Source organism: Macaca fascicularis, chromosome 9 (genome assembly GCF_037993035.2).
Source record: "Macaca fascicularis isolate 582-1 chromosome 9, T2T-MFA8v1.1".
NCBI classification, from domain to species: domain Eukaryota; kingdom Metazoa; phylum Chordata; class Mammalia; order Primates; family Cercopithecidae; genus Macaca; species Macaca fascicularis.
The window spans coordinates 134,418,984-135,375,839 of record NC_088383.1 but is presented as its reverse complement, the minus strand read 5'-3'; the positions used below and the strand labels follow the sequence as shown (position 1 = coordinate 135,375,839).

The following is a 956,856-nucleotide window of genomic DNA, read 5'->3' as shown; positions in this document are numbered from 1 at the left end:
CGGTATCCCTGTGAACGTGAAGAAGCTAGGGCTTTCACATGGTTCCAGTGGGAGTGACAATTGGTATAACTGTGTCGGAGATTCTTTGTTGGAGACTGTGTTGGAGACTCAGTCACTCACTGAAAGTAAATATATGCTGATCTCATGACCCAGCAATCCCACTCCTGGGTTTATACCCAAGATAAGGGTGTGCATATGTCTATAGAAGACCTTTATCAGAATGTTCATTGCAGGTTTCTTCATAACAGTTAAAAATCAGAAGCAACCCAAATCTCTATCAAATAGTAGGATAAATAAATAAATTCAGGTGTATTCATACAATGGAATATGCAGCAATGAAAAAGAATAAACTACCGCCACATGCAATAACATGCATGAATCTCACAGACATAAAGATGAGTGAAGGAGGCCAGACACAAGGAACCACGCACTATGAGGTCAGCTGTGTCTGTGATGTTGGAAATTAGTGTAGTTGATAGCTATGGGGAGACGGTTTTGACAAGGGACACAAGGAGTGGAGATGCTGGAGTGTTCTATATCTTGATCAGTGTTGCAGTACAAGCATTGCAAACATGAGCAAAACTCATGAAGCCATATACTTAATATGCATGTACCTTACTGTACGTATGTGATAATACAATTTTTAAAAGTCAAAAAGCAGCTAACAAATACACAAACAGAATGCCATTACTTAATACTCTAGGACACCTAAAGGATCTCCAGCTTTGCAGGAATTATGAATAATCTGCTAGATAAAAAGGTTTTATTCTTCAATGTCTAGTGGGGAGGGGTAGAAAGAACACAAACCTGGACAGAGACTGACATGGGATTGACCCCACTCGTGGCACTGTGACCCTGGGAAATGCCTCTGAGACTTCACTTCCTGACTGTTTTAATTGGTGATAATAAAGCTTAAGCTATAAACACCTGGAATCGTCGAATATATCATCTCTGCACATAAAAATTGGATCAGTAACGGTCAAAGCAAATATATCCGTGTTTTCTATAGTGATATTCACATTTTAGGCATGAGAACCTATTTCAAACTTTTTTCCAATGAACTTTAAAAAATTTGTAATTATGAACATAATTTTTAAGGATATAGAAAAGCAGGGAGAACATTGAATAATGACTCTAATAAACCATCAATCCAATTGAACAGTTGTTAACATTTTGTTATAATTGATATACTATTTCTCTGAATTAGTCTTTTTTAAAAAATGATCTTATGGAAAGATTGAAACATTAAAGAGAGAGAGTAGTATGGTGAACTCTCATGTACCCAGCACCCAATCTCAATAACTATGAAGACCTATTTCCCCATCTCCTACCCTAGAATTATTTAGAAACAAATCTCAAATATGACATCATTACATGTACAAATATTTAAGTACATATGGTTAGGTCTCTTTGAAAACATAACCACAAGGCAACTATCATATCTTTAAAAAATTAACAATAGCTTCTTAATAGTAAATACAAAGTCAATGTTCATATTTCTCCATTTCTCTCATAAAACATGTTTACAGGTTGCTCAAATCAGGAGCCCAATAAGGTTCAAATACTGCATGTTGCTGCTATTTTTCAAAATTCTTTTTGAACCTATAGGTCCCGCTTCTGAGTTTTCTTGCAGTTCATTGTTAAGGAACCCAGGTTGCTTGTCCTGTACATCAATGCTTCTCACATTTTAGCATGGAAAAGAACCCCCTGGTAAGTGTGTTAAAATGCAGATTCCTGGGGTCCAATCCCAGAGAGTCTGATTCAGTAGGTCTGGGCCAGGGCCTGAGAATTTGCATTTTTAACAAGCTCCCAAATGATGCTGATGCTGGTCTATAGATTCCTGTTGAATAGTGCCACTCATTTCCCACAGTGCAGATTTAGCTAGTTACACTCCTGAGGTGTCTTTGAATGTGCTTTTCTGCTCCTCGCATATTTTTAAGTCACCTTGGCTAGATTCATATGTAGGGTTGTGTACTTTCATCAGGAGGCTTCACCTCTGGCCAGTAAGTAGCCATCAATGATCATCCCTAGATCTTTTATTTCAGCAGAGGTTACAAAATGGTAATTCCTAAATCTATCGTTCCTTCTTCACATATTACCTGGCTTAATTCAACAAAAAGAGACTTTCTCTCAACAACTATTTGAATAAGGTAGAGTTTATACAGAAAATTCAGGATAAATGTTTGAATCTCTCTTTTTATTAACCCATTTTCAAAATAGTGACTTGGTTCCCTAGCCTCCTGAGCAATCAAAGACACATTTTGTTTGTTTGCCTGTTTTTTTTTTCTAATCCTGATGAATTCATGAATACAAACATATTTGGCGTGTTTCAATACATTAAGTTATTGTTTCTGTTCAAATTGTCCCATCTTTGACTAATGGGAACTTAGTAGCTCCTGGGTCCTTTTGATATGACTCTAGTGATCTTTGACAGCTTCCTTTCTTTGGACATGACAAGATATTATAGCTCACCTTATATATTTCCTGACTCAGACCCGGAGTCAGTCATATCTCCAAGGACCCCTGGTTGCATTTAAGGGGAAGTGGCAGACAGATCACAATCTAGGCACTAAAAGCATCATTATTAATGGATTGGTCATTGTTTCCAGACCCTTTCAGTGCACAAAGCTAGAAAATAGGTTTTATTTTTCCAAAACAAAATATGTCATGAGTTTATACGAACACTTTCAATTAGAGTTTAAGGGGTATTTTACTTGATCCCATCAATCTTAAAACCCAGAAGAACGACTCTAACCCTATAGCTCACGAGTTTATACGAACACTTTCAATTAGAGTTTAAGGGATATTTTACTTGATCTCATCAATCTTAAAACCCAGAAGAACGACTCTAACCCTATAGCCAATAATAGGATTGTTAAAAACCACTAAAGTTGTTTTTTCTTTTTTATGTTCTTTTTGTTTTTAGGGTATGTCTCACTAAGGATGTACAATGAAATTAATATTTTTAAGTCACATGAGATTGTCTCTTTCTTTGTGGACATGCCACAAATCAATATACAATTATGTTTATTCCATTTTGGTTTTGATGTTTAAGAACTAATTTTTTTAATATTTCAATTTGTTTCATAATTATGTAAAAATATTTATGCGGTTTCAAAATCAAATCTACAAACCGAAGCATATTTTGAGATATTTGACCTGTTCCTTTTCTCTCTGTCATATCTCTTCATCCCCTTACATAATTTTAAAAAAATTTATGGTTCATATTTTCATTGAAAATCAATATATTAACAGTACATGTATAATGTTATACCCACACACATATATTTATATCACAACTTCCAGAATAAATGTTGTATTATATATACTTTCATTATATTACATACTATATTATATACACTTTTGCCCACTTAGCTTTTGAGACCATTTTATATTGTCAGTCATTTTTATACTGAATATATATATCCCATTCCATTCTTGGCGTTCATTAAGGAAATATATAAGGACAGTGCATTTGGTCGCACTTTTAAATAACTTTGTTAGTCCTAACTTTGTGTAATTGGAAAATGCTACTCCACGTGTCTATTCTGCCTACAATAAATAGTCCTTGGTGCAAATCTTGATTTGAATTGCCTGGATAATCAGGAACCACAAGATAACTACTATTTCTTCCCCCTTTTAAGTTTTGGAATAATTCTGGATTTACATAAAAGTTGCAAAGTCAGTACAGAGAGGTCTCCCATATCCCTTCATCCAGCCTCCTCTATTGTCAACATCTAAAATAACATAGTACATTTGTCAAAACTAAGAAACCAACATTAGTATATTGCTATTAACTAAACTCCAGACTTTATTCAGATTTCACTGTTTTTTTCACTAATGTTCTTTTCTGTTCCAGGAGTCAGTACGGGATACCACATCATATTCAGTATCTTTCCATTTTTAATTGACCTAAAATTTGATCAATGCTAAAGAGAACTCCCATTCTGTGGGCAGTAAATGACAGAAACCAAGTGGTTTACTAGTGGTAGGATAATCACAGGATTTAAGTACACTTTTGGGTAGAATTGACTTTTACAAGAGGCATTGTGGTTTATAGAAAAAAATGTAAACTCTAGAATTAGGCAGTCCTGTGTTTGAGTCCTAGTTTGGGACTTACTAGTTTTAAGGTTTTGATTATTTACTATCACTGAGCCTTCATTTTTCATCTGTGAAACTGAAATATACCTCACAGGGCAATAGAGAATTTAAAAAATAACGTATGTGAAGTGTTTGACTGTAATATGTGCTACTTCAATGATAATTGCCATTATCATAGCATTTTATCGGGCAGGCTTATAACCCGAGCTTGGGAGCTGGATGTCGGGTCATTTGCTAACCAGAACCCAACTCTCTCATAAAACAGATATGCAATTTTTATTCCTCCAGTTTACTATGGGGTTACAGCTCAGATATGCAACCTCTGATTAAAGTGACACTAAGCAGGAGGAGACTTTTCGAGAGCCATTTGCATCTAAATCTACCATGACTCATATAAAAATTGCCTGGTTTCTGTTTATAAAATGAGGCTTTCCACCAACATGCACTGACATTACCTTGCAGGTATTTTTACCAGAAAATAAGATCTAATATATTATACATATTAGTTTTGAACATATATATATATTTATATTTAGTCTTGAAGTACTGTTGACACTTTTTAAAGTACTTTCTGATGAGTTAATTTTTTTTTTTTTTTTTTTGGTGACAGAAAACAAATGCTCCTTTCTAGAAAATTACTCCAGCCTTGATTTCTGCATGTGTAAGTGTTCATGGGTGCCTAGGTACGTGTTTTAGTCTCTTCTTCTTTTGTAGGGATACAAAAGGCTTTTGTGTCACTTTCCGAAATAGAACTTGAAAGTAGGTCAGTAAGAGAGCTGTAAAATAGGTCAACTGCCATAAATCTAGGCAAACGAAGGAAATAGTGTTCAGCTCTAGAAAGATTTCATGTTTAGACCTCTGGTGCCGGTTCTGCTAAGGCCTAGAGGACCATTTGGGACACAGGGGTGACACCAGACACTCTGCAGTACCATTGCTGCCTGCATTTTCTTTCTCCAGGGCAGAGATCACGGCTGCTGGTCATCAGGACCAAGTGGCAGATTTAAGCCTGATGTCATTAGGAAGCCCAGCATGAGGTTGAGGGCAACATTCTGCTTGGGGATGAATAAGCAGGATGCTTTCTCCCCTCCCTGGGTAGGTGAATAAGCACTGGTGTTGAATAATGTGATGTGAAACCACATTATTGGGTCATGCTTCTGGTATTTCAGTGCAGTGGAATTGGACATGGAATCCTATTCCACAACACCCCCCACCCAGAGTGATGCTGCAGTTCCCGCTCTGCTGCTGGAAAAGTGCCTAAAAGACTCAGGCTGCAGGAATGGCTTTTACCTGATTTAACAGTCTCCCCTTTAATGACAGTGTTGTGTCCTCATCACTGGGGGCCACTTTTCCATGCACGAGACTGTCTACATCTTACCCCCAACAGAGACAGCATTTTCCTGATGGTGCAGGATTTTGAGTTCCCACAACTTGATTTTGTAAGAATTCTTGGCACTCTACCAGATGTAAGAGGCTCTCTACTATATGAGATTGTAATTTTTGAAAAACCATCAAATCTGGTGTTGTGACCGAGGCTCTTCCATGTGACTTTCTGAGTTATTACCAACACACATTTCTGGTTTCAAGTTATTCTGACTCATGCTCATATTTATTTTTTCCATTGTTGGCAATATCTCCAACTAACCACAATCCTTATGTATTGTCTGATTACCAGAACAAAACACAGTTTGAGGTTATTTAGAGCCTTAAGAGTTTTATTTTGTTTCTATTAAATTTTAAAATAGTACCAGAAGTAATAGACTTAGTTTAAAATCAAAGATTTTCAAAAATAAAACATGTCCCAGTACAAAATGCTAACTCTGTGAAAATCAGTTCAAACTTGATTTGCAATGGTAATGAGCCTTAACTGGAATAATTAGGGAGGTTATTGGAAAAATAGTTTGCGAGAGAAATGAAATATTGTCCACTTATTGTCTTGAACCTCAACAATAAATACACTTACATGGAATCCCTGTTCTTAAGCCTGGTTTGGGAAACTATATATAGAGAAAAATTCCTAAAGACCCAGATGGCAACATGGTCACACACTGGTTCATTTATCCACTTCACCAGAAATTCCTGTGCCTTCTCTGTCCCAGGCACTGGGCTAGCCATGGACAATAAGCGTGAGTAAGACAGGGTTACCTCCAAGGGGATTCCTGTCTCACAAGGCAGACAGGCTTGCACAGCAATAATTGCACCATCAAGCGTTAAGCCTCATGCTATCAGCAGATACACAGAACTGTGGAAGCACAAAACAAAATGTTCACTTTGCCTGAAGAGGTAGAGAAGGCATCACAGAGGAAATGGTGCCACTCTGGACCTTGAAGGATAGATCTGCTATGGAGTGGAGGAGGAGGGCATTGAGATAGTGGGAGAAGCACATGGAAAACCACGACGTGGTCAACATTTTGCAACAGTCAAGTGGTGCCATGTGACTAGAGGATGGTGCTGTGTCAGGTGGCAGGAAAGAGAGGAGGCTGGGAGTGTTGCTTGTGGTCTGTATTAGTCCGTGCTCACGCTGCTAATAAAGACATACCCGAGACTGGGTAATTTATAAAGGAAAGAGGTTTAATAGACTCACAGTTCCACATGGCTGGGGAGACTTCACAGTCATGGTGGAAGTTGAACGAGGAACAAAGGCATGTCTTACATGGTGGCAGGCAAGAGAGTGTGTGCAGGGGAACTGCCTTTTATAAAACCATCAGATCTCATGGGACTTATTCTCTATCATGAGAACAGCAAGGGAAAAACCCACCCCCATGATTCAATTACCTCCCACTGCGTCCCTCCTACAACATGTGGGGATTATGGGAGCTACAATTCAATATGAGATTTGGGTGGGGACACAGCCAAACCATATCACAGCCAACCCCAGATTGCTTTATATGTCTCGTGAAGTAGATTTAATGTATTTCTGAAGGCAATCAGGACCCATGAAAGTTTTGTCAGATTTCCATTGTAAAAGTGCCTTTGCAGGAGCAGTGGCTAGAATGACAGCAAAACAAGCCTCAGGACCCTACACCTGTCTGAGGGGAGGCACCTGGGTTCTCTACCCTGGGGGATTGTGTGGAGAGGGCAGAGCCAGGGGGATATTTCCAAGGTGGCATGCACAGGACTTGATGCCCAGTCTGAAGGGCGTGGTTCAGGGAGAGAGAAAGGAAGGGGCCAAAGATGACTCGAGTTTTGGGCCAGCACTGGCAGGGAGAAGATGAAATGGAAGATCTTTGGAGTCAGACAGACCCAGCCTCCAATCCCAGTTGGACCACTTTTGAGTTTTGTGTTCATGGGCAAGCCACTTCTCAAAGGCACCATTTCCTCTCAAAAGAGGAGGAGTCGTTAACTGTCTCAGTGAGGGCTGATGAGATCTTGCAGGCCTTGGACAGAGGGGCTGCAGGACAGGCCCTGTCATTATTATTTTAGGTAGGCTCAAAGCCATTCTCTGTATCACAAGACCAGGAGGTCTTTGAAGGCAAGATTTGTGTCTGTGTCCTTAACCTGTGGGGATGCTTCCTCAACTATTGGTTCTTTACTTTTCAGCCCAGCCTAGGACAAAGAAAGCTGGAACATTGTGAGTATGGCTTAGGGATATTAGGGGAAAGGAACGCTGGAGTTTCTATCCAGGAAGGCAGTGGGATAATTCCTTCACTCAGGAGTGTTGGGGGACTTGCAGCAGTGGGGTGCTGCTGGCTCAGGATCTGATGGAGATGAAAATTTTAAATGCTTGCTAACTGCTAAAAAATTAAAGCTGCATTAGAGGCCAGACCAGAACTTAGTGTAAGAGGAACAACAATTGATCCCAGGCCCTGGCACTTCTGACCGTTGTCTCGTCTGCCTGAGCTCATCGAGGAGTTAATTCCAGGGAGAACGGAGCCTTGGATAAAAGTGCTCACCAGGATGCAGAACTGAGAGAAACTGAAGCAGCAGGGAAAACTGAGATCTGAGAAGAGGACTGAAATAACTATGGTGAAGGAGGGGAACTGCACGTATCACAATCAGGGCTTGGGAGCGGATGGGTGCAGGGTCAGTCACCCTGCTCTCAGAGCAGCTGGCCTCCCCAGACCCAGAATCGCTTCTTCATCCTCAGAGTAGAAAGTAGGTCAGGCCTCCTAAAAGGAGTTAAAAGTCTCAGCTGCAGAGAGACCCCACTAGGCGCAATCAGCCAGCGCTCTGCCGCCCTTGGCTTCATGCAGACCCTTCTTGGAACTCTGTAGCCACATTTGGCCTCCACAGTTTAAGAGAAATCAAGAAACTGGAGAGGTGCCAAAGGAGAGCAACAAACATGATTAGAAAGAGTGAGAATAGGACCCAAGGGGTACATTAAAGAAATTGGGGTTTATTTGCTTGAAACAGTAAAGAAAAAATGGGAACTATTTTCAAGTACATGAAGTGGGATCAGTGTCCAGTTATTTGCCAATTTTAAGGGCACAGAAAAGGGCCTAATTAGCCACAGGAGAGATCAGGTAAAGACGGAGTTTCAATAAGGCATGTAGGTCTTGGGATGGCTTTTCCTGTGTTATTTTAAAGTAGGTCTGGCCTCTCTCTCTCGGAAGAAACCTGCTGGAGATTAGATAGGAAGGCCAAGACTTGTCCCCAGAGTACCATAGAGTCCTCCCCCAGCCTTCATCAAGCCCAGCCCTCCTGGCTTCTGGGAGTCCATGCATCCTTGCAGGAACAGAAACCTGACACTCGAGTGGCCAGCCTGGGTGGTGGGGCAGCTTTGCTTCCTCTGGTGATTCTAAGAGCAGGAACAAGCATGACCTTTCATCACATCTTCTCTTTGATGCATTGAAGATACAGCCACCAGCAGAGCCCCAGGTTCTTTGGCAGCCAGTGAAAAATGTCTTACAACTTCCGGAAATGGTAGTCCAGATCAGATCCCTGTGTGACTGGCTAGCCGCGCAGTGCGGATACTCAGACAACCTTGTGAGTCTTCATGGCCTCAGCCAGTTTTGCTTTGGATGCTGTGGCTTTGTATCTATCACCGCGAGTTCACTCACTCTGTTAACCATCCTTCACGGAAGGAATCAAGTCAAGATGTACAACCAAGCATGTGTGCCTGCCCATCCCTCCTGCCCTGAAGACATGGCACAAAAGACACATTTATCTACAGACAGGATAACTGTGCACTTTGTTTACAAATCAGGACTCTAGTGAGAGAGAAAAGGGCTGCTGTTGATAAGTACAATAGGACAAGTTTGAGATCCACGGCCACCCTATCAATACCCTGTTTTCAAAGCTGATAAACAAGAAGGGTGCCCTGCATATTGAAATTATCAAGATGTTCCAAAAACTAGAAAAATATATAGAAATGGAATGTTCACTTTATTAAATGCATAACAATTACTGCTGTGTAAAAAATTATTCCCCAAAGGGTCAAAACAACAAATATTCATTATCTCAGGGGGTTTCTGTGTGTCAGGAATTTGGGAGCAGCTTAGCTGAATGGTTCTGCCCTGGGGTCTCTCAAAAGGCTGCTGTCATTTGAAAATGACAGGCTGAATGATCCACTTCCAACACAGCTAACTCACATGGCAGGAAACCTCATTCCTCACCTCAGCTCTACTCCACTGGGCTGCTTGAGGCTCCTCACGATATGGCAGCTGGTTGCCTCCAGAGTGAGCAGCCTGAGTCAAGGAGCAAGCTGAAGTGCCTTTCACAATTTAGCCTCACAACTTACACACTGCTCACTTAGGTGGCGTTTTGTTAGAATGAGTCACACTGCTCACTTAGGCGGCGTTTTGTTAGAATGTGTCACTAGTTCATAATTGCAAAGATATGGAACCAATCCAAGTGCCCATTAACCAATGAGCGCATAAAGAAAATGTGGTGTATAGGCACTATGGAATACTACTCAGCCACAAAAAAGAATAAAATCATGTATTTTGCAGCAACTTGGATGGAGCTGCAGGCCATTATTCTAAGTAACTCAAGAATGGAAAACCATATGCCATATGTTCTTACTTATCAGTAGGAGCTAAGCTATAAGTGTGCAAAGGCATATCAAGTGGTATAATGAACTATGGAGACTCAGAAGGGGAAGGATGGAGGGACATCAGGGATAACATATACTACTCGGGTCCCAGGTGCACTAAAATCTCAGAATTCACCACCATATAATTCATCCATGTAACCAAAAACCACTTGTACCCCAAAAGTTATTGAAATAAAAAAAAATGAGTCACTAAGCCCAACCCACATGAAAAGGGAAGAGGATTAAGCCCTATTTCTTAAATGAAGTATCCTCAAATGCTTGGTCATTCTTGTCATTCATGTTTGTTTTTGAGATTCCTGTTTGCCTTTCTCTGAGTGCTGCCTTTGCACTCAGCCTTGCCCGCGCTGATGGCGGGAGAGATAAACACCTGGGCCAGGAGGCTGTCTCAGCAGCTGCTGCTCCAGGAGGTTGTCTGTTTCTCTTAGTACTGTCAGTCACTTGGGGTACATAAAATGGAATCTGGGGGTGTGTAGGGAGGGGCATAATAAGTTCCCCATCACAATACAGTCATGAGTCACTGAATGACGTTATGGTCAATCACATAGTACGCACTTGAGCACTTGTAAGGATGCTCCCACAAAATTATAATGGTGCTTCCCTATCCAGGTGTACCATTTAAAAAAATCTTTTCCACTGTATTTTTACTGTACCTTTCTGCCTTTTTACTGTACCATTTCCTACAGTATTCAGTGGAGTCATGTGCCATACAGGTTTGTAGCCTGAGAGTAAGAGGTTATACCATAAAACCTAGATGTACAGTAGGCTGTGCCATCTAGATTTGTGAGTACACTCTGTAATGTTCACACAGTGACAAAACCGCCTCACGATGCCTTTCTTAGAATGTGTCTTTGTTAAGTATGACTGTCACTTGGTTGGAGAAGTTGAATGGTCAATGGGCAGGTGACATCGATGAATACAGATGGGGTGACCTTTCCTGTCTCCTGTGACACAGCGCATCCCTGAGTTCCCTGCCCCAGGAGCATTCTTTCTTTGGCATTTAGACAGGCTACTCAAGTGCTGATTCTGTGCAATTATGAAAGCATCAGAGACAAGAGGGTTTAATCTGCCCAGAAGAGGTTCATTGGGGGCAGGTTTCTGAGGAGGTGAAGTCATGGATTCTTGAAGTGAGAGATCTAGGAAAAGAAAAATGGACTACATGTTATTAAAATAGACTGAGAGGAGCAGTTTTCATCTCCAAGAGATAGAATTAAAATTTCCAAGAATCTTAATCTTGGGGCAATCACATTTGTTTAAGTTTGGAGTAAGCCTTGGGAACTGTGCTTGGAGAGATAAAAGCTGTTCTACAAGCCTCTGTCTGAAGTTCTGTCAATAGGTCACTCTGCAAGGAGGCTGGCTCTTCACTTACTGCAGAAATTAGGAGTGGCTGCCTGTAAATTCCTGGCTTAGGAAAGTTTGCCTCCATTTTTTATCTGCTTGTACTCAGAGCAGATTGAGCTTACATGAGCTTGGGTAAGAACTAAGTGCCCTGTTCATTGTGAATGCCCAGGCTGTTAAACAAAAATAGCACACAGGAAACAGTATTGCAAAGGTCAATTCTTCTAGAAAGGAAGGGACAACAAGCCATCTATCTGAAATTTTCATGTGCAGATCCTGGCCTCTGACCCCACACCATTACCTAACAATCCAGTATTGAATGAGATGTCGGCTTCCATTTCCTGTGAATGAGGAGGCAGAATTTCCATCCAAAGGCAGACCATCTGCCGGACGCAGGATTTGCTCTTTGCCTTAGCTGGCTGTTATTGATGTGTATGAAGGCTTTATGGAGACAGTGTCAACCCAGGCCCCTTGCTTCACAGAGATGGTGAATTACAGGGTTGAAATCCAGGGCTTGCAGCTAGGATTTTATTTCTCTTTACTTTTCCTCTGCAATGGCTGTTTTGTTTCATTCAGTCAAAAACAAATCAAGGACAGTCTTGGGGCACATTTAGTTCTTCGGAGGAAGCTTCGCAACTTCCAGGATTAAAAGAAATTGGACTTTTACAGCCAACAGTAACAATTGAATACTAAAGAGTGAAAATAAATTGATCATTAACAGAAGATGTATACAAGGCCCCCAGCCCAGCGCACAGCACATATTAGGTCCATTGTGAATAAACCACTTAACCAGTCAGAAGGATCCAAGAGGCCAGTGACTGGGCTCATCTGCAAGCAAATCTGGCTCTTTGAGCTGGAAGAAAACAAATTTTAATTCTCCTACATCGAGGTGTCTGAAGTTCTATGGGTCACAAGTATCAGGATCACCTCAGCACTTGCTAAAAAACTGTCCTTCCCAGACCGTTCTAATGAGAATCTCCAGTGCAAACGCCAGAGGAATTGAATTCTTAACAGACATCCCAGGGATCAGGTAGGTTGGGAGACATTGCATTAGTTCACCTGGTGCTCACAACTACCTAGGAGGTTTGTATTTTACCTTCAATTAACAGCTGCTAAAACTGAAGTTTGGAACTCCGGCTTAAAGAAACAGGCTGTATCTTTAACAGGTCTGAGGATGGGCTCTGACCTACTTTGCTGTGTGGTGGTGGGAAAGCTACATGTCTATGCTGCAGTTTCCTCATCTGTATATTCAGGATTTTAAAAATGAAATAATGGAAGCGAAAGACTTTAGCACAATACTCCAATTATATGAGGTATGTAAGGAATTATGAAGCAGTACATAGTCTGTTTTTGCGCTGCTGATACGGACATACACAAGACTGGGTAATTATACAGGAAAAACGTTTAATGGACTTACATTTCCACACAGCTAGGGCAGAATAAATGGAGGGGCAAGTCATGTCTTACATGGATGGCAGCAGGCAGAAAGTGTGAGAGAGCTTGCGCAGGGGAGGTCCTCTTTTTAAAACCCTCAGATCTCGTGAGACGTGTTCACTACCATGAGAACAGCATGGGAAAGACCCCATGATTCAATTACCTCCCGCCAGGTCCCTCCCACAACACATGGGAATTCAAGATGAGATTTGGGTAGGGACACAGCCAAACCATATCAGTAAACAAGCCTAATTATTATTAAATAGGTTAAGTAACTAGCTCACACTGTCCAATAATGGTGATTTATCAGTTTGACCGATCAGAAAGAAAAGTCTTTGAAGGCAAGAGGCTTTCTCATTAGTTTCCCAAGTCCCTAACATAGTGTTGACCATGTTGATTGACTGAATGAACATAAGAAGTACACTGCAACGCTGGTTGGTAGTACGTTTAGATATGACACGGCTTGAACCAGGCCTGGTTTCCAGATCGGGTGCTGAGATATGGCGGCATTGGGAAGGGGGCTGGAGAGCCTGTGCCTCCCACTAAGGTTTTTTAAAAAGAAAGTCCTGCACCTTGTTGGAGGATCAACCTGGTGTTTGGGAACACTGCAAAACCTGCGGTGGGAGAGAACTCCCGAGAAAAGCTCCTCTGTAGTGGGAAGAGATGGTATGGAAGGCAGTTTCCTCAAATGCTGGATAACCGCCTCCTAGGAGTGGGTGCTCAGTTAGGAATCAGTGCGGAGTGGCAGGACCAGGATGGAATTTCTGCAGGTGGTCCTAGGTCTGAGCAGCACAGTAGAATCACCTGAGGCTTTGAAAACTATTGAGCTCCACGCATTGTGGGAAATTCTGAGTTAACTGGTCTCTGGGGGTGGCAATGTCTTTAACTCTTACTATTCTAATAAGTCCCCAAGGCTGGGAATCACCGTAACCCGCAGGGTAGGCATCAGTCATCCAAAAATGGCTCTCGAGGATGAGAAGGCACGGGCACCATTCTTTCATTGGTGTTTCTCCAAACACCCTGGGCTCCCCTGGCCCCACAGTCTGAAGAGTCTCATTCTGAAAGCGTAGGAGGTGCCCGGGAATCTTTTTAACAAGCCAACCCAGGTGCTTCTTACAATCAGGAAAGTTTGGGGAACGTTACTGTACACCCTTTTCTGGGTCCAGGTCATGGAAAAGAAACGTGAGCCAATCTATCAACATAAAACCTAACACTGTTGATTAAAAGTAACGCCCAGGTGTCCTGTGCCTGCGAATCCAAGCTTGTTTCTCGGGCGCGAGATGCCCCTTTGGCGCTTAGGGCCAGGCGGGGTCGCGCGCCGGGCTGTGGGCCGCGGTGGAGACCTGACCCGCACTCCGAGGGTTCCCGGAGAGCCGGGGAGCAAGCAGCCGAGTCATCGTTTCCAGCTTCAGCCTGGAAAGCTGGACCGTGCCGCCGCGTGTGCTCTTGGCAGCCGGGCGCCCGGGGCCCTGCGGCCACATCATCCTGGGGCGGGGACGTGTGCGCTCCGGGCGCCCGGCCGCCACCGAGCCACGTCTATGCTGCCGGCGCTCGCGGCCAGGGAGGCGCCCTGCCCCGAGCCGCCCACCCCCGGGGATGAGCTAGCCGCGGCTCGGGGCGGGACCCTGGCGGGGGGACCCGAGCGGTCTCTAGGACCCGCGGGACGCCGCCGACGGGCGGGGGTGCGGGGGAGACAATAATTTGTTCGGCGGTAATGAGAACGGTGACTGCTGGCCGTGGATCCATTTCACAGGCCTGCCTTCTCTCACTAACGCTCTTCCTCGTCCCCGGGCCAACTCGGACAGTTTGCTCATTTATTGCAACGGTCAAGGCTGGCTTGTGCCAGAACGGCGCGCGCGCGCGCACGCACACACACGGGGGAAACTTTTTTAAAAATGAAAGGCTAGACGAGCTCAGCGGCGGCGCGGGCGCTGCGCGAGGGCTCCGGAGCTGACTCGCCGCGGCAGGAAATCCCTCCGGTCGCGACGCCCGGCCCCGGCTCGGCGCCCGCGTGGGATGGTGCAGCGCTCGCCGCCGGGCCCGAGAGCTGCTGCACGGAAGGCCGGCGACGATGGCAGCGCGCCCGCCGCCCGTGCCCCCCGCCCGCGCCCTCCTGCTCGCCCTGGCCGGGGCTCTGCTCGCGCCCCGCGAGGCCCGAGGTAAGTCGCCGAACCCGGGCGGCTGGCTGCCCGCCCTGCTGGGGGCACCTCACGCTGCGCCCGGGCGCGCCGAGGTCCAGGGCTGCCCCGAGGGGCGACGCGCCCGGAGCCCCGGGGCTCGCGCTTCCAGCGCGGCGAGACCGACCCCCTCCCAGGTGTCAGTTCCCTGGGGAAGGGGGACACTTGGCCCGCAGCCCCGCAGGAGCCAGTACCTGCCCCGGAGGGCACAGCCTCCGGACCGTTCCTCCGTCCTCATCCTCTTGGGTGACATTTGTAGATGTCTCTGTATCTTGACATTTACACGTGTCGCTCGGGACGATGCGTGTCGGGTCCTCTTGCTGGCCCTATCCCGCAGTGAATACCCCGACCCCAGGCTCCGGGCCAGCCCCCCACCAGGTTTCCTTTCCAGCCCCCGCCTCCCCTGCTTACACACTTAGGGGGGCGCGCAGCGGCCCCGCAGGTGAGGCAGCCCCCTCCTCCGCAGGTGTGCCTGCTGCGCTAAACATTGGGCTCTGTTTTCATTAACGGACTCTCTTACCTACTTCTTTAGTTTCCTCCCTGCCCCTTTTCCTGGCTTCCAGGTCACTTCCTAGCTGTCAGTCGCGGGCAAACTTTAGCCGAATTCTCCTTCCTCCCTTCGCTCAGTTTCTCCGCCGTAAATAATCACCCACATCAACTTGGTGTACAAAGAGAACTTACTTAGTTTAACGTGCGCATCTTATGGTTGTTTTACAGACTTAGATTTTCCCGAGTTGTATCCCCTTAAAATCGGGCACCTGTGGATCCCGTTTGCACAGTGAGGACTCACTCAGCAGGTGCCTTTTTAAAAATCCGGGAGCTTCCCCGGGTCTCCGCCGCCGCCGCCTTCTTTCTGCCGCCTGGGGCGCTGTCGGTCCACCGATGAACGACTTGCCTTGGCCGCAAGCTCTAAATTTCTATGATTCTATATAACAGGCATTTATTTTTCAACAACTGGCCTCAATCACGAACCGTTACCACTTTATGATACGTTTTATTTTGCGATTGCCACTGCTGCCCTCCGCCCCCACCGCATCTACTGTAATGTGGTTAAAACCCAGTTCTTGTTAAAATCCACACTGCGAAGATCAATTTGGAGATTAACGATTAAATACAAAGATTGCACAAAGCAATGAGAAAGCCAAGAAAGAATACTGCTGAGGGTTTAAATAACTCTATGACCTGTAGTGAATTGTGCTTTGAAAGACTTTTAAACAAATTAGTCCTTTTGAATGTTTATTGAGAAAGAACTTTTTAAAAAACGGAAAGTGTCTCAAAGTGTGCCTGACATGGTCTTTAACTTGGCACGTGCTTTGTACACAGAAGTCTACTGAGCAGGGGCAAAATTTTTTTTAGAAGAAAATGTTTATTAAATCCAGCTAATCATGGGAAATTATTTCTTGGGCATGTGTTTATTAAATCAATTAAAAATGCTTATTAAATCCAGCTAATCATGGGAAGTTATTTCTTGGGCGTGTGTTTATTAAATCAGTTAAAAATGTTTATTAAATCCAGCTGATCATGGGAAATTGTTTCTTGGGTGTGTGTGTGTGAGGAGGACTTTTACTATTTTATGACTTCAACTTTGGTGGGGAGACTGTTTCCTTAAGAGAGATACGACCCAAAATAGAAAACCAGGGGGGCCTAAGCACTTCGAGTGGGTTACCTTTTGTGATATATTCCAGGATTCACTGCTTGTTTACCCTTAGATTCTCAGTATCAAGTCTTCAATCAATCAGTGCCTTAGATTCTCAGTATCAAGTCTTCAATCAATCAGTGCCCCAAATCATACCACGGAGGCTGTTTAAAACTCCAAACATATAATGAAACATTTCTTTGCATTGGCAAGAGAAAAGGAGGAATTACTACCTGTTGAGACTGAGCATATTCTGAGTTTCTTCCTAGCCTTGTCTGTACCCTGAGCCCTGGCACAGTTGCCTACTTGGTACTTTCTGGGGGCAACTCAGCCTAACAAGTCCAAAACAGAGCCCTAGATCCCAGACTCTAGTTGCAAATCATTCCTTCCCCAGTCTTCCTGAACCCAGTAACAACCTCCTCTGCCTTCTCCAGATGCCTTGTGCTGACATGTAGGAAGGTCATCCCTGTGTCTCCCTTTTTACTCCGTAAGCCACCAACCTCCTAAGCATATTCCCATCTACCCACTTCCTTATGTCCCGAAGTGTGCCTTTCCCAGTCCAGGCCACCTTATAGGAAAAAATCTCTTCTGCAGAAGCCTCTTATTCCTCTTATCTAACAGGCCTACTGGCTTTTCACCTTATCCCTGCATGGTATATTCTCCTCCACAATACAGCCAAAGTTATTATTTTCAAACATGAGTTACAGCATTCAAGTTTCCTGTCTGAAACTCCCCAGTGGCTCTGTAGCACCCTTAGGAAAGAAAATCCAAACCTCAGCATGACCTAATTCCTGTTTTCCTTTCTGATCTCCTTTCTTACCATTCTCCCTTTGCTCACTCTACTCCAGACACACTGCCTTCTCTTCTTTTCAACTACCCAATATAGTAGTGCCATCTTTAAAAAGAATTCAATGTTTGCACTAAGAAGACTTTGCAAATACTTTTCACTGTTTTGCCATGCAGTGTTTTATGGCATTTCATCCCTCTTGTAACTTTTTGCTTTTCCTAGAGTTAATGATTGCCTTGTTTTGATTTTTGTTTGCCTTATTTTCTGTGCACCAAGCTGTGATATTGTGATATAATAAGAAATGTATATTTGGTCTCTGCCCCTGGTTCCTGGCACAGAACTCCTAAAATCCTTGGACTCTCTGGGGTATTAAGAGTGTCTTTTGTATGCTAATCAGCTTATTAAGGCATGATTAGAGTTGGGACTTTCAGTGCCACCCTTCTTGCAACCTCCAGGGACGGGGAGAGGGATTGAAGGTTGACTTGATCGCCAGTGGTGCAATTAATCATGCCTATGTAATTAGGCCTCCATAAACCCCCAAAAGGACAAGGTTTGTAGAATTTCCAGATTGATGAGCAAATCAAAGTTCCTGAAGGGTGGTGCATCTAGAGAGGGCATAGAAGCTCTGCATCCCTTTCCACATTCTCTGTCCTTTGCATCTCTTCCAACTGCTGTTCATCTGTGTCCTTAATTACATCCTTCATTATATAATAAACTGGTGAATATAAGCAAGCATTTTCTGGGATTCTGTGAGCTCACCTAGCAAATTAACTGAACCTGAGAAGGGGGTTGTGGACCCCCAATTTATAGCTAGTTGGTCAGAATTATAGGTGTGACAACCTACTACTTGTGATTGGCATCTGACATGGGGGGGATGTTTTGTGGGACTGAGCCCCTAACCTGTGTGATCTGATGCTTTCTCCAGGTAGATAGAGTCAGAATAGAGTTCAATTGTAGGACTCCCAGTTGATCTCTACTGAAGAACTGGTGGTTGGTGGGGAGAGATTTCCACACATTTGGGTGACCAGAGGTGAAACATTCGGTACTGAGTGTGAGAGTAGGGAGAATACTTGGTTTTTGGTTTTTCTCATTCCTTACACAACCTCTATTTTACCTCCACACTTTCTAGGAGAACTATCAACCTCCTTTCAATATGATCCAACACCTCAGGTAGTCTAGCCATGATTGTTTTTTCTTGATGTCATCTTTCCTGGAGCCCTTCATCCTCCTTTTCCAATGTGACTGGGTTACTTTGTAGGCACACATTACAGCTGTCATCTCAGGACTGTCCTTATTACCAAGACACTAAGAATTCCTCTTGTATCCTTCCTGTGTTGAATCATCTATATTCTGAGCACTATACATTTTTCTTAGAGTTCATTCCTCATTTCTGTGGAGCACATTTTCCAGTAACTTCCTGAGGAAGGGTGTTGGGGAGATACAATTTTTTGTTTTGATAACTTGTGAATATGTCAGGGATGCTTTCAGCTGCAAACAACAAAAAAAAGTGACAGCAGCAATTTTTACAAGCTTGTGTTCTTTATAAGCAGTTGCAAAATAAGTAGTTTGGTGGCTGGTGTAACTAGTGTGGCAGGTCAGTGATGTGATCGGTCACCCAAGCACTTTCTTTTATTTCTATCTGTGATACTTAGATGTTGACTTTTGCCTTTATGCTTACTTCCTTGTGGTCTTATGATAGCTGCTGTACCTCTTGGCATCCTATCTGCATTCCAGGCAGTAATGCAGCAGAAAGGACAAAAGGCAGAACCAGTCAAATCTATTTTCATCAGGAAAATAGTATTTCCATAAGCCTTTGTAGTAGATTTTGTCTTAGATATCATTGGCTAGACTGTGACACAGGGCCACTGCTAGCTTGTACAGAATACTAGAAAAGTAAATACTTTTAACTATATACATTGTGGCTTCAAACAAAACAGTTCTGTGAGTAAAAAAGAAGGTTGGAATGTGTCTCTGGCATACCTCGTATAAAATATATTGATAAACACACATTCATTCATTCCACCCTTGATTGCTAGTTTGTTTAGGTATAAAATTCCAAGAAAGAAATCGTATTTTCTCAGTATTTTATAAGGCATTTCTTCATTGTCTCTGTGGCCATTACTGCTTGAGAAGTTGATGGTATTCTGCTTGTCAAACCTTTGAATGTAGTCTTTTTTCTTTTTGGAAGTGATTATCTTTTTTCTTTGTGACTAGTATTTTTGCGTTTTATGATTATGTGCTTTAGCAATGCTCTTATCAGTAATTGTTGGGAACTCAGTGGGCTCCTTCAGTTTGAATATTCATTTTGTCAAGTTTTAATATACTTTCTTATATTCGTTCTTCAATTATTTCTTCCTCACTGTTTTTACCACAGTTTTTCTGAAACTGCTATTAGCTGAATGTCCCAGCCTCCTGAAAACATCCTTTAATTTTCTTATCTATTTTTCATCCCTTTGCATTTGTTCTACTTCCTGGGACAGTTGTTTAATTTCATTTTCCAACCCTTCTATTTAAATTTTTTGGCCAGGCACAGTAGCTCATATCTGTAATCCCTGCACTTTGAGAGGCTGAAGCAGGAGGATTGCTTGAGCCCAAGAGTTCAAGACCAGTCTGGGTAACATAGTGAGACTCCCCACCCCTGCCCGCATCTCAACAATAAATTTTTTAAAAATTAACTGGGCATGGTGTCATACACCTTTAGTTCCAGCTACTCAGGAGGCTGAGGTGGGAGGATCACTTGGGTCCAGGAGGTCAAAGCTGCAGTGAGCCGTGATCATGCTGTACTACTCCAGCCTCGGTAACAGAATGAGACCCTGTATCAAAATAAATAAATAATTTTAAATTTTATCCTACCACATTTAATTTCCAAGAGGTTTCTTGTGCTATGAATGTTCTTTTATTCTTATTGTAGTGTCCTCTTCTTTTTTGTAATGGATATAAGATTGCTATTAACTCTAAATGTGTTAGTCATTACTTGTTAAACATTTTTTGTTCACCTAATTCTCACTGTTAGCTTTGAGATTCTTTCCCCCCTATTTGTTTAACATCTATCTGACTTTCTTCAAAGGTCTGATTTTTGGCTGTCTGTTGATATTTAATAATGGGACATTAAAGAGGTGATTAGAAATTCTGTGTACTTCCACAGATGGATTTACTGACTGGTGAACATTCATTTTGCTGAGAGACATCCACATATCACAGACTCTGTTTTTCTTAGGCTGGTCAATTTCCCCAAGGAAGAATCCTTCAGCTTCTTGCCAAGGCGATTTCAGTCTGGCAACTGAAGCCTGGCTCTAGGGCCTGTGAGCTTAGCAGGGGAAAAAAAGATAGTGTTGCCATTAAGTATGCTTATATTGTTTAAACTTAATCCTTTTGTTTTCAGTTTAGCACTTTGCTACGCTCCCCCCCCCCCCTTCACGATTCCTGGGAGTCCTTATGTTCAGAACTTCTCTACTTCAGTGTCTTCAGAAATACACCTCCTGTGTTGGTCAGAGTAGGGCAGGCAACACCTAACTGTGTTGGCTTTGCAAGGGATCTAGGGCTCTAGCTTCTCCTTATACAGCCTTTCAGCCTCAGCCTGTATTGGCCTTGGCCCATACAGTGCCCCCTGTTCCAGTGCCCAGTGCCCAGTGCCCCCTGTTCCCAAACCTTTCCAGGGTTCTGCTTATCCATCCCACCTTCTGATGGCTGCCCTCCTCTTCAGGTCATAAGTTCCCATTCTCTCTTCCCTGCTAAATAGGTAACAACTTGTCCATCCCCTTTCCATCTTCCAAAGCTTTGCTGCTTTGTTTTTTAATTATTATTATTGTTATTTTTTTTTTTAGACAGGATCTTGCGTTGTCACACAGGCTGATGTGCAGTGGTGCAATCGGAGCTCACTGCAGCCTCAACCTTTTAGGTTCAAGTGATCCTCCTACCTCAGCCTCCCTAGTAGCTGGGACTCCAGGCACACACTACCATTCCCGACTAATTTGTTCTTAATTTTTAAATTTTTGGTCAAGCATGGTGGCTCACACCTGTAATCCCAGCACTTTGGGAGGCCGAGGCAGATGGATCAATTGAGGTCAGGAGTTCGAGTCCAGCCTGGTTAATGTGTTGAAATCCTATCTGTACTAAAGAAAAAAAATACAAAAATAAGCCAGGGGTGGTGGCAGGCACCTGTAATCCCAGCTACTCCAGAGGCTGAGGCAGGAGAATCACTTGAACCTGGGAGCCAGAGCCTACAGTGAGCTGAGATCATGCCACTGTACTCCAGCCTGGGTGACAGAGTGAGACTCTGTCTCAAAAATTTTTTAAAAAAATATATGTAATTTTAAAATTTTTATACAGATAGAATCTCACTCTATTGCCTCAGGCTGGTCTTGAACCCCTGGGCTCAAGCATCCTCCTGTCACAGCCTCCCCAAGTGTTGGAATTACAGGCATTGAACCATGGTACACAGCCTATTATTGCTATTATAATTATTCCCTTATTGTAGGGTTTTGGGCAGGGCACATAGATAAACACCTGTGACTCTGCCATGTACATTTAGAATTTAGCCAAGGCTTTGATTACCATGCTCTACATATAGATGTATTTTCTTTCTCTCACTTGTCATTTGGCACTTTCTACTCCTTCCTTGTGGAAACAAAAATTAAACTCATTTTTAAATGTTTCAAAACTTTCTTTTCAAAATCTATAAAAACTCGAAGTCAACATATACCTAATTAGATAAATGTTGCAGCTGTGGAAACTGTAACAAAATTTTTCTTAAGGAATGCAGCTACATCATTTAAAGAAGCTAAGCACATTCCTCCTGGTGTAGATGATGCTGTAATGAACTCATTAGAGTTGCAGAAAAAAAATTTTGTATCAGAGTGTGTTTCAGAGGCCTCCTTAAGCTAAATTGTTTCTGCAGCGTCCATGATTTACAAAGACAGGTGTAGAATTTTCAGATGTTTCTTCTGTACCGAATGGCTAGCCCTACAGCCCTTTGGCTGTGTGCCCACAGGGAGCTATAGGAAGCAGCTCTGGAGTATGTCCATGCTCTTTAATTGTCAGGTCTCTGGGATGGAGAAGTGAAATTGATATAATCTAGACAATGTTTATGAAGGCAGTTGCTGTGAATTTTTCATAATTGTTTCTTTATATGTTTGGATTTTATTAAACCTAAAAGTGTCATACCATCACATTGTGACTTAAAAAGGAGTTTGTTGAGTGCGTCAGTGCCAGGAGCAGTACTCTGTTCTTTGCATGCACTATCTCATACAATTCTGGTGAAAGAATCTTGTTGGTACTGTTAGTACTCTCATTCTACAGAAGAAGAAATGATAGCCTCAGATAGTGAGATCAGCGCTGTCAGGAGCAAGGCAGTCTAGTCTACCTCATGCTGGAGACTGGATCTTAACCTAGCTGTGGCAAACATTTCATAACCTATCTTTGCCATAACTATAGCAGTGAGATTGTAATTAGCTTGAATTTCAGCAGAATGGTAATGCAGTTCAAATAAACGTTATTTGCCAATTGAAATGTGCACATTAAATACTACACTTTCTTACAGGCTGCCATTTCAATCTTCATGCTTTCTCCAGCCCATTTTTCATCCTGTTTCTTTTGTGCTTTATTTAATGCCCAATATACCTTGCCTCCAGTTGATAGATGGGATGGAGAAGCCGAATAATTCAGCATCATGTTGTTATTTTTTATCCTTTAAGCTTTTATGTCATTCCAAGGCTACACTAAGAGCTCAGCTTCTTGGCAACTGTTTAAAAAATTGGACAGTTTCATTGGATTACATTTTCTGTCTGTTTACCTCCTCCAGGAAGCCTTGAACTGCTTAATCAGTTTAGATGATCCATTCTTAGAAATGGTGAAACACCTTGACATGTCTTCCCCTAGCAGGCGTGGTGAGCACTGGTCTGCAATTTGACCAAAAGATTCCTTGTATTATGTGTTGCCATGTTTGTAATTGAAGCCATGATAGGATGGAAGCATTTCTTGTGAGAGATATGCTCATTTGAATCTGAACGGGATCTGAGAACTTAGCCTTACTTAAAAAAAAAAATGGAAACATTGGCAGTATGTGAAGGATTGCCTAGATATATGACCAACTTTTTAAAATATACTTTTAAGTTTTGGGGTACATGGGCAGAGCGTTCAGTTTTGTTATGTAGGTATACAGGTGGCATGGTAGTTTGCTGCACCCATCAACCCGTCATCTACATTAGGTATTTCTCCTAATATTATCCCTCCCCTAGCCCTCCATCCCCCTGACAGGCCCTGGTGTGTGATGTTCCCCTCCCTATGTCCATGTGTTCTCATTGTTCAGCTCCCACTTATGGGTGAGAACATGCAGTGTTTGGTTTTCTGTTCCTGTGTTAGTTTGCTGAAAATGATGGTTTCCAACTTCATCCATGTCCCTGCAAAGGACATGAACTCTTCCTTTTTTATGGCTGCATAGTATTCTGTGGTGTATAAGTGTCACATTTTCTTTATCCTGTCTGTTATTGATAGACATTTGGGTTGGTTCCAAGTCTTTGCTATTGTGAATAATGCCGGAATAAACATATGTGTACATGTGTCTTTATAGTAGAATGATTTATAATCCTTTGGGTATATACCCAGTAATGGGATGGCTGGGTCAAATGGTATTTCTAGGTCTAGATCCTTGAGAAATCGCCACACTGTCTTCCACAATGGTTGAACTAATTTACACTCCCACCAACAGTGTAAAAGCGCTCCTATTTTGGTTTTGTTTCCATCCTGGTTTTTTTATTGTTGTTGGTAGTGTTCTTCAGAGCCTGCATTAGGATTTAGGGTCTGCATTATACCTTAAAATGCAGCTGTTGTCTGCCTATGGAAAGGTACATTCCTAAAATTAAGCATACTAAGTAAAACTTTTAAACTAAAATCATTATTTCAGCCAATTTCAGTATGATTTGAGAAGATCATGTAAAAGATGATTGAAAAAGAAATCTGGCACCATCATTCATTTATTTCTAAAATATGACCATTTTAAATTGAAAAATGGACATAGAATAAGTTATACACGCATATATTTGCCAGCCAGATTCTACTATATATGCTTCAGAACTTTCAACATTTAAAGATGTAAAATGTTAAAGATATATTTATAGCCATCCTTTTTCTCCCCACCCATTCAGACTATTTTATCTCAGTCTTCCTTTTGCAGAGGCTGTACTCCTGTGAAGTTGGTTGGTCTGTGTGTATGTGTGTGTATACACACACATACCCCTAATCAATACCTGATATTCTTTATGTATTTAACTATTAAATAAATGGTACCCTACTATATATGACAACCTTCTGCAACTTAAAAATATATATATATATATTTTAGACTTATTCATATATGTGCTTGGTTCATTCCTTTTAATTGAATGGCTGAATCATAATTTGTGTACTCCTCTGCCGATAATAAATCTGTTTTCCCCAACTTTTTGATATTGCGATGGTGCAAGGATCCTTGCTATCTTAGGTATGGGTGTAAGCTCTAGGGAACCTGTTACAAATGAATTACTGAGCTGTAGAGTACACGAATTTTTTACTGTAACATATTTTGTTAAGTTGCTTTCCAGATTGGTTGTACCAATTTATGTGCCTACTTACTGGAGAGCTCTGGTTACCTATGTGGTTGTCAATACTTGGTATTTTCAGGCTTTTTAAATGTTGCCAAGCTGGATGTTAAATATTTCATTGTTTTAACTGGCATTTTTCTCATTACTAAAGACTCTAAGATTCTTATGTGTTTATATGTTCTTTGTATTTCTTCTTTGAATTATTTGTATTTGTTTACTCATGTTTCTTTTTAAGTTTAGTTTAAGCAATCCTCCTCTCCTGAGCTCCGAAATAAATTTTGATACTTTCTTCTCAATTTAAAATTTTTGCTGTTCCCTTTTAGAATAACTGGAATTTAATTTTTATTTATTGTATGAGATCTATGTCTGTTTCCCCCCATCTGGAAAACCAATTGCTCTAGTAACATGTGTTGAATCCTTTCCACTTCTGATAACCAGCAAGCACACACAGATATGCTTCCGGGTTCTTTGTCCTACTGTTCTGTTTACCTCAGTTCCAGCCTCATACTGTTCTCAGCATCCTTTACTTCATGATAAGCCTTCAGTATTTAGATTGGTTGGCGTGATGGTTAAGCTTGATTGGATTGAAGGATGCAAAGTATTGATCCTGGGTGTATCTGTGAGGGTGTTGTCAAAGGAGATTAACATTTGAGTCAGTGGACTGGGAAAGGCAGATCCACCCTTTGTCTGGATGGGCTCCATCTAATCAGCTGGCAGCATGGCCAGAATATAAATCAGGCAGAAAAATGTGAAAAGACTAGACTGACTTAGCCTCCCAGCCTACATTTTTCTCCCGTGCTGGATGCTTCTTTCCCTTGAACATCCGACTCCAAGCTCTTCAGCTTTGGGACTCAGACTGGCTTCCTTGCTCCTCAGCTTGTAGACAGCCTATTGTAGGACTTTGTGATCATGTGAGTTAATACTCCTTAATAAACTTCCCTTTATATCATCTCTATGAGTTCTGTCCCTCTAGAGAACCCTGACTAATACAGTTGGTATGTAGTGGTGCAGAAGGCAGACCCTGAAGCCAGCTTGCTGGAGTTTGCAGATCAGCTCTGCCACCTGGCTCCTGACATGTGATCTTGAGAAAGTAACAAACCAACCTGTGTGCCCAGACTTTCCTAGGTTTAGCACTGAAGATGACACATCACAGGAAACCTCTCAGTGCCAGGCAAATTGGGATCGTTGCTCACCTCAAACCTTGAACAAACTACATAATCTTTTTCTTTCCCCATTTCTTCTTGATGAAATGGTGATAATAATCGTATCTACCTCCACAGGGCCGTAGTGCAGGTGAAATGAAATAATACATATACAGTGCTTTGAGAAGTGCTCAGACCATGCTAAGCATTCAATAAAGTTTAACATCTCCTTTCCTTCTCCCCTCCTCTCCTTTAAAGTTATCTTGACTATTCCTGAAACTTTAGTGTTTCATATGAACTTTAGAATCTTCTTGCTAAGTTTTGCAAAATACTGTATGGGGACTTGTAGGCTAATTTAGGGGAGAATTGACATCCTCATGACATCAAGGCTTCCCATCATGAATGTGGTGATTTCTCTATGTATTTGTTCCCTTTAATGCTATTCAATATGTTTTCAATAATATTCTCTTCAAGGTTCTTGCGCATCTTTGTAAGATATATTTCTAGATATCGTAAGTACCTAATAGATTTATTGTCACTTTAGATGGTATCACTATTTTTAAAAATATTTTAACTTTTTAATATGAAAAGTTTTAAACATACACAGAAGTAGACAGACTGCAATCAATACCCATGTTTCTATCACTCAGTTTCAACAAGTGCCAGTTCACGGCTATTTTTGTTTTATCTGCGGAGTCATTTCCTTATTGAAAGTTCTAATTGATGTTTTCTTTTCAGTGTATATGAAGGTTACTTATTTTTGTAGGTTGACTTTGAATTCAGAAATCTTGCTCAATTGTTTTTAATCCTGATGATTCAAATCATAGCTGGGTGCTTGCTCAATTTTTACTCTAATAGTTTGTCTGTAGATTGACTTCATAGAAATTCTAAGAGAGTAATCACCTGAAAGGGTAAGTTTTTTTTTTCCTTTACAGTCCTTATGCATTCTACTGCTTTTATTTTTCTTTTTTCATTCGGTAGCATCTCCGTTACAATGATGAACAAAAGGATTAGCCAGGCCCAGTGATTCATACCTGTAATCTCAGAACTTTGGGAGGCCGGGGGCGGGAGGGGAGGGGGAATTACTTGAGCCCAGAAATTTGAGACCAGCCTGAGCAACATAAGGATACCCCATTTCTACAAAAAAAAAAAAAAAAAAAAAAAAAAAAAATCGTATGTGTGGCACATGTAGTCCCAGCTACACGGGGAGGCTGAGGTGGGAGGATTGCTTGAGCCCAGGAGGTCGAGGTTGCAGGGAGCTTTGATCTTGCACTGCACTCCAGCCTGGGAGACACAGTGAGACCCTGTCTCAAAAAACAAGGAAAGAAAAACAACAAAAAAAAGTGATTGCTAGTCTCCTTGTTTTTTTTTTTTTTTTTAACTTTAACAAAAATAACTAACTTTTGCTATCTTTATACATCTTTCTTTTCTTTCTTCTATTGCTGTAGGATTATTTACTCCTACTTTTTCCCAGTTCTATTAATTTAGAGGTTACATATTCTCTTTCCACAGTTTTAGTAGTACCATTAAATTTTTAATATTTGCACTTCAGCAATGGAGTCTAAAGGTAGTCAATAACTTTGGCCTCCTCCCAAACAATTACAGGCTAACCATGCTTTAGTGCCCTTCACTGTGCCTCCTGTTTTTTTTTATTATTGTCTAGAATTTTATTTTATTTTATTTTATTTTATTATTTTTTTTTTTTTGAGACGGAGTCTGGCTCTGTCACCCAGGCTGGAGTGCAGTGGCGCGATCTCGGCTCACTGCAAGCTCCGCCTCCCGGGTTCACGCCATTCTCCTGCCTCAGCCTCCCGAGTAGCTGGAACTACAGGCGCCCGCCACCTCGCCTGGCTAGTTTTTTGTATTTTTTAGTAGAGACGGGGTTTCACCGTGTTAGCCAGGATGGTCTCGATCTCCTGACCTCGTGATCCGCCCGTCTCGGCCTCCCAAAGTGCTGGGATTACAGGCTTGAGCCACCGCGCCCGGCCATATTGTCTAGAATTTTAGTTCTGCCATTTTGAAACACATCTCTCAACAAAAAATGTAGTGGGGAAATACTAGGCTTTGTTCTATGCTGAGCAGTCCAGGCTTATGCTGATTTATCCAATGCAACCAGTTTCGTTTCTTTTTCTTTTCTTTCTTTTTTTTTTTTCCATGGTTTTTTGCAAACCACTTCCACTTCTGGATCCAGTTGCTTCTTATTGAAGTAGTCTTCCATCGAAGGTCTCTGAGTAGCAAATTCCCTATATTTGTTTGCCTGGAAAATGGTTTTTTTTTTTTTTTTTTTCATGAATGTTTAGCTATGTATAGATAACCAAACCAAGGTTGGCAGTTGTTTTCTTTTATCAGATATTACCTGTTGTATCCTGGCCTCTCCTGTTGTTGTTAAGGAGTCTTTCATTTAAGGACTATGCCTTTGCACTAAACCTGCCTTTTTCTCTGGTTACTTTTAAGGTAGTTCTTTGGTGGTGGTGGAGTATGTGTGTATGTGTATGTGTAGTTCTGTATTTTATTCATGTGTTTTTATATGGTTTCATATTAAATTTGTGTATTTCTGGCCTTGCTGTGCTTCTTGAATCTAATCAATTATTTTAAAAAAATTTAGTAAGCATCTCTTTAATTACTGCCTTGCCCTTTTTGCTTCATCACTTCCTTTGGAACTTTTGTTGTATGTAGTTGGGCCTTATAATTCAGTCATCCTGTTTTTAGCTTGTCTTCATCTCTTTATCACTCTTTGCTTTATATTCTGGGTGATGTCTACAAGTCTAAATTTCAGTTTACCAATTCTCTCTCGAGCTGTGTCTAAATGCTGTTTAAACTGTCTATTGACTTAACGTTTTTCAATATCTTTAATTTTTCACGCATGGAAGCTTTGTTTTGCTCTTTTTCAAACTTGCCAGATCTTTTTAAAATGTAATATTTTAAAATTATCTTTTGTTATCTTTTCTTTGTATTCCTACATGTCTTTAATAACTTGGGATTTATTTATTGTTATCCATTTCAGGTTATTTCAAGTTCTTAGGATGCTGATTCTGTATTACCGTGGATTATCTCTTCCAATGCCTTACAATTTTAAACTGTGAGTTCATTTTCAGCTTTTTTTCCCTCCACTGCTACCCACTTCATGTGAGCCCTATGTACCCTGGATTAGGAGAGTTCCTGTGGAGCAGAATCTGTTTACTCGTGACAGATGCCGCAGGGATTTCCCTTGTCTAAGCCCAGTTATTGTGGGAATTTTACACCACATGGCTATTCTAATTTTGGTCTCCATACCCATGTGGCAAAGGCTTGAAGTTTCTGTTTCTCTTGCAAAACTCCCTAACCCTCACCAGATCTCTGGGGAGACATGTCACTTTGAAGTTTCCCTGTGGCATTTGGTAGAGGTTTTCTAGCCCTGATGACTTGGGAAGGGCGGCCTGTCTGGGCTTGGTTTTACTCAAGGATCTTAGCTAGAATTCTCTGACTCATGGTGTTCAAGATCATGCCTCCTGTTACTAAACTCATGGTTTCCAGGCTGAAGGCTTGTATCTGCCAGGCCTCTGGGATTCCATGACTTTGGCAGTGGGTGGATGCTCTGGCTAGGAATTCCTTCAATTCCCTGATAATTTCCTTTCTCTTCTTTCTAGTTCAGTTATACAGGTTGTCACATTTTATTTAACATGTTTCTGTGTTTGTAGTAGAAAGGTTTTCTAGCTGTGTCAGCTCAGTCCACTGTGTTTTCAGAACTGGACATCTCCAATATTGATTCTCTGGTTCTTTTAGTCAACACATTTGTTTGCTGCCTATTGTAATCCCAGATTTATGCCAGGAACTGGGGATACAGTGTTAAGAAGAACAGACACCCTCATTTCATGGCCTCTAGAGTGAGTGGATCGTAAAAACATACAGAAAATGAGTTGAACCCGCTTGGCAGCTTGATTCTCAACTTCCAGTACTCCAAACACTCAGTCAGAAAAGTCAGTCAGCTGCTTTCCTGCTGGCATGTTAGTCTTTGCCTTGGCAGCTGCCGGGGTGAGATGTGCTAATGATGGGGCCAAGCTGAGCTTTGGGGGTGAAGCCATCAGCTGTTCCCATCTCCCTCTGGCGGAGGCAAAATGAGAACAGCTGGGAAGCAAGGCCAACATACACTCCCAGAAGCCGCTGCTCTGCCAGCAGAGGTGTCAACAGAATTCCAGTCATGTGAGCCTTCCAGGAGTGTATAGTGAATTCATCCCATACTTAAACATTCTAGTATACAGAGAAGATTGTACAATGGAGTAAGCCGACAATGGAAATACTCATTTGTATATTTTTGTAACCTTCAGAATGAATGCTACAATTCCATATAGATTGGTTTCTCCACTGATTTATCTAGAAGAAAATCAGATGCCTGATTTGCCACTAGAATTTGGACATGTCAGATTTAGTCTATTCAATTCACTAAGCTTTACTTCCAGTTTCTTAGTAGGGAGAGTCTGCTCCTTGGAGCATAATTTATTCAGCTGCAATAGATGGTTCTCTTGAAACTTTTTTCTCACATATTTTAGTCTCTTTTCTCTGTTTTTCGTCTCTGCTCTCCTTTAAAAAGGTGCTTGTCATCCTTCTTTCTCCCTCAGCACTGCTGAAGACTAAGCCATTGGTTACAGAGGCTCAGTGAGGAAGCAATTTCAAAAGAGGGAGGCAGAAAGGGCTGTGATAGGATATGGTTTGAAAAGCTAAATCAAGACAACTGTTTTCAAGCACAAAAGCTCCTAGTAGAAGCGTCTGCTTCTCTTATGAACTTCAGTGACATAAAATAATGAGATTTCTTCAGCTTATCTCTCCTGATGTTACTTCCTTATGGATTTAGTGGGTCAAGAGTGCTGTGTATTCTGGCATTGTAGTTATAAAATTGACAGGTGGCTTGGATCATGGCCAGAATTCTGGACTTGGAGTGAGAAGTGGCTCTGAGTTCCAGCTTGGCCTCTTTATAGCTGTGTGACCTTGAGGAACCCACTAAATCTTTCTGAACTTAGTTTCTTTGTCAACAATGAACAAGGATGCAGCCTACCTCCCTGGATTGTGGTGAATATCAAATGAGGGAGATGTTGGGGGATGTGTTTTGTAATTTAAGGTCTTCTCTTTCGATGGTACAGGGGGACACATGGTACCACTGTTCATTTGTTCATTCAGTGGCTGAGGTTTGCCCTCATGCCTCGGACGGCACAGGTTCTCAGCATCCATGAGCCACCGTCCCCTCCTGCTCGTGGTAGATGGGTGTCCAAGTTAATCCCAAAGTTTGGCAGAGGGGGTGGCAGAGATTTGGGAGAGGAGGGCAGTTTCTATTCCTTTTTCTCCTACCTTAAATCTCATGTTTCCATCTTTGTTATTTATCAGTCTACCATCAGGGGCATCTCTGTTAACCAGGACTATTTGAGATTGCATTAATAATGTGAACTCTTTCAAATATCATTTACTTATAGCACACAAAATGGTCGTTAGTTTCCTTCTTCTCTGCTGTATGGGACACACTGTGCACTGGGCATAAGGGCTGCAGAGAATGAATGGTGGCAGATGCCCAGGCCAGGGGCATGAGTTTTCCTGGCCTTCAACTTCCACTGACTTCTTGAGAAAGAGGTGTGGGAGGGAGGATAAACGTAGAATGGCAAGGCAAATAAAATTTAACATGCCTCTCAGGGTATTGGGTTGGCATGAATAAGAATTGCTGTAGAAATAGGAACCTCACATTTGTGGATGAAGCAGACACATAAATTCTTGACTTATGTGTTAATTACCAGTTAGAGCATGTGATTGCAGCAGTGAAGCCCATTAAGCACTCTGCATCCTTATGGCTCCAAACAATACAAATTTAGAACATCCAGAATCTGACAGAAATGTTCCACTCTAAGACCAAATATTGGTGGTGTTTTCCCAATTTGCAGCAAAACATAAGTGACTGGAAATATCTCCCCCACACTACTAAGATTGTTCGTCTGAATCTTTCTGAAACTGTGGATTGCAGCTACCATATCTTCTGACTTGCACAGCAGCAAATGAATTTTCTAAAATGTTTACTCAGTCTTAGTTCAGCACATGATCAGACAACACCCAAGGGCTCCTGGTTGCAGGTTTATCTGTGTACCTGGAGAACAATCACATTTCTGAGTGGTAATTGCTCTTTCTTTATAGGATAGAATTGAGGAATTCCATAAGGGATTTTGCCTGTGTGGTTTCTGTGCTAGCACTGGTCCAAGGGCTTCTCATACATTCTCACCATGTCCTGGGAGGCAGGCACTATGACCACTCTTTCTTCCAAATAGGAAAGCCAAGGCTAGGACATTCAGCTTGTGCAGTTATGCAGCTACAAGGTGGCACAGCTGAGATTATGCACGTGAATTACTGCACAAATAGGGAATGTACTAGACATGGGACTTACACGAATAACAGTAATAGTGATGACACTGGCAGTTAACAAAGCATTCAGCAGACTCTGGACTAATCCCTTTACATGAATTATGTGGTTAAGATATCCTTATAGCCCTTAGAGGTATGAGCCATTATTATTTCCATTTTACAGATGAAGAAACTAAGGCATAGAGAACTCGTGATCTGCCTTAGCCTCTGCATCTTATTAGAGGCTGAGCCAGGATTGAAACAGGCAGTTGATTTCAGGGCCCACATACTAAACCACTGGACTGCCAAGCGAAGACCTATGATGTCCAGGAACTCTTCTGTACTCCAAACCATTTGCAGCTATCTCAGCTTGTGTTTATCTTGGGACATTGGGATTTGAGGAGAGAACCTTAGGAACACACTGAGATAGAACAATACTTGAATTTTTAGCTGTGTGAATCCAAGGAACTTGTCCTGTGGGCTCTGACCTGCAAGGACTGGCAGGAAAAATGGGACTGGAGACCCATTTGCAGGGCCTGGTATTTCTGACCTTTCATTTTCGCATCAAAGGAGCATGTGGACTTACCAGCTAAAATGTATTCTTTTTGAAGGAGAAACTTACTGTTTAACAATTAAGTACACTATCTTCTGTTTTCTCTCACAAATAAAATGCAGGACTGAACCTAATAACTTCTACCTATGATGGCTATAGAAAATACTTGTAAACATGATAAACACACATGCATGAGTGCATTCGTTATTTATTGCTGTATGACAAATTGCCACAACTTAGTGGCTTACAATCACACCCGTGTACAATCTCACAGCTTTTGTGGGTTATGAGTCTAGGCACAACTTATCTGGGTCCTCTAATTCAGCTTCTCTCACTGGTTTCAGTCAAGGTGTTAGCCAGGATTGGGTCTCACTCGAAGGCTCAACTGGGAAGGATCTGTTTTCAAGCTCACAGAACCATGGCAGAATTCAGTCCCTTGAGTTGCTGAACTGAAGGTCTCAGTTCCTAACTGGCTCCCATTTTCCTAATCAGTATTCTCTCCAGTATAGAAGCTTGCTTCATCAAGGCCTGCAGACTGAGAAGGCAATAGAATCTGCAAACAATACAAAATCACAAGTTGTATAATCTAATCATGGTCCGTGAATATTGCTATAGTCTATTGGTTAAAAGCAAGTCACTAGGTTAAGAAACCTAGTGACTTGCTTTATTTTAACCCTACTAGGGTTACACATGGAAGTGAATACCAGAAGGCGGGGGCACTGGGAACCATCTCAACAGTCTACCACAGTGAGTTAATTAGATAGTCAGCATTGTAAATATCAGGAATGGCTTTGACAGGTGGAAGCTTCTGTTTTCAGAGGTGTCCACTCACTATGTACAGGTCTTGGAGCTGGCAGCAGCATCTGATTGGTAAGGTGGCTCTGTTTCTGCATTTTTGTTCCCTAGCTGTTTCATGTCCTTTTACTACAGCATCTTCATTACCTTTGCCTGACAGTTCTTTTCCCATTCTCACTCCAACACTTGGCTGAACTCCTCCTTGGCTTAGACTTCATTTCCTCACAGGCAGCCGGTTCTTGGACCTTCCCACCCAACCCCAGTCAAGGAAAGGTCCCCCTGCTAAATGTTCTCAAAATGCTATGTCTCCATCAGAGCACTTATCACATTCTAATCAACAGTTTGTCTTCTTGTTTAGAATTTAAGCTCTGTGGTGACAGACCACATCCATCTTATTCTCTGTTGGGTCCCCCATGCCTAGCACATCACAGCTGCTCAATAAATATTGGCATGATGAGTAAATAGTCCCACTTGATGTGCTGCTTTTTCATTTCAACAAATTTGATTCACTAAAGCTCTACTCTTAAATTTTTTGTGTTTGTACAACCTTTCATGTAAATGAATTTGCATATTTGGAAAGTCTTTTTGAAAAAAGACCATGTGTCCAAATATTTGATATGGAAAAGGTAGTTTGTAAATATTAGTGATACAAAAGGAACATCTTTTGGAAATACTGTGATGCTGTTATGGATGCTGATTTTTATATTGGGTAGAAAATGTGAGGTGATAGTTTAATAAAAATCACAAGAGGTCTCTATTAATTTTAGCTTGTTCTTCTGATCTGCCTGAGAAATGTACAGATGTGAGGATGGGCATGAAGAACTCTATGCGTTTGCTTGGGTTTGGATATTCTATAGCTAGCATTTAGTGACCTGGTGATGATAAACTTAACTATATATTTACTTTTTTTCCTTTTTATTTTCTCTACCCTCATTTAAAACTTTTGAAGTGATTTTAACCTAAATGAGTCAAAATTCAATTGGGGAATGAAATGACTCCTTCTAAAACAGAGCTCACCTTCTGCAACTACAAAGGCAAACAAACCAACAAAAAACTTACATCAGGCTAATTTGCAAATCACAAGTTTTACTTTGTTTTATGCTGCTTTCTTACATTGAACTTGGTTATTTTATTTACATCCACAGTGGATAGTTTCAGTGGTTTGATGAAAATCATTTTTATATGCAAAAATTGGAAGACTTAACATGAAAAGTTGTTATTGATACTCATAGTAATTTTAAAAGTACATTTCTTAAAGTTGTACCGTATTTATTGTTACAATACAGTTTTCTTTTGGTGGTTTGCCTTCAGTCCTTTGTAAAAAAAAAAAAAAAAAAAAGAAGAAAAAAAGCACAAAATCTAACCTGGGATCATAAAACAGTGAATTAAGTTATCAAAGGAATAATGAAATTTATGTTTCTGAGGAGTTTTAATATAAATAACAACTGGATAGCTTGATTAGTTATAGTCCTGGGAATATGGACTACAAGACCTACTTAGGTTTTCACAAATTAGCATGCCCATTCATTTGTTGTTTATCCTATATTATATATACACATACACACACATATATACATATATGCACACGTTTATACACACACACATACACATGCACACATATACATTTATGTACATATAGAGAGGGATCTGGGTTTATTACCTAATATTTTAAGGATTTTATGTCTGTTTTTATAAGAGATAGTGCTATTTCTCTTGTTATATCATTGCCTGGTTTTGGTGTCAGGGTTATACTGGCCTCATAAGTTAAGGTTTTCTAACTTTCTGTATTTTGTGAAAAAGTTAATGTAAGATTGTTATTATTTCTCTCTTAAATGTCTAATAGAATTATTCAGTGTGGCCATCTGGGCCTGGAGGTTCAAAAAATATGTGCATGTCGTCTGAGTTAACAAACGTATTGGCATAACATTTTTCATAGTATTTTCTTATCACTTAATGCCTGTATTATCTGTAATGATGTACCCATCTTTAATTCCTAAAATTGGTAAATTATGATTTTTTTCTCATTTTTTTTCATCCTGCTAGGAATTTAACAATTCTATCAGTGTTTGCAAACAACCAACTTTGGTTTCAAAGATTTTCTCTTTTGCTATTTATTTTTTTAATTTTTGCTACTTATTATTGCTTTCCTTCTAGTTTGTCTTTGATTTGCTCTTTAGCTGCTTTTAGTTGATCCTTACTTTGAATATTAACATAACATTCTCAATTTCTAGTACAGCCATTTGGAAATATAAATATCCCTGGTACAGTACTCCTTTAGCTGAGTATTATAAATTTGTGTAGGTTATTTTTTCATTATCATTAGTTTAAAATATTTTAAAAATTTCTTTTGTAATTTTTTTCTGTGACTTGTAGCTTATTTAGAAATGTTTTTAAATTTCTGAATATTTGAGATGTTAAGATTTTTGTTATTAATTTCTAATGTTATTTTCTTATAATCAGATTGTTTTCTTTATTACTTTTATCTTTACATTTGTTAGAGACTTGTTTTATACTCTAGCTCATAGTCTTTATTGATGGATATTCCATGAATGGTTGAAAGGAATGTAAATTCTGCTGTTATTGTATAGGGTAATGTCCTGTAAATAGCATAGTTGATGGTGTTTACTTACTAATATTTTTTGTTTATTATTTCTATCAATTATTGGGAGAGGAGTAAAACCTTTAACTGAAGTGCCAATTTATCTATTTGTGCTTTCAGTTCTATCAGTTTTCTTGATGTATTTTGAAACTCTTTTTAGGTTTATATGCATCTAGGATTGTTATGTCTTCTTGATGAATTGACTTCTTTATCCTGATGAAATTTCCTTTTTATCTCTGGTAGTAATTTTTGTCCCACACTTTGACTGACTTTGACTAACATTGATATGGCCTTTGACTAACATTGATATGGCCACCTCAGCTTTCCTATGCTTAGTGTTTGTGTATATATGCACAGAGCATCTTTTTTCATTTAAAAAAATTTCAGTGTATCTATATTTATGCTCAAAGTGCATTCTTTTAAACAGTGTATATTCACTTTGCATTTCAATGTTTTCTGAGAGTCACTACCTTTTAATTGAAATATTTAATCCAATTACATTTAATTATTCTTATGGAGAATTACGTTCATTTTCTTGCTATCTTTTACTATTTGCCCAGTATGGTTTTGGTTTTTTTTCCCTTCTTTTCCCGTTTTCTTTTGTACTGAGTAGTTTTAACATTTCCCTTTTTTAGCTGTAGTTCTTCGTGTTGTTATTATATTTTCGTGCTTGCCATAGGGATTAGAATATGTATCTTTAACTTAGAGAGCTATAGAAAGGATCATGCATCCTGCTGTGACATCCAAAAAGGCTGCATAAAATTAATATGGAAGCAGTGTTTTCATACAGTAGTTCTATAGTTTTAGTTTTTGTATTTAAATTATTCATTCATCTATCATTTTTACATAAAAAGTGAAGATAGGAATCCATTCTCTTTTCAGATGACTACCCAGTTATAACCACTGCCTATTTTACTTCCATTGATTTGAAATACTACCTTGTTTGGTAGAGTTTTATACATATTTGTGTCAATTTTTCTCACTTTCATTCACTTATATTGATCTGTCTACTCTTGGACTCTATGCTTAATTATTGCTATTTGATAACTCTAACACCTGGTAGATCTAATATTCTTTTCAGAATATTCTTTCAGAATTTTTGTACCTTCTTGATTACTTTCCATATAAATAAACTTTAGAATCTAAAAGAAATCACAATAAATGTGAGCAGGACTGCACTTAAAAAGCAAGTGATATCAGAGAGGAGTAAGCACCTTTAACATTTGTGCTATGTGTTGTAATTGGTTTTCCAATGGCTATGCTGCTCCATATGGTTTGGCTGTGTCCCCACCCAAAACTCATCTTGAATTGTAGTTCCTATAACCCCCATGTGTTGTGGGAGGGACCTGGTGAGAGGTAATTGAATCATGGGGGCAGTTACCCCGATGCTATTCTTGTGATAGTGAATGAGTTCTCATGAGATCCGATGGTTTTATAAGGCGGCTTTTCCCCCTTGGCTCAGCACTTCTCCTTCCTGCCTCCCTGTGAAGAAGGTGCCTTTCTTCCCATTTGCCTTTTGCCATAATCGCAAGTTTCCTGAGGCCTTCCCAGCCACGTGAAACTGTGAGTGAAACCTCTTTTCTTTATAAATTACCCAGTCTTGGGCATTTCTTCATAGCAGCATGAGAACAGACTAATACACCCCTTTATGTTCTTCCTGGCCTGTGTCTCTGAAGCTTTTTAATTCCTAGCTAGTGGAATTATTGTTACCAATTATTATCATATTTTCTTTGCCAATTTTCTAGGTTAAAATATTCTAACTTGCATTTTAAATTTATTGTTGGGGTCTTAGTTGTCTATTAAACAACACCTTCCTTCCCCTGTTAGGTTCAGAAGTAAACGATGGCATAGGAAGCAGAATGTTAGAGAACAAACTATCTGTTATTAATAAACAGCTGATAGTAGAATTTGGCTTTAGGTCTTTGGCTGAGTAGGCTTATTACTGCTTTACTTCCAAATTTGAGAGTCACCAATCATACTGGATAATATTAAAATGTAGCATCTTGCCCAATAGGGTCATATCCCTTAACATATGGCAGAGGGCAGACCAGAGTGAGTGTGCTGTAGACAGATCCAAGGTGACAGGGAGATCCCAGAAGAAATGAGCCACAAAATTCAGTTCCTTCTTTGAAACTCTTATATACATCACTATTCTTTACCTGGGGGAGTTAGGGCAAGGGAGAGAGTCCAGGAATATTAATCTAATGGAAATTCATGTACACTAAAACAAGGACAAAGGTAGCATGGTGATGGAGGAGTTGAGGGAAGGAGATTCTCTTTAAATTCTTCATAATGCAGTTTAATTCCCCCCCCCCTTATTTTATCAACAATTTGTGATTCTTTTTTTAATTGTTAGTTCATATCCTTTGGTCACTTTGTTATTGAGGATTTGTCTTCCTTTAATTGATTTGCTAAGTGCTGTTTATATATGACAGCATTACCCTTTTGTGAGCCATAATTTGTAATGAACAGCATATCACTCATTTCTTACAAAGTATTTTTTAGGTGTTATTTTTCTGGTTGTTTTTCTTTTCTTGTCATTATAAATGGAGTCCAATTTTCAATTTTATTTTAGTAATGATATTTCTTGTATTGGTTTATGGTTTATATACACTCATTCTGGGACTAGCCTGTTTATTAAAATATCTTGCTGGTTTTAGTAGATGTTCAGTTGACTTTCTTGGGTTTCCTAGGTAACTAATCATATCACTTATAAATAATTTTTCTTTTCTAACATTTATTTCCCTGAATTGTTACTGCTTTATTGCAGTGTCTCAAACATAAAGAATTGCTATAAAAATGTATACAAATAGCAATAATTCCTCTTTTGTTTTGGTTTTTTAATGGAAGGCTCCTGATATTTCACCATTGATTTTAGTATGACTGTTGATTTAAGATGTGAGTTTATGATTTTAAGAAAGAACCTATTTCTAGTTTTCAAATAGTTTTTTTTTTTAAAAAAAAAAAAACAGTGTCGGATATTGAATTTTATTAACTTTTTTTAGACATTTACAGAGGTACCATATTGTGTTTCTCTTTTTAAATCCTGTGACCTGATAAAAATATTAATTGACTTATTGATATAAATATTCATTCATGGATTTCCCCATATCAAAATATTCTTATATTTTTGGGATACATCCTGCTGTGTCAAGGCATATCATATTTTTAATATGCTGCTGAATTTAATCCCTTAGTGTTCTAACTAAGATTGTTTGCATCTATATTAAGAAGGAAAGTGGTCTTAGTTCTCTATTTACACAAACTCAGTGGCCTTAAAACAGTAAAACACATCTTTAGCTCATGTGTCTGTGAGTCAGGGATTTAGGCTGGGCAGTTCTGGTCTCCGTTAGGCTTGCTGCCGTGTTTATGGGCTTGCTGAGTATAATAGAGTGACCAGGCTCTTCTCCATGTCTCTCCCATCTCCCTAGAAGGCTAGCCCAGCATGTTCTCATAGGGAAGGCAGAGGCATAAGAACAGACATGTCCTTAGACACAGCCCATTTCAAGCATCTGCTTTGGACCCACCTGCTAACATTCCATTGACCTGTCAGGGAGGCAAACTGGGGAGGTAGGTTCTACCTCTTCAGAAGAGGAGTGGAAAAGCCATATCCCACTCCCAGCCAAGGGATTCCTTGGGGCTCAGATAGAGGGATGGTAAAGTATTAGGGCAATTTTAGCAATCAGCTATAATCCTAAAGTTTCTTTTGTCCAGTCTTTTACTGTGTGTTTTTTGGGACAGTAAAAATTATATGAAAATAATCTGTCATATATGGGGCTTTTAAAAACTCTCTCTTAAAATTATTTGGCCCCAACATCTTCATGGAACATAAATCTCGTACAGATTTTTGAACTTTTTACAGACATACTGGTTTTGCTATTTCTTGTTGAGCCAATTGCGATAACATCTTTTCCTAGAAAATTATTTATTGTCGCCATGTTTTCAGATTTATTAGTATAAAGAACATGTAATACTTGACTACAATTTAATTTTTGTAGCTATAATTATACTCATTTCTTTTTTTAAAACTTATTTTTATTATGAGTTGACAAATTATATGGGGCCTAAAGTGATATTATGATTTATGAATACAACATGGAATAATTAAATCAAGTGAATTAACATATCCATCACCTCAAATATGTAGCTTTTTTTGTGATGGGAGCATTTGCAGTTTATTTCCTTCACGAATTTGAAATGTACAACACCTGTTATTAGCTATATTCATGTCACTGTGCAATAGATCTCAAAAAAACAAACAACCTTATTCCTCCTGTCTAACAGAAAGTTTGTACCCTTTAACCGTCATCTCCTCACTTCCCCCATCCCCAAACTTTTGGCAACCACCATTCTACTCTCTGTGTGAGTTCAATTGTTTTAGTTTCCACATGTAAATGAAAACACACAGTATTTGTCTGTCTGTGTCTGGCTTATTTCACTTAGTATGATCTCCAATTCCAAACATGTTGCAAATTACAGAGGTTTTTTCTTTTTAAAGACTGAATAGTATTCCATTTGTATATATACTACATTTTCTTTATTCATCTGTTGACAGACACTTGGGTTAATTCTATAACTTGACTATCATGAATATTGCTGCAATGAACATGGGAGTTAAGACATCTCTTTGACATACTGATTTCAAATCTTTTGGGTAAATACTGAAGAGTGGAATTGCTGGGTCATATAGTAATATTGCAGGGTCATATGGTAATATTATTTTGAGGAACCTCCATAGAGTTTTTCATAATCATACTAATTTACATTTCCACCAATAGTGTACAAGTGTTTCCTTTTCTTCACATCTTCGCCAACATTTGTTATCTTTTGCCTTTTTGATAATGGCCATTCTGACAGGTGTGAGATAGTATCTCATTGTGGTTTTATTGGCATTTCCATAATGATTATTTATGTTGGACTTTTTTCATATATCTATTGGTCATTTGGAGTATGTTTTATTTTGAGAAATGTCTAGTCTGGTACCTTGCCCATTTTAAAATCAGGCTAATAGTTTTCTTTCTACAGAATTGTTTGAATTCCTTATATATTTTGGATATTAACCCCTATTAGATGAATGGCTTGCAAATATTTTCTCCCAATGCATACATTGTCTTTTCATTCTGTTAATTTTTTTTTCATTGTGCAAAAGCTTTTTAGTTTGATGTAATTCTATTTGTTTATTTTTGCTTTTATTGCCTCTGCTTTTGGGACAAATCTAAAAAAATCATTGCCTATAGACCAACATCATGTAGATTTTTTTTGTTTCCTTCTAGCAATCTAGTTTCAGATTTTATATTTAAATCTTTCTTCCAGTTTTAGTTGGCTTTTTTGTATATAGTGTGAGATAAGTGTCCAATTTCATTCATCTGCCTATGATTATCCAGTTTTTCCAACACCATTTATTGAAGAGACTGCACTTTTTCTATCATGTATCCTTGGCACCTTTGTCAAAAATTAATTGACTGTATATTTTTGGGTTCATTTCTGGGCTCTCTGTTCTATTCCATTGGTTGATGTGTCTATTTTTAGGCTTAGTACCATGCTGTTTTAGTTACTATCTCTTTGTAGTATAGTTTGAAATTAGGTACTGTGTTGTGTTCAGCTTTGTTCTTTTTGCTGAGTACTGCTTTGGCGAGTCAGGGTTTTTTTGTGATTCCATATAAATTTTAGGATTGTTTTTTCTATTTCTACAAAAAATCACATTGGACTTTTGATAGAGATTGCATTGAATCTGTGGATTGCTTTGGGTAGGATGGCCATGTTAACAATACTAATTCTTTCAATCTGTGAACATGGACTATCTTTCCATTTATTTATGTTTTCTTCAGTTTATTTAACATTTTATAATTTTCAATATACAAGTTATTTAATTCCTTGCTTAAATTTATTTCTAATATTTTATTTAATTTTTATAGCTATTTTAAATGGGATTTGATAAGGTTTGGCTGTGTCCCCACCGAAATCTCATCTTGAATTCCCACCTGTTATGGGAGATAATTGAATCATGGGGGCAGGTCTTTCCCATGCTGTTCTGGTGATAGTGAACAAGTCTCATGAGATCTGATGCTTTTAAAAATGGGAGTTTCCCTGCACAACCTCTCTCTTTGCTTGCTGCCATCCATGTAAGATATGACTTGCTCCTCCTTGCCTTCTGCTGTGATTGTGAGACTTCCCTAGCCATGTGGAACTGTAAGTCCAAATTAAACCTCTTTCTTTTGTAAATTGTCTAGTCTTAGGTATGTCTTTATCAGCAGCATGAAAACAAACTGAGTAAATTGGTACCACTGGAGCGGCACTGCTGAAAAGATACCTGAAAATGTGGAAGCCACTTTGGAACTGGGCAACAGGCAGAGGTTGAAACAGTTCGGAGGGCTCAGAAGAAGAGAGGAAAATGTGGGAAAGTTTGAAATTTCCTAGAGACTTGTTGAATGGCTTTGACCAAAATGCTGATAGTGATATGGACAATGAAATCCAGACTGAGGTGGTCTCAGATGGAGATGAGGAACTTTTTGGGAACTGGAGTAAAGGTGACTTTTGTTACATTTTAGCAAAGAGACTGGTGGCATTTTGCCCCTGCCCTAGAGATTTGTGGAACTTTGAACTTGAGAGAGATGATTTAGGGTATCTGGAGGAAGAAATTTTTAAGCAGCATAGCATTCAAGAGGTGACTTGGGTGCTGTTAAAAGTATTCAGTTTTAAAAAGGAAGTAGAGCATAAAAGTTTGGAAAATTTGCAGACTGACAATGCAATAGATAAGAAAATCCCATTTTCTGAGGAGAAATTCAAGGCAGCTGCAGAAATTTGCATAAGTAATGAGGAGCCAAATGTTAATCCCAATACAATGGGGGAAAATGTCTGCAGGGCATATCAAAGATCTACATGGCAGCCCTTCCCATCACAGGCCTGGAGACCTAGGAGGAAAAAAAATGGTTCCATTGGTCAGGCCCAGGGTCCCTGTGCTGTGTGCAGCCTAGGGACTTGGTACCCTGCATTCCAGCTGCTCTAGCCATGGCTAAAAGGTGCCAAGGTGTAGCTTGGGCTGTTGTTTCAGAGGGTGAAGCCCCAAGCCTTGGCAGCTTCCATGTGGTGTTGAGCCTATGGGTACATTGAAGTCAAGAATTGAGGTTTGGAAACCTCCAGTTAGATTTCAGAGGATGTATGGAAATGCCTGGATGCCCAGGCAGAAGTTTGCTGCAGGGGCGAGGCCTTCATGGAGAATCTCTGCTAGGGCAGCACAAAAGGGAAATGTGGGGTCACAGCCCCCATACAGAGTCCTTACTGGGGTACCACCTAGTGGAGCTGTGAGAAGAGGGCCACCCCATCCTCCAGACCCTAGAATGGTAGATTCACTGACAACTTCAACTGTGTGCCTGAAAAAGCTGCAGACACTCAACACCAGCCTGTGAAAGCAGCCAGGAGGGAGCCTGTACCCTGCAAAATCACAGGGGTGGAGCTGCTCAAGACCATGGGAACCCACTTCTTGCATCAGAGTGAACTGGATGTGAGACATGGAGTCAGAGGAGATCATTTTGGAGCATTAAGATTTGACTGCCTTGCTGGATTTTGAACTTGCAGGGGTCCTGTAGCCCCTTTGTTTTGGCCAATTTCTCCCATTTGGAATGGCTGTATTTACCCAATGCCTGTACCCCTATTGTATCTAGGAAGTAACTAACTTGCTTTTAATTTTACAGGCTCATAGTAACTAACTTGCTTTTGATTTTACAGGAAAAGACTTGCCTTGTCTCAGATGAGACTTTGGACTGTTGCCTTTTGAATTAATGCTGTAATGAGTTAAGACTTTGGGGGACTGTTGGGAAGGCATGATTGGTTTTGAAATGTGAGGACATGAGATTCGGGAGGAGCCAGGGGCAGAATAATAGGGTTTGGCTGTGTCCCCACCCAAATCTCGTCTTGAATTCCCATGTGTTGTGGAAGGAATCTGGTGGGAGGTAATTGAATCATGGGTGCAGGTCATTACCCGTGCTCTTCTGGTGGTAGTGAGTATGTCTCATGGGATATGATGGTTTTAAAAACAGGAGTTTCCCTGCACAGGCTGTCTCTTTGCTTGCTGCCATCCATTTAAAACGTGACTTGCTCCTCCTTGCCTGCCACCATAATTGTGAGACTTCCTCAGCCATGTGGAACTGTAAGTACAATTAAACCTCCTTCCTTTGTAAATTGCCCAGTCTTGGGTGTCTTTATCAGCAGTGTGAAAATGGACTAATACAGGATTCTTCTCTCGATTTCTTTTTTGAAGAGTCTCTTTTTAGTGTATAGAAATGCTACTGATTTTTTGTGTGTGTTTATTCTGTATCCTGTGATTTTACTGAATTCGTTTATTCTAAATTCAAAAAGTTGTTTTAGAGACTCTTTAGAATTTTTTACATAAAGAAACATGTCATCAACAAACAGCAACAATTTTACTTCTTCCTTTCCTATCCTATTTGGGTGTCTTTTATCTCTTTCTCTTGCAAAATTGCTCTGGCACTATGTTGAATGGAAGTGGTGAGTGTGGGCATTCTTGTCTTGTTCCAGATCTTAGAGGAAAGGCTTTCAATTTTTTACCATTGAGTATGATGTTAGCTGTGGGCTTCATTGTGTTGAGGTACATTTCTTCTTTTTTTTTTTTTTTTTTTGAGACGGAGTCTCGCTCTGTCGCCCAGGCTGGAGTGCAGTGGCGCGATCTCGGCTCACTGCAAGCTCCGCCTCCCGGGTTTACGCCATTCTCCTGTCTCAGCCTCCCGAGTAGCTGGGACTACAGGCGCCCGCCACCTCGCCCGGCTAGTTTTTTGTATTTTTTAGTAGAGACGGGGTTTCACCGTGTTAGCCAGGATGGTCTCGATCTCCTGACCTCGTGATCCGCCCGTCTCGGCCTCCCAAAGTGCTGGGATTACAGGCTTGAGCCACCGCGCCCGGCGAGGTACATTTCTTCTATGCCTAATTTGTTGAGAGTTTATCATAAAAGGATGTTGAATTCTGTCAAATGCTTTCTCTTCATCTAATGAGATGATCATATGGTTTTTGTCCTATGTTCTCTTAATGTGATGTATCACATTTATTGATTTGTCTGTGTTGAAACATCCTTACATCTCAGGGATAAATCCCACTTGATCATGATAAATGATGCTGTTAATGTGTTTTTGAATTTGGTGTGTTAGGTTTTTGATAAGGATTTTTGCATGTATGTTTAACAAGGATATTGGCCCATGATTTTCTTTACTTTTGATGTGTTTGTCTGCCTTTGGCATCAGGGTAATGCTGGCATTTGGAAGTATTCTTTCCTCTTCAATTTTTTGGAAAAGTTTGGATTCATATTTGTTCTTCTTTAAATGTTTGTAGAATTCAGCAGTGAAGCTAATATGGTTTGGCTGTGTCCCTACCCAAATCTCATCTTGAAATGTAGTTCCCGTAATCCCCATGTGTCATGGGAGGGACCTGGTGGGAGGTAATTGAATCATGCAGGCAATTACTCCCATGCTACTATTCTTGTGATAGTGAGTGAGTTCTCACGAGATCTGATGGGTCTTTTTATAAGGTGCTTTTCCCCGTTTTGCTCAGTACTTCTCCTTGCTTCCCCTTCTGCCATGATCAGGGGCCTCCCCTGCCATACTGTACTGTGAGTCAGTTAAACTTCTTTGTTTTATAAGTTACCCATTGTTGGGTATGTTTTTATTAGCAGCGTGAGTATGGACTAATACAGAAACCATTAGGTTCTGGGCTTTTCTTTGATGGGAGACTTTTTGTTAAGCATTCAATCTCTGCTTAGCTTTTGTTTGTCTAGGAAAGTTTTCATTTCTCCCTTATTTCTGAAATACAGCATTACTGGGTAAGGTATTCTCGGTAGACAGGGTATTTTTTTTTTCCCCCTCCCTCAGCACTTTGAATATATCATCCCACTCTCTCCTGGCCAGCAGGTTTTCTGCTGAATAATGCACTGATAGTCATATTGAGACTTCTTTGTATATAATGTATTTTTTATCTTTTGCTGCCCTCAGAATTTTTTGTTGGTGTTTAAGTTTTGATGGTTTGATTAATATGTGTTAGGTGGACTCCTCCTTGGGCTGAATTTGATTGGAAACCTCTATGCTTTCAGGACCTGGATGTTGGCATCTTTCCCCAGGTTAGGGAAGTTTTCAGCCGTTATATCTTTAAATATATTTTGTGGTCCCTTTTCTCTTTCTTCTTCTGAAATTTCTATTATGCAAAGGTTAGGTCATTTGATGGTATTCCATAATTCCCATTGGCTTCCTTCATTTTTTTTTTCTTTCTGCTCCTCTGATTGGATAATTTTAAATTATCTACTTCAAACTCACCGATTCTTTTGCATCTTGCTCAAGCCTACTGTTGAAGCTTTCTATAGCATTTTTAAAGTTTAGCCATTGTATTCTTTATCTCTAGTGTTTCTATTTGTTTTTTGATTGTTTCTGTTTCTTCGTCAAACTTTTATTCATGTATTGTTTCCAAATTTTATTTAATTTTTAATGTGTAATATTGTATAGTTTACAGAATTTCTTTAAGAGGATTATTCTGAATTCTTTGTCACTTTATAGATATCCATTTCTGTAGGGTTCATTTTTGCAGCTTTGCTAGTTTCTTTTGGTGTTGTCATGATTTCTGGATCTTTGTGATGCTATGTTCTTGCACTGGTTTTTGTGCATTTGGTGAGACAGTCACCTCTTTCGGATGTTACAGGTGCTCTTTGGCAGAAATACACCTTTACTATTTAGTTTAGCCTGTGATTCTGGATGGGCCAACTGGTAATAACCCCAGGCAGGCAGAGCTTGCTTTCTGTTATCTAGATGGCTGGAATGCTGCCTTTGCTTTGAGTTTGGGTAGAGCTAAGCTAGCTGGGCTCAGGTGTCAAGTGAGATCACTAACTGAACTCTGTAATTAGGCAGAACTACTGGCTGGTCATTGCAATTTACTCTGATTGGGCTGGGCTGCAGGGTGTATTCTTTGGCCAGGTGGTACTGTTACTTGAATTCTTCAGTTGTACAGGGTTGCAGGAGGTTCCCTGGGGTCAGGTAGAGTCATTGCTCAGGAAGGTTGGGATGAGCTGGTGTTTTCAGTAGAAATGTATGCTTGAGGTTTGCTTCTTTGCCAAACCATGGCCTTAGGGTAGGCTTTGAGGTTAAGCTGAGTGCTGTTTGAAGTTTTGGGTGTTGCAGAACTAGCTCTTGCTCTTTACCAAAATGTGCAGTGGTGGGGAGCTCTCTCCCCAGGTGAAGCCTTCAAGTAGAGCCTAAGGCTGGGCCTGGAAGATGGCTGTTGGGATTCAAGCCAGGCAGAACTTTTCACCACTTGCGAGTGACCATCTTGGCTTTGCAGGTGTGCTGTGCTGTTTGCTGGTACCTCTCACTGGGGGCTGCCACTGGCAGATAGACAGAGATATCAGCAGTATCTGCTGTGGGCCCTCTCTGCTTGTTTTGTTTCTAACTGACTCCAGCTGGTCTCACCATGCTACCACCGCGAGCATTCTTTATGAAGTGAGACTGGGGTGATCTTCCTGGAAAGCATCTCAGAATGCTAGAGAAGCTAGATGTCTGCTTCTGGTTCTCCCTGCCCACTGCAGAAGCCATGGGCGCTGAGGCATCCTCTCTGTGCGGCACCATGCTGAATGAAAGGATGAGGGGAGAAGCAGTGTGGTCAAAGTGAGACCATTTCTCCTACCCTTCCAATGCAGACTTCATTCGTTTCTGTAGTCTAGGCAGGCCTCTCAGGCTTATTCCCAAGTTTTGGGGTTTTGACCCACATGTTCTTGTCTGTAGATAATTGCTAGTTGAAATTTCAGTGGGTGATAGTAAAGCCTGGGGCCACCTGTTCCATTATGTTTGCCCACTTCTCTTTATTTACAATTTATCTTTGCACTTCTTTAGACTTGTCAGAGATTTAGGTATGTGTTTGGCCTGTCAGAAGAATTCAATCTTGGATTTATTAATCAACACTATTCCTTTCATTCATAGCTTTTAATTGAGTCATTTCTGGTTTTATTTCTTAACTCCTTTGTCTTAATTTTTATTGTTTTGACTTTTTGGCTGAATGCTTAGTTCATCTATGTTCATATTTCTTGATAACAAAAGCAGTTAAAGCTATACATTTTTTGTTAGTGGAGTTTTGGTTTCATTCCATATATTTTGATGTATAAATTCGTTCAACACAATTACAAAAATTTTTTACCTTTTAACTTTTTTTTTTTTTGCTGTGGGGAATTGCTATTTGACAGTTGACATAAGAACTCTTGTGGGTCAGGTTTTCTGTGAACTACTATGAATTCCAAGATCACTGCAAGTTTTAATATAAATATGTGAAAAGCTCCCATCTCCCTATTTTGCCTCCCCTCCAACATAAAATGAGTACAGAGTTAGAATTTCATTGATTAAATACATCTTCTGAGTGTTCATTTTTCAAAAAAAACTTTAGCAGTGGTTACTCAAAGTCTTGCTGTAGTCAATTCTGCAGTATTCACTAGAAGACTTAGATTTTTATCAAAATTTATTTCCCCCTAAAGTCTATGTGGTAGAGCTTTCTTTTTCAATCACTAACCAGTTTATTCTTGGCATTAAACATTATCGTTTTCCATTAAAGCTCTAATTGTTTTTAAAAAGCTAATGATGAAAATTTTAGTTATAATTTAAATGTAATTTGCACGTACAGTTGTCAGTAAGGACTATGAAACATAAACAGTTAAGTAATTTTTGAGATGCAGCAGATCCTAGAAACTCACCCAATCCTGTGGTTGCCAACCTTTCTACGTCTCCCGCAGATGTTCATTGAGCGCCTACTGCATGCCAGATACCATGTGCAGTAACTTCTGAATCCTCTCATCCCCCTACTTCCAGAACATAGGACTATGAGTTACTTGCGAGCTGGAGCCAACTGCATTAAATTAAAATCATTGCAAAATATATTCTAGGGCTTTTACTCTAATAAAAATGACTCCTGGAACTGCAGTACCATATTCTTGGAACCCCAAGAAGACAGGTGACAACCCATAAATTTATCATAATTTTTCAAATGAGGAAGGCAAGTCTGGAAGGCCAAGTGACTTGTCCAAAGATAGACACCAAACCAGTAAAGGAGCAGGATTTGATGGAGGGAGGATGAAGTATCAATGAAAAAATAAGTGTAAGTAAAGAAATGCAAATATCTTTTTCTTAAAAAAAAAAAAAAAAGCTTGTTATCATTATAAAAAACATTTCAAATATGGCATCTCAAGTTTGAATTGGTTAACTTCCTTTAGGGATATGGAATTTTCTGTCAACATGATTCCCCTGGCCAGGATTAAGATGTGGTCTTATAGACTTGTGAAAGGGCATTATCCCTGGAAAATATGCTTTTCAAAATAAGGGCAGCTGGAAGCCTACAGTTGACTGTTTGTGCCAGAGCAGTCAATTGATTACAGCAGGGAGCTTTCCCTTCTTTTTAAGGACTGTGGAGAGTTCATTATGAAATCTTTTGAAAGATATATGAGCAGGAACAGGCTAGACCTGGATTCCATTAGCTTTGTCTATTCACAAATAGTGGTTAGTATTAGAAGAGTCATAAATCTCTTTTTTATTTTGCTATCAGAGATCTTCATATAACTCAACTCTTTAATAAACAGGTTGAGATACTCAGCAAACTGAATGGCAAAAATGATAAACTCATGTAAACACAGCGTTTGCCTTGTTTATCATCGAGTGCCTATCTGTGCTTGTTGCTTTCTGAACCTTGAATGCTGTTACTGCAGACCCTAGCTTTGTGCCTAGTAGCCCGTGTCCCTTGGGAAACCTCCTTCACCACTGTCATCTCGCTTCAGCTCTGGTTCCTTACTCCAGATACTGGAAGCCATTCTCCCTGGGAGCTCCACCATCTTGGTATGACACTGTTGCTTTCCCCACTTATACCGTAACATCGTTCAGATCTAGGCATGTGACCTTTGATTCTAACCTCAAGGAACTGGCCTAGCACATAGCTGGTGCTAAATAAAAGCTAGCTGGTTACATAATGATCTCATGAGGTTGTGAGCTCATTGATATCAGAGTTCAGGTCTCCACTCATAGGGTGTTACAGCCATTTAAGTATAGGGAGTGAGTGGCAATTCCCTTTGACTCTGTGGGCTGCATTTGGTATGCAGGAGATGCTCTGATGTTCCATGAATGGGAGGAAGGATGTTCTGGGGCAGTGGAGAGAAGCCTGCTTTGATCACAGTGAGGATGCCCCCACAGCAAGAGCAGCCTTTGTGCTTTGACTTTAGGTGGTGGTTAGAGATGGTTGGTTCAAAGGCTGGGGTCTGTGAGACTGCTGGTCTACCAAATGGTCTGCATTGAAACCATTCCCTGGGAGCTCGTTTTGAATGTACGTTCTTATACCCCACCTTGAATCTGGATCACATCGCTGCCACAGTGGTGACACCCTATTGTTTATTCCTGTTGTTTATGACAAGGTCCCCAGCCTCCAAGGCTTACTTCCCACCCACCCCTTCCCCTGCTCAGCAGAATGGGGTGAAGAAAACCTACTGCGACGTCTTTGTGCACTGGCGTGAGGTGACAGATGCAGGAAGCACTTTGTAAACTGTCAAGTGCCTGGCAACTGAAAGACATCCGACATAAGACGGCCATTAGGTAATTACATGCATAGCAACGCTGACCAGCTGTGGTCCAAGCAGTTCATATAGTACCAAGTTTCCTAACTTGGTGTTATTTGAGAACTTACTTTTATGACTTTTTAATAAATGTATATCACCTGTGCTGTACACAGCTTTGCTTTTCTTAATATTTCTTAAACTTTAAGTCAGTATACACATTTTGCTTAAATTTGTTTAAGAAGGAAGTTGTACTTCAACATTATAAATAGGCCGGTATCACTTGGCATAAATACTATAAAGATAAATTGAAGGAAAACAAAACAATGTTATTAAAATGCAGCCAGACAATAGTGTCTGTTGGTGTCCCTGAGCCCCAAGACTTGTTCTCTTTGTGAACAGGGGCAGAGAGCCAGTGGCTGGGAGGTTTTAGGCATGGTATACCAAATGGACTTTTTCCTAATTAGAGGGCTTTGACAGGAAACTGAAAAGGGAATAATTTGTTCCCCGCTTGACCTTATGTTAAGTGTCAGCACCACCAAGGACACCTCCACCAAGCCCGCCAGGTGTGTCTGGTCCTTGGAGGGGTGCTGATGAGTGCTGGGTTCTGAGGCTCAAGGCCGGAGGTCTTCAGTGAAGGCCCTGAACAACTCAGTGAGTCTTTGTCTAAAGCAGAGGGGATGAGGCCAGAGTCCTATAGTGCCTCGAGAGTACTTTCTCAGTCCACTCCTCCTGTGTGTGTCCAAAGGCCGGGTGAGGGCTGAGTGCTGGAGTTGGGGGCTTTGGGGGCTCAGGGCCTCTCACTGGGGGTGGGGGTACAGGGAGAGCAATGCACAGTTGAAGGCATTGCCTTGTTGATGAGGAGGTTTGAGATTTGTTCCTGGATCCTGGATCCAAACCCATCAACCAGGGAGCATTTTCATGCAGGTCACTGGAGGGCTTCCGGACCTCCCGCTTCTCTATCACATCTATTCAACATGTTGATTTAGCTTGTGGGAGGTCCAAGGTGTGATGCTGAGGAATCCAAGGAGAAGAAGCAGCAGTCTCTCTCGCAAGGAGTCAGCTCCCCTCCTGTGTGGCCAGGTAGTAAGCACAGGACATGCATGGGCTCTGTGTCAGGCAGGGAAATCCAGCAGCAGAGGACCAGAGCAGGAGGGACCGTTTCTTGCAGAAGGCTTCAGACAGGGATCCATTGTAGCTCAAGCATACAGGGTGGTGACCACCAGTGAGGCCAAGAACCGGCCTATCCAGTGGAAACCCTCTTGATTTGGATGGCACTGGCAGAAGACAGAGCTGCCAGAAGCCGGTCACAACTGGGCCACATCTGGTGAGGTCCGGACAGCTGCAGGAAAGCCACGACTGAAGGGGGAAGTCGGGACAGAAGGGAAGGGTGGGATGGGGCACAGGTTGTCTGGTGCCAGCTTTGGGCTGAACAGGTGGGGTCTGGGCCTCCGGGCTGAGGGCACTGCCCATGGGCACCTCTGCCACAGCCTAGCTTTGCTTGAAATCCTGGCCATGGCCTGCTTTCCACACCCTGCTTCATTTCACTATGTAACCGATATGGATACACTGCAGTGGGGAAACATGGCCCAGACTGATGGAAGACCAGCGTGAGCAAAGGTGCCGTGCAGGAGAGCCTGGACGGGGGAACAGGCAGGGCTCTGGAGGTCGGCAGCAGTTCAGGTCACAGGATACTCTGGATCTGAGGTGCCCATGGCAAGGCAGAGCGCTGGATGTGAGCCTGAGCTCTGCCCACTGCCAGAGGCATGCATTCTGGCCAGGTGCCCGGCCTCCAAGGCTCACTTCCCACCCACCCTATCTCCTGCTCAATAGAATGGGATGAATCAAACCTACTGTGGCGTTCTTGTGCACCGACGTGAGGTGACACATGTGAGAAGCACTTTGTAAACTGTCAAGTGCCTGGCAACTGGAAGCCATCCAACACAAGACTGCCATTTACAGCAGACACAACTGCTCACACACGCAGGTCACTGCAGAAAATGCTCCAAGAGACAGATGGAGTCAGGCTGTGGAGCAGGAACCTCCTAGAATGATGGAGTTGACAGGGTCAAGTGAGTCTGGTTGTGGTGGCCATGCCCAGGCAACTGTCTCTGTCCCTGGGGCTGAAGTCCTCTCCCCTCTTCCTCCCTTTCTCAAAGTCAGCCTTGTAGAGAACTTGCTTTACTCGGGCTTGGCTGACTCTGTGTGTGGATGTGTATTTTCAAGAGGAGAGTTTCTCTCCATGTGGCTCTGATTTATGCTGATACTGTCAAGTTGAAAAATACAAATTGCTTGATTCCACAGAAAATCAATTTGACAATTTCTTTGCTCCCCACCCGGCCCTTGACATGAAAAGTAATCTTTAGGACACGCTGGAGAAGTCGGTGTGTGGACGCTGCTTTGTTTTAGTTGTTTCAATTTTTTTCCAGCTTCTTCTTGGGGACGGGGAGAGCATTGAAATATTTTTGAGAATATCATTGGCCGGCCAGTGACAAGTACCCTCAACTCTCTCTTCGATGGAAGCTGTGTCCATGTGCAATCACAGAGTTGGAGGAAAGACGAAAAGGAAACAAAGTCTACTATGTGGCTTCTTGGCTCTAAAGACAAATATCTGGATTTCAATCATATTCATTTTCCATCTAGAAATTTGTCTTATGGAGAAAACCCGTGCCTGAAGAGCAAGCCAGCATACCTGTGTGTTTCTGCACACGGAGAATTCCATTATGTGATCTTTTTCTGCTTAGCAGAGAGAAATGTAATAGTATCTTCATTATTGTAGATCTCGTAGATCTGGTGTCCAAACAGTTTACCTAGATGGAGGAGATATGCAGATAGTTGAGCCTGTAAGGGACGTTGAAAGTTTATTAAAATAGGAGTTACTTCCCTTGATAATTTCATTCTCAATTGGACATTTAGAGGGAAATTTCCTCTTCATATAAGGAATTATGCAAATGTTTGGTTTATAGTAGATACATTTGGATTCCTATCTCTTATTTTATAACAATTGCATACTAAAACAGGCATCTCCGGCACCAGCCCCCTCATAAACTTAGCTTTCTTTAACATATTTTAAAAGCAAATAATTTTGGTATTGTGGTCTGCTACAGACATCATTTGTAGTTGAGCCAGGATATTATTTGAGAACTGCAAAGCTCTCTAGGTATTACCTCCTATATAAACCATGTGTTAGAAAGATATAAATTCAGTTTTGAAATATTTGTTAGACTGCTTTTGGCTTTCAGTTCGTGCCAAACATGTGCTTTGGTGACAGATGGAGTCATGTGGGCCCCTGAATGAAACACTTTATTGTGTATAGACTTTGTCTTCCAGCAGTTGGGTTGGAGAAGCTGGGAGATAAAGAGGATCCAATTGCTATGAGGTGTGTTCTCCAGTGAGCATAGGACCCTTTTCCCCCTCAAATATGTCACTAGGTTATTTGGTCTCAAATTCTGTGCCACAGAAAATAGTGCTGTACACTCTGAAGTTATCTAGAATAATTACATGTAAAGCATTCTCATGTTAACTTCAAATTTTGAAACTAGAACGTTTTTCCTAAGAATTTATTGAAACATATTGGCTTTGTGGGACTGTGAACCATTCAAGGAAGCCTGGACCTAGGGTTGCCAGATAAAACAGGACTCCCAGTTGAATCTGAATTTCAGATAAACAATGAATTTTTTCTTAGTGTAATTATATCCTCAGTATTGATTGCATGGGACGTATTTATCCTAAAGGATTATTCATTGTCTATCTGAAATTAGATTTAACTGGAAGTTCTATATTTTTATTTGCTAAATTTGATCATTCTACTTGGATCCCAATTTGTGGTTCACTCTCATAAACAGTGACTGTCAAAGAACATTCCTCAGTGATGAAGGCTCTGTGAGTTTGCAAGTCCACGTGGCACAGAGACGGAGGAAATCTCAGTCCAGTCCTTCTGCAGAATAAAAAGAGTGTTCTGTTAGAACAAAGCGGACATAGACCGCATCTACTGCACTTCGGACTGTGCTCGTTGAATACTTTTTTCTCCCCATATGCCTTTGTTCTCTCTCATCTCCCCCTTTTGCATTTGTCCAATGTTGTATAGGCAGAACAGGGAGGTGAAGGGGTAACTCGGAAAGGCATTCTTGGACCCCTTCTCTTTTCCATACAAGAAACTTCCTCTCCCTTCCCCATCCTCCCACGTGAATGCCCAGATCCTACCCATTCAAAGCCTGATATCATCGGCATCCATGTTGTGAAGACGTCCTGCCTCAACTGCAATCAGGTTTCTAGCCCAACTCCGATTGCTCTTACAGGCACTATCCCTTTCTTTACCAGACTCTATGCTCCCTGTAGGCAGGATCTAGTCTAATTTAAGAAAACACCCAGGGAGGACCCTCCAGGCTACTGACATTCAGAAGAAGTTTCTCTTTTTCTCTTCTCTCTGTAGGTAGCATGGTAGCTTCTAATTGAGCACTCAATGTACAGGTGCTAAGACAAAGGCTTTCCACAAATCCTCTCCTTTCTCAATTGCCTCAGGGGTTAAGCACCCTGTACTATGAAGGTCCCACCTTTGGTGAAAGGCAGAGCTCACTGGAAGTTGTTATTCTAGACTCCTATGGAAACCTGAAATGCTGTTGACTTTCAGCCTGTACATCCGTACCCCATTTCTGAGCAGCAGTAGAGAATTCGTCACTGGATGTGTGACTCCCAGCCTCCACTCTCAGGGCAGGATTCAGGGTGACCCAGAAGTTTGTTTTAGAAATAAACCTGTTTAATATTCTTAACACATAAAGTTTCAAATAAATAAGAGAAAAATAGACTAATTAAAAATTGGCAATAAATATGAGCAAATAATCCCCAAATTAAGAAACAAAAATAACTGATGAAAATATGAGAAGGCTCAATTTCAGTGATAAGTAAATGCACATTAAAACAACAAAGAAATTTGTTTTCTTTATAAGTGGCCAAACAGTATTTGTAGGGCTTTCTCTTTATAATGATTGGCTATTGAGTTGTCAACTTGCCAGTGCCTGGTCATTGCTGAATGAAGGGAAACTAGTCACATTTCAGGTCCAGCGGAGAGGAGGAGGGAGCCCTGCCCATGCCCCAGCCCTCCACCCTCCCTCCAGCCCTCATCAGTGGATTTACCTTGTTGATTTATGGTGCTGCACTGTGCGATCAGACACCGAAAGGAGAAAAACTGGGCGCTTGACATATTAAGTGTTCATCTTGCAGAGAAATGAAAATCCATTTAGAACAATTAATGCATCATTAGCGTGGATTTTAAACCAAGGCAGTGTTCTCAGCCCACAAATGTTCTTGTTCTGATAAGAGACCTGCCAGCCAATACTGGATTGGGCCAGTTCTCTTGTCTGTGGGAATAGATCAGAGTCAAGGTGGGTATTCTTGAGAGGAAATTATTTAGAAGTTCCTAAAACGAACAGTTTTCTTTACTCTTCTCTATGTAAGATGAGGCAAGGATTTAAACAGTTAAGTACACTGCTTAGTTTCAAACACTGAGAACAACAACAACAAAATTCTAATTAGAATTATTGAAAATGTTCCTGGGTCAATCTATATGCCTAATAAATATCTGTCAAATTGAATAGAATTAAAAGTTCTTCAGGATGCTAATTCTAAATTGTAATAGTTTTGTTTATCCTGTTTGACTATTTAAATTAGGATTGCCCATTTGGGTCCTCCAAATTCAATGGCCAAAGTCAATGGCTAGAAAATCAAAGGTTGTAAAAATCATGTCAGCACCTACCTCTAGATAGCCACATTTTCTCCTTGGCTATTGGAACTTAGGCAGGTGTCCCCTAACTTTGTGATTCCAATCATCACAGCACTTGAAGTCCCACCTTATTCCCCATCTCACCCTGTTCCCCACCTGTATCCTGCCCAAGCCACAGAAGTCCCTGCATTTGGGTGTCCAGCAGGTGGGGAAAAGGGGAAATGAACATTCCTGCTGTCGGGCATGGGACACAGGATATGCCGCTTCTTGTTGTCTTTTGGAATTCAGGTTCTATTTTCCCATAAAAACGCATGAGGTTTCAGATATAGAAACTGTTACCCACATTAGAAGTCAAAGTGCATTTTTCTCATAAAGAAAATGAAATATTCTAAATGGTGATATGAAAGTCAACTATATGAGTTAAAAGGCATTTAAGAGCTAGCCTTCAAAAACTAACCGAGTCTATAGAAAATACATTTCAAATTCAAATCATCAACTTGTGTCCACTGCCTTCTGGTGTGTAGCCACGTACGTGCTGGGGTTTAGCTTCCCCTCGGCTAATGTAGCAGGCATGGATCCTTAAACAGGAGGAAATATCAGGCTACCATGATGACAATTGCTATTATGGTCCCTTAGTTCTCTGTTCTCTTAATTTGGCTTCTCAAGGAAGCTTTCCTGCTGGGTAGATAATGAACAAAATGTTTTAGACAAGGACTCTGGTTGACTTGGCAGTTCTTTCTCATTAAAAATAAGCAAATTGGAATTCTGGCTTATAAATAAGGCTCATGTGGATTTGGTTGTGTGCATCCACCTGCGAGGAACCAGACATTGCTGGGTGAGCTCAAAGTCAATCACCCATCAGAGTGTCCATGAGAACAAAGCCCTGGACCCCATCCCTGTCTCATCATGATCACAATGAGGCCATGGAAATTTTTAATTTGTTTGATGATAATTCATTGCACAAATATTTGTCTGCACATGAAGATACAGCAATAAATTTGATAGACAAGGCCCCTATTTCTTGTTATTCCTATTTTTGATGGAGGGGTGGTAGAGACAGAGGTAAATAAATAAAACACGATTTGATACTGATAGTTGCTGTAGGCAGCATAAAGGATGATGGGCCGGGAAGCAACTTGGGTTGGGAGGAAAAGTATTTAAATAGGGAAGACTCTCTGAGGGGTAACATTTGAGCAGAGACTTGCATAACAAGGTTTGGGGGCGTGTGAAGGTTTGACAGTAGAGTATTCTATGCAGAGGGCACAACAAATGCAAAGGCCATGGCTGGGCGCAGTGGCTCACGCCTGTAATCCCAGCACTTTGAGAGGCCGAGGCAGGTGGAACATGAGGTCAGGAGTTCAAGACCAGCCTGGCCAAGATGGTGAAACTCTGTCTCTACTAAAAATACAAAAAAAAAAAAAAATGAGCTGGGTATAGTGGGGGCACCTATAAACCCAGCTAGTCGGGACGCTGAGGCAGAGAATTGCTTGAACCCAGGAGGTGGAGCTTTCAGTGAGCTGAGATCGCACCACTGCACTCCAGCCTGGGCAACAGAGCGAGACTCCGTCTCAAAAAATAAAAAAGACCATGAGGTAGGGCATAGCTGGGCATTATTAAGGGGTCAGGAGGGTGGTCAGTATGGTGGCAGTAGAGAGAGCAAGATGGTGCTTTCAGGACATGAGGTTTTCCAGAACTTAGGAAAGCGTGTGAATTATACTTCAAGTGTTTCCTAACCAGCATGCTTGTTTGTTTATCACACAGTAGGATTATGAGCACAGCATTCTGTAATGTGGCTGTGTGGGTCAGCCACCTGGCTTCATGATTTGTGTGATCCTGGGCAAGTTGCTTAACTTCTGTGCCTCAGTTCCATCATCTATGACATGGAGATAAATATCATAGGGTTGTTGTCAGGCTTAAACAAGGTAAGCTTATAAAAGATTAGAATGGGGCTTGCTTGCATAGCAGTTGTTCATTTAGCATTCATTATAATCAATAACTATTTCTTGATTATGTAATCTATGCTCAACACTCCGTGTTTGCCTTATGAATAGTTCTCATTCATCCATTCTTCAGGCTTTATACAATCCATTCTTAGGCAGAGTACGTGTCCATTATGGGTCACAGTTAGCCTGTTTAAAAGCCCTAGACTGGGGCTGGGCGCGGTGGTTCACACCTGTAATCCCAGCACTTTGGGAGGCCGAGGCGGGTGGATCACGAGGTCAAGAGATCGAGACCATCCTGGCCAACATGGTGAAACCCTGTCTCTACTAAAAATACAAAAATTCACTGGGTGTGGTGGCATGCACCTGTAGTCCCAGCTACTCAGGAGGCTGAAGCAGGAGAATCACTTGAACACAGGAGGCAGAGGTTGCAGTGAACTGAGATCGTGCTACTGCACTCCAGCCTGGGTGACAGAGCAAGACTCCATCTCAAAAGAAAAAAAAAAAAAAAAAGCCCTAGAATGACTTCCCACTTCACTCAAATAAAATCTAATTTTCCTGCCTTGAAAGGCTCGCCACAGTCTGGGCCTTGCCTACCACCTCGACTTCTGCTCCTCCCTCTCTGCATCCCCTCTCTCACTCCATCTTAGCCATACTGACTGCCTGGCTGTTCCTGGAACCTACAAAGCACTCTACTGCCTTGGGGTTTTCACATTCATGTTCTCTTGATGAGAAACCTGTCATAGATGTTTGCTCTTGTTAAATGTCCCTCCCCTTTAAGATTGGAAGGGGAGAACTTGCAGATGATGAGGCTATCTAGAAGTATTCAGTTAAGAACTGGGAGCATCTTTTAGAAGACAAAAGAACAAAAGCAAAGCACAAAACGCCCAACTGGAGTTTTACAGGAAGAGGACTCTGTCAAAGAAGTCAGTCATCCAGACACATGGCTTAATAAAGGGTGATGAATGTGGATGGGGTATTGACAAGACATGTATGATTGAAAATGTGTTGGTTTTTCGCTGGGGGGTGAAGATTAAAAACCTTTGATTTTTAAACACATTGAATGTGAGGTGGTGATGGTGATGAGACATTGAAATTAACATGTCCTGTAGATAAAATATAGACTGTGCTTGGGTGAAGTGGCCAGATGGGAAGAAAATATTGATTTGGGTAACATCAGCTTAAAAATTAATGAGTTCTCTGGGGAACAGTAAGGGTAGAGAGGGAAGATGGCCAAGAACTGAGACTTGGGGAATGTTCAAGTGGAGGAGGCAAGACCCGGGCAGAGGAGGGGAAGAAATCCAGAATCACAGAGTGCTGCCCAAGTTGGTGTGTATTTTGGCAGAAGGTGGTCACAGATACCCAGCGAAGCAGGAGGGATGTGAGAGAATGCCGTTACATGGAGCTGGGGCTTTAGTGTAGATGCAGAATGACTTGTTTTTCATTGTTGTTTAATTCCATTTAATAAGTTTGCAAGACTTAATGAAATATACAAGGTTCCATTCTTCTTTTGCTGTCAAGATCCAAAAATTATTCCTAGGTTTTAATCATTAGTTTCATTTTCCCCTTACATCATTTCTTGCGAGGTAAACATTGAAGAATTCTGACCCTCTGCAAAAATGTTACAAAGTGATTGTATGTATTTGACATTGCAGAGGGCTTGGGTTTTGCCATTAATTCCACCATTTATATTATTGGGCAACTTTGAGAAAAACCTATACAGCTCTATAGTTTAGTCTCACAGTGTGTCAAACAGGATTAGTATCCCACTGACCAGTAACAGGGGTATAAAAATGTAAGTTACTGTTGTAAGCGACTTTGCTCCCCACAGCTGGGAGGCACCATAGGCATGAACAGTTATGTTTATGTGTAGTAGAGACAGCTCGTGCTTGGTGTATGAATCTATTTAGACATTTATGAGAAGCCGTAACTAGCTTTCTTTGAATTTCAAAATGACATATAAAACATCTTTTCCAAATTGTAATTGTTCCATAGCACTTGATTGCTTTTATTTCCAAATGGCTCTGTCCTCTAACACGCCCGAGGCTGTGTATCTGTGGTGCCAGGAGAACTGTTGTTTTGTCATCATGAGTCCAAATGATTTTTTTAAGTTTATTTTTTCATCATAAAAGTAATATGTGCCAATTATAGAAAAGCCAGAAATACATACAAGCATAAAGAAGAAAAATATAATGAATTCATAGCCCCAGCACTGAAAGAAAGCCAGCAAGAGCATTTTGGTGTGTTTCTTTCCAATGACGGATTAGGAAAAAACAAAAATAACAACCTAAACTAAACGATATCCGTCTGTGATGGTTAATATTAGGTGTCAGCTTGATTGGATGGAGGGTTGCCTACATGGTTGATAAAGTATTGTTTCTGGGTGTGTCTGTGAGGGTGTTGCCAGAGGAGACTGGCATTTGAGTTGGTGGCCTGGGAGAGGTAGACCCTTCCTTTCCCAGGATGGGTGGGCAGCCTCCCATCTGCTGCCAGCACGGCTGGAACAAAGCAGGTGGAGGAAGGTAAGATGATCTGGCTTGCTGAGGCTTCTGATTTCCTTCTTTTTCTGTACCGGATACTTCCTCCCACTCCTCCTGCCCTTGGACGTCAGACTCCTTTGGACTCTGGGACTTGCACCAGTGACTTCAAAACAGGCAGAGGAAGGTGGGATAAGCTTGCTTGCTGAGCCTTCTGGCTCTCTTTCTTCTTCCTATTCCTCCTGCCCTGGGACATCAGACTTCAGGGACTGAAGACCTCAGACTCGGGGACTTATACCAGTGGCTTCCCAACCTTTGGCTGCACACTGAAGGCTGCACTGTCGGCTTCCCTGGTTTTGAGGCTTTCGGGCTTTGACAGAGCCACTACCAGCTTCTGTCTTTCCCAGCTTGCAGATGGCCTGTCCTGGGACTTCGCCTTGTAATTGTGTGAGCCAGTTCTTCCTAATAAACTCTCTGTTTTATATACACGTATTCTATTGGTTCTGGAAAACCTGACTAATACACCATGTACACGTTTGCATCCATGATCTCATTTGATCCTCTTGCCGGCCCTCTGTGGCAGATGGTGTTCCATAGCTCAGCTCCACTCATCAAGGATCTGAATCGCAAGGAATGTGAGTAACTTGCCCAGGATCATTGAGAGTGTGTGGTGGGTGCAGGATGTGTCTTCTGACTCAAAATACTATGCTGCTTCTCCTACATCTGCCTACATCTTCATAATTCAGCCTGCCAGCATGGTAGCTACAATCTTAGACTCTGAGAGAAGCTGTGTTCTGTCTTGACATGGTTTTATCAATGTGTTTATGCATGTGTCACTTGGTGTCACCTTCCCAAACCAAGTGTCAGTTTCTCCCTTTCACTTTTCTGCCATCCTGGACCCTTGTAGCCAATGATGCAAAAAATTTTAAGTTTTTATTTCAACTTGCTGTTTCTGTGTTTTCTAGAATATGCTGGAGTACTCAGAAGGCCCTTTCAGCTGCTTGAGAATCAATTATTTTCACATGCCTCCCTTTTCCTACTCCAGGAAACCCTGTCAGTGACAAGGTTTTAGCTTGCCTGCAGGTACTGCATCTTCTGTCTAAGCAAATAGCAATGTCGGAAGAGCAGTGAATGGTAAACGTGCCAACTTTCTGGTATTCAGAGCCCCCAGTGATAACCAGTCATCCCTGAGCCTTTTGATATGTACTGAACTGCTCCAGAATGACATGATTATTCTTGCAAAATTCCGATTACATTTTAAAAGTTATTCTTAGTAGACTTCATTTTTAGAACGATTTTAGAGTGACAGAAAAATTGCAAAGCTAGAACAGATGGTTTCCAGACACTCCACATCCCATTTCCCCTATTCTTAACATCTTACCTTAGTATTGTACATTTGTTACAGTTAGTAAACCAATATTAGCATAGTTTAAATTAGGTTTATACTTTATTCATTGGTTCTTACTGAGTGCATTTTTTCTGTTGCTCAGTCCCATCCAGGATACCACATTACATTTAGTTGTCATGTCTCCTTAGGTTCATCTTATCTGTGACAGTACCTCAGACTGTCCTTTTTGTGATGATGTTGACAGTTTTGAGGATTACTGGTTGGTATATTTTAGAGTGTACCTCTTTGGGAATTTATCTCATGGTTAGACGGGGGCTGTGGATTTTGAAGGAGAAGATCACAGATGGAAGCGTCACTATCATCACATCACGTCAAGGGCCGTACCATCCACAGGACTTATCACTGTTGATGTTGACCTTGACCGTCTGGCTAAAGCAGGGTTTGTCAGGTTTCTCCATTATAAAGCAACTCTTTTCAGCTTAACTTTTGCCACTGGTTCTTTTGCGGATCCTTCACTTATGTTATTTTAAAATTGCATCACTAATTTACATGTAGGGAGCATGCAGCTAAAATGAAAGAACTACATCATTATTTGGTTAAGATGGAAAATGTGAATCTGAACCAAGGAAATCTTGCTGTTGTTTATCGGAGCATCACCAACATATTGCCCTGAGTCAAGGAGTTGCTTAGTTCTGTAAGATTTTCTTTAGGTCTCGGATATTCAGGGGCTAAAAAAATTTGCTTAATCAGTTTCCGAAACCTTGTCCCTGGCTTCTTTGCAAATGGCCACCTCAACTTTTTGCTTTCACTTAGATTTTTCAAAATAATGTTTATCTTAATTCTACTTTTTGCATCTCAGATTGATTCTCCATTTTAAAGTTCACGTAGGTGTTGATAATGGTTTCCCTTTCAAACCAGAACTCCAGGTGTGATATTTAAGTTTCTCTTGACTAATGATCTCATCAGAGTTTGTTTCCTCAATGGCCCACTGGGTGGCTTAGGACGATTCCCACTGGCACCCACTTACACACTGGCATTTTCAAACAATCAGTATGGAGTTGTGATTTTCACACCAATAGTGTGGTTTGGTTAAATGGACACGGCCTCAAAGTCTAGAAACTTGGATTCTGATATCTGAGACTGATTTCATGCATTAAGCTTTTCAAATCCCTTTACTATGTTGACGTATTTGAGCTTCCTTAACCTAATGAGAATCTTAGAGGAGAGAGTACAGTTTTCATTTTGTGGAGGGTAGAGCCTCAGATGTCAGACTTTGACAAATGGAAATAAATCAAGGAGTCAGGACCAGGGTTGGGTCTTGTGGCTCCAAGACATCTCCTCTTCACTGTATGTGTCTTCGAGCTACTGCATCAGTCTCCACCTCTTGTGAAATGAAGCTTGCGGGTGTGGGCATCAGGGTGGTGTGGACTTGGTTAGCCTTTCCTGTTTCCCTTCATAAGCTACCAAAGGAAGGTTGGCTAGAGCAAGGATGGGGCAGGACTCATGCAGGCAGCCAGCCTCTGGGTGACGTGAGGGGAAGATCTGGAGTCACTTTGAGAGGTGTCTTCTTTGCCTGGTTTCCCATAACCTTAAAAACTTTCATTGCAATCTTGACCAGCCTGAATCAGATCTGAAAATGACAAACTCAGATGAGGAGACAAGCAAAGCAGGCACACACTTCCCATGGGAAAGCACAGCTGATGATCACAGCAGATAACCATCAGAGACGAACAATCTAATATGTGTTTTTCCACTCTGAGGCTGAAGCAAACTGGCCATTTTATCAAAACTGCAAGCAGTGTGTCGGGTTACCCAGTGGCAAAAAACCTGGAACTTCCTGCCCAGTATAATCTATCCACATTTCTTATTTAGGTAACTATGAGTTCTATTGATGCCCAAATATATATTATGAAAAATAAAATATATGCAAACTGTGTATTTTATAGGGTCATATTTTTTCCCCGGGTTTCTCGGGCTTGAATGTATCCATCATTCAGCTCCCGCGTTTATAATTTATCAATAAGATCACTCTATAAAATATATTCTGATGCCTCACAGCTGTGTATAATTTATTCTGTCTATCCGTGCAGTAGAAATAAAATTTTTATTTGCATCATCTAAAGGAAATACCAATGTATAAATACATAAGAAAAGCTCATAAGAAACGGTCTTCTGACTACAGATACTGCTGAGGGGATGTTGTGCAGCCAATTAAAAAGCTGAGAGATGGCTTCATTATTCATGTACATAGATAATAAATACTGTACTCAGCAAATAGTGCAGTTACTCAATTTCTCAAAAAGGTTGCACCACATTCTACAAGGCTGCCACAGCCTGCTTCTAAATTCTCCTTCGAATGTTTGGAAATAAAGCCTCTTCAAGGAAAACATATTTGCCAAAAAGGGCTCCTTTTGGATTAAGATACTGGAGTATGTAGGTGAAACAGGAAATGTTTCAGTGGTTGGAATATTTTGCCTTCAGGAAACTAAATAACTGTGTCTTTCTCAGCCACTAAGAGCCTTGGAAGAAACAGTCCAGAGGATGGAAGATGTTCTTTACAGTTGGTTTCTGTAGCCTCGCCCTGATTATCCAACAGGAGGCCCCACCAACACCTCCTGAACTTCCCCAAAGTCAAGATGTGGAGTTGCTGCCTCTCCTACAGCTCTCCCTGCAGGAGCACCTGCAAGCGGTTCGACTAGAAGACCCGGATTTCACGCATTATCTCCTTCCTCCTCACACATGCAGCTTCTCAAGGAAAGTCTATTAAGTGCAAAGACGTTTCCTGCAGGCATCTGAGGCCTGGGCGAAAACTTTCCAGGTCTTTTGGAAGTGTGGCTGGAATACCCATGGAAACCATCCCATCCTCCCCATTGCTGAGGTTGGGTTGGGGGTGATACAGGATTCTAGTTTTAGAACTCTTTCTCTGCCCAATTTAACAGACCCTTGGCAATAGGATTGATTCGTGGTTACTCAATTTCACAATTCACTTGTGTTGGAAACTCAGCACTGCCAGGAGTACCTTATAATTAAATTGGTTTGTTTATGTGCAGGATATTTTAAAATGCTCGCGATCACTTTTTTGACAGTTTTAGCTGACTTTCCAAAGACTACACCGATGCCCATGGTAACTCACCGCGTGGTGTGGCTTTCGGCAGGTGAAGGGAAAGTTCAGATGGATCTCCCGTTTTCACTCCATAATTGCTAGTATTTTAAAGCTGCCTTAATCCAATTCCAATAACATGACAGCTGTCTTATAAGTTCAGTTAATTGCACTCTGTAGTCGGCCTCTGCAGGAGCTGTATAGCTGGATCAGAACTCACTTTGTTTCTTTGCATTCCAATGTGTGAATCCCGTGAGGTCCTGAGCAAGAGACCCAGGTCTTGGCAAAGCTTCGAGAAAGGTGCCGTTGAAACCGGTCCATGTGCCCCTCACACATCAGGTGATTTCCCTCGGGCTCACCACGCTCTGCCTCATTTTATGGAAAGGAAAGTCTTGCGCTCCCTCTGCTGCTGTCTGTCCTCGTGGCTATATGTGGAGCTGGAGGCTTCTCATTGTCAGTTCTCAGCTTATAAGCTCCCCATTCCTAACAAGAAAGGGGGACTTTCCTGACCTGTCCTTCAGAAGTACCATCCCCAGCCATTCTGCTGTCTCCCTGGTTTTCTTCTTAATTTTTCAAGTTTGAAATAATGTTTGATTTACAGGAAGGTTACGGTTTTAACAGAGTTGCTGTGGTCCTGCTGTTTCACACACTTGTTGCTCTCTGAACTGGTCTTGTTTTCATCGTTTCTCTCCCAGTACAAGAATGCAAGTCCTGAGGGTAGCTTTCTCTACGTGCCCCTCTGAAATGCACGGGATGGAGAGAGAGGCAAGCCTTCTGGGATGAAGCTGTGCTCAGGAGATGAGGGTGTCAGTAGTATAGACAGAGGGAGCTGGCTCACTTTGGGGCTGCTGGCATGAAGAAGAAAGAATGGGCTTTTTTTAACAGAAGGCATCAGGTCTAGAGTCACTGACAAGAGTGCCTGTCCCCAGGTAGAGAGTTGAATACTTGGTGAATGGTGAGTAAACGTGAGATGCAACTGGACCACGGCCCCGCAGCTGATGTGTGGTAGAGCTGGTGCTGCTGCGGGGTGCGACTTCCTCCAAAGCCTGCGCTATTCTGCCTTTGAGCACATGGAAGGCATGGGCTCAAGTGACAGGAGGAGGGAGACACACTTACTCAAGATCTCCATGGTGCCAGTGGTTGCACCCCTGCAGCCAGGAGAAGGACTTCTGATGCCTCCCATTCAGAGAGTCGACTCTTCACCTCCAGGCAGCCCTCCACAGATGTCACAGATATCGCCATCAGAGCCAGCACCTCTGCTTGCTCCACCAGAACCCTTCTCGCTTGAATGCAACTTCATCCCTGAAGACTCAGCCCATCCCCACACTGAAGATGACACGTCCTGGGCCCATAGTCCCCTCCCTCCTTCCTTCCCCATGCGGCCGAGGGGCGCAGCTCAGCCCTCTCCCATTGGCTGTGTTTCGGACTTTCAGTTCATTCCTGTTCCTTGTCCCCTTGGTCCTCAGCACCTGAGACTTTTAAATGTTCTGTGACCAGCTTGAGAATTTCTCAGAGGCTGTTTCAGACAGTGACTACGCGAGTAGTAATCCTTTGGTAACCTGAATATAACTGCAGACTTCCACATTGAGCATGATAAAATGGTGTGGATTTAAAAGTATTTGGGGAACTGTAAAATGTCTAGGATTAAAATTTCAATACCATTTGTGCCCAATAAATGTGAACTCTTTAGTAACTTAAAACTGTGCTATTATGACTCAGGTCTGAAAATTACGAGTCCTGCTTGAAGAAATGGGAATAACATGTGAGGGAATCTGGTCCCATCCTTCACCTTGAGGGATATACTGTGGTCAAACCAAATAGCAGGAACATGACCTCATAGGAGAGCAAGCCCAGAGAAATTAGCGTATTTGTTGAGAAAGTGATACACCCTCCAGAAGAGAAAAATGTTATACTTTCCATTAGGATTGTTTATGGAAATGGGGCTAAATTGAACCTGTGTCGGTATATTAACTGGTTCAACAGACAGGACCCCAAGAAACAAGATCGTATAATAGTTTATTGAATGACTTGATTTTTTTTAAAACATAAACCGGTCTAGTCAGTCTGAACTGGAAAATTAATTTTGTCTATAGAATCACTTACTAAAGCATATAAAATTAGACTCCGTAAGTGCAGAGAGGAGAATTGGCATTATGTTTAACAGATTCGCTGGGACTTAAATAAATGGATTTAGTCTTAATACAGCTAAAGCCTTGTGACTTTTAATACAGAGCAGATCTTAAACAAGTATCAATTCATCATTTCAAAAAAGTCACTTTTGCATTTTTGTTGCTTGTCTAAGGACTGAATTATATATCTTGTCTATGATAATACCCCAGCACATGTTTTAGGTCTTGAAGGAACAAATTAATTAACTTTTGTTTTCTTTAAGTTACAAAATTTTCATGGTCAGATTGACAGAGAATTCAGCAGTTTTAACACTTATCATGACTTAATGGGTTCTAGTGTTTCCCTGGGCTTATTTAACTTCCAAATATTTTCACTGTGTCATTTATGTAATAGGCTTCTGATGCCAAACTTTTCCTGACTAGAGTGAAATATGGGACTGTTTTCCTTTTGATTCAGGGGTGAGCTTATGGGACCAAGGAGGAGCTGATGAAGTTGTCAGTGTCTCTGTTCGGAGTGGAGACCTCTGGATCCCAGAGAAGAGCTTCGACTCCAAGGTGAGTTCCTTTCCTTCTTCTCTCCGCTCTGAGACTGCCAAAGCTTTTAAATCACATTAGCTGCTTTGGTATTCTTTCATTCAAGGGTTGCCTCTACTCACTTTAATGCTAACTCTGTCCTTATAGAATGGAAGCTTTATTCTTAAGAAGATGAAATGCAAACCAATTTTGATGTGACAGTGCTGATGAGGGATCCAACATTATTTGCATCTACTGAAAATTAGTTTTTGAACAAAAACCAGGGGTTACAATCCCAGATACACAACTTCCATGTTCAGTTTAACTGAATGAATGATGGGCATTTTTCTATATTTATGTCTATTTAATTAACATTGATTTCCTTGAATTGATTATTGCTAGAAATATATTTATGCAACTTAAAAACCCACTTGTCATGAGTTTTAATGCAGTCTAAACTTTGTTTACTTTGACATGTTTGATTTGAGCCTTTTATGATGTAAAAGAATAATATAAAATGATTGAAATAATAGTGATTAAATTTAATATCTTGGTGCATTTTATCTGCTAAACTGACATGACTTCCTTAAATTTCAGTGCTTGTAGAAACAGTTGGAAAGTGATAAAAATCTGTGGAAATATGAGCTCTTTGAAGAGATCATACAGATGGCTTGGTCCTTGTATTATATAGAACTATTTTTAGATCATTTTTCATAATAGAAAGCAGATTTTTTGAAGAGCAGTTGAGATTGTGAACATCCTCTGTCACTTTCTGGAATGGTTGCAGTGGGCCGCCTTTATGTGAGTAATGATAAGGTGATTTCCATCTAGGGAACTTACCTTGGAAACTGAGCTTTTAGAAAGATTGGTGGTTTGATTAAAAGACCCAAATGCCAAATGTGCACGTATTTCTAACGTTGTTGTTTCATGGACATTGTTGCAAATTGAATATACAAGGTACAAGTCAAGTATAGTGGTGTTGATATTTTCTGGAAGGAAAACTTAAGATATTAAGGAAAATTCCATCATGCTATTGGTCAGCAAAATTAAAAACAACGTAATAGATACAGTAAAAGAGGAGTGGGCTTTCATTATTTAAAAAGTTGATTTAAAATATTTAGAGACATGAATAATAGAAAAACATGGAATAATCTAAAGGTTCTTGGATTATGGGAGCCATTATATAGACTTTCCTTGGGGGTAGAGTTGCCAGATTTAGCAAGTTAGAAGTACAGAATGCCTGATTAAATTTGGATTTCAAATAAACAATGTATTTAATTTTAGTGTAAATATGTCTCATGCAATATTTGGGACATACTTTCATTTTTAACCTATGTGTTGCTTATCTGAAATGCAAATTTAACTGGATGTGTCCTGTCTTGTGTCTGGCAACCTTCCTGGAGGGGATCAGAGGGACAAGCTCCTGAGGGCTATGGGCCTGCCCCTGGGGTGGACCAGTTCAGGTCTTCTCTGGTTTGTGACCCCCAGCTTCCTCCTTCCTACCCACCAGCCACCTGGGAGACATCACAAGGTGTGTTGGAGGAGGAACTGGCACATCTGCTGCTGGCCAAGCATACCACCTGATAATTGTGGATCACAAGCATCGTCTTTTAGAAAACTAGGAAAAACCATGATTATTAGGTAGCTGTCCCAACTCTTCTGGGTTTCTGCCTCCAGAATGAGAGCCCTGTGGGTGACGGACATGTGCCCACTGCACTAAAAGAATTCCCGGTGAGTGACATTATGTAGGGGCATGACGACCTAGGTGAGTTGGAGACAGCATTTTGTTGTAACGCCAGTGGGCTCATCTCAACATATAGTTTATGGCATCAGTGTATGGCCGTAAAATTACACTATGTACTCATATTTGGTGGGTAACCCCGAAAGCTTGTGTGAGAAGTGGTGCATGTCAATGTCTGTTACGTGTGTGTACCTGTTTGCAGGAGTTCCCCATGGGGAGGACGTGTATACATGCCACGGGAATAGGCATTCTGGCCAAAGGTGTGTATGTGTGTGTCTGTCCTCATTATCAGTAAGTCAAGATTTTCATTTTCAACTGAATCATGCCGTGTATCTTCAGTATGCAAAGCATACTCACGTTAAGAATATTTTTTGCAGAACAACGGTGCCTGCTGTGCCTCAGAATATAGACTTTTAGATTGGCTTCTCGCTCCCTGCCTCTTTCTGTTTGGCCAGTTTTTAACCGAGCACCTATTATGTGCCAGGTGCTGGGCATGCAGCCAATGCAGAAGGCAGGCACACTTTCTGCCACCTGCAGCTTACATTACAGTAAGGGAAACATAATTAAATAAATTCACATTGTGATAAGTGTTAAGAAAAAAACAACAAAGTATTCTAGGGGCCAGGAGAGGAGGTGGATTTTGATAGGTTGGCCAGGAAAACCCTTTCTAAGAAGGAAAGGTAATTGTTTCAATAAGTTCTAAAGAACCAGCCATGAGAGGAGCCAGTGTGTAAGAAGCTGGAGGTGCAGGGAGGAGGCAGGTGTGTCTAGAGCATGGAAAATAAGACAGACCTGGAGTGATGCGGGAGCAGCAGGGGCCAAGCCTCCCCACAGGGCTCCTCCCACGTGTGACCTCACTGTGGAAGGTAGTAGCCTGTAGGAAACAGACATTCCTCCTGAGATGATGACATGAACTGTGGCCTTCTTTCTCTGATAAATATTCTGTTTTTTTATGACTTACCAAATCGTAACATTAATTTTTTTGTGACTCTTTTTCCCCAGAGGTGACATGCAGTGTTCACAACCGTATAGCACGTTCCTTATTTATATAGAAATGCCTAGCTTTTAAATTTCTTCTTCTTATTTATTTATTTATTTTGGTAGAGATGAGGGAATCAGGGGGTAGAGGACAGGCCTCTTTTGTCACCTAAGCTGGTCTCAAACTCCTGGGCTCAAGCATCCTCCTGTCTCAATCTCCCAAAGTGCTGGGATTATAGGCGTGAAGCACTGTGCCCTGCCAGAAATCTCTAGCTCTTAAACATTTTATCAGATGGCCGTGACACGTCCAGTAAGCCAGAACTGGAAGTTTAGCCCGCAATTTCTGGCTGGGAATGCCATGGGAACCTAAAGACAGGGGGCCTCAAATTCCAAGTCACATCCTTTCTGGCTTTCTTCCAGACAGATTTCCACAATTGTTTTCCTAAAATGAAGATCTAACTCATCATGATTTTCCTTGAAAACCTCTGAGGTATTCCTCGCATCCACATCCTAGAGTGTGAAGACAAACTCTAGGCTTGGCATGAAAAGCACATTACTCTATGACCCAGAGGCACTCACCACGGCCCCACCCCATGGCCGGGGGCTCTGACTGTCCCTCCGCTCTCTCCTCATGTGCATTCTTCTTCATCCCATGGTGCCATAGCATGGGGCCACCCCTGTGACCTCAGGCAGCCTGGTCACCTGCCCCGCTGTGCTTTGTCCCAAAGCACTTTGGGCTAAAAAGCGGTAACAAGTTCCTGGGGGTTCAGTCACTCATGCCCAAATCTGGATTATGTGCCTGCCGTGCACCCGGTGCTGGAGCTGCGTCCCTGCCCCGAGGGTGGTCAGGAAAGGCCTCTCTGTGGAGGTGACATCTGAGGGTGACCTAAATGACATGAAGGGTGAGCCTGCCATGTGGAGTTCTGGGGAAGAGCATCCAGGCCAAGGAAACAGCGACAGAGGGAGCCAAAGAGGGAGCACGGAGAGAGATGAGCAGGGCCCTGAGAAGGTAGAACAGCTATGGGAAGGTTCCTGGGGGCTTGGGGCAGGGCGTGCAAGTGTGTTTTAACAATGATCTGTGACAGCTGTGCACAGACTACAGCGTAGGGCCCTGAATGGAAACGAGGAGAGCCATGGGGAATCCAGTGCAACTGTCCAGGAAGGAGAGGGAGGCGTCCACACTGACCATGGAGAGCACGAGAAGCGATTGGACTGGAGACGTATTTTGAAGGGAAAGTTTGTTGGACTCGCCAGTGGATTCAAGGTGTTAAGGACAACCCCTGTGTTTTGGCCCTGGCTATGTAGGTGGCAGGAGCTTCCATCATATACACCCCCAGAGAGAAAGGACCCCCTGTCTAATTTGGTGTTCACCACGTCATTGACTTACTATGTATACTGGTTCTCAGCCTAGCTGCATTTTAGAATCACCCAGAAACTTTTACAAGTAACAGTGTTCAACCTCCAGTCGTTGAGATGGCTTAAATGGTTTGGGGCGGGCCCACGCAGATTTCTTTCTTTCTTCTTTTTTTTTTTTTTTTTTTTTAAATACTCCCCGGTGATTTTAGTGAGCACCCAAGGCTTAGATCCACTTGGGGAAATTAATGTTGCATCCAATGCCAGAGTGCTAGTCAAGTCGATTGAGCTGATTTAGGTAAAATTACTGTCAAGTTTTCCCTCTCTTTCTCTCTGAATGGGATGTTAGAATGTCCTTTCCAAATCAGGAATCGAGCCATCACTGCCACTGAGAATTTAGTGGAAGGAGTAGAGGGACAGGAAAGGATGCCACCTCGTGTGTGTTGGAGAGCTTGCACTTTTGTTCGTTGGTTGTTGTCTATAATGTAGGGATAGGCTTATCTGCATTCCCTCCCTCTAAGGGTCATTGTGAGAATGAGATGAAACAGTGGCTGTAAAATACACTAGAAACTTAACACTACTACAGACATGTAAGGTGACGCTAAAAGTTTAAAGTGTCTTTAGGAACCAAACTCCAATTTCATGTCTTGAAGAAATTAACCGCGGAACCAGCGAAGACGTGTCAAAATGTGATTGATCGTGAGATGACCTCACTTGAGCTCAGCCTTTGAATACTCCAGGAAATGTCCAATTTCCAGCTTTCTTGAGTGAGAATGAAGTTATAGAAAGAGTATGCGAAATGGAAAATAGAAGGCAAACCCATTAGAACATGAAACTAAAGCTTCCCTTAGCATATGGCAGTTCTCAAATATCAAATAGCAACTAATTAAAATGACAGAGGCACATTCTACTCTATACATTTCCATGTGCCTTTTTTTTACAGCTGAGAAAACGGAGCCCTGCTCTCCCCTCCAACAGCCATCCCCATTCTTTCCTTCACAACCAGACTTCCCAGAAAGGTGGTCCGCATTCACTGGTTTACCGCCCTGCAGTTCCCTCCCAACCCACGGTAGCAGCTCCCATTCCCAACATGTCATTGGAACGGCCTTTGCCAAGGTCAGAGATGGCTTCCTAGTTTCCAAAGCCAGCACACACCTTTCACTCTCTGTCTTACGTATCTTGACACCCATTCCCTCTCCTCCTCTGAAATCCTCTCTTCTTTGGGCTCCTGAGACCCCATTCTCTTGTTTCTTCTCGTATGTTTTTGTTCTTGCTTTTCATTCATTTTCCTGGCTCTGTCCCTCACTCTTGGTCTCCTCTGAGTTTCTTTGTGGCCCCACTTCTGAAGAAGGGTCCCGCTGGTGATGTCCCTTTCAACTGTGACCTCATGGCCTACTTGTACCTGGGGGCTCGCATGAGTGGCAGTGGCAGTGAGAGCCACCACATGTGGAGTTCCCATTGTGTGAAACGCTGTGTCAGGTGTTACGAACAATAACTTCGGCTTTTGTCATCTAGCATGTGTTGACTTAAAATCCACACCTCTCATTCTGCTTTGACCCCTGAGATCTAATCCTCTGCTTCCAATCAATTATAGGTACCCCCAGCTGAAAGTTCCCAATTATGCAAATGTATTGTCCCCCACGGTAGACTCTGCCTCCCACTTAATTGTCCCTAGAAGATAGGGTTGTCATCTTCCTTCTCCCCTGAAATAGTAAGGTTTGAAACACTTCTTAACTCTCCTGGCCCAGTATCCTGACATGAGCTTTTTCTGTCTGCTCTCTACCCCTGCCTGCATTAGTCTTCCTGCATTCTATAAAAGGAGGCGGGGTGCTCTGTCTAAGGCACAGATAGAGCCTGTTCCCTTCCTGCTTTCCAGTCCTTTGGAAGTCCCAGATGACACCTGAATTCAAAGCCAGGCTTCTTAGCATGATGCCCATGGGACTGGGTAGCCTGGGCCATCTGGACTCTAGAGTCCCCACTCCTACATCTTAGCCATGAAGCTTGTCAGGGCAGCTAGTTGCCGAAATAGGCCATGTTCTTTACCACCATGCTTGCACTATGTTCTATCCCCATGTCCCCCTGACTCCCTCAGTCCTACTCATTCTTGAAGCACCACTTAAGCACTCATTCTTAAATGGCACCTTATCTTGTGAAACCCGTCCTGCACCCCTGGCCTCCTGGCCAAATTCTTCCTTCCCATACCTTTGTCTTTATAAGTTGTACACATCTCTGTGATATGCAATCACATCATGCACACATTTAATTCATGCAAATTCAGCCTTGCACATGGCAGAAACAGATGCTGCAAGATGCAACTTAAGTGACATAGGTGATCACATCCCCTTGGATCCCCAAGGAGCATGTGGGCATCTGCTGTTTTCTTGGTTCCTTCTGCCTCTCATGAGGCAAGCTTCTTACTTCCTAAGAGCAGTTCTAGTTCTTTCTGTTGGATATCATGAAATAGCACAACCCCTAAAATAAGCCACCTCAACTGTGCTCAACCCAATAAACAACGCCCCAGTGCTCTGTGGAGAAGAAATGCTGAACCTATATAAAAGCATGAAAGCTGTGAGGCTTTCGAAGATTAATTTTGACTGTGCCTCAGGTACTACCTCTACCTTCTATATTGGCCTTCGACCCCAACCGTGCATGACTTGGGACTCAGCTCTCTGGCATGATCACACAGTACCATCATTATTGGTTTTTATCTGTGCGTCTGCCAACCAGCCTGTGCCCTCCCTCAGGGCAGCAGCCACAGCTCTGTGCCCTTCCACCTCGGTGCAGTACTTGGCACAGAGTGGAGTGATTGCAGGATGCTTGTCGACTGACTCTGAAACTTTATCTGTGCCTGGATCCTGAGCCTTGCCCATTTCTGTGAAGAGTTTGCAAACCACTCTGACTACCACAACTTTTTAGATGTTTCCTATCTCCTTTTGGCGACTCTGGGTCCTTTAAAATCATCTGGAGGCTGCGTCTAGCTGATAGAATGCTACCTTCTTCACTTTAGTGCTCTGTGGTGTCTTACCTGGAAACCTCCCCCAGTGTGGCTCTGTGCCAGGAGCAGGGCTGTTACTCTACATGAGTGGGTTGACATAGCCAGACCTACAGAGAATGATTTTCCTCTTTATCTAAGGGATTATTCGGGTAATTGCAGGAGTTGCTCAGGCTAGACGATAGCACCTCCAGCTTGGCTGAGCAGGCTCAATAGTTAGCGTTCCGGACTTAGGAAGCATCTATTTTACATTAGCTTCCAAGCCAGCCGATGGTGTTTCCTCTTAAGAATGGAATGACTAAAATACCTACTGTGGAGTAGATCTCCTCATGGGACGTGCATAGTGGCTCATGGTTGGAACACTGTTTCCAGACTCTCTGGGTTCCTGGGTATGGCCTATCCCATCCAGCTTCTTACCTTCTGTGGGAACCCCAACCCCACCCTTGGCCTGACAATCCTCATGAAGCTGTATCTGCCACACGGGAGGCTGCTGGAGGCCCCAACTCCTGCACCAGGCCTCATATAACCCACCATTATGGGGAGAGGATTTGGAGAAGTAAAAGCTGGCACCCTTGTATCTTGGCTGGGAGCTCACCTGTTTCAAGAATCATTGCCATCCGTGGTAGGAGAAGAACAGTGGATGTTGGGGCCTGCAGAAATGGATTTGGACTCCCTCTGCCTTGCTGTGTGGCATTGGGCCTGTCGTTAGCCCTTGCTCAGCCTTTGTTTCCTTAGCTGTAAAGGAGATGGTGATGGTGACCTTGTGACCTGATGTTACGCCCTACACATGCTGGCTACTCAGCAAATGCCAGCCTCTCTCCTGTCCCTCACTGGGTCCTCCTATCACTACCCCAGGGCTGGATAAGCCTTTGCTGTGTGTGGGGGAAAGCACTGGCCTGGGAGTTCCTGGATGTGTAGCAGCATCCCTGCCTCTACCCGACTGATGCCAATGCCACCTTCTTCCACTCACAGGTGTCTCCAGGCATTGCCACGTGGCCCCTAGGGTACAAAATTGCCATTCGTTGAGAACCACTGCACAGTGAGAAAAGATGAGGAAGGAAAGGAAGCTGGCAGTTACTGGGATCCCCCTCTTGGCCTTGGATGGAGCCAGACTGGGGTTCTGCAGATTTTTCTGGGAAAAGCTGAACAGTAAATATGTTCAGCAGCACAGGTCATAATGGTACTTGCTGCAGCGACTCAACTGGGTTGTTGTGTAAAAGCAGCCGTACATAATACGTAAATGAATGAGCATGGGTGTGTTCCAATAAAACTTACTGGACGTTGAAATTTGAATTTAGTATCATTTTCATGTGTCATGAAAAAATCTTTTTAAACAATTTTAGAGCATGAAACCAGTCTTAGCTTGCAGACTGAACCAAAACAGGCAGTGCATTGGCTTTGCCCAAGGGCCACAGTTTACAACCTCTGGGCTACATGTTCCGTAGATATCAGCTCACTGGATGCCCCCAGCAGCCCTGCAAGGTGGATGCTGTTGTGCACACTTGCAGATGAGGCTGCTGAAGCTCCCCACTCCCCCAGCCCACCCCGAGGCAGACCGTTAAGCGAGAAGACTAGCATCTGGGCCAAGGCCTGTCAGATTTGAAATCCAGTATTCTTTGCATAGTGCTCTGCTACCTTTCAGAAAAATCTTTAACTTTCTTTCCCCTGGGCATCATATCAGGACTGCTTCATAAATCTTGACTCCAGACAGCTGAGGTCACGGTTCAGGGGGGCAGACGTGGTGAGCACTTGCCAGAGCTCCCTCCCTGCCCATCTTGCCTCCGAGGGAGATCTGGCTTTCTTCAACAAGATGTGATTGTTGCATCCCAGCTCCCTGCCAGGGTCTTTCCTGTTCACTCCTCCTTTTTGGCCAACACACAAAGAGGAGAAAGCAGGCCAAGGTATTGTACTTGTTTCAACTGTGTGCCTGGCCTAGGGAGCTCTCCTTCAACCAAGGAGGGGCTCTGCGTTTCCAACAACACTCACCACCCACCTGCTTTTTTCTTATGACCTCTTAGCAAGGCCTTAATATCATACTTTTAAATTGTTTTTATTGAATCGAGTTGTCTTAGATTCTGTACCTTTTCCTTCCCCTACAAGCTTCTGTCATCATCATTAAACTGGGTCCTTTTGAAAAAAAATCATATTTTAAAATAACAAATTTGGATAATGCAGGAGATACCATGATTTACCTTCTTTAGACAGAAATTGTAAAATATATTTTTATAATCCTGAGTAATGCTTTTTGTTTGACCAACACGTAGGGCTTATATTTGCTTGATATTAGGAGAGAAGGAGTTTGATGAATTCTGTTTTCAGTTGTACATTTGCCCAAGGACGTATAAATGCTGTCTCTGAGACCCGAGGTCAAGTTCCCAGGAAACAAGGATGAATGGGACCCAATCCTGCCCTTGAGAAGCTCACAGACTGTAAGAGATTTAAATAAGTACTTAGTCAGACATGTGGGATTTAAAAAAATAAACAACTTATTTTAAAACAGTTTTGGATTTATTGAAAAATTGCAAGGACACTACAGAGAATTTTTATATACCGCATACCTTGGTTCCCCATTTCTCACAATTACCTCTGTGTAGTTCATTTGTGACAATTAATATTTTTTTCTTTTTAAGCCTGAAATTTTTTTAATAAGAGAGAGAACATTCTGGGTATTGAGGTCATTTGGAAGAACATATAACTTCCAGAAGGGATTAGGATTCTAAAATCTTACTTTAAACTGAAGAGCCTATCTTCCCGAGAGATTTAATGTGTATTAATGTTGCATTTTATAATTTCATGTCACAGGAAACCTGAGGAAGCCTTCTTCTATGTGTTTACTGTGGAATTTCTCTGAAGTTGCAACATATAATCAGTGAGGACTGTTCCTTAATAATTACTCAATAAGTAGTTGTGATGGCAATGAAGATGTTTTTGTTCAACCAAAATGTAAAGTTCAGATTTTTTAAAAATCCTCCTATTCTTTCTTAAAAAGTGAGAAACATTTTTGTACCTATCCTGATAGTGCCTGCAACCACATATATAAAATCATATAAACACTTGACTACAGCACCCTTGTAGAATGTAACATATAGCTGCATAGAGAGCCCCTGTGGGAAGAATTTCCTTTTGGATGTATTTAACACACTCTTCATGCTCTTGTGTCTTGCATGTGTCCCTGAGAATGTGAGGAAGACATGCATTGTTCGTGGTGTACACTGGTGCTTTCACAGCATTTTTTATTACTACCTCCTAAAGAGAAAAATTAAATGAATTTAAATTTAATTTCTCCCTAACAAGAGAACTCAAACACTAAGGACTAAGATTTTATTGGGTTATGCTAAGCTAAGCTTTGGAGGGTAACAACCTTTGTAACATCTAAGAATTTTCATCACCTTCCTGGTACCAATTTTGCTCATCCCCATTGAGAATGCATGGTGGGCACCACACGTAAAAGGTCAAAAGGAAACACGTGTCTCCCAAGACTGCATGTGTTTAGACAAATCTGCCCACTGGAGATTTGGGGCAAGGAAGAATAAAAGTTGATTCCCACCCTTCCATCCTCCCAAGATTACTCTTGCTAGATCTTTAAAAATAAGCTTTTTATATAAGAACAATTTTTAATTTATAAAAAAAAATTGCAAAGATAGTGTGGTTCTCATGTACCTCACACCAAGTCTCCCCTGTTATTATATTTGTCACAATTAACAAGCCCATATCAATGGACTATTATGTGCTAATGTCCGTACCTTATTCCGATTTTCTTAGCTTTGACTCTGTGTTCTTTTTCTGACGGTTCATCTAGGACCCCACATCATGTTCAGTGTCGTGTCTCTGAAGGCTCCTCTTGGTTGTGGCTGTTTCTTGGGCCTTCCTTGTTCTTGATGACCTAGATGGTTTTGAGGAGTAGTGAGCAGGAGTGGCATAGACTTTCCCTCAGCTGGGATTTTCCAGCGTTTTTCTCATGATGGGACTGGACTTGTCTGTTGTGGGCAGCAGATCACAAAGGCAAATTCCCTGTCTTGTTACACCATGTCAAGGGGACATACTGTCCATATGTCTTATCTGTGGATGCTTCAGCACCTGGCTGAGGTTGTGTTTGTTAGGTTTCTCCACTTGTAAAGCTCCTTTTTCCCCTTCCCATGCTCTGTTGCCTGGAGGGAGGTCACTGTGCACATCCCACACTTGAGGAGTGGGTAGTTACGCTGCACCCCTGGAGGGGGAGGTAGCTGCATCCATTATTTGGAATTCTCATGCATGTGAGATTTGTCTGTGCTCCCTATTTATGTTTTTAATCATTTAACGACATTAATGTGGTCTCATGGTTATTGATATGGTTTGGCGGTGTCCCCACCCAAATCTCATTTTGAATTGTAATTCCCACAATCCCCCACATGTTGTGGGAGGGACCTGGTGGGAAGTAATTTAATTACAGAGGCGGGTCTTTCCCATGCTGTTCTCATGATAGTGAATAAGTCTCATGAGATCTGATGGTTTTTTAAAGGGGAGTTCCCCTGAACATGCTTTCTTGCCTGCCACCATGTAAGATGTGTCTTGCTTCCCTTTCGCCTTCTGCCATGATTGTGAAGCCTCCCCAGCCGTATGAACTGTGAGTCCATTAAATCTCTTTCCTTTAAAAATTACCCAGTATTGGGTCATCTTTATTAGCAACATGAGAATAGACTAATACAGATATTTATTTTATACTTTAGAATGTAATCCAATACTCTTATTTATTTTATTGCTCAAATTGTTCCTACTTTGGCCATTGAGAGTTCTTTTCATTGGTTCCTGTGTCTCTTTGACATACACCCATGTGTGCATGTGTGAAGGTGTGTGAGAGAGTGTGGGTGTATGAGTGTGTGAGTGTGAATGTTAGTTTGAATGTGTGTGAAAGTGTGTTAGAATGAGTGTGTGACAGAGTGTGACACTGAGAATGTGTGAGTGTGAATGTCACTGCATGAGTTTGAATGTATGTGAAAGTGTGTCTGTGTGTTAGAATGTGTGTGTATTTGTGTATGACAGAGTGACTCTGGGAGTGTGTGGGTGTATGTGAGTGAGTGTGAATGTATGTGAGTTTGTGTGTGAAAGTATATGTGAGTGTGTGGGTGTATGTTAGTGTGTGAGTTTGAGTGTGTGAAAGTGTATGTGAATGTGTAAGAACGTGTGAGAGTGTGTGTGAGAGAGATGGTGTAACTGTGAGAGTTGTGTGTGTGTGTGTGTGTGTGTGTGTGTTCTAGCACTTCCTTCTTTTCTGGCACTGCAATCTGCACTGGGTTCACCTGGTATATTTCCTGTTCCTGTCCTAAAGTCAGCCATTTCTCCACAAGCCCTGATTCCTTGGAGAATGGTATTAGAGACTAGGTACTAGATAGGCTCACTGCTACTGGGCAGTCATTGCTTCTAGGCCCTCTCAGCTGACAGAGTGTGGGAAATACATGTGTATGTTTGCTGTGGGTAGATTATAAAGAAACAGATCTCAAATGCTAGATCATGGCTGAGACACACCCTACCTTTTCACATAATTAATTTAAAATGGAATAAAATTGGGAGGCTGAGGCAGGAGAATTGCTTGAACTCGGGAGGTGGAGGTTGCTGTGACCCAACATCATGCCTCTGCACTCCAGTATAGGTGACAGAGCAAAACTCCATCTTGAAAAATAATAAAATAAAATAAAATGGTATAAAAGAAAATATGCCAGGAATTTGGCTCTTTATGGATGTACCTATAGACATAAATAAAATAGCTACGTTCAGTACGTTAAATCAGTTACTGAGAATCAAACCTAATCATTAGGCTCTTTTCCCTGGGGAAAAAAAAAAGTTTCTTTAAAAAAATTAATTCCCAACTCTTCAGTATTTGACCTAGCTCTGGCATTTCACATTCCTTGCATTGATCCATGCCTCAAGGCTGCCTTTCTGCTAATTACTTGAAATTAAATTGACCTTTTTCTAAAGTTGGCACACAAAAAGGTTTCATTTGGGGGCATAACAATTGTCATATGCACTTTTTACTCAGCAAAGGTACTAAGGTCTTCTTTTTGCTTAAACCTACTAGTTTTCCAAGCATATTGTTTAAAGATTTGTCAAAATCCCAAACAGAGTTGGTGAGAGCACAGAGCTACTGAGATCCAGGGTTGTGGATTGGGTCTCTGTTAAGATGTCCTGTTTCCATGGGAGCCATTAGCTTGGCTGTGTTCCTCAGCATCACCTGGCAGGTCCCACCCCAAAGGTGTCTCAGGAAGGACTCCTCAGAAGGGCCATGGTGGATTCACCAATTGCAGAAACATCACAGGTACAGAACAGCACTTCCCATCATTGACAGACTCACAGCGATGTTTCTGTATATGTAGGCAACGTAGTTTGCATCCATGTTTCCCAAACTTCAGTCACCCAGGTCCCACCAGTGTGAATTTAATCTAATTATAAAAGCAATCACATCATTAATATTATAGCTTATCATATTAATAGCTTATACATGCTTGAAGTACTTACGGATTTTTTTTCTCAAACACATAAAACTGATTAAAATGAGTTGTGCTGTATACCTCTTAAAATGTATTTGTCTATCATGGGAGAACACATTATACCACTTGCAAAATGCTGTTTTAGCTGTTGTGGACTTTTAACAATTTCTTTTTTTTTTTTTTTTTATTTTTTGAGATAGGGTCTCACTCTGTCACCAAGGCTGGAGTACGGTGGCACAATCAGTGCACCATCACACCCGGCTAATTTTAAAAATTATTTTTTGTAGAGATAGGGTTTTGCCATGTTGCTGAGGCTGGTCTCAAACTCCTGAGCTCAAGCTATCCACCTGCCTCAGCCTCCCAAAGTGCTGAGATAACAATCATGAACCACTGTGCCCAACCAGTTTCTTTAATTTTTCCACCTTGAATACCTCACCAGGTGTATTTTTTCATCAATTTATATGTATAGCCATGTAAACTGAGCCCTGCACAACTTGGGGCTTAGACTTGAGTGGCTCTAAACCTGCTCAGCTGCTGAGGGTGGAGGCCCTGCGTAGGATACTGTTGGGTGGAATTATCTCCATGAGTTTTGACTTAACACTTTTGAGAGGGAAGAAGTTACTGATTAGATATTACCCTGCTTTTCTGTTGAGTCCTTTCTGTATATTCATTTAATCAACACATATTTATCGAGAATCCTTCATGTGCCAGGCCCTGTGCTAAGTGATAAAGATACTTTGCCCTTTTAAAAATTGCATTAAAACTGGCCATTTCATTTCAGAGCTACTTTGCAACTTGCTCAAACAGAACTCTTGAAATGTTAACTCCTCCTGCAGTACAAACATAAAGAAGAGTTAAGAACCCACCAGGGGTAGAAAATTCTATCATATCTCCTTTGAAATCTATCTCCTTCTTTTATAGTTCAAAACAAGACCACGGGGGCATATAATCTCTGGTCGTGCCTATTCAGCTAATAGGAATGTGTTTGCATTGCCAAAAGTTATTGCTGGTTTTAGTGTTCCTTGACACAGGCAAATCTCCTAAGTGGACTTCGTGGGAATGCATCAGATCTCTGGGAGCTGTAGGACAGCCAGACACTAGCTGCCCATGTCTCTGTCTTTGCTTACAAGGAGCATTGGGAGTGGGCATTTGCTGTCCTGCGATTTCCATGTCTGGATCTGCTGTGGAAAAGTGAAGAGTCACAGATCTGCAGACACCCTTGCCTTGCAGTTTTAAGTAAAAAGAGAAGGGAGCTTTTTGAGGTTGATCTCCAGAATGGTCTCGGTGGAACTCCAGAGACTGAGTTTTCCAGCCTGCTGTTTCATTGGCAGGTACTGAGCCTCGTCTGGTTCAGTCTGGAAGTGTTTCTGGGAATGCAGCTGCCATGGGAAACGCCTGTGATGGGCAAAACACAAACTGGTCATCCTCCCAGCTCCAAGGATTAAACTAATATTCTGATTTTTATGCCACATACTTCAGTTGCCCAGACAGGGTTAGAAGGAGCCATCAGCTGGAAAGGACAGAAACAGTGTCCTTAAATCAAATACAAAAGATTGGATGCATTTTTGTTGGTTATAACAGACAGGAACACAGAGACGTTCTTTTGGCTCCAGCAGGCATTACGAGGAAAGAGCTGGCGAGCAGAGTTGGCAGGTGGGGAAATGAGTTGGAGAAGCTTTAAAGATCTTTTCCTATAAAATAAATGTCCAGAAGCTGTGGAAACGTACGTCTTTAGTTAAGTAAATACCCTCAAAGACAACACACGTACATTTTTCAGTGAAAGCTGACCAGCTACAACTGCCATGTTTTCAGATTCCAAGAATTTCAGCACACATAGAATTGGCCTCTCATGCTCATTAACCTCAGAGCAACTCCTTTCAAGAAGTTCCTGCAGCCATGACGGCAAATGAGTTTAACTGTTTCATTTTAAGTGCAATGACTTGGAGAGGCATGCTTACTGTTTCCTTGCCCTGCGTCTCAGGCTCAAATGAGAGGGAACGTTAATTACCTTACCAGTCCTAGCTTCTGTGCAAACTGGTGCTGAAACCCCCACTTCTCCCTTTCCTTCCATAGAAAGCCTCATAGCAGGGGTTTTGGATGAGGCTCTGTGTTGACTGTACTCTGAAAGGCAAATTGCAGTCCTCTGTTTATGTTTGCGAGTGACTATTAAGTACCTATTCCAGCTAGATTTGGGGTTGGGGTGAGGAGTTTTCAGATTAAATGAGGCCCTGAATGTCATGCTAGGGGCTTGACTTCAATTCTGAAGGCAATGGGGAGCCATTGAAGGTTTCTGAGTAGTCAAGCGACATTTTGGGGGTGTAATTTTAGAAGAGGTTTGAAAATAGAGTATTATTGAAAACTTTATATAAACAATGGACTCTCAGGCAAATCTTTTTTTCCTGAAAATGTCCGTGTTGTATCTCTTGATTGATTTGAGTGTGTCTCATTTATGAGTGGAGAGTGCTCCCAAAATTTGTCCCAAATTCAAAGCAGAACTTGTTAACGTGTGGCCCCATTGAGGTGATGTTCCAAAGGGCAGCCAGACCTTGGCCTGCAGCCCTAACCCTCCCTATGCCCTACTCTGTCTGCATTGAAACTCCCTTTGGAGCACCTCCCTCACACCATGTCCTCACCCCACAGCATCCCCAGCTGGTTTCCGCTCTACCCCACCTGGGACATCAGGTGTCCTCTCTAGCAATCAAGCTGGCTATTTTTCCCATGGCTGTGGGACTTGCAACCATGTCCTTCTCTCCAAGCTTGCTTCCTGCCCCACCCTCAGCTCCTCCAGCAGTACTCAGGCCACGCCGCTCCTGCCAACCAGCGCAGGTCAATGGTGATAGCCTCATCTTCCACACCTGGCTTCTCATCTTGTTCCTGACTTGGTTCCTCCTCTGGCTTTTGTCCAGGAGAGCCCTGGGAACCTCCTTGGGAATGCCTGTTCCTGACCTCCGTCCATGAGTGCCTACAGCACCCCATCTAGTTGCATGGTGGATGAGTCCCTTCTCATCTCTGCCTTAAAACCCCTTCCTTAGGGAAGGCTTCCTTCCTTCATTATTTCATTTAAACAGATGCCTACTCAGTTGGTTGCTATAATTATTCTTTGTGTCTTCCATGCTCTGCCTCACCATTTTCTTTATCTGTTTATATCCTCATTTAATGTCTGCCTTTCAGCCTTAACTCTCCATCCCATAAGGAGAGAGACTTATCTTTTTTATTCACCACTTTTTCCTAGAGTTCACCACAGAAGCTTCTGTGATGAATACCAGTGATATGTGTGTAGGTGGATAGATGGGTGGGTGGGAAGACAGACGGACAGATGGATGGATGGATGGATGGATGGATGGATGGATGGATGGATGGATGGATGGACAGATGGATGGATGGGGCTCACACCTTGAAATAGATGGTGTTGATGAGGTGTATGTATTCTCTTGCACCCTTTTACGTGGTCATCTTATGTGTCTGGCTATTCCTTTTAAGATCTTAAAATGTTCTTCTGTTTCCCAGGTGGGAGACTTTGACCCCATACTTTGCATTTTCAAAGTTGAATTCAAGGGCTTTGTGATAGCCAGCTTCCAAGGTGATCCTTGCCCTTCCAAGGCCCTCTCCTTTGTGAGGCAGGGTTGGTTTGGGTCACCAATAGAAGAAGGCAGAAGTGTGTGACCTTGAGGTTAAGTCATAAGAGACATGATACTTTTCACCTGGGTTTCCTGGCCCTCTCAACTGGTGGGAGAAGCCAGCTGCTGAGCCGCGAATATACTTAAACAACCCAGTGGAGATGCCGTGTGGAGAGCCGACAGCCAGTGCTGACTTGCCAGGCATGCTAGGGTGCCATCTTGCAGTGGGTCCTTTCATCCCAGCCAAGCTGCAGGCTCAGGTGGCGACTGCACCCCGAGAGACCCTCAGACTGGAGTCTTCCAGCCAAGCTGCTCTGCATTTCTGCTCCAAAGAAACTGTAAGGAAAGTAGCAACGTGTGCTGTTGTCTCTTCATCTGAACCACCATGGCTAATTTATGCAAGTAAGTAATAATGTCTTACTGAAAAGTAAAAGAAGAAACCTTAAAATCTGAAGACTTGGCCATAAATACCTGTTAGCTTTGGCGGTGTGGCTCACATATGTTCACGTGCGTACGTGGCTGCAATGAGAGGGCATAATTCCTGATTTGTCAGTGCCTAAGATGTGCTGGTGTCCACGGGTTTGATGGCACCATTGTCTAACAAGAGAAGAGAAGGCAGTTGCTTGTTGCTGAAGAAGGGCAAAGTCTACAACATAAGGAGTATTTAATAAAGCCAGCCACAATGTTGATGTCGTGTTTGGCTTAGTGTTTAGGTTTAATTACAACAAATTCAGATTTAGAACCTAAGAAGAGACTTCCGCCTATTTATGTTCTCCTCCTCCTTGAAGGCTCCCCACAGGCCTGCCTCCTCCCTGAAGCTTTCCCTGACCACCCAGACTCCGCTGACCACAGGGTGTCCACATCCCATTAACCACATAGTCAGGACCGTCCAGCCACACACAGCGTTTCTCCTTTTGTGTTTGGTTTGTTGAAGGGAGACAACTATCTAAATTAAGTCACATTCATCCAGAGGCACAGCTGGGTTCTCACTTCAGGACTTGCCATTCTGGAGCTCGCGGAGGACAGAACGCAGGTGTTGGAGAGAGGAGGAGCAGGTGTGCCTGGAAGGCCCTGCTCTTTGGTTCCCTCTGCACCTGTCTTGTGGCCCCCACTGGTGCTCTGCCATGGGTTTCTCACAGCCTCTCTCACATCGTCTCATTGCAGCTGTTGACAGAAAATGCAAACCTTGGCCTTGACGCTTACACTTCACTTCTGGTCACCAGATGTGGGGGGTTTTTTTGTTTTTTTGTTTTTTGTTTTTTTTTCACACCAACCCATTCTCCAACTTTGGACACCAGTTGAGTGCCCTACATTTCAATTATGATGCTGACTACCTGGAGTTAGCACAGACCCCACAAGCAAAGGGTTCCATCCCACAAGATGCCCCACTTCAGATGCCAGTTGCAATCCCCAGGTGACCCACACTTCACTCGCACTTGGCTACAAGTGAAGGAGTCCCATGACCCCCTTGTCAGGCTTAATAATGTGCTGTAATGACTCTGGACTCATTTATTTACTTAGTCTTGCTACTTTATTATAAAATATATGGTAAAGGACACTGATGAGCAGGCAAATGAAGAGGTGCGTATAGAGCACGGTCTGGAGGATCCTGAGTGCGGGAGCTCCTGTTCCCGTGGAGTTGTGGTGCACCACCCTCCTGGCACGTGGGTGTGTTCACCACTCCAAAAACTGAATCTCCTCTTTTCAGGATGTTTGTGGAGGCTTCATCACTTTGGCATTATCTATTTTTAACTCCAGCTCCAGCTTCTCTCCCCTCCCAAGAGGATGGGGGTGGGCTGGAAGTTCCCAGCTTCTAATTATGGCTCAGTCTTTCTGGTGACCAGCCCCCATCCAGGAGCTCACCAAGAGTCACCTTATTAGAACAAAAGACATTCTTGTCACCCAAGAAATTACAGGAGTTTTAGAAGTTCTGTTCCGGGAACAGGGGGCAGAGACCAGATACATGTTCCTTATGTCACAGAGGTCTCAACGGCTCTGCCAGTGCTGTGCCCTAAGCACTGTGCTACTTTTTTATAACTGTTTTTAGAGATTAGGTTTAGAGGGAATTATTTTCCTGTCCCACGTTTCTCCTCCCACTCCAGCCCCAGTTATACTTCTGTATTTATTCAGCAAATATGGGTGGAAAGTGGCATTGCCAAATAAAATACAGGATGCCCGGTTAAATTTAAATTTCAGAAACACAGTGAGGAGTCTTTGAGTATATCTCATGCAGCTTGTGTCCAGCAGGTGTGTGTGTGTGCATTTGTGTGTATGTATAATGAGGAAGACCCATAACCCACTGAAAAGGTGGGTGGGAGATTTAGTATTAGCTCAGCTCAGAGGAGGCATCTTAGAGATTTTCTCTGCAACCACCCTTAATGAAGACTGGCATTCTCTAAAGGCAGGAACTTCTTTCCTACCCCTTAGGGTCCACCATGTCCCCTTGCACAATAAATGCTTAGCAAAAATGTATCATCCCTCTCATAGAGCACAATTTCATATTTTGGTCCTATTCTCATGGAACAGCTATGAGACTATGTTAATAATTTCCCTGTGCCTGTGCTACTCTGCATTACAACCTTCTTTTATTTACTGAGAAAGTTCTTTTGTACCTTCCCATTGATAACGAGACACATCCCACACAGTGATCTATACTTAAAAACAATATAATGGTATTTACATAATTTTGAGGGTTAGCACTCCAATTTCCATACTGTTACCTCTGCACCCGCCTGCCTTTCTGCCTCTGCCTCAGCCACCAGGCATCTCGGAGGTAGCTGACTGCTTTTCGTGGCTGCTTTGTACCATGGGTTTTGCCGTGTAACTATTGCAGCCTGGTTCTACCCTACCACTTGCTTGGAACATCTTTTGGCAAGCTCAATAATGCTTTGGTAAATACCTTGCTTCTTTTACATTCTCTAGGGTCTTTAATTATTGGTATTTGTCGTTGGTGATTTCTTTCTCTTGCTCGCAACTGCTGCCCCTGGATTTCTTGGTCCCAGGTTTTGCCTTGTTCTCCTCCAACCCCTTTGACCACTCTACTAGCTTCTTTTCCACTCCTGTTCTCCACCTGCCTTCTAAATGTATGCAACTCCCAAGGTTCTGTCTTCTGTCTGCTTGTTTTTTACTGCATTGCCTCTCTGGACCCTTTCAGAATACTCCAAGATATCATCTATCACTTTTTTTTTTTTAAATACTTTTGAGACAGTCTTGCTCTGTCACCCAGGCTGGAGTGCAGTGGTGCAATCTTGTCTCAGCACATCCTCCACCTCCTGGGTTCAAGCGATTCTCCTGCCTCAGCCTCCTGAGCAGCTGGGATTACAGGCGCACGCCACTATGCCTGGCTATTTTTTGTATTTTCAGTAGAGATGGGGTTTCACCATGTTGACCCGGCTGGTCTTGAACTTCTGACCTCAAGTGATCTGCCCACCTCAACCTCCCAAAGTGCTGGGATTGCATGCATGAGCCACTGCATCCGGCCCATTTCATCTATCGCTTCTGTTAACATGACACAAAAACTTCACCTCCAGTTCTAATATTTTGCAAGGCTCAAGTCCATATTTACAACTGTCTTAAATCATCTCAATCTGGTTATTAAACTACTCTCTCTATCTGCTAGCCCACCCCCTAAAACTGCATTTCTCTGCTTCTCCAAAGCTTAGTGTCTTATTGATGTCCATATTTGCATTGTGACAGAGCCAACTCCCAAGAATGGATTTCCACTCAGTGTAATGCAATAGGAGCACTTTAATTTTATCTGCATTTTCTGGACCCGATGCACCATTCTAGCCCTTTTCTCTTGGAATGAAGTCTGGCTGAGAATGATGATCCATTAGTAAGAATTACCTAATAAATCAACTCTTGGTTATGAGTGGCAGAAAACTAAAGCCAGCTTATGTTAAATTAGAATTTGTTTTCTGTTTACAATACGCAGAAGTCCAGGGGTGTTTTCTCGCTTTAGATATGACAGACTCCAGGGACTCAACCAGTGTTCCCGAGACTGGAATTTATTCTTTCTGTTGTCTCTGCCCTCAGAGAGAGAGAGATGGCTGCTAACAGCTACAGTCTTGTCTCCCCTTCTCAGCAACCCCAGCTGCAAACATTGTCTTCCTCAATGATGTAAATAAAAGTCCTCAAATAGAGTCTCTGAGATCTCATTTAGGTCATGTGCCCCCATTTGAAATGATCAATGTAGTCAAAAAGTATAGAATACAGTGACCGGCCAAGCCTGGGCCATGTGTCCACTCTTGGCACTGGGAGAAGGAGATAGTCCACCAAAATCACAAGGACTGGGTGGGAGAACCGTGGTTCCCCAAAATAACCCTGGGTTCTGGGATGGTATAAGAGAAGAATAGAAGGCAAGCAGGCAAAAATGGCAGATGTCTACTCAGTTGTATAAATTTGTCTCTCCACTCGTCCCAGAAGAGGCTTCATGACAGCTGACACATACATCGTTCTTGGACTGGTAAGGGATAAGATCTGACCTTCAACAATGGATATGAATTAAAGGATCTCCAACACATCACAGCTGTTACTTGCAGTTGCTAACTATGAGATGATAATGCCTCTTATCTGAGATGAGATGTTCAGTTGTCTTCTACCACAAAGCACACCAGGCATCAACCAACTTGCAATGAATATTTTTAAACTTCTAAGATATAGTTTGAGGGCATTTCCTCAAATAGAAAATCAAAATTTGAAAAAATAGTCAAAACATCACTTACTCAAGATTTGAGTTAATTTTAAACAGTGACTGTGTAAAAGTTTACTTTTAGACTGTTAACAATATTAAGTAAGTCTATAGTAAAAGCAATCTGCCTATGGTGATGTTTAAAGTGTTAATAGTGGGGGAAAAAAAAGACGTGTTGAAAGTTTGCTTGAAAAAGTAGTATAAATGTACATATAATTTCTGGCATTGTTTAGGAGGCTGAGGCACTGGGTGAGAAAGGCTGAGTGAGATCTTCCACAATCTGCTGGTAACTTGGGAGACAAGGTTCAGCTAGAGGAATGGGGCTTGCAACAAACACATAACTGGTCTCCCATGTCATGTTTCTTGCCCAAGTTGCATGGGCAAGAAAACTAAACAGTATGCTTCTAGTTTCCAAAAGATAGAACTTAACTTCTTCTGTAGTCTTTTGTAGTGTTTTGGGGCCAAAAAGACAGAGACTCCAGACCCTAAATTAAAAGCCTAGGATGGTCACCCTCAAGGAGGCATCCTTGAGGATGAGCCTTACTAAGGCTTGGACTGAGCCTTACTGAAAGTGCAACCCAGTTCTGACCCAGCTCAATTCCTGGCAAGTGAGAGACTGATCACATCAGTCCAATTTTCCTACAGATGAAAGGCTGTACTCTCTCTGGTGGGAAAATCATCTGGATCCTTTATGGCACTGCCATACAGTGTCTAGCATAAAATACAAAGTAGCTAGACATGTTTTCAAAAGCAGGCATGAGGGCCAGGCATGCTGGCTCATGCAAGTAATTCCAGCATTTTAGGAGGCTGAGGCAGGCAGATCACTTGAGGTCAGAAGTTTGAGACCAACCTGGCTAACATGGTGAAACCCTGTATCTACAAAAATACAGAAATTCACTGGCCATCAGAGAAATGCAAATCAAAACCACAATGAGGTACCATCTCACACCAGTTAGAATGGCAATCATTAAAAAGTCAGGAAACAACAGGTGCTGGAGAGGATGTGGAGAAATAGGAACACTTTTACACTGTTGGTGGGATTGTAAACTGGTTCAACCATTGTGGAAAACAGTATGGCGATTCCTCAAGGATCTAGAACTAGAAATACCATATGCCCAGCCATCCCATTACTGGGTATATACCCAAAAGATTATAAATCAGGCTGCTATAAAGACACATGCTCCTGTATGTTTATTGCGGCACTATTCACAATAGCAAAGACTTGGAATCAACTCAAATGTCTATCAGTGACAGACTGGATTAAGAAAATGTGGCATATATACACTATGGAATACTATGCAGCCATAAAAAAGGATGAGTTCGTGTGCTTTGTAGGGACATGGATGCAGCTGGAAACCATCATTCTCAGCAAACTATAGCAAGAACAGAAAACCAAACACTGCATGTTCTCACCCATAGGTGAGAATTGAACAATGAGATCACTTGGACTCTGGAAGGGGAACATCACACACCGGGGCCTATTATGGGGAAGGGGGAGGGGGAGGGATGGCATTGGGAGTTATACCTGATGTAAATGACGAGTTGATGGGTGCTGACGAGATGGGTGCAGCACACCAACATGGCACAAGTATACATATGTAACAAACCTGCACGTTGTGCACGTGTACCCTAGAACTTGAAGTATAATAAAAAAAAAAAGAAGAAAGAAAGAAATTCCCCAGCCTGGCCAACATAGTGAAACCCCGTCTCTACTAAAATACAAAAATTAGCTGAGCATGGTGGCATGCACCTATAGTCCCAGCTACTCAGGAGGCTGAGGCAGGAGAATTGCTTGAACCTGGGAGGCGGGGTTGTGGTGAGCCAAGATCGCACCACTGCACTCCAGCCTGGGCAACAGAACAGAGTGAGACTCTGTCTCAAAAAACAAAAGAGAAAAGAAAAAAACTACAAAAATTAGCTGGATATGGTCATGAATGTCTGGAATCTCAGCTACTTGGGAGGCTGAGGCATGAGAATTGCTTGAACCCCAGAGGCAGAGGTTGCAATGAGCGGAGATTGTGCCATTGCACTCCAGCCTGGGTGACAGAGCGAGACTCCTTCTCAAAAAAACTAAAAAGGCAGGCAGTAAACTGTGACTGACAATCAAGAGAAAAAAAAAAAACAGAGCCACCAATGATGTAAGTATTGAAATTAGCTGAGAAGGACTTGAAGCTAATTATGATTGGTATGGTAAAAAAAGCAAAAACAAGAAAACAATTTCTGAAATGGAGAAAAACATGCAGAATTTCAATAGTGACCTGGATTCTACAAATATGAATCAAATAGACATTCTATAACTGAATAATATAATCAATATCTAAAATTAAGTACTCACTGGGATGGAAACAGAAGTTGTTAGGAATAGTGAACTTGAAGAAAGATCAATAGACATGAAACACAATAGACATGAGTGGAAGCAACAGAACAGAGCACAGAAGCCACATGGAACACTGAAAAATGTAATTACACATAACTGGAATCCTATAAGGAAAGGAGTGAGAGAGACTGGGAAAGAAGCAATGTCTAAGGAGATAATGGCTGAGAATTTTTCAAAAGTTATGACTAATAGTTAATTCATAATTTCAAACTCATTTAGCCTCAATTAGAATAAATGCAAAGAAAACTTCATCTGAGCCCGTGGTAATCAAACTGTTGAAAGTCAAAGTCCAAGGGAAAATCTTTTAAACATTCAGAGGAAAGAAAGACTTTCAAAGGAGCAAAGTGAAGACTGGTGGTTGACATTTCAATAGAAACAGCCAGAAGAAAATGGAAAGATATCTTGGAAGGGCAAGATGTAAGAAAAACTGCTAATGCAGAATTCAAACTCAGAGAAAATACTCTTTCAAATGGAGGAAAAATAAAGATATTTAAAGACCAAAAGCAGGTGATAAAATTCATCTCTAACAGAATCAAACTGTAAGAATTATGAAAGGATGTCCTTCAGGTTGAAGGAAAATGATGCCAGATAGAAGTATAGAACTGCAGAAAGAGCATGAGAATATCATCAGGTTGGTAAATATAGCAGCATTAACTCTTTAAAAGAATAATGCAAGATATTTAGGGCTTTACAACATACGGATAAGTAAAATATGAGTAGCACAAAGGGAGGAACAAATAGAGCTCAACTATTATAATATTTTTGCTTGCTCTGAAAACAGTAAAGATACTAAGTTAATAATAAGTCTACAATCCTCATTTTGATCTCCCAAGTAGGCACTGAAAGGATAACAATAAGATACAAGAAGCTGTTATGGAGAAAGATGGAATAATAAAAATATAAAATGTATTTAATATAAAATGCCATCAAATTTCTCAGAGCTAAAGGAGGAATTACGTACCCAGCGTAAAGAAACTAAAAATCTTGAAAAAAAAAAAAGTGGAAGAATTGATGGCTAGAGTAATTAATGCAGAGAAGGTCATAAACGAAATGAAAGAGATGAAAACCATGACACAAGAAATACGTGACAAATGCACAAGCTTCAGTAACTGACTCGATCAACTGGAAGAAAGAGTATCAGCGATTGAGGATCAAATGAATGAAATGAAGCGAGAAGAGAAACCAAAAGAAAAAAGAAGAAAAAGAAATGAACAAAGCCTGCAAGAAGTATGGGATTATGTAAAAAGACCAAATCTACGTCTGATTGGGGTGCCTGAAAGTGAGGGGGAAAATGGAACCAAGTTGGAAAACACTCTTCAGGATATCATCCAGGAGAAATTCCCCAACCTAGTAGGGCAGGCCAACATTCAAATCCAGGAAATACAGAGAATGCCACAAAGATACTCCTCGAGAAGAGCAACTCCAAGACACATAATTGCCAGATTCACCAAAGTTGAAATGAAGGAAAAAATCTTAAGGGCAGCCAGAGAGAAAGGTCGGGTTACCCACAAAGGGAAGCCCGTCAGACTAAGAGCAGATCTCTCGGCAGAAACTCTCCAAGCCAGAAGAGAGTGGGGGCCAATATTCAACATTCTTAAAGAAAAGAATTTTAAACCCAGAATTTCATATCCAGCCAAACTAAGTTTCATAAGTGAAGGAGAAATAAAATCCTTTACAGATAAGCAAATGCTTAGAGATTTTGTCACCACTAGGCCTGCCTTACAAGAGACCCTGAAGGAAGCACTAAACATGGAAAGGAACAACCGGTACCAGCCATTGCAAAAACATGCCAAAATGTAAAGACCATCGAGGCTAGGAAGAAACTGCATCAACTAACGAGCAAAATAACCAGTTAATATCATAATGGCAGGATCAAGTTCACACATAACAATCTTAACCTTAAATGTAAATGGACTAAATGCTCCAATTAAAAGACACAGACTGGCAAACTGGATAAAGAGTCAAGACCCATCTCACACGCAGAGACATACATAGGCTCAAAATAAAGGGATGGAGGAAGATTTACCAAGCAAATGGAGAACAAAAAAAAGCGGGGGTTGCAATACTAGTCTCTGATAAAACAGACTTTAAACCATCAAAGATCAAAAGAGACAAAGAAGGCCATTACATAATGGTAAAGGGATCAATTCAACAGGAAGAGCTAACTATCCTAAATATATATGCACCCAATACAGGAGCACCCAGATTCATAAAGCAAGTCCTTAGAGACTTACAAAGAGACTTAGACTCCCATACAATAATAATGGGAGACTTCAACACTCCACTGTCAACATTAGACAGATCAACGAGACAGAAAGTTAACAAGGATATCCAGGAATTGAACTCATCTCTGCAGCAAGCAGACCTAATAGACATCTATAGAACTCTCCACCCCAAATCAACAGAATATACATTCTTCTCAGCACCGCATCGTACTTACTCCAAAATTGACCACATAATTGGAAGTAAATCACTCCTCAGCAAATGTACAAGAACAGAAATTATAACAAACTGTCTCTCAGACCACAGTGCAATCAAACTAGAACTCAGGACTAAGAAACTCAATCAAAACCGCTCAACTACATGGAAACTGAACAAGCTGCTCCTGAATGACTACTGGGTACATAACGAAATGAAGGCAGAAATAAAGATGTTCTTTGAAACCAATGAGAACAAAGATACAACATACCAGAATCTCTGGGACACATTTAAAGCAGTGTGTAGAGGGAAATTTATAGCACTAAATGCCCACAAGAGAAAGCAGGAAAGATCTAAAATTGACACTCTAACATCGCAATTAAAAGAACTAGAGAAGCAAGAGCAAACACATTCGAAAGCTAGCAGAAGGCAAGAAATAACTAAGATCAGAGCAGAACTGAAGGAGATAGAGACACAAAAAACCCTCCAAAAAATCAATGAATCCAGGAGTTGGTTTTTTGAAAAGATCAACAAAATTGACAGACCACTAGCAAGACTAATAAAGAAGAAAAGAGAGAAGAATCAAATCGACGCAATTAAAAATGATAAAGGGGATATCACCACCGACCCCACAGAAATACAAACTACCATCAGAGAATACTATAAACACCTCTACGCAAATAAACTGGAAAATCTAGAAGAAATGGATAATTTCCTGGACACTTACACTCTTCCAAGACTAAACCAGGAAGAAGTTGAATCCCTGAATAGACCAATAGCAGGCTCTGAAATTGAGGCAATAATTAATAGCCTACCAACCAAAAAAAGTCCAGGACCAGATGGATTCACAGCTGAATTCTACCAGAGGTACAAGGAGGAGTTGGTACCATTCCTTCTGAAACTATTCCAATCAATAGAAAAAGAGGGAATCCTCCCTAACTCATTTTATGAGGCCAACATCATCTTGATACCAAAGCCTGGCAGAGACACAACTAAAAAAGAGAATTTTAGACCAATATCCCTGATGAACATCGATGCAAAAATCCTCAATAAAATACTGGCAAACCGGATTCAGCAACACCTCAAAAAGCTTATCCACCATGATCAAGTGGGCTTCATCCCTGGGATGCAAGGCTGGTTCAACATTCACAAATCAATAAACATAATCCAGCATATAAACAGAACCAAAGACAAGAACCACATGATTATCTCAATAGATGCAGAAAAGGCTTTTGACAAAATTCAACAGCCCTTCATGCTAAAAACGCTCAATAAATTCGGTATTGATGGAATGTACCTCAAAATAATAAGAGCTATTTATGACAAACCCACAGCCAATATCATACTGAATGGGCAAAAACTGGAAAAATTCCCTTTGAAAACTGGCGCAAGACAGGGATGCCCTCTCTCACCACTCCTATTCAACATAGTGTTGGAAGTTCTGGCTAGGGCAATTAGGCAAGAGAAAGAAATCAAGGGTATTCAGTTAGGAAAAGAAGAAGTCAAATTGTCCCTGTTTGCAGATGACATGATTGTATATTTAGAAAACCCCATCGTCTCAGCCCAAAATCTCCTTAAGCTGATAAGCAACTTCAGCAAAGTCTCAGGATACAAAATTAATGTGCAAAAATCACAAGCATTCTTATACACCAGTAACAGACAAACAGAGAGCCAAATCAGGAATGAACTTCCATTCACAATTGCTTCAAAGAGAATCAAATACCTAGGAATCCAACTTACAAGGGATGTGAAGGACCTCTTCAAGGAGAACTACAAACCACTGCTCAGTGAAATAAAAGAGGACACAAACAAATGGAAGAACATACCATGCTCATGGATAGGAAGAATCAATATCGTGAAAATGGCCATACTGCCCAAGGTAATTTATAGATTCAATGCCATCCCCATCAAGCTACCAATGAGTTTCTTCACAGAATTGGAAAAAACTGCTTTAAAGTTCATATGGAACCAAAAAAGAGCCCGCATCTCCAAGACAATCCTAAGTCAAAAGAACAAAGCTGGAGGCATCACGCTACCTGACTTCAAACTATACTACAAGGCTACAGTAACCAAAACAGCATGGTACTGGTACCGAAACAGAGATATAGACCAATGGAACAGAACAGAGTCCTCAGAAATAATACCACACATCTACAGCCATCTGATCTTTGACAAACCTGAGAGAAACAAGAAATGGGGAAAGGATTCCCTATTTAATAAATGGTGCTGGGAAAATTGGCTAGCCATAAGTAGAAAGCTGAAACTGGATCCTTTCCTTACTCCTTATACGAAAATTAATTCAAGATGGATTAGAGACTTAAATGTTAGACCTAATACCATAAAAATCCTAGAGGAAAACCTAGGTAGTACCATTCAGGACATAGGCATGGGCAAAGACTTCATGTCTAAAACACCAAAAGCAACAGCAGCAAAAGCCAAAATTGACAAATGGGATCTAATTAAACTAAAGAGCTTCTGCACAGCAAAAGAAACTACCATCAGAGTGAACAGGCAACCTACAGAATGGGAGAAAATTTTTGCAATCTACTCATCTGACAAAGGGCTAATATCCAGAACCTACAAAGAACTCAAACAAATTTACAAGAAAAAAACAAACAACCCCATCAAAAAGTGGGCAAAGGATATGAACAGACATTTCTCAAAAGAAGACATTCAGACAGCCAACAGACACATGAAAAAATGCTCATCATCACTGGCCATCAGAGAAATGCAAATCAAAACCACAATGAGATACCATCTCACACCAGTTAGAATGGCGATCATTAAAAAGTCAGGAAACAACAGGTGCTGGAGAGGATGTGGAGAAATAGGAACGTTTTTACACTGTTGGTGGGATTGTAAACTAGTTCAACCATTATGGAAAACAGTATGGCGATTCCTCAAGGATCTAGAACTAGATGTACCATATGACCCAGCCATCCCATTACTGGGTATATACCCAAAGGATTATAAATTATGCTGCTATAAAGACACATGCACACGTATGTTTATTGCAGCACTATTCACAATAGCAAAGACTTGGAATCAACCCAAATGTCCATCAGTGACAGATTGGATTAAGAAAATGTGGCACATATACACCATGGAATACTATGCAGCCATAAAAAAGGATGAGTTTGTGTCCTTTGTAGGGACATGGATGCAGCTGGAAACCATCATTCTTAGCAAACTATCACAAGAACAGAAAACCAAACACCGCATGTTCTCACTCATAGGTGGGAACTGAACAATGAGATCACTTGGACTCAGGAAGGGGAACATCACACACCGGGGCCTATCATGGGGAGGGGGGAGGGGGGAGGGATTGCATTGGGAGTTATACCTGATGTAAATGACGAGTTGATGGGTGCAGCACACCAACATGGCACAAGTATACATATGTAACAAACCTGCACGTTATGCACATGTACCCTACAACTTAAAGTATAATAATAATAAATAAATTTTAAAAAAAGAACATAAAAAAAAATATATATATATATAAAATGTATTTTTAAAAACAGAAAGGAAAAAGAAATAAAATACTAACACTCAAGAAAATAAGTAGAAGGATGCCAGACTTGCAACTCAACACCGCAGGAATTATAGTAAAATTAAATGGAAAAATAAAAAAACAAGGATTATCAGATGGGGTTAAGAAACCAAACTCCCTGTATATGATTTATAAGAGACACTTTAAATGTGAATACATACAGAAATGAAGTGTGTATAAATATAGAACTTCCGACAGAAATCAAGTAAAAGGACAGAAAAATATATATGCCATGCAAACACACCAAAATAAAGCTCACCAGCTGTAACAATATTAAATATAGTCGATTTAAGACAGGAAGTTTGATGAGAAATAGATAGGCATATCTCATAATAAAAAAATCAGTCTAGTAACCTGGTCATAATTCTACTCAGTATCATTTTCCTTCAATCTGAAACACTTCCTTTAGGATTTTTTCAAAATATGTACCATAAAAATTTGTAGAACTAAAAAGAGAGAAAACCATATCACAGTGGAGAGTTTTTGTAAAAATAAACTTTGAAGTAAAACAATAAAAAGAAAAAATACACATAAGTGGACAGTTTAATGAATTTTGACAACTATATACACCCACATAACCATCACCCAAATCAAGACATTAAATATTTCCCTCATCCCAAAAATATTTCTTTATAGTCAGGTCCTTTGTAGTGTTCCTTTTCAATCAGTCTCTCTTATCAACTCTGGCTTCAAGTAACCACAAATCTGTTTTATATCACTAAAGATTAGATTTCTCTCTTCTAGAACTCATATAAACGAAGTCATATGATTGTACTCTTTTGTGTCTGGCTCCTTTTAACATAATGCTTTTGCTTTTAACAATTTCATCTGTGTTGTTGGTATCAGTGGTCCATTTCTTGTTATTGCTTGAGTAGTAGCTCATTGTTGGATATCCCACAGTTTGCTCATACATTCCCCTGTTGATGGATATTTGGGTTGATTCAAGTTTTGAGCTATTAAGAATAAAACTGTTATAATTAACTCTGTGTAAGTCACTGTGTAGAAATATATTTTTATTTCATTTGGGAACATACCCAGGAGTAGAATTCCTGTTTCAAGTGTTTAGCTTTCTAAGAAATTGTCAAATTGTCTCCCAAAGTCCACCATTTTACTTTCCCACCAGAAATATATATGTGTTCTATTGTTTCCGTCCTCACCAAGGTATACATTATACGTCAGTGGTGATTTATAATTTACACTTCGTATATTCAGTCTTCTTAACCTCAACCATTGTAATGGATGGGTATTGGTATCTCATTGTGGTTTTAGTTCACATTTCCCTGATATTTCATGAAGTCAACCATGTTTACATGGAACTTATAGGCCATTCAAATATATTTTTTGTTTTTGTAAATGTTCAGATTTTTTTGCCCATTTTTAAGTGGGTTATTTAAATTCTTGGGTGGTTAACAGTTCTTTATATATTCTGGGTAAGAGTCGATTGTGTAGCAAATATTTTCTTCAACACTGTGGCTTAACTTTGTATTTTCTTGATGGTGTGTTTTGATCAGCAGAATTTAAAAATTTTGAAGTCTAATTTATCAAATAGTATTTCATCTTCTATAATATATCATTTACTGGTCTTTCAGTTTTAATCTATATGCATTGTTATACTTACAGTGGGTTTCTTGCTCACAGCATGTAGTTAAGTCTTCCCTTTTCACTGCCTGTGACCATCTCTGCCTTTTATTTTGGAGTATTTAGATCATTTATCTTTAATGTAATTATTGATATCATTGGCTTTTTGGAAGTCATTGTTTTTTATTTTCTACTGTTCCATGTGGGTTTTTGTTTGTTTTTTCCCCCTCCCTCCCTCCCTCTCTTCCTTCTTTCCTTCCCTCCCTTCCTTCCTTCCTTCAGTTCCTTTTTGTTACCTGGTTTTGGAATTTTAAAAAATCAGTATTCTAGTTTTCTATATGTTTGTTTCTTAGCTCTTTGTCTCTATTGTATTAACTATTTATTTGTTAACTAATTTATTACTTTTGGGTGTTTGTGTGAGGCATAGCCTCTCTTAGAATGTTTCATCCTAATCACAGAAGACAGAGAAATGATTGAGCATCTTTCTCAATTCTCCCAAGGATGATACATAAGTAATACCATTCTAAATGCATAGGAGAGACATTAATTCATCATATGTAATGAATGTGTTAAGGTATTGCAGCTTAATCTCTGGAGGAGGTCTGATCGAGAAAGGCTGTGAAATTTATAGTATGGTTCTATAATGTATTCATAGTCTACTGTCAAATAATAGTATACCACAGTGGGAGAATTTAAAAATATCTTCAGTCTAGGATCTTTGCCCTTCTGTGAACCAGCCAATTTGGTGTATAATATGATGGTGTTCTCACAATTAGGAGAAACAAGGTGAGGTATCACCTTACAATGGATTTCAAACCCACCACAGGTAAAGTGGTTTTGCTATGCAGGGTTAATTTGTCTCAAAGCTGCTCTGTGACTAGGACAGCATTCAAGCATATTGCTTGTTTCCCTGTGCTCGGACCCTCTAAAGGTTGTGCAAAAATTATTTTCCTTTATCACATTCCCTGGTTTTGCACAAAGCATATCTCACTTCAAAAATGCCCAAGAGCCAGAAATAGGGTGATTTTCTTAATTGCCCTGAATGCTCTGTGTGAATCTTCTCCTCTTGGAAAGTAATTTAATGACCTGTCTTGGGAAATGGACTGGGATCCCTATACAGGCTATTACATTACTCTTTCTAATAGGATTTCTACAGCGATTTAACTATTCCCACTAATCACAAACAACCAATTTAATAAAAGGGAAAATGACAGTTTTGCTTAGAAAGCTGTACAAACATGTTTGCACTTTTCCAGCACAATGACAGCAGCAACAAAAACAGGTGTTGTTACATTGGTGATATACATAGGATAGTATGAACAACTGGAAATACCAAAAGGATTGAAAGCTCACAGTAATGAATGGGGATTTTATGCATGTAAAAAGGAATATCGATGCTTCCCAAAACAGCAATGGATCACATTGTACTTAAACAAACACTACTTTCAAATTGGTAAAAATGTTTAACACATCAAATATCAAAAATGATCAAATAAGCCCTCTCTCCCTTATTTTCCTCTGGGTGTCAGTGTCCTCCCAGGCACCCAGCTCCCCACTTTGCTCCATTCTTGACTTCTTTTTTGTGCTTAATGCCCAGCCTATTCCAAAACCATGCCACCTCTTCCTTTGTTCCCTTCTTATAAAAGTCACTTCTTTTCTGGTGTCACTGCCATTGTGCTCAACTAGTAGAAATTGGAAGTAGTAAAGTCTATACTGCATTATGCCTCAAAAATACACACAGTTAAGGCATTTATCATTCTGAAATGACACAATTTTTGTAATGGTAAGTGTAGCCTTTTCAAAAATCTTTTTTGAATATCAAAAAATCTTTTCCTTTCTTTCTAAATGTTATTTTTCAGGAGTGATTTATAATTTAGCATAATGAAACATCCTTACCACTGGTGGTTTCCTTTTTAAAAACAACTGAGTACAAACTGACTCTAGACGGGAGACAACTGTGCTTTTGTTTTAAACTTGTAAGATCACTTCAAGCTCTTCAGACGTCCTCCCCTTCCACCCTCCGGTAGCTTAGACCCCCACTCATTATCCTAAATGCCCTCATGAAAGGGATTAAATCTTCCCATCTATCTGTGTTCTTTCTTTTTCTTTCTTCTCGTCATCATTTCTGTTTTTGCCGAAACACATTGATCACATTCAAAGTATCATATAATAAAAGACCAATTACTTTCTAAAAAGTGCTGACTTTCCATTTTTAGTCCAAGTGCCTTGAGATCACACACAAAAGGAACACAGATTAGAAGCACATCTGGGATCACAACAGGAACAAGTTAGTGAGGATTTAATCTGAACCTCCATCTCGTAGAAGGATAGTCCAAAGGCCGAAGGCTTAACTTGCAGAATTTGGCACAGAAACAGACTTAGTGAAGTAGAATGAACAGTTTGGATGGACAAAACCCTGGGGGTGGGGTTGGTGAGGTTTGAGGAACAAAGAGAGAAAGCCAAGAGATTATTTGATTTAAGCATCAGAATTGGATGACCCTGAGAATCCCTCTGGAGAACACACTAAAGACTGTTTCTCCAGAGAATGTCGAAATTTTAGATAAGACCAGGATGTTTTTGTATACGATTTGGACTTGAAATTTTTATTAAGTGGCTCAAGCTGTCCCACGGTCATGATACATGCTACCCATATATGTTCCGTGAATTTGAAAAAGATTAAGTAATTAGGCCCCAGGCTCAGAGTATAAATTATGATTTAAGGAGGCAGAGTATTAACTATGCCTGGAAGTTAGGGAGGATGTAAGAGTATGTATAAAGGGCGAGGTCTGCAATCTGGATGGGAAGAGAGTAGACCAATGTGTTTTTGTCTTCTGAGTATTTCTCAGTGGACTCATAATGGTTGCTGCCTTTTTATTGCTTGGGATTAAATATAACCTTTGATGATCGTCCTCAAAGCTTCTTACCAGCTGGTCACATCCTGCAAGTCTTGACCTCCTATAAATACAACCTCCTTCTCCAAAAGTCCACTGATTCAGCTATGTCAGCCACCCCACCCCTTACCCCCATGTTCCTCATTTAGCCTAGAAATGTGGAGGTTCTTCTTTCCTTACTCTTCCTCCAAACAAGAACTGAAGACCTAACTCTCAGGAAATCTCCCAGGTTAAATGCACAGCCACCTATTTTCCAATGTGTCATCATTTGGGGACTGAATCAAACTATACTCACCCTGACATAGATTGAATGTGATTACATTTTGGCAAGTTTTCTTCCATTCAAAGGTGGTCTTAAAAAGAACATAACACATCTGTTTGCATATATAAATAAAATAACAAGGGTGGGAGCTATGTAAGCCAGTGTGTTGTTAGCACTTATAAGGTTATAGACCATCTGGTTAAATACAGCTATTCAAGAAGAAAAATTTAAACCAGGGTTTCTTAACAATGACACTGTTAATATTTGGACTGGGTTACTCTTTGCTGGGAGGGTACTGTCCTGTGCATTGTGTGATGTTTAGCAGCATCCCTGGACTCTACCCACTGCATGCCGGTAGCATCTTTCACCCTGTTGAGACAACCAAAAATGTCCCTAGACATTGCCACATGTTCGCTGGGGGGCAAAATTGCCCCACGTTGAAACCACAGATTTCGACCAACCTGTTTAAAGAGTTGCTTGTTTTGAATACTTGTTTTACATTAAGCAAATCAAACTGAAAAGACCTGAGGACAGAAAGCTCTGAGCTGCCTTAGAAGTTGGTCTTTTTCATCATAAAGTACTAGTGGGATCTTGTGGAATACTTGAGCAATGTTAATCTGTGGACACGGGAAGAGTTACGCACTCAACCTATGTAGACTCTTACATCAGGGTTTTACAGCTGACATTAATTTTTCTGTGCAGAATTGTATTCTCCAGTAAGGTCAGGTGTTTGTGTTTCCTATTAATTAAAAAAAGAAAAGTGAGGTCCTATGGTAATAAGTTCTGTGGTAAATAAAATTGGGCTATTATGTTAATAGCAGAGATAATGAAACAGTACTTTCATTTAAAAAAAGTCTTTTTAAAATGTGTTTTGGCCGTAAATTATCTACACACCCGTGATTGATTATTGCTGTATAGATACAATTTATCCTGCAAGTTGTTAAACAGTAATGCAGATATATGCAGAAGTTATTGCCAGAATTTAGGAGGATAACTCTTAGCTTGGAGGTACTGAATTTGGTAAGGGGAAGAAGGAAGGAGAGTGGTCTGGCTGCAGAGCCCCATGGATAGTATCAAAATTGGCCTCTTCCCCCCTGTTTATCACTGGGGGACCAGTGCCCAGGTCCTGTCAGGTGGGATGGGGTAAGGCAGGTGGAGCAAAGCAGTAGCCTCTTTCCTTCTTTCCTGGGCCACATTAGAGCTTTAGCTTTGACCCTGACCCCAGTTCTTGGCCAGGGCAAGAGGACAGTAGCTGTGTATGATTTGGGTAGCATCATTAAATGGTTGAAAGTTCCAATAGGATTCTTCTAACTGCGGAACCTTGCATGTTTGCATCTTAAGAAATAGAAGGTCACACGGTCCATTTATTAACTCAAGATATTTTTATTCTACAAAGGTAAAAATAATAGGAAAGAAAGTGAAAAGGACTACTTTGAAGATGGTGAAGAGATTGACAGTGATATGAGGATGTCAGAGAAAAAAGCTGAGTGGGACCGGGTGAGGTGGCTCACGCCTATAATCCCAGCACTTTGGGAGGCCGAGGCAGGCAGATCAACTGAGGTCAGGAGTTCGAGACCAGCCTGCCCAACATGGCGAAACCCCGCCTCTGCTAAAAATACAAAAATTAGCTGAGCGTGGTGGTGGGCGCCTGTAATCCCAGGTACTCGGAAGGCTGAGGCAGGAGAATCGCTTCAACCCAGGAGACGAAGGTTGTAGTGAGCCAAGATTGCGCCACTGTATTCCAGCCTGGGCAACAGAGTGAGACAGTTGCAAGAAAAGAAAAGAAAAGAAAAGGGAAGGGAAAGGGAAAGGGAGGAAAGGGAGGAAAGAAAAAAGCTGAATGGTAATAGCAATAAAATACTAGAGAGTAATATGGGTAGATTCAACATGAGCATTCATGTATGTGATTTTTTTAGGGAGGGGAGTCAAGATTGCTTAGTAAAAATTTCATGGCGAGGAAATTGATCCAGGGTTTGGCTCTGCCACGTAGGAGCCAGGTAACCTTGGGCAAGTTGCTGAACTTCTCTGAGTTTTCCTTCTTCGCCTGTAAAATGAGTGTCTTCATCTCTGTGGTCCCAGAACTCTGTACGGTGCCTTGCCCATAATAGATGCTCAACAGATTTGTTGAAAAAACGACTGAAAAGGATAAAATGAACGTAGCCAGAAGAAATCTGGGCTATATCCCTAGTGACTGAAGTTCCAGGCAGGCATGCCGAGGCCTGGGGTCATGGAATCTTCTTCCATTTAAAAAATATGTTCCTGGAAATGAAGGCATTGAAAGTGGATATGTGCTGTGTTTAAACTGTTGTAAACTTACTCACTGGGTTCTGTTTACCTCCTCTCTTTCCCATTGTTGTACCATGCATTTAATATTCATTTAGAGGTTCCCACATGTTAACCTTTCCGCTTCATTCCTTCCTACAATCTCCAAGCAGCTGTCAAAAGTAATATTCCTCTCGCCTGAAGAAAAGCCCTTAGTATTTCTTTAATGCAATCTGCTGCTGCTGAATTCTCTCGATTTTTTGCTTGTCTGAAAATATCTTTATTTCAGCTTTAATGTTAAGGATATTTCATTTTTTAAAGGATATTTCATTTTCAATTTTAATGACACAGAACTTTAGGTGACAGTTGTTTTCTTTAAACGATATAGTATATTCTTTTGTCTTCCGTGATGTCATTTGTCAATTATTATTGCTCTTTTTAACATACTGCATCTTTCTTTTCTTTGTCTCTGTTTTTCAGAAACTTTGCTATGATTCATCTAGGTGTGGCTTTTCTTTTTCATTTATAATACTTAGGATTCATGTTTTTTAAATAAAAGTAAGTGACTTGATATCTCTTCCTAATTTTGAAAAATTCTTATTTGCTCTTCATATATTGCTTCTGCTGTTTTCTCTTACCTCCTTTGCTGGGTCTCTCATTACATATACCTTTCACCATGTCCCATATATCTCTGAAGCTTTTTTCTGAATTTTCCCACCTTTTATCTCTATGCTTTTGTCCTGCATATTTTCTTCAGACCGATTTTTCACTGTACAATTTCTTCCTTCAGCTGTGTTTAAAATGCCATTGAACCTACTCATTGAGTTGTATTTTCTAGTTTTTAGAATTTCCATGTGGCTCTAGTTCTCTGCTGAAATTTCTATTTTTAAATTTCTTGAACATTTGAAGCGTGGCATTTTAAATGTTAAATTCTGCTTCTGAGTTCCTTTAACTGCATCTCCTATAGGTCAGTTTTTATTGCCTATGGTTTTTTTCTTATATTTCAGTCTCATCTTCTCAGTGTTCACTTATGCCTGGTTATTTTTGGAGTGTCAGACATTGTATATGGGCAGCTTAAAGACAAATAGAGCCACTAGATGATGTCATCTGGTTGGTGCCTAAGCGAGGGGCACTTGTGATCAGCGACTGAACTGGTCTCAGTCTTTGTGAAGACTGATCTACTTCTCATTCACCCTCTCTCCTTGGGTATAGCATTTTGAGATCCCAACCCAAACCCTGGAATCAGGAGTTATCAATACTGCCTCTTCGCAGGCCCTCATCTCTTGGTTTTGTCTTCCTTGCCCTGTGAGTCTGTGGGAAGTTCTGGTGAGGTTTTTTGGCCTCTCAGCTGCCTCTCCTAATGGCTGTAGATTCCTTGAGTGGGACAGTTACCTCCCCATTCTGGGATCATACCTTCTGTTTTCTTCTCCATCTGGGTCATGGTCCCACAATACTTTATTACTTTGGAAATGCTACATTGCTTTCAAATATCATTTTTGTATATTTTCCCCAGCTTTTCTAGTTGTTTTTGGTGGGAAGTTAGGTCTAAATGACTCAAACTGTCATTACCAGAAGCAAAACCCCTCCATTTGTGTACCATCAGCTTAATGACTGCGGAATATCACATCATGAGGTTCCCATGTTGTTTTGTTGTTTTTCATTCCTGAGACAGGGCCTCGCTCCCTCACCCAGGCTGGAGTGCAGTGGCACATTTCTAGCTCACCGCAGCCTTAAACTCTTGAGCTCAAGTGATCCTCCTGACTTCAACCCCCTGAGTAGCCCAGACCACAGACACATGCCACCATGCCTGGCTAATATATATTTTTAAATTTCTTGTGGAGATGGGTTTTCACTATGTTGCCCAGCCTGGTCTCGAACTGCTGTCCTCAGGTGATCCTCCTGCCTTGGCCTCCCAAAGTGCTGGGTCTCTAATTACATATACCTTTCACCATGTCCCATATATCTCTGAAGCTTTATTCTGAATTTTCCAGCCTTTTATCTCTTTATGCTTTTGTCCTGAATATTTTCTTCAGACTGATTTTTCACTGTACAATTTCTTCCTTTAGCTGTGTTTAAAATGCCATTGAACCTACTCATTGAGTTGTATTTTCCAGTTTTTAGAATTTCCATGGGGCTCTAGTTCTCTGCTGAAATTTCTATTTTTCAATTTCTTGAACATTTGAAGCATGGCATTTTAAATTTTATGGGTTTTTTTTGTTTGTTTTTTGTTTTTTTTTTTAACCATTCCTCTGATGTGGACATAGAAGAGGTGTTTTCCGACTTCACTGTGAATTATGCTAAATGTCTTTCTGCTTATATCTGTGCATACTTTTCTAGTTAGTTCCTTTAGATGATTTCTTAGAAGTGGAATTGTTGAATCAAAGCTATGCACATTTTTAAGGAGTAGGAAACCTGTTTCCAGACTGCCTTACGGAAAGTGGCACCAATTTACACTTTTACCAGCTGTGCATGGGAGCGCCCATTTCTTGACATCTCACCAACACCAGCATCTCATGCTTTAATAAGCCTAGCACAGCCCCGGGCGGCTACCAGCTTGGCTGAAGGACTCCCAGCTTTAAAAGTCCTCAATAGGTTGGAACTGTGTGTCAAAATTCATAGGATAAGTTGTTAGGTGAAATGAAAAGGGCTGCAGTTAAAACAAACAACCAACAAAAAACTAGCTAAGCAGATTCAGGATAGGGAAACCTGGTATAATAGCAGTTCATATTAAAAAGAATGAGGGGTCATTTTAGATGACAAGCAAACACACTCCTGGACTGGATTTGTAGACCTTGAAGGTACAGATATGGAAACATGGGGTCTCAGTGAACGCTAAATTAGGTGGCTCATATCTGAAATACTCCAACCATGGTTACATTTTAAGAAGTCTGTGGCATGCTTCCAGAGCAGAATATAGAAAGAGGCTGGTCTGTAACCATGTGGCAGGGAAAGCAGCTGAGGGAACAGCGGTGTGTGTCCCTCACAAAAGATGTGTTTGGGGGAAGAAATGAATTTGCATGACTTTGAAAAGGTAGTTCTTCTCGACTACATTTAAAAATATTTAAAAGCTGGGCATGGTGGCTCACACCTGTAATCCTAGTGCTTTGGGAGGCTGAACGGGGAGGATCGCTTGAAGCCAGAAGTTCAAGACCAGCCTGGGCAACATAGCAAGACCTTGTCTCTACTAAAAAATTAGTCAGGCGTGGTGGCATGTCCCTGTAGTCCCAGCTACTCAGGAAACTGAGGTGGGAGAATTGCTTGAGCCCAGATGTTCAAGGTGGCAGTAAGCCATGATTGTACCACTATACTCCAGGCCTGGGCAATAGAACATCTCAAAATAAAAATAAGGAACAGGCAGTTACCTACCAAATATTTCATTTTAAAAATGTTTTGGTGCACATTTCCTGTTGGTCCCCACGCACAGGGATGGACATGAGCCTGCTCTTCTCTCCATTTACTGCCCTTCATGGACTGTTCCTGCCAGAACTTGGAATTGGTTGTAGCAGAGGGCAGATGCCTGATTCCCTGATTTACCCATGGGGCTGTGTGTGTATGTGTGTGTGTGTGTGTGTGTGTTTCTGTTGTTCAATACTTTATGACAGTGGTTCATTTTTAGCTTTGATCATCAGAGGAAGAAAGATGGGCTCGCCTTCTGTCTACTTTACATTTCATAATTTTGTTTTATTTTGTTTTTCTTTATTAACAGCTAGCAATAGGACCCCAAAAAGTCCAGGCATATTGGGGGCAAAAGAGTATGCATGGTTTTCATGGTGAAGGATAGAGTGCCTCAGAGTTATTGAGAAGGGATTTATTAACTTTTCTTATTCAGGTAACTATGATTGTCAGTTTGGATGAAATTCTCATGAGTGATTCTTTTTCTCACTTCCAATGGGAGAACAGAGATAAATGTGTGTGTGTGTGTGTGTGTGTGTGTGTGTGTGTGTGTGTGTGTGTGTGTGGTAAGATGTTATGGTTTGCAACAAAATGAAAATTCAATTGTAAGAACAGTAGTGTTACCGGCCGGGCGCGGTGGCTCAAGCCTGTAATCCCAGCACTTTGGGAGGCCGAGGCGGGCGGATCACAAGGTCAGGAGATCGAGACCACAGTGAAACCCCGTCTCTACTAAAAATACAAAAAAAAATTAGCCGGGCGCGGTGGCGGGCGCCTGTAGTCCTAGCTACTCAGGAGGCTGAGGCAGGAGAATGGCGTGAACCCAGGAGGCGGAGCTTGCAGTGAGCCGAGATCGCGCCACTGCACTCCAGCCTGGGCAACAGCGTGAGACTCCGTCTCAAAAAAAAAAAAGAAAAAAAAAAAAAAAAAAAAAAAAAAAAAAAAAAAGAACAGTAGTGTTTTCCTGGATTGCAGGGCAAAAATATATTCTTAGACAAAAGGAGCAGAGGTATGACCAGTACAAATGGCAGTGTGATGTGATCCTTACTGTCGGTCACATGAAGTGCTTCTTATGTGCCATTCCTGTCCAAGTCATGATAGAAACTACGTCATTTAGTCCTCCCACCTGGCATATTACACTGTACTTACACTGGACTCAGAAAGGCTAACAATGACCAAAGCATCACACAGCTAGTAAGTGATGGAGCTTAGATTTGACCCCAGATCTATGTGATTCTAATTTCTGGGGGGAGAGGGAGAGGAGGTTATATTTTTTTTAAAAAAGAGTTTTAGTTTCCTGTGAAGCTCTGATGGGTTTAATTGACCACTTCCTTTTATTTTCCACTGAGGCTGGATTTTCCATTTGTAAAGAATTAGAAAGGAAACCTTTCATTTATGCTTGATGATCATGTAAAGTTTTTGGACTTCCTTATTCCAGTGCAATTTTAGGTAAGAACCTGCCATATACTTGAGGAGAATACACACAGACACACATACACGCGCACACACACAGGCATATCTACACACAATTTTGTGTATACAAAATATCTCCTAGCTAGTAATGCATCAGAAATATTTTCTGAACTATTTTTCTGAAATCATTACAAATAAAATATTTTTCTGTAGGAGTTCAGGAATCTCTGTATGATATGATATCTCTAGAAAATAGTGGAATTTTGGTTCTTACTGGTTGTAAATAATGTTGGTCAGTTGTAAGTTATTCACACCCACGTGCTACGTCTGTTAGCTGTCTTGACTCTTCCTCTGTTTTCCTTTTTTTCAAGTCAACATTAGTTTTATAGTCCAAGTAAGTTGATTACCCAGTTTTTTATCATTTAAGTCAGGTCATTCTTAGGAATGGAGCAACCCTTTCCTCTTCCTAGCAGAACAGGGAGGAAACCTGAATAGCCGAGACTGTCGCGGGAGAAATCCTGCAGTTTCCACAGTGACCTCTTAAATGCTGTGACATTTTCACTCCTGTGGTTTGGTTTCGGATGGGACAATCCAGGAAGGCTGAAAATACGCTAAGGTTTTGCTGATCACACACTTGTGATCACTCTAGCCTCATCCTCAGCAAGGACTACATTTTCTATTTTGGTCTGAAATTCGTCTGTGTTAAGGGTGAATTTAAGTACTTTGCCAAAGAATCAACAGCCAAAATTCTATTATATTCATTTATTCCGTGTAATGATGACTTTGACTTTGTAGCAAAAATCGAGATTGACATCAGAGTGGACAGCCTGTAGTTAGCACAATGTCAGATTCTGCCCTGTAAGCATTTGATGAAGGCATGAGCACATTTTATGAGGCATTGATACAGTTAATTCAAAAAGGCATTGATTTCATACTTTCTATATACAAAGAAGTAATGCCTGAGGTACATTGATGGGTTTTCAAAGTTGGCTGAGGCCTCAAGAAACTTGAAGCCTAGTGACTGGGCAGTGTTTGTGAGTAAACAGAAATAACCACATTTCAGGTAAAATGTGGCAGTAGAGTTAGAAGAACAGAGACTGCAGAGAAGAGCTCTTCCTGAGCCTTCGTGGAGAGTTTTAAAGGCCAGGGCATCTGAAGGGGACTTATGGAAGATGGGGAGTACTTTAGGAAATAGAAGGAAAGGCAAAAGAAGAAATGGGAGGCCGAGGTGGGCAGGTCACCTGAGGTCAGGAGTTCAAAACCATTTTGGCCAACATGGTGCAACCCTGTCTCTACTAAAAAACAACAAAAGTTGGCCGGGCGTGGTGACACACACCTGTAATCCCAGCTACTCTGGAGGCTGAGGCAAGAGAATCACTTGAACTTGGGAGGCGGAGGTTGCAGTGAGCCAAGATCGCACCACTGCACTCCAGTCTGAGTAAAGAGCGAGACTCCATCTCAAAAATAAATAAATAAATAAAAATAAATGGGGTGCTCATTCACTTGTTTCATGTGTATCCCACATCATCATCCTTTTGACTTGAGGCCAGGGATTGTGAACTCAATACCTGTAGGGGCCAGGCCAGGGATACAAACCAGTGTAGCTAGCCAGACATAAGATGACAGGTAAGGTTTGCCCCTTGGGCTCTGTATGTGCATCCCATAGGGCAGGTGCAGCTGGGAGAATTGGTGGCTTCTAGTTAGTTTTGGCCAACTGTTACCATGGAAGTAGAAACCCAGGGTTGCCATTTTTTTCCTGATATGTCTCCCCTCCCAGAATCTGCACATCCAGATTTGTCTGAGAATTCTCCTGACACTTAGATGTTAGCAACTTAATCAAATCGACAGCACTGGATGGCGCATACTTTGGGGCCATGCCAGTGACAGCTACAGGCTGAAGGAGCCTTGTGGGTTGCTGGCCTGTGAAATTTGGTCAGGCACATGATTCTGCAATGTGGTCCCCAGACCAGCAGCATCAGCATCACCTGGGAACTTGCTAGAAATGCAAATGCTTGGGCCCCACCCAGATCATCTGAATCGGAAGCTTGAGGTGGGCATGATGAGCTCTGTTGTAATAAGCACTCCGCGTGATTTTGATGCTTGCCCGTGTTTGATATTTTTTATTTTTATTTTTTTTTTTACTTTTCTAAATGGCTGGAGAAGAAAATCAAAAGAAGAATATTTCATAACACATAAAATGATGTGAAATTCAAATTTTGGTGTACATAAGTAAAGTTTGATTGGAACACAGCCACATTCATTCATGTGGTCTATGACTGCTTTTGCACTGCAGTGGTGGAGTTAAGTGGTCACGACAGGGACTGCATGGCTAACAAAGCTTAATGTATTTATTATCTGTTCCATTACAGAAAATGTGCATCAACCCTGCTCTAGAGCACTGGATGTGATGGAAGGGGAGGAGGCAGGTCAGGGAGTCTGGGATGCTCAGGAACCTTGGCTTTATACCCAACCTTGGCTTTATATATGAAGGGCAGAAGTATTATTTGAGCCCTGCATTAATAAAACAGCTCAGGGAACAAAGTGTAGGACTGGCTGATGAAAGAGTAGCCAGGGGAGAGCTGGAATGAGGGCCATGTGGCAGGAATAGAGGGAATTGTGGAGATACTCCAGAGAAGGAATTGCAAAACTCAGTCACTAATTCAACATTGGAACCGAGAGGAAAAAGAGAGTCAGAAGAGGGTACCAGTGTGGGCCAAAAGGATGATGATGACAATAGGAAAAGGAAGGGGTCACAAGATGAGGAATGCACTTGGGGGAGATGGGAGAAATATGAAATGAGCTGGTGAGTTTTCAACACCATGGCCTTTGAGTTGCCAGGGAGAGATCTGCTGATTGTGGCTTGAGGGGCATTTGCAACGCTTGTGCTGGGCTCAAGAGAGCAGTCAGAGCTGGAGATTTGGAATCGAGCATCTTCTACATAGAGGACCAAGTTTTTCATAAGTATGCCTGGGCTTCACGACTGGCTGATTTTTCTAATGTTTTAACAGGAAAAAAAAAGCTGAACCCCAATTTTCATCAGCTAAGTATACAGATTGAGGATCTCTCTGTCCCAGAACCAGACTGGGTTGAGATGGAAAGTCATACCCGTAAAGGTTGCAAAGTCCTGCAAGCCTGGTGAAGTGATGGTCTGGTTCACCCGGTGGCTCCAAGGAGCCAAACAGCCAGATGACCCAGAGTCCTTCTCAAGTCCTTCATCTGCTTTTGCCTTGAGTCCTCAGTCCCAGAGCTGCATCCATCACCCCCGAGCCCTGGGATTTCTGGCTCCATCTCCCAACTCCAGTGGAGCTTCTCCTCCAGCCTCAGCGTCCACCTCTGTCCCATTCCTCCCATGCCATCTCCCTCCTGATGCTGAGGCTCTCGTGAATACCCCAAGATACAGCCAGGCAGGTAAGCAAAGGGAAGAGCAGGTGACAGTCTTACTTCAATTTTTGTATGCAGCCACGAAGTGAGAATTCTCTTTGCAGGATCTTTGTGAGGCTTACAGCGTGCGTTTTCATGGTGCGATTTGAATGTGTTTTATAAAAAGTTAGCAATTAGCTGTAATTCTGTTTGTAATAGAAAAACTTGTTTGCATTCGGCCTCACTTAGTACGTAGTGACTCGCGGTGCCTCTGTGATCGATAGCAGGATTACTCTTTAAAGGGCTTAGTATATTCTGCTGATGTTTATTTGAAAGACATTACAGTGATGCTTTATAAATGGCTTTTACTCAACATATGAATGGGGTATTTTTCTAGAAGACAGCTTGCATGCAAACAAACTAGCAACTTAAGCTAACTTCCCCTGACTGACAGTTTTGAAATGGTGTTGTAGGAAAATGGTACATGAATGTTTCCAGATATCAAATTAGTTAGATAAATGAACTTTGAATGGGAAGCAAGCTTTCTGGTTAATAAACACAGTGCATGTTGTTCTACCACTGGCTGTGTCTTAGAAGGCACATAGGCCACTCCAAAACCAATGTTCTGTGCTTTTATAATATTTTAATATCCCTGGTTATATCAGTAAGCGTATCTTAGAAAGTATTACCTTAAAACATTCTACACCAAAATGAAGTACATTCACATATTTTGTGCTGCATCTCACAGGTCTTCTAGTACCTTCTATCCCCTTCTATGATTGGTCATACACATATTACATAAGAGCCTCTTCCCATATAGAAGAAGGGTGAAAGCTAACCTGCTTTCAGCTATCAACCCAGGACTGGACCAGTGCCTGGCTCATAAATAGGCCCTCAGTTAATAAATGTATAATATTCCCTTTTGAAAATTTTTTAAAATGTCATTTATTATGCCCATTTTGATCTAACTATAAAAAGCATAAAAAGGGTACAATTTGGGAAAATAGCAATCAATAATAAGTGAAATGGTATATTGTCACTGTCATGCTGTACAGTAGCAGTTTGATTTGTGATTGGATTTCTGTAATAAGCATGCATTTTCATTTTGTCATGCATGATGGTTTCCAAACAGCCTTTTTACCATTTGAATCTCATAGCGATCATCCTAATTATGTCAGTTGTCTAGTGCTGCTATAACAAATCACACCAGTTTAAGTGGCTTAAAATGACACCCATTTATTATCTCACAGTCACAATCTCAAGGTCAGAAACCCAGTGGGCATGGCTGGATTCTCTGCTTCAAATCTCACCAGGTTAAAATCAAAGTGTCCACAGGACTTCCTTCTTGGTAGAGGCTCTGGGGGAGAACCCATTTCCTGCTCCTTGATGCACTGGCGGAATTCACTTCTATGTGGTTTTAGGAACATGCTTCCTATTTTCTTGCTGGTGGTTGAGGGCGGTTCCCAGCTTCTGGAGACACCAGGTTCCTTGGCTCATGGCTCGCTTACGTCACCTTCAGAGTAAGCATGGTGGGTCATGCCCTCTTGTCGCATCTTTCTGACCCCAGTCATGAAAGATTCTCTGCCTTCAGGAACCCTTGTGATTACATTGGGCCCATCTGAATAATCCATGGTGAAGTCCCTGTCCTTAACCTTAACTGCGTCTTCACAGTCCCCTTCACTGAGTAAGGTAACATATGTATACATTCCAAGGCTTAGCACATCTTAGGGGGCTGTCACTTCAATGACCACAATGATAGACAGGAAAAGTGTTATTATCCCATTTTCCTAGTAAGAAAACTGAGGCCCAGCAGAGTTAAAAGACTGGCCCGCAGTCCATGGCCCACAGCTGCCATCTGACCATAGCCTTCTAGCCTGAGGCCCCTCCTACTATAGCCTCTTAAATGGAAAAAGGCTACATTTCCAAAATGAAATAGTTCTTTGTTGCTTAAAATCATTGTTCCTTTGCAGTCAAAAGAGGAGGAATTTCTGCATCTCCATAAACTTTCAACTAAAGATGCTCCTAGAAATTGATCAGGGTGCTCCAAGACCTCCTTCTGGGCGGTCTGAGGATGCTGAAATGAACTGGGTCTTGGGACCCAGCCTAGGCCTTCTTCCCATGACAAGCACACCTCCTCATCAGGCCTGCTTTCCAGTGCAGCTGGCATTGACACTGAATGTTGCAAGGGGCTGGTACCCATGGATGTGGATGCCAGGCACTTGGCACTGGGGCTGCCAGTGGTCCTTATGAGCCCAGGAGGTGTGTGGCTGACAGGAAAGACTCATCCTGGCCTTGGCCTTCTGCCTCCCCGCCTTGGCATCTGATGGTCCTCAGCAGGCAGCCAGGTGCTGGCAGAGATGCCTGGAAGCAGGAGAGGGCACAGGGCAGCAGAGGTCCGAGGAGGTGGTCCCACAGCCTGGCGGGGGTTAGTGTCAGCTGGGGCCTGGTCAGAGGCTGACTTCAGCAACATGATGTCAACACACAGTCCAGCCCCTGGGCACCAAGTCACCACATGGTCCTGTCCCCAAGCCATTGTATCACCACATGGTCCTGTCCCCGGGCCACCGAGTCACCACATGGTCCTTTTCTCTAGCCATGATGTCACCACACAATCTTATTCCTGGGTCACCATGTCCCTATATGTCACTATATGTCACTATACCACACAATCTTATTCCTTGGGTCCCATCCCCAAGCCATTGTGTGACCATGTGGTCCTATCCTCAGGGCTACCATGTCATCATGCGGTCCTGTGTCCAGGCCATCGTGTCACCCTGTGGTCATGTCCTTAGGGGTAACTATATTACCCCATGATCCTTTCCCCTGGGCCACTATGTCACCACTTTCCTGTCCCAGGGCCACCATGTCACCATGTGGTCAGGTCCTTAGAGTCACTGTATCAGCACATAGTCCTGTCCCTGGGCCACTATGTCACCACACGGTCCTGTCCCTAAGGCCACCACGTCACTGCATGATCCTGTCCTAGGGGCCACCATGTCACCACATGCTCCTGTCCCTAGGGCCACCACGTCACCACACTGTTCTGTCCCTGAGGCCACCACATCACCACATGGTCCTATCTCCAGACCATCATGTCACCACACCCACCTCCACTCCTTACCTTGTATTTTGTATTGATTCAGATTTTATCAAAAGTCCTGCTGCTGCTGCTCCTCCTGCTACTGCCGCCCCACCCTGTCTGTCCTATTTTGGATTTTTTTTATCACGGAGATCCAAAGAGACTGAGCAGGAGGATGTGGAATCCTCTCCGGGGAGCTGAGGGTGCTGGAGCCCAGCCTGGGAACATGGAGCCCAGCCCGGGAACATGGGGCCCAGCCCGGGAACATGGAGCCCAGCCTGGGAACATGGAGCCCAGCCTGGGAACATGCCTTCGTTGGTCGTTTGTATAGTCCCAAGTACAAATGTAAAAAATTCAGCTCACAGGCCAAGCCCTGCCTACTCTCCTCAGAAGAACAGAATGCAAGTCCATTTTCAAAGACCAGGGTTTCTCTGCTCCTTGTACAGGGATCCTTGTACAGCCACTTGTGTCCCACAGGCGACGTTGGCCTCCTAGGGTGAGACAAGCAGGCAGCCCACAGGTCAGAGGGCCCTCTGCTTGTGACAGTGTGTGACAGGCGAGGAGGGTCTGGAGGTCCCTGTTATACCTCCTTAGGGGACCTTTGTAGCTTTGGGGTCTCCTCTCCACCCTCCAGTTAGTGTTCCTCCTGCATCCCCGGCTCCTCCTGCCTGTACCCTTCATCCTACAGAGGCATCTCGGTGGCCCTGCTCCAGGTGTGGGGACTGTAACGAGGAGCACGCTGACAAATTCTTTGTCCTCGGGAAGTTTCTATTGTACCAAGGGAGATAGACTGTAAACAAGTAAAAGAAAACCAACAAATCATCACAAATGAGGAACTTTGCTAGGAAGAGACAGAACGGGGTGTGTGAGAACCAAGAGCCCCCTTAGGAGGCCACCAGGGCTTCTCTGAGGCAGTGATGTCCAGGCCAGTGCCTGGAGGTGAAGCCACACAGAGGGCCCAGGGAAGATGCTTTGGCAGAGAGTCAGCAGCCACAGGGACCCAGAAGCTTCGGGAGCAAGCGAGTGATGACCTCCAAGTGAGCTGCCAGGTGAGCAGATGCCAGAGCCTTTGCAGCGTGAAGGCTGCAGTTTTGTTCTAAGTGCATCAGGTCACCATTGAAGGGTTTTAAGAAAGGGCATCGCTAAGCTCGGGAATTCTGGAGGAAAGCTAGAGTGGATTTTCTCCAACCTCCCCTCTGTCGTGGATCAGGGTGACAGAGGGAGATGCTCAAATAAAAGCTGAATTTTAGCTGTGTTAAGTTTGAGAAATCCATGTCATCGTGTTTTCCAGGTTGCTTTCTGATAAGTCATGTTGTCACTTCCCTCTTCCAACCCAACCGTAAGCTCCAGAAAGAAACAGAGTAATGTCGTCTGCTTCAGAATTGGCCATTGTCCTCAGACAGATGCACGCGCCTGGTGGACTGTGTCATTCTATAGTGTTCAGATGCACAGAAGCAGACCAGAAGTATTTCAGTGAATAAATAAGGCTTTAAGATGCTCTGGCTATAGCTAAAGTAATCTAAAATGAAAATCTAAAATGTTTGCTACAAACTTGAGGATTAGCAATCATACCAGTAGCAATGGGACAAAGAACTTGAGCTAAGAGCATCACAAGGACCAAAGGTGATGTGATTGTGCCTTTTCCTGCAGGGAGGGAGAAGCGAACTGAAAAACTGAGACTCTATTATGCGACAGAAACACAGTGAGAAGATCCTGTGCTAAAAATAATCCAACATTCTAACACACAAACAACTTCCAACTGCATTATAAACCTAAGGATAATACGTGCCATCCGCTACATTTTAACAGGTTGTTTGCTAAGGTTAATTATCCATCAGAATAATTGTCAATAACTCATGAATAAACATTATCATTATTTTTGTAATAACAAACAGGCCCCAATCCAGGGACACCCCATTATAATGCTGCAGTGCCTTAATTCCTGACTGTGTTATACTGCAGTTAATTCAATTTTGTCCTCTCTAAATTCCACAGTGCGCATATCTTCCAGGCTGTGGAACTAGCACACTAATATTAAAGTGGTAATCAAGATTGCCTCTAAATATTCATAGCAATAAATGACTCCCTCGTGCCCCATGAATGCCAGGGCTGCAGCCTGAAGCATTTATTTAGTGCCGGAGAGGGATCTAGTTATTTTAGAGTTCCCTTGAATGCAGTATTTTAATTTTGTTGTTCTGCTTGAAAAATTAGATCCCTCTGAGCTTCCAGTATTGATGGTTGAGATGAATGACTTTGGCTCTGGCTGACCGTGGTCTTTGGAAGGATAACCTCAGAGTTGTGATGGGAGTGGACTTGGCCATTGACCCCGAATCTTACTTTTTGGATGGTAATTCCCACCTGCCCCCGCCAGACCTGCTGCCGTTCCACTGCCACATTAATTCACCCTCAGAATCAGGGCAGATTTTTCTAAGCTGTTGAAAATTTCTTATTCTTTAAAGAGAGAAAAATACCAAGGAGCTGATGCTGTACGACATCCCGTCATTCAGGGAAAATAATGAGCACCCTATAACCATGCAAAGCTACATTTATGGACTCCAGGTATTTTGTGTTCATCATGGGCAAAATGATTTAAAGTCAAGTTTGGATCAGCCTCCAATGGCACACATTAAAGAAGGGTAGCACAACATGGATAGCACCAAAAAAAAAAGAAAAGGGATATCAATCTAATCAGCCAATCAATCAATCATCACTTTTTGCACATCTGTTTGTACGGCCAGTTCACTGGGGTGCCCTGGCCAAGTGCATTGTGGGAAACTTCTGAGAGAACACAGGCACCTGAGGGCCCTAGAGGTGGGCCGCTGGGTCCTGACTGCACCCGTCTTTGCAGATTTGCCTGGGCTCGCCGTCTCAGGGGGAGTCTGCCAAAAAAGCCTTTCTGTGAGGAAGGCACATGCCTCCTGCGAGTGCATGTGCACTGAGGGTAGAGTGTCTGATAAGTTTTCCCAATGACAAGGCTTCTCTCCTAGGAGGAAAGAGGGATTTGGGGTATATGCAGTATCAGTCTTGGGGTTTATCTCCCAGCCTTCATGCCCTAATGAGGGAACTTAGATCTCACTCCTGGATGGAATTAGGAGTGAAGTGTAAGTACAAATAGCAAGAGCTATTTCATGAAAAAATTCTATAATAAACTGGGACATCAGCCCAGGTCCTATAATACAGTTACACACAAAAGCACGTGTTCATGCACTTGCATGCATGCATACAGGTAAGTAGGGATATCAGTAAATGTCAGTGCCTTATGGTCTAAGAGGCAGTGCAGTAGATAAAAATAAATCGATTCACTTGAACTTTCAAACTCAAAAAGATATTTTCTTATGACTTTGGAGGAAACAGGAAGCTGTTGAACAATGCCATGACTTTTTTTGTCACCTTTGTTGAGGAGAACTTACCTCCAAATTGTAATGCTTCCCTTGCTGCAGAACCCTTTCCTTCTGTCCTGCGCAGCATCCCATAGGAAGTAGTCCCTTTCTCTCCGGAATGTCCATCCAGAGACCTGTGTCCAGTCTCTCAGTCTGTAACCCTTTCTTGGCCAACACCTACCAGCTCCTCTTACCTGCTGGCTCCCTCCCCTCCAGCCTGTATTCTCCCCTGGCCTTCGGCCACTCTCGGCCTGCACAGTCTCCAGTCTTGGGTCACACCCTTAACCCTACCTACTTTTTCCAGTCTGCCATTGAGCCCCGAATGCTGCAGAAGACAGACAAGTGTGTATGGGTGAATAAGAAATAAAAAAACCCCAATGAAGAGAGTAAGAGAGCATCCTTTCTCCAAGGAGGACAAATCAAAATGAACAAATAAAATTCACACCCAGAGATACAATGGTCACACTGCCAAACATGGAAGAGAAAAGGTCACAAAGGCAGCTGGAGAGAAGAGATGGGTCACCTGTCCAAGGAGGCTGTGGACTGACTTCTCAGCAACAAGAATGGAAACCAAGTCATCCGTGATGGTTCGAGCCTGTAGTCCCAGCTACTTGAGAGGCTGAGGCAGGAGGATTTCTTGAGGATAGGAGTTTGAGACCAGCCTGGGTAACATAGTGAGGCCTTATTTTTATTAAAAAGAGATAGAAACAGAAGACAGTGGAGCAATCCTAGGGTGCTGAGATAGTGGAGGTGAGAAGACTCACCTTGCCAAACATCAGGACTCAGAGTAAAGCTGTAGTAATTAACCCAGGGTGGCATTGGTGCATGGACAGACAATGAGACACATGGCATTAGCTCAGAAGTGGCTCTCTACATGCTGCTACAGATACAGGGGAAGGATAGGGTTTTTTTGTTTGTTGGTTGGTTGGTTGGTTTGTTTGTTTGAGATGGATTCTTGCTCTATCACCCACGCTGGAATGCAGTGATGCGATCTCAGCTCACTGCAATCTCCGCCTCCCAGATTCAATTGATTCTCCTGCCTCAGCCTCCCGAGTAGCTGGGATTGCAGGAGCACACCACCATACCCAGCTAATTTTTGTATTTTTAGTGGAGACAGGGTTTCACCATATTGGCCAGGCTGGTCTCGAAGGCCGGACCTCAGGTGATCCCCCCAACATCGGCCTCCCAAAGTGCTGGGATTACAGGAATGAGCCACCGTGCCCAGTCAGGAAGGACTTTTAACAAATGGTGCTGAAACAGTTGGTTAATCACATTTTCTCTAAAGTAGAGTTGGACTCCTACTGTGTACTAGACACAAGAATCAAGTCTGGATGGGACTTAAATGTGAAAGGCAAAATTATGAAACATTTAGAAGATAACGCAGTCTGCTCTTTGATCTTGGAGTAGGGAAGGATTTCTCAAATGAGGCACAAAGACTTTAAACCATGAAGGATTTTATTAAAATTAAGGCATTCTGTTCATGAGAACACATTCAAGAGGATGAAAAGACAAAACTCAAACTGGGAGAAGGTATTTGTCACTCATTGAACAGAGAAAAGCATCTACAGATTCAAAATGACAAGAGAAAGGGAGGAGGAAGAAAGCAGGAAAGAAAATGGTCAGAAAACATGAGCAAGTATTTCACCGGAGAAGAAAATCAAATGTTCCGTAAACATAAGCAAAGGTGCTCTGTCTCGCTACTGAGGAGGGAGGCATAAAGGAAAACCCCGGTGAGCTGCAGTTGCACAGTCAGCAGCCTGGGGCTGCCTGCCTTTTTAAATTTTTGCCAGATATTCATGAGGCTATGGAATGAGGGAAACATTTATAACCCATTTGTACTTTGGAAAACAATTTAAAGATCCCTGGTAAAGTCAAACATGTGCAAACTACACCACCCAGAGTTTCCATCCCAGATTAGCCAGGGAAACTCATATCTGTCCAGCAAGGCAGGGGTCTTCAACCCCTGTAGCCTAGGAACCCAGCCACACAGCAGGAGGTGAGGTGAGCTGCAGGCGGAGAAGCTACATATATATTTACAGCCGCTCCCCACCGCTCGCATCACTGCCTGAGCTCCGCCTCCCGTCAGATTAGCAGAGGCACTGGGTTCTCATAGGAACACAAACCCTATTGTGAACTGTGTATGTGAGGGATCTAGGTTGAGGGTTCCTTATGAGAATCTAATGCCTGATGATCTGTCACTGTCTTCCATCTCCCCCAAATGGAACCATCTCGTTGCAGAAAAATAATCTCAGGGCTCTCACTGATGCTACATTATAGTGAGTTGTGTTTCATTATATATTACAATGTAATGGCAATAGAAATAAAGTACACAGTAAGTAATAATAATGTGTTTGAATCATCCCGAAACCATCCCCCACCCCCAGCCCCAGTTCCCTGGAAAAATTGTCTTCCACAAAATTGGCCCCTGGTGCCAAAAATGTTGGCGACTGCTGTAGTAGGGGACATGTACACAAGAACATGCATAACAGCGTTGTAAGAGCAAAAAGAGGGGTGGACAGAAAGAACGCCAAAGTCCACCTGTAGGAGAAAGGACTTACACATTGTTTTTACAATAGAATACTATATAGCAATGAAAATATATGAACTACAGCTATAAACAACCATATGTATAAATCTAACAGACATGAGATTAAGTAAAAGAAACCAGTCCAGTCATAGAAGAATGGGCAAAGTATGAGGCCATTTTTATAAGGTTCAAAACTGGGTAAAACTAAACAGTGTATTGCTTAGGAATATGTACATTAGAAATAAAACTGTAGAAGAAATCAAGATAATGATTAATAGAAACCTCAGCATAATGGTTACCTCTGATTGCGAATAAGGGAAATGTAATAATGAATTTAGCATGAGGAGGTGTATGAGATGAATTGCCTCTCCCTTCCCCCCAGCAAATTCCTATATTGATATCCTAATCCCAGCACCTTAGAATGTGACTGTATTTGGAGAAAGACCCTTTAAAAAGGCAATTAAAGTAAAATGAGGTCATATGTGTGGCCCCTAATCTGATATGGCTGGTGTCCTTATAAGAAGAGATCAGGACACAGACATACAAAAGGCCATCTGTGGACACAGTAAGAAGGCAACTGTCTCAAAGCTAAGGAAAGAGGCCTCAGAAGAAACCAAACCTGCCAATGCCTTCATCTTGGACATCTAGGTCCAAAGCTATAAGAAGATAAACTTCTGTTGTTTAAGCCACACGGTCTCTGGTATGACAGCCCCACCAAACTAGTACAGGAGGCTTCTGAGATTATAGAAATAGTCTCTTTTTCAGTTGGGTAGTAGGTGCCCTGGTGTTTATTTTACTGTTGTTTTCCAAATTGTACTTACACATTTTATATACTCTTGGATGTACTTTCCCACTTAAAAAAAAATAGAACAACAATTACTGCCAAAACATTTCTGGCCCGTTGATTAGCATTTAATTGATTTATTCAGCAAGTGCATTTCTTTAAGCATTCACTAAAAGACACAGTTCCATTAGAGTAATCAATATATCATTTTTAAGAAAAGGAATGCCATATGTTACCAGTACTACTCCATCATCTCCAATAGGTAACAATCAAAAGAAAATGGAATGAATACATGCTTTTAAGAAGTCTAAGGCAATTAGTGGTCTTAAATTAAAATAGCTGTCTGTTCTTCCTCTCTATTGATTTCTCCTTTACTAGTCATACCTCAACTAATGTACATAAAGATCTTCCCTGAAGGAAAATATATTCTTCTGCAAGATGTTGACACTGGACTCTCATAACACTTCTAGTACTTTATGTGGAATTACTACAAATGTTAATGCTTAAACTACCTCAATTCTTTGGGGGAAAAGGGATGTTGCAAATAATATATTTTTATTCACATATAAAATTGTCTGGATTTCCATTTAAGGTATGTGATCTGTGCATTGATATCTTAGGCAAAGACAATTTGTAACTACAGTAACTAAGTTATGTATATATACATACATATGAAACATGTAGTTATACACACACATGTATACATACGTATGGTGTTTGGGCACATTTTGACAGAATATTGAGAACGTATTTTGCTCTAATATTTTGTAAATATAATTAATAATCTTGTTTTTCACACATATAATTAATGAGTACATGTTGCAAACCCTGGAGAGAACATTATAGAAGCATTCATGGTTCAGCCCGGGTGTCAGCAAGTATAGGTAAATATGCAAGAGTCCCTGTGATGGACTCGAAAGCAAATACCTGTAAGGGCATAAGAACACTTTGACGGCCTACACTACAAAGAAATGGTGTATGTTTCTTGGCATGTAGGATCAAATAGTAAGATTAATTTCCAAATTTGAGTAAACACTCAGAAATGCATACAGTTCTTATAAACACCAGACAGTATCAAAATATATAAATTCGGTGTGTTTTTGTAGTCTTTTGCTAGAGTAAATCCATCAAAAACAAGGCCTGTGTAAACCCAGAAAACATACGTGAGAATTTCACATATCTGGAAATTCACCAATTTAACTCTTAAGTTTAAGTAACTACATAAAATAACGTCATCCTTCAATGAAAATTGAGAAAGAACCTCCTTGAAGCTCATAAGAAAAAACCCTTGGGTTTGTACCTATTTTTATCTCCTGAAGGCCCTGAAATTTAAAATAATCTATTCCTCAGGCAAGCAATTGGATGATGTAAGTTTTAGGTCTTTGTCACCGACTCAGAGCTGTCCAATAGAACATTCCATGATGATAGAAATGCTTTTATATCTGTGCTGTCCCACAGTGGTGGCCACCTGCCACACTGAGTTATTGATTCTTGAAATGTACCCAGTATGACTGTGAACTAATTTTTAAATTTCATTTCATTTTAATTAACTTAAATAGCCATACACAGCTAATGGCTACCATGGGAGACACAGAAAGACTACAAGAAGATGTGCAAAGGGCTGCCCTAAAAATAAAGCAAACGATGTTTCAGCCTTTCTGATTCTAACCCAGTTATATGGCCTTAGTTAAGGCATGTTTCGCCTTTTTTCCCAGAACTCACGTGACCTTCAGTTGTTGTGGGTTTTCTTTAAATTCTGTTTCATTTTAACTAACTATTTTCATGTTGGATATTTGGAACCCACAGACCATTTCATCTTAAAGTGTAGTGGCATGTGGTTAATTAAGTCATGGTATAGCTGAAACATTATACATACTGTGAAAAGATCTTTTGAGCTCTGGAGTTATAAGACCGACTTTCAAATATGAAATATTAGAAAACTATGTCTAAACTTCTCATTCTCTTAGCTTTTATACAAGCATAGTACTGAAATAACTGACAAAGCAAAGGCAGACAAAGTCAACATAACTGAAGGAAGCACTAATTGAATGTGGCGGTGATCATGTCTCAGCAAGACTGAGTCTCCACGTTCTGCACTCATGTGGTGCTGACCAGGAAAAATGAGGTCTCGTTGAGTTTGTGGTGCCTGTCTCCCTCCACTCTTGTCTTCTTTTTCTTTCTTTCTTTCTTTTTTTTTTTTTTTTTTTTTTTTTTTTTGAGACGAAGTTTCGCTCTTGTTGCCCAGGCTGGAGTGCGGTGGTGCGATCTTGGCTCACTACAACCTCCGCCTCCCAGGTTCAAGCGATTCTCCTGCTTCAACCTCCTGAGTAGCTGGGATTACAGGGGTGTGACACCGCATCAGGCTAATTTTTTGTATTTTTAGTAGAAATGGGGTTTCACCATATTGGCCATGCTGGTCTTGAACTTCTGACCTCAAGTGATCCACCCCCCCCGCCCCATCGGCCTCCCAAAGGGCTGGGATTACAGGCTTGTTTTCTTTTTTTGAGACAGGGTCTCACTCTGTCACCCAGGCTGGAGTGCAGTAGCGTGACCATAGCTCACTGCAGCCCGAACTCCTGGGGTCAAGTGATCCTCTCGCCTCAGTCACCCAAGTAGCTAGGACCTCAGGCACAAACTACCACATCTGGCTAATATTCTGATTTTTTTAAATTTTTATTTTTTTGTAGAGACAGGGTCTCACTATGTTGCCCACCTAAGCTGGTCTCAAACTCCTGGACTCAAGCAATCCTCCAGTGTCTGGCCTTCACTGCTCTTTTTAAGCTGCAAGAAACCTTAGTTTATACGCTGTGTTGTGATGGCATTTGGCTCTTTCTTAGGTTGACCGCATCATTTATTCCCTCAATTGACTACTCCTGTGGGTCTTATTCAGATATTTGCAAGTCAAAGCCAAGTGTTTTTCAACTGACTTTTCTTGTTTATCTTTCAGAATCATCCAGAAGTGCTGAATATTCAAATACAACTGGAAAGCAAAGAACTGATCATAAATCTGGAAAGAAATGAGTAAGTTAATTCTTGTTTATTGCTTGATATGAGAAAGTTAAGGCACCATGGACAGAAAAGTGCTCTGTGATTTATGCTGGGGTTTAGAAAACAAGAACGAGATGCATGGATTTGTAATCCGAATTTGGATTTGAGGCGAGAATTAACTTTAAAAAATTATCTAATGGAAAAATAATTTTATCACTCTGTAAAGGAACTTTATAACTCAACACTATTTTTTCATAGTTCTGATGTTGTATTTTTTTCAGAGCCTGATTGTTCAAAGATTTAACTTAAGCATCCCTGTACTGTTCAAATAACAGAGTTTCATAATTAATTGACTTCTGACAACTCCTGGATTGTATTAGGGGAAACAGCTTCAAACTGATAGAAATTATCTTCTCCCTGAGAAATACCAAGAGTTTATTTTATCTTTCAAAGCTTATCTCCAGTGGTTTGGACTATTTCTTTCATCTTCTTATTTTTTAAAATTGGTCCTTTTATGGAAAAATTATATAAATTTCCAGAAAGTGGCATTATGGCTTCTTCTGGGCCACTTGGATACGATTATATATTTTGTGTGCCTTGCTAGCAGAAAACTTTGTCTGCCTCCAACCATAAGTAAAACAACTCATTTTCTTATTCTTTATACCCTGGCTATCCCCACAGATTCCTCAGATTTAAAGGACTCCTTAATATTCTATTTCATTTGTACCATAAAAGAAGAACTTATTAGTTCTTCTAATAAGACAGAAGTCAATTTTCCAAGTCCTGCTTGGTCAAAATAGCAGTTTCTCTCTTCCAAAAGTACTGGTTCCTGTTCCTCACCCATCAGCAGGATGCTGATTTTTTCTGAAACAAGAGTAAATGAGTTCTGTCAGGGACGTGGAGTCCCAGAACCTGACTCAATATCGTCCTCTAAACAAGTCAGATCATTTACTTGTGTTGGTGCTTTGAGTTGAGCGTTTTAAGCAAGTCAGATGAAAGACACAGTCAATCAACAGCCAGCCCGAATGTTCAGTATCTAATGCCAAAATACATAAAAATGTATATAAAATCACACTACCTGCTCCCTGGGATCCGCAACCTGCCTCTTTGTATTTTTTTCTTATATGCTTACTGCTCACCATTAAATGGATCAGAAGCTTTGGAAACAAGAAATGAGGTGTTTTTAGCTTTTCTTGTGACTTGATCTTAAAATAGAGGTTCAGGCACATATATTATATAATCAGGAATCTGAAGAGAAAACTGTATATTGCTTTTGATCCATCTCCCTTAGCAAAGTACATATTTTCATACTCTATTTCTTTATATAAGAATATCGAGGGGCACACATTTTTGTACATTTTTAGGTATGGTTTTGAAAATATCTCAGTGGAAGAAGCTAGGCATTCCCTGAAAGATCAAAAGAATATAAGCCTTCTGGTGGTGATGCATTTTCTCCATAGGGTTCTGTGGTGGGCAGCTGGATTTAGGAGTGTTCTTTATTGCACCTGCTCCCATTGTTAGACTGTTGGAAGAAACGTGGTGCACAGTATGAGGGGAGGCTAATCCTGAATGTTTTATGGAGCATTACGACTGCAGGTAGAGAAGCAAAAATCGACCTCATAAAAACCATAAGTTGTTTTTACTATGAAAATAATATACATACCCAGTGAAGAAAACTGAACATTATAGGTGGGAAAGGAACAAATAACCCTAAATTTTTTTAAAAAAGTACTTTTACCACCAAACACAATCCTGTTTAAGATTCTGGTGAATTATATAGATGGGTTTTTTTTTTTTCTTATAGATAAGCCTTTGCTGCTTTTCTTTCTTAGTTGATATCATAGTCTATATGCAATTTGATATCCTACTACTTCATTTAGCTTCATAATGGACATACATTTCCATAGAGAAATAATTTCTTAGAGCCCATCTGGTTCTCTGAGTTTGTAAAGTGACTTAATAGCCTTATCCACGGTTCCCTCTGAAAATGATTTACCTTCCATTACCGCAGATACTATAATACATGTTCACTGCTAGACAGTAGCTAATTTGTATAAGTATCATTTTAAAAGGTGACTTAATTTGCTGCCTTTCAATTCTGAGTCTTTCACGAGATAATCTCAAAATTATAAAAGTTGAAAACATAAAACTATCTCTTTTTAATTTATTCCTCTCTTTGCAACCTCACTGTCAGACTGCATTTTCAAAAATATATAGAAAATGTTTCATATGTTCCTGTGATATTCTATAATTTTAATTGTATTACTTGTACCAATTTTAGAAATTCCATTATATTAAAAGTAACATTTTCATAATAAGAGGGTGCCAATATTACTATTTTACCGATGCATTACCAAAAATACTTCAGTGTAACAATTTTTTTGCAAAAGGTTACATATCTATTCCGAATCTACTATACCTTGGATGCAATGAATACTAAAAACAAAAAAAAATCAAGCAGGCTGAAATGGTTGTGCACTACCAGCATGTAAGGCTGTTAGACGCCAAAGGCAATCAATCATTTAGTATATAATAGAATTTTTAATTTACTTAGCCATTGGCCCAATAGATTCAAGTCAGAGAGTTTTTACAAATGAAACTATAAGAAACCAGAGATAAAAACATAAGCAGAGGCCATTTACATGTTTAACAATGAGTACAATAAAGGCCCTGACCAATCAGGATGAACAGCCGACCAATCTGACCAATCAGAAGGCAGACTGGTCAGTACACCGCTCCAACACCTTCAGCCCTGGAGTCAGCCCTGTGCTTAAAGATGTTTTACCTAAAAGTACGTCAATAGGAGACTGATTCAATTATCAGCTATGAAACAGGATACCATACAACAGTTTTAAATGATGAGACTTTTATTATAAAAAAATTTATGGTATAATCAATGTAACTAGCATGTTCGAAAATAGTTGTTTCTGCTAGTGTTTATTTTTAAAAAATTAAAATAGTTTACATAGTATCCAATTTTTATTTTACAATTATACACATGACATGTATCTCTGAGTAGGAAGATTATAGAAGATATTTACTTTCTTTATTGTATTAATGTTTCACAAAATAAAATATTTTAAAATTAGGAAAAAACATTTTTCTTTTGAAGGAAAAAAAAACCTATCTTAAAAACTTGATAATGGTTGAAAAGAAGAATGCTAACGTATCTATTATTCCTAAAAAGAAAATGATAAAGGTTATTCTGAAAGGCTTCTGGAAGGCCTCTGGTGACTTTTAAAGAGCAAAAAAATACCTACTCATTGAATATTGGGTCTTTAAATATCCAGAAGTTTGCTGTAATTGGAAAACCTGCTTAGAAACCACAACCTAAATTAAAGCGGTCCTATTCCCTTAAATCTGTAGCTAATGCTGAGAGTCATCCAATTAACCCTACTCAAAATGCTTCTGTGGTAAACCGATTCTTCATGGCACAGGGCTGAATTTTTATTAAATAGTTTTTCAGGGAATCTCTTTTATTTGCCTTCTAACATCCCTAATTTATGAAAAGACCGGATGCTGTTCACTTAAAATCTGTATTTGTATAGCTGTAATTGAATGTTTAAAGAAACACAAAGCTTCCCCTGAGAAGCATTTTTCACAATATTGCTGTCTGCCTATGGACCTGCAGAAACTAGGTTGATAACTTTTCTAACTCTGCTAGATCCCCGTGGACTCTCAGGCCATCCCTTACACAGGTATTCGGTGAAACTATAGCTTTGATCAAAATGTTTTATTGGACAGGCTGGCCAGCTTCAACATCAGTTTTTCCATTTTAGGATAATGAAGAGTGATGGCGGTAGATCACGTTCCCTGCATCTCTCAATCCCAGCATGCCTTCAAACTCTGTTCCCATCACTGATTGAAGGCAGTTGCCAGCGGAAGTCCATAGCCCTCTGAATTTATGTTTGGGGTGTCTCTGGGATAGAATAACTTCAGCACTGACTTATTTTGTCTAAAACGATTCCAGACATCTCTTACGGGGCAACTTTAATTAGTATTCACTCTAAAACAATAACAGAAAGGGCATTTTAAAATGGCCAAACATGGGTATAAATATTTGGAAAGGCATTTATCTTAGATCATCTCTCAGAATATCATGATACAGAATGGAGAAATGTAACCAGTGTGGAGATGGCATTAGATGGTTTAGTTGGCTGAATCACCATCCAGAGGACATTAGGCCATTGTTCCCATTGACCCAACCCATGTTGAAGAGGGGGACTGAGGTTGCTGCCGATGGCCTTAGGGCTGTGCGCATGGCCTTGTCCTGGCCCACAGTTTCCTGGGCCATCGCGATGAAGACATAAAAGGTGCTCTGATCACATTTCCTGGCAGTGCAGAGCTGGAGGACATAACTGTGCTTGGCATGGCAAAATCTGGATTATGAGGATTTCAGCAGTTTGGATCAATGGGCCAAAACTAACAAGATGAGATTTAATGGGGATAAATGTAAAATCCTACACTTGGGTTAATAAAAAAATAAACGTTGCAAGTTCAGAAGGAAATTTGTTAGTAGTTCTCGTGAATGAGACCTGCATACTCAAAAGAAGCCCCTGGGGCAACGTGGCTGCTAAAAAGATGACTGCTGCCTGAGCGTGTGGGGGTATACATGGTGGGTCCTAGACAGGGGAGGTCATCCCTCTGCTACACAGGGCGGGGCACAGTCAAAACCCTGCATCCTTCACTGTTCCAAGCCTGACATCAGAGAGCCACCTGCTGCTTTATTCTCATTTCCACCATTGGGTGTTCCTTTCCTTTCCTCCTCCACCAACCATGACATCCTTACAGTGAGGGGTAGGGTCTTAATATCCTCCCTGACCACCTCCCACACAGTGTGGCTCATCATAGGCACTCGATAAGCACTCCTCAAATGAGTGGAGAGCCTGGACAACCTGGACCAAGCCGGAAGTGAGTTCCCAGGAGGTCGAAGGTCACCTGGGTGGGGTGAGGAACAATTCAAGGAGAAAAGCTTCCAGAAAGGAACACATGATTTGGAGTTAGGAGCCCAGGCTTTGAAAGCAGCATTGCTCCCAACAGCAAGCTGCTGATGTTCTCTCCACTTCCTTCATGGCCTCAAGCGATCTTCCCACCTTGGTCTCCTTATCTGCAAAATGGAATAAGCATCTGTGTCCAGTCAGCGCGGGAAGTTTAGAGCTCATGTTAATTTTGATGATCAGGTTTGAATGACTCAATAACATTTCTCTGTGGATCCAGCAATCTTAATTATTTTACCTAATTATATTATGTTTTGTTTCAGAGTTTCTAAATTAATGGAAATCAGGTTATGCCTACTCTTTACCTCTAAGTCTTGGTGATGGCCAAACATCTCAACGCTCACAAGACCTGGAACAGATGCGCCGCCCTGGTCCTTTGGGATCCAGCTGCTGTAGGGTTCTTACCTTTACAATCTTGACATGCCCAGGGATTGGACTTTTAAAATCTTTGAGTGTAGAGTGCAATTCCTTCTTTTTTCCTTCTCTTGTGGAAGAAGCCTAGACTGTTTCCCCCCTCCCTGCCCACCACCTTTTTTTTTTTTTTTTTTTAAAAAGAGAAGTTAAACTTATTTTCACTGTCCAAACATCAGTCAATATACTGGGCAGACCAGCGGAAGCCCTTGCCACAGCCCTGTTGTTGTACACACTGAACGTGAACGATTCCTTGGAGAAGGCATTTGGCTCCTTCAGGGTCACAGTTCCCTTTCCTGTGGTCTGTTCATAAAGACCAAATGGCGGACAGAGTTTTTCTTCACTGATTGTGCCTGTTCTGTCCAGTTTCTGTTAAGATAAGGACTGGCACATTAGATATTCTTTCATCAGTCATTAAAGCATTGAGCTCCACTTTAGATTCCAGGATCTGAGGACAATCTGCACAGTGCCCGAGAAAGTCAATCCCATTTATTGCTAGGAGATCGCTGTTCCAAACCCAGTGTGCCTGCTCACACCCCAGAAGATGAAAAGTTATAAAAGTCATGCCAGCAGTTGTCAGCTCTGCTGATGTCAGAGGTCGCGTTGGAGCCTCTTGGCCCAGTCCACCATCTCTGAGCATGTGAGGAAGAATAGTTTCATCCACATTGTCCCAACCCAAGAGAATATGTTTTCTAGATTTCTTATAGAGTCCTAGGAAGTGGAGCACACTGTGGAAGCCGTTGTAGATCCACTCACAGATGAAAGACATTATTAATGCTGACCATGGCCTGAGGGGTTCCTTTGGAGGCAGCATGTGGCCTGGACCCTCCCTCAGAGAACACAGACCAACAGCACCCGGACCAGCAGTGACTTGCTGGGTGGACATCACACCCCTTCCCTGCAGCCTGTCCTTAGGAATGGGGAGTTCTAAACTGCCTGGTGGTTCTAATTAGTGATTAAACAAATGTCAATGGAACCGTATCTCAGAAATTGTAGTTTCATGTTTCCAGCTCTCAGCTTCCCTTCTACTATTCACAGATCTTTATTGGAATCTTTATTGCTATCTTATAATTATCCTTACTAAACATTAATAATTAATAAAGCTAATTAAGACAATGTACTTGCTCATGTCCCCCAAGATCAAAAGTTGTAAAAGTCATATCAACAGTTGTCAGCTCTTCTGATGTCAGAGGTCATGTTGGAAAGTGTTGGCCTAATCTGCCATCTTTAATGATTATCATCTGCCATCTTAATTATCTTTAATAATTAATCTTTGTTGATGTGTTAAATCACTTACTCTTTCACTTCTTCACCTGGTCATTTATTCACAAATATGTGTTTAATACCAGACAGTGTAATTGACCCTGGAGGGAGAGTAGTGAATAAGATAAACTTCTTGTCTTCTTAGAATTTAGTCAAGGAGCCCAACACTAAGCAGATCATTACAAAAACAGTAACTGGGTGACTGCAGTGCTCAGTGCTCAGGAGGGAAAGGTATGGGGCCAGCACCTGGTCTGGGGAGGGAAGATATAGAATGAAGCAGCTTTTAAGCTGTGCACACACAGGGAAGAGCCCAGTCAAGGAGGGCAGGAGATAGAGAGAGAAAGAGCAGAAGTAAACGTCCAGCTTCTCAGATTCTAGAAGATCTTTGTACTGATGACCAAGAAAGAGAGAGACAGAGGAAGCCAGGCCATACAGGGGTTTGTGTGCCCTGATAAGGATCTTGACTTTATTCCTAAATACAGTGGCACACCATGGAAGAAAAGGCCTGTAGGCAGAACAACGACATGATAAGATTCTGCTTTTCATTTGTTTGAGATAGGGTCTCACTCTGTCACCTAGGCTGGAGTGCAGTGGTGCAATCACGGCTCACTGCAGACTCAACTGCTCTGGTCTCAGGTGATCCTCCCACCTCAGCCCCCGTAGTAGTTGGGACTACAGGAATACACTGCGATATCCAGCTAATTTTCCTATTTTTTGTAGAGACTGGGTTTCACCATGTTGCCAAGACCAGTCTTGAGCTCCTGGCCTCAAGCAGTATGCCCACCTCAGCCTCCCAAAGGCATGAGCTACTGCTCCCCACCAAAAATTCAGTCTTTTAAAGACCATCTGGCTGCCTGTGAACACTAGCTGGGAGGGTAGAGTGGGCGTGGTTAAGAGCTGCATATTGCTGCTGTCCAGGGAGAGCTGATGATGGCTTGAGCCAAGAGAGTATCGGTGGGAAGGAGTAAGTAGTTAAGAAATGTTAAGTAGGCAGAATGGACAGAATCTGATGAATGATGGAATATGTGGGATCATGGAAAGGAAGGCATACAATTCTTACCTGAGATGCTAGGAGAACAATGATGCCTTTGATCAGATAGAGAACCCTGGAAAAGGACCAAGAACTTGCCCTTTGAGCAGCAGCCAGAGACACAAAGATGTGGGTCATAGTAGGCATGGTCCTGAGAGTCTGGGAGGGGCTGAATATTGGGTTTCACAGAATTCAGTCTGGAGGTGCCCTGTGGAGGGCCCTTGTAGAACTGGGCGTGGCATTTTTGAAGGGGGGTGTTCATGGATGTTTGCAGCTGACCTGTGGCTGGCAGCTATGAGCTGGAGATCAGGAGCTGGCAGTGGGTGGAACATGGAGAGGCATCAGCTGTGGCCTTGACAGTATCCGAATAGCTGTCACAACCCAAGGCAATGTCAGTGCTCCACTGAATTCTAAGCTGGAGCCTAGTGGGTGAGCCTCTGGCCTCTAGGCTCACTCCCAGGCCGTATTCCATATCCTTCCTATAGTCTGTCTCCATGCAGTGGGTGTTCCTCACACATGGACTCCTGCCCTCCTTGAAGTCTAGAGCATTGCTTCAAGACTGCCAGCATGAGGACCACCTGGAGAGCTTGTTAAAAAGGGCAGTGCCTGGCCCCACTGCTATTGAACCAGAATCCCCAGCTATAGGGCCTGAGGGTCTCTATTTTTAACACATTCTGCTAGGAGTTATATTCACGCTTTACGTGGACAGCCACTAGCCACATGTGGCTATTTAAATTAAGCTTAATTTAAATAAAATTAAAATTTTAGTTCCTTGGTCAAACTAACCACAGTTCAAGTATTCAATAGCCACGTGTGGCTAGACGGACGTTTCCATCATCACAGAAAGTTCTGTTGGACAGCATCGGGGCCAGCAGGGAAATTCCAGTTCATTGGATCCTTCTGTGAGACTTTGGGGTATCTGTCATAGCTGATGCATCGCCCACAGGAATGTTCTTTCCTACAGGGAGTGACCACACCTCTTCAGCTTGCCTAATGCCTGCCGCGTAAAAAGGCCCATCTCGTGCCTTGGAGAATCAGGTGCTACCAGAGGGGTCATCTCTGCCCACTTTGATGAAAGGGTGATGGTACAGTCGGAAATTCTCTAAGCATGACTATAGACTCAGGGAATTGACTCAAGCTTCATGCACTTCAGCAGTCTAACTAGACCAGACTCCTTCAGATTTAAGTTAAAATCTCTCAGCCTTAACATTTAAGTTCTTTTTAATTGAGCTAAATTTTCTTTCCTGAATAAGAGCTAAGTTCCCTTGAGCTTCTCCCCTCATGTTATTCTTTGAAGTTGTACAGACGCTGAAAAAGGTCAGAACACCATTTTTAGAGCTTTTTGTTCCTCAACCCGAGTTAACTTGAAAGTGCCTAAACTGGTTAAGATCAACCTTTTTAAAACAGGCCTCTCTGGGTTGCGATTCGAGAGCGTGGTGTCCTTGAGTGAACTCTTTGAAGTTGGTAGAATGAGAAAGGGCATTTGAGATGGAGGTGGAGTTCCGCATTTCATTACATCCCCCGTGCTCCTTCCCTTCTGACTGCAGACTCAGGGTTTTCTGATGAAAATCCTGCTGTGGCCTTAAGCTGCTTTCCCCAACTCTGCATCCCAAAAGGACAATAATGGCTGTCCTGGCTCTTCCCAGGAGGTCTCTGGCATTGGAGAGGCCGATGCCATCTTAGTGGCTGTCGTTGCATCTTCCCTCTCCTGGTGCGGCCAGGATGGTTACGTGCAGACACTGTGCAGGCTGTGGTCGTTATGGCCCATCTCTTCTGGACTTTTTCTAGTTGTTGTGTCCTCAAAAGAAAGACCACGATGCTTTCATTGATTGCTTACGACAACGAAACTAACTCTCTGGAAAGCTTGAAAGTTTTGTTAGAGGCGTTTGAACCAGAGCAACTCCATCTTGAATAGGAGCTGGGTAAAATGAGGCTGAAACCTACTGGACTGCCTTCCTAGACAGTTAAGGCATTCTAAGTCACAGGATGAGATAGGATGTTGGCACAAAATATGGGTCATAAAGACTTTGCTGATAAAATAGCTTGCAGTAAAGAAGCCGGCTAAAACCCACCAAAACTAAAATGGTCATGAGAGTGACCCCTAGTCATCCTCACTGCTACACTCCCACCAGCGCCATGACAGTTTACAAATACCATGGCAACGTCAGGAAGTTACCCTATATGGTCTAAAAAGGGGAGGCATGAATAATCCACCCCTTGTTTATCCTATCATCAACAAATAACCATAAAAATGGACAACCAGCGGTTCTCAGGGATGCTGTGTCTATGGAGTAGCCATTCTCTTTTACGTTTACTTTCTTAATAAATTTGCTTTTGCTTTGCACTGTGGACTCACCCTGAATTCTTTCTTGCACAAGATCCAAGAACCCCCTCTTGGGGTTTGGATCGGGAACTCTTTCCTGTAACTCTTTGACATAATTTTGCTGAGTTCATAAATACAGATTCTGCTACATTCTTAGAGTATCATGCCCCAGGAAGCCAAAATCCTAGATTACTGTTTTCAGATGTGTTTACTTCAAACTCGTTATCTTGAGTGGAGTTGAGCCCTGTCTGTGATTGGCCATGTTTCATAACGTGCATGGGAAAACTTCAATTGATAGTAACAGCTCTGTTTTCTTGAGGCCTTCTTACTGGTTTCTCATACTGTTTTCATAGTTTATTAGTGATGATAAAGAGCTGCAATATAACTCTATTTACCAATAGCTCATTTGTTGCATGCTGACATTATGTGGCATGCCTTTATTCCTCATCACAGGTAATGTCATCATGAAAAATCTGGACTTCGTCAGGGGCTTACAGAGATTTGTACACCCACTTTCATAGCAGCAACATTCACGATGGCCAAAAGGTGGGAACAGCCCTAGTGTTTGTCAACAGATGAGTCAGTACACAAAATGTGGCATACATAAAATGAAATTTTATTCAGCCCTGAAAAGGAATGACATTCTGACACATGCCATCACATGAACTTTGAAGACATTATGCTAAGTGAAATAAGTCAGACACAAAAGGACAAATATCATACGATTCTATTTACATGGGGTATACTTCAAATAGGCAAAATTCGAATAGGCAAAATCATAGAAACAGGAAGTAGAATGGTGGTTACCAGGGACTGGAGGGTTAGGGAGTGAGGAGCTTGGTGGGCAAAGATTCTGTTTGGGATTCTGAAAGAATTGTGGAGATGGATGGCAGTGATGGTTGCACAAAATCGTGAATGTGCTTAACGCCATTGAATTATGCAATTACCAATGGTTAAAATTATAAATTTTATATTATGTATATTTTGCCCCAGTTAAAAAACAAATTTGGGCTCCTGGTATGTTTTTATCATCTAACAAAAGGTCTCCCTCCCTGTCCTCCTCCATGAAGGTACATAGTGTAGAGGAAGACGGTGGTAGTTTCTTCTAAATCCCCGCCCTACCGCCGCTCTTTTTGGTACCTCTAGGAGAATCACAATCCTCCAGCTCCATTTAGGCTAGGGGTCCCCAACACCCTCTCTGACGTGCTCTTCCCAACCCTTAGGAACTGGGCCACACAGCAGGGGAAGAGCATCTCATGAGTGAGTGAGGTTTCATCTGTATTTACGGCCGTTCCCCATCACTCAAATTACCGCCTGAGCTCTGCCTCCTGTCAGATCAGTGGCAGCGTTAGATTCTCATAGAAGCAAACCCTCTTGGGAACTGCACATGCGAGGGATCTAGGCTGCACGCTCCTTATGAGAATCTAATGCCTGATGATCTGTCACTGTCTCCCGTCATCCCCAGATGGGACTGTCTAGTTGCAGAAAAAGCAACTCAGGGCTCCCACTGATTCTACATGATGGTGAGTTGTATAATTATTTAATTATATATTACAATGTAATAATAATAGAAATAAAGTGCACAATAAATGCAATGTGCTTGAATCATCCTGAAACTATCCCCGCCCCCACCCCTAGTCCATGGAAACATTGTCTTCCATGAAACCGATCTCAGGTGCCAAAAAGTTTGGGGACCACTGATTGAGGTGACTGTTCTGAGCTAATGAATAAGGGTGTAACTGTGATTCCACTCACAAAACCCAATCTGACTTTCCTGGACTCTTTCTAGAGCTGCTTCCATATCCCTATCAGAGGAGATGATAGACAGTGTTAGGATCTAGATTTGGGTATCAGGCTGCTTGGAGACAAGCCACCTCAGCTCCTCCATTCTAAAATGGAGAGTAAGGCCTTCCTCCCAGGCTGATAGGAGAGCACAGTGATATGGTTTGGATCTGTGTCCCTCCAAATCTCCTGTTCAGTTGTAATCCCCAGTGTTGGAGGTGGAGCCTGGTGGGAAGTGATTGGATCTTGGAAGCGGTTTCTCATGCGTGGTTTAGCACCATCCCCCTAGCACTGTTCTCGTGGTAGACCTCTCATGAGATCCGGTTGTTTAGAAGCATGTGGCACCTCCCACCTCTCTCTCTTCCTCTTGCTCTGGCCATGTGAGATGCTTGCTCCCACTTTGCCATCCACCACGATTGAAAGCTCCTTGAGGCCTCCCCAGAAGCCAAGCAGAAGCTGTCACGCTTCTTCTACAGTTTGCAGAACCGTGAGCCAATTAAACTTCTTATCTTCATAAATTACCCAGGCTCAGGCATTTCTTTGTAACACTGTGAGAACAGACTAATACATAAGGGATGTGGTATTCAGTGTGCTTGATACTGCACTGCCATTGTGTGTGTGCTGCTCTGCTGCCATTGCTCTCCCATTATCTCCCTCCTCATCCTGGCCGCCTCTGTCTGTAGGAACAGGAATCACATGCTCAGGTCTCATCATCTCCCCTCCTGCAACCAGCTTCCTGTGACTGCCCCTATTCCGCTCTCCTCACCCATCTTTCTCTTCTTCCTTCACTGTGATAGTCAGACAGGTCAATCCCAGTACCCTGCCTCGTCTTACCCTGCACCTGCTGCTCTTGTCACCTGAGGGTTTGGATACCCCCATTTCCACTCGCCCTGGCATCAGCAATGGGAGAGCCCCCAAGTCACCTGTGTGCTGTGGATGGAGGTGGGCCAGGAGGTGCAGTGCAATTCTGTAGGCCTGTGGAGCCCAGGGGCCACCTGTTTGGCTGGCCTGGCTACAGATTAGGTGAAGTGCATGCAACAGTTAATTGCTATGTACCCGTAGCCTGTGTGCAACAATTACCATGCAATTGTCGGACTCCCCTACCTCCAGGTATCACATCATTTCACCTGCAAATTCTGACATATGTATTGCTAAAAAAAAAAAAAAGAATTATTTTTATCACACCTAAAAGATAATGATTTCTTAATACTATCAAATGCCCAGCCAGTATTCATGTTTCCCAGATTTTATATATGTCTCTTAATTTTTTTTCTTGGCAGTTGGATTGCTTGAACCAGGATATAAACACAGTCCCCACATTGTATTTGTCTGCTATATTTTTAATGTCTCTTTTAATATATAGGTTTCCTATCCTTCCTTTTAATTCTTGCAATTAAAATCTTGCAGTCCTGAAAAATGAAACCAGATTTTTACTCAGTAGAATTTTCCACACTCTCAATTTGCTGATTTCATCCTCTTGGTGCTGTCTAGCCTGTTCCTCTGGGCCCTGTGTTTTCTGTTTACTGGTAATTCAGTGTATGGGCTTGTACAGATTGAGGTACTGGTTTTAGGCAGGATGACATTGCAGGTGGTCCTTGTTCTTCTCTTGTGCCATGTCAGTAGTTCTGTGACCTCTGATTGTCTTGTGATGACAGGTTGATCACTGAGTCTGGGGTCACTCTGAAGCTTCCATTAGAAAGCTCTGCCTGAGCCTTCAGCCACCGGGTTCAGTGGCCATTAACAATCAGTGCCTGCATCTGTTCTTTCTTTGGGTCTTGCAAAATTGCAGTATTCTATCATTCTTTCTTCTTTTATTAGCTGAAATGCTCCTATAGAGAAGAACTTTCCCTCACCAATTATTGGTTTCCCTGAGATATGAGATAAAAGGCAAGATAAATTTTTTTTAGAGACCACCTCTACTTGCCACTCTGCCTTTGCCAATGGGTAGCCACTGTGTTCCCCAAATTTAGCATCTCACACTTGGTGGTATGCTGCATAGCTCCCTGTTGAGGGTCCACATTTGTAACAGGTTCTGTAGGGGTACCAACGTGCACCACAGCCTGTCCTGGAGTAGCTTCTTAAATGCTGTAAACACTTCTTGATCCAAAAGCCTTGTATTTTCACATTGAACCATAAATTACCCATATAGATATAACACAAATCTTTTTATTTACAGTGCTGGATAAAAGGCTGACTTTGAAACTGCTCTACAGAGACCTAATTTTCTTGTTGTTTTTAAAGACAAAGGCATCCTCACATCTGGCATGGAGGCAGATGCTGGGGCGAGAACAGGAAAGCAGGAACTGGTTCTAGTGTTGCTAGTAGGAAAAGCAGGGGTGTGGATTGGAGTCTAGACATGGCCTGTCCCTTGGAGGGCTGTTTCCATTCCAATGGCATTGGCAAGTTTAAAAAAAATTCATTTCATTCACAAGCAGGCTTAATCCCACTGAAGGAAAATTGCTGTAATTGGTAAAGACCAAAGCCAGAGAAGACACAGAGGCTAACCCTACTTGTTCAGGAACCCGTGAGAAAAACAGAATGGTGTGTTTATCTAAAAATGTTATAAAATACTCACTTCTTTCTTCTCAGTATGCTGGTGGATTTCACTGTGGGATGAGGTAGATTCAACATAAGGGGAGAACAAGGCTTTCTTTATTTTCTTTTATGATTTTCTTCCTTATGAAAAACATGTGGTCAGATAGAAGATGGTACAAAACCAAGCCCCCAGCAGGAGGGTTATCTGGGGAGACGATTTATTTAGAGAAAGTTATTTTCACAGCCCTTCTAAGGCCACCTCTTCAGTTTCAACTGGCCTAGAGGATTTCGTTGGTCAGTTTCATGGTTTTCTTTGAAAATCTGACAGGCTCCAGTGGAGAAGCCGCCCGTGCTGTGTCCACAGCCGGCCAGCACCCATTAAGCAAATATCAGTGTCACAGAAGTCCCTTCAGAGTTGTGGGAAATGGTTTTTACATGTGGTTTTCATAAAACGAAAACAATTATTCATTAATATGCTCAGTAAAGTTTTGATAGTATTGTACATTCATATCAACAAAATATATAGAATGTGAGGCTGGTTAAATGAAAAACTGTAAAATGACATTAAAAACTTACTGAAAATACTAGCCCCTCAATTTAACAAATATATTTGAAATTCATTTAAATTTTGGAGCAAATTCATGATCTTACCAAATAGGGTAATGATTATGACTTGATAACATCACTTCTTATATTCTGTAAGTACTTCCTGATCCAAAAACCTTGTATTTTTATATTGGACCATAAATTACCTGTATAGATATTACATAAATCTCTTTTCATCTAGAAAATTATTTAAGACAATTGCTTTTTCCAAAGTAATTTTACATGTAGGAACTGAAATCATTGATGTAGAAGGAAATATGTTATTCAATCAGTTAATTAATTGGTTTTTACCCTATCATAGAAAAGATTCAAGGTTACTTACTGAAGGACACATAAATTAATTAATAAACTTTTCCAGATGTGTAAAATACCCCCTGCCCACCAACAAACTAACATGTCTGCATTTTACTGTCTTCGGAGCAGCAGTTCTAGTTCATATTGAATAGAAGTGATGAAGACCATTTGAGGCAGTATGATGCATGCCTGTTACTGCTTTACTTAAACAAAAAAACAGAAAAACAGCAAAGAGGATTTAGTATGATAGAGGGGAGAAGCATTGAGCCAAGGGAAAGGAAATATGAAATCTCTGGTATTTGTAAGCTCTGTGACTTTAGGCAAATTAATTAACCTCTCTGGTCCTGACTTCTCTCATCTATAATCTGAAGTTAAGCCTTCTCAGCTTGGAGACTGGATCAGATGGTTTTCAGGGGCTCCATTTCCACTCTAAGATCTTCGGCCTCAGTAATTTTCTACATTCAAGTATGTCCTCGCTTTACCCAGAGGAATGCTTAAACTGATCCTACTGGCAGAAATCATACTTACAACACTAGATGAGGAATCATGTAGGGCATGTGGTATTCAAGCATCAAAACAAATTAAACAATTCCTACGAGAGCCAAGGTTTCTTATCTCATTGTATTTCAGTGAACCAGGAGACCCTGAGTGAGTGGCTCCTTCCACGTGATACTGAGTGCTGTTCCTTGGAAACCTGAGAATCCAGGCTGCATCTCAGTGCCCAGAGCAGTCTATTTTGTTGGGAGATTGAAATGTCTGAGATTCCTCATCTGGGGGAAGTGTGTGCTCAAGGGACACTCCTGGCCAACATGATGAAGCCAGCAGTACCCCACCTGTGGGATGGAGGCAGGGTGGGAAGTGCCCTTGGCCTGAGGAGTGGGTGGCATTTGGTAAAAGCTAGATGGCCTTCATGATACACTTATACATAATGGCAACCCTGCCCTCCTTAAAGGCTTTTAAAACAATTTGTAAAGCAGTTATGATAGAAGAAAGGCACTGGGAAGCCTCTGGGATTCTAGTTATGTCCTATTTTTTAAGCCAAGTGATGAGGGCATGGGTGTTGATTTTAGTGTTCGTTTTTCCATGTTCTTTTATGTGTTCGGTGTAGGTCACAAAAATAAAACATTATTTTTTGGTAGCAAAACCTGACAGATATTCTTGTCCAAAAAGGGTAATCGTACTGCTCTTTTTGAACACATTTGTTTTCTTCTTCCCCTCTGACCTCCTTGGCTAGGAATCCTGACTGATTTGCAGATTTACAGAGGACATTGTCATTGGAATGAGTTTAAGGAAAGTGGCCACTGTTTGTTGCCAAAGACAAAACTTGGCTAAATATTTTGATGAATCAGCATCTTTTTTTCCTATAATCATTGGCATTAATTCCTATAAGTGGAAATAGTGAAAACCAACACAAATACTATATAAAGAGTGGGATTTCTCAGAATGTCTTTGTAATTAAATTTGAATACTGATATGAATATATATAAATATATGTACATATTCTACATGTACTATATGTTATATGATATTATAAAATACAGGTCATTATGTTTAGAATGCAATGATTCATTTTATTAGGTTGAGCCAATAACAAATATGTTATGTTTAGAAAAATATGTTAGTTCAACCTATACTATTGATGACTTTTCAAAAATTCTACTGCAGTACAAATGTGGCTGATGCCTTAAAAATAATCTATAGGTTTTGATTTAGAAATAGAATTCCTTCCACCATTTAAATGTTGGGTATTAAAAATACTATCCTGGGAGGCTGAGGCAGGAGAATGACGTGAACCTGGGAGGCGGAGCTTGCAGTGAGCAGAGATTGTGCCACTGCACTCCAGCCTTGGTGACAGAGCGAGACTCCATATCAAAACAAAACCAAAAAACAAAAAAAAACCTGTCCATCCTTGCTTATTAAGAGAGAAAAAGCCTTTTAATCTGGGGTGTGTTTTTGCCATTTTCATTTTTTACATTTGGATGTTGAAGTGCTTGATGCCATACTGCACATTCTGTACATCTATTCACATTTGTTCATTTGCTTATTCATTTGACAAACTGTGTTCCAGGTATTGTATTGGGGTTTGGGACACAGAGATGAATAACACACAGCTCCTGCCCTTCCCAAGGCCTAAATCCACCACTGTTTTATACAGTAGCAAAGGATAGGCTTGTCTGAATTGATTTATAACAAATACTCACTATAGGGCATCACTGAACTAGATTGCCAATTAATAGGAAAATTAGATAGATAATATACTGCTCTTCCTCTCCCAATCTTTGCCATGTCTTTCCTCCCAAATAATTCAATAATTTTTGCTTTTTTTAAAGTATACTCTTAATTGCTAAGTGTATTCTCAATTTTTCGAAACAAGAACCAGATGAAATGCAGCCCGTTCATTGTTTCAATCTCCTGTTCTCAGATGAAGCTTTCTTGGTTCCCATATAGAATTTTTAAACATACCAGCGTGTGTGTGTGTGCATGTGTGCGCACGTGCACAGTCATCCCTTGGTATCTGGAGGAGATTAGCTCCAGGACCCCCCACGGGTACCAAAATTCAAGGATGCTCACATGCCTAATATAAAATGGCATAGTATTTGCATATAACCTATGGACCTCCTCCTGTATACTTTAAATCATCTGTAGATTACTTATAATACCTAATACAATGTAAATGCTATGTAAATAGCTGTTATCCTGTATATTTTTAAATTTCTATCATTTTTATTGTTACATTATAATTTTTTGTTTTCTCCCCCAATTATTCTCAATCTGCAATTGGTTGAAACTGAGAGTAGGGAATCCCAGGATGCGGAGGGCCAATTGTATGGACATAAATATAAAGCTCAATATGTATGTCACATCATACAAGTATATTTTTTGGTGTAATCTATGGGTGGTCTGTTTCTGTCACAGTGCTTTGGGGTGGACATGATAGAGACGCATGTCATTAGGGTGGCACTGCCACGGCACACCCCTTCTGTCCTAAAATGGATGGTCTCTGGTTTTCAGTGGCAGCACTTCTCTGAAGTGCCATAGCTGTCATCACTCACCCTCTGTCCACTTTTCATGTTCCCTTCTTCACAGCCTGACAAGTTATCTGAACAATTAACTGGCCTTAAGGAAAGTTTCAACCTCTATATGTTCAGAATGAGGGATCTGCTTGCCTGTAAACATTTATTTTGCTTCCTATTTTTGTTTTTACCTTTTCCCCAGTCATCCAATTTTTCTAAATAAGAAGCAGATGAAAAGCAGCCCATTGGTTCCTCCAATCTCCTGTCCTCAGATGAAGGTTTCTGGGTTCCCATACAGAATTTTTAAGTGTTTGGGGCTGGCTCAACAGCTTTTCCTTTGGACCCTGTTGTAAACACTGACCACTTTTGATTTATGAGAATCCCAGCCAGGAACAGAGGGCAGCTTTTAAATTGCTAATTTGTATCATGTTTGCCTGTGAGTATGCATAGTCTAGCAGGCAGCTTGGAGCACTGGCTCCTGGTCATTTGTCCTGTTGTCCCAGGACAGATCTGAAGATCTGAAGAACCAAGTGAAGACTACCTGGCACCAGCCATGGGTAGGTAGGTAATGTGTATGGTAATGTGTGTGGAAGAAATGCTGGGGCTCTTGTAGGCAGGTGGGACCCAGGTGTCACTTGAGGTGGTGGCTGACCTTGCAGGCAGTACTGTCACCTCTGGGAGATCATCCCAGCTTTGCACATCCACAAATCATTCTCCACGGAACTCAAGAGGTCTGACTCACAATGACCAAACTCACATGTGACAGACACCTAAACCAGACTCATCACTGTCATATATGCATCATTTCCCTATCACCATCCATGAGCTGACTTGATTTCCCTCAGTTTTCTTTAAAGAAAGAATTTCAGTGTTAGATGTTTGACCCAGCAAACCATACTGTGAGCTCTGGAACTTTTTTTAGGAGTGATCATCAGTTGGGTTGATTGCCCTGGTTTAGTTCTCAGAGGGTGACTTTATTCTCTCATGGGTGGAGAAGAGGTACTTTCTTTCTAACCCATGTGTGGATGATGAATGATAGCTCAAAGCCTTTGTAATAGAGAACAAAGGAAATCAGGACATCAAATTCCCATCTAAGTATCAAGTATTAGAATTGCATTTTCCCATTGTAAAATATTTTGCTATCTCAGACCAGATCAGGTGCCTGAGACCTTCTCAGTGAACAAAGAAATGAGTGGCCTTTATTTTTGTTAGTAAGAAAACATGTGATTATTCTTTTCAGTAAACAAACTTTGCAAAACTCTTGAAAAGAGACTTTTTTAAGCCACAAGGGCTAAAGCTCATACTGTAAGCTTATTATAACTTTACAGAGCTTGACTTTCCTCTCAAAGCTCCTTGAAGCTTTTTTAAGAAGGTTTTTTCTTCTGTATCACATTTACTTGGATATCTAAGGTTATTTATTTCACTAGATAAATTGAGAGCACTGGGCTGGGAATCTGATAATTCCAGGTGAAAGCTGCACTCTGCTGTGTGAATTTAGGAACTGAGCTGTCCAAGCCTCAGTTTGACATCTATTAGATGCAGACCACCAAGATCCTACTGTTGTTTTAGGAATTAAATGCAATAATCCATAAAACCATTTACTACAGAGTCTAAGGCATAGCAAATATCCCACAAAGGTTAGCTGGTGCTGCTGTTATAAATTCAACCATTATTTTTGAGCTCCTGCTATATAACAAGCATGGAACAACACACTGGGGACACAGTAGGGAACAGGGGGAAACAGCCCTTGACCTCAAAGAGCTTGCAGACTAGTGGGACTGTGAGATGTCAAAGAGATGATCTTACAAATAATGGATTATGCTGTTATGTGCACTGGAAGTGCTTACGGGTGTGGGCAATGAGGGGAAGAGAGGTGTCTTGATGTGGCAGCCAGGGAAGGCCCCCAGGCTAGAAGCACCATCACCTGCGGGAGTCAGCCAGGTGCAGAAAGGAGGAAGAGTTTCCAGCCAAGCAAGCAGTATATGCAAAGGCCCAGGTGGATGAGGAGCTTGTGGCATGGAGGCTCTGGCCGAATGCCAGGGCATGGGTTGAAAGAGTAACCCAAAAGGGAGACCAAGGGGCTGCCGAAGACCAGACCAGATCTGGCCAGGTTTCAGACGCCACCCTGCACCAGGGGAAGCCCCTGAAAGTTGGTAAGTAGGGTATGGATGGAATGAAATTGGTGTTTTAAGAATGGCTTCCTGAATGAAACATAAAGTATCAAGAGCAGATGTTGGAGGCCACTGGGAGACCGTGACACCGGTGGGGCATGTGGGGCACGGAGGCGGTGGGGGTGAGTGAGGTGGAGGAATTTCAGAAATAATTAGGGAATAATCCTGAATCCTGAAACATTTAGATGCAGTTGAAAGTGATAGCCCAGAAAACTGTGAGATGACTCAGACTCTAATGAGGACAAAGACAGATTGTAAATAAAAATGTTTTTATAAGATGTGAGAGTGCAGAAAGCAATATCAATAAACTTATGCTTACATTATTTTAAATGGGTGCCTGAATTGGCCAATTAAATATTGTCAGTAGACAGTGGATTGTTCCCCACTGTGTCCCCAGCATATTGTTCAATGCTTGATATATAGCGGGAGGTAAAAATTGAATATAAATATGGGGACACAGATATAAGATGGCCAAAAAGTCCTTTTGGTATCTTCTCATTGTGAAAATTGAGAGGCCACTTCTATTTGAGGTTGCCAGATATAGTAGGTGCCTATCTTACTAGCTATTTTCAGACATGGGGCCTGTAAGGATACCACCCTTGTCCAGAAATGCATGACCTCTGGTGAGGAACTCACCTGCTTGTAAGTGCCTGGAGTCATTTGCGCTGCTGAGCCTTTCCTGAGCCCTTGGCAAGGCTGACTCTTTTTATAATTCTAACCTCTGCATTAATATACTCTTATCTTTATCTTTGTTCTTACCTCTATAAAATGAGGATGGTTATATTTCCTTGCCCATCTCCACAGTTGATGGATGAAAGTTATTTCATGAAGCGACTGCAGTATTTTATCTGCGATGTAAATTTTTATGTGATTGTGTGACAGGTCATATTTCCCCATTTTCCTTTATTGTTGTGGACAGAGTTTTATTTAAAGAGTCAAGACAATGTTTTTCTTTTAAATACAGCATAGAAATGCATGACCACTTTTGTGCACCTGAGAAAGTTAGTGAAAAGAACAGATTATCACATGCTTGAGAAGTTCCACTTTGTTCTAAGTTGTATTGAGTCAGAAAGAGTTACTTTGCTAAACTCAGTGAAACTCCTGCATTCTCTCAGCAGTGAAGAGGCCATCTCAATACAAACGGAACGTTTTGATCACAGAACAGAAGACAATGTGCACGTTTACTTACTTAGGTGTTTTGGTGAGGATTGAGCATACCTGGTGTCTGGGCTTTAGGACATCATTGCCTGATATCGTTCCTTCCTGGTGCTGTCTTTGGAGAGTAACTATGTGTGTTGTTGTGTTTTGCAGAGCACATTTAGGGTTAGGAGGTTGCTGCCAAGTGAAAGAGAATCCAGGCTGGCAGTACACATACAGGTGGTATCAATGTTCAGGGAGGAAGGGGCTGAGAGTGGGCACTGCAGGCCTTGCACAGGATACAGAAGTGGGCTGGGGAGCCCCTAGGTGGCCAGTGGGTCACCTAAGAGTGGATGGCAAATGCTCTGCAAAACATGAAAAGCTGCAAAACCACAGAAATCCCGTCTTCGTCGTCATCATCATCATTATCATTATTATTATTATTATTATTATTATTATTCCTACCTCAAAGCTGCAGGAACAGTATTTCTTCAGAATAAATACACGAAATGGTACTTAAAGAACCAGACTTTGCAATGTTGGTGTTGATATAGAAGAGATTTCTGGATAAACCCACTATCTCGCCATCCTCTAGGGCTCCTACCTCATCTGTCTCTGTTGTTTTGAAGCCCTCCAGAGTGATTCAGGGAAATTTTTCTCCAGTTCCTCTGCTTTTTAGTTGGTATAATCTCTGCTTCTCTGCACTGGGCTATTGTCCAGATACATGAAGTGGATTCCTAAGTGGAAGTAGACGGAAGTGAGGATGTCTGCTGGAATGTAAGCTCCTGAAGGCCCCGGGGCTGAATCTCCAGCGCCCAGACCAGAGCCTGGCACACAGTGAGGGCACACAGGGTGGTAGAGCCTCTAACAGTGCAGAGAGAACAAAGGGACCTCAGAAATCACCATGTCCACGTCACCCATTTTACAGATGGAGACTGGAAGAGCAGGGAGGTTTAGATACTTGCCCAAGATCCTGTACTTTCTGGTGGAGTCGAAAACTAAACCAAGGGGTCCAGGTCATAAACCAGAGTTGTTGTTTCCTAATACATTGGCCTTCTACTGTTACAAAGCCATAGGAGTCTGCCTTCATGCTTACCCATTCATTCACAAACTAATCATTCATTCATGCAATGTGATTGGTAGACCTTAGACCAACGGCTTTCGTTCTGCTTGGACATTAGAATCACCTGGAGCACAACCCAAAGTTGCCAGGTAGGACGGTGATTTGATTTACTTTTACCTGGACATCAGTATTTTTCTTAAGTGTCCCGGGTGAGCTGCAGAAGCAACAGGGTTGAGCACCACCTTGGCAGACTTGGCTGGTCCTAAGTACCAGCCGTGGTGGGCGAGTGAAGATATTCCCTTGGCTGGGTGGTAAGTGCCCTGACGAGATGCCCATGGGCACCCACCTTGTCCCCTGCACCATTCCTGATGCAGAAGGCCCTTGGACAGCCTGCACTAGCTGGATCTGGCTCCAGTAGAGGTGAGGGAAGGGTAACACCGTAATGATCAGATGTATGCCTTGGCTGTCCGCTGCCTCTGTGCAGACATCTCTGAGACTAGCTGCAATGGGGCCAGTTAGCTTTGCCATCCCCCCTTCAGAGTGTCATTCTGTTGTCCTGGAGACAACCCTCATGGAGCCAGGTGCTTTGCTGGGGATTCAAAGAAAGGTAAGATGAAGCCTCATTGGGAGGGACCCTCCATGCACAGGAGGAAGTGTTTTGATATTAGTATAAAGTGAGGTTGTACTGACTACTTTGTTTAATGCTGGGATTTAAAAATCAGTTTTCCTGGAACCTTGCTGTTTGCTTTTTTAAAAAATTAATAGTATGGCCATGATTACATCATCAATGTTTAAAGTGCCTTATTGGACCCTCCTAGTCCCCCTGCCGTGAAGGGGCTGCATTCTAAGAGTGAGTGTGTGAGGTGGAGCCGCAGGGAGGAAGCTGGGACTGAATGCGAATGAGAGCTGGACTCGGGACACTGTCTGAGATCGCCACACACCTGAAGCTTCTTTTTGACATAAAAAGGAGCAATGTTTTACTTCCCAATGTAAGTCAAAACCTGAGTCTGTTCAGTTCTCAGGCCTCACAAACTTTCATTGAGTGTAGCACAAGGAAGACAGGAAGAAACCTGTATCCATCACCACCTGACATTGGTCTGAGTGCCACCTGGCCGGCGACACCACTGGGAGCTGGGACTTCTAGTGTGGAACCCACAGAGGATAGCATTGCGGGACAAGCCAGCAGATGGGCTCACGACAGGAACGCCCCAAAGCTGTCTGAGCTGACCCCACTTCTGGTGCAGGAAAGCTATACTCAGAGGGTGGCCCCTGTCCAAATGCCGCTGGGGGTTGGTGACTGGGGCAAGCTATGACCAAAATGTGAGACTTCTGTGCTTTGTAAAGGGGGACTGATGTCAGGGAAGAGAGATGGTGCCCTAATGGTTTTAATTACGGTTTACGTCAAGAGAGATGACATTTTAATGGTTCTAATGACAGTTTCAGGCTGTCAGTACACTCGCAAGTCCTATTATCTTGAAGCAATTTCTGAACATGTGAAGAAACCCCTACAAAACAGAGGGGCCTCCCCAGGGATGGCGACTGTTGCACAGTTCAGAAGAGGCCTGGGAGCATGTGAGCGGAGCGGTCAGTGGCCTTCGTCCCCACCACGGTGGTGGCTCCATGGATGCTCTGTGGCATCCCAGAGAAGGAAGCAAAGAGGAACAGCAGTTCAGGAGGGCCAAGGAAAGGGCCTCCCACCTGGGCCAGGTGTGGAATTGACACTGAGTAACACACCTGTACAGGTGGACTCTGAGCAAAGGCGAGAGGAGAGGGCGGGATGAGGAGAGCATCTCCAGGGGAAGAGGCCAAGACCGCATCCTGAGAAGGAAGTTTTGTCAGTTGCTCTTGCTGGGGTGAAGCTGACCAGACCGCAGGTGCTCCCTGGAGCTAGTGACAATGCCGACAGCTGACATGGAGGGAGCACATGACTCATGCTTGGCATTTGCATCTGCATTATCTTGTTTATTCCTCACATCAGCCCTATAAGGTATGTGCCATTACTGTCCTTGTCTTCCAACCGAGGAAACTGAGGCACAGCCCTATCAAATGACTCCTGCCAGGTCACACAGCTGATAGGTGACAGAGCTGGCTGTGGACCCAGACAGGCTGCCTGCAGACCCCGAGCTTCAAACCTATTCTGATGGCGGAGAGCTGAACACACCTGTGGGGCCTCCCAAGGGAAGGGAAGGGATGAGCTGGGAAAATGAACAGTGCTGCCCAGGAGGGACCTGGGGAGGGGTAGCAGAGGGGCCATAGGGCCTTGGAGGAGGGCCACTGAATGGCTCTGACTGAACACAGCACTGGGCTGGGTGAGCCAGCTGAGACATCGCACCCTGAAAGTGTGGCCCTCAGCATCCTGCACTGTAATTGCTTAACTCCAGGTACGGGATGGGGCATGGCAGGCCTGCTGGTGAATAGAAACAGGGAGGGCTCTGGGCTCACCTCACTCATCCTTGAGGCTTCTCTCCTGGAGCCTGTGCCAGCTTAGGCCAGGCAAGAACCGCATCTCGTTCCCTGCTTATCCCAGGCTCTGCCCTGGTCCCTACAAGCCCTCCAGGAGGAAGAGTGGGACGGTATGAGGAGAAGAGCAGAAGCCCTCCCCCCGCCCCACTCACAAAGATCTGCTCATGCAAAGCGAGTCCAGGAGCTGTCAGAGGAGCAGGGTTTTCTCGGGGGGGGGGGGTGGATATTCCCCCTCTTAGCCCAAGCACTGCCATACAAGAAGCAGATGTCTTGTTCTAATCTTCAAGTGGGATGATTCGTGGACACTGCCATTAGCTAGTTTTCTTAACATGAAGAGACGGCTGCTTAGTGGCTATTTCTATGTGGGCTGAGCTCATTCAGTAGAGCAGCTTTCCCCCCTGGAGAACAAGAAAATGATAAGCGAGCATAAATCATGCTAAAAGGAACGACTCCTCATCATGAGTCATTAGGACACATGCCACATTGGCGAGCAGATGAAAAACCTTTGATGAAGACCAGTTGTAAAAGCACAAGCTAATGCTGGAGAAATGCATCATGGTGACTTGAAAGTGTAATGTATGCATGCTCTCGCTCTCAGTCTTAAAAAAAAATTGCAGTGCATGTCAAGAGTGGTCCAAAAGCATTTCCTGTGCTCGACCCTGCAGGGAGAGGTTCAGGGGAGGGTGGGTCTGGAAGGATACTTCAAATCAGTGAGTGCTAAGCGTAGTTTGGCACAGTCCTTCTGGAATGGCATCAGGAATGTGAACCACAGTCCTAAACAGGTATGTCCTGCTATGTGACAGTAGCTATAATAGAGCATCATTTCAGGGTTTCAAGAGCACACATCAGAGCATGGATGAATAATCATCCAGTGAAGTTCCAAAGACCATGAAGTCGCAAGTGCCACCTTCGTCCCTTCCTACAAGCAGTAGGAGGCAGTATGCCAGGGCTAAGGCACCAGCTCTGCATGCAGGCAACCTGCTCAGTGTCCCTGTTCTACCACTTCGTAGCTGTGTGACTGTGGTGGTGAATTTAGGTGTCAACTTGACTGGTTAAGGGACACCAAGAAAGCGGGTAAAGCATTATGTATGGAAGTATCCATGAGGAGGGTGTTTCTGGAAGAGATCAGCATTTGAATTGGTGAACTGAGTAAGAAAGATCCCCCCTCACACAATGTAGGCGGGCACCATCCAGTCAGTTGAGGCCCTGGATAGAACAAAACTACAGGAAAAGCGAATTCACTCACTTTCTCTTCTGGAACTGGGACACTCATCTCCTGCCCTTGGTTGGACATCAGAACTCCAGGTCTCCAGTCTTTAGACTCTGGCCTCCCAGGTCCTCAGACCTTTGACCTTAGACAGAGTTATATCATCAGCCCCCATGGTGTTCAGGCCTTTGGACTTGGACTGAGCTACGCCACCAACTTCCCTAGTTTTCCAGCTTTCAGACAGCATATCATAAGCCTTCTTATTCTTCATAACTGCATGAGCCAGTTCCCATAATAAATCTTCTCCCATCCATCCATCCATCCATCCCCTCCATCCCATCCATCCCATCCATCCCATCCATCGATCTAATCCATTCATCTAATCCATCCCATCCATCAATCCAATCCATCCATCTCATCCATCCCATCCATCCAGTCCATCCATCATCCATCCATCCCATTCATCCACCCATCCATCCTGTCCATCCATCCATCCCATCCATCCATCCATCCAATCTATCCATCCCACACAATCTATCCATCCATTTTTCCATCCGTCCATCCATCCCATCCATCATCCATCCATCCCATCCATCCATCCATCCATCCATCCCTTCTATCCATCCCTTCTATCCATCCATCCCATCATCCCACCCATCCATCCTATCCATCCATCCCATCCATCCCATCTATCCTATCCATCCCATCCATTCATCCATCCATCCCATCTATCCATCCATCATCCTGTTCATCCATTCCATCCATCCTATCCATCCCATTCATCCATCCATCCTATCCATCCCATCCATCCATCCCATCCATTCATCTATCCATCTGTCCATCCATCCGTTCTATCCATCCCATCATTCCATCCGTCCATCCATCCTATCCATCCCATCCATCCATCTCATCCCATCCATCCATCATCCCATCCATTCATCCATCTATCCTATCCATCCCATCCATTCATCCATCCATCCCATCTGTCTATCCTATCCATCCCATCCATCTATCCCATCCATTCATCCATCCATCCATCCATCCATCCATCCATCCATCCATCCTATCCATCCCATCCATTCATCCCATCCATCCATCCATCTATCCTATTGGTTCTGTTTCTCTGGAGAATTTTGACCAAGACAGTGACCTTGGGCAAGTTCTTTAACTTCTTTAAGCCTGCTTCCTCATCTAAATAAAGAATAATATTCACACCACCCACTCTCTGGACAGGGTTCTCTGATTGCAGGCAAGACAAATGCACACTGCTGACTTCAGCAGAGATGAAATGTTTAGGAAGGAACTGGAGGAAAGCACAATGAACCAGGTCTCAGAAAGGTTGGGGACCAGGCCACTTGGGGATCTTGGAAAAAGAACCGATGGACATGCTCAGCGGGGTCTGCCAAGGACTGTCTTTGTGTCATCTGGTCATGTCCCTACCCCTTGGCCAGAGGAGACCAAGCCACTTTGATGTTAGCCAGTGAGAGAGGCAGAGTTTCTATTCCCAGAAGAAGGAAGCAAGAATGTTAGGGGGATTGATTAACATCATGTGTGTCAAGCTAGTACATCATAAAAGCTGAAAAATCAGCAGTTGTATATTAACAATTATAAATTGGAGTGACTTATAGCAGATCAATAATGTAAACTATTCCAAATAAAAAGCTAATGATGCATTCACATAAATGAGTGCAATTAAAATTAGAAATATGAATCAGATTGTTGGATTGTATCAGTGTCAATATCCTGGTTGTGAAATTACACTAGAGGCTTGCAAAATCTTTCCACTGGAGGAAACTGGGCAAGGTGAACAGAGATTTTCCCTGTATTATTTCTTAATAAACGTATATGAATCTACAATGGTCTCAACAAAAATTTCAGTTAGCAATGTAAAGCTAACAATGGCTTCAGAATCCCAAGAAGTGTTTTGTCTCCATTGCGGCTCATTGTTTTAATTCCCAAGCCACACACATTAAAAAAAAAAAAAAAAAAAAAAAAAAAAAAACACACACACAAAACAGAAAAATGTTGTTTACATGTAAGAGTCTTGATGAATAAAAAATTATTTTTAAGTGCTTGAGAGAAATGTAAGATACAATAAAAGAGCAGGGCCAGATCAGAATATTCCCTTCTTAAAAATGCTCATTATTAGGCATATGGTAAGCTTGACTACACACACACACACACACTCACTCACTCACACACACTCACTCACTCACACACTCCTGCCCTCCCAATAAACATGTGAACAAAATGTCAGCCTGGTTTGTCCCCTGTGGTTTATCGTAGAGAGCACTGTTTGTTCTCAAATCTTATCTTTAAATGTTAGTTTATTGAAGTAAAGGTGGGCCCCAGTGAGTGTCAGCGCTGGAGGGATATTTGTTGGGTTTATTGAGTCCTTGAGTCCCTGTTTATATATTCTGGGATTATGCTGGGGGAAGAAACCTCATGCAAGGACTTTGAAGGGCCTTGTGGTCAGTATGCCCTGGCTTGCAGCTTTCTGTGGTGGTCCCGGATGGGCTGGAGTATTGCTTTGGTGGAAGGGGAATCTAGCCATGCACCGGATTTTTGCTTACTCCTTTTTTTTCCCTCTTTCTTTTTCTTCTAGCCAGTGTTTATCAGTGGCCTACTTACTGTGTATGAGTCCCTGTGCTGAGTAGTGAGGATCCTAAGACCCAGTTCTCCCTTTAAAAAATTTGCAGTTTGATAGAGGACCATGGTGTGTGCTCCAATAGTGAGCAGTCAGGGAAGTGGGTCTGTATGTCTTATGCATGTAACAAAGTGCAAGATGAACTCAAGAAAAGAAGAAAAGCAAATTCAGCCATGAATTCTAAATCAGAGTTCCTGCAATTTAAATTACATTGCTGGCAAGGGCTGCATGCTGGTGTAGGTTTTCTAAGGCACTTTGGCTAACTCATAAGGCCTCTGCTTCCCCTCACAGACATAAATGCACTCCCCATCACCACCAACCCCCACCTAGACTGCCCTCTTTGTGGTCTAGAGGTAGTGGAGAGTAGAGTGTTTGCATTGGATTCTATTGGCCATTAGCTGTGTGGCTAGATTTTAGGAAGGGAAATTGATTACAGAATAAAAAATATCTTCCAGAGTTAATTAGAAAGAAAGGATGGGAACATTTTAGCCTAGAGGAGGCAAGACTTAGGAGAAACATAAGCTGTGTGGCCTCAGGCAGAGTACTTAATTTCTCTGTGCCTCAGTTTCCTCCAACTGTAAAGTAAGGATCATAATCTTACTCTATAGTTGGTTCTGGAAATGAAATAAGTAAATAATTGCAAAAGTCAGACACAGTGGCTCACGCCTGTGATCCCAGCACTTCAGGAGGCCGAGCTGGGCGGATCACTTGAGGTCAGGAGTTTGAGACCAGCCTGACCAACATCGTGAAACCCCATCTCTACTAAAAATTAGCTGGGTATGATGGCGCCTGTCTGTAGTCCCAGCTACTCGGGAGACTGAGGCAGGAAAATCACTTGAACCCAGGAGGTGGAGGTTGCAGTGAGCCAAGATCGCACCACTGCACTCCAGCCTGGGCGACAGAGACTCTGTCTCAAAAAATAAATAAATACCTGTGAGGCTCCTAAAACAATACCTAGCTCATGGTATGCATTCGATAATTGTCAAGAATACTGATACGTGTTTGCTTGTTGATGAACCTGTCAGATGGCAGAAACGTCTATTTGGCCACCAAGGACGAGAACAGACCAGTGAGAAGCCAAAGCAGCGCAATCGGCTCTAAAACAAAAGTCACGTTGCCTCGAGGGGTGGCAAGGCCTGTGTTTGGGAGGGCCCAGCCATGACTTAGTGGCAGTTGTGTGTCCTGGTCGAGAGTCAGAAGCCTAAGGAGAGACAAATATGGTTGTTCATTATGTGCCAGGCGCTGTGCTAAGTGCTCGCATGTCGGGGTCAGGGGCCTTGCAAGTTTTGTTCATTTCCGAGTTCATTTGTTTATTCTGAGTACCTAGACAAATTCCTGACATGTGAAGTCGGCATCACCCTGGAAAGAACATGTGAATTATGGCCTTTAATTCTTCCCACTACCCAGTGATGCATAGAGGGTATGACTGCCACACTCAATCGGCAGATGAGGACACTGAAGCCTAGGGAAGGAAGTTATATCACCCGAATAATTTCAGCGATGAGCTTTGCCACCAGCAGGTGCAGAGCCAGAGACTTGAACCCACATCTGATACCTTCTCCAGCAATCTTCCACCAGCACTGCTGCCTTTACTGCCCACAGACACCATTCTGATTCTCCAGTCTTTGGTTTGAAGAAATTACGAAGTTCAAAGAGCATCTCACTCGGTCACTGGATCGTGGAGCCACAGGATCCCAGGAGGCAGGCTTTATTTTTATTTCTTGGAGTTTTAGTGAGTGGCTTGACAGAGGAGGAGGTGAAGTTATGGCCACTGCGTGCTGACTGCATTATCTGTTTGTTGCCACCATGCTGATTTGAGAGGTATTTTTAGAGTCACACGTTCATTATTCATGGCTGACATTTTTACTATTACCAAAAACTAGATAACAGCGAAGAATTCCTGGTTGGTGACTTAGTCTCAAGATTGGCGCCAAGCCCTGTTTTAAATGATTCACTCTTTTCTTTGGCTGTGGAATGCCATTGGGTCCTTATGACTCAGGGCCAAAAAGCACATGAGTTTCTCAGGACTGAGCCGGGCGCTGGGATTGCCCATACGTCACAGATGGCAGGCTCTCTCCTAAACATCTAACAATAATTGTTGAGTGGACAAGGGTTTCCAAGTTCCTGCTACTACTGTGATACATGAGTGAAATTTGGTTAGTGGCTCTGTTGCCGGGAAGTTTTTCTTGTTGCTGGTTTTGTTGACATTGCACTTGAATGGAATCGAAACTATTTTGTCTAGGAAGAGGGTGAGAAGAGTTAATATTATACACATTTTATATAGTGATATTTTCAAACTCTCTCCAAAGGCAGTAATGTTTAAATAAAGGAGGCATTTGATTCTCCTTAAATTTTTTAGCAATGGCCTTCATGTATTAGCAAAGTTGAATTGAGATAGATACACTAAGGTCAACATGGAAAGGATTTTCTTAGAAACCACTCTCAGATACTTTACAGGATAATTGGAATTATTTTCCAACAAGAAGTAATTTTATACAATTTTGAAACCTTTTTCATTTAAATAACAAGTGACATTTCTTCTTTGCTGTAGAGAAAGAAAAGTTTAAGGAGCTTTTGGGCTGAAACTATGGGTTTTGCTAGATGTAGATATAGAATCATGTTGTCTGCTAACAGGGATAGTTTGACTTCCGCTCTTCGTATTTGGATGCCCTTTATTACTTTCTCTAGCCTGACTGCCCTGCCCAGAACTTCCAACACTATGCTGAATAGGAATGGTGAGAGAGGGCATACTTGTCTTGTGCCAGTTTTCAAGGGGAATGCTTCCAGCTTTTGCCCATTCAGTATGATGCTGGCTGTGGGTTTGTCATAGATGGCTCTTATCATTTTGAGGTATGTTCCTTCAATACCTAGTTTATTGAGAGTTTTTAACATGAGGGGATGTTGAATTTTATAAAAAGCCTTTTCTGCATCTTTTGAAATGATCATGTGGTTTTTGTCCTTAGTTCTGTTTATGTGATGGATCACATTTATTGTTTTGTGTGTGTTGAACCAACCTTACATCCCGGGGATGAAGCCTACTTGATCGTGGTAGGTAAGCTTTTTGATGTGCTGCTGGATTCTGTTTGCCAATATTTTCTTGAGGATTTTTGCATTGATGTTCATCAAGGATATTGGCCTGAAGTTTTCTTTTTTTGTTGTGTCTCTGCCGGGTTTTGGTATGTACTTCATGGATAGCTGGATATTCGCATTTACCTTGAATTGTCTATGGCTATTTTCCTGGGGATAAAACTATAAAATCCAGGGCATTTTACAACAGATTCAAAATAAATTGGAGAGTCAAGTAATTACTCATAACTTTACATCCATATATCAATATCTCTATCTTTTCATCCTTCTCCCAGTTTCTGAGAAAGAGGGTTATCTTTTTATCCCCAAAGCCATTTGTTCACCTATATCTTAGGCCCTATTTATTCCTGGCTTTCTCCTCTAGAATGCAAGCATTTTGTGTCCCTCATTATTTTCTTTGTCTTTACCATTTTTCATAGGCCTTCCCTGTGTACTCCTTCCTTTCCACCTCTCAATATGCTTTCTGTCTCCACCATTTAAAAAAAAGTCCATCCAACTATTTTCTCTGTCTGTCTGTCTAGCTATCTGTCCATCCATCCATTCCCACCCAGTCAAATTTTTCCTTCATCTTGTAGCCAAACGGTACACACCTGTAGGGTGCTACCCTCTCACTTCTTCATCCATTCTGCTCTCCTGTCACCCCTCCTCTCCATGACCTTTTCTTTCAGAAAACCCAAAGACAGGGCCACTTTCTTGCCAAATCCAATGCTTTCTTCTCAATCTTCTTCCTCCTTGTCGTCTGACGCTGACGTTCATGATCCCCCTTGTGAAGCCCCCTGCCCTGACTCCCATGATAACGTTTTCCTGGTGCTCCCAACCTCTCCAATGGCAAATCCCCTTTACTGCCTTTCTTTCCTGCTTCTAAGTGTGGGTGGATGCCAGGGTGCCTGATCCTTGGCCCTAGGGCCTGGATTCTTTAGGCTTCCTCTGGGACCTATCTCCCACTCCCATCGATTCCAAAGGCAGTGCCTCTAGCCCTGACCTTCTGCCCACTGCCCAGTCCTTCAGGATGGTCCCCCTATCTTCTAAAGCCATCCTCTCCAAATGGGAGCTCCTGGTCTCCCCAGCGCCTCCGTAGTGGGCTGCAGTTCCCAATTGTGCACATTCCCTTCTCGAGCTGGCAGGACTCTCTCCTTTCACGATCTAAGTTTAGTCTAAGTTCCATGTTCTTCAGCGTCTCTGGGGGATGTGTCCTTTCTCTTCCCTGCCTTGCTGCACATTTGCTTCAGGTCCCACCTGGATTATTTGTCTCCTCAATGACCTTTCAGAAACATCCTGCCACCAGTTTGTCTTACAGAGACAAGTGCCCTTTCCAAAGCACAGACTGGAACATGCCACTGTGATACTCACTCTCCCTTGAGGGTTCCCCGAGGCTGATGAAGGGGATGTCCTAGTGCTTTCAGGTGACACCTACATCTCTGTATCATGCCCCCGCCTTGCTGTTTGCATTTACTTCTGCTTACCATCTTCCTTCTCCTTGGTGCAAACCCCTCCCCTGATCATGTACCCTACTCCCCATCTTCAAACATGGCCAGATGTTGACATCTCCGTGTCTCTGTTCATCCTGTTCTCTTGTCTGGAATGTCACTGTCTCCTTTGCTTGGTGAATATCTACTCATTTGCTAATGTATAACTCCAATATCATCTTCTCTTAAAGCTTTTGCTGTTCAATTTCTAGTCCCCCCATTCCTGTCCCCACTCAAGTAGCATTTTCCTTCCTCTTTCATTCTGTACAACTTTACATCTCTCTTTATCATAGCATGTGCACTTTATTAGATCTATTAATAGGTCTGCTTATGCTAATGGAGCATGAGCTCCCTGATATATGAAATTTAGTGTCCTCTCTCTGTGTCCCCAGCACCACACCTGTGAATTAATAGCTGTCAGTATATACTGATTGAATTAAATTTTAAGTGACACTTTCCTGCTGAAGGAAGAGGATACAATCTTGTTAATTGGCATCTCTAGTCTAAACTTTCCACCATGTCTACCATGATCCCCCAACGGTCGGTCAGTCAGAGTTTTCTGGAAATGCCTAAGCCCATTCTCACATTTCTCATTCCTGAGCCCTCCCTTCTCTGCTGCTTCGGAGTCTGTCTCCCCTTTCTCACCATCTGTACCTTCTCCTCTCTTCAATGCAGGCTGTGGTTGCCTTCAAATACAGGCAGTGCACTGTGTGGTCATGGACCCAAGCATGAACCCTCAGCTGATTTTCCGTGTTTGTCTGATCTCTCAAAATTTTGTATGAGCCAGATGAAGGCAGAGGCTGGCCGTTCGTTTCCCTTGAGTACAACTCATGTTGGATTCATGCTTTGCCCATAGTTGTACATCAGAAACTTGATGAGTTGTTTAGATATCTTAGATTTCATTGCCAAGTATTCAAGACCATCAAACCCACAGTTTTATGGCTAAATCCATGTGCTCTAATCATCGAGTTGCCAAAACATGAGTAGGCAGTCTGGAAATGACTAGAATTTGAGAAACAGAAACCTTTTGCCCCCAGTCTGATCCAGTTGGTGCGATGTTGTCCCCCAGATTTCGATACAGATGCAAAGCTTTTCCAAACTGATTTACTCTAGAATTGTTAAAAGCGTATAGAGGACAGTCACTGAGGTTAAGCCTCACATTCCCCATTGTCTGTGCCATTCCATGACAATCAGAAGCCCTCCTACCTTTGAAAAATAGCTGTGGTCTAGTTCCATTGTGAAAGACATCAGAAGCTGCTTCCATTTGGCTGGTTCTCTAAAATGACTAGATACCTGCATACAAGCACCTACAAAGCAGGGTGTGCTGTCTCATTAGTATTCTACTCAGAAAGCAGCTATCTGCAAGAATACCACTTTTATCCCACCAAAAGAAGTCAATAAAAATGTTTTCACCCTGAAAGTGGAAAACACATCCCGTAAGTGTTTTAACGTGGCCTGAATGACCTACACACACACACACACACACACACACACACACACACACAGTTGCTCCCCACTGGTCTACACAGAAGATAATGTTAGTCCCTGCCTCCTGGGGAACTGGGAGAATTAAGTAAGACGCATGAGAAGGCCTGAGAACAGAGTAAGAGATCAATAAAGGTTTGCTCTGGTTATAATTACACACTGAAAATTGATATCCATAGTTATTATCAATTGCACTTTTATGCTGCCTCAACATCCAAGAGTCAGACACAAGACATCTGGCAAGGGCTGCCTGTTGGCATCAGCAACTTGGGGCAGGAACCTCAGGCTAAGGGTCCCCTGCTGCCGGGGCGGCCTCTGTGCTGCCTGCTCAGCAGCTGCACGCCCAGGAACATGGTAACGTTGGCCTGCTCCCAGCAACATGATGCAGCCATCACAGCTGCTCTGCGCACACCGACAGGGTGAATGTGTCTACAGGGAAAAAGAAAAAGGATGAAGTCATTGCTGGTTCTGTACGGGTGGATGGGTGGCCACCCCTTGGGCTTGTATTCACATGTCTCTTGTGTCACAGCCTTGGCTAGATCATATCCTTTTCAGGGGACAGTTTTAATATGGAGAATGGAAGAAGGTTCTCTTATACGAGATCATAAAAGTCCACAGCCCTTGGTGATGTCAAAACCAGGCACTGGAAAGAGCCAGCATGAGCTCTTTCTCACGAAGTGAACCCAGAGCTGGGAGGCAGACCTGTGTCCACTTCCTTCTCCCCACATGTGGACATCTTGAAATCCTGAGGAGCCTGGGACCCTGGCCATGGCTTTGTTTGTTATTTGTGTCAGAAACTCAGAGAGAACACTTCTGTACCTATTCCAACTCAAATAAAGCACAATTGGGCTTCATTAAGAGGGTTTGCTTGGCCTGTGTCAGGGACGTTGTGGAGGACCCACTGTGGATGGGGCTGGAGGCGCCCACGCTCCGGGAAGCGCTGCCTTCGCACAATCTCGTGGAAGGGAAGTAACCCTCAGACACCACCTCCCTACTCCTGTCTTGGGCCAGAATTGCTTACATGTGCTTAATTTTCCATCATTTTGCCTTGATTTTGAAAGTCTTTGGGGAATTTCAGTGGAAAGTGAGCAAGCCTGTTTAGTGTTTACTGCTGAACCATAAATACGACTCTCTTCCCTGCTGGTAGAAAAGCCTTAGGAATAAACGACTGGTTTTACAAAATAGTAAGTTAGGGGTTCCTTAGAATGTCAAGGGGGTTTTAAAGTATGTTTTTACAACTTGACAGAGTCTGGGGAGAAAAGAGGCTGAAAACTAAAGTGTTAGGATCTGCTGCCAACTGGAAATCCATCACAAATGAAGATAAATCAGCCCTGAGCCTATAATATGGAACAATGGGAAAATATGATGAGAATTGTAAAAATTTGATTTGCATGCAACTTTTCAGAAACATGGCTTTGCAAGCATAAATTGAAACAAGCAGACTGACTCATATAACGGGGGGAAATCAGTCTAAGATTCCAAACATGTATGTCAGGGGATGATTATTAGATGGGTTTAAAAAAAAAAAAAAAAACTCCGTTTCACAAAGTATACCCCACTAACTCTTTCTTTGCCATGGAGAATTCCAAATAACATTTATAAAATGGACTAACTACAAAGGTACTAATCTATAAAATATACTGTCAAGACCCTGTAAAGTATCAATAGCACTATTAATAACACCTTATTTATTTATTTATTTATTTATTTTGAGACGGAGTCGTGCTTTATCACCCAGGCTGGAGTGCAGTGGCACAAATCTCGGCTCACTGCAAGCTCTGCCTCCCGCCATTCTCCTGCTGCAGTGTCCTGAGTAACTGGGACCACACCCGGCTAATTTGTTTGTATTTTTAGTAGAGACAGGGTTTCACTGTGTTAGCCAGGATGGTCTCGATCTCCTGATCTCATGATCTGCCCGTCTTGGCCTCCCAAAGTGCTGGGATTGCAGGCGTGAACCACCGCGCCCAGCCCAATAACACCATTTAAGTATCTGCTGCTTATATTTATCCCATGCACATGTCATTTCTAATACTTACAGTGATGTTCTTGTAAAAGTCTTGTCCCCATTTTTACATGAGGACACTGTGCAGAGCATTCACGTAGCTTGCCAGAGGCCACAAAGCTATTAAGTGGCAAATCAGGGTTCAGGCTCAGTTTCAGGCTCAGTTTGCCTTGGCCTTAAACACACCTGCTTTGTCATGGCCTTAACGTGTCTTATAAACAGAAAATTGAACATTGGCCCAATAGAGGCATAATGCTTGTTGGAAGGAAGAGACCTCGACCAGAGAGAAATTCTGCCCGTTTGAGCACAAGTCATGATTTCTGAGACTGAAGGAAACAATTTACTAGATGACATATTTTTTTAGAAGTCAGTTTTATCTTTCTGGTTACGATTCTTCTAATTGAGATGTAATTCATGTAACATAAAATTCACCATTTGAAAGGGTACAGTTTCAGTGGGTTCTGGTATATTCACGATGTTGTACAGCTGTCACCACTATCTAGTTTCAGAACGTTTCCATCCTCTCCAAAAACAACCCCCAAACCTGTTAAAGTCACTTCCTATTCTCCGTTTGCCCATCTCTCTGAATCTTCTGGCAAATGCTCACCTTTATGTCTCTATGGATTGGCCTCTTTTAGACATCTCATGTCAATGCAGTTATATAGTACATGTCCTCTTGTGTCAGCTCCTTTCACTTACAAGGTTTCCAGGTTCATCCATGTTGTTTGTAGCATGTACCAGAACTTCATGGCTTTTAATGGCTGGAAGACCATTCCATTAAGACAGCATGGACATGCCCCATTTTGTTTATCAGTTCATCTGTTACTGAATGACATTTCAATGACACTTCAGATTTTATTTCGAGGAGTTTGGTTTACACCATAGCAAGCTGCAGAAGAAAGGTCTTTCGCTGTAGGATAGATACCTGATGGTGATACAACAAAAAGTGGAGCTCCCTGGGGGCTCTGCGTTGTCCTTGGCATGACCTGGCATCTCCTGACCATGACCTTCTAGGCTGGCGTGCCCTGCTATCGGCCTGCATCTCTGACCGTGGTCAGATCACTCATTCACTGAGTTCCAGCTGCTATTTCTTCAGTTCTCAAGCATGTCATCTCTTCTACTGCAGGATCACTTGTGTCCTGTTCTCTGCCTGGAAGTCTCTGCCTCCAGCTCCGGCCTGCCTGGTAGCTCCTTCTCGGCCTTCAGGTCTCAGCCCAGATACTGAGAGCACAACTGACCGCCTGTGTGAAATAGGCCTGCCTAACCCTCAGTCTTTCCTAGCATTTTCTTTCTTTCCCTTTAAACTGCATCTCCTCATTTATGATTCTGCACTTGTTGTGTGTTTACTCATTTTATGTAGGTCTCCCCCACTACCCTTAATGCCATTGACAGGAACCAGTTCTGCTCCTGTTACTTTGTCTCCAAGGCCCAGCCGAAGCACAGATTAGCACAGGTGCAACTTCTGTCACACTCTTAGGGGCTGATGCCCCCCAGAGCATCGCCTGTGCCGCAGTTGCCAGAGCTTAATGAGTGCTGTGGAATGAATACTTTAAAGGGTGTGCCTGTCTTGGTTGTATGGCTCCCCTTCAGCTGGTGAAGAGTCCTCAGCTATGCACACACTGAGTGGGAGGCAAGAACAGTGCTCAGCCAGGTCTCTGCCCTCGGGCTGCTCATCGCACAATGGACGGAGCACTTCATTGCTGAGCACTGCGTGCACTAATGAGCAGTATAGACGCATGCTACAGCAAGCCAGGAGGGAGCTGAGTCGACTCGGGGCAGAGCAGGGCAGATGTGCTGCCTGAGCTTGGCACAGAAGGATGGAGGAAGAGGGAAGGGGGCATGGCAGTAGACACCCAGTGATTGGGTGTAAGACCCCAGTTTGGAAGCCCCACCAACCAGAGCTCACCTAGGACCTACTATATGGATTCCACCTGCCCATCATGGGGCGAGATGCTGGCCTTCCTTTAGAAAGGGGCCAAATTTTGTTTTCCATCAGAAAATAATGAATACATAATCAGATAGTTCTGAATGAAGTGAATTGTTCTCTTTCAACCTTACAAGGTTTTGAGAGTCTAATATTAGGATTTGTGATCAAAAAGTTGCAAACGTGCATTATGTCATAACTCCTTAGATCCGACAGTGAAGGATTCTGTTGTAATTCTCCATCTTAAGTGACTTTTTTTTTCTCTCAGATGAAATAACGACCTAAATAAATATTGTGTGCTTTAATTTCTGAAAGGAAAATGTTACCCCATACCCATCTATTTTAGAATCGGATTTGTTCCCCTGTGAACAAAAGTTCTGAGCTGCACATTGGTGTAGACACCCCCAAGTACTCCAGAAAGTTGAGGGTTAAAAATCGAAGAATAGATTTTATAAATGTAGGACTGATGAAATTTTCAACAAAAAATCCACCATAATGTCCTATCTTATAGGCAAGGCTTTATCCACACATGACTTCTTGATATTCTATGCTGTGGTTTCATCCAGTAGTACATTGGTTCTTATAGATACGTGAACACAATGAGGTTCTTTCTCCTATGTGATTTTTATTTCTGTAGTTTACATATCCCACCTGTTATCTAGAAAACACTGTTCAGTTATATGTACATGTGGTGTTACTTGAATTAGTTCAGCATCAAAAGCTAATCTTTAACACTGGCATTATTGCTGGAAGTGGTTCTCCTTTACTGCCTGCTAAAAAACTTGTTGACATCATTTTTACTTCTTAATTTTGGTTTATTTCAGCTCCCAAGATGCCTACTTAGTCAGTGTGATCAAACTCCTAGAACCTGAGGCCTAACTATTTTAGTCCCTGAAACCTTCTCTCTTTTATCTCTTTCTCTATGAATAATTCATTTGTCTGCATAGCCTCTGAAGCAAATCTTCTTTATAAAAAAGAAAGACAGGGAAAAATGTAGCAGAGCAGAATAAGTGCCCATGAAATCTCAGGTTTGCCCTCAGAAACAGGCTAAGATTTTGAGGGAGTTTCTGTTTCGTGTGACTTCTTAGCTGGCAGAGAACTATGGATTTATTTTATGAGCTGTTGCCTGAAGTAATGACATCGATATTTAGGCATAATACTGCACATGTTCTTGGTCTGGGTATTACATTCCATGTTCTTGTGTTAATTTCTAGAATAGTCTATATGTTCTTTGATGTATGACTTTTAAAAATAAATTTTATTGTGTATATTTGAAGTACACAACATGCAGTTTGGGGATGCATATAGATAGTAAAATGGTTACTACATGGGTTTAGAACTTAAACTCTCAGGATTTAATTAATTAATTAAATTTTGTTTGCCTGTTTGTTTGTTTGAGATGGAGTTTTGCTTTTGTCTGCCAGGCTGAGGCATGATCTCAGCTCACTGCAAGCTCCACCTCCTGGGTTCAAGCAATTCTCCTGCCTCAGTCTCTCAGTAGCTAGGATAACAGGTGTGCGTCACCACGCCTGGCTAATTTTTGCATTTTTAGTAGAGATGGGGTTTCACCATGTTGGCCAGGCTGGTCTTGAACTCCTCACCTCAGGTGATCCACCCACCTTGGCCTTACAACATGGTGGGATTACAGGCATGAACCACCATGGCGGGCCAGGATTTAATTTAAAATACGATTGTAGGAAGAGTTTTGAAGGACCTTATTTTACACAATGTATGTATTCCTAAAACGGCATGAAAGTTGCACTTTTACAAATAAAACCATTTTGATGATCTTTGTTTAAAGGAATGCTTTAGATAATTATTTTGCATAGCTAACAAATGTTGTCCTTGCTTTGTTTTCTTCTGTACTATCGCAGGGCCAACAATTTCACCCATTCTCTTATCATTCATCCCTAAATTCAATAAACAGTGTGTCACTCCTGAGTTCAGTGCACTGTGCTGGGCACTGTTGAGAGTACAGAATGACACGCCTTGATCTTTATATCATCCTAGCTTGTCCCAAGCTCTTTACACCCCATCATTCTAAGGCTGGAGAGAGGATTTACATTAGAGTTCTTTCCAGTGGGGGCCTCTGAAGCTGTGCAGTGCTTAACCTGGGCCATCACATGCATGGGTTGATTGTCAGCGTGTGATTAGGAATATTTTGCTACATACGTATGATTTTTATTTAGGTTCTACCTATGACCAAATATTATTTGAAGTGGCACATCCAAAATAATAAGGATCACAGCCCAGTATAAAGATGAAAACCAAGTAGAAAGAAAAAGGGAAGGAGGAGGACAAAAATATATTAAGATATTGTAGATAAGAAATGGTTCTAAAGCAAAACTTTTGCTGACGTGTTTCCAGTGAAGATATCTGGGATTTGCTTCAAAATAATTCAGTGAGAGGAAGGGAGAGAGGGTGCTGCCATAGATGAAATGAGGTTGGCCCTGAGTTAACGATAGTTGAATTGGGGTGATGGGTATAGGGGAGTCCCCTCTATTTTTCTGAGAATAATAGAATAGAATAATAGAAGTCCTCTCTATTTCCCTATTATTTGAAAATTTTCCAATTTATTTTAAATTGCCAGGCCAGCAAACACACAAAAGATTCCTGTAGAGTTCTCACAGCCAAGGCAAAGAATAAAATAAGGAGTTATGTATCTCATAGTCCAGAAAAGGGAACACAGCAGTTTTAAAGAAAATATCTGAATTAGATGTGTCATGAGGGTATTTATTTGAAGAGTGCTAGAAAACGTGTTAATTAACGCAGAAGCGTCTGGGGAAATGGGGCGAGGGGTTGTGGGCGAGGCTGGCCCAGGCAGGGAGGAGTGCTTTCTCACTGATGTTGTTTAGAATGGGCAATGCACGGTGATAATAAAAACCAGGCGGCTTCTGCTCAGCTCTGTATTGTTTTAGATTCTCTGCAGGCAATGCCATGCTGCCTGCCCATGCCCAGGGTGGACGGCTCCTGTCACCCCTTCCTCCTGGAGGTAGCCCTGCCTCTTGGCTTTGGGGGTGCTGCCCCCAGGAGTTTCTCCATCCTCAGAGATCTGTTGGTTCCTTCATGGGCTCCTTCCTGCGAGTGCTCCTTCCTGTGGGTGCTTCTTCCTGTGATGCTCCTTCCTGTGGGTGCTCCTTCCTGTGAGTGCTCCTTCCTGTGAGTGCTCCTTCCTATGGGTGTTCCTTCCTGTGAGTGCTCCTTCCTATGGGTGTTCCTTCCTGTGAGTGCTCCTTCCTGTAGGTGCTCCTTCCTGTGAGTGCTCCTTCCTGTGAATGCTCCTTCAGGTCCCCCTGCGGCTCCCTACTCTCTTTCCTTTCCACACACTCCCATGCAGTATCCACATCTGTGGTCCAGGCTGTGATTTATCTGGAGTTCCATATCAGTCTGACAATTTCCAGAAACCAGGCTGTCCATACTCAGCTGTCCCACACCCATCTGAGACTCAGCAAATCCCAGCCTGAGCTCACAGGTTTGCTCTCCTGCTCCCCACTTATCCTGGGGGCTTCCCCATCATAGGCCCTAGCATCTCCATCTGACCAGTGGCCCCAGCAGCCAGACACCCGAGAGTTGCAGGGTCTGCCCCAGCCTTTTCCCAGGGCACTAGGCCTGTTGATGCCACCTGGGCACAGCTCTGGATAACCTTGCATAACCTGCCTTTTCTTGTCTCTACGGCCACTCGCTGGGTTGAGCTCCAGCATCCCCTGACTTCTTTGCTCCAGAGTGAGGGCATTCCCTTCTAACTCACAAATGTGTTCTTCCTCCTTCCACACTGGCGGCCTGTCCTTTTCAGGTTGAAACCCAAAGCCCTGGCAGAGCCTCAGCACCTGCCTGAGATACCCTCTCCAGCCCAGCGCTGCCTCCCTGTCTGCCAGGCCCTGGACTGCCCTCACCTCTGCTCCCCTGGCCCCTTGGTCTGGCCAGGTCCTGCACAGCCCATGGTACAGCCACCCCCTCCTACGTGTGTTACCACAGAGACCCAGATCCCTGTGTCCCCCACACCCTGCTTCTTGCTTACCCAGCCAGTTGCCAGGGCCTACGATTTGACCCTTTTGTTCCTAACGCTGCCACTCTCCTTGAACTCGAACACTATTTTTCTTTGGAAACCAATGACTTGTAAGCAGATTTGTAAACAATGGAACCCTTTCTTCCCTTGACATCTGGAGCAGAAAGTGGGAGGAGAGCAGAAAGGAACCAGGAGGCTAGAGAAGGAGACACGCATCCTGGCAGCATCTGCTGAGTGTGGCTGGGCTGGACGGTGTGCCACTGCTGCCTTTCCAACAGCCCCATGAGATAACTCAAGCCCGCCTCACAGATGCAGACACGCTCCTGCAGCAAGTTCAAGTCCCTCGAGGAAGGCCAGAAGGCCAGTGAGGGCAGAGCCAGGACTCACACCCAGGGGCCCGACTCAGAGCCCGGCGGTCCATGCTCCTCGGCTCTCATCACTCCCAGAGCCTCTTCCTGTCGTCCTCCAGCTGTGTCCTCTCTTGCTCTGGAGTGGCCACGTTTGTGTTTTTGTTGTGTTGCTGCCTCAAGGCAATGGAGCCTCCTGTGACACACCCAGGCCTGAGGTTCATCCTGTGACTAAGCCCACTCCCTCAAGGCCGTGGTCACCGGTCAGTCAGGCCAGGTCCATCCCTTGGGGGGTGGCTTCCTGAGGGTCACCTGAGGCGGATGCCACAAAGCAGCAGGTGCCTGGGCTCCCAGGGTGGCCCCAACCTGCAGTGGCCTGGCCTGGACTCAACGACCTGTGGGGAGGCTGGCCTTATATGCAATGTGGAGACGACCCTTTCCACCCCTTTGCCAGCTCCCCCGACTCTTCCACCTCCTCCTGTGTTCATCCAGTCCTAGTCCCTCGAGTGCCCCTTCGACCCTGAGATGGGGAACTGCTTGGCATCTCAGCCATCACTGGTAGCAGTTGGGCTTTCCTTGGTTATTGCCTGGTGTGAGTGTTGGCCTTATCCATCCTCCCTCCATTTGGAGTTATTCCTGTTTTCCAGATCACTGGCCCAGCACCATTCTTGCCTCTCCACCTCCTCACACAGATGGAAGGAAATACAAATCTGCACTTTCAAGGCTGAGCATCCACATAGGCGGACACCGTCGGGATGCCTGTGTGTTTCTGTTTCTCACCAGGCAAGTTCTGAGTTAGATACTACACCACGTCTCTCTTCATATCCTCCTCCATACCCAGCTCATTATTGGGCAGAGTAGGCACATGGGAATTAATAAAGGAGTCATCTTGTTGAACTATAAATGTTGTAACTGATCTGTTTTCTAAGCCTGTGTTTGGATATTAGATGCAGCGTTAATCTGCATTTGTATATTTGAGATTTGGCAACAGGAATCTAACTGGCTTTCAAACAAACAGTACTGAACTGCTTTATGCCTGCTTAAAGAATACTTATGAGTTTTTATTAACATATGCAATTTTAATTGTAACTGTTATTGCTTTTCTTATTATAAATGCAGCCCGTGGTAATTACATAAAAAATAAGCACACGTAAGACGAGAAAAAAGATGACACAGAATCTCATTCCATTTTGGTACCCTTCCTTCTCATCTTTTTTCTTTGACATGCTTGAACTTCTGCCTGGTGGTTTTCTTTGTACAGGAGTGGTGTGCCTGCCCATGAGCTTGGGAATTTCTGTACTCCGCCTACTGTGTATTATCAGCCTCTTCATTACTTTCCTTGGGAGGTACAGCTACAGCCAGCTTATGCTATCTTTACTGTAAAATAGGTGCCTGGTTATTTTCCCATCATACACACGCAAAGATAACAATGATATATTGCCCCTTCTTTAATCTCTTCTCTTTTCCTTTATAGAACCTTAGGGGATACAAAATTATGTATACGAAGGATCATAAAATACCAAGTGCAATGTAAACACAGTTGCCACTTACTTCTTTATCTGTTATCGTAAATCAAAGACTGCTTCTACAGTAAGAGAAACGCATTTCCAATTCAGGTGGGACTCACCTTACAATATGTGAGTGGAGGGAGTCCCCTTGTTAGAAACATTTGGTTTACCCGTGTCCAATAATTGCAGAGCACTCCCATGAGTGCAGAAAGCTCCCACAAGATGGTTGAGGCTTCTGGAGAGCCAGACTCGATCCTTCTATCTCCTGCAAAATGTGTCTGTCTCCAGCCTCTCCCTCCTTCCCAGCTCCTATGCAGCCCACGACATATACCAGTCTTAAAACTATGCCTCCTTTCCCCAGCTGCCCACCCAAACCACATGGGCCCTGTGGTGCCTCTCTATGTTTCTCTCTCTTTCTCCACTCCTGGTCCCCGCTGGTTCTTATCCCCATCACTGCTACTTGTACAACCTCCTCCCCCAGCAGGACCTTGTCTGGAACTGACTTGATGTGGACTCCACTGTAGCTGGCACAGTCCCTCAGGTTCTCCTTCTTTAACACTCTCCTCACCTGGTTCTGTGACGAGGCTCTTCTAGCATCCTGTCTGTCACTCCTCAGGGGTCCTCTCCCACCTCTTCCGGACTGTTCCTCCTCCACTTAGGTCTGAAATGCTGGTGCCCTCTGGGTTCTGCCCTTGGCTGTTCTTCTCCTGCACATCCTGTGTCGTGAGGACCCATCCTTGAACTCCCACCTCTTCACTGATGAAGCCCAAGTGTACATCTTCCGCATACATCTGTCCCCAAAGCCCTGCCCCAGGCCCTTGAATTGACTGTGGTAGGGGATGCTCTTCTGCCTGGACGTCTGCCACGTGCACCCCAAATGCAGCAGAAACATACCGAGATGCCACATCTTTCCCCACCGACTCCCTACTGCCCCCTGTCCTTCCTTCCTCTGCCTCCATCAGTGACCTCACCTACCCACTCACTCCTCTTTGTCCTCATCCTGTGGAATTTATGTCCTAAATATTTTTAATATTCCTTATCTTCCTCCCTAGTCCTATCACTATTTGTCTAGTTCCAACCCTCATCATTTTCACCTGGGCTACAGTCATAGCTGCCTGACTATATAATAGGCCATCTTCACAAGTCACTCGTTTTGCTGCACATGTGCCAGCTGAGGATGTGTTTATTGGATGTCTAAGAGAAAAAGACTGATGAAAGGTTGGTATCTGAGATGCTGGCCTGAGAAGATGAGGGGACAGTGCAGGAGTCAGTTGAGAAGGAGGAGAACAAAGAGAGAGCAGGTTGCCTGGCTCCATGTGAGGTTTTCTGGTGGTGCTGGTGAACATGTCACTTTCGTATTTTGCTGCTCTAAAAAAAAATCACTACAAACTTCATGGCTTCAAACAACATCGACTTGTTGCCATACCATTCTGGAGGTCAGAAGTCCAAAATCAGTCTCACCAGGATACAACCAAGGTGTGGATGGGGCTCTGTTCCTCTTGGAGGCTCTGGGGAAAATCCCATTTCTTTGACTTTTTTAGCTTCTAGAAGCTGCCTGCATACCCTGGTTCTTGACCTCGTCCTCCTTTTTCAAAGCCAGCAGTGTGGCATCTTCTAATTTCTCTCTCTGACTCTGACCCTCCTGGCTGCCTCTTATAAGGACCTTTGTGGTTACATTGCGCCTGCCCAGATCATCTCCTTCATCTCCAGCTCCTTCATGTAATGACATCAGCAAAGTCCTTTTGCTAAACGAAGTGATAGATTCACAGGTTCCAGGAATTAGGATGTGTATGTCTTTGGGGAGGCCAATATTCAGCCCATTACAGGAAACAATGGGATGAGGAACACTCATGTCCAGAGTTCCTTTCAGTCATATGAAGTTCGCAGTGTCTGCTGGACATTCAAGTAGAAATGTCAGAAAGGCCATTGATTATGTCTGGAATTCAAGGCTGAGAAAGAACAGTTGGGGATCAAAAGAATCTACACTGAGGCTAGACTGAGTCACCTAAAGAGGGAAGACATAGAAGACCAGTGGGTCAAGGACCAATCCCGTTCATCCCTTTGAATCTCCTCCACAGCCCAACACGCTGAGGCTGGGAAGAGGAGGAGGTGCCAGCAGAGAGCAGCCGCTCTGAGGCAGGAGGGAGTTCATGACCTAAGGCATTGCCAGGAGGAGAGAGTGGTGGGCTGGCCTTGTGCTAATGTAGGGAGAATAAGATCAGGAAAAGAACTGGTCCTTCCATGTGATCAGAGTGGGTAATGGGTGGCCTTGGTGACATCCCTGTTAGAGACAGGAGTCCTGTGCCAGGGCAAGGAGAGGATGAAAGGTAAGAAATGCAGCACATCACAACCACTCATGGGAGGGCAGTTGCTATGGATGGCGCAGTAGCTAGAATTAGGGACAGTGGCAGTTTTGCTTAAAAGATAGATATTATTAAGACATTTGTATGGTGTAAAGGACCCAGTAGTTTGGTTTGTGTTTTTTTCCCCTACTAATCTTCTATTTCGGTTGCCTTATTTCCTCCCTCCTAAGATTTCAAAGTTCCTAAGAAGACATCATTATTATAAAAACCCTGGAAAAAGGAAGCCAAATGTTCCAACACAAAGAAGAAAAAATATAGTAAATAAGTCTCTCACAAACTTTAAATAATCTTAGTGGACTATACTATTCTGGCAAACCTCGGCCTCTAGTAGATTGAAGAAACCATTTTTTAAACTAGAGCTATTAAAGTGCACGAATATATAGATTTACAGTGTATGGCAGGCAAAAGTCAACAGGGGACTCAGAAGATGCTTCCATTTACAGGAAAATGCAATGAAGAAGTCCCTTTAAGTTGATGTCTTACGTTCTTAATAAAATGTTTTTGGTTGCTAAAATTGAACTTATAACCTTCTAAAGTGCAAGCTTTTATAATTTACATAGGACACAATCCCCTTAGATTTAAGGCATGTCCTTGCTTAACATAAAAGTAAAGGGAAAAAACTAAGGGATAAGACTGCAATAGTTTATCTGTAAGTTAAAAATGTTTATTTTTAAAATATCCAAATCAAGGACAAAGAGCACATGATACAATGGAAAAAATATTGGCAGCATAAATACAGTGAATATATAACGAGCTTTTACAAATCAGGAAGCAAAAGACGTTCACACTGAATTTACAAAGGGCTTAAGACAGTCACAAAGAAAGTACAAATGACTAATGAATATGTGGGAAAACATTCCAATTGATTTATACTTAAATGAAAATTCAAATGAGGTCATATTTTTCATCTATCAGATTGGCAAAGCTTTTAAAAACTACAATTCAGTGTTGATGGGGTTTCAGGAAAGTGGGTGGATTCTTATACAGTTTGGAAGAGTGGAAATGGATACACCCTTTGGTAGAGCAGTTGAGAAATACATATTAAGAATATTAAACATACAGCATTCGACTCAGCAGTTTCACATCAGGGATTTATCCTCAGGAAAGTATGGTGTATCCCAAGGCATATGCAAAAGTATATTCATTGCAGTGTGGTCATGATAGGCATTCAAGATGTTATATTGAACATCAGCTAAGTGCCAGGAACAGTGTTAGGTGCAGGCAATATAAGGTGTGAGGAGTGGGTAGAAACAGATCCAGTCCCTGACCCCTTTACGAGTGTACCCTGCATCTGAGGTACAGATAAGTAATTTGGCCATAAGAGCCCAATGCCATGAGTGCTTTGGGGGCTGGAAGATCACACAGAAAAGGAACGTGCCCTGGGCTTGGTAAGACAGGAAAGGAGAGTACCACGAGAAGGCTTCCTGGAGGAAGTTGCAGCTCAGCTGAAATGGAGGGATCAGTAAGCATTAGCCACATATAAAGGGCAGGCAGGAATTGGCCAAGCCAAGGATGTGGACTGACACATTAAGGGCGAAACAGTGCTGGAGAAGCACAACCCGTTGGGCACCTGCATGTGGGATAATGGAGTGCGGCAGCAGCCAGGTCACGAGGGCCTTGAGAGTCTTCAATAGAAAGCACAGAAGCATGACATCAATAAGAGATTAACAATCATGCCTTTACTGGAATATGGAGCATTTACTGGAATACGGGGCAAAGCTCCACCTGAACCCCAAGCATGAACAGAGCAAGAGGGGGCTCCCAAAGGAAAAGTGAGGTTTGCAACTGGAGGAAGGAGAAAGGGTGAGTGGAAGGTAGGGAAGGAAGCTGGAGAGATAAGGACAATAGGACAGGAGGGAGAGAGTGGGGGGAAAGAGGAAGAGAGGGGGAGAGGGAGAGGGGAAGGAAGAGAAAGAGGGAGAGAATGCACATGCATAGGGAAAGAATGGAAGGAAATAGATACATTCAATGCTAATTAATATTTTCTAGGGTGTTTTACTGGGGACTTGAAATTTCTTCTTTATAATGTTCTCAAGTTAATATATATAACTTTTTAAATTCTAAAAACAATTTTAAAAGACTCTTACAATTATGCAGCCATTAAAATGAATGAAGGTTTTCAAATGCATCAAACATAATTTATCCTCCGAACTGCCATGCCCAGACAAACCCAGAATTGGAATCGAACAGGACTGGAATTTGGTTCCTACAGGCTTTTTCTCAAAAGGCAAATTAAGAGCCTTCAGGCCAATTAATATATTTCTCCTCCTGGATTCCTCTCCCTCCACCGGAAGCCCCTGCCCGCCTCCTGGGAAGGGGAGGCGCTGAGGGCATCTGCACGTGTGATCACTTGAGTAAGGAAATCCCCTGGCTCCCTGAAAAAGTGTTTCCATTAGCGTGGTCATCTCAGGTTTTTCTGTTTTGTTTTGTTTTGTTCTTTTCCTGGCAAACGGGGGAACCACAAAAAGGTATTGGATTTTCTTTCTTTCCATACCAGTTGATTTTATATTGTCTGACAACCCTTGTACGCACTGCCAATAAGATTTTTTTTTTCCCTTAAAAGTAATCTATAAAATCTTACTCCATGTAATCACTGGATTTACATTTGGTTTGTTTTATACTTGCAAAGAAAACAGCCACTTTTATTTAAAGAAAAGAGGATTGAACATAGCAGAAGCTTCAGCTATGTGGGTGGGAGTCCTGGCCTACGTCTACTGCAGATCACGGTTTGGGGGCAGAAAGATGAATTTAAAGTCCACCCCTTCCTCCTGATAATCAGAACTTCAGAGCTCCAGGAGGAAGGACAAATATTTGCAACCAAGTGTTTCATTTAGTAGGAAATTGTCTTATATTTCCAGAGTGTAAAAATACCCTACTAGAAACATGATTTCTAATTATCTGGTTTCATTCTACTATGAAATAGACTTATGAGTAGGATGTTTTTTATTTAAGTATTTCAAAAAAACATATGTTTAAAAATACAACTAAACCTTCTTAGGGTTTTATAAAAATTAAATCCTGAACCCAACATTGTACATTTGAAGTTACTTTTTGAAAATCTGTTTCACTTCTGTTCTTTCCGCACCCAGTTCTTGGTCTCGTATGAAATGATCTCTTAGAATCATGCATTTAATAGAAGTTGAATGGCGAAAAAATATCTTAAAATGCACTTTATGGATCAAAAACTCTTACATGCCAAGTGTTAAGCCTCTGTTAATACCAATTATTTGTTGGCATATTGGGGGTCACGCTTATGACTTTGCCAACTTTCAGAAAATGTTGATTTGTTTTTGTCAGTGGGACTTGATTTTCATTCCAGAACCTAGGCAGTGTTGAGGGGTGCAGGCTTCCCTGTCAGGTGTCCTCTCTGCTTTCAAGTGAGGACTGGCAGTGTCTGAGGCCGTCCTTGGCTGCTTCTCCTTCTCCTGGCTTCTGGAAGCTTGTTTCCACCCAGACATACCCTGATTCAGGGGAATCATCACAGGAAGGTCCCCACTGTCTCCTCCCTAGGGACTCCAGGCTATGAATGGTATGAAGGGCATGGCTCTTGGTGAGGAGCTGCCAGCCCACCATCTCTGATGACTCAGCTCCCTCCTCACTGTCCTCTCCACTCCCAGCTGTCTCTCCACCTCACAAAAATAGGGCCATTTTTTTCTGCCTCTTTGTTTTCTTGGCCTAGTGAGGTTGTCAGAAGGATTGTTCAGTGGGGTCCCTGGGAAGGAAAAGGAGGGGAAAGAGAAAGGTGCTGGAGTACTCTCTCCAAAGCAGTCACTTTTTGCTGAGACACGGCGCCATCCTGAACGCCATCTTCTTTTCTGAGTCAGGGCTTCTCAAACATGAGCATGCCTGCAGAGCACTGGGGATAATACTGACATGCCGATTCTGAATCGGTGGGTCTCGTGGGGCCTGAGAATTTGTGTTTCTGACAAGCTCCTGGGTGACGTACCTGCTTCGGGCCCATGCTGTCATGAAAAGGCTGCTACTTGAACGCCAATGAGGTAGTCTATGTAGTAGGGGGCTTAACAAAGGGCCTGGCAGATAGTAAGCGCTTCCTAAAGTGCGTGAAGATGATGATGAAGAGATAATGGTGATGGTGGCATAGTGAAGATGATGATGATAACAGCGGTGATGTGGTTATGATCACAGTGCTGATGGCAATGATGATGGTGATAACAGTGATGATGGTGATGACGATGATGGTAATGATGGTGATGGTGATGATGTAGTCATGGTGATAGTGGTGGGCATGATGGTGATGGTGCTGGTGTTAGTGATGATGGTGATGATGATAATGGTGATATGGTGATTATGATAATAGTGACAGTAGTGACAATGGTGATGGTGATGGTGGTAATGGTGGTGGTGATGTTGGTGGTAATGGTAATGGTGGTGGTGATGATGGTGATAACAATAGTGATGGTGGTGATGGGTCAAGTATTGATGGTAGTGATGGTGGCAATGCTGGTGGTAGCAGGAAACACTTATATTCATAGAAACGTTATTGTTGAATCTGCTGTAGGATAAGCAGTTATTTTCAGAGAACAAGCATCAAGAAGAACAGGGAGAAAAACAGGAATTGGTTCACTTGACCAGTATATGATATGTTCATATTTCCACCCAGAAATTTAGTGCAGTTTGCAAACCTGCCTTAGTTCTTCAGGCCATAAGCTCTGAGGCCGTAACTGAGTCAGTCATCATTATTCTGTGTCCTGGCACCTGGTAAAGAGCCTGGCACATAGTAATCCCTCAATAAATGTTGGCTTCTGTCCTCAATTACTGAACATTTACTACAAGCCAAGCTCTCTACATGCATTTTTCTCATTTAGCCTTCACAACAAACTTGAATGGGAGGTATAATTATTAACCTTAATTTGCAGGTATGAAAAACTAAGTCTTGCCTAAGGCCCCTCAGCTGGCTGGAGGCAGAGCCAGAATTCAGGCTCAGGCCCATCAGAGTTGACAGCCCAGTCCCAGTCCTCTTGTAATGACATGTGGTTCTGGAGCAGCGCCACCACTGCATGCATGTCAGCCATGCCCATGTTGCCTTCACACCACTTGCCAACGCAGGGCTGCACATGCATCCCCTCCACACAGAAGCTCCTCACCAGGTGAGGCATGTGCCCACCAGCCACGCCCATGCCCACCCAGCTTCTCCTCTTATTCCTGCTCCTGAACTCATGCATTCTTTCCACATGGTTCTGATTCTCTCCTGGAGAGATTTGCTCAGGCTGACATCCACTGGCTGAAAGAACAGCACTCCCACCCTGCCTCACCTCCCCCTGCCGCCCCCCCGCCCGCCACCACCCCCTTTCCCCAGGGATGATGCAGGGCGCCTGCTGGGCCATCACCTTTAACCCATCTATACCATGTGCCCAGAGCACCATCCTGGGATGCACAAGCGGTCTGTGCCAGGCATCTTAGGTCTGCAGCTGTTCCCCCGTAAGATGTCTGTCCCTGCTGCCCTTTGAGGGTACTCAACTTGAACCCCAGATGCCCATTTCATGTTTGATAAACTTTGCTCCACACTCCCATTTCTGTTAAAGCTATGAAAGGCTTCGACTTTGTTCCATTTGGAAGGGAGGCTGGAGTTACCACTCTCCGGGCTCTTACATCCTGTTGTAACATCGTTGTAAGGGTTGTGTTGTGACTCCAGGAATTCCCAGTTGCAGTTCCAGGAAGGTCAGAGAGGAGCAATGTTCCCAGCCACAGTTCTGTGAGCTGTGGTTCAGACTAAAGTCTTTTGCTTATTTTGGTGATAAAAGCTGAACATGGTTTGTGCTGAAGTTCCAGCTGGTAATCGGAGTGCTTTCACTGCTTTGTGAAAGGGAATCCAGGCCCCTCTTGCCCTCATTTTGCAGCCTGAACACATGCTCCCTTTCCAGTCCCACGTGTGAAACATGAGCACACGCACACCTCCGCCCACTTATGCAGTCCGGCTCGTGGCTCAAAGAGACCGATTTTCCAAATGATCGGGCGGGATCACACTTGGATGACGGAAGTTCTGGCTCTGCCTCTACACTAATTGCTGTGCGATTCTGCACAGGTTTCTTTACTTCTCTGGGCGTGTTTCCTCACCTGCAAAATGGGAACACTTCACGAGGAAACTTTGCAGAGAGCATTCAGCTTTCAAACTCTGACTCCCCAAGTGTGTGGCATATTTTAAAATAACTCCTTCCTCATTATTTCCCTTTTACCTCCTCGCTTTGAATCTTGAGACACAACAGAAAACATACACATAGTGCTTTAGCAAAGGCAACCAGCTCCTGGCCACCCTTGCCAGGGATCAGGCAGAGGTGTATGTGGTACAAATGGTCAGGAATGTTTTTCATCCCTGAAAAAGCCTTCTCGCCCCTCTGCCGCCAGGACAGCCTCCTCTGAAAGCAGTCGAAACAGCGGGCTCAGAGGACCCCACCCTATTCTGGGGGTGCCCCCTTTCTAAACAGCTGCTTCTCACTCCCAAACCTGACTCAGAGGTGACAGGAGCGGTATCTGTGACTGACAACAAAAGCCGTTCATGTAGAGGGGGCGGGTGGCGGGACTGGCTTGGCCCTGATGCTTCCCTGATATCCGCCTTTCCCAAGTAATTGCTTCCTCGTCTCCTGCTGCCGCACTTGCATGGGATCCTCCATGAAACAGCTGGCTAGGGCTGCAGAGTGCCTCCAGGTACGCCCTTCTCCTGTGTCCCTTCCTGCTCACTTCTGGGTGGCAACAGACGTTTGACCTGACATTGTGACAATGGCTGGCTCTGTGGCAATCCAGGGCCAAGGGGAGCCAGGGAAGGCAGGAAGCAGAGGGCCTCTGGAGCTGGTATGTTGTGATCCAGGTGAAGTCACAGGCTAAAGACTGCAGTATTATGGGAAGATGCCCGTGGACCCTCCCTTCATGACAAGGGCCATGCACCGCCCCCACCACCACCCAGGCACCTCCCCAGCCCCCTCCCCCAGAGTCCATCCCCTAGAGCCTTCCAAGAGCCAGAAGAGCCACCGTCCATCCTTCCTGTGCTTGTTCCTCCCTCTCCTGCCGGGGAACCCACTTCTCCAGAAAGAGCCACTGTCCATCCTTCCTGTGCTTGTTCCTCTCTCCTGCCTGGGAACCCACTTCTCCAGAAGGAGCCACCGTCCATCCTTCCTGTGCTTGTTCCTCTCTCCTGCCTGGGAACCCACTTCTCCAGAAAGGCCCAGGAGAAGAATCCAACAGCTGCAAGCTCCCACCTCCAGGAAGGCAAAACAGGGACCTGGTGGAAGGAGATGCCCAGAGCTGGAGGTGTGTCCAGCTAGAGCTCTTCTTTCTCCTGGGACTCCCCTTGCCAGCATGGCCCCAGCCTGGAGCCTGTAGGACCTGTCTAAGAATGGAGGAGCTGAACATGGGGGTGGTTCTAACCCCGGAGACAGGGAAGGACAGGAGGAGGGGGCCTAAGTCAGGCCCTCTCTGGGCTCCCCTGAGGGCAGTCAGCTCCGTATCACACCAGAGACCTACCTGGAAGCTACCTTTCCCACATCTCTCCCCAGGCCCCCTCCCCAGGAGTCCAGGTGTCTGGAGCCCCACAGCCTTAGCTGGTGGGGGTCATGAGTTCCACTCTGAGAGGACAGGGCCGGGTTCAAATCCAAGAACCACCTTGTATGGGCTGTACTACCCTGGTCAGTCATCCAGCATCTCTTAGATAGCAGTTTCCTCATCTATAAGTCTAGGCACCAACCCCCAGGGATGCTGGGATGGCTCTAGCTGGTGTAGTACCAGGGTAGGAATATCAGCATTGGCTTCACATAAAGCACAGGTCCAGGCACCAAAGCAGTCATGCCCAACGCACAGCTTTCCCTTCCCTCCGGCAACTGGAGTGTTGCTGCTGAGGCTCAGTAATTGTGACCAAAGACCATGGAGAATTTTCTTTCATGCCACGGTGCTTCTGTCCGGCATGTGTCTGTCCCTGGGCCTGGCATCAGCCTGCCTCCTGCACCATGAAGTGGTGAGGAAGGGCCACGCGGGCTGCTTTTCTCGTAGTGTAGCGAGAAAAGTGCTGGGAGGTGCCGCTGAGGACATTCTCCCAGCATTGCTTGCTTATAATTCCTTCTCAAATTTGAGTTGTGGCCTTTTAAAAATTGTATATAGAACCCTATTAGGCTCTCAGCTCAAGCATTCAAGGGCATTTAAAATAGAAGGTTGTTCTTCATTTTCTTGTGTGTGTTATGTATGTCAAAGGCAGACAACAGAATAATTTCCTTGGAGAAATGGCACCCATCCGCAATCAGTGTTCATCTTCTTGGTGCTCAGAACCTCAGCTGATTTGAGAGAGCAGAAGAATGTGACAGGCAGAAGCTGAAAGATGAGAAATACTTCTTTGAAATGAAATTTGAATCTATGTCAGAGCATTATACTTTAGACTTATTAAGGAAGCAAAAACAACTAGATTAAATTACACAAGTTTATTTAGAATTAGGCTTATTATAAGCAAAATCTTCCCCAAATTGTATCCTGAGTAGAAGGACTTGTGAAAACTTATAGATTATAAGTTGATAGGAAAAATGACAGGCAAAATGAAGACTATTTTTTATGTTTGAATAAAGCATTTTCAGTAGATTTGGCAGAGCTGTGCTTTCTAAACCTCCAAGGAACGCGGGAACAATTAGTAAGTATCATGAATCCGCTGACATAGGCTGTTTTCCCTTGGCCCTGTGTGAAACGATGGAAAATTTTCTATTGCAAGTCTCATTTCCCAAGAAGTTGGAGTATGCATTGGATAAAGGCTGAGGTCTCTAAGGAGAGTCAGAAAGCAGCTTGGGATGAGAGAGTATATGGAGACACGAAGACTAGATGCTTTTTATCTACTGACTCTGAATCTATGAAAGTGTGAAATTGCAGATTCTCAGCAGCCTCTGCCATCACCAACCATTCCTGAAAATTGAAGTCACTACCATGATGCCTGTCTTCTTTACAGTTAGAAAACAACCCAGAAACGCAGGATGAGAGCCCCAAATGGAAGCTTTAGGCAACTTTCCGGATCAGCATGCTGATCGGAGCCAATAAAGGACCCCCAGTGAGTCTGTCGTAGACCAGCTGGCGTGCTCGGTTCTGGGGCCACCAGGAAGCCAGGGATGCCACTTTGCAAGAAGAAATGAAATCTGGTATGCCGAGCACTCACTGGGAGTCAGAGACTGTGCCGGGCTCTTCCTCCAGCCACCCAGTGAGATAAGCACGAGCCTTGTCCCTGTTTTTCAGATGAGGAAACTGACCCACAGAGAGGCTAACAGATTTTCCCAAAGAAACACAGTGAGGAATGGGGCCATGTTTTATGAACCTGCCAGTTCAATTTCATGTGAGACCTCAAAGGCGAATTGCCCTGAATGAGGTGCTTTTTTTAACAGAAGTAATGCCATGCTGCAGAGATGTTCAAACCCAGCGTCTTCTCTGCAAACAAAAGCTTTATGTGGAAACCCAGAATATGCCATGAGTAATCCTAGAGGTTAGCCACCTATGAGCAGTCCCTGTGACTGAGTACCTTCCAGAGAGGGACGGTGCCCACGGTTCCGTGTGATGCCTATGTTCGCATGTGACGTGTAAGCAGCAGCATAGTTCAAAGTGGGTCGAACTCAGCTGCTGAGGACCTCAGGAGACAGCCATCTGGAGAGGGGGACTTCTGATGGACAGCCAGTGAGTGGCCCAGAACGAGATGACCTCTTGTGACCTAACCTGGCACTCTGGTTCTGAGGGTCTATGACAGTTCGGTGGTTTAGAGGGAAGCATTGGGCACGTTTAATGAGTGACAGCTTTGGTTACTCTTTTAACATAGTAGAGTTTCATAGCGCCTGGTTCAGCCCTGTCGCTCTTTGGGGAGAATGAGAAGGTCTAGTCTCCTGAGAGAAGGAGGATTCCAGCTCCTTTGAATTTCAGACCTGCTTCTTGCCCCCTGTGACAGATTTCACACCTCTGTCTCCTCGGTGTTGGATGCGAACAATGAATGAGTAGCAACTTGCCAAATTCCTTTTCCTTAAGTAAGAGAGAAGACAGATGGCGAAGAGATTTTTAAGCATTTTAACCTTATCCACATGTTATAATATTATTTAAATAGTAGAAACTGGCACATATTAAAATCACCCACAAGTCAATAACCTGAGAATAATAATTGTTATTTTATCTTTTGTGTGCATGTTACATCCAAATGTCAACAGGACTTTTCCTCTTTTTCTTTTTTTTTTTTTGTTTTTTTGTTTTTTTGTTTTTTTGAGACAGAGTCTTGCTCTGTCACCCAGGCTGGAGTGCAGTGGCGCAATCTCAGCTCACGGTAACCTCCACCTCCACCTCTTAGGTTCAAGTGATTCTGCTGCCTCAGCCTGCCGAGTAGCTGGGATTACAGGCATGTGCCACCATACCTGACTAATTTTTATATTTTTAGTAGAGATGGGGTTTCAGCATATTGGCCAGGCTGGTCTCGAACTCCTGACCTCAAGTGACCTGCCTGCCTCAGCTTCCCAAAATGCTAGGATTACAAGTGTGAGCCACTGCACCCAGCCTCCTTCTCTTCTAAATCTGCCTCATACATTTCCTGTATTGCTCCATCATCTTCAAAACTGGAGTCTTCCATGCCTGAGAACCACCTGTCAAGCCCTCAGTGATGTGGAGAAGCTTTGTTTCATCCCCTAATGGGGTGGGATCAGAATGTGTTCTGGAAGCCTCTGGGCCTCCATGTGGCCTGCTGGAGATGCGTGATTCCCTGCCCCAAGGCACTGATCCTAGGAACCCACAGGTGCCCCAGAGAAAGGGCCTGAAGTTGCTAAGAGGGACGCGGATGCTGCCAGATTTGCATCTGGGAGGAGCAGCTCCTAATATGTGACAATTATTCCTAGACTTTCCAACTGCTCGTGTTGGGTGAGATTTTCAAAGCCAATTATTTTATAAGCAAGGCATTCATAACTTTGGAATCCATCATTAGCATCGCAGAGAAGGGAGGACACTAAGGATTGCCGTATCTAGCAAATGCAAATACGGGATGCCCTTTGAAACTTGAGTTTCAGATTTAACAAAATCATTTTTATAAGTGTGTCCCAAATGGTATACAAGACATACTTAACAACAACAAAAAATCATTTTTGAATGAATTGATTTTGGGGTGAATTTTGATTTGTATTTCCTTATTTGAAATTCAAATTTAACTAGGCATCCTGTGTTTTATCCAGCTCTCCTCTCCAGGCAACACAAACATGACACAGCGTCCTCATTAAGGGTGAGGGCTGAGAAGCCCTGGGCCAGTTCCTTGCATTCCCTGACCTCTGTTTCCCAGCTATACACAGGACTGTAGTATTTGCACCTACCTCAGAAAGTGCTGTGTGGTGCTTGGCACCTCGTAAGTACTCAACAAATATTTACTGTCACTATTGTTTTCATGAATCAAGGACCCAGCTCTTCAGAGTTAACTAAGCCCTTGTCACATTTCACATTGCCATGCACAGACGCACACACGTGTCTCTGAAGAGTGGAGGCTCCCGAACGACTGACTGGCCCTGTGGGCATGCGTCATCCCTGAAGGAGACCTCTCAGCCTCCTCCTACACGGACTGAGTCTCTGCTGAGATTCAGAGTCATCCTAGTTGGTATGGCAAGGAGCTGCTTTATGACCACTGCAAATTCCAGAATTTTCCAGCTCCTGTCTCCCCGTTGGTTCCATCTCATTTCCAATTCCCAGTGGCCTTGTTTGGACAACTATGATTCAGGTAGATTCCCATTGATTGTCTAGTTCAATGAAGAAAACCCATTTCCTATTTTGCCTGCAAACTGACAATGTTTTTTACTTGCCCGGAATTGTCTGATAATAAGAGGAAAGTCTATCCAAAAAACAAATGTTTCTTTAAATAGGTGGCATTAATTAATGTATGCGTTAAATGGATGGTTTAACTAACAGCATCTAAATTTACTCATTGTCTCACAGAACCTAAACTTTGTGAGAAAAGTTGACTTCTAGACAATTGCAACATATCTATGTCAATTATAAACTATTATATTCAACTAAGGTTGTTCAACTATAAGGGTTTTCAACAGAAACCTTTGAGTTGTTAAAATAGTAACACTTACAATTGGATTTATGGACATTCCTTTTCTCTATAAAATGTGGACGTTTTATAGCTCTGTCAATCTTAAAGAAAAGAAAAAGGCCATTGGTATCTGTGTTGCAGATAGGTAAAGAGATTAATGCATGGCCTGATTAGCAAAGGTTCCCTGCTGGCCCACAGGGAGAAAAGGCATGGGGGCGGGCTGAGGTGATGTGTCTGCCACACCAGTGGTTCAATCTGAGCAGAGCCTCCTGAAGCAGGTCACCAGGACCTCTGTTGGAGGAGTTAAGGACGACTGCAACAGGCCCTCATCTCAGAGGTCACACGTCGTCAGGCATGACATCTGGGGTAATAAATCCTTTGGAGGTTGTAGCAATGGATTTTTGTTTTTGTTATTTTTCATTCCAAGAGCAAACCCCAAATAGCCTCAGCCACGTGAGCTGCACAGTTACAGAGAAAAGCACGGGACCTGTGAGGTTCTCCACGCCAGGCACCACATTCTGGCCCTGTTACCTACTGCCTGCAATCTGTGTCTCATTTGCTTCACCTGTAAATTCAGGGGAACGTTACCTTGCAGGCCTGAGAGGCTTCAATGTGATGTCTGTAAAGCATCAGGCACGAGGCCAGGCATGATGCAGCTGTGCAGTTGATGGGAGGGAGGCGTTGGCATCAATATTTATCACAAATATCTAAATGACTCGCTTTTATCATAACCCTGGACATCTCTACAGATCCTAATTTGGCAGCTGCGATTCTTATCCTAATGCCACATGAGAACTGGGATGGAACAGTACATTCTGCCTCCGGAGGGTTTGTTTCTGGGGTTCACATTTGCGTCCAAACATTGGATGTCCTTTGAACCCGGATAATGCAAATATGAAGCCAGTGCTGTGGGATGAACACGTGAGGCCCCGGCAAGGCAGCCCCATTGCCCGGCACCTTCGTGCTCCGCTTCCCGCGGCACCTATTCCAAGGCCCTTTCACAGAGAATGAAGGTTTTGCTGTCTGTTCTGCCTCGGGTACCTCACAGACCCAAGCACCTGCAGGGAGGAAGTACCAAGATGCCCTCAGCATGTCTGTTGTTGGCTGAGAGTCTGCCCAGAAAAGTCAGTGCATTGCAGTCAGTTCCAAGTCCAACTCTTCTATTCACCAGCTGTGTGACCTTGAACAAGCCTTGGTTTCCCCCTCTGTAAAATGGGCATAAGAATATCTAGCTTGGTGAGTTGATGTGGAGTTAGGTGAACAACATAGTTAGAAGGAATACATGTCCATGTTTACCTGTGATGGCCCAAGTTATGCCTATTGTCAGGGCATGTGTATTCATAGTGTCCCTTCTCACTCCAAATGTATCTCAGTGTGGATGATGGTTACCACACACACATTCAACAACTGTATTTTGCTTTTGTTGCTGATAATGATTAATGATTATAATCGTAATCATGTCACTGTTATTCCTAGCAGCTCAGTGTGACTGAAGTACATAGTACCAAAAAATCCTTATTTACATTATACTTTGATGTTATTAAAAGCTTCTTACATTTCCAACTAGAAAATATTGTAATTTTTTTTTTGAGAGATGGAGTCTTGCTCTGTCACCCAGGCTGGAGTGCAGTGACGCGATCTTGGCTCAGTACAACCTCTGTCTCCTGGGTTCAAGCAATTCTCCTGCCTCAACTTCCCAAGTAGCTGGGACTACAGGCATGTGCCACCACGCTCGGCTAATTTTCATATTTTTTAGTAGAGATGAGGTTTCACTATATGTTGACCAGGCTGGTCTCAAACTTCTGACCTCAGGTGATCCACCCGCCTTGGCCTCTCAAAGTGTTGGGATTACAGGCATGAACCACCGTGCCCGGCCAAAATATTATAATTTACATGGAGCAAAACTGTGTGGTGGCTCACGCCTGTAACCCCAGCACTTTGGGAGGACAAGGCAGGTGGATTACCTGAGGTCAGGGGTTCGAGACCAGCCTGACCAACATGGAGAAACCCTGTCTCTACTAAAAATACAGAATTAGCTGGGCATGGTGGTGCATTCCTGTAATCCCAGCTACTAAGGAGGCTGAGGCAGGAGAATCACTTGAACCCCAGAGGCGGAAGTTGCGGTGAGCCAAGATCGCGCCACTGCACTCCAGCCTGGTCAACAAGAGCAAAACTCTGTCTCAAAAAAAAAAAAAAAAAAAGGTCCAAATGCACAGGCTTTTCCTGTTTTCCTGTGATAACTTCATAAATTTGAGGTATTTATTTTTCTTCCTTGTAGAAAGCTGTGGGACTGATTATTTTTTCTCAGTAACCTTTGCTCTCTTCTGGGTAAACTTTAGTTCATCTTCTCAAAGATTGCAGTGTATTTAGGACATTCATTAGGTAATTAATGGTTAGCCTTTTATAGTTATTATTATAAAAGTGCATTCATCTTAATCAGTTTTCTTCATTGTAAAAAATATTCTTACTTTCATGGTTTTACTAATTAAACATTAATTAAACATTGTTTTATTAATGTACCAGGATTTGTTTGCTGACATCCCTGATTCTTGAGCTCAGAGTTGGAAAGATGAGCACCAAGAAAACAGGAGAAACAGAAAAATATTCTCCTTAATTGTCACGTGGGATTTCAGGCAAAACCGCAGTGCATGGGAAGTTATAGGCAAAAGGCCTCAAGAACTGAAGATTCAGGGTGTGCATGTGGATGAGAAGCCCTTTGGGGGTACCTCATGGATCATCTTTCAAAATCTGGAATTTTCTGTTTGGCCCCAAGGTAATGTCCTCTGGCCTTCTGCCGGGGTCACCCTGGTGGCCTGGCTAAGTTCCAGGCAGGGAGGGAGGCCACCTCCCTGACCTGTGAAAACCCCTGGGCTTTTGATATACATTCAGCATTCCAAATGGTCAAAACCAGAGGCATCATTAATAAAGGATGTGTCGGAAGGAACATTTGAAGCAGTGTGATGCATTTCACATGACGGTCAGGAGAGAAGATTTATGATCCTGGAGGATAAGCCCTTTTCCTGGAGTTACTCAGACCTAACAGTTTCTTGAGACTGAAACAACAGATCTATCACAAGCTGTGATTTATGTAAAGGCTCTGATGGAATACATCTTGGCAGGGGCGAAATTGAGAGCTTTCGAGCTCTGTAACAGTTGGGAAACAAATGGCTAAGCCTCAGCAGGCTGACTTGTGCCTGCCTGGAGTTTGCTTTTTAATCTTTATGGGAATTCTTTGAACTTCGGAGTGGGCTTTGCTGTTGTAGGAAAGGCTGTAGCTCATCCTCATTGGCTGGGGCCAAGCTTTATCTTCCCAATTTCATTACAGTGTTTTGCACAAAGTAGTCACTTAAGTACCGCTGGGATGGAGTGAGGATTAGGGCCCTTAGCAGGAAGACCTAAAACATGTCTACAGAAGGCACATCCGTGTGTGATTTAGGGAGTTTCACAATCTTCTCTGTGACCTCTCAGACTGTTTTAAAAGAAGCAAGCTGTGAGCAAAAGCTTTTTAACACCAAATGGCAAAGCAAGCCCTCGAAAGGGGAAAACAAAAGGCCACAATCAGATGACTTGGGCAAAAGGGGATCTTGCTGCCTCCCTGGGGTGGGTTCATGGCCATGACAATAATACAGATGTCTTCAAGGAATGCAAGCATAAAGCCTTTAGCCAGAAACCAAGGGCAACTCATGAGCTCTCACTAGTCAAAATATTGATGCATTCGCGAGTACCATGACCTTTGGCTAACACCCCTGATTTTTTGTGCTGTTTACACAAGTCCTTAAAGCTGTTGTGGTGCCGGGGGTGACAAATACACAATTTACTGTCACTGGTACACACTCTGCTTTTGAAAAATGGCTTAGTTTTCATCCCAGGCTTGAGGGTTGCATTTGAACTGAGTCTCTGTCTTCCTCATTGAGTTCTGCCCTCCCACCTTCCAATGGCCGTGCCTGCTCTCTTCTCCTGCACTTTTCCAATTTCTTCCTGGCCTCAGTTTACCTATCATGTATCGCTTTTTACATAAAGGTTTTCTAATGGCCTAGTCCTTGGTTAGCACACCTCCCTCACAGATTCCCACACAGAACCTAAGCCCTTGATTATTCTATTATGAGCTGTGATTTCAGGGGGCTCTGAGCTGAACTCCAAACTCCTCGAGGCGAAGGCCCTGTCCTGTGGCCTCCCCCAGATATTTAACATGGATTGAAACCCTGAGTTATGGAAGGGCAGCCAGAGCCAGGGAGAGGCCAGAGGAAAGAGGAACGCACCATGGGATTGTCCCTGCGCCGAGGACGTACCTCCTTCCCCCGCCACCCCTGTCGGTGCTGCGAGTGAGGAGTATTATCCTTCCTGTGCCAGAAAGGGAAAGGCCAACCAGGCCGTACAGCTAATACCTTCAGGAGCAGAACTGGTTTGGAGCCAGGTAACCCAGAACCACAGCTAAGTGCCCCTCACAGAAGTCACACATGTGAGCGGGACGTGTGGGTATGGGGAGGCTGAACTGGACAGACGGGTGTGGTCACACAAGCTAGAGGACCTCCAAAGCCAGCCCCAGGGGCTTGGACCAGGTGCCGTGGGAAAATCGGTGTCAGAGAAGGCTTTGGGACAGGAAAATGGCCCAGCGAGGGACTGACTCTCCCAGGTGGATGAGAGCCGCCAAGGTGAGGGTAAGGGATGAGGCGTGGAGGCCTGGGAGGCGAGCAGCTGAGTGGCATTCTAATCCAGTCAGCAGGCATGAGAGGTGGGCTGGGCCGAGGGTCCCATTCCAGAAAGCTGCTATTCTAGAGTCAAAAATGGTCTGTGCATGGCCACCTGTGATTAACTAGGACTCCAAGCTGAGTCATAATGAACATCATAGATACTCTTCTCAAAAACATTGCTCTCATCAATGGCCCAATTTATTCATTTTCTAAAAATTTAGTGCTTTTTGCTATGTAACAAATGCAAACAGAAACTCAATCACTGCAAAAGGGTATTGTCAATCAGTGAATCTTCCTCTGATCACCTACTCCCAGACCCTCCAGAATCTTTTAGAGGCAACCACTGCTTCCAGTCTCTCATATACATTTACAGAGACAGCCCATGCATGTTTTAACACAGCTGTGTTCTGCTATTGCTAATAATGATGGTGATGAGAATAGTAGCAAATATTTATATAATAGGTACTACTATATCAGGCACCATTCTAAGTGCTTTATAAATGTTATCTCAGAGGAGCACTTTGTAGCAACCCTACAAGGTAGAAACTCTTACCCTCCCCCACTTTACAGATAGAGAAACAGAGGGAGGGGAGGGACTTGGCTAACTCACGTGGCTAATGAAGGGTGGAGCCAGGATGTGACCACATAATCCTTGTCATTCTGCATCTGGTGTTCTGCGCATACGACCACGGACAATCATTCCTTAGTAACTGTATGCTTCTTCCTTCTTGTTTTAATGCCCACACAGAATGCCACGTATTCAACGAACCCTCATTCATCTAACCAGCTTCTTATTGATGCTTCTTATTGCATTTAGTGGTTTTTGAAGTGATTTATTGGGTCATGTTATAAAATTGTACTTTTGTAATCAGTATGTTGTTTTCTAAAGGGTGGTAGCAAAACTTTTGCTAAGCCTGGAATTCACCTCAGTTTGGAAAGCTGATTTCTAATAGAAGGAACTTGCTTTAATTTGCTTTCGCTATGTCTATGGAAGGACAAGGCAGCAGATGGTCCCTGCTTGAAGGGGTAAACCAAGCAAGAGTTCATTCTAGCATTTTGGCAGGGAAATTTTCAAGAACATTGTTAAGACACCTGCTTGGTGCTTCAGTCTGAATGCTTTTGGCATCTCTGGGAGCTTTTCAAAATATGTATTTTCACTCACAACAGTAATTAGTTTTAGTCATATGAAAATTTAAGGATAAGAATATTCAGTTTTGTGTTAGTGGGTAATTTAGCCTGTGCATATTTTTATACCCCAAAATTGTTCTGCAACCCTCATAGAGAAAGTGGTTTTGGGTGTATTCAGTGGGTGGCTTATTTATTTCAACAAGTTGGCAAATTCTAGCCTATCATTTCAAAGAGTTCCATTTGAAACAAATGTTTGATCAATTATTAGCTTCTTGTTTTCCTGCTTGTCTTGCTAAAACACTCAATTAAAAATTGTTCAACAGATTCCTTCTGGCACATAATCTGGGGATCATCTCTGAAATTTCTTAGGCTGAAATTAGATAAAACGAGTGTGTTCTACCTAAAGAACGAAGCGTATGCACATCACCTCATGGATGATCTAAATTTATGTTGTCAAGTGAAAACAGATAACCTATAGCATTTTATTGTTTATAAAATTCTGGTTTATGATGTTTTGCCAGAACACAAATGAGGTTACTATATTTAGTAGATCCTGCAGCTAAGCCCTCTCCTAAAATAATGGGTACATGCCTTCTACAAGTATTTATTGAGCACCTATTATCTGCTCAACACTGTGCTAGATACAACAGGAAAAAAATTGTGAACCCAGTGTGAATCTTGTAGAGCTCTTGGAAGGCTTTGAAGGGTGGGGGTGCACTTACTAAAGATCCCTCCCACAATTCTGTGAATGCAGTAAAAACCACCAAATTATATGCGTTCAAAGGCTGTGTTTTATGGTGTGTGAAGCATATCTCAATAATGCTATATTAAAAAAAAAAAAAAGTTACTCTGACTGCATGAGAGAGAATGCACAAAAGGCAGGTGGTAGGACCAAGCTCAGGAGTCCAAACACATTCTTAAGCATTTAATCATAACAAGGAAGAAAAAGTCTTAGCTTACCATGATAGCAAATTTGAAGATAATCCATCTCTCCATAATCAAACTGCTCTTTTAATTAAATTCAGAAGAATTCAAATGCTCATGCTTAAGAGATACCTGTGTCAGTGGCTAAAGATGATAAAATTAGATTACCAAGGCAAGACTTGAGAAACCAAGATAGCCCAGTTTTCTTCATATATGTAAGAATAGAATGGATTGACCCAAATAAAATAAAATATAAAATAAAGAGGAATGAAGAACTGCTGCTTAACTCTCCATCAAGTTTTATTTGCTTTTCAAGATAGTTACCAAAAGATAAACCAATGTTTAATCAAGATAAGTACATCTTAGTTTTTTCACAAAGCTGAGGGGCAGGATACATTTAGAATATACGTTTTATTCCTTGGTTCAAGATAAAATCAGTAGAATTTAGTCACTTGGAAAATGACAGCATCATGATCATTATTAGAACAAATCATTCTTGTTTCAAAATTCTAATTAACCCCAGCTGTGTTGATTCAATATGGGCACCTTACTCAGGTTGAATTTTCACATCTATATATGAAACTTTTTTTGGAGTTTGTGAATGAGTATGCATAAAAGAGGAGAAAATCCTCATTTGGAAAGTGGGAGTCTGCCCGTGAATCTTAATCGCCAGTGCAGTACCTGGCATGGCAATGCACAGCCAGGCTGTTGAGCTGCACAGCACTCATGCCTGGGAGTGAACAAGACCCAAACTCACAACCTTTCCAGGCAATGATGAAACTCCAGGTAAGTCCTTATTCCCTCCCTATCACCCACATTCTTCCTCCTACTCTGGACTTCACAACTGCTCCAGTCTAAGCACATTATTTGGACAGATTTGTTTCACGTAACAGAAAACCCAACTCAAAATAAGCACAGAGGGTGTTTATCAGCTCATGTGGTCTCCCTCATTCTACTGTACTTTCCTCTGCATAGTTTTCATTATCCGTCTGGATCTGTCCACAGGAAGCAGAGATAACTATTGGCAGGTCCAGCATCACGTGGTCCAGGAGGCAGAGATGACTATTGGTGGGTTCAGGATCACATGGTCCAGACGGCAGAGATGACTATTGGCAGGTCCAGGATCACATGGTTCAGGAAGCAGAGATGGCTATTAGTGGGTTCAGAATCACATGATACTGGCGGGTCCAGGATCACAAGATCCAGAAGGCAGAGATGGCTACTGACGGTCCAAGATCATATGGTTGAGGAGGCAGAGATGGCTACTGGCAGGTCCAGGATCACATGGTCCAGGAGGCAGAGATGACTACTGGCAGGTCCAGGATCCCATGGTTTTTATGTTCTTTCTCCTTTGAGAATATGTGAACTCTGTTTCCCAGTGTCCTTGGCAACCACTGAAAGAAGAACTTAAGTGAAGCACCCAGCTTTTGAGGACCAATTGCAGAGCCCGGGAGGGTGGGGCATGCCGCCTGGCTAGCTCCATTTGGCAAAGGAACAAACACACTTCAGGCAGGTTTTGATGCAGCCATTTGATATCTCAGTGATGGGTTCTGTACACCTGGACAGGGAGTGCCCTGAAGGGAAGCTCCACCTTCATTCTTTCTATGGCGTCACCTCCAGCCACCCGTGTGCACACCCTGTGGCTGTAAATGGCGACAGCGGCTGCTGTCCCTCACACTGTAATACCACAGCCCCAAACAGAGGAAGAGAGAGGAAGCTCCTTACACCACAGTGGCCCGAGTGGCACCAAGACCCCACCCTTGATGGAGTCAACTCCACCAAAGGACAAAGATTGAAAAAGGAAAAAGGCAATTATTCAAAGGAAAATATGGAGGATATTGGCAGAAAACAGGGACCAAAGTGCCATCTACCTGGAAACCACCCATAAATGCCCCTCATAACCTTTCTATGATTTCCCAGTGTGCCAGACTTCTCACAGCCTTGCCCCTGCCCTGTCAGCCTCCCTTAATGTCCAGAAAAGCCCCACCTCTGGGTCAACCCAGCCCTCTGCTCTCCTGCTCTGTCTCCTCCAGTGCAGGTTTCACTGGTGGAAGGAACCTTTCCCTAGACATATGGCTGAACCTCATCCAGGCCTCTCTGGAGACCTTCCTCGTGGGCCAGTTATCATCGTCCACATCCACGTTCATCTCCTCCACCACCTTCTTCACTGGACTTCTTTTATTCAACAGTCAGGAGGACTCACTCACATCCTGTCAGCCAGGAAGCCTTCCACGACATTCTCTCTGTGCCCCTTCCCCCACCCTACTTGTTCCTCCTTACTCTTTCCCATCTAGCATCTGGCATGCTGTGTGATCACTGTCTCCTCCTGGACTGAACCTGCCAGAGCCAGGTGCTAGGTGACTCACACGGGGCTGATGTCCAGAGCAGGGAGGAAGAAATTGCTATAGGGGCCGTCTCTCTCAGGTTGAGAACTTGGGGAGGAGTAAATAAAATAACATTTATAAAATGACCAGCACAGCGCCTGGCACAGAGCAAAGCATTGGTCAGCAGGAGCTGCTGCTAGTCCAGCTTTGTCACGTGCTATTTCTGGAAGAATGAAATGGAGTTCATCAGTCAGAGATGAAGGGAAGGACCTTCCCCATAGAGGGTCAGCCCAGGAGGAGGGGAGCAGGCATGAATGTACCTGGCAGATGGGGAAAGATGGGAGATTCAGTCATCGAGTTGAATGTTGCATCCACAAAGTCCAAAAACCAAGCCTGAGAGTTAACGTAGTACCCGGAGGATCCCAAGATGTAATTATGTGAGTCTGCATTAATACAGTGATCAAGGAGAATAATTTACACATGAGGAGTGATCGGTAGCAGACTATTCCCAGTGAAGTTGTGTGCTAGCTAGGATAATCAGCTATCTTTTGAGCTTTTCATGGGTCCAGACCTCTAAATCTATTGCGTCGTGTTCTGCTGTTGAACTTAGTGTTCATAGGCTTGGGAGTTATGGTAAAGGAAAAGTAAAGAACTTCTTGTTTTACAAAAGATTTTTCTTGGATCATCTATGGCTTAAAACCTGCATTCAGGATAACAATATAGGCCTTGTTTTGTCACCCTCTTTCTGAAAACTTTTTATATCTAAAAATAGCTGTTGACAGAATGCAGTTGAAATATTTGGATTATTTCGACCATCATGTGATCATTGCCTTAAACTCAACAGAGTTTGTAAAATCTGACTCCTGTGTTTATCACCATCAAACTATGACAAATCATGTTACGGTTATTAGGACAAATTCTAACAAATTCTGCGTGACAATAGGACACCCCAGTGATTTATTTTTCTCACCATCAATTATCCTTATAAATTCTAAAGAGTAATCTCTGCTTAAGACAGTTTTATCTTTCCTACCAAGAAAAGAAAGGAACAGCACTATGGATCAGGTAATCGTTAGGCATTTTTATCAGTTTGAAACAATTTACATATCCAACAGAATTTTATAGAGGTGTCTAAAAAACTTATACCCAGGAATGCTACAATAATAAAGTTTTCAGAAGCTGCATTAGCTTTTTCCCCCTTTTCATCAAGGTGTGAACAGTCTACATTTTCTGGAAGTAGCCATAAGAAGCAATTAGAAGATGAAAATATCCCTCCTACGTTGATAGGACTTTGGCTTGCTGCCAAAATTCCCAACAGTGGATTGACAACGTTCTTCTTTCCTTGAGATTTCTGATTTTCATTGCTCTCTTGCCGGTCTCAATTTTGACAGCAGAATAATGAGTAATAGAAAAGTTTCATTAATTCTGGAAAGAAATGTCCTGTCGTTTGACAATTCTCAGAGAACATTCTTACGACAAGAAGTTGGCACATAACTGAGGAAAAAGCTCGATTTGTATAGGCTAGGGGATGTGATCACCAGAAAGATGTGGGCGGTAACAGGAAAAAAAAAAAAAAAAAAAACTTTCTTTTTTTTCCTTTCTATCCTGCAGTGTAAGAGTTTCTGATGGGTGTGATTTAAAGAAGTGTACTCACTCCATTGGGCTTCATAGCATTTCCCTACAAGTATCAAATGATCATTTTAATCAGGTTACCTGATGGTTCTGTTTCTTCTCAGTCTTCCTGTGCTGTGAGTTTCCATTCTCTTCTACCTGAATTTTGGAGTGTAGATTCTATCCCCCAATGAGCATGTCATAGAATTCCTGATGGCCAGTCAGCTGCCACTGAAAAGTAAAGATAAATCCTACTTTTATTTTTCTTTACCTTTACTTCATTAAGAAATATATGTGTGGTGTGCCTATCCTGTGCCTCCCACATTTATTTGTGCTTGTGCACAATTGCATATGAATTTTCAAGAGCTCTGAAAGCCATCTGACCAACCAAGAACCAGTGTCTGATGAAGCTGGAACAGATTTCTTACCCTCAGCCCTATTGACTCTTGCAGAGGAGGGGATAACTCTTTGTTGTTGGGGGTTGCACTGGGCATTGCAGGATGTTTAGCAGCATCCCTGCCCTCTGCCTGCAGTCTGCTCCCCTGATTGTGACAACCAAAAGTATCTGCAGACGTTGCCAATGTCCCCTGGGTGGGGTGGGGCACAAAATCACCCCATGCCCCATTAGGAACCACTGATTTAAACTAAGGACCTTTTATGGTGGCTTCTTTAAATCTCCCAGGGAATTCTTTCTCAGCTGATAGAAGGATTTCCTTTATCAGAGCAGCATAAATCCCACATCAAGAAACACAGAGTTTGAAAACTGATATAATCCCCTACATAAAATCTAATTCTGTGAATAATAACTTTCTTTATTTAAAATGTAAATTATCAGAAAAAAATTACAGAAATCATTGAAATATGTTCCTTGCAAGGCTGGCTGCCTACTATTTTTTCCTTTTAGTGTTTTTCATATTGAAACATGTAAGAGTTTCTGTGTATTTTTGTAATCTTATCAACAATATATTCTGGAATTTAATCTCTAATTCCTGAGAGATGATGACAAGGAGATGAGTGGAACAAGAATCTGGAAGAATATTGGTGTTTGAGCAACCATTTAAATAAACAGCAGCTGTAATCTTCTTAGTATCAGTAAGTAATCTTGAATAATATAAACTTTGAAAGTTCTACAAAAATATTAGCCACAAAAGCAATTATATTTTAGTAACCAATTGCTATATGAGTCAGTATAATTGGAGCAGAAGCAATCATATTTTATATTGAGCTTATTAGTAACAGACAAGGTCCTGGGCAGAGTCCTCAATACCAATAGCATTTCGAAACTGAGAAAGTAACATTGGAATTGCACAGATGTGTGTTGAGCACTCTTTGAGAATGTTCTCTTAAATGATCATTTTAGTGTGGTTTCACATAAAATATCAGACCTGAATTATAATAGCTTGTATAATTTGCACTATAGCATAGCTAAGATTATAAGAAAAGATCCCAATGCATGATCATTTCTTAGTGATGAAATCAGAAGTATGGCGACTCTACTAATATGTTGGGAGCCATTGCATTCTGCCAATGAGGCACAATAAACCTCTTTCCCTTTTCTGTGTCCTGTCTCCCCATTCCATTGTTTCCCCAAGCTTTCTCATCTAAGATCTCAGGGTGTTCATCTGAAGTGACTTCTAGTTTATGTTCTTTACCCTTGCTTTCTGTATTAGTCCGTTTTCACGCTGCTGATGAAGACATACCCAAGACTGGACAATTTACAAAAGAAATTTAATAGACTCACAGTTACACATGACTGGGGAGGCCACACAATCATGGCAGACGGTGAAAGGCACATCTCACATGGCAGCAGACAAGAGAAGAGAGAGCTTGTGCAGGGAAACTCCCCTTTAGAAAACCAGCAGATCTTGTGAGACTTATTCACTATCGGGAGAACAGCAAGGGAAAGACCTGTCCTCATGGTTCAGTTACCTCCCACTGACTTCCTGCCACAACACATGGGAATTCAGGGAGCTACAACTCAAGATGACATTTGGGTAGGGACACAGCCAAACCGTATCACTTTCCTTCCTCATTGCTTGCAGAGAATTGCAAAGCCGTCAGGAGAAAGAAGCCCCTCCTACTGCAACATACTTAGAACTCAGAGCATGATTCTTGCATGTTTCTTTCTGGAAATGTTAGTACTTGCCAGCCAGGTAATCTTATAATTGCCTAGTGTGGTCTTAGCAGATACAGATAAACATCCTGTAATAGAAAAAGATGTACTTTTTGAGTCAGCTGTGGTATGTTTGTCAATGTTTGATATGAATACACATGTTCTAGAGGCAGCAGACTAGGGGTTTCTCTTTACTCATGGGATGTTATGATTAACTTAATTCCTTGCTTGAGTGCTAAGGAGTCACCTCTTTTATTTTGATGCTTGTGTTTGAAAATGTTTTCAAAATTGATTCATGTGTCTCCCTAGACTAAGCAGAATAGTGTCCCACCTGAGTATATTTTAATCGTCTATTGTTTTGGGATTTAGGATCTTGAAGCCTCTCAGAGTCAGAATTTCTGGTGTGTAGAGCAAGTACTTTTAGAAAGGGTCAGAAAGATGCATGTCCATATGCTAGTTCTTTGGACTAGTGATTTTGCCTTGCAGTTGTTTTCTTACAATGTGTTTCCCCTCAATAAAGAAGGTTTAACCACAACACAGCATCAGAGGGTTTGGAGGTCTAGTTATTTGGGTTCAGGTTAGACCCAGCTTTGCTATACACAAGATAATTTGTTTAGGTGCTAGAAAAAAATTAGACATTTTTCCAGACACATGAAGTCTAGCTAAGAAAGCCAGACAACAGCCTTCCCACCAAGATTTTTAGACTATGATGTGTTATTTTTTTATGTGGTTGGGTGTATGTACTAGTGTGCATTATTAGAATTTATTCAGATACCAGTGATGTTTTGTCTATAAAATAAATCATGTGACCAGACTATCTCAAATTTAAAAAGATATCAACTGAAAAACAATAAAAAGAAATATCTCCGGGATATACTGATCAGTCTTTCACAGACAGTAACATGTTATACATCGTCTGGAACTAAAGAGTCATGAAGTAATGGAAGGGCAGAGATACAAGAAGTCTGCAAAATTTGAGACAAGATTCTATATCTTAGCTTGGGTTTTGTCTTTACTTTTGGAAACTGCAATGAGTGTATATTTCAGACACCTGATGCTAAGCACTCCCTTGTCCTGTGGAAGCCTATCCCTTTCAGAAGGATGCTCTGCGTGACAGACAGATCAGGTTTAAGAAACATACAGATCCTGAGCTGGCGTGGGCTGAGCTGAGCTTCAAGAAATGGTAATAAGCCAGTGGATTTGGGAGATTTTTCATTTTAGGTTTTACAACTCTTGCTGACATTAAATTAAGACTTTTGCCATCTTATATAAAGTGTATTCCAGTGAGTCAGCTCTTCTAACTTAGGAGGAGTGAAGTTGTTTTTTTTTTAAAAAAAAAAAAAAAGAAAGAAAGAAAGAAAGAAAGAAAAGGAAAACATACAGTCAAAATTATTTTGGTTGCAAGTGATAGAAAACCAACTCAAACTGCTAAAAGAAAAGGTAATGGGTTTTGCACCATATAACTGGGAAGCAAGCTACAACCTGCTTCAGGTGTGGCCTGATCCAGGGGCTCAGAATGTCATCATGGCTCTGGCTCTCTGGTTGTCTCTTGGTCAGATTCTCCTGCTATGCTGGATGACAAAAGCCATTGGCATCCACAGATCACACACTATTAGCTATAGAACTCCAGGGGAAAGGTACCATCGTTCCCAGGTACTTGCTGGAAAGATTTGAGGTGGTGTGCAGATGGCCTGGCTTCCTTCAGGTGCCTGTCCCCGAGCCAATCCACCTTGACCAAGAACCTGGGGTTACTCTTGGCAAATGTGGTTCTCATGCCCATTCTTGTGACTGTGGCTGGGTTCTAACCTACCTAAATCTACTTAGAATAGCACAGAATTGGGTAGTTGTGACAAAGACTGTGTGGCCTGGAAAGCCTATAATATTTGTGATCTGGCCTTTTACAGAAAAAATGTGCTACCCATTTGGTAGGTAAGATAAGCCCGTATATAGAGCCAACTTCATGAGTGTGCAATCTGAGTGGTCACACAAGACCCCATCCCTAGAAGGGCCCCATGGTTGATTTAATGCTCTGCTATCACCGTCTTTACATTCTTAATAATTTATGAACAAAGGGCGCCACGTTTTCATTTGCATTCCCTTGAGTTGCTCATAGCCTAAGCCTTGAGGGATGAGAGGGATCTCCCGGAGGAAAAACGCCTTGAAGACAGGGTGTGAAGCGAGAATCTGCTTTCTGTTCGATGTAACAGAATACCCAACCCAGAGTGACTCGGCAATGAGAAGCTTACTGTCTCACGGACGCGGTCTCCCAGAGGTGGCACTGCTAGGTGAGGCTAATTCAGCAGCTGACAGCACCTGAATCCTGGGCCAGCCTTTCTGCAATTCTCTGAGCTTTCTCCTAGTCACAGGTGATGGAAAGCTGCAGTTCCAAGCATCACACCTTCACCCAACAATGTCTAATGGGGGGGAAGGGAAGCCATGTTTCCTGCCTTGCACTGCCCTTTTTGTTAGGGAAGAAAATGTTTCCAGAAAGTTTCCCAGCAGATCCATTGACTAGAGCTGGCTCCCAGGGGTGGGGAGATTTCCATTTCTAGCCTCTGAAGTAGGAGGTGGCTTCTCCATGAGGAACCAGGGGCTGGAGATAGGAGCTGGGGGTCAGCAGCCAAGGCATTCGCAACTGGCAGCCTTGCATCGGCAGCTCCTACTGTGAATAATTTGTTGCAGAATTCCTTCAACTCCTGAGCGAACTCCTGGGGACATTGAAAAGATGACTTAGTTTGGTTCATACACACACACACACACACACACACACACAAAATCTGATTTGCTTGATTTCTCCAAGAATACATCTACTGCAGAGAGTGAAGTCCATCACCGACAGCTACACTCTCAACATAGAACTGGGCCATAGTGCAGTCTTTGTGGGTCACACCCTCGCATTGCCCAAAGTTATGAAAGTTACTTTTTTAAATAGTTCTGCTAAGCAGTTTCTGAAGAATTTGTGGGAGTAGGAAGGAAAATTGTACCTCAAAAGATATTTGATCAGATCCTGTCACATAAGCAGAGGGTATTTAGGGTATGTTTGTGAAACATGATTTCTTATCTAAAAATTGAACAGCTCTTCAGTAAAATGGTATTTGATGGTTTGGTAGAGTTTATGCCCAAATCATTTTTCTTCCTGACTTCTGTATTTCTGCGTATTTATGCTTCTATATTTATTCAAAAAGAACGTCTGAAATGTGTAAAACATAATTTTTCTTGGCTGAAGCACCTCCATTCCACACAGGAATTTCACTATACTTGCTTTTTATAAAATAAAACGTCTGTTGCAATATTTACCTTAAACATGATTTTAGTTACATCTGAACCAAGCTATTTCTTCTCCTTCAGACTGTAATTCTTTCTAATAGATGTTAGTAGGAAGGCATATGACATAGTAATATGCATGTCAAATGAAGAATACTTTCTGGTTTCTTATAGGAAATTACTACTACAATCCCTATAGATTAAATACAATTTATGCTCTGATTAGTTATTAAGGTAAAAAAACTTTCAGTTTAGAAATAAAGGTTTTTCATGGTTTTTACCAAATTAAAAGCCTGACCATCGCTGTCTCCATACTTTGCTCTTCCTTCCTTACTCCTTCCCTGATGACAACTAGTTGAGCACCTGAACTTTCACAAAAGATGTCTAGTTAAAAGAGACTAGTATGAAAGTTTGTACACAATTTCCCCTGTATTCTACCATCGGCAATGATGTGAAAATTTTTAATTTTAATTTTTAATTGCAATGTGAAATAAAAAGTCTTGAATGGAGACATTTTTTCTTCCAGTGGTTTAAAGATCGAGTCTCACTTTGACCGTTGGAAAAATGTTAGAGCCGTTTCAGAGACACGTACATCTGTGAACCTGCAGTGATCTGGGGACTTTATACAACTTGAAGTCACTTGAGTTCTGTAGACACTCAGAGATGATGAGAATTCTGTTGACGCAAAACTTTTTTGCCTCTTGGCCCTGGCAAAATTGCACGTTGTGAGTAGTTTGTATTTTTAGTTGAAGGTTTTGCTTTGGAGTTCAACTGCAATTTTACTTTCGTTGTCGTCTTACATCTGTAATTTTGAGAGAAAGTTTTTAAAAATATCTTCAATCCGCTGCAGCAATTACTCTGACTGCAGAGTGACCTTTATTTTCTTCTGGTTGAAGAGAGAGAGAGAGAGAAGCAGTAGAGCATTTGGGGTTTTTCAAACCATCAGATTATAGGGTAGGACACCTCAAGATAAAAAAGCAAGATTTTCAGACTTCGTAATGTCATTGGATAGTCATTAAATTTATACAAAATTACAGTTCAGTGAACTTAAGGATAGGCTGAAAAAGGTAAAAGTGGTAATAATCAGAAAGGCTGAAATCTGGAATCAATTAACTGAAAACAAATTAACCAACAATTATGGTATGCCCTGTTTATTTTTCTAAAGATCTTGAAATAAAGCAAAAGTTTTCCACAGGTACTAATAGCTATAAACCCATGGGAATAAGTTTTGGAGTCGAATTTCCCCACATGGGGTGGATCTCCAGCCGCAGTGGAAGAAGAGTCAACTGAGATGTTTGGAAGTTTTAATTGCCAAGGCATGAAGACAAGAGTGGATGGAAGTGGACAAGGAGGCCTGTTGCTGGTGCTGTACATTCTGTGCATTGCAGCTCCAGAGCCTTTCCACTGGACGAGCTCTGACCTTGCAAGGAGAAGGGCCGCCCACTCTTTCCCTGGATGTTCTTTATGTGAACAACAGCGTTGTTGAACTAGCCTGCTGCCTCCCTCTGGGGTAGGCCTCTCTGCTCAAGGTAGAAGGTCTTCCTCAGAGCCAGCACCTCTCTGCTTTTGTTTCTGTCTGGTCTTTGTTTCTATCAATGGGAGAACCTTGGCCCTCTGGGTTCTTACCACTTCCCTTTTTCTTTCTTCATTTCACCGTTGTATCTCCAGGTCTTCGATCCACTCTAAGAACGGCTTCTCAGCTCTGTTCCTTGTCACCACCACTCTCTCATCTGGTAACTATATCACGTCTTCCCTGTACATCGCCAGTTCCCCATCTCCCAGTGCTGCCGTAATGAAGCACCACAAACCGAGTGGCTTCAAACAACAGAAACTTGGTGTCTCACAGCTCTGGAAGGCAGAAATCCTAAATCCAGAACTTGTGACTGCTGGCAGGGCCACATTCCCTCCCAAGGCTCTGGGAGCTTGCCTCTTCCACCTTCTGGTGCTTGCCTGGAGTTCCCCAGTGTTTTTGGCTCGTAACAACATCACTCCAGTCTTTGCCTCCCTTGTCATTTGGCCTTTTTCCCTGTGTCTCTTCTTTATCTCTGTTTCATCTCATGGCCGCCTCCTCTCTGCGTGTCTGTGTTCAAATTTCCGTCGCCTTGTAAGGCCCACACTACTCCAGTGTGACCTCAACTTAGCTTGGTTATGTCTGCAAAGAACCTATTTTTAAATAAAGTCACCATCACAGGTGCCAGGAAGTAGGAGTTAAACCTATCTTTTTGGAAGACACACATCATGTTATCCTTTCTCACATGCTCCCGTTTTCTCACTCCATTGTTCAATAACCATTTTGCCTGTGGAAGAAATTCTGACTACTTTAGCCTGATGCTCATACTCTTTTCCAGCCTGGACAACCGCACCTTTCTAGGGTCACTGCCTATTACCTCCCATATGAGAACCTTATGCCCTGCCCAGACTGGTCTACTGTTTCTAGAACATTCCATCTGCATTTACAATATCTGTGTCTTTGCTTACAGCTTCTCTGTTGCTTTGATTTAACCACCACCACCCTGCCCCCATCACATACACAAAATCTAAGTCCTAGCAACTCTTCAAGGTCCATCTCAAACCACATCCTGGGCTCTTTCTCTAGAGTCTTGGAGACTCCAACCTATTGAGAATCCTCTCTCCATTGAACATTCTGAACCATTTAGAGCTTCTCATCTGGTGCTTTGTTGCTGCCGATGTAGCTCTTGCCATAAATAGCTAACGTTCCTGGAGAGTTCACTCGGCGCTATAACTGAGCTCTTGGTACACATTATCTTATTGGCATCCCATGGCAGCTCCACAGTGTAGAAACCATTATATCGTGGTGTTGTGGATTAAGATGCTGAGGCTGAGGGAGGCAAATCCCTTGCCCAAGATCTCACCAAGTAGTGGGAGATGGAGCCAGGAGTCTTGCTGATTTTTCTGACTCCAAAATTCTGGTTCTTAACCTCCAAATGCTCCTGCTTTTGTTGGTGTTGGTTGCTATTCAATGTCATTTTCATATAGGATAAACTTCCTGAGCCTTGAGACCATACTTGAAGGCATCTGATCCTGTTTGGGGATCAATGTCATGGTTACTAACCTGTTGCTCCATTTTCAAAGACAAAATCTGTTGAGTTAACTGAAGACCTAGGAAGTCTGGAGTCCCTCCTGCTCCCTCCTGGTGCCCTCAGCCCATCCGGTCCCTGTGTGAGCTGCACTTCTTGCCAACCTTAACAGCTTGCATCTGTTCCACCTGGTTATGTGAAATACCAATTCATAGAATATTCTGATTAGTAGAACAGTGAATATTAAAGAGCGTCTCGTAGATGGTAATGGTCTGGTAACTAGTATCTAAGTCAGTGTCCTTCCTACTGTTGATGGACTATATACATAGATCATGGTGTGTGTAGAAGATCCCATCGAGTGGCTGTATTTTGTGCCAGTGGGCATTTTGTTTTTATTAGTCAATCATTTGACCAGAAAGCATTGCTTTGATCAGATGCACACTGTCTGTTTGTTAATAGAACAAACCTTAATGCCTATCTCGTGGTCATGCACAATCTTAATTAGCTAGAGAGAGAGGGATGGGATGACTTATTTTAAAAGAATGCATCCTTATTGTTTCATTATCAGGGAATATTACTGACATGTAGAAAAACTTTATATGCATTTCATTTGTAATTCTAAATGTTTATTTTTCTCTGATTTAGTAAAAAAAAAAAAAAAAAAAAGGAACTCACTGAAGCCTAAAAATGAAATCTTGGTTTTGTTTAGATGTGTAAGACGGTCTGAGACACACTGTGGGAAGCAGCAGCAGCTTCCCACGGACAGGGTCACATGATGCATGGGGCTGATGACACTTGATGAGCAGAGGTTTCTGGGAGCGTTTCTGCAGTAGAATCCCAACACATTAGCTGGAGGCCAGAAGGGGCTGTGAACCTGACCATACGGCTGAGTCATGGGTAGTCGTTGAAATTGGCTGGTGCCCGTTATGCCTAAAATGACTCATGCACTGCAAGCAGATATGATTGTTGGTGTAACTTGAAATGAACACTGGCCATTTCAGTGGGCTTATCTCGATGGTGATTATCTCGATGATGATTAGGTGGGTAATTTTTCAGCAGGGCTGCGTTGCCTCACCCTTCTGTCATTGTCCCAGTCTTTGAAATCACTTCGTCTTACACTTTACTGAATCATCTAGATAATTGTCCCAAACAAAACCTTCAGGTGGTTAGTCTAAACTTACTGGGGTCTTCAACCTGGCAAGGAGGTAGTTTTAAAGTGAGACTGAGGACTTGACTACATAACTTAAATTCCTTATTCCTAGGGCCGCAAAAGCACAAAGCTCACCATAAAAAGATACAGACTCCCTGAAAGAAATCTCTGGAATCTACAGACCTTCCGCTCAAGCCTACCTTCCTTACTCTTTGATATCAGATAGTGGTAATATAGTGGTAATAAAATGGGACATATTTTTGATATATTGGGAAAAGTCATTTCTTCCCCTCTTGAAAAATGTTCTCCTCTTTTCTCATCACAGCTGGGAGTTTTGAATATGAATAAAGTGCCAAGAATTTGGCAGTAACAGTATATTCATAAATACACATGAAATTTGGTGGGGTTTAAAGAAAAATAAAATGGAAAGAGCATATTTTCAGGTTTAAGCACAGACGTACCTTGAGATGAAAACTGAGTCTGTTTGCAATGGGTTGTTCATTTGCTTTGCGAGGCTGTGTGCCAAGCACTCGACCTCGTACGGAGGTGCAGGCAGAGATCCCCGGCACCCACAGTTTAGTAGGAGTGGCAGGGGAGGTGCTGGATCTCTGTCTTCAGGCCCAGAAACAGAAGCGGCAGGATTCACGCGAGCTAGAGGTTACGCTTGCCCTGGTTGCACATTTTGCATCCACAAACCAGATAGCAAATATTGCACTGCAAAAGCTGGTGAAATGCAGAACATATGGCCCCTCCCAATGGCTCCAGGAGCTGCAGACAAATCCGGCATGTGGGTGATGAGACTTGCCGGGCCCTTCTGTTCTCTCTCCTGGTTGTGTAAATTCTGTCGTCTTACACTTCATTAGACCATAAAAAGGTGCACACCTTCCTGATAGTGCGACCTCCCCTCTGCCATGACAGGGTTAAGATTCAGTCTTTGAAATGTGTCTGCTGATGCTGGAGAGCATGGGCATCTGCACCAGTGGCTCGCCCCTCTCCTGTCCTGCATCTGCGTCTCCCACGGGGGCTTGCCAGGGAGGGGCATGGACTCGAGGGAGGAGAGCAGGGCCCATTGTGGCTTTCCATCTTGACTGAACGACCCCCAACCCATGAGGAAATACCTGGTTTGCATCTTCATGCTTCTTAGGAAACAGTGATGTTAATTTGGAACATGTACCTTTGTGGAAATGAAGAACTGTACCTGCACATTGAAGCTCCAGTCCCTTCCCTACCCGATTCCTGCAGTTCATGGAGGTGATGTCACCCCACGCGTGGTGGAGACTTAGGCCTTCCATGTGCCAACCCCTGTCTGGGGCTTTCAGGCCCATGAAGAGTTTTCTTGCTTCTTCTCCACTCATAACCTCCCTCCCTTCCCAAAGATGTCCCTACCAGCATTGCTTCCCTCTGTCACTTGGCCACCTAATGTGTCTTCACTTTAGCCTCCAAATTCATTGACTATTTGTTGAGCACCACTGATATATAAATGCCAAATGCAGCTAGGCAGGCTTCTGCATACCAAACCCAGGGCTGTTTCTCAGGCTTACCTCTGTGTCCTCGGATGCTCAACCACGCAGCCTTCCTTAAATCAGAGTCATTTAGTTCCCAGCACTGAGAAATTCCCTGAGTCCCATTCTATGTTTGTGCTGCTCCTCTTCGGACTCCTGGCTTGGTTGTGCTTCCTCTGCAACCCCAGGAGGGAAGCACTCAACTGTCCTCTCCCGCAGGGTCACTCACAGTCTCGCTGTGGACCTCCTGTGGTGCAGAGCCTCCAGGCTGCATCGACAAAACCCTCAACTTGCCTCCCTTCTGCTCAAGCCTGGGGCATGTATCCTGAGCACGTTCTATGTTCTGGGCACCAAGCTCAGCCTCAGGGATTCAAAGACAGATCAGATGCGCTGGCTTCTTCCAGAGTTCACCACTGGACTTTGTCCAGAAGATGCCTTGTCACTCCCTGTAGGGCCCCTAGTCAGTGCCCTTTTCAACCAGCTCATCTTTGCTTCATCATCTCTAAGTCTTTACAAATAGCTCCTCAACTACCTGTGTCTTCCTCACCACCCCTGCCTCCACCTGGGTCCGTGTCTTCATCTCAGGTCTGGATTGCACAGCAGATTTCTACCTCTTTCTCTTCTTCCCATCTTAAAGCCACAGCAGCTCCCTCTTACCCAAGATGATGGGTCAAATTTGTCAGCCCAGCTTCCAAGGCCTCTACAGCCTTGCTCCCCTGCCCTATCTGGATTTTTCCTTTGTCCCCTAATCTCCCACTGAAGCCAAACGACATTCCCTGATTTTACCTGATTGACATTTTTGAAAAGTTAAAATCAAATTCCCCACTTTTTTTTATTTTACAAGAAGCAACAGATGCTCCTTACAGAAAATTACAGGAAGGGAGGAAATCTTTAAGTATTCATTATCTCACCTAACAGCAACTAACTGTAACTAATCAGGCAGTTACAATTAACTGTGACTTTTACTACACAAATTTATTTCTGAGTACATGTATTGATGTATTGTAGTTATTTGAGTGGATGAGTTATTTTCTATCAACTCCAGTTCTTATCCACTCTTGGATCCCACCTAGCATCCAACATAATTCTACAATATAGAAGGGGCCCAGTAGGTCATTGAGCCAATCAGAGTTGCTCAGTAAATATGTCTTCAATCAAATGTAGACAAATAAGTTATGTCAAAGCACAAACTTCAGAAAGTTAAAACCATGGCTGTCACATAAATCTATAGTGAGCATCTGCCAAACGTTTATGCAGGTGATTGATGAGGGAACCAGCAGGATGCCGAAGCAGGCTCAGGGAGAACAAGGAAGGTTGAGAGAAGCCTGCTAGCTCACATCCAGAACCGGCTCATGTCCTTCCGGGCGATGAAACCATCGCTTTAGCGGTTTGTCTTTTCTACTTGACAGATATCACTTACCATTTCTCAGTCTTCTGCAAGTTAACATCTAACTTTACAGAATCAGGTCGCTAATCAATAGCAAATAGTAAATCAACCCAAATAGCATCCCCTAGAGTAAGGGTCTACAAACGTTTTCTGTGAAGGGCCAGTTATTAAACATCTCAGACTTTGCAGACCATGCAGTCTCTGTCACAGTTACCCCACTCTGTTGCCACAACGCAAGAGCTGCCATAAACAACATGGTAAGTGGCTGCATTCCTATAAATTTATGAGAAACAGGCCCCTGGATGTAGTCCACTACCCCTGTCCCACTAAGAAACATTCTAGGCCAGCTTTTGAGACGGTGATCGGGTTTGACTTTGAAAGCAGACACAGTGATCTTTTCGCCTTATTTCCAAGTTTTAGGTAACTTATCTTAACAGTTTCATGGACCCCTGTCTTTTAGATATCAGTTCCCAAGTTTATCATATAAATTGTATCATATAAATAGAGTAGTCAAAAATAGTGTCTTTTTAAAAATAATGTCTAAGAATTCAACAATATTTAAGATTGATACATAATGCAGATTTTTAAAATTGTATTTATTTTTATTGAAAAATTGAAAAATTATATGTATTATATAAATATTGTTTTGAAATGTGCATATATTGTTGAAGGGCTAAACTGGGTTAATTAACATATGTTGATGTTTTTGTTTTTTGGATGGGGGATGGAGTTTTGCTCTTGTTGCCTAGGCTGGAGTGCAATGGTACGATCTCGGCTCACTGCAACCTCTGCCTCCCGAGTTCAAGCGATTCTCCTGTCTCAGCCTCCCGAGTAGCTGGGATTGCAAGCACATACCACCACGCCTGGCTAATTTTTGTATTTTTAGTAGAGATGGGGTTTCGCCATGTTGGCCAGGCTGATCTCGAACCCCTGATCTCAGGTGATCCACCCACCTCAGCCTCCCAAAGTGCTGGGATTACACGCATGAGCTACCGCACATGACCGACATAGGTATTATTTCACACATTTTTTGTGTGTGTGGTGAGAACGCTTCAAATCTGTTCTTTTAGCAGTTTTCCAGAATATGATACACTGGTCTTAACTGTAGTTATTATATTGCACAGTAGATCTTGAACTTATTCCTCCTAACCGAAATTTTGTGTCCTTTGACCCACATCTCTCCACCCCCCGAGCCCCCCACCCCTGGTAAGCTCTGCTTTGGAGAGTTCAACTTTTTAAGATTCTACATATAAAGGAGAACAATATTTAAGGCTGATACATAATTAGTGCAGATGTTTTAATACTACAGTCATGCTACCTTAGCTTAAACTAACAAGGCTATCAAATTCTGCCTCACTGCCAGAGGCATTCAAGCGTTACCTGCCAGCAGAATTTGGGGGGCCACATGAGGTCTGATTATCCTGTTGAAACAAAGTTGTGAGGATGTTCCTAGCATTCTGTGTTACATAAGTATGTCAGCAGACATTATACACAAGGGTAGGATTGCAGGCAAATACAGAAACATTCACTGCAGACCCAGAACCAGGGTTGCAACTTTCTACTCTGAAACTCTGAGTGAGCAATTTTGCTTCAACAAAACCACATTATCCATTAGGCTGAATTAATATCCTTCAACTGAGTGGTCTTGGGTTGGTAATTTACTTTGTTTTTCATTTGTGAATTTGTTTTGATTGGCGTGTTATACACATACATTTATATTTCATTTCATTCTTGCATGCATTTAAATACTATTGGAATAAAAATATTGTAAGTCAACACCAGAGATCTCTGAGAGTTGGAGACTTTCTCTATGCCTGAGAAATGCTACATTAAATCACTTTTTATCTGTCACTGGCTCAGCCAGATTACCCAAGTCTGCTTCCCGATAAATGGTGAGGTGTACACTTCCCTTTGATTCCTTCCCTTTTATTTGTCTCAGAAAGCTTAAAGGATTCCTCTCTCGTCTTCACACAGATGGGCTGACAGTGTCCAGAAGTCTTTTTTTTTTTTTTTTTTTTTTTTTCTGAGCATATGAACTTCTTATGTGGTGTCTGTGACTGCTGGCAAGGGACAGAAGCACCAACGATATTTAGTTGTTGGAAACTGAGCCACTCCAAAGTTTGATTTAACATTTACTTACATAACACGCTGTATTTAAAGTCTTACGTATATGTTTCATGATCTTCTTCTAATAAGCACCTAGAGTGTTTCTTGAATGGTCTTCTCTTCATCTCACAAATGTCACTTTTCCGGGGAGAGCATCACTGCTTCGAACGCATTTCAGGCTGTACAACAGCAATCCCTGTTTCCAAATCAATCCCTCAACTTTGCTTTCTCATGGCAGGCCTCTCTCACATGTTTATTTTATTTTATTTTGTGAGACGGAGTCTCACTTGGTTGCCCAGGCTGGAGTGCAATGGCACAATCTTAGCTCACTACAACCTCCGCCTCCCGAGTTCAAGAGATTCTCCTGCCTCGGCCTCCCGAGTAGCTGGGACTACAGGCACCCGCCACCACATGCAGTTCAATTTTGTATTTTTAGTAGAGGTGGGATTTTGCCATGTTGGCCAGGCTGGTCTCGAACTCCTGACCTCAGGTGATCCACTTTTTTCAGCTTCCCAAAGTTCTGGGATTATAGGCGTGAGCCACCACACCCGGCCCTCTCTCATATGTTTAAAAGGTGTGATAATGCCATTGTTGTTGCTTTATCTTTTGAAAGAAAGAATCTACCCCTTCCCTGGGTTTCATAGCTGAGTTTTCTTTAAAGTGACCCGCTTAAACCACATGATAAATTAATCCAGTCAGCACATTTCTCTAATGTATTTGACCAGTGGCAGGAATCAAATAGATTTTTGTCCATCGTGGCCATCAGATTACAGTGACTTTGCAAATTAAGCAAAACCTTAACCGTCATACTGGTTACCTGAGTTCATTGTCTCCTAGAAATATTTATTTAGTCTTGCCTATTGTATATGGTTTGTCTTTTTTTTTTTTTTTCCTTGAGATGGAGTCTCTGTCGCCTAGGCTGGAGTACAGTGGCGCAATCTCGGCTCACTGCAACCTCTGCCTCCCAAGTTCAAGTGATTCTCCTGCCTCAGCCTCCTGAGTAGCTGGGACCACAGGCACATGACACCACACCCGGTTAATTTTTTGTATTTTTAGTAGAGACAGGGTTTCACTGTGTTAGCCAGGATGGTCTCAATCTCCTGACCTCATGATCCACCCGCCTTGGCCTCCCAAAGTGCTGGGATTACAGGCGTGAGCCACTGTGCCTGGCAGTTTGTATTTTTAAAAAAATTTTTTTAAAAGTCCATTACAATGTCCCTTTGGCAAAGGCTGGCGACTGTCTCCCATTGGGGTAGGCCGAATGTTTCTGTCTCTTACAGAATTACGTGGTAGAAACCCACAGCTATAGACCAGTCAAGTTAAGGCCTTTTGAGGAGGACCAGATAGTCACATGCTGAAATGGGTCTTTGGCATATCTTTCAAAATTTCACTGGCCTCCATGCTTAAATTTGATCTTTTCAAATATTCTTTAACCACTTCAGAAGTTTTGTAATCAACTGGTGGTGAAGGACGTTTTCAAAATGTTCCCAAAGGGGATCCCATCTACTGAAGTACAAATAGAGATTTAGAATTGTAAGTTAAGTATGTGCGATGGATGAACATAGACATCTTTGTGGTTGATTCCCATGTCACATTTCTCTTGGACTCCTGTTATTCTTCTTTCTCTGTAATAATGTGGCCATTGGCTGAAACAAGGAGTAACTAAAGCTGTGTTTTATGAGCAAGTCTGTGTTTGTCACTCCCATAGAACATAAGCCTCTGGGAGGTAAAGCTGATGTCCCTATGTCCCTTTGCACCCAGGACAGAGGTGCCTCCAGCAGACAGGGTGCTGAGTGTATGTTTGTTGTTAGTAATAACTATAACTAAGGTGGTGGCTGTTGTTTACTATGTACCAGGCACTATTCTAAACACTTTTTATATGTATATTAACTCATGCAGTTCTCATAAGGACGACAAAAAGATTGTCCTCATTTTTAAAATGAAAAAAAAGCAAGTCACAGAGAAGTTAAGCAACTTTCCCAAAGGCACACAGCTAGTGATATGGTTTGGATCTGTGTCTCCACCCAAATCTCATGTCAAATTGTAATCCCCAACTTGGAGGTGGAGCCTAGTGGGAGGTGATTGGATGGGGGGGCAGACTTCCCCCTGCTCTTGTGATAGTGAATAAGTGCTCATGAGATCTGGTTTAAAAGTGTGTAGTACCTCCCCCTTCTCTGTCTTCCTCCTTCGCCAGCCATGTGGGACATGCCTGCTTCCCCCTCACCTTCTGCCAGGGTTTTAAGTTTCCTGAAGCCTCCCAGCCATGCTTCCTGTACAGCCTGTAGAACCATGAGCCAATTAAACCTATTTTCTTTATAAATTACCCAGTCTCAGGTGTTTCTTTATAGCAGTGTGAGAATGGACTAATAGAGCTAGTTATTAGTAGAGCCAAGATTTAAATTCGAGCTTGCTGGCTCCAGAGTTCCACCTTCTCAGACCCTGTGCTAAGCTGTTGTTCACAGCATTCAACATTGTTGAATTTTCTTTGTCAACTAACCCTGGAAGTCTTAAATTTTGTCCTAATCCTGTCCCCTATTCCCCCCACCTTAGTCTTCTCCATCACTCAAACAAAACATTAGGAATCCTTTGTGATGCCCCTCTTTCCTCACCCACCCCCTCTGATCCATCTCCTTCTATACACATCAATCTTGAATCTACCCAGCTCCTCCTTCCCAGTGACCCTGCACTGAACCAGTCCAAACCATCGCCTTTCATCTGGACTTGTGCGGTCACCTGCTAACTTCCTCCAGGCTTCCCCTCCTGCTGTTCACCCCCATCTATCCTCCACTCAGTGGCTGGAAGGATTGACACATAAGCTAAACAATGGTAATCCCAGTTTATAACCCCGTAAAAGTTCCTCAGAGGCTGGGCCCGGTGACTCATGCCTGTAATCCCAGAACTTTGAGAGACTGAGGCAGGCAGATCACTTGAGGTTAGTTCAATACCAGCCTGACTAACATGGCAAAACTCCATCTCTACTAAAAATACAAGAATTAGCTGGGCATGGTGGCAAGTGCCTGTAATCCCAGCTACTCAGAAGGCTGAGGCATGAGAATCGCTTGAACCCGGGAGGCGGAGGTTGCAGTGAGCCGAGATTGTGCTACTGCACTCCAGCCTGGGTGACAGAGCAAGATTCTGTCTGGAAAAAAAAAAAAAAGACAAAACTCCTCATGGTAGCCCAAACAAAACCCAAACTCTCCCAGACTCTTCACCCTGGCATTTGCCTGACCTGCCAACCTCTCCAGTGTTATCTTGTGCCTCCCACCTGCTGTGTGCTCTAACCCCACTATCTTATTTCTATTCCTGGGCTGCTCTGCTCTTTCCTGCCTCTGCCCTGTGTGGGAGCATTCCTTCCCAAACCTGTCCACAAGGCCAGCACCTGCCAGCTTTGCTCTCAGCCTCCATAGCATCGCTTCAAAGAGGTCTGTTCCTCACCACCTTCTCATTTTCAATCTCCCATTAGTGTTTGTCTTTTTCATAGACAAAACAGCACAGGCTGTAATATACACTTTTCACATTGCGTCTGCTTCCCACCAGACTTTGAACTCCCAAAGGGCAGAAGCATACATGTGAATTTTGATGAAATCCCCAGCCTCCAGCACAGCTGGCTGGAGGCTTGACCGGCTTTTGCTAAATGAATGAATTGGGGCCAGGTGTGGTGTCTCATGCCTGTAATCCCGGTACTTTGGGAAGCAGAGGCATGTGGACCATTTGAGGTCAGGAGTTTGAGACCAGCCTGGCCAACATAGTGAAACCCCGTCTCTACCCAAAACACAAAAGTTAGCTGGGCGTGGTGGCACATGCCTGTAATCGCAACTACAGAGCCTGGAGCCTGAGGCAGGAGAATTGCTTGAACCTGGAAGTGGAGGTTGCAGTGAGCTGAGATCGTGCCACTGCACTCCAGGCTGGGTGACAGAATGAGAGCCTGTCAAAAAATAAAAGAAAGTCAATTGGGCAGATGCAGAAGCAGGCACGCCACATGCCAGTCCCCTCTGCCCCAACCTGAGGAGGCTGGATACACGATGGGATGTCTCAGCAGGTGGGGAAGGCTGGCCCCGGTCCTTAGTGACTGCCTGGCATCAAGCCTGCACTAAGCACAGCCATTTGGAAGAGTGAGCTCAGGATCCCATTCACAGTGCTGGGTCTTCAGTGACCATCTCATGAAAAGAGACAAACGCCTGCAGGATTACGAAGTGAGTGGGGATGTGTGCCTGAGAGTGAAAGTAAGTGCGCCTGAGTGAAATAAGTGAAATAAGCTGCTGCACACACGGCCTAGGGAGCCCGAGGGTTGGGCATTACCGCAATGCCTTCTTCAGGAAGGTTCTGCAGGAGGCTCAACCTTGCAGAGCAGAGGCTGGACATATGAAAGGTCAAGCAGAGAGAAGGGAACCACTGAGGCAAGGGACAGCTTGCGGGACTTAAAGCATGGGCTCCACAGCAAGCCTGCCTGCAGGTAGATTCCAGTGCCTCTGAGTACCAGCTCTGTAGCCCAAGACAGGGAGCCCAACCTGTCCTCACTTTGTTGTCTATAAAGTGGGAATCACAACGGTATCTACCCATAGCTTATTTTGAGTCATAAACATGGCAATGAATGTTTAGCACATGCCTGGCATGTAGTCAGCACTCAAAAAACAGTCCTAAGAGTTGGTGGTATCCGTGGAGTAGAGCAGCTGTACTTGTGGCTACTGTTGTCATGATGATAAATGAGGATAGAACAAGGGACAAGGAACATGAGGAGTTGGAAGCTGACTCTGGCGTTTGAAGCCCTTCACATTCTGGCCCCAACTGGTCCTTCTGCCTCAGTCCTTCCCATACTTCCCACTGTATACCCCATGCTTCATCCCCACCGAACTCCCCATTCCTGGAATGCTCCATGCTCTTTCCTGCTTTGGTTTCTTTCCACGTGCTGTTCCCACTGTCTAAACACCTTGCTCAGTTTTCTATGCCTGGTGAGCCCTTCTCCTTCATCATGATCCTTCTCTATGCCACCTGGACCTTCCTTCATTCCTTAGGTCCAGGGCTCCTTCCTAAGTGCTCCCAAAGCTCTCATTGTATCTGTATTTGTCTCGCTACTCTAGGATGTGGGCTTCTTGAGAAAAGGGACCTTTGTGCAAGAGGGCTTACACTGCACCTGATGCTTAGAACATGTTCATGGATGGATGGGTGGTGAATGGATAGATGGATGGTGAATAGATGGATGATGAATGGATGGATGGATGGACGAGTGATGGACAGAGAGATGAATGAAAGGATAATGGATAGGCAACAAATGGATGAATGGATTATGGATGGATGAATGGATGGATGATTGATGGTTGGATGATGAATGGGTTGATGGGGGATGGATGGATTAAAGGATGATGGATAGATGGATTAAAGGATGATGGATAGATGGATGGATAAATGGATGAATAATGGATGATTGTAATAGTTAAAATGCAATTGAAAAAAATAGTTCCCAAAGGTAAGATGAGGGGATTAAAGGGCATACAAAGATATGTCATGGGATCAAATAAAAGAGAAATGATTCCACTCACAGAAGATGCCTGTGACTGATTAAGGTCCCTGAAATTAGGAAATAAGAATGTTATTTAACACTGAGCTGTAAGTTCACACACAAGCAAGGCCTTTGTTCATTTTCTTCCTTGTGCCCACCAAATGCATGAGGCATAGTAGTAACCCTGAAGTAACCCTGAAGGAAAAAATCAGATGGATAATTCTGCAGGTGCCCCATTCAGTGAGTTTGGAAGAGAAGGAATTTCGATGCACATTTTATGTGTGGGCAACAGAATTGGACCACACTTAATCTTAAAGTCTTTTTCAACAGTGATGTGGCCAAGAGAAGGAATTTCGATGGCACGTCAACAGTGATGTGCCAAGGGCACACCCAGTGGTACACATGGAGTCTAGCAAAGGTCCACAGAAACTCAGGGGCTTTGCTTTGAGCTGTAAACTTGGATTCCACTTTGAGGCTTTGGACTCTGCTCTCAACATATTTTTGCCCTTATGAGCCAGACTTGTCAGAGGAAAGAAACTGACATGGGAACCTGAGTTGGAAGGAAGAGGACAGCAAACAGTGAGAACAAGCTACAGTGTCCAGAAGCTCTTTGCCACATAGGGCGGACTGGGTTGTCATTGCCCCTTCACAGCCTGGCTTTCCAGTGACCTCTCCCAGGAACCTGCACTTCCTCTTTGCAGATCCCTTAGCTGCCTGATTAGCCAGCACTCTGACCTAAATCAGACATGTGCTTCTTCCTTGGATGCTCATCTCACACTCCCAGTCATCTGCAGGAATGTCAGACTCAGGGGACAGCGTCATCTGGTACTCAGAGTAGGATGTGATGCTACGTGCACATTTACCCTGGACCTGGCGGAACATAAGGACGTCTTCAAAACTCCTTTCACTTTAGCTCATCAAATAATTCCAGCAAGATGTTAAAACCTCTGCACTGTGTCCAGCGTGCTGCGCCCTGTGTCCAGCGTGCTGTGCCTTGCATATTCCCACCTGGTGCCCTCTCTGTGCCCGCCCTGCAGCTCCGCCTCTTCCTTTAGACAGCCTCTGTGAAGTCACTTTGAAGTAGCCTAGGGTTGGATTGCCTTAACACCATCCTCTAGGGGCAGGAGCAATGTAGCCCCAGGGGTGGAGTATGTAGCCCCAGGGGTGGAGTTTGCAGCCAGGGCATCCCACAACACCGACCTGGGCTCCCACCTCATGATGACTCCAGACCTGAGCCTTCTGCCTACAGACATCAAACACAGCCACTTGCTGAGCACCCCGGCGCCTGTGTGTCAGCATTTTGATTTCCTTGGCTTTAAGAAGAAGCTAGAAGGAAGGTTGAAATTATTTACTGAAATGCCCCCAGCAGCAAAAAGCTGCTTAGTATTTTATTTGCAACATTAAATTTGTTTTTTGTTGTTGTTGTTGTTCCATTTGCTTCACAGCTGGGGAGAACTTAAAAAACAGAGGTAATAAGAAAGATAAAAATCATGCAGAGATGACCAGAGTGGACAAGTCCTCAGAGGACGCCTGTCCTGTATTGTATCTGTATTTTAAGAAGTGTGAAAGTTTTCCTGATGTTGTAATTCCCACAATGCAGAGATTTTTATATATAAACAGCACCTAAACACTGGAGTGAACAAAGAAATTAGTTACTATGTCATTCATGTAATTAGCTTAAAACTGGGGCAGAGAGGAGCTGCAAGACAGTGAAAGGCACAGGGGAAGACCATGCAATTTGAATCCAAAGTTGGAGATTGATCTAGCTAGTGACTGTGTGTCCTCAGGAAAGCATATTTGCTCATGATGACTCAGTTTCCCCATCTATAAAACAAAGATGGTAGTGTCTGCTTCCCAGAGCTGTTTGAGAGATCACAGAAAAATAATATGGATGAAAGTGTTGATTGCTGTCCATCCTGCGGAAATGTCCATTTCACAAGAAACTTAAAAGTCATCTTCTGTCCATCCGCGATGCATTCTGCTCCTTCTGGCCCCAGCCACCTCTGTCGTTGGTCTTCTCTGCTCTTGATGACCTGCTTCTTGCCCCCTCCCTAAGGCTCCAGCCCCTTCCTGTTGTCTGCTGATCCAGACACTGTGTTATTCCTGCCCCCATCTATGGCCCACTGACCCCACACTCAGCCAAATGCCACACAGAATGGCCTTTTCCATCTTCCCATTCATCTCCATATCCCTAGAACTACAAAATTGAGTGCAGAAATAAATGACTTTTGTTCAAGTGAATACAGTATGTTGGGCTGAACTTTTCTCTGGGACTCAGATGTTGCTCTGCTGTTTGAGGAGTTGGAGCGATAGCTCCAAGGGAAGCCAAAGCTCTTCCATTCAGATTACCGCCCAGCCAGACAGACCCAGACAGAAATTTTCCTTCAAGCAAGCACCACATTGCTCCACATTGCCATTCTCCAGCAATAGACTCTTCCTTCGTGGCTAAATGGTCCCCTCAAAGGTCACAGTCGCTAAGTATATTGATTGATAGGATTTTTCTGCCCCGTGGGGATTGCAACATGGCGAGCCTAGTGACTGAACACTGTACACTGTCCAGTTAGAATAGCAGTCAGGGACTACACAGAGATGGGTTTCCTGAGGCATCCCCACCGGTGCCTACTAACGGGCACTCTTGCCACAGCCCTTGGGGACACAGGACAGGCACAGTGCCCCCTCTTACTGCTTTAACTCTCATTGGCCTGAGCGGTTGTCTTTCCAGGTAGACGTCAGTGACTTCTAGCAACAGCACAAGTCTAGACAGAACATTTAAACCAAATGTCATCAAACTTTGTAATTACAAGTGACGTTTTTGGTCATCTAGTTTGTTTCCCTGGCTAATCTTCAAATATTTTTGAAAACATTCCCTCAGGAGTTGATTCATACCTGGGGCCAGGGGAATGTGCTCTCATTTGAGACGGTCTGTTTCCTGAGACAGTCATGATGATGGTAAAATTATTGCTTGCACTGGGCCGCCCAGGCCGGTGTAGCTCCAGCCACTGTGCCTTGGTCTGCTCTTTCTCACTCAAATCGTCTCTGTTTCTCTAATTGTTCCCCATGGGATGGTGTGTCTTATTTTCTGGCCATCCTAGATGTTGTCCCCCAAATGCACTGTTGCTTGTCAAACTCCATCTTTTGGGAAGCTTTTTTTGCTATAGTTTCCCGTTGTAATCTCACACATTAAGCATATAATAGACCACAATTGGCCCCATTATGTACTTTCTAAAAATTACTTTCCCTCTATCCAAAAAAAACAGATGTTAACCGAAATCAAGATATTCCAGCAACCCTTGACTCTTGCAAAGTGGGAGCATTGTATTCAGAAAGGGATGCTATCATTTGCCCCTCTAAGACTATCAGAGTCATTTCACTAAGACCATGGGGCATAGCCCTGCCTAGCAAAAAGAAATTCCACAAAAGAAAACTGAAGAGTAAGCTCAGACCCTTTTTATTTTACACCATTGTTAAAAAAATGAAAATATATTTGAAAAATGCAATGCAATAGCAACATCTTTCTTTCTTCGTGGACATCAAAACGAAAGAATTTTGTGAATTAGAAGACAGATGAAGCAACAACCCCACAGCTTTTGTTACCCATAGAGGTAAGCCAGGACCCAGCCTTATACTACAAAATCCGGACCATGTGCAAGACGGTCCTGAAAGGATATATGGCCCCGAAAGAGAGAAAAAATAGACTCCAACCCATGCTTTCATGAGATGGGTAGATTTAATCCAATGAGATCGTGGTCAGGGTGCCATGTTGGCTTGGTCTCTAAATCCATCAGGATGTGCCCTTTCCACCCCAGTTTTCCCCATACAGGATGGTGATGGTCACTGAAGTCTTGATTCCAGTCCTCATGGAGCCCCGAAGAAATAAGGCAGGGCTCATGGTGTCCTCATACCCTTGTTGTACACTTGCAGAGGGAAGGGCAGGATTTGAACTCTGCAGAGGGAAGGGCAGGATTTGAACTCTGGTCCTCTCAGGTGGATCTTGTGTATGTTCTGCTCTTGTGTGCTGGGTTCATTTTTCCTGCAACATGTTTGTCAACAGACCGAGCACAAACACAAGAGACAGAACTGAAGCGTGGCAGCTGACGGAAAGGTCTTCAGGTTGTGAAGATGCCCAAATACTAAATTTTTGACAAAACCGTAAAAAATTGACCTTAGCATTGAATCCCTTAATTCTAGTCTAGAAAATGTCATCTGCAATCTGCGAAATATGGTACAGCTTTTGCCACTTCATCATAAAAACTGGAGTACTTAAGTCTAAATAAATTATATTTGGAAGACTAATATACTAATGAAGGTTTAAGCATGAAATCCAAGCAGGATTAACAAGCTTTGCGCCATATTAAAAATTTGAGATCACTTTTATGTAACACTCAAGAGCTGGAGGCTTTCTGTCGAGCATTCTTTTGTTATGAAAAGCAATAAAACCTGTGAGAGGTTAATTTGTTCATATTAATATTATCTAAAAGTTGCTGATATCACAAAACCAAATGTAATGGCACTGAAATATCACTTTGCATTTCACTTCTATCTGGTAGTTCAATTCTGCTACGCTCTGGATTGACACTGGGAAGACCCAGGGTACTGGAGGAGAAGAAGGCGTTGAATGCTTCTTGGAAGGGGCTGAAATATTTCTGCTTTCAATGGGACACAGTCTTGGTTCTGGTACACATTTGGTAGGACTAGGTCCAGATTCCTTGGCTCAGAATTATGATGTTAATAGATATTTCACACTCTTTTGAAGAAAATCAAGTAAAATATAAGGATCATAATAATGTAAGAAAAGAATATTAGATATTTCATTGTGTTACATAAGCATTTATTAAGTGTGGATTTGGGAAACGTGCCAAGTTTTTAGTGTTCATCACAGAATTCAGTAATAGATTCTTCTGCAGTTACACGTAAATCGCCATTGACATCTCCGTGTTTGGATTTCAAAACCTTCTATAATTTACTCACATTTCCATCCATTCATGACACTGTCAGTGGGCGCCCACTGTGTGGCTCTAAGAGAAAAGATGTCATGGGTTCCTGTGGTTGTACTTTGGGGAAAATGAAGCCATGACTCTGAATTTGTCACTGTCGTTCTCAAAGCACTTAGGATAATGTGTGGGAACAGAGAAGACATCCAAAAAACATTTATGTGAATTAAGACATTTTTTTTAGAAGTACGGATGACATGTTCACTTATCAGCTGTGCCTTCAAAAAGCCTGCGCTTCACCACTTGCCCCACATGGCTGTTTCACCTGTTCTGCTTTTCCAGGATGGTGTGTAAATGGCATGGCAGGAGGTGAAGCTCACCTGTCTGCAGTAGCCATCCTGGGACTGGGCGAGGTGTTTTACAACGTGACACCCTGCTCACACACTGGTGGTGTTCTAGTGCAGCGGTCCCCAACCTTTCTGGCACCAGGGACCTGTTTTGTGGAAGACACTTTTTCCATGGAATGAGGTTGAGGGGGTGGTTTGGGGATGATTCAAGCTCGTTACGTTTATTGTGCACTTTATTTCTATTATTATTACATTGTAATACATAATGAAATAATTATACAACTCATAATATGTAGAATCAGTGGGAGCCCTGAGCTTGTTTTCCTGCAACTAGACAGTCCCATCTGGGGGTGATGGGAGGCAGTGACAGATCACCAGTCCTTAGATTCTTGTAAGGAACACGCAACCTAGATCCCTCGCAGGCGCAGTTCACAATTGGGTTTGAGCTCCTGTGAGAATCTCATGCTTCTGCTGATCTGACAGGAGGTGGAGCTCCAGCAGTAATGTAAGCAATGAGGAGTGGCTGTAAATACAGATGAAGCTTCACTCATCTCCTGCTGTGTGGCCCAGTTCCTAACAGGCCACGGACAGGTATCAGTCTGTGGCCCAGGGGTTGGGGACCCCTGTTCTAGTGGATTACACACTTGCATGCCAGGAGGCGGAAAGATTAACTCTTCTTATGTTAATGCAAATCCCCGTTTTCCTGAGAATTAGACTGGGGGTCATCCAGATAGAAGAGATGCTAGGGAAGCAAAACCCTCTGGTACACTCCTCAAACCCACCTCCACTGACCTCACGGATGCTTATTTCTGCCCCAGCATGGTCAATATTTGCTTTGAATCCCCTCAGCAACTTGCATGAAATCTGGGCTCTTCACATCCTGGCGCGGGCTCACTTGCTGTCACGCTCTCTCTCTCTCTCTCTCTCTCTCTCTCTCTCTCTCTCTCTCTCTCTCTCTCTCTCATGTGCCTGATAAGTCCTATACCTCCAGTGACATTTTAAACTTCCCCAAGGCAGAATTTGATATTTTCATGCTTTTACGTCTTTTGTCTACAAAGGATACTTTGAAAAGATCAAGAATTTAATAAACTTTCATTAAATAAGTGAACACATCCAGAAGAAAAATTTATAGTGGGTGTTTTTTGTTTTGTTTTGCTGGACAAATCTGGGTCCCTGGTTAAGGAAATTCCATTTGTACCAGACTATAAATGTGTTTTAAGTCCCTTAATGTTTTTTATTAGATGTCTTTAGGTCTTAGACGCTGCAAATAAGTATGCTGTGCTGTGATAGAAATCTGACCATCAATATCAGACTGCTGATTGTACCACATACTCCCTCTACATGTTTGTGTTTTTGAAATATAATTCTGACAAGGCATGTCAAAGGAAACTTGCCAGCCACCAGGCAGAGGGGCATCTGGCAGCAGGGCTGCTGTTTTCTGGTATGCCATCCATCATTGGCTACTTCCTGGGATGCGCTGCCTTGCCAGTGCTGTGTGAGGGTGAACTGCTCTCTTTATTTGTTTCCCTAATCATGTGCTTTACATGTCTTCTGAAGGATTATATGTCCTCTGCTACCATCCAAGAGACAAAGACATTGTGTAGGCAGTGGACTGATGGTCACTGACCGGGCTATGCGATTAAAGACCCCAGAAATCATGTAATCTCCCAGTGGATCTCAGCTCCTTCCACACCAGGAGGGGCTCTACAGCTATTCATCAGTCTAGAAGGACTGCCCCTGAAAGCCTGATCTTCTGACCGTCACCAGCTGGCTTGCTTCCAGAAGAGGTGATATAATGCCAGTGAAGGCAAACACAAAGCTGCAATTTTAACCAACTGAGAACTGGAGGTGGAATCCCACAGCATGCCTGTCTTCTGCCTCTCTGAGACCTTCCTCTGAAGGTTGTTCTTTCATTCGCTTGCCCCATTTGTCTTTCACTGCCCAACATGGCACCTGACACTTAGCAGGCTCATAATTAATGCTTCTTGAGTGGTTGGATGACTGAATGTGTGGATGGCTAGGTGGGTGGACAGATACGTACACAGATACTATATTTACGAAATAGTAGTAATCACGAATTGAGTAGGACATGGTATCATGTAATATATATCAGTATAACTATAAAACTATCAAAATAATTATTGTAATTATTTTGAGGCATTCATAAAGCTATGATCAAAATCCCTGTGTAGGCTTGGCATGGTGACTCACGCCTGTAATCCCAGCACTTTGGGAAACGTAGGGGGTAGATCACTTGAGGTCAGGAATTCGAGATTAGCCTGGCCAACATGGTAAAACCCCATGAAAATACAAAAATTAGCTTAGCATGATGGTACGTGCCTGTAATCCCAGCTACTCAGGAGGCTGAGGCAGGAGAATCACTTGAACCCAGGAGACGGAGGTTGCAGTGAGCCAAGATCATGCCACTGCACTCCAGCCTGGGCAACAGAGGAGACTGTGTCTCAAAAAAAAAAAAAAAAAAAAATCCCTATGTAGCACAAGCTGCTTTTATATCTGCTAGATTCTTTATTAGTATTTATGTTAATCAGCTAGTATAACATTGTCCAGGAAATAGCATTGACTGTTGAAATTATCAGGCTAAAAGCAATATCTGAACTTTCCTCATTCAGCCTTGTACTTCTTCCTCTTCTAGAATGTGTGTGGCTGATTGTTAAATAATGAAAGTGTATTAGTATAATTGCGGTAACGATGGCCCTCTCTCCAGAAGCACAGTGCCACGGTGGGAAATGAAAATCAACAACATAACACATTTGCTCTTCATTAACTTCCTTTCTAAGAAGCTTCTTTGTACGTGATAAGGTTTTGTAACTGAAGAGGGAAAAGGATCGATAACTTCCAATGCAAAAGCAAATTAAAACTTCATAAATATTTATATGAGGAAAAGGAGGCACTTCTGCTGCTTGGTTAAATCCTTTTGGAACAGGTGCTAGACAGACACTGGGGCTTCTCTCTTTTTTTAGAAAAAATAAAAGATGCATACTGTTGGAATTATCAAGCTTACCTTTTACGTTCAGGTTTCTCCTCTCTTCGTTTAACATTTCAGTGCTTTTTCATGAGCATAGCAATAAACGTTACATGCCACCCATGTACAGAGATCACATGAACACATGAGAGTGCTGAGTCAACCTCATGGCTCCTGAGGTCGGTTGCTGGAGGGCCCCTCCAGAATCACAGAGCCTGGCTCTCGAGCTCTTGAATGCGGAATACTTGGGAAGGTTTTCCTTAGCTGTTGCTTGGAACTTGACCTCTGTAGTCAGAAAGCTCAGATTCAAACCTTAATTCAGCTGGTTACTAAGTGGATGACCTTCAGGACGTTCTTGATCTGCGTTCATCTTCATGTGTCAGTTTGGATATTAGTAGCACCTGGGGTTGTTGGAAGATTAAAAACTGCTTCATACAGTACCTGGGACATGGCCATCATCCCAAATAATTGCTGTTATTTCTGATGATATTGTCTGTATTGTATCAGTATTATATGGATGGGTATCGTATGGATATTGTAGCCTAATAATAGTTTTCTTTGAAGAATAAGTTGGGTTTTTTTGCATTGGTTTATTGTAAAAATTGAGAAATACCTTCTTTGAAGGCAAACAAGAAGACTTAGGAGAAGCATCGGTGTGCGGTCATCACATCCAGGAAGCTTTCCTTAGCTCTCACTCCCGTCTCTATTCTGCCTGCCTAGTGGCAGCAGACTACTTCCTCTTTCAACCTTGCATGCCATGCATGCACTGCTATCCCAGCATCGATAACTATTTATTTATACTTATTTACCGCTTGGTCACCGCCACGAGACCAGAAGGACCCTTGAGTACGTGAACCATGGTCTAACCCATGTTTGTTTCCCCAGTACCCCGCCTGGCATTTATAGGCACTCAGTGTTTATTGAATTAATTAACAAATTAATCCAAGATCACCTATATAATGTTGAACATAGTCAAAAGACAGGCAGGTAGTACCTGTGACTCAGTAACATTTTTTAGCATCCAAAAGGTATGACCCATTTTTCTTCACAAGGTCAAAACAGTTCTAAATTGCATGAACTTTCTCTCTAGAATTGACTTTGTTTTGTCGGAGTGGCCGTTACCACTCTTGGTGGAAGAAATAGAAATTTGGTTCTGACCAATCAGACCATCTCATTTTGAGCCCAATGTGTAAAGAAAGTGGTGCCGATTGATTGTATCCTGTGGGATGACTTGATTGCAAACACAAGAAGCCAGAATTGAAACAGACTGAAAGCACAGTTACCTGCAGTGGCTCTAATGCTAACTACAGAGGTGCCAGAGCAAACAGCAGAGGGGGAGAAGGAGCGGCTAACCTGCTTCACTTAACCAATATTTACGAAAACTTTGGGCACAGCTGTTGGGGGATTCCCACACACTCCACTTTTGTTCATGAAATAAACTACACAGTCACATTGATAGGGACTGCTTGAGTGCATTTTTTCTTTTTCTTCTTCTTCTTCTTTTTTTTTCTTTTTAGTTAAGAGTCTCTCTCTGTCGCCCAAGCTGGAGTGCAGTGGCATAATCTTGGCTCACTGCAACCTCTGCCTCCTGGGTTCAAGCAATTCTCCTGCCTCAGCCTCCCAAGTAGCTGGGATTACAGGCGTGCGCCACCACACCTGGCTAATTTTTGTATTTTTAATAGAGATGGGGTTTCACCACGTTGGCCAGGCTGGTCTTGAACCCCTGACCTCAGGTGAACCACCTGCCTTGGCCTCTCAAAGTGCTGGGATTACAGGCGTGAGCCACTGCGCCTGGCCTGCTTGGGTGGATTTTGACAGCTGTGTGTCATGTTTTTCAGTTCACATGCAATGGAGACATTTGCTCGTTTCCTTTTCTACAAAGTACCTTTTCTACAAAATGCTCTTGGAAGAAGCGTTTTGGTTTCATCTTTTTGTCTCCTTTGATTTTTTTTCTCTCTGAAGCCTGTTTCTGTTGTGTTCTAGTACTTTCAGTCTCATAAAAGGGTAAGAAATAAACAATTATTTTTACAAGCATACAAAGAAATATATTGCTCTTTTATATGAAAGAGAGTTTGACAATTTGTGTAACGTTTCAATTGCTACTTAGAAAACTATCTGAAAGATGTTTATCCAAAAAAAGGAAAAAGGTGTCCTCCAATGAGGACTAAGGTAAGCCAAAAAGGAAATATAAGTATTTCCCAATTTTCCTACATGTTTTATTGATTTGAGTTTAATGTGCAAAATTCTCTTTATAAAAAAATGTGACTTGATAGCAGAACACATGTGTAACAAACCAAATTCCTCTGGTAAGAAGCTTTGTAACTACAATGTGGGATTTTTTTTTTTTTTTTTGACTGTTTGAGACCATGTTTATTCTCTACATAAGAGAATAGATCCCATTTCTGTAGAAAGGAGTTTTTAAATGACTGTGATGATTGACTTTGTCTAATGTAGATGCTAAGATCTTAACAGACAGCCATTTTCACATCAATGATCGCATAAATAAGACACAAAAACTTTCCCGGTTATTGTTTTAAAAAATTCCAAAAAATTAGGTTAGAGACTAACATTTGATTCAGAATTGAGGTTAATGAGCTAAGTTAAATGAGTGCTTGGAGATTGCTCGCTAATGAAGCGGAACAAAGATGCCAGAGGCTTGAGTGACACATTGCTTGCTCCAGCTACCTCCCTTCAAATGCAAAACCTCCCTTTCCTTTTGGCCAAAAGCCTGATAATGAAGAAGGACTTCAACTGCAGTTAATTCCCATTCTCGTTTGCAATGTAAGAAAGCAGGGGCAACTCTTGATTGTATTATTTAACTTTATCTTGAATTCACTGCATTGGATTCATTTGGGTTTTTTTGTTCATTTGCTGATTTGTATCTGCATTCTTCCCACATTCTTAAACCAAAATGTTGTTTACTTTTGTCTTTTAAATAACCAAAACCAAGCAAAACAAAATCGATTCCTATCATCATCACAAATCTTCAGTAGGAAACCTTGAAACAGATTCTGGAGTCAGACTGATTGAGGTCCCAGTCCGGGATCTCTGATGTATTAGCTGTGTGGTCCTAAGCCACGTAATCTCTTTGTGTCTCAGTTGTCTGTTCTGCAAAATGGTCAGATTCGTGAGACCTTCTAGGTCTTTTTACGTACTAAGTGAGAGAGTTGCTTATTAAATATTAGCATGACACATAGCAGGGGTTCAGTAAATGGTGGCCATCGTCGTTATTCTGTAATTATCAGTGTTCCACATCTCACTGGCATCAAATCTCCTGTTTCTCATCTCATTACTTTTTTTTTTTCCATTTACAATCCAATGTTATCTTCTGTTTTCCTCCTAGGTAAAGTAATTCTCCATTTTTCTTAGTCTTTTCTTGACAGCCTGGCCCCTCCTTTCATAAAAGGCTCTAATAGACATTTCCCATAGCACACCTGAAGCCATGTACAGCCATAAATGAACAATACCGAGTACGTTATGACCAGGAAACCTTTGTGTGTGTGTGTGTGTGTGTGTGTGTGCGCGTGCCGCGCGCACACACAAAGACATACTTTGGCACACTCCTGCTTAAAAAAATGACACAATGACAGATTCACTATGGCTGTATTCGAACAGGGCAGCTCTGTTTCAAATGAAGGGAGCCCTTTTCTGAAAGTTCAGGAGTCACAGTTGCCAATTTCTCTCTATGCTTTTTTTCTCTCTCAGGCTTTGGCAGTAAACCCTTAGAGGGAAGCTCCTGCAGTCCCCAGACATCACATGAAGAGTCACCTGCCATTTAACCACACATGTCTCCACGCTTTAGGAGACAATGAGAGATTCTGTTCAGAGCTGTTAGGAATTAAGTTTTTATTTGAATTTATTTTTATAAGGTCATTATTTTTAGGCTAAAAGATTATCATATTTTAGTTACACTGTTGCTTCCTGTGCCATTGAAACAAAACAATCGTATTACTCTATGACACACAAATAATATGGGATGTACTTGATTTCACTATTTACTTATTCCGAGCACAAGATAGGCTCTGCCCTAGATGAGAGATTCAGAGTTCTTGCAATGGCAGTGTCTTGCCATGTCTGGTTTTGTATTTCCTCTCCTCATCATGTGTCTTAAATTTCACCTAGTGTCTTTATTTAAAATGACAGTAAACTGTATTTCATATCACCTGTAAATGAATGCCCTCGGAGGCCTCATGATAATTAATCCCACCCTGAAGGATTCCAAAGCCAGGATTTGGAATCATGGCCTTGGCCAAGAGCAACGTGTACCCTCTTGGTGAGTTGTGAGTTCCTTGAAGGAAAGGCTGCAGGGCCAGAGAAGGCCTTGAACGCATGTTAATTCATGGTATGTTTTCCATCAGAGTCCCTGAGAATATTCTTTCCTTGGGATCATTCTGAAGTTGTTATGTGTGCTCAGTAACTTCCCAGAACTCAGTGCCTGGTCCGTTTTGTTTTATTAGCCGCCTGGTTCTCTGACCCCCTGAGGACCGCGGTGACCTGACTCTCTTGGAACAGTTCTTTCTCTGTGGTGCGCAGGGTGAGGGCGAGGCAGCCTTTCTTTATGCTGAGCTAGCACACCCAGAATGTTGATTTCTATCACACAGCTTCAGGGAGAGACCTTACGAGACCCATATTTCCAAAGAGACCCATATTTCCAAAGAGGGGAACGGCAGATCCCACCTGCCTCTGGGGCTTAGATGCTGACTGGGCTGTCTTGCATGAGGCTTGAACCCCCAGGGAAGTCCAGAGTGGTAAGGCAGAGCCTTTCCCCTCCTTCCAAGAGCAGCTGGCAGGGCGGCCACTGGCTGGGCTTCTTTTGCAGTGTGCGGTGGGAGCCCCTGCCCTTCTGTGCAGTACGATGGAACGAGCAAACTCTTTCCCAGCTCTCCACAGCACGACTCTTATGTGGCACCCGCATCGTATCACGTCCCTCTCTCGCCACTCGAATGAAACAACTAGGTTATGCTTCAGAACTCCTCGTACTGTTCCTCGATTGTTTTTGATGAGAGAAAAAAATGTAGGGCATGTATAGGCAGTTTCCAAAGCAAGTCATGTACACAGAAAAAGGAAAATCGACTCGATGCTGGTTTTTTTTGGCACTCACCACTGACTGTTTTAGAAACATATGTTTAGAATAAAACCTGTAGAAATCTCTTCTTGGTGTGCCAATGGTTTGCCTGTTTTGATTTTTATTTTCCGAGCAATTGTGATTGTTACGAGTAAATAATAATAATATTTTGTAAGGTTGCCCCCCCAGCAGGCAGGCCATCATGGAGGTGAGTTGCAACTCCTGGCACCTGGCTGTGTGGCCCAGTGGCCTCCGCATACACTGGTCTCCTGGTGCTGTGTGTGTCTCTCGGCGGCGTTCTTCGCTTATTTGTAAATGCTCCACCTCGTGTGTGCCGTGCCGTTCAGCTTCGCTGCAGGTCCCTGTGAAGCCATTGTTTCTGGCTATTCTCGCAGGATTGTGGCTCTGAAGGTGGTCCCAAGGAAATAGCAGACAAACTCAAAATTGTTTTAATAAAAAGTGGTGAGAACTGTGGTCTTCAAATATGTCATTATCATAGGAGATAAAAGCAGTGGAAATGTCTCATTCCAAGAGACTAGGGGTAGTGAGTATAAAGTAAAGGGCATGGGGAGATGGAATGCCTAAAACCATCTTGTGGTAGATGGTGGCACCACCCTGAACAGGGTAAAAAACATGCAATTGTATACCTTCAGTGGGCAAGTTGTCTGGTGCGGGAACCGTGTCTTAAAGTTGTTAATAAAAAGATAGGGGAAAATGGACATTACACCGTAATGCACGCCCTGGCCCTGGACTGAACTCAGCCCGGGAGGAGGAAAGACAGGCTGCAAAGCTCACAGCTGGGTCAGGGAGAGCCTTGGGTGTGGCTGAGAAGTGAGGGACTGCCTGGATGTGACATTTGCTGACTTGGATAGCCGGGCCATGATGCGTAGGAGAATATGTGCTTATGGGAAATATGCAATGAAGTATTTGGTGGTTAAGGGCCATGTTGTATATCACTTATCCTCAGATGGTTTAGGAAAAACACTGTGTGTGTTTGTAAAGATTGGTGGGCGGGCAGTGGGGGGAATTGTAAAGATTGGTGGGTGGGCAGTGGTGGGAAAGGGTAGGAGGGGAACAACGCATAAAGCAAATGGAATAAAATATCGTCCCAGCTACACAGGAGGCCGAGGCAGGAGAATCGCTTGAACCCAGGAGGCAGAGGTTGCAGTGAGCCGAGATCGTGCCACTGTACTCCAGCCTGGTGACAGGGTGAGACTCCATCTCAAAGGAAAAAAAAAAAAAAAAAAGATGAACAACAGATGAATCTGGATAAAAGATGTATAAGTGTATATATATGTTGTTTGTATGATTTTTATTTTTGCAATTTTTCTGCAAGTTTGAAATTATTTTCAAATATTAATGCTCTTTTTGTTTTGTTTGGTTTTTTAATGCACATTCCTAGTCCCCAGGCCCCTGCGATGCTGACTCCCTGGGCCTGAGGTGGTTCCCAACACCAAGGTCCCAGACCAGCCTGAGAAATTCTCTGGAGATGGGGCCCCTGGTCTCGGAGCCCCAGGCAGACTCTGCTATACTCCTCAGGAAGATTTTCCAAACCACAAAAGAGACTGAATTAGCATTGTGATTTTTCACACTTTTGTTCCTCCATTGACTTTAAAACTTGTACTCTGAAACTTAAAAAAAAAAAAAAATCTATATTCAAAAGAAGAGAAAATAGTATATTAATCCCTCCGACATACCAGCAGTTCTCAACTGAGGGCGATTTTGCCCCACAGGGGACAGTTGGCCATGTCTGGGGACAGTTTTGGTTGGGAGAAGGTTACTGGCATCTCGGGGGTGGAGGCCAGGGATGCTGCTAAACACCCTCATTACACAGGACATCCCCCCAGCACAGAATCATCTGCACCGAATGTCAGCTGAGCTGAGGTTGACAGACCCAGATTCAGCCGGTGTTAAGATTTGCCGCATTTGCTGTTTCTGTGGTTCTCTCTTTTCTGACGTCACCTCTAACAGACTTCATGCCATTGTTCCTCTTAACCCTTCAATTTGTATTTTTATTGTTATTATACTTTAGGTTCTGGGGTAAATGTGCAGAACGTGCAGGTTTGTTACATTGGTATACATGTGCCGTGGTGGTTTGCTGCACCCATCAACCCGTCCTCTACATTAGGTATTCCTCCTAATGGTATCCCTCTCGTAGCCTCCCACCCCGTGAGAGACCCTGGTGTGTGATGTTCGCCTCCCTATGTCCATGTTTTCTCATTGTTCAACTCCCACTTATGAGTGAGAACATGTGGTGTGGGTTTTCTCTTCTTGTGTTAGTTTGCTAAGAATGATGGTTTCTAGCTTCATCCATGTCCCTGCAAAGGACACGAACTCATCCTTTTTTATAACTGTGTAATATTCCATGGTGTATATGTGCCACATTTTCTTTATCCAGTCTATCATTGATGGGCATTTGGGTTGATTCCAAGTCTTTGCTATTGTGAACAGTGCTGCAGTAAACATACATGTGCACATGTCTTTATAGTAGAATGATTTATAAGACTTTGGGTATATACCCAATAATGGGATTGCTGGATCAAATAGCATTTCTGGTTCTAGATCCTTGAGGAATCACCACACTTTTCTTCTACTGTGGTGGAACTAATTTACACTCCCACCAATAGTGTAAAAGCATTTCTGTTTCTCCACATCCTCTCCATCATCTGTTGTTTCCTGACTTTTTAATGATCGCTGTTCTAACTGGCATGAGGTGGTATCTCATTGTGGTTTTGATTTGCATTTCTCTAATGACCAGTGATGATGAGCTTTTTTTGTATGTTTCTTGGCCACATACATGCCTTCTTTTGAGAAACGTCTATTCATATCCTTTGCCCACTTTTTGATGGGGTTGTTTTTTCTCGTGAATTTCAAAATAACACACAGTTCCATTGTTACACCCAACAAAATTAGTGATGACTCCCCAGGACCCTCTAATAACCAGAGTCTGAATTCAGTTCCAGGTCAAACAATGCTCTGACCCATCGAGAACTGAAATGCAATTGTTTAATTTTGGAAATCTCTGCCTTTATGGGAAAGATAAAGGCAGTAACTCCACATTTTATCTACTTTCTGGTTGGATCCATTGCCTCAGTCTTTGAGTGTACAGGAGTGCACTTAATACATAGTTGTTTTCTGACCCCAAGAAGTGTTGATTAATTCAGTAAGTTTGGAGATCATAATAGTATTTTTTAAAATGAAACTCTTAGAAGGGATTACTGAGGCTGATCATTATAAATTACATTTTTTAGTCATTAAACTGGGCCTCCCTCCTCCTCAACATATTAGCTATTTTTTTCCCCAGACACATGGAAAGCTTTCAGCTTCTAATGAAGAACTCCTTTCTGGAGCATGTTTCTAGAATATGAGTTTAGCAGCACACATGATGTCATCCTAATTCCCAACTTTGCGTGCAAGATTGTTGTGTGAAAATGAAACCATAAATCCCATCTGAATTCTACTTGCTGGGTCCTTTATAGGAAGTATTCTTCTGTTTTCCTTTTCTAAAGAAACCACAACAGTGTCATCTGAGTAACAGATCAATGGCTGGGGAGCCAGAAATACTGGAAGCATGTTTGTCTTTTTTCTGGCCAAAGTCCATCCAGAGAAGTGAAGTAATGTTTTGGGCTGGGTGCATTGAGTAGGTATCTGGTTTTGTCCCATACACAAGACACCTTGGAGACTTAGCAGTGAACAGGCCACAAGGAAAAGGTTCTAACTCTTAGCCTAGTGCTGTAAGATTGCTTGTTGCCTAATGCCAGCAGCTTTTTAAAAATGCAGTCCAAGTAAGTAATACATTAGAATGCCTGGACAGCAAATGAACTCTAAAGATTTCATAAATGTAATGAATTACTGCTTCAATCAAATATGAACCAACTAACCACCCCTGCCACGGTTTTTAACTAATTTTACAATTTGAGACCATGATGCTTATTAAAGATCTCTATTTTTCATGACCCAGGGTAATATTTTGCCATGTATTGCATTACTTAACTAAATCAACAAGGTAATTCGTAAGAATTACCCTGCCTAGCCTAAGAATAATGAAAGCAACATAAAACATTCCCAACCATCATTCTGACTAAACTATTTAAGTGCTTATGGAAAATTAGCTGTTAGAATTAGCCGAACTCTTTTGTAACCTTAGAGGCTGGAATTGAATAAGAAATTAAGGCACAGGGGAAAATGTCCATTTACCCTTGGAGAGTCCACATGGAGGAAGCAAATAGTTCAAAGGCCCAGCTGTAAGAATATTGATTGGTATGGTCTTTATCCTGGAGAGAGATCCATCGATGAATGGCCCACTGTCACTGGCATCTGTCCTTTGGTTCTTCTCTAGGGTTTTCGACAGCATTAGATCTTGATGCAAAACCCTCCCAGTTTTGTTTTGTTTAAGCCCAGTTGCTGATCAGATAGTAAATCAACTAAGCACCTGGAGAATCATTATTGGGAAACAGAAATATTCAGCATAGGTATTATAAGTACTTCTTGTTGTGGTTTCTTTAAAACAAAGAAAACAGAAGACTACTTCATATAAAGAACCCAGCAGCTAGAATTCAGATGGGATTAATGGTTTTATTTTACAATTTCATATTTTACAACCCTTCCTTGTCCCAGACGCGGTACTTTTCTAACAGCTCTGTGGCAGGCAGTGGTGTCTGCTTGGGGCTGGCACAACCCATGGCTTTTATTGGATCCTCCTGACTCAGCCGGGGGGATCAGAGCAGACATACTCAGTGGGGCCTTCACAGGAAAGAGGGTGTGCTTTACCTGATTAGGCCTCTGTACGCCTGGGTTCACATACAGGGACCGCCCCACCCCCCGCCCTTTTGTTTTGTTTTGTTTTAAAGGTAAAGACGTCCATTTCAAAATCCAGGCACATTTCATGGTAGCCTCAGCAAGAGGACCTGACCCGCCCCATGGGCCAGTTTAGAACTTCAGAAAGTGAAGGTCCTTTTCCCCGCCCCAGATCCCTCCTGGTGTCTATCTTCTGGCAGCAATGGTATGGAAATTTGCAGAGCATGACCCTGTTTGAGCAAGCAGAGAGGAACAAATTTGATCTAACACACATTCTGTGAGTTTGGTTCAATGTAGGTCAATTTTTAGGAGAGTCCAGCTGGCCAGTCTGCAAGTCTGCCAGGGAGCTGGCTGGCTGGCTGGCTTCCGCCACGGCCAAGAAAATCCCCTTCTGCCCCAAAGCACCAGTTAATACAAGTTCTTCACCGAGCTGGGTGGGCGAAGGAAGCAGGGCTGAAATGCATCCGGCTTTCAGTGAAACCACTTACCAGGTCATCAGCCCTGAAATCTTGCAGGACCCCCTGCTTTGGGCCGGGTGGAAGACGCCCGTCTGCACCAGAAGACTCTTGGATACCGGCTGGTGTGAGGAGAGGACATGCACACCAGGTCGTTTTATCTTTAAAGTGTAAAGCTGTGTGTCCAAGGAGTCAAAGGTGTTGGTTTAATGGTTCCAAATAAGTTGGCTAAACTTTTTTTAAAATTCCGGAAGTTAAGCAAATGCCATTTGAAGATGTATTTTGTAAAGTATATTTTCTATTCTACCTGATGAACTAAAAACCAGATATATTTTAGGTGGTAGAACTTCTAAGGATCAATGTGTCTCTTACCAGTCAGTGTTTTGTGGGTTTTGGTGATGTTGGTGGTTTTATTGATTTATTTATTTTTCGAGTGGAAAGAACTCCTCGTATCCTAAAATAGCAGCAAGTCAATAATGATTCTATTATGTATGAGTGCTTTTGCCATATTTTTCTCATTCTCAGTTATTGCATTCATTCTACAAGTGTTTATTGAGCATCTGCTAAGTTACAGACATTAGTGTAAGGGCTGGGGAGGGACCCAGATAGACTCTGCCCTAATGGGGGAAACATACCTCAAATGACAGAGCAAATAAATGAGAAATGGCACCATGCGCTCAAGGAACGGGGCAGGACGTTGCAAGAGCAGCTAACAAGGAGAACGCCAGTTAGGAAGGGGCAGGCAGGGAAGATTGCTGCAGATGCTGTCATTTTGGATGAGGGTTACTAAGAGTTGGCCAGGCAGAGAAAGTGGGAAGAATGTTCCAGACCAAGATAAGAAGGGTGGTAGACTTGGGAAACCAAAGCGAGGCAACAGAGCCTAAGTGGATGAATTGGGCAGGTAGAGGGGGTGGGCCTGGTCCACACTAAGGAATTTGTGTTTTGCTTTTTGGTTTTTGTTTTGTTTTGTTTTGTTTCCGAGACGGGGTCTCACTCCGTGGCCAGGCTGAAGTGCAGTGGCATGATCTCGGCTCACTGCAACCTCTGCCTCTCGGGTTCAAGCAAATCTCCTCCCTTCACCTCCCGAGTAGCTGGGACTACAGGCCCGTGCCACCACGCCCGGCTAATTTTTGTATTTTTAGTAGAGATGGGGTTTCACCACGTTGGCCAGGCTGGTCTTGAACTCCTGACCTCAAGTGATCTGCCCACCTCAGCCTCCCACAGTGCTGGGATTACAGGCGTGAGCCACCACATCCAGCCCTGCACTAAGGAATTGGAATTCTACTCTGGGTTCTGTAAGAAGAGTGCACTGTTTTAAGCAGAGAAGTGACATGATCCGTTTTTGTTTTAAAAACTTCACGCTGACTGGTGTATGAAAACGGACCTAAATGTTTCAAGAGTGAAAACAGGAGTCTGGCTGATCTATTATGGAAGGTTAGGGGAGGGGAAGTGGTGGCTGGGACTGGAGAAATGGTAGATGAGATGAATAGAAGCCAGAGGGCTTATTAATAATAATAATTGCTTCCATTTACTGAGTACATAATGTGGGTTCAGTCTGTTTATCATCTATAGCATAGATTAACTTCCCGTATAGTGTCCCTGTGAGGTAGGAGCTATCATTCCCATTTTAGGTGAGGAAACGCCAGCGTGAGATCAGATTTCATGTTCAACGTCATAAAAGAAGAAAATGACAGAATGAGATTTGTTCTTAACCACTGTTGCTATACTGCTGCTAGAGATATATTTTCAAGGTAGATTGGTCTTCTTGTCCACATTTTATTACTGGGAAATGTATCAGCCAAACATTCTGCAGATACTGACTGAAAGCCTTTCGGAGCCAGGAACTGGCCTCGGAAGTGAGTAAGGAAAACCCCACCAGTTAGCCCAGCTGAAAAGGCGCCTCTCTCCACTTGAATCTTTTTGTACATGAGGTTCAGTTAATCAGTTAGGTAAATACATTCCTTAAAATAATCAACCAAGAATTTTCTGGGACTGGAGGAGAGAAAGGTATGCTTTTCTATCCAACATGCGTATGGCCAAGGGCTGGGTGTAAGATATGTTCGCATGTAACGACCCCAGCCCGTTGCCGCTGTAAGAGTGTGTGACCTTGAACACATTTCTTAACACTTCTGAGCCTCAATTCCTGTATCTATAAAATGGCCACATACCAACTCATAGTGTCATTATAAAGATGTAAAGAATCACCCATTATCACATGTCCTCCCACATCATAGACCATGTGGATGCTTAAGGAGCAGTGGCTAATAAATACCACTTGCAGTCCAGGACGAGAAGGGCAATTAGAAAATGAATTTGAGGTTCACTTTGCTTCCGGTCTGTAGATTATTTGCAGACAGTTGTGGCACTAATGAGTAAATATAAATGGGTTTGATTGTTCACTTGCATTATTGAATATTTCACACACCTTTACGCATGGAATAGTGTCAACTGATACACATAAAATGACTAAGGTGATTATTCTCCAGACTAGAGGCAAAGAGAACGCCGATTTATACAGTTCCTCATTGTTACTTTTAGTTTTGATCCATGGCAATAAGTGGGAAATAGATTCACCCAACTCACTCCGAATTCTTTATCATCGCTTTGAAAGACAGAGATTGCTACATTCAGTATAGTTGTCCCTTGAAAGGAATATGGGCAGAAAAGGCAAAAGTCAGAGTAAGGAGAAACAGAAGTCATATAAGCATAGCAATAAGAGCTCTGAAGTCGAAACGCCTACACAGTGCTAGCTGTGTGACCCTGGCCAAGTCGCCTAACCTCTCTTTGCCTGCAGTGTCTCATGTACAAGTAAGTACCTGCCTGCCAAGATTGTTGTAAAAGTTAAATTTAAAAATACACACAAAGTGCCTTTGCTTAGGAGGAGCTCAAATGAACGTTAGTGACTGATGCTGCTTAGTGACTGATGCTATTGCTACTGTTAAAGCCAACTCTTGTTTTCTTAAAGGAAGAAGGAAAATTCTGAAGTTTAAGAGAAATGACTGTTTTACCTATGTTGGTAGAAACGTTTGAAGAATGCAACGTAAGCTGACCTACTGTATCTACGCTTGCAATTGATTCTGAAAGAAGTGGGTGCAGGGCTTTACTGTCAGTGGAAGTAATTGTTTATTGGGTTTACAACTTTTCCCCTGTATCTGAAGCCCTATTTTATTTTATTTTTTTCTTAAAATTGTGTTACTGAAACTTGATAGCTCTCATACTAGGAAGGCAGTCATGACACATTAAAAACAGCCTGAGGCCAGGTACGGTGACTCATGCCTGTAAACCCAGCACTTTGGGAGGCGGAGGCAAGCGGATCACAAGGTCAAGAGATCAAGAACATCCTGGCCAACATGGTGAAACCCCATCTCTACTAAAAATACAAAAATTAGCTGGGTGTGGTGGCACATGCCTGTAGTCTCAGCTACTCAGAAGGCTGAGGCAGGAGAATCATTTGAACCGGGCGGCAGAGGTTGCAGTGAGCTGAGATCTCATGCCACTGCACTCCAGCCTGGTGACAGAACAAGACTCCATCTCAAAAAAAAAAAAAAAAAAAAAAAAGCCTGAAACGGTATGTAAGTCCTCATCCAAGACTTGAAAACTGTATCTGGTTATTAAAAAGGGGAGAAAACAGCCCAAAGCCTTAAGACTGAGTCTCATGCCAGCTGGAGAGCTGCAAAGGCAGGAGCCCATCAGTTTCCACCTGCTCGTACATTTCAGCCAGTTGACAAGTCAGTCCTCCTGTTCTTATAGAGGCCTCCACTGAGTCTGCAACAGTCCAAAGGGGTGAGCTCTTCGTTCATGAACAGATAGGCTCATCTGAACAGTCCCAAAAGACAATCATAACATCATGTCTCAGTGTGTCACATGATTTGACCCAAAACTCTGTGTATTTGTGACTTATAATGGAAGCGGTATATATTAAGAAGTTATTTTGCAGGAAACTTTGTTGTCCCCTACAGCTTCCAAAATGCTGTATCAACAGTTTTATTTATTATAGTTTGTGAAACTAAATGAGAAAGAGCTGGGCAAGGAAGCTCTTTTTATTCCAGGGGAAAACAAAAGTTGTTTTGATCATTTTGAAAATTTTAGTAAAGGGAGAATAACAGAAGAAAAATGGAATGTGCGTGCTCCATTGTTCTTACAGATGTACAGTTTAAATAGTTAGGATCCCAAAATACTGAAATTATATCCAAAAATAAATCTGGATTTTGTAACAAAATTGAATTGTGTGTGAAGAGAAATAGCATGGCACCATTTTCAAGTGTCTCTTTCAACATGGAGGAAAAATTATTTCAGAAAAACACGGAATTTGATTTTTGCTGCTTTTTTTTCAGACCGTCAGAACCATACACTGATGCTGCTTCCTGGGAAGGCAGTGTCGACCAGTGGTTAGGAGCAGGTGGGCTTTGGAGCCAAATAAGAGTTGGGTTTAGTCTCCAGGGCTCAGCTGTGTGGCTTTGAACAAGTCACTTAACCTCTCTGAGTGCTTCCTCTTCCTTATCAGACAGGCAGTTACGGTCCTTACCCTGCAGAGTCTCTTTCAAGATAAAGTAAGGCAGTGCATATTAGAAGTGAATGCCCCCGGCTGGGCATGGTGGCTCACCCTTCTAATCCCAGCACTTAGGGAGGCTGAGACAGGTGTCAGGAGTTCAAGACCAGCCTGGCCAACACAGCGAAACCCCATCTGTACTAAAACTACAGAAAATTAGCCAGGCGTAGTGGTGTGTGCCTGTAATCCCAGGTACTCAGGAGACTGAGGCAGGAGAATTGCTTGAGCTTGGGAGGCGGATGTCGCAGTGAGCTGTGAGCCAGAATCGTACCACTCCACTCCAGCCTGGGTGACAGAGAGAGACTCAGTCTCAAAAAAAACCCCAAAACTTTTTAAAAAGTGAATGCCGCAAGGCCTACAACGTGCAGGCAAACAATGAACAGGGGCAGGAGGAAGGTGGCAAGATGATGAGGGCAAGGCATTGAGGGTGGTGACGGCGATGCTTGGCTTTAGTTCTCCAAGCCGAGAACCCAGACCATGAGTTATTTACCAGGCTGTGATACGTTTTACCATAAAAAAGAAGCATAAATATTTGCAAAGGCAAAGTTGAGATATGAGAAATACCAGATGTCTTCGATTCTTCTTTTTCATTTTTCTCCTCTTATTTTATACCTCAGTATACTGGTTTCTGATCTTTTCATAAAATAGTCCAGAAAAGCCAATGATAGCAGCATAAAGACCCAGCCAGTCTAGAGTTTCTGCTGAAAACTAGAGTGAGTGTTTTCAGAGGATGCAGGGTCCGGTCTGGGTGCATACCGTTTGCCCTCCGGATCTTTTCTCTATATTTATTTAGCTCTGATTGAGGAATAGACAGTTTTCATTAAAGAACGTCATTTTAGTAACTTGGAGAATCCTGATCATGATTTTTAATTATGATCTTTATTGGATGCTATGTTTTGTTAAAGCTCTGGCCCTTAGTCTCACATATGAAAGTATTTGTAGCTGTATTTCCACATTCTAAAAAAAGAAATCCATTACCCAAATTTATGTATGGATGATTTTGTAATTTGCGGAATGATGACATGATAAAGTAAGTCTTCGGCAGAAAACTCAGTTGGATACTTTGTTTTAACACCAAATGGATCTACCAGGAGGAAGAAATCTCTGAAGCCTACATTGCCTGGCATGATTTAATTGCAAAGAGTATCTATACTGCCTGCTGGTGTTAACTGACAAACAAGAACTGTCTTGTGATACTTTGGCATGGCATGAATATGCTGTACGGAATAATTAAACCCTCAAACAATATGTATGGTCTTCAAAGAAATAATAGGAAAAAGTTGACATGTCATCAATAAGTGTTTTCATATTCTAAGTAATTGATGCCAGTCTCTTACTTTTCGTTCCCGGTTGCCCTCATTTAAGCAGTTCTGAAATTGATAACGTGTTGTCAGCGTTGATCGGGAAGACCAGAGAACATTCACAATTCTTGAAATAATGAAGGAATGAATGAGATTGTCCCCACCCCATATCCCCTGTGTGATCAGTGTAAGCAATTTGAAGCATATTTCTTTTATTTTTAATTGATCCAATTAGTTTTGACACATTCTATCCAGATCGGTTGCTTTTCTATGATAATATTCAGTTTCTCATTCATTTATTTACGAAGTCTTTCTTCTATGCTAGGCATTGTGCTGGGTTTAGAGGTGTTGTTTCTGCCTCTTAGCTCAACCCAATGTGGGAGGAAGACAAGTACACAAGAAATAAGGCCGAATAGGGAAAGTCTTGTTTCAGAATCCTGGCAGAACACAAGAGAAAGGCTGATTCACTCCTGGAGTTGGGGAGTCTCTTTCAGCTCTCCCATGCTTTAGAGTGTAACATAGCATATGTCATCTTAATGAAATCCATCTCATTCAAACTGTGTGACTAAATTAGATAAGGGTAAAGTTAAAGTCAGGTAATTTCAATATTGATCTGAAAGCAATTTGGAGGTCATGCATGTTTTGATTCAATACTCAAATCATCTCAGAAATGCAAGAAATTTTATCAGGAAGAACTTTACCTGCATAGCAATATTTTCATGCAAATGCTAAATAACCATTGTCAGCCAGTATATCCGAAGATTTTGAAATCAGAAAATACAGTATTCAGCCAAAAAGGATGGGAGTCTACTTGTCCTCTCTAAATGAGGGTGGACACCGTATATCTCCAAACTGTAGATGCATGGGGTCATCTGCTCCCATAACGTGTCCAAGAAAGAGAACAGCTCTCAGCACTGAGCATGGCCGGATTAGGACATTCTTGCACTGCTATGAAGAAATACCTGAGACTTGGTAATTTATAAAGAGAAAAGGTTTCATTGGCTCATGGTTCTGCAGGCTTTTCAGGAAGCATAGCATCGTTATCTGCTTAGCTTCTGCGGAAGCCTCAGGAAGCTTGCAATCATGGTGAAAGGTACAGTGGAAGCATGTACCTCAACTGAGGAAAGCAGGAGAAACTGAGAGGAAGGGGTGGGAGGAAGAGGTGCCACATGCTTTTAAATGACCCAATCTTGCAAGAACTCATTCTCACAAAGATAGCACCAAGCCATAAAGGATCCGCCCCCACAATCCAAACACCTCCTACCAGACCCCACCTCTAGCACTGGGGATTACAGTTCAGTGTGAGATTTGAGCGGGGACAAGTATCCAAACTATATCCATGGCTAAGACTGAACTCATGTCTCTTCTCTCATTTATGAGTCACCCATCTCTGTTGACATCACCGAAGAGTCCTCAGTCTGTCATGCAGTTCCTGATTCTGGGCCCCTCTGAATTTCCCATCCTGTCGTGTCCTGGCCTGGTGCTCTGTATGGACGCTCACACCAGCCTCTTTGCTAACCTTCCTGCAGCCTGTTTTTTTCTCTTTCCCCTCCAAGTCTCATCCGTGTGGCTGTCACTGCCTGTGGCTCTGAAGCTCATGTCTGCTGAAGTCCCTTCCGTGTTTGGTGGCTCCGCATGGCACAGGATAAAGTCAGCAGCATTGGGCAGCATGTAGGTTCTGTCCCCAACCTGCCTGTCTCAGCAGCAGCGGGTCTCCCTGCCTCAGGCCCTGCACCCTGACCACGTGGCATCCACGTCATTTCGCCTCCCCTCTGCGCGTTGCCCGCTAGCATGCTGTTTCTGCACCCCCATGCCTTTGAGGATGCAGTCCCCTCTCGCTGGAATGCTCTCCTCCGCATTTCCCATTCCTCTCTTCACCTTCCCCCGACCAGCCCAGCTCACTCTTCCCCATCTTTCCTGGCTCCTTTGGGCACGCCCTCCACAGGCTGACTTCTGGGTTGGAAGTCTTTCCTGGGGCTCCTGTGGTGCTTTGGGTATGTCTGTGTCATGGAGCCCTGACTACTCTGGGTCTGTGTCCTTCACCAGTGGGGCCTCCCGGAGCATCTTATTCCCATTGTGCAGCATGCTAGATATTGTTTAAATGAGAGAATATTTAGGTGTCACATGTCATCCCACAACAAATGGCAAATAGCAAAATCAACTCCTGGCACAGTTAAAATGCATTTTATTTCCTGGTATTGCGAGAAACAGAGTACCTTGTTAGATCAGCTAATCTAATAAGCAGAAAAAAAGAATGTTCTCATGAAATTCTGCATTCACCTTCTGTTTTCATTTGCTGACATAAGAGAGTCCATCTAATTGGATTTTCTCTTTGGGGAAATCTGCAGGCTCCAAGGCCATTGCTGTCACATTTCCAATACTGCCATTGTCCATCCACCCCCGCTTAGTTCTCTCCAGGGGCCTTTGACTCCTGGCCCCTTTTAAATTAGACACACATCTTAGAAAACCTCCATCCAGCGCCTTCTCGGTTTGATTCACACTCCCTGGCAAGTCATGGTGCTGGAGAAAGATGTGGGACGTGTATCACCCAGGAAGGAGCGGAGAGCCTGAAGCAAAAGGGGCAGTGCCTGCCTCATGCTTCTCAAATTCACTTATTCATTCATGTATTCATCTGCTCAACACATATGTATTCAGCACTTAGCACAGCATCTGCAACAAACACTCCGTCAATATTGCTTGACTAACCTGTAAGGTCTGCTAGTGCCACACAGCAGTTAAGAGCACAAGTTCTAAAGCAAAACCACCTGGACACTGTCGTGGATGGCATGACCTTGGGCAGGTCACTTGACCCTGCTGTGTCTTGGTTTCCTCTTTTAAATAGGGATAAAAAAATAGTATCCATGGGCCAGATAATATATGGATTAAATGAGATATCAGGGGCTCAGCACAGCACCTGGCCCAGTGTGAGTGTTTAGCAGCTATTAATGCTTCCAGCCAGGAGGAGGTGCACGCTCTCTGCAGGGCTGGAAGTGAGGGACACAGTGATGACCAAGGAGGCCTCCTGTGGCTCACATTCTTGAAGGCAGAGATAAACAAGTAAGGAGATGCGTAAACAAAATAGGAATACCAGACAGAAAACCAAAGGAGGACTGCGATGGGGGCTAATAGTGGTGATGGGGCCACTTTAGATAAGAGATCAGGAAAGGACCCTCTGGGGAGACAACACTGAAACCAAGAGCAGAAGGGTAAAAGGAGCTGGCTACATGAAAAGCCATGTAAAGAATGTTCCAGACACAGGGCACAGCAGGTGCCATGGCCCTCAGAGGGAGAGGGTCTGGAATATTCTAGAACCAACCAGAGACCAGTGTTGGCTAGAGTAGCATGAGCTAGAGGGAAAAAATTGAGTGTGGTGGGAGGGTAGGCTGCATGAGGTTGCACCTCAGAGGCCATGGGGAGGTGTTGGGATTTCATCCCAGGGCCAGCGGGAAGACACTACAGAGCTTTAGCAGGGAGGGCAGCATGATCTCCAAGCAGGACCTGAGGAAGTCAGAGCAGGCAGCAGGGGCACACAAAGCCCTGCAGGGTGGGTTCATTCCCAAGGGTGTGGAGCGCATGACACGTGGAGTCCTGGCTGCGGAAGCAGATTCCTGGAAGGGACAGCTGGGAAGGCGTTCGGATATCAGGTCACATTGCTTCCCTCCATCTCTCATTCAAACCCTGCATAGGAAACCAAGGAAGCTGCCTGCTTTTCCCAGCTCATAGCGCTGGGGCTGCTCCACAGAAAGCCCATCATCAGTTTGGGGCTTGTTTTTGGAGGGGGGTAGTTGGTGTTTATTTAGGTATTTAGCTATTTAAATGGACGCATCATTGCATGTTGTTGTTAGGCACACCGTGTTGTTTTGAAGGGGATGGCTGAATCTAGCTAATAAACTAATGTATTACCTCCCAGTTACCATTTGTGTGGTGAGCGCACGTAACATCCACTGTCTACATTTTGCGAGACTCTGTTGTACACTGAGCATGAACTCTTGCCGGCTTTCCTCCTGTTCCTGTCTTTCCCTTCCCCTTCCCCTTTCTTGCCTTTGAAATATCTTGAGAAGATATAATATACACAAGTGGTATGACTGCATCTTATCCATAAATCAAGATTTATTTTCCAGACTGTATAAGAAAAACTCGAAAAGCAGCATATCATTTAGTGCCTCAGCAGCAGTGGGACATGGTCAGGGCTGTGAGCAGAAGCCCCTGTTCCACTCTCTTTCGACAAGAGAAAACATAACACAGGGCTTAAGAACTCTCCAGAGCTCCAAGCATGACGGTGGTGGTATTTCTGCTTAGCTCCGATGATACTTGGATGACGATGAGGAGCAGTGGGTAGTTTTAGGGCTTTGTATTGCTATTCTGAGTCACATTTCAAAACCTTCTAATTAATTTTACTGCTCTTTAACCCTAAAATTACTCTGTCCTCCAGTTGCTGAGAGTTGTCTATCGAAAGCTCGTTTTCTCTAATTCCCAGCTTTCCTGATGGATTTTCCATCTTCCTCATATGTAAAATGACTGTTCTCCTTGGCCATCTGTCCAAACCAGCTTTCAGTTAAGCCTGGTCAGAAGCCTTCGAATGATGTATCTTTGTTCTACAAATGTCTGCACCCGTCACTCCCCTTAATATTAGGTATTTATATACCTTGTTCATTCAAATAAGATTTCAACATTGTTAAGACCTGAATTGCTAAAATATTAATAAAATATGTGATAAATAGAAGTAAAAATACATAGTAAATAATATAAGCAATAATTAATATAACTTAATCTACATTAAATTCTTCCTTTCCTTTCTCTGTAATCTTGAAGCTGGTCAAGTGTGCACCTTTTTTAAGACTATAGACTATTGAGGCCACTCTGGGTTCTTGCTCAACAGAGAATAAGGCTATGTGCATCCTTAGCTGCATCCTCCGTGCTCTGTGCATCCCCCCTGTGTATCCCCCCTCCATGCTCTGTGCCTCCCCCCATGCTCTGTGCCTCCCCCCATGCTCTGTGCCTCCCCCCATGCTCTGTGTATGCCCCCATTCTCTGTGCCTCCCCCCATGCTCTGTGCCTCCCCCCATGCTCTGTGCATCCCCCCAATGCTCTGTGCATCCCCCCGTGCTCTGTGCCTCCCCCTGTGCTCTGTGCATCCCCCCTCCATGCTCTGTACATCCTCCCATGCTCTGTGCGTCCCCCCTCCATGCTCTGTACCTCCCCCCATGATCTGTGCATCCCCACATGCTCTGTGCCTCCCCCGATGCACCGTGCATCCCCCCTCCATGCTGTGTGCATCCTCCAGTGCTCTGTGCCTCCTCTGTGCTCTGTGCATCCCCCCTCCATGCTCTGTGTCTCCCCCCATGCTCTGTGCATCCCCCCTCCATGCTCTGTGCCTCCCCCCATGCTCTGTGCATCCCTCCTCCATGCTCTGTGCCTCCCCCGGTGCTGCATGTATCCTCCCGTGCTGTGTGTATTTCCCCGTGCTCTGCACATTGTCCCATGTTGTGTGTATCCCTCTGTGCTCTGCATCCTTCTGCCTGTTCCTCTGCAGCTTTGCCCATGTCCCCTCTCCGCCCCATCCCTCCAGTTATTCCCCTCAAGTCCCATCTCTGGATTTCACGTCCTGCCTCTCTGCTTCCCTTTGGAACTGTGCTGTGGAAGATTGGTTCACCTTGCCTGTCCCCTTGACCTGGGCTCACCTGCTGCAGCTCCATTGTCAAGGTCGCCAGACTCCTCCACCCTCCTGGAGCTCTCTACCTGTGACCAAGGACCACCCCTTCTTCACACTCCTCTCTTCAGGGCTCTGTCACCTTCCCACTGCCTTGCCTGCTCTCCCTCCCCTCTTCCTCTCCTTTGCTCCTGACCGTGTGACAGGGCTGGGGTGCCCTGTGAATAAGCCTGCCCAGGCAGCCCCTCTGGCAGCTCAGAGGAGGTGAGCTTAGAAGACAGGGGTTTGAGAGCCCAACGCTGCCAAGTAAAGCAACTTTCTCTGGCATGACATGTGCACTGCTGAGGGGAGTGAGGGGCAGCACTCGGGAGGCCCACGTGCCTTTGCCAGTGAGTGTGAGGGCCCGTCTGTGTTTTATGTTTTCCGCATACTCTCTCAAACACTCGCTGTTAAGTAGACTGCAGCAGAGACCTGCCATCAGGGTCTAACTGATTTAAGCCAGGCGTATCCTCAATATATTGCAATCCATGTAAAACAAGGAGCTGCCTCTCAGTTTTGAACTTGACTGGGAGGGGGTCTAAGGAACTCTGACTGTGTAACGAAAGTGCTTCTCATCTCTGACATTTGCATCATTCCCACTTCTTTTCCTTCCCTGCCATACCGATCAGGACTCTGGTTGCAAAACGCAGCTCCAGCCAGCAGAGGCAGAAGAGAGGGACTTAGGAGGAGGAGGAGAGGAGGAGCAGGCCCCGGGGCAGCAGATCCATCTCCCTCTCCCTGCCTTTTGTCCCTGCCTGAGGGTGACAGCTTTGTTCTCTCTGACCAGCATTCTCCTGAAGTAAGGGACCAGGGTGGAGGTGGTGGCCACATCCTCAGAGCCTTGAGAACAAAGAAAGACCTCCTCCCCGGACATCCCAGCTCAACGTGCTGTAGGGAAGCTTTGTGATGGGCTTAGCTTGGGTCACGTGTTCATCTCCGGATCAGGTGTGGAGGAACCACCCCCACAACCCCCACACAGAACCAAATGGTGTGAAGAGTGTTCTCTGAAGACAGGAGAGGGCAGGCAGCACCTTCACCATCCCCAAAGTTCAGTATTTAAAGCAACTCTTGACTCCCTGTTGTCCAGACACAGAAAACCCAGATTCTGTTTAGAGCCTTTCTGTGTCTTCCACCAGCGCAGCTCCCCAGACTCCAGGCCTTTCAGATCCTGACCTTGACATTATCTGCCTGGAGTTCCCCTCTCCTTCCACCCACTCCTGGGCCCGGCCGACTCCCGCTCCATCGTTAGGGCAGGGTAGTTGTCCGCTCCCTCTGCAAAGCCTTCCCCTGCAGGAGGCTCCACCCACAGCTCATCCATGCACCCGGAAGTGTTACTGCTGGAAGATGTCCAAGTTCTTGGTGTTTTGAACAAAGAATTGGACAAAATGCACAAACAAAACAAGGAAAGAATGAAGCAAACAAAAGCAGAGATTTATTGAAAATGAAATTACGCTCCACAGGGTGTGAGGGGGCCCAAGCATAGGTGCTCAAGAGCCCCGTTACAGAATTTTCTGGGGTTTAAATACCCTCTAGAGGTTTCCATTGGTTACTTGGTGTACACCCTATGTAAATGAAGGGGATGAGGTAAAGTTACAAAGTCATTTAATTGCTGTACTCCCTATGTAAATGGAGAGGATATTTCCTGTCATAGCTGAAGTGTTTCCATTTGACTTAGTTCTAGAAAGTCAGCATGAATCGACCTCATGTTCCCTGTCTCCAGACCCTGTTCTCCTGCCTCAGAAGGACTCTGTTTCTGTTCTGTGATCTCTCCCTTCACACTGGATTCTGTGTCACCCATCACCCTACCAGCTCGTGGTGTCATCAAGAGCGGGGCTGTTCCTACTTGTCTTTGTAGCCCAGCAGCTAGCACCTGGCAGCGGTAGTTACACAAGAAATACTTCCTGTGGTTGCGTTGAGTGGGATAAAATAGTGCGTGTTATGTAAGACACTGGAAAATAATTTAAAACTTAAGTAACCCATGCTCTGCAATCTTTAATGAAGTTCTGGTAGACTGCATACAGTTTTATTAATAGTTAGAATAAACAGGCGGTTTCCTCCTCCTTTCAATTTATCTTAGAAATTCAATATTTCAGGGTGTGCAGAATCATTTTTCCTCACCTCATACATACATCGCTGCTTTTAACATTTCATTGCTGTTCTAATCTCTTCTGTGACATTTCAATATTGTCAGCCAGTTCTCTCACCTGCGGGGGAGCCAGCAGGGGCACTGCAGTGGATCAGAATGATTTTCCCAGTGGGAGGCTCAACCATTGATTCCAGTTGACGGAGGCTGTGACTTCCAGGCGGGAGGTTTTCCCAAATTAGATATCTGCCTGTACTATTTATGGAAGAGTATATGTGTGTACACACATGTGTGCATTTGCAAGTGTGTGCACCCAGGTGTGTGCATGAAGGAATGAAGTGGGAGGAAGGGAGAGAGGGAGGGTTGCACATTGAGTGTGTGGGCTATTGTTCCAAGGACGCATTATCTGACTCTGTTGTCTGAGTCTCCTCTGAATTCTCCCTGGAGAACCTAAACTGGGAAGGCCCTAATGGGAGCCTCCTTGGATTATCTGTTTAAAAAAAAAAAAAAAAAATGGAGGTCAAAATCTTGCTACCCTGTAGCCAAGACATTCACAGCAATGTATCAATGTGATTGTGCACTCATCTTTCTGTGGTGTTTTTATTTTTCCACAGAGGTCTCATTGCCAGCAGTTTCACGGAAACCCACTATCTGCAAGATGGTACTGATGTCTCCCTCGCTCGAAATTACACGGTAATTCTGGCACATTGGGATCACCATAATCTTACACCATTGGATCTGTGCTTAAACTTTGTAGCCATTTTGTTCGGAGCAAACTCACATGCCCAGATTCTTAGCTTAGGCCCCAAGAAGTGCTGGTGTGTCCCTTAGTGGTAGGCATTCCATTGTAACTCCAAAACACCAGCCTTGGCCAGGTATGTGCGCAGACAGCCCTTGAGGGAATGGTTTTATGGCGGGGCTGACCTTGAAACCACCTTCCAAGGACTATGGATGCTCATTTGAGCAAATCCTTTTTAGAAAACCTAGCCAGTTAGAGATGGCTTGGAAGGCAGCCATGCCTGGACTGAACTTGGCTACATTAAATTCTGAGGCACCTTAAAGAACTTTAAAAGAAAACTGATTCTGCTTAACCTATTCTGAATGTATCCACAATGTGGATACGATTCTATACTGTGGGTGTTACTGTAACATGACATTTATCACCTCTTAGGCAGTGTTCCTGGTATTTGAACTTTTAGCTGTGTCCTGGACAAAATGCTCACTTTATTTGTTGCTTTACCAGATGTTTACTGTGTACTCGCTGTGATCTGTCCCACATGTGAATATGGGGTTTCAGAGAGAATAGGGCAGAGTCACTGCCCTCTGGGAAGGAGGAAAGTTACTTGTTTTAAAGAGCTGTGGGTATTTATTTGAAAAAGGATGAGCTAGAGGCAGGCTTTACCCTTATCCCTTATCATTGAAGCTTGTCAAATAGCCATTACTGTCTGCAGTGATTCCTCCCTTCTCTGCGTGACGCCAACACTTTTCTTTATCACTTGTTTGACACTTGGCACTTACAAGCTGATACCTGCAGCCTTCCAGGAACTTGGTGGAATGAGCTGCTATAGCTCTCCCAGCCCAAAGAAAACACGTGGAAACCCTGGATAAAATATAAACATTTAAGAATTTTTGCTAATGCCTGGTCAAGCTCAAAAGAAAGTCAGCAAATCCCCAAGAGGCAGAAACAAAGAGGGAATGTTGTTCCTGAGCCCTGGCTGGTGAGTTGGGGCTCACCGAAGGGCTATTCAAAGACCCAAAGGGCTATTCAAGACCCAGCAAGAGGGCCTGGTGCTTGGGTTTGGGAAAAGAGAAGTAACCGCCTACAACTGAGAGTCCCACAAAAGCCAGATCCCCAGAAGAGCTGCTTTCCTCTGTAAAAAGAGACAAAAAGAACTCTTCCAATCCAGGGATGGGGGCTGGGAGGAAGAATTGTTTGCCAGGTGTCTTGGATTGAAAAAAGATTTCATAAAAAATGAAGACATTGAAACCCCAGTTAGTCTCATGTGTGGATGTTGGGAATAGTCTGGGCCTGTGTCCAAATTTTTAATACCAGCGTAGGAATGGAATTCCCAGTCAAGATATTGACCTCAAAACTGGTCCCACATCAATGAAACTCCCATGGGCCCAGGCCTAAGCCAACCCAAAATAGTTCTGTAGGAATATTTCTATAACCCAGATAACATGAGATACCCTCATGGAAGAAAAAGTAATAAAAATATTAAAGATGAGCTCCAAATCAAAATTATAAGCCACACAATGCAAAAAGACATTGTACACAAGCATCAGTAGACAAGAGAAACAAGAATTAGGACCTCTGAGAACATAAGAGATAATAGAAAAATCAAAGAAGAAAAATTAAAAGAATAGAATGGGTCTAATAGAAATTCTACAATGAAAACACATAAAATTTTAAAACACACACAGGAAGCAAGCCGTGTTTAATCAGAATGTGATGAGCCTGTCCCTGAATTGAGGAAAGACATGAGTCTTGAGAAAAATCCACCAAGTCAAGCAGGAGGAATAACTAAACTAAACACACTCCAAGACAGCTTATGATGAATATGCAGAACACCAAAGATGAACTCTTGAAACCACTTGAGGCAAAAGAGAGATTTGTACAAAATAATGACAACTAAACCAACAACAAACTTTTCATTAGTAACTATGCAATTAAAACTTGAGAATTAAGGGAAAATTATTGTCAGTCTCAATCCTATATTCATTAATTATTTTATAAGAATAAAAATGAAATAGACATGTTCATACAAAGATGAGAGAATTTACTACCCTCAGATTCCAACGAAGGTATCTACCAAAGGATAACTAACAAAGAATAGCTCAGTAGGAAGGAAATTGATCAGCAGCAGCAAGGACAGGAAGTCAGAGGCACTACTAAGCAAAATAATGCATGTGAATAAATTTAAATAAGCTTCTTAAAATGACTGTTACAACAGTGACCAAATTTGGGTGGTTTAAAACCAGATGAGCTAATAGATTTAAAATGGTTTAAGAATTTGTATTGTGCTAGAGAATAATAGACATGCTGATTAACTTTAGATTTTGATAAGAGCGTGTCCTGCAATTTTAAGTATAACTATTTAAAGAATAGAAAATCATGAAATAGTAAGATAAAAATGAGTCAACATATTAATCTCATTATATGTAAATAGATGGAATCTCTTTGTGAAAATGAAAACAGATAATCTGCATAGAATTTAAAATAAAATCCAGCTGCATCGTTTTTACAAGATTCACACCCAAAATATAAAATGGCTGTGAAAACAAAGAAAAGGAATGGAAAAAGATATTGTAGACAAATCTTAATCCAAAAAAAAAAAAAAAAGCTGCTGTAGTGGTAACATCAGAGAAGCTAGACCTTAAGGCAAAAATGACATGAATAGGGATAATAGGGTAATTCTGTAATGATAAAAGGAGCAATTTAGAAGGGTAGTAAAAGAATTTTGAAACTGTATATGTTAGCAAAATTGTCTCAAAATATATAAAACAATAAATGACAGAATCCAGGTATAACATTTAATCTAATTATATAGATTCATCTAGAACTAAGCTTTAGCCCAGCTCCTAATGAAAGGATTTCTTAAAATCTGAAACAAAACAAAAAACCATTAAAGATTAGACATTATTGACTAAAGCTTTTTTGGTTCCTAGAAGGTTACCAAAAAAACTTTCAATACAGACAACATGTTGCAATTTTTCCTCAAAAGAAAAGTCTCTAGATGTAAAGTTGATAAGCTTAATTTATAAAGCAAGTCACTGAAAATGTCTGGACACATTCACAGAGTGGGAGATTTAAATATACCTCTCTCAGAAATGAAGATTTTTTAAATGAGCAGAAATTAATGAAAAGAAAGACCCCCCCCAAAAAAAAACTCAAGAGAGAAGATAAATTAAACCAAAAGCTGGTGCTTTGAAAATATTCATAAAATGGACAAAACATTTACCAAATTAATCAAGAAAGAAAGAATTCCTAAGTAAATAATATTAAGAATGCAAAGAGGGATATAAGTATTGTTATTCAGAGATTTTTTAAATCACAAGAATGTTGTGAACAATACTAACCACTTTCTTAAAAATGTAAAATTGTTAACACTGGTTCAAGGCGAAAGAAGAAAATTTAAATATAACTATATGAAGAAATTAAATTTTTAATAGTATTTTTAATATTTACTTACAAAAATAAGATCAGACTCAAATGATTTAACCAGTGAGTTTTAGCTAACATATAAGAGACAAATAGTTCCTGAGAAAAAAAGAATAATTTCTTTAAAGGAGGGGGTGGAAGGAGCTACTAAAACAAGAAAAAGGGCATGCACAGAATGAATCCTACAGACTAGTTTCAATTATGGACATAGTTGCAAAAATCCTAAGTAAACTTTACAAACCCTATCCAGTACATATTTTTAAAATACTTTCTGACCAAATTATACTTAACTGAAGAATGCAAGGATAGTTCAGTATTAGTATATCTACTAAGGTAATTCAATCCATTAATATCTTCAGATTAAAAGTATTATAACTGATAGTATTTCTTCTATGATAACCTATACTGTTTCTTATAGAGACTATAATAGCTTTTGTGAGTGGGGAATGCTATCTATCCCTTTCCTACCCCCATAGAGCCTCACATAGCATCTTGCATATACTAGATTTTTAATAAAATTATCCATCTAGCATCGCATTGTCTTAGGTGATGCCATGTAAAATTGATTTCTTCATCTATTCACTCAGCAAACATTTATTCAGCACCTCCTGTTTGCAGACACTGTTAGGCTGTGGGGAGATAGGCTGACTAAAATATATTCCTCAGCATATAAATTCTACTGGAGAGGCACAGAGCATTTTAAAGACATTTAAAAAACATGTTTTAATATAATTACTATAATAGGAGAAGAGTACAAAATACCATTGTGGTATTTTAACTGTGGCTGATTTTAATTCTTTGGAGGCCATTTCACTAAGGAAGTAACATTAATCTGGGTCTTTAAAAGTGGGCAAAGAAGAACAGCATGATGGGGATGAAACCTTTCAATACTAAAGAGTTTCAACTTTACCTATTGAGAATTGGGAGCCATAGGAAGTTCTCATGCAGCAGAATGGCCTGTTCAGTTCAGAAAGGGTCTCTGACGACAGAATGGAAGAAAGATGGGTAGGAATATTGGTAGACAGAAGATGGGAAGATTTCTTATGGGTCCATTGTAGTTAGTGAAAATTTTGCCTACAGAAGTGGGCCTTGGAATGGTCAGCAACTGGCCAGAGTCAAGAGTGCTTGGGAAGTCAAAGGAGACAGGATCAAGGGATAGGGGGTAGCGGAGGTGTCATCAGTGGGACTTTCCCTTCCACTTAAGCCGTTGGATGGGCAATTTGTTTCTCACTGGTACCATTAAGGAGCAATTGTTGGTTGGAAGGCAGAGGAGATGAGTCTTGGTTTGTCAGTGTTGTGTTTGTCATAGGACAGCCAAGTAAAGGTGTTCTGTAGGCAGATGGATATATAAGAACCTAGAGTACAGAGAAAGATGGAGTCCTAAAGTAAAGATCTGTGGATCAACCTCATAGGCAGGGTCATGAGTTCATATTTGACATTTTTGTTCTCTTTTACCCCACTAAGATCTCACTTAAAATATGTTTTCAGACTCAGCACTAAGGCTGTCTCCACAGTGTAAATTGTTATTTCAGAAAGAAACAGAAAAGAGAGATCTCAGAAATACCGCAATAGGCTCCAGTTTTCCAAACGGCCACAATCTATGACGGTGAACAGTGCTTGTCTAATACGGACATCTCGAGAACGTGTAAAATATGCTTCCAACGTTATTTGAATACTTTTGTACATTCTGTTTCAATCTCCCATACTACTTTTCTTTTTCTTAGGCATTTGTATTAGTCGGGGTTCTCTAGAGGGATAGAACTAATAGGATAGATGTATATATGAAGGGGAGTTTATTAAGGAGTACTGACTCACATGATCACAAGATAAGGCCTCACAATCGGCCATCTGCAGGCTGAGGAGTAAGGACGCCAGTCCAAATCCCAAAACCTCAAAAGTATGAAAGCCTATGGTGCAGCCTTCAGTCTGTGGCTGAAGGCCCAAGAGCCCCTGGCAAACCACTGGTGTAGGTCCAAGGGTCCAAAAGCTGAAGAACTTGAAGTCCGATGTTCAAGGGCAGGAAACATTCAGCACAGGAGAAAGGTGAAGGCCAGAAGACTCAGCCACTCTAGTCCTTCCACATTCCTCTGCCTGCTTTAATCTAGCTGATTAGATGGTGCCCACCCATTGAGGATGGGTAGGCCTCTCCCCGTCCACTGACTCAAATGTTGATCTCCTTTGGCAACACCCTCACAGACACACCCAGGAATAATACTTTGCATCCTTCAATCCAATCAAGTTGATACTCAATGTTCACTATCACAGTACTTTTTCCCCTTTTTTCTCACTTGGGAGGAAAAATGCAGTAAGTGAGAAGGTGAAGAAATAGAGGACTAGAGAAACAGAGGTTCAGCAGCTGCCAGATCTGTTTGGGATTTGGATTGCAAAAGCTGAAGGCTACATATCCAGGCATCTTAGTAAACAGCCCTGATGGAAGGGCTCCAGGATATTGACAGTGGTTTTCTCCATGTGGTGCGGGACTCTGTGCTTTTCTGGGCTCTCTGATTCACGTGTGCACAGGAGCAGGGGCTCACATTTTTCCTCTCCTCCTTTTCCATGTGGTGACTGTGTGAAAGGGTGAATGTCTGCTCCATTCCCCTCCTCTTCCCCTAGTCCTCCCCGTGGAACTGTCTCTTTACAGGGAAGAGGGTGGGAGGAGACAGGCCCTGAAAATCCCTGGTCCCTGCTAACTGGGGAGTGGCTGCAGCCCCTGTGTTGGGCAGCCCTTGAAGTCAGTAGTGGGTGAGACTTGCCGCTCCCTCCCTCCATGGAGTCCTCTAGGCAGCAGCGTTCCTCATCTCCACCTTCCCCAAGATGGGTCCTGAGGCTTTGGCTGGGAAGAAGGGGAAAGAGGTTGGGGTGTGGGGAGGACGGAAATTGGAAATTGCAGGAAGCCTCTCTACTGTCTAGGCCTAAACTAGTGTCCTCTCCAGAATATACCAGAAGCCTCTTTTTTTGGTAGTCATTAAGCTGATGCTGTATTTTGATCTTCATCTGACTCTGTGGATCATCTCCACTAGGGGAAGCAACTGAAAGATAGATTAATTGGCACCCCCAAATCTCCAGAAGCATCAAGCCCATGTTGCTTTTATAATTAGAAAAATGGTGACTTTTCTTTTAACCCAGTCGTTCCCTTTCCTCATTCCTCTGAATGCCTTTCCAAGCAGTCAGCCTTGTTACAGTAAAGATGGGGAGTGAACAATGTTGTTCACTAAGTAAAACCCACAGCCCAGAACAGCTGGTCCTTCCAGCAGGAGGCCCTTAAGGAGGGTCCGAGGCCTTGTATTGTTTTTCGTGGTGAGGACCCAGATGCAGATTTTAGGGTTTTGTTTTTATTGAATCAGGCTGGAAAACAAAAAGAAATTTGCTGACTCATCTCCTTATCTGCTAAAGTCAGCACACAGTGAATTTTCCTAAATTTAAAATTATATATAAAATAAGAACCACTTTTTGGTGACTATAGCGTATAGTGCTTTTTTTTTTTTTTTTAAATATCTCGACAATTGGTATAAGCTGGTTGACTCAGAAGAGTGGCTGATTTTAATTTTGGAGTTAATCACATCTTTTTTCTCAACTGTCCTGACAGGATAAAATATTTGTGGCTTTATCCTTTGCTGACCACATCTAAGGGGAGATTGTGTTTTATACTGTTACTTTTAATAAGGCCTGTGGGAGACTATCCGCGTGACATTTCTGCTGTTTACGTGCCAAAAGACAGCTCTGGGAAAGGCTGGCAGAGGCCCCCAGAAAGGCTAGATGCTGTCAGTGCTTTGGAGGGAATACATTCGTCTGTTACATGCATGTTGTCAACCAAGCACCATGACCTGTTCACATGCCCCCTTACACTGAGAACACAGCAGGGATTGAAACAGACAAGGGAACCCATGGGTGGGGGGAGGCTAGAGGAAGAAGACTCCCCTTATCCTGGTAATCACAAACATAATTAACATCTGGGCTAAGTGCACCAAAGGAAAGGCCACGGGGCCCTAGTCTGGTCTGAGGGATCATGGAAGGCTTTACAGGGAAAGGAACATGTGAACCAACAGCTGGAGGCTGAGAAGGCATGAACTGGGGGACAGGAGGAGAAACATTCTGGGCTGCTGCTGAGTTTTACCTGGGGTGGCAGGTGAGGGGAAGGAAGTGTTTAAAAGCTAATGAAAGTCAGAGCGTATAGGACCTGAAGACCATGGTGACAGCCTTGGTTGTGATCAACATTAGGAGACCACTAAAAGGCCTTCCCCAAGGCATGTCATGACTATGTTTGGGCTTTGAAAAGCACCCCGTGGCTCCAGCATGAAATTGTAGTCAGAGCGAACAGGAGGGGAGGGGGAGGGTCCCCTGCCCTGTCAGGGTCAGGCAGGGCCCTCTTGTGGAAGAGCCTGAAGCCCAGGTGAGAGGAGATGGCAGCAGAGGCCAGGTGCATGGAATGAAAGGAAGAAAAAAATGTCTCACCCCTGGACGTGATCAGGACCCAAAAAAGTTTCATTCGTGGTATATGTTTCTCACTGGAAAAAATATAGAGCATTTGCTTTGATAGTGTCAAAGGAGACCAGCTGAGATGAACTGAGCCTGGACCATCAGGTGAGGATAGAATCTAATATTTTGGCCAAAAGTGTTGTTTGGGTGACATCCCATTCATTTCCATGGCAACTACCGATTGTCAGAAAGGGATAGTATCTTCTACAACTGGCTTGGACTAAACACATCAGGGCGATGAATGTCAGGAGTTAACCACAGTTTATTACAGTTAGAGAGCATCTAACAGAGATGAAAAGATAATTCTGGAGGGAAGGGGAAAGTCAGAGATCATGCACATCTCATAAGTGTATCAAGTGTAAGTGCTGTTGCGGGTGGGCAGTGGCTATCTGGGCCAGCAGCATGGGAGTAAGAAGAATTTACCAAGACAGTTGTAGGTAAAGAAAGGGAGATTTATTAGAGATCGTAGGAAAATACATTGCAAAGGAGCAATGGGCAGGCCAGCAAGAGAGGAGCTGACTGCAAGGAGACAAAGGTTTGCTGGAGATTTTATAGGATGGTGCTTGTGCGGTGTGCTGAAGAGAGTTTTGTGCAATGTTGATAACACGAAGGTTGCATTGAACTAACTTGCAATTTTCTATCAGCTGGGGGTCTGGTGATACCTGAGCACAGGAAGATTGTGAGTTATGTGCACAGGAGGGATATGTGTATTGGACCATGAAGAAAGACAGACTTATAGTTTATCTGCTTCTTCATTTTGCTTTCCCCCAATCCTGTTAGTCTGACTCCCCCTACCTAACTAGGACTCCACAAGCCAGGCCCATCATCGTATTCTTAAAACATCATTGAGAATGGATTGAATTTCCCTGCTGTTGTTGTATTCCACACATACCTAACTCACCAGTTCTCCCTGCCTGCCTCTCCCTCACAGGCTGCTCTCCTGTCCCACTGGCCGAGGCACTCAACACCAGTGCCTTCTCTCCCTTGGGTCTTCACCCAGGTCCTGTGGTGACTCCTACCTCCATAGCACATTCCACACCCTTTCCTGTCCACCGTCACATGGCTGCACCAGCTCAGGCCCTCCCTTCCTCACAGCTGCAAAATGTTTTAGCCGCCTGACTTTTTCTCCCCACTCCCAATCTCACCTAGCTTTAATCCAGACCCCACTCCTGCCTGAATGATCCTTCTAAAACATCTTTCTATTTATGTCACAAGATTGCATTTACATTTTGATCCTCCCAAATCATCAGCAGCTTCCCCCAATGCCTCCTCAATCAAACTCAAATTTCTTAGGCCAGTATCATCTTCCACAATGGTGACAGCCCCTACCTTTTCACGCATGTGTGTGTTTATTCAGTCATTCATTCATCCACTTATTCAACAAATGTTTACTGAGTGTCCAATGCGGTAGCCAACATTGAGTAAATATCGACAATAGGCAAGACACTGTGCACAGAACTTTTTATATATTCTGTTGTTTGATCTTCACCAAAGATTAATTTTTTCTATCTTTATACCCAGATGAGAATACTGAGACCTCGAGGGGTTAAATAACTAGGCCACACCTGCAGTTAATAAGGATTCAAACCCAAATAGTCTGACTCTAGAATCTGAGCTCCTAGTCTGAGGCCATCCTACCCAGAATGAGCCTGATCTTATCTGATCTTGGAAGCTAAGCAGGGTCTGGCCTGGGTATCTCTTGGATGGGAGAGTCTCAGCTCCTATATGCTGTGCTACACGCCTCCAGTTCACTTGGAACAAAACACTGAGTCTCGGTTATACGTTTCTGGCTATGGTGTTTGTTGTAATGGAATTAGTCTATAAAACTGCAATGGGGTGGATTGGGGAAGGGGGTGGCATTCATTTACAATGAGAGACACCTAGAGAATGCTCTTGGGGGAGAGCAGAGTATGTTCAGCTGAACCAAAGTCCTGGAATCTGAGGAGAGGAGAGGCCAGAACAGGCCTCTGGAGATTCACTAAGTGCATCACTCCAAGGCCCAACTGAACTCAGACCAGTAAACATCCTTACTCTGTGGCAAGTCTGCGGAAGGGAGGATGTCCTCAGGGAACATACACTCTAACAACATATGACATGGTGTGCCCATAACAGAGATGCTTTGGGAGTCAAACAATGCAAGGGGCAAACCCATGTTTCCAGAGGAACTCACTGTTTTAGTGACTTTTCTTCCATAAAATTGTCAGGAAAGGGCAGGCTCTAAGATAGACCTTCTGTCTAGAGACAGTATACGCCACAGTTGGGATCACAAGCCAGAGTCCGACTACCCAGGTTCAAATCCCAGCTCAAGCACTTAATCAGCTGTGGGATGTGACAATGAAACAGACACCGAGCCTGGCACGCAGTCAGGGCTTTAGAGAAGTGAGCCAGCCATGGCCACTGCTATGCCAGTGATCATTTCATAGCACTTCTTCCCCATGCTGTACCATGTGTTCCTTCTGAAATCCCTTGTAGATTCTGAGAACAGATGAGAAGCTGGGATGCAGCTGAGAGTAAGGCAGATGAACATGCTGATAACTGAGTTGTTCAGGCTTGTGTGTCTCCATCAAATTGCAAATGGCCCCATAGGTCTTCTGACCCCTGCCCCTGCTAACCCCTTCGTGTGCATTTTCACACAATATCCAAGAAGATTTGCAGTTGGGAGTTAGAGCCAAGTGACAGGGTATAAGCAAATAACCCTCCCTTCTCTCTAATGGGTCAGTTTCTCTCATGCACATCCATTCATTCATTCATTCATTCATTCATTCATTCATTCAACAAAAATACACTGAGCAATGGTCAGTGTAGAGGAAAATAGCAGGTGGAAAATAGAGCTTACAGCAGAGTGGGTTTAAAATATTTATGTTCATATTCCAGATTTGTAATAATGCCTTACATTTTGTGAATTGCATCCCCATGTCATGTTCATTTGATCCACAAAGCTCTGGACAACTAAGTGCCTGTCCCATTACACAGATTAAAAACTGAGACTCCAAGACTCAACCTCAAGATTTCCAATTCTGGATGGATCTAGTGGTCTCACTATTGCAGACGTGCTGTTCCCAGGCCCAGTTTGCCTGGAGATCTCAAAGACTGTGAACGTGATTTTGTAAGCGTTTGTTCTGTCTGCAGAATTGTAGCACAGCAAAATGATTTCAGGGGCCCCTGAGGTTAGTTCTTGATAGTCTTTTAACCAGACATGGTTCTTGTTATGGACATGGGAGCAGAGATCCTTGGAGGATGGGTGTGGTGACTTATTGCTTCATGATCCTGCCCTGCACACTCTCAGGACTAAGTGTAATGTAGCCCAGTTATAGAAACACACAGAGCTGCAAAGTCACTTTTTCTTTGCTCAGATGCATTGTCACCTTGTTTTATTCTCAAGCAAACATATTGTATGTTGGGGCTTGCGTGCAAGGGAATAAGGACCTGACTGCAGTCATGCTGAAATGCAGGCTGGCAACAGACATGCATGTACATATACACACCCAGAAACACACATACACACAAACCCATATACACACAATGCATATACACATACATACCCACACGCACACATATACACACATGCACACCCATATATGCACATACATATACACATATGCACACTATATACACACATACATACACACACACACCCACTCCCATATACATACACATGCACATACACACAAATATACACATGTGTCCACATATACACACATGCATACCCATATACACACATACATATACACACATGCACACCCATATCCACACATATACACACATGCACACCCATATCCACACATATACACACATGCACACCATATTCACACACATATACACACACACCATATTCACACACATATACACACATGCATCCTACACACATACACACATGCACACCATACACTGCGTATACACACATACACACCATATACACACATGCATATTCACACATGCATACCATATACACACATACACACATGCACACCATATACACATGCACACCCATATGCACACATGCATATATATACGTGCACACCCACACAACCCATATACATACACATCCATGCACATGCACACACACAAATATACATACATGCCCACATATATACACATACACACCTGTAGACACACATACACCCATACACATGTACGCTTACCCACCCTTGACCCCTACTATTTATGGGCTTTTCTCTGAGTTTGGAAATGACTTCACTTTCCTATGATGCCATGAGTGACACTGTAATGAGGCTCCGCAGTACTCAGGAAAAGCATTCCACCCATGTATGGATTTTAGGTGACAACTTTTTGTTGGGAACAGACCCCCCCAAAATCTGGCCATATCCTGGCCCCAAAACTGACCATAAAGAATATGTCTCCTGCACTATGACATGTTTGTGATGGCCAAGACACCCATGCTGGAAGGTTGTGGGTTTACCGGAATGAGGGCAAGGAACCCAGGGCGGATAAACCACTTAAAGGCGTTCTTAAACCACAAACAATAGCATGAGGGGTCTGTGCCTTAAGGACATGCTCCTGCTGCAGATAACTAGTCCAACCCATCCCTTTATTTCAACCCATCCCTTTGTTTCCCATAAGGAATACTTTTAGTTAATCTATAATCTGTAGAAACAATGCTTATCACGGGCTTGCTGTCAGTAAATACATGGGTAAATCTCTGTTCAGGGCTCTCAGCTCTGAAGGCTGTGAGACTCCTGATTTCCCACTCCACACCTCTATATTTCTGTGTGTGTGTCTTTAATTCCTCTAGTGCCACTGGGTTAGGGTCTCCCCGACTGAGCTGGTCCCGGCCGCTTTTCTTTTCTAAAAGAGAGAGAAACTCATGTTTCTGACTGCCAGGTATGGAGGGAAGCATCTGGCCTGGAGTTGAGAGGCCTGGATTTTAGTTCTTGCCCTACCATTAACCAGCTCTGTGACCTTTGATGGTTATTTAGGCCTTGGTTTCCCATCCATTCAGGGAAGGGACTGGCTAAAAGAGAAAGGTTGGCCTTAGATGACCCAAAGCTTCCTTCTGGCTAGAACATTGTGTGATTCAAGCACTAAATCAAGATAGTTTGGCACATTCCATATGGCAAGGAGTCTGGGAAGACCCTACAAAGTTCCCCTACAGAAAGCATTCAGAATAATTTTCATTTGGCGTACTCCCTAACAGACTTTGTCTGGTAGCATTCCTTTCTAATCGCAAGGTCAAGCCATCTTTGTTACCACTTAAGCATATAAAATGCCTTTCCTTCTAGTCCACTGAGAGTTGGGTAACAGACGTTTGATTTTACTTCCCACATGGCGTAGAGTTGAGGGCTACCAATTTTCAAGTTCAAGAGTTCTTATTGCATCTTCCTCTTACCCACCATTATATTTGATTGATAGTGTTAAACAGAAGGAAAAGTTGTTCTACTGGAGTGGGAAAATGCATTAGGTTAAGTAATAAGTATATAAAATACATGGTTAGAGGTTTTTTGAAAAGGAAAAGATGTAATTTTGTGGTTATGCATGTTTGGGGCTCTTTTTCTGTGTTGTGTTTCGTTGGTAGAAATAGAATGTCTTGGATCAGCAGAACTAGGCAAAGACGGCCTGGCCTAGTGGGACCATGTCTTGTTCGGCAGTGTCTTTAGAGACATAAGACAATGTCTTTAGAGACAAAGAGCTATACAGTTTGGCGCCCTTGAGGCAATCAGAGAGAGGAAAAGGGATGCAGTGTCGGAAGGTCTGCAGAGGACTGTGGCCACAGCTGGCTGGTAAGGGCCGTGTGGTGATCAACAGGTCAGGGGACCCTGGGCGTAAGACCCTCTTAGGCATGATGGCTCCCTGCTGGGTCTCTTTCTGGTGTGCATATTCAGACCCAGCAAACCCAGTGTTGTGAACCCACAAGGCCTGGTTGGTGCCCGCCTTTTAGCATTAGTGCACTCAGAGGTGCGCCCTTGGGCAGGGCACACACTCACCTGGAGATTGTCTCGAGCGGCCACTGCTGGCCACTAGTGGTGATGTAGCCTGTACTCTCTCTCTGCGTTTGTCACTAAGAGGGTCACCCCCAACCCCCAGGGGTTGAAGACTGCATCTCCTCCACTCCCCATAATCAAATTTCCCAACCAACCACGTGATGCATGGTGTAACAACCATGTTTTGCTGAGTTGTGAGATTATCTGTGTGTTGACTTATGTTATAAAAACTAAATCACATTTGTTTAAACATTTAATGAGACATATTGAAAAAAATTAAATTTCATGAAATTGTGATTGCCTTGGAAAATCTAGAATTCGGAGTTCTAATAATTATGATCAGTAATCTAAGAAGTTAATCACTGTCAGGAATGAACAATGGACTTGTTAGTCAACTGTCTGAAGGTGATACAAAAGTGATGTTAAAGCTGGAAATCAGTTGTTAACTCTACTAATGACTGATATTGTTTACCTTAAGCAACAGTTTATGAGAGCTAAAATCCACCCCCTCCTCCTTCATAAGCAATACTTCAGCTGAGTTGTTGAACTGGAAATTAATTTGATACTAATTTGTTCTAAGCTCATGCTTTAACGAGCTTATATATCTGTGTATTTAATTTGAAAGTACATTTAATAAATAATCTATTAAAATAAATTGAGATTGAGTGTAAATGAGCTTGAAATTTCAGAGGTCAGTAATTAAAATCATTGTCACCATTTGGTTTTCAATTTTTTAACCAGTGTTTAGCTACTTAGAGCAGCATTTCACGTTCCTCTAAAATGGAGGAAATTCTGTAATGTATGTGACCCCAAAGATCTGTGACAGTCAAAACCCAGTGATTCTGGTTACCTTGAGCAGCCGAAATCCTAACAGCAGCTGCCAACCTTTCACTTTCTGCATCGTCTTCCGCTTTATGCCTGCCATGTGCCCAGGGCTAAAATCCCTACCAGTGAAGCCCAGCCTGGGAGGTTACTAGGATCCCCCTGATGCCCCAGAGCATTATGATCCAATTATATAACCCCCTCATAGTAAGAGAATTATCATGCTTCCCCTACAACCCAACTAAGAGTTATCTAGAGTGAGAGGACCCTGGAGCCATTCAAAATATATGTCACACAGAAGCTAAGGAGGTGAACTGGTAGCAAGGTTTTTGCCTTCCCCGATGGCCTGGGTGGAAGCCTGATGTATCCTTTCCTAAGCCACATGCTTATTGAAGATGGCAGGTTCTCTGGGGGAGGAACAGGACACCGTGAGAGCTACGCTCCTGCACCTGAATCTTCCAGCCCAGCAGAACTAACCCCACCCCTGAATGCCACTCCCCACCCCCAGCGCCCACTATCTTTGCACATGCTTTCCCTCTGTAGGCAAGTCCTCTCCTGCCATGGCCCCTGCACGCCTAGCCATTTCACTCTTCAGTGTTGCATGAAGGATCCATAAAGAAGCCCACGGTACTTTCATTGTTTGCAATTTATATAATCAGCAACATAGAAAAAAGATACACTACAAACTGACAAACTGATAGGATGGTGTGGCAAAAGTGCCCAATATAAGACCAACTCACAAAATCAAAAGCTTTCCTTCACATGAAAAATAATTATATGTAAGACAAAATAGGAAAAAAAGATCCTATTTATGATAGCAGCAAATCTGTACAATATCTATGCATAAGCTTAACGAAAGTTTTCCAATAGCCACATGGAAAAAAAAATCTAAAACTAGACTAAAGGACTAAAAATGACCTTGTTAAAAGGAGAGGCCTGCTTACCATGTACAGAATAGAAAAACTGCTTATTGTGAAAATATAAGTTCTTCCCAAACTGACCTATACTTCAGTGTAATACAAACTGAGATCTCAATGGATTATTGTGTAGCTTAAAATTGGATTCTTTAATTCATCTGAAGAGAAAATGGGGAATGATAACCAAGAAACTTTTGAGAAAAGAATGGTACCAAAAGAAAACAATTTGGAGAAAGTCACTAAGACAATTCAATAGAAAAAAGAGTAGGTGTTTCAACAAATGGTTCTGGAACAACTAGCTGTCCACATGCCGAAGAATGAAGTTGGACTTGTACTTCAAGCTACATACAAAAATTAATTCAAGATGGTTAAAGATCTAAATATAATAGCTAAACCCATACAACTCTTTAAAAAAAGTATACGTGTAGATCTTTATGACCTTAGGTTAAGTAATGGTTTCTTAGATACGGCACCAGAAGCATAAGCAGCCAAAGAAAAAAATAGATAAGATCTCATCAAATAAAAAACTTTGAGCTTCAAAAGATACAATCAAGAAAGTAAAAGCGGCCAGTCCTGATGGCTCACGCCTGTAATCCCAGCACTTTGGGAGGCTGAAGCAGGCAGATCACTTGATGTTGGTAGTTCAAGACCAGCCTGGCCAGTATGGTGAAACTCCATCGCTACAAAAAAATACAAAAAGTAGCTGGGTGTGATGGCATGTGCCTGTAATCCCAGCTATTCCAGTGGCTGAGGCAAGAGAATCACTTGAACCTGGGAAGCAGAGGTTGCAATGAGCCGAGATCACACCACTGTACTCCAGCCTAGGTGACAGAGCAAGGCTCTGTCTCAAGAAAAATAAAATAAAAATTAAAAAAAGAAAGTAAAATGACAACTCACAAAATGGGAGAAAGTATCTGTAAATCTTATATCTAATAAGGGTCTAGTGCTGAAAATATATGAAGAATTCTTCTAACTCAACAATAAAAACACCAAAATCCAATTTACAAATAAGCAAAGGATTTGAGTAGACACATCTTCAAAGAATATAAAAATGGACAACAAGCACATGAAAAGATGCCCAACATCGTTAGTGATTAAGAAAATTAAAACAAAAACCACATTGAAATACCACTTTATATCCACTAGAATGGCTATAATGGAAAAGATAAACAACAACAAGTGTTGGTGAGTATGTGGGGAAATTAGAGCCCTCATCTAATGCTCACAGGAATGTAAAAGGGTTCAGCTGCTTAACAGAATAGTTTGGCAGTACTTTAAAGAGTTAAACATTGAGTTTCCATATAACCAGCAACTTTACTTTTAGACCCATATGTCTACTCATAGTACATATCCAAGAGAACTGAAAACACATCCTTACAAAAATGTGTACACATGTGTTCATAGTAACATTACTCATAATAGTCAAAAAGTAGAAACAACTCATGTGCTCATCAATTGGATGAGCAAAATATGTTTTCATCCACACGGTAGAAGGTGATTCAGCCATAGAAAAGGAATGACATTCTAATGCATGCCTCAGTATGAATGAACTTGAAAACACCATGCTTAAGTGAAAGAAGCCAGTCACAAAAGGCACTTATTGTATGATTCCATTTCTATAAAATAACAGAACAGGCAAGTCCATAGAGATAGAAAGCAGGTTAATGGTTGCCAGAGATGGAGGAGCAGGGAATGGGAAGTGACTGCTAATGAATATGAGGTTTCTTTCTGAGGTGACAGAAAGGTTTTAGAATCAATTAGTGGTGATGAGTATATAATATTGTGAATATACAACAAAACTCACTGATTATATATGCTTTTAAAAGGTGAGTTTTATGGCATGTGAATTTCATCTTAATTTTAAAGGACAACGTACTCTATCTGATATCAAAATAGAGTATAGAGCAATAGTCATTGGAACAGTGTGGAATTGGCACAGAAACAGACAAATGGATGTCTGTTTCAGTGGGCTAGCACAAAGAGTACAAAAGTGGTGCCACAAACATATTGTGGGCCTTTGATATATGCCAAGGTAGCATGTCACATCACGGAGAAAAGGAAAAAATGGCAGCAAAGCACAGCTGCCTCTCATTTGTAGGGGAAAGTTAGCATTGAACCTCACACTCCCACAAAAATTAATTCCAGATGGATTAAAGAGCTAATTATAAGACTATAAAGATAGAAGAAAATAAAGAAGGACGTATTTGTGATCCTGAAAACAGCCACCTTGAGCTATACAAAAAATGCATGAAGAGAGAGACAAATGCATTTAAATGGATATACATCGGAAACTCTGAACAAAAAATATCATAAGCAAAGTTAAAAGACATTTCCCATGTAATAACAGGCAGAGTGTTAATATCCTGAGTATATAAAGAACTTCTAAAATTAATATGAAAAAGCTCAACAGAATAATAAATGTCCCTGCAACCCCTTAACCCCATCACCCTCCTTTCGTCGCCTTTTAGGTGATCTGAGAATTTTGTCATCTACGTTGAGACCAAGAGATCATCTTAGCCCCTTTCCCATGGTGGTGTCTGGTTTTCTTCATTACTCAATTGCATCTGGTGCTTTTTCTTAGCAAAGTCAAGGTGGGTTTTGTTGGGCAGAACAAATGGACACCAAGCTCTGCCCTGGAGAAAGTGCATGACTATTGTCATGTGTGAAGGAGCCGTGCACAAAGGAGGGTACAGTGGAGACAGACTAACACCTGAGCTGCTTGAAAGAGGAGCTTCTCAGGGGAAACCCTGAGAAGATACATGTACCTTTCTCTGCAGAGATCTGCACCCAGCTGGCATCCAGAGGACCTGGGTGAGGAGTACTGAGTATACTCAGCCACTTCTTGCCAGTCTGCCACTTAACTGGAGCTGCAGCGTACCTTTTGCTCAGTGATAAAATTAACCTTGATTCCGGACTGATATCTGTCTTCACTAAGGAAGTGTCTGTGCTGTGGCTTCTTTTTGTAAGCTGTGACATTATCAAAGGATAGAATATTACAGGCATGACACACGGGAACTTTTGTCTTAGACTTAGAAGACCTTCCTATTTTTCTTTCCTGCTGAGATAGACTTTTAGCTCTCAACTGGGTAATTCAGTGAGGTCCCCTCCTTCCTTCTTCACCCCCACTTCCTCTCATCTGCTTTCCTGTTTTCATAAGCCACAGATTTAGGCCTTGTTTTATTACATTTCACAGTGTGCTTAGATACCCCCTACAGTTCTTCATCTCATTACAAAAGACAATTTACATGAGGGTAAAATGGTGATGTCAATGTGATTTGTTCTGCTGCTGGATTTTGTAAAACATTCTGTATCAGGGCTTTCCTGTAGGGTGTCAGAGAGACAAGAGTGAAACTAGGGTTCATTTAAAAACCCCTATTGGTAACCTCTAAGTAAATCAGATATTCCCGACCCTGTCTGGGTCACGTTGGGCTTTGCGTTAAATATTAAGGCTGCATAATAATATTTTATTCAAAAGAAAATTCTGTAGCTAAAAACAAGTGGAGAGGATTAGAGGCAGTTGATTTATTATAAGTGGGCAAAAATATGTTATAACTGAAATGGGATTCTCCCCTCCTCCCCTGTAGGGTCACTGTTACTACCATGGACATGTACGGGGATATTCTGATTCAGCCGTCAGTCTCAGCACCTGTTCTGGTCTCAGGTAAGTGGCCATGACCGTGGTGGCTCTAGTCTTCAGCCGTCTACTGCAGACAACCTCTGTCTTTTCCTGCTCATGCTAAAGCACTGAGAGTCAGTGATGGGGGCTCCCAGCTCAGCTGCACCTTCACCTGGGCAAGAGAACACGGAGGCCCTCGCTGCATTGCTTACAAGAGCATGGCCACCCAGGATCTTAGCCTCATGTTCATGCCCCCTCTTTCAGTGCTGTCCTCAGGCCTGGTGGGGTGAGAGTGACTGAACTGGTTGAATTTCAACATCCAAGCATTTTGTGAATTTGCTTCCATTTATGTGGCTCTGATGCTTTATAATTCCCAGTGCTAAAGGACAGAACATTACGTACTAATGTTGAAGCTGCTGGCTTAATGTAAATCTTAAAGGGCCTCCCCTCATAAGGAAACAAAGTAAGGAAACTAATTTAACAATGCCCAAGGTGAGTTGAATATAGGCATGGATCGGTAGGGAGTTTGCTACTATGCTATGGGTATGATGCAGGAAGCGATTACCTTCCCATGCTAGACAAGTCAACCTCAGGTGTTACTCGCAGCCCCCTTCCTTCCACATCACAGTTATTAGCCATCGGGTGGCCCTTATGTGCTCCCCAGGAAAATCATTTTGTTTGATAAATTTCCAGCTGTTTCAGCCTTTTTACTGGATTTACTTGTTGAGTTTGTGAACTAAATGTTTGTATCCTCAGAGTCCTGGGTAACTTTGGCCCAAGGCACCAAGTCATGGTCCCATAGGAGGGAAGAAAGAAGGCCGTGGAAGGATGTATCCGCTTGAGTTAAAAAGCAGAATCACATTCTGCATATCAGCAGTTCCTGTGACGTCTTTGCGGGTTCTGTGTGGGATCATGGAGGATGAGAATGTGCATGTGACACACCTAACAGTGACACACCTACCAGTTTGTTCTTTGCTGCCCTCACTTCTGCTCCAGTCAGCAGAGAATGAGAGTTCTGTCTGCTCACATCTTCCCCATTGCTCAATACATCTGATTTATCTCTAAGTATTTACCAACATTGGTCCTTTCATGTACCTAAAAATATGTACACAAAGCTGTTCCTCTTCCTCCTTTATCCCGTTCCAGTCCCACTCAGATAAAAATGCAAACTGGGAATTCCCCTCCCAGCTTTCTGATCCCTTGTGCATGTAAACACCTAGTCAGAGATTGGGGTGTATATTCATTTATTTTTACAAACATAGAATCATGTCATATACATCATTCTACAGCTTTCTTTTATCACCCGACCCCATCTGTCTCTCCAAGTCAGCAGATACAGAACCAAATCATTGAGCGAACACACACACTCGCATGCACACACTCATTTCTGCATACCTGCATTTTTTAAAAGCATTTTTATATCCTATTTATGCAACACAATTGAACTTTAAGATATCTGCTACTCTGAAAAGTGAAGGAGGTGCCTTGTGGTTTGAATTTGCTTCTCTCCAGTTATTCATTCATTCAGAAGACATTACTTGAGTGCTTCCTCATTGCCAGTTCTGTTCCAGGTTCTGGGGACATATGACTGAACAAAACGTGTTCTTCCTGGAGCATTTCTTAGTGGAAGGAACAGACAATGGACATAGAGTAAGATACATGATGTCAAGGATCATGGAGAAAGACAAAGCTGAGATGGAGGACAGGAAAGGCAACAGGTAGTCAGGGAGGTTTGGGAGGAGGTGAGCCCTTTAGATGATGTAGGTGGCATATCAGACAGAAGAGCATGTGCAAAGCTCCTGAAGCGGAAAGATGCCTGGGATATTCCCAGAGCAGCAAGGTGGTCAGCATAACTGGAGAGGACAGGGACAGGGAGGCAGTAGAAAGAAATGAGGTCAGAAGGGAAGTGGAAAGGTAAGATCACCAGGGGTCACAAAGGTGGTCAGATATCCTTTGGCCTCCCCCCAATGATGGGTGCCAGGGGAGCTTGGAGCTGAAGTGATGTGATCTGAGTTAACATTTTTACAGGGGCACTCCAGCTGCCAGGCTGGAAATAAGACTGTATAAGAAGCGCAGACTTGGGTAGGTGCCTTCACAGTAACTCCGGTAAGAGGTGGTGGGACAGGCCTAGTCAAAGGTGGCAACTTTTGTGAGACTCAAGAGACTTTTCCAAGGGTATTAGAGAGGCTGGTGACTCTAAATTTTTTTAGTGATCTGTGTCTTAGACTCACTTTCCTGAGGAAGTGTGGGGTGTGAGTACTTGAAAGGACCTACTGAAGATGCAACAAAATCCACCACCTGGCAGGGACTCCAATATACGTGCACCCCCAGCATGCGGGGTGGGCGCTCAGGAGAAGGTGAAGGAGGAGAGTTTGGAAGTGACAATTTAGAGCAAAGATGACAACTGTTCACCACCAAGGAGCTGAGGTACATAAGGGAGAAATTTTAAGTAACGAAGTATCATCCTGAGAGGCTGCAGGGGAGGTGATATCAGTGGAATCAGCCAGGATTCAGCTAGGGGAAGGAGGTAAGAGGAATATGCTGGAAGAGATTTGGATCAGGAGAGGATTTGAGGATGGACCATGAGCCCCAAGAGCACAGCGGGAAGGGTTAGGGAAAAGGGAGTGGGGATAGGGTCAGTAGATGATTCAAGAGTTGTGAGGGATAAGGGGCCGGTTTTCATGGAAAACCAGTGCTTGAATTCCTGGAGGGGACAGAGATGAGCAGGGCTGGGGGTGAAATGGGGTCAGAGCTGGTGGCATCTGAGGTGAAGGTGAGTGACCAATTCAAAATGGGTACTCTGGGACCCCAGGTAGATGTTCTCAGCCTAGAACATGATAGGGTGGTGAATTAACTGTGTGACAATGGACAGGTCACTGGGCCCCTCTGAGCCCCAGTTTTCATGGTGGGAAGTTTGCATGTTCAAACAAAGTTTGAGTTTGTTTCTCCCCTGTGATGGGTGCCAGGGGAGAAACCGTAAACAATTGCAGTGACCTCTAGGAAAGCCAAGCCCTGTGCCGGCCTCTAGTGAGCATCATGAGACCGTCTTTGTTCTTTGATTCTGGAACTGGACTAGCTGGGGCGGTGTGTTCATGCAGCACTCCTGGGATCATTCCTTGCAAAGCTTTGCTGCTCCTGTAGAGACCAGGGCAGAGACACACAAGGCCATGGTAGTAAGGACCACACACACTTGGAAAGGAAAATCCACACTTTACTATTGTGCCTCTCTAGGGCCTGAAAGGTGGACCTCTTTCTTCAAAGGTCATGTGTTGAAGGCTGGATATTTTCAGCCTGCAATTTGGCATTAAGGTCAATGTGTGTAAAGAAGAGAAAAGCTGCCCAGGGGCATGGTGGCTCACGCCTGTAATCCCAGCACTTTGGGAGACCGAGGCAGGCAGATCACAAGGTCAGGAGTTCGATACCAGCCTGGTCAACATGGCGAAACCCCATCTCTACTAAAAATACAAAAAGTAGCTGGGCGTGGTGGCATGCTCCTATAGTCCCAGCTACTTGGGAGGCTGAGGCAGAGAATTGCTTGAACCTGGGAGGCGGGGGTTGCAGTGAGCTGAGATTGTGCTCGCTCCAGCCTGGCGACAGAGTGAGACTCCATCTAAAAAAAATAAAAAATAAAAACTCAAACTGACTTAAAGAAAAACAAAATAATGTGGAGATAGGCTTATGCTACTCAAAAGTCCAGGCATGGCTGGATCCAGCGTCCTAGCTAGTATTGTCATGGTCTGTTTTCTATCTCAAGCCTCTACCACCTTCTGTGTTACTTTCATTCTCAGGCACTATCTTAGCATGGGCTGCCGTAGCAAGATACCATAGACTAGTTGGCTCAAACCATAGAAATTTATTTCTCACAGTTCTTGAGCCTGGAAAGTCCAAGATCAATGAGCTGACAAGGTCAATTTTTCCTCCTGAGGCCTCTTCTCTTGGCTTCCAGGCAGGCGTTAGCTTGCTGTGTGCTCACATGACCTCTCTTGGTGCGTGTACAGAGGGAGGAAGCTCTGGTGTCCCTTCTAAGGTCACGAATCCCATCATGGGGCTTCCCTCATGATCTCATCTAAGCCTAATCAGCTCCCAAAGGCCCCATCTCCTGATACCATCACACGGGGGTCACGGCTCTAACATATGAATTTGCAGGGTATATAAACACTCAGTCCATAATAGGCAGTTTTTGTTTTGTTTTGTTGGCAGCATGAGGCTTCCATGTTCAAAAAGCAAGTAGAAGAATAAGGGCCTCTCTCCCAAGCTCAGTGGAGGTCATCTAAACACATCCCAGTGGCTCTGACTAGGCCACTGGCTCATCTGTGAAACAATCAGAGTGGCCAGTGTGGAGCTCAGTGGTCTGGTCAAACAGGTTATGGGCCTATATCCTGGACCAGGTTGAAGGAAAACTACACCCAGGGCCCCTGAGGCAGGGAGCAGGGAAGGGGTGAATGTACCAAAGAAATGCAATGAGCTTTTGCCAAAAAAAAAAAAAAAATAGGATAGCTGAGAGCCAGGGACACTCAGAAACAAATAGGCCTCTTCCAGCAACAATTATGAAGAAATTCTTGATCATCAAAACTTAGATCAGCCATCAGTGGAAACATCTAGCATTGGCCGGATAATTTTCAGGCTATCTTTATAGAGCTATCAGATTCTTGATGGGCAAAGAGAAAAGGATTAACTACAAGGAGTTCCTAATAGCTCCTATTTACCTGAATAACACAACTTATAAACCAGTGACCTTAACTCATTAGAGTGACAACTGGGGAAGGTATTCCTAGAGTAATATCCAAGCAAGACAAATCCTCCCATAGGGCTTGGCCTTGCCACTCGGTCACGACCCTCCATCCCTCTTCCCAGGCCGGCCCTGCAGTCACTCTGTTCCGGGCACACTGCCTTAGCTCTTTCAGCCTCCTAGAAAGGTGCAGGGCAACTGTCAGGGTTGCCAGTTCCTTTCACATGGTGGTAATGACCTTGCTGGCCAGACTCTGCAGTGTCTGAGTCTCCACGTCCACCCCCCATCTCCAGGAGCAGGCACAGACCCATAATTTGGCAGAAAAGAATATTGTGAAATCCTTGCAGCTGGGGTGTCAGGAAAAGTCCGAAGAGTAAGTGCTGCATTGTCTTGTGTCAACCACCAAGAGGGAATGGGAATGGTGATGAGGAACGCTGTGTGGGTCTAATGAACTCCTCGCTGTGGGTGCTCCTGAGAATTTTGACTTTCCAGATCTTTGTGCTATTGTTACAAAAGCAGCAGACTGTGCATCAACAGAGAAATTCCACAGCTGTACAGTCAACTTTATGATCTTTCAAGTCAAGAATCAGACCAGGGCGAAGGGAAGCTATATCCGATCAACTGCTCACTGACAGAAGAATCGATTGAGACTGGAAATAAAGGGGAAAAAAATGCAACTAGAGTAGCACCAGCCTGCTAGCTGTTAAGAAAGAAAACAGGGATTAAAACTTGTGTTAAACGTGGTGTGCTCCAAAAACACATTAAAATCTAGGAACGTGGAGGGAAGCTGGGGTGTCCTAGAAGACACATTAATTACAGCCCAACAGATACCAGTTTTGCAGAGAAAGAACATCCCACATTGCTTCAAAAACACAGGATCACAAATGAGCAGGAAGAAAAAAACTCTGTCCTGGAACACAGAAGAAGGAGGGAACCCAAAGTTCTTCATCATTTGAAGCTTGAAGCAGAAAACACAAAGATAGAAAAACAGCACAATCTCAGTAGAAAGGGACATTAAAGAGGAGACGGCTCTTGAATGGAGGGAATGAAGTGCAACATGGAAAATGGGTCATAAAACGGAGTTCAGCCATGGAGTTTATTCTTACTTTGAAATGACTCCAAGTCGAATGTGAAGTTGAGGCCATACATTAATTTTGTCCCGTATCATATGTCTCCCATTGATGCGCAACTCCCAGTTAATACAGTTTCGGTGCAGTGCTTGTGATTCTCCTCCCCCATTTACATTCTGGTCCCCCATTTGCTCTGGTGGCTTGGTCCTCTCATTCCTGCCAGCCAGCGAGCCTGGAGGTACTGCTATGAGCTTCGGATAATCCACAACTCTGCAGGACACAGACATCAAACTGTCGCTGAGATGGGAAGAGAATCCAGCTCTTGGCCCAGAGGAACTGACCTACTGTACTTTGTAATGGGACAGACGTCCAGCCCTGTCATGCTCCTGCTGGGGCATCAAAACAGCCATGCACCCATCTTCTGAGTTTGTTCCTAAATGCCACCTTCCCACTGCTTCAGCTCCTGGAGGGAAAAGGTTCTTTCCCTTATTTTTCTGGTTCTCTTGCTCCACTCTCTCAGCTCCAACTCGGGTACCTGGCAGGAGGAGTCTCGTGGGCTCTTGCTGTTGGAATGAGTCCCAAGTCTTCGTCACCTGCAGGCACAGAGGTTCGACTGAAGCTGAATTTCTTAAGGGCCCACCTGTGCTTTAAAAGACCCAAGCCACGCTCACTTGCTAGATGAGGAAGTGGTATCTGGATCAGATCGTACACTGGAGACTGGTTGTAATCATAGTTATTTCCTTTTTAAATTGGGTTGGTGACACCTGAGCACCAGATGTCCACACACTCACATGCACAGGCGCCCACCTGCACACATTCCCACACGTACACCGCACACTCATAGGCGTGCCCACTCCGTCAGGTGGTGATGATAATTGCGGTAGCTCGTACTTTATTTTTCATCATTGTTATGATTCGTATTTTCATGAGGATGGGACAGGTATTATTGTCACCTGAGCAGCCAACAAAGGCATGGCATCCTCAGGGGCCTGGAGTTCGTTCCCCAACCCCCAACATTGCTGTCATGCAGTTTGTACCTTGAAATCGCCATCCTCCCAAAGCCCTTTGCCTCATCCCCATATCACCAGCTGCTGACCCAGCTCACTCCGCTTTCTGCACTGGCACCGCGCCTTTCCTTGTTCTCATGGGAAGCTCACAGAAGCCACGAACAGGTCTCATGCTCCTTGGTTTACAGGTAAAAAGCAGAGACCACGAAGTGACTTCCTCGCGGCCTCTCAGTGATAGTGGTCAAAACTCGATCTCAAACCAAGTCTGGCTGACCCCCTGTTCCATATTTGTTCTGCTAAACCTCTTGCACAATTTGGATCCAACCTTCTTTTACAGTCCCACTATCCCGCTCCTGAGGAAACCACCCTATTCCCGCCACGCTGTTTTTTTGGTTGTTTCCAGAGTGTGCCCCCACATGCATGGTGCTGCCCCTCTGCCTGGGACAAACCACTCCCCGCTCTCCCTTTTGGCTCTGGAAGATCCGCTCTTCCCCCAAGGCCCAAGTCAAACACTGCTTCCTCCTCCAAGAAGCCTCCCCTGGTGTCGCCACCTCCTTGCCATCTGGCTCAGCCACGTGCTGTCATGCATTTTCTCACACATTGCAGTTCCGGTAGCATAGCAGGTACTTTGTAAGTATGTTTTTAAGGCCCCTCTCCTTCCTTGCCCTGTGCCTTGGTAACTGCCATACCTCATTCTATGAGGTGCCTGCAATGTATAGGTCTAACACTCAGAAGGTCAGGTGCATGGAGGTGGCCTTGCCTTTGCCTTCCTTTTGCTAGACTGGGAGTTCCAGGAAGGCAGGGACTGGGTGCCCCAACACAGCTGTGTCCCAGACCCTGGCATGTTACAAGTACTCAGTAAGTAGTGCAGGAATAGATGTGCCCTCCCAAAGGTCAGGCGGTTCATAAACCTTAATTCTGGCCAATCCACTTTTTAAAAACTATTTAAAGTGCAGTAGATCATATGAAGGAGGAAATTGGCATGGAATGGCGTTAAAGCCACTTTGACCTTCACTTTTGCACTTATGGCACTCACTCCGTTAGCATCTGTCTGACTAGCCCACCTGGCTCTCCTCCAACCTCTGGCCAGCTGTCTCTAGCCAGGTTTCCACACTGCTTCCCTTCTCCCTTCTGCTTCCTCCCATGGAGATCTTTGGACATCCGGGTAAACTTCTGTGAGAGCCATCCCTGGGAGCCCACCTCAGCTGTTTGCAGAAATATTGTTGGACGAGTGCATGAGTCAGCGAGAGGCTTTGACCCACAGGCCACAGGGAGCCATGGTGGTTTTGCCAGGTGGCATCTACTCTGAAGGACACCCAAGGTCAAGTCTCTCAGCTCTCCCCAGGCCCCACTGTCACTCAAAACTCAGGATGTCTCAATCTAAACTCCTCTGGGTAGGTCCCAGACTCGCTTTCCACCTGACCTCTTCTCCAGAAGGTCCACACCATCTCAAGTCTATAAGCCTGACCCCAGGGAGATTTCTATAACCTACCTTATCCACCCAGGCCCTGCACACTCTCCCCTGTAGCGTCTCCTTCATCCCTCTCTTCTGTCACCATCCTCGTTCAACCCCCTTCCTTGATTTGAAAGTTGCCTCCCCCACTGTGCTTCTGTCTCCACCCCTCCTTTCATCACCATGTTGCACATTCTAGAAGGTCATATTTTAAAAACACTACTAGATCATATCTTAAATCCTGCCAACCCGTTGCACTCCAGCCCACCATGGCTCTCCGTGGCCTACATGTCAAAGCCTCTAGTTCAGTCTTATGCTTGTTCAATAGTCCTGCAAATATTTAGTGATCACTTACTCACCTACTGGTCAAGTGCAAGTTGCAAAGCCGGTTCTAAGAAAAACAACAGAAATAAGGAAACTATTCCCTGGGTGTGTAAAGGGAGCCCAGGTATCAGTTTAATAAAATGTTGTTAGTGAGGGGAAGCAGGTTGCACAAAACCACATGAGGAATTCTGCAGAAGGGCCCTGGATGCTGGGGATCCTGAAGGAAGGGTTGGCTAACCTAGACCTCGAAGGTCATGCATCAGCCTTGAAGGTCATCCCCGGCATTAGTGCTGTGCGTGACCCTGAAGAGGAGGCTGGCCATCCAGTATGATGAGGGCAAGTGACCAGGCCCAGGAGCCGGGTCCCAACTGGGACATCTTGGCTCTGCTGCTGATCAACTGTATGGCTGTGTCTGTTTCATAGGGCTACCTTCACAAACTGCCACAAACTAGGTGGCTTCAGACAACAGAAATGTAGTCTCTCACTGCTCTTCAGGCCAGAAGTCTGAAATCAAGGGGTCAGCAGGGTTGGTTTCTTCTGCAGCATCTACAGAACAATCCCTCCCACATCACCCTCCTCGCTTTGGGTGGCTTCTGGCCATCCCTGGTGTGTCTTGACTTGTAGATGTCACTCCCGTTTCTGCTTGCATCTTCGCTTGGCCTTCTTCCCTGTATCTGTGTGTCTCCTCTTCGGACTCTTCTAAAGACATGTGTCATTAGATTTATGGCCCACCCTAGTCCAGGACAATCTCATCTTGAGATCCTTAATTTAATTACATTTGCAAAGTCCCTTTTCCCAGTAAGGTCACATTCACAGGTCCAGAGATTAGGACTTAAACATATCTTTTCTGGGGGCTGGGGGGACACTACAGAACCTCCTACAGTGACCTGGGGGCTCTCATCTTTATTTTCCTCATTAGTAAAATGGGCTCATGTTATCTGCTTCACAGGATTGCTGTAAATATTAAGGAAAATAATATATTCCTGGCCAGGCGTGGTGGCTCACACCTGTAATCCCAGCACTTTGGAGGCTGAGGCGGGCGGATCACGAGGTCAGGAAATTGAGACCCTCCTGGCCAACATGGTGAAACCCCATCTCTACTAAAAATACAAAAATTAACTGGCTATGGTGGCACATGCCTGTAATCTCAGCTACTCAGGAGGCTGAGGCAGGAGAATCCCTTGAACCAGGGAGTCAGAGGTTACAGTGAGCCGAGATCATGCCACTGCACTGCAGCCTGGAGACACAGCGAGACTCTGTCTCAAAAAAAAAAAAAAAAGGAAAAGAAAATAATACATTCGAGATTCTGGCTCATGGGGGCCATGGAGGGTCAAGAGTGACTACTGATAGGTCTAGAGTTTTGCAGGGAGTGATGAAAATATTCTGCAATTAGATGGTGGTGATGTTTGCATGACTCAGTGAATATGCTAAAAACCATTGGATTGTATGCTTTCAAGGGGTGAACTTAATGCTCTGTGAATTATTTTTCCATAACACTGCAATTTAAAAAAGGAGCCTGACTCAGGGCATCTTTTCATACATCATAGCTGCTATTATTATTATTGGTGTGCTGGTAATGCTGGTAATAACACTTTTTGTTTTTGAGACAGTATCTGACTCACTCTGTCACCCAGGCTGAAGTACAGTGGTGCAATTTCGGCTCACTGCAACCTCCGCCTCCCAGGTTCAAGTGATTCTCCTGCCTCAGCCTCCCAAGTAGCTGGGATTACAGGCACGCACCATTACGCATGGCTAATTTTTGTATTTTTAGGAAAAATGGGGTTTCACGATGTTGCCCAGGCTGGACTGGAACTTCTGACCTCAAGTGATATGCCAGTCTCAGCCTCCCAAAGTGCCGGGATTACAGGCATGAGCCACTATGCCCAGTCCTTGGTAATAACTATTCATAATGTGTTTTATCACAGTTTAAATTCTTACCTCTTCAGTTGTGCTCCCACACCCTGGTCGTGAGTTATATTTGAAATGGGAACCACAGGCAACGGGTCTTTGCATGTCTCACCTAGTGCGTTGCACGTAGTAAAGGGATAAAGAATATTTGTTTCGATTGTACCTGAGTAGTTCACATGGAAATTGCTGAAGCCCTGTGGTGCTTATGTGTTAAGTAATACTGCTGCCACGACTGTTTATCAAACATGTATGGGGTGAGATATTACTTTCACCCATGAGTTCCTCCAAAAAAAAAAAAAAAAAGCCGAAATTAAATTTCAAGCCATCTGCTTTTCCACCATATGATTGACAGCACCACACTGAGACCAGAAGTCTTTTTCTAGGAAATTCAGTTAGCAATTGGACACTGAGCTAGCCAGGATAATTCATGTTTTCTAATCATCATCTTATTACAGGCAGTCAAAATCCATGTGCCACTGTCCTGCTCGCCGGGTACAGTCAGAAAAATCAGGATCAGGCATTAAGCGGCCCTGGTGCCTGCTGCATCGTGGCTTTGGAGATTAAAAACTGAATTTTCAGAAGGACAAAAACTTATCTTGAGGAAATATGGGTCTCCTGAGTGTTCATTTTGAAAGCTAAAATAATCAACTAATAAAATTTTAATAGATTCCTCTTTGTTTCCAGTCAAGGAAAAACAACAGGATTTTACGTTTGAAAGGAAGGCTGCTGGTTCTCAAAGCAGCGGCTCCATTTTCTCTCATTCTAATTCTAGTCCTTTTCTTTTTTAATTCTGCTTTTTTTTCATGCTCCTGCTGGTTCTGGGCCCTTCTCTCAAAACTGCACAAAGGGAAGCAGGCGAGTGTGAGGATGAGAGGTCCAAGCCTGGGACACACAGGTCCCGACTGGGTTCCCAGCTCTGCCACCTGCGCACCTTGGACAGTGGGGTCATGGCGGGAGCTGCAGCCATGATCAACAGAGTGCTCAATCTACGGAGCACGGCCCAGAACCTGGGTCCTAGAAGAGTGCCACGGGGGGTGACCCTCACCACCCTGAGAACCCCTTTCTCTCTGCCCCAGAATGTGGCCTCAGCCTGAGGTGATGGCTGGCCCAGCCTCCTCCTGTCACTCTAGAGAAGGGACCCGCGGTCTTCATCTTTCCCAAACATTGGAGACTTTCTTCTCATCTTTTCCTCCTACTCTACCAAGGGAGAAAGAACCCCACATGCAAAGTCCACTGGATTTAAATTCCATGCCCTGACAGTCTTCCAACTTCAAGTTTACAACTCAGCATCTATGACATTCAACTTAAAACAAATTACATTCACTTATCTAACTCAGGGCCAGTAAGGGCTGTGAGAACATCAAAATGTTGTATCTCAGAAACCCTGAATGCTTGCATTTTGTGTCCACTGTTGTTTCCAGCAGTTCTTTAGAGCTAAATAATTAATTACACCCAAGACAGTCCAAAGCAATTATTTAATTAAGCTTATTATAGGCTGCCAATTGTTTGCAGTAAAGGGAAGGCCTTCATCTTGATTTCTCAACATCTGGCCTTTGGATGACTTAAAAGATAAAAGAAGATAAGGAAATATTTTTACGACTAAGTAACAATTGCTAGAAGTATTCCACTAAGTAGAAAAACTTTTTCAGTAATTTGCTTCTCATGATTAGAACGTGGTGACATGTTTTACGTTTTGTTCAGCTTATTTAGATCCAATGTAAAATCGAAAATGTTGCATTACAAAATGAAATGTTACTGCCATTTTCTTTTTAGGGCAGAATTGATGGTATTCATTTCCACTTTCCCCTTGCTTGTTTTTGTTGTTTTGTTTTTGAGAGGGACTCTCATTCTGTCACCCAGGCTGGAGTACAGTGGCACATCTTGGCTCACTGTAACCTCCGCCTCCTGGGTTCGACAATTCTCCCACCTCAGCCTCCCGAGTAGCTGGGACTACAGGTGCGTGCCACCACACCCAGCTACTTCTTGTATTTTTAATAGAGATGGAGTTTCGCCATCTTGTCCAGGCTGGTCTTGAACTCTTGACCACAGGTGATCCACCCACCTCAGTCTCCCAAAATGCTAGAATTACAGGAGTGAGCCACTGCAGCCGGCCTCCCTTTGCCTATTTTTTTAAAGTTCGCATCCTTAATTTAGGCTTTTAAAACTCAACTTTAATAAACAAAAATCCTCTCCTACCTATTCCAAAGTTAGAAGTCTACATTTTATTTCATAAAGAACATCTTAGAGAAAGAGACACAAGCCACTCCACAGAATTGTTGACCAAAGTAATTCCTGAGTGATCTGTTTGGTGATACACATGGACACCAGTGTGGGGGAAGACAACACTTCATAGAATGACTTTTAGTCAATCTGGCCTTTGGATGACTTAAAAGGAGACATGAGAACATTTTCATGACTAAGTAACAATTTCTACAAATTTGGGATTTGAAAATATCAAAAAATGTTTTAGTTGCTCCAAACCACATTGGACTCCCTCTTCTCTGAAGCATTAAGTTTTATGGTTCTTTCAATGCACATCTTAGCTCTCATGTGATTTCTAATTGTCCCAGGTATCTCGATGCTTCCTTGTCTATTAGGATACAAGCATCCTGAGCATGATAGATCTGTTTCTCCCATTGCCCATAACAACTCATAAAACAGGATTGGTAGAGTAGGCCAGCTAAATAATAGTGAGTTGATTAGTCTGTATTTGCTTACCAGTTGTGTTCAGAATAGATACTTGACTAACTCAAACCTCTTCCTTCCGTATCATTTGAGCGTTGAGATACTGTCAATCAATTTTTTTTTTTTTTTTTTTTTTTTTTGAGACAGAGTCTCCCTCTGTCACCAGGCTGGAGTGCAGTGGTGCGATCTTGGCTCACTGCAAGATCCGCCTCCCGGGTTCACACCATTCTCCTGCCTCAGCCTCCAGAGAAGCTGGGACTACAGGTGCCCGCCACCACACCCGGCTAACTTTTTTGTATTTTTTTTAGTAGAGTTGGGGTTCACCGTGTTAGCCAGGATGGTCTCGATCTCCTGACCTCATAATCCACCCGTCTCGGCCTCCCAAAGTGCTGGGATTACAGGTGTGAACCACCACACCTGGCCTGTCAATCTTAAAATTTAAGAGTTGTTAAATACTACCTACAAATGGGCCATCAATGAGCATAGGATGATAAATGACTGAACAAATAGGTAAGCAGTAATGAATGACATAGGAACACCTTATACAATCTAAGCTTTCTTGGAAAGAAGCTTAGATTAAGGAAAACTCATGGAGTTTGCAACTTGACCAGCTATTCCTCGAGGACTGATGTATACCTAGATCCTTGGGTTGCTGTAATATAAATTATATATTAGAACTAATTACGTATTATACATATTATTATATATTGTATATAATTATATATTAGAACTAATGCCCTGAACATCATTTCCATTTCCGTAGACCTCATCCTCAGTCCTGAATTTGCTAAAATAATCTGCAAAATTTTGTGGTTATGTATGTTGGGGCTCAGAAACTGATACTCCAAAATATGACTCTTTGACATACTGAACTGTAGAAAAACCCTCAAGGTCTCTCTGGCCCCTGGCACCCACCTTCACCCCATCTCCGTCTCTCCCAAAGCACAGAATGAAGTTGTTCTCTGAAGTTCCTTTATCTCCCTAAACTAGACACCCTCCAAAAAAGAAATCAATGACCTTGGTCCCTCTCTGAGTTTTCATTAACTCATGTCACAGGAAGAAAGACTGAAGCCTGTGGACACATCCAGACAGACTTTTGTCATAAACAATCGTCCGCTCTGCGGGCCCAACAGACTTTGTCCCAGGCCACTGTGTGTTCTTCAAGCCCAGTGAATTCCCCTAAAAGTCACTTATTCACCCCCTAAAATTATCCATACTTCCCTCCCTTTCTCCTAAGAAGAAGGGTATATAACCATTTGTACCCCCATTGAGTAATCATTCTTCTACAATTCACCTGTGCTATGCATGTTAAAATAAACTTGTATGCTTTTCTCACATAATATATCTGCCTTTTGTCAGTTGATTTGTAGTGAACTTTCAGAGGGCAAAAGGGGACATTTTTCCTTAGCCCCTACAGGTATGGATGTGAATTATTCTAGGGAGAGTCTGAGGAGGTTCATGTCTCACAAAGGTTAGTAGTCACTGTATTAGAAGGGTCCATTTTCAGTCAGATGAATTTTGCATGAAAATGTTGTGTCTTTCCAAAGTGGAGAGATAGTGGTCACCTTGCTAAATAACATAAGGTACTAGACACGTGGGAATTCAGAGCTGCCAGTTTGCTGTTACCCTAATTGTCATTTCTCCGAAGAAAACCTTTCTCTCAACATCAGGAAGCACCTTTTAAATTAAAGCACTTCACTGCCCCACCATAGGAAAGAGAGAAATGAAAACCAAGCTGCAGGCCAAGGTTCCCATCGTTTGAAAGAACCCGACAGCCCAAGGCTAGCATTACTCATTTCCAGGGAGTGGGACGTGGCCTTAGCCGTGAGCTCCAGAAGGTCAGACATGTGTCATGGTCCATGGCTAAATGTCACCTTCTGTCTCTGCAAGTTAGAGTCTTCAGCAAATTTGTCCATTTTTACAAAGAATCTATGCTTTTATTCCCAGACCTAAAGTTGGCTCAAAAGGTTCTTTCTTAGTTATTGTCATTCCCAGAAATGTATTTATATTATTAATGCTATATTTTGTATCGCAGAGCCATGAGTGACCAGTATTCCTATGAGCAGATGGGTTAACAAAATACAGAACTTTCCTGAAATTCTCAGTCTCCCGATTAACATGTTAACAGATGCCTAATCCGTGGATCTGCCCTTATTAATAGTAAAGAGAGCTACCACCTCCCAAGCACTGACTTGGGGCCTGCCCTGGGCTCAGTGTTTTGACTCAATGACACAGCAACCCTGAGAAGTAGGCACCATTATCCTCATTTTACAGGTGAAGAAACCAGGGCTGAAAGAGACTAAGAAAGTTAAGGTTACCAAACTAGTAAGTAACAAAATGGAACTCAAACCCAGAGCGCTTCCGGACTCCAGAGGCCACCCTCGCAACATGGAGACTGACATTTCTCCCTGTGGTGTTCCTCGATTCCAGAAAAAGCTGAACACAGGATCCAGAGGCCAGACCTGAGCCTCCAAGAAGCAGTGCTAATGCTCTGTGTACTTAAGTGGGTTCTTTTATGCACACATCTCCCACAAATTAAATAAGTAAATAAAAAATATCAATTTGTACTCATGCTTATAATTCCATCAAATATTTAGGGAATAGGGCTGATCAGGATAAATAATTAGATGTAGGAATTGTCATTTCATAAAAAGATTTCCTAATGACTTTTGGAGCAACTTGGATGGAACTAGGGCCGTTATTCTAAGTGAAGTAACTCAGGAATTGAAAACCAAATATGGCATTTTCCGGCTTCTAAGTGGGAAGTAAGCTCTGGGTACACAAAGGCATCCAGAGTAATATAATGGACATTGGAGACTCAGAAGAGGGAGGCCAAGAGGTGGGGGAGGGATGAAAGACACTACAGTGTACACTACTCGGATGACAGGTACACTAAAATCCTAGACTTCACCGTTACACAATTTATCCACATAACCAAAAGCTACTGTACCCCTGAGGTTACTGAAATTTTTTTAAAAGTTAAACATTTCCCTTTTGCCATGTGGCTGCTAATTCAGATACAGTTACTTCTAAGCAGTTGAAACATCTTTTTCCTCATTCTTCTTCCCGGCAATATATCTTTGAGACATAAAAAGTGATAAAAACATACAAAAGCAAAAGGCACTGTATTCTTTACCATAAAATATTTCAAACAAAAGACAATTCCTAGGTTAACTTTCCAAAAGATTTGCAAAATGAATCAGTGCAGACATATGTCACAGAAATGTCCTTTCCGATTAAAATCTGAGAATATAAATAAATTGGTGTTTCTTTTTTCATTCTCTCTCTTGTTAAGAGCTGTGTCTTAGCCATAAACAAGAAGCTGCCCTTAAAATTATACTTTTTCTTATTTCTGTTTCAACAGGGGACTTATTATGTTTGAAAATGAAACCTATGTCTTAGAACCAATGAAAAATGCAACCAACAGATACAAACTCTTCCCAGCAAAGAACCTGAAAAGCATCTGGGGATCATGTGGATCACATCACAACACATCAAGCCTCACTGCAGATAATGTGTTCCCACCGCCCTCTCAGACATGGGCAAGAAGGGTAAGAGGGATACCCGATTTTGTGTTTCTGGGAAGCTAGGAGCTCAAGCTATGGATACCCAATATTATGATATCTGGAGAAATGTTGCCATCTAGATGATGTGGCATCTGGGGGATAGAAGTACCCAGTTTATCTGGAGGTGGTAGACATTATACAGTGGAGTGTAACCATAACCCAAATCCCCATCACTGTATTGGAGATGTCAGCCTCAGACTCATTAAAATATGCTGGGTGAAGTCACATAGTTGGGATCAGAGGATGACAAAATCACCATTCATGAAAACTCCCAAGAGACCCTATTATGGTCCTAGGCCCAGGGTTGGGCCCCACCATGGCAAGCAAGAGAAGATTGGTCCCTGACCTACTCTCTAGCAGCTCTCCATCTCCTGGAGGCGAAAAGACCACATAGAGCCTTCTTTATGAGCAAGTTTGGGTTCTTACTATAATTCGCAGAGAATTCTCACTCTTTGCCCACACACTTATGCAGAGGTGAATGGGGCCTTCCTCCACGTAGTGTGCCTCAGGAATCTTACTTACCCACAGTCCCAGCTGCAAATGCTTGTCCTAGCAGTCTGTGTTTTCTGGCCACCAGCCCCTGGATCTGCTCATAAAATGTCTTCCTTTTTGCAGCAGCACCGGAAAGAGTAGTTGCCTAAGGGAGTCTGCGCTGCAGACAGTCTTCCCTTCCTGACACGTGTAGTGTCCCACCATGAAACCTCCACCCCTAAGGGCGGCCTGCCCTTTTTCTGTCTGGTATTATATGGGCACCAGAGGCCACAGTAGAGCTCTGTTAACAAGGATTAAAGGTGATCATTCCCAACATTTGGCTGGAGGCTCTGAATTTAAATGAGCAGAAACAGATAGGAAATTATCAACAATTTCCTGATTTTTCATTTCTGGATTTCCTGTTCCTCTGTTGACAAGAAATCAAGAAAATTTATAGATAGGATGTCACTTGTGCTTATATTTGAGTGTCCAGGAACATTTCTTCCAGGTTCCTTCTAACACATTGTTGTCTCCTAACTTTAATTTCAGTAGACCACTGCTTAGCACTCAGCATTTAATGAATATTATTCTTGGTTCATTCTAAATCATTTTTCTATTTGGAAACAGTAGAGATTATCACAAATGATATCTTCTCATTCTTTTTTTTTTTTTTTTTTTTTGAGACGGAGTCTCGCCGTGTCTCCTCCCAGGCTGGAGTGCAGTGGCACAATCTCGGCTCACTGCAAGCTCTGCCTCCCAGGTTCACGCCATTCTCCTGCCTCAGCCTCCCCAGTAGCTGGAGCACCTGCCACCACGCCCGGCTAATTTTTTTGTATTTTTAGTAGAGACGGGTTTTCACCGTGTTAGACAGGACGGTCTGGATCTCCTGACCTCATGATCTACCCGCCTCGGCCTCCCAAAGTGCTGGGATTACAGGCGTGAGCCACCGCGCCTAGCCGATTCCTTCTCATTCTTAGAATTCCCCTCATACCTGTGGATAGATGTCTGTTCCCCTAAAACTGCTCTTACCTGAACCAGTTCAGGACTTTTAACTCTAATTTTACATTCGTTCTTTCAGTCCAGGTATTCTGCTTGTGTAACCCTCACGTCTTCTGTTTGCTAGTGTGTTTCTAAGAGTTTCTATGGCAGGTGCTCACAACCTCTTTTTCGTTTCCTGCCCCGTCACAGGACGGAGAGGAACTCTCCCATCTGGTACTGTGGCTCACCTTGACATTGCTGCTTGGTGGCAGAACATTGTATCCTAATCCCCAGGAACAGAGCTTGAAAATTACCGCCCCCCAAACTCCACCCCCACAAGCTCAGGAGACTTTTCATCCTGTGCTTCTCCCCGCTACCTGTCTTAGTGATGGACTTAAAGACTAGCCTCTGGGGTCCCACGGCGTGTTTATTTTACTCTTCAGATGCTTTTGCCTTTGATTCCAAACCTTGAAGGAGATGTGATTAAGCTGTGGCTTTACCGGTCATAAACAAGTAGGACATTTGCATTTTGTTTTCCAGGCTCTTTGCTTTGAGTACCTTGTTGAATGCATGTTGCCCACGTTATGAGATTTATAACTTGATGGTTTAAATGACACTCAAATATGTTTGTCGTTTCATTTAGCAGTACAAACTTGATCTGTACTTGCCAGCCATATTTTAATTCTTTTAGCTTACAGCTCTCTAGAAGCATGATTGTAATTTCCAGTCATTTTGACTTGTGGAGAAATGGGGAGAATGGGAATAATAACGGTGCTTTGTGAATAATGCGTGCTGAAGTGCAAATGAGCCTTTAAATTGAAAAGGGAAGGCACTGATGCCGGTCAACTCAGTTCTCAATATTTCTCTCTAGAAAGCGCTGTGATGGTTTTTATGGAAGAGAAAGCATCCTGGACTTAAAATGCGTGTATATAATGAAAATGGTGTGAAAAATAATTTCAAATATGTGGAATCCTTGTGAATTGGAATTATATAGTAGATTATTTTGGTTAGCACCTATGGTAAATATGAAAGGGACATTTCCTGCCCTGCTTACACTGCCTTTGTTTCACTCTTAAAAAAAAAAACAACAAAATCAATGGAAAGGCTGCTAACTAATCTTGTTTATGCAATGCAGCAACTGCATTTGCTTTTTCCCTATATTTTTCTGCCCCCACTAAATGTTAACTATTGCAAAGACTGGTTTGCAGACTCTGGTTTTTCTGCAGGTGTCTGCGTTTTTCTTCACAGAGCATCAGGAATAAATCTGCACTCAGGGTATACACTGGCTGTGATATAAACCTGAGCTATTGTTTGTCTTTTTCTCAAGGCTCTACATTAGATTTTAGTGAGAACCCAAGTTGCCCCTCGAAGGGCACAGAGCATCAGGGGTGTCACAGTCAGCTCGTTCTCTCTGTGGATTTTTGAGTCCAGCCTGAAGCCTCCTTACTGTTCAGCTCCCCCACGGCAAACTCCTTCCCTCTCCATCGGCTACTCATTCAAGAATGCAAACCAATTTTAACATTATCCTAAGCAAGCTCTGAGCAAGGCAAAGACGGTACATCTACTGGAAAAAATCACATAAGACATCCCAAAGGCAAATGCAAATTAGTTTTGAATTGCCTTTTCTTTAGGGATTATCTGTGCCATTGTTCCCCTCCATTAGTATGGATAAATATGAGTCAAATAGAAAAGTTGCTGCCTTCTCTGAAAAGAAATGTTTGCTTGGGCCGCCGTGTACATATAGGACAGCGAGTTGGGGAGGTGCTGTTTTGCTTCCTCGAAGGTGGCCATTCTGAAATGAACTGGTGCTATTGCTTTTGTGTTTCTAGACAGCCTGTCGTATTTGTTTAAAGAAGGCACAGTAGTGGTGGGGTATTTGTAGCCACAGTAGTATATAACACATTATATGTAGAGCCTAATGAGAGTTGAATATCAGGAACCGGCCAGAACTGTTTAAAAACTCCTTAATTATGACAGGCATACTGAATTCCTCTCTAACAACCATCCTTGCTTCCATGCCTCTTCTAAGAGACTATCATGTTCTCTTATTACCTTAGTTGTTCTTTTTTTTTTTTTTTTTTTTTTTTGAGACGGAGTCTCGCGCTGTCGCCCAGGCTGGAGTGCAGTGGCGCAATCTCGGCTCACTGCAAGCTCCGCCTCCCGGGTTCACGCCATTCTCCTGCCTCAGCCTCCTGAGTAGCTGGGACTACAGGCGCCCGCCACCGCGCCCGGCTCATTTTTTGTATTTTTAGTAGAGACGGGGTTTCACCGTGGTCTCGATCTCCTGACCTTGTGATCTGCCCACCTCGGCCTCCCAAAGTGCTGGGATTACAGGCGTGAGCCACCGCACCCGGCCACCTTAGTTGTTCTTAAAGCTTGGCAGTGGGGGCCGGATACAAGGCTCACACCTGTAATCCCAGCACTTTGGGAGACTGAAGCAGGCGGATCACCTGAGGTCAGGAGTTCAAGACCAACCTGGCCAACATGGTGAAACCCTATCTCTACTAAAAATACAAAAATTAGCAGGGTTTGGTGGAAGGCATCTGTAATCCCAGCTACTTGGGAGGCTGAGGCAGGAGAATCGCTTGAAACCGGGAGGCAGAGGTTGCAGTGAACTGAGATCGTGCCACTGCACTCTAGCCTGGGCGACAAGAGTGAAACTCTGTCTCAAAAACAAAACAAGACCAAACAAACAAACAAACAAAAACGCTTGGCGGTGGGGAACAGGGCAGCACCACTTCCTTGGCCCTGGGCTTTGAATATCTGTTTGTGTGAGTGGAGGCTCCAGTTTTCCAGGTGTGAATTCCTAGTGAGTTTCAAATCCACTGAAGCTCTGGATAAATAAATAATAGACCTCACTTGTGTCATTCGTTTTTAAGGCTTAATTTCAATACTTCACACTTGTCCCTATAAACATTCAGTTTGCCAGATTCAGCCTATTCTCCTGGCAGTTTGTCTCATTTGTTTACTTCTGCCTACCTACATGTCGGCCAGGTGTCAGAGGCTGTATCCTGTGTGGACATGATCATTGTGTGCTGTCCCCATGCCAGTCACAGTCAAGGATGGTGGAGACAACCTTTCCTAACCGAAATCGGAGCTCAACCTACAAACGTGCAGAAAGTGATCTTAGAGTCAAGGCGTGGAGCCTTGCTTGAGCTAATACTGATTTTTTCTTGCCTAGAGGAAGAGAAACCAAACTTTTGATTGATTTCATTTGCTGATCTTGCTGGCAATGGAAACATTGGCTCTGGTCTCATTGTGATTGTTTTTCTCTGGCTATCGGGTGATAGCACAGCCGGCTTGCATGTGGCTGCCCATGTCCACCATGACTGCCACCTCTCACCTGGACAACTGCATGGCCTCCTCGCTGCACTCTCAGCTTCTAATATCATCCAGTATCATCCCCCTAGAATCCATTCTCCTTCCAGTAGCCAGAGCACTATATATAATATATACTAGTATATTATAATATAATATATACTGTATTATATATTATAGTATATATACTGTATTATATAATATATACTATATTGTGTATTATTATATACTATATACTCTGTATTATATAGTATATTATATACTATATTATATATCATAGTATATATACTATATACACTATATTATATAGTATATATTAATTTTATATAATAATATATAATATATTAATTATATATTAATTTTATATAATATATAATATATTAATTATATATTAATTTTATAATATATAATATATTAATTATACATATTATATATATTAATTATAAATATATATATTTTGAGATGGAGTCTCACTCTTTTGCCCAGGCTGGAGTCAGTGGTGCTGCCCAGGCTGGAGTCAGTGGTGCCATCTCAGCTCACTGCAACCTCCACCTCCCAGGTTCAAGTAATTCTTGTGCCTCAGCCTCCCGAGTAGCTGGGACTACAGGCGTGTACCACCACGCCCGGCTAGTTTATGTGTTTTTAGTAGGGGCAGGGTTTTACCATGTTGATCAGGCTGGTCTCGAACTTCTGACCTCAAGGGATTTGCCCACCTTGGCCTCCCAAAGTGCTGGGATTACAGGCGTAAGCCACTGCTCCCAGTTGCAATACTTTTAAAATCTCACATTCAAGGCCCCCATGCTGTTAGATTATTAGGCTATCACTCAACCTCCTTGCCATGGCCCCAGTGTCCTGTCCCCATCTTCCACCTCCTCTCATCCATTCTTGTCCCCCATTTGCCAGACTCCAGCCATACGGCCTGTTGCCAACACCCACAAGCTCTCCACAGCCTCAGGACATCTGCTGTTGCCTTTCCATCTGCCTGGAACACTGTTCCTGCAATCTTTCCACACATGCCTGCTTCTCATCCTTCAGGCCTCAGCTACCTTAGGCCTGCCCACTGCCCACCTTCATCCTACCTGCAGAACCCTGTGGATTTCCTTTGCTGTACTTTTCACAGACTCTCTCTTACTTTTGTTAATTCTGTATGGGCTCACCTTCTCCAAGCCCCCACCAGAATATGAGTTTCAGGAGGACACTGGGTTTCAGGAACGTGGGTTTCCTGTCCACACTGTATCCCCAGCACCCTCCACAGTGCCTGGCACAAGCAGCACCCCTGGTAGATAGCGTGGGATGAGTAAGTGTTATACAAATGATATGACCCATATGAAGAAAGATTTGCAATAAGGATTTATTGCAGCCCCAGTCTCAACTTGCTTTTCTAACTTGAGTTAAGTTCCCACTGCCAGAGTCCTCATTGCAGGCTGCTTGGGGGATATTTATCCTTGGAAACTTGGCTGTGATGACTTTGAGAGGCCCAGGAACTGGTTCTCTCTTGAGCAAGATTCAAAGAAGGCCTCTGCCTCCACCTGGGAACGGAGACTTTTGGGCCAATCTCAGAGGCTGCTGTTCTCATTTGAGGAAGGGCTTTTGTTCATGACCCCCAAAATGAAAATTCAATCGAGCAACCAGTTTCTTTTTTTTAATTTTTTAAAATTATTATTTTAATTTCTTCTTTAAAAAAAAAAAAAAAACCGGATACACGTGCAGAATGTGCAGGTTTGTTACATAGGCATACATGTGCCGTGGTGATTTGCTGCACCTACTGACCCGTCCTCTAAGTTCCCTCCCCTCATCCCCCACCCCTCAACAGGCCCTGGTGTGTGATGTTCCCCTCCCTGTGTCCATGTGTTTTTATTGTTCAACTCCCACTTGGTTCTCTGTTCCTGTGTTAGTGTGCTGAGGATAATGGCCTCCAGCTTCATCCATGTTCCTGCAAAGGACATGATCTCATTCCTTTTTATGGCAGCATAGTATTCCATGGTGTATATGGACCACATTTTCTTTATCCAGTCTACCAGTGACGGGCATTTGGGTTGGTTCCATGTCTTCAGCAACCAGTTTCAAATGTTGCTCTCCATATCACAAATTTAAAAACATGATTCTTTGTTGTTGTTGTTGCTGTTTTTAACTGGACAACCAGATAGGTGGAAATCACGTGGGGATAATGTAAGCCTCTCTCTGTGTGTGCAGCTAGCAGTAGAATAAGCCTCTGCCCTGAGCCGAAGACTCCCCCAGTGCTTTTCTTTATTATGTGGTTAAGCTTCCCTCTGAGCTTGCAGTTCTCTGAATTCGTGAGAAAATGTAGACTTCTCTGAAAATTGCAGAGACAGGAAAATTGTGTTCACATGTTTGTTTTTATTATCTGGAATTGTGTATTTTCTGAATGGCAATCCTAAGCCAGTTGGAAATATCCCATGGTCGTTTATGTCACCCCTCTGCAGGCTGAAAAGTGTAAACGTCTAAACAACCAGATTCCTTTCCATGAGTTTTTCAACAAGAGATTAGGTTTTCATTGCTGGAGCTTTATTTTCTTCCGCATAATTAGCCAAATTTGTCAATGGTTAATCAGGGAATTGTGGACAACAGACAGGGTTCTGCCTCTTTCACGCCTCAATGAGGAAAAAGGGCAAGGTCTTCACACTTTCAGAAGGTGACTCATTTTGTGTGCACCCGTGGGTACCATGGGGACAAAGGTTTTTTCTTTTATAAGTAACGCACAGTTATCCCCATAAAGCATGCCTACAGGTATGCTTACAAAGCCTGACAACTTCTTCTCATAACGTTTAAACGTATGAGAAATTGTACCTTTCCTGGTGCTTTATTTTTCCTTTTCTGTAAGGTTTCCAGATATCTTTAGGAACACCTAAATTCATGAATTAGCACAGCTGGGCAGCAAGAAGGAACACTGCTATAATACAAACATTTTTCTTGTAAAAATCTGTTTGGAAGATCCCGGACTGATGAGGATTTGTTTTATAAAAGATGTTTCCCTCAGGATTATGTGACTGGAAACCTGGCTCAAAGCATACTTTCGTGATTTTCTTTTGCTTTTGTCTGAAAGAGTGGTTATAACATGCAAGTTTTTACCTTGAAGCAGTGTGCGTAGTTAACTCATAAACCAGCAATATCAGTCATCAGGACCAAAGACCAACTCAACCCCCACTTCCTCCAACTGCATTTTATGGCAGAAACAGAGGCTTTGTTTTTTGTTTTTAATGTTTGCTTTTCGAGACCACCCTCCATGAACTGCTTTATTTCTCTTAAAAATGCGTTTGGAATTCTCCCAGTAATTCGCAGAAGAGTGTGAATGCTTTTTGAGGAAGTTTGATTAAAATGTGACCCACTTCAGGAGCCGCCTTTGTGGGGGACCGGGTTCCTATTTCTGCTGCCTGAATCATCTCCATTCATCCACTTCCATATCCACTTTCCATGTTCTCTCAACTGTTTCACTCTTATGAAATCCCTGTTCTCCAGGGGCATATTGCAGTCTTATTTTTTCTTAACTCTATTTCTTTCTTTTTCTTTTTGCTCCTTTTTCCTCCTCATACCTTTCTCACTTCTCTGTTCATTAGTCTGACCGTTCCCTTTTCTCCAGACCACCCCAGTCTTCCATTGCTTCTAATTAGATTTTTATATGATCATTTTAAAAATGATTTTATGGTTCCTGTTCAAAATGTATTCTCCTCCACTTTTCTCAAGTCTCAAAACAGGTACACTTAGACCATAAAGACAAAGGGAACAGCCACAATGCGTTGAACTCCATCATCTTCTCTAATGAGCTTCCAATGTGCTACACGTGGTCTGAAATACATGACCTTTGACTGGCTGCTGTTCTAGGGAGTGCACTGATTCTGTTTGTTTATGTGCTCATTTTGTTTAACAGTCTTGATTTTTTTCTGCTCCAATAATCCATGATTCAGCAGAAAGGTTAAACTCCTTTTTAAGGGTTTTCCAAGTGGAAATGGAAGCTGGTCACTCATGTTGAGAAGGTTTTACAAACAGATGGTTGCAGCTGGGGTAAACTTCTAGATGGAATGGAGGTGTGGGGGGCCTGGTGGGGATGGGGGTATAGAGTCTCAACCTAAAGTGTTTGGACTGAGAGACACTGGCAGTGTTCCAGAAGCCCCAGAGAGGCATTAAGAGAGACTAAGTGCATGTTCACTCTTGGCAGCATAAAAGGGAGACCCTCAAGGCGACTAAGTATGTGGAGCTGGTGATCGTGGCGGACAACCGAGAGGTAAGAACCTTTTGAAATTTCTCAGTATGGTTGTTGAGAGAAAAAAGAAAAAGGACATGTTCTGCGAGTTATTACTTGCTTTAATGAACCTCATTTCCTATGTGCTCTTAAAAGCAGTGGAAACAACCCATTGAAACAATGGTTTTCTGATTTTATAAAGTATACAATATTAAAAATTTATTAATGGCAAAGCCTGCAGGAAAAAAAAAACAGAGTTGCCCTATAGCTAAGCGCTCCAAACGAGGAGAATTAACTGAGGGGAATGACAGGAGGCTTTCGATTATATTCTAAGACATTTTGGGGAAAAGTTTAGTCTTTAAAATGGCACATTTAAAATAATCGCATATGTCATTAATCAAAATGAATGAATGAATGAATGAAGGCTATAGAGACACAGCAGAAAAATCCTCCCCTCTGAGCTATGGCTTGATACTACCTCCGTTTTTTATTTTAATTAATTTTGAATTAGTTTTTCTAAAGATTATCTTCTCTGTATTTACTTACTGCCTCATTGGCATACATGAATTGGGTGATTGGGTAATATTTTCTCATAGACTCTTTCAACACATATGAATGAAACACAGGCTTGATTATTTTTCAGAAAACGATTCCCGTTCTGGAAGGTCAGATTAGAGAGGGGAATGGGAAATTTGTTGATTTTTTTTTTTTTTTGTCTGTTCTCCTCTGGATTGTTTGACAAGTTGCCATGAGCTTCTATTACTTTTACTTTTTAATTTTTAAAAACAAATACAAAGAAAATTTCTCAGGAAGTTAAAATCAAGTCGATGATATGAAAAATGGCTTTGGACTGACTTCTAGTTGTCTGTTTCCTCTTTGCCAAAACATGTCACTGCCTCCATCATTTATGAGGCTGGAAAATTGCAGAAGTTGCTGTCTTGAGAGCAGTTGGCTTAGGCAAATTTCAGGGAATTTCAGGGAGTCCCCAGCCGGGAAAGATATTCAGCAGGATGCAAGCTCATTTCACCATGAACTGTGGAGGGTCCCCAGTGGTTTGTAAAATCCCAAGACTTCACATTTCCAGGAGCCAGGAAGATGAGACATGATTGATATTCTTGCTGGTATTAATGCTGACATTTAAAATTGTTAAGTTTCAGAGGCAAGGAAAAGATCTGGAAAAAGTTAAGCAGCGATTAATAGAGATTGCTAATCACGTTGACAAGGTAAGTTCTTTTTCGGTAGTTAAATCATTCAGATCATGTAAATGTTTGGAAATGAGATTGGGGGACCTCATCTGACTTAGCACGAAGACGAGATTCTGCCTCTGGGCCTTGGGTTGGAACTGTTTCCTGTCCTCTGAGTGTATAATTCCTGGGTCCTGGGGCAGCTTCAGGACATGCCAGACCACAGCTGTCTGGACTTTGGTGGTCTTGGGGACATGTCTTCCTCCAGGCTGTCTTCTGGTCAGGTGGAATACCAGTGTGAGGGTGTTTTGGACTTCCCAGTTAGCTCCAGAACCCCTACAGAGTTCATTGATCCTTTGGATTGCTCCTGAGCCAGCCTCTCCCAGGTCTCCCGATGACAGATCCCACAGGCCCCTGCAATGTGTCCCCATCATTGCAGGCCTGTACCAATGTAACCCTGAGGGTGGGCTTGCATTTCTAAGGGATCCATAGGCTTCACTGTCCTGGAACACAGGAGTTGACTTTCAGCTCAATCAGCTATTGGAAAATCCCTTGCTAAGAACAAATAGGTCAGAAACTCACCTTTCACAAAGATAATTTCCTTGCTGGAGGAGCCCCTGGAAACTGGGTCCTATTCCTGGGGTACTTGTTCACTAACTGCTCCTCACACTGTGGGCCGGCAAAGAAAATGGCAGCGCTCTCTGTGCAAACCACCTGTCCTTCCTCAATGCATCCTGCTGGAGAGGATGTTGACTGTTTGATGCTGATGACCCTCAGCCTAAAATAGGCTTCTTACAAGTCCCGCATATTGGAGTTGCCCTGGGAGCTTCTGAAAGCATTGCTGCTTTCAAGGGGCAGGGCAGGGGAGGAAGTTAGACCTCAGAATTTTCAGAAGCTCCCCAGCAATTCTCATGTGCAATGTGGATGGCAACCGCTGTCCTAAAGCAGCCATAGTCTCTCAGGAATACTGAGTCTCTTGCGTGCGAGGACAGTGTGAGAAGGCATCTGGTCATGGCCGAGGCTTTCACAGCCATGGTCCTCTGAAACAGCAGATTTTACACACAGTGGTTGGTGAGGGTGCCTCACTCTAGCCTTGTTTCCAAGCCATCTTATTCGATTTGAATTGCATTTTCTAAGTTTTCAGAAAAATGAAGGCAAAGGCCCTTCCAGAAATTCGGCTCCATGTTGCAAGGCCTTATGCCCTCTGCATCAATAATTCAGAATGAATCAGGTGTGGTTCTTCCACTTGAGAATGTCAAGGCTGGTAGGGAAGCAGGCATGCAACCCACATAGCATGTCCAAGGCATTAGGAACGATCCATGCTATGAATGGAGGTTTATGGGGATGCAGAAGAGGATCACTTACTTCTTCCCGGGGCCAGGGAGTCTTTGCAGGGAGAGGATCCTGAAAGGTAAGTTCAGTTTCACCATGAGCATAGCAGAAGAGGGAGTATGTGTGATGTGGACATGCATGTGTTTCGTGTGCATGTACATGCATGTGTGTTCCTATATGTGTTCATGTGTGTGTTCATACATGTGTGTGCCCTGCATGCATGTATGTGTGTTTGTGTACATGCATGCTCATATTGTATGCAAATGTATGCATGCAGAGCTAGGGCAGGAGGAGATGAAGCTGCAAAGATTCACAGTGCTCAGGGCCCCGGTTGTTCTACAAAGCCATCTTGATGTTATTCTGCAGTGAATAGAGAGCTAGGTGAATGTTTTTAAGCAGGGGAGAGACACATGGGATGGTAGAAAGATATCCCTGCAGTTAGTGTGAAGGGTGGAGTAACCAAAGACAAACAGGGCTGAGAGGAGCCTATTGCATAGAAATGATAAAGGCCTGACCGGGAGCCGTGGCTCACGCCTGTAATCCTAGCACTTTGGGAGGCCAAGGCGGGCAGATCACGAGGTCAAGAGATTGATACCATCCTAGCCAACATGGTGAAACCCCGTCTCTACTAAAAATACAAAAATTAGCTGGGCGTGGTGGTGGGCACCTGTAGTCCCAGCTACTCGGGAGGCTGAGGCAGGAGAATTGCTTGAACCTGGGGAGCCGAGGTTGCAGTGAGCTGAGATCGCGCCATTGCACTCCAGCCTGGTGACAGAGCAAGGTTCCATCTCAAAAAAAAGAAGAAGAAGAAAAAGAAGTGATAAAGGCCTGACATGACCCGGGGCAGGGGAAGTGGGGATGTGAGAAGGACGAGGACTGAGAGATGCTTGAAGGGATGTGTTTCCTGATTACTATTTTTAACAGTTACTGTGTGTCAGGCTCTAAGTGCTTTGCATATGCTCTCAGGTACGTACTATTCCTATTTTTAAAGCAGAGGAAGCTGAGATGGGCAGAGGTTAGTCATTTGCAGGACGAGGGATGAGTGCTAGTCTTGCTGAACCCCAGCGGCAAGGGCTCTTGGCTTTGACTCTACTCCACCTGCTGTGAGTCAGGACCTCATGATGACCAAGCAGAGGCTGAGGGCGAGTGGGAGGCCATGTGACCCCAGTTTCGTTGGAATGGAGAGGCAGGTAGACGATGCTTCATACCCAAGAAAGCAGGAGCAGGAAGAGGAGTTCTGAAGGGCACTCTGAGCAGTCAGAGATGTGGGCTTGCCACTCAGAGAGAGGCTATGGCTGCATGGAACTTTCTGGAAGTCAGAAAAACCCACATGGCCATTGATATCCTGGGATGGTATTGCCCTTGTCCACCTTTGAAGTAGGTCAAACTCCCTGGCAACCCCTGCCCGTTGATGTGTTTTCAGTAGTTACTCTTTGCAGATTCAACTTTATCCCAAAGCCCAGGTGCGGGAGAATCCTGGTGAAAGGCAAGTCCTGGCAAGGGGATGAAGGGTGGATCTTAGAGGAGACATCGAAGATAGCGCGGCAGTTAGAACTGGACCTCGGTCTAGGCTGGACATTAGAACGCCTGGAGGGGAGTTTGTTTGTCTATTTGTTTATATGTTTACTTTTAGAAATACTGATTCCCACACCTTGGCCCAGGGATTCTGATTTGATTGACCTGGCGCGGGGCCTGGGTACAGATATTCTCCAGGGTCCTCCAGTTATCCTAACATGAAGCGGGACTGAGCCACGGTGGCCTGGAGGGTGGAAGGCTTAGGTGCCTGAGCTGGGAGCGCAGGTGCCATTCTGAGGCAAGAGAGTTGGATTGTTGCCCAGGAGGCCTCGGGCTATCCTCAGACTGTCCAATGAGGAGAGAACATGAGTTCTTCTTAGACCTCGGGAGCAAAAGGAAATGATAAACTATATTAAACCCAAACTGGAAATTGCTGAAGCCCCATTTTTAAAAAGGGATGTGTTTGGGTCCTCTGTGTTTGTATTTCTTTACATTTATTCTAGGTTATATCTTGCTTCAGTTTGCAAAACCAAAAATGAGCAATTGGGGGTTTGTTAATAACTCATACTGGTAATTAGAAAACACCGTGCCTTGGAAAAGTCCTAACGGACTCCTGGAGTTTGCCAGCCTGGCTGTCCTTGTGTAATGATGACAATTAGTCCTTTGCAGACCTTCGTTACTGCCTCCATGCAACACTCCTGGGAGGCAAACCTAGTGTCTTCTTCCCAGATGACAACCCTGAGCCCACGCAAGGTGTCTGACTCTGAGGACGTCTCTTAGCAAGCTGGTATACGCGTCAGCATTGGATCACCTCCGTTTCTGCTTTCTGATCACTGTTACCTTTGTATATAATAGAACTGAAAATGTAATCTCTCAGTGAACAGCAGCCAAACATGTGCACTGAGAGTTCCAGAGCCAGCCAGGAACTTATTTTTGCCCCAGAAGCCTGGGCTGGGAGTTTGCAAGTAGATGGCGTGGGCCATGCAATTCTTGATTGAAAACAAACTATTGGACTGTGTTGTAGTCATGTAATTGTCTCGTTAACTCATTAATGTAATGTCTGTAATTGTGATCTGTTTGAAACCAAGTTGGACCAATGCAATCCGCATATATTCTGCAATGCAGTTTGTACCCCGGTCATATTCTCCTGCTAACCCAATGCTCACCAGATGACTGTGGGGACCAGCAAGGGAAAAGCTGAGCTTGCCTTATGTGGGTTAGAATCTAGGGTCAGATGTTCAACTTTGAGGATTTTCTTGTACTTTAGTTCACCATGTTGGAATAGTGCCTAACTAGCAAATGCAGAACTTCTATAAGTTTTGTTATTGGCCAGATGCTTCTAGCAACTGAGAATAGGACCTGCTTTTATCTGGTGCTTGGCTTTGGTTGCTATCACTAGCCACCCTTTTCTCCTTGGCTACCTGGGATCTCAGAAGATGAGGGCTTTCTCCCTGTGTGCTGCCTTATACACCAGGGGCATTGAAAGATTTGACAGCCAACCAGGGGACACCATGTCCTCGCGCCCTCAGCCATGAGTACAAAACCATCTCCTTGTCTATGTAATGGCTATGAGGACAGTGGGTAGGTCATACCTTTACCCTGACCACTCATGCTGGCCCTCTGAACTCCTATGAGACAAAGCCATCCCTTAGTCCCTGGAGGAGTTGCTTTTCTCTGCTCTGACCCAGGACGACCTGCCTGTAGGTGTAGTCAGGTATGGGCTGTAGGCTGAGGTCAGGAACACCCAAAGATGGTGGGGGCAGGCAGGGGAGTGAGAAGTCTTGCTTTCAGTGCTGTGCCAGCGGCTTTGTTTCACAGGCCCTTAAAAGAGGAACTTCATTTAACAGATCTTTCCATGACAGTGCTGGCGAGCTAACCTCTGGCTGTTGGGAGGATAGTCAGTAGTGTTCCTGAAGAAGGACTCTGTTTATGCCTTCGTTATTCTGAAAGACACTGACTTCTTCATGTCATTAAAACCTTCTACGTTGATTATAGGTGACAGAATATGATAGTGTTGGCCAAGGCTGAGACTTTGCTGAAAAATTAATACAGATTCATTTTCAGTAACTCACAAGCAGAACATTTTGCTCAAAATGAACAAGTTATTGTCCTTGGCAGAAGCGTCTGAAAGATCCTAATTCACTTATTGTTTCACTCACAGTGGATATTCACTGGCCATCTTTAGCTATAATATACATCTGTATGCACATTTTAAATCACCAATGAATCATTTGAAATGAGTGCTTCCATACAAATGAAAGCAGACAGTACAAGGCTAATCACTTCAGCATCTAATTGGTCAACCTTCGAGAACCTAGTTAACGCATCACTTTGCATTAGGCACTGCAAATATTTCTTCAATTCCAACACCACAGGAACCAAAGAGCACAGAGATATTTTTCTCACCTGTGTCAGTAAACCTCAAATAACGCAAATCTGTTCTAATTTTCATTTCGAGTTTTCATTAACGTGATCCCAACTCCAGTGCCAGTTTTGCCTGTTTCGCCCAGTTTTACAGACCACTGAACATTCGGGTCGTGTTGGTAGGCGTGGAAGTGTGGAATGACATCGACAAATGCTCTATAAGTCAGGACCCGTTCACCAGCCTCCATGAATTTCTGGACTGGAGGAAAATGAAGCTTCTACCTCGCAAATCCCATGACAACGCGCAGCTTGTCAGGTAGGGAGTTCCGTCTTCTGTCTGCTTAGAAACAAGAGTGCCCTCGGCGAAGCCCTTAGTTTCACCTGTACAGCCCCGGGAGCTGCCACCTTTCTGCAGAGCACACTGCCTTGTATAAGGGGGCTTCTCAGCTCACACCAGGGGGCAGATGCCACCCTCACCTGAAACTGAAGGTCTGTTAGGAAAGTCTCCCTCTGAACACCCTGGGAAACCTGTCCCTCTACAGAATTTTCATTTCCTTCTTCCAGAACCTGGACATTTTATTCTGTACCAATTTTTCTGATTTTAGCTGTGATGTAAAGTTGTTCTGAGTAGCCTATTTTTTTGTTTTGTTTTTTGTTTGTTTGTTTTTGAGATGGAGTCTGTCTCTGTCGCCAGGCTGGAGTGCAGTGGCGTGATCTCAGCTCACTGCAACCTCCGACTCCCTGGTTTAAGCGATTCTCCTGCCTCAGCCTCCCGAGTAGCTGGGATTACAGGCAAGTGCCACTACGCCCAGCTAATTTTTGTATTTTTTTTTTTTTTTGGTAGAGACAGGGTTTCACCATGTTGGCCAGGATGGTCTCGATCTCCTGACCTCGTGATCCACCCGCCTTGGCCTCCCAAAGTGCTGGGATTACAGGCATGAGCCACCACGCCTGACCAAGTAGCCTGTTTTTAAAGATTCATCATTATTAGTGGAAAATGTGTGTTTATACAAGATCTAAGGACAGTACTTTGGGTGAATATTGTCAGATTCCTGGAGGGAAAAAAGACTTCACTCCTCCTCCTGTTGTGGCTGTGACTCTTTGGTTTTCTAGATGAGAGACTATCAGGAAGTATAGCACATTTACCTTGTGTTCCCTCTTTCAACCAATATGCATCGAGTACCTGTTAGGAACCAAATAGTGTTTCGGGGGCTTTGAACATCGTGGTGATCAACACTGTAAATCTCCCTGCTCTCAGAAGTCTCCACTCTACTGAGAGACAACAAGAAAGAGGACAGTTTCAGTGTAATCAACTGGAAGATGATAAACTAAGGGAAAGCATAGCTCTATTATAATTAAAGCACAAAAATTGGTGGGATGTTGCAGATGCCTTTATACTTAAAAGGAACAATCTTACAACAATCTAAATAGGTATGAAGTAGATGTTTCTAGAAGCGACAATTATTTTTTATTATACTTTAAGTTCTAGGGTACACGTGCACAACGTGCAGATTTGTTACATATGTATACATGTGCCATGTTGGTGTGCTGCACCCATTAACTCGTCATTTACATCAGGTATATCTCCTAATGCTATCCCTTCCCCCTCCCCCCAACCCATGACGGGCCTCGGTGTGTGATGTTCCCCACCCTGTGTCCAAGTGTTCTCATTGTTCAATTCCCACCTATGAGTGAGAACATGCGGTTTTTGGTTTTCTGTCCTTGCGACAGTTTGCTCAGAATGATGGTTTCCAGAGAAGCGATAAATTTTTATTTAAATCTTTAAATACTTTGTGCCACTATTCTTTTGTCGTCATGTGGCTTATAGCAGAGAAAAGGACACCTTCTGGGACAGAGACTCTTTCCCTTGACAAACCCAAGGTAGCTATTGAACATTTGTGGAAAGTTAAAAAACCGGTCCTACCCCATTGTCACTTTCGAAAATGCCTACGTCTGAACTGAGGCTGTTGGCATTCCTTGATAATTTACTTTGGCCGTTTTCACAGGGTTCCCCCCTGCCCCCACCCTTGGATATTTGTGGTTGCCTCACATTTTATGCATTGATTAGTCTTGAACTACTAAAAGTACATTTTGTGTATTTCGAGTCAGAGTGTTTTGATATTTTTCCCAAATGGAGTCTGTCCAACTTGAACATCTGGAAATAAATTATTATTTTATGTAACCTTATTATTTACATACGTGTATAATTGTATCTGTTCATGTAGTCTATATAGATGTAAATAAAGGCGGAAATTTCTACTACTGTAAATATAAGTATAGTAGGATAGGTGGATAGAGAGACAGGGAGGGAGGGAGGAAGAAAGGAAGGGAGGGAGGGAGAAGGTTCTATATATACTTACCACTTTCTGTTCAATTGACCATAACTAAAATATCTAACTTTTCAAACAATATATCTGTATACATACATGGCCAAGAGTATTGGTAAGTCATTTGACTCCTTTAAAGGAAATTCAACAAATACAACATTTTCTTTTTCACGCATGAGGTTGGAATTAACAGCACTTGTGTTCAACAGGCCCTTGGTGTCATTAGAGTCATAATCAGGTTAAGATTCCAGATAGAAGGACAACTGCATTGAAGCCATGAAGTCCCCTTCCAGAAGCTTCCTGCCTAGGTGCCAAGGTTTTGCGGGTGCTCACTTGTTCTACACTGGCTCCAGGGTTGATAATTTTTCTGCCAATTTCAATTTTGCAAGCTATCTCAGCAGGACATTTTGAAGGAGTTTTGGTGTCTGGCGGAACTGTAGTAAGTTATCCAGGAAAGCAGTTAAGCTACAGGGAAAATCTAGTAAACCATCTAATGCATTTCTTTTAGTTAACAGTGATTCTCTGTGACTATTTTCAGCCTTTCCATCAGCAGACATTGTTTAAATGGAGCAGCTTCCTACAGTCCATTAGGAAATAGGCAGATTACAACTCACAAGTACAAAAGTAATAACTGGTTGTCGTCTGAGTCTTGAAAACAAAACTCTAAAAGATGATGGAAACATGATGCAACTGCAGAAATAAAATTTTCAGGGAAAAAAGATAAAATCACATGTGAATATACCCTCATACAGCTGTTTTTATTTTTGCATATTTTATTGCAGGAATATCCAGCAGAATTTTTAAATATTAGAGAATGCCCCCATTCTAATTTGATTAAAGAAAGTCCTCTCTTTTATTTCCTAGTGGGGTTTATTTCCAAGGGACCATCATCGGCATGGCCCCAATCATGAGCATGTGCACGGCGGAACAGTCTGGGGGAATTGTCATGGTAAGCCAAGGGCATCGGGAGCTGGTTCCCCTTGTTAATGATTCCCCAGGAAGTCACTACTTTTATCAGACTTTGTGAAGATAGATCCTTTCCTTTAATGCTTTTTAGATTTAACTCTGGTTTTACTCTAGCTGTATTTATAATTTTATATATCCCGAAGTATTTTAGGAACTGTTTAAAAGCAAATTGCACACAGGAAAGGTGGGCGTGTAAAGTATCTCAGCAGAGGCAAGCCTACCTCTTTTATGGAGAAACGTTTTCAACCGGGACTTTCCAAACCAGGAATTCCTCCCAGCACTGGGGTGAGCCAGGGCATTGGGGTTGCCCTCATCATGCAGCTGTTGGGACGCCCTGTGGTCTCACCAGACATTCCCATTTGAATTTTTTTCTGATGGTTCTGTCTCCAAGCCCAATGGCCCAAAGTCTGAGGTTTTTAGCTCTTTACCACTGCAAATGCTTTACATACCTTCTGGCCAGTATACACTTTGTCTTTAAAATAACCTTATTCTTGGAAGTCAGAAACCCAGGTTTATTGCTTTACAAGGATCATTTTGTCATGTATAAGCTATATATGTTTGGGGAAGGAAATACAATGGGAAGACTATTTGGGACTCGTTATGAATGTAGGAGGGAGGTAGCTTTGACAGGCTTGCCCAGCAGGGGGCGTGTGCTCCACTTCATCAGATAATTAAAGGAGAGGTTTTCACCCTATGTTGTCCCCACTCTGAAAATTTAGTGTCTCCTCCGCACCAGACCTCAGACAGGGAGTATCCTCAGAGACCATTCCTCCATCTCCATTAAACAAACAGAACCCTGCCCTCCCAAGAGACTGTGAGTTCCTCCATGTTTTTTGAACAGAACATGTGTGAATGTTCGGTTGTATTACATGGTGGAAGGAGTTATGTTCTGCTGATGATTACTTTCTGTCCACATACTGCCTAACCAGATCTTCATGAATATACGGAACCAACATTTCCCTCCTCTCTGGGCTCAGAGAGTGGTCATTCATGTAAGCCTGCACTAAGGGTCAAACCTGCGTGGAGGGATTGCCCCCGCTTACTGGTTTCTGGCTTGAGTGGTGACTCCCTTGTTTTCTGTGGACCTGGAGGCCCTGCATGTGATCTCCACCATGGCAGTCCTTGGCGCGTTTGGTTTTTGTTGATGCCAGGTTCATTTCAAGTCAGATCCCAACTCTATTTTTACAGAGCAGACTGCACATTTTTAAGAGGCAATAATTTTCTGTTTCATGGTTCCATGGTCCGTTGCTACTGACTTTGCCACTTAAAGTTGGCATCATATTTTTTTTAGAGCTGAAACTCAGTTCTTCATAAGCATGGTAAGTTCTGCTGCTGTGCAGTGCTGAAATGGGCCTATAACCCATGTCACCATAGTAAGTGGCTTTCTTCAGGGCATGTCCCTTATTCTATTTCCATACAAGCATTCGATCAAAATTCCTTCTTTAGAAGGATACAGGGAAGCCTATTTTTTAAAAGATATATGAAAATGAATGTGGGAAATATAAGGAAATTTTGTGTAATGCAATAAGAATCAAGTGAAGATCAAAGTTAATTATCAGGAAATATGTTTTAGCAATTTGACAGCAGCTAGCATCATCCTTAGACACACTGCTTACACGTACCACATATAACAGAAACATCAAATAGGATAAAAATGCTTCAGCACCTTTGATTTCTACAAAAGTCATGAAATCAGCAAGATCAACATCTTGACCGGACCTAACACTTCTAGACTCACTTTCTTTTCCTGTGTCTCTAAAGTTACATTCACGGGCATCCCGTGTGACTATGCTTCATTCGAGGACTCACAAATCTAAGAGGAAGGAAGCAATGTAGCAAGGAAGCAGAGATCCTCATAAAATTGAAAATAGGATTGTAGTGCCATTTCTGTATTTTTCAAAATATAGCAAATCATTAATTTCAGTAACTGAAAGTCATTCCTTTATAGCTAACTGGCCTAAAACAGCCTTGGTTTGGAAATAATATTAATAGCATGAATAAAAAGATTTTTTTTTCTTACTACAAATGTAAACTGTTTATCAAGGTCTCTTAAGAGACATTCTGTTTATAATCATGGATGCGTGAAAGAATGTAAAACAATCTGGCAACTAAAAACCAAGATATTCAATGACACAAAAGAATCAGAAGAATATTTTTTAATGATAAATTTCTTGAATTTTGTGCCAGAGCGTGCTAACTTCAGCCCCCATGTTCTTAGACTGACTACATTCTCTTCACCTTTGTGTTATTTTTGAGAACCGATTTCCTGAAACATATTTGTAAAGATTCCTACAACAGGAAACTCTAAAATCTAAACAAAGTAATTTATTAGGAATTTCATCTTGGTTCCTTGACGTGCCATTGTTTTCTTAGACCGAAGGCTTGTTGTAAACACTGTCAACACACCTGTAAGATCTTGCATGAGCACACTTTTATCCAGGAGCCTCACACAGACTGTCTGTATCGGTGTGCTCTCTGAAATGCAGTATCATTTGTTTTAGCCCATTTTCTGTTGATTCTAACAGAATACTTGAAACTGGGTAATTTATAAAGAAAGGGAATTTATTTCTTACAGTTACAGAGGCCGAGAAGTTCAAGGTAGAGGGGCACACCTGATAGGGCTTCTTGTGGGTGAGGACTCTCTGAAGAGTCCCAAGGCAGTGCGGGGCATCACATGGCAAGGGAGCTGAACAAACTAGCTCAGGTTCCTCTTCTTGTTATGAAGCCACTGGTCCCACTTTCATGATAACCCATGAATGCATTAACCCATTAGTCCATTAATCCATGAATGGATTAATACATTATGAGGGCAGAGTCCTCATGACCCAAACCCTTTTTTTTTTTTTTTTTTTTTTTTTTTTGAGACAGAGTCTCACTCTGTTGCCCAGGCTGGAGTGCAGTGGCACGATCTCAGCTCACTGCAAGCTCCACCTCCCGGGTTCACGCCATTCTCTTGCCTCAGCTTTCCGAGTAGCTGGATCTACAGGCGCCCACCACCACGCCTGGCTAATTTTTTGTATTTTTAGTAGAGACGGGGTTTCACCGTGTTAGCCAGGATGGTCTTGATCTCCTGACCTCGTGATCCCCCCGCCTCGGCCTCCCAAAGTGCTGGGATTACAGGCGTGAGCCACTGGGCCTGGCCTGACTCAATCACTTCTTAAAGGCCCCACGTCCAATACTGCCATACTGGGATTAAGCTTCGGCATGCGTTTTGGAGGGAACAAACATTCAAACCATAGCAGCACTGTTTCTTGGAAAACATCTTATCTCTTTCCTAAGTAGCACAAAGCAAGATTCAAACAAGGTACTTTCCTTACTGTGTGGTATACAGGCCTTTTCAGAAATGTTGTATATAGGCACTGTTTCTGTAGATCATACACACTAATTAACTTCAGTTTGTAAAAGTTAAGTAACTATGTTTTTTAGTTAATTTCTAGTATCTGTTTGAGCCAAGCCATCCAGGCACTCCACTAAGTTAGGGGTGGCCAAGTAGTGCTTGCTGAATGGAGAAACCACCTTCCACATCCAAGCAAAAGGTTAATGAACCGCCAGTCACAAGAGTCAGAGAATCGAGACATCTCCCATTTCCAAAGTCTGCCTAGCAACACAAAGGGCCAGCAAGAATAAGATATAACTGGATTATAATCTTAAATGAATGGCTCTTCAAACAGATGACTCAGTGTGTTCAGATTTATTATGAAATATTGTGAAATTTTCCAACTATCCTTCCCGACTAAGCACACAGGAAGAGGCAGGCTCAATGACAAGCTCTTAGAGCTCATTTAAAATGTCACAAAGCGTGCTTGCACCTGTCACCTTTATATCAGCATCATCTCAATCAAGGGTAAAATGATACTTCTGTTGTCCATGAAGGAATGAGCTTTTCCTGTGATGCAGGATGACTTTTTGCTTCATTCAATGGAAGAGTTTTATGGGGCAATTGTAGGAAGCAGAATGGAGACCCTGCCTTGAAGATGTCATATAAAAACGTGAAGAATCACACATGTATACGTGTGGCATACAGACATTCCTCAGCAGAAAGAACCCCAAACTGGCTTAATTGAAATGTCAAATTATATCTTTTTTAAGTTTAAACTAAATGATAGCATTTTACCTTGGTCCCTTATAAGGAATTACATTAAGTCAAATGTTAATGAAAGGTATATTTCTGTGGGGAGGGAGGCCTGGGAAATAAGGCCAAGGAGACATGAATTATACACCTGTGCTTTTGTGTTTTCTTTGAGGACCATTCAGACAGTCCCCTTGGTGCAGCCGTGACCCTTGCACATGAGCTGGGCCACAATTTCGGGATGAATCATGATACACTGGAGAGGGGCTGTAGCTGTCAAATGGCGGCTGAGAAAGGAGGCTGCATCATGAACCCTTCCACCGGGCAAGTACCCATCGCTTCCATCTGCTTTGAGAGTGTGCATAGCTTGAAGTGTGTCTTGGGAACCAGATGAGTCCCTGGTTTTCTGGTCAGAGCACCCAGGGAAGCTTCCAAAAAGTAATTCCTTCCCAAGTAGCAAGAGTGGCCTGTGCTACTCCAGAGAGCCATGGGCAGCCAGATGGCAATGCTACATGGTGCAAGGGCTGACCTCTTCCTTGAGGAATGGTGGGGATGGATGCTGTCTGTGTTTAGAAATCGTTAATTATCTTCCTGTCCCAGCAAGTGTTTTTTATTTGAGCCTACGGCTCCAGCTGCCAGGCAGTCCCAGGAGCCAGCCATCTGAAAGCCTGGGCAGAGTGGAGATGGGCCACATGTAAACTCACTGGGCAGAGTTGAGATGGGCCGCATGTCTTTAGAGGGTGCTGGGTAGAAGGTGTTTCTTTCCCCGGGGTTGGCCCTAGGGTGTCTCTGAAGTCAGTAGCTTGGGAGTTTGTGGTGTCTCTGCCTCTGACATCATATCACCTTACCAGATCTTAGAGGTGTAAATGAAATGATTTATCTGCTTTGGTAAATTATGATGCTCTTCCTTATTTAATGCTTTCCTGACTCTCCAGACTTGGCTCAACCAGAAAAGAGCGAGACGGTTCTGTTATTTGGAGTGATCAAATGAAGTGGAAACAGATGCACCTTGGATTAGAGATTAGATGATTAGATTGATTAGAGATTCAGATGTGTTCTTATTATCTCTAAAGAGCCTATCCCAAACTAGAACTCTGTGCTAATTTCAGAAGATTCTCATTAGTAAGGGGAAGCATGTGCTGGATACAATGCTATCTTCTTTCTTATACCTTGAAACCTTATAAACACTGACTTTCATGGAACGTTCCAACCCAAGCTTGCTCTCTGGGTTTCCTGAAAGGAGACACTGGGATGAGAGATAAGTGCTGTGAGCAGCCCTGTGACTCATCTCTGTGAAGACTTGCCGGCCAGGGGACAAGCATGGTGTGAGGGGATACCTGCTAATGCAGTTTAAAAGACCCAGTAGAGGGAGGAATTTTTAAAGAATGTGTCTGTGCTTTTTCAAGCAATAGCCTTGTGAGCCTCCTGGGAAATCGTTTGTAGGGCATTGAGTTGCCCTTGAAACAAGGACTGGATAGAACCACACAGCTCATCCAGGTATTGTCATTTCATGCGAGCCATCAGGAGGCATCTTCTCACAGCAAGTGACTGATTCTTCATGCTCATCGCCCCCATTTGCACAGAGCCTTCGGGGCATCTTTCTGCTTGTGGTTCCCTCTTAAGCATAATTCAAGGGAGTCACCAAGTCTTTGTGGAGGAAGTGGCTCTGTGAGTGTGTAATGACAGAAACCAAGGATCTGTACACAAAGTGAAAGTACCAACCAATAGGAACTGAAATATTGCAAAACTCAAGATACTAACAAATGTGTCTCTCCAAAAGGGAGGCCACCCTAAAAAGTAATATGTTCCTAAGTCACTAAAGGTGTCTGAGCAGAGGCACAATAATTGTTTGCTGGACATTTGGGGCAAGGATTTCCTTTTTAGGGTATATAAGGTTGGGCCAAGGACCTGTAGATGCCTTCTGTTTCCAACCATTCACAAGCCCTGATCGCGATGATGGGCCACACACTGGGTGACTTTCAGAGAGTGAGTTTGGCAGGAGACTGACATGCAATTGAGTGGCCTTCGTGTTTTCTCGCTCTTGATGAACTCATAGCCATAGAAAATGTACGCTGTGTCTAATTTCCCGATCATCAAATGGGCACAAATACATTAGCCTATGGGCCTCCAGAAATGGTTTCCCATGACTAAGAAGATCATATTGTTAATACTGTTAATGTTTTTTAATTATTGATAAACCAATGGAAGACAGGAAAATCTAGATCAAGAACACTGGACTTGAAGAGATCTGGTTGTCCCAATTCTCACACCATTTAAAAAAATAATGTAGGCAGATTAGTAACCCCCTGGCTCTTACATTCCTCATCAGTAAGATGAGTGAGTTGGTCTTCATCCATCCAACCATCCATCCATCCACCCATCCACCCTTCCTTCCTCCTTTCTTTCCATCTGTCTCTCCACCCACTTGTTCACATATTAAACAAATATTTTTGACCCCTGTGCTTGTGGGGAGGAATGCATAGATGAGGAAGACTCTACAGCTCTAAAAGTTATGTAATTCTGAAGGCACAATAGCGAGGTATATTTTCTGGCACTCTATATGGTTTTATCTAAATCCTTTCCAATTGGGAAGTCTTCATGGCAGTGCTGAAGAATGCAAGTCAGATTGCCCCGGAGATATTCGAACACTATAGGTAGAAATGGTATTGTTAAGAGCTCAGCAAATCATTTAAAAGCCTTTTTTTCCCCCTTACCAGGGGTTTGCTAATAGCCTTTATTTGATTTATACCATATTAGCAATTTCTGAGTTTTCTCTTTTGCTGAGCTTGTGCTTTTGTGTAAATCTTTTCTATTTGCTTCTCATTTATGATCCTACATTCCTGTCCAGAGAGTGGTGTTTTTAATTTTCTCAGATGGAAAGCAACTTCCTAAGCAAGTAGGTGAATTAATCACAAAAGCCCACAGTGAGGGGGAGGTCGAGCGGCCCAGTCAACCCTCAGTCATCCATCACCCATGGTGGAGATTTCCCGGCTGCTCCAGTATTATCTCAAAGTGGTGGTTCTCTTACTTCATAGTGTCTCCGAGAGAGTGGGAGAATGGACTCAATGAGATCACATGTCTGTAAATTGTAAATCATTCCACAAAGGTGGTATATTATTACTTAGCTTACAGGGATGTTGGAATTATCAAAAAGTTAAAGGCTTTTTTCAGAATTCCTACTCATCATTGCTGGAAAGACTCCCAGTGCCCTTAGCAGTCACTCAGCAGCATGTCACAGTTTCTGTGTGATGGCTCATTTTAAACTGGCCCACATCCAAACACCAGCCTGCCTCTGTCTTCCTCCTCCCACCACTGATGGAGGCTTGGGGATGTCAGTTAAATTCAGTCTCAGCTCCAAAGGTGATTCAGAGACGAATCAGTAACTGCTTTAATGATATTAACATCTCAGAATCAAAAAGAACCAAGTATTGTAGATGGCTTAAAGGCGAAAAGTATATCCCCTCATATACCTTGTTTATTCTTTATCAAAACATTCCAAAATCCTAACTCTGACAACATTAACCAACTGCTATCACTGACAAATGGGACTTGAGGCCTGTAAATACGAGGATAGAGTCCTATTTCAACTTGAGTCTTACGTGACTTCAGTTGCACATTGCAGGGATGGTTGGAGGGGGTTCCTTATGGATTGTATCATTAATTACTGCAAGGCTTTAAGTGTGTGTAAGAGTGTGTGTTTTATGTCTCTGAACATTTAAGACCTGTCTTGGAAGTGACTCTTTGGCAAAAGCAGTATCTGGGGATTCATGTGGGAGTTTAACTCAGTTGAGTTTATCCATTAATGAGCTCGGAGTCCTTGGTCTTAGGGAGGTGAGGGTTACGTATGCTGTATTTATAGGAGTAAGAAAATTGTGAATGATTTGAACACTCATAGCAAAGAATATTTACCATAATAGTAAATGTCACTTCCTAGAGTAGGAAAAAAGGCAATATTAACATTCAAAAAATTACTCTTACAGATTCCTTTTTTTTTTTTTTCTGCAGAAAGTTTTCTGTTAAATGAGAGTTGGAAGAATAGGGCCATCTCATCAGGTGGGGCAGGTGAATCTGCAAGTCATATTCACTGAGTACCTGCCACTGTTCCACACTGACAGGTGTTAGGGACACAGCTGTGAACAGGACAAGCATGTTTCTTGCCCTCATGTAACTGGTGTTCTAGTGGTGAAAACAGTTGAAAAATAGAAAATTTAAAACTTGCAGTTTGGGCCAGGTGCGGTGGTTCACACCTGTAATCTCAGCACTTTGGGAGGCCGAGGCAGGAGGATTGCTTGAGGCCAGGAGTTCAAGGCCGGCCTGGGCAACATAGCAAGACCCTGTCTCTATTTTAAAAATTGAAAAATAAAAGTAATAAATTGCAGGTTGGAAGGAGTACTGTGAAGAAAGCAAAGGAAGAGGACAAAGAGAGGAAACATGGGCTGGGGGAGCCCACTTTAAGTGGGGGTTTGGGGGAGGCCAAAAGGAAGACAGGGATGGAGAGCCTGCAAAGCATGGAAGGAAGGGAGTTCAGGTGCAGGGTACCATGGGCCCGTGGGCACTGTGGGGACACCTGGCTGCCAGGAGCCTTGGGGCTGTTGGGGGCTGGAGGGAAGTGATGCTGGGTAGAAATGGAGGAACCAGAGCCAGCAAAGCCCAGTTGGCCAGAGCAGGAACGTGGATTCTTACCTGCAGAGCAGCAGGACATCATTGAAGCTTTTCAGGCAAGACAGGAATATGATCTGATTTATCTTTTAAAGTTTCTTCATTTTTAAGGAGACCATGCAGCCTCTGAGATATTGTAGTTTGCCAAGTTAAGGGGTTTTCTGTCTGTACAAAGAAGAGGGAGGCTTCCTGTAGAAGAACAAAGTAATACTAGTATATGAATTCTAGTTTAATTTCGGGTAATTCATAGGCATTTGGAAACGATGAAAAGGAAGGGTCCTTCACTAGCACACTAGGTCCTCATCACGCCACGCTCCACACGCCCCTCTCCAGCCCTGTACACTTGATGTAAAATCTTTCTTTTGGTTTGAGATTTCTTTTTCCTTTTCCTATAGTGAGCATCCTTTAAGGATTCCATGTCAGAGAGCCACCAAAGAGCACATTCACATTTTCTTTGTGTGTATCTGAAAAGAATTGTTGCCACAGTTGCCACACGGATGCTGAAATCAACAGTTTGGGACTGTCTGGGTTTTGCTAGGTCTATACTGGTAAATGGCTTCAGCTGACGAGCGTGTCCCCAGCTGCCAGCTAGGAGTAGGGGGAGGGGAGCAGCGTGTTTGTGTGGTGCATTTAGGATAATGTAGGATGAGAAAATAAGCAAGTGAGGGTTACCCCTGCTCTCCTGGGGTGCAAATCATTCACATTAAGCTGAGGTCAGACCTTCTGCAGTCTACACCCAAATCAAATAACCACATTGAAGGAGAATGCGTTGCCATCCTACTTCCCCACAAGCATGTATAATTGGCCCATTCGATTCTGTTTAATTCCATTCAGGACACATTCGTGGCACACCTGCCTGGACATGGAACACAAACAGATGTGGCCCCAGGTCTAGGTGGCCTCTACCCAGGTCAGCTTTCTCTTTTATTTCTTTTTTCTTTTTCTTTTCTTTTTTTTTTCTTTTTTTTTTCTTTTCTTTTTTTTTTTTTTTTTTTTTGAGATGGAGTCTTTCCCTGTCACCCAGGCTGGAGTGTGCAGTGACACAATCTCAGCTTACTGCAACCTCTGCCTCCCAGGTTCAAGCAATCCTCCCACCTCAGCCTCCTGAGTAGCTGGGATTACAGGCACACACCACCATGCCCAGCTAATTTTTTTTTGTTTGTATTTTTATTAGAGATGGTGTTTCATCATGTTGGCCAGGCTGCTCTTGAACTCCTGACCTCAAGTGATCCGCCTGCCTCGGCCTCCCATAGTGCTAGGAATACAGGTGTGAGCGACCGTGCCCAGCCTCAGCTTTCTCTAATGACAGCAGAGAAGACAGCAGCCCTTGACTCAGGACAAGCTTGCTACAGGAAATGAGGTCAACAGACAAGCAGCTGGCCACCAGTCAGAGCAAAGCCACTCATTTACTCAACTAGTATTTACTGTGCACCCTCTATAAGCCAGATCCTGGGGAGCAGATTCGGAGGGGGCACAGAAACACGAGCAGGATCCTTGACTTCAGGGACCTCGCTGCAGGGCACCTCATCAGATCTGCTTACACAATCCTGGGTATCAAGCATCTTCTAGAAGTTAGTTCAGTGTGGGTCTCTAAAAGACAAAGAGAAAAATCTATAACCATAATACCATTTCACATCTTTTAAAAAGCGACCAATAATTTATTGCAAAGAGGGAGCAAAGGTTGGAAGAGGCAACGGGCAGAGAAGATATTCTGGAATAGAGTCCAGTCTAAACCGATCTCAGAAGAATTAAATGCAGGCTGGGCAGACCACTCCCTGAAAATTCCTACCTCATACTGTGGGAAAACTGGATTTCTCTTGGAAGAGATTTCTGCCTGAAAAGGTGTTTTAAGAGGGTAAATGAACTGCAGTTTTCGGTGAAAACAAAATCCTCCAAGGGCTTTGGAAGTGGTAGGAATTGATAGAAATTCAATGTAGCGGGAAAGTCCACACTCTTTGTAGAACTTGCTTTCCTGAAAATCAGTGTACAATGCATATCATTAGAATTCTCCCTCAAACTTTAGGTGCTGTTGGAGATTATGAAATACATTTGTCATGCTGGAATTTTACCAAGATGGAATTATTTTCCCATCTCAACTCTTCATTTGAGAGTGATAATTTTTTTTTCTTGATGAAAAGTTTAAGAAAATCTTCATTTCCTTCCTCAAAGTGGTAGGTGAAAAAATGGAAATCTTTATCCAGAGAGAAAAAAAGAGGAACAGCTACAGAATGAGGAACTCTGGTAAGATGAAAACACTACTCGGTAGAATCAATTTAATTACTCGGCCAGAGTAATGGAGCCAGCTGTACCCCGACATTATGACCGGGAAAAATGAACCGGCAGGAGGGATTCTTGAAAACAGTTCAAGAAGGACGCAACAATATAGACCCTGTTCTTGTTTCTTCTCCATGTAAATAGATATTGCTCACTGGAAAATGAAGGAATTTGTCTGCAATTAATGCCGTTAGAATATGAAAAGCTGCATCCCCAGGTAGAATTGTCCTCCCTGTTAAGCTGTACACAAAATAGAGGTCAAGCTTGGGAGGTTGATTCTGCGTGGCCACTGATCCTCAAATATCCAATTTAGGGAAATGAACGCAGACAAACTGACGTTGACCCTGGAGGATTGCATTCTTGATGTCCTCTTTCATCGATGAACTTTTTAAACTTAATTTTATTGTTTTGAGACTGAGTCTCGCTCTGTCACCTAGGCTGGAATACAGTGGCACGATCTTGGCTCACTGCAACTTCCGCCTCCCCAGTTCAAGCAATTCTCCTGCCTCAGCCTCCCGAGTAGCTGGGACTACAGATTAACACTACCACACCCAGCTAATTTTTGTAATTTAGTAGAGACAGGGTTTCACCATGTTGGCCAGGCTGGTCTGGAACTCCTGACCTCAAGTGATCTGTGAGCCTTGGCCTCCCAAAGTGCTGGGATACAGGCGTGAGCCACGCACCTGGCCCATGGATGAACTTAGTGAGATGTACATGACTATACCTATTTTATTTTATTTTATATATATATCTAAAATATGTATATATATGTATGTGTGTGTGTGTGTGTGTGTGTGTGTATGTGTGTATATATATATATATTTTTTTTTTTTTTTTTTTTTTTTTTGAGACAGAGTCTCACCCTGGCTGGAGTGCACTGGGGCCATCTCGGCTCACTGCAACCTCTGCCTCCCGGGTTCAAATGATTCTTGTTCCTCAGCCTCCTGATTCTTTGTATTTTTAGTGGAGATGGGGTTTTACCATGTTGGCCAGGCTGGTCTCAAACTCCTGGCCTCAAGTGATCCACCTGCCTCAGCCTCCCAAAGTGCTGGGATTACAGGCGTGAGCCACCGCACCTGGCCAACTATGCCCATATTACTGGAGCTCAGGATATTAAATGAACTGCTTGCATTTTTCCAGACCGACCTAAGTAGAAGGCCCAGGACATAAAGTCAAGCGGCCTCCTAGTGTGTTTGACACATGGAAGTGGCTGTGAACACATTTGGGCTTTATGTGAGAACTAAAGCTGCCTCAGTACAGAGCAATGTCCCTGTGCAACCTCTGGGAGGTGGGAGGTAGCCCCATTTTTAAGCCATTTAATTCTGCAAGCCTCCTTCAATTTATGTTCCAACAGCAGAGAATGCTTTCCTGTCACTGGCTCGTTAACCCAGCATTTTATTTGTTGTAGAGCATGTGTGAAAACATTTCAGCTGAAATCCTGCCAATCCTGCAATCCCCCTCCCACACACTTATCCCCATGGCTTCCTCCTCTCCCCAGGCACAGAGGCCACAGTGTGGGGTAAACGGTAATTTCTGGACTTCTCTACAACAGACAATATCCAAAAGGACTCATTTTCAGCTCCACAAGGTCAGGAATTTGTGTTTTGTTTATTGCTGAACTCCCAGCACCTAGAACAGTGCCTGACACATAGTAGAACTCAATAAATACTTCTTGACTGAAAGGATCCATGAGTGGGTGGGTGGGTGGGTGGGTGGATGATAGATGGATGGTTGAGAGGAAGGAAGGAAGGAAGGATAGATAAATAGATGATAGGTAATTGGGTCAGTAAATTAATGGATAATGGGTGGGTGGAATGATGGATGGATGGATGGACAGACGGATGGACAGAAGGATGGATGGAAAGAAGGAAGGATGGGTAGATGCATAAATCAATGATAGGTAGATGGATAGGTGGATGAATGGATAATGGGTAGGTGGAAATGGATGGATAATGGAGAGAGAGATGGTACAATGGACAGATGGATAGACGTTGGCTGGGTGGATGGATGGAGAGAGAGAGGGTGAGTACAGCACAATTAGATAAGTGCACAGTGAGGTTTTCTCTTCTCCATCTGTGTAATGGCAAAATCTCTGGGGAGAACGCACTGAGGCCGCTGTCTTTTGTACTAAATCTAGCAATTGCAGCAGCAGCATTTTCATTTTTTGTTTATTCCACATCATTCTACAATGAATTTACAATAGTTTGCAATAATACACACAATAAATAGAAGAAAATAAAAACAAAATAGAGCAGAGAAAACCCAGATAAATAGGAGGCGGAGTCCACTGCTTTTCTGTACATAATCCGTGGAGACCTGGGTGAGGGGAACAATTTCAAACAGTAGAGTCTTTCCAGCAGGGACTTCCCCTGAAAGCCTTTGCTTAATTTAGCTAAAGTGGGAGGAGAGAGATCAAAAATGTCAAATCTAAAAGCAGTTGTGAGCATAAGACTTCGTAGAACCACTCTCCGGTTTACAAAGATCTTTGGCATCTCCTTTCATTGTCACAGCCCTAAAAATAAAGAACAAATACAATCATCTCCGTTTTACAGGTGAGCAAACTCTGAGGCTCAGGAAGGCCAGAGGGCCCACATGTGGTCAGGGTCATTCTGGATCTCAGCCTGCAGCCTCAGGCTCCTGATCCATTCTTTGGCCTTTCACTGGGTACCTGTGAGCCTTTGGCTCTCAGGCATAGGGATGGGGAGGGTTGAGAGGGACAGCTCTTTCTCATTCTTGAGTTCCACATTGCTCTGGTGGTAACTATGGTGTCAGTTGCTCAGTGGGGCAAGAACTGGGCACATGTAGACTTCAGCCCTGGTGGCAGGCTTGGAGATATCTACCATGACTGCTTTTTCTATCATATTTGATTAGAAGCCTCCCTGTTACAGACTTGCTGAGTCAGCAGAAACAACTAGCGTATTCTGTGCAGGTCTGTCTACTGGGGTAGGAAGAAAGGGTGGCATCATTTCAGACATGCCCACTGTCCCTTATTCAGACACTGCATCTGTCATGTCTACGAGAGTCTGGTCCCCCAACAACCCCCACACAAAGTCAGCAGTCATTTCTTGCAGTGAAGCTGAGTAGCTCGTCTGATACATGGCCCCTGATGGGCTGAGGTCCTTTTAATGTAGACACTGTGTCCCCTGCCCCTGGGTTCTTGGCCTTTCAGGACTTGGTTCAGGAAGAAATAGCCATCATAGCTCAGAAGTGAAAAGTCCACTTTCTGGTAACATCCAGAAGCTTCCTGTACATGTCTCAACTGACCAGAGCTCAGCTGGTGTCTTTATTAAAAATTCTGGGATATTCTATTTGCACTTTAATTGGTTTCAGGGAGGAGGAGCAGAGGTCAAAGTTCTCAAGTTAAGACCATGAATTATAATGTGCTGCAGATGGCTGTATTCTGGGGCCCACGTGTTTGCTATTAACGATGGAAATAGCCTACTAAGGATATTTCTGATCATTTGCTCCTGGCCTGGTGGTTTTCTTAGCTTTCTGTGGTCCATCTGGTTGGCCCACTGGGTCAGCGTCCAGTTATAAGGCAGTCACTTTCTGTTTCTGGAGTGGACGTGAGGATGGATTGCCCCATTAGCTTCAACCTCAGTTCTGTTCTGTCGTTTGAGCCTGTGTGCTCAGTGCTGTGTCCCTGTGCACCGCTGGGCAGGCAGAGTGGGCTGACTCAGGCCCAGTTCCCTCTCCCATCACACCACGAGGAGTCACGAGGCTTTTGAGGCGGAGCACCTATTTCCCCTGCCTGCAGCTCATTAGGGTCTGAACGGGCTCGCAGCCCTCCTCAGGTGTGCACAATCTGGCCCAGGTATCACCTCAGGTGAGCTGGATAAATCCCAAGCCCTGGCCTTTGTCTTCTGTTACGCCAAAGACCTTTAGGGAAGTGCTCTAAGGTGCACCTGGAAGGAAGTGTAGGCCCTTGGGGTTCCTTCTGTTTACATCTGGCTCCAGGGAGCCCCGAGATATCAGGGCAGCTGCCTCTCCCAGCCCATGGATACTACTGCTGCCGGCATAGCCATTTGTGCTGGGTTATGCCTGAGGCTGCCCAGAGGCCCTGCCCTGGGGAAGCTCCTGGAAGCTGCTCTTGGAGGCCTCCTGATAGCCCTCTAGACGGTGTGGTTGAGTGGGAAGAACACAGGCCTTCCAGTCAGAGATCTGTGCTTTCAGTCTCCACGCAGGAACTGCGGGGTCCCGGCAAAGAACCCAAGCTGCCTACACTCAGTTTCCTCATCCCTAAAATAGGAGTCATAATTGGCTCCCAGAGGTGTCAGTGAGAGAGTGTCTGCCAGGCTCCTCGTCCCCAGCAGGGGTTCACTAAACAAATGGTGGCTCCTATCCAGCCCTGCTCCAGGCAGGATGGAGTAAAAAGCCCCTAAAATGAGATGACCTCGCATCCATGGCAGGCCTGCCACGGCACTGAACATGAGGCTGGTCACCTGTGAGTACAAACCCCACTGCCCTGGCCTACCAGGCATGCTACTTGATTGCACATAAATTCTGTGTGTGGTGATTGAAAGTTTTTATTCCTGGGCATAACTGGGGAAAGACCTGAAGATTTTCCTGAAAATGGCCCTAGAATTTTTGGTTTGCAGCTTGTTCAAGCAACGTCCATTCCCCATGCTGCGGTTCCCTGCCCCCTCATACTGTAAGAGGAACTCGCTCTCACCTGGGAAGAGAAGAGGGAATTCATGTTGGGCTTATGCTCCTCAAGGGACTAGGAATAAGTAGACTGGCTGTGAACTACTAAGAATTACTAAGTTGTTTTTGGAAAAGCTCAGCAAGCTAGTCATGGAATGAATGATAAAAGATGTGGCCGGCATGGTGGTTCATGCTTGTAATCCCAGCACTTTGGGAGGCTGAGGTGGGTCATCACCTGAGGTCAGGAGTTTGAGACCAGCTTGGCCAACATGGTTTAACCCCATCTCTACTAAAAATACGAAAAAATTAGCTGCGCACCTGTAATTCCAGCTACTTAGGAAGCTGAGGCAGGAGAATCGCTTGAACCTGGGAGGCGGAAGTTACAGTGGGCCGAGATTGCGCCACTGCCCTCCAGCCTGGGCTACAGAGCGAAACTCCATATCAAAAAAAAGAAAAAAGTCACTAGATTGTCTTCTCCGGAGAATGAATCCCATAATTTGTGGCCACGTCTCACTCTGAGCTCAGTGCCTGGCCTTGGCTGTGGCCAAAAAATGGACAGAAGATGTGGGGTGAGCTCATGTGAAATGAGCTTTAGGAAAAGGGCCAGAAAAAGCTTTCAGGAACTGGAAACAAGCAGAGCCGCATAGCAGGTAACAGCCATCTAAAGGGCGTTTTTGTTTTGTTTGTGGGTTGCTCAGTTGTGCTCCTAACTACATGCTCTTGTCGAGCTAAAGAAAAACTGGCCCTTCCAGAACGGGACAGGCTCTTTTGCTTCTTTGACACCATCTATGTATTAAACGGAGGGAATGATCTTTAACTGTTTGCTCATCCCTTCGCCTCCTGAATCATTTTGCTCTCAAATTTACTTGTATTTGTGGTTTTACAGTGTAAAGCGTGCTATATTTTGGCTACAAGTAATACATTCTACATCATATGGGAAATGTTCTTAAGCACTGTCATACATTGGGGGATTCGCAGTCAGGGCCACTCTCAATGGGAGAAAGACAGACACCTCTTTTGCCAGTCAGTACTGGGAGCGAGAATTTCACAGTGCTTGGAAGTTAACCAGACTTTCCTCTTTTTGTTTGAAGCTCGTTTATCCTCCACTTCAGTGCAATGAGGTAGTTGTTATCCCTATTTTATAGATGTGAAAACGGAGGCTCAATGAAGTACGGATAGACGGGGTGCCCAGACATAGGTTTCCGACTTTACTTCTCTCCACACGCCCAGGTAAAGGGCCTCCTGGGTCTGCTGAATTTGTGGCGTCTGCTGTCAGGAAAAAAACCAAAACTCCCATTTCGGTCTGCAGAAAGAAACCAGTGGGAAGCAGAATGTCGGCAACATATTTTCCGAAACCAGTTAGCCCTTCACCGTCTAATCATTTATCAGCTGTGGACGATATGAGGTGGTTTTTTTGTTTTGTTTTGTTTTTTCCCCCAATCAGTTTAAACTGAAAAATCTGGATGTATTCCCGTCCCCGGTTCCCTGAAACTTTGGCTTTTCCTGTCACACAGTTGTATCAGCTCCAAGCTGCTCTCAGCCGCTGCCCGGCTGTTCCATCCTTCTTCCTCGGTCACTTCCACTCCTTTCCTGCCATCAGCACTCAGACAGATGTCAGCCCCTGAGCTTGGCGCTGGGGAACCTAGACTCAGTGCGTGTTTATTAATGAGGCCGCAGAGTCACAGGAAGCAGCGGGACCGTGACCTGCAGCCCCCCTGAATCCAGCCTGATTATAGCTGCTTTCTCTAGATGCCTAATTTCCAGCAAGAAAAGCAGTTGTCTCTGAATCATACCCAGAGAGCTTTTGCAAGGCAGATAACTCCTGACTTCGACTGTCAAGGTTGATAAATTGGCCTAGTGTGATTCACCCCCAAGAATATAGCAGTGAGACGCACAATAGGCTTCGACAAGAAAAGAACCTTCTGACTGCAGATTTTTCAAAGTAAAAGTAACCCCTAATCATGTTTTACTTGGCAGCTTTGTGATGGCTAAAATATGAAGCCATGTCTGCCTTTATGGCGGGGAGCTGTAAGTGGCATTCCTCTTTTTAAAGGTGGTGTTTTTTCCCCAAATCACCCAGCTGTCTGTTTCATCCTCTTTTTATTTTTAACCTTGCATTCAACATGGTCAACTTGCCCCAAGTGTCCCTGGTAGTTAAATATTAGAGAAAAAGGAAAGCAAGGCTAACAAAAGAGGTCACATCCTAGCAGGGGCCACAGTCACCCTGCCATGGCTTTGGAGATAAATTCTCTGCCTCTGAGCTGAAAGCAGCACTTTTCTTCCTGGGCCCCAGGTATGACCATTTTAACGCATTCTCACGCCAAGGGAGAGTATCGTGCTAAAGGGCTTCTTTCCTGAGTAATTCTCTGGTTTTATTGCTTTGCACCAGTCTCTCTCTGCTATATGTCACTTCAATGAGCTGCTGTCCTGGCACATTTGGGCTAATGTATTAGACATGTTAAAAGGTATGTTGTGATGAGCTTGCCAAAGGCTATGGAAGAAACTGAGGCTTCTCTTTTTAACCACAGGCGAGGGGCTGTATGAGTTCTTTGATGTCATGAGCAACTACCTGACCCAAGTCAATGTTCTTTCCATGGATGCTCCAGGGAATAAAGCTATTAAATAAGAAAAATACAAGCACAAAGGAGGCACAATTACCATACTTTGGATTTGGAAGCAAGTGGAAGGGAAACATCACTCTGTTCACAACTAGAACCTTTCCTATACCTTAATTACTGTGCAGTATGAGGATTAGTCAATTTAACATAACATGTCCAGATACCTGAAAATTCATTTCTGATACAAATTTTGTTTATGAGACAGATACTCTTGGGATTTTTAGCACATGCCTAAAATCAGATCAGGTTTTCAAAATGCTATACATTGGGCTTTTCTTAGAAGATGGGACAAGAAAGCAAAACATAATTATTTTTTAGGCTATGACAGGTGGCCCATGGTGAGTCTAGATTGCATTTTTTATTGTTATGACACAAATAGGTACAACAACATTTGAATTTAAAATCTAGGTAAGTTGTTTCCAGACTCTAATGGGCATCAAAATCACCTGGGCCATTAACGGATGGGCAGATAGCAAACTGTGGTGTGGTCTCACTTACAATGGAATATCATCCAGCCATAAAAAGGAATGAAGTTCTGATGCATGCTACCTTGTGGATGAACCTTGAGAACGCTATTCTAAGGGAAAGGAGCCAAACACAAAAGGCCACATGGTGTAGGATTCCGCTTACATGAAATGAACAGAACAGGCGAATCTGTAGAGACAGAAAGCAGATTCGTGGTTGGCAGGGGCTGCGGGGGGAAAGGGAGAATGAAGAGTGACGGCTTCATGGATGTGGGGTTTGTTTGAGGGGTGGGGGAAAGTTCTGCAGTTAGATAGTAGTGATGGTTACACAACACTGTGAATGTGCGGGGGAAAAAAACATTGGATTATATACTTTGAAGTGACTTAAAGGATGAATTTTGTGTTGTGTAAATTCGATATCAATTTAGCAAATCGTCTGCAGAGCTTATTAAAATACAGGTTTCTAGGCCCCTACCCTGAGTTATTCTGACTTAGTAGGTCTGAGTGGGGCCTGAGAATGTGCCTTTCTAGAAAGTTCCTAGTGCTGCTTGTCCTGGGAGCACACTTTGAGAACCACTGGTCCAGGCATATGTGGGATCACAGCAGGATTTGTCCCCTGTGTTTAAATCGGTACATTGAGGGTTAGTCAATCACCTTCTGTGTTTCAGCATTCACTGCTGGTCATCCAGTGCTGAACTTGCATTGGTAATAAAGAAAATGGTTTTTAGTACCTGAACATGGAATCATAAGAATTGATCAAATCTAGTACTGCCATCCCCTAACTGTGAACTCTCAAATCCCTTCACCTCATTTGCAAATGGAGATAATCATAACTATTTCATTGGATTGTTTCAAAATTTTAAATTCAAAAAAAAGTATAAAAGAAGAAAAATATTGCCATGAGAAAGCACCACCATATCACATAGCTTCAAGCAGGTACTCCATAAACAGTGATGCCAAAAAAAGTATATATTTTAACCCAGTTACTAGTCTTGGGAATTTATAATGTGGCCAGAAGGTGGTGACACAGGAAGGGAACGAGAACTTACAGCCTTGGACTGTAGTTCCACTCAGACTCCATTTATGTGGCATAAAAGATATGTTTCTGGGGGTTTGGGACTTCAAAGACCATTTCTGGAGGAGTGGAATTATATGGGCCTTGGAGAGTGGCTGGAGAGGAAATGAGATGAGAGGGTGGGCACCTCCCTTAAGAAAGGAGCTTGGCAAGGGGAGTATGGGGCCAGGTTCAAGTCGTATTGGAATTGGGATCCTCTTCAGTGCTTTGAATGTAATAGACACTTGAAAACTGTTGCTCCATAAGTGAGTGAATAAATGAGAGAGTTGTGAATTTGCCACTCAAAGTTGGATTCTGCCATCATCAGAAGTGTGTAGGCAGAGTCGGCACCTGGGGAGTCAGTGATACACCTGGCCTTGCTGAGCATCTTGCCAGCATCCTCTCTCCGGCATGGCTAAGTGTGCAATAGCGGTCTCATCACTGATTGCACTGACAGATCCTGGCGATGATTCCTGAGACCTTGGGGAGTGGATTCCTTGCCTCGCTTGTTGTCCATTGGCACGTCTTTCACGCAGACCAACTCACTGCTCTTTGACTCCTTGAGCCGTTAGACATTGGCACGTGCTTTGCTCTAGCCACTAGGTAACTAGTGGCTACTTAGGATATAGAAAGTATTCTAATATGTGTGGATTAGGATAGTGTTACCATTAGAGGAATCTAATATTCACTACTGGCAAATCTCCCTTATCTCTTAAGATTTGAAGTAATTTTCGTTTATTAAATTTTTTGTATGGGGGAGGTCATTGGGTTTGCTGTAAGTTTTCCATACTTAGTTCTGTGTTTTGATCGAATGAGACTATCTTAGAGCAGAAAAAGGGAGATGAGGAGCAGACCTTTGCCTGCTTAAAAAAAAAAAAAAGGAAAAAAAAAATTGCTTTAAAAATATAAAAAGGTGGGGGAATAAGGGTTTGGAGTTCTTAAAAACACCTTTAAATCTTTAATCCATCTTGAGTTAATTTTTGTAAATGGTGAGAGGTAGGGGTTCAGTTTCAACTTTCTGCATATGGTTAGCCATTTATCCCAGCAGCATTTATTATTGAATAGGGAGTCCTTTCCCCATTGTTTATTTTTGTTCATTTTTGTCAAAGATGCAATGGTTATAGGTGTTTGGGTTTATTTCTAGGGTCTCTATTCTGTTCCATTGGTCTATGTATCTGTTTTTGTACCACTACCATGCTGTTTTGGTTACTGTAGCCTTATAATATAGTTTAAAGTCAGATAATATGATACCTCTGGCTTTGTTCTTTTTGCCTAAGATAGCTTTGGTTATTTGGGCTCCTTGTTGGTTCCATATGAATTTTAGGATAGTTTTTTTGAATTCTGTGAAAAATTACATTGGTATTTTGATAAGGATAGCACTGAATCTGCAAATTGCTTTAGGTAGTATGGACACCTTAACAATGTTGATTCTTCCAATCCGTGAGCATGGAATAGTTTTTCATTTATTTGGGTCATCTCTGATTTCTTTCAGCAGTGTTTTGTAGTTCTCCTTGTAGGGAACTTTCCTCTCCTTGGCTAGTTAGATTCCTACATATTTCCTTTTTCGTGTGACTATTGTAAATGGGATTGTGTTCTTGATTTTGTTCTCAGCTAGAACATTATTGGTGTAGAGAAATGCTACTGATTTTTGTACATTTATTTTGTATCCTGAAACTTTACTGAATTCATTTATCAGTTCCAGGAGCCTTTTGGCAGAATTTTTAGCATTTTCTATGTATAGAATTATATTGTCAGCAAAGAGAGAAAGTTTGACTTCTTCTTTTCCTATTTGGATGCCTTTTATTTTGACTTTGGCAAATAATTTATGGCTGAGTCCCCAAAAGCAATTGCAACATAAACAAAAATTGACAAGTGGGACCTAATTAAAGAGCTTCTGCACAGCCAAAGAAATTACCAACAGACAGCCTACAGAATGGGAGAAAATATTCACAAACTATGCATCTGACAAAGATCTAATATCTAGAATCTACAAGGAACTTAACAAGCAAAAAACAAATAGTTCAATTTAAAAATGGGCAAAGGACCTCTCAAAAGGAGATATACAAGTGACCATGTGAAAAAATGTTCAACATCACTAATCATCAGAGAAATGCAAATCAAAAACACACTGAGATACCATCTCACACCAGACAGAATAGCGATTATTAAAAAGTCAAGAATAACAGATGCTGGCAATGCTATGGAGAAAAGCGAATGCTTATACACTGTTGGTGGGAATGCAAACTAGTTCAGCCACCATGGAAAGCAGTTTGGCAATTTCTTGAAGAACTTAAAACAGAACTCCCATTTGACCCAGCACCCCCACTACTGTGTATATATCCAAAAGAAAATAACTCATTCTGTCAAAAAGACATATGCCCTCATACTTTCATTATAGTGCTATTCACAATAGCAAAGACATGGAATCAACCTAGGTGCCCTTCAACAGTGGATTGGACAAAGAAAATGTGGTATGGAATACTACATAGCCATCAAAAGAATGAAATTATGTCCTTTGCAGCAACATGGATAGAGCCGGAGGCCATTATCCTAATCAAATTAATGCAAGAATAGCAATCAAATACCATGCATTCTCACTTACAAGTGGGCACTAAACATTGAATAGACATAGATGTAAAGATGAGAACAACAGGCACTGGGGACTATTAGATGGGGGAGGATGAGAGGAGAGCAAGGGCTGAAAAACCACCTATTGAGTACTATGCTCACTACCTGGGTGACAGGACCCCAGACCCCAGCATCATGAAATATACCCATGTAACAAATTTGTACATGTACTCCGTCATCGCTAATAAAAGTTGAAATTATTTAAATAAAAATACCTTCAGTCATTCCCAGTGCCTGGCCCATACAGAGGCACAGCTCCCTGTATATTGACACTCTATGGGATCTTCTCACCATCAGCATGACCTTGACCTATACAGGAATGATGCCAAGTAGAAAAGAGGTTGCCTCTCTGGGTGTATGTCTGCAAGAAGAGCCTGTTTCCCAATGTTGAGTAAGTTCCTCCAGGCCAGTCCTGTCCGTCTGCGCACACTTGCACTAGCTCTTTCCCCAGGTGCAGTCACACCTTCTTCCCTGTGGGTGAGGGGCTCAAATGACCCTCTTCCTGGTGAAGTTTCCTGGTGAGGTCCACTGTCCCTAAAAGTTCAATACACATCCTCTTCCCTTGCTCTTTTATTTTTTCTCCTTAATTCTACTCTTAACTCATTCTGTTCCCTTAGCTTGCCTATTATCTGTTGGCCCCACTGAATGCAAGCTCCATGAGGGCTGAGATTTTTTTGTTTTCTTCATTCCCATATCCCCAAAGCCTAGAACAATGCCTGGCACCTGGTCCGTGTTGAATAAATACTTGGGGAATAATGGAACGATGTGTGATATGTTGTTCTGATTTTCTTCCTCTAAAGCCTGACTTCCTCTAAATGGCCAAATAGGGTTCATAACTATTGTATTAGAGTGAATAGTCACCTGCCTCCTTGCTGAGAAATCATGAAAGGATGGGATGAGGAATGACATCCTACAGGTAGAAAATGCTCCTTGGCCTCATCACCATTTGTCATCAAAAGTAAGTTCTTGAACAATAAATAAGGCATTTTTTTCTTTATTACATAGAGGACATGGTAGCGATATTGGCTGACCCAGTCCGAGGAAATGGCAGGAATGTTTGTGGAAGGGCTGCTGGACTCCCCATTCACCTTGCTGGGTCCCCTGAGCAAGTCAGAAAAACCCCAGGTTGGTGTGAAGAGAAGCCACTCACACCTACTCGTGACTGGAGCTGTCAGCCATGGTCAGGAGTTGCTGGAAGTTGAATTTGTCCTGACCTGGAAGGCAGGCGGCATGCTGCTGAGCTCAGGCCACATCCCATGGTCAGGAGTTGCTGGAAGTTTGGATTGTCCTGACCTGGAAGGCAGGCGGCATGCTGCTGAGCTCAGGCCATGTGGAAAGGAGCCCTGAGAAAGGATCTGTTCAGTGTCGGTGAATTCATCAAGACCTCATTTCACATCTGAGGAAGACATCGCTACTTTCCTGTTAAAACAGAGGCACCCCTGAGGAAGTAATGCCAGGATGCTGTTCCTCAGAGCAAGGATGAACACCTGTGAATTGGATAAGGACTATTTATGTATGCATGATTCTGAATGAGAAAGAATTTTGTTAACATTTGGGGGGTGTCCTTCAGCAGAATAAGGACAAGCTAAGGGAAGTAGAAATATATTATTACACAGATCACTCTACACAGACAACACCCAATGCGGACACAAAAAGACAATGATGATCTTTGCCAATGATGATCTGGTCTGTTCTCCTCTCCCACACATTCTGAGATTTAAATCCTGGACTTAAACTGTTCTCATTCATCCTATTTGGATGGCAAACCCACCCAAAACTCAATGTTTGTGTGTTTGTTGCTTTGAAAGGAATGAGATGGGGAAGGCATGTCTGAGCTTAGTGAATGGAGCTGGTCTCGGCTCTCCAATCTCTGGGGTCTATGGACATTCTCTGCTCCTTTGGGAAACAGGGCAATTCAGACCACTCTTTTCCAAGCTTCTCTTAATTGCTGTGATTCTTGCTATAAACCGTTCCTGAGACTTACCATTTATCCTAGGGTCTTTCCTAATTAACTCTTAATACTTTCTAGAAATCACTTCCCTTTTAGAATGAACTGATAATGGTTTGTCACAGAACTAAGTTGCACATCATTGACTGAGAATGATGTTTCATCTCCTCGATCAGGCCTGGAGACATATACATCCTAGGAAAACTCTCAAATACAGAAGAAGTTTTCATCTGTACCTGCATGAAATGTATTTATTTATTTTTTTGCAAAAAGAAAAACTGCTCTTAAGTCCCCGTGTAATGTACCAGTTACTTCAACATAATACCCTTCTAAATTGCAGACACATTATCATTTTTCTTGTGGATCATTGTTTGAACCTAGTCAGTATCATTTTGATACCAGGGATAACCAGTCTGTCTGCCAGGGGAAGTCACAAAGATTTCAAGATTGTTACAGCACTATGAGTAAGTCCTGGTATGTTGCCTTTGCATTCACAGAGGAGCACTTTCATTTATTAATTTATTTATATTAGGATTATTAATATACTCCAGAGTTAATAGCCCAAGGTTGATAGAAACCACTTGGAGGGAAAACTAATGCAGCAACAGAAAACCAAATACTACATGTTCTCATTTATAAGTGAGAGCTAAACACTGAGTACATATGGACACAAAGAAGGGAATAACAGACAACGGGGAAGGAGAATAACAGAAAACTCCCTGTGGAGAACTATGCTTATTGCCTGGGTGATGAAATAATCTGTACACCAAACCCCGTTAACATGCAGTCTACCTACATAACAAACCTGCCCATGTACCCCTGAACCTACAATTAAAGTTTAAAAGTGAAGGGCCAGGCGTGGTGGCTCATGCCTGTAATCCCAGCACTTTGGGAGGCCGAGGCAGGCGGATCACCTGAGCTCAGGAGTTTGAGGCCAGCCTGGCCAACATGGTGAAACCCCATCTCTACTAAAAATACAAAAAATTAGCCAGGCGTGGTGGTGGGCGCCTGTAATCCCAGCTACTTGAGAGGCTGAGGCAGGCGAATTACTTGCACCCAGGAGGTGGAGGTTGCAGTGAGCCACTGCACTCCAGCATGGGTAACAGAGTGACAGTCAGTCTCAGAAAATAAAGAAAAAATAAATACCTGGTCATTACAACTCTGGCTAATAGCATGCCTTATATACTCGGGGAAGAAAAGGGAAACCACTCGGAGAGGATGGTGCAGTGTTATCAGTTCGGTCCTGGAAATCATGATCTCAGAATTTGCCAAGCTCTGTCATTAAGTGGCCGCTGGTCTACCATCATTAGGGAAGCGTAGCAGCTTGTGTTGGTTTGGCCAATTGATTGAGATCCAGTTCTAATGTCATCCTTATAAATGTCTCCGTCGGGAGAGGGTGCTTGGGTTTGCTGGACAGCAGTCCCTGCTCCCTCTCTAAGTAATAAAACTTTCTGGGTTTCTGGCATGCTTATACCTTAATAATCCTTGCTGCCTCAAGACATGGGAAAATGCATTTGTAAAAAGTGAGACACTCTGTGTATGTTGGATAACACTGGCTGCTTTGGGAATCAAACCCCAAATGCTCAGTGGGTTGCCATATTAGCGTGTTTTCCGTCTGGATGAGGCCCTGAGGCTGTAGGCTGCAGGTGGCTTCCCTCCATACAATGAGTTAGGACCAGATGCCATGCCTGACTCCTCCATCTCCTAAAACCATGGGATACCCTAATCTCAGCTGGCAGATGGGGAAAGAAAGGATATGAAGAAGTAATACTCGCTTAAATACCATCAGCCAAAAGTGACCTATATCACTTTTGCTCATGTTCCAGTGCCAAGAATTAGTCATGCAGCCCACCCAGGTACATGGGGGCTGGGCAGCCCTTCTAGAGCACAGAAGGGGAGCATAACTTTGCTGGGGAGTTGGCTGACCCTGCCACACCCGGTTGTAGCCCTGGAATTTAGAGGCAAGGGTAAGATCTGCGTTTCTGGATCACCTCCATTCTCTTACAGCTGTGCTGGGGGAAGACAGTGATTTGACCTTTGTAGACCCGAATGCCAATATCAGCAGGCCCTGCCCTACAGTGGACCCGTGTGTCCTTGGAAGCGTGGAATTAATAAACACCATCATTCATACTCTTTCCTTCTTTGCACTTTCCAACAAGGACATTGTTATATGTTTGTATTACAAGCTACAACCCCTAAGAATTCTCTCTTCATTGCGTCATTTCACCCAGAACTATTAATAATGTCTTTCATGAGACTCTGCCTGAACTTGTTGATTTGAAAACCATCAAATGATCATTTCTTTTTTGATAAAGCCCTTCTTCATCAGTCACGCTGGCACTGTACAGGAATGGATGTCGGGATAGAACTGAATGTGCCTCGCTTTACACTGCATATCTGAGTTTGTTGATATGCATTGTTCACTGAGACCACCAGTGAACACCTGGGTGGATGTGGCCAGTGGGTGCCTTCTTGTGGGTACAAGAAGGGCAGGCAAAGCCGTTCCGTGCCCTGTGACTTACTGTTCTGGGCTCTCCTTTCTCAGGTACCCATTTCCCATGGTGTTCAGCAGTTGCAGCAAGAAGGACTTGGAGACCAGCCTGGAGAAAGGAATGGGGATGTGCCTCTTTAACCTGCCGGAAGTCAGGGAGTCTTTCGGGGGCCAGAAGTGTGGGAACGGATTTGTGGAAGAAGGAGAGCAGTGTGACTGCGGGGAGCCGGAGGTAAGAACCATCCCCAGAACAAGGATACAAGAAGCCTTGTATCCTCAGCTAGGCAAAGATGACAGGACTTGGAGGAACTGCACAGCCAGATGAAAGTACTAGAACTCAGGAAGGAAGAGTCCTGTCTGGCCACCCTGAACAAGGCCCATGAGCTAGGGTGGCTTTCTTGAATTTTAACCATTGCATGGAATAAGTGATCACTTGATTTAAAAAGATAAATAATCCTATCGAAGGGTGCGACATTCTCAGTAAGATGAGGGCAAAAACAATACAAAAGCGTTTAGCTTTGAGTTTGGCAGAGAAGAAAGCCCTGGAATTCTAGCTTCAAATAGCTAATAAGCACCATTTCTCTCTCTTTGTAAGGTGTGCTACCAGAGGGGAATCTGAATAAGCAGCATTCATTTTTTTTTTTTTTTTTTTTTTTGAGATGGAGTCTTGCTGTGTCACCCAGGCTGGAGTGCAATGGCCAGATCTCGGCTCACTGCAAGCTCTGCCTCCCGGGTTCACGCCATTCTCCTGCCTCAGCCTCCCGAGTAGCTGGGACTACAGGCACCCGCCACCTCGCCCGGCTAGTTTTTTTTTTTTTTTTTTTTTGTATTTTTTATTAGAGACGGGGTTTCACCGTGTTAGCCAGGATGGTCTCGATCTCCTGACCTCGTGATCCGCCCGTCTCGGCCTCCCAAAGTGCTGGGATTACAGGCTTGAGCCACCGCGCCCGGCCGGCAGCATTCATTTTTAACCAAGAGCTTCCTATCCGGTTGAAATTCTGCCTTGCTGCTGCACATGCCTCTGTATATACAACTTGAGGCTTCTGTCTCTCATGCTTGTAGCTTTCAGAAGCAATAAGTGAAGGCAGGGAACATTTTTATCTAGCACAGAGCTTATTTAACCCTGTTTTCCAGCCAATATCAGGAAACGTCCTTGTTTTAATAGGGCCCAAGATAATCAATATAAAAATTATAAAAGCCACTTTTTCATCTCTGAATAATCTCAAGAAGGAAAGACAGAAGACACCATGAGGCCTCCTGGTAAAACAGGTGCCCTTTCGAAGTCTGGAGGGGGTTGTGTTTAGAATAAATCAAAGCAAGCCGTTGTATAGCACGCAGTCTCCGTGTGGGATTCCCTCCCTGAGAGTTTATGCAAGCTGAAATAGTAGACAAGTTCAAGGCAGACTTAGCTAAATTCACAGATGGACTTAATGAGAGCTTAGGAAGGGCATCTCCAAGGGCTGCTCTGAAAGAGGGAGTTTAGGTTGGAGAAGAAATCGTGCTGAGACTCTGGAGTATCCGATATATTCCTGTGTTCATCAAATAAACAACTGGCAAACAGAATGTTCATCGTATCCCCATCTTCAAGTCTCTGAGGTTTTCCATACCAGGAGGAATGAGCTTGGTCTGACAGTTTCTGCAAGAATGTTGGAAGTGTGTAAGTATTGGGTGGGAGTAAGGGGGGATGTGATGTAGAAGTGGATTCTTCAAATGTTTTTATGCCCTTGCCAAACTCAGAACTTAACCATGATAATGACATTGTCTGGAGGGGTGTTTAATTTTGCTCACAATGAGCAGGGAATGGTTGCTGTGTAGGAGCAAGTCCTAATTATAGTGTTACAGAAACTCTTCTCAAGATTAACAGAGGAAAACTTAAAACCATCACAGGTTGGGGTATGCAAAGGGGAAATTCCTTGTAGGCCTTGTTAATTTCTTAAAGGAAAAAATGAATTAGTTTAAATTACTCATATTTCTCAGGAGAGACCATGTTGGCTTAAAATGGTTTGTCTTTGATTTGAACTTCTTATGATTGTTTGTTCATCTAAATAAATTTGACAGCTCTTCATGAAGCTATGAACTCTTGGGTTTGGAATGATTTTGTTAGCAGTCATTTTACTCCATATGCCACCAGCAGCAGCCACACCACTGCCACAATCACGACCACTATTGCTAACATTACCATCTCCACAATCACCCCCACCACCTCCTCCACCCAACAGCATCACCATTTCTCTCATGACCATCATCACCATATCACTGCCAGTACTGCCACCATCATCACTACTGCCCTCACCATCACCCCACTATTATAACCACTGCCATCTCCACAGCTACGGCCACCACCACGGCCACACCAGATCCACATCACTACCAGCATCACTGCTACCATCCCCACCCCTATCGTTATCCCCACCACCACCATCACATCGGCAAATGCTTGAGTGCCTAAAATGTGCCAGCCACTCATATTCTCATCCTCTCTCTTTTCTCCATGAAGGGGTCATGCGGCTCGACAGGGTGCTGTCCCTCCAGGTGGCATGTTGCATTGTAGGGTAGCTTTGATTATTACAAACTCCCTCCTTAGGGAGCCAAGCTCCGCTTGCATGCAGTTACCAACTTTGTATTTCTGTGGCTAAGGTCCTTATTTTATAGGATAACTTCTTGATATTTGAAGATAGCCCTCATTCCCCTCATCCAAAGTTCTCTCTTTGAAAGTTACAGGTGAGCCTTTTGCCTCACTTTTTAGATTTGCTTTTTATTATTATTATTATTATTTTGCTTTTCAAAAAATAGTTTCAAGTAGTTATTATTTGAAAATAATAGTTTCAAGGTTCAAACTCAAATTGTGTTTGGCAGTGTGACAACCCATTTACAGTTTCCAAACTGCTTTGCCTAAGAATTTTAGGCAAAAAGACTTGTTAACCTAGGTTCTTTATCCCACTACCCAGTGCTCAGGCCCTGGAGTTATTCTGCATGCCCTTGCATCAGATTGACCTGGCCATTCCCTGGCCCATAGAGGGACCCAGTGTGTTACCACATCAAGGAAGGAGTGGATGGGATCCAAAAAACCTCTGCCATCACCCAACGGAAACCAGCTTCTCCCTTGCTCCCAGAAATAATCTCCATTATTTACAAGAAGATGGCTTCTAGTCTTCTCCCAGTTCATTGTGATTAAGAATCTGTCTGCTACCTACAACCTGAGAATGACAATTAGGGCTTTGCAGAGAATTCTCTAATGCTTTCATTATTCTGTCTTCTTTGGAGACTTGGTATTCATTGGCTCTGTTGGACTTCTCTATTGAGGACTAAAATAATAAATGTAGCAGCAGATGAAGAATGTGTCTCTTCTGAGAAATATGGTACTGCAGAAGAAATAGATCCTGGGTGGTTTAAAGACAGGTTGATTGCTGAAGCCTTCCAGGACAGGGCATTGGATTTATATCAACATAAGGAAATCCTGACAACTCACTCATTCTTCCAGCTAACAGGATTGGGAAAGCAGCCTTATCTCCTTGTTTAAAGTCAATAGGATGCCAGTAGCTTGTGAATATCTTTTAAACTTAGTTATCTTTCTCACATTATCATCCCCTTTGAAGTCAGAGCCATTTGGCTTGGCTGCATTTCCATGTGAGCTGCTGCTTATATTATTGGGTGATTTGAGAGAGGGGGGAAGATATTTCTTAAAGAATTTTAGGACCCAGATTTAGGATGGCTGATTTAACATGGAATTTCAAGAAAACTTGTAATTTGGTAAATGTGTCATTTGTAGAGCCATTTAGACCATAAGGCCCAGGATAGCATTGGTGTGCACTCTGATTTAAAAATGCAATTAATGGATTACTTTTTTAAAAAAAGTTCCTAAACTCTTTCAGAATTATAAGTCCACAGGTTCGAAACCCTTACTGTCATAAAAGTTACAGCTATGACTTCTGGTTGACAGTTTTATCTTATTGTATATTTTATACATTCTGGATGTTTATAAAGTCCTCAAGCAAATTTAACATTTAATAACTTTGTAAGTCTGTATAATAGAAGCAAATGGAACATCAAATGAGAGCATAATTCATGGAGTTTTACGTGGGATATAGTTTCAGTATCTAGGTTTGCCATAAATCTTCTGGATTATTGACAAAATTGTATTAATTGCATTTATAAAACTCATGATAAATCCATTCAAGAAAGATGGTTTTCAGGAGTAAAGTATTATACTATTAAACTAGTATGTGATTAGCTTCACCCCAGCCATTAGTATAGAAATTTTTCAGAGCATATCATATATTGGATAAAATAAAAGAACAGTGATAAATTACTCAGTATTAAAGATCTATGAACTGTTCCATCTTATGATAATTACATTTCTTCTAAAATGTGTAAACTCTAGGTTACTTGAATGTTCTCAAGTATAAGGACTTCACTTGATAAATGCGTGCAGGCCTTTTGTTGAGAGCTAAGCAAAAAATGTCAATCTCTTGTTTTTGTTAGGAAAAAAATGGAAACAATGGGTACTTGTGGAGCACAGCATTATAAAGGAGTTAGTTTCTTTTCTCACTTTTGTTTCAGAGAGGACAATGCATCTAATGCTTGATCTATCCATTTAAATCGCTTGCAAATCAATGGGCATGGCCCGTAGTCCTCCTTCCGGCCAGTGGGTTGTTATAATGTCCTAATGTCCATTTCTGACCTTCCGAGTGATGGAATCATCAGGCCAGACAACTTACCTGGGCTGCTCAAGGGTCTCCTCCACGACCCTGGTGGGATTCCAGGGAATTGTGGTTGAAACCACTGGTTAGACTTCATTTCCCGCCAGTACTCTCTAGATCAAAAAGGGTTCATTTTTGAAGAATACAGATTGTACGCATCTATGTATATTTTTGATTAGGTAATTTCAAAGTCCTCGAGGGATCCTGATGCAGTTCATTGCAATGAGATCCGCCTGGACACCCCTCTACAGAGCCCCAGTGTGCTACTGCTGACTACAGTGATGTCCCCGGCCGGCCAGCCTATGTCACAACTGCTTTACCTTTCATGAGGGCACTTGTGTGCTACTGGCTTTTTCCAGGGACTTGTAGACCCAGTTGGTTCATAAATAGCAGAAGCTTTGCTTTCCTAACAGACAGAAACAGGTGGGTGTGCAGTTCAGGAGCTGGGCCCTCTGAGTCTTTCTTGCTTTTCACAGCCATTTGAGGTGTAATGTTTGCATTCAGTGAGTGCATACTCCCTAAGACCCTGTCAAACAAATCCCATTTCCCTCTCCAGGAATGTATGAATCGCTGCTGCAATGCCACCACCTGTACCCTGAAGCCAGATGCTGTGTGCGCACACGGGCTGTGCTGTGAAGACTGCCAGGTGAGTCACTGGAGCTGCAACTTGACCCCCAGGTCGCCAACAGGTTCAGGTGGTTCAGATGTGATGCAGGGCAAGCAGTGCGGCTGGAAGGTTTCCCAGCACTCACCACAGCACGCACCATCCTGCCTTCTCACGCCAGTTGGTGTTACCCACCTCTTATTGTGTATCTTCCAATCTTGGGGTGAAATGCACGCTTTAATTGCCACTCACTTGTGTTTATTTATTTAGTGGCTGACAATTCATCAGACCGGTAAACCCTAGTTCAACTTTAAATGTTCCATTTGTGCCGTCAGAGGCACATGCGGTCCTACTGTGCTGACAAGAGCAAGGCGAAAACAAGTCCCCACCACTGTCGCTCAGGTTCCCCCAGGTCCACCTTCTCCTCCATCCCGCGAACACCTGCCTGCTGGGTTGTCCCAGAAGTTTTGTATAAACAACTCAATCTTAACATCCTCCCAAAAGAAGTTGCCACCGACCCTGCCCAGCCAAGAATGGCAGTTTTATGCTCTCGCCATTGCTGCTAGCTAGGACTGTGTTTCTTTTGGCAGTTCCATTGTCTCATTATTCAAAGCTGATATCTGACAGAGTAGAAGCCTGAACTTTTGATTCAGCCGTTCCAAGGGTAGAGTTTTATTTTGTTTTAATTAAGCAATCGATCCCGACATTCCGCTTACAGGAAACTCCCTCTTAGCTGCTCCACGTGAGCGCGGTGATTTAGAAGTGCATTGTAACATTTAATGTTCGGCTTTAAAATAGCCTTCATCCTCTTCCTAATGCTGATTAACTTCTGAGGGATGTTATAAGCAGCTGTCTCTCCCTGGCCCCCAGTAACTGGTGGAGGAAGGTGCCTGGAAGGGAGTTGGGGGAAGGGGGGAAGCAAGTCTGAGCCTGTGCCCAGAGCATGCCCAAGTTAGGAGGGAGGACCACAAGGCCATGCCTGATTGTGGTTCACTTTTAGGTTATGGCTTTTTAACAGTTGCTTTCAACTTCCAGATCTTCTAGAAGTTAGCAGGGGCCTTATCCCTTTGCGTTTGAGGAGTATGCAGGGAACTAAGCCCAGGACTTGCAGCAGTCCCTAGCCATGTAGTCTCAGACAGGCTACTCTGAGCCTTAATTTCTTCAACCACAAAAAGCTGAGTCATTGGTCAGATGGCTTCTTTTTTTTCTTTTCTTTTTTTTCTTTGAGACGGACTCTCACTCTGTTGCCCAGGCTGGAGTGCAGTGGTGTGATCTCGGCTCATTGCAAGCTCCGCCTCCGAGGTTCACGCCATTCTCCTGCCTTAGCCTCCTGTGTTGCTGGGACTACAGGTGCCCACCACCACACCCGGCTAGTTTTTTGTATCTTTAGTAGAGATGGGGTTTCACCATGTTAGCCAGGATGGTCTCGATCTCCTGACCTCGTGATCTGCCTGCCTCGGCCTCCCAAAGTGCTGGGATTACAGGCATGAGCCACCGTGGTCAGATGGCTTCTAACATCCTTTACCTCTCCCTTGTTCTTCTCCTGTTCTTCCCATAAAGCAGTAAAGAGAGAGTTCCAGTTGTATGATTTGATGACAAAGTAAAATTGCTATTGTGATTCTGCCCTTAAAGTCATTTTTATTAACTTGCCTACAAATGCTAACACTATAAATGCAAATGTCCCCTTGAAATGTGTGATGATGTTGACACCCAGAGACCTTTTCCTTAAGAATCAACCAGCCCAGCAGCCAACGCTCCCCTCCTTCTTCCTCCTCTGAGGTGCCAAGTGCCGGCAGCCAGCTTGCGTGTTCCTCGGAGAGCCCTGATGTTGCATGACATTAAAGAGAGGCTGCTCTTGGTTGTCCCACCCACTTTATAGTGGAAGAGTGAACCCCAGAGTGAGAATCTGATGATTTAATGAGCTCTCTCTACATTAGAAGCGACTTCCTTTGAAATCCTCACCCCTTTATGTGGGACTTTAAGATGCCCTTGTCTGCTCCAGCCCAGGAGTGCTGCTGAGAGCTGCCCCTCCCTTTCCCCGGGTGCATGTGCCATCAATGGCCCTCTCCTTCCAGCTGAAGCCTGCAGGGACGGCATGCAGGGACTCCAGCAACTCCTGTGACCTCCCGGAGTTCTGCACAGGGGCCAGCCCTCACTGCCCAGCCAATGTGTACCTGCACGACGGGCACCCATGTCAGGGTGTGGACGGCTACTGCTACAATGGCATCTGCCAGACTCATGAGCAGCAGTGTGTCACGCTCTGGGGACCAGGTACGTGGCCGCCACAAGCTTGGCCTCAGGAGAGGTGCTGGCAGACCTGGGATTGGGGGCGTGTGCTCTGTTCCGGCAAGCCTCCACTCCAGGCGGGTGCTGTCCACACAGCATCCGGTGTGTTCAGTCGGGAGTGATTGACTCCCAGGGAGGGGCTGGGGCCACACTGGGCATGGGGTGCACAGAAATGGGCGCTGTCTGGAGCCTGGCCTTCAGAAGCTCAATGCAGTCCGACAGGAGATGCAGGATCAGCTGCTGTGTGCCCCAGGGGATGGCAGGGATGAATCCGTCATGACTCCTGCCCTCGGATAGCAGAGCACGTAGTTGGACAGACAGACAGAACTTTCCCACCACCACTGAGATTTTAGTAATGCCCCTTTGTACTCAAAAGAGGACCCCAACCAAGTGAGGGGCCCAGAGCTCCACTTGAAGCATGAGTGTGTCGGTAATTGGAAGGCCTGGGAACAGCAATGAGTGGCTCTCGAATGGGAAAGTGGGTGGTTGAGTCAAACAAGAGGCTATCGGTTCACCATGTCACCAGTTCAGGCTGGGCACTTGGCACAGTTTGTCTCTTCTGACCCTCCAACAAGCCCCTGAGGTGGGGACTATGAAGTTTTACAGAAGATGATGCTCAAACTCTGAGACCAAATGTCAGTTTCCCCAGGTCTCCAGGCTAGGATTTGAACCTGGGTCACTGTGACCCAATGCCCATGTGGTACTCCCACAATGCACAGTCACCCTGAAGAGGGAGGTCTTGCTCTAAAGCTCTACCAAAGCTCCAAAATGAAGCAGAAGCTCAGATGCAAAAGGGGGAAGAATTCATCCCCTCCGTCTCTCTCCTCCATGCCCCACCTTCTGGGGTCAGATCCAAGGTCTCATTGGGCAGCCCTGGACTCCAAGGCCCTGTCACCCCAGAACCATTTGAGATTCAATGCCTGTGTCCAGCTCCCAGGAGTCCAACCATGAAATCCACAAATACAGGCCCCACCCTGTCCTGCAGTTCTCTTTCCCTTATTGTAACGTGGCTGAGTCCTTTGTCACTCCCTCCTCCCGCTGGCTGCAGAAATGACCTCAGCCATGGCCAGAGACCCCAGCTCTGGCAAGGCCGCTGTGGTCGGCCAGGCCCAGGCTGAAAGCCAAGCAGAATCAGGCACGATCTCTAGGGAGAGGGAAACCTGATAGGACCTTTGTCAGACTTTTGTTGTGAGACTTTGGTGTTAGGAGTGATGAGGGAAGTAAAGTGGAACAGAAAATGACAACTAAACCTTGAAGCTTGGGTTTTCAATGGAATGTGAAAGCCACGACCAGGCATGGAAAACAAGATGGATGTCGCTTGGAGCTGGGTCCTGCTGGGAGGCCCATGTCTCCTGCCAACCAGAAATGCCCTCTGTACTTGGAGCTTTCTAAGGCAGAAGAAAGGGCAGCCTGGTAGCAAGGATGGATGAGCAGAGGCCTCTGTAGCTTGGCCTCTGAGGAGTTGTTCCGACGCTCCTCAGCACTCAAGGATGCCTGCGGGCAGGTGGGATGGGGGGGCCTGCAGTTCCTGGACCCTTAGCGCTTCATCCTTGGACCCTGAGCAGCCCTCAGTCCTGGCATCATTGCCTGCTGGGCCTTGGGGCCCCCTAGGCAAAGCAGGGGGCAGGAGCAGTGGGAGACACCCTGTTGCAATGACAAGAACTAAGCCAGGACTCGCTATACACATTGAATGGTGTTTCAGCTTGACATGGTTTAGTGACTTCAGGCACCATTTAGCAAAGTGAGGTCACTTTGGGACTGCGGCTACTGCTGCAGGCCAGATCTTCATGGCTTCATGCATCCCTAGTGCCATCCCCTTCCCAGCCTTTCTCCAGAATCAGCAGTCTCCTTTTCTTGAGTTACAAGGGCCGTGATGACGTTCCTTTCCAAAAAGCATTTTGTGGCCAGAGCACACACAGCACTTGGAGCTTTGGGAGTGAAATATGTTCCTTAATGCCCTGCCATTTTCGAACAGCTGGCCCCGTTTCCAGAGTGAGGTCAGATGGAACTCGACAGTGCTGTCTGAGCCACCCCCAGTGTGTGACTCAGCTGGCTGTGTGCCTCTGATTCATGGTGACCAAGGCTGGTATTATCTCATCAAACTAGTCCTTCTGCAGCTGCCTGACCAGAGAGAGAACCAGACAGGCAGACAGACTGACAACCTGACCCACAGACTGGTCAGCTGCCTGACCAGAGAGAGAACCAGACAGGCAGGCACACTGACAACCTGACCCACAGACTGAGCTTTTCAAAAGCAAGAGCAATAGGAAGTTACCTGCGTGGGCTCTCATCATCCCTACGATGGAGTGGGAGGCTGGAGGTCTGAGTACCCGGGTAGCCACATCCTCTTCCTAAGGAGGGGGCTTCCCTGGGAACTCCTGGCTTAGCTCTGCTCTCTCCCATCCACTCTCCCTGGTAACTAGGAGGCCTTTGCTGGGGTGGTGGTGGGTGTGGCCACTGCACACAGCATGGAACATCCATGGCGTCAGGACTATTGGTAACAAACGTGTTTTGGTGAAGAGGCTTTACCTTGGAGGAGATGGCTCAGTGTTCCTGGAAGCCATAACACAGAGACCAGGCTTGGGGAGCCACCTTGGACTTGTGACTTTCTGGGTTTTGGTCAGTCCTGCCCACCGCTTCTCAGTTCTTCAGATCATTATACAGACTTCGTCAGGAGAGCAGAGAGCAGGGAAAGCCCTTGATGCCAGGGAGCTCTTAGAATGGGCCTTTGACCACCTCCTTCAGGAGTGCAGTGTGCTCCTTCCTCCCCTTGTCAGTGTTTCCACCTGGTTTCCAGTTTACAGGCCCTGTGTGAGTTTCCCATGGCTGCTCTAACAAATTAGCACAAACTTAATGGCTTACAAATGCTTCATCTTACAGTTCTAGAGGTCAGAAATCCTGAAATTAAGATAACTGGCAAGGCAGCATTACTTTGGGAGGCTCTGGGGAGCATCCGTTTCCTTGCCTTTCCCAACTTTTAGAGGCCACTTGCATTTCTTGGCTCATGGCCCCTTCCTCCATCTTCAAGGCTAACAGCACAGCATCTGCAAATCTCTGTCTCTCTCTGACTTCTGCTTCTATAGTCATATCCCTTTCCCTGACACTGACTCTCCTGCCTTCCTCTCATGAGGGCCCCTGTGATTCTATCAGGCTTACTCAGATTGTCCAGGGTGATCTTCCCACCTCAAGATCCTAAAAGTAATCACATTTTCGAAGTCCCTTTTGCCATGTCAGATAACATGTGCATAGGTTTTAGATAAGGATGTGGGCGTTTTGGGAGAGCCACAAGCATTGAACAGACCACTTACTAGCAAGGGACCTTCTGCAAATTGCTCAACCTTGTTGTGCCTCATCTGTAAAATGAGGATAGTGATCTACCTACCCCAAGGGTCTGTTGTCCTCTAACATAGCCTATGATCTATTCCATGTAATATATGTGGTTCTATGCTAGATGCAGAGCTCCTAGTAAATCTAAACTCTGTAAATAAGACGAAGCTGCACTCCCAGGAAGCTTAGACTAGTGAGCAAGATACTCAAATCCTTGGGGTCTGTAAAACGGGCTATAAGAGGGTCATAGGCCAGATATGTTGGGGTGGAGGAAAGCAGCCAGCTCAGAGGCTTTGAAGACAAGGTTGCCATGGAATCGTGGTTTGCCAGGGGTGGAAGAAGAGGGATATTTCCGGTATACAGAACAGCACAGCTCAGGGCACACAGGGACAGTGGGGCCAACCAGGGCAAGTTCCGGTAGTTCTGTGTGTGTAGAGCTTGGGCTATGACTTGGAGAGCAGAGATCCTCATCTGCCACACCATTCTCTCATTTGTCAAGTATTTGTTGACGTCCTGTTCTGTGTAAGATGCTGACTCAAGAGCCCTGACTCTGCCAGAGTGACACACTTCCCACAGTCCCTGCGCACTCCTGCCTGGATCTGGAGGGGAGCGCGGATGTGAAGCCATCACAATATCCTCCCGGGAGGCATGGATCCCGGACAAACGCAGTCCTGGGAGCGGAGGTGACTTCCTCAGCCAGGCCCGTGGCCAGCCAGATATACCATTGAGAACATTTCAATGCTTTGTTACAGTGGTTGGTTTGAATTAGCTTTTCGTGATTCAGAAAGGAAAACTTATTGTCAAGTTTGCATTTGCAGTATTTCCCCGCCCAGGAGCAAATGCTTCAGGATCTGGATCACGTATGCACTGGGGTCATCGTAGGCCTCCTGGGAAACGCAGTAACTCAGAGCTCCAGGAGCCCTTGAGTCCTTGAATCCTTGCCCCACCGGCCCTTGACATTTGCACCCTAGTGACCTGGCTGAATTGCTGAGTTGTCCAGAATTCTCCAGTTATATTCAGGATGTCCGTTACTCACCGTCCAGATCTGGCGACCCAAACACTAACTGGATGAAGCCCTTCCTTCCAAATAACGATTCCCTTTTGAAATGGGCTTTTCTCAATCTGGCATTCTATTTCAATAAAATAATCCTGCTTCCAAATCTTTCTACAAATAAAGCAATAGAAAATTCAAAACACATGCCTGCAACTTCTAACTGGCAAAGGAATACACTTTGAGAATGCCTTTTGGGTTTTTTGTTCATTTATCTGTTGTTCTAATTGTTTTTGTTGTTGATAATGTACGTTCTCGTTGGCTAGGAGTATAATTTTTTTCTCACTGATTTTTGTCCCGCAAATCTTGTATCTCAAGACTTCCTATGTTGATTTCAAACACACAAATGTTATTCACAGTTCAAACTGTGTGGTTGGCGTTTAGCTCTCTTTGCCCGGTTTAGTCTTAGTATCTACAAAGATTTTCTGTCAATATGACATGACCTTTACTCCTTCTGAAATATAGCTGGATATGTTTATTTAGGTAGCAAATTTACTTTTACCAATGTTGTTTGTCAGAACCACTAGCATGGTTACAGAAAATATTCCTTGGCAATTAATCTTAGAGATAACTACACATCTGTAGTCACAAACAATTGGCATCAGAGAATTCCTGAAATGTGTTAGCTTTTTCTATTTTATCACTCACCAGAATCTAATGTCGTTTGATTTCTGCAGTGTGAGCTGGCCAGAGCATTTTTATGGGCTGGTGAATACTCAGTGTTTATCTGCAAAGCTGGTTTACATGAGCTTGGTTTATTGTGACCCACTTGGGGCAGTGCATTTATGAATCACCTACAGCTCCTGTGGCCACAGATGGGAAAAAAAGATTTTTTTTTTTTGCCAGAAGTCGTATTGTTTAGAAGTCAGGAAAGTCTCCCTTTGTCAAGCGAGAAAGAAATGATAAAATTTGTTCATTTGGACTTCATTTTCTGAAGAATACAAAGGTCCGTCTGAAGAAGAGAGATGGGAAGAACAATACAGTCTCCAGTTGTTTGTAAAAATGCCTTTGTCTGTGGATGTTAGTGGCAGGGGTCAGGGAAATCAGTGACAGAGGGAAGGAGGAGCTGATTTGACTGAACTGGAGAAGTATATTTGCATAATAGAGTCATTTTAAGTAAGATTAGATTGAGTAAATTGTGGGCTTAATTCAAGATGCCATCATTTCTCTTTCAAAAAAAAAACATAATGACATTGGGAACTTCCAAACTACAATTACAAATATAAGTTATAGCACTCTGAAGATAAAACTGGTAATTAAAATCCATCACTTTCTACATAATTATAAAATACAGTATGGTGTCAAAATTCCCTCTGAAAGCCTAAATTTTATCTTTTGATAATGGCAAAATTTCTAAGTGTTCCATTATTCAGGACTCAAAGGCTCTAACTGATGTAATATGGTAGTGATAAGAACACCATTGTCATTCTTTCTAAGAAATGTGAAATCTCTTGTCTTCACGAAGACAGACATTTTTTAAGGCAGCAGCTTCGAACCGAATCTGTACCTTTATAACATCTTACAAGTGGATAGAAGTCATTTGCACTTTTTGAATTACTGACCATTCTGTCTCTAAGACAAACGCCAGATGGCAGCTAACGCACAGAAGCCACGGGAAGCACTCTGCGGGCCCCTCCTCCGCCGTCCTGACTGGGATCAGCAGGTTCTGGACAGGCAGGGTGCGCAGAGAGTTGTCTGCGGGCTCCGTGCCTTTGAGCCTCTTGCCTTTAATGACGTTTTCTTTTAGTGCTGGAGCTGCATCTGCTCCCAAGGTCGGCACTCAGCCCCCTTCGGTTTCCCTGCTTGTACGTTTTCTTCCTGAACTTTGAAGGAATAACAGTTTACCTTTCCAGGAAGTAAAACGTCTGTCTTTTTATGACCTTACATAAGATCCCACAGTAATACTTCATTTGATGTCAATGAATAAGTGGAAATCCAGAGTCAGAGAAAAGATAACCAGCAGACAGTGTTCATTTGCCCAGGCTGCTGTGTTTGCAGAACCACCGTTGACTTCCTCCGGGAAGGGCACTGGAGACATGATGTGCTTTCCCCAAATGGCTTTTTACTCACTCGTTCTTGGAACACATCTGCTCTGCGCTGGCCCGAGGCACCATCCCTGCCCACAGGCAGGAGCCCTGGGCCTCCCAGGAGGCAAAAGCAGTGTGGTAAATAAAAGAGGAGGACAACCTTCGGAGGAGGGAAAGGAGGGCCAATCCTAGCCTCCATGGCAAAGCTGGGGGCAGAGGAGAGCCCTGAAGGACACAGGAGCCCTGGACCCTCATCCAGCTGACTTAGGCATCAAGTTCCAAGGAAGACGCTGACTCCTCTGGTTTTGGTCATGTGCCCAGCATTGACCTGATCATATAACCTGTGGGATGGACCGCTCAGATTCAAGCTTATGTGCATACCTCTGCCACTGGATAGGAAAGTTAGCTCCAATAAACCATGTAAAATGGATTTCCCATAAGGAAAATGTTCTTGTTCCTAGAAGAAGGGATATGGGAGAGGTGTTGAACAAAATAATAAACAACCCTGCGTCTCCTACCCCCACAATCCATGTTCACAAAGTGCTGTTGCTGCTCCAAGCTCCCAAAACAACCTCTTACCACACAGGTAGATTCCACCCTGGAGGGGTGTGACCAGTATGTGGTTCTGGAAGGAGTTGTGCTGAATCACTCTGGCGACCACTAACTGGCAGCTCCCTGGCCCCAGGAAGTGGCCCAGAGCCCACGGTGCTACCATCCTACAACCTAACATCGGAATTCAGGGCAGCAGGGGCGTGTTGCAAACAGGACCAAGTTTTGGCCACTGTGTCCTTAGAAGTTTGGTTCATTTTAAATCCCTCGGCCTTTAAACATCCGTGTTCCTCATGGGAGATTTCTCATTACAGCCTGGAGACTCCAGGGCAAGGCACCCTAGCCAACTGGGTAAGAGTAAGCATTGTAAACAGGGCTCTGCTCCATCTTCCTCCCACCTTCCTGCAACCCTCACCGCCACTACCAAATTAAAGCAGCGGCAGTTTCAGAGGGCTGATAGAAGGACGCAAAAGATCACATCTGTTGGGGCTTCCCGTGAGTTATCATAGCCACTTTTCTTCATCCTCCAGAGAAGAGAATGAACAAAGTAGATGACAGGGGTTGGAGTATGCATTCAGACCTTTGATTCCATAGAGAAATGCATCTGTCCTATCATGTTTACATGGCTGATGAAATCATGGCCTGCCTCTCCTGCAAATGTGCGTTTTGTTTGCCATGTGGCAGTGAGCCGTATCATTGCTGTGCCCTGGGGACATCATGTCCTGGCCATATTTCAGCAGTAAAGCGTGACATGGCATCCCTCACTCCCTCATGTTTTGGGTGAAAGCTGAAATGAATGAAACTCTTAGAAGGTGACCGTTACTGCCTTCCTGGAGGTAGAGACAGAAGGTTAACCTTTAGAACCTCACATCGTTCGAGCCACTGGATGAATTAATAGCAGAGTGGAGTCCGTTTTACTGGCCAAACTTCACTGAGATTTACTTCTTGAGGAACTACTTCCTCAGAGGTTTCCAAGTCATTCTACTCCAAATTTTTCATTTCTTTCCCTGAATCAGTATAGATGCAACAAAAAGCATACAAATATCTGCTGCCTGCCTCCATCGTCCCAGTTTTAAAGGGAAATCTCACTGCGCATGCTCGGGTGCCAGGGGTAGGCTGTGACCCAGGTCAGTTCAGCACCTGAGACATGAGCATGAGGTGGCTGGTGTCCTCACCTGTCAGGAGATGTTTTGGAAAAAGATTTGGTGGAGATGGAGTTGACACCACGAACAGGTGGATTACAGGAGAATATGTTGGTGGTTCTGAAGAGGTAAAGGATGGCAGGGACAGGAGTCTGTGGCCAAGTAGGGGGTTTCTAAGAGGAAGGCTGTACAGGATCAAGGCTGGATCATGAGTTTTGCCTTTAAACCCATGAGCCAAACCCAACTTTGCCGTTTACATTGTGATCTTCGGCAACTTGCTAAAATGCTGAGGCTAAGTGAAAAATCTCTGAAATGGGGAGAATGTAGACCTTACGGGGTGGTTATAAGGATCGAAGATGATACTGCGTGCTGTGTCCAGCACCATACTTTAATTACAAGTGGCCCACTGATGATCTAAAAGGTGTCGTTCAGTTAAAGTGTGTGTGTGTGTTAAGAGCAAAGAGGAATGACAGGAAAATGATCTTTGTTCCTAGGGTTGAGTGGCATAAAGAGAAGTCAGACTCAAGGCTTTTGCCCGGGGTTGCCTGCTGCCTCTTTCAACATGGCACTGGGTGCTGACTCAGGAGGAGTCTGGAGGCCCAGCCCAGGGCAGGCCAGGAGGGTTCCCAGAACCAGCTGGGATTTGGGGGCCGCAGGGAACCGCACACATTGAAAGGAGTAAAGGGATGGGTGCAGGGAAGTTGAAATCCTTGTGCTCGATGATCGTTCTGATTTATATGCAAAAGATGTGCAAAAACTATTAGGGTTTCAGATGAGATTCCCTTTCCTTCTCATTTCCTGAGGCATCTGGTTAGCCCACAGTCTCTACTAGGTCCCCTTAATGTGTAAGGGCCTGGGGACCATAAAGTGTGAGGGAGATGGATATAAAGCCCCTACTGACGTGATCATGAATCATTACAGGTGTGGTAAGTGATGCGAGCAGGGGCTGGTACAAGGAGTTCTCTTCTCCCCCACACACACCCCCAGCCCTAAAGTCCAGAAGCTACGCCTTCCCCAGAGCCCAAGGTGGTCCTCATTATCATTTGGGTTTCCTAGGGGCCTGCCACATGCCAGGAGCTCTACACACTGACTCAACTCTACAGCACCTTTGAGTCAGGTCCTTGTCCCCATTTTACAGATGAGGGGACAGAGCCTCGAGAGCTTGTACAACAAGGCCTTTTGGACATTGAATGCCAGATCAGCCCGAGTTCCAAGCCTTTGTTCTTCCCACTCTGAAGCGTGGTCACTGAGTTTATCAATCAGACAGGAGGGGGCATTCTAAAAAGCCTGAAGACTGAGAGGCATTCTACATTTTTCTTAGATCCCATACATGCCCAGCTATAAAACAAGGCTTCCTCCTGAAAGTACCCAGCAAAAAGAATCACTGATCACTGACCTGTCACTCTCTCAGCCACACCTTTTGGATATCACAGAGCAGGTGGGAAGGAGCTTTGGCACTCATCATCCTGCATCCACGCAGGTTCATCAAGGCTGCCTGACAAAATCATGTTTAAAAAAAGCATCTATCCCATGCTTAAATATTATTCTTCGGCTGTGACTTCATCCCATTTTGATTATTCTGGTAAGAAGCTTTTAAGGGTTCACTTTGATAAGCAATAGAGTGGGTGGTTTAGTTGTGGAGGTCATGAATATACACCCACTGGGCTAACAGAGAAAGTGCTCACTGTTGGAAGAATGGGTACTCGAACCTAGAAACAAGACTTCCAGTGATAACAGAAGAAAAAATGTCAGCATCCTGAGAAAGCCGGAAGTGCAGGGAATGTGCCATGGAAAACAAGAAGACTGAGATCAGGCCGGGCATGGTGTCTCACGACTGTAATCCCAGCACTTTGGGAGGCTGAGGCAGGTGGATCACCCGAGGTCAGGAGTTCGAGACCACCTTGGCCAACATGGTGAAACCCCATCTCTACTAAAAATACAAAATATTAGTCAGGCGTGGTGGTGGGCACCTGTAATTCCAGCTAAATGAGAGGCTGAGGCAGGAGAATCAGTTGAACCCGGGAGGCAGAGGTTGCAGTGAGCCGAGATCGTACCATTGCACTCCATCCTGGGCAACAAGAGCGAAACTCTGTCTCTAAATAAATAAATAAAAATAAAAAGACTGAGACCAAAGGAAATATAATCTCAGTAAAATTGTTCCACAATGTGGGGGAGTTTTTATAAGACAATCTAAATTAAAATGTGATTCTTTGTTTCTCATTATTGTTAATTGACAGCATATTAGAAGATGATGTTTGACTGTGTCGTCTGTGTTTGTAAAATTCACATATTCAAATTGGCCATAAGCCTTTCTGAGGGTTTGTCTTTGGGAGAATGGTGGCGCTCCTGAAATGCCAGGTGGCTCTCTGCTGGGGCGTGTACCATGCTTCTGCGTTACTGGTAAACAAGGCATTGCATCTTACACACACCTGGTTTTCTGAGCTGTGCCGCTCCACCAGCATTTGCGGCATTAAAATCATAAGCACACCCTGTATTAGTCTGTTCTCACACTGCTATAAATAAATAAATACCTGAGACTGCGTAATTTATAAAGAAAAGAGGTTTAATTGGTTCTTGGTTCTGCAGGCTTTATAGGAAGCAGAGTGGCTTCTGCTTCTGGGGAGGCCTCAGAAAGCTTACAATCATGGCAGAAGGTGAAGGGGAAGCAGGCACACCACACGCCAGAGTGAGAGCAAGAGAGAGAAGGAAGAGGGAGGTGCCACACACTTTTAAACGACCAGATCTCAATGACTCACTATCCCAAGAACAGCACCAAGGGGATGGCACTAAACCATTCAGGAGAAACTGCTCCCATGATCCAGTCACCTCCTACCAGGCCCTACCTCCAACACTGAGAATTATAATTCTCCATGAGACTTGGTGGGGACACAGATCTAAACCACATCACACTCTGACCCAGAAGGCTCAGTGTGTTTCGGCTTTGGATTCCCAAGTAGAGATCCAGTGTTTTCACTTCCAGAATGCTTTTATACTTGATTACACACTGTTTCCATGCCTTTGCTTGACTTCCTATCTTAACGATAGCCCTTTATCTGGTATTCGTGTATGAAGCTTCCCCTTTGCTTCGCCGGTACATTTGCAGTGTCTTCAGTCCCTGTTGATGTTGATCTCGCTCATCCTTTCTCTCTCCCCCTTCCTCTCTCCCCCTTCCTCTCTCTGTGTTTATCCTTCTGTACTCCTCAGTCCAACCTCATCTAACTCTCCTCCCAGGCTGCCGTTGAGCTGTTTGTGAGCTCACGTGTCTAAAACTGCTCAAAGTCTCTTTAGAGCTCCCTATAAGGAAAACAAATTTATCAACTGGCACATTTGAATTGCACCATGGTATATGTATTCTTTAAGTGGTCACAATTCCCAGGAAAGAAATTACTTTATAATAAAGGTAGCAGAAACTAGGACATCCGAATAGCATTGTGTGCAATGGCACAGTGATGTCAACTCCACCCACCCATTTCCTAGGAGCTAAGCAATCACTAGGAGCTGCTTGTATTTCCGAGTCCTGGTCTTATGAAGTAGGGAAAGAAGCAACAGAGCCATTTCCTGCCCCATTTTATTAGCGCTTCCATGAGCAGCTGCAGCACACCCCACAGCCACTGAACCTGCTGTTGCTTGGGCTGCAGGGCCAGGTCTTAATCTGCTCTCTACGCCTGAGACCCAGTGCAGGGTCCAGCACCTGTGAGGATGGAGCACAGGAGGGAACAGCACAGAAGCCCGGCTTCACCCTTAGATGATTCTGCCTTCAATACCTATGTGAATCTAAGCAATATATTTAACCTCTGATGTCCTCATTTTCTTGTCCATAAAATGGAATAATGAGACCTACCTTGTAGGATTAAATGGTAGGATTCGGCTCCTGATGTCTTCTCTAAGAGGACTTCTCTGACCAGCCTGCCTTTAAGAGCAACAGTCCCCCGAACCCTCCTACTCTGTTTCTACCTTCATAGCATTCCCTAACACTGGACTTTAGAGGAACATAAGCATTTGTTTTCTTTCTGTTTCTCCTTGCAATTTTCAGGTAAGCAGGAGGTTTGTCCAGTTTGGTCCCTGTTATACTAGCAATGTCTGGAAGATAGTAGGTGCTGAATAAATATGTGTGTCTGATTGAAGCCTGCAACATGATGGCTGGCTGGCTGGCTGGCTGGCTGGACGGGTGGATGGATGGATGGATAAATGGATAGATGGGTAGATAAATGGATGATGGAAGGAAGTAGGAAGGGAAGGAAGGAGGAAAGAAGAGGGAAAGAAGGATGGATGGGAAGGAGATAGAGTTAGGCAAGTAACAAATACATAGGGTGTGTGCAAAAACACACAAACAACTGTTGCATTGTTACTATTCTAGATGCCAGTTTTTCCAAACTACTTTGATCAATCAGATCCAAGTACTTTGATCAAAAGTGCCACCAAACAGGATGAAATTAAGTACAAAGTGCAGGTTCCACACTGAGGCTCGCCTTCCCCATCCTTCCCTGCTCAGACAGAGAGATGAAAGAGAAAAAGAGGGCAGAATGCGGACAAATCAGGTCCCTACTAGACAGGAGCTGAGTGTGTCGGTGGTGTCGTCCTACTGTGAGCTGAGTGTGTCAGTGGTGTCGTCCTACCGTGAGCTGAGTATGTCGGTGGTGTCATCCTGCTGTGGGCTGTGTCAGGGGTGTCATCCTGCTGTGGGCTGAGTGTGTCGGTGGTGTCGTCCTACCGTGAGCTGAGTATGTCGGTGGTGTCATCCTGCTGTGGGCTGTGTCAGGGGTGTCATCCTACTGTGAGCTGAGTGTGTCGGTGGTGTCGTCCTACCGTGAGCTGAGTATGTCGGTGGTGTCATCCTGCTGTGGGCTGTGTCAGGGGTGTCATCCTGCTGTGGGCTGAGTGTGTCGGTGGTGTCGTCCTACTGTTAGCTGAGTGTGTTGGTGGTGTCGTCCTACTGTGAGCTGAGTGTGTCGGTGGTGTCATCCTACTGTGAGCTGAGTATGTCGGTGGTGTCATCCTACTGTGAGCTGAGTATGTCGGTGGTGTCGTCCTACTGTGAGCTGAGTATGTCGGTGGTGTCGTCCTACTGTGAGCTGAGTATGTCGGTGGTGTCGTCCTACTGTGAGCTGAGTATGTCGGTGGTGTCGTCCTACTGTGAGCTGAGTATGTCAGTGGTGTCATCCTGCTGTGGGCTGTCAGGGGTGTCATCCTGCTGTGGGCTGAGTGTGTCGGTGGTGTCATCCTGCTGTGGGCAAGGCAGATGTGGATCAGGTGGAAGGAAAGGGAATGCGATGGGAGGAGCTAGGAACCTCATCTTTTTCCATGATAGAGAACTGTGTCCAGTCTGGGGTAGTGCCCCTGAAAAAGGAGGTTGCGGAAGTTTCTCTAACGTGACTTATAAAAGAATGGGAAAAGGAGAGGTGTAAGGCTGGCTCATTGCAGAGGCTGAGCGCTGAGCACACTGCTCACTTCAAATGGTGCCAAGGTGGTGTGGCGTGTGTGTGTTTAATGAGATGAGCATGTCTGCTAGTAGCTGATGAGGTATCAGGTGCAGGCTAAAGAAGGGGGATGTTTTCAGTAATAAGAACATCTTCTGTTCCCTGGGAGGAGGTATCTTAAATCCATTGTCACCTTGGAAGGCAAATAAAGTCTCCCCGCAGTAGGGAGCAGAGAAGGGCAGGAGGCAGAGTGGGGCTCTGCAGTGTCAGCGTCCTGGCCATCAGAAGCAACGTGAGATAAAGTGCCCAAACGGGACACCAACGAGGGAGAGAAAAAGGACCGCACCGCAGGGCATGGTTTGTTCTGAAGAATGTGACATGTTTTCTTGACTTGCTCAATAGTCTTCAACAGACATCACTATGCCCAGGAGTCCTCCAGAGCTTTGGCTACAAACCCTGATTATATGTGCTCTCTTTCCATGGCTGGAAGATGTGCTAAAAATGGCCATTTCTGAGCTCTCTGGTTGCCATGACCCTCTCTGCTGGGACCCGTCATGCTGTACCTAGGGATTACCAGGGTTTGTGACTCCATGGCCTCTGAGAGAAATCTCTGCCTTGCAAATAAAATAGAAGGAATTTTTTTTTTTTTTTTTTTTTTTTTGAGACGGAGTCTTGCTCTGTCACCCAGGCTGGAGTGCAGTGGCCGGATCTCAGCTCACTGCAAGCTCCGCCTCCCGGGTTTACGCCGTTCTCCTGCCTCAGCCTCCCGAGTAGCTGGGACTACAGGCGCCCGCCACCTCGCCCGGCTAGTTTTTTTGTATTTTTTAGTAGAGACGGGGTTTCACCGTGTTAGCCGGGATCGTCTCTCGATCTCCTGGCCTCGTGATCCGCCCGTCTCGGCCTCCCAAAAAATAGAAGGTATTAATAGAAGGTAGGACTTGCTCTTACAGGGAGCTTTGTGGGACTAAAATTATTGCAGAAGGGTATTCGTTGCTCCTTTGGAGCCTGCCCTGGCTTGCATCTTCTCACCGGAATTGTGTGGGATGTTGTTAAAGAGGGCAAGCTTCCCCTTCCCTGCAGCCAGCCAGCCACCTCCTTTTTGCCCTGGATCGGATCTCATCCCACAGCCAGGCCTCATTTCCTGAGAGGCCACACATGCCACGAGCCCAGAGAGCAGACCTAAGGAAGAGTAAGCATTGAAACATATGCTTTGCCATGTGCTGAGTCAAGAGAGGATGTGAGCTGTTGACACCCTTGGCTTCCTCTGGCCAGCTCCCACCATGAGTCAGGGCAGACGCTGGGTGTGATTGCTTCGAACATGTCTCCCCTTAACCATTTGAGAGGCCTAGAGCCATGCAAAAAAAACAAAACAAAACAAACAAACAAAAACATTAAAAACACCTGCAGGAGATGAAAATGCAGTTCTGCTTCTGTTTCAGGTGCTAAACCTGCCCCTGGGATCTGCTTTGAGAGAGTCAATTCTGCAGGTGATCCTTATGGCAACTGTGGCAAAGTCTCAAAGAGTTCCTTTGCCAAATGCGAGATGAGGTATGGAATCCAGACATCCTGGCAAAGTCTTTGCTCTGACCTTCCCACATTGCATAGGGTTGGTTCCAAACGGTTTCTCTTTGGGAATTGTTTGTTCTTACCCTTCCAGAGATGCTAAATGTGGAAAAATCCAGTGTCAAGGAGGTGCCAGCCGGCCAGTCATTGGTACCAATGCTGTTTCCATAGAAACAAACATCCCCCTGCAGGAAGGAGGCCGGATTCTGTGCCGGGGGACCCACGTGTACTTGGGCGATGACATGCCGGACCCTGGGCTTGTGCTTGCAGGCACAAAGTGTGCAGATGGAAAAGTAAGGCCCAAATGTTTGCTTGGATCATAAATGTAAGTCTGGAACAGGGCCCACTGAAAAACGGCCTGTGCAAGAACTGGGTTACAGCGTTTGTTTGTTTTCTTAAATCTACTTCTTCTCAGATGCACCTAGAAGAAAAAGTCAATAAATCCTAGATCCTGGTCTGACTATTAAAATGCAGAATGGGGAAAATGAAGCCTGTCTTCTTAGGCCTGGAGTGTTAATAAGTCATTTCTACACTCCAGGTGGCATGAGGGCTTCTAGCCAGAAAATTACTTTGGAAAGAAATACAATCGCATATTCTATTGGTTTTGGATATGTGGCTTGGTTTTTAGCACAGAGTTCTTGGGGGCTTGTCCTCACCTGGACAGAAAGGGAAATCAGATGTATTTTTACAGACCCTGTAGAGAGAAGAATAGGAGAGGGAAAGCAGTGGGAAAAACTCAAAACCAGAAGGGAGTCCTTTCAGAGAACAGGGAGAAAGATACATGGAGATATTTTGAGGTTTAGAAATAAAGTGAAGCTTTTTTTTTTTTTTTTTGAAAAAAGAATTTGAAATTTTCATGCTCTGCCATACTGATTTTTTTTTCACCAAACTTTCTCATCAGACTAAATGACAGCAAGCTGATACAATGTTTTAGGAAAAGGATGAAACAACCCCCACATGCTTTTTAGACTCCATATTCAACAGGATCTTGAAATCACTCACTAACATGAGGTGACACAGGGAAGAAAACACAGAGGCAGACAGAATCCTGAGGACAAGTGTTGTCTCCACTCTCCTGTCTTTGCCCCCACACACCCTGAGCCACAAATGCTTTTTCCTTGAGAAATAGGATAGCGTGTGAATCTTCTCATACATTCTGAATGTCTCCTGACCTACATTTGTTCGTATTCAAGCCCTGACAGTAAAATGACATCTGATTTTTTTAGGCTCAAATCATATTGTGTCTTTTAACTTTTAGATTTAGGGGTACATGTGCAGGTTTGTTATACAGGTAAACTTGTGTCATGGGGGCTTGTGGTACAGATTATTTCGTCACCAGATACTAAGCCTAGTAACCATTAGTTATTTTTCCTGATCCTCTCCCTCATTCACCCTCGACTCTCTGATAGGCCCAGTGTGTGTTGTTCCCCTCTATGTGTCTGTGTGTTCTCATCATTTAGCTCCTACTTATAAGTGAGAACATGTGGTAGTTGGTTTTCTGTTCCTGAATTAATTTGCTTAGGAAGATAGCCTCCAGCTCCATCCATGTTCCTGCAAAGGACATGATTTCATTCTTTTTTATGGCTGCATAGTATTCCATGGAGTATATGTACCATATTTTCTTTATCCATTCTATCATTGATGGACATTTAAGTTGAGTCCAAGTCTTTGCTATTGTGAATAGTGCTCCAATGAACGTATGAGTGCATGTGTCTTTATGACAGAATGATTTATATTTCTTTGGGTATTACCCAGTAATGGGTTGGCTGGGTCAAATGGTAATTTCTGCTTTTAGGTCTCTGAGGAATCACTACACTGTTTTCCACAATGGTTGAACTAATTTACACTCCGCCAGCAGTATATAAGTGTTCCTTTTTCTCCACAGCCTTGCCAGCATATGTTGTTTTTGACTTTTTAATAACAGCCATTCTGACTGACACCTTTTTTTAAAAACTGTAGCCTGAACAGCCAGGGCCGGGTGCATCTGGACATTCCAATTCCAAGGGCTCAATTTATCATCAAATTTGTTTTCCATGTTCAAGATGAAATGTGCTTTGATCTCAGAACCTTGGTTCTCTGATGGCTCAGGGATCAGCAGTGATTCTCATGAGGGTCCTGCTGTGTTCACTGTAATCCGGGACAGGTTCTTTTATCAGCTGGAATGTGACCATTCCCTTGGCCAGAATTCGTACCCACAGAGTGGGAATCCCCTCAGTGCTGCTTGGGCCAGCACTTCTCCCAAAGGGTATGCCTCTTGCCTTATATGACCTGTTGGGGTCAGATGGTGACCTCCTCCATAGGAAGGTTCTACTTGATTAAAAATTATTCTGCCATTTGAACATTAGATTCTTCTTCATTTGACTCCACTGATTTGTAAAATCTTATAGGAGATAAAGGGCTGGAGTATATTATGCACCTTTGAAATGAGGCTGAACTCTTTCAGCTGGCACAGTATCATTTAGCAAATGCTTGCCACTACAACAGCTTGATAAATTCAAGGAGCAGTCTGCTTTCCACTTTCCACTGCTGAGCCTCATTACTGATGGTTTCTGTCATTGATGATGTTACTTGTCAGTCGGTATCTGGAAAAAGTTCCCATATTTCAATCTCTCCCTTAAAAGACTCTTCAACCCTGGATTTTTGGAGTCTCTGTCTATGTGTATCCAGGCCCTAGGATAAGGAGTAATTTGTCTCGCCCTCTCCTACATTTTTTTTTTTTTTTTTTTTTCTTTTGGAGACGGAATTTCTCTCTGTCACCAGACTGGAGTGCAGTAGCACGATCTTGGCTCACTGCAACCTCCAGCTCCCCGGTTCAAGCGATTCTCCTGCCTCAGCCTCCTGAGAAGCTGGAATTACAGGCACATGCCACCACTCCCAGCTAATTTTTGTATTTTCAGTAGAGACGGTGTTTCACCATGTTTTCCAGGAGAGTCTCGATCTCCTGACCTCGTGATCTGCCTGCCTCGGCCTCCCAAAGTGCTGGGATTATAGGCATGAGCCACCGTGCCCAGCCTCGCCCTCTCCTGTATCTTTTAATGGAAGAAAAAAATGCTGCAATACATAGATTTCATTACAAGCTCCAAACAAAACTCATAAGAAAATCAGTTATAATTGTAGGATCAACTGAAAGTTATATTAAAAACCATAAAGTGCAAAATAATTTCATAGTGTTCACATTGAACTTAGTCTCAAAATGTGCTGAGTTTGGAGGAGTCAGCAATAAGATCCGTGCCTGAGTCCAGTGTAAAATGTATTGTTTTGCTACATCCGTATTAACTGAGACAAGGTTGGGTCTTCTCCAAGCTTGCTTTTGCTTGCTTTTTGTTTGAATACACGTATGTGTGTATGCTGGGGGCGGGGGGAGGGGGGTTGGAGAAATATTAAGATATTTGCTGTGTTTTCCTCCTCCTTACAGATCTGCCTGAATCGTCGATGTCAAAACATTAGTGTCTTTGGGGTTCATGAGTGTACAGTGCAGTGCCACGGCAGGGGGGTGAGTAGCCAGCCCATAACAAGTTAAGTAATAATTCCTTTGTAAAAGGTTTCACAATCCATAGCATTTTTTAAACAGAGCAGTTAGTGTCTTTGCAATATTTTTTTTCTAAAGACATTCATTTCCTTTGACCTTTTCATTGTGACTTTTATTTAACAAAGAAAATCAGATTGAGCCATAATTATCTTTTGAATTAACATTCTATGATTTAAAAAAAGATTTTTGTTGTTCAAAGTAATTTGAAAACCAGCCTTCCTTCATGAAGAGTTTCACATTAACATTTCAAACTGCGCTGTTCCTCTTCTACCAACATTCAGAACCAGTGTCTGAACTGAAATACTTCCAAAAGGAATTAAAACAAGGACAACAGATCATATTAAACACATGTTCTTGAAATCACACACAATGGGTTTCAACTAAAGGAGGCTGTTATTTTAGCTCAGAGAGCCTTTAGGGTAGAAGAGAACTCTAATTGCTTAAAACATAATTTATTTTTCTTGATGGGCTTAATTCTTTCCAATGGAATCATATTAGTCTTGATTAACCACACCAGAGGTTCATTTGTTTTCCTGAAACATTTTCTACAGAAATCAGGCTCCAAATTCTTTATTTTAAAACTTGTAGACACTTGCCAATGATTCTTACACAGAATTACGGGGTGCAGGGGGGAGGGGGTTGTAAATTACCATTGTGCCGGAACCATAAAGACCACATTGTCACCTCAGATGGGTGTGTTGACAGTAAGGTTAGCTAACTCCCAATATAGAATGGAATCTTCTTATGTCTTCATTGCATCATAGATCATTTTCTGATGGCTGTTAAGAGATGATCAAGTCCAGTCCTATTATTTTACTGAAGAAGCCAAGCCCTGAACTGGGGGGATGGTGTGCCCAAGGTAATATGGCCGGCAAGCCGCAAACTGGTTGAGGACCCTGGACCACTCCCTTTCCAATACCCCTGGGCCTCATCCACACATGGGAGAGGAGAGGTCCACATTTCCTGGGTAGGTGGAGCAGCTGGCCATGCCTTGCTGAAGGGTAGCTTGGCCACAGTCCCACCCTAACAAGAGCAGGCTCCCGGCAGCACCTTCATGTGGGTTTTAAAACAAGGCGCATGGCCATGAGTTGCTGAGAGAAGCCATGAGGGGCAGGCATGAATCTCGGGCTAGTACGTCCGCAGCAGCATCTTTGAGAGAACAGGCAAGACACTTATATTTGGCATAGGCTCTGCCACATGCCAACTAATTCTCCTCAATTTCTGCTTTATAGCAGTCTACTTTCTAACTTATTAAAGCCCATCCTGACAGTCGGCCTTCTTATCTGAAGCAATGGGGGTAGGTGGTTGATTCATCAAAACAAGTCGGTTGAGGCAGGGAAGCATTACATGGGAGATGTATACTCCACACATTTTATTTTGCCTTGAAATAAATATCTGGCAGCCATATTTTGACAGAGAGCTGAGGCCTTTAGGATTGATTTACTGAATGTCATTGTGCATTGACTTCCTGATATAAACCACCCAAAAATGCATCATCAACAACTTCTAGTTCGTTTCTTTAAGTGGAGGGGGACCTTAGACACTCAACAGTATCCAAGAACAGCCTCCTGCTTGTCCCCTGCTGCTCTTCCCAACCATTGTGCAGTTGTCTCACTCATTCCTAATTTTTCAGAAATTCTTTTAGTGATTTGTCTTTTTTAATCCAGTGTTCCCTAAGGATTCAACCTAATATTTTTTTTAACTTTTTTTTTTCTTTATAAAGACAGGATTTCACCATGTTGGCGAGGCTGGTCTCGAACTCCTGGCCTCAAGTGATCTACCCACCTCAGCCTCCCACTTGCTGGGATTACAGGCATGAGTCACCGTGACTGGACTTGACAACCTAATTTTCATAGAAAAATATTAAATATATATCATCTTCATGGTAATATTCCATTGGATCATGTACTTTGTTAGTTACATCTGGCACAATAACGAGTCCAACCAGCATGGACAGGCTTGGGAGTGGCCACCATTGGTAGCCCTTGGTAACCAGGTGGGCAGGGGCTCCTGGCCCCTCCATGGAATGCTCTGGTCTGTGAGCTGGGCCCACCAAGGGCTAAGCACAGCCTCCTCGGGCTTTCTTGGTCTCCCTTTCTTGCCATGCCAGAACCATTCTCTTATTTCACAAGGAAAAGAATCCACTGTTGGATTCACACCCTGGTGTATGGCTGGGAGTCAGGAAATAGCCACTGGGAAACTCCGTAAGAAGGAGGCGGGCATTGCAGGGGACAGGCTTCAGGAAGTATTAGTGGAAATCCCATGCACCCTGCTAGGCTCAGGAAATGGGGGGCCTGCCTCGGACCCCTGCCTGGTGCGGGACCCAGCAGTCACCAGCCTCTCTGAGCCTTCTGTCTGAGGGAGACAGGGATGTGCCAAGCATCTGTCAGGTCCCGTGGTGCGCCAGGGCTTTGGGTCTGTAGCCGCAAAGCATGGTCCCTCCTCACTGCTGAGGGGGCTTCTCCTTGTGGTCAGACAGTGAGTTTTCTGGATTCATAAAGGAAGATGGGGAGATAGAGAAGGAAGTGAGATGGGTGTGGGAAGCAAGCTGATGAACCCAGATAATCTTCGTCACTCTCTTAACAGCCACTAATAGGCAGATGATGAGTCTTTGCAGCCTCAGGTCTGGTCACACCTGTGTAGTGTGTAGTGCCAGGTTTGGGCTCATTTGCACCATGGCATGTGCTGAGTCTGGCTGTGTCACTGTTTGGGGGGCTCTGACCATGGCCCCCATGCTCCTGTGGTGATGCACAGAGCGGCGTATGCCCTAACCCCACGTCCCTCCCCTCTGCCCTGAAAGGTGTGCAACAACAGGAAGAACTGCCACTGCGAGGCCCACTGGGCACCTCCCTTCTGTGACAAGTTTGGCTTTGGAGGAAGCACAGACAGCGGCCCCATCCGGCAAGCAGGTCAGTGAGGCCCCTGCATCCTGGCGGGAGGAGGCTGAGCACCTGGGGGCAAGTGGGCTCGCCAGCTGTCAGCGTGGGTGCAGGTAGAGCCAACAAGAAACCCGGTGGGGACCCCACGTGGGTCTGCACAGCCTAGGGTCTCCCACAGTTTCCAGATGCCCCTCTCATCCCTGCCCAATCTCCGAGGCTCCTTGCTCTCTGCTTTGACTGAGTGGCTGAGTTTGCCAGTTCCTTAGCCTGTGACACATTTCTTAGCTAAGGTCATTTCTATAGTGAACTGCTGAATGGGTATGAATTTCATCACTGTATCAAAGGACTTTGTAAAAGCCAGCATCTGTGTGGTAGGGTGAAAAGGTGTGAAGTTTACTGCCTTTTAAAAATCTTACTGGAAAGACACCCACCTCTTAGTAAAGGTGACAGTCACAGCAGCAGAGGGAGTCACTGCAACAGCTTCTGCACATGGAACGGTGTGTGCAGGTGCTATGTGGTACATTTTATGCGCATGATGTCATCCGCTCCTTATACAACTCTGAAGAAGGTGGCATGATTCTTTGTTCACATACATAGGATCTGAGGCTCAGGGAAGTTAAGTATTTTGCCTAATGTGATCTCGCTAAGATTTAGACACAGGTCTGCCTGTCCCCCAAGCAGCTCTTAGTAGCAGCTGTGCTTGAACTCACGGCCATTTCTCCTCAGATGACCTTTAGAAGTGGTGTCCTGGTGTGGTGCTGTTTTCTCTGAGTCCTTTTTTTTTTTTTTTTTTTTTTTTTTGAGACGGAGTCTCACGCTGTTGCCCAGGCTGGAGTGCAGTGGCGCGATCTCGGCTCACTGCAAGCTCCGCCTCCTGGGTTCACGCCATTCTCCTGCCTCCTGAGTAGCTGGGACTACAGGCGCCCGCCACCGCGCCCGGCTAATTTTTTGTATTTTTAGTAGAGACGGGGTTTCACTGTGGTCTCGATCTCCTGACCTTGTGATCCGCCCACCTCGGCCTCCCAAAGTGCTGGGATTACAGGCTTGAGCCACCGCGCCCGGCCTCTGAGTTCTTATTGGGCAATTCAGGGGCAAGTCTGAATGATGCCCCTTTTGGAGGGAAAGAAGCAAGGCAGGAAGCTGCAGAGCTCCAGCAGGGAGCATGGCCAGGGCCAGGTGCCCGCGGGATCGCAGGAGCATGCATCTTCTGCCTCACTGACACTCATCTGAGCCCTCCCATGACATGGGAGACTGTGACTAGTGCTGCTGCAGAGGAGGTCACGCGTCCCCAAGGCCTCCGGTGACTGACAGCATTGACTTTGTGGCTTTGCCATCGTTTCCATGACAACAGACACAACACAGTTCTCAGGGCTCAGGAGGGGAAGTCCAGCCTACCAGAGGCACGTCTGCAGAAACAGCGCGAGGAAGGGCAGCGAGTTCCTGGTTGAGCTTCTGCTAAAACGTGGACGTGCTTCAATGCTACTCCTGAGAGAGCACCAGGTTACCACTCTAGCAGGCCCCAGCTCTGCAGCAAGTAGGAAAAGGACTCAAAAGTCTGGCCTTTCACTGAGCCTCCACAGCAGTGGGGGAGAAGCAAGGGTTGGGCCCAGTGTCCCCTTTCCCCAATGACATCTCAGCCTTGACAGCCCTGATGACTGGTCTCTGGCTGAAACTTAATGCTCTGATATGGCTTTTCGCATTTATTATATGAAAATAGCAGGGTTTTAGTTTTTAATTTATCAGAGACCCTGCCACCCATTCCGTCTCCATCCAAGCAAACTGAATGGCACTGAAACAACTGGAGAAGAAAGCAGGAGAAAGGGTGGCAAGCTCTGTGGCTCTTTGGCACAGACATGTGTGACCAGCAGTACTCAGGTTTGAGGGTTTGCAAAAAGCCAGGGAACTCACAGAGTCACCAATCCTTCATTTAAAAAATAAGAATGTTAAAAAGTGAAAACAACAGAAGAGCCTAACTCCATCCCCTGTGGCCATTATTGCATAAAAGAGAGTGCGTTTGAAATATCCCTGCCTCCACCCCGTGCATACATATACAGAACCAAGGCAGGCCATGAGCAAGCATGGCTCGCTGCTCCTTGGCCTGGCCATGGCTCAGAGGCTCATTAAACAAGTACTCATTTGTCTGCCACATGCCAGCCATTCTCCTGGGTCCTGGAGAGACTTTAAGCAAGTATGACATGGCATGATAAGTGGGGGGTACGACTGCGGGGAGAGAGGGCATCATGGGAGGGGAGCAACCCTCACGGAGCAGCAGGGTATTGTCAGGAGGGCTCCTGGGGACCCTCATCTGTTGAGGTCTGAAGGGGGCGAGGGAAATGTGCCTTCTGAAGCAGAGATAGCTGACTGCGTGAACATCTAGAGTGTGGACTGGGCTGGGCTCAGATCTAGAGTGTGGACTGGGCTGGGCTCAGACCTAGAGTGTGGACTGGGCCAACAGGAGGAGACACAGGACACGGTGTTCATGCTGGTCATGGGGAAGAGGGAGATGGAGTCACTCACTGCCCGAGCCTCTGGCTTGAGCAACCCTGGGGGATGCAGCAGGTTCAGGGTGTGGGCCCTGTAAATGTTCGGTTTCATAGAGTGATGTATTGAAGACTTATGGATTCACTTTATGGAACTAGAAATTATAGTTCAAGAATTTTGCTGCTCACTTTTTAAATTAGCTTTGTTATGAGACACCAGAACTCTAGCCAGAGCCCCTGTGATCACTGCTAAGGCTCTGAAAAGAGGGACATTTTGGCCAGGAAACCAGAAGCAATACTTTTCCAGTAACACTAACAAGTGAGTCAAGACTGTCATCTGTTGGCTGTCTTGCTTAGGCTAAGACACATCCCTGATAGGCCTTGTTAGTGGGGGATGAGGTCCAGAAACCGAAAGGGTGTGAAAGACATTCTTCCCCTGGAGTGGAGCTGCTGCTGCAGTGGTCCACAGCCAGCTGAGGGTCCAGGTAGGAGGCAGGGCTGAGGAGAGCCCAGGTAACTGCAGTCACCTTCGCGGCGATCACCAGCAGCCTGAAAGGACTGTTGCGCACTTCCCTAATGTGAAGTACACCCTGATCCTTGCTGGTGGGAAGACAAATGAATCAAGATCCCTGTCCTTTGAAAATTCACAGCCCGGTTGAAATCACAAGTAGACCTCCTCTAAGTCTGAGCATTTAGAGTCCTTCCCAGCCTCTGCCCATAGCTGCTGTAAGAAACCAATCTGATGGTTTGATTTTTTCCTTCCTTTCCCTACCCTTGAGGAGGCTCTTAACTGTAATAAACAAAATGGCAGCAGGTCAGAGAAAACATGTTTTCATAGAGAAAACATCTTCCTCCCAGAAAAAGGGTTTCCCCCACAAAGGCTGTGTTTGTAAGTCCCCAACATAACAAAGCAAAACCCATGGGTGCTTCATTTAAATGAGTTTTCTTTTTTCACTCTCTACTTTGAGATGTCTAGCAAGAAAGCATCTCATTCTTTAAAAATATGAAAAAAGATAAAGCAGAACCCAAAACTACAGAATGAGTAAAGAAAGGCACTTTGAGGTGGCAAATCTGTGCTGAGGGCTGGAAACATTTGAGCCTGGGGATGGCTGTGATTCCGGTGAGGTTTCGGTGATGGCTCCCTGCTACCTTCTGTGGCTACCATGGTCCACTGTGCCATTGTCACACCTCAGGGAGCCTGGGTGGTCCAGGCCATCGCCCCAACTACCCAACTATATATTCCTGTTTGGCAAGTTCTAGAGTTGTCAGAAATGAATGATGGCAACATAGATTGAACCTCAAACATGATCTTTGAAGTAAGAGAGTTTATTAGTACATCACTCAAGGGTTTACTCTCTTCATTTCTGTTGTTTCAGAGTTCACTTTGCCATAAATGTCAACTTGATACCTCCCATATTTCATTGTAACTGCTTCCTTCCGTGAGCCCAGTGTGTTTTGTTTCAGATAACCAAGGTTTAACCGTAGGAATTCTGGTGACCATCCTGTGTCTTCTTGCTGCTGGATTTGTGGTTTATCTCAAAAGGAAGACCTTGATACGACTGTTGTTTACAAATAAGAAGACCACCATTGAAAAACTAAGGTACCCTGGGTTTAGGTTGTTCAAGAAACGGTGGCTCAGAAAATGTACAGCAAACTGCTTCTCACTTCATTTTTTTTAAGCAAAGGTCAGATTTTCTGGATCATAAACCTGGGACTTGGTTCTTTTTGGGGGGGTTTCTTGTTTTAAATTTCTGCCAGATCAGCTGCCTCCTTTACTTCCCTTCAAACAACAATATGCTGCTTATTACATAAGCTAGCAGGGTGTCAGGGAATTCCACTGATGTGTTTTCTCCCACCCTTATGTTAGTAGTTTTTATACAACATGAAGACATTGAAATATTTTCATCAGATGGGGTACCTTTTGATCCAAATATATTCAAAGACATTATCGCTGAAATGCCAGCTTCATACAAATCATCTTCCAGGTGTCACTACACTGCATTTCCATGGAGTGCAAGAACTAATTTGACAAAATAGAGGTTTTGAGGAAAAAATCAGTATTTATTTTTTAATCTCCTAAGAGTGTTAGGTAATTTTTCCTTTGCATGTTTAGCACACTAAGTAAACTATCTTTTGAGTGCCACTATGAGCAAAGTGTAAAAATTCAAGTCAGTGAGAAGGGGAAACATACTTGGTCAGCAGGTGTGGGATTCTGTTGCAGGTGTGTGCGCCCTTCCCGGCCACCCCGTGGCTCCCAACCCTGTCAGGCTCACCTCGGCCACCTCGGAAAAGGCCTGATGAGGAAGCCTCCAGATTCCTACCCACCGAAGGTGAGTCTTGAATAGATGTGAGTGCTCAGGGCACACATGCAGACATGAGATTTTCAATACAAGATTGAATAAGAATGGGATCCTAGAGGAACTGCCTGTGAAGTGCTGAGTCTGCATTGCCAGATCAACAGGCTCTGAGGGAGGGTCTCTGAGATGATCTGGGGAGGTCCCATGGTGCCCCCATGGAAGCCCACCTAGATCCTGTTGGCACAGTGTCCCCTGCATGATATGGTGCAGCATATTGTGAGTTGTGATCCCTCCAGTCACCCAGAGCAGCCACATTTCTGGGGCCCTACTGGGTCTGCAGCCCAAACTGGCTCCTGATACCGGTCCCCAACGCCATCCCCACCATGGTTTCCAAATGCCACCACCTGGCTTTAGGTGAGCTGCTTTAGCCCCCTGTTACTCTTAAAAATATTTTAAAAAGTTACACGGAGCTCTCAGAATTGACCATTTTGCTCCAGCCTCTGAGCTGAGGAAGCCCTGTCCACCCTGTGGTTTCAGAGAACTGGATCCTTAACCCAGAGTACCTCATGGCTCCCTGCTGTCTCTTAACCCTCTTGCTACCCTGGTGAATTACAGCTAGAGTTCATTCTAATAGTTTTTCCCCACCAAGTTTTTCTGATGTACCCACAAGAATTCTTGCATATTGAACTTATTCAACAAGAGTCCAAATTATAACAGTGAACAAGATTGGTGTCAAAAAAATTAGAAGTGATTGAAAAATCACTGCTGCATATTCAGTAGACAAGAAACTGTTTTAACTCCCTTGATCCAAAAAGCATAGAGGGTGGGCCACCAAGGAGGAGGCTGCCGTTCCCAATAAGCTTTACCCCTGCTCGTCCCCAAAGGTGGAACCGCAAGTGAGAATGGCTTTGTGTGGTAGCCAAAAGCACATCTTTATTTTTAAAGAAAAAGAAAAACGCAGCTCTATTTAAAAAAAATTAAAAAATTAAAAAAAAAGCACAGCCTTATTTTTGAGAGCCCCAAACTAGAAACGACCCAAATATCCATCAACCAGTAAAAGGATAAACAAACAATGGTATGTTTGCACAAAGGAATGAACCACTGATGTATACAACATTGTGGATGAATCTCTAGATAATTATTCTGAGTAAAAGAAGAACAGCCAGAGTACATACTCCGTGATCCCACTTATATGCAATTCTGACAAATGCAAACTGATAGTGACAGAAAGCAGACTGATGATTGGAGGGAGAGTGAAGGGAGAAGGATGACAAGGAAACTCTTTGGGGTGATGGACACATTCATTTGTCCACTTGTTTGTTGTGAGGCTTTCATGGGTGTAAACATGTCAAAAATGACCAAGTTGTATACATTGTCAATTATACCTCAATTAAGCTGTTTTTAGAAAGAGAGGAAGGAAGGGGTGGAAGCCTGAAGTCTAAGAGCCCCTACAGCACCTGTTCTAAGAACAAGGGTTACCATGTGGGAGAACGTCTCCAACTCCAAGCCCCAGCTTCAGCCATGGCCTCCTGAAGCCACAACTCTCCTTTCCTCAGTGGCTTTCTCAGTTCTCATTGAGCCTTGTACACATTAAGCTGTGTCTTATTTTCATATCTCTTTTGTAACTTCCCTAAGATCTCGGTCCGTGTCTTTATACTTGGTACTTATTCAAGTGCTTTACACCTATCTGTTAACCCATTTTTTAAAATCTAAACAAAAATCGATCCTTCTATTCCAGATTTGGCGGGATGGAGGCAGGTGATGCTTCTGTTTGAATGTTGAAGTTTAAATAAATAATAGTTCCCCTCTTGTGTACATCCTTGATTTCTTTCCTTTACTCCACCTTGGCCTTCAGCTATAACGGATGAGTTGGCACTGCATTTTCCTTAAGAAATTACTGATATTTTTGAAACCCTGTCTAGCATGGCTTTTTACTTTGACTGTGCAGGACAATCCCAGGAGATTGCCACAGTGTCCGAATGTTGACATCAGCAGACCCCTCAACGGCCTGAATGTCCCTCAGCCCCAGTCAACTCAGCGAGTGCTTCCTCCCCTCCACCGGGCTCCGCGTGCACCCAGCGTCCCTGCCAGACCCCTGCCAGTCAACCCTGCACTTAGGCAGGCCCAGGTATGCTTTGAGTACTAACATGATAGGATGTAGTTCAAATCCAGATTCTGCTACTTGTTAATGTGTGAGCTTAGACAAGCTGCTTAACTTCTTGGTGCCTCTATAATATGGAGATAATTCAGCTACTCAGATGGTTAAATGAGATAATCCACATAAAGCAGTTAGTTTGGTGCCTGGAGTATAATAAGGGTGTCATATATTTTAATTACTAGTTGTAATGTGTTAAGTATTTGAATAGTTAGACCACCCATGCAACTAAACTATGACACTTTTGAGAATTGCAGGGGGACTAGTAATAATTAGGCCCGGACAGTAAAATAGAGACAGGCAATCTAAGACAGATGGTCACCCTAAGAACCATCAGTTATACTTTCTCATCATTTTATTTCAAATTTACAAGAATTATACCACCTATTGAGTGTCTCTGTATCAAACTTAGCACTGTATTGTTTACTTTATGTATATGATCTCATTTGTATGCTATTTTTGGAAGTGACCGTTTGTTTGCTGTAGTAACGAATGATATTTCACAATAGAAAACTTGAAGGGAGGAGAAAACAAGCAAATAAACAGGAGATAATCACTGGTAATTTTTCACTGCTAATTTTTGTTTATAATTGTGTATTTTAACATAATTTATTTGTACAAAGTTTTATATACTGCTTTGTTTTGCCTTAAAAATCAGTCCCATTTACAATGGCATTAAAAATCCTTAAAAATGTTATTTAACAATAACACTATGCTTGAATATAAATGTTTAAGTGCTTGCCAATTATTGGGCATGTTTTGATGTCTCTAACTTTTGCTGTTATAAACAGCTCTGTTATAAAGTTCTAGACAGGTAAACCTTGGACCTCTTTATTCCCCTAGGAGAGATTCTTAAAAGTAAAATATTGGGTTGAAAGCCTCATAATATAAAAATATTTTTTCAGAACTCTTACATATGTTTGCATTTCCCACATTATTGTTTTTCTCACCATGACTTTGCTAACACTAAATTTTAACTTTTACCAGTTTGATAAATAAAACAAAATACCTTATTTTTTTGCTGTCTAGTAGTTCTATCAGTTACTGGGAGGAGATGTTGAACTTGCCAACTATAATTGTGTCTCCTTTGAATTCATCAGTTTTTGCTTCATGTATTTTGAAGCTCTGTTGTTTGTGATACACACAATTAGAATTGTTGTGTCATCTTCATAAAGTGACCCTTTTATCATTATGTCATGTCTCTGTTTAGCTCTGGTAATCTTTGTTCTAAAATCTACTTCATCTGATATTAGTATATCCACTCCAGTTTTATTCTGATTAGTATTAGTGTTGTCCTTTTGCAATCATGAATGGTATTTCACAATAGGAAACATCATTCATGATTGCAGCAAACAGAAATGGTTACTTCCAAAAACAGCATAAAAAGCAGAGTATGAATTTTTCCATCCTTTTAACATACCTATGGAATTACATTTGAAAAGAGGTTCTTGTAGACAGCATATAGTTATATTATATTTTTTCATCCATTTAGCCAGTCACTATCTTTTAATAGGTGTGTTTAGAACATTAATATTTAATGCAATTGTTGATATGTTTGGATTTAAGTCTACCATGTTAATATTCTGTTTGTTCTCTCTGGTTTTTGTTTCATTGTGCTTTTTCTGTGTTCCTGTAGTTTAGTTGAACACTTATTAGTATTACATATTGATTTATCTGCATTTGAGTATATATCTTTGTATTTTTTTGTATGATTACACTAGGGCAGTTTCTCATCCTCAGCGTTTTGACATATTGTACTGAATACTCTTTGTTATGTGGGGTTTTCCTGTGCATTGTAGAATGTTTAGCAGCATCCATGGCCTCTATCAACTAGATGGAAGTAACATGTGTAATCATGTCTCCAAACATTGCCAAAATGTCCTCTGAAAGGCAAAACCTCCCTTGATTGAAAACCACTGCTCTAAAGATTACAGTATATGTACTTACTTTATCACAGTTTATTAGTGTCAATATTTCATCACTTCAAGTAGAATACAGAAACTATCACCTTTTAGGTCTCTTTTCCTCCTCCTTTTATAACACAGATGTCTTAAATATTACCTTTATGTGTACTGAGAGTCACTTCAGATGTTGTAATTTTGCTTTCAGCCAAACATAATCTTTAAAAGTTAAGAGTCTACTATATTTACTCATATATTTACTTTTTCTGTTCTTTCTTAACTCCTAATGTTTCAACTTATTTTCTGTCTGAAAAACTTTCTTTAGCCATTTTTTAAAAGCAAATCTGTAGGTGACAAATTCTCTTCATTTTCCTTTATCTGTGAATGTATTTATTCCTGGAGGATAGTTTGGCTGGATATAGAATTCTGTGTTGACTGTTTTCTCCATTCAGTACTTAAAAAATGTTGTTCCACTTCCTTCTGGATTCCATGGTGATGAGAAATCCCCTAAAAGTTCTACCCATAGTCTCTGTTCCAGGGAAGGGATGTGGCATGTTATTGCAAGAAGTGATGGAAAGTACAGATCTGCCAGTCTCTAGGACATGATGCCTGATGAGAAGTGGGAGGGAGGCATAGCTTTTTTCAAGTGTTGAGCTGGAATAAGGTCACGTATGGTCAAAATAGTTCTGTATTTCTGGACTGCCCTTTCTCCAGTCTTTTGTCTCAAGATAGCAGGCTTTTCCAGTTGTGGGCCTATCCTAAGCCCAGGCCAAGATACATAAAAGAACACACACACACAAACACACCATTGGGTAATTCCTTGAGTTCTGAGATCCCTAACCAGCATACTTTATGTCCAGACATTTTTGTTGCACTTAGCAGGAGAAATAGGGTGAAATGTGCTTATTCCACCTTGTCCAGACCTCATTTCTTCTTGTATTTTTTTGATTACTGGTACACTTGAACTACTGGTAGTAATGGTATGCTACCAATGGTAGCATACCATGGTATCCTAATGGTATGCTGGCAAACTGGCCTTTTATTTAAAAATCCTGATTTATAGCTGATTTCTCTAGTATAAAACCTCCCACCATGGCCAGTTTCAAGCTACGAATGTGACATTACTGAATGAGGAGTAGGGAATTGGCAGTTATGAGCCAGTACCAGCCAGCTCAAGCATACCACTGCTGTTCACTGTATTTGTTCTGTCAATTGTCTTTTCCTATCCTTTGCCTATTTATTTCTGTTTGAGAGGCAGCTTTTCTTCTTGGTTTATAAGAGTTTCTTTTAAAAATATTTTAGTAATGTATTATAACTTTAGTTATGATTTTTTGGCATAAGAATAATTCTGGTTTTAAATATTGAATTTTTATTTTGTGAATTTTCCCATTCCTTTCATGCTTGCAAAGTCCACTCCCATTTCATTATTAGTGAAAGTCCACATATAATTTCTTCTGTTTATTGACAGTTCTTTTACATTTGTTTTTCTAATTTGTTTTAGAGTTGCAGTCATGGAAGGTGGTGAGCACGCCCTAAACTTTTCTCATCCATCAATATTTTGTGTGTGCATTTCAGGTAGCCAAAGAGCAGGGAAGCTCCTTTCCCATGTACCCCTCATCCTGAAGCTTTTTATTTCTTTTAAGCAACTCACCTGTGTACCATGTCAAACTGGGGCCAACAGACCATGTTATCAGAGGAAGGTATTCCTACTGCTGGTGTTTTTTTCTCCACCAGCAGGGACTCTTCCACGATTTCCTTTAAAGCAGGCCCGAAAAAGTCCTTCATTCTGTTTTATGAAACTAAGGAAATGTTACCCTTTAAACATCAATCACTGAAAACTCCACATTTCTCACTCCAGGCTGGTGTCTGTCTGGAACTTTTCCGAGACATATGATATAGATTAAGTGTTTGATTTCTCTCCCATCACATATAGGGAACAGGAATTAATTCCATGCAGGTGTGGAGAATATTTAGAGGTGACTCTTGTTTGGCAGCACAAATCGAATCCACTGACATTTTGTACTTTGGAGTTCCTTATGCCCTGCCCAGGACAATGTGACAAACACATAGCTACACAACTAATCCTGCCTCATTTGTCCAAATGTACCATCTAAGCATTCCAGAAGAAAACACTTATCACAAACACCATCTTGGTCCACCTCACATTTAAATTGTAAGCTAGGTCTTTATAGAAACTATTTCATCTTCTATAAATGTTCTGCTTCACTTTTTAAAATGAAGGACAGCTGAATGAATGTACTCTCTTGTCCACAAACATACCTTTGCAATGTACCACTTTCTCCATGGTAAAAGGACCCTTGGAATTCAAGCTTCTCATCCTAACTCCCCAGTCTTGATCAAGGAAACAAACTTATTTTCTTTTCATCCCATCAGCTGTATTAGAGGAAAAATAATTCAGTGTATTCATCTAGCTGTTCACTGCATCTTAAAGAAGGCTCTATGCATTTTCTGCAGAGATGGAGATCTTCAGTTCAGTGTTGCTGTCAAGACACAACATTTCTCCTAATCAACAACTTATCTGTCTGTATTATATGCAACATATAATATTTTATAACACAAGACCCACCAGTCTGGCACAGTCTCTTCTAAGAAAAGGCTACTTTGCTTGAGTTGCCATGGGAAGAGGGTGGCAGCTATTTCAAGGGGGTCCAAATTCCTCATCCTCCTCAAACCCATATAAAAGGTGGTGAATGATGAGCTGGGGCTGTTACTGGTAAACAGCAGCTACTCCTTCACAAATACTTGGTCAGGGTGCAGATGTGAGCAAAGCCAATTAATTTAAACCATGATTGTAGATCAATCAGTTGCTGGGCAGTTCACTCAGAGGTTGAGTCCAAACCTTCAAACTGTTCAACAAAATGAATTTGGCTCCAAATGGATAAGGGCATGTGCCCTTCTGACCTGTGTGGGTGTCTGATATTGAAACCTGCACTTGCAGAGTCTAGAAATCTGGGGATTAGGTCCTTGCTCATCAGAAATGCCAATTTATAATGAGAAAAGAAGACCCATACGTCAATACGTTCTCCTAAAGAAGTAAGATGAAATACAAGAAAACTGAGTTTTATGAGAGCTTCTGTTGCTACACACAAAGCACAGGCTAATAACTGAGAATGGTGCTGGTGAGTGTCCTTCCATGCCCTTTCCCTGTGTTCCAGATCTCACCCTCCCCTAAGACCTCTCCACAGTCCTCCCTCCAGGACCCCGATCACCTGCTGCCATAGCCTGGAGTTACCAGTATGCCAGCTCTGCCCTACTTCTGCAGACACAGACTGATCTCAGGCACACCTAAGTCCAGCCTCTTGAACACAATAGATATGTAGGCAATATGCTGAATTGATGTGGACTTAAAATAGTAAAAAGTCAGTTCTCACAGTGTCATTCTCTGTAGAGCCATCACATTCAGTTAGTTTTGGATTAATGAAAATGAGTCCATTCCCCGTGTAAATCTAAAACACAGCTACCAAGGTCTTGGACTCTCCCTGCCACCTACCCAATACTTTGAGAAACTTTAACTGAACTTTCTTTGGCATCATATATTAATTATTCATCAGACACAACCATCAAATATCTTTAAGGGTATCAGTTATCCACGGAAGCACGATCTCTCTCTGAAGAGAAAGAACTTCTCAGAACACATTTTCAAGGGAAGTTGTTCACATGATTACAGTATTCAAAGGGGTATTTGTTTCTCACTTATTTCTGTTACTATAAACATGAAAATTACATAAAAAGCAGATGCCTGATATTTTAGCCTTTACATGTGTTAATAGGTAATATAGGCCTATAATTTAAAAATCTCAACAGTACAAGGGTCATTTAGAAAACAGTCTCCCTCACACCTGTCACCAGTCTCCCTTCCCAGAAGCAATCATCACTGTTACTAGGCTTTTATAAAATGCATTTAGGATACAATGAAAAGTCTCAGTCCTGCCCCCCACCCACCTCTCTGCAGGGAGAGATTATGGAAATTTTCAAACACTCAAAATTGGAGAGAAGAGTACAGTGAAACCCTATCTACCCATCACTCAACTTCAGCAACCGTCAACTTGCTATCACTCATCTTACATCCTTGTTTTGAATTCAAATGACAATACATTATATACTTCTACTTTGGTTAATCCTTATTAGTTTTATACATCTGCCTCATTCTTTTCACTGGCTGCATCGTATTTGTGAAGCTATACCATGACTTCTTTCACCTGTCCCTTACAGATTCCTAGATGGGTTGTTTTCAGTCATTTGGTATGTCACACAGGCATAATCTTGCCCAAGATGGATAAATTCCCAAAAGCACAATTGCTGTGCAAAGGCCATATGCATTTAGAAATTTGATAGATTGGGTGAAGCTGCCTCTAAAGGAGTTGTTCCAGCTATTCTATTCTCCAGCTTCTCACCAACACGGTATGTTCAGAGGTTTTCCATCTCTTTGCCAATCGATAGGTTAAAAACAATGGTCTCCATGTTTTTCTTCATAGGGAATACTTCATAGTGAGATGAAATACCTTTTCACATGTTTGTTTTCTTTTTCAAGAACTGCCTTTTCATTTTTGCCATTTTTAAAATTTAAGATTGGGGGGTACTGTTGTGGGAAGTCAGGGACCCCGAACGGAGGGACCTGCTGAAGCTGTGACAGAACAACATAGATTGTGAAGATTTCATGGACATTCGTTAGTTCTCCAAATTAATACTTTTATATAATTTCTTATGCCTGTCTTTACTGCAGTCTCTGACATAAATTGTGACGATTTCATGGACATTTATCACTTCCCCAATCAATACTCTTATTTCCTATGCCCGTCTTTAATCTCTTAATCCCATCATCATAAGCTGAGGATGTATGTCGCCTCAGGACCCTGTGATGATTGCATTAAGTGCACAAATTGTAAAGCATGTGTGTTTGAACAATATGAAACCTGGGCACCTTGAAAAAAGAACAGGATAACAGCAATGTTTAGGGAACAAGGCAGATAACCATTAGGTCTGACTGCCTGGGAGCCAGGTAGGACACAGCCATATTTCTCTTATTGCCAAAAACGGGTAAGAGAAATACCACTGAATTCTTTCCTTAGTAATATTAATAATTAACAGCCCTGGGAAAATAATGCATTCCAGGGGTGTCAGGGGGCTCTAAAATGGCTGCTCTGGGGGTGTCTGCCTTATACAGTTGCAGATAAGGGATGAAACATGCCCTGGCCTCCTGCAGTGCCCCCAGGCTTGCTAGGATTAGAAAATTCCAGGCTGGCAAATTCTAGTCAGACCAGTTCTCTGCTCTTGAACCCTGATAAGATGTTTATCGACGGCAATGTGTGCACAGCGGGACATGGAACTTCATTAGTAATTCTAGTTTCACCCTGACCTCATGATCTCACCCTGACCTTCTGCCTTGTGATCTTTTATTGCACTATGAAGCATGTGATCTCTGTGACCCACATCCTATTCGTACACTCCCTCCCCTTTTAAAATTGCTAACAAAAGCTTGCTGGTTCTGTGGCTCAGGGGGCATCATGGAACCTGCCGACATGTGATGTCTCCCCTGGCCACCCAGCTTTAAAATTTCTCTTTTATACTCTTTCCCTTTATTTCTCAGACCAGCCAACACTTAGGGAAAATAGAAAAGCACCTACATTGAAATATTGGGGGCTGGTTCCCCCAACAGGGTATATGTGCAGGATGTGCAGGGTTGTTACATAGGTAAACATGTGCCATGGTGGTTTGCTGCACAGATCATCTCATCACCTAGGTATTAAGCTGGGCATACATTAGCTATTCTTCCTGATGCACTTCTCCTCCCCCTACCCAATTGTGTCCATGTGTTATCATTTAGCTCCCACTTATAAGTGAGAACATGGGGTTTTTGGTTTTCTGTTCCTGCATTAGTTTGCTGAGGATAATGGCCTCCAGCGCCATCCATGTCCCTGCAAAGGACATGATCCCATTCGTTTTTGTGGCTGCATAGTATTCCATGGTGTATATATACCACATTTTCTTACCCAGTGTATCACTGATGGGCATTTAGGTTGATTCCATGTCTTTGCTATTGTGAATAGTGCTGCAATGAACATATGCATGCATGTATAATAGAATGATTTCTATTCCTTTGGGTATATACCCAATAATGGGATTCCTGGGTCAAATGGTATCTCTGCTGCTAGGTCTTTGAGGAATCATTACACTGTCTTCCACAGTGGTTGAACTAATTTACACTCCCACCGTGTAAAAGCATTCCTTTTGCTCTGCAACCTTGCCAGCATCTTTCTGACTGGCATGAGATGGTAGCTCATTGTGGTTTTGATTTGCATTTCTCTATTCAGTGATGTTGAGCTTTTTTTCATGTTTGTTGGCTCCATGAATGTCTTCTTTTGAGAAGTGTCTGTTCATGTCTTTTGCCCACTTTTTACTGGGCTTTTCTTGTAAATTCAAATTCCTTATGGATGTTAGTTATTACTTTTGTCAGATGGATTGAAAAATTTTCTCACATTCTGTAGGTTGTTCAGTCTGATGTTTCTTTTGCTGTGCAGATGCTCTTTAATTAGATCCCATTTGTCAATTTTTGCTCTTGACGTCATGATGAAATCTTTTTGCATGCCTATGTCCTGAGTGGTATTGCCTAGATTTTCTCCTGGGGTTTTTATAGTTTTGGGTTTTATATGTAAGTCTTTAATCAATCTTGATTTGATTTTTGTATACAGTGTAAGGAAGGGGTCCAGCTTCAATTTTCTGTATATGGCTAGCCAGTTCTTCCAGCACTATTAAATAGGGAATCCTTTCCCTATTGCTTTTTGTCAGGTTTGTTGGAGATCAGATGGTTGTAGGTGTGCGGTCTTATTTCTGGGTTCTCTATTTTGTTCCACTGGTCTATGTGTCTGTATCAGTACCATGCCATTTTGGTTACCATAGCTTTGTAGTATAGTTTGAAGTCAGGTAGCATGATGCCTCCAGCTTTTTTTGCTTAGGATTGTCTTGGCTATTTGGGCTGTTTTGGGATTCCATATGAATTTTTAGTTTTTTCTAATTTGGTGAAGAATGTCAGTAGTAGTTTGATGGGAATACCATTGAATCTATTTGGGCAGTATGGCCATTTTCATATTGCTGCTTTCTATTCATAAGCATAGAATGTTTTTCCATTCATTTATGTCCTCTGATTTCTTTAAGCAGTAGTGTAGTTTTCCTTGAAGAGGTCCTTCACTTCCCTTGTTAGCTGCATTCCTAGGCATTTTACTATTTTTGTGGCAATTCTGAATGGGAGTTCATTCATGATTTGACTGTTGGCTTGTCTGTTGGTGTATAGGAATGCTAGCAATTTTTGCATTGATTTTATATACTGAGACTTTGCTGAAGTTGCTTAAGAAGCTTTTGGGCTGAGACAATGGGGTTTTCAAGATATAGGATCATGTCATCTGCAAACAAAGATAGTTTGACTTCCTCTCTTCCTATTTGAATATGCTTTCTTTCTCTTGCCTGATTGCCTATCCCAGAACTTCCAATAATATGTTGGCTAGGAGTGGTGAGAGAGAGCATCTTGTCTTACACCGGTTTTCAAGGGGGAAAGCTTCCAGTTTTTACTCATTCAGTATGATATTGGCTGTGGGTTTCATAGATGGCTCTTATTATCTTGAGGTATGTTCCATCAATAACTAGTTTATTGGGAGTTTTTTTTTTACATTATGGGGTGAATTTTATTGAAGGCCTTTTGTACATCTATTGAGATAATCATATGGTTTTTGTTTCTAGTTCTGTTTATGTGATGAATCACATTTATTGATTGGCATATACTGAACCAACCTTGTATCCCAGGATGAAGCCTACTTGATCATGGTGGATAAGCTTTTGGATGTGCTGTCAGATTGTTTGCCAGTATTTTGTTAAGGATTTTTGCATCAATGTTCAAGGATATTGGCCTGAGGTTTTCTTTTGTTGCATCTCTGCCAGATGTTGGTATCAGGATGCTGCTGGCCTCATAGAATTAGAGTAGTCCCTTCTTTCCAATTTTTTGGAATAGTTTCAGCAGAAATGGTACCAGCTCTATTCTGTATATCTTGTTGAGTTCAGCTGTGAACCTGTCTGGTCCTGGGTTTTTTTTGGTTGGTAGGCTATTTATTACAGCCTCAATTTCAGAACTCATTGCTGGCTGTTCGGGGATTTGGTTTCTTCCTGGTTCTGTTTCAGAGGGTGTATTTGCTCTAGATTTTCTAGTTTATGTGCATAGAGGTGTTTATAGTATTATCTGATAGTTTGTATTTCTGTGGGATCAATGGTGATATCCCCCTTAACATTTCTGATTGTGTCTATTTGATTATTAGTCTAGCTGATGGTCTATTTTAGTAATTTTTCAAAACACTAGTTCCTGGATTCATTGATTTCTTGAAGGGTTTTTCATGTCTCTATCTCCTTCAGTTCCACTCTGATCTTGGTTATTTCTTGTCTTCTGCTAGCTTTGGGGTTTGTTTGCTCGTTTCCCTAGTTCTTTGATTGTGATGTTAGGTTGTTAACTTGATCTTTCTACATTTTTGATGTGGGCATTTAGTGCTATAGCTTTCCCTCTTAACACTGCTTTAGCTGCATCCCAGAGATTCTGGTATGTAGCCTCTTTGTTCTCATTAGTTTCAAAGAACTTTTTGATTTCTGCCTTAATTTCATTATTTACCCAAGAGTCATTCAGGAGCAGGTTGTTGAGGTTCCATGGAGTTGTGTGGTTTTAGTAAATTTCTTAATCTTAAGCTCTAATTTGATTACACTGTTGCCAGTTATGATTTCAGTTCTTTCGCATTAGCTGAGGAGTGTTTTAGTTCTGATTGTGTGATCAATTTTAGAGTAAGTGCTGTGTAGTAATGAGAAGAATGTAGATTGTTGGTTTTGGGTGGACAGTTCTATAGACGTGTAACAGATCCACTTGTTCCAGAGCTGAGTTCAAGTCCTGAATGTCTTTGTTGATTTGCTGTCTAATATTGTCAGGGGGGTGTTAAACTCATTGTGTGAGAGTCTAAGTCTCTTTGCAGGTCTCTAAGAATTTGCTCTGTGAATCTGGGTGGTATTAGATGCACATATGTTTAGGATAGTTAGCTCTTATTGGACTCTTTACCATTATGCAATGCCCTTTTTTTTTTTTTTGATCTTTGTTAGTTTCTGACAAAACAGACTTTAAACCAAGATTGCAACCCCTGCTTTTTTCTGTTTGCCATTTGCCTGGTAAATTTTCCTCCATCCCTTTATTTTGAGCCTATGTGTATCTTGGCACATGAGATGGGTTTCTTGAAGACAGCACACCAATGGGTCTTTCTTCATTATCCAGATGATATTGGGCCAGATATGAAATTCTGGGTTGGAAAATCTTGAAGAATGTTGCATATTGGTCCCCAATCTCTTCTAGCTTGTAGGGTTTCCACTGGGAGGTCTGCTCTTAGCCTGATAGGCTTTCCTTTATAGGGGACCTGGTTTTTTTTCTCTGGCTGCCCTTAACATTTTTTATTTTGACCTTGGAAAATCTGATTGTGTGTCTTGGGGTTAGTGTTCTCTTGGAGTATCTTATCAGGGTTCTCTGGATTTCCTGAATTTGAATGTTAGCCTGTCTTGCCAGGTAGGGGAAGTTCTCCTGGATTATATCCTGAAGTATGTTTTCCATCTTTGTGGGCTTATCTACCTTTGATCTTCGAGGTTGCTGACCTTTGGATTTTTGTGGGTGGTTTTCTGTTTAACAATCTGGCCACTCTTCCATAAGGCTGCTGCAATTTGCTGGGGCGGGGGGGGGGGGGGGTCTCTGTTCTGCCTGTCTCTTCGGGTACTCCAATCACTTGTAGATTTGGTCTCTTTACATAATACTATATTTCTCAGACCTTCTGTTCATTCCTTTTCATTCTTTTTTCTCTTTTATTGTCTGCCCATCTTATTTCAGAGTCTTCAAGCTCTGAGATTCTTTCCTCTGCTTTGTTACTTGTGATTGTGAAGTTCGTGTAGTATGTTTTTTAGCTTTAACAGGCCAGTTATGTTCCTCTCTAAACTGGCTATTTTGGCTCTCAGCTCCTGTATTATCATGATTCCTAGCTTCTTTGAATTGGGTTACCACATGCTCCTTCAGCTCAGCAAAGTTCTTTATTACCCACCTTCTCAAGCCTACTCTGTCATTTCAGCCATCTCAGCCCCAGCCTAGTTCTGAGCGCTTGCTGGAGAGGTTGTTGCCATGATTTGGAGAAAAAGTGGCACTCTGGCTTTTTGAGTTTTCATTGTTTTTGTGTTGATTCTTTCTCATCTTTGTGGGCTTAGCTACCTTTGATCTTTGATGTTGCTGACCTTTGGATGAGGTAGTTGTTTTCTGTTTAACAGTCTGGCCACTCTTCTGTAAGGCTGCTGCAATTTGCTGGGGGTCTGGCTCCAGACCCCAGTAGCCTCAGTTTTCCTTGTACCACTTCCCATGGTGGGGGTTCCCTTGGCTGCGTGTCACTCCCAGGTGGGCCATTGCCTCACCCTGTGTTTTTTTTTTTTTTCTCCATGTGTCTATTTGTTTCACTAATCAATCCCACTTAGTGTATAATCAAATTTTTTTTTCTAGATGACTACCTAGTAATCCTTAATACCATTTATTTTGTCCTTGATTGGCCTATGTTTTATTAGATTTGTCTGGTTTCTTGTTCTCCTCTACCTTCAACCAGCTCAAGGTCTTATATGATCATCTTCTTGCTACTATTAGATCTTGGAAACATGACTTTAATCTCCCCTCTACAAATGTGAAATAGTAGTACTTGCCTTTTGGGACTTTGTGATAGTTACCTGAAAATATTAGGAACTTTCCTTTAAACATTGCCTTACCTTGCTCACTGGTTCCAAGTTGTAGTGTATTTTATATTTTTTAAATAGTCTACATGTTCTCTTCTGTTTTCCTCCTTGGCCCAAAGATTGAACTTGTTTTTAAAATATTTAAAAATATAGAAAAGTAAAAAACTAAAATTTACTCACATTTATTCTACATATATTCTACATAGAAATAACCAGTTTCACATCTTTCTAGATGTATATGCCTATTTAAATTTCAGAAATATGCATACTCTATCACTTTTTTAAAAAAGTAAAACATTAAAGTCACTATATTAGCCTCCCTCCAGATACAATCACTGTTGTAAGTTTGCTGATTTAATAGAATATTTTGAATATTTTTGTATAAATATGTATCCATGAGTATAGTGTTTTGTGTTTTAAACTTTACATAATGGTATCAAACTGTACTTACCTTCATGCAATTTGCACTCATCTATGTTGTACTTTTTTTGCTTCTAGAAGTTCTCTTTGGTTCTAATTCAACTATGCTAGCTTGTCTTGCATTTCTTGAAACATAGTAAGAAAACTTTTTCCAGTAATCCCAAAATATGAAGTCTTTGGATGTTACTGCTGAAGTTTCTATCACTTCTGACTCCTGGTGCCTTGTTTCCTTGTATGCCTTTTTTCCCATGAGTTTTTTAAATTATAGTTCTTCCATAAAGGGTTATTTTGCCTCTGCCAGGTGCCTGGGGGCAGTGCCAGTTTGAGACCACTTCAAATGGCTTGGAGCTTACTGAACTACTCAGGTGATGTGATTTCAGCTTCAAGTCCTCAAGGAAAATTTGTGGGACAGGTTTATTTTCCTCCCTTGGTCTGTCAAGCACCAGAAGAATGCTCCTTATAGTAACCTGGGGATAAATTATAGTATGCATTTACTTCTAGAAGATTCTTAACCTGAGGTCTCGTCTGTAGAGCCCAACTTGAATGGAGAGGAGTTGGGAAGAGAATTATCTCTCATTAAACTTGGACATTTGGTTTCTGCCCACATCTTGACCTCGGTTGGATTTCTGTATTCCTCACTGTGAAAGAGTATCAAAACCCACATTTAGGTTTCCCTAACTTGCCAGATGCCTCCATCTTCAGTTACTATTCCAAGCTGCTGCTTTCACTTAAACATTTACTGCCTTGTAACTCTTGGTTATCAGAGAAGGGGTACAGCACAACAACAGAGCCTGCCATGTTACTGGAAATGGAAGGCCTGCCTGTCAACTTTGGCAAATTCCATGATACCTACATTAGGGTTTGCAACATTTATATTCTGATCTATAGCCATAATTCCCACAACTGTTTTTAGCTAGAGGTAGACCGAATTTGCACAGTGAAACATGTTGATGCCGCCCCAGCCCTGCATGAGCTCACCAGGGATCTCTGGGGCATCTCTGGCATTTTCCTGTGATGAATTCCAGTCTTCCTGCAGAGATTTCTCTGGATAAGCAGGGCATGTTTACTCTCGTTTACCATGTGAAGTTGATAACAGCTGAGACTTCTTCATGATGCTGGTCAAGGCAAAGTGGTTATATTTGGATTTAAAATTGTTTTGAAACTTCTAAAAAATTTGAAATATGTGGCTATTACCAGAACATGAGCAGAAAATAGAAGAATGGAACAGCCCTATTTAATAGCATACCTGGATTTTTCTTCAATATCTGGAAGAAGTTAAGAGGGCATAAGAATGAGGTTTGAATTCATTTCCTTGTTTAAAATGAAAATAGATTTAAAGAAATGTTTATCATGTGTGAGTGATCTGCCTAGAGTCATTTCTCAGCTCCCTTCAGATGATGCTTGGTGATCACACTGAACTTCTCTGGGACAGGTTCAGGTTTAGGTTTTACAAAGGCAGAATGAAAAGCAATACCTAAAAGAGAGCATGGCAATTTCACCCCTTCCTCCAAGGTCAAAATGTACAGCTGGTGCTTCTTGCATCATAGGTTCCACACCTCCATGCTTAATGTCTAAGACGTGAAGGCACATCTTCTTGGACTAACCCCACTGTTCCATGGTCATTCTGTCCCAGTTAAGCCCTGGCAGGAAGCCAGCATCTTACCTAGGCAACATCTTTGCTTGCAACCTGTCTCATGCTTCCATCCAAACCATGTCCTGGCCATGGCTAGAGGAAGCAGATGGTGCCTGCACTGATCCCCAGGTTGGAGGTCAGACCCTTCAATCAGCATCTCAGCCATTTGGGTTTTCTTCACTATGGTGACCATATATCTTCTAACGTAGGAGACGTGCCTGAGTGTGATTAATAATTAAACAGGACGATAAACAAATTGTGAATGTCCCAGGCAAACTAGAATGAACGGCTAACCTAATTACCTCCTGTTTCCATGATAAATTCAAATATATTGTGATACATACCTCACTTTTTCCTTCAGCATTGCAATAAAAACCTGACGTTATCTTTATTGTCAAGACAGCTTAGTCATACTTAGCAGCAAAACTAGTATTGCTTAATTATTTCAATTTGACGAGTGCATACATCCATTTTTACATGACACACTAATGTCTTGCTCATGGTTTTCTGTTAGCTATAGGAAAGGGAGCTTGATTTGTTACCTTAATTATCCAAAGTTTGTTAGTAGGGTTACAGTGCTTTTTGGTGGTAAATTCACTCCATTAATAACTGTAATCCAGCAGCAGCTAACATTCATGGGTTACTGCATGCCAGGCCCTGTGCTAGGAGCCTCAATATCTCATTTAACCTTCACATCCACCTGGGAGGAAGGGACTATGACCATCCCCTCTCTACCAGTGAGGACGCTGTGTGTGTATGTGGAGCTAGTTGAATATATAAACAAACCATGCTGTTGGGCACATTATACGGCCTTTATTCCTAGCTGGGGGATTTTTTCTATTTGATGTTTCCTTTAATGAAAACTAATGTAGAAATGTCACTTCTAAGTCTGTCCCTTGTTCAGGGACTTTTTCCTAGCCCAGTGTGTCCATTGTTCCAACTCAGCTTACCTTCCACACACCTGTGGTCTACAGACTTCTGTGGTAGCTTCCTTTGCTTTACAAAGATACGTTAAATGGTGATTATATTGTTGCATTCTTTCAGCTGAGCCCCAGCTGCTGAATGTCATTTCATGTGATTGGCACTGTGAGAGAAATTCAACTCAAGTGTTTGAAATCATTGTTGAGTGTTGCTAGATATAACGCATACTGGGTCCTATGATGGTGAATTGGAGCATTTCATTATTAGGGGTGTTCTGTCTCCTGGAGGTTCTAGCACCATTTCTGACAGACGTTCTATGCATTCATGAAGATGAATTTCCAGGCTTCAAGGACAAGACATGGCACCCACATTCACCTGGGGCCCAGAGCAGAGATGTGTCCAACACTGACTTCTGGACACAGCTCCAATGAACCCCTCTCTCGTGTGTATCCACAGGAGGGGCCCCACAAAAAAAGCGGCATGTGTTCTTACACTTTTTTTTTTTGAGACAGTCTTGCTCTATCACCCAGGCTGGAGTGCAGTGGCACGATCTCAGCTTACTGCAACCTCCGCCTCCTGGGTTCAAGTGATTCTCCTGCCTCAGCCTCCCAAGTAGCTGGGATTACAGGCACGTGCCACCATGCCAGGCTAATTTTTTGGTATTTTTAGTGGAGATGCGGTTTCACCATGTTGGCCAGCCTGGTCTCGAACTCCTGACCTCAGGTGATCCGCCCACCTCGGCCTCCCAAAGTGCTGGAATTACAGGCATGAGCCACCTCGCCCTGCCGTTTTTCTATTAAACATTTTTAGATTGTGGCATGAAGGAATGCTGATATTAATAACTATTAAGTGTGTGCTGGGAACTGTCTATGCATTATTTTCTTTAATCCTCATAACAATGCTGAGATAGGTCTTTTTCCCCACATTTTCCAGAAAAAGAGGTCAAGTGATTTGCACAAGTCCCAAAGCATCATTTTTGGCTAAAACCCAGTGTGGAATAACCCCACCTTCCCTGGCCAACTCCCTCAACTGGCTTCTGGTCAACACAGCCCTGCCCCTTAGTGTGTTTACAAAACTTGACTTGTCCCTCACACCACTGCATCAATTCTTTGAGCTTATGAGAAAGTATTTAGTGGAGGAACTTCGGTGCATTTCACGGAGCCATCTGGAGCAACATGTGGAACAGCGCCTACACGTGGCCGACTGAGCACGACCATCCTCACCATCGAATCCACCCACAGATGAATGAGTCCTGCTACGTGATGTTGGCAAAACTGAAGAAATGTGATGTTGAAAAGATTTTCACCAACTTCTCATTTTAGGGTGAATAGAAAGCACAGGAAAGTGTGTGTTCTCAGGGTGACATTGGCAGAGAAACCCCAACATCAACTCTACCCCAGGGCCCAGGGCCAGCCCAGAAGCCCCACAGTCGAGTGTTTATAACTGTGATCCATGGATAAGTCTTAAATGTTAGAGAAAATTTTGGCAAGAAGGTTAACAGAGCTCAGCCTCCACCCACCTTGTACGGTGAGAGGATGATATTCAGGAATCAGGGCCTGTGCCAAGTGGCAGGCCCTGCTTCTCAGGGGCTTCTGCTGGCTCCTGGAAAGTTAACGCTATGTTTGTTGCAGGGGACCTGTAAGCCAAACCCCCCTCAGAAGCCTCTGCCTGCAGATCCTCTGGCCAGAACAACTCGGCTCACCCATGCCTTGGCCAGGACCCCAGGACAGCGGGAGACCGGGCTCCGCCTGGCACCCCTCAGGTTTGTGTGACACGCTATGTCTCTCTCTCAAACTCTTGTAGGACCGACCACGGCTAATCCAAGCCAGGACAGGGGTGCAGTTGTCTAGGCCATGCTTCCTGCTCCCCCTACAACTGGGAATACCATAAAATAGACATGACAATTACCGGGAAGGAAGCAGTCCACGAGCTTATAATCACATGCATCACCACACAGTGCCTGTCAACAGCCACAGTGGACCTGAGAGCAAATCAAGATGCCATAAAACTACAGTACCTGAGAAAGCCAGGCCTGTAAGACACAAAGAAAAAGAAGAGCTACCAAGTAGCATGACAGTCTGAATACTGGACACCTGTGTTAGTCTGTTCTCACATTGCTATAAATACCTAAGACTGGGTAATTCATAAAAGTTTCAATTGGCTCACAGTTCCATAGGTTGTACACGAAGCATGGCAGCATATGCTTCTGGGGAGGCCTCAGCAAACTTACAATCATGGCAGAAGGGGAAGCCAGCACTTCACATGGCTGGAGCAGGAGAAAGAGAAAAGGGGGAGGTGCTAAACCATTCAGGAAGGATCTGCCTCCATGATCTAGTCACCTCCCACCATGCCCCACCTTCAACTTTGGGGATTACAATTTGCCATGAGACTGAGGCAGGAACACAGATTCAAACCATCTCAACGCCCACCTCCACAACTCTCAGCAGACTCTGCCCAGTTCCTGAGGCCCTGAGACATTAGTTGGGTTGGAGGCACACAGCAGGAGCAAGGGACATGTGGGGAGTAAGGCAAAGCAGCTGCCCAGCAGCAGGACGCTGGGAAAACAGGGACAATGGGCAAAAGGAATCACCTTTCACAACTTCTGCTTGGTCCACTAGAAAGGCAGAGACCTCAATCCCAACCTCTGCTGGGAAGCTAACCTCATGGTGTGGGGGAGCCAGCTCACCCTGGTTGGTGAGAGCTAACAAATTTCCAGGAATTTAAACCTAGCCAATAGTAAGGATTCAGTTATACAAATTTATAAGTTATATTAGAAACAAAGGTAATAGGTGCTCAAAACTCACTTCATGTTTTAATCTCCATTTTGCGGTAATTATCTGTGCTCTTGAGATTGCACTTGACCATTATTTCTGTAAGGCAGAAAACCTAGGTCATGGTAGCTGCCTGCATCTCTTCCATGTTTAGTGACATCAGGTGGTAGCTTGAAATCAGCCACAGGGGGAGTATTTACACCATGGAAATCGGCAAACACTGCAAATCAGGCTTTACTGCCCCCAACCCCATGGGCTGTTAAACATTTACCAGCACACAGCTGAGTTAAACCCAAGCCAAAGCACTCTTCTGACACACATGCCCTCTTGGCAGGAAGCGTGCTTTATGAGCTCAAAAGAACCAAAGGTACTGTGTTGGCCAGGCCCTGGGTTCAGTATCTCTGAAGGAGAAGACACACTGGAGTGATTTCATTGCAGCTCTTGGGAAGAATGTTTGGCCTGTGAAAGAAAGAGCTGCCTAATAAATCTCAGAGATAAAGGCAGTCAAAGGGTCAGGACAATTGCTTAATTCCCGACTGCATAAATAGAGAAAAATTGCGCAGCATCCTAATTATTTCATTGTGGTTTGCATGTTGAAGTTATTGTTCTTGTTCTATTTGAGGAAGAAACACTACATGAACACAATGAGGGGAAGCCCTTTTTCGGAAATGCCCTCAAGCCGTGGCCGATCTTACCTCTGTCAGTTGTTGATTTTGGTCCTGTCCCACACATTTCATTTTTGAGGGATACTGGGTACCCACCTTTGCTCCCTGTTCTCTGGAGCTGTGCTGCAGGATACAGGGACTGCTAGGCATGTTGTGCCTGGTAAAAGTCTTACTGTATTTTGAAGACTTAGTACCCTAAAATGTCAACTATCATTTTTTTTCTATTGATGACCTGTTGAAATAGTCCTCTAGGTGTACTGAGTTAAATGTATTACTGAAGTTAATTTCACCTCTCTCTTTATTTTCATGTAGCTACTAGAAAATTTCTTGTGTAGCTCACATGTTTTCTGTGGGACAGTGCTGTTCTAGAGCCGACTTGTGGGTGGGAAGTGCAGCTTTGGAGAGAGGTCTCCCACCACCGTTATGAGGGGCAGTGCTGTCTGACACAGAAAACCCTTCAGCCTGTCAGAATACATCTCCAACCCCAGACCTCTCTATCCTCAGAATCACTTCTCAAGGGCTCTTACCATTTCTTTTCCTCCTCTCTTCATTCAGACCTGCTCCACAATATCCACACCAAGTGCCCAGATCCACCCACACCGCCTACATTAAGTGAGAAGCTGACACCTTTTTTCAACAGTGAAGACAGAAGTTTGCACTATCTTTCAGCTCCAGTTGGAGTTTTTTTGTACCAACTTTTAGGATTTTTTTTAATGTTTAAAACATCATTACTATAAGAACTTTGAGCTACTGCCGTCAGTGCTGTGCTGTGCTATGGTGCTCTGTCTACTTGCTCAGGTACTTGTAAATTATTAATTTATGCAGAATGTTGATTACAGTGCAGTGCGCTGTGGTAGGCATTTTTACCATCACTGAGTTTTCCATGGCGGAAGGCTTGTTGTGCTTTTAGTATTTTAGTGAACTTGAAATATCCTGCTTGATGGGATTCTGGACAGGATGTGTTTGCTTTCTGATCAAGGCCTTATTGGAAAGCAGTCCCCCACCTACCCCCAGCTGTGCTTATGGTACCAGATGCAGCTCAAGAGACCCCAAGTGGAACTTCAGTTGATTTTCTAGATTCCCTATCTCAGGCCAGAGCCAAGGGGCTTCAGGTCCAGGCTGTGTCTGGTTTCAGGGAGGCCCTGTGCCCCTTGACAACTGGCAGGCAAGCTCCCAGGGACAGCTCTGGGACAGCAGGTAGAAATATGGCTTCTGGCCAGGAAGTTTTGGAGAGAACCTGGGTTGCAGACAGGAATTTTAAGGTGTAGCCACACGAGGATAGAGACTGGAACACTAGACAGGCTGGAACTTGACCCTGAGTTGACCAGCCGTGAGCATGTTTGGCTCAAGGTTGTGCTTGATAGAAATGCCAAGCACTTCTTTTTCTGGCTGTCCTTTCTAGAGCACTGCCACCAGTAGGTTATTTAGACTGGGAAAGGTGGTGTTTCTACAAGAAACCTACTGCCCAGGCACTGCAAACCACCACCTCCCTGTACTGCTTGGAGCCGAGCAAATCACCACAAACTGTAACACAACGATCATATATTCAGACAGATGAGGCTTTCTATGGGACCACAACTATTTTCAGATGTGAACCATTAACCAGATCTAGTCAATCAAGTCTGTCAATTTAAAAATCTCCTTTTACTGCAAAGTTCAACTTACTGAAAATTAGGCAGACTCTTTATGCTTGCAAAAACTGCAACCAAATGGAATGTGATATTCATGGGTATAGCTCACGTCTGCTATCATTATTCGTAGATATTGGACAAAGAGCCTTCTCTATGGGGCATCCTCTTTTTCCAACTTGGCTGCAGGAATCTTTAAAAGATGCTTTTAACAGAGTCTGAACCTATTTCTTAAACAAACACTTGTAACCTACCTGTTGAGCATCACAGAACGTGATAAAGAAATGAACCTGCTTATCAACTTCCTAAATATGTGTGAGATGCTGGCTTGGGCAGCATCCCCTTGAACTTTTCACTCTTCAAATGCCTGACTAGGGAGCCATGTTTCACAAGGTCTTTAAGATGACTAATGGCATGAGAAATACAAAAATACTCAGATAAAGTAAAATGTCATGATGCCTCTCACTTCTGGAGTGAGAAGTGTCTTCTGGAGGGGTCATGTGACTGGTTTTCACATTAGAAGACAATTGACAACAGTTATGTAATTCACTCTGAGTGTATTATGAGAAGGGCTTCTTTTGGGGGTCAACAGTTTTCCTATGCCTTGAAACAGAAAGAAAAATATGTACCAAGAATCTTGGTTTGCCTTCCAGAAAACAAAACTGCGTCTCACTTTCCCGGTGTTCCCCACTGTATCTAGGCAACATAGTATTCATGACTATGGGATAAACTAAGTAAACATGTGACACAAACACACAAAAGGGAACCTAGCTCTAATACATTCCAACTCTTATAGCATGCATCTGTTTATTCTATAGTTAAGTTCTTAAAAATGTAAAGCCATGCTGGAAAATAATACTGCTGAGATACATAATTACTGTAACTGATATTACACTTGGTAATTGTACTAAGGCCAAACATATATATATATATATATACTATTAAAAAGGTTTACAGAATTTTATGGTGCATTATGGGGGCATTGTCTTTTTAGATGCCCAAATCCTTAGATCTGGCATGTTAGCCCTTCCTCCTATTATAAGAGGATATGAATTGAGTTTTTCTTTTGTTGTTTGTTCTTAGCTGTAATTCCTATGCTTCTATTTCAGAGAGCCAGGAAGAGTTTGATATTAAAGGAGGTTAAAACTGTGATCTTATGCCATGTCATCAATGGCCACTTAGGGGCCGTGGCTGATGACACATTCGTATCTCTACAGTACTAATTTGTTTTTATAGAGCCATGCATTTTATTTCTGAATAAGAACATATTTAAACTAATATTCCCTTACAATACAGACAGTATTAATCCTTCCAAGATGCAATATTTATCAAGTGAAGCATATTTAACAGCAAATTCGTAACTTAGGAAACGAACCAATAACCAGGGTGTTTTGTGGTGGGGGGAGGCAGGGAGTGGAGTACTCCTTTTTATATCCTCAAAACAACAAAAAATTAATACTTATATATTTCAATGGCAATCTAGTGTTTTTTTAAAGATTGTATGGGCATGAATAATAGAGGCGGTTTGAGTTTTGTAAGGCTATCACCTGGAAAGTCAATGCGACTAGACACAAAGTAGCCCAGAGGCCACTTTTCTTCCTACATCATCTTACAGTTGTAGGTTCTATGACCTCACTTCACAGGTTCCAGGCAATTCCACTGAAAGGTTTGTCTCCTGAAATTTTTTAAGTTTGTTTTCCTGACACATGTAATCAGATGTGTAGCAACCGAGGGAAACGAAGCCTAACATCCTCCATTGTGGAAATACACACAGGAGGTTACACTTCCCAGGGTGGATTTTTCCAGCTTACACATGTGGGATGACGTCACAAAAACCACAAAAGCAGCAAATTAAACTGTAGGAGAGTAAATACTCCTGATGAGTCTCGGGGGGGACATTTTTATGCCTTCTTAACTTTACGAGAATTCTCAGGCTGAACTATAGGCCATTGTTTCCTGGCAAATCAATACATCAATGCATCCTCAAAAAAAAAACCCTGCTAACACTGTGTCAAGAATGTTCTTAGGAGCCTATGGTCTCCACGGTGCTAAAAAGAGCCTGGTGCTGGGCCGACTGGCAGGGCTGAGCGTCCTCCTGCCCCTTTGCCACTGATGTTTACTAAGCACTCTGAGCCAATGAGACCCCCAGCAGCAGAAAGGGTACAAGGCAGTGACAGGGCAGCAGGGCCAGATCTTTCTCATGCACCCTGACCTCTTGCAGACTTTCCTCGTGAGGCGTACTCATTTCGAAACTGCTATATGCAGGGCTCCCCTACGTATCACTCAGGCTGAGAGATCCTTCCTCACTGCGCTCAAGATGGCCCCAGCCAGACACCAGTTACCCAGCTGAAAGTCATAAACCCTCCCAGAAGTCTCCCAACACTAGTGCTGACCAGAGGTGGGGCTCTCAGGCTAGGAGTTTCACACACTATGACCGGCTGCTGGGGGACACTGCAGGACCCCTTTTCCTCCTCCTCTCCCATGCTAGAAGCCAGCCCTAGGCAGCTGCAGTTACTCCCTGTGACTCAGCAGCAGGCTGATTCAACACAGCTGCCCACAGGAAGCCAGTGGCCAATACATCTGTTTACCTTTCCCTATCACCCAGACACAAGCCCCTTTCCCAGGTCAAACCCCAGGCCAATGCATCTCCAGTTTGTGACAGTCAAATTGCTATTTCCGTTGCCACTTTAGATCAGCCAAAGTGGTGACTGCTGCAGTGTGTGGCTGTCCGTACAAGGCCCACCCAAGGGATGCCCAAAGCCCAGCCTTCTCCAGGGCCACAGCCCAGAGCAACCCCACCAGCCTGAGTCCAGCAGAGGACCTCCCACCCAATGTCTTGTTCTAATTAGAAGGGGAAGTTAGCCATAGAAAATCAACTTATAATTACAAAATTCTCTTAACTCGCCTTAAAGTTCCTATTGACATCTATTGCTTTTAAACCTATTTCAAAACTCTGATACTAAAATGAATGGCACTCTAAGAAAGTTTGGGAGCCTCATGCTGAGAACCATTTCTGTGCAGTGAAGATGTTTCCAGAAGCTACTTACCTACATGTGAATGTGCCATTTTCTTTCCTTGTGTAGAGAAAATCCCCTTCACTTTTTGGAACAGTAATGACAGCTTCTAGTACAGCCATTTACAGTTTCATATGAGAAAAATTGAAAAGAATAACTATAAAATTGTTAAAATATCCAACAATGGATAATGATGGCCAGAAGATTTAACACATAAAGTAATTCTCAATGTAAAGCTATTCAGCTCTTCCAGGTTGAATGCCCTGGAACCCATCCTGACCTTCCACATCATCTTCAAAAAGCAGTTTCTCTGTTCCCCGTGATTCTCCTATAAGGTAACTCTCTAGTCCTCCATTTAGCACATATTAAATCCTCCAAAGATTAAGTACCATATGATTATTTTAGTTTTACAAAAAAAGTTGAATGGCATTTTATTTTCATGGCCTATAAGCAGGTACATTAGTAGGGCAGTGATAGGAAAAACAAATTAGACCAAAAAAAAAAAAAAAATCCTCTACAAATCCAAGGCAGGAAAAGTGGTGGCAGAGTGACTCATTCTCCTGTCCCTCCCATCAAGTCAAATCGGGAGGCTGTAGTGAATGCTTGTTGTTTGAATGTGTGGCAGTTGTTCCTGGAACTCTTTAAAACGTGGCTATAGGCTATGTAGCACAGTATAGATTAAAGATACAGTTACGTAAACCAGCACAGTCATTTTATAGTGCTTCATCCATTTATCATGCTTTGGTTTGCTAATTTTTTCACGTACCTTTTTATATCAGTCTGTTGCTTTTGTACACATCTCTCATATTGGGGTTTGACAGGTAAACACAACCTGCTATTTCAGTAGAAAAAATTGTTACAAATATTAAACCCAATAAATAGTATAAAGGTAAATCAACGTGTATCTCATTTGTTACTGAGAATGTTACAAAAATTGGGGGAAGGCCTTCATGTAGAAAAATGTATTCTCATTCATTTATAGATGCTTGAGAAAATTTTGGAACAGTACAAAAAGAAACTACGAAGAATGGTTGGCAGGGTGGGGGTGCGTAAGGGGTGTGTGCTACCAGCCACATGAACGTGTGAGACTGTGGCACAGGAAGGAAGATGCTCACACACAGCATGGGGGGTGAGGCTTGATAAGGTTTTTGAACAATGTGAATGTATAACCTAACTTTTTAAAACTCATCTATTTACATAAGAAATCCAAAAAGCAAGCAAGCAGTGGTACAGACATTAATATCGGAGTTATTTGGTATGAAAAATTTAAGTGTATGAAAAATGTAAGTGTAAACAGGTGCCTATTTACAAGGTTAAGAAATGCAGCATCGCCGGGCGCGGTGGCTCAAAAGCCTGTAATCCCAGCACTTTGGGAGGCCGAGACAGGTGGATCAGGAAGTCAGGAGATTGAGACCATCCTGGCTAACACGGTGAAACCCCGTTTCTACTAAAAAATACAAAAAAAACTAGCCGGGCGAGGTGGCGGGCGCCTGTAGTCCCAGCTACTCGGGAGGCTGAGGCAGGAGAATGGTGTAAACCTGGGAAGCGGAGCTTGCATCCGGCCACTGCACTCCAGCCTGGGCAACAGAGCAAGACTCCGTCTCAAAAAAAAAAAAAAAGAAAAGAAATGCAGCATCCAACTTAATAAAACTACAGAAAATACAAAGAAAAATACATATACAAAATGCTAATAAGAATAAAGGAATTTTTTTTTTTTTTTTTTTTTTTTAAAGACAGAGTCTCACTCTGTCACCCAGGCTGGAGTGCAATGGTGTGATATCAGCTCACTGCAACCTGTGCCTCCTGGGTTCAAGTGATTCTCCTGCCTCAGCTTCCTGAGTAGCTGGGATTACAGGCACGGGCCACCACGCCTGGCTAATTTTTGTATTTATAGTAGAGACAGGGTTTCACCATGTTGGCCAGGCTGGTCTCGAACTCCTAACCTCATGATCCGCCCACGTTGGCCTCCCAAAATGCTGGGATTACAGGTGTGAGCCACCACACCCAGCCAAAGGAGTCTTTATTCTTACCATTCTCCACCTATGATCACACAAGCTGGCAAAAATTAGTACATATAAAACTTCAACCATAATTGATATATATATAACAGGATACTCCAAATATACAGAATATATCATCTTTCCAAGTGCCTTGGAGGAAAAAAAATTCTCAAAAAATAATTCCATATGCTAGAAATGTAATGATTCATTAGTTTTCAAAGATGAATTGCAGATTAGAAAACAGCAAGTGAAAACATTTGTAATAGCACACATGATGGTAAGGATCCTCAAACTCTTGGAATTAGAAGAACTCACTTGTGATGCTTGTTCAAACCCATTAAAATCCATTGCTCATGCCCTTTCCTTGGAGATTCCAATTCAAAGAGCTGAGATGGGGCTATGAAATGTGTACTTAGCAAGTTCTCCCAGTTGTATTTTTCATCAAAAGTTTAGAAAACTTCTATGATAATGTAACTAAAGCACTGCTGGGGGGAAATTCATAGCCCTAAATCTATATATTAATTTGTAAAGGATGAAAAAGGGAATTTAATATCTACTGTAAGTTATAAAAGGAACAATAAAATAAACCCAGGGGAAAAAATAGAAGAAATGAATTTGTAGACCTAAGGATAAGTTCATTAGAAAAAAGTAGAGCTAATAAAACTATGAGTTGCTCATTGGGAAAATTCAAACAGTGTATATAGACCACCTTCTAATCTCATTAAGCAAAAAGAAGAAAAAGAGCAAACATACATAGCATATGAGCATGAAGAATCCTGCAGTCCACCATAACCCAGGGAGATGATCTCAAGAATATAAGGATGGTTCGATATTGATCAGGAGGGTGGACAGTTTTGCCAAGCTTGATATCAACCAGAAGGGACACACACTTCTTCCATAGAGCAGGCTAGTGAATACAGTCTACAAGAGACCAAAAAATGAAACTAAGGTGAATGTCAACATTGACCACCAACCAAAGGAGGAACCTGTGGAGAGTTGTAAATGTGCTCCAATTTTTAAAGAGGTTTTAAAAATCTAATCTGGCAAATCTAAAGGAATATGCATTTGTACAAAAGGTAAAACACTCATGAAATAGTTAAGGAATGGACTATATATGGTCCACAAATCCAATTCCTAAATTGAATATACTGTGAGCTCTTTGGAATAAAGCTGATTGCTAACGTCAATAAAACTGTGTGCTTTTTCTCTATGCCCCTCAGCACAAGCTTTGGAGCTTTAATTACCTTTTATTAGTCTTTCCCTACAGGAAAAAAAAAAAAAAAAAAATCCACTCCCCTACAGACCTTTGTAGCTGGTTTTCCCATGGGGCCAAGTTAACCAGTGTGTCTCTGGAGACATAAAATTCATGTGGTCTGTGTGCTCACTTTTTTGCTGATTTTGAAGTATGTTTGCTGAGTTGAAGCTCTACCACATTTGTGTCTTTAAGCTCCCAACCAGCAGACATGGTTGCGGTTAATTCCTACTTGTCTAGGAACTGCATAATCAGCATCAGAAAACCTTCTGCTCTGAAGACAAAATTTAATACACTACCCTTTGGCTACGTCGTCAACCCATGAGCAGGCTAAGTCTTTCATTGTCAGGGCCCGAGTATATGCAAACACATTAGACCTGTCTGTGGTCTAAGAAGGCTGACCCTCAAGCAGACGCCTCTAATAGAACAGAACTGGAGTCTTGAAATATGTATTTTGAGCTTTGATGTGAGGCCAACAGCTGAAGAGAAAACGCCTGGGCTTTTCGAAGGAGCACCGCTCCAGGAGGGAGCAGTGGCCTGACAACCAGCCTGGAAGCCCTAAGTTGGGAGGGCAGGATTTAATTGAAAACACATGAGGGAAAGAATTCCAGCAAGGCCTAGCGTGGTCGGAGGACAGCTTGCGGGGCAGAAGCCAAGAGTGGGAGACCCATGTGTGTTTGTGTAGCTCCGGTGCATCAATATTTTGTTTCATGTCTAACTCCAAAAGGCACAAGTGCAAGAAAACATCCCCATTCTACAGACGCCCAGTGATGGCAACACATATGCGCGTGCTTAGGTAAAAAGATGTATTTCAAAGTGGGATCAGTGAATCTTCAATAAATAAATAAATGTACAGCCCTCCAAGATGCAGAATTTCCCATCCCTAGTTTAACAGTCACGGTTCACTTTGTTTTACGTGCATTTCGCAGATGAGTGGTGCTCTCATCAGCAGACACAAGACTTCTTTGGCCTCTGCTTTTTTTTCCTTTCTTCTAATAAGGAGATTACACTCTGGATAAACAAAACAGACAGGAGAATGTAATGCAGGGTTTTGGTGGTTTGAGTCTAGAAGGACTACAAAATTAGCCTTGATAGGCAGAAAGAGCATCCCAACCTGTCTGTCAAAAACTCTGGCCATTTCTAGGACACCTTTGCCGAACTGAAACAGGAAACAACAAAAATTTTACATGCTTATAAATGTTCTTTCTCCCCCTCCGAGGAAAATCTTTACATAAAGATGGACTCATTTACCTCATTTTTTACACTTGCATCTGCCCCTTTGTCAAGAAGTAACTGAACTAACTCTTCATGATTATTTAACACAGCCACCTAGAAAACAAAACCCAGGGTGGTGTGCATGAGCATCTCCCTCCAGGGCACACACAGCAGGGAGCACGAGCCTGGCGCGTGCAGGGTCCCAGCAGCCCCCCCCTGCAACCCACAAAGGGCCACTGTGGCTTTGCGTGGCCTGCAGGCACAGCACTTCCTCTACAGCTGCAGTGGTAGCAACTCCAGGGAAAATGAAAACGGACCCTCCCTCTCTCCACACGAAAACCAGGACAGAAAGCAGTTTGTTCTTTGTTTCACCAGATCTGTTTTGATCCCACAGCGGTCCTGGGGACAGGGGCTCTTTACTCCTTCAATAGTCATAAAAAGGCAACGAAGTATTCTAGTGATAGCCTCATGCCCTTATGAACAAGCCGACAGGGAACACACACACAGTCAAACCCAAGGGCTGGTGCAGGGCTGAACTCACAAGAATTGTCTAATTACAGAAAAAGCTCTGACCTTAATTCCACGCAGAAAACTGCCTATTTTCGGGAGGAGGACCTACCATAAGGGGCGTCTTTCCATTTCTGTCCTTCACATTCACATTGGCTCCAGCATCAATTAGAAGAGAGGCCACCCTCTGATTTCCCGACACCGCAGAGACTCTCATGAGTGGGGTCCATCCTGAACCAGTGTCCACGACGTCTACCTGTTGCGCCAGAGAAACAGCTGTGTTAAGCCCAATTTCTTTTTCTTAAACTGATTCAAACTTATAAAAGGAATATTTGCTTGCCCCAGTGCCCGGACTTAGATAGCAGTCTTTCTATATTTGGTTCACTGCACTGTTCTAATTTAAGTCACATTTCTGTGCTGCAAAGACATGTGTTAGAATCGCATTAGAGGGTGCTGAGAGGCCCCAGGGTCTCCCCGTCAGCTTCTTCACCTACATCCTTTAAAGTGGAAAAAAGGTGAGCTAGAAAAATTAACTGAACTACTTTCCCCTTGGCTCCTGGTGAGTTCTTATTTTCTCTTGCCTAACTTTCCTCACCTAGCATTCATTTTTCTTTCTTTTATGTATCGTTGTAAGCAGCTTTACATCCTTTCTGGAATGAGACAGTAATAATATATACACACACACTCTTATGCTTACCAATACTTATCAATTTTAGGCAGGAGACCTACAGGTAAAATACAGAACAACCAGATTCATTACACAAACTCTGTCTGAAAAGTCTGACTAACGGCTTCTCCAAAACAGTGTGCCCAGTAATCAGATGGCTATTTCCTGATCATCTTCTCTACACTGAAATCTCTCAATTTAGTGTTTTAAAATAAATATTTCAGATTAAGAAAATGTAAATGTTGTCTCTTCCAATTCCAGTGAAGACCTCACCAATCCACGAAGAGTGGTGCTGAAGATACATGTGTGTGCTCAGATACACACGTGCACGTGTACATGCACACATGCATACCATGTGCACACATGCATGTAAGCACACATGAGCACATGCACGCACACACACACAATCTGTTACAGAAAAATTACTCAAAGATGAAGCACAGCTTTAGTAAAACTTCAGAATGGAACAACAAACAAGGAATTTCCAGGAGATCTTGGGGGCACTTCAGGGTATTTCTACGTATAAGATTATCCACTGTAACACGATTTGGATTTGCAGCTCTTCTTCACGCAAAGAACTAACCTGTGGGCAACACACTCCGTTATATTTAAAGAATAATAAAATAAGCACCTCATATTACATGATGCTTTATACAAGCTTTCAACCCTCTTTACACACACTTTCTCTTTTGGTCCTAAAGGTTAATCAGAGGTAGGTATTTTTATTCTTGGTTTACAAACGATCAAACTAAATCTCAGAGAAGTGCCTTTCCTGAGATCACATGGATCATTAAATGCAGAAATGAATACATAAGTCGCCAATAAGTCACTCTTAGTATATGATCATTACATTTGGGAAGAAGGTGGTGATTGGGTCCCAAGTCCTTCCTATGGGCTTCAGAAGCATCAGGTGAGCCATCTGCCAGAACATGGAGAGACTCATGTTGACATCATCCATCCGCCACCAGGCCAGTCATGTGGAAATCTATAGTGAACACATCCATGCTTACTGTTCTGTCCTCTGCAAAGTAGTTCCAGTGCTTCAAAGATGGAATTTCTCCCAAATAAGTATATTGATATCTGAAGCCCTGAGAGCCAACATTTCCAAAACTCCAGTATTTAAATGTTGATAGAGATTTGCCCTATTGTGAATGCTTCATTCATTCATTCATTCATTCATTCGAGATGGAGTCTCACTCTGTCGCCCAGGCTAGAGTGCAGTGGCACGATCTTGGCTCACTGCAACCTCCACCTCCTGGGTTCAAGCAATTCTCCTGCCTCAGCCTGCCTAATAAGCTGGGATTACAGACGCCTACCACCACACATGGCTAATTTTTGCATTTTCAGTAGAGACAGCATTTCACCATGTTCACCAAGTTGGTCTCGAACTCCTGACCTCAAGTGATCCACCCGCCTTGGCCTCCCAAAGTGCTGGGATTACAGGCATAAGCCACTGCGCCCGGCCTGGATGCCTGACTTCTTACAGCAAAGTACAACCTTCCTTTTCAACCACAGACTTTCACTAGGTGCAAAACCTGCCCAGAATTCATCATAAACCAATCAAGGAGTGTGTGGCTGTCACTACCACACATGGCCCGTGGGCCCAGCTCTACTATGGAAGCCCATAGGCTCAGCCTCCTGCCTCTGTGCCTGTCTCTAAAACATAAGGAAAATAAGAAATGTAATAAATTTTTAATGACTGAAATTTTTCCTATAAGTGGGCACTTTTCTTAATTCTCCAAAAGCAGCAGCAGGAACCAGGTAGATCCCATAACTGAAGTCTCACTTTCCCTCAATTACCCTTCAGAAACAAACTAGAACAAATCTACTGACATCTTCCAGGAGACATGACTTTTCTCAATTTGAGTTGATTTTCCAGGTCATCGACTTAATTTCTCAGCACTACACACCATCTGGCAGTCACAGATAGCACAGAACTTTGTCCATCATTCTTTAGTTCTATGCTTTGAAATTTTTAGCTGATTCCTTCAAAGTCTTGAACTAAAGTTTTCAAAGTTATCAGCAATTTCCATAATTGATCTAATTCTAATTACCCATCTTCAAATATCTATAGATGTCCAAACAACACTGCTTCTATTTGCTAAATCAAATTTGCAGTTTCTGATAACATGAAATCAAAAGTAGACCAACTTGCCTGTTTCCAGGTAAAGACACAACTGAAATGTTCTATTCTTGATAGGGTCAGTTTGCTCTTTGGAAATTTTTTGTAATGACTAATCTTTAAAACAAACCAAGAATAAAAATTACCTAATTTTAGAAGCAACAAGAAGCACAATGGCTATAAGAGCTCTTAATATCTTTGTATCACCACCATTTGAGATAATATCTGGTACATGCTTAGTAAAGCTTTAGTGACAGACTGAATGAAGAAAGAAATCAGCAAATGAACAAAAGAACAAAGTAGAAACATCAGGCCGGGTGCAGTGTCTCACACTTGTAATCCCAGCACTTTGAGAGGCCAAGGCAGGTGGATCACTTGAGGTCAGGAGTTCAAGACCAGCCTGGCCAACATCGTGAAACCCCATCTCTACTAAAAGTACAAAAATTAGCTGGGGGTGGTGGCATGTGCCTGTAATCCCAGCTACTAAGGAAACTGAGGCAGGAGAATCACTCGAACCTGGGAGGCAGAGGTCTCAATGAACCGAGATCGCACTACTGCACTCCAGCGTGGGCGACAGCGTGAGACTCCATCTCGAAAGAAAAAGAAAAATAGAAAAAGAAGAAAAAGAAAAAGAAAGTAGAAGCATTAGGTCCAGCTCTGGATTCAGACATGTTTCTTTTCCCTACACAAGACAAACCCCCACGACAATCGGAAAGCTCACTCTCATGTCCATTCTAAGGTTTCAGGGGCTTTCTTGCTAAGTCAGAAAATTTTCTCCAGCATTTTGTAGGTTGACTAATCAAAGGCCCTGCTTCTGCCAGACCCCGTGGAGCAGCATTTCAGATTCTTGACGATATGTGCATGGTTAACAAGGCAGGTCTCGTACCTCACAGCCATCCTTTATCATCCACTCAATCACACTGCAGTGGCCTCCATCTGCAGCCCAGTGCAGAGCCGTACAGCCGCCCAGGTCTCTAGCCTGCCAAGAAGCGCCGTGTCTTCGGAGATATTTCACAACATCTAGGTGTCCCGCATAGCACGCCAGCATTAGACTGCAACATACGGAAGAAGCAGCATTTGACGATAAGCACAGTCACCGAACTCAGCTCCGCTTTTTACCCTACCTGGCTTAAACCAAGAAATCCTAACTTGAGTGGAAAAGCCATGGGAATTGTTCATATAAAATGTACACATATCCATCAACTGATGTACAAAACGTGGTATATATCCATACAATGGAATATTAGGAATGAAGTGCTACAAACATGAAAGAACCTTGAAACACTGCGCTGAAAGATGCCAGACATGAAAGGCCACATATTGTCTGATTCCATTTATATGCAATGTCCAGAATAGGCAACCTACAAAACAGGAATAGCAGGTGAGTGGCCGCCTGAAGCTGAAGGGAAGGAGTAATGGGGAATGATTGCTAAAGAGTGCAGGGCTAATATTTCAGGGGGGCAGGGGATGAATGTTCTGGAAGTAGATAGCAGTGATGGTTCCACAACTTTGCAAATACATTTTTAAATGTTGATTTGTATGTTTTAAAAGGTGAATTTTATGGTATGTAAATTATATCTCAATAAAAAACAAATAGTGACTGTAACTGAGGATAAAATATTAGATTTTAAAACATCTGAAGTCCATGATATTCAAAAAAGAGAAAAGGAAAAAATACTCATTTGACACTATTAGAGATAACTATCAAACCAATTTCCCACTCTAAAAGTTGGTATTTAAGAAAACATTAAATATTTTCTTTTTTTTTTTTTAGGATAAAATGTAGTCTATGCCCAGTTGGTGGGGGGAAGAAGCTGTTTTTCACAGAAGACTGCCAACTAGTAAATATAAAAAACCATAGAGTTAGAAAAGCCCTTATTTGCAATTCCCTATTAAATAATTGATTCAGGCAATAAAATTATTGGCACTGAAATTATTGGGTAAAAGTTAATGGGGAGGCCAGGCGCAGTGGTTCACCCCTGTAATCCTTTCTCTTTTGGAGGCTGATGTGGGTGGATTGCCTGAGCTCAGGAGCTTGAGACCAGCCTGAGCAACATAGCGAAACTTCATCTCTACTAAAAACACAAAAATTAGCCAGGCATGGTGGCAGCTGCCTGTAATCCCAGCTGCTCGGGAGGCTGAGGCAGGAGAATCGCTTGAACCCGGGGAGGTGGAGGTTGCAGTGAGCCGAGATCATGCCACTGCTCGCCAGCCTGGGAGAGAGAGCAAGACTCTGTCTCAAAAAAAACAAAAAACAAACAAACAAAAATTAATAGCGAATGAAATATTCACACGGCAATGAATTATTACCCCCAAAATTATTTTCTAAGTGCAATGGGAAAAGTCTATCTTTACAAAGAAGAAAATTTGCTGTCATCACTCTAAAAAAATAATGAAACCTAGAATCACTACCTGTGAGACAACCTGCATCACATGCCTCCTGATGGATGTAACATGAAGTCACAACACTAGCTCTGAAGTATTCTTGCTAAAGTGTTAACCTGAGTCTAATTAAGCCTTTAATTTTTTTAATTCTTAAAAAATTTCACCTTGTTGCGCCCAGGTTGGTTTCAAACTCATGGCCTCAGGTGATCTTCCTGCCTCAGCCTCCCAAAGTGCTGGGATTACAGGCAGGAGCCACAGCACCCAACCTAATCAAGCCCTTAAGCCTGTCTTTAACTTTATTGTTAATAAAGGGATAGATGAACAAGTGAAATGCCTGCCCCACAACTGGGAGACAAGCAAATCCAGAACATAGGACATTCTAGAAGATAACCGGTCTGCTCTCCTCAAAGAGTCACTGCTATGAGAAAAAAAAAAAAAGTTTTAAAGAGAGAGGACTGGTCTAGAATAAGAGACTATAGAGAGAAAGGCCAGATGAAATGTGGGAACCCTGAATGGATCATGGTCTTGCCCCACACCACCCTCCCAAACCCCCACACACCACCTCCCAAACCCCCACACACCACCTCCCGAACCCCACACACCACCTCCCGAACCCCACACACCACCTCCCGAACCCCACACACCACCTCCCGAACCCCACACACCACCTCCCGAACCCCACACACCACCTCCCGAACCCCACACACCACCTCCCGAACCCCACACACCACCTCCCAAATAAAGCTGTGGAAGACCTTTGGGGAACAGGTTGGGAGACCTGCACGGGTGGTTGTGTATCAATGATATTAAGGAATTAGTTGAAGTGTCTTAGAAGTGATATGATTACTATGCAGGTTAATGACCGTGTTTTTCGGAAACATTTTCTGATGTATTGAGGGGTGAAGGATTATGCTATCTACTAATTTCAAAATAGTTCAGCAAGAGTGGAAAAAAAGGAGAGACAAATACGGCCAAATATCAACTGCCAAGCCTAGGTGGGAGGTATACAGGTGTTTGTTGTACTATTCTTTCACTTTTTCTAAATGTGTAAATGTTTCAAGATAGAGTTAGAAAATAAAACAGAAGATCTTCCCAATAGGGAAACGTGCAAAGCCTCTGAGTGGTAACTGGAATATCCAGCCCCCAAGGCAAGGCCCAGCTGAGCTGAGATGGGGCCAGACCTCTGCAGCCCCACATCCTCACACAGTCCTTCATTTCTTGGAGACCCCCAGAAGACAGTCAGCGTGGTGCAGTACCTGCCTGCCGGGTTTAGGGTGCTCATACTCCTTTCCCAAGCACTCGAGGGTCTTTAGAATGACTTTTGCTAAGGGAAGAAAACTTCACTTTTTAAATTATATTCTCAAATAGAACCTTAATTATCTGCATGACTTTTCTTTTTTGAGACAGAGTCTCACTCTATCACCCAGGCTGGAGTACAATGGCACAATCTTGGCTCACTGCAACCTCTGCCTCCTGGGTTCTAGTGATTCTCCTGACTCAGCCTCTCAAGTAGCTGGGATTACAGGCGCGCACCACTGTGTCCGGCTAATTTTTTGTATTTTTAGTAGAGACAGGGTTTCACCAGCCAGGCCAGGCTGGTCTCAAACTCCTGACCTCGAGATCCGCCTGCCTCGGCCTCCCAAAGTGCTGGAATTACAGGCGTGAGCCACCACGCCCGGCCTATCTGCATGATTTTAAAATAATGCTTCTTTTCTGATTATAAAGTAAGGCATGGTACCTAGAAAAAAAAATCCCATATTAGAGTCACCCATAACCTCACCTCACAGAGAACAAACTCTTAAGATTCTGTTGAATTTGCTCTAGAAGGTAAGGAGGATTGCTTAAAAACCAGCCCCGGAGGCTCTGGGTTGCCCAGCAATGAGCTCATTGAGACGAGGCGCTCTTCTTTCCCAGGGATAGGCACAGCCCTGAACTTACCACCTCCCGCTGGCAGAAAGCCACCAAGGCCCTCCAAGTGCCAAGCCGCTGGAGTCAGCCACCACCCCAACTGCCACCTGAACTCAAACTGCCTGGCACCCGCGGGGTCTGTTATCTGCTGCTTTATAAGAATGCCCCTCTCTGGTTCACAGGGTAGGAGAAAGGAAGAGCGGCCAGGACATAGCATGCTCCTGAGCACAGCCCTGCAGGGCATCCCACTGTGCCCCAGGGCAAGCCCACCAGGAATGGAGGACCCGCTCCACTCGCCTGCTGCTGAGTTCCCTGCTCAGAGTCACACTCCCAGCTCTACACAAAATCCCATCCTTTCTCGCTTTGTATGATTTTCTTTTCTCACTGCCTTTTAAAAAGTATTATTTCAGTTTCTTATTATTTCATATACTTCCCTGTTTACATAAGCACTGAAAACAGTGTTCACATACTAAACATTCCATCATATGAACATATCGTAATTTCAATCAATCCACTATTGTCGGACATTTAAGTTGTTTCACATTTTTCACAATTTTGAATAAGGCAACAACAAACACCCTTACTAATCATATTTGCATTTCTGATTGTTTCCTAAAACGGGATCACTGTGTTCATGGATGTGGTTTACTTTGGAAGCACATTTCCGAATTGCTTTCCAGAAAGATTATACCAATTTACATTTCTATCAACTATATTTGAAAGTACAGGTTATTTCACTGCATCTTTACCAACATGATTATTTTTTAATAACCAATTTGATAAGTAGAAAACTTTTTATTACTAGTAATGCTAAACATTTTTATATGAATTGCTTATATTGATTCTGCTATAAATTGTCTTCTTGTGTAAACTGCTTTTTTCCAGTGTGTGTGGAGGCTTTTTTGGAGTACATGTACGGGTGTGTGTGTGTTCTACACATTAAAGATGCCAGTAATTTGTCTATAATACATTTGTAAATATTTCCCTGGATTGTCCTTAACATTGTAATTAAGTTTTTAAAAATGTATAATACACTCTTAATCTTTTCCTTAATGATTCCTTTCAATGCACTTGTTCCTTTCACATTACAAGATAAAACAATTATGCATCTGTGTTTTCTGGTCATTTTTTATGGGTCTTTTACATTTAATTCTCAATTCATCTGGAATTTTGATACATGCTATAAGACCAGGATCTAACTTGACTTTTTCCTTCAAACATCCTGTTTTTCCAGTACATTCCTCATTGGTTTATGTTACTTCCATCATCATATACTAGGTTCTTATGTAGATAGGGATCTACTTGAGGATTTCTATTCCATTCTACTTTTTTTCTGATTTGTTCCAATATCATATTAATTACTATAACGTTATGAGGCATTTTAATAACTGTCAAGGCAAGTCCTTCCACATTCTTCCTTGACAAAGTTTTAGTAGATATTATCTATTTGTTCTTCGATAAATTACAATCATTTTGACAGGTTCCGAAGAATAATTCCATTTGAGGCTGCACTGAACCTCAATGCAGTATTTGAGAAGAATTAAAAATTGTATAATATTCAATCTTGCCATTCTGGCATATGACATGTCTTTATTTCTTAAATTTTTATATCTCTCAGTAAGGTTTTTAGGTTTATTTTTTCATTCAGATTTCCTATCTTTGTTTTCATTCTATTTTATTTCCCCATTATATTTATTAACCAGTAATTGCAGGGATTTAAGAAAGTCTTTTCTTTGCCTTGTTTGTCCACTTTACTGAGCCTCCTTATTAAGTCCAAGTTTTTCAAGTTGATTCTGTTGGGTTCTACAGGAAATAAATCACACCTCTTATCTCAGTTCATATCTTCCTAAGTGGATCAGCCTTCAAAATACTGTCTAATCATGAAATAACAAAATATATCTGTATTTACCATATGCCAGGAACTGTTTTATGCATTTTTCATATTAGCTCATTAAATGCCTACAACCTATAAGCACTTCCATTATTCCAATTTTACAGACACGAAACTGAGATACGGAGAGGTTAGGTAGCCTGTCCAAGGCCACACCACATCCTCAGAGGGATGCAGATTTCACATCAAGCTCTCCACCACTCTCCTGGGCTTCACTACTAATTTTGAAAAGGAATTTGCCAATACTAAGAATGACACTGGCTGATGGAGATGATTTAAAAAATAAAAGAAACCTTTGTATGCTGCAATCAAAGGAATCCTTCATTTAACAGACACTTCCTGCCTCCCATGTGCCAGACACTGTTCAAAGGCTGAAAGTATCCTTCACTTTAAAAAATAAGATACTTTTTTCAAGACCATCCTGGCTAACAGGGTGAAACCTCATCTCTACTAAAAATACAAAAAACTAGCCGGGCGAGGTGGCGGGCGCTTGTAGTCCCAGCTACTCGGGAGGCTGAGGCAGGAGAATGGCGGGAACCCAGGAGGCGGAGCTTGCAGTGGGCTGAGATTGCCCCACTCCACCCCCAGCCTGGGGGACACAGCAAGACTCCGTCTCAAAAAATAATAAAAATTTAAAAAATTTTAAAAATACTTTTTAAACTTTTTAATATACATGCCAAGTTACACCCAATTTTTGTTTTGCGTCTACACAAACAACGGTTTTCACCTTTAATCTACTGCTGGGAAGTGTTATGTTAAAAAATTTCCTAATACCCTCCGGAATGGCCCTCCTAGGTGGGATGGAAGAGATCTATAAATATCTACACACAAACACACACACACATAGCTTTTTTTCTCTCTATCAGATTTTAGCAATAAGGTTATCCTCTGGAGCATTCCAGTTTGCTCTCTGATCTGGAAAAGCCCAAGGTTATTATCAGTGCCTAGAAAATCTGAACAGGTTTACTAGGTAGAATAGTCAAGCCACGGAGCCTACATTGGAGGTAATTTTTAAATGAATTTTCTAGTTTCTTGCATGGACATTGGTTATTTCGAATTTTCTACTTCTTGGGTTGACATGGTGGTTTAAATTTTCTCAGAACAAAGTATCCATTTCGATGACATTATCTATTATAGACACAAACTTCTTTTCATGTTTACATTTTCTCTATAACCATCGTTATTATCCTCTTTCAAACTTCTATTTTTCTTCTTTTAGATTTACAAAAGATCGGTGTATCTTACTAGATAGTTGCCTCTTAAACAGAGAGCTCTTACATTTCTCAATAATCTTTCTACTTTTTAATCAATGTCTACTTTTAATTCTTTCATTTTTCCTACTCTCATTATACTTTTTTTCTTTTCCCTTTTCAGGTTGCTATTATTCTTTTCAAACCTGGAGTTGACAGCTTAGTCTCAACCTATGAGTTATTTGGAAAAATACTTTTTAAATTTATAAGTGATATTTAAGATATTGTTATTTAAAATCTATTGCTGCATTGTGTTCAGAGAATGTAAATGTAGAAGATAGTCCTTCTGGTTTGAGGAGTTAGTTGGGGTTTTCTTTACGGCCTCCCCCAGAAGGTCAGTGTTTGGCAGCTGTCCGTCGATGCAGTCTGCAGCGCCCAAGCCCCGGTTCCATGTGTGTCGTGACCGCAGCCCCTGAAGCCAGGGCCTGGCATTTTGCTCAGTGTTTCACCCATGCACCATGCACCAAGCACAGCGCCTGGCAAGTAGTAATCAGTCAATAAACACGGGTTAGCTGGAATTAATTGATTAACTCTAATGACTAGATGAGAGAGTGTGTTTAGGTCTTTCAGGAACACTCATCTGCCCTGAGCTTTTCCTGTAGCGTTCTCAGCCCTCCAAGGGAACATGTGCCTCTCACCTCAGAAAGTGCTCCGGGCGTCTCTCTGGTGGTGATTTCTGTCTGCTTCTTTAGAAACAACGAAGATTTCTTAGCAAAGAGTGAGGCTGAAATGCAGCGGGGGACTGAGAGAGGCACAGGGTGCCGGGGGCAGGCGCTTGTACCCACGGGCCGCGCAGCTGGCCAGAGCTGCTCTGTAGCTGCCGTTTCCCGTGCACTGCGTGTCCACTGGGCACAGCCACCACGCCAGAGAAGTCACCATACGTTACAACAGATGCCCGCCCCCCACAAGCACCCTGGTGAGCGAAAGCACAAGACCATGTGAGCAAGCCAGCTTTTGTGATCACCATCTTTCCTCGGGGACCCACTCACCTCTCAGGACTTGTCAAAAGGAACTCGAGAAAATGTTTGGGTGAAATCACAGTGCCTCTGGGCACAAGCCCAGCAACACGATTCTGAGAACATCAGCACATTTTCAGTCATATCCCACCTCCTACCTGTCCTTGCCACTTCCATTCTTCAGATTCACGTCTGTGCCATTAGAAACTAGGATTTTCACAAGCCTAAAGGAAACAAACTGAACTGTAGCTAGGTAAGTCACTTCGATCACTCAGCACCCACAATAGTCCAGTCAAAAAAGAATAACACAGCATCCAAGATGACTGTTTGCAACAGTTTCTTCTGCACCTTCAGAAGCCAGCTGGTTTTAAACCAGGCACCATTAAACCAGAAAACCACCTCTTCAATCCAAAAACACAGGCTTTTACCTTTGACCCAAGTTATTGACTAAAATCAAACAAAAGCACATGAAACAAATTGGGCTACCAAAATAATTCACTGTCCTTTGAATGGCCATTTTTTAATATATTCTTAAATGGTAGCATTTAATGAAAAAACATTTATGTTTTTTTCAAATGGCATTTAATTAAGATATAAATGAAAATAAGGTATTTCTATTAATACTTATCTCTGTGTGGAATAGATAATGAGAGTATATCTGTGAAAATTATATCTTAGCAACCTAGCAGAAAGTTTTCCAGAATATCCCTCTATTTTTTAAAAAGAAAAATTCAAATTCCAATAACCAGTTTTCCAAGAACATAAAAATATATTGCATGTAATTAAATAGCTACCCCTCTTCCTCAACATATGATTTACATTCTCTCCTGCATATTGTATAACTTTATGATTACAACAGCGGGATTTTTAAGCCATCGCATGGTACGCACGGTTTGGGAGACAGAAAAGAAACTGGGTTCATCCATGGCCCTTTTTCCTCCCATCCTTATCCTGACCAGAGCCTCTGAATAAAACAAAAAGTTAAATCCCCAAGAGAGATTTAAAAAAAAAAAGAAGAAGAAGAGCCATACCTGGTGTATCCTTTCTGGGCAGCAACCATCAGAGCAGTAAAGCCAAACTTATTGGGAACATCAACCTTAACATGGCTTGGGAAAGACAGAGAAAAGAGATGAGCATGCTCAGTACAGCTACTGCAGAGTCAAAGCCAGTGGTTCTCGTGGGGCTCAGGTGGCTAAAATGACTCATTTTACTGAAAATTCCAATTTCTTTGGGGCCATTAAATCTTTTCTTGTCTTAGGACTGCTAAGAATCTTCTAAACTATATGCCTAATATTCTACAAGATTCAAATGCATAATAAAAGAGAAAACTACTGTAATTTCACTTAAAATATGCACACTTTAGCTCAAAGCCATCGTGCCATCAGATGTAGCACTCTTAGATGAACACGGCTCTTTAAGATAGCGGAGGACAGTATTTCACTGCTGACTCTCAGCTCCACTGAACATGAGTTTGTATTGGTGGAGACTCGAGCTTTCTCCTTGCCTCCCATCTCACCTACTGGGTAGAGAACAGTCCTGTTCAGGGAAGAAAGCGGAGATCTTCACGCACATTCTCCAGCACAGCAGCTTTGGCTTTTTGTGGGAACCTTCTCTGAAGAGCTCCAAATTACAGAGCCATAATTCACAAATGACTTGTCTGCTAGGGCACTCAAAACTATTGATTCAAAAAGAACCTAGGTAACATCATCTACTTTTCATGTAGGAGGCAGCTTCAAACGTCTCATCTGCAGCAGCAATATTCACCATTTTCCCTCTAGTGTTATATCAACCTTTTAAATTAGAAAGCAGTTGATTTGGCGATTCCGTCGTTTCATCAGAAATTAGACATGGGCATTTGGGGGTGAAATTTGTCTAAATGCTGTGGCTTATAAGCAAGATACAGAAATCATTTCTGGGAAGAAAATATGATACCCAGCCTTGTAATTTCCTTTTACAATTTCTATTACATGATTACAAAATATAACATTTACATGGGGCTTCACGAGCATCTTTATTAACTATGGTTTATTAACTCACACCAGTCACCTGAGATCCATTTTGGAGGCAGTTTCAAAGGCATGGGAATTTTTAGGAAAACAAAATGAAGCTACTGCATGTATTTCTATGCACTTTATAGGCATGGGGGAAAAAAAAAAAAAAGACTGACAGAGTTCTCTCACCCTCCTTGAAGTATTCGGACAAGCAAATCTTCATCATTCACATTAACAGCCCGATGCAAGTGCTCGCTACTTATGGGCTCTCCTGGAGAAACAAGATGGAAGGCAATCATCCAGAACGTCAAGAAAGGAGATTCCTTCCCACCATCTTCCTCCTGTGGCCTTCGGGGATCATCTCCAGGAAGGCGCTTGGCTATTTCTGTAAGTATATCTTACATTTCCTACTCAACTGCTTCTTTTACCGAAAAAGACCTTGTTTTCACATGTTAACACAGCATCCAAGATGGCTCTTTGCAACCGTTTCTTCTGCACCTTCAGAAGCCAGCTGGTTTTCACATATTAAGAGAACATTTTGACTGACCTAAAGGCTTGGGACATTTTCAAGTTATAAAGTATTGCTTTGTGAATGTTATTTTGATATTTAGAAATAATCCTGTCAGATTTCATAAGACTTAATAAATGTCTCCTACAAGCAAGGAAAACCTCAGCAACTGCCACAACATGCTAGTTTCATTGGCCAAAGAGATGTTAAACTATTTTGGAGAAAAAAAAAAAAAGGACAAAGTGCTTTAACATTCGAAATTAAAATTTTCAGTTCTTCCCAGGAATGTGACACACACGTTGGCTTTCTTTTCTCTGAGCGTGTGGGGTCAGGGGGCTTCTACCCACAGGGAGGTGGGGAGCACCAGGAGAAAACTCAATTGGGGAGAGAGCTTGCCAAGCGGAGCAGACCCAGGAGTCCAGAAGCCTAAAAGAACAATGGGCCGCAGTCGGGGAGGGCATCCTCTGTGCAGGGGACATCAGCTCCACAGCAAAGCCAACAGGCAGGCGGGCAGCACAAATAGAGGGAGAGTAAAGGGCTAGGAGAAGCCGCCCATCTTTCTAGGAGTTTCTGGTTTCATTTGTTCCTTATTCTACACCTTCTAATTTTAAAAAGGATCACGATTAGGCTTAAATGAAATAATACCAGTGAAGCACTTGGAATAGCACCTGGCACATCGTAAGTACCCAGCACACGCCTGTTGTTGGGGTGACAGTAGCAGCAGCTGCCATCGTGAGTGGATACAGCCCCACCGCCTCTTAAATTCTCCAAATGTACGCCCAGCCCCTCACCCACGCGTGGCAAGCGTTTGAGTTTATAATCCCTGGTCTAAATAACCTCAAAGGTCTCATTCATTCATTCAACAAACCTAAGTAATGTACATACCAAGTCCTGTGCTAGGCTCTGGAGGGTTAGCATGAAAAGAGCTAACCATTAGCTCCCATGCTCCCTTCCACTGTAGTGCCCGCTTTCAGCCCGTTATTATTCTAAACCTGAAAGAAAATATCCACTCCTGCCCCATTCTCCCCCACTGTATCCTACACTGCCTCCTGGGGCTCACCCACCCTCCCTCCTCTTAACCCATCCTCCCCCACTGTACCCTACACTGCCTCCTGGGGCTCACCCACCCTCCCCTCTTATAGTCTGGCCCAGAGAGATCAGCTTGCCTCCCTCTTCCTGCTCCTTATGGTAGAAAATCTCTCTGGGATGCCAGTTCCTGGGCCTAGGAGACACTTTTTCTTTGTGTTTCCTTGGAGGGTTTCAGTGGTGCAAAGTGAGTTGGGCAATGTACAAACTGGGAAAACAGTGAGACAGGAGAATAAAGGGATTTCTCCCAGAATGATCTTTAGCCGATACCTTTTCCTTTCTTTCGTAAAAATAAATTTATGCCAAGTTTAAATTATTTTGAAATAGCAATTTTGTCTGCTAGAGCTTGCCAATCTCTTACAGATTTTTTTTTAGCTACATTATACTTCCTTTTCATCATTACATACAATTTTTAGATCAAAAGTGTCAAATAAAAGTCGCACGATAACCTGTCAAAGGCCAAGGCTCACAGCTGTCCCTGGCCTTCTAAGGCAGGTCATGCTGTGCCCAGTGGTTTCACTAGTAGGGCTTAGGAAGGAGGCAGGGTTTTATACCCCAGAGGACATCTGGCAATGTCTGGTGACATCTTTGGGTGCCACAACTAAGGAGATGGTGCACTGGCATCTAGAGGATAGAGGCAAGGAAGCTGCGAAACATCCCTGGTGTGCAGGACAGCCCCCCACAACAAGGAACCATCCAGTCCCCAAAGGTCAGTAGTACCAGAGTTGAGAACCCTGGGCTAGATTAATAAGGACTTAAAATCATCACGTGTTTCATCTACACTTTAGATGGATGAACAAAACCCATAGACTGTTTCCCTTTCTGTTGCTAACCAGAAGAGAGTGGTATGTTTATAAAAGTCTTTGTTATCCCATTAATAGGCCCCATGTTCTCCTAATCTCAAACTTCAGCTGCCACTAAAACATAAAAACAAGTCATTTGGATAAATCACTTATAACAACATATAAAGCTCATTCTATTTCTACTAAGTTGTACAATGTGTAGTATCCTAAATCAAATCCTATGTAGGCTTTTTACACAGTGCTTTTAAAATTCTCCTCCAAACCATAAGACTGGGAGTCAGAAAGGCTAAGTTTTAAAATTCTCCTCCAAACCATAAGACTGGGAGTCAGAAAGGCTAAGTTGTCCAAGGTTGCCCAGTTAGGAGAGGGCAGCATCAGAGCCAAGGCCAAGTCTTCCATGAGGCCCACTCGTTCCCTTTAGTATTTAGTAAATGCTGTAGTACCGACCAATTCACTATATGCTTCCACTCTTACTAAATTCTGCAGACAGATGAACATCTTAAGTAAATGTGATCCTCCCCCAGTGTTAAAAGGAAGGGGATGCCTAAAAATCTTCCAAAAAGTGCTAACTGCTTGAGATGTTAGGGAAAGTTCTAAGGGCGCACCCCCGACCACCTCTCTCCACCGACCCCATCTACTACCACAGCCTGCATCTTACCGAACAGCAAGGCTCCCCCATCTACTACCACAGCCTCCATCTTACCGAACAGCAAGGCTCCCCCATCTACTACCACAGCCTCCATCTTACCGAACAGCAAGGCTCCCCCATCTACTACCACAGCCTCCATCTTACCGAACAGCAAGGCTCCCCCATCTACTACCACAGCCTCCATCTTACCGAACAGCAAGGCTCCCCCATCTGCTACCACAGCCTCCATCTTACCGGAACAGCAAGGCTCCCCCATCTACTACCACAGCCTCCATCTTACCGAACAGCAAGGCTCTCCCGGGGGGCACTTCCCAGCGCATCCTAACCAGGAAACTCCGCAGCATGCAAAGGCTGGAAAATGAAACAAGTTCGCTACACGCTTATAAGCTACAGGAGCAAAGACCGGGGCTTTCAGTATCAGGATATAATAAATGTAATGCCAATTCCAGCTGCCACAGGAGGTAATGAGCACTTCGCAGCTTACTCTGAGAACAAAGGGACACCTCACAGGAGAGAGGGGAATCGACATAATTGTTGCTCAGTCCTTGCTTGCTGAGCAGTGACCGCCGTTGCAGGGTGTGAGAGCTCTTTCTCAGCGTTAACTCCTCAGCTGTCCTCACGCTACTACCAAGAGTGAAAGGAGGGACTGAGGATTACACTGGAATCTGTGTGAAGCAACAGAGGCACAAAAACGTCTCCATTTACATGAATTTGACAAAGCAACAGAAAAAGAAAAGACCCCTGTTTGCAGTGCACAGCAATTCTTCCTACTCCCACTATAGGCAGGAGTCCTGAGGAACAGAGAGGAAATTCCAGGGTGAACAGAATGTTCCATTCCTCCCACCCCTGAATCCTTCAAGACTTTGTGGGCCTGGCCCAAGGGAATGCCATCAATAAGTGCAACTGAATATTTTTAAAAGGCCGGCTGTTGCTCTGCAGGTTTGTTTTTCTAGTGTTTACCCTGAGTGTTGCAATTGCAAATATCAAACTGATCCTGCCTATAGTGAGGATGTAAGCCCATGTGTTCATCTGAGCAGGATGGAGCTCACCAGTCAGGCCCAGGTGAGCGGGGACACTGATGAGAAGGGCAGAGCAGGGCAGAGTGGTCTTGAGGAAGCCATCGTTCATATTCTTTAAGAGGGTTACTTAGCTGCAGATGTACCTGCAGATATTATAATATGGTGATAACACCTTTCTTGGTGGAATTTTAAGTCTATGAAAAGCAGTGAATAAATCACGAGCTCATTGGAGAAGATATTTGCCAATTAACAAGTAGCAGCTGTTTTTCTTTCTTTATAAGGGCCCAACTGATTAAAATTGTATGCCTCATTTAAGCAAGAATCTCGTGTACTTTACCTGGGGGGAAAAAAAAGGCTGTGCATTCTTTATTCAAACAAAGTGCATGCCTCTGTGATTCATTAAAACACTCTCAAACTGAATGCAAATTATCACCACACAGAAGCATTTGCACTTGCTCTGTATCATGTGCACATTTTCAGTTCTTTGTTTAGCATGATCTGCCTCCTTAGGAGAATCTGCTTTGGATATTATAAATATATAACAATAGCATAAGGGAACTGCAGCCAGCCCGCAGAGCCAAGAGCCTTCCCCAGCTAGGAGGAGGAGGACACCTGATCCTCACCAACCAGTCCAGCCCCCTGGAGCTGAGAAGGCTTCCTGGCTGCAGGCAGTGATGCTATTATCTGGCAGTGAAATGGCCAGGATCACTCCCCCAACACACACACACACACCCCTGGTCACCACCACACACTCATCCTTGCAGGAGGCCTCATCTAATTAGTCATGGAAACCATGGGGCTGTAAGGACAGACGCCTTGCACCAGCTCTCCGTGGCTGCCTCTGGAGCCAGCTCAGTGGGAAGAAGGCACATCTGGCCCACAGGCACAGCCTGATATGGTTTGGCTGTGTCCCCACCCAAATCTCATCTTGAATTGTAGCTCCCGTAATTCCCATGTGTCATGAGAGGGACCTGGTGGGACGTAATTGAATCATGGGGGCGGGTCTTTCCCATGCGGTTCTCATGATAGTGAATTAAGTCTCATAAGATCTGATGGTATTATAAAGGGAAATTCCCCTGCACATGCTCTCTCTTGCCTGCCACCATGAAGACATGCCTTTCCTTCTTCTTTACCTTCCACCATGGTTATGAGGTCTTCCCAGCCATGTGGAACTGTGAGTCCATTAAACCTCTTCCTTTATAAATTACCCAGCCTCAAGTATGTCTTTATTAGTAGCATAAGAACACACTAATAAACAGCCCTTCCTAAAAGAGCTCCAAATGGTATGCCAACCCCATGTAAACTCAGGCCAGGAGGGCCAAAAGCCCCTGCCTCGGCTTTGATGTGCTATTAAGAGGATGCTAGAGACCACCTGAAGCCCACCATGGAAGGCTGCAGAACCAACCATATTCACCCTCACGTGGAAGGTTCGGGTGAACTCTCACTGGCCAGTGGAAAACTAATACATCTCCCAACAAACGTAAATGAAACCTGAGAAAATCAGTGTTTCTTTTCATACTCTTAATTCTGCCACTGGTCCTTAATTTTCACCCATCCATCCATCCATCCATCAAGGATGGATGCTCTATTGTCCTGCTCTATTGTCCAGGCTGGAGAGTTCAGTGGTGCCACCATAGCTCACTGCAGCCTTGAACTCCTGGGCTCAAGCGATCCTCCTGCCCAGGCCACAGGCACACACGCTGACTTATTTATTAAGGATCTCCCACAAGCTAAAGATGGCCAACCCACCACCCACCCTTTTGGAGCCCGCAATGTAGGTGGGAGACCAAAAGGTAGACAAACACTTAAGAGAAGATGCAAGAAGTGTTCACAGAGGTGGGGAATACTGCTCTGTACCTGGGGAGGAGGGCGAGCATGTGACAGAGGAGGGGAAAGCTACACGAGGCATCGCCCCCACGTGCTTGCCCATGGAGCAGACTCAGTGAGCACAGCAATGAAGTGAGTGCTCCAGGGAGGAGGGCAGAGGTGGGGGTCTGCGGAGTGGCAGAAGGCCTGTGGGCGGTGGGGACAGCAAGAGGATGGGAGGGAACAGAAAGGTAGCCTGGGACGGCATCCTGGCTGGGGTTGCCCGGAGAGTCTCTGTCCATACGCCTGGCTCCCTTTGCCACCTCTTCCTCCTACCCCTTCTCCTGCACGCCCTCTGCCTTCCTTCAGCACACAGAGCTCACGTTCTGCCGTCTTTGCTCTCTCGTAAGAACCCGAGAGGTAAGTACGTTCCATATGACAGCAAATGTTCTCAGCACTGCCGGATGAAGGAACAAGCCCTCTTTCTTAACCTGAATCCCCAGAGTTGACCATTTCACATCAGAAGTCTCCTCTGAAATTGTGTTTTTCACAGTTAAACTCCCAGTTTGCTAAACTCAGATCCTGTCCCCTAATGCCAGGTCTGCAACTGAAGGTACCACAGCTCACAAGCTGAGTTAACTTTAGTCTACACAAAAATTGTCATGAAGAAATGCCTAAAGGACACAGCTGAAAGCCACAGAAAGCACATACCTCCAAGCCAAATGCTACCTGGACTAAAACGGAAAACAGCTTTACTCGCAAAGGCAGGCTTCCTTCGTGCAGCTGAAAAATTACTCACCTGTGTTTTCAGTGGGTGGGCCGTGGAGAACACTTGTGACCATCCTAATTTTTACAATGTTCTTGCTCAGAGATGGTCCTGGACACAGCATCTTTAAAATGCTTTAAAATACCAACCTCAGAAACAACCTTAAAACTCAGCTGGCTGAAGGGCTCAGAGGTCTCCATGTGGGGCTCTCCCTTGCGGGGTTCTCCATGGATGCAGCAGCACTGTTCGTTCTCCCTCACTCACCACGACCCCAGGAATCGGGTTTGTGTGGCGAGTTAAGACGCACACCCTGGGGTTGTCTAAAATGGACAAGACGCTGGATGGAGCTGCTTGCCCGAGGACGCTCAGGCAGGCGGCCTGCTTTGCTGCATGGGGATGCTTAGGCTTACCCAGCCCACATCCCTGTGGCCCGTTTCCTAAGAAAGGTGACTCTACCCTTTTGTGCTGAATGGCTACTGACAGGACCGTTTTGGCACAAAAATAGATCTCCCAGTTTGTGAAAGCAGAATTAGACTTCCCTGACATTACAAGTTATGGCAAAGGCCCAACTAGTAAATACTGTTGCAGTGTTTAAAAATGGTATCATTCCTGCTTCTGGTAAGGCCGAACAAGAGGCAGAATATTTTCATCTCTAAATTGCTTGTCATTTCCATTGATCTAGAGACAGGTGAGCATGGAGAGGCTGAATACTCACTGGTCGTAGACACTGAGACGAGTGGGCTGTACTCACACTCCCCAGAGGGGCTGGTGACCTTCAGGCGAAATCTGTACAGCGTCCTTGGTTCCAGACCTTCAACAACATGCTTCGTTGCATATCCCCTAGACAGGAGGAGACAAACATGCTGACAACACCAGGTAGCTTAATCTGCACTCTCTGATAAGACACGAGAAGAGCAGGTGGAAGTGATGTTCCTTCTATTTCCAGGACACAGCTGATGGATCCTGCTTTGCTGAACTCCTAGAGAATGAAGGACAAGTCCCCACATGGCACCTTTATCCCTACCCAGCAGGTGCCCTCTGTCCCATAGGGCCTAGTCTGGGGCCTGACACATAGCCAGCATGCCATTTTGTACTTTGGAGAAATAATCACGTTAACTGTGACATTTGTCCTCAAGTGACAAAGTTTTATGTTTGAAAGATAAGACAGGCAGTCAAATTGTATATATGTAATTTTCAAGTGGGGGCCATCTAGTGGTGGGGGCTGTGAGGCTAATACATGGCTGCATAACTATTGCCGGCAAAATACCACTGCAGGGAAAGGACTGAAGAAGTCACATGCAAGATTGCTCGCAGCCCATGAGCAACTTCCAGTAGAGCTGGGAGCTCAGGCAGCACACAGAAGACAATGCTAACATCACGCCCCATGGTCAAGTTCATCTTAAGAATGTTTGTGGGAAATGGATGCTGAGCACTTCTGGGATAGAAATCTGATGAGAGACTCACAATGGAAATCCACACACCTCCAGAGGGAAGCAGGACTGAGTCTAAACATTTGCAGTCTGCAAAATGAGCACCAAGAAATGCAGGTAGGTAGTTTGCCTGGCTGCTCAGAAGATGCTGGGACCCAGCGCAAGTGCTAAGATAGGACCCCACCCTCTGCTTGTGAGGCAGGTCCCAGGAGCCTGGCTTTGAGTGGCATGCATTCTACAATATCAGGTCTCCAAAAGTTGACAGAGCTGTACATATTTCCCAATATTACCCAAAACCTCTATGTTACCCATTTCTCCGTTCTGCCAACATTCTTCTTATCTGACTAAACTCCATGTATCCCTTTTCAAATCCTATCTCAAAATTTTTCTTTTCTTCTACTCAAAGGCTTGGTTTTCGAGAGGGGTATGTGTGTCATTTCCAGCTCTTACTTCTTTCCTGCTTCAACACTTAATCCTGTTCTTCTTCTCCTCCCTTGGACCATTCTCCATAGCTCCTTAGATGCCAAGGTTACCACTGTTTCCCTCCAGATTTTTTTTCCTGTCTCTAGTTTTTACTTTTATTCTCAATAGATCCTCCAAAGATACCACAACCATTCTTTGGGATTCACAACTAATTTTTCAAGGATGTTTATGTGCAACTAAATATTTATACATCGATTCCATTCCACACAACTCAACAAGTATATCTAGTGTATCTAGCGCCCATTATTTGCAAGGTGTTGGAACAGGCTGGGATGCAGCCCTGCACCAGCTCAGGGCCAAAATGAACCTGTCAACACTAAGTTGAACCCAACTTCCTACTGATGGGGTGGCAAGAAGAGGGGCAATCAAGGACCGTGAAGAAGGGACAGCTAAGCAAGGGTGAAATGACAGTGCTAGAGTTAGTATCACTAATAAACACCTGAAAACCTGCCTTCAGATCTGGGTCACGTGGGTGAGCTAACACCTCACCTAATCATCAAACAGCCTTGCCCACTCACTCCCAGCCCCCACCGGATTCTTTCCCCCGAAGGATGAGGCACGGCACTAAGTGTGTGGCTAAAGAACAGACCCAACACTTGCCCTAGAGGGAGGAGTATTCCCAAAGGAGAACTCAGAAGGTCTTCTCAGTTCCTTCCGCCAAACTCATCCATCAAACAAGTAATTCCCCCACTGAGGAACAGGCATGGGGCAGGAACAGGTACTTGAGAAACAGGTACAGGGCAGAGGGAGTGAGGTGCCAGGAGAGTGTCCTCTGGTAGAGGTATCTCTGATGTCAAGTGAGAAATGGCATAAAGGACTTCCATGACAGACAGGCAGATGTCTTCCAGGCGGTCTGAGAAAGGACTTCCCAGGAGGGTTGAAAGAACACACAACGCCTGGGAAAGTCAGATTCTAGGTGCTCTCACTGTGGCGAGAGTCAGGGTGCAGAAGAGTCTGGCACGTCCAGGAAAGAGGTGCCTCCGTGAAATCTGGAGACAACTCTAATATCATAACTCTAACTCTAACATCTAACAGAATCTTTTTTTGAAAACTGAAAAACATTTACAAAGACCTTCTTCACTTGATGTTTCTGTCCTTTGTTAAAATGTGAAATTTCAAGGTAAAAATCAAATACTGAACATTCATTGATCCTGTTTTTGCATCACAAAGTTACTTCAGGCACCAAATCTAAATGACTTCTTGGGTGTAGCACCAGCAGAACCAAGAAAAAGACTAAGCACATTAAAGCACCTCTGACCACGTACGTGTCTCTGCCTCCCTGCTCTGTGCGCTGGTGGATTCAGCCTCCTAACCGACATCATCTTTGCTAGAAACACATTTCTATTCACCTAAAAGAAGCCAAATGAGCTGGAAGTCAAGCTGGCCTCCACAGTCGCTACCATCCCTGCAGGAACATGCTCCTCTCCCCACAGAGTTAAGGTCGAGTTCCTCTCCCCTTGAACAGGACGGAAAGTGGTGGAAGTGAATCAGTACAGCTCTGGCTCTGGGTCTTAACATTCCCGGAAGTTTCTGCTTCTCCTTGCTTGGAAGCTGGCCACCATGTAAAGAAGTTCAACTTTCCTGTTGGAGAAAGAGGCCACCTAGTAAGACAGAGTCAGTGGAAGATCCAGACCACAAAGGAGATGAGGAAGCCCAGCCAGCCTCCTATTGTCCTGGCCGTCCCAGCTGATGCATCTCACATGGGTGAAGCCATTTGGTTCTTCCAGCCCCAAGAGAGCTGCAACCATCAAGACCACATGGCGCAGAAACAAGTCATCAACACTCTAGCCAAATTACAGATCATCAGCAAACACATGACTGTTTCTGCTGCAAGCCGCTCAGTCTGGGGCTGGTTCGTTATGCAGCAGGTAACTGAGATAGTATGTATCAACAAAAAAGAAACTGTAGAAAGACAATGAAGAAACAAAGCCAATGGCATTACAAAAACTTTTCCATCAAGAAACCAAGAAGTAGATAAGTGTTAAAAATCGATATAAATACACTTACCATAAAAGTAAAAGCTCTAAAACCAAGATAAATATTCAGAAAAACCACCAGAGCTAAAAAGTAATAATTTTTTAAAAACTGAAATATATCAGCCTGGCACAAAGGAGTCTTATGAGTAGGTAGATTTTGATGTTAAATGAAAATACGTCCATGAATACTTAGATATTTGGGTCACAGAAACTGAGCCCTCAACAATGTGTGGCATCTGAAAAGACCTTTGCCTGCAATCCCAGCACTTTGGGAGGCCGAGGCAGGTGGATCACGAGGTCAGGAGATCGAGACCATCCTGGCTAATATGGTGAAACCCCGTCTCTACTAAAAATACAAAAAAACTAGCCGGGCGAGGTGGCGGCACCTGTAGTCCCAGCTACTTGGAAGGCTGAGGCAGGAGAATGGCGTGAACCCGAGAGGCGGAGCTTGCAGTGAGCCGAGATAGCGCCACCGCACTCCAGCCTGGGCGACACAGCGAGACTCCGTCTCAAGAAAACAAACAAAAAAACAAAAAAAACAAAAAACAAAAAACAAAAAAACAAAAAAAAGAAGTTCAATGAGAATCTAATGGCCAAGCCTCACCGGAATTCAGTGCAAGGTGTCAGAGACTTAGCATAGTATTAGACCAAAACAAAACCAGAAGTGGTCCCAATAAAATCCAATATTGCTAAATATCATAAGGTCACCCCGAAGCAAACAGTACCTCCATAACCCCTGGAAAGGGAAATAACACAACTGTGTTAGAAACCAGATGTTACCGAGCACACTTGTGAAAGGCTGAAGACTCTTGCATCACTAGAGATGGCTCCAAAGAGGACAAAAGACACAGCAGGGACCCAGGACACAACTGCCCCCCAGGGTACTCTACAGTGATGACAATGCAGGCACAGGGAGGACTCACAAGGGCAGTTCATTGAATCTATGGAGAAGCGCAACTTTACCTAGACATGACAGCTGAAAAAATAAATGAATCTTAGAACTATTTCCACAGTAGAGGAAAGTCTACAAAAATGTGAAGCATAGCCTTGTTTATGTTATCAGTCAACAAGCAAATGTTTGATGCAAGAGCTGAGCAAATATGAAACATAAGAAGCTAAATATTGAAAAGCCCAAAGACTCAGTTACCAGACTTCCCTTTCTTCTCTCCACTCCCTCCCCTTCAGAACTCCAATCCAGCCTCATGTTGATGACTCTGGAGTCTGTCTCTCCAACCCAGACCCCTTTCCCTGGCCCTTGACATCCCCAACTGCCTCCTTGACATCTTGGCTTGGATGTCTGATAGTTTCAAACTGATCTACTCCACCCACAGTCTTCCCCGTCTCTGTTATTATAGTTGCTCAGGCCAAACCCTGGGTGCCTCCTGTGAAAGGCTGGATTGTTGTTTAGAGACACGAGGTGCCCTCCCCCAGGGATCCTACCTCCTCGCCCTACTGAACTCAGACATGGCTGCATGTCTTGCTTTCAGCAATGAAGTAGACGCAGAAGTGAAGTATGTCATTCTGGGTGGAAGCTTCAAGAAACAGCGTGCCATGCTCTCTCCCCTGCTACAGTGACTGACAATGTTCAGGCAGAGGCTGCTGCATTGGCCTGGGCTGCAGGAGGAGGACAATGCAGGATGGAGCCCTGGCCCAGCCACGGTGGGCATGGTGTGTGGGAGGGAATTGCTGCTGCCATAAGCCACTGAGACTGTGACACTTACGCTTCAGGCAGCATCACTTGGCCTGTGCTGGCTGTCACATATCCCTTGACCATCCTCTCTCTCTCTCACATCCCACATCCAGTCCACCAGCAAGTTCTTAAATCCATCTTTAAAGCATATCCTGCATCGTTCCACTTTCCACCGTTGTGCTGTCTCCCACCTAAACTGTTTCAAAAGCTTCCCCATCAGTCCTCCCTGCTGCTTGCTGCCTGGCCGCCCTACGGCCTGTTCCCAACTCAGCAGCCAGAGGGATCCTTGTAAAACACAAGCCAGATCACGCCTCTTCTCAGCTTCACAATCTCCAGTGGCTTTCCCCGCCTCTCTCAGAGTAAGCCAGAGTTCTCCCAATAACCTTCAAGGCCCAGGCAGTGACCTCTCATGACCCAGCTGCCCTCACCCCCATTACTTTCCTCCTTGTTCCCTCTGCTCCTCAACGCTCCTGGGACCCGCCGAGTATACTTGCACCACCAGGCTTTCTCACCTGCCCTTTGCTCTGTCTGTGAGTTTCTTCCCCCCTATAGTGGCAAGGCTCCAGGTATCCTTGCTTCAGACCTACTCAGAAGTTACCTTCTTAGTGAAGACTTCCCCACCTCTACCCCAGGCCCTCAATTTTTCCTGTGCTGCTGCCCCTTAGTACATATTGCCTGCTGACTACCTATTTTTACTTATGTATCTTATTTATTGTTTGCCTTCCTCATCACGAGGGAGGAATTTTTTCCCCAGTGCCATATCCCCAGCATCCGGAGCAGTGTATGACACATGGCAGACACTCAATAATACACGCTGATGGAATAAATTTAATGCATGGCATGGGCAGCAATGATCACAGGAATTTGGGGCACAGACAGTATCGGGTAGTAAGGAGAACTTCTCAGTGGAGGTAAAATCTGACCAGGGCAGAAGAAAGAATAGGGTGAGAGGGGAAAATCTGTCCAAACAGGGAAAAAAAAATGAACACACATGCAGAAAACATCACGGCATATTCAAAGGACAGTAGGAAATCTGATTGGAGGGTTTGTGCTGAGAAATAAGAGGCAACAAGAAAGGCAGGTGTGGGGAAGCTGTGAAAGGCATTAAATGTTAGTCTAAGGAATTTGGCCTTTATCCTTCAAGCAATGGAGACCCACCAAAGACAATTTGACAAAAGAAAGATTAAAATGGAAATTAGCCCGGCAAGGTAGAACGATGAGGGGGAAAAAAAAAAAGGAATAAAGTCAACTCCTTCCATGAGAAAATACACTGGGCAGGTGTAGGAGCTGCGGATCCACAAATGAGCTACAGGGAAATGGAGCTTACATCCTGCAGGGGAAACCCCCAGCTAATGAGGGAAAGCACGACGCAATTCTACAAATGGAGAACTCAGTAACTGACTGGCTGTGAGAAGCCACGGAGGAAAGCCCAAGTCAAAGACAATGTCATTGATTCCAGATAGACTGATGACTGATGGGAACAGAAATTGACAAATCAAGAGGAGGTTCTTAAATCCACAATCCAAATATCAGGTATTCCAGATAATCACTTTTTACAAGAAAAGCATTTGCTAGTTTTAAGGCCATGCAGAGAAACAAATAAGGAAGCAAAAGAGGTCAAGATTAATACAGCCTAATTCTGCCACCTAGCGTCAAGATTTGTACTGTATAATTCTGCAAGAAATGCAGGCATTTCCCCATTGTCCTTAGAGCGGGGACCACAGATGTCACTGCCAGACCCACAATGCCAGGTTGTCTTTGGAGTGTGAGTGCGTTCTCCAGCCTGACAGCAACCAGGTCTCTGGGAAGAATGCAGACAACACAGACACACACCTCAGGCTGGAAGCCAGCACACGCAGCTGTGGTTTCTCTAGCTGAGGCTGCCTACCTGGCCACCCAGGAAAGGAACAGCCAATGAAGAAAGAACGGTTCAGGATGGCCCCACTCGCCTGCCCAAGCAGAGCTTGTGGTGCTAAGGTGATGGGGGAAAGAAAGATGTCTTTTTCTTTCTCCAGAGAAATGCTTCTTACAATTCATGCTTTTAGATAGAAGCATACTTTCAATGAGTAAAACGACATGATTAAAACAGTATTCGACTAGTTAGAACAGAACTATTTTTACATGGTTAACTACATTTCTTATTTTTTTTAAGGTACAGAGAAATTTCTCAAATATCAGATACATTATCACTGAGGTAACAGTTGAAGTTGGAGCCTTCATATACAGATTACATATTTCTATATATTTTATATACACATACACACAAACATATCGATCTCTTCATGTCAGCGTTTTGATCACAATGCAAACTTGAGAGAAGGCCAGGAAAGTGACGGGCCTGGTCTGCATCAATGCCAGTATCCTGACTGTGATGCTGCACCATCGCATTCAAAGATGTTACCATAGGGAAATGGGAAAAGGTACAGTCACCCTGTATTATTTCTTACAGCTGGGTATGAATCTATAATTATTTCAAAATTAAAAGTTTACCTAAAAACCGTATTTGTATCTCATTTTTGATATTCCTGAATCACATAATAGTCATTTTGCATTTTTCAAGTGGTAAATCTATCAAGGGGGAGAAATAAGTCAGAGATGATATGAAGACTGAGAAGAAAAACATAACTTTTTTTTTTTTTTTTTTTTTTTTTGAGACAGAGTCTCACTCTGTCACCCAGGCTGGAGTGCAGTGGCACAATCATGGCTCACTGCAGCCTCCACCTCCCAGGCTCAAGTGATCCTCCCAACTCAGCCTCCCAGATAGTTGGGACTACAGGCACAAGCCACCACACCTGGCTAACTTTTGGATTTTTTGTAGAGATGGGATTTTGCTATGGTGCCTAGGCTGGTCTTGAACATCCAGGTTCAAGGGATCTGCCCACTTCAGCCTCCCACAGTGCTGAGATTACAGGCATGAGCCACCATGCCTGGCCAAAAATGACTTCTTGGTTACTCCTGGTGGTATTTGTTCATGCAAGAAGCATGTGGAGGGCCTGCTATATAACAGCCAGCACTGTCAAGGAACCGGCTGGAGCGCTAAACAGGCAGGAGTCTTATTTGTCTCTCGCCGAGTTTAATACTGGGTGGGGAGGCAGGAAATGAACAAATAAAAGAAGTAAACAAGGAACAAGGTAAACAAACTCAGCCAACAAGTAAACAAGTAAAACAAACCCAACAGAGCTAAATGCTATGTGGCATACAAAACAAGGTTCTGAGCTACAGGAGGCCTGCATGGAAGGATGGCTACTTCAAATGGCCTTCTGGGGGCGTGGGGTTGTTTCATCTGAGACTGGCACGGTGTGAAGGAACCAGCTGTATGAAAACAGAAGGAAATGCATTCAAGACAACAGCAACAAGCAAGACCGTGTAATGGGAACCGGCTTGGCCTGTCAAGGCTGAGAGGCAGCCAGCGTGGTATAAGAGAATTGACAAGGTGACAATGGTATGACATGAGATCAGAGAAGCTGGCCAGGGCAGACCATGCGGGGCCATCCTACGTCAGGAAACACAACAGCCTGATGGGAAGCTCACCTAATTTCATCAAGCTATCATTTGAGTGTGTCTCTGCATTCTGGATTTTAAATACATATCATTAAAATATTTCAGAAGTCAAAGAAGCTCTCAAAAGGTACAGAGGTTTAATTTCAAAGTTACTGCTAATGCCTATTTTCCAAAAATTGTAATTCATAAAAGAGCATGAATACAAATGATGCTGACTCATTCTTTAATTTGAAATAAGAAGTGGCTTTTTAAAGACAACAGAAATCATTCCAGCTAATCAGGAAGTCAAGGCAAAGTGGCAAGCAATTCAACACTGCACCTACGTATAAATGATACCGTAAGAGTGCATTTTGGGGTCTTCTTCTTCAATCGAGAACCTGAACCACTGCTCCTGAGGTCCTTGGCGTTTGGCTTTCTTTTCCAGATCCCAGTATAATTCAATGCTGTGATGAGTCACTTTGCCCACGACAGGTGGATGAGGCTTTGAGGGTGGCGTGATTTCTAAAAAAAGAATGATACCGAATTTCAGGACCCAGTTTCCATAAGGAAGAGAGACCAGTCGAGTGGACTACAGCTGCTTGGTGATCGAGCTATTTTTCTGAGCATAAGGCACACATATGAGCATACCTCCCTGTTGCTTAAAGAACCCCTGAAAAGCTCGAGATACAAAATTCAGCCCATGTGTGAGCTACCACAGTCTTCAACAAGCATGTATTGTACCATGCCCATCAATATCATGCCACCCACTGACCCTTCCAAAGGGATGCTTAACTTATCAAACTAATGAGGTTGTACTTGACCTGCTGGAACACAGTTTGCTTCTATTAATCCTTCACTGACTGGCTAACAAAGCCAAGAGATGAATGCTCTATCTGATTCAAATATCTGGAGCATAGATGACAAAGGGTTGACATCTACGCTGTATAAACAGTCCTCAGAAACTAACCAAGAATAAGGGCCCAAAGTTAGTAACACACCTAGCAAAAGATGAGCAGCACACAAAAGAGCAAAAACAAATTGCCAAGGTGATATCTGGAAAGATGCTCATATCCCCTAGTGCTCACAGAAATTGGTAACAATGGGGTATAACTTGATATCCAGTCAGAAACTGAAACATTTCATAACTTTCAGAAGTCACAAGATAGGGAGAGGATATTCTCATGTGCTGGTTGTAGGGAAATATGAATTGCGGCCTTTTTAGAGGGCAATACGGAAGCATCTATTAAAATTAAAAATACACATGTCCCCCTGTCCCACCATCCACCCTTCTGCAGAAATCAGAGCATAAATACACACGAGAGTGAGTGGCCAAGATGGCTGACTAGAAGCAGCTGGTGTACCTGGCTCTCATGGAGAGAAACAGAAGGAGCAAGTGAATACAACACCTTCAACTGAAACAGCCAGGTACTCGCACTGGGACTAATCAAGGAAACAACTTGACCCACAGAGAACAAAGCAAAGCAAGACAGGACGATGGCCCACCAGGGGGCAACACGGAGCCAGGGGATCCTCCCCTGCCCAGGGAAGCAGTGACTGAATGGGCGACCCAGAAACCACACTTCTCCCATGGATCTCTGCAAACCTCAGGTTAGGAGATCTCCATGCAAACCTCTCTCTACCAGGGCCTTCCGTCTTCAGTCTGACAGAGCTGCGGGGAGTCTTGGCAGAGCAGCCGCTCAGGCATGCGTGGAGACCCTGGAGCCTTAGCTACTCAGGCTTTGGAGCAAAAGTAGCCGTAGCTCTGGCAAAGTGAGAGGTGAGACTCCCGTACATACCCTTAGGAAAGATGATGAATCCAGGGGGCTGCGCAGCAACAGCCCGCAGGTCCCACTTCCAATGCACCTCACGAGATGAGACCCCACTGGCTTAGAATTTCAGCCAGCTTCCAGTAGTGGCATTGCACCTCCCTCAGAAGGAGCTCCCAGGGAGAGGGACACGCCACCAGCTTTGCTGTTTGGGCACCTTAGCCATTCCAGCCTTCAGGCTTTGGAGAGTCTGAGCCAACACAGGGCAGAAGGGATCCCCCCATACAGCATAGCTGCTCTACTGAAACGTGGCCAGACGGCTGCTTTAAGCAGGTACCTATCCCGTTCCCTCAATGGGCAGAACCTTCCAACTGGGGCCTCCAGCCACCCCTGCCCAAGCTGTCCATCTGACAGATGGACGTTGAATTTCCCCTGGGATGGCACTCCCAGAGGGAGAGGTGGGCCACCATCTTTGCTGTTCAGGTGCCTTAGTCGTTCCAGCCTTTGGGCCTCATAGTATCCGAGGCGATCAGGGGCTGAAGCGGACCCCTAGCACAGCACAACTGCTCTACCGAAACGTGGCCAGACTGCTTTAAGTGGGTCCCAATCCCGTTCCTCCTCACCAGCTGGGACCTCCCAACCAGGGTCTCCAGCCACTTCCTACAGGTACCTTTGGCCCAACACCAGGTCCATACCTCCCTGGGACGAAGCTCCCAGAGGGAGGGACAGGCTGCCATCTTTGCTTTTTCTCAGCCTTCGCTGGTGACACCTCCAGGTTCTGGAAAATCTGAGGTGACTAGGGACTGGAGCAGGCCCCAAGCATACCACAGCAGCCCTATGGAAAAGTGGCCGGACTGTTCCATGGGGGCCTGTTCCCATATCTCCTCACTGGACAGGTCCTCCAGGCCTGGGCCTCCAGCCACCACTGCCAGAGCTATGGAGCCAGTACCAACTCAGCAACTCCCTGAACAGAGCCTCCAGGGGCAACTGAGAGCCTCTCTCCCACTACCTCAGCAGTGGAACTGCCCTTGCCACCCTCAAACTAACAAAGGAGCAAAGACTCTAAGAGTGTCTTATCTACACCTCCAATAAGCTACAGTCGACCCCAGGAGAAGCAGCCAGTCCGTCTCCCACAGGTTCCACACCCCCGCTCCCCCGCATGGCTCATCAGCAGACAGGGAACCCCTGGCTTGTGCACACAGCACATACCCTCCATCTTGGGCTGACTGCACTGAGTGATTGCTGACCCACGTCTCTCTGAGATGGAGCCCCCAGGAGTCAAGCAAATGACCCCTGGCCACAACCCCTGCTAAGATCTCTTCCTGTGCTGCCTCTAAGCTGGGGAAGGAACATAAACACTGAGATCACCCCAGAACTGCAGTGGGCATTCCAGGAGTGCCAAGGAGAGCCAGCACTCAAGTGGGAGAGGAACGCACAGTTTCAGAGCACTAGAAAGGGAACACGGCGGAAACTGAGGAAACAGGAGAGTCACACAACCAAGCAAGAGTCTAGCAACTGACCAGTACACCTAAGTGCCACCTAGTGGATCACACCCCAAAGCTTCAACACCAAAAATGCCTCATTAACATACCCCCCCCTGAAACCAGAGACAACAAGTAAGCTTCAAATAAAGACCCTACACAAAGCACCAGCCCAGTGAAAACATCCAGAAAAGAAGTCTGCTGACTGTGCTCAATCTACATTAAAGGAACGCCCACACACAGAGATGAGAAAGAACCAGCAAGAACTCTGGTAACATTCAGATGACCAGAGTGTCATATGTCCTCCAAATGGCCACACCAGTTCTCCAACAAGAGTTCTTACCCAGGCAGAACTGGCTGGAATAAAGGAAACAGAATTCAGAACATGGATAGGAACAAAGATCACTGAGATTCAGGAGGATGGTGAAACCCAATCTAAGGAAAAGAAGAATCACAAGAAAATGATACAGGAGCTGAAGGATAGAATAGTCAGCATAAAAAAGAAACTAATGGGTCTGACAGAGTCGAATAATATAAAAATTTTACGATCGGTTACGGTAGCTCACTCCTGTAATCCCAGCACTTTGGGAGGCTGAGGCAGGTGGATTGCCTGAGGTCAGGAGCTCGAGGCCAGCCTGGTCAACATGGTGAAACCCCATCTCTACTAAAAATACAAAAATTAGCCGGGTATGGTGGCAGGCACCTGTAGTCCCAGCTACTCGGGAGGCTGAGGCAGGAGAATTGCTTGAACCTGGGAGGCAGAGGTTGCAGTGAGCCAAGATTACGCCACTGCACTCCAGCCTGGGTGACAGAGTGAGAGACTGTCTCAAAAACAAAAACAAAAAAGAATTTTACAATGCAATCACAAGTATTAACAGCAGAATAAACCTGAGGAAAGAATCTCAGAACTTGAAGACTGGTTCTCTGAAATAGGTCAGGCAAAAATGAAAAAAAAATTTAAAAAAAGGAATGAATAAAACCTCTGAGAAGAATGGGATTATATAAAGAAGCCAAATCTACAAATCACTGGCATCCCTGAAAGGGAGAAGAAGAAAGCAAACAACTTGGAAAATTCCAAGATACCATCCATGAAAACTTCCCTAACCTTGTTAGGGGGGCCAACAGTCAAATTCAGGAAATACGGGGAACTCCTGCAAGATTCTACACAAGAAGATCATCTCCAAGACAGATAATTGTCAGGTTTTCCAAGGTTGAAATGAAAGAATGTGAAAGGCAGCTAGAGAGAAAGGGCAGGTTACCTACAAAGGGATCCTCATTAGGCTAATAGTGGACCTCTCAGCTGAAACCCTATAAGCCAGAAGAGATTAGAGGCCTATTTTCAACATTATTTTTTTTAAAAAATCTTCAATGAATAATTTCATATCCTGTTAAACTAAGCTTCCTAAGTAAAGAAGAAACAAGATCCTTCTCAGATAAGCAAATGCTGAGGAACTTCATCACTAGACCTGCCTTATAAGAGATCTTGGAAGGAACAGTAAATATAGAAAGACTGCCACCAGCTAATACAAAAATCCACTTAAACACACAGACCAGTGTCACTGTAAAGCAACCACACAAACAAGCCAACATAATAACCAGCTAGTGACAGGATCAATGACAGCAGCAGCTAATGACAGGATCAATGACAGGATCAAACAGCACAATGGCAGGATCAAATCCACACATATCAATACTAATCTTGAATGTCAACAGGCTAAATGCCCCACTTAAAAGGCATGGAATGGGAGAAAATGTGTGCAAACTATGTATCTGACAAAGGTCGAATATCCAGCATCTATAAAGAACTTAAACACATTTACAAGAGAAAAATAACCCCATTAAAAATTGAGCAAAGGACATAAACAGACACTTCTCTAAAGACGACATACATGTGGCCAACAAGCACATGAAAAAAAAAGATCAATATCACTGATCATTTGAGAAATGTGAATCAAAACCACAAAGAGATGCCATCTCACACCAGTCAGAATGGCTATCATTAAAAAGTCAAAAAATAACAGATGCTGGCAAGGTCACAAAGGGAACCCTTATACACTGTTGGTGGGATAAATTTGTTCAACCATTGTGGAAAGCAGTATGGCAATGCCACAAAGAGCTAAAAGCAGAACTACCATTTGACCCCGCAATCCCATTACTGGGTATATACCCAGAGGAATATAAAGCATTCTACCATAAACACACATGCACATGAATGTTCACTGCAGGACTATTCACAATAGCAAAGACATGGAATCAACCTAAATGCCCATTGATGACAGACTGGATTAAAAAAATGCGGTACATATACACCATGAAATATTACGCAGCCATAAAAAAGAATGAGATCATGTCTTGTGCATGAACATGGATGGTTCTGGAGGCTATCATCTTTAGCAAACTAATGCAGGAACAGAAAATCAAATACCGCATGTTCTCTAAGAGGAGGCTAAATGAGAAGAACTTATGAACACAAAGAAGGAAACAACAGACACTGGGGTCTTCTTGAAGGGGGAGGGTGAGAGGAGCAGAAAAGGAAACTATTGGGTATTGAGCTTAATACCTGGGGTGATGTAATACTATGTACAACAAACTCCTGTGATGCATGTTTATCTGTGCGACAAACCTTCACACATACCCCCCAAAACTAAAATAAAAATTAAAAAAATTAAAATGGATACAGAGACACATACATAAGGACATTACTACAGTTTTCGGCAGTTTACAGCAAAACAAAAAAAGATGACCCATTTATAAGGGAATGGACAAATAAGTTATTCTATGTCCATAAAGTGGAACATTATACACCCTGTGAAAAATGAATTTGTTCTATACTAGGTGCTTTGAAAGGACCTCCACTAAGTATTGTTGGGTAAGAAATCAAGGTGCAAAGAAAAACACAGAATATCCCATTTTTGTCAAAGGTAACAAGGGGTAGAGTGTATACCAAGCTGGTTAGCATGCAATTTTTCTATGTTCGTTTTGTCTCCCCTGCTACACTTTACTCAATGCTTCTTGAGTCTCAAATATATCACAGATCTACTGCATTGTTCATTTAAAAAGAAAGGATCTTGTATTTTGCTTGAGCCAATGTCCCAAGTAGCTGACCGGCCACCCTCTGAAGACCCAGGGGTCCTCCTGTGGTGCAGTCCCACTGAGAAAGACCGGGCTGCCCTGGTCTTGCCCACCCCAGGCCAGTGGGGCACACAGCCAACAATTTCACTTACACGAAGATCCCAGAGATATGCTAGGAGGCAGCCTGCAAGCTCATTTTCCCAACTTTATTTTCCAAATGTTTATAGAGAGCTTGATGAAATCGGATAAACCCAGGTTTGAATATGTTCTCTGAAACTGAGTTAAAAAGACCACAAAGTGTTTCGTGATAATTAAGTTAAAAAGTATCTAAATAAATGATGGCATATTTCCTACAGTAAAATCCTAACAACTAAAAGAAATTAGCTGTATGAGTTTTTTATACGCCTGCATCAACATAGATCAATTCAAAATGAATGGGTGGAAAACATGGGTTGCAAAAGGACACACTACATGATTACAACACACACAAAACACTACATGTTATGAATGCACAGATATGTAGTAAAATTAAAAAGCTGATGGGAAGAACACACGCCACCTCAACAACATGAGGGAAGGGATGGGGGCATGATGGGCAGGAGGAGGGTCTTGCCAGTATATTTGTAAGGTTTTATTTCTTCTTGAAAAGACTTTAGGACACATATGGCAAAATGTTAACATCTTAAACCAAATGGTACGTTGAGTACATTACCATTTGAAATAATTTTGATATGTTTAAAATATTAGTTTTTGAAAACTATAAAAATCAACTATATATATTACTGTTTCGGGCCTCTTGGTTTTCTCAGAGAAACCAATTTCAGGGTTCTAGATACTGAGGGATACATGTAGAAGAAGGAACTACTGAGCCAGACACTGACCTCTTACTGTGAGTCATCTCACTGAATCCCAGCAATTCTGGCTGATGGATGTCACGATGACTCACATCTTCACGTCCTTGTATCATGACATCAGTGTTGAACAACTCATGTTTTTCCCAGCCCACTAAAACCAAACACCAGGAATGACAGACTGTTACGGATTACCCCCAAAATAACCAGAAGCCAACAAGCATTTCAATTCCAAAGACATCTAGCCTAGAATCCTACTAGAGATCAGAAAAGGCAAGCATATCTAAATTAATGTCAAATTTCAACGCAGTTCACCATGAAGTTGTATGAGGAGTAAAAAGATAACAGTCCCAGAGACCCAAGAGTTTCTTATGGCTTGCTCTTTACTGATCACTGATCTAGGTATATAATGAGAGATCTCCATTAGTGAGCATGCCACCAGCCACAGGTGGCCCACTGCCACCATAGCTGGCCACGGGCCCACTTCCAGCTGCTACTAATGATGGAGCCAAAACCCTCACTGCTAGCCATCACCCCCCTCCAGATCTGGTACAGAGCCCAGAAAAGGTGGGTGTGGTGCTTGAAAAGTTGGTTCATGTTTGTGTGTGTGTTGGGGGCAGGTAGTGATCCAAATGTAATGGCAGCATGGTCTCTCCAAGGAAGCCTTAGGTGTGAGTGACGCCTCAGTGAACACATACACGTCAGCAATGGACCAGCTGCTGCCAAGTCACACAACTATGCAACACGTTGCTCACACAGAAATGCCAATGGTTAGTGTAGAGCCCATTGATAACGTTCCTGCATCTTCTTTACTTTCATACAAAACTCATCAAGATGCAACTCTCCACTTAGGCAAGAGTTGCTTTTTGCAAAAAGTTATTATTGCCAGATAGGACCTGGATGGTCAGGTCATGAATGAATAACCTCATCAGGTAAGAGCTAGTTATTTTTAGGATGCCAAAAAATAGTGGATGGGACCCAATTTGTTTTGCTTTGTTTCTTAGCCAACCTACAGTAATTTGACAGGTGTACTCTAATCCTTACAATATTATACCCATATACTTTCTATTTTCTCTTTGATAAAAATTCTGGTGTTTTTGTCATCATCTGCTAATATACGTGTTTTTAGGATCCTAAAATATGTACATTTACAGGTCACCAGCAGAGTGCAAACATTACTATGACAATGGACCAGAGGCCCAGGGCGGCACTGAGCCTTGGTAAGCGCCGACGGAAGTGGCAGGTCACAAGCCCAGTTGCTGAGAGGAGAACTGCAATGCAGCAACACTTATATGACACTTAATTTGGGTCATGCACTAGTGTGGATGCTTTATTTATTCATTTAACTTTCACCACATTTAACTTCACCAACTCTATATGCTGTAAGGATTTTTATTATCTCCCTTATAAACAATCTGAGGCACAGAGAGGTTACATAACCTGCCCAAGGTCACACAGAAATAAGTGGTAGAACCAGGATCAAAATGAAGATAATCTGGCTCAGGAGTCCCTTACTTTTAGCCCTGTAGCATACTGCCTCTTAAGAGTAGAGATATAAAATGTAGACCAGGGGTGAAAAATCGACTATTAGTTCGTTCTCCAGATTTCCTTATTCATTTTAAATCAGGTCTAGCTCATGAACTGGCTTGAACCCCAAGGAAATTTCTAAATGATCAAGAAAACTCGGTAAGAAAAAGTGAGACAATGCAAATCAGGTAATTGTTTGAATAAAGTATAGAGATGCTGTGTGCAAGCGGAAGAAGATACGGCAGCTTATCCTAGCACCGAGGTCAGGGAGGCTGCTGACCTTCAGGAGCCCAGTCCATGAAAGGAAAGACGGTGTAAAAAGCCCACAGCAACCAGTCGTGGAAACCAAAAAGGCAGAGAGTTTGGCTGACGTTTACTTGCAGACACTATGGGCATAGGTAGGAAGCCAGTCCAACGCTGCATTAGGCTCAGCATGAAATCTGGGAGAACAGTTGCATCAACAGGAGGGAAAGGCTATAGAATGTGGGCAAAACAATTAGCAAGATAGCTCATAGATAAATCTGAAAAGATTGTATACACTTAGGGCAGAAAGCACACATCACGGTTGAAAACTACTCTGAATTTACTAATACAAGAACAAGTCTCTCTATTTGTAAATGTTATTATCCCCAAGTTTTATAATATAGCTAAAGTTGCAAGGAGTGGTAAATATATCTATGATTATAGTCCTGACTCACTTGACACTAGGACTTAACGTGCTGGATGTATAACAAGTAACACATCTTTCCTAAGGTGATGAAAATCAACATTCTGAGAAATTCAAAAGCTGATCCTTTTTGCTATTTATTTAACCATGATGTTTATATCCCTATCTGTATTTATCTGTTATCAGTGGAAACACTCTTGAGAACTGTTTTTATAGACTCTATTCAAGTTTTATAGAACAGATATAACACATCCATAGAAACACATTCATAAACACTACTTACATGCTACACTTTTTATACAAAAGTTTTAGAACTCTATTTTTTCCTGTCATAAGTAAGTCTCAGATCTTTCAAAAGGTACTTTTTTTTTTTTTTAAGTCTGATAACCAGCATCCAAATTTAACCAACCACATAATTTCATCACAAAGTCAGGCTTTAATTTTATTTTAACTTTTCTAAAGATTTCTAAAGATTTTGTTTTCTAAAAAACGAAAAGAAAAAGGAGACCTTATGTTCAATTTTGGATGGTTCTTTTAAATAATTAGTAGGATCTTTCCATCATGACAAATATTTCTTATCTTAAAAGTTTCCCAACTAATGAAAAAGGAAGAAGAAGAACAGTAAAACTATAAGTACCTCAAAAGGACGATTATGAGAATTTATGAATGTGTTACATACCACAAAAGGCTTTTGTAAGAAAGTTCTTATGTAAATCTGACAAATAAAACAATTTTATGCCTCTGGTGCCATTTGTTAAGCAATAAATAGGAATATAGAATAATAAATGGTTTCATACACTGTCGCCACTCAGTCCCTATGGTTACTCAGAAGATGGCATAAAACATGGCTCAAGTACATCAGAAATCATAATAAAAAGCTATCACTCACAAATTATAGGTTTGAATGTAGAAAACTATAAAGTTTATGTAAACCACTCTACAATATTAGGCCTTAGCATCCTACATTTTTTTAAAAGGATTGTAATAGTAAAAGAAATGCACCAGAAATGTGCCAAGAGGAGACTCAAAAAACAAATTAGTAAAACAAAAAAATATCAGATTATTCAGCATCCATCCTTATGATAAATAGTTGACCATATCTCAAAAGCTACAGAGAGAAGCGGTGATCATACACTGTATTGGAATGAGCAATTGTGATCAGTATCATGAAAAGTGGGAAATGATAAAGAAAAAAAGCAAATATAAATAGATTCGTTATATAAAAAGAGAATACCTTAAAGCAGAATTGTAGTTTCCCTGCTCTTCCAAACTTATGTGAAAATTTACTGAAGTCAAATTTCACTAGCAAGGGGCATCTGTGGTCTAGCCTCCGGTGGCACATGGTCCGCAATGAAGATGACTGCACACTGAAGGGGATGCTATATGAGAACAGTAGTGGCTGTAACCTCAAAGCAGTTTATCATGGTTTGATCAGATATTTACAGCAACCATTAATCACAAATACATTCTAGGTCGGGTGCAGTGGCCGACCAATACCTGTAATCCCAACACTTTTGGAGGCCAAGGTGGGAAGATCACTTGAGGCCAGGAGTTAGAGACCAACCTAGGCAACATAGAGAGACCCCATAATCACGCCACTGCACTCCAGCCTGAGCGAAAGAGCAAGACCCTGTCTCGGAAAGAAAAAAAAGGAGAAATTAAAATAACTATAAGGTACCATTTTACCTGTAAAATTAGACGAAAAACATGTAATGGTAATAATATTCAGTGTTGTTCAACACTGTGATAAAATGGTTTGAGATTGAGGATTACACTGTATATTACACAATTCTTTAAAAAAACAATTTGGCTGTATTCAAAAATGATGATAAGATTTCCTACTTGGTGGTCTCGCTTCTAGAAACACATCCAAAAAATAAATTCAGAAATCAAAAAATAAATGTAAAAGCTAAAATGTTTTTGTATTGTATGTGCTTTTATTTTGATTATGAAAAAAAGTTTCTGTCTGCGCATGGTGGCACATGCCTGTAGTCCCAGCTACTTGGGAAGCTGAAGCAGGAGGATCAGTTGAGCCTAGAAGGTCGAGGCTGCAGTGAGCCGTGATTGTACCGCTGCATCCCAGGCTGGGCTATAGAATAAGACCCTGTCTCAAAAAAAAAAAAAAAATCTCACCATGAAAAGTAGAATGAATAGTATAGCAAATCCGTTTGTATCTGTTACCCAGCTTCAATTAGCAACACAATTATGGCCAATCCTATTTTACCGAGGAGTCCATCCCACCATCCCTGCCCAAACCTGGGTTATTTAACAGCTAAGTTTTGATAAGACTTTACTTTGAGTGTTCTAAAATTCTTTACATATATTATTTAATCTTCACAACAACCTTATAAAGTGCTAGAACTTTCCTCGTATCTTTTACCTGTAAGGCTGGAGACACGCAGAGGTCCCATCATTTGCTAGGTAGGTCATGCAATAAGCAGCAGAGTCAGGATTTGAACCCAGGGAACCCGACTCCAGTGGCATGTCCTTAACTTTCTATGTGCTATCTACTACTGCCCTATGTTTAACTACATACACACATACATAAATCACAACATAAAATAAAAACCAGAAACACTTTAATACCATTCACAGCAATAAAAACTAATCTAAATGTCCAAGAACATGGAATTTGTTAGATACACTTTGGTACATTATTTAGATAGAAGAATATTTACTGATTAAAAGCATGGAAGATGCTATACTAAGGAAAAGACATGAACTTACACATATGTTATTATAATAGCATAAAATGTACAGATGCACACAGACAGAAGAACTGAAAGAATTTAGAAAAACGAAAGACAAAAATAGCATTATGGCTGATTTTTTGGTATTATTTTAAGCTGGTATAGTACTGAATAAAGGGGGAAAAAACAAAATGTAACTGAGCATTTTTATTCTTAATGGAAAAAAGATTCAGCTAAGACGAACTACTAGCCTAGACTCTTCCTTGCTGAGCTTATACATATATGATAGCAACAAGTCTGATAAAAATAAACCAAGAATAAGTCCATGTGGATGCTTCAAAGCATGAGACATTTCAATTACACTCTGGCTCAATTTATTGACCATTTTGGTGTCAAGCAGATATCCTGCTTGACATTTATTTCCAAGGAAAAGGTTTACTTATACCCAGTCATTCAGCACACTTGTGGGACACCTCCCCTGTGTCCTGAGGGCACAGGTGTAACCAAGATGACCAAGAGGGAAGGGCAAAGTGAGGAGCAGGGAACATTCAACACCAAACAAATACAAACCAGATGCATGGGGGAGGCAGCTGCGGAGGGAGCCTACGGGAAGACGTGTTCAAAATGCATACAGTTTACATACATTCTAATCCGGGAATGAGGTGCCTTAAGTGAGGTCTCAGGATAAAGAGGCAAGTCTGGCAGAGCCTGCAGGCAAAGAATACATCATCTCATGAAGACATTTCAATATACTTAAATTGTCTTATGTTTTTATCCCCAAACATTCCTTATCCTTTAAAAGTAAGTAATGTAAGTGCAAACTGCCCAAAAGTTGCTTTCCTCTACTTTGCTAATAAGTTCTTCTAGGGCAAAAATCAGTTCAAACAGCAAAAACAACAAAAGCCAAAACTCCCTAGGGTAGTAATCGGGAAACACTGCTTCCTCTCCTGGCTCTACCATGGATATTCCTCATCAGGAAAACTGGGGGATAAATAAGGATACCTGTCCTGCCTCCCTCTCAGATTTACTGCAAAGAAAAAATAATGTGACAAAATATTGAAGTGATCTGAAATGTATAAAGGACTTCACAGACATAAGGTAATGGTAATGCCTTTGAAAGTCACAATGCTCACACCTATTTCACACTTCTAACTACATGGAAACCCTGCTTGGAGTTCTATACAGGTAACAGGTAGTAGGCAAAGAAGGAAACGTACTTCCAAGATATTTCTTTTACTTAATTACAACAACTTCAATTTACTGCAAGCTTGCTCTAAGCAAAATATCATACAGGACACTTGATCAACAATGGATTCAACTTCACGATGATGGGGTGTTCTCAATTTACAGATAAGGACAGAGAGGAGGAAACCAAAGCCCAAAGAGGTACAGTAGCTTGTTCAAAGCTACAGAATTGATAAGTGGAAAGCAAGGATTTCAACCCAGATCTCTAACTCCAAAATCTGTGCTCTTTCCCCTACAGGCTGTGCCTGGTATGGAGCTTCTGAGATTTTCTATGGAAATGCACAATGAGTCTGTAAAATGACAAAGTCTTTTACAATCAGATAAGAAAAGCCAAATTGCTATATATATTCTTTAGACACAGTATGTCACTGAAGTCTAAAATATATTCATAGTGATAAATGGTAGGATACTTTAACAATAGCAAAGTATTCAAATGCGTACGATCAGCTTATATTCACTCTTAAGAAAAACGTAGTAACGAAGGATATGACTAAGCAATTCAGGAGAAGAGGAGTGCCAGTGAAACCTACTCAACCTCACTGATAAAACGATGCAATTACAATGACATTTTGCATTCATCAAGTTTGTTTGTTTATTTATTTATTTTTTGAGACAGAGTTTCGCTCTTTGTTGCCCAGGCTGGAGTGCAATGGCACAATCTTGGCTCACAACAACCTCTGCCTCCCGGGTTCAAGCAATTCTCCTGCCTCAGCCTCCCGAGTAGCTGGGATTACAGGCATGCACCACCACACCCAGCTAATTTTGAATTTTTAATAGAGATGGGGTTTCTGCATGTTGGTCAAGGCTGGTCTCGAACTCCGACCACAGGTGATCTGCCTGCCTCGGCCTCTCAAAATGCTGGTCATCAAGTTTATTAAATCTAAAATCTGCCAGTAGCAGTGAAGAGGAAGAGTGGAACACTCTCAAACTGCCAGTAGAGTATAAATTGGGAAATCTCTTTGGAAAACAAGTTGGCAAGGCTAAGTTCAGGTCGTGCATTCTCTATCATCCAGCAATTCCACTCCTAGGTATGGTTCCTTACATGTGTAATAATGTTCATGGCAACTTTACGTTTAAGAGAAATGGAAAACTACTGTAATGGCCAGCATGAAAAGATTGGGCAAATTATGAATAATCAAACATTAGCATACTACATAGCAGTTAAGACTAAAGTTAAAATGAATTGGGGCTAAATATACCCACGTGAATAAATCGAGGGTAAGGTTGAATCACAAAAGAAAGCTGTAAAACTTTATGTAGAGAATGATACAATATAGGTCAGGTGCAGTGGTTCATGCCTTGATTCCAGCACTTTGGAAGGCCTAGACAGACAGATCACTTGAGGTCAGGAGTTTGAGACCAGCCTGGTCAACATACTGAAACCCCATCTGTACTAAAAATACAAAAATTAGGTAGGCCATGGTGGCTCATACCTGTGGTCTGAGCTACTTAGGAGGCTGAGGCAGGAGAATCACTTGAGCCCAGGAGGTGGAGGTTGCAGTGAGCAGAGATTGCACCACTGAACTCCAGCCTGGGTGACAGAGCAAGACTCCATCTCAAAAAAAAAAAAAAAAAAAAGAATGATACAATCTACATAATATTTGATCAAAACTATATCACAAACAGAGGAAGATAAACATAGGATGAAAGAAAAATAATTTTGTCAGCAATATTTTGTTTCTTAAGCTAGGTGGTGGCATGTATTGTTTTACATATTTTATGTCTGAATTATTTAATAAAAGAACAAAGTACTGCATACATGGATATATTTCTATCCTTATTTTTGTCTTACCCTTCTCCCAACTAAATAGGTATCCAAGTAAGCTACACTGCAAAATTATCTTAAAATGTTATATAAAGGTGGTTCAGCTTCAAATTCAGGAATCCTGAGACCTATGCATCTTTAATATTTTCTATATTCCAATATAGTTTCAATGCAACTATAGTTGCCCCTCGGGATTGGTTCCAGGACCCCCAAGGACACTAAAATTCAAGGATGCTCAGGTTCCTTACATAAAATGACACAGTATTTGCATATAACCTACATGCATCTTCCCATATACCTTATATCATCTCTAGATTACTTTTATAATACACAATACAATGTAAATGCTATATAAGTAGTTGAAGTAGTTGTTATACTGTATTTTTGTGTTTTCTTTGTTGTTGTATTGTTATTTTTGAGGGTTTTTCCCGCAAATATTTTTAACCCTTGGTTAAATGTGTAGAGCAGACCCACAGATACAGAGGCCGATTGCAGAGACGAAGCTCTTGGAGGAGAGTGAGCTGAGGTTCATTCACTCTCTACCCTAGTGCTATCAATAATTATTTGATCTGAGCTGATCTGGTATTATTCAAATATCCGTAAGATTCTGTTTTATCATTCCTTAAAATATGTTGCAATTAATTTAACCATGACAGATAAGCAGTGACTTAACACATAATATGTAGCACATTTTATTCTATGGCCTTTGGTGCTTACCCACATTTACACTGCCTATTATTTACCAGTAGGTGTAAAAATTAGATAGCAACTAACTTCAAATATGCAAACAGGTTTCCAATATTTCTGTCATGTGAGTTCCCATCATTACATGAACCCATCTCCTAGTTCACGTGTGTCACCCATAGGATGTGACGCTGTCTTTCAACTCAGGTTTGTCAGGCTGCTGAGTCTGATAAAAGTCCTCAACCCAGCTAGTTACAGAAATCAATTATATTCTCATGAGCCTCTCTTATTCACACAACTAAAACGGAATGACACATACTGACACAAAAATCTTTTAAACTCTACTGGTTTTTTTAGCACATAATGTGATATTAAAGGGTAAATATGACTATATCAGGGATCATTCCCAAATTGCCCTCTACTGCTGTTTTCCTTCTCCATCCCCTGGCCTGCCAGTATCCTTTTTTATTCATTCTCTGTTCCTTTGCTCACAATAATTTTTTGAATGTTACTATGTGGTAGACCTATTAGGAACGGGGAGCACAAGACACTTTCTGCCCTCACTGAGTCTTGCAGGAGAAACAGACATTAAACAAAGACACTACCTGCCTCCCTAAAAAAAGTTATCATAATTGTGATGATTGCTCTAAAGAAAATAACTGCGATGCTGAGGGACATCCGAGGTCATATCTCAAGGAAGCAGCCCAGAGAGGACAATGAAGAACATAATGGCAAGAAAAAGGATTCTTTCTTCCACGTAAGTCACCAGTGACATGCTCTACAAACTTGCCCCATGCAAATCCAAACCTGAAAATGAATCCAATCATCTTAATATAGTAGAGTCCAACTAATATTAAGCCCTCTGGAGAAAAATCTAATCCTCATGACCGACATACCTGATAAGCTAGACAACCCCCTAAGTGTTGTGAATTTTAAGGAAAATGTAATTTTCTGTTTATACATCAATTCATAGTATCTGCAACATATTGTTGCTCTTTAAAATGGGGTTTCTTTATAATCTACAACTGCATTAGCCCATTCTTATGCGCTGCTATAAGGATAAACCCAAGACTGGGTAATTTATAAAGGAAAGAGGTTTAATTGACTCACAGTTCCACATGGCTGGGGAGGCCTCAGGAAACTTACAATCATGGCAGAGGGGAAGCAAACAAGGCAGCAGGAAGGAGAAGTGCCGAGTGAAGTGGGGAAAAGCCCCTTATAAAACCATCAGATCACATGAGAACTCACTCACTATCACAAGAACAGCATGGGGGAACTGTCACCACAATTCAATTACCTCCTACTGGGTCCTTCCCATGACACATGGGGATTATGGGATTACAATTCAAGATGAGATTTGGGTGGGGACACAGAGCCAAACCATATCAACTACCATGTCCCTGTTTCTCTAACAGCTTTCTACAATGGTTTACAATAAAAATAAATAGAAGGGTTGGATGAACTTACCTTACAAAGACAAATTTTGTGCTCTAAATCTTCCCAAACATACTCATTCTAAATAGGCTACCAGGGTATACACAGAAACATAAATTGTATTTTTGCAGCCAGTATGAAAATAACCAGGATCATAAATCAGATATTAATTATAAATAATGGTCATTCTTCTTTGCATTTATCAGAATAACATCCTACATAACAAATCCCCTGTTTCTACTACGGGACTGTTTCCACATTCATCTGTTTCTTGGCTCCAAGCATGTCTTAATGGCCAAGATTCCCTATTCTGCAAATAAAATGCAAAGGCAGCTACTATAACATAGTTGTCCTTCCAAAAATTCTCCTCCTATAGAAAAAAAGTTTGAAAATAAATTTACTTCCTTTTCTTTGTGCTAGCTACAAAGGTACACTTTTAATCTCAGCTTGAATACAAATAAATCTCTTTAATCTTCTGAGCAGGTATTGCTTCTCCCTTCTTCCCTTTCTAACCTCCTTCCTCAAGCTCCCACTTTCTTCACACTTAACACCCCCTTCAACTCTTTCATTAATTTCCTAAAACTGTTTAGGGGACTTGCACTTGAAATTACCTTTAAACTACCAACTTTTGTTCTGCTTCACCCTGTCTTACTACAGTATGTAAATATGTATCCCTCTCAAAATTCAAATTACAAAATAACCTTACAAATAAAAACCGGCACGTGTGAGGCATTTAGGCGTAACCTTGACGAACAAGGAATGTAAAAAATGCCATGCAGTCAGATGGGTTCAAGAATGCATGCTCTGTTGTCTCAAAACAGAAGCCAAAATATATATGCAGATATTGGCCATTTTTTTTTTTTTGAGACACATTTCGTTTTGTTGACCAGATTGGAGTGCAGTGGGGCATGATCTTGGCTCACTGCAACCTCCATCTCCCAGGTTCAAGCGATTCTCGTGCCTCCGCCTCCAGAGTAGCTGGGATTACAGGCGCGCACCACCACACCCAGCTAATTTTTGTATTTCTAGTAGAGATGGGGTTTCACCATGTTGGCCAGGCTGGTCTCGAACTCTTGACCTCAAGGGATCCACCTGCCTCGGCCTCCCCAAAGTGCTGAGATTACAGGCATGAGCCACTGCACCCAGCCTGGAAACTTTTAAAAATATATACTTAAAAAAAAAATAGGCCAGGTGCAGTGGCTCACGCCTATAAATCCCAGCACTTTGGGAGGCCGAGGCAGGTGGATCACAAGGTCAAGAGTTCAAGACTAGCCTGGCCAAGATGGTGAAACTCCATCTCTACTAAAAAAAAAAAAAAAATTAGCCAGGTATGGTGGCGGGTGCCTGTAATCCCAGCTACTAGAGAGGTTGAGGCAGAGAATCGCTTGAACCCGGGAGGTAGAGGTTGCAGTGAGCCGAGATCGCGCCATTGTACTCCAACCTAGGTGACAGAGCAAGACTCAGCCTCAAAAAAAAAAAAATATATATATATATATATATATTATATACACACACATATATATATACAACCTCTCTGGTCTCTCTCACCCAGGGAGGACCACCAGCGAAAATTCTTTCAAAGATTTATTTAGCATGGATACATAAAATTTTACAAAGAGCCCTCATATTCAACGTGCTGTTTTGCAGTGTGTGTGTGTGTGACAAGGTACTTTGCAGTGTGTGTGTGTGTGTGTGTGTGTGTGAGAGAGAGACACAGAGCAAGACTCTGTCTCCCAGACTGAAGTACAGTGACACAATCATGGCTTATGGCTCACTGCAACATCCGCCTCCCAGATTCAAGTAATTCTCATGCCTCAGCCTCCAGAGTAGCTGCGATTACGGCACATGGCACTGGGTTAATTTTTGTATTTTTAGTAGAAACAGGGTTTCACCATGTTGGCCAGGCTGGTCTCAAACTCCTGATCTCAAGAGATCTGTTCCGCCCACCTTGGCCTCCCAAAGTGCTGGGATTACAGACACAAGCCACTGAGTCCAGCCCAAGCTTGCCTTTTTAAATTAACAAGTTACTAGTAGATATTTTTGCATGTTAGTACATGGGATTTTAACTCAATTTTTAAAAACAAGGGTACTTTCTGTATAAAATAATTTTTACAGACAACACTTCAATAAAAACTGTGCACTTTACATAGTGATGAAAATATTTTTAGATGTTATGGCAAATTCCTAGAAGAATTGAGTTTTTGGATGTGTATAGGTTTCATTTTGATACATATTGCCAAAATGCCCTTTAAAAGGAGCATATGTCAATGTACCAACTATATGTAATTTCAAGCGGAAGTCCCCTGAAGATTATCCACCTCCTGCTACCAGATATAAGGTCTAAAGACACATTAACACATGTATACAAGAAGACCTAGCCAAGAATGATCATGGTAGCATCAGTACTGTAGTGACAAAAAATTGGAACTAACCTTTTCAGCAGAAGAGTAGATAAATAAATTGAGGTATGTTTACATCACAAGATACTATCCATTTTCTTATCATCTGTTAGATAAGTTATAGTATCTGTTATTTAGAGTCTACCTGGGCCGGGCGCGGTGGCTCACGCCTGTAATCCCAGCACTTTGGGAGGCCGAGGCGGGCGGATCACAAGGTCAGGAGATCGAGACCACGGTGAAACCCCGTCTCTACTAAAAATACAAAAAATTAGCCGGGCGCGGTTGTGGGCGCCTGTAGTCCCAGCTACTCGGGAGGCTGAGGCAGGAGAATGGCGTGAACCCGGGAGGCGGAGCTTGCAGTGAGCCGAGATCGCGCCACTGCACTCCAGCCTGGGCGACAGAGCGAGACTCCGTCTCAAAAAAAAAAAAAAAAAAAAAATAGAGTCTACCTGGAATCACTCTGCTTTACTTCAGCTCATATTCAGTATGTTAGCTTATAAAATATGTACAATAATCCATTGTTTATAAATATATACATATGTAGGATAAGTATAAAAACAAATGTATTCATTCAGCAAATATTTACTGAGAGCAAAATACATAGAATGTTAGAAAAAATGTTTACAATCATGGGTAAGATAAAGATATCTTATATAGGACACAAAAAACATTAACTACAAAAGAAAATGATTTGATAAATTGAATTTCAATACATTAAAAACCTCTACTCTTTGAAAATCACCATTAAGAAAATTAACAGGCAATTCACAGAGTAGGAAAAAAATATTGATGATACGTAAGTCTAACAAAAGGCTTACATGCAGAATATATTTAAAATGTTTACAACTAATAAGAAGATACACAACCCAATTTTTTTTTTTTTTTTTTTTTTTTTTTTTTTTTTTTTTTTTTTTTTTGGTGGGGGACGGAGTTTCGCTCTTATTGCCCAGGCTGGAGTGCAATGGCATGATCTCGGCTCACCGCAACCTCCGCCTCCCAGGTTCAAGCAATTCTCCTGCCTCAGCCTCCCGAGTAGCTAGAATTACAGGCATGTGCCACTACGCCCAGCTAATTTTGTATTTTTAGTAGAGACGAGATTTCTCTATGTTGGTCAAGCTGGTCTCGAACTCCTGACCTCAGGTGATCCGCCCACTTGGGCCTCCCAAAGTGCTGGGATTACGGGCGTGAGCCACCATGCCTGGCCACGACCCAATTTTTAAATGAGTAGAAAATTTGAAATCTTTTACAAAAAACTGACAAATGGTCAATAAGGATACAGTAAGACGACTAGTCATTGTGGAAATGCTAGTAAAAAATGACAATGAAATGCTGAGAATGCCTAAAATGTAAAAAGACTGAAAATACCAAATGTTGGTGAAGATGTGGAACAACTGGAACTCTCACACACTGTGGGTGGAAACCTGGAATTGTATAACCATTTTAGACAGTTGGCAGTTTCTAACAAAGTTAAATACAGACCTGCCCAATGAACCAGCAATTCCATTCCTAGGTATTTACTCAAAATGAATGAAGCATGTCCACACAAAGGCTTGTACATGAATGTTCAGAGTAGCTTTAATCATAATCGCCAAAACCTAAAAACATGCCAAATGCCAATCAGCAGATAAATGGATAGTGTTCTACCCACACAATGAAATACTAACCTGCAATAAAAATGAACTATTGGTACATGCAATAGCGTAGATAAATCTCAAAAAGAAATTATGGAAAGCAAGTGAAAGATTCTGAGCCAAGGAGCGACATGATCAGATTTAGGTTTTAACAGGATCCCTCCGGTTACCATATTGAAAACAGACCAAAGTGAGGTGAAGGCAGGAGCGGGAAATCAGACAGGAGGCAACTCAGTAATCCAGGTGCAAATATGATGAAGGAAGGACCAGGCAGGTAGCATGACAGGTCATGAAAAGTGATCAGATTCAGTCATCAAAAACTATCAGACTCTGAAGGACTCTCCACTCTATAACAATTAGACTTGGGCTGGGACACATCCTTTGAAGCATTTCTCATAAAATGTAGAAGAACCATCCAGGGACATCCCCACCCTTTCGCCCTACACCCTCTCGCCACCAAATTAAAAATTTAAAATATGAGTAGACCTCAGATCAGTCAGAAACCAGAAAGAACAAACCAGTGTCTCCATGTTCCAAAGCCACTGCAACAGCACCCAGAAGACAGGAGCCAAGGAATCTAGAGAGGGAGAGGACTCAGACCAGAGAAGCAGGCAGTGAGAGCAGTGGAGAAGCGGAGCTGACCTGATCTGCACATAGATGGAGGAGTAAGATTACCATGAGGCCAGGTTAATATAGCAGCCATGATGTGGGGATACTGAACTTGGAAAGCAGCAAGAAATAGAAGCTGAACCTGAGACTCCTGCTCTGAACAAAAGTCTCCAGTGGATCCAATATGATCATGGTTTGGATAAGCCTCTTGACTACCGCCAGAGGCAGATGCAAATGCTCTCTAAAGGAAGGACTCACCAAGTTAGCTACCCAGTTTAAGATCAAAGATTAAACACAAGGGGAGGCAAGCAAGCTGCAGTCAGAGAGATACACCCTCCAAGAACCAAAGAGGCTGGAGTGTCAGACTCACAATATCCAAGAGCTATGTACAAAACTTTAAAGAAACAGAAGATTCTATTACAAATTGAGTATTAAAGAGCTAGGAATTAGCAGAAATAGTTGAGGAAAAAGGCAAATGGAAATTCCTAAAATAAAAAATTGTTGAAATAAAGTAAGTAGGTCAAATGCAAATAAGGCAAAGATAAAAAGATAATTACATATCTGAAGAATTGACTCAATTTACCCAAAATAAAATGAAGATGGAAAACACAAATAGAGGTTAAAAAAACAAAATGAGAAGATCGTGCATATATTTAATCAGAGAGCCAGAAAGGAGTAATAAAAGGAACAGAAGAGAGGAAATATTTAAAGGAAAGTGTGTCATAACTAATTAAAGATATGAATTCAAAATTCCAGGATCCCAATTAAAATAAAAAGAAAAACATGCCTAGACACAAATATGAAACAGCAGAACATCAAAGGCAATAATATGATCCCAAAAACTAGAGAGCACACACACATCATCTACAAAAAATGTCAGAATGACAGAATTCTCAAAGATGACAATGCAGACTAGACAGTAATACAGTAAGATCTGCAGACAGAAGAGAAAAGAAGCTGTTCAGAGAACTATATGCTCAGCCAAAATTCCCTTCGGGAACAAGAATGAAATAAATGCATTTACCAATTTTAAAAGGAAGACATTCTGCAAGTATTTGCAAAACATACCTGATAAAAGACTAGCATCCAAAATATACAAAGAATTCTTAAAACCCAACAAGAAAAAAAGCCCCATTAAGAAATTAAGATCTGAATAAAAACTTTACCAAAGATGTACCAATGGCAAATAAGCATACTAAAAGATTCTCATCATCAAATGTCATTAGGGAATTGCAAATTAAAACATGATGCCAGTATACACACATTAGAATGGCTATAATTCAAAAGCCTAATGATACCAAAGTCCAGCAAAGATGCAGAGCAACAGGAACTCTCATTCATTGCTGTTGGGACTGCTAAATGGTACAGCCACTTCAGAACCAAGTTAAACACAGTCTTATCATGGGATTCGGCAATCATGCACCAAGGTAACTGCCCAGTTTATTTTAAAACTTGTACATGAATGTTTACAACACCTTTATTTATAAGGCCAAACACTAGAAGCAACAGGTCCTTCGATAAGGGAATGGACAAACTGGTATTTTTACAATGGAATATTTGTTATTCAGTGATAGAAAGTGAGCTGTCAAGCCATGAAAAGTCATGGAGGAAACTTAAATACATATTTCTAAGCGAAAGAAGCTAGTCTGTAAAGGTACATCTGTATTATCCCAACTATATACCACTCTGGAATAGGTAAAACTATGGAAAGAGTAAAAAGAACAGTGGTTATCAGGAGCTTAAGAAGAGGGAAGAAGGGTTGAATAGGTGACAGATGGAGGATTTTATTCAGGGAGTAAAACTTTTTTTTTTTTTTTTTTTTTTTTTTTTGAGACAGAGCCTTGCTCTGTCACCCAGGCTAGAGTGCAGTGACACGATCTCAGCTCACTGCAACCTCTGCCTCCAGGGTTCAAGTGATTCTCCTGCCTCAGCCTCCCGAGCAGCTGGGATTACAGGTGCCCACCACCATGCCCGGCTAATTTATTTTTAGTAGAGTCAGGATTTCACCATGTTGGCCAGGCTGGTCTCAAACTCCTGACCTCATGCTCCACCTGCCCCAGCCTCCCAAAGTGCTGGGATTACAGGCGTGAGCCACTGTGCCTGGCCACTATTCTTGATGGTACTAGAATGGTGGCTATATGACACTGCATTTGTGAAAGTCTGTAGAACTTCCCAGTACAAATAATGAATAATTAGTGTTGCAAAGTTTAAAGAAGCATTTAGGAAGCTGGGGAATCCCAAGTTAGAATGCAGACTATGACAACATGTTGATGATACAAGAAATATCAAGATATAGATGGCTAACAAAATTGTATATAATTTAGCTATGTTACAAATGGATGAAACAACTTTACTGAAGGAGTAAGGGGAAAGGGTTTTGCCCTAAATAACTCTGGCAATGAGTGCAGTTTCTGAGACTAAAAGCAAAGGAAACTGGACATAAGCACTGTACTCTAGTTGATAACACATTTCCCACAGAGATACAGCTTAACAATTCTGAAATTGCTGTGCATGTATATGGGAAATGAACAACTAGGTAAATTAATGGCAGATGATGAAAGCTAGATTTCTGTTGGAGTAGGAGTTAACATACAAGCAAGGGAAGGAGGCTAGAATGATCCATGTGGTAATGAATTACAGTTGGAGATATCAGTTGGACTCACTTTTGGTTTAACTCACATAAACAAATATTTGCAGGTATATTTGTACAAACAGGTAAGTAGACACTGATACATTTCTCAGAACTCCTTTGAGAAATAGCTGATTCAAGACTGAGGGCAGGAAATTATACAAAATGAGTCTAGAGTATCTTATTGTGCCAAAATGTAAGTTCATTTTTTTTGTTTTTGTTTTAAAAAAGCCCATCCCACTATAGAAAAGGGATGCCAACAGGACACAGGAGAAACAAGAAACTGAAAAAACTTCCAATGACCAAAACTGGAACATTTGAACAACAAATTAAACAGCACTGGATTATAACTGAAAGTATAAAAATATTCCTCAGTCCATACTGATATAAATGAGTGAATAAACAAACACAGGAGAAGAGGCAAAACTCCTATGCAAATAACTCATTAGATAATCTCCCCTCAAGGAGCTGCAGCATAACTCCTCAATCCTGAAGTGTGGTTGCATATAGAGACTTCCAAAAAGTACATGGAAAGGAAGGGGGAAAGCGTCACTTTGCAATGGAGAAACCTGACGAACACTACCTCAGCCAGATGATTAAACAATCAACAGTACGGTTGGGCGCCATGGTTCATGCCTGTAATCCTCCCAGCACTTTGGGAGGCCAAGGTGGTTGGATCACAAGGTCAGGAGTTAAAGACCAGCCTGGCCAATATGGTGAAACCCCATCTCTACTAAAAATACAAAAATCAGCCAGGCATGGTCACAGGCATGTGTAGTCCCAGCTACCTGGGAGGCTGAGGCAGGCAAATTGTTTGAACCTGGGAGGTGGAAGTTGCAGTGAGCTGAGATTTTGCCACTGCATTCCAGCTTAGGTGACAGAGACTCCGTCTCTAAATAAATAAATAAATAAATAAATAAAAGCGGTTAAGTCACGTGGATAGTATATATTCTTAATTTGAGGTAACGAAAATCACATTTTTACCTCTGTGATTTTCCTCCCAAAAAAAATCTATAAAATCCATCTATGAGAAAAAAAAAAAAAAAAAAAAAAAACAGAAAAATTCCAATTGAGACACATTTGCAAAATACCTGAGCAGTACTTCCCAAAATTGTAAAGGTTATCAAAAACAAGAGTCTGAGAAACTGACAGCCAAGTGGAACTTCAGGAGAAATGACAACTAAATATAATGTGGTATTCTGGATGGGATAAAAGAGGAAAGAGACATTGGGTAAAAACTAAGGAGATCTGAATAAAGTATGGACTTTGGTCAATAATAATGTATCAGCCTGGCATGGTGGCTCACACACCTGTAATCCCAGCACTGTGGGAGACCGAGGTGGGTGGATCATCTGAGGGAGTCAGGAGTTCGAGACCAGCCTGTCCAACATGGTGAAACCTCGTCTCCACTAAAAATACAAAAATTAGCCAGGCATGGTGGTGGGCACCTGTAATCCCAGCTACTCAGGAGGCTGAGGCAGGAGAATCGCCTGAACCCAGGAGACGGAGATTGCAGTGAGCAGAGATCACGCCACTGCACTCCAGCCTGGGTGACAGAGCGGGACTCCATCTCAAAATAATAATAATAATGTATCAACATTGGTTCATCATTTGTAACAAATGTACCATATTCATATAAAATGTTAATAATGGGGTAAATGAGTGCAGGTTATGTGAGAACTCTAAGAAATAGATTTGTATTTTATAAATCTAAAATTATAAAACTAAACTTTTTAAAAAAATCACCAATATGCAAGGAAACAAAATATGACCAACAGGAAGAAAAAAATCAAGAGAAACTCAAATGACATCTATGATAGAATTAGTAAACAAATGTTATCCTGTAAGTATTGTCTTCAAGAAGATAAAAACATGAGCATAAGAAAATATTTTTAAAATACTTAGAACTGTTAGAAATAAAAAAAATACAATACAAAATTGAAAAATAGAATTAACAGGTTATACTTGGCAGAAAACTGTATCAATAAATGAAAAGAAATAGCTATTTTAAAAATTGACAAAACAAAGGAGACAGAAAAAATGATTGAGAATAAATTAAGAGCACCAGTGACCTAAAGGCCAGTATCAAGCAGTCCAACACATGTGTAATTGTAATCCAAGGGAGAGAAGAGAAACAAGAAACAAAATGATTTGAAATAATGGTCAATTTCCTAAATTTGATGAAAAGCATAAACCCACAAATCCAAGAACCTCAACAACCCCAAGCAGAATAAACGTAAGAAAACTACGCCAAGCAACATTCTAATCTAATTGCTAAGGTTCAGTGGAAAATCGTAGAAGCAGCCATGGCGGGTGCAAGGGGATCTACAGAAAAACAAAGACAGCAGACCTCTCTTCAGAAGCACGTAAGCTAATAGCAGAGTAGATATGCCTTTAAAGTATTCAGATTGTTTTTTGCTGTTGAGATGTGTGAGCTCTGTGTATATTCTGGATATTAATCCCATCAGATGAATAGCTTGCAAATGTATTCTTCCATTCTGTAGGTTGCCTTTTCACTCCGTTGTTTCCTTTGCTGTGCAGAAGCTTCTTCATTTCATGTAATCTCATTTGTTTATTTTTGCTTTTGTTGCCTGTGCTTTAAGAGACAAGCTTTTGCTCTGTCACCCAGGCTAGAGTGCAGTAGTTTGACAGTAGCTCACTGCAGCCTTGGATTGCTGGATTCAAGTTAACCACCTGCCTGAGCTTCCTGAGTAGCTAGGACTACAGGTACATACATCACATCTGGCTAACTTTTAATTTTTTGAAGAGACAGGGTCTCACTATGTTGCCTAGGCTGGTCTTAAACTCCTGGGCTCAAGTGATTGTTGACTGCTTTTGAGGTCTTATTCATAAAATATTTTCCCAGACCAATGTCCTGAAGGGTTTCCCCTATGTTTTCTTGTAGTAGTTTTATGGTTTCAGATCTTACATTTAGGTCTTTGATCCATTTTATTTTCATATAGGGTGAGAGGTGAGGGTCTATTTTCACTCTTCTGCATATGGATATCTAGTTTTCCCAGCATCGTTTATTGAAGAGATTATCCTTTCCCCAATGAGTATTCTTGTTGCCTTTGTCAAAAATTAGTTGGTAGCCAGGCGTGGTGGTTCATGCCTATAATCCCAGCACTTTGGGAGGCTAAGGCAGGAGAACCATTTGAGTCCAGGGTTTCAAGACTAGCCTATGCAATACAGTGAGACTCTGTCTCCACAGAAAATTTTTAAAAGTTAGCTGGGTACAGTTGCACATACCTGTAGTCCCTGCTACTCAGGAGGCTGAAGTAGGATGATTTCTTAAGCCCAGGAGGTCAAGGCTACAGTAAGCTATGATCATGACATTGCACTCTAGCCTGGAGATGGAGTGAGACACTGTCTCAAAAAATAAAAAATTTTTAAAAAGCAGTTAGCTGTAAATCAATAGGTTACTTTCTGGGTTCACGATTCTGTTCCATTAGTGTGTCTGTTTTTATAACAGTACCATGCTGTTCTGGTTACTATAGCTTCGTAGTATATTTTGCAGTCTGACAGTGTATACCCCCAGGTTTCTTTTTGCTCAGGACTGTTTTGGCTATTGGGGGCCTTTTGTGGTTCAATATAAATTTTAAGATTTTATTTCTATGAAGAATGTCATTGGCATTTTGATAAAGATTACATTGAGGCCAGGGCATGGTGGCTCACACCTGTAATGCCAGCACTTTGGGAGGCCAAGGTGGGCAGGTCATGAGGTCAGGAGATCGAGACCATCCTGGCCTAACACAGTGAAACCCCGTCTCTTAAAAATACAAAAAAAATTAGCTGGGTGTGGTGGTGGGCACCTGTAGTTCCAGCTACTCAGGAGGCTGAAGCAGGAGAATGGCATGAACCCAGGAGGCAGAGCTTGCAGTGAGCTGAGATCGCGCCACAGCACTCCAGCCTGGGTGACAGAGCAAGACTCCTGCACGGGGCGTGGGGGGAAGGATTGCATTGAATCTGTAGATTGCTTTGGATAGTATGGTCCTTTCAAAAATATTGGTAGTGCCCACACTCAGGGCCTGGCAGGGCTGACCTGCCTACCTTGGCTCAACGGCCCTTGGAACACACTGCTGCTACCATGTCTTCCAGGGCCAGCGAGAGTGCCCTGCAGCACCTGGTGCAGCAGCTCAAGCTGCAGGTCAGAGTGGGAGAGGATCACGGTCTCTCAGGCAGCTGCAGAGCTGCAACAGTACTGCATGCAGAATGCCTGAAAGGATGCCCTGCTGGTCAGTGTTCCAGCAGGAAGTAACCCCCTCCTGGAGTCGAGATCCTGTGCTTTACCCTGAAGACTCTAGGAAAGAAGTCTGCAGAGGAAAGCCTTCAAGCACAAAGTGATAAATCACTGCCTCCAAGCCTCAAGAGAGGCTTTTCACTGGTCAAGTGACAGTTATTTCAGACTTCCTGTGGCCTGGTACTATAACCAAAATTCTACAGAAACTGGTGAGTTTCTGCTCAATTAAGGAAACTGGGAGAAGGAATCTAGCTCTAAAGAGTAAGTCTGGGTTTTTGTCTGTCTTACATATAAAGCACTTCACCAAAAAAACAAACCTTACCACCAGATATGCCAAAATGTACCTCTTTCATAAGTGAATTCCTGATGTTTCTATACCTGGAATATCATGTATGTTTTATTTACTGGATGTTCACATTTAGGAAGGAAAAAATTTTATTTAAAAAATTGAATATTTGTTATTTGGTATAAAAATATTTGTCAGGAACAACAAATACTACAAAATTTGTTCTGCTCATGAATTTACAGTTTCTAAACTAAGGTAAGAAAGTACAAACTGCTGGGGAAAAAAGTAGTCTTTACTAATTGACTGATGCCTTGATTTTTCCAAATGAGAAGGTTGTTTCATTTTTAAACACTTAACATGGGAGCTGTTCCTTAGCAAACTTATCTGGAAAGATTAATGTTATGTGAGGCATTTGGTTGCCCCATCGTATATATAGATGAAGCAGATTCGGTTCTTGTAGTTGTGGTTGTACCTAAATACATTACTTCTTATCTTTTTTTTTTTTTTTTTTTTTTGAGACGGAGTCTCGCTCTGTCACCCAGGCTGGAGTGCAGTGGCATGATCTCAGTTCATTGTAACCTCAGCCTCTCTGGTTCAAACAATTCCCCTGCCTCAGCCTCCCAAGTAACTGTCATATGTGATTACAGGTGCATGCCACAACGCCCAGCTAATTTGTGTGTGTGTGTGTATGTGTGGATTTTTAGTAGAGGTAGGGTTTTACTATGTTGGCCCAGCCTGGTCTTGAACTCCTGACCTCAAGCAATCCACACACCTTGGCCTCCCCAAAGTGCTGGGGTTACAGGCATGAGCCACCATACTCGGCCTATTTCATATCTTAAGAAATGTTTAAATATGACTCGAAGAACACTGTAAACAGTTAAAAACAAAGTAATGTAAAATACTACAACCTAAAATAATTTTTTTTTTTTTTTTTTTTTTTTTTTGAGACGGAGTCTCGCTCTGTCACCCAGGCTGGAGTGCAGTGGCGCGATCTCGGCTCACTGCAAGCTCCGCCTCCCGGGTTCCCGCCATTCTCCTGCCTCAGCCTCCTGAGTAGCTGGGACTACAGGCGCCCGCCACCGCGCCCGGCTAATTTTTTGTATTTTTAGTAGAGACGGGGTTTCACTGTGGTCTCGATCTCCTGACCTTGTGATCCGCCCGCCTCGGCCTCCCAAAGTGCTGGGATTACAGGCTTGAGCCACCGCGCTCGGCCCTAAAATAATTCTTAATGTCACAAGTGTTTTATTTATTTTGATGCTATGCCTTTGATTTGATTTGGGACACTTTTAGAAGGCAACTTTGTGTTTGCAATAATCTTTGAAGAGTTTGGAAATAAAATTTCTGCTTAATTCAAAAAAAAATTAATTCTTCTGATCCATGAGCATGGGATGTCTTTCCATTTGTTTGTATTCTCAAACTATCCAGTTTAAATATAGGCCAATAATCTACACAGACACTTGTCAAAAGACGACAAACAAATGGCCAAGAAATACATTTTTTAAATGCTCAACATTACTAATTATAAGGGAAATGGAACTCAAAATCACAGTGAGGTATCATCTCACTGTAGGATAGCTATTATCAAAAGACTAACAAATGCTAGTGAGGATGTAGAGAAAAGGGAACTCTTAAATACTCTTGGTGGGAATGTAAAGTAGTACAGCCACTATGGAAAACAGTATGGATGTTCCTCAAAAAACTATAAACAGGCTGGGCATGGTGGCTCATGCCTGTAATCCCAGCACCTTGGGAGGCCAAGGCTGGCTGATCACTTGAGGCCAGGAGTTCGAGACCCAGCCTGGCCAACATGGTGAAACCCCCTAAGACATGCCTGCTTCCTCTTTCACCATAATTTTAAGTTTCCTGAGGCCTCTTCAGCCATGCAGAACTGTGAGTCAATTAAGCGTCTTTTTAAATTACCCAGTCTTGGGCAGTTTTTTATAGCAATGTGAAAACAGACTAATACAGAAGCTAAAAAAAAAAAAAAAAATTGTTGATCACACAGAAGTAAAAAGGAGAACAGAGGATACTAGAGGCTGGGAAGGGTAAAGGAAGCAGAGAGATAGGAAGAGGTTCATTAAAGGATATAAAATTACAGCTAGATAGGAGGAATTAGTTCTAGAGTTCTACAGTACTGTAGAATGATTATAGTTAACAGTAATACATAGTTTCAAATAGCTACAAAGAGGATATTTAATGTTCACCCTCCCAAACTAAAGAATGTTCAAGATGATACGCTAATTACCCTGATCTGATCACTATACATTTTATGCACCAAAACATCACTCTATACCCCATAAACATGCACCAAAAAAGTCAATTACAAATTTAAAAGAAACCAATTTTTAAAAAAATTTTTTAAGCACTCAAAAGGAAAGTGTGTCAAACGAGAACTCTTTACCTAGTGACATTATCTTTAAAAAATAAAGGCAAGGCCGGGAATGGTGGCTCATGCCTATAATCCCAGCACTTTGGGAGGCTGAGGTGGGCGGATCACCTGAGGTCATGAGTTCAAGACCAGCCTGGACAACATGGTGAAATCCCATCTCTACTAAAAGTACAAAAATTAGCCGGGTGTGGTGGCGGGTGCCTGTAGTCCCAGCTTCTTGGGAGGCTGAGGCAGGAGAATTGCTTGAATCTGGGAGGCGGAGGTTGCAATGAGTGGAGATCACGCCAGTGCACTCCAGCCTGGGCAACAGAGACTCCGTCACAAAAAAATAAATAAAAATAAAGGCAAAATAAAAGGTTAACATAAACCAAGCTGAGAGAGCTCATCGCTAATACACCTGAACCATACAAAATGTTAAAGGAAGTTCCTCAGGCAGAAGACAAGCCATACAAGATACAAATCTGGATCTACACAAAGTAACAAAGAACCCTAATAAAGGCAAGTATGTGGGTAAATATAAAATATGTTGTCTGCCTAAAACAAAAATAACAACAATGTTTTGTGAGGTTAATAGGGTATGCAAAAGCAACATAGAGGATAACAACAGCACCAAGTCTGGGGCCTGGAAGAATACTGTTATAAGGTTCTTGTGCATAAGGTCAAGCAGCAGGGTATTGCTTGAAGGAGATTGTGGTAAGTTAAAGACATCAACAGTAAGCCAGGCGCGGTGGCTCACGCCTGTAATCCCAGCACTTTGGGAGGCCAAGGCAGGCAGATCACAAGGTCAGGAGATCGTGACCATTCTGGCTAACACAGTGAAACCCCATCTCTACTAAAAATACAAAAAATTAGCTGGGCATGGTGGCATGCACCTGTAGTCCTAGCTACTCAGGAGGCTGAGGCAGGAGAATCACTTGAACTCGGGAGGGTGAGGTTGCAGTGAGCCGAGATCACGCCACTGCACTCCTGCCTGGACGACAGAGCAAGACTGTCACTGTACGTTAGAAGCCTATACGACTCTGGACTCACCCTTATTATACAAATCTATAATGAGCTTATGTTTTTCCTTGTTATTAAAACCATCTTCCTTCTGGTTTGTCAGATATTCTGCTAAATGGCCTGAGCAAGTCCCTTCATGGTCACCATAATTGCTAAATAAACACACTCACAGGTTACCACACAATTATCTAACTCTTATGACCACTAAACTATAATTTTAAATTTATTTTAAACTGCCTAACTTTAAAATTAGTTTCTACTATTAAAAGCATATACAATAAATATATTACATTTCATGTACCTGTGCTATATTTTCTGTAAAACCAAAGAATCTTTGGTGAAAAGTTAAAAATTCCAACTTGATCTGAAGTGGGAGAGCAATAAAGATAAAAATTATTCATGGTCATACATAATAAATCTGCCCGCTCCTTCCCATTTTCTATATCAATATAACTTGCATTATATTTGGAGGCTTAATATTAGAGCTTGGAGGCAAGGGATATCTCCAATAAATCATATTTTCTGTACAATCTAAGACAGCCTTTGATTTTTTGCTTTTCCAAAGTGAAGTGCTCAATAAACATCAGTTTGAATCTCCTTTCAAATATATTCAATCCTCATTCTGGCTGTTTCCTCCCTTTACCACCCCCCACCCAAAAAAAAAGTATCATCGAAGTACTGGTTTAAGCTTCAAGAGTAGATAGGGTGTAAATCACTTGCATTCTTGCTAGGTAGAATGCCTTTTAGCCAAACTGTGATATAGCAAAATTCTTTACCTCGATCCCCATCTTCCTCCTGATTCTAACTTTAAAATGGGAGTAAGTGGGAATGTGGGCTTAAATGCCCCCCACCTCCCATCACATCCAGGATATATTAGTCATAGTTCCTTTGACTAGAAGTGTTTCAAAACGTTAAGTTCTTTTCATTTTCCTTGAACACGATATATTCTCCCCAACCCCGCTTCCTTCCACTGCCTTAGAACATAGATTCTTTTGTACTTGGAAGGAACTTGATTTGTTTTGGAGCCAATCACTTGAGATGAAGCACATAACTGACATCTTATTAAAACTTCATTTAAAAATAAGATGGGGCCAGGCACAGTGGCTAACACCTATAATGCCAGCACTTTGGGAGGGCAAGGCATGAGAATTGCTTGAGCCTTGGAGTTTGAGACCAGACCGAGAAACGTGGTGAAAATCTGCTTCTACAAAAATTAGCTGGGTGTGTGGTGGTGCACACCTGTAGTCCCAGCTTCTTGGGAGGTTGAGGTGGGAGGATCTCGAGCCTTGGAGGTCGAGGCTGCAGGGAGTCATGATCGCACCACTGCACTCCAGCCCGGGTGACACAGCAAGACACTGTCTGAAAAGATCACAATAATAAAATGCATCAAATTTGATGTTGCAACTATGCAGCCATAAAAAGGAATGAGATCATATCCTTTTGCAGGGACACAGATGGAGCTGGAAGCCATTATCCTCAGCAAGCTAATGCAGGAACAGAAAACCAAACACCACATGTTCTCATTTATAAGTGGGAGCTGAATGATGAGAACACATGGTCACATGTGGGGGACCCACACACTGGGGTCTGCTGGGGAGGTGGGTAGGAAGGGAGAGCATCAGGAAGAATAGCTAACGGATGCTAGGCTTAATTCTAGGTGATGGGTTAATCTGTATGGCAAACCACTATGACACCTACGTAGCATACCTACATCCTGCACATGTACCCCTGAACTTAAAAGTTGAAGACAAAAAAAAACTTTGAGCATTACCAGTGTTTCCAGAAATTCTTGGTGGAGCAAAGCAATCAACATAAAAAGGTGAAGTGATTTCTGCTAATGTTATGATTGTAGGCAGTTTTTCTTTTAAAACTGCCTTTTAGTTAAGTAAATGCTCCTTTAATTCATTTTCCTTCTTTTTTTTTTTTTTTTTTTTGAGACAGAGTCTCACTCTGTTGCCCAGGCTGGATCGCAGTGCCACAATCTTGGCTCACTGCAATCTCTGCCTCCTGGGCTCAAGGGATTCTCCCACTTCAGCCTCCCAAGTAGCTGAGACTACAGGCGTGCACCACTGGGTCTGGCTAATTTTTATATTTTTAGTAGAGGCAGGGTTTCTCCATGTTGGCCAGCTGGTCTTGAACTCCTGACCTCAAGTGATCTGCCCACCTCGGCCTCCCAAAGTGCTGGGATTACAAGTGTGAGCCACTGCGCCTGACCCCTCTATTTTGTTTTTAATTAAAAATCAATTTTGCCCAGTACAGGAAAAAATCCATTAACTATTGAAATTTTTCAGAGATTTCAAGCAGGTCTTCATATTTATTTCATTTAAAAATTACTGATCCTTTAAGAATAATGTTCTAATTTTCACTACAAGAACAAAACCATCATGGCAATGCTAATATTTAACTGAGCACGCTGATGATGGGTCAGATACCGTGCCAAGTGTTTGGGATCTACAACCTGTTAGACACAAAAGAAGTTCCCATTCAAAGGTTTAACATCCTTGCTCTTTGTTCCCTACTTCCAAGGCCAAACTAACTTCCTTATCCTTTATGCCCCCCTGTCTTGGTTTCAGTAAACAACTTTCCCGCTGGTCCTTATCTACAGAGCCCACATCTGCTACCCACTCTGTAAATGACCCCTCCCGTCGCAATGGCTCTTCCCACCGAAACTGCCCCTTCCGCCAGTGTAACCACATTCCTACACCATTCAAGTTAGCCAACTGGGTTCAGCTTAGACTGTACAGTCTGACTCCACAGTGGAGACAGGACACAGTAGCTGGGACAAACTGCCATTAGGGATAAAAACCCCTTCCCTCCTTTGTTTGGTGTGCTCTCATGGTGACCAAACTTGAGAGCAGCACCCTTCTGCAGAAGTAAATTTTGCCTTGCTGAGAAATCCTTTGTTTAAGTGCTCATTTTCTTTGTGACTGTGAGCTTTACTTCCTACAGATCTCATCCAAGACTCACAGCAGCCCACGGGGAAGGCAGAGAATCATGGCCCATGTTACGGACACAGACGCAAAGACCTCCCAGAAGCAGCAGGGTGCCCAGCTAGGAGGGGCAGGTCCAGGACATGAACCCAAGTCTGTCTGACTTCAGAGTCTGAACCACAAAGGTATGCTGAATTTGGAGTTGTAGCTCTCCAAGAAATGAAAAAAATACAACTTAGCAACCAAGAGGCATTCTGGCCCTCTGGCATTCTGGGACCTGGAGCTCAGAGGAAACCTCAGGGCTTTCATAAGCTGCTCACTTTGCAGGGCCCAGAATCCAGGTTGTTACCATAAAAATGTGGGGTTTTTCCCCTGCATAGGAACTCATTCTCCAAAGAAGTTCACCTATAGGATCCTAGTGCCTAAGACATAAAAACAGAGCTGATCTGGTGAGAAGGTGAGGTCTGAAGCATCACCCACACCACCTCCCTGGATCAGTCACCCTAAGGTGACTCCATTCTACTTAGGAGGGTTAGAGAGCAAAGTCTGAAAATCCCTAGACAGTCATTCAGACTAAACTAGTACCATGCGTCTGGGGAGGCCTCTTGAAGATTCCAACTTCAGCCACAGAGCCCGATGCAAACCACCAAGCTGCACAAACAGAGGGGCCTTCACAAGCCGTCTCCCAAGACAAGTGAGCCTTGGCAGGGGGACCAAGTGGTTCTCGAAGCAGGGTTCCTGGCTTATCACTGGGAACTTGCTAGAAATGGAAATTATCAGTTCTGACACCAGTCCTACTGACCCAAACTCGGAGGCTGGGGCCAAGCATTTCTCATGTTAACAGACTTTCAGGTCATTCCAATGCGCACTCAAGTCTAAAAAACCACTACAAAGAAATAGAGGCTGACCAGTGCCCTGAAGTCAGCAGCTGTGAGGAAGAGAACACAGCATTTTCTACACCGAGCTTTCTCTCTGTGGAGATAAAGCTGCCCATTAACTCCCCGAGAGCTGCCACCCCAGCCTTTAATGAGTCCACCGTATCAGGCATGTAAGAAGTGTGTGAGAGAGTGTGTGTGTGTGTGTGTGTGTGTGTGTGTGTTTCCTGCTGGGCACCATAGCAGCAAAGGTCTTAAGGGAGATAGAGGGAGATAAACAACTCACAGAAAAACAAGGTACCAATCTGCAGGAGAGATGCAAGCAGAGGTATACAAACCAGGAGGGTGGTCCACTCTGTCTCAGACATCGAGGAACATTTTCATCAAGATGACACCTGAGCTGCTGGAAAATGCAAATAGGAATTTTCCAGGGACAGAGGAGTGCTTTGGTGTCCAGATCCCCCCAATCTCAGCACCTGATACACACACGGATGATCCTGGTTTGGGCCAGAGCTCAGGAAAGAACATCTTCTCTGAACTTTTTTTAAAACAGCTTTATTGAGATGAAATCCACACACTATAAATTCACTGACTTAAATCATACAGTTCAGTGGTTTTCAGGGCAAGAAACTGGCAGGATTGGCATCTAAACCCTGACCTGACATTCTGGGCAAACACCCAAACAGCCAAGTTTTACAGTTTGAAGCAGAGAATTTGGTTCTTGCTGATACCTAGTTAAAATAAGTTTTCACCTGTCAAGAAAGATACTCAAAAAATAATGTACATAATTATAAACACACCATGCTTTTTTTTTTTTTAAAGCAAATCACATGAAATAAAATTCCTGGGTTTGTAGGACACAAACACCAAATATTCCTACAAAGAGTAAGTATAATTGGGGATGAGGCTGCCTGATTTATGCGCACCTGAACTTATCTGACACATCTTGTCACCACAAAGTCTGACAGTTCCAGATAAAGCAGCATGCAAAATTGCCACCAATATAGCAAAATGGCCTGAAGAAGCAAATGTTCCAATGAAAAACTCCCACATGCATCCCATCAATAATTCAATATTTATAGTATGAGAATAATCTGGTTACACAATTATAGGGCTCAACTGAACACAGTGGATTTTTAAATGCATTTGAATTATTTTTGTGGATGTCTCAATTTCAGATGAATTATTTTTTTCTACAATTATTGATCATTCCAAAATTTAAACTCAATGGAAAGTATCTTAGTGGAAGCCAAAAAAGGAAATTGAAAGAATGAAGATAGGCAGGAGCCTCGAAATGTCAAGAACTCTCCTATAAAACAATGGAGACTAAAAACTCTAATGGTTGAAATGGTACGCAGAACTGTTTCATTAAGAATCATAATCGCCAAGAAAATGTTGGTAATAACAGAAGAGAAATAAGACTGAGAATCAGAATACTCCCAGCAGAAAACAAAACCTTCCAAACAGAAAACAATTTCTACAGTCAGCACAGCCTCGTTTTAATGAACGTGTTGACTTCCATAAGTACCTTGAACTTTCATCCCTGCATGTCACAATGAGCAATTCACAGCAACACTGTGAGGTTGCAAATTTTTCTGCCTCCAAAATCATGATTCCTATTTACAGAGAATCAAGCAGAACATAAAGGATTTGTTTAAATGTTTCCTAAACAGGTATTATAAAAATATGAGCAAATAGTTATAAGATCTTGGGCAGTCTATTCTAAAAAATATATAATTGGTCATTAAATTTTTTTAACAAGACACACGTGACTTACACCAGGCAAACCGTCAGACTAGATTAAATGTACTGAGCTCTTAATCAGAAGACACACACAACACAGTAAGTCTACATTTCCTTGGATTACACACAAATGAATTATAATGCATTTTACCATCGTCCTGCAGGACAAAGAAGGAACATACAGTATGATGCTGAAGTATTAAGAAGAATAGTGGAAGGTATTGAATTGTTAAGTGAAAAAGGTTTATTCATCAGAGATCACAATGAAAAGGTTGTGCTCTTCAAGTAACAGAAACTTCTAGGAATCATCCAATTAATTTCTAGATTTGATCAATTTTTATGTAAGTGTCTGGAAAACTGTAAAGGTAGAAGGACAAATATGACATTTATTTATCCAAAATAGCTCATGGAGAATCAAAAAAGGAAAAATATGTACAAAATAAGGGAAAATAAAGTGGGAACTCAAATAAGTAAATAAACCAAACACCAAATAATATTGCTACAAATTCTCCAGTAGCAAATTGTTTTGTGTATGCCATTATCATGTGCTACTCTATAAAAATAGAAAAATCATTTTTTATACAGCAAAGCAACTTTTAACTGTCAAAATTCATCTGAAATTAAAGTATACACAAGAATAATTCAAACGCAGTTTTGTCTTTTCAACAGAATGAAATAAGTTCTGAGCAACTTTATGTTGCATTTGCAATCAGTCATGTAAAAATGTGACTTTCAGAAGACATGAAGGTTCCAGAACTCTTTAAAAACATTAGTAAGTACTTAAAAGACATTCTGGACAACAGTTCAGTTTATCACTTAGTTATCCCTAGGAAGGCTTCCTTCCCAGTCCCTGAAGTTGCTGACTACTTCAGATTTTGCAAGTTACACATTCTTCTTGAATTTATCCTTTACATGTAGTATTTTCATCACCCATGCCAACTTAGTATTCAGGAGTCAAAGGATAGTGAGATGGTTTGCCCATTAAAAAGCACTGAGATCTTGTAGCACAAAGTACACAACATCTTAAAGACTCTAAAATATATTTTCTGACTCAGAAGGAAAACCTGAGCATGGATAGAAAGAATTCATTCAAAATTTAATAAAGTTTGCACAAACGGTCACATATTGTATAATTCTATGTATATGAAATGTCCAGAAGAGGTAAATCAGACAAAGTAGATTAGTGGTTGCAAAGTGCTGGAAGAAGAGGAAAAGGGAGAATGGCTTCTACTGGTTACGAGATTTATCCTGGGGGTGATGAAAATGTTGTGAAGATACATAATGGTGATTATTGTACAACTTTGTGAACATAATAAAAAGCCACCGAATCACACATATTTTTAAAGGGTGAGTTTTGTGGTATGTTAATTATATGTCAATATTTTAAAAGTTAAAAAAGTTCGAATATGCCATTTTAACTGTAATTTAGAAAAACAATTTTAGGCTAGTTTAGAAAAAAAATGGAAACTGATTCCTGATTTAGACATACGAAGGGTTTAATAGAAAATACAGAAAATTACTGGACTATGAAACAAGGGCGATTAAAGATGAACAATGAAATTAATAGAAATTATTCTGACATCAAGCAGCAAATTATAGTCTGGGCACAGTGGCTCACGCCTGTAATCCCATCACTTTGGGAGGCTGCGGTGAGATCACGAGGTCAGGAGTTGGAGACCAGCCTGGCCAACATGGTGAAACCCTGTCTCTATTAAAAATACAAAAATTAGCCTGGTGTGATGGTGCACGCATGTAATCCCAGCTACTCAGGAGGCTGAGGCAGGTGAATTGCTGGAACCCAGGAGGCAGAGGTTGCAGTGAGCTGAGATCATGCCATTGCACTCTAGCCTGGGTGACAGACCACCACCTCAGAAAAAAAAAAAAAAAAAGCAAATTATAAAAAAAATTTGGATCTAATGAAAAGCAGTAATTAAATGAAAGACAAACTTCAAATAGAAGGAGCAAATAAGCTCTTAGATTATTCGATAATTCAGTTAATGAAAGGAAGTGAAAAATGTAACAAGTGTACCAGTCGATTAATAGTTTTTCTGAATTTAAGTTGGTAATGTTTTATATTTGTCAGCTTTTAAGTATTTGTAATTTTCTTGTCTTTAATGTTAGCTTTTCTACCTAATTTTGTTTTCTTAATTTTGTCTTCTTTTCCTTAAAAAATGTCCCCCTCCTCAAATTGTTTAAGATTTGGTGACAGTTCTCAGCTTGTCCAGATTGGGGGAAAAAATCTAAAATTTTAATAAAATGTTAAGCCTATGAAGTCAGGGAGAATTGACATCTTTATAAGAATAAATTTTTGTTTAATTTTAATTTCTGGGATATACGTGCAGGACATGCAGGTTTGTTACCTAGGTAAACATGTGCCGTGTGGTTTGCTGTACCTACCAACCCATCGAGAATAAATTTTTCTAGGAACAAATTGTGACTTTTTGTTCAAGTTTCTTCTGTGGCTCTCAGCAGACTCTCGATGGCTTCACAATGCTCTTGTACACTGCCCATGAAATTTACTCCTAGCATTTTATCTAGGAAGTTCCCTTCCTATATTAACTCTGATTACTCTTTATATACAGAGGCTATTTCTTATTTTCCTTCATCATTATCATGACATTTCACATCAGAAGGGTGTGTGAACTCCATACCTAATAAAATGTAAAAGGCACATGCTGGGAACCAGCCCCCATCTGAAGGCCAGAACACTACTAATACCAGTGGCTCCACTTGTGTGCTGGCCCCATCCTATTACCCTGAATAACCCCCAAAGATACCACCACCAGTTTTGCGTACATTATCCCTATGATTTATAAAAGTGACATTGTACATATGAATCCTTCTGCATTGTTTGGTTTTGCTGCTACAATGCTAATGCCATTATAACAATGGTATAAAATGGTATGATTTTCTGAGACTTGTTTTATTAAATGTCATGTTACTGGGATATATCAAGTTGTGAGTAGCTGTGGTTCACACTTTTCCATTGTTGTGTTATATTTCATCATGTGAATATACCATAATGTATAGTTCCTCAAGTCAGGTTCCTCACAATGGGCATGTGGTCATTTCTAGGTTTTTGCTACTGTAAACAGTGCAGCTGTAAACATTCTTGGTTTCTTGGTATCCACACACAAGTTTCTTTGGGGCCTAGACCTAGCAGTGAAATCTATTGGTCAATAGCTACATAAATATTCAAACTTATGTGATAATGCCAAATTGTTTCTCAAAGTGATTATACTAATTTCCACTTTCCCCAGAAGTATGAGTTTCCACTGACCCATAATCCATTATTAGACTTAATTATTGCCAGTCCTGTAGATGCAAAATCGTATCTTACAATGGTCTTCATTTTTATTTCCGTTTTCCAGACAGCTTTAATGCCTTCCCATGATTGTATTTGCCAAATTGCTTCCTCTGCAAAATGTCCATTGTCCATACATTGCTTATTTTTCCATTGGATTTATTGTAATTGACTTGTAGAATTTATGTAGTCTGAAATCTAATCCTGTCAGTTATGTTGCAAATATGGAATTTCTGCAGGATTGTGTCTTATTATTTCACTTTCTTTACCATTTACCTTTGTGAAAATGTTATTTCCCATCCCAAGTTTAGAAATGTGTTAGGGAAAAGAGAGATCAGATTGTTATTGTGTCTATGTAGAAAAGGAAGACATAAGAAACTCCATTTTGATCTGTACCCTGAACCATTGTTTTGCCTTGAGATGCTGTTAATCTGTAACTTTAGCCCCAATCTTGTGCTCACAGAAACATGTGTGGTATGGAATCAAGGTTTAAGGGATCTAGAGCTGCGCAGGATGTGCCTTGTTAACAATATGTTTACAGGCAGTGTGCTTGGTAAAAGTCATCATCATTCTCCATTCTTGATTAACCAGGGGCACAGTGCACTGCAGAAAGTCACAGGGACCTCTGCCCAAGAAAACCTGGGTACTGTCCAAGGTTTCTCCCCACTGAGACAGCTTGAGATATGGCCTCTTGGGAAGGGAAAGACCTGACTATCCCCCAGCCCAACACCTGTAAAGGGTCTGTGCTGAGGAGGGTTAGTAAAAGAGGAAGGCCTCTTGCGGTTGAGATAAGAGGAAGGCCTCTGTCTCCTGCATGCCCCTGGGAATAGAATGTCTCAGTATAAAACCCAATCGTACATTTGTTCTATTCTGAGATAGGAGAAAACCGTCGTGTGGCTGGAGGCAAGATATGCTGGCAGCAATGCTGCTCTGTTACTCTTTACTACGCTGAGATGTTTGGGTGAATAAAAGCACAAATCTGCCCTAAGTGCACATTCAGGCATAGTACCCTCCCCTTGAACTTATTTGTGACACAGAGTTCCTTTGCTCACATGTTTTCTTGCTGACCTTCTCCCTACTATCACCCTGTTCTCCTGCCACATTCCCCTTGCTGAGATAGTGAAAAATAGTAATCAATAAATACTGAGGAAACTCAGAGACCAGCGCTGGTGCAGGTCCTCCGTATGCTGAACACCGGTCTCCTGGGTCCACTGTTCTTTCTCTATACTTTGTCTCTCTCTTATTTTCTCAGTCTCTTGTGCCACCTCATGAGAAATACCCACAGGTGTGGAGGGGCAGGTCACCCCTTCACCTGGCGCCCAACGTGGGCCATAATGACGATTAGGAGAGATGTGTGTATACAGTCGTCATTGTACAATGCAGGTAAAGGAAAATTAAACCACAAAAAATAGAAACAAGAAAAGACACATTAAAATCATTAAAAGACTTTCAAAAATTGCTAGGAAATATTAATTGGATTTGACCAACTCTAGGCATCCCTACTTATGCCATATCAAATTTCTTCTCTATTTTGAGAGGGGATCCATAATGACAGGCCATGACGACAATGGTGGTTTTGTCAAAAAGAAAAGGGGGATATGTAGGAAAAAGATCAGACTGTTACTATGTCTGTGTAGAAAAGGAAGACATAAGAAACTCCATTTTGATCTGTACCCCGAACAATTGTTTTGCCTTGAGATGCTGTTAATCTGTAACTTTAGCCGCAACCTTGTGCTCAAAGAAACATGTGTGGTATAGAATCAAGGTTTAAGGGATCTAGGGCTGTGAAGGATGTGCCTTGTTAACAATATGTTTACAGGCAGTATGCTTGGTAAAAGTCATTGCCATTCTCCATTATAGATTAACCAGGGGCACAATGCACTGCAGAAAGCCACAGGGACCTCTGCCCAAGAAAGCCTGGGTACTGTCCAAGGTTCCTCCCCACTGAGACAGCCTGAGATATGGCCTCTTGGGAAGGGAAAGACCTGACCATTCCCCAGCCCGACATCTGTAAAGGGTCTGTGCTGAAGAAGATTAGTAAAAGAGGAAGGCCTCTTGCGGATGAGATAAGAGGAAGGCTTCTATCTCCTACATGCCCCTGGGAATAGAATATCTCGGTATAAAACCTGATCGTACATTCGTTCTGAGATAGGAGAAAACCGCCCTATGGGTGGAGGTAAGATATGCTGACAGAAATGCTGCTGTTACTTTTTACTACACTGAGATGTTTGGGTGAATAAAAGCACAAATCTGTCCTAAGTGCACATTCAGGCATAGTACCTTCCCTTGAATTTATTTGTGACACAGAGTTCCTTTGCTCACATGTTTTCTTGCTGACCTTCTCCCCACTATCACCCTGTTCTCCTGCCACATTCCCCTTGCTGAGATAGCAAAAATAGTAACCAATAAATACTGAGGAAATTCAGAGACCGGTGCCGGTACAGGTCCTCTGTACACTGAGCGCCGGTCTCCTGGGCCCACTGATCTTTCTCTATACTTTGTATCTTATTTCTTTTCTCAGTCTTTCATCTCACCTGATGAGAAATACCCGCAGGTGTGGAGGGGCAGGCCACCCCTTCACTGACACATCCTTCCAAAAAGTTTTAAATTTTGCCTTTCACATTTAAATGGATTAAGATTAAGAGGTGGAGGTTGCAGTGAGCCGAGATCGTGACACTTCACCCCAGCCTGGGCAACAGAGAAGACTCTGTCTCAAAAAAATAAATAAATAAATAATGACAGTAGAAATTATTTTCTTGACCCTGTCTTTAATGAGAATGCTTCTAGGTATTGCTCCCTTAAAGCATGATGCTAGCATTTAGAATATATATAATTTTATTATGTAAGGCAATCATCTGTATTTTCCTACTTTAAAAGTATTTTTAAACTAGAAAGGATTTAAATTTATCAATGCCTTTTCATCATTCTTTTGATTTATTAATACCATGAGTTATATTAACAGGTTTCCTATTACGGAACCACAGATGACAAAATGGTAAATTAGTATCCTTAAAGAGATATGGGGATTAGTCACTGCACAAAAATGTTTGAAATGCCCTGAAATCAATATTCTATCTTATTTCAAAAATTCTATACCTACAGAAAGATAAAATAGTGCAATGAATTAAAATGTTGCCACATTTGCTTTATTCTGATATACCATGTATCACATTTTTAATTGAACCATTTAAGTTACAAATATCATGCTTCTCTAAGTATTTTAGTATGCATATCCTAAGACAGTCTCCTATATAACCGAATACCATTACACTGAAAAGCTTGACTTAATATTATCGAATATGTAGTCCATATTCAAATTTCTCCCAATTATCCTTTTTATTTTTAGCTAGGTTTTTTCTGCAATCCATCAGATTCAATGAAGAATCATAAACTGCATTTAGCTGGTGTGTCTGTCTCCTCTATTCTAGAACAGACACCCATCTTTCATTGTCTTTCACATTCACATTTAAGAGTCCAGGCCAGTTGTTTTCTGGAATGTGCTACAATTTGTCTGATTGTATGTGCATAATTATATTCAGATTAGACACTTTTAGCAAAAAGAATACATAGATGATACTGTATATTTTCCACTGCATGACATCAGGTGGCATGTGATGTTGGCATGTTTCATTATTAGTGATTCTAAGTTTGATGACTTGGTTACAGCGGAGTTTGCCAGATCTCTCCATTGCGAAGGTATTAACACTATCCTTTTTGATGCTCAAATGGTTCCAAATCTGGCTAGTGGGAGACCCTTCAAGCTGGTTCTGTATACTTTACCACTCCCTAGAGCTTTGGCAGGGGGTTGTTTTTTTTGAGTCTCCCAGGATGGTGTGCAATGGTGCAATCTCGGCTCACTGCAACCTCTGCCTCCAAGGTTCAAGCGAGTCTCCTGCCTCAGCCTCCCAAGTAGCTGGGACTACAGGCACCTGCCACCATGTCCGGCTAATTTTTGTATTTTTTAGTAGGGACAAGGTTTCACCATGTTGGCCAGGCTGCTCTTGAACTCCTGACCTCAAATGATCCACTCACCTCGGCCTCCCAAAGTGCTGGGATTACAGGTATAAACCACTGTGCCCAGCCACTCCTCAGAAATGTTTAAAGCACCTCTTTACTTTCCTGGTGCATTGGATATCCTAGGCTCACCTTGTAGTTTTCATGCCCCAATACCAGAATCATCCAATTTGCTAAGCCATTTCCCCTACTTCCTGTTAATGGGAAATATATTTAGCAACTGAGGTCTTGCACTAAGTGTGTTTGTTCCTACTGGGCAGTCATTGTTTCTAGACTTTTCAGTTGACAGGTTTTTTTTTTTTTTTTTTGAGATGGAGTCTCACTCTGTCTCCCAGGCTGGAGTGCAGTGGCCCGATCTCAGCTCACTACAACCTCCGCCTCCCGGGTTCAAGTGATTCTCCTGTCTCAGCCTCCCGAGTAGCTGTGACTACAGGCGTCCGCCACCACTCTCGGCTAATTTTTTTGTATTTTTAGTAGAGTCGAGGTTTCACCATATTGGCCAGGCTGGTCCCGAACTCCTGACCTTGCGATTCGCCCACCTCAGCCTCCCAAAGTGCTGGAATTACAGGCATGAGCCACCAGGCCGGTCGACAGTACTTTTTTTTAATCCTGAATTCACAGTACTTATTCCAGTTCAAATCCAACATGACTATATTATTTTAATCCTTCCATATTTACATATTCTTTCTTCCACAGTGAGAATTCTGTTTTCAAAAGCATCAATATAGCTTCTCAATTGTTCAATCCCAGAATACGCACAAAATAGTATGAAAACTACCAAGAGACTGAGGAATGCTCAGTAGGCCTTTACGGTCTGTGTCTTTAGAATATATATACCCATAAATGTATGGAGTCTGAAAAATGTGTTTACAAGTTCGATGAATAGCTGTGTGCTTTGCTAATAAACTAGGTCTACTTACTTTTGTTTGTATTATATTTCAGTTTTTTCCATCTTTGTAAACTTTAAGTTTTGAATCTGTAAAACATTAACATAGTTTACCAGCTAGCTACCTGTTAAACTTGTTAAAGTTACCTTTATAGGTAGCTTTAAGCCTCACTCCCTTACCTATCCCTTCCACCTTATTCCCACTTACCTCCTGTTGTGGGTATTTCAATTTCATTCATGTTTGATTTATTCTTTTGCTTATTTTTTGCAAAACATATATACTATAAATATACATATGCACAAAAGGTATATACATCATTCTAGCTATACCTTTTGCAGTTTTCATTTTATATATCATAGAAAATCACTCCCTATCAGTTCACTGAGATTGTTCTCCTTTTTTAATGTAGTTGCGTGGTACTCCATTGTCCATACCATAGTTTATTCAATCAGACTCCTACGTATGGGAAATACCCTGAAATCTTAAAGCTTATACATGAAAAAAGTTGACAGAGGTCTTTCCAAATATGACAATTCTAAACACTTAATACCAAAAACAAGTTGTGAAGCAGAATCTTTTCAAAAATGTCTGTACTAAACTACAATCCAAATTAAAACCACAATGAGAAACTGCTTTCACAGGTACTACAAAGTCTACAATTAAAAGGATAGAAAATACCAAGTGTTAGCAAAGAGATGGAAGAGTGAGAACTCTCATACAATCATGCAATATATTAAAAAAAGAGCTTCCTTACACTGTGGGTGAGATTATAAGTCACGACTTTGAACAACTGTTTGGCAATATCTAGCCAAAGTCAGTCACACACATACCATATAACCTAACAATTCTACTCTTAGGGATATAGTCCACAGAAATACACACAGATGTTTACCAACAGACATGTACTAGAATGCTCACAGAGGTACTTTTTTTTTTTTTTTTTTTTTTTTGAGGCGGAGTTTTGCTCGTTGTTGCCCAGGTTGGAGTGCGGTGGCGCGATCTTGGCTCACTGCAACCTCCGCCTCCCGGGTTCAAGTGATTCCCCTGCCTCAGCCTCCGGAGTAGCTGGGATTACAGGCATGGACCACCACACTTGGATAATTTTGTATTTAGTAGAGATGGGGTTTCTCCATGTTTGTCAGCCTGGTCTTGAACTGCGGACCTCAGGTGATCCGCCCACCTCAGCCTCCCAAACTGCTGGGATTACAGAAGCCATCACACCCGGCCTAGAGGTACTATTCATAATAGCCAAAACCAAGAAACTATACAAATGTTTATCAATACTGGGAATAAATACATGGTGCTATATTAATGGAATAGCAATGAGAAAGAAGGATCTTCAACTATCTACAACAATATGGATGAATCTTACGAACATAATGTTAGGGAAAATAAGTCAGATCCAAACAAGTACATACTATATACTTCTATTTACAGAGTTCAAAAGCTGGCAAAACTAACCCATGCTGTTAGAAGTCAGGGCTGTGGTTGCCTTGGCAAGCATAGAGATTGAATCTGGAAAGGAAGAAGAGGAGGTAGTTCTGTGGTTGTGGCAATTTTCTGTTTCTTTTTTTTAATTTATATTTTTGTTTTGAGATGGAGTCTCGCTCCAGTGGGTTAACTTTGTGAAAATTCAGCAAGCCATACACTTATGATATGTGCATTTTTCTGCATATCCTTTTTATTTCTATAAAAAGCTATGTTTTAAATTTCAGTTAAGGAATGAAAAAAAGGACAAAAATAAATCACTAAATTTACCTAAATACCTACAAACAAATGGAAAGACTATGATGGAAATCAGGATTACTGTCTTAGATTCAAACGTGTCAAGCTATTAGCTCAAAATTATAGCCTTATGAAGTCTGGTGTTTGAGCTTTAAATTATATGTTGTGCACAGTTTTCTCTGATATTTCCTTCTGTCTTAATTAAGAACGTTCCTACATATATACTAACAAGTAAAACTGATGCTCCAGGAATATGCACCATGCTTTTCCTGTAGTTGAAAATCTACCATCAAACAGCCGGGCACAGTGGCTCACGCCTGTAATCCCAGAACTTTGGGAGGCCGAGACAGGGGGATCACGAGGTCAGGAGATCGAGACCATCCCGGCTAACACGGTGAAACCCCATCCCTACTAAAAATACAAAAAATTAGCTGGGAATGGTGGCGGGCGCCTATAGTCCCAGCTAGTCGGGTGGCTGAGGCAGGAGAATGGCATGAACCCAGGAGGCAGAGCTTGCAGTGAGCCGAGATCGCGCCACTGCACTCCAGCCAGGGCGACGAGCGAGACTCCGTCTAAAAAGAAAAAAAGAAAATCTACCATCAAACGTGCTACTACCTACATAATGATGAATTCAGAGAAGGGAAAGAAAGTATGTAAACCTTTCCCCCACTAGTGGCCCTTATTAGCTTAAAAATATAATCTACATATAATACAGCAAGAAATTTATGCAAGTCTAACATCTTTAGACTAAAGAAAAAAGTTTAATTACTATATCAATAGAAAGACTAAATTGTCTATTCTAGCCACTGAAGTTATTATAACAGAATTCTTACACAAAGGTAATATAACATGTAGCCAAAATATATAGGAGAAGATATTATAGAAATATTAGGCAATTAGTTAATAAATGTTATTTTCCAAATGTTATAGCATTTGTGACATTGGTCAGTTTTTTATATCTTTAATTATACTTTTTGGCATTCTAAAAGACAAATTTGTAACAAATTTTGTGTTTATAATCAGCATTCTTTTTCTTAAAGACAACTCCCCAAACTGCTTCAGAATCACAAAATCTTGATTTGCCCCAAATGAGACTGAAGTTCCCAAAAAGCCTTTAGTTTCTTACCACATCAAATATATATTAGATCATAACCCTGCTGTCTTATACCACCTGGCAACTAGGAAGTAAGAGACAAAATTAGTTTAAGGAAGTCATTCATGTATTCATTCATCGTATGTAAGGCTTCTGGATGTCAGGTGCCATGTAAAGCTACGAGGATACAATAGCGAGCTCAAGACGTGGTCCCTGCCTTCAGGAAGCCTATAGTTCCACAGGGCAGAGAGATAACAATCAGATAGTCCCCAGTTACAAACTGCTGTCAATGGGACAAAGAAATATTACAAAGATGACCACAAAGTAAAACAGAAAAATAGGCTGACTTTCCATGAAGGAATGAATGGGCGGATGCCCCAAGGCAGGGTGTCTCTATCAGAATAGGAGGAGACGTCTGGAGAAACAAGCAGAGGGATGAAGGCCAGCAGCTCTGCCCACACCCCCAGGCAGAAGAGATTGGGGCAGGGACAGCACAGCCTCCACCCTGCTGAACCGCAGCACCAAGCAGACCTGGGGAAGAAACAGCATGGTGCTGGGAACCACAGCTCAGCCAGGCCCATGGCGCCATCCTGTAGGGCAGGCACTTGAGCAGCAGCAACTGGCAATTCCAGCAAGACACTGTTGTCACCTGATGATTCAGAGTTGTGAGGACAGCCAGACTGGGATAGAATCCTGGTTCTGCCACATTCCAGCTGTCTTTCTCTTTGTGATTTGCAAACAAAAAAAAAAAAAGGTGGGGGGTGCAGGTGGTGGGAACTGAGTTGCTGCATGCTAGGCTGTTAGGTGCCCTGCACAGAGCTCAGTACGCAATGCTAAATAAATGGCAGCGGCTCTCATCATGGACCTCCCCTCCTCCTCCCTCCAGTCTGTTCTGTCTCTTCCACTTGGTTTGGGGACCAGCCAAACCAAGTGGAAGGACTGGAATTCTGCCCACAGCTCAGTCCCCACGACTAGCCAGACATGCTGGAGCCTTCATTTGCCTGCCCAACATTGCCACCTACCGCCCAAGGCTGGATTCCCTCAGAGCCACGCTCGGCTCAGCCCTCAGCCAGCGCTTTAAGGTAGACACTGCCCCAAAACAGGCAGAATTATAACAACACATGTTTAGGGATATATTCATGAACAGTAAACTATAAAGAAAAGCCAAGTAATAAAATGCAAACTATCTTTCAATTATAAAAACAGTCTTCCTGCTGCATTAGAAGGGTCACTTTAGTAAAGAAATTAACATTTCAATTATGAAACTTTAAATACAGCACAATTTTAATATGTTTTTCTTCCACACCACATTATATTGAAATTAGCTATTTAACTGATTGTATGCACTTTAAGAGCAGGACTGTGTTTTATTATACTTATTTCCAAAACCAAACAAAATATAGACAAATCGACAAATCGACCAATGAAACTTGCAGATGCCAACAAAATGAGCCTCAATAAATTTAAGAAAATTGAAATTATATCAAGCACTCCCTCAGATGACAGTGGAATAAAACTGAAAATCAACTCCAAAAGGAACCCTCAAAACCAAGCAAATACAAGGAAGTTAAATAACCTGTTCCTGAATGAACATCAGGTCAAAAACGAAAACAAGATGGAAATTTTAAAATTCTTCAAACTGAATGACAATAATGACACAACCTATCAAAACCTCTCGGATACAGCAAAGGTGGTGCTAAGAGGCAAGTTCACAGCCCTGAACACCTACATCAAAAAGATTGAAAAAGTACAAACTGACATTCTAAGGTCACACCTCAAGGAACTAGAGAACCAAGAACAATCCAAACCCAAACCCAGCAGAAGAAAGGAAATTACCAAGATCAGAGCAGAACTAAATGAAATTGAAACACACAAAAAGACAAAACATAAATGAAACAAAAAGCTGATTCTTTGAAAAGATAAACAAAAGACCATTAGCAAGATTAACCAAGAAAAGAAGAGAGAATATCCAGATAACCTCATTAAGAAATGAAACAGGAGATATTACAACTGACAACAATGAAATACAAAAGTTCATTCAAGGCTACTGTGAACACCTTTACACACAAGTAGAAAACCTAGAAAAGACGGATAAATTCCTGGAAAAATACAACGCTCCTAGCTTAAATCAGGAAGAATTAGATACCCTGAACGGACCAATAACAAGCAGCAAGACTGAAATGGTAATTTAAAAATTAACAACAACAACAAAAAAAAAGTCTAGGACCAGACAGATTCACAGCAGAATTCTACCAGACGTTCAAAGAAGAATTGGTACCAACATCACCCTAATATCAAAACCAGGAAAGGGCATAACTGGAAAAGAAAACTACAGACCGATATCCTTGATGAACATAGATGCTAAAATCCTTAACAAAATACTAGCTAACCAAATCCAACAACATATCAAAAAGATAATCCACCATGATCAAGTGGATTTCATACCAGAGATGCAGGGATGGTTTAACATATGCAACTCAATAAATGTGATACACCACATAAAATTAAAAACAAAAATGACATGATCTCAATAGATGCAGAAAAGGCATTCAACAAAATCCAGCGTCACTTTATGATTAAAACTCTCAGCAAAAATGGTACACAGGGACATACCTCATGTAATAAAAGCCATCAATGACAAACCCACAGCCAATATAATACTGAATAGGGAAAAGTTGAAAGCATTCCCTCTGAGAACTAGAACAAGACAAGGATGCCCACTCTCACCACTCCTCAACACAGTACTGGAAGTCCTAGCCAGAGCTGCCAGACAAAAGAAAGAAAGGGAATCCAAATTGGTAAAAAGAAGTCAAACTGTCATTGTTTGCTGACAATATGGTTGTTTTCCTTGAAAACCCTAAAGGCTCCTCCACAAAGCTCCTAAGAACTGATAAAAGAATTCAGCAAGCTTTTCAGATACAAGATTAATGTACACAAATCAATGTACACAAATCAGTAGCTCTTCTATACACCAACAGTGACCAAGGGGAGAATCAAATCAAGAACTCAACCCCTTTTACAACAGCCGCAAAAAAACAAATACTTAGGAATATACCTAACCAAGGGGGCAAAATACCTCTACAAGGAAAACTACAAAACACTGGTGAAATAAATCATAGATGACACAAATGGAAACACATCCCATGCTCATGGATGGGTACAATCAATATTGTGAAAATGATACTGCCAAAAGCAATCTACAAATTCAACACAGTCCCCGTCAAAATAGCACCATTATTCTTCACAGAATTAGAAAAAACAAATTCTAAAACTCAAAAGGAACCAAAAAAGAGCCCGCATAGCCAAAGCAAGACTAAGCAAAAAGAACAAATCTGGAGGCATCACACTACCTGATTTCAAACTATAAGGCCATAGTCACCAAAATAGCATGGTACTGGTATAAAAATAGGTACATAGAAACAATGAAACAGAATAGAGAAACCAAAAATAAGCCCAAATACTTACAGCCAACTGATCTTCGACAAACCAAACAAAAACAAAGTGGGGAAAGGACACCCTTTTCAACAAATGGTGCTGGGATAATTGGTTATCCACATGTAGGAGAATGAAGCTGGATCCTTACCTCTTACCTTATACAAAAATCAACTCAAGATGGATTAAGGACTTAAACCTAAGATCTGAAACTAAAAATCCTAGAAGATAACATTGGAAAACCCTATTCTAGACATTGGCTTAGCAAGGATTTCATGACCAAAAACCGAAAAGTAAATGCAATAAAAACAAAGAAATAGTTGGGACTTAACTAAACTGATGAGCTTTTGCATGGCAAAAGGAACAGTCAGCAAAGTAAACAGACAACACACAGAGTGGGAGAAAATCTTCACAATCTATACATCTGACAAAGGACTAATATCCAGAATCTATAACAAACTCAAATCAGTGAGAAAAAAACAATCCCATCAAAAAGTGGGCTAAGGATATGAATAGACAATTCTCAAAAGAAGATATACAAATGGTCAACACATATATGAAAAAATGCCCAACATCACTAACGATCAGAGAAATACAAATCAAAATCACAATGTAATATCACCCTACTCCTGCAAGAATGGCCATAATCAAAAAATCAAAAAACAGTAGATGCTGGTGTGGATGTGGTGAACAAGAAACACTTCTGCACTGCTGGCGGGAATGTACACTAGTACAACCACTATGGAAAACAGTGTGGAGATTCCTTAAACAACTAAAAGTAGAACTACCATTTGATCCAGCAATCCCACTACTGGGTATCTACCCAGAGGAAACGAAGTCATTATTCGAAAAAGATACTTGCACATGCATGTTTATAGCAGCACAGTTCACAATTTCAAAATTGTGGAACCAATCCAAATGCCCATCAATCAACAAGTAGACAAACTGTGGTATATTTATACCGTGGAATATTACTCAGTCATAAAAAGGAATGGATTAACAGCATTTGCAGTTACCTGGTGAGACTGGAGACTATTATTCTAAGTGAAGTAACTCAGGAATGGAAAACTAAACATTGTATGTTCTCACTGATATGTGGAGCTAAGCTATGAAGATGCAAAGGGATAAGAATGATACAATGGACTTTGGGGACTTGGGGGTAAGGGTGTGGAGGGGGCAAGGAATAAAAGACTACAGATAGGGTGCAGAGTATACCGTTCGGGTGATGAGGGCACCAAAATCTCACAAATCACCACTAAAGAACTTACTCATTTAACCAAATGCCACCTGTACCCCAATAACTTGTGGAAACATTTAAAAAAGGAACTTACAGAGGCCAAAAGCATGCCCATGTATATAGTACTTGATTTATAATAAAGGCAACACTGAAGAACAATGAAGATGGGCCAGATGTGGTGGCTCCTACTTGCAATCCCAGAACTTCTGGAGGTCAAAGCAGGAGGATTGCTTGAGCCCAGGAAATCAAGATCAGCCTGGGAAACATGGCAAGACTTCATGTCTGCTTAAAAAAAAAAAAAAAAAAGCTGAGTGTGGCATGTGTGGCTGCTGTCCCAGCTGCTCAGGAGGCTGAGGTGGGAGGACTGCTTGAGCCAGGGAGGTTGAGGCTGCAGTGAGCCATGAGCCATGATCATGCCACTGCACTCCAGCTGGGATGACAGGACAAGACTCTGCTCAAAAGAAAAAAATGGTCATTTTAGGTCAAGCGCGGTGGCTCACACCTGTAATCTCAGCACTTTGAGAGGCCTAGGCAGGCAGATCACCTGAGGTCAGGAGTTCAAGGCCAACATGGTGAAACCCCATCTCTACTAAAAATACAACAATTAGCCGGGCGCATGTAATCCCAGCTATTCGGGAGGCTGAGGCAGGAGAATCCCTTGAACCCAGGAGGCGGAGGTTGCCAGTGAGCCGAGATCATGCCACTGCACTCCAGCCTGGGTGACCCAGCAAGACCTCATCTCAAAAAAAAAAAGAAGAAAAGATGGTCATTTTAATAAACAGTGACAAAGTCAACTGCATATCCCTGTGAAAAAGTTTCTACTTGGTACTGAGGCAGGAAAATAGGGTCTGGAGGCAGGCAACATCAGGCCAATTCACACTTCTACTATAACAGAAAATATCCTCTCCATAGGGCATATGCTGTAAATTACTTTGTAACTTTACTTCACCCTCTTCATTTACATAGAGTGTACCCGAAGTAGAGGGTAAACTCATAAAAACTCTAACAGGAACTTCAAGCCCCTATGCTCAGGGCTGCTCCCATACTGTGGAGTGTAGTTTCATTTTCTACAAATTCCTTCCTTCCTTGCTTTGTGTGTTTTGTCCAATTCTCTGTTCAAGATGCCAAGAACCTGGACACCCTCCACTGTTAACAATACCATACATAAAAATCCCTTCCAGATAGATGATAGGCTACATATGAAAAGGCTTCTAGAAGATAACATAGAATTAGGTAAAAATTTTTATAAAGATGTTAGGGCTCAAAAAGATACCCCAAAATATGCAGCTGTAGACTTCAAACTGAGAGCACCTGGGAAGCAGCAAATACAGGAAGTGCTTTCTCCAAAGTTTCACGTATTTAAGAGAAGTTCCCCCAGGAGGAATGCTGCTGTCTGTCATAAACCCTGCCTTCCTTCCCGGGATCTACTTTAACCAGACTCCCACGGAAAGAGAGGAAACTAAAAGGTGTCCACACTCAGGGTACCACACCCAGACAGACTTTTCGCCTATTCTGAAGGCTGCGACCTGAGGGACCTTTTTCTGCATAAGATAGCCTTTGTTCCCAGTACAGTTCCTCCCCTCGCCCTCCCATAGCTTGTTGCCATTACCATCCAGGGGCCTTTAAGCTCCTGTTTCCTTCTGTAGCACAAATTGCCAGCTAAGCTTCAACCACCTGGCTCTTCTGTAAGTCTCGTATTTCGTGGACTCCTGTGCATAAGGACATAATCTGTATGCCATTGCTCCTGCTAATCTGGCTACTGTCAAGTTTATTACAGAGACTCAAATTATTGAACCTTCAGGGAAAAGACAAAGTTTAAAACTCCCCTGCAACCAAAAACATTATCCATAAAGGAAAATACTGATAAACTGGACTATAGCAAAATTAATCATTTCTATTCAAATAAAGAAATCATTCAGAGAATACTGGGTAGAATATGACCAAATAACTTTGATCCAGAATATATTTAAGAATTCCTACAAATCAGTAATTTAAAAAAAGAAGGCAGGTAACCCAACAGAAAGCTAGGCAAGAGACCTGAGCAGGCCCTTTCCCAAAGAGAATAATTAAATGACCCATATTAAAACATGAGAAGATGCCCTTCCCTAGTTAGGCATTATGGAAATTCACGTGACAAACACCACGAGATACCACTACACATCTACCAGAAAGACTAGAAGTTTTTAAAAGCTGACACAATAGTAAGTATGTGGAAGTGTCAGAGGGGTTTGAAAAAGAGCAACTCCATCTTGAATAGGAGCTGGGAAAAACGAGGCTGAGATCTACTGGGCTGCATTCCCAGACAGTTACAGGCATTCTTAGTTACAGGATGAAACAGGAGGTCAGCACAAGGTACAGGTCATAAAGACCTTGATGATAAAACAGTTTGCAGCAAGGAAGCTGCCTAAAACCTACTAAAACCAAGATGGTGACAAGAGTGACCTCTGGTCATCCTCCCGCTGCTACACTCCCACCAGCACCATGACAGTTTACAAATGCCATGGCAATGTCAGAAAGTTACCGTACATGGTCTAAAAAAAAAAAAGGAGGCATGAATAATCCACCCCTTGTTTAGCATATCATCTAGAAATAACCATAAGAATGGGTAACCATTCTTTTATTCTTCTATAGAGTAGCCATTCTTTTATTCTTCTACTTTCTTAATAAACTTGCTATCACTTTACTCTACGGACTCGCCCTAAATTCTTTCTTGTGCCAGATCCAATAACCCTCTCTTGGAATCAGGATAAGGACCCCTTTCCTGTAACAGAAGGATGGGAAACAACTGGAACATTCATCCACAGCTGGCAGAGTGTAAACTGATATAGCCACTGAAAAGTTTTTAGCAATATCTCCTAAAACTGTACATATACTCTATAAAGCACTTGCACTCCCAGATATAGATCAAATTAAAGTACACACATGTTCACCAAAAGGTAAGTACAAGAAAGTTTAGGGCCGAGCGCAATGGCTTACGCCTGTAATCCCAGCACTTTGGGAGGCCGAGGCAGGCGGATCACCTGAGGTCAGGGGTTCAAAACCAGTCTGCCCAACATGGCAAAACCCCATCTCTCCCAGAACTTTGGGAGGCCGAGGCAGGTGGAACACAAGGTTAGGAGATCGAGACCATTCTTGCTAACACAGTGAAACCCCATCTCTACTAAAAATACAAAAAATTAGCTGGGCATGGTGGCAGGTGCCTGCAGTCCCAGCTACTCGGAAGGCTGAGGCAGGAGAATGGCGTGAACCCAGGAGGCGGAGCTTGCAGTGAGCGGAGATCGTGCCACTGCACTCCAGCCTGGGAGACAGAGCGAGACTCTATCTCAAAAAAAAAACAACAAAAAAAAAAAAAAAAAAAAAAAAAAAAACAACCATCTCTACTAAAAATAATTAGCCAGGTGTAGTGGTGGGCACCTGTAATCCCAGCTACTTGGGAGGCCGAGGCAGGGAGAATTGCTTGAACTCGAGAGGTGGAGGTTGCAGTGAGCCAAGATGGCACCATTGCACTCCAGCCTGGGTAACAAGAGCGAGACTCCATCTCAAGAAAAAAAAAAAAAAAAAGTTTATAACGGCATTATTCATAATGGACCCAAGCTTGGAAGAACCCAAATGTCAGCCACCAGCAGAACAGATAAACATTTTGTGCAACATTAGTAAAACTGAATGCACACAACAATAAACGAACCACTGCAACACCATGGATATAGCTCACAAGACTAAAGCTGAGAAAAGCAGCCAAAAGATCCCATTTAGAAAGTAAATAATACGAAAACTAATCTATAGTGTAAAAGGTCAGAATAGGAGATACTTTTTGATATCTCAAATAGGTCAAAGCAGCAGGATTGCTTGAGCCCAGTAGATTGAGCTGGATGTGGCGTGTGTGCCTCCTGTCCCAGCTACTCAGGAGGCTGAGGTGGGAGGATCACTTGAGCCAGGGAGACTGAGGCTACAGTGAGCCATGATCATGCCACTGCACTCCAGCTGGGGTGACAGAGCAAGACTCTGTCTCAAAAGAAAAGATGGTCATTTTAGGCCAGGCACAGTGGCTCATGCCTGTAATCCCAGCACTTTGGGAGGCCAAGGCAGGCAGATCACCCTGCCTCGAGAGGAGTAAGAGTAGCAACTAGAAGGAAACAGAAGAGAGGCTTCTGGGTTGCTGGTCATATCCATTTCTTATGCGTTAACTACGTGAAAATTCATTGAGTTGTACGTTCATGATCTCCTTACCTGTATGCCTCTTATACAATAATAAAAAAAAAATTTTTAAGTATGAAACTAACACAACAGAGCTCGAAATGTGCAGAAATTGAGGGAGCTAGCCCAAGGAAACCATTACTAAACAGATAGGAAAAGATTTCGGGCAGAAAGAAAATGATCCCAAGTGGAAGATCTGGGATACAAGAAGAAATGAAGAGCAGGAAAAAGAAGACAGGTGAATATATGGATAAAACTAAACAAATATGAAACGTATAAAACAACAGAAGTAACGTCCCATGAAATATAAAAAGAAAAATGATCAACTATATCAAAACAACTTTGATGGATCACAAGATAATTATGCTGAAAAACTCAATCTCAAAATATTAGACAGTGTATGGTTTCATTTACATGTGTTCTTGAAAAAAAAGTTATAGAGATGAAGAACAGATTAGTGGTTTCCGGGGTTAGGGGGCAAGGAACGGGTTTGTGACTATAAAATGAGTAGCACAAGGGATCCATCCTTCTGATGGAACTGTTCTGTATCTTGACGATGGTGATGGTGGTTAGGTATCTAATCTGTGTACACGATAACATTTCATAGAACTAAATACACACAAAAAACTGAAAGTGCACAGAAAACTGGTGAAATCTGAATAAGGTAGTTATGCAAGATGTTACCATTGGGAGAAACTGAGTGAAGATTATATGGGATTTCTTTATATTATTTCTTAAAACCGCCTGTGAATCTACAATTATGTCAAAATAAAAACCTGAAAATATACTGTGGTAGCATAACTCAAGAGGAGTTTAATGCAATGAAAGTATTGTTAAGTTATCCTATCACCCAGGAGGAGAAGGAATTTTAGACTTTCATAACTTAAATATGCACATTTAAATTAGCATGACAGTTACTAAAATAATATAAACAAAGACTAACTTAAAATGACTAGAGAAGAGAAAATATCCCATCAAATGAAAAGAAGGCAAGAAAGGAAAAAAAGAAACATAAGTAGGACAAATGGAAAGTTACAATAAAATGACAAATACATATGCATGTACACACACACACCACTCACCATCTATACAGAATCCAAGTACGTCAGAATACAAATACATGCAAATGGACTAAGTAATCCAGTTAAAGATGGATAAATTGTTACTCATTCCATGCTATTTATAAGTCATATTTAAAAGACAAAGATATAGAATGATTTTAAAAGGTATTAAAATACATATCAGAGGAGCCGGCTTGGCGGCACATGCTTGTAATCCCAGTGACTTAGGAAGCAAAAGTGGGAGGATCACTTGAGACCAAGAGCTCAAGACCAGCCTGGGCAATATAGCCAAACTGTATCTCTAAAGAAATAAAAACAATTACTTGGCTGTGGTGGCACACATTACTCGCAAGATTGAGGTAGGAGGATCATTTCAGCCCAGGAGTTCAAGGCGGCAGGGAGCCACAGTCACGCCTGTGAAGAGCCCCTGCACTACAGCCTGGGCAGCATAGTGGGAAAAAATACACACACACACACACACACACACACACACACACGTGTGAAAGATACACAGTGCAAAGTCTAACCAAACTTACTATGCTATATCATAATGTTGAAAGTATACATAAAGGAAAACATTTCATTTTGATAAAAGTTCAAATTTAAAAAAATATATATATATATTTTTTGAATCACACTCACCCACATACAGCCTCAAAAACCACAAGTTGACAGATGAGGAGACAGACAAATCCATACTTCTAGTGGGATATTTATTTCTCAGTAAATAAAGTATAAAAATAATTAGGGAGGATGAAGATTTAAAATTATGAAAAAAATAGATTCAATGCACATATACAGAACATGAGATTTAACTGCAGAAATAGAGTTCCCTTCAAGAAAATGTGGACAAGTTCAAAAATTAACCATATAGTCCAGTGTTAAAAACAAGTAACAAATTTCAAAGAAAGTGGAACAATACAGATCACAATTTCTGGTAACAACATAATTAAGATAAAGTAGAAAATAAAAGGCTAACTAGAAAAGCCACAATTTTAGAAACTTTCTAAAAGTATACTTTTAAATAGCCCATAGCTCAAAGATAAAATAAGGCAAATTCATCATCAGTTCTACATATTAAAAACGGTAGGATATAGTTAAATCCATTCATACAGGGAAATTTATAGTTTTGTTTTTGTTTTTGTTTTTGAGATGGGGTCTCATTCTGTCACCCAGGGTGGAGTGCAGTGGCATGATCTTGGCTTACTACCCTCCACCTCCTGGGCTCAAGTGAGCCTCCCAAGTAGCTGGGACCACAGGCTCGCACCACCACGCCTGGCTAATTTTTGTGTGTTTGGTAGAGATAAAGTTTCACCATGTTGTCCAGGCTGGGGAAATTTATAGTCTTAAATGAGACCATTAGAAAAGGAACTTGGAAAAAACATCAACAGACTGGACACAGTGGCTCACGCCTGTAATCCCAGAACTTTGGGAGACAGAGGCGGGTGGATCACGAGGTCAAGAGATTGAGACCATCCTGCCCAAGATGGTAAAACTCCATCTCTACTAAAAAATACAAAAACTAGCTGGGCATGGTGGCACACACCTGTAGTCCCAGCTACTCAGGAGGCTGAGGCAGGAGAATTGCTTGAACCCGGGAGCCAGAGGTTGCAGCGAGCCGAGATTGTGCCACTGCACTCCAGCCTGGTGAAAGAGCGAGACTATGTCTCAAAAAAAAAAAAAAAAAAAAAAAAAAAAAAAAAAAAAAAAAAAAAATCAACAAATGAAGCGTCAATAATCAGAAAAAGAACAAGTTAAATTAAAAGAAAAAGGAAAAACATAACAGAAACAAAATACAAAAGAAACACCCAATAGACTCAGCCAAGCTAAAACTTGGGGGTTTTTTGGTTTTGAGATAGGGTCTCATTCTGTTCCCTGAGCTGGAGTGTAGTGGCTCAGTCACAGCTCACTACAGCCTCCCCCTTCCAGGCTCAAGTGATCCTCCTGCCTTCACCTCCCAAAAGTGCTAGATTACAGGTATGAGCCACCATGCCCTGCTAAAACCTGGTTCTTTAAAATTACATTATAAAATTCACAGACCTTTAGCAAGATTTGTCAAGAAAAAGCAGTCAAAAACCAATCTTGCACAGGAGGACTGTACTACACATAGAAAACTTTGAAAGGAAGTCATAACTGGCAGGCCAAGAACGATGGCTCGTACCTGTAATCCCAGCACTTTGGGAGACCGGAGTGGGAGGAAAGCTCAAGTTCAGGAGTTTGAGACCAGCCTGGGCAACATGGCAAAACCCCATCTCTACCAAAAATACAAAAATTAGCTACTTGGGAGGCTGAAGCAAGAGGGTGGCTTGAGCCTGGGAGGTGGAGGCTGCAGTGAGCTGTGATTGCACCACTTCACTCCACCCTGGGCAACAGAGTGAGGCCCTGTCTCAAATTCATAATATACAACTATGAATAACTTTCTGCCAACAGACTTTAAAGCACAGATGAAAAACCTTCTTTTTGAGACAAGGTCTCACTCCGTCACCCAGGATGGAGTGCAGTGGCACAATCACAGCTCACTGCAGCCTCGACCTCCCAGGCTCAAATGATCCTCCCACCTCAGCCTCCCAAGTAGCTCACACTACAGGCACCCACCACCATACCAAGCTAATTTTTTTGTAGAGATAGAGTCTCACTATATTGCCCAGGCTGGTCTTGAACTCCTGGAGTCAAGTGGTCCTACCACCTCAGCCTCCCAAAGTGCTGGGATTACAGGCATGAGCCACCATACCTGGTGAGATGAATTTCTAGGGAAAAAAAAAACATCAAAATTGACTCAAAAAGTAGAAAAAAATCTTATATACATTAAATATGTTGAATCAGTACTGAAAAAACTTCCCATAAAGAAATTTCCAGGCCCAAATGCCTTCACCAAAAAGTTCCATGAAACATACAAAAAAAAGAAAAAACAAAAAAACTCTGCCACTAACACAAACAGAATAAAAAATGAAGCCTCCCCAGTTCATTTTACAAGGTTAAGATAAAAATAACCTTGATATCAAAACCCAACAAGGCAAGTGCAAGAAAAAATATTTACAGGCCATCATTATTCAACATGGATGAGAAATTATTTTTAAGATGTATCGGCCAGGTGCGGTGGTCATGCGTATAATCCTAGCACTTTGGGAGGCCCAAGTGAGAGGATGACCTGAGTTCAGGAGTTTGAGACCAGCCTGGGCAACAAGGCAAAACCCCGTCTTTACAAAAAATACAAAAATTAGCTGGACATGGCAGCACACCTATAGACCCAGCTATTCGGGAGGCTGAGGTGGGAGGATTGCTTGAGCCTAGCAGGCTGAGGCTGCAGTGATCCCTGATCACGCCACTGTGCTCCAGCCTGGGCAACAGAGTGAGACCCTGTCTCAAAACAACTAAAACAACAACAAGATGTATTGACAATCTGTGATGCTGGCCAAGATGGCGTATGCATGCTATGGTCTGTTGTTTCTACTGATCACAATTTGAAACTCTGGACAAAATATAAAGAGCAATGACCCAAGTACTCTGAAAAGTAACCAGTAGACAGGTTGAGAAACGTCAAAACCTGAAGAATTATCGGTATGGCGGTGGTGAGAGATCATATTCTGGGTCATAAAACAAACCCCAGAATTAAATAATTAAAATTCAGTGAATTATGTTCTCTGATGACAGAATTAAACTAGGAATCTAGAACATTTCTAGAACATCCCCAAATATGAGAAGTTAAATGGCGTACTTCTAAATGGCCCACAGTTCAAAGAGAGTATCTTAAGAAAAATTGGAAAACAGTTCGAACTGAATAAATATGACATCAACTTATCAAAATATGTGCTTAGAGGGCAATTTATAGCACTAAATTATATGAGAAATGAAGTATCAAATCAATAATGTAAGCATCTACTTTAAGTAAAAAAAAGAACCAAATAAACTCAAATCAAGCATAAGACAAACTAAATATATAAAACTAAATCAGTAATATTTAAACAAAAACAATAAAGGAAAAAAATTCAATGAAATCCAAAGTTGGTTCTTTGCAGGGGGTGGTGGGAGGTAGAAATCAAATGAGTAAGCCTCTAGCAGAATGACAAAGGAAGAGAAAACACATATTACCAATACCAGAAATCAAAGGAATATTATTACAAACCCTGTAGGCACTAGAAGGCTAATAATGGATACTACAGAAACAAAACACAAACACAACTATATGCTTCTAAATTCTACAAATTATGTGAAATAGATCAATTCCTTGAAACTGGAAAACTACGAAAACTCAAGAAGAAACAGACAGCTTGAATATCCCTACATTTATTAAAGAAACTGAAGTGGGGCAGCACTTAGGAAGACAATTTGGCAGGTTCTGATCAAGTCAAACACGTGGACCACGAGACTCGGCAATCCTACTCCTAGGTGTTTGCACAAGTGAAATGAAAATCTATGCTCAGACAAAAAGCACTTTGTGAATTCCAATCCACTTATAACTTACCAAAAAGTGACAAGAGTCTGTGTTCCCCCAAAGACAAACCAATAAGCAAACCATGTAGTATTTATACAATGGATTACTATTTGGCAATAAAAAGAAATAACTGTTGATACCGTACACGAAAGTAGCCAGACTCAAAAGGCTACATCCTGAATGATTCCATTTATATAAAATTCTGAAAAAAAGCAATGCTACAGGAACACAGATCAGTGATTGCCAGAAGTTTACAATGGAAGGTTTTACTATAAAGGGCAAGGTAATTTTTGGAGTGATCATATAATTTTGTCATCTACCAAAAACATAATATATGGGCAGATAAGTAAAGTTCACAGACGGGAAAGTTCAATATTGTTAAGGTCTCCCAGAAAAGACCTATCAATTTAATCCCAATGGAAACTCCAGTTTTGTGAAGGCCGCTAAGTCAACTCTAAAATGGCCAAGAATAGACAAGATCAAGGGAGAGGAAGCACGGAGGTGGACACAAATATTTTCTGATTGATGAGTGAAATCATTAGAAGTCCAGCAAAAATACAAGTGGGACAGAATTTCTAAAGCACCACAAAAGAACACTAGTTAGTAGTGCATATAAGTATCTCCCAAATTTGTTGTAAACATAGGCCTTTAAAAAATATTAGAAACTGATATTTAAAGAGAGAGAAACTCATATGAAACCTTTTAAAAAACAAATTCTAATCAAGGGCCTCACCTAATTTCATAAAAGGTTGTGTAGAATCAACCATTGCAGCAAACGATGCGCTGCCCTGGGATGTGAGGATCCCAGTGGTCTCTCTGGGTCAACAGCAGCTACAGCGGCTGAGCCCAAACTGTGATACATTATCTATCTATGATCATTGTATTTATATCAATGCTACCCATAAATCAGAGAAGCAGAAATGTTTATGTGGCCTCTTGCCAAAAACAATCACTTGCACTTGTTTCTAGGACTACTCCAGAAGACAGTATTAGAAGTTTTTCAATTTAGAAAAACATTTTCAGCAAAGAAAAAAATCTCTGTAAATTTCCTGCTTAACCAATCTAGTGAATTGTGATGAACTATATAAATTCATTTAGCCACCTTATGAAAGACTAAGTCCAAAGTCACATCTAACTTCTCTAGAAGAGCTAATGTATTATAATCACAGTTGGGAAAGACTCAAAGGCCAGAAATGTCAAGGTTTGGTCTATATCCTAAGTCCAGGGAAAGAAAAAAAAAAAAAAGCAACATGTACAGGCCAAATGATTGCCAATTTCTTCTGCCTGTGTCATCTTTCTTCACTATAGCCTGAAATTACATTTTATGTTTGACAATTCTCAGCAAGGAGACAAAACAAGCTTATGAGTAAATTAACAGAAAGCAGAGCCACAGAGAGCACGAGAGGCAGGGGTTATCTCCCAAGTCCAAGTTCGACCTCTGTATTAGACAGGGCCTCAGTGTCCTTGAACCGCAAGGAATTAATATTGATTGTAGCATTAGGAAAACCTATCTTCCACTCATCATGAAAAGTCACAGTCGTTTTATTTAAAGACTCCAGAATTATTATAGGCAGAAACAAATAAGGTTACCCACCTGTTTGGTGAAACCAGGCATCAGGAATGAGTATGCCCAAGACAATTAATCCAAAAGTAAAATCACCTAGAGATTTGCAGCTGCTTAAAAAGCCCCGAAAGCAGCGCCAAATGAGAAAATAATCAAATTCGGTGGAAAAACTCACTTGAAGGTATCACGGTCAGCTGGGGTTCCACCCGTGTGATGCACTTCAAATCCTGTGTATCTCACAAAGACTTGCTCCTTTCTAAAGGTTATGGTTCACGGTCAACAGAATAGCAGCAACCACCACGAGCCTGAGGGCTGGCTAGTCTTTAGTTTTCTACCCCATTCAAAGAAATGATCCTTTCCCTCATTCCTAAAGATCTCCCGGGTCCATTAGAAAAAAAGGAGCAGCCAGATACAGTGGCTCATAGCCTGTAATCCCAGCACTTTGAGAGGCCAAGGTGGGAGGATCACCTGAGGTCTACAGTTCAAGACCAGCCTGGCCAACATGGTGCAATCCCGTCTCTACTAAAAATACAAAAATCAGCCGGGTGTGGTGGTGTGTGCCTGTAGTCCCAGCTACTAGGGAGGCTGAGGCAGGAGAATCGCTTGAACCCAGGAGCGGAGGTTGCAGTGAGCCAAGATCATGCCACTGCACTCCAGCCTGTGGGACACGGCAAGATCCCGGGGGGTTGCGGGGGAAGCATTCTGACCTCCAGGAAGTGTTTTACTAGTGTTGGTTTCTATTTTACATTAAACACTTCCCCAGGCCAATGCACTAGCAGTTAGCTCCTTACTGAATATTATCTGTAGCAAACAGTAGCTGACTCCTAGCTCTCTTCAGTGAACTTGAATGTATAGAATTCTCATGACTTCTATTTCATCTTGAAACCCAGAGACTCCTTCCCTTTCCTAGTGATTTACTTTTCAATTATGTGTAGACTGAACCAGTCCCAGCCGTCTTTAGTTGGTCTCTATTCAAACATTGTACTTTTGTTTCTTGATTACATCTTCGATTATTTTAGTTATTTCTGAGATTCTTCCCTGTAATTTCTCCCAACTATCTAGGGTATAAAGAGTGCATGAATAACATTATAAAGGCTGTAAGACTTCAAATAACTAATCTTTCTGAACCTCAGTTTCTTATCTGTGAACCAGGAATATTTACTGAACAAAGTTGTTCTAAGGATTGGTGAAATGTATGTAAAGCACTTAGCATTTAATAGGTGATCAAACGGTAAATGGTGCTTATAAAATGTTTTTATCATGGTAAAGTATATATAACTTACTTAAGATTTTTTTTTCTTGGGATAGAGGCTCGCTCTGTCACCAGGCTGGAGCGCAGTAGTGGCACAATTTCAGCTCACTGCAACTTCCACCTCCCAGGTTCAAGGATTCTCCTGCCTCAGCCTCCCAAGTAACTGGGATTACAGGCGCCCACCACCACGCCCAGCTAATTTTTGTATTTTTAGTAGAGATGGGGTTTCACCATGTTGGCCAGGATGGTCTTGATCTTTTGACTTCGTGATCCATCTGCCTCAGCCTCCCAAAGTGCTGGGATTACAGGCATGAGCCACCAATGCCCAGCCTGATTTTAACCATTTTAAGTGTACTGGCATTAAGTACATTCACATGGTTGTACAACCATCACCACCATCCATCTCCAGAACATTTTCATCATCCCCAAGTAAAACTCTGTACCCAGTAAGTAGTAAGTCCTCATTCCTCTCTACCCCAGCCTCTGGCAACCACCAAACTACTTTTTTTTCTGACAGGGTCTTACTCTATCCACCAGGCTGGAGTACAGTGGCATGATCATAGCCCACTGAAAGCTTGAACTCCTAGATTTGAGTGATCCAACCCGCCTCAGCCTCCCCAGTAGTTGGAACTACAGGTATGCGTCACCACACCTGACACTTTTTTTTTTAAGCAGAGATGAGGTCTCACTATGTTGTCTAGCCTGGTCTTGAACTCTTGGGCTGAAGTGATCCTCCCTCCTTAACCTTCCAAGATGTTGGGATTACAGGAATGAGCCACTGAGCCTGACCACCATTCTACTTTGTTTCTATGAATTTTACTGGAATCATATGTAAAGGAAGAAAAATATTTTTCCTCCACCCTTCTTAATTTCTTGGCTGGGGCTCTTGTACCAAAAGACAGATTAACAAGAGAAAAGCATCCACATTTACTTAATATAAGTTTTACATGACACAGGAAAAATTGACTTTTTTTCTGGAAGTAACTTGATGTAACTAGGAGCCTTTGTAAGGAAATAAAGACCTGAAGAAACAGTTAAACGTATGTCTTTGTATATTAGGTTTGTCAAAAGACTAAATTACAACAAATTAGGTTGCATATTATCAGAAGACTACAACAAATTTAAAGATTTAATTGGCTTTTATTCATTATTCATGAATCTGGGTGCCTTCCACTCTACAAAAGAGAATGAGAGCTCCCACTGGGCAATAACAGAACCACAGGTTTTATAAGGTGGGAACAAGGTAACAGAATAGAAAAACCTGATTGGTTAACATCAAGTTACTTTGGTTATTTCTTTTGTAATGGTTAAAGCAGAGGGGACTTCCTTCTGCTGATTCTAGTAGACTGGAATCTCATGTTTTCAGGAAAAACTGGTCTGTTTGGGGATCTGCTTCCTTAAAGTTTCAGTTTGATGACACAGCATTTAGCATAAGTAACTCCATTTTGGTTTGGTGTGATCGAGGGCTAGTGCAGGAGCTCAGCCCAAAAGAAGGGCCTCCCAGAATTTTTAAGTTTGATGAAAAGTGGAGAGAAGCAGAAAATGCAAGAGGACAAGAAGAGGTAGGAGCTAAGTGTAGGAAACTGGGAGGAACAGCAGGACCTCTCATTCAGATTCCTCTCTGCATTGTCTTCCGAGAGAAGGATGCTCCTTCCTCCAGGGACAGGGAGGGCACCTCTCACCCGAGGGCCTTGTGACCTGCGTCAGAGAGGAGGGTGGGAAGGCTAGACTGTCCTTCCTGCCATTTCTGAGATTCCTTCAAACATTCACTATGTCAAGGTGGCTATTTTGGAGATTATCAAGAAGCTGATCACATAAAATACTTGTTCTCTGGTGACTGGCTTATTTCACATGGCATAATGTCTTCCAGGTCCATCCATGGTGTAGCATGTGTCAGAATTTCCCTTCTTTTTAAGGCTGAATAGTATTCTACTGCATATAGTATATATACACCATATTTTGTTTACTCATCTGTAGACACTTGGCTTGCTTCCACTTTTTGGCTATTATGGATAATGCAAATGGTATATTTTAACTACAGATTTTTTATACCAAATAGACAAACAATCAAAAGAATTTATCCTAGGCCCACAGAGAAGGCAGACAGGGTCCCTGATCGATGACAGGGGTTCCCTTTTTAAAATGCCTTCTTCATAAACCTATGTGAGGGGAATACTGACAGTACCTACTTTTTATAGATGGAAATTCTACTTAAGAGCTCTCATGTCTGGGTGTGGTGGCTCATGCCTGTAATCCCAGCACTTTAGGAGGCCGAGGCGGGCAGATCATGAGGTCAAGAGATTGAGACTATCCTGGCCAACATGGTGAAACCCCCTATCTACTAAAAATACAAAAATTAGCTGGGTGTGGTGGCATGCACCTGTAGTCCCAGCTACTTGGGAGGTTGAGGCAGGAGAATCGCTTGAACCCGGGAGGCAGAGGTTGCAGTGAGCCAAGATCATGCCACTGCACTCCAGCCTGTGGGACACAGCAAGATCCCGGGGGATTGGGGGAAAAGCATTCTTACCTCCAGGAAGTATTTTACTAGTGTTGGTTTCTATTTGACATTAAACACTACTGTACTCTAGCCTGGTAACAGAGCAAGACTCCGTCTAAAAAAAAAAAAAAAACTCATTACTTTCTCGTATTACACAGAGGAGCTAAATATGACAATTAACTGAAGAAAGAGACAAACTGCTCATTTCAAGCAGTTATTACAAACTGTCAAGTTAATATAGACAGCAATCTACAATTTGAAAATGCCAGTCACTACGAATCACAGGGAAAACATCTGTGCTTCAGCGGAAACACTACGTATTGTTTAGATCACACTCCTTCAGACTTTCGCTGAGATAGGATCTCCCTCTGTCACCCAGACTGGAATGCAAGGGCATGATCTTGGCTCACAGCAACCTCCACTTCCCTGGCTCAAGGGATTCTCCCACCTCAGCCTCCCGAGTAGCTGGGACTCCAGGCTCATGCCATTATGCCCAGCTAATTTTTATAACCTTTTTTGTAGAGACAGGGTCTACGTTGCTTAGGCTGGTCTCGGACTCCTGGGCTCAAGTCATCTGTCTACTTCGACCTCCCAAAGTGCTGGGATAACAGGCATGAGCCATCGCACCAAGCCCCTTTAAGGTTTTCTAGTCTAGCCTTTCACCTGTTTTACGGTATATAAAGTTGAAAGGAACTGATAATGTAAATGATTCTTGTTTATAAACATGCAAATCAACCTGCCTTGGAAGGCCAATCCTTCTCCACGTGGCAAAGCCACTTATGTATCAATTTCAAGTTTATTTCAATATTCTGAGTAATAGATGTGTTTATCATTTGGGTTCTCTTTTGAACTGGTTGTAACATCTCACTGCTTACTTCATTAATAGTTAACATTTGTATCTATGAGTGATAGTTTTTCCTGTTTATGAAAAGTTACCCTTTAACAAATATAATATGTACAGGTGAGATAACACCATGCTTCTCAAAGTGTGGTCTGTGGAAACAGCAGCCTGGCGGTCCCCTGGAGTGTTTTTGTCGGAAATGCAGAACACTGGGGCCCACCTCAGGAGTGCAGTCGCAGCAAGACCCCTGTCACTGACACATTAAAATCAGAGCTACCCGCGGTTAATACACATCACTGACCTGCCTCAAGGAATAGGAGTGCTGGGTCTACCAGTCTCTCCTGACCATTCCCTGGGCTTTGCCAAGTGCTTTCTGCCTGCCGAGCTCTCTCGGATCAGATGTGGGCTGCCTGCCGGCAGTTCTACCTCATCCCCTCGGCACCTGTCAACCCCGGAGTTCAGAGACCTCAGTTCTGATCTCCACCACCCCTCCCCCCCCTTCTACAGTAACTCAAACCTTCAGGCAGTGAAAATAAGCTCACAAACTAGGATACTATAGCTTCAGACCACACATTTTCCACTGAGCCAATATGTGAGCAAAAACTAGTGTTCTGGAGTTAGGGGGATGAGAAAGATTTGATATTAAAAGGGTCCTTGGTGACCTTTCAAAGTTCATCATCATCTAACAAAAATTTTATTCCTTTAGTTTTTCCTCTTTGATAATGAAAATACGTTAAGAAACACTGCCTTGGACCAATCTTCCTTTTCCCAAATCACTGGGGTGTGTCTACCCGCAAGTTATCAGTCCAGCCTACATTTTCCTGTCTCCATTTACCTATTCAACCAATACCTGAGCACCTGTCATGTTCCGCCCTGCGAACACGCTGGTGACACAGTGTGAGCAGGCAGGGCTGGTTCCTGTCCTCATGAAGCTTACACTACCTGAGGCTGGGGTGTAGAAATCGACACATAAGACCGAGACTTTTTAAAATATATGTATCTATAAGGCATACAAAGATGCTGAGCTGGAGCTTTGGAAAATGAAGAAAAATACAAATTTAGAATGTGACATCGAGGAATGAAGACCATCACTTAACATATCCTATGTTTAAAAAGTCTAATGTCCATAGGAAGTTGTCTGGGAGGCGGGCAGGGTTTCATAGTGTAATGAGTCTTTAGGAAGTTTGGAAGAGTTCTAATGGCTCTTAGGTAAAGAATTATGAGAGGTGGATACAGGTAGAGAGATTCCCACGATATTCACTGCTGGGTGGAGGAGATCCATCCCCCTCCACTCACAAACATCCTCTCTGTGGTTTTTATTAGACAGTCCTTCATTTAGCTGATACATCTGTATTTATATTTGTTCTCTTCCAGATCTTGTTTCATAGTCAATATCAAGTGTTTTTGTGTAAACTGCCTGGTCTTGACAGGCCAGGCACGACGGTAGGCACCATTCACACAGTACTGCATTTCATCTTCACAAGACCCCTGCAAGGTAGGTCTCACCCTCCCCTGATATAGGTGAAGCAGGAGGCTCAGGGCTACAACAACTTGTCCCCAGTCCCAGAGCTGGTACACAGCAACCCAGGATTGACAGATTCCAATACCCATCCATGCTGCCTCGCCTAACCATGTTGTTGGTGCCACAATTTTGTAAATTAAAGTAGGTTTATCTAAAATTAACTCAAAGTTAACATATGTTATTTGGAAGTAGTGGTGGCAATGACTTATCAGAGAACTTTTAAGAGAAACAGCTGTGGCAAACGAGCCTGACTCACACTGAAGTTATCTGTAATCAAGTTACCAACCGGCACCTGATTAGTGAATGAAGCTCACGGAGCCCCAGGCCTCACGACAGCTGTTTCTCCTTCCTCTCCTCCACGCCCTCCTTCCTCCTTTTGGCAGACTACTAAAGGGTTTAGGTGTCACGCAGAGTTTAGGTGTCAGGCAGAATGAGTTCAGGTGTCATGCAGAATGAGCAACAAGCAAAATCTAGGTGCAATCAGATAAGGATGGAGAATTACCAGTATCTTTAGAATCACCTGTTGGGCGTTTCTGTCGATAATCACCAATTCAGAACAGCAAGGACTGAGAAGCCACAAGATTCCCTTAAAAGTCCTCATCCATTTGCATACTTTTGTTTTCACGAAACAAAAATTATGTTATGTGGGCTCAGTCAATAGATTTTTGTTCCGATTTGTATTTCCACGATACATAATTAAGTTTTGTGGTTTCTTTGAAGTTTAAAGAATTCTGAATGTGTATGCTAACACTGATTCACGTTAAAGCTAAGCAGTAGGCTGGACGCAATGGGTTACGCCTATAATCCTAACACTTTGGGAGGTCGAGACGGGCAGATCACTTGAGGTCAGGAGTTTGAGACCTGCCTGGCCAACATGGTGAAAGCCCATCTCCACTAAAAACACAGCAATTAGCTGGGCATGGTGGTGGGCGCCTATAATCCCAGCTACCCGGGAGGCTGAGGTATAATTGCTTGAACCTGGGAGGTGGAGGTTGCAGTGAGCCAAGATTGGGCCACTGCACTCCAGCCTGGACAATACAGTGAGCAAGACCCTGTCTCAAAAAAAAAAAAAAAATAGAAACAAAGCTAAGCACTATATATTAAGTAGATGATTGAACATTTTAACCAAGGGTGTAAGTTATTAACCAGGATATTTAAAAAGCAATGAATTGAAGTTGCTGACATTTTTAAGAGGTGACAGCTGTTTCCCTCAAGTTTTAATATCTAAAACACACACACACACACACACACAGCGGCAGTGCCAACAACAAAAAAACAAAACGAAGAAATGGAGGTAATGATGATCCCCAAGCTAAGGGAAGAGGAGGAGGGGGCAGATATATGTTCTTTTCGTTCTTTCCTATTTGTTTCACTCTTCACTGGAAAAGCACTTCAGTTAGTTTGCACTTCTGTTAGTCCTTCAATATGGTAAAACAAACAGGTTTATCTCATGTGCAAATAATCAATGAGGAGTGGCTGCCTCCAGGAACCCGCGTAATGTTGACCTTAGTGGGAAGGATCTGAATCAGCTGCCAGGGCCACACATGTGCTGTGTGTTTGTTGATCCCGCCTTATGTCAACCAGCCAACATCAAAAATGATCAGGGCATTGCTAGGCAACCACTTCTTCAGTCTTCACTAGTCAATTATGGTGATTAGGATATTTTAGTTCGAACATTTTGTTTTCCTAAATGGAATTTGATAGATGGATAGAATGGATTCTACATTGCATTTCTTTCCCTCCATCACGCACAGACGCTGCTGAGTGTATCATCATCTTCTGTGCAGAGAGCCCGCCCTGTGTAAGGTAACAGGAAGGATACAATGGTATGCAGCGTAGAAAAAGAAATAAGGGCCAGGTGTGGTGCCTCACGCCTGTAATCCCAGCACGTTGGGAGGCCGAGGTAGGCAGAGCACGAGGTCAGGAGATGGAGCCCACCCTGGCTAACACGGTGAAACCCCGTCTCTACTTAAAAAAAAAAAAAAAAAAAGAAAGAAAAATAGAAAATATTAGCCGGGCCTGCTGGCAGGCACCTGCAGTTCCAGCTACTGGGAGGCAGAGCTTGCAGTGAGCTGAGATACGCCACTGCATTCCAGCCTGGGCGACAGAGTGCGACTCTATCTCAAAAAAAAAAAAAAAAAAAAAAAAAGAAACAAATAGAAATAAGGACCCAGGCGTAACTCAGAAGGAGCTTCTAACCATGTTGTGCAGATGAGGAAGACTCAATAATTAGCAGGTTATTCAAAGAAATTAGGGTTTACTAGTAGAACAGTAAAAATTCGAAAAGTCGGGTAACACACAGAGTTGAGGAGGCTATGGGAAAGAGGTATTCACCCACATTGCTACTAGAAGTATACACTGGTATAACCTGTCTAGAGGACAGTGATTTAACAATTATCAAAACTAGCTACCTAGTCAACATCTAGACATTTATTCTGCAGATATACCTGCCCAAGTGCAAAATGTCAGATAAGCATTGTTTCTTGCAGCTTTGCTTATAATTGTAAAAACAGCTCTTCTAGTTTCCTATCGCTGCTATCATCAGTTACCACAAATGTAGCAGCTTAAAACAACACAAACTTATCTTATTACGAGCCCGGAGGTCAGAAGTCCGAAATGCATCTTGCGGAGCTACAGTCAAAGGCTGGTTTTCTGGAGGCTCCAGGGGAGAGTCCATTTCCATGCCTCTTCCTACTGCTGACGGTTTTCCACACATGCCTTGGCTCTTGATCCTGTGTTACTGCAACCACCACTTCCATCTTCACATCGCCTCTCTGATTCTGACGCTTCTGCTTCCCACTTATAAGGACGCTTGTGATTGATTCCATTGTGCCCACCTGGATGATACACGCTCCTCTGCCTATCTCACAATCCTTACTCCCAAGGCCCGTTTGGCTACGTAAAGTAATATATTCCTAGATTCAGGAATTTGAATGTGGACATCTTTTTTTTTTTTTTGAAAGACGGAGTCTCGCTCTGTCGCCCAGGCTGGAGTGCAGTGGCGCAATCTCAGCTTACTGCAACCTCTGCCTCCTGGGTTCAAGCAATTCTCCTGCCTCAGCCTCCCAAGTAGCTGGGACTACAGGTGCATGCCACCACGCCTGGCTAATTTTTTGTGATTTTAGTGGAAACAGGGTTTCAACGTGTTAGCCAGGATGGTCTCAGTCTCCTAACCTCATGATCCGCCCGCCTCAGCCTCCCAAAGTGGTGAGATTACAGGCGTGAGCCACCGTGCCCGGCCCGTGGACATCTTTTATTCAGCCTATCACAATAGCAAACGACTGGAAACAAACTGGATGTCCATTAGCAGTGGACTGATTCAATAAATTACAATAAATTCATACAACAGAATACAGTTATTTAAAATACAAGAAAATTTATTATGTACTCAACAGAAAACTCACCAAAATATAATGTTAGGTGAAAAAAGCAAAGTACAGAACAGAGACAGGAATGCAGTATACATAATTTGCTCGTATATATAATGTTTAAACTATTTCTGGAATGATATACCAGAAACTAATCATGGTGGTTACCTGTAGGACAGGAAGAGGGTGGTGGCATTGCAAGAATGAGACTTTTCACTAACACTCTTTCATAATTTTTTATCTCTGAAACTTGTAACTATATTACTTATCCAAAAAGTAAAATAATAAAGTCTAGAAAGAGTAAAAAGAAAACAAAGTGTAAAAAAGTTATAGATGGGAGATAAGTAACCATTGTAGGACTCTTTATGCTAGAGCTGTACAATTTTTAAAAATAAAAAGTATGTGTATGTACACATATATATGTTACCAGGAATGTTAGGATATATGATCAAGTGACTGAAAACTATGAGCAAAAAAACAAAAAAAGAGAAACCCACAAGTTCTTCAGGTATTAGAATTATCAGACATGAACTTTAAAGTAATTGGAAATGTTATCAAACCTAGGTTTAAATAACTAGGAGTAGCTTTTTTTATCTTGGTGCTAGTTACAGAGGTTTACGTTGTGATAATTCATCCACCTGTACGTTTAAGATGGCACACTTTCTCTCAGGTATATTATACTTCAATACAATTTTACAAAAGCAGAAAACTTGTGGGATGTGACTAAATCTGGGATTGGGGGAAATCTATAATCGTAAATGCATGCATTGGAAAACAAAACCAAAAAAGTACTGAAAAACAATGATATGCTAGGTGTGGGGGCTCATATGTATAATCCCAACACTTTGGAAGGCCAAGGCAGGAGGTTTGCTTGAGGCCAGAACTTCAATACCAGCCTGGGTGACATAGTGAAACCTGTTACAGAAAAAAAAAAAAAAAAAAATTAATTGGGCGTGGTGACGCACACCTGTAGTCCCAGCTACTTGGAAGGCTGAGGAGGGAGGATTGGATCACTTGAGCTCAGTAATTTAGGGCTGCTATGAGCTATGATTCACCACTGCACTATGGCCTGAGTGACAGAGTGTGACCCTGTCTCAAAAAAAAAAAAAGAAAAAACCCCAATGATCTAAGCATCCATCTCAAAAATCCCAGCAAATTAAGCCCAGTGAAATTAAAATGATGGAAATAATAAGGATAAAAGCCTAAATTAAAGGAAAAAAAAAAAACCAAAAACATCATAGAGAAAATATAAGAAGCCAAAACAGTTTCTTTGACAACCATATTCCAATTGCTAATCTCTGTGGCAGCCAGCCTCCAAGATGGCTCCCAGTGGTTTTCACCTCCGCTATCCATGCCTTGTGCAGTTCTCTCTCATATTAAATACAGCTGACCTGTGTTATCAAAAAGATAGTTCAAATTTCCTAGGCTACATTATAAAATACACAGCAGCTTCCACCTTGCTCACCCTGGGTGAAAGCAGCTACCATATTGCAAGGACATTCAAGCAACCCTACAGAGGTTAATGCATCACATTACAGAGGTCTCCTACTAACAGACAGCACTGATTTGCTAGCCATGCTGAGTAAGCCATCTTGAAACTGGACGCCGTAGCCTCAGTCAAACCTTCAGATGACTGCAGGCCTAATCAACATATTAACCAAGACAGAACTACCCAGCTAAAGCATTTCTCAAATCAGGACCCACAGAAGCTATATATTAGTTTGGTATTGTTGCATAACAAATAGAACATCTCAGGAAATATACACACACTGTCTAGTATATTTTCTCTTATACAGTTTCTGTGAGCCAGGATTTCATTTAAGAAAATACACGGTTATTCTTTTTTAAGTGGGTTTTTTTTTTACTTCCTTTTTTTAAAATTTATTTTTTATTTCAATAGGTTTTTGGGGAACAGATGGTGTTTGGTTCCATGAATAAGTTCTTTAGTGGTGATTTCTGAGATTTTGGTGCACCCATCACCCAAACAGGGTACACTGTACCCAATGTGTAGTGTTTTCTCCCTCATCCCCTTCCCACCCTTTCCCCTGGGTTCCCAGAGTCAATTGTATCATTCTTATGCCTGTGCATCCTCATAGCTTTGCTCCCGCCTATGAGTGAGAACATATAATGTTTGGTTTTCCATTCCTGAGTTACTTCATGTAGAACAAGTCTCCAATTCCATCCAGATTGCTGCAAATGCCATTATTTTGTTCCTTTTTATGGCTGAGTAGTATTCCATGGTACATATATACCACATTTTCTTTATCCATTCATTGACTGATGGGCATATGGACTGATTCCATACTTTTTCAGTTGCAAATTGTGCTGCTATAAACATATGAGAAAAGGCCAGGCACAGTGGCTCACACCTGTAATTCCCAGCCCTTCAGGAGGCCGAGGACAGATCACCTGAGGTCAGGAGTTCGAGACCAGCCTTACCAACATGCAGAAACCTTGTCTCTACTAAAAATACAAAATTAACTGGGTGTGGTGGCGCATGCCTGTAATCCCAGCTACCCGGGAGGCTGAGGCAGGGGAATCGCTTGAACCTGGGAGGCTGAGGCTGTGGTGAGCCAAGATCATACCATTGCACTCCAGCCTGGGCAACAAGAGTGAAACTCTGTCTCAAAAAAAAAAAAAAAAAGAAAAGAAAATGTGAGAAAAAACATATTTATCCTCTCGTATTTTCTGTGGGTCAGGAATCTGGCCACAACTTAACTGGGTTCACAGCGTAGGGTCTCACAAGGTTGCAGGCAAGGCGTCAGCTGAGCTAGGTTCAAGTTCATTCAGGTTGTTGACAAAATTCATTTCCTTATGTCGGTATGATTTTTATTGGTTATTGGCTGGAGGCCACCCTCAGGTCCTAGACACCACCTGCTGTTGGGCTTCCTCAATATGGTCACACACTTCCTCAAATCAGCAAGGAGAATCTTGGGTGCATGCTAGCAATATGTCTATCTCATATCCTAATGCATGTCTCTCTCCTCCTCCTCCTCCTCTCTTCTTCCCTCTCCTTCTTCTATCTCTCCATATGTGCGTGTGTGTGCACACGCACACACATATACACATCCCAGGAGTAACAACCCATCACATTTGCAATATTCTGTCGGTTAGAAACAAGTCACAGATCCTACTCATACTCACTCAATTTCATCCAAAAGGTTGAGAAGTGATCCCATCCACATTAAAAAGGAAGAGATTATACAGAGTATAACACCAGGACATAGAGATCATGGGAAACATCTTAGAAGTCTGCCTATCACAGATAATCAATATTTGTTGTTGTTTGAAGACATTAAGTTTCAGGTAATTTCTTATGCAGCAATAGATAACTAATTAGTAAGAGTTGTGCCTAACTAATTAGGTACAAGTTAAAATATAAGGAGTTAAGAGTTATTACTGTACATCCTACAGATACTAAAAAGAGTTGGTTTTTTTAATAAACAAGCCTATCACAATAAGATAATTCAGATTAAAAGGCTGGTAAGTTTAATGCTTTGTATATTTTACCACGATAAAAACACTTTATAAGCATCACTTACCACTATTAAATGCTAAAGGCTTTACACACATTTCACTAATCCTTAGCACAACCTTGGTTCAGTAAAAATTATTTCTGGTTTACAGGGAGAAAACTGAGGCTCAGAGAGGCTACTCATTTATTTGAAGTCTCACAGCCTTCATAATGTTATTCATGCATTCTTTGTACCTTGCCACACTCTTCTCTAGATAACTGGAGAAACTGCAGGGAAGAATCTCAGAAATAACTAAAATAATTGAAGATGTAATCAAGAAACGAAACTACAATGTTTGAATAGAGACCAATTAAACACAGCTGGGACTGGTTCAGTCTACATATAATTGAAAGGTAAATCAGTAGGAAAAGGAAGAAATCTCTAGGTTTCAAGATGAAATAGAAGTCATGAGAATTCTATAAATTTAAATTCAAGTTCACTGAAGAGAGCTAGGAGTCAGCTACTGTTTGCTACAGATAATATTCAGTAAGGAGCTAACTGCTAGTGCACTGGCCTGGGGAAGTGTTTAATGCCAAATAGAAACCAACACCAGTAAAACACTTCCTGGAGGTCAGAATGCTTTTTTTTTGTTTGTTTTTTTCCCCAGAGTCTTGCTCTGTCCCCCAGGCTGGAGTGCAGTAGGGTGTTCCCGGCTCACTGCAACCTCCACTTCCCAGGTTCAAGCAATTCTCCTGCCTCAGCCTCCCTAGTAGCTGGGATTATAGGCACACACCACTAAGCCCAGCTGATTTTTGCAGTTTTGATAGAGATAGGGTTTCACCATGTTGGCCAAGCTGGTCTCAAACTCCTGACCTCAGGTGATCTGTCTGCCTTGGCCTCTCAAAGAGCTGGGATTATAGGCCATGAGCCACTGCGCCTGTTTGCTCCTTTTTTTGTAATGGACCTGGGAGATCTTTACGAATGAGGGAATGACTCATTTCTTCGAATGGGGCAGAATATTAAAGACTAGCCAGCCCTCAGGCTCGTGTTGGTTGCTGCTATTCTGTTGATTGTGAACCACAGAAAGGAGCAAGTCTTTGTGGGATACACAGGATTTGAATTGCATCAAAGGGATGAAAACCCAGCTGACCATGATACCCTCAAGTGAGTTTTTCCACTGAATTTGATTATTTTTTCATTTGGCACTTCTTTCTGGGCTTTTTAAGCTGCCCCAAAGCTCTAGGTGATTTTACTTTTGTATTAATTCTCTTGGGAATGCTCATTCCTGATTGTTTCACTAAACAGCCTTGAACTCCTGGCCTCAAGGGATCCTCCCACCTCAGCCTCCTGAGTAGCTGGGACTACAGGCTGCAGAAACTTTTAAGAGAAAATAGAGGCAACAGAGCCAAGCTCATTGTTTGAGATTAAGATACACTTGATATAGAAACTAGACTTGTCACAGAGAGTGCAAGAGGCGGGAGTTAGCTCCCAAATCCAAGTTCTGCCTCTGGATTATTAGACAGGGCCTCACTGTCCTTGATCTGCAAGGAATTAATACTGATCATAGCATTAGTAAAACCTATGTTCTACTCATCATGAAAAGTCATTTTTTAAAGATTCCAGAATTATTAGAGGCAGAAACAAATTGAAAGGTTGTACACCTGCTGTTTGAAAACACAACTTACCAAAGCCAAACAGAATGTAAACTCCTATGTCTATTAATAAGTAGAATCTGTAATTTAAAACTTTCCCACAAAAACAAAGTTCCTGGGGCCGGGCGCGGTGGCTCAAGCCTGTAATCCCAGCACTTTGGGAGGCCGAGATGGGCGGATCACGAGGTCAGGAGATCGAGACCATCCTGGCTAACACGGTGAAACCCCGTCTCTACTATAAAAAAAAAAAAAAAAAAAAAAAAACTAGCCGGGCGAGGTGGCGGGCGCCTGTAGTCCCAGCTACTTGGGAGGCTGAGGCAGGAGAATGGCGTAAACCCGGGAGGCGGAGCTTGCAGTGAGCTGAGATCCGGCCACTGCACTCCAGCCTGGGTGACAGAGCGAGACTCTGTCTCAAAAAAAAAAAAAAAAACAAAGTTCCTGATGGCTTCACTGGTGAATTCTTCAATGAAACGGAAAAGTAACACCAACACTACACAATTTCTTCTTTAATTTGAGGGACAGAGTCTCAGTACGTTGCCCAGGCTGGATGGAGTGCAGTGGTTATTGACAGTCACATTCCAGTGATCCTCCCACCTCAGCCCCCTGAGTAGCTGGGACTACAGGCTACAGAAACTTTTAAGAGAACAGAAATAAAGGGAACAGAGCCATGCTCATTTTTTGAGATTACGATAAACTTGATACCAAAAGTAGTCTAAAAAATTACAGTAAAACTACAGGCTCATCAGTCACATGAACACAAACCCAAAAGTCATTTTTAAAAACAGCACATTAAGCTGGGCGCAGTGGCTCATGCCTGTAATCCCAGCACTTTGGGAGGCTGAGGCAGGCGGATAACAAGGTCAGGAGATCGAGACCATCCTGGCCAACATGGTGAAACCCCGTCTCTACTAAAAAAAACACAAAAACCTAGCCGGGCGAGGTGGCAGGTGCCTGTAGTGCCAGCTACTCGGGAGGCTGAGGCAGGAGAACGGCGTGAACCCGGGAGGCGGAGCTTGCAGTGAGCCGAGATCGCGCCACTGCACTCCAGCCTGGGCGACAGAGCGAGACTCCATCCCCCCCTCCCAAAAAAAAAGCTGGGCGCAGTGGTTCATGCCTATAATCCCAGCACTTTGGGAGGCCAAGGTAGGAGAATTGCTTGAGCTCAGGAATTCCCTTTATTTTCGTTCTCTTAAAAGTTTGCAGCCTGTAGTCCCAGCTACTCAAGAGGCTGAGGTGGAAGGATCACTGGAGTGTGACTGTGAATAGCCACTGCTCTCCAGCATGTGGGCAACACAGTGAGACCCTGTCCCTAAGATTAAAAAAAAAAAAAAAAACCTGTAATGTTGGTGTTATGTTTTCCCTTTCATTTAAGAATTCACCAGTGATGCCATCAGGAACTGGGGATTGTTTTTGTGAGAAAGTTTTAAATTATGGATTCTATTTTTTAAATTATTTTTATTTATTTAATTTTTTATTTTTCTTTTTATTTTTCTAGAGAGGGAGTCTCACTCTGTCGCCTAGGCTGGAGTGCAGTGACGCCATCTTGGCTCACTGCAACCTACGTCCCCCAGGTTCAAGCAATTCTCCTGTCTCAGCTTCCCGAGTAGCTGGGATTACAGGTGCCTGCCACCGCACCCGGCTAATTTTTTGTATTTTTTTAGTAGAGACGGGATTTCACCATCTTGGCCAGACTGGTCTTGAACTCCTGGCCTCGTGATCCACTCGCCTTGGCCTCCCAAAGTGTTGGGATTACAGATGTGAGCCACCATGCCCAGCCGGATTCTATTTATTTAATAAATATAGAGGTATACAAACTTATTATGTTTGGTTTTGGTAAGCTGTGTTTTTCAAACAGTAGGTACAACCTTTTAATTTGTTTCTGCTTGTAATTCTGGAATCTTTTTTTAAAAAAATGACTGACTTTTCATGAGTGGAAGATAGGTTTTCCTAATACTACACTCAATGTTAACTTCTTGCAGGTCAAGGACACTGAGGCCCTGTCTAATAATACAGAGAAAAACTAGGCTAGTGGCAAGACTAGCCTGGGGAACAAAGTGAGACTCCAGCTCAAAAAAATAAAACATTAGCCAGGTGTGGTCACACACATTCTGTGGTGCAAGCTACTCGGGAGGCTGAGGCAGAAGAATCACTCGAACCCAGGAGGCGGAGGTTGCAGTGACCCTAGATTGCGCCATTGCACTCCAGCCTGGGCGACAAGAATGAAACTGTCTCCAAAAAAGAAAAAAAACACACACATATATATATATACGTATATATATATACACATATATACACATATATATACACACATATATATATACAGAGAGAGAGAGAGAGAGAGAATGCCTAGAGACGAGTAATACACTAAACTAGCAATGCTAGTTTCAATTTAGGGTGAATTACTTCAGCAGAGAACTAAAGAACGGGCACTAGCCTGAATATGTTAATTTAAATTAAAAAAATAAAAACTTAAAAAAAAATTAGAGATGGGGTCTCAACATGTTGCCCAGGCTGGATCCAAACTCCTAGGCTCAAGCAGTCCTCCCGCCTCAGCTTCCCAAGTAGCTGAATAAGCTAATTAACTTGTTTCATTTCTCTCAGGCTGACTAGGCCTGTAAGGTCATTTTAAAAACTGAAAGTCTGTGTCTGATCGTCCCATTCCTTCATTTACTCACACCAACATGAATAAAAGGATTCACTAGAGTCTAGAAAGAAGATTTTATCCCTGTCTCAAGAAAACTTCTCAAGGGAGAGTGGAACATATAAATATATATTGACTACATGTTGGACTGACAAAAGTATTAATACAATGCAGACACAGTACCGAGGAGGAAGAAATTAACTCTGATTTGGGGTGGTGGAGGGTAAATATACATACAAAGTTTCTAAGAGATTGTGATGTCCAAGAGAGGTTTGTTTTGTTTTGTGACAGAGTCTCATTAACTCTGTTACCCAGGCAGGAGAGCAATGGCGCCATCTGGGCTCAGTGCAACCTCTGCCTCCTGGGTTCAAGTGATTCTCCAGCCTCTACCTCCATAGTAGCTGGGATTACAGGCATTTGCCCCCACGCCCCTAAGGTTTGTATTTTAGTAGACACAGGGGTTTCACCCTGTTGGCCAGGCTGGCCTTGAACTCCTGACCTCAAGTGATCCACCCACCTTGGCCTCCGAAAGTGCTGGGATTACAGGCATGAGCCACCTCGCCCAGCCAAGAGAGGTTTTAAAGGACAAATAGGTGGACAGGCAGGGAGTGCACAACAGGTAGAGGGAGGAGGCAGGAGTGTGGGGATGAAAACAGCTTCCCAAGAAAAGGCCTGGAAGAGTTTCTAACAACCTGGGAGGGCCTGGGGCACAGCAAAAGGAACTGGCCCCTGCCTCTAGGAGAAAGGAATGTCTCCTCCCTTCTTCCAGCCTCCCTTAAGAAAAATACCCAAGGATGCTCCCAGCCCTGTGAGCACAGAGCACTGGTGTGAGTTGTTTACTTGTTAATGAGTTTGCACCACCGTCTGTATGCAATGAGTCATTCAGGTCATTCTGGGATGATGTTGGTATGTACAAACCCCTCCTTTAATCTGGTTGGCTAGTTCAGAACGGACAAGTTTTAACACTGCTTCTTTCTCCTGTCAAGAAGTAAAGCCCAGGTTCTGAGGAACAGACTCCATCTGGACACCATGTTTGGTGAACCGGAGCTTCGGGAAAGACACAGCTTCAAGCCTCAAGTCGTTTTGCCCCTTCCTGTGGCTGACAGCATCAGAGGTCAGGATCACGATGAATTTTAGCATTTTGATGGGATTTTAAAACAGGACTGTTTAAAAGATGCTGCTTTGAAAATGTTTTTTTTAAAGTTTTAATCTTGATTTACATAAGCATTTATTTCTTGATAAGATTTGAATTATAACCTAATTGATAGAATATTCTTTGGGTTTAAGACTACATGAGAAAAAAAATGTTATACAGATTTCTTAAATGATTCCTGGGCTTAAAGAAGAAATTACTTTTAAATCCTTGCCAGTCTCCCAGATAATTAATGAGCAGGTACTGCCCGGGAGTGTAAAAGATTTTTAGGTCTTATGTCCTCGTGGAAACTTGGTCCAAAAAATAAGATTACTTGCCTCTTTCCTTAATCTTACTGGATAGAATGAGACTCTTAAAACATCTCGTTTAGGTTAGAAAAGAAATTGGGACACCATATTTGTAATCGACCTAACATATAAGTACCTGATTTAAATGAACTTTACCCAGAGCACACTCCACAAGAGGCACTTCACATTTCACTGGAGCACAGCCCTTTGTGTTGTAGAACAATGTAGAATAAAATGGCTTTCTTTTTTTAAGTACACCACAACACTCTCAAGGAAATGCAAGCAGGTAAGGCATCCATCTGTGAACAGCAGTGCTGTCCATTCCATGAATGTTCAGGGTTTACTCCATGTTAGGCACTAGGGACAGGATGGCAAACAGGGCAGACAGGGCCCCTGACCTCTTCCACCACCCTACAGTCAAGTGAAGAAAGTAGATTTTTTTTTTTTTTTGAGACGGAGTTTTGCTCTTGTCTCCCAGGCTGGAGTACAGTGGCGCTATCTTGGCTCACCGCAACCTCTGCCTCCCGGGTTCAAGCAATTCTCCTGCCTCAGCCATGTGAGTAGCTAGGATTACAGGTGTGCAATACCACGCCTGGCTAATTTTGTATTTTTAGTAGAGCGTGGTTTCACCAGTTGGCCAGACTGGTCTCGAACTCCTGACCTCAGGTGATCCGCCCGCCTTGGCTTCCCAAAATGCTGGCATTACAGGCGTGAGCCACCATGTCCAGCGAAGTTTTAAATATTAACAAAATATTACAAGTTCTGATAATTGCCATTAAGAGAAAAGTACAGAGATAGAATAACATCAGAGAGGGGGCACCACCACTTTAGGAAACCAGGGAGGGGCTGGAGCCGGTGAAATTTAAACAAAAATTGAAGGACATTAGGAGTCAGACTTGACATAGCAGGAGGGAGTAGCATTCCTGGCAGAGAAAAGTTTGTTCAGAGCCACAGATCTGAAAGAAGCTTGTTTGAGTGACTACAAAAAGACCAATGTGCTTGAAGGATAATATGTCTAAGATCAGATGTGTGATGAGTTTGAAGAGGCAGCTAGATCACCGTAAGAACTTTGGAGGGCTTTTGGCAGGAGAGTGACATGATCTGATCTGATGTATGTTTTGCAAGGTCACTCTGGCTTCCAGTTAGCGGTGGGAGAAGACATGCAAAAATCACTAGCGCTCACGATCATAATTTGCACGGCATTGTGGCGTGGAGTACCAATGATTAGAGTAGGGAGGAAGAGGAAGCACATTTGAGGTATATTTTGGAAGTGGAATAAACAGACCTGCTGGTAGATGGGGTAGGGTGGGGTGAGGGTTGGTAAGTAAAAATGAGGAGCCAAGGATGACTCCTATTTCAGGTTGGAGTAACTGGGAAGGCTGGGAAGACTAGTGGAGAAACAGGTTTGGAGAGAGAAGTCTCAGTCCCTTAGTCATTCACCTCAGTTCCTTAGTCATTGGAATGTCTTAGATCTCTATCTACCATTTCTTTAAAAACATACGTGAGCCCAGCAGGCAGTCCTGGCTACTTGGGAGGCCGAAGAGGGAGGATCCCTTGAACCCAGGAGTTTGAGGCATACCTGGGCAACACAGCAAGACCCTGTCTCTCTAAAATCAACAACAACCAAAAAAAAAAAAAAAAAATGCAGAAAAAGGCTGGGCACAGTGGCAGACGCCTGTAATCCCAGCATTTTGGGAGGCTGAGGTGGGTGGATCACATGAGATCAGGAGTTCGAGACCCGCCTGACCAACATGGTGAAACCTCGCCTCTACTAAAAATACACAATTAGCCAGGCATGATGGCACACACCTGTAATCCCAGCTATTTGGGAGGCTGAGACAGGAGAATCGCTTGAATCTGGGAAGCGGAGGTTGCAGTGAGCCGAGCTAGTGCCACTACACTCCAGCCTGGGTAACAGAGTAAGACTCTGTCTCAAAAAACAAAAAACCAGAAAAAAAGATGTGTAGCAGAAAACTGCTGTCTGCTGGGCCTAAACTAACCCCAGATTTTTAAAATATATATATAGCAAGAGCTTACAGAACAGGCAGCACCAAGTGGGAGCTGGAGGGCTTCTCTTGATGCATTTGATAAATAAACAGTTTTTACTCAGATTATATGTTTGCTTAGATTTGGGCTAAAGATACCCAAAGCCGCCCCTCGGTATTCACACTCATTAAGAAATTAGGGAAGAGATAGTACTATTGAACTATTTTCCAAAAAGAGAAAAAAAAAGGACAAAAACCCAAAACAAATGGGATGTGATGTACGTTTTCCATGTTATTTTATACATGAGCTATCTTTCCAACACTGAAGTTGGTTCAGCAACAAAATAACTAAAGATGTAAATATGCAAGTCAAGAGCCAAAACCATTCTCAACAGCCCAAGGTTGTGAACGTATTTAATTTGCCCCTTCCTGGGGAGTCATTTCTTGGATCATTGACTTACTATTATTCTGTAAAACAGTGGTAGCCCCTGCCTTCCTCTGCTTGCTGCCAGAGTATGATCCAGCTGTGGGGTCTGAAGAGTTTATGTTTATTGGATTTTAATGACTTAGTTAACAAAGGTCATTCCTAAAAGTAATAGAAAACTAAGTGTGTGGAAATAGAATGGAAAAGACTGACTCGAGGGTTATTTCTAGTAGTTCCTTGGTGGTGTCCTTAGATTCATGTTTAATCCTTAAAAGCGGCCGGGCGCGGTGGCTCAAGCCTGTAATCCCAGTACTTTGGGAGGCCGAGACAGGCGGATCACAAGGTCAGGAGATCGAGACCATCCTGGCTAACACAGTGAAACCCCGTCTCTACTAAAAAATGCAAAAAAACTAGCCGGGCGGGTTGGCGGGCGCCTGTAGTCCCAGCTACTGGGGAGGCTGAGGTAGGAGAATGGCGTAAACCCGGGAGGCGGAGCTTGCAGTGAGCTGAGATCCAGCCACTGCACTCCAGCCTGGGCGACAAAGCGAGACTCCGTCTCCAAAAAAAAAAAAAAAAATCCTTAAAAGCAATTATGAAGGATTCTTCCTCATAATCAATTTACTGATGCTATATTCAACTATACTTGTAAAATGTAATTTTAGACCTCTCAGTAACAAAAGGAACAGGGCTTAAAATATGTTTGATAATAGCGGCATGAACAATGTATTGTTAACATATTGCTGACAGTATAATTGTAATTATGTATAACTGTTAACACTTGATGTCACATCTGTAGTGCTTCCATTATCGTTGACAGTAGTAAATAACTTCAGCCTCAGGTGAAATCTGGTTGGATACAAATCTCCAAGTTAAAAGAAACCTCAAATATCATTTAATCTTGTCCTTTTAAATATTTAGTAACTGTGAATGGTAGTAAATATTTATCCAAATGATGTTTATTAGACTGTAAAAGAATTGCCAGGCTGGGTGTGCTGGCTCACGCCTGTAATCTTAGCACTTTGGGAAGACAAGGCAGGAGGATCACTTGAGGCCAGGGGTTCGAGAACAAACTGGGCAACACAACCAGACTTTATCTCTATTCAAAGTAAATTAAAAAAAAAAAAAAATTTAGGGGCCAGGCGCAGTGTCTCATGCCTGTAATCCCAGCACTTTGGGACGCCGAGGCAGGAGGATCACCTCAGGTCAGGCGTTCAAGACTAGCCTGACCAACATGGAGAAACCCCATCTCTACTAAAAATACAAAATTAGCCAGGCGTGGTGGTGCATGCCTGTAAACCCCGCTACTTGGGAGGCTGAAGGAGAATCACTTGAACTCGGGAGGCGGAGGTTGCGCTGAACCAGGATCATGCCATTGCACTCCAGCTTGGGCAACAGGAGCAAAACTCTGTCTTCAAATAAATAAATAAATAAATTAGCTGGGTATGGTGACACACACCTGTAGTCATATCTTCTCAGGAGGCTCAGGAGAGAGCACTGCTTGAGCCCAACAGTTTGAGGGTGCAGTGAGCTATGATTGCACCACTATACTCCAGCCTGGGTGACAGAGCAAGACCCTGTCTCAAAACAAAACACAACAAAACAAAACAAACAAAACAAAACAAACGAGCTAAATGGTGATTGAATTATTTAAAATTAAATTGATGAAATCATTTAAGACTACGTGGAAAGAAATAAATTTAGTCATTCCCCAGGTATAAATTTTTTCCACCTCAAAATCCAATGACATGAGATATAAATGTATAGTTCACATATGTAACACATTTCTCACATGGTTACAGGACCTTTCTGATGTGGCTCTGGTTGACTTTTCCAGCCTTATCTCATTTCTCCTCCCTCCTTCCAACCCTGTTTTTTCCTCCTCCTCTCCTTAGCTACAGCTTTACTAGTCTTCCTACTGCCAGCCTCAAACCCATGCTGCTCTCAGGTCTCAGGGCCTATGTACAAGTAATTCCCACTGCCTGGAATCCCTTGCCCTCATTCTTTGCTGGGTCATTCTGCAGATCCAGTACTGCTTCCTCTTGGGAGTCTTCTGTCCATCTCCTCTTCCCCCAATCTCTGAACCCCACCAAGACCTCAGTAGTTCTTGAGCAAAAGCCTCTGCTTAGTTTTCCTGGGATGACCAAAACGAACACCGTCCTATCCATTGTTCAATCCCCAATCCCTAGACCAGAGCTGCAACATAATAGGTACTATAAATGAATGAATGGATAAAGACAGCGACCACTGAAGAACTTGAAATTATAGTTTACACATGTAAACAATAACATAAATCTGAAGAAATAAAGTTTTTTGTTTTTTTTTTTTTTTTTTTTTTTTTGAGATGGAGTCTCGCTCTGTCGCCAGGCTGGAGTGCAGTGGTGTGATCTGGCCTCACTGCAACCTCCGCCTCCCGGGTTCAAGTGAGTCCCCTACCCCAAGTAGCTGGAACTACAGGCGCGCGCCACCGTGCCTGACTCGCTTTTTTTTTTTCTATTTTAGTAGCGATGGGGTTTCACCACGTTGGCCAAGATGGTCTCGATCTCCTGACCTCATGATCCGCCCGCCTCAGCCTCCCAAAGTGCTGGGGTTACAGGCGTGAGCCACTGGGCCTGGCCAACTTGTTTTTTTTTTAAAGTTAATATACTCACTTCTTCTCTAAGGCGGGAATATACACAGCCTGGCATCAGTTTGACATAAAACAAAAATTTTAGCATTGTTGTATGCTAAATTTCTTTCACTAGGTTAAAAAAATGTAGAATCCAAAGAGCTGTAAATGCAAACGACAAATACTGTACAAAAATCTATGAAGCATATATAAGTCACAACTTGGAAGCTTTCTCCTCAGCAAATGAGTTAAAAGAAAAGTATTTGAAACCTTCTTGGTGGAAAACGAATGACCTTTAAAAATGCCAACATTTTCTCCAGAGAATAGATTTGGTCTGAGTTCTTCATTTCTGAAATTGTACAAGATAAGACGACTTGGTTTTGGGAGTCAAACTGCATCCTTCTATAAAGATTTCAGATCTTTTAAGTCTCCATACAAAACACTGCCCTTATTTTGAGAACAAAAGGAACAATAAGACAACTTAGGCGGGGCACAGCAAGAAGGGCCTTGAAACAAAGTCCCTACTTAGGCGGGGCAGAGCAAGAAGGGCCTTGAAACAAAGTCCCTGGAAAGGTAAAAAGAACAACAAAAATAGTAAGTTTAGAGCTCGTGTTAGATCTGATAACTCAAAACTGCACAACTTTTGCCATACATCGAAAGGAACATGGGAAAACAGAAAAAGAAATCATAAACATTTTTTGAGTGTCCTAACTTGTAGAACCCCTAATAATGAATCCAATACACTTGGACAAAGCTCTCTTTTTTTCCTCTCTCTCCTTCAAATCGCAGACTGGGGTGTGGGGTGGGGGGCGGGGAGCAAGACGCGGTCTCTAATAAATACAAGACCCAGCCTCGTGGCGTGTTTAATTGCTGCCATTTTAGAAGAAAAAAGGGGTATTTACAATTAATGAACCAAACTACCAAACTAAAATCATGACAGTAGGAGGAGTAAATGGAACTGTCTGGGCCAAGTTTCAGGGAGGCCCATGCTGGGGGCGCTACGCCCTCCCCCCACCCATACCTCGGGGCTCTCCCGTCGCTCCCAGCCCCCAGCGCGGACCCTCAGGCGCCGGTGGCCTAACCTTACAGACTTGGCAGGATGTAGCCCCCTTCTCCCTTCTCAAAGAGAGAAAAGCGCGAGGAAGAGACGCAAACCGTATTTCCGTGTCCAAGCGTTGACACCTGCGGAGCCGCGCGCGGGGCGCCCACACTCGTTCCCGGGAAGCCCCAGCCCGGCCGCCCGCCCCGGCCCCCGCTCCAACCCGGGCCTCCCTTACTCTGGGGCTCCATGGTCGGCTGCTCCCCGGCCTCCGCCGGCGAGCCCCCAAGCTCCTAACGCCTCTCAGCCAGGGCAGGCGTCGCTACGGTTACCCTGACAACCCGGAGGCGGAGTGGGCGGAACCAGTGGGACGGCGAGCGGGAGGGACCAAAAGCCGCAGGAAGTGAGGGCGCGCGTTAGGACCCGCGCGTCGCCTGGGGCACTCAGCGAGGGTAGCGGCCAGGTCACCGGCTGAGGACACTGCCCCTGAGGCCCGGCCAGGCGGTCGCGCCCTCCCTGGCGGGCCCCACAGGACCTGTGCCCCGACGTCTGGGGTAGCGGCCTGCGGCCCCTGCCGTCGCCGACCCGCGGCGTCCGTCGGGTGAGTGGGCCTGCCCACGGGGAAGGCGCCCGCCCTGGGCCTCCCTCTCCGGACTCGGGAGCCGCCGCTGCAGGTAACAGCGGGGCCCCGGCGGCGGAAGGGGTCGGGGGTCGGCGCAGGAGCAGGGGCGCCTGGAGCCGAGTGGGCGGCCCCGACGCACCTGTTGCGGCCGCCTGGGGGCCCCCTGCCCGCCGTTGGCCATGGATGTTCCCCGCCCCAACCCCGAAACGCCGAGGGCGACCTCCGCGCCTGCTGTTCCGGGAGCCGCGCCTCAGCGGGAGGGTCCTCGCACCAGGGGGTCCCTCCGAGCCCGGGCAAAGGCAGGGCCTGGGGCGGTCCCTCGAGCCCCCCTGACGGGAAGCGTGGAGCAGTGGAAGCCGCCGCCGTCGTCGCTGTCGCCCCCAGTGAGCCGGGCGCGTCTCCTGAATCGCGAGAGCCAGGAGCACGGCTTTGCCCGGCTTTGCCCCGTCATCCCCGTGTCCCATTTCAGGCAGGGGGCCCGGGTTGGATCTTTCCCGCTGGCTTCGTTTTTTGTGTGTGGATTTGTTTCAGTCCTTCGCGTTTCCGGTTGAGTTACGGAATCAGCCCACACGTTTTGTAGCCAAACTTTGTAGGACTGTGAAACAATGTAACATTATCCTACAGAATAGCCTTTCACCCTGGTTTTAAAACACAGTGATTCAGGGTTTGCTTTAAGAAAACTTTGAGGATCACAAGGGATTGTTATCTGGTAGGTTGTAAAAATTCAAACAACCGGGAGAGTATCATAGGTTCCGGAACGCTGGAAGGAGGAAAGAAAAATGGAGAGGAGAGAAAAAGGATAAGCAAGAAAGTGCAGGGGGCTTAAGGGTGTGGGGGGCTGCAGGATTGATTTAGTACTCAGGTCTGGAGATTGTGGCCCCTCTATTAATTCCAACCGCTGCTCCAGACGGTACTTGAGGGAAATGGAAGGAAGAGCCGTTTTGGGGGGTTATGCAAGTGATTACTAATCTTGCCACTAGAAAGATTTCCACTCCATGGATGACAAGGACACTAAGGAGAATTACTTTCCTCTTAGAAAGGGAATCGTTCAGAGGTTAATTGAACTTGAGAAGCATATATTCTGTGATGGAAGCGACATTTACTATATTCTGCCAAGTTAGGCTTTCCCCCTCTCAGACTATATGGGGACTTTTTCAGATTAATTGTCAAAACAAGAAGTTTTATGTGTGGATATTGACAAGCAGCGTGAGATATACAGAACACATAATTCTTAAGCTAAAGTATTAAGGTAATAAATTAAGGGTGGAAAGTAAACGCTTCATGGAACCTTAACTCCCTGTTCCTGAAATTTAGAAACAGGGGCCTCATTTCTAGACAGAAAGTATCTAAAGATCAGCAGTACTTCTGTATCCAGTTGTTCTCAAGTTCTAGTTTACATATCATTAGCAAAATCACAAAGTGGTCTTTTCATTCAAGATACAAAATAGAGTGATCAGTGTATCATAATCAAAAGTGACAAGATAGTGATTTTAAAAACACCTGGGTTTTATTGACAAAAGAAAAGGATTAAGTCTGCTCAAACAGTAAAGGATTAGCCTTAGTATTTTTTTAAAAAGAAGAAACAACACTGCAGGTCTCTATGCTAAAGTGATAAGGCCTGAGGAAGTTTTAAGGTTGGAAAAAATGGGGATATGTATTGGTGAAATACTTTGCAATCGTATAGAGTGATTATTTTATCAGCAGCTGTGAAGTTGACTTTGAGGAAATTTAGAATTGAAATACTTTAGGTGACAGGTAAAGGCAACTGTGAAAAGCAACATCTGATTGTAGGGGACAGGGTACCTATGGAAGAAGACTGGTTAGGGGTGGAAGTGAGGCAGGAACAATACTCAGTTTCTATTCCTCTAGCACCTAGTGCCATGTACTTGTTAAATGTTTGTTGAATGAGTGAGAAGGGCTTTAGAGAAATTGCTTTGGATGTAGGGATACACTTGACTCTTGGAGAAAATACCCGCGATCATAAAGTTGCTAATGAGATAGGTGTGGGAGATGAATGGTAAGGACATTGATTGTAACTTTTTGGAGTTTTCTACCATTGTGTTTTATTTCTTTTCACTGGCATGTTCAGTGTGTTATTAGTGGTCAAATGAAAAGGAATAAAGTTCTAGATACACATTTTTTTTAAGTTTCCAAGCTCATTCCTACACAGAACAGTTACATTATTGTTTACTTTGCTGATGTTTAACTAAATGTAGCAAACTGAAGCATTATGGATAGAGAATAACAAAGTAACAATGAAGAGACAGATGTAGCCTTTTTCTTATTTAAATCTCTTGACTACCTCAGAATTCAAAGTAAAAACAACTTAAGTGGGAGGTTAACATTATTTAATGCAAATAGGTTGATAAAAAATGTAGCAGATGACCTTGTTAATAATAGTTCTGTCTCCTAGCCTCACTGTGGTAAGTTGAAGAAAGTTTCCATTTTTGTTTTTGTTGGTTTTAGGGTTTTTGTTGGTTTTTGTTTTCTTTACCAGAGTGAGGGTACTTTTTTCTCTGATACTTTCTGAAACTCTTAAGGAGTTCGGTCGAAGGTGGAAATCAATCAAATTTCAATTTTTGGTGTTTTACCTTTTTGTTCTCCAAACTTGTTATGGTCTATGTTCAGTTTGTTGCACTCACGTGGAACGTCTCTCAGCCCTTTCCTTGTCTATGGTATAAAGGAGACTGCAGGACCATGCTGCCCCGGTTTCTGGAAAGTCTTTCCGGATGAGGCTAATGCCTACTCAATGCACTTCTCTCTCCTACTGGCGGTGCTACACGGTTTAGCATTTAGCCCTATAGTATGCTTTCTTACAGAATTTTATCTCATGTGTATGGATCTTGTACCTCTGACTAGATTAAATATTTTTGGAGCTAAGTGCATGACTTACGCTTCTTCTGTGATGTTTTTAGCACACAGTGGGCTTCATTGTGTACCTGATAATTTAAGTAGGATAATAATAGGTCAAATCTTTAGTTAGGGGTCATTGCATTAATTTCTAGCGTTGCCCCTTTGGGAAAACCAAAAGCTATTACTTTGATAGCATTGATAACTTGGGATAATAAAACCTGCAATGGTTATCTGATAGTCTGGTTGTGAGAATCAAGATAAATGTGATTATAGATATCTTGCATATCGTAATGAACTTTTTAAATGTAAAGGACTGTTAATCTTGTATATCGTAATGAACTTTTTTAATGTAAAGGGCTGTTATTGACTTAGGCATAGAGCAGACATTGATTCCGCATTCACAATGTGTTAGGTACTTCCTGGGCTCTGGAATTGCATGTCATAAAGGGTGAACAGGAAATGACCAGGTGCTTCCAAAGCAGAAGAACAGCCTGGGCTGAGGCGAACAACTAAATCGTGGTTTGTTGTGGCTGAACCAGAGAATACTTTATGTGTATTAGAAGAAAATGGGAGGAAGTAAGGCCAGAAAGGCAAATGTGGGCTAAATCAGAAGGAACCTAAGGACTGTGGGTTTATTTTCCTTAAAGGTAATAAGGAGGATTTGGGTCAGTGACTGGATCAGTTTTGCATTTGAAAAGGATCACTGGCAACACTCACATGACAGATTGGTAGAGAGCCTAAATGAGAGACAAAAAAATTGGAGATGTCGCTGAAGCTCAGTGAAGAAATGAAGAGGTAACTAGGAGAGCGATGGTGGGAATAAGAAGGAGGGGGCCACTAAAAGAGGTAGAATTGGCAGATCTTGGTGGTACAGGAGATGAAGAAAGAGAAGCCAGGGATGACAGTGGGGTGATAGAGTGGATTGTTCTGCTATTCATTGAACTCTAAAGAAGAAAAAAGTTTTTGTTGAGGAGTTAAAGAAGTGGGGTAGATGATGCGTCCAGTTTGAGATGCCTGTCATATGCATTGAAAGATCCCGTGAGTAGTAGTAGTTGGACATGTGGGTCTGGAACTAAAGGAAAAAGTCTGAGATGAAGATAGAAATTTGGATTAAGCATTTAATAATTGAAGTTAAAATGTGATTATTTTCTCCAGGGATATTATGTGGAATAAGAGGGTAAAGGAGGATGCACATTTTACGTTGTGGGGAGGGGCTGATAGTGGAAGAACCCGAGGAGGCTAAAGACCAGTGCTCAGAAAAGGGAGCTGAAAATCTGGGAGGATTAATGGAAGAGTTCTTACTCCTGAGGAGTTCATGCATTGATTGACTGAAATGATTATATTTTCCTCTATCTACGATACAACGCACAACACAGTTCATCTATTATTGTTTTATTAAAGTTAATGTGAAATAACTACCCATTACTTTGTTAACTACAGCAGAAATCTTGATATTTATGTTTAAAAATGTTTTTAAAACATTTTTTAGATACAGAGTGTTACTATGTTGCCTAAGCTAGTCTGGAACTCCTGGGCTCCTCCCACCTCAGCCTTCCAAAGTGCTGGGATTACAGGCATGAGCCACCATGCCTGTGGCTATTTATGGGTTTTCTGTCTCCATTTGGGACAACAAATCAAGTAAAATGTAACTTTAGAAGTTGATTATGATTATGGCTCAAGCAAATACTTTTTAAAAAAGAGACAGATGGATAAAAAGTTCATTTCATGTGTGTCTCAGGTAAAATATGTTAACTTGGGGAGACCAGCAGTAGCCTGTTCTTTAAATCTCAGCTTTTTGAATCTCACACAAAATTTTTCTCAGATATCTAACTAGACTACTTAAATAAGCCAGATTAGTATTTTAGCATACTTTATTAACTCTGCTACTACTCAGAGTAAATTACTTTTTGGAATGTAATGCAGTCAAAAAACCATCAAAATAATATCACGAAGCACTGAGTGGTCCAGTCATTTGAACTTCTGACAATACCTTTGACTTACAAACTTATTTGTGGGGAGTGGTATGTTAGTACTATACATAAACATTGATTGAGTTCGGGGGAACTTTCTGTATATACATTTAAAAATATATTTTTTTAATAGAGACAGGGTCTCACTGTGTTGCCCAGGCTAGTCTCAAACTCTTGGGCTCAAATTAACCTCCCCACTTGGCCTCCCAAAAGGATGGGATTACAGGCATGAGCCACTTCCCCAAGCCTAAAATTTTTGTAAGTACCATTAGAATGTAAGAATTCTTTTTAAAAAATTTGATAGTGCAGGGTTGGTTATTCAACCAATATGCACTACAATATTCAATACTGTATATTCATCACTTCTCGGCCTTTTGGCGAAGATCAAGTGTAGTATCTGTTGTTATTAGCATAATATTGTATATGCAACCAATAGTCAATACAAGGTTGGTTGTATCTGATATGAACCAACATTGAGTTAAAAATGGACTTTGAGTATTTTTAAAAAGCTAATTAACTAGATTTGCTTACTTAACATCAAAGAAATTAACACATTACAAGTCTAGAAATAAAGATTTTAAAATAAATTTTGAATTTTGACCTTATCTTTTCTGAGAAAGCCTTTAAATTGATACTGGAAACCAAATAGGATATATTTTTGGGAGATTTGAGCCTATTGAAACAAAGACAAACAAAGAAGTAACCATCTAAAAGTCCCAGTAATGATTAGGTCCATTGTTTCAATTAAAGCATACCATGCTTGAGAGATAAAGTGTATTAAATATTTGACTGTAACTTTGTGTTAGAAATATGTTTTTCAAATCTATAAAAAAGATTTACAAATCTGTCTATACCATGTTTTTCAGTTTTATGGTACTTCTTCCAGACCTTTCTTCCTGACATCTCCATTAGTGTCAAGTATTTCTTCAACCCCCAGTGGTGCAACGTGAGCCTATTTTTAAAAATGTAATCTGGAAGCAATATGTAACATAGTCAGGAAGCAGTATGGATATATGGTTAAGCATATACACTATACATTTAACTGGGGTTAAGCAGAGATCCGACTGCGTGACTTTAAGCACCTGCTCTACCACAGATGATCTTCTAGAAGCTGTATAAATTAAACCTCTGAAAGTTTACGTTTCCTCATTTGAAAAATGGAAATAATAAAGTAAACCCTCGTGGGGTCCTTAAGAGTTTAAATGAAATAATCCATATAAAGTGCTTAAGTGCCGAACATAGCATCTGGTGTGCAATAATCATTCTATAAATGCTAATTGGTAAAATTATCATCATTGTTATTATTAGTCCAATGGTGGTAGTAGCATGGAACCAGGCCTCTCAAAGTATGGCCTGCAGATCAGGGCCAGTGCAGACTTCCTGGTTTGCAATGAGATCCGGAGCTTGTGCCAGAATGTAAATAGGCGATGTCACTAAACATACTGATTAGTGTTCAGCTGACTTTTTTAAAATAGCAAGACCTCTTCAGTGTAGGAAGCAGTGAGTTGATTTGCATTCTGGTGCAAGCTCTTCACCTTGCCACAAACCAGCACCAGAGTTGATGTGGAGTATTCGACCAATGATCCTGCTCTCCAAAAAATAATAGCCCTTTATTCTGAAGACATTGTTATTCACTCATAATATCTCATTAACTTTCTTTTTTCTAAATATTGTAATAATAGATTATAAGTATATTGTTTATGAGTTCAGCAGTTATTTATTGATCACATAGTTTGTGCACAGCCCTATACCTTATTTTGCAGGAGTTGCAAAGATGGCGCAGAAATTAATCTTGCCTTTAGGAAGTCTGGCATAAACCCGCAAGAGGAAATAAGTGGAATTCTAAATAAATGCATTGAATATATGCAATGAGCGTTTGCAATGTCGTTATAGCTTGGTTCCAAAGATTTCAGTACAGACAGATGTTTCCTTTTGCTGAGCCGCTACCACAAGAGGACAGAATTAATTAATTAATTAATTATTTTTCTGGAAAGGGAGTCTTACTCTGATGCCCAGGTTGGAGTGCAGTGGCACACTTCAGCTAACTGCAACCTCCGCCTCCCAGATTCAAGCAATTCTCCCACCTCAACCTCCTGAGTAGATGAGATTACAGGCACCCGCCACCACACCCAGCTAATTTTTGTATTTTTTGTAGAGACGGGGTTTCACTATGTTGGCCAGGGAGATCTCAAACTCCTGACCTCGAGTGATCCATCCGCCTTGGCCTCCCAAAGTTCTGGGATTACAGGCGTGAGTCACCACGCCCAGCCAGGACAGAATTAATACCTTTTACTTTTTCAGCATTATGCTATCACACACAATAAAGTTCAGAGTTTGCTTTATTAAGATAGTGTTTGAATCTTGTAGGAGATTCAGAAACCTGCAGTACTAGGGAAATCTGAGTTTTAGATATAATAACTAAATTATAGCTTTTAAAGATTAGTATTGTAGAAGATTCATCCGTGTTTTTTAAATTACTAATTTTCTATTTCATCCTTCGTGCAAACATATGAATTCTAAATGATTGTTCCATAGAATATGAAGAGACATTAAATAAATATTAAAATATTTCTAAAGTTTTGATTAAAATGAGCACAAATTATTCTCAAAAAAAATTCATTGCCAGCGTGGGCAACATAGGGAGACACTGTCTCTACAAAAATAACAAAATAAAAATTAGCCAGGCATGGTGGTGTGTTCCTGTAGTCCCACTACTCGAGAGACTGAGGCAAGATGATCAATTGAGTGTGGAGGCTGCATTGAGCTATGATCGTGCCACTGTACTCCAACCTGGGCAATGGAGTAAGACCCTGTCTTTAAAAAAAAAAAAAAAAAAAAAAATGCATTGCTCAAACAGATAATGTTGAAACAAATTTTGGAGTAATAGAAACATAATAATTTTTAAAAAACAAGGCATGTATATTTTATGTATAAATATATAGTATAGGGTTTACAAACTATGAATTAGATCACGAGACAGATTTATTTTTGCATACTAATTTACTGGTGAGTGGGCTTAGGGAAAAAAGGAAAATAATGCAAAATGTTCAAGTCATGAAATGTTATTTCATTTTTAATATTTCTTAGAATGTTTTGTATGGAAGTGGATTTATTGGTTTCTCTTATTACCATGCTTGGTGCACCTGCTCATAATCACTTTTGTTGTGCCTTTTGCCATAAACTTTTATCAGCTCTCTTAAAACCTAATCTCACTAATGACTTTAAGAAAATTGAAGGTGGGTTTTAGAAAGATTATAGGTAATATTGAAGAATATAAGGCAGGCATGGTGGTGTGTACCTGTAGTTCCAGCTACTCGGAAGGCTGAGGCAGGAGGATCACTTGAGCCTAGGAGTTGAATACAGCCTGGGCAACATAGACTCTGTCCCTATTTCTAAAATTAAAAAAAAATACACACACAAACACATATAATGTAAAATAAAGAGAGTAACCTGAAATTTAAGAGGAGAATTGTAAGGAAAAACAAAGAGTAAAAAATGAAATTTGGATCAAGAAATGACTAGGTAAGTTAGACCCATGGCGTTTGAATCACAACCTTTTTACCATAGCAGATCAGGTATTTTGCGATCTGGTCCCATCTCATCTTTGAACTCATCTTGTACCAGAGTCTGTCTTTCTCTCCAGTTAGGTACCAGCCATACTTGTCTTCTTTTAGGTAATTGTCTGTAAGGTTGAGTCTACATACCATAGACAAAGAATTTCTATTTCCACACCCCACCCTCAGCCCCACCTAACCAGACCTGCCTGTTCAAACTGTGTCCCTACCGTGTTCACATTGCAGACACATGGTAGGCACTCAAGTATTAGTTGAATGGGTAAATGGAAAACCCAAAAATGGAGGCATTGAGGATGAGAAAACTTGAGGACACAGAAGACCTATTAGATTATGAATGATACCGATGATAAAATACAATCAGATGTTGGTCTTAAAATCATATGCTCCCTAAAGGATAGAAAATGACTCATTCATTATTTACTCAGCTGTAATTATTAATTAGGCACCCACTATATTTGGATTTAGGAGTGGAAATTACCAGTGAAGAAGGTATAGCTCCAGTAACAGTGTAAGTAAAGAAACATAAAGACATGGGGAAAAGATAATCACTAGTACAAACGGTTCAAGAGTCCCCTCGTACTTGATGTTGCCTCCTCAGCATCTGCAGTTTACAAGCGGTCCCACAAAGATGAGTGATCTGCTAGAGCCAGCATGATACATGCCATTGTCTGAATCTCAGTGCAGCTCTGTACTTTTCAACACGGTAACTCTTCTGAACTGATCAAGAAGAAAGCAGCTTGAATAAATGTTGACAAGGAGTTAATTTGGGGTTTGGGTGTATGATTCAAGGGAAGACCAGGAGCCTCTACAAATATTCCAGTTTGTGGGTTTGTGAGTCTTAAAGAATTCTAAGAATAGCAAAAGTCTATCATATATCATAAACAGAAGGGAACAAAAAAGTCACATAAATCCAGAAACGTGGTGAATTCCTGATAGAAGTGTTTAAACTCTATGCAGCAATAGTAAGCTACCTTGAACTTAGCTAAGAGTGAAATAATGAAGGATGTAACTATGCAAGATAGACTGCAGTGGAGACACTAAGCCCCTGCTTCATGGAGCTCACATTCCAGTGGAGGGCACCAACAGAAAACAAAGAGGGAAAATATATACATTATGTTAGGTGGTGGTCTTAAGGAGAAAAAACGAAGCAGTTAAAGAGGTTAGGAAGTGGTTTTCGGGAGTGTGGGAGAGCGGTAAAAGTTTAGATAGGGTGGCCAGGGAAGCCTTTACTGAGCTGCCGTTTGGTAAAGATCTGTATGCAGTGAGGAAGCTAGCCATTTGGATATCTGAGGGAGGAACATTTCAGACATACAGAAGGGTGAGCACCAAGTCCCAGAGGCAGGCATCTGCCACGGTGTTTGAGGAATAGCAGGGCGCCGTCTGGCTGGGGAAGACTGAAGTAGGAGCTGTTGCACATGAGGGCGGAGAGGCAATGGGTCCAGGTCATACAGTGATTGTTGGTTCTCTTAAGGATTTTGGTTTTTCCCCAGAGTGAGATGAGAGGGAAAGTATTGGAGACTATTGAGCAGAGGAGACATGAGCTGGCTTTAATAGGATGACTCTGACTGCAGGCTTGAGACCTGACTGTAAGGGGCTAAGGGTAGAAGAAGGCTGATTAGGAGGCTATTGCAGTAATCCAGGTGAGAGGGGATAGTGGCTCAGACCGTGTTCACAGTAGAGGTTATGGGGCACTTGATATTTTTTGAAGGCAGAACTGACATGATTGAATATATTAGTTTTCTATTGCTCCTATAGAATTACCACAAATTGAGTGGTAATTTATTGTCTTACAGCTTCGTAGATCAGAAGTGGGTTGTCAGTCTCACTAGACTACAATCAAGGTGCCAGCAGGACTGTGTTCCTTTCTGGAAATTATAGGAGAGAATCTGTTTCCTTGCCTTTTCTAGCTCCTAGAGGTCACTCACATCATTCTTTGGCCATGGCCCCTTCCTCCACCTTCAGAGCCCACAACATTGCATCTCGCCAACCTTCTTCCATAGTCATATTTTCCTCTGGCTGTGGCTAAGAGGGTCTTCTGATCTTAAGACTCATGTAATTAGATTGGGCTCACCAGGATAGTCCAGGATAATGTTCCAATCTCAAGGTTATTAATTTAATCACATCTGCAGAGTCCCTTTTGCCATGCGAAGTACATGTTCATAGGTTCCAGGGATTCCTACATGCGCATCTTTGGAGGCCATTCTACATACTGCATCAAAGGACCAGATGTGGGATTTAAGATAGAGAAAAATCAAGGGTAACTTCAAATATTTTGATCTGAGCAGCTGGAAGGAAATAATTAACTGAGATTGGGGGGACCAGATTTGTGGCTTTGGGGTAAATGTTGGGAGCTCAGTTGCAGGCGTGTAAAGTCTGAGTTTCCTATTAAATATCCAAGTGGAAGATGATGCATAGGTAGTTGAATACATGACAATAAAGTTTAGATCAATGGATCCTAAGGACAGATAACACCCATACATCCATGTGTGGATGGCACTAAGGCCATGAGATGAGATGAGACCACTCAGGCCCTATTAAAGAGAGAAAGGGGAAGAGAGGTCCAGGTACTAAGCATTGGGAAACTTCCAGATATCTACCGAGTGCTAAAATTATTTATTTGGGAATTTGATAGGTGAAAAGCATGCAGTAATATTGGCTTGAATACAGAAAAAAAAGCACAAAAGAGGAGCACTGAATGATGAAACATAAGAAGTTACTCAGGACGAATTAATGCTTTTGCTTCACTTAATGCCTTACAAACTTTGTCTTTCCATTTCTGTGAACTGTATTTCTAGAATTACTGGACCAGAGCCAAACACATAAATGACTAAGACATAGCTTCATCTTACATCGACTTCTAATTCTACTTTGTGAAGGTTGTCTGTTAATTAGATATGTATTATTTTCATGGATGCATGTTTAAGAGCTGTAATAGATTCTTTTCAAATGGCTGTCCTTGACAAAGTATGCTGTCTACAATATACATGTATGATAGCTTTGAAAGGAGTGAACGTCAGTGTTTCAGATTTAAATTTCTTGTAGTGGAATGTAGTTTATACCGATAACAGAACAGTTATTAAACTTTATTTTGAGTGACATCTAACCTACCATATTATTTGTTTCTCTTTCTTTAGACTGGTACTGTTAAATTTGCCAATGGCCAAGACAGATCTTTTGTACATATTTAATTACCTCTCGGAAAAAATATTTACACAGCTTACACCAGTTGCAAGATGAATAAGGAGAGGTGTATGAATGTTATTGGAGTCAATGGGCCCAAAACTTAGCCTCTAGCTGGGTCTCAGCCATTCCACCCTCCAAATTTGGAATCCAAACCATAGAGCAGCAAAAAGTCCCTCTGAGTAGTCAAAATCAAAGTCTGTAAATGTCATAGCTTTGCGCCTCAGACTCATTGGATTCAATGGTAGAGTCCTTTGTGGACTCAAGCTTTAAAAATGTGTCTGTCAAACAAGCTTGTCTGGCTTCTAATGCACTGGTTAGGAGAGCAGGTTAGAAAGGCAGAGAAGAGCCTCACAAGGTAAGGGGCCACACACCACACTGCGGCATTGGTTCTGAGTCCCCAGAGAAGAGCAGGGCTCCAGGAGAGCAGTCTGGTCTTTGGCCTCTGTAGATTTCAGAGACATCTGAGGACATCATTCTGTTTTGGTAACTGATGTAATGGTGACCTTGAGTCACGAAGAAAAAGTTAAATTTTGAGTATAGTTTATATAAGAAGGCAGAAGTTTGGTTATCTGTTTCTGCAATTCAAACTACCCTGGAACGTAGTAGCTTACAAAAACAGTGACCATTTGTTATCTCATGATACTCTGGGTTGTATGGGCTACTGTGGGTGCTGCTTCTGTTCAGTTGGCTGGGGTTGCAGTCATCTGGAGGCTTGACTGGGCTGGAGCATCTTAGGCAGCTTATTCACATGGTTGGGGGTTTGTGCTGCTGTGGACTGGAAGTTCAGCTTTGGTCTCTTCCCCGTGGCTTGGGCTTGGGTACCTCACAGAATGACAGCTGGTTCCAAAGAGGAGTGTTTCAAGCATGGGAATATCTTGGAAGTGATTCAGTATCACTTACCTGCATTCTTTTGGTCATAGTGAGTCACAGGGCCAGCTCAGATTCAAGCCAAGAGGAAATAGACTGTACCTCTCCATTTGGAACAGTGGCAAATAATCTGTGGCCATCTTTAATTCCACCATAACAGAGAAGTGGTTAAGGCTAATGTGTGTGGATACGTTGCATAATGTGTGATGAAGGGGCCAGGTAAGTCTCAGGTCTTTAGAAAGAAGACTATTCAGAAAACTTGATTATTTCCTCAGGGTTCAAAGTGGTCAATGCTTTATAAGTAAGATTTTACTGTAATTATAAGATTATTACATACTTAGGGAGTATTATAAATTAAGAGAAACATTTCTATTTGGTAAAAATAATAGCTGTTCTTTTTTTTTTTTTAAGGTAAAACAGTTAAGAAATACTACCTAAGGCAATCAGTGGTTATAATATTTAATAGCAATTTAATTTACATGTAGGCTGAGAACCCTTGGAAGGGATTCTAATCAGAACAAAAGAAAAATGGAATATAAAATTAAATTTTAACTTCTCTTAAGCAGTAGAATTTTCTGATTCTTGGATACCTTCCCAGAGTTAGCTTGTGCTATGATCTCAAGCTACTGTGCTTCCTGGAGCTATTCTGTGGGTCTACTCTCACCTTATAGAGGCAGTGAAGAGTTCTGAAGTGAATCCATTTTACAACATTTCTGTTATGCCTTTGTAATTCCATTTTAATTTTCAAACACTGGCTTTCAGATGAATTTTTAAGAACTCTACTTGGGAAGAGCTGTAAAGTTCTTCTCCCCCTCTGATTATTTATCTCTAAACTAGCTTATTCGTCTGTGAGTTTTAAAACTTTCTATCCTGCTCTTGCTGCCATCTTCAAAATATCCTTTATATGTATATCTAGTGCCTAGTTTACTCATCTAATAAGCCCTTAGAAGACACTCAGCAAATGTTTTTTGAGTGACTGATTGTTGCCCAAGACTGGAGCCTGTCTTGACCAATGGAGAGAGAGCTTCTCTTACCACTTACTAATTAGGAACTAGCCATTGGGCACACTGGCTCTAACAATCTAAAGGAATAACTAAGGTAAATCAGGTGATCTGAAAAGAGCAATAACTTACAAAATATCATGAACTGTATTTTACTATTCTTTTTAACTTGAGTTTTCTTTTTCATTTGTACCTGGTTAGTATGAAAAGGGGCTTATTTCCAGCAACACTAATAGAATTTTTCTTTTTACTCACTAGTAATTGGAAGAGGAAAGACCCTTCACCTGACATGTGGAGACTAAGTTATTGCTATAAATCTTGCTCTTTCTTGGGTGATTTCTCTTCATTTAAATTAAAAGTTGTCCTTAATGGCTTCTTGGACCTGACATGTTGGGCTCAAGACCCAAGAATCTCAAGAAATATGCTAGAGATTCCTGGTTTAATTAAACAAAAGACCTTATTAATAAAAGCCAGCCAGCTGGGCACGGTGGCTCACATTTGAAATCCCAGCACTTTGGGAGACCGAGGAGGACAGATCACTTGAGCCCAGGAGTTTGAGCCTAGCCTGGGCAACAAGGCAAAACTCCATCTCTACAAAAAAGTACAGAAATTAGCTGGACATAGTGGTGTACACCTGTAGTCCCAGCTACTCAGGAGGCTGAGGCAAGGGGATAACTTGAGCCTGGGAGGTTGAGGCTGCAGTGAGCCATGATCGTGCGCCACTGCATCCAGCCTGGGTGACAGAGTGAGACCCTGTCTCTAAATATATACACACACACACACATATATATAAGCCAACCATAACCACATACGGAAGGAAGTAATAAATTCATTCCCCTCTCTTGAAAAGTTTTAAAAATGTTTTTCATTAAAGGATTTCTTAATAATAGACTTTCCTGTAGCCTGTGTTAGAGGAACACTCACCAGGCCTTCACAGTTCTTTCCTTTTATAGTGTCCAGCTCCTCTTTTGACATGGGATTAGGTGACCACGTGATTGATTAGCCTCACAATCACAATCCTGTCCCTCCTGTTGCTTTCCATTCACAGTTGATCAAGACGCAGAGCCTGTGATAGAGGTCAGGCAGAGAGCACGAGGCCCAGTGCAGAATCATTTTCTGAACCAGCCAGGAAATACAGGAACCGACCAAACTTTAAACACCAGCCTAAATTATTCCTGTTCTTTTAAGCAGGCAGCAGAAATGACAGAAACCCGTTAACAGAAAAAAATAATGCTTTTCATTTGAATGCCTATGCATTTTCTTTTTAACTTGTATGTGTTCCGAATTTTCCTTACTCTTTTTGTTTGTTTGTTTCTTAGTTTGGTTTATTGACAATCATTTACAATGCCGAAGAGTGCTGTAGTGAGCCAGCACAGTGGATAACACAGCAACGAAGAACAGATGCAGGTTTGAGGAATTTAACTTGCTAAAACCTTGAACTGAAGTCTTAGAGATTGGGACATATGGGTTTGTATAAATAGGCTTTTAAGCCCTCTTTGCAATGGGTTACTGATAGGAGAAACTTGTTTGCGGAATGTCAGCTGCGTGAGCTCACTGTTGGACAAGATGGAAGAAGAAGGGCTGGAGTGTCCAAACTCTTCCCCTGAAAAACGCTATTTTCCTGAATCCCTGGATTCCAGCAATGGGGATGAGGAAGAGGTTTTGGCCTGTGAGGATTTGGAACTTAACCCCTTTGATGGATTGCCATATTCATCACGTTATTATAAACTTCTGAAAGAAAGGGAAGATCTTCCTATATGGAAAGAAAAATACTCCTTTATGGAGAAACTGCTTCAAAATCAAATCGTGATTGTTTCAGGAGATGCTAAATGTGGTAAGAGCTCTCAGGTGAGTAACCACTACAAAAAATAATTTGCTGTATGTGTTCATTTTGCAATTATTATTTAATGACATGTCACAGCCTGGTGTTCTAATAATAATGTCTAAAACATAAAACAAAACATTATTCAGATAAAATAATTAAATCACTTACCTAATTTTATTAATTTTACTAATGCTCGCTGAAAAGTTAATATCTATGTAGAAATTAATTGTGTTTAGGGTACCACTGAATTGTCTATAAAGTAGTATTAAAATTACTCAAATGATCTCATTGTGTGTATTATATTTTAAAAGATGTGATGCGTGTTATTTTCTCACCCTGGGTATGGGGATTAACTGCTCTGTTTCAGTGCCCAGTGGTCTGAGAATCCAGATATGTGGATATGCTTGTTAGTGAAGCTTCCTGAGCTACTGAAATCAAACGCACAAGGAAATTCTGATTTTCCTGACTATGAGAAATAACTGAGCAACCAAATATGATCCAGGCCTGGGGCCACACACTTTGGGGTCTAAGATGGGGGAAAGAATTAGGATCATTAAGAGATAAACCTAGGGATATTAAAATACTAAAGAGTTAGAGAAGGCACAGTGGCTTACATCTGTAATCCCGCTACTTTGGGAGACCAAGGTGGGCAGATCACTTGAGCCCAGGAGTTCGAGACCAGCCTGGGCAACATGGCAAAACGCCATCTCTACAAAGAATGAGTATGGTGCCACATGCCTGTCGTCCCAGCTACTTGGGAAGCTGAGGTGAGATAATCACCTGAACCTGGGAAGTTGAGGCTGTAGTGAGCCGTGATCCTGCCACTGCACTCCAGCCTGGGCAATGTGAGACCCTGTCTCAAAAAAAAAAAAAAAAAAAAAGAAAGTTTATTTGAGCAAAGAATGACTCATGAATTAGGCAACACTCGAACCACTGGAGGTTAGTGAGCCTCACTGCAGCAGCAAGGGCAGTGAGCTTTTATAGGCTGAACATGAAAGTAAGACAAAAGACATTTAAATTGGTTAGAGTGGAAAGTTCTTAGTTAGGGAATAGTTGGCAGTTTCTGATTGGTAAAGTCTAGTATGGTTTTATGTTTACATTGGACTTTGGTTTGCTTATGTGGAACCTTAGAGCTCTGGCATTGCCTCAGCCTAATGGCCTCCCAATTAAAGTTTGTTTCTTTGCTTTTTTAACGGGATAGTGGGCCAGGTGCAGTGGTTCACACCTATAATTCCATCACTTTGGGAGGCTGAGGCAGGAGGATTGCTTGAGTCCAGCAGTTTGAGACCAGCCTGGGCAATATGGCAAGATCCCATCTTTACAAAAAATTTAAAAAATTAGCTGGGCATGGTGATGTGTGCCTGTGCTCCCAGCTACCCAAGAGGCTGAGGCAGAAGGATCACTTGAGCCCATGAGGTCAAGCCTGCAGTGAGCCATGTTCATGCCACTGTACTTCTGCCTGGGCAACAGAGCAAGACCCCATCCCCCCCCCAAAAAAAACAAAAAACAAGAAAAAGATGGGCACAGTGGCTCACGCCTGTAATCTCAGCACTTTGGGAGGCTGAGACGGGCAGATCACAAGGTCAGGAGTTCAAGACCAGCCTGTCTGATATGGTGAAACCCCGACTCTACTAAAAAAATACAAAAATTAGCTGGGCATGGTGGCGCACACCTGTAGTCCTAGCTACTTGGGAGGCTGAGGCAGGAGAACTGCTTGAATCCGGGAGGTGGAGGTTGCAGCGGGCTGAGATCATGCCACTGCACTCCAGCTTGGGTGACAGAGTGAGACGCCGTCAAAAACAAACAAACAAAAAAAAAAAACACCAAAAAAAACAGGATAGTGTAGATGCGGAAAAAATATAATAATTTTCTCTGTCCTTTATAACTCTTATCTGAGGCTCCCTGTAACAAAAGACAAATTAACAGAAGAAAAACAAGCAGAAGTGTATTAATATGTATGCCTCATGTGTACATGGGAAAAACCCCAGAGAAATGAGTAAGTCTCTAGAGTAGATCTCAAAGAAAGCATTTAAATTTTGGGCTTAAATACCATCATTCTCTAAAACAAAGTAAAAAAGGTTGTGGGGAACAAGCCTTTAAGATGAGATGGCCAGGAAAAGCACCTTAAATGAAAGTGAAGTTTGTTATGAAGCTGTAAGTCAATGTGTTCTCTACTTAGTCATCTCCTCCTGGTGCAGAGGGAGATACCCTTATAAGTAGAGATTTCTTGTATAGGCACAAATTTATCTTTAAAAAGGCAACTTTTCAGAGCTATTCCTATGTCTGCACTTTCTCAAAATGTGCAAAAGAAGCATATTTTGAGGTCACATATTCTGGTCTCCTTCAGTCATATTCAGGTATGTTCTGAGCCCCAACATTAGATAGTTAATAAATACTTATTATTCAGTTTGTTGTTGTATTTGAACTTCAAGTTTTGGTTCAAGTGAGATCCATATTTTACTCTTAAGTTTTAAAGCAAGCAACCGGTATTTTTATCATGAAATTCATTTCTAGATTCTGGTGATGGAAGAATTAGAATAGACAATGTAGTGTGAATAATGAGAAGTCCTGTTTCTCTTAGAGAAGTTATGAATAGATCTAGTAGAATAGGCTATGGTCTAATATAATAGAATTAGAATCTGATGGAACCCCTTCATTTTTTTAGATGAATAAACTGTGGCCCGGAAGGATTTGATAATTTTTCTTTTTTTTTTTGAGACGGAGTCTCGCTCTGTCGCCCAGGCTGGAGTGCAGTGGCGCGATCTCGGCTCACTGCAAGCTCCGCCTCCCAGGTTCACGCCATTCTCCTGCCTCAGCCTCCCGAGTAGCTGGGACTACAGGCGCCCACAACCGCGCCCGGCTAATTTTTGTATTTTTAGTAGAGACGGGGTTTCACCGTGGTCTCGATCTCCTGACCTTGTGATCCGCCCGCCTTGGCCTCCCAAAGTGCTGGGATTACAGGCGTGAGCCACCGCGCCCGGCCGATTTGATAATTTTTCTATCTAATGTCAGTAGCTTTCTGAATTGGAGTTAAAAGAATATTTTCCACTATAAATTGTTGCTTCCAAGTTGTTTATTATCTCTAGAGTTTACCTATTTTATTATCATTGTTATTTTTTGAGACAGAGTCTTGCTGTCAGCCAGGCTGGAATGCAATGGAGCAATCTTGGCTCACTGCAACCTCCACCTCCCAGGTTCAAGCAATTCTTGTGCCTCAGCCTCTTGAGTAGCTGGGATTACAGGCATGTGCCATCATGCTCGGCTAATTTTTGTATTTTTGGTAGAGTCAGGGTTTCACCATGTTGGCCAGGCTGGTCTCGAACTCCAGGGCTCAAGCGATCCTCCCACCTTGGCCTCCCAAAGTGCTGGGATTACAGACATGAGCCACTGTACCTGGCCTAAAGTTAAATTACTTTAGAGGTAATTTGAAAAGAGAAGGGCTGGGCAACAGATTTTTTAAATCTAATTTACAGCTGCCAGTATCAAGGGTTTATTATGATTTGTTCTTTGTTATGCTGTTATTGTTATAACAAACGATTTCAGTTCATTGCGAGAAGCTAACGATGAGAACTGAATGAGTATAATTTTCCTAGTTTCTGTGGACAAATAACATGTTGAAAAAATGTGTTTTTATTTTACAATAATTTCAAACTTACAAAAAGTTGCAAAACCAGTACAAAGATTTTCCATATGTTGTTCACCCCGATTCCCCAAATGTAAGATTTTACCGTATAAACTGTATCTTTACCTCCCTGCCCCCTCCATACATTCATACACATTTTTATTCTGAACCATTTAGGAGTAAATTGAGGACATGATGCCCTTTGCCTCCAAATACTTAACACAGTATTTACTGAAAAATAGTGTATAGCCATAATATAATTATCAAAATCTGGAATTTAATGTTGATATCTAATTATTATCTGAATTCTAGACATTCACATTTAATCAGTTTCCCACTGATAGCCTTTATAATCACAGAAAAAAAAATTGTTTTTCTGGTCTAAAATCCAATCTAAAATTATGTTGCATTTTATTGTCATTTTTTAAAGTCTCCTTTAATCTGAAACAACTCCCCACTCTCTCCTTGTCCTTTATGACCTTGATATTTTTGAAGAGCACAGGTTATATATTCTGCAGAACGTCCCTCAGTTTGAACATGTCTGATGTTTCCTTAGGGTTAGGTTCAGGCTCTACATTTGTGGCAAGAAGATCACAGAAGTGTTGTGTATCCTTCTCAGTGCCTCATATCAGAAGGTACAAGATGTCAGTTTTGCCCATGCTGGTGATGTTAAATCTGATCTTGGTAAGGTGGTGTCTGCCTGGTTCTTTATTGAAAAGTTAATAATTTCCCTCTAATCATTTAATAGATACATATTTTGAGAGTATATAAATATGTTTCTCATTATACATTTGTAAGCACCCAATGGGTTCATCTTGTTTGTTGTCCAGATAGAGCCAATTTATCAAGACAAGGGAATTGAAATAGAGAATGAATTTAATACACATAAAGCTGGCTAAACAGAAGACAGGAGTTTTACTATTACATCAGCCTCTTTGTCAATTTGGATGCTGGAGTTTTTCAAGGATAGTTTGGTGGGTAGGGGGCTAGGGAATGGGTACTGCTGATTGGCTGAGGATGCAGTCACAGAGGTGTGGAAAACAGTCCTCATGTGCTGAGTCCACTTCTGGGTAGGGACAACAGAGGAGTTACTGGTCTGTCCAGTTACAGGCCCATCCAGTTGTCAAAAATGCAAAAACCTGAAAAGACATCTCAGAAGGCCAATCTTAGGTTCTATCATAGTGATGTTATTTACAGGGAGGTTACAAATCTTGTGACCTCTGGAATAATGACTGGTAATCATTTAACTACACTTACATCTTGGCAGAATTCAGGCCCCTCTCATCCTCCTAACCTGGTGTCCTTTCATTAGTTTTACAAAGGCGGTTTCATTTTTCTATTATCATTTAAACTGTAAACTGAATGTCTCCAAAAGTTAGCTTGGCCCACTGCAGGAATGGTTAAGGGCAGTTTGGGAGTGAAAGGCAAGATGGAGTTGGTCAGGTCAGATCTCCTTCACCATCATAATTTTCTCACTGTTACAATTTCTGCAAAGGCAGTTTCACATTCATCCACTAGTGTTAGCATTTTTGGTGATTCTTACCTTTGAATTATTACATTAGTAGTAACCAAAGATGATTGTTCTAATTCTGACATGCCTTCTACACATTATTTAGAATTTTTCTGTAAGGCTGAGCTTTCTCTCCTTCATCATTTATTTGTATCAGTGTGGACTCAAATTCTTATTTTATTCTATGGGTTATAATGTATTACTAAGCCAACTTTATTGTTCAAATTGCCCCTGATGTGACTTCTCTGTCCTTTTGACATTTCCCCATTATTTCTGAGCACGTCTTTGCTTTCTGGCTCAGTAAGATGTTCCAGGTTCATCTAGTACATTCCCCATGCCAGTGTAGGGAAACCAATTTTTTTTTTCTCCAGGAGTCCTGGTTCCTTTTAGTGGTGAACTGTGTTTTGAAACCAACATCTGGACACTAAGTACCCATTACCATTGGTTTATCATTGCTTTTTTTTTTTTTTTTTTTTTTTTTTGAGACAGGGTTTCATTCTGTCACCCAGGCTGGAGTGCAGTGGCATGATGACAGCTCACTGCAACCTCGACATCCTGGGCTCAAGTGATCCTCCCACCTCAGCCTTTAGAGTAGTTGGGACTACAGGTGTGTGCCACTACACTCAACTAATTTTTGTATTTTTTGTAGAGACAGGGTTGTGTCATGTTGCCCAGGTTGGTCTTGGACTCCTGGACGCAAGTAATCTGCCTGCCTTGGCCTCCCAAAGTGCTGGAATTGTAGGCATGAGCCACTTCACCCAGCCTATCATTGCTTTTAGGCCATCTCAGTGGACACAACAAGGAAATAAATGTATGTGAATGCAATACACACATATCTCATTCTGTCTGTCCACCTATCTATGGCTCTGTTTCTCTCTCTAGCTCTATTTCTTTCTCTATTTCTATGTATTTCTATGTTCTTACCTCTCATATTTTTTATCTATCTTTCTATGTCTTAAAAACCATGAGTTTGTGCTGATGCCTCTGATTCCAGTTTAGCACTAGAGGATTTATTCTAGCCTTCCCAGTTTTCATATCCATAACTTCTCTATGAGAAACAGGACTTCACGTTATTCACACTATCTTTACCTGTTCTCAGACTGAACAAGTAAAGATACTTGAAAGAACAATTCTTATTGTAGTTTCAGAATTGCTCATCCACACTGCAGTTTAAAAAAATTTTTAATATACTTCTTGAGTTTTCTTTTAGAATTTATCATCTTCAAGAGCAAGAATTGTTATATATTATATGTTATATTAATACCTAGCAATGGTTTATCTTGTCATTTTTAATCTCTCAATTATTTCAATAAATTATGCTTATTTTCTGTTAATTGGGACGACATGTATCTTCAAGGTGAGAAAAATCAAAATAGTACTCAAATAAGAAAATGGATCTATTGTTTTGTTTTTTTTTTTTTTTTTTTTTGAGACGGAGTCTTGCTCTGTCGCCCAGGCTGGAGTGCAGTGGTCGGATCTCAGCTCACTGCAAGCTCCGCCTCCCGGGTTCACGCCATTCTCCTGCCTCAGCCTCCCGAGTAGCTGGGACTACAGGCGCCCGCCACCTCGCCCGGCTAGTTTTTTGTATTTTTTAGTAGAGATGGGGTTTCACCATGTCAGCCAGGATGGTCTCGATCTCCTGACCTCGTGATCCACCCGTCTCGGCCTCCCAAGGTGCTGGGATTACAGGCTTGAGCCACCGCGCCCGGCCGAAAATGGATCTATTCTAAACTAATTTAGATAGTGGGGGCGTTGGTTGTTTTCTGAAAACAACTTGGTTTTTGTTGTTGTTGTTTTAACAGTTTGCAAGAATATTTTCTTGTTCCTCAGAGTTTTAAACCTTTCAAGAAAAAAGTCTTTCTTTAGAGCCAAGCTTGGTCCTAAAGATTTCATCTGTCTTCAGTGCAGAAGTGTGAAGTCTATTTTATGACTGCCCCAGAGAAACAGAGGACAATTTCCCATATGTTTATAGAATCTTTTCCTATGACATTTTTTGCAGACAAGTTATGAAAGATCCTGAAAGAGAAACATCTCTAGAAGTGTCTATTTTGCTTGTTTCTCCTTCTCTAGCTTTTGTCCTGAAATTTCCCATGAATGGATGGGTCGGTGAGGTGAATAAGCATGATATAACAAAGAATTAACTTAGATACTAAGAAGCTGTATAGCTTAGAACATCTGTACCTTTATTGACTGGGTAAACTTGTTCACCATTTTCTGCTGGTAGATTCTACCTGTATTCACTCAAAACCAAGATATATGTGAATTGTGTTACCCAGGGATGTGTGACATTTGATTTAGAAGGGGCCTCGCTCCTCAGCAATGGATTCTGATATATTGGCTCACTTTGGGTGGGATGGCTGCCTTAGGGGCATACTCAGGCATAGGCATTTTACAAGAATGTTGTTGAAACCATTAAAACTTACAAACTTAAAAACCATGAGTTTGTGTGAATTTGGGTGAATTGGTGGTCTTTTAGATTCCTTTCAACTTGTGGATTCTGTTTTTCTGGTACTGAAATTAAAGGGAGTGATTGGGACCTTGGCATTAGCTGCAGGATTGGTGGTCCTAGAGACATTAAGAGAAGAAAGCAGAAGAGGACTCAGGCCCTGATGGACAAACTGATGATCGAAAGTAAGGGATTAGAGGCTTTTGGGACTAGTATGTGTCTAACAGAACAGTAGTTTGTGTCTCATGGAGGTCCTTTTTTTTCTCACTTCATTTATTCTCATTTAACTATATTAAATTATAGTTAACTGTATTATCCATTAGATGAGGTGAAACAATCACTGGCAGTAGATGGAAAGGACAAAGTTCTACGCTAGCATAGCTCATGTGGAGGTCCTCTTGCCACAATGGCAGTGATGAGACCATACATGGATACGTGATGCTGCTGCTGCTCCCTTGATTCTGATCTGGATCTGGTTGCAGATTCTTATAGGAGATCTCCCTACAGCCCACCCCAAAGACCCCGGGCCCCAGCTCTCCCACAACCCAGCGGCCCAACCTCTGTGTGCTGCCCGGAGTCGGGAATGGAGCATCTTTGCTTCACTGTCTGAATTTGCAAGTTGTAGAACTGCAGTTGCTAACTTAGGCTGATAAAGCCTTATTTAGATTAGATTTTGATTACCCAGAGGACTCCTCTTACCTACTGTCATAGCAGCAGATTGGCCAGAGTGTTGGTGATTTCCTTTCAGGCAGGCAATAAGAGGCCAGGGATGCACATTCTCATGCCTCGATTGCTTACCCTGCATGCCCCGGAGTTGGTTCCAACTGGGCTTTGGGACAGAGCATAGGGCAGGCCCCACTGCTCTGGCTTTATGCAAATGGCACATCAGAAGTACAGAAAACTGCATTTAGAAAATGGATTGAGAAGCGCGAAAAAAAGTATTCGGTGAGTTCAGAATAAAAAGATGTGAAGTATTGATTCTAGTTAGGGAGCATTTCCAGACCAAATGTATAAATCAGAGGGTTGCATATCACCAAACTCCCAGATAAATTACTGTGAAAATAGGCTTTTTTTATGTGTTAGAGGAGCAGTTTTCTGTTTCTTCACCATACTGTGCAACTTCTGCTAAGTACTCAGTCACAAAGTGACGCAGAATTCAGTGTTTCTCTGAAAAAAGTTAAAGCCAAATGATTCATAGAAAGGTACAACTATTTAAGCTTTTCTAGTTCCCATAGTGCCAACTTGGCAGTTAGTCCATCCAGAATAATGTTTTTTAATACTAGGGGGGAATATCTTCCAAAGAGGAACCATGGGGCAGAAACAAAACCTCTAACAGGCATGTAATTCATTGGTGAGAAGACAAAGATGCAACCGGGACAATGAAGAAGTCGCTAAGTAGTAACCGGAAGAGAAGCAGAATTGGGACAAGAAAGGTCAATACCAACAACAGATACAACATTTACTATAAATGCAGAGAAGGCGAGAGTTCTTTGTAAAGGTGCCATCTCAGTATCCCTTGAAATGTGAAATATTCAGATTACCGACACTGGCCAAATCGTAACAGTTTTCAGTCAGTAATTCAAGTTTGTTAAGGAATCAACCCTCAGTATGTTGCTTAGCTTGCCCAGAGTGATTCAGAAGGCATGTAAAACTGTATAACTGTAACAAATAAGGCAGATCGTTTCATGTTTCTCTCTTTTCTGGCTAGAGATAACCTTTTCAGTTTGTGTTTGCATTGCTTACCGTTAACTGTCTCCCAGTAGCTGTTACTGGAAGGGGAGCTGCATCCTATGTGGTCAGAGCCATAATTGAGTAGGTGCACTATAATTTGTTGTGACTTCTGCTCAACTGTTAACTTGGCCACGTAGGCAAACATTCCTACATTAAGCACAATATGGATCTGTTCAGTCTTCTCCTGGTTATTTTAACTGATATTTAGAAGGCTTTTTCCCATTTCTGAATTAATGTCTTTGCCTCATAGGTGAAATAGTTTGCTCTAATGTAGAGGAAGGCAGAAAAGGAAAATGAAGACTGTTGGATTGGTATATTTGTTGTGCTTCCAGGAATGTATAATGTTTATACCATTATCAACATACTGTAATAAACTAATCTTGCAGAATGTGTTTACATGAGTAAAGAGAAATAAATTAAATGCAGTTTTTAAAAAGGGCCCAAATCAGAAGCTTGAGAACATGGCTCATGATCATTGGAATCCTGTGGAATTTTAGAGTTTGAAAGCAGCTGTCCTGGACCTTGTGTAATAACCAGGCTGAACATGTCCAAATGTTTTAATAAAACTGGATAGTATTATTTCAGCAACAATTCTAGCTATGTAAAGCAGTGCCCACTGTCATCATAGTACTGTCCCCCGGATACTACCATTAGGCTAGAAAGAGTAATTTATTTATTTATTTTTATTTTTTATTTTTTGAGATGGAGTCTCGCTGTGTTGCCCAGGCTGGAGTGCAGTGGTGCAATCTCAGCTCACTGCAACCTCTGCCTCCCAGGTTCAAGTGATTTTCCTGCCTCAGCCTCCTTAGTAGGTGAGATTACAGGCACCTACCACCTGGCTAATTTTTATATTTTTAATAGAGATGAGGTTTCATCACGTTGGCCAGGTTGGTCTCAAACTCCTGACCTCTCAAGTGATCCACCTGCCTCGGCCTCCCAAAGTGCTGGGATTACAGATGTGAGCCACCGCACCCGGCCTAGAAAGAGTAATTTAAAATGCTGATTGCCTGAGAATCTCATGGCTTCAGTTGCCACCTTTGTATAAAGATGCTTAGAAGCAACTGTGATGTAGTGGAAATTATACTCGCCAAGAAACTAGAAGATATGGATTGGTTCTGGTCATGCTGTTTACTGGCAGTGTGACCTTGGACAAGTCACACCTCTAAGTTTCTTTCCTCATGTGTAACATGAGGGTGTTGGCCTTCATGTCTGAGGCGATTCTCCTGCCTCAGCCTCCCGAGTAGCTGGGACTACAGCCATACACCACCATACCCAGCTAATTTTTATATTTTTGGTAGAGACAGGGCTTCCTCATGTTGACCAGGCTGGTTTTGAACTTCTGACCTCAGGTGATCCACCTGCCTTGGCCTCACAAATTGCTGGGATTACAGGTATGAGCCACCACGCGGGGCCTAAAGAAAATTTTTTAAAAACAAGTGGTTTTAATACAGCGTTTCACATGAATGATGTTTGAGGTCTTGGCTAGGGACGCTAGATAGTGGACCCTGACATGAAGGCAGTTAGTTTAAAAGTAAGGAGTTGGCAAGAATAAAAAATTACTTGCTAAGGAATAAAGGAGGTAAAGTTTTATGTAAATTCTTTGACTATGTAGAATCTTAGACTATGTAGAATCACAGAATTTTAAATTATTTCTAGAAAGTGTAAGAAATTATTCATTCAACAAATATTTACTGAGTACTAGGATAATCTGGTGACCAACACAGATAGGTCTCTGCTTTTAGAGCTCATTTGAGGGGATGTTAGGTAGTGGGGAACTAGGAACAAACAGGTAACCTCAGGAGGGTGATGGCTGCCACAGTGGGAAGCACACTGTGGATCTAGATACCTGGGGGATCGCAGCAAGCCTTGTGGAGAAAACGACACAGGAGTTCAGACTTGAAGGATAATTCTCATTCATTCAGTCCATTCATTTTACAGGTAAGAAAACTAAAGCTTAGAAAAGTTGGGGTTTACATGGAACAAATTAATGGCCAGCCAGTCCCTTAGGTGCCTGGTTACTCCTGGGTCTTGCCTTGATTCCATGTTTCCTGAGCACAGGATCTTAAACTTTCATCTTTGATAGAACAAAGTAAGCGTCGAGTAAATAATTACTGATAACTTTCAACCTGTTGACAAGGCTGACACCTATCTTAAAATGCAGGAAGTGCATTTGCCTTTCAGTCCTTAAGAATTTGCAGTCTCCAGCAGTCATTCATTTTGGAGTTACTTGTATTTCTGGTGAGTTATGTTTATTTTTCAAATTACAGTGAGGATTCAGATCTAAGAATTTCATAATGAATCTTGTAAATAGCAGACCTCAAGATAATTAGAAATTTTACAACGTTTAAATACCTTAGATCAATTAAAAACACTCTTGGAATAATTTATTTTTAAAATGCATATGTAACAATGCATAATTTACTGACAATGCCTTAAGATTGTAGCATACAGATGAATTCAGTACATTCTACTGTAATAATTCTTGTACAGATGAATGTGATAAACATCAGTTGGTCCATAATATATTTTAGAAAGAAAAGGATTTTTAAAATAAAATGGCTGTAGAGTAGCTTTGCTTGGAATTGACTCTTTCCAAATCTAGATGGGTTGGTTGACTATCTCACTGGGTTTATGGGTTTATTTATTTAATTATATTTAGATGGTAAATTACCAGGATATTTTAGCTTTTATTATCAGAGAAATGTTAAGTAGGCTTATCTGGATATTTGTTATGATCATTTGGATTTAAATGTAAATGCTTTAATTTTGAGCCATTATTTTTTATCTAAATGCCATCTATAATTTACATTGCTTAAAACACAATAGCTGATAACAGAAGCCATATTTTCAGAAGCCTTTCTTCTAACCAAAAAGAAAATAATAATCTCTAAATACATTAGTCTTTTCAGAAACACAGTTGAGGTTGAAAGTATTTTTTTTTTTCATTTTGCCCTTGATTTTTATCTGCCTTTTTTTGTCTGGGAGTCAAACTTTCACAGTCCCTGGTAACTGCTGTTTATTCTTAACTTTATTTCCTAGCAGTAACTCTGTGCATAATCCATATTGTTCAGAGTTTCACTAAATAAGATGTAATACAGCCCACTGCTGATTTACTGATGAAAGAAAATCTCTTATAAGATGAACCCTGCTATAAGACAGAGCTGTCTCATTTTTTATTTTCAGCAGAAGCTGATCCTGTCTCATTTTTGCCTGTTACAGGTTCCTCAGTGGTGTGCTGAATATTGTCTTTCCATCCACTACCAGCACGGGGGCGTGATATGCACACAGGTCCACAAGCAGGCTGTGGTCCAACTCGCCCTGCGGGTGGCAGATGAAATGGATGTTAACATTGGTCATGAAGTTGGCTACGTGATCCCTTTCGAGAACTGCTGTACCAATGAAACAATCCTGAGGTTGGTTTGCGGGGTTCAGTCTGCTCCCTGCTGGTGATTGTTGGCTTAGGTTCTACAATTCTGAAACAGCATCATTCTAGCATTCTACCTGTTAAGCATCTATGCTGTGCAGTAGCAACTGGTCTCTCTTGTCATCAGCCAGCAAGCAACAGTTGCTTTCCCACACTGGCATCATCAGGGATTCCTTGTCTAAACGTATCCCATGACTCCCATTATCCCCAGGAAAAAGTTAGCAACTTGCTTGGCCCCTCAGAACCTTCAAGCATGTGCTTCTGGAGCTATGCCTCATGCAGGGGCCACATCATTGCCTGTGTGCAAGCCACATGGACACCTGGAGCATGCTGTGTGGCCTGTGCTTCCACACCCTGTGCCTGTACACCTGCCCCTCCCTGTGCCCAGCGTGTCCGGGCCTCTCCTGAGCCTGGCTACTTCCTCCTAGTCACTCAGTCTCCAGTGTAGCGGTCACCTACTCGAGGAAGGCTTCCCTGCCCCTCCAGTAAGGTACGTTAGAAAACCCTCTGTGGGGCTTCTGGAAAACTTGGTGTCAGCCTCCGTCATGACTTCGATCCGTGTTTCTCTAACTGTACTTTTCAGAGGCTTCTGCGTTCCAAGGAGCCGCCTTTGTGGCTACTGCAAGTTGTGGTATCTGTTTTGTGCTTAGCTTCACTATGAGATTTCCTTTGAATAAGGATTTCCAAGAGCTTGAAAGAAGAAGGAAAAAAAAGGAGAAAGAAATTGGAAAATCACTGCTCTGGGCTAGTGCTTCTCGAGCACTTTTATATTACAGCCCTCATAGAAAGTGATAGTATCCATACAGTACTTCAGGGAAATGGTCACAGCTGCCTGCAGCCAGAGATGACCATCCCATGGGCTTCAGCTGCCCCGGGCATTGCCTGACCACTCCAAGAGCCAAGTAGATAAGTATCTCGGGGTCATTATTTGTGCACCTCTGTAACCCCTTTGTGTGGCATACCAGTGTGCCATGGCACACCATTTGGGAAGCTCTGCTTTAGTGTAACAGGGCAGGGATGGTTTTTCACATACTCATATCCCTGAAGTCTCATGTGCTCATCCCCAGGAGGATGTTCAGTAAATTGGATAGTGGAAGGGATTTTGCCCTATCCCAGCTAGCGCTGCACTCTGGTGCGGTTCTGTTCTCCATTCAGAAAGCCCATGGGGCTGGGCACGGTGGCTAATGCCCATAATCTCAGCACTTTGGAAGGCCAAGGCATGAGGATTGCTTGAGCCCTGGAGTTTGAGACCGGACTGGGCAACACAGTGAGCTCTCATCTCTACAAAAAATACAAAAATTAATGAGCGTGATGGTGCATGCCTATAGTCCCAGCTACTCAGGAGACTGAAGCGGGAAGATCACTTGAATCCAGGAAATCAAGGCTGCCATGAGCTGTGATCGCGCCACTGCACTGCAGCCTGTGTGACAGAGTGAGACCCTGTCCCAGAAAAAAAGGAAAGCCCATGGGGCTCATTTGGTTTGTACTAAGCTACTTTCCCTCAAATGTTTATCTTCAAAAATAGAAGACAGTCTTCAGGCTAGTGTCAAATCATAGGGGAAAGTCTTTAGACCATCAGCACTCTGACTTGAACTTCTTGAAGATATATTACCTTCTGCTAGTATAACAATTATGTCCCTGAGTCATTAAATTACTATGTATTTATAAATTGCTTATTGTGTAAATGGTACATGAGTGGTACAAAAGAAACATAAAAACCTCTCTGGTTCTTAGGAGCTCACAAACTAGTTAAAGAGCTGGACAGGACAAGATATAGGACCCTGAAAGGGTTAAGGATCCCTAAGCAGATTCGTGGTTGGTTGGTTTGTTTGACATTTTAAAGTAGCCCTTTGAATTATTTTTTTAATTAAATGATGGCTCTGACTAGGTTCTAAAGTTAATATTGTATCTTTAATACCATCTAGACTTTGAAAACCCTTTAAAAGGTCTCTTTAATGTAGTCATTTTTAAAATGAAATATTATAACAGCCTTATCATAATATGGAATCAGAATTTTTTTTTTTTTTTTTTTTTTTTTTGAGACAGAGTCCCACTCTGTCGCCCAGGCTAGAGTGAAGTGGTGCGATCTCAGCTCACTTCAACCTCCATCTTCTGAGTTCAAGTGATTCTTGTGCCTCAGCCTCCTGAGTAGCTGGGACTACAGACACGCACCACCACACTTGGCTAACTTTTTGTATTTTCAGTAGAAATGGGGTTTCGCCATGTTGCCCAGGCTGGTCTCGAACTCCTGAGCTCAGGCAATTTGCCGGCCTCGGCCTCCCGAAGTGCTGGGATTACAGGCATGAGCCACCGCGCCCAGCCTCAGATATTTCTTAATATGGAAAGCCACAAAGATAAATAATGGTGGGGAAATCTAATAACGCTGTGAGACACGCCTCACCTTTTAAACATCTATCACATGTTGGACTTAGGATTGTTTTATGGTGAAAAACCCAAGCATTCAATTCTGACACCCAAAGGAAATACTATATATTAAAGTATGTATTAGTTTCAGTCTGTGTATAGCATTCCTTTCTTAACAGGCACAGCTGCTTCAGGTCTGGTGGGCTGAAGTACAAAGGCACCCATGGAGACAGGTAGAGAGTAGCTGCCTGCTTTGACAGGTTTTGCACGTTCTGTTTCTTTCTGCCGTTGCTGGGCTGCCTTATTCTTCATTGCTTTTATATCTTCACTTTACAGTTACTCTTGTTTCTGAACATTGCACTTTCTTTTCCACTGTGACATGCCCCCAGAACCAGTGCAGAGTCAGAAGACACTCTGATGCATTGTTGTAAACAGGGTTTGAGTCACAGGAAAGAGGCCAGAGCTATACCCCTATGATAAAATAAAGCAATACCAGTTTTCTTTCTGGTATTCTGTGCTCTGGAGAGGAGGCAACATGGCTGTAAAATTAGTGTCTCCACCACTTACTCACTTGTAACCTTATACAAGTCACCTAACCTCTTTGAGCTTTAAGTCGCCTCATCTGAAAAATGTGGATGATTAATATACTTGCTCTGAGGGTTGTTGTGAGGACTATTTCATTTATGTAACTGATGCATGGTGTATGTATGTGGTAGCTATGTCTATAATTATAATTATACTTATATTTTTATAATTATGATTAGAACAAGATTGATTTTCCTGAAGAGGTATGCTAGCCATAATTTTGAATAAGCTCAGATTGAAGAGCTATTTAAATCAGAAGATTTAACATTGATCATTGATTTTAGAAGGCAGTAGTCTATATTTGATACTGTGTTTTTCATTTTTTTGGTAACCCCTTAGTATCTATGAAACACATCATAGGCAATTTATAAACTATCTTTAAACCTACTACTATTTTTTGGATGCTATATGTAACAACTTTGTTCTTCTTTAAGCTTTTCTCTGGCCTTTTTTGAAACAGTGAATAACTGAATATTATATACCTAAAATAGTCTTTAGGAACTACGTATCAAGATATCTCATAGAAGTGACTCATAGTGTCAAATGGTGGTATTTTCTGTTTTTGGAACTGGAAAGTTCTCAAATTTTCATTAAGGTTAAACTCAAATAATTTTATAAAACAAATATTAATAAAACTTTTAACTATTTTATTATAGTCTTAGCTTTTAGAAATTTAGCCTTAAAGATATAAACTGCATTTCCTGAAATCTTGGTAGTATATCTATTTTTTTTTACATACTTATTAGTTAACAGCACTTTTTAAAGCATCGTATACACAATATCTCATAACTATCAAGTTCAGAAATATATCTTTGTGTCATATAGAAAAAAAGTATTTTTGTTTTGTTTTGAGTTGGAGTCTTGCTCACATCACGCAGACTGGGATGCAGTTGTGGGATCATAGCTCACTGTAATGTGGGACTCCTCCTGGGCTCAAGTGATCTCCCACCTCAGCCTCCTAAGTAGGTGGGACTGCAGAAAAATGTAGGTTTATATAGTAAGTTTTAGGAATGAGCCTTCACAATTCCCTTATATAATCATCTGGAAGGCTAGGCCCTGCTGGATGAGTCTGCTGGAGTTTTTAATAAGTTACCACCTTCTCTTTTTTTTAATTAAGCCTAGATGTATTTATATAACACATATACCTCGTCAATCTTATGGGGCAGCATTACTTCCTATAAGATCAGTGCTTAGGTCAGTTTTGCTGAAAAGGAAACAGAGATTTAATTTCTAACGTTAATGAAGTACCATAAATTAAAATAATTTGTTTTGACATGAGAAGCAGTAGTAACTTGGTATTAATATACTAATTAACCTCAGCAAAAGATGACCTGAAAACCAGATTTCAATGCATCTGTTGGCATCTTGCACAAAGTATAATACTGTAGTATTCAAGATGCTTTCTTTTTTGAGGAAAGGAATCAATTTATCACTGCTCATTTGATAAGACACAGGATGAGAATGTGTATGAAAAGAAAGGCAGAGAGCATGCACTTTGATCTCATAAAGATACAGAGACAAAGAACATGGACTTTATCACCAAAACTACAAGGCCAAGGAAGCAATCTTTATAATTTGACAGTGACATCAGATAGAACAAATATCCAGGTTTAAATCTTGACCGTATCCCTGGCTTTGTGACCTTGGATAGGATACTGAATTTTTCTGAACTTCAATTTTCTTATTTATAAATGAGTCATAGTAATGGGATAGCAATATCTACTTTGAAGGTTTATTCTGAAGATTAAATAAGAAATGTATGCACCAACTTAATGCCTGGCTCGCACTAGTTTAATAGATGTTTGTTTCCTTCCTTTTTTTTTTTTTCCCCCTCGAAAGAGGTTAATTGAGGACTGTGTCAAGATCCCCAAGACTCCCCCCAGGTTCAGTGATTTGCTGGAAAGATTCATGGGATTCAGCATATCATTTACTTATAACTAAGGTTTCTTGCAGTGAAAAGATACAAAGCAACATCAGCAAAGGGAAATGGTGGATGGGACGAAGGTTACAGGAACCCAGGCACAAGCTCCTGAGCTCTCGCCCAGTGGAGTCACAAACAGTGCACTTCATTCACAGCTTATGAAATGGTGCCCTACCAGGGAAACTCAGGCTCAGTGCCCAGGGTTTTTATTGAGGGCTGGCCGTAGAGGCACCCTCTGCCTACTATGTTTCAAAATTCCAGACTCCCAGAAGGAAAGCACATGTGCAGCATAAACCATATTGCCTGTACAAATGGTTCAGCACAGCAGACTACTCTTTATCGTTCTAGGAATGGTGAGAACCCTCCCTAAATCAAAGTTCCCAAATGCTAGCCAAGGGCTAACCTTGCAGGCAGGCCTGTCTACGGATAGCAATCTCAGAATTGCCATGTCCAAGAATAAATAAAAGTAAATACCTTAAATGGGTAAAAAACATACGGGATTGGTTTCTTCAAGCAATAATACAGGTAAATATGTAAATAGTATCAGAAAGTTATTTTCATTAAGCTTAGTGACTAATAGGTGGTTTAGTTTTAAAAAATCATCCCAAGAACTATGGGAAAAGTCCATTAAAATCACTAATGACCCCTCCCCACTCCAGGAATTTTAGCCAATTTTCATGCTGCCCTTAAATAGGTGGTTACTTTTTAGATCCTTCTGTTTGCTTATTATTTGGATGACACCTTAATGATATCATCTCCCACAATGAACCGCCAATAATAGTGTCTGTCCAAACAGTGGGCTAGCTGGACCATGAGCCTGAGCCAGGATGGTTATTCTTGTATCCTTTCCTTGAAAAGTCTATAATTTTACTCAAAATTCTTTCATTGATGAATGAGAGAGGAAAAATTGACCGGAGTGTTCTATGATACTACTTTTTATGTATAAAGCTCAGAACAAAAGTTAGATGCAGGCTTTTATTAATATTTGTAATAAACATTTAGTCAGAGGCCTTTAACCTAGGGTTCAGAATGGTCTTTGTAGGGGGCGGTCCAGGAACATACACAAACTGGGTATAAATTTTGTTTGTATTTTTGTGTGTGATAATTCTGTAGATTGTATCAACTTCTACAGCCCAGTAAAAATTTAGAATTACTGATTTAGAGAAATGAATATAGGAAAGGCATTTTTTCTTGTTAGGAAGTTTTTTGCATGACTTAGCATAAGAATATTCTAACTTTAATGTTTCTTCTTTATAGGTATTGTACTGATGATATGTTGCAAAGAGAAATGATGTCCAATCCTTTTTTGGGTAGCTATGGGGTCATCATCTTAGATGATATTCATGAAAGAAGCATTGCAACTGATGTGTTACTTGGACTTCTTAAAGATGTTTTACTAGCAAGACCGGAACTGAAGCTCATAATTAACTCCTCACCTCACCTGATCAGCAAACTCAATTCTTATTATGGAAACTTGCCTCTCATAGAAGTGAAAAATAAACACCCTGTGGAGGTTGTGTACCTTAGTGAGGCTCAAAAGGATTCCTTTGAGTCTATTTTACGCCTTATCTTTGAAATTCACCACTCGGGTGAGAAAGGTGACATTGTAGTCTTTCTGGCCTGTGAACAAGTAAGTAAGTGATATTCTAACCTTACAGAGTAATAAGGTATTTCACCTGGGAAGCGTTTAATAACCTACAGGTTTCAGTTTGCTAATTAACTGTTTAAATATTTGGTTTCATCACACCTAATTAAATAAAACCTGTGCTGAAAGGAGAACAGGAAGTGTTTCTAAAATCACATGCAGTTCTGAAAACAAAATACGGGTGAGGAGTCTCTAGACATGATCTCCAGAGCCAACTTCCCTCTAGCAGGCTCAGGCCAGAGAGTGGGCTGCCCCAAAGGCAAAACTGACTCTTACGTATGCTTGCTGTGAGTTGTCGTCTCTTGGTACAGTAGGTGCCTGCTGACTCCCCTGACATTCCCCGCTGCCTCCCTATGAGCAGGTGTGTTTGCTGGAGATCAGGAATATCACCTAAGCATTCACCATAGAGTTAAGTAATACATTTCCCACAAGCAGTCCTGTGACAGTCAGTGGAGTATGGGCAGAAAATATCATTTATAGCCCACCCGAGAAGGTCATCTCCCTAGACTGGGGCTCCATTCTTAAAAGGTAAGAAAAAACTTTAACTCGAGTTTCTTTAAAACATCTCTTTAAAAGAATGACTGGAAATGTGCAATCAAGCATCATTTCCATTCTGTTACTGCTTTTATACAGCCAAGGTACCATTTGGTGTTGCATTTTTTTTTTTAATTGCAGCTACACTGGCCCTATTTCTTTCCCCAGTACTCTGTTGGCTGAATCTAAAAGCCTCCAGGATCTCCAGAATTAGACCTCTCTTCATGGAGACTAATTGCCTGGCCTTTTCTCCCTATCTTCTCCCACAGAGAGAAGCAGCACGAGTTTTTAGACCATGGCCCAAATATGTAGTGGTTCTACTCATTAAACAGAAACCAAAAAGGAAATTGTTTGATGTAGGCTGAGCCACAGCTGAACAGATAAGTGGCTCAGCTGTCTGTCAGAGCCTTTTCTTGAACATCCACATGCTTTCAGAAACACTTTCAGAAGTATTTATTCTATTTTATACTCAAAGCATAAAGGATGACAGCTCCTTCTGGCTTTGGGAACTTTAGTTTTCTTAAATTTTATCTGTTTCTAGAACCTCAATGTAACTGCATATTTATCATTTTTTTTGCATGTAGATGATATGCATTCTCTTGAATAGCAAATCTGCCTATTACAGTGATTTATTCTGTTATCATCTCCTCATCCTGCATGATTCAAGATATTCAAGAAAGTCCTGAGAAAAATAATAAAATACGGAGACATAGGATTTATGAGAACAATTAGAGCTTCTCAGTATAACCAGATAAAGCCTAAGGAAGGGAAGAATAGCAAATCTAATATATTTGAGAGTCAGAATTGCCAGGTGAAAAACAGGACGTAGGCCGGGCACTGTGGTTCATGCCTGTAATCCCAGCACTTTGGGAGGCTGAGTTGGGAGGATCATGTGAGGCCAGGAGGTTGAGACCAGCCTTGACAACATAGCAGGGCCCTATCTCAACAAAAAAATTTAAAAATTTAAAAATTACAGGCTTAGGTCTGTAGTCCCAGCTACTCAGGAAGCTGAGACAGGAGGATTGCTTGAACTAAGGAGTTTGCGGCTGCAGTGAGCTATGATTGCATCACTGCACTCCAGCCTGTGTGACAGAGCAAGACCCTGCCTCTAAAAAAAAAAAAATGAAAAATTAAAAAAAAAAAAAAACAGGACATACATTTCTGCAAGAAAAAAAAAGTGCAATTAAGACTGATAGGATGGGTGTAATCCTTCAAGTCAGGGTAAGCAAAAATTCCAAAATGGATTTGGAAATGGATTTTGGATCTTGGAAAATAAAGCTCATAACAGAACTAAGGTGCAGATGGTCTTAGGGTACATGATTCTTACAAGTTTAATATAAACTATAATTAATAGTAGAGTGACTTTTGAACTGTCAACTTTAGAAGATGCATCATTATCCAGGCTGGTAGTAGAAACTGTAAATGCCACAGGACTTGGAAAGACACGTAATCTCCCCTGAAGGCGGGCTGGAAAGGCATTCCTATTAAGAAACCATCAGTTTTGCAGTGTTAAAGTGAGAGTGCCATGAAATACCAGAGGATTTTGTAATTCTGAGCCTCTATGACCAAGGCAGAGCACTGGACCCTCTAAAGGTGAGCTCCTCATTGTCCAGGGGCTCAGCAACTGACCTCCCCTGTGGGTGGGGCAGCAAGCCAGCCACTGACATTGTGCTGGCTTCAGCAGACTTTACCTGAGCACCAGGTTTTTTTCTCCTGCTTCAGCCTTGGATTCCACAGGTGTTACCTGGTGTTCCTTACCCCATCTGCCTGACAAGCAGAACACCATTCAGTATCCTGATGGACTTTTCTTTTTCATTACTTTTGTCAGGATCCATCATTAAGATATTCATCTCTTATGGGCTGGGATTTGTCTCTTGGAAAGATTTGTCTTGCTCTGAAATCGGTGCTAACAAGCTATTGATCATTCCCCCCCATGCTATTTGATGCTTTCTTGATTTCTATATAAAGCTTTAAAACCTACCATCACACTTAAATATCATATGAAAACAAACTCAACCAGTCTAATACAAATGTACTAATTGTCATTTAAAATTTGTATTTATTTATTTAGAGACAGGACCTCACTGTGTTGCCTAGGCTGGAGTGCAGTGGTGTGATCTTGGCTCAGTGTAACCTCGAACTCCTGGGCTCAAGCCATCTATCTCCTCAGCCTCCCAAGTAGCTGGGATTACAGGTGTGTGCCGGTATGCCCAGCTAGTTTTTGTTGGGTTTTTTTTTTTTTTTTTTTTTGGTAGAGACAGGGGGATCTCACTGTGTTGCCCAGGCTGGTCTTGAACTCCTGGCCTCAAGCACTTCTCCTGTCTTGGCCTCCCAGTCTTGGGATTATAGGCATGAGCCACTGCACCCAGCCCTATCATTTTTTATATTAAGAAATATATTTTAAATTACAGAAATATTCTCATTTTGGTGAAACAGCAATGCATTTACATTAGGTGTGTCACATTTTCTCCAACCACTTGCTTAGCACCACACCTGCTGTGAATTAATCTCTGTAATTCACAGGCTGCCCTGTGTCTTGGTACTTAATTGAGACTTAGAGCCCTGAATGTTTAGCGTGTTGTTTCCTATCACCTAGCTGTCTTTTAACCGGAAAACAAAATATGAAATAGAAAACGTACATTGAGATTTACGATAATATGCAGCCAGATTATTGTGCAGTAATAAACTATCACAAAGGTGTTTTTAGGTTGGAGGTTTTCCTGGAAAATGTTCTCTGCAGTTGCGGATCTTCTTTCATTTTTGGCGAGCTAGATGTCTGCTAGGTATCATCCTTCAGTGGGTGTTGCTGTTCCCCATAACTGTGCAGGTAGTTATAGGAAAGTTATGCATAGGTAAATAAACCACATACATTGAGTAAGAATCAAGAAAATGAATAAACAAAATGTCTGAAGTACCAGGTGCATATTTTTTAAAGCTTTTCTGTCCCAAATTCTGCAGATTATGGCCTTAAAGCCCTGTATCAGCTGTGCTTGAGGAGCCTAAACTATATATCTATTTCTATTTTGCTCTGCTTTTTCCCTTCTGAAGATTTTAAAAATTCTTTTTTATTGCCATTTGAAATAAAATTCAACATTAGAACCCACTTTCAAGGCAGCCGAAATAGCTCAGTGAGAGAGCATTAGAAGCAGCATTACTCGAAGAATTCACCTACGACTAAAAAGTTTTAGCAACCAGAACCAAATAAAGAATTAGTGGCCATAATTATTTTTTCACATATTCTAAGAGAATAAAAGTAAATATTTCAATGCAATAAAAAGTTTATCTTGGGCCAGGCACGGTGACTCACACCTGTAATCCCAGGACTTTGGGAGGCCGAGGTAGGCAGATCACGAAGTCAGGAGATCGAGACCATCTGGCTAACATGGTGAAATCCCGTCTCTACTAAAAGTACAAAAAAGATTAGCCGGGCATGGTGGCAGGCGCCTGTAGTCCCAGCTCCTAGGGAGGCTGAGGCAGGAGAATGGCATGAACCTGGGAGGCAGAGCTTGCAGTGAGCCGAGATCACGCCTCTACACACCAGCCTGGGCAACAGAGCGAGACTCTATCTCAAAAAAAGAAAAGTTTATTTTGATGGGAAATTGCTCATGAATGGGCTACTGGAATCAAATCTCCTTTTCCAAATCCAAGTTAGCTGTTAAGTTGCACCAATGAGAAGCTTGCTTGATGGACTCATCTGGGAGGAATGAATGCATGTCCTCCTAAGGCCAACCAGCAGCCAGGTTCAGGGGATGCAGCTCAGCTCAAGTACTCTTCCTTTTAATTTCTTTTTTGATTTATTTATTTATTTTTGAGACAGAGTCTCGTTCTGTCGCCAGGCTGGAGTGCAGTGGCACGATCTCGGCATGATGCAGCATCCGTCTCCCGGGTTCAAGTGATTCTCCTGCCTCAGCCTCCCGAGTAGCTGGGACTACAGGCGCATGCCACCACATCCAGCTAATTTTTGTAGTTTTAGTAGAGACGGGGTTTCACCATCTTGGCCAGGATGGTCTTGATGTCTTGACTTAATGATCCGCCCAACTCAGCCTCCCAAAGTGCTGGGATTACAGGCATGAGCCACCACACCTGGCCTTCCTTTTAGTTTCTAAACAATCCTTCCTTAATATGAGGGGTAAAGTGAAGTAATCAGAATTATAAGAATGGAGAAATCATTTTGTTCTCATTATTCCAATTGGCAAGTTTTCACTCGTTAGGATCAACAGCCATGCTGTTTGCTTGGTAAAAAAAAATCTGCCCCAAGTAAATATGTGGAAAAGGGAAGTGCAAGCAAGGGACTGTACCTATGTACCAGCTGATGTGGGACCCCATGGAGTGGCCTCTGCCCAGCTTCCTGGGAGCCGCTTAGCAGATCAGGAAACAAGCACAGCTCACCTAGTTCTCAGCGACCTGTGATACCTTGCTATTCTTCTAGATGGCTCTGTCTTCCTACAAAACCCTTGAGTGAGTTCAATCCCATTCTACAAAGGGTATGGAAAGGAAAGAGACATAAGCTAGAGACCTGGAGAACGGAATTGGAAAAACTATGGCAGTTGTGGGAAGTCATCTTTTTTACTTAGATTTCTAGTGAAATCTAACGAAATTAAATGGGAAAACAATATAAATTCTATTTAACTTCCCAAAAGATGTTTTCTCATTTAGGTGCATCTTTCCTTATTTAAAGATACATGTAGGCAGCAACACAGGCATTTCTTTCTCTGTATCTGTTATGTAGTATTGCCTAAAATTTTATGTAATTCAGACATTTTTTTCATAGTGAAGTTGTTTGCATTGTATTTTATTTTCATGGGTTTTGTTTTTTTTTTTTTCCTTTAGGATATTGAGAAAGTCTATGAAATTGTCTATCAAGGATCTAACCTAAACCCAGATCTTGGAGAACTGGTGGTGGTTCCTTTGTATCCAAAAGAGAAATGTTCATTGTTCAAGCCACTCGATGAAACAGAAAAAAAATGCCAAGTTTATCAGAGAAGAGTGGTGTTAACTACTAGCTCTGGAGAGTCTTTGATCTGGAGTAACTCAGTCAAATTTGTTATCGATGTAGGTGTGGAAAGAAGAAAGGTAATTATTATTGAGTAGGTTAAACAGACTGCTAATAATTGTCAAGCACCAGTTTCTCAGTTTCCTACCATTTTACTGATCAGGAAGTGAGGATGAACTATGTGACCTGGGGATTCTTTGAATTTGGTCATGAGTGCAAAGAAGAATTATTGCAGCCAGTAACAAAAGTCTTGATCACGTATTACTGTCTTTCATTAGCATGTTGGAAGTTTGGAAATGAATTAAATTGATTGAGCTGCCAAAGGAGAAACTTTTGAGGAAAGACTCAACTACTAGAGCATAAAGGTGATAGTTATCTTTAATGGTATTTTTTCTTTAGCTAAGGTACTAGCAAAGCAAATTGTTTGACTCTTAAACTAATCTTTTCTTATGAACATTTTACTGGATATTTTGATGATCCCTTTATCAAAGTAATTAGTATCTTACCCCAGAGAACTTACTAGAAATTGTTTCAAGTAGACTGACTTTATTTTAGCAATTTTTGGCTTATAATTGACATGATAAAATTTTCATCCTAATTACAAAATATTCTCTATTACTTTTAAATAAAAATTAGAAAAAAAAGGAAAACAAGGTATTTCAAACTCTGACACTAAGACCTCAGAAAATCATAGCATTTGATATCTGAAAGGAAACTAAAAAATATTGACTAATTTACCATTACTAGGTGCTGAGATGTTTTATCCCTCCAGGAGACTATGAGCCTTCTAAATATCCCTGCCTTATTATGACAGAGCAATTCCAACAGTCATGAAGGTTCCCTGGAAATCACTTAGAGTTGATCTTGATTGAATTAGTCCAGCCTTCAGAGAAACCAGGGCTGTCACTTGCCCCCGTGAACCACCTGTAAGGAAAATCATTGTTAGTGCCATATGCAGTTTCTGTATTAGCTGTTATGACCGGAACTCTCAGTATGTATTGTAAAGGTGAGACCACCAAGATCCTGGTTGATTTGAACAAAACTATAAAGAAACATGGCACTATCAAGTAAGAACCCTTTCTCTGTGTGGCATATGAAGATATGTTATCATTCACCAGTACAGTGCTTTGAGAAGTGACAGTGCTAGTATTTTGGCAGTGACACAGAGGTCCCATAGTTATTGAAGCCACAATGAAAGCAGACGACCTTTAAATCCATTTATCAAAGCACTTGCAGTTTCCATCTCAAGGCAAGTGAAACAATAATAAATATTGTACCAAGAAAATGAGTCTGTAGCAGTGCATTTCATGGAGTAAAGTTCTGCAAACAGCATATTCTCTTCAGGATCAGTGAGCCTACTAAATCATGACTTATCTGACGCTAATGATGCTGTCTTTCCATTTAAAGGTGTACAACCCGAGAATAAGAGCAAACTCGCTTGTCATGCAGCCCATCAGCCAAAGCCAGGCAGAGATACGCAAGCAGATTCTTGGCTCATCTTCTTCAGGTAGTGCTGTGGACACAAATACTAAATGTTGTCAATTCTTGTATGCAGGCAACCCACAAATATTAAAGCCATTTTTCTTCGTGTCTTTTAGGAAAATTTTTCTGCCTGTACACTGAAGAATTTGCCTCCAAAGACATGACGCCACTTAAGCCAGCAGAAATGCAGGAAGCCAACCTAACAAGCATGGTGCTTTTTATGAAGAGGATAGACATTGCAGGCCTAGGCCACTGTGACTTCATGAACAGACCAGGTAGCCTTATGCTCCCGTGTCAGCCAGGCATGTGGGCTGAGATTCACCTTCTCTCCTCCTGCCCATTCCCTGTCCTAAGTTCACATGATGCTCAGCAGTACACACAAGTATGGAGGGGGCGTTGGTTTGGACTGAAGCATTTTCCCGCTAGAGGTAAACATTCTCTGAAGATAATTTTTAAAACCCCACAAACCTCTAGGAAATATCTGTTCTGACACTAGAAATGTGTCTGCTGTTGGACACTGGAGCACAGGGGTACTGGGCTTAAGGAGTGGGGGAATGTGGAGTATGGAAGCGTTAAGTATCAGCAGAAAGAAGAATTCTCAGCAGCTTGGATTTTCCTTTTTTCTTTTTCTTTTTTTTTTTTGAGACAGGGTCTTGCTCTGTCACAGACTGGAGTACAGTGGCATGATCATAGCTCACTGCAACCTCCACCTCCCAGGCTCAAGTGATCCTCCCACCACAGCTTCCCAAATAGCTGGGACCATAGGTGCAAGCCACCACACTTAGACTAATGTAGATTTCCTTTGTAGATGTAGATTTCTTTTACTAAGTGACAACTTTTCAGAGCTACTCCTATGTCTGCAGTTTCTCAGAATAACCAGCTCAAAATACGCCAGAGAAGTATATTTTGGGGTGGCATATTCTAGTCTCCTTCAGTCATATTTTGAGGTGGTGTGTCCTAAGCCCCAACAAGATAGGTTTCATTTTTGAAAATTGCTCTTCCAGTCCCACTGTTCGTCTCATATGCCCAGGAATCACCACCTGTTGATTTCTAGGCATCTTCTTGCTCAGGTTAGTAGATGTTTGGTGAACTAGAAATGCAGGGAGAAGAAAAGGCAGGCTTGGTGATGTCAAGGATTTTTAAAAGCAGACTATATCACTGTGTTCTCTCCATGATCACCCTTGGTGCTGCTCATTCCATGAGGCTTAAAGCTGATAACTGGGGGACAAAAGGGTTAGGGTAACAATTTATTTTTGTCTCCCGACAATACACACATAACTTTTCTGCTGTGCTTGGGGAAAATATAACTGTGGATTAACTCTGATTCATTGTTTTGGAAGCAAAAAAAGAAAAAGATGCTTGCAGCTGCTGCATTTAATTCAACTTATAATTGAAATACGCAAATCCAGCAAACTTGTTACCCTTTTCAGGATGCATGAACCATGTGAAAATGAGTTTGGCATAACTAGGCTACAGGCTGTTAATTGAATTCCCCTGATCTGGACCTCTTTTTTAAAAATCAGTTTTCTTTTTCTTCCTTGGCTGCCTAACAATTGACCTCCATCCTGAATGACACACTCACTGTCTATTGGGGTGGGAGGCCTCAGGACCAGGTGACCACTTCAGTGGAAACAGATGGCTTGAGACTGCTGTTACCCTGGGAAGGCAGTGGTACCTAGATAGGAATTTGGAGAAAAACTAGCCCAAAGGGACCAGACTACAGCAGATGTCATCTTTGCATTCGGAGGCAGAACTCATTGTAGTAGTGGCCACATGACTGGTATGATCTGTGATTCTTTGGATTATGAAAAGAAAAGTGAACCCAAACACAAACAGGCATGGCGTGTTCGATAAAGCAATGCCTCATGAAAACAGGGGAAAATGTAGGAAGAAAATAAAGCTGCTGGGCGCAGTGGCTCACGCCTCGAATCCCAGCATTTTGGGAGGCCGAGGGTAGGTGGATCACCTGAGGTCAGGAGTTCAAGACCAGCCTGACCAACATGGTGAAAATTCGTCCCTACTAAAAACAAAATTAGCCAGGCATGGTGGCGCATGCCTGTAATCCCAGCTACTTGGGAGGCTGAGGCAGGAGAATCACTTGAACTCAGGAGGTGGAGGTTGCGGTGAGCTGAGATTGTGCCACTGCACTCCAGCCTGGGCAACAAGAGCAAAACTTTATCTCAAAAAAAAGAAAAGAAAAGGAAAGAAAAGAAAGTCAAAGCTGCAGAGGCCAGGGATGGTGCTGGCGAAAAGAGGAATTAAAGATTCTGCAGGGCTGGGCATGGTGGCTCACACCTGTAATCCTGACACTTTGGGAGGCTGAGGTGGGAGGACTGCTTGAGGGCCAGGAACTCAAGACCAACCTGGGCAATATAATGAGACCCCATCTCTACAAAAAAAAAATTTTTTTTTTAATGAGCCAGGTGTGGTGACATACACCTGTAGTCCTAGCTACTTGGGAAGCTGAGTCAGGAGGATCACCTGAGTCCAGGGTTCAAGGTTGCAGTGAGCTATGATCGTGCTGCTGTACTTCAGACGGCAACAGAGCAAGGCCCTGGTTCAAAAGAAAAAAAAAGATTCTACAATGGTGTCATCTGTGATGGTGCAGATCTTTCACCAGAAGATTCCTAAACCAATTCATCAAGACCTTCTGGAATAGGATTTACCACACTAAAAGCCCAGTTTGTAAGAATACTAGAGAAGTATATGCGCTTGTTTGTAAATCACTTGGAAACTCAAGATTTGGCTTTGGAACTTACAAAATGATCTTTAAATGTTATAGTAACATTTACTATACTATATATAACATTTACATGTACTCATAACATTTACATGTACTAAGAGGAGAATGGGAGGAAGCAGGCTGCCGATGGCCCTCACATATGGCCCTACCCATAGCTCTGCCGCAGCGCCTGACACCTGCAGGCAGGACTGGCACTGCCCAAACAGCCCAGAGAGTCGAGCAAATATTCTAGCACTGACTGCCAGGAGGCCACAGCCTACCTAGGTTTTTAAGTTAATGAAGGTTAGACTAGTATCTGTTTAAAGGCTACACAAAAGTTACTACTATACTCAGATGAGGGAAAGAAAGACAAATGTGAAAAAGAAAGACAAACATGCCAAAACAACTTTCCAGGGCCAGTGTGTGAGGATCCTGGAAACAATAAAGTAAATAATGTTACAGAAAATGAAAGCAAAATCTGGGAGAGGTTTTAAAGGGCCCAGAATGGAAGTACTTTTGGCTCCTGAAGCCCTTTAGGCTCTTGTGGGCCTGGTAACTATATGGCTTATCATTTAAGCTGATATGTTTTTGAGTGCAACAGTCCAGGCAGAAAGATGGCTGTGGCTTAGGAGTGACCCCTCCCTACTAACAAAACAAAACAAAACAGCAGTTTAACTTAAGGGAACCTGTTTATTTTGTGATGAATTCCGACAAACGGACCATCTCCCTGTGAACCTCACAGGACAGGGGCATGAATGCTGTTAATGATTAAAGGTGGAAACAGATACCACCCTGGGCAAACTGGGGTAGATGGTCCCCATATTGAGGGGACTATACCAAAAGGTGCAGGCTCTTGGGCCAGGCTGCCAGGGCTCCAAGCCTGGCCCCATCAGTCACTAGTGGGGTATTATTCAGCAAATTAGGACTCTCATTGCTTCACTTCATTTATCTGAATATGAGGATAAAGCAATTGGTTCACAGAGTTATTAAGATAAATTAGTTAACACATGCATGCCCCTTAGAAAAGTGACTGGTATATAGTAAACACTATAACATAATGATTACCGTGTGAGTGACTCCTACCTGAGTCTGCACCACATGGGCCCTGAGCTGCAGAGCGTCCTAGAAAGAACAGTTTTAATGGGTGTAAGAAGCAGATAATGACCCTTAGGTATTAGGAAACATCACCAGATTGCCTCTGAGATGGCCGCAGCCAGGAAGGGCCATGGTAGATAACAGCAGGAGCACTGGACTTGGGAGTCCAGAGTCAGCTGTGCTGGCAAAGCATGCCACGTACCAGTTTCAACACTGCAGGCGGAAGGCCCGAGTTCAAAGCCTCACTTATTACATATGACAAAACAGCTGGGTGGCCATGTGGCTTTGGCAAGTCACTTGTCTTTTTCTCATCTGTAAATTTAGGGTAGAGTGTCTGCCCTCTTATATCCTGGGGTTATTTAGAGGTACAAAATTGCCATGTACAGTGTAAAGGAGTAGGAGTTAGGCAAATGCCAGGTTTTGTGAACACATCCCTGTGAAATTAAGTGAAGCAGAAGCCTTTCCTCCTTGTCTTCTTCAGAACCAACTCTTAATGCTATTCCCCAGAGGCCCTAGACATCGTAGAGTCTTAGGGTCTACACCATCTCTTCATTCTTCAGTTTCTCCCCCTGTGGACTCTTTTACACAATGCCCAAGTCCCAACTCTAAGATAAATCAGAAACAGAAACTTCATTTGCTCCTTCAGCCCTCCTAAGTGATAACCGCATTTCTCTCTATCTGTCCATTTATGTAAATGTGTATATACATTAATGCAGGGGTCCCCAACCCCCCGGCCATAATGGGTACCAGTTCATGGCCCGTTAGGAACTGGGCAGAGTCTTAGCTGCTCTCTGCCCTAAGCTTTATGATTTACTATGTCAGCTCCTGGAAACTCCCTTGGTCTAAAGCCGAAAACTCCCAAGAAAGGGAGCCATTGATTCCATTTGAGAAGCAGTCCCCTGTGACTGGGGTTAGTGGTGATAATGTGGTGTCACGTGGCACAAAATCCTGCTCCTAGAAGTATGGAAGTGAAGGTATAGTTCCCATAAAAGGGGACAATTTGGAGGTAAAAGTGCACTTCCAGTAGAGCAGGATTCTTGATTTACATGTGCATCTCCACATATAAATGAGACCGTCCACACCAGAAGGGCCAAGAGTGAGGCTGTCCCAGATGTGTGCCTGCCCCAGAGCCTTGCCAGTGCCAATAGCACAAGATACTCAAAATAGACTGAGAGCAAATAATAATTTGAGCCTCACCCTTATAAGGAAATCATGAACCAACACCAAACATAAAGTCCTTTAACTGCTCATATGGAAAACACCCATTGTATGGTCATTTTAAAACCCATGCATTTTTTTCCTGTTTTTTTCTAGGTTGTTCTGGGACTGCCAGTTCCATACCATCTAACTACAATGCCAACTCTTGTTTAAAGATAGTTCTCTCTAATGGTATGAGGGTGGGGAGAGTCTTCAGCTAGTCACCACTACAAAAACCTGGGGCCAGCTTCCTGGCTGTAAGAACAGTTACTGGGAGTGGGGACCATTGGTAATTTGTGAAGTGGCAGGACTTTCCCAATGCCCTTATGCTTGAGGAACACTGACTAGGCGGGTGCCCTCTAGAAGGCCTGTAGTCTTCCCAAGAACATGAGCAAAGGCAGTCACGTGTGGGAGACAAACTCGGCTTCCTTCTTCCCCACTTAGTCCTTTCTGAGGCCTGGGCAGTAGGAGTAATGTGACATGCAGGGAGAGTCGAGAGGATCGGGAGGAGCCTGTGACTGTCAAAGGTCTGCATGTGTTTCCTTCCATGTCACGGGCAGGAGCAGAGCTGGCGTATGAGAGGTCTTTGGGCACAGCAAAGCTCAGAGGAGCTGGCCTCCACCTGCCTCACGGTGTGGGTGGCACGGGGAGGGCAGTGGGGACACTGCCATTACCTGAGAGCCCTGCCCAGGGCAAGGCTGGACACAAGGATCTTGGCTCCCAACCATGGGCAGGGAGTTGAAAATGCTTTTCTTCAGTTTACCATGGAGGCTGCTCTATCTCTAATATCCTTTCCAACTCTAATGACTCAAATCCAGCCTTACTTCTCTGCCCTTATTGGGAAGAAAGGGGGTTAAGGAGTGTGGTGAAAGGAGAGGGAATGGCCCTGGCTTTGGGGACTGGTTACCAGGAGACCCCCTGCCCTATTCTCATGGAAATACATGTCCACTTTAGACAAGAGAAGGCATGATGCTGTCTCTCCTAGGCATATTCCCAGGAATAATTGCCAACTAAAACTTTTACCTGTGGAAAGTACATATAAATATGTTGGCATACATTTGCATAATGCCGGCTACCTTGAGAGGAAATTCAGTGTTTCTGAGCCATTTTTGCCAGGTTAGGCAGAAAGTAGGCCAAAGATTGTTATAACAAAGGAGAGCTGGCTGGAGGAAGCCTCCTGAGCACCTGAGTAGACAGACTTCCTGTGAGGGTTTGGGAGCCAACTGAGGCTTCCTACCATCTGACGTCTCCAAAGTTGGCGTACATTATAAGAACACAGCAAACATGCTGTGTGGGGCTGTCAGCTCTGGAACTGCCATGGCCTTGGACTCCACTTGGCCTGTGCTGGGCTCGGAGTTAGTGCTGCATCGGCTCCTCCTCTGCTGGTTGCAGTTTAATGACCTTTCTTTGTAACTAGGTTTTCTACTGATGCCAAGGAAGGAAAATGCAGGCACATACTGGAGCTTGGCGTTTGGGGTTCCACGGAAAACAGACACACAGAACAGTGAAGAAATACTGTAATGATAGCCCTTCACATTATTTTGAGTGATGGTAGTGCAGGAGGAGTGTGACCTTGCAGTGAGCTATTCTACAGGGAGTGCAGCTGCTGTTGGCAAGCGAGCTTAATAAAAATGATGTTTGGTTCATCTCGAAATTGCCTTCAGAATAAAGCAGTCTGATTTTGCACTGCCAAAACGAAGAGGCCTGACACGAAAACACTTCTATTCCATTTGTTAGCGTTACTTACTATGGATTATACTTAAGCAGCACTGCCCTGAAAACCCCATCTAAACTCCTCTGCTTTTTAGCTAAAACAAGTTTGTGGGCCACACTGGGGAGATATCTTAAAATGCAGAATATAATATTAGCAAATCCTATTTAGTTATTTATTAATGTTCCTTCACCTCTGTCATCTGCATTCATTAACTCATTCCTTCTAATATAATAAAACCCCAAGAACATCCTCTCCTTCTCTGTTGTTAGGAGCAGAAGCAGAATCATGAAGTCATTTCTTTTACTAACTCTGTGTGTGGCCAACTCAACTCCAGGGTGTAAAAGTACATAGTAGGTGCCCTTTGGGGACAGAGCCTGGCTGTCAAGCCAGATGCTTAAACGGACAATTGCCAAAGATCCTGTAACTTAAAATGCAGCAGCTTTGCTGATTTATAGAAACTGGTTTCTGAAAGGCTTTCAGTAATTAAGTTTGTACTCCAGCCCCTTCCTGCTCGTTTAAGATGCTTATTTCTGATGCTGCCTCTTGTACTTTCTCCAGCAGATCGGCTGTTACTTTTCATGTCATGCCTCACTGATAGAACTCTTGAACTTTTTTTCTGAATAGCCCATCTGTTTATTTCCCATGATTGTGACTTCTCAAGGTCATGGTTAGTCCAGAGGTCCCCAAGAATGAACAAGACAGACAGTAGTGCTGTATGTCAGGATCCAGGCAGGACAGGAATATCTCTGGGAAGTCATAAGCTTCTGCTCAGTTTTAAATCTTGATGGGAAAACATTCAGAAATAATAGGGAAATTCAACATATTTGTCCCAAGGTGAGGATGAAAGCCTTGCTGCAGTCGTCCAGCGGATGTCTGGGTTCCCTGCAGATTTCCCTTGAATGGTCTGGCACTGCCCCTCACTCCCAGTAGCAGATCTTTTGCCTGCGGTGGGTGTGTCAGGCTGAAGTTATACTGGTGCTTGCTCAGCTGTCCTCCCACAGGACTGGAAGTGTGGTGGGCTGCATCGCAGCTTCTCTGAGTCATTTCCCAGACCACAGTAGTAGCTTCTAATACCTTCCAGTTGTCCTGAGAGGAATGGAGGAATTTTATCAAATCGAAGTTTGTGAGTAGGTTTTGTTTTGTTTTGTTTTGTTTTGTTTTTGAGACGGAGTCTCGCTCTGTTGCCCAGGCTGGAGTGCAGTGGCGCGATCTCAGCTCACTGGGTTCACGCCATTCTCCTGCCTCAGCCTCCCGAGTAGCTGGGACCACAGACGCCCGCCACCACGCCCAGCTAATGTTTTGTATTTTTTTAGTTGAGATGCGGTTTCACGGTGTTAGCCAGGAGGGTTTCGATCTCCTGACCTCATGATCCACCTGCCTCGGCCTCCCAAAGTGAGGTTTTTGAGCTACTCAGTTTGCCTGAAATTTAGACATATAGCTTAATGATCAAAGTTTAGACAGCATGTAAGTTTTTACTATTTGTTACTTTGAACTCCCAGGAGCAGACAGGTTCGAGCGCCTCTTAGGTCCCCAGAGTCTTCAGCTCCAGCCCACTTTGCACTTACTGGAACTAAGAGAAAAACAACCTAGTGGCTCATAAATCCTGCAGTTTGGGGGTGCAGCTTTCTATTATGGAATTTGCTTCATTGTGTGACCTTTATTGCTATACCAGGAACCAGAAGGGTGGAGAAAACACATGTATTTATTTAATAAATATTAGGTTGGTGCAAAAGTAATCGCGGTTTTTGCCATTGAAAGTAATGGCAAAAACCGCGATTATTTTTGCACCAACCGATATATAGCCTTATTCCACAAAGAGAATATATTTCTTTAAATAAATGGATTTTTAAAAACTTTGGTAGAGATTGAGCATATATAATACCACATCATTATCGATGTTACATAAACTTAAAAGAGAAATAAAGAGATGGAGAGAATCAGCTTGCTATCTTTATTTCTTTATTTGCACTGGGAAATAACATCTTTGTCTACTATTTCTAGCATCTGAGTTCCAGGTCAGTTGTGATTAATTTTTCTCTGTATTATGCAATGTATTTTCCTGCTTTTCATGCTTCTCTACTGGATGCTAAACCTTGTACATTTTACCTTCTTGGGCACTGAGTATTTTTTGGAGTCCCAGAAGTATTTTTGAGCTTTGTCCTGGGATGCAGTAAATCCTTTCAGGTCCTGCTGTATAGATGTGTCAGGTGGCAGTGCCCATCTAGGATTTCTCCCTTGTGTTTTCTACCCAGTGCCTCACAAATCATGAGGTTTTCCAGCTTGGCTGGTGGGAACAGGCCCTACCCTAGGTCCTGTGTCAGCACCCCTGTTCCCTCTAATTCTCTCACATGGCTTTCTCTGGCCTGAGGTGGTTCCTTACACACATGCGCTGATCAGTGGGGCTCTGCTGCCTAGTTGAGGGAGCTCCCTCTGGCCCATGACTTATTTGTATGTCTCTCTCTGGTACTGTGACCGCGAGTTCCGGCCATGTTAGTCTCCCTGGATCCCTGGCATTGTTTTCCTACTGCAGGGAGGCTGGCAAGCTCCATCTGGGTGCCCCCCGCCGCATGCACACTGCAGCTGGGACCCTCTTCGGAGCATGAGCTGGACAATCACAGGGCTCCCCTCCTGAGTTTGCCGTCTCAGGAATCACTATCCTTCACTGCCTGGTATTTGGTGTCTTGCAAACCATTGTTTCACATATTTTGTCCATTATTTGCTTGTTTCATGCAGGAGGGAAAATCCAGTACCTGTTTCTCCATCTTGGCCATATGAGACTCTTAAATTATTATTTTTTCCTTTCCTAGCACCAGAAAGTTTGATGCAGGCATTGGAAGACTTAGATTATCTGGCAGCACTGGATAATGATGGAAATCTTTCTGAATTTGGAATCATCATGTCAGAGTTTCCTCTTGATCCACAACTCTCAAAGTCTATCTTAGCATCCTGTGAATTTGACTGTGTAGATGAAGTGCTAACAATTGCTGCCATGGTAACAGGTACTCCTTAATCACTATTCCTTTTCTTTTTTTGCAAATCTGCACTAGGTATAGATTTAAATGGGATCCATTTGAAATTATATTTTGAGGATAAAATAGCAGAAATGGTGATCAATTCATTTAACCTTTTGAAATGATAGTGAGGTATTTTAATCAGTTAGAAAAAGAAATTTTTCTTAATATGAAAAATTATCTTAATATAAGAAAACTAACTCAAAGTTCAGCAAATTTATACATCAGATGTATGAAAACATACTAGGTTTCTTTTACTGAAGTAATCAGTGCAGATGAAGGAAATTTGTCACTAGAGGTGTTTTTCCCCAAATAATGATGTGTGCTTGTTTTTTTATTTCCTATTGGCTTCATTCATCCTGGCTTGTATGTTTTAATTTATTCTAATACTGGGGGAACAGACCAACCATTGTGCTGTATCGGAACGGGTTCCAATCCTCTTCTTGTGTCTGGACCTCCGAGCACCTCAGGTTTTCCCTGCTCCTGCTGGAATAAAGCAGGGTATTAACCATATTCAATTGACCTTAGAAAAGCACACACACACACACACAAAAGGAGAGGGAGAATTAGGATGACTCACTCTAAATTTCTCGGATTTCTAAGTAAACAAGAATAACATATTTATTCAGAGAACCAAGACAGGAGCCATGCCACTAACAGTTGTGACCCCTCCCCTCTGCAAGTTAGGCTAAGATAAAATGTCTTCATTATTGCTAACCATGTGACCTTTTTCATTTAAAGCTCCAAATTGCTTTTCACATGTGCCACATGGAGCTGAAGAGGCTGCCTTGACTTGTTGGAAGACATTTTTACATCCCGAAGGAGATCACTTTACCCTCATCAGCATCTACAAGGCCTACCAAGACACAACTCTGAATTCTACCAGTGAGTGTAAGTGAATGCTCAGAAATTACCTATTAATTCCACCTTTCTTTCCCCAGATAAGTCTGAGTCCTTACTAGTTATTCATCAAACATTCTTCTTCTTTAGCCCTGTTGGCCCCTTGAATGCAATGGCACTTATGACCCTAAACGCACCCACAGGCGTCTGCAGAGTGGGAGACGCTCACTCCCCCTGCTCCCGCGGAGCTCTGGTGTGCCACCACAGTGGGCCTGTACTGCCAGAGCTTCAGCACTCCACTCAGCCAGCCTTCAGAGCAAGCTTGCTTGGGGCATGGTGACGGGGACACAGACTCATACATGGGTCTGCGGAGGAAGACAAGGAACAGCCACCTCTACATGCCCACTGGGTCAGAGTTGTGCTGTGCACCTTCCATATCCTGGCACATTGACCACATGCATGCAGAGAGGTTGCAGAGCTCCAGATACTGGTGCAGAATAGGCTGGGGTGCTGAGGGAAGGCTGCAGAATTGCTGATGGAGCTTGGCAGAGGACAGCAGAGGGTGTCCAGAGAACAAAATGGCGTGTGTCAAAGCACAGCCACAAAGTCCTGTGTATGCCTGAAGGGCAGTGGGTAGATTACCTATCACAGGAAGGTACTCAGAAGTCAACTGGAAGCTGCTATTCTGAGACAAGAGGACAAACAGGGCAAAGCAGCGTGGCAGAGGCTGGAGTCACCCATGAAGGGCAGCCAGTGAAGTCCCTCCCTGAAATTTTCCATGATGTATCTTTTACTTCCTTTGCTCTGAAAGATGGTGTGAAAATATGTGTAGTGTGAAAAATATGACAGCAATTTGAAAGACAGTAGAATTGTATAAAGAACAGGGAGTTACTGTTTCAAAGCTGAACAGAAAAAGTTGTCAGTGGAGCCAGAAGGTACACGGGAATTTGGTGGCATCTTTTGAGGGCATGCTGAATGGGTGACACTAAGTACGTGCTCTCATTGCTCCGAGTGGCACGAGTGGACAGGACGGGGTAAATGAGGGTCTTCTGCCTGCGGTGCCATGGCCATGTACATTCCCAGGTCCATCTTAAGTAATTACAGCTGGCCAGAAAGACTAACTTCAGACTCACCCACATGCCTGAATTTTAATATAAAAGTTACAGCTAGGGTAGATGAGCTTAACTGTAACATAATTCCCAAATCAACCTGGTAGTAATCCTTTTCTTATCATTAAATAAAATATGAGATATTTCCATAGATCAGAGGAATTTATACTGTGGGCTTTTTTCTGCCTAGTTTGATTAAATGGGGCCACATACATCCTTGCTGTATGCATAGAGACAAAATATAGATCTTACAAAATCCTCTCTGGCCTTTATGAGCCACAGATTAGTGAAATACATCTTCAGTCACCACTAGGAAGTTTCCAGTTGGCTGGGATCACAGAACCCCAGCAGGTGGCATAGGTGCTGTCAGTGGCACCGTCTCCCTTCCTGGTAGTGCCCTGACAGCCGACCTCGCAGCCACCAGAAATCCTTGTCCTTGCTGCCTTCCTGCCACTCACCTGTGTGGCCTCCTTTGTAGGAGAGGAGAGCACAGGGCTTAAAGATGGCAACTGCCTGGCCTGGGCTCTTCAGAGCTTCTGACAAATCATTTCTAAATAGCCTTGTGTTCTTTCCCTCCTAGACTGTGTCGAAAAGTGGTGTCATGATTACTTCCTCAACTGTTCAGCACTCAGAATGGCAGATGTTATCCGAGCTGAACTCTTAGAAATTATCAAGCGAATTGAGCTTCCCTATGCAGAACCTGCTTTTGGCTCCAAGGAAAACTGTCTAAACATAAAGAAAGCTCTTCTGTCTGGTTACTTTATGCAGGTGAGAGGGGGTGGGGTTGCCTCGGCATAGGCTCCCCTGAATTGCACATACCCAGGACATGCTGCCAACAATCACTCACTTAGGATGATGATTTCGACATTAAGTAAAACAAAAATCCATGTTATTATTAAAGATTTGATACTTAAATATCCTTCCCCTCAAGGGAATAAAGGGCCAAGGCAGAATATGTAGTCTTAATGGAGAAAAATGACATTTCAGTATGGATTTCCTCATCTGTAAAGTAAGGTTCCTACATCACAGGGTCATTGTGTGCTAAACACCAAGTGTAAAGCACTTGGCATTGGAGTGTATGTCGCCCATAGTATGGCGGGTAGTATGCTACGTTTCATCTCATGGCCAAAACATTAACCTCACAGCTGCACCGTTTTAGCACAGTGCCCTGCTGTTGCTCAAGTTAGTTAACATCACTGTCTCAAAGTTTTAGGCAAAACATGCTTATGGCTTATTTTCTACATGTGAAAATAGGAAACATGAGTGGCAAATTTTAGTTTTAACTATCCCGTATGAAATACTTTGGTATTTTCTTCAACAAACATTTTTGTATAATGATCTCCATATTAATACAAAATCTTTTTTCTTTAAAACTCTGCCTTTCAGATTGCTCGGGATGTTGATGGATCAGGTAACTACTTAATGCTGACACATAAGCAGGTTGCTCAGCTGCATCCCCTATCTGGTTACTCAATCACCAAGAAGATGCCAGAGTGGGTCCTCTTCCATCAATTCAGCATTTCTGAGAACAACTACATCAGGATTACCTCAGAAATCTCTCCTGAACTGTACGTTTAATGGGGAAGAAAGGGTTGTATTTTTTTTTTTATTTCATACCTGTAGGAGTAAATGACAAATTTGGCTTTTATTCTTAGTTCTAAAGTTTATACTGATGCAATCTTAATTTATGTTGAGAGTACCTACTAAGGGCAGGCCCCTGTGGATACCTAAGAAATGTCCTTGCCTTTTAGGAGATTACAGCAGAGAAAAGAGTGTAGAAATAAAAACAAAGACCATGTGTCTTTAAGAGGAACAGAATGCTAGAGAAATGCACTGTTTGCAGGTGCATTGACCTTGAGAGGAATGAGCTCAGCCATCTTTCAAGAGCCACTGCAGTTGGAGTTGTTGGGGAAGAGGAAGGAGGGGAGGCTGAAGAGAGAGGCAGGCACCACCAGAAAGTGTAAGGCTTTGTGAGCCACATAGTTTACATTTTATCCAAGTGCAGTACACAGCAATTGGAGCATTTTAAGCAAGAGTAGCATCTTCTCAATATAGTTTTAAGGATCACTGTAGCTGGCCAGGCACCTTGGGAGGCCAAGGCAGGAGGATGGCTTGAGCCCAAGAGTTCAAGACCAGCCCTGACAACATAGCAAGACCCCATCTCTACAAAAGAAAAAAATTAGCTGGGCATGGTGGCATGCGCCTGTAGTGCCAGCTACTTGAGAGTCTGTGGCAGAGGATCGCTTGAGCCCAGGTCAAGGCTGCAGTGAGCTATTGTCACACCACTGCACACCAGCCTGGGAGACAGACCAAGACTCTGTCTAAAAAGAAAAAAGAACTGTGGCTGCCACATGAATGGAAAGGAGAGGCAGTGGCGAGAGTGTGACTACTCTGCTAGTCTTTGAGAAGCCACTAGAGTCTGGATCCATTTAGAAGTTTCCACTACTATTCCGGCAAGTAGTGTTCAAGGCAGCAACCAAGAGTGACTCATAGGTGTCTGGCTTACGCAGCTGGATGTGGAGTGGTACTAGTTAAAATGAGAAAGAAGCAAAGATACCCCTAGCCAAAGCTCTCCTAAGAATACATGATCGGTGCCTCTCATATGGTGTTGGGTCTTAGAGGAAATACTAGTTTACACTAAAGGTTAGTGGTAGACAGCACTTCCACTGTGTGGCGTAACACTAGAGAGGCCAACTTATTCTAGAAATACAACAGCATTGGCTGCATGAAAACCAGAAAGTATTTATTTTACAAAGTCGGACTGAGATACTGAGGAGTTCAAATTAAACACCGGTTCTGCAGGTAGATGCTCCAGGGATGGGAAGTGCCCAGACATAATGTTTGGTGTCTCTCACCGCCTTCCCCACTCAAAATCTAATCTTTTTGTTTTAAACAAACAGATTTATGCAACTGGTACCACAATACTATTTCAGTAATCTGCCTCCTAGTGAAAGTAAGGATATTCTACAGCAAGTAATGGATCACCTGTCCCCTATGTCAACAATGAATAAGGAACAGAAAATGTGTGAGACGTGCCCTGAAACTGCTGAACAGAGATGCACTCTACAGTGACTCCCCAGCAAACGCAAGGTGCAGTAGGGTCCCAAAGTTAGCTGGGTGGCTGAGCTGCTGGGGATGGCAGGCATGTGACGCGAAGATGGATCTCACACCCACGGGACAGTCTTGAAGAAAATAACACTGTGTATATTATTTTAAAATAAAAAATAGAAGTTTTTATTGAGTTCTTTAAATTACTACTCCATGTTTTTCTTCTTCCTGGAAAAGTTTTTAAATCAACCACTCATAATTTGACCAAAATTTTAAATACTGATATTTTGTAAATGTGTCACAGACACATGGGACAGAACCCTACTTTTTGTGGAGGACCTTAATCTGAATAAAGTCATGAGTTTTTCAGTAAATCTCCACTGAGTTTTCTGGTAATGTTACAAAAACAGGCCCATCACTGTCCACTGGAAATGGGTTAAATAGATAGATATTCTTTCAGTTTATCCATGATTTCGTTCATCTTGTCGCCTGGAATTAACATCACAGTTCGCAAGGGCGTCATTGGTACGTCATCAAAAGACCATTTGCCTCCCAGACAAGTGTCGCTCTCCTCCTGCACTGAGTAGTTGAACTTCAGAATTGCCTTCTAAACCAAATAAGTAACCATGAATTAAAAATCGGGACAACCCAAAGACAAAACCCATTTAATCTACGGCAAAGAATAGTATGTTTGGCATATGCTTAAATAAGAATGAGAGCTAAAAAAAGCAAAACTCAGAATTTCAAAAGTTCAAATGGACATTCAGGCAGAAGTTATAAAACACAAACCAAGTAGATTTTAAACCCACATGAGGAACAGGGATAGAGGCGTGCAACTTCTAAGAGATGAGCAAGCAGCTAAGTGATATTTTCATTTAATTGTCAAAATAATCTTGTGATACGTAAGTGAAATTAAGACTCATAAAATTTGATAATTAACTAGAACTGGTCTTCAAATACTCTTTTCTCACTTTCTCAGCTGCTTCCTTAGCATCAGGCTTTTGTGTGAAGACAGAGTAAATCTGCATACCCCGCCATCTTAAAACACCCATACATACTCCCCGCAAATGGTCGACCTGAGGTGCTAAAGCATGTTTTTTAAAAATTACGTTCACGATTCACTTCCTGGAAAAGAAGGGCACAGCTAAATTTGTAGTGCTTTAGTCTTCTGTAGAGGTCTTAAAAGTGATGTGATATCATCCAATTCAGGAAAATAGTTCCCCTCAGAGATACACTTCAAGATTTTTTTTTTTTTTTGACAGAGTTTCGCTCTTGTTGCTCAGGCTGGAGTGCAGTGACGCGATCTCAGCTCACTGCAGCCTCTGCCTCCCAGGTTCAAGCAATTCTCCTGCCTTAGCCTCCCGAGTAGCTGGGATTACAGGCATCTGCCACCATGCCCGGCTGATTTTTTTGTAGTAGAGATGGGGTTTCTCCATGTTGGCCAGGCTGGTCTTGAATTCCTGGCCTCAGGTGATCTGCCCGCCTTAGCTTCCCAAGGTGCTGGGATTACAGGTGTGCGCCACCATGCCTGGCCCACTTCAAGATTTTTCAGAGGAAGAGAGGGTGAGAAAGAATATTCTCTGGTATATGGCTGTCCATCACAGTACAAGCTACCTTTATAGGAAAAAAATGCTGGAGAAATCCCACCAGCGGGATGACATCCACGACTAAGGACACAGAGTAGCAGGGGTGCCCCAGCTTCCACACTGACCAGCTGTGTGATCTCAGGTAATTTCCCTCATCTCCCTATAACTTAAAGTCCACAACCATAAACCCCAGGCTAATGTCTACCTCTCCGCATGGTTTTAGAAGGAAAGATTTCACAGGAAGCGTATTATAAATGCCTAATCATTCTTAGCAGGTTAATCGCTTTTCTCCTCCTCCTCCTCACGCTCATAACCACAGTGCAGGCAAGGAGGCTAGTGCCTAGCCTCTTGAGTACCTACTACGCACCTGGCACTATGTTAGCTGCTAGGTCCTATGGGGAAACAGAAAAACAGTGGCCACACTTGAAAGACTTGGACATAAAGTGGGAGAACAATAGATCTTGATAAATCATTTAAGAAAATCCTTATTTACATCTAAACAAATAGATAAGCAGGATAGTCTTACCTCATAGAAAAATTCTTCCTCTGCATTTGCAAACATTAACGCAGCTTTCTTTTTGTTGCTAAGTTTCTTTTTGGAATTGTTTTTTCCTGCTTCCACAAATGTCTTACTAATCAGAAGGTAAAAGTAGCACTTCCCACATGGCTTATTGGTTCTGTGTGCCTCCGCCAGTTCTTTCCTACAAGGCACACACAGCATTTGTTTACCTGCTGGGTCAAGTGAAATACATCAACAAACCAGAGCACAGAGAAAACCAGGTGAGGCATCTTCGGTGGGTTCTGCTGTGACGTAGGCATTCAATCTGAACACTTAAGTCTACAGCAATGATTTTTATTTACATAATCAGTTGCATTTCAGATTGATTATGTACTACTTTTTATAATAGTATATCTCTTAGATTATGCTGATTTGTGGATATATAGCAACTAACAGATCAGATGAGTCTCAAATTCACTCAATGTATCACTGCTCTGCCTGTGCAGAAGTTAAAAATATATGCGAATCTGAATTTTTGAATTTTTTAAATCTATGAACATTTAACTGAAACACACAAAGGTATACAGCCACAACCAATGTCACTACAGCCTGTGACTACTACTACAGTCAACTGCTAGAGTCTGGAACTAATTTCTGACATACTGCAGAAACTGCATAAACACATACCCGAAATTCTAGCAATGAAATGGCCACAAAGCCTTAATGCTGCTTCTTTCTGAAAATTAAGCATAGCCCTGTGCATCGGGATGCCCTTGAACAAGGGAAGAAACTCAGAACAGCCCTCCTCTTCAGCTTTTTTTTTTTTTCCTTTGGAGACAAAATCTCACTCTGTTGCCCAGGCTGTAGAGTACAATGGCGCAGTCTCGGCTCACTGCAACCTCCACCTCCCAGGTTCACATGATTTTCGTGCCTAAGCCTCCCGAGTAGCTGGGATTACAGGCCTGCACCACCATACCTGACTAATTTTTGTGTGTGTGTATTTTTAGTAGAATTGGGGTTTCGCCATGTTGGCCAGGCTGGTCTCAAACTCCTAGCCTCAAGTGATCTGCCAGGCTTAGCCTCCCAAAGTGTTGGGATTACAGGCATGAGCCACCATACCTGGCCTTTTTTTTTTTTTTTTTTTTAAAGATACAGGGTCTTGCAATTTTGCCCAGGCTGGAGTGCAGTGGCTATTCATAGGCACAATCATAGTCTACTGAGGCTTGGAACTCCTGGCCTCAAGCATTCCTCCTGCCTCAGCCTCCTGAGTAGCTAGGACTACAGGCATGCACCACTGCACTTGGCTCATTTCAGCTTTAACAGGACTAGGAGAAAGCAAATCACCCTCCTATAAAACCAAATAAATGTGAGCTCCAGCTGATCAAAAAAAAAAAGAAAAACCACTTAAAGCACCAGAAGCACAATCTGAACTGCAGCTGAGAGAGCAGGGAGCAGGAGATAAGCACCGAATCCCTAGGGAAAAACAACAAACCTAGAGGTTTCCAGAGTAGAGTTGCATTCCTACAGCTATTTAAAGGAAAACCACAACGCAAGTGCTATGACCTCTGTCTAGGCCAAGCACTGTGACTGACACCTGTAATCCCAATACTGGAAGGCCAAGGCGGGAAGATCGCTTTAGCCTAGGAGTTCAAGACCAGCCTGGGCAATGTAGCAAGACCCTGTCTCTGCAGAAAAAAAAAAAATTTTTTTAATAGATAGAAATAAGAGAGTGTGCCTATATTTTGTCCTCTATTGCAAAGCACAGGCAATACAATTCTTAGTGCACTCAGTTTGCTAGACTTCACAGCTACATTTGAAATATTTTTGTAAACTTAAAACTCCTGGATTAAAAAATAGAACAAAAACTCTGAAAAGCTAGCCATAGTATCAGGACTATGATTTCATTAGTTATGAAACATACCCACAGACTTTGGAAACTTTACCAGTTTTGTTATTATTGTAATTGTTCATTATTTTTTCGTGTTGCAGAGAGCTGTGAAGGTGAAAACTTCAATCAAATGGAGATGAAAAGTCTATTATGAAATTATCTACTTATATACCACTTAAATCTTAAGTTTAAATTTCAAGATTATTGTCACAAACTCTTCAAAAAGCCAGTTGTTAATAATGTATGCACTTCACAGGATGTTTCTTCCACTCCCCTCACACTAAACCCGCTTAAACCAAGGAAAGAACTCTTTCTATACCTGCATATTCTACTTAAATGACATTCATGAATCTACCTGAAAAAAAATTACTGTTCAAAGACATTTTCCCAAGTCTCTTACTGAAGCTGCTGGTACATGGGCAGAGCGATCTGTGGAGGGATATTAATGAATCTTTCACTTAGGAGAAGGCCCACAGGCTTGGTGGTGTCATTTAAAAACTTGTCCAGCTGTTCAACCATGCTCTTTTCACAATTCTTCTCACAGAAGCTGAGAATCAACTCTTGAATTTGTTCGGCACACTGGGTACCCTAGAAAGCAAAGAGAAAGCTTGTTTCCTATTACAAGCCATCACATACAGGAGAAAACCTGAAAGTGAGAGCTATCACTTTTCATCTTACAGCTAACGGCAGTCTCCTGCCATAGCCTTAACGTCTTGTATGTCTTCAGTGTTGACTGCTTAAGCATTTCTCAAAAGCAAATACACTGGTTATTTACCATCCCATGATCAGTGGTAAGAGAGTCATCAATTAACATGCAGACACACTGGAATGGCAATTCTAGTCCATCTCATAAAGACAGATGGAAGTAACTGGAAAGTTTATTTCAAAATTAAAGATTAAGTGTAGCCTGCATCTTATTCTAAGGAAGGTAAGCAGCTGGTTTACTTTTTATTACAACTCATCAGAGAGTCAATAAAAAGAGATGAATCAAAACAAAATAAAATGTTAGTAAGTGCCCTCAACATAGAGGCAGCAAAGCCTGAAAATATCCCCACTACACAAGTAGCAAAGATACCAGCTGCAGACACACAGCACAAACAGCTCCCGCATCAGTACTAACATCAGGACTGCAAAGCCAGATGATTCCCTAAAGCACAGGGAGCAAACACCTTTAACTGGGTACAGACCCAACACCACCACCTTCATATCAAAAAAGGATTACAGTAAGATTTCACAAGAGCACTTATCCCTATAGTTAGTATCACTGTCTGACATAAGACATTTTAACCATGCATTAAATAAAAGTGGTTTTGGCCTAAGAAATAACCATTCAGATGCCACCCAGTGAAACCAACCTTTCTTTCAGTTAAATTTAAAAGGCTGATGAAACCAAAAACCTCATCTTCATCCACATCATCATCGCTGTCTTCTGAAACATCCGTTTGCTATTTTAAAAGAAAAAATATTTAAATGTTATATTTAGTATAATACCAAGAGTATAATACCAAGTCTTGGGATGTAGGAATTATTTATCTTTTCACTTTTCAAAAGCAACACTTTGTTTTACCACTGCACCTTAGAAAGCATTATATCTTAAATACTGTCACAGTTTTACCACCATCATCTTGGAAAGCATTGTATCTTAAATACTGTGTGACCTTATTCATTTCACTTTACCTCCCTTGACTCATTTCAATCTGTCCCAGATTCTGGACAGATTGAAATTTCTTTGTACTAGATTCTTAAGTTATTTTATCAGATTCTCAATATAATACAAAACCAGAAGAGATAAAACCTCATGAAATAAAGCATTTTAATTTGTTTTCTACACAATTTGGCTGGAGCCAAGCCTTGCTTCTCTGCTGGCCCACAGCATTGTTTCATCTAAAACTCATGAGTTTCCAGAACACTTGTCAATCTTGACCATAAGTGAAGCTGGGCAGTGCTTGAGGGCCACTTATACCTACCACATGGGCAAGAGAGAAGGGATAAAAGAGAACCCCCCTGCCCTTTGTTCTATGATCCTAGGGACTGGCTCCACTGAATGCTCTGGGTAGTCCCTTTACTAAGAACAAGAAGTCTCTATCCTCAGGACACCTCAGGTGTCTCTGGAGAAGCCAAAGAAGCCAGTTATAACTGCAGAGCTATCGATGTAATTATCCATTTAAAGGGTGAATCCTGCCATTAGATAACCTCTTTCAAGGATAAAAATAACTGCTGCTTCTCCATATCCATTAGGTCTTCTAAGTGTCTTCTAAGACACGAATCAGCTAGAAATCACATTTATTTGATGAAAGGGCAGGTGGTCTGCTTTTTCCCATTGCCCTAATAAAAGGAAGCCCCTGTAGGTTTAATTTCTCATTTTCTTTACATTGAGTGCCATAAGGTTACTAATATTGTCAGAAGCCTTGAAAAGTGGACACTGCATTTAGTAACAAGTATGTTGGTGACCCTATCATTCAGTGTCAGAATTTTAGTTGTGTAAAAGTCAGATAAGAATGTCTGAAGAATGAATAGGAGGACAGGAAGTAGAAACCATGACTTAAGATTACTTTTCAAGAATTTTGGCTCTGAAGGTGATGTACTTTGAGTGGAACATTAGACTGAATGGAACTTTTGTTGTCTTTTTCACAACAGGCTAGGGAACAGGTGCTGGGAACAGGAAAAAGACATCAACAGTGACAGCTACACATATGTAGCACTTGTCAGTTGCCAGGCACTGTTCTGAGCAATCAGCAACTCATTTTGTTTACCCATGCACTCTACAAGATAGGTGCTAGTATCATCCTCATTTTCAGAGCTAGAAATGGAAATAGATTAAGGTACTGTGGCAGATTGTATCTTTCGCAGATGGCCCCAGTGGATCTCTTCTTGGACATGCTCTTCTGACAAAGTGACCTAGATACTTTTCTCATGGAGTGGTGGAATCAATGTGGCCTCCCCCTGGGTAGAAATTTGTATCTGTACTGACTAAGCAAATGGTGGAAATGGCACTATATCACCACTTCTGCCTGCTTCTTTTGGGCTGCTTGCTCTTGGAAGCAACCCAATATGTGGCAAGGCCCACATGGACAAGAACTAAGGCCCCTGGTCCAGAGTCCCAGCTAAGCTCACAACAGACAGCTAGGGCTAACTTGCCAGTCATGTGAGTGAGCCATCTTGAAAGGGAATCCTCCAGCCCCTAGTCGAGCCTCCCCAGTTAACATGATGGAGCAGGAGCAGAGATGACTTGTGCCCACTGAGATCTGTCCAAACTGTAGATCCATGAGCCAAATACATGAGTGTTGCTATTTTACAACACTAAGCTATGAAGTGGTTTGTTATACAAACAACAGACAACCCAAAGAACCACCAGATGATAAGCAGCAGAGCCAGGGTCCAAACCAGTCCTATTTTGTTGAGCTCTCTACAACATCTGATAAGGATGACCATCCCCTCCTCCTTCAAATGTTGTCTTTCTTGCCATGTATGACATCACTGCACTGTTGTTTCTTGTACTTCTCCTGTCATCCCTTTTAATCTCCTTTGCTGGCTCTGCCACTTACAATACTCGGATATCCAAGTATTCTTGGTATTACTAAGGTGTCTGTCCCTTCCCTCCCTGCGCAATCCCAATCACTTCTATGACTTCAATAACATTTACGACAAACTCCCAAGTCTCCAGGGCTCCACCTGCTACCCGGTATCTCACAGGTAACTGAAACGCAAAATGTACAAACCCAAACTCACGTTCCCCCTCCTAACCTGGCCTTCTTCCATGTTTGTTATCCTGTTTGCTCAAGCTAGAAACCTGGAAGTCATCCTTGACTCCTTTTCCTCTCACTTTCAGACCCAATCAGGGACTAAACCCCATCATATTTCATCTCCCAAATATATTCTAAATGAGCCCACTTCTCTCCCTCTCCATTGCCACCACCTGGCCTACTGCATTTAATAAGCTTGGATTTCTGCAATGACTTCTGATCAGTCTCCCTTCCTCCAGTAGTCCTGCTTCCAATTTGAGCTAAACAGAATAAGAACTCTTCCCCCACCCACCCCAGATATAGGGTCTTGCTGTGTTGCCAGGCTAGAGTGCAGTGGCACAATCAAAGCTCATCACAGCCTTCAACTCCTTGGCTGAAGAGATCCTCCTACCTCAGCCACCTGGGTAAAAAGACTATAGGCAGGTGCCACTATGCCCGGCTAATTTTTTGTTATTTTTTGTAGAGACAGAGTATTGCTATGTTGCCCAGGATGGTCTTGAACTCCTGGCCTCAAGCAATTCTCCCACCTTTGCTTCCCAAAGTGCTAGGATTACAAGCATGGTGATGCCCAGCATGAACAGAATAAAGAACTAATTTAATCAGAATAAACACAATTGTCCTGCTTACCTTAATCACACTCCCAATATGGTTCTGTTGAATTAAGAGATCTGTTAGTTCTGCAGTGTTCACAGGAGCCTTTAGAAAAAGCTAAAAGGAGGAAAAAAATTTAAATTAAGATCAAAGCATGATTTCTAATAACTTCAAATCCTATATTCAAATACAAATAACGAAATTTCTGTGACTTAAGAAGATGACCTAGAAAAGCAATCCCAAGAGGGAAAGAAAAGCCCAGGAGAGTCAAAGAAGCTAAAGATTACGAAATTTCAGAAAAGCAGTCAGTGGTAATACAGAAGTAATGGGGGAGGGGGAGGAAAAAAGGGAGAAGAGAGGATAAACATAAGGCCAAAGAATTTGGTGAAAAGGACAGTAGAGGCTATAAAGGTTAAAGAACCAGAGTCATATTATATGAGTAAAAGAATAAGGAGAAGCAGCAAGCATCAATTTTATAGCACCAAACAGCACAGTTATATGACTGTTACATAAGAATTGTGAATTAAAAAAAAAAAAAAATAGCTCAACTAATTAGCAGATGAAAGGAAATAATTCTATCTTCCAAGCAAGGTAGAGAGGACAGAAATGGAAATTCTACAAATTTGAATTTGAGAAAGCCTGTATTGAATGACCTGAATTTTTTTTTTTTAAGAGACAGAGGCTTGCTCTGTTGCCCAGACTGGAGCTCAGTGGTGCATTCATAGCTCACTGCAGCCTTGAGCTCCTAGACTCAAGTAATCCTCTGGCCTCAGCCTCCTTAGGAGTTAGGACTAAAGGTGTGTGCTACCTCAGTTGGCTAATTTTTTATTTTTTTGTAGAGACAGGTTCTCATTATGTTGCCCAGGCTGGTCTCAAACTCCTGGGCTCAAGTGATCCTCTCACCTTGGCCTTCCAAAATGCTGAGATTATAGGCATGAACCACTGCACCCAGCCCGATTTTTCTTAGAAGAGCAAATTTATGCATAATAAATAAAAGACAATACCTGCTGCAGTAATTTCTTAATTCCGTCATAATCATTATCTGATAGGGAATAAGCTTCAAATTCAATATTCACTTCCTGTAAATAACACACAAAATAGTTGTTACCAGAAAAACTACAAACATCTAGACTTTAAAATAGAAAAACATTGACAAGATTGCCATCTGTAGAGAATACAAAGCACCTTCACAATCTTTCTTCATGTGACACAAAAGCCTGAGAAAACAAAACACTCAGAATAACCTAGTTTAAATGTTGAGAAAATCCGGTTCAAATAAACCAGACACAGCAGCCACAAAGGAGAAATTATTTTCCTGATTGCAAAAAGGGTGCGCAAAAATCAAAATCACTTCAAAAGTCCCTGGAATTGTCTAGAGCTTGACTTAGCCCATGGATTTGAGGTTACACGTCATTTGCTTAGCAAATACTTATTAAGTACCAATCCAGGTACCAAGCACTGTGCCAGGCACTCAAGATGAAAAGGTTAGTAAGGCAGACACAAATGATCCTGCTCTCGTGCAGCTTACGATTTAGGGAGGAATACAGACATTAAGGAAATATTTATAGAAATAAATGTAAGTGCTATAAAACAAAGGTACACAGTGCTGTAACAACTTAAAAAATAAGAAGTCAGTCAGGAAAGGCTTCCTTAAAGAAGTGACACTTGAGCAAGGAACCAAAAAACGGCAAAGAGAGTTCCTGGTACAGGGAACAGCACAAACTAAGGCCCTAAGGCAGAAGGAGACACGATGAGTACAAGGGACTAGAAGAATGAATGTGTAGCTGGGCTCCCAGATCTCTATCTGCAAGACAACAGAATCTAGAAGATGGCACTAAAATGCCAAAAACAAAACCTCCTTCCTTTTAAACACTAACAAGATCAGTCCTTGAGGACCCTAAATCATACCTTGATAAGTGACACAATGAACTTGGGGCTCTGATGAAATAATATATTTTGAGGCACTTCAGGTTTTAATGGTTTGGGAATTTAGATCTTAGCTGAAGGACATCATAGAGGAAATCAGACCTCCTTTTACCTTGCCACCCTAACTACATATATATCTAAGGCTTCCTTAATTGTTAAATGTGCAAGGCCCTGGAATTTTGAAGCAATTCCAGCTCCAATTTGAACTCTTTTAAGTCCAGCTTTGCAGACTTCAAATGCTAACTCAGCCAGATTATGTGAGCAGCAAAACAAGGGGTCAGGTGGGAGTGTTCCAAACAGGATCAAACTAAACCAAATAACAAATTGTCATTATTCAGGACTTAAACTTATTCCTTAGACATAAATACATTCTGTAAATGATGCTCATCTAGTGTTTTTTTTTTTTGCTTTTTTTTTGCCTAGATAGATGTTTTCGACCTCTGTCCCAGACTATGATGGCACCACCAGGGAAATGGGCAGCAAATGGAGTATATGTCCAGCACCCTTTTCCTGGGTATGGGCTCATCTCCACATGGTTTCAGCAGGAACAGTCATGTTTGTAGAAAAGAGCCCTGTCCCTCATTCCCAAGTGATTTAAAATTAAGACTGTGGTGGTCTGATAGATTTCCCATGTTAACACAAGAAGCACTGATTTCTATAACCCAAAAGTAATAAAATAGCTAGTTAAAGTTCTAAGTGAAAAATGGTGAGATGGCATTCAAGGCACAGAGCCAAAGTAAAGATCTGTAAGGAAAGACTGATCACCTGCACACGTCATGGTGTCAACTCTAATCCTGCATCCATGCTTCTCTGTATCCTCCCCTCCATGCTCTTCATGACTGACTCATGGTTACCGCTGATTTTATTTCCTATCACTCTCTCTTCCTTATTCTGATCCAGCCATCCAGGCTGCCTTTCTGTCCCTCAAACGTAAGGATTCTGGATTTTCTTATAAATGAACTAGAAAGCCAATGGAGCACTCTGAGCAGAGGCGTGAGATCAGACCCACAAGATCTCTCTGACTGTAGATGGAGTATAGACTGATTGTAGGGAAACAAGAATGGAGAAAAGCACGCTGGTTAAAAGCTGTTATATTAAATAGTAGTCCAGGCAAGAGATAATGGAGGTGTGGACTACGATGGTCTCAGAATCAGTGCTGAGAAATGTCTGGATAACAGGATTTACTGATGGACTGAATATAGGATGAGGAAAGGGAGGAATTAAAGTTAAGGAATTAAAGTTTTGGGTTAGAGCAGCTGGTGATTTTAGGGGCCATTTACAGAAACGGTGACGGTTAAGAGAGGGGCATGAATTATTATACAAATCTGCTTTGGACAAGTTAAGGTTGAGGTATCTATTTACACATTCAGTGGTCTGAAGGACCATTCAGTCCTAATTATTTATTAAACAAATAATAAGTACCTATATTTCCAGGCACTATAGGACCTATTCTGAAGAAAAGAACCCAGTTCTATAAGACTATGAAGCCAAAGATTTACCTACGATTTGGGTCAGCTGCCCCAGGAGCCAGAAAATACAGCCTAGCTGAGATCTGAAGAAGAAAGGGAAAACTCTGCAGGATGAAGAAGAGCGTCTGAAAAAGCTGCTACGGTAGAACCCGGCAGGAGCCTTCAAGAAACCGAGGGCCCACGTGAGTGCCGCCCGCAGAATGAAGAGGTCAGCTGCTGCCCTGTGGGGAGAGGGCCCCTTCTGCGGGCCCGCGGTGGCCGATTCAGGATTTGAGGCTTCAGCCTGAGAACTAAAGAGGGCGAGAACACACCTGTTGCGGCGGGCTTTTTCGGGGGGCCGCGGGTTGCGAGGTTAACCGGACCGGAGTCGGCCTTTCAAAAATAACCACTGTGGCTGCAGTGTGTGAAAGACCGAGGAGAAACCTGAGAAAGAACTTATCTCCAGCTTTTCCTCACAGACCCTCAGGGTTAGGGAAGTCACTACGCTATTTTTACACAGCCTGGGCTTGCCAGAAAGTTTTTCTCAGGTATAAACTAACTAGGGAAGCGTGTCCTTCCCACCTCGTCAATGACGTCGTCCTCTTCATCCTCTTCCTCGTCACTGTCGTCATCGTCTTCGTCCTCATCCTCGACTTCATCTTCCTCTTCTTCGTCGCGCTGGACTAGGGGGTCCGGCGGCTGCGGAACCCCACTTTCCACGGCCCGCCGCTTAGGCCTGGACGCCATGTTACCGCTCACACTGCGCCTGCGCAGCTTCCCCCTGCCTGACCTTCCGGATCAGTCCATAGTAGCCACGGGGGTGAGGGACTACGAAGAAGCTCGGAGCTGAGTGCACAACAACCCCAATGCCCCTGCTGGATTCCGCAGTCATGATCCCTTCCAGTTACGTCCAGCTTGCGGTCCTATCTTGCTTTTTTCTTCCTCTTTCCACCCTCCCTCACTCCTCCCAAAGCTTCCCCTCCCCTTCCCGTAATGGTTCAACCCATCTAACCTCTGTCCTCGATCCGTGGCCTGGATGTCGGTGCGCATGCGCGAGCGCCTAGCTGTGCGCGCGGCCGCCCCCGCATCCCGGGGCTGAGGTGCGGGGTCCGGACCGCCGCGGCCCCTTAGGCAGAGCGGGCAGGGGGTGGCACCCCCTGTTGTCATTGCTCCTGCAGCCTCAGCAGCCTCTTCGCTGGGACTGCGCGACACCGCCCCCAGACTGGGTGCCCGCTGTGTGCCAGGCCCGGTGCTGGGCACGGTCCCGTCTCTTAGCCCATTCGAGCCTCCCCAGCCCCGCGAGGTAGGTGTCGCCGCCCGCGGTACCGGGTACAGACGCCGAGGCCCGCGGGCATGCAGGGGCCCAGCCCCGGGCAGTGTATTACACAGCGGGGCCAGGGCGCCGAGGCCTCTGCGGACACCTCCTGCCCAGGCGGGGAGGTCCGCGGCCCTTACGGCTGCGCAGGTGACGGAAGGCGCCTTACCAACGTACCCTCGCCGCGCTTCTGGAGCGCGTTTCTTGACCTAAAAGTTTTTTTAAAGCCGGCACCGCAATTAAAAATGCTTCGGGGAGGGCGGGCGCGGTGGCTCATGCTTGTAATCCCAGCACTTAGGGAGGTCGAGGCAGGTGGATCACCAGAGGTCAGGAGTTCGAGACCAGCCTGGCCAACAGGGTGAAACTTCAACTCTACTAAAAATACGAAAATTAGCCGGGCGTGGTGGCAGACACCTGTAATCCCAGCACTTTGGGAGACCAAGAGGGGTGGATCACTTGAGATCAGGAGTTCGAGACCAGCCTGCCCAACATGGCGAAACCCCGTCTCCACTAAAAATACAAAAACCAACCAGGTGTGGTGGCGCGCGCCTGTAGTCCCAGCTACTCAAGAGGCTGAGGCAGGAGAATCGCATGAACCCAGGAGACGAACATGAACCCAGGAGACGGAGGTTGCAGTGAGCCGAAATCGCGCCACTGCACTCCACACCCCAGCGTGGGCGACAGAGGGAGACTCCATCTCAAAGATAAAAGAAGAGCTTCGGGGCCAGTGGGGGTAGTCTAGGTTAAAGACCCGAGCCTATTTTGAGAGAAGAGTGGAGGGGACTGTGGCCAACTGCAGAGCGCGCGCGCCTCTGCTGCCAGCCCCTGTGGCAGGTGGGGATGTGGCCCAGGGCAGCCAGGTCTTTCCATTGCGAGAGAAACGGGGCTCATCAGCTTTCTAGGAATAAGATCTACCGTTCTCCACTGATTTTTCTCTGTAAAATAAGGGGAGTGGGTTGGGTATGTTTGATTCTAGGAATGGAGTGAGCTGCCCTAATAGGCTGCTTCTGTTTAAGCAGGGTAACATCTGATAAATCAGTGATCCTTCGTCAGTAGGAGATGGGAGGCCCTGAAGGTCCCCAGGAGCCCAGATTCCCCATAATCGTGTTCTGTGAGTTCTGTCTTTCCTGGGAGTCTTGTCTACGCGGCCATGTCATGGGTATTAAAGTAATACTTACACATCAGCGCTCCACATCCGATGGGGCAGCTTGAAATGGCCCATTTGGGTCGCACAACTGCAAAAACATGTTCCTGTAATGGAGAAGAGAGGAAGCTGTCAAAAAAGACCTATCAAAAGGCTACGATTAGAAAAAAGACTCAGAAAGACCATGTGAACATATCAATAGAGTTGCACTGAAATATCATGGCCATTTTTTTTTCCTGTTTATTTATCCTTTTTTAATGGTGGTAAAAGAGACATAACATACATTTTACCATCCTATTTTTAGATATTCAGTTCAGTGGCATTAAGTGCATTCACATTGTGTAACCATCACCACCACCATCCATTGACAGAACTCTTCATCTTGCAAAATTGAAACTCTGTACCGATTAAACAACTCCCTTCTTCTCCCTCCATGACATTTCTACTTTCCATCTTTATTAATTTGACTATTCTAGAAGCCTCATGTAAGTGGGGTAATACAGTATTCTTCCTTTTGTGACTATTTCATGTAGCATGATGTCTTCAAAGTTAATCCCATGCTGTAGCATGCATTAGGATTTCCTTCCTTGTTAAGGCTGAATAATCTTCCATTGCATGTAGAGACCACATTTTGTTTATCCACTTATCTGCCAGTAAACACTTTGGTTACTTCTACATTTTAGCTATTGTAAACAATGTTGCTATAAACATGAGTATCAGATACCTGTCGGAGTCCCTGCTTTCAGTTCTTTGGGGTGTATATGTAGGAGTGGAATTGCTAGATCATATGGTAATTCTGTGTTTAATTGTTTGAGGAACTATACTTTTCTGTAGTTTGCAAATCTTTCACAGTAAACATGGATCACTTTTGTAAGACAAGTAGGGGAAAAAACCTTACTTTATGCCCTCAGATTAGTTCCCAAAGTTGAGCTCATGGTCAGAGTGTGACTTAAGAATAGTGAATGTGAAAGTAAATACAGTACTGAGACTCCGGGGAGCTGAACTCAGCAGGTACTAGATTGCTTACCACTCGTTCAGTGTTCATCTTTAGCTCAGAATTTATCTTAATGAGGCAGAGGGATGATAGCAAGTGGTTAGGAGACTGAGCATGGGCTTCAGACCAGGATCCAAATTCCCTCTCTGCCACTTACTGTGCTGTGTGACCTGGGACAAGTTACTCAGACCTCTCAGGGACTTGGTTTCACCTCCTGCAAAGAAGGCTAATATCACCTACATTGCAGGTTTAAGTGAGGATTGCAATCTTGCATATAAAATGCTTAGCCCAGTGTGATAGTTACTTTTATGTGTCATCTTGCCTGGATCATGGATGCCCAGATATCTGGTTAAACATTATTTCTTGGTGTGTCTGTGAAGATGTTGTAAGAAGAGGAGCATTTGAATGGATAGACTGAGTAAAGTGCATTGCCCTCCCCAAAGTGGGTGGGCAGCATCCGGTCTGTTGAGGGCCTAAATAGAACAAAAAGTCAGGAAAGGAAGAATGCATCCTGTCTCCGCTTGACTGCTTAATCTGGGATATCTTCTGCCCTTGGTGCTGCTGGTGCTGAGGCCTTCAGACTCAGGCTGGAACCTACACCCTTGGCTCTCAGGCCTTCAGGCTACACCACCAGCCTTCCTGCTTACAAGTCTCCAGCTTGCAGACAGCAGATCGTGGGACTTCTCAGCCTCCATAACTGCATGAGCTGACACCTTATAAAAAATACCTTTCTAGATATAAATATATGCCATTGGTTCTGTTTCTCTGAAGGACTCTGATTAATACACCCAGTAATTAACATGAGTAAATGCTCAATGAAAGGGTGGCTGTTGTTATTGCTGATACTCAGAACACCATAACATAGTATGGGTTTGAGATTTGCTTCTTTCTTACCAGTAAAGTGCCCTTATTCCAGTCAGTTTTTTTTTTTTTTCTTTTTCATCCGTGATTGATGAACATAAATATGAGGGTAAAATGGCAGAGCAAGCATTAGACTGTAAATCTAGAGTTAGGTCGAGCCCTCTTTTTACCAGTCCCAAGGTGAATCTCATCTTGGAAGCTTCAGGAGCAGCTTCAGTCCTGCCGGGGCTTCTCCCGCCTTTTTCCCCCTCAATGGGAAATAAGAGGTTTTGTTATTTTCATTGGAAAAAAGGCAGAGGAAACCCCAGACATTCCACGGTTTTTAGGCCCTAGCCTCACCAGTCTCACAAGCCTCCTATGAAGGAGGGCCATATAGTGCCTCTGATCTGCTTGATACAGACCCTAAGGTCCTTCCCACTCCCATGAGCCACCCACCAGAGTGAGCTAAGAAATCAGCTGGCAGAGAGCACAGTCAAGAATGGCCAAGAGGAATTGTTCTGGGGGTTGGTTAGCAAGCAGGAGAGAGGGAGGAGAAGAAAAACTGCACAGGGATCAGATGCCTCCAGCAGAAGAAAGCGAGGCATAGAGATCTCTTACCATCTGAGTCATGTGGCACCAAATATGTTACCAGTAGCAAATCTGTAGGCATGTGCAGCAACCTCAGTTCTTGTCTCCTCAGAAGAAAATTCAGCTGGGGGGCATAAGGCTAAAAAAGTGACTGAGGCAAACTTCAAAGCAGGAGTGGAAGTTTATTTTTAAAAACTTTAGGCTGGATGCAGTGGCTCACGCCTGTAATCCCAGTACTTTGGGAAGCCGAGGCAGGCGGATCACGAGGTCAAGAGATGGAGACCATCCTGGCCAACATGCTGAAACCCCATCTCTACTAAAATTACAAAAATTAGCTGGGCATGGTGGCACATGCCTGTAGTCCCAGCTACTCAGGAGGCTGAGGCAAGAGAATTGCTTGAACCCAGGAGGCAGAGGTTTCAGTGAGCCGAGATCACACCACTGCACTCCAGCCTGGGTGACAGAGCAAGACTCCATCTCAAAAAAACACAGAAACACTAGAACAGGAAAGAAAGTAGAGTACACTTGGGAGAGACCTAAGCAGCAACTTGAGGGACAAGTGTCCCGTTTTTCTTTAATGAAAAGTAATCATTCTCCCTGTTTCAAAGATGCTGGATAAATTTGAAATTGTTGTTTTCCCACAGGGTGAACAAATACTTACTGAGCATCTGCTACAGGAAAGAAAGTCCCTCAAAAAAGCCAACAATGGAGAGGCTCACAGCCCCTTTCAGACATACAGAAATCTGAAACTGAGACTGAGGCAAGAGTGGCCTAGACCGGAACCCAGGCCCTGGCCCCCTTCTGTAAACACTTTCTACGCCACCAAGCCTCTTCCTAAAGCCCAAAGTGGCGATGTGTTAACCTGTCTGTGCATGCTTCTCAATTGATTTCTTTCCCAATCAGCCTGATAATATGTGACTCTAGCACAGCAAAGAATAATCAACAACAGTTCCTTTTAATTTTGCATTATTATTATTTTAGAGACGGGATGTATCTCCGTCACCCAGGCTGGAGTGCAGTGGCATGATTATAGCTCACGGCAACCTTGAGCTTCTGGGCTCAAGTGATTCTCCCATCTCAGCCTCCTGAGTAGTTAGGACTACAGGGATGTGTCACTCTGCCTGGCTCCTTGTTAACAATTTTTAAAATTTTTTGTAGAGATGGGGGTCTCGCTATGTTGTCCAGGCTGGTCTTAGACTCCTGCTCTCAAGCGATCCTCCTGCCTTAGCCTGCCAAAGTGCTGAGATTACTTTCAAAGGCATGAACCACTGTGCCCGGCCTAATTTTACATTAGAAATGCTTTCATTGGGAATGATTGTATATAGGATTAAAAAAGAAGAGAAAGGATAAGGGTAGTAGTTGGATTTTTATTTGCAACACATCTTAGGAAACCTCTTTATTATCCAGAACCTAAACTTCATGCCAGCATCGATTTTATTACCTAAGAGAACCACAGATTAGAACCCAGGAGAAATATTTTCTCTGTTTACAATGGGTAGATGGATTTTGCTTTGGGGTGTTTGCATAACTAAACTAAGCACTTTGTACTACAGTGATCCTTTATATTTTTTACCTCTATTTTTCCCAAACATTTTCATATTCAAAGTGTATGTGAGGCATAATATAGCGTAGGGGGTTAAGAGCAGACTTTGGAGCCAAACTGATTGGGTGTGAATCCCAGCTTTGCCACCTAGCAGCTCTGAGACTTCAGATGAGTGTCATCCTCTGTACGCCTCAGCTTCCTTCTAAGCCTCGTAGACTTAATGCATGTGAAGCTCTTAGAATAGTGCCTGGGAGGCAGTAAGTGCTCAATAAATCTGTTCGCTGTTCTTACCTTCTTTGAGTCACTCAACCACCTTCAGGCTTGGTAGGGCAGAAGTTATTCCCATTTAATGTGGGAAAAAACAAGATCACACCATGGGTAAGTCATAAAGCTGGGACCAGAGGCCAGGTCCCTTGGCCCTTAGTCCTGTGCTTATTCTATGACACCATACTTCCTTCCTTACATTATCACCTTAGAGAAGGGAGAAGGTAAAAGGGCAAGCAGAAATGAGGAAAAGAGAGGAGAAATACATCTATAAGTTTGGGCATGGTGGCTCACGCCTGTAATCCCAGCATTTTGGGGTCCTGAGGCAGGTAGATCGCCTGAGCTCAGGAATTCGAGACTAGCTTGGACAACATGGTAAAACCCTATCTCTAAAAAAAAAAAAAAAAAAAAAAAATCTGTGAACAAGAAGCTTCCTGTTGCTATTAAGATACAATCCACATTCCCTAATATGACCCAACAAGACCCAGCAGACTTGGCCCTGCCTGCCTTGTTGCCATCCCTCACCACTCTGCCCTGTGCTCTCCAGCCACTGGGACTTATCGTTTCTCAGGTGAAGCGACCTCAGCATGTGCAGTGCACCAGCCCCTGCTCGGGCTTCAGGTACACTTCCACAAGGAAGCCTCTTTCCTTTGTGTTAAGTAGATATAGATTCGGCCACTCCAGCAGAGATCCAAATGAACAATGGCTAAAACAGGATAGGACTTGGCTTTTCTCTGATGCAAAAGTCCTAGCTGGAGTGGTAACTCTGTCATACAAAGGGGTCTGTGCTCCTTCTGTCTTGTTCCATCATCCCTAGGTTGTCCTCTGCGAGTATGAAGGAGCTGGCCACCCCATCCACATTCCAGCCAGAAACGGGGAGGGGAGGGACCAGCATTTCCTTCTAAGTGCAGGACTCACAAGTTTTGCACATCACTTCATCTTGCATCCTGTTGGCTAGAACCTAGTCACCTCTTGACATCTAACTACACATTGCTATTTTCAGCAACCATTGCCCGGTTAATGAGCGGTACCATTTCTATGAGGAGAAGGGAAGCGTAGATGTTTAGGGGCAACTGCCAATCTATACCACACCTCCCAGTCCCAATAAGATGTACCAGTTATGAATCTTGAATATTCTTTCATAAGACTTACTGCATTATTACTATGTTTTTACTGATTTATAAAGTACGTATTTGACCTTCCTATAAATATAATGATGTAGGGATCATATCACATGCCTAGTGCCTAGTACAGTTACTGTTCTAGAAAGATGTGATTTACTGATAGGATTAAACTGGACAAACCAAAAAAAGTTCAGGTAGGATTCAAAGAAGCAAGACACTTCTTTTCAGGCTGGTCCCAGCCATTTCAAACTAGGCTATAGACAGATAGTTTTGCCTAGAATTACATCGGCAAATCCTGATAACTCTGCAATATGAAGCCTTGATCCAGTCACCTCTTGACCTTGCCTTTGCTAAAGCCAGCACCCCTGCCACAACTCTGATTCAGTCACCGATGCCTTTCGACTAATTTACTATGACCCATGGGGTCCCTGTCCTTCCTTGCCCCAGAAGTCGGTGGTGTTTCTAAAGTGTAGATCCCATTACTGTCAATCCTGTCTTAAACCATTTCATGGGTTCCCTTTTCTCATGAAATCCAAAGCTTACCTTGTCCATTACACTTGAGCCACACCTACCCTTCTCTCCTGGGGATACCCAGGCCCCTTTCAGATACTTGAATATTTTCTCCGCACTGCTGCTGTCATTCAGATCATACATGCCAAAATGACTCAAATGTCAGCTCCCCAGAGGTCTCCCTGGACAGGTAACTAATTATCAGCACCCCAGTCACTCTACCAGATCACCTCATAGCACTTACTAGTTCTGAAATGAATACACACAGCCCCGGTAAATAATGCAGATCTAATTTTCCTGAGGGGGATTCCAGGCTTGGGATTTGGCGTCACTGCCTGAGAACTATTTAGAAACACTTGTGAGAGGCTGGCTTCTGGTATTTGAAAGCATTACAAGAACATTCTTTGAAAATGTGGGGATGATGTGGGATCTGTATCTCAGAGGCTAGATCCATCACGGAACAAGGTGTGGGGCTGAGGAGAGCCCTGTGGCCACAGGATTGCCTGCTTCCAAGCATTATGCATCTGCGTTTTAATCCCCACACTAATTGCTTGCTTTCTGTGCCACAAAAGGATTTATGCCTTAGACAAAAATGCCAAGTTTTACCTGCCATTCAGTGATGTACGGATTCCTGGAGCTGCCAAATTAGAAGGCGTATTAGAGTTCAATCAAAGAACAAGAACCAGTAAGAGATGTGTATGATTCCAAGGAACTGGCCTGTGCAACTGTGGGTGCTGGGAAGTCTGAATCCACAGTGCAAGCCAACAAGGAGGGCAGGCCTGCAGGAAGGGCGGTAGGGAGTCGCACAGGCTGGAATCTCTTCCTCAGGTCTGTTCTTAATGCCTTTGGACTGATTGAATCAGGCCTACCTGGGTTATCTAGGATAATCTCCCTTACTTAAAGCCAGTTGATGTATCTTATCTCCAAAATGCCTTCATAGCAACACCTAGAGTAGTGTTTGGAAAAACTGAGCACTAGAATCTTGTCAAGGTGACACAAAAGTGACCATTGCAGAAGGGTAGGCTCCTAATTTCTGTGTGAGACACATTTTAAGTAACTTCAGGAAGTGGCAGGAACCATACTGCCCATTCCTCCAAATCCCCTGTCTCTCTAGCTAACACCTTGATAACAGCAATATTAGAAGTTGATTTCATAATTATATTTGTTCACCAGGTTTGGTGCTTAGATACAAAGCAGTTAATTTTGAGCCAATTTTCCTAAAATGTTCCATAAATAATATAATACTCCAGAAATATATTCAGTAGTAATTTATAAGTGATGGCACCCAGAATTGGCACATTTCTGCTTCAAGCAATGTAGTCTGTTGACTCTTAGCAACCACTGTGTCATATTTATTAAGTAACTGGTGGGTCTGATGCCATTTATGGAATGATAATCTACATCTCAAGCAGATTTATTCTGCAGTTTCTCAGCAGCATTTATTGGTTGGTTGGTTGGTTGGTCGGTTGGTTGGTTGGTTGGTTGGTTGGTTGGTTGGTTGGTTGGTTGGTTGGTTTAGAGACAGGGTTTCACTCTGTTGCCCAGGCTGGACTGCAGTGGTAGGATCACGGCTCACTGCAACTTCCTCCTCCTAGGCTCAAGTGATCCTCCCAAGGAGCTGGAACTGTAGGTACATGCCACCAGGCCCGGCTAATTTTTTAATTTTTGGCAGAGATAGGGTCTCACCATAGTGCCCAGGCTGGGCTCAAGCGATCTGCCCACCTCAGCGTCCCAAAGTGCTGGAATTACAGGCATAAGCCACCGTGCCTGGCCAGCCTTTGGGATGATTATAATGTGCTCCACCCTGACCCCAATACAAGAGGAATATAGTTTCCATAGTTAAAAAAAAAAATTGTATAATACTGGAAGAGGTAAAGAAGAAAATAATCATTTTAACCACCACTCAGAAATAATATTTTGGTGCATATCCTTTCATGTATGTATGAAATCTATAAAATCATACTATTTATGTAATTCTGAATCTTGCTTTTTTCTTAACGTTGTTTTGTGATTAAATAATTCATGCAATTATTTGTGAATATTTTAATGATTTCATAGATCTGTAACATGATTTATTTAACCATTCTCATGATTGGATCTTTACATTCTTTCCAGTTATTTGTAATTCTAAAGAATTCTAGTGTGAGCATCTTTATGTTAATCATTGGACACATTTATGAGTATTGCTTTAGTATTCTTAGAAGTGAAATTACAGGAAGAAAGAGGATGAGGTATATAAGGCTTTTGATATCAACAAATCGTTTTCCAGGTTGTTAGACTCTTATGATACTTGACAACGTTTAGAAAACATCATTTAATAAGTAGAAGAGTCAATATAATTATTTCCTAAAGTGCTTTTGAGGTACTTAGCATATTTATCTTGAAATGGAAAAGCTGTTTATCTCCTTAAAATGTAAGATATCCATTTCTCTGTTTGTCGTTGATACAACCCTAAATTTGCATCAGTTCTCTTCCCCGAACCATAAATGTTTGGCATAGGACACTTGGCTTTCACTAATGGCTTTCATCTGTTTTTCCAAGTGATATCAACTGCTAACATGCTCTTTCTTGGCCTTATCAGTGACAGGGGTCTTCAGAAAGAACAAGCCCATTAGTGCTAAGTCATGGTGTAGGAGGGATGGATCTCTTCAACAAGCGTTTGATTGCCTTCTTCTTGTGTACCTTCCCATCAGAAATCGCTTAGGAAGAGTCTTTGAGATGTTAAGATGTTTCCTTGCTCTGTCACAGCACCCTACAAGGACTGCCAGGCAATAATGAAGGTTCTTTTACTGAAGGATGCTAAGGAAGACGACTGTGGCCAGGATCCGTATATCAGGGTAAGTGGCCTGAGACTCCTTAACCCACAGTGTCCTTTCTACTGAGTCAGGGGGCCTGGAGCGGGCAAGGGTGGGGTCTGCAGAACCTCAGAGGAACTGATGCAGAATAAATTGTTAATATTTCTTTATTTTAAAAACAGCCCTGGCCAATCCAGAACTATATTCTTTCATTTGCAGGAATTAGGATTATATGGACTTGAAGCCACTCTGATCCCTGTTTTATCATTTGAATTTTTGTCTCTTCCCAGTTTCTCTGAGAAGGTAAGTGCTGTTGTGACTAGGCACAATGTTAGTGTTTGATTTTTCCCTTGCCAGCTGAAGCCAGAGAGGGACTGTTTTACTGTCTCCTTATTTATTTTTTTTTTTTTTTTGAGACGGAGTCTCACTGTCACCCAGGCTGGAGAACAGTGGTCGGATCTCGGCTCACTGCAAGCTCTGCCTCCCAGGTTCACGCCATTCTCCTGCCTCAGCCTCCCGAGTAGCTGGGACTACAAGCGCCTGCCACCTCGCCCGGCTAGTTTTTTGTATTTTTTAGTAGAGACGGGGTTTCACCATGTTAGCCAGGATAGTATCCATCTCCTGACCTCGTGATCCTCCCGTCTCGGCCTCCCAAAGTGCTGGGATTACAGGCTTGAGCCACCGCGCTGGGCCCTTACTATCTCCTTATTTTATTCCCAAACTTTAAAACAAGGCAGCATAACTTCACCTGGCTCCAGGAGGCTGCTGCTGTTGGGAGGCTGTGAGTGAGCCTCTGTCAGCCCCTCCAGAAAGCCACCCAGACTCAGAGGCTGGGGCCAGGAGAGCAGGTCATGGTGAGAGCAGCAAACCTGCATTGCCCTCAGCAGTCCTAGAACCCTTTCACTCATCCTCTCATTTAATCTACCTCTCACCCCCAGCTTCTGCACAGCAGGCCAGGGAGGTGTTATTCTCCCATTTTAGAGATTGGGGTCCCAGATTAGGCAACTCAGCTAAGACCTCTAGCAAGTAAGAGACAGGGCTGGGACTCAAACCCAGGATATCTGCCCACAACTTCAGTTCTGCTTGCAGTGAGGAGTGATAAAAATTTCAGGAGACAAGTCCAGTAAAGCCTTCCAAATGCTTCAGAGTGAAAGTTCAGTGCCCACAGCTTCAGTGAAGTCAGATGTACACAGCAGCCCAGTGCCTGGCTCAGAGTAAACGTTCGTAGATGATATCACCATTATCCTCTTTGAAAATCAGGGCTTCAGCACTGATATCACCCCCTGAATATTCCCGTTTTTGTTACAGATTCGGGTCAAGTCTTCGCCCACTACCTGCACCCTACTCTAATCCCAGGCTGCGTCAGGCTTCCCTCTGTGCTGCAGTGCATTTATCATCCTGTGTTGCACTTGTCTCTGCCCTAGACTGGGAGCTTCCTGGGGGAAATACTGGGAATAAAAAATTCACCTGTGTATCCTAAAAGTCCTAGAGTAAATAGTTCCAGGCACATAGTAAGCACTCAGTAAGTGTTGGGGAGATTGGTGGAAGGAATTAGTTTACCTACTACTGTTGTGAAGCATTTGGAATTCTGAGTCATAGCTCCTTGGAAGATGTTGAACGTAGCCATTGTATAAAATGCCTTTATTGCTTTTTGGTGTGCAGCTTTCTCATCCTGAAGATTACGGGGGACTCATTTTTACCAGCCCCAGAGCAGTGGAAGCGGCACAGTTATGTTTGGAGAAAAACAATAAAACTGAAGGTGAGGGTGGGTCTGCTGTGGATTCCACTGGACATTTATTTACTCTTATTTCTCCTAGTGGGAGACTAAATTCCAGAAGCACCTGCACTTCTAAGAGAAATGAGTGCTTAGTGGTATCAGGTCACAGACTCTGCCTTGGGAAATAGGAGACAGGGCTGTCTCCTAAACTCCCAGACAGATGACCCTGAGGGGGACTTTCCCCTGCCTGTTCGTTGTTCACCTCCTAAGGACTGATATATCCCCTTAGAAGGTACCAGGCACCAGTTTCTTCCTCTGAAAATAGGATAAATACTACATTCCTGAAAGAGAGATGATGAAAAAAATGTAACTATGAGAAAATGGTCGGGGCCACCATGTCAGGCACTTAGTGACCCAGTCATCTCTTTGACTTGTCTTCCCACCTCCTTCTCTCACTATCAGAACAGTATGAAAATGGCAGTGCCCATTGGCAGAACCCTGGGTTTCAGCCTGAGCAAACACCTTGTTAATAAATGCAATTGAATAGCTTCCCAGCTAACATTTATGGAGTGCCTGTTGTATGTCAGACCCTGTATAATGAATACTTCATGTTCATTACCCCACTTAATCCTAGATAACAATCCAGAGGCACACATTGCTATGATCTTATGTCTTACGTTGCCATTGAGAAAACTGAGGCTGGGACAGTAAGCACAGAACAAGTCAGTGCACAGCCAGGCTTCACACTCGGGCCACCCACCTCCACAGTTACACTGATGGGTGGAGGCAGCGGGCAGAGTGGTTGTGCAAGGGCTTTGGAGTGAGTTAGGCCTGCGTTTATGCAGCCATTTGGACATTAATGAGTTCCTTGGCCTCTCACCATGGGATTATTACTAATAGTAATGGGATTATCTACTAGTAGTAGACTATTAGTTAGGTAGAACTTACTGAATGCTCACTCTGTGCGAGATGCTGTCCTGAATACTTCTTCCTGTGAGATAGATATGCTTAGTATTTTCACTTGTCAGATGAGGAGCCTGAAGAACAAAGGGTATGGGACTTTCCAGGCCCCCACAATGCATAAAGCACAAGTGCAGGATTCAAGCTGCAGAGTCTGAGTCCCGAAGGGAAGCATCCAGGACATTATCTGGAGCAGAGTGGGCATGGAGTAAGTGATGGTATGGAGTAAGTGACGGTGGTGAGTTCTGGTTATTCTGTCTCCACATTTAACTAGGCTTCGTTGTAGCCTAAACCTCCCACCTTCTTGGTGGTTTCATACACACGTTCACCTGCTGTTGAAAAGAAAGTCTGAGAACCTAAGAAACTCAGAGCCAGCCGGGCGCAGTGGCTCATCCTGTAATCCCAGCACTTTGGGAGGCCAAGGTGAGCAGATCACTTGAGGTCAGGAGTCCCAGACCAGCCTGGTCAACATGGCGAAACCCCATCTCTTCCAAAAAATACAAAAATTAGCTGGGTGTGGCGGCACATGCCTGTAGTCCCAGCTACTCAGGAGGCTGAGGCATAAGAACCACTTGAACTCAAAAGGCAGAGGCTGTGTGAGCCGAGATCGTCCTGTTATACTCTAGATTATACTGCAGATGGGGAAGCATGCGTACTCTTTCCCAGTGGTGCTCTGGTACTTTTTCTTGCAGCTGTATTTTTCCCTTTTGTATATGTTTTGAGGATGAAGATAATGAAAAAGAGGAAAACCCTAGAAAGGTCACTATAACTCTTTCTGGTGCTTTATAATAAAGTTTAAAATGCATTTTCCCATATATTTTCTTATTTTGATTATCATAACAACCATATGGAATAAGCAGTAGGAGTATAATTAATCCCAGTCACCTTGATGAAGAAACAGACAAGGTGCGTTAACTGACACCCGAGACACACACGTGAAGGGACAGAGCCGGCTCCGTGGCAGGCTTTCCGACTCCACCCAGTGCTCACTCCAGTTGTTCTGCTCTGAGGCTTGGAAAGTGGTTTGTTTACATGCTATGGATAAGTTTTGAATAAGTACTATTGATATTTGTGGGGTAGGAAGCAAAGTGGAACTCAATCTTTGGTTACTATTTCAAAGGGAATTTCCCTTGATGTAAAGGGTAGAGGAATAATGCTCTTGAATTTAAGGGAAGGTTATGCTCATGACCAGAGTTTAGAAAGGAAGAACTATTATTTCTCTGTTTTCTAAAAATGTAATGAATGCCCAGTAGCTGTATGATATATTTATACAATCCATTTTCGCTTTGTATTTCTTTAATCTATATTTAAAGATTTTGTTTGATCATAAAATGATAATATTCTGTATCAAATTGTGTTTGTTAATTGATCTGAAATTTATTATTTTTACTTTGGTGTGATGGATAAATGAACCGTCTCCTCTGAGATTACAGTTTGCTGACTGCTTTCAGATTTATGTCCCAAATAAACCAATTGGATTTCTTTGTAAGACATTTAAGTTGCTTTTTTTAAATGACCAGTGTCTTTTTCTTTAAAGGTCTAGATTTAAATGTGTTTAATTTCACTATGCAAATTTAATTATTCAAGTTATGTTGATTTCCTGGTTCCCATTAAAATTCTTCTAGTACCAACTGTGGAAATAAGCTAATATTTCAAGCAAGGAATACTAAAACATTTATGAAAGCAATTTTTTAAAAATTGCCTATAAAACATGAACAAAGTGAAAATGAAATTTTAGTTTGAGATGCTCTTCTTCACATTTGGTTACTAATAGTTTGCTTTGCTCACAGTTTCTTAGGGTCAACAAGCAGCCTTGGGCAATAGTCCAAATGGCCACTTAGGTATTAACAATTCACATATAATTTCATGTTTTACAGTCTGGGAAAGGTCTCTGAAAGAAAAATGGAATGCCAAGTCAGTGTATGTGGTTGGAAATGCTACTGCTTCTCTAGGTAAGAAGTCAAGGTAAAAATAAAACAACAAAAAATGGCTTAGCCTTTTCAGTTTTAAAAAACACTTTAACTCAGTTTAAAAATATTATTTTTTGCTTATTAAATTTGCAAAAATTAATTAAATATATTTAATTGATAATTATATTGATAAGAATGCAATGAAACAAATATATTCAATCATTTCCAAATGGCATTAAAAATTGGTTTACATCTTTTGAGAACCACTTGGTCAGTATGTATGCAAAAGCTTTATTAAAATGTTTGTACCCACTTTGGGAGGCCGAGGTGGGCAGATCATGAGGTCAGGAGATCGAGACCATCCTGGCTAACACGGTGAAACCCTGTCTCTACTAAAAAAAAATTCAAAAAAATTAGCCGGGCATGGTGGCGGATGCCTGTAGTCCCAGCTACTTGTTAGGCTGAGGCAGGACAATGGCGTGAACCCGGGAGGCGGAGCTTGTGGTGAGCTGAGATCACGCCACTGCACTCCAGCCTGGGCAACAGAGCCAGACTCCGTCTTGGAAAAAAAAAAATGTTTGTACCCATTGGCTGACTAATTCCATTGTGAATGTACATAATGCCACTGAATTATGCACTTAAGTGGTTAAAATGGCAAATTTTATGTTATATTTTTACTATAACTTTTTTAAAAGCCTAAATCTCCAGATAGTGATATTATCATTGGTTTTTATACTTTTCTTAATATTTTGTGCATTTTTCCAGTCTTGAGTTTATTCTTTTTAAAGCATAAAATGTAAATAGTAATCATTAAAAATTAACATTAAACATTTTATATACTTAAAACAATGCTTAGCAATTGTCATAAATTAGCCTGTAACTTTGTTTCAGAAAGTTCAATTTGTCCAGTGAATTTGAAAATATTAGAGAAGTGTGTAAATGAGTGAAAATTGTTTAACAGTTAAAAGCACATTTTCCAGAGAACAAAATGAAGTTGGGGAAGAAACCAGTTGGGAGTTGCTAAGCTAATTAAAAGACTATTCCTAGATCTTCTGAGCAGCATGACTTTTACTATAAGCTCAGCAGATCAGCCAGGGAAAGGGAATCAGTGGCTTGGTTGCCAAGGAAACCGTCTTCCCTCCCGCACATCTCCCCCCAAAAATAAGTTAAGAATTTGCTTGTTACTTTCTTTTATCATTTTTTCCTGAATGAGGAAAGAAAATAGACAGTTTCTTTCATTCTCTATATTTGTTACCAAAAACTCAACTGTCAAATATACAGTATATTTGTACACTTTCCAAACTTTCACACATTCACGGATAAGCAAACATTTTGAGCATCACATGCCCTTCAGTTTGATTTCAGTAGCATCACTATGCATTTTGCTGTCACTGTCCTGTCATATGAGAAGAAAACAAGAAAAAAGACTATGAGATACAATGATGAGCATCTATGTCTTGAGACTTAGAGTGGCTGAGAGAGGACCATATCAAGTGCAACACAAACAGCAGGGCCTTGGTCTCAGGCACTCACTGGACTCAGTCTGGTCTCTGTTTATTCACTTGTGAAGGAAAAGGACATGTTGTAATTGCAGGGAACATATTATCAAAGGAGAGAGGAAATTAGAAATTTTGTAACTTTTAAAAATGTCTTTGAAAGGAAACCACATTTTTCCTTAACATGAAAGTCAATCACCCAACTTTGAACATTCTATTTTAGCTCACCTTTTCAGACATAATAATGTACAAAGGAGCTCTTTTGAGTAGGGTACAGGGAGGAGGCATTGCTTGAACTCTGAGGTTTCTGTTCAAGTAGAATCTCAGCAGGAACCTGGAGAGTTATCAGAAGTTGAGCACCAATAGCTGGGAGGAGACCAGGCCCAATGTATTAGTCATCTTTGCTGTGTAACAAATTACCCCCAAATTACCCCCAAAACTTACTAGCTAGAAACAAGCATTTATCATCTCAATGTTTCTGTGGGCCAGAATCTGGGCATGATTTAGTGGGGTTCTCTGTAACCAGGCCATAGTCAAGCTGGTGATCAGGGCTACAGACAACTTGAGGCTTGACTTGGGAGGGGAGGGTCTGCTTCCAAAATCACTCACATAGCTGTAAGTGGGCCTCAGAAGATCTGCTTCCCAGCTCATTCACATGGGCATCTCGAGAGGGCTACCTAAGACCTGGCAGCTGGCTTCCCCTGTCACAAGGCAATCCAAGAGAGAGCGAAAGAGAGCACCTACCACTGAAGCCACAGTCTTTTTATAACCTAATCTTGGAAGTGGCATCCATCTCTTCTGCATTTCTTTTTTTTTTTTTTTTTTTTTTTTTTTTTTTTTTGAGACGGAGTCTTGCTCTGTGCCCCAGGCTGGAGTGCAGTGGCGCGATCTCAGCTCACTGCAAGCTCCGCCTCCCGGGTTCACGCCATTCTCCTGCCTCAGCCTCCCAAGTAGCTGGGACTACAGGCGCCCGCCACCTCGCCCGGCTAATTTTTTGTATTTTTTAGTAGAGACGGGGTTTAGCCAGGATGGTCTCGATCTCCTGACCTCGTGATCCGCCCGTCTCGGCCTCCCAAAGTGCTGGGATTACAGGCTTGAGCCGCCGCGCCCGGCCTCTTCTGCATTTCTTTTTGCTTGAATCAAGTCAGTCCAGCCCACACTCAAGTGGAGGGATGACACAGGGGCATGTATCACAGGGATCATTAGGAGCCACTTTACACTGCCCATAAGCCCTCTGGTCAAGAGCCACCCCTGGCTCCCTAGAGCCTGGGAATCAGGTTAAGGAAGTTGGACATTTGAAGCAAAGAGAAGATAAAGTAGACATTTTCTTGAAATAGAAATGAAAACAAGGTTCCAGTGAATAGCAAGGAGTTTTGCTGTGGAAATCCAGTGAGAGAAGATGCCAGTATTTTTTTATAAATGTTGCAACCTGACCTAATTTTACACGAATTAATGATTAATAATAGATGGCAAATAGTACATGCTGGCTGGGTGTGGTGGCTCACACCTGTAATCCTAACACTTTGGGAGGCTGAGGCGGGCAGATCACTTGAACTTAGGAGTTCAAGATCCGCCTGGGCAACATAGTGAAACCCTGTCTCTATTTATTTAAAAGTAAATTTTTTTCAAAAGTACATGCTAGTAACGTTATACAGTAAGTCCTCACTTAACATTGTTGATAGATTCTTGGAAACTGCCACTTCAAGTGAAAGGAGGTATAATGAAACAAATTTTTTTCCTCACCAATGTTGTAATGAAAACATGTTGAATGAAATGATGTTATTCAAGGACCTGCTGTGTTTTGTTTCACTTACAGTGGCAATTTCCAAGGATGTATAGTTGACATTAAGTGAGGACTTATTGTACTTGATCTACATAAAATCTGAGAACACTATTTGGTTCGATAATATGTGCATATTTTAATAACATTTTAATTTGTATTGAAGAAGCAAAGATGTCTGGCTTGTGGGTTGAACCTTGCAACTCAGCCAGCCAGATCATAGGAAAGCCTTCCATTTGGCTGCCCAAAGGTCAGGTGCCCCAACTTTCCCTTCTGATTGCAAGGTTGGACCTGGGCGCCATTTAGTAGCCACTGTTGCTTGACCTTGTAAACCCAGACCAGTGATGTCACAGAAGATAGTTTAGCAATTAACAACTTGGAAAGACTCTTTGTACCAGCCTGGGCAACATGGTGAGATCTCTTCTCTACCAAAAGTAACAAAAATTAGCCAAACTTGGTAGTACATTCTTATAGTCCCTTTAACTGTGGCAGTCAGTGTCTTAATCTCTCAAATGTCAAAAATACTCTCAGGTTTATTTAACACAATTGGAAACAATTTGAAGTTTCACTGTCAGCTTTTACTTGGGCAGAGCCCTTAAGATGGGCTTGCCCAGCCAGAGTGTTGATTGAAATGTTGTACTGACTTGAAGCAGAGTCAGTCTTGCCACATGCAGGGACTGAGACCTTAAACCAAATATGCATTCCCCAAACATTTCTTGAGAGCCTTCTGTGGACTGTGGGGTGGACCAGGTTGCCCCAGTGTCTGCCCTCACAAATAGAGCTGGCCACTGCTTAATAGCTTCCTTCTCTCTCAACTACAGTAGTAATTGTTTTGCTCACAGGGTTGTGGTGTAAGGATCAAATGAGCAAGTGCTTACTTTGTGATTAGCAAAGCTATGTATGAGAGTTAATGTTCTGGTTATGGTTATTATTGTTTCATTACTTGGGAAAAATGCATATTTATGTCAATATTGATTACCAGTGTCACTGCTAAGTTCTTATGTCTCAGTTCAGTTCCTGTGGGGTTTTTACAGATTTTTTTGTTTGCTTTTGTTTTTAATGCATTTAGCTCTTAACTCAGAGAGGAGGTCCAGCCTGGGTTGCCACTGTAGCATAAGCAAGGGCTTAGTTCCTGAACTGAGTTTATGGCTTTATTTTTCTTTGATTCAGCATGTTTTTAATGATCCATAAGTTAAAAGCTGCTGGTGTTTTTATTAAAGGTACCATTTGTTACTAACCAGCCTCTGTGTGACTCCTAAGTGGAAAGCCCACAGCACTTCCTTCCTCAGAGGCATTTGGCATTCCTGTGAGCAGGTAACAGTGTTGACTGAGCCAGCCCCTGGGGCCTCCCTTCATCAGCACGCTTTGTGGAGTGGCCAAGTGTTTGCTGTCTGGAAAAGGGCAGGGGGAGCCTGCATCTGTTAGCTTCTTGCTTGGTTCATGAATAGGGTCTCACAGAAGTGCTGGTATAGCCCCTCATCTTCAACGACTTGTGTTTGTAGTGCTGTGGGTCCCTGTTAGCAGATTATTATGAAACCTTTCCTCCCCCTCCTTCCATTTTAGTTTGGCCGTATCAAGCCATGACGCCTTTCTGGATGTGGTCTGGCCACATCCTCCCAACAAAACGAAGGCTCTGTAATGCCGATTCCTGCAAAAAGTACCAAATGCCCATCATCTCCTTCCTGACTGAAGAGAAAACAGCCTTTGTTGAGCTCCTCCTAGATGGCAAGCAGTTTGCTCTTATTATCTGACACAGTCCTTAAAACAGTTCCATATGGTTGGTGTTTCCCCCTCTTGTAGATGAGTTATGTGCGGCTCAGGGGAGGTAGTTAGGGCTGTCCTTTCCCTTACCTAACCTACACAACTGGGATGCAGGTACCAGGACCTGATGCTTTCTCATCTGAACAGACACTTGCGATCTTCCCTCAGTGGCTTTCAAGAAAAGACATCCTCTATGTGATTTGTAAACTGCATACCTATGTATTTGCACATTAAAAAATAACGCTGGAACAAAAGGACTTCAATAACCATGTTAAGAAATACATTTCTTTGTTGTTTTTCAGTGAGTAAAATTGGCCTGGATACAGAAGGAGAAACCTGTGGAAATGCAGAAAAGCTTGCAGAATATATTTGTTCCAGTAAGTAGAAAAAGATCACTCCAAATGAAGCCCATTTATTTTTTGTTGTCCTCACAGCCACTACCTAGGGAAAAGAATATTTTCTCAGTGCATACTTGGTGGTGAGATTGATCGGTGAGCAGCGTGTAACCCACTCTGGGACCATAGCCTATTTGTATTTGTGTATGTCTATACTTGTGTGAGGTTTAGCCCACTTCCTTCTACCTCCATACCAAAGAACTTGACTAGAACATAACACAAAATAAAACATCTGGGAGATAAAACCAGAGGAGAGGTCACCTGAGGGATTCCAAAGAGAGCAGAGGCAGGAGGTGTGAGTGGGTGCTCTCCCCTTCCAGAGGACTGTCCTTTCCCTTCTCAGGAGCTACTTCCATCTCTGAACTCCCTCCCCCAGCTTGCTCCCAGGTAAAGAGCTGACTCATCATTGGGCTGCCTTTGGACTTGGACTTCAAATGGCACTTGTTCTAGGGGTGTTTGCATTTAAATGGGGACTTAGTCTTAAAGTAATTATGGAGTTTTAGGCTTCAGAAGATAGGCAAAAATTCTCGGAGCAAGAGAGATGGGAAGGCTGAACATCTGCTTGTAGCGCAGCCCCACCTCTAAGGTGCATGTCTCTTCCCCTCTCTTCCCTGCATGTCCAGTACAACCACAAGCTCTTTCCCCCTTGTCATTTGACTCCCCCCTGCTGTAGGTGTAAGATCACACACCCCCATGAGAGGACGAAGTAGAATCATCTTGTCTTAGATGGCTGAAGAGGAGGAAATCCCAGCTTTCCTAGAGATCATGAGCTGGCAGACTTCATTGGTTAAGGATATTTTAGGCTTTGCAGGCAAATGGTCTGTCAGAACTACTAATCCCTGCAAGAGAAGCATGAGAGCAGCCAGAGGAAATACACACACAGTGTGCTTGGCTTTGACCCCAGGCTGGAGTTTTCTGACACCTTTCTAAAACTCCTTGAGTGTCTGCTGAGCTGCGAGGCCAGGGTCAGATGAACTGCTGACAGCCGAGAGTTTGCTCTAAGGTTGGCCCTGGGGTGGTGATATCAGGATGAGTGGTGCCGGGAGAGAGTACACCTTAAATAGGTCTTTTTATGGCTTCTGAAACAGTGATAGATGGTGCTGTTTCCGGCAAAACAAAGTATTTGTGTTATTAAAAAAAAAATCCTAAAGGTGATGTTGGCCTTTCTTGACATGCAAACTTGTACACTATGTCTTATAAGGCATTACTTATAAGTCTTATGCATAAGTCATTGCTGTTACCCGAAGGTTCTCTAGCTTATATTTTTCTATGTGTTACTGGGAGCTTGTTCTAGAGAAAGTCCTGCATCTTTTTCTACACTGTGGTCTGAGGATCCCTGGAGCTCAATTAGGCCCCTGACAGAGTTGTCTGGGGTGGGGGCGGAGTGAGCAGTCAGGGAACAGCAGAGATGCTGCCGGGCTCAGTGGATGCTTCCCAAGTTCTCCAATTCTTCTTTTTCCTCTTTTCCAATTTCTTTTAAAAATAACTTCATTGCACCTTTCTTGTGTCACTGTATGCTCTATGTTAACATTGAAGACTAGCATTTATTGAGTGTCCAGCGTGTCTCAGGTACGTAGACACGTGGCCTGCATGATGTCATTTAATCTTCACCATCACCCCATGGAGTCAGAATCATCTCCACTGCAAGCTGTACTGTCCAGTATGGGAGCCACTAGCCACAAATGGCTATTTAAATGTAAATGTAAATTAATTGAAATTAAATACAGTTGAAAATTTAGTTCTTCAGTCACACTGGGTACATTTCACAAGCTTAGTTGTCACTGTGGCCAATGGCACCAAATTGGACCACACAGAACGTTCCCATCCTCGACCAAATTTCTTTCTGACTGTGCTGCTATAGAGACTTTTGAGGGACCAAGGCACAGATCTTGTCCAAGGTCACAAGCTATGAAGTGGCAAGCTGGAATTCACACTCAGCACAGCAAGGCCACTGCTCATCCCATGGCCCATCACATTCAGAGGCCTGACTGGCACCTGTTCCATGCCGACCTGCCCTCAAGGAGATGCTGGCCGAGCACCTCCATCCACTCTGATTTAGAGTGACTGGGGCTCCTGCAGGGGTGAAGACTTAAGTGTGCTTGACTCTGGTGGGCAGAGGCTTAAGGAGCCTCCAGTTTAGAGGAGCTACAGGCCTTTTCTGGCCACTCAGATGAATAAGCTCTAGTCTTAGTGTTTCAGCCACTTGGCAATCCTGAGCCTGTGCCCTCCTTAGTTCACTGGATGTGCATTCATCGGCTCAGACAGGGCTTTCAGGCATTGACGCATTGACTGACACCTCCCTTGCCCCACCCCCCATATTCCTCCCACATCACAGGAGAACAAGTCAGTTCAATATGGTTCGGCAGATGTTTACCCAGGAGCACCTGTGTGCCAGGCCCTTTGCAGGGCATAGGGACTGAAGAGGAGTTTGACTCCATTCCTGTCTTCTGGAAGCTCCCAGCCTAGGTGGGGCTGGAGGTGGGGATAGGGTGGGGAACATAGACATCAGTAACCATTATAAGGCAGGATAGAGTAAGTGACCAGAAGAGGTATGAACAGTTTTTGTATGGTGGGCCTGCTATTAAGATATCTGTTTCTACCTATAAAACACTCAGGATACCAAATAGGTGGGGATTTTTCTCATACCAATGACCAGTGCTACAGATACGAGCTGGGTGTCCTACAACTTTCTTTTTTTTTTTTTTTTTTTGAGACGGAGTCTCGCTCTGTCGCCCAGGCTGGAGTGCAGTGGCCGGATCTCAGCTCACTGCAAGCTCCGCCTCCCGGGTTCACGCCATTCTCCTGCCTCAGCCTCCCGAGTAGCTGGGACTACAGGCGCCCGCCACCTTGCCCGGCTAGTTTTTTGTATTTTTTTAGTAGAGACGGGGTTTCACCGTGTTAGCCAGGATGGTCTCGATCTCCCGACCTCGTGATCCGCCCGTCTCGGCCTCCCAAAGTGCTGGGATTACAGGCTTGAGCCACCGCGCCCGGCCGGTGTCCTACAACTTAATTTTGACATTGCCCAGAATTAACCCAGACCCCACAGTTTCAGGGCTCAGTCTTAGCAAACTGTCCCCCACTTTAGATACAAGTATTGGATGCTGAGGGACCTCTGTCCAAGTTGGCTACAAGTCAGGAGTTCCCACGACTCCCTACTCAGGTTCAGTAATTTGCTAGAATGGCTCACAGAACTCAGGGAAACACTTATGTGTACTGATTTTTAGAAAGGAGATAGTAAGGACACAGATAAACAGCCAGATGAAGAGGTCTGGAAGGGTCCTGAGCACACAGGAGCTTCTGCGCCGATGGAGTTGGGATGCACCACCCTCCTGGCACGTAGATGTGTTCACCAACCCAGAAGCTCTCCAAACTCATAGTTGAGGGTGGAGATTCCATTATGTAGGTACCATTGTTTAAATCATTGACCCCTGGTGACTAACCCCATCTCTAACCCTTTGATCACATGGTTCCCTCTGGCCTTCAGCCCCCATCCTGAAGTTTTTAGGGGCCACCACCAGTCACCTCATTAGCACAAACTCCAGTATGTTTAAAAGAGGTTTATTATGAATGACAAAAGATGCTCCTCTCACCTCTTATCAGGAAGTCCTCGGGTTTTAGAAGCTCTGCGTCAGGAACAGAGGAAAACAAAATATTTCCTCTTGTATCAAACTAACATGGCAGGGTTTCCAAAAGAAGGCAGAGGTCTTCAGGAAAGTCTGTACAAAAGGCATGGCCTCCTCTCCACCGAGAAGGGTAGGCCCTCCCTTAGGCAGTCGCCATGGCCAAGGCTTCCCACTCGGAGGGAGCCACCGAGCAGAGACGTGGAAGGAGAGGGGTTTCCTGGAGAGTACGGCATGGCAGGGGCAGTGGGTGGCAAGCTGGGGAGCCCTGAGTAGCCTCTGAGAGTCGACGGAGCCTGGAGGCACCGGGCCTTACGTTAGCCTCTGCGGGTCAGACTCAGGCTGGATTGGTCCTCCCTGGGCCAAGACAGGAACACAGCACTGCCTGCTCCCTCTTAGTGGGAGGGCATCCCAAGCTGCAGCCAGGAATGGGCCCAAAAGGCAGTCACTGGATTAGGACCCAGTTCTCTTGTTCCTGGGACATTTTAGGAATGTCTCTGAAATTTATCCCTTAAGTAAAAAAAGCATTTTTTTTTTTTTTTTTTTTTTTTTGAGACGGAGTTTCGCTCTGTCACCCAGGCTGGAGTGCAGTGGCACGATCTTGGCTCACCGCAAGCTCCGCCTCCCTGGTTCATGCCATTCTCCTGCCTCAGCCTCCCGAGTAGCTGGGACTACAGGCGCCTGCCACCACGCCCGGCTAATTTTTTTATATCTTTAGTAGAGACGGGGTTTCACCGTGTCAGCCAGGATGGTCTCGATCTCCTGACCTTGTGATCTGCCCGCCTTGGCCTCCCAAAGTGCTGGGATGACAGGCGTGAGCCACTGCGCCCGGCCAAAAGGGCATTTTTTTAAACCTACAGAGGCTTTGCAACCTAAGAGCAGGGCCTGGGGCTCTGTGGCAGGTCTTGCCTTGAAGGGAGCCGTCTTCCCACAGCTCCGTGTGCTACAGGGCTTGCTGGCAGGCAGCTTCCGCAGGGGTCCTGGAGGCTCTGGGGGCATAACAGAAATACTATAAGGGAGTCCGAGGGCCCGTTACGAGTCCGACATACATTGGCATTTTGTGCATGCCTCTAATTGTCTGACGTATTGTGGTACTGAGCTGTGACATGGGAATGATTACTAGACCTGCTTTTGCTCATGAAGAAACTGAGCTCAGAGAGGGAAAACTTGTCCAGAGGAACAGAGCTAATAGTGCTAGGCTGGGGCTCAAACCTAGGACTGGCTGACTCCAAAGCTCTTCCTGTTTCCTTCGCTCTGTGTGCTTCTAAAAGGTACTTAGTCCAAAATATGCTCAATTCTCTTCCATCAGTGAAGAAGTCAAAGGAATCTTCTGAAGTGAAGAAAGTGGGTTCTAGGAGCTCATCCCACTAGTTTGTGGGTTTGATTGCCCTTGTGCTGATGAATCATTGGAGTAATATCTGTGGTTTAGCCACATCCTTGGTGGCAAGGCGGTGAGGAAAGCCCCTGAGGGTGAGGCCAGCCTGAGCCCCAAGGGAAAGGGGATGCTAGGACCCCCTGCCTCCGCTCATCTCTAGGAGCACACAGGGACTCACACAGATGCCTCAGTCTGCACTGCTGGGAGTTCGTGCCATCTCAGACCTACCCTCCCTACCCGGGCTATACATAAAGAGATACTGCTAGGCTTTCTCTAGAACATTTCATGAGCCAGCACTGTGAGACATTTTCAAGCTAAAAACATACAGTTCAAGAGACTGTAATCCATGGTAGAAAGTGTTCACCATTTGCTGCTAGTAAAGACGGTTGGCCCTGTCCTTCTCTGGCCACTTGTGCCACATGATGTTCCCGGGAGAGGCCTCTCCATGCACCAGTGTGGAGAAGCCCTCTGGAGGCCAATTCAAAGAGCACCTGAGGCCAAGCAGCTGAAAGGAAAAGGCCTGATGGCCAACGTGTTGCTTTCTGTGGAATGTTCCAGACTGTGGATTGCTGGCGGTCATTCTCTTTAACAGCAGCCTAGACAAGCAGTGACTCTCTTATGCAGCCAGGTGTTGAAATAGCTGCAGGAAAGCCACAGACAGTTGTTCCAGCTTTCCACATCAGAGAGCACTGGTTGGGCCCCGTGCCACATGGCCCCAGTACCATGGGATCGCTTCTCAGGTCATGGAGCCACACATCGGTGTGAAGGGTTCACTCCAGGGGCTCCTGGTACAGGATGCAGATGGGTCCTGTCTGACTCCAGGCTTTTTGTTTCTAATGTTGTTTCTAGACAGTCACCGTCACAGCATTAAATGGTATCAAAGCCCTTCTTTTAAAAATGTAGAAATAAATGTAAATGGTAGATCTTGACATTGCTTGTGGGATTAAGATCTGAAAAGAATAATAATTATTTCTGTGGGTGGGCTAACAATTAGCTCTTTGATAGAATAGGTGGCTCCTGCCTGTTTTCAGTGAAGAGATTGAGCTGTACCCACAGTTTGTTCTGGAAGGAGACAGAAGTGAACCTCTGAGTCATTGTTCATTAGAAGACCCAGAACCGTCAGGCTGGTGTTCCTGCTTTGCAAACACAAGGCAGAAGAGATCAATGTCACTTTTGAGTGATCACATTGGTGTTTCAATTAACTGGCTCAAGGCTTGGTTGGGTAGACATTAACATATTCTGACCTTATCTGGGAGAATACTGGTCTGCATTCTTTGCAAAGCTTCTGCTATTTCCTCCAATTTATTACCAGCATATCTATGGGTCCTAATAAATCTTCCATTTGCAATTAGAATATCCAAATAAAAATCCATGTTGACTGCTAATAAGGACCTTCACCTTGGCTTTACCAAGGCATTAAAGATTTTTCTTTCTCAGTAAACTTTGAAGCCTGATTTTAAAAGCTAAAAATCTACCTCCAATGCTCGTAGTAAACAGGCCGATTCATAGCTATGCCTGTTTATTTTAGTTAACACTTACTACTTTATGGCAGGCACTATTGTAAGTGCTTAAAGCTATTAATCCATTTAATCTGATAACTTATTGTTCTGATAGATTCTCCTTCTTTTCCAGATATCTCCTCTAAGGGAAAGTAATTACACGCTAAATGGTAAAAGGTAGAATACAGTATAACTTTAGAAAAGAGAGAAACCATGTGGGCAGAAAGATTGCACTACAGTTTATTTGAAATGTCCTCCTGGACTGGGAAAGTTTCTGCAGCCTGGCAGACCCGCCGGGCATTCCTTCCATTCCTCCGATCAGCCTCCTCATCCTTACTGTCTGTGCTCAGGCGCCCACTGTCTGCTTGAACTGATTCTCATGGCAGTGCCCAAGAGGGGGAAGTCGTTGTAAACCTGGAAGTTGTTACTGTTTCACAGATGTGTGCATGTCCTTCAGTAAGATGACATTTTAAAAAGTCAGTCTAATTGATGCAGGACTTTTTGCTCCTTAATTCAGCTAAATCTGGGTTCTTGTCTCATGATCAGGAAAAATTAGGCATGTGGACATATTGAAGGGTGAGAAGGGCAGAATTTATTAAGTGAAAGGAAAGCTCTCGGCCGGGCGCAGTGACTCACGCCTGTAATCCCAGCACTTTGGGAGGCCGAGGCAGGTGGATCACCTGAGGTCAGGAGTTTGAGACCAGGTCAGGAGTTCTGGCCAACATGGCAAAACCCCATCTCTACTAAAAATACAAAAATTACGTGGGCTTGGTGGCCACGTCTGTCATCCCAGCTACGCAGGAGGCTGAGGCAGGAGAATTGCACGAGCCCAGGAGGCAGAGGTTGCCGTGAGCCGAGATCGCGCCACTGCACTCCAGCCTGGGTGAAAGAGTGAGACTTCATCTCAAAAAAAAAAAAAAAGAAAGCAAGCCTCTCAACAAAGAGAGGGATTCTCCAAGCAGGTTTCTTCCTCATTATGGAATACCAGGGGTACCACACATGAGCTGACGAGGCCAGGCTCCTGCCCTCCGTAAGGTGCGAATTCCTGGTGGTGCTGCCCCTTTCCCCCAGGGCGCACACGAGGATGCCCGGGCAAGCCATAGGTAGTGTTGGAAAAGGCAACATTTGATTGGTTAAAAAGCATTATTCAGAAATAATCAACTGGGAAAGGGCAGACACACGGGCAGACGTTCTGCCCCTGGGTCACTGGTTTCATCCGGGACCAGCAATCTGGTCTTTCAGCCTTCAGGCTATTTTAGGCTTGAAAGTGAGGTCTTACCGGGGACCCTTCCCTATCTACCTAGGCATTTGTCTGCCTCCTGCTTGTATAATCATTTTCTTAATTACCTGCAGTGACTTTATCAAGCCCCCTCCTGAGCTGCGTGATAATGATACTCTGTTAGGATTTTCAGGGTTGTTACTCATCATCAGCCCCGACGGCCCAGAATTCCAGGCCTCCTTCCTGTTAAATGAACGGAGAGCAGAGCCTCTGAGCTCCACGATTCACTATTTTTATGTCAGCCTTAACCATCCCATTGGCCTGTTGGGGCTGAAGATAAATCCACAGGCATTAAGCATATTCCAAAAGGGCATGACTCCTTTGTCTTTGGCTTTTTGAAGTGGGTTAGTTTTCAGGAAATGTAGTTGTAGCAGATCTCCCCTCACCAGCAAAGGAGGACTCAGCCAGGACATTTTCAAGTTTTTCTCCTTTCTGCTGACAGGGTGGTGCCTTTTCAGTGAAGTCAGCTGAGCCGGTTGGACATTTGTGGGCCCCGTGTGCCTGCAGAGCCAAGCTCCCTGCAAGGCACAGGTGGTGGAGAGATAGAGACAAGCAGCCGCCCTCAGGGAGCCCCGTACCCCTTCAGCCCAGCCTTGTGAGTCAGAGATAAGAATGAGCAGCCCAGGACTCCACTGGACCCTCACAAGAGGTGCTGCCAAGGGGAGATTCCTGTATCTTTCCAAGGTCCCTTGCATGCCTGTAGGGCTGGGCTTGCTGAAAAACTAGACTGTAGTTTTCTTACTGGATCCCCAGGAAGAGCTTTGGCCCCTAACATCTTCCACCCAGCACTCTCCAACACACACGTAGACACACAGACACAGGGAAGAAAATTGCACCTGAACATGGCTTTGAAAATATGTCTCTAGGGATGACTGTACAGAGCATGAAAACATTTCCTCACATGGGAAGGGAGAAATCAGCAGACATCCATTAACTATATTTAACAATCTCCCAAGTTGGTACTGATATTTACAGAGCAGTTTAAATAAAGAAAACATTCACCACTATGTAGCCTTTATAACTTGAAATTAAGTGGCCTGCAGTTATTCCTGTTACTTGGCTGCTGCTTGCTGGAGATGGTACTGGATGGAAAGAGGTTGTTTTGCTCCTTCCTCTCATCGCAGTCACCAGAGAAGATGTGATCAGAGAGATCATAGGATGTGAGAAAATATGCAATGTGTATGAACAACGCCCATTAGTATTTCTTATATCTTACGGACGGATGTGGGGAGAAATGGCTCGTTCTACTAAAATGCATTGTTTTCACATTTGGGGAAGATTCTGGCATTTGACAACTCATCAGTTTTTTTGAACAGTATTGTTGCAAATTGGCGTTCAAATCCTATGTTGTCCTCACTATTCTGCAAAGAGTTAAGGGCTGCAAATGCTCTAAGTCTTCCCAGAGTGGAGATGCTGGGAGCAGAGGTAGTGGTGAAAGGAGAGGCAGGCTGTTCTTAGCAGGCTTCTCTCTCTGAGGCCTGTGCATTTGCCTTTTGGCACTTGGCCTAGTGGCTGTTGGTGTGGCTAGAAGCCGAGTGGGCAGTCAGCTTGTCTTTGTTGGAGGTGACTGCAGAGCCACTCCTGGCTGCCGGTTACCTGCTGCCTCCTGAGCATGAGCCCTGGCTCATCCAGAGCCTCTTTAAAGGTAGAAAATGTTTGCCCCAGTGCCAGCCAGCACCGGGCCTGATCTTTACCTTCCTGACTTAGTTAAGGTGCAAAGCCTGCCTTCTAAATAGTGAGTGCAGGCTAGGGAGTCACTTCAGGATCAGAGGGAGTTAAAAAAATGTGGCTAACTTGTTTGCGTGGATGTTCATTTTCTGAGCACCTCAGCACACATTACCTCTTAGGATCTCCATATAACAAACAGCCCTTCAAGTTCAGCAAGGTAGCAGGTGCTCTTCCTGTTACAGATGCTGAAACTGAGTCCTAGAAGCACAGCCAGGCCTGAAGCCTGGGGCTGCTTCCCCTCCCCAAAGCTGCCCCTCCCCATTCCCCTGTGCACAGGCACTGGCCCTGAGTTTTCACAAAGCCTGGTTATTTATTCACAGGGGAGTCCTCAGCACTGCCTCTTCTATTTCCCTGTGGAAACCTCAAAAGAGAAATCCTGCCGAAAGCGCTCAAGGACAAAGGCGAGTAGAATGCTCTGACCGCATCCCTCACCACTTTGGGATCCACCGGTAGCCTTTGCAGTGATAGAAGTGGTGGGTGGCCCTGCAGAGAGCACACAAGGGAGCCGGGCTGGGTTGGATAAGCCAGGCCAAGAGACACAGGGACCATCCTCATGGGAAGTGTGGACATGCAGTCTGCACTTCCCTTTCTTTGGATCCACTCTTCTCAGCTTGTTTGGCTCAAGCTAGGAGCACACAGTGTGTCTCCAGTCCTTCACCAAGAGGACAGGAGATCGAGGTGTGGAGGTGGCCCCTGGGCAGATAACTGAGGTCACAAACCACAGAATTGGTTCCACATGTAGAAGAAAGTCTACAAATGTAGCCGATCTTGTAATAGCACACAGCACCCTCCAGCCAAGCCACACAAGCCCCACCTGCCCCTCCAGCTCCACCTGCTGTGGCTCCCAAGACTGTCAGCATCTAGAAACCAGTTCTTGCCTCTGAAGCATGCCACCATCCTTGACTCAGACGTCTTGGCTGTCACCTGCGCACCTTTTGCCGTCACGTAGTTGGTCTGGGAGCAAGGTGTATCAGTGGTTTGGAGTATCAGCTTTAGGATGAGATAAAAACAGATTTGAATTCTCCCTCTTGCTGTTTATTAGCTATGTGAATGAAGGTAAGTGATGTAATTTCTCTGTGCATCATTATCCTTACTGTGAAATATGGTTATCTGTGCATAACCATAGTACCCACCTCACAGAGGTGTTCAGAGATCATGTAGCCTGACGCCTTGTTCTCCAAAGGCAAGCTCTTCATGGAACTATGACTGTTACTGTCTCTCCCAGGGTTTTGAAGCTCTAACGGTCCACATGAGCAGTGTAACCCAGGATGACCTTAGACCTTGTAACTTTCCCCCCATATTAAAATGGAGCTGGAGCTAGATCGTATCCCTTTTTTTTTTTTTTTTGAGACGGAGTCTTGCCCTGTTGCCCAGGCTGGAGTGCAGTGGTGCGATCTCGGCTCACTGCAAGCTCCGCCTCCTGGGTTCACGCCATTCTCCTGCCTCAGCCTCCCAAGTAGCTGGGACTACAGGCACCCGCCACCGCGCCTGGCTAATTTTTTGTATTTTTAGTAGAGACGGGGTTTCACCGTGTTGGCCAGGATGGTCTCGATCTCCTGACTTCGTGATCCGTCCGCCTTGGCCTTCCAAAGTGCTGGGATTACAGGCCTGAGCCACCGTACCTGGCCAGATCGTATCCCTTCTACCCATATCATCTGTCTTCTAAAGCTACCAGGTAATAAGATCAGCAAAATCATTAGCTTTTCGGGAACAGGAAAGTACCAATATAAAATAAGAGAAAGCTTGGTCTCAGTTACCCTTAAAGAAATAATATATAAATCAGAGTTTTGATACTTCAGTTTATTTCTTTAGTTTTCGGGGATATGAAATGGCGATAGGTTGCTGTTTTATGCTGAAATTATCATAATTTCTTCTGAGAGAGTTTTACATTTTGTTTTCAGAAGCCCGAGTTTTCACTACCTTTCACCTACCATCTGGCTGCCCCTCATAAGTCAATATCTGATTGAAATTGCACAAGTCCCTTCAGTGCCTGGTGCCTCATAACCAGCCCTGAAAACCCCTGGGAATGTTCAGAGTCACTGAATGGCACAGGGAGGAATGTGGGAAAGTCCACCGCTTAATCAGTTCATGTCCAAGTGGACACACTGAGGCCCAGAGAGGGGGCGCGTGACCATGCAGAGGCACAGCTGGAGTACAGCCGGGAATCTGGACTCCAGGCCTCTCCCAAGAGCTGCCCTTCCCCGACTTGGTGGTGTCATGCAACCTGTCTGCCTGAGATCCATGGAGTGACTAGGGACGGCCTTGTGTGGACAAACCTACATAAGCCTGGGAACAAAAGGCATCCTGGATACAAATGAAGGCTTTGGTTTCTGGGCCTTTGTTCTTTTTCTGCCGTCTCAGCCCCCTCTTCCACAGGACTACTCCACAGCATTCAGCAGGCTGCAGAGGGCTGTTCAAGGCCTCTCTGCTGAGTTTGGCCTCAGCTTCCAGGCAGCTGGTTCCAGGAGGGTGGTGCTATTTTGTGAGGTGGCGGAGGCCCCATTGTGTGCCCAGTGTGGTAAAGTGTTTCCTGCTTTTGACTATGCCCAGGGATTGCCATGGAAAGCGTAACTGTGTATCAGACAATTCCACACCCAGGAATCCAAGGGAACCTGAACAGCTACTATTCCCAGCAGGTACGTGGCGTTTCGGGGGAGAGCTCTGGCAGGGTGGGTGCCCAGGTGGGGAAGCACAGGGTGAGGGGCATAAGCTCACAAATACTGGTTCTACATGTGCTTTCACTGTCTCCAGCTGTCACCTGCATGCCTTTTCCTGTCACATAGTTGGTCTGGGATTCTAGAATTAGGAATGGAAACAATTTTGTGGTTATTTCATGAAATGTCTATTGCAAGCTGGTTTGAAATCAGTGATTTCAATAAGAGGTGCTTGTGGTAGGTGGTCTATGAAACCTCCCTGATTGGAGAGGTTAATGTGGTGACTTTGAGGAAGTGGTAAGTTTTTATAGGGGTTAAAGGAGATAATTTACAAAAAGCTTTTTGTACAGCATCGAAGATACATGCAAGCCTGAGGTAAATAGTGGCCTTGATGTTATCATTGTTTTTCATCATATGGGAGCGCTGGTGGAGCTGGAGGGGCAGAGGCTGAAAAGGGAGGCTGGGCCCATAGTGGGAAGAGCTGACAGTGGCCACCAAGGAGTCTGGATTGAATTTGGGAGTCCACGGGGACTGTTGGAGGACTCAGGCAGGAGAATGGATAGCTCTTGCTCGAGTTCCTTGATGTCTTCAGCATTTATATGCAGTAAAACACCTCCCTTTCCTCTCCCAGGGCAGGCTTCTGAATGTCTTGCCCAGTATTGGGAGGGCCTGATAGAACAAACCAAACGCAGAAAGGCCAGGCAGGCTCATCTGCCTGCTCTACTTCCCGAGGGAGGGAGCATTGATGGAGCCAGCACTGCCTCACACCACTGCCTCGTGTGATCAGTGCCATATGACCACAGGAGCTAGAGGCATTGTCTAGGCTGCTGGGCATATGAGCTCCATGATGCCCATGTCCTCTGGCCAGGCAGACACAGACCTGGGGGCCAGCAGAGCGACCAAGGAGCAGCACCACCTTTCTGATGGCAGCCTGCTCTTTCCAACAGTTCCCTACCAGAATCCTGCTCACTGGAGCAGAGATGCCAGCATCAACCAGGAACCATGCCTGTGCTAAAACTGCCTGGGCGGCCTCTGGCTTGAGGGTTCGATGCCGACGAAGCTGGAGAAATGTTGTCTCTCCTCAGTCTCATGGCAAGGACTGATCTTGTTTTCTCTTCCCCACAGGGGGTTCCAGCCAGCATCACATTTTTCAGTCCCTCTGGCCTCACATACAGTCTCAAGCATATTCAGGAGTTATCTGGTGACAATATCGATCAAATTAAGGTAAGTTATTCAATGGGCTTTTGGTCTTTTTCAGATTAGTTTTTTTGGTTTTTGTTTTTGTTTGTTTGTTTTTTTAATCTTTACGGATTATCCTAGGGCTCCAGTGTCAAATGAGACACCCCTGGCCCAGCAGGTGCCTTAGAATTGGAAGGGCAGCTCTACCTCCTGCTGGGCTGTTGCACAGACTGCTCACCTTCTCCCAGCCCATTTCCTCACCTGCAGCATGGGAATAATTGTCTCTCTGTGGCTTTCATAGACATATGTATGGTCTTCCCTGCTTAGGATGAGTCTCAGAATTACATGAGGGAATTTGAGTAAAGTCCTTAATTAGCTGAGGGCTTGGTACAGGTGTTAGCATCCTTTCCTTCCTTTCCCCCATCTTATGTTTGCCATTATTATCTATTCTAAAAGCAGTCACCGTTTTCATGTCTTTTAAAGGGTTTACATTCACACTTACTAGGGACTGTATTTATTATGAGTCTACAAATAACCACAACTCTTGTGTCTGTAATAGAAATACCCTTGAACTGGCTCCAGAGGGACTGAGGAGAGGGTGCAGGATGTGACCCAGAACCCAAGGGCAGAAACTGCCACTCACTGCAGTCAGGAAGAGCAAAAGGCTTCTCCTGCCTTCTCACAGGTGCATCTCATGTGGGGAGCACGCGCTGCTTTCCCAGTTTTCAGAGGCGCCAGATGGCCTGTCTGCAGGTCACGCTGCTGAGAAGGAAGAGCTGCAGTTTGAGCCTGGGAAGACCGATTCCACATTGTCAGCCATGGTGATGCCTTGCCATGGTCTCAGGAGCTGCTGAGCAGTTGATGGACTTCTGGGCAGTAACTGATGTAATTCCCACACCAGTCCAGTGGTGGGTATCCAGAAAAAGAGGTCAGTGGTCCTCATTACAGGTGAGGACACTGAGGCCCAGAGAGGTTAAACAACTTGCCAAAGTCGTGTGTTAAGTCACTGAAAGGCCCAGGACTCACACAGGCCACTGAGGAAGAAAAACAATATCTGAATCTTGTGGTTAGAAAGATTAGAGAGGCCAGGCGCGGTGGCTCCCACCTGGAATCCCAGCACTTTGGGAGGCCGAGGCAGGCGGTCACCTGAGGTCAGGAGTTCAAGACCAGCCTGACCAATATGATGAAAACCCTATCTCTACTAAAAATACAGAAATTAGCTAGGTGTGGTGACATGCGCCTATAATCCCAGCTATTTGGGAGGCTGAGACAGGAGAATTGCTTGAACCCCGGAGACTGAAGTTGCAGTGAGCCGAGATCGCGCCACAGCACTCCAGCCTGGGCAACGAGAGTGAAACTCTATCTCTGCCCCCTCTTGCCCCCGCCGCCCAAAAAAAAAAAAAAGAAGGAAAGAAAAAGAAAGATTAAAGAGATAGGACCCATAAAGTGCTTAGCATGGCAGCTGGTCCACAGTGAGCGCTTACTTCATATTGCAGGTCAGGAAGGGTAAAACGGTGCTGGTCCTGCTCTGGTTCTTGTCCCTGTGTGTCATGTTGCCTCTATCCTGGACCTGTAGGAGTCCCCCCTGCCCCACCCACCCACCCCCGAGTCACACAATGCTGTGAGATGCCTGGTGGTATAAGCCTAACACAGTTTTCCCCAGGCTTCTTAGTGTTTGCCTAGAGGAAGAACACAAGATTTATACTGTATCTTCTTTCAAAGCAAGCATGTTTAAAAGCACAAATGGATACTCAGCATGTGAACCAAGAACTCAGGCCTTTCTGAATAGACTGCTGCCTGTATTGTCCACACCCATGGCAGCTGGGGGCTGAGTGCGTGTGCCTATCCTGCATCTGTCACACCCGTTTCTACAGCCCTCCAGACGCTCTGAGAGCTCTCAGTAGCCCCCTCGCCTCTTCCTACAGTGATTGATTACCCTGCCTGCCAGTAGTTAACTGCCATTAAATCTGCCATTGCTGAGGAGGAGAAAGTGACAGAGCTGGCCTTGCTCACAGTGACCCTGGACTGCTTGGGGGCCACGAAGGCACTGTGTGTGGGGTGTGAGTCGTCCCTCATCACTGGGACTTGGCGCTGGATAGTGAGGTGCTTTCAAGGTTCACAGAGGACACAGTCCTAGCCCGTGAGTTGGTAGTTAGGCTTTTCTGTCTCAGCTCGGCCTCAGATTTGCTAGTAGCCTCCCTCCCCAGGAGTCCCTGTAGGACCCACTGTTTGTACAGCACTGCACAACATGCAGGTGCACCACAGAAGATCAAAGGGGGTGAGGGGGCGATCTCTGACCTGAACTTGCTACTTACCATTGACTTGGGAAGACGGTGCACTTGTCTATAAATGCCACAGAGATGTCACTCCAAAGCAGTAGGTAAGCAGATTCATAATCACCACCACCACACTAATGGCAGCAACTGAATTTCCTGTGTACAGGAAAATGCCCTTGCAGCCTGTGAGGTGGGTATCTTCACACATAGTGGTTGCTAACCACAGTGGCAGAGCCAGGCTGTGAATGTGGCTGCTGCCCCCACAGCCAGGCTGGTGCATTCACCTTCAGTTTGTGCCAGGGATGGAGAAAGAACATTGATGCTGGGCCCCCTCGCCTAGCCTGGGGAAGACTGTACTGCTCTGTGGGGCACCGTCGTGTGAGCCTTCGCTGACACAGAGGAGTGAAAGGCTCCTGTGAAAAAGCTGCCGTTTCACCAAACTGTTGGTAACCCTGCTCTAGGACTACAGTCATGTTTGCCATTTGCTGTTTCCCAGTCCCAGGGAGTTTCTTTTTTTCAAATTTTTAAATAGCTTTATTGAGATGTAATTCACAAACCATAAAATTTACTTTTTATGATTTTAATATGTAAACTTAAAAATTTTTTTTAAATTTTTTTTTTAGAGATGGGGTCTCACGATGTTGCCCAGGCTGATCTCAAACTCCTGGCCTCAAGCAATCTTCCCACCTTGGCCTCCCAAAATATAGGGATTACAGGTGTGAGCTACCATGCCCAGCCCAATATGTAAACTTCAACATGATTTTTATGATAGTCACAAATTTGTGCATCCATCACCACTGTCTAGTTCCAGGACATATCATCACCCCAAAGAGAAACCCGGTACCCATTTGCAGCCACCCCTCATTCCCTCATTCCTCCCACTTCTTGGCAACCACTCAATTGCTTTTCATCTCCACGGATTCACCTATTCCGGACATCTCGTATTAATAGAATCATACACTATGTGTTCTTTTGTAACTGACTTTTTACTAGCATAGTGTTTTCAAGGTTCATCCATGTTGTACCAGGTACCAGTACTTCATCCCTTTTTACTGCCAAATAATGGTACATGCTGAGGACCGTTTTATTTACCCATTCACTAGTTGATGGACGTTTGGATTGTTTTCCACTTTCAGGCTATTAAATAATGCTGAACATTCAAATACAATTTTCTGTGTGGACGTAAGTTTTCATTTCTCTTGGGTGTATATCCAGGAGTAGATTTACTAGATCTAAGGTAACTTTGTTTAACATTTGGTCGAATTACTGCTATTTTCCAAAGTGGTTGTGCCATTTTAAAGCATTGTCACTAGCAATGTATGAGGGTTCCAATTTCTCCATATCCTTCACGTCCTTATTTTTCTGTCTCTGATTATGGCGATCCTTGTGGGTCTGAAGCGGTTACTCAGCACGTATTTAATTTAGATTTCCCTAATGACTAATGATGTTGAGCATCTTTTTATGTGTTTGTTGGTCATTTTTATATCTTCTTTAAAGAAATATCTATTCAAATCCTTTGCCTACTTTTAACCCAGGTTATTTGTCTTTTTATTGTTGAATTGCCAGAATTCCTTATTCTGAATACAATTTTTTTTTTTTTTTTTTTTTTTTTTTTTTTTTTTTTTTTTGCGAGACAGCGTCTCTCTCTGTTGCCCAGGCTGGAGTGCAGTGACACAGTCTCAGCTCACTGCAACCTCCGCCTCCGGGGTTCAAGCTATTCTCCTGCCTCAGCCTCCTGAGTAGCTGGGATTAGAGGTGCATGCCACCACGCCTGGCTAATTTTTGTATTTTTAGTAGAGATGGGGTTTCACCATGTTGGCCAGGCTGGTCTAGAACTCCTGACCTCAGGTGATCCGCCTGCCTTGGCCTGCCAAAGTGTTTGTATTACAGGTGTGAACCACTGCGCCTGGCCTCTGAATACAAATTTTTTATCGGACATATGATTTGTAAAAATGTTCTCCCATTCTGTGAGTTGTCTTTTTACTTTTTTAATTTTTATTTTTTTATTTTTTTATTTTTTTGAAGCACAGAAGGTTTTCAATTTTGATAAAGTTCAATTTATTGGTTTTTTTCTTTTGTTAGTTGTGCTTTGGGTGTTGTATCCAGGAAACCATTAATTTAGTGTTGCTTTAATTCAGTGTTTTGAAGGTTTATTCCTATGTTTCCTTTTAGGAGTTGTATAGTTTTAGCTCTGAACTTAGGTATTTGATCTGTTTTGAATTGATTTTTGTGTGTTGTGTGAGGTAGGGGTCCAACTTTATTTTTTCCTCAGGGAGTTTCCTAAGCAATGGGTGCTTAGCAGGGCAGTACTGTAGGCAGGGTGGGAGTGGGGCCTGTGCAGGACAGTGGCCTCCCTCCCCTCGTTCTGACTCAGCTGGAGGAAGGAGCCTCAGGCCTGCAGCATCCGAGTTATGCAGAGGTACAGGTGGCTTGTTAACTCCACTACCACCTGGCCTGCTGCTCACTTGCTGGGAGGGAGGATGAAGCGGAGTGCTGGGCGGGGGCTGCCACTGTTGGATGCTCCCCTGCTCCCAAACAGCTTTGGGGTCCACAGTCTCAATGCAGAGGAGAGTAGGGGATGAGGACCTTCTCTCATTTAACCACCACACTAGCCCTCTGAGGCCAGGGTGACTGTGCCCCTTTTATAGGTGAGGAACAGAGAGGCTAAGGGACTTGTACTAATAACAGCTAGCAGGGGCAGAGCTGGGACAGAAGCAGTGCCCCATCCCAGGCGAGGCTCTGCACAGAACCATCGAGCCTGTGGTGCTTGTTCAGAGAGAGATGTCCTGTGGATGAGGCCAGTGCCCCGGATTGGTGATTTGGAAGGATCACGACAACATAGGCAGCAGCCTATGATGGTCATCGAGCTTCTCTCTGGGCCAGGCCAAGTGGTTCACACCTGTCACCTCATTTAATCCCCACAGCAGCCCAGTGAAGAGTCCTGTTATCTTTTCTTTTTATGGATGAGGAGATGGAGGCCAGAGAGGACGGGCCATGGGCCAAGGTCATTGTCCTGTGGAGCTGGGATTTAAATCCCAACCCTGTGGCCACAGAGCCCTGACCTTGATAGTCTGCTTTCCTGGGGATTCAGTCACTGCCCCTGCCACACCCTCCTCCCCTTGATCAGATAGGGCCCCCGCCACTCGAAGCAGAACTGTCTGCAGCTAGAGCTTCTGAGGAAGGACTGCACCGATGCAGCCACGATGGTGAGCACCAGCCTGGGGTCTTCATGTCCCTGCCCCTCACCTGAGCCTGGGAACAGTGTGCTGTCGCTCAGGGTGGCAGAGAGACGGTGATGAGAGCGTGGATGCAGAGGTATTTTGCGCGCTCAGAAGCTGGGCTCGAATCAGGCAGTGTTGTCATTTATATAAATGCATCACATGAGCAGTAACGTCCAACCGAAGGGCTGGCTGACGGCCCCTGCCCACATCCAGCCTCCTGCTGCCCCAGCCCCTGCTAGTGTGCTGAAGCCCTGTTTTCTCTTCTGTCTTTATAGTTTGCAGCCATCGGCCCCACTACGGCTCGCGCGCTGGCCGCCCAGGGCCTGCCTGTAAGCTGCACTGCAGAGAGCCCCACGCCACAAGCCCTGGCCACTGGCATCAGGAAGGCACTCCAGCCCCATGGCTGCTGCTGAGTCAGCCACCTGTCGCTTGCCCCATGCTGCCTCCCTGGGCTGGGCTGGCTCTGGATGGAGCTGGGCATTGGCAAGGGCTCTCAGGAGCTGCTGCCATCAGACTCCTGCTTCAAGCCTGAGTGGAAGCATCTGAGGACCGGGGATCAGGAGCTGACCTGGGGCTGGCCTCAGGCCCACGTGCACGTGACCACCCTCTGTGGAAGCCAGCTTGAACTCTAGCCCTGTGAGAGCTTCCTGTGCCCAGCAGGAAGGAAATAAAATAAACCACACTGGCTGCCCATGCTTACTGAGATGGTTACTATGTGCCATTTTAAGTGCAAAGCTATGTTCAGGGAGGAGACAGGTATGCCTACCTGTGATAACCCACAAACCTGCTCTGAATCAGAAAATTTGCTCTGTATGAAGTAGGTTTATTCATTCTATAAAAAGGACCGTGAAGTTCCTGCTTGTGAGCTATGGACAACTGTAGTTCAAATATAGAGAGACTTGCTTTCCCTCAAAGTTGCAACTGCAGCATTAGACGATGACACCATCTGCTCTCCCAGGAATCTGAGGGCTGGAGAGGTCAGTATGTACTGAGAAGAGGTTCATGTGCAAATGCAGTGCCCTGTAGAAAGGCTTTGGAAATCTGTTCCCAAATTTCCTTCCCACTTCATTCCCAAAGTTCCCAAACTTCATTCCCAACTCAGCCTGGAATTTAGGCTGAGTTGACTGAAACCCAGACTTGTCTCTTGGTAGCATGTGGACTGGTGGTGGGAAGGCTCTGCCCACACGCCTCTGTTTCCTTGAAAGATCCGACTGAAAGGCATTTGGGCTCCACGTCTCTGATCTCCATTCCTCATAACATCCCTGAGGAGTGGACATTCCTATCATTCCATTTTTCTGGTGAGGAAACAGACTCAAGAGGGGAAATGATTTCTAGGCTCACATAGCTAGTGAGTGGCAGAACCAGAACAAAATTAAAAGGGATGGATGAGCCTAAGCACTTAGACCTAGACTAATGAAATTCATCAGCCACCTCATATGAGATTCACGCTAGTAGAGAGGTTAGAATTCAGTGATAATTGTTCTCCAAATCTTGATGTGATTATACAGAAATTCTTTGAGAACTGTTCTAAAACTGGATTGTGGTGATGGTTCCATGAAGTGACCACTTGTCTCAGAAGATTAAGGAAAATAATTGGGCAAGCACTGTTTCATACACATTTTTCACCTTAGTACCAAAGTGAAATAGATTAGCCCATGAACTAAGAACCTGACTGTACGTTAGAACCACGTGATGTGCTTCTAAAATGAAATTGCTCAGGCCCCACCCCCCAGAGATTCCCCTGAATTGGTTTCTAGAATAAAGCCCAAGCAGCAGGAGGTATGAGACACTCTCCAGCTGCCTCCAGTGTGCACCCGTGTTTGGAAACCGCTGGATTACAGGAATGGGGTCCCCCATAGCTGGAGTGCAATCAGGAATGCCCTCATGTGTGGTGAAGAGGCTGGAGAAGCAAGACAAGCCCGTAAGTGAGGAAAGAGAAGTCCAAGCTGTAGGCAGACAAGAGCGGGAGGGATGTGTGGGCTTTGGAAGCACATGTTGTTGGAGGAGGAACAACACCCTGTTGCAGGGCAGGGAAAATAGGATCCTTTTCACAGCCTTAGGGGGTGGGGGACAGAATCAGGGACAAAGGTTCACTAAATGTCTGCATGCTGGTAAACACCATACGTGTGTCCTTTCATCCCCACACAACCCGAAGCCACCTTTTGAAGAGGATGTGAGGCTATCAGCAGTTCTGGCGAAGCCTTGTTTCAGATGGAGTGGGCCAGGGTATGGTTAAAGATGGTTCTGTTTGGGATTAGGAAGGCAGGGAGCTCGTGCACCAGCGGGAGATGAGCAAAGCAGCAGGTGCAGTGTCCTCGACCATTGCGTGAGTTGGGAGCCTGGGCTTTCTTTGGCAGTTGGGCTGGAGATTCCTTAGAACATGAGGGCTGAGTAGGCAAAAACTAGTTTGAAAGGGACTGTGGAGAAACCCTGGTTCTGAAGATATTGGTGGGACAGAAGGTAAGGTCTGCAATTACCCAGCTCAAGAAAGTGAAGCCCAGGGATGTCACACGTCACTTCTGCTCACCCTCCCACAGAACTACAGTTTCTGTTAAGGACAATAATTATGTTAATCATTCTATGGCTCAATGGCTAGATGGGAGTGAACAGAAGCTGGCATAAGGCTTTCCTTCAAAGATACAACTGCAGCATTAAACAGACCGTCTGATCTCCCAGGAATCTGAGGGGCTGGGAAGTCAGTATTTACTTAGAAGAGGTTCATGTGGCCGGGCGCTGTGGCTCACACCTGTAATCCCAGCACTTTGGGAGGCCGAGGCGGGCGGATCAGGAGTTTAAGACCAGCCTGACCAACATGGTGAAACCCCATCTCTACTAAAAATATAAAATTAGCCGGATGTGGTGGAGGGTACCTATAATCCCAGCTACTCAGGAGGCAGAGGTTGCAGTGAGCCGAGATCATGCCACTGCACTCCAGCCTGGGAAACAAGAGCAAAACTCTGTCTAAAAAAAAAAGAGGTTCATGTGCAAATGTAGAGCCCTATAGAAAGGCCTTGGAAATCTGTTCCCAAACTTCATTCCCACATTTTACCAGATCCAGCTGTTCCTGATGTGCTGAGGGAAGTTCAGCTTTGAGTTTGTAGATGTTCTAGGTGCCTTCCCAGAGTCAATGTGGGAAGCCGGGTCGAAGCCAGAGTCTCACACGATACCATGAGCGGCAAATAGGGCCACCCAGGACAGTGAGTGAGTCACACCCCCAGCCCTGCCAGCTCCAGACAGAGTAATGCCCCAGCAGGCTGGGTGGCCAGCTTCCTTGTGTCCCTCCTGGGGATCAGAAGGGACAGAAGGGTGGGGTGGGAGAACACACTCAACAGATGTGCTGCACAGGGTTTTGCCACAGTTGTGTGACCTGCATTCCCTGTTCGCATCCGCTCTCACGTGCCTTCCCCTCCAGCTCCTGGACTCAGGAGAGTTGCTGAAGAAGTTTGTGCAGGGAAGGAATAAAGGATCACACAGGAATTTGAGAGCCAAAGTAGAGTGCAGCTGGCCCCCCAGGCTCAGGTGGGCTAGTGGTAAGAACTGAAGATGTTCCCTCTGGACCTTCCAGCCACAGCTCATTGGTGGGACATGTTCTCAGACACTCTTCTAAGTTTTTTGTGCTTTAACTCTTGAGTTACATGTGGTCACTCTCTTAATGAGTTAAGCGTTAGTACAACTTCCCTGTGAATAGAACGTAACAAAATAAAAACATTGTGTTTTATACAAGTCTTCAGAAAATAAACTAGCAGGAATCATTTTACTAAAAATTCTAAGAAAGTAGATGACAGGGATAGAGTCTGAGGTAGTCTCAATATTCATTACTCTGGAACAAGAATCCTTGATGTTCAGCAAAGTATGTGGCCATTTGGAATAAGAACTACATTTCCCAGCTTCCTTCGCAGGCAGGCAGTGATTAAGCTGTAGCCAAGGGGATGTAGTGAGATGCACACCCTTCACATCATTCTTCCTTTTTCCTGGAATACAGATAGAAGAGCTGGAGCTCCAGTAGCCATCTTGAGCCCTGAGATGACGTTGGGGAAAGGAAGTTTTCTAGAACAAGATGACACTGTGGGCACACAAACTATCCCAACTCTAGACTTCTTGAGTGTAAAAGATATATCAACTTCTATCTTGTTTAAGCCACTATGACTATGAGATTTTTCTTTTACAGTCAAATCTAAATGGTAAAATAATCAAGTGAGTTGGTAGAGTAAACATCAAGATATACCGTTTCCGAGTTTGAATAAAATGCTCTTTAAAGAAAGTCTCAGCCAGGTGCAGTGGCGCATGCCTGTAATCCCAGCACTTTGAGAGGCCAAGGCGGGTGGATCACTTGAGCCCAGGAGTTCGAGACCAGCCTGGCTGACATGGCAAAACCCCATCTCTACTAAAAATGCAGAAAGTTAGCCAGGTATGGTGGTGCACGTATGTAATCCCAGCTATTCAGGAGGCTGAGACAGGAGAATTGCTTGAACCCGGGAGGCGGAGGTTGCAGTAGGCCGAGATGGCACCACTGCACTCCAGCCTGGGTGACAGAGCGAGACTCAGTCTCAAAAAAAAAAAAAAAAAAAAAAAGAAAAGAAAAAAGAAATATTTGGTTACCAGAAGTCCCTCATAAACTTACTGTTGAATCTTTTTATCAAGTTCAATTTTAAGCTGTATATTTGCATATTATTTATAGATTTATGCCTTGTGCAATTATATAAAGTGTTTGAAAAGCAACTGAAACAACAAAAAGACTTCAGCAGTAGAAGAGTTCTAATTTTGATGAAATATTGATAAAACCTACAAAAGCTGCAGGAATGCATTTGCTCAGACAGTTTTCTTTCATTCTTACTGGTAAGCACTCTACCGATTGGAAGGTGTGCACAGTCCTTACGGGAGAAATGTATGTCTTTTATCATATTTATCTCGTTAAAAGAAAACCTTAGACAAATTACATTTGAGAGAGTTTGATTGAGCAAAGAATGATTTGCGGATTGGGCAGCCCCTAAACCAGAAAGGCTGAGAGGCTGCGGCGCTGCCTCGTGGTTGAAGATTTGTGCACAGAAAAAGGAAAGTGACGTACAGAAAATGGAAGTCAGATGCAAAAACAGCTGGATTGGTTACAGCTTGGCATTTGCCTTCTTTTGAACAGCGTTTGAGCTGTTGGCCACCTTTGATTGGCTGAAATTCAGTGATTAGTACAAGAGTAGGTTACAGCCTGTTTACACACCTAGGACAGCGCCCAAGCTGTATCCTACGAACAAGCTGTAACCTACTCTTGTACCCATAGCTGTAACTATTTAGGTTACAGTTCACTGTATACGGAGAATTCTTTAGGCTGGTCTTAAAACATGTAAGGAGGCAGCTTCAGGCTCAACTTAACGCTCTGAATTAAGAGAGACTTAAACATTTCTCTTCAACATCTCATTTAATCCTCAAAATAGCCCTATCAGGTGGGTCCTACTACCTCCATCCTAGAGATAAGAAAAACTGGACTTGGAGGAATTTAATGCCATACACAAGGTTAAGTGAGGTGGAGGCAGGTTCGAACTTTGCTGACCAAGGGCTGAAGGAGAGTTAGATGAGGGGGTATTCCCACGGGAACACTGGACTCCACCTCACCTTGGCAAGGCTCCCCCCAGGGCTGCAGGATGGGGGTCGTGTTCCTCAGCATGGCCTCTAAGCCCCCTTCTCAGCCTGGCTTGACTGCCCACAGCCCACGTGTGTGCGCAGCTCCAAACCGTGGCCACTCCACTTCTCTGACATTCTGAGACCTTGTTCTTCTCAGGGCATTTGTGGGCCCCTGAGAGCTGGACCTGTGCTTGTCTCTGCCCCCTGAGCCCCTAGCAGAGGCCTAGGACTCATAGGTGTGGAGGATAATGATCAGAATCCCGCCTTTGCCGTCAGCAATGCTTTTCCCAGATCAACTTCTCATCTCAGCCCCAGCAGCAAATCATGAGCAATATTATTTATTTCTCAGAACATGTTACACGTTGTTTGTTAATCACCGGCATTAAGCTATTGACTCTACCTCCAGCAGGCTGCAGCAGCACTTTCCTCAGTGGTGAACACATCTGGAGGCAGCAGCTCAAACTCTCTTGACGGATAGGAGACTGAGGCTCCGAGGACAGGGCAGAGACGCCTCAGCGTCAACCTGCTTTTGGCGGCAGGACAGGAATTGGGCCTGGGCCTGAGATGGTTCCTTCCTTCCTACACCCTTCTCCAGGGTACCATGTCCACCTCGAAGCCTCCGGACCCTCTGACATGTAAGCCGTGCCCCCTCCCCAACCCGCAAAGAGACCCAGGCACAGTGCGCTTATGGAAGCAGCTGCTGCTTGTTCTCAGCCTGATGGGTGTCCCTCAGGGGCGGCGCATGTGTAGCAGCTTTTCAGGAGTATGCGGGGTGATGGGAGCCAGGGGCCACGTGGTGCAGATGGGAGAGAGGCCAGCAGATGGGTCCAGCAGCAGTGGGTTGAGCTTTGCCGTGTAACCTCGGTGACAGGGGCTGTATTCTGCGTGGAAAATTCTGCATGATTCATACCCACGGGGCCTGTCACCAAGCTGAGTTACTGAGTTACTTTACTCAGTGTTCATCGTGTCACTCAATTTCTGGACCTGGGGAGTTGGTAACTTTTTCCTCACCTCTCACCCAAACACCCCCAAGTCCTGTAAAAATTGCATTTCCAGGGGCGGAAAGGAGTCCCACGTAACCAGCCAGATCCCATCTCTGAGCCAGGCCAGACCGCTTCCTCCTCCCTCTGAGTCTGGTCTGCTTCTGGGGTTCTCTCTCTCGGTGTTTTACGGTTCTCCAGAGAAACGGAACCAGTACGATAGATGGAGAGAGAGAGACAGACAGAGAGACTGAGGGCACTTAGGGGAATTGGCTCACATAATTCTGGAGGCCGAGGAGGCCAGCATCTGTGGGCTGCAAGCTGGAGACCCAGGAAAGCCGGTGCTTGCAGTTCAGCCTGAGCCTGGAGGCTGAGAGCCAGGGAGCTGGTGGCATGATTCCCAGTCTGCGTCTGAAGAAGGCCTGGGGAGAAGGCACCGCTTCTGTAAGTCCTGGGGTCTGAGGGCCCGGGAACCTGGATGGACAGGATTCAAGGGGCAGAGAAGATGAATGTCCCAGCTCAGAAAGTAGGAGGATTTACCCTTGCTCGGCCTTTTCATTCTCCTCGAGCCCTCAGTGGACTGGATGACACCTGCCCGCTGGTGAGGTTGGCTCTTCCTTACTGATTTAAATGCTCATCTCTCGCGGAACACCCTCACAGACACACCCAGGAACAGTGTTTTACCAGGTCTGTGGCTGTCCCTTGGCCCAGTCACACTGACGTACAGAATTTACCACCGTGCTTGGGAAATTTCAGCTTCTCCGCTGGTGTCGTTGCTGTTGCCCTGGCAGCTGCCCTGAGAAGAGCTGGGTTTGACCAGCAGACTGAGGGCATCTCCTCATCAGAGCGCCCCACTCTCAGAGCAGAACCAGTTGGAAGCTTTCTGAGGGATATCACCAGCAACAAAGAGCATCATTCTCATCCGGAGGCCAGGAGGCCTGGGTGTGCCTTGGCAGAGAAGTGCAGGCGGGTAGTAAAGGGGGCCTCCCTCCTGCAACTGCTGAGCAGCCTCCACGTGCATCCTTTGTGGGGAGGAACAAGCCCCAAACGCAGACCCTCGTGTGTATAAAACACAAGGAGATCTCCCGAGGGAGGCCGAGGGTCCTACACAGCCCAGAGATGGGGAAAAGGGTTTATTTGTGGATGAAAAGGGACCAAAACGCAGTCTGGACAGAAGGGAATCAGGACAGACACTGGGAAGAGTCTGTCCCTCTCACAGGTGCACTATGCAGCTGGAAACGACAACAGGCCTGCCCTGGTGCCAATGGCATCACTTCCCAGAACCTGGGCCCCCGAGCTCTGCTCACTTTCAGAGTCAGAACTGACCCCTTGCTGAACATAAGGCTCAAAGATCTCCTGTGGGAACGACTGTTTCCAAATATTATTGTCCAAATGTACTAAGAATATGCAAATCCAGGCTGGGTGCAGTGGCTCGTGCCTGTAATCCCAACACTTGGGGAGGCTGAGGTGGGCAGATTGCTTGAGTCCAGGAGTTCAAGACCAGCCTGGACAACGTGGCAAAACCATCTATCTACAAAAACATACAAAAATTAGCTGGGCATGGTGGCTCACACCTGTAGTCCCAGCTACTTGCAGGAGGCTGAGGTGGGAAGATCACTTGAGCCAGAGAGGTCACAGCTGCAGTTGAGCTGTGGCTGTGCCACTGCACTTCAGCCTGGGTAACAAAGTGAGACCCTATCTCAAAAAAGAAAAAAAAAAGCCATTTTATAAATGATGAATGTTTTAGAGGAAAAAAATTTCAATTATTCCACTGACAATTAGGTTATGCATCTCATGGCTTAAAAGAGATTCTAAAAGCTCCAAGCCAAACCCTTGCCCAGTCTCAGAAATGGGAAGTGGCCTGCACAGAGCAGGAACCAGTTTGTGCAGGAGCCCCTGTCCATCATGTTGTCTTTCTTGTAGGTCACGTGTCTTCCTCTGACGTTTTCCCTCCTAAATCCAATTGATTTCCTTGAAATCCAGTTAACCTGGAATGAGCAATTTGTTTAATCAAACATTCTCAGCCTTGAGCAGCCAGTACATTCCAAAGCTTAGTAATAATGGGAGAGAAGAATCCTCCGAAAGAAGAGCAAACATCCACATGGTGAACATACTTCCCCAAGTCAAGCACCCAAGCTGCATGAGGTCACCACACCATAAAGTTTCTTAAAGAATAATAACTTTAGGGAACAAGACCCTTCAGTAATGAAGCCCTCAAGCCTATGATCCCTGTCTTAGTCCATTTGTGATGCTATACCAAAATACCTGAGACTGGGTCATTTATAAATAATAAACAATTTTTTTCACAGTTCTGGAGGCTGGGAAGTCCAAGAGCAAGACTTGGTGTCTGACAAGGGCCCGGTTTCTGTTGCCAGATGGTGCCTTGAACACTGCGTCCTCATATGGCAGAAGGGCAAAGGGCTGAACGCACTCTGAAGCCTGGCTTCTAAGGGCAGGAGGGTAGAGCCTTATGATTCAATCACCTCCTCAAGGCCCCACCTCTTAATACAGTTGCACTGGGATTAAGTTTCAACATGAATTGTGGAGGGGACATGAACATTTAAGCCACAGTAATCCCTAAGGGGAATCATCTTACCCCCACTGGGGAGAGCTGTCATGCAAGTTTTCAGATTTGACTTTCAGAAGCACCGTCTTTGACCAGAGCTGGTGGAATGGACAGAACTGCCAGGCTTCAAGCAGAACAGGGATCGTGGTGGGTGCCCAAGCTCCTCCTGAGTACCCCTTTCCAGCATCCCAGGTCCCGCCTTTCCCCCTGCAGCGTTGGGTGTGGGCCCAATGAGGAATGGATCTCCGAGGTCACAGCTCAGGACTGTGCCTTCCCCGGGAAGCCCGGTGTCCTAGAGCCCAGGAAAGTGTCCTAGGGTGTGGCACAGTCAGAAAAACACAGAGGAGTTGACAATGGCCAGAGGGTTTCACCCCAGGAGACACAGCCTACACCAACCTCAGAACTGCACAGAGGTTCTTCAAAAAGTAGCCTCTCCTGGCATTGTCCATTCAAAATGTTCCAGCTGAACTTACAGTGAACCCAGACTCCTCATTTGCCCTATGGGTCCTTTCGCATCTGACCTTCACCTGCTCCTCTCCATCCTCCCCTGCCAGCTCACTCCTCCCAGTCACGTCCAGCCAGGCTGTTCTTTCTTCCCTACTATTGTAGCTTTGCCCAGCCGGTCCCAGCCTCAGGGCCTGTGCACTTGTCCTTTCCTGGCCTAAAATGTATGCCACTCCCGAATCTCAAACCCCCAGTTACATGTGACTGAGTCCCTCTGATCTTTCTGCTGTTGCCCAGATTTCATCTGCACAAGAGGTCTTTCTTGCTCACCTGAATATTCACTCTTCCCCATAGACACTCACTTTCCCTAACTCTATTCCTAGCACCTGTCATTATTGGAATTTTTCATTTCTTTTTTGCTTATTGTCTGTCTTCCCTACTTAGAATCTACATTCCATGAGGGTAGGTGTGATGGTTAATACTGAGTGTCCACTTGATTGGATTGGAGGATCCAAAGTATTGATCCTGGGTGTGTCTGTGAGGGTGTTGCCAAAGGAGATTAACATTTGGGTCAGTGGGCTGGGACAGGCAGACCCACCCTTCATCTGGGTGGCACCATCTAATCAGCTCCAAAAATATAAAGCAGGCAGAAAATTGTGAAAAGACTAGACTGGCTTAGCCTCCCAGCCTCCATCTTTCTCCCATGATGGATGCTTCCTGCCCTTGAACATCAGACTCCAAGTTCTTCAGCTATGGGACTAAGACTGGCTTCCTTGCTCCTCAGCTTGCAGACGGCCTACTGTGGGACTTTGTGACTGTGTGAGTTAACACTACTTAATGTATCTACCCTATTCGTTCTGACCCTCTAGAGAACCCTGACTAATACAGTAGGGAATGAATCCATCATGTTCATTTCTGTATTCCCTGTCTGTAGGACAGTAATAAGTATTTGCTACATGATGACTGAATGAATAACTAACGGATAGCCCCACACAGGCCTGTGCACACCTGCTCTTCTTGGAGACCTTTGACATAAAATTCTAAGTTTTCATCTGCAAAATCACAGTGCCTAAAGAACTTTAATTCATTTCCTGCAAGCTCTCTGGATACTGGGGTAGAAATTCCTGCAGCAAACCTGAACCTCTACTTACTTTTGCCTCCCCATACTCTGCCTTTCCCCTGCCCTTCCCGTGCCCTTCCCCTGCCCCTGAGGGTCAGCCCCTGCAGGCATCTGTGTGACCCACCAAGAAGAGAGGAGGAACAGGAAATACTCAAGGAAGTGGGAGATGAGGAGGCTGCTGTGCAGCGCAGGAGCCCACAGAGAAGGGGCGTAGTCATGAGTTTAAAGGAAATAGATGAGCAAATGTGTGCTCAGCATGATGGAGGAGACAGAAAGCCAGATCCGCCCAGGGCACGGCCCCAGTGCAGGGGTGGTGGGAGGCTCTCAGGCAAGGGCTTGGTCGGCATCTTTGGGATCTGAGCTGGACAGAGTAAAAACCAAGGATCCAAGATAGGTGGGTGAGGCAGAAGGACCCTCAGGACCCTCGGTGCAGTTGGGACTCAGAGGACCATGTGGTAGGGACAAGAGGGTGAGAAGCTACAAGGAGAGCCAGCGGTGGGCTTCAAGGGCTGCCTATGCCTGTAGGATCAGAGGTGCAGCAGTCCAGGGGGTGCCAGGGCTGGGCCAGGCCAGGCCATGGGTGACTCGAGTGGAGTGGAGGTGAGAATCTTCAGATCACAGTCATGGGGGGGTAGGTCAAAGCAACGCACCAGTCATTCACAGGGATGCCAGGGTCACTCAGGACAACGGAAGGACCTGGAATATAGGAGAACTCTGCAAGAAAAGGGACGAAGGCATCTTGGGGAGAGAACAGCCACTAGGAAGGCTGGAGGTGACCCAGAAAACTGTCATGAGGCTCACAGGAGCAGGGCGCTTCCCTGAGTGGAGGCGGCCATCAGGGACGGAAACACCCATCCTGCTCCTTGACCTGTGCAGCCTTCACCAGAGAGAGAAGGGCAAGCCGTAGTCTCTACTGGAGACACGTCTTAGGGAACGAGGAACATGTTACGGGTCCTTCTGGGGACAGACTAAGCGTTTAGTGGCCTGTATTAGGGTTGTCTAACTGCTGCACCCACCAACCCCAAATCTTAGGCTCCAAGCAATAAAGTTGTTTCTTGCTCCTGTCACAGAGCAGTCAAGGGTTTGCGGGTGGCCTTCCACAAGGGGGTTCAGGGATCCAAGCCACTTCTGCGGGATGCTCTGCATCTGGTCAGGAGTTGAGGGAAGAAATCACAGAGAATACGAGGGTGGTCTTAGAGTTCAGGCCTGCAAGTGGCACACCTCACTCTATCCATTTTTCCCCCCTTTTGAAACAGGGTCTCATTCTGTCATCCAAGTTGTTGTGCAGTGGCATGATCTCGACTCATTTCAGCCTCAGCCTCCTGGGCTCAAGTGATCCTCCAGCCTCAGCTCCCCCATGTAGCTGGAACTGTCGGCACGCACGCCACCACACCTGGCTAATTTTTGTATTTTTAGTAGAGATGGGGTTTCACCATGTTGCCCAGGCTGGTCTTGAACTCTTGCTGGTCTTGAACTCCTGGATTCAAGCAATCCACCCCCTTGGCTTCCTAAAGTGTTGGGATTATAGGTGTGAGCCACCACGTCCGGCCCATGCCGAGCTAATTTTTAAACATTTTTTGGTAGAAATGAGGTCTCACTGTGTTGCCCTGGCTGGTCTCAAACCCCTGGTCTCAGTCCTTCTGCCTCAGCCTCCCATAACACTGGGATTATGAGTCTGAGCCACTGCACCTGGCCTCTCCATATTTCTATGATTCTCCATATTCCCATGGACAGCTGTGGCCCAGTCAGTCTGTGCTCTCTGGAGGACGTCTGCTCAAATAAAAGCCCAGTTCAGGGAAGGTTCTGTCTTCAGGATCCCAGAGAAACTTGAGGCTTCTCCATGAGGGGAAAGTGAGCGGGCCAAGGTGATTGTAGTTTATCCTCATATACGGATCTCTACCCACAGAATGGGGCACTGTGCAGTCATTAACTAGAACGATAAACACTTACATTCAGAAACAGAAAAGTGCTTGTAACATTGTGCTGACTTGAAAGGAATAGAGACTAGAGTTCATGTAAAATGAGAGACACACACAAATACTTTTCTAGGCACCTGCGCATATGTATCTGCAAGAATGTTCACTGAAATGTCACCACCATAATCACAGAATTTCTTCGTCATTCTCAGTACTTTTACAATTTATACTGTCTACTGAGAAGATCTCCTTTATATAAAGTGAAACAAAAAGAAGAAAAGCTACACAAAAAAAGTCTGAGTAACAAACTAAAACTCTCCAAACCCCAGTTCGCCAAGAAAAAAAAAGCGACCCAAACTGTAAGCAAACTAACGGTCAGCGTTTTTAAACTCAGGCTCAGATCTGAGAGGCACGTTGTTAGGGGTGCAGTCTCGTGCCTCTGTTAATTCCACAGCTCATTTAGCGGCAAACTTGCCCACAGTACATCTCCATAGAAATGGAATCCACAGGCACTGGCAACTGTAGGATGTCATTACCCGGGGAGGTGGCAAACTCCGGAGGCTGAGAGGAGTTCTCACGCCAACAAGAAAGGTGAGCCTGGGGTCTTCAAAGGCAGCACGCCCATGGCCTGCCACGTGGCCTCCTAGTGGGCACACTTCAGGGCTGGGTGAGAAATGCTTGGAAACCTGGGTGCTCCCTCCTGGGCAGCTTATAAAAGCCACCCTAGGTTCTGCTCCTTAAGGAGAGGTGACGGGGACGGGGACGAAGCAGGCAGGGAGGGCAAGGGTTCAGACCAGGCCAATGCTCGCCGCCTCCATCTTCCGTCCGACACTGCTGCTCTGCTGGCTGGCTGCTCCCTGGTCCACCCAGCCTGAGAGCCTCTTCCACAGCCGGGACCGCTCGGACCTGGAGCCATCCCCACTGCGCCAGGCCAAGCCCATTGCCGACCTCCACGCTGCTCAGGTAGGAGGAAGCTGGAAGAATAGCAACACCCCCAGGCACACGCACGTGCACACAGGCACATGCACATGCTCTCACAGGCACAGGCACGTGCACACGCACGCACAGGCACAGGCCAGGATGGCGACTGTGCCGAGGCAGAGAAGGGCCACGCAGGCTGGGCTGGGAGGGAGGAGTGGCTCCTGTGGCTCCTATTGAACAACCATGAATCCAATGTTAACCTGATTCCACAACCCCACAGGTCAGCCCTAGTGAGAGAGAAATGTCCATGCACAGACAACAGACTGAAATGCCAAGTGCCTTTCCAAAGGCAAGCATGTGATACTGTAGTGGCCAAGGCACTGTCGGAAGGTTTTCTGTGGCTGCTCACCATGCCAGTCTCTGGATGTAGAGAAGGGGACAGCCCTGCAAGGTTCCCCAACACCGCAATAGTGAGGATCCTAAGAGAGCTGTCTGGGGTGGCATCCGTGGACCTCACCTGAGTCTGTGGTGAAACACCCAGAGGTCTGATGCAGCCGATCCCCTCCTCCAGAGAGTCGTGGTTGGGGACAGGGAGTGGACCCATGAGGTCCCTTGACCTGCCCTGGCACGTGGTCCTGTGGTCACCATAGGCCAGGAGCTGATGCTCAGGGTCAAGTCCAATCCCCAGCTCCCATGGTGCCCCAGAGGCCAGGGCAGAGAACAGGAGAGCCGCCCTGTAGCCAGGCCCTCAGCACCACGGAGGCCGCCGACTGACCTCCCTCTGTGCGGCCATGAGGAAGCCCCCGGGTCCTCAAACCCAACCACTGCCAAGCCCCTCAGTTCGAATTCCCAGCTCTCAGGACATGCCTCACCCTGGCCTTCTCTGCGGTGTGGCCACGCCCGGCCTTCCTTGGCACCCCCACCTGCCCCCCACGACCCGCCCCGCATGGCCTCGGGGAGCCGTCTTCCTTCCCCACTGCGCCGACCTCTTACCTCCTCCCGGCACTCGCCCACCCCGCTGCCCAGGTCTCCTGCTCCTCGGGCCCTGGGGCGCCTCTGACTCAGCCTGGTGCCCATCCAGGGCCCGCACTCAGGACGGCGCCCAGGACTCGCTCCCTGTCTCCTGTCTCTGTCCCTCACTGCTGCTCTCTCTGTATCTCCCTCCCGGTCTATTTCTATTGCTATCTCCGTCTGTCTCTCCCTGGCTGTCTCTCTGCTTCTGTCTCTTTGTCTCTCTGTCTCTGTGTCTCTCCCCATGTCTCTGTCTCTCTAGACTCTGGGGCAGGGCAGCCCGGGAGGGCCCGGACCGAGGCGGCCCAGATGAGGGTGCCTTTCTCCCCCCAGCGGTTCCTGTCCAGATACGGCTGGTCGGGGCTGCGGGCGGCCTGGGGTCCCAGTTCCGAGGGGCCGCCGGAGACCCCCGAGGGCGCCGCCCTGGCCGCGGCGGTGCGCAGGTTCCAGCGGGCGAACGCGCTGCCGGCCAGTGGGGAGCTGGACGCGGCCACCCTGGCAGCCATGAACCGGCCGCGCTGCGGGGTCCCCGACACGCGCCTACCGCCCCCCGTCGCCGCGTCTTCGCCCCCCGGCCCGCCCCCCAGAGCCCGCTCCAGGCGCTCCCCGCGGGCGCCGCTGTCCGTGTCCCGGCGGGGTTGGCAGCCCCGGGGCTCCCCCGACGGCGGGGCCGCCCGGGCCTTCTCCAAGAGGACGCTGAGCTGGAGGCTGCTGGGCGAGGCCCTGAGCAGCCAGCTGTCCGCGGCCGAGCAGCGGCGCATCGTGGCGCTGGCCTTCAGGATGTGGAGCGAGGTGACGCCGCTGGATTTCCGCGAGGACCTGGCCGCCCCTGGGGCCGCGGTCGACATCAAGCTGGGCTTTGGGAGAGGTAAGAGCGCCCCGGGCTCCTGGCCTTCCTGCCCCAGCCCCTTGGGGATCCTGGCGCACCTACCCCCGCCTCGGCCACCTGCAGAATAGGGGGATAAGCCCTCCCGGCCTGTCCCAGGCGCACCTGTCAACAGGCAGAAGCCTCCGGTCAGCGTCCTCTTGTCAGAATCGTGGTCACCCCGCAGAGAACCCGGTGTGGCCTATGGGGACACTACGGCCGGCCCTGGGCGCAGGCTGCTGCCCGGGCTGCTCCTCAACGTCCCACTCGGCTCCCTGCCTGTGCCTCCAGCTTCCTAGGGAGCAGCAGCCGGGCCTCGGGACAGGGCGGGGTCAGGCACAGGTGCCACCACCTCCCCCGTACAAACGGACAAATGCGGGACAAAATACCTTGGACATCTAGCAACAGAAGTGTTAAGGGGCAGACCGAGCAGAAGAGGTGACCACTGCCACCTGGAATTGGGTGCTGGCGCCCCCAGGAATCAGGTCTTGGTCTAGACTCAAGGATGGCTGGGATCTGGGATGCCCAGAAAAAGGCACCCAGAATGGAGAGTGGATGGGGCGTGGAAGTGGTCAGAGACAAGCAGCAAGCAGACGAGCCGCTTTTCAGCCCCATCGGTGACCCAGGGGTGCACAGGGCTGTCTTCTGGTCTCACTGGGTTAATGTCCCAGGGTGAGAAGTACAGGGACACGGTGGGCTGAAAAAGACAAATTTTAAGGGACCCGGCTTCCAGTATTTCATGACCTCCGCAGAGGCGAGGATCCGGCCCTGATCTTGTCCGGGTGAGGCCTTTTTGCCATCTTCCCAGGCCCCCTCTGCTCTGCTCCCAGGCATTTGGTGCCTGCTGGTCTCTGTCTCTGACAGTAAACACGGTTTATAAACAAACCGTCTCCCACCCTCCTCACATTGAGGACTTAATCCAGGAGCTGTCGCTCTGTCTGCCTCTGCTGCCGGCTCCTGGAGGCTGGGGACCCCCTAGGTGAGGAGTCTGTATGTGGGGCACTCATCCTGCACCTGGACCTTCTCCCCCTCGCCAGGCCGGCATCTGGGCTGTCCACGGGCCTTCGATGGGAGCGGGCAGGAGTTTGCACACGCCTGGCGCCTAGGTGACATTCACTTCGACGACGACGAGCACTTCACGCCTCCCACCAGTGACATGGGCATCAGCCTTCTCAAGGTCAGTGGTCCTGAGCCGCTCGTGTTGATAAGACACCAGCAGTGCTCATGGGCCGACGTCCAAAAAGTCCAAGCTTTTCCCATGTAGCGTCTGCATCCTCTGAGGAGGTAAATCTGTGTCTGATGACGGCTCCCCAGTTCCACTGGTGCTCCCCTCTTCACAAGCACCGCTCCTCTCGAAACACAGGCCTGCGTCTGTTACGCAGGGATCCATCGCCCAGGCTTCACCTAGCGCCCATGGTGTGTGTCCCCTTCTAGGTGGCCGTCCATGAAATTGGCCATGTCCTGGGCTTGCCTCACACCTACAGGACGGGATCCATAATGCAACCAAATTACATTCCCCAGGAACCTGCCTTCGAGTTGGACTGGTCGGACAGGAAAGCAATTCAAAAGCTGTATGGTAAGACTGCTGGGGAGGGCATCCCTGAGCTCGCGGAGGACCCCGCTCACTCCTCACCGGGAACCTGGGTCCAAGAGCACAACGTTGTACAACTCATGTCACCCAAGGGTAGCCGTCCTCTAGCTCCCTGATGCCATTCTCTCAGTTAAAAGTGGTTCTGCCCAGTTGACAGCCAGTCCCTCCTGTGTCCTGTCTTCCACATGCCACATGCACTTCCAGGGAGGACAGTGAACGCAGTGTTTTTCTCAACACAAGCAGGCCTCCCCACCCATGCTATGGCATCCCACCAGAGACGCACACACTGGAAGCCCTGGGAGTTTACTGCAATCCCAAAGAAACTGAGTTTAGCCTGGCCAGGATAAGCTCTAATCTCTATTTAAAATCGTTTAGGCCAAACGTTCTAGTGGTTGATTAAAGTGGTTAGTGGCCCAAGGGAATAAAGCTGTCCTCCTCTTTTCCATTCAGAGGTCCCTAGGCTGGGCACAGTGGTTCACGCCTGTAATCCCAGCACTTTGGGAGGCCAAGGTGGGCGGATCCTTGATGTCAAAAGTTCGAGACCAGCCTGGCCAACATGCTGAAACCCTGTCTCTACCATAAATACAAAACTTAGCCGGACGCGGTGGCACACGCCTGTTATCCCAGCTACTTAGGAGGCTGAAGCAGGAGAATTGCTTTAACTCATGAGGTAGAGGTTGCAGTGAGCCAAGATTGCACCACTGCACTCCAGCCTAGGTGACAGAGGGAGACTCTGTCTTGAAAAAAAAAAGTCCCTAACAGAGACCAGCCCATTTCTGTTCTCACATCCCCCCGTTCTCAGCACTGTGTGTCTTTGGAGACAATAACAGGCAGGACACACGGACTTGCCCCAGTGGAAACCTTACTCTTACATGAGCCCAGAATCAAACTTCTTCCCGCTAATGAAGTCAAATTGCCGTTAAGGCGTCAAGGGAGGCATTCACTAGCTATATTTAGGGTGGTCAACCATACATAACTTTGCATCCAAATTGAGATGCTTCTCAGAGGGGCCTGGGACACTGTGAAGAATGAAGTCACAATGTGCCTGTGAACCAGGACTGTAGCAGGCAGCTTGGCACCTCCAGCTCCCTCTGCTCACCACCTCAACCTTTTTTTTTTTTTTTTTTCCCCAAGATAGGGTCTCACTGTATTGCCCAGGCTGGAGTATAGTGGACTGATCTCAGCTCATTGCAGCCTCAACTTCTCAGGCTCAAGCAATCCTCCCACCTCAGCCTCCCAAGTAGCCTGTGCCAAGGGACCACAGGCACGTGCCACCATACCCAGCTAATTTTTTTGTGTGTGTATATATATATATGTGTGTGTGTGTGTGTATATATATATATATTTTTTTTTTTTTGGTAGACACTGGGTTTCACCATGTTGCCCAGGCTGATCTTGAACTAACCAATCTTGCCTCGGTCTCCCAAGGTGCTGGGATTACAGGCATGTGCCACTGCACCTGGCCTCACTTCAGTCTTACATGGTGTCTTACTTTAAGGTGTTTTTATAGAAAGCCCCAGCTTTGCAACTGTCTTCATTCAAGTCACACATGAAAATATGTTTCTGTACCATGTGACAAGTGACTTTTTTTTAAGGCTCCTGTGAGGGATCATTCGATACTGCATTTGACTGGATTCGCAAAGAGAGAAACCAATATGGAGAGGTGATGGTGAGATTTAGCACATATTTCTTCCGCAACAGCTGGTACTGGCTTTATGAAAATCGAAATAATAGGACACGCTATGGGGACCCTATCGAAATCCTCACTGGCTGGCATGGAATCCCAACATACAACATAGATGCCTTTGTTCACATCTGGACATGGAAAAGAGATGAACGTTATTTTTTTCGAGGTACAGATTCTTCATGGATGGTTCAATTTCCCTTGTTAAATGAATGCACTCAGACGGAATGTCTTGAGCCGCTACCAAGGAATCTGTTGTAATGCTCTCGTCATTACTTGCTTAATTTTTATCTGCTCCATCAGACTGGAAGCTCTGAGGGCACAAGGATTAGGTTCTATTCTGGTTTTTTGTTTGTTTGTTTCTGAGACAGAGTTTCACTGTTACCCAGGCTGGAGTGCACAATCATGGCTCACTACAGCCTCGACCTCCTGGGCTCAAGTGCTGTTCCCACCTCAGCCTCCTGAGTAGCTGGGACCACAGGCACACACTACTACACTTGGCTTAATTAAAATATATATATATATTTTTGTAGAGATGGGAGTCTCACTGTGTTGCCCAGGCTAGTCTTGAACTCCTGGCTTCAAGCCATCTTTCCACCTTGGCCTCTCAAAGTGTTGGGATTACAGGGGTGAACCAGTGCACCCAGCCCCTGATCTTCTTAAGACGGCACTAAGTCACCGAATGAGTGAATGAACTCTACTAGGTACTAAGGTGGCTGCCAAAAAACTGTAAGAAAGGGCCCTGCCCTGCAGTTTTAATCTGGTTCTGGTGGGAAAAAAAAATACCTTGGACATCTAGCAACAGAAGTGTTTTTAAGGGGCAGACCGAGCAGAAGAGGTGACCACTGCCACCTGGAATTGGGTGCTGGCGCCCCAAGAATCAGGTCTTGGCCTAGACTCAAGGATGGGTGGGATCTGGGATGCCCAGAAAAAGGCACCCAGAATGAAGAGTGGATGAGGGTGTGGAAATGGTCAGAGACAAGCAGCAGAAGCAAAGCCGTGGGGCTGGGAGTGAAAAAGCCGCAGAGCTGTGAGAGTGGGGTCCATCAAAGCTGGCGACAGACTTACCCGGGATGAGGTCAGGCTAGAAAGGCAGGTTGGTCCAACCACAGAGGGCCTCAAATGCCAGGGCCAGGGCTGGACTTTGCTGAGCAGGCCATGAGCCATCAATGGCGATTGCTCAACAGGGAAGGTCAGTGTTTTGCTGGAAGACAGAAACTGATGTGGTGGAGCCTGGGGGGGTCTGGGACTCTTACTACCGCTGCTCCTTACTCACACCCGGTCTCATCCAGTACCCTGGGCCCGGTGCACGAAGCATGCTGCCTTTGCAAAACCAGACAGCACAGAGTCCGATCATAAACATGATTTTGTGGTCACTGCTTTTTCCTTCCCCTGTCCTACCCAGAGACAAGTTGTATAGCCCCTCTGCCTGAATCCTGGTAAATAACCATAGGGCTTTCAATTGCTCAAAAAGACTTAACAAGGCAAGAGCCAAACGGAATGAACTTTATATGCAAATTTTACCATAAGGATCCTGTATATAAATTTGGTCTCAGTTTTCCTTCATATCACACAAAGGAAGAATTAGTTCAGTACATAAAGAAATTGCCTTACAGCTGACTTTTTTTAGTTCAGGTCTTTCAGAGTTGGAAGCACATCTTTCAGGGTTTTAAGAAGTTCCCAACTAGAATTTATGTTGGCAACACTCAAAGAATCTTAATTACAGATTTAGGTCATCATAGGATAACTACTACAATACAGCTGTATTTTATTCTTGGAGCTTTAAAGACATCTTAATTTGCTATGAATAATTTGGATTAAAAGAAATTCCTATTAGAGTGAACTGCATCTCTAACTGGACATACGTCGCATTGTTCTCAATAGTGAACTTTTCCAAGTGTATTAAATATTTGGTTGCTAAGGAACGTACCGCTTGGGGAGTTCTGTGAGCTGTGAACACCAAATTATCTGAGTGGATTTAGTCTATTCCGTTGGCAAGATACCAAATATTCAGGATTAGGAACTAACAAGAAGAGGCTAAAATAAACTCCTACTGATTTAGAGCACGAAATGAGCGTTCGAACTCTGAAACAAAATGGAGCGAAGTTCCATTTCGTAGGACAGTGGGCAGCCTCTCCGGAGTGGAATTTGAGAGTCCTGACTTGCATTCCTGGCTCAGCCTAGGCGGTCTGAATGTGGACAAGTCACTTCAGCTCTCTACTCCAGTGTCCTTATTTGTAAGGTGGGCGTGGTGGGGGGACTAGAGGACTCTCAAACACTCAAGGTATAATCCAATCATAAGGATCATGATTTCTTCAGTAACAAGAGGGCTTATATTGATTAGGATAGGAAAGTGATTCCAAGCCTTGGGCCACTAACATTAAAAGGAACATCTTTAGACTGTAAAGGAAGAAGAAAAAAACATTAAGATACTAAGGTAAAAAAGACAGGATTTTTGCTGTTTTGTTTTTGCTTTTGATGAGGGCTGGGAGGATGACGTTCATGGGGCGGGGTTTCCTTTTGCTGTGAAAGGCAACCAACATTCCAACTGCAGCAGTGATGGTCAAGAAAAATGCACTTCCTGGGTTAAATGTAGGACTAATTCAAGACCTCGGAAATCGCGGAGTGGAGGCTTCACTCAGACGCCGAAAGCCCTGCTTTCTCCTAGAATCATGGCAACACATTGTACAGGATTGGCTGAGACCTAGATTAAAACTGTCCGCTTTGTCACATGATTTAATAGTAATAAACCATATGCACGTATTTTGTTTGGCTCTCAGGAAATCAATACTGGAGATATGACAGTGACAAGGATCAGGCCCTTACAGAAGATGAACAAGGAAAAAGCTATCCCAAATTGATTTCAGAAGGATTTCCTGGCATCCCAAGTCCCCTAGACACAGCCTTTTACGACCGAAGACAGAAGTTAATTTACTTCTTCAAGGAGTCCCTTGTGAGTAGAAGGCTCTTCAGCCGAGCAATGCTTCTGTCATCCCTAATAGAGACTGGTCAGATGGTCAAGTTTGTATTTAAAAGCTGTACTTGGCCTGCCACAGTGGCACATGCCTGTAATCCCAGCACTTTGGGAGGCCAAGGTGGGCAGATCGCTCAAGTCCAGGAGTTTGAGACCAGTCTGGACAACATGGTGAAACCCATGTTTCGGTCTCAACAAAAAATACAGAAATTATCCAGGTGTGGTGGCACATGCCTGTGCTCCCAGCTGCCTAGGAGGCTGAGACGAGAGGATCACTTGAGCCTGGGAGGTCGAGGCTGCAGTGAGCTGTGATTGCACCACTGCACTGCAGTCCATCTGGGCAAGAGTGAGACTGGGTACAGAAAAAACCCAAAAAACTTGTACTCACTTCAGATCTAAATAGCGATGGCAGAGCATGATGGAAAATTAAGAAGTTCAAGTCTAAAGAATTTGGTACAAAGTCTTGTCTCGTTGTTATAAATTAACCTAAAAATATTAATGATTTTCAGAAGAGCCAGTCTATCTTATTTGCTTTGCAGGTATTTGCATTTGATGTCAACAGAAATCGAGTACTTAATTCTTATCCAAAGAAGATTACTGAAGTTTTTCCAGCAATAATACCACAAAACCATCCTTTCAGAAATATAGATTCCGCTTATTACTCCTACGCATACAACTCCATTTTCTTTTTCAAAGGCAATGCATACTGGAAGGTAGTTAATGACAAGGACAAACAACAGAATTCCTGGCTTCCTGCTAATGGCTTATTTCCTAAGAAGTTGATTTCAGAGAAGTGGTTTGATGTTTGTGATGTCCATATCTCCACACTGAACATGTAATAAGAAAAAGTGGGAAATGGAGTCATAGGACTTCGCTAAGAGAAAAATTCTGATATTGTTTACAAAGAAAACCAGATTTTCAGTAGCTAAAGCAAATATGGCACTGTAAGTTAAAACCCAATGGGAAAAGCCTTAGTTGAACTTTTAAAATACTTCATTTAAAAATCAGTTGCTCAGGGAAAACATAATTCATAACCTAGAAAGGCTAAAAAAAACAAAGAAACCCAAAAACTAAGCATCCAATGATCTTTGCCTGCTTCCTACTCTGTGGGGCTCCGCCCATCCCAACTGTTTGCCCACCTGATTAATGGGAGTTGGAAGGGTGGCCAGAGCCCTGGGTCAAGCTATGAAGGAAGGAGATGGCACGGAGATGATTTTACTGAGGGATGTAATGGGAAAGTCATGGGATTCAAATGGATTGCCCTCCATAGTCCCTGTCAGAATGACATTTCTCTAAAGACAGTGTACAAAAGGTTTTCACGTTTATTTCTCTCTTGATCTTCACAGCTCTGTCAGCGTGGCAGGATGGATGCTACTGTACACATTTCCAGTCACATTAGCCAAAGTTCATCTGTTGTATCCTGCCAAAAGTCAAACCCAATGGCAGCTCTGGGCCCTCATCTCCAACTCCCAGCCCAGGGCCCTCTGCACTTCCTCTGTGTCACTGTGGTGGTCTCGGGCTCTGAAATGAGTTGCACCCTCTTGTTTGAACACACAGGCCTGCAACCCAAATGGTCCTGAACAGAACAGCTTTGCTGGTTCACTATAATTCATTTAGTGTTCTCTCCTACCACTTTACATGACAGTTCACTTAGGTTCTAAAGACCAGACTACCAAAAGGAGACTCTTGAAGCTAGCTGGATCATTTTATTTTTCCAGTATCAGTTATATCTAGGACAGGCAGAGTATATCCCTTCAACTTTTACATACTATAGCTATTAACTCTTAACCCAAACGAAAACCCAATGTCATTTGTAATGATGTGAACAAAATCTGAAATTAACTGAAATGGGTTCAGTAGCCTCCATGATCAAGCCACAGATACCAAATTCTTCTTCCAAAGGAAGAGTGGAAACACGGGTACTTTAGGAAATTTTAAGTTAAAAACAGCAAATTACAAATATATTTTATAAGGATCTTTATTCCCCCCGTAGGAACTTTCATGTTATTGCTCTGACAAAGGAAGATAACTAGAATTTATTCTTGCTTAAGAACAAATTCTCCTGTTGACTGAAAGCTTGTTTCAGCCAAGGAGGGGGCGGGAGAAAAGATCAGCACCTCAGGCCCCTGACCCCAGCTCAGTCCTGCCTGAGCGGGAACATGCTTTTGAATTCACTAACCCAAAAGATGGTATATCATCTTTGATCATACTCCACAGAAGTGTCTACGTTTATCTTGCAGGGCGAAGACAGCTTTATTACGTGTGTACACTTGCTACAAGGGGAAACAGAATGACACTGGTCTTGAAATGAAACATTGCTGAATTTGTACAACTGCTTTACAATTTAGAATTCGGGCAAAACTTTAAATGTTTCAGTGATTAATTTGTGCAAACTGATACATATCTGTTCCAAGAAAAATGCAAACTAGGTAAACAACAACTAAGTGGACAAATGGCAGGAGAGAATTCTGCTAAGCTATGATGGATGTTAATTCACTGTCAATGGGCTGGGTGTGATGGCTCACACCTGTAACCCCAGCATGGTGGGGAGGTGGATGGATCCGAGGCAGGTGGATCCCTTGAGCTCAGGAGTTCGAGACCAGCTTGGGCAATCATGGCAAAACGCTGTCTCTACTAAAACTACAAAAAATTAGCCAGGCATGGTGGTGCACACCTGTAGTCACAGCTACTTGGGAGGCTGAGGTGGGAGGATCCCTTAAGCCTGGGAGGCAGAGGTTGCAGTGAGCCGAGATTGTGCCACTGCACTCCAGCCTGGGTCACACTGAGACCCTGTCTCAAAACAAACAAATCTCAGCCAATGAAAACACCTGCAAATCTCTGTAAAAGAGAAAGCAGTCTCTTTTACATCACAGCTCTGTAAAAAGTTGGCTTAAAACCAGTTCTTCCAAACCATTTTCTAGTAGAGCTGGAACTCCTTCAGAGGGCTGGCTGGTGTGGGAGGGGCCTCTGGCCACCGTGGAGGGCCTGCAGGGAGCTGGCCGAATCTCCAGCGCGCCTGCCCCAGGCCTAGGCAGCAGACCTACCCACAATGGTGTCAGGCACAGGAGCCCAGACATTCACCTCACCTTGAAAGAGCCTGTTTCATCTGTTACACTGCCTTGAAATTGCAAGTATGAATGATGAACAAAAACAGCCTTGTGCACTATAGCCATTACAAATAACAGGGGATGTTTGTGTGTAACTGGACAAGAGCCATGTAGCGGCAGCAATAAGTAAAATATTCTAGGGAGAATTTAGTGGACAGCAGAATTTTACTTTTAATGTTTTGAGCTTTGCTTTTTAAAGTTTATTAATTTTAGACTGAGTTCAACTCAAAACTCAATGTGAAGAATGAAAATTGGAAAAATACAAAGACATTTTAAATAAATAGTTTATTTATTCAAAATAGTTTTCTTACCTTATTCACAGTTTCAAGTTTAAAATGAAAACAAGGGGTAGTACCTGCTCTTGATCGACTGTCATATAAAGTCAAAAGTGAATCCTTTCAGAACATGCATTAAATACAGCAATTGCACAACAGCTAGTCTTTGAAAAATCCTGCACTGAAGCTTATGAAGAACACACCTTTTTCCTGGGCAATTTAAAAGGAAACACTGTAGATGCACAGGAAGTCTCCTTAACCCACTTGAACCTGTAATGTCATTTGGATAAAAGTTCTCTTGACCAAAGTAACATTTTATCCAAAATAACCATATCTTAGACCATGTAGCTTGACATACTTCAAAAATAGGAAAGTGTAGCTGCATCACAGCAAGTCTGTGAATACTGAGGTACTATGTGCTTCTTAAAGAAACAAATAGTGGAAGCTTTAAGTTTGATTCTGATGTTAGCACTTCAAGTGAAGAAGCCACAGAACTCAACCGTAATTTGTCTGTCACTTAAAATAACTCTGTGTTTCCACTGATATACCTGTTTTAAATGGATATTTCCCTATTATTTAATGAAACAAAGCACCGAATGAACAAACCGGCTCCGTGTTGAAGGCACTGACAGCGTGTCTGGGACACGGCTCTGTGCAGTCACTGAACGGTGCTGCTGCTCGCTGCACTGCCGGCGGCAAGCTGGCCCAGCAGGTGGACGACAACGTTGATTCTTTCCAGAAGAGTCGCAGTTTTATTTGCAGTTGCTCTCAAAAGCTGGGAGTAAATGTGCTTGTTGGTTTTGAGAACTGCATCATCTTCGATGTTATTGCTAGGGTTAAAAAAGACAAAGAGACAGGTAAGGGACCAGCAATGCCTACTGACAATTCAGAGGTCCAGAAAACCAGACAGTGACAGCCCACCAGTCACTCTTCGCAGAGCAGCAGGTGCTCCTCTCCTGCCGGGTGCAGACCTGCCTTCTTCTACCTATTGCTCACAGGCCTGTTTCTACACATTTATTTCAATACATCAATGAAATCCAGTACTCATTCCTCTTATAGACATTTGAATGCCTATTATGTACTAGGAATTACTCTTGACAGAGAACAAAACAGGCAAAAAGAAGCCCCAGACTGACGGAATTTGCATTCTATTGAGGTAGGAGTTTGGGGGAGGGGAGCGGAGGCACTGGGGGAAACACCAGTAAACAAGAGAGTGACAGACGGGAGAGCCATGAAGAAAACGCAGTGGAGCTGGGCGAGGACACAGAAGGAGCTATGCGGTATTTCCTCTGTTCCTCAAGCTCCGCCTAAAGCGCCTTCCTGTGTCCCAAACACACATCTAAAGCCACTGTTGGACTGCCATCTCTAGAGCTAGAACTACCTGGGGTTTAAACATGGATTCCTGAACTACAAGAACTGCTGCATCTCAGTTTACTCTAAAAATGTCAGTGCAATTCTGTGTGAAGACTGCCCCTCAGCTGAGGAGTACCAGACAGTACTCTACCTTAAAACTATTTCAGTTTACAGTTTGTCCTGAAAACATTTACCCCTTATGATGGATCGGTGAATTCTATTTTTGTTACTACTGGAAAAGACTAGTAATTCCGTGGCAGTTCATATCTAGCATTTTTTTTTTTTTTTTTTTAATGAGTCCAGGTGCAGACCCCTGGCTCACATAACCAGGTAACAGATAACAATTCCACAACTCTTTACAGTGTCCATGACCACATCTGAGCCTTACAATAATCCCATCCCCTCAGATAGGCAAGGACTAGCATTTTTAATTTACAGATGTAAAACCTAAGCCCCAGAAGGGTTAATAGTTTGGATTAAGGTCAAAATGTCATGTTTTCCAATTTCAAATGCTATACTCTTTCACCTCTTTGGGGCACAAATTTTCTCCCTTCACCCAAGGGCTTGCCTCAGGCCTGCCAGCCAGCAGCCAGCAGTGCAGAGCTCCCTTCCCCAGGAATTCCCCTTTCTTTTATTCCTGGCTCCATTCCTCCTCCACAGGATCCCCATTGCTGCCTTTAGACATTTCTCCCCTCCAATTCCCACTTATTTTATCAGACAGATCTCCTCCTGCCTTCTCCCAACAACCACAGTACAGCAGAAGTGACTGTTGTAAATGCATCCCTGTCTGTAATCTGGGCCTAAGGTTGGCTGTATTTTAGTTATGCGGGGAGTTAACAGTCACGAAACCTTTGATAACCTTATAGAAAATTTAAATGACTCTGACAGTAATCAAGGCATTAGCACTTAACAATTAGAAATGGCATTTGAAAGATGAATTATTCTTTGTGGACAATGACATCACACTGTCATTTTATTAATAGTTGGGTGCCTAAAGATAACTGATGGCTGCAGGGATCATAACCTTAAAATCTTTGGATCTGTCCTAACCATAACTCTGAATTTTAAGTCTTCATCTTCCAATTTCTACAAATCATGCCTGCCTAATGCATTCTTATCAGCAGTTTCACTGACCTATGACCCCTATTCAGAGGGCTCCATCATCTCACAGGTTTTTTCTAAAGGGAACTAACTTACATTCTTTCATCTCCCTTTTTACTAATCTTAACCAAATATTAAATGTACACATCTAATGGGAACAACCCACGAATCTAAAGGATCTGTTCTTAGCACTGCAGCAGAGAGCTCCCTGAATCTTCAGAGATTACTTCTACTTTTTATGGCATTTCACTATATTAAACCCCAAAGCCACCAAAGTGTCAAGAGGCCTGGATCTGTGAAAGCAATGAATATTAAAATACAGTAGAAGAGTAAATTCTAAATTCCAAAAGAAAAAAGAAAAAACCTTTGGCTTAACAAACTGCTACTGCTAGAATTTCTAGCAGATCAATGCCAATGCAGTTGTCATATGATGATGAAATGCCTGCATAACCTGAAAATGAAAAAAAAATTTTTTTTAAACAAGTAAAATGCATCTTTCACTCTAATTCTATAGGAATCTAATAAGCTTAAGATTTTAGTTATTAAGCCTTGTTTATGTTTTTGCCAGCGGGCATGAAGTGGAAAAAGCAGTAGTCAAAAAATGAAACAAAAATTTATTTAACATGGCCTCTTATTATCTGTGGAGGATTGGTTCCAGGATCCTCCAGGAAACTCAAATCTGAGGAGGCTGGAGTACCTGATATAAGATGGTGTAGTATTTCCATTTTGGCTGTGTACATCTTCCTATATACTTTAAATCATCTCTAGATTAGTTATAATACCTAATACAATGTAAATGCCATATAAATAGTTGTTATATTGCTTTTAAATTTGTATTTTTTTTTATTTATTTAATATTTTCAATCTGTGGTTGGCTGAATCTGTGGATGCAGAATCCCTGGATACAGAGGGCTGACTGCATTTTCTCTTTTAGGTCTCATTCTGATTTCCCTCTATACTGCAAAAGAGAATGTTCATGTATCACTGTGAAACAACTAAGCCTGTGGCAGAGGCTATTTTCCTCTTAACAATAAAATTATAGATGTTTTCATTTGCATATCAGTGAAAAATAAAATAGTCATTGACTTAGTAATTAATATTTTTGTTTTGAAACTGTCAAGGTGCTTATTTTATTAACACAGTATCACATTTAACCGTTTAATAAACCTTAAAATCAATATAAATTAGCTAAATAAGACTGAATACATCATGCATGAAAACTTCACACTAAAATAGTTTTCAGCAGCATATTAATAACCTAAATAAACAGAAACTTAGAAAACCTTCCATTAAAACAAAAATTACTTAGGTCACACATATGACTGTTACAGTTATAAAAGATAAAACTGAAACTATTACCTATTAAATTACTCAAATGATTGACTTGTGAAAAATCAATGAATCACTTCTTCTCACGTATCATATATTTATATTGCCCTTGTGGAAACCAATACAAATTTTAAAAATTTACACACTGCTGTTAGAAAAAGGCAGGAATTCTTTTCAAGCCTTGTTACTATATGCACTATCGGCTCTGCCTTACAGCTCTTCAGAAAGATGGATGTCTCCGCTAAATTACAGTGAGTGTATCAACACCCGCTGGCTGCTGTGTACCACAACCAGGATATGGTACAGACCCTGAGGACTAACCACCAAGTAAAAGCTCTCCTTAGACTATAGAGAATTATTCAAAAGCTTTTTTTTTTTTTTTTTTTTTTTAAAGAGATGGGTTTTGCTCTGTCTCCCAGGCTGGAGTGCAGTGGTGCTGTCATAACTTGCTGTGGCCTTGAACTCCTGGGTTCATGTAATTCTCCTGCCTCAGTCTCCCAAATAGCTGGGATCACAGGTGTCAGCCATGGCACTTAGTCCAAAGGCAATTACTGAAAGAAGTTTCTATTCATGGTGCAGAGCTGAAAAAATCTCTGGCTCAAGCAGGGCAAACTACAAGGTCATGGCTCTTCTTAAATCCATGAGAGAGGTGGGCCAGCCAGCCAGCCTGCAATCTAAGGAGAGACAGGCTGATGCAGGGAGAGAAAGGACAGTCCTTCCTTACCCGGGACAGAGGCAGCCAGATGCCAGTAAGCATTTAGCTAAAATAGTGAATGAGTTGGTGGGGGCCCAGTGAGGCTGGTGAGAAAGTGTAGGGCCTCTGTGGAGTCAGGGGCTTCACATCTTCTTACTGGCTTTTCTCCAAGGACCTCCTAAAGTTCTCACATAAAAGACCAGTGAGAATCCTGAAAGAATAACCCTCCTGGTGTAGACCGATGGCAGGGTAACAGCAGCTGCTGTAGGAGGGATCGGCAACCCCACCTGGACCCCTTCTCCTCTACGAAACAAAAGCCTCAGTGCAGGTGGGGGAAGACAATGACCACTGTCAACCTTAGGGCATGGGTTAAAGTCAATGAATAGAGGGGAAGGGAACAGAAAAAACACTCTGGGGCGTTAGGCGGGGGTGCAGGAGCAGTGGGAAGGCCACACTCCTGAGACTCAGGGACACGAATGTCTGCCTAGGCTGAGGCTTAAACAACTATGGAGTCCTTGCTAACTCCCTGCTCCCTCCCAAACAGGCGAAAAGGCACCAAAGGACCAGTGACAGTGGAATATGGCTGGAAGAGCTGTGAGAGTGTAAAGACAGATCCTCTCTAAGGTGCAAAACAAAAGAAAGACCTAGAGCTGAAGGTAGAGAAGACATTAAGAATCACCTTCTGCAGACCTGCTCCACCCTACACATGAGGACTGCTAGGAAAACTTGAAGCCCATGGCACATGGAAGGTAACCATCACAATAAAAAAATCTCAACCACAGCTCAACTCCAGGCTAGAAAAATGAATTCCACTTCCCACACTAAAGCCCTAGCAGGGGTAAGTACAAAAAATTCCAGGCAAAAAAAATTATTTCCCTTGGTCTCTACTATCATACATAAGGTATTCAGTTTTCAACAAACAAGAGATACATGGAAGGCAAGGAAAAAACAACATAGTCCCAAGAGACAAATAATCAACAGAACCAGCTAGTTATGACACAGATGTTCAAACTATTTCATAGGTAATTTAAAAGGACTATAATTAGTATGTTCAAGACACTAATGGACAAGGTGGATGCCATGCAAGGTCAGATTGGTGATTTGAGCAGAGAGCTTTGGAACTGTAAGAATGAACCCCAGGGAATTGCTAGAAACGAGGAACACTGTAACAGAGACAAAGAATGCCTTCAAAAAGTTCAACTGTAGATGACACAAAACCAAGTAAGGAATCAGTGAACTTGAAGATAGTTCAATAGAAATTATCCAAACTAAATCACAAAAAGGAAAAAAGGGTGTCAAAAAAACCAGAACAGAATATCCAAGAGCTGTGGAACAACATCAAACAGTCTAATATAGGTATAATGGGCTACCAAGGAGGCGAGAGAATGAAACAGAAGAAAGAAAAATGCTGAAGCCAGGGGTAAAAGCTATCATGACACACCCAAGCCTAATCACAGTCAAACTGCTGGCGGGTGGGACGCCTACAGGCAAGGAAGATGCATTTCTAACAGATGAACAAAAGTAGGAAACACAGCTGGCTTCCAGCCAGAAAACAGGCAGGCCACAGACAATGGAGTGACATCTTTAAAGTATGGAATGAAAAGGACTGTTAACCCAGAATTCTATACTCTGCTCAAAGATCTTCCAAGACTGAAAAAGGAATAAAAATTCTCTCAATTGAAAAGATAGAATTCATTGCTAGCAGAACTAGCGATGCTAAATGCTAAAAGAAGTTTTTCAGGCAGAAGGAATATGATGCTAGACAGAAACCTATACAAAAAGGTTAAGAGTACTGAAATGGAATAAATGAAGGTAAATAAAATCTCCTGTTCTCTTTAATTGCTCTTAAAGATAACTGTATAAGGTAAAAACTAGTAGCAGTGTATTATGTGTTTATAACATACATAAAAGTAAAACGTATAATAACAGAACAAAAGACGGGAGGAAGGAATTGGGAGTCTACTGTTACAAGGTCTTTACAGTACATGTAGAGCAGCATCGTATTACTTGAAGGTGGCCTCTCATGCAAGATTAACGATGTATACTGCAAAATCCTAGGTCAACAGCCAAAATAATGAAAAAGTGGCAGATAATAAATCAATAGTGAAATAAAATGGAATCACAGAAACTATTCAATTAACAGAAGGCAGAGAAAGAATCATATTAAATGTGAATGGTCTAGAGACCCCATTGTAAGACTGGACTTAAAAAGCAAGACCCTTGGGCCAGTGGCACATGCTTGTAATCCCAGCACTTTGGGCGTCTGAGGAAGGTGGACTGCTTGACCCAGGAGTTTGAGACCAGCCTGGGCAACATGGCAAGACCCCATCTCTACAAAAAATGAAAAAATTAGCTGGGTGTGGTGGTGCACACCCGTGGTCCCAGCTTCTCTGAGAGGCTGAGGTGGGGGATTGCTTGAGCCCAGGAGGTTGAGGCTGCAGTGAGCTATGATCATGCCACTGCACTCCAGCCTGAGTGACAGAGTGAGACCCTGTCTCAAAAAAACTAAACATAAAAATAAGTAAATAAAAAATAAAAAGCAAGACCCAACTATTGCTACTTACAGGAAACCCAATTTTAATATGAAAGACATACATGGAAAAAAACATTAACCAAAAGACAGCTGAGTGGCTATATTATCAAAGAGGGATATCTGTAGTAATAAGGAGGTCAGTTCTCCCAGATATCACAATCCTACGTGTGTGTACCTAACACAGCTTCAAAAACATATGAAACAAAACTGACGGTGCTGAGAGGAGAAACAGATAAATCCACAAGTGTAGCTGGAGACTTCAACACTCCTCGCTTGGTATATTGATTGCAGAAGACAGAAAGTCAGTGAGAATATAGAAGACCTGAACAATACTATGAACACGCTTAGCCTAACTGACATTTACACAACGCTCTCTACCCCAAACAGCAGGACACGCAGATTTTTCAAGTACACATGGAACATGTGCCAAGACAAATCATATTCTAGGCCATAAAACAAATCTAAGCAAATGTGAAAGAAGAGAACATACACAGTTATGGTCTCAGCACATTAACAGAATTCAACTAGCAAGCAATATCGAAAGATAGCTAACAAGCCCCAATATTTAGAAACCAAACAGCACACTTCAAATAACAAATGGGTCAAAGGAGAAGTCTCATTTAGAAACCAAACAGCACACTTCAAATAACAAATGGGTCAAAGGAGAAGTCTCAGGATATCAAATATTATTTTGAAACAAATGAAAGAGAAAACATACAAAAACATATAAGATGTAGCAAAAGCAGTGGTTTAGAAGAAAATTTTTGGCAGAAAATCTTTTATTAAAAAGGACAAATGTCTCAAATTAGTCATCTAGGCTTCCACCTTAAGAAACTAGAAAAAGAGCAAATTAAGTCCAAAACAAGTAGAAGGGCAGAAATTGATGACATTTAAGAGAGAAACAATGAGGGGAAGAAACAGTCAATTAAGCCAAAAGTTGGTTCTTTGAAAAGATTGAAAAGATTGAAAAAAAAAAAAAATTGATAAACTTCTAGCTAGAATGACCAAGAAAAACAGAAAGAAGAAGGATTACCAATATCAGGACTAAAAGAAGGGCTCTCATCACAAACCCCCTTAGACATTAAAAGGATAATAAGGGAAACTGTGAACCTATACATTTGACAATTTAGATGATGGACCTTCGTTTATTCAAGAAAAAGACAGCCTGAGTAATACCGTATCCAAGAAAAGAAATTGAACTCACTGTTTAAAAACTTCCAACAAAGTAAACTCCAGGTTAAGATGGTTTTACTGGTAAATTCTACTACATGAAGACCTAGTACTAATTCTGTACAATCTCTTTCAGAAAATAGAAGAGGGAACATGACTCACAGACTTTATGAGGCCAGCCCTGTTCTAATACTCAAACCAGACAAACCCATTATAAGAAAAGTGAGCTGTAGACCACTATCCCCATGCACAAACACAAAAATTATCAACAAAATGTCAGCAAACTGAATCCAGTAATACATAAAAAGAATACTCCATCACAACAAACTGGGATTTATCCCAGGAATGCAAAGTTGGTTTAACATTTGAAGAATCAATGTAATCCATTATATTAACAGGCTAAACAAGGGAAACCATGTGGTCATCTCAACAGATGCAGTAAAAGCACTGGACACAAATTCAATATCCATTCATGATAAAAACACTCTTAGCAAATTCAGAATAGAAGAAAACATCCTCAACTTGATAAAGGCCTCTACAAAGCCCCACAGCTGATACGAGGCTTAATGGTAAAAGACTGAAAACTTTCTCCCTGAGATCCTGAGGAACTGGGGGCAGGGGCAGGGTTGACTGCAAAGGACAGCAGGAAGAATTCTTGGAGCGATGGAACTGTTTTCTGTCATAACTGTGGTGGCAGGCACACATCGGTATGCATTTGTCAAGATTTTAAGAAGGATACACCACAAAGAGTCCATTTTACTGTATATAACAAAAAAAAAAAAAAAAAGAAAAGACAAAAATGACCTGTACCCTACGATTATAAATTGGTAAAATATACATAAGATAACTGGTAACAATGGATGTATTAGGATAAATGGTTTTCATTTCCTTTTCTCTATTTTCCAAATTTTGTTGTATGGTCAGATTGCACTTACATTTAAAAACAAGGAAGGCATATCATTTATATTACTTTCCTGATCTAGTACTACTACTGAAATTTCAAATTAAATCAATAATGCCAAAACAACAACTTTGGCAAAAGAATGTAAGTGTAACAAGATAACCCAAGGCCACGAGAACATTTCTGCGGAGGTGTGTGCTCCTGCTTCCGTGTTCTGTCCTCTACTCTGCACTTGGCCCTGAGCATCAAAACTCCAGTCCAGGCTCTCCATTAATCACAACATTCAGAAGTGTCACTAGAAACACAGATCTTCATTCCAGGGTTACTCATCTCCCTCAGGGAAAACGTTAACAACAGAGTATTTGCCCTTAGGCAGCAAGATGTCTTTCTTTTTGTAATTTCAATACATAGAAGGCTTCATGGAGAGAGTTCTTACCTAGTTTAACAAGTCAAGAAGGAACACCACGTAAAATTCTGAACTATCCACATAGAAGACAAGACAGAATACTATCTGTTCTTTCCTTCTTTTTTTTTTTTTTTTTTGAGACAGAGTCTCACTCTGTTGCCTAGGCTGGAGTGCAGTGGTGTGATTTCAGCTCACTGCAACCTCTGCCTCCTGGGTTCAAGCAATTCTCGTGCCTCAGCCTTCCCAGTGGCTACGATTAACAGGCGCACGCCACCACACCAGTTAGTTTTTGTATTTTTGGTAGAGATGGGAGTTTCACCATGTTGGCCAGGCTGGTCTCGAACTCCTCAACTCAAGTGATCTGCCTGCCTCGGCCTCCCAAAGTGCTGGGATTACAGCTGTGAGCCAATGTGTCTGGCCACTATTTTTCCTTTATGTTAGTAGAGAATATTTTTATAGGTAGGGTGCTGGGAAAGAAATTCCTACAAATATCCACTTAATTTACCTTGTTTTCTTTTTAGTTGAAGATAGCAGTTTAATGGACTGAAGGAGAAGAAATGACAACCGAGACTCAAATATACTGAGGAGTTTCATCACTTCTTCTCGATTGAGACTAGGAGAAGCATCAGCAGCTGGAGCAGCGTCACCACTCTTAGGCTAAAAACAACAACAAGTTATTTTCCTGGAGCTACCCAACAGCTGTAGTTTCATACCGTATCAAGTGATGCAACTGCAGTTTCATTAATCTAACAAATGTTTAAACCTAAACAAACAAACAGAAAGCACACCTATGATCATTCTGATAGACTAAAACACGTAATTAAAATGTCTCAGCCCACATAGGCACTTTTGTAGAAGAAATTAATCCTGACTTTGCAACATTAGACACAACACGGAAATGTACGGTACCACACAGGATTTGACCAAGCAGGGCTAGAAGAGCAATAGGTGGGTGCACCATGGGGCCTTCAGGAAGCTCTTACAACAGTAGAAGGTAACACGAATGCTGGAATGCCCAGAAAACGAGAAATTCCTTCCTGAGGAGCCTGCTTAGGCCCAGTCACCATTCAACTGCTCCCAGGCATTTTAATGGAAATTACAAAGGAGGGCAGGGGCCTTTTCTTTTAAAACATAAAACAAATTCCCACCAACAGCAACAAAAAACTCGAGACTTTATAATTTGCTAACTATGGTCTTGTTGAGATATACTCTTAAAAATATTTTAAAATACTTGCAAATTAAAGAAAGGAGATGAATAATTCTACTAGGCAAATATAACAAATCACTGTTAAAATGTTTCAGCACACAGCATACATATGTACATGTGTGTATATATATACACACACATAAAACATACACATACTCACACACATAATATGCCCACTATGTACATTCACCATGTAGTTTAAGACAAACAAAATCCAAAGACAGTCATTTCCTCCATTTACCTGGCCAAATTCTTCTACAAGCTCCTTCTGGATCAGCTGGAATGCGTGCTCGGTTCTCACCATTATATCAAGAGCCCCAGATAGTGTTTTCAACTTTCCAACATTGCTATTCTGACCTAAAGTGTTAAATACAAAATGTTCATTTCTTTAATATAAATCTAGAAACCCATCTAATGTTAATGTATTAATGAAAATTCAGACTTTCAAAATGCTATAAAGGAAGCTAAAGAGAATCTTAATTCTTCTAAATCCAACTTCTGTTTAATAATATTCCCTTGAGAAAAATACTAAGTCTGAACAAAGCAATAAATAATCATTGCTTCCCTGCCTCACCATTTGGTTTTGTCAAGATAGGCCACTTTTTCAGAACAGGAGCCTTAGGAGAAGGGACCAGTGGAAAAGAGTCTGGGGCTCGAGGCCCACCTCACAATTTACCAGCTGTATGGTCAAGTCACATAAGCACTTACTATCAGCAGTCATACCTGTAAAATAGTTTCTTACATTTCTGTTCAAAGGCAGGAAGTCAGACCAGATGAAAAAGGTTTTGTTTTATTCTAGAGCCTTCTGAATACAATTTTTCTACAGTTATCAGACACCACAACACACCTTTGCTCCTGTTCTCCTAGAACTCAATCATGTGCGCGGTGGTGTGCAGTAGAGGATTCATCTTGTACAAAGAGAGGTTTGGTCTTTGTCCTTGGCTCCTAGAAGGTAATCACTAAGTCCTTGAAATGTCCTGCCCAGTAAGAATGCCTCTGTTTACCTGGCAGGGGGCTTGGGTCACAATGGATAGCCTAACAATGGGATTTACTGTGGGGGCTTTGGGCCCCAGGGTAACAGCTCAACCTCTGGAGGCACTGGAGACAAAGATCAGCCACATGGCAGTCAACCATGTCTATGTGACCAAGTTCCAATGAAAACTCTGGACACCAAGGCTTGGATGAGCTTCCCCAGTTGTACATGCAGTGATTTATACACTTGGTGAGCACTGTCACATGTCACTGCCGGGGTGAGTTAGCACTATCTGTAACTCCAGCGGCAGAGGAACTGGGAGCTCGGCACTTAGAACTCTCTACAACTCTGCCTTCCGAGCCTCTTCCCTTGGCTCATTTTAATGTACATCCTTTCAATGTGAGAAATTGTAGCTGTAAGCAGAACAGCTTTCAGTGAGTTCTGTGAGTCCTTCAGCAAATTCTCAAACCCGAGGGTGGTCCTGGAGACTGCTGACAAACCTCCAGTTAGTGTGAGAAGTGCAAGTGGTCTTGGGGACTCCCCAACTCTGCAGGTGGTGAGAGACAGTAACTGTTGCCTTCTTCCTTTAAAGCATAATCCCACACTTTCTAAACAACTTATTATCTTTAAAATCGATGGGTCAATGTGATTTCAGCATAGATTTGGCATCTGGAAGACAAGCTATTGATTATGTATGAAAGTGTCATTGGGGCAAGGACCAGACAATATAGACATTAGGAAGGGAGATCTGAATCCTATGTACTAGGAAAAAAAAAAAAAACTGGGTAAAATAAGATAGAATAAAAGGTGTCACAACCTAGAGCATTTATTAACTTGGCTTACAAAACCCACAAACCTGGCTAACAAAACCCTCTAAAATATTTACATTACTTTCTAAAGTACTCATAGTAGTAAAACATTTAAAGGAGGGAATTAAACACGTTTATCATCTTAGCAAATTGTTCCAGTATCTTCCAGCACTTTGGGAGGCTGAGGCAGGAGTATCGCTTGAGCTCAGGAGTTTGAGACCAGCCTGGGCTTATAACATAGTGAGACCCTGTCTCTACAAAAGATTTTTCAAAAATTAGCGCCTGTGGTCTCAGCTACTTGGGAGGCTGAGGATCACTAGAGCCCAGATGGTCAAGGCTGCAGTGAGCCATGACCATGCCACTGCATTCCAGCCTAGGTGACAGAGTTAAGACTCTGTCTCAAAAACAAAAAACCAAAAACAAAAAACCCCAACAACAAAAAAGATCTTGATCATTCTAAGGAATTCAAACAAGGCAGAATATTCAAAGGTGCAAGTGAAAACTGAAGATCACTCTCCCCAGACCTTCCCCACATCAAGAGCTACTGTTAATTCTGGTGACTGTCCCACACATCTAGCCATGCATTATATGCCAACAAAAAATTAATTTTAGTAAAAACCATTTTTAGAAACTGTTTTAGATAGGTAATACATTCCCCAAATTTACAAGGTCCAAATGGGTATGCAGTGAAATCCCTCCTCCTGGCCTTGCAGGTTTCCTCCCCAAAGGGAACACGTTACCAGTTTCTTATACACCCTTCCAGGGCTACTGTGTGCCTGTGTAAACTAAGTCATACAGATTTAAAGTGTTAATCTGACTTTACACAAGGCTGGAAAACTAAATGAACTGCTGCACTTCAAATAATTGTTTCTTGCTTCTTGACCACACAGGAGATATTTCTCAAAAGACTCCTCTGTGAGAGAGGAGAACAGGTGAGCAAGAGAGAGAGGGGGAGAACTTAGGAAAAAATCATTAAGTGGTTGAAGTATCTGCTTACTCCATGCCATGGAAAATAACATAAGAAAGCATTCTCACTTTCACCCTTCTCTATCTCCCGACTTACCTTTACCTTGGTCAGGCTCTACAGTAGTATCTGTTCTGGAACCACAATCCAAGGGTCAGTTCTATGTTTAAAGGGTTCGATATGGCCCACTACTCCTTTACTGTTGCCTCTCCATCCCCAAATTTTTCATGCCGATTTAAATCTTTGGTTTTTTTTTCTTGTTTTTTTTTTTGACACACAGTCTCGCTCTGTCGCCCAGGCTGGAGTGTAGTGGCATGATCTTGGCTCACTGCAAGCTCCACCTCCTGGGTTCAAGTCATTCTCCCACCTCAACCTCCTCAGTAGCTGGGACTACAGGCCTGCACCACCACACACGGCCAATTTTTGTAATTTTAGTAGAGACGGGGTTTCACAATGTTGGCCAGGTTGGTCTTGAACTCCTGACCTCAGGTGATCTGCCCACCTCAGCCTCCCAAATTGCTTGGATTACAGGCGTGAGCCACCGTGCCTGGCTGATTGAAATCTTTAACTGTCTAAATTAATTTGTCAATTTTTTTTCCAAATAAGGGGTCATGGGACACATCTCAATATTTCTAGTCACTGAACATAATCTAATACATTTCTCTAAGTTTTAAAAAGTACTTCAAAAAGTGTAGAGATTTCTCCCCCTCCCTTCCCAAAGTCATTAACTATGGGGCAAATTAAAAAGAAAACAGTATGATTTAGATTCACAGGCCTGCCTTACTCTAAGACAATCCAGCACTAAGCCAGTGCATACATATCTGAGAAATGAGAAGTAAGACTTACTGGTCATCTGAAACTCAGCAAACGCTACTCTCTCCAGCTGTACTCTCAGCAGCTCGCAGGGAGCATCTTTGAGCAGCTGAAATAGCTTTGCGGCCTTGCTGTAATGAAGATCGGCCAGCACCCGGTGTTGTTTCCTGAGGTGTTCGTCACCAACCTAGAACCAAACCAAAACAAACAAATCCTTCACGGTAACTACTTCAGGCTTCATTAAGTGCTGCTTAGTTATTTTTCCCCCACTGTGGGTCTTACTAGGTCTTATTAGTTTTAGCTTTTATATTGAGGTCTTAATCCATTTCCTTTCTTTTTGTTTTTGAGACAGGGTCTCGCTCTGTCGCCCACGCTGGAGGTCCAGTGGTGCAATCTTGGCTCGCTGCAACCTCTCCGCCTCCTGAACTCAAGCAACTCTCCTGCCTCAGCCTACCGAGTTGCTGGGATTGCAGGCACCCGCCACTACTGCTTGGCTAATTTTTGTATTTTTTCGTAGAGATGGGGTTTTGCCATGTTGGCCGGGCTGGTCTCGAATTCCTGACCTCAAATGATCCGCCCGCCTTGGCCTCCCAAAGTGCTGGGATTACAGGTATGAACTGGAGAAGATTTCTTTCCACTTCGCCTTAGGAAGTCCTCAACCAAAATTCAGGTTTCCCCAGATGACCTAATATCCTGAGGGCAAAAGCAAGCTTAAGGGTGCCCAGACGATTCAGCAGAGGAATAGTCTTTCAGCAAATGGTGCTGGGACAACTAGATATCTATATGCAAAAGAGTGGGGAGGCCTGCGAGGCGGAGGTTGCAGTGAGCGAGGATCGTGCCACTGCACTCCAGTCTGGGCAACAGAGTGAGACCCTGTCTCCAAAAAAAAAAAAAAAAATCTTCTCCAGTTTAAGCTGTATCTCAAAAGATGATACTTTTCAGGATAAGGGCAACCCAGAAGTAAACTCATGTAAGGTAAGTAGTCTCACCTTGCAGGGGAGAAAGATCAACAAAACAAACAAAAAACACCACTGAGAAACTACAGGCCTGAGACGTGTAGCAGAAGCCAAGCAATCTCTCTGAAGGCAGGCGCCTTTATCCTAGGCCTCGGATAATTCTCAGAGACACAGGGATCTGGGCAGCAGGATTAATGTACAATACTGTTGGTATTCATTATTTCTAATAGCATCAAACTGGAATAATCCCAAAATTCAGTAATCATAGACTAGATAAACAAGCTACGATATAGTCATTTAATGACTACTGAGCTGAGAAAATGAATAGCTACCTGTGCTAACACAGATGTATCTCAAAAACATGATGTTAAGTGAAAGGCAGTAAGCCACAGAACACCAACAGCAGATTCGTTTTCCCATGCTCACCACAGAGCACAATGTAGACATACCATTTAAGTGGCACAGCACAAAAAAGGCACAGACACAGCAGAAATTTTCGGACAGCAGTTCACCTGGAGGTCCGGTGGTGCAATCTTGGCTCGCTGCAACCTCTCCGCCTCCTGAACTCAAGCAACTCTCCTGCCTCAGCCTACCGAGTTGCTGGGATTGCAGGCACCCGCCACTACTGCTTGGCTAATTTTTGGACGGCAAGGAAGACACACCAGGGAGGGGCATACGGGGCACTCCGGAGGATTCCTCTATTCCTCAACCTCCAGACAAGGGACACAGGGGTTTCCTTTTATTCTGTAAACTGTACGTATGTTCCACATGTATTTTTTTTTTCTTTCTTTTTTTTTTTTGAGATGGAGTTTTGCTCTTGTTGCCCGGGCTGGAGTGCAATGGTGTGATCTCGGCTCACCACAACCTCTGCCTCCCAGGTTCAAGCGATTCTCCTGCCTCAGCCTCCTGAGTAGCGGGCATTACAGGCATGCGCCACCACACCTGGCTAATTTTGTATTTTTATTCTCCACGTTGGTCAGGCTGGTCTCGAACTCCTGACCTCAGGTGATCCACCTGCCTCAGCCTCCTAAAGTGCTGGGATGACAGGTGTGAGCCACTGTGCCCTTCCTGTATTTTCATATATATGCTCTATTTTACAATAAAAGATGGGAGACTAGTACTGTAAAATTGGCACTGAACCATTACTATAAAGCCTACCTACATTTTAAAAAACCGAAGTAACACACCCAGGCAAATAGGTAAGTTCACAAACTAAGACCCAATCAAGTAGAGTAGAAAAAAATACACAGTATAGATTTTTGGTGAGAGGGAAAACCAGCTACACTACAAGTTTTTCTAAAGTAGCTAATTAACACAGATTGCATTTAAAATATATATGACTTGGCCGGGCGCGGTGGCTCAAGCCTGTAATCCCAGCACTTTGGGAGGCCGAGATGGGTGGATCACGAGGTCAGGAGATCGAGACCATTCTGGCTAACACGGTGAAACCCCCTCTCTACTAAAAAATACAAAAAAAAAAACTACCTGGGCGAGGTGGCGGGCGCCTGTAGTCCCAGCTACCTGGGAGGCTGAGGCAGGAGAATGGCGTAAACCCGGGAGGCGGAGCTTGCAGTGAGCTGAGATCCAGCCACTGCACTCCAGCCTGGGTGACAGAGCGAGACTCTGTCTCAAAAAAAAAAAAAAAAAAAAAAAAAAAATATATATATATATATATGACCATGGACCATGTTAAAAAAACAAAAACAAAAGCACCCAGAACACTTCTCAACTGATGTGGCACTGTACTTAACTTGGACTGACAATACCTGATTCCTCAGACAGCTGTGGTACATGGAGGCCAGCCTGTGATGGATGGTTGCAGCTCGATACTGACAAAGGGGCTGCCGAGCAGACATGGAATCCACATCGCAGTATTTCAGGGACTTCATCATGGCCTCACTGACTTCTTTTTCAATCTGTTTGTTTAGTTTTTTTAAGGGGGGAGAAAAAAACAAGCTCGTAATCTGACTGTAGGAGTTTTTAAAACGTTTAAATACTGCTTATTCTGGAAAAGACAAGAGATGCTAAATATTTGTTAAACAAGGGAATGAGAATGAGAACTTATTTTATAATCCAGCAAATATTATCACCTGCTCCTGAGCTTTTCTAGACAATGGAGCATAATCTTGCTGTAGAGTTGCCATAGTAAAGTAAGTAGTGGACAATTCCCAGTTCACTGAATCCCAAACAGCTGGGTGTATGTCTCGTGTTCCCAATGACCTCAGCGCTTTCAAATAGTAATCAATAGCCTGCAAAGGAGAAAGCAGTGTGCATTTCTGACTCAGCTTAAACATATACCAATACTGCATTAAAATAAAACGTACTTCATAACTACCCAGATGTTAATTTAATTTGGGGATGATTTATCAATGGGCAATATTATGAGCAAAAATGAAAAAATAAGTCAGTGAAAATATTTCAATGAAGAAAGTTATTCTGAGTAGACTGAAGACCACTGTGTTCCCATCTCAAGGCTATAAGAAGCCGATCCGTGGTGCTGCTTTCTGACTCAGGCTGAGCATGAGGATGCACTTGTTTCCTTTTTTTTTTTTCTTTCTAAATGAAAATTAGTTTCTATAACTAATACATTAGATTTAAAACATGCCAAATTTTACTGTAAAAAGAAGTATCTCCTCCTACCTTGTTACCCCAATCCTCAAATACATGGCCATTATATTGAAACCAAAAACAAAACCACACTTAATATCCCAGCAATAATTTCTACATTTCTGGTGTTTATTTATTCACTCTTTTCTGTGTATATATAAATTTTAAAAAGAAAATCAAAAATGGTCACTCATTTAAAAATTTATTATGCCACCAACATTCTTCACTAATGTCATTTAAATGGCTTCAATCACTCCATTATATGAGTGCTCATATCCTTGGACCCTCTGCAACAGTGGGTGTGATCATTTGTCATAAAATTTGGCAATCTAATAAATAAAACTCAATGTTGAGGCCAGGAGTTTGAGACCAGCCTGGTCAACATGGCGAAACCTCATCTCCACTAAAAATATTATAATGCCAAAATAAGACAGCATTTTTAGATCTTTTTTATACATTTGTGCATTTTTAGAACTTTATTTTCACACATGAGTTTATTCAACTTTTACCCAGGATTTCTGCTTACTGTGCCATGCTGGGAAAGTCCTTCCATAACCTATCATATAAGCCTCTACCTATATTTTCTTCTAGTACTTTTACAGTTTCACTTTCTCCATGTCAATCTTTAATCCATTTGATATTCATGCTCGTTGTACAAACAATTTGCAGAATCATCTTTTCCCTCCCAATTCCACATGTCATCTTCAATACTCAATTCTTACTAGTCTTAGGCCAGGTTCCAAGTGTTTTCATGATCTGTCTAGTCTTGTGCCATTAGCAGAGTTTAATTATTTTTAGTTTTGTAATACTTTAGTGAAACAATGGAAAAATGTAAATAAATGACAGGTATGAATGGATGAGGCCCAACATGTAAGCAAATGTGTTACCTTATTATAATATAAGCCTTCTTCTGGTGAAAATTCACGTTTAAATTCATCACCTGCACCACAGTGCGCCTGTGCACAAATTCGCATGAGTCTTCCCGTGTTACATAATAAAAGGGCGGCATTTGTGGCATCCTCAATTGACTCAAAGTTGTGAATTCCCTTTTCAAAACAAGAAAAGCTTTTTTTCCACAACTGTTGCTCGGCAGCAGACACAGATTTGCTCACTTTACAGAGAAAGAAAGAAAACAACTGTGTAAGCAGACATCAGTGTAAACCCTAGCACTGTCTTAAGAGGAGGACGGCAGTGACAGGAGTGTGGTGGCGAGCCAGTCATCTGCAGTCAACCACGGCTCATTGCTCTCACCATGCCTGTTACATGAAGGTAAACGTGTCCCTCAGAGTTCATATGCTGAAGCCCTAACCCCTAGTTCCTTAGAATCTGACTACATTTAGGACAGGTCCTTTAAAGATGTAATTAAGGTTAAATGAGACTGTAAGAGTGGGATCCTAATCCGGTATGACTGGTGTCCTTTTAAAAAGAGGGAGGGACTCCAGGGGTATGCACAGAGAGAAAGCCCTGTGTGGACACAGTGACAAGGCGGTTATCTGCAAGCCAAGGGAGAAGCATGAGAGGAATCCAACCTTGCTGCCACCTTATGGATGGATATGAGACAGTAAATTTCTCATTGACGTCATCTAGTCTATGATATTTCATTACAGCAGCCCCAGCTGACTAATACAGCTTGATGAAGTCTCTCACCATCCTGCTCCGCCTCACCCAGGGTGGGAACCATCCCTTTGTCCAGCACATTCATGCTGTATGCCTGGCCTGCCCATTAGTCACTTAGTAGCTGTCTGGGGTATCCGATCGACTGTTATGATATCGCTGTGCTTTTGTACAAGTAACCCTTATTTTGACTTAATAATGTCCCAAAGCACCAGAGTAATGATGCTGCCATACTGTTGTAAATGCTGTTAATCTTTTACTTGCCTAATTTGTAAATTAAACTTCATCACAGCATGTATGTACACGAAAAAGCACAGAAGAACTCTCCAGTTTCAGGCATCCACTGGGGATCTTGGAATGCATCCTCCAAGGGTAAGTGGGGTCTACTGTACAACACTTAAGCATAACCCTCTTCACTATTAACCAAATGATATTCAAATAAGCAAAGAAAAACATCTGAGCAAAGTGTCATTTTGTGAAGATCCAAAAGCGTGGTTCCCATGGAGTTTGAAGAGATTACAGCCTGTGTTATATCCAATTTCCCTAGCTTCCTGACGACCACTTCCCAAATTCCCTCACTGACTGTCCCTCCAGATGCACCTTAAATGCACAGGTTCTCCCACTAGCAAGGAACTCTTTGAGGGCAACATCTGTATCCCTAAGTGCCAAGCATTATTCACAGATCAACAGGCACACAGGCTGGGTGCAGTGGCTCATGCCTGTAATCCCAGAACTTTGGGAAGTCAAAGCATGAGGACTGCCTGAGGCCAGGAGTCCGAGATCAGCTTGGGCAACATAGCAAGATTTCATCTCTAAAAAAATTTTTAAAAATTGCTTGGGAGGCTGAGGTGAGAGGATTGCTTGAGCCAAGGAGTTCGAGGCTGCGGCAAGCTATGATCATGCCATTGCAGTCTAGCCTGGGCGACCGAGTAAGACCCTGTCTCTTAAAAAACAAAAACAAAAACAAACAAACAAACAAAACCAAAAACCAAAACCAAAGGCCCACAGATGCTCAGCCAACCTGCTGACCTCAGTCCTACCTCAGCCCCTTTCTGTTCTCTCCCTGTGACCAGCCTTTATGTTCCCGTCTATTCTCACAGCTCCAACTATTCCCTTTAAATGAAAGGCCTCAGTCTATCTCGATAGCCCTACAGCTCTTAGCACACTTCAAACTGACTTTTCACATACACGTTCCATAGTGAACTCAAATTCAACATGGGCCCAAATGATTCACCATCTCACATCTTACTCCCACATCCTACTTACACCATCCCACATCTTACTACGCCATCCCGCATCTTACTTACCCACTATCCCACATCTTCCTCACACAGGCCTCTTGCTCCCTCTAAACGTACACTTGCACCCTCTGAGATCCCTGGCTTCTTCCTAACGCCGCCTCTTCGGTCTGGAGCACCCTCCTTTCCTCACATTTGCCAGCTGACACTACACACCCCGCACCACCCTGCTCAATGACACTTTCCCAAAATCCCTCTAACTTATGACCTTATGTCTTCTTTCCCCAGTCTCCCATTATACTTCATCTGTACTCATCCACAGTGTTCTTTGTGTTCCTATCCAGCTTCCCAACATGAAGAGAGGACCATATTTTAGCCAGTTCCGTATCCAACATACAGCCTGGCACATGATTGGATGTCCCATTTGCTTCTAAATTGATCAGATGGACTGAGTACAAAAGTGAGAATGAAGAACATTGAAATAATTAATTCCAAGGGAAAAATCATGTTTTCCTAATTCTATTTCTTAAGAATAATAAGAGGTTCTCTAACAAAGCACCTCTTTATGACATAAAATCAAGTGCCACAGTTCTTTGCTTAACTCATACAAAATTAGCATAATTTTCTAAGAGAACAGGCAATAAAGAGAGGAATCTAAAGAAATACTCACCTACTCTCTCACTCTGCAATGCTGCCGCCTGATTCATGTAAAACACTCCAATTTCATTTCTAATGTTACCCATTCTCTTCAATACTTGTACATAGTGTTCTGGATTTTGGCTTTTCAAGTCACTAAATTGCAAGATTTCATTAGCAGCCTCGTAACATTTACAACTAACAGAAAGTTGACTTTCTAAGTCTGTAGACAAATCAGTTGCCCATGCAAATCCTGAAAAGAAAAAAGGGATACATCAATGCGAGTCATGTGATTCCTTCTTCCTCAGTATCTACATGAACCTGAGATTCTAAATTTTAAGTAATAAAAAATGCAATACGGTATAAGTATACTAAGATTCAATCAATACAACAATATTTAAGTTTCATAATAAAGATCTATTTATTTATAAAATTACATTTCTTGGGATATTAATGTTGGATAAAAATATTTTCCTGACTATGAATATCACACAATTCCTGTGATCCAGGTTTTCCCAGGTACGCTTGTTTATTAGGGCAGACCTAAAGTTGTCCACTAATACAAAGTTGTTATTTTTTAATTAATGGAAATAGTTCTTGAAATAATGTGTCAATATTAACTTTAAGTCACTGAAGAAGCTGCTACAGAAGCCCTCAGAAGATTAAAAATGCCATCAAAGTGGGAACTGGAGTAAAAAGAAGTATTTAACTGAAATTGCTATGATGGGAGTAGTAAAAATACACTGAGGACTTTCCTACTATATCTATAAAAAAATGATTATTTGAGAAAGACGGAGAGGGGAAGAAAGGGCAAAAACACTAGAAAATAAGACATTTTTCCCTCGCCCCCAGTACACTCCTCCAGCTGTGAGTTGTCTGAAACTCTGGAAGACAAACATCAAGTCATATTTAGTATAACAATTTAAGAGCATAATAAAACAACCCCATGAGACATTACAGAAGCACCTTCAGAAGACTCATCTCTTACTTCGTTCACTGTCTTAATGGCAGCGTGCTCACACAACTGTGCTGAGGTAAGAGGGAGCGATAGCGCTGCTGTGGATCAGATTACTCTATTTCCCAGTTTTAAAGCCTGATAATTCCAAACACAGCGACATATTCAGTAAGACGCTGGCTATGAACCAATGTTAAAAACAATGATCACTTTATTTCAGCCCCAAGGAATCATCCAGAAGGTAATGAACCACCTTCATCAACTGTTATACCTTTCAAAAGGAAACCCATGGCTTTGTTAGCTGCCTACAAGTGTTACCTAGAAGAACCTCATGAAAAGAAGAGTGTAAAAAGCTGACACAAGGCCAGGCGCATTGGCTCATGCCTGTAATCCCAGTACTTTGGGAGGCCAAGGCGGGAGGATCGCTTGAGTTGAGGAGTTTGAGACCAGTCTGGGGCAACATGGTGAAACCCTGTCTCTAATAAAAATACAAAAATTAGCCAGGTGTGGTGGCCCATGTACTAGTCCCAGCTATTTGGGAGACTGAGATGGGAGGATCACTTGAACCCAGTGGGTAGAGGTTGCAGTGAGCCAAGATCGCCCCACTGCACTCCAGCCTCCTAGGCAGCAGAGCAAGACTGTGTCTCAAAAAAAAAAAAAAAAAAAAAAAAAAAAAGTTGACACACAACTGTCTTCATATCTTACTTTATAGTTAGTTCTAGTTATATAAACAGTAATTATAAAATACTTAAAAACCATTTTATACAAATACACAAGATTATGTTTAATTTTAAAATTAAGAAACGAATAAAACAGTAGGCCAGGCACAGTGGCTCAAACCTATAATCCCAGCACCTTGGGAGGCCAAGGTGGGCGATCACCTGAGGCCAGGAGTACGAGACCAGCCTGACCAAGACGAAGAAACCTTGTCTCTACTAAAAATACAAAATTAGCCAGGCATGGTGGCGCATGCCTGTAATTCCAGCTAGCTGGTAGGCTGAGGCAGGAGAATCGCTTGAACCCGGGAGGCAGAGGTTGCAGTGAGCCAAGATTGCACCATTGCACTCCAGCTTAGGCAACAAGAGTGAAACTCCGTCTCAATAAATAAATAAATAAATACAAAGCAAATATCAAAACTCTAATATTTCTGTCCCTTTTCTGAATACTCAAGCATGAGCTAGACTGCATAGTCCCACCATGAACCACGTGGTCCAAGTCTGTGGCACACCTTGGCAACTGGACTCTCTGTGAAGGCTATGCAGGATCTCCTGGTCCTCTTTTGTTTGGTAATGAAACTCTTCAAGGTGTGCAGCTCTATTATTTGCATTCTGGGCCAGCATTAGTTGGATATCACCACAAAGTGTCAAATATTGAGAGAGAAACAGCAGCACTTCGGAAAGCATATTGGTGCAGAGGCAGCAATAAGTATCTGTTTAGAAAGGGCGGGAAGAAGAAAAAACACAAACGCAGAAACAGTTAATGACCACAGGAAATATGAAGACACTGTGTTATCAGCAGAACACTTTGTACCACCGTAGCTATTGTTTATTTTATGTCCAATAATACATATTACGGCTTCATGTATTTCAAAGCAGAGACGTTCAACCATTGAGCAGAAACTAAAATAGAAGGTAACACACACAGGATTGGAAAGAGTCATTTTAAAATAAAGATACACAACAGAAACAGGAGTAAACTTCCACTGTGATTCAGATGCCTTCTCTGTTCTCCCTTCCCAGGGCCTATTAAACATATTCATGTACAGTGGCTTACCATGGCTTTGCAAAGCTAATTTAATGTATCGTAATGCTCTTCCATATTTCTGAAGACTCATGGCAGCATCAGACAAAACATAATAGGCCTTCGACGACTTGAGAATCAGCTGAAGTTTCATTTTATGTTGCCAAGAGCCAGGGATCATTCCAGATTGACTGGAATAATTGCCCTTCTGAAGGGAGCCCACTGTGACATGGAGAGAAAAAAAAAGACAGCACATTTGACTGTAAGTCTCACGCACAAAAAATATTTTCTGTTTCTTGATAGAAACACTCTAGACTTAGGTGCTATTGTGACAAGACTGGTAAATATTATGCTTTACTGCTTAAATACACTGGAGTAAAACGGCTGTGTTAAAAGACTCTCACTTGGGAGTTCCGAGGCCTTCTGCTTCCCTGACATCGGCAACTCTGTCATTCTCTTCCAGTGTCACTGACATAGCTAACCTCATGAGTGACACCTGTCTCCTTTCTCCAGTCTATGTGTCAACCTGTCAAAGTTTACCTTCCTAAAGCACAGCTTAGATCATTGTGAAAGCCTGTCCTCAAACATGAAAATGGTTTCTTCCCACTTAGCCTAAACTAGTTACATGTTTCTCAGTCTCACTTCCTACTTGTCCATCCTACTACCCGTCAGCCAATGTTAAGATACTACTTGTCACCTATAAAGATGCCTGTTTTTCCTATCTCCCATCTTAGTTTACTGTTTCCTCTATCAGGAATACTCTATTTAAAGTCCAACCCATCACTACCTTCTTTATACTCAACAAATGATCATTTTTGTGGCAAGTACTGTGCCAGGCACTGGAAACTGTGACATGAAGTTATATGGCCTCTATGCTTGATAACATAAACCACCACAAACTATGTAAAGTGTAATTAACAGAGAAAGAACAAAATACTGTGGAACGTTTTGCTCCACAAATAACAAAAACACACCCCGACTTCTCCCAGCTTGAAGGTTTCTCATTTTTTTAATCAGCTAGAACCCAAGTCTTTCAAGGCGATGAAAGATACTTAGTCTTCATTATGGTTTGATGTGTGTATGGATTTCTTTCCTCTGCTGACATAAGCATCATCTGTGAGTAAGAGGCATTGTGAGAAACTAAAGTTAAGTCAGATGAAGTTCTTGTTCACAGCTGTTTGTGTGTGCATGTGTGTGTAAAACCATTTAACGCAGGAACTCTGACATAAGGCAGGCTCACAGGACAAAGTGGTCAGAGAATCAAGTAATTCTGATGGAGAACAGAGGGAAGCATGGAGATTCTGAGCTTGAGCAGGATTTTCAACAGGGGAGACAGAGGAGGAGGAAGAGACAGAAAAGGTATTCCAGAAAAAAAGAATGGCAAAAGTCCTGGTGTGATCTCCTTACTGCCTGTAGGCTGAAGCGTGGCATACAAGCAGGACTACATAAATGCTGGGGAAATAAATCTATTCCTCTCCTATCTCCACCATGTTTGTTCAGGAAAAGAAGGGTCCAGAAAGCACTTCTTCCACTGTGATTCAAATGTATTTCAAACATACAGGCTTTCTACATTTCTTTCTTTCTTTTTTTTTTTTTTAACAATTGAAACTGATTTAAAAGGGGGAAATAAATAAGGTTGGAAAAAGAAATACAACTTAGGTTAAAATAAAGAAGAAATTCACAGCTTCTGCTTCAAAGTCCATATGTTCTTCATGATGTTATATTCCTGAAGAACAAACTAGATAATTTAAAAGTGACATTTGTAGCTTATTCAAGTGCTGTGCGGTAACAACAGCCTACGCTTCTATAGTGCTTATTATGTACACTGTTCTGAGCACTTTACATATATTAACCATTTAATCATTCTAACAACCCTTTAAAGAAGCCATTATTATCGTTTCTATTTTGAAAGAGATAAAAAGTGACTCAAAGAAGTGGAACAACTTGCCCTAGCAAAGCCAAGATATGAAGTTAGGCAGTTGGGCTCCTAAGTCTGTGGCACCTACACACTCCAGTGCTTTTACTGAAGCAGCAATTTCTGAGAACTCCACCGGGCTGAGGCATTAGTTCCTCACTGTGGGTAACGGGAAGATGCATGCTCCTTATGTTCTTATTAGAAATGTCCATGAAACATCAAAAATATCCTTTTTATATTTCAAATGAAACAATACTACCCCTACTTCCAGTTCACATATCCTTTTCTCAATGCCTTGCAATGAATGTCTTAATTGACATAAGTCTGCTGTTGATAAAGAACCAGTATATTATTCTATTGAAGGCCTTATTTGCACATCAATTCAACTTACTTTTGTCCAAAAACAAGGCCATCTGCTTCTCTAGCCCCTCGGGACCCCCTCTTGTGGATTCGTCTTCATATTTTAACGGGATTGGAGTGCTGGGGTCAGCTGCTGGGAGGTCGCTTTCTTTTTTGATGCTGCTATCGACAGATTTTAAACCCTTCAAAAAAAGGAAAAGCATTCACTATATACCTAACTTCAGGTCAACTGAAAACTAAATATAAGACAGTATCTGGACTACTGAATATGTTTAGTAATTTAATTTAGTAATTTAGAAATTTCCATCTCAGAAACAGACTTTTAAAAACTTGGTTTGATCTGAAATATTTCGGAAAAATGAATCTGATTATCAGTTTATGCTTAAGGAAAAAAAAAACTGCAGCAGAACACAATTTGGAGTAACATTTAGACACCAACAAACAAGTGTAATTTGCATATCAAGTACCAACTTTACTGAAACAGTGAAGACTAAACTTAAACTTACCTCTAGAACATAGCTCAGCACAAGTCTACAGCGCTCTTCTGTGTCATGGCAAACTGGAAATGCACAACTGGGCTTGAGGAACAAACATGTAAAATTATGAATACACTACCAATGTATTAAGGTCAACATATTGTTTTTGTTGAAGATTAAATTACTGCAAGCATTATCAACAAAAATCTTGCTTAAAAAGATCTTACAACATATATGTTGCTTTAAGTACTTACAATTTTAAATATAATTCTATTATGACAAAAAAGCAAGAACTAGAGTAGTAATATTTTAGACAAATATAGACCTCATTTAGTAGGTCAGCTCCACTCATAATTAGCACCGATACTAGGCAAAACACAATTAACAATTAGCATCAATTTAGAAATAACAAGTTTCACCAATATTCTTGTTAATTTATTTGTTTAATTAAGGAGCAAAACCAGCTAGCAACCTCCAACTAAGAAGGATATTACATGTGAAGCATTTCATTTTGCTGAATCCCGTGGGGTTGGAATGACTGTTCTCATTGCACAGAAGAGAAGCAAGCACAGACAGTTTAGCAATTTGTCTGAGGACACGGTGAGTGAGTGGGGAGCTGGGACTCTGGAGCTCATGCTGACTGTCCATACTGCAAAGTCATTCAATAAGGATAAGGAAAGGCCAACTAAAGACACGTTTATATGAATACTAAGACTGCATTTTTTGAGTGCTTCAGATACTGACAGAAAGTGCTATCTGTGAAAAACAGTGACACTCATTACATCTTTAATTATTATCTAATTGTTCCGTTAAGTCCACGGCCTAGTGTTACAATGCAGTATTCCATATACATGTAACTTTTGCAATCAGTGATTATAACCAGAACATTTTTTCACTCCACTGTGGAAGTTCAAGCTGAAAGTGAACTAAAATTTAGATGGACAGTTAATGACTTTTTCCTGCAGTCATTGAGTCAAATATTTACTGAGCACCCATAATGTGTTCTAGACATTGGAGATAGAGTGTCTGTACCTGCAGGGAACTTACATTCTAGTGAAGCAAGACAAACATAAAAATAAGAACTTCAGGAACAGATAGGCTCCCTGAAGGACAAAAAAGTAGAGCACGCTTTGGCCAGAGTGGTCAGGGAACATCTCCCTGAAGAGGCAACATTTCAGTCAACACTTAAGCCTTAAAAAAGGCAGCCATGAACAGACCTAGGGTAGGTGCATTCCAAACAGAAGCAACAGCAAATACAAAGGCCCTCCAATGAGCATGATCTTGATGCTTTTGAGAGAAAAAAAAGCCAACATGACCATGGTAAACCAAGAGGGCAAGTGAAGGTCAGAAAGATGGGCAACGTTTTAGGGTGACAGAGATAGCCCCTCAAAAACTTGCTTAAAGTTTCCATCTGAAAGTTACACTCAGTGCTTAAATTAAGAGGTTATCTGTAAATACAACTGTATTTCAGTTCAGGGAACAGCCAGAACTCTTAAGGTTGGCCTGGATCTAATCATAGGGAGATGGTATGTTGAAAGGTATACACTGCCTGGAGATACACTGATGGTAGAAGGACAGTCAGGGAGGGCAACCCACACAGGGAGAAATCCGTCTGGTCCTCTCCAGGGAAGAGACATGTCCAATACGGCAGACATGACTACCAGAGTCATGAAAAAAGTACTGTCTTATATAGCACAGGGATAATGTACCAGATCTCACCATACACAGCTCCAAGAGCCACCTCCTTCTCTACCCTAATTCTATGTTCACCAAGCAACCTATATATGTCATTTCCCAGCAACCCCAAAACTGGACAGAAGTGCCCTAGTAAGGAGACAAGACTATGACTACACACTGGTCACTGGAGAGGAAAATCCTTCACGTAAGAATAGACAGACACCTGGTTTACACATCTGTCCACTACAGGCTTGTACAATGTGGGTCAGTTATCGTGGAACAATACTATAAAGCCAAGTTTTAGAATTCAGAAAACTAATGATTATTAGATGCTGGACCATGAAAGATTTATTGAAGCAATGGTATCTTTTGAAGGGCTAACTATATTCGATTAACAATTATGTTTCCTTGATAACAATTTAATATAAATTCTAAAGGCTTACTCTGATTTGATGAATAGATTTGTATTTTTCTGGTACTGACAGTTCTCCAACGGACTTGATTATAGCTACTGCTTTGCTATCATCCGATGGATCAGAGCTGGTGCTATAGGATCCATTTTCATCACTGTCGGGCATCTCTTCCTCCTCTTCACTATAACTTTCATCAGAATTCTCGTTTAAAGGAGATTCTGAATTTTCTTCCTTTTTAGGTTCATCCAATTGAAAAAGTTCTGAAAGCATGTAATTGGCGGAAGCAATAATCTTATGAAAAAGAGAGAAATATGTGTAAATTACTGTCATAAAAAAATACGTGGATTTTAATACCATACTAACAAATTTTAGAAGGAGGTCGGCACACAGGCTCTTTCCACCATATAGACTGTAACACACACAGAAATGTTCCCAGTTCAAAGCTACCAATACTCTGAGTATGCTCCACAAAATCTTTATAGGTTGACGCATTTCCTATTTCCTGAAATCACTCCACCCTGAGCCTTCTCTCTTAAAAGGTGTCAACTGAATTTCACTGGAGACAAACAAAAGCTTTTGAGTATTGAGTGTCATATCTAAAATATTAACAAATATTAATACCACCCTATACCAAGTGAGAAACCAGAATTTTTCCTTACAAACTATAAATTAATTCAAGTTTCTCTATAATAGGCAACTAATATTTATTATACAATCTATGGTTCTAAAAAAAAAATTACATTAACAAGGGAAAAGTCCATTCTCATATCTCTTAAAATTAGGAATTATATACAATCATTTATCCCATTCTATTATTTATCAGTTCTTAATCACAGACGATGGTCTTAACACCATTTTCTAACATCCACATAAACCACTCAAATTCCACTATACACTGCCACCTCAGTCAGCAATTAGATATTTCAGTCAGAAACAAAATGTTTTACTATTTTTCTTCAAAAAAATTTCTGAGTTTGGTCTCTAGCATAATCTTTATCTCTAAATCAAATGTGGCTACAATTAAAATTACTTTGGCTCTTCAAAGAAAAATTGCGTATCCTACATACCTTTACTGATTTGAACAGGATACAACCATTAGCCTTACAGTGAAAAATAAAGTTATGAAGCAAACAACGGAGGGTAAGGATGGTATAAAATTGTGGGGAGCATGACTGAGGGAATATTTTAAGAGATGTTTTTCCCCCCTCTCTTTAAAACAAATGTTACTAACTTTTATTTAAGAGATGCTTTAATATCCTTAAGTGTGGAATGTGAACCCTATTTATATTAACAAAGTGTTATCAAGGTCTAATAGCAACAAAACAAAGAACTAAGAGCGCTACTGTCAGAATTCCATGAGTTCTAAATTTATTGAGCAGTGCTGTCTAAGAGAAATGTAACATGAGTCACATACGAAATTTTAAATTTTCTAGTAGCTACATTTAAAAAGTAGAATCTGTGGAGGCCTGGCACAGTGGCTCATGCCTGTAATCCCAGCACTTTGGGAGGCTAAGGTGGGCGGATCACAAGGTCAGGAGATCGAGACCATCCTGGCTAACACAGTGAAACACCGTCTCTACTAAAAATACAAAAAATTAGCCAGGCGTGGTGGCAGGCACCTGTAGTCCCAGCTACTCGGGAGGCTGAGGCAGGAGAACGGCATGAACCCAAGAAGTGGAGCTTGCAGTAAGCAGAGATTGCGCCCCTGCACTCCAGCCCGGGTGATAGAGCGAGACTCTGTCTCAAAAAAAAAAAAAAAAAAAAAAAAAAAAGAAGTAGTAGAATCTGAGAAATTAACTTAAATATATTTAATCCAATATATATACCATTGCATTTCAACATGTAATATGTACAGATACCCAACCTTCAAAATTCAGGGTGTATTTTACACTGACAGCACATGTCAATTCAGACAAAGCACATTTTAAGTGATCAACAGCTACATGTCATGTGCTAATGACTACCACACTGAATAGGGCAGTTACAGAATATGAATCGGGAAGCTTTACTGTCTAGGTAACAATTCCCTGTTAGAATGCTAGAATTGTTTTAGAGAATACATAAATATTAATCTTACTTGAGGATGCCTGCTTTTGTCCAATAATTTAAGACAATTAAGAAGCAACGTTCTAATAGTTCCATAGTGTTTCTTATTTTGATTCTTCTTCATCATCATGTTGCAAGCAACCCTAAAAAAAGAGTTTATATCAACTTTACTGCCCACCATTCATCACTGTCTGCAAGACTCAAGTCTAGGAGTGCTCTTGTTTCTTTCCAACAAAGAGCTGTAAGAAACAACAAAATATTAAACTTTACACTTTACCCACCACCCCCAAAATGTTTACACTATTGTGTCATAAGAAAGCTGAGTAGTATTTGGTACAATGTGTATTTTATATCTTTCCCGCTACTATGAAAACCTAAAAGCATTTAAAAACCTTGGTTTGGATACTGTGGCTGTATGCTTTAAAACTTTATATAAGGCTACTTCTTCATCTAAAATTCTTAAAGCACTCACTTGTACAAGAGAATGGCCACTGGCATTGTGAATGGATTTTGGTATTTGTCTTCAGTTTCTTCACAAAGAGTAGTGAGGTCATAGAGCTTCACTATATCACTGCCACTTGCTGGAAAGAAAAACAAGCCTCATTTTACAACAGTTACTCAAATCAATTATTGTTCACTCAAGAAGTATTAATAGCTTACCTTTAAAGAGCCAATAGGTATGTCCTTCTTTGGTACAATTAGATTTCAAAAATGATAAAATATTCTGTGCAATGTCTTTTATGACTTTAGTAGAAAAATTAGAATTTTCCAAATTGGGAATTTCTTCTGTCTTTATCATTTCATATTTCTGTAAAACACAGATGGAAAGCAGTTTAAGAGAAAACCCGAGGAAACAACACCTTTCTTTTAAAAAAGCAACCAAATGCAGAAGTCCTGCAAATAGAGACCTGTGTAGCATGAAAGCGTTTAAACCCGTGGTTTTTAATCTGTTTTCCGCTGCAGCCTCCCAAAGGAATCTCATCCACCCCATCAGCAAGGGCAGCTCACTAGTGGGTAATTTCAACGGAGAATCACTACCAGATTTAGAACCTTAGATTTAGGCATGATCTGATTTCTGTTCTAACATGGAACAAATCATACTGAATACTTTTCCTCCACTTTAATGGTTTTCAACTGGGAAGATGGTAAATGAAGGTAGGCTTTACCCAGCAAGATTTTAAAACACATGTATTTCTGGCCTTTTCTTTTGCTAGATACTAGAGTCGGTGGCTCAAGGAGAGAGAATCATTCAGGAAACTTTTCTGGCAGACACTTCTCTTCGCTTGTCTATGGACTTCATTACTTCACAGGGATGGAGCAGGCGGGTATGGAGGTGGCAATATGAGTAAAGGCTTCATGGACATTACTACCACTATTTTAACAGTGCCTTTGCATTTTTCTTGTTTGTCTTCTGTGCACACTTTCCTAAACACCTCCTACCACATTTTCTGAAGTACTCTAAAACTAGAAACTTTAAATCAACTGGAATGTACGACCAAACACAATCGTCTGAGGTTGATTTTCACCCCACTTTGTTCACTGAAGTCCCCAATGTTGATTATTTCCTTCCTCAAAACACTCCTTTCCCATATTTTAATCTGCGCTATTCTTGTTCTCCTTCTCTCTCTCTAAATGCCCTTCTATTTTTACCCCTATGGGGAGAGGCTCCAATGCCTGATTTTAATAGATTCTCAGGTGACGAAATCTGACAGTATCTAGGTAGATGATGCTTCAATTTATTTCTCTAATGGCTGCAACTTCAAAATGCTCACTAGACATTTTTATACTTTCCTCAAACTGAACATGTGACAAAAACATACTACCTTCCCTGTCTAAACCAATTCAACATCCTTCTCTCACTAAATGACACCACCATTATTCTAGCCCCTAAACCCTGGATTCCCCTTTGACTCCTCTTCCCCTCCGCCTTGTTAACGCTTTATCTGCCTGTCTCTTTTCTCCTGCTCCCCACTCCCACCTCAGCCTCCCACTAAATGTTGCCATTTAGGGAGATGGTCTAACAGTGGTTTTCAATGAAAACTGCAAACCAGAATCATATACCAGACTTTCTGAAAAGACAAGAGGTGCACATCCTACTGATACTAGAACACTGGGGGCCCAAGCAAGAACATTTTTAAAGAGGCTACAAGTGATTCTGATGCACAACCAGGTTAAGAATCACTGGGTTGGAATATAATGGTTCAAAGCATGTCCTCAGCCAGAGAGAGGCACAAAGACTGGCACCGCCACTCACTACTAAGGTGACCCTGGGCAACTCACTTGAGCTCCTTGATCCTCAGTCTCTCTTTCCATCAAATAGGAATAACAGCATGTGAGGTAGCTAAGAAGATCAAATAAGGTAAAGCATTTAAAGCATTCAGCAAAGTGCTGGGATCAAATAAGCACTCAATAAATGCTATCTATTCTTACCATTGTTGATTCTTAACAGTTCCTCTCTAGTGGAAGTACATTATACTATTAGCAAAATGGTACAATGCCTCCGGTTTTCTTGTCTCTAAGTCCTCCTTGTCTATCCTATATGCTATCTCTAAATTAATATTCTAACACAACAAATTTCCCCTCCTAGATGCCTTCACTGATTCCAGATTACCAACTGAACCAAGTCCATACTCCTTAGCTCAACATTTAAGATCTCCATCACTTGATCATGACTTTTCCAACCTTATTTGCAGCTATTGTGCTACCTAAATCCTGTGTTCCCCAGCTGGATTTATTATCAATCCTTTCATGTATTTACACTAGACTTTTGAAATCCAGCTTTTATTTTTTGGGATACTACCTATTATCAGGACTCAGTGAAGATGGCCCTTCTTCCACCAAGTCTTTCTTCCAGTGTCAGTGCTCAGCCCCTCCTCTGATGATCTAGACTTGTGTGTGTGTATTACACTTCTCGTTCTTATCTGTCTCCGACTGTTTTCTCTGCATATTATTTCCCATTGGATTATCTCTTTCTGAGTAACAACCAAACTTATTCTTTGTTTTCCTTCAACCATTATTTATTGTTTAAATTCTAAATTTTTTATTTTTTTGAGACAGGGTCTTGCTCTGTCACTCATACTGGAGTGCAGTGGCACGATCATAACTCATTGCAGCCTCAAATTCCTGGGCTCCAGTGATCCTCCTGCTTCAAGCCCCCAAGTAGCTGGGACTACAGACATGCACCACCATGCCCAGCTAAGTGTGTGGGTTTTTTTTCTACAGTTAGGGTCTCACTACATTGCCCAGGTTGGTCTTAAACTCTCAGCTTCAAGTGATCCTCCTGCCTCAGTCTCCTGAGTAGCCTGGGATTACATGCATGAGCCAACATGCCTGGCTTCCCCCAACACTTATAATGGGGATACATGTCTTCTAAATAGAATATGCTGAATAAGAATTTGCTATATAAGCTATCTACCATACACAATTTTTACAAGATCCTTCCCTAAAACTTTGCGTGTACTGAGTAGATATTTGCATAATGAAGAAACGCCTCCATTGTATAGACACTTTCAGTTAATTATTAATGAGTGCTTGGCATTAAAATTAGACTTCTATGGCTACAAATGCAGGTTTTCATACATTTATGAACTTCCTCCAAATTACCTGTAAAATTACACTTCTAGAACATCTAGAATTCTGTTATCACCAACTTAAATGTACACTCAAATTCAGTTTATTCACAGCTATCTTCCCTGCCAAAAATGTACCTTAGTACTTTAAGGCCATAAAGACTTTGGTGAGGAACTCTCTGTACCAATTTGCGTTTGAGAGGTTACAAAAATCACACTGTATCTTACCTGTACAATTCCGTTTACATGAAAACACATCACAAGCTCTGGTACATTGCATATCAAGTTGTCCAACCAATAGTCAATTCCAGTTAGCACATTAATTGGTTTGTTGTTATCCCTAAAAATATACAGTTCTAGCGTTATTTGGTTTAATTAAGATGTTCCTTAATGAATCATCTGAAAGTTATTTTATCATTTAAGTATTTTAAGCTGTCCTCTCTTGATAGAAAACGCCATCTATGCTTTCTTTTCTGACAAGATATGCACATGCAGCTCAGTGGTTGTGCTATACTTAACAACTTTCCAAAAGCTTGCTTGTATTTCTTTTTTTTTTTTTTTTTTTGAGATGGAGTCTTGCTCTGTCGCCCAGGCTGGAGTGCAGTGGCCGGATCTCAGCTCACTGCAAGGTCCGCCTCCTGGGTTCACGCCATTCTCCTGCCTCAGCCTCCCGAATAGCTGGGACTACAGGCGCCCGCCACCTCGCCCGGCTAGTGTTTTGTATTTTTTTTTAGTAGAGACGGGGTTTCACCAGGTTAGCCAGGATGGTCTCGATCTCCTGACCTTGCGATCCGCCCATCTCGGCCTCCCAAAGTGCTGGGATTACAGGCTTGAGCCACCGCGCCTGGCCGCTTGCTTGTATTTCTAACTGACACTGGTAAGTTTTCAGTAAGAATAGAAGACAATATGATAGGAAAGGACTGTCAGCCTACTGCCTGCTCCTCACACAACTTGAGAAAGACTGAATACCATACAAGACCATGCTTAAGTTAGAATTCACACTGGCTAATGTCAACAAATACATGTGGAGCATTAAGCAAAATGCTCACAAGTAGTTAGTAGGAAACTCTCTAACTAATTAAATAAACTGTCTTGAATATTCTCACAAGTCGTAGGTTCAGACCTAAGACTAGTTCAGTCCAACAAACCTCTGGCTCTATTCAATGAGGTCTAGAATGAAGACTCGACTATAGGCCTGCCTTTCAGCATTTGTTGATAGTAGCTCCTTCCTTAATGCGGCCATTTCAACTGGCAAGGGAAGGAGGGAGGTGAAAAAACCTAGAGAAAGAGGAAGATGCCCAAACAGATGGAACACTGATTCTTTCTTTTTCTGAGACAAGAGTCTTGCTCTTTCGCCTAGGCTGGAGTGCAGTAGCATGATCTTGGCTCACTGCAACCTCAGCCTGATGGAACAGATTTTAAAGGAAGAATTTAAATACCATAAGCTTGAGAAGGGGTACGATGTTGGTTTACCTGAGACGTAAGCTGACTGCTGGGTATCTGCCTCCTCCAAATATGGGCATGTTGGAGCCAACCAACATATGGATATCTTCAAATGTCCAAAGAATATTCCGAACGAAATCATTTTTAAGACCCTGTGATTTAAAACAGGAAAGATTATAATAAACAGTCAATCTGTAATTTCCCCCTATGATCCATAAAAAGACTAGAAAAAGGAAGAGACAAAGAAGACAAAGTCAGGCCCCAGAGCTAAGATCACAAAGATGCTTAGAAAGCAATTTCAGGGTCAAGTGGAGTTTTTCCCTATCAATTTCGACTTAGACTAGTTTTGAAATGACGAAGTAGACTGGGGATTGGCTGTCACCGTGGACACCATGGAAAGCATACCTGACTGTGCTCCCCGTCATTGAATAAAGTAGTCAGGTTTTGTTCTTTGGGTGCTGAGGCCACATGCCCCACTATGTATGAGGGTTCAAGAGGCTCACTTCCCTGTGAAAAGTGCAAGGATAAGGAGTGATTCTGCTGTCAACATTTCTTAAAATTGACCCACTGTTGAAGAGTATCACCTAAATATTCAAAGTACACACTTCAAATCTACTATTGTGAATTAGGCCAATACAGATAATAACACTCCTCACTGGGTGGCCTGCTCTGGCTGGTGATCACAGCTACCACAAGAAGCGAATCACATTTAGATCTTACTCAAGTGAGACAGATTAAAGATTATTCTAAACGTCCAAAGTTTTTCATTTTTCTCCTTTTTTGAGCATCTGATTACCACTGCTCTTTCAGCCTACTCTATCTGTATTGAATTTAAAAATTCTAAGGAACTGGCCAGGCACGATGGCATGTGCTTATAGTCCAAGCTACTTGGGAGGTCAACATGGGAGGACTGCTTGAGCCCAGGAGTTCGAATCCAGCCTGGGCAACATAGTGAGACTCTGTCTCTTAAAAAAAAGAAATTCCTAAGAAATCTTACTCAGCCACAGTTTGAGATACTCATTATCTTAACAGTCTCCAGCTTAGCATTTCCTAATGTGTGTTTCACAGAACACTAGCTCCTGAAACTGAATGAAAATTTTCCAGAGTCAGGTTTGAAAGATGACATTTACCAAGTATTCACTTTCGTGGAGTAACAATATTTATTGCTATTAAAACAATAAAGATATAATAAGCAATCCTGCAATAGAAAAATCTACTTTGCCTTTGTAAAAACCAATGTTTCCCAAATTTATTTAATCTCAGAACACTTTTTGTTCTTAAGATATTCTCTGGAATACAGTTTTTTTTTGAGAGAGAGAGTTGCCCAGGCCGGAGTGCAGTGACGTGATCTCAGCTCACTGCAACCTCTGCCTCCCATGTTCAAGCAATTCTCCTACCTCAGCCTCCAGAGTAGCTGGGATTACAGGCACATGCCACCATGCCCAGCTAATTTTTTTTTTTAGTAGAGATGGGGTTTTGCCGTGTTGGCCAGGCTGGTCTCAAACTCCTGGCCTCAAGTGACCCGCCCACCTTGGCCTCCCAAAGTGTTGGGATTACAGGCGTGAGCCACTGCACCCGGTCTGGAATACATTTTAGAATACACTTAGGAAGTGGGCCCTTTGACACTGGGTAAACTCAGCCTACCACTCAATTTTCCAACCAGTAGGAAAGTAGTACAGCCATTAAGAAATACTACTTTAAGCTTTTAATGTCAGTGCCTCGACAGAGCCCAAGACAGGCATGTGTGTGCTGCTTATTCCACAAACATCTGTCTTACTTGTTATCTGTGTGTGCCAATAGGCTTGGCACCTGCCTGGGAAGCGTGTGTGACTACAAGCACAGGTGGCTCTCTAGCACTTCTACTGTGCCTTGTCTTCTCCCTCAGGAGTCCTAAGATAACTTTAAACTCTTTTTTATTTTATTATTTGTTTACACAGACAAGTTAAGAATTCATGAACTGATTCGTAAAACATAGTTTGCCAGGCAGTTGCTTTAGTCAGAGTATGGGCCCTAGGTTACAACGTTCTCGATAAATGTCTGGCTCTAAGGCCATCCCACAGTCACCTATTTAACCTCTGTAACTGCTCAACAAAGATCTCAAACCAGCAGTTTTAGTTTTTGGAACAAGAATTTGTGCAGCGATACCTTGCAAATATAAACAAACCTCTAAAGCTGAAATTTAGGCAGTATAATATAAGAAAAGTACTCTGTAAGAGACTCTTATGGCAGGCTAGCTCTGCCTAGGGATACACCACTGCTACGATGATCTGACTGCTAGTAGGGCCTTGCTAACCGTGTGTGGAGTACACAGACAGAGTGGGGTACTGCTGGAGGAAACAGGCCTCTGCAGGCAGAAAGATCATTTATGCCCTAGCCTGAGAGTTTCGCCAGCTGTATGACCATGTGAAACATCTTTTGATGAGCTTTAGTTTACTTATTTGTACAATATGCAGCTCCAAGAAGAAAAAAAAAAAACTTGTACAAACATACGTATCAAAGTACATGGCATAAGAGCTATTCAATAAACGCCAGTTTGCTTCCTCCACACATAAGTCTACAGATTCCCAAGTCTCCAAAAGTTTCCAAAGTAATTCCTAAACAAGGTAAAGACAGAATAACACTGGGAGATGGGTGAGATGGGTAATAAGGAGGGTAGTATTTGTATTATGTAGTCTTTTCTCCCTTCTGAATCCTAGAATATCCCTACTTCTTGGTTGTTACCACTATGTGACTTGCATATTAATTACTTCCTTCCTTTTCCTTACATTTTTCTCACTTTTGAAAAAATTCGAATTCATTATGGAGTTTCATGGGATGCTTTCTCTATTTTAAACCTACTGAAACTAAAATCGAGGTAAATGTATTTGCTCCCTGTAATTTGTGAAGATTGAAACGATCTGGTTGAATAGTGCTCAATATGTGGGAACACACAGCAAGAGGGAAGACGTAATTTATCAAGTTACAGATCTTATTATCCATTTATCTATCTATTTTCCTGAAAATAGACATGCCACAATTACATCTATAGCCTTATTTTATTCTTTGATAGATACAATAAGCACAAAAATAAATAAGCAATAAGAAGAAACAAGGATGTAAGAGATAAAAAGGACAATCCAGTCCATTCTCTTTTCTAAAAGTTTTATAACATGAATATGGACTAAGTTTCAGGAATTTTATCGGGAAAATCTTAAAGGGATATTTTAGGCCTAACAATCTGACTAAAAGTTATGAAAAAGGTTAGAACTTAAATTACAAACAGGCCTCTGAATCTCTGTATTTTATAGGTATTTCCTACATATCTAAAGTTAAAAATATACTATATCTCTATATAACACTCACCACTTTAGGGAGATAATCAGTATTAATAAATATATCAGTAAACTATTATAAAATATTTTGATTTAATAAAAAAGTCTGATCTACCCACTTATAACAGCTCTTGTAAATTCTATTGTGAAAAACTAAAAAGTATTTCTCCCACTCCATAAACTGATAGAAGTCTTTTTTCCCTCATTATATAAGCTGACAGAATATTTCTTATTCCTGTTCTTTTTTTTTTAACAAGATGTTAAAAAAGGCTTTGTCTTTCTAAGGGAGTTTCTAGAATTAGCATTTAAGTACTAACCTGACTGGAAGCACTGGGATCTTCAGAAACTGAAGAAGGCATTTCGAAGGGAGCGGGCCATGAAGCCCCTTCCGAATCATTTGTCTGATCTGAACCGGACGATTCCTGCTGTTCTGCGGTAGATGAGACAGGCTGAGCGGCTCCATCACCATTGATACTGGCCAAACCAGAAATAAAAAAGGATCACTGTTACTAAAGTTAACTTTATGCAACAGTCTACCCGTTTATAAAAACTACAATCTGTAATTAAGCATACATCTCGTAAAAAAGAAATATGAAATAAATGTTAACAGTATCATAGGGGCCAAACTTAAATTATTATTTGTATAAGCTTCAAACTAAATTTTAGATCAGAATTCCCTTTTTCTCTTTAGAGAAATAAGTAGCCGAGTACCTGTAATATAAGAACTTGGAAAGAATTGCCTTTTGATACCAGTGCTCCTTGCTCTTTTTCTTCCTCTGCCACTTCTGGTCAATTAGTCTTTGATAAAACTCTTTCAACCATGTCCAGTCACCAGTCTGGATAACATGAGATACATATTATTAATACAACACACATAGTTGAAACAATGTTCCTTAGTACTATCTTACAGAAAAGTCTCCTTTTATTTTTTGAATATGGTTTCATAAACACAAATTCATTAAAATCTTATCTTTCTGGGTCAACGCAGACCACATTTCTTTTGTTTTTTGTTTCCTAAAGGAAACCCATCTTCCCCCTCTCCTAACAGTCTGGGAGAGGTAAGTCTTCTCTATAACATGTTCTTTAGCAGCTGGAGAAGGTCTCACTTTGCACACTATATTGAAATGATCTGTGTGTGTATAACCCCAAACAATGAACTGCTAAGGAGCAAGGCCTGTGATTTGTTCACTGTCACATCCCAGTGCCTAGGCTCATACTCACATGATGAACTAAACTGTGGTCTTTTCAAAGGAAAAAAATACTTATTTTAAATGTCATTTAAATCACCATAGCTTAATTTTCTTTATCAAAGCACTGTAGGAATATTCTTTAAAGATTGACTATGAACTATTTCTTGCCAGCCCAAGAAAAGTACAGATATGGAGGGTAATCCTTGAGAAACTGCAACAATGTTATGTTTTTCAAAAGTATCCATTCTCAACATGTGGGAAAAACAGTCCTTACCAACATACAATTTGAGAATCTAAGCTAAAGAGCATCAATTAATTCTAATAACTACAGCCATGTGTCATTTAACAATGGGGATATAGCCTACTCCGTGCCTAGGTCATATGGTATAGCCTATTGTTCCCAGGCTACAAATCTGTACATATGACTGTACTGAATATCACAGGCAATGGTAACACAGTGGTAAGTATTTGTGTATCTAAACATTGCAAATACAGTAAAAATACAGTATATTATAATCTTATGGGACCACCGGTATATGCAGTCCATCGCTGACTGAAACGTTATTATGGGTACATGACTGTATTTATTCAGAGGAACAGCTTCTAATATTTTTCACATTTTCCAGTAGCCATGTTTCATGAGAATCTGCTTAAGGGAGACATTAAAGGATTTTTAAAAATATTAAACTAGTCCCTTAAATTTCACAGATTTTTCACAACTTTCTTCATTGGCTTCATCTGTTTTCTTTTAAGAAAGAATCCGGCTATTGGAATCAATAAAATAATTTTCTTCACCATTCTCATTCTCTTCTTTTTTCTTCATTCAAGCTTTTCTATCTTCAGCAAAACTTTCAGTTTCTCGATTGTTGAAGTACTCAACTACATTTCCACTTTGGCCATTCTCTGAAACAAAATCATATTTCTAGTGCTCTTAAGCTGTTAATGTTTTGCTGGATTTTTTCACAAAAGCATTACCTGAGATGATCTCATAAAGAGTTCTTGAATATCTAGCTCATCTAGTAAGAGAGTCCTTCCTATGCGGTGTACTGCCATGCTCACGTGCGACTTGCTGTAGGGAATTTTCAGGAGTTTTTTTATGTTCTTAAAAAATTAAGAGAAAAAAATAGTTGAGAAAGACTGTTTTAGTGTGATTTGCAATCTTTTAAATTTTAGCTTCATTCATTTTAAAGCATAATAAATCTTATTTCCTTAAGGTTATACAAACAGAACTTTAAACCAAGAGCTACACGCAAACACACAGAGGATGGAGCGTTCAAACCAGAATCACGTAGACTTTATGAGTCACACTATGTCAGTGACAGTCGAACATTTATTTTTAAATTTTTCTTTTTAAGATGGAGTCTCGCTCTGTCGCACAGGCTGGAGTGCAGTGGCGCGATCTGGGCTCACGGCAAGCTCCGCCTCCCGGGTTTACGCCATTCTCCTGCCTCAGCCTCCCGAGTAGCTGGGACTACAGGCGCCCTGCCACCTCGCCCGACTAGTTATTTTGTATTTTTTAGTAGAGACGGGGTTTCACCGTGTTAGCCAGGATGGTCTCGATCTCCTGACCTCGTGATCCGCCCGTCTCGGCCTCCCAAAGTGCTGGGATTACAGGCTTGAGCCACTGTGCCCTGCCCAAACATTTATTTTTACATGATAGGATTTCTTAAAGTTAAGGGTGGATACGTCACACTGTTATGCTGACCCAGGCTTCTAGCATATCAGATCAAAGCCAATAACGATCAATAGATTTTACTAGAAATATCATTTGTAACTCAATTGGTAACATATACAGAATAATCCCAAACACTATAATCAGTTTCAATTACTATCATTAAAATATAACCATCAGTATTATTACCACTGCCAGTGTTTGGGGATTATTCCTTCCTCTTTAAATAAAAATGTGGTAAACAATGATACTTTAATAACAAAAAAGATATTCAATAATCAGATAAGTTTTGTCTTATTTCATCACTAATTTCTCAAGACTTGCAAATTTATATCATGCAAAACACAGCATGGTATAAAACACCTATCACAAAACACCCCCAAAATTACACTTACTTCAGAGTCAGAGACAACATCCACATCATTTCCCACTGAATCAATAAAGTCGTATGCCATGCCAAAGCTACCAAAGAGATAAAAGGACACCGGTTATAAGGTCATGCTCATAATCATGCAAGTAGAATTTAATAACAATACTTCATTGCTTCTAGGATACACATTTTCCACATTTTAACAACTCTGAAACCAGGATGCGTATCAGCATCACAGCTGGCAAGTTTTTTCTTCTTAGTGGCACTAAAATCATGCTGTGTCTGAGAGTCAATGGCATCTTAGATTTGATAAGACATGGTAATAATCATTAGAAGCATCCAGTAGGAAATATTTCAAATAAAAACAATTATTTTATTTTTGTAATCACAAAACCCAAAGTCTCCAAGGGAAAATAGTTCAAAACTTTATTCTTTTTAGGTGGAGAGATAAGAAAAACAGAAACATGTACTAGGATTTTACTTTCTGAGATTGTGTTTCTAGTGATATACAATACCTCTTTTAAAAAATATACATGAAAAAAAATGCACCTGACACCAATTCAGCCACAAAAGGAAATGGAAAAAAACTGTTAATTGAGCAGCCAATTGATGCCACGTACCACCTGAGGCACATCTATAGTCTATAAGCCTGAAAGGTACCCAACATCGCCATGTTCCATTTACTAAAAGGCAGAGTCAGGACACTTACCAAGGACTGCCTAATGGCAAAGCATGCTTTGTGATTTACTGTATGCTTGAGTCAAATTATTTCACCCTTCTCAGCTTCCGTTTTCTCAGGTGCAAAATAATTAACAGTGCCTATCTCAGAGAGTTGTTGTGAGAATTAAATAAGCATATAAAATACTTGGCACGGCATTTGTATAGAGTTAATATAATTATTCAAATTTCCTCGCAACATTTAATTATGTTGACAAATCATAATTAAGCCATTCTTTTAAAAAATGATATCTGGGATATTCCCAACTTTTTGCTCCTATAAATGATGCTACACACAAACGTATTTTTGCAAATATAACTTTTATTTTCTGAGGCTTTAGGATAATTTCCAAACTACCAGCTCATAAAGTATTAGTGTATTTGTGCCCCTTGCTACAAGTTACATGGAAATATTTTAGATTGAGTGGCTGAGAAGGGGGAAGAAGAAAAGAGAACCCCACACATTAAATGGCCTACAATATGGACATTAGTACATTTTTCTCTATAGGACCTCAGGCTACTCTCTCAACTTTAAATACCATCAGCAGAATTTCTGGTGCCAAAGTTAAGGTGTAGGTCACCCAACATGCTGGGTTTTTAAATCTGGCTTTTCCAGATCAACCTGCCACCATTTAATGAAAAACTCCACAGGAAAGATGAAGTAATGTTCAAGGTTTTCCTCCTCATGCACCAAGCTGATTCTTTATATTCATATATTCAAAAGGTATGCAAATTGGCTAAAATAAAAGGGCTGATTGAACTTTGGCGGTCAAAACTCATCTTTGCTAATAACGTGATGCAGACTTGAAAGAAGCATATGCAATTGATATTGTATGTACATCTTCATATTGTAACATCATCTATTATCAGAATAAAAAGCCTTTGAAAATCAAATGTGATCTTTCTCTAAAGAGAAATCTCGACAAGTTAATGGGCATTACAAACTGAATTTAAAAGCAAATAAGAGTTTTAAGTGAGGGTGGAGGGGCAGGTAAAAATGCCACTGATTAATATTTACCTTGAAAATGGCTTGCTTTTCTTGCTGTTGCCAAGAATGGTAGTTCCTGCCGGCCCTAGTTTGGCACTCTCTCGTAACCAGTTGGCAGGTGGGAGTTTCAAGTCTGTTTTCTCTTCAAGGCGTGCAAATGCTGTTCGAGGAGGGGCAGAAGAGTATTTCACCACAGCTCGGCTCTTCACTTCATTGCCTCCAAGAAATAAAGCTGATCCCTAATTAACACATTGGGTGAAACTTTAATGAAAATTACTAGGAACGAAAAATCTCACCTTCATAAAAAAGAAAACAAGGACCTGTCACACCAGGCTTCACAAGGAACGGATGCCACATGTTACTAACAGCACTTAATAAATTTGAGCATAAACGCTAACATTTATTTAGTTCTTTTACACCAACTTCAAAGAAAAAAGATGAGTCAAGGAGTATGATGGTCATGGTTATCAGCTAGAAAATGGACCACCTACTCTACCTTTTAAAATTTATTCATATAATGTGGAGAAGCAGAAACCAAGGAGACTCAATGGTAACATGTTAACTAAATGCAAACTTCAATAAAGTCTATTTTCAGTATCGAAGATGTATTTTAATTCTTTTTTTTTTTTAATTTTTGAGAAGTAGTCTCGCTTTGTTGCCCAGGCTGGAGTGCAGAGGAGCAATCATGGCTCACTGCAACCTGGGCAACCTGGGTTTAAGCCATTCTCCTGCCTCAGCGTCCCTAGTAGCTGGAATTACAAGCTTGCACTACCACGCCCGGCTAATTTTTGTATTTTTAGTAGAGACGGGGTTTTGCCATGTTGGCCAGGCTGGTCTCGAACTCCCCGACCTCAGGTGATCCACCCACCTCGGCCTTCCAAAGTGCTGAGATTACAGGCGTGAGCCACCGCGCCGGGCCAAAGATGTATTTTAATTTTAATAACACATCATTCATAAAGTAGTGTGGTAGAATATTTGGGCCTTTTTTTGTTTTAATGCAAATATTTAGTAATTGATGCATCGGTTCATGCATGTATGCATGGTTCAAATAGTCTTGAGTCTCTAACTTCATAGCAAGGCATGGGGGGTTCGTTCCTCACAACCTGCACCTGCACACTCCCAAAGCAGGTTCAGTGTCGGGGTTCAATATTCTAACCTTTCACGCAGTCCCTTTTCTGCCTGGCAAACATTTTACACCTTTTGTGAATTAGTTCGGTCTCATTCTCGGCGAGTCACTGCCTGGCACCGTTTCTTCCCTCCTGCTTTGCACGACTGTGCCACGTTTTGGAACCACATATTTACAAGAACCCTCCTTGAGAGCAGAGATCGTATCTAACTCACCTGTCGGCTACCAGGACTGCTTTTAATACGAATACCTGCCGAAAGGAACACGGACTTCCACTCCCTGTTTTGGGGGTGTCAGGGAAACATGGAGAAGCCTCCAGAATCTGCCGGGAACCGTGGCATCCCTCCCCGGTGGAGCGGATCCTCGGCTCCCGCATCCCTGGCAGGTGCCACTCCGCGGAGGACTCACCTGTGCAGAAGGTTCCTCGGATTCTCCCTGGGACAGGAGGCTGAGCCCTCCTCGAGCGGCGGCCCCCGCCGGCGGACCCTCTGCTCCGGCCTCCTTGGGATCCCCCATCACTTCGATCCAGGTCAGGCGAGACGAAGGGGGAGCGGAGCAGCGGCAACAGCCACCCGGGCCCAAAACAGGGCAAGCGCCAGACACGCTCCGCGGACCGCACTTCCGGTCTCTGCCAGGAAGAAGTAGCTGTGACTCCACATTAAATCTCGCGATCTTTGTCCCATAGGCCCGGCCCCGCCTCCCGCTGCGGGTCCCACCTTCGCGGCCAGGGCGGGATTGTAGTGCGCCTGCGCTTGTCCGAACCTCTTCGGGAGACTGCTTCTCGCGGTATCTGACTCCTAGGTTCCGCCCCCTGCACGCCGCTCGCGGGATCTGACGCTCAGGCTCCGCCCCCTGCACGTCTTTGTTGGCAAACAGTTCTGGGGGTGGTGCGCGCTTGCAGGTAGTCTGCGCGTGGGAGGGGACGTGCAGCCCTCTGCGCTACCGTTGGCTCCGGTTACGTGAATTAGTGAGGGCTTCGCACTTCTTCCCCAGGCTTCAGTGTCACCTCTTTTCACACGGGCACCCCGAGGGCCCGGACTGGAAAAGCGAGCCTGCCCGCCTCTTAGTGCCCGTGTGGCTCCATCCTGGGTGTGGGAGCGGCGGGGCTTCCGGGGAGGACGCTGGGACGCGCGGACGAGGCTCCCGGTTTAGGGAATGGGTGGCTTTCGGAGGCTCCTGGGGGCCCGGCATGCCCGCTGCTTGCGGGGCGTCCCAGGCTGTGCAGGATCCCTGAGACGCTGCACCTGGGGCCTCATAACGCGTATGTTTTCATTCGGGCGCTCTGGGTGGGCCTGAGACTTGGCGTTTCTCACAGGTTCCCAGGAGGTTCCTTGGAGTAGCCAGGAGGTGGAGAAATAGCCCGGGCCGTTTGCAAGCTTTGAAGGTCCAGGCTCTCTTACTTTCCCACTCTTCAATGTCATCTCAAACTGTCAAACGCAGCCACATCCATCATACATGTTTTGTAGTAAAAGTGTTTTGTTGTGCCGTAGGATGCAGAAAGTGTTTTTAAAAATTAACTTGGTTCCTGCAGTTTGGCTATCTCAATTTGTAATTCACATTTGGCTGTGATAACTCACTGTCCTGTCCGTTTTCAGGAATGCTCCTGATGAGCAAGCATTCAACTCACAAATTGCTTTCAAATGTAACAAAACAATTTTATGAATTAAATGTAACAAGCCAGGCGCGGTGACTCACGGCTGTAATCCCTGCACTTTGGGAGGCCGAGGTGGGCAGATCACCCGAGGTCAGATCGAGACCGCCTGACCAACAGGGTGAAAACCCATCTCTACTAAAAATACAAAAATTAGCCAGGTGTGGTGGTGGGCGCCTGTAATCCCAGCTACTAGGGAGGCTGAGGCAGGGAGGCTTGAACCCAGGAGGCGGAGCTTGCAGTGAGCTGAGATTGCACCACTGCACTCCAGCCTGGGCGACACAGCAAGACTCCGTCTCAAAAAAAAAAAAAGCCAATGTGCAATATGATCTTAATTTTAAAAAGTCTCCATTTCTGTGTCTGTGTCCACAAAAACAGATCTGAGTCGTGAAATGAAGTGATTTAAATTTATTCTTTAATATTTTCTTTTCCTATTTTTATTTGTGATTATTATAATATGTAATTTTGTTAAGCTTTTACACACATAATTCAGCTTGTGGTAATCTTTAAATTCTGTTGTTTTATTGTGTAATTCTATCTTTGTAAGAAAGAAATAGCAGTGATTCTTTTCTCAGGATTCAAATATTTTGCATGCTTCTTGAGAAGTGAGTGCCTAGACACGTGTTGATGATACTTAGTGGGAAAACGTGCTGAAATAGCCCGTGAAAAGACAAAGTATGAAACAGAACCAGGAACTCAGCACAGAAAAAGAGGTTGGCAGCACACAGAGGATAATGGGAGCTCTAAGAGTGACCAGGGACCCTTGGGACTGACTGTGGAGGAAAACCTGAGTCAGGGCTGGGTCTCCAGCAGCCACACACAGGACCAGGATTACAGTACTGTAATTTAGTTCGTAAAGGAGCAAGATTGCTGGGGGCTGGAGCAATTGGGCACATCTGGGTTACATAAAATTTATATATGCCTCTTGCTCTAAGAGCTTATTAATTTTTTCTTTTTCCCTAGTCAAACACTTTTACATGCTGCTGGAGCTCATAGTGGTCAGGAAAATTTTTTAAAATAGGTGAGAAACCCACTTTTACATGGTGTAGTGTTTTTTAAAAAGTTATTGTCACTTTTTAATATAGGAGGTTGGAATATTTTGTGGGAAAACATGGAGGATAAGTCATTACTCTTAGAATTTCAAGTTTTCAGACACTAATTGATTTTCATTTTTATATTGTACCAGTGTCTGCCTGTTTCCTCCATCCCTGTCCTCCTGCCCCAGGGCCCCACTTGGGATGTACCCCGTCAACCGTGGCCTGCTCTGCCTTGTCTGTGTAGTTATCCTGGCTCTTGCAACTACCCATGGCTCTCACGTGTTTACCTGCCTCTTCAGTGCCTGATGCTCTAGCTACTAAGAGTGTCTGTTGAATGAATGAGCAGTGTGCTTGTTTGCTGCTCCAGCTACTTGTTCCATAGCTCCACGTTTGCTGGTGCTTTCCTCTGCCTAAAATACCTTTTCCTTCCTCACCTGGCTTCTCTCCTGACACCTCCACCTCCTTACCCCTCAGGGTTCCTTCCTTTGTTCCAGTCGCTTGTATTGCTTTATCCTGCACTTGTCACATTATAGAAAAATTACCTGTTTGTATCTGCCTCCCTTCCCGACTGTGAGCTCCTCAAAGGCTGGAGTCCCGTCTGATCACTGACACCAGGCACAGCACAAGCCGACAGAACTGTTTCAGCCCTTAGGCAACGGAGGGAAAATGACTGGGGCTGACAGGCTTTTAAAATGCTCATCAAAATGTTTGAGACATAAAAACAATATTGTTGGCTCCAAAATATTTTTTTTTAATCTGCAAAATCAAAGCTAAAAATGTTTAATGAAGTAGCTCTGAAATACTGCAATGTCAATGTCATTAATTATTAAAGGTCGTATTGACATACAGTTTGTTCCATTCTAAAACAGTTTGTAGATAGACTTTCTCAGTTAGCAAAAATCCTCCCAGCAGGCAATGATTTCTGAGAAAAATCCCAGTCATTTGTAAATTCAGGTAGTTATTTGTATAGTTTCCAAAACGTTATAGCAAGACAATTTTAAGTTAGGCAAATGTGGTTGGGGCTCCTGCCAGAAGAACAAGTGGCCAGGATGCTCACGGTTCTTATCTAGCCTCACGGGCAGAGCATGCCAAACTTGAAAACCTCTCAACTCAGGGACCATTTGGGGAATATGCTTTTCAGTTTGCCATGGGCGCTTCCACAACCTAATGTCTTACCCGTCACCAGCCTCATTTGTTTACTTTCTGGATCTTAGAAAGTTTTGAATTTCTGGCTCCTGATCCTAGACTTTTAGAGCTGAAAGAGATTTGAGGTCATCTGAGCCAATCTCTTGCCTCTTTAGATGAGAGCAATGCAGTCCAGAAAGGAGAATAGGATCGACTTGTTGAACATCATACAAAGGTAGTTGCAAAGTTAGGACTAGTACCCAGGTCTCCTACCTTAGCTTTCTAAAAAGTCAAATAGTAGACATAGGCCAGTGGATTTGAAGTTGTCTCATAATCACCTGAGGAACTCGTTAAGCAAACAGATCCTCCAGCCACCTCAAGAATCTAGTATCTCTGGGGTAGTGCTGATTAGTGTACATTTTTACTGCAATTGTTAAGTTTCTGACAACCTTGCCCTGTAGATTATACCTTTGGATAGTGGTCTCCAAAGACAATCCCCTGGGGTGCAGGAAGACTGTTTTTTTTTTTTTTTAATCTGACAAGTAAAGGCAAAATTAAGCTTTACTAATATGTAATTTATGGATTGACACAGGTGCCCTTCCTTGGGCCATGGTGAGCTGGTCACATAAGATTGGGTTATACTGACAAACCCAATGATCCCCAAGTGTCAGTGGCTTACAGCTGGGTTAGCCAGGTCAGTGGCTTATAGCTGGGTTAGCCAGGTCAGTGGCTTACAGCTGGGTTAACCAGGTCAGTGACTTACAGCTGGGTTAGCCAGGTCAGTGGCTTATAGCTGGGTTAGCCAGGTCAGTGGCTTACAGCTGGGTTAACCAGGTCAGTGGCTTACAGCTGGGTTAGCCAGGTCAGTGGCTTACAGCTGGGTTAGCCAGAGAAAGAACAGGATGCAAAGTTAAATTTGAATTTCAGATAAACAGTGAAAAAATTTTTAGGATGAGAATGTCCCAAATATTTAGCATAAGTATGTCCCATCTGATGAAGCAGCCTCAATCTGGAACATTGCCAGTTGCAGTAGCAGAGACAAAAAGAGATTGGTGCATTGCAGACTAGCTCCAAAAGCTTTTGGTCAGAAGTGGCAAACATCACTGCCATTCATTTTTGTTTTTTTGTTTTTGTTTTTTTTTTTTTTGGCCAAATAAATCACATGGCCAAGCCAAGCATACGTGTGGCAGGGGAGACTGGACCCTAAGGAGGGATGTTGGTTATCCATGACCATTATGCAGTCTACCACAGGCATATATGGTGGCTTGGATAGGCTATTGGATGCCATTCACAAGGCCAAATTTGGTGAAAAAGCAAAGCCTTTTGCAGAATCTTTTCCGAGTTTTGTGATGAGGGGTGTCTTAGTCTGTTTTGTGTCATGATAACAGAATACCTAAGATTGGGTAATTTATTTTTAGAAAAGGTTGATTTAGTTCATGGTTCTGCAGGCTGGGAAGTTGAAGCACATGGCTGTGGCTTCTGGTGAGAGGTTTCAGGCTGTGTCATAATATGGCAGAGAAGATCAGTGGGTAAGTGGACATGTGTGAAGAGAGGCAAAACCAGGTGGGTGTTCTGACTTTGTAACAACCCACTCTTGCAGAACTAACCAATTCCTGAGAGAACTACCACACTGAGATCAAATTTCAACATGAGTTTGGTGGGGACATACATATATCCAGATCACAGCAAGGAGTGACCTTGAAAATCTTGTATCCCACAGAGATCACAGATCATCAGTAGTAAAGCATTCAAAAGAATTGTCAAGCTTGAAAATGAGTTACTATATTTTCTTTTATAAAGAGTGTTCTACATTTTCTCATCTTATCTGTGATGACATGTAGCTGTCATTAGGATGATACCCAAGCGAAAGTTTCACAAAAACAAACAGACTGAATCTGTTTCTTCAAAACAAAGGTGATGTTTTAACAATGAGTAGGCCAGGCGGGTGGCTCACGCTTGTAATCCCAGCACTTTGGGAGGCCGAGGCGGGCGGATCACAAGGTCAGGAGATTGAGACCATCCTGGCTAACACGGTGAAACCGCATCTCTACTAAAAAATACAAAAAATTAGCTAGGCATGGTGGCAGGCACCTGTAGTCCCAGCTACTTGGGAGGCTGAGGCAGGAGAATGGCGTGAACCTGGGAGGCGGAGTTTGCAGTGAGCAGAGATCGCGCCACTGCACTCCAGCCTGGGCAACAGAGCGAGACTCCGTCTCAAAACAAACAAACAAACAAAAAAACAATGAGTGGGAAAGTATTTGTTTTTGTTTTGTTTTTTTTGACAGAGTTTTGCCCTTGTTGCCCAGGCCAGAGTGCAGTGGCGCCATCTCCGCTCACTGCAACCTCTGCCTCCCGGGTTCAAGCAATTCTCCTGCCATCAGCCTCCCAAGTAGCTGGGATTACAGGTGCCCGCCACCATGCCCAGCTAAGTTTTTATATTTTTAGTAGAGACGGGGTTTCACCATGTTGGCCAGGCTGCTCTCAAACTCCTGACCTCAGGTGGTCCACCCACCTCGGCCTCCCAAAGTGCTGGGATTACAGGCATGAGCCACCACACCCGGCCAGTATTTGGTTTTCAAAAGAATCTTATGGAGAGCATTTTTGAAAGTAGATGTTTAGAAATCTTTCCAACATTATGTGATTTTTGTCTCTAAAAATGATGTATATTGCTTATAAAAACTCATATCTGCACACTTAACTTAGAAACTGAAATTCCTAACCTCTTTTAGAAATCTTCCAAATGGAGAGGTTGAGTTTTAAATATATTGAGGAATTCTAAGGAGGACAGTGGCGTAGTTCTGGCTTACTTAAGGCGTGCGAAGGGAAGAGAGCCAGCAGAGCCCGTCCAGAGGCAGCAAGCCTCATGTGCTCCTCAGCCACACCGTCAGGGGTTCGAAAAATCTGTCCACACTTAATTGTTTTCTTTGATACTAGTTGTCCTACCCAGAACATCCAGACTGATCTCTTTATCAGCTGCCAACTGATTTGTTTACCCCAAAAATATGCCTGCAAGATTCACGATTCCCAGGCTGCCAGCAGGCTTTTCTGCCTCCTATCTGTTATACATCCTGTTTTTAATTTTGTTCCATGACAACAGTCTATTGACCTTTCTTCTTGTACAAGTAAACAAATTGCATATAAAACAACTAACTAAAAATCTCTGAGTTATTCCTTGATACTGTTTAATTGGTTTGTTAAAAAAAGACTGATGGACTTCAAAGAAGATGGAAATTTAACTAATTACATTTCAGTTAAAACCTGTGCATGATTTGTGCATACAGTTGAAATGAGCAGTTGGATTTAGTAAACCCTGAGACCATGTAATTTTTTCAAGTAGGCTTGCTTATCTTTTGAGATATTTTAAGTGATGACAGCCATTAAAACCACATCTTAAAATAAACTTGACTTGGAAGGAGACCTCAAACTGTTATACCACAAAGTTTTCAACCAAGATTCTCAAAAATAAAGCCTATTCAGCAATTTTGCTCTTTTAAAAAATATTAATGAAAATATAACTAATTTTCAGTCGGTAAATTAAAATGTTACATTGTTTTCCACTTGTTTTATGTGCATGTATTAGTGACAGTATAGCATTTACAAATAAATATACATGATATTGGGGTCGCATGTTCAGAATTTTTTTTAATTTTAATATTTTTAGAGAGCACCCAGGCTGGACTTGAGCTCTTTCCTGGACTTAAGTGATCCTCCTGCCTCAGCCTCCTGAATAGGTAGGACTACAAGTGTGAGTCACTTTACTCAACCAAAAATGTGTTTAATAATGGCGAATGATAACAAATGTTTATAGATCATTGCTTCTGAAAAGACTTTACTGGACATACTGTGGTACCCAAAACCAAATGCTAGCTACTTTTTAAGTCAAAAATAATTAGCCAGCTAATGACCTATATTTTGCTTTACAGTTTAACTTGACAAGAGTAGAAAAATGTCAAGGTACAAGACAATGCAAAACGTAAGGACAAAGGAGAAAAGCTTCCCCTTTCACCCTCTGAAGGTTTGGCTGAAAATGAGCTGAAAAAGGCAGAGCAACAGGAGAAAAGGCATGCGTTTATTTTAACGTGCATACCACGGGGAATTGCAGAAGAGTAATGACCTCATAACCCAGCAGGGTCCAGATGCCCATATACCCTCTCTTCATAGGTAAGTGGGGGATGAGGTGTGTAGGAGTAAATGACGAAAGTTCCTCTGAGCTCTGGGGGAGGTGTTGGGAAGATGGGTGAAATGTCACCTTGCACAAAGGTTGTCAGTACTGCCTTCAAGAGAATAGATGAGTAGTCTGGGTGTAGTGACAGCTTTGTCTCGTCTCTTCTTTCCTGGTCATTTGATGAGATTCCTAAAGAAGGGAGTTCTTACGACTATTGCCTTTTTTTCTTGTTTTTGGAAAGAAGCTTTGTTAGATAAGAAAATTCCAGAGAGTCGGTCCAGTCCCTCCAGGTGCTTCTAGAAAGAGGATCAGAGAAACAAGGAGGTAAGAAAAGTCAGAAAGAGAGCTTGGGTCTAAGGCTTATTTCTAAAACCTTTCGATTTTCAAAGTACTCGGCATGCCAAAGCACTATATTTTGGGGAATCATTTTCCGCACCCCAACAAAACCTTAATACACACTTTTTCAGTGTAATAGCAAGACACCCTTGGTTATAGCTATCTGACATTTAATCATTAACTGATAATTATTTCATTGCTGCTCTGTAGATTCATAACAAGCAGAGTATTTGAAGTTATTGAAACTATTTTGACTGCATTTGAAGGAGTTTATTTTCTGGACACCTGATGAACTCGAATTCTTTTCCAAGCTCTTGGCATTGACTTTCAGGATACAATGCAAGTGACTGCAAGGGTAGACTGTCTCTGCTAGGTATCACTTTTGCAACAGAATTGTTCTTAGAGTCTTTGTGAGTTTTCTTCTGAAGCTGATTAATATCCTAAATGAATCCCAGGAAGAGTTTCAAAGTCACTAATGTCTGGTCTTCAGGCATGTGGGTGGCTGGAGCCCAGGCAGTTATTCATGCTGCACATGCACCTTAAGCTAAGGATGAGAAGGAAAAAATTCTCAAATGAACCTTCCAATCAATCTGATAGAGACTGCTTGTGAGTTCCCCTCTGCCTTTCCAGTTAAGGGCCTGACCTTTGCAGACCCTATTGAGTCACTTAGCTATTAAACATTTACAAGGAGGCTTCCAATGGAGAGAACAAAAGGACAGCGTTGCTTAGTGCAAAACCATCAAGTGTCAAAGCCACTGACTGGACCTTTTTACTAAATATTTCTATAGCATTTATCTTCCCCCATGCATTGAAGATAAATATATTTTACTTTCTCAGTGTCATGCAGTCACAAGGCACCCAGTAATAGAATCCATTGCTCGTGAATGTTGGACAGAATGGTAACTACTGGATGAACCAACGGTGTCATCCACATATGACAATTTTTTACATATTTATTTACATGTTTTTTTTCTCTCTAGGAAGTGGAGCCAGAATCCACAGATGTCATTATCCATCTGCACACTTTGTTTACTACCCAGAAGGCAAGAATATTGCATTTTAAAAGTATCCGGACTTTTGTTCTTTATCACAAATGACTTGGGAAGCTCTGACCACTCATGTTTACCCTGAGTGAAAGTCCCAGTCAAAGCCTTGCTTCCTGGAGAGCTTTGAGATTCTGGTACAAAGGCATTTTATAAGCACAAAGTGGAAAAGCATCATTCATATTCATTTGCTGCTGTGGCATTTCTCCCTGGAATCTTCCTCTTGTCTGTCAACATTAGGCAAAAGGACTACTCCTCATGTACTTTACAAATATTCTTGTCATGGTCTGGAGGTAGGAAAAGGACACCCAGCACAAGAGTAAAAAGGGAAACTCAAGCTCTTCTGTTGGAGAGTCTCAGGCTTCTTTATCCATAAAACTGATTGGACATAATTGGTGTGGGTTGATGATTTGTTTTGGAAAAACCCGAGTATGAAATCAATACCGTGCTTTGTGCATCTTGGCTGCAATGAGTGTTTTTTATGTGATTGCAGGGACCGGTGGGAGAGGCGGCCATCCGGAGGGCTCTCTGAGGGGTCATTTAGAATGCAGCTGCTCTGGGCAGAGGATGGTCTGGGCTGGCCTCCGCTGCACTGAGAGGCTTGCAGAGTGGAGAAATGTCCACTAGCATGGCTTCTGTGAGGTGTGGGCAGCTCTTTTCTTGGTGTGGGGCTCTGTTTGGTGTGATATAAGAGATATCGCAGGGCTTTCCTGTCCCGGAAGATCTTGGTGGGTGACACCTGTGGGGGTTGCCAGCTGGATTAGGTGAGGCAGAGCACACAGCTCTACCTAACAAGTCCCATTCTCATCTGGGAATATTCCAGGACATGGGCACTACCCAAGAGGCAGAGCCTGGAGTGCCGTTATACAGGTGAAAGATCTGAGTGCCAGGTCCATGTAAATGAGGTGGGTTGGGGTGGTCGAGGTGCTTAGAGAACAGGAGAGCTGCCACAGGAAGGGATGGTACCCACAGGGAGGAAGACCCATGTCTCAGACCCCTTCCTTTATACCTTTTCCTGGGACCTCCTCGGAGTCTGCAGATCAGCTGCTGCTTCTCCGTCTTCTGTCGTCGTCTTCAAATCTTTTCATCACAAAAAATGCTGAGTGTAAACCTAAGTAGAGAGAACAGTAAAAGGAACTCCCATGAGCCGTCACCATCACCTACCATCAACAGCGATCAACACATGGGCCGTCTACGTCCGTCTTCCCTACTTGCATCCCCGCTCCAGATTATTATCACAAGTAGCTCATCCCTGGTTATATTGCATTTAATCCTCTCTGTTGCATTTTTTTCTGGCCACGTTCTTCTGTCTGTCAATCATTGTTTTAAGTCAGACAGTCTGCTGGGTTGGCTAGGAAAAGACATTTCTCAAGAAAGACTTCTAAGTAATTTTGAGGGAAATATTCAGATTGACCAAACAAGGTATGCTTGATTTAGTTCAATTCAACAGTTACTTATTGAGTCTGAGGCTCAGTGCTGGATTCAACATATCAGTAAAAGATGGTTTCTGGCCTACAGGGTTCAGTGCTCGAGTTCTGGGTGTGGGACGAGGGCCATAGCAAGTATTCACTCCAGAAAGGCAGAATGTGGCCACTGAGAAAGGAAAGGTACAAGGTGTAGTGGAGGTTACAAGGCATGACAAACACACTGGGCTGGGAATGGTGACAGTGGAAAGGATCAGGAAGGGTCGTGAAGCCTTAGGCATTGGAGAGACACTTGGAAACCTGGGCAGACAGTGGGACGGTGACTGCAGAACACTTAAATGTGCAGGTGGGAATGGCAGTGGGGGACAGGCGAGCCTGGCAGCGAGAACACATGGTGCAAGGGGCCCGGTCGGGGACGGACCTGGGGTGGGGGAGGTAGGCAACTGGGCTCTCAAAGAAACCCTTGGGCTTTTTCTAGCTTAATAACTAAACAATTATTATTTCTAAGGAAAAAGAAAACTGGATTTCTAGAAGCATGGCTATTTAAAAAAAAAAAAGCAACTCCAGACCCCAATTAGGAAACTGAAAGGAAATCAAAGTGGGCTTAATGGAAATTAGGTAGTAGGGGTAATAAAAGAAAATGCAGGTAGCTGCCGAAAATCCAGTGGACTCCAGGTCCACCAGCCAGGCACCACATTATTTTAACCTATAAATGAAGTATGTCCATGACTCTCACTACATAAAATGGAAGTTAAGCCATAGTCCTTTTCCACTGTGCTCTGAAAATATACTGTTTTTGCCTCTGCCAGCAAAGCAAATATATAGACAGAAAATTCCTAGCACTGCTTTCACACGAGGGATAACAAAGGTGACAGACTCGGGCAAAATGTTCACATTCTACACATGAAATGGAATGGTAACTTGATTTTTCAAAAGGATAAGATTCTCATTACAAATGTAAGCATATTTATTAAATAAAACTCAAACTGTAGTAAAATGTAGAAAGGCAAGGAAATTCATGGTCCCACTACCCAAATAACATATTTTTTTTTTTTCAGAATTTTGGTGTTTATAATCATTTTGGAACACGCTTTTCATACTGAACGGCTTCAATATTTTATCCCTACTCTCTTCCAGCCCCCTCATTCATTGTGATTATCAGTGAGTTTGGGGAACCGTACTGACTTTTTAAAGAGTCAATTCTCTTTTGAACTCCGATTTCAGAAGGGGTACAGGGAATCATCTCGATATAAGTGTTGATATAAAGTTTATTCTCAGATACTTGTGAAACCAAAAACTCTGTGCTAACATTTGCAGGGCTTTGGGAAAACTGCACATGGAGGTCTGAATAGCATATGTCCAAATAGTTGAAGTTTTTATAGATTAAGCTAACTCATTATTAAAGAAAAGCTGCTCTAACCTCCTTCCTTGATAAATACACCTTGATAACAGCTGCCCCTTGGAAGCTATTAAATATGTTATGTCCTCTTGACTTCATAACAACTGTCCCTTGGCCAGTTGGGGTGTGTACACCAAGTACACACTGGTTTGGGGTGTGTACACCAAGTCCTCTTGGGGACAGGCCCTAAAAGTAGGCTTGGAGCCATTAGGGTCAGTTCCCTGGAGCTCCAGGTGCACCTGTCTCCTCACCCTATCTGGGGAGTGGTGGTCAGAGGAGGGCCAGAGTGGAACCGCAGCCTCATGGGGCCCAGGACAGGCACGTCTCTGGCTCTGGTCTGAGTGAATCATTCCATATTTCCTATGTGCAGGTCATGTGCTGGGTGCTGGGAACACAAAGGTGAGTAAAAACCGTCTAGTGGGGGCACACAGACTTCCAAATAAGTGCCCCCTAAAATGTAAATTTGCAACTCTGAGTTGACTCAGGAAAGTTAGGAGGAGGTAACTTTGCAAAGAAGGAAAGAGAAGAGAATTTCAGGCAGAGAGAAAAGGGTCAGCAAAGTCCTAGTGGTGGTGGAGAGCACAGCCAGAGTGAGGCATGAAAAGCTAAGAGGACATGGGGCTCAGGTGTGAGTTGGGCTGGACAGGCAGTGGGCACCAGATCAGGAAGGGCCTCTGTGGCCTTACTAAGAAACTAGGTCCAGCCACAGTAAAAGGCTTTTAGACAGGCGTCACATGATCAGGGGCAATGAGGCTAGACCAGGCTACTAAATCAGTCCAGGCTAAACCTGTTCTTTTTCCTTTTTTTGTTTTTTTAAGAAAAGCAAAATATTAGACACTCAAAGAAATGTGAAATATGTAAATATTAAGTAGACATTTGATAATATTAAGGAATTAATGTTTTCTGATAATAGTTTTGTGTGTTTGTTTTTACTTTAATTTTAGGTTTGAGGGTATATGTAAAGATTTGTTACACAGGTAAATGCATGTCACTGGGTTTGTTGTACAGATTATTTCATCACCCAGGTATTAAGCCCAGTACCCAATAGTTACCTTTTCTGCTCCCCTCCCTTCTCCCACTCTCCCTCCTCAAGTAGACCCCTGTGTCTGTTGTTTCCTTCATTGTGTTCATAAGTTCTTATCATTTAGCTCTCACTTATAAGTGAGAGCATGCAATATTTGGTTTTCCGTTCCTCCATTAATTTGCTAAGAAGAATAATTTGCCTCCAGTTCCATCTATGTTCCCACAAAAGCCATGAGCTCATTCTTTTTTATGGCTGCATAGTATTCCATGGTGAATATGTACCAGATTTTTAAATCCAATCTGTCATTGGTGGGCATTTGGGTTGAGTCCATTAGACCTGATAATTCTTTGGAATAGTGGGGAAGAGGAGGAGATGGAGTGAGTCAGACAGGCTTCGGGGGGATATAGAAAATCAGATGGCCAGCGCTTTGTGTATGGATTGGGTTAGGAATGAAGAGGAAAGTAGGCACCAGGCATATCTGGTTGGATGAATCATGTATTAGTCCGTTTCATACTGCTATAAAGAACTATCTGAGGCTGGGTCTTTTATAAAGAAAAGAGTTTTAATTGACTCACAGTTCTGTATGGTGAGGGAGGCCTCAGGAAACTTACAGTCATGGCAGCAGGCAAAGGGGAAGCAAGGCATGTCTTACATGGCAGCAAGAGAGAGAGCGAGGGGGGTGCCACACTTTAAAAACCATCAGATTTCATGAGAACTCACTATCACGAGAACAGCATGAGGGAAACTGCCCTCATGATCCAATCACCTTCTGCCAGGTCCCTCCCTTGATAGGTAGGGATTACAGTTCTAGATGAGATTTGGGTGGGGACAGAGAGCCAAATCATATCAAATAGGATGGATGAGCTGGGGACACTGAGAGAGGATGAGGGTTGAAGACCGGTGAGGTCATGAGCTGGCTTTGGGACATGTGCACTTTGAGATGCCTTTGGGACATCTGAGAGGGTAGCAAGTAGACACGAGCATGTACTGCCAAGCTATGAAAAGATGTTGGGGCTGGGTGTGGTGGCTCACGCCTGTAATCCCAGCACCTTGGGAGGTCAAGGTGGGCAGATCTCTTGAGATCAGGAGTTCGAGAACAACCTGGCCAACATGGTGAAACCCCATGTCTACTAAAATACAAAAACTAGCTGGGTGTGGTAGTGGGCACCTGTAATCCCAGCTACTTGGGAGACTGAGGCAGAAGAATCGCTTGAACCTGGGAGGTAGAGGTTGCAGTGAGCTGAGATTGCACCACTGCACTCCAGCCTGGGCGACAGAGTGAGACTCACTCTCAAAAAAAAAAAAAAAAAAAAAAGAAAAAAGGGGCTGCAGATTTAAAATATGTAGGAGCCATCCCCATGGAATTGGTGAGGTAAGCCATGGAGGTGATACCTGAGGAAAGGTACCTGCCTGCTTACCTGGTAGAAATGAAACAATCCAAGCTTTCCAATGCAGATGAGAACTTTAGAAATGAAATCACACAAGCAATGAACTAAAATGAGAAAGGCAAACCTTCTAGCAACCTTGCATCTAACATTTGTCACTGTAAACAGGCTTGTCATACACAAATCACTTGCAACCACAAGGAGGACTGTGGATCAGTTGGTCACTCTGCCCAGGTCTTTTTGTGCCTGTGACTTTAAATCAGGTTCTTGTTACTTGCACACCATTTTGTGGTGTGTATTTGTAAATATATCTTGCCAGCATATTTTATGCTTCAGTTAATTTAGTTGACATCTAATTTAGTTGACATATAAAAATAAAATCAATTTTCAGACAAAATACCCATAAAATAAGTGAAATGCTATAATAGGTTTCAAGAAATTAAAATGTAATATATTTAGGCTTCTATTCTAAAGCAATTTCATCTAGAACAGCAGATACTGTGGATGTATTTTTTTCTATGCATTCTTGCCAATTATATAATAATAAGTGTTGCTACTATATATTGAGAAATTTATTGCTTGGGGTAGTTTGTCATAAAAAAATGAAAATTTTTGTTGGGGTTTCCTTTAAAATGCCAAAGAGCCTAAATATGAATACTTTGTGTATTGATGTTCAGGCTGTAATTAAGCCATGACAATGATTATTACTTTGGATGTAAACACTATCACATTTTCATTGGGTGAGTTCTTTTTAAATTAATGTTGAGTTATGTTCTGTTTATTATCCTGTTTGCTTACGTTTCCTGTCATTTTCCAGTTGTCTGCTTGAATTCTGTTTTTCAATAGTGATTTAGCAACTGATAATATATACTGGTTTCAGTTTTGCTTCTCATTTACATTTGTATCTGTTTGGTTGATGTATTTGGCTTAATCATTTTATTTTTATAAGCAGTTGTACAATTTGTTAATTTAGCTAGATGATTAAATTTGGCTTCTAAAGAGAGTTTGTTTTAGAAAATAGTCCCTGAAGTAAATTAGTGTTTGGCATTTCCAACATGTCAAAGGAGCTGGTTTCTTAACGATAACTAGAAATGTAACTCTGAATTCTCAAAAGTGGTTTTGTAATTTTAAACCTCTGACTATATGAAGCTGTATATTCCAGTAGGTGGTGCAAACCGACTCCATTTCAGATGGAAATGTAATTTAAACTTGTGATGTAACTGTTTTCACTGTAAAAATAATATTTCAACATGTTTCGCAACTGCAAAATTATTTTCCTCTCTTTCTAAAGGAAGCTTGATTTACCCTCTCAATGCTCATTTTTCTTATGGTTTATTCCTCAGGTATCATTCTGATCATTGTTGTTATAGGAGAGATGAGAGGAAATTAGAGGGGCTAGAGGAACCAGCAGACCTGTTAAAAATCATGAATACAAACAAAGGTCGTTTGCTTCTGTGCTTCAATTCCATAATAAAATGAGAATAATGTCAGTATCAGTGTTCTAATAGTTTTTGTATCCACATGATTAATTGAATGCCATGTTTTTTCTGTTGTAAAAATTGAGGTTATTTCACTTCTAGGAGTCTGATATCCTCACACAAGCACATAAAATATGTATACAAGGATATTCACTGCAGCATATTTTTAACTTTTTTCATTCATCCCAGTCATATATGTGCACAAGAGGCAGCAAAGTAGGATGATTAGGAGCAGGGCCTCTGGGCAGCCTGCCTGAGATGGAGGCCTTACCACGTATCTCTGTTTCCTTTTCTGCAAAATGCAGATCCTCACAGGTACTGCTACCGCATCATGGCATTGATAGGAGGATTATGTGAGCATATATGTAAGTGTGCAAAGCATGCCTGGCACGTCGTAAGCACTGCATCAATGTTAACTGTACCTCTAAAGTAAAATAGCACTGAAAGGATTGCAGTGAAAGGCAGCATTCTCTTGCAGTCTTCCTCCAGCCTCTGAGTATCACTTCCTGGTGGTAAGTCTTCCTCCAGCCCCCAGTATCACTTCCTGGTGGTAAGTCTTCCTCCAGCCCCCCAGTATCACTTCCTGGTGGTAAGTCTTCCTCCAGCCCCCGAGTGTCACTTCCTGGTGGTAAGTCCTCCTCCAGCCCCTGAGTATTACTTCCTGGTGGTAAGTCTTCCTCCAGCCCCCCCAGTATCACTTCCTGGTGGTAGGTCTTCCTCCAGCCCCCAGTATCACTTCCTGGTGGTAAGTCTTCCTCCAGCCCCCAGTATCACTTCCTGGTGGTAAGTCTTCCTCCAGCCCCCGAGTGTCACTTCCTGGTGGTAAGTCCTCCTCCAGCCCCTGAGTATTACTTCCTGGTGGTAAGTCTTCCTCCAGCCCCCCCAGTATCACTTCCTGGTGGTAGGTCTTCCTCCAGCCCCCAGTATCACTTCCTGGTGGTAAGTCTTCCTCCAGCCCCCAGTATCACTTCCTGGTGGTAAGTCTTCCTCCAGCCCCCAGTATCACTTCCTGGTGGTAAGTCTTCCTCCAGCCCCCGAGTGTCACTTCCTGGTGGTAAGTCTTCCTCCAGCCTCTGAGTATCACTTCCTGGTGGTAAGTCTTCCTCCAGCCCCCCCAGTATCACTTCCTGGTGGTAGGTCTTCCTCCAGCCCCCAGTATCACTTCCTGGTGGTAAGTCTTCCTCCAGCCCCCGAGTGTCACTTCCTGGTGGTAAGTCTTCCTCCAGCCCCCAGTATCACTTCCTGGTGGTAAGTCTTCCTCCAGCCCCCAGTATCACTTCCTGGTGGTAAGTCTTCCTCCAGCCCCCGAGTGTCACTTCCTGGTGGTAAGTCTTCCTCCAGCCTCTGAGTATCACTTCCTGGTGGTAAGTCTTCCTCCAGCCCCCCCAGTATCACTTCCTGGTGGTAGGTCTTCCTCCAGCCCCCAGTATCACTTCCTGGTGGTAAGTCTTCCTCCAGCCCCCGAGTGTCACTTCCTGGTGGTAAGTCTTCCTCCAGCCCCCAGTATCACTTCCTGGTGGTAAGTCTTCCTCCAGCCCCCAGTATCACTTCCTGGTGGTAAGTCTTCCTCCAGCCCCCAGTATCACTTCCTGGTGGTAAGTCTTCCTCCAGCCCCCGAGTGTCACTTCCTGGTGGTAAGTCTTCCTCCAGCCTCTGAGTATCACTTCCTGGTGGTAAGTCTTCCTCCAGCCCCCCCAGTATCACTTCCTGGTGGTAAGTCTTCCTCCAGCCCCCGAGTGTCACTTCCTGGTGGTAAGTCTTCCTCCAGCCCCCGAGTGTCACTTCCTGGTGGTAAGCACTCACGACTTCTCTCCACGGCTGCTCCTGACAGTCACCACCATAACTTTAAATACTATTCTTACACAGCTATTTTTTAAACCACTTTAACTATTTCAAGTATTCAATTCACTAACATTAAGTACATCTACAGTGTCATGCAATCATCACCACTATCCATTTCCAGAATGCTTTCATCTTCGTAAACAGAAACTCTGTCCCCATTAACTCCCCATTCCCTTTTCTCCCCAGTGCCTGGTAACCACTACTGTACTTTTTGTCGCTATAAATTTGCCTATTTTAGGTATCTCATGTAAGTGGAATCATACGATATTTGTCCTTTTGAGACTGGCTTATTTCAGTTAGCATAGTGTCCTCAAGTTTCATCCACATTGTACAGAATTTCATTCCTTTCTAAGGTTGAAAAATATCCTATTGTTTTTATATGTAACATTTTATTTCTATTCATCTGTCGATGGACATTTAGTTTTCTTCTGCCTGTGGCTACTGTGAACAATACTGCTATGAACACAGGTGTACAAATATCTATTCAAGTCCTTGTTTTCAGTTCTGGGTCGCTATTTTTTGATGTATCTGTTCTTACATTATCTTTTTACTTCTAGGCATGGTAAATTAGATAGACAAGGACTTAACCGTAATCAACTCCCTACCTTTCTACATACACTCCCAGTCCCCACTCCCACATAGCTTTGGTTAAAGAACAATGTTTTCTCTATTGAATAAAAGTTCTCTTACCTTCCCTGGGATGGAAGAGACGAGGAAGGAGATGGTGTTCCTGGAACCCAGGGAGAACTGGAACCTGGGAAGAAGCAGAGGGAAGCGGAGATGATGAGTGAGACTGCACCAGATGCCAGAGCCGGAAGGAAGCAGGGAAGAAAGATGCTGGCCTTCCTCTCCTTTCTCTGCTCCATCTCCCATAGCTCAAACCGGCTTGAAAGCCAGAGGCCAAAGGAGCCCAGGCCATGCATCCGCAGGGCCCAGGAAGATGAGAATGGACCAAGGAAGGAGGCCAAATGGAGCCCATCTGCACCCTTTTCTTCCTGAACTGCCCTTTCCATTGCTGACTCCCTGCCAGTACCCACGGCCCCTGCTGCCAGCAGGACACCTTCCCTGAAAGCAGCCTCATTGTGCACATGGACCTGGCAGGGAGGCTCACACACACCCATACTCAGAACGAGCAGAGAAGCTTCTCCCAAGGCCAAATAGAAATGGCTTTTGGATTACCCACCATTTGGGCAGATTATCTGCACCACTGCTTCTGTCCATTACTGAGGAGAGCCAGGAGGTATCTGGACTGTCCTTGGTGTTCCAGGATGACCTTGTGGAGAGCTGATTACAGTCTGTGTGTGGAAAAAGAAGACGTCTGCCTGCCATTCTTTTCCTCACACTGGTTCAGCGACGTTTGATCTCTGACCTGTGGCTGGAACCCATATTAAAGAGCCTGTCATTGCTTGTGATTTTTCTTGGAACACCAGAATTCAGATTGGAGCAAAGCTTTCCATCAGAGCTGTAGAGAATCCATATTTGCCTTTGAGCCTTCCCGGCTTCAATTTAGTACTTGAGACCCCTTCTCCATAGCACCCCTCCTCACCCTCATCCCAACTACGTGCCCCCTGGCTGTGCTCCCCTACCCCCAAGCCATTAGAAGGACAGCTACCAACGCAGCTGTAGGTGTCTGAGCAGAAAAGAAAATGAGAGCAAGAGGCAGCCTCCAAGGTCAGGACCTGCAAGAGTTGGTGGATACGCCAGTGATGGGAATTCAGGGTCTTCCTGGTGGGCTCCTTGGATTTGCACAGAGAACATGTGCCTCTGCCAGAGCCGCCTCTCATATCTCACAGCCCTGACTCCAGGACTCGCTTCCAGAGCCTCCAAGCTGTACCGCAGCCCTAGCTCTAGTCCTACCTATTTCTGATGTCCTAGGCCCTTTTCTCCTTCTTTCTTCAACCACCACTGCATTCCTGCATAGGCACTATTGTTTATAGATGAGAAGCTGATGCATGAAAAGGTTAAGTAACTTGCCCAGTATGGCATGTCTAATAAGCGGCAGTGCTAGGGTGCAAAACCAGGCTGGCTACTGCCAACGCTTGTGCTCTTACCTGAGGGTAAGTCTGCCTCCAGGGCCATTCCTCCATGGTTCCCAGGCCTTTGGCTGCTTACTTGCCTGTCTTCCTTCCTTCCTTCCTTCCTTCCTTCCTTCCTTCCTTCCTTCCTTCCTTCCTTCCTTCCTTCCTTCCTTCCTTTCTCTCTTTCTTTCTCTCTCTTTCTCTCTTTCTTCTCTTTCTCTTTCTCTCTTTTTCCCTTCCTTCCCTCCCACCCTCCCTCCTTTCCTTCCTTCCTTCCCTCCTTCTTTTTCTTTCCTTCTTTCCTTCCCTTCCTTCCCTCCTATTCCTTCCTTCCCCTTCCTCCCTTCCTCCCTCTCTTCCTCCCTTCCTCCCTTCCTCCTTTCTTTTCCGAGTCTCCTTCTGTTGCCCAGGCTGGAGTGCAGTGGCGTGATCTCGGCTCGCTGCACCTTCCACTTCCCAGGTTCAAATGATTCTTGTGCCTCAGCCTCCCAAGTAGCTGGGATTACAGACGTGCACCACTATGCCTGGCTAATTTTTGTATTTTTAGTAGAGACGGGGTTTCACCATGTTGGCCAGGCTGGTCTTGAGCTCCTGGCCTCGTGTGATGTGCCCACCTCGGCGTCCCAAAGTGCTGAGATTACAGGTGTAAGTCACTGCACCTGGCCTGCTGTTTACTTTCTAAGTGTTGGGAGATTTTCCTGCTGTCTAAAGAAACAGTGAGGCATTAGCATTCAGGTGAGTTTTGTTTTCAAGTATGACTTATTATTCAATAATAACAAATTATTCTGAATGTGCTTTTTAAAAATGGCTTTACTGCACTGGAGATTGGGTTAAAACAGAAGTTAGCAATTTTTTCAGACCAAAGAGTCCAAATACGCTGAAATCAGAAAACATGGTCGACAAATTTGCAAGATGAGAATGCGGATTTTTAACAGAAAAATAAACAATTGTATATGAATGATACTGATTTGGGGATGATTAAGGGAATATACTGAATATGGAACTTATCAATTTTATTCTACGAAATTGAATTGGTGGGGCCTTTGCTTTTTGCTTTTTCAAAGTTTCCATAACTTCCTTACCATGCCTGTCAGACACTAAAGGGAGAAACTGGGCCCTGTGGGTAACAGAGGAACTGGTCTTGTCGACAAAAAGGAAACTACACTCAGGACAAGAAGGGGTCGCTTGGTCCTTGAGGTGTGCATCTGGTCTGTCTGTGCCAGGTGGAGGGAAAGCCGAAATTATAGGATGAGTGGTGGGGCTGTCGTGAAGGCCCCAGGATTTTCCAAAAGAAATCCTTTCCCAGGAGGAGCAGATGGTGCCTTGTGGGTGAGATCAAACCCAAAGTGGGTGGGCTGGGGTTGGAGGGTCCACAGGGACCAGGGAGTTGGAATTCCCCCTCTCCTCTCCCCACCCACAGTGGGGCTCAGCTTCCTACCTGCTCTCCTGGGGACAGTCAACAGCAGGAGACCCTGTCTTGCAGAGGCTAAGCGTGGTGGAGGACTGAGACGCGCGTGGTGGAGGACTGAGACGCGCGTGGTGGAGGACTGAGACGCGCGTGGTGGAGGACTGAGACGCGCGTGGTGGAGGACTGAGATGCACGTGGTGGAGGACTGAGATGCACGTGGTGGAGGACTGAGACGTGCTCAGCACTGGTGGACAGCAGGGGGTGGGTCAGAAACGTGGGTTGGGGAGAGGCATGTGATCCTGGCTTTGGAGGCTTTAGCCTGGACACTGGTAGGAGCCTCTGATCCTGGGAGAGCAGAGCCTGGTTTTTCCTTTCCCTCCACTCTCCAGTGGCCCCATCTCTCTCTTTCCCACTGGAAAGAAACTTGTCCAGTATGGCAAATCTCCATAGCATCCTCTCACACTCAGCCTGGGAGGCCAAGTCTTCTTTCTTTCCTAGCTTCTCCCTCAATCTTCATTCCCTCTTAACAGCAAGAAGGAAACTCTATTGGTTCATGTGCAGAAAGGTTCAGGGGTACTGCCGGGTTCACGTGCAGGTTCAGCTTGAGTTGCCAGGTCCCAAGACCCCTCAGCTCCTCCCACAGCCTCCTCCAAGAGTTGGCCTCATTCTCGAGATATGGGCGTGGGAAGGTGGCAGCAGAAATGCCAGCCCATGTGCTTTTAGATTCAAATCTGTCAGGAAAGATTGAGATTCTCTGCCCAAATAAGAGTCTAGAACAGAGTTTAATTTGCTCTGATTTGGGTCATGTACCCACTGCGGAAGCAAACATTACTGCCAGGGGAATGGGCTGCTCTGATTGGCTGGCATTGGAGCAAGGGCAGAATCAACTCCACCTAAGCCATGTGGAATGACAATGAGGGGAGATGGAGAGGGAGTTATTGCTGGAAAAAGAGGGATGGTGGATGCTGGCAAGGCAAGCCCCAAATGGCCTCCATGCCCCCAGTTCCTCCTGCCTCCAAGTCCCCCATGAGTGCCCTGTAAATTCAGATCTGGCCCCTGTGACCCAACCCTGGTCTGGATCACTTGGCCAGTGCCCTTGGGACCTGCCTTAACCCCTTAGGGAAGAATCTGTCAGGCTGTCTATTTACTGTAAAAATTAGCACTGGATACTAAAGAAATCATGACAAAAGCTTTCAGTAATGGAGAGGATTTATATGACACACAGACAGACAGACACACACACACACACACACACACACACACACACACACACACACACACAATTTATTTCTTTTGAGTCTGATTCCTGAGGGTGGAAGCTTTGAAAATTTCATGACTATGTTTAGAGGAACCCATGAAGACACTTTAGCTGATCATGGTCTTCCTGCTTAAAGATCTTATCAGGAATTTTACTGGAACTTGGAGCTTTATTATTACTCATTGTTTGACTGTAAGGCTTCCATCTTAAGAGTCTGGGGTGAGGCCAAGCATCATGTCTCAGCAGTCTTTAAGCTCTCTCTGATTTCACATTCCATAATGCAAGGCTTATTAAAGTAGATTCCATAGGAGCTGACAGGAGAACTTCTCTGCCTGCCACAGGGTGGAATGACAGTGCTTCTGTGGAAATGTGGATGCATCCCTCGGTCAGGGCTTGAGCCCTTGAATAGGGATCACCTATTATGCACTGTGATATTTTAAGCACCTGATACAATTTGGAGGATTGCCGGTAGAACACTTTTCTGGGACACATGCACATTTATGATTTGACCGTAAGCCAGTCTGGTTGTCTGTATTCTTTGCAGACCATCACCAGTTCTCTGTTTTGCAGCTTAATTCATACATCCTTCTAATCGTCTGAGTCTTGAATTGCGGCAAGACATTGATCATACATTACTTGGTTTGCCATACCTTCTTTTTAAAAAAATCATTAAAGTTTGTTTCTGACCACAATACAAATATGTTCCTTATGGAAATTTGGAAACACTCAATGAAGAAAAAAGAAACAAATAATTCTAAATATTTGTGTAACCTGCAGTTTTCCCATAATATGTGGATATATATTTACAAAAAAGGATTATTCTATTTATGTATTTACTTTTCTTTTTAATTCTGCAGTTTTAGTTACTCAAGGTCAATTGTGGTCCAAAAATGTTACAGTATTTTGGCAGAGGGACAGAGAAAACACATTCGTGTAATTTTTACTATAGTATATTGTTATAGTTGCTCCATTTTATTATCAGTTGTTTTTAGTCTCTTACTCTGTCTAATTTGTAAGTTAAACTTTATCATATGTATGTATAGAATGTATAGTATGTATGTGTAGAAGATAATATAAACAGATGTTCCTCAACTTACAATGGGGTTACATCTAGATAAACTTATTGTAAATTTAACATATCTTAGGTTGCACACCATCTTCAGTCCAGGAGCGTACTGTCTGGGTCTCACCTTTGCACCACTGTGAAGTTGAAAACTCACAAGTGGAATCATTCTTTGTTGGGATCGTCTGTACCATCCGCAGTTTTAGGCATCCACTGGGGTCTTAGAGCACCTCTCCCTCAGATACCGGGAGGACTACTATCGATTGTTTCCATTTTTTTCCTTAACAAATGCTGCAATGAGCATACTTAGGGATAAATCTTTGTGCAAATACTTGGGTATTTTCTTGGGGTAAACTCTCAGGAGTAGAATTGCTGGATCATAAGATATGGATATTTGTAAGGCTTTTTTGGAGCCATTGCTACCCAATTACTTATCGCTGCCAATAGTAATTTCTTAATTCTTGGTCCTGATGCCAGGCCTGGCGGCTCCAGGGAACAGTACCTAAAGTGAGAGCCAACCTCTGTAGGTGAGACCTCCTGCTACAGCAGCGCTTTGTTCTTTACAGACGAACTGGTCTTTCAGGGTCTATTCCTTCCCACTGCTTCTCATTCAAATGTCTCTTTAAGTTGGGGTGAATGCAGTCTCCAATTTGAGACGGTGCTTATTCAAGAAGGCAGTGCGTCTGTCACTCAATTACTCAGCTTTCTATCTCGTGGGTTTTCTACTGGACAATCCCTGAAGGAGGGCCTGTAGGTAAGGACTTCCCTACGCGAGAGCAAGACCTTCTCTCCAAAGGCCAATGTTAGCAAGGGCCCTGCCATTCAGAACTACGTATTCCAACCGCACAGGTTAATTTGTCTAGACAATGGCTTGGTCTCTAGAAATGGCCATAACGATTTTCCTGGGAAGTGAGCTGAGGTGTTTCAGCAAAGCAGCTTTTTAAAACTGAGGGCCAATCATTTATTGTGGCCTTTTCAGATGCCAGCAACAATTGGCCAGAGTAGGAGATGCTTGCTGGAATGTCCCTGGGCCAGCCATGCAAAAGTCATAGCTATTCTGGCCAATGGGAGTGAGTGCTAATTCGCTCTCAGGGCCCTAATTGGCTGATGGTGCCATTACGTGCCTACTATTTTAAGGCTGCGTTTCTAGCCCCAGCCTGGCAAGCTTTCTTGAGACATCTGGCAACAATGATCAGAATGCCTCTTTTTTCAAGGAGGCTCACAATCGATTCATCTATGGACTCACAAGGACGGGCTCATTTAGTAAAGACAACATGTTTCAAAGAAAAGTATATTTTCATTAACTAGCCTCAAAGCAGTAATTATATGTTCAGAGAACACAGTAAAAAATTATTTCTAAATATTTGGCGGTGAAAGGTTGAAGGCACTGTGTGTGTGTGTGTGTGTGTGTGTCCAACATGTTGCATGTGTTTTAAATAAACCCAGCATCTTCCCCTCTAAAAGGAAGCAGGAAATACAATCGTAGACTTTGAAATTTAATTTTTAGCAACAGGATGTGTTTCTAAATACCACTAACATATCAAAAGGAGAATGTGTAGTTAAAAGCTTTAAAATTGTTATCAAAGCAATTGCAAAGCAAATGAGGTACCTTTCTTCTTTTTTTTCCCCCTAAGGATGGTGGTGTCTGAACAGTGAAAACCAAATCTCCACTAAGGATCAAAAGCAATGGTGGTGTCTTTTTGTGTGAGATGCAGCTGAACTTGGATGCTCCCCCGATCTGATTCACAGTTTATAATCACAGTTATCACAGAACCATTAAAAGCCTATTAACTTGAATTCCCACAATTCCTTGAGGGCAAGGGCAAAGAGAGAGCAAAATAACTTTGAATATAAATGTAACACAACATTCGAAGGGAGAGAATCTCTTTTAATTATGCCAGCGAAGGAAGATGTCTTATGGATGCATCTCCCCTAGCAGATGGCTGATGAAAGAATACACATGAAGTCTTAGGACGCTCGGGATGTTATGAAAATGAATTCTCTGCAAAGAGACTGGGAAAGCGTAGGGAAGAGTGTGCAGACCTCTTCCTGGGAGGAGGAAGCGTGGAGGACTTGCTAAAATGTGTGACTGCCGGTTGGGTTGGCTGGATGGACACTGTACCGTGGCGAAACAAATCAGCCTGACGAGAAGCCTCAGCCACATTCGGTGGAAGCAATAGCCCAGTGAATATTTGGGCTATTGTCATGTGAGAAATTTGATTTCATGTTTTTCCACCCTTCAGTGACTTCGCTGACATTTCCCCTAACAATGCTATTATGTGCTGTACCAGTAAGACAGTGTGGTCAATAAGCTGTCTTGTGACTTCAGATAAAATGGAACGTTCTTATCTCACCACAGAACAATTAGATGCATCAAATTACTTAAAAAAAAATCATACAGTAGTGAGCTGTGTGCACACCAATGACAGACTCTATCCCCAAATCTCTGGGCCCGGCACGGTGGCATCCACACCTCCACATTGGGATGCTGGCACAAAATAGTCCCCACAGGTACTTGCACTCCTGGAGGCTGGACTTGACCTTGCCTTGCTGTTTGTAAAGGAATATTGGAATCACCTGGGGAGGGAATGCACCCGTACATGCACACACACACTCTCTCGGTCTCTCTCTCTCTGCTGTCTGAAATAACTAATTCCAATCAATCCACCCTCACCTTAAATGCGTTCTTCCTGCATGAATTACCCACATTCACTGCCCAGCTTGATCTCGTTTCCGCAATGGATGAAGCAAATGACTCAGTCCAGAGGGAGTGGGTTATTGACTAAGTGCTTAATTAGGCGCACAGCCCTTATGTGGTCGTTCTTGTACAGTCAAAACGACTGGACCGTGGCGTGGCAAAACCATGAATCTGGTTTACTCTCATGTGCCTGAGCCACGGTTGAATCAATGGGGCAGCAATCTAAATTAAACATTAAGACAGCCACACTGCAACATGTTTATGTAACTGCAAAGAAACAGCATGTCTCAGGATCCTCCAGGGGAAAACATTATCCACGTCCCTCCTTGCATATCAGGTACACAGGAAGGTGGGTATGGTACAGTCTACAGAGGTTTTGAGCTCCTGAGGGAAAACCTAGGTAAACACGATGCAAACTCACTCTTTTGGCCCCTGACTTTGGCTTCTGAATCTTTAAAAGTTTAGCAGCACAGTAACTGCTGTCCAATTAGAGGTAGCAGGTTGAGACAAGGCTCCAGTGCTTATCTGCAGGCGCCAGGTCAAATGTGCCCAAGGGGCACCGGCAATGCGTCTTCTTCCTTAGAAGAACCAAGGTGGTATTGACGTAGACACAGCCCAGGTGCGTCTCCCGATTCCGTAAGGAGACGCTTCTCAAACTTTAATGAGCGCATGAATCACCTGGAGCATCTTGTTAAAGCACAGATTGTGATTCAGTAGGTCTGGCTGGGGCCTGAGATCCTGCATTTCTAATAGATTCCCAGGTGATATTGATGCTGCTAGTCCCAGGTCCACAATTGGAGCAGGGAGGTCCTAGCAGGAGGGTTCCCCTACCTTACAGCCAAAGCAAACATGAGAGGGGTAGGAAGAAAAAAAAAAGACAGCTGATGTTTTGGTGACAAGATGCACTGAAGCCAGAGGGGAGGCTGATGGCCACAAAGAACCAGCCAGTCATCCCTGGAGTGAAGGGAAGTGTCTACACAGGTTTTGATGGCACCCCTACCGGCTCTCCATTAGGGTATCGTTTACTTAGCTGAGTGTGCAGAAGGCAACATGGTAAGGCTCAATGTGGTGCACATTTCCCGTTTGCCTTTCCAAGGCACACCCCATTGGCAAAAATGCCCTGGAATGTGAACAAAGAGCAACATCAAGAAAGGACACATTGTATTGGTGGCCATCCACACGATTAACTGAGTTGATGAACCCTAGATCCCTGTAGAGTTGGAGAAAGTGAAGCCTAAAGCCAGCACTCAGCCCAAGTCTGCCTTTTATGACTTTGTCTTCTTATTATCTTTGTAACAAGGCTCTTTTATGAGCTTGCGATTTCCTGCCAAGTTGATGAAATCTCCATTATGTTTTATAGTACAAAATAAGAGGATAAGAGAGGTTTTTAAAGGCCTACAGATCTCTTCTTCGTTTAGGAACCCTGCCTGCCCTAATTCTGTCCCTGTGTGGGGTAGAGATCAACTTTCTGTCATGTTCTAAGACACTGTTCATTTTCTCTTCTGCTGAAAAATAGATATTTATTTTGCCATTTTGCTTGACAATTCTAGAGGCTGGCATTTTCCATTTTAGTGCTCTTCATTTTGAACCACACATGTAATTACTGCTGTCTTTTAGTCTGTGTTTTCGGAGGACTAGCCCGTTCAAACTGGGAGAGGACAAAAGCAGCTGTCTTTCCAGGGGGTGAAAACAATAGCATAAAGTCTTCATGTAAACCTCAACAAACACTGAAACACAGAAGTGGAAATAGGAATAAAACTCAAAACAAGTGGAGAAACAGAAATCCAACTACATATTCCCACCTTTGTCTGAATTTAGAGAAAGAACAAATACACTTAACACACCTGCTATAGTTTAGCACGAGTCTTATTTCTAAGGTGCTTTTTCTCAAAAGGCCAAAAGCTCCCAACTGATTTTGTTGTTGTTGTTGCTCACTCCCTGCATTTCTGCCTCCTACTGGCATGGTCAGTTGGTCCAGGTCACAGAGGGCAAGGTGCCTGTCCACATTTCTCGGGCTGCCTGAATGATCTCCCTCTCTGGTCCTTCCTCCAGTCTGGCTCTCACCCATCCCCTTCTTGATGGCATCAAAGCCCCCTCCAGCCTCCCTCTGCGTTCTTTTTTTTTTTTTTTTGAGACGGAGTCTCGCTCTGTCACCAGGCGGGAGTGCAGTGGTGTGATCTCGGCTCAGTGCGACCTCCACCTCCCGGGTTCAAGTGATTCTCCTGCCTCAGCCCCACAAGTAACTGGGATTACAGGTGCCCGCCACCAGGCCCAGCTAATTTTGATATTTTTAGTAGAAACAGTATTTCACCATGTTGGCCAGGAGGGTCTTCATCTCCTGACCTCGTGATCCGCCCACCTTGCCTCCCAAAGTGCTGGGATTACAGGTGTGAGCCACCGTACCTGGCCTCCTCTTGGGTTCTTGAGTGAGCCAAGCTCCTTCCAACGTCAGGGCTGCAGCAGTCAGTCCATCTGCCTGGGACACTCTCCATCTTCCTTGGTTTGCTGATGTCATTCTTCATTTCTTCATCATCTTTCACATTCATTCACTGTCACAGGCTCCTGGAGCACCCTGGACCTCTCACAGTCATAACAATTATTTGTGTAATAATGTCTATCTCCCTTACCTCAGCTTCATGAGGTCAGTGACTGTATTTATTGTGCCTGTCACTGTATCCAGTACAATTTCCTAGGTCACAGCGCTTCTCTGGGTGACCAATTCTCCAAGTTATCAATTAACCAAAAGCTTTTCTAGAAATGATCTGGACAGTTTATAGCAATTCCTGTTTTGGCAAGGGTGTCAAAAATTCAGTCACTACAATGACAATGTCTTGTGAAATTTGAATCTGGGGTGTCATGAGCATCAGCAGAGTCAAGAAGTTTTGTAAATATTACAGTTAGTTTCTACCTTTCAATTTGATAAACTTTCTAACCGGGACTGGTGGCACATGCCTGTAATCCCAGCACTTAGGGAGGCCGAGGCGGGCGGATCACCTGAGGTCAGGGGTTCGAAACCAGCCTGACTAACATGGTGAAACCCCATCTCTACTAAATACAAAAAAAAAAAAAAAAATAGCTGGGGGTGATGGCGCATGTCTGCAATCTGAGCGACTTGGGAGGCTGAGATAGGAGAATTGCTTGCACCTGGGAGGTGGAGGTTGCAGTGAGCTGAGATTGCACCATTGCACTCCAGCCTGGGCAACAAGAGTGAAACTCCATCTCAAAAAAAAAAAAAAAAAGAAAGAAGGTTCTAGTGGGCCAACTTATCCTTCTTATCTTTCAGCTGGTTTTGTCTTTCTTGTCTTGATCCAGGAATTGTTCCCTTGTGTAGGAGACAGAGAGATACAATTAATTTTCCATATAGTTTGCAACATAGGGTAACAAAAAATGTGCTTTATGTTATAGATACCTGAATACTTTTCAAGGTGGCAGCATACAAATGTGCTGTGTATTCATGACAATTTCTACTAGCACCGTATGAATCATGTATCATCATAAATAATTGCAGCTGAGTCACTTCAATTTGGTTGTTATTTGCAGAAAGAATCCAGATTCAGCCTTACAAGGTGAACCCAAAATGTGCTTTACAGTTAAGATACCTAAGTATTTCTCAGGTGGTCAACATTTTATATACAAATGGATTGGCCTTCCCCATATGCGTGTTTAATTGTGCAGGATTTGCGGACGTAAACATGAAAATGAATCTTTCATTTGGTAGACCGACAAACTGTCACATGCCTGCATATGTGGGAGCTGAGTGTGTGTGGGTGGACTTGTGGGTGTGTGTGGGTGGACTTGTGGGTGTGTGTGGGTGGACTTGTGGGTAGGCGTGTGCAGCACACACGTGAGAACGTTCCTGCAAAGTCCGCCTAATTCTACCGCTTCCTCTCCCGCAAAAGACAGCAAATCGTTCATTAAAACGAGGAATGACATGCTGCCCTGGAAATGCGCGGAAGACATGGGCGCGTTTACCCTGCACTACCCTTATGAAAAAAGACTTAAAATTTAAAGTACACAAAAATTGTCATGTCGAAAAATACACTGGACACAACAATTTGCTGTAAGTGTTGTAGGTAGTCCAATGAAAACAATTTTTGGTTAATCAATAGTTTTGAGGTACTGGTCATTGAATGTATTGCTAAATTCATGATTTGCTATTTATAAAGAACTGATGTTTGGTGATTGCCCTAGTGCTGTCTAAAAACAGTGGTGTCACATGGCACATGTGCAGTGATATTTGTTGAATAAATGATTGGCTCGGTGTTGTCTTTGCAGACAGTCCCTAGCTGGCGGTTTGGACCCCTACGTGCAAGCCTGTGGCAGGACCGAACTTGACCCTCGGGCGTTCTCGGCCCTGGTGGTCTGAGTACCCTTAGTGCTACAGGACTTGTTTTCAGAATGGTGGGTCACAAAGTACAGCTCAGTAATTTAAACCTCTGAAAATAATAACAGACACCATGAGCATCCCTGCTCCAACCTGTGGCTAAGAAATCCTAGCTGAAGAGAAGTAGCATTTCATTTTCTTCCTGGCCAGGTGTCTTTGTTCAGTTTTGATTTTCTTGGACAAATTTGTTAGGATTTTAAACAATCATTCAAAAGAAGAAAATGGGAACATACCTTAACCAGCGGTCATATACCTTGTTTAACAGAGCATGGGACTAAGTACAGAGGAGAGGCGAAATATATTTGAAAATCAAGTTTCAGTTCTAAGAGATTTTCTGCTCCATCGGTGGAGACAAAGTGAATGCATGTGAAATACTGAGTTGGAAATGGCCACTGTTTTTAGGTTTTAAATGTCGTCATTGTCTTCCTCCCTCCTTTCTGACTTTAGCTTTCATCTTAGGGTGCAGGAGAACCAGAACTCTGCCCTGGCCCACCACCTTCATCTGTGTGGTGTTGGTGGCACATGATGTCCGTCATTTGGCCCCTGGCCTACAAGAGCTCACCTTGTTGAAGCGCTAGGCATTTCAGCAGGCCCTGTTTTGTGCAGGTTAAGGAAAGGGAATTAAAAGGAATCCTCTTATAAAAATCACTGCTCAATAATTTAACAGCGTCAAGCAAGTGCATTAAAACAAAACCTGTTTTATGCTGGCACTGAATTTGGCCTCTGTACATCTGGGTTGTGCTGTGGGCTCTGCCATATATTAGCTGTGTGACTGTGGGTGAGTCACCTCACTTCATGGAGGCTCAGTTTCCTCATCTGTAGGTAAGACAGTTACTAACACCTGCTTCAGTTTCAGTCTGCGTCCCTGCAGTGAAACCAGTGACACACTCCAAGACAGAAGAGACCTTAATGAAGGGTCTCCTCTCAGAGATGTGGGCAGGGTTACAGGAACTGACAAGAAATGGTGCAGCTTCCGGGACCAGCAAGAGCAGGAAGCCTGTCTATCCCTGGGCCAAAGTGTCAGGGAGAGGGCACTGTGAACAGGGAGAACTGTGGCTGTGGGGAAAAGGCTGCCCGGCAGGAGCCATGGACATAAGTAGACAAACACGGTTCCTTCCAAATTCTGGCCTGGTAGGGATAGAGCCTGGGGGGCCAATACTTTGAACCTGTGATGTATCAGAATGTGTTATATACATCTCTTCCCAACTCCATGTTCAGTGATGTCAGTAGCCTGAAATCCACCATGGTGGAAGTATTTATGCACGGAAATTGGCCGATGCCACTACAAATCAGGCTGCTTTTCCTCTGGAGAGCTGGTTGTGAACCATTTATGAGCACACCACTGCCTATCTCCTCCTGCCCTTCTGATTCCCACTGCTATTTCCTATGAGATGAATCCAACCAGAGCCAAAGCATGGGCTGGATGCGGTGGCTCACGCCTGTAATCCCAGCACTTTGGGAGACCGAGGTGGGGGCAGATCAGCTGAGGTCAGGAGTTCGAGACCAGCCTGGCCAACATAGTGAAACCCTGTCTCTACTAAAAATACAAAAATTAGCCAGGTGTGGTTGGTTGGCACCTGTAATCCCAGCCACTTGGGAGACTGAGGCAGGAGAATCGCTTGAACCCAGGAGGCAGAGGTTGCAGTGAGCTGAGACCGTGTCACTGCACTCCAGCCTGGGCAACAAGAGTGAAACTCTGTCTCAAAAAATAATAATAATAAATTAAAAAGCAAAAGAACCAAAGCATAGGGGAATAGGGGATACAGCCTTTACAGCTTAGACTCCAGGCTGCAGAACAAGGAATGGATGGAGAATGAATGGGAGAGGGGTACACACAAAAGAAAGATAGCCAGCACATGTCTTAGGGTTGTTGTGAAAGTTGTATAAAACAATGAATATAAAAGTACTTAGTAAACATTGAAGTGCCTTTCATGTGTTGTTCCTTAGTTTTGCAAAGCACATTAGAGTTTGCAGAGTATTTGTAAGGTGCTATGTGAGCACAGCGCCGGAAAGTAGACAGCACTATGCATCCTCTTCGGCACCCGTCCCCTGCCCCGGCCAGGCTAATTGGAATGAAGTTAGCCTTATTCTTGTTAGAATTTGGGGAATTAAATGTTCAAATTAAAGACAAGAGAACACCCACTGGGGTGGCAGTGCCTTCGGGCTGTACTTTGATTTTGCTTCTCTGTCTCTTCCATGGTGATTAAACTTTAGGCTGGGCAATCATCCCACCAGGACAAAGCCTACTATGCAACCCCCTTTACAGTGAGGCCTGACCATGTGGTTGAAGTCCTGGCCCACAAGAGGAAGTGTCGTATGGCAGCTGCCAGGAACCCTCCTTAGGAGGAAGCAGCTGAGTCAATTGGGGTTGGCCCAATATGATCCATGGGGACATGCCCTTTCCCCTCTACTTCTCTTCCTGCATTCTGCTACCTGGAATGCAGATGCCATCTGGGGCCACAAGATGACAGCTGTCCCCTAGGGCTGGTGAGCGGTGGTAGGTGGGAGGGAGCCTCATCTCTGAGAATCCTGAACAGCAGAGCCACCATAGCGAGCCTGGACTACTTCCCTCTGGACTTCTTTTACGCAGAGAGAATAAATGTCTATCGTGTTTAAGCCCCTGTTAGTTCGGGTTTCCTGTCCCAGTCAAATTTGATCGTAATCAATATAGTGTGTCTTGGCAAGGCTGTGAGATGACAGGACTCCCTTGTACTGCTGCTGCTGGGAGTATTTCTTTACACCTGGGCTTTGGAGAGCAGTGGGCAATGCCTGGTAAAGGTGAAATACACTGTGTCTGTTGCACCGGGCTTGTCAACAGGTAGCAGAAATCCCAGAAGGGTTTACTACGCACGTGACAGATCGCCTGGTGCCGCAGCTTTGCAACACCAAGAGAGGCGGCCCACCATCTTTTCCTCCTCTCCTTACCATGTGGCTTTTGGCGTCACAGTGCAAGAGGACCTATGCATCTCTGGCGTCACATCTAGGGGCCACCTCTGGTCCTTCAGTGCTGGCAGTGGATAAGGTCCTGTATCACTACTACGGCAACTCTCGTTGGAAAACCCAGGGAGGTAACTGGGGGAGGAAGGGATGGAGGACACAATTTCTGAGCGAGAGAGCAGCTGGACAGGTTGTCCTGTACATGTTTACTCTTGTATTCACATGGAATAGCCAAGAGAATTGGCAAGACAGAACATTTAAGAAAAGAAAAAGAAAGAAAAGCAGAAAACACCTTACTGAGTAGAAGGGAGGCAGGAAGTGTGTCCAGGCCCTGAGAGAAATGCCAGATCTCAGGAGCAGCCTTTGCAGCCCGGGGGAGGCCAGGTGGCCCTTGGCAAGTCTCTTGAGCTCTGGACTTGGCCCATGACCTTGCTGGGACTTGTGGCGTCCCATCCATTGCTCTATGACCCTTGTTTCCTATTTGTAAATGTTGAATGTTGTCATGGAGAAAAAATAAAAACAGGTGAATGTTTAGTTTAACACAGCACTTGACATATAATAACTATTCATGAGTGTTACTTCCTTGTGGCCTCAATGCTGTGCCAGGCAGGTAAGAGTGGCTGTGAGTGAGTCCTGAGGTTGGGTCTGAGCTGAGACACAGAGGCTGCCACAGAAGGAGATGGTAGGCAGCATGGGTTCTGGGTGCAGCAGTGCCACTGATGCAGACAAGGCCACCCCCAGCCTGGGACTCAACTTACTTCTCTGAAAACTAACAGGTTGGAGCATACAGTTGCCGTGGGGACATCCAACTCAAACATTATTCATTCAAAAATTGAGAGGGTACAAAATGTTTGCCATTACCCCCAAATAATCTTGTCCTCGCCTGTCTGAGCTGACCACAGGGCTTCCTCAGCTGGGACCTGGTGGCTCTTTGCCTCTTACCCTGGGGAGTCACAGCTGCAAGAAACCGGTGGCAGGAATCCTCAGAGGGCTTAGAAGACTCCTTCGCCCATTGTGATGGGTGAGTTCCCATTCCATGGCAACAATGGGCACCCGCACCTTCCCCTCCTGGTAGAGGCTGAGAAGTAAAGATCAGGAATGAGGAGGAGGAGCAACTTCCCAGACGTGTAGAACTTATGAAGTTTATGAAGCAGCTTCCCAGACGTGTAGAACTTATGAAGTTTATGAAGCAGCTTCCCAGACGTGTAGAGCGTATAGAGAGGTGAGGCAGCCAACCTCAGCCACATTCAGCTTCCTGAAGAGAATGACTAAAGGACGACGCTTCAACCCACCTTTAGACAAGGATGGGAGATGGGTAAGGAAGATGGTGGCCCCTGATGCCTTTCTCATGCCACATGGGTGTGGTCAACGGTCTGAGGAGTTCAGATCCTGCTTCTGCTATTTCTGAAGCATGACCTTTGACAAATCACTTCACTTTACTCAACCTCAGTTTCTTCATCTGTGAAATGGGAATCCCCTAACATTCTTGCGAAGATTGAATGAAATAATGCATGTAAACTGCTGAGCACGCTGGAACCTTGTGAATGTCTACTAAGCAGTAATTCCCACTCTACTTTTTCTTTCTTCCTTAACATCTATTTTCTAACGTACTACAGAACGTATTCTCTTATCTATGTTATTTTTCTCCCCTTGCTAGAATATAAGCTTCATGGAGGTGGGATTTTTGTCTATTTTAGTCACTGATGTATCCCCAGTGCCTAGAACAGGATCTGGAGCATAGGAGGCATTCAATAAATATTTGTTGAAGTAATTATATTGTACTAGAACCTCTATACACAAATTCTTGTTGGCTCCCAATCCGATTCCTTTAGCCCCTCCAGCCTATGAAATGAGAAGAGTCTGGGAATGCATCATTTACTCATCTTCATCTCTTGAAAACTTTCCCTTCCCAGCTTCACGCTCTCCCCCAGCCCTTGCTCTTCTGATGTCACTTACAGAGCCTGTGGGATTTGTCACTCTTCTACCATCTTCAAGAAACATTAGGGTCACTAGTGTGAGGTCTTAGCTTCACTAAGTGTGAGGTCTTAGCCTTGTCGGCCAAGCACTTCTCTCCTTTGCTCTTAAACATGTATATTTCATGGCTGACAAGCCTTTCCCATTTCTAATTTCTACAATTTATTGACAAAAAGAATGTTAAGGGGAAATCACAGATGTAGACTTGCAATGAGAGACATAATCAGAGAAAAACCTGATGCCAACTTCTTTTAGGGTAGCAATAGGTAAAAAATTGTTAAATTTTTAATTTGTTTCAAAGAATAACAGAAAACACTTCAGCAAATTTGGGTCTGAAGGCTTTAAAAACCTGATATACCCACTTGGATATAACCTTGGCTAAGCAGCTTAGTCTTTCTAAGTCTCAGTTTCTTTGTCTGTAAAATGGGAGCATAATGTACCAAGGATAGAAGACCATGGTGGGGGATTCATGATTCGTTAACAAGTGCTCAGTACAATGAGTGAGCACATAGAAACCACTTAACATATATACACTTTGTATATATGTGTACATATATGTGTATACACACAAATGTATACCTTGTTTCATTCCACAAAAATTTAAAGCATGGAAAATGTACACAATAAAATAATACAATATAAATCAAATAGAAAGTTATAACCAGTTTTATAAGTACTTTAGAAGGAGAAGAGGCTGAGTCTGAGAACACATATAACATAGACATAATATTGTGTATATTTCTAGGATTATATGGTAGATATTTGGGCACCACATTTGACTCTGAGTTCCCTGGCAGCCAAAGTAAAATGGGAACTAATGTCAACTCCATAAAGCTAAATTCCCATGAAGAGAAAAATGTAAGTCGCTCAGACTAAGTAGCTTTCCCTCTAGCTATTACCTATGTATCAGTTAGAATCATCAGACTGAATTTTATAAAAGGCTGAATAAAGTGACTATAGTGTCTTAACCAAATAGGGATTTATATTTAAGTAACAATGAAACCTAGCAGTTGGCCATCCCAGGCTGGAACAGCTCCTCAAGGGAGTCACCAGCAGCTGCCTTTTCAGTGTTCTGTTTTGCCATCCTTAGTGTGGGGTGACTCCGGCTCCAGACAGTGAGTCCACAACTCAGACAGGAAAATAAGAGGAAGGTCAAATGACAAAAAGATGGAAGGCAGCTGTCACCTAAGTCTGCCCCTTTTTGTCAGGAAAACAATACTTTCCTGCCTTCCCCAGAGCCTGCTCCCTAGACCTCTGCTTCCATCTCACTGTGTCACATGGCCAATTTAGCTGCAAGGGAGTCTGAGGAGGTTTTTTTTTTTAACCAAGCACATGGCTGCTCTGAATGAAGAACTTGAGTTCTGAAGTAAGGGGGAAAGTGAGAATCAACATTTCACAGGTAGAAATTTTATTTCATCCTTCTGTCAAGAGCCCAGAAACGTAGCCCAGTCCCTGGGTTTTAGGGAGAAGGGCACTGCTCCCCAAAGCTTGGCTTGAGCATTTGGCAAAAATCCTTTCTGCTGTCAGCACCTAAGAGCATAAAAAGAATAGTGCTGATCATGAAGTTTCCCAAAGTAACTTGTAGACGAGGAAGGAAAAATTAAAGAAACTGTTGGCTTTGAGTCAGCAGCAGCCCATTTGGGAGGACAGTAATTGCCACATTAGAGATGACAGTCATTTTGCAGTTGACCTTGCTGGTTGTAATCTGGCTATTGCCAGGTAGGAAAGACTTTTTCCACACACTTGCCCCTTCCTATTTAATATTTCAGTCATTGAGTGATTGAACGCAGCAAAAATTTCATCGCCAACTAGTTAAACAGCTATATTTCACGGTTACGATATCTAACAGAAGGGTTTATTTCACAGCTATCATGTTATAGCCATTAAATATATATTTTAAAAGAGTGAAATTAAAATGCTAGAGCCATTTTTTACAGTGATTTAGTCTACAGACTTGCTGAATACAAATGAACCCAAGTCAGTTGTCATTTAACTGGTGAGATACATCATTCTTGATGTTAGAACAGCCTCCCAACCACCAGCCTGATTTTCCACAGCTTCCCAGAGCGAAGTGTTGACTCAGTCAGCCTATTGGAAGGGTGAAGGAAAAGGTTCGGAGCCCAAAGGCCCTTTGTATTATTTATATTCACCTCTAAAAATATTTCTTCAGAAAATATTTTAAAAATAGAAGATAGGATGAATGAGAAAGATATAGGTTGACTTTGAACACCTTTCTAGAATATATTGTTAAGAGAGGAAAGCAAGGTGCAAAGCAGTATGTATGATATAATCTGATTTTTGTAAAGCAGTGTAAGTCTTCTCACAGGTATAGGTGTTTGTATGTGATCATATGAATGCTTAGTTGTTAATATTGTTATCTGGGGTTGGGGGATGTGACAGGAAGCAGAGAAGAAAGCAACCAAAAGCTACTGTAAAATAATAAGGCAGGGGAGGGGTGTCAAGATGGCTGACTAGAAGCATTGCGTGCCCGCCTCCCCTACTTAGAAGAACCAAAATAGTGTACAGGCAGTCACACTTCAAATACGTTATCCAAGACAGAACGCTGGAATTCAACAGAGAAGTGACAGGAAACACTGTAAGTGGGGAAGGAGAAGGGAAAAAGGCAGTCTGCCTGGCCGGGATCGGCTGGGAGCCAGGAGTGACTTCCCAACATGTGGAAAGGGTAAGTGAGAGACTTCTGGCAGCCCACATGCCCACTGTGGAAATGTGTAATTCTGGCCACAGAGAACTTCTCGACCCTTCCATCCCTGAAACTAACATAGACAGTCTCCTAGAGACTGTGGGATGGAACTCCTCTGGGGAGGAAGGTCGTGCTGGGTTTCTTTCTGAGACCCAAACTGCTATAGCAAGGTGCCATTTTCAAACCTAGCTTTTGGCAGACTGCACACTGTCCTGGGGCCCAGCAGCGTCTGGACTGAGGCATTAAGGAAACTTGGGCTGTTGCTATTGGGACTGAGGAGTGAGCTGAGAGCATTTCCACAGTTTAGGCTAAGAAGCAAGTGAGGCACAGGCTGCAGCTGCAGCTGCTGGTGCTGGGAAGTGAGCACTGCCAGGAGACTAGGATGTAAGCGAGGCACAGACTGACACTGGGACTAAGTTGTCAGCTTTCAGGGGTGCTCCTGTAGCCAGAGCCAAGGGGGCAAGCTAGGCATGGACTACTGCCGAGGTTAGAGGGCAAACCCTGGCAGGACTGGAGCATGAGAGGGATGTGTGTTCCCCATCCACCAGCCCAGGCTGTGGCCACCAAAGACAACCCCTCCCTCCAGTGACAGGGCCTCAGCACAGCTGCTGCCACCTCTCAGCTGAGCACTCCACCTGGGGCCCGCTACTGCTCATGATGGCTGGTGCCTGCTGTCATATTTCGGGGGACTGAGCGCAAGCCCACCCAGCCTGGCTTTGGCTCCTCTTCCATAACAGAACACATAGCCTCAGGTCCTTGGGCTTGCCCAACCCATCCACCACCTTGAGTACACTCCTCCCAGGGAACTCGGATTGGGCCTAAACTCCTGGCCACTACCATCTCAACTGGTTCCTATACGCAAGCACCACCTGAGTCCTAGAGACTGGCCTGCCCAACCCATCACAACCACTGCCAACATCAATGCACACCACTCAGGACCCAAAAAATCATCCTGCCACTGCTACTGCCATCACCCATGCCACACCAGCTGCCTAGGGGCCTGAGAACCCACCCACCTGCCTGGTTCACTGCTGCCACTACTGGTATCCAAGCAAGCCACCTGGAGGCCCAAGAATTGGCCCACCAGGAACTGCCAGAACAGGCACCAGCTTATACTACTCTGAAGCACAAAGATAGACATGCTCAGCTAACTGCTGCCACCACTGGGGCCTGAAGACTGACCTACCTGGCGTCTCAGTCCCCAGCACAACTTCATCACAGCCTCTCTTGTTAACCACACTGTAACCCACTGAGGAAATCACAGGTACCACTCATTGTGGTTACAGACAAAGAAATCATATAGAGCCTACATGACTACATGCATGCAGAATCAAAGCCAAAGTACCCTATCTAACTGAAACCATAGAAACATCTTCAGGAAAATGTCCTCCCTTATGAAAGTAAAATTAAAATTAGGAAGAAGAGACTGTTATACCAGATGTGCAGATAGAAATGTAAGGACAGAATAAACATGAACAAGCAAGGAAATACACTTCCAAGAGACAAAAGAATTCACCAGCAATAGATCTTAATCAAAAAGAAATTTCCCAAATCCCAGATAAAGAATTGAAAATATTCATTTTAGGGGCTGGGTGCAGTGGCTCGTGCCTGTAATCCCAGCACTTTGGGAGGCCAAGGTGGGCAGATTACTTGAGGTCAGGAGTTCAAGACCAGCCTGGCCAACATGGCAAAACCCCATCTCTACTAACAATACAAAAATTAGCTTGGCATGATGGCACATGTCTGTAATCCCAGCTATTTGGGAGGCTGAGGCAGGAGGATCAATTGAGTCTGGGTGGCAGAGGTTGCAGTGAGCCAAGATCGCACCACTGCACTTCAGCCTAGGCAATAGAGTGAGACTCTGTCTTAAAATAAAAAAAAAAGAGAGAGAAAATATTCATTTTAAAGAAGTTCAGTGAGATACAAGAGAATTCTGAAAAATAGTACAAAGATGTCAGAAAAATAATTCAGTATATGAATTATAAATTTGCCAAGGAGACAGAAAAAGAAAAGAACCAAATAGAAATTCTGAAATTGAAGAACTCATGGAAGGAAATACAAAATACATTTGAAAGTTTCAACAATAGATTTGATCAGGCAGAAGAATCTCAGAACTTGAAGACAGGTCTTTTGAAATAATCCAGTCAGACAAAAATAAATAAAAAATAATTGAAAAGTATAAGCAAGGTCTTTGTTACATTTTGGATAACATAAAGTGATCAAACATTTAAGTTATTAGTGTCCTCCAGAGAAAAGAGACAAAGAAAGGATTAGAAAACCTATTTAACACAATAATAGATAAAAACGTCCTAAGTCTAGAAAGAGATTTAAACATTCTAGTACAAGAAATTCAACAGTCCCCAGGCAGATACAATACAAAAAGGTCTTCTCCATGAAACATTATAGTCAGACTATCTAAAGTCAAAGATAAAGAGCAAATTTTTTAAAAAGCAAGGGAAAAGCATTAGTCATAAATAAAGGAAACTCCATCAGACTAACATTAAGTTTCTCAGCAGAAACCTTACAGGTCATAAGACAATGGGATTGTATATTCAAAATGCTGAAAGAAAAAACTGCCAGTCAAGAATGCTATTTCCAGCAAAATTCTCCTTTACAACTGAAGGAGAAATAGTCTTTCCCAGACAAGCAAATGCTGAGGGAGGGACTTTTTTACTCCTAGATTGACCTTTTGAGAAATGCTCAAAGATCCCTGGAAGTGAAATGACAATATTTACCATCATAAAAACATATAAAAGTATAAAACTCACTAGTAAAACAATCATACAAAGGAGGAAGAGAAAGGATTCAAATCGTGCCACTAAAGAAATCCACCAAATCACAATGACAATCAGTAAGATAAAAAGAAAGGAAGAAAGAAGATGTAAAGAACAAGAAAACCATTTAATAATATGATAGGAACAAAGCCTCACATATCAATAATAACTTTGAACAGAGACATTAAATTATCCATTTAAAAGATATAGAATGGCTGGCTGGCTGAATGGAATTTAAAAAAATGATCCAACTATATGCTGCTTACAAGAAACTCACTTTAGCAGTGAAGACATATAGACTGAAAATAAAGTCATGATAAAAACATATTCCATGCAAATGGAAAACAAAAGTGCACAGCAGTAGCTATACTTAGATAAAACAGTCTGTAAGTCAAGAACAATAAAAAAAGAAATACAAAGAAGGTAATTATAATGATAAATGGATCAATCCAGCAAGAGGATATAACAGTTCTAAATATATGGCTATCCCACACTAGAGCACCTAGATTCATAAGGTAAATATTATAAGATCCAAATAAATGGACTGCAATGCAATAATAGTGGAAGTCTTCGATTCACTATTCCCAGCATTAGATAGATAATCTAGACAGAAAGTCAACAAAGAAACACTGGATTTAAACTGAACTTTAGGCCAAATGGACCCAACAGGCATTTACAGTTCTTTCTATCAAACAACTGGAGAATATACATTATTTTCATCAGCATATGAACATTCTCCAGGATAGACCATATGTCAGGTCACAAAACAAGTCTCAACAGTTTAAAAAAATTAAAATCATCACATATCTTCTCAGACCACAATAGAATAAAACTAGAAATCAATACCAGGATGAACTTTGGAAACTATGCAAATACATAGAAATTAAACAACATGCTCCTGAATGACCATTGGGTCAACGAGGAAATTTAGATAAAATTAGGTGGGAGGGGCCAAGATGGCCAACTAGAAACAGCTGCGGTTGGAGGTTCCCACTGAGAAGAATGAAAATGGTGAGTGAATCCTGCACCGGCAACTGAGGTATCCTGATTCTGTCATTAAGACTGACTAGGTGGTTGGCAGGACCCACAGAGAGTGAGGAAAAGTAGGGTGGTGTGTTGGCCCACCTGGGAGCCACATGGGGTGGAGTTCCCACCCCCAGCCAAGAAGGGTGGTGAGTGATCATCCTGCCCTGCCTGGGAAACCATGCTTTATCCATAGACCTGTGCAACCCATGGATCGGGAGATCCCCCTCATGAGCCCACGCCACCAGGGCCTTGGGTCCCAAGCACAGAGCTGTGCAGATTCTCAGCAGCCACTTGGTGGGGACTGCCTAAGACTACCGAGTTCCTGTGGAGAGAGGTAGCCATCATCATCATGGGTGCCTGCTGCCTAAGACGACTGAACTCCCCAGGAGACGGGCAGCTGTCATCACTGTGGCTGCCTGCTAAGACAACTGAGCTCCCATGGGGAGGGGTGGCCTCCATCACTGTAGCTCCAGTCTGCCGTTTTTACCCTGCTGGTGCTGGAGAGACTGGACCATTTGGACCCAGGAGGAATTTCCCATAGCACAGCATAGCAGGTGTGGCAGATCGTGGCCAGACTGCCTCTTTAAGCTGGACCCTGGCCCATCCCTCTTCACTGGATGAGGCCTCCCTGCATGAATTTCAGCAACTCCAGCCAGGGGTTTAGGGACAGAACTCTTATCTCCCTGGGACTGAGCCCCTGTGGGGAGGGGTGGCTATGGTCTCCCTAGATCAGCAGACTTAGTCTTCTCCCCTGCTGACTCCAAGGAACCTGGGCAATCTGGATGAGCAGAGATTCCCCCAACCCAATGCACCCCCTTTGCCAAGGGGCAGCCAGAGTGCTTTGTTAAGCAGGGCCCTGGTTCCCATGCCTCCTGAGTGGGTGGGACCCCTCAGTCAGGTTATACAGGAGTGTTCCTGCTGGTATCAGATCAGTGCCCCTCTGGGACAGAGATCCCAAAGAAAGGAGCAGGCTGCCACCTTTGCTGTTCTTCAGCCTCCACTGGTGATAATTCCAGGTGCTGGAGGGACCCAGGTAAATAGGGTCTGGAATGGGCTCCCAGCAAACTGCAGCAGTCCTATGGAAGATGGGCCTGACTGTTAAAGGAAAGACAAACAGAATGCAACAAGAACAATAGCCTCAACAAAAAGTCCCCATAAAAATTCCATCCAAAGGTCAGCAGTCTCAAAGATTGAAGCTAGAAAAACTCACAAAAATGAGAAAGAATTAATGAAAAAAATGCTGAAAACTCAAAAAGTCAGAGTGCCTTTTCTCCTCTAAATGATCGCAACACCTCTCCAGCAAGGGCACAGAACTGGGCAGAAGCTGAGATGGATGAATTCATAGAAGTAGGCTTCAGAAGGTGAGTAATAACAAACTTCACTGAGCTAAAGGATCATGTTCTAATCCAATGCAAAGAAACTAAGAACCATGATAAAACATTACAGGAGCTGTTGATCAGAATAATCAGTTTAGAGAGGAACATAAATGACCTGATGGAGCTGAAAAACTCAATATGAAAACTTCACAATGCAACCACAAGTATCAATAACCAAATAGACCAAGAAGAGGAAAGAAGTTCAGAGCTTGAAGACTGTCTTGGTGAAATAAGACAGGCAGACAAGAATAGAGAAAAACAATGAAAAGGAATGAGCAAAACTTCTGAGAAATGTGGGATTATGTAAGAAGACTGAACCTATGACTGATTGGGGTACCTGAAAGAGAAAGAGAGAACCAAGTTGGAAAACATACTTCAGGATATCATCCAGAACTTCCCCAACCTAAAAAGACAAGCCAAGATTCAAATTCAGGAAACCCAGAGAGCCCCAGTAAGATATTCCACAAGAAGATCAACCCCAACACATGTAATCATCAGATTCTCCAACATGGAAATGAAGGAAAAAATGTTAAGGGCAGCCAGAAAGAAAGGCCAGGTCACTTACAGATGGAAGCCCATCAGACTAACAGAAGACCTTTCAGCAGAAACCCTACAAGCCAGAAGAGACTGGGGGTCAATACTCAACTTTTTTTTTTTTTTTTTTTTTGAGACAGAGTCTCTCTCTTGTTGCCCAGGCTGGAGTGCAATAGTGTGATCTTGGCTCACTGCCACCTCCACTTCCTGGGTTCAATTGATGCTCCTACCTTAGCCTCCTGAGTAGCTGGGATTACAGGCACTTGACACCATGCCCAACTAATTTTGTATTTATATTTGACATGGGGTTTCACCATGTTGACCAGGCTGGTCTTGAACTCCTGACCTCAGGTGATCAGCCCACTTTGGCCTCCAAAAGTGCTGGAATTACAGGCATAAGCCACTGTGCGCAACCTCAACATTCTTAAAGCAAAAAATTTCCAACTCAGACTTTCATATCTTGCTAAACTAAGCTTCATAAGTGAAGGAAAAATAAAATCCTTTTCAGACAAGCAAATGCTGAGAGAATTCGCCACCACCAGGCCTACCTTGCAAGAGCTCCTGAAGGAAGTACTGAATATGGAAAGGAAAAACCATTACCAGCCACTGAAGTACAAAGACTAATGACATTATGAAGCAACTACATCAACAAGTGTGCAAAAATAACCCGCTAGCATCATGATGACAGGATCATATTAATAGATAACATTAACCTTAAATGTAAATGGGCTAAATGCCTCAATTAAAAGACACAGAATGGAAAGCTGGATAAAGAATCAAGACCCACTGGTGTGCTGTATTCAAGAGACCCATCTCATGTGCAAAGGCACACATAGCCTCAAAATAAAGGGATGAGGAAAAATTTACCAAATGGAAATCAGAAAAAAACAAGAGATGTGATCCTAGTTTCTGGAGAAAACAGACTTTAAAACAACAAAGATCAGAAAAGACAAAGAAGGGCATTAAATAATGGTAAAGGGATCAATTCAACAAGAAGAGCTAACCTAAATATACATGCACCCAATACAGGAGCACTGAGATTCACAAAACAAGTTCTTAGAGATCTACAAAGAGACTTAGACTCCTACACAATAATGGTGGGAGGCCTTAACACCCTACTGTCAATATTAGATCACTGAGACAGAAAATTAATGAGAATATTGAAGACTCAAACTCAGCTCTGGATCAAGGGAACCTGATAGATATCTACAGAAGCCTCCACCCAAAAATAGCAGAATATACATTCTTCTTGGTACCACATGGCATTTACTCTAAAACTGATCACACAATGGAAAGTAAACACTCCTCGGCAAATGCAAAAGAATTGAAATAATAACAAACTGTCTTTCAGACCACAGTGCAGTCAAATTATAACTCAAGATTAAGAAACACACTCAAAACCACACAACTACATAGAATTTGAACAATCTGCTCTTGAATGACTCCTGGAAAAATGATGAAATTAAGGCAGAAATCTAGTTCTTTGAAATCAATGAGAACAAAGAGACAATGTACCAGAATCTCCGGGACACAGCTAAAGCAGTGTTAAGAAGGAAACTTATAGCACCAAATGCCCACATCAAAAAGCTAGAAAGATCTCAAATTGACACCCTAACATCACAACTAAAAGAACTGGAGAACTAAGAGCAAATGAACCCCAAAGCTAGCAGAAGACAAGAAATTACCAAGATCAGAGTGAAACTGAAGGAGATAGAGATACAAAAAATGTTTCAAAAAATCAGTGAATCCAGCAGGTGGCTTTTTTTTGAAAAAATTAATAAAATAGACCACTAGCTAGACTAATAAAGAAGAAAAGAGAGAAGAATCAAATAGACACAATGAAAGATGATAAAGGTGATACGACCACTGACCCCACAGAAATATAACCAACCATCAGAGAATATTATAAACACCTCTATGCAAATAAACTAGAAAATCTAGAAGAAATGGATGAATTCCTGGACATGTACACTCTCCCAACATTAAATCAGGAAGAAGTCGAATCCCTGAATAGACCAATAACAGTTCTGAAATTGAAACAGTAATTAATAGCCTACCAACTATACAAAGCCCGGGACCAGATGGATTTACAGCTGAATTCTACCAGAGGTACAAAAAAGAGCTGGTATCATTTCTCTCCTGAAACTATTCCAAACAATTGAAAAGAAGGTACTTCTTCCTAACTCATGAGGCCAACATCATCCTGATACCAAAACCTGGCAGAGATACCATAAAAAAAGAAAACTCAAAGCCAATATCCATGATGAACATTGATGCAAAAATGCTCAATAAAATACTGGCAAACTGAATCCAGCAGCACATCAAAAAGCTTTATCCACCATGATCAAGTCAGCTTCATCCCCAGGATGCAAGGCTGGTTCAATGTATGCAAATCAATAAATGTAATTCATCACATGAACAGAACTAAAGACAAAAACCACATGATTATCTCAAGAGACACAGAAAAGACCTTTAATAAAATTTAACATCTCTTCATGTTAAAAACTCAATAAACTAGGTACTGGTGGAACATACATCAAAATTATAACAGCCATTTATGACAAACCCACAGTGAATGTCATACTGGATGGGCAAAAACTGGAAGCATTCCTCTTGAAAACCAGCACAAGGCAAGGATGCCCCCTCTCACCATTCCTATTCAACATAGTATTTGGAAGTTCTGGACAGGGCAATCAGGCAAGAGAAAGAAATAAAGTGTATTCAAATAGGAAGAGAGGAAGTCAAACTGTCTGTTTGCAGATGACATGATCCCATATCTAGAAAACCCCATCTCAGAACAAAACTGGAGGCATCATGCTACCTGACTTCAAACTATACTACAAGGCTAGAGTAACCAAAACAGCATGATACTAGTACAAAAACAGGCACATAGACCAATGTAACAAAAAAGATAACTTGGAAATAAGACTGCACATCTACAACCCACTGATCTTCAACAAACCTGAAAAAAACAAGCAATGGGAAAAGGATTCCCTATTTAATAAATGGTGCTGGGAGAACTGGCTAGTAATATGCAGAAAATTGAAACTGGACCCCTTCCTTATATAACAATTAACTCAAGATTAAAGACTGAAATGTAAAACCCAAAACTATAAAAACCCTTGAAGAAAATCTAGGCAATATCATTCAGGATATAGGAAAGGGCAAACAAATATTGCACGATTAAAATGTCAAAAGCAATTGCCTAACCACGCCTACCAAGCGGAGGTGTCCCCAGGCTGTCCCCAGTACTCCAGGCCCCGCCCCCTGCCACACTCTCTTGAAGAGGGGGCCTCCTCCTCGGGGGCTCCAGGTTGGCTTGCCTGTGCTCTTGCCTCCCTCGTGACAGTGGTGTGTGATGTCGTCTGTGAATGCTAACTTCATCACCCTTTCCAGCACACTGCCAATAAACAGCTATTTAAGGCCGGGGGCGTGGTGCAGGGAGAAAACTACAGCCAATATCCCCGATGAACATAAATACAACATTTCTCAACAAAATACCAGCAAACTAAATGCAATAGCACATCAAAAAGACAATATACTGTGATCAAGTGGGACTTATACCAGGGACGCAAGGATGCTCCAACACACACAAATAAAAAAACATGACACATCACACCAACAAAATGAAGGACAAAAACCATATGATTATCTCAACAGACATAGAAAAAGCATCTGATAAAGTTCAACATCCCTTTACGATAAACACTCTCAACAAACTAGGCATAGAAGGAACATAAGTCAAAATAGTAAAGACCATATACAGCCAACCCACAGCTAACATCATACTGAATGAAGTAAAGTTGAAAGCCTTTGCTCTCAGAACTGGAACAAGACAAGGAGTCTCACTTTCACCATTCCTATTCAACATAGTACTAGAAGTCCTAGCCAGAACAATCAGTCAAGAGAAAGAAATAGAAAGCATCCAAATTTGAAAAGAAGAAGTGAAACTGTCTCTTTCTGCTGATGATATGATATTATATCTAGAAAAACCTAAAGACTCTACCAAAAAAAAACCCCACTTAAATTTGATAAATATATTCAGTAAAGTTGCAGGATACAAAATCAACATACAAAAAGCAGTAGCTTTTATATATATCAGCAATGATCTAACTAAGAAGGAAATCAAGAAGGCAATTTCATTTATAATAGCTACAAAAATATATAAGGATAAATTTAACCAGGGAGGTAAAATATCTTTATAAGAAAAACTATAAAACACTGATGAAAGAAATTAAAGATGACACAAACAAATGGAAAAATATCCCATGCTCCTGGGTTGGAAGACATGTCATTAAAATGACCATATTGCTCAAAGCAATCTACACGTTCAATGCAACCTCTATCAAAATACCAATGTCATTCTTCACAGAATTAGAAAAACAATCTTAAAATTCATATGGAATAAAAAAGAGCCAGAATTACCAAAGGAATCCTGAGCAAAATGAACAAAGCTGGAGGCATCACTTATTACAAGACTATAGTAACCAAAACAGCATGGCATTTTTATAAAATTAGACACACAAACCAATGGAACAGAATAGAGAACCCAGAAAACTGATCTTTGACACAGCTGCTTATATCAGGGAAGCAGCACCCTGTTCAATAAATGGTACTGAAAGAATCGGATAGCCACACACAGAAGAATGAAACTGGACCCCTATCTCTCACCATATACAAAAATCAACTCAAAATGAATTGAAGACTTAAATATAAGACCTGAAGCTATTAGAACAAAACCTAGAGAAAACTCTTCTGAACTTTGCTTTTGGCAAAAAATTTATGACTAAGATCTCAAAAGCATAGACAACAAAAATGAAAACAGACAAATGGAACTACATTAAATCAAAAAGCTTCTGCACAGCAAAGGAAACAATCAAAAGAGTAAATAGACAATCTGTTGAGTGGAAGAAAATATTTGCAAACCATTCATCTGACAGGTGACTAATATCCAGAATATACAGGGAACTCAAACAACTCAACAGTAAAAAACAAAAACAACAACCACCACCACCACAACCAAAAAACCAAGTAATTCCATTAAAAAGTGGGCAAAGGACATGAATAGACATTTCTGAAAAGAAGACATACAAATGGCAAACAGGTATATGAAAAGGTACTCAACATCATTGATCATCAGATAAATGTAAATCCAAGCCACAATGAGATATCACCTCACCCCAGTTAAAACAGCTTTTATCCTAAAGACAGGCAATCACAAATGCTGGTGAGGATATCAAGAAAAGAGAACACCTGTACACTGCTGGTGGAAATACAAATTAGTATAGCCACTGTATTAGTCTGTTTTCACACTTCTATAAAGAACTACCTGAGACTGGTAATTTATAAAGAAAAGAGATTTAATTGATTCACAGTTCTGCATGGCTGGGGAGGCCTCAGGAAACTTACAGTCATGGCAGAAGGTGAAAGGGAAGCAAGGCACATCTTAGATGGCGGCAGGAGAGACAGTGAGCAAAGGGAGATGTGCCACACTTTTAAACCATCAGATCTCATGAGAACTCACTTATTATCACAAAAACAGCAAGGAGGAAATCCACCCCCGTGATCCAATCACCTCCCACCAGGTCCGTCTTCTGACATTTGGGGATTCTAAGTCAAGATGAGATTTGTGTGGGTACACAGAACCAAACCATATTAGCCACTATGGAGAATAGTACAGAGGTCCCTCAAAAAACTAAAAATAAAACTACCATGTGATTCAGCAATCCCATTGCTAGGTATATACCCAAAAGAAAGGAAATCAGTATCCTGAAGAGAGATCTGCACTCCCATGTTTATTGCAGCACTATTCACAATAGCCAAGATTTGGAAGCAACCTAAGTGTCTATCAATAGATGAATGGATAAAGAAATGTGATACGCATACAAAATGAAGTACTAGTCAGTCATAAAAATGAATGAGATTCTGTCATTTGCAACAATGTAAATGGAACCGGAGGACATGTTGTTAAGTAAAATAAGCCAGGCACAGAAAGACAAACTTTTCCCATGTTCTCACTCCTTTGTGGAAGCTGAACATTAAAACAGTTGAACTCATAGAGAGTGGAATGATGGTTATCAGAGGCTAGGAAAGGTAGTGGTGGGGGAAGTGGGGATGGAAAATGGGACAAAAATATAGTTAGAATGAATAAGATCTAGTATTTGATAGCACGACAGGGTGACTATAGTCAATAATAATCTATTGTACATTTTAAACTAAAAGTAGAATTGGATTGTTTGTAACACAAAGAAATGATAAATGCTGGAGGAGATGGATCCTCCATTTACCCTGATGTGATTATTACACACTGTATGCCTGTATCAAAGCATCTTATGTACCCCATAAATATATACAGCTACTATGTACACATACAAAATTTTAAATTTTAAAAAAGAAGACATACAAATGGGAAACAGGTATATGAAAACATGCTGAACTAATCAGCAGGGGAATGCAAATAAAAACCACAATGAGATATCGTCTTATCCCAGTCAGAATAGCTATTACTAAAAAGACAACAAATAGCAGATGTTGGCGAGGATGGAGAGAAAAGGGAACTCTTACACACTTTTGCTGGAAATGTAAACTAGTAGAGCCACTGTGGAAAATAGTATGGAGATTTCTCAAAACACTAAAAAGAGAAAGTACCATTTGATCCAGCAATGCTATTACTGAGTATCTACTAAGAAAAAAATCAATATATAAGAGGGATACCTATACTTGCGTGTTTATTGCAGCACTATTCACCATAGCAAAGACATAGAATCAACCTAAGTGTTCATCAGTGGATGAATGGATAATGAAAATGTGATTGCTATTTAGCCAAAAACATTTGCAAACTATTCACACTATTGGAGTGTATACATTTCCTCTTTGTATCAAATCTACCACATCAGGTAGGTATTATTACTCCCATTTTACAGATAGGGAAACTGAGGCTTGAGAAAGTTTAGTCTCTCTCATCAGGCTCACCTAGGAGACAGGAGAGAGAGCTGGGGCTGGACTCAGGACCTCTGAATGTCTGGCCTCTGACCCGACCACATTATGCTTCCTTCTCCCTTTATGGGAATTTTCATTGAATTGGGTCTTGTCTTTTTAATTTCCATTCATTTCCTCCTAGAGAGTCCTGCTTCAGAGCTCACTTTGTTGGGGTGGCTTTTAAGAGGTGCCATTCAAATAAAATTGGGGTGAGTTTCTCTCACCATCAAGAGCCAGCCACATCCCGCTTCAGGAATGAAAGACTCATCCCTCCAGTTGCTGGGAGTGTGGCCCTCCCTGCCCACACCCAGAGATCTGCTGGCTGAAGAGAGCTGCCTCCCTAGGGTCACCCCCTAGGGATAGCCCAGGAATGAATCCAATGCCTCATTGCTGGGTGCACAGAGACTGGATCCCCTCTCCCCAACTCTGAGGGGCCACCCAAAGTCCAGAGCTCCCAGCCCAGTCAACAGAGGCCCTTGTTGGGACCAACCCCTTCTGCCCAGTCCTGTTTCCTTCCCAGTCTTTTGTTGATTGAGATTGCAAGGACACATTCTAGATAATCCTCATTGTCTTCATTTTTCTTGCTTCACAGCCTTCTATCCCCTCTTTTTCCCTCCTAGACGTTACCTCCCCTATACCATCCCACATTACCAGCAGAGAATCATTTGGGACTCTCTGTTCCTCCCCTTCCCATGGTCTTAGGGCCACCTCATACCTACGTTGCTGCAGGTTGGCTCATCTCCATAAACGCGGGTTGGCTCCTAGGTCCTCAGTACTGGAAGCTCCCTGACCACAGGAAGGACCTCAAATAACACATTTCTGTCTCCTCAGAATGTGTCTGCTCACTCTCTGAGGACCACACCCTCCTTACCAGGCTATGGAAACATTTCCAGGCTCCAGCACAGCAGGGTGGCCTCTGTAACTTGAAACAACCGGCAGTGATGGCTCTGGGCCATTACAATGTTTTTTGTCTTGGAAAGAATACTTGAAAATTACAAAAATTATGCCATTTCCATTGCATGCCAAAAGCACCCAAATTGCATTTTAATCACTGTACAGAGGAAGCCCTGATACTTGGCTTGTAGATTCGAATGTGTCTGGTTTTAATCAAGGCGTGTGCTGTTCTTCCAGTTCCCTCACATCGGGCTAACGCAAAAGACATCAGAATCCAACACCAGGGCTATGTTAAAAGAGCCCCAGAGTCCACACTCACCTTGGCAAGTGGAGGGGAAGCTGCCGCCCATATACAAAGTCCGGGAGAAGGTGAGTCCTGAACACTGGCCACAGTCATGGGCTCCTGTGGACCTCCCAGGGGGCAGCAAGGCTGGCACGTTGGGCCAAGCAATTGTTCCTTGTAAGAAACTGTGCATTTACTATCCTTGGACCCTAAGGGTTGGTAGTGTCCCCACCCCGTACCCTGGTGCTCTCCAGCAGGAACTACCTCCTGCTACGGACAATCAAGTCAGGCTCCTCCATGAACAGGAAGCAACATCCTTCCAGCCCACAGCTCATTAACATGCACCTCCTGCCTCCCCGGCCAATTCCTGAGCAACTTCAAGGCCCTGCAGTGGCACGAAGGAGAAGCAAGGGTCCATTTCATACCTGCCAGGGTCCCCCCGAGTGAGGCCTTGGGCCAGGGCTCTCATCTCCTGGGACTCCTACTGGCCAGATGACGGAGTTGGTCCTCATAGCCTCAAAAGTCCTTCCCAGCTTTTGGCTCTATGAGCCTATACGCTTTTCCATCCTTGCCTCCAAATAAGGTGTTTTGAAAGAGAATTTTTATGACTTTCAGGAAGCTGGAAATAAGGTGGGGTTTCAAAGCCCCGGGGCTGATGAGCACGTGGATATCCTCCCTGTCCTGTATCTGCTCCATCTCGGGGGCCAGGTTTCATTGTCTTTCTTAGAGGTTACTTTGCCTCATCCATCTTCCTTCCACATCACCGGATCCCAGTTCTGAAAGCAAGCCGGGTTCTAATGTGTGCCCTTTCTCTTCCATCCCACTTTTCCAGCAAGCAGTGAATAACCAGTTCCCCTTCTCCGTGCATGACAATCGGCACAGTTTGGAGAACTCTGGATGCTACCTTGACTCCGTGAGTATTTCTTTCCAAATTATTAATAAAACAGGGAACAACACAAGGGATCTTGATTTTCTGGGGTGTGTTGAAGATAGAGGACTGGCCTCAAAACTGGAACAAGGTCAAAACAAAGCGAGATCTTAAACAAGACTCCTAACAGGTTAAAAAAAAATGTTGGAAGCTCTCAGAATTCCACGCCGCTTTCAAGATCTACACCAGTGTTCTGCCTAGGTGTGTGTGCACTTCATCCTTCTCCAAGTGCCTTCCCATAAATTGTCTCTTTTGCGAGCTTTCTTGTGAGGATCTGCCATGGGAAGGAGGGACTGCTATGCGTATCTCTGGATAGCAGAGCCAGGATCCACAAGGAAAGGTCAGAAGGAGGAGGAGCTTACATAATAGAAGGAAGGATTTCCTCGTGACTGGAGTTGCCTTTTCTCAGCAGGTGGTGAGTTCTCCTTCACTGAAGAACATGAAGTCTGACACAATGGTGGTTAACACAGCACTACGTGATAGCAATGTAATGCAAACTGTATGCGTAATTTTAAGCGTTTTAGTGGTTACATTAAGTACAAAGAAACAGGTGAAACTTACTTTAATAACATATTTTATTGGCTGGGCGCAGTGGCTGACCCCTGAAATCCCAGCACTTTGGGAGGCTGAGGTGGGAGGATCATTTGAGGTCAGGAGCTTGAGACCAGCCTGAGCTACCTAGTAAGACTCCGTGTCTACAAAACATTGAAAAATTAGCCAGGTGTGGTGGTGCATGCCTGTTGTCCCAGCTACTCAGAAGATTGAAGCAGGAGGTTCACCTGAGCCCAGGAGTTCAAGGCTGCAGTGAGCTATGACCACGAACCCCGCACTCCAGCCTGGGTGTCAGAGTGAGATCCTATCTCAAGCAAACAAAAATAATTTATTTAGCCCAATAATTCTCCAAATTGTCCATTCAACATGTAATCAATATAAAAAATTAATGAGATATTTTACATTCCTCCTTCCAAACCGAGTCTTTAAAATCTAGGTGGTATTTTACGCTTACATAACATCTCAACTTAGACAACTCACATTTCAAGTGCTCAGTGGCTACATGTGGCTCGGGGCTACCAGACTGCACAGCACAGGGAAACCTATTAGGTAGAAAGCTGCATCAAGTGATATCTGCAAATCCTCATGGAAGCTGAAAGTCCAAGATGATGAAGATGTTATTAATGGCCCACCATTTAGAAAGCATCTGCCATATACCAACATCTCGTATTATTGTATTCAATCCTCACAACAATCCTACAGGCTCATTACACTTATCATCTCAATTTAGAGATGAGCAAATTGAGATCCAGTAAAGTTAAACAACTTGCCCCAAATCCCTCTTTCTTCTAGACTACAATGTCTTAACTAAATAGAAGTGCCTTAACCCGAAAAATCTGGTTTTCTTCTGGCAGAATGTTGAAAACAGAACCAGAATACCCACTTCGCCTGCTTCTGTAAATGGAGTGCTTAATATTGTTTTTCAAATAATCAAAGCAACGTATGTCCTTTAAAAACTGAAATAATACAGAATTGTATAAAATTAAAAATAAATTCACACCCTTATTTCTCTCCTCACAATCTGACCTTGATGACTCACTGCTAGTAATGGTTTTGTGGGTAAAATTTGAGACTTTTTCCAATTCACATGCAAATGTACACACATAAATGTATATTTGTTAATGGTATAAACAGGATTGTACCACTTGTATTTTGCTAAGGTTATGATGGTCTTCTAGAAAACCTTGGAAGCTTTCCAACTTTCTCTATGTTCTGGAATAGCTTATATAACATTTGGATTTTCAGTTTAATGAAGGTTAGACAGAATTTGCCTATGAAATAACTTGGGTTTGATATATTTTTTAGAGTAAGTTTTTTATTACTTTTTCTTTTGTTCTTGATTATTAATCTATTCAAACTTTCTACCTCTTCTTGGGTAGATTTTGCTGATATATATTTGCCTAAAATTTATCTAATTCATTTCAAATGTACTGGTATAACATCTCTCAAAATAGTCTTATTTTGTTGTTCCTTTAAAAATTTTTTTTCAGTTGAATGTTTAGTTCACATACTTGCAATTGTTTTTGTTAATAATTTATTAAAACTATAAGTAGTCTTTAAGATTATTGGTTTGACTACATCCCAAAGGTTTTTCCAATTAAGGTCTCATTATTATTTGCTTTCAAATAGCCTATGCTTTAATTTTTAATTTCCCTTTTCCTAAAAAAATTGGAAGAATGTTTTGAATTATCTATATGGTTAAAAATTTTAGAAATAATCTATTCATTGCTAATATCTAGTTTTATGGGTTATGGTAAATTTCAAAGAGTATAATCTAAGATTTTCACTTTTTGAAATATGAGATTATCTTTGTTGTCTTGTATGTGATTAACTTTAACAAGTGTGTTGTGGCTGTTTACAAATAATATATATTCCCCCATGTTGGTTACAAAGTTCTTTATATTTATTAATTTAGGACTGCAAATTATTTAAACCTTTCTCATGCTTGTCTTAATTTTTGTATTGATCTGTCAATTTCTGTTTCTAAGATTATTCTTGAGATTCTAAAGTTTTTTTGCCTATGTAGTTTAATACCATATCTTTCTGCATCAAAAATTTTTGTTGTTATTTTCATGATGGCTTTTGCCGTTTATCAATATAAAGTGTTTCTCTTTATATGCGTTAATGCTTTCAGCCATGAATTCTATCTACGTTATGATACTAGCATTGTCACTATTACTCTCTTTTTGCTAATGTCTGTTCTTTATGTTGTGGCCCATTCCTTTGTCTCCATAATTTGTAGTCACTTTGCTTTGCGTTTGTCTTCTATGATAAGTAGAATGCGGCATAGTTTTTTAAAAAAATCCAAGAATCTATTTCTTTATGTGAGAATTTAGCCCATTCACATTATTATGACATTTTATGCTTTTGGTTTTATTTCTGCCATCTCACTTTTATGTTTCCTATTTATTATGCTTATATTTTGTTTCTTTTTTTCTTCCTCTCATGACTTTGCTAGACTGATTTTTTTTGCTCACTCTGACTTCTATTGATGTTCTACGAGTACTTGCCCTCAAGTATAAATATTTAAAAATTATATTAACACTATATTACTCTATGTATAAAAATTAGTAACTATAGCTTTTCCCCAAGAATAAGGTAAGTCTTCCAGCATGCTGTATCTCACTTCCTGCTTCAGGGCTGCTGTATTGGTGGCCAGGTTGTATCCTCCAAGTTCTGTAGGTGCCATTCTTGGACTTCAGCTGGGAGCTCAGAGACATGGCCTTCATTTCCCTAATCAAGTTGAAATCCTGGAATTTTAGTTGTAAATTCTTTTCTGTCTGTCTTTCTGTTTCCCTCCCTCCTTTCCATTTTGTGAATTTGTACAATTCAATACATTTCATAGTCACATTATTAGCAAGCATTTAGATTTCATCCATAAATTTTACTTGCTACTTCCCTTGAAGCTCTTTCCCCTATTTTCATCATGCCTTTCTTTTACTTGTTTTTCAATTTGCTGGAGTATCCTCAAGTCATTCTTTAGAAGCTGACTTGGACTTTGTGCCCCGCGTCATACACTTGTTCCTCCAGTGCCACTCTCTTCCTCTTCTCCCCACTCTGGTTCCGGGGGGCTGATCTATGTGGAGTACATTCCTCCCCAGTCCCCTCAGTCCTGGAGCCATTGCACAACCCCTCGGGGTGTCCCTACACATACCCACACATATGTAGATAGTCCCTTTATAGACTGTCCTCAAATTACTCTAATTGAAATGTGCCTTGCATCTCCTGCTGCGAATCTGACATTGACCCTTCATCACAGAAACCTCACTTTACTGATGTGAAGTCTATGTAATGTAACGTCCGTTTCCTCTCAGTCGTTCATGTCAGTATAGTGTTTTTGTTCTTGGTTTTCACCTAGTTGTGATCAAACAGAATGTACAGTTTTGAGTACACAGTAATTATTAGGTTCACATGTAAGGTGCTGAGAGTGAATGAGGAAGCCGGTGGGCCAGTACCCAAAGGTGCTGGGTCCTTCAGGGGAGCCCTTAGGGATGGGAAAGAATTCAGCCTCCTCAGACTTTTCAGAGAAAGAGTCATCATTGGTCCCACTGAGTGCTGGGGAGCAGGGAGGGTCGGCGATGTTGGGGCAAAGGGAACCTACCTGGGTCCCTAAGGTTGAGGCTGTCTAACAGTCTGTTTCTGGCTGAATTCTCTCTGGTTCTGCCTTCCATGTCTCTAAAAGCCCCGGCTCCTTGGTGGCACCAGAAGACTGTGAGGACAATAACAGAACCCCGCCAGGGTTTTGTGAGTGTCAGTTCATAACCTTCAACAGGTTGGTAAAGGAGACCTCGAGACAGTCATCATAGGGTGCATTTCAACATATACATGTCAAGTAACTGATTTTAAGAAACACCTCAGAACTAGGTGACTGAGGCTGGGCACGGTGGCTCACGCCTGTAATCCTAGCACTTTGGGAGGCTGACGTGGGCAGATTGCCTGAGCTTAGGAGTTCAAGACCAACCTGGGCAACATGGCAAAACCCTGTCTCTACTAAAAATACAAAAACTTAGCCAGGCGTGGTGGCATCCACCTGTAGTTCCAGCTACTCAGCAGGCTAAGGCATGAGAATTGCTTGAACCCGGGAGGCAGAGGTTGCAGTGAGCTGAGATCGTGCCACTTAACTCCAGCCTGGGCGACAGACAAAGACTGTTTCAAAACAAACAAACAAACAAAACAAACAGACAAACAAACAAAAAACTATGTGACCTTGAATATTTTCCTTCTAATCTTGTAATTCTTCTCCAGGGCCTGGGACGTAAGAAGATCGCTCCAGATAAGAGGCAACATGTTTCAAGAAATTTTAATCTCTGGGCATGTGACTATGTTCCATCTTGTCTTGATGGCTTTTCAAATAACCAAATATCATATGTGCATAAAGAAGCCGTGGTGGTCTCAAGTTTCAGACGCTTTCCACGATGCTATAAAGAGATATGGAACACTTTAACATTTCTTCCTGAGCGAAGATATACAGAGTTTTTGAAAAAGAAGCCCAAGGTAAGGTTCACTATTGACAAAAAGGTTATCTCTTCACTGGAGTCCTAATCCTCCCAGAAGATATTTGATGAATTTTTAATATTGGTATTTCATCAGACATCCTAAAAGCATACGTTTTCTGATCCAGCACTACTATTTAATTTTTTAAGTGCTTTTATGATTTTTATAAGGTCAAAAAGCATTCGGATCTTTGTGAAATAAATATGTGATGACATACGCATGTGTAAATTAACTTTTCGGATGGCCACATTTACTTTTGGGGAATTTTAAAAAGTACATCCTTATATGGTCACATTTTCATTTTGAAATTTCAAACCATACAGAGGAAACGAAAGTCCTCCTGATTTCACCACATCTCCAATCCTGTACGTCCTCAGAAGTAAGTTAACTACTTGTTTTTAGTCTGCATTTACAAGCATATACATCTGCATTAACACATAAATTTTTAACATTACTATGTTACACAGTGCAAAATATTCTACTTTTTTCTTTTTTTTCTTTTTTTGAGACAGTCTCTGTCTCCCAAGCTGGAGTGCAGTGGCACGATCTCAACTCATTGCAACCTCTACCTCCTGGGTTCAAGTGATTCTCCTGCCTCAGCCTTCCCAGTAGCTGGGATTACAGGTGTGCATCACCACGCTGGACTAATTTTTCTATTTTTAGTAGAGATGAGGTCTCACCTTCTTGGCCAGGCTGGTCTTGAATTCCTGGCCCCAAGTGATCCTTCCACCTTGGCCTCCCAAAGTGCTGGGATTACAGGCATGAGCCACCGCACCTGACCTTCTACAGCTTTCTTTTGATACTTAATAATGTGTCTTGGAATTCTTGCAGTGTTATAAGAATAGACTGATTTTTTAAAAAATCACTACCTATATTCCCAAATACAAATTCACTCTGTTTTAAATAATTATCTTAATAGACATTTGAATAATTTCTAGTGTTTTTGCTGTTAGACACAGTGGTACATGAACGTGCTTGATCAGCCTCTCTGGATACATGTTTCCCTGAACCTCTGGAGTGGATAGACTCTGAAAAGTTACTTTGTTAATGCTTGGTTGACAGTAACGCACAAAGTGTTGAGAAATAATGCCATTGGTTTTGAAAAAGACTGGACCAGTTGAACTCCTACTAACAGTATCTGTGAATTTCTGTTTTTCCCCTTTCACATTATCATTTAAATATTTAAGGATATTTAAGGGGAAAAAAGGGACCTTGTTATTTTCTTATTTAGCATTTCTCTAATTATTAGTGAAGCTGAGTATCTTTTCCCATGCAGTGGCCTCCTCTATTTCCTTTCTATAGACTGAGCGGTGTCCCCATCATTCCTTACCAAAATTTTCTTGTTTATCTTGGATATTTTTTCTGTACATAAATTTTAGAATAAGCTTGCAAAGTAAACAAACAAACAACAACAAAAATAACATTGCCAATGTGATAGGCATCTCCCCAAATTTAGCTTTTAATTTATGGGAAAACGGACACCTTTATACTGCATCTTCCCCTTTGTTTGAATTTACTTTATATCCTTCAGTAAAGTTTATAATTTTCCTCACATGGGTCTGATGTGTTTCTTTTCCATGTTTATTCCTGTATATTTTGAAATTCTGTGGCTATTTTGAATGTTTTAGTTGCACTTTTAGATTGGTTTTGGCAGATGCATGAGAAAGCTATTGGTTTCTGTATGTGAATCTTCTACTTGGCAACCCGGCTAAACTTCTAATAATAAATAAATAAATCTTCTAATAAAATAAAAAGAAATTTCTAATAATATTTCAGTGGATTCTCTTCTGGATTTTTGTTTGTTATTTATTTATTTATTTATTTATTTATTTATTTTTATTTTTTATTTTTTTTGAGACGGAGTCTCGCTCTGTCGCCCAAGCTGGAGTGCAGTGGCGCAATCTCGGCTCACTGCAAGCTCCACCTCCCGGGTTCACGCCATTCTCCTGCCTCAGCCTCCCGAGTAGCTGGGACTACAGGCGCCCGCCACTGCGCCCGGCTAATTTTTTCTGTTTTTAGTAGAGACGGAGTTTCACCATGGTCTCGATCTCCTGACCTTGTGATCCGCCCGCCTCGGCCTCCCAAAGTGCTGGGATTACAGGCGTGAGCCACCGCGCCCGGCCTGGATTTTTCTAAATGGAAAATTATATCATTTGTAAAATAATAACTATTTTAAGTCATTTCCAACATTTATATTTTTCCCATCTTATTGCATTGGATAGGACCTCAGGTACAATTTGAATATTATTACAGAGAGTATATATCTTCATTTTCTTTTTTTTCTTTTTCTTTTCTTTTTAAGAGACAGGATCTAGCTCTGTTGCCCAGGCTGGAGTGCAGTGGTGCCATCATAGCTCACTGCAGCCTCAAACTCTCAGTCTCAAGTGATTCTCCTATGTAATGAGAACTACAGGAGCACGCCACCACACTCAGCTAATTTTTAATTTTTTTTTTTTATATATGGGATCTCACTATGTTACCCAGGCTGGTCTCGAACTCCTGGCCTCAAGTGTTCCTCCTCTGCCGGGATTAGAGGCATGAGCCACCGTGCCCGGTCCTGATTTCTTTATAGATTAAGATGTTAAGCCTTCATGTCAAATACATTTCAAGTATTTTATCTATTTTGTTGTTTTTTGTTCCTCTTTGCTTATAAACTTTATTTCTCAGAGCAGTTTTAGGTTTACAGAAAAATTGGAAAGTTCAGAGTTCCTGTATACCCACTCTCCCCGCTTATCTCCACAGTTTCCTCTACTGTTAATATCTTGCTTTGGTGTGGTATACATCATATAAAAGCCCTGCATATTTTAACACAGTAAAATGAATGAAATTTTTATTTAACGGCTTCAGGATTTCATGTCGTGCTTAGGACTTCCTTTGCTTAAGATTATTAAATAATTCTGAGTTTGTGCTATGGTTGTACGTATGGAGGGACATTATAGCAAATAATGTTCTGGTGTTTATTGAGATAATCTTATGTTTTTCTCTATTAATCTGTTAATATAATAAGGTATATCAGTGGATTTTCTAAACTTCAGTCATTTTAGCATTCTTGGGACAAACTCTAGTTGTTATGAGGTATTATGCTTCCGATGCATTCAGAATTCGATATGCAATTATCTTACTTGCAGTCTTTTAGTTTTTAAACTTCTGCAATTATTATTTTAGCTTTCAGTTGAAGACAGCTTTCTCTCCTTTTCTATCCTCTGACACTGCTTATATAAATTGCAAATACCTATAGAATTTGCCAGGAAAACTCCTGGACCTGAGGCTGTTTTCGGGTGCAAATCTTGGCATGTCTTTTCCCTTTATTTTTATGGAGATTGGTCTGTATGGTACTTCCATTTTTTTTTTTCTTTTCTAATTTTGATCATTTTTATTTTTAGAGGAAACCATTTGTTTTACATGGCTTTGTAAAATGTTGGTGTTTTAATACAGTTCTCTTTTCTAAGGCTTTTAAAGTCACATCCTGTCCTTTGACATTTTGAATGTTTACATGCCTTTGCTCCGTTTACCAACTCTACATTTTTGTTGCTGTTGTTTGCTTTTGATCTCATTAATGTATGCTTTCATGTTTACTAATTCCTTTCCTGAGCTTATTTTGATTTTCTTTTTCTAGCTTCTCAAGGTGAAAACATAACTCAATTATTTCCAGTCTTTCCTGTTTTCTTGTAAATGTAGTCAAGGCTACTCCCTCAGAATGCCACTATACATAGACACATCATGGTGCTCTTGTTATTTCTTGTTACTGTTCTTTTTTTTTTTTTTGAGACGGAGTCTCGCTCTGTCGCCCAGGCTGGAGTGCAGTGCCGGATCTCAGCTCACTGCAAGCTCTGCCTCCCGGGTTTACGCCATTCTCCTGCCTCAGCCTCCCGAGTAGCTTGCAGTTGTTTTCTTTCTTTTTATTCTTTGTTTTGTTTTGTTTTGTTGGTCTTGAGACAGGGTCTCGCTCTGTTGCCCAGGCTGGTGTGCAGTGGCATAATCATGTCTCACTGCACTGCAACCTTGACCTCTGGGGCTCAAGTGATCCTCCTCCCTCAGCCTCCCAAGTAGCTGGAACTACAGGTGCATGCCACCATGCCTGGCTATATTGTATCTTTTGTGGAGACAGAGTTTCACCATGTTGCCCAGATGGTCTCAAACTCCTGAGCTCAAGATCCTCCTATCCAGGCCTCCCCAAATACTGGGATTATCGGTGTGAGCCTCTGCTCCCAGTCTGTTTTCTTTCTTAATTCAATAATTATTAAGAAATGCATTTGATTTTTTTCTTTTGTTGTTATTTTTCATTGTCAATATTTTATTAATTAAATAATTTCTGCATTGTGGTCAGTGATTAAGATTTGTGTGATTTCTGCTTCCTGAAAATTTTAAAATGTTCTTGAGGCTTAACACATAGTCAATTTCTGTCACTGTTTTACATGTATTTGACAAGAATACACAATCTCCCTTTTACGCATTTCTTTTTTAGAAGGAATAATTATAGGGCCATAGAAAGTTGCAAAAAAATATTCTGCAGAAAGGTTCTGCCTATTTTTTACCCACTTTTCTCCAATGCTAATATCTGGCATAACTCTGGTAAAATAGAATATTCATTTTCTATTGCTGTGCATATTAGTCCATTTTCTGTTGCTTAGAATAGGATATCTGGAAAGATAATTTAAAATTATAAATTACAACTGTAATTTATAAAAGAAACTTATTTATTACAGTTATGGAGGCTGAGAAGTCCAGAGCCAAGGGGCTGCATCTGGTGAGGACCTTCCTGCTGTGAGGACTCCCTGCAGAGTCCCCAGGGTGAACAGGATTTCCCATGGAGAGGGGGCTGGGCATGCCGACGTGCTCTCTCAGGTCTTTCTTTCTCATTATCAAGGCACCAGTCTCCCTTCCATGATAACCTATTAACCATGGATCCATGAATGGATGAATCCATTCGTAAGAACAGACCCCTTATAACCCAATCATCTCTTAAAGGTCCCGCCTCTCAATGCTGTCACATTGGAAATTAAGTGTTAACATGAATTTGGAGGGAAAATATTAAAATTATAGTACTGTGTCACAAGTGACTACAAATTTAGTGGCTTATAACAAAACTACTTAACACACAGCTCTGCAGGTCAGACATCTGGGTGCACGTGGTGATGTCTTCTGCTCAAGGTCTCACAGGCTAAAATCGAGGTGCACTCTCATCAGAGGCCGGGGGTTCTCTTTCATGTCTATGTGGTTGTGGCACAATTCAGTTCCTTGTGGTTGGAGGACGGAGATTCCCTGCTTCCTCATTTGCTGTTAGCCAGGGACCTTCTCAACTCCTATGAGTTGCTGCATTCCTTGCTACATGGCCCCCTCCATCTCCAATGCCAGCAATGGAAAACCTCGAGTGGAATCCCTCACACATTTTGCAATCTCTTTCATGAGGAAGAGTTTGGTGCCCTTTTTAAGGGGATCACCTGATTGGGCTTGACCCAACCAGGATAACCTTCATATTTTAAGGTTGAGACCTTAATTCATCTGAAAAATCCCTTTTGCCATATAACATAACATAATCATGGAATTGATACGACATCATATTCACAGGTACTGCCACACTCAAGGGCAGGGGATTATACAAGAGTGAGGTTCATTAAAGGTCATCTTAGAATTCTGTGTGCCACAAATATCATAACCCGGAAATTGATGTTGGTGCAATTCACAGGCCTTATTCAGATTTTCTTCACAGTTTTACGTGTGTGTGTTTTGCTGGCTATAAAATTAGATTATATCTAGCTTCTTAATTAGCTAGTCATGTCTGACATTTATATAACATACACACTTGGGAATTAGGTAGGGTATTTCACTTTCAGTATTGTCTTTTTATTTTCCATTTTCTTTTAGTTACAGAATTTTTTTTCAGTTATATCTCTGATTATTTTCTCTACTCTATTTTCTTCGAGAATGCTTCTTAGATGGTTACTTAAATACCTGGCTCTATCTTCCTCAGCTCTCAAGTATTCCTTTATATTTTTTGTCTACTTACCCATTTGCACTGGTTTCTGGGAGAATCCCCAAACTTTATCTTCCAGTTTACTAAGTGGCTCTTCAATGATCCATTCTGCTATTTAGCCAATCTATAGAGGTTTTCCTGTAACCAAACAACAGTTTAATTTCCAAAGTCTCTATTTGGTTTTTGTTTGTGGGTGTAATATTTGATTCTGCCTGATAATGATTTTACTTATTTCTGTAGCTTGTTATTTTTCTCCACCCACTTTGCTTCCTTGGGTATTGTTGTGTCTATTTGTCTTTATTGCATGGTGCGAACATTTTGTGACTTGATTTTATGCTCATGTTGGTTTTTTTGGTTTGTTTGTTTGTTTTGTTTTTTTAGGTGAAGTCTCGCTCTGTTGCCCAGACTGGAGTGCAGCGGCAAGATCTGGGCTCACTGCAATCTCTGCCTCCTGGGTTCAGGCAATTCTCTAGCCTCAGCCTCCTGAGTATCTGGGATTACAGGTGTGTGCCACCATGCCCAGCTAATTTTTGTATTTTTGTCTTTGTTTTTCTGTTTCTTTTTTTTATTTTTGAGATGGGGTCTCACTCTGTTGCCCAGGCTGGAGTGCAGTGGTGCGATCTCTGCTCACTGCAAGCTCCACCTCTGGGGTTCACGCCACTGTCCTGCCTCAGCCTCCCGAGTAGCTGGGATTACAGGCACCCACCACCACGCCTGGCTAATTTTTTGTATTTTTAGCAGAGACGGGGTTTCACCATGCTAACCAGGCTGGTCTCAAACTCCTGACCTCAAATGATTGGCCCACCTCAGCCTCCCAATGTGCTGGCATTACAGTTGCTTTTTGAGGATCCTTGATAGCTCACCTGTGAGCAGTATATATGTTTTTCTCACACTGTCTGCATGAGGGTCGGGGAGAGGCAGAAAAGACTGCCCCAGATGTGGCCACTAGCTCCTCTTCTGGGGAGGGGCTCCCAGTCTGTTTACTGCCGCCTTTCTGGGACACTGCCCTGCCCTCCTGACCCAAGTGATAACTGTCAATTCATCTACTTTGTCACTGACACAGATCTAGTTCATCACTTTGCACAGAGAATGTGCTGAGGACTGCCCTGGCAGAGAACCTCTGTGAATAGCCCTGTCAAATGCCCTGGACCATGCCTCTTCTCAAATTCACTGCCTCCATGCCAGCACCCCTGGAACAGAGAACATTTGTAGCCGAACTGACCTGTGCCCAATTTGATCCTGTCTATCTTCCATTACTTAGAAAACTGGGATCACTTGTCATAGATAGAAGCCAATCTAAAAGTGAATAAAATGGAAAAACCAACCAACCAACCCACCAAACAACCAAACCAACCAACCCACCCACCAACCAAACCAACCAACCAGGACGATTAAATTCCAGCTGGACTTTGTTGCCTCCTAAAGACCTCTTGCCTGAGGCCTGGTCTTGGTTTGTTGAAATAGGGAATTAGTAAGTATTAGACAGGTGTTGAACATATGATCACCAAACCCAAGATTTTCTCCTTAGCCTAAACAGAAGGTTTGAAATAGAATAGAAAAAAAAGAAAAGAAAAGAAAAGAAAACACCTTTCTTAACATGTAAGTCAATATTATTTAACGTTGCACCTGGCAGCTACCTAAACTCCCTCCCATACTTTAGGAAATACAGGCTAAGGGATTTTGTGGTCACTAAAATGAAATCTTAAAAAATGTCACAAATAAAGAGAATATCAAAAGACATTTCACATATATTAAATCAGCAAGCATCGTAGTTTCCATTTTTCATTCCTTTTTCTGAGGGAATCTTGGTGGCTTCTCTCCTGTCCTCTGTTTCAAAGAGACCCTGTTTTTGTTGTGGTTTAACAGAATGCCGTTTAACAGGCAGGTTTGTGACATCAGAGGCCTGCAATGTGCATAACTCTCAAGCTTATATCTGACGCGCAGGGTTACGTGACTTTATCTCTGTCTGTGGTAAGTTCTCTGCAAGGCCCTGTCTTTGCCTTCGATATGTAGGAGCTTTGTTCTCCACCAGGTGCATTTTCTTTTCTTCTCTCAGGGAGTCCTCACAAAATCCTTGCTTGTGGAGCCTTCTGCCTCTTCTCTCCTTTCTCTGCCTAAACACCAACAGTCCCTAACAGGAGTGACACAAAATTCAATTTATGGGAAGTGAAATTCAAAAAATTACCCAAAAGACGTACAGAACCAAATCTGCAATTATGTGGAGGGACACAGAGATTGATGAGTGGGAAAGGTATATTTACCACCTATGGAAACACAAATTAGATAACCTCCCCTTAAAACCAGTCTTTCTTAGCAGCTTTCTACAAAAGAAATAACACTGTCCAACCATCTCACAATTCTCAATCCAGTGAGTCAAAAACAAAAGGATACTGCACAGGAATGGGGGGGTAGGTCCTGGGAACTCTAGCGTAGATGCCCCCAATACAACAGCCCACTTTACAAAACTAAAAGTCTTTGATAAATTGGCACAATGTCAGTGACTTGCTGTTGTTGGTTCCTTGTTTTAACGTGTTGTTCTGAACAGAGGAATAAACAGCCAGTTAAAGAAACCCCAACTTACTAATCAAATACATGAAGGTGTTTATAGATTTCTTCTGTTTTAATGCATTAGAGTTGGACTTGTGCCATCTGAGAGATGACTTAGACATTAAAATGACACCCGGGGGTAATAACGTTTCATAGCGAGGCTGTCTAGTACCCATTCTAGACCCATACTAGGAATCTTCAGTCACTGTTCGTGCATGTAGCAGGCATCTGCATATTGAGTATCTAATTTATATTTGCAAAAATCAGATGTAAAGGCCCTCAGACATGATGGTTAGAAGGGCAAAGTGATCATTTCCTATATGAAACCAACTTTTAAATGCTGCCTATTTTTAGAGAAGTGCATTCTCATTTGGTCTGCTTTAGCATTTAGGACCATGACTTAAAAGTTGCCTTGTGCCTTCTTTTTGTTAGAGTATCTTGTGGCTGCCTTTGGCCAAAGCCATTTCTGTTTGGGTGGCCAGGCACGGGAATCAGGTGTTGTGACATTTCTCCTGCCCTGGCTAATTCTACAGCCTTTCTAGGAACAATTTCTACGTTGCAGTTTAGTGGCCAATTGCAACTTCAATCAAAGTTCGGGACCTATAACAGCTGGCCTACAGTTCAGGAGAAAAGGACATTTCATCCCAATTAATTTTTTTTTTTCACCTGCAGAAAAATTGGTCCCATATTGAAGATTCCCGGGGGACGGGGGAGAGATGGGTGTGGGGGAGGAAGGGTTGAAATGATGAGCTAACTATAGGCTTCCCATATGTTCTGTTGAGTACAGGGAAGAATCCATGCTGTTATGGTAACACCCTAAGAACCACAAAACAAGCAAGAAGAATCAATTTTCTCCTTGGGGCTCTTTGCTGCCACCCACAGTCTTTGGTCCTAGCATGGCACTGGGACCCAGTGTTTTGGAAAGATCCCCTTCAGCTCAGCTCTGCCTTGGCAGTAGCCCTGTCTTCTAGTCCTGCCTTTCTCTGGGTTTAACAAACCTGGCTGTTCCCAAACACACAGGGCAGTCATTGCGCTAATCCTGGTGCAATGTTGAGGATGGGAAAATGCTAAGTGTGAAGTGCTGTATATTGCCTTTATAAGTACCCATCAAAACAAACCAAAACATCTCATTTAACACACGGTATTTAAGTAAACATGTTACGGCTATACCAAAATAATCCCCCCAAATATTAAACAACAAATCAACCCCCTGTCAGAGCCTGACTCACTGAATAAATGGAATGAATAAAATTGTAACTCACGCGCTTGACTACGGCTCTATGAAATTGTTGAATCTGTTAGGTGTAGCGTGTGATTTCCGCACAGAGTAACCGAAATAACCTCAAATGCTTTATTCTCTCTCCCAATCGAAATTAAACAGATCTGTAAGTTCCCAAATTGGGTAATACAGGCACAAGAACACAAATCCTATTTTCTTCCCTTCTTCCTCTCCTCCTGCCAAATAGGAGCTAGCATCAGAATATTCAGTCCAAGAACAATGATTTCTACTCCACTTGGGCACTGATCTGGCTGCAGCATCTGCAGGGGACAGTCCCAGTTCCGAACGGAAAGAACAACTTTGCTCCTTATCCACGTTCCATATAGCTACTGACAGGATAATAAGTGACCATAGCGGAATACTACGCCTCCTCTGCTGAGAACACATGGTTGTAATTCCTTTGGCCTGAAGGAGAATCACTGAAGCCATTTTAAACATTCTTTTGTTGTTTATAGCCTCTGTCTAAGATTCCATGACCGGTATCAGCTATGAGTGGCATATCCAATCCCTCTCCAACATCTGCCGTTATGGTTCCCAAAGAGGATTGAGAAGTCTCAACATAATCCCACAGGAGAAATCTTATTGTTCCTCCAAAGAATATTTTGTATTGAAAGCACTGCCTCATATTCATGACATTCTAGATGTTTAGAGAAAGGATTTGACTCTGCTGGATATCTTCAATCAACCAGGAGAGTCTGGGTTAAAGCAATCATGTTTGCCAACTGAATCTGGGCTGTTTTACAGCTCACTCCTCAATATGGCCACAGTCCCTTCCACCCTCAGCCTCATGACACACCCCTCCACTCTCTATTGCCCCATTCCCTTTGGGACAGGTGATGTAGCCACAGTATCATGTGTATTGGTATGAACACGATGTAAGGCATGCCCAAAGACCTTACGTATTTACTCATCATTTGGTGACAATTTTTTTATCACAGCCCTACCTCTGTGTTAAGTACCGTGCTGGCTTCTAGGGAAACGCATGAGTGGTAATAGACCCCAGTGCTGCCCGTGGTGCATCCAGCATAGACCGTCAGGCAGTGAGATGCAGCAGGCCCCTTGCAATAGCTGAGATTTGGAGCTAGGGATGCTGTGTAAATGTGGATCAGGCAATGAGACTTTGAAAGGTCATCATTATAATTTTATTAAGCTGTGACGAAAGGGAGAAGATCAATGTAGAAATGTGTTTAGTATTGCATACATATGATCTTACGGAACAATTATGAATTTGTGTTTCTTGTGTACATTAAAATTTGGATATATGTGTAAGAACAAAAGCTGAATCTAATTTTTTATCTGACAGATAAGGAATTGATTTGAATTCTTTCTCTGCTAATTAAAGGAAAATTAGAAAACGAGCTATTTACTAAAGCACTAAACACATTTTGATTACTTATGGATAAAGGCAGTTGGTTTGGCTTCACTTATTTATTTACTGAAAGCCTAATGATAGATAAAACGAAGAATAAATAGTGTAATAGAGAGGGATGATGGGTTTATTCAGCAGACGGAAGGAGGGTGATGCATTTCCACCTTAGAGTGGAGAACATGAAGTCTCAGTGATGCTGATGGGTGACGTTAGGCTTCATGCAGCCCCTGCTGGAGTGCACTGACCTGCACACGGACACGGCAGAGGGATCAGGTTGGGGTAGCAGGTGAGTGTGGCTGCAGACCAGCTGAGTTCGAGGTGCCAGGGGAGGCAGAGGGAAATCTCTAGCTGACAGCTGGGCACGGTGGCTTAGCTCAGGACTAGACTTGTAGAGAGGAGATACGGAGATAGCTTGATGGAGAAATAGAGTCAGCAAAATTTGTTTGTTTGTTTGTTTGTTTACAACAACATAAGTTTATTATCTGAGAATTCTGGGGCCAGAAGTCCACAGTGGGTCTCACTGGATAAAAACCAAGGTGTAGGGCTGGTTTTCCTTCTGGGGGTTCAGGGGGAATCTGTTTCTTTTCCCTCTCCAGCTTCAGCGTTGAACTGAGACTTTCTCTCACTCCCATCTCTCTGCTTCTGTCTTCTGAATCCCTCTCTCTTCTCTCTTTCTCTCTCTTTCTGTTTTAGGATTTTTTTTTTTTTTTTTAACATAGGAATGAGTGGTGTTTACAGACCAAGGCAAAGAAGGGAATGGGAATGCCCAGGCTGAGGCTGCCTGAGGATGGGGGAGGAGAGAAGGGGAGCAGGGGCAGCATGGGGAGGGGCCTGCACCTGGAAGGGAGACCCACTTCTGGCAGTGGGGGATGAGGGTGGGGGAAGGGGGTGTCACATGACTCAAGTGGATGGGAAGAGATGAAAGAAACTTGAGAGTGGGGAGGGAGGCAGTTGGGGATTTCTCTGGAGTGTCTGAGGGAGGCCGAGAGAGGTCTTCAGCTGAGAATGAGGCACCTGAGATGAAACCTGGAGGAAGATGGGCAGCCTGTGGCATCGTCATTTCAAGAGAACGCCATAACCGAGAGGAAGCTGGACAGAGCCCGGCAGCAGGGTGGGGGTCTGGATTTGTAGAGGTTTGTGGTCCAGCTGTGGGATTTTTCCAAGAGAATTCAGCAGCTCAGGAGTAGGGGCAGGAGAAAATGAACACTGAAGTGGAAATCGTTCTTGTGGGGAAAAGCAAGGAGACTGTGCCATGAGATGGATGGGAGCAAGGTTCTTGAGGCCACTGCCTGTCAAGTCTCCTGGGGAGCCCACCACAGGGGTCCCACTGGACCAGCTGAGTCAGGTTCCTGGGGGTGGGGCCAGCCTCAGCATTTTTGAAAAGCTCTCTAAGTGATTCTAGGGTCAGCCAGGGCTGACAACTGCTGGGAGGAGTGGGGGAAATGTATACCTAAAAGACGTGAAATCAGGATCTCAAAGGGATGTCTGCACTCCCATGTTCACCGCAGCCTGTTTGCAATGGCTCACATGTGAAACTGACCTGGACATCCAGTCAACAGGTGAACGGATAAAGAAAATGTGGTACATACATACGGTGGAATCTCATCTAGTCTTAAAAAGGATGGAAACCCTGCAGTCTGCTACATGAACAGACTTTGAAGATCTTATGTTAAGTGAAATGTCAGACACATAAGAACACACACTGCATAATTATACTTTTTTTTTTTTTGAGACAGGGTCTCACCCTGTCATTCAGGCTGGAGTGCAGTGGCGATATCATGGCTCATTGCAGCCTCGACTTCTCAGTCTCGGGTGATCCTCCCACCTCAGCCACCCAGGTAGTTGAGACCACAGGTGTCTACCACCACGCCAGACTAATTTTTATTTTTTAATTTTTTTGTAGAGACAGGGTCTTGCAATGTTGCCTCGACTGGTCTCAAACTCCTGGGCTCAAGCGATTTGCCCGCCTCTGCCTCCCAAAATGCTGGGATTACCAGCATGAGCCACTGCACCTGGCCTATAATTCCACTTATCTGAGATGTTTAAAATAGTCAAATTCATAAAATCAAAGACTGGAATGGAGGTGACCTGGGGCCTGGGGGAGGGGAAAATGGGGAGTTATCCATCAACGGGTATAAGGGTTCATTTAAGTACGACAAATAAGCTCTAGAAATCTCCTCTACCGCATTGCACCCCCAGTCAACAGTAACGTATTATACACTTAACATTGAAGAGGACACATCTCACGCTGAGTGTTCTTAACTCACCCACACACAAGTACATCGGCAGGGAACTGAGGGTGAGAGAGACGTGACCGCAGAAAGTGAGAACTGGCCTGAGTGGGGATGGGGGCGGGGCTGAGCTGGTTGGGGGACTGGCCTGAGTGGGGAGGGGGGCGGGGCTGAGCTGGTTGGGGGACTGGCCTGAGTGGGGAGGGGGGCGGGGCTGAGCTGGTTGGGGGACTGGCCTGAGTGGGGAGGGGGGCGGGGCTGAGCTGGTTGGGGGACTGGCCTGAGTGGGGAGGGGGGCGGGGCTGAGCTGGTTGGGGGACTGGCCTGAGTGGGGAGGGGGGCGGGGCTGAGCTGGTTGGGGGACTGGCCTGAGTGGGGAGGGGGGCGGGGCTGAGCTGGTTGGGGGACTGGCCTGAGTGGGGAGGGGGGCGGGGCTGAGCTGGTTGGGGGACTGGCCTGAGTGGGGAGGGGGGCGGGGCTGAGCTGGTTGGGGGACTGGCCTGAGTGGGGAGGGGGCGGGGCTGAGCTGGTTGGGGGACTGGCCTGAGTGGGGAGGGGGGCGGGGCTGAGCTTGTTGGGGGACTGGCCTGAGTGGGGAGGGGGACGGGGCTGAGCTGGTTGGGGGACTGGCCTGAGTGGGGATGGGGGCGGGGCTGAGCGGGTTGGGGGACTGCCACTGATACAATGGTGGGTCACAATGTGTGGGGTAGACTTACAGAACTGGAACATGGGTTTAGAAAGTTCATATTTGTGAACTCATTTGGAACTTTCACGAAGGTATCAAAATTGAATCTCATTTGGTTATTCATTTAGTGAGTCATCCATATAAAATAATTCAGCAAACAGTGTGTAAACATTTGAAGGCCACGTGTGGTGACTCATTCATGCCTGTAATCCCAGCACTTTGGGAGGCCGAGACAGCGGTATCACTTGGGTCCAGGAGTTCTAGACCAGCCTGGGCAACATGGCGAGATCTCATCTCTACAATAAATTTTAAAAATTAGCCAGGTGTGGTAGTGTGCACCTGTAGTCCCAGCTACTCAGGAGGCGGAGGTGGGAGGACGGCTTGAGCCCAGGAAGTTGACACTGCAGTGAGCCGTGATTATGCCACTGCACTCCAGGCTGGGTGGCAGAGCTTGACCTTGTCTCAAAAAACAAAAAAATGAAGTGTCCTAGGAATTCAGGCTGCCCAATCACCAAGCAGACAGGTTGAAAGAGCCCTGGATGGCTGGGTTCCAGTCTGGGCTGGAAGTGGAACCCACCATCCCAGTTCATTTAAACCATTAACTGGGCACTGGCTGGAGTGAGTGGAGAACAGGAGAAACTGTGAGAAAGCAGGCAGAGCCCCAAGGACGTGAATGGACACAGTGATGTTGCTGAGTTCTCAGGCCAAGAGGATGGCAGTGCTGGGGGACAAGAGAAAGCTGGTGCACTTCCCCCATCCACTGTACCTTCGTACCCCAGCACGCGATGCCCTGCCTGGTATGCAGAGCACTGTTTCAGGGGAACTAGCAAACAGCATTCTGAAATGCCTTTGCCATGGACAGTTGTCAAGGCTGGTCTTGGCCTACTGATTGAGAGGAGAGCTTTGGTGCCCAGCTCAGTTACTTGATATCTTCGTGACCTTGGGCAAGCTACTTCTAAGTCTTAGTTTTCATATCCTTCTATTGGGGCTAATGATAGGACCTACCTTGTACAATTAAGGATTGCATGAGAAAATGAATGCACAGCGTTTTTCAAAGTGCTAGATGCAGGGTAAGAGTCTGGCTACCTAGAAGATTCCAATGGCTAGTCAGTGAGGCCTGCAGGATGACCTTTCTGGATCCCTTCTAAATGCAAGGAGCAACGTGGTGGTGCCTGCTTCTTGGCAAGACTCTTGGCTGTTAAATCTTTACAAAATCAAGTTCCTAGTTACACTTCTCATGCACTATCGGTAGATTCTGCTAGTTCCCAGGAAACCAAGGAATGTTAGGTTAGCAGTGGGTCTGGTGTGGCCTTAATCCCTTTCCCTGCCTTGCTTAAGGGAAGACCTTGTCATTCCATCCTGGCCCCAGCTGGAGGAAATGTTACCTTCTTCTCTGAACTCCCTCACAGCCCCGAGCACAGCCCACTTGTGTGTTAGGCGTCTTTGTACAGCTTCATCTTCCTCCCAAACTCCATGCCTTGGGGACAGGGGCTCACCATCCATCGTTTCACCTTTAGCTTGCCACAGTACTTCATTCTCTCTACCCTCAATGATGACGTATTGCACTAATGGACTGGTGGATGTTTTCAACACAGCCAAACACTAAGCCATTGTTTGCAGATCTGGGCATTTTTTAACCTTCTGATTTTTAACAAAATGGGCGCTATCCATTCTAGCAGGCAGCAACTATCATTTTGTTCTACAAAGTTGCAGCACGCAAGCAAAGATGTGTCTGCAGAAATGATAACATTTTACCAAGGCAGAAAAGAACGCTTCCGTTTTTCTTCTGAGAAGATAGAGTCCCCTTTGTTATTTATTTAATAGCTGTGATCACAGGGAGAGAAGATAAGAAGTTTGCTCTGGACTAAGCAGATGAAGAGATGCATTTCACAAGGAAAAGTGCCCAAAGCAAAAACTGCTCCCCCGTCAGTACTCGGATCAAGACTAACAACCCCAGTGGGCTCGCAGAGGAACTTGTCATAACAACATACCGTCTCCAGAATGACATCAAATGTGTGGAGGTAAATGAGGTCAGATCACCTCCCCTCCTTGGCATCAAAGAGAGATGTTGCAGAGTTGGGACCTGGCTTCTGCTGGCTCTGCAGAAGGAATCACACTCTCTATATTTTAAGTCCCCAATCACTCAAGCGCTATGCAAGATTAATAAGGTTCAGACAACAGGATTTTTAAAAAATATCGTGTACGTAACAAGCATCCTTTATCCTCTTCCTTAAATGAATATACAAAGGTCAGCTCATTGTTTTTAAACATTTGGGCAAAAGCAAAACAAAGCCAGAAACAACCTCCCCGCTCCAAAAAAATGTAAGTTTTTTTTTTTTTTTTTTTTTTTTAAGTCCAAGAAAGTAAAGGTATCCAATGCTGAGGAGTAGACTTGAACCCTAGAGGCAGCGGGGTGGGTACTAAGGGTCCCATAAAGAGCTCCCTGCCTCCCGCTTAATGCCTAATTACTCATCGGCATGCCTTTGTTCGCCAGGCGTCTGCTTTTACAATGCAGTCAAACAACGTAGAACTGTGTCCATTTATGGGAAAGTCAAAGACCAATAAATAAAAAGTTTAATTTCCTGATTCCCTGAAGTCGATGGGGCTTAGAAAGTACTCACCAATCCTTCCAACAATGGTCTTTTCCAAACATCATGTGAGCAGCACCTCGTATCAAATTTCATTGCTCATAAAAAAGAATCAGATAATGTTCAGTGGGAAAAAAGCAGGATACAAGGTACATGGTGTTTACAAGTAAAAAGCCAGCTGCTTATGGGGAGGGACTGGAAGTGAACCATCGCTATCAGAGCCTTTGTGTTGGGGGCAGGATTTGGGGAGATCGCTTTCCTTCTGTTTTCTACATTTTCTCCTGCTATATTGGTTTTACCGCAGAATGTTTTTAAAAAATCGATTGGTAAAACAATTAGCTAATTATTTAGCAGATGTCATTACTTAGAACGAAGAGCATTACAGGAGGCAGCCAGTGTCAAGCAAATCAGCTGTAGCCCAATACATGCAACCAAATATCACCAGACTGGGTTTCTTGGCTTTCATCTGGAGAGATGTTGCCTCCTACGGATTTCCAAAGTTGCCACCATTAACAAAAAATCATCTCTCATCAGTTCTTTCCACCTATTGAATTATTTCAGGTAATTAACAGCCTTTAGGGAATTTTCCCTCTAGAGAGACAGAATGGAAAGATAAGGCAATGAAGTATGCATATAACTCTTTTTTTTTTTTTTTTTTTTTTTTTTTTGAGATAGGGTCTCATTCTGTCACCCAGATTGGAGTGCAGTGGCACAGTCTTGGCTCACCACAACCTCTACCTCCCAGGCTGAAGCGATTCTCCTGCCTCCGCCTCCGGAGTAGCTGGGATTACAGGTGCACAACACTGCTGCCCAGCTAATTTTTGTATTTTCAGTAGAGACGGGGTTTCATGTGTTGGCCAGGCTGGTCTTGAATTCCTGACCTCAAATGATCCACCTGTCTTGTCCTCCCAAAGTGCTGGGATTACAGGGTTGAGTCACTACACCTGGCCATAATTACTTCTGATGTTTGGTAATAAAATCGCTCAAGAGACATGAGCTGGTTTATTCACCTGGCTGTCCACTGGGAGGGGATCCTACACAAAAGTGGACGGAACCATTTCTGTCCCACCCCAGCCCATACTGCCAGGTGGAACAGGGACTGTAGCTGAGCAGCTCGTGCCGCTGGTGACAGATACACCAGCTGGGCTCGTTCTCCTACTCTGTCTTCTTTCCCATCACTTTTACTGGCTTCTCTTCTAAGCATTCCTCAAAAGGTGGTCCTCAGAGTTACGCTCTTGGCCCTCTTCCCTCCCTATGCTTCCTCTTCCTGAATGCATTTTGTGGGCCAGTCCCTTATGTAGACAGCTGTTTATCCAGCTAAGTCTACTGAACCTTCCGAGGTGCCAGGCCCTGTACTAGGCACAGGAGATGTGGGACAAAGAAGGAGAGTCTCTTCCCTTAGGACTGTGCATCTCAGTGGATAAAGGACACACAGACAAGCCGAGAGGATTTCACCAGATAAATATCCCGAGGCATACCCAGGGTTGTTTTCTGCGGGACTTGCTCCCCAGATATCTCATGAGCACATCAACTCAGCCAGTCCAAATGTGAGCGCCAGCTCTCCCCAAGACCGCTCTTCTCCTCCTCAGAGTCCACATTCTGTCTGGTTAAAGACCCTGCCATCTACGTAGTCACCAAAGCCCCAAGCCTGGGAGTCCTCACAGATGCCCCTTGCCTACACCCTGCCATTCAGCCTGAGGACAGTCTCTTTCGTCATTTCCTTCTTTCCACGCCCACACACACTGCCCCAGATCCCCCTCACTTCCAGCTTTCTGCTGCCATCTTCTGTCCTATCCTCTCGCTCCTCCACATGCCACCACGCTGAGGGCTTCTCCTAAAACACCTGACTGCATGGTGTTCCTGCTTAAAAGACCATGCCAGGCTCCCTACCAGTGGATCAAGTGCATCCTCCCAGCATGACCCCTAACCACTCTGTACCAGCCTCCACAAGCGGCCTCACTTGCTTCCAAACACTCCCTTTCTGTGTCACCAACCAGGGCACCGGGCACCTGCCACTTCCCACACATAGAGCACTCACTGACATCACTGGACCTTGGCCATGCTGTTCTCTGTACCTAGAATGCTTCTCCCACTACCCCACCAGAAGGGAGGTCCTAATCCTATTCACCTGTTATTCAAGACCCAGGTGCAATCCCTCTTCTCTGGATCCTCACACATCCCAGTGCTGTCCTGGTCACTCCGTTGTATTAAATTCCTCCAAACCCAAGGAGAATGAATTGTGTCCTCCTCTGGCTCCTATGGTTGATCATTCCTGCCTCTAAGAGAGCATACCCCAAAAATATGCTTTTCTCTCATTCCAGCGATGACACAGAATGTTCAAGATCAGGACAGAGCTCTCCTCTGTCATACAGCCGAGGCACACCCCGAGGGCGTGGGGCTACACGGTGGGCTCCTGAAATAGCTCATGAGTAGTGATCAAAATGTTAGCAGTGGTGTTCCTAAATACCAGCTATTTTTTAGGAGTCAAAATACTCATTTAAAAAAACCTGAATGAAGGCTTGAGATGTACTCAGATAATTACAGGCAGCAGTCAATGTTCTGATCCAATGCAGTTGTAGTCATTGGAGAAAGCACTCTGACCATACCTTCCCTGCCTAATAAAATCCTTTCAGCTTGCCTGATTTGTTGCTTCAGTGTCTGTTTCCAGGGTTACTGGCGAGATTGAAGATGTTTCAAAACTGTTTATTAGTCATTCGTATTTCTCCCAGAAGTCCTTGATGGGACTTTTTTAAAAAGCAGGCAGAAGTGGGGATGGGGAAGGAACTCTGAGACAGGAGCAGAGGGAGAAGTGCCGTTCCTGCCCTTCCCTGGAGCCTGACCCTCCCGTCCATCTGCGCCACAGCCCCGCCTCTGGCCTCCCTTTTTAACTCCAGAGCTACATCCTGGAAGACTGGGTCTCTTCCCTGGGGTGATTTCCTCTATTAGGACTTCTCCCCTTGATCGTCTTCCCAGAAACATTCCAGTGGAAGTGGGAAGGGAGGGGACGTCGACCCTCCACACTGGTCCACAGTTGGATGGAGAGTTCATTAGGACCGGGTGCCATCCCCGTAACAGACACTAGTTTCCCACTGGCATGTGTGGCAGTCAGCCTTCCAGATGCCCGAATGACCCACACTTCCCCGTATTCGTGTCCTTAGGCAGTCCCCTCCCATACTAAATGACAACTGGCCCTTTGTGTCCAGTAGAATATGGCAGAAGTGACCATGTCTAATTCCTGAGGCTGGTCATAAAAACGAATAGAGCTTCTGCCTCGCATTCTCTCTCTCCGGACATTCACCTTTGCAGCACAGCCACTGTGCTCTAAAGAAGCCCAAACTAGCCCACATGAAGAGCCCACATGCACTGAGAAAAACCGAGCTCCCCACCTTTAGTCAGTCTCATCCACCACTGGAGTAAACAAGCCTTCGAGTGTATCCAGTCCCCAGACTTTAAACCTTCTTCCTGAGACCCCAGATAATCCATCCCCTGTCTGAATTCCCGACTCATAGAATGGACATTGTACACCATGAAGTTCTGGGGTAATTTGTTATGCACCCCTAGTAGCTGAAACAAAATAAATAATAAAATGCCAATAAAAGAATTTCGTTTCAGTATTGCCGTCATTAAATATGAGCACATTGAGATTTTCAATGTCTAGCAGAGGAGGCATCTAGAAAACACTTTTTTGTAAAGAATCAGAACTATTTGAGCACTAGACCCTATGGCTTGGCTTATAGACAGCCACTTGGAATACTGTATTTCTTACGGTCTTAAAAATGCATGGTACGTGATCATACAGACACATGCCACAAGAGGGCAGGTGTACATACTGGAATAGGGCCTCGCAGACCTAACCCTAGTCTCTCACAGTGACTTAAACAAATTTCATTGATGATTTTGTTTCATATTGATCACGGTGATGGATAGACTTCGGTTTTGAAGAAGTGAATCTACATTTCAAAACCCAGCCAGCTGGGAAGACCTTCATCCCTAACAGTTAATTTAACAATGCCATATTTGTATTTATTATAAAATATATTTTTGTAATGAAAATACCTACAATTTCATTACTAAGAAAAATCGAGCTGCTGTTTTTAAATATCAGTGGGATAAACATTTCCTGACTTTATATCACCGAGTGAATGCAGATATGCTATTTACTCAATCTCATTTATTTCATAATGGGATTGAATAATGCTTCATTATTTCATAATGAACAAAGTAATATGTGATTTTGAAAAAAGAAGCAATTACACTGATTTTTCTTTCGCCTTAGAATCTCCCCCCATGCACTCTGACATTAAAATGAACTAATTCATTGGGTAAATTTGAAGTCGCCTCAATTTCTTCAAGAAAGATGAGGAAACAGGCTTCTCAGAACCTGGGGTTTTTAAATTGTTTTTTCAAAATATCTTGTATGAACATCAGATCGTCTCCATCACGGGGTGTTCCTTGTACACCACACAGTCAGTCCTTTTTTTGTGAGTGACCAGTGCTGGTCTCTGCAGCCCAGCTTAATTGCAGTTATGATGTAGATCAGGCGGAAATATCAGACTCTGACTGATGGCTTACTTGCAATTTGCCCTGCACAAATTCCTAACTACAGAGAGGCCGCGGAGCTTTGTGACTGAGAGTCTGGGTGTAAGTCATGTGACTGGTCAATGAAATAGCTTTTCTTAACCTCGGCTTTCTCACCTGTCAAATGGAGCTCACACTTCTATTTTCCCCAAGAGGATGTTGTGAGGAACAGATAAGGTAGTGGATATAAAGCATGAAACTCCGTGCCTGGCACATGTGTCATCAGTGCTCAGGAACTCTTCTGTCCGCCCCCCACCGCAGTCACAAATCTCCGCGATCACGCATCACCTAGGATGTCTGTGACAATGTCTGGGTCGCAGCAGGCACTCCCTAGGCAGTTAACTACTATTATTTTTTACCCTCCAGCTTTTCACTCTATAACAATCTTTAGAAAGGATTTTGAAAACAGAGATGGCAGATGAACGCTGCCTCTTCGTTACCAGCTGCGTACTCATGCAAGATCTCGAAAAGCACTTCTAAAAGATTCCTTCAAAACGATGCTCCATTCCACACTTCCTTCCTGTGTCCAGAAACCTAATTATCATCATCGGGAGAAAAAAGTCAAGACAAATGAAGCCTTTCCTGGTCAGTGTTATTAGAGACTGATACGCTCATCCATTCCAAAAGAAAGCAACTTCTAAAAAGCAGCTTCTTTTCTTTCCGTTCTCCTCTCTGAAGGTTTGCTGCAATACGATTCCAGGAAGATTTTGCGCAGCAGCCGCAAGCCCACACCAGAGGCCACAATAACAAATAAGATATAGACAGTGGGACATTAACTGTGCTTCCATGTCCAGGGTGCTGAGGTGGAAATCATTTTCGACCGAACATGCGCGACTTTGCAGCCTGTTAGCATTAAGCAGGCACAGCTAATGCAGTGACTCCAAATAGAATCCTTTAAAGCTTTGCTCCCTTCCACGGCAGCACACAAAGCCAGATGTTTTTATAGTGGAGAATTCTACATCAGCACACTCGCATTTTTTCCCTTCAAGTGCCAAATGCTTCTTATCATTACATGGTCTCAAATACATTTTATTAATAGTTTTTTTTAAGGCACCAATAAATTGCATAACCTTTAACCCGTGAGTGTAAGCACGCTAAATTCAGACAGGCAGCAAACTGTGACTCCAGTCTTACAGTCACTTGGGTTAGCCTGGACAAGTCTCTTAATCTCTCATTTGGATAATCTTTGAAGAGTCTCCTGTGGCTTTGACATTCTCAGTGTTGCCACCTGGCACCTTTTCAAATCCACCGGTGAGACTGGCATCCTCCTCTGGGCTCTGCAGTGCCCTGTGCTGGCGTCTGCAGCTCCCAGAGCTCTGTTTTATCCCTTGGTGTCCCAAGGACTCATGCAGACCTGGATGTTTCTTGAGGACAAAACAGGAATGGTGTCCCCTGGAGTTGTGCAATGTGGTGGCATTGTTCATTTGTACATTTGTTGAACAAACGATAATACTTTATGACGTAGTTCTGATTCAAAATATTTGTTTCACTCTTTTTATTAAAATTAAGATAAAAAAGATCAGGGTTGTTTTAGAACGGTGTAAAATGCAATGCTTAAATAGAAAATGATGTTTTAAATTAAATACATGCTTTCAAGAACGTAAGTTAATAGATTTTTTTTTTTCTGAATGACTTAAACATGACTTAAATATTCTAACAAGCCAATGGTTTATTGATCAGAAAAACTTAGGTATTAAATTACTGGCTGAATACTGCCCTAGGAATCCCATTTGTCTTTAGATTATAGGGTGATTAATTTGATAAATAGCCAAGATATATTTTCATCTCTGTAACATCTAAAAGCATAACCTAATGTTCATTGTTCTTCTATCCAGATATGTTCTAAAGTAGTATGTCTGACAGCACAATTAAGGATTTAAATATTTTACAAGTGTCAATATGCCCCAAAATCAGATTAGTGAAAACATCTCACTTACATGTATTTAAAAAATCTTTTTCTCTCAAGGTTCTTCTCCTACTGGAGATACAAAATTTAGCAAATCCTGTTGACTCTGGAAAGTGGCAAAGAAGGATTTAAATTAATCCAGTGCTTGAGGTGGGACCTGGGGCTGCTTTCCAAGATCCTGTTATTCTTTCATTTGCGATCCCACCAGCCCACTCCGGAAACTCCCTCCTTCCCTTTTCAGTCTCCTCTCTTCTATTTCCCAGGCCCCAGTGGGAAGGAGCCTCCGGGAGGTCACACCCGGAGGGAAGCGCGAGGCCATTAGACGTCTCTGACTTCCTGCCATCTCGGGTTAGACCAATAGAAACGTCTGAGTAGCTTGGTTTGTGTGCAGGTTTCTTGCACTGCTGGGACCGACTGTGGTGTTCGGTGTTGGATTTAGTGCTCCCCTGGATCCCATTGCTTCCAGCTGCTGGTTCCAAGTTCCCACCTCCCTGGGAAGCCCTCCCTGATTGCCCTCCTTCTCCCCACTTCATGGCCTCTGTGTCTGCTGCATCACAGCTTTAACGCCTGGGAGAATTCTCTGGTTTGACATCAGCCTTGTGCACTTGACTGTGAGCTCTCCAGGGGAAGGAAAGGTTTTTTTCTTCATTATATCTTCACTTCTGCATGGAGCAGGCACTCACTATGTCTGTTGAATGAGGAGTAAATGAATGAATGCACAGACAAAGAAAGGAGATGAGATAATGTGCATGAAAGTGCTCTGTAAACAGCACAGCACCACAGCAGGCACCTGAACGTTAACGACTCTTCTGTCAACATTGGCCAGTCCTGACGCCAGGCCCAGGACATAGGGGGACTCAGCACTGTCTGTGGAAAGTGAAGGCAGGGAGGCTGAATGGGGAGCTGACTGTTGCAGAATGGGCCCCCAGCAAGCAGAGTCTGAGGTGGAGTTCAGTGTGCAGGGTGTTTACCAGGGAGGGCTGGTGGGACTGAACTTGTAGAAGGGAGGAGGAGGGAGTGGGACTGGGTAATGGTAGAAGTGTGGCTTCTTGGCTGACCCCAGGTGTGCTCTGAGCTGGAATGGCCCTTCAGAGTTGTCCTGAGTTGGGCTAAGATGGCCTGACCTTTATCCCCGGCACTGATCTGTGATATGGCTCAACCAGGAAGGGGTGCAACCTTGGATGAGGTGGCTCTCTGCAGCCGTGGTCCCCAAAGGTGTCTATGAGAGCAGGTAATGGGTAATGCCTCCTTCATGGCAGGGGGAGGTCTGGGTTGCACACCTCGGTGTCCACTATACCAACTCCGACAGAACCCATGACCGGAGGGAATGTGCTCAGAGCTGAGGAAATCCTTCACCCGTAGAAGAGGTGGCATCGGTTGGAGAAACATAGCCTGGTAGATACATACAAAGTCTTTGCCACGAAAGTGGCTTTGCACTGGGTCAGGTGCCAAGACTGAAGAGTCCAGGGCTGGGCATCTGGGATGTTGGCAATGTTCTGTTCCTGGCCCTGCGTGTGAGGTTGCATCTAGTTGAACATGTATGACATATTTACACTTCTACATGTTATGTAAACTACATCTCAATAAAGTTGTTAAAATTCGTTTAAAAATTTATAACAACTGTGTTATGTTTCACCTTCCAGTCTGCCTCTTATTTCTCCTTTTGAAAGAGAACATGTCACTGGGGTTTTACTACACACAATTCTGCCAACCCCCAGATGGAAACAAACATTTTTAAACTAAACTATGAACTGATCCAGAACATCGAAATAACCTTTGGATCAAATCTCACTTTTACTTTCAATTTGGGCAACTCTCCATCCTCTATTCAAACCCTTTAATGGCCTCCCATGTCACACTGCACATCCACAAAGTAAAACATTTGGATTTGGTGGGGGAGCTAAACTATTTTCAGTTCCTGTCACCAAAGTTTAATTGAACACTTACTTTGTGCTAGGCCCGGCATCTGGCTCTGGGCTTAGACCCGGGGCTGAATAAGGCAGTCCTGCTCGGGAGGAGCTCATGTCTGCTGGGAGATTAGGATGCACACATATCGCCTGCGTGTCCTGAGAAAAGCTGAGCAATGGCTGAGCCAGGGGCCACCAAAAAAAACTGAGTAATGGCTGAGCCCAGGGCCACCAGGAGTTCTGGGGAGGTGCAGGGGTCAGCACGGACTTTCTGGAAGAGGTGTTGCCCTTGCCAGATCTAGAGAGATCGCTATCTAAATTGTCTGGCATGTCTCCTGGAAACTTTGTTTTGCTTGTGTTTGTTCTCCAGAGGGCAAGGTCACCCTGGCCTCCTCCGCAGTTATGGCTCCTGTGTTGACGGCTCTTGCCTTTGTACCTCTGTGCCTGCCTTTGTGCCCCGTCCTTATCTCTTTATGCAAAAAGCTGGCTTGCTCTTAGATGGCTGTGCTTGCTTGCAGAAAGGACAGTCACTTTCTCCGGGATCTGCCCCCAAGTCTCCTCTCACAAAACCCTCTGTGCCATTTCCCCAAGTGCCCTGGACAACACTCCTTTAAAATTCATATCTTTTCTGTTTCCGCTGCTGCTTTCAGGCCTTTTTTTTTTTTTTTCTGCAGAACTATACATCTCATGAGTATTTAGTCAGCTTGAGGAAGTGTCATTCTCCACCTCCAATGAAGATGAGCTCACCAGAACAAGCTTAGCGGGGAGTGTATGGAGACCTCAGGGTTGAGGCTATGACCAGCCCCACCAGTCATGACCCATTGCAGCTCTTCCTCAGGCCCCTCTGACCTGTTTTGCAGGACAGGGTTGAGAATCAAATCCTTGGGTCTAGTTCAGAGCCCAAACAGGCTCAGGACTGGAGGACACAAGGATGCCTGCCCTGGGTTTCCCCACTTTGTTCTCTGGTCTCTGACTACCCCCAACACTCACCTATGTGGAGCCGCACCTGCCCCCAGCTCAGGGAAAGGAGAATCCTGCCAAAATTCACATGAGCATTGGTGCCTCACTGTCATTTGGGAAGTTCTTAGGGGGATAGTGAATGGCAGGGAGGGCTTGGGAGGAGATCAAGAGATTCCACAGCCAGAATGTGTTTTGCTTCCACAAACACTAGGATTAACCTGCCTTTCTGAGCCTGTAACAATTCACAACTGGGAGAAGGGACTCAGAACTACAGAGTTTGTCCAGCTTAGAATCAAAAAGTTACTGCACATAAATCTGAAAGCAGAGACATGGAGAATTAGTGATACCAAGAGGGAAAAAAAATCAACATCTTAGAAAACCTTCCAACCTGTCCACACGAGCTAATCCCACCAACTCTCACACGTGTGTCCACTCTGAGGTGAGGATAAGATGATCCCCATTAATATGTTCCATGCCCTCTTTCCAGAGCCAAAGCAATGAGGCGACTGATTATTTATAGATTCAAACTGCATAGACAGCCATTCAAAATAATTTACATCCAATCCTTTCTTTAATGTGTTATTAAATCCCTGGGTACATATTTGCTGATACAACATTCACAGCGAGACTTTGAAGAGCCAGAATGAACATAAAGTGCCTTTCTCACACTTACAGAGTCTCTTCAGACTTACCCATCAGTCCCGTACAGGGCCTCCCACCTTCCTGTCTCGGGGCTGTGCAGGGTTTGGGACTAACAGGAGACTTTTTTTTTTTTTTTTTTTTTTCATTTTGAAACCAGTCAATCCTGGGGATATTTCTGAGTCAGTTTCATGTTACAGATATTACTAAACAATCATGAGATAATGCAGAAAGACAAATCTCTCCCAGTATTGCTGTGCTAAATGTGATGGTTGTGTGATGGTTAATACGAGGTATCAATTGGACTGGATTGAAGGATGCCTAGATGGCTGGTAAACGATTGTTTCTGAGTATTGTCACCAACGAGGTGACAATACTTTGCAGGGCTGGGCAAAGTTCTCCAGAAGGCTGTGTATACCCTGAATCAGCCTCCAATATATGGTCCTGTTTCTCCCATAGCCTGGATTCACAGGTCTGGGAGGGTGTTGCCAGAGGAGATTGACATTTGAGTCGGTGGACTAGGAGAGGAAGACCCACCCTCAATGTGGGTGGGCAGTATCCCAGCAGCTACCAGAGCAGCGGTGGGCTCATGCTCATGGAATTCACTAGTCTTACCATGTTCTACATCATCCTGAAGCAGCTGGATTGATAGAACAGTGGAATGGCCTTTTGAAGTCACAATTACAATACCAACTAGGTGACAATACTTTGCAGGGCTGGGCAAAGTTCTCCAGAAGGCTGTGTATACCCTGAATCAGCCTCCAATATATGGTCCTGTTTCTCCCATAGCCTGGATTCACAGGTCCAGGAACCAAGGGGTGAAAGTGAAAATGGCACCACTCGCCATCACCTCTAGTAATCCACTAGCAGAATTTTTGCTTCCTGTTACTGTGACATTATGTTCTGCAGGCCTAGAGGTCTTAGTTCCAGAGGGAGGAATGCTGCCACCAGGAGGTGCAACAATGATTCCATTGAACTGGAAGTTAAGACTGCCACCGGGCCGCTCTGTGCTCCTCCTGCCTCCAAGCCAACAGGTTAAGAAGGGAGTTATAGTGTTGGTTGGGGTGATTAACCTGGACTATCAAGATGAAATCAGACTACTACTCCTCAATGAAGGTAAGGAAGAGTATGTGTGGAACACATGAGATCTCTCGGGGCATCTCTTAGTATTACCAAGCCCTGTGATTAAGGTCAATGGCTCTACGGCCATACCATGCTGAACCAAGCCCCATCTTGTCTGATCTTGGAAGCTAAGGCCAATGGGAAACTACAACCCAATCCGGGCATGAACAAATGACCCAGACTTTCAGGAATGAAGGTTTGGGTCACTCTACCAGGTGAAGAGTCATGATCAGCCAAGGTACTTGCTGAAGGCAAAGGGAATACAGAATGCATAGAAGAAGGTAGTCATCAATAACAGCTATGACCACGTGACCAGTTGTAGAAATGAGGACTGTAATTGTCATGAGTATTGTCATAAGTATTTCCTCCTTATTTTGTTAAAAATATGTTTGTGCATGTATACACCTGTACTAAGGAAATATCTTCATTTTATTTCCTTTCTTTTTCCTTTATCATGTAGCATAAAATTTATTGACATCATATCAGCATTTAGGCGTTGTTTGCTTTATGTAATAGCATTTAGGTTAAGGATTAGTGTGCTTCTCCTTGTACGAAGGATAGCTGTATTATGTTAGGCATAATTATGACCTTATTATTGTTTTTATGTGGGGATTAAGTATGATTTCAGGAGACGTGTATGAGTGACAGGTTGACAATGGGTGGACTTGTGATGGCTAATATAAGGTGTCAACTTGATTGGATTAAAGGTTGCCTACATGGCTGGTAAAGTACTGTTTCTTGGTGTGTTTGTGAGGGTGTTGCCAGAGGAGACTGGCATTTGAGTCAGTGGACTGGGAGAGGAAGACCTACCCTCAATGTGGATGGCAGCCTCCCATCTGCTGCCAGCGCGGCTGGAACAAAGCAGGTGGAGAAAGGTGGGATGATCTGGCTTGCTGGGTCTTCTGACTTCCTTCTTTTTCCATGCTGGATGCTTCCTCCCACTCCTCCTGTCCTTGGACATCAGACTCCAGGCTCTTCGACCTTTGGACTCTGGGACTTGTACCAGTGGCTTCCGGGGGCTCTTGGGCCTTTGGCCACAGACAGAGGCTACATTGTCGGCTTCCCTGGGTTTGAGGCTTTCAGACTTGGACTGAGCTATTGCTGGCTTTTCTCTTTTCCAGTTTGCAGACGGCCTATCGTGGGACTTCGCTTTGTGATCATATGAGTCAATTCTCCCTAATACACTCAATTTTATATACACATATGTCCTATTAGTTCTGTCCCTCTGGAGAGCCCTGACTAATATAAGTGGTAAAAGCAATGTCAAAAATGACACACTGGGAAGATATACACCACACCAGCACATGAAAACATGTCACCAATCATTAGGGACATGCACATCAAAAGCACAATAAGATAACACCTCTCATCTGTCAGGATGACTACTATTAAAAAACAACAACAACAGAAAATGCCAAGTGTTGGTGAGGACATGGAGAAACTGGATCCCCTGTGCTCTACTGGAGGGAATGTAAAATAGTGCGACTGCTTACACACGGGGGCTCCTCAAAGAATGACAAATCGAATTACCACATGACTCAGCCATTCACGCCTGGGTATGTATCCAAAGTATTCTTTGGATATCTACTCTATATATTCTATATACTCAGGAGTGTATATATCCCCAAAGAATATTTTGAACATATACACAGAAGATATTTGCAGGTGTTTGGGGATACTGTATCTGTATACCTATTTTCATAGCAGCACAATTCACAACAGCCAAAACATAGAAACAAGTGTCCACTGATGGATGAGTGAATACACAAAATGTGGTCTATCCATACAATGGAATATTATTTAGCTTTGAAAAAGGAAGGAAATTCTGACACATGCTACAACATGGATAAATCTTGAGGATATTATATTAAATAAAATAAACCATCCACAAAAAGACACATGCTATATGATTCTACTTAATTGAGGTTCCCAGAGTAGTCAAACTCACAGAGATGGAAACTGGAATGGTGGTTGCCAGGTTCTGGGGGGAGAGGTTCTGAGGAGTTATGGTTTAATGGGTACAGATTTTCAGTTTTGCAAGATGAAAATGTTCTGGAGATGCGTTGCACAGCAATGTAAATTATCTTAACACTACTGAAGTATATATTTAAAAATAGTTAAGATGATACATTTTATTTTATGTGCATTTTACCACAACTAAAAACAAATTGACTTGTGATTGCCTCCTGGCAGCAACTGTCACTGGCTCCAGCTAGTGTTCTGGCCTGGGGTGTGTTGTGAGTCCTTGACTGTATCTTCCTGATCCCCGTCTGCCACGGTCTGACAAATCAGTGCTCAGCACATCTTCACTGAATGTCAGAGGAAAAGAGGGAGACAGAGAGGAAGGATAGAAGGAATGAACAGAAAACTCACAAAAGATAAATTACAAATGGACAGTAGCCAAAAAAGGAAATGTTCAGCTTCACTAGTAATCAAAGAAAAGGCCATTAAAGCGACAATGAGTTTCCATTTCTCTCGACAAAATGAGCAACGATTTTTATTATTATAATTTAAAAACCCAGTGCTGGCAAGGATTTGTTGAGATGGGTGACTTCAGACAGCGCTGGTTCATTTCTGTAAGGAATGTAGTAGTATATATCAGCAGCCCTATAAATGTTCATAGCTTTTGACCCAAGAAGGACAAATCCTAGGGGACTGACAAGATACTCAGACAAAGATTCAGGGGCAAAGATGCATGTTACAGAGTTACTTATAACAGCTCAAAGAGCAAAGCTAAATACCTAGCAAAAAAGAGAATGCTTAGGTATAAGATGCAATGTTTTGTAGCTACTGAGAAATCATATTTTACAAGAATATTTAATGATGTGAAAAATTTTTACAATGATACATGCAACTAGGTGATATATACATGTATATATAATACACACACATACACACACACACACACACACACATATATAGTAAAAAATGGTCGGGTGAGGTGGCTCACACCTGTAAGCCCAGCACTTTGGGAGGCCGAGGTGGGCGGATCATGATGTCAGGAATTCAAGACCAGCCTGGCCAACATGGTGAAACCCTGTGTCTACTGAAAATACAAAAATTAGCTGGGCAGGGTGGTGTGCACCTGTAATCCCAGATACTCAGGAGGCTGAGGCAGGAGAATTGCTTGAACCTGGACCCAGGAGGCAGAGGTTGCAGTGAGCCAAGACCGCACCACTGCACTCCAGCGTGGGCTACAGAGCGAGACTCCGTCTCAAAAACAAACAAAAATAAATTACTTCACCATCTGAGCATCCAGAAAGTGCTTGGAGACACAAAATGATGAGGCATGGTCCGTGTTCTCAAGGAGCAGAAGGCATGGTGGTGGAGACCTCTACTATAAGGAGAGGGGAGTGTGGGTGGTGGCGCTGGGGCAGGTACCAGGGATGGAGCCCAGCAGAGGTTGTGCCTGCATGGCTTTGAAGGATTTGCACCCTTGTCTCTGCTTCCCCTGAACTTGGTGGTGGTGCCTCCTGTTGATTTTGTTCTTTCCCGCCATTGCTTGTTTTCGATGCTCTGTTTCTGTGATAGGTTTATGGTGCTTTAGGGTTTACTTTTCTCCATGATCTATCTTGGCTCAACTCAACCAATAACAGATATTCCCCAAGGCTTATCTCTTTAACACCGTCACTGAAGCAGGCTTGTGAGTCAGTGTTTAAGTATCACTCGACTTGCATCTATTCTGGCAAAGATAACCTTTCTTGGAGATCAAGGTCTGGAGGGTGGGCAGGACCTGCACTAGCTGAAGGCCATTGTATCAGGAGCCTAGGCTGGGGAGCTGGGAGGCAGGCACCTCCCTTAGGAAGTGGGGAAATGAGAGCTAGAGAAGGACAGTCTTGTCCAAAACAGGGTGCCAGCCCAGCGGCAGTGCTGGGACTGACTCTAGCTTTCCTGACAGCTGGGCGGGGCACCTCAACACGCCACTCTGCTACTGTTCTGCTCTCAGTCTCTCGGCTGGAGGGGGCAGGTCTTTTCTTCCAGCTGGAACACTGGACTCCTGCAGTGGTGCAAAGAGACCAGAGCAGGCTTTTGGTGGGGGTGGCTGGTGGCTGCCTTTAGTATTGATATAAAAATGATGGAAATTATGTTTGTGTGCACATCAGGAGACCATCCAGATATCTTTTAAAATTTATGATTGAAAAAAATTTACAACCCAAATGAAATCTAGCCATTTTCTTCTATTTTGGTTTTATATAGTTTTCCTCCCCCCCACTCCCCTTTTGTAAAAAACGCTACATGTTCTGGAAGTTTTAGCAGATGCGATAAACAAATCAAAGGTGGGCCGTGTGCAGTGGCTCACGCCTGTAATCCCAGCACTTTGAGAGGCGGAGGTGGGCGGATCACGAGGTCAGGAGATTGAGACCATCCTGGCTAACACGGTGAATCCCCGTTTCTACGAAAACTACAAAAAATAAGCCGGGCGTGGTGGTGGGCGCCTGTAGTCCCAGCTACTCGGGAGGCTGAGACAGGAGAATGGCGCAAACCGGGAGGCGGAGGTTGCAGTGAGCGGAGATCGCACCACTGCACTCCAGCCTGGGCGACAGAGAGAGACTCCATCTCAAAAAAAAAAAAAAAAAAAAAAAAATCAAACATGAGCTTTGCAACTAGTAAAAGTAAGATAAACTCAATTACTTTTAGGTATGACGTTTGCCTGCTTATAAAGCCCAGGGGGATTACTGAGGGAGCTACTGCAGGTAAGAAGAGGACAGTTGGCCAATGAGCCAAGGCAGACCTCTGGCTGCAAACTCGCAAAAAGGCTGGATAGGATATAAATGTGTAGCTATAAAGCTATATATATAGTAATGTGTGTATATATACATATGTAAATATATATAAATGTATATTAGCTGAGCTAAATAGAACAGGTGGGGCTGACAGAAAGAAACAGAAAGCCTCAGGTCCCCTGAGTGGTAACACAAGAGCAGATACAAGTGCTTGGCACTTTGATGGGTGCTGGGGTGCAGTGGCTCACGCCTGTAATCCCAGCACTTTGGGAGGCCAAGGCGGGTGGATCACCTGAGATCAGGAGTTCAAGACCAGCCTGACCAATATGGTGAAATTCTGTCTCTATTAAAAATACAAAAATTAGCTGAGCATGGTGGCACACACCTGTAGTCCCAGCTACTCGGGAAGCTGAGACAGGAGAATTGCTTGGACCTGGGAGGCAGAGGTTGCAGTGAGCCGAGATCGCCACTGCACTCCAGCCTGGGTGACAGAGGAAGACTCTGTCTCAAAACAAAAAAAAAGAAAAGGAAAAGGAGTGGAAAAGAGACAGTGCTGAACCCTTCATGAGGCTTGCATGCTATAGTAGAACACAAACATTAATCAAAGAATCACACAAGCAGAAAATACTGCCATTGTGCAAAGTGCTATGAGAGCAGGTACCTGGTGTTCAGCAGGCATTTTACCTGGCTGGGGAAATCAGAAAAAACACAAGCAGAGACCGACCTGAGGGACAATTTCGTTTTAACAGTAAAACATGTAAAACAAAATCTAAAAGAACAGAAAGAAGACACAGAGGGATAATTTGGAGGTAGGGCTTATATTTTTCTTTTAGCATAATACTAAGGAAAAACATTGCAAAATTTGACCCTGTCAACATTTAAAACTTTTGCTCATTGAAAAAAACACCATATGCAAAAGTAAAAGGCAAAGTGCAAATTGCAAAAAAGGTTTGCAATAAGCCTAGGCAAGAGTTAAATTTTTCATATATAAAGAGCATTATCCATCAATAAGAAAAAGATACATGCACCTACAAAAAAAAAAAGAGAGAGAGAAAAACAGGCTTAGAACTGGACAGTCTCACACGCACATTAAAGCAAGTAAATACAGAAGGCCAATAAACATCTAAAAATATTTGCCTTCTGTTGTCATCAAAGACACATGGATTACAACAATAGCATGTCTTTTTATTTATTCAGCTTATGAAATTGGCAGGGATTTGAATGTTGAGGTATTAAAATGTTGAGGAAAGTGGCAGGAAACAGGTGGGAATATAAATCGGTACAATTTTTCTGGAGGGCAATTTGGCAGTATCTATCAAGCACTTTAAAAATATGCCTACTTGGTAATTTCACTCAAATAATTTATCTTAAGGAAATCAGTATGCACATGTGCAGAGATTGTGTGAAGGATATTAACCCCAGTGTTATTTACAATAGAGTAAAACTGAAAACAACACAACTGTCTAACAAAATAAAGTATGGCAGAATACTAGGCAGTCATTAAAATTTGCACTGTACAGGAACAACTAATGTTGCTGAAAAATGTTGACAATATATGGTTAAATGAAAAAAAGGCAGATTACATAACTGAAAAATTCAAATAAGGAGGCCAGAACCACACATTCATGGAAACGTGAGATAGCATAGATAGCACCTATGACTGGAATGACACTACCAGTCGGGAGGGAATGGGTGGATAATCCAATGAATGACACTGGGATAATAGATTATCAATATGAAAAGATAAAATGAGAGCATTATAGCACACTAGAGACAAATGTAAATGCCAGATGGAAGAACAATCTGTGAAAAGAAAACCTAAAAACTTTTAGAAGAAAATATAACATCATATCTGTATGATCTCAGGAAGACAAGGATTTCTTAAGTGACAAAGAGGGCAAAAACCATAACATAAAATATTGGCAAACACTACAAGGTTAAAATTAAAAAAAAAAATCTGTACATGAAAAGATAGATCCTCAAGATGCAAAGGTTGCTACAGAGTGGCAGAAAATGAATTTGACACATATAAAAGAGGAAGAATTATCTCAGAACATTTGAGTACCAGCTTCTTCAACTTTAATACGCATGGGAATCACCAGGAGATCTTTTGAAATGCAGGTTCCAATTCAGGTGGAGGTTTGGGTGGGGCCTGAGAGTCTGCATTTCTAGCAAGATTTCAGGTGCAGTGTATGCTCTGCTCCAAAGATCACACTTCGAAAACAGCAGGATATACAGGACTCCTACTGTGAACCCCCAAATTGGGGTTCAGCCTGGGAGGCCATCTGGGTTCTTGACTTCGCGCAGGAAGGAATTCAAGAGTGAGCCACCAGAGTAAAGTGAAAGCAAATTTATTAAGAAAGTGAAGGAATGAAAGAGTGACCACTCGATAGGCAGAGCAGCCCCAAGGACTGCTGGTTGGCTATTTTTATGGTTATTTCTTGATCGTATGCTAAATGAGGGGTAGATTATTCATGAGTTTTCCAGGAAGTGGCAGAGAATTCTGTGAGGGTTCCCCAATCTTTCAGACTATTTAGGATAATTTCCAGCTATTGCCATGGCATTTGTAAACTGTCGTGGCACTGGTGGGAGTGTCCTTTAGTATGCTCATGTATTATAATAAATGCATAATGAGCAGTAAGGCAACCAGAGGTTGCTTTCATCACCATCTTGGTTTTGGCAGGTTTTGTCCAGCCTCTTGACTGCTTCCTGTTTTATCAGCAGGGTCTTTGTGACCTGTATCTTGTGAAACCAGTCCTGCCAAACTCCTACCTCACTATAGACAAATAAAAGAATATAACCCCATACTAAATTTGGTGAAGGGTCTGAGCAGGTAATTCTCAGAAGAGAGGAACCAAACGACCAATAAACACGTGGTGTGAGTTAGGATGGGGTTGCTGTCGCAACGTGCGTCCCCACAACAGAAGTTTCTTTCTTGTTCATATAAACAGGGCAAATATTCCAGGCTGGTGAAGGGAGGGGCAAAGTTCTCTCTTCACAGCTCACAGGGTTCCTGGCTGTTGGAGGCTCTGCCATCTTCAATATGGTAGTTCCAAAGTTGCCATAGGAATTAAGCAGCTGAAAAAAGAAAAGAGGGAGAAGGATCCCACATGGGAGGTTTTCCTGGGCTGGACCTGGAGATGGTAGCGGGTTGCTACTCACATTATGTTGGTTAGATCTCCATTCAAGGCCACAGCTGAATGCAGTTGAGCTTGGGAAATATTTAACCGTGCCCAAGAAAAAGAGGAACCATGCTGGGTGACCGGTTAGCAGTGTCTGCCACACATCTGAAGACACTGAGCTCAGGCAATTAAAACCATAATGTGATTCAATTCCACACCATTGAATTGGCAAAACAAAACATAGAGCCACCAACCAACCACACAACTCCACACAGAGAATGTTCCCTCTCCCACCTCTCCAACCCCTTCCCCTGTGAAAAATTTTGCTTTTTTTTTTTTTTTTTTTTTTTGAGATGGAGTCTCACTTTGTTGCTCATGCTGGAGTGCAGTGGTACCATCTCAGCTCACTGCAACCTCCGCCTCCCAGGTTCAAGCCTCCTGAGTAGATGGGATTACAGGTGTGTGCTACCACATCCAGCTAATCTTTCTTTCTTTCTTTCTTTCTTTCTCTTTCTTTCTTTCTTTCTTTCTTTCTTTCTTTCTTTCTTTCTTTCTTTCTCTTTCTTTCTTTCTTTCTTTCTTTCTTTCTTTCTTTCTTTCTTTCTTTCTTTCTTTCTTTCTTTCCTTCTTTCTTTCTTCCTTCTTTCTTTCTTTCTTTCTTTCTTTCTTTCTTTCTTTTTTTTTTTTTTAGTAGAGGTGGGGTTTCACCGTGTTGGTCAGGCTGTTCTCAAACTCCTGACCTCAAGTGATCCGCCCACCTCAGCCTCCCAAAGTGCTGGGATTACAGGTGTGAACCACCGCGCCCGATCCTCCTGTTTAAAATTTTTATTCCGTGCATGTATTAGCTCTAACATACCATTAATTTCCTTTCGTATAATGTTGTTTCCTGTCTGCCTTCCTTCTCTAGACTGTCAACTCCAACAGGGAAGGGGCTATTTGTCTATGACGTTAACTTCTGTATCCCTAGTGCTGGCACACAGTAGGTCCTCAAAAAGATGTGCTGAGTGGGGAGGCTGAAATAGGGGTGCTCCAGGGGGCATTCTAGTCTTCCAGTCACACCAGCCCACGGCCCAGACACCAGACATGTAGGGAGTTCCCAGTCCCTCCAGCCGTCAGCCACTTGGTCATTTCCAGCTTACGGGTTTTCCCAGCTGAGGTCCCAGGCTTCGTGGAGGAGAGACAAGTTTTTCCACGGTGTCATCTCAGATTCCCAACCCACAGTATCTGTGAGCATAACCAATGACTGTTGCTTTCATTCTTTAAAGTTTTTTGTTTAATTTTAAAAGTCAGTTTATTAAGGTACAATTTATATTTAGTAAAATGCATCCCTTTTCAGTATACCGTTCGATGGCTTTTCATGACAAATGTAGTCATGAAGCCATCATCACAACCAATCCATAGAACATTTCCACCACCTACACACTCCCCTCTAAGACTCGAGCTTCGGGATGGTTTCATATACAGCAAGACTCACAGGAACGACACCCTCCTTTCTCTTTATTGTGAACAGTGTCCTTATTTAGTGACTGTTTTTTTCCCCCCTCTGGAATCTCCTTTCCTGTGAGCTCGTGCTAGACCAGTTTCCTCATCAGCCTCCAAGCTCTTCGAGAGCCAGATCTGCATGACTCGTTTACCGTAGCTGCTCCTATGCCTGGCACAGCTCTGGGTTCACAGTAGGTACTCATTAAACCATCGTTTCACGCATGGAAGAAGGTGATGGCACCTGCTGGTTCTGGAGACTTGAATTCTCACTCTGGCTTCAATCTTCTATGCGAAAGTCATGTGACTTAGCCTCAGGCAGTTCAAATGCGAGACGGGGTTATAGCTCCCGATGAAAAGGCTTATGGCATGGAGGCAGTTCAGCTCATTGCCTCAGTCATTTGTTTGTCCAGTAAATATTTATTGAGCACTGACTATGTGCTGGGCACTGTACTAGATGCTGGGGAGGTGCAGGTGGACATGAGCGGATGGAGTTCTTATGCTTCCAGGGCCTACCAGCTAGTCGGGGAGTCACATGTAAACCCAAGGAGCACACATGTGTTCTGAGACACTATGGCAAATGAGTATGTGTTTCTGTCCCGAGCTCAGTGGTTCTACAGTATTCTTTGGCACCTGAATGAATCCCCATGTTCTCTTGCAATCATTGCTCAGGAGGCAGAATTGTTCATATTTGCTGTCAAGGTTAGAGATGTTCTGAGAATCACCATGTTTATACTAACAACGGCTTCTGAAATAAATATGGGGAGGGCAGAAATGGGCAAAACCACCAGGCAGTCTATTCTCTTTCATAATCTCTGACTTTAAAAATGACAAAATAGACCTTTCAGATAAACCAATCAGCCTCACAAATATTGTCCAGGATTCAATCTGGGGACACTTGCTTGACAGCACTGGAAATTACAAATGCCTTGCACTTATCCTGCAATGACTTTATGCTTTGGAAGGAAGTGTGCTGTCTTATAAATATTTCCCATTATGGAACTTTTTGGTAAGTTCCTAAAGTAATTTTAGATCTCAGCTAGGTTTGCTCTCCCTGCTGCCCAATACAATATCTTCCAGGGCTGCAGCACTGGAGCGATCTAGAGAAAAGAGAAATTAAGACAATTTTCTAGCTTTCTGTAAGCATTTGCATGTGAATGAAGGCATCCTGCTGTTTGATAAATATGATATGTAGGAAAACCATGAGAATCAAAGTTCACATCCAGTTGGGCCCTTTATGTGTACGTTGTGAAGGTTGCTACAAAAAATGTGATAATATCTTTGCAAGTATATGACTAATGAGAATACGTATAGCACATCTGAGACGGCTCAAATGTGTAATTATTGTGAGGATTTCACAGACACATAAATATAATGATCTTCAGCTAAGTAAATTGCTAGCTACCAATGAAATAAATAGAGTCCCTTCAGAATTTGAAATAATTTGGAATGGTAGGTGGTAGGAAATGATTCACCTTAGCTGTTATCTCCGGAACAGTAATATAGAAATATATCTGCCAACTCTGGTGCATTTACATTGTTCTTCATATCCTGTAGAGTTTGTCAGAAGAGCTCTGGTCCCTGCCGACTTCCACCCCCTGATTTGATAAGCTACAGCACAGCACGGCTCAGCACTGGGTAGGAGCAGCTAATATTGTTTACCGTGGTAGGCATCCCAGCCATAATATTTTTCCAAGAAACACTGATGTGTTTAAAGGTCAGGTTGATACTGATTTGACGGAATAACATAAATTCAACTTTCTAGGAGTAAAATGGTGTACATGACTTGGTTTAAAGGTTAAACTGTTTTTTTGTGCACTGGATAGGTCAAAGATACAAGACTTTAATACACAAAGTATAATTACCTGTTTGGACAGACAGGAAGATGTGGTCTAGGGTTTGGATTTTCAGAGAGATGTTTGGAAACGTAGGAATCTATTGATGTCTTGTCGTTCTTGAATACGTTTCATTATAGGGAAAAAATAAATCCTACAAGGGTGCTTAATTAGAAGGACTGTCAGTTTCCCTTTTTCTACGTATATGACTGCTGGGATTCCAGGAATTGATTTTTTAGAACACGGCCCAACAGTCTAAGAATGTCTCCAGATACAAAGTTCCCTCTGGGCTGGTAAACTCCTGAACAAAAAAAGTACAGAGTGGGTGCTAAATAAAAGCTCGGTAGATGAATGACTTAAATGCATCGTTGATTTTAGTCCACAAAGTTGGTTTTAATAAATAAGATGAAAGGTGAATAGATTCCCTGTAACTAGAATCTAAAAATAGATAAATCTGGCTGGACATGGTGGCTCACGCCTGTAATCCCAGCCCTTTGGGAGGCTGAGGAAGGCAGATCACCTGAGGTCAGGAGTTCAAGAGCGGCTTGGCCAACATGGTGAAACCCAGTCTCTACTAAAAACATAAAAATTAGCCAGGTATAGTGGCAGGCGCCTGTAATCCCAGCTACTCAGGAGGCTGAGGCAGGAGAATCGCTTGAACCCAGAAGGTGGAGGTTGTAGTGAGCTGAGATCGCACCACTGCACTCCAGCCTGGGTGACAGAGCGAGACTCCATCTCAAAAATAAATAAATAAATAAATAAATAAACATCTTGGACCCAGAACGTTTTTTTCATTCATTCCTTCACTCTCTTTTGTTTTCACTAACAAAAGATTTTAAAGCACTGACCACATTGCTGCACTATGTTGCGTATGGAGGCTAACTGGGAGGGCATGATCCTGACCTCATAGACTTTATGGGCTAGGAAGAAAAATAAGGTGAGTTGAGGACATAACAGGAGAAGAAGAGTGATAAGGTGGGCCCAGCTACCTTGCGTGCTGTGCCTGGGCACAGGCCCCACTAGCATCCTTCTCCCCTGTCCCAGAGAGCAGCCATCCCCAACCTTTTGGGCACCAGGGACCAGTTTGGTGAAAGACAATTTTTCCACAGACCAAGGCTGGGGGGATGGTTTTGGGATGATTCAAGTGCATTCCATTTATTGTGCACTTTATTTCTCTTATGATTACAGTGTAATGTATAATGAAATAATTATACAACTCACCATCATGTAGAATCGGTGGGAGCCCTGAGGTTAGTTTCCTGCGACTAGATGGTCCCTGCTGGGGGTAATAGGAGACAGTGACAGATCATTAGGCATTAGATTCTCTCTCTATTTCTTTCTTTGAGACAGAGTCTCGCTCTGTCACCAGGCTGGAATGCAATGGCGTGATCTTGGCTCACTGCAACCTCCGCTTCCCTGGTTCAAGTGATTCTCCTGCCTCAGCTTCCTGAGTAGCTGGGCTTACAGGTACACACCACCATGCCTGGCTAATTTTTATATTTTTTGTAGAGATGGGGTTTCACCTTGTTGACCAAGATGGTCTCAATCTCTTGACTTCGTGATCTGCCAGCCTTGGCCTCCCAAAGTGCTGGGATTATAGGCGTGAGCCGCTGCCCCCGGCTCTCTTTTTTTCTTTATTTGTAGAGTCAGGGGTTTCACGATGTTGCCTAGGCTGGTCTTGAACTCCTAGACTCAAGTGATCCTCCCACTTCAGCCTCCCAAAGTGCTGGGATTACAGGCATGAGCCACCGTGCCCAGCCTAGATTCTCGTAAGGAGCGTCCAACTTAGATCCCTTGTATGCACCGTTCACAATAGGATTTGTGCTCCTATGAGAATCTAATGCCACTCCTGATCTGACGGGCGCAGGGAGCTCATGCGAGTGATGGGGAGGGGCTGTCAATACAGATGAAGCTTCACTTGCTCATCTGGGCTCCTGCTGTGTGGCCTGGTTCCTAACAGGCCACCACCTGGTACTGGTCAGGGAACCCTGCCATCGAGAGCTCTTTCTCCTGGCTCTGGTCACATTTTATGGGAGACATGTCTCTTTCCCTGAGGACCCCTCCCCGACTTATCAACTCTGACATACAGACCCTCATCCTAGCTCACTGCTCACTAGCAGGTACTTTCTGAGCTTCTCGGGTCCTGGGGGAGGCCTGGACTGAACCGGGATGGGCCCCTCATCCCCTAGCGTCCAGGTTCTTACAGTGCAGTATAAGAGCCAGACGTTTGGAGTTTGCCTGACCTGCCCACTGGGCCCAGCCAGTACCTCCTGTCACTCTTTGCTCGGTGACAGGGGGCACTTTGCACTCTAGAGGGTCCTGTGTTCAGGTGGAGGGGGTGGATCATCTCAGGCTGCAAGAGTTGGGTGGGGAGGGGAGGTTGTGGCTCTGATTTTCAGTATTAGGACTGTATAGGGGAACTGTGAATATGCTATCCTTCTGACGCCTGGCACTGTGGACATGAGGTTTGTGCAGGTGGCCGTATGTCCTGTCCCAGGAACCAGCCTCCAGGGCTGCCATGCTTCAGCAGCAGCTTAGCCTGTCCCCAGATATTGCCATCAATTGCATGCCAGTGTTTTAGAGGTGAGAATGATTGCACAGCCTTATTCGTGTCCACTGTGCAGTATAAGATTCATCAACAAGTTCCCCTGGGGGCTGGGTTAGAGAAGCGAAGCACTGGGTGGCGGGGGCAAGGACTAGTGGGGGAAATGGGTTCAGGTGAGGGGCAGACAGATGGGGGACCACTAAGAGGTACAGAGGGGAGACCAAGGGCTTTCCTGTGACTTCTGCCCTGCCCACCCCATCCCCGGACCCCCACCACGTTTCTGGTGCAGGGATGGGGGCACGGGTCTTTGGAAGTCAGAGAAATCAAAGTGGAAACCATCTGGTAAGGGAACCATCCCTTCCTGTAGTTTCTGGAGGGGGGCCATGGGGAGAGGTGGTGCTTTTATTTAAGTAGTTTTATTGGGCAAATGGCACTCTTAGGATAGGAAGGCTGGTTGGCCTTGTCTGTAGATGGTCATCACTCCTGAAGAATGGTCCGAATCTCTTTCTGCCCAGTTCTGCCATGCTTGGCCTTGGAGCCATGTTCACCTTTCCATGCATGGCACCAGGTGGGCCTGTGGGCAGGGTCCAGCTGGGTGGAGCCTTCCTGGGCCCTGGAGAGGATAGAACTGGAACCGCAAGCCACACAGGTCCCTGTGGAAATCTCCAGGTGTCATGTAATCATCAGGCTGTCCTCGAAGTCTTCATTTGCACCACATGCATTTGATGTATTCTTAACAAGTATTCCATGGAAAGGATACAAATGTTAATTCTTTAAAAAGAGAACAGAATTCTATGTGGCATAGAAATGTAAACACATAGAATTTTTAAAAACCTGGAGGGAGAGAGTTTGGAAATGTGTCTGGACTTATTCTATAACTTCACCTTTGCCTTCTTCACTTTATCCATTTCTTCTCTGTCTCATCTTTGATTTGTGTCTTTAAGACACAGAACAGGCACTCACAGTGTGTTTGTTGAATGAATGAATGAATCAATGAATGATGAAAGAATGAATGAATCAAGCACAAGTCAGAGTAATACAGCTGCCGGGGAGCATGAGAAGGAGAGATGAATCCCAGTGGAGGGAATCAGATGGGGCTTGCCTGACCCCTGAAGGATGGATAGAGGGGAACAGCACGAGACGGGGCGGAAGGTGTCCAGTGGGGCTTGGGGAGTGATGAAATTCTCCTTGGCTTGAATACACAGTGGTGGAGGGATGTGATGGGAGCTGAGAATTTTTTTAATTAATGAAAAGCGCTTTCCCACTTGTGTCTTTAAGCACAAGAATGACAATATTCACTTCACATTTCATGGTGAAAATGAAGGCCCTGGGTATCCCGAGATGTACCTGCCAGGAGATGGGAGCTGGCCCAGCCTCATATCCCACATAAACCAGGCAGTGTCTCTGCCTCACTAAGTCACAGTTAAGTCCCCTCCTTCTCCCCAAGACACTCTTGCCCCTTCTTTTTGACAGGCAAGGAAGCTGAGGCACAGAGTGGCGGTGGCCTGCTCAGCAGATAGAGGCAGAGCCCAGGCTGGCCTCCCCTTTCCCCCTGCAACACCTCCCTGGATTTTGCTATAAATCTGTTCACCTCCCTGCTGGGGGTATGAGGATGGTCCTTGGATGTGTGTCTGTGTCTTTGGCAGAGCAGCAAGAGCAGGGAACAAGGAAGACTCCCAGCATGCAGGTGCTGCCTCTGGACCTTGTCCAGGGCGAGGACCCCAGCGTGCAATGCATGGAGGCTTGCCAAGGCTACCACTGCCTCCAACTGGTTAGCAGGTCAGTGTTCCCAGGGGGTGTCTGAAGAGTTCATGGACTGTGATACATCAACAGCCCCCAAATTGTCCCAGGGTCACAACTCAGATGTAAAACTGAAGCAAGGGACTGCCTGCTAACAACTGAGGGTGGATGGGGCCCCTGGATCCCCAGTTGAGCCATCAGCAGTGGGAAGCAACTGGAAGCAGTGTGCACCATCTTTTCCCCAAATTTTCTAAACCAAGCTGGCAAGCTGGTGAGCACCGTTGTGCATAGGTAATAACTCAGCCAGAAACAAGTGTCATGATTCACATGCTACAGCTAATGTCTAGCTAATATCCCCCAGGAGGGATGAGCAATTACAGATTCCTGAATTATCTTCACTGTCTGTAACTCAAACAAACAAGCAATCATCTGTTTCCTTAGCTAACCCCCTTTGGGGCTATATGGCTAAAAGGTTGGGAGAGAGTGGGCCTCTGAGATGGGAACCTGGCGTTGCCACTTCCTGGTTATGCCTCTTGGGCAAGTTACATGGAGGTCCCCATCCATATAATAATTATTATAGTTTCTTTAATAATATACTTGTCTTATAGAGTTATTGTGAAGATTAAATGTGATTATTAATTAAAAGTTCCTCGAACACTGTAAACGTACCATAAATGTTAGCTGTTATGATTAACTGAAATTTAAACCAAAAATATTAGGATGTGGGCATTTATAGATAAAGTATGCTTAGATTTCACAAACATGTTTAATTTTCCTGAGTCTTCTATTTCAACCAGAGAGCCAAATTGAATCAACACTTATGCATGCCAACTCCTCTGGCCAAACGAGAAAGCTAAAACAAAATTGCTTTTGGACTCAGCAAATGTACTGTATTCTTTAGCAATTGCTCTTGCTTGCTAAGGTCATCAGTGAGGCTCTTGGGATTAGTGCAGTTCCAGGTAGGATCCAGATAGAAATGGGCTGCGGTATTCAGCGTCTCACGTTTGCAAAATCAAATCGTTGTGCTCTCTCATAGACAGGACTCCATGTACCCTTGAAACACTAATGAGATACCAAGAGACTTTCAGATCGTTCCATGGGGGTTATAATTAGAAACAGAATGATTTGTGTTTAGCTTAAAGATGGGACGGTTGTCCTGAGCTCTTCAACTCAAAGGCCATTGCATAGAGGGTTGTGATTGGGACCCTGGGGTATCGCTGGGGGTCCTGAGCAAGTGACTTGACTGCGGTGACTTGACTCACTTTCCACAAATGTAGCATGTAGGGCTAGATCCAAGGGCTTTCTTTTTTCTGATTTTAAGTAATTCAAATAGAAACAGAAACTCACCCACATTAGCTGAAGTAAAGGAAGGTCTACCAGAAGTACAACAGGCTCAGGAGTCCAGGATTCCAGCAGCATGGATCACACAGGTATGGTGGTAAAGGTTGGAGACCCACATGATCAATCCCAGGACATTTTTCCTACCTCTCTTTGCATCTGCCCACCCATATCTCTTCCTTCCTCAGGTCTCCAGTCTCTACTCCCTCCTCAGCCCACACATGCGCCAGCACAACCTCCCTGGGCCCCTCTACATCAACTTGTCCAACTTATCCCCACAACCAACTCTCCCAACATTTTAGTTTTCTCATGCAGACTTTCTGAGAAAGTAATTGGATTGACCCAGCTCATCTTACTAAGAAGATGACACAGGTTATAAGTTACCCACCAGCCTGTAAACTAGCTCCTCTGCTATGGGCAAGGACTCATTTGTGTTTGCTGCCTAAACAAATTGGATCCAGGCCCAGTTTCCTGAACTGGGCTGGAGATGTTAGGGCTGAATCAGACAGCCAATCCTGAAATGAGAGTCTGAAGCTTTCTAATTCCCACGTGTCTTAGGACAGCATGGATCCTGGAGTCTAGGGCAGGGCTGAGCCAGGGATTGGGGGTCTCACAGGCACAGCTTCCATTGAGGAGGGTTGGGGTGGCCTGGAAGCCAGGGAAGGTCCACCTGAGGGGCCTCACATTTACAGATGGGTAAACTGAGACTCGGAAAGGGATTTACACTTTTGAAGCCTCTGACCATTGCCCATTCAGAAATATTGGGCCACACATACTGCCCAAGGTAATTTACAGATTTAACGCCATCCCCATCAAGCTACCAATGACTTTCTTCACAGAATTGGAGCAAAACTACTTTAAAGTTCATATGGAACCAAAAAAGAGCCCACATTGGCAAGACAATCCTATTCCAAAAGAACAAAGCTGGAGGCATCATGCTACCTGACTTCAAACTATACTACAATGCTACAGTAACCAAAACAGCATGGTACTGGTACCAAAACAGAGATATAGACTGATGGAACAGAATAGAGCCCTCGGAAATAATACTACACATCTACAACCATCCGATCTTTGACAAACCTGACAAAAACAAGAAATGGGGAAAGGATTCCCTATTTAATAAATGGTGCCGGGAAAACTGGCTAGCCATATGTAGAAAGCTGAAACTGGATCCCTTCCTTACACCTTCCTTACACCTTATACAAAAATTAATTCAATATGGATTAAAGACTTAAATATTAGACCTAAAAGCATAAAAACCCTAGAAGAAAACCTAGGCAATACCATTCAGGACATAGGCATGGGCAAGGACTTCATGACTACAACACCAAAAGCAAAGGCAACAAAAGCCAAAATTGACAAATGGGATCTAATTAAACTAAAAAGCTTCTGCACAGTGAAAGAAACTACCATCAGAGTGAACAGGCAACCTACAGAATGGGAGAAAATTTTTGCAATTTACCGATCTGACAAGGGGCTAATATCCAGAACCTACAAAGAACTTAAACAAATTTACAAGAAAAAAATCAAACAACCCCATCAAAAAGTGGACAAAGGATGTGAACAGACACTTCCCAAAAGAAGATATTTATGCAGCCAACAGACACATGAAAAAATGCTCATCATCACTTGCCATCAGAGAAATGCAAATCAAAACCACAGTGAGATACCATCTCACACCAGTTAGAATGGTGATCATTAAAAAGTCAGGAAACAACAGATGCTGGAGAGGATGTGGAGAAATAGGAATGCTTTTACATTGTTGGTGGGACTGTAAACTAGTTCAACCATTGTGGAAGACAGTGTGGTGATTCCTCACAGATATAGAACTAGAAATACCATTTGACCCAGTCATCACATTACTGGGCATATAGCCAAAGGATTATAAATCATGCTACTATAAAGACATATGCACACGTACGTTTACTGTGGCACTATTCACAACAGCAAAGACTTGGAACCAACCTAAATGTCCATCAATGATAGACTGGATTAAGAAAATGTGGCACATATACACCACGGAATACTATGCAGCCATAAAAAAGGATAAGTTCATGTCCTTTGCAGGGACATGGATGAAGCTAGAAACCATCATTCTGAGCAAACTATCACAAGGACAGAAAACCAAACACCACATGTTCTCATTCACAGGTGGGAATTGAACAATGAGAACACTTGGACACAGGGTGGGGAACATCACACACCGGGGCCTGTCATGGGGTGGGGGGAGGTGGGAGGGATAGCATTAGGAGATATACTTTACATCAGGTATATCTCCTATACCTAATGTATAGCACCAAGTTAACGGGTGCTGCAAACAAACATGGCACATGTATACATATGTAACAAACTTGCACGTTGTGCACATGTACCCTAGAACTTAAAGTATAATAATAAAAATTACATAAAATAAAAATAAAAAAGAAATATTGGGCCACAAAGTAGTATTTGCACAAATACAATACAAAGGGTATTATATTAAGGGAAAGATATCATCACAGATTTTTTAGCCAGTTGTTTGAGTCAGTGAAAATGTTACTAATTCCAGCGAGGTGTGTGGTTCTGGCATTGGGTAAACCTTGGTGCTCACATGTGCCATCTTTCCCTAAGCAGATGGGCAATTTCCATTTGCTATTTATCCAGGTCCTCCAGCATGCATGGAATCTAAGAACATGATACTGAAAGACACCTGTTACAAAGGAAGGAAATACAGAAAAACAAAACTGAAAGTGGAAAATGAAAGGAATGAACATCAATAAAGAGAGTGAAGTGAGGAGGAAACACACACACACATGTGCACACACAGAACAGGACGCTGCCCCCAGGGCAGGCGTGATGGCCTGACACTGGTGTCAGCTGGTCCTCAGCAGGTTCCGAGAGCCCAGGACATGCGTCTCCATAGTTACACACTGAGACAGATTTCAGTTTTAACATCCTAAGGGCCACAATGTGGACTTCTGCCATAAACCATTAGTGGTTGCAGTTTGCTAGGATTATAGGTGTTTTTTTTTTTCCTCTTCCATTTTCCAAATCTTCTTTAATGCGGTTATATTTTATAATAAAAAATGTTTTTTCCTATTATTTTAAGAAGAAAAATCCAAGATGAGTACCTTTTCATCTTTCAGTGAGTGACTCTTCAGGTAGCAGAAGGCAGGGGGCACAGAGCGGGGCAGGCAAGGTCATGGTTAAGAAGGACGAGATTCCAGAGGAAATTTCCAGTTTACGGAAAAATAGGGTTGATATGGTCAGCTTCACATTTGGCTGATTTGTTAGTGGTTAATCAGCAGGACCAATTATAAATTTTTGGATTGGGGGTTCCAACAATGGTATGGAATTTTCAAGACAGCTCAATGTTTGGGATTTCTTTTCCAGAAAAGGTGCAATTTAACTCAGGTGAGTTAAACGACTAATTTAACTCACTCAAGTGAGTTACTGTTGACAGGATTTTGAGCCTTGCCAATGATTAAACAGGACTTGCCTGTTTGCTGAATGCATTTGATTTCCTATAGTGAATCTGCTGGGTCTCTTAAAAACCTCCAAGCAAAAATCAGTAAAATCTACTGACTAGCAAAATATAGAGTCAGAAGAGATGTTGAGAATGCTAGGAATGGACTTTCTGGATTCATTTTCTTCACATGAAAATTAGGCCGGCTCGGCAATGGATGATTGGCACTGGACTCTGTTGGTTTGGGGAGAGGTGGCCTTGTCAAGGTCCTAAAGGACTAGTTTTCCAAGGATCCTCTTCCTAGAGATTAGAGCGAGCTGGCTGCTGAGCTGCCTGGAGGCCTAGACAAGCTCAGGGGCAAAGGCAGGAGGAGTGCTGGCCTCAGCGTCACCCCGACGGGGTTACCATCACTGGCCAAAAAACTAACCCAGTTTTTGCAATCCTGTTTCCTCCACTATTGCTACCCTGAAGTGTTGTTGTGAGCTTACACATAACAGCTGGGCAGGGTCCAGCCTAGACTATGACCTCAGCAAATGTGCATTATATTGGCACAGTGTCTTCAAAGACAGGCCAGAGAACATGGCAAGCAACCACACACTGGAGACTTAGGAAACCTGTGTGTCCTGCTGACATGAGGCTAGAATCATGCTTGCAGGTGACCCACAGACTGAGGAGGTGGTGAGACCTAGCAGGGACCCCTCTTAGGGGTCTGCCATTCCCACCCTCCTCAACCCTGGCATGGAAATAAAGGACAAATTTTGAGTCCCTTCAAGGAAGATTCCGGGCACCTATAGCTAACTCTATAATCAGCAATTAAGAAAGTAAATAAATAACCCGCTAAACAAGAAGGAAATAATAACTTCAACAACAGCCACCCAAGTGAGCCAGAGTCACAAAGTGTTTGGGATCCCTACAGAAACTAAAAGATAACATCTTAGCATATGTCCTTGAGTTGTTTTTTGGAAACGTAGGCCCCCACCAAATGGAAAATGCCAACCGTTGTCATGTGGATCTCAGATAAGGGGGAACTAAGGCCTGAACGCTGACTGCCATTCTAAATTTCTTCCTGTGGGGCCTGGAGCGAGTCCTCCAGGCCAGAACTGAAGGCTCCTTTACTCTGACCCCCAGTTTTTAGACACAGCCTTGCTTCCTTGACCAATTGCAAATCAAATAGCTCTGAATCCACCTTTAAGTGCCCACTTAAAGATATCCTGCCTTTTTGGGCCAAACCAACATAAAACCTCCATGTATTGATTTATGGTTTTCACCGTAATTTCTGCTTTCCTGAAATGTACCCCTGCCATTAGAAACTCTTGCTTGTAAGCTATTGGGCAGTTTGGGTATTAAGCATTAGTTGCAAGGTTCTCTTTGCTCAGCACCCTGTAATAATGCCTCATTTTCTCTTGCTGCAAATCTCCATGTCAGTGTTTTTTTTCTGTGCACTGGGTGAGCAGACCCAAGTTCGGCTTCGTAACAGTGGTTGGGCTCTGGAGGAACCTCAATGGGTGGGACCAAGAATGGACTTCACATGGTGGATACAAGTAGAGTTTGATGTGAAGTCCAAGCCTCAGGTGCAAACATGCATCTGCAGTGGATAGAGAAGACAGATGGACTACAACATTGGGCAATGTACGCACTTTGCAGTTCTAAGTGATTGTGAAGTCAACAGTCACTCCCCTAAAATTGCATGTGCTCACTGGCAGGGCTCAACCAAGTTTGGGTCACTCTTGTTGGGATAGGCAGTTCATAGGCGCCAGATGTTCTAGCAATGTTGCAAGGGGCATCTCATGTCATCCCATAATGGCTTTTTGAAGTAAGTAATATTTTTAACCCATTTTACGGATGAGGAAAGTTAACAAGAGAGATTACAAATTTATACAACTGCATTTTAAGTCCAGATTCCCAGCCAGGAATCTCTGAATCCAGAGTCCCAGGTTATCTGTTATATTGAGCTGTGCTCAAGCGTCATGCTAATGAGATGACTGGTGGCTGAGGCCCTTGGGCAGACCAGCATGGGGAATGGTTGCCAGAAGAATCAACTCTGTGATTGGAAGGTTGGAACTTTTAGCCCCGCCTCCAACCCTCAGTGGAGCATGGAGAGGATGAAGGTTGATTTCATCACCAGTGGTCAATGATGTAATCCATCACGCCTACATAATGAAACCTTCATAAAAACCCAAACAGGAAGGGTTCGGAGAGCTTCCAGGTTGCTGAACCCCTGGAGGTTCCTGGAGGGTGTTACCCCCGAGAGGTCATGGAAGCTCCACGCCCCTTCCTCCATACCTCCCCCTAGGCATCTCTTCCATCTAGCAGTTGTTCTGTATCCTTTGTAGCATCCTTTATAAGAAGTGGGTGAGCCTAAGTAAAGTGTTCCCTGAATTCTGTGAGCTGCTCTAACAAAGTAATCAATTGTGAGGAAGGGGGTTGTGGGATCCCTGACTTATGGCCAGGTGGTGGGAAGTATGGGTCACAACCTGGGGCTTGGGACTGGCCTCTCACATGGGAGTGCTGTAGGACTGAGCCCTCGCCCTGAGGGATCTGATGCGATCTCTTGGTGGATAATGTCAGAACTGAATGAAATGATAGGATATTCAGTTGGTGTCTGCTAGAGAATTGCTGGATGTGCAGGGAGGAAACCCGGCACATCTGGTGTCAGAAGCATTGTGTTGCATGACTGTGTAAGAGAGTAGAGAAACACTGCTTTCTCCTCTATCTTCTACAGAAATCTAAACATAAAATTCAAGTGGCTACATTTTATACAAGCAAAGAAAAAATTGTGTTGTATTTGTGAGCATGTAGTTAGAGAGGGGTCGTTACACGGAGGTCAGAACCCACTGGAAGCTCATCAAAGAGAGACTGTGGCTGGTGGCCCTGGTGGCCCTTGTGGCCTAACGCACGTCTGGCTTCACGGGGATGGTCTCCACTTGCCACCGCCAGCCTCGCTTTCCTCATGCCTGCTGTCTTTACCGAAGGTTTTCTCCCAGTAGGAGAGTTTAGGATGCACAAGATACGCTCTTCCAAAAAAGTTGGGCATTTCTCCAGGAGCCAGAAAAATAAACCAGTGCTCAAACAGACTGGAAGACAATTTTGTTTTTCCAAGCTCTGAAATAATCAAGATCTCACTATGTACATGTTTGCAAACAAGGAGGAACAATAAGCACATTCAACATGTAGAGTTTTATTTGCGGTTCTATTGTGCAGGACAATCGTTTGTTAGGACTCGATTATGACTGTCACTCTGTGAAAATATTGCTGAGCCTGGGCCCTACTCAGAAATGAACGCTCACAGACTTGTGAAACGGAAAGCCCCGTCTTTCCTGTTGGGAACTAATGATTCTCATACAAGCAGGGAAGGTCAGTTTCAACAAAGAAAAGTTGACAAGAGCAGAGTAAACAAGTTCGTCATGAACGCATCTGCTAATTGATTCTCTGAGTCTGAGGGATATTTCCCCTTAATGTGGCAGCTTCATGAACATGCTTGTGTATTATAGCTACACTTTCAAGGCTAAGACTAAGATTTGCTCTAATACAGGAACACTAATTTCCTATTGATTCAGGTAAATTCAGTGTAGAGAGAACCACGGCAGACACGAGGGTATTGATCAGTGCGGTTTCCCAGCGTGCGTACACACAGATAGTGAAGCTGAGACAGTTCTAGAGTCCTACAGGACACTCCAGGAGGATAGTGTGTGAATCCTAGCAGCCGTTGGCTTCCCACTGCAGGAAGATCTTCAAGACAAATCCACGCAGCCTGGCGGCCCTCACTTCTGGGTCTTGGTGGCTCCCAGTTACTAAGGGCAGAGCCAATGACAAGGGTTTTGGGGGATTTGGGGACTACATTGAATTTTAACTTTCACCATCCACCGACTGATCTCGCCTCCTGTTGATAGTTGAGAGGAGAGTGCAGTAATTAAAATAATATAGATGACATCAAACGCTCACTGAATGCTTCCAGATAGGCCAGGCACGATTTTAAATGTTTTACCTTTAGTAACTCACCTTTTCATTCTCAAATTCCAAATGAAATGGATTTCTGTCATTATCATTCTAAGACACAGAGAAAGATAATCACTTGCGCATGGCCTCACAGCTGGGTGGAAGGGAGGGCGCTCAGATCTGCCCTCATCACTGGGCCGTGTGCTGTCTCCAGGTGTAGTATGGTACAGGCCAGGCCCCTTGTGAGATGATTCACCTTTGGGCCACATGTGGGGAAAAAAAATATATCCCATGAACATTACTCATGTGAACACAACCGAAGAAGAACATTTAAACTGTGCAACAGAACAACTTTTGGAGCCCGTCTGTAACTCCTGATTGCATCATATGTATGTATATCAATGTATCTATATCTATATATAGAATCTATTGTGTCATGATGTTTGTGTAAACCATACCAGTCCAAAAGATCAACACAAAGTAAATCATATTTCTTCATCAGACAATATTATTCTCATTATAGCTAACTTCCGTTGAGTGCTTTTTTCCAATGCGTTTTCATAAACATCATCTTATCTGAGCACTGAGCAGCACGCACTAAGTCAGTATGTTGTTGACGTGGACTTCCATTGGATGGGACTGGTTATCAGGAAACACTTTCAGCCTAGTGGTAATAGTAATAATAATATCTGCCACATTTGGAGCTCTTACCCTGTAATGCTGTGCTAAAAGCTTTTGTAAAATTTTATGAATCTTTACAAAACAGTGCCATCATGAAGACAGTACTATTAGTAGCTGCCCCCCACCTTTTTTTTTTTTTTAAATAAAAGAGAAGGAGGGCCAGGCATGGTGGTTCACATCTATAATCCCAGCACTTTGGGAGGCCGAGGTGGGAGGATCACCTGGGCCAGGAATTTGAGATCAGCCTGGGCAACATAGTGAGACCTTGTCTCTACAAAAAAAATCTTTTAAAAAAATTAACTGGGTGTGGTGCCACACACCTGTGGTCCTAGCTACGGGATAAAGTGGGAGAATTGCTTAAGCCCAGGAGGTGGAGACTGCAGTGATCCGAGACGGTGCCACTGCACTCCAGCCTGTACCACAGAGAGCAAGATCCTGTCTCAAATTAAAACAAAAAAAAAAAAAGTGAGAGAGAGAATGAGGCTGAGAGACATTAACAGACTTGTCCAAGGTCGTATAATGCTAATAAGTGGATTCCTGCAGAAGCCTTGCAGACAGGTGATTGTAGTTGTGAAAAAGGAGACCTGCAACTTAATTATGCAGATTTGGAAAAGCAAAATGATGCTCAAAGATGAAGATTGCCCAAGAACCATCTAACCAATTGTGATACCGAGACTTTACAAACCACATCACTTCAAAAGATGAGCGTGCAGTGAATCATATTTCATCAGACAACATTATTCTGATAATAGCTCAACGTCATACAGTGAATTCTGACCAAATGAAAATTAGACTGTGACTTTTCATATGACTATACATAAGACATGCAGAAATCCTAAATACAATACTAGATAATTGAGTCTTGCACCATCCCAGGAATGCGAAGATAGTTTAGGATTAGGAAATCTATTAATATAATTTATCATATTATAAGACAAAGAAATAATATATGGTTCTTTCAATCTATTCTGGAAATATTTTAATAAAACTCAATATCCAATACTGATCAAATTTACAAAACACTGATGGTATCTCAGTAAATTGGGAATAGAAAGACACTCCTTTAAAAGAGTAAAAAGTATCCATCTCAGTGTATCAACCAATATCACACTTGTTACTGAAATGCTAGGAGCCTTCCCCTTAAAGTCAGGTGTAAGACAAGGGTGGCCACTATCACCCCTATTTTTCAATGCTTTTCTGGAAATTCTAAGTCGATGTAAAAATACACACACAGAGAAAAGATAAGAATGTTAGAAAGAAGATACAGGTGGTAATTATTTGCAGGTGTTTTAGCTGTTCATCTGAAAAATCCAAGAAGGTCAACTGACAAACTATTGGAATGAAAAGGAGAATCCAGTGAGTTTGCTGTTTTTAACAAATCTATACAATAAACAATCTCATGAAAATAGGCAAAGAACATAAATGGTTAGTTCTCAGAAAAAAGAAATAGAGATAGTTTTATGGGAAGATGCTGAAAATCATTCTGCTATTGTTTGATGTTCTTCCTCTCCATATCTCATGTTGAAATGTACCCCCCAATGTTGGAGGTGGGGCCGAGGGGGAGGTGTTTCAATCATGGGCGGACCCCTCATGAATGCCTTCATGCCAGCCCTTGGTGATGAGGGACCTCTTGTTCTGTGAGTTCACGTGAGATCTGATTGTTGGGTGCAGTGGTTCACGCCTGTAATCCCAGTACTTTGGGAAGCCGAGGCGGGTGGGTTACTTGAGGTCAGGAGTTCGAGACCATCCTGGCCAACATGGTGAAACCCCATCTCTACTAAAAATACCAAAAATTAGCTGGCCGTGGTGGCACGAGCCTGTAGTCCCAGCTACTTGGGAGGCTGAGGCAGGAGAATCGCGTGAACCCGGGAGGCGGAGGTTGCAGTGAGCCAAGATCGGGCCACTGCACTCCAGCCTGGGTGAGAGATCGAGATTCCATCTCAAAAAAAAAAAAAAAAAAACAACAACAACAAGAGCCTGGGTCCTCCCCTTCTCTCTCTCTCTCTCTCCTGCTTGCACCACATGCTGCATTGCTTCCCCTTTCACCTTTCACCATGAGTGGAAGCTTCCTTAGGTCTTCACTAGAAGCAGACGCTAGCACTCTGCTTCCTGTAGAGCCTGCAGAACTGTGAGCCAATTCAACCTGTTGACTTTATAAATTACCTAGCCTCAGCTATTTCTTTAAAGCAATGCAAAAATGGACTAACGCATATTCACAGTAAGTGAAATAAAATGACAGCTACACTGAGATACTACTTTTAACCAATCACGCTTGCAAAGATAGAGAAGGTCAATATCACACTGAGATGAGGGTGAGGGACTCTCTTGGATACAATCCCTTTGAAATGTAAATTGGTCCAACCTCTATGGAGAGCTCTATCCAAATTACAAATGTCTGTACCCTTTGACTCATTAATCCATCATCTAAGAGTTTATCCTAGAGATACACTCACGTGTGCATGAAGTGATATGTTTACAAAGTGACTGCTGTGTTTGCGAAATAGCAAAAGATTAGAAACATTCTAAATGCCAGTTGCCAGTGGAATGATTAAATAGATTATGGTATACATACTACGATGGAGAATCTAGTTAAAAAACAAACCAAAAAAGGAATCCTTAGGGGCTAATATGGGATGCTCTCCAAGATACATTGCAAAATGAACAAATGCAAGGCACAGAAGAACTATTGCTTGTTATAGTTATAGCAAGAAGGATACATGTGTGTATATGTGTGTGTCTGCTTCATTTGTATAAAGTGTCTCTCTTTTTTTTTTTTTTTTTTAAATTTTGAGACAGAGTTTCCCCCTTGTAGCCCAGGCTGGTGTGATCTTGGCTCACTGCAACCTCTACCTCCTGGTTCAAGCAATTCTCCTGCCTCAGCCTCCCAAGTAGCTGGGATTACAGGGGAATGCCAGCATACCTGGCTAATTTTTGTATTTTTAGTAGAGATGGGATTTCACCACATTGGCCAGGCTTGTCTCGAACTCCTGACTTCAGGTGCTCTGCCTGCCTCAGCCTCCAAAGTGTTGGGATTACAGGCGTGAGCCACTGGGCCAGCCTGTATAAAGTGTCTCTAAGGTAAGAAACTGATAGCATTGATTGTTTCCAGAGGTGAGAATATTGGTGGGAGGCTTTTTACTCTATAACTTTTTTAAACTTTAAAAGTTTGAACCATGTAAATCTAATCACCTTTAAAAATTAAATTAAAACATGATAATACAAAATATAAAACCCTTTTTTTCCCAAATGGGGTCTCAGTAAGTTGCCCAGGCTGGCCCCAAACTACTGGACTTAAGCCACCCACCTGCCTGAGCCTCCGAGTAGCTGGGATGACAGGAGCACACCACCATACCCAGTGTATTTGTTCTTGCACTGCTGTAAAGAAATACCTGAAACTGGGTAATTTATAAAGAAAAGAGGTTTAATCGACTCACAGTTCTGTGAGCTGTTCAGGCTTCTGCTTCTGGGGAGGCCTCAGGAAACTTATAATCGTGGTAGAAGGCGAAGAGGAAGTAGACACGTCTATACGGCAGGCACAGGAGAATAGAGAGAGGAGGGAGACACTACACACTTTTAAACAAGCAGATCTTAAGAGGACTGTATCACAAAACGGCTCTAGGGGGATCCTGCTAGACCATTAGAAACCACCTTTCCAATCACCTCCCACCAGGCCCCACCTCCAACCCTTGGGATTACAATTCAACATGAGATTTGGGTGGCGACACAAATCCAAACCATATCACCTGGTACGTTTTTTTTTTTTTTTTGACAGGGTCTCACTTTGGTACCCAGACTGGAGTGTAGTGGTGCAACCTCTGTCTCCTGGATTCAAGAAATCCTCCCACCTAAGTCTCCTGAGTAGCTGGGACTACAAGTGTGGGACACCACGCATGCCTAATTTTTTCTTTTTTTTTGCATTTTTAGTAGAGACAGGGTTTCACAATGTTGTCCAGGCTGGTCTCGAACTGCCAGGCTCAAGCGATCTGCCCACCTCGACCTCTCACACTGCTGGAAGTACAGGCATGTGCCACCCTGGCAAACCTTTTTGATAGACTACTATACACACTAACCCATTAAGGAATATATTATTGGAATAAGATCTTATTCACAAGAGTCAAAAAGATAAAATAAAATACTAAGGTATAAATTTAACAAGAAATGTACAAGACCTGAAAACTACAAGATATATAATAGTATCCATCCGGGTTATTCACTACCTTTGACCCAATGATTTTACTTCTAGGCACTTATGCTAAAGAAATAGCATAGAGGAGAATAAGGATTAACCTATAAAAATGTCTATCCCAACCTTATTTGTAAAGATAATACATTGGAAATCAACTAAGTGTACAATAATAGGACTGAAACAATTGACTGACTAAATTATGCTATCTACATGTGTATTGGACACAAACTTGTGTGCTTTGTCAGATACTGCAGATGGCCACTGTCATTTGAGCTCTGTGTCCCACATGCACACAGTTGCACTCTATTACTGAACTTAGATAAAATACCACAAGCCAGGTCTTCTGTGCAAACCCAAAGGACTGGACCACACAACTCAGTCATATGGGACAGTCAGCTCCTGTAGGGGAGGGAAGTTTCAAACCCTCCTAGGGTGCCGTGCTAGGTCTGAATGTAAAACTGACAAAGACAGCTTAACAGCAGAAACGAATCCAAATCATTAAATGAAAGTTTTGTATGACATGGGAGCCTTCACAAGGAAACGAAGTCCCAAAAGCCTGGGGAGAACTATGGATTTTGATGCGAAGTCTGATGAAAGAAGTGGATAGTTGGCTAGTTGTGGAGAAACATGACTGTACACAAAAGGGGCAAGAAACTGGATGAGTTGTGTGGGGGAACCCAGAAAGCTGTTTGTTCGGATTCTTTGCTCTGCCTCTGGAAGACGTTCCTTCCCTTCCACACATAGGGCAGGACACCTGTCCCATGAGGGCTTTCATGGGAAAGAGAGATCAGAGCGACGTTCCCACACTTTATGGCTAGCGGTGGGGCAGAGGAGTTGTAGTTTCTGTGATCCACCTTGGGGGAGAGGAGTTTTGTTTTCTGTGACAGGCCTTGAGGGAGAAAGGGGAGAAGGTTGAAGAGACCTTGTTTGTGAGGCCTCCCCAGGCTTCTTCGGTTCAAAGTCCTCAGCGCACCAACGTGCCATACTTTGGGGTATTGCCTTCTAAGCCCAAGACACTCCCTCTGGGGGTGACTTTTGACCTGCTGGAAGTGGGAGGCAGGAGGGAATTGGGCAGGTACAACCTCCCTGCTTTCTCCCTCTGGGAACTCGTCTATGGTGTAGTTCTTCCTCGCAGCCCCTCTGGGGACACACCTTAAGCCAGGGGGTGACTGACCTGCTACGTCTTTGTGCAGTTTGTCAGGAGATCTCAGTCAACACAGTGACTCATCACACAGCATCTGTGTTTTTCCTGGTGTTTTTCTTTCGTTTCTTCCCAGTGCTTGCACCTCCCAAATAAAGTATCAGCAGGTTCATCTTTGCCTAAGGCTGCATTTTCTAATGGAACCATGTTGAGACATTCATCTGAGATATTGTTTAAAATGATGTTGAAGACTATCTATGACATGAAGAAACATTCGCATTGGGTCCATGAAACAGCAGATGTTCAAAATGTTAGTATGTGTATTAGTCCTCTCAGGCTGCTGTGACAAAATACTACAGGATGGATAAACTACGTGACAGAAATGTATTTTCTCACATTTCTGCCCATTGGAAGTCATAGTTGGATTCTGGTGAGGTCTCTCCCCTTGGCTTTTAGACAGCTATCTTCCTGCTGCATTCTTACCGAGGCTTTCCTCTGCATATTCAAGGAGGAGAGAGAGAGAGAAACCTCTGGTGTCTGCCTCTTCTTACAAGTACACTACTCCCATTGGATTAGGGCCCCACACTTATGATGTCATTTAACCTTAATTAGCTCCCTAAAGGTTCTATCTCCAAATACAGTCACCTTGGGGGTAAGGTCTTCAACAGATGAACTGGAGGTAGGAGACGGATTTTAGATCAATGTTTTCACCTTGTAAAAAACATAAAAAATTTGGAAGAAAAATACCAACATATTAATTGCTGTTAAAATTAGGGGTAGGGTTATGAGGATTATTTTTAGACTCTTATTTCTGAGTTATCTACATGTATTAAAAACCCATTTGTATCAGCGATCTGTTGCTGCATTACAGGCCACCCCAAAACTTAGTGGGTTCAAACAACATCCATTTTATTTGTGGACAGTTTTGTGTGTCAGCAGCTTGGGCTGGGCTCTGCTGGGCAGTGCTTCTGCTGGTCTTGCCTGGAGTCTTTCAGGTGGCCCCTAGTCTGGTAGCTTTCCTGGGGCTGTTGGGTCCAAGACAGACTCACTAACATGGCAGGCATGCCTCTCCCTCGAGGTGGTCTTTCATGTCCACAGTGCCAGCTGGGACTTTTTTTGCATACTGGCAGGAGTTCGAAGAGGACAGGAGTGGAAGCTTTGAGATCTCTGAGGCCTGGGCTCTAAGCTCCCACAGTGTCACTCTCTCCACAACCTGTTGTTCCAAGCAAGTCACAGGCCTGCCAGATTTGGGGGATGGGTGGGGAGAGACATATTTTCTGCCTCTCTGGATGGGAGAAGCGGTAAAGTCACGGGATGAAAAGGCTGGAGTACAAGGATGGGAAGAATGATCAGACTCTTTGCAAATGATCTACTGTACCGTTTCAAAGAATTTTTTAAAGCTTCTTCCAGGCTATGTATCTATATTGAGGCAATAATAATGGCTAACACTTATATAATTATTTTGTGCCAGACTCAAGATTCTATTTGGACTTGAAGGAAAACATTTTAAAAGTATTACATAAGTCCTACAGCTGATATTTTTAACCAAAATAGATGGGCTCTTTGCTAGAGTCTGAATGTGTCCTCTACAATTCACAAGCTGAAATTCAATTGCCAGTATGATAGTATTGAGAAGTTCTGCCTTTAGGAGGTGATTAAGTCCTGAAGACTCTGCCCTCATGAATGAGATTAATGCCTTACAAAAGAGCATCTATGCAGCATTCAAAACAAAAAGAGCTTTTTGTTCTTCTACCCTTTCTGCTATGCAAAAACACAGCGTTCATTCCCTCTGGAGGAGGACACAGCAAGAGGCACCATCTTGAAAACACAGACCATGCCCTTACCAGACATTCAACCTGCAGGCACCTTAATCTTGGACTTCCAGCCTCCAGAACTGTGAGAAATAAATTTCTGTTGTTTTTAAGTTACCCAGTCTCAGGGATTTTGTTATGGCAGCACAACTGAACTAAGACACTCTTCCTCTCCACCCGTTCAAATTAGTGAAATTTACAACATATCTATCAGGGAAAGTAAACTTCAATTTAGTTCCTAGCTGCTGGACAGATTGTCAGATTTGTGCTAGTGATTAGAAGAATAAATTTCCCACAATTCTGCAATTAAAATCCTACCAGTTTTCCATTCCTGATTGTGTGGTAGGATAGGACCATCTCCCAGTTGCTTAATATTATCAGATTAGCAAGAAGATGTCTAACATGACTCAGTGTTGTTCTTGAGAAATAATTAGCTACCTAAGTGGAATAGATCTCCGTGGAATACAACTATATCTCTTTTATAACATTTAAATTTGGAGGCTTAATTATCTAGTGAAAAATTGTCACTTTAGCACTTTAGTCCATTTGGCTATATATTGACATTATTAAAATGCTTTCCTGGTCTTCATGCAAATTGCTTTTTTTAAAAAACCAATTTATCTCCTAGCAACCCAAAGTGAAATAAGCACTGAAAAATACCACTTCAAGAAGACTTTGGGCTCTTAATCCATGTAAATTCCTGAGGTTTATTTATTGATTGTCTGAATGAACAAATGACGAATTGCTGCCTATAGGTGTATGCCGCTGAATCACTCTCTAAACGAAACTTTAAAGCAGCTAATTAAGCAGTCAAGTTCACTCAAATAAATGATAAAATCCAGTGCACTTGGCCACCATTTTGGATCTGTAAGCACGCATGCAGCAGAATGGAAGAAACAAACTTAAAGTTAGGTATGTGCATTTGAAAGACATGACCATGCTCTTGAGACTGGGGAAGTTGCTGTCTCTTTTTAGGGATGAACCCTGGCCCTGTGGAGCTGGCAGCCACCTCACCTTCCAGAGCCTGAACTTCCTCCTCTGTGAAATGTGTAGAAAATTTGCGCTCTAGAATTTGAGGTTAAGAAGGTACAGTTAAATTATGGGAGTGAAAGTGCTTTACAGCTAGACATCACTGAGGTGAAAGTCATGGTTTTTCTTAGGGATGATGCAGCAGTTAGGATACAGGCTGCCAGCCCTCCCTGAGGGCACCACTCCACCTCACCCCTGCGGGATGCTGCTGGCCATCTCTCTGAGCATGTCCCTTGGCTTCCTCACTCCCTTGGTCTTGCCATGGGAAGGCACTCAGATTCGCTTCCTCCAGCTGACTGCGTCGGGAAAACCACCCCACCCCTGAGGTCTGGTGAGAGCACCTGCTTACCCCCGAAGACCATGCATCACTGTGGCCTTGTCTGAGTGGAACTCAGCCTCCTCCTCTCACTGCTGCCTCTGTGGCTGAAGACAAACTCTGCTCAGCTGCAGGCTCCTTTGGGTGGGAGGACAGACAGTTACCTACCCTCTACAGGGATATGCCCAGTTCATGGCGCCTGGGCCTCAATCATTTCCATGGGTTGGGAGGTGTGAGCTCAGATAAAGTTGAGAGACCACCACCCTACATTCCCCCATGACTACTTCTCTCAAAATCCCAGGGTTGAGTGGCTTACCCACCTTTTCTGCTTCATGATTCTTTGAGAATGACAGGATTTAATTCAATCACACAACCTTAGCGGGGAAAAGGCAGAGACGGAACTGGCTTTAGGGATGTTCCACAGACAGGCCATTCCTGATTAGTTTGGATTCCCCAAAAGCTGACTCCAAGACAAATAGGTGAGTGCAGGTAGTTTGCTTAAAAGGTGTTTCCAGAAAGTCCTTGTAAGGACGTGGGGGAAAAGTGGGGCAGGAAATGGAGAATACCCAGGAGTTTGTGCCGGAGTGGGGAGTTACTGAGGAGGATGTGCTCTCTCTGACAGCAAGTGGACTTTCTTCAGCATGCTCCATCTCAGGCCACTCTGGGCTGAGGTCCTTAAAGATTACAGAGGACTCTTCCCTTCCAGCTCCAGGCAGGAAAGTCCCAGGGAAGGACTCTGATGGGCTTGGTTGGGTCATGTGACCATCCCTAGGCCAATCATGGTAGTCAGGGTGATGGAAAATTATGAATGGGCCAGGATGGGTCGTTTCTCCACCCCTGGTCGGAGGGATGAGGCCTGTAACTGGAAGTGGGAGGCTGAGGCCAGTAGAAGCTTGCATCCTTTCTGGTCATTGGACTTTGACCAGGACCAGCCAGCCCACCTAGCGGGCTTCAGTAATGTGGGCCCTTGGTGACGAGGGTTTGGGGTCTGATCCCTTCCCTCTCAGAAGCTTCTGGGCTCTAAGTTTATGTTTTCTCTTTTCTTCCCTCCAGCTGTCTTCAAGCTCAAAGGTTTCTTTTCTCCGCTTTACCCCTCCAGGCACTGGAACAGGCAGGAAGCCACTTAAATCTCCTAGCCCTGTCTAGCTGGGTGTATTTTATGGTGTTCTGGGAAAACTCTCCTCTTCCATTTATCAGGCATGAATAAAATTGGAGAAAAGGTTTTGACAAAGGGTACTACCATAAAAGAGCAAATGGAAAGTTTTTAAATATTTTTCACACCTTAGGGCACTTGACATTTTAGTTAGATCCATGCTTTTGCTTTCCTGTACTAGAAGTAAGACTTTCACTTGCCTGACCTTAATGAATGTTAAAGGGATCCTTTCATGGCTTAAAGACAAGTCCAATGTGCAAGAAACTAGTGGTAAAAACCAAGCAGCCATTGGTTGGAGAGAAGCCGACACTCCAAAATATCTTCCTCTATGTCTAATAATACAGACCATGCCTTTTCAGAATTGGATGTTCATTCCTTCTTTTATTCAACTAATGTTTATTAAGTACCCAGCAGATACTTTCTAAATCATGTTGACTAAGATCTAACAACATTCTTGTTTTCAAGAAGCTTACTTCAAATTGGGGAAACTGTATTAGTCCATTCTCACATTGTGCTAAAGTACTACCTGAGAATGAGTAATTTATAAAGAAAGGAGGTTTAATTTCCTCACAGTTCCACAGGCTGTACAGGAAGCATGGCTGGGGAGGCCTCAGGAAACTTACAATCATGGTGGAAGGTGAAGGGGAAGCAGACATGTCTTACATGGCCAGAGAAGGAGGAAGAGAACAAAAGGGAAGGTGCCACACACTTTTAAACAACCAGGTCTTAGGATAATTCACTCACTATCATGAGAACAGCAAGGAGGAAATCCATCCCCATGATCCAATCACCTCCCACCATGCCCCTCCTCGAACAATGGGAATTACAATTCAACATGAAATTTGGGCAGGGACACAAATCCAAACCATATCAGAGCAAGAAGATGGGCATGCAGGAATGAGAAAGCAAGTGACATGATTTGGCTGTGTCCCCACCTGAAATCTCATCTTGAATTGTGATCCAAATTGTAATCCCCACGTGTTGGGTGAGGGGCTTCGTGGGAGGTGATTAGACCAAGGGGGCAGTTCCCCCATGCTGTTCTCATGATAGTGAGTGAATTCTCATGAGACCTGATGGTTTTATAAGGGGCTTTGCCCCCCTTCCCACTGCACTTTTCCTTCCTGCTGCCTTGTGAAGAAGGACGTGTTTGCTTCCTCTTCCACCATGATTGTAAGTTTCCTGAGGCCTCCCCAGCCATAGAAACTGTGAGTCAAACCTCTTTTCTTTATAAATTACCCAGTCTTGGGCAGTTATTTATAGCAGCATGAGAACGGACTAATATGGCAAGCTTCTTTCCAAGAATGAGTGTGCCAGAAATGAAGTAAAGCAGAAGCTATTCAGGGAAGTCTCACAAAGGAAGGCATTTTTGAGTCAATATCTGAATAATCAGGAGTCCTTTGTGTAATGAGTTGGGTATGAGGCAGATAGAGGCATGAGCATGTGCCAAGGCCCTGAGGCAGGAACAAGTTTGGGGGGTTCAGGAACTAGGAAGGAGGCATGGGCGACCAGGGCACAGCATGTGGGGAAAGGTAGAGGTGGGTCAGAAAGGGAGTCCATCAGCAGGGCTGCAAATGAGAGTTTTGGTCTCAGGGCAACAAGAAGCCATGTGAGCAGGGGATTGCCACAGGTGGGTTTGGTTTTTGAAAGGTTGCTGTCACTCCTGTGTGGATAATGGCTGAAGGGACCACAGTAGTCTAGGCATGAGATGGGGTGGTCTGGCCATAGGTGTAGCAGAGGAGATTCTAGAAGTAGAGCCACAGAACATTTATGGACTGGACAGACAGGATGGAAAATGAGAGAAGGAGGGACGACAGGGTACCCCACCTTCCCTTGGCTCTGTTCTTCAGGGAGAGCAGAGCCCACTTAAAGCTGGGTAAGCCCGTAGCCAAATGTACTTTTTTCTGAGTCATTGGAAATACCTGGGTCCTGTCCATGTTATCTTGGGAAAAAAGAAAATTCAAGTCAAAGAATGACAGTAAATTCAGTTCTGTTAACTGACGACAATTTAATTCCAGTCGAAATGTCATTCCTGTGCCAGCAAACAAGCTCTACTCAATCACTATCCTTGTGTGACCCAGGGATTTATTTTCATCATCCATAGTAGTCAAGTTGAGCTAAACCAGAATTCCATTTTGATGTGAATTTCAATTAAGCAGCTCAAGCCTGTGGGTTTGGATCCACATATTATCAGCAGCTCTCAGAACAGCATCCTCTCCTCACCTGAAGCAGAAAGTGCTTTTAGAAAACCCTGTTATCACCCACAACCCACATAAATCCATAGATTCTCTGAGAAATTGCTCCTTTCTCTGCAGTGGGCTGTGGCAGGAGAGCACCACCCTCTACTGGTGTTCAAGGCTGTCCAGTGGACTTAGTTATTTAAAAAAAAAAACAGGGAAAAATAAATTTAGTGATTAATGACTATAATGCTGATAAATATAGCCATTTCAAGGCATGCACATAGAATATGACATTTGTTTATTTCAGCAGCCCCGTGAGGGTCACCAAGACCTGCCCTTTTTAATCTTTCTTGCTCTTCTCTTTGCTCACATTCCCCCGGAAACCAAAAAAAGTCAGTACTCCTTCCAGTTATTTGTGCAGTCTACAAACTTTTTCTGCCAAAGATCTGAGTAGGAAAGGAAGTGGATTGTGCAGGGAACAGAGTCAAAGGAAATAACATGAGAAAATCCTTCTGTTATCATCTTAAGTAAAAAGAGCAGGATGCAAAATTGTCTATACAATATGGCAGGACTATATTAAACATGTACATGTGCCTGGAGAAAAAAGACTCGGAGGAAATACTCGATCGTGTTAATTACAGTTGTTTGGAGATGACAGGATTAGGGGTGATGTTTTCACTCCACATTTTAAATTATTTTTTATGATTTTAAATAATGAATACTTATATTCATCTTTTTTGTCTGTTCTTTTTTTGAGACAGAGTCTCACTCTGTACCCCAGGCTGGAGTGCACTGCTGCGATCTCAGCTCAATGCAACCTCTGCCTCCCAGGCTAAAGTGATGCTCCCACCTCAAGCCTTCTGAGCAGCTGGGATTACAGGCGTGCACCACCGTGCCTGGCTAATTCTTTGTATTTTCAGTAGAGACAGGGTTTCACCATGTTTCCCAGACTGGTCTCCAACTCCTGGGCTCAAGCAGTCCTCCTGCCTCAACCTCCCAAAGTGCTGGGATTACAGGCGTGAGCCACTGCACCCAGCCTGATATTTACTGTTTTGTCCATGCAGAAGAGAACCTGAGACCTTTTGGAAACCTTCCTGCCTGGATTTAACCCTGTGCTTCTGCTGAGGGCAGCCCCTCATTGTACCCTATCCCTCCAGTCGGAGGGACAGACACATGTATGACCCAACTGAGCCGGTAATGACATCCCATTCCCTCGCCCCAATTCAGGGATGGGCCTAGGGCTCAGGCTAAGCCTCACTAAATCCTTCTCTGGGGTGTTTTTAAAGCTTGGGCAGGGAGAATAAGGCCCCCTGTCCTCTGCGATTGCTGAACTACGAGGATTTAAGCACACAACTACTCATGGTAATACTTCCTCCCTCTTCCTCACAGGAAAGAATGACAGCAACGGTGCCACAGGGAGAACCAGGCAAGAGACAAGAGTTCTGTGAGCCGGTGAGGACCCAGTCTTTTCCTCGTCCAGGCCTGAGAACTAATGCACCCCTCCTTGTCGTGTGAGCTCTTTGGGAGCAAGTTTCTGTCACCCGTTCCCCAGTCCTGACTAATAGAATGCGTATTAGTTGGGAAGAAAAGGACCTTTTGTCTTAGCCTCGCTGGTTGGTAACCACAAGGATTTATTCGGTATTCTTGGAAAAATAAATTCCCAGCTATGGAGAAATCCTCTTATTCTGCTTGCCTGTGTGGTCGCAAGTATCAATAGGCTGTCTCCCTGGCAGGAAGAATGATCTGTCTAATGGTCTTTTTTGTTTGCTCTCTTAAGCCAGTGAGACGATGTTTGTCCTGTTGTTTCACTCTCAGAGTAAATGTATAAACCCTAAAAGTCAGATAGGACCACTCTGCCCCTGACAGAGCATCTTTTGGAGTTGTTTGAGAGCATCTCAAAAGGTGTACCTTCATCAGAAATCCCAAAGGGTAACTGCCCCTGATGGAAGTGACGTTTACTCAATGTCATGCAAACAGCAACTGCCCGGTGTAGACACTGCGAGTCCTCTACAGAAAAACACGCAGCTCTTTACACATGCAGGGCCCATCCCATGCAGTGAGAGCATGTCTGAACTTTGCATTGTCCTGACTGTCCTTCAGGCAGAGCCATCCAAGAGTCAGGGGAGCAGGAAGGACTCAGAGGGATTCAGGAACTGGGGACACTGGTATGGTATGATGGCTGGCCCAGGGAGGAGGTAGGCAGGCCCCCGGCTCCATGAAAGATGGGTGTGCCATGTTCCTCCACAGTTACCATGTGGAGGTACTCACGTGGTCATCCAAGACTCAGGGACTGTCTCTTAGCATTGTAGCTCTGAGAGATAGGTCCAGGCTGGGGCTGGAGCTACAGAGAGCAGGAGCTGCTCATGTTGAAGGCTGGCGTGCAGGGCTGCCTCTGATGTAGCTGTGGATTAATACATTAAGACAGGAAAATTGAGGCACCAGTCTGTCCATTCATTCACCTATCCATTTATCCATCTATCCACCCACAAAAATATTCTGAGCATCATAAGCCAGGCACCATGTCAGGCACTGGCAGTACAACACTGAATTAGACGGTTGGCCCCTGACCTCAAGGAACTTGCAGTCCGGTCACGAACAAAGACGAGGAAGTGGCAAGTGTGCAATAGGGAAATGGAGTCTCTAGCAGGTTGCCGCCCATTGAAGGAGTTAGGTGGGAATGGCTCTGAGCCAAGTCCTGATGGGGAGTAGGAGGTAGGGGAGGAGATGGCGAAGGCAGTGAGAGGTCGGGGAAGCAGGAAAGGCAGCCCTGGCTGAGGAAACAGGGTGTTCAAAGGCCTAGAGGCAAGACATGGAAGAAAGGGGTTTCCGGATGTCTGGGGCATAGGGTGTGGGTGGACAAGTCTTGAAAGATGAAAGAAGGGGTTGGGGAGGTGGGCGGGCCCCATGTTCAAAGACTTGTAAGCTAGGTTTAAGAGAGTTTGTTTTGTTTTGTTTTGTTTATTTTTATGTTTTTTTTTACACAAGATCTCGCTCAGTTGCCCAGGCTGGAATGCAGTGGTGCCATCAGAGCTTACTGCAGCCTCAAACTTCTGGGCTTGACCAATCCTCCCACATAGTTAGGACTACAAGCATGTACTACCATGCCTGGCTAATTTTTTGAAAACTTTTGAGACGAGATCTCATTGTGGACCCAGACTGGTCTTGAACTTCTGAGCTCAAGCAATCCTCTAGCCTTCACTTTCCAAAGCACTGGGATTTCAGGTGGGAGCCACTGTGGTTGGCCTGAGTGTGGTCTTTTTGGTGGGAGTAATAGAGCGACATGAAAGGTTTTTCAGCAGAGAATTGTCAAGTCTGGGTTTAAGAACAACCCTGGCTGCTACATACAGAATAAAATGGAGGAGGGGAGACTGCAGGGTGGGAGAAGCTTGCCTGTCCCCGCTCCTCCCTTTTGGCCTACCATCACCCTCGCCCCTATCCAATTCTACAGCCAAGTTTTCTGTGCAGGAGAACTCCTCCCTACAGAGAAGCAGAGGGCATATTGGTGCTGCTCCCTGTTCTGTGTCCCCAGCTGGGCACTACGCCTGGCACTAGGTGGGCAATAAACATCCATTCCCCAATGAATGGCCACCTGAATCAATCTGTAGGAAGCCATATTCTGCCTTAAAATCTCAACACTGTCCATTCCTAGCTATGGGGATTTAGTCTCGCTATGGAGTCCTTCCATGTCTCCGTTTCCTCACCTGTACAATAGTGGGAATTATTTTACTTACCTCATACGTTTGTTGTGAGGATTGAATTACATAAAACACGTAAGGCCCAAGCCCGGCACCCAGTAAATTGTTACTACTCTTGGGCTGTGGAGGTTTCTTTACCAAGTCACAGAAGTGGAAGTCCACTCCTCTCAGTCAGGGCCAGCACAGCCAGGGTTGGGTGAAGGAAGGTGTGGAAGGTGGAATAATGGCCCCTTGAAGATGTCACAACCGAGTCCCTAGAGCCTGTGAATATGCTATGACACAGGACAATGCAGGTGGCAGATGGAATTACAGTTGTCAACCATTCCCTGAGATGGGGAGAGTTTCCTGGATCATCCAGGTGCTCCCAAAGTCATCACAGTGGTCCCGGTGAGTAGAAGAGGGAGGCAGGACAGAGGCACCGTCAGGTGACATGGGAACGACTCAAGCTGCCATTGCTGGCTTTGAAGATCCAGGGAGGGGCCACTGCCAAGGAATGAAGCAGTTTCTGGAAGCCTGAAAAGCCAAGAACACAGATGCACCCCGAGGCCCCAGGAGGAAGCAGTCCTGCCAACACCTTGACCCTCGCTCAGGGAGACCCAGTTTCGACTTCCACCCTCTGGAACTGTGAGATGATACATTTGTGTTGTTTTAAGCCACTAAGTCTGTGGGAATCTGTTACAGCAGCGACAGGCAAGATGCCAAGGCTGAACGCTGGCTGCAGGGCCCACCTTGAGGAAGCTAGGGGGAGCCACTCCTCTCCTCCCCGACAGCAGCCATGGCATTTGGGGGAGCTGTCAGTCACCGAGCTTGGAGCACGCGGCCACACTTCTGGGGGTATACATGGGGTCCCTGGGATTGCTGAACTGAGGCTGGGGAGAGAGGCAGGCCCTCTCAGGTGGCACAAGCGGTCCACATGGGAGGTAGGTGGTGGTGGTGGCCATACTCCCAACCACATCCTGCTACGACAGGGCATCTGGCAGGAGCCATCAGCAGGCAAGAGGGCAGCAGAGGGGTCAGGGCAGGAGCTGAGTAGCCCCTCAGCAGCCCCAGCCCCAGGGGGTCTACAGGGAAGTCCAATGCTGAGTGTCCCCCAACCCCCACCTCCTCCTCCCAGCCTGCTGAGCAAAAACCATAGGGTGAAGAGAAAGGAAAGTGTTGCTGAAGTTCCAGGAGTGACAGTGGATGAGCCTGGGGTGAAATGTCTGTGGCTGGGTACAAGAAGGCCGACTCCTGACATTGGTGGAGCCCAGCACGTGAGTGTGTGCTGAAAACAAATGTGTTAAATATGGTAAAAATATGTTTGTAGTTTGTACATGACAGAAAGTTGGCAAAATTTCAAAGACGACTGAATTTAATTATTATCGTGTATGTTTAAGCATTTTACTGATGGGCCGGTAATAAAATTGAGATGCGTAACTCATAAATTATATACTTATTCCATAAAATTTATATTTCTTGTTTATATTTCAGTAAAATCACTAATTATCTTGTTATAATAAAGATTTCCATACAATTTACATGTCACATGGAATAATGCCAAATTAGACAACATTTCTTGAGTTATCATAGTTCTTAGTTTTTTACGAACCTCAAGTTGAAGCAGTAGCTGCTGGAGTCATCAATAAACGTCTTCCAGTAATACCTAGATGCCAAAATAGACCATGAATTTTACATATCACATTCACATATTATAATACAATTATATATGATAAATTATTGCAGAAAATGTTATAAATTATTATAATTTTATCATATACACAATAATCATGTATTTAGCAATTTTAGCCATCTCTTAAAGCAGTGTCTAGATTGATTTAATATTTCTCAATTTCTTCTTTCAGATTTTTCAGTGCTGGGATATTATGAAGAAAGCTGAAAATGTCAGTAAATTGCTCAATTTTTTTGTATCTCTACTCAACTAAGACTCTTCCCTGACCCACAGTATCCCCAAAATATTATCAAAGGGAAATTCATTTGGGAATTATTTTTATGTAGCTCTTCTTCACAGCGACTCAATTATTTTTGTTTCCTTGTTCTAATTTCTTTACATTTTATTGGAATGTCACACATTTTACATGTGTTTTCTTTTGATTTAGAAAACTTTCTTTAAAATTTCAAAAAATTCGTTTTGATATTTAAAAAATGAGGTAGCCACACTTAAAATTTTTTTTCTTTTGAAAGCTTCTGATAATATAATTGAGAGCAAGCAACAATGTATACCAAAAGATTATGGATACTGCAAATTCAAAGTAAATTTAATTTTCTATTTATGAAATTTTTTTGTAGATCTTCTGTTACTTTGCCTAACTCTTCTCCTGTCGTGTTTAAATGAAATCGAATTGCTTGAACAGCATTTAGTTGGCATTCCCATTATATGCTGAGAGAGCTTGTAAGGTCAAACTGGATGTATGTTTCATGAAGATGTTCCCTCTTTGGGTGGGTCCAGAAACCACCCTTCAGACTTGCTTAATTGTTCTGAAAGTTGCATCACCATAGGTCAAGTTGAGACCACGTGTCCTAGCAACAGATTTATACTATCGGCTTTACAGTGGATGCTGCTGAATTTTCGGACAAAATTCTGGCCTATATGCTTTTTCCTTTACTAAGTATGTTCACGCCATTTTCATAGACTTAGCTTCACAGTCCTTTAACTTAATTCCTAAAATTGTAATTTATCTTTCCAGTTCCTCATTTAAATCAAAACCTGTACTTCTAGGTGTGGAGACAATGTAATATGTTCTTGTTTTATTCTTCAACAATACGTATCATAAATGTTAGTTGTTCAACATGACCTTTGTCCCTGGTACCATCTAGTTGCATTGAGTAATATTTACTTATGTTTGTGTGTTATGTATGATTTATTCTCTCACTCTATTACCTACTAAATTAGTAATCTCATTTTGAATTATTTATCCTAGATAGTGATTGCTTTATTACTTTTATTCATCTTACATTTTTGGCCATTCTAGCATAAAAATTGGAGTTATTTCTATTAAACCAAAAATTCTTTTATTGTTTCTGTGAATATGGTGCTTGTTAATACCGTGAAAAGCATCATTACTCTTGGTTACATACTGGACCCCTAATATATTTTTTCAGAACATCACAACAATGTTGAATATTATTCACTTACCATTGTTGAATATTATTGGAGGTCTGCCCTATTTTTAAATTTCTAGTATTTGCGCACGAATTTTTTTTTTATGTGTGTGAATGACATTTTGTGTTATTTTAATTAAAAATCCAAATGTTTCTGGTCAAAAATAACTTATTTGGCTAAAACTCATCTTGAAAATTGGTGTGAATCACGTAACCCATATAATCAAAAAGTTCATGTTTCACTTTGAAATATGAAAATCTGTCTCTAGAGTTCTTTTTCCATTTGAAAGAATGTTGGTCTAAAATGAAATACTAAGTTTCCTGCAATGCTCACCCAGTGAAAAATCGTATTTGCTAATTTGAGTCAGACTGTGTTTTGCTAGAAACATTCTCCTGCTGTGAGGGGGATGGGCGCCATTTTTAGGATCCACCTAAATGAGTGGTGCTCTGGAGACTTGATCTTTCTCTCCAGGTTGCTGCTTTCACGGTGGAAATTTCTTCCCCTTCTACAGGACAGGCCGGAGTTGCACTCCTGAGTTGTGAATTTGTTATGAACAATCCTCTTTTTCATTCTCATTGCTCTGAGCACTAATTAAATCTTCATGTACTGAAGAATGTGAGGTTCCAGGGATTTCATCGACCTCTTGAAGTTGTGAATTTGATGAGAATCATTTTCTTGCTCATTTATCTTGTTTTGATCCATAATTAAAACTTTATTAAATGTAGCAGTTGTAATGTCTTACTAGCAAATTTTATGTCTCATGCTTTTGTATAAGACTTCTCACTTTTATTATTTCAGCTTTACAAAATTTAAGCAAACCATTTCTTTGAAGGTATTCCATTTTTGTTTTTGTTTTAGTTTTTTCTTTTTGAGTTCTACTATTTTTATTCCTATCATGATCTTGCCTTATATTTATTCTCGGTCATTTAAAGACTAAAAATGGAATGTACTTGTCTTTTAAGAAAAAACAATTTAAATATATTTGTTTTAAAAAGCAAATGTGAAAATAAAATAAAATAAAAAGCAAATGTGACAAAAAGTTATTTTTATATGTTTAAATATTACTTTTAAGAGATGTTAAATTTTAAAATTAAAGAAAAAACAGCATCATTAACAAATATAAAAAATGAAACATTTTTAAGAAATAAAATTTTACATTTAATTTTGAAAATTTAGCTCTATCTTATTGCATAGTTTACAATAATAGGATTACTTTCAATTCTAGTGCTCAATGGCCATCTAGTTGTGCATGTAGGAGTTGGTACCAGGCTTCATGCATGTCATAGCTAGATCCACATACATGCAAATTTAAGAGTAATATGAATTATTTAACTATTGAAAAATATTCTTCAGATATTAGATGCAACTGTTGCAGATTATGCACTAATTCTTCAGGACTTCTGGGCCACAAATTAGAATATGAAGAGACAGAAGAAAATGGAATCTCAGCACCACCGAGAAAAAATGCTTCATTATGTGAGAATCTATTGTGTTTGCCTTAACTCAGAAGATGGAGTTGACAAGGTAATTAATTCGTGATTTATCTTACCTAAGCACTTCTACTGCTCAGGTCCTCCCTGATTCTGAAACAGTGTCTGTTTCTGACATGTGCAGGTACAACCCACAAACATTTGTGGCATTTAGGCTCAGTTACTTTTCGTTTCAAGGAATAGGGCAAGGGATAAAGAGAAGTGTTTCCCTGGGACCTGAGCTGTGTTAGTCAACTGAGTAAATGTTTAAGGTGGCAGGTGGCACTATGCCAGCATTACCTGTCGGATCCCAAGGGACAGAGCACCTGTGTATTTTTTTTTTTTTTTTTGAGACAGTGTCTTGCTCTGTCGCCCAGGCTAGAGTGCAGTAGTATGATCTCAGCTCACTGCAACCTCTGCCTCCCGAGTTCAAGCGATTCTTCTGCCTCAGCTTCCTGAGTAGCTGGGACTACAGGCGCACACCACCACACCTGGCTATTTTTTGTAGTTTTAGTAGAGATGGGGTTTCACCATATTGGCCAGGTTGGTCTCGAACTCCTGACCTTGTGATTCACCCACCTCGGCCTCCCAAAGTGCTGGGATTACAGGTGTGAGCCACTGTGCCCAGCTCACATGTGTGTGTGTGTGTGTGTGTATGTGTGTGTGTGTTTAGACGGAGTCTCTGTCGCCCAGGCTGGAGTGCAGTGTTGTGATTTTGGCTCACTGCAAGCTCCACCTCCCGGGTTCACATCATTTTACTGTCTCAGCCTCCCGAGTAGCTGGGACTACAGGTGCCCGCCACCACACCCGGCTAATTTTTTGTATTTTTAGTAGAGACGGGGTTTCACTGTGTTAGCCAGTATGGTCTTGATCTCCTGACCTCGTGATTCGCCCATCTCAGCCTCCCAAAGTGCCGGGATTACTATCGTGAGCCACCGCACCTGGCCCCTGTGTATTTTTTAAAACATTCATCGTGTGTATTTGTGATATGCAGACCCCTCGGAATTTCAGAACCTAGGACAGAGGTTCCTCTTGTTTGGAACTAAGGGTAGAACCAACATTTAAATATTTTTGAATATTGTAAATGAAGAGATTTAGGAAACAAGGGTTTTAGTCCATCTACCCATCCATCCATTTATTCAAATACATTTATTTTTTTGAGTACCTCTTGTGTACTAGGTACTATGCTAGGTGCTAGGGTCACAGATTGGGGGCATTGAGAACCCTTCTGTAGAAGAAAACAGAGAAGGCTATACTGGATGGGACAACATTAAAGTTGGTCTTAAAGAGTCAGTGATGACCAGGCGAGAAGAGAGAAAAACAGACGAGAGGGAACAGTCTGTGCAAAGGCACAGATTCATGAAAGGGCTTTAATGTCTAGTTTTGAACATGTCTGATGGGCCAAGTTTCAAGGAGCCAGGAACACACCATATGTCTAGAGAGGTGTGCTGGAGCCTAGTTTTGAGTGGTCTTGTTCATGTTAAGGAGTTTATAATTTATCCTATAGGCATTGAAATGATAGAGTTCCCTGACCCCTTTGCAGGACTTGCAACAGGGGTGTGGATCATTTGCTCGGCCCGCGGTGTGCTCAAACCCTTTTCCGGAGAGGGAGCACATAGACAGGCAGGTGCAGGAGCCAGGGTGAGCACTTTTGGCCTCTGACCCCACGGTAGCATCTAGGGTGTGTTACAATTAATGCTCTTATATCAGTTGCCGTTCACAAATGGCTAAGTGTTAAACCAGCTCAGTGGAGAGTCAGGGTGACAGCCTTTTACACCCTGCCTTCTTGGTACCCAGGCCCTTGCCCAGTGTCCAGGAAGAATGAGGTCACTCGAACTTGGAGGATGGTGAATGTGGGGATTTTATTGAGTAGTGGAGGTGGCTTTCAGCGGGATGGATGGGGAGATGGAAAGTAGATGGACTGGAAGATTATCTTCCCTCTGGAGTCCAGCTGTCCCTCAGCCAATCTCCTCTCTGACCATCCCCAGCCAAACCCTTCCCAATGTTCAGACGCACCTTCTCTTCTCTCCTTCTCTGCCTCACCGCTCTGCCGCTCTTCTGCTGTTGTTTTTTTCTGCTCATGGAGCTTGGGGTTTATATGGACACACGATAGGGGTGTGGTGAGACAGAGCGGTCTTGGAGAAGGCAACATGTGGGCGTAAAAACAGGAAAGCCTGTTCCCATTTACGGCCACGGGTTTCCAGACTTGGGGGCGGGGCCTTTGCCGGGGAAACGCCCTTCTGTTTCCTGTCCGTGTCAGCATGCGTGTGATATGGTCATATGTACAGTTTCAGGGAGGAAAGTCTTTTCCTCTCCTCTCTCAGGTTTTGTATTGAGGGCCTGAAAATTAAACTGAAAAAAAAAAAAAGACAAAATAGCGAGAGAAAAAACCCCTCAGATTTAATTACATGTGTATGCGTGGGCGTTCACAAAGAAATGTGACTCAAGGAGGCAGCTAGAATTTGGGGTTTATGTATCATCTTAACAGGGGAAGGGGCACCTCTGGGAGAAATGATTTCTTAGATGAAGGGAAGAAGGGTCACTTATGGAAAAACAATTGTCTTTTTGGAAAAATAAATATGCCCTTAGGAGAAAAGATGAGAGATAACGATGGTTTTGTGACATTTGTTTGGGATGTAAACCAAAAATAAAATTCAAAGGCCTCCCAGCCCTCCTGTTCAGGCCTTGATGGGAACTGGGGGTCAGACATGCTTAACTGTACCCCTCCAGCATTACCATCAATATGGACCTTAAGTCTGATAAGAAATATTTACAACCTATTCTCTCTGAAGCCTGCTACCTAGAGGCTTCATCTGCACAATAAAACCTCGATCTCCACAACCCTTTGTCCTAATCCATACATTCCTTTCTACTGACAATAACTTTTTCAACCAGTTGCCAATCAGAATATATTTAAACCTACCTATGACCCGGGAGTGCCCTGCTCTTCCCTTTGAGTTGTCCCACCCTTCCGGATCAAACCAGTGTAAACCTTACATGTATTGATTGATGTCTCATGTCTCCCTAACATGCATAAAAGCAAGCTGTACCCCAACCATCTTGGGCACATGTTGGCAGGACCTCCTGAGGCTGTCATGGGTGTGTCCTTACCCTTGGCAGAATAAAGTTACCAACTTGATTGAGATGTGTCTCCGATACTTTTTGGTTCACAGGGAGTAGGGATTAGAGTTGCTCCTGGGGAGGCCATTTATAACAATTTAGTTTTTTGGGTTTTGTGGAGGCTGTTCTTTTAGGTAGATAAGAGATTTTGGAAACTCAAATACCTTCAGCTCAAAACAACTTTTATGCCACAGTGGTTTATTCTGGATCACTTCAATGTGGAGATTGCTTTGAAATGGGAGAGAAGAGAGAACAGGAGATCCCTCTGGAGACTGGATGAGTCCGGGCAAGAGCTATGAAGGTTAAAGTTTAATGTGCACAAAGTACACCTGGGGATCTTATTAAAATGTAGATTCTGATTTAGAACTTCTGGGCCGGAGTCTGAAATTCTGCATTTCTACCAAGCTCCCAGGTGTTGCTGGTGCTGTGAGTCCCTGGACCACACTTTAAAAAGGAGGGCTTTGGCAGCAGCAGAGGGTAGAAAGGGGAGGAGACTGATGAAGGTTCTTGACTTTGACTGCACAATAGAATCACCTGGCCCACATCCAGCGTGATGGTATCTGAATCTCTCGGGGGTGGACACAGATATCAGTATTTTGTAAAGCTCCCCAGGTGACTAAAACTGCCAGCAAGGTTAAGTGGCAGTGTCATAGAGCCAGTGTCAGCTGAATTTATCCCTCCATAAGGCACACCACTCCCGCTCCTGTGCGTTAATTTCTCTGGCTTTTAATGCCAAAGCTGATTCCTGGCAGAGTGTGCAGAATGGCTTTGGGGAACTGAAAGACAAACTGAAGACAAATGCTTAGTAGGACAGAAATGATGGCTGTTTCATCTCCACCTTCTTTGTTGCTTTTAATTTTGCTGTCTTACTTGGAAACAGCCTTCATGTATCTCGTCTTTCATAGAGTCAGAAAGCACAAACAAAAATCTGCTGTTGTTTATCACAATTGAATAAACATCCTTAAACCCCTAGCTACTCCTGCGAGCCACAGAAGGCTGAGCCAGACAAAAACAAGAATGAAAATAAAAAACAAAACAGTTTTATTTTGTTTTAAGGAATGTCAATTGCCTTTTCTAATTACAAAAATTATATGGGCTTATTGTAAAAAATTTCAAACATGATAGACAGATAAAACCTGGAAAGGGGCAGTCGCCCGGGATCTAGTTGTTTTATTTTAATTTCCATTTAGAAAAAAAAAAAACTTCATGCAAAAGCAAGGTAATGAAGCTCAAATGCAATCAGAAGGGAAAACAGCATTCTTGTCAAGTTTCGATGGCATAAGCCTATTAGCTTTTTGACTTCCAAACTTTTGCAAATGTGAAACTGTTCTCATCTTCTCACCTGGAGTGATCAGTACTTAATGGTAGTGATTAACTCTCCAGCTCAGAAGGCAACTGGTTATTAAATAACAAACTCCTGCCACATTATCCTTCTCCAAAAACAATGTGCTCACAAACCCCAGTGTTCTCCTTGCTGGAGCTGTGACATGGCTTTGGGGCAAGTGGCACAAATGAATTCCTCCCCAGGCACATACAAAATCTCTCGACCAGTCCCGCTTACTTGAGGTTTAAGGATAAATGTTGCAACAGACAACTTCCAGTGATTAAACTTGCTTTCTCTGGCAAAAACCCCACGAGTTTGTGCTATTGACGAAATGTTAAGTCATAAATCTGTTAATGGGATTAAGGAAATAAAATATAGATTATTTTTAAAACATTAAATTGGCACAATTATGAGACATCTGGGAAAAATATTAAAGCTCCGTGAATTCTTGAGCATGCCAGAGCCTGAAGGCCAAGGTAGCAGGCTCCATTCATCATCTTCAGGAGTGGAGTCTGTGCTGGCCTAGGAGGTACTCGACTGTGTGCAGCTTGTTTGTTTCACTAGCACTAAAGTGGGTATCCAATTTAAAAGGATTGAGGGCTGAGATGCAATGAGTGAAGGAGGGTGGGATGAGACTGACTTGGATGATAATTCAATAAGGAGAGGAAGATTTAACAGGGTGATGGTGAATGTCTTCACAGAGACCTGTATGTACATCAGGGGTCCCCATCCCCCAGGCCATGGACCACTACAGGTCCTTGGCCTGTTAGGAACTGGCCACACAGCAGGAGGTGAGTGGCGGGTGAGCCAGGGAAGCTTCATTTGTATTTACAGCCACTGTATTTACAGCCACTCCATATTGCTCGCATTACCCACTGAGCTTCGCTTCCTGTCAGATCAGTGTGGCGTTAGATTCTCATGGGAGCACGAACCCTACTGTGAACTGTGCACATGAGGGATCTAGGCTGTCTGCTCCTTATGAGAATCTAATGCCTGATGATCTGTCACTATCTCCCATCACCCCCAGATGGGACCGTCTAGTTGCAGGCAAACACGCTCAGGGCTCCCCCGATTCTACATTATGGTGAGTTTTATGATTATCCCAAAACCATCCCCCTCCCCAGCCTGTAGAAAAGTTGTCTTCCACGAAACTGGTCTCTAGCACCAAAAAGATTGGAGACTGCTGCTGTACATGAAATATTTTCACCAAAATGCAATTTTCCCATTTTCTCACCTCGTTTTATTTTCCCACGTAAGGTCAAAAGGAAAGTATTATCAGTTGAGGTATATTAAATTTAGTCTTTTTTAATCCTCAGTAACCTATCTCTGTACCCCCATTGTTTCTTCAGATGCAATTAATTCCATTCACCTTCATGGTGTGTCCTGGGCACTCGCTGGCTGGTCATCAAGAGCTTTGCTCAGGAATAGCCCAGCTACAATGACTAGATGAATTTTCAAGTTGAGTCCAGTTTCTCACAATATATATCACTCTTGAAAGGATAATTTTTTTTCATTTTTGATTAATGATGTGGTTTTTCTTGGGGAGCTGATCTACTAATTCAGAATCTGCCACAACCTTGCATTCCGGTAAATGGTTTTCACATTTCAGAGGCTCTTTATTTACTCTTCAGTGTTCTGTTGGTGTTCTAGAATACAAAATGGTTCCCACTGAGCCATTTCTCATCTTTCTGAGCATTGCCCTACATTTGAAACATTGGCAAATCAATTCAAGCCACAATCCAGTTATGCTGATTTTGAAGAGAAGTTGGGATCAAAATCCAGAGTTTTTCCCTGATGGGAAATGAGGAAGATTCATGTATTTTAAGATCCACTCTAATCAACCACAATTGCCTAGATAATTCAGGTAGAAATAAGATCTCTTTCCATTTAAGTGACCTAGGTAATTTAGGCTGTAAATTACCTAGGTGTAAATTTCGGTGTATTCTGTAGACACTGATTGTAAATAACTCACATATTAGTTATCAGGTACTAACTAAAAACTTTGCAAAAATTCTTCCCATCAGGAGTCTTGATTTCTTGTTATTTGTGATGATAAAAAAGTAGCATGAAAGCTCTCCAGATATATTAAGTGAAAAATGCAAGATGCAGAAGAATGTATATAATATGGCACCATTTATGATAAAAGAAGAAAGGAGAAGAATACACATTTGTATTGACTTGTAAATGCTTTAAAATGTCGGAAAGGAAAAAGTAATAAAAGCAAAAGACAAATCGAATAACCCTGGTCCCTGGCTGAGAGCGATGGGGAGTTGGCAGATAGGAGTGGAAGAAGGCTTTCCACCGGGTGCCTTTTGGGATTTTTCGATGCTTGAACAAAAAAAACTCATTCATGTCAACGAGTAATTTGGCCAAAAACCCAAATAATTATTTAATTAAAAAAAGTCATTGGTGATTAGTGACTAAATGATGGAGGGGCATGTTCAGATACCTCACCAGCTTCCCTTTAGTATTTATTCTTTAACTGAAGGGAACGAGCGAGGCAGGAATAAGGGCTGATGCATTTACCTTTTCTCACAAGCCACCCAAGAGGAGCCCCTGACTGTCCAGCCTGTACAGCACAAAGAACTCGACCACCTTGAAGACTGCTGGCCGGCTGCCAATGGAGTGCACGCCCAAACGTCCTGTGCTCCACAGCTCCCCCTAGCCGGCGCACCTGTGTATGGCTTTGCATGAGGCAGGCAGGACAAGATTGGGTCGTGGGGTCCGGACGTGGCCATCTGACTACATCCAGCCACCATCCCATCAGCAGAGGGAAGCTTCTCTTAGAAGACTCCATAGGCCTAATAGACCGCAGGCACCCTGACACAGAGAAACAATCCTTTGATTAAAAGATCAAACAGACAACACTTTAAAAATGGTTAAAGGCCGGGCGCAGTGGCTCACGCCTGTAATCCCAGCACTTTGGGAGGCCGAGGCGGGGGATCACCTGAGGTCAGGAGATCGAGACCATCCTGGCTAACATGGTGAAACCCCGTCTCTACTAAAAATACAAAAAAATCAGCCGGGCGTGGTGGCGGGCCCCTGTAGTCCCAGCTACTCGAGAGGCTGAGGCAGGAGAATGGCGTGAACCCCGGAGGCGGAGCTTGCAGTGAGCCGAGATCGCACCACTGCACTCGAGCCTGGGTGACAGAGCGAGACTCTGTCCCAAAAAAAAAAAAAAAAAAAAAAAAAAAAAAAGGTTAAAATGGTAAATGTTATGGTATTTATATTTTACCATAAATTTAAAAATTAATAATGTAATATACAAAACTTATTGAATTGTATATTTTAAATGGATGGATTATATGGTATGTGAAGTATATCTCAATAAAGGTGGTTTTTGAAAATCAGACTAAAACCCCTGCCTTTTTTCTGAATAGTTGTGAGCTCCTTGAAGGCAGAGGCCTTGCCTTGTCCACACTCATATCCCAGCGCCTTCAGGAGGGCTGGCTGAGGTTATCGGGAAATGTTTGCTGTCTGAATGATGATTCATATTGGCCATATGGATAGTTCAAATTCACCCCTTAATTCTGTCTGGCTTATATTGGAAACCACCTCTGTATAAGTATCTGGATCTCCACTACAGCAATCTAGTCATTTTTTTCTTTTTCAATTTTTATGGTTAAAAGCAAAACAAAACAGAAAATCTTTACATCACTATGGAAGAAAAAATCACAACTTAATAACAAAAAAATCAAATAACAATTAAAAAGCAAGCAAAGGACTTAAGTAGATATTTCTTCAAAGATATGCCAAATGGCCAAGGAGCATAGAAAAAGTTGCTCTATCCCTCATCAGCAGATAAATGAAAATCCAAACCTCATACCTGCTGGATGGCTACTATCAAAAAACCCAGAAAAGAATGAGAATTAGAACCCCTTTGCACTGTTGGTAGGACACAACAGTGTAAAATGATGCAAACCCTATGGAAAACAGTATAGACATTCCTCAAAGAATTAAAATTAGCACTCCCACACAATCCAGCAATCCCACCTCTGGGTATGTATGCAAAAGAATTGAAATCAGGGTCTCAAAGAGATATTTGGACTCCCATATTCTAGGCTATTCACAATAGTCAAGAGGTGGAAGCGACCTACCCACCCAGGGATGAATAAGTCAACAAGAGGTGGCCTACCCATAAGATGGAATATTATTCAGCCTTGAAAAGGAAGGAAATCCTGCCTCATGCTACAACAAGGAGAGACCTTGAAGACACTAGGCTAAGTGAAATAAGTCAGTCACAGAAAGACAAATATGTAAGATTCTACTTGCATGAGGTATCTAAAGGAGTCAAATTCATAGTAACAGAAAGTTAAACGGTGTTTGCTAGGGGCAGGCAGGGGGAGGGAATAAGTTATTGTGTAATGGATATAGAGTTTCAGATTTGCAAGATGAAAAACTTCTGAAGATCTCTTTTACAATATGTGAATATGTTTAACATTACCGAAGTGTAACACTTAAAAATGGCAAAGATGGTACATTTTATGTCACATGGTTTTGTTTTGTTTTGTTTTGTTTTAACACACACACAAAAAGAAGAAATCAGCTCTATGATTGGTATAATAAGAAATGTTGAAACTGAGTGATGGGTACACTGAAGTTCATTATTCTGCTCTCTCTATTTGTATAGCATAGAATTCTCTAAAATTTATTTCAAATAAATTTGGCATAGGCATACCTCAGAGATATTGTGGATTTGGTTCTCGATCACTGCAGTAAAACAAATATCACCACAAAGTGAGTCACACAAATTTCTTGGTTTCCCAGTGCATATAAAAGTTATATTGACACTATACTGTAGCCTGTTAAATGTGCAATAGTATTTTCTCTAAAAAAGGTACATACGTTAATTTAAAATACTAAAAAGTGCTAACAATCACCTGAGCCTTCGATGAGTCACAATCTTTTGCTGGTGGAGAGTCTTGCCTCAGTGTGGATGGTTCCTGACTGACTAGGGTGGTGCTTGCTGAAGGTTGGGGTGGCTGTGGCAATTTCTTCAAATAGGACAACGGTGAAGCTTGCCACCCCACTGACTCTTATTTCCACAAACGGTTTCTCTGTATCATGTTTGGTAGCATTTTACTCACATTAGAATCTTTTTCAGCACTGAAGTCAATCCCTCAAGCCCTGCCACTGCATTATCAAGTTTACGGGATGTTCTAAGTCCTTTGTTGTCATTTCAACAATGTTCACAGCATCTTTATCAGGAGTAGATTCCATTTCAAGAAACACTTTCTTTGCTCACGCATAAGAAGCAACTCCTTAGCCATTCAAGATTTATCACGAAATTGAGGCAATTCAGTCACATATTTAGGCTCCACTTCTAATTCTAGTTTGACTGCTGTTTCCTCTACATCTGCAGTTATCTCCAACACTGAAGTCTTGAACCCCTCAAAGTTATCCATGAGAATTAGAATCAACTTCTTCCAAACTCCTGTTAATGATGATATTTTTATTTCCTCCAATGAATTGCAAAATTTTTAAATGGCATCTACAATAGTAAATCCTTTCTAGAAGGTTTTCCATTTACTTTGCCCAAATCCATTAGAAGAATCACTACCTATGGGAGCTATAGCCTTATGAAATGTATTTCTCAAATCATAAGACTTGACAGTTGAAATTACTCCTTGATCCATGGACTGTGGAATGGATGTTGTGTTAGCAGCAATGAAAACAGCATTCATCTCCTTGTGCATTTCCATCAGAGCTTTAGGGTGGCCAGAATCATTGTCAGTGAGCAGTGAGCAGTAAGATTTCGAAAGGAATATTTTTTTTCTGAGAAGTAGGTCTCAACAGTGGGCTTAAAATATTCAGTAAACCCTGCTGTAAACAGATGTGCTGCCATCCAGGCTTTGTTGTTCCATTTATAGAGCACAGGCAGAGCCAATTTCCCATAATTCTTAAGAGCCCTAGGATCTTCAGAGTGGTGAATGAGCACTGGCTTCAACTTAAAGTCACCAGCTACATTAGCTCCTCACAAGAAAGGCAGCCCGTTCTTTGAAGGTTTGAAGCCAGACATTGACTTCTTTAATCTAGCTATGGGAATCTTGGATGGTATCTTCATTCCACTAGATGGCTAAGGGAATCTTAGAAGGTAGCTTCTTCCACTAGATGGCTAATTCATCTACACTGAAAATCTATTGTTTAGCATGGCCACCTTCATCAATGGTCTTAGCTAGACCTTCTGGATAACTTACTGCAACTTCCCCTTCAGCACTTGCTGCTTCATCTTGCACTTTTATGTTATGAAGACAACTTTCCTTAGACCTCATGAACCAACATCTGCTAGCTTGAAACTTTTCTTCTGCAGCTTTCTCACCTCTCTCAGCCTTCACAGAATGGAAGAGAGTTAGGGCCTTGCTCTGTATTAGGCTTTGGATTAAGGGAATGTTGTGGCTGGTTTGATCTTCTCTCCAGACCACTAACATCTCCATCTCAGCAATAAAGCTGTTTTGCTTTCGTATCATTCATGTGGTTACTGGAGTAGCACTTTACTTCCCTCAAGAACTTTCCCTTTGCATTCACAACTTGGCTACCTGTTTGGCGTAAGAGGCCTAGCTTTCAGCCTGTCTTTGCTTTTGTCATGCATTTCCTGACCAAGCTTAATCATTTCTAGGTTTAAGCTTGGCGGGTGCCTGTGGTCCCAGCTACTTGGGAGGCTGAGGCAGGAGAATGGCATGAACCTGGGAGGTAGAGCTTGCAGTGAGCCGAGATCGCACCACTGCACTCCAGCCTGGGCCACAGAGTGAGATTCCGTCTCAAAACAAAAAAACAAAACCAAAAAAAAGTAATTAAGAGCCCGGCATGGTGGCTTACGTCTGTAATCCCAGCACTTTGGGAGGCCAAGGCAGGTGGATCACTTGAGTCCAACATTGAGAGCAGCCTGGGCAACATGGTGAAACCCTGTCTCTACAAAAATTACAAAAATTAGCCTGGCGTGATGGTGGAATAGTCCCAGCTACTCGGGAGGCTGAGGTGGGAGGATTGCTTGAACCCAGGAGGCAGAGGTTGCAGTGAGCTGAGATCCACTGCACTCCAGACTGGGTAAAAAAGTGAGACTCTATTTCAAAAAAAAAAAAAAAAAGTAGCTAAGAAAAGAACACAATTCTTTTTAACTAAAGCCTCATTGAGAAAGATTCAGCAATGATCTAGATTTCTGAAACAGCCGAAGACTCAGGATTGAGACTGTATGAGCTTTGACTGAAATGCACATTTGCACGGGGGTCACTTCTGACATTGCAAAGGGAGAGGACAGCTCTGTGCTGCCCGCCAGACAGACCACATCTGTTGGAAACATTGTCTGCAACAGTAGATGGCACACTTATTTTTCTCAGGTTCCTCTAACATGCTACAAAAATCAGGGCATTATTCTGTGTTGTAATTTTCCATTGTTGAGATGCAAATTTACTAAATATATTTCTGATAGGTTTCATTCATATTCTCTATGTCACCTGGTATGTGATCAAACTTCTTTATCTGCCTTCTTGGAATCCACAGTATCAGCCATCTTAATGTTTTATTAAGCTTTTCAAACACATCATCAATCCCCTAGCCAGAATCCTGCGCTTTACGTGGCTTTAGTCCCAACACAGCTTCCCAGGGATATTTGCCAAAATATTCCTGGATTCATCTGTAATCCATTTACTAACTTATATTCGAAGGATAATTGTTTGTACAAATACTAACCATATTATTATGCCTGTTGATGGCTACCTAGATAATCGGTAAATTGTACAAAGATCACAATAAATAATAATATAATGATAACCACATGTGGAAAATCAAAAGAATATAGGCTAGCTTTCGTTCAAGATATCTGTACATTATGCCAGAGTTCCAGATGAAAAGCAAAGAAGTTGCACATCTGGGTCTTTTATTTACCTGCTGCCAAATGTCTACACATTGGGACAGATCCGGGAGATGGATGGTTTTCAGTGCTGTGGACACAGATGTCACTATGGGCAATTCAAAGAAGACCAGACTTAGATGATGAAAAAGATGATGTTGAAGAGAAACTTGGAGGGAGAAAATCCAGGGGATAGAGATACATTAGGAGAGGATAAAACACCAGGAATGACAATGACAGAGCAGCTGGCATGTGCACACACAGTTACACAGTATCACACTCCGAAAACACAGTGTTGCCTCAGACCTGTGAAGGTTTAATGGAGATGCCATGTAATTTACAAAGGTCTTTTATCACCTTCTTTATTCCATGGGAGTAAGCCGAGAAGGAATGGAATGAATTTCTAAGTGTGTAATTTTTATTCCTTGCCGTTCAGCCAGCTGACCGACCTCTCTCCACACTGGCTCGTAGATTTCCGACTCCTTGAGTCATGGGTCTGAAATACAAATTGCCCCACAAAATAATAACAAAAAACAAAGAGTGTGTCATTTCTTGTGGCATTTTGTTTCCCAGGCTAGCCTTTGATCTCTGTAGCATCACAGGCCGTTCTGTAGCATATTGAGAAATCAAGCTACCGTGTGTTTTTTCCACTTGAGCCATTTGTCGGCAGATGCTATAAAAACCCGAGTTGTCCCTCTTGATCTTTATCAGAGATTGCTGTTTTCTTTGATCTCCTTCTCTGTGTGTGACATTTGTGCATGGCTTCCCCATTTAATTGTCTGACTTCTGGTTGCTGTTTGAGTTTAAAAGTTAATCGTAGCTTTCCTTTTTCTTTTTCTTTCTTTCTTTTTTTAACTCTTCATTCTTTGGAGCCAGTCATCCAGGTAAAGTATTGTGATTTCCTGATGACATCTCATCAATTAGGTTAGTAATGTCTGCCTCTGCTCAGTTTTGCACAGACAGTAAATTTCTGAAGTTATGAGGAGAAACGCCTCACAGAAAAGTTCAGACGGTTGCTGTGCATCTTGGTTTGCCATTGTCTGTGTGGAAGACATCAAGACTGGCTTGCAAAATGCAAACCCGCCTCCCTACAGTGCGGCCAGTCTCTCCAGTTCAGTCCAGCTTCCTCAGTTTACCCCCATGCACCTCCTTTCACTGTGACAGCCACCAGGTAGAGGATGAAGTAGAAAAAGGAATGTGTGCATGCTCCCCCGACCTTCTCCCCATCCTGTTTGAATATTGAAGATCTTTTTGCAGTTTCCCTAGCAGTGGGGCCCTCCAGAGCCCACCCCAACGAATGCCAAGGCTTTCTGTACAGTTTCCACAGTTACAGCCACATTCTCCATCGGGACTTCTAACTGCAAATATCAGGGAAAGAAGACTGACATTTAGTTTGGCACATGATATGTGCAATGCTTTAGAAGCATCTCTTGTACAATCAGCACCCCCATTTTGCACATGAGAAAAGTGAGGCTGATGAAGTTAATAAATGAATGTCTTTCCTCTTCCCGCTGCTCTTGTGCTTTTTAAAACTCTCGCTTTTTTTTTCTCCTTTCTGTAGTTGTACAGGCACCTCTGGGCTCTCACAGCTCAGTACTCACGTTCGTGTATCAAAATCTATAGTTAAGCTTTGCCCCAGGTGAGTGCAAATGGCTGGTGAGCGTATGCCGGCAAGCAGCGGCTCCCGTGTGGAAGAGGAGGTTGAAAAAATGCATTCACGCTTCACTTCAGAACAAAACACTTGAGAACACACTTGAGACGGTACAAAACACTTCAGACGTGGCCAGTAAACAGGCCTGAGCTCCCCGGGAAGGACCACACGGCACAGTGGACCTTTTCCTATTCTGTTTCGTGGCATCCAGATCAGCCCTCGGAAGATGTCTGGGCACAGTGGAGGGGTCCATAAATCACCAGGCCAGCAGACTCACCTCCAGGGCGGGGAGGTCTTAAACCTTCCCCCGCCACATACTCCACAGAGTACGTTTTTCAAGGACGGGCACCTCTAATGACCATCAGCACCCGGGGGACCACATGGGGAGAGGGGCACACAAGGACGTGTATGATTGATGACAGACTCTTCCTCTGTGACACGCATCATGGTTGTGTTTAATAAGTCTAGGTAGATATTTGCTTACTGTCTGTTTTCCCTAGGAAACATCACGCTTCTTGTGCGTCGGATCTGTGACTGCCTGACTCTCCTCAGCGCCTCTGCAGAGCCTGGCAGGTGGAAGGTGCTCAGTGAATACTGGTTGAGTGAATAAACAAGCTATTTATGCAGGGTGCTTTTATTGGATGAGCTAGGAAAGATCTCCTGTGGTGCTGAAGCAAAGGCCCCCAGGTGGAGAGGGGATGGCGACCTGAGGGGAGAGGCAAAGAAAGTCCTATCAGGGAAATGAATCCATCAGAAGTGAGCAGCTCAGTCAAGGGCAAGTGGAACGGTGTCAGTTGGGCTCAGGGTTCAGACTGGCCTCTGGGCAAGAGGCCTGGGACAGGATGTATGGGGAGACAGGGCCTTCCACGTGGGGCTGGCAGCAAGCAGGTCTACAGGAAGGGGCTGGGCAAGGACAGGCCATTTCCTAACTTCCTGCTTGAAAATATCAGGAAAAGGGAGGAATAAAGGAAGAACAAAGAAAAAGGAAGAGGACCGAGAAGAAGTGGAAGGGAAGGAGGATGAGGAGGACACCGAAGAAGGAAGGCAGGCAGGAAGGCAGAAAGGCAGGCAGGCAGGCAGGAAGGAAGGAAGGAACGACGGAAGGGAGGAAGGGAGGGAAGAAACAGCAAGAGAGGAAAGATGGACAAAGGAAGATGGAAGGTAGGAAATAATGAAGGAGTAAGAAAAGAGAGGGAAGGGAGGAAGAAAGAAGGGAGAGAAGAAAGGAAGGACAGAGAAGAGGGAAAAAAATTTATCTTCTATTAATAGAAAAAACCCTGAAGGCCAGGAGAACGTGGTTATTTTATAAAACATCACAAAAGGTAAGGGAAAAACAAACAGTAGAGAAGTGGGAGTAGCTAATCTGTGATCTCGATGGAGAAGAGGTGCTGCGTATGTATCCATAATGAAAGACCAAGATTGACAGGAGGAAGATGGGCCAGGCAGGAGGGTATAAATAGCAGCGCTGGCTTATTTGTAACTTTCATTTTTAGGTAAGGATGATTGGCACATGGATGACTTGGATGAAGGGAGCCCCCTGATCTTTAACTTGCAGGTCACATGGAGAAAACTTTGCAAAAATGCTCCAACATGGAGATGTCAACTTGAATGACAGCCCTGCGCGAGGTGCCTTGCTCTGGCTGCCTTCTTTGCATGCATGGCTTCACAGAAATGATGACTGCCATTTGAACAGAAAGACATCCTTCCCGACCGGGGTCAGGAAACTGACAGGGCCCACCCATTAATAGAAATAACTGTCATTTAAAATAAAATGCTTGGTGGAAAACTTCAGGAATCTATTAGATAACATGGGGCCTGTGATCAGGGCACCCATGAATCACCATAGAGGATGCTGGCGCTCAGATATGGCGCAATGAGTGGGTGATGGTCACATCCCCAGCAGTCGATGCAGTCAGCCATATGGCTCCCTCATGTAGAACACGCCGGTGCCTTCTCCTGATTTACAGCCCCTACGTCTTAATCAGGAGCTTTCCTTGTGGGACAACACAGGAGGGGATCTGCATGAAAGGATGAATGACAACATAGTTTATGATTTGACAACTTCTTACAGAAAAACCTTTTTTGGTGCTTGGAGTTGTTTGGAGAAGGTTCTTTCCTATCGGGACTGAGCCAGTCATGCTCACTCCTGAGAGTGAGTTCAAAGCTCAGGACCTCCTCTGAGCTTCCACGATGCCTTATTTTTTGACCAAATAAAATATTGCATAAGGTACAACACTACTCAAAGGGTTATCATGGTATCTAGGCAATTTTCCTTAAACATTAAATACATTTCTGAATTAGAGGGCCCTGAACTATACAAAAATGGTGGTGCTTGATGATAGGCTTGCAGAAAGTGAACGTTTATGGCCTGTTCTTGGGTGTATGATGTCTGTGGTTTGTGCTCAGACTGGGGGTGTAAATAACAAACATTGGTGTCATGCCTTATACATCCATTATCTCATTTGATATAATCTTTAGAACAACAGTAAGATGACGATTAATGTGACCCATTTCACAGAGGAGACAACTAAGGTGCAGAGCGGGTAAATGACTCTCCCAAGAGCAGCCACCTTGAGAGGAAGGAAGTTATTGAACTCCAAGTCCTCAGACTGCAGTCACTGGGACAACTCTGAGATGTGGGTGTTATATCTGTCACTCAGTAGATGAGAAAACTGAGACTCAGGGGTTGTGCAACTAAGGAGAAGTATAATAGGAATTCAAACCTTGTCCATGCTCCATTCTATGAAGAGTTTTCAAAGACAATGTCAGCCTTCTATTGCTAGGCAACAAATTTTCACAACTGTAGTGGTTTAAAACAACACCCATTTATTATCTCACAATTCTATAGGTCAGAAATCCACTGGGCTCACACGGGCTCTGCTTAGGATCTCACAAGAGAAATCAAAGTACCAGCTGCTGGAGGCCCTGGGGGGAGAGTCAGCTTCCAAGCTTATCCAGGTTGTTGCCAAATTCAGTTCCTTGTGGTTGTAGGACTGAGGTCCCCCTGACCTTACTGACTGTTGGATGAAGTTTGTTCTCAACTCCTACAGGCTGCTATCCAGCTTTTACATGTGGCTCCCTGCATCTTCAAAGTCAACAACAGTGCTTGTTTTTTGTTTGTTTGTTTGTTTTTGCTTACCTTTTGCTGATTTCCCTTTCTACCACCAGCTGGAGAAAACTTTCTGGTTGTGTTAGACCCATCCACATAATATCCCCATCTTAGGGTCAACTGATTAGTAACCTTAATCACAGCTGCAAAATCCCTTTGCCACAGCATGTGACATAATCAGAGGAGTCCTATCATATACACATGAGAGGGAATTACATAAGACTGAGGGCCATCTTAGAACTCTGCCCACCACAGAGATCATGGGCTGGGAATTGCCAGCTTTTAGGTGCTCAGCAGGGCATCCTTGGTGGAAGGGAACACACCAAATCCTTCCTCCCAGAGGTTGAAGCTAACTCTAGTTCTACTCATGGCACCCATTGTTCCTGAGCAGTAAGAGGTGGCTGAAGACTGCAAGCTCCTTGGGAGCTGGGGATCCAGCCACTCACTTGCTCTGTGACCCTGCCAAGCCACATTCTCTCTGAGGCATCACTGTGCTCTCTGTTAACAGGTTTGGGGCCCAAAATTGAAGATCACATCAGACCCCACAATGTGCAAACACTGTACTAGGCACTGTGGACAACCCGAGAAAGGAATGAAGCACGGTTCCTGCTTGCGGGGAGCTTACACACTCAGTCAAGGAAATAGCCCAACTAACCAGAGTCCAATAGACCCAAGGTTTCCAGGATGCAGCTTCCTTTCAGTACCCAGCCAACAAGTCCCAGGCCCTCCTGAAACTCAGGACATCTGTTTTTGTCAGAACCCTCACTCCCTCTCCAAGGGTTTCTGAAAGTCTCCAAGAAATACACTGGCTCAGTGAGCCCACCTGAACTGAATCTTAGCACCTTGGCTGTTTGTGTCCACTCCCTCATGCCACAGTAATGATCTAGGCTGCCAGAGCTCTCCTTATACATCCCAAGGGTGAACATGGGCACTTAAACTTAATTCCACAAAGTTTAGCAAAGACCAAACTATGCTGATGACCATGGGGATCTGGGGGTAGCATCAGGGTTTACAGTGCAGTTGAGAACAATTTTTAAATCACCTCTTGAACCAACATCTAGAGTGCATTGGTTGTGGCCTTCATGGGATCCCCTTTTGGCTCTCGTTAGGTGTCCAGCCCAGACACTACTCTCAACAGGGTTGGCCAGGTTCCCAGAGGAGCGATGGGACAGTTTTCATTATATTCTTCCAACCCTCAGTGGATTCAGCTCAGAGGAGGAAAGAAACCCACATTTCCCTCATGACTGCTTTCCCAACAGCATCATGGTGATCTCAGTTGAGAAGGAACTCCTTGCCTGGTGCAGACAACCTTGAGCATCAACACACAGTGCTTGATCGATTGCACTGTGGCCTCATCCTCTCCATGCCAGTGTGGGCTTGGGGTCTTCTCTGCATGATCACAAGGACATTGAAGTGTCCTTTCTACCCTCCAGTAGATGGGTGTGCAATCTTTCCCCAGAGGCAAAGTTGACCTCCACCTAAAGCGAAGGAGAAAATTGTGGGCAATTTTACAATTGCGGTTTTCCTCCTTTTTAGCCATTCTGGTTTTTAAATATATATACTGGGGTGAGCCCAGTGTCGGAGAACCCAGTTAGCAAACTTAAAATGAGACATGGGATGCCAGGAAGGAGTGTCCCAGGATGAGTTCCCTGGAACAGACTCTGAGGTGGAGAGCTGCGTGTAGGTTTCTTGAGAGATGGACCCATAAGGCAGTAAGGATTGGGCAGAAGGAGAAGTGGATCTACAACAGATACAACAGAGGCCCAGCTGCTCTGATGGGAGCTCCGAAGCCAGGGTGGCCCTTCAGCATTGTCCCCAAATGGAGGGAAGTAGGCTGGGCTTGGTCTCCCTGCTTCAGCCAGTCACCAGTCATAGGCTGCCTTTGCAGGAGCCATTACCTTGGGCTAGGCTATTCCCTGAGGCTAAATGCAATTTCCAGTGAGGGCTACAGCTGGGAACAGCTGGGGGAATGTATGCTTTGGTCCTAAAGAGGGGATCTGGGCAGAGTACCCCAGAATCCACAACAAGGAGGCACCAAGAAAAGCTGTGGGTTACAGAGGAAGTAGAAATACATCTAGGAAGGCTTCCTGGAGGAGGATTAGCAATGTATGAGCAGCCTTTGGAGAAATAGTACGAGGTGGAGGAGGGGACCTGCCTCACAAGCGCTGTGGGCCCAGGATCTGTGCCCACCTGAAAGCCTGCTGTGATTGTGAAGAGTGACAACAATTCCTCTCGTCTCTGGAAAGCAAGAGGCTTGGGCTTTGTGAGCGCTGGGATGCCTGCAGCTCTAACAGGGTTTGACCCCTTGATCTTCTGTCCATCAGAAAAATGCACAGGGAAATAAAAATAATGGAGAGGTTAATTAATGGTGCCTGCAGACTTCTTTTTAACCTCCTCCACTTCACTATGTCAATAATAAGTCAAGAGTCGACTTTCCCCAGGATATTCCAAAGCGTGACTAATTGCAATAACACCGAACACATTTCCCCTCTTCTCCATCCTCTCCAATTTGGAAAATGATTTTGCCCTTTCCAGATATATGATACAAAATGGGTGAATTTGTTTAAACACAGCTACAGAGTCAAAGCTCACTTCCTAAGACCTGGGCACCCTCAGTGACTCCTTGGCACTTCTTTGGAAACCAAGCCCAACAATGCCTTGAGAAGTTGGTGCACTGCTGTGGGCATGAGGCCAGAGACATATAGAATTCACTGCTTCCGTTGTAGAAACGCTTTCTGAGAATTAATCTAGAATCACATAAACAAGATTTCTTCCTCTGAAAATAAATTTTGCTTCCAAGACATTTACATTGTTTTTCCAAAGGTTGTGTAAATACATTTATTTGTTCATTTGTATTTAACTCCTGAGACATATGCCTCTCAGGATCCGTCAGAGTGGAAAGTTCAATGAGGACCAGGCAGTTTACGTGGCTGTGTGGGAAGTGCTAAGTGTGTCTGGAACACATTAGGGACACATGAGGCTGTGCTCACCACATGCCTGTCAGCTCAGAAGATCAAAGAGGAAGCTCTGCCATGCATTTAGTGTGTTCCTTGAACAGGGTTCTTGTCACAGATTACAAAAACGGCCATAATTTGTTTAACTTCCTCTATCTGCCCCTTGGATAGTCCCCTCCCACACTGGCTCTGCACTGGCCTTATGTCTTACATGGCTCCTGGGACATTAGCAAACAAGCTACCAAAGGCTTTAAAAAGTGTTCACACTTTGGGGCTGGCCGTCTTGCTGCCCTGGGAAGCTGGGTTCATGAGAACACATGCCCCAGCCATTCGTGTTGCCCATAGCCATCGACTACCAGACAGGTGGGTGAGACCAGCCAGCCTCCACTTGATTCCTAGCTGACCATGAGTGGGTAGTGTCTCGCTGAGACCATCAGAAGGGTGTCCATCTGAGTCCAGCCCAAACTGCTTACCAATAGCATTGTGAGCGAAAGAAATGGAGACATCTGGGAGTGTGGCAAAAGTGAATCAATTCAGTATTCACCCTTAGTCTTTTCACCCATAAGATGGAGAGAAATTGCCTCCTCCCTAGGTTTCTTGAAGCTTAAATGAGTCCTGGCCCACAGTAGGTGCTCCAGATTTGTTCCATCCCTTTTCTGCAAAAGATGAGATAGAATGTGCAGTTGGTTGATTTATTGGCCCCACTTCTTCCCACCTCTCTACCAGCACACCCTTGCCATGACCCTTTTAAGGGAGTGCTCCTGTCCTTTGGCCTTGGACTTGGCCACATGACCTGCTCTTGTTAATGATATCTGGGCAGAAGTGGCAGCGACTGGTTTTGAGCCTACCCCTTAGGCGACCTGGAGGGTTTCCACGAGCCCTCAAGTACTTCCTGCTGTTGTCATCAGAAGCACATGCCCTGGAGAGGCCCTTGGTTACAGGAGCAGGATGAGAGCCATGTACTGGTAGAGCTGCTGCCAAAATTTCCCCAACCAGAGCAGTTTGGAGTAGAGCCCAGCCTAGATTAGTCGATACCAGCTGCCCCACACATTGGTGAGAATGCATCATTGTTGTTTTAAGCCACCACGTTTTGTGGGGGAGTTTGTTACCCAGCATCATTGTGGCAATGGCTAACTGATACAGACAGGGTTGCAACTCACTGCCCATATTTGAAAGGCTTTGGTCTGGACAACTCCTACAAATATTTGGAAACAAGGCCAAAGGAGAGAGGGCATAGCAGGGGTTGGTCCCCTCAAGTTAACCATTGCAGAGTGCTCTGTTGGGAGCAGCCCAGTGGAGAATGATAAGACTTTCTACAACTTATGGACAATCTGCATGTATCTGGTGCTGTGCTAAAGACTCCATGCATCAGCCTTTGTAACCCTCAAAGCAATACCAAGAGGCAGGTAAAAGAATCATCTGCTCCCCCAGTCAGGAAACAGAAGCTGGGTGAGATTGAGAAACACAGCCCAGGGCTCTGGGAACAGCGCTCTTGAAGTGCAAGATCCAACCCACGGCCGGTGTCTCACACTCAGCCACAATTTAGCAGCCCAGTTCTACCTGGTAAGACCAAAATCCCCTGGGTTTTCAGCTATTGCCAGACTGGGGTAGTGCTTTGTGCTTATTGTAAAGGCCCACAACACTGTTGCCTTGAAATATAACATTTCCATTTGTGAATTGAAGAATACCATTATGCAGGAGTACATTTCTTTATGTCCAAATTCTGCATTCACGACGGGTGCTCCACAAATTGTTTCTTTTCATGAGAAACTTCTGTGCAAATGCACAGCAGAGTACCCACTTCTGGGCACACATTGAATTTTCACAGCCGAGTTGGCTGCACCTTCAAAAAGAGCAAGGTATTGTTAGGCAGCAAGAAACCTCCATGAACAGATAGTAAGATATGGAAATCCACTACAACTGAGCAATAAAATTAGAACTCTGGTCCTTGTCGCATGCTTTTCTCCTACACAGATGACCCTATCAGTAGGGGATCATATCAGTTATTTGCCAAACTTGGACTCCCATAAGAATGAAAAGGGGCTGGGAGAACAGGTGCAACTGAGACTGTTGTAGGTAACCAGGAATGTGGTCACCCCATCCTGCTAGGAGACTTACAAAAACAACAGCAACTGACCCTTGTAAAGGACTTTAGCACTTACAGAGACACTTCCCATACTCTGTGAAGCAGTATTAGATCATCATTTTACAGATGACAAAACTAAGGCCCAAAAACTGGCATTTAAGTGGCATGTTAAAAATCATGTGTGCAGCAAAGTGGTGACTCCAATCGAGGTTTTCTAACACCAGACCTTAGATTATTTCTTCTGGAGGATTCTGTGTCCATCAAATCATTTTCCATGACTTGCACATGGAGGTTACTTGATAAACATTTGTTGGAGGAATGAGTGAATGTAACGGCCAAAGAAATAACGAGTAACACAACCATGTTGTATCTTGTGATTTCATATAGTGCTCAGAGGTATTTTGCAATGTAAGAGAAAGGCTCTGTTCTGTTGGAACTTCTCTGAAATTGCCTAATAACTTAATTGGTCTTTAATATGAAGAGGTTCCGCCAATATCCTCTTCTTCTGTTCTTGGGTTGCTAAAAAATGAGTACTTTGTTCTTTCCGGCGTGGGAGGATTTGGTTGATCTCTGTAATCAGTAGTAGTGGGAATAACATCTTTTCATGCATTCTCTGCCTCCCCTCACGCTCTCCAACCACCCTTTTTTCCACCCGAGTTTGATGCTCTTAATTGCGGTTTCCCTTCCGCTCTGTGTCAGGGGTGCTACTACCTTTTATAAAGACTTTGGGAGGCTCCCTCTTCCCCTCCAAACGTTCCACCAAGGCAGCATCTGCTGTAAACACTTATAAAATCAGTGAAGTGGTATCATTCCCCAAGTGCTTCTTTCTAACATTAGTTTTCATTTCTCTGAAAAAAAAAATTTACACCTAAGAACTGGAAGCAGTAGGCAGTGAGGTGGTAACAGTATGTCCTACGAAAATGTTTTGGCCATGGCATCTATGATAGCTTTTGATGACTGTTTTAAAAAACAGTCTTTTTCTAGAAATAGACTCATGACAAAGACGGAACACATGTTCTGGTCTCTCCGCGCTCAGCTCCTGAGGCATCCTTGGCTACCTTCTTTTCTTTTTTTTTTTTTTTCTTGTTTTGAGACAAGTCTTGCTCTTTCGCCCAGGCTGGAGTGCAATGGTGTGATCTCGGCTTACTGCAACCTCCAGCTCCTGGGTTCAAGGCATTCTTCTCCCTCAGCCTCTTGAGTAGCTGGGATTACAGGCACACACCACCATACCTGGCTAATTTTTTGTGTTTTAGTAGAGATGTTTGCTAGGCTGGTCTCGAACTCCTGACCTCGGGTGATCCACCTGCCTCGGCCTCTCAAACTGCTGGGATTACAGGCGTGAGCCACCGCGCCTGGCCGGCTACTTTCTCATTTATAATCTCCACTCATTTGCCAGACATCTGAGGGACATACTTTGCTCTTGAGAAAGATCTTTCTCTGTCCTTCTGGATGAGGTACAGGGTTCCTGTCTGCTCCTACCCAATACGGCGTGATAAATACCGTTCACCTCAGAAAACAATGTGAAGCTGAGAGTTAGGTCTCTCTTAGCGCTGGACAACAGAGCCCCGCCTGTGGGTTTTAGGCCATGCCCCGGGCATTATTTCTCATCGTCCAGGCAGGAGGACTCGGCTGCAGACCAGGCTGCTGCTGAGCGAGTATTTGTCAGTTAAACACAGACCCTGAAGTAAAGATAGAAAAAGGGGCTCCCTCACCCCCAGGACTCTTTGGTCTTGTCCCCAAAAGCTGTAGAGGACACTGTTGTACCCCTCTCAGGCCCCCAGCTGTTGTCTCTCTTGCCCACCCCTGTACCTGTGGCCCCTTTGGAGGCCTGTCCAAGGGCTACTAAAATCACTTTGCCCACGTGTCCAGGAGCCCAAAAGGCCTGAGTGATTGTGTTTCTTGGGGCTCAGAGCCAATAACTGGGTGCAGGACAATGACACCCAATGCCATGACACCCTCCAGGCTGAGGTATGACTCACTCTTCAGGCTCCTCACAGGAGCAGGCTGAGGCCAGGAGCTCTCCTAAAATTGCACCCTGGTGTGTGTGGCATCTTCCCTTTCCCTGCCCCAACTCCCACCCGTGTCCCAGGAGCGTTTCCTTCACAAATCTCTTGCACAGGAATTCTTGTCTTGGAGGAACCTAACCTAAGACTCAAGTTTGCAAGAAAAGTGCTCACTAGCAGAAAGCATGTATTTCAACAGGCATCTATTCAGAAGAGAGACCCCCTTGGTTTCTCCCCAGAGCATTTGCTCAGGGAACTCTAAATAAGGGATTTCTTTCAGCACACATGCATGACAGGGACATCAGCAACCTCTTAAAGAGGACAGTGGTGGCACTAACCTGCAGAGAACACACAGCTAAGCCCATTTGTTGATTCAGTCCTTGTGCATTCATCGAGGGCGTAGGGTAATTTATGCTAGAAATGGTGCTCGGTGTAAGGATATGAACAGGGCTAAGACCCTCCTAAGGGTGCCACAAGTGCACAGTAGGAGAGATAAAAAAACAACACAGGGAGACAGCACAGGCACAGAAAGTTCTGGAAGCAGGACCGTCCTGTTTTCTCCCATATCTGGCTCCTGGCCAGTAGACTGTGTGCTCTCTGCAGGCAAGGGACCATGTCCTGTGTGCTTTTGCATCCCTGGTGCCCAGCACAGGCCCAGCACACCGGAGACAGCCAACAGGTGTTTGCTGAATGAAGGAAAGCACAAAGGAGGGGTTCCCTGTGTGGCCAACTTGAGGCAGGGATGGGATGAGAGTGGTCAGGCAGGATTCCTGGAGGAGCTGGTGCCTGAGCTGTGTTGGCTATGGCTGGGGGAAGAAGAGTGAGGGAACAGTGTTCTAGTCACAGGGAACAGCATGTCACAGCCTGTCCTAGGAAGGCCCAGTGTGGCTTGAGCAATGCAGCTGGCGTGGCACTCCTGTATTCGTACTACTGCTACTACTGCCTTTCAGAAGGAAACCCTCATACCTGTGAGAGCGAGCAGCTGGGGGCAAGGTGGATGGAGGAGCAAAGACCCCACCGAGTGTGGGGAGCCTTCAGGTTTGCAGCTGATGCTATGGATGGGCCATTAGCAGGGGAGAGCATGGCTAGCAAGAGTCCTGTGGCTGTCGGTTGGTGCCAGGAGAAGTGGGGACCAGACACCGCTCAGCAGGATTCCAGGTTTCCAGCCTGGGGAAGGGGGAACTGGACAGATGTGAGGATGTTTAAGAAATACCAGCCAGAAGAGATTGTGGCACTCTCACCATGGCTCTTCTGCCATCCAAACAGAGCTGTTCAGGATGGGAGAACCCTGGGGTACAGCTCCCGCTCTTCCTACTGGGTGTGGCCCTGCTAGGGATAAGGCCATCTGCAGCAGGAGGGGCACAGCGAGGCCCTGGGAGCTGAAGACAGCCCGCATCTCTCTGGGGTGGACTGTCCTGGGGCAGGAGGGGCACAGGGCGTTATAAGCCGAGGTTTTCTACTAGCTTGGCCAGGCTGATTTTGGCAGGGCGGGGGGCGGGGGACGGGGAACAGATACAGAGAGGGGACAAAATTCCCCACACTCTCCGGAGTCACTGCTTAAAACAAAACTGCCTCATTCTTAGAAAGCATGATGTCTCCAGTGCAGAGGTGGGGACACTTGGGAAAGGGCGATGCTTGCATTTCCAGAGGTGTGCGTGTGAGTTCCTTAGAACAGGTGCCTTCTGTGTTGAGGACATGAAGACCCCCAGGGCAGTGGGAACCAGGAGGCCGGGGGTCCAGTCCCAGCCTCGTCACCAACCTTCAGTGTGACCTTGGGCAAGTCACGTGATCTCTTGGGCTTTGGGCTGTGTGAGCCTTAAAGTCACTTCTGGCTGTAACACTCCGGGGTCTAGTTTAAAACCCACAATTCTCAGGGAAGAAACAGGGCAGAGGGACCAGGACAGTTCAGGGTCACAGCAGCTGCCTGACTGGGATATGGCAGAGCCACAGTGTACCACAGCCCTTCTGGCAGGAAAAGTTGGTAGCTTGCCTGGAACTTTTGAAGGCACATCTGCCTGGACCGTGAGGTACAGCCTCCTCCTCTGCAGCCCACCACGTTAAACATAGCAACTTCCTGTGAAGGGAAGCATCAGCAGAAAGACCTCAGGGTTTTTGTGGAAGCCAAATAAGGTAATGCAGGTCAAGCAGTTTAAAACAAAGTGCCCCAGCCATGGCAGATGTCACTGCTAGTAACAACTCTGTTGGTGAAAAACAGTAACTTGGTGAGCTTAAAAGGCTGGCTTCCCAACCTTGTTCTTACAGCCAATTGAAACACGCCCACATACACACATGCGCACATGCTCTCACACATACACACTTAATACGCAATGTTACTTACGTGGCATAGTTAGTGCAAGCGGAATATTCCTTCTCTGAAATGCTTGGAACCAGAAGCGTTTTAGAATTTGAATTTTTTCCGATTTTGGAATATTTGCGTTATACTTATTGGTTGAACATCCCCAATCCTGAGATCTGAACCCCAAAATGCTCCAATGAGCATTTCCTTTGAGTGTGATGTTGGTGCTCAAAAAGTTTCAGAATTTGGAGCATTGCAGATTTCAGATTTGGGATGCTCAGCCTGTATCAAAAAGTCCGCATTCCAAAAAACAAAGCAAAGCAAAACAAACAAACAAACAAAAAAACAAAAAAACCCACCCACTCTAAAAATATTCAGTAGTGCCCATAATATCCTCCTGCCCTTCAGAAGGGATCCCTTGTATCTAGGCTCATTGACCATTAAGCTGAATGAAGGCACAGGGATGTTACAAGCCACTGTTCAGTTCTTGCAGCTAAGCTCAGTGATATGAAGTGCAACAATGCAAGGCGGTAAAACCAAGCCGAAGGCAACGATTTGGAAAGGCACTGATGTTGTCAAGCACATGGCATAGAATCAGGTGAGACGACAACTCATCCAGGAGATGAGAGGCTCCCTTATGGCCTGGAATATGATAAGCCTTGATTTAACTTTATTCTATTCAGGGAGATATAAAAATGTCTTTGGGACGGAAACCTAGTATCTAAGTTTTAGAGAAATTTACAAAATGTATTTCTGGTTACACAGAGCATTTTAAAATCACCTAGTACTTTAAACCAAAAGGGAGGGATTTAAAAGAATTTGTGTCTATCTATGTAGTCCCAGGGATCTCTCTGCAGCCTGGCTGTGCACACAGGACCCTTGCCTGCCGTTCCCTAGAGAAATACCACTAGGGAAATACCAGGGGAACACTAGAGGAATATCAGGGGAACACCAAGTCCTGTTTCTGCTCCATCATCTTGGCTTTCCTGAGCAGCACATGCTGAGAGCTTTGCTGGTGCACAGGCAGGGGATGGGAATGGGATACTCACCTGTGATATTCCCACGCAGTCGCCTGACACCCCCAGGTCCCATCTCTCCTTGGCGCATCTCCTCTTCTCCTGTCCTCTGAGGAGAGTTCTGTTTTCCCCCACACACTTCCCAGACTTTGAGACACAGCACTGGAAGACAGAGTGGAGAGACGCAGGGTTGGAGAGCGAGGGAGAAGAGGGAAGCCAGGGAGAGACTTAGAAGGCACATGGGCTGGGGCTTCTGGGACTCTTGGAGGCAGAATGTTGAGAGTGAAGTATTTAGAGTTTGAGAGCGATTGTGTAAAAACTGGAGAGAAAAAAGGAAGGCAAAATAGTTTTATTGATTTATTATTTCAATAGTTTTGGGAAACTAGGTGGTGTTTGCTTACACGGACAAGTTCTTCAGTGGTGATTTGTGAGATTTTGGTGCAGCCATCATCCGAGCAGTGTACACTGTACCCAAAGTATAATCTTTTATCCCTCACCTCCCACACCCTTCCCCCAAGTCCCCAGAGTCCAGTATCATTCTTATGCCTTTATGTCCTCACTTATAAGTGAGAACATACGATGTTTGGTTTTTCATTCCTGAGTTACTTCACTTAGAATAATGGTCTCCAGCTCCATCCAGGGTGCTGCAAATGCCATTATTTAATTCCTGTTTATGGCTGAGTAGTATTCCATGGTGTGTGTGTGTGTATATATATATAGTGTGTGAACATGTGATATATAATACACACGTATATATATATGTATTTTTTCTTTATCCACTTGTTAGTTGATGGGCATTTGGACTGGTTCCATATTTTTGCAATTGCAAATTGTGCTGCTATAAATGTGTGCGCAAGTATCTTTTTCATATAATGACTTCTTTTCCTCTGGGTAGATACCCAGTAGTGGAATTGCTGGATCAAATGGTAGTTCTACTTTTAGTTCTTTAAGGAATCTCCACACTGTTTTCCGTAGTGGTTGTACTAGTTTACATTCCCGCCAGCAGTGTAGAAGTGTTTCCTGTTCACCGCATCCATGCCAACATGTATTTTGTTTTGTTTTGTTTTTACATGATGGCTATTCTTGCAGGAGTAAGGTGGTGTCACATTGTGGTTTTTGATTTGCATTTTCCTGATCATGAATGATGTTGAGCATCTTTTCATATGTTTGTTGGCTATTCTATTCATGTCCTTAGTACACTTTTTGATGGAATTACTTGTTTTGGAAAAGGGATTTTTAAAGAAGTATTTCTAGATATTATAATTTGGATGACCTCCAAATTATATTATTATTCCAAAGGAGACTGAGATTCGTGGTGTCATTTGTTGCTGCTTGAAAGTTTCTGATGTGACACTCTGCTGAGGCTGGACCCCACAGGGCCTGAGGACCTGCCCAGGTCACACATGGTTAACTTGGAAAAGTAGGAGCAGTGTTCAGTGCCTCTGAGATTATTTCCCTCCCCAGCACGTGAGGAGCCACGTTCCCGTTAGTGAATGTTGGAGTGGAGCGCACTGGACCACGTGAACAGTCACTTGCCTCTTGCTTTTCACCATCCTCGGAGGCCAGCCTGGCCCCTCCCAAGCTCTAGGGGGAGCACTCTACTTTCCCATTTTATCTACTGGATCACTGGCGTTGCATTCATGTATCTGCTCAACACATCCTCAAGTTTAAGATATTCTGTTTTATATTTGAGATATTTCCAAGATCCGTAGGGAAAAAAGAAAAAGGGAATGAAAGAAAGGAAAGGAAGGCTGGGCGCAGTGGCTCACGCCTGTAATCCTAGCACTTTGGGAAGCTGAGGCGGGTGGATCACGAGGTCAGGAGATCGAGACCATCCTGGCTAACACGATGAAACCCCGTCTCTACCAAAAATACAAAAAGTAGCCGGGTGTGGTGGCACGTGGCTGTAGTCACAGCTACTCAGGAGGCTGAGGCAGAAGAATCACTTGAACCCGGGAGGTGGAGGTTGCAGTGAGCCGAGATCGCACCACTGCACTCCAGCCAGGGCGACAGACTGAGACTTCAAAAAAAAAAAAAAAAAAAAGAAAGGCAAGGCAAGGCAAGGCAAGGCAGTGATGGTATGAAGGAAAGAAGGAAGAACAGCACTACCACCGACTCAGAGCCAGGCACTGGGTCTGATACTTTATATACAGAGAATGGCTTGAGCCCCAAAGCCACACACAGCACGACTTAGTCCCCTTCATTTATGAAGACATTGAGATTTGGAGAGGTTAAGTTACTCAGTAAAACCCAATTCTGCCGACAGACAGTTCTGGGTCTGTGCTGTAGAGCTTCTGCCATTCCAGGACTCACAACACACTCCCAGTCTGAGCCTCTGCAAATGACCCAGCCTCGCTATCCAGAGCTCTACAAACTGAAAAAGATGAAGCGTGGACTTTGAAGGGCTTCCTCAGGTGAGAAGCCTACAGTCGTATAAGTGGAGCCTCAGCTCACCGAGGCACAGCTGGAACTGACCTACCGATGTAAACTGGTGTGAAAAGAAAGCCCTGGAAAGATATTAAGGTCCCGTGTTCTCCTTCCACTTGGTGGACAGCGTGGTCCAGTGGGAACTTCTGAGAACCAGGAGACCAGGGTTCCACTCCATGACCTTCAAGAGTCACTAACTCTCAACACACCTCAGTTTTCCACTCTGGAAAGTGGAAAATAACATTTATCAAACCTTTCCAAACCTGTTTGAATACATATCAGAGTGAAAACCTCTTTAAAAGAACAATACAGAAAGAATGCATAACATTTGCCTCGGTTATTATTGTATCTCACACAGTCATGGGCCTTTGTTTTGTGTGGTTTCACATTCTTGTGAAGTAGGCAAGGTGGGCATTTGTGTTCCCATTTAGCAGACATAGAAACTGAGACCCGGGAAGCCCAAGTCACATGGTTTTTAGGTACTGGGAGAGCACATGCCTTCCCTCCCTGCCACATCTGGCACGTGCCTGTTCTTTGTCCAGGCCCATCACCCACCTGGAGCATCCTGAGATGTGGGGGCTGACAAGGCTGCGTCTTGATCGACTTGTGGTCCAAGATGTCCCTGGAAGAGGCTGCCAGCTGTGACCAGGGGTTGAGAGGAATCAGGAAGAAAGCAAGTGGCTGGCCATACATGACCCATTATCACTCATGGGGAGGAAGAGCCACTAAAGGCACTTACGCTGCTGGTGGCAGGGTGTAGTGTCACCTTCAGACAAGAGGGGGAAGTGACAAATGGGATCACCCCTCAGTCAGGGTTCAGCAAGGGAATTTACTACCTCAGTCTGCAAGTGTTGGTTTCATTTCCATGGAATAACATTTATTTCAGTTTGATGGATGAGACATAAATCAACTTTGATGCCCACCTCTGTCTGCATATGTGGGCTGTGCTGTACTGTTTCTTTAAAAAAAAAAAAAAAGTTGGAAAGGTAATTCTTCCCAGAGCTAGATTAATGATTGCACGTCTCCTATTACCACGGGCTTGTAAGACCAGGATTGACAGCTGTTTTAGTGCTCTCCGGCTGGGAACGGTTTGTTTAACAAATACAGCAGGACACACATGATCCCCTGGCTTCCTGTTCTCATTCCCATCTCGTAGGATGGCATTGTGCCCACTCACAAGCCGGCAGCTCCCTGCCCTTGGGCAAAGGTGCCAGGGAATTGTGGCTTAAACTGGCACCAAGTGGCGCACAGAGGATGCTCTGCTTTTCCTTCTCCTGCAACCCAGGAACCCTGCGTCCTCTCCACACGTGCTTCCACCAACCTGGCACCTGAGTATTACGACAAGACTCTGAACAGACGACACTATTAACAATAGCGGGTACTGAGCATCTGTCACGGGTCAGGCATGGTATTGAATATGCCCTTTACATTTTGTCTCTCATTTGAGCTTCACAGAAACCCTTGAAGAGTGGCAGAGGGGTAAGATTATTACCCCCATGCTATAGAGGAAGCAGTGAGGATGCAGAAAGTTCCACTAACCTGTCTGACATCTCACAGTTGAAGTGGCAGAGCCGGAAAAGACCCAAAGGGCAGGACCAAAAAATTCACAGGCGGGGAAATTTAAATGACTGAGAGAATATGTGTAAAAGTTGAAGACTGGAATGATTAAATTCAAATGAAAGCAACACTAGTTTATTATATCCTAGCTTTCGAATTAGCAAACAAATAAATGTGTCTCGTGATAATACGTAATGCTGATGTGGCAAATCACAGGTGGTTATAAATTGTTTCACACGCCTAAGAAACAGGGTCTCAGCCCCTCCCTTGAACCTCGGTGAGCTCTCTGGTTGCTTCGACCAACAGCATGCAGTGGAAGTGCTGCTGTGCCTTAAGAGACTGGCAGGTTCCACTTCCCGGCTCTGGGAGCCCTGGCTCACTGGTGGCACCTAGAGTCTGACTGCCCAGTGGGGGAGACCTTGTGGCGAGGCCCTGAGAGCACATGAGCAGGGGAAGGGAGTTATGAACCGGACCTTCGAGCCATCCCTGCCAGACTGCAGGCATGTGCGGAGGCCAGCTTGGACCCTCTGACCAGCTGCCAACTCAGCACCACCAAGAAACCTCAGTCAGGGCCATGTAGGGCAGAAGGACTGACCGGCTGAGCCGTGCCTGAATCCCTGACCCATGATATCGTTTGTTCTGCAGTGGTGTGTAACCGGAAGAGCTGGGAAGCTGAAGTGTTGAGAGCACTCTCAAACCCAATGCGGCAGTGCACGCTGGGGCACACTTTCTAGAAAGCAATTTGGTAATATGGCTCTAAGATCCTAATTCTCTTTTGAGGAATCCATTCTGAGCAAATAACCCAAAATGTAGACAACATTTTCTACATCTTTTATTTACATTAACATTCAATGAGAACCTTCCAAATGTCAAACATAAGAAAATTTAAGTTCTAGTGCAAACAATGTCACATTCTGTAGTTTTTTAAAATTTTTAAGGGTTTTTAATGACAGTGGAAAAGAACTCTAAACTGTGTATTTAATATGGGCTTATCAATGTTAAAAATACATACATAGAAACATACCATAAGGACATATGCCAAAAATAATAATCAGAATAACCTCTAGGTAATGGGATTACGGTTGACTTTTTTCCTAATTGTTCAAACTTTTTTCTACTTTCCAAATTATTTATAATGATACTGTGTTACATTTTTAATCATAAAGTAAAAACAAAAAAGAGAAAACTCTTTTAATTTATACTAAGAATACTGAATGAAAAGGGGCCTTTGGGGTGGAGAAAACATTTCACTCAAGTACAGGTTGTAAGGTATGCAGATTGATGTTCTAAGAAATAAACTTGACTTTCCAAGGATACCACAAATCTACCTTTAATCTGTAAAGGTTTGAGCTTGAGAGATCACGTGAAGCTCTACAGGCTGGTGAGAGCTGCTGGGTCCAAATGTCGCCTCCTTCAGGAAGCCCCGAATCTACGAGTGCACCCCATCAGGAAGTGACCCCACTCATCCCAACTCAACTCTGAATTTCTGAAGCACTTGACTGGTCTCATTCATTTGACCAGGTTTAGTGAAAATGGACTCCCACCACGCCCTGTGCATGGCACAGAGGATATGAGTGGTCATCTCTGTTCTTGGTTTCAAGGAACTTACAATCTAGTCCACAGGCACTCGGCACTTTGTAGGTGGCGCTAGTGGCTGTGTCCGTGGCATGTCTCCTCCAGCAGCCTGGGAGGTCCCTGAGGGCGGCAGCATCCATGTCAGTCTCTCTTCAGTATTCCCATGGCACCCAGGGCTGGCGCCGGGCACATAACAGGCACCCACTGGGTATCTGTGGAAGTAACGATGTGGTGAACGCCCCACCCACCTCTCTGTTATTGTCGTTTGAGTGAAATGCGCTAAAGTCCATGCAGTGTTGTGTAAATGGAAACTAACATACAAACAGAAAGGACTCAAGTTATTAATCAGAAGGACCGAGAGCGACCGAACATTCCACATAAGGGCGGAAGGGTTCTCTCATTTGCATTTTTCTGAGAAGCAGTTCTGCCTGCTAAATAAGACTTTCCTGTTCCAAAAATTGGAAGCAGATAAAACAGATCACTGTCTCCAAGATGTCAGCAGAAGCTGATCAGAGCACGCATCCCTGGGCTGGAGTGTCGCGTGTTGTTCTGCGGTAGCAACCTTCAGTAACAGCCTTGGTGGAAAGGGTGAGTGTCGAGCAAACCGAAGACCCGTCAGACCCCAGGCACCATTGCGTGCCAAAAAGAACACTTATTTTCCCTTTGTTTCTGTGGATGTTTTTAAAGGCAGAATGCCTACTCATTGTTTTCAATCTCGTTGATTATGAAGAGATTGCTGGATCAGAAAAATTCACAGAAGAGCAGATGTGGGGCAGTGGCCGTCCAACTGTAATGTGCCTAAGCTTCATCTCAAGTATCTGTTCACAGTGCTGGTCCCAGACCCACGCCCAGAGACCCTCAACTCAGTGGATCTGGATGGGGTGAGGATGGGATATGAGATTCCCAGGACCTCAGCTGGAGAAGCCATGATATTGGGGTGTGCTCATTTGGGGCTCTCCAGAGCTAAGCTGGTTAGAGGGATGTGGCTCTCCAGAGTTAAGCTTGTTAAAGTGGTGGGAAATGAGTGGAGTTTTTCCTCGTAAGATTTCATAGGTTCATTTATTGGTTTATCCCTTTATTCATTTTATATAAACATTTATTTAAAGTCAATAATGTGGCAAAATAGAGACTGAAACAGCCCATTGGAGGTCACTGACAAGCTAAGGGAGGTTTCTGGGGGGTGATGAGGGCAGAAGGCAGATTGCTGTGGGCTGTGTGAGTGGGAGGTGAGGAAACAGAGCCCCTGGGTGCTCGTGATGCTTACACGAAGCTTGGCTGCAAAGGGAGGAGAGTGTGTGAGAGAGAACAAGAGTGAGACAGAGGAGGTGAGAGAGGAGAGAGAGGGACAGGAGAGAAGAGAGGAGAGAGGAAGATGAAAAGAGATGAAGGGAGACAGAAGAGGGATTCAGAATGTTTTAAAGATGGTAACTGGGCAGTGGGCTTGCGTGTGTTAACTGTTGACGGGAAGGGGCCAGTAGGAAGGGTGAGGTTGATGGCCCAGGAGAAAGCAGAGATGGCCCTTGGAGTGAGTCCAGAAGGTGGGATGAGGCAGGGTCCGGAGCCTGGGGGAGGGACTGGCCGGCGATGAAGAGGTGACCTCTGACTTAGCACAGTGGTTAAAGAGTGGTCAACTCCTGGTTCTGCCACATGCTATGTGTGCAGCCCCGGGCAGGTGTCAGGAGAAGACAGCATGGATTGGACATCCCAGAGGTGAGAGGCCCTCACGTGACTAAGAAAGCCTGAGTCGCGGCACCCAGCCAAATTAGCCCCAGTTGTGGACAGTCCGGCATCTCAGAACTCAGTTATCAAAGATGCTGTGGTTTATTCACAGCAATTCAGAACAGGGGCCCACAGAGGACCACCGCCTGTTCCTGCAGAGCTGTGTTGGCTGATCCACGCCCATTTACCTCCATGTTGTGTGTGGCTGCTTTCTCTCCAAGGTGCAATAGACTTGTGAGGATAGAGACCATATGGTCCCCAAAGCCTCAAATATGCACTACAGAAATACATGTTGCAGAAAAGCTTGCCGACCACTGAGTGAGAATATGCAAGGACTTTGGGCAGCTTGATTCCAGTGCTGTCTCTACACGGATGCCTGTGAGCCCTGGGCAGGCTCCTGGTCTGTAAGATGCAAGAGCAGGAGTCCTCCCAACAGCATGTAGGCAGTGCTCACCATGTCCTCACTCAGCTGGGCACTCTGTCTGATATGGATTGGCTGTGTCTCCACCCAAATCTTATCTTGAATTGTTGCTCCTATAATTCCCACGTGTTGTGGGAGGGACCGGGTGGGAGGTAATTGAATCATGGGGGCGGTTTCCCCCATACTGTTCTCATGGTAGTGAGTAAGTCTCATGAGATCTGGTGGTTTTATAAGGGGAAACCCCTTTCACTTGGTTCTCATTCTGTCTTGCCTGCTGCCATGTGAGATGTGCCTTTTGTCTTCTGCCATGATTGTGAGGCCTCGTGGAACTGTGAGTCCATTAAACCTCTTTTTCTTTATAAATGACCCAGTCTCGGGCGTGTCTTTATCAGCAGCATGAAAACGGGCTAATACACAGTCCTTATCTCTTGGCATGCTCGCAGCCAGGGTGCCCAGCCATCCTGATCACCAGCTTACAGACTGAGGCTACAGAGCCCTGGCAGAGTCTAAGCCACCTGCCCAGTGCCCTGCAGGAGAAGCCGAGTTTCTGAACCTGTGCTCTTCACGGCTCTCCTGTGACGTCCACCCTCAAGCTCGGGGCCCTGCATGCAGCTCCTCTGGAGGTGCTCTGGGGTACCCACAGCAGGATAGGAGGAAGCTGGGGGCAAGACCTGGCATCCCTCCTTGCTTCCACCAGGGTTGCTCCACTTTGATCTGTTTATAGCCTGGATTTAAGCATAAACGTCACATGAAAGAAGGGTCTGCAGGCCAGCTGGGCTCTTAGGCTGTTTCCAGGAAAAGAAATCTGTCTATTTTCAGGGCCCCCAGCCAGATGCCTTGAGCCGTGTATGCTTCCTCTCCCTCATCCCCACACCCAGTTACCCACCAGCTGTTGACTGCTTGCAAAATATCTCTTTATTCAGGCCACATCACCTCTTTCCCGGACTGTGGGCTCATCGCCACTCTGAAGGCTCCACCTGCCAGGGCCACATGACTCCCAACTGCTCTGTAGCTACAGGGGCACCTGTCCACCCTAGACAGCAAACCTACATTTTGGTCACTTGGGACGAGGCATGCAGGTGGCTCAGGCTAAATTATGGACCCTGCCAGGCAAACAGCTCAAACCACGTGGGCATGAGAAGCTGCTCTAAGTTGGTAGCATTACCCAAGGGTTTGAGAACATGTCCACAAAGTGATATCACATTGTGATAGCAAAGTGAAGCCCACCTTCTATTACAGGGGCCAAGTTTAGCAGCAGTGACTTTGCTTTCAATCAAATTTTGTAATTAAATTTGTTTTTATGTAGTAAAATTCCAGGTACACTTGTTAGATGCTCCTATGTCAATAAGACCCCAAGAAACGCCTAATCGAATTCTAGCGCTCAGACTTCTCTCTTCTGTTTACAGCACGGGACGGTGGCACTGAGTGACATGACATAGACTGATAACTATGGACCCGCGTAACGAGCATCGCTTGTACACACAGCTCCTGAGGGCCAGGAGGAAAGCTTTGTCTCCTTGAACATCTAAACTGTAACATCTGCTTGACAAAGACGTCTGATTGGATGACTCCTATGGAACAAAGTCTAGTATGTCAAACTTGTGCTCCACTGCCCAACACTTAATATTACACTAATAATGCTCAGTGTCTGTGTGGTTCATCTGTGTTTCCAAAATACATCAAAATGTTTAATTAAGTAGCAAATATCTATCCCTTTCCTTCAAAAAAGAGCTTAAAACCAAGGTCATCAAAACATGATTCTAATTTGATCACCTGCCTTTTGAAGTCACATCTCTTAGACTCAAGTAAAGTGTGGAGTTGGGGCAATTATCTGAACTATTCAGGAAGCAGAATTTTGGCCTAAATCATCACATTCCCAGAGAACAAATAATATCTGTCAGTTCAGCCGAAAAGCAGAAAAATTGAACACTCTGCTCTTTTTCTACATGAAATAGCATATATGCCACCTTATTTTCTCTGAGCCAACTGGCTAATGAATTCTGTTTGACCCTGAAAAAGCTTAAGAAGATGAAGCCAGAAAGTTAAAGATTCTTTCGTTTTGCAAAAGTCAGAGAGATCTATATTTCCCAAAGGTCGTTTGCTTTAAGTTCCTGGTGTCAAATTGGAACTTTCTGAAGAATAGAACTCAAGACTTTTCTTATTTCTTCAGTAATATTTCAGTTAGTCCCACTCTCCGTTCTTACTTTTTCACCTGAAAAGATTCCATATCATGGAATCATTAGTAAAATGAACTGTTGAGAGATTTTTTTTTTTTTTTTAAATATCAAAGTTTTCTGGCCAGGCACGGTGGCTCACACCTGTAATCCCAACACTGGGAGGCCGAGGTGGGTGGATTGCTTGAGCTCAGGAGTTTGAGACCAGCCTGGGCAACACAGCGAAATCCCATCTCTACCAAATACACAAAAATTAGCCAGGTGTTGTGGCACGTGCCTGTGGTCCCAGCCCATCTACTCAGACGGCCGAGGTGGGAGGATCACTGGAGCCTGGGAGGTTGAGGCTACAGTCAGCTATGATCGCATCACTGCATCCAGCCTGGGTGACAGAGCCAGACCTTGTCTCAAAAAAAATTTTTTTTAAGTTTTCTATTCTTTCCAAGTGATGTGGAGTCTGAGAAGTCACTCATAGGTCTAACATTCAAGTTTGTAAATTAGGCTGTTTCACTTTTGACACCATAATTTAGGATGAAAACCAGGTTTGCGTAAAAAGTCCCTGACTCTCCAAACGGGGAGTTTCACCAGAAACATCAGCTATCCCATTCTGTTCATTACAACAAAAAGTTTCTCCTGGAGGCAAGTTTGGCTTTGAATAAAATCAGATAAACCCAGGTTGGAGGAGGGGGATGGTGGTACGGAGGTGGATCCCGTATTGTTTCTTTCTTTTTCGGTGAAACAACAGATCACCAATTAATTAGGATCTGAAAGAACAGAAGTACTCCGCATTTCTAATTTTGAAATCCTTAATGTATAAGTCCTTCTAGGCTCACAGGGTTTATATGGCAACACAATATGTTCAGAAGGAAGTCTGGAAGGAGTTTGGATCTCTGTTCTCCAGTTCTCGGAAGAAAGGATCAGGACAGTGCGATTGTGTGAGTTCTGGAGCCACTGGGGCTCGGTCAGTGCCTCCCCCAGATGACGAGCCATCAGCTGATTCATCTTGATTTCGATGCTGCTGACACCTGCTCTAAGCACCCCGTCCTGTTTCCATGGTAACTAAGGGAAAGCATCCTTGTCCACATACTTTTGGAACCTCATTAAATCAGGCGGCAGGGCAGCAGCTGTGTTCTCCACGCGTTTCTCTGACAGTCATGAACTAATTTTACGATGCTCAGGTGATTTTGGGCGCTTTCTAGGCCAGACTGTTGAGAATGTGTAGATAGTGGGACAGATGGCAGAATAAATAAATATTGCCAAAGTGTTTAATGCACACACATTTTCTGAAAGGTGCGAACCAACGATAGTAATTTTATTGACTGAGGTAATTTGAAGCCAAATAATGGTTATGAGGAGGATGGAAGCTCTTGGAAAACGTGAACTTGAGGCACTCTTCTGATGCTAAAAATCTCTCAGGAAAACAGTACGTCACCAGTGTCGCCAATGTGGTTCTAAGGCAGCTGGTGGCCCAGAATGTGAGGATGTGAAATACAAAACTTTCTCATTTCCACCATCGTATTATTTGCTGGATTCAGGAAAATCTGAAGGAAGGTCTTTTTACGCAACACACACACACGTACACACACACACAGCCCAGAAAGTAGACATTTGATTAAACATGCAGATTTCACAAATACTGACTCAAGAACCGGATTTTCTCCACTGCTTTTTTTTTTTTTTTTTTCCCCCAAAGAGGGTCGAAGATACATATTCAGCTGAAAGAAATCTGGGCTGGCTTGACTGACCCAGAACAAACATGGCCTACTGATTTCTGAAGAGAACCCCCAAACCTCTCCACGCTGAGAATGGTGAAGGAAACGTTGGATTTGTTGGTTTTAACGGAAATGATCGACAGCCAGGAGACAGTCCCAAACTTCTGTTGTTCTCAATTGGGTTAGAGGATCGGCTTCTTCCCTAGATCTAGGGCTGGACTTCCTGGGCTCCAAACTCCGCCCTGCTGCTGACAGGGCCGTGGCCTTGGGCAACTTATCTAACCTATTGGTGCTGTAACTGCTTCACCTATAAACTGGAAATCATCATAGTTCCTACCTCATAGGGTCATTCTGAGATCGTAAGGAGTTCCTATTTGACAAGTGCTGACAATAGTGCCTGGTGCTTATTAAGTGCCGCCTGGGGGTTCGCTGATTGGAGTTTTCTTTCTGTATTCATTGTACTGAATGAGCACTGTCATCTATTTCATAGGCCAGTTCCAATTTTTCCACGTAGCAGTTACAAATAAATTGACTTTGGAGAAAGTTAGACCTGTATCCGAATGCTAGACTGCCACAGATGCACTGGGTGTGTCACCTTGTGCAGTGATGTAACCTCCCTTAGCCTTGGTTTGCTCATCTATAATAGCAGAACCCACCACCCGGGGTTGGGGGATGGAGGTTAAAGAGGATAAAGTGTGGTGAGGTGCATACAGCACATAAGAGGTGCCTGGCACACAGGAAGAGCTCCATCCATAAAAGTGATAATGATCACGCCATTCTCAGTATTAAGAAGTTATTGCTCATCAAAATATTTTAATATACTAGGAAAGCTAGGCTTTGTCTTATTCAACAGATAACATAAAAATAATAGAAAGTAATGAAATGGCCAGAAGGTTCTGCATTGCACTTGTGAAATGTGGAGGTAGGACAGAGATCACACCTTGATAAATGAGCTCTTGATGTTTTTTGGTGTGGATTCAGCCCTCACAGGAGATTCTGAACCTTTAGCCTTCAAAAATTGCATAACAAAATGTTCCCTGTGTTGAAGAGGTCAGGAATTATGTAAACTTTTGTGCAATTAGTTAGAACCAGGATACCATGAATAAATATGTCAAGAGTTGGAGCTGTCATTACATATACCAATTCTCGGCCCCTGTAAAGAGAAAAGATGTGCCTGGATGATTGTCCAATATGTGAAATATCATTGTTACTCTGAAATTGGGTAATAGTTATATGTAACCAATTAAAATCCCATTATGAAGAATAGAAAATCCCTACTTTGAGGGTGAGGGGGATCAAGGTTCAGTAATAGAGAAGCAGGATTTAGAGGAGGAGAACGTGAGTGGCCACAGTGACCTAGAGTGCTGACTGTCCCTCTGGGGCGTGTTGTCCTTCCTGGAGCAATGGGATCTCGCTGCTTCCCCAGCTCCTCTATGCTGAGCAGGGTTGATTAAGGGGTATCTAAAGAGAATGACCTGACTTATGTTATTTTAGGGTATGAACAAATAGTTGTTGACATATGTCATGCATAAAGTCCTGTGCTAATGGCCAGAGGGACTCGGAGGTCCGTCAGACACGATCCTCATCCTTGGAGAAACCTGTAGTCAAACGGGAAGGAGTCATGCCTAGAGAGTGAGAGGGTGGACTAGGAAGGGAATAGGATGGAGGGGGTAACATATGTGTAGCAGCAGCCTGTGCTGCTAAGAACCGGTGCTGGGCTGTAGGAGAGGCCCCTCACACTGCAATCCACGGCAGGGGTCCTTCCACAGGACCAGGCAGGAAAGAATATTAGGTAGAGGCCCCAAAGCCCCCACCTTCTCCTGCCATTCCTTCCTCTTCAACAAACTCCAACCCCCATGCTCCTTTTGGGTGGAAATGTGAGGTTTCTATTATTTTGGCATTACAATTCTCACACCTGCACTTGAGGTCAGGAGGTCAAGACCAGCCAGGCCAACATGGTGAAACCCCATCTCTACTAAAAATACAAAAACTTACCAGGCATGGTGGCGCACACCTGTGATCCCAGCTACTTGGGAGGCTGAGGCACGAGAATGGCTTGAACCCAGGAGGCGGAAACTGTAGTGAGCCAAGACTGCACCACTGCACTCCAGCCTGAGCGATAGAGTGAGACTCCATCCCCCTAAAAAACAAACAGACCCAATTCTCCCCAAAATATGAAAGCAATGTATGCTAATAAAAATGTAGAAAGAAGAAAATTAAAGAAAAAAAACATCCAAAATAATTTTGATACCTTGGTGAATTTATTTCTAATTATTTTTCTCTGTTGTTTGTTTGGTTTTAATGTAGCTGTAATTACATAGGATATTTTTATCTAGGTTTTTCACTTAACATTAAAATAGGTGCATTTTCATGCCTTTATGAAATATTTGTACACATCAGCTTATGACTGCATAGTGGTCCATTCTGTTATAATTTAACTAAACATTCCCTTTTTGTTAAGGTCATGTCCTACTCTTTGCTATTGTAAATAATTTGCAATAAACAATTTTACATTTAAAGAGCATTTCCAGCTGGATGTGGTGGCTCACACCTGTAATCCCAGCACTTTGAGAGGCTGAAGCGAGTGGATCACCTGAGGTCAGGAGATCAAGACCAGCCTGGCCAACATGGTGAAACCCCATCTCTACCAAAAATACAAAAATTGGCTGGACGTGGTGGCACACGCCTGCAATCCCAGCTACTTGGGAGGCTGAGGCAGGAGAACTGCTTGAACCTGGGAGGTGGAGGTTGCAATGAGCTGAGAATGTGCCATTGCACTCCAGCTTGGGCGACAGAGCGAGACTCCATCTCAAAAAAATAAAATAAAATAAAGAGCATTTCCAAAACTGATATCTTTTTAAAGATATCCTATAGGATGTTTTAATAGGTAAACTTCAAAAAAAAAAAAAAAAAAAAAGAAGTGTTCTGTGCTCCAATTAGTTTGGGAAAAGCTAAGTTAAACAACGCTGGGTTGGAAAAATAGGCCTTTTCCCTGCAGGAATTTTCAGAGCCTTTGTACATGGTGTACTGTGAAACCCTAACAGAGGAATACATTTCCTGGATCTGTTGGCACAAAATCGTTTCCTTTCAGGGAGAACTTATTAGCAGGACTGATACTTTTCAATAGAATGAAGATGTTTTTATTTTTTACAAAAAACACAATCAAAGTTTCTTTCAGACACATTTTATTTTATGTCTTTTTTTGGCAGTGGCGACAGTAGTGTGATTGTAGCTCACTGCAGCCTCAACCTCCCAGGCTCAAGTGATCCTCCTACTTCAGCCTCTCAAGTAGCTGGAACTACAGGCATATTCCACCACGCCTGGCTAATTTATTTATATTTTTTGTAGAGATGGGGTCTCTCTATGTTGTGCAGGCTGGTCTCAAACTCCTGGGCTCAAGACCCTCCCGCCTCGGTCTCCCAAAGTGCTCAGACTAGAAGCATGAGCCACCATGCCCAGCCCAGACACATTTTAAATGACTAACAGATCCTAATATTGAAATCAGACAAATGCAGCTTAAGATAGGAAAACTGTAGGTCACTGTCACTCATGAACAAAAATGCAAACCTCTAAAATAAAATATTAGCAATTCAGTTACAACAGGATATAAGATAGGTTAAGAATGCAAAGATCACTTACGCTTAGGAACCTAATTAATGCAAATTATTAAATCAAAATTAAATCAAAAGATTAAGGAAGAACATCTTATGTGATTATCTCAAGGGCCATCAAGACTTTCTACGAAATTGCAGCCGGGCGCGGTGGCTCACGCCTGTAATCCCAGCACTTTGGGAAGCTGAGGCAGGCAGATCACCTGAGCTCAGGAGTTTGAGACCAGCCTGGCCAATATGGTGAAACCCTGTCTCTACTAAAAATACAAAACTCAGCTGGGCACCTATAATTCCAGCTACTTGGGAGGCTGAGGCAAGAGAATCGCTTGAGCCCATGAGGTATAGGTTACAGTGAGCCAAGATCATGCCACTGCACTCCAGCCTGGGTAACACGAGACTCTGTCTCAAAAAATAAATAAAAAATAAAAAATACATTTTATGAAATTTCATCATTATTCCGGATTTTCAAAAAAGTAACAACTTTTAGAAAATAGCCATAAAACAAAAATATTGTTAAAATAATACAGAGCATATCTTGGAATACAACAAATTAATATACAATAGTATTGCACTAAAGATATTTGGACTGAAGTTAAGAATGAGCAAGAATGCCTCCTCTAAATACTATTATTGTACACCATGCTGGAGGTGTAGCTAGTGCAATAGGACAAGAAAAAAAGTTAAAGATAGAAATATTGGAACAGATTATATGACCGTCTATCCAGAAAACCTAAAAGAATCAACTGAATATTATAATCAATTTTAAAATTTAGTATGCTGGCTATTTTCTAAATAGATGCAAGATAAATACACAAAATTCAATTGCTTTCCTTTATAACATTAATAACCAGCTAGAAAATATAAAGGAAACAGAGATGCCATTCACAAGAGCAATTAAAAGTACAAAATTTGGGGATTTAATTTGACAAATGCATAACTTTGGTATGAATAGTACTGACAAAGCTTTACGGAAGGCTATTATATCTGAATAGATAGAGACAGATAACGTGTTCAGATCAGGAAAGTCAATGTTGTAAAAATGTAACTACTCCTCAAAACCTATTTAATGAAATTTTCACCGCAATCCCAATTTCTTTTTTAGTTTTTGTGTTTGTTGATTTTTTCCCTTAATAAATCAACCCTAAATTTTAACAAAATAAAATTTCAAGAGTAACCAAGAACATTTTTAAAATGATTTCACCTTACTGAGATAAAGCAAAAGAGGGGAAAGAGTGTATCCCGGTTAGGGAAATAGTCTTGGTATCTTGATTTCAAATAATAATTCAGAAATACTAATATGTTTCTGATTAAGAGTTCTGGGGAAAGGGCAATGACTATTAATTGAATAGAAATGTTTGGTAGAAGTTCCTCATTATCTAGGGGAAAATGAAGCAATAGCAACTTCACTAAATAAAAAAAATAGAAAAAAGAAAAAGAGGAAACAAAAACAAAAAATAAACATGGACACAGAGGAATCAGAATCAAGAATATCAGTTTTTGCACTAAATATAAAATGTTGAATGATCCTATTAAAAGACAGAGAATCAGATTAAGTTAAAAATCAAAACCCAGGCCAGGTGCGGTGGCTCACGCCTGTAATCCCAGCACTTTGGGAGGCTGAGGTAGGTGGATCACGAGGTCAAGAGATCAAGACCATCCTGGCTAACATGGTAAAACCCCGTCTCTACTAAAAAAAATACAAAAAATTGGCTGAGTGTGGTGGCGGGCATCTGTGGTCCCAGTTGCTTGAGAGGCTGAGGCAGGAGAATGGTGTGAACCTGGGAGGTGGAGCTTGCAGTGAGACGAGATCGTGCCACTGCACTCCAGCCTGGGTGACAAAGCAAGACTCCGTATTTAAAAACAAAAAAACCAAAATATCAAAACCCAGCTCTATGCCGTTTATGAGAAATGAAAGACAACTTTTATGAAAAGGTTGAAAATATCAGTAATCAAAGAGCTAACAGATAAAAGCATACAAAAAGAAAGTTGACATGACAAATTAATGTCACAAAATGAAATTTTAGGTTTATAGAGCTAAATAGAATAATGAGGTACATTGTGTAACAATAAAGGCAAAATTTATGTAGAAGAGGTAATAGTCATAAATCTGTGTGCACAACAATGTAGCAATTAAATACCTTAAGCTGAAACTATTAAAATGCAAGTAAAACTTAATTTTAAAAATACCAACAGGAAAGGAGACAGATCTACTAGATACAAGGTAAGGATGTAAAGGGATTCACTAATACCATCAATAAATCTGACTTCACTGACGTACATTGAGCTTTACGTATCTCAAATAAAGAGTACACATTTCCCCCTTGTGTACATGAATCATGGACAAAAATCACTCATGTCCCACTTGGTCAACTTAAAACATCTTAATGAAATAAAAAAGCTGATACTTAAAGGCCACATTATTATGTCAAAAAAATTTTAAATTAGAATTAAATAATTCAACCAAAAATATTAATTAAGAACCACAATTCCACCCAATCATTGGGTCAAACAGAAAATTATAAGGGGAATAGCAAACTACTTAGACAATAATGAAGAGAACACTTCAGTCTATAAACCTATGACACAGAATAGAGAGCTCAGAAATAAGCCCGTGCATATACAGTCACCAGATCTTTGACAAGGGTGCCAAGAACACACCATGGAGAGAGGACTCGTTTTTCAATAAACAGTTCTGGGAAAACTGAGTATCCACACACAAAATAGTGAAATTCGACCCTTGCATTGCACCATACCCAAAAATCAACTCAAAATGGATTAAAGATTTAAAGGTAAAACCTGAAACCCCAAAACTCCTAGAAGAAAACATAAGGTAAAGCTCCTTGACATGGATCTTGGCAATGATTTTTGGGCTATGACACCAAAAGCACAGGCAACAAAAGCAAGAATAAGCAAGTGGACCTACATCTAACTAAAAAGTTTTGACACAGCATAGTAACAATCAGCAAAATGAAAAGGCAACGTATAGATTTGGAGAAAATATTTGCAAACCATCTGTCTGATAAGGGATTAATATTCAGAATACATAAGGAACTCATACAATTCAATAACAATAAGAAGAACTCAATTTAAAAATGAGCAAAGATGTGAGTAGACATTTCTCCAAAGAAAACATACAAATGGCCCACTCTAATAGACAGAAAACACACACAGGAAGAACACCATGAAGACAGAGTAGGGTGATGATTTTACAAGTCAAGTATCACCCTGCTCTCTGCCGGGGTGATGGGTGGCCAGCAAACCACCAGAACCTAGGAGAGAGGTGTGGAACAGACGTTCCCCCAGAGCCCTCAGAAGAAGCCAACCCTGATGATACCTTGACCTTGGACTTCTAGCCCCAGAAATGAAAGATGATAGATTTCTGCTGTTTAAACCACTTGGTTTGTGATATTTTGTTATAGCAACCCTAGCAAACTAATACAACAGGAAAATGAAATATTAGATATAAACATTGGAAAAGAAGAGATAGAATTACCTATTTTAAAAAATGATGCAATTGGATACCGAGAAGACTCAAGGGATTTGGGTTTTTTGTTACTAGAATTAATGCTTTAACACCTAATGTGGCTTAATACAAGGCTCACAGCTGGGTTCATCTTATGACAAGCATTTTCAGGAGTGTGGCAGGCAGGAGGAGGATGACAGCAGGGTGTCTTCCTTTCTGCTGGACTGAGAATTGGCAAAGGCTGGCTCCTCTACCACAGGCTAAGCTCCTCGCCAGACGTCCTCTACTATAGTGATAGCCTCAGCTACAGTGTTTTTTCCAGGTCCTACTTTGGAAAACCTTGCCCCACTGCGTTGGCGCCCCGGGGTGCTTCTCTTCTCCTTGTTGACTTCCCTTATTCATGCCCGCACCTTAATCAATACTTGATATTTAAACTCTCCTCAGTACCCGACTCGAGTGCACCATGTATTTCCTGCCAGGACACTGACACAGCACCTGGAAGAAGAAACTGGAAAATAGATTTGATTTGCAACAGTAACAGAAGCCACAGAAACTTAAAAATGAATTCAACAAAAAAGTGCAGTATCTAAAAGAAGAAAACCAAAGACTTACTGAATGATCTAAAAGGAGCTCTGAACAAATATTCTTCTTGGATTAGAAGACAATATCATAAAATGTCAATTCTCCCAAATTAATATACAAAAGGAATCTAATTTTGATTAAAATCTCAATTATTTTTTTTTAGTTGAATGGAATGACATTAAAACTTATATGGAAGAATAAATGCCCCCAGAACAGCTGAGAAAGTTATGGAAAAGAACAGTGAGTACACTCGCTTTACAAAAGAACAGATCGTGCGTAAAGCCCTGCCATCAAGTCACTGTGGTATCAGCTAGGAATAGACAAACAGATCAGTGGAACCGAAGAGAGAACCCAAAAATAGATCTTGACAAATACAAAAATATAATATATGACAAAGATTCATCTCAGTGGAAAAAAGATGGATTATTTAATAAACAGTGACAGCGCAATGGCTGCCTGAAAGAAAACAGAATTGGATCTCTATCTCACATTGCATTAAAAAATGTGATCAGATAGACTAAAGACGTGAATGCAAAAAACCCAAAACTCGAAACATCTCCGTAAAATCTATGGGTCTACACATACCATCTAGGGGCTCAAGAGGCCTTCGCCACTAGAAACCTAGAAGCTATAGATTTAAAAATAATAGAGAGATACATGGCTAGACACAGTTTTCAAACTTTTAGAAGACAAATTGGGCTCTATATAGAGTCAACAGACAAATGGTAATTTTGGAAACAATTATTTGTCATGCAGCCAAGGTAGAGTTCGGTGCCAGTTTTGCAGTGGAGGCGCGGGAGGGAAACTGGAGCAGAAAGGGATTCTTCTTCCTGGCCCCAGGTGGAAGGGGTCTTCTCTGCTGGAACACGTGGAGCCTGTGGGACCCCTTGGCAGTGCGCCCCCACTGGACGGTCGTGGTACTACCTCTGACTCGGCACTGCCGCACGTTTCCCTCCAGTCGCGTTTTCTCAGCTGGTGCGCGCGGGGCCTGTGGGACCACCCTGGCAGTGCGCCCCCAAGTGGGCCGCGGTGGTACTGCCTCTGCACTGCTGGACGTTCCCCTCCAGCCACACTGGCCTTCTTCCTGTTCCTCCTGCACCCCACACCTGTACCAGCCTCAGAACCTCCTCCGCGTGATACATTCCCACACTTGCTCCAGGTCTCTGCTCAACTGTCACCTCTGAGACATCCTTCCTGAGCACCCACCTTAAATAGCACTGCCTGCCCCATACCTCTCATTCCCTATTCCCTTTTCTTCATGTCCCCTGTGACTTACCAAATATTTATGTGTTTGTTTATCGTCTGACTCTCTGCTGGGATGTGAGCTCCACCAGCGTGAGGACTTGACCAGCGTGGCTCACTGTCACATCCTCAGGGCCAGCAACAGTGCCTGGTAGGCAGAAGATGTTCAGTAAGCTTCTCTTACTGAACAAATGAATCATTTTACAGGCAGCTGACTAGAAGGAAGTTTAAATAACTCCGTATTAATACCTGGCATTTTTAGGGAGGAGCATAAAAGAATATATATACATTGTAAATTGTTACAGCCGTTTAAAAATTCTACCTGGAAACATTGATCAAAATTGAACATGCATGTATCACCCAATGCTGTGAATCTAACCTACCAAAATAAAAGCAGGACATAAAGACATACATAAAAGGGTGTTTATTTGTGCAGTGTTTAGGAAAAAAAATTTTAAGGAAATTAAATATCCCCTGTCAGTAGCAGAATGAGAAACTTATGGTACATCCACATTGTAAAATATTAAGCAGCACTTAAAAATAAATTAAAGTTACACTAGTTTTGGAGGGATATCCATGTGGTTGAGTTTTAAAAGCAAGATGCAGAAATATGTGCATAATATGATCATTTATATGTATAAGTATTAAAAATCTTTAATAGAATAAAATTATTAGCATTAAAAACTGCTGTTTGCCAACAACATAAAATGATTGCATACAGTGTACTGAGAAATAATGCAAACATACCAGGGAATTAAAAACAATTGTTCCATGTAAAAAAGATGTTATTTTGTTGATGATTCATACGAAAACACTGTTTATTTTCTTATAGAGTTACAAAATGATTACATAACAGAATAGAAATGTGGGAAAATTCCAAGGAAGGGCTGACTCAAAGGCTTCCTTGAGGAGACAAGAGATAGTTTTAACAGAAATGAAGGTTTAGGTCAAGAAGGAAGTAAATAGGTGGCAAATTTGCTTGCCAAAAGGTTTTTACTTACTGGGTGTATCAGGCTCAAAGGCTTAGGTATATAAGTTTCATGAATTAGGAGAACGTATACTGGAATTTATATAAATCAAAGTGAAAGACTCATTTTGAAATGATGTAATGAAGTAATTTGCATCATTAGGATATAATCTTTTAAGAAGTCATATTGCTGCATCTACTGAAGAATCATGTTCAGTAAGATAGGATGCATTTATTTGGACATAATCATTAGCCGAAAACTGCAATGTAGAGATCCATGATAAAGAGAGAATGTGATTAACAAAGAAAATGAAGAATCTATTTGTAGTAATAAGAACAGAAATGGAATTGTCTGTATAGTCAGCTATTTTTACTGTTCCCAAACTCCATCTCCTTATCGATGTGTGTATTTCAGAATGTCAGATTGTGCAAAACCTAATGAGGCTAGTCATGGCCGATTTTACAAGGAGAGTCAATGTCTATTGAAGAGACAAGTAATTATCAACTACTTTTTAAAAAATCTTAAATGTATGAAAAATTGCAAGTATAGTGCAAATAACTATTTTTAGGAACCAGAGAAAGTTGCCAATATGAATATTTAGTATGTATTGTGTATTTCTACAGACAAGGGTATTCTACATAAATAAAATTCAATCATACACTCATACACTCAGGAAATTAACACTGATATAACACTGCTGTCTGACCCCCAGACAGCATTCAAGGTTTTCTAATTGTCCTGATAATGACCTTTATAGCAAAAGGATCCAGTTCAGAGTCACATGTAATAGTTGTCATTTCTCTTTAATCTCCTCAATTTTCCCTTTCCTATGATGACCTTCACACTTTAAAGTTTAAAGGCTAGTTATTTTGCAGAATTTACCTCAATTTGGGTTTGATATCTCCTCAAGATTAGATTCATGGTATGTATCTGTGGCAGGAATACCATAGACATGAGGCTGCTTCCTGTCAGGGGGCACAAAATCTCAGTTTGTCGCATTACTTATTTTGCTCACTTTGATCACTTGATTAAGGTGGAATCTGCTAGACCTTTTTTTTCTATTTGTAATTAATTTTTCTACTTGTTTTTGCTTTTTTCCTCTTTGTAATTAGTATTTGGTGGGGAGGTAATTTGAGACCATGTAAACATCCTACCCCTCATCATACTTTCAATTTATTCATTTATTTATATCAATGTGGACTCATGGTTTCCTATTTTATCTAATGGGTTATAATCTGTTACTAAAATGATTTAGTTTGACCCTCAAATTGTCTGAGATTTGGCAATGAGAGCCCCTTTAACCTGGCTCCTATGTCTTTTTGGCATAATCCCATCATTTCTTAAGTATTTTCTTAGTTTTGGGCACAACAAGAAATTCCAAGCTCATTTTGTTCTTTCTCTGTGCCAGCCATGAAAGCAGCCATCTCTTCAGGGAGCCCAGGTTTCTTTCAGCAAGAATTGAATTTAGAAACCAATATCTAGGTGCTGGGTGTGCTCAATGCTATTGGAATGTCCCTGCTTCCAGGTTCTTTTGGTGGACAGAACTAGGGAATATACGTACACACACATACACACATTGACATTGAGATTTATTTCTCTTTCTATATACATTGAAAACCATGTGTTCACACCAATGCTCACAAGGTTTCAGCTTTCTTCTTTTCAATAATTGCAACTCCTTTCTCTGGCAACAAGAAACCTGGCTCACATTATCCTTAACATTAAGTATTTATTTAATCAGAGCCCAATGTGAATGCCCTCCTCATGCACACAGGCCCTGACAGCCCTCATCAACCTGTCTCCACCCCCCACCCCATGAAGATATCCTTCTTTACCCATTCCAACATCTTGCACTGGGCAGCTGCCTTCCCCTGAGTGTGGACACCCACTTTGCTTCAGTTTGGTGCCCCATCCCTGCTCTGGGTCCCTGTAGCTCTGCCAGTTCCATCCCCTGCACAGATGTCTACCTTGTTCAATCCTACCTGTGGGCTTTTGCATTGAATTTCTATCAACCTCTTTGCCAGTCTGTACTGGCTTAGTAAGATATTATAACCTAAGTGGACTTTCTAGGGGCTGTATAGTCTCAGAAAATTGGGGGTATGGTTTCAGGGAGCCTCCAATGGGGACTGAGAGAGGCAGTCACGTCCTCTGCCCCACCTGGCCTGCGCAAATGAAAGTTGTCTTTGGGCTCAGATATAACACAAATGTGTAGGTCCAGCTGTGACCCCCCACACTACAAAGCCTGGATGAAGGGCCCTTGCAGCGGAATGGCTTTTGCCACCTTCCAACACTTTCCACAGAAAATGATGCCTTTTCCTGACTCACCCCTTCTTAAGTTTGGCTGGAGACAGAACTTGCCGGGTGTAGCTGCCCCAGGGTACATGAGATGGAAGGGAGCCCTCTGCCCACACCCACCTCCCCAAGGGATTGAACCATACTGCTGTCTTGCTGTGCACAATTGAGAGACTAGAAAACAGAGAAGGGAAAGGCCTCAGTGGAAACGTTCTTGAATGTAAATCTGATGTTTCAGATATGATAAAGATGCTATTGTCTTTTGCCACTCAATGCCTGAGGGTGAAACTGAGTGAACTTAATATGTCACGGAAATAATTATGAGATAATTTTGATTGCTAAGTCATTCCATCTACACTGGAAATTGTTAGCAATCATTGTCTGTACTCATAAACATTTAATATTTTATAATTTTTATTTTATGCCTATAATAAAAATGATTTAACTGTGTTGTCTTATATCTGAGTGGTTTGGAAATGTTTGTACTTGGAATGATTACATTTTTTGGCTCTCTGACACTTATTTGAAAGGATATCATTTCTCAGTTTTCTTTTTCTTACATTTCAACAATAATGATACGGTGAGGAGGAAAACTGACCGTACTCGGGGAACTTAAATAACTGTGAGAACATTCTAGTCACAGGTTCAGATGTGTTCATAAGAAACCTGAGGTGTAAGTTTGTCACGGCATTTGCAGGTTTCTGTTTCTCAGGAATCATCTTTTATTTTGATCACAGTCACCCAAGCTCCATCTCCAGAGGCCAGCAGGGATTTAGCCGGCCTGTTGTGTCTGAGAATCTCCCACACGCACAAAAGAACATTCCAGCAACTCCAGGGTGGGGCCCAGAGAGCATCTAGGCATGGTTTAGGCATGCCCTGCCTAGTGAGGCATGTTAATACAGAGCATTCCTCTCTTTGTTTTAAATATTTATTTATTTATTTATTTTTTTGAGACAGACTCTCACTCTGTCACCTAGGCTGGAGTGCAGTGGCGTGATGTCAGCTCACTGCAACCTCCGCCTCCCGGGTTCAAGTGGTTCTCCTGCCTCAGCCTCCCGAGTAGCTGGGACTACAGGCACCCGCCACCAGGCTGGGCTAATTTTTTGTATTTTTAGTAGAGACGGGGTTTCACCATGTTAGCCAGGCTGGTCTTGAACTCCCAACCTCAGATAATCTACCTGCCTCCCAAAGTGCTGGAATTCCAGGCATGAGACACCGTGCCCGGCCTTAAATATATGTATTTTAAAATCCAGATCACTTTAAGCTTTTATTTTATTTTTATCTATTTTCTTCAGCTTAAAAAAAGTTTTAACCTGGGTGGCTGCAGGGAAGCCAGTGCCTGGAGCACAACCACCGTGTTGCTAAGGCTTTTTGGAACTCCCCCAGGGACTGATCTGACTGGGGCAAGCAGAGAGAAAATGATTCTTTGTGCTTCCTGTACTCAAATTGGAATGTCTGCCCCCAGCCTCTGCATATCTCAGACCAGGGATCCTTCAAGGCCTGCTCCTCAGAGCTGGAAACCACCCTCCCATCCTTGGAAGGGAGGCTGTCCCTCTGGGGACTTCCTGGTGGCACTCACCACTAGAGACAAAGCAGGATGGCCATTCCTGTCCGTGTGTCCCACCCTCAGATCTCTCTGGGTGACTTTCAGTTCTTGAAGCCAAATACTGAATTGCATTCAACATCAGCAGCCCATGAACAGTTGAAGGAATGCGGGAAGGAGAGAATCAAGGGGAAAGGCAGTGTCTGGAGGAAAGAGCATGATGTCGTTATCACAGAGATGACGGATCCGTCTCCCTCATTATCGTAAGCACGACGCATCTGAGCTAAAGGAGAGGAAAATGTCTTGCCAGGCAAGGATGGATGCTGCTCTCCAATTTCCCCGTGGCCTTGGCTGAAACACTCTGAAGTTCTCCTGGAATCTTTATAGCTTGGAGATACTTATGAAGAATGAGAGGCGCGTTCTCTGCTTCAAAGTCAGCTCAGGCCCTGGGAAGTGAAACGTGAAGATGAAAACCCAAATCTATCAAAAGAACAAAGCCCTGTTGGTTTGCTGAAGACAGAAACAGGTGAGAATGCAGCGTGATGATGACAGAGAACCCGGGCCACATCTAGGAACACACTCGACCCAGGCGCCTTCCATCCCCACCTCGAAGGTGACTGTGAGCCCTGCTACGTCGTTAAGATGCGCACTGAGGGTGCTGCAGTGAGGCGGTGCCCGCCTGCGGCAGGAGGCGCGGTGGCCTTGGGACTCCTCTTCCTCTCCTCCCAATTGTGTGGCATGGTTTTTTGGCCTCCAGGCTTTGGCCACTCTCCAGCCATCTCCTCCCTGCTTACAAAAGAACTGGGCTGAGAGGGCAAATTGGGACCAGAAAAGTTTTTTTGGAACTTCTTCTGGCACCAAGCCTAAAAGGCCATTAAAGCTAAAAGCCATGTAATTTTTCTGCTGGGCAAAGAATGGAGTGAGGGTCTGGTTCTACTTAGGAAGTAAGATTTCTGCTTTTGTGGGAAGCTGGTGGTAGAAACAAACCATTTTGTGTTTTTAGTTTTACAATCATTTCCTCTACTCTGCTAGGTGGAATAAATAATTGTGTTCCATTATGATGGAAATAGTCATTTTATTCACATCAGAAAGCCTCTGGCAGCTTGGAAACAACAGACAATAAGGCATCCGTGCCGGGTATCATAAGTACTAACTTTTTCAAGTGTGTATCTTTAAAGAATGTTAAAGAATAAAGACATCCGGTAAAGGTCAGATTTCATGTTCTTATTTAAGGACGGTGTTCATTTGACATTTTGGTTGAGGAAAGACAGTTTCTCTGCTACTCAGAGAGGAAGTAAAAGTTGTCTAATGGCAGATGTAGTCGCTGCTGTTAAACAAAGGCCCCGATATTAATTTCCCCTCTGTTCTAAATCACTGCGGGTGGAGGGGACAGCCTGGTCTTTGCCAGATGAATGAAGACAAATGGTCAAGTAAAATAAAGCATCTTCCTCTCCATGAAAAGACAAACACGAAAACTACTTTAAATGAAACAGTTTTTGACAGATGTCTTTTAGCTTTAAAACATACACATACACAACCTGAAAAAAAGGCTTTTGGAGGAAAAAAGGAAAGAAAATATTGGCAGAACGTGCTGCAGATCTCAAATTTTGTGCAGACTTGTGAGGAATCAAATGCATGACAAGACACTGATGTAGGTTTGGACAGCTTGACTTCACTGATGCTGTAGAAAGACAGTGGGAATCACATAGACTGGATGGATACCTTAAAGAGCAAAGTCAGCCGGGCGCGGTGGCTCACGCCTGTAACCCCAGCACTTTGGGAGGCTGAGGCAGGCGGATTGCAAGGTCTGGAGATGGAGACCATCCTGGATAACACGGTGAAACCCCGTCTCTTACTAAAAATGCAAAAATGAGCCGGGCACGGTGGCGGGTGCCTGTAGTCCCAGCTACTTGGGAGGCCGAGGCAGGAGAATAGCGTGAACCCAGGAGGCGGAGCTTGCAGTGAGAGATTGCGCCACTGCACTCCACCCTGGGCAACAGAGCGAGACTCTGTTTGAAAAAAAAAAAAAAAAAAAAGAGCAAAGTCATTGTCAAAAAGGAGTCTTGAATTGGTTTCTACATCTCCTTCTCTAGCCACTTAGTCCCTGGTACAGAGTCATCAGGTGTCACTGGCTGCTGGGCTGGCGGGGTTCAGGCCTGGCCTGAAGTCCAGCCTCTGGTGGTCTCTGGGTGCACATCTCCACCGGCCCACATAGCAGGGACCATCAGTCCCACATCAAAATCCTCCCGGCTCTTTCTGCAGCTGTGGGAGCAAACCAGTTTCTGCTGAGTTTAATTCATCTTCCTCTTACAGAATGTGTTTGGGTCCAGCCAGCAAAGATCAACGCCTCCCCCGTGCACTTTGGTCCAGAGAGGAAATGAGCAGAGATGTTTTCAGTTGTCCGCAGCTCCAACGATCTCTGGACAACTCCGTCTTCCTGGCCATGAGTCTCAGCCACTCCTGCATTCAGACCCCGGCTGGTGTGGATGGAATTCGATTCAAGAATAATCACCTGACATGATTATTCCAGCTGAAACATTTTGCTGCTTGCAGAGCCCTTTATTATAAAGTCTTTACTATCTATTTATTGTAAATAACTACTGTTTCGAGTTGCCAGAAATGTTCTTTTATGTAAGGTGACTGGCATATCTTTCTTCCTTTTTTACTTTTTATTTTTTTGAGACGGAGTCTCGCTCTGTCTCCCAGGCTGGAGTGCAGTGGCACGATCTCGGCTCACTGCAAGCTCCGCCTCCTGGGTTCACGCCATTCTCCTGCCTCAGCCTCCCATGTAGCTGGGACTACAGGCGCCCGCCCCCGCACCCGGCTAATTTTTTTTTTTTATTTTTAGTAGAGACGGGGTTTCACCGTGTTAGCCAGGATGGTCTCGATCTTCTGACCTTGTGATCCGCTCGCCTCGGCCTCCCAAAGTGCTGGGATTAACAATGATCTAAAAATTTATTTTACAATTAATGAAAAGAGTAAAGTAGGTAATTATTGTTGCAAAAGCAATGAATTCGAATATAATTTTCAAAAATTCATTTTGCCACAATTAAGAGTATATACTCTGCATATACTGCTGATACACATATAAGGGCAGAGATCCCCCCCTCATTAAAGAAAGAAGAATCCAGAATGCCAGGCATTAACTGAGCAAGCACTTGAGATATGAGATCTATCATGTTTTTGGAGGAAGAGGAAAGAGGCAGAGAATGAAAATACCTCATTGCAGCTAAAAGGAGAGAATCAACTCTTTCGAGTTTTGCTCAAGGAGGTGGCTGTGCTTCTCTATGGAAGCTATCCTCCAGGCTAGAGTGCAGTGGCACTATCTTGGTTGACTGCAACCTCTGCCTCCCGGGTTCAAGCGATTCTTCTGCCTCAGCCTCCCAAGTAGCTGGGATTACAGGTACATGCCACTATGTCTGGCTAATTTTTGTATTTTTAGTAGAGAAGGGATTTTGCCATGTTGGCCAGGATAATCTCAAACTCCTCGCCTCAAGTGATCTGCCCACCTCGGGCTCCCAAAGTGCTGGGATTACAGGTGTGAGCCACCATGCCCAGCCTGTAGACGTCTTTTCTGAGAACTCGTACATCCTTTTTCTGATCTTCTCCTCCCCACAAAGCTGGGAGGAAATAATTTTTTGAGGAGGAAAACATTTGAGAACTGAGGAGCACTGTCTCATGACTGCCAACCCCAAATCCTAGAACTTCAGGGGCCTAGTCCAAGCGACTTTCTGTGACACCAAATAAATATGTCTTTTTTCCCTTCACCATTGCAAATGGAAAGATGCATGCACAGGTTGACAAACAAAAAGTTAGACAGATTAAACAGATACCTATGTAGACTCTCTCTCCTGGGAAGGGAAAAAGATTGCACCCTGCCTCTCTCTTTCATAAATAATGCCAGTTTGGCAGGCAGCAAAATAGATCTCTGGTATCAAGAAATGCCAGGAGGTCACACAAGATAGTATGTGCCCATTCCCAGCTTCACCTCATGCTTCTCTTTAGCCTAAGTCTTCCATTGTCATCTGAAAAAAACACAGCTTGATCTTCAGATCTCATCTGGCATTAGCGATGCCTTCAAGAGTTGGTTATCTCTTCCCAGTAGCTGGGACTGTCCCATAGTTAATGGACTCTTCTAGGAAACAAACAACAGCTGAGGGCCTTTTCTGTTTTGGAGGCACCTTGCCCAGGAGACCTTCTTACAACATCTGCCCTGAAGTTAGGAATGGGTCTTCCTCCTCATCTTCTGGAAACATGTGAGCCTTGAGCTTGTCCTGAACACTCGAGTCTCTTTTCAAGTATCTAGAAACAGTTGGAGGGAATTTTGACCTCTGTCAGAGAAGCCGCTGTTGTATTCCCTTTTGCTCTCTCATCTCTGGGCTCTTGCTTGAATGTGTTGAGTCTAAGCTAGTGCTGACCCTGGCCAAATGACAGCCAACGCCCACAGCTGTGCTTCTGTGGGGCAGAGACACAACTGAAAAGTGTCCATGAGGGCAGCCCCAAGGGTTTGGGAGACATGCGTAAATAGACTGCAGGCCGAGTAGGGAGGCTGGAAGGTGGGCTCATGCTCACCCATCAGGAGGCCTATTTGGAAGCCATGACTACCCCAGAAGCCACCGGATCCATTGTGTGCCGCCCCAGTGGACTGAATTGAAAGGGAACACAGGAAGGCAGAAAGGAAATGAGCCTTGTTGAAGGACAAGGACACCATCGTGAGGGCAGAGGCAGTTGAGAAAGCCGGAGTCAGCACAGCGTGGCCAGATGGAGTTTTTCTTCGCAGAACAAATAAAACCAACATGCTGGAGATGGTGGCCTCTGACCTCCAAGTCAGCAAAGGCAACAAAAGAAAGCACAGGACTTGGGGAAAGGAGGGGAACACTGGTTGTTAGCACCTAATAGTTTGATGTGTTGGATGACCCAGGGAAGTGAGATGGCCCAGGGAAGTGAGGAGATGGCCCAGGGAAGTGAGATGGCCCAGGGAAGTGAGGAGATGGCCCAGGGAAGTGAGATGGCCCAGGGAAGTGAGAGCCACCATGAAGGCTACTTTTACAGGAGCCTTCACCAACCTGGGCTGTGAATCTGGCCTGAGCATGAAACAAACAATTCCATTTCAAATGGACTCATCTGAGTTAGACCACAACTCAGAATAGAGTGTCTTAAAGTTTTTATTTTGAGTCATATGCCAAGGTCACATTTTATGTAATTCTATGCAAGATCCTATGGTTTTTGAGTATGATCAATGTAAAAAGCATTAATGGATAGAATGACATACAACAAGATGTAGCTCAACAAAGTAAAATTTTTAAAAATGACATTTAAAAAGTTATTAGTACTTGTAAATAGTAAAAACAATTCATGCTTAGTCTAAGTTTTTCTTTTACCTCAAGAAATGAATGTAGGGCTTTGTTAGACTGTGGATGAGACAGCAGCCAAAATGAGCTGGTTGAGAAAAGACCACATTGGCATAAACTAAACAAAGGAAGCTCGAGATGCAACTGAAGTTCAGGAAAACAAGCGCTATCACTTACAAAATACTGAGATGTTACATGTCAAAGTTTGATCTGAAAGGTTTGGGGGCTTACAGAAAAGTTTGCACATGTGGAAATAGGATCTCCAGGCTATACCCAAGATTCCAGAGTTAACCATGGAAGCTGTCACAGTCCCGGCTTCCTTTTTCTGGGAAATAGTTGTACATTATGGCTGTTTGTGACTAAAATGTAGTTCTACCGCACGATATTCTCATCAGAGCCCTCTTCCTCTGTGTCCAGGCATCTAAATTACATCTGCAATGTGCCTGCAGGCATATTACATACAATTAGGAAATCTTCTTTAGTAGCTCATTTTTTTCCAAATATGTAATTTTGGCTGAATGATATTAAGGGAGTTTTTAAAAGATATCATTACATTAACGGAAATTATTACTATTTTAATTTGCCTGCAAAGCCTTCATTTCAAGTATCATTTCTTATAAGTTGTAACTTGGTGGGTGTCATAATCCTGATAGAATTTTAGCTACTTGATAGCCTGAGACATTTTGGAGGAATCATTCCCAACAGAAAATCAGTTTAATGAGCACTTCTGGTGTTAACTGTGAACAGCTATTTCCCACACTCTTGAAGTACATGACTAAACCAGGGGCTTATGCCACCTTTTTAAATGTAACACCTGGTGCTCTCTTCCTCCCCGCTCCTGACCTTAACAATCATCTTTGAGTAACGCCTATCCAATTTATGGAATTGATGGACTACAGAAAAAAACAGAGGAGTTGAGCAAGCTTCCTGAAATAGCAAATTCTGAGATGAATTTCTAGAACAATCACGTAAGGTGCAATACAATGAAATGTTCTCTTATAATTTTCAACCAGCCAAGCCTTTGCCAAAAGGGTATTATTTGTTGGAGGAAATGACATCCCTGGGAATGCAGAAAGCAAATCGCTGATAGTAATGGAAGTATCTAACCACTCACTACATTATGTCTTCAACAAAAACATGGTGAAAACCTGGGACACACTGTTCTGTGAAATATGAAATGTTCAACATACATCCTACATATGGCGGTCTTGTGGTCAAGGTAGTGCTTGAATTTCTCCCCTCTGCTTCAAACACAGCAATGACAAAATACGCAGTCAATGTTTCTTTTTTATTCTTTCATTTATTTAAGTATTTTCATTTTAATTTAAATTCCGGGATACATGTGCAGAACGTGAAGGTTTGTTACATAGGTATACGTGTGCCATAGTGGTTTGCTGCACCTATTGACCCTCTAAGTTCCTTCCCCTTGCCCCCCAACACCCAACAGGCCCTGGTGTGTGATGTTTCCCTCCCTGTGTCCATGTGTTCTCATTGTTCAACTCCCTCTTATGAGTGAGAACATGTGGTGTTTGGTTTTCTGTTTCTGTGTCAGTTTGCTGAGGATGATGGCTTCCAGTTTCATCCATGTCCCTGCAAAGGACATGATCTCATTCCTTTTTATGGCTACAGCAGTCAACAAATATTTCTTTTTTTTTTAAATTTATTTATTATTATTATACTTTAAGTTGTAGGGTACATGTGCATAACGTGCAGGTTTGTTACTTATGTATACTTGTGCCATGTTGGTGTGCTGCACCCATCAACTCGTCATTTACATCAGGTATAACTCCCAATGCAATCCCTCCCCCCTCCCGCCCCCCCATGATAGGCCCCGGTGTGTGATGTTCCCCTTCCTGAGTCCAAGTGATCTCATTGTTCAGTTCCCACCTATGAGTGAGAACATGTGGTGTTTGGTTTTCTGTTCTTGTGATAGTTTGCTAAGAATGATGGTTTCCAGCTGCATCCATGTCCCTACAAAGGACACAAACTCATCCTTTTTTATGGCTGCATAGTATTCCGTGGTGTATATGTGCCACATTTTCTTAATCCAATCTGTCACTGATGGACATTTGGGTTGATTCCAAGTCTTTGCTATTGTGAATAGTGCTGCAATAAACATACGTGTGCATGTGTCTTTATAGCAGCATAATTTATAATCCTTTGGGTATATACCCAGTAATGGGATGGCTGGGGCATATGGTACATCTAGTTCTAGATCCTTGAGGAATCGCCATACTGTTTTCCATAATGGTTGAACTAGTTTACAATCCCACCAACAGTGTAAAAGCGTTCCTATTTCTCCACATCCTCTCCAGCACCTGTTGTTTCCTGACTTTTTAATGATCGCCATTCTAACTGGTGTGAGATGGTATCTCATTGTGGTTTTGATTTGCATTTCTCTGATGGCCAGTGATGATGAGCATTTTTTCATGTGTCTATTGGCTGTATGAATGTCTTCTTTTGAGAAATGTCTGTTCATATCCTTTGCCCACTTTTTGATGGGGTTGTTTGTTTTTTTCTTGTAAATTTGTTTGAGTTCTTTGTAGGTTCTGGATATTAGCCCTTTGTCAGATGAGTAGATTGCAAAAATTTTCTCCCATTCTGTAGGTTGCCTGTTCACTCTGATGGTAGTTTCTTTTGCTGTGCAGAGGCTCTTTAGTTTAATGAGATCCCATCTGTCAATTTTGGCTTTTGCTGCCGTTGCTTTTGGTGTTTTAGACATGAAGTCTTTGCCCATGCCTATGTCCTGAATGGTACTACCTAGGTTTTCCTCTAGGATTTTTATGGTATTAGGTCTAACATTTAAGTCTCTAATCCATCTTGAATTAATTTTCGTATAAGGAGTAAGGAAAGGATCCAGTTTCAGCTTTCTACTTATGGCTAGCCAATTTTCCCAGCACCATTTATTAAATAGGGAATCCTTTCCCCATTTCTTGTTTCTCTCAGGTTTGTCAAAGATCAGATGGCTGTAGATGTGTGGTATTATTTCTGAGGGCTCTGTTCTGTTCCATTGGTCTATATCTCTGTTTTGGTACCAGTACCATGCTGTTTTGGTTACTGTAGCCTTGTAGTATAGTTTGAAGTCAGGTAGCGTGATGCCTCCAGCTTTGTTCTTTTGACTTAGGATTGTCTTGGAGATGTGGGCTCTTTTTTGGTTCCATATGAACTTTAAAGCAGTTTTTTCCAATTCTGTGAAGAAACTCATTGGTAGCTTGATGGGGATGGCATTGAATCTATAAATTACCTTGGGCAGTATGGCCATTTTCACTATATTGATTCTTCCTATCCATGAGCATGGTATGTTCTTCCATTTGTTTGTGTCCTCTTTTATTTCACTGAGCAGTGGTTTGTAGTTCTCGTTGAAGAGGTCCTTTACATCCCTTGTAAGTTGGATTCCTAGGTATTTTATTCTCTTTGAAGCAATTGTGAATGGAAGTTCATTCCTGATTTGGCTCTCTGTTTGTCTGTTACTGGTGTATAAGAATGCTTGTGATTTTTGCACATTAATTTTGTATCCTGAGACTTTGCTGAAGTTGCTTATCAGCTTAAGGAGATTTTGGGCTGAGACAATGGGGTTTTCTAAATATACAATCATGTCATCTGCAAACAGGGACAATTTGACTTCTTCTTTTCCTAACTGAATACCCTTGATTTCTTTCTCTTGCCTAATTGCCCTAGCCAGAACTTCCAACACTATGTTGAATAGGAGTGGTGAGAGAGGGCATCCCTGTCTTGTGCCAGTTTTCAAAGGGAATTTTTCCAGTTTTTGCCCATTCAGTATGATATTGGCTGTGGGTTTGTCATAAATAGCTCTTATTATTTTGAGGTACGTTCCATCAATACCGAATTTATTGAGCATTTTTAGCATGAAGGGCTGTTGAATTTTGTCAAAAGCCTTTTCTGCATCCATTGAGATAATCATGTGGTTCTTGTCTTTGGTTCTGTTTATATGCTGGGTTATGTTTATTGATTTGCGAATGTTGAACCAGCCTTGCATCCCAGGGATGAAGCCCACTTGATCATGGTGGATAAGCTTTTTGATGTGTTGCTGAATCCGGTTTGCCAGTATTTTATTGAGGATTTTTGCATCGATGTTCATCAGGGATATTGGTCTAAAATTCTCTTTTTTTGTTGTGTCTCTGCCAGGCTTTGGTATCAGGATGATGTTGGCCTCATAAAATGAGTTAGGGAGGATTCCCTCTTTTTCTATTGATTGGAATAGTTTCAGAAGGAATGGTACCAACTCCTCCTTGTACCTCTGGTAGAATTCAGCTGTGAATCCATCTGGTCCTGGACTTTTTTTGGTTGGTAGGCTATTAATTATTGCCTCAATTTCAGAGCCTGCTATTGGTCTATTCAGGGATTCAACTTCTTCCTGGTTTAGTCTTGGAAGAGTGTAAGTGTCCAGGAAATTATCCATTTCTTCTAGATTTTCCAGTTTATTTGCGTAGAGGTGTTTATAGTATTCTCTGATGGTAGTTTGTATTTCTGTGGGGTCGGTGGTGATATCCCCTTTATCATTTTTAATTGCGTCGATTTGATTCTTCTCTCTTTTCTTCTTTATTAGTCTTGCTAGTGGTCTGTCAATTTTGTTGATCTTTTCAAAAAACCAACTCCTGGATTCATTGATTTTTTGGAGAGTTTTTTTTGTCTCTATCTCCTTCAGTTCTGCTCTGATCTTAGTTATTTCTTGCCTTCTGCTAGCTTTCGAATGTGTTTGCTCTTGCTTCTCTAGTTCTTTTAATTGCGATGTTAGAGTGTCAATTTTAGATCTTTCCTGCTTTCTCTTGTGGGCATTTAGTGCTATAAATTTCCCTCTACACACTGCTTTAAATGTGTCCCAGAGATTCTGGTATGTTGTATCTTTGTTCTCATTGGTTTCAAAGAACATCTTTATTTCTGCCTTCATTTCGTTATGTACCCAGTAGTCATTCAGGAGCAGGTTGTTCAGTTTCCATGTAGTTGAGCGGTTTTGATTGAGTTTCTTAGTCCTGAGTTCTAGTTTGATTGCACTGTGGTCTGAGAGACAGTTTGTTATAATTTCTGTTCTTGTACATTTGCTGAGGAGTGCTTTACTTCCAATTACATGGTCGATTTTGGAGTAAGTATGATGTGGTGCTGAGAAGAATGTATATTCTGTTGATTTGGGGTGGAGAGTTCTATAGATGTCTATTAGGTCTGCTTGCTGCAGAGATGAGTTCAATTCCTGGATATCCTTGTTAACTTTCTGTCTCGTTGATCTGTCTAATGTTGACAGTGGAGTGTTGAAGTCTCCCATTATTATTGTATGGGAGTCTAAGTCTCTTTGTAAGTCTCTAAGGACTTGCTTTATGAATCTGGGTGCTCCTGTATTGGGTGCATATATATTTAGGATAGTTAGCTCTTCCTGTTGAATTGATCCCTTTACCATTATGTAATGGCCTTCTTTGTCTCTTTTGATCTTTGATGGTTTAAAGTCTGTTTTATCAGAGACTAGTATTGCAACCCCTGCTTTTTTTTTGTTCTCCATTTGCTTGGTAAATCTTCCTCCATCCCTTTATTTTGAGCCTATGTATGTCTCTGCGTGTGAGATGGGTCTCCTGAATACAGCAGACTGATGGGTCTTGACTCTTTATCCAGTTTGCCAGTCTGTGTCTTTTAATTGGAGCATTTAGTCCATTTACATTTAAGGTTAAGATTGTTATGTGTGAACTTGATCCTGCCATTATGATATTAACTGGTTATTTTGCTCGTTAGTTGATGCAGTTTCTTCCTAGCCTCGATGGTCTTTACATTTTGGCATGTTTTTGCAATGGCTGGTACCGGTTGTTCCTTTCCATGTTTAGTGCTTCCTTCAGGGTCTCTTGTAAGGCAGGCCTAGTGGTGACAAAACCTCTAAGCATTTGCTTATCTGTAAAGGATTTTATTTCTCCTTCACTTATGAAACTTAGTTTGGCTGGATATGAAATTCTGGGTTTAAAATTCTTTTCTTTAAGAATGTTGAATATTGGCCCCCACTCTCTTCTGGCTTGGAGAGTTTCTGCCGAGAGATCTGCTGTTAGTCTGATGGGCTTCCCTTTGTGGGTAACCTGACCTTTCTCTCTGGCTGCCCTTAAGATTTTTTCCTTCATTTCAACTTTGGTGAATCTGGCAATTATGTGTCTTGGAGTTGCTCTTCTCGAGGAGTATCTTTGTGGCGTTCTCTGTATTTCCTGGATTTGAATGTTGGCCTGCCCTACTAGGTTGGGGAAGTTCTCCTGGATGATATCCTGAAGAGTGTTTTCCAACTTGGTTCCATTTTCCCCCTCACTTTCAGGCACCCCAATCAGACGTAGATTTGGTCTTTTTACATAATCCCATACTTCTTGCAGGCTTTGTTCATTTCTTTTTCTTCTTTTTTCTTTTGGTTTCTCTTCTCGCTTCATTTCATTCATTTGATCCTCAATCGCAGATACTCTTTCTTCCAGTTGATCGAGTCGGTTACTGAAGCTTGTGTATTTGTCACGTATTTCTCGTGTCATGGTTTTCATCTCTTTCATTTCGTTTATGACCTTCTCTGCATTAATTACTCTAGCCATCAATTCTTCCACTTTTTTTTCAAGATTTTTAGTTTCTTTGCGCTGGGTACGTAATTCCTCCTTTAGCTCTGAGAAATTTGATGGACTGAAGCCTTCTTCTCTCATCTCGTCAAAGTCATTCTCCGTCCAGCTTTGATCCGTTGCTGGCGATGAGCTGCGCTCCTTTGCCGGGGGAGATGCGCTCTTATTTTTTGAATTGCCAGCTTTTCTGCCCTGCTTTTTCTCCATCTTTGTGGTTTTATCTGCCTCTGGTCTTTGATGATGGTGATGTACTGATGGGGTTTTGGTGTAGGTGTCCTTCCTGTTTGATAGTTTTCCTTCTATCAGTCAGGACCCTCAGCTGTAGGTCTGTTGGAGATTGCTTGAGGTCCACTCCAGACCCTGTTTGCCTGGGTATCAGCAGCAGAGGCTGCAGAAGATAGAATATTTCTGAACAGCGAGTGTACCTGTCTGATTCTTGCTTTGGAAGCTTCCTCTCAAGGGTGTACTCCACCCTGTGAGGTGTGGGGTGTCAGACTGCCCCTAGGGGGGGATGTCTCCCAGTTAGGCTACTCAGGGGTCAGGGACCCACTTGAGCAGGGAGTCTGTCCCTTCTCAGATCTCAACCTCCGTGTTGGGAGATCCACTGCTCTCTTCAAAGCTGTCAGACAGAGTCGTTTGCGTCTGCAGAGGTTTCGGCTGCATTTGTTATTCAACAAATATTTCATATGTATTTTACAAATTAAATTATATGTGAAATATATAAATTTAAAAGGATGGCTGTGCTAAAAAATGAGCTAAACATTCCTAGGGATCAGAAAAAGAGCTACAAAGCAGAAAGACTGGGGCACTGCACAGGCAGGGGTGGTGAAGATTTTATTCCTGTAGAATGACCTAGACAGGAGCATCCTATGTGCAGCTGGAGACCAGAGTTTGCCCTTCTTCATACCACTGAGGGCTGGATCAAGCTTTCTAATATGTGAAAGGAGACAGGAAAAGCCCTAATTGGTGTTACCTGAATGTGACGGTGGTGGAAGGAAGCAGAGGGAACAGCAATGGCAGCACTTGGGCCAAGCTGCCCACTAGCCCAGTGGCTGGCCCTGGGATGGCACCAACGGCACCATGGAACTACACACTGAACTACCAGGCTGAGTCCTGGATCCTACAGTGGAACTCCTTTCAAAAGTGGAGTGAATCCTCTCAAACCCTGCCACTGCCTTATCAACTATGTGTATTCTAAATCCTTTGTTGTCATTTCAAGAATGTTCACAGTATCTTCACCAGGAATAGATTCCTTTTCAAAAACCACCTTCTTTGCTCATCCATAAGAAGCAACTCCTCATCTATTCAAGTTGTATCATGAGATTGCAGAAATTCAGTCACACTTTTAGGCTCCGCTTCTAATTCTAGTTCTCCTGCTGTTTCCAGCACATTTGCAGTTACTTCCTCTACTGAAGTCTTAAACCCCTCAAAGTCAACCATGAGGATTGGAATCCACTTTTTCCAAACTCCTGTTAATGTTGATATTCTGACCTCCCATTAATCATAAATTTTCTTCATGGCATCTAGAATGGTGAGTTTTGTACCGAAGGCTTTCCATTTACTTTGCCCACATCCATCAGAGGAATCATTATCTATGGAAGCTATAGCCTTACAAAATATATTTTTTAAATAATAAGAGTTGAAAGTCAAAATTACTTTTTGATCCATGGGCTGCAGAATGAATATTGTGTTAGCAGGCTTGAAAACAACATTCATCTCCTTATACATCTCCTTCAGGGCTGCTGAGTGAGCAGATGCATTGTAAATGAGTGACAATATTTTGAAGGAAATCTCTTTTTTCTGAGAAATAGGTCTCAACAGTGGGCTTAAAATATTCAGTAAACCATGCTGTAAATAGGTACTGTCATCCAGGCTTGGTTGTTCCACGTACAGAGCACAGGCAGAGTTGGTTTAGCATAATTCTTATGAGCCTTAGGATTTTCAGCATGGTGAATGAACATTGGTCTCAACTTAAAGTTGACAACATTCACCTCCAGCAAGAGAATCAGCCTGTCCTTGGAAGCTTTGAAGTCAGGCATTGACTTATCTGGCTGTGAAAGTCCTAGATGGCATCTTCTTCCAATAGAAGACTGTTTCATCTACGTTGAAAATCTATTGTTTAGCACAGCCACCTTCATCAATGGTCTTAGCTAGATCTTCTGGATAACTTGCTGTAGTCTCTCCATCAGCACTTGCTGCTTCACCTTGCACTTTTATGTTATGGAGATGGCTTCTTTTCTCAAACCTCATGAGCCAACCTCTGTTAGGTTGAAACTTTTCTTCTGCAGCCTCCTCACCTCTCTCATCCTTCACAGAATGGAAGAGAGTTAGGGTCTTGCTCTGGATTAGGCTTTGGCTTGAGGGAATGTTGTAGCTGGTTTGATCTTCTACCCAGACCACTAACACCTTCTCCATATCAGCAATAAGGCTGTTTCGCTTTCTTATATGTTCAGTGGAGTAGCACTTTCAAATTCCTTTAAGACGTTTTTCTTTGCGTTCACAACTTGGCTACCTGTTTGGCACAAGAGGCCCAGCTTTCAGCCTATCTTGGCTTTTGACATGCATTTCCTGACTAAGCTTAATCATTTCTAGCTTTCGATTTAAAGTGAGAGATGTGTGACTCTTCCTTTCTCTTGAATACGTAGAGGCCACTCTATGGTAATTAATTGGCCTAATTTCAATATTGCTGTGTCCCAGGGAATAGGAAGGTCCAAGGAGAAGGAGAGATACAGGGGAATGGCCAGTGAGTAGAGCAGTCAGAACACACACAATATTTATCCGTTAAGTTTCCCATCTTGTATAGCTGCGATTTGTGGCACCCCAAAACAATACAATGACAATTGCAACATCAAAGATCACTCATCCCAGACCACAGCAACGGATATATGATAATGAAAAAATCTGAAATAGTGTGAGAATGATCAGACGTGACACAGAGACACAAAGTGAGCACAGGTTGTTGGAAAAATGGACTTGCTTGATACAACATTGTCACAGACCTTCATTCTGGAGAGAATGCAGTGCCTGCAAAGAACAATCAAGCAATGCACAATCAGACAAGCTATGCCTCTAGCTTAAAATTGTGAAAAATAAAAAATAGTTTTTAGGTAAGACATAGGGGCCACAGCTGCATTTGATGAATGGTATTAACAAATTATTTCTTCCCACCCCCTGGATTCACGCTTCAGGGTGTACCAAGAAAGAATGTTTTCTTGACGACCCCTGTATTCCAGATGGAGGATTCTAAGGGAATAAGCTTGAGACTTGTGCTTAGTCAGTTTTCTGTCATCACAGAGCTACATGATTCTTTGGACAGAGCTCAACTGGCCGTCACTTTCTTTCTCTGTGGACTGTCTGTTGCTGACACAGGAAGCTTCACACTCCTCCACTTAAGGAATTATTCCACAGTGTGGATGGGTCAAGGTAAGTACCTAGTCTAGAATGTTTGTTTGGTTTTGGTCCTGCTATTTAGAGAAAAATAATGATGGGTCTTTGGATTTGCTGAGTGGCATCAACATTGTTGAGAGTCTATCCCTAGAAAAAATTCACCAGCCATTACTGTTGTTACCTATAGTAAAGTCTTTTTCCTATAGCAAAGAAAATTCCAAATTTCAAAGTTTGAATTTACTTTTTAGGTTTCTCACATACTACTTGAGATCCTTACCATATTCTTAATCCTTTTTTTCTTGATCATGACATAAACCCATTCAAGGAATAGACTTCCACTAACTTTTCTGCCTTGTAATTGTTTCTCTAGAATATTAATGCTGCTTGTTTTCTTTAAACTTAGTTTTTCAGGCCAGGTATCCCTGCAATCCCAGCACTTTAAGAGGCCGAGGCAGGTGGATCACCTGAGGTCAAGAGTTCAAGACCAGCCTGACCAACATGGCGAAACCCCGTCTCTACTAAAAATACAAAAATTAGCCAGGTGTGGTGGTGCATGCTTGTAATTCCAGCTACTCGGGAGGCTGAGGCAGGAGAATCACTTGAACCCAGGAGGTGGAGGTTGCAGTGAGCTGAGCTCACAGTGAGCACCACTGCACTCCAGGCTGGGTGACAGAGCGAGACTCCGTCCCAGAAACAAATAAATTAAATAATTAAATAAAATTAGTTTTTTAAAAAGAATATATTTGCCACAGAAGAGAAGGTGGTGAGTAAATGACAAAAATAGTTGAAGTTAAAAAAAACTGTATGGCAAGAAAGAGAAGAACTGAAGAACAACAGTTATCGAATTAGAAGGTGATTTCTGTGTTGCAAGCCCATAGCTCAGTGGTGGGTCAGTCACCTTGAATAAGATGCAGGGCATCCCCATTACTAGGCAGCATGGCAGGGCACAGATGGCATTGGACTGTGGCAAGGGTGTGGGGGTGGTAAGTAATGATATCAGGAAGGGACATTAAAAACATGTGTGCTTGTGCCACTGCACTCCAGCCTGGGTGACAGAGCTAGACTCCATCTCAAAAAAAACAAAAAAAAAAAAACAAAACAAACAAAAAAAAACATGTGTGCAGACCTGGCACGGTGACTCATGCCTGTAATCCCAACACTTTGGAAGCCCAAAGCAGGTGAATCGTTTGAGGTCAGGAGTTCAAGACCAGCCTGGCCAACATGATGAAACCCCGTCTCTACTGAAAATACAAAAAATTAGCCGGGTGTGGTGGTGCGTGCCTGTAATCCCAGCCACTTGGGAGGCTGAGGCAGGAGAATCGCTTGAACGCTGGAGGTGGAAGTTGCAGTGAGCTGAGATCGCGCCAGTGCACTCTAACCAGGATGACACAGGGAGACTCCATCTCAGAAAAAAAACAAATAATAAAAATAAAAAAATACGTGTGTGCATTCTGTATATGCCATACCTGGGATCCTTCTATTACCTCTTAAACTATAAGAAATGAATTTTTTCACCTTATTTTTATTGGGAGTTTGATCCCAAAAAAATACATTCTGTTGCTCAAATTTGACTAAATACTTCTAGGACAGAAATATGCAAAAATCCTCATCTAGAACAAGGTACTCCTGAGTTGCAGATGGGAAGGTAAGAAAAGAGTAAATATGTGTAAGCATAAAAAATCAAAACATAGTCAAGCATCTAATTGGCCAACTACCTTCTAACACTTCAACACTTGAATCTTCCTGGCTACTTGCACAGAATTGTTAAAGTAGAATAAATCATTTGACATGACTGGGTTTTAGGAAAATATGTGAGAGTCATTCAGGCACAAAATCAGCTTGAAATAGATGAAATTTTCCATCTGAGTGCTTCTACCGGGAGAGAATGTTTCTAGGAGTGCAGTATTTTTAATCTTGTTTTAAAATAAATACTTTAATGTATAAATCACTCAATTGTAAAGGCACTTCAATTTTATTTTCCTTTAGTTTTGAGGTTTTGGAATTGCTCTGTGCAGTTCCAAGTAAAAGCTCTTAGATAAAAGTTGCATGCTGAAAACCACGGTCACAAATATGCAAGTACAACTATAAATTTATACAACACTCAAGCTGTTTGTAGTTTGCAAAATTTGATAATAAAATGCAGAAGTGGGGTTTCCATTTAACACTCTATGTAACTGGCACTGCATGTATAACTTGGATGCAGGCAAAAGATGGAAAATTCCATGCATGGAGAATCTCTCGTGGTTGGGGCAGTTTGCTAATATCTTAATGAGGCAATTATGATAATTATGAAAATCTTAGCTTTACATTATTTGTGGTGTGTGCGTGTGTGTGTGACAGCCTTCCCAAGCAAACACAGTATTCTGATTCAGCCGCATTCAATGAGGAAAATTTCTGTGCTAATAATACAAAGTGGATCTTAAACTGCTGCATATTAATCAAATTCATTTAAGTGCATTCATTAATTTGTGTGTATAACAACCAAACTGCAAATGTGGAGTTTGCTGATTTTGCACAAAATACATATATTAATGAATGCTAAATCTTCAACATGAGTAATAGCTTTAAAAATATTTTCATAAAGCAAAATTCCAAGGGGTAATACTGAATAATTGTTTTCTTTCAAATATTTCCACTTTCATTTCATTTTGTGTTATTTGGCTTTCAATGGAAAAAATAAATATGGAAGAGGAAAAACAATTAAGAAATAAAGGGTAAGCCCAAAAGACCATAAAAAAATGCAATATTGGACAATATTATTATTAAATTTCCTACCTCTCCAAATCACTTAATTTAAAAATAGGTTCAGGGCACCTCAGGCATGGTCCCATCTCTACGTACAAAAGAATATGAATTTGAAGCTTAATCAGGAAAAAGCCTTTCATTTCCTGTGCCGGAATGGAGGCCAGAGAGGCAAGAGAAAGGGAGCCTCCACAGCACTGGGCGTGGGGGCCGAGGGGTGTCTGTACACCCATATGTCTAAAATGAGCGGAAAACCTTTACATTTCCTCCTAAATCAGAGGAACTTCAGACTTGTGCTAACAGTCAACAATAGCTTTGTGATGTATTACTTTTTACCCTCAATGCTAACTGCTCTGAAGACATGACTCCTTTCCTTGCCCCTGTATCAGTCAGCACAGTGCCTTGCATGGAGTACGCATTCAGTAAATGTCAATTTAAAAATAACTATCGAGGCCACGTGTGGTGGCTCATGCCTGTAATCCCAGCACTTTGGGAGGCCGAAGCTGGTGGATCACTTGAGACCAGGAGTTCGAGACCAGCCTGGGCAACATGGTGAAACCCCGTCTCCACTGAAAATACAAACATCAGCCAGGTGTGGTGGCAAGTGCCGGTAGACCCAGCTACTCACTCTGCAGGCTGAGGCTGGAGAATCGCTTCAACCTGAGAGGGGGATGTTGCAGTGAGCCCAGATCGTGCCACTACACTCCAGCCTGGGCCACAGAGAGAGACTGTGTCTCAAATAAATAAATAAATAAATAAAATAACTATTGAACAAAAACAGAATACTGAGTTACGAGAGATGTAGACATAGTATATACAGGGTCAGAAGAGTCTGTGCAGGGAAACGTCGAGAAGGCTCCAGGTCAAGGCTGCATGCTGAACTTCTTGAACATGGGATCTGATATGATTTGGCTGCGTCCCCACCCAAATATCATCCTGAATTCCCATGTGTTGCGGGAGGGACCCGGTAGGAGGTAATTGAATCATGACGGTAGGTCTTTCCCATATTGTTCTCGTGATAGCGAGCAAGTCTCACGAGATCTGATGGTTTTGAAAAGGGGAGTTTAACTGCACGGGCTCTCTGCCTGCTGCCATCCACGTAAGATGAGACTTGCTTCTCCTTGCCTTCCATCCTGATTGTGAAGCCTCCCAAGCCATGTGGAACTGTGAGTACAATAAGCCTCTTTCTTTTGTAAATTGACCAGTCTCGGATATGTCTTTATCAGCAGCGTGAAAGCCAACTAATACAAGATCCTTCAGTTTCTTCCTTCCCTGCCTGCAGCTAGCTCTGTGCTCTGTGTCCAAAGGGGGCTTGGCAAAGGACATTCTAAGTGAGGAAGTCAAACAGATGGAGCGAGGTGGGAATTCATAGGTGGCACTGGGTGAGCAAAAACAGTGGGACTGAGTGTGTACCATAGAACTCTTGTTCTGTGTGATTTGGGGGTGGGGAGGGAAGGACTACAGTGAAATTACTAAGATCGGCTCCAGGCGTACTGCATTTTCTTGTTAATTAGGAGGAATTTGCCAACTTTCTTACAAAGCATCCCTGCTTAAGAACGGTACTATATATCAGCGTTCCCCAAAATGTGTTCCCCGGAGCTCTAGTGTTCTGTGAGGTATGAAGAGGTGGGGAAAGTTCTTTATTTAACTAGGTTTGTAAAATGCTTCTGGTTCTTTGTGCTGGGAGATTTACATGGTACATTAGAATATCCAGGGCTCTGAGAAGTCCTGCCTGAAGACATCTGTATACCTTTCGTGAACCTACTACTTCCCCCAAATAATTTGAACACACATTTGAGTTTCCCGCAATGTTTATTAACATTTCATGGGGCATTATTACTGCTGCATGTCTGCAATTCCTCTGCTAAATATTATCTTGTATTCTACCATGCAAACATAAAAAAAGAACGTTTGTATTTGAGATCATGTTTTAGATCATGTCCTTTGCAGCAACACGGATGGAGCTGGAGGCCATTATCCTAAGTGGATTAGCACAGGAACAGAAAATCAAGTACCACATGTTCTCACTTACAAGTGGGAGCTAAACACGTGGATACAAAGAGGGAACAAGAGACACCAGGGCCTACTTGTGGGTGGAGGGTAGGAGGAGGGTGAAGAAGGAAAAACCACCTCTCAGGTACTATGCTGATTCCCTGGGTGATGAAATAAGCTATACACCAAACCCCTGCAACATGCAGTTTACCCATGTAACAAACCCGTACAGGTATGCCCTGAACCTAAAATAAAAGTTGGAATAAAAGGAAAAGGAAAAGAATTATCTTGTATTGTGATGGTCACAGGAGTCAAAACCTTCTGTGAGTTCCAATGGGGATTATTGATCCATACCCTTACGTTCAAGAACACATCTCAATTGTTTAGACACATGAAAATTTTATCTTCTTAGCCTCACTTGCTCTCTTGTCTTAGCTTGTTTGCCACTCTCAACATCAGAAAATTCTCCTGTGCATCTCATGTAAATGCCTTGTCTTACCCTTTAAAAGACCGAGAAAGGATGATTTCAAACCAGTCATTAGTCATTTTTCTCCTCAAAATGGTACAACTGAAACCTCCGTTTTCTTTTCCACAGACTCATAACATTCCCTTTCTACTTTCTTCTCAAAGGTCTTAAGTTGTGGCTCCTTCTTCCTCCACTCCAGGATCCTTCTAAACACTCAGAAGAAAAGGAGGGTAGAACTGGGAAAACTCATTTGGTGGACATTGAATGAATGCTCAATTGAACGTATTTGCCACGTTCAAAATTAAGTGCTAAATCACTGACCAGTGTTAAACGCTATGATTCTGGTTGCTGTGTTAATTCCAGTTATGTCAAACACTTCTCATCTTATATCCAGGCGGTCTTTCTTCTTCTCTTTCTTTCAAACACTTATCTTATATCCAGGCAGTCTTGCTTGCTTGCTTCTTTCCTTCTTTCTCTCTTCCCTCCCTCCCCCCCTCCCTCCCTCCCTTCCTTTCTTCCTCCCTTCCTTCCTTTTTTTGAGATAGGGCCTCACTCTGTTGCCCAGTGGCGAGATCTCAGCTTGCTGCAACCTCCGCCTCCCAGGTTCAAGCAATTCTCATGCCTCAGCCTCCCAAGTAGCTGGATTACAGGCATGCACCACCACACCTGGCTAATTTTTGGCATTTTTTTAGTAGAGACAGAGTTTTGCCATGATGGTCAGGCTGGTCTGAAACTCCTGAGCTCAAGTGATCCACCCGCCTCGGGCTCCCAAAGTGCTGGGATTACAGGCATGAGCCACCGTGCCTGGCCTGTTTTTCTTTCTTAACTTCCCTTTTTACATTGGCTCCTGTTGGGTCTTCTCTTCTCCTGCCAAGGTAATTTTTGATTCTAATATTATTTCACAAGATATTGATCACCAATTCTACTTCTTTATGCAGAAAGTCTCTCAACTAGGATGATGAAAAGCAATCATTTCCACTAATAATTAAAGTCCTGAAACTTGTAAACTGTTCATAAATAAAAATAGAATAAGATAATAACACCACCTTCACACCCTGTACTGTAATACGCTTTCTCGAGTGGGAGAGAAAGGGTTAGGCTTACAGCTGGCAGGCCAGGGCTTACACCCATCTCACAACACTCTGCAGTTGGTAATCTGGGCAAAGCACAGGAACGTGACCCACATGACGTGATACCGTCAGTCATGTCTGCTAAAGTAGGACATTAAGAAACATTCATGCTTTACCAAAATCCCATGTCTCTACTCAAGCTCCTTAGGAGACTTTCTGAGCATATTTTCTATTGTCACAGACTATGAAATAAAGGGAAAAACAGTCACCAGAGGGCCTGGGTTCAAGTCCTACATTTAATCACTCAGTGGTTACATGGCTGTGGGAAAATGGACCTCAGTCCCTGTTTTCTCATCTGTAAAATGGAATGACACTGGACAATTGCGAGAACGAAATGCTATAATATATATGGAAGCCCTCTACACATGTAGGACATTATACTGGCCAACGGTTTCCACACTGTGCTCCAGAAATACTAGGGGCTGCATGAAAGGGCTTACAGGCCATTGAGAGTGAACCTAGAAGGCCACCTGCAGCCCCTGCACCCCCATCTCTGGCCCCACAAACACTTGACTCATAGCAGAGCCATCCTGATCTGTTTTGCAAATGGGGCTCCCAAGGAAGAATTACTCGGAAAGATTTAGCCGACAATAAAAAGGGGAAGAGGGTGGAAAACTACTGACAAAAATTAATAATCCAAGTAAGTAACTTGTAATTACAAAATGACCATTTTGGATTCACGCATATAATATTCAGATTTGTACATGTAAGGTACACATAATCTAGAGATTTGGACAGTGGTACGTGTATTGTACAAATACTAAAAGTAGACCTCTGTTACATATAAAATCTTGTTGTTCATAACATTACCATGAAAACCTATGTTTTGACTCTCAAAAGATGGTGGCTTGGGTTTTTGTTCTTCAGAAATAAACATATCAAGTGATGCTGTTCATTAAATTGCATGGTATGAAACAACATCGCACATGACACATATACATGACCAACACAACCAAACATTAAGCTGCACCACATGAGGTCTCTTAATTATTAGCTGTCATATTGAGATTAAATTGGGCATTAAATTAAGTTTAAAGAGAGATTAAATTGTGACATGAGGTGCAGTAAAGACACAATAGGCATTGAAAATAAAAGGCAATTATTCAGAATAAAATCACAGTCTTAAGGTTCTGAATACCTGTCTGCTTTCAAATTTAAATTTAAGTTTATTTTGGTCTAAAAATAGGGATGAAAAGGTGAATTTCATTATCTTAGTTCCTTAATTTTGGAAATCTTGGGTACCACAGTCTATCAGAAGTTTTCTAACACAATGTTGGTGAGGGGCTTTTATATCAGATGTGAGTTAAGTTTCCATCAGTTTGTGTTATATTTTATTCTTTTATATGATTATTTTCTTTACCTAAGTTCCTTTTTTAGTAGATAAAATATCTAATATTTAGAGAGCTTCTCAACCTTTTTTTTCTTTTAATTAGCTCATACTGCTCATCTCTAACCTTTGCAAATATCCCCACTAGCCAAAAGGATTTTCTCAAACTCTAACTTCTATAATTTGCATTATGAAAATAATAAGTCTGTATATTAATAGTCTTCCTTCATTACACTATGGAGTTTATGCTGAGATTCCAACATGCCTTTCCACTTTTTCTGACTGTTTGAAGATCAACAATGCAGACCACAGGATGTAATCAAATCTGAAAAACACTGTCAAACATGCTCTTTTAAAACTGTAGCCCATGGGCTGGGCTTCTTGGAACCTGGGCTTACAGACTTCTTGTGAATTTTGTTTTCATTAGAAATGCTTTCTCCCAGAGACATAAGACACACACACAAAATTGACCTTACCTAGGGTGTATAAATGATGTAAAATATTTTCTTTCAGAAACGAAACAATAAATTCACCATTTTATTTGCATAATCAGTCAACACTGAAAATACTGTGATAAGCTTTTTACTTCAAGGCTTCCGAGATGAAATTCTATATCCAGGACAGAAGTGCCATATGTCTACCTAAAACCTTTCCTTTTCTGATGCTGTTCTAGGACATAGTTCAAGTCCATGATTTGTACGTAGATCTGGCATGGATTTTGAAATTTCATTAACAGGAACAAATCCAGTTTCTGTTGATTTCTTCACAGAAATCTTTCCACCGCTTCAGAACATGCCTGGTGACCTCATTTATATGAACACTTTAGCCAGAACAAAACTCAACAAGCCACTGATGAATCCAGTGAAAAGGAGAGACCTACTGAGCCTTTGGGAAATGTATGGTGCCTTGGATTGGTCCAGGGATCTGAAACCTAAGTCACTCATTGTACGCAGGAAGCCGAACATAAGACCTTCCACAAACACTTTCACAAACAGGGGTCTGTTTACAAAATGTGCTCCCAAAGCCCACGGTCTCCTTGCCAGTGGTTGTCTGTCAAACGTCCAAGCTCTGCGGTGCCAGGGCAGCTTCAATTATTCACGTTTCCCAGGCCACACAGCCTGGGCAGAAAATAGCCACAATGACAGTCACAAAGCAGATTCCTCTCATTCTACCCCCCGTGGAGTCAGAAAAACCCTGTGATATGTGCCATGTCCCTCCCCTTCCTTTCCAGCTGTTGTGTGACTGAGATCTCCTGCTGCTCTGGGGCCCTGCTTCACTCCAAGCCTCAGAGGTGGACACCTTTGATACCAAGGTGACCAAACTCTGGTCCTGGTCCTACCCACATGAGAGTCATCGAGCTCTGGGCTGGGGTACACCTGAGTGACACATTCCTCCAAGTCCTGTTCCTCCACCACAGATCACAATCTCATAAAGGGTTTGGCTTGCATTATGGGTAAGACAGCACTGTAGGGTGGGGTGGGATGGTGGGAGGAATGAGAGATGATGTTTGAGCAGGGAGGAGGAGCAGAGGCGGGCCAGCAAGAGATGGGGTTGGAAAGCCCAAGGCACACCTATTTGGGCAAAGCAGAATCTTATAGTTAACCCATCCTCTTAGGCAGTTTTTCTCACCAAAATCAGTGTCGCAAAGTAGTCGTACAGCCCCAGAGGTGAGATGTATTGTGGTAAATAAAACAGTCTCTGAATCCCCTTAGAACTCCAGAGGGATTCCAGAATTCCCTTGGGCTTCCTCCAGATTGGGCCTGGATAACTGCCCAGGTGGTCAGGCTTTTATCAGCCTCATCCTTCATCCACCATGAAAGGACACTTCCTGTTGGCCTCCTGTCGTCCCCCAAGTCAAGGATCCCTCCTGCAAACGACCCGGCTCCCTCCAGGAGCATGGCCCAGGCCCCTATGGTGGGCCTTACGGCTATAAAGGATTTCTGGGTCAGGAAGGGAGACTGCAGCCAGCTTCTCCTGCAGCAGTGCAACTTGGGCACTGGTGGCAGCAGCTCCACATTGAATCTCTGGAGACCCATACCAAATGGCTGATGGATAATGACAGCAGGTAATGGTGCCAGGGGATGGCAGTTGAGTAATAGCTACTGGGTAATAGCTGCAGGGCAATGGCTGCAGGGCAATGATTGCTGGGTAATGGTTGCAGGGCAATGGCTGCTGGGTAATTACTACGAGGCAATGGCAGCCGGATAATTACGTAATGGCTGCTGGGTAATGGCTCTGCTCCCTGGCCTACATGCAGCCCGGGTCAGCTGCCAGGTGGGATGGGTAGGTCTTATTTCCTCCCGGGGCACATTCTTGGTGAATGTCCACCTCTGCAGAGCTGCTGACTGAGCCCTCGATATACCGGGATCTGCAAAGGAAACATGGCCGATTCTAGGCAGCGAACCACCTCCCTCTGTCCTTACCTGGCATTCGCATCACCACCCTTTCCAGTGTGCTTCCCTGTGAGCTTTTCACCACCCCTGTCCCTCAACCAAAATTCATCTCAACCAAAATTCAGACTGAATCATGCAAACATGTATTTTTCATTTCTCTCCAAGCAACTATTTATAGTCTCATTAACAAATTTTAAGTAATATAAGTAAATGTTACCCAGATCATCTTAAAGACTTCATCTCACTCAATAAACTAAATATCTAATGAGAAATGAAAACTGTGGATATTCTGTCAATACAGGTTGTTATGTAAATCTTCTGTCTAGTTTTTTTCTTTGTGTTTAAGAAAAAATATTTGTTGGTGTTATAATTATTGTTAAATACAAATATTTAGGACAAGGTAAATGCATAAAATTTAGAAGTGGTTGCCCAGAGATAAAATTATTTGCCAAAGCTTTCATAACTAAGAATGGCAAAGGCTAGAACGATATCCTGGGTATTTTGTTTTCCCACACAGTGCTTTCATGTCCCCTCCTGGTGTCTGTCAGAATTTATAAATACCAACTGCAAATTCAAGCATTATTTTCTAAATCAAAAAGTGAAAACTTTTTGGAGGAAGCTCAAAGGCTGTGCCTTGATTAGCATAGACAACTAGATTAGAACCAGTGGCTGTATCTCTTGGAGCAAAATCTTCCAATTTTATTCTCGTCACTCCCTGGGGAGCAATTGCAATTGTGGGTGCATTGCACTCTGGCCTCCTTTGATCTCTTTATTCAGACCTCCTGTTTACTGTATTAAAACAATTCACTTCATTCATCAGCCAGTCTTTCTTTGTTCATTAGATCAAATTATTATTATTATTTTGGTTAAATGCACAAGGAGGTGCATTTGGACTCATTTCTGCATTCTCTGTCACAGATTAAATTTTATTTTTTCCATCTTTTGAAAGAGTTGTGCTATGGAGATTTCCTAGACTAAGTAGTGTGCTAATTTTCTTTTCCCTGCTCTCATCCCTCCTATTGGATGCAGAGTCGAGTTTCCTTGTTATCATTCTTGTTACCAAAAAAGCAAAGATGATCTCTTTGGAGATGTTTGGAGAAGCTGGGGATTCCATTTTCTAGTGATGGGGTCAAGATGTTTGGATTGGTGACAATCTGTGTCCATCCTGTTCCAATTCTCTCTGGAGTAGGGAAGATTGCCTTTTCTTTCTCTTCCTTGCTATGCTATTATTTGTCAGTCTTCTGAAGCTAGAAGGTGATGCTGTTTAGCATGTAAATAAACCAACACTTTTTCCAGTAAATAGCTCTGTCTCGCATTATATGCCAGGAGCTCTCATCTACACAATGATGAATTCAATTCCTGCATTGTGCTTTCCTTTCCTGTCCTTTCACATAGGTTTTCCTATGTGAAAGGTGATCACACTGTAATTATATAAGTCCCTTTTACTTTATTTTCTCTGATTGTGCCTCTAATTTTCCTAGTCTCTTCATAGATAGCATTTCGCATTGCTAATATAAAATTTCTGTGGCAGCCTCTGTGAATTAATTTGCTTCCTATAGTCCAGTATTTTATAGATGATGTAAATGAAGGATATGGCTTGCAGATCTATTTAAAGAGACGTGCTTATACTTCACTGTTCTGGCCAGATGAGTGGGCACATGCTTTTGCGTTTTTATTTGAACCCCACCGAAGTTGGTCATTATATTTTGAATGCCACAGCACGTCTATACCATTATTTAAAGGATCTTGTTCATTCATCCATATAATGATTGGCATTGGCTATAACTTGATGCAATGTTACACTATTTTAATTCTTTCTCGGGCAATGTTATCTTTGATCGCTTCCTATTCACTGGGAAAAAAAACCCCACACAATTGCAATCCCACACTATGTTTCAGTGATGATGCCAAGTGCTCCCTGGAATATAGCTATTCAAGACGATTTCTCCACCCTCAGGCTGCTCATTAAAGGGATGGCAGTTTCTAACTTTAATGAATAAGGTAGAGTGAAAATTCCACTCTTCTTTGAAAGAGACTCCGTGGTTTTCTTTTTAAAAGTGTTTTCTGCTGCCTATTTCTTTGTTTAATTGGAAATGGTGTACACTCCTACATAACCATGGCCACAACTCAATATGCAAAGTATTTCCTTGTCACATTTCCTTTTTTGTGGTTCAAGTGTATATTTTATCAAAGAATTCCAGAAAAAACTTTGTATCTTTCCCCCAAAAAACACACCATTGATTATGTATAGTGCATCTAGACTGTCATCTTGTCCATGGGTAGAGTGACTCCTATATTTTGGGGATTTTACCTCCCTTCTTACCAAATACTGATTTAATACATTCTTTTAAACCAAGGACATTTGCGGCAGCTCCAAGTCCTCATTGAAAAGTTTAGCAAGAAAGAGCCAAGTAAGAAAGAATGACAGGGACCAGTGTTTAGGAAATGCTGCCTTCTTTTCAAAATCCAGTAGCCCCAAACCCAGCCAAACTTGAGTTCCTTTCTGTGTTTTAAAGGCATAAATTCTCTTTCTTCTTTTTACATAAATGAAGTCTAAAAATTTCTATGTATCTCAAAGTGAATCACAACCAGAAAGCAGGAATCAAAGTTTAACGATTTAAGACAAGTTCTGGGAGAATCAGTTGCATCCCAGAGTTACTGCGTTGGTGTAAGAGTAAGCAGGGTCTGCATCATACTAGGTCTTGGAGACCTTCTTTCCTTAACTCCCACAGTTAAGGCCAGTACCTGAACTCCTGAGCACCAGCAGATTCACAATTGTGTAGCAGTCAGATGAGAGACAGGGCCCCATCCATACTAGGATGTGTATTCAAACTCTGAAGGTACTAGAGGTGCTAATGACGACCCCGTTCCTCTCGTTATTGTTTATTTAGCACCTGTTCTGTGCATGACCGTGTTCGGGCATCTGGAGCATCCAAGATATATATGCTATGATCTGTACTCCCCTAGGGCTTTCAAAATAGTTGAGAAGATGCATCTAATTTATTTGAAATGAGGAGAGAACAATAAGAAATAGTTAAAACTAAATGCTGGCTATGCTCAGTTAGCATGGGACCTACTAAAAAAAAATCATTACTTATTTAAAATTCAAATTTCACTGGGGATCCTGTATTCTCTCTGGCAACCCTAGCCCTATAGAGGTGCATGGTCAACATGAGCTGAAATTGATGGTCCCATCACTGGCTTCTGCTAGCTAACATGCCACAAGTGGTAGAGTGACCACTTGCATGTGTATGCTGTCTTACTATTCACAAAGCATTCCATATACATATTTACATTGAATCTTCACCACAACCCTGTGAGATAGAGATCACGAATCCACTTTTCAGATGAGGAAAGTGAGACTCAAAGCCCTTATCTGAGTCTCAAATTCAATCATCAAGGGGGATGGATCCCCGACCCCAATTTTGCGATCCCAAATCCAGTGCTTTTTTACTACACCACAGTGAACCATATTGTTCCACAGCTGGTGGGCTTTCTTCACTTCACAAAGCTTCCATTGCTTCAGTTTGGCTGCCAAGTTTCCTATTGGAGTGGCAACTTCCTGTCCAAAGCCATTTATTCACCACTCATTGTTTCTGGCTAATGCCACCCTCAGCCTGTTAGAAGAGTGAAGGGCTAGGAAGAAAGTTGTGGGGGAGTTTGCAATGGTTTTCCCTGGGGCTTTTCTCTACATCCCGTGTTTGGAAGTCCTTTCTGAATGAACTCAAACTTGGACTGAAAATGGAGATCGCCCGTGACCCTGAACTCGTTCAGCAGGCACATCAGTCAAGTTGGTTGCCTTTTTTTATTCTGGAAAATTTTATTTTGCTAATAATGATGAATATGGAAGTGAGAAAATAACCTTAACAATTGTTATTTCTGAACTTTAATTGTTACTTTTCTTGATGGTGTAATGCAAACTGTAAAAACATTCAAACTATATCTGAACCTAAGATATAAAATAGAGATACCTCTCATAATTCCACTTTCTTTTTCCACTTCTCAGAAATCATCCTTATAACAGATTGATATATATTCTTCCAAGGTCCTTTTCTGCATTTCTACAAATATACATATTCTAATTTTTACAAAAATGCAATCGTGTTGCTTCGCAATGTTTTCCCACTTAAATAATTATCTTAAACAATTCCATGTCCACACACATAGATTTACTTTTTTTGTTTTCAATAGTTGCAGAGTATTCCATTGTATGTATAGACCACAATTTAATTAACCAATATCCTATTAATGTACATTTGGATTTTTTCAGATTTTAAAAATTATAACCAATATTATACTTTTTGTGAATGTTTCTAGAGAATAGGTTTCTAGAACTGGACTGTTTAGGCTGGAGAGTGCACTTTTGATATGTGAAAAAGCATTGCCCAATGGCAATCTAGAAGGACTTTACCTACTGCCCCTTCTGTCACTTCCTATTCAAGTTTATCTTGAGATTTTTCACATCATCTTCGTTTTTACAAAGGACATGAATTTTTATCCTATATGTGTGACAAATATTTTCCCCAGCTTATTCTTTATCTTGTGACTTTGTTTATCATATTTTTTATTGTGCAAACATCTTTAATTTCCAGGGAGCCTCATTATTTAGTTTTGTGTGATTTTTAGCTTTCTCACTAGATCAGAAAAGCCTTCCCTATGCCAACATTGCATAAGTCACTCATGTCTTTTTCTAGTGCTTTCATAGTTTTAGATTGTTACATTTAAATCTTTGAAGCATCTACAATCTACTGTTATTTCAGTGTAAACAGTGTGATAGAGATCTAACTTCATGTCTTCCCAATGGCTAACCATCTTAGTTATCCATCTTTTACCCATTGATTTAAAATGCCATTGTTATCATACATTAAACTTCTATATATACTTGAGTCTTTTTCTGGACAGTGTATTCTGACCTATTGGCATTTCTCCCTATTCCTGAGTCAATATGGCACTCTTTAAAATGCTGAAACTTCCAATATATTTTAATATTAGTGAGGGCAAGTTTTCTTCCCCAAGCTCTTGATTCTCCATTTGCACATGCTTATTTTCACAGATGAGTTTTTGACTCATTTTTATCATATTATTATATCATATCGCAAGTCAAAAGTTTTTCATGGGAATTTTTATTTTATTGCAGTGAATATACAGACGCTTCTTGACTTACAATAGGATTTTGTTCCAATAAACTCATTGTAAGTTAGAAATACATTAATACTCTTACAAAATCATAGCTTAGCCAAGCCTAGCTTAAACATGCTCAGAACACTTATATTAGCCTACAGTTGGGCAAACTCATCTCACACAAAGCCTATTTTATAATGAGGAGTTGAATATCTCATGTAATTTATCAAATACTGCAGTGAAAGTGAAAAACAGAATAGTTGTATGGGTACTTGAAGTACAGTTTCTATCTACTGAATTTGTATAGCTTTTGCACCATCCTAAAGTTGAAAACTTGTAAATTGAACCATAAAAGTCAAAGTTCCCTTTACTACCAACCACGGTTTTGGTCTCAGTCCTCTCAGCCCTGTTAGCAACTGGGTACGTGTCCTTCCAGACCCTGACCTATATATTTACAGACTAAAAACACAAGTGTGCACAGATATACAACATAAATGGGTTTCTCCGAGGGCTGGGCTGACAGCCAGAACATACCAAGAATACTGAACTAGTTCCATACAAGCTGGTTAATAGCCGCTGCCCCCAAGCCTCCCTGCTGACCCACTCTGAGCTACCCCAGCTTCTAATATTTATTATTACATCAGATTTTGCACATACATTCACCAATGGCATTGGTTTGTATTTGTGTGGGTGCTATTTTTTTGTGTGTTGTGTTTTGATGTCAGGATTATACCAGCTCTACAGAGTGATTTAGGAAAAATTCATTTTTTAAAAGAATTATCTGGAAAAGCCTAAATGTCACAGTTGTTGGTTCCTTTGGCAACAATTGTTTATTCAGCCATCTGGTACTGTTAACCTTTCAGGGAGGGAGGGCAATGCGGGTACACAATTCTACCTACCTGTTACATTTATCTAGGCTTCTTGCTCTATTTAGGTTATTTCTTTAGTTAAGAAAATAGTGATAATGTTTATTTTCCTACAAAATTATTTACTTGTTGAGAGTGCAGGCTAAGGAATCAAGCAAGGTACGTTGTCCACATCCTACCACCACCACTTACTGTATTTTTTCAAGATTTTTTTTTTTTTTTTTTTTGAAACACTGTTCCTCTCGTTGATTAAGTCTATCACAAGAACAGAAAACCAAACACCGCATGTTCTCACTCATAGGTGGGAATTGAACAGTGAGATCACTTGGACACAGGAAGGGGAACATCACACACCAGGGTCTGTTGCGGGGTGGGAGCAGGGGGGAGGGATAGCCCAGGAGTGATACAGAGCCTACTCCCGTGATAAGGACGTTCATCCATGACTTAATCACCTCTTTTTTTTTTTATTATGCTTTATGTTCTGGGGTACATGTGCACAGCATGCAGGTTTGTTACATATGTATATATGTGCCATGTTGGTGTGCTGCACCCATTAACTCGTCATTTACATTAGGTATATCTCCTAATGCTATCCCTCCTCCCTCCCCCCACCCCGCAACAGGCCCTGGTGTGTGATGTTCCCCTTCCTGTGTCCAAGTGATCTCATTGTTCAATTCCCACCTATGAGTGAGAACATGCGGTGTTTGGTTTTCTGTTCTAGCTATAGACTTAATCACCTCTTAAAAGTCCCGCCTCTCAACACTGTTGCCTTGAGGATTGTTTCCATCACACGAACTTTGGAGAACACATTCAAACCAGAGCAACAGTTTATTTAGATTCTTTTTTTTTTTTTTTTTTTGAGACAGAGTCTCTCTCTGTTGCTCAGGCGGGAGTGCAGTGGTGTGATCCCAGCTCACTGCAACCTCCACCTCCCTGCAACCTCCACCTCCCAGGTTCAAGCAATTTTCCTGCCTCAGCGTCCTAAGTAGCTGTGATTACAGGCACACACCACGACACTTAGCTAATTTTTGTATTTTCAGTAGAGACGGGGGTTTCACCATGTTGGTCAGGCTGGTCTCAAACTCCTGACCTCGTGATCCACCTGCCTCTGCCTCCCAAAGTCCTGGGATTACAGGCGTGCGCCGGATTCTTTCAGTTTTCACTTAATGTCCTTTTTCTGCTCCAGGATCCCATCCAAGATCCCACATTATATTTAGTCTTCGTGTGTCCTTAGGCCCCTCTTGGCTGTGGCAGTTTCTCAGATTGTCTTGTTTTTGTTGAATGACCTTGACAGTTTTGAGGTCATGCATTTTGCAGGACACTGCTCTATCAAAATTCATCTTTAGGTTTTTTTCATAAGACTGGGGTTATGAGTTCTTGGGAGGGAGACCACAGAGGTAGAGGGCCAGTCTCATCGCATCATCTCGAGAGTGTGTACTGTGCACAGGATTTATGATCGTGCATGTTGGCCCTGTTGACCTGGCTGGGATAGTGCTTGTGAGGTTTCCCTGCTGTAAAGCTACTCTTTTCCCCTTTTCCATACTCCAGACTTTGGAAGGAAGTCACTATTTTTAGTCAACACCTAAGGAATGGGGAGTTACATGTCTTCTATTTGAGACCAGAGTATCCACATAAATTATTTGGAAATCTTCTGCAAGGAGATCTGTCTATACTCCTCCATTTATTAATCTACTCTAATCTATTCATTATCAGCATGGGCTCATAGATCTTTATTTTATATTTCCAATACTACTTTATTTTATTGCTCATAGAGCTCCACATTTTCCACCCTTGGGATCTCTTTCGGTTGGTTCCTGGGACACTCTGACAGCCCCCATCATTGCGGGGAGTTTCTATGTGTTTGTTTGTTTTGAGCACTTGTTTACTTTCTGTCCCTAAAAGAAGCTCCAGGCTCAGTTTGTGTGTTTCTTGCCCCAGTCCTAGAATCCGTCGTTTCTCCAAGAAGACTTGGTTCCTTTCACCGGAGGATGAGATTAGCAAACAAGCTCTGGGTGCTTGGTGCGTTTGCTACTGGGGTGTTCTTTTCCAGCTCTCTTTTAAGACAATGTACCGCCCTTGGCTTTGTCCACTATGTTATTTTCATAGCTAAAATTTTCCAGCAATTCAGTGAACTCTTCTAGGAAACAACCAAAGATGGGTTCCTTTCTCCCATCCCGAGGTGTCTCTTCCAGTCTCTGTAGTGAGGCAGAGGACCTCAGCTTCTTGGGCTTCTGAGCTAGCCCTGAACTCACGGCACCACTCCCTTCAGTGCTTCCTTATATTACACTCAATTTTGAAGATATTTTATGTGAGCGCAGCAGGTCTAAATTTAAGTAAAAATTTCAACTGCTTGTCTTGCTACCAGTGTAAAAATCTTTGTTGAGGTGACAGTGGAATGAAGAGAGCTTCTAAGCAAAGTCAAGCTCACTCACGTGCGGGCAAGGATCACTGCCACAACATAGTCCTCTTACAGTGTGTTAAATTTCTTTTAACAAAATTTACAAGATTTACTAAAAATATTATAAAATGTATAAGACTTAAAACATCTTCTTAGAAGAAAGTGTGTAATTATTCTCCTTGTATGGTTTTTTAATGACTTTACCTATATTTTACATTTATTTTCTATTAAGTGCGTTTTCTCCATTTTCTCCTTGATTAGAACTGCCAAGAGATTGGGTCTATTTTATCAGCTATTTTGAAAAACTAACTATTGATTTTATCTATCAAGTTTACCTTTTTGCTTTCTATGTCAGTAATTTCTAATTTTATTCTTGAGATGAAATATAAATTAACCTTCTATTTGATTTATTGTTCTTTCTTTTTCTAACTTCTAGAGTTAAATGCTTAGTCATTTAATTTTAGTCTTCTTTGTTTTCTAAAAAATGTACTTAAGGAAATAAATTTTCCTCTATTAAAATACTATTTTGGCCATAACCCAAGAACTTTGATTTGTTGTACTTTGATTTTTTCAGCTTCTAAATGTTCTATAATTTAATTTGTACTTTATTTTTAACTTGAGTGTTATCTAGAGGAGAATTTTTTAATGTTCAAGGTTTTAGAGTTATTAATTTCTAGTTTAATTGAATTATAGTCAGAGAAAGTGACATTTATGGCTTTTACCTTTAGAAACTGAGATTTCTTTGTGACATAATATATAAATATTTTGAAAGGTTTTGTGGTTTTGAATAGAATGCCTGTTTTCTGTTTTTTGACCATACACTTCTGCATATATCTATTAAGTTAGAATTGTTTATTATGTTATTCAAATTCTTTGTGTCTTCATTTATCGGTCAATTTCTGAGAGAGCTGTATTAAATTATCTCACTATTTATTTTGTTAGTATTGCTTTGACTTTTCTCACAGTTTTTGTATTGCACAATTTTAGATATAAAAACATAATTATTTTATCTTCTTAGTAGATTGCTTCTCTAAGAAGACCAAGGCTGGGTGCAGTGGCTCATGCCTGTAATCCCAGCACTTTGGGAGGCCGAGGCGAGTGGATCTCAAGGTCAGGAGTTCAAGATCAGCCTGGAAAACATGGCGAAACCTTGCCTCTACTAAAGATACAAAAATTAGCTGGGCATGGTGGCATGTGCCCAGCTACTCAGGAGGCTGAGGCAGGAGAATTTCTTGAACTCGGGGGGCGGAGGTTGCAGTGAGTAGAGATCATGCCACCGCACTCCAGCCTGGGCGACAGAGTAAGACTCTGTCTCCAAAAAAAAAAAAAAAAAAAAAAAAAAAACGAAGGTCAAGTATTTTTGCTCCATTTAATATTATTGTTCATCATTTTCACCTTGGCTTGCTTAATATTTCCACTAGCTTTCTTTTTGTTAAGATTTATTGAATTTATAATTCATATGGCAAGAACTCATAATATTAAGCATTGCCTTTTAAGAATAAGTAAATTTTTACAGGTTTGAGTCCTGTTTTTCCAAATGTGTTCTTAGGTATTTTATCGATTTGTGGCTGTTATAAGCGGGATCTTTTCTTCTACTATATATTCTAATTAGTGATTCTTTTATGTAGTAAATCTATTTATTTTTGAATATTAATTGTGTAGCCAGCCACTTTAAGTTATATTTTTTAACAAGAGTTTTCAGTGAATTCATTTGGGTGCTCTGATTATGAGTCACAATATGTAAAATAACAATAATCTGCCTCCTTCTTTTTCTGTTTCTCCTTTGGTTCTACTGTCAGGTTGCGTTGCCCAACATTTCCAGCAAATGAGAGATGAGACTAGTCAGAGGGACGTCTCTGATTTGTTCCCATTTTTAAAATGAATGCAGGGTACTGGCTGTATTGTGGTAACAAGGTACACCTCCGATTAGAAATGTGTTTTGTTGCAATAACAGAAAAGTTGGGTCATAGCGATTCAAACAAGAAGTTTCTTCACTCCAGCCACAAGAATGCCAAGTAGAAGTGTGTTATGGTTCCTTCCATGGCTCAGCTGTGTCATTTGTCAGAGTCGGCTGCCTTTTCCCTCTTGACTGCAAGAAGCCTGCAGTACTCTGGGAGCGTGCTGGTGGTTGTTCATTTTCAGGAATTCAGGCATTTCCCCAAAAGCCCACTCCTTACCTCTGCAGATGTCTCCTTAGCAAGGGATGCTGGAAAACCAGGGAACAGAATGGGCTTATATAGCCTGCCTTTCGTCTACTTTTTCAAATGTATTAGCTAGAGTTGCACAAAATATTGTTTTGAATTCCTTTAGCTCCCCTTGTATCTATGGTTAGTTTTCTATTCTTACTTTTAATGTTGCTTTTTTGTGCTTTCTCACGTTTTTCTTGATTCGTCTAGTAAGTAGTTTATTTTACTGTGGGTTTTTTTTTCTTTTCTCTTAAAGAACTGCTCTTGGTTTTATTCTGCCATTTTTGTTTGCCAGTTTACTTATGTCTGCATTTATCTTTATTCATTCCTTACTTTTGCTGTTTGTGTTTATTCATTATTTCTCCAAATACTTGATTTGGGTGCCTAATTCATTTAGTTTCACTCTCTAATGATTAGTAGTGAAAGAATTTAAAACTGGGTTTTCCTCTGAGTACAGCTTTAGTATCTAATATGTGTTGTTTTTGTTGTCATTATTTTTATTTACTCTACATTTGTGCTTTCGAATTCTTTGGCCTGAGAGTAGTTTAGAAGATGCTTGCACATTTATTAGTAGGGGAGGGTTTTTTTCCTCCTTTGTTATTAGTTTTAATTTTATTGTACTGTGGTCAGAAAATCTGAACCATTTATGTTTTCTTAGAATTTACTAGTTTTGTTTATTGCTCAACTTTTACAAAACACATGAATACTTGAAAAGAAATTGTTGTTGATTATATTAGTCGGATCCTGTGAGGTTTTCTTGTTTTTGTTTTTGTTTTCCTCTCTTTACTTACTTATTTTTAGTCTATAGAGGCCAGTAGTGACTAAAAAAGATATGCTAAATTCTCCCATTACTGTCTTGTTTCAAACAGTTATCTTTTTCTTTCCTGCAATTTTCACTTTATCTACTTTGATGTTATATTGTTTGGCTTATAAAGATCAAGCAAACATGCATTTTCATAGTGAGTTTTATACCTCAGCATTATCATTCTTTTCTCCTTAACTTCAACTCTGTCTAATATTAATACTGCTTTATAAACCCTACTACTTTCCATTTGCTGCCTGCTGTAGCTTTGGCCATCCTTTTACTTTCTAAGTTTGTCTTCTACAGCAGATAGCTGGATTTAGTTTCTTATCCCAAATGTAAATTCTTTTTTTAAAAATAGAACTTAACTTTTATCACATTTGCATTTATTTTTATAATAGCTATGTTTCATTTCAATGTTTTAATCTTATTTAATGTTTTTGGGGTTTTTTGCTTCCTTGGTTTTTCCTTTGTGTTCTTTCTTTCACTATATGTTTTTGATTGTTTATTGTCCTGGGGGCATATGGAATGTATTTAATCTGTTTTAATTCCTAACTAATGGCTACCTTTACAACTTTAAACAATATGCTTAACTCTCTCTCCTTTTATGAATTTAGGATATGGAACAGTGTGAGGAAATTAGGACTCTTGCATTTATTTTGCTTGATTCCCTCTCTTTCTTCCTAAGTTTAATTGGTATTTTCTGATAGTTTTACTTAGTATTTATCTTTTATCCCAGTCTTTTCTTATTACATTTTAATTTTTATATAAAACATTGTATTCACTTTATAATAGCAAATTTTATAACTATTTTTCATGTTTCCAGTAAAATATTTTATTTTTTGCATGCATAAACTTACATTCTGTTAATCACATAATCACCACAGCTAGTTAGCTTTATTGATGTGGATTTGATATTTACCTCAAATCCTTTTAAACATTGGTGTACCTAGTCTACATCTTCTCTGAGTTCACCAGAGTTTATTCAGCAGTTGTGCTTATTCACATATAAGGACAATATCTCTCTTTAGTCCTTGCACATTTGTGAATGTCTTTGTGTTGTTGTTATGTATGAGTGCCAGTTTAACTGCATAGCAGAAGCCTTGGGTCACTCATCTGTTTTCCAAAATCTATAAATATCTGTTGCCCTTAAATATGGTTGAACTGAGCTTGATTTTTACCATTTGAAGAGACTTGTCCTGTCTTCAATTAGTGCAGCTTTCTTTATTTCTAAAGTTCAGTAGATTCCCCAAGATACGTCTTCCTATTGTTGATCATGATTTCATTGAATTTGGTGAGTCTGTTTGATGGGAAGATTCCATTTTTTCACCTCAGGAGAGTTTTTCCCATTATCCTTTAAATCTCTCTCTTTGCATCTTTTGGTGTGTTCTCTGTTTCAGGACATTGGTGTTTGTATATTGATCTCTGTGGCGTGCCCTCCTTACCTGTCACTATTCTTGTTTCTTTTTGCATTCTGTTCAACTTTCGCAAATCTCTTCCTTAAGTCTATGACTTAGTTTTCTGCAAAGCCAATTTTTTTTCTTATTGTTAATAATGGATTGATTATTTCTGCCTTGGGGTTTATTTTGCCCTCAATTTCTTTCCTTAATTTCCCATCCCCTTTTTGTGTTATTCTTATGACAGTCATCTGACTGTCTATCTTAAGTTTCATGGGCATTCTGTTTTAGTAAATTTCCTTGAGAGTGTGAGTATTTCCGATGATGCTGTCATTTAAGCTGAGACCCACCGGGTAAGAAGACATCCTTCAGGTGGAGAACCGGGGTGCAGCTGCACCTTAAATGCTGCTGGCCCGCAAGCCTTCCCCATTCCATAGGTTCTGTCCACCTCCTGTCCTTCCCACCAACAGGAAAAGGGGACACTAACTTCATCTTCAGTCTTACACCAAAGGAAACTAATCCACTGTTTTCAGGTTACACTGACCAATCTTAAATCCCTAAAGAGTCAATTAACATTCCATCTATGTCTTTTTATGTTAAAAGTTCATTTCCTTGGTCTTCATTGCCTTATCAAATTTAAGCAGTAGTGCAGCCCAAGTAGAGGAGGGTAATTGAATGATCATCATGTCTGCAAAACCAGATTGTGAAGTCTTTAACCCTGGTTTTGGGAGTTACTGCAAATGGCCATCTGCCTCCCTGTTGGTTAGTTGTTACCGTAGGCTGGTTCCAGGAGGGAGATGCAGGATCCTTTAAGCTGCTTCTTATTCCCTGGCTCCCCTGCAGGTTATCACAGAGGTCTCTCTGCCCTCACTTTCTCTAGGAATCTTTCCTGGCTCTGCTTCCTGAGTCTACGGTCTTGTTCCCTGTTCTTCCATTCTTTCCATTGGCCTGCTCTGACATCTGGGCTCTTTCTTTCTCCCTAGGCCAACCTCTGGCAGGATATAGATTTTAGAAACCCTGCCCCTCCCACATCTACAGGTCCTACCTAGATCAAGTCCCAGGCTCCCACTTGCCCAGAAAGGGGAGGTGAGGCATTCACAGGAAAAATGCAAGATACACTGTGCGTACTCAGGTGACAGCCACGCACATCCCGCAGTTCTTGGGTGATTCTTATTTTGGATATTGGTCATGGTCTGTTGAATGGAAAGAGTGTTCCTAGTGTTTGAAAGCATATCCTGACACTCACCTCTAAGTCTCTTGTTTCCAAATCCGGGGTAGAGAAAAAAAAGTGAACCCATGCTTCTTGTTGATGTAGACCAGTGAGTCAGCAGGGACATGGTTGGCTCTGATGCAGGTGTGTTGGTTGCCTTGATGATTCACATCCCACAGGAAGAATTGCTATTAGCAACATGTTATTCTGAAATGGTGAAGAACTTGTGAGAAAGTGCCCAGTGAAACAAAATACATCTGCCCTCAATTTACATCATTGTCGCCTTCCTGAAAATGTCAGTGGTGGATATGAAAACCACGCAAGGAATATTTGTACTTAGATATTGACCAGTGTTAGGTACTGGGATTGGATCATCACAAGTGGATTTTTTACCTACCTGAATGTGCAATAGGACATTTAAAAGCTGTGCTGAAGACAGGATAATGCTTTGCCATATGGGACTGTCCCATCTATTGCCAGACCTGTTCACTAACTGCCAGCGGTGTTCACCAATCACTGTAACAACCAGAAAATACCACTCAAATTTACAAGATGCCCCCTGGGGTGGCACAGCTCCCCTTGAGAACTACCAGTTTAGATAAAATGAGTCTTCCTTTCAGATACCTTTAATAGATCCATTGGTCAGATTGTGGGGTAGAAGACCATCAAGCAAGTTAATACTTATAAAGATTTTAGAACAATGCTTGGCATGTTGTGAGCTCTGTATATGTGGTTATTATGTAAGTAATGCATCAGTGATCATCTAAACATGCCGAAGTTTGTTAAAGTTAATAAGCAGACAGTTATGAGGGCTAAGCCCATGTGACCACTTGATTTTTTTTTGGTAAATGATATGAAATGTACACAATTTATGGTGGGTCATTATGTATGTAAAAGGTAAGGAGAAGAATCTATATGTTTGCTTTTATAAACAAAGACACATAAGAAGCTAGTGATATTGTTTGCCTCTGGGGAGGACTGGATGGCTGAGAGATAGGGTGAGAGGAAGGCTTCACTGTATATGCTTTTAAACTTTGTTTTTTTTTACTGAAGTGAATGACATGCCTAATTTCATATAAATAGTAAATACATTTTAAAAATTTTAAACAATTGAGCATGTATTTCAGGATATCATGATTCTGCATGGCAGTGACATATGATTAAGAGTTTAACATTGATGACTGTGTTATTTACTTTTTATAACCGAATGAACTTTGAATAGTATTTCTCTTCCTGCTTGGATCTCCATTATCCATTATTAAAATCAATGTCTACATTTCCTGATACCATATTGTTTAATTTTCACTGGACACAGAAATACACTTACACCGTTGGTGCTCAAACCCAGCTCTCCTCTTCCGATTCCCAGGTACCGGGGACTTTGGAGGCTCATACACAGTGAAAATTCTGCATTCGAATTCTAACTTGTTAGGCTTTCTGGGACAGAATGACTGTGATCCCAATGCAGCCAGTGAGTGGGTGCGAGGAGGCTAGCAGGGCCTGTGAGAAGTTAGAAGGGTTAGCGAACAAGGATTGCAAGGTTAGCAAGGGTTAGCAAATCAGGATCAGGGAATTTCCCAGACATAGAATCTCAAGTTTAGAAGGAACCTTTGGAGACTACCCAGATGACTCTTCCTCCTCCCTCCTTCCCATCTCCTTCCACTTCTCCCCTCTCCTTTCTTCCAACTTTCCCACCTTTCCTTCTTCTTTCCTCCTCTCCCTCCCCCACTCTGTACTTCCATTCCCCCCACCTTTCCTCTCTTCTCTTTAATAGATGATAAAACCGAGGTTCAAAGAGAAGAACTTTCTCCAGAATTACTAATGAGTGAGAGGCAGAGCTGGAATTCAAACCCAAGCCTCTTTTCTTCCTAGAAGGATACAGGTGGAAGAGGCTATTTCCCATCTTCATGACCTTTCAGAGCAACTGCTTTGCTTCCTTTCCATGTGTGTGGCAGGGAGGGGAAGGGAGCAGAGGTGAAGACATTGGACTTGAAGGCATTTCTGTGTTGCATCAAAGTTTAGAAAACACTTGGGAAGCGTCTAAAAGACAATAATTTCAAGGCAAGGTGATATAGTTACAGTCTGTAGTGATGAACGGGACATGAACCCCTGCTGGAGCGAGGCAGGGTGCAGGGAGAAGGTAGCCCTGAGCGCCCACCCTGTGTGCACCAAAGGGGTTCCAGAGCTAACAGAAAACAACATCTGGGCTCAGGGGCAGACCTTCTCCTCAGTGCTAATATGTGGAAAGATTCTGGTCATTTCTGTGCTCTGTCCTCCCCCAGGCCCCTCAGCATAACTCAAAGGACTTTTCTTATATATATATATATTTTTTAAAAAGCCATAAAAACGCTTATTTGTACTGTCAGGGTCTGATGTAGTTTGTATATATCTGTCCCCACCCAAATCTCATGCTAAATCATCATCCCCAGTGTTGGAGATGAGGCCTGGTGGGAGGTGACTAAATCATGAGGACAGATTTCTCATGTATGGTTTAGCACCTTCTCCTTCGTGCTGTTCTCATCGTAGTGAGTAAATTCTCATGAAACCGGGTCATTCAAAACTGTGTGGCACCTATGCCCCCCTCTTTCTCTCTTGCTCCTCTTCTTGCTTTGTGATGTATCTACTCCCCCTTTGCCTTCTGCCATGATTGGAAGCCTCCTGAGGCCTCCTCAGAAGCAGATGCCACTATGCTTCCTATACAGACTGCAGAACCATAAGCCAGTGAAACTTCTTTTCTTGTAAATTACCAGCTTCAGGTATTTCTTCAGAGCAGTGCAAGAACAGCCCAATACAGGGTCCTTGTAACACAAAGTGGAATCTAAATCTGATATCCTAGCACGAACTTCGTCGTGGATTTGGAAAGATCATATGCTCCCCTTTCTCAGGGGGAAGTAGAGACATCTGAAATTGTCCAGCCTCACCTCAGACAAGTGTCCCTGAAAGACTTTCTGTGGTCTCCTTTCACCGTCCACAAAAAGCCAAAGGTGATTAAAAAGATTCCCACGTTTATTTTCAAATTATGTCAGAAAAGTAGATTAAAGGTTTTATGCTTAGGAAAATGAGGGTAAATATTCAAACATAAATTATGGCAGTATTAATAATTGCACATTTGTGCTAAGTAACTAGAAAATTATTTGAGCATTAATTCCATTTACATATGTTCATTCAGATTTGTATCCCTGAAGCATGCAAGTATTTGGGGTTTGAAACATTTAATCACTTAGTAAGCAGCCCTCAATGGGATTGCCATTTATTTATTGTCTTTATTGATTTTCCTACACAGAAGGATGCTTGTGGTATACAGCAACTAACTGCTGAAGTGAAAGAACTCTATCTTTTCTAGTGCAGAACAAAAGCTTCTACTTTTTTTCCTTGGGATTTTTTTTTTAAAGAGCAACCTATTTTCTTTAGATCATCCCAGCTCACAGCCAGAATGCTGTTGCTTTCTTCATTTGCTAGATATTCTTCTCCCATTAGTATGATATTTTGTTGTTTCTAGACAGACACATTGAGTAGTACTTGATTTTCTGTTCAGGCCGAATTTTCAGACTTAGTCCTTGCCTGGAGTGTGATGGACACCTCAGCATCCCAGAAGCACATTTGGTTCTTAGTTGATATGTAGGATGGACCCCCAACAGGTTCTTAATTGATACAGGACACCCCCCTACAACATGATACCTGGAAAAAAACTGAGAATCCAATTCATTGGTCTGGACATGTCATCTTCCTTAATCTGTTTTAAAAGAAATATCCTTGGTGACTTTGTAATAAATTTTTTATTAATAAGAGGAACTAAAATAAGCACAGCTGCTCCAGTGGCTAACGCATGTTAAGTGCTTGGCATGGACGAATGGATACCAGCACCAGCCTCTCTCCTCATCTTCCCAACAGCAGGTCCATGGGGTGGAGGCCACTAGTTAGGCTGATACCTGACATTGATGCTTTTGTCATTTAAAATAGTTGAAGAATAATAATTTTAGATGTTTCATTCCAATTTTATCTCCATTTCACAGATGAGGACTTTGGATATTGGCAAGGTTAAGTAACGTGCATAGCCCACAGTCACCATTGGTAAAGGCAGGACTCAGACCTTGGTCTGAGGGACTTCACACATATTCCTGACATGACACCAGCCACCTTTCATCCACTTCAGCTGACATCTGTCTGGCTTGAGGCCGAGAGGGGACACCTTGCAGTCTGCCCCAGCAGTAGCCATTTGAACCTCCCCCTGGTGCCCTGAGGCTCAAGAGCACTTGGAGGGATAAAAGTGGGAGTTGACTTGATACATGAAGGAGGAGAGTGATGGCTTACAAGGTACCACTCATTTTCTGGAGTTTGGAAATCCACTTGCATCTTCATGGAAGCCAGGCACAGAAATGGCCACTGAGGTAGGTGTTCCCACCTCTCTGACCCTGAGTCCACCCTGCTTTCATTTCTGTCGCAGGTCTCTGTGCTTTCAAGAGGATGCATCCTGAGGTCATTCATCCAACAGCATAGTCATGGGACTGACCCTTCCCAGTGGAAGCCCTACTGCTGGGGCCCCACTCACCTGGGGCCAGGGGAGCAGTGCAGGGGGAGTCACTCCAGGTAACAGAGGACAGAGCCAGGTGACCAGAAGGAGAAGAAAAGCCAATCCAGGCGCTCCCCATACTGAGACTGGATCTTACAGTATTTTAGCAGAGACAGATCCAGAAAGCAGGATCTGGGCTGTAGGAACCAGAATTCCAGATAGGAGGCCAGGCCCTGACAAAGGCAGATGTCCAGCAAGGGGGACGCTGAGGTCGGAGAACAGGCATCAGAACTCTTTGGGGTTCCCCAAACCCCAACTCAAACCAGCCTAAGCAAAAAAGAGGTTTGCAGTTTCAGGGCTAACCCCTCAAGGAGGTAGAGCATAACTCCCCACCCCTTAAACATCAGCTACACTTTGTCACTTTCTTCCAAAGACTAGAGAATACAAAGAGACAGAAAAGTACTTCTATGGTGAAAGAATTTGGCAAAGAAAGGTGACCGGGGTTAGCATTGAGACAGAAAAAACTGACATTCCAAAGCTGGTCTGGCTGTCAGATAGACCACACAATTTTCCAATTAGACACGATCTCATAGAATGCCAAACTCAAAGTTATTCTGAGACTGATAAAATGAGACAAAGCAAGGCTACTCTATAATTTTGTCTAAGCGCAGACAATAACAAGGTCATTATGCCACCCAGAAAAATACCAAACACCCCGTCTATCAGCCAAAATAAGTGACTGCTACCTCTTTACCAATTCTAGCTTTTTCCTTGCGCTGGTCTCCCCCTCCCTATAGATAAGATTTTGATCGCTATATCCATCTATATATAGGTAGGTTGATATAGATAAGGATCAGCGTGCCTTTGGCTAGAGCATTTACTATATCCATCCTTGGAAGAGAAATAAGAAAAAATGTAAAAAGCAGCAGCTAGTTCAAAATCCAAATTCCTATTTTATAGATATAGAATGTCCAGGTTGCACCAAGATTAACAGGATTTCCATCCATCCTTAGACAGTAGTTCTTTATGTAGGCTGTTCAACAGGGTTGTGCCAGCCTGCAGGGGGAAAAACCAGACCAAAGGAAGGATGCTCATTTACCAGCAAGTAACGCTAATCACCCACACAACTTCCTGACTTTGTGTTTGTTGCAGAAAACCTTATCAGTTCAGTAATTCTAGTTAATCTAACTAGATGATATAATTATGCTTGATTCCGTAAGGTATATAGCAGCGATCTCCTATTTTGGTATCTGTTTTCCAATAACATTTTGATGATTGTGGGGGAGCGGGAGCTTGCCCCAGTTTCGCCTCCTGATAGATAAGATTTATTGAGCTACCCAATCATAGAATTGCCCTGCTTTCTGACAGCATACAACCTAGAAGAAACCTCCGCTTCCTTAGACCCACCCCCAAATCACCCGACCAAAGCCAAAATCCTATAATAGATTCTTTCTAACATCCTCCCACTGAGACACCCTACAGCTCCCCATGCTGTTTGTTCTCCCTCACTGCATGGAGAAAGAAACCCAGCTTGTCTACCTACCATGTGTCCCTGGGGATCTGTTACTGAAGGACACTCACAGCAGCGACGATAAATCCTGTACCCTTGATATCATGTGGGATGAGAATTGCTCTTAATCTCTGTGGTCTGCCTCTCCAAGACTCGTAACCCCAGTCTAACCGTGAGAAAAGGATCAGACAAACCAGAATCAAGGGACATTCGACGAAATACCTGACCATCATCTTTCAAAACTGTCAAGATCAATGAAAGCAAGGAAAGTCTGCACAACCGTCACAGCCCAGAGAGGTCTAAGGATACCTGATGACTAAATGTGGTATTCTGGATGGGGTCCTGGAGCAGAAAAGGGACATTAGGGAAAAACTCATAAAATAGGAATAGTGTATACAGTTTAATTAAATTTTTTTTTCAAATAGAGTTGGATTCAGGGTACAATTAAAATGATGTTGATATCATTGTGTCTCTCCATTTCCCATGTTTCCGCGTTGGTCTTTCTTAGGCAGAGGTACCCCACCTAGAACAATGTGACTGCTGTAGCTCAGGCCTGTGTGCTCCTTTGAGCTTGAGAACCCAGGGAACAGATTCTCAGATCGACCTTGCCTCATCTTGTGCTCTGAGTGCCCAATCAAGGTCATATGTTCCTTCCTGGACTCAGAGGTCAACTCCACTCAAACCCCATGGGCCCAGCAAGACTATTAGGGACTGAGGGAGAGTTCGTTCCCCAGAAGAAGGGATGCTTGGCAGCAAAAGCACATATCTGGTACCTACCTCTTAATTCACCAAGAATGCTTTGGCAGGCATCTCATTTAGACACAATCCAACCTTTGCCCAGTGATGAGAGTGATGATGAGGGTAGATACAAGTGGTCTTGAGACAGCCACAGCACCACTGCTTCCCCCCGACCCCACCCCTGCCAGTCCCTTATTTGTGGAATGGGAGGGTATCTAGCCACATAGAACCAAGGGATTTGCAATGCATTTCTCAATTATTTGAACTGCTGAATGAGGTGTCATTTGTCCAGGTGCGTGGGACATAGCACTGCTCAGTGAAAGCTAGCTTAATCTCAGCCTTTCCTATTCATAGCCAAAGAATTACCATGAATAATTCTATCTCTTTATGAAGAGTTAAGCAATTATTATAAGAAGGCCACTGTGGTACCTTTATAGAACTGCATTTCTGCCATGAGTAACAGTGAAGAATCTTTTATGCTATTAACCTGTGTAAATTTTAGACTTTTAAAAATAGTAAGTTATATAGGTCACTGCACTATACCTGTAACTAATTGCAGCATTAGCTATCAAATTCTCATTGTTGGTTAATTTATCTTCAAAGACTCAAGAATGCAATTCAAGGTAATTACTACCTGTATGCCATGCTTCATTTATGGCCTCTGTGAGTCATGAATCTTCTTTCTATAACTGAAAACATTTAATGCAATTAATTCAAGAGGTCTGCCACGTACACCATATAACCAAACTTAGCATAAATTGTATAAATGTGTGTTGTATTTTATGATCGCATCCTGGAATTCTCACAGGAAATATGACATCTCCTAGTAACACTGGTTGGATCAGGGGAGGGAATAGAGAATTGTGTTATTCTTTCTTCATGTTAATGAAGGTTTCATTAATTTTTTTTCCCCTTAAAAGAAGACTGGAAACCCTTGAAATATTTTTGCAATGCATTTCTCAATTTTTTGAACTGCTGAATTATATAAACACACCTTGCTTCTATTTGATTTTGATTGCTTTCTTGGCCTAGTTTCCCTGCAAGCATTTGGTCTGATTGAATAATTTTTAGTTGTGTTTTCTTGCTGTGCCTGTGCTAATCTGCTAACGGTTGGTTTTTGCAGCATTGTTACAATCTACCGACTTTATCTTTTGCTGGATTTTTAAAGGGGTATTTTATAGCCTGTCATTACCATTCACAGTAGCTTCTGGGCACTGTCATTCCGGCAGCTGAATGCAGATCCCAGCGTGCCACTCGCCGGGCCCTCTGTTCTTAGAGAGAATCTCAGCGCCTCCCGTAAGAGCCACATCATCATTCCTCCAGCTCTGCTTCTTGGCACATTTTTGATTTTTCATTTTAGATGAGTTGTTCAAGTTTCAATTGGAGAGATAATGCCATTTAAGATGAGGATAACTCCGTGATGCCTCAGATTATTTAATTGCAGCCTTTGCCTAGACTGCAGCACGGCCAATAATGCCACGCCCTGTGTATGGGTAGCCATTGTAGCACTTCAGACGTTCTCTAGTAACAGGACCTCGATGCTGAGGGACAAAATCTGCATCCTCACCTGTCAGATAAGGTGACAATGTCTTTTTGCAAAGCATGTATTGGCATCTTTCTGCACAAGTGGTCTTAATTTGGGTCTTCATGGTGGAATATTTATTGTCTCTCTGTCATGCAAGGACATAGCCCAAAGGGTGAGTGTGGTCACCAGACCATGCTCTACACGTAGGAACAAAGGACCCCAGAAGCACATCTGCCCCGGACTCAACCAGATGGGCTTTGTTGTCCAGACAACATAGGCGGAGACCTCACATTTCCAGGTGAGTTCCTCAAACATCTATTTAACCTTAATCCCCAGTATGTACCAACCACAGAGCTGTTCGTGGCACAGAAATAAGAAAAGGACCTGTTGTTAAGGAACTGACATTCTAACCTATTTGCTTATAAATGGGCATTTCTGTCCTCATTCATTCATTCAAGAAGCATGTGTTGGGTGATTGCTGTAGACCAGGACCAGGCTAGGTATTACAGATACAAAGGTGAACAGGCAGCTAAGACATTATCCCTGCCCTCACGGAGTTGATAGTAGAATTCTATTCCTAGGTTGGGGAAAAAACACAGCAGAAACTAGTTGAACATATAGCGATAACCACACAGCTGGCGTGTAATTGGAAAGAGTAACTTACTGGGGAGGAATCAAAATGACTCCTCCATACCTCTGATGACTAGTGACCATGAGCCCATCCCTGCTGCTTCAGTGGCGCACAGGAAGTCTAAACGTGCCTTTCTCTCTCTCTCTCTTTCTCTCTGCCTCTCTCTCTCATTTAGAAAATATACCTGGCTTTCTTTTTACATGTCTTCACGTGAAGAACCTGTTGAATTACTATTCTGCCACCGTATCTTGGGAGGGCGTAGATATGGCTTTATTTTGTGACAAAGCATTGCTCTCTATACTAATGGATAGAAGACCAAACATTTTCCCAGTTGTTTTAAGACAGATTGGGGTAGAAGTCAGCAAAAATATTTTCTAGAACTCATGTAAATTGATTGTTTACCTCCAGATTAATTTAAGGGGCAATAGGACTTTTGGGCCAAAATTAACATTTTATTATAATTACTGCTCTTTAAAGGAGGAAGTGCATATGATCACAAAGTGAAATAATTCACTGGAGTTGTTTCTACTGTTGCTTTCCTTTAAGGTAATGGTTCTCAGCCGGGGGCGATTTCGCGTCCCAGGAGACATTTGGCAATGTCTAGAGAACTTTTTGGTTGTCACAGTGGAGGGAGGATGGGCTACTGGTGTCCAAGGGCAGAGGCCAGGGGTGCTGCTGAACATCCTACTGCGCGCAGGACAGGTGCATCACAAAGACTTATCTGACCCAAAATGTCAGTGGTGCCAAGGTTGACAAGTCCTGCTTGGAAAATAATTTAACTGTAGAGACATTGCCATGTGCCATGTGCAGGTGGAGTTGCCAAAACCAGATGAATTTTGTGAAAGCACGTCCGGCCTTCTCCTCCTGCTCCCTGCTCCCTGATTACCTTCTTTGTCTATTTACCCATCATTTAGTTCCCTTGTGCTGCAAAGCTTTTTGTCTTTTTTTATGGACTCAATACTTAACTGTATGAGCTTTTCATTACCCATTCTAAAATCGTGACTGGTTGTAATGTAAATTGTATAACACATCTTCCTGCAGCTTCAGATTCTGCAACTTAAACCTCCTAGGCTGCTTATCTGTCTGCCACCACCTACCTGCGTTTTATGCACTGCACTTGGCATTCTTGATTTTTCCTTTCATATTAATTTCAATGGTGCCCGGAGGGTACCTCTCACCATATAATAGGTTGCTTTGTGAACAATTCCAGTAAGAGAACCATTCTGCCCAAACAGTGAGATACTCTGGAATGTAAAAAAGGTATCCTCGGTGTATCATTCACATTTCTAGCAGACCAGTGTATTTTGCAATTGTACTGAAATTTAAATGAAGATGAATTATTTGTTTCTCCTTTCACTTTAAAAGGGCCCCCACTATTGCAGGTAATACTCTCAGCCACACAAAATGCTTAGAGCTTGAAAAGTTATCCCCTGGACATGGATGAATATTTATTTTGTACTTAAATCTGCAAATCATTAAGTGTCCCTTGTCCTGAGATGATTATTTTCCTCATAATAGACTTCTGTTGCATTCACATTGTTCCAGCTTTTGATTGACCATTTGGAATATGACAGTTGCTTGTCGCATTTCATTTGGCTGCGGTCTCCCCTAGTTCGTTTTTGCAGTTATCCCTGGAGCGTACTTTGCTTTATGTGATGTCTAAAGAAGCTCGCCTCTGTCTTTTCAGAAATCTTTGTCCTAATGAGAAAACTAAAAAGACTTTCTGAAAATGTTGATTTTTTTTTTAATGCGATGCCTTTACTTGGCAAGGAACGTGGAACACTTCAGATTTTCAGCGATGCTGGATTTGAGCTGTTCACTTGAAAATAAAGTCTGTTGCATCACAAGTGCTGGTTGGCATCGCTGTCCTCCTATCAGTGGATTAAGAAAAGGCACAGCGAAAAACTAGTTTAAAATTACCAGTCGGATATTTTACAGGTGGATCTTTGAGAAAAGTCTGCTCAGTGTCTCACCCGAGCGCCTGTGTGCTGCTGATTCTTCCTCTGAACTGTGTTGCACCTTCCCATCCCCAGGCGAGGTCCAGCACGATCACACGGCTGCTGCTGGGCTGGCTCTGCCCGTTATTCTTCCATCCTGGCACCACGCTTCTAATTTATCCTGAATATATGGAGACTTGAGCACTGATGGGATAGATTTAAAAAAAAAAAAAATGGCAATCTTCTCTCCAAAAAGACAACATAAAACTAGATAAAATGGTCAAAAAGAATCACTTCAGAATGATTCTAGAAAATGATCAAAGGCAGACAACAAATTGAGATGTGTGTTTGGTTTTTTTTGAAACTACCGGAGCTTGGAAGGAACAGTGGGAGACTGTGGAATTTCAGCTCAGGGCAGTGTGGTATAGTCTCATGATGGAATACTACTCAGAAATAAAAGCGATTAACTATTGACACATGCAACAATGTGGATTAATCTTAAGATAATAATACTGAGTCAAAGAAGTCAGACAAAAGTATGCATTGTGTGATTCCAATTATATGAAATTCTACAAAATACACACTAATCTATAATGACAGAAATAGATCAGGGGTTGCCTGGGGAACTGAGGTGGAGGGTGTGCCAAGAGAGGCAGGAGAGAAGGATTATGAAGGGGCAGGCGGAGAGCTTTGGGGATGGGGATGTATTCATTATCTCGATAGTGATGATAAATTCACCAGTGTACACATGTAGCAAAATTTATCAAATTGTACACTTTAAACCAAGTGCAATTTATTGTATATGGACTGTACCAAAATAAAGTTTTTTAAAGGAATACTGATCAATGGATCACACTGCCTCTAGCTTGCCTGCACCTCATCTCCTTCCTCAAAACAGTTAACCTACAGGTACCTAGTAGCTATTCCAAAAATGCTCCTTGAACTTGTGAATGAGTAAAAGAGTGAACAAATGCACCCACTTATCAACCTATCCTACATCCTCAAATAAATTCCTCAGTATTATCATTTCCCTCTGAAGAATGGGAGTGTGGAGTTTACCCTTTTGGGACAATTTTCTTGGCTAGGTAGAAATTGATACCAGTATCAGAACACTTAAACTATGGAGCACTAAGTAGCTTTTAAATTTATAGCTGTAAAATTTGTGGCAAACACAGAGTGGGTGTTACACTCATAATTAGAGCTATTTATTTTGCTGTCGGGAGGTTCCTAAGGATTGCTTCTGTCTCCAGACCTATTTCTTAAATCAATAAATTGATATATTTTAGACTATACTTCATACAAAGTGAACCCACATGATTTGTGCTTTTATAATATTATTGTAGTTACCTATCAGAATTTAAGATTCTCTTCTGAATATTCTCTTAAAAATAACTGATTATGATGGTTATAAAAACTAGAACTCTAGAACCAATAACTATCAAGCCCATGAAATATTTATAAACCACCTTTATTGTGCGTCTTTCCCACTGAATCCTAATATGCATTGTGTGGTCATTTGTTCAGCTTCTTGCAGATATCGGGCTCTTGCTCTTTGAAGAGCAGTGGATGATTTGTGTCCCAGGGTGATTTATGCAGCAGCTATTAAGCAATCAATAGCATTTTGCTTTTTCAAACAGTTCCTTAGCTTAGTTAGTTTCATAAAGTACCACTTTCCAATGACAGAAGCAGCATCCTCCTCTAGGAAAGATCTAGGTCAGAATTAAATTGCACTGAAATGTTTTACTTGTCCATGCTCCCATGATGGTTAAGTTGAAGCCCTGGGTCAAATGAGGGGTGGTCCACCTTGGGAAAAGAGGATGAGCCTTGACCCACGACCTGGCTTCAAATCCTGGCTCCTCAACTTCTTGGCCATGTGACCTTGAGCAGATTCCCATCTGTTTCCCGACTGACACAGAAAACAGATATAGATTAGGGCCGGGTGTGGTGGCTCACGCCTGTAATCCCAGCACTTTGGGAGGCCAAGGCAGGTGGATCACCTGAGGTCGGGAGTTCGAGACCAGCCTGACCAACATGGAAAAACCCTGTCTGTACTAAAAATGCAAAATTAGCCAGGCGTGGTGGCACATACCTGTAATCCCAGCTACTCGGGAGGCTGAGGCAGGAGAATCGCTCAAACCCAGGAGGCAGAGGTTGTGGTGAGCTGAGATCGTGCCATTGCACTCTAGTCTGGGCAACAAGAGCGAAACTGTCAAAAAAAGAAAAGAAAAGAAAATAGATATAGATTATAAATGTCCTTGCAAAATTCTTCTGAGGATAAAATAAGGTAATAGTGACTTTTTAAAAGCACCTAGCACAGTGTTTAACATATAGTAGACACTCAGTAAATGTTAGCTTATTTACTTATTTGCATAGACTTTAATTTCCATTTTAGTTAGTGAATCCAAGTCTTCGTTCTGCTAAGCTGGGTCCCAGTTTTGGCATCTGAAAAATGGGAATAATAATCTTGTCTTCGGGATCAAAGCTCGGTAACTTACACTGAAGAGCTTTGCCAACGGCAGAGAATACATAAATATAAGATGGTCATTATCTCTCAAAGCTTGGCCAGGCATAATATTTGCTGAAGATGGGAAAGGACTGTAACTAAGTTTCAGTGGCCTCATTGGGTAGGATAACATGCTGAATGGACAGGCCTAAATACAGATTTTCAACAAAAATATATTCATCACTTGGCTTGGGTGTGGGTCTGTGCTAGGCACTGGGACACACTGGTGAGCAAGACCTTGTCTGTCCGGCTCAGATAAGGCAATGCTGGAGCCCAGGCAGTGGCGGTAGATGAGGGCCAGTCAGCTCCACTCCCTAATTCAGTTGGTTCTGCTTCTAAAAGTCCATCTGTTATTTCCATTTCCACCTACTCCCTAGTAAAATTGCCTGTCTTTACATCTTTGCTACATGTGTATACATATACACCTATTTGTACACATGGCACTTCTCACTTGTTTCTAAATAACAATCGCAAGTAATATAGAACAAATTAAAAGAATGCATTTTTGCTCCCATTTCCAAAGATTTTCTTTTCCTACCCTTTACTGCTAATTTTAAATTTTAATGCAGTACAGACAGCAAGAGTGGCCACTGAGATTTCTACTTTGGGGACTTTATTGAGATTTTTATTTTCTGCATAATTCACATTTTGTTTTTGTGAATGTTTCATGAATGTTTGAAGAGAATATATATTCTCTAGTTTGGTTTAGAAAATTCTATTTTAGAATGATTAGGTCAAACTTATAAATTGTGCTACTCCAATGTCTTATGGCCTTACTTATTTTTGTGTCTACTCAATCTGTAGATTTCTCGGAAGTGTCTCCTTCTGCCATGATATCCTCCAATCTTGTTTCTTCATAAAACCTCTCCTGTTTGCTTTCCTTTACTCACGAAACACTAACATTTCTAACATTTCTTTTTCTTTTTCTTTTTCTTCCCAATGCTATAGAGTTAATATTTTTTTTAAATCCTACTATATCTAGGGTTAAGGACAGGAGGAAGAATTAGGTTCCTAAGCCCAGTTAGCCCTACCCTTCTATTATTACTATACGTGTTCAAAAACTAGTATGGCCAAAAGTATGTGTTGGGAGAGATGAAGTCTGGGCAAGAATTCTGGGAGTGCTGCAGCCACAGAAGTTCTACCGCACACAGTGTGATCGTGGAGGACAGACCACAGGGGACACAGCATGGTTGCTATCCTAAGTGTACGTTTAGCAGCTTTGTCACCGTTTAAGTCTTTCTCTGCTTTGTTTTACATCCGTGAAATGGGGATAGCAACAGAACAGCCTTATTGGGCTTTTGTAGGACTGAATGAAACAATGGATGCAAAGCACTGTTCTATACAGCACCGTTCGACAGACATGGTGACATACAACGGGGCATTTCAGAGAGTGTGAGCTCCCCCAGGACTACAAGCATGAGAGGCAAGGCTGAGCTTTGAAATCTCTTCCTGTCGGCCTAGGCCTAGCGCAGCACTGGATACAATTAGGCACTTAATAGATACGTTTGATTATTAAGCTGAGTAGAACTATGGTTCTTACACTTGAGAAATTTCCACTCTAATTGAGAAAAGAGAACAAACAAAAACTCTAATTCCCAAGAACACGAATTAGATTTACATAGATAGGCACAAATACATCTTACCAATTGCAGGTTGAGGAGTTACCAGAATTACTAGAATCATTGAAAGATTGGAGGATAGGCACAAATACATCTCACCAATGCAGGCTGAGGAGTTACTGGAATTACTAGAATCATTGAAACATAAGGGGATTAATTCCATAAACTCACCTGCAACCTAGAATCCATTTTAGGCCCCTTTGAAATATCAAAATGAAAGAAAGCCTTCACAAAGAATGCAATTTAGTATGTTTATTATTTAAAAATCTTTGTGAGTGTGAGAGAGAAGCAGTGACTTGATAAAGATACTAAACATGTTTCAATAAATATATTAGAACAAACTCATCATGAACTAGCACCCATTGCACATCACCTAAAGGTGACTTTTTTAGCCAATATTGCTTAAAATATTTTTTTCCTAGTGTTTTATACCAAGCCACTTATCACATTCCTATTACCTGTGTGGAGACATTTGAGTCTGTGACTCTTTCAGAATGTCCCATTGCTTTTAGAACTTGTTTAACCATTCTGTTACATGTATTCAACTTACCTAACTCTGAGAATAGATTTGATTAAAAAAAAACAAAAAAACAACAAAAAAAAAACCACCTTTTGAATCAATTGCAATCAATAACAAGGGTAATCAAGCTGGGTAACTCCTTCCACTTTGGGGTGAAAATGAAATGTGAATATAATGTAAGAGTAAAAGCACTATTTATATAATGCTCAGCATATGCCAGGCATAGATATTAACACATTGGCAATTATTATTATTATTTATTTTTTTGAGACGGTGTCTCACTGTGTTGCCCATGCTGGGGTGAAATGGCACGATCTCAGCTTACTGCAAGCTCCGCACATTGACAATTATCAATCTATCCATCAGCTAACTTAACCCTTCCAAAGAAGCTGTGTGAGATAAGTAGTGGCAGAGCTGGGATTGGAACAGAAATAACAGGTCACTGTTAAAAGTTCTCCGCTCTTTCTTACCAACTGGGCCATGTTGCCATTTGGAAGAAGTTGGAATGGTTTTCTTGTCATAACTCAAGTTCTAACTCGTAAACTGGTTTGAACTTGGGGCAGTACTGGGGTTCTCGGCACCGTAATTGTAAAACAGACATGCCCAGTGATTATTTCAGATTAGTGAAAATGTGAAATAGAGATTTATATTGACATTTTTAACTGCATCACAACTGAGTTTCAGAATTATTCATTCTACTTTCTAGTGGTGGTTTCCTTTGGAAAGAGAGTCTGGCTTTTCTCCCATTTCCTTATTTATAAGAGGCAACTAGCATCTGCCCACTCCCTGTGATGATGTGAGGAATAATTACACATTGTGTGCTTGGTTTTGAAGAGCACTATGTTAGAGACATGCTCTTCATTAATTATGCATTGGCCTTTATTGCATACTTTATACTCCTTCTGAGACTATAGTCTTGACTTCTTTCACTGATGTTGTAACAAACACAGTGGAATTAGTTTTCTTTGATCATTGCCTGTAGTGATCAAAAAAAATTATTTCCTGAAATATTTCTCAAGGGACACTTGTCAGAGATGGGACAGCATACCAGATTGGCTGGAGCCACACTGGCTTCCTTGAATGAGTTGGAAGCCGGGTCAAAGGAGCCCAGTCATCACTGGGGGAGATAGGTGATTCTTAAAGGGAACCTTCTGGCAACCCCAAACAGCATGGCTGAGGGGCAACCACCCCAGCTCAGATTCTGGGAGCTTTGAGTATCCAGCCAGGGTGATGGGAACTTGCAGAGACGAATTGGACGTCTGGTGGGCAGCAGTCATTGTTCCAGAAGATCTGACCATGAGCCCCAGGGAGGATTAGGGTAGGATGCAACCCCTGTGGAAGGAGTTTAGTAAGAGCTAGACCGGGCAAATGGGCGAGGCTTCCTTCCATCCTAGTGGGAGGAACAAGCTGCAACCATGTAGGGAAAACTGAGAAGCCAGAGGAGAGACCCTGAGCCAACCAAAGTGACTGGGGGAAAGGGTGCCTTGGCTTAGGAGCTGCAGGAATCCAGAGTTCAACCCAGGTGCAAAGGGCTCTAGGGCTGGGAACCAGGAAGGACCCTTAGTACCATGGGGTCAGTGGAGGCAAGGAGCTGCAAGGTGGGTCCTAGAGACCAGGAAATGGGGGCTGCACATACCCTACCTCTAGCAGGGAGGTTTGGAAAGTGAGGCATGCCACCACACGGTGCAACTCCAGGGCCTCCATTTGCACTGCAAGCTGGGTGAATTTCGTCCACCTCTCCCTCCCACTCCACCCCCTAACCACTATAGAGTGCACAGTCTGCAAGGCTTCGGGCAACGTTCCTGAGCCTTGGTTCTCGTTGGGGGAAACCATCTGCAGATCTAACTGCCAGGAATCAGGGGAGTGGGCGAGGAGGCAGCAGCAATCATTCAGCCCCGGGGGTTGCTGGTTCCAATCAGCCCGACGCCATATTCCTCAGCTTTCACGGTTTCTGGCCACATAGTAAAGAAGAAAGAGCTACATATAGAGGAAGAACAGTGAATATTTAGGGCATAGAAAAGGAGATATAAAAAGATATCATGCTGTGTGGACATGGTTTTCCCATGGACGGAATTAGCTTACAGTGTACTGATTTCTGCTACAACTCTATCTTTGTTATCTTTGTTATACCAATATAACAGAGGTGTAAAGGACATTTGTTATCGTGGTTCCATTTATTCTGTACTTAGCCTTTCATTTTATTTTTAAAATAAGTCCTTGAACATGAATGGTCATAGAAAATTTACTGTCCTATAATTGCATATAATCCCCAAACTTCATCCAAAAACAATTCTTGGGTAGCAGAAAACTGTCATATTCAATTGTGTGTCTTCATAGCAACAACCATTGGCGGGGGGAAGCAATTTCATTTGCTTCATTTTCATACAGAGGAGAAGTCCAATTGTGCTTCTGTAATGAAGTCCCCTCACATCAAGAGAAAAGACTATGTCTTTGAAATGTGCATTGAACCCAAATAGAAAAGTTAATTCAAAATAAAAAGCAATGATTATCTTGTGTTTATTAATAAGATAAATATTTAATAAAATATCCCTGTTTTTCTTCTTTCTATTAAAAACGTGGCAATTTGAAAGCATTTTTGGACATAATAGCACATTAAGAGCCTAAGCTACTAATTGGATTAAATTTTCCAAACTTCTCAGCATTTTTACCTATATTGTCACAGGCTCATTGAGTGACAACAATTTTATCACGGCCCTTTTATGCCTGTCTTGGGATCAGGCTTTATCTGAATATTAGGGTCCTAAGATGGACTAGGAAATCGTAGGGTATCTTGATGTCAGATCTCATCAATTTGTAATTTGGAGTTTTACAACATACCAGGTTTGGGCAAAATCTTTTTATCTACCTGCCCCTCTGCCGGAAATCATCCCTCTCTTGTCACTGTCAGCCTCAGCTGGCCCAGAAATTCCGTTGTTTGGAACTTGACCCAGCTTAGAGTGGCCACCAAAGGGCTGAGCCACTACAGCAAGAGACTGATGGATTCACTCCTTATTTGAGCCTCTACACTTCTTTATATCTCACTTCCTAACATGGCTGTTTCCTGCTTTTTTATCTAGGAAGCGCCATGGCCCAGTGGCAAGAATATAGACTTTGAAGTCCTATCAGCTGGAATTTAAATCGTATTTTCTTTCAGAAATTATATTGGTCAGGGTTTTCCAGAGAAACAGAACCAAAAGAGAGTTCAAAATCTGACAGGTTAGGCAGGGAAGACTTGCAGTTGAGTCCTGAGGCCATTTGCTGGCAGAATTCCTTCCTGCTCGGGGGGTTCAGACTTTGTGCTATTCAGGCTTTCAACTGATTGGACGAGGCCCACCCACATTAAGGAGGGCAATTGGCTTTACTGAGAGTCCACCAATTAAAGTGTTAACCTCATCCAAAAAACACCTATACAGAAAAAGTCAGAGTCATGTTCGATCAAATATCTGGGTACTGTGTCCCAAGTCAGAATTGGACTTGGGTCATAACCAGCCAGTACCCCTGAGCCAGTGCCTGTTTCTCCTATTCCCTGTGTGACCCAATGCAACTCACTCAGCCTCTGTGGGCCTCAGGTTCCTCATCTGCAGAATGGGAGTACCAGTATCTGCATTGCAGAGTCACTGAAAGCCTTATATTAGACAATGGACTCTAAGCTGAAACTCAGAGCTAAAGTACATCTGAGCACCTTTTCTTCTGTCTCAGGGCATGTATGTGTATGTGCTGTACCTTCCCCAGGTGGCAGAGATTTCCGTTATCGTTTTTGTAGTTATTTAGGTTCCTGTTGAACTCACTCGTTATTAAACAAATCGTTTTGGGTGCATACTGTAGGCCGGCACTGTTCTGGGCTGGGGACCTGGTTGTGACTAAAACAGAGCAGACCTTCACTCTGGAGTGTATCGTCTAGTGCAGGGTGGGCAAGACATACAGTAAGCAAGTCCTACCTAGGACCAGCCCAGAACCAGTGTGAGACTTTGAAGCAAAAGCACTGAAGTGGGGATGGCTCCTCTCTGTGAAATGTGATGAAACACAAAGGCAATATTAAACCACACAATCCGTGTGCAGCCGTTCAGTAAGTTCTGGTTTCTCACACAATAACCAGTTTGATGCTTTTTAAAAAAGTGTCACAAATAGAATTCTTGAACATGTTTCTTTCTCTGATGGCCTTGTTTGTGCTGGCTCTGGATGTCACTTCCCTCGGCTCCCAGCACGTGGGTCACTGCCCTGTTCCATGGGCTCATGGCACTGGCCACATCGTCACTCAGTCACTAATCCTCTGTCTCATGTCCTTGTCCTATGATGGATGCCTGTGACCCAGGAAGCCAGCAATGGCCTCTCTTGTCCCCTTGGGTCCCCAGTGCCCAGCACGTCCAGGCCTTGACTGAAGCTCAGCTGATGCTTGTTGTCATTGAATGCTCTTCTTGATTGTTTCACGTTCATCTCCCCACTAGGTGTGTGCCCCTTGGAAGGAGAACCGTGCATTTTCCTCCTTACCTCTAGAAATTAGCTCAGGACTTGCCACACGGTACATATTTACTCAAATATTTCCTATAAAATAAACGAATGAGTGAATACTTTCTGCTTTGGTCACACAGCAAGTCACTGTAGAACGGTGAAAAAGGAATCAAATAATCCTGTGTTCTTTCAGTTTGACCAGAATAGAAAATTTTAATCTCCCCAGAATTTAAGAGTTTTCAAGTCTCCTTAACTATATGAAATTTTGGGAGGCTATACACACTTTGGGTTTTCATCACAGTTCACATCCCTGTGCTCCGTGTAAAATGAAATTTGTATTTCTTGATCAGTAAGTGGCCTTAGGCTCTCAAAAGAACATGGCATTTCTCACTGGAGACACTATAACTCCACCTCTGAGCAGTTCTGTCCTCTCTGAAGGAAGTCTTTGAAAAGAAGTCATTGGAATTATTGGCCTCGCAAATAAACAAAGCTACCCTAGACTTAACCTTCATTACTGGGCACATGAAACACGTACCCTGTATTGTCTGGAAAGCCTCCCAGGATGTAAATATCTTCCAGCCGTGAGCCCTCCAGGGAGCAGGCCTCCTTCAGCTGCAGAGTTGTCTTCTCTGCCTACTGTCTCCAGCCTCAAAACACAACCTCCAAGACATCTTGAACAAATAAATTACTGGGAACTTCAGTGTGTTCTTTAATGACTATCTTCCTGAGAGAGGCTGTCAGTTTTCAACGGGTGCACTTCCAAGTGACCTCATCAGATGTTTCACCGTGATAGTAGATGACGTTCTAAGCATTCCTGGAGCTGGCGTAGGAATCACAGGTGACATGGAGTTGACACACCCGAAGAGAGCCCCACAGGCACTGAAAATTACTCTTCTGAAGATTTTCCTTTTAGGTTTTTCTGAGATTTTGTAGAACCCTGGCTTTCCCTTATCTGAGAAGTTAATATTGCTCATGGCCAGAAGTTATAATAGGGTGATAAAGTGAGCTATGTGGAAAAAAAAAAAAAAAAAAGACTCTTAGGTGGCTTTGCTGATTTTCTTGATGTGGGACTTGACATTCGAGATCACATAGGAAGTGCAGGGGTAACGAAAAAATAGAGGGTGTTTTCGTACCACTCTTGGGAAAATTCAAACCTTGTTTCTGGTTATAAAAAGAAAAATCCTCATACTCATTGCTCATCCCCAGAAGGTAGAGAAGCCAGAAACTTCTCACTTTGGCTTGAAGACTGAAACATCTTGACTTATTCCCATTTGGGTTTAATTAGCATTTTCAACCAAAAGAAACTGATCAGATTGAAAACAAAGACAAGGTGGACTCATCATTCCTTAGGTCTTTCTTCTTTTCCCCTTGGTTACAAGGTTAAACCACAAATTTACCCAGTTGCCAGCTAATCCTGCTGCTGTTTTTTAGGACACCCATACTGGAGACCCAGCAGAGGAGGTGCACAGTCAGAATGATGAGAACAACGCATCTCCAAATGCGAGAGAGGACGTCAAAGAGCTGCATGTGCTCAGCTGTGTCTCTCCGAGACTGTGACTACGACACCAGGCACTCTATGGGCTATTTTGATGGTTCTTAGTTTCACAACACGTGGTAGAGTGATTTGCAATCTTAATTCCTCGTACCATTTTTAGTGCCGAGTGGGGGACACAATAGCAATCCTGTACCATTGCTTTAAAGTCACCTAAATAAAATATGTATGGCCTTCCTGTTACAGCACTTCTCAAACACTCTGTAACAGTCAAGGGCAATTTAAAAATAAATCATTGTTCAAACAGTCTGAGTTTTGGAAGGAAGTGCTACACCGGGAAAAGGGGTGTGACATTCAAGAGCATATTTCAATGCTGTGGAATTCCATGGCATCATAGCTTGTTACTACGCTGATGCTGGACATAGAGTGGGCACTCAATAAATACTTGTGGAGTTGGCATTGATCAGATCAGATAGACGGGTCACAACCTGCCCTGTGGCATCTGCTGTGCCCAGAGAGAGCATCCAGTTCAGCTCTCCCAGGAGGAAGGGCAGAGGCAGCCCATCATTACGGCGAAGTTCAGTCAGCCTCCTATGCTGAATTTTCTCTAGCAAATATTCCCCACCCATTGAAGCTACGCAAATTAAGGATTTTAAACGCCAATAGAATAATTGTGTATATTATACTTGAATAATGGACAAATTAAGGGAATGACTTATCTCTTAATAAATGTTTTCAATCAAAATCTCCAGCATTATTCTCCTTTTTTTTTGAGACAGAGTCTCACTCTGTTGCCCAAGCTGGAGTGCAGTTGCACCATCTCTGCTCACTGCAACCTCTACCTTCTGGGTTCAAGCGATTCTCCTGCCTCAGCCTCCCAAGCAGCTGGGACTACAGGTGCGTGCTACCACACATCTGATTTTTTGTATTTTTAGTACAGATGGGGTTTTGACATGTTGGCCAGACTGGTCTGAAACTCCTGACCTTGTGATCCACCCACCTCGGCCTCCCAAAGTGCTGGGATTACAGGGGTGAGGCACTGTGCCTGGATATTCTTTTTTAATTTTTATTTTAAGTTTAGGGATACAAGTGCGGTTTGTTACATAGGTAAACTTGTGTCATGGGGGTTTGTTGTACAGGTTATTTCGTCACTCAGATATTACGCCTAGTACCCAATAGTTATTTTTCCTGATCCTCTCCCTCCGCCCACCCTCCACCCTCCACAGGGCCCCAGTGTGTGTTGCTCCCTCTATGTGTCCATGTGTTCTCGTCATTTAGCTCCCACTTATAAGTGAGAACATTTGGCATTACTCCTATTTGCTAAAAAACTATTACTGACTACAGAATTCATATTAAACTGTGCCATTTTGTGGAACATAATAAGGGGTTATATTTGTATGAACACGAGTGACCTTGTATACTGCTTGAGAAAGTCAATCTCCTGTCCAGGTTGCATAAAATTAATATACCTTAAGGGACAAAGTTATTAGTGTCTAACTCAGATAATGCAGGAAATCTGGCCAGTTGAATATAATGTCCAAAAACCAGATATGGTTTCATAAACAAAATATAAAAAGCATGCTTCGAACATTCAGATGTAACACAAAATAGCATATCCTGTCTGTATTTTTGTTTAATTTATCTTGAGTAAAGATGAGTTTAAAGCTAAATGGAGTGGGGATGGAGAGAAGCAATTAAAGTAAATTAACATATTAAAAAGTGCCTACAATGAGTATATTAAAATACACTATTCACTAGCAAAATTTAGTGAGGCTGCATTTGCTTCTGAAGGTCTTACCATCACCAGAAAGGAATTCTTTCTCACTTTATCTATTTTCTGCTGCCTGACTTTACCCAAGCAATTCTGACTTATTCTACTGATCAAACAGGCTGAGCAAGATAATTATCTATGCATGGATGCTTTGGAGTAAAAGGCATCTCAGGAGTAGTTCAACTTTCTAATTTTTACAAAACAAAAGGAGCAAAAAAAGGGGGAAAGGAGCAACAGTGCTTAATACACAACTAATGAAATGCTAATGTGCACAAATGAGTTTTGAAAGAACACAAATATTGCTTTGAAATTAATTATACCTCTCCCATTGTCTTAAAAAATGGAAGATTGAAACCTGTATCGCGATGTTTACTCTGTTTAATTTTCAATTGTTTCTTTGATGTTTCAGATAGAAAGGTTTGCACCTGCAAAGAAAAAGGCTTTGAACAGATTGCAAACACTCTGCAAACACTTCATCAGGAATGTTAGTTGTCAGGCTCCCCCTAGCACAAGGGAGCCTTGATGATATCTTTGTGTGCCTTTGACTCCTTTTGATTAATAAATGCAAACAATTTTTCTCAGTAACCTCTGTTGCAATCTATGCATGACAATTAGGGACAACCTCTGGTGAAGGGATGCACTGAAGTCTGTTTTTGCTTCCTCTGCTGCAAAATAAATAGTTGATGTTTAATGCTTTTTGACAATTAGAGAATGAAATCTCTGCAGCTATGCAATTTCAGCAACTGTTTATTATTTCTGTTCCCTGCAATGAAGGATCAATGTTTATGACAATTTTAACTCCACTCTGGATGGACAATTTGATTATTTCTTTCCCAGAGTTTCATGTCCTATTATTGAATTCCTGGGTGCAAATATCATTGGCTTTTCACAAAATGAATTTGTGATGTTTCCATCAAAACAATCTATTGAGTGGGCATTATAAGGAAGCCAAGTGTGACTCCCATGGAATATTCCATCATTGCTCTCCAGGATAGAGACAGCTGCCACAGCTTGTGAAAGGAGTCAAATTTGGTTCTGCTCTAAGCACCATGGCCTTCCATCAAGGATGGGCTGGCAGTGTCTTAGCAAGGTACATCCTTGTTGTAGGCACTGGGGTGTATCCAGCCTTCTGGAATCACAGTGATTAGACTTTTCTGCTGCTAAGGAGCCTTTGCTAAATGTGGAGATGGTAGAGGAAGGACAGGATTGTAGCACTGCACAACTCCAGGAGGCGCCATTCTCGTGGAATCTAAGCTGGATGATGACCTGAAACTACTGTATTTGCAGCGTTCTGATATGTTTGTGGTCACAGAATAGCTCAAGGAGTCACAGCCTGCCAAGAGCCCAAGCTTTGGTGACTGACTGACAGGTTCTGCACTTACAGGGCATGATCTTGGGTGTCTGATGTGCCCATGGCTTCTGCCACTTGTCCCTTATCTTTCTATCACTTAGTGATTTACCTATTATTCAATACACTATTTATTGGGCCCTTACAATAAACAAATCATTCAGGGGCAACTGTGCAGAGCAGGTGCCCCTGAAGGAAAGAGGATGGTTTGGCAGGAGATGGCTGGGCAGTGAGTTAAGTAGATCAAGGCCTGCTCAGGAGCCAGCAGGAAGGTGGTCTGAGTGGAGGCCAATGGGGGCCAACAGGAGGGTGGCCTGAGTGCTGGGAGGTAGCACTGCTCAGAGAGGGAGGTGGGAGGCAGAGCTGCCCTGTGGCCAAAGGATCTTTGGATCAGGCTAGTCCAGGAAGAGTGATGGACTGGAAAATAGCAAGGCCAGAGGGGTGGGGAGAAGACAAGCAAGGGATCTGAGGGGATGCGTTAGCCTCAAAGAACAGGGACAGGATGGGAGCCAATGGTCTAAGAGGCAAAGTCTGGAGACAGAATCTTTCTGACATGTAGGTGGGGCAAGAAGGCTGGGAGATAGAGTTTTGTGTCGCTTGAATAAGCTGATCTCACAGGCTGACAGAATTGCTGGGGACCTGCAGAAGCTGGGGCATTTGGCAAACTGTCATAACCACCGGACTGCTAATCCATTTCGAAACCAGGGACAATAATACCTGCCTGAAGGTGGGTCAGGAGGCATTAATGAAATTGTGTCTATGAAGCAACTGGAACAGAGTATGTGGTAACAAGTGGCAGAAACAATGCTTTCTACGATGATAATTAATCTCCACTGGACATAGCGTTTACCTGAGGATCTCACTTGGCTGAATATCATACCTTCCCCTCCATATCTGTGGTCTTTAAGTTTTTGTTTATATCTTAATGATCTTGGTTCTTGTATATTTGTTACTATTAGTCATCTGAAATAATCTTTAGAAATGGATGAGGGTACATTATAACATTATAAATAAATATAGTTATCTGGGATAATAAGTGGATCTCATGTTCTCCAGATGAATTCATTCATCTATCTTATTTTCAAGGTGCTTTGTATTCAGAAAAGGATAAAATACCTTGGAGAGAAATAAGATGGAAGAGGGAAGAATTTCAATTTTGGATTATTATTTTTAGCTGGACAAATTGAGAGCAAAAAGTTCTCAAATTTTATGTGAAAGAAGATTTATGAGATATGAATGAACTGCTGTCAGATACCGCCTTATTATATGCCAGCTGGTCATCAGCATGGCAGGAGTTCAATGTGAAGAACGATTGCAGGGAATAAATTCTCCATTCTTCACACATGGAGCTGATGTTCTGGACCTGTCATCACTTTGCCCTAATCCACTGGTGCGTTCTGACCTGAGGTGGTCGGGCACCAGGACCCCAGGAGGCTGTGGGATGTGAGGGGCCAGCCTATTGGAGCCCACATGGGGCCAGGTGGAACTTGCAAGACGCAGCCTTCTCCCAGACAGCAGATCTGAGGGTAGCAGCCAGCAAGCCAGGACTTGCATCCCGTCTGCCACTTACTTCCTACCTGCATGAACTTAAAGACTTTTAGCCTCTCTTAGCCTCAGTTTTCTTACCTATAAAGTGGATGAAAATTATGCCCACATCAAAGGACTTTATAGGCTAACAGTACTTGTTGAGCACCTTACGCTTAGCCTGGCATACAGTTAATATGTAGTAAATTATTATTTTTCAAAATAGCAAAACTAATACTCTTGAATTTGGCCCAGTTGATACCAAGCTCTAATCAATGATATTATAAGTCATGCATATGTTTGTGGAAAATAAACTCTGAAGAATTTGGATCAATAGAGTGAAGGGAAAAGTTGAATCGTTATGGGGTTGATGCAAGCCTAAAAGTTGTCTTGGATCTGAATTGGTAAGCAATGCTTACTACTAATTTAGCAGACTAAGGTCTGTTCTCACACTGCTGATAAAGACATACCCAAGACTGGGTAATTTATCAATAAAAAGAGTTTAATGGACTCACAGTTCCATGTGGCTAGGGAGGCCTCACAATCATGGCAGAAGGCAATAGGCACATCTTACATGGTGGTAAACAAGAGAGAACGAGAGCCAAGTGAAAGGGATTTCCCCTTATAAAACCATCAGATCTCGTGAGACTTATTCACTGCCACAAGAAGAGTATGGGGGAAACCAGCCCCATGATTCAATTACCTTCCCCCAGGTCCCTCCCACAACACGTGGGAATCATGGGAGCTACAATTCAAGATGAGATTTGGGTGGGGACAGAGCCAAACCATATCAAATGCCCACCTTGCCTTCTGCAGAGGCTGACTGCTCAGGGCCAGCTGGCTTTGGCTCCTGCAGGTTTGATATCAGAGCAGGCAGCAGCAATGGTGGATTTTGAACTTTGGCTGGACAATTCTTTCTTGAGATTGGGACAAGCCAAACGGGAAAGGCACCATGCTCTTGTATGAGATCCTCTCCTCTCCTCAGGGAGAGAAGCACCCCATTCTAACCCACATAGGAAGAGCCAATATCTCATTTTATCCTCAGGATAACTCCCGAGGGAGTGGGGAGGAACTGTTATGATTGCCATATCACCGATGAAATGGCTCAGACAGGCTCAAAGTCACAGAAGAGCTAAGTGGTAGCATGGGGTGAGCCCACAGGCAGTTTGACTGAAGGGGTGACACCCTCAGCCAGTGTCCTTCCCCTCTGGGTACGGAGCCTGTAAAGGTGTGCCCTGAAAATACAGAGGAAGGTAGCACACCAAAGAAGACTTTCCACAGAGACTGATTTTATTTCATATTTATGGACGCTAACGTAGAGAGAAATAATATTAAATGCATAGCAATAGATTAAAATACCCTTAGAGAAGACAGGTAATTAAGGAGCAAGGGTGAAAAAGGCTTGATTATTTAAAAGAAAAATCGTGAGCGTGAAAGGAGATCTTCTCGGAGCAGCCATCAAAAGAGTAAGGAAAATCTGTTCTTTGGGTAGGAGCAGTGTGGGCAGCATGGCGAATGTGTTGATTTGGAACACACCAGTAACGGAAGGGTCTGCGGTCATTACAGATTGAGGCTGCCATCGGCTCCTAGTGTGAACTTGTTATCGGAGTATTTTATAGTCCACCTGACCGAAAAGAACAACTGGACTGTGAAATGATTGAGCAAATAAAGCCGTAAAAGAGCCAGAGTGATAGTAATGGGAGATTTTAAGTACCTGAACACAGAGCAGAGTGCATTAAGTGGGTGAAATAAAGCTTGAAGTGTGTGTGGAGGAGGCGGTGGGGAGGGGAGAGTGGGAGGTGGGAGGAGGTTGGCGAGGAGGGAGGGGAGTTCTCCGGAGGGTACTGTCTAATTCAGCACCTAACGTATCGTATAGAACGCAGAAGGGGTAATTAAAACGAGCGTCTGCATTAGTGCGCTGGCTCCTAGCCGGGTCAGCCCCGTTCTTTCTCCTGGACTCTGCCTCCAAGGAAAGTCTTCCACATCCAGATTTACTACATCGTCGCATTGTTCAAATGGCACCGCTTAGTGTATTTGTTTAAAATTTAAATTGCATTTCCGGATTATAGTTTTAAAACATGTTTCTGAATAAATCTCAAAATGCCACTTTCTGTACTGATAAATAAATACATGTATTTTATAAACCACTTTATTATCATCACTTATGAGTAAAATCACGTTTTATTTAATCACTTCAAGACAAACCGCCTGGCCCGGGTTGCTTCAGGTGAGTGATGTGTCAAGTCCCCTGCCTTGCTCCAAGCGGCCGTGGCTTCTGGAGAGAACACCAAACCCTCACACTCACAGAGTAAGACGTGGCATAGGAGCCCAACACGTGGATGTGACTTGCACATCCACGAAGATGTGCAAATCAATGTGCATGGGTTATGCTGGCATCGAGTCAATGCAGTTAATGAGGGAATTGGGCAAGGGGAAAGCCACTGTCATTTCCTCCATTTTCAGGATGATGTGTGAGCCAGGTTATCCAGGCCGGGGTATAGGCCTGATCCAAATTCTCAGGCTGAGGGCTGAGGAACTGAGTCCAAAACCATTTGCCAGCCTGAAGGTCTGGAGAATGGGAAGGAGTGGTTAGAGCATTGACCCAGCGATGGCCTAGAGTGCAGTGTGTTAAGAGGGCTGGTTATCTGAGGGAGTAATCGAGAGATGCTAAATTCTGAGCTTGCGGATGCAAGAGGTAGAATGGATCGGGGGCAATCCAGGGTCCAAACCACCACAGAGGAGCAATTAGGCAAGGTGCAGGAGGCAGGGGTCTCCTTGGAGACAGGCCTCCCCTTTGCAGGTGGCCAACATCTCCTCTTTACCAAGGGCATAATCACTGAACTCAAGATTGTGATGGAATGAAGCGTCCCACCCTCCTCCCTGTCGCGCAAGCTAGTTGCCTTTGTGGCTGAGGCATTTTCTTTCTAGTGCACTCAACTCCAAATGAAAAGGCAGGGAAAAAAAGGGGGAATAACGGCATAGAGTTCCTCCTTCACAACGCAAAAATAAAACCCTGGCAAAATATTATTCTAGCTCTTTGTTCTGAGATTATGCTTTCCATTTTCGGGATGTTAATAATGGGCTCTGGAGGGAGTTTTTTTCTGGGCCCAATAGCAATGTTATAAAATTAAACATCCATGTGAGTGAATTGAAGTCATTATCTTGCAGAGTAGAGGAAAGCCTCTTGGATTCCAGAGCACCCTCAGACAGAGCACATCACGTCAGTTCTAATAACCGTTACTCCAAAATCATAGCTTCACTTAAGGGTTAGGCATTTGCCAACATGCTGAAGTTTCATCTCTCTAAATCATATCCCCAATAAGCATCTTTCCTGGTGGCTCCTTGGGGCTTGTGAAGCCAAAGAAAGCAGCATGGGGGGTTATGGGATGGACGCCCACATCACCATGGTGTCAGCCTGAGGCCTTCCCAGGCCGAGGCCTGTGGTCCTCCCAGACCTTCATCCCCTTCTCCTGCTGGTTGATGAACCCATGGGCTGAAGGTAGAGGCCGTGCTGAGATGCAGGGAAAGGCGTACCTCTGAGAAGGAGCCAAAGAGCACCCTGAGAAATATCCAGATTGGAGACCCAAGCACGCTGAAGAGCTTCTAAGCCCTTGAAAAGGACTCAGGGAAAGGCCCTTGCACACCGCTGTGCCGCACACTTGTCCACGTGGCTTCTAGGCAGTGCAAAAGGGCTCCTTCCTCCGTTGGGTGACTCATGGATTCATTCAGATGTGTCCCGGCGTTGCTGTTCAGTAGCTGCGAAGTCTTAGGCAACTTACTGAATCTCTCTGTTCCTTCATTTCTTTTGAGGGTAATGGTTGTACCTACCTCACAGGGCTGGGACAGTGAGGTGAATTCATGTGAAACACTGGAGTGGAATTTAATCAACAGTCAGGGTTAACCATGACCACAGTTAATACGGTGATTGTATCAGCAGGGGTCCTGTTGGGGAAACAGAACCTTTTTTTTTTTTTTTTTTTTAATAGAAAGAATGTAATGCAAGAAACTGCTTAAACAAACATTGGGGAACAGAAAAAGTTAAGGAACGTAACTGCCAGGAAGCAGCCGCCATCCAGCCAGGGTTGGGAAACACTGAGATGATTCTGTATCACCTTATTGTTGTGTTGTGTGCTATACCATTTTTATTCTCTACTATACTCTATTGTTATTATACTATATAACCTGGACCCTTGGAGGAGAGACCCCACAGAGACAAGACTCAGACCTCTGAGCCCTGAGGGAGCACAATGAGAACTTCTAGAAATGTGAAAAGAAAAGAAAAGAAGAGAAGAGGAGGGGAGGGGAGGGGAGGGGAGGGGAGAAAACCTAGAAACTATTAGGGAAAAAGCAAAAACGTTGCTGGGAAAACCCCAGCAGGAGAGCCAGCAAAAGGAAAGGAAAAGTTTCTTCTGGCTCCTCCTGCCGCCTGCCCGGTCTCCCTCTAGCGCCCCCTCTGGGGAGCAGCTCGCGGCGGCGAGCTGGAGTTTGCAGAGTCTGGAAGGCTGGGTTTGGGGCTTAGAGCCAGAGCTTCATCACAGGCCCAGGGGGGTGGGGATGATGCGGACAATGAACTAGGTGACAGCAGGGAACACCCCAGAAAAAAGGTCTCTGCCCTCATGCCGTTTAAGGCCACTGAGATGGGCAGACACAGAAAAATACACACAGAGATAAATATGTAATTGCACACTGTGATAAGCTCCGAGAAGGACATGAATAGTGTGACGTATTTGGATGGGGTGACCTGGGGAGGGCTCTGTGAAACACCTGTCTAAGCTGAGATGTGAAGTACAGCGTGAAGGGCTCTGCCTAGAGAACAGGAGGACGAAGGTGAAGGTGGGGAAGTGTTCCTTTCTAAGCAGAAGGAACAGCACAAACAAGTGGCCAGAGGTGGGAAGAATTTGGTGTCGTGGTGGAACTGGATGTCTGGCTGGGTGTAGATGGAGTTGACAGCGGGTATGGTGCTCCTGTCCCACTCACCCTGTGCCCTAGCCTGCCAAAGGCAAACCGTATAGCTTCTTGGAGCTTCAGTTTCCCACCTTTACAACACAGGACGGTATCTGCTCCACTCTCTTCCCAGAGATACTATGTGTGCAAGTGAAATAATGGCTAGTACATTTCCAAAGCATTCCAGAAATGCAAAATAGCGTTGCCATCATCTAGAGCTCAGGTCACTCTGGCGGCTCATCGTAGCTCTGCCGTCGCACTGACAGAGCGCATTAGTGTGGTTTTCTGGGGTAGAAGATTCCGGTATGGCGTTAGCCTCACTCTCACCACCGTATGCTGTCCTGCTAGTACATATTAAAAGGTCCTATTGGCTGACGAAGGGAAGTTTATGTCGTTGGTTCTCAGTTTCCACAATCGCTAATCTTATGCATAAAACAGATATCTGTGGCAGCTCTGCCACCAGATCCCTATTTATTTGCTTAGTGTAGACTTGTCTTTGCCACATTTCTGCCAAGAAAGACACGTTGAGTATGAAGATGGATTACCTCACTTGACTCCATGGCGGCATGTCTGTTCTTGGGGTCAGGATTCACTCACTCATTCCTTCAATAAATGCTTGAGCACCTGTTATGTGCTAGGACAAATACTGAATTACGGTTCTCTCTGAATACATCTTACAGTGTTTATACTTTAAAATATTTTCTTGGATTCATATTTATAAAATTCCAGAAATCCATTTATCAAGACAAATTTGGGGGTCAATTGCTAGTGTTTAATCTTGACATTATAGGTGAATATGTTGGATGATCTCCAGCAGTGGTTAGGAGCACCCTCTAGGCTCTCGGGGCTTCACTGCCCATTGCTGAGCTACATCAGTTCCCATACAGACGAGTTTTGTTTTGCCGCATCTTGTGAAGGCTGGTTGCTCTGGGGAGAATGTCCAGTAGCCAGGGGCTGGCTGGTACCTGTGAATTCTTGGTCCTAGACTAATTAGTTTTAAGCCAGGAAGGAGAGCTGGGAGTTAGGAACAGGTTATGCTGGGAAAGCCATTTCCTGGATTCTGCCAAGGATTAAAACTAGAGGACTCAGGCCACATACCCAGGAGAAAACCAAGACAGAGTAGAAGGGACAGTGTCCCACTCCTCCCTTGACTCTCCATGGCATGGGTCCCAGCACAGCAGTCAGCACTGGGAGCTCAAGAGAGGACGTTGGAACCAAACACATGAATACCAGTTCGCCATCCTGGGGACCATAATTTAATGAGGGATGTTTATTTTATTTACTGCTATGTCTTAAGTCTTTCCTGGCCACCCCATGCGTGTCTTAGCCTGAGTGCCTCCTGATGTTCAGTGCATCCTAGTGACATCTTTTCCAGCAACCACCAGCTCCTGAATGGTTTTAATGAACCATTCCATTTCACCCACCTTACCTGAGTCGTAACCAAGATGCAGGTTTAGCTCATCGCTTTGGCTTGGTGCAGACAAGACAGCTCTGTGCTGCTCTTTGTTTTCCTGAATCTGTGGTTGGGGCATCTGCAGATTAGCTAATGGATGGTGCTCTGTCTTGCCAAATGTTAATGGTGTAAAATGTGATCATTTTGCTGACAAATGCAAACAGGTTTCATTCTGACTTGCAGTAGAAATAATCCCTCAATTTTGCAACCTGGGAACAATAGATTTTGTTGATGTTGATTACTCCATTTCTAGCTTCTTCCAGTGATACAGTGATTCTTTCAATTGCAGCTTTCAGGTGATATGTGTGTGATGTTTTCTCATTAGCACCCTAATGACAGATACGATGAATTCCATGTCGGTATTGCACCATCTTATAACTGAAAATGAATTTGCTAGAGCAGTTGCTGAAAACACATTGTCAGTCTTACTCTTTCCTGCTTGGGAAGTTGCTGTTCCTTCTCCCGAAGTCATGAAAAGCTCAGTGTCTCTGATGCAATGTCACACCCTGGTGTATTTCTTTACAGTTCAGTACAACTCCCTGAGGAACTGGCTTTTAGTATTAACCTTGGGTTAATATTAATAGTCTGGGAGTTTTTCCAGAGAATGTCATTCTACATATTTCTCCACTTCTGCAAATATATGCAAAATGTAGCCTCCCTCGTACCTCTCATTATGACATTTCTCCCCAAATTTTAGTTAAAAAATGCTTTAAATTTTTATAGGAATTTGGCATACAATTCCACACTGAAGAAGCCCATTGGTAGGACTCTGCTGATGGCTTCTAAATTAATAATGAAGAATTCATTAATTTATATTGCATTTCTACTACTATCATAGGCCATGGAGAGATAAGAGTGAGCCAAAACACTCCTCAGGGAACCCGTGGTCTTGTGAAAGAGAGAATGATTGCAGAAACTAAGAGCAACAAACCGTGGTAAGGGCTGGAAAGGAACAGGGAGCTCTAAGAACTTCTAACCCAGAACTCTACCTAGGCTTGAGGGCAGGGAAGGCTGCCCTGAGGGGGTTTCATGTGAGCTGAGCTCTGGAGGATGCTTCAGAGGCCTGAAGTGGGTGCAGAACATCCCAGGTAGATGTGCAAAGACCCAGGAGGAGTCGGGGGAGCATGAGGGGTAGGGAAGGCTGGGTGGGACCCAGTGGCTGTGGGGAGGTGGGAAGAGGGGAATCACACAAGGCCCACCAGTCCTGGTGAGCATTCAGATCTTGATCCTAAATACCGTGGGAAGCCAGAGAAGGGATGGGTGGTGGGTGGAGACGTGATCAGATTTCCATTTTGAAAACAGTCCCCCAGGCTTTGGCTGGAAAATGGGTTGAGAGAGGTCAAGGTTGGAGGTGGGCAGCCTAGTTGGGAAGTTTTCTTAGGAGTCCAGGAATGAAATGGTGGATGATGGCAGCTTGGATTTGGGGTTAGCAGGAAGATGTAGATGGATTGGGGAGACATTTAGGGGCTGAATGGGCAGAGCTTGGTAGTGGATGGATGGGAGCGGAAATATCAAGGATGGCTCTGAAGTTCTTTGCTTGTGCAGAGGGGTGGCTGGTGCACCAATTTACTGGCACAGGCCATGTGGAAAGGGGACCTGGTCACAGGGAAGGGTCAAGAGTCTGAGATGCCTTGACAATACCTCAGTGCATCCTTTGGTTTTCTTCATGCCGTTCTGAATCGTAAATTAGTCCAACTAACATTATCCACATCTGCCTAATACACAGCAGTGGGCTGCTGCAGCCAAGATTCTGGTAACCAGGTTAGAAAAGGGCAAGCAAGAATTCCCAGTGTTTAAATAGCCGCACGCTGGGTGGCAGGGGGCAGAATGAGCTCTGTGCTAGCCACACACAGGGAAGGACAGAAGGGCACCCACTGGGGCAGGTTCCTCTCCCAAGGAAGCTGCCACCCCCAAGGATGAGGCCTGCAGCGTGGGGAGGTAAGTTTTCTTTGGGGCTGTTGGCTGAGGGTCAAGCTATGTCCTCCAGCAGGCTTTCATCCACAATAGAGCTGGTATTCGATCGACTTCTGTCTGCCTCGCGCCATTCTGCAATTGTCCCTTTACTCTCCAATGATGCTCAACTGCCTTTACTTCTGGCTCACCTCCGATCATTTCCGGCCTGAGGATGCTTTATGTTACCCCACATGCCCCGGGAGATGCCAGCACCAACTCTCAGGCCTTCTCCGTATGACCACTCTGCCCCATGTGGCTGGCTGGGCTCCTCACCCTTGTGCCCACACTAGAACATAGACACCCTCCCTTTCCAACCTCCTCCCTTCGGACCGGGCACATTCTTCATAGTCAGACTTCTCACATTCCTTCCCAACTTGGATGCCCTCATACTTTTCTCTTGCCTCATACAGAGAATTCTTTAGCTCAAATTGTCCCCTTTGCCTGGAATGTGCCACCCCCTTCCCCTGTCTGGCCCACCCTCCTCATCTCTGGCTCTGCCTTGGCACCGCTTCCTTCAGGGTCCCCTGTGGCCACCGCTTCCCCTCCTCTGCCCAGGGTGGTCTCGTGCCTGCCCCTCACACATGGCCCTCCTGTTGCTCTCCCACATTGGTCTCTGAGGTCCTGCTTGTGTATCTGCCACCACCATCCACTACCAAGGGTCAGGAGACGGTCTGCCTCACTAGCCCCTGCCCTGTGCCAGACCCACGGGAAACAAGTCGTGTTTGTGGAGAAACTGAAAGTGGTAGTTGTTGGAGGCACAGAAACAAAAAGTGTGCATTTTAATGGAATTGCTACACCTCCCTGGTGTATGGAGCAGGCATTTCCTAACTCCCTATCATCTAGTGTGTCCAGCACCTAAGAGATGCCAGGACAGCAATGGCGGGATGGGGAGGAGGAATGTGGACAAGACCAGGGCAGGACCCGGAAGGGAGCTCCGCCCCAGACACCTTCTCCTTGGGATTTCCAGCCAAGCAAAAGGCAGAAACAAGAAAACATGAAAAGGACGGCCACTTGTAAGTAGGATGATAACAAACATATGTACCAGAAGCATTAGTACTTTCAAAGCACTAAGCTTTTTGCAAGCATTATGTCATTTAATCCTCAGGACAACTCTGTGAGATGTTGAAGCTTTTATCCCCATTGTACAGATGAGGCACAGAGAGGTTAAGTAACTTACCCATGGTTACCCAGCTAGGAAGTAGGAGAGGTGGATTCAAACCCAGGCTGCCTGGCACAAGAGCCTGCACTCCAGTACATCAGGGAGGGCAGCAGCTAAGACATGTTTTCAAATGGGAAAATGCTTCCTTCCAAGACTGGGAGCCCAGTGTTATTAGTATCAGATTATAACAATGCACTGGGCTTTCATTAGAAACGCTGATGTGGTTCCCAAAAACCGTAAGCAAAGGCAGGCAGATCACAGTTTGCCTTTCCTGGAGAGAGGCCAAGGGGTATAGAAAAGGTGAAAGAAAAGTACTTTGTGAGCCTGGACAGGGGACGGGGGTGGGGTTTAGGCAGGACAAGGCGCGTTTTTTTCCGTATGAGGCAAGAGAAAAGTATGAGGGCATCCAAGTTGAGAAGAAATGTGAGAAGTCTGACTATGGAGAATGTGCCCGGACCAAAGGGAGGAGGTTGGAAAGGGAGGGTGTCTATGTTCTAGTGTGGGCACGAGGGTGAGGAGCCCAGCCAACCACAGGGAGGAGAGTGGTCATGTGGGGAAGACCTGAGAGTTGGTGCTGGCATCTCCCAGGGCACACGGGGTAACATAAAGCATCCTCTGTCCTGATCCTCCGGCCTGCTTCCATTCACGCATGACTTTAACCGCCAGCCAGGGTGCTGGGCCCAGTGACACGGTGGTGACAAGGCAGGGAAGGCAAGCTCCTGCCCAGGCGGACCCCATAGTCCAGACCCGGAATGATGTCCATATGTGGTAAGCGCCATGGTGCATTAGCATGGCAGTTTCTGCAGTGAGTTAGACACTGTAAAGACCCCTTCATGTTACAGACCAGGGAACATGAAAGTTGAGTTACCTGCCCAAGTTCACAGAGCTAATGACCCTCTGGCAAGAGGTCGATGTAGTGTCCAACATGCACGTAGGGCTCGGAGATGCGCTTTGAGCCACTGTGCTGAACCGCCTCCCTGTCTAGAGAGCGGCAGACCACCACGTTCAAACCCACCGCACCCTGAAGGCTGCCAGAGACTACAGCCAATGAAAGGCAAGGCAGAGACTGGAATCACCTTGCAGGACAGTGAGGCTGACGTGATTAAATGCCAAGATGATGACAAGACCATGAAGTTTGTCCAACAATGGAGAAGAACCATCATGAAATTCAGTTTTCTTTGGAATTAGATGGTTTTCATGCTGCAGTATCATTAGGAAAAGAAGAAAATGGAAACATCATTAAATTCCCAACTTCTTACTTAGATACGTAAGGGGAAAGCTCTTGAGCAGAGGCAGCTGGAGGCAGAGTAACAGGTTGGCTGGCGAAGGGAAGGAAAGGCTGAGTGCACGGCATGCAGTCACAGCGTTGGAAGAGTGTTTAGTTCCAGGGCAGTGGCAGATATGGAGGAAAAGCTACCAAGTAATGAGCAAATGTTCCTTTACCAAGGACGAAGAGGGATCTGTTGTGGAGAAGGTCCTCGTTAAGGCAGACGGGACATTCTGGTAGGAGAGGAGAGGAGGGTAACACAACCGTGGCATGGGGTGGCCGGTGAATTACACATTTCTCAGAAGAAAACCAGACAGATCTGAGGATTGTCTGAAAATATGGCACAGGTGAAGGGTTGCATTTTGATTGACACACATGCAAAATACGCAATTAACTGAGAAATTTCAAGAGTCAATAAAAGTGAAGGGTGAAAAGAAGCCTAGTTGCAATCAGGGTGTGACCACACCATGCAAAGTGAGGGAAAACACAACGCAACATGATGCAAAAGCTCCCACCGCCCCCACGAAACCAAACATAAAAGCAACCCTTTCTAAAAAGGTATGGAATGGGGGGGTATGTCATATTATGGCAGGGACATAGATAAGAAAACTCGAATTCATAGTTATGCTTTAAAGTCAGAGTGACCTCAGCTGAGCAACTCACTGGGAAAAGCATTTCACACCCTCTTTAGGGAAAGGAGGAGGTGACATGACCAAGATCACACTGCCAGTAAGTGGGGAACATAAGACGAGAACTTGGATTCCTCGGCTCCAAAGTGAGTTTGTCAACCGTGCCTTCTGAGCTGGGGACTTTGAAATTTGATATTTAAAAGACAGTAGTTTCAAAGTAGCTAAGACAGGAAGAAAAGCTTGGAAAAAAAAAATTTTTATTCTGGTAAAACATTTGAAATATATTCCATTTAAAGCATATTTATGTGCACCGTTCCGTGGCATGAAGTACATTCACGTTGTTATGCAGCCAGCACCAGTATCCATCTCCAGAACTCTTCATCATCCCAAACAGAAACTCTGACACATCAAAAAGCATCTGTTCCTCCACCTCCCCCTAGTCCCTGGTAACCTCTGTTCCACTTTGCAGCTGCACCATTCGACATTCCCACCACCAATGCACAGGACTCCAGTTTCCCCACATGCTTGCCAACTCTCGCTGTTTCCTGGGGGTGTTACTGTGTTGTTGTTGTTGTTATTTTATTTTATTTTTTGAGACAGGTTCTTTCTCTCTCTGTGTGTGTCACTTAAGCTGGAGTGCAGTGGCCTGATCATGGCTCACTGCAACCTTGGCCTCCTGAGCTCAAGCAATCCTCCCACCTCAGCCTCCAGAGTAGCTGGGACTGTAGGTGCGCACCACCATGGCTGGCTAATTTTTGTATTTTTTGTAGGGACAAGGTTTTACCATGTTATCCAGACTGGTCTCAAACTCCTGGGCTCAAGTGATCCCCTTACCTTGGCCTCCCAAAGTGCTGTGACTACAACCATGAGCCACTGTGCCTGGCCCTGGTTTTTGTTGTTGTTATTGCTGTTTGTTTTTTGTTTTGTTTTGTTTTTAAGACAGTGTCTCACTCTGTTGTCCAGGCTGGAGTGCAGTATCATGATCATGGCTCACTGCAGCCTCAACTTCCTGGGTTCAAGCAATCCTCCTGCCTCAGTTTCCTGAGTAGTGAGACTATAAATGTGCACCACCCTGCTCGGCTCATTATCGCTCTCATTTTAAAGATGAGGAAACTGAGGTTTTAAGAGTTCACAATAATTTCCCAACATGATATACCTAGTAAGCATTAGAGCCAAGATTCACCCTCACGGCTGTTCTACTGACTGTCAGATTCCTTCCCCTACAACACACTGTCGTTAAGTCCCAACCTCTAAACAAACCCTAGAAATATGGTTTGTACATATGGTCCTATGTAAATATTTATATATTACTTATGTGTGCACGTGAGTACACACACACACACACACACACACACACACACACACACCCCTATTCAGGGCCTAGGGTAGGCTTTTAGATATAAAGTAGTAACCCACCTCTCTCCCCCTGCATTGGTCAAGATATTCCATTAGAGAATCACATGTAGGCCAATTCTGAAAGAAACTCAAATAGAACATCTGCAATGACACATAAGGGAGAGGCCATGTGTAAAGCATATTTACGCTTCATCAAAGCCATCTCTACAAGATAGTGTAAATTAAAGCATGTACAGACACTAACTATGATTACTCATTTACTTTTTTATTTTACTTTTTATTGTGAAAATTTTCAAACATACACAGAAGCAGAGAGCACAGTGTCATAAACCCTCTGGTACCCATCTTCTAGCATCTACCATCATGCACACTGTGTCATTCTTCTTTCATCAAGTCTCCATTCATTAATTTTAATTCTACTTATCTTCTCTGGAGTCTTTTAAATAAAATTCCAGATACCATATGGTTTCAATTATATGAATGTCCACATGTATCTCTGAAAAATAAGGACTTCTTAAAAAAAGTAGCCCAATACAATTATCATACTAAACCATTTATCTTTCCTTTTTCAACTTTTATTCTAGGTTCAAGTGTGCATGTGCAGGTTTGTTACATGAGTAAATTGTGTGTCTTAGGTGTTTTGTGTACAAATGATTTCGTCACCAAGGTAATGAGCATAGTACCCGATAGGTAGTTTGTTTGTTTGTTTGTTTGTTTGAGATGGAGTCTTGCTCTGTCTCCCAGGCTGGAGTGCGGTGGCACGATCTTAGCTCACTGCAACCTCTGCTTCCTGGATGCAAGTGATTCTTGTGCCTGGGTCTCCTGAGTAGCTGAGACTACAGGCGCCCACCACCACGCCCAGCTAATTTTTGTATTTTTAGTAGAGACAGGGTTTCACCATGTTGGCCAGGCTAGTTTTGAACTCCTGATTTTAGGTGATCTGCCCGCCTTGGCCACCCAAAGTGCTGGGATTACATGCGTGAGCCACCTTGCCCAGCCCTGATAGGGAGTTTTTTGATCTTACTCTCCTCCCACACTCCACCTTCAAGTAGGCCCTGATGTCTATTGTTCCCCACTTTGTGTCCATACGTACTTAGTGGTTAGCTCTCACTTATAAGTGAGAACATGCAGTATTTGGTTTTCTACTCTTGCGTTAATTTCTTTAGGATAATGGCCTCCAGCTGCATCCATGTTGCTGCAAAGGACAGACAGGATTTTGTTCTTTTTTATGGCTGCATAGTATTCCATGGCATATATGTGCCGCATTTTCATTATCCAGTCCACCGTTGATATGCATCTAGGCTGATTCCACGTCTTTGCTATTGTGAATAGTGCTATGATGAATATATAAGTGCATGTGTCTTTTTTGTAGAATGATTTAAATTCCTTTGGGTATATACCCAGGAATGGGATTGCTGGGTCAAATGATAGTTCTCTTTTAAGTTCTTTGAGAAATCTCCAAATCGCTTTCCATAGTGGCTGAACTAATCTTCATTCCTACCAGCAGCGGATAAGCATTCCCTTTTCTCTGCAACCTCGTCAATATCTGTTATTTTCTGACTTTTTAGTATAGCCATTCTGACTGGTATGAGGTGTATCTCATGGTGGTTTTGATTTGCATTTCTCTAATAATTAGTGATATTGAGCATATTTTCATATGCTTGTTGGCCATGTGTATGTCTTCTTTTGAGAAGTCTCTGTTCATTTATTAAGTCACCAGATTACAGATACCACCAGGCCACCCAGTTTAAAACAGGGACAGGTAAACAGAGCATGGCGGCAGCACAAAATGAAAGTTTACTAAGTCAGAGCTACTCTGAGTCCAGCATTTTTCGCATCTGTCATTCCCTCCTTGCCACTGACCACCCCCTCCTCTCCTTTCCCCTGAAAGAATGGGTTTGTACTAATGGGAGGCCAACAAATTAGGATGCCAGTGACAAAGTTAAAAGAAAGGGAAATAAAAGGGAAAAGGACAGTTATTGTCATTTTGCAGGCATTATCTGAAGTACCGTACTTTCCAATGGATTATGGGTCCTGAGTGAATTCTGAGTTATTTCTTCTTAGTCCTTAGTTCTTGCCAGGTTTCTCATTTGAGGATCCCTGCTGATTTCAGCAGTATTGGCTAAAATTGAGGGTTAATTTAGCTACAAGTCAACAGCCTCAGTGCCACTGGATCCTGCAAATTCAGGAAGAATTTTCTTTAGTTCTCCATACCTGATTTATAAAGGCTCTACTTTGCTTCCAGGAGTATAATAAATATTAATTAATTTTCAGTAATCTTACTTAACAGTTTTATAGTAGCTTCATAAAGCATCATTAAGATAACAGACCAAAGACTATATCAATACTAGGTGTTATTATCTTGCTTCATTAATTTTCAAAAATACAGTGTCTATGCAATACCTTAATCATCCAAGTAAGTA

General features: G+C 43.0%; 8 protein-coding genes, 3 long non-coding RNA genes and 2 pseudogenes across 69 annotated transcripts; 9 read left to right on the top strand and 4 right to left on the bottom strand.

The window, feature by feature from the left end:
- The first annotated feature begins 14,587 nt into the window (after nt 1-14,587).
- ADAM12 (ADAM metallopeptidase domain 12) lies at nt 14,588-390,228 on the top strand. The gene is made up of 23 exons (XM_015456854.4): nt 14,588-15,021; nt 68,213-68,310; nt 126,322-126,395; nt 249,062-249,140; nt 268,348-268,424; nt 284,920-285,106; nt 294,063-294,128; nt 295,238-295,309; nt 300,628-300,797; nt 303,673-303,757; nt 308,019-308,167; nt 330,678-330,855; nt 335,880-335,969; nt 338,003-338,198; nt 353,166-353,274; nt 353,384-353,582; nt 356,705-356,782; nt 359,619-359,727; nt 363,642-363,777; nt 364,399-364,507; nt 366,423-366,602; nt 383,924-384,054; nt 386,284-390,228. Exons 1-23 carry the CDS (start codon nt 14,934-14,936, stop codon nt 386,342-386,344), a joined length of 2,721 nt encoding a protein of 906 aa, XP_015312340.3. The 5' UTR covers nt 14,588-14,933; the 3' UTR covers nt 386,345-390,228.
- A 1,847-nt stretch (nt 390,229-392,075) lies between these two features.
- FANK1 (fibronectin type III and ankyrin repeat domains 1) lies at nt 392,076-514,116 on the bottom strand. Of its 8 annotated transcripts, none has more exons than XM_065521602.1 (12): nt 514,025-514,116; nt 457,814-457,933; nt 424,555-424,732; nt 415,867-415,991; nt 408,704-408,785; nt 407,555-407,629; nt 406,682-406,747; nt 399,020-399,185; nt 395,457-395,600; nt 394,874-394,951; nt 394,737-394,781; nt 394,415-394,633 (listed from the first exon to the last, which is right to left on the bottom strand). In XM_065521602.1, exons 3-12 carry the CDS (start codon nt 424,578-424,580, stop codon nt 394,568-394,570), a joined length of 873 nt encoding a protein of 290 aa, XP_065377674.1. In that variant the 5' UTR covers nt 424,581-424,732; nt 457,814-457,933; nt 514,025-514,116; the 3' UTR covers nt 394,415-394,567. The 8 variants fall into 8 exon arrangements, with proteins under 8 accessions (XP_045218192.2, XP_065377674.1, XP_073859163.1 ...); XM_074003062.1 differs by lacking the exon at nt 457,814-457,933 and adding an exon at nt 415,185-415,262; XM_005566712.4 differs by lacking the exon at nt 457,814-457,933.
- LOC135964981 (uncharacterized) lies at nt 431,634-432,692 on the top strand. Its single transcript, XR_010577718.1, has 4 exons — nt 431,634-431,653; nt 431,783-431,947; nt 432,040-432,150; nt 432,535-432,692. It is a non-coding gene; the product is annotated as an uncharacterized lncRNA (long non-coding RNA).
- LOC123566886 (guanine nucleotide-binding protein G(I)/G(S)/G(O) subunit gamma-10 pseudogene) lies at nt 451,264-452,955 on the top strand (annotated as a pseudogene).
- Nucleotides 507,305-571,049, top strand: DHX32 (DEAH-box helicase 32 (putative)). 5 transcript variants are annotated; one of them, XR_012418263.1, is made up of 14 exons: nt 514,185-514,460; nt 529,177-529,264; nt 529,374-529,705; nt 542,211-542,404; nt 548,543-548,915; nt 554,295-554,537; nt 554,736-554,822; nt 555,865-555,964; nt 556,056-556,214; nt 565,475-565,666; nt 566,420-566,569; nt 568,208-568,395; nt 569,014-569,195; nt 570,528-571,049. XR_012418263.1 is itself a non-coding variant. In XM_015456847.3 (13 exons), the coding sequence occupies exons 3-13, from the start codon at nt 529,424-529,426 to the stop codon at nt 570,697-570,699; spliced, it is 2,235 nt and encodes a 744-aa protein (XP_015312333.3). In that variant the 5' UTR covers nt 507,305-507,407; nt 529,177-529,264; nt 529,374-529,423; the 3' UTR covers nt 570,700-571,049. The 5 variants fall into 5 exon arrangements, 4 of the variants coding, with proteins under 4 accessions (XP_015312333.3, XP_065377673.1, XP_015312332.3 ...); XM_015456847.3 differs by lacking the exons at nt 514,185-514,460; nt 554,736-554,822 and adding an exon at nt 507,305-507,407; XM_065521601.1 differs by lacking the exon at nt 554,736-554,822 and having other exon boundaries at nt 514,185-514,387.
- LOC123567036 (U2 spliceosomal RNA) lies at nt 519,590-519,767 on the top strand (annotated as a pseudogene).
- BCCIP (BRCA2 and CDKN1A interacting protein) lies at nt 554,984-583,115 on the bottom strand. Of its 5 annotated transcripts, none has more exons than XM_005566718.4 (8): nt 582,939-583,115; nt 579,987-580,061; nt 579,019-579,099; nt 576,004-576,093; nt 575,049-575,236; nt 572,788-572,962; nt 566,086-566,164; nt 554,984-555,381 (listed from the first exon to the last, which is right to left on the bottom strand). In XM_005566718.4, the coding sequence occupies exons 1-8, from the start codon at nt 583,101-583,103 to the stop codon at nt 555,263-555,265; spliced, it is 972 nt and encodes a 323-aa protein (XP_005566775.3). In that variant the 5' UTR covers nt 583,104-583,115; the 3' UTR covers nt 554,984-555,262. The 5 variants fall into 5 exon arrangements, with proteins under 5 accessions (XP_005566775.3, XP_005566777.3, XP_005566776.3 ...); XM_005566720.4 differs by having other exon boundaries at nt 566,086-566,161; XM_005566719.5 differs by lacking the exon at nt 554,984-555,381 and adding an exon at nt 562,455-563,753.
- A 282-nt stretch (nt 583,116-583,397) lies between these two features.
- Nucleotides 583,398-634,845, top strand: UROS (uroporphyrinogen III synthase). 36 transcript variants are annotated; one of them, XR_012418286.1, is made up of 12 exons: nt 583,398-583,659; nt 593,427-593,515; nt 593,693-593,776; nt 595,136-595,232; nt 598,028-598,102; nt 603,400-603,474; nt 613,314-613,394; nt 614,506-614,668; nt 615,544-615,629; nt 616,773-616,871; nt 628,346-628,571; nt 631,226-632,986. XR_012418286.1 is itself a non-coding variant. In XM_074003063.1 (11 exons), exons 2-10 carry the CDS (start codon nt 593,453-593,455, stop codon nt 619,807-619,809), a joined length of 744 nt encoding a protein of 247 aa, XP_073859164.1. In that variant the 5' UTR covers nt 583,398-583,659; nt 593,427-593,452; the 3' UTR covers nt 619,810-619,818; nt 622,599-623,016. The 36 variants fall into 36 exon arrangements, 9 of the variants coding, with proteins under 9 accessions (XP_073859164.1, XP_065377677.1, XP_073859167.1 ...); XR_012418285.1 differs by having other exon boundaries at nt 628,343-628,571; XR_012418264.1 differs by lacking the exon at nt 614,506-614,668 and adding an exon at nt 617,512-617,734 and having other exon boundaries at nt 593,372-593,515.
- Nucleotides 634,846-635,630: 785 nt separating this feature from the next.
- Nucleotides 635,631-645,052, top strand: MMP21 (matrix metallopeptidase 21). Its single transcript, XM_045361729.3, has 7 exons — nt 635,631-635,925; nt 637,228-637,762; nt 638,797-638,936; nt 639,194-639,335; nt 640,946-641,203; nt 643,815-643,987; nt 644,548-645,052. Exons 1-7 carry the CDS (start codon nt 635,764-635,766, stop codon nt 644,845-644,847), a joined length of 1,710 nt encoding a protein of 569 aa, XP_045217664.2. The 5' UTR covers nt 635,631-635,763; the 3' UTR covers nt 644,848-645,052.
- A 2,331-nt stretch (nt 645,053-647,383) lies between these two features.
- On the bottom strand, nt 647,384-693,285 carry EDRF1 (erythroid differentiation regulatory factor 1). 7 transcript variants are annotated; one of them, XM_074003055.1, is made up of 26 exons: nt 693,071-693,285; nt 691,567-691,775; nt 689,857-689,923; nt 688,765-688,890; nt 687,311-687,435; nt 686,917-687,073; nt 683,694-683,795; nt 683,319-683,440; nt 682,074-682,185; nt 680,557-680,617; nt 678,937-679,084; nt 678,749-678,857; nt 678,308-678,419; nt 676,261-676,521; nt 674,171-674,242; nt 673,696-673,846; nt 671,423-671,611; nt 670,878-671,078; nt 668,729-668,947; nt 666,094-666,317; nt 664,690-664,848; nt 664,366-664,515; nt 661,677-661,830; nt 658,326-658,441; nt 657,383-657,534; nt 647,384-648,220 (listed from the first exon to the last, which is right to left on the bottom strand). In XM_074003055.1, exons 10-26 carry the CDS (start codon nt 680,587-680,589, stop codon nt 648,049-648,051), a joined length of 2,622 nt encoding a protein of 873 aa, XP_073859156.1. In that variant the 5' UTR covers nt 680,590-680,617; nt 682,074-682,185; nt 683,319-683,440; nt 683,694-683,795; nt 686,917-687,073; nt 687,311-687,435; nt 688,765-688,890; nt 689,857-689,923; nt 691,567-691,775; nt 693,071-693,285; the 3' UTR covers nt 647,384-648,048. The 7 variants fall into 7 exon arrangements, 5 of the variants coding, with proteins under 5 accessions (XP_073859156.1, XP_005566760.2, XP_073859157.1 ...); XR_012418260.1 differs by lacking the exon at nt 680,557-680,617 and having other exon boundaries at nt 666,094-666,252; XM_005566703.4 differs by lacking the exon at nt 680,557-680,617.
- Nucleotides 693,286-693,488: 203 nt separating this feature from the next.
- Nucleotides 693,489-694,065, top strand: LOC141407748 (uncharacterized). Its single transcript, XR_012418288.1, has 2 exons — nt 693,489-693,563; nt 693,978-694,065. It is a non-coding gene; the product is annotated as an uncharacterized lncRNA (long non-coding RNA).
- Nucleotides 694,066-701,232: 7,167 nt separating this feature from the next.
- Nucleotides 701,233-711,817, bottom strand: LOC123566874 (uncharacterized). 2 transcript variants are annotated; one of them, XR_010578124.2, is made up of 3 exons: nt 711,755-711,817; nt 711,262-711,325; nt 701,233-703,130 (listed from the first exon to the last, which is right to left on the bottom strand). It is a non-coding gene; the product is annotated as an uncharacterized lncRNA (long non-coding RNA). The 2 variants fall into 2 exon arrangements; XR_012418287.1 differs by having other exon boundaries at nt 711,262-711,817.
- Nucleotides 711,818-727,601: 15,784 nt separating this feature from the next.
- On the top strand, nt 727,602-816,812 carry TEX36 (testis expressed 36). 2 transcript variants are annotated; one of them, XM_045361727.2, is made up of 4 exons: nt 727,602-727,652; nt 744,832-744,963; nt 745,710-745,790; nt 816,687-816,812. In XM_045361727.2, exons 1-4 carry the CDS (start codon nt 727,602-727,604, stop codon nt 816,810-816,812), a joined length of 390 nt encoding a protein of 129 aa, XP_045217662.2. The 2 variants fall into 2 exon arrangements, with proteins under 2 accessions (XP_045217662.2, XP_015312327.1); XM_015456841.3 differs by lacking the exon at nt 816,687-816,812 and adding an exon at nt 750,603-750,899.
- The last annotated feature ends 140,044 nt before the right edge of the window (nt 816,813-956,856 follow it).

Coding starts and splice junctions, on each gene's coding strand:
- ADAM12 (XM_015456854.4), top strand. CDS start 14,934: ATGGCAGCGCGCCCGCCGCCCGTGCCCCCCGCCCGCGCCCTCCTGCTC. Junction 338,199..353,165: donor TGTCACGCTCTGGGGACCAG/GTACGTGGCCGC, acceptor CTTCTGTTTCAG/GTGCTAAACCTGCCCCTGGG. Junction 364,508..366,422: donor CAGATTCCTACCCACCGAAG/GTGAGTCTTGAA, acceptor TTGACTGTGCAG/GACAATCCCAGGAGATTGCC.
- FANK1 (XM_074003062.1), bottom strand. Junction 415,992..424,554: donor TCTTACGGTATCATTTATAC/GTAGGTGCAGTG, acceptor CCTCCTGTCTAG/GGGATATGCAACGAAGCATG. Junction 394,952..395,456: donor ATGGAAAGACGCCCCTTATG/GTAGGTCCTCCT, acceptor TTTGTTTTCTAG/GTGGCTGTGTTAAATAATCA.
- DHX32 (XM_015456847.3), top strand. CDS start 529,424: ATGGAAGAAGAAGGGCTGGAGTGTCCAAACTCTTCCCCTGAAAAACGC. Junction 556,215..565,474: donor TGACTTCATGAACAGACCAG/GTAGCCTTATGC, acceptor TTCCTTTCCTAG/CACCAGAAAGTTTGATGCAG. Junction 568,396..569,013: donor TGTCTGGTTACTTTATGCAG/GTGAGAGGGGGT, acceptor TCTGCCTTTCAG/ATTGCTCGGGATGTTGATGG.
- BCCIP (XM_005566718.4), bottom strand. CDS start 583,103: ATGGCGTCCAGGCCTAAGCGGCGGGCCGTGGAAAGTGGGGTTCCGCAG. Junction 580,062..582,938: donor AGGACGACGTCATTGACGAG/GTGGGAAGGACA, acceptor TGTTATTTACAG/GAAGTGAATATTGAATTTGA. Junction 572,963..575,048: donor CCCATGTACCAGCAGCTTCA/GTAAGAGACTTG, acceptor TGTGCCTTGTAG/GAAAGAACTGGCGGAGGCAC.
- UROS (XM_005566711.5), top strand. CDS start 593,405: ATGTTTCCTTGCTCTGTCACAGCACCCTACAAGGACTGCCAGGCAATA. Junction 595,233..598,027: donor GAAAAACAATAAAACTGAAG/GTGAGGGTGGGT, acceptor CATGTTTTACAG/TCTGGGAAAGGTCTCTGAAA. Junction 603,475..613,313: donor TGCAGAATATATTTGTTCCA/GTAAGTAGAAAA, acceptor ATTTATTCACAG/GGGAGTCCTCAGCACTGCCT.
- MMP21 (XM_045361729.3), top strand. CDS start 635,764: ATGCTCGCCGCCTCCATCTTCCGTCCGACACTGCTGCTCTGCTGGCTG. Junction 638,937..639,193: donor TGGGCATCAGCCTTCTCAAG/GTCAGTGGTCCT, acceptor GTCCCCTTCTAG/GTGGCCGTCCATGAAATTGG. Junction 643,988..644,547: donor ACTTCTTCAAGGAGTCCCTT/GTGAGTAGAAGG, acceptor TTTGCTTTGCAG/GTATTTGCATTTGATGTCAA.
- EDRF1 (XM_005566703.4), bottom strand. CDS start 693,178: ATGGGGGATCCCAAGGAGGCCGGAGCAGAGGGTCCGCCGGCGGGGGCC. Junction 683,796..686,916: donor ATCCCAGTGCTTCCAGTCAG/GTTAGTACTTAA, acceptor CACTTTTCACAG/GGAAGTGAGCCTCTTGAACC. Junction 664,849..666,093: donor AAGGCTTATATTATAATAAG/GTAACACATTTG, acceptor TCTCCTTTGCAG/GCTATTGATTACTATTTGAA.
- TEX36 (XM_015456841.3), top strand. CDS start 727,602: ATGACTAAAGGACGACGCTTCAACCCACCTTTAGACAAGGATGGGAGA. Junction 744,964..745,709: donor TATACAAAGTCCGGGAGAAG/GTGAGTCCTGAA, acceptor CCACTTTTCCAG/CAAGCAGTGAATAACCAGTT. Junction 745,791..750,602: donor CTGGATGCTACCTTGACTCC/GTGAGTATTTCT, acceptor ATTCTTCTCCAG/GGCCTGGGACGTAAGAAGAT.